Source organism: Taudactylus pleione, unplaced genomic scaffold (assembly GCF_031769625.1).
Source record: "Taudactylus pleione unplaced genomic scaffold, aTauple2 ptg000117l, whole genome shotgun sequence".
NCBI lineage: Eukaryota > Metazoa > Chordata > Amphibia > Anura > Myobatrachidae > Taudactylus > Taudactylus pleione.
This window is the reverse complement of record NW_028284519.1, coordinates 4,882,501-5,965,000: the sequence shown is the minus strand read 5'-3', so window position 1 is coordinate 5,965,000 and position 1,082,500 is coordinate 4,882,501. Positions and strand designations below refer to the sequence as shown.

At 43.7% G+C, this 1,082,500-nt stretch overlaps 4 protein-coding genes and 2 pseudogenes across 8 annotated transcripts in view; 2 read left to right on the top strand and 4 right to left on the bottom strand.

Moving 5' to 3' along the window:
• Window positions 1-10,802: 10,802 nt before the first annotated feature.
• On the bottom strand, window positions 10,803-55,253 carry ZDHHC1 (zDHHC palmitoyltransferase 1). 4 transcript variants are annotated; one of them, XM_088471853.1, is made up of 12 exons: window positions 55,158-55,253; window positions 45,198-45,608; window positions 44,654-44,872; window positions 42,750-42,925; window positions 40,770-40,871; window positions 32,817-32,941; window positions 30,067-30,225; window positions 28,887-29,002; window positions 28,602-28,684; window positions 18,170-18,260; window positions 11,970-12,075; window positions 10,803-11,376 (listed from the first exon to the last, which is right to left on the bottom strand). In XM_088471853.1, exons 3-12 carry the CDS (start codon window positions 44,870-44,872, stop codon window positions 10,871-10,873), a joined length of 1,683 nt encoding a protein of 560 aa, XP_088327979.1. In that variant the 5' UTR covers window positions 45,198-45,608; window positions 55,158-55,253; the 3' UTR covers window positions 10,803-10,870. The 4 variants fall into 4 exon arrangements, with proteins under 4 accessions (XP_088327979.1, XP_088327983.1, XP_088327981.1 ...); XM_088471857.1 differs by having other exon boundaries at window positions 28,602-28,681; XM_088471855.1 differs by having other exon boundaries at window positions 45,198-45,575.
• Window positions 55,254-364,738: 309,485 nt separating this feature from the next.
• On the bottom strand, window positions 364,739-515,954 carry RPGRIP1L (RPGRIP1 like). Its single transcript, XM_088471852.1, has 26 exons — window positions 515,878-515,954; window positions 500,244-500,335; window positions 493,769-493,913; window positions 483,524-483,822; window positions 473,642-473,747; window positions 471,276-471,419; window positions 447,332-447,437; window positions 443,335-443,481; window positions 440,673-440,746; window positions 434,278-434,423; window positions 426,926-427,032; window positions 418,702-418,752; window positions 414,986-415,165; window positions 414,506-414,623; window positions 413,695-414,147; window positions 413,452-413,603; window positions 412,650-413,013; window positions 411,483-411,682; window positions 402,611-402,691; window positions 400,302-400,379; window positions 392,446-392,611; window positions 388,740-388,831; window positions 373,544-373,730; window positions 371,288-371,372; window positions 367,987-368,120; window positions 364,739-365,699 (listed from the first exon to the last, which is right to left on the bottom strand). The coding sequence occupies exons 2-26, from the start codon at window positions 500,326-500,328 to the stop codon at window positions 365,608-365,610; spliced, it is 3,792 nt and encodes a 1,263-aa protein (XP_088327978.1). The 5' UTR covers window positions 500,329-500,335; window positions 515,878-515,954; the 3' UTR covers window positions 364,739-365,607.
• LOC148524270 (E3 ubiquitin-protein ligase RBX1 pseudogene) lies at window positions 429,275-429,803 on the top strand (annotated as a pseudogene).
• Window positions 515,955-516,206: 252 nt separating the features above from the next.
• FTO (FTO alpha-ketoglutarate dependent dioxygenase) lies at window positions 516,207-861,435 on the top strand. 2 transcript variants are annotated; one of them, XM_088471946.1, is made up of 9 exons: window positions 516,207-516,300; window positions 576,745-576,822; window positions 580,927-581,521; window positions 582,881-583,012; window positions 586,484-586,563; window positions 587,450-587,593; window positions 588,473-588,592; window positions 681,907-682,031; window positions 861,058-861,435. In XM_088471946.1, the coding sequence occupies exons 1-9, from the start codon at window positions 516,259-516,261 to the stop codon at window positions 861,206-861,208; spliced, it is 1,467 nt and encodes a 488-aa protein (XP_088328072.1). In that variant the 5' UTR covers window positions 516,207-516,258; the 3' UTR covers window positions 861,209-861,435. The 2 variants fall into 2 exon arrangements, with proteins under 2 accessions (XP_088328072.1, XP_088328073.1); XM_088471947.1 differs by lacking the exon at window positions 861,058-861,435 and adding an exon at window positions 805,493-805,919.
• LOC148524268 (uncharacterized) lies at window positions 640,870-677,713 on the bottom strand (annotated as a pseudogene).
• Window positions 861,436-1,078,158: 216,723 nt separating the features above from the next.
• IRX3 (iroquois homeobox 3) overlaps window positions 1,078,159-1,082,500 on the bottom strand; it is a 5,456-nt gene continuing 1,114 nt past the window's right edge. The window contains exons 2-4 of the mRNA XM_088471945.1: window positions 1,081,141-1,082,122; window positions 1,079,931-1,079,997; window positions 1,078,159-1,079,403 (exon numbers count right to left, since the gene is read on the bottom strand). Of these exons, the coding sequence (XP_088328071.1) occupies window positions 1,079,349-1,079,403; window positions 1,079,931-1,079,997; window positions 1,081,141-1,082,122 (1,104 nt within the window). The 3' untranslated portion in view covers window positions 1,078,159-1,079,348. The remainder of the gene's footprint in view (window positions 1,079,404-1,079,930; window positions 1,079,998-1,081,140; window positions 1,082,123-1,082,500) is intronic.

The following is a 1,082,500-nucleotide window of genomic DNA, read 5'->3' as shown; positions in this document are numbered from 1 at the left end:
AACAGGGGAAGGTGCTCAGGGGAAGGTGCTTGAAAACGGGGAGTGGAGATCTGAACGCAGGCGTGCCAAACGGTCAAAACGGGCGTTTTAAGGGTGTGCTTAATTAACAAAGAGGCGTCATTGGCCACGTCACTTGGTTGTCTCTTAGCCTGAACTGTTCGCATGTTTGCAGTAGAAAAATCCAACCACAAGCACTGCGAGCAGTTCAGACGCCTTTTGATGTACTCGATTAATCTAATAAATAGCGGAGATGACGTATGATGCGAACGGCCAGGGGGCGTCTTTACAAAATAGCAAGCGCATATTTTGTTCGCTCGCTCAGACATAGAGGCGTCAACAGACCGCAAAGAGCGAGCGCTCTATTAAAATATCCGGCCCCTTTTTCTGAACGAGCGAGCGCAAATAGCGTCCGGCTCTGAATCAGGCCCTTAGAGTACTATTCGTTTGGCTTATCTGATAATCCTACTAGGATCTTCTCACAAGGCTCAGGAATGTTCTTACCAGTTTTGTTTGCAACAAGTAAAGACTGAAATCCAGTGTGTCTTGTAGATGGACATATTTTTGTGCAAGAAATGATGGAAGTTCTGTACAGTGCTTTCCCATGTAAGATACCTGGGCTCCTGCATTACAACAGTAGCATGCAGAAAAGCATCTCTAAATGCACAGTGTGTCATACCTTGAAGTGGATAGGCTACAGCAGCAGAAGCCCACATCACAGTGACCTACAGTCTACAGCAGACCGGGGCTCACCAAAACAGAAGATTTGCCTGGTCTGATAAATCTCACAATGTCTGCTGCAGATAGCTGATAGTAGGGCTGTTCAGGCTGTAGTGGTTGTGTAATGGTTGGGGGCAAGGTTTTCCAACTCCAGACATCAGAGCCCCTTAACAGTGCATGTTTTATAGATCACCTCAGTATCACTAGTGAAAACACAAGCACCACCTGTGGATCTTTTAAAATGTATCAGCCAGTAATGAATGCACCTGTTCACTAACTAGGAGATCTAGAAAACATGCACTGTTAGGGATACTTGAGTACTGGAGTTGGTAATCGTGTATGGGAATGCTTTCTCTGCACATATTTGGCCCCTTAATTCCAACTTAAATGCCAGAGTATTGCTGCTGACCATGTGTACCACTTTATAGCCACAATCTAACAATCGTCTAATGGCTACTTCCAGCATGGGACAGAGCCCTGTCACAAAGCACAATATCATCTCAAACTGGTTCCCCGAAAATGACAATGAGGTCAGTGTACTCCAACGGCCTCTACAGTCACCACATTTCAATCCAACAGAGCACCTTTGTGATGTTGTGGAACAGGAGATTTGCAGTGTGTACTGTATGTGCAGCTGACAACTTTACAGCAATGATGCGATCATGTCACCATGGACCAGAATCTCTAAGGCCGGGTACACATCAGGAGATATATTGGATGATATATTGTTCAGACGCGGATTGAAACAGTATATCATCCATAACGCTCAGTATGTATCCTCAATCATGCATTCACGTGCATCGTCGTCCCATCTTATGTGCTGCACATCAGAAGGGACGTTGCTGACGACCGCATGCAGGTGAATGCAGGATGGAAGGGTATATCGCTCGGAAGTGCAGTGTGTACGGCCGCCCGATATATATCCTTTCATTGAGCATTGGGTTGGCTGGGATACACGTCATCCAGTGTGTACGCACTGTGTCACTGACGATGTGTGCTCCTGCGCATCGGCAGTGACCTCGACCGTCAGCAGAGGCCATGCTGCCGAAACATGGCCCCCAACGTCATTACGTCGCTGCCGGCAGGTGTGTATGCACTTGTCGATGCCGGAACCCTGCCGGGTCCCGTCGCTAGCGAGGACGGTACACATTAGATATCATCTAGTGTTTACCTGGCTTTAGGAAGGGATAGGCAACCTGTGGCATTACAACTGCTGTGTGACTACACCTCCCAGTATGTGCTGCCATAGATTGGCTGTTGGGGGCATGTTAAAACTGTGGCAGGACATTCTGTGATGTGCCACAGGTTGCCTACCCCTGCTCTAATCATTGTTTCCAGAACATTGTTGAATGCAGGCTGATCTGGGGACAAATGGGGATTCTGGGCCTGATTCAGACTCGGTCGCAAGCGCTCGCAACCGGGTCGATGGTGGCCCACAGCGCATGCGCACGACGGAGCCGGCTCCGTCCTGCGCATGCGTGAGACCCGGCTAGCGACGGGCACTCCGTCGCTCCGGGTCTCGCACCAAAGGGGGCGAGCTGTCGATGTTGAGTGACAGCTCGCTCCGTTTGGTGGGCAGGCCGGGGGAGTGGCTGCCCAAACGGAGGCGTTCCCATGAGAATGCCTGCCGTTTGGGGACGGCCCCACTGACATCACAAGTGATGTCAGTGGAGAGCTTCCGGCTCTGTTAGAGCCGGAAGCTCTCTGGGGCTTGCGATGAAGCCCGATGGTCGCGATGATCTTGACCATAATCATGGCCGCTCGCTATAGCTGTGGGTGGTCACCCACAGTTATGCGAGCGGCCAAGAGGCCGCTCCAAAAAAGAAAAAAGCCCGGCCCTGATTCAGAGCGAGCACTCTGTCAGAGCGAGCGGATCTGAATCAGGCCCTCTGTTCAGTCCTAGAAAGGTGTACCTAATAGTGGTTACTGAGGTACTGATTCTGAGTATAGAGCAGAGCAAAAAAAGTAAGTAACTTTGTACCTGCACAAACCATGCTGCACTGCAAGAGGTGCAAAGACATAGAAAATGTTTACATGTGGGGTAAATACTGGCTGCTTTTGCATGTAGCCCACAAATGCTGGACAGCTTTATTTTTACACTGCAATATAGATTTGAGTTTGGACATGCCTCTCTGAAATCTAAATCTCCTTGCACATTTTACATCTGTCCCACCTGCAGTGGGAACTAACCATCGCATCAAAAGAATTCGATAGAAACAGTCATATGATTAGCACAAAAGAGCCATCGGGCATGCGCAATAGGACCCCCGCGGCAATGTTAAACAGCTGAATTCAGCTTTATTTTAACTTCGGAGGGCCATGCTTCCACACCATTTAATGGCGGCTACCATCACAAGTTTCCATCGAATGGTGAAACCAATGGTCGAACCGTTGAAAGGAAAACATCGATGGTTGTAAATCATCAGAAGCCGATGTCCATCCCTTACCTGCAGTGCTACATTGTTTTACGAAGGTACTTGCTGTTTTTGCTTTACACCCAACTCAGAATTAGCTCAGAAAATGCACTCTGCTCCCCGGCATACATGTGCAGTAGGCTGTGGTGTTAGAAAGGAGGAGGGGCTTATCCAATCAAGCAGAGCGATAATATGTGATATGGTAAGAACTTACCCTTGTTATCTCTATTTCTACGAAGTCCATAGGGTTCCACAGGATACCTTGGGGTATAGGTGTGACGTCAGTCGCTGGGCACCATAGAGTTAAGCTTTTCAGCCTCCCAGGATGCACTAGGGTCCCCCTCCTATACCCCGCCCCCGAGCCAAGGCACCTCAGTTAGTTATCAAGCCATAGGCCGGAGGAGGAGAAGGAAGAGAGAGAAAAAAGATCTGGACACACACAAGAATCACATTCTCACCAGAGGGAGACGGAAAACCGGTGACCAGAGCAAAGCCCATCTGCAGCACAGGTGCGACAGGGCGGGAGTCCTGTGGAACCCTATGGACTTCGTAGAAATAGAGATAACAAGGGTAAGTTCTTACCATATCTCATATTTTCTACTTCAGGGTCCATAGGGTATCCACAGGATACCTTGGGGATGTCCCAAAGCAGTATCCTTTAAGGGTGGGGATGCTCCTGTGCAGAAAGGAGAATCCGCCGCCCGAAGGAAGCATCCTGAGAGGCGAAGGTGTCAAACCTGTAATACCTCACGAAGGTATGGACAGAGGACCACGTAGCAGCCTTGCAGATCTGAACTGCCGAGGCACCACGTCGAGCTGCCCACGAAGGACCAACAGACCTAGTGGAATGAGCCTTCAGAGAAGGAGGAACTGGTAGGCCTTCATGAAGATAAGCTTCAGAAATAGCCATACGGATCCAGGCTGCCAAAGTTTGCTTTGAAGCAGGCCAACCCTTTTTACGGAAGCCATAGAGGACAAACAAAGCGTCCGACTTCCTAAACGAAGAAGTGCGGTCAACATAAGTCCTTAAGGCCCGCACAACATCCAAAGAGGCCTCACCGACGGAAAGACCCGGTGAGTTAAAGGCCGGAACAACGATTTCCTCGTTAACATGAAACTGGGAAACAATTTTGGGAAGAAACTCGGGCCGAGTGTGGAGCACTGCCCTGTTCCCATGAAAAACCAAGAAAGGGGGTCTACAAGAAAGAGCCCCTAACTCAGAAACACGTCTGGCCGAAGCAATAGCCAGAAGGAAAACAGTCTTAGCTGTTAGCCATTTAAGATCCACTGAGCCCAGTGGTTCAAACGGCGGTCCTTGGAGAGCCCTCAGGACCACAGCCAGATCCCAAGGCGCCACAGGTGGAACAAAGGGCGGCTGAATGCGGACAACACCTTACATAAAGGTGCGCACATCCTGGATTGTAGCAATCCTACGGTGAAACCAGACAGACAGGGTCGAAACCTGTACCTTCAAAGAAGCAAGGCGAAGCCCATGATCTAGTCCCGCTTGCAGGAAGGCGAGAATCCGAGACAGACGAAACTCCCGCGGTGCATAACCTCTCGGTCGACACCATTGGAAGAACGTATGCCACACGCGATGGTATATCCTCGCGGAAGACGGTTTCCGAGCTCTCAACATGGTACGCACCACAGAGCTGGAAAACCCCCGGGACCTCAGCATGGCCGTCTCAACAGCCACGCCGTCAAAGACAGCCGAGTGAGGTCCGGGTGAAGACAAGGACCCTGAGACAGAAGGCCGGTCGTAGCGGCAACCGCAGAGGACTGTCCACGGACAGACCCTGAAGGTCTGAGAACCAGTGCCGTCTGGGCCACGTGGGAGCTATCAACAGGAGCGTCCCTCCTTCCTGTTTGAATTTCCGGATTACCCGTGGAAGAAGGGAGACCGGAGGGAACAGGAATGTCCACCGGACGGACAGAGCATCCACCAGAGACGCCCCTTCGTCTCTTGTGCGAGACCCGTACACCGGCAACTTGTTGTTGTGCCGGGACGCCATGAGGTCGATCGCTGGAAGACCCCACCTGTCCACCAGCAGTTGAAAAACGTCCGGGTGCAGGGACCATTCCCCCGGATGAACGTCCTGGCGACTTAGAAAGTCTGCCTCCCAATTTAGTACTCCCGGGATGAAGACCGCTGATATGGCCAGAAGATTGCGCTCCGCCCATACCAGGATCCGAGAGACCTCTACGAGAGCCGCCCGACTGCGGGTTCCTCCTTGCCTGTTTATGTAGGCCACGGTGGTAGCGTTGTCCGACTGGACCTGCACCGGGTGACCCTGGAGAAACAGATGTGCCTGCTGGAGAGCATTGAAGACCGCTCGGAGTTCCAAGATATTTATTGGAAGCTCCGCTTCTGTCGGCGTCCACCTGCCCTGGAACAAGTGTGGACCCGAAACTGCTCCCCAACCCCGAAGACTGGTGTCCGTCGTCAACAGGACCCAATTTGGAACCCAGAACGGACGTCCCTTGTTGAGGTGGGTCGTCTGTAACCACCACGCAAGGGGCAGGCGAACCTCCGGGGTGATCACAATCGTCTGGGACTTCAGAGACTGAGGCAGCCCATTCCACTTGGACAGGATCAGGTGCTGCAGAGGTCTGGAGTGAAACTGGGCGTATTCCACCATGTCGAACACCGACACCATGGAGCCCAGTAACCTCATCGCCGAGTGTAGGGACACCCGGCGGCTGTGCAGACAACTGCGCACCCTTGACTGTAAAGCAGAGATCTTGTCCTCCGTCACGAAGATCCTTTGCTGTCCCGAGTCCAATAAGGCTCCAAGATGCAGAATCCTCCGAGACGGGATTAGAGTGGACTTCTGCCAGTTGATTAGCCAGCCGTGCCGTTGCAGCAGTGCAATGGTCAGGTCCAAGTGGCGCAACAGGAGCTCTGGAGATCCTGCCACCAATAACAGGTCGTCCAAGTACGGCAACATGCGGACTCCCTGCAGCCGCAGAGAAGCCGCCATGACCGCCATCACCTTGGTGAAAACACGTGGTGCTGTCGCCAGGCCAAAAGGTAAAGCCCGAAACTGGAAGTGGTCGCTGCGGATTGCAAACCTGAGGAACTGTTGATGGCGCAAAACAATAGGGACATGCAGGTAAGCGTCCTGTATGTCCAATGACACCATGTAGTCCCCAGGTTCCAGCGCCAGAATGATGGACCGTAGGGTCTCCATCCAAAACTTCGGAACCCGCAAAGACTTGTTGAGTGCTTTGAGGTTGAGAATCGGACGATACGACCCATTGGGTTTCTGTACCAAAAAAGATTTGAATAGAAACCCTGGCCCCTCTGGGAGAATGGAACAGGCACTATAACTCCAGCCTGGAGCATAGTGTGCAATACCTTCCGCAGCTCCGTAGCCTTGTTCCGGTCTGATGGTAGACCCGTGGTGAAGAATCGAGCCGGGGGTCTGTGCCGGAAGGAGAGGGCGTATCCGTGGGAAACCACCTCCAGAACCCAAGTGTCTGTCGTAGTGGCCGACCAACACTGGGCGAACTGCAGCAGGCGGCCTCCCACCCTGGGATCCCCCAAAGGGAGGCCCGGACCGTCAGGCCGCAGGCTTGGGGGCCGGACGTCTGGTACTCCATGCCTGCTTCCGGGCCTTGGCCGATTTCTTAGGGCCAGCCTGTCGAGGAAACGACTGTGGTTTGGGCCTGCCCTGGGCCCTAGATGACCGAAAGGACGATGGTCCAGAACCAGAAGGAGCAGCGGCCGACGGAAGGCAAGCCGATTTGGCTGCCGCCAGCGTGGCCACAATCTTATCCAGATCCGGACCGAAGAGAACTTCTCCGGTAAACGGCAACGCCTCCAGACCCTTTTTGGAATCTGCGTCCGCCTTCCAGGATCGCAGCCACCGCTGCTGAAGAAATTCTAGACACCAGAGTACTAATGTCTAGGGCCGCCTCGTTGATATAAGTGGCCTAATCACGGAGATTACCAATCAACTCCGCCTGTTCTGCCGGACAGTTGGAATCAAAAGAAGCCTCTAATGAATCCGCCCAGTGCTCCATCGCTCTGGCAACCCAGCAAATGGCCATAGCCGGCCGTGCTGCCCCCCCTGCAAGGGAATAAGCGGACTTCAGGCAGATCTCCACCTTGCGGTCCGTAGCATCCTTAAGGGAGGACATAGATGGCATCGGCAATGTGGCACTACGGACAAGACGGGTCACGTGAGAATCCACCTGTGGAGGGGATTCCCACTTTGCAAAATAATTATCCGCGAACGGATAAGCCACCGCCAGGCGTCTCTGCGGCTGGTATCTTTTGCCAGGCTGTTTCCACGCCTCCTCTAAATGGTCCACCAACTGACCCGAAAGAGGAAAGACTGTGGCATCGCCCTTCACATCTTTGAAAAAGGCATACTTAGATTTAGCCGCTGGGGGAACTTCGTCCTCAATCACCAAGGCTGTGCGGACCGCCCGAATAAGTCCAGGAATATATACTTTGGACTTAGCATCAGCGTCCTTAGTATGGAGAGGTTCCTCATCGTAAGGATCCAGAATCTCCCCATCATCAGACGTCCCCTCGTCATCCTCATAAGGAGCCGACAGAGACGCCACCGGCCGTTTATGCGGCCGCATCACAGACTCCCCTTGCAACACATCCGACAAGTGCTGTACAGAACTCGTCAGGGAGTTAACCCACGCTGGCTCCTGAGAAACCGGGAGCGGGGAAATAGGAAGACTGTGGGGTACCACCAATTGTCGTGGGAAACCCTGCATGGGTGCGACACCACTGACTGCTGGGATAAACCCATCGGTGTAAACGCGGGCTGCGGAGCTAACTGACCCACTAAGGCTGTAAGCGCCTGAGCGAATCAAGCCCAGGGCGGCTCCTGTACCGGTGCTGTAACCGTAAGAGGCCGCGCCATGGACAAACACTGCCGGCAAAGGCCCTCCGCGCTACCATCCCCCTCCGCTAACGGTACTTTACACGTAGTACACTGTAGCCGGAGGGGAAAATCACTTTCGGACATAATGGCACCACGTATGTGACCTCTCTCACCAATTATATCTTAAATAGGCGAGAGACCACCCTGCAGCACCGCAAGGGCTTAGCAGAAAGAACAGGGACAGTAATAAAGCTGACAGTTTAGAGAAAAGTTACAGGCAGCAGCGCTAGCACAGTCACATACAATGCAAAGAAAATCAATTCCTGCACTAACAGCGCTGATCACTCAACTACGCAGACACAGGGCCTGGTAGGACACAGCGCTGCATACACAGACCTGACCACAGCGGAGGAGAGGTATGCGGGGGGACCCAGACCACGATGTTTCCTTCCAGGCTTCCAGTAGCGTTCACCATGCGTTCTGGAGAAGATGGCCGCCGAGGAGCAGAGAGGAGGCTGGCCTGGGGGAGGAGCGCTGCCACAGGACCAGTCGGCAGCGTGCAGAGAGGGCTGTGTGCAGCGGGGGAGGCGCCGGCTGTGAGACAGGGAAGGCGCGCTCCCCTGGCATGCATTTAACCCCTGGGACGCCGCAGCGCTACCGCTCTGCTGCGGTCCGCTGTCCCAGGGGGTAGTGGAAAGCGCAGGTTGGTCGCCTGGCTCCACGCTGCAGCCAGTCCCCAGGGAGCCCCCTGCCTGGGGGCTTTGGACCATGTGACCAGCGTGGACCCACCGCGGGACCCCGCTGCTTACCTTTGTCCCCCTTGGATCCGGCCATGGTCCGGAACATCTGGGGTCACCGCTAGCTGTGACCCCAGATGCTCACCAGCATCCCCGGATCCGTACCGGCGTTCTGGTACCGGCAGGGGTGTAGGGAAGACAGCATGGACGTCAGGACTGACTGTCCATGCTGTACATCCAGATGTGCAGCCACAGCTGCATTGAAGAAAGCTTCAGGGGCTCTTCTAGTCCCCACTCCGACAGGTGCACCCGACTCCGGCCGGGCACCAAACTAAACTGAGGTGCCTTGGCTCGGGGGCGGGGTATAGGAGGGGGACCCTAGTGCATCCTGGGAGGCTGAAAAGCTTAACTCTATGGTGCCCAGCGACTGACGTCACACCTATACCCCAAGGTATCCTGTGGATACCCTATGGACCCTGAAGTAGAAAAAGGTCACCTATTTTTGCATAAATTAACCTGTCAGATGTAATTGTCCGGCATGTCTGCAGGTGTTCAAAATGTTCTGATTGGAGGAGGTGGGTTCTTGCTAAGTGTAGCCTAGCCACATGAAGGTGCCTTATATTGCAACCACATGCAATAATGTCATTTCATGGTTCAGGATAATTATTTTAATGAAATCAAAAGGCGTGAAGGTGCATTTTCTGCTTTATGGGAGCTGGAGCAGCATTTTCCAACCTGAAATTGGACTTCAATTTTATTAGTAATCAGGAGGGTATGTAGTTGAATCCCAGAAGTCAGAATCCTGGCGCCAGGATCCCTACCGCCGGCATCCCGTCAGTAAGTATTAGGGTTAGGGGAAGGGTTAGGTTTAGGATTGGGGGTTAGGGTAAGGCACTAGGGGAAGGATTAGGGTTAGGCTGCGGAAGGTTAGGGTTAGGCAACTTACCTTTGGGCATCGGGGTTCTGAATGTCGAGGATGCCACTGTCTGTATTCTGACCGCCGTCTTCCCAACCGCCGGGATTCCGTACCCAACCCATCAGGAGTCATCTTCTACTTTCAATGCAACTCCATATGGGAACAAACATTTACACTGATGGAAGAAACATTCAAACAGATAACAATAACAAATGCAATAAAGACAAACTTAATGTTCCCATACTATAATGCTTAGTATATGACAGAAGCTACACCAAGCAGTATTTCAGATAAAACAGAAGATGAAATGAATGGTCCCAAATGTGCTTCCTGAGGTCTTAGTTTTACTTTAGAAATACTAATTCTTTTGCAATTGAATCCAATTACATATATTTGTCATAAACTCTATTTTCTTAAATACCCAAAAGGATGTTAATATTAACATTAGCCCCATAAATACTGAGATTGGCTGAAGTAGACTGAACTAGCACGTTGTACTAACTTGAGTCCTGTTGCTATGCCTCTTGTACTGTTTAGCATATTTACATTTTTAATCATTTAGGGATATACTTATTAAATTTATATTGTTGGAAAATCCCCCGAAAACAGATTTTGCAGGGATCCCCTGAAAACTGATAAGCATCCCTCTGTCCCTCTATTTCCAACCACAAAAACAGCCCCATAGGTTTCTATGAGGGCTGCTACACTGTCAGATTTACCAAGCTTTTATTGTACATGTAGGGTAAATACTGGCTGCTTTTGCATGTAGCCCACAAATGCTGGACAGTTTTATCTTTACACTGTAAATTATGTCAGTTTGGACACCTCCCTACCAATCTCTCTGTACATTTTACATCTGCCCCACCAGCATGGTTTTACCAAGATGATCAGTAACGTGCCATATCTTACTCTATTCCCAAGGCTGAATCAGGCCCTGAGTCCACAAGCAAAGTGATAGCAGTAGCTACAGTATCATTCAGCTTACAGCCCTTCACAGCTGTCACGGCGCCCTAACCCCATACCCCTTAGTACTGTATTTACCATATCTGCAAAATATTTTTGTGATGTCCAATCAACAGCAAATACAACTGAATGAATATACGACACACATTATAATAATAAAATAATTCAGCACTTTATGCGTAAATTGTGTAATTAAACAACTGAATTTATATTTATAAAAGGTTTTTATTAGTAAAAAATGGTTATACGTTTTCATAGAAAAGAAGAATTAAGCTACGGATTAGTATTTGCGGTGGGAAAAACTTCTGCATTTGAGATGGAAAGAACCTGCTCTCCTTCTTTTCCCTTTGCCGCCCACATCTTTTTGTACCGTATACAGTGACTGTTTTGTGCTTTGGGATCAATGTCAGGAGGATTGGATAAAGGTTCTCCGCTGCTCTCACTGACAAATATAGATGGAGCTTTTGGAAGAAGTTCGAACTTCTGCAAGTTAATAGGCCAATGATAACTTTGCCTCAGTCCATGTTCACATTCGCTTGCAGTGTTTTTGGGACTCCTCGGGGAGATAAACTGGTTTTCACTCATAGAAGAACTGCCAAGATGAGTCTGGGCTACAGGGATTTCTTCCATGGACTCAGCAGAGTCAGAGTGATATTCTGCAGGGGGTCCAGCAGCCTGAATTGGGTGGATATTCATCGGAGCCAAAACAGGTAAAGATCGTGATGGAAAATTCGGAGAAGGAATGGCCAAGCCTAGGGGTGCAGGAGAGATTGGAAGTTCTAGAAAGAAAAACAATGATAAAATGTATGTAATTCATAAAAACTGAGCCAAAGACGCAGCAAGGGCAGAAGACCACTATCTTGTCTATGTGTTGCAGTTCAATTATACTGTATATCGGTTACCAGGTGTTGGTTCTTCAGTTGTCAGCAAAGGTGAGAAAAAGCTATAAATTTTTGGACCCGTCTTGTTGGTAGTCTCAGAGGACTGGTCATGGTGTCTGCATTTATCACTGTAGATTTATTTTACATGTAAATATACATAACTCAGATTACAGATAGAATTTAGGGACAATTTAGGTATACTTATATTTGCTCAAAACCACCACTGCAATCAACATTAACCAAGTGACCCCAGTATGTATCATGCAAGAAATCTATAATAATAATAATAATACTCTCTATGGATGGACAGATCCACATGTTCACCCTGAGCACTAAGTGATCATCTGTGTCCAAGTTATCCAAATATGGCCTTAAACACATAATTAGATGGTATTCAAGTAGAGTGACTGGCCAATCACACATCTGCCACCACCATACAAATCCCCAACATGTACAATGACACATCTGCCTTTGATCCCAACACCTCTCACCATTTTCTTCATGAGACGGCAGAAGTACATGGTGGCCAGGTCCATCACCAGGATCTTTGTTTGTGTCTTCCGGTGAGATTTTGTTGCCTTTTTTCCTTTTCTTCTTCTGTTGGGGAACAACACAATGATGGTAATACATGCATTACTCACACTGTAAGATATCAGCTTTACAATACTTATTTAGGATGGGGAGAAACAACAACTAGTAATTACTAATTACTAGTTGTTGCTGCGCATGAGGCTGCTCTACTGCGATTGGGCCAGGGTAGGCACGTTTGGCCATTCAGGTGCACTACGATGGAGCCATTGTGGATGTGCCACCCACCCCCTGTTTACAGGGCCGGCGCTACCATTAGGCAGCTGCCTAGGTGCGCCGGCACCTGGAGGGCACTGCTCAGTCCACCTAGAACTATAATGAAGGTATAGTGCAGCTGGCGCTGGTCGCAGATTTTACATCCTGTCCCCCCATCTGTAATGGCTGCATGTGGCAGCTAACTGGCTGTGTTGAGTCACGTGAATCAGTCACAGTGTACGTCACTGCTGCTGCCGCTGTGCGCAGGAAACCAGGCACTGGAGCTCTCCTCTGCCCTCCTCTGTCCCTCCCACACGGGTCACTCTCTCCCAGCCAGCCCAGCAGTGACTCAGTGAAGCTCCGCCCCTCTCCCTCCCTCCCTCGACGAGGAGCTGATGACGAGCAGCAGGAAAGAATACTACTGGAGGGCAGGACACCTACAAAACAGCAAGTAATAAACTTTTTGTAGATTTTATGTAATTTGTATTCATCTTATAGTTAGGGCTGCCCTAGGTCTCAATCTCAGGCATATTTGTAATTTTTTTTACATTTTCATTATATTGGGAATGCCCAGCAATGCCCCACAAAGTGAGATACACCTCCTAACATTGAGGAGGATGGGATTGGGATGCCACGTGTGCGCCAAAGGTACACGTGCAGACATGGGGCGTGGCCCACTTGGAATGTGAAGCCATGCCACCAGTGTCATTTAAGCCGTCACGCCACCAGCTCAGATAATGTTTGTCACACTGGCTCTCTCAGCACTGTGTGCGTGCAGCATCCATTCAGCGCACAGCAGAAAGTGACAGAGAGCGTGCCCCCAAACCCCCATCCCCCACACTTGCGGGATACTGGCCCACAGGTGAGACAGTGGGAAAATGCCCAAAAAGTGGGTCTGTGCTGCCAAAATCAGGACAATTTGGGGCTATACACTATGGGCTCTATTCAAGAATGAGCCATAACATCTTTAGCAATCGCTAATGATATTCTGACCACTGCTGTACCACTTGAACCATCTATAGATGGAATTAGCGGCACAGTCCCCAATTCTGGCAGTGAGGACCAAGCAAAAGCCTTTCCAGCTTCAGTAAAACCTTTTCAGGCTGTGCTGGGACCCCACTGGGTTGAAGAGGGGAGCCATGAGAAAAATCCGAAAAGATGACGTCCGCCATAATAGGCCGGCACCCTCTAAACAGGTGACAGCATTGGCTGGTCACGGGTCCAGGCGGTAACCCAAGCAGAACTGGGGCAGTGAACAGAGTTCACTCCCTAAAGGTGTAGAGCTGGAAACCTCCTTCCTACACTGCTCAGCTGCGTCCCCTGGTGTGTTGTTGTGCTAGTTGCAGCACACATCCCTCAATAAAAAATAACCTGCAAAATTACAAATAAAACAAATCTACATTAGAGAAGAAGAGGCTGCTCTGCAGCACCAGCAAGGAAGCCCAGCTACCATGGGAAATTAAAGAACACTGATGATCAGGGGTTGCAGACGGGAGGAGCTTCTTTGTTAAAGTGATACAGGTTGAGTCTCCCATATACAAATATTCTGAAATAAATAATTTTTTTTAGCATGACTGAGTTAGTGAAACTTTTGCTCTTTGTTGGTGCAATAGGCCCGATTCAGACCCGTTCGCTAGGAAGCATTCACACGCAGCCAGCCGATTGTTTGCATTCTGTGCATGGGTGCGCATTATAATTCGCGTGCGCGAACCAGTGCGAACAATCGGGAAGCGTTCGCTTGCTAGGCATAGACTGCTCGGCAGAATGAGTGACAGGAGAACCAGTTTGTGAGTGGTGACAGGGGCTGGCCGCTAGAAACGGGGGAGTGGAGGTGCGAACGCAGGCGTGCCTGAACGTCTCAACGCCGTTTCAGAGGCGTGAATAATTAAGAGGCAGCGTCATAGTACACGCCACCTGGCTGAATTTTACACTGAAATGCACGCAGTGCTTATGGTAGAGTATGGTCATCCTCAAGCGCTGCATTAGCTTCCGATGGTACAAATGGTTGCATACACATGCTGGAGATGGACGTGCACAAGTGGACGTCTTAAGACAGGCTGGTGGGCGTCTGCATATACAGAATGATCACACACCAAGACATAATGGGCGTGCTTATGCCTTGCCGTGCGATCGCTTGCCTTGCTGAAATTTGCATACGCATCTAGCGAGCAGGTCTGAATCGAGCCCTCTGTACACAAACTTTGTTTAAGACACAAATTCTTGCCTTCAGGCTTTGTGTATAAGGTGTATATGAAACATAAATGAATTTCATGTTCAAACTTTGCGGAAAGGAGGGCCTGGACTGCACACCCTAAGCTCTTTCTAATGGGATGTGCTACCTAGCTGAGACTTAGTATTACAACATCCAAAAAAAGAGAAACCAGATGCACCATACAACCATTAATATTATGCATAATATGCAAGGTTTTTGGCATAAATTTTGCCAAAATTATGAGCTTACCCACCAGCGTCAAGGTAACCTCATCGTGTAAGTCCCTAACACTATGAGGGTTCATGTCCGGGGCATGGGGCACCACACAAAATAAAATAAAAAAATAGCAGTAAAGTGTTAGGTGTTTGAAAGTGACTGCTTGGTGTTGAAAGTGTTAGAAAAAATGACATATAAATGTGTGAAGATGTAACATAAACAAAAAACAAACAGTGATATAACGTGTTAAAAATAAGTGTTAAGTGGTGATGCCCCAAAGAGGTCCAGCCAAAGCAGTTCAAGGGGCCCCACGCCCCAAAATTCACCCCACAACTGACTAGCAAATTAGTACGAAATAAATGTAGGTCTTACCTGTAGCTCTGTGCAGTCAGTAAATGATGGGTCCCTAATTAAAAACATCAGAGGCAGGTGGGCGGGGTGCTAGTCCAGATTGAAGGAGTCTCGGCCTTCATGTGTGTATATATATATACACACATAATATATTAAATTTCTGCGGAAAGGGGGGCCTGGACTGCACACCCTAGCTCTTTCTAATGGGATGTGCTACCTAGTTGAGACTTAAGGTGCATACACAAACAACGATTTTTTTAACGATATCGTTTATCGTTCAATCGTTGAAAAAATTGTTCACTTTCTATGTTAAAACTATGAACGATTATCGTTCATGCGCGTTCACGTTTGTAGTTCAGTCAGACTGAGCAACTGGACGATTTTCATTAAGGGAATATGCAAAAATCGTTTTTGTAGTTCAAAAAAATCGTACACTTTAAAAAATCTGACAGATGATCTGCCAGAAAAACGTTCATAAAATCGTTGTGTGTGTATGCAGCTTATGTATTACAACATACAAAAAAAAGAGAAACCAGTTATACCAGTAATACCAAATTATTGAAAATATTGTATAAACTTACCTGCAGACTGTGGGGGTCAATCAGACCCGCTCGCGAGCGGCAGTACGCTCGCAAGCGGGTCGATGTTCCCCACTGCGCATGCGCACGACGGAGGGAGCTCCGTCGTGCGCATGCGCGAAACCCGGCGAGCGATGGGCTCACCATCGCTCCGGGTCTCGCACTAAAGGGGGCGTGCTGTCGATGTTGATTGACAGCTTGCCCCCTTTGGTGGGCGGGCCGGGGGCGTGCCTGCCTCCCACTGACATCACTAGTGATGTCAGTGGGAGTGATTTTGGCTCTGATAGAGCCAAAATCACTCCAGGGCTTGCGGAAGGGAGACCCTACCGCAGGGTCTCCGTCGCAAGTCTGATGGTCGCGATGGTCTTGCTGTGGGTGGTCACCCACAGCTATGCGAGCAGCCAGGAGGCCGCTCCATTTTCATGGAGGAGGGCCCTGATTCAGAGCGAGCGCTCTGGTCAGAGCGGTGAGCTCTGAATCAGGCCCAATGTATATAAGGTGTATATAAACCATAAATGCATTCTGTGTTTAGATTTGGGTCCCAAGATATCTCATTATGGTATGTAAATATTCCAAAATATGGAATATTCCGATATCCAAAATACCCCTGGTCCCAAGCATTTTGGATATGGGAGACTCAACCTGTAGTTTGTATTAAGTGCCAGCTCCTTTCAGTCCCCTCTAGAAACACATGGAGAGCAGTGTCCCCAAGACTGGATAAATGAGAAAAAAAGAAGTAAATGTGAGCTGTGGAAAACATATATACACAGAAATAAGCAAAAAGATGAAATACTTTGTTATTCACACTCACTTTTGCTTATTTCTATGTATATTTAGCCCACTTGTGTCAAGTTTTCCAAAACACAACTTTGTCTTTGGGTATGCTGAACCCTGCAGTTTGGTATACAGTGTGTTTGACCAGCTTTCATTAGAATAATAATAAAAGTTATATTTTACATTTACCTACCATACAGGGGCGTATTAAGAGAGCGTATTAAGAGAGGAGGGGGCCAGTGTGCATTTCCCATCCGGGGCCCCCTCCTCTCTCCCCAGCGGCTGGCAGCCGACCGCAGCAGCAGTAGACTCTGGGTAATAGTCTGTGCTCAGAGACTACTGCGCATGCGTAGGTCGCCGGAAAAATGTCGCAGCCGCCATTCTCCTGGCAATTTCCTCCTGCGCATGTGCAAAATGACGGGAAACTAGCTGCGGCAGCCATTTTCCAGCGTTTTGTGCAGGGCTGAGACACCCAACGCAGGACCTCGGAGAGGTTACTATTAGAAAATATGGACACAGGAGCCCATGTGCACCGCACACCCTGCACCCATTATAGATACGCCCCTGCTACCATAGACTAATCTGAGTGCTCTGACTCCAGTGAGTACTTTTCTCTTTTATTCTTATAACTATGGTCTATTTTTACTCACAGGCACACCGCCGCCGGTTGGACACAACACTGGATCATAATTGTAAGAATATAGGACCTCATTCAGAGCCGGTCGCACAGAGCGTGCGGTCGGTCTGAATGAGGGGAGGAAAATTCAAGACGTCCTCCTTTGCGGTGGTAAGGCTGTGGATTAACACCCACAGCCTTACGACCGCCTAAGGTGATGGCGGGGCTTACGACGAGACCCTAGGGTAGGATCTCCCTTGTCGTAAGCCCTGGAGAGCTTTCGGCTCTGTCTGAGCCGGAAGCTCTCCACTGACATCACTAGTGATGTCAGTGGGGCCGCCCCCAAACGGTAGGCGTCCCCATGGGAACGCCCCCGTTTGGGCTGCCACCCTCCCGGCCCGCCTTCCAAACGGGGCGAGCTGTCAATCAACATCGACAGCTCGCCCCCTTTGGATCGAGACCAGCTACGACCGGCGCTGTCGGTCGTAGCGGTTCTCACGCATGCGCACAACGGCACCGGCGCCGTCGTGCGCATGCTCTGTGGGGGGCCATCGACCCGGTCCGAGCGCATCGGCGCTAACGACCGTGTCTGAATGACCCCCATAGTCTTCTACTGTACAATTCCTCTACCTAACATTTCTGATATATCAGGAATATATAATGAAAGTACGAATCAGATTAGAGACACATGGAGCCCGATTCTGAGTCGTAGGCGATCTTGATTTTGGACACATCTCTCGATGTTTACCAAACGGCACGTGTCACATGTAGGAGTAGCCTCCAGTGGGCGGATAGACAAAGTTGTGACTTATTCTGATTTGAGCGTATGCAGTGTTCAAACCATTTCTAGTCCAATCTCATGCACTAACACGGATAAAGTATAAGTGCTGTTTCTAGTGATGATGGTTTCTCCCGCTGCTGGTAGACTGGATATGGTGCGGTGCACCCAACTCTGGATACCGGCGGATGGCACCATAGGACTTTCACAGAAAGTGGCAGAATTGTGACTCAGAAACAGGCCCATTATATGCCATTAAATAAAAATAAAAAAAGTGTTAATGTGATCTGAGGACTGCTGTTGTGGAAAGGTAATTCAGATTGCTATATAGTATCATGGATATTTGGCAGACAACAAAGAAAAGTTTTGTGTTGAATAAATACCTTCTTTGGCCTCTTCTGCAGAGCTGGTGATGTTTTAGAGTCAGATTCATGGTCCTCATTTACACACACTGCATTCATGGGCAATGGAGAGCTACAAAACAGATATAGGGATGTCAGTGTCCCCAATGTAAGGTATGTGTGACACAGAAGAGCCACAGTATATCCCCATCCCTACAATAACCATACTACATGACAATAAGAGCAACATTTATGAGTTTTGTAAACAAATACAGAAACAACTACAAAGGCTATAATATATAATCACAACACTGTAAATAACACAACACAATAAACACAACACAATATGGTCAGATACAAACACCCAAAAATATTGAAGCTTAATATTAAAAGATTAATCCCAGGATTGTGAAGAATGAAAAAAAAAAAAAAAAAACCCTCACCCCAGACCATGCAAGATTTCCTTTAAAAAATTGTAAGACCCCCCTAAAGTTGTAAAAACATGGGGGAACACTATGGGTACCCCCGTTTTAGCCTTTAAATGAAAGTTGGGGATTTAAATAGCCGCAGCAGGTGTTTTTTTCCCGACATTGAAGAAGTGATGCAGAAGAGCACTTAGGTTATTTTTTTCGTTTTTTTAAGTTGTCCCATCAAATTTGGGGTACATGAAAATGGGTACTAGCATATTTTTAAGTCCCTAAAGTAAATTTTTAAAAATTCTGCATTTGTGCACCTGCCGCTATAATTCTATTCTTCAAAACACCTGCCGCATACTTGCAGAATAGTCCTGAACCTATTTCCCTATTGTTATACAATTTTTTCCCAATTTTTTTTTTTTCACCCCAATTTTTAAATTAATTTTTTGGGGTGTCCCTATTTTTTTTTTTTTTAAACTTTTTTTGACACAGTTCTTTTTTAAATGTCATTCCCAGGGGTGCAGGCTATTTTTTTTAAGCCTGCACCCCTAAACCCCAATTCTGCACTTTTTTTCGACACCTATTCAATGGTGAAAAGTTATCCCCGCTTTTTATCAAAGACTTTTCAAAACTGCGATAAGTCTTTGAAATTGAATACGGTGTAAAAGTAAAACCTGCGATAATGACGTCATACCTCCGATATTAACGCAAAAACAATGCTTTTGCTCCCATATTGAATACCCCTGTATGTGCCCGATATGTCCTTCCAACTCGCCTCAAAACGATATATCAGACGATATAATGTCTAATATGTACCCAGCCTTACTCTATTATACCAGGGCACCTACAATCCTGTAATACACTGGGATTAAGTGTTCATAATTCCAGGAACAAAAACTGTCCCAGATCCTGATATTGGAACCGAATTAAACACTTAGAAAGCATGCAACTAAGCTCTAAGACTATATCAGTATTTTTTGGAAAGCCAGATTACATTGCTACTTCTATTATTATATGCTGTATGTATTACTTAGTGTCACAAGCTGTACCCATCGCATTATAGAAACGTTAATTAGAATGCACACAAAACTAAGCCAATGAGAGTATAACGATCTTACAGATACAGATTGGTCCACATACATCTAGCCTCCTGGCGTGTTAAACAGCCCTTCTAGTCACGCCATGCCGTGGTGTGACTCAGTAGCATGCCTATGTTCTCTGTGCGTCTGCAGGTGTATCTGCATGCTAAACACTACGTTACAGTGTAAGTGGCTGTAACACTGTAACGTAGCATTTCGTATGCAGATACACCCGAACTCGCACAGAGAACATAGGCATGCCACATATCATTTTAATCAGCAGAAGCTGTTTGTGCATCTTTGTGCGAATAAGACGCATTTGAAGGTAAAAAGATGAACAAAAGACACTCTGCGCTACTGAGTCACACTGAGCTACCGCATTATGAGTGCCGCGACCTGTAGCGCACGGAGGATAGATGTATGTGGGCACATCTACAGGGTGCCTACAATCCGGTAAAAGGATGTTACCTGTTACTGTGTAGTAATATTATCCTGCAGTATACTAGACTGTACCTTCTTCAAATATGAGAACTTTTAAATCTGCAACACAATTTTAGCTGACCGCCTGACTGACTGAGGGGAGCAGCTTTAGTGGCAAACGCAGGATTTTTAGAGGGGGGTTTCCAAATGCTTGATTTTAGAGTGAGTGTGGCCAGTCCATGAATAATTAGCACTTAACCATCTTTAATATGTGTCATACAAAGTGTAATGTGCATCATAATTCCAGCATATCCAAGACCAGCGATCCCAGTAAGCCATTAAATGTGGCAGTAGGGCCATCCTGCCTGAGCTAAATGTTTTTATTTCAGATGGGGGCTCCATTCCAGAGCATTGGAGCAAGTCTGGAGGTGCAGCAGAAGAACCTAGCACTACCATGGGCATATATGTACATATTGGTCTTCTTATGCACTGAATAGTGTATTATACTATATTAATAATTTACCCTATTGGTGGTCTATAGCATTGCACCCCTAACTGCATGTTTTCCAGATCTCCTAGTTGGTGCACAGGTGTATTTAATACTGGCTGACACATATTAAAAGATCAACAGGGGGTGCTATTTATTTCATTTGTGATTCTGAGAAGAACATGCAGTAAAATTCTATTATTTTACAATTTCTATTGTGGTTATGGGCTGGGGAGGGGGGTTTCCAGGCAACCGGACCCCCCCCCCCCCCTGCGTGTGCCTATGAGCTTCCTGTTACAGGCTGCACTCCGGATTCAAGACGACACTGTTCAGCAGGTTCATATCATGACACAGAATTTAAATTACAACACAACATCAATAATTCAAAGCAAAATGAAATAACAGCATACAGTCTGGGCCTTCTGCACAGTTGAACGCAAATTTGCCATCATTTTTCCTGCATTGCATGTGTGGAATTAAATGCATACAAATCACTGGTGTGAAGTTGTACCAGTCTTTGTGGTGCACTCGCCCCCTATAAGTACACTGAGTTTGTCAGTCGTCATCATCATTAGGGGGCACTCGCACCAGCCTATATTTGATGCAAATCCGTCTGGGCCATCTCTGCATAGTTCGCAATTCCGTTTACCTATCTGAGAATGACCCGATACACCCCTTCAGTCACAAGTGGAGAAGCAAATGAAATGTGTACAACTCTGCATTGCCTGTAATTGACTACTCATGGTCCTGGAGCATGTGCAATGAAAAAACACGTAATATAGGATGTGCTAACAGGCATACAGTCATCTCTATACCAGGCCCTTTACCTTTAGACTTTGGCTATGTCTGACACTACATACTAAGATAGGATGAAAAGCGCCACTACCCTTCTAACCTTTACAGGTGGGGCAATGGAATTATAAACTATCTTAAGTGCACTGTGGAGCATGTTGGTGCTATATAAATACATGTTAAATATATGTATATTGCAACAATGGATACAACCTTCCCCTCCCTCTATACACGTTTAGGGAAAAGCTTTTTCAGGTGTTCAAGATGGACTGTGCGGAGATGTCCTTACATAAAGAACAATGATTTGAAAAAAAAGGTTTCTATATGGGAATCTTTTATTGATACTTTAAGCGTCTCAATCAAACAACAAATTCATAATTGTTTCTGTTGTACATTATGGTATTAAACTAGAGTATTTCTATCTGGCCCTCCTATCCAACTGGGCTAAACCAATGGTTCCAGTTGTAGATGGTATTCGACTACAGGCGATTATTATTATTTTCTTTTCTTTCTTTCTTTCTTTCCTCCCCTCCTCTCTTTTCTTTCTTTCCCCTTTCTCTTATTATGAAATTAGTATAGCTAATATATGTTACATGATTTGTAATATGTGTCTTATGTGGGGTATATCCCTAATTATTGTAATTGTTTATATGATGATGTTAGTAATGTAACTACTGTTACCTCCCATTTTGATATTGTTCTGTATGACTATACAATTTGTTATATTCATTATATTGTAAACTCAAATAAAAACATTTTGAAAAAATAATAATAATGAGAATTACATTTTGACAAGTATCAGACACCTTTACATTTATATTAATGTTATTTATACAGTGGCTCTTTTACATAAACCAACTTGTAGTTTAATTTTTATTCCGCTACTACATGCTCCTTCCTCTATGCCTACCGCCATCTGTGTCACGCCTGTTTGTCTGCCCCACGCCTTTAGAATGTACAGATGTGACCACATACATCTAGTCTCCTTGCGCATTAAACAGCCCTTTTAGTTACGCTATGCTGTGGCGTGACTTGGTAGCACCGATCATCTTTTTGTGCGACATTTTCCCTTCAAATGAATCTTATTTGATCAGTGATGTGAATATGGTGCACAGGCAGCTTATGCCGATTAAAATTATATGCGGCATGCCTATACTCTGTGTGCAACTGCGGGTGTATCTGTATGCAAAACGCTACGTTACAGTGTTACAGCCACTGACACTATAACGTAGCATTTTGCGTATTCACGTCACTGTGCGAATAAGACATATTTGAAGGGAAAAAGTTACATGAAAAGACGCTCTGTGCTACCGAGTCACAAGGCGCTCACGCGTCATGTGTAACACGACTTGTAGCGCACGGAGGATAAATGTATGTGGGCAAATCTGTAAGCTCTCATGAGCAGGGCCCTTTTCCCTCATGCGCTCCTCTTTACTTATTCTTTCATCTACTCCGTACTCCCCACAAGGGCACATAAAATTTGGTTGCTGCTTATTTTGAGTGTTATACAGTGCAAACAGAAAGTAATCACAATGCTTAATTTTTTCTACATTGTGTTATGTTACAGTCTTATTCCAAAATGGAATAAATTAATTTTTGTCCTCAAAATTCTACACACAATACCCCATAATGACGACATGTAAAAGTTTATTGAGATTTTTGCAAATTTAATAAAAAAAAAAAAAAAACAACACTAAGAAATCATATGTACATACGTATTCACGGCCTTTGGCATGAAGCTCAAAATTGAGCTCAGATACATCCTGTTTCCACTGATCATCCTTGAGATGTTCCTACAACTTTATTGGAGTCCACCTGTGGTAAATTCAGTTGATTGGACATGATTTTGAAAGGCATACACCTGTCTATAGAAGGTCCCACTTGACAGTGCATGTCAGAGCACAAACCAAGCATGAAGTCCAAGGAATTGTCTGTAGACCTCAGAGACAGGATTGTCTCGAGGCACAAAAGTGGGGAAGGGTACAGAAAAAATATCTGCTGCTTTGAAGGTCCCAATGAGCACAGTGGCCTCCATCATCTGTAAATGGCAGAAGTTCGGAACCACCAGGACTCTTCCTAGAGTTGGCCGGCCATCTAAACTGAGCGATCGAGGGAGAAGGGCCCTAAGTCAGGGAGGTGACCAAGAACCCGATGGTCACTCTGTCAGAGTTACAGCATTCCTCTGTGGAGAGAAGAGAACCTTCCAGAAAGACAACCATCTCTGCAGCAAACAACCAATCAGGCCTGTATGGTAGAGTGGCCAGGCGGAAGCCACTTTTCTTAAATTTAAACACAATCAATACCAGTAAACGATCTATATCATTGTGGACTGGATCACAACCAGCCCATAACAATAGCTAATAAGACAGTATATTAATATGTCGATGTTTTTCCGTTTGGATGTAACATAATAATTAACAGCAGTGAACTGCTGATGTATGGGAAACAACTACTTTAATACAAAAATATAGGTATCATTTCAATTGAACGATTATAGTAATTGTACAATAAGAGATACCTTTATGATGTGAGATACAATACCCTAAAATATTGGCATTTACCAAGAGGTGTAAGCGGTAATTACCACTACAAATTTGAAGTGGTGCTTAGACAATAGTAATACAAGCAATCCCTCTTTGTGGCACACCTATTACAGTGGATGTTATACTTACCTTATAAACCTAACAATACATAGCTATGGTCTTACACTATCACAACAATAGTCCATAGTTAATGAAAATTTGTTTTGTTGCATACCTATTATAGCATCCATAGTGGTGAGGTATTAATTGATAATAGCTTTCCATTGTGTGTAGGGATTCCTCCCAACACAATATATGTTTTGATATTAGTCAATACTGCACAACAACACATCAGTGGACCTGCCTTTCTTTTATTTACATGTGTGTTTTGTTTTTATATCAATTTTTTTACTTCATATTTCACTGTATATTTTCACTTATTGGGGATATCTGCTTTAAGGTAATAACCATTAAAAGTAAAATTTTATCTTGTAATATATTTGACTTGTGCGCCCATTACCATCAACTCCTTTTTCTTCTTTCCAATAAATGATTCAACACAGTTGATTAGGGCTGCACCCCTATGACTACGAATAGATATTATGTCAAGACCATATAGGGGTTTTGTATTATATGATAGAGTGCAGGTATTTATTCCCCCTTTTCCTTTATAAAGAAAGACTAATCAGGATAGAGGGAAAGATGAATGCAGCAATGTACAGAGACATCCTGGATGAAAACCTGCTCCAGAGCGCTCTTGACCTCAGACTGGGGCAATGGTTCATTTTCCAGCAGGACAACGACCCTAAGCACACAGCCAAGATATCAAAGGAGTGGCTTCAGGACAACTCTGTGAATGTCCTTGAGTGGCCCAGCCAGAGCCCAGACTTGAATCCAATTGAACATCTCTGGAGAGATCTCAAAATGGCTGTGCACCGACGCTTCCCATCCAACCTGATGGAGCTTGAGAGGTCCTGCAAAGAGGAATAGGCGAAACTGCCTAAAGATAGGTGTGCCAAGCTTGTGGCATCATATTCAAAAAGACTTGAGGCTCTAATTGCTGCCAAAGGTTCATCAACAAAGTATTGAGAAAAGGTTGTGAATACTTATGCACATGTGATTTCTAAAGCTGCATTACACACACGATTGAGTTAATGAACGATTTTAGTAAACGATTTTCTACCTTGAGAAAATGAACTAAAATTGTTTACTAAAGTTGTTCACTTACTATGTTCATTTAAATGTAATGAACGATTTTTATGAACTACAAACGATTTTTGCATATTAACTTTATGAAAATCGTTGAGTTGACAAGTCTGACTGAACTACAAACTACAAACGTGAACGCGCATGAACAATAATCATTCATCGTTTCACTCAGAAAGTGAACGATTTTTTCAAACGATTATCGTTAAACGATATCGTTTAACGATAATCATTCAAAAAATCGTTGTGTGTGTATGCACCTTTAGTTGTTGTTTTTTTTTTTAAATTGCAAAAATCTCAAAAAAAACTTTTTACACGTTGTCATTATGGGGTATTGTGTGTAGAATTTTGAGGACAAAAATGACTTTATTCTATTTTGGAATAAGGCTGTAACATAACAAAATCTGGAAAAAGTGAAGCGTTGTGAATACTTTCCAGATGCACTGTAATTGCTATATCTGCAGATGATGGTTGTTTTACACACTGAACAACCATCAACTGTCATTCTGTTGCGGTCCTGCTGGCCGGGGGGCATGTCCCGCCTTCCTCCTCGCGGCCTCTGCTGCAAGTGTACGGGCAGTCGGCTGACCACCCGTACACATAGCAGGATGCCCCAAGATCATAGATGCGTACTCTCCCGCTTTTAGCGGGAACCTCCCGCTTTCTAACTCAGGCTCCCGCTGCCCAGCAAACCTTAACGCTACTCCCGGTTTTCCTCTGACCCCCCTTAAAATATGAACAGTGCATGCGCGAGTCTGGAGATGCTGGGGGGCGGGGACGCGTGACGTGAAGACCGGCCACCGCGGGGTTATGGGTAGCGGTGGCCATCTAGCAACGTTGTTTAGACTATGCCTCTGGCGGCGACTTCAGTCGCAACAGCAGCGGATGCGGAAGTTCTGACCTCTTCTCCCTTCACGTACGGAGATCCCAAAAGCATCTTCCTCCCAGTGGCCCTCTTCAGGGGCTGGCCCTTTTTCTCTCCGGTCTCCTTGGCGGGGTCTTCCTCTTTACAGGTGTCCCTCTGGTCTGCAGCAGTGTGAAGTCTTTTGCGACGGTGGCCGATCCTGGCAGCAGGCTCCTTAGTGGAAGTCTTATGGTCCGCAGGCACTCCTCTGGGCAGCCGATGGGGTCTTCCTCCGGGTCCTTCTGCTCTCCCAGCATTTCCTGGCGACGGAAGATGAGCCTCAGCAGGGTCCAGTTGACAGGGCTTCTCTTCTGGTCTCCGGCAGGCTGGCATATGAGACAATGCAGAAGGTGTCAGTGTCCCAGCTCCTGATAACAGAGGAGGGGAACTCCGGCTGCGACACGCAGTGTTTTAGGTCCGCCTCCCCGTGGTCCGCAGTGGGGCAGGTTAGTGTCCCTCCGGTGTTAAGCTCATCTCTCTACTATGGGGTGGCAAGTCCAGCATTCACCCCCCACCTCTGTCCAGCGATCAATTCTCCGCTGGCCCCCTTCCCCGGGGTGCAGCTTCTTATACTGCAGTTCCCTCTTTCGCCTGCATACAGGGTCGGGTCCGGCTCTCCTGAGTGGACCAGGGGCCTCGGTGACAGAATGCCCCAGGGGTTACCACACAGGCTACCAAAGGGAGAGGGCAGTCTTTCCCGGGCTAGATGGGTTGCTGGTCAAGGACAAGATCTCCCCTGGGCTGCACATGCTCTGTAGCACCAGGGAGAGCAGGGGTCAGTCAGTGTTCAGCACAGCCTGCCTATAAGGTCCTCTAGGGCTGCCTTTACACTGAAATAAAAAAATAAAAAAAAAACTGGGGCTATGAGGGGTGGAACTGATGTTGGTATATCTCTGCCAGATATATATATTTCCATCCATAACCTGTGTACTATTTGGTGAGGCAAGGGGCCCTAATAAGTAACTAAAGAGACCCCCAAACTTAGGGGTATCACACTAGCACACATTCGCACTGTTACAGTGCGTTCCCCGGAGCCCGATCCCAGTGCAGCTGGCTGTATGTGTGACCACAAGTGATAGATGGGCAAGTGGTCGGCAGTGCAGCCTGTATGGCCACAGTGCGGTTACCTTTCCTCTCTGATGGCTCCTGTCCACAATGCAGCGGGACCTGCTTCCTCCTCTATGGCAGCCACGCTATGATTGTCGGAGCAGTGAGATCTGGAGTCATGAGAAACTGGTGAGTGACATACTGTGGAGACTGCACATTGGCCTGGGATGGTATAGTTAGGGAGTCAGTATTAATCATCAACTCCCAGAACACACTGGCATGGGGTATTATTTTTATTATTTACAATATAGGGGACTATATAGTGATATATGAAGGGAGAGAACGCTCCCAGCACACACTGAAATGGGGTATTATTATATAGAGGAGAGGGGATTATAGTGTTATATGAGGGGTAATAACACAGCTCCCAGCAAACACTTTATGTGGTATTATTATTATATATAGAGGTGAGAACACTGTACAATAATATATGACACATCCTGCACCGCTGCAACAGCAGTGAGACATCAGCCCACACACAGCAACTGGACAGCAGTGACTCTAAAGGTGCGTACACACTAGACGATTCACTCCATGAGCGACATCGTTTAGTGTGTCCCCGGCAGGGGTGTGCTCAGTGTCGTTAACGACACTGAGCACAAACACTGAACGATATTATGAACAATATCGTTCAGTGCCGGGCTCCCTCCCTCATTGCTGAACATGCAACAACCTGACAATATCGTCAGTTTGGCCTGCATATTCAGGCGATGAACGATAAAGACAAACGACCAGCGGAAGCGTGCATTGGTAGTTATCGTTCATGGTTTTGGGGCAGAAACTGAACGATATTTGGGACGACTGAACGATAACAATATTGTTATCGTTCCGTCGTCCAAAATATCGCCCAGTGTGTACGCACCTTTACCCACAACCCCCAAGACCTGCATTCCGCAGTATCTTCCATTGTTGCCAGCACACTACCCCCTGAGTAGCAATAGATACGCCCATGGGTAAAGCTAGACACGCCCCTTGGGTGGAGCTTGGCACACTCCCTCGATGGCACATACTACCACCGACTATAATCTCCCTGAAACTAATTTTCAAAAGCAGGCAAGTATGCCCAATATATATAATGTTTTTGTCATTTGGATTTTATTTGATATATGTGTGTTTCATATTGTTGAGAATAAATTGTATAAACCATATCACGCTAGTGCGGCGACATAGTCTTTTTAATTTTTTTACATAGATTGAAAATTCTCCATCGTGAGGATATTGGAGGGGGAATTACAAGCAGAAGCACAATAAGGGAAAGTACTATTTCACTGTACACGTTTTTTGTCCTCTATTTTCCTATTGTGTGATTTGATTTGAATTACATGGTTCATGCACCAGAGTCCTACTCCAAACATTCTATTTGTTTACATTTGGTTCTATTTTTGGGTAGAACTAAAAGGTTGCAGGGCTAGGCAGCGGAACCAGTAAGCACCACTTAGTGGATCCACCATCACGTCACACACTGCACATTCATTTATACACTTATGAAAACAAAAAGCTGATATTTGTTGTGCTCAAAACTTTGTTTGTTTTTTACCCACTTTGTGTTCAGTGATTCGGATGAAGGACCCTCAATTAGGACATCTGGATTAGTGTAGATGAGGCTTCCGCCATAACTCTCCTGCTGGGGACCAAAGCAGAGTGATAACAATGTTACTGAAGCTGCACATAAGAGATAATAATGAGAAATGACAATATATTCTGTATTCTAAAGAAAAAACATCTAAAAGAGAAGTCATTCTTGTTTTGTCATTATGGCATGTTCTTTAGACTTGGAAGACTGTACAGTAAAGTCATTTCAAGTTGAGTACACAATGGTTCTGTACCTGGGTCCTGCCCATGGGTGGTGTCTCCCCCTCTTCCAGGTGTCGGCTGTTTGATTTCATTTCTTGCTTCTGCCGCTGACGCATAATGTATTCATAGGTGCTGAGCTTGTTCCACACTGGGAGGAATGGGCACAACATACATATTACTAACTGTTAATTAAGCATGTGATTCTCGGTGTGGGCGCATGTGTGATCACTTTTCCCTACACCCATGGCATCTTATTTGCTTTAATATGCTAATGGAAGTACCGCAAAAGTGTGCAGAAAATCTGTGCGACTGAAAGCTGAAGCTTGTCCCACCCATCGGGTTCCCATCCGTAAGCGCAGTCGTCATCGTTAGTAATCTGGACTTGCACCAGCCTCATGCTAGGTTTAAAATATCTGTCAGACACAGACGTCCTATGTCTTTCCCAAACACACATGCATCCCGACACCAGTCAGAATCCCGGCTCCGGCATCTCAACGGTAAGTAGTGGGGCTAGGTGGCGGGTTAGGGTTTGGCACTAGAGGGGTGGGTTAGGCTAGGGGGGGGGGGGGGGGGGAGGTTAGGTTCTGGGTTCGGGAAGGGAGGGTAAGGTTTAGGGGGTAGGTTTGGGTTAGGTTACTTACGGCTGTGTTTTAACCCGGTCGGGATGCTGGCATCCCGTACCCAACCACTCACAAGAAGGGGCTGTTCCTTGTGATTGCATGGTTGCTGCCCAGTGACCACCCGGAAATACCCATTTCACAGAAGCTGTGGTCCGTCAACAGACAGATCGATCCGTAGCAGTAGTGGACTCCAACAGTTAGTGCCTGATCCGGCGCATGTTCAGTAGCCACTTTTCCACTTGTGCCCGAATCGGTATCACTCCCCTATTGCGCACATAAGCAAGGAATGGTCTTGACTTGAACAGTTCCTCCCACAAGGTGACAGAAACATTTGCAAATCCAAGCACTGCTCTAAACAAGGCGTGATGGTTTTGCACACTTACTGTTCACAAATGACATTCATGGTTTCCTACACAAATCACTTTATCCAAATCATGTATTTTACATTCACTTCAATAAAGGGTCCCTAACCTCAAACACTGACCTGCAGCACCTATTTGCATACTAAGATGGGACATTCAGCCTATTTCGGTATTTTAAACTTCTAGCAGTGGGAAAGGAGTTTTGTTTTGAACCTTTTTATGTTACGTACAGAGGTAGATGTGAAAGCAGAACAGTTGTCCTATAAGCAGTATAGTAATGAGACCCATCACTGAAACCAGTGCTGCTAGACCCAATATCACAGATGCCTGAGTTTCCACTGGTGCAGCTGGGAGAAATGCAAACCACACATCCGAAAGGTTCTTGAACACTGGAAAACAAATTAAACAAATAAGTATCCCAACTTGCTACAATAATTTATGACTGTATACATATATAAGCGCAGTTTTACAAATACTGGTGCTGAGGAAACAGTGAGACCAATCTCATCCATTCGTGAAATGTATTCATCAACATAAAGCAACCAATAAAATGATTGATTTATTTGTTTATTTACTGGTCTTATAAAAGTTCACAGCTGATTGGTTGGCATGGACCCAGCTCATCTGTAAAATGGGCCATCAATTTTGTATTGAATGCTGGCTACACTTTCTTCAATGATTTTTATTTTTTTAACAAATTACTGTATTTCTGTACATCAATATACAATTGTGACACACCCACTTCAATCCAATCATTTTAAATACTAGCTGAATATAAATGATCGTAAGTCTAAGAATGAATGATTGCTTCATACACATTATAATTTTGGACGTACAGGGGTATATTTACTAATGTGCAGGTATTTAGAGTGGAGATGTTGCCCACAGCAACCAATCAGATTCTAGAAGGTGCTAAATAAATAAGTAGAATCTGATTGGTTGTTATAGGAAACATCTCTACTTCTAAAAACCAGCAATTTAGTAAATATACCCCACAGAGCGTGGAACTCAAACAGCGCATGTTTTCCAGGCCTCCTCACACATTAACAAGTTAAATAATTAGCTCCACCTGTGGAACTCTTAAAATGTGTCAGTGAATAATAAATACATCTGTGCATCTGCTAGGTGATCTGGAAAACATGACCTGTGTGGGGTCCTGAGGACCGAGTTTGAGAACTACTGCAATATAAGATTGTTAGACGTTAGCTTACTGAAATGACCGCCGGAACTGCTCAGTCAGGGCCAAGAAATCTGCGCCAGGAGATGCAAGACCTGGCCTCGGCACGCCTATGTTTTGTAAGTCGGTCAGCTTTGCTGCCCGCTTAGGGGGCACTGTGGGGCAATCTCGCAAGACCTGTTCTGAACATGTGCAGAATGGGTCATGCGAATGCACAGTCCCCCTGCCATCGGAGAGATGTACATAAACCATTGGGTCTGAATCAGGCCATCAGCTCAAGATCATATTGAATAGATTGTCACCCACAGCTTGATTCTGGCACAATTTTTAATAAAAATAACAGTAAAAATATGTATGGTCACATGGTACCACTCCTGGTCAACGTAATTCTGCAATTTCATCAGTAAAGGTGCATACACGCGTAACGATTTTTTGAACGATTTGTCGTTAAGAACGTCGTTATCGTTCAATCTATCAAAAAATCGTTCAAGTTTCTGAGTTATAGCGATGAACTATAATCGTTCAAGCACGCTCCCTTTTGTAGTTTATCGTCCATTTCAGACTGTCCAACATAACGATTTTCATTAAGGGAAGGAACATTTGCCGTTCATCATTGTAAAAATCGTTCATTACACTTCAAAAAATCGTTCACTTTTTCAAGGGAAAATCTGACAGTAATCTGACAGAAAATCGTCGGTTACAAAATCGTTACGTGTTTATGCACCTTAAGGCAGCCAAGTTTACAGATGTCATTCCTCTAGAGAGGGGGCTTGGAAATTGAATGGTAAATGTCCTTTATATTACCATAATATAGTTAAATAAGTATAAAAACTCTAATTTTTTTTTCAGATAAAAACCATTTACAGGTCGAGTCTCCCATATCCAAATATTCCGAAATACGGAATATTTTTAGCATGACTGAGAAAGTGAAACCTTTGCTTTCTGATGGTTCAATGTACACAAACTTTGTTTAAGGCACAAAATTATTAAAATACAGTATACAATAACCTTCAGGCTGTGTATATAATGTGTATATGAAACAAATGAATTTCATGCATGCACACAAAAATTTTTTGATGGTAAAAATTATTAAAAATATTGTATAAAATGACCTGCAGGCTGTGTGGATAAGGGGTATATAGAACATAAATGCATTCTGTGTGTAGGTTTGGGTCCCATTCTCAAGATATCTCATTATGGTATGCAATTATTCCAAAATACGGAATATTCCGATATATTCCGATATACAAAATACCCCTGGTCCCAAGCATTTTGGATATGGGAGACTCAACCTGTATTTGTATAGGGAACTTATATTAAGCAGTACTTTAAAGAAAAGTCATTTGCATCAGTCATTGTCCCAGTGGAGCTTACAATCTATTTTCCCAGTCCCATGGATACACATACACACTAGGATTAAGTTACCAGTGTGTTTTTGGATTGTGGAAGGAACATGGAGAACCCAGGAGAAACTGCACGCAAGAACAGAGAGGACATGCAAACTCCACACATATAGTGCCTTGGTCAGAAATTGTACTCATGACTTTTGAGGCAGTAATGCTAACCAATAAATAAACTATGCCAAGCTGACATTACTTGCAAAAAATATGAGGGACATATTCAGTGACGCATAGACCGTTCAGTCTCTTCTAGTACATTATGTATCGCTGTAATACAGAGTAATTGAGCTATTCACATGTTTAATATTGATTTGACATTCTCCTTAAGTCAATCATCTTTGGTATTATGCAAAAAATGAAAAACGCTCCATACAAAGAAATATTGCAGGATATGAAAAATTACCTGTGAAATGTTGGTCTGTCCTTAACATTACTGGATCTATGAAGTATGCAGCGAACACGTATGATGAAATTGTACTCAGCAAAAGGGTGCCCAGGAATGCAGATATTAGACAGTTGAAAAACAGCCTAGAAAATGTAAAACGTAGGAGAACATTTACAATCTTTAAACCTTGGACTTAAAATGTGAAACACATGACAGTAGGTTTATTGTTTATAAGAGGTCTTCCATCGCTAAACAATGTTATCAGTGTAGATTGTTCTAATTGTCTGTGCAATGGGGCTAAAACAGCGTGCAATGCTGAATGCAGATTCCCAATTATCGGGAACCTGCACGTGTGCAGAACAGGTCCTCCGTGATCGCACGCAGCCGGTTCCATGCCTCTGCCTGATTGACATTTAAGGGGCGGATACGGGGTTGGCCGTCGTTCCCGGATACGGGGGCGTGGCTGCTTGCGTGCAGCTTTGCTATTCCGTCCAGTACTGAAGCAGCCCCAATGTCAGCAAGTCCTTTATATGTAATAATGTATAAGGGGGCAGCAATATTCAACTAATGCAATATTCCTTACAAAATTCAAAGGAGTATTCACCGATTTTTAAGGCTACACACACACAAATGAACACGGCAAGACTAATGCCAAGGACCATGGGCCTAATGTAATAGGGTGAGAGTTTAGAAAATGTGAGAGTTTAGCAGTAAATTGTCACATTGGTCGAGTTTTATCTTCAAAATGGGAGAACATCTGGATGAGAGTTTAAATCGTGGGAGTTTTTATAGTCTGAAAAACATGCAAATTTGCTCTGTTGCTTTGTTCTCGGACAAAGCAACAGTGAGTTTAAAAAGTGAGAGAAATCAGGATTTTGGTACTTACTGATAAATCCCTTTCTCCGATTCCACAGGAGACACTGGAGTTCAAGACAGTGGGGTATAGACGGTGGTAGAGTAGAGCCTAGCACTTTAAATAATTTAGAAGTGTGACTGGCTCCTCCCCCTCTATGCCCCATCAGCCCCAGTTTAAGAACTGAGCCCGAGAGGAGACGGAGGACAATAGGAAAATGAGAAGGAGAGGACCACAGAACGGAACAATACCGACTGAAGGAGAACATAGGAACTCACTGCAGGGAACACATGCAGTCACACAACCATATAACGAACCAAACAACACAGCAGGTACGCAGCGCTGGGCGGGCGTCCAGTGTCCCCTGTGGAATCGGAGAAAGGGATTTATCGGTAAGTACCAAAATCCTGATTTCTCCTTCATCCACTAGGGGACACTGGAGTTCAAGACAGTGGGGACGTCCCAAAGCCAACCTCCCGGGTAGGAAGCGCGGAGAACTCGCCAACCCTTTGGCAAACCCGAAAACCAGGAGCGCCAAGAACTGTAAGCCCAATGGAAAGGCAAGAGCTGAGGATCAAGTGTCGCAGAGGAGACAAGCAGAACTCCCTGCTAAACAGCGAAAGAATTCCACAACTTACAGCGTAATTCGAACGCAATAACGGCTAATGTAAGCTCAGCTGAAAACAGACCCAGGCCAAACTAGAGTCGAACATAGGAAGCTGTATAATTCGCAGACAGCAGCAACCCAGCACTGCTGGACAGAATTCATATAGATATACGTATATAATACCAATCTACAGATACAGAGCTGATCCTGTCCACAGACTCCTAATAAGGAGTATACAACGAGGCAAAAGTCAAGACCGAACAATCGCCGAGGCCCAAGTACTACCAGGTTGACAACCAGCGGAAGGGTTAAACCATAGAGGTTCTCAACAATGGAGATCCCGCTGGGTATGATGCTGAGGCGGCTGTGAAAGTATTGAAAACACAATTCCTTTCAGAGGGTCAGACCGCAGTACAACCACTCTGAAACAGAGGGATCAAACAGCAACTGAAACCCTGCAGCTATAATTCCCCATAGCAGACTACTGGCAGTGTGTCACTACCGCTTGGGGCGGGTCTCAAACTCGTGTATTGGGCGCCCCATATGGGGACTTTACGGCACACACCCTGTGCCGGCCTAAAAAGAAAACCATAGCAACAACCCCAAACAACAGACATGTCCATCATGATGGAAGTGCGTAGTCAGTACAAACTGCTGGTCCGAACATAGTATGAAAACAACTCGGATACCCTGGCAGTTAAAGAGCACGGATGCAACAGCCACCCAAGGAGAGCTACCAATATAGGGAAGCATCCCGTACAACAAGGCTAGGACAACCATAAAGGTACACATCAGGAACCTGTCAGTGTGATGAAAATATCCACAGATACTGAACAGGAATCAGGCTCCCTGCGCAGAACATAATGACTATCACACTTTAATGTAAAGATGTGCCATAGCCCATAGATGCGCTACAGTCCTTTATCACCCCAACAGAGTCTAGTAGAAGTGATAATTAAATATGGAATGCTTCACGAATTTGCGTGTCATCCTTGCGTTTCAATTTTTAGTATATGTGCTGCAGAAGCGAGCACTCTCAATGTTGGAACTATGCACCCACACGCCAGGAAAGCTCTAAGGTGTAGTAGAGCCAACTGATTACGAGAGCGGATGGCTGCTAGGACGGCAGCTAGGGTGCGGAAGGGAGACTTGTAATGTCAGGTTGCATGAAATAGGAGCATCTGCCGAGGCATTAGTGAGGTACCGCTTACCTGTGAGCAACCAGAAGCCCTCTAGACGAGATGTAGGTCACTAACCTTTTCCATCTCACAGCAACCCGTCACGTCAGGTATAGAGAGTAGTTCAGTGGGCTAAGAACCAATGCTCTACAGCACAGACTTCAGTCTGGCGATGTTGTCTGGGAAAATACTGTAGAAAACTAGCAAATTGTTAGGAGACAAGAAGGTTGTACAACAGGACTCTATAGCATGTAACAGTAGGGATGAGTATACATCTAGAGTTTATACATATACTCCAAATACAGTCTGCTAGTGTATCAGTACATTATCACTTATAATGGTGAAGTGCGTATCAGTTAACAGGCGGATTTAAGTAAGACCTTCAACAGGTCAAGATACACACAGAATATTAAATATTTGATGATGGATCCCCACCAGTGACCCTTGAAAGTTATAGTGTTCACAACGAGAGGGATTCAAAAGTGAACCCCAGGGCCAAGGATTTACCTGATACTCACCAATCTAATCAAGCCAGGCCTGACCCTGCCTTTTCGGCGGGTGGCCGTAGGCCTTCAGGGACAGGAGCAGTAACTGCAGTCTGTTGTCATTTAAACAATTAGGTCCTGAGGATGGAATAGAATCTGGATTCTCTATGTACTGATAGGAAGAGAACCTAGGGACACTTATAGCCTCATTTTATTGAGATAATATTGAGTACTGGAACCTATACTGATAAGGTACCTGTACATAGACATAGTGTGCATTAGGCTATAGTGATACCCCCAGTTAGGGTTAAAACAGGTTTTCCCATTATTAGGAAATATTCATACAAGGAATGTGAATATATATTATACATATACACACGCACACCTGGACAAACATAGTTGCATGAGAAGGCAATCTCTTTGAAAGGAAGAGTTAGTACCAACCAAGGAAGCTTACCTGTCAGACTCCTGCCCAGGAGATTAGCATATATACAGCATATCTGATGCATTCTTAGAGTGCCACAAGTTTGCTCCATTATATACATGTGTGGACATCATATATGGATATCGCCTACAGTTTCTGGTAATCCCAGGCAGCTTCCCATCCATGGACTTATAGGTAAACCTAATGATTGTGGAAGTATAGACACACCTACACAATTCCCAACATATTTTATTAATATACATATACATATATATACACATACACACATTACACATACCTACACATACACAGGCACCCATGTAAAGCGGAGTTATTGTACCAAACAACCGCATCAGGAGAGTCTAGCCTCCAATCGCAGGATGCTTCTTTTAAAATATGTAGGTATGAGACAAGACGGATAACAGATCCTCCTCTGCCCTTATGGTAAGGATAAGAAGCGATACATACATACATACATATATATATATATATATATATATATATATATACACATATACCAAGTACTAACCAGGCCTGACCCTGCTTAGCTTCCAAGATCAGACGAGATCGGGCGTGTTCAGGGTGGTGTGGCCGTAGGGTCCACGTACCCACACATATTTAACATGAGCAACAGTAAGAGCCAAGAACTGAGCAAAGACCTTGGTTGAGCCCAGGACAAAATTCATATGCATAAAATACAAATATCTACATACATGCGGCTTACCTCCACGCAGGGAGACTGCTCATGTGTCGTGTGTGGCCGTCAATCTGCTACGGCGTATGGGCCTGGATATTTGAACAGCGTGATGACCCAGATTGGTTTCGATCCTGGGACCCTTCTGTCACTGGAGTACTCGCCTTTTCGAGTGAGCCATTTGAGCTCCAGATGAACCCGCTTTTTTAAAGTGGGAATCAAGGAGACGACCTTAGTGCAATGAAAATTACTGCAGTATACTTGATGTATACAGGCCCATCTGACACAGACATAGATCAATCGGCAGATCATGTGGAGGGCAAGTGACATGGACACAGGCTCTGTATTAGGCTGCGGCATGTTCCTCCCTGAGCTAGTGTCAGGGGCCCGGACACTCACTCTATAATAGTGGCGGCGGGTCCCATGATATGTAGAGGTGCTGCTCTTCAATATGAGTACTGATTAATACTTAATCAAACAGTGCAGCCATTTTGATAGACAATTTTAAAATAGACATAACTATCCTCTAAACAGTAACCTCACAATGACGTAGGGCAGCAGTTAGGAGAGTTGTGGCTGACTGTTTTGCGGTGCTCTCCCCTCTACAAGATCATTGTGGAATCTGACCACCATATAGGAACTACCGAGATGAGTCGAGTTCAATATGGACCTTGTCGCTGCGTAACTCAGTAAGCAGGAAGACTGCTACACTGCGCTCAGTATGCATCAGCATAATCTATCTCAGCATTTACCAAACTAGGTTCTATCTAGATACTGCAGCTGCCCAGATATTCCAAGTACTGACCAGGCCTATTAAGGGTGGTGTAGTAACAGTTTCTTACACAGCACAGCGTATTCTAAGCGGAGTTATCCTAGCATGCGCAACCACATGAAGGTGGAGTGCACTCTCTATAACTGAACTTCCCGCGGTGCAGTCACTCCAGGGGCTCAGACCTCTCGCTGCTCTAGCAGGCACAGTCCACACTGCATTCGCCCTGCACTAAACTGCGTTTATGCAGGTAATATACTGTACCCAATGCTGCCCTTAAGAGGAAGCTGGATATAAAACTCTCCTTACTGGGAGATCTCATGAAGTGCGCAGCCCAAGGGGAGACTGTGTAGAATTAAGCGGCGCACTTCCGGGTGCAGCAATGGACTAAGCCCCGCCCCTACATCGCCGAGAACGGAGCCCCCCCGGCTAAAGCTGTTGACTCTTAGGGTCCTTACCTTTGGCTGCTCTGTAAGGAGCCGCAACCAGGGCCGCACCCCATGCCTCCTTACAGCGAGCCCAACTTCGGCAGCCCGCCTAACCTGAAGCCGGCAACTCCTTGAGAACGCCGCTGCTTAGGAGCTCTCCACTAGAACCGGAGATCGCTATATAGCAGCAGCGCTGTTTTACAGTGAAGCGCACAGAAGAGGGAGAGCCCGCCTACAGATGGCGCCGCTAGAATGCGTGACGCGCCCTAATAAGCTTCGCCCCCGCTCACTCCGGTATACTGACCGGGATTGTGTCTCTAGTTCGGGGAGAAGGTAGTGCGGCAGGCGCGGGGGGGTTGCAGCAACAGACCGCCTCTATTGCAGAGAGAGTTGTCTCACTGTAAATGACAGCTGCAGCAAGGCACCGCGCTGTCACAGATGCAGGATAGCGGTGTCCCTGCATGGAGAGTGCAGGGATGCTATTACAGTCCTTCTCATGAGGGAGATTTTGACTGGGAAGCGCGACTTTATGCGCGGTGGCTCCGCCCCCTTGTTAACCGGCATAAGGAAAATTTTCTATGCCGGGCATAGAACCGGGGACCTTCTAAAATAAGGACCCAGGCTGGTAGTTTGCTGAGCTCAGTAGTTCAGCTATATGGGGGCGGAGGGGCCGCAGATCTAGTCCCCCGCTAGTCAGGGGAGGAGATTATACTTACCACTGCTGGCATCAGGGCTGCGGCTAGGCATTCGGAAGCACGGACACAGCCTCTATATTAAGCTGTGGCGTGTCCTCCCTGAGCTACTGCCAGGGTGCCTGGGACTCCGACACGCACTCTTTTTTAGTGGTGGCGGGTCTCCTGATGCCTCCATGTAGCAGGCTGACAGACGCAGTTCTCTGTCAGCCTATCCTCAATGCTTTGTGAAAGCTATAAAATAAAATAAAGTGAAAATAAAGATAAAAATACTAAGTGTGGGCTGGAGCTCAGCCCTATGTGACCGGCTCTCTCGGGCACATTCTAAAAACTGGGGCTGATGGGGCATAGAGGGGGAGGAGCCAGTCACACTTCTAAATTATTTAAAGTGCCAGGCTCTACTCTACCACCGTCTATACCCAACTGTCTAGAACTCCAGTGTCCCCTAGTGGATGAAGGAGAAAAGGATTACATTTGGCCCCATGTGTGGAGAAAACATAGGACATTATAACCGATGATATAGTTCACTATTAAGTAAACTGATAAATGTCCTGAAACGTAACTTTCTTTGTTGCTGATATCATTTCCCCATGGCCGGGACATGTGCTCTGATAAGCAGCTGTCCCAGCGAATCCTAAAAACTGTACTTTAGCCGTTAATAGCAGCGGTGAAAGCTTACAGTGCCGTTATTTTACACTGCCTTGGTCACGCATGCACACTCTAAGAGCTGGAGGGATGTAAATGGATCCTTTTCAGGCACTGTGAGCTTTATTTATTATGAGAGAGTGAGCCAACGCCATGTGAAGATGGTGTAATCTGCGGGAATCATGCTCCAAAAACTGTGTTTTCAGAGTTTGATAAATAGCATAATTGTGACATTGCAGTGTGCTCTGATGCGGACAGTAACACAATTTAGTGGTGATCATAATGTAAATAGAAATGATAATAGCGCACCTTTAATGTTTTCAGCTGCTTCCTTACTTCTTATAAATAATAGGAAGTGAACAATATAGGTAATGGGGAAACGCTGTGTATTTAAAGTGAATTAGAGGGTGTGACGTATAATAGCAGGTCATAAAGTTGTTAAAAAATGATTGAAAATGTATATATGTGGTATATTTCATGCGTGTAAAAATGTGTGTGTGAGGCATTGGGTAATGAGTGAAATAGCAGTCATCAAAATATGAAAAAATAAATAAAAGTGTTATTGTATTTCTGATGTCTGCCATCTCACTCATTACCCAATGTCTCACACACATCTTTTTACATGCATGAAATATACCACATATATACATTCTTTCAATCAGTTTTTCATTCATTTTACGACATATTTAGTGGTAATGATTTCAAATCTGCGGTTTCCACGGCATAACCTGGGTTGGAGGGTTTGATAAATAGGCCCAATATAATAATCCTTTTATCTCCATGTGGATCCCTCCTGTCACTCTTATAGCGAGAAGTGGGCATGGCATTCCTGAGGGTATGTGCAGGACTGAATATATGACAGAGAGAGCAGTGAAAGTGGTGGCAGACCAAATCACTCATTTTGTTCAGACCCATAGCATATAACTATGCCTAGTCTATAGATCCCTGGATACTAATTACATATTAACAAATCTTTTTTTATTTATTTATTACAGGATTTTGCAGTTTAGAGAAGCAAAACTGTCCCTGGAATGAAACGACTGAAATGGTTACAACGGTATATTGATATGTCCTCCACAATGACTATTCTAATTCCCCACATATACTGGAGTACCAGGCTGCTCATCATGGAAATGTCTACATAATATGGTCATATTTGATGGGTCGTTTCCTTATAACAATTTCTTGGACCTTACCAGTAGTTTTTGCCTCCCACACAATTATTGAGCCATTTGCAGTGGTGATCAAAATCACTGACACATTTATTGCATAAACTGCAGTGCTTGGATTTGGCGCCCCTGTGAAGACAGGAAAGTAATATGTTTAGCATCTATACTGTACAAGTGCCAGTGATGATGTAAATACATTAACAAATAATCCATGCATATGAAAATGAGCCAACATTGAAAAAGGGAACACATGACACAATTCTTATCACCTGAACTTAGACCTGAATGTAAACAGTAAAACAGTGTTCATTCTAGCACCCTGCGCCTGTCACAATACATGCAGTTCCTCTTTCCTGACTGTGGTGTTGCTCTCTGCTCTGGTGCTTCTAACTGAGATACAGGGCAAAGTGTGCTAGAAGCACCAGAGCAGAGAACAACGCCCCAGGCAGGGAAGAGGAACCGCATGAGTTGTGACAGGTGCAGGGTGCTAGAATGAACACTAGTAATATCTTTTCTATTGGCCTTTATGAAATGTTCACAATGCACTGTCACATGTGACATTATCCAATGTAGCTTCCACCCTCTTTTCTAGCTTGTTACAGCAGCTTCTGACTGCTGAAAGATTTTTAGCTATGAAATAAATAATTCATTGGCTTTAAAAAGTATTAAATCCAATTTTATTTTGATTAACAATTTTTTTTATGGTCTCCAACCTAAAGATCTGCCCTTCACCCATGTTCCTCTTTGTAATTAGCTGTATAAATGAGCGAGTTACCAGCCTCCAAAGCAGACTTTTCTTCAGGGAAGGACTAATCCAGCTTGAAGAGGACAATGATGCAAGAAAGGGTTGTCTGACATGACTATGCACTGCCAGCTATTACACCTTTTCATACAGACAGCAGAACTGATGCATTCTTAAATACACCATGCCTGCTGGTACTGCTGGTACTCTAAAACCCTACTAGGATCTAAGTTTATGTTCTAGATTAAGTGGTGGAGCCATAAGTAAATCCTCTGTGTGGCTAAATTGTAGTTACAATGACTGAATTGTATTCCCCAATGATCCCATTGTGAGATTACTGGGTTTAACCTGTGTGTCAGGATACCCCTAATACCCAGCACCACTAGAACACATGGCAGTGACGCAGCAAAGAATACCAGCTATACTATGGTTATGCTAGCTCTACATCAGGTTATATTAGATCATTTATTAAACTTATCCAAACACAGAACAGATCTAATGCTTTCCTCTTAGAACAATCTCTTCTTGTAAACATAAAAATACCATTCTGCATGAATGAGGTTTGTAGACAATTTGAGTACACTACAAATATTCTATATTCCTATATCCAGGAGAAAAAGCAGGGCCAATCTGGATTACATTTCTGGCTTTGCCTCTAATTGCTTTGTTATTTCTCAATATTCTATATATGAATGTTTATTTCTTTAATGGTATAGATATACAGTGCAAATCCAGCTGGCAAGCTGCTGACTCCTCACCAAGCTGACAAACAAGAAAGGGCATCATTTTAACTTGCTTATGCTTTTATCAACGGCTAACACAGTACAACATTCTGCTGCTGGACAGCAGCAAATGACTTATTAAGGAATAAATCATTGTAATTATATACTGTGTGTACTGGATTGGATAGCGCTAGTCTTTATTTTTTCATAAGTATCATCAAAAGCTTACAAATCCAGTGCCTATGTGAGGTTTCCGCAGGGTATTCCTGACAGAGAGACACATAGGTTGGAGGAAACCAACCTACAAACCCTGGTCCTATAACCCTACACCTACAGGTACCTTGTTTGAACTAGTCTTACACAGAATGATGATGTAATGTGGATTAGAGGAATGTTGGCCCCTTCCAGTACTGGACACAAGTTAGGCGTGCCGTGTGCCCCTGCTCAGGTACAAGCGATTAAACTAATGATTGCACTTTGCATATGACAAGCTCCATCTGTAGGACTGTAGCACAGAAACAGACCACAATAGCCCCTACTTACACATCCACCTCACAGATGTAACAATGCATGTTTTCAATGACATGAGCATGCTTGTTCCTATCGAACACAGGAAGTGGGCCAGGGGAGTTCTTGGCACGTACATTCTCATCTGCTGGATCAATGGTTACAGCCAAAAAATGGACAATACAATGTAGAGTAAACAGCACTCCCATACACTGCATAAAGGTGACTAAGGAACAATAATACAATTAGACACGGCATTGATAGATAGAAAATATGTACCACCCAATTACTGGAAGCACCAGGCATGTAAATCATTGGATCAGGGCCTGACTCAGAGATGGGCACTAATGCTGCCAATTTAAATGTAGCGTCTGCTCGATAATATACCATCGTCACAGTTGCTGGGATCTGTATTGAGGCGCCCACCCGTGGCTTCACAAGTGCAAGCGACTGCGAACAGAGACGCAGCTCGGCCACAGATCAGTCGATTATCAGGCTTCTGAGTAACCCTATGGTTATTTCAGAATGGTCGTGGGCACGGAGATGCCGGAAACCATTTTCACAGAGTATGGGATCGCAGTTGCAGACAGACACACGACATGCCTGCGTTTGAGTCACCACCTCCCCGTTGCTGCCCCCAAACGATCCCTTCCTGTAAATAAATCCCTACTGCAAGCGACATCGGAAATGACAGGACGCAGACGACTAATAATCGCTAAGTGCGTAAACATCAGCATGAAACCCATCATGTAAATCCACTGTAAATTACTTATTCTTTTTTTTTCTTGCTCTAAGGTTTACATTGAATTTGGGCTTCCTCTTATTGTCACCAGAAACTAAAGAAAAGGAAAAGAAAGTGTCACTACTGTGCCTGTCTACATCATAAAATACAACTACAAGCACACATGGGGATACAGAATATACATGAAGAGAAGGCCTGCAGCCCTGCACTCAGATGCAGCTTTTTACAATCTACTGTTATGCACTGTATAAATGGATGTTTCTTATTTGTGTAATATTATAGGCCTGATTCAGAGATGTACGCTATTGCAGCTGCCATATTTTCAGCTGAGAATATGCTTCACAGCTGTCTGCAACTGCACATACGCAGCATCGGACGCAGAACAGGCAAGCATCGGCTCTGAGTCTATGGTCACTACTCAGAATGGCTGCCGAAACTGAGATGCCAGAGCCATGTTTCCTGTGTATGAGATCGCAGCTGCAGGGTGTGTCACGCCCCCGATACAGACACGTCTGTGCTTTTAGCTGACACTCCCCGTTGCCTCACCAAATGCTCTCTGCCTGTAGATTACATTGCGAATAAAGGCTCACAGCGTGTGAATATGGTAATGTACCTCAACGCATGCGCAGTGCGGCTCAGACGCATGCGAAGAGAAAAAAATAGCATTGCGTACAGCTCTGAATCAGGCCCTAGGCACATAAGTTGTTTTTTACCGGGTGTCCAATCAGCTGCTATAAAAGTCTAGTTTCCCTTCAATACACCAGCTAAAGCTGGGTACACACTTAGCAAAGTCGCGTACGGCGGGACGCCAGCATCGGCAAATGCATACACACTTGCTGATGCCAGGAGCGACAGCGGAGGCCATAAGGCTGCCGCTGACGATATCGCCCGTCGGACCTGCATGCTGGTCCGACGGGCGATGTCGCTGACAACGCATGGAAGCGACATAGCGGGTACACAGTGTCCAATGTGCCCGATCCGTTGGATCGGATGACATATCATCTAGTGTGTACCCAGCATTAGTCTTTTACTTCAGGCAATGTTCTTTATCTTCATTCTTCATTAAAATACATAATATATAACATTCAGTGGAACTTTTTTTCTCTTCATCTAAGGTTTGTAAAGCTACTTTACATATTCTGTTGTTTGGCATTACATCTAGTCATGAACTGCAGCAGTATCTGTATTAGAAGGATACAATGTAACCAGCAGCTACCCAGTGCCCAGGTAAGAGAGGCACGAGGATACCGAAACCAATGATTGTGAACAGAAGATATGTGATCCAGGCCACAAACTGCAATGGGTGCGGAGGCCAACTCCAGCCATTCCTCCGAGAACGTTGAGTGGGCTCTGTGACATTGTCCTCACCCTCCTTCTCGGGCACAGTCTTACCAGACGGCTTCCTGCAGATGGTCATCTAGAGAAAGGTTGTGGATATTGTTATTTTTGCATATTTAGCAATGCCTAGAAGTTCACTAGCTAAGCCTTATCATGATCAACCCAAATAATCTCTTTGGATCTAGACTTCTAGAGCAATCTTATATTCCATAACCATTGGCATACATGACATGTGTAAGCGTGGCTGTATAAAGTCAACTAGAACTTTTTTTATGGGACATTTTGAAAATAAAAAACACCAGTCAAAAGTTTAAAGTCATTAAACTCATTTTGAAACAAGCCCAAATGGTGCCAATGACTGTTGTCTGAAAAACATACAAAGCAAGCTATTCACTAACACTCACCAGAATGTGATTGGCCAGTTAGGCCCGTTGTTTGAAACTCTTGATCTGAAGATCAGTTACTGATACTTTTTCCAGAACTGAGTGTTTTGGCACACAAGCATCGGGTTTTATCTGAGTATAAAGGTGCATGAAGACTAAACCCAATAACACATTATGGTGTTAATTTCAAATCTGTCTTATTGTAGCAGGTTCAATAACCCATGGGATTTGAAGTGGTTGGTGCAGTGACAGTCAAATGGTAGCAGAAGAGAAAAGTCCACTCTGGACAAACTTCCATTCTCAATTCACGGTAGATCTTCCACAGTGTCTCATGCACACTTTGGCCCAGCCTACGAACAGCGAGGAGTCTTCAACAAGTCTCATGTCCAGTTGCAGCTGCTGAAATGTAATGATCAGGAACCTTTAAAAATCCTACAGAAATATATAACAATTATCAGAAGGGAATTCTACAGACCCGTTGAGTGTAGTGCTCAAAATGTTAAAACCATTTCCAAAATGCAAAGTTATCACAAGGGGCTATTCTTAAATAGAAGCATATAATATAGAGCAGTGCTGGCTTCCCATGAACCATCCAAAGATACAGTATACAGCAGTAATTCCCAAACTCTCTTGAATCACGGCACCATATAGTAGCAGCATTTTTTCCTTAGTCCAAGAGTTTCTTATAGAGAAATTCAGCAAAAATTATAATAATAAGTAAATTGTGTTTACTTGTCACCCTTATGTGGTGGAGAATTGCGCTTCACTGTGTCCACATATTTTTTGATTGGCATCCACCAGCACTGGTTTTGCCTATCACAAAATAAATAATTTAATTTGGTCCTGGACCACCAACCCGTGGCACCCCTAAAAGTGCCCTACGGCACCCAGCTGGGAATTACTGGTACAGTATACAGTATATCTACTAATCCCTGTCGCCAGGTCGCCCAGGATTTTAGTCCTGGCCACTAGATTTTACAAATAAACAATACTAAAAAAGCGAACTGTAAAAAAAAAAAAAAAAAGGCAGACGGGGCATGCATGTCACTGGAGGAGGAGTGTGTACCAGCCACATTCACTGAAGGTGCCCACACACATAGCGACATTTTAAACGATTTGGCCGATTTCGACGAATTGTGACGACGAATCGGGTAAAAAAAAGTACAAATCGTGAGTTTATACTCACGAGCATGACGCCGATGCGCGTCCCCGCTCGTCGTACATCGCATCTTCTAATCTGCCGTGCTGTAGGGCAGATTAGGCAATCTGGGATACAATGCATTGGCTGCAAGATAGATCTTTAGTCAGATTGGACATTTTTAACTCCAAATCGTGATCACGACGGCAAGGGAGCTCCCGTGAAAGTTCATGAGGAAATTGGCCATAAAATTGTATCGTGAGGACATCGGTATGTGTGTGGGCACCTTGAGGCTCCACCTCCTCCCTCCTGCAAGTGTGTGTGTGTGTGTGGTGAAGGAGAAGCTGCCCCAGCCTCCCAGCGGCGTCCACAGCATGTAAGGGGGCACGAACAGACTGACTGAGTCATGGGCCAAGCCACTGCGCTGTCACTGTCCGCCAGAGGAGACTGAGCCTGCCTGGCCTGACGGAGTTGCTGCAGGATTACATGACAGAGGTCTTTTGCCAAAGGCCTCAGGATCTGAAGAAGTTTGCTGGCTGCAAAATGGTGTTGGGGCTGCCTCGGACTCATGCCTGCGGGACCAACTTGACAGGGAGCCCATGCAGATCGAGTCCAACAGGGAGGAGGAGGACAAGGACTCTAGCTTTGAAAGTAAGTGGCTGATACCCCTCCTAGCTCCCAAAGCGTGGGAAGATAAACCTGCAATCCTGTACTGGGGCTCCTACAGTGCATGCTGGTACTTGTAGTTCCCCTACAAGTTTCCTCAGCCTGTAGCATTGACTTAACTGTCCGGGAAAGTCTCTATGGTAGTATGGGGGAGCCTTCCATTAACTCCACTGCAGTGTTGCAGCTTTTTTTTTTTTGGGGGGGGGGGGGCAATAACTGCCCTTCCAACTGTACAGTATATGCGCTGGTCACCAAAGCCTGCCCCTCGCCGACAATGGTCTGGCTCCTAAACTTTTTAGCTGGCTCCTGAATTTTACTAAAATTTGTCAAACCTTGTACTAATGTAATAATAGTGGTAGTAGTATTAATATTAGAATTTAAAAAAATTGAGTTGTGTGACACTAATGTTTCCTTTTATTCAAATAGGTAAAAAAATATACAGTATATGCTCCTTAACCCCTTCTCTGCTGAGGATTTCCTCAGTCCTGTATTGAGCTCATGTTTGACATTTGTTCTGGTCATATTCAAATACCAATATTGCTATTTTATTCATGCAGTAACTAGACAATTTATACCATATATATATTTTTTTAAATATTGCATATTCAGAAAATACCATTAGTCTTTTTGCTCAGTAAGTATTGCATGAAAGTGTGTGAAAAGGGTTTTTTTTTTTAAATAAACACCACAAAGAAATACTGTACTTTGTGATTCTTGCTTCAGCATTAATCCACCTTTCCAAAATTGCAAACAGCAAGCCTCTGTAGGTTTTCACAACAAAATCTTGGAAATGATCAGGCATTTTTTTTTGTTGTTGTCTGCCGGTGAGGGGGTCGTGACGCAACCCCCGTCCAGCGGGACCGCGGTGATGGTTGTTCAGTGTGTATGAACAACCATCATCTGCGGATATATCTTTCTGGTGTGTACCTACCTTAAGGCGCCTCATCATTTGAAAGAACAGACTAACCTATTGCAAATGTAGGCTCTTTGGCACGTGTACAGGTGCAATCATGGGGGCGATAGGCAGGGGCGTCTTATGAGAGGAGGGGGCCCATGTGCACTCACCGTGCGGGGCCCCCTCCTCTCTCCCTGGTGGCTGGCAGCCGACTGCTGCGGATGACCAGCAACCGGAGCCTTAGTAGACTCTGGGCATTAGAGCGTGCCCGGAGTCTACTGCGCATGCACAGAACGCCGGTAAAGGGCCGCAGCGGCCATTTTCCGGTCTCCTGAGCAGCGATGAGACCCGACGCGGGACCACGGACAGGTACGTTTTTTAAAAAAAAATGGGTGCAGTGTGTGCACTGCGGGGCCCCCCTAGACCCGGGGGCCCGTGTGCCCCACACACACTGTACCCATTATAGATACGCCACTATCGATAGGGCATGTAAGGAACAACTATCCATTTACAGAATATGGGTACGTTATGTTTTCTGTCGTGCAGGGTAATATTATCTGGTGATCATAGTTGATCACCAGACAATACTATGGGGCCACATAATTTGAGTGAGGTGTACCCCCACTTTCAAAAGCTGGAGCCCTTTAATTTATGCAAGCCAGGATAGCTTCCATAAATCAGGAGCACCCAAATATGAAAGTGAGGGTACCCCTCTTTCAAAAAAAAAAAGAGTATGTCCCCATCTTACTAGGTACAATTAGGGCAGAGATATAGAGACTTAGGGGCATATTCAATACGGGACTTTTCGCTGTCATCGCTGGTTTTCCATGCGGAAAAGTATCGCGTGCGCCCCTGCTTACCCCCGTATTTAAATAGAAATCAGCGAAAACGGCACCCGGCGAATTCGGGCATGGCGAAAAGTACTGTCAAAAATGGGGAAAACACTCTATACCCCCAGGAAAGCTGCACTAACATAGGCGATCACTATAGGGGTGTTCTAGTACCCCTAATAAAAAGGTAATCTGTTTTTTTTTTTCTCCCAACAGCTTGCTATTAGCGTCTTTGCATAAGTGGTGAAGAATGGCATTAAGCAATATTTTTTCATCAAAATAACTAGTTCCAGCAAATTTGGGGTACATGAAAATGGGTGCTTGCATATTTTAAAGTTGCTAAACTGAAGTTTAAAAACAAATGGAAAAAAAACACCTGCCACAACCACCAGCACAAAAAATTATCGTGGCCAACTGGATTCCCCCCTAAGCTGCAGTTGTTTGAAATGATGTGTGTGAAAGTGTTGATACTGTAGAGCAGTGATTTTCAACCTTTTTCAACTCGTGACACACAAAACAAGATTTTTAAATTTTTAATGCAGACCATCAGTCCCTCACGGGAAAAAAAACACACAAATTGGCCCCCATGGGGAAAAAAACCACACAAATTGGCCCCCATGGGAAAAAAAAACACACACAAATTGTCCCCCATGGGAAAAAAAAATACACAAATTGGCCCCCATGGGAAAAAAACACACAAATTGGCCCTCCACAGGAAAAAGAAAAGACATTGGCTCCCACAGAAAAACAAACACACACATTGCCCCCACAGAAAAAAATATAAAACAAAATGGTCCATACAGAGAGAAAACAAACACACATATTGGCCCCAACAGTAAACAAACAATCACATTGCTCCCTACAAAAAAAATTACAAAAACAGTTGAGAAGGCTCACTGTCGTCCCCGTCCTGTCCCTCATCGGCTGGGGTAGCTCAGTCACACTCAGTGGCAGAGCACACAGGGCCTGATTCAGACCAGCTCGCAAGCGGGTCGATGGTGCACGTGTGCGAGCCCCGGAACGAGCGCAAAAAGCACTCGCTCCGGCGCTCGCATCCAAAAGGGGCGGCTGTCGATGTTGATCGACAGCTCGCCCCGTTTGGAAGGCAGGGAGGGGGAGTGGTTGGGCAAACGGAGGCGTTCCTGCAGGAACGCCTGCCGTTGTGGGCGGCCCTACTGACATCACTCGTGATGTCAGTAGGTGGACTTCCTGCTCTATTAGAGCAGGAAGTCCACTGGGACTTGCGGCCACGTGACCCTACCGCAAGGGTCTCGTCGCAAGCCTGATGGTTGCGATGGTCATCACCTGGCCGCTCGCATAAGCTGTGGGTGGTAACCCACAGCTATGCGAGCGGCAAAGAGGCCGCAACTAAAAAGACAAGCGCCCGCCCTGATTCAGAGCGAGCGCTCGCTTTTTGTGAGCGCCTCTGAATCTGGCCCACATGCAGAGCTGGGAGCAGTGTGCAGGCTGGCATGTGCAGGGATCTGGAACAGCTTTACATTAGGTAATTTACCGGGTCTCTCTTTTGAGTTTCACTATGTCACTCTACAGTAAAGACAAGATGGTCCCTGCACATGCTCAGTTGTGTTCACAGTGGCCATCGTGAGACAGGGCATGAAGTCTTCCTGGAGAGACAGGAAGACTTGAGTCTACACAGTAGCAGGGAGAACAAAATAACACCTTATCTGTGCTACTGCTCATGTTAGATCTGCATAAAAGTGCTCTGCCAGAGTCTATGTAATCATGAGTGCTCAGTCTGTCCCCACCTGGCTACTTCATAATTAGAGATGTGTGGTTCGTTTCTCCAGAAATTCAAATTCACCTACATTTTGTGAATCCGGATAAATCCGAGGTGCGGTTCTGATATCCCAGTGGTTCTGAATTCGTATTTCAAATCTGAATTCCTGGTTTGGATTGCGATTACATGCAAAAAACTACTTTTTTTTAAAAATTATATTGCATTTTCAAATTACCATTACATAGGCGTACTTTTTTTTTTTTTTTTTTTTTTAAATCCAGATCCAAAACCAAAACCCTTGAGGTTGAGGGTGGTTTTGCAAAACCAAAACATGAAGCTGAATCGAGATCCAAAGCCAAATCCAAACCACAGGGGTCAGAGCACATCACTATTCATAATGCCACCCTGCTGTAAACACTACAAAAGTTGTTGCACCTGAACATACCTTTCCTACATAATTGCCTGTCTAGGCTGGTGATTGGACAAACCCCTTCCCAAATAGCCTAGGCAGCTGCCGTCAGAGGAATCCCTTGATATGCAGGGATGCGTTCGGCATCCTGGTGGTCGGGATGCCGACGCTTACATTAACGGAGCCGCAATACAGACGCCAGTCATAAATCCGGCGCCAGCATCCCAACCGCCGGGAGTGCCGGGGAGAGTTCAAAGGAAATCGCTCATGATATCGCATCGTAAGCACATCATTTAGTGTGTATGCACCTTAAGAATTAAACTATATAATTAAACAATCACTAAACATCAATATAATATCAATACTACTACCTATTGTTATTATTTCATTAGTATATACTGCATATCTCAGGGCTGTTCTTTACTCCTTTCTTCTTGAATGGAGCTGGCTTCCTCTCCTCCATTCCAAATTCTAATCAATACTAGGCAATGCGGCGGGAATTCTGTGTCAGCAGTACGCTGGTAACCTTTCTCTGGTACCTCATTAATTAGGAATCTGTAGGACATATGAAGTCAGGCTTTTACTCTGTTTACAGACTCGCCCTATCCATGGACCTGAGCCAGAGGGAGGATGGTCACATAAACCTGCTCTGCTTTATGTCCGTTTTATGTACATTTTCTAAATTGTATATAAGATCATAATGATAGATGCAACTAACACAAAACTAAACTGAACAAGTAAGAGGCTGCTATAATAAAATGTATACCTATATTTTAAATACCGTAAAGCTCTGGTGACTACTAACAAGAATGGTAAGCTTGTGGTTTTAGGATTCTCTGACCTATTTATGCCAATATTTATGTGACACACTATACATTCGTTTAAGGGTCTATTTATCAATGATGTGTTCGTATCGCTGAATATGACAGCGCTACAGCAGGGCCGTAACTAGGGTAGCGCTGTTTGGGCCTGTCACTTTTCCTGTTTATTATCATTCTCATTTGTAGCTTCCTCTTCTTTTATCCCCAGCTTCTCCTGGCCTCCCCATGAGGCCATGGCCCTTTTTACCAGGTACAATCTTGTGTCCATATCTAAAAAATGGGGGGGGGGGGCGGCAAAAATTCTAGTCACGGCTCTGCGCTACAGAACGCATGCTACCTGCAATTTATCAATCCAGGACTCCTCTTGGAGCCTCAGCGTTTTTCTTTGCTTCACCGTCAACCTAACACTGCCAGCAAAAGGTTCCAGCAATATGCGTGGCCATATATGTCCTGGCAGTCAGTATGCAGACGCCGGGATCCCAACAGGGTTAACATACCAACACTTGTTGGTCGGTATGCTAACCCTCCTCCTCTCCCTACCGTACGCTTCACTCTTTGGTGCCTAACCCTAACCCCCCCCCCCCCCCAGTGCATGAACCTAATCACCCCCACCCCACACCCTAAACCTACCCCTCCCCCCTTAGTGCCTAACCCTAACCCTTCCCCTAGTGCCTAACCCTAGCCTTCCCTCCAACCCTGTTACTTACCTTCGGCATCCAGGTGGTCGGGATGCCAGCGCTGGGATTCTGACCAGCGTCGGTATTCTGTCACCGGTAATGTAAGCGTCGGCATCCCAACCGCTAGGATGCCAAACGCATAGCACCTTTTTGCTACCTAATAAATTGAGCCTCTGCACAGTTATATCAGGCTGTGAGGACTGTGGTAACCTGCAATATTACAGGGATCTGTGATTTCTCTTGTTAATGTCACAAAATAGTGATATTCTTCTACAGTACTACAGAAAATGTTACTGCTATATACATGAAGAATATATACCATTGTAGATTCACCAATTTGTTCACGTGTTGCGTGGAAACACACCAACAAACATCACACCCTCACAACATTGTGTTATAAACATTATTACAGAGCAAAAATATTAAACTGTATAATGATTCCCATGAATTAGGTCCTTTGCTGTATCGGATCTATTCTAAATACACTGCGAAAGCCGGGTCCATATTAAAAACATTAAAAAGCCATGATCCACTGAAAAAGCCATATCCACACTAAATACATTGAAAAGGCCGGATCTACAGTATACTCAATACACTAATAAAGCCAGATTCATACTAAACACTCTGAAAAAGTCCAGGAACCACAACAAATACATTGAAAAAGCTGGATCCACTAAAAAAGACGGAACTGTAGTAAATATACTGAAAAGGCCAGATCCATACTAAATCAATTGAAAAGGCTGGATTTACAGAAAAAAAAACAGATCAATACTAAGTACATTGAAGAATCTGGATCTACTGGTAAAGCCGGGTACATACTAAATACATTGAAAAAGCTGAATCTATACTACACACGAAAAAAACTGGAAAAATGGAAATACATTGAAAAGACCAGCGCCATACTAAATACATTGAAAAAGCCAGATCCACATAAAAAGCTTAATCCATACTAAATACATTGCAAAAGCAGGATCCGTAATAAACACATTGAAATGGCTGGATTCCTACTGAGGACCTAATTTAGCAAGGATCGCAGTTGCTTATACACACACAAATGGGCGATTGTTGCGTACTGCGCATGTGTATGCATCGCATTGCGCGTGTGCAATCCGGCCGCTGTGATCGCAGATGCATTGCAGACCCATCTTAGAGTGATTGACAGAAAGTGCCATTTGTGGGTGGTGACGGGGGGAAGTAGACGTCCTTATGTTAGGCTGCGATCGCAATGCGAATGCAAAAATTGGCATATATTAGCAACTACGTTGCGTGCTTATATGCAGAATAGCGATCCTTGCTGAATCAGGCCCTGAATCCGGATTAAATACATTTAAAGGGGGGTAGATCCACCTACAAAGCTGTATCCATACTACATATACAGAAAAAGTTGGATCCACTGAAAGAGCCAGATCAATACTTAATACACAGATAAAGGCGATTCTATACTAAATACATTGAAAAGGCCAGTTCCACCAAAATAGCCAGTTCATACATTATTACAAAAATCTAATGTGGCTCTGGCTTTTTCTGTGTAGTTAGTATGACTAGGTGTCAGTAATATACAGTTGTTTCTATGAATGTAGCGTGGATCCGACTTTTAACTTTTTTCCCTTTCTAGCAATTATCCTGTATACGTATAGCTTGCTCTACTCTCTACTGCCTACTAGTGAATTACTACTTAAATTGTGTAAGTTGCTACTGTAGATACAGGTTTCTGTGTACAGTCTCTTAGTTACCTGAATGGGACAAGTGACCATTTGGAACCTCAGGTTTTGTTTACAGTGATTGGCTTCCAGATTATACCGAGATTTTATTCTGGGCATATGTCTCTTGTATGACATACAGCGCATATACAAAATTATACTTGTAAACACAATTACTACATTACAAATACCATTTGTTTTTAATACTAGAGTTAACTCTGGCTTCTGACATTTTCCGACACATTATGGCACACTAGTTTTTCTCATATGTTTCTGCGGTACAAAAATATACTGCAACTACTGTATGGCACAGTACTGTACATGTTATAACTTCATTCATATTTTGTGGTGAATTATCCAAGCTGCACATAAACAGCAACTGGCAGAGATCTATAAAGGTAAAATGAAAAATACTCAACAACTATAAATATTTAAAGCAGAAAAATAACCTTGAAAGCTACACACGTCACACTAGCACAAGTAGCTGTAAACATATATACATATAGCTACATACCATACAGTACATATAGCTATAACCATATATACAAATAACTGTGTACCAGTGACTGTACATATAGCTGTATAACATATATACCTATACCTGTATACCAGTGACTGTACATACAGCTGTAAACATATATAACTATGTACCAGTGACTGTACATTTAGCTGTAACCATACACATAGTTGTATACCAGTGACTGTACATTTAGCGTTAACCATAGATAACTATGTACCAGTGACTGTACATTTAGCTGTAACCATATACACATATAGCTGTAACCATATACACATATAGCTGTGTGTACCAGTGACTGTACATTTAGCTGTAACCATATACACATGTAGCTGTGTGTACCAGTGACTGTACATTGAGCTGTAACCATATACACATATAGCTGTGTACCAGCGACTGTATAGCTGTGTAACCATATATACATATAGCTGTATAACAACACTTCCATATACAGAGCCTGAGCCACATACTGTATACACATTGCGCTGCTGTATTTACTGATATACACCCGCACACAATCTATGATCCAAATACCGATGCCCCTGTACATACATTATACTCTGTTCCAGTCAGTGATGTACCGTAATTACCTGCACAGCACTCCGCCTGTGCACACAGGAATGAGGTCACTGCTGCTGCCAGGGATGATCCGCTCTGTGTATTAGATACGGGAGAGGGCCGTGTAACTGTATGGAGTCGCAGATGGACCAAACATGTAGATGCGAAGGAAAAACAGAAACCAGAAACGCTGATGACATGGTCGTCAGCGAGATCCGTCAGAATAGTAGCATCTCTATCAGCAATATGCGGCTCTGTATTTATATTAGTATTCACTATTAAATGTGTGAATCCATATGGTTCGTATATACTAATAATATAAGTATTAGGCAATAATGACATAAAAGAACATAAACATAAAAGTACAAGTACTGTACCCAAGGGGCCTATTTATGAAAGCATTTCAGTTTAGTTTGGCCCTGTCATTAGATTATGTAAACTGCTTTATGCCTAATGCTGAGTACGCACTAGTCGACATGTCGGCCATCCAACGGCGATGGAGCGTTTCATTCTGTATCATGTCATCATAGACCCGTCGCCACTTTACGATGCCTGTGATCTCAGCAGTGTATGTTGGGGCGGGGACACAATGACGCCATTTTTCCATAAGATAAGTTCAATTTTAGAGGCCCTTTTAAGTGCCTTATTTTCTAAATACTATATATATATATATATATATATATATATATATATAATATGTATATTAGGGATGTGCAGGCTTGGATAGGTTCGAGTTTGCACGCCGAGTTCGGATTTTTCCCTCAAAAAACGGGACTCAGAAAGAGGCAAAACGTTATCTTGCATGGACAAACATCATCATTCCTGGACAAAAGTTCAGGAATGATGATGTTTGTCCATGCAAGATGACGTTTTGCTCTTTCTGAGTCCCGTTTTTTGGAGGGAAAAATACAAACTCGGCGTGCAAACTCAAACCTATCCGAGCCTGCACATCCCTAATGTATATATAATATATATAATTATTTTTCTATAGCTCCACCTCCAGTAGCTCCGCCCACCATTCCTGAACCTATTTTTCCAGAAAAATAGCCCTGCCTGCGAGCGATAAGTATGGTTATACAGATGTGTCCACATACATCCTCCATGCGTTACATGTCGCGTTACGCATCAGCGGCTGTAAAGCTGTAACGTAGTATTTCACATGTAGATACAGCTGCAGTCGCACACAGACTATAGACATGCCACATATCATTTTAATCAGCATAATGCTGCTTGTGCAGTCTATATGCATCGCTTTGCGAATAAGACGTATCTTAAGGGAAATGTCACACGTAAAGACGCTCTGCGCTACTGAGCCACGGCTTGGCTCGACTAGATGGGCTGTTTAACGTGCAAGGAGGTTAGATGTATGTGGACACATCTGTATGCTGTTCTTACGGTACCTTCAATATTGTGAATTATTGTTCGCAGCCCCTCAGGACTAGAAAAATCCACGAGTCCGGGGTGAGTTCGGGCCTCTCAACTAATTGAGTAAAATGTAAAAATATAGAGTGAAAATTGACGCATACAGTACTTGCCTACTTTTGAAAAAGCATTTTAGAGAGATTGTGAAAGTAAAGCTGGGCATCCACTATACAATTTTCTCTCAGATATCTGTCCAATCTGGCTGGTTGGAATGAAAACCTGGTAATATATGGGAGCAAATGACAGTCGATCATATGGTTTTAAACACAGAAAAAAGGACAAAAAAAAATTGTTCGAATTGGTTACATTTGTGTGTTTTAACCAATTTAGTAAATGACCAAATTCTACGGGTAATAAGCGCTCTATGGTGTGAGTATATATAGACGCTTCTATATTTCCTGTGTATTATATGTATGCACAAACACACCATAAACATTCCCCCCTAGTATAACTCTGAGAGCGCCTACCATCTTTTCCATTTTAACCAATTTGTCAGAACGACCATAATTGGCTGTTTTCCAGTGTTTGTGAGCAAATGGACGATTGTCATTTGCTCCCATACATTACCAGGTTTTCATTCCAACCAGCCAGATTGGACAGATATCTGACAGATAATTGTATAGTGTATGCCCAGCATAACACCTATGAGCACGGCGCTAAAGTGGGCGTGTACTGCTACATCTGAGAGGCGTGTCATAAAATTGATTTACATCCAAATGTAAATGAGCCCTGAAGCAATTAGTAAGATCAACGTGTTGATGAAAACACACTGATACTTTTCAGAAAATGCATGTAGCCAAAGGGATCATTGGGGGAGATGTATTACAGCGGCAATAATCGTGCCGCTGTAACGCTGTAATGAGAAGTATTAACATTTCATCAGCCGGAACGGGGGAGTGAAAAATCCCCCCTCTGGCTACCCTCGCTAGAACTCACAGCGCATCAGCCTAGTGCTGATGTGCTGTGTCTCACTCCCAGGCCAGCTCCACTGAGCATGTGCAGGATCTCGCAAGCAGCCCCAGCAGGGACAGCCTGTCCCTGCTGTGGGGATAGGGCATGCTGTGGGGATAGGGCGCTGCAGCTGTCGATATCGATAGCTGCAGCTGGCGGAAGAGTCAGGCGAACTGACCGCTCATACATTGCCCTGTCCATCGCAGCGCCGATATTGACAGGGGCGCATTATTTATTACTCTATAATCCGGATATTTGTTGTGACATTCGATATTACCGCTAGAATTCTTATTGTTCACCACTTATTCTTTTAATTTATCCTATGTTTATAACTCTTACGCACTATTCCAGCACAAGTGTCATTTTAATATTAACATTAGTTAATATTTTTGGTTTCAGGCCTTTAGGCGTTATCTGTTATTTTATGTCGTTTTCAAAAGTTATTATGCTCCACCAAGTCCTCTGTGTCTGTAGAATTTGTTTTAATTGTAGTAGTTCATCATCTCATTTACTAACATTTCCATATTGAAATTTTTTTTTCATCAGTAATATAGTTTCTAAATTTCCATTTCTATGTTCACTCCTATTTCAACATTATACTTTTAAGTAATATCGCCAGTGTATAATTTTGACAGTTTTGTTGGTAGGGGCCCACACAAGCCTTCCCTATACCTATTGGTAGGTGTGTAGTTTGCACTTGGAGAAATTTGAGCAATGTTTGTTTCTCTCATTCCTAGGTGCAGCAAGAGATGAGGGGCCTGATTCATTATGGATTGCAATATTGCGTACGCACGCAGTTCAGCTGCGATAGCATACTAATCCATTGCTTTCACAATGCAAACTCAGCACTACATAAGGACGCCGACTTTACCTTACACACACCGTAATGTTTAGCAGAATAACAAAACCATCGATACAATCAAGTACCATCGCAGCCTCACGCACACTTGCACAAGGCCAGACATTATTCAGGAGTTACTAACAACCACGCTCGCTATGAGACATCGCAGTGGCTAATTTAAGCATGCCTCTTGCAACGGCGCTTCCCAGACCACCCCCCGTCACCACCCACAAACGGTGCTTCCTGTCAATCACTCTGCGAGGGGTCTATGTAGCCTCTGCAATCGCAGTCCCGATCGCAATGGCTAGTTCGCGCACTGTGATGCTTAAGCATGTGCAGAACGCAACAATCGTTCGAATGCGTGCGTATTAGCAACTGTGATCCTTGCTGAATCAGGCCCTAGATGAGCTTTTGTATGATAAATAAACCTTGGTGGTAACCAAAAACTTTACAGATGTTGTTACTTTGACATTCTACAATTTCCAGGTTCAAACGTCGAGTTACAGGCCTGCTGGTTTTCTTTCTAGAATGTCAATAGCTCTTATGGGGCCCATACATATGCAATGGATTTCCGCAATTCCCTAATTTGCCCACGTCAGGGATATTCATTATGTTGAAAATGGTCGGAATCAGCAGGCCGGGAATTTTTTTCATTTTGAATTTGCTTGATCCGCCCATGGATCTGCAAGCATCGATGTCTGCAGATCGATGATTTTGATTGCCCTTTCGGCGGATCAGGTCAGTGTCGGCAGAATGGGGAATTGAGGCTTAGGTGCATAGGGCCCTTTACTTGACTTTTTTCTTGTAAGGTGTTTTCTAGTACACCACAATTTGTAGTTATTTGGCTTATATTACGTGATACAAACCCGGTAAACATTGTCACTTGTTTACAAAACTCTCGCATCTGTCGTTACTTTCTCCCTGCTTAGAGTAATTAAAAATATGTTCTGTGTATGGTTTGTATCAGTAAGCTTCCAAAATTCTGTCCGATGGGTACATGCATGTGCGACTCTGTGACCGTGGGCGTGCACAGGACACTGTACACGTGTGTACACGTTTGTGCAGCTCCTACAGTGGGCGCAGCGGAGTGAAATTTCATTAACTTTAACCTGCCTAGAGCAATTCGGGAGGCTTGTTGCCTAGCCCACCTAGGCGACAATCCCATTCCCTAGAACAATGATGTTTGTAGATCAGAGAATCCTGCACACTGCTGTATAGTAACATGTTAGTTTAGGGCCTGATTGTGAGTCACACACAAAGTGAACACAAATTGACTGCAAATAAAATGCATGCATAATGCTAATGTGACTATACAAAGGTTCCGAGGCATACATATCTATGTGAGTGCACTGCCCCACTCTTCTGTACGTCATCATTACGACTGAAACGTGCATACGTTTGCAAGAGGGCGTTTTCAGCCCACAGCACATGGGAAAAATCGCTGGACGCGCCCACATTTGAAATTAACTCAGAATCAGTCCCTTAATCTCTACTTCATTTATTTTTGTGAATTGTATAATTCAAAAACTATAAATGAACTGTCTAAATTTGCCTGTGTCTTTCAGTTAATACCTGTCACTGCTGGGCTGGTCACATGACCTACAGATTACCTCACGTGATGTCACAATGCCACGGCTGCCACCTCACAGAACCCTGGCAAGTGTAAATGTAACTGTCAGAGCAACACCTGCTCAGTATGTGAGAAGGGGATGTAGTTATGACCGCCAGTCTCAATCCCGTCAGTGGAATCCGGCAAGGGATTTGACATAGGCGTCGAAATACCGACCTCTATGTTAATCCCGATGCCGGAACGCCGAACGAAGGTAAGTCCAGGGCGCCCTTAGCGTTAGCCGTGGTGGGGGGGGGGAGGGTTAGGATTAGGCACTCTAGCGGGGTTAGGTTTGTGGGGGGGAGATTAGGTTTAGGCACCCCAGGGGGGAGGTTAGGGTTAGGCACTAGGGGGGAGGTCAGGGTTAGGCACAACTAAAGGAGGGTTAGGGGGGGGACAGGGGAGGGTTAGTATACTTACCTGCCCCAGTCAGGATCTCTTCCTGTCAGGGACCAGCTGTCGGGATTTGGGCCACCAGCATTCAACCCCCCCCCCCTTAGCGTTAGCCGTGGCGGGGAGGGGTTAGGATTAGACACTCTAGCAGGGTTAGGTTTGTGGGGGGAGATTAGTTTTAGGCACCCCTAGGGGGAAGGGTTAGGCACCACCGGGGGAGGTTAGGTTTAGGCACCCCCACCGGGAGGGTTAGGTTTAGGGTGCGGGTAGAGGGGGTTAGGTTTAGGCACCCCTGGGGGGAGGTTAGGGTTAGGCACAACTAAAGGAGGGTTAGGGGGGGACAGGGGAGAGTTAGTATACTTACCTGCCCCAGTCGGGATCTCCTCATGTCAGGGACCCGCTGTCAGGATTTGAGCCGCCAGCATTTCAATCCCATTCCGTGAGAAGCACTACCTGGATCAGCTGCCTGAACCAGAGCTGGAGATAATCTGCAGTACAGTAAGTACCACTGAGGGAAACTTTAAAATTGAAAACTCTAAATTCACCAAATTACAGTATTAGGCAAAAAAACATTGTACACCTGGTATCTGATCAAAATTGAAATCTGTTGATTCTTTCACCTAATAACTTTGAATTATTGAGTATAACATCTGGAAACACTTACTATAGGTACAATTCTGCATTACCTCTACTTGTGTACGCTCTGTCCCGGAGCAGGCGCAATGCGAAAACACGCAAAATACGCTCCACCAACAGGCGGATGGTCAACTCTGCATTAGTCCCAAATGGTCTAAATGATGCATCAATGTAGCCCCCGCTCTGAGGGGTAGGTTTAGTTTATCTTTTCCTCATTCATTTTTTTAAATCCCTTCTAGTGTGAATAAACATGTCTGCCTTCCTGTGGTGGGTAAGAAGTATAGCATCTATTGAATGCTATCATGATGTGTCAGTATAAGGATTTGCCATTCTCTTGTGGGATACAGGTGCAAGCTCACCAATTTGGCTCATCGACTACCATCTTTGTTGCGTCATGTGTCGGTTGCTGCATGCAACTCTATATGCACGGAAATATAAGCAAATCAGTGCAGCACATCTATCTAGTGCACAAATACACCTGTCCATAGTATGATACCATATGGTTACCCACCCTCTTGTTGTTCCTGCATGCCATAATACTATTGGATTTCAGCTATTTGACCTTACCTGCTTCTGATCTGATTGTTTGCTGCCAGCTCTGACCCGATTGTTTGCTGCCTGCTCTGACCCATGGCTTGGATTTTAATTTCTCTTTTGGATCCTGACATATTACTTTGCTTGTCTATTTTTGACCTCTCTTGTATCTGCCATCTAGATTTAGAATTAGGGCCCTCATTCAGAGCCGTACGCTCTGAGCAGAGCGCACGCTCTGAATGAGGGCCGGCCTCCATGAAAATGGAGCGTCCTTCTGGACGCTCGTATAGCTGTGGGTCACCACCCACAGCCTATACGAGCGTGGATTTTGATGGCCGCGATGGTCGAGACCATCGCGACCATCGAAATTGTGAGCCGGAGCCTGCGGTTGAGGTTTTCAACCGCAAGCTCCGGAGTGATTTTGGCTCTATCAGAGCCAAAATCACTCCCACTGACATCACTAGTGATGTCAGTAGGCCGGCTTTTGACGGGAGGCGTTCCCGTGGGAACGCCCCCGTCAGGGAGGCACGCCTACCAAAGGGGGCGTGCTGTCAATCAACATTGACAGCACGCCCCCTTTGATCGGACACAACGAGCGAAGGACTTTCTTTCGCTCGTCGCGTCTGGCGCATGCGCACGACGGAGCTCCCTCCGTCGTGCGCATGCTCAGTCCAGAACATCGACCCACTTGCGAGCGGACAGCCGCTCGCGAGTGGGTCTGAATCAGGCCCTAGGTTGTTTATTTATCATTTCTAACTGACCTCTGCTCTGGCTTCTATTAATGCCTGTGTTTATGACTTTATTCCTAACAGCAATTGATTACATATCTGTACACTAATAAGTGGTAAGACATCTGCTAGAGAACACAGTAGTTTATAAAATGTATTTATTTTTTAAAGATCTGTTAATGTTGGAATTTCAAAAAACAAGTGACAGAAAAAATAGAAAATGTTACAGTCAGATATCAATAACAGGAAATCACAATGTGCAATAGTTATACAAAGGTAACATGGAAAAAGCATGTGTAGATTCAGCCGCTAAACATACATTAGGGAAGTAGAAATAAGGTCCCAGTTTAAATAATAATTGTATAACACTACAAAATCAACCCATGGACAATATTATAATATCCAAAGAAAAGTAAAACAATACATATGGATATCTGGATCAAAACACAAAGATAACAGCAAAAATTCAAATATTAGAAAAAAGGAGGGGAGGTGGAGGGAGGAAAAAAGAAAGGCAGCGTTGCAGTAGAATCAATGAAGAAAGAATATGTGGTCAATATTAGGGTGATGTACAGAGCATGTCCCCTGAGCATACATACTATATATAGGAACATCCAGGTTTACAATTGATCAAAAGGCAATACAATACATAAGGATTTCCATATCATTCAAGATAACTGTCTTAGTAAATACCATGAGGCAGTCTCAAACACCTTCAAAATCTGAGCTTGTGTAGAGCAGTGGCGTAACTAGGGCAGGGCGAGCGGGGTTCGTGCCCTGGGCGCCACGGTACCGACCCGCCCTAGTTAGCCGGTGTAGCGCCGACCGCAATGAGTGCGGTCAGCACTACACATTTGCACAGGACCGGCGCTAGGCTTCCAGTGCCGGTCCTGTGCTGCACGCCTGAGCCCGTTCCCTCCCTCTGAGCGCTTGCCCAATAGCGCTAGGAGGCGGGTTCAGGCTGTGCATAACACACGCATCGCCACCAGTGCTGGCGGCAATGCATGTGTTAAACAGCAGCCAATGAGAGTCAGATAGACTCTCATTGACTGCTGCAGCACCCACTGCAAGAGCCGGACTTCCGTCCGGCTCCTGCAGTGGATAATGGGACTGACGTCATGACGTCTGTCCCATAATGCTGAGCGCGCCAGCCCGGGCGGACTGGCGGGCGGGAGCGGCATCGCGGACAGGAGCAGCGTGGAATCAGGTAAGTATATTTTTATATATATATATATATTTTATTTTTTTTAACCTATCTGCACAACGGGGGAGGGGGGTGGCTACTACTGGGGGGACCTCTACTGGGGGAGGTGTGGCTACTACTGGGGGCGCCATTGGGAGGACCTATACTGGGGGGGCTACTCTACTGGGGACTACTACTTGGGGGGGGGAACTACAACTGGGGGCATTCTAAAAGGGGCCTATTACTAGAGGCACTGCACTCGGGGGACCACTACTGGGGGCAATAATAGGAAGGGCCACTACAGGGACCACTGGATAGGGGGGGTCACTACTCGGAGCCTGCATCAGGGGGACCACTACTGGGGGCACTGCATGGGAGGGGGGGGGACTACTGCTGGGGGCACTATATAAGGGGCTTACTGCTAGGGGCACTGCGGGGACCACTACAGGGGGCACTAGATAGGGGGGATCACTACTGCCTGCATAAGGGGACCAATACTGGGAAAACTGCATGGGGGTGACTACTGCTGGGGGCACTATATAAAAGGGCACTGCATAGGGGGGGACTACTACTGGGGGCACCATATAAAGGGCACTGCATAAGGGGATACCGCTACTGGGCGCACTGCATAAGGGGGAACACTACGTGGGGCACTGCATTTGGGGGGCCACTACTGGGGGTACTGAGTAAGGGGAACTAATTGGGGGCTGTATAAGAGGGACCACTACTGGGGATACTGTATAAGGGGCACTACTATGGGCCTGCATGAGAGGGACCACAACTGCGTACTGGGGGTACTGTATAAGGGATACTACTGGGGTTAAGATGCATATGGATAGGAATGTTCAGTTTGAAAATAAAGGGGTGTGTCCCTTTTAAAATTCGCCCTGGGCTCCAAATACCATAGTTACACCACTGGTGTAGAGGAGTCAAGTGATTCAATATATGCGCCCCATTTTTTATAAAAGGATGTAACTCCTTCTTCCAGCGCAGGGAAAACTGCTTGTCTATCATAATACAGGGTCTGGAGCATAATAGACTTAACAGTTCCCAAAAAGGTAGGGGAAGGGGAGGTCCAAGCACATAAAATGACTTTTTTCGCTATGGTGACAATGACAGTAATGGGACTTAGAGCCGTAACTAGACTTTTTGGTGCCCTGTGCCAGAAGGAGTATTGGCACCCCCCCCACACACCATTTTTTAAATAGGGACATAAGATAGTGCACCTGAAAAAGGACCATGACGTCATGGGGAAGGGCCAGGGAAAGGATAGGGGTGCTCCTGGGGCAGCCAGGAGATGCTAGGGATAAAAGAAGAGGAAGCTACAAGTAAGAATTATAATAAACAATAAAATTGACAGGCCCAAACAGCGCCCCCTGCCCTGCGGTGCCCTGTGCACAGGTCGCAATAACCTAGTTATGGCCCTGATGGGACTATGCGATATTTATCAAGGCCCAAATCCCAGTTTGTGAAATTAGCACATAATAAGGCCAGTGGATCACTATAAAGTTTAAGGTGAAAAATAAGAGTTAATAAAGATCATTACCTTACCCCAGAACTTTGCGATCTTAATGCATGTCCAGAAATTGTGAAAAAACATAGCATTCAGGCGTCTACATTTTAAGCAATCACCCGTCTCCCCTTGCACCATAAAGCTCCTGCGAGCCTGTGAGATATATGCTTTATTAATAGTTTTGATGTGAACCTCTTGTAGCCAGGAACAGCGCAAACATGTAAGCGTAGCATCATAAGTATGCAACAAGCAGTCCATGGAAGTGACAGTAGTCAGGTCTCTGCTCCATGATAAAAATGTATTTTTCCATACCTTGTCATGCGAACTCCCCACCAGATCTGTGGTAAGATACTTAGGACCTCATTCAGAGGCGGTCGGAGGATGCAAGCGGTCGCTCAGAAACTGGGCGGCCACTTGCTTCCTGACCGCCCGCCTCTGTTTCGGTTGTTAGGCTGTGGGTTTACACGCACAGCTCTAACGACCGCTCGGGTGATGGTCGCGATGGTCAGAGACCATCGCGACCATCGGGGCTTACAACGAGACCCTAGGGTAGGGTCTCACTTGTCGTAAGCCCCGGAGAGCTTCTGGCTCTGTCAGAGCCGGAAGCTCTCCACTGACATCACTTGTGATGTCAGTGGGGCCTCCCCCAAACGGTAGGCGTTCCCATGGGAACGCCTCCGTTTGGGCTGCCACCCCCCCGGCCCGCCTTCCAAATGGGGCGAGCTGTCAATCAACATCGACAGCTCGCCCCCTTTGGAAAGAGACCCGCTACGACCAGCGCTGTCAGTCGTAGCGGGTCTCATGCATGCGCACGAGGGAGCCGGCTCCCTCGTGCGCATGCGCACTGGCCAAACATCGAGGCGGCAGTGTGGTCGTAGACCGTACGGCCGCCTCCGAATAAGGTCCTTAATCTTGTAGCACGAGAAAGAATAGGAGACTGTGCAGAGGATCAGGCGAATTGGAGGAATGAACTGGGAATTTAACACTGGTGATAAGGTACCAGCCAATCAGCTCCTAACTGCCATGTCACAGGCTGTGTTGGAAAAATGGCAGTTAGTAGCTGATTGGCTGGTACCTTATCACCGTTCATTTTATCTCCTAACACAGCTTAGAAAATAGACCCCTAAGTGGTTATTTGTAAGCTCACTGTACCACCAATGATTAGGCATTAGGCTAAGTCCTCCATGTAAGCTACACTGTACTGCTAATGATTGGGCATTAGGCCCAGGCCCTCCAAATAAGACCCACCATATCAGCAGCTATCAAAGGCATTAGGTCCTGAGTACACACAAGAGGGAAAATGTATCACACCTTAGAGACAAGGTATATGTTATTTATCTAGCACAATATTTCTCAAACTCTTAACAGCTCAAATTTTCAAGAGAACCTAGCAGGTGCACAGGTGTATTACCAACTGTCACATTTTAAATATCCACAGGTGTCCTGGAAAACATGAACTGGTTTGAGTCATGGGATCTGAGGTGGAGATTGTCAAAGCTTATGCTTGGCATACACGGCCAGATAAAATGCCTGTCAGACCGACAGACATTTTAACTGGCAGCCTGCCAGCCACAGATGTCGCCGGCATACACTGTGAGATTTCTCTCACAGTGTATCAGCCCAACATCTGCGCTCCACCCCCGGGGGAGGAGACATTTCCCTGTTCCTTCCGTAGGAAGGAACACAGGAAATGTCTGTCGGCCGCGGCTGGGCATACACTGCCCGATGCAGCCAACAGTTTACTGGTAAATATCGCATTGGACGGCCATGCTGGACAATCCGGCATGCACGAGCAAGCAATATTTAACCCTCGGTTGCCCCCCCCACACGCTACAATTATCGGGGAGATCCGCCGATATCAGGCGGATCGCCCCGATAATAGTAGCGTGTATGGCCAGCATAAGAGAGAAATAAAGTGGAGAGAAATAAAGTACCAACCAATCAGCTGTCACTTTACAGGCTGTGTTTGAAAAATGACAGGAGCTGATTGGTTGGTACATTATCTCTCTCCACTTTATCTCTCTCTAAGGCATAGTACTAAACATTTATGCCAAAGTACCAACCAATCAGCTCCTAACTGTCACTTTACAGCTGATTGGTTAATACATTATCTCTCTCTCCAAGACTTGATACAAATTTGAGAACCTAGCACAGTATGAAATGACAGTTAGAAGCTGATTGGTTGCTATATGCAACCGTTTTTTTTTAACATCTTTATTTATAGTGAAGCAATGAATGACATAGCAACATGTATTATCAAATTACATATGAAACATACAGGGGTATTCAATATGAAAGGTAAACTTCCCTGGCGAAGTTTACGTTTCATATCGGAGTTTTTTTCTGCGTTAAAGTATCGGGCGCGCTCCCGCTTATACCCGTATTCAATATAAAATTAACGAAAACGGGAAACTCCGAAGTTGGATTTGCGTAAAGTTACGAATTTTTCCTTAAAAAAATTGTAAGACCCCCCTAAAGTAGTAAAAACATGGGGGATCACTATGGGTACCCCCGTTTTAGCCTTTAATTGAAAGTCGGGGATTTAAATAGCCGCAGCAGGTGTTTTTTTTCCGACATTGAAGTAGTGATACAGAAGAGCACTTAGGTTATTTTTTTCGTTTTTTTAAGTGGTCCCATCAAATTTGGGGTACATGAAAATGGGTACTAGCATATTTTGATGTCCCTAAAGTAAGTTTTAAAAAATTCTGCATTTGTGCACCTGCCGCTATAATTCTATTCTAGAAAACATCTGCCGCATACTTGCAGAATAGCCCTGAACCTATTTCCCTATTGTTAAACAATTTTTTCCCATTTTTTTTTTCACCCCAATTTTTAAATTAATTTTTTGAGGTGTCCCTATTTTTTTTTAAAACTTTTTTTGACACAGTTCTTTTTTAAATGTCAGTCCCAGGGGTGCAGGCTATTTTTTTTAAGTCTGCACCCCTAAACCCCAATTCTGCACTTTTTTTCGATACCTATTCAATGGCGAAAACTTATCCCCGTTTTTTATCAAAGACTTTTCAAAACTGCGTTAAGTCTTTGAAATTGAATACGGTGTAAAACTAAAACCTGCGATAATGACGTCATACCTCCGATATTAACGCAAAAACGATGTTATCGCACCCATATTGAATACCCCTGTTAGATGAAAAGTGTAACATGCAAATCGAGAAATAATATTACAGAAATAGTTGCATAAGGTTAACAATTCAACCAATTCTCAGTAGAATATGAATATTTCAGGAACAAAACAGTCCTATAGATAAGGGTAACCCTATAGCAGGAAATGTACATACTGAGCCAGAAAAAAAAATAAAAAAACACCATCATCTTAGTATACAATAAAATTAACTAATACAAATAATAAATTAAATAAAACATAAAGAATAGAAAAAGAACTCCGCACACATAATTGAAAAATCATAGGACAATGGGTGGATCACCCTCTGCTATACGTGTCATATACCAAACAGTATTGGACAATGAGCCGTGGATTTGAGCCCTAACAGCACTAGATAAAGTTGTAATGTAGCTCTCCCATACTCCAAAAAATTGATCCACTTTCTTGACCCCCTCCATCATCACTCCCACCCAATCCGTTCGGAAAAGGTAAAAAAAAACTTTAGCTTTAAATAACGACAAAGATGGGGATTCAGGATTTATCCAAATTTGTAAAATAGACTTACACGCTGCTGTACTAATTGCAAGCATCAATTTTTTACCACCTCTAGAAATATTTAGTTCCCTTGGGGAAATACCAAAGAGCGCCCATTCAGGGGTTAAAGGCAAATAATTTACTAAGTGTTTGGTTGGGAAGTTACGCACCTGTACCCAAAATCTATGAACTAAGGGACAAAGCCAAAGGCAATGATAGAGATCTGCATCTGATTCGCCACATTTAAAACAGTTATGAGTGGTAGATATTCCTGTTAAAAAATCGACTATGAGGGAAAAGATAGGTTCTATGCAGCACATTCAGAGACAACTCTTTATACATTGAAGAGGAAAGCATTTTGCATGATTTAGAATGTGCCTGCTATAGATCGTCTACCTGAAGATCAGGTAGGTACCGGAGCCATCTTGCTAGACCCTGTTGATTAGTGGAGTGATCCAAAATATTTTGGAAGTGCTTATATGCCAAAGAGATTGCCCTCCCAACTGACGGTGGTTGCCCAAGCATCGTATCAACTGGATTCTGCCAATCCACCGGGGAGAAATATTGCAATATCGAGCTGGTGTAATGTTGTGCAAGGAGAAATGCCACCGGATATGCTGCCAGAACGGGAAATTTGTCGGTGGCCTCCTGGAACGTTAATGGCCTCCGATTATGGTCATTGGTCAAATTACCTGTATTAAGTATCCCACTTAGCTTCCAAATATTAAAAGGGTGATGCGTTCGTCCCTCTTGAAACTCTAGGTTAGCCAAAAAGGGGAGATGTAACGATTTGTGAGCATTAACACCATGTTTATGTCTCATCCACATCCTTAATTTCTTAATGTTCCATAACAATGCATTTTCTCTAACTGGGGAAGGGACCTCTTGATTGTGGAGATGTAAAAAAGTCCCCACCCTGTAAAAATTCCCTCTCAAGGTCTGTGTTAGCATAGTTTTCCTGGTTATGTATCCAACCTTTGAGGTATCGTAATTGAGCTGCTTGGGAATACCACAAGAGATTAGGAAAATTAACACCACCATTAGGAACGGGCTGCTGCAACTTAATCAAACCTATACATGGCTTCTTTCCCTGCCAAATAAACTTTCGAAAAAGAAAATTTATATATATTGGATGTCTTTGGGTGAAAGCACAGCTGGTAAGGCCTGAATAAAATACATAAAATGGAGGAATGACACTATCTTGACCAAACTGGCCCTCCCCAAATAAGACAAAGAAAGAGATTTCCAATTCTCCAACTCCCCAGCAATTTTTTGAATAACATTGGTAAACTTAAGATTTTATAAGAGTCCAGGCCTCCTATGAATCCGTATTCCCAAATATGTGATATGGGCAGATTTCCAAGTCAATGGCATAGTGCCAATACCCCTCCTAAGAAAATTACCTGAACCCAGTCTCCGATTTGGACCAGTTAACACAAAATCCCGAAACGGCACCAAAAGACAAAATTTGAAAAATGTGTGGTAGAGAGTCAGCGGGTTTAAATACATACAATAAAATATCGTCGGCAAAAGTTGTCAACTTAATTGTTCTACGTCCAATCTGAATCCCTTGAAACTGGGTGTCATCCTGTAATAAACGTAAAAGGGGGTCAATAGCCAAATTAAATAAAAGTGGGGACAGGGGGCATCCTTGGTGTGTTCCTCGGTGCATAACAATGGGGTCGCTGAGGTGGCCATTAAGCTGCAGGGAGGTGGAAGGAGACGAATATAAATATTGAATAATTTTAATAAAGTCCGGATGGAAATTCCTATGTTGCAATACTAAAAATAAGTGCGGCCAAAGTACAGCATCGAACGCTTTGGTGGTGTCGATACTCAGCAATATGTTTTGAGAATTAGATGAATGAGAAGATGCAATGATCGCAGCAATTGCTGCTCGAACCCCTTTGACAGAATGTTTGTTGCGGACAAATCCAAGTTGATGAAGTCTCAAAGCCTGGGGAAGAAAGGCTTGAAGGCTATCGGCAAGCATTTTTGCTAGCAATTTAATATACGTGTTCAGTAACATAATAAGCCTATAAGAGCCTACCAACTGAGAGTCTTGGTTAGGTTTAGGGATTAAAATTGTGTGGGCAGTGTTAAAGTGCTGAAAAGGAGTATGATGTTGTATGATATCATTAAAGAGTTCCAACAAGGTGGGAGCAATATGTGGTTGTAGAATTTTATAGAATTCATTAGAAAGACCATCCGGACCTGGGGATTAATTAATATGAAGTTTTGAAATGGCCATATTGATTTCCTCGAGAGCTATAACTCTGGCTAAAGATTCAGATTGAGACTGGGTAATAGGAGGCAGATTAGCGTCCCTCAATATTTGGGCATGGACTGCTTCATCAAAGGGAAGATTAGAGTACAGCTCTGTATAGTAAGATTCAAAATGATTTAACATAGCTGAAGAACCGGTAAGAAGATGTCCAGTATGACGATGTTTAATGGCTGTAACAAAGTGACGAGCTGTTGGTTTTCTGGACAAATTTGCCAAAAGGCGTCCCGCCCTGTTCCCCCACCTATAGTATTTAAATCGGGAAAAAATTAAGTCTTGTTTGGCTCGCGATAATAAATAATCATTCAATGATTGCTTCACTTGGATATATAAGTGTAGAGATTCCTCATTAGAAGAGGTCAAGTGTGTTACGTTCTGGGTTATTTGTGGACCCGGGCTGGTAGCAGGAGCGATCACAGAAGCAGATTTGTAAATAAAACTAGGATTTTTAATAAGTGCTCGAGTGGACATATAATGTGGCAGTAAATAAAAGTCCTGGAAAATATAAATGTGCACAAGAGTTCTGTGGTGGGAGCAAAAGGGTTAATGTCCAGGTAGAAACAATTAGAGCAGTCCAGGTGTGCAGGTAGTGAAACTGAAAATAAACAAGCCAGGTTTGCAGATAGTGAACTGAAGTGCAGGATGTCAGCAGGCTCAGGCACTCAGGTATGGGCAAGGGTGATGGAGGTAGCGGGGTAGTCCAGTGGGAACTAGGAGCTGACAGGCAGACTGGCAGACAGCGGATTCACAGGAACAGGAAAGCACAGAGAACTCCCTCTCAGCTAGGCTGAGATACACGTTGCACTGGCAAAGAAGGAAGGCACTGACCCTTCCTAAATACCCCATGCCGTGCTGTTACTGGCCGGAGGGAACATGTGACTCACCAGGATTGGCCAGCCGCATCACATGGCCAGAAGGCAAGATGGCAGCGCCCATGCCAAACGGAATGGAGACGCCGCCAGGCCTTACCAGCGCAGAGTGACAACAGGCCCGCACAACAACGCGTGCAGCCAAAGCCCCCCGCCAGACACCAGCTCCGCCACCAGACAGCCCGCGCCACAATGACCTCACAGGTAACACTCGCCTAGCGCCATGCTGAAATACCCTGGCCGTGACAAAGTGCGCCTGGAGGGCTTTGGTGAATGAATCATGCAAAGAGCAATATCTTGCAGCCGATCTCTTTTTCTCTCTAGTAACAGAATCTATTATTTGGCCACAAAGAACAGTTTTGGCAGCATCCAAAAATATGGTTGTCTATCCCAGTAATCCAAGTTGTCATCTAGATAATTCGACCAATTATTAGTTAGGAATCTGCGAAAGTCATCAGATTGATAAAGATAACTGGGAAAGCGCCAGGATGTAGAATTGCCTGATTTTATTGACCTTTTGAGTATTAAGGAAACTGAGGCGTGATCGGAGACTAATATGCTATGAATAGCGGTATGCTTAACCTGAGTTGCCAGGGAGTCAGCTATTAAAATAGTATCAATCCTGGACCAGGAATGATGGACTTCAGAATAAAATGTAAAAGATCTATCAGCAGGATTTAGGAGTCGCCAGATATCCTTAAGCTGGAGAGTGGATCTCATTGTTTGAACTTGTTTCCATGAGGCAGAGCCAGTATGGTGGAGACCTTTTGTCCAAGATGGGGTCATCCACTGAATTTAAATCCCCCCCCAAAAAAATAAGAGGAAAATTAGTATGTTGTAATAAAAGATTGGTTAAGTCCTGCAAGAAGTCAGGAGTAGCTAGATTGGAGGCATAAACATTTACCAATGTGTATTTGGAACCCCATATTTCCATATCAAGAATCAAATAACGGCCATTAGGGTCCGCCATTGAATTCAGGAGAGTATAATGAAGGTTTTTGTCAAATAGTATTGCTACCCCTTTAGCTTTTCTATGGAAATCGGCTGAGACACACTGGTCCAACCAGGGGGCTCTAAGAGAGGAACCACTTCCCTCCACCCAGTGCGTTTCTTGAAGAAAAATAATTTCGGGGCGAAACCGTTTTAAATGTGTTATTACCCTTTTATGCTTGACAGGGGAGTTAAGGCCACCCACGTTCCAGGTAAGAATTTATAATGCGATCCGGCAGAAGAATTAGTTACCGAGGGAATATTTACATCTATATTAGCCAATACCTAGCCGAGGGTAGATATGCAAAAAAGGGATAAACATATTATTCCCCATCTCCCCATCCCAGCGAGTAGGGAGAGTCAGGGTGAAAAAACGACTTTGATAAAAAAAAATAGTCAGAGATCCAGGGGAGAGGAGCGAGAAAATAAAACTTATAAAACACACATTGCTACACACGACATTTTCAAAATTTTCCAAACAGTATTAGCAACTCAGCAAGTACCAAACAACAAAATGGTACTTGCAATATGATTTGAAACATAAATTACAATAGACATTTTGAGTCTGAGTGGCTCTAAGATAGACAATAACGCTTAGGGGTCGATTTACTAAGCAGTGTTAGGAGACAGAGTGAAAAGTGATAAGAAAGTGATAAGGTGCCAGCCAATCAGCTCCCAATTGCCATCTCACAGGCTATGTTTGAAAAATGACAGTTGGGAGCTGATTGGCTGGTACCTTATCACTTTTCACTCTGTCTCCTAACACTGCTTAGTAAATAGACCCCTATATCTTTGTTGAAGAAAACACTTTATGAAGAAAAGAAAAAACAAATTAAATGTCAGCGATCAGAAGGACTACCAGGACCAAGCATTGGTGTGATATGAATTTTGGCTTGAGCAGGGTCAGAGAAGAACAGTGTGCGGCCATTATCTTCTATCCACAGCTTGGCCGGATACATTAATGCGAACTGTATATGGTTGTCATGAAGTATTTTACAGACACTTGAGAATTCCCTACATTTCTGCGCAACTGAAGCAGAAAAGTCTTGAAAAATTAGAATGTGCTTGTCATTTACTACAAGTTGGGGAATTTTACGGTAAGCTCACAAAATATGTTCTTTCATGCGGAAATTCATAAATTGCAATATGACTGGCCTGGGTCTAGCATCAGTATCAGGTCGAGCAGGGCCACTATGGTGTGCTCGCTCAATATGGGGTAAGAATGAGGTACCAGAAATATCAAGTGTTTCAAAAACATCTGTGGTGAGATATTCTGACAGCTGTGCATCTCGAACACTTTCAGGGACACCTATAAATCTTACATTATTTCTCCTATCCCTATTCTCTAAATCCTCTACTTTGGCTTGTAAAGCTGTAATGGACGTTGCTTGGGGATCCTGAGAGTGTTGAGCCGCATGTACCTGATCCTCTGAGTGCTATATGCAACTTTACCATTTTATCTGTCTGAAAGGTTTGATATATCTCCCTCTAGATGAGCGCTCAGCACCCCAAATGTGATAGTGGTTGACATGGGTAAGTGCTTCATTTCTACTACAGGGTCCTTAGGGATCCACAGGGATTCCTTGGGGTATAGGTATGGGCTTCGTCCATGGGCACCACACAGTTCAAACTTTCATCCCAGGATGCACCGGGGCCTCCTCTCCTATACCTCGCCCCCATGCCAAGGCACCTCAGTTTCAGTAGGTGCCCGGCTGGAGTCGGGTCACCACACAGGGGGGCTGTGTTTCACAGCCCCTGAAAAACTTCAAGAGCAGTAGCACGGAGAGTCCAGCGGACGTCCATGCTACCGCTCCAACACCCCCGCCGGCGCCGACCACCGGTACCGATCCAGGGAACTCGGCCGGCTCTTGGGGGTTCCAGCTAGCGGAACCCCCGGGGGCGTTGGACTGTGTTCGGATCCACGGGAGGGCAGGGAAAGGTAAGCAGCGGGCATCTGTGGTAGGCGCCCGCTGTTACATAGTCCGGCGTCCCCAGGGCTGGGGGCTCCCTGAGGTTGGCAGAATAGTGGAGCCAGGCACTGAGCCTGCGATCACACTAGACCACCAGGGGTGCGGGGCTGGAGCATTGTGGAACACGCTCCAGCATCCCGGGGGTTAATTACCTGCCAGGGGAGGGTGCCTTCCCTGTTGTTACAGGAGGCCCCTCCCAGCTGCACTCAGCGCCTTTCTGCGGTCTGGCGGGCTGAGGCAGCGATCCTCCCCAGGGCCCGCCTCCCTTGATTCCTCCGGCGGCCATCTTTTTTTTGTGCACATCGCTGGTGTCAGGGTGCGGAGCCTGGGTCCCCCTTACATACCTCTCTTCCTTAAAGGTCAGTGTATGTAGTGCTATCCCTACCAGGCTGTTGGTCTGTGTAGTCGATAGCGCCATTGGTGCAGGCTATTTCTGCATTGTATGTGACTTTATGCTAGCGCTGTTTGTCTAACATTCTGCTGTCAGCCATTTTACTATCCCTATTTCTTCTTCCTGTTCAGCCCTGTCGGTGCCAGTACTGTCAGGGTGAGAATTTACCTCACAGTTTAAGGTATTTTCTTACTGTGGGGTGGGTAACATACCAATATGTCAGGGAGTGAGGATTCTGTGTCCCTTGGTGCACCTCTCCTGTTTTCCTGCTCCAGGTGTAAAGCAGGTGGGGAGGGGGAGGTACTTCAGGATGGTTTTTGTTCTGCATACCATTCCTGGTACCTCTGCTGTACACAGCACCTCACAAGAATCTCCCTGGGCTTGTTTTGCACAAGCTTTGAATGTCCTAGTGGATAGGTTATCAGCTCCCCCTGCATTCCCCCAGTTGGGGTTCACACAGCAGGCGGTAGTCCCATCCCCCGTACTAGGGGTTACGGGACAGATGGTGGTAGTACAGCATCCCCCTCAACAGGTTCTTTCTAAATAAGAACGTGTCTGGGCAAACTCGCTGTCCACCACAGTGCAGAACATTACGGAGCAGGTTCCACCTAGACCTGCTAAAAGACCGTTATTGTCATTCCCGTCTAGACAGCTTGATGAGGATGACATGTCGTCTGATGATAGCGAGATTCTGGATTTGTCTGACACTGACATCCCTCACTCAGGGGCGGAGGTTAGGTCTAAGATATATATTCCAGGTCTCATATGGGCAGTCCGTATGGCCCTGGTAATTACTGATGACAGCCTCCCTGCAACGCCTACGTATGCTTATTTTAAGGATGTTAAGGGTGCTGCAGCAGTTTTTCCCCTATCTGGTCAGCTAGTGGATCACTTGGAGGAGCCGTGGAAGTCTCCGGGAAACAGGTTCCAACCTCAAAAACGTCTGGCCCGTGCATATCCCTTTTCGGAAAATTATTTCACTAAATGGGAGTCTCCCCCGCAGGTGGATTCTCATGTGACGCATTTAGTGAAGCGTGCGACATTACCTATGCCGTCCATGTCCTCTCTGACTGACGCTACAGACCGTAAAGTGGAAGTGTGCCTTAACTCTATCTATTCCCTTGCTGGAGGGGCCTCCCGACTGGCTATGGCAGTCTGCTAGGTGGACCAGGCCATGGAAAGATGGGCGGACGCATTGGAGGCATCTTTTGCTTCGGAGCTTACCAGTGAACAGGTTGTGTTAGTGGGTAATCTCCAGGATTCCGCTACATACATTAATGAAACGACTTTGGATTTGAGCCTACTTACGTCTAGGATTTCCGCGGCGGTGTCTGATTGCCACTCTTTGTGGCTACGCTCTTGGAGGGCGGATGCTGAATCCAAGAAGGACTTGGAGTGCTTACCTTATAATGGTCAGGTCCTGTTCGAGCCCGCTTTGGACAAGATAGTGAACATGCTGGCGGCAGCCAAATCTGCATGTGTTCCTTCAGCCCCGACTTCATCTGGGTCTAGGACCCCATCCTTTCCACCCTAGCGCCCACAGGGCAAGCCTAAGGTGCAGTCCTTTCCAAGACCTGCAGGGTCCAAAAAGGCCGCCAAGCCCAAGAAACATTCTTGGAGTACCAGACGTCCGGTCACCAAGCAGGATAACAAACTCTCAACCTGACGGGCTGGGCCCCCCCTTGGGGTAACCCAGGGTGGGAGGCCGACTTCTGAAATTCGCCCAGTGCTGGTGCCAGACCACCACAGACACTTGGGTAAGGGAAGTGGTAGTTCAGGGATATGCCCTCTCCTTCCGCATAAGGCCTCCTCATCAATTCTTCACAGCAGGCCTTCCTTCAGATGTCTGCCATTTGGCCTCTCCATGGCCCCTCGGGGGTTTACAAAGTTAACTGGAGAGGACTTTCCCCAATGAACAAGCAGTGGCTGCCTGTGTGGGAGTGCCAGCCTGGCCAATAAGACAGGTCAGTATCCGGGTATGTGAGAACAAGTCTATTGTGTGTGTGTGTTTTGGGGTGGGGGGAGTTCAAACTTTAAACCACACTTTTCCCTGTTTTTTACACTCCAGAATGCCACCCCAAGCAGGCCGTGCAGCCGAGTCACCCCTTCGCCTGTCAAAAATGCCCCAAGGGACCTTGGAAGGATGTGGCCGGCATGCAGAGGGGCTATGTGTCTGCGGAATCTAACACACTGGTGAGTAGTAGTTTTATTTCTACCACTTCACCCTCCCAGCCCTGGCAAGCTCCCTCACAAATGACAGGAGAGTTTCACACTAACCTACAAAACACCATCTCTTTCTTGCAGCTCCAGGGCGGTGTTGAAGAGGACGCTCCCCAATGAACAAGCAGTGGCTGCCTGTGTGGGAGTGCAGCCTGGCCAACAATGACAGGTCAGTTTCCGGGCATGTGAGAACAAGTGTGTTTGTGTGTTTTGGGGTGGGGGAGTTCAAATTTTAAACCACACTTTTCACTTTTTTTACACTCCAGAATCCCACTCCAAGCAGGCAGTGCAGCGGAGTCACCCCTTCTCCTGTCAAATAGGCCCCAACGGACCTTGGAAGGATGTGGCCGGCATGCTGAGTGGCTATGTGTCTGTGGAATCTAACACACTGGTGAGTAGTAGTTTTATTTCTACCACTTCACCCTCCCAGCCCCGCCAAGCCTCCTCATAAATGTCAGGGGAGTTTCACGCTAACCAACAAAACACCATCTCTTTCTTGCAGCTCCAGGGCAGTGTTGAAGAGGACATTCCCCAATGAACAAGCAGTGGCTGCCTGTGTGGGTGTGCCAGCCTATCTAACAACGACAGGTGAGTTTCCGGGCATGTGAGAATAAGTGTGTGTGTGTTTTGGGGTGGGGGAGTTAAAATTTTAAACCACACTTTTCCCCTTTCTTTTAGCATTACAGAATGCCTCCCGAAACAAGCAGTGCAGCCGAGTCACCCCTTCGCCTGTCAAAAATGCCCCAAGGGAACTTGGAAGGATGTTGCCAGCATGTAGAGGGGCTATGTGTCTGCGGAATCTAACAGACTGGTGCGTTGTGGTTTTATTTTTAACTCTTCATCCTCCTAGTCACTCTAGTGATAAGCAGTTACCCCAAAAATGACGCCAACCTCCCTCACAAGTGACAGGAGAGGTTCACATTAACCTACAAATCACCATCTCTTTCTTGCAGCTCCATGGCAGTGTTGGAGAGGACGTTCCCCAATGAACAAGCACCGGCTGCCTGTGTGGGAGTGCCAGCCTGGCTAACAACGACAGGTAAGTTTCCGGGCGTGTGAGAACAAGTGTGTTTTGAGGTGGGGGGGTTCAAACTTGAAACCACACTTTTCCCTTTTTTTTACACTCCAGAATGCCACCCCAAGCAGGCCGTGCAGCCGAGTCACCCCTTCGCCTGTCAAAAAATGCCCCAAGGGACCTTGGAAGGATGTTGCCGGCATGCAGAGGGGCTATGTTTCTGTGGAATCTAACACACTGGTGAGTAGTAGTTTTAATTCTAACACCTCACCCTTCCAGTAACTCTAGTGATTACTACTGCAATGCAGCAGTTATCCCAAAAATGACGCCAAGCCCCCTCACAAATTACAGGAGAGTTTCACACTAACCTACAAAACACCATCTCTTTCTTGCAGCTCCAGGGCAGTGTTGAAGAGGACGTTCCCCAATGAACAAGCAGCGGCTTCCTGTGTGGGAGTGGCAGCCTGGCCAACAATGACAGGTCTGTTTCCGGGCGTGTGAGAACAAGTGTGTGTGTGTTTTGGGGGTGGGGGGAGTTCATATTTAAAAAAAAACACTTTTCCCTCTTTTTTACACTCCAGAATGCCACCCCAAACAGGCAGTATTGCGGAGTCACCCCATCGCCTGTCAAACATTCCCCAAGGAACCTTGGAAGAATGTGGCCGGCATGTAGAGGGGCTATGTGTCTGCGGAATTTATCACACTGGTGAGTAGTAGTTTATTTCTGACACTTCACCCTCCCAGCCCTGCCAAGCCCCCTCATAAATGACAGGAGAGTTTCACACTAACCAACAGAACACCATCTCTTTCTTGCAGCTCCAGGGCGGTCCTGAAGAGGACGTTCCCCAATGAACAAGCAGCGGCTGCCTGTGTGGGTATGCCAGCCTGGCCAACAACGACAGGTCAGTTTCCGGGTATGTGAGAACAAGTCTATTGTGTGTGTGTGTTTTGGGGTGGGGGCAGTACAAACTTTAAACCACACTTTTCCCTTTTTTTTACACTTCAGAATGCCACTCCAAACAGGCAGTGTAGCGGAGTCACCCCTTCGCCTGTCAAACAGGCCCCAACGGACCTTGGAAGGATGTGGCCGACATGCAGAGGGGCTATGTGTCTGTGGAATCTAACACACTGGTGAGTAGTAGATTTAATTCTAACACCTCACCCTTCCAGTAACTCGTTATCCCAAAAATGACGCCAAGACCCCTCACAAATGACAGGAGAGTTTCACACTAACCTATAAAACACCATCTCTTTCTTGCAGCTCGACGGTGGTGTTGGAGAGGACTTTCCCCAATGAACAAGCAGTGGCTGCCTGTGTGGGAATGCCAGCCTGGCCAACAATGACAGGTCAGTTTCCGGGCATGTGAGAACAAGTGTGTTTGTGTGTGTGTGTGTGTGTGTTTTGGGGTGGGGGGAGTTGAAACTTTAAACCACACTTTTCTACTTCAGGGTCCATAGGGGGTCCACAGGGTTGACCTTGGGGGTATAGGTTGGGAACCAAATCCGGGAACCACGCAGTTAAAGCTTTTAGCTCCCAGGATGCACTGTGTCCACTCTCCCTAAAACCCCACCCCCAAGCCAGAGGCACCTCAGTTTAAGTTGGTGCCCGGCCGAAGTCGGGTCACTGTTAGCGCAGGGGAGGTGATTAGCAGCCCCTATGCTTTCTTTTATTTTTTTAGGGACAAAGTTATTTCTAAGGACTGGACTCCTCAGAGCGGCAGCATCGGACTGTCCATAGGACGTCTAAGCTGCCGCTCCGTCACCCCGCTGGCGACGAGACGCCAGTACAGATCTGGGGATCTCAGCGGGACCCCAGAGTCTGTACTAGCCGGACTCTGTGGGCACCCAGGACTGCTGCCGGATCCACAGGGAGCAGGTAAGGTCGCGGATCACCGCTTGCTGTGATCAGCACATTTCAAATGCAGTCCGATGCCCCCCACTGTGTCCACTAGACCAACAGGGACTTAACGATCTGTGCAGGGAGCCAGCGTCCCGGGGTTTAATAGCCGGCCAGGGGAGCAAGCCTTCCCTGTTACTGTGGCTCCTCAGCACAGCGCGCCTTTCAGTGTCAAAAGTCTGGCGTCGCTGAGCTGCTTCCTCCGTGGGCCGCGCTGCTTCTGAGGTCTCCAGTGGCCATTTTCTCTGTGGTGCAGCAGCAGATCTCCGGAGATGGCGTTTGACTCAGTCCCCCTGCGTACCTCACCACTGGGTCAGTGTACACAGCGCTGTAGCCTTCCCAGACACTGAATCTGGGCAGTTGAATGCAGTGACATTTTGCAGTATATTGTATGTCATGCATATGTATGTATATATATATATATATTTCTGCATTGTATGTGACTTATGCTAGTGCTGACTGTACTTTATTCTCTCATCTGTCAGTGTATATCTATCCCTTTTCTTTACCTGCCCTAATACAGCTAAGGTACTTAGGGTGATTCTGAGACCTCACATATATATATATTTGTTAATATTTGTGAGGTTTGTCACATACTGTTGCGTGCTGCACGTTGCCATATTTTAGATGGAGCGGTGTGTTGCATACGCTGAAAATGGGTCCCTGCAGCTAATTTTGGCATCAGTCAGGACCAGTATAGCGCTGCTTGATATTTCCACCAAGAGGGTTGGTCAGATATGTCTGACCAGGAGATAGAGCACGATACTGCACCCATTTTTACTATCCTGCAAGTCATGTGCTGCAGGTGTTAGTGCGGAGGATTTGACTCATAAAGGGTTCTGTATACAGCGCCATTGGCGGCCGGCCCCCTTTCACGACCCCCTTGGGTGGTTTGTTTTCTCGGGATCCTCTCAATTGCGGATCGCCGGGCGGGCCCCATTGTTGTACCTCACTTGGGGTTACTTCACCATACTGCCCTTTTCATCTCAGGGTATCTCGCAGTTTCTTGCACTCTTCCCCTGTGACACAGACTACCGCTCCCTGCAGGGGTTTTTCACAGTATATGAATTCCCCCTGGTGCCACAATAGTCTGTCATTCCCCTTGCAGGGATTACCGCTACAGTCACCCTGGGTGGATGTCGTTTTTCTACGAAACGCAAAGTGGCGTGGTAGACGCCCTGTGGTTACTTCCCAGTTGGCTCTGCCGTTCACTGGATACTGTTTTGGGCTTTTTCCGTCTTACACGGGGGTAAGCCTATTTCAGGTATTATTATCCCTGTTTTAGGGCTGGTAGCAGGTCCATTCTGGTTAGAGTGAATGTTGGCCTGCACCTGTATCATACACCCTCAGTCTAACATGCCTTCGGGTTCCCTGTTGCTGACTAGTGGGTGGATCGCATGGTGGGACTCTGGCTGTTGCCAGATACGAGGTATTACAACAGCGTTTGGCCTCCTGTCCCAAATTCCCTGAGGGTCATCATGAGCCCTTCTTGGGGGGATGGGCTCGTGACTCGTCTGATTACAGACTTTACTACGCCTCCCGTTCCTGCGTGGTCGGATTCTTTGGATCCGTAGGTGGTAACTCTGCCTGAAATCAGTATACTCGCTTTCAGGGTTTGTTACCCATCCTACCATGGCTATAGCATGGTTGGTTACTACTATTGCATACTGGGCTGATGCATTTGTAACGTTTTTTCCCCTCCAACACGTCTGGGGTTCAAATGTCTTTGGTCGCTCACGTAATATATGCAGTTGTCATAGGTGGAAATACCTATATTGGATACCAGTCTCCTAGCTTTCAGAGTTCTGGCTGCGACTGTATCCTCCGTAATACCCTATGACTGCGCTCTGGGAATGCAGAGGTGCAGATACCATCTATAGGGAAGATCTTGTTTGTTCCTGACCTTGACAAGATTGTAGTAACGTTGGCAGTATTACTAATGACAAGTTTACTGTCTTCAGCAACGCCCACTACAAGGCCTCAGACTAAGTCTGTTAAGTCTTTTTGTCCTCAGGGTCAGCCTAAAGGTCTGTTTCTTCCCAGACTGTCGGCCTCTACAAGGGCCGCCATATCCAGTACCGAGCAGACCTGGACTGCCAGCCGATCCTGCTTCTGAACTTACGGATATATCTTCAGCCTGACGGGACAGGCCTACAACTGTGAATACCAATTTTCTCAGTTCGCCCAGTACTAGTGTCAAGTTGCCGCGGCTACGTGGGTAGGAGGGTACGCCCTCTCATTGCTCAGACGGCCTCTTTACAAATCCAGAAAGCTATACAGTCGTTGCGGTAAGCAGAGCTAATTAGGCCATCCCCACTATCTCAGCGAGGGACTGGTTGTTCTGCTTTCTTTCTGGTGCGGTGGCTGAATGGTCCTCTTTGGCCTATTCTCTGTCTCAATTCCCTGAACCAGTTCCTAAAGCTACCTGGGCTCAGGAGGGCTCTATGCTCCATCATACATTGTTTGAAACCTGGGGACTTTATGGTATCACTGGATATACAGGACACGTGCCTACGGGTACTTATAGAGACCTTTCATCAGCATGGGCTGAGGTTTGCTGTATCACAGCAACCCTTACAATTTTTCGGGCTCTGCCTTTTGGGACTGTCCTCAGCCCCACAGGGGTTTACCAGCGTTTTGGATTTTCTGACAGTTCTCCTGTTCAGTATCACAATGCTCCTGTACCTGGACGGCCTTCTGCTCTTAGCGGGATCACCGGGGTACTTTACAGCCAGGTCAGGATGAAGTGGCTTCTTCAGGGTGCAGACGTTTAATCAACGTGGAAAAAGTCCTCCCTGCATCCCTCTCTGGGTATTCTTCATCTAGGAGCCCTGCTGGATTCTCAGAATCTGAGAATTCTTCTGGCGTAAGACGGAATCTCCACTCTTCCCTTAGGAGTACATGGATGTCTACGCAGTCGACATATGTCTTTACACTCTGGGATGCGTGGTCAAATATTCAGTGTCTGCCTTTGGAAGGCTGGAATGGGCTCAGTTCCATTCCAATCCTTTCCATAATTGGCTCATCTCCAGATGGATCAAGTTTTTTCTATCGGATCACTGTTCAAACGATGATGCTCTCTTCGGAGGCAAGTCGGTCATGGCCGGGTGGCTATGGCCATCTCGTCCAGGGTATTCTTTGCTATGGACAGTTTCAGTGCAGTTGGACGTCTGTCAATTCCACCCTGCCAATTAACTTGTTGGAACTTTAGGCTGTCTTGGGCCTTCACTCTGGCATAACTCTTGTTTCACGGTGAAGCTGAAAAGGTTCAGTCCGACACGAGTCATGACAGTGGCTTCCTTTTTAGCAACACTGTTCGTTGGGTGGCAATGACAGGTATGTCACACATTCGGACATAGTCCGAGGGTGTCCTCCCAACCATCTCGGCAGCGTTCATTTCAGGAGCTCTCCATTGGGAAGCGGGATTCCTTAGCCGTCACGACGTGCATCCCGGGGACTAGTCTCTTCCCCAAGAGAGGTTTCATGGCCTTCTGACTTTATCACACTATGGTGTTACAGTCCAGCTCTGGGAATTCTGAAGCAAACTTCAGTGACTCTTTGTCGGTGAAGTGATCCTTCCACTTTGTACCTGTATTCTCCGGTCTCCCTTCTTCCTTGAGGTCTTTGGAAGTATTTCAATCGAGACGGAGATGATTTCCTGCTGGTGGCTCCTGATTGCCCCAGATGTCAGGGGTACATGGATTTTCGGAGTCTCTCCATCGATACTCCATTCCTGATGCTTTACTGCCCGGGCCTGTTGTCTCAGGGTCCTTGGTTTTGCCTTGGACCTGGGTCGTTTATCTTTGACTGCGTCCCTACAGTGGTCTTACGGCTTCCCTGGCTTTGTCATCGTTGGAATGATTAGAGCACATAGATCAGCTTTTGCTGGGACCTATCACAACCTGTGGCAGCCATAATTCTTATGGTATTGTACCTGTCGATACGATCCTCCGGTGTCCAGGATTTCCAGATATTCTGGCATTCCTTCCGGCTCTCTTGGGTTTCACCCTCGGCCTGGCCTTCCTGACAGTGCGGATCTCTACACTGTCAGTATGGTAAAGATATGGAATTGCTCCACTCTGGTATCCAGTTCATCCTTTGGAGTGTTTTCTGGATTATGCCTCAATTTGTCCTCCCTAGGGGCTCCTTGGGAGTTAGTAGTGGTTCTTCATTCCCTCCGGGGACAGTCAATGGAACCGCTGGTTGTGATAGCCATTACATGGTCTATTGCTTAGGCTCTCGCTTTCTCACAGGGTGTTTATATCAACCAGGAGAGTGTCTGAATTGGGAGCGTTCTCATGTGGCTCCCTCTTCTGGAGGTCATCATGTCAGGGTGTGAGTTGCTCTCGCCCTGTGTTTCTTCTTAAAGTGGTTTTTAGGTTCCATATTATTCTGGAACTTATGGTATGGCCATTCAGTCCCCAGTCCTCTCTGCTGGTGTGGCCTCATTGACTGTGGTCCGGCCTCTTTGGATTTCTGTGATCCGTTCAAGTTCCTTCGGGAAGTCGGACTCCTTATTTGTGGTCTGAGATTTCTGGTTTTCGCAGGAAAGGATGGCCGGACTATAACCAAATGTTGGCTAGATGGCCTCTTATGTCTTCCTCAGGGGCCTACCCATGGATAGGCCTTTCTGTTGTTGATGCTTGTTTTTTCTCGGGCCATGTAACCCTCGTGGGCAGCTCGCTATAGGGCCTTGGCTGTTTTGCCTTACTAGGTAGCCACGTGGTCTTCTGTCCACACATTTTTTTTTTTTAAATCGTTTATTAGTTTTATAGGACTAGATATATAAAACAGTATTACATCTCAATGGACAATAGAATATAGAGATAAACAATTAGTCTCTAATACGTAACAATTGTACATATCAAAAAATATAATAAACAACAGAAAGAAAAGTTCTTCCATGTTATAATAATTGAAGATAACATCCTCACAAATTACAATAAAACTATAGTATAATAACCGTGATATAGTAAAAGAGAAAGGTAAAGAAATGAAGCAGGAAAAAAAAAAGGGAGAATATGGGGAAGGTTGAAAATATATAAGTAGAAATATAAGTATAAATTTAAATATAAATATAAGCAAGCCGGGGGGACAGAATATTACTGGAAGAAGAAAAAGAGAAAAAAAATAAAAAAATAATGAGACCGGGTCAAAATTATGAATCATACTTCACGTGAGGCCAGGAAGGGTAACCGCTTGGAGGGAGTACCAGGAGGACCAAATAGAGTGAAACCTCTCCACTGAGTTATTCAAAAGACTGGTAGTGTACTCGATTTTAGATATAAACCAAATCCTATTCAAAAGTTCTTGATGAGTTGGAGTATCAGGTTTTTTCCAGTTGCGTGCTATCTGATATTTGGCCGCACATGAGATGTGAACAATCAATTTGTTCGTATTTTTAGAAACCTGGTCTACTGGAGCACACAGTAACAGGTTGACAGGTGATAGAGAGAAAGGCACATTAACTACTGATGATATAAGGGTACGGACCATGTTCCAGAATGGAGTAATTTTTGAACATGTCCACCAAGTATGATAAAATGTACCAATATGGGCGCATTGTCTCCAACACAGGTCAGAAATGTTAGGAAACATTTGATTAAGGCGCTCAGGGACTAGATACCATCTGGTAAAAACTTTATATGAGTTTTCTTTGATAGCTACACTAAGAGAACATTTGGAGATAGCGAGACGTATTATTTCCCAAGTATCGTCTCCCAGTGGTTGTCCCAGGTCTGCTTCCCATGCGTGTATAGAAAGTGAGGGGGACTCCAATACCAAAACAGAATGATAGAGAAAGGATATAGTGCCCCTATCAGTGGGTCGGTATATACACAGTTTTTCTATTGGGGACGGTGTACGAGGCTGGGGGGAAGAGAGTGCTGACGTAGCAAAGTGTCGGAGTTGTAGATATTGGTAGTGAGAGGAGTCAGGGATGTTATATGTCTGCTGCAAATCACCAAAGTTTTGTGGAACAAATTGCCCTATAATATGACGGATGCGTGTGATACCTGCTGCAGACCAGATAGATGCCACAGCAGGTGAGAGCCCTGGTGTAAAAGAAGGATTGTGCCACAGGGGGGTCTGAAGAGAAGGGTATCTGGAAAGAGCAAATGTTTTATTATGAGTGTCCCATGTAGAGAGTGTTAAAGCTAATGCCGGGGTCGAAAGTACGGACCTAGGTCGGTGTTTACGTGGTAACCAGGGTAAGTGTGATATTAAGTCCACCCCCACCAGAGCTCCCTCCAAATCCACCCATCGCTTAGTGAAAATAGGGGCATGCCAAGCCACCATTTGGCTCAAGCGAGAGGCATTATAGTACCGTAGGAGCATTGGTAATCCTAGTCCCCCATTCGATGATCGTCTAGCCAAGACTTCCCTTCTTATTCGAGGTTTTTTATAATTCCAGATAAAATTACAATATAAAGATTGAAGTTGATAAAGAACTCTGGTCGGTACTGCGACTGGGAGCGTCTGAAACAAATACAGCAACTTAGGTAAAACGTTCATTTTAATAGCGTTTATACGACCAATCCATGATATAAAGTAGGTCTTCCACTGTAGTAAGTCATGTTCAATAGACCTAAACAGTGGAGGATAGTTAGCCTGATACAAATGATCATATGTTTTGGTAAGATTAACCCCAAGATATGACAAGGAGTCTTTTCTCCAATTGAATTAAAAATTCAGCTGCAGCAGTTGCCTCAGATCTCTCGGGAGATGAAGAGGAAGAGCTTCCGATTTGCTATTGTTAATTTTGTAGCCCGATAAATCTCCATAGGTAGACAGTTCATGAAACAAATTTGGTAATGAGATAAGTGGTTTAGTCAGAGTAAGAAGGATATCGTCTGCAAATAATGAGAGAGTATATTGAGAGGTCCCAACAGTCACACCAGTAATTTCGGGATTTATACGTATCCTTCTAGCAAGTGGTTCTATAATCAGTGCAAAAATAAGAGGCGACAATGGGCACCCTTGCCGTGTTCCATTGGTTATGGTGAATGGGTCTGAAAGCAATCCCCCAGCAAGAACAGAAGCAGTAGGGTTATACTATAGGGCTTTAATGGCTTGTAAGAATTTACCTCTAAAACCAAAGGCGGAGAGTGTGTGCATCATAAATGGCCAGGCGACCCTATCAAAGGCTTTCTCCGCGTCCAGGGCAAGCACAAGAGAGGGAAGTTGGTGTGCATTAATATAGTGAATAATATCCACTGTTCGTCTGGTGTTATCCAGTGCCTGCCTGGACGGGACAAAGCCCACCTGATCAGGGTGAATAAGGTGAGGTAATATGGAGTTAAGCCTAGTTGCAAGTATTTTTGCAAAAAATTTTAAGTCGGCATTAAGTAGTGATATGGGTCGGTAATTAGAAGCAATGAGAGGATCCTTATTTGGTTTGGGAATAACTGTGATGGTAGCTTTAGTAGTAGATGGGTGAAAGGTTTCACCGTCTAAAATTTGATTAAACATCTTAGTCAAGTGTGGAACTAAGGAGTCTTGAAATGTTTTATAGCAGGATATGGGATAGTCATCAGGGCCAGGTGCCTTTGAAGGCTTTTGGGTTTTAAGAGCAAGGCGTGTTTCTTCCTCGGTAATAGGAAGTCCCAGCCTTTCTGCAATTTGTGCATCAATACCAGGAAGACCACAGGAGGAAAGGTAATCAATAATTCGTGAATTATTGCTAGGATTCGCATTGGTGATAATTGATCATAGTATGTCTGAAAGATGCCATTTATAGTAGCTGGGTTATATTGAGGGACGCCATTCCTATCTTGTATGGCCTGTATGGCTGTTCTAGCCTTCCGGGATTTTAACTTATTGGCCAATAACGTATCTGTTTTATTACTTTTTTCATAAAAACGTTGCTTGAGCCAGCGGAGAGATTGTTCGGTCTTTTCAGATAAAATGGCATTGAGGTCATTTCTGGCAGATATGAGTTTTTTATAGATAAGGGGGGATGGATTTTGTTTATGGGAGGTTTCTAATTGTTTGACTTCGTCAGTCAGAAGAGACAGTTTAAGTTTACGCTCCTTATTCCTAAAAGAGGCATAGCTAATAATGTGTCCACGAATTACGGATTTGTGGGCCTCCCAAACCAAGGGTGAGCAAGGAGAATCCGCCAAATTAGTAGAGAAATAGTCAGCTAATGCGGATCTGATCCTAGTCTGAAATTGTGGGATCTTCAGGAGGGTTTCATTTAATCGCCAAGATGGCCTGGATGCAGGCGTATCAAGAAGATCGTAAGAGGTTGTGAAAATAGAATGGTCTGACCATGAATTAGGTGTAATAGTTGAGTCTAGGAGATGTTTGGAAGCTTGAGTACAACAGAGAAATAAATCGATTCTAGAATATGTATGATGGGGGGAGGAGAAAAAGGTATAGTCTCGAGAAGATGGATTGAGTGCACGCCAGGCGTCAAAGAGTCCTGAGTCCTGAATATGCTTATTAAGGGATTTAGCGAGCCGGTTTATATGGGTACTATCCGAAGAATGTGATTTATCTAGGTCTGGATTAAGAACAGTATTGAAGTCTCCACCCACTATGAGATATCCCGCTCTACGTTTATTTAAAACCGAAAAAAAGGAGTTAAAAAACAAAATCTGACCTGTGTTGGGAGCATAAACATTAGCTATTGTCACCTCTAAGTGTCCCAGTTTTCCAGTTAGAATAATGAATCTACCGTCCGAGTCTGTGAAAACAGAGTGTTGAGTGAAAGGAAGTTTATTATTAATTAGAATGGCAACACCATTATGTTTGCTTGAGCTTGAAGAATATAACACAGTGGAGAAGTTCTTAGATCGAAGAGTCGGAATGGCAGGGAGCGCGGAAATGGGTTTCTTGTAGTAGTACTATTTCGGCTTTAAGGCCACGAACAGTGCGGAAAAGCAAAGAGCGTTTCTGAGGGGTATTAAGACCCTTAACATTCATAGAAGCGACAGTGAAGGGCATTTTGACAAATTCAATGAACCAAATAACAAAAGGGGGAATAGGAGAAAAATAAACAGTAAACGAGAAAGAAAAAAAAAAACAAAAAAAAAAAACTAAAATCCCGACTCGCTGAAGAGGAGAAGAAAAAGAGAGAGAAAAGAAAAAAGAGAAAAAGAAAGAAGAAAAAAAGGGAAGGAGAGATCAGGAAAAGGGAAAATATGAATGGAGGCTGAATGTGGAATCCACGAAACCAGCGGAGGTTAACACATACAGAAGTTAGGACTAAAGAGTCCAATGAGGTAAACAGGACTTAGTCTGCTTAACCTCTGGGAAAATAGTATTTATAGTTAAACGAGAAAAGTATAAAAAAAAAAGGGAAAAATATATAGTTAAGTTATTGTGTATCAAGTATATCCAAGATACTGCTTAATAAAAAAAAATAAAAAAAATAAAATAAAAAAAAACAACAACAAAAAGAAAAAAAAATACAAATCAGAACTAGATAGAGCAAAATAGGTCTTAAACCCTCTGGGTGTGTGCCAACATTTTAAACATTGCAAGGCCTATAATAGTAGAAAAATACACATTTTAAGAATAAAAATAATGCTAGGCGAAATGAGTTTATCAACACACGACATAGCACAGTATTAGCAATTAGTGATATTGAATAAACCTAATAAATGAAACATTAAATGGAGATAAGCAAGTGGTATATTACCTAAGGATAGATATTAAGTTGTATTCCAGGTTTACATCCCACTTGTCCGATTACAAACAAGAAACAGTGAAATATATAAATTCCACGAGTGATGTCAACAATAAACATATATAGGAAAAATATGACATATATACAATTTCTGTAGTAGTACAATACTATGAATAAAACCTGCAAGGAATAATCAATAGCAGGTGATATTGTATTTGCATTAGTAAAAGTAATAAGGCCCATGGGGTGGGTAGAAGGACTCTATCAATAAAGAGTGGGTAGATTCAAGGGTTATCTCTAGAGGAGTGGGCAGGGGGTGATTCTTCTAAGTGCGTCAGGAGGTCTTTCCCCTCTCTAGGGTACCGTATAACGATAGTTTTGCCATGAAGATCAACTATAAGCTTGAATGGAAACCCCCATCGGTAACGTATTCCACGATCGCGTAGGGCCTCTGTCAAATCCTGAAGTTCTCTTCGTTTAATAATCGTCGTGGGAGCCAGGTCCTGGTAAAATTGAAGTTTGGTGTTTTCGTATAGAACATGAGGCTTGCCCCGGGTCGGGGCTAGGACTGCTTCTCTATCTTTGAAGCTAAGGAATCTCATGATAACATCTCTGGGGGGATCACCATCCCGAGGTTTAGGTCGAAGAGCCCGATGTGCCCGTTCAAATGGCAGTTGACGAGACCCCAGGTCAGGGAGAAGAAAGGAAAACAATCTGTGTAAATAGGGTTCTAAAGAGTCCGGCGTAATGGATTCAGGAACATTGCGAATTCGAAGGTTATTTCTTCTCTCTTGATTTTTGAGATCTTAATTTTTCGTGCGGAGATCAGATAGTTCCTGAGCAATATGATCTAGATCTCTATGGGTATCCGTCTGAGCTTTGTGGAGAATGTCCTGACGGGATTCCAGTTTAGTTGTCCTAGAGGCAAGGGAGGAGATATCGGACCTGATAGATGTGACGACTTTGTCGAGTTTAGTCTCCAGGGATTCCTTAAAGTCAGTAATCAGTGACCGCAGGGCTAGTATGTCTTCCTTAGTGGAAGGGGCAGGAGAGGAAGGGCCGTCCTCGTCTGAGGGTGGTAGTGACTGAGAGGGGGGATTATGAGATTGAGACATTTTGTCGTTTCTTGAGAAATGTTGAGCGATGTCACCACCCACTGATTTTTTGGTTCTTGCGTTGGTTTTACTCATGGTTGATAGAAAGAATCACCAATGGTATAAGATAAACAAGAAGGTAAGATAAAATAAAGGGGCCAGTTAATTGACTCCCAGAGGGTAAAAGGCCAGGTAACTAGGGGGCCATATAGTAGGCGGTAAAATATCAAATAAATACAATTATAAGAGGATTGGCCGTGGTATCGGAAGGACAGCCAATATTAGCTTACCAGTAAGGCGTGTGATTATGGCATCTTAAGAACAGAATAATTGCTAAAGCAATACACTTTAGTATATAGAACTATGTCAAGCAATCACTAGAGGGAGCCAAAGCCCAGAAAGTAAAAGCGATTACTTTCAACACTATAAACCACCTGATATAAAATATTGTAATAAAGGGAATAAAATGCAGATATTACTTGTTTAATATGGTGATCAGGCTTATCAGGTAGGAGTGTTAGGTAATAGGGTTCAAATGAGTTAGCAAGCAGTAGTGGTGTAGAAACCATACATTATTATTTTGAGGCAGGTAATGAGAGAAAAAAATAAAAATAAATAAATGCTGAATGAAGCAGATACAGTGCTCACCACTGCCAGCCAGGCAGAGCAGGAGGAACTCAGCAGGCTGCAGAGAGTGTACTCCAAGCAGAGGCCCCCGGGAGTGGACCAGCCGACAGCCCAGATGCCTCTGATAATAGGAAAGCCGCTGGAGCAATGGCCGCCTCAGGAGTAGCAGCTGGAGGTCTCACCACACCAGGAGAGATGATCGCTGGGCAGCAGGAGCAGGCAACCAGGTAAGGCCGGCGGGAGAGAGCAGCTCTACATGCACCCGCGGGGCGGAGATATGTCCCGCGTCAGAGGCGCCTCCGTCGGCTTGCGGGCCTAAATTGAGTCCCCGGCTTGGATGGGGCGGGAAGGCTGCAATCCGTGGGGATATCTAGTACCCCCCGATTCTGCGGCACAACCGCCAGACATGATGCAGGCAAGTTGGGGTTAGGAGCTTTACACAGGCGGGCTGTATTAGCAGCAAGTATCGCTAAAATAGGGGGTATTTAGCGGGAGCTCCGGCAAGGCACGTCCGCTTCACTTGCTTGTCAAGCCACGCCCCCCCTGTCCACACATTTTTAAGGTTCTAGGCATTGGTTTCCTTTGCCTCTCAGGATGTTTCCTTTTTGGCGACGGATTCTCCTATCAGCACAGGAGCGTCCCCACCCTTGGTTGAACTGCTTTGGGACATCCCCAAGGTCAACCCTGTGGACCCCCTATGGACCCTGAAGTAGAAAACAAGACATATGGCAAGAACTTACCTTTGTTATCTCTGTTTCTATGAAGTCCATAGGGTCCACAGGGCGCCCGTCCTGACGCACCTGGCTTCATATGGGCTGTGTTACTGGTCGCCGGTTTCCCGTCTCCTTCTCTGTGAGTATGGTTATTGAGTGTTCCAGTTTTCTCTCTCTTTTTCTCTCCTCCTCCGGCCTTTGGCTACTTACAAACTGAGGTGCCTCTGGCTTGGGGGTGGGGTTATAGGCAGAGTGGACCCAGTGCATCCTGGGAGCTAAAAGCTTTAACTGCGTGGTGCCCGGACTCGATTCTCTATACCCCAAGGTCAACCCTGTGGACCCCCGATGGACCCTGAAGTAGAAATACAACTACTACTCACCAGTGTGTTAGATTCCGCAGACACATAGCCCCTCTACATGCCTTCTTACCATATCTCTTGTTTTCCCTTTTTTTTACACTCCAGAATGCCACTCCAAACAGGCAGTGCAGCCGAGTCACCCCTTCGCCTGTCAAAAATGCCCCAAGGGACCTTGGAAGGATGTGGCCGGCATGCAGAGGGGCTATGTGTCTGCGGAATCTAAAACACTGGTGAATAGTAGTTTTATTTCTACCACTTCACCCTCCCAGCCCCGTCAAGCCTCCTCATAAATGACAGGAGAGTTTCACACTAACCAACAAAACACCATCTCTTTCTTGCAGCTCCAGGGCAGTGTTGGAGAGGACGTTCCCCAATGAACAAGCAGCGGCTGCCTGTGTGGGTGTGCCAGCCTGGCCAACAACGACAGGTGAGTTTCCATGCGTGTGAGAACAAGTGTGTGTGTGTTTTGGGGTGGGGGGAGTTCAAATTTAAAAAAAACACTTTTCTCCTTATTTTTACACTCCAGGATGCCACCCCAAACAGGCAGTGTAGCGGAGTCACCCCTTTGCCTGTCAAACAGGCCCCAACGGACCTTGGAAGGATGTGGCCGGCATACAGAGGGGCTATGTGTCTGCGGAATCTAACAAACTTGTGAGTAGTAGTTTTAGTTCTTACACCTCACCCTTCCAGTAACTCTAGTGATTACTGCTGCAATGCAGCAGTTATCCCAAAAATGACGCCAAGCCGCCTCACAAATGACAGGAGAGTTTCACACTAACCTACAAAACACCAGCTCTATCTTGCAGCTCCAGGAGGTGTTGGAGAGGACTTTCCCCAATGAACAAGCATTGGCTGCCTGTGTGGGAGTGCCAGCTTGGTCAACAAGACAGGTCAGTATCCGGGCATGTGAGAACAAGTCTTTTGTGTGTGTGTGTTTTGGGGTGGGGGGAGTTCAAACTTTAAACCACACTTTTCCCTTTTTTTTACACTCCAGAATGCCACCCCAAACAGGCAGTGCAGCCGAGTCACCCCTTCGTCTGTGAACTTGGAAGGATGTGGCTGGAATGCAGAGGTGCTATGTGTCTGCGGAATCTAACACACCGGTGAGTAGTAGTTTTTTCTACCTCAGGGTTCTTAGGGATCCACAGGGATACCTTGGGGTATATGGCTTGGGTCCAGGCATGGGCACCACAGAGTTAAAGATTTCCTCCAAGGATGCACCGGGCCCCCTCCTATACCCCGCCCCCAGGCCAAGGCACCTCAGTTTCAGTAGGTGCCCGGCCGGAAGCTGGTCATCGCGGAGGGGGGCTGTGTATAACAGACCCTGAAGATCTTCAAGAGCGGTAGCATAGGACTGTCCAGCGGACGTCCATGCTACCGCTCCGACACCCCCTCGGCGGGCTCTTGGGGGCTTTGGACTGTGGCCATATATACGGGGGGCTACTTAAGGTAAGCAGCGGCCGTCTGCGGTAGGCGCCCGCTGAATCACAGTCCGGCGTCCCCAGGGCTGGGGGCTCCCTGGGGACGGCAATATAGTGGAGCCAGGCGGATGCCTGCGCTCTCCACTAGACCACCAGGGATACGGGGCAGGAGCGTTGTGGAACACGCCCCAGCATCCCGGGGGGATAATGGCCTGCCAGGGGAGGATGCCTTCCCTGTAGCGCACAGGAGGCTCCTCCCCATCACTGCTCTCCGTCGCCTTACGCTGAGGTTTTGGCGGGCTGAGGCAGTGATCCTCCCCAGGCCCGCCTCCCTTCATCCTTCGGCGGCCATTTTATGAGCAAAGACGCAGTGGTGCAGGGTGCGGAGCCTGGGTGCCCCTTACATACCTCTCCTCCCAGTATAAGGTCAGCGTATGTAGCGCTATCACTGCCAGGCTGTTGGTCTGTGTAAGTGATAGTGCATTTAGTGCAGGGTTTCTGCATTGTATGTGACTTTATGCTAGTGCTGTGTGTCTGATCTTTTCTCCTGTCAGCCATTTTACTATCCCTATTTCTTCCTCCTGACCAGCCCTCTCAGCGCCAGTACTGTCAGGGTAGGAATTTACCTCACAGTTTAAGATTTATTTCTGTGAGAGGAGTGTCACATTCCACTTTGTCCTGTGAGGACTCTGTTAGAGGAGCACCTCTCCTATTTTCCTGCTCCAGGTGTAAAGCAGGTGTGGGGGAGGGGGCGGTACTCCAGGATGGGTTATGTGCTGCATGTTTGGCCATCCCTGGTACCTCTGCTGTACCCAGCACCTCTCAGGAACCACCTTGGGCTTGTTTTGCACAAGCCCTGACTGTTCTTGTAAATAGGCTTGCAGCTCGTCCTACGTTTCCACAATTGGGGATTGCACAGCAGGCGTTAGTCCCGCCTCCTGTTCTGGGAGTTCCGCGACCGATAGTAATGCAGTGCCCCCAGCAACATGTCCTTAATCAGGCTGACCCAGGTTTGTCTGATTCTGGGGTGCGGGGCTCTCAGCAGGATCAATCTAGACCTGCTAAAAGACCGTTATTGTCATATCCATCCGCTCAGGATGATGAAGATGACGACTTGTCTGATGAGGGCGAAATTGTAGATTTTTCGGACACTGACACTCCTCAAGTAGGGGCAGAGGCTAAGTCTAGTATTTACATTCCAGGCCTCATACGGGCAGTCCGTGCGGCCTTGGTAATTACTGACGACAATTTATCTGCAGCGCCTACTCATGCTTATTTTAAAGAGGTTAAAGGAGCTGCAGCAGTATTCCCTCTATCTGGTCAGCTAGTTGATCACATGGAGGAGGCCTGGAAATCTCCAGGAAAAAGATTTCAACCTCACAAGCATCTGGCTCGTACATATCCCTTTGCGGAAGATTACTTCACTAAATGGGAGTCTCCTCTTCAGGTGGATTCTCACGTGACGCGCTTAGTAAAGAGCGCAACTTTGCCTATGCCGTCTATGTCTTCTCTGACGGATACTACAGACCGTAAAGTGGAGGTGTGCCTAAAGTCTATCTATTCCCTTGCTGGAGGAGCATCTAGACCAGCTATGGCTGTCTGCTGGGTGGCCCACGCTATGGTAAGGTAGGCGGACGCTTTGGAAGCATCATTTGCTTCTGAGGGTGCCAGCGAACAGGTTGTGTTAGTGGGTAACCTTCGGGATTCCGCTACGTACATTAACATTGGATTTGAGCCTGCTTACTTCTAGGATTTCTGCGGCGGCAGTGGCCGCTCGACGCTCCTTGTGGTTACGTTCGTGGAGGGCGGACGCTGAATCCAAGAAAGGCTTGGAATGCTTACCCTACAATGGGCAGGTCCTGTTTGGACCAGCTTTGGACAAAATAGTGAACACATTGGCGGCTGCCAAATCTGCATGTCTACCCTCAGCCCCGACTCCGTCTGGGTCTAAAAATCCGTCCTTTCGGCCCTATCGCCCTCCGGGAAAATCTAGGGTTCAGTCTTTTCTGAAAACTTCTGGTCCCAAAAAGACCGCTAAGACCAAGAAGCAAGTTTGGAGTACCAGACGTCCAGCTGCCAAGCCGGACGACAAACCCTCAGCCTGACGGGTTCGGCCTCCCCTTGGGGGATCCCAAGGTGGGAGGCCGACTTCTGCATTACGCCCAGTGTTGGTTCAAAACCACCAAGACACTTGGGTAAGGGAGGTGGTATCTTAGGGATATGCCCTCTCCTTCCGCAGAAGGCCTCCTCATCAGTTCTTTGTAACAGCTCGTCCTTCAGATCCAACGAAGGCTCTAGCGATCCAAGAGTCGGTGCGTTCTATGCTTCAGATGGGAGTAATAGAACCTGTTCTGTTATCCCTGAGAGGGACCGGATATTACTCCAACCTTTTTCTGGTTCAAAAACCAAATGGATCATACCGACCTATACTCAACCTCAAGTCTCTGAACAAGTTTTTAAGGGTCCCTCGGTTCCGAATAGAGACTCTGCGTTCTATTGTTTTAGCTATGCAACCTGGGGATTTTATGGTGTCCCTGGATATTCAGGATGCTTACCTGCATATCCCCATTGCCAGGGTTTATCAGCGTTACCTCAGATTTACAGTGTCGGACCTCCATCACCAGTTTCAGGCTCTACCGTTTGGCCTTTCCACGTCTCCTCGGGTGTTCACAAAAGTAATGGCGGTCATGGCGGCACACCTGCGGTTGCAGGGAGTTCGCCTGTTACCTTACTTGGACGACCTTCTGTTGTTGGCAGGGTCGCCACAAGTCCTTTGCAGCCATCTACAACTGACAATATCTGTATTGCAGGCTCACGGCTGGATAGTGAATTGGAAAAAGTCTTTTCTAATTACTTCTTAGAGAATGGTCCATCTCGGGGCATTGTTGGACTCTCAGCAACAAAGGATCTTCTTGACGGAGGAAAAGATAGCCCTGTTGCAGTCCAAGATACCCAATGTGAAGTTACTGGGTTCCATGGTGTCAACGTTCGACATGGTGGAGTATGCCCAGTTCCATTCCAGGCCTCTACAAATGTTGATCCTGTCCAGATGAGACAGAAATCCCCGTCGAATAAAGACACAGATGATCAGGCTCACTCCGGAAGTGCGCCTGTCTTTGACGTGGTGGTTACAAAAGTCTCATCTGAACAGGGGACGTCCGTTTTGGATTTCGGATTGGGTCCTTCTAACAACGGATGCCTGCCTTTGGGGCTGGGGCGCTGTGACAGGCCCACACGTTTTCCAGGGCCGGTGGTCGTCGGGGGAATCGGACCTGCCAATCAATTTATTGGAAATTCGAGCAGTGTCCAGGGCGCTGCAGCATGCAAGACCGTTCCTGCTGGGGAAACCTGTGCAGGTTCAGTCAGACAATGCCACCACGGTGGCTTACCTAAATCGTCAGGGAGGAACTCGAAGCCAAGCGGCTCTAAGGGAGGTGTCCCGCATTCTGACTTGGGCAGAAGGCAATCTTCCGGCCATTTCCACCGTCTTCATTCCGGGTGTGCTCAACTGGGAGGCGGACTTTCTCAGCCGCCACGATGTACACCCGGGGGAATGGTCTCTTCACCAGGAGGTGTTCCAACTCCTGGTGGACAAGTGGGGTCCTCCCGAAATAGACCTCATGGCCTCCAGACACAACCGCAAGCTGTGGGCGTATGGATCCCGAACAAGAGACGCAGGAGCTCTCCTGGTGGACTCTCTGTTGGCACGATGGAACTTCCAATTCACGTACCTGTTTCCTCCATTCTACCTGCTGCCTCGAGTAATTCGAAAGTTCAGGCAGGAAGGAGGCAAGATCCTGCTGGTGGCCCCTGCGTGGCCCAGAAGGAGTTGGTACTCGGATCTCCAGTGTCGATCCATCGACACTCCTTGGCTGTTACCTCAGAGGCCGGACCTATTGTCTCAGGGTCCTTGTCTCTACCCGGATCTGAGTCAGCTATCTTTGACGGCGTGGCTCTTGAGACTTCCCTCTTGAGGTCCAAGGGTTTCTCTAGAGCGGTGGTCAATACCATGTTACATGCTCGTAAGCCGGCTTCAGCTAGAATTTACCACAGGGTGTGGCATACCTATTTTGAGTGGTGTCGCCCTAAAGCGTACGATCCTCATGAGTTTAGAATATCGAGAGTGTTGGCTTTCCTTCAGGTAGGCTTGGATTTAGGTCTACGCCTTGCTTCACTGAAGGTGCATGTTTCTGCCCTGTCGGTTTTGTTTCAATGAAGGATTGCTACGCGGCCTGATATCCGTACCTTTATGCAGGGTGTCCTTCGCATCCAGCCTCCCTATGTCCATCCGGTAGCTCCATGGGATCTGGCTGTGGTCCTGAAGGCACTACAGGATCCTCCATTTGAACCTCTGGGTTCTGTGGATCTAAAATGGCTTACGGCAAAAACAGTGTTCCTTTTGGTGATTGCTTAAGCCAGAAGGGTGTCGGATTTGGGGGCTCTTTCGTGTCGTTCCCCTTTTCTAATTTTTCATTCGAATAGGGCGGTACTTCGTACCCGTCCCAAATTCATTCCTAAAGTGGTGTCTAGTTTCCACATTAACGAGGAAATTGTGGTCCCAGTTTTTAATTCATCTGATCTCACAGCTGGTGAGGCTTCTTTGGATGTGGTACGGGCTCTGCGGATTTACGTGGACCGTACCAGTTCTTTGAGAAAATCTGACTCTTTGTTTGTCCTATATGGATTTCATAAGTGGGGTTGGCCTGCCAATAAACAGACTTTGTCACGCTGGATCTGCATGGCGGTCTCTGAGGCATACACTCACGAGGGACTTCCAGTGCCACCCTCTGTGAAAGCTCATTCTACAAGATCTGTGGGACCTTCGTGGGCAGCTCGATGTGGCGCCTCAGCTCTTCAGCTATGTAAGGCGGCTACATGGTCCTCTGTCCATTCTTTCGTCAAGCATTATGCCTTTGACACATTTGCTTCTCAGGATGCTTCCTTCGGGCGGCGGATTCTCCTCTCGGCACAGGAGCGTCCCCTCCCTTGAAGGATACTGCTTTGGGACATCCCCAAGGTATCCCTGTGGATCCCTAAGGACCCTGAGGTAGAAAACAGGAGATATGGTAAGAACTTACCTTTGTTATCTCCGTCTCTACGAAGTCCTTAGGGTCCACAGGGCGCCCGTCCTGACTCCCTGTGCTTCATTAGGGTGTTGTTCTGGTCACCAGTTTCTGTCTCCCTTTTCTATGAGAATGTGAATCTTGTGTGTTCCAGACTTTCTTCGTCCTTTTTCCTCTCTCCCGGCCTATGGCTTGATACTAAAACTGAGGTGCCTTGGCCTGGGGGCGGGGTATAGGAGAGGGGGCCTGGTGCATCCTGGGAGGACATCTTTAACTCTGTGGTGCCCATGGCTGGAGCCAAGCCCTATACCTCAACGTATCCCTGTGGACCCTAAGGACTTCGTAGAAACGGAGATAACAAAGGTAAGTTCTTACCATATCTCCTGTTATTTCTAACACTTCACCCTCCCAGTAACTCTAGTGATAACTGCTGCAATGCAGCAGTTACCCAAAAATGACGCCAAGCCCCCTCACAAATGACAGGAGATGCAGCTCCAGGCGGTGTTGGAGAGGACTTTCCCCAATGAACAAGAATTGGCTGCCTGTGTGGGAGTGCCAACCTGGCCAACAACGACTGGTCAGTTTCCGGACATGTGAGAACAAGTGTGTTGTGTGTGTGTGTTTTGGAGTGGGGGTAGTTCAAACTTTAAACCACACTTTTCCCTTTTTTTTGCACTCCAGAATGCCACCCCAAGCAGGCCGTGCAGCCGAGTCACCCCTTCTCCTGTCAAAATTGCCCTAAGGTACCTTGGAAGGATGTGGCCGGCATGCAGAGGGGCTATGTGTCTGTGGAATCTAACAAACTGGTGAGTAGTGGTTTTATTTCTAACACTTCACCCTCCCAGCTCCGCCAAGCCCCCTCATAAATGACGGGAGAGTTTCACAATAACCAACAAAACACCATCTCTTTCTTGCAGCTCCAGGGCGGTGTTGGAGAGGACGTTCCACAATGAACAAGCAGCGGCTGCCTGTGTGGGTGTGCCAGCCTGGCTAACAATGACAGGTGAGTTTCCGGGCGTGTGAGAACAAGTGTGTGTGTATTTTGGGGTGGGGGGAGTTCAAATAAAAAAAAAAACACTGTTTCCCTTATTTTTACTCTCCAGGATGCCACCCCAAACAGGCAGTGTAGCGGAGTCACCCCTTTGCCTGTCAAACAGGCCGCAACGGACCTTGGAATAATGTGGCCGGCATGCAGAGGGGCTATGTGTCTGCAGAATCTAACATACTGGTGAGTAGTAGTTTTAGTCCCTGATTCAGAGCCGGACGCTCTGACCAGAGCGCTCGCTCTGAATCATGGCCCTCCTCCATTAAAATGGAGCGTCCTCCTGGACGCTCGTATAGCTGTAGGTCACCACCCTCAGCATATACAAGCGTCCAACAAGATGGTCGCGATGGTCTTGACCATCGCGACCATCGGACTTGCGAGTGAAACCCTGTGGTCGGGATTCTCAACCACAAGCCCTGGAGTGATTTTGGCTCTATCAGAGCCAAATTCACTCCCACTGACATCACTAGTGATGTCAGTGGGGCCGGCTTCAGACGGTAGGCGTTCCCATGGGAACGCCTCCGTCTGGCAGGCACGCCCCCGGCACGCCCACCAAAGGGGGCGTGCTGTCAATCAACATCGACAGCACGCCCCTTTGGTGCGAGACCCGGAGCGATGGAAAGTACTTCGCTCGCCGGGTCTCGCGCATGCGCACGACGGAGCTCCCTCCATTGTGCGCATGTGCAGTGGGGAACATCGACCCACTTGCGAGCGTACTGCCGCTCACGAGAGGGTCTGAATGACCCCCTTAATTCTAACACTTCACCCTTCCAGTAACTCTAGTAATTAATGCTGCAATGCAGCAGTTATCTCAAAAATGACGCCAAGACCCCTCACAAATGACAGGAGAGTTTCACACTAACCAACAAAACACCATCTCTTTCTTGCAGCTCGACGGTGGTGTTGGAGTGGACTTTCCCCAATGAACAAGCAGTGGCTGCCTGTGTGGGAGTGCCAGCCTGGCCAACAATGACAGGTCAGTTTCCGGGCATGTGAGAACAAGTGTGTTTGTATGTGTGTGTTTTGGGGTGGGGGGAGTTGAAACTTTAAACCACACTTTTCTACTTCAGGGTCCATAGGGGGTCCACAGGGTTGACCTTGGGGGTATAGGTTGGGAACCAAATCCGGGCACCACGCAGTTAAAGCTTTTAGCTCCCAGGATGCACTGGGTCCACTCTCCCTAAAACCCCACCCCCAAGCCAGAGGCACCTCAGTTTAAGTTGCTGTCCGGCCGAAGTCGGGTCACCGTTAGCGCAGGGGAGGTGATTAGCAGCCCCTAAGCTTTCTTTTATGTTTTTAGGACCAAGTTTTTTCTAAGGACTGGACTCCTCAGGGCGGCAGCATTGGACTGTCCATAGGACGTCTAAGCTGCTGCTCCGTCAACCCGCTGGCGCTGAGACGCCAGTACAGATCTGGGGATCTCAGCGGGACCCCAGAGTCTGTACTAGCCAGACTCTGTGGGCGCCCAGGATGCTGCCGGATCCACGGGGAGCAGGTAAGGTCGCGGATCACCGCTTGCGGTGATCATCGCATTTCAAATGCATTCCAATGCCTCCGGTCTCTGGGGACAGACCGGAGCCGCCGGCAGTGGCTTCGGGCCCCCCATACCCCGTGTGTCCACTAGATCAACAGGGACTTAACGATCTGTGCAGGGAGCCGGCGTCCCGGGGGTTAATAGCCGGCCAGGGGAACAAGCCTTCCCTGTTACAGTGGCTCCTCAGCTCAGCGCGCCTTTCAGTGTGAAAAGTCTGGCGTCGCTGAGCTGCTTCCTCCGCGGGCCGCACTGCTTCTTCTCATTTTCTCTGTAGTGCAGCAGCAGATCTCCGGAGATGGCGTTTGGCTCAGTCCCCCTGCGTACCTCACCACTAGGTCAGTGTACACAGCGCTGTAGCCTTCCCAGACACTGAATCTGGGCAGTTGAATGCAGTGACATTTTGCAGTATATTGTATGTCATGCTTATGTATGTTTATATATATATTTCTGCATTGTATGTGACTTGTGCTAGTGACTGTACTTTATTCTCTCATCTGTCAGTGTATATCTATCCCTTTTCTTTACCTGCCCTAATACAGCTAAAGTGATTCTGAGACCTCACATATATATATATATTTGTTAATATTTGTGAGGTTTGTCACATACTGTTGCGTGCTGCACGTTGCCATATTTTAGATGGAGCGATGTGTTGCATACGCTGAAAATGGGTCCCTGCAGCTAATTTTGGCATCAGTCAGGACCAGTATAGCGCTGCTTGATATTTCCACCAAGAGGGTTGGTCAGATATGTCTGACCAGGAGATAGAGCACGATACTGCACCCATTTTTACTATCCTGCAAGTCATGTGCTGCAGGTGTTAGTGCGGAGGATTTGACTCATAAAGGGTTCTGTATTCGGCGCCATTGTCTGCCGGCCCCCTTTCACGACCCCCTTGGGTGGTTTGTTTTCTCGGGATCCTCTCAATTGCGGATCGCCGGGCGGGCCCCATTGTTGTACCTCACTTGGGGTTACTTCACCATACTGCCCTTTACATCTCAGGGTATCTCACAGTTTCTTGCACTCATCCCCTGTGACACAGACTACCGCTCCCTGCAGGGGTTTTTCACAGTATATGAATTCCCCCTGGTGCCACAATGGTCTGTCATTCCCCTTGCAGGGATTACCGCTACAGCCACCGTGGGTGGATGTCGTTTTTCTACGAAACGCAAAGTGGCGTGGTAGATGCCCTGTGGTTACTTCCCAGTTGGCTCTGCCGTGCACTGGATTCTGTTTTGGGCTCTTTCCGTCTTACACGGGGGTAAGCCTATTTCAGGTATTATTATCCCTGTTTTAGGGCTGGTAGCAGGTCCATTCTGGTTAGAGTGAATGTTGGCCTGCACCTGTATCATACACCCTCAGTCTAACATGCCTTCGGGTTCCCTGTTGCTGACTAGTGGGTGGATCGCATGGTGGGACTCTGGCTGTTGCCAGATACGAGGTATTACAACAGCGTTTGGCCTCCTGTCCCAAATTCCCTGAGGGTCATCACGAGCCCTTCTTGGGGGGATGGGCGTGTTACTCGTCTGATTACAGACTTTACTACGCCTCCCATTCCTGCGTGGTCGGATTCTTCGGATCCGTAGGTGGTAACTCTGCCTGAAATCGGTATACTCGCTTTCAGGGTTTGTTACCCATCCTACCATGGCTATAGCATGATTGGTTACTACTATTGCATACTGGGCTGATGCATTTGTAACGTTTTTTCCCCTCCAACACGTCTGGGGTTCAAATGTCTTTGGTCGCTTACGTAATATATGCAGTTGTCATAGGTGGAAATACCTATATTGGATACCAGTCTCCTAACTTTCAGAGTTCTGGCTGCGACTGTATCCTCTGTAATACCCTATGACTGCGCTCTGGGAATGCAGAGGTGCAGATACCATCTATAGGGAAGATCTTGTTTGGTCCTGACCTTGACAAGATTGTAGTAACATTGGCAGTATTACTAATGACAAGTTTACCATCTTCAGCTACGCCCACTACAAGGCCTCAGACTAAGTCTGTTAAGTCTTTTTGTCCTCAGGGTTAGCCTAAAGATCTGTTTCTTCCCAGACTGTCGGCCTCTACAAGGGCCGCCATATCCAGTACCGAGCAGGCCTGGACTGCCAGCAGATCCTGCTTCTGAACATATGGATATATCTTCAGCCTGACGGTACAGGCCTGCAACTGTGAGATACCGATTTTCTCCGTTCGCCCGGTACTAGTGTCAAGTTGCCGCGGCTACGTGGGTAGGAGGGTACGCCCTCTCATTGCTCAGGCGGCCTCTGTACAAATCCAGAAAGCTATACAGTCGTTACGGTAAGCAGAGCTAATTAGGCCATCCCCACTATCTCAGCGAGGGACTGGTTGTTCTGCTTTCTTTCTGGTGCGGTGGCTGAATGGGCCTCTTTGGCCTATTCTCTGTCTCAATTATCTGAACCATTTCCTAAAGCTACCTGGGCTCAGAAGGAAATCCCTATGCTCCATCATACGATGTTTGGAACCTGAGGACTTTATGGTATCACTGGATATACAGGACACGTGCCTACGGGTACTTATAGAGACCTTTCATCAGCATGGGCTGAGGTTTGCTGTATCACAGCAACCCTTACTATTTTCGGACTCGTCCTTTTGGGACTGTCCTCAGCCCCACAGGGGTTTACCAGCGTTTTGGATTTTCTGACAGTTCTCCTGTTCAGTATATCCCAATGCTCCTGTACCTGGATGGCCTCCTGCTCTTAGCGGGATCACCGGGGTACTTTACAGCCAGGTCAGGATGACCGTGGCTTCTTCAGGGTGCAGACGTTTAATCAACGTGGAAAAAGTCCTCCCTGCATCCCTCTCTGGGTATTCTTCATCTAGGAGCCCTGCTGGCTTCTCAGAATCTGAGAATTCTTCTGGCGTAAGACGGAATCTCCACTCTTCCATTAGGAGTACATGGATGTCTACGCAGTCGACATATGGCTTTACACTCTCTGATGCGTGTGATCAAATATTCAGTGTCTGCGTTTGGAAGGATGGAATGGGCTCAGTTCCATTCCAGGCCTTTCCAGAATTGGCTCATCTCCAGATGGATCGAGTTTTTTCTATCGGATCACTGTTCAAACGATGATGCTCTCTCCGGAGGCAAGTCGGTCCCTGTCCGGGTGGCTATGGCCATCTTGTCCAGGGTATTCTTTGCTATGGACAGTGTCTGGTTCGCATCCATTTCAGTGCAGTTGGACGTCTGTCGATTCCACCCTGCCAATTAACTTGTTGGAACTTTAGGCTGTCTTGGGCCTTCACTCTGGCATAACTCTTGTTTCACGGTGAACCTGAAAAGGTTCAGTCCGACATGGGTCATGACAGTGGCTTCCTTTTTAGCAACACTGTTCGTTGGGTGGCAATGACAGGTATGTCACACATTCGGACATAGTCCGAGGGTCTCCTCCCGACCATCTCGGCAGCGTTCATTTCAGGAGCTCTCTATTGGGAAGCGGGATTCCTCAGCCGTCACGACGTGCATCCCAGGGACTAGTCTCTTTCCCAAGAGAGGTTTCATCTCCTGGTGAGCAGGGGGGGCCCCCCTGAGGTGACCCTCGTGGCCTTCTGACTTTATCACACTATGGTGTTACAGTCCAGCTCTGGGAATTTTGAAGCTATCACAACCTGTGGCAGCCATAATTCTTTTGGTATTGTACCTGTCGATACGATCCTCCGGTGTCCAGGATTTCCAGATATTCTGGCATTCCTTGCGGCTTGCTTGGGTTTCACCCTCGGCCTGGCCTTCCTGACAGTGCGGATCTCTACACTGTCAGTATGGTAAAGATATGGAATTGCTTCACTCTGGTATCCAGTTCATCCTATGGAGTGTTTTCTGGATTATATCTCCATTTGTCCTCCCTAGGGGCTCCTTGGGAGTTAGTAGTGGTTCTTCATTCCCTCCGGGGACAGTCAATGGAACCGCTGGTTGTGATAGCCATTACATGGTCTATTGCTTAGGCTCTCTCTTTCTCTCAGGGTGTTTATATCAACCAGGAGAGTGTCTGAATTGGGAGCGTTCTCATGTGGCTCCCTCTTCTGGAGGGCATCATGTCAGGGTGTGAGTTGCTCTCGCTCTGTGTTTCTACTTAAAGTGGTTTTTAGGTTCCATATTATTCTGGAACTTATGGTACGGCCATTCAGTCCCCAGTCCTCTCGGCTGGTGTGGCCTCATTGACTGTGGTCCGGCCTCTTTGGATTTCTGTGATCCGTTCAAGTTCCTTAGGGAAGTCGGACTCCTTATTTGTGGTCTGAGATTTCTGGTTTTCACAGGAAAGGATGGCCGGACTATAACCAAATGTTGGCTAGATGGCCTCTTATGTCTTCCTCAGGGGCCTACCCATGGGTAGGCCTTTCTGTTGTTGATGCTTAGCAGAGAGTAGTAACAAAGCGCACCTGTAATCCTATAGCCGTTTCTATAATCTCTATTTTGCAATGAGAAAGAACAGTTTAAAACATAAGAAGCGCTGGTGCAAAATAAATATATAGATGTAATTAAAATATTGTGAAACTATAAGACTCTTAATATATTATATTTTGTATTTTAAATGAATCTGCAAAACCATTCAAACAAAAAGAAAAAAATATAGAGAAATATAAATGTATAAAAGACAAAATCAAACTGAAAATAAAATTAAAATAATGTAAAGTAGAGATAAGGAATAAAAATGAAAATGAACAAATTGATTGCAATGATGTTTATGCTCTTTTGGGGTCGGATGGGTGCCATCTGCTATATTGCAGTGCTGCGGGTTACTATCCCTACCTTTCCCTGAGACACAGGGTTCAGCTTGCTGTACACGCCTCCAAAGCCGGTGGTAACTTCGGCGCTCAGTGTTGGAGGGACACTTGTGCTCTGTCTCGTACTGGATGCGGTGTTGGTCACTTGTCGCTTGCGCCGGCTCACTGCCATCCACTTTTTTCTTCAGTCCCCTTGCTGGTTATCTGGCCAGAGTGGGGAAATGTCAATGCTGTGTTGTTTGATAAAAAGCTCCAACGCGTTTCGTCCACGTGACAGACTTTATCAAGGAAGCCGGTCTGTCAGTCACTGTTCCCATTAGTACTCTGGGGTCTCTGATGATTGGCTAATAGGTACTATTGCACCAGTGATGATTACCTCATTAGGGTTCTACATTTTATTGATAAGATACTTAAAAATACTTTAAAATCACCTTATGCAAGTAATAAATACTGCTATGGGTTTAAATACTTGTGCGATCATATTGTATTGATAAATAAGCAGGAAAATGAATAAAATGATTGGAATAAAAATAAATAACTTAATTAATAAATAAATAGATGAATAGTAAAAAATAGATGTAAATGAATTTAAATGAATAAATAAATCATAAAAGAATAAAATAATGGTTTGCAGACGTTATAAAATGAAATTTGAATGTGGTGTCAAGACAAAAATTAGAACAAAAATTATTATTATTATCTGTCCGTCAAAAATGAACTCAGTTCAAAATCTATATTAAGGCCCCCTGGGTGCAGGGTTTTGAGCTCATAGATCCACTGGGTTTCTTTTTTTGACATGCGATGTAGATAGTTTCCTCCTCTCCAGTCTTGATCCACTTTTTATCAATTTTAATCCTTTTGGGTCATTATTATGTTTTATGTGGAAATGGTCCGAGACACTATGTGTTCTTAGACCTTTTCTAATATTGTTAATATGTTCATAAATTCTCATCTTCAGTTTTCTTTTTGTGCGTCCCACATATTGTAATCCACAGTCGCATTGTAATAAATATATAACTCCCTCGGTGTTGCATGTTAGATTCTGTTTCACCGTATATTCTTTATTGGTGACCTGTGACAGAAAATTTGTAACTGCTTTAGTTGATATTGTATTCATTGTGCTACATCCTCTGCAATTGTTACAGTAATAGAATCCCTTGTTACTTTTGTTGCCACTTGGTCTTGGCAGTGGAATATAGCTTGAGATTAATGACGTTTTCAGGGTGTTTGCTCTTCTGTAGATCATTCCTGGTTTTGGTGGGATGATCTCTGTTAAGAGTGGGTCTGTCTTGAGAATATGCCAGTGTTTTGTCAGTATATTCTCTAATAACTTGGTGTTACTGCTATATTTTGTGATGAAGGGAACCTGTGGTGTCTTGTTTTCTTCTGGTGTCTTATATTTAATGAGGTCATTTCTATTCTTTTTGTATGTTGCTTTTAGACTGCTTTCCAGTAGTTCTCTGTTGTAGCTTCTATCCACAAATCTCTCCTTCAATTTATTGCTTTGTACTATGAAGTCCGAGTCCTTGGAACAGTTCCTTCTTATTCTTTGAAATTGTCCCCCAGGTATATTCCTAATCCATTGAGGATGGTGATTGCTTGACGCCAATAAATAATTATTGCAATCCACTTCTTTTATAAAAGTTCTTGTTTCAATCTTGTTGTTTTCTATATAAATTTCAAGATCCAGAAAATTGATGCTATGTTTACTGAATGATGATGTGAACTCCAAGTTTAAATTATTCGAGTTAATGTACGTCAAGAACTTTTGCAGGTCTTCATGGCTTCCGTCCCAAATCAATAGCACATTGTCTATATACCTTGTCCACATATGTATTTTTGCTCCATAAGGGTTGTTCTCCCAGATGTAGTCATCTTCCCATTTAGATACAAACAAGTTTGCATAACTTGGTGCGAATCGACTGCCCATTGCAGTCCCGGTCTGTTGTTTGTAATAATTGCCCTCGTACCAGAAATAATTATGTTCTAAAATAAATTCTATGCAACTCATAATAAAATTGGCTTGACTGTTTGGAATGTCCGATTGATTGCACAAGTAATGGTAAGTATGGGCGCATCCATCCGCATGCCTAATGCAAGTATAAAGTGATTTGACATCACAGGTGACCAATATAAATGAGTCTTTCCACTTGACCGTTGTTAGTCTTTGTAGCTATTCTTTAGTGTATACTAGTTATACACGATTAATTCAGCTGCACCTTTACCATGTCAGATATCACGCACAAATATAGGAGCATAAACTCAGAGGAATTTTTTAACATAGATTTACAAGAAAATGACATACAAATAGAAGTTGTAAAAAGTTTCTGTGAAAAATTCCTACAATTTGAAAAATTATGCATAACTGAAACAAAACATTGGTGGGAAATAACGACTCTGAAAAGATATCTTGAGTTAAATCTGGTACCAAGGGGTTTAAGAATTACAAAAAAAAAACACTTTTATTCCGAAAAACGACACTTTTATGGATAATTGGAACAATATACTTACGAACTGCTCTAAAGCTCTGATAAAAATTATCATCAGAGACAGAGAACAGTCATTGAAAATTATACAGGCGAATATTAAAGAATTGGAAGAAGAGTTCCGCCCTTTGAAAAACATGGAAGATTATAAGCAACTTATCAACCTCACTAATAAGAAAATTGATGAATTAGAAGGTGACATTAAGGAGAGGAAAAGGAGAAAATTTGTAAGGGATTTGGAAGAAAAACGTGGGACAAGGAAAGGGCTGAACCAGACCAGACAGGCTGAAAACATCTCAAAAGGCCCACACAACATACACAAACCTCAATTGAAGGACAGACCCAAGAAATATAGACAGAGAAATCATCTGCTGCAAACCCCAACCCAAGTGCAGCCGCACAGATACTATCAACCCTACAACCCAAGGAATTTTAATTACGGCTATGCGGCCAGTTCAATTAAAGTTCCTGATAGAACATATAATATTAGCACAGCCAGAAAATCTTTCAACATCGGGAAAAAAGAAGCACAAAAAGAGAATGAGTTACTCTCTTACCAACTTAGACAGAGACTCACAGAAAGAAACAAAGAAGAAAAGAAAAATCCAACGGGATCATCAAAAAAGAGAACAAGACTTGAATCTGAGGAGGATTTTTTAGAATTCCTAGACGAAATAGAGGATCCACATCCGTCAACACCACAAATCAAGAAAAAGAAAGGTTACCCACAAAAAGAGGGAAGAGGGGAGGAAAACGACTGAGCAAAAAAACCAACTCAAATGCCAACTCTATTCTGGGGAAGGCATATTTAATCTAAGGTCCACCACACTCAATGAAGGGGAATTGAGCCTATTAAGCAAATGCTTAAAATTTGCACCACAATCAAAACCTAACAAATTCGAAATGTACATAAACCTGCATAAATTTATACGCAAGTCTGCTTGAAAAAGTACTTTGCAAAGGAACCGACCTTAAGGAATGAAGCATCAGTGCTAAGCAGTACAGATCAAGAATTCAAACATACAGATTTCAAGCCGCAAAGTCATTTTACCCCTTACCATGTGAAAGGAGCAGGTCTGGAAACATTCCAGAAACTGGTGGAGAAGGATATTGACATGTTACCGGAGAAATCAAAAATTAAAATGAATTTAACAAAAAAAGAGAAAGAAGCCTTGGAAGAATTAAGAGCCCACAAGGACATCACAATTAAACCATCAGATAAAGGCGGTGGCCTGGTCATTATGAACACTGCAGATTATAAACTTGAAACGGCTAGACTTCTTATGGATACAGAAACATACCAAAAACTTGAAACGGATCCGACAAAGAGATACAAGAAAGAACTAACAGAACTTTTAGACGAAGTATATATACATATAAGTATACTAACCAGAAATGAATATACCTATCTCAACACAACAGAACCCAGATTACCAGTCTTCTATCAAATCCCGAAGATTCATAAGGACAAAAGAAATCCCCCGGGACGCCCAATAGTATCAGGCATAGGATCTATCACATCCAATCTATCGGGATATGTGGACTGCTATTTGCAACCAATTGTAGCTGTACAGAAGAGCTTTATAAAGGATACGACAGCAACGCTACAAAGACTAGCAATGGTCAAGTGGAAAGACTCATTTATACTGGTCACCTATGATGTCAAATCACTTTATACTTGCATTAGGCATGCGGATGGATGCGCCCATACTTACCATTACTTGTGCAATCAATCGGACATTCCAAACAGTCGAGCCAATTTTATTATGAGTTGCATAGAATTTATTTTAGAACATAATTATTTCTGGTACGAGGGCAATTATTACAAACAACAGACCGGGACTGCAATGGGCAGTCGATTCGCACCAAGTTATGCGAACTTGTTTGTATCTAAATGGGAAGATGACTACATCTGGGAGAACAACCCTTATGGAGCAAATATACATATGTGGACAAGGTATATAGACGATGTGCTATTGATTTGGGACGGAAGCCAAGAAGACCTGCAAAAGTTCTTGACGTACATTAACTCGAATAATTTAAACTTGGAGTTCACATCATCATTCAGTAAACATAGCATCAATTTTCTGGATCTTGAAATTTATATAGAAAACAACAAGTTTGAAACAAGAACTTTTATAAAAGAAGTGGATTGCAATAATTATTTATTGGCGTCAAGCAATCACCATCCTCAATGGATTAGGAATATACCTGGGGGACAATTTCAAAGAATAAGAAGGAACTGTTCCAAGGACTCGGACTTCATAGTACAAAGCAATAAATTGAAGGAGAGATTTGTGGATTGAAGCTACAACAGAGAACTACTGGAAAGCAGTCTAAAAGCAACATACAAAAAGAATAGAAATGACTTCATTAAATATAAGAAACCAGAAGAAAACAAGACACCACAGGTTCCCTTCATCACAAAATATAACAGTAACACCAAGTTATTAGAGAATATACTGACAAAACACTGGCATATTCTCAAGACAGACCCACTCTTAACAGAGATCATCCCACCAAAACCAGGAATGATCTACAGAAGAGCAAACACCCTGAAAACGTCATTAATCTCAAGCTATATTCCACTGCCAAGACCAAGTGGCAACAAAAGTAACAAGGGATTCTATTACTGTAACAATTGCAGAGGATGTAGCACAATGAATACAATATCAACTAAAGCAGTTACAAATTTTCTGTCACAGGTCACCAATAAAGAATATACGGTGAAACAGAATCTAACATGCAACACCGAGGGAGTTATATATTTATTACAATGCGACTGTGGATTACAATATGTGGGACGCACAAAAAGAAAACTGAAGATGAGAATTTATGAACATATTAACAATATTAGAAAAGGTCTAAGAACACATAGTGTCTCGGACCATTTCCACATAAAACATAATAATGACCCAAAAGGATTAAAATTGATAAAAAGTGGATCAAGACTGGAGAGGAGGAAACTATCTACATCGCATGTCAAAAAAAGAAACCCAGTGGATCTATGAGCTCAAAACCCTGCACCCAGGGGGCCTTAATATAGATTTTGAACTGAGTTCATTTTTGACGGACAGATAATAATAATAATTTTTGTTCTAATTTTTGTCTTGACACCACAGTCAAATTTCATTTTATAACGTCTGCAAACCATTATTTTATTCTTTTATGATTTATTTATTCATTTAAATTCATTTACATCTATTTTATACTATTCATCTATTTATTTATTTATTAATTTATTTATTTTTATTCCAATCATTTTATTCATTTTCCTGCTTATTTATCAATACAATATGATCGCACAAGTATTTAAACCCATAGCAGTATTTATTACTTGCATAAGGTGATTTTAAAGTATTTTTAAGTATCTTATCAATAAAATGTAGAACCCTAATGAGGTAATTAATCATCACTGGTGCAATAGCACCTATTAGCCAATCATCAGAGACCCCAGAGTACTAATGGGAACAGTGACTGACAGACCGGCATCCTTGATAAAGTCTGTCACGTGGGCGAAACGCGTTGGTGCTTTTTATCAAACACCAACACAGCATTGACATTTCCCCACTCTGGCCAGATAACCAGCAAGGGGACTGAAGAAAAAAGAGGACGGCAGCGAGCCGGAGCAAGCGGCAAGCGACCAACACTGCATCCAGTACGGGACAGAGCACAAGTATCCCTCCAACACTGAGCGCCGAAGTTACCACCGGCATTGGAGGCGTGTGCAGCAAGCTGAACCCCGTGTCTCAGGGAAAGGTAGGGATAGTAACCCACAGCACTGCAGTATAGCAGCGGGCACCCATCCGACCCCTAAAGAGCATAAACATCATTGCGATCAATTTGTTCATTTTCATTTTTATTCCTTATCTCTACTTTACATTATTTTAATTTTATTTTCAGTTTGATTTTGTCTTTTATACATTTATATTTCTCTATATTTTTTTCTTTTTGTTTGAATGGTTTTGCAGATTCATTTAAAATACAAAATATAATATATTAAGAGTCTTATAGTTTCACAATATTTTAATTACATCTATATATTTATTTTGCACCAGCGCTTCTTATGTTTTAAACTGTTGTTGATGCTTGTTTTTTCTCGGGCCATGTAACCCTCGTGGGCAGCTTGCTATGGCGCCTCGGCTGTTTTTCCTTACTAGGTGGCCACGTGGTCTTCTGTCCACACATTTTTAAGGTTCTAGGCATTGGTTTCCTTTGCCTCTCAGGATGCTTCCTTTTTGGCGACGGATTCTCCTATCAGCACAGGAGCGTCCCCACCCTTGGTTGAACTGCTTTGGGACATCCCCAAGGTCAACCCTGTGGACCCCCTATGGACCCTGAAGTAGAAAACAAGACATATGGTAAGAACTTACCTTTGCTATCTCTGTTTCTACGAAGTCCATAGGGTCCACAGGGCGCCCGTCCTGACGCACCTGGCTTCATATGGGCTGTGTTACTGGTCGCCGGTTTCCCGTCTCCTTCTCTGTGAGTATGGTTATTGAGTGTTCCAGTTTTCTCTCTCTTTTTCTCTCCTCCTCTGGCCTTTGGCTACTTACAAACTCAGGTGCCTCTGGCTTGGGGGTGGGGTTATAGGGAGAGTGGACCCAGTGCATCCTGGGAGCTAAAAGCTTTAACTGCTTGGTGCCCAGACTCGATTCTCAATATATACCCCAAGGTCAACCCTGTGGACCCCCTAACGACCCTGAAGTAGAAATACAACTACTACTCACCAGTGTGTTAGATTCCGCAGACACATAGCCACTCTACATGGCTTCTTACCATATCTCTTGTTTTCCCTTTTTTTTACACTCCAGAATGCCACCCAAACAGGCAGTGCAGCGGAGTCACCCCTTTGCCTGTCAAAAATGCCCCAAGGGACCTTGGAAGGATGTGGCCGGCATGTAGAGGGGCTATGTGTCTGCAGAATCTAACACACTGGTGAGTAGTGGTTTTATTTCTAACACTTCATCCTTCCAGCCACGCCAAGCCTCCTCATAAATGACAGGAGAGTTTCACACTAACCAACAAAACACCATCTCTTTCTTGCAGCTCCAGGGCAGTGTCGAAGAGGACGTTGCCCAATGAACAAGCAGTGGCTGCCTGTGTCGGAGTGCCAGCCTGGCCAACAAGACAGGTCAGTGTCCGGGCATGTAAGAACAAGTTTATTGTGTGTGTGTTTTGGGGTGGGGGGAGTTCAAACTTTAAACCACACTTTTCCCTTTTTTTTACACTCCAGAATGCCACCCCAAGCAGGCCGTGCAGCCAAGTCACCCCTTCGCCTGTCAAAAATGCCCCAAGGGACTTTGGAAGGATGTGGCCAGCATGTAGAGGGGCTATGTGTCTGCGGAATCTAACACACTGGTGAGTAGTGGTTTTATTTCTATCACTTCACCCTCCCAACTCCGCCAAGCCTCCTCGTAAATGACAGGAGAGTTTCACACTAACCAAGAAAACACCATCTCTTTCTTGCAGCTCCACGCGGGGTGTTGAAGAGGACGTTCCACAATGAACAAGCAGTGGCTGCCTGTGTGGGAGTTCCAGCCTGGCCAACAACGACAGGTCAGTTTCAGGGCATGTGAGAACAAGTCAATTGTGTGTGTGTGTTTTGGGGTGGGGGGAGTTCAAACTGTAAACCACACTTTTCCCTTTTTTTTACACTTTAGAATGCCACCCCAAGCAGGCCGTGCAGCCGAGTCACCCCTTCGCCTGTCAAAAATGCCCCAAGGGACCTTGGAAGGATGTGGCCAGCATGTAGAGGGGCTATGTGTGTGCGGAATCTAACACACTGGTGAGTAGAGGTTTTATTTCTAACACTTCACCCTCCCAGCTCCGCCAAGCCTCCTCATAAATGACAGGAGAGTTTCACACTAACCAACAAAACAACATCTCTTTCTTGCAGCTCCAGGGCAGTGTTGAAGAGGACGTTGCCCAATGAACAAGCAGTGGCTGCCTGTGTAGCAGTGCCAGCCTGGCCAACAAGACAGGTTAGTGTCCGGGCATTTGAGAACAAGTTTATTGTGTGTGTTTTGGGGTGGGGGGAGTTCAAACTTTAAACCACACTTTTCCCATTTTTTTACACTCCAGAATGCCACCCCAAGCAGGCCGTGCAGCCAAGTCACCCCTTCGCCTGTCAAAAATGCCCCAAGGGATCTTGGAAGGATGTGGCCAGCATGTAGAGGGGCTATGTGTCTGTGGAATCTAACACACTGGTGAGTAGTAGGTTTAATTCTAACACCTCCCCCTTCTAGTAACTCTAGTGATTACTGCTGCAATGCAGCAGTTATCCCAAAAACAACGCCCAGCCCCCTCACAAATGACAGGAGAGTTTTACACTAACCTTCAAAACACCATCTCTTTCTTGCAGATCCAGGCGGTGTTGGAGAGGACTTTCCCAATGAACAAGCATTGGCTGCCTGTGTGGGAGTGCCAGCCTGGCTAACAAGACAGGTCAGTATCCGGGCATGTGAGAACAGGTGTGTTTGTGTGTTTTGGGGTGGGGGGAGTTCAAACTTTAAACCACACTTTTCCCTTTTTTTTACGCTCCAGAATGCCACCCCAAGCAGGCCGTGCAGCCGAGTCACCCCTTCGCCTGTCAAAAATGCCCCAAGGGACCTTGCAAGAATGTGGCCAGCATGTAGAGGGGCTATGTGTCTGCGGAATCTAACACACTGGTGAGTAATGGTTTTATTTCTAACACTTCACCATCCCAGCTCCGCCAAGCCTCCTCATAAATGACAGGAGAGTTTCACACTAAGCAACAAAACACCATCTCTTTCTTGCAGCTCCACGGGGGTGTTGAAGAGGACGTTCCACAATGAACAAGCAGTAGCTGCCTGTGTAGGAGTGCCAGCCTGGCCAACAAGACAGGTCAGTGACCGGGCATGTGAGAACAAGTTTATTGTGTGTGTGTTTTGGGGTGGGGGGAGTTCAAACTTTAAACCACACTTTTCCATTTTGTTTACACACCAGAATGCCACCCCAAGCAGGCCGTGCAGCCGAGTCACCCCTTTGCCTGTCAAAAATGCCCCAAGGGACCTTGGAAGGATGTGGCCAGCATGATGTAGAGGGGCTATGTGTCTGCAGAATCTAACACACTGGTGAGTAGTGGTTTTATTTCTAACACTTCATCCTTCCAGCCACGCCAAGCCTCCTCATAAATGACAGGAGAGTTTCACACTAACCAACAAAACACCATCTCTTTCTTGCAGCTCCAGGGCAGTGTTGAAGAGGACGTTGCCCAATGAACAAGCTGTGGCTGCCTGTGTAGGAGTGCCAGCCTGGCCAACAAGACAGGTCAGTGACCGGGCATGTGAGAACAAGTTTATTGTGTGTGTGTTTTGGGGTGGGGGGAGTTCAAACTTTAAACCACACTTTTCCCTTTTTTTTACACTCTAGAATGCCACCCCAAGCAGGCCGTGCAGCCAAGTCACCCCTTCGCCTGTCAAAAATGCCCCAAGGGACCTTGGAAGGATGTGGCCAGCATGTAGAGGGGCTATGTGTCTGCGGAATCTAACACACTGGTGAGTAGTGGTTTTATTTCTATCACTTCACCCTCCCAACTCCGCCAAGCCTCCTCGTAAATGACAGGAGAGTTTCACACTAACCAAGAAAACACCATCTCTTTCTTGCAGCTCCACGCGGGGTGTTGAAGAGGATGTTCCACAATGAACAAGCAGTGGCTGCCTGTGTGGGAGTGCCAGCCTGGCCAACAACGACAGGTCAGTTTCAGGGCATGTGAGAACAAGTCAATTGTGTGTGTGTGTTTTGGGGTGGGGGGAGTTCAAACTTTAAACCACACTTTTCCCTTTTTTTTACACTCCAGAATGCCACCCCAAGCAGGCCGTGCAGCCGAGTCACCCCTTCGCCTGTCAAAAATGCCCCAAGGGACCTTGGAAGGATGTGGCCAGCATATAGAGGGGTTATGTGTCTGTGGAATCTAACACACTGGTGAGTAGTGGTTTTATTTCTAACACTTCACTCTCCCAGCCCCGCCAAGCCTCCTCATAAATAACAGGAGAGTTTCACACTAACCAACAAAACACCATCTCTTTCTTGCAGCTCCAGGGCAGTGTTGAAGTGGACATTCCCCAATGAACAAGCAGTGACTGCCTGTGTAGGAGTGCCAGCCTGGCCAACAACACAGGTCAGTATCCGGGCATGTGAGAACAGGTGTGTGTGTTTTGGGGTTGCGTGAGTTCAAACTTTAAACTAGGGGTGTGCACCGGCCACTTTTCGTGTTTTGTGTTTTGGTTTTGGATCTGGATCTTTCTTCGTGTTTTGGATCTGGATTGGTTTTGCCAAAACCACCCTTCCGTGTTTTGGGTTCTGGGTTTTGTGTTTTGGATCTGTATTTTTTTGAAAAAAAGCATAAAAATAGCTAAAATCACAGAATTTGTAGGTTTTTCTGCTCCTATGCTATTATTAACCTCAATAACCTTAATTTCCACTCATTTCCAGTCTATTCTGAACACCTCACACCTCACAATAGTGTTTTTATGTCCAAAAGGTTGCACCGAGGTAGCTGGATGACTATGCTAAGCGACACGAGTGGGCGGCACAAACACGTGACCCATCTAGGAGTGACACTGCAGTGGCAGACAGGATGGCAGTTAGAAAAACTAGGCCCCAAACTGTACATAATGCAAAGAAAAAAAAGAGGTGCAAGATGGAATTGTCCTTGGGCCCTCCCACCCACCCTTATGTTGTATAAACAGGACATGCACACTTTAATAAATCAATCATTTCAGCGCCAGGGTCTGCCACACAACTGTGGCTGAAATGATTGGTTCGTTTGGGCCCCCACAAAACAAGCTGGCAATTAATGTGTCCCTGCACAAACTGGCTCTACGGAGGCAAGATGCCATCCTCATCCTCCTCATCCACCGATTCCTCACCCTCTTCAGTGTGTACATCCTCATCCTCACAAAGTATTAACTCGTCCCCACTTGAATCCACCACCACAGGTCCCTCTGTACCTTCTGGAGGCTGGTCTCCCTGGAAGAGCTGATAATTCATTTTGATGAACATCATCTTCTCCACATTCTGTGGAAGCAACCTCCTACGCCTTTCGCTGACAAGGTTCCCGGCTGCACTAAACACTCTTTCGGAGTACACACTGGAGGGGGGGCAACTCAGGTAAAATAGAGCCAGTTTGTACAGGGGCCTCCAAATTGCCTCTTTTTCCTGCCAGTACAGGTATGGACTGTCTGACATGCCTACTTGGATGCTGTCACCGATGTAATCCTCCACCATTCTGTCAATGGTGACAGTATCATATGCAGTGACAGTAGACATGTCAGAAATTGTTGCCAGGTCCTTCAGTCTGGACCAGATGTCCAAACTTGGTCCTGCCTGCCCTGCATCACCGCCAGCGGGTTGCTTAGGATACCTAAGTTTTTTCCTGGCAGCCCCAGTTGCGGGAGAAAATGAAGAAGGAGCCGTTGACGTGTCACGTTCCGCTTCAGCTGACAGTGTGTTCACCAGCAGGTCTTTGCACCTCTGCAGGCTTGTGTCGGCCGGAAAGAGAGACACCACATAGGCTTTAAACCTAGGATCGAGCACGGTGGCCAAAATGTAGTGGTCTGATTTCAACAGATTGACCACCCTGGAATCCTGGCAAAGCGAATGAAGGGCTTCATCCACAAGTCCCACATGCCGAGCGGAATCGCTCCGTCTTAGCTCCTCCTTCACTTTCTCCAGCTGCTTCTGCAAAAGCCTGATGAGGGGAATGACCTGACTCAAGCTGGCAGTGTCTGAACTGACTTCACGTGTGGCAAGTTCGAAGGGCTGGAGAACCTTGCACAACACGGAAATCATTCTCCACTGCGCTTGAGTCAGGTGCATACCCCCTCCTTTGCCTATGTCATAGGTGGATGTATAGGCTTGTATGGCCTTTTGTTGCTTCTCCATCCTCTGAAGCATATAGAGGGTTGAGTTCCACCACGTCACAACCTCTTGCTTCAGGTGATGGCGGGGCAGGTTCAAGAGTGTTTGCTGGCGCTCCAGTCTTCGGCACGCAGTCGCTGAATGGCGAAAGTGGCCAGAAATTTTTGGGGCCACCCAAAGCGTCTCCTGCACGCCCCTGTCGCTTTTCAGAAAATTCTGCACCACCAAGTTTATTGTGTGAGCAAAACATGGGACGTGCTGGAATTTGCCCAGATGTAATGCCCGCACAATATTGGTGGCGTTGTCAGATATCACAAATCCCCAGGAGAGTCTAAGTGGGGTAAGCCACTGGGCGATGATTTCCCTCAGTTTCTCTAAGAGGTTGTCGGCGGTGTGCCTCTTACTGAAACCGGTGATACACAGCGTAGCCTGCCTTGTAACGAGCTGGCGTTTCTGAGATGCTGCTACTGGTGACGCTGCTGCTGTTGCTGCGTAAGGTGATACATCTACCCAGTGGGCTGTCACAGTCATATAGTCCTTAGTCACTTGTCCACATGTCCGTGGTTAAGTGGACATTGTGTACAACGGCATTTTTCAGGACACTGAGGACACTTTTTCTGACGTTTCTGTACAGTCTCGGTATCGCCTGCCTAGTGAAGTGGAATCTAGACGGGATTTGGAACCAGGGACACACTACCTCCATCAATTGTCTAAATCCCACTGCACTAATGGCGGATACCGGACGCACGTCTAACATCAACATAGCAGTCAAGGCCTCAGTTATACGTTTTGCTTCAGGATGACTGCTGTCGTACTTCATCCTCCTCGCTAAGGACTGTTGGAGGGTCAATTGTTTAGTAAAAGTAGTGGTGTTCCTACTTCCTCTCTGGGATGATGAACGACTCCCAGCAGCAGCAACGGCAGCAGCGGCAGCAGTAGGCGTAGCAATGCAGGATCCTCCGGAGGAATCCCGGATAGGAGAGTCAGTCATGCCAGTGACATGGCCTGCAGGACTACTTCCGATCCTGACTAAGGAGGAAATTGACGAGGAGGGAGTTGACGGTGTGGTTTGCAGGCGCTTGGATACAACAGGACAACGGGATTTAGGTGTCCCTGGACTGCTTACGGTCTTAGCCAAAGTTTCTGAACTTGACAGTAACTTTTTATGAACGCGCTGCAGGTGCCGTATAAGGGAGGATGTTCCTAGGTGGTTGACGTCCCTACCCCTACTTATTTCACCTTTACATATGGTACATATGGCAAGACAGTTGTTGTCCGGATTTGGATAGAAATATTGCCAGACCAAAGAGGTGGAATGTTTGGTCTTCTGCCCAGGCATGACCGTGATGGGCTTTTTCATCCCACGGACAACAACTGTCTCCCCCGGAGCCTGATTTAAACAAACCACATCACCATCAGAATCCTCCTCGCCAACTTCCTCCTCAGCGCCAGCTACACCAGTATCCTCATCCTGTTGTACTTCAACAGTGACATCTTCAATTTGCATATCAGCAAGTGGACTGTGGGTGCTCCTTTCAGCACTTACAGGGGGCGTGCAAATGGTGGAAAGAGCCACCTCTTCCCATCCAGTGCTGGGAAGGTCAGGCATCGCAACCACCACCACACTTGGACTCTCCTTGGGGATTTTGATTTTTTTAGTGGGAGGAGGGCTTCCATCGTCATGTGAAGCTGATCCACTAGTCATGAACATACTAGGGATCGACCTTAGCCGTTCCTTGCCACTCCGTGTCGTAAATGGCATATTGGCAAGTTTACGTTTCTCTTCAGCTGATTTAAATGTCTTTTTCAAGGTCATTTTCCTGAACTTTGCCATTTGGGATTGTATGTGCCCTCTACTATGACATTGGGCATCGGCCTTGGCAGACGACGTTGATGGCATGTTATCGTCTATGTCATGACTAGTGGCAGCAGCTTCAGCACTAGGAGGAAGTGGTTCTTGATCTTTCTCTATTTTATTTTTATCTGAGAAAATTTGGTCCTCCATTTATGTTATATCAATTTGATATATACGTGCGGCTAAACACAGAAAATAATTTTTTTTTTGGTTTGGACTGGAGTGTACTTTCGGGGGTTACAGCACCCTTAACGGTCAAGCCAGCCGGCCCTTTACTTATGACACAGGCGCACGCTTGGCACTACTTTGTTGATGCACGTGCGGCTACTGCGCACACAATTCACAAACACAGAAAATATTTTTTTTTTTGGTTTGGACTGGAGTGTACTTTCGGGGGTTACAGCACCCTTTCACAGTCAAGCCAGCCGGCCCTTTACTTATGACACAGGCGCACGCTTGGCACTACTTTGTTGATGCACGTGCGGCTACTGCGCACACAATTCACAAACACAGAAAATAATTTTTTTTTTGGTTTGGACTGGAGTGTACTTTCGGGGGTTACAGCACCCTTAACGGTCAAGCCAGCCGGCCCTTTACTTATGACACAGGCGCACGCTTGGCACTACTTTGTTGATGCACGTGCGGCTACTGCGCACACAATTCACAAACACAGAAAATATTTTTTTTTTTCGTTTGGACTGGAGTGTACTTTTGGGGGTTACAGCACCCTTAACGGTCAAGCCAGCCGGCCCTTTACTTATGACACAGGCGCACGCTTGGCACTACTTTGTTGATGCACGTGCGGCTACTGCGCACACAATTCACAAACACAGAAAATAATTTTTTTTTTGGTTTGGACTGGAGTGTACTTTCGGGGGTTACAGCACCCTTAACGGTCAAGCCAGCCGGCCCTTTACTTATGACACAGGCGCACGCTTGGCACTACTTTGTTGATGCACATGCGGCTACTGCGCACACAATTCACAAACACAGAAAATAATTTTTTTTTTGGTTTGGACTGGAGTGTACTTTCGGGGGTTACAGCACCCTTAACGGTCAAGCCACCCGGCCCTTTACTTATGACACAGGCGCACGCTTGGCACTACTTTGTTGATGCACGTGCGGCTACTGCGCACACAATTCACAAACACAGAAAATACATTTTTTTTTGGTTTGGACTGGAGTGTACTTTCGGGGGTTACAGCACCCTTTAACGGTCAAGCCAGCCGGCCCTTTACTTATGACACAGGCGCACGCTTGGCACTACTTTGTTGATGCACGTGCGGCTACTGCGCACACAATTCACAAACACAGAAAATAATTATTTTTTTGGTTTGGACTGGAGTGTACTTTGGGGGTTACAGCACCCTTTAACGGTCAAGCCAGCCGGCCTTTTACTTATGACACAGGCGCACGCTTGACACTACTTTGTTGATGCACGTGCGGCTACTGCGCACACAATTCACAAACACAGAAAATATATTATTTTTTTAGCACTTGGGGGGAGCACCCCTGATGGACAGAGCACCCCCTGAACAACACTACAGCACCCCTTTAGGACTGGGACACTGCACAGGACTTTGGAGTGGACACAGCCCCTATGGAGAACTGACTGCACAACACAGTCCAGCCAGCCCCTATGGACTTTGAAGTAGTGGACACAGCCCCTATTAACAACAGCAGCACAGCACAACACAGCCAGCCCCTATGGACTTTGAAGTAGTGGACAACAGCAGCACTACACTACACTACACTACACAGCCCTAACTCCCACCCTCCCTCTTCACTGTCCACAGCCGAGTGAGAAAATGGCGCCGACGCGGGTACCTTATATAGGATCCAAAACCCGCGAGACTCGGAAGGCGGGATGATGACGTTTTGCCTCGATTTCAGATCCGAGTCAGGCGGGAAAAGTCGAGCCTGACTCGGATCGGACTCGGATCGGGGGGGCTCGGGGGGGTTCGGATTTCAGAAATCCGAACCCGCTCACCCCTACTTTAAACCACACTTTTCCCTTTTTTTTACACTCCAGAATGCCACCCCAAGCAGGCCGTGCAGCTGAGTCACCCCTTCGCCTGTCAAAAATGCCCCAAGGGACCTTGGAAGGATTTGGCCAGCATGTAGAGGGGCTATGTGTCTGCGGATTTTAACACACTGGTGAGTAGTGAGTGGTTTTATTTCTAACACTTCACCCTCCCAGCTATGCCAAGCCTCCTCATAAATGACAGGAGAGTTTCACACTAACCAACAAAACACCATCTCTTTCTTGTAGCTCCAGGGCAGTGTTGAAGACGACGTTCCCCAATGAACAAGCAGTGGCTGCCTGTGTGGGAGTGCCAGCCTGGCTAACAACGACAGGTCAGTTTCCGGGCATGGGAGAACAGGTGTGTTTGTGTGTTTTGGGGTGGGGGGAGTTCAAACTTTAAACCACACTTTTCCCTTTTTTTTACATCTCCAGAATGCCACCCCAAGCAGGCCGTGCAGCCGAGTCACCCCTTCGCCTGTCATAAATGCCCCAAGGGACCTTGGAAGGATGTGGCTGGCATGCAGACGGGCTATGTGTCTGTGGAATGTAACACACTGGTGAGTAGTAGGTTTAATTCTAACACCTCACCCTTCTAGTAACTCTAGTGATTACTGCTGCAATGCAGCAGTTATCCCAAAAACAACGCCAAGCCACCTCACAAATGACAGGAGAGTTTTACACTAACCTACAAAATACCATCTCTTTCTTGCAGCTCCAGGCGGTGTTGGAGAGGACTTTCCCAATGATCAAGCATTGGCTGCCTGTGTGGGAGTGCCAGCCTGGCTAACAACAACAGGTCAGTTTCCGGGCATGTGAGAACAGGTGTGTTTGTGTGTTTTGGGGCATACTTGCCTACTTTTGAAAACTACTTTCAGGGAGATTGTAGGTGTCAGCCTAGGGGGCGTGTCATGTTCCGCCCTGGGGGGCGTGTCTAGCTCCACCTATGGGCGTGTCTATTATCATTTAGGGGCGTGTCCTGCAGTGGCAGATGAAAACTATAGTACTAAGAGCAGCATACCACCAGAGCTAGTTTTTGTATGGGTATCATACTACCAAAGGCTGTACAGTCAAATATCAGTTTTAGTTGCGATGTGATTGATGGTTATGATGTATGTTTATATAATATTATAGCATGGTTTCAATCAGGCTGAAAAATTATATAATAAAAAAAGAAAGTACAAATTCTGTGCCTCATTTGTTTTTGTACTTAATCTTAACACACAGAAAGACATCATAGCACATAAATACTACATATAAAAACCTGAATGCATTAATTTATTGCCTATCCTTCTACCACGTGTCTTCCTTTACTAATCCCGTCACTCAAATTGAATCTCTACCCACTAGTTCTTCAACCAGGCCTGCATATCTTCTCCCTGGTAATCTAATTTATGCTCTTAATGTGCTCAATGAAATGGAGGTCAGGCCCAATAAATATCTAGAATACTTAATTTTTATTAATGCTCTTAGGTGCTGGCAGCCACAAGAACTTACCCTTACTGATTGCACATTATAGATATAAAGTAGAAAATAAGCAGTACATATCAAATGTGTTTATTTGAAAATGAACATGTTTTAAATAAAATAAATAATGCAAATATTAACAGAAGTATGATACTTAAATAACTAACAAACAATTAGGGCTCCAATTTCTAACAAAGAAAATACGGCTTGAAGAAAATATTTGAAACCCCGTTTTCTCCTTAAAATAACCTTATACTGTATATTTAAGGTAACAAAGCAGCAAAACACGTGCTCAATTAACTAAAAAAAAGTATTCAACGTTCGATTACTAAGCTTAGCATGTAAACCATATAAAAGTAAACAATGTTTTATAAAGTGCAGTCTTAGTGGGACAAGTTACAAAGTTTAGCTGGGCTCAGTTCCCAATAGAAATAAGCAAGGTTTAAGACGAACTTTAGACCAGTGTTTCACAACTCCAATCATCAAAGAAACCTAACAGTGCATAATTTCCATAATCCAGTGTCATTACAGACATTTTTAAAGATGTCCAGGTTGTAATTATTTTAGACGATTTTTTTTTTTTTGACAATTCTGTAAACCTTAATACTGTAGCAGCAATGAAAATGTCAAAAGAAAAGAAGACATTATCTTAGGCATTACGCTGATGTGATTTCCGCAACTGATAACCTGCAGACTTTGCTTTAGACAAAAGCTCTTTGGAAGGTTTGAACTGGTGACAGCTTAAGTCTGTAAACAAATTTATTTTGCACTGCAAGAGGCTTTTCAGTGTTCCCTCTGTAGCCAGCTTCCCTCTGAGCTCAGTCTTAACTTTACGAACCATACTGAACACACGTTCAATTTCAGCGTTGCTGTGTGGGAGGACCAAGAGAGATTTGGCCATACTTGATAACAAAGCAAATTTTTTGTTCCCTGTTGTTGTATGGGTGACCATGCTTAGTTCATGCCAAATGCAATCCACTCTTTCAACACCTTCTTCTGAGCAGTGTTGTAAAGAGGACTCAGGCAGGTCATAAACACGGTATTCAGAGAATTCTTCGTGCACTTTCTGCATCGTGGTATTATCTACCACTTGGGGAAAGCGTTGTGCAAGCAATTCAGTATCTCCGGATTGTGCTGCCACACGGTTTTTGTAATCAAAGACTTTCATAGCTTTTACTACATCATCATTTAAGGGACATTTGTTTTTGAAATATGTAAGAGAAGAACAATAAAAGTTTCTTACTTCTCTAAAAAATTTTGCAACTACTCTTGGCTCTAGTGAAGAGCAGGTTCTTACATAGTTACTGGTTGTAAACCCAATAAATAGTTCTCTGTCCCCCAATTGCATTTCTGGATCACAAAAATCTATGGCCAGAAGTGCTTCTATAGTATCGGCAGCTTTAATTACGGTCGGTTTCACCAACTTAAGCAGAAGTCTCCTGTATAAATCCACTAGGCACTCATGCAATTTGTGGATAAAAGGGGAACGGCACTGGAGTACTGTATTGGTCTCATTGAATGTGCAAAGTACGGCATGAAGGAACAGAACATATAGCTCAGTAGCTGCATCCTCAAACATGTCACAGAGAGCTCTGCTCCTGGCATTTTTCTCACAGTCTTCTGACTGGAAAAATGACTTCAGTGCTGGGAACATTTTCAGCACTCTCTCAATGCAGGAATGCATACTGAGCCACCTGGTTGCCCCGTGTTGCAGTATTTTAGAATATTCAATGTCCACAAACTCACTGATATCTTTAAGTGCTTGAATTCTTTTGGCACTAAACCTAAAGTAGGTTGTAAGTTTGTGGAGAAACGCATCAGCGTCAAAGGAGAGCTCATTGTTTCCCTTGCTTGCAGCAAGGTGCACAAGATGACATGGACACCCTTCTGTAAACATGGAAGGACTCTTCTGCTGAATCAAAGTTTTTACAGACCTGTGTCTTCCCATGTTTACAGATGCATTATCTAAACAAAGACCAATGCAATTTTTCCAGGCAATTCCTTCTTTTTTAATAACCTCATCAACTGCATTCACTATATTAATACTTGTGGCAATATTGCATACAACAAGATCTAAAAGTTTTGGCTTAACTTTTCCATCTGTGTCAAAATAGGACACTAATATGGGAAATAATTTCTCCTCTGATTCATTGCTGCCATCCAGTGCTAAAGTAAATGGCTGGCACTTCAAGGCCTCTATAACAGGCTTTGTGCAGTGTGGAGCAAGAGCGTGATTAATAATTGCACTGGTTTTTGTTCTCCCACAGCCATATTTTTGCACTGCAACCTCACTTGAATTTGGCATCATAGCCCTCATCAATTTCCCTACGTGGTCAGAGGCAGAAATAGGTATATTATGTTCAATCAGAAAACCTGTGAAAAGAATTTCAGCATGAATGACTGCATTCTCGTCATGAGAGGTAGTTAAGAAGCTATAACCATTTTTTGACTTATCTCACGAGCTTCTGATTGTTTTCTATGTTTTGCACTGTCAATGTGGCGTTTACAGTCATTCACACCACCATGTTTTATATCAAAATCACTGTTACAGACTGTGCAGTAGGCACAATGTTTTCTACGTGATGATTTCTTTAGTATTGGATAACATTTTGATAATTTGGGGGTGAATTCACAGTAGTATTTCTTTTTTTTAGCAGGTACCATTTGTGTTTCATCCTGCTCCGCTCTATTACTGGAGCAAGGATCTGCCTGTTCATCACAGCCAACTTCTTGGGAACTTGTACTTGGATTTTGAACGTCTATAATACATGCGTCACTGTCATCACTACTGTCTGTGATGCATTCAGGAGAATCAAGTCTTATGGGCATAGATGCACTTTCCTCACTTGTCTCGGGTTCAGGGGGCTGTAACTGTGTGTCATTTTTTTTGGCAAAAAAATTCCGGATATCCATATTGTTTGTTTTTTTCGAATATAAAATTTATAAATGCTATATATTCACAGGGAACTCAACAGTCCTTTGTTTTCAGTACATCTACTGTTAAGTCCTCTGCAAAACAAATGAAAAAACAAATCATGTTTTTCATATTCTGCATATGCAAAGATCATTATACATTTTAGAAATAAACTTTCTGTAGTATCTGTACAATCAAGGATTCTTCTTTTAGTAATTAAAAAATATAAACTGCTGCTGGGATTTTTACCGCCCACATGCCTGGTTTGTGTACCCAACCCAACTCGGGTAATCAAATCAGTCCATGTGTATACATCTTCACATATGTTTTTAGTTAGTTATTAGAGGGCGTATTTTCACCTACTTATGTAAAACATAAGTGTTGGGCCCATTCATTATACAGGCAACGCAGGAGATTTCACTGAAATCTGCTAACCTGTCATCCGCAAAGCAAATCTTGTTCCCCCCAATACTGGACCTCCGTATTTCCCAAGTCATCATACTCCAAAAATACATAATTTTTAGAATTTGATTGTGAGAATGGACAGCATCCATTCTTCAGATGGCGTCCGTTCTCCATACCCTGCTACCTTCTATGGGAAGGAGGTCTGGGTTGTGAAGAGGACATCGGGCTCTTTGTGCACATGTGAAAATCCCAGGACACACAGGTGCACTAGCACGGCCCAGTCAGACTTGCCAGTGCTAATTTTCACAGTTACAGGAAGCAGTAGTGAAAACCATCGCGTAGACAGCTGATTTTCGGATCCACTGTTCCCGCACCGGAGCAATGTTGAATTGCTTCAGTGTTTTAGTATCCACCATTGCTACTCGTAGCAAGTTAGAAACTAAATTAGCGCTGCTAAGTGACAGTGCTTGTTGAATAGACCCCTAAGAGCAATAAAGGCAGATGAATTAAAAAAAAAAAAAAAAATCACACATAGATAAAACTCCATAGTTGGAAAAAAACAAAAACTTACTTATGAAGGGCTTTGCCTCTGGTTGTTGCTTTGTTGCAGTGCAGAAATTTTAAACAAGGAACAGGCTCTGTAATACTATAAGAAACCATCTAAAATTTAAAATCATTATAACAAATGCCTATTTTATTGACAATTATATTTACATATGCTGCCAATATAGTTAATATCTGTTGAAACCTGGTGTTTTAGTCAGATATAAGATTAATTAAAGGGTTGTCAGAAAAACTCTTTTCCTATTTCAGAAGTATCATATTATCGCTACCAACTCATAATGGTGACAAAATGAGAATATCAATAACTAGGTAGAGACATTATGCTTTTTTCAATATGAATTTTACCAATTTTATTTAAATTTATTTTTAATAGTTTTTAATCTTTAGTATTATTTAATAAATGTGGACCAGGATGACCACATTTACAGCAGATCAGTTTCAGACATGCAACAAGGATTGGCTAGTGGCTAGTGAAATGGTAACTTTATGCTGGCTGACCTAATTGTCAGGGAGCAGAGTATCACTCATCTGCTGCCAATTTTTATTTTTGGTAAAATGTGGCTATAAATGATTTTGTAAATGTGTAAAAAATAAGCTTCAGATTACAGAAAGATAACTTGTAAGCTTGCAGTGACGCTGATTACATCATCCTCTACTGAGACTGCTTTTGCTAGTCACATCTGTCACTTTATTCTAATTCTATTAAAAGCCCTTCCCTTGGTGTACAAGTGTGCATCTGACTGTGCAAGGGCTGGGACACTCATACCCCTTTTAACCCGGGCAGCACCTTGGTGTAAAAGGGGTGAGGGATGGATCGCCGGGTCGAGTGACCCGGCAATCGAACCCAGGTAACTAGCAGGGTTTAACACGGGAGTAACCCGTGAAACCCTGCCGTGTGTACGGCGCACCCGTGGTCTTGATGACCTGCAGTGCGCCGCAAGCCGGCCGATGGGTCTGGCTTCAGTGGCGCTTGGAGATTACGTCATCTCCAAGCGTCCACTTTCACGCCGGAAAAGCCGGGTCTATGCAGACCCGACTGCGGTGTGTGCGGCGCCGACTCGGGAATATCCCGAGTCAGCGCGCTAAATTCCGGGTCTGATCCCTATAGGAACCCTGTTCTAGCTCCGGGTCAGACCCAGAATTTTGGTGGAAAAGGGGTATTACTGTTAGCAGCATCAGCTTGGCTTTGGTGAAAGGCAGGTTAGGGCTCCCAAGAGTGAGGGAGAGCTCCATCCATTAGACCCAGTATGGGTCTTTAGGGAATGGATATGAAGTCCCGCTGGGTGAAATACAGACAACAGAAGCCCGACCGTTAGAGATCCCGGAAGGGGCATGCAAGTATATAACCCTTCCCTTCTTCCCCTGTAACCCTAACTTGATGGTGCCTAACCCTAACCTTCCTGAGACAGTGTTCTCCCCAGCCTGTTTTTTGTGGGTGCACCACCCCGCACTTTGGGAGCCTGCAAGTGCCAACTGTATCTGGGAGCTGTATAAAAAGTACCAGATCCTACAGACTTTGCAGCTTTTTCATAATCATGAGACTGGGCCTCTAATAATAAGAGGAGAATTAATATATAAAATTTTATTTCAATTGTAAATCATTATAAATGTCAGGGTTCAAAACATTTTATTATTGCGAAGGCCCCCACCCGGGAACTTCTTGCTGCCACCCGGGTTGAAAAAATTTCTGGGGAGAACACTGCTGGCAGGTGCCTAACCCACCCCCTGATGGTGCCCAACCCTAACCCTCCCAGGGGGGTGCCTAAACCTAACCCTTTCCTCCTGCAGCTACAAGCTAGCAGTGGCTGGCTTTACTTCGTTCGTGAACCTGTCTGTTGAGATACCGGGATCTAGACGGGCATCGGCATTTTGACACCTGTCTGTAGTCCCGAGTCGGGATTTAGATGCCGGCATTTTGACAGACAGCTTCCCGGACGGCGGTCTTTTAACTACATCCCATCTTTAAGGTCTTTGCCTCATAGGCTAATTAGTGCTTACATCTGCATGGGTGTTTTAAAAACGCTGTCAGTCTGGACAGAAAATGTCCCTTTACCTGGAGAGCAAGCTGCTGGCTTGCAGAGAGACACCATTACTGAGTGAAATGATTGTTATATTGAATTGCTCTTTTGGTGAGTTGGCAGTAGGCCCTTCTCACAAATTGGGGACGATTCAATGCAGCACGATGTTGAATAGCCCAGGGAAGGAGTTACCAGAGCTATTCAATTGACAGCATTTCTGCTTGTACCCTCCTGAGGTGCGAGCAGAAATCCAACTTATGTGCCAAACGTGATTCTGTTTTCTGGCTTGGAGCAACTAAACACCAAGCTTAAGGCAAGCTAACCGGCATTCTCTGACTTAAGCATACTTGCCGACTATCTGGCTGCCCCTTCCGGGAGGGAGCAGCCAGATCGGCATTACTGGGGGGGCGTGGGCAGCAAACGGGGGTGGGGCCGGCCAGATGGCACGTTTTTTGGGCGTAGCCACGTGAGCGTGTCATTTTGGCCCTGCCCCCGCCACACACTGCCGATATTACAGGCAGTGTAAAGCAGGGGGCGGTGCCAAAATGACGCAAATTGCGTCACCGCCCCCCTTTACTGTCTGGGTTTTACAAACAATTGGGGTGGGATAGGAGGGGTCGGTGGCAGCCGGGAGACTTGCCTGCCTTCCCGGGAGGTCGGGAGTGGCACCCGATTTTAGGGAGGCTCCCGACCAAATCGGGAGGGTAGGCAAGTATGGACTTAAGTGGTTCTGGTTGGCTCCTTCCCGGGCCCATTCAACATCGAGCTGAATTGAATCGCCCCCATAGAGAGGGAAACTTTATGTATAGTCAGAGCTGGACAGGCTTGGGTTTATAGGTTTTATTTTTACTTGGTGCAAATAAAAATGCCTGAGGATATTTGTAACAAATACACTGGACTGGTGTATCACTATTTGGGCAGCTGTAATTAAGTGCACTCGTCTACCCCAGGAAACAGCATCCATACCCCGATCGATCTATAATAATATAGAAACATACTGCTCCCTGAATTAAATATACTGCTCCCTTAAATAAATACAGTATACTGCTCCCTGAAATATACTGTCCCCTGAAATAAATATACTGCTGCTTTATATAGAATATTCTGCGTTTTGTTGTTAATAAGGGATGCAAGACATTGTATAGGAATAATATAGAAAATAGAATGTAAGCTCCTCTAACAAGCAGGGCCCTCTTACCTCTTGTGCTTTTCCTTCCCTAAATATTATTCTCTGGCACCTAACCAACCCTTGACTTCTACCAGCCTGACGCTTATTTGAGGGCTATGGACCTCATTCAGAGCCAGACGCTATTTGCGGTCGTTCGTTCAGAAAATAGGGGTGGCTATTCAAATGAACCGTTTGCTCTTTGCGGTCTGTTCACGCCTCTATGTCTGAACGAGCAAACAAAACTTGCGGTCGTTTTTTGAATAACTACGCCCCCTGCCCGCTCGCATCCTACGTCATGTCCGCTATTTATTAGATTAATCGAGTACATCGACCAGCGTATGAACTGCTCGCTATTCTTGGGGTTGGTTTTTCCTACCACTATATTGCGAGCGGTTCTGACTATAAAACAACCAGGTGACGTGGTCAATGACGCTGCTGTATTAATTATGCACACCCATAAAACGCCCGTTTTGAACTTTAAGCATGCCTGCGTTCGGATCTCCACTCCCCGTTTTCAAGCACCTTCCCCTGTTACCACCCACATACGCCTCCTCCTGTCACTCAAAATAGGCATTCGCTATTTAGCGAACAAACGATTTTTGGCCGCACTGACTGGTTCGCGCATGCGTATTACGATCCGTACGCATGCGCAGTTGGGCAAACATCGCTCGGAACGAACGAGCGGCCGCTTACGAGCGGCTCTGAATCAGGCCCTATGACGGCTGTTGCAGCAATGTTTATATACCATGTATTTGTCCTGCATTGTGTAAGTCACTGTTCTCTTGTTCTGCTCACTTGTTTATGTGCTTTGAGCCCGATTCAGCAATGCAGTTGCTAATACGCATGCAATCGCCCGATGTGTATAAGTCGAACTTTCATTGCGATCGCAGAGACTAAGCAGACCAATCGTAGAGTGATTGAAAGGCACTACCGTTTGGGGTGGTGATGAGGGGGTGATTGGCTGAACACAGGCATGCCAGTGCGTTTGAATGCCATTGCAGGGGTGTGCACAAGTATCCAGTGCGATGCCATACGCAGCTCGAGCACTGACAGCGTGCACGAGGATTAGCAAATTCGGAGTAGGATCTGGGCTTGTGCAAGTGTGCGTACAGGTTCTGTGTTATTGTTTCACTATTTTGCTAAGGTATACAAATGTGAGTAAGAGGAAGTGGGCGTCCTTATGTTTGGCTGCAATCGCATAGCGGCTGCATTCATTTGCATATAACCACTGATTATTGCAACGGAGCTGCGTACATATCAGCAAAATAGCGATCCATAGCGAATCAGGCCATTTGTTAAGCACTTTGGAACCCTTGTGACACCATACAACTAAAGGATAATTTATACCTATTGTTTATTTAGCAATGTCATATACTTTATTCTATTTCTTTATTATTTACCTTTCCAAAATAGCAAATGGAAGGCAACAGTATAAGAGATGATGCACAATACATACATAACTCACTGGCAATTTTTTTTTTGCATGTACATTGAGTGCCCTGGTAGTCATTGTTAAATTGCTTAGCCAAAGCAGGAACTATCTGCATACAAACTATACAGTGTGCAGGGTGTGGTCACTACAGGGCCTGTGGTATGCAGGGTGTGGTCACTACAGGGCCTGTGGTATGCAGGGCATGGAAATGCTGCCCCCTCTGAGCACTTTTCAACAAACACTAATCATTGGATACTATTGCTAAAGGACATTTTATGGTTAATATCAGGCTGGCCTACCCTCCCAATATTAGCAGGAGGCTCCTGAAAGTACTGCTGCCTGTCAAATATTAACTTGTTAACCATTAAATGTCCTTAGACAATAGTTGCCAATGATTAGGGGCAGCTGTATTAGTCTGAGCTCTGTGAAATATCCAGTGACCAGTCACAGGCATTAACTGCACTCTGAAAGGGCACTCACTGACAGCCATCCATTTATTGGCTGTCAGTGAGTGCCCTTTCAAAGTGCAGTTAATATGTGATACTCAGAGCTCAGACCCCACACCCACACTTATCACCCAGCCCCCATCAGGGTATATATATGACGCAGAGGCCCCTTATAAATATAATTATATTGGACGGAGGCCACACATCTGTCTCTGCACACACAGTCAGTGCAGCGCTGCTGATCAGTGATCAGTTAGTCAGTGCAGCGCTGCTGGCTCCGCCTCCGCCCCGCTCGTTGCCGCCGCGCCCAGCCACAAGCACAGTAGCACACTCCTTCCTGACTAGCCGGCCACCGCTACCCACAACCCCGCGGTGGCCGGCATTTAAGTGACCAGTAACAGGCATTAACTGCACTCTGAAAGGGCACTCACTGACAGCCATCCATTTATTGGCTGTCAGTGAGTGCCCTTTCAAAGTGCAGTTAATATGTGACACTCAGAGCTCAGACCCCACACACTCACACTTATCACCCAGCCGGGCCCCCCATCAGGGTATACATATGATGAGGAGGCCCCTTATAAATATAATTATATTGGACGGAGGCCGCCGCCACACACCTGTCTCTGCGCGCACACACAGTCAGGGCAGCGCTGCTGGCTCCGCCTCCGTCCCGCTCGTTGCCGCCGCGCCCAGCCACAACCACACTCCTTCCTGACTAGCCGGCCACCGCTACCCACAACCCCGCGGTGGCCGGCATTTAAATATCATTGCGTCACTGGTCGTGATGTCATGACGTCCCCTCCGCAAACTCCGCCCCCCGACAGGCCAGTTTGCGCATGCGCACTAGCGCTGTCTAAGGGGAAGGAGGAAATCGGGAGAATATGTTTAGTTTGCGGGGGAGCGGGAGGGTTAATTAAAAAACGGGAGACTCCCGCTAAAATCGGGAGGGTAGGCAACCCTGTTTTGGGGTGGGGGGAGTTCAAACTTTAAACCACGCTTTTCCCTTTTTTTTACACTCCAGAATGCCACCCCAAGCAGGCCGTGCAGCCGAGTCACCCCTTCGCCTGTCAAAAATGCCCCAAGGGACCTTGGAAGAATGTGGCCAGCATGTAGAGGGGCTTTGTGTCTGCGGAATCTAACACACTGGTGAGTAATGGTTTTATTTCTAACACTTCACCCTCCCAGCTCCGCCAAGCCTCCTCATAAATGACAGGAGAGTTTCACACTAACGTCCAAAACACCATCTCTTTCTTGCAGCTCCAGGGCGGTGTTGAATAGGACGTTCCCCAATGAACAAGCAGTGGCTGCCTGTGTAGGAGTGCCAGCCTAGCCAACAAGACAGGTCAGTATCCGGGCATGTGAGAACAAGTCTATTGTGTGTGTGTTTTGGGGTGGGGGGAGTTCAAACTTTAAACCACACTTTTCCCTTTTTTTTACACTCCAGTATGCCACCCCATGCAGGCCGTACAGCCGAGTCACCACTTTGCCTGTCAAAAATGCCCCTAGGTACCTTGGAAGGATGTGGCCGGCATGCAGAGGGGCTATGTGTCTGTGGAATCTAACACACTGGTGAGTCGTCGTTTTATTTCTATCACTTCACCCTCCCAACTCCGCCAAGCCTCCTCATAAATGAGAGGAGAGTTTCACACTAACCAACAAAACACCATCTCTTTCATGCAGCTCCACGGGGGTGTTGAAGAGGACGTTCCACAATGAAGAAGCAGTGGCTGCCTGTGTGGGAGTGCCAGCCTGGCCAACAATGACAGGTCAGTTTCCGGGCATGTGAGAACAAGTCAATTGTGTGTGTGTGTATTGGGGTGGGGGGAGTTCAAACTTTAAACCACACTTTTCCCTTTTTTTTACATTCCAGAATGCCACCCCAAGCCGGCCGTGCAGCTGAGTCACCCCTTTGCCTGTCAAAAATGCCCCAAGGGACCTTGCAAGGATGTGGCCAGCATATAGAGGGGTTATGTGTCTGTGGAATCTAACACACTGGTGAGTCGTCGTTTTATTTCTATCACTTCACCCTCCCAACTCCGCCAAGCCTTCTCATAAATAACAGGAGAGTTTCACACTAACCAACAAAACACCTTCTCTTTCTTGCAGCTCCAGGGCTGTGTTGAAGTGGACATTCCCCAATGAACAAGCAGTGACTGCCTGTGTAGCAGTGCCAGCCTGGCCAACAAGACAGGTCAGTTTCCGGGCATGTGAGAACAGGTGTGTGTGTTTGTTTTGGGGTGGGGTGAGTTCAAACTTTAAACCACACTTTTCCATTTTGTTTACACACCAGAATGCCACCCCAAGCAGGCCGTGCAGCCGAGTCACCCCTTCGCCTGTCAAAAATGCCCCAAGGGACCTTGGAAGAATGTGGCCAGCATGTAGAGGGGCTATGTGTCTGCGGAATCTAACACACTGGTGAGTAATGATTTTATTTCTAACACTTCACCCTCCCAGCTCCGCCAGGCCTCCTCATAAATGACAGGAGAGTTTCACACTAACCTCCAAAACACCATCTCTTTTTTGCAGCGCCAGGGCGGTGTTGAAGAGGACGTTCCCCAATGAACAAGCAGTGGCTGCCTGTGTAGGAGTGCCAGCCTGGCCAACAAGACAGGTCAGTATCCGGGCATGTGAGAACAAGTCTATTGTGTGTGTGTTTTGGGGTGGGGGGAGTTCAAACTTTAAACCACACTTTTCCCTTTTTTTTACTCTCCAGTATGCCACCCCATGCAGGCCGTGCAGCCGAGTCACCACTTTGCCTGTCAAAAATGCCCCAAGGGACCTTGGAAGAATGTGGCCGGCATGCAGAGGGGCTATGTGTCTGTGGAATCTAACACACTGGTGAGTAGTGGTTTTATTTCTAACACCACCCTTCTAGTAACTCTAGTGATTACTGCTGCAATGCAGCAGTTATCCCAAAAACAACGCCAAGCCTCCTCACAAATGACAGGAGAGTTTTACACTAACCTACAAAACACCATCTCTTTCTTGCAGCACCAGGCGGTGTTAGAGAGGACTTTCCGAATGAACAAGCAGTGGCTGCCTGTGTGGGAGTGCCAGCCTGGCTATCAACGACAGGTCAGTTTCTGGGTATGTGAGAACAGGTGTGTTTGTGTGTTTTGGGGTGGGGGGAGTTCAACCTTTAAACCACACTTTTCCCTTTTTTTTACATCTCCAGAATGCCACGCCAAACACTCCGTGCAGCCAAGTCACCCCTTCGCCTGTCAAAAATGCCCCAACGGACCTTGGATGGATGTGGCCAGCATGTAGAAGGGCTATGTGTCTGCGGAGTCTAACACACTGGTGAGTAGTGGTTTTATTTCTATCACTTCACCCTCCCAACTCGGCCAAGCCTCCTCATAAATGACAGGAGAGTTTCACACTAACCAACAAAACACCATCTCTTTCTTGCAGCTCCACGGGGGTGTTTAAGAGGACGTTCCACAATGAACAAGCTGTGGCTTCCTGTGTGGGAGTGCCAGCCTGGCCAACAACGACAGGTCAGTTTCCGGGTATGTGAGAACAAGTCAATTGTGTGTGTGTGTTTTGGGGTGGGGGGAGTTCAAACTTTAAACCACACTTTTCCCTTTTTTTTACACTCCAGAATGCCACCCCAAGCAGGCCGTGCAGCCGAGTCACCCCTTCGCCTGTCAAAAATGCCCCAAGGGACCTTGGAAGGATGTGGCCAGCATATAGAGGGGTTATGTGTCTGCGGAATCTAACACACTGGTGAGTAGTGGTTTTATTTCTAACACTTCACTCTCCCAGCCCCGCCAAGCCTCCTCATAAATAACAGGAGAGTTTCACACTAACCAACAAAACACCATCTCTTTCTTGCAGCTCCAGGGCCGTGTTGAAGTGGACATTCCCCAATGAACAAGCAGTGACTGCCTGTGTAGGAGTGCCAGCCTGGCCAACAACACAGGTCAGTATCCGGGCATGTGAGAACAGGTGTGTGTGTGTGTGTTTTGGGGTGGGGTGAGTTCAAACTTTAAACCACACTTTTCCCTTTTTTTTACACTCCAGAATGCCACCCCAAGCAGGCCGTGCAGCCGAGTCACCCCTTCGCCTGTCAAAAATGCCCCAAGGGACCTTGGAAGGATTTGGCCAGCATGTAGAGGGGCTATGTGTCTGCAGATTTTAACACACTGGTGAGTAGTGAGTGGTTTTATTTCTAACACTTCACCCTCCCAGCTATGCCAAGCCTCCTCATAAATGACAGGAGTGTTTCACACTAACCAACAAAACACCATCTCTTTTTTGTAGCTCCAGGGCAGTGTTGAAGACGACGTTCCCCAATGAACAAGCAGTGGCTGCCTGTGTGGGAGTGCCAGCCTGGCTAACAACGACAGGTCAGTTTCCGGGCATGTGTGAACAGGTGTGTTTGTGTGTTTTGGGGTGGGGGGAGTTCAAACTTTAAACCACGCTTTTCCCTTTTTTTTACACTCCAGAATGCCACCCCAAGCAGGCCGTGCAGCCGAGTCACCCCTTCGTCTGTCAAAAATGCACCAAGGGACCTTGGAAGAATGTGGCCAGCATGTAGAGGGGCTATGTGTCTGCGGAATCTAACACACTGGTGAGTAATGGTTTTATTTCTAACACTTCACCCTCCGAGCTCCGCCAAGCCTCCTCATAAATGACAGGAGAGTTTCACACTAACCTCCAAAACACCATCTCTTTCTTGCAGCTCCTGGGCGGTGTTGAAGAGGACGTTCCCCAATGAACAAGCAGTGGCTGCCTTTGTAGGAGTGCCAGCCTGGCCAACAAGACAGGTCAGTATCCGGGTATGTGAGAACAAGTCTATTGTGTGTGTGCTTTGGGGTGGGGGGAGTTCAAACTTTAAACCACACTTTTCCCTTTTTTTTACACTCCAGAATGCCACCCCAAGCAGGCCGTGCAGCCGAGTCACCCCATCGCCTGTCAAAAATGCCCCAAGGGACCTTGGAACGATTTGGCCAGCATGTAGAGGGGCTATGTGTCTGTAGAATCTAACACACTGGTGAGAAGTGAGTGGTTTTATTTCTAACACTTCACCCTCCCAGCCCCGCCAAGCCTCCTCATAAATGACAGGAGAGTTTCACACTAACCTCCAAAACACCATTTCTTTCTTGCAGCTCCAGGGCGGTGTTGAAGAGGACGTTCCCCAATGAACAAGCAGTAGCTGCCTGTGTGGGAGTGCCAGCTTGGCCATCAACGACAGGTCAGTATCCGGGCATGTGAGAACAAGTCTATTGTGTGTGTGTTTTGGGGTGGGGGGAGTTCAACCTTTAAACCACACTTTTCCCTTTTTTTTACATCTCCAGAATGCCACCCCAAGCAGTCCGTGCAGCCGAGTCACCCCTTCGCCTGTCAAAAATGCCCCAACGGACCTTGGATGGATGTGGCCAGCATGTAGAGGGGCTATGTGTCTGCGGAATCTAACACACTGGTGAGTCGTCGTTTTATTTCTATCACTTCACCCTCCCAACTCCGCCAAGCCTCCTCATAAATGACAGGAGAGTTTCACACTAACCAACAAAACACCATCTCTTTCTTGCAGCTCCACGGGGGTGTTGAAGAGGACGTTCCACAATGAACAAGCAGTTGCTGCCTGTGTGGGAGTGCCAGCCTGGCTAACAACTACAGGTCAGTTTCCGGGCATGGGAGAACAGGTGTGTTTGTGTGTTTTGGGGTGGGGGGAGTTCAAACTTTAAACCACGCTTTTCCCTTTTTTTTACACTCCAGAATGCCACCCCAAGCAGGCCGTGCAGCCGAGTCACCCCTTCGCCTGTCAAAAATGCCCCAAGGGACCTTGGAAGAATGTGGCCAGCATGTAGAGGGGCTATGTGTCTGCTGAATCTAACACACTGGTGAGTAGTGGTTTTATTTCTAACACTTCACCCTCCCAGCTCCGCCAAGCCTCCTCATAAATGACAGGAGAGTTTCACACTAACCAACAAAACACCATCTCTTTCTTGCAGCTCCAGGGCCGTGTTGAAGAGGACGTCTCCCAATGAACAAGCATTGGCTGCCTGTGTAGGAGTGCCAGCCTGGCCAACAACACATGTCAGTATCCGGGCATGTGAGAACAAGTCTATTGTGTGTGTGTTTTGGGGTGGGGGGAGTTCATCCTTTAAACCACACTTATCCCTTTTTTTACACTCCAGAATGCCACCCCAAGCAGGCCGTGCAGCCGAGTCACCCCTTCGCCTGTCAAAAATGCCCCAACGGACCTTGGAAGGATGTGGCTGGCATGCAGACGGGCTATGTGTCTGTGGAATCTAACACACTGGTGAGTAGTAGGTTTAATTCTAACACCTCACCCTTCTAGTAACTCTAGTGATTACTGCTGCAATACAGCAGTTATCCCAAAAACAACGCCAAGCCCCCTCACAAATGACAGGAGAGTTTTACACTAACCTACAAAACACCATCTCTTTCTTGCAGCTCCAGGCGGTGTTGGAGAGGACTTTCCCAATGATCACGCATTGGCTACCTGTGTGGGAGTGCCAGCCTGGCTAACAACAACAGGTCAGTTTCCGGGCATGTGAGAACAGGTGCGTTTGTGTGTTTTGGGGTGGGGGGAGTTCAAACTTTAAACCACGCTTTTCCCTTTTTTTTACACTCCAGAATGCCACCCCAAGCAGGCCGTGCAGCCGAGTCACCCCTTCGCCTATCAAAAATGCCCTATGGGACCTTGGAAGGATTTGGCCAGCATGTAGAGGGGCTATGTGTCTGTAGAATCTAACACACTGGTGAGAAGTGAGTGGTTTTATTTCTAACACTTCACCCTCCTAGCTCCGCCAAGCCTCCTCATAAATGACAGGAGAGTTTCACATTAACCTCCAAAACACCATCTCTTTCTTGCAGCTCCAGGGCGGTGTTGAAGAGGACGTTCCCCAATGAACAAGCAGTGGCTGCCTTTGTAGGAGTGCCAGCCTGGCCAACAAGACAGGTCAGTATCCGGGTATGTGAGAACAAGTCTATTGTGTGTGTGTTTTGGGGTGGGGGGAGTTCAAACTTTAAACCACACTTTTCCCTTTTTTTTACACTCCAGAATGCCACCCCAAGCAGGCCGTGCAGCCGAGTCACCCCATCGCCTGTCAAAAATGCCCCAAGGGACCTTGGAACGATTTGGCCAGCATGTAGAGGGGCTATGTGTCTGCGGATTTTAACACACTGGTGAGAAGTGAGTGGTTTTATTTCTAACACTTCACCCTCCCAGCTATGCCAAGCCTCCTCATAAATGAAAGGAGAGTTTCACACTAACCAACAAAACACCATCTCTTTCTTGTAGCTCCAGGGCAGTGTTGAAGACGACGTTCCCCAATGAACAAGCAGTGGCTGCCTGTGTGGGAGTTCCAGCCTGGCTAACAACGACAGGTCAGTTTCCGGGCATGGGAGAACAGGTGTGTTTGTGTGTTTTGGGGTGGGGGGAGTTCAAACTTTAAACCACGCTTTTCCCTTTTTTTTACACTCCAGAATGCCACCCTAAGCAGGCCGTGCAGCCGAATCACCCCTTCGCCTGTCAAAAATGCCCCAAGGGACCTTGGAAGAATGTGGCCAGCATGTAGAGGGGCTATGTGTCTGCGGAATCTAACACACTGGTGAGTAGTGGTTTTATTTCTAACACTTCACCCTCCCAGCTCCGCCAAGCCTCCTCATAAATGACAGGAGAGTTTCACACTAACCAACAAAACACCATCTCTTTCTTGCAGCTCCAGGGCCGTGTTGAAGAGGACGTCTCCCAATGAACAAGCATTGGCTGCCTGTGTAGGAGTGCCAGCCTGGCCAACAACACATGTCAGTATCCGGGCATGTGAGAACAAGTCTATTGTGTGTGTGTTTTGGGGTGGGGGGACTTCAACCTTTAAACCACACTTTTCCCTTTTTTTACACTCCAGAATGCCACCCCAAGCAGGCCGTGCAGCCGAGTCACCCCTTCGCCTGTCAAAAATGCCCCAAGGGACCTTGGAAGAATGTGGCCAGCATGTAGAGGGGCTATGTGTCTGCTGAATCTAACACACTGGTGAGTAGTGGTTTTATTTCTAACACTTCACCCTCCCAGCTCCGCCAAGCCTCCTCATAAATGACAGGAGAGTTTCACACTAACCAACAAAACACCATCTCTTTCTTGCAGCTCCAGGGCCGTGTTGAAGAGGACGTCTCCCAATGAACAAGCATTGGCTGCCTGTGTAGGAGTGCCAGCCTGGCCAACAACACATGTCAGTATCCGGGCATGTGAGAACAAGTCTATTGTGTGTGTGTTTTGGGGTGGCGGGAGTTCATCCTTTAAACCACACTTATCCCTTTTTTTACACTCCAGAATGCCACCCCAAGCAGGCCGTGCAGCCGAGTCACCCCTTCGCCTGTCAAAAATGCCCCAAGGGACCTTGGAAGGATGTGGCTGGCATGCAGACGGGCTATGTGTCTGTGGAATCTAACACACTGGTGAGTAGTAGGTTTAATTCTAACACCTCACCCTTCTAGTAACTCTAGTGATTACTGCTGCAATACAGCAGTTATCCCAAAAACAACGCCAAGCCCCCTCACAAATGACAGGAGAGTTTTACACTAACCTACAAAACACCATCTCTTTCTTGCAGCTCCAGGCGGTGTTGGAGAGGACTTTCCCAATGATCACGCATTGGCTACCTGTGTGGGAGTGCCATTCTGGCTATCAACGACAGGTCAGTTTCCGGGCATGTGAGAACAGGTGCGTTTGTGTGTTTTGGGGTGGGGGGAGTTCAAACTTTAAACCACGCTTTTCCCTTTTTTTTACACTCCAGAATGCCACCCCAAGCAGGCCGTGCAGCCGAGTCACCCCTTCGCCTATCAAAAATGCCCCAAGGGACCTTGGAAGGATTTGGCCAGCATGTAGAGGGGCTATGTGTCTGTAGAATCTAACACACTGGTGAGAAGTGAGTGGTTTTATTTCTAACACTTCACCCTCCTAGCTCCGCCAAGCCTCCTCATAAATGACAGGAGAGTTTCACATTAACCTCCAAAACACCATCTCTTTCTTGCAGCTCCAGGGCGGTGTTGAAGAGGACGTTCCCCAATGAACAAGCAGTGGCTGCCTTTGTAGGAGTGCCAGCCTGGCCAACAAGACAGGTCAGTATCCGGGTATGTGAGAACAAGTCTATTGTGTGTGTGTTTTGGGGTGGGGGGAGTTCAAACTTTAAGCCACACTTTTCCCTTTTTTTTACACTCCAGAATGCCACCCCAAGCAGGCCGTGCAGCCGAGTCACCCCATCGCCTGTCAAAAATGCCCCAAGGGACCTTGGAACGATTTGGCCAGCATGTAGAGGGGCTATGTGTCTGCGGATTTTAACACACTGGTGAGTAGTGAGTGGTTTTATTTCTAACACTTCACCCTCCCAGCTATGCCAAGCCTCCTCATAAATGAAAGGAGAGTTTCACACTAACCAACAAAACACCATCTCTTTCTTGTAGCTCCAGGGCAGTGTTGAAGACGACGTTCCCCAATGAACAAGCAGTGGCTGCCTGTGTGGGAGTTCCAGCCTGGCTAACAACGACAGGTCAGTTTCCGGGCATGGGAGAACAGGTGTGTTTGTGTGTTTTGGGGTGGGGGGAGTTCAAACTTTAAACCACGCTTTTCCCTTTTTTTTACACTCCAGAATGCCACCCCAAGCAGGCCGTGCAGCCGAATCACCCCTTCGCCTGTCAAAAATGCCCCAAGGGACCTTGGAAGAATGTGGCCAGCATGTAGAGGGGCTATGTGTCTGCGGAATCTAACACACTGGTGAGTAGTGGTTTTATTTCTAACACTTCACCCTCCCAGCTCCGCCAAGCCTCCTCATAAATGACAGGAGAGTTTCACACTAACCAACAAAACACCATCTCTTTCTTGCAGCTCCAGGGCCGTGTTGAAGAGGACGTCTCCCAATGAACAAGCATTGGCTGCCTGTGTAGGAGTGCCAGCCTGGCCAACAACACATGTCAGTATCCGGGCATGTGAGAACAAGTCTATTGTGTGTGTGTTTTGGGGTGGGGGGACTTCAACCTTTAAACCACACTTTTCCCTTTTTTTACACTCCAGAATGCCACCCCAAGCAGGCCGTGCAGCCGAGTCACCCCTTCGCCTGTCAAAAATGCCCCAAGGGACCTTGGAAGGATGTGGCTGGCATGCAGACGGGCTATGTGTCTGTGGAATCTAACACACTGGTGAGTAGTAGGTTTAATTCTAACACCTCACCCTTCTAGTAACTCTAGTGATTACTGCTGCAATGCAGCAGTTATCCCAAAAACAACGCCAAGCCCCCTCACAAATGACAGGAGAGTTTTACACTAACCTACAAAATACCATCTCTTTCTTGCAGCTCCAGGCGGTGTTGGAGAGGACTTTCCCAATGATCAAGCATTGGCTACCTGTGTGGGAGTGCCAGCCTGGCTAACAACGACAGGTCAGTTTCCGGGCATGTGAGAACAGGTGTGTTTGTGTGTTTTGGGGTGGGGGGAGTTCAAACTATAAACCACGCTTTTCCCTTTTTTTTACACTCCAGAATGCCACCCCAAGCAGGCCGTGCAGCCGAGTCACCCCTTCGTCTGTCAAAAATGCACCAAGGGACCTTGGAAGAATGTGGCCAGCATGTAGAGGGGCTATGTGTCTGCGGAATCTAACACACTGGTGAGTAATGGTTTTATTTCGAACACTTCACCCTCCGAGCTCCGCCAAGCCTCCTCATAAATGACAGGAGAGTTTCACACTAACCTCCAAAACACCATCTCTTTCTTGCAGCTCCTGGGCGGTGTTGAAGAGGACGTTCCCCAATGAACAAGCAGTGGCTGCCTTTGTAGGAGTGCCAGCCTGGCCAACAAGACAGGTCAGTATCCGGGTATGTGAGAACAAGTCTATTGTGTGTGTGTTTTGGGGTGGGGGGAGTTCAAACTTTAAACCACACTTTTCCGTTTTTTTTTTCCACACCAGAATGCCACCCCAAGCAGGCCGTGCAGCCGAGTCACCCCTTCGCCTATCAAAAATGCCCCAAGGGACCTTGGAATGATTTGGCCAGCATGTAGAGGGGCTACGTGTCTGTAGAATCTAACACACTGGTGAGAAGTGAGTGGTTTTATTTCTAACACTTCACCCTCCCAGCCCCGCCAAGCCTCCTCATAAATGACAGGAGAGTTTCACACTAGCCTCCAAAACACCATTTCTTTCTTGCAGCTCCAGGGCAGTGTTGAAGAGGACGTTCCCCAATGAACAAGCAGTAGCTGCCTGTGTGGGAGTGCCAGCTTGGCCATCAACGACAGGTCAGTATCCGGGCATGTGAGAACAAGTCTATTGTGTGTGTGTTTTGGGGTGGGGGGAGTTCAACCTTTAAACCACACTTTTCCCTTTTTTTTACATCTCCAGAATGCCACCCCAAGCAGTCCGTGCAGCCGAGTCACCCCTTCGCCTGTCAAAAATGCCCCAACGGACCTTGGATGGATGTGGCCAGCATGTAGAGGGGCTATGTGTCTGCGGAATCTAACACACTGGTGAGTCGTCGTTTTATTTCTATCACTTCACCCTCCCAACTCCGCCAAGCCTCCTCATAAATGACAGGAGAGTTTCACACTAACCAACAAAACACCATCTCTTTCTTGCAGCTCCACGGGGGTGTTGAAGAGGACGTTCCACAATGAACAAGCAGTGGCTGCCTGTGTGGGAGTGCCAGCCTGGCTAACAACTAAAGGTCAGTTTCCGGGCATGGGAGAACAGGTGTGTTTGTGTGTTTTGGGGTGGGGGGAGTTCAAACTTTAAACCACGCTTTTCCCTTTTTTTTACACTCCAGAATGCCACCCCAAGCAGGCCGTGCAGCCGAGTCACCCCTTCGCCTGTCAAAAATGCCCCAACGGACCTTGGAAGAATGTGGCCAGCATGTAGAGGGGCTATGTGTCTGCTGAATCTAACACACTGGTGAGTAGTGGTTTTATTTCTAACACTTCACCCTCCCAGCTCCGCCAAGCCTCCTCATAAATGACAGGAGAGTTTCACACTAACCAACAAAACACCATCTCTTTCTTGCAGCTCCAGGGCCGTGTTGAAGAGGACGTCTCCCAATGAACAAGCATTGGCTGCCTGTGTAGGAGTGCCAGCCTGGCCAACAACACATGTCAGTATCCGGGCATGTGAGAACAAGTCTATTGTGTGTGTGTTTTGGGGTGGGGGGAGTTCAACCTTTAAACCACACTTTTCCCTTTTTTTACACTCCAGAATGCCACGCCAAACACTCCGTGCAGCCAAGTCACCCCTTCGCCTGTCAAAAATGCCCCAACGGACCTTGGATGGATGTGGCCAGGATGTAGAAGGGTTATGTGTCTGCGGAGTCTAACACACTGGTGAGTAGTGGTTTCATTTCTATCACTTCACCCTCCCAACTCCGCCAAGCCTCCTCATAAATGATAGGAGAGTTTCACACTAACCTTCAAAACACCATCTCTTTCTTGCAGCTCCAGGGCGGTGTTGAAAAGGACATTCCCCAATGAACAAGCAGTGGCTGCCTGTGTGGGAGTGCCAGCCTGTCCAAAAATGACAGGTCAGTATCCAGGCATGTGAGAACAAGTCTATTGTGTGTGTCTTTTGGGGTGGGGGGAGTTCAAACTTTAAACCACACTTTTCCCTTTTTTTTACACTCCAGAATGCCACCCCAAGCAGACCGTGCAGCCGAGTCACCCCTTCGCCTATCAAAAATGCCCCAAGGGACCTTGGAAGGATTTGGCCAGCATGTAGAGGGGCTATGTGTCTGTAGAATCTAACACACTGGTGAGAAGTGAGTGGTTTTATTTCTAACACTTCACCCTCCCAGCCCCGCCAAGCCTCCTCATAAATGACAGGAGAGTTTCACACTAACCTCCAAAACACCATTTCTTTCTTGCAGCTCCAGGGCGGTGTTGAAGAGGACGTACCCCAATGAACAAGCAGTGGCTGCCTGTGTGGGAGTGCCAGCCTGGCTATCAACGACAGGTCAGTTTCTGGGTATGTGAGAACAGGTGTGTTTGTGTGTTTTGGGGTGGGGGGAGTTCAAACTTTAAACCACACTTTTCCCTTTTTTTTACATCTCCAGAATGCCACGCCAAACACTCCGTGCAGCCGAGTCACCCCTTCGCCTGTCAAAAATGCCCCAATGGACCTTGGATGGATGTGGCCAGGATGTAGAAGGGCTATGTGTCTGCGGAGTCTAACACACTGGTGAGTAGTGGTTTTATTTCTATCACTTCACCCTCCCAACTCCACCAAGCCTCCTCATAAATGACAGGAGAGTTTCACACTAACCTACAAAACACCATCTCTTTCTTGCAGCTCCAGGGCGGTGTTGAAAAGGACATTCCCCAATGAACAAGCAGTGGCTGCCTGTGTGGCAGTGCCAGCCTGTCCAAAAATGACAGGTCAGTATCCGGGCATGTGAGAACAAGTCTATTGTGTGTGTGTTTTGGGGTGGGGGGAGTTCAACCTTTAAACCACACTTTTCCCTTTTTTTACACTCCAGAATGCCACACCAAGCAGGCCGTGCAGCCGAGTCACCCCTTCGCCTGTCAAAAATGCCCCAAGGGACCTTGGAAGGATGTGGCTGGCATGCAGACGGGCTATGTGTCTGTGGAATCTAACACACTGGTGAGTAGTAGGTTTAATTCTAACACCTCACCCTTCTAGTAACTCTAGTGATTACTACTGCAATACAGCAGTTATCCCAAAAACAACGCCAAGCCCCCTCACAAATGACAGGAGAGTTTTACACTAACCTACAAAACACCATCTCTTTCTTGCAGCTCCAGGGCCGTGTTGAAGAGGACGTCTCCCAATGAACAAGCATTGGCTGCCTGTGTAGGAGTGCCAGCCTGGCCAACAACACATGTCAGTATCCGGGCATGTGAGAACAAGTCTATTGTGTGTGTGTTTTGGGGTGGGGGGAGTTCATCCTTTAAACCACACTTATCCCTTTTTCTACACTCCAGAATGCCAACCCAAGCAGGCCGTGCAGCCGAGTCACCCCTTCGCCTGTCAAAAATGCCCCAAGGGACCTTGGAAGGATGTGGCTGGCATGCAGACGGGCTATGTGTCTGTGGAATCTAACACACTGGTGAGTAGTAGGTTTAATTCTAACACCTCACCCTTCTAGTAACTCTAGTGATTACTGCTGCAATACAGCAGTTATCCCAAAAACAACGCCAAGCCCCCTCACAAATGACAGGAGAGTTTTACACTAACCTACAAAACACCATCTCTTTCTTGCAGCTCCAGGCGGTGTTGGAGAGGACTTTCCCAATGATCACGCATTGGCTACCTGTGTGGGAGTGCCAGCCTGGCTAACAACGACAGGTCAGTTTCCGGGCATGTGAGAACAGGTGCGTTTGTGTGTTTTGGGGTGGGGGGAGTTCAAACTTTAAACCACGCTTTTCCCTTTTTTTTACACTCCAGAATGCCACCCCAAGCAGGCCGTGCAGCCGAGTCACCCCTTCGCCTATCAAAAATGCCCCAAGGGACCTTGGAAGGATTTGGCCAGCATGTAGAGGGGCTATGTGTCTGTAGAATCTAACACACTGGTGAGAAGTGAGTGGTTTTATTTCTAACACTTCACCCTCCTAGCTCCGCCAAGCCTCCTCATAAATGACAGGAGAGTTTCACATTAACCTCCAAAACACCATCTCTTTCTTGCAGCTCCAGGGCGGTGTTGAAGAGGACGTTCCCCAATGAACAAGCAGTGGCTGCCTGTGTGGGAGTTCCAGCCTGGCTAACAACGACAGGTCAGTTTCCGGGCATGGGAGAACAGGTGTGTTTGTGTGTTTTGGGGTGGGGGGAGTTCAAACTTTAAACCACGCTTTTCCCTTTTTTTTACACTCCAGAATGCCACCCCAAGCAGGCCGTGCAGCCGAGTCACCCCTTCGCCTGTCAAAAATGCCCCAAGGGACCTTGGAAGAATGTGGCCAGCATGTAGAGGGGCTATGTGTCTGCGGAATCTAACACACTGGTGAGTAGTGGTTTTATTTCTAACACTTCACCCTCCCAGCTCCGCCAAGCCTCCTCATAAATGACAGGAGAGTTTCACACTAACCAACAAAACACCATCTGTTTCTTGCAGCTCCAGGGCCGTGTTGAAGAGGACGTCTCCCAATGAACAAGCATTGGCTGCCTGTGTAGGAGTGCCAGCCTGGCCATCAACACATGTCACTATCCGGGCATGTGAGAACAAGTCTATTGTGTGTGTGTTTTGGGGTGGGGGGACTTCAACCTTTAAACCACACTTTTCCCTTTTTTTACACTCCAGAATGCCACCCCAAGCAGGCCGTGCAGCCGAGTCACCCCTTCGCCTGTCAAAAATGCCCCAAGGGACCTTGGAAGGATGTGGCTGGCATGCAGACGGGCTATGTGTCTGTGGAATCTAACACACTGGTGAGTAGTAGGTTTAATTCTAACACCTCACCCTTCTAGTAACTCTAGTGATTACTGCTGCAATGCAGCAGTTATCCCAAAAACAACGCCAAGCCCCCTCACAAATGACAGGAGAGTTTTACACTAACCTACAAAACACCATCTCTTTCTTGCAGCTCCAGGCGGTGTTGGAGAGGACTTTCCCAATGATCAAGCATTGGCTACCTGTGTGGGAGTGCCAGCCTGGCTAACACGACAGGTCAGTTTCCGGGCATGTGAGAACAGGTGTGTTTGTGTGTTTTGGGGTGGGGGGAGTTCAAACTATAAACCACGCTTTTCCCTTTTTTTTACACTCCAGAATGCCACCCCAAGCAGGCCGTGCAGCCGAGTCACCCCTTCGTCTGTCAAAAATGCACCAAGGGACCTTGGAAGAATGTGGCCAGCATGTAGAAGGGCTATGTGTCTGCGGAATCTAACACACTGGTGAGTAATGGTTTTATTTCGAACACTTCACCCTCCGAGCTCCGCCAAGCCTCCTCATAAATGACAGGAGAGTTTCACACTAACCTCCAAAACACCATCTCTTTCTTGCAGCTCCTGGGCGGTGTTGAAGAGGACGTTCCCCAATGAACAAGCAGTGGCTGCCTTTGTAGGAGTGCCAGCCTGGCCAACAAGACAGGTCAGTATCCGGGTATGTGAGAACAAGTCTATTGTGTGTGTGTTTTCGGGTGGGGGGAGTGCAAACTTTAAACCACACTTTTCCCTTTTTTTTACACTCCAGAATGCCACCCCAAGCAGGCCGTGCAGCCGAGTCACCCCTTCGCCTATCAAAAATGCCCCAAGGGACCTTGGAATGATTTGGCCAGCATGTAGAGGGGCTATGTGTCTGTAGAATCTAACACACTGGTGAGAAGTGAGTGGTTTTATTTCTAACACTTCACCCTCCCAGCCCCGCCAAGCCTCCTCATAAATGACAGGAGAGTTTCACACTAACCTCCAAAACACCATTTCTTTCTTGCAGCTCCAGGGCAGTGTTGAAGAGGACGTTCCCCAATGAACAAGCAGTAGCTGCCTGTGTGGGAGTGCCAGCTTGGCCATCAACGACAGGTCAGTATCCGGGCATGTGAGAACAAGACTATTGTGTGTGTGTTTTGGGGTGGGGGGAGTTCAACCTTTAAACCACACTTTTCCCTTTTTTTTACATCTCCAGAATGCCACCCCAAGCAGTCCGTGCAGCCGAGTCACCCCTTCGCCTGTCAAAAATGCCCCAACGGACCTTGGATGGATGTGGCCAGCATGTAGAGGGGCTATGTGTCTGCGGAATCTAACACACTGGTGAGTCGTCATTTTATTTCTATCACTTCACCCTCCCAACTCCGCCAAGCCTCCTCATAAATGACAGGAGAGTTTCACACTAACCAACAAAACACCATCTCTTTCTTGCAGCTCCACGGGGGTGTTGAAGAGGACGTTCCACAATGAACAAGCAGTGGCTGCCTGTGTGGGAGTGCCAGCCTGGCTAACAACTACAGGTCAGTTTCCGGGCATGGGAGAACAGGTGTGTTTGTGTGTTTTGGGGTGGGGGGAGTTCAAACTTTAAACCACGCTTTTCCCTTTTTTTTACACTCCAGAATGCCACCCCAAGCAGGCCGTGCAGCCGAGTCACCCCTTCGCCTGTCAAAAATGCCCCAAGGGACCTTGGAAGAATGTGGCCAGCATGTAGAGGGGCTATGTGTCTGCTGAATCTAACACACTGGTGAGTAGTGGTTTTATTTCTAACACTTCACCCTCCCAGCTCCGCCAAGCCTCCTCATAAATGACAGGAGAGTTTCACACTAACCAACAAAACACCATCTCTTTCTTGCAGCTCCAGGGCCGTGTTGAAGAGGACGTCTCCCAATGAACAAGCATTGGCTGCCTGTGTAGGAGTGCCAGCCTGGCCAACAACACATGTCAGTATCCGGGCATGTGAGAACAAGTCTATTGTGTGTGTGTTTTGGGGTGGGGGGAGTTCAACCTTTAAACCACACTTTTCCCTTTTTTTACACTCCAGAATGCCACGCCAAACACTCCGTGCAGCCAAGTCACCCCTTCGCCTGTCAAAAATGCCCCAACGGACCTTGGATGGATGTGGCCAGGATGTAGAAGGGTTATGTGTCTGCGGAGTCTAACACACTGGTGAGTAGTGGTTTTATTTCTATCACTTCACCCTCCCAACTCCGCCAAGCCTCCTCATAAATGATAGGAGAGTTTCACACTAACCTTCAAAACACCATCTCTTTCTTGCAGCTCCAGGGCGGTGTTGAAAAGGACATTCCCCAATGAACAAGCAGTGGCTGCCTGTGTGGGAGTGCCAGCCTGTCCAAAAATGACAGGTCAGTATCCAGGCATGTGAGAACAAGTCTATTGTGTGTGTCTTTTGGGGTGGGGGGAGTTCAAACTTTAAACCACACTTTTCCCTTTTTTTTACACTCCAGAATGCCACCCCAAGCAGACCGTGCAGCCGAGTCACCCCTTCGCCTATCAAAAATGCCCCAAGGGACCTTGGAAGGATTTGGCCAGCATGTAGAGGGGCTATGTGTCTGTAGAATCTAACACACTGGTGAGAAGTGAGTGGTTTTATTTCTAACACTTCACCCTCCCAGCCCCGCCAAGCCTCCTCATAAATGACAGGAGAGTTTCACACTAACCTCCAAAACACCATTTCTTTCTTGCAGCTCCAGGGCGGTGTTGAAGAGGACGTACCCCAATGAACAAGCAGTGGCTGCCTGTGTGGGAGTGCCAGCCTGGCTATCAACGACAGGTCAGTTTCTGGGTATGTGAGAACAGGTGTGTTTGTGTGTTTTGGGGTGGGGGGAGTTCAACCTTTAAACCACACTTTTCCCTTTTTTTTACATCTCCAGAATGCCACGCCAAACACTCCGTGCAGCCGAGTCACCCCTTCGCCTGTCAAAAATGCCCCAATGGACCTTGGATGGATGTGGCCAGGATGTAGAAGGGCTATGTGTCTGCGGAGTCTAACACACTGGTGAGTAGTGGTTTTATTTCTATCACTTCACCCTCCCAACTCCGCCAAGCCTCCTCATAAATGACAGGAGAGTTTCACACTAACCTACAAAACACCATCTCTTTCTTGCAGCTCCAGGGCGGTGTTGAAAAGGACATTCCCCAATGAACAAGCAGTGGCTGCCTGTGTGGGAGTGCCAGCCTGTCCAAAAATGACAGGTCAGTATCCGGGCATGTGAGAACAAGTCTATTGTGTGTGTGTTTTGGGGTGGGGGGAGTTCAACCTTTAAACCACACTTTTCCCTTTTTTTACACTCCAGAATGCCACACCAAGCAGGCCGTGCAGCCGAGTCACCCCTTCGCCTGTCAAAAATGCCCCAAGGGACCTTGGAAGGATGTGGCTGGCATGCAGACGGGCTATGTGTCTGTGGAATCTAACACACTGGTGAGTAGTAGGTTTAATTCTAACACCTCACCCTTCTAGTAACTCTAGTGATTACTGCTGCAATGCAGCAGTTATCCCAAAAACAACGCCAAGCCCCCTCACAAATGACAGGAGAGTTTTACACTAACCTAAAAAACACCATCTCTTTCTAGCAGCTCCAGGCGGTGTTGGAGAGGACTTTCCCAATGATCAAGCATTGGCTACCTGTGTGGGAGTGCAAGCCTGGCTAACAACAACAGGTCAGTTTCCGGGCATGTGAGAACAGGTGTGTTTGTGTGTTTTGGGGTTGGGGGAGTTCAAACTTTAAACCACACTTTTCCCTTTTTTTTACACTCCAGAATTCCACCCCAAGCAGGCCGTGCAGCCCAATCACCCCTTCGCCTGTCAAAAATGCCCCATGGGACCTTGGAAGGATGTGGCCAGCATGTAGAGGGGCTATTTGTCTGCGGATTTTAACACACTGGTGAGTAGTGAGTGGTTTTATTTCTAACACTTCACCCTCCCAGCTATGCCAAGCCTCCTCATAAATGACAGGAGAGTTTCACACTAACCAACAAAACACCATCTCTTTCTTGCAGCTCCAGGGCAGTGTTGAAGACGACGTTCCCCAATGAACAAGCAGTGGCTGCCTGTGTGGGAGTGCCTGCCTGGCCAACAAGACAGGTCAGTATCCGGGAATGTGAGAACAAGTCTTTTGTGTGTGTGTTTTGGGGTGGGGGGAGTTCAAACTTTAAACCACACTTTTCCCTTTTTTTTACACTCCAGTATGCCACCCCATGCAGGCCGTGAAGCCGAGTCACCACTTTGCCTGTCAAAAATGCCCCAAGGGACCTTGGAAGGATGTGGCCGGCATGCAGAGGGGCTATGTGTCTGCGGAATCTAACAAACTGGTGAGTAGTGGTTTTATTTCTAACACTTCACCCTTCTAGTAACTCTAGTGATTACTGCTGCAATGCAGCAGTTATCCCAAAAACAACGCCAAGCCCCCTCACAAATGACAGGAGAGTTTTACACTAACCTACAAAACACCATCTCTTTCTTGCAGCACCAGGCGGTGTTAGAGATGACTTTCCGAATGAACAAGCATTGCTGCCTGTGTGGGAGTGCCAGCCTGGCTATCAACGACAGGTCAGTTTCTGGGTATGTGAGAACAGGTGTGTTTGTGTGTTTTGGGGTGGGGGGAGTTCAACCTTTAAACCACACTTTTCCCTTTTTTTTACATCTCCAGAATGCCACGCCAAACACTCCGTGCAGCCAAGTCACCCCTTCGCCTGTCAAAAATGCCCCAACGGACCTTGGATGGATGTGGCCAGGATGTAGAAGGGTTATGTGTCTGCGGAGTCTAACACACTGGTGAGTAGTGGTTTTATTTTTAACACTTCACCCTCCCAGCCCCGCCAAGCCTCCTCATAAATGACAGGAGAGTTTCACACTAACCTACAAAACACCATCTCTTTCTTGCAGCTCCAGGGCGGTGTTGAAAAGGACATTCCCCAATGAACAAGCAGTGGCTGCCTGTGTGGGAGTGCCAGCCTGTCCAAAAATGACAGGTCAGTATCCGGGCATGTGAGAACAAGTCTATTGTGTGTGTCTTTTGGGGTGGGGGGACTTCAACCTTTAAACCACACTTTTCCCTTTTTTTACACTCCAGAATGCCACCCCAAGCAGGCCGTGCAGCCGAGTCACCCCTTCGCCTGTCAAAAATGCCCCAAGGGACCTTGGAAGGATGTGGCTGGCATGCAGACGGGCTATGTGTCTGTGGAATCTAACACACTGGTGAGTAGTAGGTTTAATTCTAACACCTCACCCTTCTAGTAACTCTAGTGATTACTGCTGCAATGCAGCAGTTATCCCAAAAACAACGCCAAGCCCCCTCACAAATGACAGGAGAGTTTTACACTAACCTACAAAATCCCATCTCTTTCTTGCAGCTCCAGGCGGTGTTGGAGAGGACTTTCCCAATGATCAAGCATTGGCTACCTGTGTGGGAGTGCCAGCCTGGCTAACAACGACAGGTCAGTTTCCGGGCATGTGAGAACAGGTGTGTTTGTGTGTTTTGGGGTGGGGGGAGTTCAAACTATAAACCACGCTTTTCCCTTTTTTTTACACTCCAGAATGCCACCCCAAGCAGGCCGTGCAGCCGAGTCACCCCTTCGTCTGTCAAAAATGCACCAAGGGACCTTGGAAGAATGTGGCCAGCATGTAGAGGGGCTATGTGTCTGCGGAATCTAACACACTGGTGAGTAATGGTTTTATTTCGAACACTTCACCCTCCGAGCTCCGCCAAGCCTCCTCATAAATGACAGGAGAGTTTCACACTAACCTCCAAAACACCATCTCTTTCTTGCAGCTCCTGGGCGGTGTTGAAGAGGACGTTCCCCAATGAACAAGCAGTGGCTGCCTTTGTAGGAGTGCCAGCCTGGCCAACAAGACAGGTCAGTATCCGGGTATGTGAGAACAAGTCTATTGTGTGTGTGTTTTGGGGTGGGGGGAGTTCAAACTTTAAACCACACTTTTCCCTTTTTTTTACACTCCAGAATGCCACCCCAAGCAGGCCGTGCAGCCGAGTCACCCCTTCGCCTATCAAAAATGCCCCAAGGGACCTTGGAATGATTTGGCCAGCATGTAGAGGGGCTACGTGTCTGTAGAATCTAACACACTGGTGAGAAGTGAGTGGTTTTATTTCTAACACTTCACCCTCCCAGCCCCGCCAAGCCTCCTCATAAATGACAGGAGAGTTTCACACTAGCCTCCAAAACACCATTTCTTTCTTGCAGCTCCAGGGCAGTGTTGAAGAGGACGTTCCCCAATGAACAAGCAGTAGCTGCCTGTGTGGGAGTGCCAGCTTGGCCATCAACGACAGGTCAGTATCCGGGCATGTGAGAACAAGTCTATTGTGTGTGTGTTTTGGGGTGGGGGGAGTTCAACCTTTAAACCACACTTTTCCCTTTTTTTTACATCTCCAGAATGCCACCCCAAGCAGTCCGTGCAGCCGAGTCACCCCTTCGCCTGTCAAAAATGCCCCAACGGACCTTGGATGGATGTGGCCAGCATGTAGAGGGGCTATGTGTCTGCGGAATCTAACACACTGGTGAGTCGTCGTTTTATTTCTATCACTTCACCCTCCCAACTCCGCCAAGCCTCCTCATAAATGACAGGAGAGTTTCACACTAACCAACAAAACACCATCTCTTTCTTGCAGCTCCACGGGGGTGTTGAAGAGGACGTTCCACAATGAACAAGCAGTGGCTGCCTGTGTGGGAGTGCCAGCCTGGCTAACAACTAAAGGTCAGTTTCCGGGCATGGGAGAACAGGTGTGTTTGTGTGTTTTGGGGTGGGGGGAGTTCAAACTTTAAACCACGCTTTTCCCTTTTTTTTACACTCCAGAATGCCACCCCAAGCAGGCCGTGCAGCCGAGTCACCCCTTCGCCTGTCAAAAATGCCCCAACGGACCTTGGAAGAATGTGGCCAGCATGTAGAGGGGCTATGTGTCTGCTGAATCTAACACACTGGTGAGTAGTGGTTTTATTTCTAACACTTCACCCTCCCAGCTCCGCCAAGCCTCCTCATAAATGACAGGAGAGTTTCACACTAACCAACAAAACACCATCTCTTTCTTGCAGCTCCAGGGCCGTGTTGAAGAGGACGTCTCCCAATGAACAAGCATTGGCTGCCTGTGTAGGAGTGCCAGCCTGGCCAACAACACATGTCAGTATCCGGGCATGTGAGAACAAGTCTATTGTGTGTGTGTTTTGGGGTGGGGGGAGTTCAACCTTTAAACCACACTTTTCCCTTTTTTTACACTCCAGAATGCCACGCCAAACACTCCGTGCAGCCAAGTCACCCCTTCGCCTGTCAAAAATGCCCCAACGGACCTTGGATGGATGTGGCCAGGATGTAGAAGGGTTATGTGTCTGCGGAGTCTAACACACTGGTGAGTAGTGGTTTTATTTCTATCACTTCACCCTCCCAACTCCGCCAAGCCTCCTCATAAATGATAGGAGAGTTTCACACTAACCTTCAAAACACCATCTCTTTCTTGCAGCTCCAGGGCGGTGTTGAAAAGGACATTCCCCAATGAACAAGCAGTGGCTGCCTGTGTGGGAGTGCCAGCCTGTCCAAAAATGACAGGTCAGTATCCGGGCATGTGAGAACAAGTCTATTGTGTGTGTGTTTTGGGGTGGGGGGAGTTCAACCTTTAAACCACACTTTTCCCTTTTTTTACACTCCAGAATGCCACACCAAGCAGGCCGTGCAGCCGAGTCACCCCTTCGCCTGTCAAAAATGCCCCAAGGGACCTTGGAAGGATGTGGCTGGCATGCAGACGGGCTATGTGTCTGTGGAATCTAACACACTGGTGAGTAGTAGGTTTAATTCTAACACCTCACCCTTCTAGTAACTCTAGTGATTACTGCTGCAATGCAGCAGTTATCCCAAAAACAACGCCAAGCCCCCTCACAAATGACAGGAGAGTTTTACACTAACCTAAAAAACACCATCTCTTTCTAGCAGCTCCAGGCGGTGTTGGAGAGGACTTTCCCAATGATCAAGCATTGGCTACCTGTGTGGGAGTGCAAGCCTGGCTAACAACAACAGGTCAGTTTCCGGGCATGTGAGAACAGGTGTGTTTGTGTGTTTTGGGGTTGGGGGAGTTCAAACTTTAAACCACACTTTTCCCTTTTTTTTACACTCCAGAATTCCACCCCAAGCAGGCCGTGCAGCCCAATCACCCCTTCGCCTGTCAAAAATGCCCCATGGGACCTTGGAAGGATGTGGCCAGCATGTAGAGGGGCTATTTGTCTGCGGATTTTAACACACTGGTGAGTAGTGAGTGGTTTTATTTCTAACACTTCACCCTCCCAGCTATGCCAAGCCTCCTCATAAATGACAGGAGAGTTTCACACTAACCAACAAAACACCATCTCTTTCTTGCAGCTCCAGGGCAGTGTTGAAGACGACGTTCCCCAATGAACAAGCAGTGGCTGCCTGTGTGGGAGTGCCTGCCTGGCCAACAAGACAGGTCAGTATCCGGGAATGTGAGAACAAGTCTTTTGTGTGTGTGTTTTGGGGTGGGGGGAGTTCAAACTTTAAACCACACTTTTCCCTTTTTTTTACACTCCAGTATGCCACCCCATGCAGGCCGTGAAGCCGAGTCACCACTTTGCCTGTCAAAAATGCCCCAAGGGACCTTGGAAGGATGTGGCCGGCATGCAGAGGGGCTATGTGTCTGCGGAATCTAACAAACTGGTGAGTAGTGGTTTTATTTCTAACACTTCACCCTTCTAGTAACTCTAGTGATTACTGCTGCAATGCAGCAGTTATCCCAAAAACAACGCCAAGCCCCCTCACAAATGACAGGAGAGTTTTACACTAACCTACAAAACACCATCACTTTCTTGCAGCACCAGGCGGTGTTAGAGATGACTTTCCGAATGAACAAGCATTGCTGCCTGTGTGGGAGTGCCAGCCTGGCTATCAACGACAGGTCAGTTTCTGGGTATGTGAGAACAGGTGTGTTTGTGTGTTTTGGGGTGGGGGGAGTTCAACCTTTAAACCACACTTTTCCCTTTTTTTTACATCTCCAGAATGCCACGCCAAACACTCCGTGCAGCCAAGTCACCCCTTCGCCTGTCAAAAATGCCCCAACGGACCTTGGATGGATGTGGCCAGGATGTAGAAGGGTTATGTGTCTGCGGAGTCTAACACACTGGTGAGTAGTGGTTTTATTTTTAACACTTCACCCTCCCAGCCCCGCCAAGCCTCCTCATAAATGACAGGAGAGTTTCACACTAACCTACAAAACACCATCTCTTTCTTGCAGCTCCAGGGCGGTGTTGAAAAGGACATTCCCCAATGAACAAGCAGTGGCTGCCTGTGTGGGAGTGCCAGCCTGTCCAAAAATGACAGGTCAGTATCCGGGCATGTGAGAACAAGTCTATTGTGTGTGTCTTTTGGGGTGGGGGGAGTTCAAACTTTAAACCACACTTTTCCCTTTTTTTTACACTCCAGAATGCCACCCCAAGCAGACCGTGCAGCCGAGTCACCCCTTCGCCTATCAAAAATGCCCCAAGGGACCTTGGGAGGATTTGGCCAGCATGTAGAGGGGCTATGTGTCTGTAGAATCTAACACACTGGTGAGAAGTGAGTGGTTTTATTTCTAACACTTCACCCTCCCAGCCCCGCCAAGCCTCCTCATAAATGACAGGAGAGTTTCACACTAACCTCCAAAACACCATTTCTTTCTTGCAGCTCCAGGGCGGTGTTGAAGAGGACGTACCCCAATGAACAAGCAGTGGCTGCCTGTGTGGGAGTGCCAGCTTGGCCATCAACGACAGGTCAGTTTCCGGGCATGTGAGAACAAGTCAATTGTGTGTGTGTGTTTTGGGGTGGGGGGAGTTCAAACTTTAAACCACACTTTTCCCTTTTTTTTACATCTCCAGAATGCCACCCCAAGCAGGCCGTGCAGCCGAGTCACCCCTTCGCCTGTCAAAAATGCCCCAAGGGACCTTGGAAGGATGTGGCCAGCATATAGAGGGGTTATGTGTCTGCAGAATCTAACACACTGGTGAGTAGTGGTTTTATTTCTAACACTTCACTCTCCCAGCCCCGCCAAGCCTCCTCATAAATAACAGGAGAGTTTCACACTAACCAACAAAACACCATCTCTTTCTTGCAGCTCCAGGGCAGTGTTGAAGTGGACATTCCCCAATGAACAAGCAGTGACTGCCTGTGTGGGAGTGCCAGCCTGGCTAACAACGACTGGTCCGTTTCCGGGCATGTGAGAACAGGTGTGTTTGTGTGTTTTGGGGTGGGGGGAGTTCAAACTTTAAACCACGCTTTTCCCTTTTTTTTACACTCCAGAATGCCACCCCAAGCAGGCCGTGCAGCCGAGTCACCCCTTCGCCTGTCAAAAAGCCCCAAGGGACCTTGGAAGGATTTGGCCAGCATGTAGAGGGGCTGTGGGTCTGCGGATTTTAACACACTGGTGAGTAATGGTTTTATTTCTAACACTTCACCCTCCCAGCTCCGCCAAGCCTCCTCATAAATGACAGGAGAGTTTCACACTAACCTCCAAAACACCATCTCTTTCTTGCATCTCCAGGGCTTTGTTGAAGAGGACGTTCCCCAATGAACAAGCATTGGCTGCCTGTGTAGGAGTGCCAGCCTGGCCAACAAGACAGGTCAGTATCCGGGCATGTGAGAACAAGTCTATTGTGTGTGTGTTTTGGGGTGGGGGGAGTTCAAACTTTAAACCACACTTTTCTCTTTTTTTTACACTCCAGTATGCCACCCAATGCAGGCCGTGCAGCCGTGTCACGACTTCGCCTGTCAAAAATGCCCCAAGGGACCTTGGAAGGATGTGGCTGGCATGCAGAGGGGCTGTGTGTCTGTGGAATCTAACACACTGGTGAGTAGTGGTTTTATTTCTAACACTTCTCCCTTCTAGTAACTCTAGTGATTACTGCTGCAATGCAGCAGTTATCCCAAATACAACGCCAAGCCCCCTCACAAATGACAGGAGAGTTTTACACTAACCTACAAAACACCATCTCTTTCTTGCAGCTCCAGGGCGGTGTTGAAGAGGACGTTCCCCAATGAACAAGCAGTGGCTGGCTGTGCGGGAGTGCCAGCCTTGTCATCAAGACAGGTCAGTATCCGGGCATGTGAGAACAAGTCTATTGTGTGTGTGTTTTGGGGTGGGGGGAGTTCAAACTTTAAACCACACTTATGCCTTTTTCTCCTTCATCCACTAGGGGACACTGGAGTTCAAGACAGTGGGGTATAGACGGTGGTAGAGCAGAGCCTGGCACTTCAAATAATTTAAAAGTGTGACTGGCTCCTCCCCCTCGATGCCCCATCAGCCCCTGTTTTTAGAATGTGCCCGAGAGAGCCGGTCGCACATCTGGCTGTCTCCAGCCTTTTTCATATTTTTTATTTAAACAACATTGAGGACAGGCAGACTGCTTGCTGTGACAGTCTGCCTGCTACGGGGGAGCCGCCAGGAGGGCACCACACGGCTACTGCAGCCTGTGTCCGGTGACCCTGAGGAGGGGGCACCAGCAGATGGAGTCATCGGACCCTGCGAGGACCCGCCACTGCTGACACCGGCATGTGTCCGGGTTCCTCGCCGCCCCCTCAGCCCAGCATCCCGGCCGCAACAGCCCGTAAGTATATCCCACCACTCCTGACTAGCTGGAGTGGTGGGCGAAAATGCTGGGCTCAGGGCTGCGCGGCTGTTACACAGCCTCTTTCCCCCTGCCAGTAAACAGGCAGTGTCGGAGCTGCTGATGAGACCCGCTGCTGCACTCGGCAGTCAGCGTCCGGGTCTCTGGCTTAGCCTAGCCACTGTTCCCCCTCTCCTATTTAAATGAGGGGATGGATAAAGCAAGAGGCCCCTCTACGTTGGTGACAGCGCGGTGCTAGCCGCAGCTGTCATTGAAGACGCCTGCTCCTCACTCCTATATGCAGGGAGGGAGACTGCTGCATCCCACAGCTACATAACGGGAGTCTGCAGCCCCGCTATTATAGCCCTGCATAACGGGGCTGGGGCGGGGCTTAAGGAGCCGCTCAACGCGGCTCTAAGTTGCCGCGCTGGTGCTTGTATGAAAGCAGCGGCGCTGGCTTATGCTCATTAGCCGCTGTAGAGCGCGGTACAGCGCTCTTAGCGGTTGGTTGCTGTGCCGGTGCTTATTTGAAGAAGCACCGACGCTGGCTCTCACAGCGCTATGCCTGCCTAGAAGAGAGGCTGGAAGATAACATAGCGCTAGTAGTGCAGAGTCCCCGTTAGCGAGACGGGGTTGATTTACCGCCATTAATGTGGCGTTGGGGGCGGGGCTTAGCGGCGACCCGGCCAAGGCCAAAACGCTGGGCTCAAGGACAGCGCGTGCCGCGCTGCGGTTCGAAAGAGAAATGAGCACAGCTGCGCCTTTGTACGGGATCCCCCCTCATGTAGTCTGCACTACAGCAGCATCCCTGAGGTTAGTAAGCGGCTCACTGTAATAATGCCACTTCCCTGTACAACGCTCTGGAACATCCTGCCTGAGCAATGCCAGCAGTCAGTTCCAACACAGGTGGGCAAGCGCTGACCCCCCCCCCCCTGCTCAGGAGAGAGGCTGGAAGACAGGACCCGCCATAGCTGAAATCGGCAGAGTCCGGGTCTCCTGCCCCTTCCCCAGCATGGCTGTTAGTAGGGAAGCCTCTGTGGCTTAGTGGGTTAAAAGCTAATCTCCCTACTGGTTATGATGGTGGAGCCCCTGGTTCTAATTCCCATCTAGATCTCTATTCCTGACAGCGGTGAGGTCTCCGTTGCACTGCGCACCCTCCCGCCCTGTATGCTGCGTTCTCTTGCAGGGAGGTGCGGGCGCTGTTGCAGTGCTTGTACAGGGAGGAGGCTTTCCGGTGGCGCGCACTCCACGCGCTACAGACCTGGGCCCTCCATTTCAGTATTCGGGCTAGGCATAATGCAGCACTGCCTTAGCGATTAGCAGCTCTCATCTATTAACAGGAGGAGACGCTGCGTTACGCAGCTCCTGGCTGTGCTGAGCAACTTTACATGCCCGCTCCTCCAAATGATGATTAAGCCCCCCTCGCTCGTGTAGGAGCCATGATCGCTCCTCCCGTGTTATCGGCACCGGCTGGACCTTCAACTACTCCGCTTTTATGCGGTTCTACTGCGGGGGCAAGTAGCGCTGTGTTGACTGGAGTATATCAGTGGCTCACACAGCGTGGTAATTCAGGAATGCATACAGTCCAGCGACTACAACAGCGCCCCTGCTTCCCTATTATGGCCAGCAGTATCTACCTGCACACAAGCAGTACAGCTCAGTGCTCTACCTGCAGCAGGGAGTGATTTAGCACTGGTCTCCTACGAGACCCCTCCCTTTTTGGGAGTGCTTCAGTAAATAATAGGGAATGTCCGTCACTGTATGACAGGAGTATTCCCTGCTAAATACGCTGTGCTGACGGGACACGGTCCCGCCATTTTGCCAGACAGTGTAGTGGTTAGTGTTGCTGCCTCGCAGCAGTGAGGTCGTGGGTTCTCTTCCCACCGTGGTCCTAGCTGTGTGGAGTTTGCAAGCAACGGGTGTTACCCCCTGTCATGGCTTCCCCTTGGTTCTATAACAAAGGGCACTTGGCTTAACCTAATTAAAGATATATAGTATGTATAGTACTTGTACTAGTCATTGTTCTGGTTGCTGGGGCCAAAACTTATGGTTATAGCTTACCCGTAACCAGGGTTAGCACATTATTGCGTCCCATCCCCAGGCTTATGCCTCATAACCCTGAACACGCTCTATCTCGTCTGATTTTGGAAGCTAAGCAGGGTCAGGCCTGGTTAGTACTTCGATGGGAGACCACCTGGGAATGCCAGGTGCTGTAGGCTTATATAGGTGCCAGCACATATACTACATTATAGGCTGGTTTTAAAACCTTCCAGTTCTGTATAGTGCTAGCTACTGTGCATAGCTAGTTGTTAGCAGAATGGGAACTAGCCTAAACCCCTGTTTGCACTATAACACCGCTTTATGCGGTTCTGAGAGGGGCCAGTTACTCAGCCGGTGCATATTCCCGGCTAGAGGCGCTGGGCTGAAGGGACACAGTGCCGTCATTGCAGCGCAGGGTATTACCCACTGTCAGGCTTCCCCTTGGCTTTATAACAAAGGGTGCCTAGCTTAATCTAATGGCCTGATATCATAGCCTGTGAAGGTTACTCCATGGTGTACTAGCTACTCTGCCTAAACTGAGATCGTCTTTTTGATTCCCTCTTCGAAAAACGGGTAAATCTGGAGCTAAAATAACTCACCGCACGCACGCTCATAATATATAAGGCGAGTACACCAGTAACAGAAGTCCCAGGAACGACACCAGTCTGGGACTGCATGCTGCTAACACATCTTGACTCTATGCCATAACAGAATGACGGCCACATGAGCAGCCTCCCGGCGTGGAGGTAAGCCACGGTATATATGTGTGTGTGTATATATATATATATATATATATATATATATTAGTATATGTTGTATTTTATACCAGCCCTGCTTTAGAATATATACATGCTGGAGTGAATTTGTCCTTCCATGGCGCTAATTATGCTCAGGTTCTATTTTAAATATTATCGTCGCCTACTAAACTTGTATGTAGGTACACGTATGCATATGTGGATATCGCGTCTTATCCTTACCATAACATACTAGCATAATTAAAGATGCTACGATTGGAGGCTGGACGCTCCTGATGCGGTAGTTGGTACAATGACTCCGCTTTACACTATCTCTCCCTAGAAATTGGGTTGTGTGTGTGTGTATGTATGAATATATAATGTTTATACTTCCACATTCATTAGGTTTACCTATTATTCCACGGATGCGTAGCCATCTGGGTTTGCCATAAGCTGTAGGCTATATCCATTCCTATTATATGGTGGTTCTATAAACTAGAGTCATGTTCTGCAGCTTACATAGTGATAGTCACAATTCCCTGGGCATTGCTTCCAGTATGGTCCCTATACATGTCCTGGGGCGTGCCCCATTCGGGGGATCTATTCTCATTACAACTACAGTGGTGCACTTGTATTAATATTTCCGAACAGGTACCCTTCTCAGTATCTATTCCGGTACTCCATATTTTTGTCGCATATCTCAATAAAATGAGTCTCAAAAGGGCCTTTAGGTACAGTTCATACCATGAGGCCTTGGGCCGCCCACAAAACAGGCTCAATTTAGAGTCCTGTTATACGACCACCTTGTCTCCACTAACATTTTATTAGTTTCCACAGTAATTTCTACTGCACTTCTCCAGACTAAGGTCCGTGCTGTCGAGCATTGGTCTTAGCCCACTGAAGCTACTCTTTATACCTAACATGGCGGGTTGCTGTGTGATAAAAGGTCAGTGACATTCTACATAGCGTCCAGAGTGCTTCTGGTCGCTCACAGGTAAGAGCTTACCTCACTAATGCCTAGGAAGATGCTCCTATTTCATGCAACCTGACATACATAACGTTAATCTCCTTTACGTAGCCTAGCGGCTGTCCTAGCAGCCCTCTGCTCTTTTAATCAGTTGGCTCTACACTTTAGAGTTTCCCTGGTGTGTGGGTGCATAGTTTGTACATTGAGATTAGCGACACTATTCTTCTAGAATCTGTTGGGGTTATGGACCAAAGCGCATCTCTGGGCTAGGGCACATCTTTACATAAGTGTGACAGTCACTATGTTCCACGCAGGGGGCCTGGTTGGGTTTTCCTGTTCAGTATCTGTTGATATTTTATCACACTAATAGGTACCTGACGGGTACTTGCATGGTTGTCCTGCTGCCCTGGCCTTGCTGTGTGGGATGTTTCCCTATATTGGTAGCTCTCCCTGGGTGGGGTTACATTCGTGCTCCTTTACTGCTAAGTTCCTGGTTGTTTTCACACTGTTCGGGCCGGCAGTTGGTACTGACTACGCACTTCCATCAGGTTGGAAGTTGTCTTTTTATCCCTGTTTTCAGTATGGGTTATACTGCTGTCTGACCCTCTGAAAGGAATTGTAGTCTCCATGCTCTCGTATTCGCCTCTGCCTCATGTCCCGTGGGATCTCCACACGTTGGAGACTTCTATGGTATAACCTTTCCGCTGGTTCACAACTTTGTTGTAGTGGGACCTCAGGGATCGTTCCAAGCGATTGTTCGGTCTTGTCTTTGACCTCGCAGCATACTCTTTATTGGGAGTCTGTGGACAGGATCAACTTTGTATCTGTTGATTGGTATTGTCATACTTCTATCTATATGATTATGACCAGCGGTGCTGGGATTCTGCTGTCTGCAGCTGTTGCAGTTTCCTGTGCAGACTCTAGTACGATTCACGAGTTCTTCTCGTTTTCTGCCCTTCTCCTATGGATTCTTGTTGGGGCTCTCTGCTACCAGCTGTCTGGTTTGGTCTATTTTCAGCCGCTTCTCAACTGTGATTGTTTTCTCGCCAGCCGTTCTGTTCATTTTGGCTTCCGCTATGCGTACGTTGTGGAAGTTCTTCTGTGACTGTCTCCTGAGGAGTAGTGTTTGTCTACTGTGCTCTACGACACTTGATCCTCTGCCTCTGCTGGGCCTATTGTTCTTGGCAGTCCCTATTTCGGTTTGGCCGAGGGGTCAGCAAGTTCTCCGCGCTTCCCACCCAGGAGGTTGGCTTTGGGACGTCCCCACTGTCTTGAACTCCAGTGTCCCCTAGTGGATGAAGGAGAAAACAGGATTTTGGTACTTACCGATAAATCCCTTTCTCCAATTCCACAGGGGACACTGGACGCCCGCCAAGCGCTGCGTACCTGACGTTTTGTTGGGTTCATTCTATGGTTGTGTGACTGCATGGTTCCCTGTTATGGGTTCCACTGTTCTCATTCAGTCGGTCTTGTTCCGTTCTGTGGTCTTCTCCTTCTCCTCGTTTTCTTTTCTCTTGTCCTCCGTCTCCTCTCGGGCTCAGTTCTTAAACTGATGGGGCATAGAAGGGGAGGAGCCAGTCACACTTTAAAATTATTTGAAGTGCCAGGCTCTGCTCTACCACCGTCTATACCCCACTGTCTTGAACTCCAGTGTCCCCTGTGGAATCGGAGAAAGGGATTTATCGGTAAGTACCAAAATCCTGTTTTTTTACACTCCAGAATGCCACCCCAAGCAGGCCGTGCAGCCGAGTCACCCCTTCGCCTGTGAAAAATACCCCAAGGGACCTTGGAAGAATGTGGCCAGCATGTAGAGGGGCTATGTGTCTGCGGAATCTAACACACTGGTGAGTAATGGTTTTATTTCTAACACTTTACCCTCCCAGCCCCGCCAAGCCTCCTCATAAATGACAGGAGAGTTTCACACTAACCCTCAAAACACCATCTCTTTTTTGCAGCTCCAGGGCAGTGTTGAAGAGGACGTTCCCCATTGAACAAGCAGTGGCTGCCTGTGTAGGAGTGCCAGCCTTGCCAACAAGACAGGTCAGTATCCGGGCATGTGAGAACAAGTCTATTGTGTGTGTGTGTTTTGGGGTGGGGGGAGTTCAAACTTTAAACCACACTTTTCCCTTTTTTTTACACTCCAGAATGCCACCTCAAGCAGTCCGTGCAGCCGAGTCACCCCTTCGCCTGTCAAAAATGCCCCAAGGGACCTTGGAAGGATTTGGCCAGCATGTAGAGGGGCTATGTGTCTGTGGAATCTAACACACTGGTGAGTAGTGGTTTTATTTCTAACACTTCACCCTCCCAGCTCCGCCAAGCCTCCTCATAAATGACAGGAGAGTTTCACACTAACCTACAAAACACCATCTCTTTCTTGCAGCTCCAGGGCCATGTTGAAGAGGACGTCTCCCAATGAACAAGCATTGGCTGCCTGTGTAGGAGTGCCAGCCTGGCCAACAAGACAGGTCAGTATCCGGGCATGTGAGAACAAGTCTATTGTGTGTGTGTTTTGGGGTGGGGGGGAGTTCAAACTTTAAACCACACTTTTCCCTTTTTTTATACTCCAGAATGCCACCCCAAGCAGTCCGTGCAGCCGAGTCACCCCTTCGCCTGTCAAAAATGCCCCAAGGGACCTTGGAAGGATGTGGCTGGCATGCAGACGGGCTATGTGTCTGTGGAATCTAACACACTGGTGAGTAGTAGGTTTAATTCTAACACCTCAGCCTTCTAGTAACTCTAGTGATTACTGCTGCAATGCAGCAGTTATCCCAAAAATAACGCCAAGCCCCCTCACAAATGACAGGAGAGTTTTACACTAACCTACAAAACACCATCTCTTTCTTCCAGCTCCAGGCGGTGTTGGAGAGGACTTTCCCAATGATCAACCATTGGCTGCCTGTGTGGGAGTGCCAGCCTGGCTAACAACGACAGGTCAGTTTCCGGGCATGTGAGAACAGGTGTGTTTGTGTGTTTTGGGGTGGGCGGAGTTCAAACTTTAAACCACGCTTTTCCCTTTTTTTTACACTCCAGAATGCCACCCCAAGCAGGCCGTGCAGCCGAGTCACCCCTTCGCCTGTCAAAAATGCCCCAAGGGACCTTGGAAGAATGTGGTCAGCGTGTAGAGGGGCTTTGTGTCTGCGGAATCTAACACACTGGTGAGTAATGGTTTTATTTATAACACTTCACCCTCCCAGCTCCGCCAAGCCTCCTCATAAATGACAGGAGAGTTTCACACTAACCTCCAAAACACCATCTCTTTCTTGCAGCTTCAGGGCGGTGTTGAAGAGGACGTTCCACAATGAACAAGCAGTGACTGCCTGTGTAGGAGTGCCAGCCTGGCCACGAAGATAGGTCAGTATCCGGGCATGTGAGAACAAGTCTATTGTGTGTGTGTTTTGGGGTGGGGTGAGTTCAAACTTTAAACCACACTTTTCCCTTTTTTTTACGCTCCAGATTGCCACCCCAAGCAGACCGTTCAGCCGAGTCACCCCTTCGCCTGTCAACAATGCCCCAAGGGACCTTGGAAGAATGTGGCCGGCATGTGGAGGGGCTATGTGTCTGTGGAATTTAACACACTGGTGAGTAGTAGGTTTAATTCTAACACCTCACCCTTCTAGTAACTCTAGTGATGCAGCAGTTATCCCAAAAATAACGCCAAGCCCCCTCACAAATGACAGGAGAGTTTTCACTAACCTTCAAAACACCATCTCTTTCTTGCAGCTCCAGGCGGTGTTGGAGAGGACTTTCCCAATGATCAAGCATAGGCTGCCTGTGTGGGAGTGCCAGCCTGGCTAACAACGAGAGGTCAGTTTCCGGGCATGTGAGAACAGGTGTGTTTGTGTGTTTTGGGGTGGGGGGAGTTCAAACTTTAAACCACGCTTTTTCCTTTTTTTTACACTCCAGAATTCCACCCCAAGCAGGCCGTGCAGCCGAGTAACCCCTTCGCCTGTCAAAAATGCCCCAAGGGACCTTGGAAGAATGTGGCCAGCATGTAGAGGGGCTGTGGGTCTGCGGAATCTAACACACTGGTGAGTAATGGTTTTATTTCTAACACTTCACCCTCCCAGCTCCGCCAAGCCTCCTCATAAATGACAGGAGAGTTTCACACTAACCTCCAAAACACCATCTCTTTCTTGCATCTCCAGGGCGGTGTTGAAGAGGACGTTCCCCAATGAAAAAGCAGTGGCTGCCTGTGTAGGAGTGCCAGCCTGGCCAACAGGACAGGTCAGTATCCGGGCATGTGAGAACAAGTCTATTGTGTGTGTGTTTTGGGGTGGGGGGAGTTCAAACTTTAAACCACAATTTTCTATTTTTTTTACACTCCAGAATGCCACCCCAAGCAGTCCGTGCAGCCAAGTCACCCCTTCGCCTGTCAAAAATGCCCCAAGGGACCTTGGAAGGATGTGGCTGGCATGCAGACGGGCTATGTGTCTGTGGAATCTAACACACTGGTGAGTAGTAGGTTTAATTCTAACACCTCAGCCTTCTAGTAACTCTAGTGATTACTGCTGCAATGCAGCAGTTATCCCAGAAATAACGCCAAGCCCCCTCACAAATGACAGGAGAGTTTTACACTAACCTACAAAACACCATCTCTTTCTTCCAGCTCCAGGCGGTGTTGGAGAGGACTTTCCCAATGATCAACCATTGGCTGCCTGTGTGGGAGTGCCAGCCTGGCTAACAACGACAGGTCAGTTTCCGGGCATGTGAGAACAGGTGTGTTTGTGTGTTTTGGGGTGGGCGGAGTTCAAACTTTAAACCACGCTTTTCCCTTTTTTTTACACTCCAGAATGCCACCCCAAGCAGGCCGTGCAGCCGAGTCACCCCTTCGCCTGTCAAAAATGCCCCAAGGGACCTTGGAAGAATGTGGTCAGCGTGTAGAGGGGCTTTGTGTCTGCGGAATCTAACACACTGGTGAGTAATGGTTTTATTTATAACACTTCACCCTCCCAGCTCCGCCAAGCCTCCTCATAAATGACAGGAGAGTTTCACACTAACCTCCAAAACACCATCTCTTTCTTGCAGCTTCAGGGCGGTGTTGAAGAGGACGTTCCACAATGAACAAGCAGTGACTGCCTGTGTAGGAGTGCCAGCCTGGCCACGAAGATAGGTCAGTATCCGGGCATGTGAGAACAAGTCTATTGTGTGTGTGTTTTGGGGTGGGGTGGGGTGAGTTCAAACTTTAAACCACACTTTTCCCTTTTTTTTACGCTCCAGATTGCCACCCCAAGCAGACCGTTCAGCCGAGTCACCCCTTCGCCTGTCAACAATGCCCCAAGGGACCTTGGAAGAATGTGGCCGGCATGTGGAGGGGCTATGTGTCTGTGGAATTTAACACACTGGTGAGTAGTAGGTTTAATTCTAACACCTCACCCTTCTAGTAACTCTAGTGATGCAGCAGTTATCCCAAAAATAACGCCAAGCCCCCTCACAAATGACAGGAGAGTTTTCACTAACCTTCAAAACACCATCTCTTTCTTGCAGCTCCAGGCGGTGTTGGAGAGGACTTTCCCAATGATCAAGCATAGGCTGCCTGTGTGGGAGTGCCAGCCTGGCTAACAACGAGAGGTCAGTTTCCGGGCATGTGAGAACAGGTGTGTTTGTGTGTTTTGGGGTGGGGGGAGTTCAAACTTTAAACCACGCTTTTTCCTTTTTTTTACACTCCAGAATTCCACCCCAAGCAGGCCGTGCAGCCGAGTAACCCCTTCGCCTGTCAAAAATGCCCCAAGGGACCTTGGAAGAATGTGGCCAGCATGTAGAGGGGCTGTGGGTCTGCGGAATCTAACACACTGGTGAGTAATGGTTTTATTTCTAACACTTCACCCTCCCAGCTCCGCCAAGCCTCCTCATAAATGACAGGAGAGTTTCACACTAACCTCCAAAACACCATCTCTTTCTTGCATCTCCAGGGCGGTGTTGAAGAGGACGTTCCCCAATGAAAAAGCAGTGGCTGCCTGTGTAGGAGTGCCAGCCTGGCCAACAGGACAGGTCAGTATCCGGGCATGTGAGAACAAGTCTATTGTGTGTGTGTTTTGGGGTGGGGGGAGTTCAAACTTTAAACCACAATTTTCTATTTTTTTTACACTCCAGAATGCCACCCAATGCAGGCCGTGCAGCCGAGTCACCCCTTCGCCTGTTAAAAATGCCCCAAGGGACCTTGCAAGGATGTGGCTGGCATGCAGAGGGGCTATGTGTCTGCGGAATCTAACACACTGGTGAGTAGTGGTTTTATTTCTAACACTTCACCCTTCTAGTAACTCTAGTGATTACTGCTGCAATGCAGCAGTTATCCCAAAAACAACGCCAAGCCCCCTCACAAATGACAGGAGAGTTTTACACTAACCTACAAAACACCATCTCTTTCTTGCAGCTCCAGGGCGGTGTTGAAGAGGACGTTCCCCAATGAACAAGCAGTGGCTGCCTGTGTGGGAGTGCCAGCCTGGCCAACAACGACAGGTCAGTATCCGGGCATGTGAGAACAAGTCTGTTGTGTGTGTGTTTTGGGGTGGGGGGAGTTCAACCTTTAAACCACACTTTTCCCTTTTTTTAACATCTCCAGAATGCCACCCCAAGCAAGCCGTGCAGCCACGTCACCCCTTCGTCTGTCAAAAATGCCCCAAGGGACCTTGGAAGAATGTGGCCAGCATGTAGAGGGGCTGTGGGTCTGCGGAATCTAACACACTGGTGAGTAATGGTTTTATATCTAACACTTCACCCTCCCAGCTCCGCCAAGCCTCTTCATAAATGACAGGAGAGTTTCACACTAACCTCCAAAACACCATTTCTTTCTTGCAGCTCCAGGGCGGTGTTAAAGAGGACCTTCCCCAATGAACAAGCATTGGCTGCCTGTGTAGGAGTGCCAGCCTGGCCAACAAGACAGGTCAGTATCCGTGCATGTGAGAACAAGTCTATTGTGTATGTGTTTTGGGGTGGAGGGAGTTCAAACTTTAAACCACACTTTTCCCTTTTTTTTACACTCCAGAATGCCACCCCAAGCAGGCCGTGCAGCCGAGTCACCCCTTCGCCTATCAAAAATGCCCCAAGGGACCTTGGAAGGTTTTGGCCAGCATGTAGAGGGGCTATGTGTCTGCAGAATCTAACACACTGGTGAGTAGTGAGTGGTTTTATTTCTAACACTTCACCTTCCCAGCCCCACCAAGCCTCCTCATAAATGACAGGAGAGTTTCACACTAACCAACAAAACCCCATCTCTTTCTTGCAGCTCCAGGGCAGTGTTGAAGAGGACGTCTCCCAATGAACAAGCAGTGGCTGCCTGTGTAGGTGTGCCAGCCTGGCCAACAAGTCAGGTCAATATCCGGGCATGTGAGAACAAGTCTATTGTGTGTGTGTTTTGGGGTGGGGGGAGTTCAAACTTTAAACCACACTTTTCCCTTTTTTTTACACTCCAGATTGCCACCCCAAGCAGACCGTTCAGCCGAGTCACCCCTTCGCCTGTCAACAATGCCCCAAGGGACCTTGGAAGAATGTGGCCGGCATGTGGAGGGGCTATGTGTCTGTGGAATTTAACACACTGGTGAGTAGTAGGTTTAATTCTAACACCTCACCCTTCTAGTAACTCTAGTGATGCAGCAGTTATCCCAAAAATAACGCCAAGTCCCCTCACAAATGACAGGAGAGTTTTCACTAACCTTCAAAACACCATCTCTTTCTTGCAGCTCCAGGCGGTGTTGGAGAGGACTTTCCCAATGATCAAGCATAGGCTGCCTGTGTGGGAGTGCCAGCCTGGCTAACAACGAGAGGTCAATTTCGGGCATGTGAGAACAGGTGTGTTTGTGTGTTTTGGGGTGGGCGGAGTTCAAACTTTAAACCACGCTTTTCCCTTTTTTTTACACTCCAGAATGTCACCCCAAGCAGGCTGTGCAGCCGAGTCACCCCTTCACCTGTCAAAAATGCCCCAAGGGAACTTGGAAGAATGTGGCCAGCATGTAGAGGGGCTTTGTGTCTGCGTAATCTAACACACTGGTGTGTAATGGTTTTATTTATAACACTTCACCCTCCCAGCTCCGCAAAGCCTCCTCATAAATGACAGGAGAGTTTCACACTAACCTCCAAAACATCATCTCTTTCTTGCAGCTCCAGGGCGGTGTTGAAGAGGACGTTCCCCAATGAACAAGCAGTGACTACCTGTGTAGGAGTGCCAGCCTGGCCAAGAAGACAGGTCAGTATCCGGGCATGTGAGAACAAGTCTATTGTGTGTGTGTTTTGGGGTGGGGTAAGTTCCAACTTTAAACCACACTTTTCCCTTTTTTTTACACTCCAGAATGCCACCCCAAGCAGGCCGTGCAGCCGAGTCACCCCTTCGCCTATCAAAAATGCCCCAAGGGACCTTGGAAGGTTTTGGCCAGCATGTAGAGGGGCTATGTGTCTGAAGAATCTAACACACTGGTGAGTAGTGAGTGGTTTTATTTCTAACACTTCACCTTCCCAGCCCCACCAAGCCTCCTCATAAATGACAGGAGAGTTTCACACTAACCAACAAAACCCCATCTCTTTCTTGCAGCTCCAGGGCAGTGTTGAAGAGGACGTCTCCCAATGAACAAGCAGTGGCTGCCTGTGTAGGTGTGCCAGCCTGGCCAACAAGTCAGGTCAATATCCGGGCATGTGAGAACAAGTCTATTGTGTGTGTGTTTTGGGGTGGGGGGAGTTCAAACTTTAAACCACACTTTTCCCTTTTTTTTACACTCCAGATTGCCACCCCAAGCAGACCGTTCAGCCGAGTCACCCCTTCGCCTGTCAACAATGCCCCACGGGACCTTGGAAGAATGTGGCCGGCATGTGGAGGGGCTATGTGTCTGTGGAATTTAACACACTGGTGAGTAGTAGGTTTAATTCTAACACCTCACCCTTCTAGTAACTCTAGTGATGCAGCAGTTATCCCAAAAATAACGCCAAGTCCCCTCACAAATGACAGGAGAGTTTTCACTAACCTTCAAAACACCATCTCTTTCTTGCAGCTCCAGGCGGTGTTGGAGAGGACTTTCCCAATGATCAAGCATAGGCTGCCTGTGTGGGAGTGCCAGCCTGGCTAACAACGAGAGGTCAATTTCGGGCATGTGAGAACAGGTGTGTTTGTGTGTTTTGGGGTGGGCGGAGTTCAAACTTTAAACCACGCTTTTCCCTTTTTTTTACACTCCAGAATGTCACCCCAAGCAGGCTGTGCAGCCGAGTCACCCCTTCACCTGTCAAAAATGCCCCAAGGGACCTTGGAAGAATGTGGCCAGCATGTAGAGGGGCTTTGTGTCTGCGTAATCTAACACACTGGTGTGTAATGGTTTTATTTATAACACTTCACCCTCCCAGCTCCGCAAAGCCTCCTCATAAATGACAGGAGAGTTTCACACTAACCTCCAAAACATCATCTCTTTCTTGCAGCTCCAGGGCGGTGTTGAAGAGGACGTTCCCCAATGAACAAGCAGTGACTACCTGTGTAGGAGTGCCAGCCTGGCCAAGAAGACAGGTCAGTATCCGGGCATGTGAGAACAAGTCTATTGTGTGTGTGTTTTGGGGTGGGGTAAGTTCCAACTTTAAACCACACTTTTCCCTTTTTTTTACACTCCAGATTGCCACCCCAAGCAGACCGTTCAGCCGAGTCACCCCTTCGCCTGTCAACAATGCCCCAAGGGACCTTGGAAGGATGTGTCCGGCATGTAGAGGGGCTATGTGTCTGTGGAATCTAACACACTGGTGAGTAGTAGGTTTAATTCTAACACCTCACCCTTCTAGTAACTCTAGTGATGCAGCAGTTATCCCAAAAATAACGCCAAGCCCCCTCACAAATGACAGGAGAGTTTTCACTAACCTTCAAAACACCATCTCTTTCTTGCAGCTCCAGGCGGTGTTGGAGAGGACTTTCCCAATGATCAAGCATAGGCTGCCTGTGTGGTAGTGCCAGCCTGGCTAACAATGAGAGGTCAGTTTCCGGGCATGTGAGAACAGGTGTGTTTGTGTGTTTTGGGGTGGGGGGAGTTCAAACTTTAAACCACGCTTTTTCCTTTTTTTTACACTCCAGAATTCCACCCCAAGCAGGCCGTGCAGCCGAGTCACCCCTTCGCCTATCAAAAATGCCCCAAGGGACCTTGGAAGGATTTGGCCAGCATGTAGAGGGGCTATGTGTCTGCGGAATCTAACACACTGGTGAGTAATGGTTTTATTTCTAACACTTCACCCTCCCAGCTCCGCCAAGCCTCTTCATAAATGACAGGAGAGTTTCACACTAACCAACAAAACACCATCTCTTTCTTGCAGCTCCAGGGCCGTGTTGAAGAGGACGTCTCCCAATGAACAAGCAGTGGCTGCCTGTGTAGGTGTGCCAGACTGGCCAACAAGTCAGGTCAATATCCGGGCATGTGAGAACAAGTCTATTGTGTGTGTGTTTTGGGGTGGGGGGAGTTCAAACTTTAAACCACACTTTTCCCTTTTTTTTACACTCCAGAATGCCACCCCATCAGGCCGTGCAGCCGAGTCACCCCTTCGCCTGTCAAAAATGCCCCAAGGGACCTTGGAAGAATGTGGCCGGCATGTAGAGGGGCTATGTGTCTGTGGAATCTAACACACTGGTGAGTAGTAGTTTTAATTCTAACACCTCAGCCTTCTAGTAACTCTAGTGATTACTGCTGCAATGCAGCAGTTATCCCAAAAATAACGCCAAGCCTCCTCACAAATGACAGGAGAGTTTTACACTAACCTACAAAACACCATCTCTTTCTAGCAGCTCCAGGCAGTGTTGGAGAGGACTTTCCCAATGATCAACCATTGCCTGCCTGTGTGGGAGTGCCAGCCTGGCTACCAACGACAGGTCAGTGTCCGGGCATGTGAGAACAGGTGTGTTTGTGTGTTTTGGGGTGGGCGGAGTTCAAACTTTAAACCACGCTTTTCCCTTTTTTTTACACTCCAGAATGCCACCCCAAGCAGGCTGTGCAGCCGAGTCACCCCTTCGCCTGTCAAAAATGCCCCAAGGGACCTTGGAAGAATGTGGTCAGCATGTAGAGGGGCTTTGTGTCTGCGGAATCTAACACACTGGTGAGTAATGGTTTTATTTCTAACACTTCACCCTCCCAGCTCCGCCAAGCCTCCTCATAAATGACAGGAGAGTTTCACACTAACCTCCAAAACACCATCTCTTTCTTGCAGCTTCAGTGCGGTGTTGAAGAGGACGTTCCACAATGAACAAGCAGTGACTGCCTGTGTAGGAGTGCCAGCCTGGCCAAGAAGATAGGTCAGTATCCGGGCATGTGAGAACAAGTCTATTGTGTGTGTGTTTTGGGGTGGGGTGAGTTCAAACTTTAAACCACACTTTTCCCTTTTTTTTACACTCCAGATTGCCACCCCAAGCAGACCGTTCAGCCGAGTCACCCCTTCGCCTGTCAACAATGCCCCAAGGGACCTTGGAAGAATGTGGCCGGCATGTGGAGGGGCTATGTGTCTGTGGAATCTAACACACTGGTGAGTAGTAGGTTTAATTCTAACACCTCACCCTTCTAGTAACTCTAGTGATGCAGCAGTTATCCCAAAAATAACGCCAAGCCCCCTCACAAATGACAGGAGAGTTTTCACTAACCTTCAAAACACCATCTCTTTCTTGCAGCTCCAGGCGGTGTTGGAGAGGACTTTCCCAATGATCAAGCATAGGCTGCCTGTGTGGGAGTGCCAGCCTGGCTAACAACGAGAGGTCAGTTTCCAGGCCTGTGAGAACAGGTGTGTTTGTGTGTTTTGGGGTGGGGGGAGTTCAAACTTTAAACCACGCTTTTCCCTTTTTTTTACACTCCAGAATGCCACCCCAAGCAGTCCGTGCAGCCGAGTCACCCCTTCGCCTGTCAAAAATGCCCCAAGGGACCTTGGAAGGATGTGGCTGGCATGCAGACGGGCTATGTGTCTGTGGAATCTAACACACTGGTGAGTAGTAGGTTTAATTCTAACACCTCACCCTTCTAGTAACTCTAGTGATTACTGCTGCAATGCAGCAGTTATCCCAAAAACAACACCAAGCCCCCTCACAAATGACAGAAGAGTTTTACACTAACCAACAAAACACCATCTCTTTCATGCAGCTCCACGGGGGTGTTGAAGAGGACGTTCCACAATGAAGAAGCAGTGGCTGCCTGTGTGGGAGTGCCAGCCTGGCCAACAATGACAGGTCAGTTTCCGGGCATGTGAGAACAAGTCAATTGTGTGTGTGTGTTTTGGGGTGGGGGGAGTTCAAACTTTAAACCACACTTTTCCCTTTTTTTTACATTCCAGAATGCCACCCCAAGCAGGCCGAGCAGCCGAGTCACCCCTTTGCCTGTCAAAAATGCCCCAAGGGACCTTGCAAGGATGTGGCCAGCATATAGAGGGGTTATGTGTCTGCGGAATCTTAACACACTGGTGAGTAGTGGTTTTATTTCGAACACTTCACTCTCCCAGCCCCGCCAAGCCTCCTCATAAATAACAGGAGAGTTTCACACTAACCAACAAAACACCTTCTCTTTCTTGCAGCTCCAGGGCAGTGTTGAAGTGGACATTCCCCAATGAACAAGCAGTGACTGACTGTGTAGCAGTGCCAGCCTGGCCAACAAGACAGGTCAGTTTCCGGGCATGTGAGAACAGGTGTGTGTGTTTGTTTTGGGGTGGGGTGAGTTCATACTTTAAACCACACTTTTCCCTTTTTTTTACACTCCAGAATGCCACCCCATGCAGGCCGTGCAGCCGAGTCACCACTTTGCCTGTCAAAAATGCCCCAAGGGACCTTGGAAGGATGTGGCCAGCATGTAGAGGGGCTATGTGTCTGCGGAGTCTAACACACTGGTGAGTAGTGGTTTTATTTCTATCACTTCACCCTCCCAACTCCGCCAAGCCTCCTCATAAATGACAGGAGAGTTTCACACTAACCAACAAAACACCATCTCTTTCTTGCAGCTCCACGGGGGTGTTTAAGAGGACGTTCCACAATGAAAAAGCTGTGGCTTCCTGTGTGGGAGTGCCAGCCTGGCCAACAACGACAGGTCAGTTTCCGGGTATGTGAGAACAAGTCAATTGTGTGTGTGTGTTTTGGGGTGGGGGGAGTTCAAACTTTAAACCACACTTTTCCCTTTTTTTTACGCTCCAGAATGCCACCCCAAGCAGGCCGTGCAGCCGAGTCACCCCTTCGCCTGTCAAAAATGCCCCAAGGGACCTTGGAAGGATGTGGCCAGCATATAGAGGGGTTATGTGTCTGCGGAATCTAACACACTGGTGAGTAGTGGTTTTATTTCTAACACTTCACTCTCCCAGCCCCGCCAAGCCTCCTCATAAATAACAGGAGAGTTTCACACTAACCAACAAAACACCATCTCTTTCTTGCAGCTCCAGGGCAGTGTTGAAGAGGACGTCTCCCAATGAACAAGCATTGGCTGCCTGTGTAGGAGTGCCAGCCTGGCCAACAACACATGTCAGTATCCGGGCATGTGAGAACAAGTCTATTGTGTGTGTGTTTTGGGGTGGGGGGAGTTCAACCTTTAAACCACACTTTTCCCTTTTTTTACACTCCAGAATGCCACCCCAAGCAGGCCGTGCAGCGGAGTCACCCCTTCGCCTGTCAAAAATGCCCCAACGGACCTTGGAAGGATGTGGCTGGCATGCAGACGGGCTATGTGTCTGTGGAATCTAACACACTGGTGAGTAGTAGGTTTAATTCTAACACCTCACCCTTCTAGTAACTCTAGTGATTACTGCTGCAATGCAGCAGTTATCCCAAAAACAACGCCAAGCCCCCTCACAAATGACAGGAGAGTTTTACACTAACCTACAAAACACCATCTCTTTCTTGCAGCTCCAGGCGGTGTTGGAGAGGACTTTCCCAATGATCAAGCATTGGCTACCTGTGTGGGAGTGCCAGCCTGGCTAACAACGACAGGTCAGTTTCCGGGCATGTGAGAACAGGTGTGTTTGTGTGTTTTGGGGTGGGGGGAGTTCAAACTTTAAACCACGCTTTTCCCTTTTTTTTACACTCCAGAATGCCACCCCAAGCAGGCCGTGCAGCCGAGTCACCCCTTCGTCTGTCAAAAATGCCCCAAGGGACCTTGGAAGAATGTAGCCAGCATGTAGAGGGGCTATTTGTCTGCGGAATCTAACACACTGGTGAGTAATGGTTTTATTTCTAACACTTCACCCTCCCAGCTATGCCAAGCCTCCTCATAAATGACAGGAGAGTTTCACACTAACCTACAAAACACCATCTCTTTCTTGTAGCTCCAGGGCAGTGTTGAAGACGACGTTCCCCAATGAACAAGCAGTGGCTGCCTGTGTGGGAGTGCCAGCCTGGCTAACAACGACAGGTCAGTTTCCGGGCATGGGAGAACAGGTGTGTTTGTGTGTTTTGGGGTGGGGGGAGTTCAATCTTTAAACCACGCTTTTCCCTTTTTTTTACACTCCAGAAAGCCACCCCAAGCAGGTCGTGCAGCCGAATCACCCCTTCGCCTGTCAAAAATGCCCCAAGGGACCTTGGAAGAATGTGGCCAGCATGTAGAGGGGCTATGTGTCTGCGGAATCTAACATACTGGTGAGTAGTGGTTTTATTTCTAACACTTCACCCTCCCAGCCCCGCCAAGCCTCCTCATAAATGACAGGAGAGTTTCACACTAACCTCCAAAACACCATTTCTTTCTTGCAGCTCCAGGGCGGTGTTGAAGAGGACGTTCCCCAATGAACAAGCAGTAGCTGCCTGTGTGGGAGTGCCAGCTTGGCCATCAACGACAGGTCAGTATCCGGGCATGTGAGAAGAAGTCTATTGTGTGTGTGTTTTGGGGTGGGGGGAGTTCAACCTTTAAACCACACTTTTCCCTTTTTTTTACATCTCCTGAATGCCACCCCAAGCAGTCCGTGCAGCCGAATCACCCCTTCGCCTGTCAAAAATGCCCCAACGGACCTTGGATGGATGTGGCCAGCATGTAGAGGGGCTATGTGTCTGCGGAATCTAACACACTGGTGAGTCATCGTTTTATTTCTATCACTTCACCCTCCCAACTCCGCCAAGCCTCCTCATAAATGACAGGAGAGTTTCACACTAACCAACAAAACACCATCTCTTTCTTGCAGCTCCACGGGGGTGTTGAAGAGGACGTTCCACAATGAACAAGCAGTGGCTGCCTGTGTGGGAGTGCCAGCCTGGCTAACAACGACAGGTCAGTTTCCGGGCATGGGAGAACAGGTGTGTTTGTGTGTTTTGGGGTGGGGGGAGTTCAAACTTTAAACCACGCTTTTCCCTTTTTTTTACACTCCAGAATGCCACCCCAAGCAGGCTGTGCAGCCGAGTCACCCCTTCGCCTGTCAAAAATGCCCCAATGGACCTTGGAAGAATGTGGCCAGCATGTAGAGGGGCTCTGTGTCTGCGGAATCTAACACACTGGTGAGTAGTGGTTTTATTTCTAACACTTCACCCTCCCTGCTCCGCCAAGCCTCCTCATAAATGACAGGAGAGTTTCACGCTAACCTCCAAAACACCATCTCTTTCTTGCAGCGCCAGGGCCGTCTTGAAGAGGACGTTCCCCATTGAACAAGCAGTGGCTGCCTGTGTAGGAGTGCCAGCCTTGCCAACAAGACAGGTCAGTATCCGGGCATGTGAGACCAAGTCTATTGTGTGTGTGTGTTTTGGGGTGGGGGGAGTTCAAACTTTAAACCACACTTTTCCCTTTTTTTTACACTCCAGAATGCCAATCCAAGCAGGCCGTGCAGCCGAATCACCCCTTTGCCTGTCAAAAATGCCCCAAGGGACCTTGGAAGGATTTGGCCAGCATGCAGAGGGGCTATGTGTCTGCGGAATCTAACACACTGGTGAGTAGTGGTTTTATTTCTAATACTTCACCCTCCCAGCTCCGCCAAGCCTCCTCATAAATGACAGGAATGTTTCACACTAACCAACAAAACACCATCTCTTACTTGCAGCTCCAGGGCGGTGTTGAAGAGGACGTCTCCCAATGAACAAGCATCGGCTGCCTGTGTAGGAGTGCCAGCCTGGCCAACAAGACATGTCAGTATCCGGGCATTTGAGAACAAGTCTATTGTGTGTGTGTGTGTTTTGGGGTGGGGGGAGTTCAAACTTTAAATCACACTTTTCCCTTTTTTTACACTCCAGAATGCCACCCCAAGCAGGCCGTGCAGCCGAGTCACCCCTTCGTCTGTCAAAAATGCCCCAAGGTACCTTGGAAGGATGTGGCCGGCATGCAGACGGGCTATGTGTCTGTGGAATCTAACACACTGGTGAGTAGTAGGTTTAATTCTAACACCTCACCCTTCTAGTAACTCTACTGATTACTGCTGCAATGCTGCAGTTATCCCAAAAACAACGCCAAGCCCCCTCACAAATGACAGGAGAGTTTTACACTAACCAACAAAACACCATCTCTTTCTTGCAGCTCCACGGGGGTGTTAAAGAGGACGTTCCCCAATGAACAAGCAGTGGCTGCCTGTGTGAGAGTGCCAGCCTGGCCAACGACAGGTCAGTTTCCGGGCATGTGAGAACAAGTCAATTGTGTGTGTGTGTTTTGGGGTGGGGGGAGTTCAAACTTTAAACCACGCTTTTCCCTTTTTTTACACTCTAGAATGCCACCCCAAGCAGGCCGTGCAGCCAAGTCACCCCTTCGCCTGTCAAAAATGACCCAAAGGGACCTTGGAAGAATGTGGCCAGCTTGTAGAGGGGCTATGTGTCTGCGGAATCTAACACACTGGTGAGTAATGGTTTTATTTCTAACACTTCACCCTCCCAGCTCCGCCAGGCCTCCTCATAAATGACAGCAGAGTTTCACACTAACCAACAAAACACCATCTCTTTCTTGCAGCTCCACGGCGGCGTTGAAGAGGACGTTCCCCAATGAACAAGCAGTGGCTGCCTGTGTGGGAGTGCCAGCCTGGCCAACAACGACAGGTCAGTTTCCGGGCATGTGAGAACAAGTCAATTGTGTGTGTGTGTTTTGGGGAGGGGGGAGTTCAAACTTTAAACCACACTTTTCCCTTTTTTTACACTCCAGAATGCCACCCCAAGCAGGCCGTGCAGCCGAGTCACCCCTTCGCCTGTCAAAAATGCCCCAAGGGACCTTGGAAGGATGTGGCCAGCATGTAGAGGGCTATGTGACTGCGGAATCTAATACACTGGTGAGTAATGGTTTTATTTCTAACACTTCACCCTCCCAGCCCCGCCAAGCCTCCTCATAAATGACAGGAGAGTTTCACCCTAACCATCAAAACACCATCTCTTTCTTGCTGCTCCAGGGCGGTGTTGAAGAGGACGTCTCCCAATGAACAAGCAGTGGCTGGCTGTGTAGGAGTGCCAGCCATGCCAACAAGACAGGTCAGTATCCGGGCATGTGAGAACAAGTCTATTGTGTGTGTGTTTTGGGGTGGGGGCAGTTCTAACTTTAAATCACACTTTTCCCTTTTTTACACTCCAGAATGCCACCCCAAGCAGGCCGTGCAGCCGAGTCACCCTTTCGCCAGTCAAAAATGCCCCACGGGACCTTGGAAGGATGTGGCCGGCATGCAGATGGGCTATGTGTCTGTGGAATCTAACACACTGGTGAGTAGTAGGTTTAATTCTAACACCTCACCCTTCTAGTAACTCTAGTGATTACTGCTGCAATGCAGCAGTTATCCCAAAAAAAACGCCAAGCCCCCTCACAAATGACAGGAGAGTTTTACACTAACCTACAAAAACACCATCTCTTTCTTGCAGCTCCAGGCGGTATTGGAGAGGACTTTCCCAATGATCAAGCATTGTCTACCTGTGTGGGAGTGCCAGCCTGGCTAACAACGACAGGTCAGTTTCCGGGCATGTGACAACGGGTGTGTTTGTGTGTTTTGGGGTGGGGGGAGTTCAAACTTTAAACCACGCTTTTCCCTTTTTTTTACACTCCAGAATGCCACCCCAAGCAGGCCGTGCAGCCGAGTCACCCCTTCGCCTGTCAAAAATGCCCCAAGGGACCTTGGAAGGATGTGGCCAGCATGTAGAGGGGCTATGTGTCTGCGGAATCTAACACACTGGTGAGTAGTGGTTTTATTTCTAACACTTCACCCTCCCAGCCCCGCCAAGCCTCCTCATAAATGACAGGAGAGTTTCACACTAACCTCCAAAACACCATCTCTTTCTTGCAGCTCCAGGGCGGTGTTGAAGAGGACGTTCCCCAATGAACAAGCAGTGGCTGCCTGTGTAGGAGTGCCAGCCTTGCCAACAAGACAGGTCAGTAACCGGGCATGTGAGAACAAGTCTATTGTGTGTGTGTGTTTTGGGGTGGGGGGAGTTCAAACTTTAAACCACACTTTTCCCTTTTTTTTACACTCCAGAATGCCACCCCAAGCAGGCCGTACAGCCGAATCACCCCTTTGCCTGTCAAAAATGCCCCAAGGGACCTTGGAAGGATTTGGCCAGCATGTAGAGGGGCTATGTGTCTGCGGAATCTAACACACTGGTGAGTAGTGGTTTTATTTCTAACACTTCACCCTCCCAGCTCCGCCAAGCCTCCTCATAAATGACAGGAGAGTTTCACACTAACCTCCAAAACACCATCTCTTTCTTGTAGCTCCAGGGCGGTGTTGAAGAGGACGTCTCCCAATGAACAAGCAGTGGCTGCCTGTGTAGGAGTGCCAGCCTGGCCATCAAGACAGGTCAGTATCCGGGCATGTGAGAACAAGTCTATTGTGTGTGTGTTTTGGGGTGGGGTGAGTTCAAACTTTAAACCACACTTTTCCCTTTTTTTACACTCCAGAATGCCACCCCAAGCAGGCCGTGCAGCCGAGTCACCCCTTCGCCTGTCAAAAATGCCCCAAGGGACCTTGAAAGGATGTGGTCAGCATGTAGAGGGGCTATGTGTCTGCGGAATCTAACACACTGGTGAGTAGTGGTTTTATTTCTAACACTTCACCCTCCCAGCTCCGCCAAGCCTCCTCATAAATGACAGGAGAGTTTCACACTAACCAACAAAACACCATCTCTTTCTTGCAGCTCCAGGGCGGTGTTGAAGAGGACGTCTCCCAATGAACAAGCAGTGGCTGCCTGTGTAGGAGTGCCAGCCTGGCCATCAAGACAGGTCAGTTTCCGGGCATGTGAGAACAAGGCTATTGTGTGTGTATTTTGGGGTGGGGGGAGTTCAAACTTTCAACCACACTTTTCCCTTTTTTTACACTCCAGAATGCCACCCCAAGCAGGCCGTGCAGCCGAGTCACCCCTTCGCCTGTCAAAAATGCCCCAAGGGACCTTGAAAGGATGTGGCCAGCATGTAGAGGGGCTATGTGTCTGCGGAATCTAACACACTGGTGAGTAGTGGTTTTATTTCTAACACTTCACCCTCCAAGCCCCACCAAGCCTCCTCATAAATGACAGGAGAGTTTCACAATAACGAACAAAACACCATCTCTTTCTTGCAGCTCCAGGGCCGTGTTGAAGAGGACGTTCCCCCATGAACAAGCAGTGGCTGCCTGTGTAGGAGTGCCAGCCTGGCCAACAACGACAGGTCAGTTTCCGGGCATGTGAGAACAAGGCTATTGTGTGTGTGTTTTGGGGTGGGGGGAGTTCAAACTTTAAACCACACTTTTCCCTTTTTTTTACATTCCAGAATGCCACTCCAAACAAGCAGTGCAGCCGAGTCACCCCTTCGCCTGTCAAAAATGCCCCAAGGGACCCTGGAAGGATGTGGCCAGCATGTAGAGGGGCTATGTGTCTGCGGAATCTAACACACTGGTGAGTAGTAGGTTTAATTCTAACACCTCACCCTTCTAGTAACTCTAGTGATTACTGCTGAAATGCAGCAGTTATCCCACAAACAACGCCAAGCCCCCTCACAAATGACAGGAGAGTTTTACACTAACCTACAAAACACCATCTCTTTCTTGCAGCTCCAGGCGGTGTTGGAGAGGACTTACCCAATGAACAAGCATTGGCTGCCTGTGTGGGAGTGCCAGCCTGGCTATCAACGACAGGTCAGTTTCCGGGCATGTGAGAACAGGTGTGTTTGTGTGTTTTGTGTGGGGGGAGTTCAAACTTTAAACCACACTTTTCCCTTTTTTTTAACACTCCAGAATGCCACCCCAAGCAGGCCGTGCAGCCGAGTCACCCGTTCGCCTGTCAAAAATGCCCCAAAGGACCTTGGAAGGATCTGGCCAGCATGTAGACGGGCTATGTGTCTGCGTAATCTAATACACTGGTGAGTAGTGGTTTTATTTTTAACACTTCACCCTCCCAGCCCCGCCAAGCCTCCTCATAAATGACAGGAGAGTTTCACACTAACCAACAAAACACCATCTCTTTCTTGCAGCTCCAGGGCAGTGTTGAAGAGGACGTTCCCCATTGAACAAGCAGTGGCTGCCTGTGTAGGAGTGCCAGCCCTGCCAACAAGACAGGTCAGTATCCGGGCATGTGAGAACAAGTCTATTGTGTGTGTGTGTTTTGGGGTGGGGGGAGTTCAAACTTTAAACCACACTTTTCCCTTTTTTTACACTCCAGAATGCCACCCCAAGCAGACCGTACAGCCGAATCACCCCTTTGCCTGTCAAAAATGCCCCAAGGGACCTTGGAAGGATTTGGCTAGCTTGTAGAGGGGCTATGTGTCTGCGGAATCTAACACACTGGTGAGTAGTGGTTTTATTTCTAACACTTCACCCTCCCAGCTCCGCCAAGCCTCCTCATAAATGACAGGAGAGTTTCACACTAACCTCCAAAACACCATCTCTTTCTTGTAGCTCCAGGGCGGTGTTGAAGAGGACGTCTCCCAATGAACAAGCAGTGGCTGCCTGTGTAGGAGTGCCAGCCTGGCCATCAAGACAGGTCAGTATCCGGGCATGTGAGAACAAGTCTATTGTGTGTGTGTTTTGGGGTGGGGTGAGTTCAAACTTTAAACCACACTTTTCCCTTTTTTTACACTCCAGAATGCCACCCCAAGCAGGCCGTGCAGCCGAGTCACCCCTTCGCCTGTCAAAAATGCCCCAAGGGACCTTGAAAGGATGTGGCCAGCATGTAGAGGGGCTATGTGTCTGCGGAATCTAACACACTGGTGAGTAGTGGTTTTATTTCTAACACTTCACCCTCCCAGCTCCGCCAAGCCTCCTCATAAATGACAGGAGAGTTTCACACTAACCAACAAAACACCATCTCTTTCTTGCAGCTCCAGGGCGGTGTTGAAGAGGACGTCTCCCAATGAACAAGCAGTGGCTGCCTGTGTAGGAGTGCCAGCCTGGCCATCAAGACAGGTCAGTTTCCGGGCATGTGAGAACAAGGCTATTGTGTGTGTGTTTTGGGGTGGGGGGAGTTCAAACTTTCAACCACACTTTTCCCTTTTTTTACACTCCAGAATGCCACCCCAAGCAGGCCGTGCAGCCGAGTCACCCCTTCGCCTGTCAAAAATGCCCCAAGGGACCTTGAAAGGATGTGGCCAGCATGTAGAGGGGCTATGTGTCTGCGGAATCTAACACACTGGTGAGTAGTGGTTTTATTTCTAACACTTCACCCTCCAAGCCCCACCAAGCCTCCTCACAAATGACAGGAGAGTTTTACACTAACCAACAAAACACCATCTCTTTCTTGCAGCTCCAGGCAGTGTTGGAGAGGACTTTCCCAATGAACAAGCATTGGCTGCCTGTGTGGGAGTGCCAGCCTGGCTATCAACGACAGGTCAGTTTCCGGGCATGTGAGAACAGGTGTGTTTGTGTGTTTTGTGTGGGGGGAGTTCAAACTTTAAACCACACTTTTCCCTTTTTTTAACACTCCAGAATGCCACCCCAAGCAGGCCGTGCAGCCGAATCACCCGTTCGCCTGTCAAAAATGCCCCAAAGGACCTTGGAAGGATCTGGCCAGCATGTAGAGGGGCTATGTGTCTGCGTAATCTAATACACTGGTGAGTAGTGGTTTTATTTCTAACACTTCACCCTCCCAGCCCCGCCAAGCCTCCTCATAAATGACAGGAGAGTTTCACACTAACCAACAAAACACCATCTCTTTCTTGCAGCTCCAGGGCAGTGTTGAAGAGGACGTTCCCCATTGAACAAGCAGTGGCTGCCTGTGTAGGAGTGCCAGCCCTGCCAACAAGACAGGTCAGTATCCGGGCATGTGAGAACAAGTCTATTGTGTGTGTGTGTTTTGGGGTTGGGGGAGTTCAAACTTTAAACCACACTTTTCCCTTTTCTTTACACTCCAGAATGCCACCCCAAGCAGCCGTACAGCCGAATCACCCCTTTACCTGTCAAAAATGCCCCAAGGGACCTTGGAAGGATTTGGCCAGCATGTAGAGGGGCTATGTGTCTGCGGAATCTAACACACTGGTGAGTAGTGGTTTTATTTCTAACACTTCACCCTCCCAGCTCCGCCAAGCCTCCTCATAAATGACAGGAGAGTTTCACACTAACCTCCAAAACACCATCTCTTTCTTGTAGCTCCAGGCAGTGTTGGAGAGGACTTTCCCAATGAACAAGCATTGGCTGCCTGTGTGGGAGTGCCAGCCTGGCTATCAACGACAGGTCAGTTTCCGGGCATGTGAGAACAGGTGTGTTTGTGTGTTTTGTGTGGGGGGAGTTCAAACTTTAAACCACACTTTTCCCTTTTTTTTACACTCCAGAATGCCACCCCAAACAGCCGTGCAGCCGAATCACCCCTTTACCTGTCAAAAATGCCCCAAGGGACCTTGGAAGGATTTGGCCAGCATGTAGAGGGGCTATGTGTCTGCGGAATCTAACACACTGGTGAGTAGTGGTTTTATTTCTAACACTTCACCCTCTCAGCTCCGCCAAGCCTCCTCATAAATGACAGGAGAGTTTCACACTAACCTCCAAAACACCATCTCTTTCTTGTAGCTCCAGGGCGGTGTTGAAGAGGACGTCTCCCAATGAACAAGCAGTGGCTGCCTGTGTAGGAGTGCCAGACTAGCCAACAAGACAGGTCAGTTTCCGGGCATGTGAGAACAGGTGTGTTTGTGTGTTTTGGGGTGGGGGGAGTTCAAACTTTAAACCACACTTTTCCCTTTTTTTTACACTCCAGAATGCCACCCCAAGCAGGCCGTGCAGCCGAATCACCCTTTTGCCTGTCAAAAATGCCCCAAGGGACCTTGGAAGGATTTGGCCAGCATGTAGAGGGGCTATGTGTCTGCGGAATCTAACACACTCTTGAGTAGTGGTTTTATTTCTAACACTTCACCCTCCCAGCTCCTCCAAGCCTCCTCATAAATGACAGGAGAGTTTCACACTAACCAACAAAACACCATCTCTTTCTTGTAGCTCCAGGGCCGTGTTGAAGAGGACGTCTCCCAATGAACAAGCATCGGCTGCCTGTGTCGGAGTGCCAGCCTTGCGAAAAAGACAGGTCAGTATCCGGGCCTGTGTGAACAAGTCTATTGTGTGTGTGTTTTGGGGTGGGGGGAGTTCAAACTTTAAACCACACTTTTCCCTTTTTTTTAAACACCAGAATGCCACTCCAAGCAGACCGTGCAGCCGAGTCACCCCTTCGCCTGTCAAAAATGCCCCAAGGGACCTTGGAAGGATGTGGCTGGCATGTAGAGGGGCTATGTGTCTGCGGAATCTAACACACTGGTGAGTAGTGGTTTTATTTCTAACACTTCACCCTCCAAGCCCCACCAAGCCTTCTCATAAATGACAGGATGTCACGGCCAGGGTATTTCAGCATGGCGCTAGGCGAGTGTTACCTGTGAGGTCATTGTGGCACGGGCTGTCTGGTGGCGGAGCTGGTGTCTGGCGGGGGGCTTTGGCTGCACGCGTTGTTGTGCGGGCCTGTTGTCACTCTGCGCTGGTAAGGCCTGGCGGCGTCTCCATTCCGTTTGGCATGGGCGCTGCCATCTTGCCTTCTGGCCATGTGATGCGGCTGGCCAATCCTGGTGAGTCACATGTTCCCTCCGGCCAGTAACAGCACGGCATGGGGTATTTAGGAAGGGTCAGTGCCTTCCTTCTTTGCCAGTGCAACGTGTATCTCAGCCTAGCTGAGAGGGAGTTCTCTGTGCTTTCCTGTTCCTGTGAATCCGCTGTCTGCCAGTCTGCCTGTCAGCTCCTAGTTCCCACTGGACTACCCCGCTACCTCCATCACCCTTGCCCATACCTGAGTGCCTGAGCCTGCTGACATCCTGCACTTCAGTTCACTATCTGCAAACCTGGCTTGTTTATTTTCAGTTTCACTACCTGCACACCTGGACTGCTCTAATTGTTTCTACCTGGACATTAACCCTTTTGCTCCCACCACAGAACTCTTGTGCACATTTATATTTTCCTGGACTTTTATTTACTGCCACATTATATGTCCACTCGAGCACTTATTAAAAATCCTAGTTTTATTTACAAATCTGCTTCTGTGATCGCTCCTGCTACCACCCCGGGTCCACAAATAACCCAGAACGTAACACAGGAGAGTTTCACACTAACCAACAAAACACCATCTCTTTCTTGCAGCTCCAGGGCAGTGTTGAAGAGGACGTTCCCCAATGAACAAGCAGTGGCTGCCTGTGTAGGAGTGCCAGCCTGGCCAACAAGACAGGTCAGTATCCGGGCATGTGAGAACAAGTCTATTGTGTGTGTGTTTTGGGGTGGGGGGAGTTCAAACTTTAAACCACACTTTTCCCTTTTATTTACACTCCAGAATGCCACCCCAAGCAGGCCGTGCAGCCAAGACACCCCTTTGTCTGTCAAAAATGCCCAAAGGGACCTTGGAAGGATGTGGCCGGCATGCAGAGAGGCTATGTGTCTGCGGAATCTAACACACTGGTGAGTAGTGGTTTTATTTCTACCACTTCACCCTCCCAGCCCTGGCAAGCTCCCTCACAAATGACAGGAGAGTTTCACACTAACCTCCAAAACACCATCTCTTTCTTGCAGCTCCACGGCAGTGTTGGAGAGGACGTTCCCCAATGAACAAGCAGCGGCTGCCTGTGTGGGTGTACCAGCCTGGCTGACAACGACAGGTGAGTTTCCGGGCATTTGAGAACAAGTGTGTGTGTGTTTTGGGGTGGGGGGAGTTCAAATTACAAAAAAACACTTTCCCCCTTATTTTTACACTCCAGGATGCCACCTCAAACAGACAGTGTAGCGGCGTCACCCCTCCGCCTGTCAAACAGACCCCAACGAACCTTGGAAGGATGTGGCCGCCATGCAGAGGGGCTATGTGTCTGTGGAATCTAACACACTGGTGAGTAGTAGTTTTAATTGTAATACCTCACCCTTCCAGTAACTCTAGTGATTACTGCTGCAATGCAGCAGTTATCCCAAAAATAACGCAAAGCCCCATCACAAATGACAGGAGAGTTTTACACTAACCTACAAAACACCATCTCTTTCTTGCAGCTCCAGGCGGTGTTGGAGAGGACTTTCCCAATGAACAAGCATTGGCTGCCTGTGTGGGAGTGCCAGCCTGGCTAACAACGACAGGTCAGTTTCCGGGCATGTGAGAACAGGTGTGTTTGTGTGTTTTGGGGTGGGGGGAGTTCAAACTTTAAACACGCTTTTCCCTTTCTTTTACACTCCGGAATGCCTCCCCAAGCAGGCCGTGCAACCGAGTCACCCCGTCGCCTGTCAAGAATGCCCCAAGGGACCTTGGAAGGATGTGGCCAGCATGTAGAGGGGCTATGTGTCTGCGGAATCTAACACACTGGTGAGTAGAGGTTTTATTTCTAACACTTCACCCTCCCAGCCCCGCCAAGCCTCCTCATAAATGACAGGAGAGTTTCACACTAACCTCCAAAACACCATCTCTTTCTTGCAGCTCCAGGGCGGTGTTGAAGAGGACGCTCCCCAATGAACAAGCAGTGGCTGCCTGTGTGGGAGTGCCAGCCTGGCCAACAACGACAGGTCAGTTTCCGGTCGTGTGAGAACAAGTGTGTGTTTGTGTATGTGTTTTATGGTGGGGGGAGTTCAAATTTTAAACCACACTTTTCTACTTTTTTTTAGCATTACAGAATGCCTCCCCAAACAGGCAGTGCAGCCGAGTCACACCTTCGCCTGTCAAAAATGCCCCAAGGGACCTTGGAAGGATGTGGCCGGCATGCAGAGGGGCTATGTGTCTGCGGAATCTAACACACTGGTGAGTAGTGGTTTTATTTCTAACACTTCACCCTCCCAGTCACTCTAGTGATAACCCCAACAATTACGCCAAGCCCCCTCACAAATGACAGGAGAGTTTCACACTAACCTACAAAACACCATCTCTTTCTTGCAGCTCCAGGGCTGTGTTGGAGAAGACTTTCCCCAATGAACATGCAGCGGCTGCCTGTGTGGGTGTACCAGCCTGGCTAACCAACGACAGGTGAGTTTCCGGGCGTGTGAAAACAAGTGTGTGTGTGTTTTGGGGTGGGGGGAGTTCAAACTTTAAACCACACTTTTCCCTTATTTTTACACTCCAGAATGCCACCCCAAACAGGCAGTGCAGCAGAGTCACCCCTTCGCCTGTCAAACACGCCCCAAAGGATCTTGGAAGGATATGGCTGGCATGTAGAGGGGCTATGTGTCTGCGGAATCTAACACACTGGTGAGTTGTGGTTTTATTTCTACTTCAGGGTCCATAGGGGGTCCACAGGGTTGACCTTGGGGTATATATTTAGAATCGAGTCCGGGCACCATGCAGTTAAAGCTTTCAGCAACCAGGATGCACTGGGTCCACTCTCCCTATAACCCCGCCCCCAAGCCAGAGGCACCTCAGTTTAAGTCGGTGCCCGGCCGGAGTCACAGGGGGGGCTGATTAGCAGCCCCATAGCTTTATTTTCATTTGTATGAGCTCAGTTTTTTTTTATTACTTTTGGACTTACTTACTTATTACTATTACTTTCAGAGCGGCAGCGTCGGACTGTCCATAGGACGTCAAAGCTGCCGCTCCGTCACCCCTTCGGCGTTGAGACGCCAGTACAGATCTGGGGATCTCGGCGGGACCCCAGAGTCTGTACTAGCCGGACTCTGCGAGCGCCCAGGACTGCGGCCGAATCGATGGGGAGCAGGTAAGGTCGCGGATCATTTAAAATGCATTCCCATGCCTCCAGTTTCTGGGGACAGACTGGAGGCGCTGGCAGTGGCGGTGGGCCCCCCCATACCCCGCGTGTCCACTAGACCACCAGGGACTTAACGATAGGCGCAGGGAGCCGGCGTCTCGGGAGTTAATAGCCGGCCAGGGGAGGAAGCCTTCCCTGTTGTAGCGGCTCCTTCCCTCAGCTCAGCGCGTATTCAGTGTTATAGTCTGGCGTCGCTGAGCTGCTTCCGCCGCAGGCCATGCTTCCTCTGAGGTCTCCAGGCAGCCATTTTCTTTGTGGTGTAGCATCAGATCTCCGGGGATGGCAGTTGGTCCAGTCCCCCTGCGTATTTCACCATCAGGTCAGTGTACACAGCGCTATAGCCTTCCCAGACACTGAATCTGGGCAGTTGAATGTAGCGACATTTTGCAGTATATGTCATGTTCATGTGTATATATATATATATTTCTGCATTGTATGTGACTTATGCTAGTGCTGACTGTCTGCTTTTTCTCTCACCTGTCAGTATATATCTATCTCTTTTCTTTACAATCTGTTTCTCTGTACACTGACCTCCCTTGCGGATCGCCTGTCGGCCCTCTTAGTTGCAACCCACTTTGGGTTGCTTCAGCATACTACTCTTCCCTCTCAGGGTATCTCGCAGTTCTTGCAATTGCCCCTGTGACACAGACTACCACTTCCTACGGGGTTTTTAAAATTCCCTCATGTAACAGTCTGTCATTTCCCTGGCAGGGACTACCACAACAGCCAACCTGGGTGGATGTTGTTTCTACGGTACACAAAATGGCGTAATAAACGCCCGGTGGTTACTGCCCAGTTTGCACTGCTGTTTAACACAGATCGTCAGCCAAGGGTGCACTGGATGAGGTGTCGGACTCACATGGCGGAGGTTGAGCAATTGCCAGATAAGAGGTATCACAAGAGCATTGGGCCTCTTGTTTCTCATTCCCTGAGGGTCATTGCAAGTAATAGGAATCACCTCCTGGGGTGGATCCTCATGTTATTTGTCTGATTAAGAGTGCTACTACGCCTCCCATCCTTGCCCGGACGGATTCTACGGAACCGTCGGGGGTGACTTTGCCTGAAATCAATATACACGTTTTCAGGGGTTGTTGCCCATCCAACCATGGCTATCGCAGGGGTGGCTAATGCTATTGAGTGCTGGGCCGCTGCATTTGTAGAGCTTTTTCCCTTAAAAAAGAAAATGCATTTTCATATGTTGGAGCAACAACATTGGATGCCGGTCTCCTACTCTTCAGGGTTTCGGCTGCGACTGTATCCGCCACCATACCCTATGGCTGCGCTCATGGACGGCAGAGGTAGTCTCCATGATAGGCCTTAAAATTGACTATTTTGGGGAGATCTTGTTTGGTTTTGACCATGACAAGATTACAGCAACGTTGGCAGTTTCACTCGGCAAATTTCCGCCTTCAGCTACTCCCACTACGAGGCCTCGGACTACATCTGTTGAGTCTTTTTATCCTCAGGGACAGCCTAAAGGCCAGTCTTTTCCTATGCTGTCGGTCTCCACGAGGGCTGCCATACCCGGTACCGAGCAAACCTGGTCATCTAGACGCCCTGCTTCTAAAACTGAAGGACGAACCTTCAGCCTGACGGGACAGGTCTTCATCTGGGGGATCCCGGAGTGAGATTCCGACTTTCTCAGTTCGCCCAGTGCTGGTGTCAAGTCACCATGGACGCTTGGGTAAGAGGTGAAGTCTCTCATGGGTGCGCCCTCTCATTGCATAGATGGCCTCCCCACATAATTCACTACACAGGCCTTTCTTCAGACCCGAACAAGGCCTTACAAGTCCAGAAAGCTGTACAGTCCTTGTGATAAGCAGGGGTAATTTTGCCAGCCCCGCTATCTCAGCGAGGGTCTGGTTATTCTACCTTTCTTTCTGGTGCAGAGGCCGAAGGGTCCTCATTGGCCTATGCTCTATCTGAAATCCCTGAACCAATTCCTAAAGTTGCCTAGGTTCAGGAGGGAACCCCTACGCTCCATCATCCAAGCTATGGATCCTGGGGACTTTATGGTATCGCTGGTTACTCAGGACACGTACCTACTGTATAGAGCCCTCTCATCAGCGATAGCTCAGGTTTGCTGTGCCACAGCAACTCTTCCAGTTTTCAGGTTCTGCCCTTTGGACTGTCCACAGCCCCACCGGGGTTTACCAGATTTATGGTTTCTATGACAGTTCATCTTTCAGGGTATCCAACTGCTCCTGTATCCGGGCGTCCTCCTGTTCTTTACAGGATCACCAGGATTCATTGAAGGCATTTCCAGTTATCCATTGCTTCCATTCACTAGCATGAAGGGTTAATCTACTGGGAAAAAGTCCTCCCTGAATTCCTCACAGGATATAATTCATCTGGGAGCCCTGCTGGATTCTCAGAATCTGAGAATCTTTTCTGACATCAGACAAGATCTCCACTCTTTAACTACGAGCGCACAGATGTCTCCACAGTTGACAAGTGTCTATACACTCTGTCATGTGGGTTCTGGAATCCAGGGTGTCTACCTTCAGAAGGGTGGTATGTGCTCAGTTCCATTCCAGGCCTTTGCAAAGACTGATCCTCTCCAGATGGAACGGTTTTCTCCATCGGATCACTGTTTAGAGATGTTCTCTCCAGAGATGTGTCTGTCTCTATCTGGGTGGTTATAGCCATCTCATCTAGGGTAATCCTTACTACGGACGCCAGTCTCTGAGGTGCTGTGACCGGTCCGCACTACTTTCGGGGCTGTTGGACGTCTGTCGCTTCCACCCTGCCAATTAACTTGTTGGACCTTTAGGCTGTCTTGGGCCCTCACTCTGTCCTAACACAGGCTTCATGGTGAACCTGAAACGGTTCAGTCCGACATTGTCACAACAGTGGCTTACATCTAGGAGACACTGGTTGTTGGGTAGCAATGACGGGAGTGTCACACATTCTGACATAGTCCGAGAGTCTCCTCCTGGCCATCTCTGCAGTGTTCATTCCGGGAGTTCTCCATTGGGAAGCAGACTTCCTCAGCCGTCGCGACATGCATCCCAGGGACTGGTCTCATGTCCAAGAGAGGTTTCAACTCTTAGTGAGCAGAGGGGGCCTCCCAGAGGGGGTCCTCATGGCCTTCTGACTCTATCACACACTGCCGGTGTTAGAGTCCAGCTCTTGAGGTACTGAACGAACCTTCGGTGATGCATTGTCAGTGAAGTGGTCCTTCCACTTTGTGTACCTGTTTCCTCCGGTGTCCCTTCTTACTCGAGGTCTTCGGAAGTTTTTCAATCGAGACGGAGGTGCTGTCCTGCTGGTGGTTTCTGATTGCCCCAGACATCATGGGTACTTAGATTTTCAGAGTCTCCCCATCGATACTCCGTTCCTGCTGCTTTACTATCCGGACCTGTTGTCTCAGGGTCCTTGCTTTGCCCTGGACCTGGATCGTTCATCTTTGGCTGCATCCCTACTGTGGTCCCAAGGCTTCCCTGGCTCTGTCATTATTGAGATTTTTAGAGCACATAGACCAGCTTTGCTGGGATCTACCACAGACTGTGGCATACATAATTCTTATGGTATCATACCTATCGCTTCGATCCTCCTGTGTTTAGGATTTCCAGAAATTCTGGCATTCCTTCCAGCTAGCTTGGGTCTCACCCTCCGCCTGGCCTTCCTGACAGTACAGATCTCTACACTGTCAGTCGGATGTGAGATTGCTCCACTCTCTGGTATCCAGTTCATCCTTCAGGGTGTTTTCTGGATTATGCCTCCCTTTCTCCCCCCTAGGTGCTCCTTGGTATTTAGTAGTGGTTCTTCGTGCCTTCCTGGGACATTCAGTTGAACCACTGGCTGTGATGGCCATTACTTGGTCTATTGCTTAGGCTTTCTCTCTCTCTCTTTTATGGCGTTTGCATCCGCCAGGAGAGTGTCGGAATTGGGAGCGTTCTCAGGTGGTTCCCTATTCTGGTTAGTCCACCGTGTCAGGGTTGTGAGTTGCACTCGTCCTGTGTCTCTTCCTAAAGTGTTTTTTAAGTTCCATATTATTCCGTTACTTATGGTACTGACATTTCAGTCACCAGTCCTCTCGGCTGATGTGGCCTCATTGACTGGGGTCCGGCCTCTACGGATTTATGTGATCCGTTCAAGTTCCTTCAGGAAATCAGACTCCTTAGTTGTGGTCTTTGGATTTCACAGGAAAGGATGGCCGGCCATAAATTGACATTGGCTAGACGACTTCGTATGACTATCTCAGGGGCCTACACATAGGTAGAATAATTATCAACCTACACATTTGGTTGATAATTATTCTACTCCGGCTGTGGGCCCCTCATGGGCGGCTCGCTGTGGCACCTCGGCTGTTCTGCCTTGCTAGGTGGCCACGTGGTCTTCTGTCCACACCTTTTTAAGGTTCTATGCATTGGTTTCCTTTGGGCAACGGATTCTCCTCTCAGCACAGGAGTGTCCCCACCCTTATAAGGACTGCTTTGGGACATCCCCAAGGTCAACCCCGTGGACCCTGAAGTAGAAAACAAGAGATATGGTAAGAACTTACCTTTGTTATCTTGGTTTCTACAAAGTCCATAGGGTCCACAGGGCGCCTGTCCTAACGCACCTGGCTTCATATGGGCTGTGGTTCTGGTCACCGGTTTCCCGTCTCCTTGGCTTGGGGGCAGGGTTATAGGGAGAGTGGACCCAGTGCATCCTGGGAGCTGAAAGCTTTAACTGCGTGGTGCCTGGATTTGGTTCCCAACCTATACCCCAAGGTCAACCCTGTGGACCCTATGGACTTCGTAGAAACAGAGATAACAAAGGTAAGTTCTTACCATATCTCTTGTTTTCTCACACTTCACCCTCCCAGTAACTCTACTACTGATAACTGCTGCAATGCAGCAGTTACCCCAAAAATGACACCAAGCCCCCTCACAAATGACAGGAGAGCTTCACACTAACCTACGAAACACCATCTCTTTCTTGCAGCTCCAGGGCGGTGTTGGAGAGGACTTTCCCCAATGAACAAGCAGCGGCTCCCTGTGTGGGAGTGCCAGCCTGGCTAACAACAACAGATGATTTTCCGGGCATGTGAGAACAAGTGTGTGTGTGTGTGTGTTTTGTGGTAGGGGGGGATCAAACTTTAAAATACACTTTTCTCTTTTTTTTTTACACTCCAGAATGCCACCCCAAACAGGCCTGTCAAACACGCCTCAAGTGACCTTGGAAGGATGTGGCTGGCATGCAGAGGGGCTTTGTGTCTGCGGAATCTAACAGACTGGTGAGTAGTAGTTTTATTTCTAACACTTCACCATCCCAGTCACTCTAGTGATAACTGCTGAAATGCGTGAGTTTCCGAGCGTTTCAGAACAGATGTGTGTGTGTTTTTGGGTGGGGAGGTTCAAACTTTAAACCACACTTTTCCCCTTTTTTTACACTCCAGAATGCCACCACAATCTGGCAGTGCAGCGGATTCACCCCTTCGCCTGTCAAGCACACCCCAAGGGACCTTGGAAGGATGTGGCCGGCATGCAGATGTGCTATGTGTCTGCGGAATCTAACACACTTGTGAGTAGTGGTTTTATTTCTAACACTTCACCCTCCCAGTAACTCTAGTGATTACTGCTGCAATACAACAGTTATCCCAAAAATGACGCCAAGACCCCTCAGAAATGACAGGAGAGTTTCACACTAACCTACTAAGGCGTCCATAACCTTTTTGCAATTAAAAACAATATAACAACTTACAACTAACTTATACTAAAATAAAGACACGGACACAGACTGCTTTGTTTAAAAGGTCGTAACTTGCTTTTATTGAAGGTATGACCCTGAGCTTTTAATTTACTTTTCGGAAGCAAAGAAGGATGCTACAAACACTCAGCTCCAGCCATATGTTACATAACGAATATTAGGGAGCGACTGAAACGCCCTCCCCTGTGGACATTGTAAGCTGAGCGTTACTTAACCAATTTTAGGGAGCGACTGAAACGCCCCCCTGTAGTCATTGTAAGCTGAGCGTTACTTAACCAATATTATTGAGCGACTGAAACGCCCCCCCCTGTGGTCATTGTAAGCTGAGCGTTACTTAACCAATTTTAGGGAGCGACTGAAACGCCCCCCCTGTAGTCATTGTAAGCTAAGCATTACTTAACCAATATTAGAGAGCGACTGAGACGCCCTGCCTGTGGTCATTGTAAGCTGAGATGTGAAGACTCACAACCCCCTATAATACTGCATAGTATGAGCGTATCCGCAGAGACAAAGTACTATGAACCTTCAAAGGAAATGTGCTCCACAGCTTTTTCTTACACCTTACGTGGCCGCTGGTTTGTAGCACCTTCCTGCCAACGCCAGGTTCAAAGAACCGCAGCCTGCCACCCAAACCAAAACACTAGCCCGCATCCAAACGAAAAACAGCACCCAAAAACACACCTACCAAAACTTTGACAGATGCACCCCATCAGAGCGGAAAACTTGAGCCTGTTCCATCTGCAAACTTGGGTGCCACACCAACATACCACTAGACACGGAGACAAAACGAGAAACAGTCCTATTAATCTTCCCGCGAGCTCTATCCAAGGCCAGAAGGTCTCTAGAAACCGTTCATACATGGTGAGGGACAATATCCGACCACACCAAGCACACCTCAGGCCACCATAACCGTAGGGCGGCCAAGTCAGCCTACATCCACAAGATCAGCTCAATACCCCCGACTGTCCAATTTAATTGCCTCCATGGTGAATCGCCAACCATGACGGGCGCCCACAGTGCTTCTCATGATAAAACAGAAGGTACAAAGAGCCGACCAATGCATAACTCGGACCCCAAAACCACCGAACCCGACGGCCATCTAATCAGTATTAGAATGGGGGATTTTGCACAGGATAGCCCCGACCTAAAGTACCACATGCTTAAGTGATAGATCGAAATGCGCTAAAGTATACCCGCGCAAATGCAAATTGGAACAAAACAGATTCAAAGTCAGAATAAGAAATTAATGGAATCAACCCTACCTGACGTAGCAGCAGTGCCACATCAATTTGGCAGTGAGAATCACCCACCAGGGGGCTCTCTGTAGCCCAACCCTTAAGGGCCTTAGACAGCACTAATGACTGTGGGGTCGTGACCACCATGAAAGCGAGAGAAAAAGCAATACCCACTAGGGTGGAAGCCATGGCAGTCTCAGATCGGCCCCTCTAATAATTACCCCACACAAACCCAACCAAGTTCTGATCTAAAGACTTACTAGCAGAAGGATACCTACCAGATAAGTGTCCCAGTCGCGCCATGCTGCCTCGCAAAGCAGACGGAGCCAGGCCGAATAACCCGGTTAGACAATCTACCATAGAGTAAACGGACAAGTCTTCCCAATCGGATTAGTCTCAGGGGCCAACAACCGAAACCAATCAAAGAGAAAATGGGGCAGGGAGTCCCTAACCCATTTTCAATGACCTGCACGTGTCGCTCTCTAAAAACAATAATTGCCTGCAAACACTTCAAAACCAAGAACTTCAACAGACGCAGGGCCATAGGAGAAGAAGAACACAGATTATTAACAGCGTGCACCACTCTCAGCTTGCCACACAAAAATTATATTCTGGTTAGTCAATTTATCATCCCACAAATCCACAGCCACTATAACTGGAAAAATTCCAATAACAGCAGGTTGGACCGAAACCACGTGATATCCATGATGCAGGCCATGGAGCAGCGCACCATTCCCCTTGAAAAAAACGCTCCGAAGTCAGTTGAACCAGTAGCTTCGGTGAACAAATGTTACTCAGCATTGTCAACCGGCTGCTAGGGCCAAATCAACTCCAAAATTGAAATCCCCCAAAATGAAACCCACATCCTGAGGTCATGCAGGATTTCCCTGTAAAGGTAGACATAGAAATGCGGGTTGGAGACCCCCGCAATAGCACGCTCTAGTCTACAGCAAACACCCGCCCCATCGGTACAATCTGGCAATAAAAACTAAATTAAAATAGGACCGACTGCACCTGACGCAACCTAACCCGCAGTCAAACAACACTGAATCTGCACTAGCAACCGCTGCACCTTATCGGCCGGAAACTGGCAGCACCAGCAAATGTATCCACTCTAATTTCAAGGTTAGATAAGCAGGAAATCGTGCCTTCCACCTAGTCCAAGGCAACTACAACGCCAAGCACCCGTAAAAAGCGCCTGCACAGACAACAAAACATCACCACAAATTGCGCCTGTGAACAAAATCATCCAAATAATGCGCTATTCCTGCATGGCCTGTACTAAACTTTTCAAATATGTGCACACGAGATAGTGCAGCCCATGGGAAGGCACCTGTTAACAAAAGTGGACCGTCCAATTTAAAACCCATAAAACGTAGGTACTGAGGGTGCAACGGCAGCAGGCCAGAAACGGATTCAGCATCCCATTTTGCCATCAAAGCTCCAGGACCAAAACCCTATATCAGTGACTCTCAAACTCAGCCCCAAGGACCCCACATAGGTCACACCCCCCAGGTCATCCCGAATGTACACAGGGGTATACATCACTCACCGGCACATTTTAAAAAGTTCCACAGAGGAGCTAATTTTTGCAATTGCAATTCTGTGAGGAGACCTGGAAAACATGCACTGCCCAGTATCCCGAGGACCGAGCCTGAGAACTTGTGCCCTATATCAATGTGAGTGACACATCGAAAAACGGGTAGGGAAACTGGCCAAGCAAGTGAGAGATTGCATAGTTCAGAGCCCCCAATGAGGACACGATGAATGCTGAATAAAAATTTACTCTGGTCCTACTTCAGCACGACACTGTACATGTCCGGCAAGGTGGGAATGGTAAAAGGCCCGGACATACGGCCCAAAGCCACTACAGCAAACCTTTCTGTCGTGCCACATGGGGAAGTTCTCTGGCCGAACACAAATTCCGGGGAATGGGCAACCACAAGCAATGTGCCAACTACCGGTAACCGTAAACCCGCACAAAAAATCCTCCAGCAAACTTGGTGATCTTCCTGCAAAGGATACCAGCCCAACCACTTAGACAACTCATCTAGTACCACAGGGAGAATAAACCTTATTTGTCAACTCTGCCCTTTGAACCGCTCTGCAGGTGCCTTAGCCTCATGGGTAACTGCTAACCCACCTCAACAGCTCTACGGCCTAGTGGCATAACCAGCCGACCGTCTCGCTACCAACAAAACTGTTCGCCGTGATCACTCCGCACAAAGCCACTGGATCTCACGAACATATAATGCACCAAATGAATATATTTAAATAACATTACTGTGCTCCATAGGGCGAGTGTTGAGGTAGCAGGCCGAAAAAATAGGATGCCACTAAGCCAAGGGAGTTAACTGCTGCAAGAATCCTCACCAACCTACTCTTACGAATCCGGTCCTTAACTCGCTTACGCAAACCCCTGTCCAATGCCGTCTTAGCACAGAACTGAGAGACGCTTAGCTGCCTTCGTAACTAAATGCCGCGCAACCATGTACAACAACTTACATGGGCGTGGCGGCGACCCTGACGAAGAACTACTATCACTAGACACAGAAGAATCGGCATAAACAGCAAAGGAGGGACAGCAGACTCACCACCAGCCAACCCCAGTATTCCATCACCACCAGACGCAGGCACCGCAATATCAGGGGCAACGATCACCTGTAGCAATACCTGCCATCGCTCTTCTGCTCGAGATCCCATCACCAGCAGAATTCATCGTGGGAACACTAGGCGAAACACTGCGACGAGAAACAGAAAGTGTTATATCACTGGACACCACATCGGGGGTACCTGGAACTGCCTCCAGGGGAAGTACCGGGGGAGGAGGAGAAGGTGCAGTGGGAGAAGATGGTACAGGGGGAGGGGCAGCACAAACTGCATTGGGAGGGGTAGGCACCGGTGGGTGCAAGGCTGGACCCTGTGGAGGAGCAAAGTGCTGTGAACATGATGGGGCGGGAGGCAGAAAACCTGAAAAAGCGGGTGCAGGGTAATAGGGGAAAGAGTAAGGCTGAGCAAAAGAGGGGAGCCAGTAAGGAAAAAGGGGGGGGGAAGCAGAAGAATAGTAGGGAGACGGGGAACTGACCAAGAAAGGGGGAAAACAGATGGTGACAGAAGGAAAATTGAGAAGGACCAGACAGAAGGAGAAGGAGCAGAGAAACCAGCAGAGAAAGCTGGGGGGCTGATGGCAGGGAAAAAGGGGGGGGGGGCCTGGGGGTGAAGGCAGGGAGGAAATGGAGAAGGGATGATAAGGGGTGGGAGCTGTCCCCCCCGGTGGAAAAAGGGGTGTGCTGGAAATAGCCCCCCCCAGCAAAATTCCCCCCAGAGACCAACAGGGGCCAAACCCTGATGTAGAAGGGTGTGGCCGTGAGGCAAGATGGTGGCCGCAACCCCCTACAGGGGGGGGAGGGAGGCCGCGGATGCAGGGCTGGGAACCAGGCCCCCATCGGCTTGGTACAGTGCGGCGGGAGGGAACCCAGCGGAGGGGGATGCCAGGAGGCCACATGTAGCCCGAATGTGGGAGGCGGAGGTAGGTGGGTGCCGCCCGTGGGCCCTGGAAGTGGCGCCGTGCCTGCGGGTGCTCGAAGGACGCCAGGGTGAGCGGTGATCCCGCTGGAGACAGGGACTGTTCGTGCAGCTAAGCAGGGGACATGGGTAGAGGACGCGGTGCGTGGGCGCCGTGGGGCCGGGGGGGGGAACAACAGAGCCGGGAGGCTGAGGAGGTGCTGGGCAGGGGCAGAAGGGGAACAGGGGGGGATCCATGAAATGGCGGGGTGGTGGAGGGGAGCGCTTAGGGCGGGGGAAGATAAAGGGGGAGAAGTGAAATGAAAAGGGGGAGAGAAGTGAATGAAAGATAGAGGGATGGCGTAAGGAAAGAGTGGGAGAATTAGAGAAAAGTAGAAACAAAGAGAAGCAAAGGTGGTAATAGAAGACTGAAACACACAGACAGGGAGAATGAATAGAAATAAATGTCACCAAACACTGTCCAGAGGATGGCACCGAGGGACAAACACCGTCCAGAAAGGAAGTTGCTGGTCGTACACCAGCCTTATAAAGCCCACATATAGCCACTACCAATATATCACACATGGTCAGAAACCAAACAACCAAACACACCCCCCCCCAAACTACTCTACCTAGCAACAGTTGACAAACATTCTAGCCAATTACAAAAAACTAAGGACTCTTATATAGCCTTATGCTTATTCAGCTTGCGTCACGTCAAAACACCATCTCTTTCCTGCAGCTCCAGGGCGGTGTTGGAGAGGACTTTCACCAATGAACAAGCAGCGGTTACCTGTTTGGGAGAGCCAGCCTGGCTAACAACGACAGGTGAGTTTCTGGGTGTGTGAGAACAAGTGTGTGTGTGTTTTGGGGTGGGGGGAGTTCAAACTTTAAACCACACTTTTCCCTTTTTTTACACTCCAGAATGTCATGCCAAACAGGCAGTGCAGCCGATTCACCCCTTCACCTGTCAAACACGCCCCAAGGAACCTTGGAAGAATGTGGCCGGCATGCACAGGGGCTATTTGTCTGCGGAATCTAACACACTGGTGAGTAGTAGTTTTATTTCTAACACTTCACCTTCACAGTCACTCTAGCGATAACTGCTGCAATGCAGCAGTTACCCCAAAAATGACAACAAGCCCTCTCACAAATGACAGGAGAGTTTCACACTAACCTACAAAACACCATCTCTTTCTTGCAGCTCCAGGGCGGTGTTGGAGAGGACATTCCCCAATGAACAAGCAGCAGCTGCCTGTGTGGGAGTGCCAGCCCGGCTAACAACGACAGGTGAGTTTCCGGGCATGTGAGAACAAGTGTGTGTGTTTGTGTGTTTTGGGGGGGTTCAAACTTTAAACCACACTTTTCCATTTTTTTAACACTGCAGAATGGCACCCCAAACAGTGCAGCCGAGTCACCCCTTCGCCTGTCAAACACGCCCCAAGTGTCCTTGGAAGGATGTGGCCAGAATGCAGAGGGCTATGAGTCTGCGGATTCTAACACACTGGTGAGTAGTAGTTTTATTTCTAACACTTCACCCTCCCAGTCATGTAAAGCCCCCTCATAAATGACAGGAGAATTACACACTAAGGTGTGTAGACACACGGAAACGCGTTGAGCAAATACAGCTGGACTTGTGGCATCTGATTCTCTAAGCAACATTTTCTTTACTCGTTATCCAGATCATTATACAGTCCACCACCCTCTCCAACAGATAGATTTCGGTAACACACAAATCGGTACGAAGTCTCCATCGGGGGTCACGTCTATCCATTGTGACTGCAAGCACCCGCTCCCAAGTGAGTGTACAGCCAAGCCGGCCGGCGGATACGTCAGCAGCTACACATTACCTGACACGGAGCGAAGTAACACCACTGAGAGATCCCACGATGAAAGGGAGAAAGTTCTCTATCTAATAACGGGCACATGAAAGCATATGCTGCAGCCACCGGGATCTATACAGCAACACGCGTGGAATACTGACACTTTTTGATCTGCAGATCATAGGCTGTCATACCAGCCAGGAAATTGGGTGAGCTCATTGCGTGTTGCAAAATATAGCAACAATATATCAAACTGTTGCACTAACTTTAAAAATTGCCACAGATACAGCATATCTATACATAAGAGATAAATTTGTTTTCCTTTACCTGGTAACAACCTAACCAGGAAAATTGATTACACCCATCAAATCTCTTTTTCTGATACTAATTATATGTTTTGTATATGTATGTTTGTAATTTTATAGTAGGAACATATATATGTTCCACTTAGGCACCGAATATTTTATATTTGTATGAGATTGTCTTATTAAAATATATTTACACTTCATACTCAAGTATGGTTTATAATATACATATTAAGTGTGATTAATTGAGCGCAGCCAATTTTGTTCCTATTAGGAGAATTACACACTAACCAACAAAACACCATCTCTTTCTTGCAGCTCTAGGGCGGTGTTTGGGAAGACTTTCCCCAATGAACAAGCAGTGGCTGCCTGTTTGGGAGTTCCAGCCTGGCTAACAACGACAGGTCAGTTTCCCGGGCATGTGAGAACATGTGTGTGTGTGTGTGTGTGTGTGTGTTTTGGGTTGGGGGGGGTTCAAACTTTAAACCACACTTTTCCTTTTTTTTTTAAACTCCAGAATGTCACCCCAAACAGGCAGTGCAGCGTAGTCACCCCTTCACCTCTCAAACACACCCCAAGGGACCTTGGAAGGATGTGGCCGGCTTGCAGAGGGGATATGTGTCTGCGGCATCTAACACACTGGTGAGTAGTAGTTTTATTTCTAACATTTCACCCTCCCAGTCACTCTAGTGATAACCAGCAGTTACCCCAAAAATGACGCCAAACCCCCTCACAAATGACAGGAGAGTTTCACACTAACCTACATAACACCATCTCCTTCTTGCAGCTCCAGGCGGTGTTGGAGAGGACGTTCCCCAATGAACAAGCAGCGGCTGCCTGTGTGGTTAGAACAAGTGTGTGTTTTGAGGTGGGGAGGGTTCAAACTTGAAACCACACTTTTCCCCTTTTTTTTACACTCCAGAATGCCACCCCAAACAGGCAGTGCAGCCGAGTCACCCCTTCGCCTGTCAAACACGCCCCAAGGGACTTTCGACGGATGACGCCAAACCCCCTCACAAATGACAGGAGAGTTTCACACTAACCTACAAAACACCATCTCCTTCTTGCAGCTCCAGGGCGGTGTTGGAGAGGACATTCCCCAATGAACAAGAGAAGATATCAAGTGTTCTCATCTAAGTTCAATGTTAAAATACTTAGAATAGTGAAGTTTATTTTAATATGAATTTTTTTTTATTACAGTAGTGTTTTAAAATTGTTCAGTATAGCGGACACACGTCTTTTAGCACAGTCGTTTACTCATCAAAAAGTTCAACAGTAACATTTGTAAAACTTGTATTTGCCATTTTCAACTCTGCAAATAAAGCAAGTTTTCGTACTTGTCCAAACGTTTAGGTGTAACATTTAGACTTTTTTTTTGCCATTTTTCACTCTTCAAATATAGCAAATTTTTAACTGTTAAAATCTCAATTTAATTGTATGCAAAAGTAAATAACGCTGGGACGGAGCTGCCCAAGCTAATCAATACTGCATTGCGTTAGGTCTGGGAATGCGTGTTCTGGCGCCATGGTGTTTTTTCTGTAAACTTTCCAGCGCTATACTGTTTTCCCTAAACTAAGGGCAGAAAACAGCATTGCGCTTGAACTTTTTTTTGGATTTCTGGTCGCACCCCTGGAGGGATGCAAGAACAAATACATCACATTGCGCAAAATAGAATACCTACGGCAGCTCCCGCCCAGCGCTATTCTGTTCACAATCATTTCAATGGATGTTGAAAAGTAAAACAGTAAAAAAAAATTTGCCATGCATTAATCAGCAAATATGTTTCAATCTAAAATCTTAGCAATAAAATATTGTTTCAACTACAGTCATTTCTCTTGAAGACTTTGCGGTGTATCCATGTGACATATATTTGCCAAAGTAAGCTTACAATTATCACAAATTTTATTTTTACCCCCCGTACTCTACAACTACAAATGTGTCCTCCTAATATGTGTTTGTGCCCTAATAAACCACAAAATAATACTCAAATAGTCAATACTAGCTGTAACCAGCATTTGTAGCACAAAAAAAATTAGATCCTCAATTCAGTACAAATAAAATAGCACCGTTAAGGAGCTCCTGGAGTTATTCTATTCAACCTGGTATTAGGCCCAATAATTACTCACATCAGTCTAGGGATGCACATAAATTTATTTTTAAAAACAATCCTTTTTACTAAACTAACGGGATGAAAATAGCATCTCTTCAGGAGTTTAGTCTGACAAATACAAGCAGCAAGGGACACGCAAACCTGCAACACGGCACAGATTACCCCAAAGGGCTCCTTCACGACGATACTAAATTTCCGATTGTAGACAAGTCTCTTTTGGAAAAAAAAAAGTCTCCTAAATAATTATTACTTCTGAGGTCATCAACCAACTGATCCAGACTACCCAACATTTTTTTAAAACATTATACATTTTTGGGCAAAATTGTACAACTCCTCCAATAAACCCATGAACCAGTCTCATTTTCTTTTTATTTAAAATACCTGTATTAACTTGCGCCTCTTGATTGAGAATAGAAGATTCTTGAGGATAGATTGGAGTCGTCACATTTTCCTCAATTATGATGCGAGGTGTTGGTTCATCAGTTTGGGTGATAGGAGTCCTCATTGATGACTGGGATAACCTGTCCTGGTTAGGATCATTCATGTGCTGAGCTATTATAAGAAAAAACTGTCCATTAAATTCTGTTTTGGTGATCTTCCAAGAGTCCATTACTTATGGTTTTACCTAGCTGATGTTGATAACGTTTTTCCACTGAGCCTTATTAAGTGTTGCATTTGTAGAAATTGTGGTGGTAGCTAAGGAAAAAGCAAACATATTTATGGTGTATAATCAAACTTTATCAATAAACAAAAACAAAAAATTTGAAATGAACCAACAAGTTAAATAAATTAAAATGTCCTTAGCATCTGTTTATATCTAGTTGAACGAATCATCAAAATTTAATTTGTGGTATATGTTTGTAATTATAAACACCCATTATCAATTGCCAGTGGGGCAGCACAGCAATGTAAATTCTATCAAGAGATGTTTATGTATCTATCCTATTAAAAATACAGTAAACATTTTTTAGTTCAACATGTGGCGTAGAGATATATGTTGAAATATGAGGAATTACTGTAAAATCCTTATCATAAACCTCTCAAAATTAACTAACAATATCCTGCATCTTCATAAAGGATGAGTGGCCAAGTGTGGCCCCTGAAATACCAATGGAGGGACAAAACAAGAAGGAATTTAATACGCGAAAAAATAAATAAATAAAGAATTAATATGTTTTTCACCTTTCAAACATGAGGAAAGGTATTTCGACTATTAGCTTAGAAGAAGGAATGTCCTGTTCTACTTAAGTCATTTACCAAATCGACAACATTTAAAAAAACAAATGTTAAATGTAGTGTTAATAACTTCCTTAAAAAATGACTAAATGTTAATGAACCATATTACAACTTTATCCTATTGGTTTTCTCCAACTGACAAGGTTCAGCCATCAACAAATACCAGTACACTAACTACAAGCCTACTTACCTGATGTTTGTTGAGGAGCAAGGATTATAGCTGCAGACGTTCTGCTTCTGCCGGCCACAGCAACTTCTAATGTTAAAAAATGTATTACATAATAATCAAAAAAAATCTAAGCATAAAAGGCGTCATTTCGATTGTGTGCACAGTTAAGTTTAGTAATGCCCGTTCCCCTACCCCTCACATCTTAAAAAAAAGTGATTTATATGCCAGAACCGACATTCTCCAAGTAATTATTTATCCCCCACGCCAATGTTAGAAATCAACATTGGGCATGTATTTAGGTGGAATTTATGCACACAGCCCTGGAGGGATGCAAGAGGAAACCCATTGGGCTGGAATAATTTGATCGCGAAGTAAATAGCGCTGGGAGGGAGCTCCCAGAGCTATCCAATTCTGCGCACGGTTAGGTCGAGAAATGTCCATTCTCCTGCTCCTTGTGCTTTGAGGCTCGATTCTTTTCAAAGCAAATTGAAGTGCACCGGGAATTACCTCCCAGAGCTATTCCCATTGACCCATGGGCAAATCAAAATCTGGGGGCCAGGGCTATTGCATACTTATTCTTCACCATCGATGTCAAAAGCATTCCACATCAGCTATAAACCATTGATTACTGTTATTCATCGATGGTCGATGTGTACCCCTTCAATAGCAAACCCTCCAACATGACAGTTAAAAATACTCTGCTCCAGGATTGGGAAAATGTTAAAGTACATGTTGCATAAATAAACTACTTCAGCACAGATACACACTTAAAAACAGTTACACCAGCAAATACACATAATAGCCACACCCAAAGCTTACAGTTACACCTGTACATACAGCCACATCCAAAGCTAAAACTGTTGAACCAGAATACACACACAGCCACACCAGTATATATACATGCACACAGCCACACCAGTACATACAGGGACACACCCAAAGCTTTGAACTGTTAAACCAGAATACAAGTTACACCAGTAAATATACGCGCACAGCCACAACCAAAACTTACAGTTACACCAGGACAGTCCCACCGAAAGCTTAGAGCAAAAAATACACAAATAAAGTAGCAAAAAAAAAAACCCACAATAATATACCAATATATAAAAAATATACATCTATATGTATACATACAATTAAATAACAGTAAAAACTACACAGCCACACCCTAATTTTTTATATTAAAGTTCTAACACAGCTTCATCAAAATCCCAAGGTACCTCTACTAATAGCACAGAAGTAACTCTACTAATAGCACAGAAGTTACTCTACTAAGAGTACAGAAGTAACTCTACTAATAGCACAGAAGTTACTCTACTAAGAGTACAGAAGTAACTCTACTAGTAGCACAGAAGTTACTCTACTAAGAGTACAGAAGTAACTCTACTAATAGCACAGAAGTTACTCTACTAAGAGTACAGAAGTAACTCTACTAATAGCACAGAAGTTACTCTACTAAGAGTACAGAAGTAACTCTACTAATAGCACAGAAGTTACTCTACTAAGAGTACAGAAGTAACTCTACTAATAGCACAGAAGTTACTCTACTAAGAGTACAGAAGTAACTCTACTAGTAGCACAGAAGTTACTCTACTAAGAGCACAGAAGTAACTCTACTAGTAGCACAGAAGTTACTCTACTAAGAGCACAGAAGAGAGTTTGCGCATGCAGAGACCACAGAAATGCAAGGTTAAGCTGCAAACAACATCCCCTTTTGATAATAAATATCATCCCAAGAAGACAGAAATGTCATGTAAAGCTGCAAACAAGCATGCCCCTATTGATAATAAATATATGTTTACCTTATAAGTAATTTTCTCCGATGTAGTATTTTTTTTAAGCCCACCATCAATCTTCACACCTTCACAGTGCTTTGACAAAAATGGCTGCAGCTTCTTCACTGTCTGTTCCCCTTTATATCACATCGCGCTAAGAGAGCGAAATTAAGTCGCCGCCCTAATCTCCTCCCCGACAATGTCTTTTAAGGCGACCTATTTACAATATCACACCCCAAATTGAATTACTGGAAAAAAACCATCATTCCCGCCTAACGAAATCCCGCGATGAGCATGAATGTAAGTAGTCGGTGAAAAAAAAAAGCATCGCACACAATTGAATCATGCCTAATGTAGGAAGGTCCAGGGGAAGAAGAATATATTTAGGATCATATGGAATAGGTATAGATAGTAAATGTGATACAAGGCCAATAACATCTTTCCACAGATCAACTATCTTGGGACAGGTGAAAGAGGGAGCCCTCAGTAAGCGCAACCTCTCCAACATCTATCTGATGTGCCAGGAAACATTTAGCTCAATCGACCAGGCACATAATACCATCTATATTTGTACTTTGTATGTATTCTCTTTTGTCTTGACACATATTGAGCTAAAGGCAGCGTTGTCCCAGATCTCAGTCCATTCCTCATCCTCTAAAGAGGTACCCAAGTCCACTTCCCAGGCCTTTTCGTGAGGATCATGTAGTGATGGAGATTCCTCAATTAGCATTGTATATATAGAGGAAATTAATCCTCTGGTTGAGGAACGGCTCAAACAAAAGTGGAGAGGGGTCTATTAATGGGGAGGTGTTTCACTGTGGAGTGAAAGTGTCTAAGTTGTAAAAACTGAAAAAAGGACCTAGAAGGATAGAGCTGACTCCTCCGGAATCTGGGAGAACTGGGGAAGTCCCTAGTGATATAGTTTCAATAAAGGATGTTTTGCTCCTTCCATGGGTAAAAAGAAGTTTTGTGTTTACCTGGAGGGAAATCTGGGTTGTGAAATATGGGGACAACGGGAGTAGGGCTAGGGGCCAGGCCAAATTTCTTGTTAGCATAGTCCCAAATAGATAATGAGCGAGACACTATCGGGTGAGAGACAACATTCTTAGGTCGACGAGACCTCGAAAGCCAGAGGAGAGAAGAGACCGTTGAGAGACCCAGGATATCAGCCTCAATAGCAACCCAAACCTTCCTAGCACTGGGGTTACACCATTGCACACATTGGGCGAGTTGGGCAGTTAAATAATAATTGTTTAAAATTAGGAATACAGTACATCTGGAAAGTATTCACAGCGCTTCACTTTTTCCACATTTTGTTATGTTACAGCCTTATTCCAAAATGGAATAAATTAATTTTTGTCCTCAAAATTCTACACACAATACCCCATAAAAGTTTTTTTGAGCTTTTTGCAAATGTAATTAAAAAAAAAAAAAAAGAGATCACACGTACATAAGTATTTAGAGCCTTTGCTCAATACTTTGTTGATGCATCTTTGGCAGCAATTACAGCCTCAAGTCTTTTTGAATATTCTGTATCGGCTCCATCTGTCCTACTCGCGGTGTGACCAGAGAGCGCGAGGACTGAACTTTACACTCCGTTACACACGGACCAGCTCAGATGGACCATTACCTTTTGACCGCTGTCTTCCTTCCACACGGCCACCTCACAGCGGCATTCCGGACACTACCTGCTATACACGAGAGGACGGGACCAGGAGGAACACTGACCGATTGTACACAAACCGGTCTGGTCATTATTACATATCAGCTAAGTACTGGTTCAACTACTTATTCATCATTCAAGTTTATATGCCTATCTGGGTTTATCCTTGGTAACTACTATATCATTTGGGACATAAATACCATCACAGTGCAAGGACATCAGTCAGGAAATCACTGGTTTATGGAACTTCCCAAAACAAATTATTTTTGACATCTGGAAACTGAACTACTCCCTTTTTTTATGCGATTAGATATTATATGTTCTTTCATAGGTTACTTACCACAGTGTATATTACCTCTGAATCACTGATATTATTTATATGGTATACTAATGCTGCTGTCCTCAGTCACATAACTGTTTGAGGCTAAGTTGGAATTCCATATCAATGTGCACTCTATATGTATTAGGGATGGTATTGGCCTGGTGATGAGCGGTGCCTGGTTTACTCCAAACATAACGCCTGGCATTCACGCCAAAGAGTTCAATCTTTGTCTCATCAGACCAGAGAATTTTGTTTCACCTTCAGGTGCATTTTGACAAACTCCGGCGGGCTGCCATGTGCTTTTTACTAAGGAGTGGCTTCCATTTGGTCACTCTACCATACAGGCCTGATTGGTGGATTGCTACAGAGATGGTTGTCCTTCTGGAAGGTTCTCCTCTCTCCACAGAGGAATGCTGTAGCTCTGACAGAGTGACAATTAGGTTCTTGGACACCTCCCTGACTAGGGCCCTTCTCCCCTAATCACTCAGTTTAGATGGCCGGCCAACTCTAGGAAGAGTCCTGGTGGTTCCGAACTTCTTTCATTTACGGATGATGGAGACCACTGTGCTCATTGGGACCTTCAAAGCAGCAGATATTTTTCTGTACCCTTCCCCAGATTTGTGCCTCGAGACAATCCTGTCTCTGAGGTCTACAGACAATTCCTTGGACTTCATGCTTGGTTTGTGCTCTGACATGCACTGTCAAGTGTGGGACCTTATATAGACAGGTGTATGCCTTTCAAAACCATGTCCAATCAACTGAATTTACCACAGGTGGACTCCAATTAAGCTGTAGGAAGTAGGAACATCTCAAGGATCAGTGGAAACAGGATGCATCTGAGCTCAATTTTGAGCTTCATGGCAAAGGCTGTGACTACTTATGTACATGTGATTTCTTATTTTTTTTTTTTTTTATTACATTTGCAAAAATCTCAAAAAACTTTTTACACGTTGTCATTACGGGGTATTGTGTGTAGAATTTTTAGGACACAAATGAATTAATTCCATTTTGGAATATGGCTGTAACATAACACAATGTGGAAAAAGTGAAGCGCTGTGAATACTTTCCGGATGCACTGTATGTACTAGTATAATATTTTGAAAGGAAGACATTTTTTTATTATTAAAAACAGCAGCGGGTGGGTGGAGTGCACACAGATGAGCCTGCTATTTACATTGTACACATTGCCTGCCTGCTGTAATTCGCAGACGCCACATACATGGCAGGTGCAGTTCTTAAACATTAAATTTTTTATTATTTCAAAAAATTATTGAGGTTGGGTTTGGGATACAGAAATAAAAGAGGGTGGGGGTACACAGAAACAGAATAAGAGAATTAGGTACAATGTTTGCTAAAAGGAGCTAACATATTTAATATAATAATATTAATACAGTTCGGAACTAACAACTGTTCACGTCCGTCAATAAAAGAATACAATACTTTAATCCAGTAGTCACTGATGGTAGGCCGCTAGACTGACGATATATAGACTACTAGGTAGATTAGGGTGATCCAAATGGTCAGGGCCGTAAAAGGGACAGGAAAACTCTCCGAGTAGTAACCCTTGATCTACTTAAATTCGGGGACCTATCCTCAAGTCAAAATTCTAGGTTCTCAAGATTTGGATCCCGAGGACCAATAGTCAGACCAATTAAACCACTGGATCAGCGGGTTTGATTACGCTGAGGAATAATTCACCCCAGCAGTTTCAAACTCATAGTGAGCTTGGACTTGTTTTACTATTTCCTCCATAGTGGGGATTATAGGGGATCTCCATCGTTGTGCTAGCATTATTTTAGTGGCAATAAAGATGTGTCCCATTAAGTAACGATCATTGGGGGTCATATCTACTTTATATAGATGGAAAATAGCTATAACCGGATGTGGAAAGATAGTGATCTTTAAAATTTTTGATATTAAGATAAATACCTCTTTCCATAATGAGGAAATAAACGGGCAAGTCCAAAATATGTGGAATAACGAGCCTACATGGCCACAGTTCTGCCAACATAAATTGGAGTGAGATGGTGAGATAACGTGCATCAGTTTAGGCGTAAAATATAGTCGGTGAAGTAATCGGTAGTATTGTTCAATGTGCAACATGCATTTTGAAATCCTATAATTATTTTTAAAAAATATACGGCAGTCTTCTTCGGAGAAGACACACGAAAGGTCCGTTTCCCATTTCATAATCGTCGAGGGTTTATTAAATTCAGTGGGAGTCATTAGTTGAGAATACCACCATGTAATACCTCCTTTGTTATTGACTTTATTTAATTGGTTAGTTAAACGTTTCAGTAGATCATAGATGATATATGGGGCTGGGGTTATACTTTGTAACCAATGTCTGATTTGTAAATATTTATAAAACTCTCTAAAAGAGATGTGAAATTGGGCATTAATTTGGGTGAATGGCTGAAGAGTGCCGGATGATGTCATTTCTTTAAGTGATAGAATACCCTGTGATCTCCAGGTCTCAAAACTTAAGTTAGGTATTAAAGTGGACAATCCCGCCAGTGAAAAACCCGTGGAGGGAAGATTAACCTCTGGTGTCTCTTTAATCATTTCTAACCAGGCTTTCCTGGTTGTGGATATCGCTGTACATTTTTCAATCCACGGGATCTTAACACGAGGTGGTAACCAGAGACAGTCTGTGAGTGGAAATGGGAAGGCCATATCCCATTCTAACTGGACCCATGTCATCAATTTCCCATTTGAGAACCAAGAGTTCACTTGTGTTAATACAGACGCTATTTGGTACTGGTGTATGTCCAGGAATCCCAAGCCTCCCTTTGTCTTGGGTAAATACATTGTTGTCCTTGCTTGCCTAGGTTTCTTGCCCTTCCAAATATAAGAGTTTTTGGATCTTAATGAGAATATAATGAGGGATTAATATTGGCAATGTCTGAAAAAAATACAATAACTTTGGTAGAACCACCATCTTTAGGGCAGAGAGTCTACCCATCCATGATATATCGGTTATCATCCAATCCTTGAATAATATCGACAATTGTCGTATCAATGGTAGGTAATTAGCTGCTATTAAGCTATTGGTAGTGGCTGTTATGTGAATTCCTAAATATTTAATAGAATGGTCTTGCCAAGCATATGAATAATTTGTTTTAAGGGACTCCAGTAAATGTTGTGTGAAATTGATAGGGAGCGCCTCCGTTTTGGAGCAGTTCAATTTATAGTAAGAGACCCTAGAGAATGCTTTCAACAAGCTATGAAGAGCAACTAAGGAATTCATCGGATCTTTGAGTGTCAGCAGGATATCGTCTGCAAACAGGCTTGTTTTATATATTTTGCCGTAAAGGATGGGGCCTGCAATATTATGGTCATTTCTGATGGCTTCTGCTAATGGTTCGATCGCCATAGCGAACACCAGTGGGGATAAGGGGCATCCTTGTCTCGTGTCATTTGTGATCGGGAAGGGGGAAGACAGAATGCCATTAACAAAGACTCTGGCCGAAGGCGATGAATATAATGCAAGAATTGATGTTAGAAAACTACACTTAATACCCAATTTGACCAATACTGCTTTTAAATATTTCCAATTCAATCTATCGAACACTTTTTCTGCATCTAGTGATAGAAGCAGGAGGGGTTGGTCTAAGCTGGAAAAGGATTCGATTATATTGATCACCTTCCTCGTGTTGTCTGGTCCCTGCCTTCCTGTCACAAATCCTACCTGGTCTTGATGTATTGAAGTTGGTAGCAATGTGTTAAGTCTATTCGCTAGGAGTTTAGCAAATATTTTAATATCCGTATTGAGGAGTGCGATTGGCCTGTAGTTAGCCATGGATGTCAAATTCTTACCTGGTTTGGGGAAAGCTACTATTTTTGCCTCTAACATTTCTCTCGGGAAGGAGACCCCAGAGGAAATATCGTTAAACAATTGCGCTAAAATAGGAGATAAAGTATCTTGAAAACTTTTTAAGAATTTGTTTATATAACCGTCTGGTCCCGGAGCCTTATCTAAGGGAAGGGATTTAATAACAGATAATATTTCTTCTTCGGACCAGGGAACCGTTGCGTTCAAAGCGTTCAAAGCGTCGGCATCCAAGGATGGTAGATTCACTTTACTAAGAAAGTCGTCAATCTGGGTTAATGATGGTTGGGGAGTCATAGGGTCATCTTTTAGATTGTAAAGGGAGGAGTAATACTGCGCGAAGGATTCCGCTATAGCATAGGGATCTGTGAGTTTGGTACCTCTAATATTGGAAATCATTCTTATGCTTTCTTTCGCTCTTTTCCCTCTTAACTTTCGTGCTAACAAACGACCCGCTCTGTCTCCCTGCGTATAGAGCTTTTGGCATAGTTTGAACATTGTCTGATGGACTTTTTTAAGTGCCAAAGCGTTCCATTCATCTCTGGCGTTCAGCAATTCCCTATAAATTGTAACGTCGTTTGGGTTAAGTTAATGTTTCGAATCTAAGTCTGCTATTCGACACTCGATATTTGCTTATATGTAGACGGGCTGCTGCTTGAATGGCTGGACCCCTGAGAACTGCTTTTAGCGAGCACCAAAAAATGACTGGGGAGGTGTCCTCTGGTTTATTGGTTTCCAGAAACATGGATAGGGGATTTGATATTAATTGTTTAGATTCCGTATGAGCCAGAAGGTATTCTGCCAAACGCCAGGGGCCAGCAGGTGGTCTCAATCTATTTATATCCCATTCAATTGACAGAGCTGCATGGTCTGACCAAGCAACAGGAATACTTAATGATTGTTTAATGTACCGCAAGGACCATTTATTCGCCAGGAGATCAATGCGGGAATAGGGTGAGAGGAGGTGTAGTCCTTCTCGCCTGGGTGCCCCGCCCTCCATACATCGTAGAGCTCATATTCGCTAAGTATTCGTCTAAAGCTCTGAGATTTATCTTGGGAGTTAGTTTTATATGAGGATTTATCCCATACCGGGTGCGGGGCGATATTAAAATCTCCTAATAATAGCAAAATCCCTTTTTATACTTATGGAGAGTCGTGCACAATTTCCTAATAAATTTTATTTGTTTCGTGTTTGGGGCATAGATTGATGCAATTGTCACTGGGGCATTATCTAACTTACCTATAAGAATAAGATAACGACCTTCCTTATCCTGTATTTGTTTTTCCAAAATAAAGTTACTTGTATTAGAAAAAAGAATTGCCGCTCCTGCTTTTTTGGTAGGGCCGTTGGAAGTATAGCAGGTAGGAAATTTCAAATTCGAAAATCGAAGGGGGGCAGATTGTTGGAAATGGGTCTCTTGAATGGCGATGATGTGAGCTTTACATTTATCAAAATATCTCAGTGCGAGTTTTCTTTTATCGGGAGAGTTGAGTCCCTTTACATTAATAGATAATATCTTAACCATTTGGAAACAGTATCACTTTGCATAGCATTAATTGTTCCGAACCTAAATGTATCAAAAATAAAAACTGATTGTCGGGCAAATGAGGTACCTGAGAACTAGTTAAATTGGTAAAAGGAGAAAAAAGATAGGAATACAGATTAAAAGAAAAAAATAAATAGATCCGTAAAGGAACTATCGGGGACCACCTTCTTAGGTGGTACATTGGGGTGAGTGACCAAAAGAACATTTAACCCCCGTCGCCCGGGGCCAGAATACGTTGCTTTAAAGTAAACTTGAGTATTCTTTGTAGGGTAGAGAACACATATATAACTACCTATATCTATTGTTTTAAGAGAAAACATAGAGAGGAGAAAGTCTGAAATGCATGTATATAGGAACACACCCACGGATCCAAACTGTTAAATAAATGTTACAAGAACATGATACTCAAAACTGTGACCCAAACAGAAAAGGCAATTCTATTCCATATTTTACATCTTCTTATGCTAATTAAACTAATTATAAAGTGTCACAGAAAAGGTTTATCCTACAACAAATAGTCAATTATATCTAACAAACCTGGGTGGGTACATTGCTATGATAAAGGATACTGAGACTCTGAGAGCAGTTAAGACCAGTCCTGGTTAATATGCAGGTCGCTTGGAAGCTTTTGTGAGATGTCTTCTAGATTCCAAGACACAAGGAGCTGGATATCTGCCGCTGGAACCGATATGACCGTGGTAGAGCCGTTTCTATTGATTATAAGTTTAATGGGTAAACCCCATCTATAATTGATGGATGCCTTTTGTAGGGCTCTGGTAACTGGCAGAAATAATCTCCTTGATGCTAGAGTAGCAGCAGAGAGGTCACCAAAGATTTGGATTTTTCCCAGGATGGCAGCATCTGCTGACCTTGTTGCACGAAGGATTACCTCTTTAATATGAAAAAAGTGTACTCGCATCAGGACATCCCTAGGAGCATCTGTAGGAGCATTACGAGCTTTGGGCAGTCTGTGTACACGGTCCAGCAAAAAGTCAGAAATCTGTGTAGTTGGTAGAAGTTTCGTAAATATTTGCATTACGTGTTCTGTCAACTCTGAGTTTGGGACTGTCTCTGGAATTCCACGAAACTTGAGATTATTTCACCGAGACCTATCTTCTAGGTCTGCGGTCTTGATCCTCAGTGATGTAACCTCTGACTGTAACTCTTCATGAAGCGTGATCAGTTCATTATGTGATTTAACTACTTCCTCTAACTTGTTCTCCAAATGATCTGTTCGAGACACTAACTCATCCACCGAACGTTGACAAGATTGCAGAGCTGCTTTAAATTTGGATGTAATATCATCCTTAAAGGAAGCTAAGAGCATCCTCATAGAGCCCATTGTGAGTGGGGTATCATCTGCAACTTCCAGTTGGTTGGACGTAGCTTGTGGAGGGCCATCAGACGAGACATTTACCGCAGACTGCTGTTTACTGCTTTTATTATTTGACGGGCCTGCTTTGTCCATTTGTGAAGATGGAGATGCTTTAAAGAAAGAAACTGGTGGAACAGTCGAGGTCTTTGGGCGTTTAGGTGCCATCATAGAAGAGCCGGAGGCCCGTAGTTATGTTGATTAAAATAGAAACGGGAGCCTGTACTGTTACTCAATATATAAACGGGCGACGGAGGGCCAAATTGGGATTAGTGAGAGTGAGCCCACATTTTGTAGCAACAAAGGTATTTATTACTTGGAGTGTAGTCTATGAGTGTCGTGGATGCAGCTCCTGCAACAATAGATTGGCAATGGACAGTGTGCCAAATATCCTTAGCAATAGAAAGCCCTTAACTGTACAAGATATCGGTGATGCCGGAGGCGATAATGACAGTCAACATTAACTGGCTGCTAGGAAAGGCCAAAAGTTAATAGTAGTCGGGATTCCTGGACTGGGCCGGGCTGCCTAATGTGTAGCCCCCTAGATATCCAAGTAAGGGTGCGATGGGACTGAGGAGGCCGGTAATGGACACCGCTGCTGGTGTCTTCCACAGTATAGTGGGCTGGGAGCTGTGATGGAGCAGCAAAGAGGTGAGAGGAGAGCCAAAATGGTGGCTGCCTCTCAGTAGGAGCTCAGAGTCGGGCCTTACCTGAGGGATCAGGTGATGTATAATGCGAGGGCTAACCTGCCCGACCGGGAACACCAGCAGAGCGGGCGGCTCAGGAATGTGCGGCCGGTTCTAATGGTGGCCATTCTGCGATCAACACTCGTGACTCGAGTCTGGAGCTTTCGGGCCACGAACCGGCTCCCGTCTCCCTGTGGCAGCGTGCGAGCCCCAGAGCAGGAGCAGAAGGTTAGACCTGTCCCCTCTAGCCAGCAGCTGCCTGCAGTTTGCTTCTTAGGCCTCTGTATGTGGCGGCCGAACAGCGGCCATCTTCAAAATCGAGGCCGCGGCTTGTGCCTGCTGGGAAGGCCTGAAGACGCGCGGGTCCCCCAGTCTGTTTCTAGAGGGGTGATGACTCCCAGAAATAGGATCGCTGTGTACCCAAGGTTAGGGGCTGTCGTTTAGGGTATTTTGACCCCGTACTGCGATTTCCAACCAGGGAAAATGAGAGTAAAACTGCAGAGCTCTCATACACTGCGACCACTCTGCTCCAGAGTCAGGCCATGCACCGCAGGTGCAGTTCTTGATATGGCTGGCGTGTGGGCTAGTGGTTTGGTGAGCGCCTTGCAGTGTTTGTCCCGGAAAAGAAAAATGTTTTTTTTTTTTTTTTTTTTAAATCTTCACTACAGGATTAAAAAGAAATCACTTGGTGGTGTGTGAGTTCTGTCATTTATACAGGTATCTGTGTTGACCAAAAAGACGCACTGCCAGCATTGCATAAAGACCGAGCAATTGAAGTTCATTATTCTTATCCAACCCTTACTGAACAATACATTATCCACAACTTCCCACCACCTGGCATATCTATGCTACTTTATGCCACTGCACTGCTGATGTACTGTGTGCACAAGAAAGTGGTGTGCAGCGCTGTACATGCCATGTAGCACCCTGCTAGTCGCGCTATGCTGTGGCATATGGAGGCTCATAGTACTGCACATGCCCAGTGGGCCAGGAGTCACACACAGTGCATCCCAGACTTATATACTATAGTGATTTCATGACTTTAGAAACTAGTAGTGGGCTCTGTTTAAAAGTGGGGTCTCTGTATTACAAACTGACTGTGTGTTTTAAGACACACACTTGCGGAATTTTCAGCACGTCAGTGCTGTGGTGGCTGTCACCTCCGGGGGTTGCACATGGGATCTCTGGTGCATGGCCAGTGGAACCGTTCCATATGCCATGTAGTGCCCTGCTAGTCGCGCTATGCTGTGGTGTATGAGGGCTCATAGTACTGCGCATGCCCAGTGGGTCAGGAGTCATACACAGTGCATCCCAGACTTAGGAGTAAATTTACTAAGATTCGAGTTTTGTAGAGTTTTGTAGTTTTTAAACTCGCTTTGCTTCACCAAAACTCGGGTGAGTTTTCCCTTTAACAGCTCACAAATTTACTAAGAAGTGAGTCTAGGTGAAAGTGAGGTTTTTCAATGGTAAAGCAGATCAAGTTTTTTCCTCCAAATTGCGAGTTTAGAGGAGAGTTTAGAGGAGAGTTTAGATGAGATTACTCACCCGAGATTGCAGTGTTTTCTCTCTTCCAAACTCACCCAAGAAAGCAGCCTGCACATAGTGAGATATGTGTAAGCTGCTTGTGTGTTAAGACCTGTAAAAAATGTGTTAAATAATATAAAAAAATGACATAGGGCCCCTCCCAATAAGCTTAACCAGCCCCGGACTTGCCAGCCTGTCCTGGTACCTACAATTACGGGGAATAAAATGAGTTGGGTTCCACCATAAATAAGGTACCAGCACCAGGCTACAGAGCCAGTCCTTGTTTTAATTATTGGGGGTAATAATTTGCGTAGGGGTACCCCTATAATTAAAACCAACACTGGACCCTTTCTAGTGGGGGGCTGATGCCACAACCAGGGGAGCCCTTTCACCGGGCCCCCAGCTGCATCATCAGTCCTGACCGCTAGTCAGCCCAGGCCAGGGATCCCTGTGGAGTTGGGGACCCCTCCAATAAAGGGGTCTGCCTCTCCAGGGCACCCCTGTCCTAGGCTGATAGCCCGGTGCTATCCACGGCACCCTAGGGCAGTGGGTGCTGGGTTGATAGTGTTAGTGTGTAGTGTAAAATCAATGGTTTAATATTGTCTTTAGTTGTGAAACTACACATACCGGCAAGACTCCCCCGCATGCTGGTATTTGGAGAACAACAAATACCAGCATGCGGGGCATTATGGGCCCGCTGGCACTTGTAGTTCCACAACCAAAGCAATACTTAAATAAACACAACATACACCGTGAAAAAAGTAAAATTTTATTATAACATACATGCACACTCACACTAACTACCACAAATACTCACCTAGTATCTGAAGTAATCCATAGGGGTACCTATAAAAAAAAAATCCATACTCACCTCTCCATCCGTAGTTCACATCCTCTTCTCCAAGTAGGCATGCAAAGGGTGTTTAACCTTGTGGTTACATCAATAATACAATGTAGCGGGTCCCAGCATAGACTTCAATGGAGATTTCTCTCCATAGAAGAGTATGGGGAGACACGCTGACTGCATACAGCCAATCAGCGAGCTGCTCCGACGGAGATGCCCGCTGATTGGCTGGCGGCTCCTTCAATGACAGGGCACATGGGTGCTCCGGCCATTTGCGCAGAGTAAAGCTGTGTGTACACACACATACCTTTACTCAGTTCGCTTGGATTCGATTACACTCGTTTTAATTTTAACCCTTTGGATGCCTACTTGGAGAAGAGGACTACGCATAGGAGAGGTGAGTATGGATTTTTTTTTATAGGTACCCCTATGGATTACTTCGGATACTAGGTGAGCATGTGTGATAGTGAGTGTGAGTGTACATGTATGTTAGAATAAAAATGTTACTTATCAGCCTAGGACAGGGGTGCCCTGGAGAGGGGCACCCCTGTCCTAGGCTGGAGGGGTCCCCAACTCCCCAGGGATTCCTGGCCCCCTGGGCTGACTAGCAGTCGGGGCTGATGCTGCGGCTGGGGGGCCTGGTGAAAGGGCTCCCCTGGCTGTGGCATCAGTCCCTCGCTAGAAAGGGTCTGGAGCTGGTTTTAATTATATGGGGGACCTCACACCATTTTTTCTATGTATATTTAAAACCAGGTCTGGCCCTGCTGCCTGGTGCTGGTTCTTAAATTACGGTGGAACCCTATTCATTTTGTTCCCCATAATTTTAGGAACCAGAACTGGCTGGCAAGTCTGGGCTGGTTATGCTTTTGGGGGGGACCCTATGTAATTTTTTTTTATAAAAACACTTTAGATTAGGTATACAGGCAGAAACATATACAAATCACACTGATCTGTGTATGTTTCTGCCAAACTCGCAGCTCAGGAGGTGGTCTATTTGAAACTTCTATTTCACAGTGAGTTTTCTACAATCTCACACGAGATTGGAAACTTGATTCTTAGTAAATTTGTGAGTTGCTTGTTTTTCATCTAAAGTACTTCCTATTTTGGCTGATGGTGAGTTTTTTGAGTTTGCAAACTCACGTGAGTTTCAACACTGAAAAAAAGAGAACTCACTGCCAAACTCACTTGAGTTTGTCTTTAGTAAATTTGCGAGATGAAAAAAATGCCAAAACTCATGTGAGACTGCAATCTCATCAAAATTCACAAACTCGACTCTTAATAAATTTACTCCTTAGACACTATAGTGATTTCATGACTTTAGAAACTAGTAGTGAGCTCTGTTTGAAAGTGGAGTCTCTATTACAAATTGACTGTGCGTTTGAAGCTGCACACTTGCGTCAGTGTCGGCACTGTTGGCGCTGTCCCAGACTTAGACACTATAGTGATTTCATGACATTAGAAACTAGTAGTGGGGTCTGTTTGAAAGTGGGGTCTCTGTATTACAATGTGACTATGCATGTTAAGACGCACACTTGCGTCAATGTCGGCACTATCAGCGCTGTCCCAGACTTAGACACTATAGTGATTTCATGACTTTAGAAACTAATAGTGGGCTATGTTTAAAAGTGGGGTCTCTGTATTACAAACTGACTGTGCGTTTGAAGCTGCACATATGTGTCAATGTCGGCACTGTCAGCGCTGTCCCAGACTTAGACACTATAGCAGTGGTTGGGTGGGAATATACAATTTCTGCCTATGAATCTATAATATGTTGGTAGATGATGGTGCAGTTGCTACTGAAGTTAAAATTAGTAATTGGATGATAGTGAATGCAAAAAAATACAATTTAAAATAAAAATATAAAAATAAAATTCAAAAGAAAGCATAAATGAAAAATTGTAAAAATGTATTTAAAAAAATAATAAATAAATAAATAAGTAAAAAATGTATTTTTTAAAAAAAATTTTTATAAAAATATAATGAAAGTTCAGAAATAAATAATTAATAAAAAGCAGTGAGAAAAGGAAGAAGGAAATAAAGAAAGGAGTCAAGGAAAGAGATTGGCATACAAAAATATTAAAATAATGTTAAAATAATGTTTATAGTCTTAATAAACTATTTAGAGGTGTGCCAGTTCTGTAAGTAGCCAGTTGGATCCGCTATGATGCAATCCTAGTGCCACCTAACTCACCCTGACTACCTTTGTGTAATAGTAGACTTCAGCTGCGGACTCCCATCCGATCCGTGACCATGTGACATGCACTGTCTTCTTCCTCCAGGCTGTCGGAACCCGGTCTTCTGAAGCAGCGTGTGTGGTATGCACTTACCAATAATCAGATAGAACAGTGGATTGGTCGGAATGAACCGTCATCCTAGTATGTACCCAGCTTCAGCCACCGCTACCAGTCCACCGAACATCCCCCGGTGCGCTACATCATCAAGCGGCACCAACCCAGCATGTCACGTGTTCATGGCTTGGACGGGAGTCCGCAGCTGAAGTCTACTATTACACAAAGGTAGTCAGGGTGAGTTAGGTGGCACTAGGATTGCATCATGGCGGATTCAACTGGGCTACTTACAGAACTGGCACACCTCTAGATAGTCTATTAAGACTATAAACATTATTTTAACATTATTTTAATATTTTTGTATGCCAATCTCTTTCCTTGACTCCTTTCTTTTTTTTTCCTTCTTCCTTTTCTCACTGCTTTTGATTAATTATTTATTTCTGAACTTTCATTATATTTTTATTTAATTTGTTTTTATTATTTATTTTTTTTATTTATTAATTTTTAATTTTTTTCAATTATACTTTCATTTAAATTTTATTTTTATATTTTTATTTTAAATTGTATTTTTTTGCATTAACTATCATCCAATTACTAATTTTGACTTCAGTAGCAATTGCATCATCATCTACCAACATATTTTAGATTCATAGGCAGAAATTGTATATTCTTACACCAGCGGTCATATACCCACCCAACTTCAATCTTTACCAATTTTGAGCTGCGGAAATTCAAGTGCAAACAAGAACCACTATATCCCTATTCCAATAACTATAGCAGTGGTTCCCAAACTTTTTAGATCCACGGCGCCCTAGAGTATCAGCATTGTTTATACAGCACCCCTAAGCCAAATGTTTTATATTGAGAAATTCAGAAAAATTTAGTAAAGTGAAGTAAATTGTAGTTACCTGTCATCCTTAGGTTCAGTTATGTGGTGGTGGAAAGGTTTGTGCTTCTGTTCATCCACATAATTACAATACATTGACTATAAATTATTTGATTTGGTGCTGGACCACCAACCTGAGGCGCCCCTGCATGTTTCCTGAGGCACCCCAGGGTGCCATAGTGCACAGTTTGGGAACCACTGCACTATAGTGATTTCATGACTCTAGAAACTAGCAGTGGGGTCTGTTTGAAAGTGGGGTCTCTGTATTACAAACTGACTGCGTTTTAAGATGCACACTGTCGGCACATCGGCACTGTGGTGGCCGCCAGCTCCAGGGGTTTGACATGGGAACTCTGGTACATGCCCAGTGGAGCTGCTCCATATGCCATGTAGTGCCCTGCTAGTCGCGCTATGCTGTGGTGTATGGAGGCTCATAGTACTGCACATGCCCAGTGGGTCGGGAGTCACACACAGTGCATCCCAGACTTAGATACTATAGTGATTTCATGACTTTAGAAACTAGTAGTGGGCTCTGTTTGAAAGTAGGGTCTCTGTATTACAAACTGACTGTGGGTTTTAAGACGCACACTTGCGGCACTGTCGGCACGTCATCGGTGTGGTGGCTGCCAGCTGCGGGGCTTGCACATGGGAACTCTGGCACATGCCCAGTGGAGCCACTCCAATGCCATGTAGTGCCCTGCTAGTCGCACTGTGCTGTGGCGTATGGAGGCTCATAGTACTGTACATGCCCAGTGGGTAGGGAGTCACACACAGTGCATCCCAAACTTAGATACTATAGTGATTTCATGACTAGAAACTAGTAGTGGGCTCTGTTTGAAAGTGGGGTCTCTGTATTACAAATTGTGCATTTGAAGCTGCACACTTTACGTCAATGTCGGCACTGTCCCAGACTTAGACACTATAGTGATTTCATGATGTTAGAAACTAGTAGTGGGGTCTGACTTCTCACAGAGCAAGTTCTTAGCGTTACCATAGTTGGCAAGTCGACTTATTACGAGTGAAATTGTGATTATTTTTTTTCCGTTGCTTGTTTTTTTAATGGTTGCCTGTTGCTTGTTTTTGGTGGGTTTTTTTTAGGTAGCTTGTTTTTGGGCTTGTGTAGCCAGTTCCCAGTAATAAGGTAAGTTACATAGCTGCTTCACCAGTCCATTTATCTGTCTCTTGTTTGAAAGAGACTCCACTTTCAAACACATCCCACTACTAGTTTCTAAAGTCATGAAATCACTGTAGTGTCTAAGTCGGGACAGCACCGACAGTGCTGACATTGATGCAAGTGAGCTGTGAGCTGTGCGTGCGTGTGAAATATCTGTATTAAAAAGTACAGGACTCACACACTTAATGTAATGATTTAAAACTTTATTAGACATTCTTCTACAGCTCTGAGTCCATGAGGAAAACGTTGTACTATAGTGTCCCGAATTACAGCTTCTGTCAGTCAATCGTCGGGTGGTGATACAGAAAATGCATGGGAAATCTGACACTTGCGCTGTGTAGTTTAGGAAAAGTGACACCTGGTGGACAAGAAGTTGTATTACACTTTATGACTTTTTTCCAGTGCTATGCTACATTCCGTTATGAAACATTCAGTGTTGCGCAACTTAAGGCGTACTGTGTGGCACGAGATGCATGGTGTGCTACATGGCGTATGGAGCAACAAACTAGCTGGGCACATCTGTAGGTCCTGCTATCAGGCTACAGAGAAAATATACCACATCAGAGTCCCTACCTTAATTTCCATGAATCAGATAAACCTTAATCAGTAGTTTATAAAATTATGTTTTATTTATAATGTGCTGGCATACTACACAGAGCTGCACATTGAAGGGATTAACAAATAACCAAATTACATACAATGAAATTAAACAAAAGGTAAATCTGAGCTTACAGTTTAAGAGGTTTGGGGAACACCTCATACATAATGAAGTAAATTATTACTATTATTGTTGATTATTTATAGCAATGGTAGCAGATGGATGTGAAAGCCTGTTGTTATTATAATAAGGCATTAGCTTAGTCTTATCTGCGCTTCTACTGATGGTGCAACATGGTTGACCCAAATAGACACAATACGAGAACTAGTCCTTGTAGAAACCTTAAAATAGTCATAACTGTCCTCTGCATTTGTAATAACTGAGACCCCAACCTTTTCTGGATGTGGGATACAGAGCTAGGATATATGCATCACATGAGCAGCAGCAACTGCAGTCACCAAGAGAGCACCAACCTTCACAAACATTTACTGATATTATGTAAATGTGGTAGGCCCCAAAGCTGATCTAAGCTACAGCCATCTCTAGCTGTTGCCTGCATGCATTGTGATGTCACAATACAGGGTACAGCCCTATATAAAGGATGCCCAGCTACTGGAAGCCATTTTGTAGTGACATTTTGTCCTACATTTATGTTTTCTGAGTAGTACTTTATTAAGTGACTTTGGATAACAACTACCAATAAGGATTTTGGATTACATCTTCCAAATAAGGTCGTGAACTATAACATCTTCAGAAAAAAATCTGAATAATATTTTCAGGTAAGGACTATATAATTACTTTTAGCCTGTCACCCTTTTTCGTTCAGACATTTCTGGGCCCTATTATTTATATAACATCAATAAATGTTTGAGAAGGCTGGTGCTTCCTTGATGACTGCATTTGCTGCTGCTCATGGGATCCATAAATCCTAGTTCTGTGTCCCACACCCAGAAGAGGATGTAGACTCAGTCATAAATATTTTAAGTATATTCTAAGTACAGTATTACTCCACGTGCATTTGATCTGCTTTGACAAGCTCCAAAATGATTACTGTTTACTGTGCTTTACCATCAATGGACAACACACAACAAGACAGACAAAAAACAAATAGGGCACCACCTGTCTGGTATTTTTCTTTATTATCATTAACTCTGCTGAAAAAGCAACCAGAATAGCTGTTTGGTAGCAGTTGTTACACAAGGAGGAACGGACATGGCAATAGCAAGGACAGTTGACAGCAATGACAGTTCAGCTGTCTGGAACCATTGAGAGTAACTGAGATACTGTAACATTTAGTAGATATTCTTCTAAATATCGTTTTCTTTGGAATCATGTTTCCTCAGGATTACCATATCATTTCCTACTGACTTCACACATTTTTGTTTTAAAGTGGTGTGAAGATGGTTTTGCAAGAGGTCAAGAAGTCAGCTCTAACTGCTACACGCATGCCAGTATTTCTGGATTTCATATACTTCTGATAAAGCATATTGTCAAAATGTTTCACCATTGTGTGTGTAAAAAAGGGATTCCTGGGCAACATTAAAATATCAAACCCACTTGAAACCTTTCCTATAAGCAAAACTATAGTATATAATCTTCCTAATTATTGGTTTTAGACATTATGTTCTCCAAAAGTCCCTCTCTACAGGTTACCCTATGGCATTTGAATTAATTCATTTTGTGCTTCCTATGCCTCAATATCTCTACCCACATTTAACTGAGGTCCACTGAACAGGATTATGCACAAGTTATGTCACATGGTCAGGATTATGGTCTAAAGTCCTATAAGACTGGGAGACGGGAATGGACATTCTGGCTCAGTGAGAACCTATTTTACCAGGGAAATAGGTCTGCTTGATGGAGTGGGCCCACCAAAAGTGGGGAGTCTTGGGCTGAGCTCATGATAGCTGTTGTGGATCACTAACAGGACAGGGAAAATAGTTTTTCTCTTTTGGGGCTTTTTCCCCTATGGGGCAGTTTGTCAGCTTGAGGTCTGGTTTAGAGGTACACATGAGTGGATGATCTTTAAAGATATGTTCTAGTGCAAAATAAATGTGCAAGCAATATTTTATAGGACAAAAAGAAAAACACATCAACAACTGTTATGTTTAAAAAAAACATTTCTTTTTGTCGTAGAACAATGGCCCCTGTCTCATCATCATATGCACTGAGGCCATTGTTCTACCTCAAAATGTTTGCTTTCTCCAATGATGATTACCTGTGTGTCTGTATGCATGTTTCATTTATGCATAAGAAGGGCTAACAGTGGCTGTGACAATTTAGGAGTTTTCAATGTAACGTTGCATTAGGTACGTATGTAGCGCTTCAGAGTACGGAATATATTGTTTGAGTACCAATATAAGAATTCAGACATTATTTTAAAGAACAGTTATCAAGGAGCTCTATTTTTTTCATTTTTCTTGGGCACCATCAACCCTAGTGTACGTATGTGTGGGTAGGACCCTCCTTTGCCCCTATAACAGCCCTAATGCTTCATGGAATGGATTTAAAAAGGTGCTTGAAGCATTCCTTAGAGATTTTGGTACATGTTGACATGATGCCATCATGCAGTTGCTGCAGGTCATTTTGTGATTCTTCTGTTCCACCGCATAGCAAAAGTGCTTTGGATTGAGATCCCACATTTTCGGGTAGCCTCCTGCACTTCTGGAAGAGTGTTTGGACCTCCTGCATCCCAGCCACTTCCTAGTCAAGTTCCATAAGGAGGAGGTGGAGCTAAATGGTGAGGGTGGGGCCTAATGACATAGTAGCCCCGAAGTGGCCAGCTGCGTATCTTCTCCAGGCATCTCTCCCAGAGAGGAAATATAAAAAGTGGACAAGTATGCCAATATGAGATGATGTGTGCTTTGTGACATGGGGGGAGATGTATCATCAGTTGATAAGTGTCAAATGGACTAGAATCAGCACAAGTTGACACTGGTATTGCACTGTATCCCGTCTCAGTATGCACCATGGCTTTTCTTTCAGAGCATCCACGAAGAGCAAAGCATCACATGATATGTGTGTCACATTTAGCATCCTGGAGTCCCCTATCGAGGGGCTGGAAGTTGTGGTCCCGGATCAAGGAAGGAATCAGTAGCGAGGGGTCTGGATGTTCAGCCTCCTCGTCCACAAGCATCGGATGTTAGCGAGACCTGACCCTGGGTGCGGAGTCTAACCTGCCGGGAGGTGTTCACCAGTGACCCCGCCAAACGGAATATCTGTTTTAGCTACACCCGGCAAGCTGGTTGCGGTTCCCAGGTTAGGGATCCGATACGATTGGGAATAAAAAAAAAGACACACCACTGGAAATATCTCTGTACCGCTAGAGAGCACTCTAGTGGTACAGAGATATTTACCACTGTAAATACCACTGTGCTTACTCTGTACCACTAGTACAGAGTAAGTACAATAACATTTTCCGGGCACATTGACTGGATTTTGTGAGAAGACTCATTTCAATCTCGGGAAGTTTGAAAGGTTTTTCATGCCACCAATTTCTGAACATTGGATTCGTGTTGTTTTTTAACTTGGAATTATTGTAATTGGTCAAATATCATTGACTTGATAGAGAGCTGAACCCCCACTAGAGGTTTTGCGCAGGATTTAATTTTTTTTCTGTTTTATATTTGAATGGGTAGAACCCAAAGACAGGGTTGAATTGGTGTTAAATAATTTGTCGTTCTCAAGGGAGATAGGCTCAGAAAATGATTCTTCCCTGGGCGAGGAGTACATTAATTCAAACAAACCATCCACATCAATAATCTTGATTCCAAGACTCTCTGCCATCTTCCGTTTGGATTCATCACCATCATGGCTCATGATGAGATAGTTGGTTTCTTTACTAATATTTTCTGTGACTTTGCCCCCAATGGCCTCTTTTAGAGATTTGAGTTCCTTTTTTCCGCAAGAGTCCTGAGACAAAGATCACAAACATCAGACCTTCTATGTAATTATCAACTCCCTAGGGAGTCTGCTTGACTTCAAAAGCTTCAGGCCTAGATTTCAGAAAGGTTGTATCTTGTGTAACACCTTCAAGTGTAGAAAAAGAAGAATTCTCAACTGGGATGGATAGGTCACTTGAAGTTGCCTCCTGAGGCTTACTACTGGAAACTTCCTCCTGGGGTATGAAGCTCAAAACCCCCTCCTGGGGAATGGCACTTGGAACCCTTTCCTGGGGTATAACATCTGAAGACTTCGCCTGAAAAACAACACTTGAAAACCCCTCCTGGGGTATGGTGCTTAATTCTCCCTCTTGGGGAGAGAGTTTTGAAACTCTCACTTGAGTTGAAAAACTTGAGATTCTCTCCTGGGGTGAAATACTTGAATTCCCCTCCTGGAGTGTGCAACTTGAACCGGAGACCCCATCCTGGGGTGTGAAACTAGAAATAGAGACCCCTCCTGGGGTGTGAAACTTGAAACAGAGACCCCCTCCTGGAGTATGAAACTCGAAACGAAGGCCCCCACCCGGGACGTGAGACTCAAATGAAGGCCCCCTCCTGGGGTGTGGAACTCGAAATGAAGGCCCCCTCCTGGGGTGTGAAACTCAAAATGAAGGCCCCCTCCTGGGGAGTGAAACTCGAAAGGAAGACCCCTCCTGGTGCATGAAACTTGAAATGAAAACCCCCTGCTGGGCTGCGAGACTTGAGACCCCATCCTGGGGTACAAAACTTGTAACCCCCTCTTGGGGTATGAAACTTGAAATGGAGAGCCCCTCCTGGGGTATGAGACTTGAAACCCCCTCTTGAAAAGATAAACTTTAGACCTCTCCTGGGGTATACTACTTGGAAACCTCTCCTGGGGTATAACATCAAAAAAACCTTTTTGGGGTGAGAGACCTGAGACCCCCTCCTGGGGTGTGACACTAGGAACCTCCTCATGGGGCTCGATGCTCAAATAGGTAGAGACTACATCTGAAAGTTCCGATAGTTCTTGAACCTGAGCTGCTCCGAGAACCATCATATTAGTATTCATAGGAAGTATCTGTCAAGAATCCATAACTGCCTCCTTGGCCCTTAGGAGCTCATTCAGACCCATTTGCAAGTGGCCGCTCGCTTGTTCGCAGCCAATGGTAAGCAACCGCGCATGTGCACGCTTCGTTCTGCGTGTGCGCGAACTACTCGGAGCGATCGGAATCCGCTCGCTTGCCCAGCAAAGACAGCCCAGTGTAATTAGTGACAGGAGAGGCCGTTTGTGGGTGGTAACAGGGGCAGGACACTAATAGCGGGGGAGTGGAGGTGCGAACACAGGCGTGCCTGAGTGTAGCAACGCCATTTCAGAGGCATGCATAATTATCAGCCAGCGTCATAGTACACATCACCTGCCAATTTTTTACACTGAAGTCCTAGCAGTGCTTGTGGTAAGGTAAGGCAACCACAAGCGCTGTTTTAATACACTTCCTGGAGATGACATGCACTAGTGGGCGTCTCTACATACGCTAATGGGCGTCTATAGACAGAAAGTGATTGCTCGCCAACACAAAGTGGGTGTGCTTATGCCTTTCCGAGCGAGCGCCTGCCATGCTGTCACTTAGCCGAATTTGCATACGCTGGGTGCGAGCGATCGCAGCTAGTGAGTGGCTCTGAATGAGCTCCCTAGTCCCTTTACTTGGGTAAAACACTTAGATATACCATTTGGAATAACCTCAACAGATTTATTTTCTGGAGCTAAAAGGTTTGGACATCTTTTCTTGGTTCCCAGGTCAGGAGTAAAAGCATCTTGTTACCGGACCTCAGTCAAAAAGTTGAACCTTCTTTAGCATAGTTGATCTTAACCCTTTGCTCAAGACTGAGAAAACTGTGACTGCAGACAGTGAGTGAGAAGAACTAGAGATATAAACACTGGAACACAGACCCTTGGTATAAATTAGGCTGTCGGATGGTCCAGTCTTTTATAAAAATGGTTGGAGTTCCCACAAAAGAAACACAGAAAAAACTCCCTACAATGCTGGCGTTCAGCCTTAGAAAGCTTAGGACATGGGAAACTTTGATGTTTTACTTTATTCTGCGTAGAGGAGGATTTAGAAGACTCAGAGGAAACACCAAGAAACTCAGGAATAAACTGAAAAAAAATTTGTGAGGGAATCTTGCACTTGTTCCAGTAATTGCTGGAAGGTAGTCAGATGTCCGGAGTGAAAGATACTAGAGAATTGGAGGGGTTTAATGGTAGTAAATTGGTTTGATAGTGCCTGAATACTTTGTGCCAGTTGTAACTATGCTGCTTCTTGATTTTTCATATGGGAGGCGAGATCTTGAATAGCCTCAATACCCAGAGAGCCCATGACTTCCATATTTTGGCCTAATCAAACTGTCACGTTTAGCATCCTGGAATTCCCTACTGAGGAGCTGGAAGTTGTGGTCCCGGGTCAAAGAAGGAAACAGGACTGAGGGGCCTGGATGTTCAGTCTCCTCGTCCACAAGCATCGGATGTTGGCAAGACCTGACCTAGGGTGCGGAGTCTAACCTGTCTGGAGGTGTTCACCAGTGACCCTTCCAAATGGGATATGGGTTTCAGCTGCACCTGGCAAGCATGTCGCGGTCCCCAGGTCAGGGATTCGATGCGAGTGGGAATGGAAAAAGACACTTTGTCCCACTGGAAATATAATCTCTGTACCACTAGTACAGAGTAAGCACAATAGAACTGTTTCCTGAAGAAGTGCTGTGGGAGACCAGAGGAAGGAAATCCACTGAGGAGTATGCTCTGTAGCTAACACTGGAGAATAAGGATATGCTGCTGACTCGAGGAGAAGGAGGATCTGTACTTGTACACCACTGTGCGTATCGAGTACACAGGCAAATGTATTCTGGTGGCACTTGGAGTTGTACACAGACAAAGACACTTGAAATAGCACACACAGTCAAAAGGTGTTCTGTAGTTCTGCTGTACCAGGGTATGGCACTTGTAAATAACACACAGGTAAAGGCACTTGAAATAGCACATGCAGGCAAGAGGTGTGCCAGGATATAGCACTTGTAAATAACACACAGGTAAAGTCACTTGAAATAGCACACGCAGGCAAGAGGTGTTCTGTAGCTCTGCTATACCAGGATATGGCACTTGTAAATAACACACAGGTAAAGGCACTTGAAATAATCACTAGGACTCAGTACATAGGAGATGTACTGAGGATACACTGGAAATACGTACCACTTGGAAGAGTCTGTGGAAGATTGCATGTGAAGCCTGGAACAAAGCAAACAGCAACCATCTGGCAATAACGAAGTTGATCAGGCAATTTCCTGCTCACTTGGAGTCCTGTTTATACCCCCAGGTAGCTGTCCATTGGATGAGCAAGTTAGCTGAGAACTGACACAGCTACCACTGGATAAGCATCTATCAGGTGATTCTGCCAAGATGGCTGTGCCCGGGACCATCACCGCAGGAACTCCGATATGGAGGATTGCGTGGAAGTCATTTGGGCCCCAGGGAGAATACTCAGCATGTCACCTACTGCTGCACCTTGACATCTCACTGCTCTTGCTCAGAGCCAGATTAAGGTCCAAATGGGCCTAGAGTTGAATTTTATGAAGGGCCTACTGCGTGGTGCCACAGAAGGTGGGACCAGCACAGTGGGTGGGTGACTACTGATGAGAGGGTGTGACCAGTGATGTGGGGGCGTTGTCTGCACAGAGGGTGTGGTCTGTGCCACTGGGTGTGGCTAGCAACATGGAGGGCAAAGTTACCCATCCACCTTCGACCGGAGGTTTTATTTGTCACTCTGGGGGTGATTTCAGTGCTCCCCGAGTGGTTGGGCACCCCCGAGGCTTTTCTCCCCGTGCTGCTTACATGCCATCTATGCTACTCCAGCCAGCGGCGTTTAGGAGTCCTAGCCGGTATCCAACACTGAAAGTTGCCGGAGAGTGGTCTGTGACCTACCGACTGATCAGAGCATTACAAGCAGGAGTAGGCAGGTTTAGTGCTTAATGTTTGTTGCAACGTGCATGACAGATTATGTGTTTACAAAATCTTTTAAATTCTACAACTGTACATACCTGTTGTGCCTAATATATACACTCAGGGCCGGCCCGACCATTACGCTGGGTACATGGGCGGATAGATCGCCACAGTGAGGAGGGCATCACCATCCCGCAGCCCGACATGTTAAACTTTCTGCTGCCTGGGAGTACCTCGCCTGCTGCACTGAGGGCCTGATTCAGAGCCGCTCGTAAGCGGCTGCTCGTTCGCTATGAGCGATGTTCGCACAACTGCGCATGCATATGGGTCGTAATGCGCATGCGCAAACCAGTCATTGCGGTCGGAAATCGTGCGCTCGCAAAATAGCGAGGGGCTGCTAATTTGATTGACAGAATGTACCGTTTGTGGGTGGTAACAGGGGAAGGTGCTTGAAAACGGGGGAGTGGAGATCTGAATGCATGCATGCCTAACGGAAAAAAGGGCGTTTAATGGGAGTGCATAATTAGTAAAGGAGCGTCATCGACCACATCACTTGGTTGTCTTTTAGCCTGAACTGCTCGCAGTGATAGCGGTAGGATAAACCTACCACAAGCACTGTGAGCAGTTCAGATGCCTTTCGATGTACCCGATTAATCAAATAAATACCGGAGATGACGTGTGATGCGAACGGCAAAGGGGCGTCTTCACAAAATATCGAGCGCATTTTTCGTTCGCTTGCTCAGACATAGAGGTGTCAACAAACCGCAAAGAGCGAGTGCTCAATTTAAATAGCCAGCCCCTTTTTTGGAACGACCGTCCGCAAATAGCGTCCGGCTCTGAATCAGGCCCTGATACACACACTCTGCTGTTTGCTGCGTTGTTGTGAGATGCAATTACATTGCGATTCTCACGAGGTCCTTCCGGTTTGGAGCATGATGATCTAGTGACAACTCTCCAGTAACCAGTTACGAAGCTGCCTATTACCCAGCCCCGGATCCTTCCTCCACCTGACACATCACAAGAGGATTCTTCTACCCGAGGACCCAGCCGAACCAACTCAGCCAAGTGGAGAGAAGATCACCGGACCTATGGTAAGTTCTAGGCATGGCAGGGAGCTCAGCTGAGTAGCACAGTCGGGGAGAGTACAGCCGGGGAGAGGCCGAGTACAGCCGGGGGGAGGCTGAGCACACCGCCGGGGAGAGGCTGAACACACCGCCGGGGAGAGGCTGAGCACAGCTAAGAACTTAATTAGAGAGCACTGTAATAGCACATACTGTACTGTAGGTGCTGTGAGGAGTACATTACAGGGCAGGCAGAGATTGACAAGCATACAGGGGGAGTGATGATGAACACAATAAAAATACAGATGGGGCATAATGAAGAGCATTTAAACAATTTGTAGCATAATTCAAAAAGCTGTGTGTGGGTGGTGCACAAAAAAAATAATATAGACGTATGGACGGCACAATAAAGGACATGTAAGTGAAACATAGAGACCTAAATAGGCACATATGGATATGGAGGGGAAATATAGAGATCTAAATGGGCATATTTGGATACTGAGAGACACATTTGGACATGAAGGGGACACATACAGACTTCTAAGGGTACCTACAGACACATAGGGCTAGAAATGGACATGGGGGGCACACAGTCATTGTGGGGTATATACAGACACACACAGAAACATAGGTGATCACAGACAGACATACTGTAGAAGGGCACATACGGACATGGAGGGGCACATACAAACATCTAGAGGCACATACAGACATGTGGAGGCAGATACAGACTTTGGCTTCCTTCTCTTTTACAGGGCCCTGGGCTTGCCTCCAGCGTTACAAAAATGGGGTGTGGCTCGTGGGTACAGCTTTTCCCACTAAACCACGCCCGCTTGCAAAAATGCTCCATGGGGCGCCAAAATCTATATCTGCTTACTAAGCAAATAGGGCTCAGGTAGGCCCTGTATACACTGAAGACAGTGACGATTAAAGTAGAACTGATATGTTCACCTGATTTTTTACCTACATGCGGCACCTACATATTGGATATATATATATGTATAGATAAATGTGCGGCACTCGGTGTATAACACATTATTTATATGCCGAGTGCCGCACATTTATCTATACCTATGTGTTTACATCTGTATGGGCATGAGGGCACCGGTGCTGATTGACACATTTGTAGATGGAGTGCCGGATCATTGCTAACATATATCTATTGTGATAGAAGCACTGGTAAAGTGGTCAATGGCAGGTACGTTTGTCCTAGATTTTTGGCCTATGTGTTCTAAAAATCCACAGGAGAAGTCTGTTTTGTAAACAGACCAGAGAATCGGCTTTTGGAAAAGCCGGTTTGGGTCTTAGGGGTGTGGATGTGAGGAGAGGGAGGGCTCCATCCACAGGCCGCTCCAGGTTTTGGACCCTTCAGCCTGGTAGCAGGCTCATTAGTGCTTACAGCTGGAACTGGCTGATATAAGCTGTGTTCAGTTGCAGCTGAGTGTCTCACACCTGGGGAAGTAGGCATGCAGGCTAGCATGTCCAGAGACACTGTTATGACAACCCTGTAATTACTGTGCACGTGCTGTTGTTGATGGTGTGGGCAGTAGGCCCTACTGTCCTGGTAGTGAGGGTACCTACTGTTTAGTTATTGCCCAGATGGGCTAGGATTTTGGATTATGATTTGTTATATTCACTTGGCACAATAAAGACTGGTGCAGACCAGTTTGTATGAGAACCCCAGACTTGTGTTCTGTTTCTACGGCTGCTGTGTGTGTAAAGAGGGAGTCCATCTACCCCAGGAGAGGGACCCCTATCCCGACTGTGTCACACTATATTCATATACTGTATACATATATTCACATATACACTCACACATCTATGAATATACACATGCATATTTATTTTCAATACACATATGTGACCAGCCAGCCACATTGTGCTGATCAGCTGCAGCCTGGCAGGGCTGAGTCTCCCTGACAACTTTCTGGTGGATCAATTACTTACCCAGCCTTCATGGAGCTCAGTCTGAGTGGTCTCTTTGGAGAAGGGCAACTGCTTCTTCTCGGCTCGGACTGGTAAAGAGGCGGTACCTAAGTGATGTCATGTGTTATTACGTCACTCGGCGCGGAGGAGGTGGCAAGACACACAGTGCGTAAGCGGCGCAGGGAGGACTACAGAAGACTTCCACCACGCCTATCAAACTGTGTGTGTATTAGAAGCAGATGCCGGAGTTTGGTCCCCCGCGGCCGTGGGGTGGTCGCGGCCTGTGGTCGAGGGGGGGGCGGGGCCTCGGGAGGCCACTGTCAGGCTGCTGTAACAGGAAAAAAAAATCCTGTCTACAGCAGTATAGCTGCATGCTTTGGACCTATTTTCATTGGCGGCCTAGAGCTGAAGCTCCACCTGCCCCATTGTTAATCCGGCCCTGCTCTTGCTAATGAGGGGAAGCCGATGCCAGGCAGAATCCTAACAGTGTGGCAGAAAATCCATACGTACATGATGACACATCTGTATGTCACTGTTTTTAAAGGGTGCTTTAGAAACCCTGCATTGGACCTTAGTCACCAGAACTATTTCTATCCTCTTTGCATTATTTTCCTTTTCTAGAACTTGAAGGCGTGTAGAGCTGCAGCTTAGCCTCTGTATCAGCATTTCAGTTAAGGGAGAGAACAGTTTAACAGAACTGCTGACCACGTATGTGCTGCGGCTGGGGAGGGCTTCAGAGGGACCCTCTCCTTACAATCTCTGCAAACGGAGCTTGGTAAATCTGACAGCTTTGCAGCTCTCATAGAGACCTATGTGGGCTGCGGCTGTGGTTGGTAAATGGAAGGGCCGCGACAGATATGGAGATATCTGCTGTGTTTCTTCCTTTCTACATTTCTTCGTACATTCCTAAGTATTCGTTTATCCCCCTGAAAGCTGTTGTTTTTTGAGGGATATGCTGCAAATATTATTTGATAAATAGGCCCCTATGTGAGAGAAAGAGACTAATTTAGCTAAATGATCTGAGCCAGGCATATTGTAGGCTGGTACATAGGGCCTGAGTCAGAGGTGAGTCAGAGGCTATTTGCGTGCGCTCGCTCTGAATCAGGGTGTATTTTTTTTTTTTTTTAAGTTTTGGCCTACAGACCGCTCGCAAAGCTGGCGAAGGTCGCGATTATCGCGACCATGGGGCTTGCATCGAGACCCTGCGGGAGGGTCTCGGGTCCCACAAGCCCGAGTGGACTTCCTGCTCTAATAGAGCAGGAAGTCCACTACTGACATCACGAGTGATGTCAGTAGGGCCGCCCACAAACGGCAGGCATTCCTAAGGGAATGCCTGTGTTTGTGCAGCCACCCCCCCTCCCCGCCTACAAAACAGGGTGAGCTGTCAATCAACATCAACAGCCGCCCCATCTTGTAGTGAGCCCCGAAGCGACGAAGCTGCTCACTGGGGCTCACGCATGCGTACCCTTGCGGTAGCGCATGCGCAGGGGCCAAACACTGACCCGCTTGTGAGCGCTATGCGCTCGCGACCGGTCTGAATCAGGCCCATAGTCTTTTCAAATTATTGTCTGTTACTAGTTAGAGCTGGCAGATGCATTTCACTTTAATAGCATCTGTACATTCTTTCTGATTGATGCCGCACAATATGAGAGGTGTTTTATCTAATTTACATGCTTTGTAGCGACTGTCAACAGATAAATGGGGGGGAAGACAGAGACTTATACATTCTCCACACAGCAGCTTCAGTCAGAATTTACTTTTATATTGAACTTCTTTAACAGAAATCTCAAGTTTAGCCAGCAGATGGTGCTGTAAGTCTAGTCCTTGTGCTTTGGAGTTTTGCACTCTTTTAAACAACTGTTTCTTTATCAAAGAGCAGTTGTTGTAAAGCAGCAACAATAGGCTTTGGTGGTGAGTTTAGGTATTTTTTGAAGAGCTATTACTAGACATCTTAGTGCCCTGGGCGAGAGACACTATTCCTTTAATCATAATACAAACATGAAATAATTACTTTGTACTGTACATACCTGTGGAAACAATTGTGCTATGAATAATAATAAAGATTTTTTTTCTGATTCTGAGCTCATTTCCATGTTCAGTCTGTAATTGTCTTTACATATGACAGCCATACATAACAGAGAGAATTCTAGTGACTAGCATACAATACAGAAAGTACACAAATGACCATTACACAGTATGCAGAGAATCCTAGTGACCACCATAGAATACAAACAACAACTCAATAAAAAGCAGACAGCGTCCTAGAGACCATCTTACAATACAGAGAGCATCACTGTATTCCATACAATATAAAGAATATCCTAATGACCTAGTAACCTATTGCTACATTGCTCCAGGGAGGCATAAAGAACTTTGCGATGCCACTTACTGCCCACCTCCACTAACAAATCTCCATGGCAAGTGCCGCCATTAATAGGGCCAGCCATTCTCTCCAAGAAAAATAAAAGAATCCCTGCGCCCCACTCCCCGCGACCTTCTGCCCTGGGCAGTCACACATGTAATACTGAAGTTGATATGGCCCTGTTCTTTTGTTTTCCTTTATTTGCCTTTTGTTGTCCACTTCCCCTTTAGAGCTATCCTTAATTCTTGAAATGTTCTTGTAAATATTTACTCGTTTAGGGGCGTATTTATGAAGAAATGTGGGGCAACCTTAAAAATTAATGTTTCATATCACCACATAGCAATACAATAAGAAAATGTTTTGGAAGTATTTAGTATGAGCCCGTCCTAGCAATGAGATCACTTTATTTCTAGGTTCGGACCTGGCCTTGCCACTGCAGCGCAGAGTTGTTTCAATGGGCATCGGGTTCAGCTACAGGCCACTGGGGTGGGATCACAAGATCCTTCTATGGCCAGGCTGCTCCCTAAAGGCAAGTGGGGTAACGTCAGCTACAGAAACTTTCGTTTTTGGAGCTTGTTAAATGAAAGTAATGCATTGTCTCTATACATTGTATGGTGTCAGTGGTACAGTATGATGCAGTGTGTGGGTCAAATGCAGAAGATATGGGTAAACAGCTGCTTTTCTTAAATAATGCAGAAACTTGTTTGAACATTATTTATGGGGCTGAAGGGCTACAGATGTGTCCACATACATCTTACTTCCATGCACTACAAATCACGTTAAACATAACAGGCCAAATGTAATAGGGTGAGAGTTTAGAAAATGTGAAAGTTTAGCAGTAACACTCTCACACTTTTTAAACTCGGCCAATGTAATAGAGTCTGAGAACATACAAACTCACATGTTTTTATACTCGGAAAAATTCTCACGATTTAAACTCTCATCCAGATGTTTTCCCATTTTGAAGATAAAACTTGACCAATGTGACAGTTTACTGCTAAACTCTCATATTTTCTAAGCTCTCACCCTATTACATTTGTCCCAACGCTAGAGCTCCGTGTGACTCAGTAGCGCTAAGAGTCTTTGCGTGCAACTTTTTACCTACAAACGCGTCTTATTCTCAAAGCGATGCCAATAGGATGTCCACATAGCTTCTGCTGTATAAAATGCGCAACTAGAAGGGCTGTTTAATGCGCAAGGAAGTCAGATGTACTTGGACACAACAGTAAATAGGTCCTTTAGTGCTTTCTTTAATTTGTATATACTTTATTTGTTTAAATATTCTTTTATGCATCTTTTTCTTTGTAGTTACATACTTTTATTCTTCTGTTATAATCAGCGCTGCTCCTCCCTTCACTGCTGTTTTCCTTTTCCCTACATCATTTCCCTCACACGTTTTCTTCATGTAATTTCCAGGCACCGGGAAAATGGCATCCACCGCCCACCAGCAGAACGTGTGCATCCCCTAATGCTTTGTCATAGCTCTGCAGGAGAAACACATCACCAAATGAGTAGGTGACTTGTGATGTGGGTAGGAAGAAGATTTCTCCTATCACATTTTCCCTTTTGCTGAATAGATTCTGCATGTACAACCAAGTTGCAGCACAGTCAGCAGACCCAATGAGAGGAAACCATCAATTACACAGATAACGCACCACGGCCAACCACCGCCACAGCCACTACACACAGAGATACAGAAAATAACCCTGCACATAACAAGGGTAGCACAGATAGAAGCATTTACAATTTACCCTCCTGCTTTAAACATATTTGATTTTAAATAGTAGTGATCATAAGAAACAAGAGCCAAGGGACCATTAGAATTCAGAGAACACTATGGATGTATGGCATACCCACCAACATTAATTGGGTATCTAGTACATTTATTGGACTTGAGAATTATGCTAACAGCTATATAACTAATGTTATAGTCTATGATAATGGTGTGTATTAGATCAAATGTTAGTTTGATTTGTTTGCATATCGTGATTACGATGTAGTCAGGAATTAGTAGTGTAATATACATATATAAATGTGTGCTAAATATGAGCGCTGGTGAGATCCCTGGGCAGATGCAGCATGGAGCATACATCAGTCTGTGTAACATACCGCGTCTTACAAGAAATCATTCTACACATGCACAAAGTGAGCGCAAATATGCACCTCTGCAGACCTGCGCAATTCTGCCTCTTACTGTATGTCCAACTGAGGGACAGGGGAGAGAAAGGGCATAGTATTGTAGGCCAAGTACAGTAAAGGTAATATATCAAATAGTATAAGCATGTTACAGTACATCTGTTTATGAGAAACAAGGTCCCTTTGAAGCCATAAAATAATGTTGGAAATATGTACAGGTTTGATGATGTACCGTAGCAGAAATATGTGTGTACAGGTTTGATGATGTACCGTAGCAGAAATATGTGTGTACAGGTTTGATGATGTACCGTAGCAGATATATGTGTGTACAGGTTTGATGATGTACTGTAGCAGAAATGTGTGTACAGATTTGATGATGTACCGTAGCAGATATATGTGTGTACAGGTTTGATGATGTACTGTAGCAGAAATATGTGTGTACAGGTTTGATGATGTTCTGTAGCAGAAATATATGTGTACAGATTTGATGATGTACCATGCAGAAATATGTGTGTACAGGTTTGATGATGTACTGTAGCAAAAATATGTGTGTACAGGTTTGATGATGTACTGTAGCAGAAATATATGTGTACAGATTTGATGATGTACCACGCAGAAATATGTGTGTACAGGTTTGATGTACTGTAGCAGAAATATGCGTGTACAGGTTTTATGATGTACTGTAGCAGAAATATGTGTGTACAGGTTTGATGATGTACTGTAGCAGAAATGTGTGTACAGATTTGATGATGTACTGTAGCAGAAATGTGTGTACAGGTTTGATGATGTACTGTAGCAGAAATATGTGTACAGATTTGATGATGTACTGTACCAGAAATATGTGTGTACAGGTTTGATGTACTGTAGCAGAAATATGCGTGTACAGGTTTTATGATGTACTGTAGCAGAAATATGTGTGTACAGGTTTGATGATGTACTGTAGCAGAAATGTGTGTACAGATTTGATGATGTACTGTAGCAGAAATGTGTGTACAGGTTTGATGATGTACTGTAGCAGAAATATGTGTACAGATTTGATGATGTACTGTACCAGAAATGTGTGTGTACAGATTTGATGTACTGTAGCAGAAATGTGTGTACAGGTTTGATGATGTACTGTAGCAGAAATATGTACAGGTTTGATGATGTACTGTAGCAGAAATATGTGTGTACAGGTTTGATGATGTACCGTAGCAGAAATATGTGTGTACAGGTTTGATGATGTACCGTAGCAGATATATGTGTGTACAGGTTTGATGATGTACTGTAGCAGAAATATGTGTGTACAGGTTTGATGATGTACTTTAGCAGAAATATATGTGTACAGATTTGATGATGTACTGTAGCAGAAATGTGTGTACAGGTTTGATGAAGTACTGTAGCAGAAATATGTGTGTACAGGTTTGATGATGTACCGTAGCAGAAATATGTGTGTACAGGTTTGATGATGTACCGTAGCAGATATGTGTGTGTACAGGTTTGATGATGTACTGTAGCAGAAATATGTGTGTACAGATTTGATGATGTACTTTAGCAGAAATAGATGTGTACAGATTTGATGATGTACTGTAGCAGAAATGTGTGTACAGGTTTGATGATGTACTGTAGCAGAAATATGTGTACAGATTTGATGATGTACCACGCAGAAATATGTGTGTACAGATTTGATGATGTACTGTAGCAGAAATATGTGTGTACAGGTTTGATGATGTATTGTAGCAGAAATATGTGTGTACAGGTTTGATGATGTACTGTAGCAGAAATATGTGTGTACAGGTTTGATGATGTACTGTAGCAGAAATGTGTGTACAGATTTGATGATGTACTGTAGCAGAAATGTGTGTACAGGTTTGATGATGTACTGTAGCAGAAATATGTGTACAGATTTGATGATGTACTGTAGCAGAAATGTGTGTGTACAGATTTGATGTACTGTAGCAGAAATGTGTGTACAGGTTTGATGATGTACTGTAGCAGAAATATGTACAGGTTTGATGATGTACTGTAGCAGAAATATGTGTGTAAAGATTTGATGATGTACTGTAGCAGAAATATGTGTGTACAGGTTTGATGATGTACCGTAGCAGAAATATGTGTGTACAGGTTTGATGATGTACCGTAGCAGATATATGTGTGTACAGGTTTGATGATGTACTGTAGCAGAAATATGTGTGTACAGGTTTGATGATGTACTTTAGCAGAAATATATGTGTACAGATTTGATGATGTACTGTAGCAGAAATGTGTGTACAGGTTTGATGATGTACTGTAGCAGAAATATGTGTGTACAGGTTTGATGATGTACCGTAGCAGAAATATGTGTGTACAGGTTTGATGATGTACCGTAGCAGATATATGTGTGTACAGGTTTGATGATGTACTGTAGCAGAAATATGTGTGTACAGGTTTGATGATGTACTTTAGCAGAAATATATGTGTACAGATTTGATGATGTACTGTAGCAGAAATGTGTGTACAGGTTTGATGATGTACTGTAGCAGAAATATGTGTACAGATTTGATGATGTACCACGCAGAAATATGTGTGTACAGATTTGATGATGTACTGTATCAGAAATATGTGTGTACAGGTTTGATGATGTACTGTAGCAGAAATATGTGTGTACAGGTTTGATGATGTACTGTAGCAGAAATATGTGTACAGATTTGATGATGTAACGTAGCAGAAATATGTGTGTACAGGTTTGATGTGTACTGTAGCAGAAATATGTGTGTACAGGTTTGGTGATGTACCGTAGCAGAAATATATGTGTACAGGTTTGATGATGTATTGTAGCAGAAATGTGTGTACAGGTTTGGTGATGTACTGTAGCAGAAATATGTGTGTACAGGTTTGATGATCTACTGTAGCAGAAATATGTGTGTATAGGTTTGATGACGTATTGTAGCAGAAATGTGTGTGTACAGGTTTGATGATGTACTGTAGCAGAAATATGTGTGTACAGCTTTGATGATGTACTGTAGCAGAAATATGTGTGTACAGGTTTGATGATGTATTGTAGCAGAAATATGTGTGTACAGGTTTGATGATGTACCGTAGCAGAAATATGTGTGTACAGGTTTGATGATGTACCGTAGCAGAAATATGTGTGTACAGGTTTGATGATGTACCGTAGCAGAAATATGTGTGTACAGGTTTGATGATGTACTGTAGCAGAAATATGTGTGTACAGGTTTGATGATGTACCGTAGCAGAAATATGTGTGTACAGGTTTGATGATGTACCGTAGCAGAAATGTGTGTGTACAGGTTTGATGATGTACTGTAGCAGAAATATGTGTACAGGTTTGATGATGTACTGTAGCCGAGTTTCTATACAGCAGATGCCCTGATACTACGAACAGCACAGTTGTTTAACCAGTGTAGTGGTTTTATTGAAGGGATAATGGCTACAGCTGTATTCACTGTTACACACAGTGGCTCATGATGTGGAGCTTCAGTGGAGCCGACTGACTTCTTTCTTTTGGTATGTGTATGTAGTAGCACTACCAGTGGCGGACCTAGAGAGTGGTGGGCCCAGGTGCAAGAATATGCTTTGGGCCCCCCTATGCAGTGCCCCAGTAGTACCCCCCCCATGCAGTGCCTACAGAAGTGGTCCCCCCTATGCATTGCCCCCAGTAGTGGTGCCCCCAGTAGTGGTCCTCCCTATGCAGTGCCCCCAGTAGTGGTCCCCCCTATGCAGTGCACCCAGTATTAGTACCCCCAGTTGTAACCCCCCTATGCAGTGCCCCCAGTAGTAGCCCCCCCATGCAGTTCACCCAGTTGTAATCCCACCTATGCAGTGCTCCCAGTAGTAATCCTCCCTATGCAGTTCCCCCAGTAGTAATCCTCCCTATGCAGTTCCCCCAGTAGTAGCCCCCCCTATGCAGTGCCCCCAGTAGTAGCCCCCCTATGCAGTGCCCCCAGTAGTAGACCCCTATGCTGTTCCCCCAGTTGTAATCCCCCCTATACAGTGACCCCAGTAGTGGCCAGCCCCCCCATACAATGCCCCCAGTAGTGCCCCCCCATACAGTGGCCATAGTAGCGCCCCCCCACCCTATAAAGTGCCGCCAGTAGCTCATATGCTGTGCCAATGCCCCCAGTAGTAGTCCCCCCTTTACAGTGACCCCAATAGTGGCCAGCCCCCCATACAATGCCCCCAGTAGTAGCCCCCTATGCAGTTCCCCCAGTAGTAGTCCTCCCTATACAGTGACCCAGTAGTGGCCAGCCCCCCCATACAATGCCCCCAGTAGCACCCCCCTATACAGTGGCCATAGTAGCACCCATCCACCCTATAAAGTGCCCCCAGTAGCTCATATGCTGTGCCCCCTCCCCTTATGCTGTGCAAGTGCCCCCTTACACAATCAAACAAAAAAAAAACACACAACTTACCTGATCCCTGCTCTTGCTGACGACCGCCGCTGTCCGGGCGCTCCTCCCGGCCCGCTCTCGCTCTGCACCATGGGATGAGAGAGACGTCATGATCTGCCATCACCCGCTGCAGAGGGAGCCGGAAGACGGAGCTCATGAGTGAGCTCCAGCCGGCTCCCTCCGTGGATGACGCAGCAGCCAATGAGAGTCTGTCTGACTCTCATCGGCTGCTATTACAAACACACAGCCGCCGCTGGCAGCTTTGTGTTTGTTCACTGTGTAGGGCAGACCGCGCTCACTGCAGTGACTATGGGCCCCAGCACCACAGCGGGCCCCGATGCAATGCACCGGCTGCACCGCTGCTAGTTCTGCCCCTGAGAACTACTTCCAAAAGCTCTGAGATGTTTAACTCTATGACCACACTACAATAGGTGTTTTGTCCATTAGGGAAACTGTAAAGAACAGGTTTTGAGATAAACTGCTGTGGACACGGCTTCTGCCAAAATCTGTCTGTCTAGGCCTGCATCCTTTAGCATACATGTTGCTTTCTCCACTGGTGTATGGTTTGCTCGTTCACTTACACGTTTTGCTCAGGAGTGTAAGCAATGATTAATTGATGCTTTATTTCATATTCTTTCAAGAGTATTTACATCTTTGTTTAGATATTCTCCACCATTATCCGATCTAAGGCCCTCATTCAGAGCCGGACGCTCTGAGCAGAGCGCACGCTCTGAATGAGGGCCGTCCTCCATAATTATGGAGCGTCCTCCTGGACGCTCGTATAGCTGTGGGTCACCACCCACAGCCTATACGAGCGTGCAAGTTGATGGCTGTGATGGTCTTCACCATCGCGACCATCGCCACTGCGAGCCGGAGCCTGCGGTTGAGTTTCTCAACCGCAAGGCCCGGAGTGATTTTGGCTCTATCAGAGCCAAAATCACTCCCACTGACATCACTAGTGATGTCAGTGGGCCGGCTTCTGACGGTAGGCGTTCCCTTGGGAGCGCCCCCGTCAGGGAGGCACGCCCACCAAAGGGGGCGTGCTGTCAATCAACATCGACAGCACGCCCCCTTTGATCAGACACAACGAGCGAAGGAAAGTCCTTCGCTCGTCGCGTCTGGCGCATGCGCACGACGGAGCTCCCGCCGTCGTGCGCATGCGCAGTGCACACCATCGACCCACGTGCGAGTGAACAGCCGCTTGCGAGTGGGTCTGAATCAGGCCCTAAGAGTCTTAACTCTGTGACCGTTTTGATTTTTTAAAAGTTTTTTGTATTCTGCAATCTTCTTTGCTACTTCAGATTTCTCTTTGATGAAGTATATGTATGTCATTCTTGTGAAGTCATCTATGAATGTCACAAAGTAGCTATATCCACTTACTGACTTTACTTCTATTGGACCACTCACACATCTGTATGTACTTTCTCAAATGGCGCTGTAGCTCTGCTTGCTGACTTGGGAAGTGACTGACAACTTTGTTTTCCTAATATACAGCTCTCACATACGAGTTTCTCTGTGTCACTCTTGACATTCCTGTGACTATCTCGTTCAGTAGTTTTTGAATACTGTCATATTAAAGATGACCAAATCTTTTGTGTCAGAGTTCTAGTGACTGTGACTCAGGTGTCATCACTGTGTAAAAGTACTGTGTATCAAGGACTTACAAATGCTAACATCGGGTGCCTGTAGTTATTATGGCCCCTTTTTTGTTTCGCACAATGCACTTTTCTTTACCAAAGTGAACTCTGTTTTGGCCCCTCTGTTCTAGGATACTGCTGACTATAAGATATGTTCCCATTTCCTGTACATAAAGTACATCTTGGATATCTGTGACTTTCATTCTAGTCCCACTTTTCAAGCAAGCTACAACTTTTGTAGTTGTAGGCACTTGATTACCAATCCCTTTCATTGTGATAGGATGACATTTGGTTAATGTAGTGAACTATTCCTCATTGCAGCTGAAATGCCTTGTTGCACCTGAATCAATATCCTAACAATCTCTGCGGCTATCTGTAATTAGTGTCGGACTGGTGCATGAAGGGCCCACCGGGGAAATGCAGTGCTACGGGCCTATGCTTAAGGGGTTTGGACATCCTCCAGAGGGTGTGTGGCCAGCCACCACAGATGCTTGGCTAACCAATAGGCAAATCTTGGTGTAGTTTCTATAGAAGGGAACCAAGTCCCCATGTTGATAACTGACCAACTTATAGAGTAACAATCTATAATTTGAAGTCTGGAACCTGACTTCTAGAAGATGGGAGTTGGCCCACAGGCAGTGGGGCCCACCTGGGATTTCCCCTGTGCCCAGGTAGGCCATTCCAACTCTGTCTGTAATACACAGGGCTGACTCATCTTTGCCATTGCATTTCTTGTTTTGAATAGGATTCACATTCTTTTTTTGCACTCAAATGCTTTGTGACCTTTCTTGTGATAAATGGAGCACTTGAACTTGAATTTTCTATATTTTTCACTTTTTGTGTGTAATGCAGTGGTCTCAGCACTTGATTCACATGATATACATTCTTAGAACTGTCATAACTTTGCTCTAACTGTGTCTGCGGATAACTTTTTTGTGTTTGCCTCCAACACGGCAACTAGGCAGTCAAAATCAGGATTTACATTTTTTAGCATCTACTTTTACTCCAACAGACAATAGTTGCTGAGATACCTACATAATTTTGTCAATGGAATCACTCATACTGCCGCATTCCAATAACTTGGTATAGTATGCTAAACATCTTAAAGTTATCCTTCTCATAAGACCTCCATATTTATATGCTGCCGGCAGTGCTGTACACATGTCATTTGCTAACTCCTTTCCATGTATGATAGAGTACACATGTTGCTCTGAACTTAAGTCTATGGCACCTATAGCTCTCTCTACATCATCTGGGCTTGGACTTGCACCTGGGTCTACTGTAACCTTCCACAATCTTTTACGCTTTAATTCCATTTCCATAGCAAACTTCAAGGTTGTATAACTCTCTGCACCTTTTAGCTTGGTAAATCCCATTATGGGTGTAGCTCCTGTGTGCATTCATCTTGTTGATACGTGTATCTAGCATAATATACTGTAATAATGATGGCAGAACACATTTATAAATTGTTTTTCAAATGTGTACTCAGGACTCACACACCAAATGGCTTCATTGAGTGCTTAAGCCTATTTATACTCACTGAACTATTGCACCTATGCTGACTATAGCGTGTCTGTGGATTTCATCAGCTTAGCTGCATGGGCATCTTTTGTTCCCTCCATGATATTGCTTCCATTTGGCTTCCCAGCCGACACCAAGCAGCTCCCGGGCAGCCAACGTTCACCATACAGCTTCCTAGCCACACCAAGTAGCTCCCATGCTACCACCAATCTCCAAACGGCTTCCTAGTCACATCTAGCAGCTCCCGTGCTGCCAACATTCTTCATTCAGCTTCTTAGCCGCTCCCAGCAGCTCCCATGCTGCAACATTGGCACCACCGCTGCAACATCAGCACACTTGCCGCACCATTGGCTCTCAAAGCAATTTGATAACCCTAGACTGTTTATCTACGGCTATTGCTGCAACATCAGCACCATCGCCGCAACATCAGCACAGTTGCCGCACCATTGACTCTCTAAGCCATTTTCATTCCCCAGACTGTTTATCTACGGCAATTGTTGCAACATCGGCACCATCGTTGCAACATCGGTACACTTGCCACACCATCGGCTCTCAAAGTCATTTCCAAACTCTAGACTGTTTATCTACGGCTATTGTCACAACATCGGCACCATCGCCACAACATGGGCACCATCACCACAACATCGGCACAATTGCTGCACCATCGGTACCATTGCCATATCATCGATTTAATTGCCAACTCATCAGAACCATTGTAAAAAACAAAGAAAAATGGGTAAGAATAAGTCTAAGGCGCTGGAATTCGTATGAATCTAACAAAGGATATATATCAAAAAATCGTAAGAGCTAATAAAAATGTTGATTAGTCCAATTGTGTGGATAGATACACTTGATGATAACCAGCAGTTAAACCAATGGTAGCAAAGCAAGAGACATACAAGAAGGAAAAAATCAGGTAACCGCTCTCTTGAAAGTGTAAAACATCAACAACATGTGATTAGAAATTACATTTAATCCAGATATAAGAACATGTAAAAAAACACATATAGACAAAATTAATGTACTAGGTAACACATGCCAGTGTCCACTTTGTTCACATTAATATGGAGCCAAGTATGTGAGAAAATTGTATATCACTTTTAATGGTGCTTGTATTGATTTGAACTGTACAGATACAGCGCACTAAATATGCTCTGTCCTTTTAAGCGGGAATATATTGTCACTCACCCAGTTTTTGTTAAACCAGAAAAATTTTACCAGATTGAGGATGAAGTTTTGGGAGCGCTGTCAGCCCTATGTGTGATGCTTGTTAGCTGCTGTCGAAGCCAGATGAATGGCTGAGACAGAATCTGTTAAAATCAAAATCTACACGATGCCATTTTGCGACTGGCAACAAGACGCCATTTTGCAAATGGCCGCCCAACGCCACTTTAGCGAATCTCACAATATTAGTACATACGGCACTGCAATTATTTAGCGTTGTGCGATTCCCACGCAATAGAACACTGTTAAATGTATGTATTTATATAATGAGGACTTTGATTAAAACATAATATGAACAATCCTGCAAAGCACATACCATGGTGTACTCCACAAACATGCAGACGCACAACGCATACTAACGACTTTTCTTAATATCCCTACACTTACACGTTGCACACTTAGGGCCTGATTCAGACCCGCTCGCGAGTCGATGGTGGTCCAGTGCGCATGCGCATGTACGGAGCCGGCTCCGTCGTGCGCATGCGCAAGACCCGGATAGTGATGGGCAACCCGTTGCTCCGCGTCTCCTACCAAAGGGGACGTGCTGTCGATGTTGAGTGACAGCACGCCCCCTTTGGTGGGCGGGCCAGGGGAGTGGCTGCCCAAATTGAGGCATTCCCATGTGAACGCCTCCGTTTGGGGGCGGCCCCACTGACCTCACGAGTGACGTCAGTGGGAGAGATTTCAGCTCTGTGAGAGCCGAAATCACTCTGGGGCTTGCGGGAACGAGACCCTACCATAAGGGTCTCATCGCAAGCCCGATGGTCGCGATGGTCTTGACCATCGTGACCATCTTCCTGGCCGCTCGCTATAGCTGTGGGTGGTCACACAAGAAGGCCGGCCCTGATTCAGAGCGAGCGCTCTGTCAGAGCGTCCGGCTCTGAATCAGGGCCTTACATACAAAAGGAAACCAAAAAACTGGAAGCGCTGTCCCTGAGGACTTCAAAAATCAGTGTGATGATATCTAATATCAAAGTTTAAATTAAACTAATAATAATATTAATAATAATAATAATAATAATAATAATAATAATAATAATAAATGGAAAATACCATAAACACAAAATAAAAAAATAAGAAAATTTAATAAGAAACACAAAAAATACACAGATAAAATGAAAAATAATAAATACACATCAAATGTAGTCATATAATGACGATGCACAATTAGTGACTTAAAACCAACAAATTGGTATTACAATAAAATCATAAAGAAGCTTGCAAAAATCAATTTGGAGCATAGACCTGTAACCTACATAAAAAAATGCCTTAGGCCCTGATTCAGAGCCGGACGCTCTGACCAGAGCGCTCGCTCTGAATCAGGGCCCACTTCCATAATTATGGAGCGTCCTCCTGGACGCTCGTATAGCTGTGGGTCACCACCCACAGCATATACGAGCGTGCAGGATGATGGTCGTGATGGTCAAGCGATGGTCTTGACCATCGCGACCATCGCCACTGCGAGCCGAAGCCTGCGGTTGAGTTTCTCAACCGCAAGGCCCGGAGTGATTTTGGCTCTATCAGAGCCAAAATCACTCCCACTGACATCACTAGTGATGTCAGTGGGGCCGGCTTCTGACGGTAGGCGTTCTCTTGGGAACGCCCCCGTCTGGGAGGCACGCCCCCGGCACGCCCACCAAAGGGGGCGTGCTGTCAATCAACATCGACAGCATGCCCCCTTTGATCAGACACAACGAGCGAAGGAAAGTCCTTCCCTCCATCGTGCGCATGCGCAGTGCGCACCATCGACCCACTTGCGAGCGGACAGCTGCTCGCAAGTGGGTCTGAATCAGGCCCTTAGTTGGCAACTGATTTGTTACACATTAGCAGTAAACTGCAACAACCTTGTCAGTAATATGTCAAGAGACACTACGAGTGGTGATTGTATCCATCATTGGTAACAATTTGGTCGGGAACAGGTGTACACCTTGTGCACATAAACAAACGCCGGGAGTATATCCCTAGAACACCACTTGCAAAGTCCCGATTTTGGTTTGTATTTGGGGTCCCAATACGGTGGAGGGACAATATATCGGCAGTATCCTGACAAGAAGACACTCCGGAGCCAGTGAAAAAAAGCGGCACGTGTGGGGATAACAATAATAGTAGTAATGAGGTACCTCAGTGTCCAATAAATGTATTCCACAGCCGCCGGCCATCCGGAATGAGGCCTTCCACGAGTGCACTCGTGGCCGCCTAATGAAAGACTGTCAGGGCTCTTAGCCGATAAGCGGGACAACAAACTGCAGTGTAGTTCCCTGTGCTGACGCTCCGGCTCACGTTAGTCTGTAATGTGGATGGAGCCAAGCCACAGGGATCGGCTGCGGACCGCAGACAGCGCTTCGCCGGAAACTCCTGGTTAGACTCTGGTCAGGCTGCGGTAAATGAACGATTCACAAGCGTCAATTTCAGAGGTGCATACACATTGCACACTTACATACAAAGGTTCCCTAGCATTAAGGTTACTATTCAAGGTTATATTCATTATTAATTATGTTATGAATTTACTGTATTTAAGATCTAAGGTTTAGTACATGATAAGCAGACCGTGTTTGGTGCTATTCTGAACCACTGTTTATCTGCAGACTTCCGGTTCCATCGGCAAGGAAATCGCAACATGCGTCTGTGAATTATGGATCATAGAGAGATAGGCATTGAAATGTACTCTGTAATGTAATGTTTATTAGCCAGTTTAGACTTGTTCTTCGGCGGGAAAATGGACACAAAGAGCTGTTGGAGGCTGAACTATTGCAATACAAGCTGACCTATGAACTGCATCATAACAGAAGAACCAGGAGGAAGAACCAATGGGATTATGCCAACTTGTTCTATTGTATTGCCTATCTCTGCAAGGGTTTATATGCAAGCACCTTGGATCTGGTAGTTAGTCATCTTTCTCTTCTGTTGATGGAGGTTTCATAGTTGATGCCGGGAAATCTGAATCCACAGCGCATGCGTATGTATCGACTGTACCTTGTGATTGTATAATTCGTTTGCGCTAATTGTATTTAGATCACAGCGTGTAACTATATGCTTTTTGGTGAATAATATCTTTTTGTGCTGTGGAACCACAATCGAATCTGGAAAGCGATTTATTTCTTGTGTGACTTACAATGCTAAATAGTGACATTTAGAGTGTATAGATCATTAAGTATTCATAGTTGGGGGCTCGTAGAGTGAGATCACACTGCCAATTTACACACGGTAACACACTGTTATTGGTCCCTCATCAAAGGGTGGAGGCACCATACGCAGGAAAGAATGCATTGTGCCTTTGAAAACCTGCTACCACTTGATGCTGAGAGACCACTATCCGTTATTGTGTGAGTTCAAGTAGCGCTGATTAGAATCCAGGGCCAAGCAAGGAAAAAGTTTGTTTTCCTTTGTTGATAAAGGTTAGTGTTAAAAGGGGAAGTCGCACAATAGCGTACGCATATTTTCTGTATTGCTGCTATGTACAAAACGGTTATTGTATGTATAGTGTGATTGCTTGTTAAAACCTCTGAATTATACTGCCATATTAAGGGAAAAAGGTTTTTATCTTCTGCACAGAAGAGGGGTTTCTTGGTCCGGCACCCATTAATCGCAAAGTCCATTGATCAGTTAGGTTTTTTGGGCAAAGCGATCGGACCACATGGTTATATAAACCGTGATTGTGAAGTAGGTTGTCGTGGGAGTGAAACTGCTGGCAAGGTTAGGAGTTATTGGAACTTCTAGATGCTACCAGTGGGAGTAAACTCAAAGTAGGAAGCGAGCGGTGGAAGCTTGAGTTAATATCGTCGCAAGTAGAATAATTTGCAATCGGTGGTTGTTCTGCTCCCCATTATACAAGCCGCCTGTAAGGCCAGGCGGGTCTGCTGTGTATAACGGGAGGGCGTGCATGAACGTAGCTCTCTGAAAATCGTTCACCAATCAAAATTCTCTAGAAATTTGTTAAGCGTTTTCCCAGATGGGTGCAAGGCAATCTCTAGTAATGATCGATGATGTGCTGCAGATGGAAGGGCCATTAGGGTCGGCCAGGTATGTTATGTTTAAAAAACATGGTACGTACGCTACAGCGTATTTCGACATATGGGTCAAAATGACCAAGAAATGTAGAACCCCTTTTCCTAAGATTTGTAGCTTTGATTCAGAGGTTCTGAACAATCTCAGAGACAGTATATGTTTAGTGAAGTCTCTGAAGAAAAGGGTAAAGTTTAACGATTGCTTGAAGTTGTGGCAGCACGAGGGGGATATGTGGCTTAGCGATGCAAACTAGCGTCTCGCGCACAACGCAAGGGAGCACACATGCAAATAGCATTGCGTGCATGCCGCAAAGTAGCGCGCATGGACAGCAAGGTAGCGTTGCGGAAGGTAATGTCAGTAGTGCACGTGCACCACCACCGCCCTATGCAGATGGGGGTGAAGGTACAGTCGATCTAAAAACTCATAAAACTGTAACAAGTAACTTGTACCCTCTTAGTAACTATAAGGTACATGTTTATGATGCAGATGATGAACCTGTTGTGATGTCTGCTCTCTCCCATGTTGCACAAATGTTAAATGTACCACCACAGCAAGCACAGGTAGCTGCCCCGCTAGTACCAGAAATGGAGGTAGCCCCACCAGTGCAGGAAGTATTAACACCCGCTTTAACAGTAGCGGAGATTACTAATACCATACGTAGTAGCAGTAGGCTGAACCCTCAACTAGGTAATCAGGCCAAAGGTAGCATTATGGCAGGCATCCATCCCATCCGGACAATAACTGGTCCCAATAGGAATCCGGATGCACATGGTGTGGTGGCCACAAGGGATGTAGCGATGCACTGTCCATGGACAAGAGCAGAACTACGTTCCATAATGACAGATTTCCCCGACCCTAGGAAGAACTAGCAAAGTCCCAGAGATTTGTAAAGGATTTAGGTAATGCTCATGAGCCAACCAATAAAGATTGGCGAGTGGTATTATGGGCATGTCTTCCACACAATACCGACGTGAAAAAGTTTATCACGGCCTGTGTATTGGATGGAGATAGTCCCATAACTGATGCAGGTAATCAGGACAATATAACCCACATTGTTACCCAATTGGTTGTATTTTTCCCATTAATTGTTAACTGGAGTAAAATCTTCATGATTAAGCAGAAAGAGAGTGAGTCTGCAGCAAATTATTTTACCAGAGCGCTGCAGACTATTACCCAATACACAGGCATAGAGGATATAAAAGACAACACCCATCAGAGGGAAATGACAATCACAGTGCTTATGGATGGTCTTAAGGACACCCTAAAGGCCAGGGTTCAGACCTCACTTCCTGGTTGGAGGGGAGTTATGGTAGACACACTCAGGGAATCTACAATTGAACATGATAAAAACATCTTTAGGAAGAGAGAAATGCAGAGCGAGAAACTAATGGCTGTTAGTATCCAAGCTCTGGAAGGAATGCAAATAACAATGCAGCACTCTTATCACACTCAGCCACCATACACTCATCCCATACAACCTCCAAACCCTTATCACTATACACAACCACAATCTTTCCTCATTCCCCAACCCACACAACAACCACCTTTTACAACACGTCAACTACAAAGGTGTTATCGATGTAACAAGGAGGGTCACATAAGTAAGTTCTGTAAGGTTAAGAAATGGGAAACACCAAACCAGGGAACACCAACATACCCACAGAGGGGGTACCCACAAAAGACAGGACAATTCCAGCAATCACCTGCCCACATTCGCAGCAGTGAATGCTTTGCTGAAAGAAGACAGTCAGCTCTAGGGGTCAGGTCACACCTGTAGTCTACAGTCAGTCAGGTTAACTGGGGATGTTAGAGATGAACCTGTAATGTTAGTTGATGTAGCTGGTACTAAACATTCTCTTCTCGTAGACACAGGGGCGACCAGATCAGTGATAAAATCTCCATCTAATTTACAGGTGACCAGCAAAACAGTACCAGCAATGGGTGTAACGGGTAAAGTGCAACATTATCCTTTAACCAAATCTGCAGAGGTTACTATCGGTCTATTGCATACCAGGCATTCCTATCTCCTAGTAGCAGCGACCCATACTAACCTACTTGGAAGGGATTTGTTATGTAAAATGGGATGTGTCATTTATTGTACACCTGATGGTATATGTCTAGATATCCCAGAGAGAGTTGCACATGAGGTGAAGTATATATTGGACATTCCCCAAAGGTTAATGTTTCACTCTACTGTTTTAGATAAAAATCCATCTCAGGTAGAGCAAATGTTATCCCAATACCAGGTTCACTTTGGACACTGGATTGATGGCAAATGTAGCTCCAGTAATGGTAAATCTAAAGAGCGGTAGGCAAGCTCCAAAAATTCCCCAGTACCCATTAAAACAGGAGGCAGAGATAGAGATTTATCCCATAATTAAGCGGTTATTACAACAGGCAATATTAGTCCGTGCATCTAGTATAGCCAACAGTCCCATCTTTCCTTTGAAGAAGAGTGGTGGGAGGGGTTATAGGTTGGTACAGGACCTCAGAGGAGTTAATAAGGTAGTAGAGAGCCAATTCCCCATAGTGCCAAATCCAGCTGTCATCCTCATGCAGATCCCACTAAATGCACCCCATTTTACTGTCATTGACCTCTGCTCTGCCTTCTCTGTCCCTCTTCATCCTGACTGTCAGTACCTATTTGCATTTACATACAGGGGGGTACAATACACATGGACACGACTACCTCAGGATTTCATAGACAGCCCCAGTATCTTCTCCCAGGCATTACACAATCTTGTAAACCTGCCAATGGATCTGTACTAATACAATATGTAGATGATTTATTGTTGTGTTCTGATTCATTTATGTCATGTTTAAATGATACTAAACTTTTATTGCTTCATCTCTCGCAAACAGGACACAAGGCTTTTAAGGACAAACTACAGCCATGCCAGTCCAGGGTTAAATACTTGGGACATTGCCTAACCCAGGGGTTACGACACCTGACCACTGACCACTGACAGAATCCAGGCCATACAGACCATGACACTGCCGCAGAACCAACAGCAAATCCGAACCTTCTTGGGAATGTGTGGATACTGCAGAATGTGGATCCCAGGTTTTTCTACTTTGGCTTTACCATTACAGGACTTAGGACCTCATTCAGACCCGCTCGCAAGTGGGTCGATGTTTAGGCCCTGCACACACGCAGCTGCAGCACTGCACGTGTGCAAGCCCTGGAGCGAGAGAGAAATTCTCTCACTCCGAGGCTCACTACAAAAGGGGCGGCTGTCGATGGTGATTGACAGCTTAACCCGTTTTGTAGGCATGGCGGGGGGTGGGCGGCCGCACTGACAGCAGTGATGTCAGTGGGGAGCTTCCTGCTCAATCAGAGCAGGAAGCTCCCTGGGGCTTGCGGTTGCCGAGACCCAATCTTAGGGTCTCGTCGCAAGCCCTGATGGTCGTGATGGTCTTGACCATCACGACCATCAACCTGGTCGGTCGCTAAAGCTGTGGGTGATAACCCACAGCTTAGCTAGCGACCAGGAGGCCGCACTTCAAAACCCAAGCGACCACCCTCATTCAGAGCGACTGCTCGCATTTTGTGAGCGCCTCTGAATAAGGGCCTTAGTCTCTTCCTCAAAGCTCGATCGTGTCATGCACACAGAGGAAACAGAGCAGGCTTTCCTTAACCTTAAGGATAGTCTGACAAGAGCACCTGCATTGGGAATACCTGATTTTGAAAAACCTTTTGATTTGTATTGTACGGAAGCTGAGGGTTGTGCAGCAGATGTCCTCACACAAAAACATGGTGATGCCAATAGACCCATAGCATACTACAGTGCACAATTGGACACTGTGGCAAGATCACTCCCAACGTGTTTAAGAAGTGTAGAATCAACTGCTCTATTGGTCAGTAAGAGTGAGGATGTAGTATTAGGCCTTGATATGATTGTCTATACACCCCATGCTGTATCTGCTTTGCTAAATTCTTCCCAAACCAGACATATCTCCTCAGCTATGTTCATGAAATGGGAACTAGCCCTAATAGCACCTGCAAACATCACCATTAAGCGGTACAGTACGTTAAATCCAGCTACGTATTTACCATATGTGCCTCAGAATGCAAAAAGGGTGGAGAGAGGTGAGTCGCTGGCGGAAGGAGTTTTGCAGGTGTGTTGATGCACATGATTGTATGGAATATCTGAATCAGACCTTTACTGCAAGACCTGACATACGGATACACCTTTAGAAAATGTAGATGTGACATTTTAAACGGATGGGAGTTGTTATAGACAGACTGACACTGGAGAATTATGTACAGGTTATGCTGTTGTAAAAGACATAGACATCATAGAAGCCAAACCTCTTGGTCCACTTCACTCGGCCCAAGTGGCGGAGCTGGTGGCACTAAGAAGAGTATGTGAATTAGCAAAAGGCAAATCTGATTATATCTACACTGACTCTAGGTATGCCTTCGGGGTAGTACATGATTTTGGTGCTTTATGGCATCTGAAAAATTTTATGATAGCAGCAGGGGCACCAGTCGCACATTCCAGACATATAAAAGGACTACTGACAGTGATCCAACTGCCAAAGGCAGGGGCCATCATTAAGTGTATAGCCCATACATGCGAGGATGATCCGGTGTCACTGGGCTATAACAGGGCAGATGAAGCTGCCAAATGTGCAGCAGGGTGAAAAGTGAACGTGCCAATTAACCAAATGATGTTTCAAATGATTGATATGCAGAAATTAATTGAGATGCAAAATTCCATTCAGGAAAAGGCAGTCTAGAGGTCCAAGGGATGTGGGCAAGAGTCCTCTGGAGAGATGGACAAGGTAAGCCAGTGGCTCCCAAGGCATACTACCCAAGCCTGGCTGAGGCAGCGCATGGTCTGACTCACCTGGGAAAGCAAGTTATGTGCAAGTTGGTGAGAGCATACTGGTGTGCACCGGGTTTTTCTTCCCAAGCGGAAAAGAGAGCAATGTCCTGTTTGACCTGCTTGAGGAAAAACATTGGGAAAACAATCCCCACGAGCCATCCCACATTCCTCCGAATGATGGACCTTTTCAGGTAGTACAAATTGATTTCATCCAATTATCACCCTGCAGGAATCTCAAGTATGTATTAGTGTGCACTGATGTGTTTTCTAATTGGGTTGAGGCATACCCAGCTGCCACTAATACTGCTGTGTTTACTGCTAAGAAAATCGTTCAGGAGTTTGTATGCAGATACGGTATCCCTAGAATTATTGAAAGTGATAGGTGTACTCATTTCACAGGTGATGTCTTCCAAAACATGTGTAAGTTGATGGGTATTAATAGTCGACTTCATACCCCCTACCGACCGCAAGCCAGTGCCAAGGTGGAGAGAATGAATGGGACTATTAAAAACAAATTAAGTAAAATCATGTTGGAAACTAGACTGGGTTGGCCAGTAGCACTACCACTTCTCCTTCATAGTATCAGGACAACTCCTAGACCCCCTCTCAATCTGTCCCCCTTTGAAATACTGTTTGGTAGACAACCTCATTTGATTATAAGTCTGCAGGAAGATTTGAAAAGTAACAACGAGGTTACTGTAAGGTATCTTAGAACAATGAGTAAACAGTTAAAGCAGCAACAGCAGAAACTAAAATTGCCACATGATATGCCAGAAACAAACTGTCATGATGTTGAACCTGGAGAATTTGTTATGATCAGAAATTTCTTGCGTTCAGGTTGTTTGACAGATCGGTGGGAAGGTCCATATCAAGTGTTGCTGACAAGTACAACTTCCTTGAAAGTGACAGAGAGAGATATCTGGGTCCATTGCACTCACTGTAAGAAGGTCAACCAACTGGTGGAGAGATAAGGCGGAATAGAGGCAGATAACGTAGACCTGTCAATTGCGAGTCTGTTCCGGGAGTGTTAAAGGTTACAGTGAGATACCTGAGCTAAAGAAATTTGTAGATCATTGTTTTCAGAAATGGAGTGGCCTGCTGTGGTTATCTTTGTGTTTTCTCCCAGAGTTTTCATCATCCTGGGTTGTTTCGGCATCTCTGGTTTATGTGAAGGAGGACAGAGGACGAAGAGGGCAGCTGAGTGTGATATCGATGGAGTGGAGTTGGGAGAAGGAGCAATACACTCACAAGGGCAGTATCTGACCAAACCCAGTACAGTAATTGTTAGGAGATCTGTTATGCCTGAAACTCGGAGACAGTGTGAAGGTCTATCATCTCAAGATTATTGTATTTGTAAATTTTGTGGGTCCCAAATCGATGAGAAATGCATCCAATGGTGACAGCCTAAGTATAACCAGTATTGGGGTTGGTATACTTTAGAATATTATCATACCTTGGTGGGCAAAGTTTTAAACCAGACTGACTGTTGGGTGTGCGCTCACGTGCCTCAAGGATAGCATAATGTAGGGTTAGTGCCATTTCCATTAAATGTCTCTGAGGTCTTACAAATACAACAAGGGAAGACGCTGGATGGAAAGTTTCTTATGTCCAAACCACCTAATTTTAAACTCCACCAGTACCAAGTGAATAGATCACTTTTATGTTTGAACATCACCAACTTCAGTAAACCAGGAAGTTAGGAGGTGACTGGGAATAACCAGACAATGACCTTCTCACTAAGAGCTGATTATCAGCCTATAAATTTTGAACTGTTACGCACAATTAGGTTAAGTGGGAAACACTTCCGGTATCGGTATACACTAAGTGACACCAAAGAAATGGTTGGTACAGTACAAGAAGGGTACTGTGCCAGGGTTATACAACCAGAAACGTGTGTTAGCCAGATGGGAGAACCTGAGATAGGATCATTTGTTAGGGAAATGTGTTGGATGATCATGATGCATTCTATTCCTTAAGTTCTCCCTGATGATATATATTTTATTTGTGGAAGAAAAGCGTATAAGTGGCTCTCTCCGAGTTCCGAAGGTTTGTGTTATCTGGGAAGAGTACACCCAGAGGTTATGACCCTTACACATGGTGAAATGCTTGGAATTCATAAAAACACACCATCACCATATCTTCACACACAGTATGAACACAGAGACAAAAGGAATATGATACATGGTGATGTACATAAAGCCACACAGTTAATTAGTGAAACAACTGGCTTTCAAGTTTTAGTCGCATTGGATCCCACCAGGATCACTCTGGGTACTCTAAATTTCAGATATATCCAAGATCTTGCTAAATTAATAGATATGTATGATGACACGTTTAGGTACACAGGTAAGGAGTTGCATGCCTACAAGAAAGAACTGGTGCAACATAGACTAGTGTTAAATTATCTAACAGCTGTCACTGGAAAGTACTGTGTGACATTAGCCACCCAATTTGGTGTAAAGTGTTGCACATACATCACAAACGATACTAGTGACCCCAAGGGGGTGATAGACCGGAAGATGGATGAAATTCTGCAGTTAAAATGGGAATTTCGGAAGAACCATAATGCTTCAGTGGCTGAAGTAGAGGAAAAGGTAGAAGAATGGATTTCTTGGTTGAACCCAGTGAAATGGTTCTCCGGCCTAGGAGAGTGGGTCCAGGAAATATGAGGATGGGCGGTAGAACTGCGCTCTTGTTGACCAGGGGGTGGTGTGTTGTGGTTTCGGGGTGCTGCACCTTTGTGTGGGAGTACCTTTCCTGCACTGAAAACGTATGGGGGTAGGGGGGGTAAGGTGCGCTCTTCCTGCTAGTAGTGGTGATGGTGATGACTTGTGTGTGTTTGTGAGTGGTGTTAATTAGAATGTTTCTTCTGGTGGTGGTGGTATTTTGGGAGTGAGGAGGGTGTGATTGGGTATGGAGTGTAGTTTGGAGTAATGTGAAAAGGGGAATGGAATAGGATCAAAATGAGCACCACCACCCATCACTGAACCCCACCCACCTGCCCGGGATCTTAACAGAGCAGCATTGTGACTACTCAATAAACGATTTTGCCCCAAATTACTGTGTCTCGCTGGCCTCATTTTGATCCTATTCCATTCCCCTTTTTACATTACTCCAAACTACACTCCATACCCAATCACACCCTCCTCACTCCCAAAACACCACCACCACCAGAAGAAACATTCTAATTAACACCACTCACAAACACACACAAGTCATCAACATCACCACTACTAGCAGGAAGAGCGCACCTTACCCCCCCCTACCCCCATATGGGTCCAGGAAATAGTTGCTAGCATAGGTAAACGCCTGATCCTCATATAGGTTGTCATCATAGTAATTGGCTTATATGTCAAATGTGTTCCTACTGTGTTGAAATGTGGAAAATGTAAAGATAAGGTTAATTGAAGGAATGAAATTATGATGGTGGTCAGTAGTAACAATATGAATACTGAGGTAAATGAAGGACTGCGTTACAACCCTGGACTAGAATGTACCATCAGATGATGTATAGGTTAAGCCATGCATGAAATGTATTATTAAATGTTATTTTAAACATCTTAAAGAATGTAAGTCCATATCCCCTTCAAGACTTCCTTTATAGATTAGATGCATCCCCACATCTCTCCCATGATCACCCAAGATCCACGGTGTGCGTATAAGAGTAGTTTTATGTCCCTCTCAGTGACACATTATTGATGGTTTAAGAACCACCTTGTGCCATCCCATAATATGACATAAAATAATATGTCATAGTGTAAGCCTAAATTAATTTTAAAATCAGAGAGTGAGAGCGTATTGTTTGCTATCAAAGGGTGGACTGTTGAAGCTGGATGATTGGCTGAGACAGAATCTGTTAAAATCAAAATCTGCACAATGCCATTTTGCGACTGGCAACAAGATGCCATTTTGCGAATGGCCGTCCAACGCCATTTTAGCGAATCTCACAATATCAGTACATACGGCGATATTATTAGCGTCGTGTGATTCCCACGCAATAGAACACTGTTAAAAGTCCTCATTATATAAATACATACATTTATTAAAACATAATATGAACAATCCTGCAAAACACGTACCATGGTGTACTCCACAAATATGCAGACGCACAATGCATACTAGCGACTTTTCTTAATATCCCAAAACTTACACATTGCACACTTACATAGAAATGTTCCCTAGCATTAAGGTTAATATTCAAGGTTATATTCATTATTAATTATGTTATGAATTGACTGTATTTAAAATCTAAGGTTTAGTACATGATAAGCAGACCATGTTTGGTGCTATTCTGAACCACTGTTTATTTGCAGACTTCCGGTTCCATGGGAAGGAAATCGCAAAATGTGTCTGTGAATTATGGATCATAGAGAGGTAGGCATTGAAATGGACTCTGTAATGTAATGTTTATTAGCCAGTTTAGACTTGTTCTTCGGCGGGAAAACGGACACAAAGAGCTGTTGGAGGCTGAACTGTTACAATACAAGCTAACCTATGAACTGCATCGTAACAGAAGAACCAGGAGGAAGAACCAATGGGATTATGCCAACTTGTTCTATTGTATTGCCTATCTCTGCAAGGGTTTATATGCAAGCACCTTGGATCTGGTAGTTAGTCATCTTTCTTTTCTGTTGACGGAGGTTTCATAGTTGATGCCGGGAAATCTGGATTCAGAGCACATGCATATGTATTCGACTGTACCTTGTGATTGTATAATTAGTTTGCGCTAATTGTATTTAGATCACAGCGTGTAATTATATACTTTTTGGTGAATAATATCTTTTTGTGCTTTGGAACCACAATCGAAATCTGGAAAGCAATTATTTCTTGTGCGACTTACAATGCTAAATAGCAACATTTAGGGTGTATAGATCATTAGGTATTCATACTGCACAATGTGTGGGCGCCCACCGCTCTCCCGTCTCCTCTGTGTGTGAATACTGGTCTTGGTCTGCAGGTCCCTTCATGGTCTGTATGCAGGCTATTGATGCCGAAATGGAGATCATCAAAGCGTGGGGTGCTCACATATCCCGGATCTTGCTGTACCAGATGAAATGTCCAGGCTCAGAATGGTGTCAGGAGTGCTAGGTAATGTATTGATCACCTGTCAGCAGCGCAGTGTGTGAGCCGGTGCTGTTCTCTCATCTCCTCCTCGTGTGAGCACTGATCTCATTAAGCGGGTCCCATCTGGTCTGGGTGTGAGCTGGTAGTGCCGGATCAGAGACCATCAACGGCACAGGGAGCTCCCGTGTCCGGGAGCCTGCTGGGTCTGGTATGTCCGTGATCGTGGCTGGCAATGTGAATAGCAATCAGCTGAGACAAATGTTGAAAGTTCCCTAACGCATTTCTTCCCCGGCTGGGGATTTCTTCAGATGGGTGTGTCCGGCAGGTACTGCTGGTTCCGGTTTTATAGTGAGCTTAATTAAATCCTAAGCAGCACCTGAATTGTTTTTATTTAAAGGTGATTGCTGCTTAAGGATTACCTAATTTAAACAGCATATGCTGCGGAACTGTTAACGTAACAACGTGATTAATGAGATCTTTATAAGTAACATGAATGCAATACTCATAAAAAATAAATAAATAGAAGTTAATAATATAAGTAAATACACAAGTTAAATTGAGCATGATTTAAAAACAACATATATTATAATATTAAACATTCAGTTTAATAACAGGATTAAAAAATTAATTTAATCATAAAGCTGGATTTATATATCTCTATCTACTTTGATTGGACTATGAAGGCTCATAATGGACAATAGGGATGAACATATTAAGGAAATATGTATTAAATCATTAGAATCATAATAAATATATTCCAAGAGGGCTTGAATGTTGCTAACTTTATAATTGAAAAGGTTTTCTGTTGAGGACCACATATTGTAAAGATTAATGAGTATTTGGGAGACAAAAAATTACCATATAAATGAATATAAATATAAAGGATTATATTATGTAGAAAAAGGCAAGTGTGACTGGAGGAGATAAAAACAATAAAGTTAGAGTGGAGAGGATTCAAGAGGAAACAAAAGGGGTTGTATGGGAGATGTGAAGCAAGAAACCATGACATGATCCAAGGGGACTCCTGTCCCTACACTACCAACTTGCCAGGGAACTGTCATCGAAAATGGTGTAGGTGACAATGGAACAAACGGGTGTCCAAAGGTACTGTGGAATTGATGTGTCTCTATCTAAAATTTACAGAACTTCATTGAGGTCCACAGTTTCATTGAGACCTTCTGGAAACAAAGAGTTGAATTCTTGGATCCAGAATACTTCTCTTTTGCACAGTTGTTTGTATCTATCTCCCACCTGCTGGTTTGTTTGATGTGTTCCAAAACGTACTTTTAAGTTTCTGATGGTTCTTTCTCAATGAAACTGTGGACCTCAATGAAGTTCTGTAAATTTTAGATAGAGACACATCAATTTGCCTTTTGGCTTATCTAATGCTCCAGCGGTTTTCCAGGACCTGATTAATGACGTTCTTCGTGACTTTTTGGGGGTATTCATGGTCGTATACCTAGACGACATTCTCATTTTCTCCCAGTCACTGGACCAACATCATCAGCATGTACATCAGGTTCTTCAAAAATTGCAGGAGAACCATCTGTATGCCAAGTTGGAAAAATGTGACTTTGACGTCACTCAGGTCTCTTTTCTGGGATATACCATCTCGTCCCAGGGATTCTCAATGGATCAAGGGAAAGTCGAGGCTATACTTAAGTGGGACCAACCAACTTCCCTTAAAGCCATCCAGCAGTTCCTCTGCTTTTCTAATTATTATTGCCGATTCATAAAATCATTTTTCCAGCATAGTGGCACACATTGTAAATTTGATCAAGAAAGGAGCGGATACCTTTAACTGGCTAATCGAGGTGATCCAGTCTTTTAAAACTCTCAAAGTTGCTTTCATTCAAGCACCTGTTTGACATCCCGAACCTGACCTTCCTTTTATTGTAGAGGTGTATGCCTCAGAAGTAGGAGCAGGAGCCTTTTTGTCACAGAAAGACTCGACAGATAGTAAGTTGCACCCATGTGCATTCTTTTCTCGAAAATTTTCCTCTGTTGAATGCAATTATGATGTAGGAAATCGAGAGTTTCGAGGGCTGGAGACACTGGCTGGAAAAGGGCCAAACACCAGATTTTGGTTCTTACTGACCGCAAGCACGTTGGACATTATTTTTTACCTGGTTCAACTTCCTCATCTCCTTCCATCCTGGTTCCAAGAACATCAAGGCTGACACCCTATCCAGGAGTTTTGAACCAGTACAACAGACATCCAGGTCAGATGAAGCTATCATCCCAGACTCTTTCTTCCATTGTGCCCTCACTCGTAATCTGGCAGATCTGATTCAGGCATCTCAATCAGAATCACCTCCAGAGAATCCTTCTGGTCATTTGTTTGTGCCAGAGAAGTTTAGAAGAGCAGTTCTGCTGGATTTTCATGCTAGTCAAGTTTCTGGTCATCCAGGTATCAGTAAGACTTCGGAGTTACTCTCTCGTTCTGTTTGGTGGCCGTCATTGACTAAAGATGTGCGTGAATTTGTCTTGGCACATATGTGCCCGGAATAAGACACCTCGGACAGCTCCTTCGGTTCTGTTACTTCCACTTTCCATACCCAGGAGACCCTGGACTCACATCGCCATGGATTTCATCGTTGATCTCCCAATATCTGCTTGATGTTCTGTTATCTGGACGGTGGTGGACTGATTTAGTAAAATGGCACACTTCATACCATTGCAAAAATTTCCTTCTGCTAAGGAACTTTCCAGCCTGTTTCACATTTTTTGGGTACATGGTTTACCAATGGATGGATCACAATTTGTGGCACAGTTTTGGTGAGTGTTCTGTACTTCTCTGGGCTTTGATCTTAGTCTTTCTTCAGGTTCCCATCCGCAGTCCCATGGACAGACTGAGCGCATTAATCAGTGTCTGGAACAGTATCTATGCTGTTATGTTTCCAAGTGTCATAATGATTGGATATCACATCTGCCGCTTGCTGAGTTTGCTTTTAATAATTCATGTCACTCTGCATCTTCAGTATCCCCATTCTTCTGTGTTACATGGCAACATCCGAGGTCAAATGCCTTCGACTCCGGATTACCAGCTTCTTCTTCTGTCTCTCGGCTCTGACGTATTTGGGGCAAGGTTCATCAAAGCCTTCGGAAGGTATCTCTCCGCTCCAAAGAATCTATTAACAAGCATCGGAGGTTGTGTTGTTTTAAGAAAGGCGATTTGGTTTGGCTCTCCACCAAATACATCAAGCTACGTCAGCCTACACAGAAATTGGGTCCCAGATTTATTGGTCCATTCTGAATTATTTCACAAGTGAACCCAGTAGCCTTCAAACTTCAATTGCCCAACTCTCTCCATATTAATAATACTTTCCATTGTTCTTTGCTTAAACCGGTCTTCTCGTCAGCCAAGTTCAAATCTAGGTTCTCACCCAGGCCTGCTTCAGTTATGGTCCATGGTCAACATGAATTCATTGTGGAGAAAATGTTGGACTCTAGATTATCCAGGGGTCATCTGCAATTCTTAGTCCACTGGAAGGGCTATGGGCCGGGGGAACGTTCCTGGGTTCCTGATACTGCATTACATGCTTCCAGGTTGAGAAGATGTTTCTTTCAGGATTTTCCAGATAAACCAGGTTCTGGGGGTTCTTCAACCCTGTGTCAAGGGGGGGTACTGTTACAAGTCACGGTCATGACTTGACCCTTTCTGACAGCTTTCCCAGGCAGGACTCCTGTTGTTCCTGTTGCTAGGCAATCAGCACGCCTCAGGAAGTGATGTCTCATCCACAGGTGCAGCTTGATTAAGTGCTTCAGCCTATTTATACTCACTGAACTATTGCACCTGTGCCGACTATAGTGTGTCTGTGGATTTCATCAGCATAGCTGCATGGGCAGCTTTTGCTCCCTCCATGATATTGCTTCCATTCAGCTTCCCAGCCAACACCAAGCAGCTCCCGGGCTGCCATTGTCCTCCAAACGGCTTCCTAGTCGCATCTAGCAGCTCCAGTGCTGCCAATGTTCACCATACGGCTTCCTAGCCGCACCAAGTAGCTCCCGTGTTACCAACAATCTCCAAACAGCTTCTAGCCACATCTAGCAGCTCCTGTGCTACCAATGTTCATCATACAGCTTCCTAGCCACACCAAGTAGCTCCCGTGCTACCACCAATCTCCAAGCGGCTTCCTAGCTGCATCTAGCAGCTCCCGTGCTGCCAACCTTCACCATACGGCTTCCTAGCCGCACCAAGTAGCTCCCGTGCTACCACCATTCTTCATTTGTTTTCTTAGCCGCTCCCAGCAGCTCCCATGCTGAAACATCGGCACCACCGCTGCAACATCGGCACACTTGCTGCATCATCGGCTCTCAAAGCCATTTGCTAACCCTAGACTGTTTATCTATGGCTATTGCTACAACATCAGCACCATCACCGCAACATCGGCACCATCGCGGCACCATTGGCTCTCAAAGCCATTTTCATTCCCCAGACTGTTTATCTACGGCAATTGCCGCAACATCGGCACCATCACTGCAACATCGGCACACTTGCCGCACCATCGGTTCTGCAAGCCATTTCCAAACTCTAGACTACTTATCTACGGCTATTGCCACAACATCGGTACCATTGCCGCAACTTCGGCACAATTGCCACACCATCGGTACCATTGCCATCTCATCAATGCAATTGCCATATCATCAGAACCATTACCTGTATCAGCTCTAACTGTATACTTCATCTCTTGAATTCCCTTGTACCTCCGTGTGAGCCTCTACCACCCCGAGCGTAAGTTCAGGTGGCCGCCTAAGTACCGGTGAGCGTATCATAGTTCTAAGGGAACAGCGGGCGGTTGTTATTGGTGAAGATTTCGCTAGCCGGGTTCCAGGGGTCTCACATGGAGCAGGCAGTGGGATTCATAACATTTGAAGCTTAAACAGAATACAACTGCATCCAAAATAATGAGAAATAATGTTATAAAATCGTCCATCCATATAGAATATAAACCTATAGCTGTTACAAACCGATAATTTCCCGCAGCCTGCAGAGCTAGTTGTCTATATAGAAAGACTGCCATATGATACATATTTATCAAAGCCTTATTGCTAGAGGGTGAAAGAAAAAAAAAGATAAGTGGAACTGAAGGCCCAAATCCAAGAAAGTCGCATATCCCCCAAGACTGGCCCTGCAAAGTGATAAATTAACCCTTACCACTCTAGGCCAATATTGTTGCAGTAGCTGAGCATCACTCCCCAAACAATTTGCTTTTGTTAATTTGAAGTGATGACTGGATTTTATTGCTATGAAAAACATTAATAATAAATCAAATGTTTTTTTGCCATGATTGGGGTTCAAAATATACATAGGCCGCCCTAGTATTGCATCAAGTGTGCAGATTTCCTATATATTGTAAGCAGGGCCCTCCTACCTCTATGAGCCTTATTCAAAATGAGCCGAGCCGCAATACTTTCCACCTACTTCGCCTGTTTGGCAGGCGGAAAAGTATTGCGCGCGTGCACGCTTTACCCCGTATTCAATATGAAAGTACGCAAAAACAGCACCCGGCGAAACTGAAACAGGCAGAAAGTACTGTCAGATTTGGGGAAATCAGTCTGACACCCCCAAAAGATGCTCTGACATGGGGGTTCACTATGACACCCGCCCGATTTGGCTTGCTGAAGGTATTTAAACGGGCTCAATAGCTGCTAAATAGCGTTTTTCAATACATGGTGCAGAATAGTATTCAGGAGTATTTTTTTATGAAATAACTATTGCCAGCAAATTTGGGGTACTTGAAAATGAGGATCTGCATATTTAAAAGTTGCTGAAGTGTACTTGTAAAAATCATGAAAAATCCACCTGCCGCAAGCACCTGCAATAAAAAAAAACACTTGGGGCATACTTGGGGACCCCCCTCCCCCCCAGAGTCAAGTTCGCTAGTTTTTAACTTTGTACCCCAATTTTTTTTTCGCCCCCTTTTTCAAAGTAATTTTGTGGGGGGTCCTTAAGTGTTTTTTTTTAAATAAGTTTGACACAGTTTACCTTTGGGGGACTGTCTGAAGGCTGCACGGGGCTTCCCGCAACGTTGCACCCCAAAACCCCAATTCTGCACTTTTTTCCGCCTGCTATTCATAGGCGAAACTTTTTCGCCTGGTACATTGCATTGACTTTCCGCCTAGGCGGAAAGTCCTTCAAATTGAATACGGGGTAAAAACAAAACAGGCGAAAATGACGACACCCGCGCAAAAGTTTCGCTAAAAACACGCGAAAACGGCTTTTTGCTCCAAATTGAATACGGGCCTATGTCTGTCTGTTATACCCAGTCTTGTTTTATTACTGTTTGTTCCCAATTGTAAAGCACAACGGAATCTGCTGGCTCTTGGGGTTGCTATATTTAAAAAATAAACATTCGTGGGGATTGTGCCAGCGCAGTAAACCCGCACCGCACCCTATTACAAAAATGGGAATTATATTGCTATCTAGGCAAAAATACAGGCTATGCATAGAATTTAGTGGTGTTTAGACATTTAAAGCAAATTTAATGTTCACAACATACTTGGCCTGCACTCAAAACAACCCATAACTTCTCTTTGCACTTGTACAGTACATCTATACTCAAACCCAGTGGTGAATTAAAAGTAAAATCCTGCAATACCAGATCCCTAATACGTCAGAGGGAACATGCAGAGCCGTAACTAGGGTTGTGTGACAAACATGGGTTAGGAAATATTTGTAATGACTAGTTTGTCAGCCTTTTTGTATATAAATGCAGCTTATATCCTCTTCTATAAATACTTGGATATTCATATAGGACAACAGCACATGAACACATATATTACCACATATATTAAACGCACATTATAGTACCCTGTGCAAGAATTTTTGCCCCCCCCTCCTTCAACTCCCCCACAGAACTACCCCATATGGGCCCCTTCCTACAGAACCACATACATATGCCCCCACTATAGTGCCCCACATGGCCTTATTGTGTGGTGCCGCATAGATAAGACCCACCAATAGTGCCCCACATGGCCCTATAGAGAAACCCTGTATAGGCCCCATACTGTAGTGCCACATAGTTTTGCCCCCACAATAGTGCACCACATGGCCCCACAGAAATACCCCATATTGGCTCCATTGTGTAATGCCACATAGATACAGTTTACCTCACCAATAGTGCCCCATATGCCCCTATAGAAAAACCCTGTATGGGCCCATACTGTAGTGGCCACATAGATATGCTCCCACAATAGTTCTCCACAGAAATACCTTACATTACCTCCACAGACTACTCCCCTATAAAAATACAAAATTAAAATGGCAAACAGCTTTACTGATCGACCTGCAAAATAATGCTTCCTGCTGATTGGAGTAGTTGCACTACAGTGAGACCCTCCTCTTGGAGACCCCCTATGGCCCTAAAAATGAGCCTGGCTGGGTTGCGGCTGGGTTGTTGCTAGATCCAAGTTGGAGAAAGGATCCCTGACGTTACAACAACTTGACCATTACGGCAGGGCCGGTCCACTACAAGTGTTACTAATCACTTGGGCATAGAGGGGGATTATTAACCTGTGCCCGAAGGATGGCGAGCGAAGCGAGCCCTGGAGGGGACACTTGTGACCCACTGTTCTGAACCTTGCGCCTCCCCCTATTATCGCGAGTCACATGGTTGTGATGTCAGAGGTCCTGTAAACAACTTCACTTTAGATATAACCTTTGTGGCTGGTGAGAAGGAAAAGACGAGCAGCCTCCATTGATGTCATAACATGCAGCAGGCCACCGGGGACCACAGGCACATCATCTAACCACGCAGGAGCATCCTGCACGGTCTCTTCCACTGTGACAGAGGCCCCGATTCAGAGCCGGACACTCTGACAGAGCGCTCGCTCTGAATCAGGGCCGTCCTTCTTGTTTTTCAGAGCGGCCTCCTGGCTGCTCGCATAGCTGTGGGTGACCACCCACAGCTATAGCGAGCGGCCAGGACCATCGCGACCATCGGGCTTGCGACGAGACCCTTATGGTAGGGTCTCGGCAACCACAAGCCCCAGAGTGCTTTCGGCTCTAACAGAGCCGAAAGCACTCCCACTGACATCACTTGTGATGTCAGTGGGGCCGGCCCCAGATGGTAGGCGCTCCCATGGAAACGCCTCCATCTGGGCAGCCACGCCCCCGGCCCGCCCACCAAAGGGGGCGTGCTGTCACTCAACATCGACAGCACGCCCCCTTTGGTACGAGACCCGGAGCGACAGATTGCCCGTCGCTATCTGGGTCTCGTGCATGCGCACGACGGAGCCGGCTCCATCGTGCACATGCGCACTGGGCCACCAACGACCCGCTTGCGAGCGCTTAGCGCTCGCGAGCGGGTCTGAATTAGGCCCAGAGGCCGCAGCCACCTCCAGCCGCCCTCCCCATGAAACCAGGACATTTGGGCATCCTGAAGAATGTCATCTGGATGCCGGACACAGACCCAAATTCTGATATGATCCCAGAAAAAACGATGTATAGCAACCCTACTGGCGCTATATAAGTAACCGTTAATAATAGTAATAATAATAATTATACTAGTGGTACTTATCTTATTGGCAGATCTAATCATGCTTACAAATGCCTTTATTCCTCTATTAATTGTACATAACTGGTAACAAGGTTTACGCTAGTGTAGTCTGGATAAGACATAAGAGGGGTGTGATTTCAGGAGCTGATTCAGAGCCGCTCGCACGATGTGTATGCAAATTGCGTAGGCAGTGCAATCGTACAACAATGCATGAGCATGCCCAGTATTTCTTAGAAAGTGATCACATAGTGTATGCAGACACCCACCAGCTTGTTTAAGATGCCCACTTGTGCACGTCATGTCCAGGAAGTGTATGCAACCATCGGTACATTGGGTAACATCGGTTGCGATCGCAGTGCTTAAGGTTGACCATACCCTGCCACAAGCACAGTGAGCACTTCAGTGCAAAAACAAGCAGGTGACCTCTAAAACGCCGTTGAGATGCTCAGGCATGCCTGCGTTTGCACCTCCACTCCCCTGTTTTTAATAGCCAGCCCCTGTTACCACCTACACACGGCTTACCCTGTCACTCACTATGCTGGGCTGTCTATGCGCAGCGAGCGAATGCATTGTGAACTTTTGCTAAGGTATGCGCACGGCGATGCATACACATGTGCACAATGCATACCATTGGCAGCAGCGAGAGTATGCATCTTAGCGAGCGGGTCTGAATGAGCTCCCAGCAGCAGAACGACTCCACGACTAACATTTAATATTGAATGGAAAAAAGCTTAGCCAAGTTTCCATGTATGTAGAGCAAGACCTTAGAATTAAGATTTACATTTAGAACCAGTGACAAGCTATTTTGCCCTGTTGCAATATTTAAAAGGAAGAGAGACATTGTAAGGGATCATATCAAGTACAGCTAAATCATTAAATCTTGGGACGCCCCCTGGACACTGTTAATTATCTGGTAATATTTCTTTCAGCCAACGTAGGGATCTATTCAGATGGTAAGAGCTCATAGATGAATAGGTATTCAGAATTCAGTCATTCAGTCCTTTGATAGTATATTCTATGATAGAATACACTATCAAAGGGATTTGAATCTTCAATACTAATTCATCTAAAAGCTATATACATACCACTAGCTCTCTGCTTTGATTTAAAAAAATGATTATTTTTATAATATTCTGTGAGCAAAAGAAGGTAGCCACTAGCTAGCTATAGGCTAAGTACAAGCATGTGACCTATTCTTTATTTTGTTCATTTTTATACCAAACTATAATAGCAAAGAAAAATATTATTTATTTTTTAAAAAACAAAGGGTCTGATTCAGCAGAGGACAGAATTGCAGAGCCGCACACAACAAGCTGCTTTGTAATTCCGTCTTTGCTAAAATGCAAATGCAGCAGGATGTGTCTGACTGCATCTGCGATCCCACCTCTGTGGTCATCGGTCGCAATGTTGGATGGCGCCGGCCAGCTAAGTAAGTGTTAGCATTTGCAGGCTGGCTGCTATGCGAGGCCAGAAATCTGCATCCACAGATGCAGGTCCTGGCTGTGCCACTCCCCCGTAAACGCCTCTGCCTGTCAATCATGCAGAGACATATGGGGCCTGCGTATGATCACGCAGGATCCATTGTGTACATGTGCAGTACAAATTCTGCCTTCGCGTAGATTCCAGATAATCGTGAATCTGTGTGCAGCAGTGCACGTGCATGCTTTGCTGAATTAGGCCTAATGTTTTTATTAATGCCAACACATACAGTTGAAAAACAAAATGGCGTCGGTTGACAATGCAGGTAAGAATCAAAGATGATATACACAAAAGGTATAACCCAGAAAAGTTATTATAGCAGAACAAAACAGACAGAAATAACTTCATTTTATAGTACAATAACAAAATTCTAAAGAAATAAATATCCGCAGACTGGAGTAGTACGTCTCAGAATATAGTTTTTTTGGTTTTCCACCTTGGTAATCGAAGACTCTGCACCCGGGAAAATATAGGTGGATTGTAGAAACTAGCAGTCATAGAATCTAAACTAACATATGATTGTAAGAAAATAAAAAAGCCCTCCCTCACCCTTTTGTATGGCATTACAGAGGGAATCCCACCTTCTCCCTGGTGTATAGCATTACGGAGGGAATCCCACCTTCTCTCTGGTGTATAGCATTACGGAGGGAATCCCACCTTCTCCCTGGTGTATAGCATTACAGAGGAAATCACACCTCCCTGGTTTATAGTATTACAGAGGGAATCACACCACCCTGGTGTATAGCATTACAGAGGGAATCACACCTTGTCCCTGGTGTATAGCATTACGGAGGGAATCACACCTTCTCCCTGGTGTATAGCATTACAGAGAGAATCACACCTCCCTGGTGTATAGCATTACATAGGGAATCACACCATCAACCTGGTGTATAGCATTACAGAGGGAATCCCACCTTCTCCCTGGTGTATAGCATTACGGAGGGAATCACACCATCAATCTGGTTTATAGCATTATGGAGGGGATCACACCTTCTCCCTGGTTTATAGCATTACAGATTGAATTACACCTACCTGGTGTATAGCATTACAGAGGGAATCACATCTCCCTGGTGTATAGCATTACAGAGAGAATCACACCTCCCTGGTGTATATATTACAGAGGGAATCACGCCTCCCTGGTGTATAGCATTACAGAGGGAATCACATCTCCCTGGTGTATAGCATTACAGGGAGTCACACCATCAACCTGGTGTATAGCATTACAGAGAGAATCACACCATCAACCTGATGTATAGCATTATGCAGGGGATCACACCTTCTCCCTGGTTTATAGCATTGCAGAGAGAATCACACCTCTCTGGTATATAGCATTACAGAGAGAATCACACCTCTCTGGTGTATAGCATTACAGAGGGAATCACACCTCCCTGGTGTAGAGAATTACAGAGGGAATCACACCTCTCTGGTGTATAGCATTACAGAGGGAATCACACCATCAATTACATTTCAACTTTATTGGCCAAGTATACAAAAATACATAAATATACAAGGAATTAATTCCGGTTTAACACACTCTCATAAATCTCACAACACAATGCCAATCAATGATACCACAATGCCAGCTCCCACCACCCTACACCTTCAACTATTTAACACAATCACAGCCTATGGAAAGAAACTATTCAGATGTCTAGAAGTTCTCACCTGATATGACCTATACCGTCTACCAGAGGGTAACATTTGAAACAAGTGACAACCTGGATGTACATGGTCTGCCACAATGTTACCAGCTCGCTTACTAATCCTAGCTAGAAATAACTCTTGAAGGGGGGAAGATCAGTACCAATAATTTTTTCCACAGCACTAACCTCTCTCTGCAGTCTGTTCTCCTCTCGTTCTGTGATAGAGCTAAACCAAACAATAATTGATGTACAAAGAACAGACTGAATTATTGTTGAGTAAAAAAGGACTAGCAATTCTTGTGGCAGATTAAACTTCCTAAGCTGACGCAAAAAGTACTGCCTCTGCTGAGCCTTCTTCACAATGGATTCCACATTAATTCCCCATTTTAGGTCTCTTGAAATCACTGAACCCACCACAGACACCATCGTATCACTAATGACAACTGGAGACATCACAGGTGGCTGTCTTCTAAAGTCCACTATCGTTTCTACTGTTTTCTGGGAATATAGCTCCAGATTATTCTCACCACACCAAAAGGCCAGCCGTTCAACCACTCTCCTATAAGCGGACTCATCACCATCTCTAATAAGGCCTATAATGCTAGTGTCGTCCGCAAACTTCAGTAATTTCACAGATGACTCACCAGAAATGCAATAATTTGTGTATAATGAAAAGAACAGTGGTGAAAGGACACAGCCTTGAGGAGCCCCTGTACTGACTGATCAATCACCAGATGTAAATCTACCCCACCTCACCTGCTGCTTCCTGTTCTCTAAAAAATTAATAAGCCATCAACACATCTGTCCAGGAACCCCCAAACTAACCAGCTTGGGGTAAAGTTTTCCTGGGACAATTGTGTTAAACGCTGAGCTGAAGTCAACAAATAGGACCCTTGTGTATGTTCCCAGCAAGTAGAGATGTTGCAGGATAAAATGCAGCCCTAAATTGACTGCATCATCCACCGACCTATTTGCCCTATAAGCAAACTGCATAGGGTCTATGGATACCTAATTTAAACCTCTATGCATTCCTATCTATACCTTCTAAATCCTGCCTATACCTTCTAAAATTGTCGCAATTTAGTGTAATGAGTCGCACAGCAAATAAATGCCTTCAGACTTTGAATGTGGTTCCAAAGCACAAAAAGTTATTATTCAATATAAAAACAGATGGTTACACGCTGTGATCTAAAGACAATTAGCGCAAATAAATCATACAGGCCCAAGGTACAGTTGGGCCCAGATACCGGCATCAGCATTAAAAACCTCCGTCAACAGCATAGCAAGAAGATTCCTCCCGATTGGGGTCAGAGAGCGTGCATATATACCCTCACAGGGATAGGCAATACAATAGACAAAGTTGGCATGATTCCATTGGTTCTTCTTAAAGGTGTTTCTGCTACAGGATAGTTGATAGGACAATTTCAAATGGACACAAACAGCCTCCAACCATCATTTGTGTCCTTTTACCCACTGCATGCTAATCTAAGCTGGTAACATTACAGAGTACATTTTAATGTTTTAACTCTCTATAGTCCATAGTTTGCAGATGCATGTTCCGATCTACTCACCAATGATACCGGAAATCTGTTGAGACACAGTGGATCAGTACAACACCAAACACGGTCTGCTTACCATGTACTAAACCTTAGATATCAAATAACCTTTATTACACAACATTAATAATCACTGAATAAACCTTGAATATTAAACCTGTCTCAGCCAATTATCTGGCTTCGACAGTACACCCTTTGATAGCAAACAACCTGCTATCACACTCTGATTTTAAAGTTAATTTTAGGCTTACATTATGACATATTATTTAATGTTATATTATGGGATGGCACAAGGTGGTTCTTAATCCATCAATAATGTGTCTCTAGGAGGGGACATAAAACTACCCTTATATGTACACCACAGATCTTGGAAGATCATGGGAAAGATTTGGGGACGCACCAATCCTATAAAGGAAGTCTTGAGGGGGAATAGGGACTTACATTATTTTAAGATGTTAAAAATAACATTTTTAATAACACATTTTATGTATGTCTATATATTATACAATGGTACCTTCTAGTTCAGGGTGGTAATGCAGTTCTACATTTACCTTAGTATTCATATTGTTACTACTGACCACCATCATAATTTCATTATTCCGATTTACCTTATCTTTACATTTTCCACATTTCAACACAGTAGGAACACACCTGACACATATGCCAATTACTATGATGACAACCAGTATGAGGATCAGGCGTTTACCTATACTTGCAATCATTTCCTGGACCCATTCTCCTAGACTTGAGAACCATTTCACTGGGTTCAACCATGAAACCCATTCCTCTACTTTCTTCTCTACTTCAGCCACTGGAGCATTATGGTTCTTTTGAAATTCCCATTTTAGCTGCATAATTTCATCCATCTTCCGGTCTATCACCTCCTTGGGGTCGCTGGTATCATTTGTGACATAAGTGCAACACTTTACTCCAAATTGGGTGGCCAAAGTTACGCAATGTGTGAGGGTCATAACCTCTGGGACTACCCTTCCCAGATAACACAAACCTTCGGAACTTGGAGAGAGCCACTTATGCGCTTTCCTTCCACATATAAAATATACATCATCGGGGAGAACATAAGGAATAGTATGCATCATGATCATTAGACACATTTCCCTCACAAATGATCATATCTCAGGTTCTCCCATCTGGCAAATACATGTTTCTGGTTGTATAACCTTAGCACAGTACCCTTCTGGTATTCTACCAACAATTTCTGTGGTGTTACTCAGTGTATATTTATACCGGAAGTGTCTTCCACCTGACCTAATTTTTGTGTAACTTCCTGGGTCATTGGAGTTGGTGATGTTTAAACATAAAAGGGTTTTATCTGCTTGGTACTGGTGGAGCTTAAAATGGGGTGGTTTTGTATTAAGAAATTTTCCGTCCAGTGTCTTCCCTTTTGGCAATTCTAAAATTTCAGAGATATTAAACGGGAAGGGCACTAATCCTACATTATGTTGTCCTTGGGGCACGTGAGAGCACATCCAACAGTCAGTTTGGTTCAAAATTTTGCCCACCATGGTGTGATAATCCTCTAAAAGATACCCACCCCAAAACTGATTATACTTGGGTTGACACCGCTGGATGCATCTCTCATCAATTATGGACCCACAGAACAATAATCCTTAGACGATAGACCTTCACGCTGTCCTGAGTATCCAAAATAGCGGATCTCTTAACAATTACAGTACTAAGATTGGTCAAACACTTCCCTGATTGGCATAGCACTCCTCCTTTCGACTCCACTCCATCAATACTGCCATCAGCTCCCATCTCCTCTATCGGTCCCCCGTCACAGAAACCAGAAATCCCCAAACAAATCAGGATGATGGAAACTCTGGAAGAGAATATAAAAATTAACACAGCAGACCAGTCCATTGCCACAGCAAGGACCTGCAATTTTCTTTAGCTCAGATATCTCACTGCAACCTTTTAACCCTCCCGGAACAAGCTCGCGATTGACAGGTCCACGTTATCAGCCTCGTCTCCGCCTTGTTTCTCCACCAGTTGGTTGACCTTCTTGCAGTGAGTGGAATGGACCCAGGTATCTCTCTCGGCCACCTTCAAAGATGTGTACTTGTCAGCAAAATCTGATATGGACCTTCCCAACGATCAGTCAAACAACCTGAACGCAAGAGATTTCTGATCATAACATATTCTCCAGGTTCAACATCATGACAATTCATTTCAGGCATATCATGGGACAACAATTTCAGTTTCTGCTGTTGCTGTTTTAACTGTTTACTCTTTGTTATCAGATATCTTACAGTTACCTCGTTGTTACCTTTCAAATCTACCTGCTGACTTATAATCAAATGAGGTTGTCTACCAAACAGTATTTCAAAGGGGGACAGATTTAGAGGGGGTCTAGGAGTGGTCCTTATGCTATGTAGGACCAACGGTAATGCATCTGGCCATCCTAGTCCAGTCTCTGCCATGATCTTACTTAATTTGTTTTTAATAGTTCCGTTCATCCTCTCCACCTTGGCCCTGGCTTGCGGTCGGTATGGGGTATGAAGTCGACTATTAATACCCATCAGTTTACACATAGTTTGAAAAATATCACCTGTGAAATGAGTACCCCTATCACTCTCGATGATTTTAGGGATACCGTATCTGCATACAAACTCCTGAACAATTTTCTTGGCAGTAAACGCAGTAGTATTAGTGGCAGCTGGGTATGCCTCAACCCAATTGGAAAACACATCAGTGCACACTAATACATACTTGAGATTCCTGCAGGGTGGTAATTGGATGAAATCAATTTGTATTACCTGGAAAGGTCCGTCAATCGGAGGAATGTGGGATGGTACGCTAGGGATCGTTTTCCCAATGTTTTTCCTCAAGCAGGTCAGACAGGACATTGCTCTTTTCCATTTGAGAAGAAAAACCCGGTGCGCACCAGTACGCGCTCACCAATTTACACATACCTTGCTTTCCCAGATGAGTCAGACCATGCGCTGCCTCAGCCAGGCTTGGGTAATATGCCTTGGGAGCCACTGGCTTACCTTGTCCATCTCTCCAGAGTCCAGAGGACTCTTGCCCACATCCCTTGGACCTCCAGATTGACTTTTCCTGGATAGAACACAAATTTTGCATCTCAATTAATTTCAGCATATCAATTGTTTGGAAAGTCATGATTTGTTCAGTTGGTATATTCATTTATAACCCTGCTGCCCATTTTGCAGCTTCGTCTGCCCTGTTGTTGCCCAGTGACACCGGATCATCCTCACATGTATGGACTTTACACTTAATTACTGCCACTGCCTTTGGCAATTGGATTGCTGTTAGTAGTCCTTTTACATGTCTGGAATGTGCAATTGGTGTGCCTGCTGCTGTCATAAATTTTATCAGATGCCATAAGGCACCGAAATCGTGTACTACCCCGAAGGCATACCTAGAGTCAGTGTAGATATTAGCAGATTTACCTTCCGCTAATTCACACGCTCTCTTTAGTGCCACCAGTTCCGCCACTTGGGCCGAGTGTGGTCGGCCTAAAGATTCGGTTTCTATGATGTCTTCGTCATTTACAACAGCATAGCCTGTGCATAACTCTCCAGTGTCAGTTTGTCTATGACAACTCCCATCCGTGTAAAATGTCACATCTACATTTTCAAAAAGTGTATCCCGTATGTCAGGTCTTGCAGTAAAGGTTTGATTCAGATATTCCATACAATCATGTGCATCAATATACCTGCGGAACTCACCTGCTGCCAGCGGCTCACCTCTCTCCACCCTTTGTGCATCATGTTGCACATATGGTAAATACGTAGCTGGGTTTAACGTACTGCACCTTTTGATGGTGATGTTTGCAGTTGCTATTAAGGCTAGTTCCCATTTCGTGAACCTAGCTGAGGAGACATGTCTGGTTTGGGCAGAGTTTAGCAAAGCAGATACAGCATGGGGAGTATAGACAATCATATCATGGCCTAGTACCACATCCTCACTCTTACTGACCAATAGAGCAGTTGCTGCTACACTTAAACATATTGGGAGTGATCTTGCCACAGTGTCCAATTGTGCACTGTAGTATGCTACAGGCCTACTGGCATCACCATGTTTTTGTGTGAGGACACTTGATGCACAACCATCAGCTTCTGTACAATACAAATCAAAAGGTTTTTCATAGTCAGGTATTCCCAATGCAGGTGCTCTTGTCAGACTATCCTTAAGATTAAGGAAAGCCTGCTCTGATTCCTCTGTGTGTATGACATGATCGGGCTTTGAAAAAGAGACTAGGGGCCTGATTTAGAGCCGGACGCTATTTGCGCTCGCTCGTTCAGAAAAAGGGGCCGGCTATTTAAATTGAGTGCTCGCTCTTTGCGGTCTGTTGACGCCTCTATGTCTGAGCGAGCCTACGAAACATGCGCTCGCTATTTTGTAAAGACGCCCCCTGGCTGCTTGCATCCTACGTCATCTCTGCTATTTATTAGATTAATCGAGTACATCGAAAGGCGTCTGAACTGCTCGCAGTGCTTGTGGTTGGATTTTCCTACCGCAATCATGCGAGCTGTTCAGGCTAAGAGACAACCAAGTGTCGTGGCCGATGATGCTGCTTTGTTAATTATGCACACCCTTAAAACGCCCGTTTTGACCGTTTGGCACGCCTGCGTTCGGATCTCCACTCCCCGTTTTCAAGCACCTTCCCCTGTTACCACCCACGAACGCCTCATCCTGTCACTCAAATTAGCAGGCACTCGCTATTTTGCGAACACACCATTTCCGACCGCACTAACTGGTTGGCGCATGCGCATTACGATCCATACGCATGCGCAGATGTGCGAACATCGCTCGGAGCGAACGAGCGGCTGCTTACGAGCGGCTCTGAATCAAGCCCTAAGTCCTGTAATGGCAAGGCCAAAATAGAAAAACCTGGGATCCACATTCTGCAGTATCCACACATTCCCAAGAAGGTATGAATTTGCTGTTGGTTCTGCGGCAGTGTCATGTTCTGTATGGCCTGGATTCTGTCATTTTAGAGATGTCGTAACCCCTGAGTTAGGCAGTGTCCCAAATATTTAACCCTGGACTGGTATGGCTGTAGTTTGTCCTTAGCAACCTTGTGTCCTGTTTGCGGGAGATGAAGCAACAAAAGTTTAGTATCATTTAAATATGACATCAGAACATAACAATAAATCGTCCACATATTGTATTAGAACAGATCCATTGGCAGGTTCAAAAGATTGTAAACAGTCGTGTAAGGCCTGGGAGAAGATACTGGGGCTGTCTATGAAACCTGCATAAGAATGACAGCTGGATTTGGCACTACGGGAAATTGGCTCTCTACCACCTGATTAACCCCTCTAAGGTCTTGTACCAGCCTATAACCCCTCCCACCACTCTTTACAGGAAAGATGGGACTGTTGGCTACACTAGCTGTACAAACTAAAATTCCCTGCTGTAACAATCGCTCAATTATGGGATAAACCCCTAATTCTACCTCCTGTTTTAATGGGTACTGAGGAATTTTAGGAGCTTGCCTAACGCTTTTTAGATTTACCATTACGGGACTTACGTTTGCCATTAATCCAGTGTCCTGTCCATCCTTGGTCCAAAGTGAATCTGGAATTTGGGATAACATTTGATCTACCTGAAATGGATTTTCACTTAAACCAGTAGAGTGATACATTATCCTTTGGGGAGTGTCCAACATATCCCTCACCTCGTGCGCAACGCTCTCTGGGATATCTAGAAATACACCATCAGGGGTACAATATATGACACATCCCGTCTTACATAACAAATCCAGTCTCGGTAGGTTAGTAGGAGCCGCTGCTGCCAGGAGAAAAGTTGCCTGGTATGCAATGGCCCGATAGTGACCTTGTTAAAGTATAATTTTGCACTTTACCCATTACACCCATTGCTGGTACTGTCTCGCTGGTTACCTGTAAGTTAATGGGAGATTTTATCACTGACCTGGTCGCCCCTGTGTCTGCAAGAAAAGGATATTTAGTACCAGCTACATCAACCATCATTACCGGTTCTTCCCTAGTACTTCCCGTTAACCTGACTATTTGTAGACTACAGGTATGACCTGACCCCTAGCGTTGACTTCCACTCTCCAATACAGCATTTACGGCCACAATTGGAGCTGGTGACTGTTGTGGGTTTCCTGTACTCTGTGTATATCCCGTATGGGGATATACAGGTACTCCCTGGTTAGGGGGTTCCACCCTCTTCACTTTACAGTTCCTACTTACATGTCCCAGTTGGTTGCAGTTAAAGCACTTTCGTGAGTGGGGTGGATGAAAGGATTGCTGTGTGGGTTGAGTAGAAGGGAAAGGTGGTGGGTGTGGGTAAGGATATTGAGGGAAATATGGTGGTTGTGGATAGTATGGGTGTTGTGGCTGAGTGTGATAAGTGGGGTAGGGCTATATTTGCGGTGGTGCAGGATTGGTGAGGACGTGTAGCTGTGCAGGTGCAGGGGTGTGTGCTGGCTGTGATGTTACAGTCATTCCTTCCAGAGCTTGAATACTAACAGCCATTAGTTTCTCGCTCTGGGTCTCTCTCTTTTTAGAGATGTTCTTATCATGTTCAATAGCGGATTCTATGAGGGTGTCTACAGTGACTCCCCTCCAGCCAGGTTGTGAGGTCTGAACTCGGGTCTTTAGGTTCTATTTTAGACCATCCATTAGTACAGTGACAATCATTCCCCTGTGATGAGTGCTATCTTTAATATCTTCTAAGCCAGTGTACTGGGTGATAACCTGAGGGCTCTGCAGATTCACTCTCTTTTTGTTTTATGGTGAAAATTTTGCTCCAGTTAACTACTACTGGAAAATATACACCCAATTGAGTTATAATGCGGAAAATGTTACCTTGGTTAACTCCGTCTGTTAAGGGAACATCTCCATCCAATACACAATCCGTGATAAATTTTGTCACGTCTGTATTGCATGGAAGACAAGCCCTTAACACCACTTGCCAATCTTTATTGGTTGGCTCGTGAGAACTACCCAAGTTTTTAAAAAAACTTTGGCATTTGGCTAATTCCTTTTTAGGATCGGGGAAATCATTCATTATGGAATTTAGCTCCGCTCTTGTCCAAGGACAATGCATTGCTACCTCCCTTGTCGGCACTACACCGTTCACATCCGCATTCCCATTCGGAACAGTTATTGTTCGGATGGGATGCAGACCGGCCGCACTGCTACTTTTGACCTTATTACCTGGCTGGGGATTTAGTCTATTACTGCTACGTATAGGGTTAACAACTTCCTCTACGGGCGCAGTGGATGTTAACACTTCCTGTACTATCACTGATGAAGATGGCGGCACCACTTGTGCTTGTCCTGGTGGAGCATCTAACATGTGTACAGCATGGGAAATGGCAGACATAACAATAGGCTCATCATCCGTCCAATAAACATTTTCCTTATGATTACTTAAGAGAGGGTACAAGTTACATTTTTATGTTTTTTTTCAACAACTGTACCTGTACCCCCATCCGCATAGGGCGGCAGTGGTGCGTGTGAACCACTGGCAATACCTTCCACAACGCTACCTTGCTGCATGTGCGCGCTATCTCGCAGCACGCATGCACCACAGTTTAGTGCTGCGGGTGTACTCTCCGGTAACGTGCTCACGATGCTAGTTTGCTTTGCGTGCACACCTTTAAGCCACGCATCCACCTCATGCTGCCATAATTTTAAACACTCGTTATATATTTTACCTTTTTCATTCAAGAGCGCACCATACAGATGCTATCTTGGACATTGTTCAATACCTCCTTATCAAAGCTGCCAATTCTGGGAAAAGGTCTAACACTCCTCATCATCATTTTAAACCATACATCACGGTACCTAATTGCATAATCACCGTACTTAGTATGCATAATATGGCGTGCCGATCCAATCCAAGCGGCGCTTCCAATAGCAGCACATCATCTAACATCTCTACCGTTTGCTTGGCCCCCATCCTGGGAGAACCCTAAGCTTTTCAATGGAGATTTAAACTGGTGAAAGACAGTCAAGATACTTTCACTTACCTGCGGACGATATTAACAAGATGAACCCACACACCTATGGAAGGATAGTCGAGATGCCTCCACTCACCTATGGACGAAAGTCGAGATGCCTCCACTCACCTATGGTAGAAAGTGTAGATGCCTCCACTCACCTATTCCCTTTTTGACTACCTTTCAACTGCTATTATGTAAATAATCCAATAATACTTACCCTTTCAAGCGACTTCGTCCACCCTCTACCCAGTTCACAATCACAATTTAGCAAAAACTGTGCGGTTCAATTACAATGCTCAAATAACCCTAACTGATCACTGAATACTGTAATCACACTGGGAGCCGAATCTACAACAAAGACAACAGATACACCTGCTTATGTGCTAGAACGGTATCTACTACCGAGCTACTAAGCCAACCCTTGCGCCTAGCACTTAAGGGTCCTACGATATCCTTAACTAGGGAACATACCAACAAATACTCACTGTTACACACTCTTTTCCTGCACAGAAAAATACACTTTTTCCCAGAGTATGGCAACACTGATCAATGTATTTACAACAGGGCTGACGTGCAAGGTCACTGAACCGCACGGGAAGGAGCCCCCTAAAAGGGTCCACCTACCTCCCCAGTCTCATCACCACCCATCACTGAACCCCACCCACCTGCCCGGGATCTTAACAGAGCAGCATTGTGACTACTCAATAAAAGATTTTGCCCCAAATTACTGTGTCTCGCTGGCCTCATTTTGATCCTATTCCATTCCCCTTTTCACATTACTCCAAACTACACTCCATACCCAATCACACCCTCCTCACTCCCAAAACACCACCACCACCAGAAGAAACATTCTAATTAACACCACTCACAAACACACACAAGTCATCACCATCACCACTACTAGCAGGAAGAGCGCACCTTACTCCCCCTACCCCCATACGTTTTCAGTGCGGGAAAGGTACTCCCACACAAAGGTGCAGCACCCCGAAACCACAACACACCACCCCCTGGTCAACGAGAGCGCAGTTCTACCGCCCATCTTCAACAATGCTATCTATCAATATCACCGTGCACTCTCAACGGCTTTATTTAAAACACGTGGCAATACAGGAAATACGTATACGCTATTGTGCGACCTGTCACATACACAATAATGCGACTACTACACAACATGTATTATGACTTTTACGCTATAGTGCGACTTGGTCGCATACACAATAATGCGACTTCCCCTTTTTAACACACACAAAAACTGTCGATGAAGGAAAACAAACTTTTTCCTCCCTCGTCCCTGGATTGTCAATCAGCGCTCCTAAAGCTACAATAACAGGTAGCGGACACTCAGCAACAACAGTGGTAGCAGATTTTGAAGGCACAATGCGTTCTCCTGCTAGGCGCCTCCACCCTTTTTGCTGAGAAATCGCTACCGAGTGTTACCAACTGACCGGTAGCATGATAAACACTGCGAGCCCCCAACTATGGATCCTAATTTAAACCTTTATGCAATCCTACCTATACCTTCTAAATCCTGCCTGTACCCTCTAAAATTGTTGCAATTTAGTGTAATGAGTCGCACAGTAAATAAATGCCTTCAGACTTTGAATGTGGTTCCAAAGCACAAAAGTTATTATTCAATATAAAAACAGATGGTTACACGCTGTGATCTAAAGACAATTAGCGCAAATAAATCATACAGACCCAAGGTACAGTTGTTATATATACACACGCGCTCTGGGCCCAGATACCGGCATCAGCATTAGAAACCTCCCTCAACAGCACAGCAAGAAGACTCCCGATTGGGGTCAGAGAGCGCGCATATATAACCTCACAGGGATAGGCAATACAATAGACAAAGTTGGCATGATTCCATTGGTTCTTCTTAAAGGTGTTTCTGTTACAGGATAGTTTATAGGACAATTTCAAATGGACACAAACAGCCTCCAACCGCCCTTTTACCCACTGCATGCTAATCTAAGCTGGTAACATTACAGAGTACATTTTAATGTTTTAACTCTCTATAGTCCATAGTTTGCAGATGCATGTTCCGATCTACTCACCGATGATACCGGAAATCTGTTGAGACACAGTGGATCAGTACAACACCAAACACAGTCTGCTTACCATGTACTAAACCTTAGATATCAAATAACCTTTATTACACAACATTAATAATCACTGAATAAACCTTGAATATTAAACTTTAATACTAGGGAACCTTTCACGTAAGTGTGCAGTGTGTAAGTATAGAGGAATTGGGAAAAGACACTAGTTAGCGTTGTGCGACTATGTGTTTTGTGGAGTACACTATGGAGCGTGTTTTGCAGGGATAATTAGTTTATATGTTTTAGCAATTGTCTGTATTTATGTGGTGAGGACTTTTAACTTCTTTCTATTGCGTGGGAATCGCACAACGCTAAATAATAGCATCGCAGTATGTACTTATAATGGTGAGTTTCACTAAAATGGCGCTGGGCAGCCAGTCGCAAAATGGCATCTCATTGCCATTCGCAAAATGGCGTCGCGCAGATCTAATTTTAAACCGATCCTGTCTCAGCCAATTATCCGGCTTCGATGGGTCCAAAAGGGGGCCTACAGTTTCCTTTAGGTAGGTCAACACTAATCGTTCAAGTGTTTTCATGACCACAGAAGTCAGAGCGACTGGTCTGTAGTCATTGAAACCTTTAGCAGGGGATTTCTTAGGAACTGGAATAATTATGGCACACTTAAAATAGATGGAATTACGGACAATTCCAAGGATGCATTAAAAATCCCTGTTAAAACAGGGGCCAACTGTTTAGCACAGATCTTCAGGCAAGTTGGCGACACCCCATCTGGGCTAGGTGCTTTCCTGGTCCTCAGCCGCCTAAACTATTTAACCACTTCAGTCTACACCACCTTCAGGACAGGTAAACTGCCTGTACCGCATGTAGGAATACCAAAGGACCCGCCCATCTGACCATGGTCAAAAATAGACAAAGACGTTAAATTCGGCTTTTCGAACCTACAATAAAAAGTGTTTAATTCCTCTGCCAATTCCTGGCTCATACCAGAGTGGGTAGATATCTTCCTATAATTAGTAATATATTGCAGGCCTCTCCACACCGACACAGGATCCTTAGCTGATAATTGTAGTTTCAGCTTTTCGGCAAAACAGTTTTTTGCTGCACTGATCTCTCTAGTCATAGTATTCCTGGCCTGATTATACTGGATTCTGTCCCCACTTCTATAGGCCACCTCCTTGGCTCGACGAAGCTGCCTAAGTTTACCAGTAAACCAAGGTTTATCATTATTAAAAATACGGAAAGTTTTCGTTGGGACACATAAATCCTCACAGAACCTGATATAAGATGTAACCGTATCTGTTAGATCATCTAAGTCAACAGCTACAGCCTCAAATGCACTCCAATCAGTGCAATCAAAGCAAGCCTGAAGCTTCCACTTCGCTTCATCAGTCCATTTCCTCACTGTCTTGGCTACAGGCTTAACTGATCTAAATTCCTGCCTGTAAGTTGGTAACAATTGAACCACACAGGGATCCGAAAGGTCAAGAGCAGCACGAGGAATGGAACAATAAGCGTCTTTTAGGATCGTATAACAGTGATCCAAAGTGCCTCGTCGTGCACCTAATATGCTGCCTATACTTAGGTAATTCCCAACTTAAATTTGCTTTGTTAAAGTCTCCCATGACAATCAACAAAGAATGTGGATATTTACGCTCCATATCAGTTATTGAAGCCACCAAATTCTGCAATGCTTCACTCACACAAGCCTGCGGAGGAATATATACCCCAACCATAATAAAAAAGCAAACTACCGCGGAGAATAAAAAATGCTTACAATTAATAACAATAAACTCATGATGAGGGCTACATGACTTATGCAGTACCACCACATCTGTACACCAGCCTTCATTAATGTAAAAACAAATCCCACCCCCCCTTTGCCTTCCCGGATAATTCCGTGTCACGATCCCCTCTATACAAACAGAAACCCGGCAACTGTAAAAGTTCATCAGGAACAAGTTCCTCCAACCATGTCTCAGTAAAACACAAGATAGCAGATCCTGAAATGCACCCATTTGACCTGCCAAGGAGCATCAGTAATTCATCCAGCTTATTAGCCAAGGAGCGGACGTTAGCTAACAATACCGCTGGAAGCGCAGACCTGTGGCCTCTTTTCCTCCAACTAACCAGGACCCCAGCTCTCTTCCCTCACCGGCATTTCCTCCACCTGGCCACTCTTCCAGCTGACTCACTGGACTCCCACGGCCCAGACCTCACCCCCTGCCCAGACACCTCACCAAGTCCATAGTGAGTTACAGCATCCTCAAATGTATGGGTGACCTCCGCACCCTTAATCTCAATCCTCCTACCCCATAATTTGTGGGGAGCCACCACCTGTCCACCCACCTCACAGGGGGCCTCCACACCCCTGCTGGTGTATAGCATTATGGAGGGGATCACACCTTCTCCCTGGTGTATAGCATTACAGAGAGAATCCCACCTTCTCCCTGGTGTATAGCATTACAGAGGGAATCCCACCTTCATCCTGGTATATAGCATTATGGAGGGGATCACACCTTCTCCCTGGTGTATAGCATTACAGAGAGGATCCCACCTTCTCCCTGGTGTATAGCATTGCAGAGAGGATCACACCTTCTCCTTGGTGAATAGCATTACAGAGGAAATCCCACCTTCACCCTGGTATATAGCATTATGGAGAGGATCACACCTTCTCCCTGGTGCATAGCATTACAGAGGGAATCACACCTCCCTGGTGTATAGCATTACAGAAGGAATCACATCTCCCTGGTGCATAAAATTACAGAGAGAATCACACCTCCCTGGTGTATAGCATTACAGAGGGAATCTCATCTCCCTGGTGTATAGCATTACAGAGGGAATCCCACCTTCACCCTGGTATACAGCATTATGGAGGGGATCACAACTTCTCCCTCTTGCATAGCATTACAGAGGGAATCACACCACCCTGGTGCATAGCATTACAGAGGGAATCCCACCTTCACCCTGGTATATAGCATTATGGAGGAGATCACACCTTCTCCCTGGTGCATAGCATTACAGAGGGAATCACACCTTCTCCCTGGTGTATAGCAGTACAGAGGGTATCCCACCTTCACCCTGGTATATAGCATTATGGAGGGAATCACACCTTCTCCCTGGTGCATAGCATTACAGAGGGAATCACACCTCCCTGGTGTATAGCATTACAGAGGGAATTACACCTCCCTGGTGTATAGCATTACAGAGGGAATTACACCTCCCTGGTGTATAGCATTACGGAGGGGATCATACCTTCTCCCTGGTGTATAGCATTACAGAGGGGATCATACCTTCTCCCTGGTGTATAGCATTACGGAGGGGATCGCACCTCCCTGGTGTATAGCATTACAGAGCAGATCCCACCTTCACCCTGATTCTAGCATTATAGAAGGGGTCCCATCTACACCCACCTAACTTTATGGAGGGGGTCCCATCTTATCTCCCCTGTCTAGCATTATAGAGGGGGTCCCATCTGTCTAACATTGTGTAGTTGGTCCCATTTTCTCTCCACTGTCTAGCATTATGGAGGGGGTCCCAACCTCGTCCCCAGCTAGCATTATGGTAGGGGCACCATCTCCCCCGTGTGTAGCATTATGGAGGGGGTCCCATCTTCTCTTCCCTGTCCAGCATTTTCCCCCGTATCTTGCATTTTATCCCTTGTGTCTAGCATTACGGAGGGGGTCCCATCTTCTCCCTGTTGTATAGCATTACTGAGGGGATCCCATCTTCTCCTCTGTCTCTTGCATTATGGAGGGGGTCCCATCTTCTCTTCCTTATCTAGCATTCTCCCCCGTATCTTGCATTTTATCCCTTGTGTCTAGCATTACGGAGGGGGTCCCATCTTCTCCCTGTTGTATAGCATTACTGAGGGGATCCCATCTTCTCCTCTGTCTCTTGCATTATGGAGGGGATCCCATCTTCTCCCCCATCTGGAGCATTACGGAGGGGTTCCCATCTTCTTGACCTTGAAAAAGCTGCCAACCAGCAGTGAAACGCGTTGGTTTTTCACCCTAATTAGGCACTTTGCACTTTTCACAAACAAGCACCTCTGTCATCTTTTGGGACTTAGAGCCATATTCAATTTGAGCGACCAGCGATACTTTCCCGCCTCCCGGACTTTTCGTCTACTTTGCCTGTTTTGCGGGCGGAAAAGTATCGCGCGCGTGCTCCAGTATCCCTGTATTCAATTTCAAAGTACACGAAAATGGGACCCAGCGAAACTTAAACAAGCGGAAAGTACTGTCAGATTTGGGGAAATCAGCCTGACACCCCCCAAAAGATGCTCTGACATGGGGGTTAGCTATGGTACCCCCCTAGATATGGCTTGCTGAAGGTATTTGGTATTTTTAAACGGGCTCAATAGCTGCTAAATAGCGTTTTTGTATAAGTGGTGAAGAATAGTATTCAGGAGGTTTTTTTGCTGAAAATAACTTATCCCAGTAAATTTGGGGTACGTGAAAATGTCGGCCAGCATATTTAAAAGTTGGTAAAGTTAAGTTTAAAAAATCATGAAAAATCCACCTGCCGCAAGCACCTGCAATGAAAAAAAACTCCTGGGGCATACTTGGGGACCCCCTGGAGTCTGGCTCGCTAGTTTTTAACTTTGTCCCCCAACATTTTTTTTTTTGTCTCCAAATTGAAAGTGATTTTTTGGTAGTGTTCTTAAGTTTTTTTTAAAATTTTGACGCAGTTTACCTTTGGGGGACTGTCTGAAGGCTGCACGGGGGTTCCTCGAAATGTTGCACCCCAATACCTCAATTCTGCACTTTTTTCCGCCTGCTATTCATAGGTGAAACGTTTCCGCCTATTACATTGCATTGATTTTCTGCCTAGGCGGAAAGTCTTTCAAGTTGAAAACGGCAATACTTTTCCGCCTGGCAAAATGACGTCATCGGCGGAAAAGTTTCCGGCTTTTCGCTCCAAATTGAAAACGGGGCCTTAGGGCCTGATTCAGAGCTGAACGCTCTGACCAGAGCGCCCGCTCTGAATCAGGGCCCTCCTCCATGAAAATGGAGCGGCCTCCTGGCCGCTCGTATAGCTGTGGGCGACCATCGGACTTGCGACGGAGACCCTGCGGTAGGGTCTCCCAGCCACAAGCCCTGGAGTGATTTTGGCTCTATCAGAACCAAAATCACTCCCACTGACATCACTAGTGATGTCAGTGGGGCCGGCTTCAGACGTTAGGCGTTCCCAGAGCGATGGAAAGCCCGTCGCTCCCCGGGTCTCGCGCATGCGCACGATGGAGCTCCCTCCGCCGTGCGCATGCGCAGTGGGGAACAACGACCTGCTTGCGAGCGTCCTGACGCTCACGAGCGGGTCTGAATGACCCCCTTAGTCCACAATCGGAATTGCCCAGTTCTTTGGTACCGGTAACAGCGCTACACCAGGATTACCACTCTGCGTTTGGGACCTTTTACATCAAAGATCATCTCTCAAGCCGGTGAAATATATACCTCAAACTGGAGCATTAATATTGAACTGAACTTTGTTTGGTGCTGAATGAACTTTGGGGGTCATTCAGACCCACTCGCGAGCGGCAGTACACTCGCAAGTGGGTCGATGAGGGAGCTCCGTCATGCGCATGTGCGAGACCCGGGGAGCGACGGGTTTTCCATCGCTCCGGGTCTCGCACCAAAGGGGGCGTGCTGTCGATGTTGATTGACAGCACGCCCCCTTTGGTGGGCGTGCCGGCCAGACGGAGGCGTTCCCATGGGAACGCCTACCGTCTGAAGCCGGCCCCACTGACATCACTAGTGGGAGTGATTTTGGCTCTGATAGAGCCAAAATCACTCTAGGGCTTGTGGCAGGGAGACCCTACCGCAGGGTCTCCGTCGCAAGTCCGATGGTCGCGATGGTCAAGACCATCGCGACCATCTTTTCGGCCGCTCGCATATGCTGTGGGTGGTCACCCACAACTATGCGAGCGGCCAGGAGGCCGCTCCATTTTCATGGAGGAGGGCCCTGATTCAGAGCGAGCGCTCTGGTCAGAGCGTTCAGCTCTGAATCAGGCCCTTTGTCTGTGCCTGCAAGGGGTGCTTTCTTCTCTATGAGAGCTTTAATTTAGACATGTATGTCCGTAATTGTACATCACACGTGCCCATATTCATTTGTACATTTTATTACGCAGTGATGAATTGTTTTATCAATTGTTTTGTGGTATTAAACTGTGTTATTTAAATTTTACTGAGCACTGCTTTAGTTAATTTTATGGACTCCCATCTTCTCCCTTGTGGCTAGCATTATGGAGGGAATCTCATGGTCATGTGATGCCTGATAGGATGGACTGTACTTAATGTAACCTTTGTAATCATACCCGTTTCCCCATATCTTGAGTTATGTGGGAGTTTCACTATTGGACCAGGGAAATGAGAAAACAAAATTCCATTCAACCAGTATAACACAGAGACATCTACAATGGTCAGAAAGGTTTGTTACATTCCCCCCAGAGAATAATAGATGAAATACTTCATAACTGTGTTGCTATATGTGATATGAAGAGCTGTGCTGTTGGCGATGTTCCATTTTCCCAGCATCTTGTAAAACGCCTAGAAGTCACATAAAACAGCATTTCCGCTCATGTTTACCGTCACTTTATGAAGATAAATATAGCTGTATAGTTGTATGTCTTCGTTTTCTGTTACAATTGCTGGGTAATTGTAATGTTTGTTTAACCCCTATTCGTCCTTTCTTAAATATCTGCATGTTTTGGATTTTTGAAATTTTTATTTTACTCTTTCAAAGAAAAATAAACTAAGTAAAATATTTGGTTTTATTTACCCCTGAGTTTGCAGGCTGACAGTGACATACATTAACCTTTTATACAACATGCTTGGTACGAATTACAATAATGTTGTTACTGTATTATGTTTTTATTATGTGTGTGGATTTTTTTTATTACTTTATTTTTTCAATAAAGAAGAAAGTCGCATTTTGCTGCTTGCTCCACTGCTCCTTCCTCACTGTCTACCCCCCTTCTGTGTCACCCCTCTTTGTCTGCCCCTCCCCTTTAGATTGCAGGCTCTCACAAGCAGGGTCCTCTTCCCTCATTGCCCTACAATGGCACCTAACCTCTGGTTGCTGACCAACCTCTGGTTGCTTATTTGAGTGTTATGATCGCTGATCAGGGGCTGGCGAATTTTAGCCTGGGGGACAAGCACACAGCACCAGCCCATGAGTAGTGACTCAATCTTCGCCCTCTCCCTACCCTAACTCTAACCCTCCCTCCCTGGTGCCTAAACCTAACCCTAACCCTCCCCGCACCCTAACCCTAAGTCTCGCTCCCCAGTGGCTAAACCTAACCCTCCTCCTAGTGCCTAACCATAACCTTTAAACCTCCCCCTAAGCCCACTACTTACCTTTGGGATGCCGGCGCGGTGTTTCTAACAGTATAGGGGTCCGGCCCCGGTATGCTAAGCGCTGGTATCCCATGTGCCGGGATTCTGACCGCATCCCTACACCACACATTACAGACACATATCATACATACTAGACATACAAATACAAACACCACATCATACATACACCACATCACACATACACATCACAGAGGCACACATAACCATCGCATACACATTATTCTTCTTATTATTATTATTATTGTTTATTTATATGGTGCCACAAGTGTTCCGCAGCACCTTACAAAGTACATAACCCAAAAAGTGACTTACAGTACAATACAATACAATGCAGGACAAGGACATGGATAATATACAATTACATTGATACATTGGTGGTCATAACACCCAAATAAGCAACAGAGCATAAGCAACCAAGTGTTAGGTGTCCTAGTGGTGAGTAAGAAGTAGATGAAAATAAAGTAAGGAGAAGCACAAGAGGGTAGAGTGCCCTGCTCGCAAGAGCTTACATTCTCAAGGGGAGGGGCATGCAGGCATGATAAAGATGGGGTAGACAGGGAGGAGGGAGCATATACACACACAATTAAATATCACACATATACACAACTTAATAACTGAAAATAGTGCTTACCTGGCCTCCTTAGGTTCAATCATGTTGTGTGGAACGTGATTGGGCTTCCGTCAGTCATGTCTCTTCTGATAGGCAGCCAGCAGCCATTGGGCGAAGGAGCAGAATCACAAATGTGAAGAGGCACACAGGGGAAAAGGGGACAAGGGCATAGATAGGAAGGGGGCAGAGGCACAGATACGGAAGGGCAGAGGCACAAATATGGGGAAGGGGTAAATGTACAGATAGGGAGTGGGTAGTCTGAGCAAGGCACAAATATAGGGAGGGGGCAGAGGCACATATATGGGGAGCGGGCAGAGGAAAGATGGTAAAGAGAACAGCAACATAAAAGGAGGGGGCAGATGCACAGATATGGGGAGGGAGAAGAGACACTGATATGGGGAGGGGGCAGAGACACTGATATGGGGAGGGGGCAGAGGCACAGATATGGGGAGGGGGCAGAAGCAGGATTGCTAAAGTGGATGGTGGGAAAGACTTTATAGGAGGAATGGCTGGGGCACCTCTGTGTATGGCAGACATCTCTGTGCAGTGTATGCACACAATGACCAGCCACTGGGAGCAGGAGAGGAGAGCTGGCAGTTGTAGACGCAGAGATAAGATAACATGGAAGCTTATCCGAGGGGCCAGAGAGGAGGTACAAGCATGTGAGAGGGGGATCCCTAGGCTCCTAACTTCCCATAAACTGGCTCCATCTGTGGGGAAGTGGGAAATCGTGGGACGTGGGAGGGGACGGGGCATGTGATTTGGGGGTGGGGCCTCTGAAGCCCCGGGCAGGCAATTGCTGTAACAGCAGTCGGAACATCCAGGAGGGGAGGTGGAACCGCGGGTGTGGCTCTCCTTCCCAGTCCTACCCCTCGGAGATGAGGTCACTCACAGCCACTTATGCCAAAGGGTCTGCCCTGCATGTGTATGCAGTGTACGGCTGCAGTCAGCTGGCGGCCCCCCAGGGCTTAAATTGTGCAGGCCAGCGGGGCAGATGGCACCCTGCCCTCCGGCCCAGTCCGCCTCTGCCACTGATGCAGCAATGTTTATAAACCATGTCCTTGTCCTGCATTATTTTGAACTGTAAGTCACCGTTTCTTGTTTTGCAAATATGTAAAGTGCTGCGGAACCCTTGTGGCGCCATAAAAATAAGGATAATAACTGCAATCATATAAAGACAGAAATATGTCCCCATGAAATTAAAGAGACAAAAGCAGAAATAGGTTACATGATGTCACTGAGAGCGAGCAAGTGACCATTTATGTAATTACAAAGAGGCCCCTAAAAAGGAGATAATGTATGCTCTGTAAGGTTTGGCCTTTCCTTTCCGATAAATAAACACAACAGCCCGGTGGGTAAAGAAGAGCTTAAACTGTAGGACCAATAAAACAGGAATTGTATCTGCTGTGTACCCTCCATTGGGATAAATAATGGACAGTACAATGCGGAAGCTCCCAACCTAGTATGAAGGTCCTGAGTGTCAAAGAGATGAGAATCAGGGTTAGCAGCAAAAATGTAAAACCGTGATAAGGTGACGGGGCAGAAATAGAGACAGCAGCCTCAGTAAAATGCGTGGGCATAGAGACAACTGGCTCTGAAATTGGAGTACCAACTTATACTAGTCTCAGTACTGAGGAGCTCATTCAGACCCGCACTCTAGATGCGTTCTATCGCACCCAGCGTATGCAAAGTCGGCAAAGTGATGACACGGCAGGCGATCACACGGCAAGGCATAAGCACGCCCACTATGTCTTGGCGTGCAATCACATCGTGTATGCAGATACCCACCAGCCTGTCTTAAGATGCCCACTTGCACACGTCATTTCCAGGAAGTATATGCAACCATCACTTGAGGCTGACCATACCCTACCTCAAGCACTGCGATCACTTCAATGTAAAATACAAGCAAGTGACGTGTACAATGACGCTGCCTGTTAATTATGCACGCCTCTGAAACGGCGTTGAGATGCTCGGGCACGCCTGTATTCGCACCCCCACTCCCCTGTTTCTAGCAGCCAGCCCTTCACCACTCACAAACGGCTTCTCACTCATTCTGCTGGGCTGTCTATGCGCAACTAGCAATCACTTCCCGATCTCTAGCACTGGTTCGCGCACTGTGATGCATACGCATGCGCAGAATGCGAACATCGGGCAGCTACGAGCGAACGCATCTTAGCGACCAGGTCTGAAGCAGGTCCTGCGTTTCTTGTAAATTAACTGGGCACTTGGTCGAACGGATAAATCTGGTGTCCATGAAGGGTATCAGGATCTTCAATAATTCTATCTCCAACTGAGTAGCGAAAGCTTCAGTGTCAGACACTGTGTACATGACCTCCACCTCTTTTGAGATCGGATGGAGAGGGGGTAATGGAGAGTACTCCTCCAAATGAGGAATCCCATATGTGGACATATTACAAGATACAGTTTTTCATGGATGACACTACAGAAGAGAATAGAGGCACAGCTAGATAAATTAACTGAATATAAGAAAAAGAATGTTAACAATGCCTGGGAAGGAACGTTAGGCCTGATTCCGCAAGCAACGCAAAGGAGAGAATGCATGCATTTGGCCGATGATTTTGTACTGCGTATGCATTTCACTGCGCATGCGCAAAGAGTGCGTTCGGGTAAGTGTATGCAGACTACACTCAGGCCCTGATTCAGAGCCGGACGCTCCGACAGAGCGCTCGCTCTGAATCAGGGCCGTCCTTCAGAATTATAGAGCGGCCTCCTGGCCACTCGTATAGCTGTGGGTGACCACCCACAGCTATAGCGAGCGGCCAGGAAGATGGTCGCGATGGTCAAGACCATCACGACCATCGGGCTTGCGATGAGACCCTTGTGGTAGAGTCTCGTCTGCCGCAAGCCCTGGAGTGCTTTCAGCTCTATCAGAGCAGAGAGCACTCCCACTGACATCACTTGTGATGTCAGTGGGGCCGGCCCCAGACGGTAGGCATTCCCATGGGAACGCCTCCGTCTGGCCAGCCACGCCCCCGGCACGCCCACCAAAGGGGGCGTGCTGTCACTCACCATCGACAGCACAACCCCTTTGTAGCGAGACCCATAGCGACGGCTTGCCCGTCGCTATCCGCGTCTCGCGCATGCGCACAACGGAGCCGGGTCCATTGTGCGCATGCGCACTGGGCCAACATCGACCCGCTTGCGAGCGCTCAGCGCTCATGAGCGGGTCTTAATCAGGCCCACAGTTCACAAGAGTGTGGAAATCCACTCAGCAGTCCGGATGTAATGTTCTAGGGCCCTATTTATTAATGGTTGCAATTGCAATGCGATCTGAGCATGACATTGCCGCCCATGATCCCATTGCAAGATGCGATCCTATCGCCAGAATTTATCATCCAGCACATGCAGGGACAGTGAGCCCGTCCCTGCAATGTGCCAAGAGTCCCGTTGACTGCACATGCATGGCCACCATTGCCTAGGAGGGTTCCCGGGGGAACCTTCTCCCAGCTAATTATGTGAAGTGTAGCCCATAGGCTACCGTTGATAACGCCATCTTCAGATGGCGTTAGCTGCAGGGCCAATATCTGGAATGCATCACATTCCAAATGTTGGTAAATGTGGCAGCATCACATCCCCCATAGAAACAAGCCTCGTAAAAAAAGCCTATTGGCTTCAACCCAATCGGATCCCTCCCAGCACCCCCCGCAGTGCATGCTTCACTCGACACCTGCGCAGAAAAACTTCTGGATCATAAACCCAAAAGTAGTTCTATCGCAAAGAACAGCTCTTACCGGGAGAAGGGACCTTTGTGATTTTATTCATGCATATCAACGTTATTTACGCTGGCATGCCAAGATTGGCGGGATGCATCACATGCAAAATGTGATGCATCATGCATCCTGCCCAAAGGCCGCGATTCAATTCAAAGCAATGGCGAATAGTCCCAGGAGGGTTCTCCCGGAGCTATTCAATTCAGCGCACCGTTAAATTGGAAAATGCCAGTTCTCGAGACTTAACCTGGGTGTTAAGTCATGAGAACCTATATTCTCTGACTAAAGTGCCTGCCCCTGCCCAGAGGCTGCTGTCGCCATGCTAAGCCAGCAACCTGCTGCGTGGCCGGTACTTTAGTAGGATTTCTCCTTGCACCCTCAGGAGTTGAATTGCGGACAAAGTCTGAATTGAATTAGAAGTTTAATTGAATCGCAGTCATAGTCTCTCAGTTTTCGCGTCCAAAGATAGCCGAAAGTGGTCTTGAGCAGAGAAGGGGTCTCCAGATCGGATACCAAAATCCCTACAAAAGCTTTAATGTTGATGTAACCAACAGCAAAGGACAATTCTCAGGGGAAAGACCCAGGACCTCATTCATTGATGGTGGGGCACTGCGCACCTACGGCGTGTGCGCAAGCCCCTGAGTGAGAGAGAAATTTTGTCACTCCAGGGCTCGCTACAAAAGGGGAGGCTTGTCCCGTTTTGTAGGCGTGGTGTTAGAGCAGGAAGCTGCCTGGGTCTTGCCCAAGGGTCCCAAGGGTCTCGTTGCAAGCTCCGATGGTCGCGATGGTCTCGACCATCGTGACCATCACCTAGTCCAGTGTTGGCTAACCTTGACACTCCAGCTGTTGTGGAACTATATATCCCAGCATGCCCTGCCACAGTTTTAGCATGCCCTAATAGCAAAACTGTAGCAGTGCATGCTGGGTTATGTAGTTCCATAACAGCTGGAGTGTCAAGGTTAGCCAACACTGACCTAGTCACTCGCTAAAGCTGTGGGTGGTAACCCACAGCGAGCGGCCAGGAGGCCGTCTTTCAAAAGAAAAGCAGCCGCCCTCATTCAGAGCGAGCGGCTCTGAATGAGATCCCCAGTTTCAAGGGAAGTTTATTAGTCGAGGTCTGGAGCCTGTGTAAAATACGGCACTCTAGATGCCCCACCCACCGGAAGTCAAAGGAAATAATTTTAAACACAGTCATTTCCTATAAAGTGCTATTGACAACTTAAAGGCAGTTTCATATACAGTATGTTTTCTAAAAAAAAAAAGTAATGCACATTGTATAGTACCTGAGTTGTCTTGGTGTAATGGCATTGCTGGCAGTATATACTTGCACATACACGGGCCAACAGCTGCACATATGCATTAAACAAACCAGGTCCAAACCCAGCAGCAAAGTGATTGGCAAGAGAAGATAATAAAGTAAGACAGCAAAAATAGTCTATTATGTTATAACCATACTTGCAAACTCTCCCTGATTGTCAGGGATAAGCATTATGTAGCTGTTATGTAAAACAAAATCAGAGATATATGCATTCAAATGGAATCATCAGTATAAGGCACAATGATCCCTATGGCTACATGCATTTTCAGTGTGTTTTCATCAACAACTGCTTTTGGGCTCGTTTCCATTTGGTTGTAAGTAAATTTTATGACACGCCTCTCAGATGTAGCTGTACACGTCCACTTTACCGCCGCGCTCATAGGTGCTGCTTTCACAATCTTCCTGAAATTATTTTTCAAAAGTAGGCAAGTATGGCTATAACATCAATTAAAGCAGTGGGGGAGTAGGGCTCTGTCTGCCTCTGGCACTCTTTAGGACTCTCTTGGCGGCTCTATAGGCTGCAGGGTGTGTGCCTGGAGCTTACGAAGGACAGCACTTCTTGCCCACCCTTAGTTACGGTCCTGATCAACAGAGCTATGGAGTTGTTTAACAATATCCCTCAACAACGCACCTCAATATCCCTCAGCAACGCATGTATATTTCATCCCTACAGATGGTGAGATGCATTGCTGCTTGACATTATTAAACAACTCAGAAGTATTTTTATTGAATTTGGTAAAATACAGACAACCAATGTAGGGAATGACACGCAAGTGCCCAGATTCATGTTTGTATGGACACTCTAGTCCCATCTGTACCTTCGATGCGGGATGCAATCGGGAAACTGGCTGGCGTGATAGCAACAGTCGGCTTCACGATTGCTTTATCCCGGCGTGGGTTAAATGACAGGCGTGTAAATCTAGACGCCTGTCATTTTCTCGACGCCGGGAGACAGGTGCCCGGCATCCCGATCGAAGGGATGCTGGGCGCCGCGAGTGGACAGCCGCAGGGGGGTGTTACGTTTAGGGCTCCCGGGGGGGACTTAGGGTTAGGCACCCCACCGGGAGGGTTAGGCTAGGGGGAGGGAGGGTTAGGGTTAGGCACCCCCGGGGGGGACTTAGGGTTATTCACCCCCCGGGGGACTTAGGTGTAGGCAGCGGGGAAAGGGGGGGTTAGGGTTAGGCACTTACAGGGGGGATTAGGGTTAGGCAACCCTAAGGAGGGTTAGGGGGGTTAGGTTAGTATATACTTACCTCAGGACGATCGGGATTTCCAGCGCTGTCGGAATGCCGCTGCCGGGATCTGTCCATCTGTCGGGCTGCCGCTGCCGGGAATCAAACCGATTCCCTTCTACGATAAATCAGGCCCTTAATATCATGGGGTGGGGGAGAGGGTCATGATGTCATGATTAGCATTAGCTGGGCTCTGGCCCATGGAAAGGATGTGGGAACGTATTTGCCACACACCTGCACAGGTACTAATTTAAGGTACAGCACATATTCGTGATTGCCTGGAGAGGCACAACAATAGTAACCAGATAATGAACCATAACTGATACTAAGGCAAACCAAAGGAAAATTACACCAACAATATATTAGATAAAACTGAGTAATTAAACCCTTTTTGATTATTTGAAATATAAAGCCATTTTTTTTATTTTTTTGCTTTGCATGAACATTTTTTTTATTCCTTTGCTTTGCATGAACATAAAGCAGGGTGACTGATAAGCTGACAGGCCTCCGCCTGGTCGTTAATCCAACCAAGCAATATTCATAAATTCAATTTGAAAACAGGCGGAATTCTTCCCTTTTATTGGTTTCTGTGTTATTAAATGAGGCTGTTCCTCACTAATACAGTTCTACTCCTAAACTGCCGCTCCAAGCTGTTATTCAAATCAAATAACATGCCCCTTTAACTGATGCCTGGGACCAATAACTGCCACTCTGTGATACATCTCCTCTCTACTGTCACAAATATTAAAGGCGGCAATAATGCTGATAATGTGTCATAACTAAGTTGATTTCTAAATAACTCAGATCCGTCATCCTATATGTGGAAGGAAAATGCAGGTTTAAAGCCTGAAGCAATTGTGTTAACTCGGCTCTACATTATTATAGTCAAGCGACAGAGTGAGCTAGAATTTCAGGTTATTGTCTGGCGAGATTACTATCCAAAAAATACTTTATATATAAAAATGTGTTTAGTGTTATTAATTATTGTCTGTTACAGTAATGCTGTTATGATAATAGCCTGGCCATTGTTCCTGATATATGAGGCATATCCATTGTAATATGTATATACTAAGTACAAATTATTTTCTTGCCAGAAAATATTTCCTCTTTTTGTGTTTCAATACTTTAATATTTATACATTGTAAGTTGTAATTCAATGTTATAAAAACAAATAAAATACAAACTATATGAGTCCATGTTTTTTTAAAACCTATTAACAGAGAATAATAATCATACATATAGATTCAGATTCAAGTGTCTTGGATATAGATTATTAACGGACTCAGCCTGTAATAATTAAACTTTTAACAAAACCTATTACTGTACTGTTCACTTTAAATCCTTTTTATTTTTTATTGTTGTGTAATAAACTTTGATCAATGTTAATTTGTGTGAAAACGTCAGACTATTTGTATTTGTATGCAGGGCCGGTGCTAGGCTGTCTTGTGCTGCACTGTCACCCCTTCCCTCCCCCTGAGCGTATACCAATAATGCCAGCGGGTGGGTGAAGGGCAGTGGTGAGCGCCTCTAAAATAACGTTCAGGCAGGGCTGCCCTTTCAGGCTATGGTGCTCTGGGCGACTGCCCTGCTATCCCGTGCCTTAAGCTGCCACTGTTTGTATGCCAACATACAGATGGCGCAAAGTTGAGCCATGGCTAAGAATTAAGTAGAGGATCTGCGCTACCATTATGTGCCAATATCCAGATGGAGCAACATGTATCACATCAAAATTGTGAACCATGTCTAGAGGAGTATATATAGTAATGTATGCGGCCAGCCTCCAATAATAAGGATCCTTATTGGCTGGAATGTATTGTTACAGAGCTGCCGGGACAAGGGCTCTGATATGAGCCCATCCCGGCAACCAGTAAAAGTAATCACATCCGTGTTCCTGTTTCAGCCGCTGTGCATGCGCCATCGTCCGGCGGCGCATGTGCGAGTGGGCAGCAGAGGGGTAAATCTGACAGCTTCACAGTACCCATAGAGACCTATAGGGGCTGCAGCTGCTGTCAGGAATGGAGGGACTTCAGCTGATATGAAGACATCTGCTACAGCCCTTCCATGGCACATTGGGCTAATACTTAATATTTGTGGGTAAATATTATTTGATAAATAGGCTACAAAGAATCATGTGAGGATCCATGCTACCTGGTGACAGATCTCTCATTAGTTTAGTTAGGAATAGCTCAGGATATTTATTTTGATTGCTTAAAAATCTTTTTATGCCATGGAGTGCCATTGTTACAACAAACTCTACTTCATCTGTTTGTTAGTAGTGTTGGATCACAGTTATATGCAATAAGGCATATTTTTATCTATGTATCTTTTAAAAACAAATATTTAAAGGATGATTGTGGAGTTAACACAAGCTAATTTTGCAGTAAAAGGCAGTGTTTTTGCTATGCTATTGCTGCAGGAAAACAGCAGGTGGCGCCTGGGATCCATGTACAACTCAATAATGAAAAATAGTGGCAGAACTTTTACTGTTCAGCCTATACTGCTGGATGGAAGCACTATAATCTCTAAGCACTATATAGCACTGTGTAAAGTTATGGCATGGGACAAGTATCTTTTTCCCAGCTAATCTTACATTAACTGGACTTCCAAATCCATATAATCCTCCATCACAGAGTAACTGGCAACATTGGAATAACATTTCCAGACAAACGGAGGGTGGGTACAACTACGTATGCCACATACAGGGCACTTGGTCGTGTACAATACAACATGACATTACACATAAAATAATTATTAGTAATAACCACATTTAATAAATCTTAAAGCTTCTGAAGTGCTCTATTGTGACAAGGTATCCGTAGTTCCCATTAATTACTGTAATGTCACAGAAGAAGCTTGTGCATACTGCAGAGGTCCTATAACACGGTATGACACTAAGCCTACCTAACACAGAAAGGATTTTACTGTAAGGGGAGGAAACACAAAATCTGCGGCCAAAGGATGTGGAGTGGGAGGATGCAGGGAATATATATATATATTTTAGAACAGGAAGGTATCTAAAATTACAACCACAGATGCTATATATAGGGTAAAGCTGACCAGAGAGAAACCTAGCTTATTTATGGAATAATAAAGTATTTATTTGTACCCACTTGGGACAAGCTGGAAGAGGCTCCAATGGGGTTAGTATTTGTATTCCGCTGGAACAATAATGTGGTAATTGTGGAGAAGTAGAACACGATAGAACTGTGTATTTTTTAACTGTAACAACTGGATAACTGTGTAGTATGTAAAACGCAAACATACTGAACATATCATGGAGATAAAAAGAAAATGATAGTGTAGTTGGTCAGCTGAGACATTGCAGTGCTGGACACAAATTCTATTATTATTATTATTATTATTATTAATAATAATAATGCTAATCATAATCTCGACGCCGGAATCCAGGACGAAGCGTTCCCGTCCTCTTAGGGGGAGGGGGGTTAGGTTTAGGGCACCCCGGGGGGATTTGGGGTTAAGCATCCCCCCCCTGGGGAGGGTTAGGTTTGGGCTAATGGAAGGGGGGGTTAGGGTTAGGCACCCCCGGGAGGGAGTTTAGGGTTGGCACCCCCCGGGGAGGGTTAGGGTTGGGCTAAGGGAAGGGGGGGTTAGGGTTAGGCACCCCCCTGGGAGGGTTAGGGTGCGGGGTGGGGGGGGTTAGGTTTAGGCACCCCTGGGGGGAGGTTAGGGTTAGGCACTAGGTGGAATGTTAGGGTTAGGCACCCCTAAGGGAGGGTTAGAGGGGGTGGAGAGGGGAGGGTTAGAGGGGGGGAGAGGGGAGGGTTAGGTTACTTATGTGCCGCTGTCGGGATCTCCTCCCTTCGGCCAGCCGCTGTCGGGCTAAACAGCCGCTGGCATTTCAATCCCATTCCACATCAACCCCTTTGTGTGAGTTACAGATGGTGACACAGAAAGGGCAATTGCTGCAGTAAGACAGACAGCAGGGCCTGTCCTCTTCCCTCCCAACCAATGACACAGAGAAGTCCCACGCTTCAGAAGGGAAGAGAAGCTGGAAATAAGACAGGTGCTTGAAACCTGTATAAGAAAGCTGCAGAGAAATGGTGACATTTGGGAGTCTGGCACCTGCCCTGCTTGATAATGCCTAAAGCTGGTAAAGGAAATTTAGGGGGGGGAGGGTGACCCTACACTCTTTGTCCTATGAATCTTCCAATACCATCCTAGACTGAAGCACTCGTACTAATTTTACATTGAGGGTGATGTACTTTTTTTATTATTATTTATTCACAGTATTAATTATGTCATTTTTTCTTTTTTTGCTCACAGTGCCAGATGGAATAACTGCATTTGCAGCTACAGTAACTCGCCAGCCTCTGGCACCTCTTTTTTTGGTGACTTTATATGACGTTTCCAACATGGTGCAAATTTGCTGGCTATTACATCTGGCAACTTGTATGATTAACAGTAGAAAAATTGGGATGGTGGGTTTCATTCTGTTGGCTTTCTGCCCACTTTGAGCCAATTCACAATCTATTATATCCGGCGACTTGTCGCTTCCGGAAAAATGGCTGGAAATGTGCCAGTTTTCACAGATTGAAGGATATTATATTCTCTCTGTATGTAGACTTTTTTCTGGTGATTTGTGATTTTTGGTACACTTATGATAAAGATGATGCAAGTACTCTTACAAGGTATTTTTTTTAATAGTTGGAAATGATTGCATATATATGCAAGTCAGCATATTGTAAGAAAAAAAGGATTATAATAATAATCCTTTTGCAGTCTGAGTGGTTAAATATATAGTAAACTGCTATATCATTTTTTTTTTACTGTATGGAAGAACTCACTCTAAACCTATATTTTTAAAATTAGAAATAATATCTTAAATTGAATTATATAGTATATTTGCATCAGCAACCAAGTTTGGATAATTTGCTGATGTTACTGCAATAGCTTGCCCACAGGCAGAAGTGGAGCCTGGACAGCTTTGATCACACACATCATCTGGTTCAGACATCCATGCATCTGGACTGCAGCCATGCCAGCCAGCCAAAAATTATTCTTTTTATTTTACAAGTCAAGTCTGTGTGAGGGGCTGGGAGGTGGGTATTAGGGGAAGGAGGGGCAGCAAGTTATTTTTATCCAGAACACGGTGAAATTTTGGACCCTGACTCTAAAATGTCTATTGCCTTATTTGCATTTAATCTACTGTGTTTGGCCTAATCCCCAAGAGGGCATTCATTAGTTGGTGGCATTTGGATGAATCTGAACAGATTTGTAAGATATAGAGATGTCATAATACACCGAATCAAATGAATCGATTCACCAATTTCTAATGTTGAGGAGAAATTTATTGTTCTCTTCAATATTACTTATGCAATAATTATATAATGCAGATGGCAATATATTATAGTTAGATCCAAGACATGTGAGACTGAAGCAGCACAACTGATTCAATATGATTATTACATTTTGCTTTCTGCAATGATTCATCCATAATTTAGCAGATGTTATAGAGTGTGAAAGATGCATTCCTTATCTGTGCAAATCTATTCCTCCTGCTAGAGATCACTTGTTTTAAGGGTGGCCTATTACATACTTCCATACAGTAAATTAGACGTATCACACATGGTTGTGGCAAACCATTAATCATGGTGCAAAATTTGCTGGTTCAAATTAAGCTCAATCATATTCTGCTCTCAATGAGAACATATCACAGTAACTGAAACAGAGGCCAAAAAGATGCTCTCCGAGTCCTCCTTAGGGCCTAAAAAGCACTTATCTTGCAGCTCGTGGCGACACTGCGTCTGCACATGTTTGAGGTCTCTTGTTAGTTCCAGAAGGGCAAACTCACTGGGAGGGCCTTGTATCCCAAACACATGTGAGTCTGCTGCCTGCTAATGTGTCCCATTTATAAATTAAGTTTTTACCAAACAGTAAAAGCGAGCAGAGGACTAGACTACAGCAGCATTATTATTATTATTATTATTATTATTATCTTTTATATATAAGGCACTGTATAATCATATCCAGCCACATACATCCTGTACTTTCCCTAATTCAGCTTTCAATGTAATTCTACTACTACTGGAAACAAACATATACACCATAACAGATTTACTCATATGACACTTACCGGTTATTGGGCTGTTGGAAGCAAGTGTAGCACTGAGAAACCCACAGTCAGGGGTTAAGGTAGCCTTTTTGTCATCTGAGGCAAAGACTCATCATGACCCCCCCCTTCCCTGTCCCTGTGGATAGTAGTCACCATCTACATATATAACCTCCATATAATAAAGAAATCATCAAAGACCGCCATATACTACAGACAGCATAAGTGGCACATATATACTACAGACAGCATTAGAGGGCCCCATATACAACTCCGAATCCGCTGCTGGTGCCCCCCTCCTTCTGTCACCTGGGGCACATGAACCGCCTGACAAAATAAACTCCCCCTCCAGCTAGGCCTCTGTCCATAATAGTTCTGTGAGAGTAAGCAAACTCAGGGCAGGATCACTTTAGACAGTAAATACGGTATGGAAGTGTGGGCACAGATAAGTTAGGTATTGATAATATCTTACAACAGAAATGGCAGCCCCAGTGGATATTCCTTCTTTCTGGCAACGACTCCACTGGCCCTTCCCACACTGTAGCAGAGAGACAAGGCCCATACACAAGAAAATTAGTTAACGTGACAACCTTAATGGGTGGAACAATCTGTCAGATTTATTATCAGCAAAGTAGAGACTATGGGCTCTATTTACTACAATCCGCATTTGTAATGCAGATTGTAGTGTGATATTACCGACTGAATTCGCATTGCGAATTCAGGCAATAGCACTGGGATTTACTACAAATCTCTTGCAGGGACAGAGCTTGCGAGAAAGCTCTGTCCCTGCGAATCCCCTCCGGAGTCTTATCATGGTATTTTCCCAAAAAATACCGTGACAAGTGCCCCGCACATGCGCCGACCAGCCGCCGCTGCTACCCCCCCTGTCGCCAAGACCCGCCCTGCGATCGCGGCCCCCCCCTCGATCCCCACACTCCTTCCCACAACCCCCCCTCCCTTAATTACACTTACCTGTTTAGACCACATAGCTGATTACTGGGGCCGGCTCCGGGCTCTGCTCTGCACGTTAGAGCAGAGCAGGAGTCCAGTAACCGGGGGAGACCCTGGATTATGCCACCTCCAGGTGGCATTATTATCACAGGGCTTTCCCCGGTATTTTTTATTTTTAGTAACTTTGGTCAGATCACATTTCCCATTACAATTATGAGAAATGCGATCTGCTTACTAAAAATAAGTGATACTTAGGGGTTGGAGTAGAATTTTACGAATTCTACTCCAATTGCCCTTTAGTAACTGTAGGTGATACTAAAATAATGTGAAAAGGGTGTGAAAACACCCTTTTTCACATTATTTTAGTAAAAATAATGTTAATAAATAGAGCGATAAGGGCCTGATTCACTATGGTACGCAATATTGCATATGCAAGCAGTTCAACTGTGATGGCATGCTAATCCATTGCTCAAACTCAGCAGTACATAAGGACACCCACATTACATTGGACACAGAAAAGCAAAACCATCAGTACAATCGTGTACCATCACAGTCTTACGCAGACTTGCACAAGCTCTGACCTTACTCAGAAATTGCTTAGAACCACGCACGCTATGCAACCTCAGACTGCGTAGGGCATCACAGTGGATAATTTATGCAACGGCATTCAAACGCACTGGCACGCCTGCATTTCCCTGACCACCCCCACAAATGGTGCATTTTGTCAATCAATATGCGAAGGGTCTGAGTAGCCTCACGATCGCCATCCTGATCGCAATAGCTAGTTTGCGCACACACACTGCAATGCATACGATTGATGCGCAGTATGCATCAATTGGACGATTACGTGCGTATTAGCTACTGCGTTCCTTGCTGAATCAGGCCCTAAGGACGTTTAAGTACAAATAATAAAATAAATCAATGATATGATTGAATGAATGGACAAGAATACTTATCACCATATAAATGACATGTGATTCTATACAATGAAGTTTACGGAGCAAATGAACAAGCAATAATTATAGCCATAAAAATTAGGTGCCTGATTAAGAGTTGAACGCAAGCCCCATAGTTTGTGTACTGTATATCTCTAATGGTGGCCGATCTGCACATGCACAGGATCTGTACTGCACATGTGCCCATCAGTGTCTGTAAAATCGATCACTTTTCCCCTAAGCCGCAACATGATTGACATGCTGTGGTAATTTGGGGAAAGGGCAGTGATGGCCAGTGTCTCAGAAAATGGGGGCATGCTGGCCCCATTTTCTGAGTGTGCCAGGGCAGTGACTGCGTATTCCTGCGCAGCTTCATTGGCCCTAGCTGTGTGAAAACATGGGCCATCCTGAGTAACATTGGACACAGCAGAGAATCATAGAAGTCGGCAGAAGACGTCTATCTACATCCTGCGGTATTAGCATAGCTTGTCATCGCTGCTGCATCCAAAGACACAGCAGCAATGCTAAAAGTGTACAACTCTAAATCAGGCCCAACATGTGTCTCTACACAATAAAGATTACAAAAGGATGCATTAAAATCCAATTACTTTATGGCGGGCAGGGCCGGTGCAAGGCTTCTAGGCACCCTAGGCAAAACTTCTGCATGTGCCCTGCGCCCCCCCCCTTAATTTTACTTACCTCCGGTGATCGGTGCTCCGGTGATGTACTCCGTGGCTCCAGTCAGCTCAACTCCCATCCTGCACTAAGGGTCTCAGTGCAGGATGGGACACCGTCTGACTGGAGCCACGGAGGACATCACCGGAGCACCAATCACCAGCCTGAACTGAGGGTACGTTTTTATTTCTCACCGGTAGCGCTGTGGCTGGAGGCTGGTGCCTGGAGGCGGGGCTGGCCGGGGAGTGAGGAGACAGACAGTGTGTGTGCAGCACTGTGACACTGCAGTTACACTGTCTGTCTCAGTCCCTAGTCTCTACTACCTAATAGCTTGGTGGCCGCGGCCGGCTTCACAAGTGCTGTGGCCGCCGGGCAGACACGGTGGACACCTACAGGGGCGGCCTGGTTCTGCCTGCCGCCGGAGTTAGCAAAATAACGTGGTGCCCGCAGCTGGCTTTACTAGTGCCATGGCCGCCGCTTGTAATTTATACAGTGGTCCATTCACATTAACTAACGGGCGGCGCGCCGCCCTCTAGTGGCCGACACCCATAGGCAGCTGCCTGATGGTGGGTTGGGGGATTACCAGTGTAGGCTGTTTGGTTAACAGGCACACAAAGCATATATTATCGTTCAGAGATGCTGTGGAGAAGTACGCCACCTTTGCAGGTCAGCCCCTGGCCTTTCTTCAGGCCGGGTATTATGTGAGTACACTGGTCAGGCATTTTTCAGTTAAGGATTGGGAAAATCCTGTGGATACACTTTAGTCACACACTCCTCTTTGTAAACAAGCTCTTATTACTACACCTATTTTCGTGAAGACATGGATCACTCCGTTTCTACTACGGGGATGGCACAGTGGCTACCACAGTTCCCCTCACATTCGGTAGATGACCTGATAGCTGCACTGGCGGTTTCCTGTAAAACATTCCCACCGGCTATGTACTGTACACCAAAATGTTTTTAAACATTTTTTCACCAAGCATATTTATCTCCGCGCAGGAGCTTCCTTATAGGGCTTTCCTCCACTCACTCATATTATAGGTGTGCAGAGGACAATGCAGACTTATGTCATTGCTTTTTGGCTCTGCCCACTGGTTAGACGATTCTGGCTTCAGGTCAAGCGTTATGCTGAAGTCAATTTAATTATCTGCCTTTTACTGCGGAGTGGGTGGAGCTGGGTCTTTACTGGCTACAGCTAGGTGAAGTAAAGAGGATTCTGGCTATCAGTGCAGCTGCCCATAAGACAATTCTACAAGAGTGGGTTTCAACATCTCCCCATCATTGTCCCTGTTTAGATCCAAGATTTTCTATTTGTTCTGTATGGACTGAATAGAGGTAACTCTGGAGAAGGAACATAAACGTTTTTTTCAGTATGTGGGAGAGCTATATTTCCACACTGTCTATTGAAATGGCCTGATTCAGACCCGCTCGCGAGCGCTGAGCGCTCGTAAGCGGGTCGATGTTGCCCAGGTGCGCATGTGCCTCCGTCGTGCGCATGTGTGAGACCCGAATAACAACGGCCAAGCCGTCGTTATGGGTCTCGCACCAAAGGAGGCGTGCTGTCGATGGTGATTGACAGCACGCCCCCTTTGGTGGGCGTGCCGGGGGCGTGGCTGACCAGACGGAGGCGTTCCCATGGGAACGCCTACCGTCTGGGGCGGCCCCACTGACATCACTAGTGATGCCAGTGGGAGTGCTTTTGGCTCTGATAGAGCCAAAAGCACTCCAGGGCTGCGGCAGGGTCTTGTCGCAAGCCCGATGGTCATGATGGTCTTGACCATCGCGACCATCATTTTGGCCGCTCGCTATAGCTGTGGGTGGTCACCCACAGCTATGCGAGCGGCCAGGAGGCCGCTCCAAAAAGGAGAAGGGATGGCCCTGATTCAGAGCGCCGGCTCTGAATCAGGGCCTGAGACTCCAAATTCACCATAATACCTCCAGGTATTTATTACGTATAACTTATAATGATCCGCCTTTTGCTCTTGACTCGAATACTGTTTTAGGTAAGGATGATGTGGGGCTCCCCGGGGGTGAGGTGTGGGAGAGAGAAAGTCTTTGCTGTTATTTTTGTTACTTTAATCCTTATTTATTTTATCTAATCGTTGTGACATTATTTGTTCTTCCGCTAGGATTCTTTTACACAATTAATTTGTCATCTGCTGCATATGTTTCCTTATATGAATATGATTATAATAAGGAGTTAAAAAGATCCGCACAGACTCCTAATACTCCATCATAACAACATAATGTTATTTTACCCCTACTGGACTTAATATAGTTGTTCTTTAACTCTCACCAAGGGGGGTGCACCCAGGAATAAATTTGATATCAACAAAAGAAAGAAGAAAAAGTATTCCTATCACGGGGCACTCAAAAAATATACACATTAAATGTAATTAATTTTTATTTTCACATGACCACCACATATAGCAACCCTAGTGACCTATATTATATCAATATTAAAACATAACCTTTATTCAATCCTTAGATTGGATACAGCGAAATATATTCTATTTATAATTTTAATTAATATAAAAACACAAATCACTCTTCAATACCACCTCACAGTATTTGATAGTTGTAAATTATTCGGACTAGCCACATCAATTCTATATAGTTATCTGTCTCTTATGAGCGTCTGTAGACGACGGACATCTGTTATATCAGAAGGTATAATATCTCTGGTTATAACAAACCAAAATTTATATTTAAATTACTGTACCCTTCTGCAGTTATAGGTACTAGGTCAAAAATATGCCCAGTATCTAAATAACTGAATACCGGGTCACACCGCCCGTTAGTCAGTTCAGCTTCATGTCTGGCATTGGTGCCTCTTAAATAACTATGGATACCGGGTCACACGTGCCCGCTAATCAGCATCCTATAGTCTCATAGACGCTCATACACATATATAAATCACTCTGAATACCGGGTCACACCGCCCGCTGATCATTCAGCTTGATATCTGGCATAAGGATAAGGGTTACACATGCCTGCATTAGTATCTGACATGAATGCTCTAAATAACTCTAAATACCGGGTCACACCGCCCGTTAGTCAGTTCAACATGATGTCTGGCATGGGTACTTCTTAAATAACTCTGGATACCGGGTCACACACGCCCACTAATCAGTATCCTGTAATCTCATAGACGCTCATACACATATATAATATTGTGTCCAAAAGGTGGTTACAACATAGACATACACACTATACACGCCAGACAGCGTGCATCGCGTGTCTCCTGACGCGCGTTTCGCTGTGTAGCTTAATCATAGGAGCAACCCGTCCGTCGGGTTGTAAGATCCTATATACATAGTTACCACCAATCAGCTCACTCCTTTCTGATTGATGGTATTACCAACCAATCAATTTAGTCTGTCAGCATTTTCATTGGTTTACGGCTAGTGGCAATGATTTCAGTAGGGAATCGGAATATACTTGATAAATAATAAATGTCACAATCAACCTTAGCAGTCTGTCACAATACAGCAATAGGTCGAGCGTCTATGAGACTATAGGATACTGATTAGCGGGCGCGTGTGACCCGGTATCCATAGTTATTTAAGAGGCACCAATGCCAGACATGAAGCTGAACTGACTAACGGGCGGTGTGACCCGGTATTTAGAGCTATTTAGAGCACTCATGCCAGATACTAAGCAGGCACGTGTGACCCTTATCCTTATGTCAGATCAGCGGGCGGTGTGACCCGGTATTCAGAGTGATTTAAGAGGCATTTATGCCAGATACCAAGCTGGAGATCACTGAATATTGGATACTAAATATATTCACGATGCTCTCATCAAAATTCATCTAGATGCAAGACATATCTCTGTAAAATATAACCTGCCCTGTGAATTTATATCAGCAATATTGGAGTATAGGATTAACATCTGAATAAGAAAAACCCTTTCCAATATGTTAATTTGGGGAAGGAGAGTGTAAGTGGTATTACAACTTTCCTGTAATTAGGGAATCATGAGAGATATATCAGTTCAGAATGACACATTGATATAACTGAACACTTTGTATCCATAGCTGCAACAAGGATTAAACTATGTATCAATAATAAGTCTATTAGTGACCAGATGAGCGACATTTTGACTCACCATGACAGATCAGTTATACTGAATAGACTGCAAAATAGGCAGTAGGGGATCATTAGGACTGTAGTCAGGGCTGCCACCAAAAATTGTGGGGCCCGGTACTAATAAAACATTCAGGGCCCCCCTGGGGAAGAGCATAGGGCAGGGAAGCCCCCCCCCCTTATTGGGGGGGGGCAGGTTAGGAAAGGCTGGAGAAGGGGGAGGCAGGGCTGTTTGGAGTAGGGGAGAGGCACATGGCAGGGGAGGCTGTCTGGACTTGGGGGGGGGGGCGGACGCACAGTGAAAGGCTGGCTGCATTAGGAAAAGGCTGGCTATGCACTTACCTGCAGCCAGCAAAAAAGCGTCGGTGTCATTTCAAATAAGGCACTGGCCACGAGCCAATCACAGCTCGCGGCCCGACAGCCAATCAGGAATGGCCACTGCTGATTGGCTGCTTGCGGACCGATAGCCAATCAGAAGCGCCCACTGCTGATTGGCTGCTCGCAGAACAAACAATCAGGAGCGGCCGCTCCTGATTGGTTGTTGTTCTGCAAGCAGCCAATCAGGAGCGGCCGTTTGGCTGCCGTTCCGCTCACGGCTGAAAACTTATTTGGGATGCTGCCAGCTGCAGCGTCTTCCACCGGGCCCCCTCTCTCTCCGGGCCCGGGGCAACAGGCCCGGCAGTCCCCCCCTGATGGCGGCCCTGACTGTAGTAATTAGGATACCATCACTAGCTCTCTATTAATAGGAAAATATATATTGGAATTTGCTCATATCCGTCATCTACAGGCGCTCGGGAGACTTTAATTACACAATATTTATGTGGTTAGTCCGAGTGATATATAAAATTATTAAACATTGTAAGGTGGAATAAATGTTTGTATTGTATTGTCCTTTTTATATTTAGATTGTAATATTTTACGTATTCTGCTGCATCCAATTTTAGGATTGATCAAGGGTGTAGTGGTTGTTTAGGTTTTGACCAGACTCACCAGATTATGTACAGATCTATGGGCGTCTGTTAGACTATAGGACTATGATCAGCGGGCACCTGTGATCTGGCATTCTGAGTTATTCATGAGACATTGGTGTCAATAATTTAACTTAAGACCATTGTATGTATTTCAACACATTAATGATGCCTGCAGTATCAATATAGTATATAACATCAGTTATTTAGATACTGGGCATATTTTTGACCTAGTACCTATAACTGCAGAAGGGTACAGTAATTTAAATATCAATTTTGGTTTGTTATAACCAGAGATATTATACCTTCTGATATAACAGATGTCCATCGTCTACAGACGCTCATAAGAGACAGATAACTATATAGAATTGATGTGGCTAGTCCGAATAATTTACAACTATCAAATACTGTGAGGTGGTATTGAAGAGTGATTCGTGTTTTTATATTAATTAAAATTATAAATAGAATATATTTCGCTGTATCCAATCTAAGGATTGAATAAAGGTTATGTTTTAATATTGATATAATATAGGTCACTAGGGTTGCTATATGTGGTGGTCATGTGAAAATAAAAATTAATTATATTTAATGTGTATATTTTTTGAGTGCCCCGTGATAGGAATACTTTTTCTTCTTTCTTTTGTTGATGAATATGATTATGGCTGATACTTATAATTAGGGGTGAGCGGGTTCGGATTTCTGAAATCCGAATCCCCCAAGGGCCCCCCCGATCCGAGGCCGATCCGAGTCAGGCTCGACTTTTCCCGCCTGACTCGGATCTGAAATCGAGGCAAAACGTCATCATCCCGCCTTCCGGGTCTCGCGGGTTTTGGATCCTATATAAGGTACCCGCGTCGGCACCATTTTCTCACTCGGCTGTGGACAGTGAAGAGGGAGGGTGGGAGTTAGGGCTGGCTGGGCTGTGTAGTGTAGTGCTGTGCTGCGCTGTGCTGCTGTTGTCCATAGGGGCTGTGTCCACTCCAAAGTCCTGTGCAGTGTCCCAGTCCTAAAGGGGTGCTGTAGTGTTGTCCAGGGGGTGCTCTGTCCATCAGGGGTGCTCCCCCCAAGTGCAAAACAAAAATATTTTTTCTGTGTTTGTGAATTGTGTGCACAGTAGCCGCCAAGAGTGCGCCTGTGTCATAAGTAAAGGGCCGGCTGGCTTGACCGTGCTGTAACCCCCAAAGTGCACTCCAAACAAAATAAAAAATATTTTCTGTGTTTGTGAATTGTGTGCACTGTGGCTGCATGTGCATCAACAAAGGAGCAGCGCCAAGCGTGCGCGTCCCATTAGTAAAGGGCCGGCTGGCTTGTCCGTTAAAGGGTGCTGTAACCCCCAAAGTACACTCCAAACAAAAAAATATATATTTTCTGTGTTTGTGAATTGTGTGCACTGTGGCTGCACGTGCATCAACAAAGGAGCAGCGCCAAGCGTGCGCCTGTGTCCCATTAGTAAAGGGCCGGCTGGCTTGTCCGTTAAAGGGTGCTGTAACCCCCAAAGTACACTCCAAACAAAAAAATATATATTTTCTGTGTTTGTGAATTGTGTGCACTGTGGCTGCACGTGAATCAACAAAGGAGCAGCGCCAAGCGTGCGCCTGTGTCCCATTAGTAAAGGGCCGGCTGGCTTGTCCGTTAAAGGGTGCTGTAACCCCCAAAGTACACTCCAAACAAACTAAAAAATATTTTCTGTGTTTGTGAATTGTGTGCACTGTGGCCGCACCTGCATCCTCAAAGCGACAAGCGTGCATCTGTCTGTTAAAGGGTGGTGTAACCCTCAGAGTGCGTTCCACAAAAAATAAAAAATTCTTTTTTTTCTGTCTTTGTGAATTATGTGGGCTGTAGCCGCACCTGCATCCTCAAAGCAGCAGTGACAAGCGTGCGTCTGTCTGTTAAAGGATTACATCGGTGACAGTATCCAAGTAGGCATGTCAGACAGTCCGTACATGTACTGGCAGGAAAAAGAGGCAATTTGGAGGTCCCTGTACAAACTGGCTCTATTTTACCTGAGTTGCCCCCCCTCCATTGTGTACTCCGAAAGAGTGTTTAGTGCAGCCGGGAACCTTGTCAGCAAAAGGTGTAGGAGGTTGCTTCCAGAAAATGTGGAGAAGATGATGTTCATAAAAATGAATTATCAACTCTTCCAGGGAGACCAGCCTCCAGAACGTACAGAGGGACATGTGGTGGTGGATTCCAGCGGGGACGAGTTAATAGTCTGTGAGGATGAGGATGTACACAACACTGAAGAGGGTGAGGAATCGGTGGATGAGGAGGATGAGGACGACATCTTGCCTCCGTAGAGCCAGTTTGTGCAGGGACAGATTAATTGCCAGCTTGTTTTGTGGGGGCCCAAACGAACCAATCATTTCAGCCACAGTGGTGTGGCAGACCCTGGCGCTGAAATGATTGGTTTGTTAAAGTGTGCATGTCCTGTTTATACAACATAAGGGTGGGTGGGAGGGCCCAAGGACAATTCCATCTTGCACCTCTTTTTTTTCTTTGCATTATGTACTGTTTGGGGCCTAGTTTTTCAAACTGCCATCCTGTCTGCCATTGCAGTGCCACTCCTAGATGGGCCACGTGTTTGTGCCGCCCACTCGTGTCGCTTAGCATAGCCTTTTGGACATAAAAACATTATTGTGAGGTGTTCAGAATAGACTGGAAATGAGTGGAAATTAAGGTTATTGAGGTTAATAATAGCATAGAAGCAGAAAAAACAACACATTCTGTGATTTTAGCTGTTTTTATTCTTTTTTTTTTTTAAATACAGATCCAAAACTCAGAACCCAAAACACGGAAGGGTGGTTTTGGCAAAACCAATCCAGATCCAAAACACGAAGAAAGATCCAGATCCAAAACCAAAACACAAAACACGAAAAGTGGCCGGTGCACACCCCTACTTATAATACTCAGTTTTATGTTTCTCTGTTTGTGGCCTTGTTACCATCTTATGTTATGATCTTAATATATCCTATCGATCAACATTCTCTGTACCTTAAATGTATTGGTTTTATTCCAGTATGTTACATTTTGTATGTACACTTCATATGATGCTTCAATAAAAATACGATAAAAAAAAAAAAAGAATGCATTGGATTCTAAACAATAACTCTCTATAGTGTATAATCAGCAAACTGCATCACACATGGCAATCAAAAGACAGTTCTCTAGTATTATACACTGTGTGCAGTATTCTGTAACTCTATTGTTATATTCTAAGTACACTCAGTACCTCACACATATACATACTCATTTGACCATTAGATAAAATCTCTTTACAGCAGGGGCAGAACTATGGGAGACAATGGAGATGCCTGCCGCCGGGCTCCAGCTCTGAAGGGGCACCTCCTCCATTGTACACAACATATTCTCCCCACTTAGGGCTGTATCTATGTACACAGAGTATACCGTCATGACCACCCAATACATGACACTCCTTACCGGCACCAGAGAAGCCAGCATACACTAGTGGAGAGCCCCATGTCAGACCATCAGCTGCTGCCTTCGTCTATCTATAGCCTGTCTGCATGCAAATTGCTACTTTACAGTGTCAGCGGCTGTGACGGGAGGCACCAAATTATAACTTGGCTCCGGGCGTCTGGGAAGAACTTACGCCACTGATTCACAGTATATACATATATAGCCTGGAATACTCAGTCATTTACTCAATGTAAGCAAACTTGGGGGTATATTTACTAAAGTGAGAGTTTTTAGAAATGGAGCAACCAATCAGATTCTACTTAACATTTAACTAGCACCTTCTAGAAGATAATAGCTAGAATTTTATTGGTTGCTATGGGCAACATCTCCACTTCTAAAAAACTCTCACTTCAGTGCGTGGTCACTGTCCTATAACACACATATGCATTTGTGAATCCACAAAGAGTAATGATTAGCATCTAATGCTGACGCCCTGCACACACACAAATGGAATTTGCAGCACTCTATCACTTGTATCTCACAAACCTGAGTGTACGTGCACTATACCTTCAGCACTCGGTCATCTTATCTCTCAGTCCTGAGTGCACAAATATCTTCAGCACTTTAGCTTGTCTCTTCTAGCTAGAGATGAGCAGTTTGGTTTTGCTGAAAACTGAAGACACTCGAACTTTGGGGTTCCGAGTAGAACAGTGTCCAGACTCGGGTCTTCTCGCCAAGTTCGGAACTCGGATCTAAAAGCCACCTTGAATTTTGGATTGCATGTAAGTCCCTCCCATGTGATTTCCCAATTCCCACGCAGAACGTTTTATTACCAACTTCAAAGGAGACAAACAGGTATCAGTGGGCATTGGTAATAAAATGTTTGGCTTATATGGTATGTAAAGTACTTTTTGGTGTAGGTAAAGATCTGGAGTGTCCTACCAGAAATTATGGATTTGGCAGAGTGTTGGGTGTTTAATGAGTGGAAATGAAGATTAAAGGGCTATAGAGCAGAAAAGTGCAGATACTTCGACTCCTTCTCAAGACTTTCAGAATGGAGACAGTGACAGTACTGACAGAAAGTCGGAAAGTCTGTGAATTCTTCTGAAACATTAGTTTTCTGATAATAAAGTAAAATGGGAATGTAGATATGATTCCGATGGACGAGAATAATGCCAGCACTCAAAATACCGGCGTCAGGATTCCAACTGCTTGCGGTAAGTATTAGGGCTGGGGGGAGGGTTAGGGGTTAGGGTTAGGCACTAGGGGAGGGTTAGGTTTATGATTAGGGGTTAGGGTTAGGCACTAGGGGGAGGGAAACGCTCTGTGGTGTATATGTTATTAGTGACCGGTTTCTGATGGGAATTGAACTAATGTAGAATGTTTATATAGTGTAACTAAAATCCTCATATATGTGGTATGTCAGAAAGGAAGAGTATGGAGAAGATCTGGTAGGTAAAAACTTGAGACTGGAGCTTGTTTATAGAAAAAAAGTTTGAAAGGTTCAGGTGGGCAAAACCTGTAGGCTGGAAGTTCAACACATGTGTTTAGCGGGTGATGAGACGTCTGATGCAGGTAATATACCAAACTGGTGGTGACCAGGTGGGCAATAACTTTTGGCAGGGTGTTGGGAGAATGTATGATAATTCCTTGTCACTGTTGTTGTGGGTGCATAGTCTCAGAGTGACAATGACACTATGGTGCAGTGTGATTTAGGTAAGAATAATTTACATAGTGTGCATCTGCTGGTCCGTCACCTTTCTGCGAGTCCTCCGATGTATGCGTGTGAGTGCGGGGGGTTATTGAAAGAGTGCTGAAGCTCTAAAAATGAATAACTATTTAATGAGAAATAAGGTTACAGCCTTAATAATCACAGCATATAATCAAATCAGGCTGTGGGTAAAATCAAAGAGTCTGCAAATGTTCCCAGCGCGTCTCATCCCAATGAGGGACTTTTTCAAAGGCAAATGTCTGTTCCTGATCACTTACTCTGCTTTATAGTAAGCGTCCTCATTACCTAAAACTCCGATGCATGGTGGAAAGCCGCACTTCTGTGCATCCATGTAGTATAAGTCACTACATATATGGACAGTGGACATCTGTGGTAGCTCAGTGTTATCTGGTTTTCTTATACTTCCCTGCAGAGTAGTGTCTCTACTTTCTGTATTCCGGATTCCATTTGAGGCGGCGGCCATCTTTTGTGTGTCTTAAGTCTCTCTAGTGTCCATAGTATTATTCCCAAGCTGTCCTTTTGTTGATGTTGGCGGCCATCTTTTGTTAGTCCATAATGAATTTGACATCCTTTTGTAATATGATCAGTCTATTTCCACATATTGTAGATGGGAATAGTCAAGAAAAAATGGAAAACAGCGCTGGTGGGAAATACAATCAATCGTTCAACCAATTTAAAGGATATAAATATACCCTATGAATGAGGTTCTAACATTTATACACACATGGCTTAAGAAACATTTATCAAAACAAATTGATATCTTCTTTTTCTAAAGAGACAAATAGACGTATAAATACATAAGAATAAGCTAGTACACAATTAAAAATATTGGCCCTCATTCAGAGCCGTACGCTCTGAGCAGAGCGCACGCTCTGAATGAGGGCCGGGCTCCATTTTCATGGAGCGTCCTCCTGGACGCTCGTATAGCTGTGGGTCACCACCCACAGGCTATACGAGCGTGCTTTTTGATGGCCGCGATGGTCGAGACCATCGCGACCATCGAAATTGCGAGCCGGGCCTGCGGTTGAGGTTTTCAACCGCAAGCTCCGGAGTGATTTTGGCTCTATCAGAGCCAAAATCACTCCCACTGACATCACTAGTGATGTCAGTGGGCCGGCTTCTGACGGGAGGCGTTCCCGTGGGAACGCCCCCGTCAGGGAGGCACGCCCCCGGCATGCCCACCAAAGGGGGCGTGCTGTCAATCAACATTGACAGCACGCCCCCTTTGATCGGACACAACGAGCGAAGGACTTTCCTTCGCTCGTCGCGTCTGGCGCATGCGCACGACGGAGCTCCCTCCGTCGTGCGCATGCTCAGTGCATAACATCGACCCACTTGCGAGCGGACAGCCACTCGCGAGTGGGTCTGAATCAGGCCCATTATTCAGATGGTCATTGGTTTTGCGGATATCCCGCACTTCACTTTTGAGACTCACTGTTAGTCAGATAACCATAAAGATGACTGTCCCTGTATATTACCAAGCAAATGTATATTTGAAAGAGTATTACCAGTCCTGGCAGCATTTAGCAAGGTGTCCTCACAGGGTTTATATCCTGTATTGGTAGAAGCAGTCCAGTGGTCACAGAACCTGAAGAAAGGAGACTGGTCCAGATCTAATGGGGGTATCCCAGTGAAGAACTCTTCTTATATCGATTTTGGAGAGTGGGGAATTCACTCCTGATGAAGGTGTTGGTCACTTCCACACGGAAACGCGTTGAGTCTATACCAATTGGATTCCCCACTCATCAAAATCGATATAAGAAGAGTTCTTCACTGAGATACCTATATTACAATTTTAAAGGGGATGGCTGCATGGTTAATCTATGATGGTTTGTTTACATGTATGTCCCAGGGTGCCGTAGTTAACAGTCATTGGTAGGTGAGTGTTAATGGTAGAGTCGCTGCATCTCACCAGGATGAATGTTACTCAGTGGTGCTTTGATCCTTAAATCAAGATGTCATTGCTTGTTTTCAAGAATCATGAGCCTTAGGGGTCAATATTTAGACCTTCAGGATGTAGTGTCATAAATCCACCTGCATTCTACACGATCTATTCTCTAATTTTTGTCCAACCTCTCCAGTGATATTGAATTTTATCTATCACAGTGAATTTGAGATGTTTGGGATTGCAATCTTGTCTGGTCCTGAAGTGTTCCGAGACACTATGATTTTCAAAATCTTTTGTTATGTTTCGAAGGTGTTTACAAACACGAACTTTGAGAGCTCTTGTTGCACGCCCTAGATACTGTAACCTGCAAGGGCATTCTAATAAATTAAATTTTCATTGTCGAAGATCATTGTCTCCCTGATTTTATATTCCCTATTCGTTAGGTTAGATTTTGAAGTTTGTTTATTTTTTCTGAGTTAAGTAAGGACACTTTCAGAGGTAGCAACTAGTGGTGCTATTTATACCCCTCTACAGGAGCGCTGACCGCCAACCCCAATTTACCACTAGGGGGAGGGTTGGAGTCAGGCTGCAGGGGAGAGGGTTAGGATTCTGACTGTCGGGATCCCTCTGTATTGTGACCATCGGCATCCTGACAGCTGGGATCCCGTATTCAACCCAGTAAAATGTGAGGGGACCTCTATCTAAGTTCTAATAGTGAAGATAAACTAATTGAACATGTAACGCACACAAAAAACAATTGTGGCACAAACACATTACTGAAACCTTTTCTGTGGTAAATTTTGAGTTCCATTTAAAAGCCGACAGGTATCGGTGATTACACTAATCAACACTCATTTTATTGGCAATCATATTAGAGCAAGTTTCAGGTAATTTTGTGGTGCTGATTCCGAATATGACATCGATTTTGCTTGATTATGTATCTCAAAAATTAGAGCTAGACGACATACAAGAATAGACACTGACTGCTGATTGGGTGGCCAATCACTCATATAAAAAGGTGGAATATTCTAGAATTATCATGGAGTGAACACCTCTTAGAATGTTCCAATAGATAGCCATACCATGTGCATATGGGAAAGTTCCCTATTGAGGGTATCCATTATTTCAAGAACTAGAGCCAATTAAAAAAAAAACTACTTTCATTATAGAATTCAGCAACTCCAAAATACCCTAAATTCATCAAATATCCTTGGCAACTAAACACTTTTTTTTTTTGTTCGAATGTGTTATGGATGTCAGTTTGCAGTCTAAAAAAACCTGCATTTACTTACTGTACTATGCATCGGTTTTGTGAGGTTCTGGTTTTGTTGTGGACCCGGGTGGTGATAGGAGCAGATACAGAAGCAGATTTAAACTTTTAATGAGTGGTTTAGTAGACATGAATATAGTCCAGGCAAAGCACTGAAGTGCACTTGGGAACTGTAGTGAAGCAAATGGGATAATGTCCTGATAGTGACAGGCAGGAAACTGTCCAGTATGCAGGTATGGTGAGCTGAAATGATATGCAGGCAGAGGAGATATAATCCAGCAGAGTGTAAGTGGAGGCAAGGTGCAGGGTGACAGCAGACTCAGGTACTCAGGCAGGGGGAAGGTAAATGGAGGGTGCAGGGAAGTCCCGCGGTTGGAGCAGGCAAGGTAAACAGGCTAGGTAGCGTTCCCAAGGAGGCAGGTAATGAGCTCAGGAACTCTCTCTCAGCTGTCGCTGAGAAACACGTTGCACTGGCAATGAAGGGAGGCTCTGGACCTCCCTAAATACCAAGTGCCGCACCGTGACTGGGCGGAGAGAGCACATGACCCACCAGGATTGGACAACTGAATCACATGGCTGGAGGCCTGGTGGCGCCCATGCCGGGAGTGGAACGGAAGCATCACCAGGCATGACCAGCCCTGAGTGACAATGTGCCCACACAGAACCACGCACAGCCAATGCCCCTCACCAAACACCAGCGCAACCACCAGATGCCCCCCGCCACAGCGACCTCACAGGTATTACCCGTCGACCACCATGCCGAGAAACCCTGGTCATGACAGTACCCCCCCTTATGTGGGGCCTCAGGACACTCACCAGGCTTCTCAGGATGGGCAGCATGGAACTTCTTGATGAGTGCGGGAGCATGGATGTCTCGGGCATCGGTCCAGCAGCGCTCCTCCGGGCTGTAACCCCTCCAGTCCAACAGGTATTGCAATCGCCCTCTGCATACACGAGAATCTGGGAGACCTGAAACTCCACGCCTCTTTCAGTCTGGATATGAGGGGGAACAGGGAGAACTCTGCGGAATTTGTTCAGCACCAGGGGTTTAAGTAGGGAAATATGAAAAGAATTGGGAACTTTCAGATAAGAGGGCAACTGAAGGCGATAAGCCACAGGGTTAATTATTTCAATGATGGAGAAGGGTCCAATGAAACATGGAGCAAACTTCATCGATGGTACTCTGAGCCATAGGTTCCGGGTGGACAACAAGACTTGGTCTCCAACTTGCATGCGTGGCACCTTCCTACGCTTTTTATCTGCCTGAAGTTTGTAGCGAGAGGTCGCCTTCTCCAAGTCAGTACGTACTTGAGTCCAAATAGATGCAAATCTTTGTACAGTATCCTCCACGGCTGGTACATTAAGGACAGGCAGGCTTTGAAATTCAGGAACCCGAGGATGAAGGACGTAAACAACTTGGAACTGAGTTTGGTTTGTAGAAGAATGATAGAAGGCGTGATGTGCAAATTCAGCCCATGGTAGCAATACAGACCAATTGTCTTGAGAAGATGACATAAAAATCCTCAGGAAGGTCTCAAGGTCTTGATTAACCCTCTCTGTGGATCCATTGCTTTGTGGATGATAAGCCATGGAGAAATGTAGTTTTACTTGTAGAACAGAACATAGGGCTCTCCAAAATCTTGCTACAAATTGAGCACCACGATCAGAAACTATTTCGTCAGGAAGACCATGGAGACGGAACATGTGTTGGACGAACAGGTGAGCCAAGTCAGGAGCAGTAGGCAGTTTCTTAAAAGGTACATAATGGACCATTTTCGAAAATCAGTCTACTACGACCCAGATGGTAGTGTAACCCTGAGAGCTCGGTAGATCCGTTACGAAGTCCATGGAGAGATGCGTTCATGGACTTGATGGAATAGGTAATGGCAACAACTCACACCAGCTGGAGCTTGACATAAAGACTTATGCTGGGCACAAGAGGTACATGAAGAAATAAACTCTAATACATCAGCCTTCATGGATGGCCACCAATAGCCTCTCTTTAAAAGTTCCAGAGTCTTCCGAGTACCTGAGTGGCCTGCAAAGCAAGAGGAATGAGCCTAGGTGAGGAGCTGCTTCCTTAACTCCGGGGCCACAAAAGTCTTCCCAGTAGGAGGCTGTAGCTGTATGGTGGCAAACACTCTTAACTCCAAGACAGGGGCATTACGTTGGATCTCTGAATTGCCATCACAGAGGAGGGATCGAGACAGAGCATCCGCTTTCTGATTAAGGGCTCCAGACCGGAAGGTCAGAGTGAACTGGAAACGAGCGAAGAATATCGCCCATCGGGCCAGACGAGGGCTCACACACTGGATATTCTTGAGGAAGAGGAGGTTCCTATGGTCAGTGAAGAAAGTGAAGGGAAATTTAGTCCCTTCCAGCAGGTATCTCCACTCTTTTAATGCCAACTTCACTGCCAAGAGTTCTTGTTCACCTATGGCATAATTTCTTTCTGCAGGAGAAAATTTCTTGGAGAAAAACCCACAGGGGTGAACTCGATTGTCTTCATAATGCTGGGATAGGACTGCTCCCACAGCTTCTGATGATGCATCCATTTCCAATAAAAAAGGCCTATCCAGATCTGGTTGTCATAGAAATGGAGCAGAAATAAAGGCTTGTTTTAAAAGCTGGAAGGGTGTTTCTGCCTCAGGTGACCATAGGGCAGGATTAGCGCCTTTACGGGTCAGGGATGTAATGGGACCCATCAATGACGAAAATCCCTTGATAAAGCATCTATAGTAGTTGGCAAACCCAAGCAGTCTCTGGATGGCTTTCAAGGTTTGAGGTCGGGACCAATCCAAAATCACCTGCACCTTCTTGGGATCCATTTCTAGACTTTAGCCAGAGATGATGTAAACAAGGAATGGCCCACTGGGTACACTAAAAACACATTTCTCCAATTTGCAATAGAGGTGGTTTTTCCTCAGACGGGATAACACTTCCTTCACATGTTTATGATGTTCCACTAAAGAAGACGAAAAAATCAGTACATCGTCCAGGTAGACAACAACTGAGACATATAACAAGTCCCGGAAAATTTCATTAACAAAGCCCTGAAAGACAGCAGGGGCATTGCATAACCCAAAGGGCATCACAAGGTATTCAAAATGTCCATCTCTGGTATTAAAGGCGGTCTTCCATTCATCACCTGCGCAAATACGGATGAGATTATAGGCCCCTCTCATATCTAACTTTGAGAATATGATGGACCCCTTAACCCTGTCGAACAACTCTGTGATCAATGGAAACAGATATTGATTATTGACCGTTATATTGTTAAGGCCCCGGCAGCCTATACAAGGTCTTAAGCCACCATCCATCTTGCCAACGAAAAAGAACCCAGCTCCGGCAGGAGAGGTGGAGAGATGAATAAATCCTTTTGCTAGGTTCTCCTGGATGTATTCAGACATAGCTTTGGTCTCAGGCAAGGACAGAGGATAGGTGCAACTACGAGGTGGCATCTTGTCAGGCAACAGATCGATTGGACAATCCCATTCTCTGTGAGGAGGTAAGACATTCGCCTGTTGTTCGGAAAAAACATCAGTGAACATCTGGTACTCCTTAGGAATTGCTGGAGATATTAATGAAACTGTTTTCCTTACAGGTCGTATCTTGGGAAGACAAGATTTCTGACGGTCAGCCCCGCATGAAAGAATTTGCATTGAACACCAGTCTATCCTGGGATTATGCTGGCGTAACCAGGGTAGTCCTAAAATGAGTTCCTGGTAAGCCTGAGGTATCACAAAGAACAAAAGACTCGGAATGGAGTGCTCCAATATGGACTAGTACTGGTTGAGTTTCTTTGGTGACCACTCCATTAGCTAGAGGCTACAAGGGTCAGGGAAATCGCGTGATTGAGAGATGAACAAGGAATCTGTAGCTTGTTAACTAAGCTGGAGGTCATGACATTTCCAGCTGCTCCAGAATCTAGTAGAGCAGTAATGAAGACAGGTGGTTTATGCTTGAGAGCTATAGCTAAGATAATTATGAAATCTTTATTATTTGGGGACGGGCTCATAACTCCTAACTTGATGTCCCCAGGGTCAGTTAGGAATGGGCGTTTCCCTATTTACGGGAGCAGGAGGCCACCAGGTGACATGAATTTCCACAGTACAGGCAGAGGTTTTTTAGTATCCTTCTCTGACATTCCTCTTTGGGGAAGGGGATGGACGGGTAGGCAAGGGAGGAGTAGATGACCTTTGCCGGTCAGTTCTATGCTTTTCAGCCTGACGTTCTCTGAAGCGTAGGTCAATCTTGTTGCAGAGTGAAATCATCTCATTTAAGTTAGTGGGAAGCTCACGGGTGACCAGATCATCCTTTAGTTGGTCCGAAAGTCCATGCCACAAGGCTGAGGTAAGGGCTTCCTCATTTCACTTGAGCTCTGATACAAAAATTTTAAACTGTACGGCATATTGGCTGACAGGACGGATTCCTTGTCTCAGGGTCATGATACTGGACGATGCTGATACAGTGCGTCCAGGCTCGTCAAAAATCCTCCTGAATGATGATACAAAGTCTGCATAGTTATCCAGCAATGAATCTGAACGCTCCCAGAGTGGGGAAGCCCAATCCAGGGCCGGGCTGGACAACAGAGACACGATGTAGGCCACTTTAGTTCTTGCAGTGGGAAACTTATCAGGCTGTAAGGTGAAGTGTATATCACAGTGATTCAGGAACCCACGACAGAGCTTAGGGTCGCCGTCAAATTTGCTTGGCATAGGAAGGTGTAAATGGGGGGATACCCTGTTCCCTGTACTTCCAGGCACAGGAACAGGTGTAGTTGCTGATACTCCAGGAGTGGATAACGAGGTCTGCAGATTATCTTGTCGTTTAGACATCTACTGTAGAAACTGAGCCATTTGGTGCTGCATAGCTTCCAGGTTTTCTAAACGGCCTGCAATACACCGGAATAAATCCACTCCAGACTCCTGTTCCGTGGCCGGATCCATGGGGCCAGTAAGTGGTAAGTGGAGGCAAGGTGCAGGGTGATAGCAGACTCAGGTACTCAGGCAGGAGGAAGGTAAATGGAGGGTGCAGAGAAGTCCAGCAGTTGGAGCAGGTAAGGTAACAGGCTAGGTAGCGTTTCCAAGGAGGCAGGTAATGAGCTCAGGAACTCTGTCTCAGCTGTCGCTGAGAAACACGTTGCACTGGCAATGAAGGGAGGCTCTGGACCTCCCTAAATACCAAGTGCTGCACCGTGACTGGGCGAAGAGAGCACGGGACGCACCATGATTGGACAACTGAATCACATGGCTGGAGGCAAGATGGCGGCACCCATGCCGGGCGAAACGGAAGCACCGCCAGGCCTCACCAGCCCAGAGTACCAATGTGCCCACACAGAACCACGCACAGCCAGTGCCCCTCGCCAAACACCAGCACCACCGCCAGATGCCCCCCGCCACAGCGACCTCACAGGCATTACCCGTCGACCACCATGCCAAGAAACCCTGGTCGTGACAGGTTTTGACTGTCATTTAAAGCCAACGTCGATATCTGTCAGCCTTTAAACCCCTATACCGCAGCAGGATGACGGCATCTACTGCAGAGGTGAAGCACTGTACAGATCAGTATTATCTGTGCAGGATTCGTTACTGTAAACTGTAAATAAAAGGTAAAATTTTTTTACAAAGTGCAGGGTCCCTTGCAAAATCAATAACCAGCCCCGGATATCTAAGCCTAGGCTGGTATTGGAAAGTAGAGGAAACAAATGGCTGAGCCATCCGGGGGGCTGACACTAGAGCAGGAGGACACACAATGTGGGGTCCTAATGCCATAATGGCAACCAGCCCCTAACTGGTCAGCCCAGGTATGGAATCCAGAGGCAAGTGGAAAGCCCCCACCCCCCAAAAAAAATAGGGTTTGCAAACTGACCATTAGTAAATCTGCTGTTTCTACATTTGTGTATGCTAAAATATCGATAGTTGTTTCAATGTTCTAAAGTTGGGTTTTTGATCATTTTGACTTTGGTTTTGATTGAATTTAGTAAATGGTCGGTTGCAAAAGTGACCAAAAACCCCAAATCGTCCTTTAATATATGTACCACTCTGATTTTATTGGAAAAAAGTAATTTAACTTTTTTAAGAGGGTATTTTTCACACATTCTAATACATTTTAAATCAAACATAAGGTTTGGTTGTCACCATCTTTCTGTTTTTCATAGCATAGGTTTGTATGAATGAGGAAATAAGATTTTATAAAAACCTCAAAAAGATTATAGCTCAGAGGTTCCCAAACTCGGTCCTCAAGGCTCCCCAACAGTTCAGGTTTTAGAGATATCCATGGTTGAGCACAGGTGGTTAAAGCAAATTGACTGAGGTACTAATTAAGTCACCTGTGCTCAACCATTGATATCTCTAAAACTTGAACTGTTGGGGAGCCTTGAGGTTCGCGTTTGGGAACCTCTGTTATAGCTGATTATGAATTAGAATAGGTTAAAAAATAAAAGCTAATTATAGCATGCATTTGGCATGAACAGGGGCATAACAGCATTTACAACCATCTCCATGGTATGTTAAACCCAGTTTGTTGCTCCTTATTTGCCCTGAGGAAGTCCAGGTTATGGTCAAAATGTCGACTGCACCAATGGTGTAACTAGGGGGAGGATGTCAGGTGCGACACGTGCCCTGGGTGTAGTCAGACCGGTGGCACATGGGGGGCACCGCCGGCCACCATCCAGATCAGTGGTTTCAGCGTGTAGTGCGGACCACACAAAACAGTGAATCAAACACACCACTGCCGGCTCCGGGTAGTACACTCACTGACAGTGAATGAACGGAATACATATGTTACACCACCGGCCGACGTGGAAGGAAATCCCGATCGTCTGAAAGGTAAGTATTATCTAACCTAATCTACTCCCTATCCCTAACCCTCCTTTAGGGTGCCTAACCGTAACCTTCCCATCCTGTGCGTAACCCTAATCCCCCCTCTAAGTGCCTAAACCTAACCCCCCCTTTCCCCGCCATCTAAACCTAAGTCCCCTGGGGTGGTGCCTAACCCTAAGTTCCCCCCGGGGGTGCCTAACCCTAACCCTCCCTCCCCCTAGCCTAACCCTAACCTCCGAGGGGGGTACCTAACCCTAAGTCCCCCCCCCGGAACCCTAAACCTAAACCCACCCCCCCGCGGCTGTCTGCACCCGGCATCCCTTCGATGGGGATGCCGGGCGCCAGTCTCCCAGCGTATGTTAATTAACCCTCGCCTGGATTCTGTATTGGAGATGCATAGCGACCGCCGGCATCATAAACGCATACCGAATGAACTATCCAGCGGTGGTGTGTTTGTTTTAGCACTGCAGCCAATAAGAGTCAGACAGACTCAGATTGGCTGCACCCAGGGCCGGAGCCGGGCTGGAACTCACTCGTGAGCTCCGCCTTCCGGCTCCCACAGTGGTTGAAGGGAGAGAAGTAATGACGTCTCTCCCATAGTGCCGAGCTGAAGGTGCACACGGCGGCGGGTGCAGAAGCGGGGCTTTGGGTAAGTATTGTGTTTTGTGTTGTGTGTGTCTGTGTGATTTATATGTAAGGGGTACTACCAGGGGCTGGCTGGCGACTTTCAGCCTGGGGGGGAAACCAGAACAAGTGGCCCAGCTTTTCCACCAGCAAATGTAATTTTAAAACTGGGCATGACAATGCTGGGGGTGTGGTTTGCGTAATGTGGGTATGATTTAAATAGCAAATTAAATATGAAACATTGCTACGACAAAGAGCTATAAACAAATATATCACATACCAGCCCCATATGACTAATGCTGGGTGCACACTGACAGATATATCGCCTGTTCCATTGAACGGGCAATATATTTGTAGAGCATGATCGGTGAGTGTGTACAAATGATATGTCTATTACCGAAGTAATTTACAGACATATCGCATCTGCCCTGCAGCACAGCACGTCTGGCTAGGTGTGCAGGTGACCCGCCGACTGTCCTTACACTTGCTGCAGGGGCCCGCCAGTGACTGACAGCTCAACTGGGTGGGCAAATTTAAATGCCCACCCAGTTGTGATGTCAGCGCAGACACATCGGCCTGAACGATTGGTAAGGTTGTATGTATCAACAGCGTCCACGTTACCCCGGCAACCGCATCAGCATACCACAAGCCCGGAGGTAACGCGATCTATCACCCTGGCAACCAGCATATACATCAATGCAAAGGTGTGTACAACCACACTATAAAGGAATATAATATTATTAACTAGATATTGGAGCAATGATTAATAATAGACCAAGCATTCTAGTGCATAATACCAACAAAGATGTACGAGTGTGCAGTAGTTTATAAAGGGCTAATCCTACAAATATATGGAAAAACCTTAATTAATACACTTCATATAGAGTAAAGGGCATAAAGGTAAAGCCACAAAATATCTAAAGCTCTGATATTAGAAAATATGCATATCAAAATAAACCCAAATAAAAAACTAACAGTAAACATATTATTACATATAACATATATGTATGGAACTAGACATTAGGGAAAAACATCCATTAGCCCACACAGAAATCAGTAAGCATAATACATATATTATGGCAGTATAGTGTCAACCCACTACAAAAAAAAAAGAAAATGAGAGCTCTTCATTTAATCCATCAGGCGCATTGATGGATTACATCGCGTTACCTCCGGGCTTGTGGTATGATGATGCTGTTGCCAGAGTAACGCGGACGCTGTTGATGGGCCGACGAGGTTACATCCGGCGGACGTCTCCAGCGGTGCCGTGTGTCCTGGTTGCTGGGTAATGCGGACGCTGCTATTGTACCGCCGGTGTCACTTCCGGCGGATGACTTCAGTGTGCTGCAGAGTGCCTGGGTTCAGCTGCACATGTCCACTTGTTCCGGTGGGAGCAATCTGTCCCCTGATATCCAGACAGGTGAGTGTTGTTGGGACAATTAGGATAGTATATATAGACTATACCAGCACTCTATGGTTGATATTCCCCTGAAGACGGTTTAACAACCGAAACAGATGTTGGGATCAGTAACTGGGTAGCAGGTTCGTATCTACCAGGATGGCACTCGCCAGGAGCACCAGCCAAAGGGGAGGCGCCATCCGGCAGTTTCACCAGCAGCCAATGGGTGGACTACCCCCAGGGGCTTGAACTAGTCCCGCTAGTCCCCTGGGCCCCACAAGTGTAGGGCAGACCGCAGTGAGCACGGTCTGCCCTACACTGTAACAAACACACAACCGCCAGCAGTGGCTGTCTGTTTGTTGTAGCAGCCAGCCAATGAGAGACAGACAGACTATCATTGGCTGCTGTGTCCACGGAGGGAGCCGGTTGGAGCTCGCTCATGAGCTCCGCATTCCGGCTCCCCCCCGCAGCAGGTGATGGGAGAGACGTCATGACGTCTCTCCCATCCCACAGTGCAGAGCGGAGGAGTAGACAGTGGCAGTCCTCGGCAGGAGCGGTGGATCAGCTAAGTTGCTTTTTTTTTCTGGCACAGCACAGGGGGGGGTGGGAGAGTGTGGCTACTAGTGGGCACTGTATAGGAGGTGGCCGCTATTGGGAGCACGTTATGGGGGGGTGGACTCTACTGGAGGCCCTGCATTGTGGGGGCCGCTACTGGGGGCACGTTATGGGGGGTGCCCGCTACTGGGGGCACTGTATAGGGGGGACTACTATTTGGGGCTACTGTATAGGGAGGACTACTGTGGGCACTGCATAGGGGGGACTACTACTGGGGGCACTTCCTGAAATTATGGGGGGAGGGGGGCGCCAGTCCATTACCTTGCCAGGGGCGCTCGGATCCCTAGATACACCCCATGCTGGGTAGGATGGTGAAACCCCAGGGAGAATCACCCAGGTTACTCATTTTGTTCCATTATGTGAAAGAAAATACAATGGAGATAAATAAATTATTTAATTATAATTTCTAACATAAAAGATTGCTGGCCTTGTCTGCACCAGGGCCCCTGATGGAGCTTTTGGAAAGGATTCTACAACATTGATTAACTGGACCCTGTACCATCAAATTTGTTTTTTTTGCAAGTATGTGTATATATATATATATATATATATATATATTATTAGGGATGTGCAGGCTCGGATAGGTTCGAGTTTGCACGTGGAGTTCGGATTTTTCCCTCCAAAAAAACGGAACTCAGAAAGAGGCAAAACGTCATCTTGCATGGACGAACATCATCATTCCTGGACAAAAGTCCAGGAATGATGATGTTCATCCATGCAAGATGACGTTTTGCCTCTTTCTGAGTTCCGTTTTTTTGGAGGGAAAAATCCGAACTCCACGTGCAAACTCGAACCTATCCGAGCCTGCACATCCCTAATATATATATATATATACGTATACATCCAAGCGGCGGCACTCAAGCATAAATCAAAAATAACCACACAGAAGATCCGTCTCCAGTCAACGTTTCAATTCAATAAACGAATTTTCATCAGGACAGAGAATAAGTAAAAGTGACTTACCTAAATACATCCCCACACCAAAGACACCCAATGTGCAGACCAGCTCCGTCTCCGCCGCTTGGATGTATACGTGTTATTTACTTAGGAGGGCACCAGCAGCAGTTGATATACATATAGCCCAGTGCCGAGTATTTGGACTCTGTATATATATATATATATATATATATATATATATATATATATGTCAGGTGCATAAATATTGGGACATTGACAGAATTTTCATATTTTGGCCTCTATTCACCACCACAATGGCTTTGAAATTAAACAAACAAGATGTGGTTTAACTGCAGACTTTCAGATTTAATTTGAGGGTAATTACATCCAAATCAGGTGAACGGTGTAGGAAATTACAACGGTTTCTATATGTGCCTCCCACTTCTTAAGGGGCCAAAAGTAATGGGACAAACTAAACAATCCTAAATCTAACTTTCACTTTTTAATACTTTGTTGCAAATCCTTTGCAGGCAATTACAGCCTGAAGTCTGGAACGCATAGACGTCACCAGACGCTGGGTTTCATCCCTGGTGATGCTCTGCCAGGCCTCTACTGCAAATGTCCAGTTCCTGCTTGTTCTTGGGGCATTTTCCCTTCAGTTTTGTCTTCATCAAGTGAAATGCATGCACAATCGGATTCAGGTCAGGGGATTGACTTGGCCATTGCATAACATTCCACTTTTTAGCCTTAAAAAACTCTTTGCTTCAGAACTCATTGGACGGCGCTTCACAGTGCAGATGGACAATGACCCAAAGCATACTGCAAAAGCAACCATTTGACTGAATATGAGCATACAACATTGCCCGAAACACTTCAGAATTCATTCTGCTGCTTTTGTCAGCAGTCACATCATCAATAAATACAAGGGAACCAGTTCCATTGGAAGCCATACATGCCCACGCCATGACACTACCACCACCATGCTTCACTGATGAGGTGGTATGTTTTGGATCATGAGCAGTTCCTTTCCTTCTCCATATTCTTCTCTTCCCATCACTCTGGTACAAGTTGATCTTTGTCTCATCTGTCCATAGGATGTTGTTCCAGAACTGTAATGGCTTTTTTAGATGTTGTTTGGCAAACTCTAACCTGGTCTTCCTGTTTTTGTGGCTCACCAATGGTTTACATCTTGTGGTGAACCCTCTATATTCACTCTTGTGAAGTCTTCTCTTGATTGTTGACTTTGACACATATACACCTACTTTCTGGAGAGTGTTCTTGATTTGGCCAACTGTTGTGAAGGGGTTTTTCTTCACCAGGGAAATAATTCTTCTATCATCCACCACAGTTGTTTTCCATGGTCTTCCGGGTCTTTTGGTGTTGCTGAGCTCTCCGGTGTGTTCTTTCTTTTTAAGACTGTTCCAAACAGTTGATTTGGCTACACCAAATGTTTTTGCTATCTCTCTGATGGGTTTGTTTTGAGTTTTCAGCCTAATGATGGCTTGCTTCACTGATAGTGACAGCTCTTTGGATCTCATATTGAGAGTCGACAGCAACTGATTCCAAATGCAAATGTCACACCTAGAATCAACTCCAGACCTTTTACCTGCTTAATTGATAATGAAATAACGAGGGAACAGCCCACACCTGTCCATGAAATAGCTTTTGAGTTGATAGTCCCATTACTTTTGGCCCCTTAAAAAGTGGGAGGCACATATAGAAACCATTGTAATTCCTACACCGTTCACATGATTTGGATGTAATTACCCTCAAATTAAATCTGAAAGTCTGCAGTTAAAGCACATCTTGTTTGTTTCATTTCAAAGCCATTGTGGTGGTGAATAAAGGCCAAAATATGAAAATTCTGTCAATGTCCTAATATTTATGCACCTGGCATATATATATATATATATATATATATATATATATAATATATGTATATATATAAAAATATCATACAAACTCGGCCGTGAAGTGGTGGCCAGCTTAACAAATTATTGCAATATTTTGGAACCAACATTCCCTGTATTCAAAGGAGTTGCAGTTTGAAAACCAAGTGAGTGCCGAGTTTGTATGATATTTTTTATGTAGATGGTGTGAGTGCCGTGGATTAAGCCTGTCATTATATATATATATATATATATATATATTATATACATGCACACACACTCACACACACTTAGGACCTCATTCAGACCCGCTCGCAAGTGGGTCGATGGTGAGGGCCTGCACACGCGCAGTGCTCGCACTACGCGTGCGCAAGCCCCAGAGCGAGTAACAAATGCACTGCATTTGCTACAAAAGGGGCGGCTGTAGATGTTGATTGACAGCTCACCCCGTTTTGTAGGCGGGGTGGCCGGACAAACGGAGGCGTTCCTGAAGGAATGCCTGCCATTTGTAGGCGGCACTACTGACATCACCAGCGATGTCAGTAAGGAGCTTCCTGCTCTGTTAGAGCAGGAAGCTACCTGGGGCTTGCGGTAGACGAGACCCTACCGCAAGGGTCTCGGCACAAGCCCCGATGGTCGCGATGGTCTCGACCATCACTTAGTCACTCGCTAAAGCTGTGGGTGGTAACCCACAGCTTAGCGAGCGACCAGGAGGCCATCTTTCAAAAGGAAAGCGGCCGCTCTCATTCAGAGCGAGCGCTCGCTTTTTGCGAGCGGCTCTGAATGAGGTCTTTAGTCAGCTCACACATGTTTTAAATAACATACCAACGTCCCTCTGCAAAGTTTATGCAACTGTGCCCCACTCCACCCTCCACTTACCTGGTATGGGTGTAGAAGACAGGAAGCAGGATCTCCTCCTTTCTGAGGCACTCCTCATCTCTGCCCTCTCTGACTCCTCCATGGGTGCGGTGCCATAAACTTTATTTTTTCAGCTCCTCTACCCACTCTCCCCGATAAGCCATGCCCCCTTTTCTCATTCTCCAGCCTCTTGGGTTTCTGGGTAGGGAACCCTGGCTAACGGCGGCCATCTTTTTGGAGCCTGATATGGGGGCAGCCATTTTCTTTTAGTCCCTGCTACTCGGATGAAGGATCTCTCTAGCTGGAAAGGAATGTTCCCAGAGTGACGATAAACAGTGCCCCCATTTTTCAGTAGCCATGCCAATTGTGCCGTGTGGCCAGTTGGGGGGGGGTCACCCATTTTTCATCTTGCCCTGGGTACCAAATACTCTAGTTATGCCACTGCTTGTAGGAGAAAGCAGGAAGAGAACTGTCACTTCCCTGCCATATGAGTAGACATAATGCCATTCAGAGATGGCATAGTAGTGTTTTCAACAAAAGGTGAGAGAAGCTACCTACTGTTTTGGGGCTGCAGGAATACAACGAAAACGCACACTCTTCTGTTATCTGACAAATTAGAATAATGTTTTCTCCAGCATTTTAGCTGAAGAAAAACACTTAGTTTTTTGTCATAAATAGACCTCCTAGTTATACATTTCTACTCTCCTGGAAGGTGCTGGAGACTCCCGAATTTGAGTAGGCGCCCTTGAGCATCCTGCCCACTTGCTAGTGGAGTGGCCATTATGGGGAGGATAATGCCGCCAATTGTGGGTAATCAAGGAGGGGGTGGGGCAAATATGACATGTTTCTATAACAAAAACATGTCATATTGGCCCCACCTGCTCTTGATCAACCCGTGATTTGCGGCATTCCCAGCAATTGACATGTAGTGCCAGGCTCCACTCATACCTCCAGTCAGCTACACTTCTCCTCTGGGCTTCTCCTGGAGGAGAGAGTGCAAATGTAGTTACGTTTGCTCCTAGTTCTCCCCCATCTGTGTCACCCCTTTCTATCTGCCCCTTCCCTTTAGAATGTAAGATGTCATGAGCAGGGCCCTCTTCCCTCATGTGCTTTCCTTCCCTTACTTATACCATCATATATTCCTTACAATGGCATGTAACCCTTGGACTTTGCCACCCTACTGCGTATTTGGGTATTAAGGGCTGATTCGGAGTCATACCCAATGCTGATGTGCATGCGTCATGTTATATTATAGTAGTCGCACACTGCGAGTCTTTATTTACAGTGCGATTGACAGACAGGGAGCGTTTGGGGAGGCAATGAGGAGTATCGGCTAAAAATGCAGCCATGTCTCGACCATTTCGAGGGGGTGTTACATCCTGTGACTGCGATCCCATACACAGGACACATGGCTCCGGCATCTCCATTTCGGCGGCCAATCTGAGTGACCACAGACTCACTCAAGGAGTGGAAGTTTGCCTGATCTGCATCCAATGCTGCGTATGTGTACTCATATGCAGACAGCTGTGATGGTTCTTGTCGGTGTCTCAGTACAAGTCCCAGCGGCTGTTCCTTTAGCATATCTTCAGCTGAAAATATCGCAGCTGCGGCAGCAATAGCGTACATGAATCAGGCCCTATGAAGTGAACGTTGATACTGTAAGGTTTATAAACCATGTCCATGTCCTGTACTGTAAGTCACTTTTTTCCCTGTTTTATTGATTCTGTTTATGTACTCTGTAAGGTGCTGCGGACCCCTTGTGGCGCCATATAAATAAAGGATAATAATGTCAGGCACTTGGAGTCATATCCAACAACTTCAACAAACATAAAATGTTTATATTTTTCTTTTTCTTTTCTGGGGTGGGGGACTGTGCGCAGCTGGGTTTTAAACATTGTTTTCTGCCGAAGGGTACGAATGTATTATTTCTGCATGCACCATCCTGAAGTGGTGAGCAGAAATCATTGAAAAGTTCCTTGTTTGGGCGTGCCAAGCAGGGCTTTAGATGGGTTTAGCCACTTAACGTGTCTAAACCCGGTATATTTGGGCTTGGAAAAATCAGACCGGCTTCCGGGCATCACCATCAACAGTTCGTAATTTGCACCAGGGTTTGAGTACCCGCAGGTCATATTCCTCCAAACAGGTGCATTTGCATTTTTTTCGTGGCCACCTTGCCTGCAATTCACGATGACACAACTTTACTGTACTTTGGACACATCTATAGTCTATACCCTTATCCAGCCCCCAACCTGGCACACTTGTCATGGGGAGTTGCAACTTCAACTTGCCTACAAGAAAAACAGATGTGCATTGCAAATATACTTTTTGTTTTACTGCAACTTGCATTTATGTCCAACGCTGAGTAAGGTCCAATGATTTCACAATGGAAGCCCAACCCGGGCCTGAAGATATGCATTAAAATCCCAATGCCTAGCATCCCAAACAAAGGTAAGTGGGCTTTCTAGCTTTGAGCCACAGGGAGGGAGGGTTAGGTTTAGGCACCCCCGGGGAGGGTTAGGCTAGAGGAAGAGGGGGTTAGGGTTAGGCACCACTGGGGGGGAGGTTAGGCATCCCCCAGGGAGGTTTAGGTGTATGGTGCGGGAAGGGGTAGTTAGGGTTAGGCACCCCTAGGGAAGGGTTAGTGGGTGAAAAGGGGAGCGTTATGGTACTTACCAGCCCCTGCTGGGATGTATACCATTCGGGCTTCCGGCATCTGTATTTCATACGGCGGCCAATGAGCCGACGGCATTACACACCGATTCCGATTTTAACACGTCGGTCAATATGATGTACATTTGTAAATGTATTTGTAAAATAATCAATTATTTAAGGTGTAATCTAATTATATAATTTGTGTTCCATTATTAAACCATATCCAAACCGTACAGTTTTTTATTATTGTTTGTAGTGGGTACTCTTCATGCGCACTGGTATCTGAGCAATCTATTAGCATATCAAAACTGTTAATCAAATGCCTGATTCATTTTCCTGGGATTGACTTAATTTGTGATAAGAGTCATCTAAGAGCATTTAGACTGAATGAAGTCTGCCCTTTTTTTCTAGTGTGAAATTCATATACGCTATTCATCCTTAAAGCAACTTGCTGTCACTACTGAACTGTAATGAATTCCATCTTTATGCCATTAGTCGGCTTTGGATGTTCACAAACACGAGCAAAGAACTCATTTTCCACTGCTTAAATCGTACAATGAGGCAAGATACTAATTCTCTAAATGAAATGGTTTGTGGCCACTCAAGCAGAGATTTAATATATCATGGCAAATTAGGTTGATTTTAATAAATGACTTATCTCCCTGAATACTTTACATATGCTTATGAGTGAATACAAATGGTCTGCAAACAGCAGAAGCCTGGTTCATTTTCAGGAGAGATTCCAACAGAAGAATTACTAAGTTGAAAAATGTTGTTCTATGCAAATAAATGACTTTGCATGTAATGATGGTTTATAATAGCAAATGCTTCATGTTGGAATGGAATCTAAAGGGGATTTTGTTCACACCAGGCTTTTAAACATTTAAATAAATGTCAGATTTTGGAACAAGCTTTAGTTGCATCACAATACCTGCACTAGAAAGGTACAAAGTGCGATATTTACAGCCGAAAGAACAGGCTCTTTCTAATACAAGTTGTGTATTATTTACAATGGATGCACGGTGGGTGGCGCACATGAGCTCCCAGAAGCTCTGCAGAAGATAGCAAAGTCTCTGGCACTGATACTAGTCTCCTGCTATCTTCTGCGCAGACAGTGGCTCCATATGTACGAAGCTCTCTTTGGGGTGGTACGTGGACTGAGGGCCTGATTCAGCAAGGAACGCACAGGAGAGTACGCACACACTTGGCTGATGCTTTTGCACTGTGCATGCGTATGTGTCGCACTGCGCTTGCGGGAACTTGCCAGTGCGATCAGATTATGGTACGCAGTCTATACGCAGTGTGCACGCAGACACTTCCGAAACTGAGTGACAGGAAGTGCCGTTTGTGGGTGGTGATGGGGGATGGTCAGGCAAAGGCAGGTGATAGGAGTGTGACCTAACTGCACAAACGGTGGCTTTCTATCATCTGCACAGGTGCCCAGTGCCAGTGCCATATTTGTTGCCAACGCCACGCAAATATCCAAAAAAGGGGCTCCTTCATTTTTTAAAACAGCCTTGCTATAATTTGTGTTATGTGGTGAGTACTATATAAAATATATAATTACCAAAAGCTCAACATAAAGGAAACATGCCAGGCATTGGCCAATTATGTGCTGAATTATTTTACAATTTTTAATATTAGACCTTCCCCCATTACTAAGTAAGATGGGCAGAGCACTGGTGGAAGAAGCTGAACTCTAACTGAATGACCCCCAAAAAGTGGCTCATACAGTCTCTATGCTGAGTGCCCTCTGCAAACTCTCTTATAGTAAATGAAGTGTTTGTTCTTCTCTAGCTAATCCTTAATCATGGTATCTTATGCCAAGGCCTGGCTAAACCTCTCACGAAAACAGTATATCATCATGTGCCCCTGTACTCTACAGTGCACAATGGGCATGATTCAGCACGGATCGTGATTGCAACTACGTACACAGAGTGAGCGATTGTTAGCCATTGTGCATGCGTATGTACCGCACTGCGATTAAGCACGCATACAGTAATCTATTGCAGAGACACATGCCATGAGCGTTTGGGGGTGGTGACGTGAGAGTGGTTGTAGAAACGCCGACGTGCCTGTCTGTTAGAAGGCTGTTGCATGGTTGTGCATAAATGACCCACTGCGATGGCATGCGCTGCTTGAGAGCTGCGTGCGATGAGACTTGCAATTTCTGCGATTGGTCAGAGCTGCTGTAATTGTGCATGAAGGGCCGATGTAACCGATGTATACGCAGGACTGCGAAGTATTATGGATGTGAGGAGGCAGTAGTGGGGGTCTCTATGCTGGCTGAGCTGTGGCCGATGTTACTGATGTATACGCAGGACTATGAGGTATTACGGATGTGAGAAGGCAGCAGTGGGCGTCTCTGTGCCTGGCTGAGCTGTGGCCGATGTTACTGATGTATACGCAGGACTGCGATGTATTACGGATGTGAGAAAGCAGCAGCGGGAGTCTCTATGCTGGCTGAGCTGTGACAGATATTAGCATATTTTTGCAGCTGCATTGCGTACGATTACGCAGCTGCGATCCATGCTAAATCAGGCCCAAAGTCAAACTGATAAACAAGGGAAATAAAGGCTTGTGGGATAAGTAATTAGGAGTTTGTGAAGCAAAAAACTCAGGACCTGATTCAGACCTATGCACTCGCAAGCGGGTCGATGGCCGGGCAGTGCGTGCGTGAGCCCCGTAGCGAGAGAATTTTCACTCGCTGCGGGACTCACTACAAGATGGGGTGGCTGTCGATTGTGATTGACAGCTCGCCCCATTTTGTAGGCGTGCAGGGGGGGGGTGGCTGGACAAACTGAGGCGTTCCTGAAGGAATGCCTGCCGTTTGTGGGTGGCCCTACTGACATCACCCGTGATGTCAGTAGTGAGCTTCCTGCTCTATTAGAGCAGGAAGTTCACTGGGGCTTGCGGGTGGATGAGACCCTACCACAAGGGTCTCGTCGCAAGCCCGATGGTTGCTAAAGCTGTGGGTGGTCAAAAAAATGCCCTGATTCAGAGCGAGCGCTCACAAAGAGCGTCCGGCTCTAAATCAGGGCTCAGTCTTCAACATTTTAACATAGGGCCTGACTCAGTATGGATCCCGATTGCGATCGCAGCTGTGTATTCGCACATAATGCAGCTGCGAAAATATGCTAATGCCTGCCACAGCTCAACCAGCATAGAGACGCCCACTGCTGCTTTCTCACATTCGTAATACCTCGCAGTTACATCGGTAACATCGAAGCACATCGGCCGTCACGCACAATTACAGCAGCTCTGGCCCCTTGCAGAAATTGCATGTCTCATCACACGCAGAAGGCTCTCAAGCTGCGTATGCAATCGCAGTGGCTAATATATACATGCCCATGCAACAGTGTTCAAACGGACAGGCACGTCTGCGTTTCTACAACCACTCTGTCACCACCCCCAAACACACATGACCTGTCACTCTGCGATGGATTCCTGTCTGCGTGCGTATTCGCAGTGCGATCGCCGTGCATTCACATGAGCAATGGCTAACAATCTCTCAATCTTCGTATATAGTTGCAATTACGATCCATGCTAAATCAGGTCTATAGTCTGACAAGAATGGGAAAAGACAGTACCGTGCAAGTTAGGGAGGGAGATGAGTAAAGAAAGCAGTATGTGGGCATAACAACTGACCCAGGTTATCAGACCCTAGAATCTTGGCATCACTTGGTAACTTGCAGATGGATCTGACCTTTACTACGAGGGCTGATTGAAACATAATGAGACTGCCTCTGTTTTTCTGTCCCATAGGTAGACATGGCAAGGCTATGCTGGTTATTGTGAAGCTCATACATCGATGTGTCTGAACCTGCGGTTGGACTGCCGTAGTCTTCTTTGTTTGGTCACAGTGAGTGGCGTAATGGCGGATGAGGAAGACGCGTCTGTGAGATTACGACAGAGATGTGTGATTGAATTTTGTGTTAAACTTGGAAAAAGCGGAAATGAAACTCATGAAATGTTACGGTAAGCATATGGGGGAGAAACAATGAGCCGTATTGCGGTGGCGGAAGCACTCCAAAGAGGGTAATATGCCAGTGACTGACAAAGTGCGTTCTGGGAGATCATCCACCGTAGTTACAGATGTCAACATTGTCAAAGCTGCGGTGATGTTGCAAAATGACAGGTGGGTAACTTTACGCAAACTTTTGGCTTCACTTGGCAAATAATTCGAACGGGTTCAGCATATTGTGACAAAGGAACTGAAAATACATTGCGTGTGTGCCAGGTGTGTACCCAGAAATCTCACAGAAGAGCAGATGCGACGATGAGCTGAATCGTGCAAGAACACCGCTCAAATGTTGGAGTGAATACCTGATTTCCTGACATTGATTGTGACAAGTGACAAATCGTGGATTCGTCATTATGTTTCGGAATCCAAACAACAGTCCAGTGTATGGAAACATGCAAATTCGCCTCCACCCAAAAAATTCTGTGTGATTCCTTTGGCGTGTAAAGTCATGCTTCTGCTGTTCTTTGATGCACACGGTATAATCCTACAGCACTGGGTTCCGCGTGTACAGAAAATTAATGGTGACTGCTATGCAAACGTCCTGAAAACACATTTGCGTGGAGCCATGAGGAAGAAAAGTCCACATTTGTTTTAGAAACAGTGGTTTTTGCTCCAAGACAAGACCTGACCACATGTTGCTGCTGTTGTATTACCAGCACTGACTGAAATTAATAGGACAGCACTGGAACACCCTCCATATAGCCCAGACGTAGCACCCTGTGATTTCTGGGCATTCCCAACCCTGAAAAAACACCTGCACGGAAATAAGTTCTCAAAAGATGATGAAGTGAAAAATGCCACAGCTACAACACTAAAAGTGATGTCACATGCTTTTGATTTTTGTTTCTGCTTTAATATTTGTCTGTTAGTTTTCTTGTTACTGACACATTCTGTTAGCTTTCTATTGTATTGACTCTGTAATTACTTGATGCTATAGGATCGGAATGAATGACCGCCGGGCCTATGTCCGGTGGTTCAAATCCTTTCTTGTTTTTTGTATCATTGTATACATTTGAAAATAAAAAATTGTATTTAAAAAAAAAAAAAAAGTGGTCACATAACAGTCGCACACCTTAGAATCATTGTTGAAACGCTGCAAAAAATTTATTGAATGTAAAAGACGCTACTGTACTTTGAAAAAGAAAAATTGTCAGATGCTGTGGAGCTACCTGATTCTGAATTTAAAAAAAATCAGTCTCATTACTTTTCATTCAGCCTTTGTATATTTAATTAACTACATTTTACTTTTACTGTTTTTGATGCTGACTTAAGCTGGGTAAACGAAAACACCTGTCACATTTGCAGATCAGACTGTTTATACAATCTCATATACAAAGAAGAAAAGTAAGTAGCTTTAATGGGTGCACTGGGACCCAGTATGGTAATTTAAAATGTAATATTTTTAATAGGTATGCATTAAAATCTTACTATATTAAATTTGCTAAGATGGTGAAATATAAAAAGATAAAATTGTGCAAAAGAGATGATAATAAATGTGTACAATAAAATATGCAAACAAAACTGTTGTAATTCTTGCAATATGATCAGTGTTTAGTAGCACAGTGGTTCATTACTTATTATAGTTTATTCTGTTATTTATTTTGCAAATAATTATTTCTTAAGGTTAAATGCCTTCATCAGCTCCTAGAAGGAAGTAGCAAATTGTATCAAACAATGCAATGACTATTATTGTGTATAGTCAGTTTTCCAAACTGATACAATGTCTTCTCTTCCTATACTTAGATGCCTTATCCTTATGTATTGCCATGCAATGTTTATAGTGAATATTTGTTAGCTACTCAGTATACACAAATATATGTTGTAGTTCTGAGTCTCTTAGCTGTAAGGTTAATCCCACACAGCAGGTATATGTTAGTATATAATTGGTCAACACACATAGTATTAATGAGTCTCCACTACATGTGATATATAATAGTAGTAGTTCCCATTATATCATGTGTGTGTGAACCACATACCAGAAAAAAAGATTTTATAGGTAAAAATGTTAACCTTTGCAGCTCCGGGTATTCATGTATACAATAATGCAGCTGAACCTTTAGGCAATTGCAATCATTCCCAGCACTGCATATAGTACATGTATAATTTTATACATCAGTAGCTGGAGCATAGGCCTCATATATTTAGCATAGCTTTCACTAATTGTAGACAATAGCAATTAGTCTCAGTACTATGTATAGTGCATATATCATTTTACTTTGACATCAATGGCTGGGGTTGATATCCATTTAGGAACATATTTAACCATGAATTTTAGTTACATAACATTGACAATCGGTTACAGATTTCACCAGTCAGGCTTTCTCAAGGCATCACCTGTTATGTCATTTCCTTTTCCTTAAATCCCCTTCCCTAAGTTCTGATTGGTTGTCAGCAAATCAATCATGTTTAACATTATTAGAATGATAGTATAGTCTTAATAGTAATTCACCAACATCCACTTCTTAAAACATAAATATGCACAATTGACTTCATTTTATTAAGTATAATGTTAAAACACATCCTCTGATGTTTTTATTTGTGATTTCTAAAACAGATATCCTATATAAAATTGGATTTTGAATTATCCATTATATACATATAAATTATTCCTTTATGTCAGATCAGGGTAATTCAATTTGGAGCGAAAAGTCAGTTTTTGCGATAATCTCGCACCGATGACATAATTTTCGCTGGTATATCTTATGAGAAAAAGTAATGGCATATGTGACATACATTTCACATATGTATACGGTGTATCACAATCCATCTTCATCCATCTAATGTTAACCAATTATCATAGTAGATTTAATAACAGTGATTTAGATTTATTATAATCAAATTTTAGATCGCTTCATTTCAGTATTATTACCATTTCAGGTGATGTGATCATCTTAATCATGTTTAACATGGTTTGAATGGTTGTATAGTCCTAACTAATTCAAAATGGTTATAATAAAGTTTTCTAATTAGGGGGATCTTAGCCTCAGTTATTTTGTGCTCATATAAAAGGATTAAATAATGTGCTTAAACTAACAAATGAACCCTAGTATTGATAAAAGTGATGGTGATAATTTATATTAAATACCGTGCACAGCAAATGTGTTACTATCTCAAAAAATGCTAATTCAATGTGTTTGTGCAGCTCTAATACACATATGTACTAAAATATATAATAAGTATATTAATGTGAATATTTAATAATTATATGTGCTCTTATAAAAGTGAAGTGATTCAGTGAATACAGTTGTCACTTTTACATATTAAAATATGAATTCATTGAACTTAAGACTGACTTCAGAGATGAGCCAGACATTGGTGACATTTTTAGACCTGATGATTGAAGTTGAGAAAGATGGAAAAGTCACTACAGATCTCTTTAGAAAACCAACAGCAACTAACAGCATTCTGCACTCTGGAAGTGCACATCTCCCCACCACCATAAAAGGAGTTCCAAAAGGAGAATTCCTCCGGATGCGACAGAACTGCTCAACTGAAGAAAAATTTGATCACAGAGCCAGGGAACTGAGTCTTAGATTAGAGCAGAGAGGATATAGTAGAGAGATCATTAAGAAGGGATACAGAGTGGCTAAGAACAGTAAGAGAGAGACCCTGATAAGTAAAGAGAAAACACAAGACAAAATGGAAGAAAAAATAAGGTTTATAGGCACCTTTTGCACAGAATGGAGGGACATAAAGAGCATTATCCAAAAGCACTGTAACATCTTAACAACAGATAAAGATCTAAAAGAGGTACTGGGGAATCGTATACATACGAGGGTTGTCCAAAAAGTAATGCCTAAATGCTCATAACTTTGAAATAATACACAACATTTATTTGAAACTTTGTCAGTTTGTACTTTAATATGTCTGCTAACTATATATGTAGTTTTGTTTAGGTAATCAAAGAAATACCATGAAATTCAAGTTGAAACAAAGAGCCATCATTGAATTTCTAGGAAAAAGAAGGCTGCAGTACTACAGAAATCCACAGAAGACTGAAAAAAGTGTATGGTGAGTGTACAATTGACTATAGCAATGTCAGAAGGTGGATGAAGCGTTTTCAATTGGAAGAATCTTCCATGTGCGACAAACCTCGTGGTGGCAGACCATCAACTGCAGTGACAGCAGAGAACCGACACAAAGTCGATGCCATGATTCAGAAAGACCATTATTTGACCATCAGAGATATCAGTGATGAACTGGAATGTAGCCATGGCACTGTAGAAACACTAATCAATAATTTGGGATATCGTAAAGTGTGTGCTAAATGGGTTCCAAAGCAATTAACCAGGGATCATAAGGTGTGCAATGACCTTTTGACCAACTTTGAAGCCAACCCTGAGATGTTTTTGGAAAATGTCATTACAGGAGATGAGACCTGGGTATTCCTTTATGACCCAGAAACAAAGGCCCAATCAAAGCAATGGAAACACCCAAGTTTACCTAGGCCCAAAATGTTTAAATCACAGCGATCCGTAAACAAAGTCATGGCCACATTCTTCTGGGATTGCCGAGGTGTTATTCTCATTGATTACTTGGAACAAAACCAATCAATCAACAGTGATCGATACATTATGACACTTAAGAAGCTGAAAGAAGCCATCCGCAAAAAAAGGTCAACAATTCGACAGTCAAATGTCATCTTACACCAAGACAATGCCAGACCTCACACTTCGATGGCAATATCTGTGGCCATTGCCAAAATGGGGTGGGCAATAATGCCATATCCACCATACAGTCCTGATTTGGCCCCTTCTGACTTTCATCTGTTTGGCCCCCTTAAAATCTGTCTCCGGGGTCAACATTTTGAAGACATAGAGGTTGTTCCTGGATGAAACACCAACCACTGGAATTTTTCCAAAGTGGATTCACAGCTTGGGTTGAGAGGTGGAGAAACTGTTTGAGGGCAGATGGTGAATTTTTTGAGTAGATTCACTCTGTTACTAACAGGGGTATTCAATATGAAACGTAAACTTCGCCGTCTATGCGGGTCGAAGTTTTCGTCGCACATCGGAGCTTTTGCCGGCGAAAAAGTATTGGGCGCCCCCCCGATTATACCCATATTCAATATGAAATCGTCGAAAACGGCACCCGGCGAATGTGAAATCAGCGAAAACTTCGCTGATTTTTGGGGAAATGACCCTAACACCCCCAAAAAGATGCTCTGACATGGGGGATCATTCTGGATACCCCCGATTAGCCCTGCTGAAGGTTTTTGGGGTCTTTAAACAGGCTCAATAGCTGCTATTTTTGGGATTTGGGAAGGTGGTGAAGAATAGTATTTAGAAGTTTTTTTGCTGAAAATAAGTAGTCCTAGCAAATTTAAAAGTTGCTAAAGTGAAGTTTTAAAAAACGTGAAGAATCCACCTGTTGCAAACACCTGCAATGAAAAAAACACCTGGGGCATACTTGGGGACCCCCCTAGATTGTAGTTCGCTAGTTTTTAACTTTGTACCCCCCCAATTTTTTTTTCGCCCCCAAAATGAAAGTGCTTTTTTTCGGGTCCTCTGAAGTATTTTTCAAAAATTTTTTGACACAGTTTACCTTTGGGGGACTGTCTGAAGGTTGCAGGGTGGTTTCCAAAATGTTGCACCCCAAAACCCCAATTCTGCACTTATTTTGGCCACCCATTCCTTGGTGATACTTTTTCGCAGGGTCGAATGCAATATACTTTTCGCACCGGCGAAAAGTTTTCAAATTGAATACGGTGTAAAAGTAAAACCAGCGACAATGACGTCATCCGAGCGAAAACCTTGCAGAAATGGCATTTTCGCTCCATATTGAATACCCCTATAAGACTTCAAAGTATTTTACTGCAAATTTTCAAATCTATATCTATAATAAAATTTGAGTTATGAGCATTTAGGCATTACTCTTTGAACAACCCTCATACAAGCTGGAGAAAATCACCCAACCTTAGGAACATCTTGGTGCATAGCCATTTCTTATTAAATATTAACAAAAAAGAGAGACTTGTTGGATGCCACAAATGTGGACACTGTAATACATGCAAGTATATAACACCTATGCAACAATTTCAGGACCGATTTGGTAAGAACCATGTAATTAAAATGTACATTAATTGTAGATCTATTAGAGTATTATACTGTCTCTCATGCCCTTGTGGGAAATTGTACATAGGAATGACCAGCAGAGCCATGAGAATTAGGGTGATGGAACATTTGAGAAGCATTAAAAATGCCAAGCTGGACCGTGAAAGGTTCAAAACACTGACTAGTGTGGCCAGACACTTTTTGAAAGCACATAATGGAAATCCTGAGTTGTTGACAGCATTTGGAATGGAACAAATATATCTGGGAATCAGAGTAGACAATATGACGCAAGAACTTCTCCGGAAGGAGGCAAGATGGATCTTCCTGATGGACAGTATTGAACCAAAGGGAATGAATGAAAATAACCAATTTGCTGCCTTTCTCTGATCCCTTTAAATAAATGGATTATCCCCACAACGATACAAACTCGAGGACAGAGTCCGTGTAAAACTGATATCAAATAAATGGAGAGTGTGAAGAATATACAAATCCATTAATAATAAGGGGGAAACAACACATCAATAAGGACCATTATTAGACCTAAGATAGGATATTATTAGGGGACTAGAGGACGAGAGTGATATAGACAATACATCATCTGTCACACCTTGTACTTACCAGATATTACAGTACCTCATATTATAGGTTAGCCTCAAGAAAAATTCACAATATGATCACTTACTTAAATACTTAAAGGAGATTATAAAAGTGACAACTGTATTCACTCAATCACTTCACTTTTATAAGAGCACATAGAATTATTAAATATTCACATTAATATACTTATTATATATTTTAGTACATATGTGTATTATAACTGCACAAACACGTTGAATTAGCATGTTTTGAGATAGTAACACATTTGCAGTATACAGTATTTAATATAAATTATCAATATCACTTTTATCAATAGTAGGGTTCATTTGTTAGTTTAAGCACATTGTTTAATCCTTTTATATGAGCACAAAATAACTGAGGCTAAGATCCCCCCCTAATTAGAAAACTTTATTATAACCATTTTGAATTAGTTAGGACTATACAACCATTCAAACCATGTTAAACACGATTAAGATGGTCACATCACCTGGAATGGTAATAATACTGAAATGAAGCAATCTAAAATTCAATTGTAATAAATCTAAATCACTGTTACTAAATCTACTATGATAAATGCTAACATTAGATGGATGAAGATGGAATTGTGATACACCTTATACATATGTGAAATGTATATCACATATGCCATTACTTTTTCTCATAAGATATATCACCACTCCCTGTGATATTAATTAATAAAAGATACGTGATTGGATATTATATAAGACATCAAATGGAATATATATAGAAGATCTGGTAAAAAGCATTAATTCATATAGATATAATGGATAACTTAAAAACAAATTTTATGAAGGACATTGGGCCGTTAAACAACAAATAAAAACATCAAAGGATGTGTTTTAATGTTACCTCCAATATTATGAAGTAACTTTACTATATCTATGTTTTAGGAAGTAGATGTTAGTGGATTGCTATTAAGACTATACCACCATTCTAATAATGTGATCACTACCTAAAAGATAATAATACTGAAATGAAGTGATCTAAAAGTCGAACACATTGAATGTTGAACATTGTTATAAAATGTACCATGATAATGCTAGATGGATGGAGATGGATTGTGATATATCACTGTCCCTATGTATACTTATTTTCATCATGGTAGAAATATCATCACCCCTATGAGAGATATGTATAAATATAAAAATGATGTCTGATTAAATTGGACATCAAATGGAAAGATATAGAAGATCTGACATAAAGGAATAATGTATATGTTTATAATGGATAAACTCAAAATCAAATTTTATGTAAGATATCTGTCTGAGAAATCATAAATAAAAACATCAGAGGATGTGTTTTAACATTATACTTAATGTAATGAAGTAAATTGTTCATATTTATGTTTTAAGAAGTGGATGTTGGTGGATTACTATTAAGACTATACTACCATTCTAATAATGTTAAACATGATTGATTTGCTGACAACCAATCAGAACTTAGGGAAGGGGATTTAAGGAAAAGGAAATGACAGGTGATGCATTGAGAAAGCCTGACTGGTGAAACAGCTGTAGGCTATCTGTAACCGATTGTCAATATCATGTAACTAAAATTCAATGTTAAATATGTTGCTAAATGGATATAAATCTCAGCCATTGATGTCAAAGTAAAATGATATATGCACTATACATAGTACTGAGACGAATTGCTATTGCCTACAATTAGTGATAGCTATGCTAAATATATGAGGCCTATGCTCCAGCTACTGATGTATAAAATTATACATGTACTATACGCAGTGCTGGGAATGATTGCAATTGCTAAAGGTTCAGCTGCATTATTGTATACATGAATACCCAGAGCTGTAAAGGTTAACATTTTTACCTATAAATTTTTTTTATGGTATGTGATTCACACACATGATATAATGGGAACTACTACTAATATATATCACATGTAGTTGAGACCCATTAATACTAGGTGTGTTGACCAATTATATACTAACATATACCTGTTGTGTGGGATTTAACCTTACAGCCAAGAGACTCAGAACCACAACATATATTTGTGTATACTGCATAGCTATCAAATATTCACTATAAACATTGCACGGCAATACATAAGGATAAGGCATCTAAGTATAGGAAGAGAAAACATTGTATCAGTTTGGAAAACTGACTATACACTATTAGTCACTGCATTGCTTGATACAATTTGCTACTTCCTTCTAGGAGCTGATGAAGGCATTTAACCATAAGAAATAATTATTTGCAACATAAATAACAGAATAAACTATAATAAGTAATGAACCACTGTGCTACTAAACACTGATCATATTGCAAGAATTACAAATTGACAACAGTTTTGTTTTGCATATTTTATTGTACACATTAATTTTCATCTCTTTTGCACAATTCTATCATTTTATTTTTCACCATCTTATCAAATTTAATATAGTGAGATTTTAATGCATACCTTTAAAAATTTAAAATTACCATACTGGGTCCCAGTGTACCCATTAAAGCTACTTACTTTTCTTCTTTGTATATGTGATTTCTATAATGCTTAAGTAGTGGGTAGTACCTCAGCAAGCTTTATATTTATTCTGTCAATACAGATGAATTGATTAACAGCTAATTGGAGAGAGGACAAAAGAAACTGTAAACTATTAATTACAAAATAGATGGCTGGTGCAGGATTGGTGCTCTATTTGTAACTACTATTTATACAATCTTACTGCAGACCTCGGGGCTTATGTAATAGGTCGTGAGATGCATATGCTGCAGGAACGCCTGTGAGTCTTCCCTTATTTTAAAGCAGCAAGCATTTTAAAGGCAAAACCAGCCTTTAAAATTATTGCCGCTTTAAAAATACGTGAAGACTCGCAGGAGTTCCCACAGAGGCTGCAGCTCACAACCTATTACATAAGCCCCTGATAACAATTATCCAATCTATGCCTACACAACTGTCCAAATTTTGCCCCAGAGCTCCAATCTGTATCTGCTGAAAGGATTGTATCACCGTACACTCTCCCAATCTTTGGCCGACCAACTGACACTCACACACATATTTACATATTAAGGGGTTAAGGGGCAGAGCTACACAGCACATTATGATCTATGCGGGTTAAAAAATTAATAAAAAAAAAGAAATAGTGGGGTACCCCATACCAATAATAACCAGTCACAGACCTCTCAGCATGGGCTGGCATTGGATATAGAGGGAACCGCACACTATTTTGCCATCCCTTATTTTTCAATGACCAGCACCAGGTTGAACCAACTGTGTGGATTACGCTATAGCAGGGAGTCTCACAGCGTGGGGCCCCCCTGCCATAACATTAACCAGCCCCAAACTGGAATCACTCTGAAAATTAAGACCACCCAAATAAGGGGTCCATTCCTACCAAGGGACAGCCAGCCCTGGATTGAAAGCCAACGGTTCTTCCCCTCATCCCTGGTGGTGGTGGGTGTAGGGGTTATGATGGTTAAACAGTTCATAATATTGTTCATTACAGGCAAATTAAAAAGCCTGCCTCGGAATGATGGCAGTATAGAACCACAAATCCGGGCCACCCATTAGCCAGATCGCAAATCAGTCTAAATTGAAATGTAATTTATATCCGTGACTGCCAGGTCCACCCCTGACCATCCCATTGTTTCGGCCTGCTATGCCCGGCCATGACAGGAGGCTCTTCAGCCCGGCGCCCTCCTGCAATGCTTACCCCATGGACTGCATTGTGCTGGCCCTGAACATTTGCCTATGTGGTTATTCTTGTTGCCTATGTAGAAAGGTATAAGGGACTCATGCTCCTACAGATACTTGCAACCTCTAGTGAGCCAGAACAGCCTGGCCCCCAAATATCATCATATGAAGGAATATTTTAAAGCACTACCAGATAACTAAATATCATGGGCATATCTACAATGGGTGCAGGGTGCACAGTGCACATGGGTTCCTGGGCCCACGGGGGCCTACACTGTACACAAAGATACATGTGGCACACCTGCCCCTATCCGTAGGTTTGGTTGATACTCATTATCATCAGGGAACGTCACCCTGCAGAGCCTGGAGTGTCTAAGGAATCTCTGGGCACTCAGTTTTTCCCTGGTCCCAGTGGCAAGTTGCTGCACGGCTGCTCAGAGTGTCCTTAGGATTCTCAACGTTTCTCTGGTCCTGGCGATAAGCTGCCGCAGAGCTGCCCGGAGCGTCCTTAGGAGAAGCTAGCCTACCCCCTAGTCCTGACTGCCCTACTTGTTGTGACAGCTCACCTACTAACACAATGTTACAGTGCATCCGGAAAGTGTTCACAACGCTTCACTTTTTCCACATTTTGTTATGTTACAGCCTTGTTCCAAAATGGAATAAATTCATTTTTGTCCTCAAAATTCTACACACAATACCCCATAATGACAACGTGTAAAAAGTTTTTTTTTAGATTTTTGCAAATTTAATAAAAATAAAAAACACTAAGAAATCACATGTACAAAAATATTCATGGCCTTTGCCATGAAGCTCAAAATTGAGTTTAGGTGCATCCTGTTTCCACTGATCATCCTTGAGATGTTCCGGCAGCTTGATTGGAATCCACCTGCAGTAAATTCAGTTGATTGGACATGATTTTGAAAGGCATACACCTGTCTATATAAGGTCCCACATTTGACAGTGCATGTCAGAGCACAAACCAAGAATGAAGTCCAAGGAATTGTCTGTAGACCTCCGAGACAGGATTGTCTCGAGGCACATATCTGGGGAAGGGCACAGAAAAATATCTGCTGCTTTGAAGGTCCCAATGAGTACAGTGGCCTCCATCATCTGCAAATGGAAGAAGTTCGGAACCACCAGGACTCTTCCTAGAGTTGGCCGTCTGTCTAAACTAAGCGATCGGGGGAGAAAGGCCCTAGTCAGGGAGGTGACCAAGAACCAGATGGTCACTCTGTCAGAGCTACAGCATTCCTCTGTGGAGAGAGGAGAACCTTCCAGAAGGACAACCATCTCTGCAGCAATCCACCAATCAGGCCTGTATGGTAGAGTGGCCAGACGGAAGCCACTCCTTAGCAAAAAAGCACATGGCAGCCCATCTGGAGTTTGCCAAAATGCACCTGAAGGACTCTAAGACCATGAGAGACAAAGGTTGAACTCTTTGGCGTGAATGCCAGGCGTTATGTTTGAAGGAAACCAGGCACCGCTCATCACCAGGCCAATACCATCCCTACAGTGAAGCATGGTGGTGGCAGCATCATGCTGTGGGGATGTTTTTCAGCGGCAGGAACTGGGAGACTAGTCAGGATAGAGGGAAAGATGAATGCAGCAATGTACAGAGACATCCTTGATGAAAACCTGCTCCAGAGCGCTCTTGACCTCAGACTGGACTGTTCATCTTTCAGCAGGACAACGACCCTAAGCACATAGCCAAGATATCAAAGGAGTGGCTTCAGGACACCTCTGTGAATGTCCTTGATTGGCCCAGTCAGAGCCCAGACTTGAATCCAATTGAACATCTCTGGAGAGATCTGAAAATGGCTGTGCACCGACGCTTCCCATCCAACCTGATGGAGGTTGAGAGGTGCTGCAAACAGAAATGGGCTAAACTGCCCAAAGATAGGTGTGCCAAGCTTGTGGCATCATATTCAAATAGACTTCAGGCTGTAGTTGCTGCCAAAGGTTGCATCAACAAAGTATTGAGCAAAGGCTGTGAATATTTATGTACATGTGATTTCGTAGGTTTTTTTTTAAATTCAATTTGCAAAAATTGCAAAAAAAACTTTTTACACGTTGTCATTATGGGGTATTGTGATTAGAATTTTTAAGACAAAAATTAATTTATTCCATTTTGGAATAAGGCTGTAACATAACAAAATGTGGAAAAAGGGAAGTGCTGTGAATACTTTCCGGATGCACTGTAAAATGCTTTTTACAGTTTATTCTGGCACATCCTCTTCTCCCTTTCCCATACGGCTTCTGCTTTTCTCACTGTATACCTCCTCTCAGGGAACTACTGTAGTTGATTCATTTGGCCTCCGATGCAACCGCTAAGCAGAAGACACCCTGAATCTACCTCCCCTGACCTCTCTACTTCTGTACTATTTCTAGAGATCAACATGCTCAAAATAGAGCTCACTATGACTTATTTTCCCCTCAGCTATCCCACAAAGCCAATAACAATATAAATAAATTTATGAAACGCCTAGAGTGTGCTGCTGTAGGAGGTGTAATCAGCACAGCAGGGGTGTGACTTCTGATGTGGGGGTGTTGTCTGTGCCATTGGGTGTGGCTAGCAACATGATAGTTACCTGCCTACCTTCGACCACCTTAAAAAGATTGAAATTACATGGAGATCCATGCAATTTCGATGGGCATTCTTGGGCAGGGACTAGGGGGGTGGCTAAAGGCATCTGGTGTGTAAGGGACTGCGTCAAAACATGCAGTTCCACTGAAAGGGGCAACTATAAGCCGACTGACATTCTGTGCCAGCCATAGGCAGGTGCAATATTGCAAAATTCAATGTTGCGGCCAATGGATCAGCCGATAGTGCTTGTTTGTGCGCACATCTCCGGATTCATGCCACGTATGCTGGCTCTCAACAGGATTTCCATTAGCATAAAGACGCAGTAGCTGCTACTCTAAATGCATCCACCTCTGAATCACTCCCCGTGTGTTTCTATTTAGTTGTGGATGGGAAGGCACCAGGGCACTGCAAACCCATAACGGAGGTGCTGGTCAATCAAAGTATATTAAATATACAGTATACACACCAAACTGTAAATTCAGGAAATGTGGTGAGTGCAAAACATGTATGATTTTTTTTTTTTATTTAAAATGGTGTGGCACAGCAGACAGTTGAGTGCCATAGGTTAAAGGTGTGTGTGTGTGTGTATATATATATATATATATATATATTATACCTCCCAACAAATGGATTGCGCAAATCACGTCTTCTGCCCTCCCACTATGGGGGTTAGTCTGCGAATTGCGTGGGGGGTGGGTGGTCCAAGGGCCGGCGGCTGGCCGGGAGCGCCACCCGTTTTTCGGGAGGCTCCCGGACGAATCTGGAGAGTAGGCAAGTATGTATACTATATATATATATATATATATATATCCAACAAAGATGCAGCACTCACGGTACTTTCAAGAAATTCTAAGACAACGCGTGGTAGCAGTCAACGTTTCAGTTTATATTCCAAACTGTTTTCAAGACATATGACAAATGACTTATCTTACCTTAATATACTATCACCATACACCACGTGAATGATCTGTCGTCCTCGCGTTCTGTTCCTCGCGTCGCCGGATGACGTATTGGGCGCATAGCGCTGACGTCATCCCGTTCTCGCGCACACCACGTGACCATCAACAACAACCCATCACCAAGCAACCAAAAGTATTCTACTATGCTGGGCAAAAAAGCTACAATTAAAAATAGACAATTTTTTCAATTAGTTGCTGTCAATCACTATACAATACACATAATGAAACTGAACCTGTCATATATATCAATTAATATTACTCCAACTTAGTGGACGAAGATTACTGTAATCCCTTAAGAGTCCACCCCTCATATATAGCACCTAACAAACAACACGTATGCAAAAATTTAAATCCGGCAAGTCATACAGTAATCATAATCATGGGTTTATATAATCTCATCAACAGTTATCCAAAGGGAACTCTGATCTAACCGTTAAGTGACCACAAATACCATTCAAATAATTCATGTAAAACATAATAATGGCATATTGTCATTTAAACCCCGAGGAGATAATACATCTAACTTATGTATCCAATATGCTTCACGTTGTAGTAAGGTCCTATCTCAATCACCTCCCCGTATAGATGATGGTATATGATCAATCATTCGGTATTTTAGGGACGGTAATGGATGATTACTTTCTAAAAAATGGCGTGCCACTGGTTGATCACTAAACCCAATCACGTCAGACTCAGATCTGGCATTGGATGGGACTGAGTTGATGCCGGTTTATTCAAGGGCTAAAAATCTTAGAAACATATTGGTCAAAACGAACTATAGTTCTAAAAACATATCAGGACAGAAACATTTTTTATCATCTAAACCCAATGGGTGTTATAAATGTGGATGTGTGACGTGTAAATTCCTAATTCAAGGAACGTCATTTAACCACCCACATACGGGTAAAAAATGTTTAATACGACATCATTTGACTTGCAATCATAATTATGTAATTTACCAGATTATTTGCCCATGTGAGTTATCATATGTTGGAAAAACAAAAAGAAAATTCAAGGAAAGAATGGCGGCCCATAGGTCGTCCATTAAATTAGCCCTAGTAAATAAGACTAGCGATCAACCAGTGGCACGCCATTTTTTTGGGGTCTGAATGAGCTACTCAGCTCACACCACTGGTTGCGTTGTACAAGGTATATAGATCCTCTTCAGTATTTGTACCTGGAAGTGATGTGGAGTGAGGGCGAAAGTGCGGTTCCATGCCCATAAAGGCCACGGGCTTGCTTCGCTCGCCACAGGTTTATATTCCCCCTCTATGCCCATGTGAATAGTAGGGAATGATGTTGGAAGTACCTGATGATATCAGGGTACAAATACTGAAGGGGATCTATACTCTACCCTTTGGACAAGGCTGATTCTTGGCGTGGACCAGTAAAAGGGCGGTACCTATGTGACGTCATGCGTTGTCACAAAGCACAGAATGGAGGAGGTGCCGAGACACTGTGCGTAAATGGTGCAGGGAGGGCTAGAGAAGTGCCCCCATAATATCGTTATATTAGAACCATATGCCGGCATTGATCCCCCCGCAGCCGTGAAGGGGGAAAGTCACGGACAGTGGTCAGGGGTGGGGCCTTGGGTGGCTGCTGTAAAAAAAAAATGCAGCAGGAAAAAAAAATTCCTGTCTACATAACACAGCAGATGCTGAGGGCCTATTTTGATGGGCAGCCTGGAACTGCAGCTCCACCCGCCCCATTGTTAATCCGTCCCTGAATTCCTATGGGATAGTGCGGGCACCTATTCGTGGCATGCAAACCATGGCGTGCTGCAGCGCCAGCCAGGAAGGAAGAGGACACATCTCTATATGTTATCAGTTTAACGCTATAACACATTGATATTGCTTTTGGTTCTTATAAAATATTAGGACGGTTTCTACATTATATGACGACTGCTTGGTATTGTCTGATGTATACCATCTTCTACATTATTCACTGTTTTATCTTAATTGTGATTGTCATGGTAAAATTTTAACTAAAACGATATATACAGTATTAAAAAAAAAAAAAGTAGTGTTTGTTCAGCCACAGGCTGGGACAAAGCGCTGATGTTGGTGATCGTTGTATAGTTAATGGTGTAGTATATTAATTCTGGATACTGAAAGAGTTGGAATAAAATACGCAAGATGGATAAGAGGTGGGGATGGTAATATATGAATAGGATTGGGATAAAGTAAGAGATAAATAGAGAGATCTAAGAAAAACGAATAGTATCCAGAATTAATATACTACACCATTAACTATACAACTATCACCAACATCAGCGCTTAGTCCCAGCCTGTGGTTGAACAAACACTATGGACCTGATTCAGACTTGGGAATAGAGTGAGATATCTCTCTCAACTGTGAACCTGAACAAACCATATTGCAATGCAAGGGGTGTAAATACATAATTTTTTTTACATGTGAGGTAAATACTGGCTGCTTTTGCATGGAGCCCACAAATACTGCACAGCTTTATTATTACTCTACAATTTACATGTCAGTCTGGACACCTCCCTCCCAAATCTAAATCTCTCTGCACATTTTAAATCTGCCCCACCTGCAGTGCAGCATGGTTTCACCAAAGTCTGAATCAGGCCCTATATCTTGATACTTTTTGACCGAGCATCTTAAATACAAACACAGCGCAGTACATTAATCCAATTTTTTCATTAAAAAAAAAAAATACCAAGAATAAATAATATTATATGTAGAATAATGAGTCTGAGCATTCCATACACTGACTCTGTGCTCTGGAAAACCTTGCTGGTATGTGGTCATATTGTAGAAAGGCTCACAGCAGACACTGTGTAGACTCTGAATCATGACATGTAATACCGGTGAGATTAGGCAATCAGACTCCTACCCACCAATAGCTAATTTGCATCATGCCTGAGGCAATATTCTAGGAAGTACAAGAGGGTGTGCACTCATTTGTGTTACTAATTGGCTTTTACGCAGCTGTTTCATTAATTTTACAATTGTCAAGCCTACTGTACATGAAAGAGATTATTCCAATGTGTTTCCTACATATATCATCAGTTTTATATAGTGACCATAAAACTCTTTTGCTGATGCTGTATCTGGTATCCGGTTAGAAGGTTGACATTCAACATTAGAATGTTGACATGGTTTAACCTGTCAACAGGCACATTTCACAACAACAACAACTGAACTACCACCATGTGAAATGCTGACATTTTCACTCCACCGGGAGGGTTAGGTTGCGGGGGGTAGTTAGGGTTAGGCTGCAGGGGGGAGGTTAGAGTTAGGCTGCGGGGGGGAGGTTAAGAGTTAGGCTGCGGGAGGTTAGGGTTAGACTGCAGGGGGGGGAGTTTAGAGTTAGGCTGCGGGGGGGGGAGGGTACAGTTAGGCTGCGGAGGCAGGTTAAGATTAGGCTGCGAGGGGGGATAGAGTTAGGCTGCGGGGGGGGAAGTGGTTAGGGAAAGGCTGCAGCGGGAGGTTAGGGTTAGACTGCGGGGAGGGAAAGGATTAGGCTGCGGGAGGGGGGGTGGTTAGGGTTAGGCTGCAGGGGGAGGTTAGGATTAGACTGCGGGGGGGATAGGGTTAGGCTGCGGGAGGGGGGTTGATTAGGTTTAGGCTGCGGGGAGGATGGTTAGGGTTGGGCTGCAGGGGGGGAGGTTAGAGTTAGGCTACGGAGGGAGGTTAGTATTAGGCTGCGGGGGGGGATAGAGTTAGGCTGTGGGGTGGATGGTTATTGATAGGCTGCGGGGGGGATTAGACAGGCTGCGGGGGGGGGATAGGGTTAGGCTGCGAGGGGAGGTTACGATTAGGCTGTGGGAGGAGGTTAGACAGGCTGCGGGGGGGGAAGGAAAGGGTTAGACTGCAGGGGGGAGGATAGGGTTAGGCTGTGGAGAGGATAGGGTTAGGCTGCGGAGGGTTAGTCACTAGGGGGAAGGTTAGTGTTTAAGAATAGAGATTGGGGAAATACTCACCGAAACCCCACTGCTGAGACATTTCCACTTGGACTGATCCTCAAGTGCCCGCCGAGACCAGGAAAAAAAACTGGGGTCGCTGCAACCACAAGGACAAGATAAGGCACCGCTAGACCACCAGGGACTGTTTGTCAACAGTGCATCATGTCAACATAGCATGCATGTAGACATGATGAATGTCGACATGGTCACTGTGGACTTGCTGAATATTAAGATGACTGTCGACCAATCGTACCCAACCCGCTGTATCCAGGAGACTAATCTGCAAGAGATTCCACATCTGGTTCATACATTGATTCCAGGTGCCGATAGTATTTCCTTATTATGTGTATGGGTTTTCAGTCCTTTTTTAACCACTTGCATGGTGTGGTTGCTTGTGATGCGACCAGTCAATAAAGCCCTGTGGGCGGCTGCTGGGAGATAATCTTCCAGCAGCCGCCAGTCTCAGAGGGACCTCCTGGCCCCTCTGCATCTATGGCTTCTACCCCAGTGTCTCCCGATCACTGCTGGGCGCACAGTGGCACCACCCACTCGGCAGCTGCAGAGAGGAGCAGTCGAGGAAATGTAATGAAAGGAGCACTCTGTCCCAGTGCATACCCAGCAGCTGCAGAGAGGAGCAGCCACCAGGGAAATATAAAGTTGTGATGGTCGCTATGTTCCGAATATTAATGTCCCGATGTATCGTTTGACAATATTTAAAAATCAATATTAATGGTAGGTCATGTCGTCGTACTGTGACGTCTTGGAAATGTCCAGATCTGCATCAGTTGTAATCTGACATCTTGTGAGTCAGTTTGAAAAGGGCATGATAGTGGGTGCCCAATGGATGGGACATTCCATTTCCGAACTTGTGCGGACATTCAACATTCCTCGATATACGGTGTCACATGTGTACCAGGAATACCTCATGGAAGGCATTACCACTGACTGTGGACAGCGCAGTGGCCAACCAAGGGTGCTTAATGATCGCGACCAGCGGTGTCTGTTGTAACAGATAAGCGACACTGGCTCAAATCACATCCAAATTCAATACAAGAAGAATCAGATACATATCCAGCAGGTCAGTGCAGCATTCTTTAGCTTCATTGGGATATGGGAGCAGAAAACCCACCAGAGTGTCCTCGTTAACACTATAACGCCGGACACAGGAACTCATCTGGGGTCGTGATGTCTCTAATTGGACTGGCAACATGTGGCATGGTTCAATGAGTCACAGTTCCAGTTGTTTCGGGCTGATGGTAGGGTTTGGGTGTGGCACAGGCCCCATGAGGTCATGGACCCCAGTTGTAAACAATGCAACGTGCAGGCTGGTGGTGGTTCCATAATGGTGTGGTGTGTGTTCACATGGCATGGGTTGGATCCGCTGGTCTGCCTGAACACGTAATTGACCGGTAACTGCTACGCTGCATTTGCTTGATGACTATTCGCAGCCTTTCATGTACCTCATGTTCCCCCACAATGATGGAATATATTCCAACAGGATAATGCACTGTGTCATCGGTCCCAAGTTGTTCAGAATTGGTTTGAGGAGCATTCTAGAGAGTTCCGATGAATGGTGTGGCCACCACGTTTGCCCGACATGAACCCAAATATGGGACGTGGTGGAGAGGTCCATTCGCACCCAAGATCCTGCACCTACATATCAGGGATCTGTGGGAAGCTATCCAGATAACATGGGTCAACATCTTTCCAGAGATCTTTTGTTCATTTGTGGAATCAATGCCACGTCGAGTTGTTGCACTTTGCCAGGCTAGAGGAGGTCCTACACGATACTAGGAACCTATCCCATGGACTTCAGTGTGTGTGTGTGTATGTATATATATATATATATATATATATATATATATATATATATATATACATACACACACACACCCCCCTTTGATCCGCCAACATTCCACATTGGCTTTGTGAAGCTGTAACTGTTGAACCATTTGAAATACATTGTGTAAAAGGCATGTTATAACATATTGTGAAGTACTATTGAATAATGTGCAGTTTTCAATCTCCTGCTTGTTGAAATGTTATAAAAATGTGCAAATAGCAGCATTTGCATTTAGCTCCATGTGATAATCAAATTGGTGTCCCATGCCTGTGATAGTTATATAGAATAGTATTTGTAATGCATTTGTATGTATGAAACATTGTTTTATCTTACTCAGTATTTCACCTGTGTATCTATGAATGGCAATTTTTCACGTGGAACGTTGGTGGTTCGGAGTACTAAACGTTTTTTTAATCATTAATGTTGTTATGTATTCATTAATTTAATTTTGTTTCATTTAATTTCTGCTTGGAAATTGCATGATCATTTAGTAGGCTCTAAGGAAACCTGCTGCCAATTTCATTTTCATCGTGAGGTTGCCACTGTTGCCATGAACATTGGACATGATGTTTTGCGAAAAAGAAAAGGCTCGATTTCCGGATCATCCAGCGGCCATTAGGTGTCACCTACCACTCAAGATAGATGCTGTGTTTGTCGGAAAAACTAATTAGCACAGTCTGATGATGAGTCCTAGTCGCGTCGCATGCAAGCAGATTTGCACTGGACCTGCCGGCTCACTCATGTCAGGCATATTGTGCTTCTTGGCGCTTTAAGGCTGGATGTATGAGGACATCTGTAGGCGTCATATTTTGGTAAACTGCATATGCAAGAGCATATGACTAAAATGGCCTGACCCAAAAGATAAACAATAGGCTTATCTGTTGGTCTTTGCCTTTACAGAACCTCAGATATGTTCTTACACTTATGGAATTGTCCCCTCACCAAGAGGAATGATATGTACCAATGAAAAATAGCCAATACTGTAATACAGATGTGCCCTCATACACTATTGCTGCAGTTGCACAAAACAGCCCGTCTCAGCGCGCCAGGTTCCATCCAGCTGGATTTCCGTCAAGCGTATTTTCTGCCCAAAAATGCAACTTAGTCATAATGCGATGCACAAAACTGCTGTGACAGGGTCAGCATTATTCCACATGAGGTAAATGTGGAATATCCATATCTCCCAGGTTTGGCAGAGCAAAGGCATTAGGAATGTGTAATGTGAACTAGGTGTTGCCTCAATCAGAATCAGGAAGGAAGCTGATTAGACACCTGTGTGAGGCTGGTTTAAGAACTGCAGAGACACTGGGGAAACCAAGCCTGACTGTGAAATAGTTGCCCAGCTTATAGGGCTCCTGGACCTGCGGCTCCTTGACCTGCGAGTCCACTGAAGAAATATTGCTGTTTTGAAGACTTTGTGTAACATCTTCCCTGTGAAACTGCCATATCCTGTGTACCTACCTGTGGTGAGCAATAAAGCTACTAATGGATTTTACCCGGTCTATGTGATTCTTGTCACACTGCTTCATGACACTGCACTGATTAAATTGATGTAAAACACTCATATATCTATAGTATGTGCAACTGAATCTGTATACGAAGTGCTCTGATGCAGCGGCCGCAGCTTTTTTCCACACCAAAATCCGTTGTGCTTCATATACAGACTGAAACTTAGTCGCACACAGATATACTAGTGTCGCATATCATATTAAGTGCAGTCTCATGAAGACGCATTTCCGGGTGTAAATGATACACCTCTCTGGCGCCAGGTGTCTTACGCCACATTGCTTCATGAGGCTAGGTGTATCAGGACACATCTGTATGGTAAAAAAACACAATCCTTCCTCAGAAACAAAATGCACTGGGGACTTCTAAGTTTCTGCTTTTAGAAACTTATACGATCCTGCACTTTGTTCAATTACCAGATAAGAAATAAAACTGTTCATCTGATATATACATCTGCCTTCTGGGGTTTGTTTGGCTTAAAAAAAAAATCTGTGTTTTACATATTACAGTATTGTCTATTTTTCTTTGTTACATATCATTACACTTGGATTAGGGGACTGATTCACAAGTAGTAAAAAATATGTGAAGTTCCAAAAAGACAAAGATATACAGTATACTGTAGGCAAGCCTATGATAGTCTATATATTGGTACGTGTCCATTTTATTCATACATTATGAGCCGACTTGAATGTTATGCATTGAATTTACTAAAGTACTGGTTGGTGCCTTCTTTTAGTATCCTGTCCACCAGAAGTACAACTGGCGACAAAAGACTGGCTGCCACCCATAAATGAAGGGAGGTTTAGGATTCCTGGAATATTCGTTCACAAACTTGAAAAGAATGTAGATTTCCATGTTATGAACACTTCTTATATATTTTTTGCACAGACATTTTATACCAATATTTTTTATTGGAATATTCAATTGACGGTTTTAGCGCCCTAGTAACAACAGTTTTCTACCATATTCAAATACATTTACATGTAATATAGATGTAGCAGTTTAGTTATTGATGTAAAAAGACTAGCTGAAATGTATATTTTAATGAAGTAAAGGAGGGAGTACTGCAATAATGTCCCTATGCTGGCAGTCTCAATGTGTTAATCTGCTCCAGAAGCGTCAAATAACCGGATTCAAAACTTACAACACTGATCTCTCTTTACAAACTTAGTTTGATTGAGTCAGCCAGAATAGAATAACCGAGCTCTTATTCATTACAAAAGTGACTTATTTTAATAATTTACACATAAAAATATGCATATAAAAACAGTATCATTAGTACACATATTGCAATTGTACAGACAAGTTCTTAAAAATAAAAATTGTGTAAATGAGAATCAAAACATAAAAGCAGCGTACAATGCAAAAAGAGAAATCCCACACTTCATACAGCCAATAGAGACTTAAATGGCCCTGTATTACTCTCAGGGGTAGACTAGGGCGAAAATGAGAAGTTTCTCTGGGTCCTATAGGAGATTAAAGTACTGCAATTGTATAATTTTCTACATAACACCAAATGTTCGCATTTTAGCACACATTCCTGTAATATAAACATTTGCCAAACATTTCACGAGAACTGTTTTTAGAAACTGTTAAATATTTATGCGCCTTTGCGCTTGATTGAAAACAACAAGAATGTGATCATTAAAACAAAAGATGTGGGACGCTGAATGTTACATATGGCCTGGATTTCTCTATTAAATTCACTTTATTATCAACATATTAAACATTAATTTTAAAGATCAAAACTGGAACAAATCTGGAGGAAGCAACAAAGTTCAGCAATTCCTTCGCCATACAAAGACTTGTCTTTTTAATCCTGCATCAATGACAGAAGCGCCTCAGCAGCTTCCACTGTCACGGTCATCTTACCAATTATTTTCACTCCAGACACTGAATCGTAAACTGACCCAGGAAAGGGAAAGGAAAAAACATACAGTTAGAGAAAATAATATATTCTTCATAAGCCACATATAATGCTAGGTATCTACAACATACGTTCATACTTAGTAGGTGTTTATGGCATCAAATGAAATAATAACAAGTAACTTGTATGAGGGTACATTGGTTGGTATGGCTAATGGGGACATAGAGCTGGTTTACTCATTATGGGGCACTATTCGTGCAATTATTACGGCTCTATTAGCTGGTACAGTTTCTTTCTCCTTTATGCAGGATTTTTATTGTTCATTAAAACAAGTGAAGTTGTGTGAGAGACAAAGAGGTTGGATGTGAAAGGCTAAAATGACCCATGAAGAGTAAGGCTATAATGACATACTAGGGCTGCACCAATAATACTTACACCTCATAAGGCGGTGCGTTCTGCCTTTACTGGTGGATGTGTGTTTCATCATGGGACACTCTCAGAATGAGTTGTGATACAAGCTTGTTTATTGAATATATATGAAAGACAGATGGACTGGAAGAACATGAAATAGTGCTTGTTGCCTTTTTTCAAGAGACACCAAATAAAAAGGGATATGGTTGTGTCGTATGAATGGTATGCAGTCATACAGTCGATCACTATGTCGAAATCCATAATGTTGACATTTCTGAAGTCGACACGGTCAAAATCTCAACATCCAACATGTTGATATATGAAATGTCGACGTAGGCTTATGTGTTAGGGATACATAACAAATGAAGTGTCGTCATTAATATAACGAACCCCTCAGAATTTATCTTATTCACCACTGTCCGCAGTTGTGAATATTGCAGCTGCGACTGCATCTTTTTCCGTAGCACGACTGTGTCTATGCTAAAGCTGCGGCCGATGGACTTTGTACAGAGATGCCCACTGGTTGTGGAGCGAATCCACTGCTGTGCATGGTTTCTCCCCTCAGAGCTGCGGCTGGAGCCAAACTGTTATCCTGGATTAGGATGGAGACTCCAGACTGCAGAGATTGAGCGGAGGGGAGCTACTCAGGCCTCAGGAATAAAATATAAGCAACATATTTTAGTTTATGATTCTAAGATAAGAGCATTCTTATTATCACTGAAACACTTTCTCTAATGTTGTAGAGGAAAACAGGTGGTGGGTTATGTTTTACCTCTAGGAACCACTCTGTTTCCATGGACCTCCACAAATCACAAAAAGTAAGACAGGAGAGATTACAGCCTGTCTATTGTCCTAAAGCCACCTCCAACAAGAGGGGAGTAATGCTGGAAGACCATCCTACCTAGGGACAGCCTGTGCAGTGGTGGCAATAAAAAATGTCCTAAAATACAGTATACCTTCTCAGTGCTGAATGCCTTATGCTCCATGGCTGAATGCACCACACTTCCAGCAAGCCCAGACCTCTAGGAATCCCCAGGGCTACCAGCAGGAGCGTGGCAGCTATTCATCATTAAATGTCTGAGACAGGAAAACAAGGAGCAGCTCTCCTGCATGGATGTGCAGCATCTCCCAACCCTTCTCAGCCTAAACAGCCAGGAGTCCAGCTGACCAATGGCTGAGGTCAAATGGTGAGAGACTTCCAAAGTAAAATGGGCAAAGAGAGGGGTTGAAGAACACCCCCATGTCTTGCTCTAGGGCAAAGCTGGGCATGTCCCTGACTTTGTGTAAAAACTTTGAAAGGGTTTAAATATTTTTTAAATACTTTTCGTGACAAGAAAACAAGGAGATAAAAGTCCAGTTTGTCTTTTATACCCTGAATACCATCTGTTTTGATAGCTCTTAAGTTATACAGTTACATATATTGTGTACATAAATTATATTATGTAAACACACACAGGGACAATAGACCTTTTCCTGGAATGCAATGTCGCAAAAAGCACATTTTAACCATAACATCATTTTCAACATTTGTCTAATAATTATAATTGGGCTGTTACTCTCTACTTCCAGCTCTTGTTGTAAATCCTTGCCATACGGCTTCATGATCGGTTAGGAAAGAAATATACAGAAGTTGAGCACAGGGGTTGTCAAACAATATTTCAGAAGCCAACAAAGAAGATTAAACTTAAACTGACAAGAAGGTTGGGAAGAGAAGCTTAGAAAAACATTAAAACATTTTTATCATCAAAAGGAAAGCAAATTGCTTCCATATGTTTTAGACTACTAGGTTACTACAGCAGCACAACTAGTTTGTTTTTGTAAGTGGTTGTTTCAATTAAAAGTGAATAATTGTAGATATTATTAAGATAAACAACAGAATATTAGTATAGTTGGAGCAGTATATTTGACACCTACTTTCTATTTTTCTGTTGATGATATCTTTATTCGTCTGTAATATTTCTATCAGGCTGATACTACTAAAACCGATGTCGTCGCACTCCAAGTCTTGCTCGTCCTCTGGTGGGTCACTGACAACTGTAAATTTAACACTGACAGAAGAAACACAATTACAAATTACTGTCATGGACAATAGATTTAAAACGGAACTACCTTGCCACAATGAGGATAAAGTATCATATGCAAATGATCCAATTACTCAAATAACGATATCGGAAGTTACATTTCAGGCAATTTGGTAAAATATGCTATATGACTGTGTAGTCAAATGGAAATGTCACAGAGCTTGGAACTGCCTTACATGGTTCTTATTACAGCACCTTGAGTTATAAATTCCCAGCTAAATACCTACCCTAGGCCACATGATGGAGCCAGGACAAAGCGTAGCTGTCCAACCTTTTCTTTTCTGGCTATATCATTTCCACAAACATACATACTGTAGGGCTATATTTACGAAGCAGCGGGTTTCAAAGCCAACGATTTTCTGCAAGTTTGCCTGTGGGACTTAAAATGGCAATAATATTAAATGCAATGGCTTTGCATTTAATATTAGTGCTATTTTAAGTCCTGCTAGCACAACCCCTCAGTAAACATGGCCCATAGTATTTGTTAAATAAAATACATACTATAACTGGGTCTTCTATAATGCAAACAATTCGAATATACGTATATAGGTTAGGAAACATTCACAGCCTAATTTAAGTAACTAGGTTATATTCTTTGCTTATTTTGTACACATATATTCTGCATGGCTACAAAATCGTAACCATTTTCATCACTAAAAAGTATTAAAGTCCCCAAATATAAAATATTGTGATGAACTCTTATTTATTTATTTTTTTGACAAAGTGATTAATAGGGAATCTGTCCCACAAACCCTTCTATGACCTAACTTTGGATCAAAACTAACCACAGTAAAATGCTGCTTCCTCTGTAAAATGTGGAAAACACACACCCTTGGTAGCTTATGAAATTTAAGAAGGGCTTTTAAGACTGAGAAAGATGTATGTGTTCTTTAAGCTGTATTTCAACATCCAGACTTCATGGCCAAGTTTTATTCCTCCTTTAAAATGCTTAATTGCAGGGCAATGCTCAAGATGCTTTGAATTTGTGGTTTGTGTAGCAGTCAAACTCCATTTTGGGCTGGCTCTGGGATCAGAATGTAAAACATGGTGGATTTTGATGTTTCTTGGCATCACAGATCAAACTGTGATTTGCTTGTAAAGATAACTGGTTTAAGGTTCTGAATAAACCTCATTTGATTATATTAAAAATGGATCGGCTTCATCTAAGCCAAATCCAGAAATGCTCTATTCTAAAAGAAACAAAACATTTTCATTAATGTCACATTTAAGCTTGCTTTCTCCTTTGGGGAATAACAAACAATACCAGGCGTGTGCATCACTGTGCTATTCTAGCAACCTGAGGAAGACTGCTACTAATAAAGCCTCATACAGTACAAGGCAATTTAATTAACATCTGGAACACCTTGCTGCCTGTACCTTAACTTTTGTCTAACTTAATTGTTTCCTTGAATGTGGCTTAATTATGACCTTTTACTGTATTTTGCATAAATAATAATAATTGCATGGATGAGCTGCAATAGTATCAGTCAGGTCTATGATCAATATGGCAGCTAGCCATGATCTTCTAGTGTATTTGGCCCAAAAGGGGCCTTATATGCCTAATAGACCAACATTATTATTATTATCATCCTTAATTATACAAGGGGCAGAGTGGTGGTTTGAGGCTGCTATATGCACTCTACATTTAATTTTAAGCAATACTTTGGTCAATGGTTAGTTTGAGTTTATGAGTGACATTATACACTATGTAGACAAAAGTGATTGGACACTGACAGAAAATAGATCAGTACTTTGTAGGTCCATCACGTACAGTGATTACTGCAGACACCCTTCTTGTAAAACTGTCCACAAGTTCCTGGACAGCAGCAGGCAGTATGTTTTGCCATTCCACCTTAAGTACAGTGACCAACTGTGACCCTGAAGAAGGTAGAGTCGGCCTAGAACGCACCCATCTCTCCAATTCATCCCAGAGGTTCTCAATGGGGTTAAGACCTGGACTCTGAACTGGCCAGTCCATCCGGGTTACCAAAATTTCTGTATACCAGTCCAGCATTACCCTGGAAACATGACAGGTGGTATTGACATCCTGATAAAAACATTTGTTGTTTCCGTAGAGTGCATGGGCCTCCCTACGAGATGTTCTTGTCTAAATCGCCACATTAACAGCCATTTGGAACTCGTGTGCAATGGTATGCATTTTGCTTGCACGGGGGTGTCCAATCACTTTTGTATACATAGTGTACTATCTATTGGCACAACAAGTTATACAGCAGCCACCACTTGTATTACTGAAAGCTGATATGCAAATACCTTACTTAGGTACAATGCTCAATGAAACACAGAAAGGCAAAAGTAAAAACAAACATATGGTAAGTTGAATTGTTAAGGTTCATCTTAAAATGACAAGCTAAGGAATGACTTGGTGCTTTAATGAACAAAAAACGAATGCAGAAGTTAAATGTGTATAGAAACTAAGGCTTGAAGAGAGATAAAATGGAGAAAGAAAAAATACAAAAACAATCGGCTCTTAAATGTAATTTTCAAACACCACCTGTAAAATGACAGTTAGGAACTGATTGGTTGGTACTTTATCTCCATCTAGTTTATCTCTCTCCAAGGCTTACATAGACCCCTTAGGATCAGCGGAGGACATAACCAAGTGTAATAGGCAGAGACAGATATATTGAGAATCCATTTTCAGGGCACAGCAAACCATGATCATACATTTTACCTCTCATTTAAAGGGAACACAAAAGACTGATTTACTACACCTAAGGATTATAGGAAAATAAACTACTCTAAGCATCAGCTTTATTTCTTGTTTAGTGAGGTTGTCTGTATAGCACTTTACATGCTGAACAGAAACTCATATCCTTTACTGATGAGCCCTAACAAGGTGAAACAATTAGTCTGTGAGGTTAAATTCCATCTCAGTGGTGACACCATGGACTCGTCATTTGCACTGCAGCACCTCAAGTCCCAGAAGTCAGTTCTCCAAAATAAAAACAGGCTTATTTGGGTATATGAAAAACACCAATTTGAATGCACAGTATTAATCCCAGGCACACTATGAATGTACACAAGGGTGAAATTGAGAAGGGAGCTTTAAAACAACAACAACAAAAAACATAAGTGTTAAGAGCGGTCTAGGAAAGCAGTATAAATGCTGGTACCTTGCATTGCCGGACTTAGGATCCCTCAGTGCAGAACGTATAGCATCTCTGTTTGATTGACTATTTGTCTTATCCAGATGAATCACTGCACAGATTTAAAAAAAACAAACATAAATATATATAAAACATTTGAGTTACCTGATAGTTATTTGTTCATTGTGAGGCCTAAGGTGTCCATGCGAAGGGTGCGAGTTGCCGTTGCAACGGCGTTAAAACGCCAGCAACGGACAGGCAATTTGCACCCTTCTCGGCCTGTTCCGAGCCCAAATTTGCTTAAATTTTACTCGGAGCCCTATGGGGCTGCCAGCACTTTTAAGTGAATCCAGGCTGCCGTCAAGCACGGCCGCTGTCGCGATGACTTGCACCCGTGAGAACATCACATGAAATAGGATTGACCCCTAAGTATAGGCCATATTTTGGAGTTTTTGGAAAAGAAATTCTATTGAAATTTGAGATATAATAATGTGGCTTGCTATACACAATGCATCTGATGTAGAGCTGAACACAAGTTGGCCATTATTACACCTGCATTGTGTGCACAGAAATAATGATGGATGTTTCCCTATATGCTGACTTGTACTACGCACCTCTTAGACCACACTCCCTATCAGTGGCGTAACTAGGGTATTTAGAGCCCAGGGCAAGTTAAAAAATGGAGCCCGCCCCCCCCCCCCCCCCCAAGTATGGGCGAGTGCCAAAAAAGTGGGCGTGGTCACATGCCACAAGGTACATGGCAACTGGAAAATGGGGGCGTGTCAGCATGATACACCACCATTTCTCGTCACTCTGGGAACATTCCTTTCCATTCCATATGCACCTTAATGTCCCCAGTAGTAGTACCCCTCTTGCAATGCCCACTGTAGTAGTGCCCCTTATGCAATGTCCCCAGTAGCAGTGCCCCTTATGCAGTGCTCCTTATACAGTGCCCCCAGTAATGCACCCTTATACAATGCCCACAGAAGTGCCCCATATGCAGTGCCCCCAGTAGTGCCACTTATACAGTGCCGCTAGTAGTATAAGGATCATTACTAGTGCCCCTTATATAGTACCCCCAGTAGTAGTCCCCCCTATGCAGTGCCCCTTATATAGTGTCCCCAGTAGTAGTCCCCCCTATGCAGTGCCCCAATAGTAGTCCCCCTATAGTGCCCCCAGTAGTGTCCCTTATATACCGTCCCCAGTAGTAGTCCTCCTATGCAGTGCCAGTGCCCCTTACATATATAGGACAAAGACGTACAAAAAAAAAAAAAAAAAACGTATCCGCCCTTTTTATTTTTTATGTCTTTACAAAAACAAAATTGAAAATTCAATAAAAATTATTGTTTAAAAAAAACCCCCCCACAACTTTTACCTGTATCCCTGCTCCTGCGCCCACCCTGTCTGCTCCTCCATCCTCCCAGCCCCCTCTGCACTATGGGAGAGGCGTCATGACGTCTCTCCCATCACCCACTGTGGGAGCTGGAAGGTGGAGCTCATGAGTGAGCTCCAGCCCGGCTCCGGCCGTGGGTGTAGCAGCCAATGAGAGTCTGTGACTCTCATTGGCTGCCAAAATAAACACACCGCTGCCGGGTAGTACGAGTGTACTACCTGGCAGCGGTGTTTTGTTACTGTGAGTGTAACTGTGAGTGTAGTTTTGTTACTACACTGACTTGAAACCAGTGTCCTGGACCGCGGCCGACGGCGCCCGACACCCCCTCCTCGGGCTGCCTGTCCGATGGCACCCAGGGCATGTGTCCTGTTTGACCCCCCCTAGATAAACCCCTGCTCCCTTTACATAAGCTTCAGTTATCAACAGCCCTAAACTAGGTGCAATAGATGCTTCTGAAAACAGGCACACCAGCATGCAAAGTGATGCAACTAAGTTACTAGATCTGTTATACTTTCTAATGAAAATAAATTTATATCACCCTCATATGAATGCTCTTTTTCTCTTTAAAAACTTATTGTAGCTTGTTCTGGGGTGTAATGTAGAAACATAATGTAGGGGAGGGTGCAATATTATGTCACTTGCATCTACAATAAAACACATCTGCACCCCATGTTTAGCACTGACAAATCAGGCACTGTTAGAGAAGGAAGACGTGCTGGCAGCTGGCCACGAACACGTTTATTCTAGGCAATTGGGTGCCCAAACGATTTCCCTCCCTGGTTTATGTACACTATCTCATTCCTTATGCCTATATCTGTGTTAGAATAACAACAATGTAATTCATGCAGTAACAGAAAGATTATGTTATAAGCAGCTCATGCATATATTACCATTGGTGTCATTGTAGTGGATCTGTTGCCCATTAATGGGTTTCAGGAGAGAAACAGGGGTCTCTACAGCTGGCAGGTTACACAGTTTATATTCTACAAATAATCTCTTTATTGTTTCATTCTGTACGGCTTCTGAATCCACATCCAGACTCAAAGATATGACCTCAATGCTGATTTTCTCAGATAACTAATCAGAAAAACAAAAAACACATTAGTACATGGAGATGAATGTGTTCTGTAGGCCAGCTTTCCAGCCCCTTCTATGTCCCTTGCATTTGTTCTGTGTGGCTTCTACCATGTGTAGCCCATAATTACTGCTTGCCTTTTGTATAATTTATCTCTACAGTATGTTTTGGTCTATGTCTGGCTATTGCAGCCATTAAATCTGAAGTTTTACCATCTAAAGGCCATATTCATTAGAAGCAAAAAGCAGAGATCCGCAAAAAAGTATAGCCGATTGCGACTTTTTGCCTGTTGGAAACTTAAATCCGTATTCAATTCCATTTGCTTTTCACGTACGCGGAAAGTAAATGCAATGTAATAGGCGAAAAAGATTTGTCTCTGAATAGCAGGAGAAAAGAAGTGCACATTTTTTATTTTGGGGTGCAAAGGTGGGGAAACCTCTCAGCACCCTTGGAACAGCCCCCAAAGGATAACTACATCAAAAAATTCCAGGAAAAAACTTACCCCAAAAAAGTACTTTGAATATGGGGGTGAAAAAGCATAAAGTGTGGGGGGGATAACTTCGCAAACTAGCGAAATAAGGTTCAGGGGGTGCTCTAAGAAGGGGTCAATTGTTTTTGGGATTGCAGGTGCTTTTATGAGGGTGGAATTTCACTGTTACTAAAACTACACTTTAGAGACATTCAAATATGCTAGCACCCATTTTTAGGTACCCCAAATTTGCCAGGACTACTTATTTTTTTCATACACACTATACAATAAATGAGGCAGATCACCCGACTATTCACAAATCAACCCAATAATTGTATAGTGTGTAGGTGGCTTTACACACATAGCCATGTTCTTAGCAATCCCACAAATCACACACACACACACACACACTACCATGTTCTTAGCAATCCCAAAGAATCACACTCAAAAAAATGGACACTAGCATGTACTAAGCAATCCCACAAAACACACACACACAAGCATATTCTTAGCAATCCCATGAATCACACACACACACATGGACACTAGCATGTGGGGAATGCGATCTGCCTGAGATTTCGTAAAAATTAAATATGAAAAACTACCGGGGGAGGCCTTGTGATAATAACGCCACTTGGAGATGGCGTTATCCAGGGTCTCCCCCGGTTCCCCAACTCCTGCTCTGCTCTAACAGGCAGAGCAGAGCCAGGCTCCAGTGATCAGCTGTGTGGTCTAAACACACCACAAGCTGATCACTGCTAAAAGAAAAAAAAAAAACTTACCTGTGTCCAGGGACTGGTGATCGGTTCTCCAGTGATGTCCTCCGGGGCTTCGGTCAGTTGGTCTCCCGGCTCCTGCACTGTGACCCTGGTCAGCTGCTGCATAGAACAGCTAATCGGGTCACAGTGCAGGTTGGGAAACCAGCTGATCGGAGCTTTGGAGGGAGGACATCACAAGAGCAGCGATGACCGGAGGTAAGTGAAATTAAGGGGGGTTGCGATGGCGGGGAAGGAGGGGTATAGTGGCGGCCGGTTGGCGCATGGGCAGCACCTTGTTCCTGTATTTTTTCCGAATAATACAGTGATAAGACTGCGAAGGGGATTCACAGGGACAGAGCCAGGTAGTGAGACACTGAGTAAATCCCCTGACACAAGTGTTAATTAGCCTGTTCTCAGGCTGAAGACCCGAAATGGGCCTAATAGGGGGAGTCTGCCCTCACTCTCCATCCATAACCCCAGGAACCCCTTATTCGGCTGTTCCTAAAGCCCAAACACTATCAAGTCTTTTTTGCAATCACAGACATTTGCTTGGTTTTTTTTAATACATATAGAAACCTGGGACAAATATATCTCCCGTGACCTTGCTAGTGCTTTTCTCACAGTATACAGATTCAGAGACTCTGTCGCACACAGATATATAAGTCAGTGTTCTCCCCAGGCTGTTTTTGGCGGGTGCACCACCCGGCAAGAAACCGTCTACCACCCGGCACTTTGGGAGCCTGCAAGTGGGGACATTATCTGGGAGCTGTATAAAAAGGACCAAATCCTACAAACTTTGCAACTTTTTCATAATCAGACGACTGGGCCTCTAATAAGAAGAGGAAAATGAATATATAAAATGGTATTTCAAGTTTAAATCATAATGCCAGGGTTTAAAACATTTTTTTATTGCGAAGGCACCCATCTGTCTACTTCTTGATGCCACCCGGCTGGAAAAAAAATTCTGGGGAGAGCACTGTAAGTGTTCCACATCAATTTAATCATCAGTCTGCTGGTGCATCCTAGTTGCATCGCATTACAAATTAAGATACATTTTCGGCAAATAAAGATGCAAAAAGTCGTCTGGCGCTGGCAGAGTCTCATGGGACCTGTGCACGGAGAGTGGCGTTTTGGCACGACCGCAGCAAAGATGTGTAAGGACACATCTGTATAGATATAATTCAATAAATGTCCTATGCTTCTATCCAAATAATAAAACCCCAAGAATGATGACAAGTTATGGTCTATTGCAGACGTCTTACTGGTATCTCTGGTAAAGAGCTCCATGTTTTTCTATTGATGGGTGTAGACAAACATGAAAGTGCAGAGAAGGGCAAATAATTGAGCAGGATAGTCCCTGTTTAAAATGGAGCACGGCTGATTTATAGTAGTTCCCATAGACGTTGTGGACAAAGCACAGCTTCCAAATTGGTTAATTGATTGTTCAATAAATTTGTACATGAATCATAATCTTGTTACTGGTTGGTCACTTTTAATGTGAAAGCAATTCTAGAATCTTATGAATATTGCCTTATAAAAGGTATATAATGTATATTTGTCTCGTCATCATTTCTGGAGTGTTTCATAAATGATTTAATGTGATTGTTCTCAGCTCAGGAATAAATGAGTATACGACTTGCAGTGCCTCCAACTGCTGTACTGAGCCCCGGGGTAATATATAGAGAGATAATATAGCTGATTATGAGCGTGTGATCATTTATTTGCAGTGAATATTAGATCATATAAACTGCTGGGAAAATTACAGAGGAAATGGATATGTTGTAAATGATACTTGTTTTGTGAGGCTATAGTTTAAAGCATAACATATTTTTTAGGTGTATAATAATTTACAAATCTACAGAATTTTTTTAAAATAGTTTGTAGACTTTGGTTTATAAGCAAAATATTATTTAAATAAATACATCCAAGACTGAAGCGTAAAATAGGAGGTATGGCGAGTCTTCACCTGTGTCAAACGGCTGCTTCCGATCTGACTTATTCTATGTTTTTTTTTATATCTTTTGATATGTTACATCTTCCGCACTATGCAGGAAGGTCAGGCATCACATCCCATCAGTGGAGGAGGAAGAGGCGAGTGCACAGTATATACTGCTGCACTAAGTGCTCTCCCTCCTACCTCTGCAGGCTCAAGATTGCACCTTGACGAAACAGTTACCATTAACATTGAAACGTTGGTATATATATATATATATATATATATATACACACAAACACACACATTAGGTGGGTATGCACTTAGCAACCCCCCCGATGCGATGCCCGATGATGCAGATGAATGAGATATCGGGCAGCTGGTACACACTGCACGATGCGTTGACCGACCGCCTATGTCATTCATCGGTACCATTGAACTTGCCGATGTCGGCACCTGGTTGCTCCATTGACAAAACGACACCGATGTTGGGCAGCGCCCCGCGCATAGTGGGTACACACTAGACGATGTGCCCAATATGTCGGCCGGATCCGATGGATCAAACGGCATATCGTCTAATGTATACTGGCAATACATAAATGTTACTTTTTTCCTTTTATACTTAACTTCAAATTTTCCTGAAGGTCGGTGACCTCTTTCTGCTAATTTCCAGGACCCAGATTACCCACAACATGCAAATTCTTAGGGCCAGAAATGAATGGGAGCACTCTGATTGGTCAGAGCATAGCTGATCCCATGCTCTGACCAATCATAGCATTGCATCCATTTACATTATACGTGAGAAGGCTAGCTGGTACAGTAACTGCAGTAAGCTAGAAAATTACAATATAATTATTTCTATTTTTAAACCACGTTTATTAAGCACACACCTACCGCCCGAGGGGTGAGGGAAAATATCCTGGTTCACATAGAAGAAAGGCAATTTTTATTGTTGCAGACCTGACTTCCCTAAGGATTTCAGACCAAATGCTAACATCCGTGTAACTCACCCGATAACTACTTCTGACTGTGACATTGTTAGAGCAAGTGCAAAAAGTCTTCAATACAATGTGCAATTTAATATACAAAACAAACGAGGTAGAGGGACTTAAGTTCAGCAGTGTGACTGTGTGACTATGAGCAAGTCATTTAAGGAGGATAGGTGTTTGCATTGCAGCTGGTAAACTGGTATAACACTGCATGAAGAAAGTCACATCTAATCAGGAAATGTAATTAAAAGCAAGTTCATATTTAATAAAAATGAACAGCTCCAACTTAACTTATTTACCTCATACACAATCACTCTTGTGACAGTTTGCAGAATTACGCTATTACAATGGAAACAGTCTTTGAGAATATCTATTTGGATATGTTTTATTATAAGGACTGAGACTGAGTACCCATTTAAAATGACAATTTTCACAGCTGTCAAGCTGACTGCATATTTGATGTGTGTAGGCTTCTCCTCTCCTATAAATGAGACATTTCCTTTCATCTTGTACCCTAACACACATTACCTAAACCCCCCAAATCTGAATATTTCAATAAGGTTCTTTCATTATTCACTAGGTTCATGGAAATTTTACTAGGGCAACTACATTTTTCTGTCGTTATGCATACAGGTACAAGCCTTCAGCTGGCAATATTACTGCGATTAGCATAGTTTGATGAAATATTTAAAAGGTTTTCTTTTTTTTTTTTATTATTTTATTACTTTAAAACCTAATAAATCAAATGACTGCCAAATGCCATTAAGGTGACGCTTTGACTGGAATGTGCTTTTCATATTCAAATTCAAATATGAAAACAAGGCGATGAAAGTGTATAATCTGTCTGCAGCTCATGTTCTCAAACACACACACACAAATAGTCAGATAAATTAACTTATATTACTTGTTTTAAATAATAAGGTTGGTTTTAACTACTTCATTATTGGAAAGTTTTCCACCTTGTTTAAATATTTTAGTCTGTCTTCATCTAATACAGAATCAATGGGTATTTATTAAAAAATATATATATTTAAAAGTTGGCCAAAGAGTATATTTCTGTAGATGTATGTTTTGGATGATGTCAGTGGCTGGGTAATGTATAAAAAGAGATCTACGAATAAGGATAATGTATATAATGATCTAGAAATTATTAGATTGTACAGCCACCTTTAGATAGGGTTATATAAAAATAAACATATATTTTTGACCACATTTCACACCTAAGCTGGATAATGATCCTATTTATTTTGTTAGGTTTATTACATGTTTAGTTTTGGAACCAAACACACTGTGATATCTGGTCAACTCAATATTGGCTGTGATTATGCAGTCAATGTAAGCATGCACATGTACATCTCAGATTACAGATGTGTATGGTATATAACATGATTACTCAGCCTCTTCCATCGCTCTTACTGACTTCTTGTCATAATTGTTACAATACTGTTACCTATTGTATAAGACTTCTCGCAAAGAGTTCCCAAAGGGAAAGTCCAAGGGACAAGTGCGGGGAGTGATGAGAGATTCAAGTCATCAAAGCCCAACCCACCTCACTGGGGAAGGGGATGGGATCCAGAGGGGCAGATAGGTAAGAAATACCTATTTAACTCCCCTGTTTAAATGTTTTCCCATTTACATATTGACTAATTATAAATTTAGATTATAGCAATAATCAAAATAATTTTCACAATTAGATGTTATAATTTTGGTAACTATCAGTCCCTGTTTAAAAGACAGTAAAGCAATGTCATTGTTTGTAAAACCACAGAAAGTTTGTTGCAGCAATGATACCATACTTTATAGCATCTGAAAGACAAACTAATCCCCACTTTCTTCACAGAGAAAGTCAGTGCACTGTCACCAATTCAAACATGTTAAGTAGAAAATTGAAGCCTGACTTCAACAATAGCTAAAGCAGGCCCCACTACAATAACAGCAATAATATCTGGTAAATCACTCATCGTTGAAGCATTTGTGGTTTAAATACAAGCCTAAGGGTGGATAATTTTTGGCATGTTGGTAAATTCAGTCTGTGTGTTTGGTCAACCTTCGTTTCACTAACAGGAACGATAGATATCCATCCCATGCTGATCTATTGAATCTTGTCCAATTTAGACACTTCTATGTGCGGCCACAGTGCATACTGATCCCGATACTGGGCGCTAGGGCCAAGCAACATGACTAGACCATGTGTGGTCAGAATAAGTCATGTTGAATAGGACAGATACAAACTAATCTATTTTCTGTAATAAGTATTATAACACTCATATTTACAAATATATTTCCTATGAATTACTGCATTATATCATATAATGTGAAGTTTCCACGTTATTATATTACATGTTATAAATATCTATATATTTTTTGGGGATTTTTTTATTTACAAAAATTAATTAAAAATTGTCATTTATTTTCATGAATTATTTAGGGTTAGTGATATTTATTAAAAAATTTATTGAACTTTATTTAATCAAATTAAATGATACAGCTTCTCTGCATTGATTTGCAGATACACGAATATACCAACTGATGTTTTTTTTGCTCAAACTTCATCAAGCCCATTGCCCACATTATAAGAGCTAAGCTGCTTTGTAGTCAGAAATGTTCTACTAAAGCCCATTAATCTCTGTGTGTATATATTAGGCCATATTTTTTAAATTATGTTTAGAGCACTTCACAGCGGTAGATTTAGAGTAATATGTTACATATTAATGACATACCCCAATATTTGCATGCATTAAACAGATTTCACCAGCATACAGGTCCGGTCAGCGCTACAGTGAAATTCTAATTCTTTGCTATGTGCAGAGCAGATGAAATACACACACATCCAATGAACTGTGGCGAAGACTACAATGCATTCCCCTAAACTCCCCAGCGTCAGATAAATGTCATTATTCGGAGAGTTACATATATCTGGTATAATTAGAGTGAAAAATGCTGCTTTATTTTGATGAATTTTTCCTCTCCAGTATTTTAAAAGAGTCATAAATATTTAAAACAGTTCAAGTATTTCAAAATTTAATGATGCTGAGAAGGCTTGTTATGGCAAGGCAAAATTATAGGAGTATTTTATGAACAAAATGGTTTTAAATCAACCTGACAAACTCAACTGGGACCCTGATGTCCCTTTCCAAATGAATTTGTCAAGTGTTTAAAGAAGCGAGGATCTGAATAGAATTTTCCACTTTAGAAGCTTCCACTCATGACAGATTAGAAGTGATCATGGATATAATACAATTAGAGAAGCTTGTTTTATATAATAGTGACATACACATTTCAGTCATGTAGACACTTGCGCTTCTTTTCGCCAATAGCTGTAATATCACCACACAGAGCGATGTAGGGAAGAACCGGAAGCTTGGCACAGAAATTAGAATAAGTTATTGGTGTACTAAATTAAAATCAGCCCAGGTAGGTGAAACACTAACTCAATTATGTAGTATTAAGGATCCAGAGGGCATGCCTAGGTGCATTGGGTGCATCCAATGAGTGTTATACAATCACTTTAGAAAGTGTTACAGCTTCAAAAGTAATTGTGTGATTATCATTACAATAATTTATCAAAGTATATCTGTGGTTAAATCCCCCCCACCCTCAGACAGACACACACAAAAAAAGTAGAGGCAGACAACTGCAAATAGCACATTGGAGAGGTAAAAGGGTCTTATGATGATGTTATATGTAAAACAGCCAGAAACAAATAAAAGTAAGAAGTGAGATTCCTTCTCATTTATTTCCATGGTATTAGAGAGTAACTTCCATACACGCACTAGTTATTTTTTTTTAATTAAATTGGCTTTTATCACTTTCAGCAATAGCTTATATTCCCCTGTACTGCCAGAGGAGCACAAACATTTATTATAATCAGAAGATAAAAGCTTTATGGTGGTAACCATAGAAAAAGTCAGAAAAGCTTCCTAATGCGAGCACTGTATTAACAGTAACACCCCATGTGGCCCTATGCAAAAATACTGGCGTGGGGACCCTTTCTCACTCTAATTTTTCAAAAACCATTAAAATTGTGTTAGGGTATTATGGTGCCCATCAGAGGTAACAGGGATGACCTTGCTATGCCCAATGCTAGTTATGTTATTTGTTAACTCTTAAATGCCAATTCTTACAGAAAAACTAGCTCCTACCCTGCCTCAAATAAATAAAAAAAATGTATATTGATGCATAAAAGCTTTCAAGCAAAAACCAGTTCAAAATGACATTCTGTATTTAAACAAAAATAAAAAAACAAATCATAACACTGAAAAATGTGTTCAGCAGCTAGTTATGTACATCATCAGATGGATTATCTAAAATGTTTATATCCTAAGATTCCACCAGTCATTAAAAACACATATAATAATAAAAAAAATGACCAGCCAATCTTAATTGTTTTGCCTAATTGTAGATATAATTGTAGATATATAGGAAGAGGCAGGACACTGATTGGACAGGACCTGGCTACAGTAACCAGTGCACACGCTTATGAGGAAATATTGGCCTACGCTTATATCAACTGTACTTGTTCCCTAAACAGAAGAGGAAAAGAACAAACTAGCATGTTCATGCACTAAGCATGTTCTAGCCACATTTAGTGTTAAAAGTGTGATTACAATGTCTTTAGTGGAATACAATTATTTCCACTTGTGGACGTTCTTTTAATCAGCAGATTATGCATTCATTCCTAGGTATTGAAATGAATGAAAGATTCATAACCCATTGTCTAATGCATAGCACTCAGCAGCAACCCCCTGTCCTTCCTAGTAATTAACAAGCCTCTGAGGTTTGTGTGGATGTGGGAGAAAAAGGAAGATAAGACATTATCCTGGGAACCTCTCACAATGATTCTGTGATGGAGAGTAGCGTAATCGGTATGCCATATGCTGCTACTGGTTCTGTGTCACCAAACTTTATGTGACAGAGAAAAGATGCTCAATTTTAGAATTGGGTCACAGAAGGGAAAAAAATTATGATGGTTAATTTAAGGTTAAACAGGAAGTTACTTAAGGCTATATTTATGTGTTCTGCTTTGGAAAGCGCTGTTTAGTACATTTTCCCCCTTTGGTCTCATCATTTATTTTAGTATAGTATACTTTTGAGAAAGGGTTCCTTAAAAAGGAATGTTTGACAAGAGAAAAAAAATCCAACAAGAAATGAATGGTGAAAGGCAGAAGAAGGTTATGCCACTTTATGTTTATCACCCAGGAACTAAAAATGGGATGGATGAAGAACTACTAAAAATGCAGAGTCTAAGGGGTAAATTTACTAAGATTCGAGTTTGGTGGAGATGACAATCTCGGGTGAGTTTAGGCATGTCTTTCATCTGGCAAATTTACTAAAGACAAACTCGTGTGAGTTTGGGAGAGAGTTCTTTAACTTCACACGTAAAACTCGGGTGAGATCGCAAACTCGAATCTTCTCACCATCGGGGAAACTCGGAAGTACTTTTCATGAAAAAGATGCAGCTTGCAAATTTACTAAAATTCGAGATTTCAATCTCAGGTGAGATTTCAATCTCAGGTGAGATTAGAGAAAACTCGCAGAGAAATTGAAGTTTCAAACACTCAACCTCCTGAACTGCGAGTTTGCCAGCAACATACACAGATCATTATGATTTGTGTATGTTTCTACATGTGTTGTTAATGTATAGTTTTTTTTTTTTTTTTTTTAAATGACGTAGGGCACCCCCCAAAAGCCATAACCAGCCCCGGGCTGGTCAGCCAGTCCTGGTACCAAAAATTACGGGGAACAAAATGAGTTAGACAATCAGTGGCCGCTTTACATGTATTGGCCGCTCATTGGCTGGGACCCACGTGTAACCAGCCAATGAGCGGCCGCTAAATGTAAAGCGGCCGCTGATTGGCTAGCAGCCTGTGGGATTTAACAAATGATCACAGTCATCTGTCATTTCGCAAGGTGCAAGTATTATGTCACAACATATACTTGCACCTGTTCATATGGTTCGCATAAGTAGTTTTCTTATTTTGCCAAGACCCTGGATGCTACAGAGAGCAGTGCCAGGATGGAGGTGAGTATGGGATCTTTTTTCCAGGTACACCAGTGGAATCTACATGGGACAAGAGGACAGACCAGCTGGAACAGGTAAGTATGTGTGAGTGGGTTAGGTGTATGTAATAAAGTTTTACTGTATACGGTGTGTGTGTACTGTGGTTTTTTAACTATTTATTTTACAGTGGGGGTATGGGTGCTGGCCGCCTACAGGCACTTGTAGTTCCACAAGTGCCAAAGGGCAGGCATGCTGGCACCTGTAGTTCCACTGTAAAATACAATAGTTTTCTACTAATTCTCGGGTGAGTAATCTCATCTTAACTTGCAACTCGGGGATGATATCTCGATTGGAAAACGCACTTTCAGCTAAACTCACTTCTTAGTAAATTTGCGAGTTTAAAAACGGGAAAATCACCCGAGATTCGGTGATTCAAATCGAGATTAAAAAAAAAAAAACTCGACCAAACTCGAATCTTCGTAAATGTATCCCTTATTGTTTGAGCTGGATGTCTAATGTATCACCATTTTGTTTTTCCAGAATGGTTTGATTTTCTCCTGGAAACAACATGGTTATGTAAAATGACCCTGGGAGGAATCGTGACAGGTCCAAATGCTCCCATTGCTGGTAAGTTGGCATGTGGAAGCAGCAGGTTACATGAAGCTACTGTGAGCAAAATAACTGAACACACAATCCTCTCACTCTCATCTCAACTCTGCAAATGGACATCCACCCCCTAATATTCCACTAAGACTGCTCTCACATGTGCTCAATTATCTACTTACAGAGTAAGCTGAGGGCTATTTCCCCATACTCATGGACCTCACTGCTGTTTTCAACATTGTTGATCATCCTCTTCTCCTGCACAATTCCAATTCATTAATTTCCTGTCTATTAAGCCAGGGCTCGACAAATCCCGGGCACCAGGTCGCCATGGCGACTAAGATTTTAGTCCCGGCGACCGGGATTTCCAAGCCCTCTAGGTTACTACTAGGTTGAAGGGCACTGAAAGGGCATGTGTGGTGGTCTATACAAGCTTTCATATAGTTTGGTAATGGTCTGGCTCATAAACTTTTAAGATGGCTCCTAGATTTTACAAACATTTGTCGAGCCCTGTATTAAGCTGCTCCTTCATTATCTCTATCTTTGGCACATCCTCTTCTCCACTCACAATATGTGTTATGGGGCTCTGTTTTTCTACTTTTCTCTTCTCTTGGTAGTCCAATTAGCTCACTCAGCCTCCAGTATCAACTCAATGATGACAACACTCAAATCTTCCTCAGTGTCAATAACACCACAATTTCCTGTCACCTCCACCTTCAAAATATTGGCAGAATACACACAAGAGGCTTACCATTCTTATCATGCCCCACCTTAACTACTGCATTCTGCTATCTGATACTCACTTCACCCTTCTATCTACTCTACGAGCACCGGCAAGAGTAAGGGGTATATTTACTAAAGGTTGATTTTTTTAGTCAATTTAAAACTACAAAAACTGACTCAAAATCGGTTGTCTAATGACCTGCCAAAATCACTCATATAGTAACATTCGAATTTGATTTTGATTTCAAAATCGATTTCGATGTGAGTTGTTCTTGGAAGGTGTAAATGCATTCGGTTTTGAACTTTCTGTTAAAAAACTAATGCAAAATCCTGAGATTAAAAGACAAATACAACAGTGTTTCAAATCAACACAATGGTATGAAACTAGAATACTGCTACAAGACCCCCCAATAACTTACACTTAAGAGAAAAAAAAAAAACCCACATAAACAAGAGTAGAGTGGTGAGGAATTGACCCTGGTAGTGCATGGCTCATAACCCCCATCCCACTTTATCTCCTCTTCTCCTCTTTTTTATTTATTTATTTTTCTCCTTTTTTCTTCTCTCTCTTCTTATACTTCTCCACCCCCCCCCCATTACCCATCTACTTTCTTCCCCCTTCATTTCTTCTATTATGGTTGAAGTCACTATAATATATTACTGTTTAATTTTCTATTGATTGGTAAAAAGAGAAATTTGTGGCAAGATTATTACTTCAAACCACAAGTGAACTGTATGCTATAAATTGTGACTGTCATTGTTTCTTGTCATATTTGCTTATGTACCAGAGTGTATTTGATGACTTCAATAAAAACATTTAAAAAAAAAAAAAAAAAAAAGTAATGCAAATAGAACCTAAAATCACATATAAACTTACCTAAAATAGAAGTATGCACAGACCACTATGCTGTTAACAGATGCTAAACAGTTAACAACAATAAAAAAAAAAATCGGAATTGGGTCCCCCCTAAATCCATAATCAGCCCTGGACCTTTTAGCCTGGTCTGGTCATGGAAAATCAGGGGGAAACGGTGTGGGGGTCCCCCTATTTTCCATTTGCCAGCACTAGGCTCAAACAGAAGGGGTGGTAATGCCACAGCAGCAGGACACACAGCCAAAGAATTAAACCAGCCCCAAATTGGTCAGCCCAGGGCTGGCAATCACCCAAAAGAGGGGACTCCCCTCCAAAATGGGGACCCCCCATCCTGAGCATTAACCAGCCTTGGTATCTTCCCTGCATCCCTGGTGGCAGTGGATGCAGGGGTAATCCCTGCATCCCTGATGGAGGTCAGCCCTCTTCTCCAAGTAGAAGTCCTAGGTTTTGGTAAAATAAAAAAACGTACAAAACCCCACGGACATGCAGCTGGCAGTGGCGGCGGCCACTCAAAAAGACTTAAGTTCATTCGCGGTCAGCTCCATTCACTATAATGGAGAAGCCGTTTCCATGGCAGCAACCACTCTCAGCTAAGTATATGCATATGTTGCAGGCAAAGTGGGAAATCTAGGCATTGTGCACACTGCCTGGAGCTTTCAGACAAAAAGTGGGAAATTAAAAAATTGTTACTCCTTAAGCGTAGACATTGTGCATAACACTTAAATGCTTTTAGGCAAAGTGGTTAATGCTATTTGCAAACTCTCTTCCAACGTCTGGAGAATGGCTGGTGCTCCAACAAGAGTGAGGATGTCAATCAAATGATAAGCATCTTCCACGGCTCTCTTCAATTTAAGAGGTGTCAGGATAACCAACTTCATAGGGTAGTCCTGATTGACACACGATGTACATGTGATCTCACAATACGATCGATCTGCAATTTAGGAGGGAAGGTCATTGAAAGAACACACACTTCTTCAAAATGTCACTGAAATGACGCTGGTCGGACGCACGACGCATCGCATGCACAAATACACGGCACGCATCGTAGCTTACCTAAAAAATGCCCGATTTCCATATGATTCATCGTACGATGCGGCAAAAAATCGGGCAATCTGCCCGAAATCGCACTAGTGTATGGCCAGCATATCACTTGTTTCTATTATGGAGTTACTCTCCCAAGCTCAGAGGATGATTGCTTCCCATTGTATGATATTTTATGTGATTTTAGATTATTATATATATAAGGCTTTGTTGATTGTCAGTTTACACCTGATAGTGATTTACCCATTAGCGTAGTATAAATAGCAGTGACTCTTTGGGCCTTTTATACTTGCACCTGAGGAAGGTGTGGGGATATTCCACACGGAAATGCATTGAGCTGCATATTGGACCACCTTACCTGTATATAGCTGCATTGGATTGCTCCATTTACATCTTCTGCACTAATTTAAAAGGACAGAGATACCCGGGGACACCACTCATTTTTAGGAAACTTTACTTGTAATCTCTTAATGTTTTTGTCTGTGTGGGGGGTAGATAGGCTCATAGGACTAGACAAGCAGGGAGCAGCTGATTACAGCATACATAGCAGAAAGAAAGATATGTATTTCCTACTATACGGATTGTTTAATGGTCACAGATTAGGTACAGGAAATTCAGAACATAGCAGAGAGACTATAAGGTATGTAAAATTTGCTCTCATTGGTTAATAGGTTTTAATAAAAATGCTTTGATAGGCTCCTAGCGGTTCCTCTTGGCATGTGAAAAAATAATCATCATCCCCAGATCACTACCCAGTAATACTAAATAACCAATAAGACAGCCAAACAAATCTAACTGAACTGTAAATTGCCCTGACCCTAACGTTCACAATAAGGTGGGTAATAGGCATCTAGACTGCAGCATTGCTGTGTTTTCATTGAGCGGTTACTTATTATTATTATTACCAATTATTTATTGAGCGCACACATATTCCGCAGCGCTTTACAGAGAATATTTGGCCATTCACATCAGTCCCTGCCCCAGTGGAGCTTACACTCTATGTTCCCTATCATATGCGCACACACTTACACACTACAGTTAACCAATTAACCTACCAGTATATTTTTGGAATGTGGGAGGAAACCAGAGCATCCGGTGGAAACCAAACCCACACAAGCACAGGGAGAATATACAAACTCCACACAGGTGGGGCCATGGTGGGAATCGAACCCACGACGAGAGTGCTGTGAGGCAGTAATGCTAACCATTACACTGTCTGTGCTGCCAGATTGCACTTAAATGGTATCTCTATATATAGGATTAACATTAGGAAGGGCGCAAACTCTATTTGGGAAAGAGGTACATGACTGTCACTGAGAAAAGTCATACTGCTAACTGTTTAAATGTCTCCCTGCATAAACTGAGTGAGAGAGTGGCAGACAAGGTGGTAAGTACACACAGCTACGCATGCCAGCCACTGGGCACATCAACATGTACCCAGGTAAGACATGTCGTGCTGGAAATTGATTATAGACCTTAGATCACAAGACAGATTCCAGCAAATACACAGTGACTATTCTTAAATATAATGAGCAAATAAAGTTTAAATGAAGATAATAAGAACACACATATATGTTACCAACCAGGCAATAACATGTAAATATTGTACACGGCACTCACGGGTTTCTTCTCCTTTTCTATGGGTATGATGCAGTCATCGCTATCCGTTGCTGTAGATTCGTTTCCATCAGTTGTTTGTCTTCCGTCGTGATCTAAGAAACAACAATTACATGTCAGGATATTTCTTTTATAAGTGACACAGAGAAAAACACCTAATTGCAATGTTTGTTAGCAAACAGTAGTTTAAGCTTTTGTCAAAGTAGAAAATCTATGTACTCGGCACCTTACATCGGCTTATCAATTTGTCTTAAAACAACTGAATAGAACCATCTGGGTAAACCCTATCTGTAATGTCTAGTAATTTACACACATACCAATCTTGATAATATCAGATGTAGAAGTCCTTCTTCCCCTTGCACGTACTAGTGTACTCTATTAAAATGCCTTAGGTATTATTTAAATTAGCTGTTGATGCGGATTAATTGGGCCTATTATCCCGTGTGATCTTTCTCACCTAACGTACTGAAAGGTAGCACATGTCCTGCAAATTGATGAGATCACATGAAGAGTCTCAGGTGCACAGTGAGGACACTACCCTCAGAGTGCTCTCCAAGAGATATCGTCAGAAGACAGAGTAAATGCAACATATGTTTAGTAATAATTCATGTTTTTCTGATTAAAGAGATAACTGTTTAATGTCCAGCTCTGTGTAGGTGGAACGTACTTTTAAAACATGTTAATCTGTTAATAATACTGTAGTAGGTTTAACTGTACAGAAGGCACTATTTTCAATTCTAGTAACCAATGTTATAGTGGAACTAGTGGAAGGTTCAAACTCTCATGAGAAAAAGAAAACATCAACAGATTTATTAAAGGCCAAAAAACACTATGCAGTCATTATAATCGACATTCAGAAAGTTAACATGGACAAAAGGGTCAACATTGTGAATATCAACAGGCACAATTTAGAAGTGCATATAAGTGTTAGGTTTAGGGTTAGGTTTCGGGTTAGGCTGCAGTTAGTGTTAAGCTGGGTACACACTATACAATGTAACATGGATACCCCAATTTCACTAAGTCCCAGGAAATGCAAAATAGAGCATACACACTATAATATCTTCCAAACTACAATATATTGTGTCGGGGGATTGTATCCAATTAATCGATAGTCCTGTACACTATGGGCTTGATTCAGAGATGTACGCTAAAGCAATCCCAACTGCATTTTTTCAGTTGCTAAAATATGCTAATGCCTTCCAAAGCATAGCCGAGCATAGTAACTGCCTTCTCATAGCGTCCTACGACGTACAACAGTGTAAACATCTGTAACATGGATGCAGATCGGGCAGCCATGCAGCATATCCGGCAAGTCTGACCAGCCGCAAACACTGCAGCTCTCATGACACGCAAAGAACTCCATGCTGCAAAGGAGATCACAATTTAAGCACACACATGACACAGCGTTCAAATGGTCAGACATGACTGCGTTTGCCTAGGCACCTCCTCTTACCTCCCCCAACGCTGACTACATGTCGCTCACTTTGCGAATGGATACTCTGTGCAGGCGTTATTACAAAACGATCAAATAAACAATCACTGCATGTGCGGCGGCTTACACGCATGTGCTATTGCAAACAATCTATAGATATGCATAAATATCGGCATTGCGTAGATCTCTTCATCAGGCCCTATGTGCCTGATTCAGAGATGGACGGCACTGCACAGCACACACCGGCGGCAGGGCCATACCGTCCACCCAAATGCTGCAGAAGCGTCTGAAGAGAAGAGACGCCTCCCGTCAGCATCGCTGACCCCAGTGCTGCGAAAGGAGGTCGCAGCCTGTTATCACCATCGCAACGCCAGCTGAGTAAGCCTCAGCTTATGCAGGCTCTCCGGCTCCTGGCTGCTTGTGAGGCCAGGAAATCTGCATCCATGGACGCAGACCTGGCCTCAGCACTCCCAGAATACTTGTTTCCGAGAAAGCAGGCCGTCCCCGTCCCTCAAACGCTTCTGCCTGCCAATCTGGTAGAGGCTTGGGGGATTTGTGTGCAAAATTGCAGGACTCATTCTGCAAATGCGCAGAACAGGTCTCGCTCAAGCGCAGACTCCCAAACATCGGAGATGTGCGCTGACCATCGGGTTAGCGTATATCTCTGAATCAGGCCTATGTGTGGTTGTGCATACACACTACATGATGTGTACATCATCGTTCATCGCATTGTCCCATCTGCTGTGCAGAAGAGCAGATGGGACAATGTGATGACGACCATCAGGAACGACGATTCAGGCATACACTCTATATGATGTGTTTGATATATCATACGAAATATCGTATAGTGTGTACACAGCTTGTGGACTAGGTTGTGGTTAAGGTTAGGGAAGGGTTATGTTTAGGGTTCAAATATGGTAAAAACGCTATAGCAACAAGTTGATTGTTGACATTATGTCCATGTCGACATTGTAAATTTCAACATTTTGTACCACACCCCAAAAAAACTCTATGGCCAGTAAAATCTGGAATTTTTCCCTGGCGATGGGACTTTTTTTCCATTTTATATGTGACGCTAAGATTTAGCAGTTTCCCCTTTGTGAGGGAAAGACTATTATAACCTCTCTGTAGTAACAGAATTATTTTGATATAAAGGCAGAATTTATTTTTTACTTATTACCATAAAAAAAAACTATTAATAATACATAGGTCCCTCATTTTCACCAGCAAAAGTTATTATTAGTATAGTAATTTTATAAAGTTTCCTGAATATATTGGTTGCCAATAAATCAATATAATGTATGACAGTTGCAATGACTGATGTCACATGTATAGGATACCTGTTCAATTCAGGGGTCAACATAATAATAAGAAAGTTTGATGTGTTCAGGAGGTTTCCTTGAGCTGAGGGATACAATTCACACAATAAATCAGATTGGTGAATATATATACAGAGTTTGAGATGGTTGTAAGTGGGATAAAAGACATGTTCTACTTTATTTTTTTTTCCATCTCAGCAGTAATATGGACAATACAGGTTGAGTCTCCCATATCCAAAATGCTTGGGACCAGGGGTATTTTGGATAATGGAATATTCCGTATTTTGGAATATTTGCATATTATAATGGAATATCTTGGGAATGGGACCCCAATATACACACAGAATACATTTATGTGTTATATACACCTTATACACACTGCCTGAAGGTAATTTTATACAATATTTTCAATAATTTTGTGGCTCAAGCAGAGTTTGTGTACATACATGAAATTCAGTTGTTTCATATACACCTTATACACACAGCCTGAAGGTCATATTATACAATATTTTTAACAATTTGTGCCTTAGACAAAGTTTGTGTACATTGAACCAGCAAAAATCAAAGGTTTCATTATCTCAGTCATGCCAAAATTATTCCGTATTTCGGAATAATCCGTATTTCGGAATATTTGGATATGGGAGACTCAACCTGTATATAAGAACTGTGGGTTAGGCTGTGGTGGTTTGAAAAAATAAATGAATACTCAATAATTGAATACTCAATTTTACAATGACAGCTAACACCAACAGCAGTACTCTCATTCCTGAAAATGACTCTTTTGAGTTGATCCTTTGATTCTCAACCTTATCGGACTAGAGTATAATTTTCTGATTGAGACAACTCCAAATATCTTTGTATATTATTGTATAAAATGTCTCAACTACAACTCCAGAAAATACAAGATACAACATAATGCAAAGATTTAATCAAATGCGACCACCCCCATATTTTATACCTTCTGCCTCCAAATCCTCGGTTACTTCGGTTTCATCTTCTGATGTTGTATCGTAGCTTTGGGCTTCATATTGCCCATCTGAAAGTTGGGAGCTCTCCTCCTTTTCGAGCTGAGATTCCTGTATTGCTTTCAGATAATCATCTTCCATAGGTTTATCTTGTTCTATCTATAACAAGGCACATAAAAAAGGTTAGATAAATGATTTATGTATCTTCCTAATTTTTAATCTCTGAAGCGGGTTAAAATTAAAATCAGCCATTCTAGTAATTGTATTCTAAAGAGTACATCACAGTATTGGAAATCAGAACTTTACTTTTGTCACTAGTAAATGATAACAAAGTTCTGTATGTTTCAAAGACTATAAGATGCAGGAACATTTAGTTCGCAAATTGAAATGAGTTAGAGGTTAGAAGTTTCTGAGGAGTTTGTCATAGATACTGACACAATAACGAGGAGTACTTTACCAGTTACTGTGGAGAGAACAGTGTATAGGAAGTTGAACAGCATGGGAAAATACAACTTAGAGCATTTTAGGGACGTGGTACCCCACTGCCAAGGTCTAATAATGAAAGGCGCATGTGGCGAGGCCGATGACGCAGTGCATTTCCCAGCCGGCAGTCATCAGGCACAGCCATGATTATTATAAGGAGGTTGCCCGTAACGGACCTTATCTGTCAGATCTGGTGATATACTTACATATTTGAAAACATTGGTACAAATGTAATATTGTTGCATTGGAAACATTTGCTAAAATGTTAGGTTTAAAAAATAAAAAGATTCAAACACTATGGAGCACCCTCTTTGTCTTTTTATATCTTTGTATATGTGTGTGCATATTATATATATATATATATATATATATATATATATACACACACACTGTATATACAAAAATTTAATCCAGTTTTTCACAACAGAGGCCCAGAAACAACTGAACAATAAGTTTGTTTGTAAAGAAGCTTGAATTATACAGTGAAAAATGACACAAATGAGGAATTTGCTTATATGAATACAGGAATACAGGCTGGAGAGTAAATTGCCCCTGGAAGGTTCACCTGCAGTTTGTGTGAAGATAAACTGGCTGAGTCATATTCCTGACAATCAGAAAATAAAGTGTGTATATGGAACAACACAGCATTACTAAGTAATCATTGCTGTTTGACAATCATCACATTTAATAAAACTAATATGAGCATTTTCGAGTAAAGACTAATGTGTAAATAGGTTAAGATACAGAAGTAGTTTATCAGTTTCTAGCCTTTCAGCAAAACACCATTATGAGCTATTTGATTAAAATGTCAACCACACTCAAGAATAGGTTTTCTCCATGTTAATATAGTAAAACAGTCCAATTCAATTTTCATTAATATGGTGTGACAAAAAAGTGATACATTCAGTCACAGTAAAGGGCAATGCTTCTTATTTTATCAGGTGTACATGTTATATTATAGTCTGTGTTCTATTCCTATGAAGTTATTGACCTTTTAAGGTGGTGTGCACAAAACAGGACAGATTCTAATCTTCACATTGTACTCTGGGTGAATAAGGTGCTGGCTGGACTATAAGGTAAGATCAGGAGGATTCAGTGGTGCAAGTACAGGCCGATACGGCGTACCATTAAGAAATTAGTGGCCGATATGCTGTACCACCCAACTACCTTACCGCCACCATTAGCTGCACGCCTCCTGCACCGCTTGGTCTAGACAGACCCAGGTACACGGGCCGGGCGAGACGTTAGTGACCGGGGGAGGCCAAGTAGCTCCCGAAGCGCTGGGCATACCCCAGAATGCTGGGAGTGTGCCGCAAGATTTATTTTACTTGCACCACTGGGCATAGAGCAAGTGTAGTGCAAGATTAGAGTAAATACACAGGTCTGCGATGAAAAAGCTTTTTTAACAAATTTATGTGATACTTAAGAGATTTTTGGCTTCTGAACACAAAAATGACTCCCGATTTTGCATATCACATCACGTTTTTCTACAAAACGTGTATTTATGAATAAGTAATTTTTTTCATATTCTTTAAAGTAATAAATGTATTCTGCCTACATTTATTATAAAACATTGGGCCTGACTCAGACCCACTCGCGAGCGGCTGTCCGCTCGCAAGTGTGTCGATGTTATGCACTGAGCATGCGCACGACGGAGGGAGCTCCGTCGTGCGCATGCGCCAGACGCGATGAGCGAAGGAAAGTCCTTCGCTCGTTGTGTCCGATCAAAGGGGGCGTGCTGTCAATGTTGATTGACAGCACGCCCCCTTTGGTGGGCGTGCCGGGGGCGTGCCTCCCTGACGGGGGCGTTCCCACGGGAACGCCTCCCGTCAGAAGCCGGCCCACTGACATCACTAGTGATGTCAGTGGGAGTGATTTTGGCTCTGATAGAGCCAAAATCACTCCGGAGCTTGCGGTTGAAAACCTCAACCGCAGGCTCCGGCTCGCAATTTCGATGGTCGCGATGGTCTCGACCATCGCGGCCATCACAAAGCACGCTCGTATAGCCTGTGGGTGGTGACCCACAGCTATACGAGCGTCCAGGAGGACGCTCCATGAAAATGGAGCCCGGCCCTCATTCAGAGCGTGCGCTCTGCTCAGAGCATACGGCTCTGAATGAGGGCCATTGTCTTAAATGAATTCAGTTGGTAGTATAGAACGTTGCAATTCAGTTCTCGTTATAAAACTTCCCCCCGGCCAGTGCCAGATTAAGGTCATCATGGTCCTGGAGCTGAAATTTACAAAGGGCCTAAACCCCATACTGTCTAAAGGAACATTGCACACACACAACAACTACAACTACAAGGTGAGCTGGCAAAGGTGGAACAAAATATAACAGATGCAACACAGTTTTGCCCTGTGCCGGCTCATTTTAACCCCTGCCTACCACCACATACACACAAACAGCACATATACAGTACACACCACTCATACAGTACAGTATACACACTAATTGATGCTACTCATCAAGTAGCCATCATAGAACATATAAATGATGGCTGACTACTGCTGGATGATACACAGAGACGACACAGAAAAAGCTTATAAGCAAAAAGCGACAAAACGAAGTTTGAAGACAAAAAAAACAAGATATTAACGATTGTTTTCAATAATTATGATTTTGTTTCTATTATTGATTGATTTTATTGTTATTTTATTATGTAATTAAGAAAAAAACACAGTGATATCTATACTTCTTCGTATTTCACAATAAATATGTCGAAAACAATTAAACTTCTTGTTTTTTCTTAAACATGTATGTAACCCCATTATAGGTAAACGTGATGTGGTAATTCTTTTTAATATACTATTTCTTGATGTACACAGGAGTATAATTAAGAATATAAAAGTATTATTAAAAAAAGCTTTCAATACCTTAAATTTCGCAGACCTGTGTTACTGGCGGCTAATCCCATCGCTTTTATTATTATGAGTGCAACAAAATTCTATATTATGAACCTAGCTTGCCCATATTTTACCCCTAAGGAAATCAGACCCTATCTTTTCAGATTTAGAATAGCTTTTTTCCCATATATGTTTACATTTATTATTATTTATTTACTACTTTTATTACTTATATAGTCCCAGCATATTCCGTTGCCCTTTACAATCGGGAACAAACAGTAATAGAACAAGACTGGATAAAAACAGACAGGCAAAGAGATAAGAGGGCCCTGCTCGCAAGCTTACAATCTATAGGGAAATAGGCATTGATATACAAGGATAGGTGCTACCAATCTGGCTGGACCATTGCATAATGGTCCAGCCAGATTGCAAAGGTTCTTAATGCGCTGTATGATCCAGTCACACGGGAATGTCGGCCATGGGTCAGTAGGATTACCCTCAGGTATAGTGTATTTGCTCTTCCCTGGTACTTCTCTTCCTCTAAGTAATACTTCCTTCTGTACCTCGCTAAAACCTTTGATATATTTACCACTCTTTGGTCTCTGATACAAAATATGTTTAAATCCTTCGGTTTTTCCTGGTATATGATTTAGACTGTGCATCATTTTAGTTGCCATTCTTTGCAGACTCTCTAGTTTATTTATGCCCTATGGAAATATGGCCTCCTGACCGGAATACTGTACTCCTGGTGGGGCTAAACCAAAGAACTAGATTAACAATACAACTTCTGTCTTTCTGCAGCAAATTCCTCTCCCTATGCAACTTACAGAAGCATGAATGCCCCCTCTCCCCCTTTGCTTTTCACACTATTTTGCTACCTATAAATTTCCTGAAACAGTGACTTCAATATCTGTTTCCTCCTAAATGATTTATATCTGAGTGCCACTAATACTAAATTCAGCTTTTGGATTTTTGAAAACCCAAGTACATGGTTTGCATTAAACTGCATTAACCACGCTCTTAACCATTCTCCTAGTGACCAGTCCCCGTAGACCGCCAATTATTTTGTTTACCTTTCCTGTGCTCCATTTAGTTGTGTAATCAATGTGCATAAAGGGGAGACTTTCACCTCAATACCACTAGTAATGTCACCGAAAAAAATATTTTGAAGAGCAGTGAGTGCTCAAAGTACAGGTCCATAGGGCAATCTACTGGTAACTTTTCTCTTCCTCTAAATGTTCTCACATTACAACTACTCACAGCTATCTATCCTTCCACCAGTAATATTGGTTACTTATCCAGTCATGAAAAAAAGCAACCTGAAGCAAACATTCCCAGTGGAAATACAGCGGACACAGGGCAGCCCCACACAACTGCCTTCATGGTGTCAAACCATCTGCTTGCGAGCGGTGTGCTTATTTTTACTGAACTGATTATAAGTTTTCCTAACTGCTGTGATATAGGCACAATATTGGTACCAATAACTGTATACAAAACCAATGTCTCACTTCACGATGAAATGAGCTGGTAGGGAGGAGGCTGGAGATTAAGGAAAGATGAAACTGACTTTACACCAGGGCTTGACAATTTTTTGTAAAATCTAGGAGCCATCTTAAAAGTTTAGGAGCCAGACCATGACCAAAATAAAAACTTGTATAGGCCCCCACACATGCCGCTTCAGTGCCCCTCAACTTTCCCATATGCCATTAGACTGCCACACATGCCTCTTCAATGGTCAGCAGATTCTGCCACATGCCCATACCTGCCCCAGTTTCAAAATATATCATGCACTAGGGCCCACATTCATAATAGGAACACACTAGGGCCCAAATGCACATTATACCACACAGTAGGACCCATATGCACATTATGCCACACAATAGGACCCATATGCACATTATGCCACACAGTAGGACCCATGTGCACATTATGCCACACAGTAGGACCCATATGCACATTATGCCACACAGTAGGACCCATATGCACATTATACCACACAGTAGGACCCATATGCACATTATGCCACACAGTAGGACCCATATGCACATTATGCCACACAGTAGGACCCATATGCACATTATGCCACACAGTAGGACCCATATGCACATTATGCCACACAGTAGGACCCATATGCACATTATGCCACACAGTAGGACCCATATGCACATTATGCCACACAGTAGGACCCATATGCACATTATGCCACACAGTAGGACCCATATGCACATTATGCCACACAGTAGGACCCATATGCACATTATGCCACACAGTAGGACCCATATGCACATTATGCCACACAGTAGGACCCATATGCACATTATGCCACACAGTAGGACCCATATGCACATTATGCCACACATTAAAACCCAAGTTCACATTATGCCACAGTAGGTCCTATATGTACATTAATATAATATATATTTTTTTTAAATAGCATTTGGACAAAAGTATATGATGGCCCAGAAGAAAGGTGCAGGAGTCTTATTAAGTATATTACAGTGCAATGGGGAGCGCAGCTGATAGTGTATGTAGCAGCAGCTGCCGTGTGGCACACAATCACTGATCGCGGAAAGAAAAAAAAATTGTGGGCAGACAGCAGCTGGCGCAGTACCGGGAGGGGGGGGGGGGTATGGGGTTGGTGTCGGGGGGGGGGGGGGAAAGGAGGGGATCTGGGGCAGGCAGAGCTAGGGGTAGGAAGGTGTGGCTAGGTTATATAGCGGCTGAGCAGTACTGGGGGGCAAGGATGGGGTTAGGGGGTCAGGATAGCAGCTAGGGCCGTCCTGGGGGTAGGGAAGGCGCAAATGTAGATAACAGCTGGGGTAGTACAAGGGGCAGTGAGGAGGCACGGGTAGATAACAGGTAGCGCTGTACTGGGGGCAAGAAAGAGGTTAGGGGCAGGCATTACTGGGGTTAGGGAGGGAGCGGTAGGGTAGATGGCAGCTAGGGCAGTATTTGGGGGCAAGGAGGGGGTTAGGGGCAGGCAATACTGTGTAGCTCTAGCCTCCGCCGGGAGTGCATATAGAGCGCTGTGCGCTGGGGGGAGAGAGGTGGTGTCAGGACACGGCACAGCGCGGCGATTGGCTGGAGACACGGCGCCGCACGGTGACTGGCTTAGGACACACTATTTCGATGGGGACATGCGGTGATTGGCTTTTGCTCCCAGCAGGAGCAAAGGAGGTAAGCACTGATTGGCTGGGGGATAAGGCGCCGCGCGGCGATTGGCTACTGCTGCACAACACAGTACCTGCCAGCGCGTCCTACAGGATCCAATCTGCTTCTTCCCACCCCGGATAATCTGGTCGACAGGTAGCAAAATCTGGTCGCCATGGTGACCTGGCCCCCGGGATTTGCCGAGCCCTGCTTTACACGGAACATATCACATGTACAATAACTAGAAGGACTGGCTGGAAGGTGGTAGCATGCAGTGATAACGTTGATATAATATTACTGCATATTATTAATGCTAATTATTACTACTCATGACTACTTACATGTTACTGGGTACTATAACTCTTAATATACTGTACTATTAGGCATTACTAATGCAGGTGTCTTCTATTATTACTGGATATTACTACTTATAGTGTCTTATTGCTAGATATTGAAACTACTGCTATATTACTTGGCTTGTCTGGTCGTTTATTACTGCCCACTACTACTACTACTAGTGGCTTATTACTGGGGATTACTACTACAGGCTACATATTATTGGCCACTGGACAATTAATACTGGAGCTATATTTATTGGGTATTACTTTTACTGTTGAACACATTAGTTGCCATTCTTTCAATTTATGGATTGTTAATAGAAGTTACTTTGGGCTTACGGGCACTGGGCATTACTGCTATGATTTTGCAGGACAAGGCGTCAATGTTGTCAGGTCCATCATAAGCAGTAGCAAAGGTTCTCAGTGCTGAAAGCTTGCGGAAACAGCATTGGAGACCTACTGTACTGCAGCACAACCAACCAACTGCAGATGAAATATTAATTATTATTATTAATGTAAGATATGCTCTTATTCATATTTCTTTTTTACACAAATTTTAGTTTTTTTTACAAATTAATCAGAATTGGTCTACAGAAATATTTTGAACATGAATATGATTTTTAAATTAATTAAAGCCACAAGAATACCAAATATGACGTTATTTAGATCTTGATCTAGATCAGATCCCGAATGTTTAGCAAAGACATCAATTTGAAGGGAATATAAATAATCATACCTAAAAAAATATAATCAGAATGTGTTGCTAAAAATATAAGTAGCTAAGATAATTAAAGAAAAATTAGTAAGATCTGCTTAGTAACATCTCAGTGAACAAAACATGAGTTTTCATGTGTATTGCTTCTACAATACTGATGACACAGGCTTCGAGAGACAGTAAACACTTTACTACTTTAGTGACAGAACCAGATTTCACAGAGATATAGGGAGGGACAATCTGGGCTCGATACAGAGGTCTCTGCTGCTCCACCTCCTAGTGCTCAGATGCACAAAACATTATATAGCACATACTGTACCTCAGGAATATTTAAGACGTTTACAGGATTTTTCATAATTACTGAGGTTTCTTCGTCAACTGTCTGATCAACAGGACTCTGCAACCACACAAAAAGATATGCATTATTGTTAAAGATTTAAATGACTACTATGAAAACGACATAACATATTGAATTTCTTTTTGGTTAATTTATGACAAATTGGCAAATACAAGGATATAAACACGGTGGCCATTTTATTATGTACAACTTTTTTCATACTGGGCAGGAAACACCTTTATCCCAGCCTAGTTAATAGGCGGCATGGATTCAACAAGGTACAGAAAACGTTCCTTAGAGATTCTGCTCCACGTTGACATGATAGCATCACATAGCTAATGTAGATTCACGCTGTGGATTTCCTGCTCCGCTACATTCCAAATTTGCTCCACTGGAACTGGTGAGCAGAGGCCATTTTAGCACACCCAACGCATTTTAATGTGCATAGAACAATCGCTTTGCATCAAGGCACCTAACCCTGCTAGAAGTACACATCAGAAGACAGTAGATGAGTAAACTGTGGCATGAATGGATGCGCATGATCAGCAACAATACGAAGGCTGTAGCATTAAAAACAATGCTCAATTAATATTAAGGGGCCTAATGTGTGCCAAGAGAACATTGCCCACTTCACCGCCTGTCCTGCTGCCACGAAGCAGGATGGATCCATGGACTCACCAAATCTTGATGCTATGATCTGAATGTCACAGCAGAAACCTGGATTTGTAAGATGAGGTTTTACCAATCTTTAACTGCCCAGTTTTGTTGTGACCTGGCCACTGTAGCTTCAGGTACCTGTTCTTAGTAGACAGGAGTGGAACTCTGGGCCTGATTCAGACTCGTTCGCTATCTGTGTATGCTCGCTGGATGTGTATGCAAATTTGTCAAAGTGACGCCACGGGAAGCGATCACTCGCCAAGGCATAAGCACGCCCACCATGTCTTAGCGAGCGGCCACATTGTGTATGTGTACGCCCAATCGTACAGGCAGAGCCACCCACCAGCACCACGTCTCCAGGAAGTGTATTAAAACATTGGTACATCGAGCACCATCGGATGTGAATGCAGTGCTTGAGGTAGCTTTACCCTACCGCAAGAATTGCGAGGAAATCAGTGTAAAAAAAAGGCAAGTGAAGTGTACTATGACGCTGCCTGTTAATTATGCACGCCTCTAAAACGGCGTTGAAACACTCAGGCACGCCTGTGTTCGCATCTCCAACCCCTCGTTATTAGTGTCCTGCCCCCGTTACCACCCACAAACGGCCTCTCCTGTCACTCATTACACAGGGCTGTCTTTGCAGGGCGAGCAAGCGGTATGCGATCGCAGTGAGTAGTTCGCGCACGCACAGAACGAAGAGTGCACAATGCGCGTATGCAGAACATTGGCCCGCTTGCGAGCGCACGCATATAGCGAACGGGTCTGAATCAGGCCCTCTGTGTGGTCTTCTACTGTTCTAGCCCATCCGCTTCAAAGTTTGATGTGCTGTGCTACAGGGTATTTCACTCACTACTGGCCCCAAAGTTTCTCTTATAACTACTAAAATAATTGACTGCTAGTCAGTAAGTATTCCTGCTTCTGACAGTGGTGATGTGTACTGTGGCGTCCACATTCATCGTGACTATGTGTGTTGAGAGGAAAGATTAAGTGGGAAATTAAGACTGTGACTCCCAATATGTTGGTTAAAACCTTCCATTACATGGAGCAACGCGTTGCCTGGATGCTAATGGCGAACACTTTCAACACTTGCTATGACTTCCTCATGTTTCTCATAGACCATGGTATGTCTGTGTCACATTTCACTAAATTATGTAAATTACTTTAAAAGTGATAAGAAAAACTTTGGGGCCAATAGCGAGTGAAACACCCTGTATTTGTGTTCCAGTATTACCAATAGAATAGTGAACAGTAATCATCCCCCCGGTTGGTATAATCAATGTATGCGATAGTCAGTTAGTACAGGGAACAGTAATGCCATAACTAAAACAAGACAGGCCACTTCTCAAGCCATTTACCTTTGAGAGGGTCAATTCAATAAGGGGCGAGGCTGCTCGTCTAGCAAGTAAATGTGGTCATATACAGCCCCGGACTCACTGATGTTTTTTCTCAGGGTGAGATGGGGTAAGATTAGATGCCACGCATTCCAACAGCACTCCGCTCTGCTGGCACCTAACTGAATTGATCCCTATGACTTTGTCTGCTTCTTCTGTTTTTGCCATTGTTACAGTATATAATGTCCTGGAAGTGCACATAAACTGCAATTTTTTAATCCAAAGATAATAAATAGTGCTTACCATCATTTTAATATTAGTATCAACAAATGAGACTTTCTTGTCTGCTGGAGGTTTTCGTGCCCTTGGCTTTGGCATCGGTGCCTGAAAAATATACACTTAGAATGTTACTACAGGTTGAGTCTCCCATATCCAAATATTCCGAAATACGGGATATTTTTAGTATGACTGAGATAGTGAAACCTTTGATTTTTGATGGTTCAATGTACACAAACTTTGTTTAAGGCTCAAAATTATTAAAAATAAAGTATAAAATGAATTATAGGCTGTATGTATAAGGCATATATATAACATAAATGAATTTCATGTATGTACACAAACTTTGTTTGAGCCACAAAATTATTGAAAGTATTGTATTTAAATTACCTTCAGGCTGTGTGTATATGGTGTATATGAATCGTAAATGCATTTTGTGTTTAGATTTGGGCCATTTTCCTAAGACATTTCAATATGGTATACAAATATTCCAAAATACGGAATATTCCAATATAAAAAATAGCCTTGGTCCCAAGCATTTTGGATATGGGAGACTCAACCTGTATTCTGATCTGTTAGACAGGTATGATAGCTCAACATGAATTACCCAAGCCAACTAAAAGCTAGAGAAAATAAAACCACTACCTGTCCAAACTACTTGTGCACCATGGAGATCAGGTGCATGTAGAGTGCTTACAGCAGGCCTGTTTTACTACACAATTACATATACTGTATAAACATGAGTGTGAACTGCAGTGTTTCAATTCTGACTGCTGAATGGAGGTCATTTTGGGCCACGTATGTTATTAAAAAGTACAGTATACATAACTGCTCATGTTTTATCTATTGAAGCTGTCTGATGGTCACTATTTACATTGAAGTATTATCCATTTGTTTTATCTTAAATGCAAATCTCAACTCCAGTCCTCCAGTACCACCAACAGGACATGTTTTGTGGATTTCTTTAATCATGCACAGGTGAGTTCATCTATGTTGCTGGGTCAGTAATTATACCACCTGCTTTCACAGACAGATATCCACAAAACATGACCTGTTGGGATAACTTTAGGGATGAGGTTGAGGACCACTGCACATAGACGATGCCCTGTACTATATATTACTTAGGGGTTAATACACTCACAAGTGCGCTGTACGATTACATATATTTATTAACAGTTACATATAAAGCACATACATATTATGAATAGGGATGTGCAGGCTCGGATAGGTTCGAGTTTGCACGTGGAGTTCGGATTTTTCCCTCCAAAAAAACGGAACTCAGAACGAGGCAAAACGTCATCTTACATGGACGAACATCATCATTCCTGGACTTTTGTCCAGGAATGATGATGTTCGTCCATGTAAGATGACGTTTTGCCTCGTTCTGAGTTCCGTTTTTTTGGAGGGAAAAATCCGAACTCCACGTGCAAACTCGAACCTATCCGAGCCTGCACATCCCTAATTATGAAGCGCTTTAAAGGAGAATATTTAATCATTTCCATCAGACCATATCGCAATGGAACTTCCAATCTACATTCTCTACCACATACACACTAGGGTTAATTTTGTTAGGAGCCAATTAACCTATCAGAATGTCTTTGTAAATATTGTCTTCTTTGAAGAAGCTCTAATCTGTTTTATCTGCTTTGGTGGGTAATGATCTCTATCTAATCCAAGCACCTTCTAGGCATATTACTGCTTGTCCCTGTGTACTGAGTAATATAATAAAAGTCAGCTGGTGTCGGAGTATAACTGATGTTTTGGATCAATCTGTTAAAAATTTATATTCCGGGTGTGACTGCAGTTGCCACATAAAAATGTGTTGGCTTACAAATATTTTGGAAGTGAGAGTTGTGACAGTCAGCACAATGTGTAGGACAGATGTGATATGCTCTTCTGACCAACTTTTTATGAGTTCCATTTGTATAGACTAACCATTTAAAGACCAAGGATCATTACGTTGCAGCAGAAAATGAGCCTTTCTTTAAGATGTCTGGCCGCCATGCATTATTGTGGGTTTTCATGTGGTTTGTGTGAGCGGGTTGAGGGGTTTATGTATCAAGCAGTAAAGAGTGTGGAGAAGTGGACCAATGGAGAAGATGCCCATAGCAACCAATCAGCTTTGAAGTAGCATTTATCAAGTACAGTCTATAAAATAATAGGTAGCAGCTGATTGGTTGCTATGGGCAACCTCTCCACTGGTCCACTTCTCCATGCTTGTCACTGCTTGATACATATACCCCTTAGTCTAGTAATGTCAAAACAGTGCACAGAGAAACGGTTTCATAATTAGAATGCTTTTGTTGAAGTGACTCAACTGACAGCAGCACTTGTCACAATACTGCATTGGGCCATTACATACGGCTAGGATACTGCACCTTCCCTCCAAAAGATATATGCTCAACTACCGTCTCGGTGATATATGAAAGAACGCTGCCTCAGGCCATGACATGCTTAACATTTAGGTCATGTTCATCAAATCATTAGGTGACGGCACATACTCTGTAGATGGAGACATTGTCATCCTGAATGACACCCTCCCGCCAGGAAATAAATGCTGCAATATGGGGGAGGATGATCACTTTGTGCTATTAAGTAAACCTTAGCAATAACTGACTGCACTCAAACCAAGAGTTCTTTAGCTTGGCACCACTTATCTATCAATAACATGCTGAAGGCAGATACATCTGACCATATCACTTTTCTTTACTGCTTTGAAGTCCCTTTTGCCTAACTCTGTGCACCTTTAATATCCTAAGTATGCATTGCAGGTGTTTATATATTGAAGTATGACTATTATTATTAGCAGTATTCTTTATTTATATGGAGCCACAAGCGCTCCACAGCACCCTACAAAGTATAGAAACAAACTGTATGAACAAAACAAGAAATAAATTACCTACGGTACAGAACATGGACAAGGCTTATAAACATGGCTGTCTCAGCAGTCATAATACCTAAATAAGCAGCAGTACGGTAGAACCCAAGGGTTAGGTGTCTCTGTAAGCAACGGGGAGGAGATGATGGTATAAGTGAGGGAAGGAAAAGCACATGAGGGTAGAGGGCCCTGCTCGTGAAAGTTTACAGTCTAGAGGGGAGAGACAGACAGACTGGGGTGACACAGAGGGGACAGAAATTGAGCAAGGAGCATAGAGTAGTGGGTTAGGATGAGAGCGGGAAGGCTTTGATAAAGAAGTGGGTCTTGAGAGCCTGTTTGAAGGTTTGTAGAGAAGTGGACAGTCTGATAGGGAGAGGGATAGTGTTCCAGAGATAAGGAGCAGAAAAATCTTGGGGGCGGAAGTAGGAGGAAGTAGTCAGTTGGGAAGAGATGCGACATTCATATGTGGAGCAAAGTGGGAGGGCTGGATTATAAAGGAAGATCAGGTAAGTAGGCGAGGATTGGGCGAGGGCTTTGTAAGTGAGTGTGAGAAGTTTGAATAGGGTTCTGAAGGGGAAGGAGAGCCAGTGTATAGTTTGTAGGAGAGGGGAGGCAGATGTAGTATGTTTGGAGAGGCAGCAGCATAAAGGACAGATTGGAGTGGACAGTAGCTGGAGACAGGGAGGCCAGATAAGAGGAGGTTACAGTAGTCTAATCTGGAGATGACTAGCGAGTGGATGAGGGTCTCAGTGGCCTTCAGGAAATAGTGTGATCTTGGAGATATTTTTGAGATGGAAACAACGTTATTGCGAATGGTACTGAATGTGTGGTCGGAAGAGAAGTGAAGGATAAGACAGCGAACTTGCGGGCTAGAGGATACGGTGGAGCTGTCAATAGATAAAGAAATTGTTAGAGTTGAGGTTATTCGGGAGGGTGGGAAGATTTTCAGCTCAGTCTAAAGCTACCTACACACTATACAATCATTTATTGTATAGTATTTATGTATAATTGTTTCAGTGTTTCACCAATGAAATGGTTAGAAAACATCCACAAACGCATTCCTTCCATTATCAGATCTGTCGATCAAGAACGAAAATCTCAGTCTCAATTTCCCAATATTGAGCAGTGGGTGTGCATTTTCCATAATCTGCCCAAATTCCCTATGTTTTCCTGTCACTATGTCATCCTCCTTGTGGGTGGACATGTGCAAACTCAGGGCCTGTTTCAGACCCGCTCACCAACGCTGTGCGCTCGCAAGCGGCCCGATGATTTGCGAACGCGCATGCTTCGTTCTGCGCGTGCGCAAACTACGCTGTGCGATCGCAGCCCGCTCACTCGCCCAGCAAAGACAGTCCAGTGAAATGAGTGACAGGGGAGACAGTTTATGGGTGGTAACAGGGGCAGGACACTAATAATGGGGTGTGGAGGTGCGAACGCAGGCGTGCCTCGGTGTTTCAATGCCGTTTTTAAGGTGTGCATAATTAACAGGCAGTGGCATAGTACACGTCACATGGCAGTTTTTTACGCTGAAGTCCTCGCAGTGCTTGCGGCAGGGTAAGGTAACCACAAGCGCTGCGATCCCTTCCGATGGTGCTCGATGTACCAATGTTTTAATACGCTTCCTGGATATGACATGCGCTAGTGGGTATCTCAACATACGCTAATGGGTGTCTGCATACACAGAGTGATCGCTCGCACAGCTAAAGTGGGTGTGCTTATGCCTTGGCGAGCGATCGCTTCCCATGCCGTCACTTTGACAAATTTGCATATGCTGGATGCGAGCGATCGCATCTAGCGAGCGGGACTGAATCAGGTCCTCAGTGTGGTGTGGTGGAAAATCGGTAACTTCTAATGAAAAAAAAATTGCATAATGTGAAGCACAGATATTGGGGCTTTCAATTTTCCAAAAAATCATCCAGTTCCTCGTCGCGAATGAAAAAAATCAGACAGTGTGTAGCTAGCCTTAGATATGTTACGTTTAAGAAAGCTTTGGGACATCCAGGAGAAAATAGCAGAGAGACAGTGAGGAGAGAGGGGGAAAGGTCAGGGGAGGAGAGGTAGAACTGAGTGTCACCAGCATACAAATGATGACAGCAGCCAAAAGAGTCGATGAACTCACCTAAAGTAGATGTATAGAAGGTAGATAGAAGAAGACTGGATTAGGGCCATTACTTCATCTCCAAATACTAGCTTGCTACCTTTGCGGGTTCCGGTCACCAGGCAATGTGGACGCCGGACTGGGACGGCGCTTGCAGTTGCTGGGAGACCTAGACACCAGATGGCTGTGAGTACTGCTGGTCCTGCCGGATAGATGTGCAGTGCTGGAGCTGCTGGCCACCAGCTAATTTCTGTATCTGCATGCTGATTGGTGGAGTTCCTTCTTATAAGGCAGCCGGACCTGCTCCATCTTGCTGGTTACAGTTTATGCCACATGTGTAGACCCTGGTTCCCGTTCATGCTCTGCAAGAATCTCTGCCTGCCGGAATTTTTTTGTCCCACCTATGCACCTATACCCCTGCCCCACTAATGTGTATTAACCCCTGCTCCACCAATGCGTATTAACCACTGCACCCCCAATGTGTATTAACCCCTGCCCCACCAATGTGTATTAACCTCTGCACCCCCAATATGTATTAACCTCTGCACCCCCAATATGTATTAACCACTGCCCCCCAATGTGTATTAACCACTGCCCCCCAATGTGTATTAACCACTGCACCGCCATTATGTATTTTAACAACTGCACCCCCAATGTACCCTATTCCACCAATGCACTAGCCCATCAATGGTTCATATCCACCGCACCCGCAATATACCCACTGCCCCAGCCAATGCTATGACAGTGTAGCACAATGCAAGTTGTCCCCAAATGGTTTTAAAAAAAAATAAGTAGTATGAAAATAAACTGACACAGGTTTAAAAATGTATTTAGAATACACTCAAATAATATCAACTAATTAAAATAATTCAACTATTAAAACTTACAAATTTTTAAAACATTTTTTTTCTGTTTTCCCACAGAAATGCAAGAGTGCGCCAGTTTGTCACTGGTTTGCTGGAGTGCTATCGCACCCACGAATGTCTGTGGCACATAAAGGAGGCCGACTACAGCAATAAATATAAGAGAGCTGCTGCAAGTGAAGAGCTTGTATCTATTAGCAAGCCATCCCACGACGAGGCTTCCCCGAAGTGGGTTAAAACCAAAATACAAAATTTACGTACAGTGGGCCTGATTCAGAGCCGGACGCTCTTTAAGAGCGCTTGCTCTGAATCGGACGTTTTTTTTTTCTTTGCTGCGGCCTCCTGGACGCTCGCTAAGCTGTGGGTGACAACCCACAGCTTTTGCGGGCGGCCAGGTGATGGTCACGACCATCGGGGCTTGCGACGAGACCCTTGTGGTAGGGTCTCGTCCGTCGCAAGCCCCAGAGAGCTTCCTGTTCTAACAGAGCAAAAAGCTCTCCACTGACATCACTGGTGATGTCAGTGGTGCCTCCCAAAAACGACAGGCGTTCCTTCGGGAACGCCTCCGTTTGTGTAACCACCCCCCCGCCCACAAAACGGGGCGAGCTGTCGATCAACATCGACAGCCACCCCTTTTGTAGTGAGTCCCGGAGCGAGAGAATTTCTCTCTCGCTCCGGGGGTTGCGCATGCGCAGTATCCCACCACCGACCCGCTTGCGAGTGCTATGCGCTCGCGAGCGGGTCTGAATCAGGCCCAGTGTACGTTATAGAAAATAAGAAATAGCAGGAGGCGCAGGCATCTGGAGCGGGGGCCGATGAGGTCTACACCAGTAACTTGTGTTACTTCGACCTCCTCAACTTTCTGCACGAGCAGGAGCCGCAGCGAGCTTCCCAAGCGCTCATGGTCGAGAGTGTCCCTGAGCAGCAGCAAGAGGACACCGCTGAACCCGAACTTCCGTCCTCTTTGGATGTACAGACATAGTGCATACACACCATACCAAATGTTTTTTTTAAAAGTTCAATAGTCCACAATTGTCCTCATCATCCTAGCGGATACTGTCCTCCTGCCATGGTACTGTCCCCACTCCATTAAAGTAGGCCAGGTATTGCACCCTGACCTCTTTAGCCTGCGCAGTCCCTGTTGACTCCACAAACGCAGATGGGGCCACAGACAGCATTTGCAATATCTCCTGTGGATGGTCCGGGTCGCCTGGCGTAGCTGTGTCTAATGTCCTCTGTTGTATAGTGGAAGTTGTGCGGAGGTAATTGTGGAGGACACAGCAGGCCAGCAGGGTATTAAAACCAAGCCTCACTAGTCACAGAGCAGTGTGCCCAGATGTAAAATGGATGCTGCCTTTTATAGCCCCTAGATAAGCCCTCTCCTATTGAGATTCCAGCAGATGCATCGTGAGGTTGTTTGCTGCATACGATATATCGTAAACAATTTGCAATCGTTTTACGACACATGTAATTGTATGCTCATTTGTACAATCGTACCATTTGTTGGCACATATCGTAAAGAATTTCAAGGTAAGAATTTTCAAGGGAAATCGTATACAAATCGCACCGTGGATGGGCACCTTTACACTGAGTTATTAAGGTGATCATAACAGGAGGAAGAAGTCAGAGCTAATATCTTGCTCTGTGCAGGACAACCGACTCAGAATAAATTGGCTGCTTGTATCACTGGTTGCATGCCTATTTTGCCCTACATTTTACATTTAACAAGTATGTTAAATTGTGTGCTCAAAATCAGTTACTTACGTCTTCAAAAATAAATGACATTTAACATTTACTTTGGGCTATAATGACGATTTGTCAGGTTTAGAGTAAAGGATATATATTACCTTGTGTAATATGTATGTCTTATAAAACACAAAGCCCCACAATGCTCGCTCTGCCCTGACAGATCATGGAATATATCAGTATCCTAAATGCATATGTTAATGTATCAGTTTTAGGGACTGACTCATTCCTGGACAGCAACATTTTACTCCACAGCTCCCCCTACTTGTGATACAAAGGACGCTTGCTTATGTAGCTTACAGGGTATTTTATGCTCCCTCCTAGATCAGAAGGGACATTAGGGGACTCTTCATTTTTGGGTGTACGTTGCACACTAGGCCAGAGGTTCCCAAACTTTTTTAAATCAAGGCGCCCCACGAGAGTATCAGCAATGTTTTCACGGCACCCCTAAGCCAAACGTTTGTTATTGAGAAATTTTTTACAAATTTAGTAGAGTAGTAAAGTGAAGTAAATTGTGCTGACCTGTCATCCTTAGGGTCAGTTATGTGGTGGTGGACAGGTTTGCACTTCTGTTTGTCCACATATTTACATTACATTGACCATAAATAATTTGATTTGGTACTGGACCACCAACCTGAGGCACCCCTGCAAGTGTCCCAAGGCACCCCAGGGTGCCACAGCACACAGTTTGGGAACCACTGCACTAGGCAATATAACTGTTCTTTATAGGTCCCCTTCAGCTTAGTACATGGTGAGTAGGAATGCATTTTTCTCCTTAATCCATTTATTTTTTCAACATTATTACATTGATGTACAGTATATTTGTTTGAGCTTTAAGAAGACATTGTTGTTATCAATTTTTTTGTCGCTAACATTTAGACCAATTTTTTACTTTCTGCTAGAATTTGTATCCCACGCATTTGTTAAGCTGCATCTGTTATCACTAGCTTTCCTCCATCGGTCTCTGGCTTGCCACGTAAAGGATATTTAATGATTCGGTGTGATTTAGTGAATAGTATTGTCTACAGTCTATGTAGATTAGAGTCAGTGTAGGAAATGGTATCATCAACCAGAATTTACAACAGTCCTTATCCATTATCTGGAAACAATATGGTCTGAAACTACCAACTTGTTAAGCAAATCACTTTTACTTTTGTGTACTGGGGACTTAAACCATTATTTCCAAACTGCATATAAAATGTGAACGCATTATTATTCTTCATAGTGACTCTTGAATGTTGATTGTAGTACTTTAAGTAAATTTGCCATTTTATTTATTGGCTGGCTATATTTAGTCACAGAAATCGTACTTACAACAGGAGCGGTTTCCTTCGGAGTCTGAACTTCTTCATCTTTCAGTAAACGAACAGGTACTGGTAATTCTTTTGGCAGGTCGTCCACCAAAGGTCCTGTAAAAATGGAATCTCTTGGTGGCAGATATGTGGACTTCCACTTCAGAGTGACCTTAATAATACCTCTTTCATTGCCCTTATAATCTGTGAGCTGAAATGTACCTTTAAGAAATATCCCCCAAAAAAGAAAAAAAAAACATAATTTTACTCATTAGTTTTTCCAAATATTCATGAGCTGTTAGTTATATCACACATATGTATGGGTGTCAAATATGCTCGTACAGCAAGCCTCAATACGCCATAAGGCACAGAACGCCCGGCGCGACTGTTGTAGTGTTTACATTTTTTCTTAAGAGACGCTGGGCTGCGACTTGAACTGCACAGGAATTAGTTTTAAACACATACAAAGTCGCATTTGAAGCACAACGGAACTTTAGGGAGAAAGAGCAGCAGCCGCTGCTGCATCGTAGCACTTCGTACATAGATGCAGACTCTTTTGCACACAGATGTACAAATGTCACACATCATCAGTGCAATCTAACAAAGTAGTTTGTCACTTCCATTTGTTTTATTTGTGTAAATAAGAGGCACATTTTGAGTCTCACGGGACTTGGCACGCCGAGAGGGACTGTTTGGCATGACTGCGGCAATGGTGTATAAGGACTCATCTGTGCAAGTCGTAGTCTATGTGTCATCAGTTGTTTTAGACACCAATCTGTCCCACAGTTCCTGCCATCTTTGGGAGGCCAGTCATAGTTAGTCCTGTGTTTATGGCCAGTGCTACCTGCCATGTCATTTTTCAGACTTAGGGCCGTATGCAATTAGCGGCGATAATATCGCAGTTGAAAATATGGTCCATAATCAGACTTGTGTAGAGAGGAGTGAAAAGCAATGGTTTAATCCACAATGATGTATGAGATTGTGAAGCAGTGGCTAGTCGTAAACAGAGGAATGTACATGAAGGGAATATTTAAATATCCTTTAAGAGGCTGTAAGCAAGTAACCATCCTTATAATACGGTATGCTAATACAGAAATTGCACTTATAAAGTGCAGATAAGACTAAATCTGTGCCCACTTATAGTAAATAATGTAATACTTTCCCACTTATAACTGAACAGAAGTAATACCTGATATGCATTTATCGTGAGCAAGAGGGATGAGAGGCATCCTGGCTTTTCCAATGTAAGCATCACTCATTTCCTCATCATCAAAAACATATAAAATTAGGGTCTCAGATTTTAGATATTGGTCCATGTCCGCATTCATTGGCACTGGGAAGCTTTTGCTGTCTTCAAATTGAGGATTATTGCTGTTTGTAACAATGGGAGTGTAGTGGTCAGCAAAGTGGAAAAACGTATAGGCCACATATGGGCTGGGTTGTGGTGAGCTGGTCCCGGACTGCAAGTTATTGCAACTATTGATGGTGATAAACAGTTCATTGAGCTTGTCTTCTGCTAGGCCAAAGTGATCAGATTTCCCAGCACCTGGTGTCTTAAGGAAAAGAAAACAATAACTTATTAGGACTACTTATAGTTATCTGTAACATGCTGGTATGCAGTTAATGATATGTATGATAAACATAATAATAAAAGTTATTAAAGATAGCATATAGTTTAGGAAAAATATAGCACAGGATCCAGTTGTCATAAAGGGTCTGATGTGATAAGATTATCAGTGGGCCAGAATTTTTGACCTGCATGATGGGTTTAGATCTGTTTATTTGCAGCACGCACATGATCAAAGGCATCCAAATGCGCAGGTTTTATGTGACCAGGTTAAGTAATGCTTTTATAAATACTTAAAATTGGCCAAATGTCACATCGGCAAATTTAGTCCTAGAACCTTTGGAGGGTTTCAGAAAAGCAAAATTGCTCTCAAGGAAACATTATTATTGCTTGCTAAGGAAATAGCGGTGGAGAGAATGCTTACCTTATAATTCTGTAAGGGATCCTTGAGGTTGGATGTAATATAACCCAAAGCCTTAGCTCGTTCTTTATAGAGTCGAACGGCTTGCTCCATGGGCACTTTTAGCTTTATCCAATACTCCACTGTGCCATAATTACTAATGTCGTTGTCAACCCCTAAAATAAACAAACAAAAAAATAAAAACAGTAGCATATCCAATCTTTCTATCACAGATCAGCTCTAGTAAGGAATCTCAGTGTTACTCACCAACCAGCATGGCACTAAGGTAGATACGCCCAGTCTTCTCCAAAATATCATGGAACTTCAGCTGACACACAGCAACAGTCTTGTAATCTGTGCCAATTGCCAGGTGAACCTCCAGCCGTACAGTGTTCTTTTGAACATACTGTAGGAAAAAGTCATTAACTCGCACCAAATACTGAGTGGTGAATTTGTAGGATGGTCGCAACCCTGGCACAACAGGTGTTGTTTGGAGTTCAAAGTCATAAAAGGCATAGGTGCAAAAGGTAGCTGGTTCCTGGTCTCCAAAGCTGCTGGTAGCTAAGGAAGAGAAGACCACTTTGGATATGTGGATCTCAAGGAGATTCTCACCCCTTTCTAAATGCATAGATTCATCAAATTCTTCCACGTCATCATCTGGTGTTATGTCTGGTGTGAATTTGTACTGTTTAGTGCCATATGCAATGTCCTTCAACTGGGCTGCAAAACAAGTGATAAGCACTGGAGGTCATTTGACAGGGTACATACAGTAAATGGAAACAAAAGAGAAAAAAAGAAACAGTACTGTGTGTTCACTTAAAAACTCAATAATCAATTGTTCATATTATTATTTAAAAAAACAACTGAAAGTCATATAATATTTACAAGAAAATATAATAAGTGCCACAAGAGACAAAGACAGTGTAGTTACCTGTAATATAAATAACTAGTAGTTTTGGCCTCCTGGTTAGTACAGGTCAATATACCATTAGGTGTCAGATCTGCTTAATGTTTCTATGGGAGTAAAGCAACAACAAAAAAAAAGGGGGGGGGGTCCCCTTAAAGCAATCATTTCTACCTTCTAGTTTGCGTATGCGAGCAGCTCTGACATCAAGTAGATGGGCGTACTGCTCCAACTTTATTTCGTAATCTCGGCGTATTCCATCCATCCTCTGCGTTACTGCTTCCACTTCAACCTAACGATAAAGGAGATCTCATCATCATCATTTATTTGCTAGGCGCCATGAACATCTGCAGCGCCGGACAATTACACTGAAGAGTTGTCCACTTTCAATAACCCCTTCGGTATTTAATAAAACAAATTAAGAGGATTGCATGAATCAGCCCCTGGCTTAAGGTAAAGACGGGCACCCAATATTTGCTTTCGTTTGGAATGTACTGTAGGTAAAAAAATTTGGAAAATCATTTCTAAAGGGCCTTTTTGGATTTTAATTCACAAATTGTTTACACAGTTGAACAATGGAAGAGCTTAAAATCGTATTTACAAGTGCAGATCACAATGTGAATTTTTTAATAGAGATTGTATGGGTTTAATGACCTGGTAATCCTTGTTGATTTTATGCTGCACTATCAGCATGTTCCTGGTCTTCTCCAGCTCATGCACAGTTTCTGCATGGCTCGCCTGTAAATCTCTTAATGACTTCTCAAGGTCTTTACCCATGTCATCCTCCACCTTCTCCAAAAACGTAAGCTCCCCATTCTTCTGTTGCTTGCGTGCCTACAGCAGAAAACATGGTTTCTTTGTCAATAGTACAATGTTACCTCTTGCACACTGTTTAATGAGCTTATTTAATCAAACACCCTTAACGAATTTGTGATATCCTGACAATTTACGACAATGTTCATGGAAGGGTTAAAGAACCCCCGGAGAGTTGACTTTGGGGTCTGGAAAATGTAGCACTTAATAATTCACGAAGTAGAAAAGACGTTGATGATTAACAAAGCCATTTTTAATGCCAACTAATTATAACTTTATTATGAGTATATTCTGGACTGCGCTGTTGGCTTAGTCTGTTTGTAATTGTTTTAGTGCCAGAATTAAGTCTGAGCCACATGTTTCATAAGGCTTTTGCAAGCCACAACCAATTATATAGACAAACTGCACATGCCGATTACAGGGAGTTCCATGGCTGATGAGCAAATCTCAGCGGGAGACACAAAACCTGCATACCACAGTCTTCACATAGATAGGGAACAGATACTGCATTTGTAAGCCACAAGCTGCAGCCTTTGTGAGGTCTTCCCTTATATGATATGGGAGTGGTTCATAGGGACAACAACACCTAGTAATGAAAATAGACCAAGTACTGTGTCCTCAAACGCAGCATCAGCAAAGATATATGTATTGGTTGCACCGATTCCATAATATATCAACTTTATTTTCAGACAATTAACAGAGATAAGTATATGCATTGAATTTATGTAAGAGACATATGCATTAAGTATGGGGCTTGTTCAACTCATACAATGCTGTTTACTGGAACATGCCATTTACCTATGAATTTACAATACAAAGTCCAATCTGCATGTAGTTATCTAGATGTGCTTTAAGCACAGCTTGTCCAATAGGATAGAAGACATAATACTTTTATTATACATTACTCCAATGGTCAGGAACTGAATTACGAACCTACAAGCATAACTGTAGACTTTCAAGAAATAGTTAGAAGGTGAAACTGAGACGTACAGATGTGTCCTCACTTGTCTCTACTGCAGTCGCACCAATCAGCCCCTCTTGATGCGCCTGGTCCCGCGAGACATTACTAGTGCCAGACGTATTTTTGGTCGAAAATGCGCCTAAGTTGCAATGCGATGCGACTAGGACGCACCAGGAGACTGTGCTGATTAATCTGATATGTTACACTTGTATATATTTGTGTGCGACTGAGTCTCTCAATCAGCATGTGAAGCGCAAAGATGCAGCGGCCACAGCATTTTTCCACACCAAGTTCCGTTTTTAGTTTCAGTCGCACACAGATATACAAGTGTCACATTTTAAATTAATAATCAAAGTCTCCTGGTGTGTCCGAGGCGCTTCACATCGCAACCTAAATGCATTCTCGGACAAATAAAAATTCCAAGACGCTAGCAGAATTGCACGGGACCTGGCTCACTCGCGCCAGGCATATTGCGCTGCATAGCGTATTGAAACTAGATGAGAAAGCACATGTGTAGTTGTACATTTCTCTTAGCAAAGTAGAGTAAAAGTGCATAAACACGGGATGATTTCTATGAACGATATCGTTCAACGATATATCGTTCAGTGTGTATGCAGTGAGCAGCCAAAGATGCGCGCTCCCGCTGGGCGATAACGATATCTATGATTGTCCGTGCACGCAGGCCAATCTGAAGATATCGTCAAGAATTGCCTGTTCAGAGATGTGACAGGATAACTTCACTGAAAGATATCTTTAAAATATATATTGTTTGTCCTGCACTACAGAAAGTTCATGGAAAATCTTTTACCAATGACGTTCATACAGCACATCGTCTCGTGTGTGTGCACCTTAGGAATATTAAATTAAAAAATATTAGTTCTAAAAATAAAATAAGACATAAGTATTGTTAATAGCACTGGTGATTATTTAGAGAGTACACTAAGGCAGAACTGACCAACATACAGTATGTAGATAACTGAAATGATTTAATAAATTGGGCAGGATATATGCTATGATAGGTGTTGTAGTGGTTGTGGGCCTATAGTTGCCTGCTAAAAAATTTGGTCCAGCCATTTGCCCGAGCCTGAAAAGGGAGACTTGTCAGTGGGGATCTCTGTCTCTTCCTCTTAGAAGAGCTCCACATGGATATGATCCATCTCCTATGCTCCTGTTTCACACTAACAGACACAGCTGAGCTAGTCCGTAAGCCCAGCATTGCCTCCTTGTTTACAGCTCTGTGAAGCTGGGGGGCTGGAATTGAGCTGGGATATTAGGACTGTCCCAGAAAGGGACAATGTGCCTAAATTAATAAGATTTCTACTCAAAGTGGAATGTCCTGCATTAGCAAGAATCACCTTCAGGTAGGAGCTAGTGGTCCCCGCCCACTGTGTGGCTTAAAGGGAACTGGAGGCACAGCGTGGCATAATGTGTACTGGCAGCACTGCAATGTGGCAAACTGTGAAATGGAGGGAATTTAATGTGGTATATTATGAACTGGTGGCACTGTGTGGTATAATGTGAACTAGGGTACTTTTATGGGGCAGAAAATGAACTAGGGCACAACATATGTATGGTGCATACAATGAACTAGGGCAATATTAGGGGGTATAAAATGAACAGCCACTGTGTCTCTCTAGGAGCATTGGGGAGCAGCCCCTACAGAATGTAGCTATGGTGCACACAAAGTTCTGGCTACACCCCTGTTATAGCGTAAGACTGATTTATTCTGCAGCTTTGCTGCTGGCTGGCACTTTCACAGTGGGTGGCTACACTTTTCTCAATATATATCATTAGAGCATACATGAATCTATAGTGAGAGCATTTTCAGCATTCAATATATTCAGAGTTACATTTTGTTTGGTGGGACTGTGACCTAAACTTGAGGACATATCACTGAGCAACGGATTTATTATCCATTTACCTTACATCCAGGTTTCATTCTTACCAAACAAGCACCAGAAGCGGATCAGCCCTGGTTCATGAATCTTGATACTGTTGTTGGCTATTCTATTAATTGTAAGGATATTGTGAACTGCTCATTTGTTTTCATGTTTTATATGACAACTGGAATGCCGATTACTATGTGACGCTTGTCCTACATGTTTTTATGCTGTATTTGATTGATAATGCAACCATAAGTCATTTATTGCATGCATGCATCATTTCTTATTAAAAATCGTTTTTTGTTAACTGTGACATATTAGCTGAAAGCTTTACTTATTACAGAGCTTGTGAATTACGATCTTCTCAGACACTTTGGCCAATTGCAGAGAATGTGTAATTAATGTCAGCAAAGACACTCATAATGGACGAAGCCACAAGTATTAATATATAAAAATATACATGGACATACAGCACACTGGAAGAAAAACACAATTGAATTTCTTGAAAGTCCCAATGAGAGTGGGGTGGAATTGTAAACCTGGAAGCAGGCCTTGCTGCTAATTTACTTTTGATGTAAGAATAAAAAATGTAAGCCATCTAAGTGTATGCTTGCAGAATGTGAAGGTTTTTTTTTTCATAACTGTCTTTACATATGTCGCTTGTGTAAACCTGACAGGTCAATTTAAGACACAGGTAGAAGAGGGGGACCTACCTTTATAAGCATCAGAGCTTCGCTGAGTTCAGTCATATCCACATCACTCTCCTGAAGTGGAAACATAGAGAAAGATGATCAAATGAGCAGAAGTAAATCCCATTTCCATCTAAGCTACAAAATAGGCCCTTACATTGCATAGACGTGCACTGAGTGGCTCTAAATAATAAAACAAATAGATATCATCATTTGAATTGCCAGTACCTGATTAATATTAACATTTTAATGCAACATATTTTTCTGTTTCCTATTTTCGTCCTGGATTTTCAGCATTTACTTTGTGTTGTTTTCACATGTACGGTGAGCAAACAGGTGTACATTATTTGTCATTATGTAAGTTTGCAGAGTTATGAAAAGGAGACTCTGGGCCTGATTCAGATTTGGGAAGAGTTAAGGCCCTCATACATCTGCGACGGATTGCCGCGATCCTGCGTTTCTGCGATGCCGGGTCGGAGGATCAGTGAAATCCAACATGTTGAATTTCACAGATTTGCAGATTATGATCAAAATATGACCATGATTTGTAAATCTGTGAAATTTAACATGTATAATTTCACCGATCCTCCGACGGATCACGGAATTCGATGGACGCCGGCAGGCATTTCCAACCGACGGGTCGGTGTTTCCGATCCCATCACAGGATCGTCAGACCTGACGGTAGATATATGGGGATGTGTAGATGTACAGAGCAACTAACTGTGCACTACGTGTTGCATTGCAAAGGTTGAAAATATATACCTTTTTTGCATGCAGGGTAAATACTGGCTGCTTTTGCATGTAGCTCACAAATGCTGGACAGCTATATTTTTACACTGCAATTTAGATTTCAGTTTCAACACCTCCCTCCCAAATCTAAATCTCTCTGCACATTTTACATCTGCCTCACCTGCAGTGCAACATGGTTTTACTTGCTCTTTCTTACTCTATTCCCAAATCTGAATCATGCCCTTTGTTAGGAAGGGTTTCCAAAACTGTGGAATTTTTTGGCTTTACATTGTTAACTATGCCATTGTTAAACAAGTTTAGTTTTGCCAAGCGGAGGGTTTCAATCAGAATATTACAGCAGGTAAAACAGGCAATGAAACACACTCATGAGCCCAGGACTCCAGAGACAGGCTCAAGAACTCTTAAGCAGAGTACACATTAGACGACCTGTGTACCCAGCCGACTGCAGATGCGACTGACGACATATTGTATGGTCCGTACACACCACACGATTTGGTGAACGACTGCACGATATGTTGTTCAACCACTGTATCCAAATGCGTGGCATAGTCAGTCACATCTTAAGATTGAGCAGCATGTAGGGCTGACCTGAAGATGCGACGGAGGACGCTGCGGGAGCACGCATAGTGCATATGATTTGTTGTTCCGATCCTTCAAAATATCGTCTAATGTGTACCCAGCTTTAGTGCCTGAACCCTACATTCACATCTGCAAAATACTCAATAAAATTGCTGAGCAGCATAAACGGGTTCCGGTTCTTGTATCTGGGGTAAACCCTGGCAAAGATGACATGGGCGTCAACATCATGCATAAGCAAGAGCTACTGTCAACAGCAGCTAAATTAGCTCCTTGTAACTAGAGCTGAAATGCAGACTCCAATGTAACCAAACCTGACCTTTTGGAAATGCATAATAAATGTATATGCAAAAAATAAAGTCCGCGAACAATTGAACTACACATATGTGGGCCGTACTTGCAGGCAGGGGTAAGATTTTGGCAATGTAGCCTCGATATTTAAAATCAACCTGGCTACATCGCAGAAATCTTGCTGCGGTCCTCAAACATTTGGCTATTACATGTGGACCGTGGGTGAATACTTTTTCAATTATTTTCTAGAATTACAGTAACTGTGCAAATCTAATTAAAGGTTGAATAATGGAAAAGTGTACTTTTACCATGTCAGCTATGTTTTCCTAAATAAGCCTAAATAAATGGATACTGTAGCCTTCAGGTATCTCAGGATGGCCGATGATTTCACGCAGCTGAAGTCAGTGAAGCTGCGAACAAGGATTTCAGAAAAATGGAGCCCAACACGCCCTCGTATTCTGGGACATAGAAACATAGAATTTGATGGCAGATAAGAACCACTTGGCCCATCTTCTCTTTCCTTTTATTAACCTTTTGGTAACCTCAACCTTATTTGATCCTTAGTTCTTTGTAAGGATATTCTGCCTGACATCGCTCCCGCTATGCCTCCAAATCGCTGCAACCTATACAAACCATCCGGTTTGCGCACAGCTCTGAATCAGCCCCTATATGTCCTACGTATGGATGAAAACCTACATGGATTCTCAAGACTCTAATCACATCCAAGCGATAAAGAGATTCCTCATTTCCAGAGGATAGATCTTGTTCCAAAATAAAAGCTTGAACAAAGGCTTGGTGTGCAGGAAAGCTCTTGTGATAAACCAGATAAGGTGACCGCAAGATTGGGCAGCCAATTCAGACACTTCTCTAGCTGAGGAAATAGTCGTCTTTCCAACTGGCTACACCAAAATTATTTGTGTAGAGGTTGCTGAAACATATCTTTCCAACCACCAGAATATTGTGGCCGTTTTCTTCATCACCAAAGGGCTCCTGGTGGATTATAACAGCACTAACCATGGCATTCTCCAATTGAATATGAATAGGTTTGCCCTTTGAGGGACCTGCAGCAGGGCAATTAGAATTGCTCTGAGCTTGAGAATGTTTATGGGTAGTTTTGTCTCCTTTGTAGTCAGAAGTTGAGCATGCTAACCATCCCTTGCAGGTGGGCATCTATGGTCACAGTAATTGCTCTAAGTAAATCCAGGGAATGCAATCTTTTCTCTTTGCTATGCAGTGTCTTTGAGCAAAAAGATATTTTGGTTAATATGAAATGTAGATACCAGCCTTGGTAGGAAAGTTGGATTGGTTCTTAGAACAACTTCATCCTCTTAGAGACTTTCGAAAAGTCCTTGCACCATGGTATACATAAAACTCATCTGGCTGAAGTAATTGCTATGGAATTTTCTGAATTCGTTCAGACAGAGCATCTAGAACTGGATTTAGGTTCCATGGGGCCACAGATGTCCTAACAGAGAGGAGGAAGCTCCTCTTCACCACCTAGAAAAAACAACTGATTAATTTTTTCTGAAGCCAATTTAGTTTGTTAGTAAACACTTAATGCTTTTACTTGTACCTTGAGTTTGAATACACCTATTTCCTTACTGAGTCCATCCTGTACAATATTGAATGATATTTGGAATAGCACTGTAGATTTATCTGGATTTGTTTTAGCTTGGTAATACAGAAAAAAAGGTCTTGTCTGGTCACTATTAACGATGCCATAGATCTTGCTGAAGAAGCAATGCTATCTAAGGAAGCTTCACATGGAAACATATATTTTTTTCTGTATAATTATCACACTGTGTAACAGATATTCCATGTTTACCTTGTCCATATGTTGTGCAATCTTAAAGGCATAGCCAATATGGTAATGGTGAAACCTGATTTCAAGGTGGCTCCTGAGGAAATATGAAGTTGTTGTGAAAGCACTGTCCACCTTCCTATCCATGGGGTCTCTGAGTGGACCCACATCTTCTAGTCGTGTAGTAGATTTAGCAGACATACTAGCTATAGATGCATCCGCTTTAATAACCCTGCGCCACTTCATCATAATATTTAGTATTAGACTGGTGTTTCCTCACTTGAACCCATTCCTCAAGAATTAAATCCTCTACCATCTCATGTGCAGGGTAAGACTGTATTGTTGCAGGTCCACAAAAAGAGATCTTGGTGCGGATATGAATGTTATTAATTCAGTCATTCCTATAGACATATATGTTTTCAGGGAAGATTGCACTTTATCCAGGTTACATTCTCTAATTGTTTCTTCATTTCCACCAGATTCAGCACTGGAGGAGACTTGCACTATTCCTGAGGAATCCCTTTCTGAATGTTTAACACTATCTTCTACAACTATCCTTGCAAGAGACTTTGTTCTTTTAAGGGGATGCAGTCATAATACCGACCGCGGGCATTCCGGTGCTCAGAATGCCCGCACCGGAATCCCGACACCTGTCAGAATCCCAGTGCTGGCATCCCGAAGGAAAGTAGTGGAGTTAGGGGGAGGGTTAGATCAGGTTTAGGCACTAGGGGAAGAGGTTAGGTTTAGGGAGAGGGTTAGGATACCGACCGACAAATGTCGGTATCCTAGTCCTGCGAAATGTCGGCATAGGCATTCTGACCGTCGGGACCCCGAGCACCAGCATCCCGAACCCAAACAATTTTAACCCCATGTCTAACAAAGAAATCTTGTTGTTTAGTAACAAAACTTTCTTTCTGCCAAGCAATCAATTATTTTAGATTTCATTCCTGATTTGCATGCGTTACAAAACACTTCTTTATTTTGTGCAACAAAAATGTTTAAATTAATCACAGGTTGCACAGATTTGATTCAATTTGTGACTGATTTTCCTTCTTTTTGACCATAGGTTCTGCAAGGGTACTGAAGAAAAATATTAATCATTAACTAATCTTTCTGGAAATAGCATATGAACACAGACACAGCAGAACTGTACTGCAGCAGTTACACGCGCTGTGTGGACTACGGAGCTACTACAAAACACCAGGCATTAATGGCAAGAGAGACCAAGGCACTCGTGGATAACGGGGGTCGGTGTCACTACTGCAATCCTGCAAGAGGGTTCTAAACTCAGCCGGACCACCATAGGCGTGCACAACACATTACATTAGGGTGTACACCACCAGAAAAGCATTTCTAGCTCAGCTTTTGGGGGGTGTCTAAAACCAGTCAGGGTGACAGTCTAGCATTACCTTAAAGTCATCAATCCGCACACCCGCACCCCCCATCTTCAGAAAGTACAATACAACATTAAAAATGATTCAATACATTTTTAAAAGGGTGACAGGGCTATAAAAAACATACATTTTGACATATATTAAACAATTTTATATATATATATATATCAAATATATACTATATATATTTAATATGTTTACTATATGTTAAAATATGTATGTATTTTATAATCATACCACCCTCCTAAAAATGTATTGTATTATATTTACTTATATATTCCCCCTGCCTGGCACCCTCCCCCTCCCCCCCTTTCCCCTGCAGGCTGCCGCTTTTCCAAGTAAGCGCCAGTGCGCCACTGATTAAATAATACTCCTCATTGCCTGGCACGGGGAAGAGAGCTGGCTGGCAGGCGCTGGCAGCATGACGTCATCGCATCACATCAAGCACACACATAGGTTAAAGAAGACACTGGCAGGCAGAGCAACTGTCTGGATCAAGTGCCGTTGGGGGGACATTAACTGGCGGCGATCACTGCAGGCGTGTGTGTGGGAGAGTTTGCCTGTGCACACCAGGCACCACCCGTCTGCACGCCTATGCGGACGACTGTGGTGCACACAGGCGCAGAAACATTATACACGCAACTGAGGCACAATCAGTGAAAGATCATCCCATGGGACTGTGAGGGGCTCTCCCGTGAACAGTGGAGATGCAGCGGGAAGGAGGGACACAGATCCCACCCGCTGATATACAGGATGGAGGAACACATAACCATAGGTCCCACACATATGAGAGGAGACTGCATATCGGGAGGAATCCTTACGCAAGGGACAGACGCAGACACCACCCCACTGGACCATCAGGGCCCGGGTAACATCGTGGACTGGTAAGCCTAAGTGTGGGACGCTGCCAGCTACTTGTCACATCTGCACCACATTGTACCAACAATTACTAACATTACATACTGCTGTACTCTGGTCAACCAGCCCATCCTCGACTCTGCAGTATTAGAATGGTGCATCGCCGGGACCGTAGGGAAAGGTAAGCCTCTACTTAATTTCACTCTATTTTGAACTATGGTTGCCGCCATCTTGGATACATGACCCACTCTGCCAACCAGATTCAAGCAAATGCAGTCACATGTTCGGCCCAGCCTATCAACACTTACTGCACCCTATTGAAACCAGGAACTGCTGATCACACATTGCCAGTACAACTTTTCTCCCTAGATATAAGTACCTTTCCTCCTGGTTCTGTTTTGTTATTCTGCATTATGTTTCAGTTACCAGCTCCAGTAATTGTGTAACAGCATTCTGCACCTGTTCCAGCTACCTGCTCAATATTTTTTCCAGCACTCAGTCTTGATACATTCCTGCTGCCTGCTTCTATTGTGCTACAGCAACCAGTTCCAGTATCTCTAGCAGTCTGCCTCAATTGTGCTTCCGGCACCTCATTCTCAAGTTTCTGCAGCTTACTTCTGTTGTGCTATTGCATCCAGTTCCAGTATTTGAAAGAGCGTTTTCCAGTTCTGCTACCAACACCCGGCTCCAGTCTGTTGTAGATTAACCAATATACTACCACCAAGGGTTATCTTGATAACCTGCATCTAGTCTCAGTGCATGTCCCATATCATCCTGCAACATCAGTATCTGCTACCGCCTGTGGACTGCATGAGGACTTGTGTAGTCAGGGCTTTCAGCTTTGTTTACATTCCTGCACATACAGCTAGCCCTAGGGGTCCCCAACCGTATCAACAAAACCCTAGTGTCGTGACAGCATCATTGCTTCCACTTCTGGTCAGACTTCGCCGAACAGTAGATGGGTGTACCTGGGTCCCACTGGTTTCTGCCAGTTCTAAACTGATGGCACTGCTGGACATCTTCTGGTTTCCAGGGGAAGTAAGCATGATGTGATTTCATCTGATGCACTAAGTTATCTTGGTCGACCACTGTGTCTACAGTCCTCAACGTTGCCCGTTTCTTTGTGCTTCTTCAAAAGAGCTTGAACAGCACATCTTAAAACCCCAGTCTGCTTTGAAATCTTTGCCTGGGAGAGACCTTGCTGATGCAGTATAACTACCTTGTGTCTTGCTGCTGTGCTCAGTCTTACCATGGTGTAAGACCTGTGACATGAAACAGTCTTCCACAACTTCACCTTTGTAGCAGAGTTTGGCTGTTCCTCGCCCAGTTTTAAGCCGTCTACACAGCTGTTTCTGTTTCAGTTAATGACTGTGTTTCAACCTACATATGAAAATGATGATCATTATCACCTGTTTGCAGGGACGTACAGTCAGGGTAGACAGGGGAGGCAGAGCCTCCCCTGTCAAACTCCTGAGATTTGATATAAAAATTATTAGAATAATACAAAGAAGATATTTATAACTTATAAATATCTTCTTTGTTTATTGCAATCATTTTTATAGTTAACACTCACCGCCTGGGACTGCTGGGAGACGAGAGATGAGGCAGCAACAGCTCAGCCTTGCTTCGTTATAGTCAGACACTGCTTGCAGAGCTGGGGACGGGGCCACCCCAATGGCAGTAAGCTGCGCAGAAAGAAAGCTAATAGAGGCATGCCTCTGAGTATGGGGGATGTGCCTTGAGCACGGATGGACACCTAGGATGTGTCATGTGACCAGGAAGTGCACTGCAGTGTTTAGAGATCAGAGCTCACTTAGCAGCAGCAAGACACACTGATGCAGGTAGGAGAATCAATGGATACTGAAGCTTAGTGTAGTGGAGGGAGAGTTACAGTGAGTAGGGGGGTGAGACAGGCTCGAATCTCCATGTGTGCCTCCCAGCCATTAACCTCACCGCACGTCACTGCCTGTTTGATATGATTGGTTAATCATACACCTGACTATGGCCCTCATTCAGAGCCGTACGCTCTGAGCAGAGCGCACGCTCTGAATGAGGGCTGCCCTCCATAATTATGGAGCGTCCTCCTGGACGCTCGTATAGCTGTGGGTCACCACCCACAGCCTATACGAGCGTGCAGTTTGATGGCCGCGATGGTCGTGACCATCGCGACCATCGAAACTGCGAGCCGGAGCCTGCGGTTGAGGTTTTCAACCGCAAGGCCCGGAGTGATTTTGGCTCTATTGAGCGGACAGCTGCTCGCGAGTGGGTCTGAATCAGGCCCTATAATTCTACAAAATCCCTGACTTTGCGCAAGTGTACCTAGAAGAATTGATTCTGTTTTTAAGGCAAAGGGTGGTCACACAAATATTGATTTGATTAAGATTTCTCTTCTGTTTATTTACTTTGCATTTTGTTAATTGATAAAAATAAACTAATAACACTTCTTTTTTTGAGAGCATACTTTATTTGCAGCATTTATTTCACATCTGCCTAAAATGTTTGGACATTATTGTGTGTGTGTGTTTGTATATTTATATATGTATTTATTAAGCTCAGCGTGTCAAATGAGTGAAGTTACCTTTGTGAAATATTTGAGTCTGTTCTGAAATTCATCAAGTTGATGTTTTTGTTCTAGACATCGCAGCTGGAGCTTCCGATTTTCTTCATCAAGTTTCTCAGCTTGCTCTTTAAGGAAAGAAGAAAACACACAACATCAATGTCACTGGTTACAGTAGTTACACTGTACTTGAAATGCAATTAAATTACATGCATAGTATAAATGGATTTTATTTTAGACTAATTATTTCAAATGTGTGTGACGTGTTACTTGACATAATCATAAATGACAGAAGTTCCTATACTGTCAAGGTTTCTGCATCTTGAAAGGCTGATCTCTGATATAAATGAATACACAGCTCTAATAAGCTTGATCATAATCATGTTAATGATACCACAGTTGCCGTCAGGCTTTAGTGTGGAAAAATTGGATTTTTATATTTATGTTAAATCCTTTTCTCCTACTTCGTTAGGGGGCACGAGACTCCAGGGCTATAGGGTCTCCACTAGAACATTGACATTTTACCAATACTAAAAGTGTTAACACCTTCCTCTTCCATATTCCTATCATGCTGGACAGGGCCATAACTAGAGGTCTACGACCACACAGAGCAGCACCATTGCTTATGGCTAGTAGGGTGTCTGGAACAGCACCCTGAAGCAAGTATCACAGCGGTAGTACAGTACATCCGTTGGATGCTACAGGCAGGCACCCTGCTGTAATTAGAGCTGCCCAGAGTGTCTTCAAGACTCCCCGGACGGGAGCTGGCCGCCTGGTATTCTCCGTATGCGGCCGCTGGATGTCACAACCTTAAGGAACAGGGCATATACATAATCTTGCTGCTACACCTAAGACGCTCTGCCTATGATCTACCATCTTTTTCCACCCTACATCGGCACCTTGGAGCTTTCTCAGCTGTGACATCCAGCGGCCGCATACGGAGAATACCAGGCGGCCGGCTCCCGTCCTTCTATTCAGCCCCGCTTGGCTGTGCATATATTGGAGCCTCACTTTGGAGATAGTCCGGCTGTCAGCTCACTTCAAGGGAGACTGTGGATATAATGGACATTGCTTTAGGCCCCGGCGGCTACCCACAGCATTGTCACTGTCACCACAGGAGAAGTTCCAAGAGACTGTCACGGAGACATTATCTCTGGTTGAGGTGAACCGTACGGACCCCAGGGGGAATTATACTACGGCACCTCCACACACATTTTCCATATTTCATCTTCCCCACTCCTGTGTTGCACAGGTAGATACTATTGGGAATTCCTCCCTTGTGCCCTGTGGATAAGACATTGCAGAGCCTCTATATTTGGGTGAGACATTTATATTCATATATTGTTCCCAATCACGGACTGATCTGTGTCAGGGAATTATATTGCAGGAACCTCCCCAACAATTTTTAATCATAGCAGCTTGGTAATTCACACTAGATACTGATCAGGTTCATTACTTTTTATGTATATTTTTATGTGCACGTATGTTTAATTGTGTCAATTAAATTTATCATTGTTGTCTATCAGCGCTACACTTTGTTTTTTCCTTCTATATTTATAGTGGGTTGCAGATCCCACTTTGTGTGGCAGCCAAGTAGCACAACTAAATTCTCACACAGACTATATTGTGCACCTGATTTATATTCATGGTAGAATGGTGCCTGAGCTAACAGATCCTCACATTTGAAGAAAATTACACAATGGCCTACTGACATCTTGAGAATGTCCGTGTACCATGGCTTACTTTGCAAGTCTGGTGCTACTAACAACACCTGAACACCTTCCTGTTTTCAACATGATGGTATCACCTGCAAAACCCTGGTCCTTGAGCAGAAACTCATCATCTTGTTGTTCAACCAAAATGCCATTGTGTTGAAATCTGGGTCACCCTATCCCCCACACTCTATTAGAAGATGTCTGGGTGTAGGGACCATGCTCTGGTGTCGAGTGTCGAACCTAAGACCCAAAAAGACCAGCCTCTGATTAGGGACCAATATCGAGCTCTGGTAGCTGAAAATTCAACCATGGAACTCGAGTGTCTGTGCAGTCTCTTAGTAATACACCTGAAATAAAGTCAGAGAATCTGCTCTGAACAAGTGATCACTTGGATAGAGGATAATGATCTCCCCTCTAGACCTCAGGAGAGCCACTACCACTGCCATGATCAACTCCCATGGAGACAGACCAAAGGACAGAGCTCAAACCTGAGATGGTATTGATTTTCAGATTGGTATACGTAAGTAATCATAACTAACATTCATGGGTGCAATGTATTCATCTTGTCCCATACTGTTGCTTATGGATCTCAACAATCTTAATCATGTCCACCCGAACATGAGTGTTGAGTGTCCTGAAATTTTGTTTTTGGAATAAAAACTCATCCACGGTATTATCATTCAAAATGGCTGCTGCAATGGATGTAGATGTTCCGAGTGGAGCCAACAACAGCGCCGGTAAGAAGCGGTTCGAGGTGAAGAAGTGGAATGCAGTTGCTCTCTGGGCCTGGGACATTGTGGTTGATAACTGTGCTATCTGCAGAAACCACATCATGGACTTATGTATAGAATGTCAAGCTAACCAAGCATCTGCTACTTCAGAGGAATGTACAGTGGCATAGGGAGTGTGTAATCATGCATTCCACTTCCATTGCATCTCTCGCTGGTTGAAGACTCGACAAGTTTGTCCACTGGATAATAGAGAGTGGGAATTTCAAAAGTATGGTCATTAGAGGCTGACTTGGGCATGTGCGTAAACTAATTTATGTTCAGGACCTGCTTCTTGAAGAAGAAACCAGCCAAGTTCCTGCTTACTATATGACTACTTCTGTTTTATTCATATTATTCCAATGTTTTCTGTTATAGTGGTTTTCATTTTCTTTTTTCCAATCCAAATAAAGACACAACCTGAAAATTTAAAAAAAACGAAAAAAAAAACCTCATCCACTATGTTCTTCTGATACCGGGATGATCATTTCTGTGGTGAGTAAAGAATAAATAACTTTATTATTATTATTAACAGTTTCTTATATAGCGCAGCATATTCCATTGCGCTTTCCTATTGGAAACATTAATAGAACAGAACTGGGTAATAACAGACAGATATATAGGTAGGAAGGCCCTGCTCGCAAGCTTACAATCTATTGGCAAAAGGCCTGGTGCTTTTCCTTATCTACTGAAGGAACTGTGGTGACAAAACATTGTTTGGAGCTCTCAGTGAAATTGATGATGTATCCCCAATCCATATTGCAATGCACCCAGGGATTTTAGAGGAGCAGACTGTTCATATGAGAGTCTGGTAATGGTTTATTTGTGAAATAAGTCTGTTTACCTCTATGCTGTCCTTAACGAGGACCTGAGTACTGCTGTCATGGTCCCTGACCTCTATTATTACAAGCAAAGTAAAAGAACAGAAAGTGCGAACCTCAAGCATTAAAGACAACATATTTCTGCCTGTTGTCTGGTCAGGGCAGCCATCAGGGGGGAACGCTGGTCCTCAAGTCCCGGGCCCAGAGGGAAGAGAGAGAGAGGGGGGCACTACACCACACCGGCAGACAGAGATGCAGGAAGAATTCATACAATCAACGCCTGCGGCAACAAGCCAACTTGAGATCGCGGAACGGCAGCCAATCAGGAGCGGCCACTCCCGATTGGCTCCCGGTCTGCGAGCTGTGATTGGCTCGTGGACGGCTTTTGAAATGCCGTCAGAGCTGCTGTATATGAATTCTCCTGGTCTGCCTTTCCTGGCTGTTTCTGCCAGTCTTCCCTGTCCACCCCGCTGTTTCAGCAAGCTTTCCCTGCCCTGCCCCCCCCCCCCGTTACAGCCTTCCTTGCCCTGTGCTTACCCCAAAGTCCAGCCAGCCTTCCCTGTAGCCCTCCCAGTCAACCAGCCTTCCCTGCCCTGTGCCTACCCCCTAGTTCAGCCAGCCATCCCTGTCCTCCTGTCTTCGTCGGCCTCCAATACTTTGAGCCAGAGTGCTGGGCAGGCAGGCCATTTGATACCAGAGTTGCATTTGTTACATCAAGATTGCTAATACTGATGAAAGCCTCTGTGACTTTAAACCATCTTAAACTATGACCGCTTTCCACAGCCTTGTTGACACAAAAGGTTAAAATTTAACTCAATTAGACACTAACTGCTACCTAGTAGGATTTAAGAATCGCCTTGAATTGGTGTACCATACCATCCTTAAAATGGTGCAGCTATAGGAATTGTGGTGGCTTTAGACACTGACACTATATAGAAGTCCACCATAGGTTTTCCTGACACCTCACTGCCATGGATGTGTAGTGCCTGCCGAAACACCAGCACTAATCATACACTCCATGCCATCTTGTAAAATCCCCGTCAAAACATAAATGCTCAACATCTTCTTCTTCTGCTACCTCTCGTCCTTCTTGGGAGTAGAGATCAAAATCAGACTCTCCCCAAAACAAGACCAAAGCAGATTTTTTCCCTTTACGCAGCTTAGAATCAACTGTAAAAAAGTAGAAACTTTAAGCAGACTTTGTAGTGACTTGGCCAAGCTTTGCACCCAAACCAGATCAGTTCTTCTTGTACCATCACTAAAGAATCTGCCAACCCCTGACTTAATGTGCTCAGACAAATGTCATCATGACAAGAGTCATTCACTGAAGATTCTGTAGAATCCCTTTGCCTACAACCAGGGAATGAATTATAAGATCATAAATAAAATACGCTAAAAACTTAAGCATAGACAGTTTCTAATGTTAAGATTAGAGTAAGCTGGCACTATACAGATAAAATAACAGTTACAATTTTGCTGCCCTCACTTTAACAGAACCAAACTGTCTGTCCCTCAGTGCTTTAAACATGTGAGAAAACATTTGCTGTCTCTTTCTAAACTTACACCAGAAAAGGACAGCTAGAATCTGAGCACTTGTCACTCACATCCTGCTTTCTGCATAATATCTCTGCTACCATTCTTCCCATATTGCTAGAACACTTAATTAAGCATGACTGTCATTTTTCTGTAATTACTATACTGGGTGTGTATGTAGTACTGTATGATGTAAAGCTAACTGGAAAAATTACAATGCCAGAAATATAGTGTCTACGAATGTAATAATTTATGAATAATTGTCAACTTTGGGCCTCATTCAGACCCACTCGCAAGCGGCTGTCCGCTCGCAAGTGGGTCGATGGTGTGCACTGCGCATGCGCACGACGGAGGGAGCTCCGTCGTGCGCAAGCGCCAGACGCGACGAGCGAAGGACTTTCCTTCGCTCGTTGTGTCTGATCAAAGGGGGCGTGCTGTCGATGTTGATTGACAGCACGCCCCCTTTGGTGGGCGTGCCTGCCAGACGGAGGCGTTCCCAAGGGAACGCCTACCGTCAGAAGCCGGCCCCACTGACATCACTAGTGATGTCAGTGGGAGTGATTTTGGCTCTGATAGAGCCAAAATCACTCCAGGGCTTGTGGTCGAAAACCCCGACCACAGGCTTCTGGTCGCACTGGCGATGATCGCGATGGTCAAGACCATCGCGACCATCATCCTGCACGCTCGTATGAGCTGTGGGTGGTGACCCACAGCTATACGAGCGTCCAGGAGGACGCTCGATTTTTATGGAGGCCGGCCCTCATTCAGAGCGAGCGCTCTGCTCAGAGCGTCCAGCTCTGAATGAGGGCCTTTATCTGTACAGAGCATTTGTGAATTATTGGCATTATTTCAGAGAACTGTTATATTCCCAGAAGAAAGCAAATGGGGACATACAGATGTGTCCTCATACACCTGTCTCTCTTTGCTCCATGACGTGATTCACGTGCTGCGTACCTTTCCCTCACCCTTGTGTCTTTGCCCGCAGATAGCATACTAGGTACTGAGGATTAGTGTTTTGGTGATGCCAAGTAGCAAAGTCCGTGGTGCAGTAAATGAGGATAGGTGTATGTGGACACACCTTTAGTTAGGACATGCTGCTACATATCCATAGATACAACTGAGGTGTTTATCGAATCAAAATGTCAATTTAGGTTTTCCTGTACTGAAGGGCAACTTCCAAATGTGTCCTCCTCATACACTATTGCTGCAGTCATACCAAAGAGCCCCTCTCGGCGTGCCACGTCCCGTGTGACTCTGCTTGCACCAAGCGTCTTTTAAGTCCCCAAAAATGTGTCTAAAGGTGCGTACACACCTTTAGACACATTTAACGATAAAAGTGAACGATAACGATATCGTTCAACGATATATCGTTCACTATTATGAAGTGAACGATCAACCAACGATGCGCGTTCCCGAATGAACGATCACGATATCTATGGTCTTCCATGCATGCAGGCCAACTTGGATGATTATGTAAAGATTTGCCTGTATAAAGATAGCTTCACTGAAATATCTATCATAGATATCTATCAGTGTGTACAACCAAAATCGATTGCCCTGCACTACAGAAAGTTGGAGGGAAATCTATCAACGATATCTATGGTTATTCAAGTCGTACCGTGTGTATGCAGCATTAGTCACAATACGAAAGATTGCTCTGATTCATTTGGTAAACGACACTTGTATATCTGCATATAAAGTCCTAGAATACAGCGTCGGCAGATTTTTCGGCGCCAAGTTCCATTGTGTTTCATTTACAGACTCATTTACACACAGATATACAAGTGTTGCATATCAAATTAATCAGTGCGGTCTCACGGTGCGTCTTAGTCACATCGCAATGTAATTAAGATGCATTTGAGGGTGAAAAAGACGTTCGGGCAAAGCAGAATCCCAGGGGACCTGGCAGCTCACTCACGCCAGGTGCCTTGTGCCACACGGTGTATTGAGGCTAGGTGTATGAGGACACATCTGTACATGTTACCTGGCATTGGGCCTGATTCAAAGATTTACAGTGAAGGCACCGCCAATGCGTCTTTGTACACAGTAACTGTGCTAAGATATGCAAAAGCCGCAGGATACCTCTTGTGTTAAAAGACGTCCACTGCCAACATCGGATCCTCTGCGTGAACATCAGGCAACCATCGGACATGGGATTAACCCTCAGGTTAATCAGGATGTCTGCCAAATCACGCTGCCAGGGCCAGTGAAGTAACTGGCTTCAGCACAGCCAGAAAAAAGGGCCAACACGCCCCCGTTTTCTGTAATGCTCCATGTTGCCACTCCCAAATGCCATCAGCATGTCAGTCATGCTGTGGGTTTCGGGGCATTGCGAAAGATGTTGCAGAACCAGATCTACACATGTGCAGATCAAAAAATATCGGATATTTGCCATCGAAGTTCCGTAAATCTTTGAATCGGGCCCATTGTCCTCTTTCACAGTATTTATCACTGCAAAAATGAGATGCATTGCTGCATTATATAGAGACAAATTGCAGATTTCAGAGGTAAACTTTAGAAGACCATGTACAACAAACCTCTCTCTCTCTGCATTCTGTCAAGAATCTCTTTTTTATCCGCAAGGTCGGACTTAAGGGCCGCCTCCAGCTGGGCAATCTGAATTTTCAGCTGCTGCTCCCTAGACTTCCGCTGCTGTTCCTGACTATTGCTCACTTCATAAGCACTGCAAATAAAATAGACATATGGAGTATATATTAGTAAATACGTCACCTGGAAATCGCTCAATGTTAATCTTGCTTTTTCGATTTAGACTCTTGAAACAGTAGCTTATTTGCAGAAATGTGGAGTAGCACCTGTTAAAAATCCTATAATTATACTATCATAGGGCCTGATTCAGAGCCACTCGTAAGCGGCAGCTCGTTCGCTCCGAGCGATGTTTGCCCAACTGCACATGCGTACGGATCATTATACGCATGCGCGAACCAGTCAGTGCGGCCGAAATTCATCTGCTCGCAAAATAGCGAATGCCTGCTAATTTGAGTGACAGAATGAGGCGTATGTGGGTGGTAACAGGGGAAGGTGCTTGAAAACGGGGAGTGGAGATCCGATCGCAGGCGTGCTTAAAGGTCAAAACGGGCGTTTTTATGGGTGTGCATATTTAAAACAGCAGCGTCATTGACCACGTCACTGGGTTTGTTTTAAGCCAGAACTGCTCGCAAAATTGTGGTAGCAAAAACCAACCACAAGAATAGCGAGCAGCTCATACCCTGTTCGATGTACTCGATTAATCTAATAAATAGCGGACATGACGTAGGATGCGAGCGGCCAGGGGGCGTAGTTTCCCAAAAAACGACCGCAAGTTTTGTTCGCTCGTTCAGACCAAGAGGCGTCAACAGACCGCAAACAGCGAACGGTTCATTTGAATAGCCACCCCTATTTTCAGGACGAGCGAGTGCTAATTGCGTCCGGCTCTGAATCAGGCCCATAGTCCATATCAATATTGGCAGAATTAATATGGTATTTTTCAAGTCCAATATATACCAACAAAAGTGACATAGTCATCATTTGGTCTTAACAGAAATTGCACAGACCTGATACAGTGATATGCTCATAATCAGTTTATTGGCCCATCACAGCTGCGTGAAGGGAGGAATTATTCTGGACAAAAAACAAAACACGGATTTCCCTAGCACACTGCAATGGGTCAGACATCCTACATTATAATAAAATGCAGTCACATACATACAGTATGCAAATGTATGATAAGCCACCAGCCGCCTCAAGGCGCTTCTGCTCATGCGGTCCTACACTACATAACAATAGCCCCACTTTAGGTCATATATTCATGTGTTTCTAAATTAAGAGCCAACTAACCTGGAGGGACCCACAGATCCTCCAATGTGGCACTACAAGGAGCAGCATTCCCTCCAGCTACTGATTTCATACATGCCTGATACAGACCACATTTGCAGTAACATTGCATAGTGACCCCAATGCAGTTCATAATGCCCCAGAGTCTTGAGACTGCATTTGCTCAGAGACTCTAAAAGAACCAATTAGACACACAATGACTAGCATTTTAAAGTTTTGGTTTTTTATCGGTTTATTTTATTGCGTCTTTTTCAGCCTACTTTGAGATTGGTCTTAAGGACAGAGAAGTGATCCGATGTCACATAAGCCTCGACTTAGTGCTTTAAATATGTTTAACATCATTTTCTCCTATGATGACAACCGCAAAAGAATTTTAGAGTTATGTATTCAATTTGGATAAAAAGGAAAGTAAAAACTTGTACAAAACTGATGAGCTTCTTTAGAGTAACAGGGCTTGGAAGAGAGAGGGTAATGGCACAGAGATCACTTGTCCTAATGTTTTAGGAATTAGGCAAACATATTCTGTTATGCTGCTTCTTAAACCAAAGGCGCCTTGCATAGCCTGCGGTTAGAGAAGATGAAAGGCTTTGTGGGATGAGCATGGGAATGGCCTTAATTTAGAGTCCCAACTATGTGGAATGAAAAAAAAATTTGGCACAAGTTGCTCTATTTGTGGGACTGCAGTAGGAAATTAGATGTATAATACATAGGAATCCAAATTCCAGTCACTGACATGACCACAGACCCATAAACTATGCACCAAGATCTTGAATCGCCACCCAGCTCCGACCAAAAACTAGTGCTGAAATGGTGGGTTACTGTAGAGAAAAAACAAGTATCTATCCATTTAAATGTTAAAGGTGAACCGCCGTCAAAATATATGTTTAGATAGGTTGTGTAAAAATAAATACCACCTTGGCATTTGCTACAGCTTCTCCGGAGGAAGTTTAGTTTAAGTATTTCTCCTTAAACAATATACTAAAGCTGTGGACCATATACATAGATTAAGGGCCAGATTCAATTAGCCCTAAAAAGCCGCGGTATGGTGAGAACTTTTCGCAGGTGCAAACTTTTCGCACAAAAATGTGCATGGTGCTCTATTACCGAAGTTTTTGCATGTGCAAAATCCATATTTTTGTTTAAAAATGTGGGGACGGGGGGTCATTCAGACCCACTCGCAAGCTGCAGTACGCTCGCAAGTGGGTCGATGTTCCCCACTGCGCATGCGCACAACGGAGGGAGCTCCGTCGTGCGCATGCGTGAGACCCGGACTGCGACAGCCAAACTGTCGCTCCGGGTCTCGCACCAAAGGGGGCGTGCTGTCGATGTTGATTGACAGCACGCCCCCTTTGGTGGGCGTGCCTGCCAGACGGAGGCGTTCCCATGGGAACGCCTACCGTCTGAAGCCGGCACCACTGACTTCACTAGTGATGTCAGTGGGAGTGATTTTGGCTCTGATAGAGCCAAAATCACTCCAGGGCTTGTGGCAGGGAGACCCTACAGCAGGGTCTCCGTCGCAAGTCCGATGGTCGCGATGGTCAAGACCATCGCGACCATCTTTTTGGACGCTCGTATATGCTGTGGGTGGTGACCCACAGCTATACGAGCTCCAGGAGGACGCTCCATTTTAATGGAGGAGGGCCCTGATTCAGAGCGAGCGCTCTGGTCAGAGCGTCAGTCTCTGAATCAGGCCCTTGGTTCAGAACCCCTTGGACACTCCCCTAATGATACATTAGACATATATACGTTTTTAATTAGCTTAATTTGGCCAATAGTGACATGTCAATTTTGGGGTGAAAAAATTAAATGGGAGCGCACATAGACAAAAGATGTGAAAATATCGCACCAAAACATGCAAATTGTACAAAAACTTCTCCGACGTTAAGTTTTCATTTTTTCGCGTCTAATAGAATTCCCCCCTAAATCTGACTTTATATTTAATGCATATATTTTTATTGTGAAGGAGGATGCATATTGCTATACAGATTATAGGTATGTTGCCTTAAATGTTTTCAGTATAACATACATAAAAAAATTAAATTAGTTCTTGCTGGATACTGAGGTAGATGTACTAAGCCTTGGAGAGAGATAAAGTACCAATCAATTATCTCCTGTCATTTTTCAAAGTGACAGTTAGGAGCTGATTGGTTGGTACTTTAGCTTTCTCAAAAGCTTAGTACATCTCCCCCAGAGTAAGTAATAAACTCCTGTCTGAAATAAACTTTGTTTAAAGACGTTTGTCTGACAATCCCTAGCGAATATTTCACTGTGCTCTAGATTACAGTCACTAGGTCATGGATTTTTATAATCTATGGCTTGTTTTTTTTTTGGATGATGAACCAATAATTGAGTTGGTGATACTATTAATGTATTTAAATGAGAGATGTGCAGGCTCAGATCGGTTCTGATTTTCCTGCCAAGTTCGGATTTTTACTGCCAAATTTCAGGTCTCAGAAAGAGGCAAAACATCATCTTTCATGGACAAAAGTCCATGAAAGATGATGTTTGTCCATAAAAGATGATATTTTGCCTCTTTCCAAGACCTGAATTTTGGCGGGAAAAAGCAGAAGTTGGTGGGAAACTCCGAACCGATCCGAGCCTGCACATCTCTAATTTAAGTACATACAATGACATTTGCTGGGCATAATTGTTTTTAGTCGTTTACACTTTTTGCAAACTTAAAAACAAGCAAATATTGGGTACTATATGTTTATTTATTACCAGTTATTTATACAGCGTACACATATTCCACAGTTTTACAGAAAATATTTGGCCATTCACATCAGTCCCTGCCCTAGTGGAGCTTACAATCTATATTCCCTACCACATGTATACACACTAGGGTTAATTTTTTTATTTGGAGACAATTAACCTACCAATATATTTTTGTATTGTGGGAGGAAACTAAAGTACCCAGAGGAAACTCATGCAAGCACAAGGAGAACATACAAACTCCACACAGTTAGGGTCCTGGTGGAAAACAAACCCACAAACCTCAGTGCTGAGAGATAGCCATGTCTGAATTTATAATTAAATATAGCTGCTTCTGTAAAGAAATCTGGAATATGGGTTCTACTTTTTGTACATGTAGTCAAACCAAACAGGCATCAGTATTTTAGAGTTAAAAAATATTGTTCTGCTTAGAACTGCAAGAGATTCTGTGTTCTCTTCAAGTAGTGGAGCATTTTCCCCAGGGTACGCTGGCAGGAGTCCATTTCATATTCCTTCCATTGAGCAGTAGGTTAATTAAAGGGTATTTTTATCTACTCTTCAGTGTCTGTCTGAGCAGAAATGACTCAGAAAGTACATGCTTTACAATGCACCATTTGCCTCTGACAACTAGGATTAATGAAAAAAAACCCCATAAGTATGTACAAGGCCCAGCTGAGCAAAGGAATACCCAAAGCTCGTCTAGAGGTTTGGAAATCCCCTCTTCCTTTTACCTAATCGAAAAACCCGCCTGTAATAAGAAGGAAATTAATTCAGAGTGGGCTCAGCTCAAGCAGAAAATGCAATTTTCAAAATGATTTACAACACAAAAGAGATATGGCACCTAATAGAGAATAATGATTTAATAAGATTTGCTGTACTTTATGGTTAGATGCCTAAGTCTTAATAGAGTGAGTTTACCAACTATTTAACCGTTCGATTATCAAAAGGCCCCAAGCACAGGCCTGGCATATTAAAACGACATCACCTTGCACTACGTAGTTTATTTGCTTTATTGTTACTTCTGAACAAGACGTTTATAAATAATTACTATATATAACAGTATAATGCACAACAATGCAAAGCTGCTGACCAATAGCACATATCTGTTGAGTTAAGAAGAACCATAACTGGAAAATTACAATGCTCAGGAATCACAGTTTTCTTGTCACTACAGTAAAACTTGCTCAACTTATTGAGTGTTGATATTAAATGCTTTTTCTGTTCAAAACAGCGATACAATGTTAAAATAGTAAAAAAATGTAAACAAAGAAATGAAAATAGAAATGATAAGCAATTTAAGAATAGCATCTTAACCAGGGGCGTATCTATAATGGGTGCAGGGTGTGCGGGGAACACGGACCCCTGGGTCCAGGGGGGCCCCGCACTGCACACCCTGCACCCATAATATTAATTACCTCTCCGGAGTCCCACGTCGGCACGGGGTTCCGGCGCTGTAAAATGACTGGAAAATGGCTGCGGCGGCCATTTTCCCGTCGTTTGCGTATGCGCAGTACAGGGAAAATGGCCACCGCAGCCATTTTCCCGGTGACCTGTGCATACACTATAGACTCTGGGCACACTCTAGTGCCCAGAGTCTAGAACTCCGGCGCTGGGCGCGCACAGCTTATTGCGCTGCCGGCTGCAGAGGAGGGGGCCCATGTCGGAGACTGCACACGGACCCCCTCCTCTCTAGAAACGCCCCTGATCAAAACTCAACGGTAATAACAGGGGTTCTTGTCAAAATCCCGACAGTTGGGATGCCGGCGCTTATAATTCCAGTACCGGAATCCTGACACCTGTCAGAATCCCAGCACCAGCATCCCGACAGCCGGCTTCCCGACAGTAAGTACTGGGGTTAGGGGGAGGATAAGGCACTACGGGATGGTTAGGGATAGGCACTAAGGGGAGAGGGTTAGTGTGCGGGGAGGTTAGTTTTAGGTACTAGGGGGGTGTTAGGTTTAGGCACCAGGGAGGGAGGGTTAGGGAGAGGGGGAGAGTTAGATTAGGATACCGACACGTGTCGGTCAGTATCCTGTCGGGATGCCAGAGTCGGGATTCTGACCGCCGGGTTCCCGAGCACCGGCATCCCGTACCCAACCCAATGACAGCACTAGGTATTTTACAGGGTAAACAAAATTAGAAAACTGTCCCACCAACAGCTCCAATTAATAACACTCTACCTTAAGTATCAAAAAAGTCAATCATTATTTGTTTTGGTCAGGAATCCCTTAATGTACAGTGCTGTATAATATGCTGGTGCCTTATACAAAAACATTGACTTAGCATTGCTGGGACTGAATCTTAGCATTAGCATTGCTGGGACTGAATCTTAGCATTGCTGGGACTGAATCTTAATTTTGCATTAACATTTAATACCTGCTTTACATACCTGCTGTATAGTTTTTCTGAATTGTCCTTTAAGAGATCACGTTCTTTCTCCAGGTCACTGATTCGATCAAGTAACTAAGAGGAGGGGGGAAAAATGATCACACAATAAAACAGAGCACTATTGAAACATGAAGAAAATATAGCAATATTCTAAAAAGTATAAAACATATATAATTATGCAAGCAGTGGCTCAACCAGTGACATAGCAGCTGAGGGAACCAGTCAGGGTACTGAGCTCCCAGGCCTCACACATCTGCCCTCCGAACTGTTTAGATCCAAATCTTCAATCAAAAGCCTGATGTAAAAACTGGAGTAACATAGGCCATGATTTATAGTTGTACACTAATGCTATATCTACTGCGTATGTATATGCAGCTGCTATGCGAAAATATGCAAATGTTGCAGCCGCTGGGTGATTTACTGTGACGCTCACCTGCGGGTTTTGCAAATCCAGGCTTCTGCTTAAAATGTATCAGGATCTGCGTACAAACACGCAGCATCGGTTACAGATCATTGGACTGCTGCAGTCCTGAGTGAGTCTATGGTCCCGCAGAATGGCCATGGGAACGGAGATGTCGGAGCCAAATTCCTTGTATACGGCTCGCAGTTGCAGGGTGAGACACACCCTCAAAACAGTTGTGAGACACCTGCGTTTTTTGACGCCACTCAACGTTATCTCCCTAAAACACTCCCTGAAGGTCAATCACTCTGTATAAAAAAGTCGCTGCGAGTGACTACGGTAATGTACCTTATGCATGTGCAGTGAGACTCAGATGCATGCCCAGACGGCCAATAATTGCTCATCTGCGAATAACAATGGTATAGCATCTTTGAATGAGGCCCATAGTTGCCAACTGCCCCTAATTTCCTGGGAATACCTGGCATTGTTAGAGCTGTGATAATACCTTATTTTGCAGTATTGACAACAATGCTACATATCTAAAAATTAGTATTTTAATTATCAGCAACACTACTGCCAGTTCCAGTGTCTAATGAATATAAACAATCCTGCAAAATGTATAATCATTATGTGTTATTAAATATCTCACTAATAGCTGTATATGCTTTAAACACCACTAGTATCTATTCACATAGCAACAATAACACCTTGTATTTTAAATCTATTTGTCAACGTCAGTATTAAGGAATAAAGGAACTAATGAGCTGATTCATTCTTGCATGCTAGTGCAATGCTGAACGCAGATTCCCGATTATCGGGAATGTGAGTGTGCGCAGGACCTGTTCTGGTCATGTGCAGAATGGGTCCTGCGTGACTGCAAGCAGCCCCTGCTATGCCTCTGTCTGATTGACAGGTAGAGGCATTTAAGGGGCAGTGCTGGTGCTCCTGGAAATGGGGCCGTGTCGGGGAGTGGCAAGGCCAGGGTCTGTGTCCACGGACGCAGAAACCTAGCCTCGCAAGGTGGCCATACTGCGTAAGCTGAGGCTTACTCAGCTGGCCGGCGCAGTCCACCATCGCGACCACCGGCCTGCAACCTTTGTTGCAGTGCTGAGATCGCAAATGCAGCATGGGGTGTCAGACATTTCTTGCTGTATCTGCATATTAGCAAGGACGGAATTGCAAAGCTGCTTGCGTGCAAGATTTGCAATTCCGTCCACTACTGAATCACCAGCTATGTAGTTATTTATTTATTACCAGTTATTTATATAGCGCACACATATTCCGCAGCGCTTTACAGAGAATATTTGGCCATTCACATCAGTCCCTGTCCCAGTGGAACTTACAATCTATATTCCCTACCACAGGCTCATTCTCTAAAACAAATCATGTAGTAAAAGGTTCAGAGTACAGTGTACATATAAGTAGCCAATACATCAATGTGAATTTACAAATGCATATGGTAAGCCTCCGATATTAACCAGTTCAAAATATAAAATGTTGAATAAAATTAGAATAAAATTGTTTAAAAAACCCCCCAAAACCTCTCATGACAGCGCTGACAGGAGGTGTGAATATGGAAACCTCTGCCACAGTTGACTCAACTCATCTGTTTTAATGCTAAATTTCAATTACAAGCGCTTTAAAACATGCCAAAGAGAACCACTGGCAGAGTGAAAAAAAAAAGCTTAGCTTCTAGACAGAACAAAGATGTCTTCTTTTATATGATTTCATTTCAGTGAACTGTGACACGCACTGAAATGCAAAGTGGCTGAATTATTAAATGGATATGGCATGCATAATCCCAATTTCCCTGTCTAGTTCAAGAAATGTGCTGTAACTAAACCTCGCTAAGTGAAAAAAAAAAAAATCAGCATTAAAAGAAGAGGAAAAAAAAAAAAGAGAAGGCTAGAACAATTTGTATTTGTATAATATGGGACAGAATTAGGTCACATTGTGTCATTTACAAATTTAACTCATTTAACGGCTTATTTCATAGAATAGTATAAATAATACCAATGTTATAAACTGAAATCATTATTTACAACTTTAACTCGGAAAATCAAAGTTGCCATTTGTTTGGGTGTAAGTATTGCAGACCCATTTACACCATGTTGTTACTATTATTATGGTGCAGGCACTGAGGAACTGTTGATATTGTAATAGCGTAAAATACGTATGTGAGAAGGGAAAAGTAGGTGGTTTGGCAACGCTCTAGTGTAGGTTGTTAAAGAGAAGTTGTATGCAAGAAAAGCTCATTAACAACCTCTTCCACCCGTCGCTGGGAGAACGTGCTCAGCTGTAACTGCTTCTCCAGGTGGAGGCTTTTCATGCGCTCTTCCTTCAGCAGTCTGTTCAGTTTGTCCACTTCATTCAACATAGCATCTTGGCTCACTTTCATTGTCTGTAGATTCTTGAGGTGGGTAATAAAAAGGAAAAAATATATATATATTAAAATAAAAACTAGCATATTTTTGACCGTACACAGAAGTCTGTGCTAAAGTAGAGCAAGGGAGTGTAACAAACAGTGGCGGTTCTAGGGGTGGGCTAACAGGGCAGTTGCCCGGGGCGCCGGCCCCTAGAGGGCGCCACTGAGTCCCCAGAAGATAAAAATAAAATCCCATAATAAAAAAAAAAAACAGCGCCGGTCCCCCCCGCGTTGCCGGGCGCCCGCTGATATTTGTCATCAGCGGGCACCCAGCTCCCTCCCTGCAAAGGCAGCCGAAGCTCACTCCAAAGCTCCGGCCCCTTCATAGAGCACTATGGGAGGGACTCTCATAGATCCGTGGTGGAGCCGTGGTCGGACCGGACGGCAGCGGACACAGGAGCGGGCCTTAGGTAAGTATTGTGCTTGTATTTTTTATTTTTCAGAAGGGAGGCATGGGGGCATTACTACTAGGGGCATGTCTATAAGGGGGCATTACTACTGGGGGCATGTCTATAAGGGGCATTACTACTGGGGGCATGTCTATAAGGGGCATTACTACTGGGGACATGTCTATAGGGGGCATGTCTATAAGGGGGCATTACTACTGGGGCGTGTCTATAAGGGGCATTACTACAGGATGCAGTACTACAGGGGGCATTACTACTGGGGGCATGTCTATAGGGGGCATTACTACTGGGGGCATGTCTATAGGGGGGCAATACTACTGGGAGCATGTCTATAAGGGGGCATTTCTACTGGGGGCATGTCTATAAAGGAGATTTACTACTGGGGGCATGTCTATAAGGGGGCATTCCTACTGGGGGCACTACTATAGGGGCACTAATGGGGGCATTCCAACTTTGGGCACTACTATAGGGGGCATTCCTACTGTGGGCACTACTATATGGGGCATTATTACTGGGGCACTACTATAGGGGGCACTACTACTGTGGGCATTGTATTAGGGGCACTACTACTCAGTACTGTGGGCCTTGTGTATAAGGGGCACTAATTTTGGCATTGTGTAAAAGGGGCACCACTGTGTGTCATAAAATGAATATGGGACTAATGTGTGACGTAATTTGAATTGGGGATACTGTATTATAAAGGGAATTACTGCATGTGGCATAATGTGCTATACAGGGCATTACCCCATATGGCATAATGTGTTATACAGGGCATTACTGCATGTGGCATAATGTGCTATAAAGGCCATTACTGCATGTGGCATAATGTGTTATAAAGGTCATTACTGCGTGTGGCATAATGTGCTATACAGGGCATTACTGCATGGGGCATAATGTGTTATACAGGGGATTACTGCGTGGGGCATAATGTGTTTATAAAGGGCATTACTGCATGTGGCATAATGTTTTATACAGGTCATTACTGCGTGTGGCATAATGTGTTATAAAGGTCATTACTGCGTGTGGCATAATGTGTTATACAGGGCATTACTGCGTGTGGCATAATTTGTTTATAAAGGGCATTAATGTGTAAGGCGCATTACTGCACATGGCAATTATTCACCACGAGGGGAGAGCTTGGGGGAAGCCCAGCACCTTCATAAGTGCTGGGCACGCCCCACAGTTTGATGAATTGGGGGTGTTCCGCAAGGACAAGCCCCCTTTCCGGAAGCACGTGTGCTTTCAGTGCATGCAGAGGAACATCATCTACAAAAAGTTTTTTTTTTTTTTTTTAGGGCGCAACTATGAACTTTCGCCCTGAGCTCCACAATGTCTAGAACCGGCCCTGGTAACAAATATAGCATTTCTTTGTACTGAACTGTTATGAAGCTTTTATATTTCATCTGTCATGGAGTTAGAAATATACAATGCAAAAAAAAAATGACATTAAAAAAAAAAACTTGCTAGATATGTCACTTGCTCTGTTCCACAAATGCTTATTGTATTAGCTATTTACCAGTCTCTATCGGTCTCCTCCATTGTATATAGACATCGCCAGCATCAGTAAATTCATTGTAGAAGTAATTGAACACTACACTTCCACACTACCACTAAGGTCCCCATACTGCTAGCCGGGGGAGCCCTCTGTTCCTCTTACAACCCGTCTGAACACAGGACTGGGGAGTCTGAGTGGCAGGACCAATCAAAAGCTAAAATGGTTCAAAATGCCTTAATCCACTCGATATCGCAAATTTGTTCTCTGACTTTTACCCAAAATGATATGATTTATACGAGGATGCTTCCATTCCTCCACCCTCTACTGTACCATCTCTTCTTTCCTAGACACCCTTTCTTTTCCGTCTTTAGGATGAGGATAGCCTGGCGTCTTTGAATGCCCCCTGGTCTTTAGAGGAAATGCAAGTAGTTGTTCAGCAGCTACCTAAGGGGAAAGCTCCTGGCCCCGACGGTTTTGTTAACTCTTTCTATTCTGTATTTAGTGAGACTATTTCCCCACTGATCTTACAGCTTTATACAGAAGCTTCTAATATTGGCTCTTTCCCAGCAGAAATGGCGGAAGCTCAATTTGTGACTATTCCAAAACCTGGCAAAGACCCCTCTGAATATACTAAGTGGTTCGGGGAACAAAACATAGACATTTTGGGTCCATGGCCAGGAAACTCCCCAGACCTTAATCCCTTTGAGAACTTGAGGTCAATCCTCAAGAGGCGGGTGGACAAACAAAAACCCACAAATTCTTGGCCATGGCTGGACTTCTAAATTTTATAATTTCTTCACAACAGTAGGCACTGTTTTATTCCTTTTCATTCTCTGTATGTTCTGATGTGTCCACATACATCTTACTTCCTTGAGCGTTAAACAGCACTTATAGTTGCGCCATGCTGTGACTCTGTAGTGCTCAGCGTCTTTTCATGCGACTTTTTACCTTAAAACGCATCTTATTTGCAGAGTGATGCGAATAGGAAGCACAAGCAGCTTCTGCTGATTAAAATGATATGTGGCATGCCTTTGTTCTTTGTTCGACAGCGGGTGTATCTGCATGTGAAATGCTACGTTACAGTGTCACAGCCGCTGACACTGTAACGTAGCATTTCGTTTTGCAAATAAGACTCATCTGAAAGTAATAGAATCGCATGAAAAGACACTTGGCGCTCACGCGTTTCGTTTAACGTGACTTGTAGCGCACGGAGGTAAGATGTATGTGCATTCATCTTTATAATTGGAACCTATAAAAGGTGAGCATTCAACGTCAAATTACTCATTATTTACAATGGTACACATTACATGTTCTCATTTTTTCCCCCCCATTTTTCAATTTCCACCAATGCAAACAGAGATACCAACATATCAGCCCAAATCAGTAACTTGAAATGTACTTTCAGTGCAGTCTAGAAGAACAGTCTTGAAATGAAACCTATTGTGATACTAAAGTAGAGCTGAGACACTATAAATTACAGAACTAAAGAATCGTAATTTTTTTTTTCTCACGTTTAGTTCCACATTATGTAACAATGAAGCCTTAATCATTGGAAGTCTACAGAAAGATAACCACGCTCGGGCTGCTAAATCTGGGCTGAGCAGGGTATATGATGGCTAGTGGATCCAGATGAGCTTCTGTAGGGTACTACCTGTGGATACTCCTTTTCCCCAGAAATGTACAGAATTCGAATGAGGAGGCTACCAGCGCATGTATAGATAGCTAATATCTATAAGGTACCTGTGAGACCTTGCACAGTTACATCAGACCCAGACACAGTATAGTGTAACAGTAAAATAAATTTATAAAAAAAAAATTGTATTAAAAAAGTAATAAGGTAAAACATCTGCTTAAATGCAATAACAAATATCAATAATAGGTTAATCACTGAAAATTTGGAAATCTTTAATTTTTCAAGTGTTTAACAAAATACCTCTTGGAGCATGTGAAACTTGCCCTCCATCTCTGTAAAAGCTCTGTTTTTTTCTGCCAGTTGTTTCTGAAGCTTAATCATTACAACATTTTCTTTGATTGTTGTCCTATGATAGAAGAGATTTCTTATAGTTAGATGATGCACCACATAGAGATAACCAGACATAAAATGACAGTCACTACAGCAATAATTAGATCAGAAATTGCAGTGGAGAAAGGTAGCACTTATTTCATCAAGGTAATAAGGTCTCATTTGCTAATGTCATGTATACTATAATTTCTCATTTTAAAGGTTGCCAGATGCCTGTGGAGTGATCTGTGATTACTATAATTATTACTCTGGTGTACCAGTGATGTAAGCAAGCTACCAACACACACACATCTCCGTCTGAAAACAGCAATGCGAAACACTGGGAAAACATGAAGTGCCATGCCAATGATGTAAACACCTGTAGATTTTTAGTAAGACTTTATCACAGTTTCACACAATTTATCAAGAGATTAACTCTGGGAAAAATGAGAGTTATGGTAAAACTTACCTTTGTTAACTGTCTTTCTTCGAAGTCCATAGGGTTCACAAGGACACCTTGGGGTGTAGGTGTTGTTGAGGACCGGGCACCACAAGGTTAAAGCTGTCAGCTACCAGGATGCATTGGTCCAACCCCCTATACCCCGCCCCCGAGCCACTGGCACCTCAGGTTGTGACAAGCCAAAGGCCGGAGGAGGAGAAGAGAGAAGGAAGACTGGTGCACACAAGAATCACACGATCACGTAGAAGGAGACGGGAAACCAGAGACCAGAAACATAGCCCATGTGAAGCCAGGTGCGTCACGGCGGGTGCCCTGTGGACTTCGAAGAAAGCGAGTTAACAAAAGGTAAGTTGTACCATAACTCTCATTTTCTTCTTCAGGGTCCACAGGGCTCCACAGTATGTCCCAAAGCAGTTATTCAAGAGTGGGGATGCTCCTGCACTGAGAGGAGAATCCGGCGCCCAAATGAAGCATCCTGAGAGGCAAATGTATCGAAGGCATAGAACCTTAGAAAGGTATGGACAGAGGACTACGTGGCTGCCTTACAAAGCTGTTCAGCTGAGGCGCCACGGTGAGCTGCCCACGAAGGACCCACAGAACGAGCAGAATGAGCAGTAACAGTGGCCGGTACAAAAAGGCCTGCCTGCGTGTAAGCCTGTGAGATAGTCATGCGAAGCCATCTAGCCAATGTCTGTTTGTTTGCTGTCCATCCCTTCTCATGAAATCCATAGAGCACAAATAAGGAGTCTGATTTCCGAAGAGAACTGGTATGGTCCACGTAGACACTAAGGGCACGGACCACATTCAAGGAGGCCTCATCTGCCGATAGGTCTGGTGATTGAAAGGCCGGGACTATAATTTCCTCATTTATGTGGAAACGAGTAACAACTTTTGGAAGGAAACCAGGGCAAGTCCGAAGCACAGTCCTGTCCTGATGGAATATCAGAAATGGGAAGCGACAGGAGAGCACCGCTAAATCTGACACCCTTCTGGCGGACGCCATAGCCAGAAGAAAAAGAGTCTTCGCCTTGAGCCACTTGAGTTCCACAGATTCCAGGGGTTCAAACGGAGAACTCTGGAGGGCACAAAGAACTACTGACAAATCCCATGGAGCCACTGGAGGGACAAAGGGAGGTTGTATACGGAGGACACCCTGGAGGAAGGTGTGGAAATCTGGTAGTGGAGCAAGTCTACGCTGGAACCAAATGGATAGAGCAGAGACATGCACTTTCTGTGAGGCAAGGCGGAGTCCAAGGTCCAATCCGGCTTGAAGGAAGGCCAGGACTTTGGAAATCCTAAACACTTAAGGGTTGTAGCTTCTGGTACGACACAATTGGAAATATGTATGGCAGAGGCTGGATTACGCGCTCTGAGCATAGTTTTGACCACAGAGCTAGAGAATCCTTTGGACCTCAGGAGGGATGTCTCAAGAGCCACGCCGTTAAAGACAGGCGACCCAGGTCCGGGTGAAGGCAAGGAACCTGAGACAACACTCGGTTGCTGAGTGGATTGACACTCGGCGACTGGGGGAGTCTGCACACTCGTAGTTGAAGTGTGGAGATCTTGTCTGATGTCAGAAAAATTCTCTGATCCTGAGAATCTAGTAGGGCTCCCATAGTTATGCCCCTGTAGCAGTACCCTCATAGTTATGCCCCTGTAGTAGTGCCCTCATAGTTATGCCCCTGCTGTAGTGCCCTCATAGTTATGCCCCTGTAGCAGTGCCCCCATAGTTATGCCCCTGTAGTAGTGCCCTCATAGTTATGTCCCTGTAGCAGTGCCCCCATAGTTATGCCCCTGTAGCAGTGCCCCCATAGTTATGCCCCTGTAGTGCCGCTTGTACAAAAGAAAAAAAAACACTTCCCTTAATCCCCGCTCCTGCATCCGCCGCTGTCCTGTCCGCCCAGCTGCTCCTCCGAGCTATGGGAGAGACGTCATGACGTCTCTCCCATAGTGCGCATGGAGAGAGCAGGAAGCTGGAGTTCAGAAGAGAACGGGCACCCGCTGGTAAGACATCTCAGCGGGTGTCTGGCTTAGAGCTTCCCTGCGGCGCCGGGCTGGAGGTCACTGACGCTGGGTGCAGCGGGTGCGCCGCTGCACCCGGCGCCAGTGACCTCCATTTCTGGGGGTATATGGACGGACAGCCAGGCATGCAATGATTCATATGCATGCCCGGCTGTCCGTCCATTACCTCCAGGAATTTCAGTTTTACCCCAAATGGGGTAATTTACCCGTTCCCCGACCACTGTACTAACGTAATCTCAATCAAAAAATTTCATTATGTTTACTGTATATATTTTACTTAGGGTATTATAAACTATATCTGCTAAAGTACCTATTTCTTTTATTGCAGACACCCGTTAGTTTGCAGCTCTAGCATTTTAGTAGTTTCTCTTAGAAGCGATTCTATCTATTTAAATGAGATCTATCATGTATATTGCAGCAGCGTGTGCCGCATGCCGCGTGTCCTCTGACACGCGTTTCGCTTAGTTGCTTAATCATAGAGTCTATGATTAAGCAACTAAGTGAAACGCGCGTCAGAGGACACGCGGCATGCGGCACATGCTGTTACATATGTTCCAATGTTGAAATGTATGTCTGTGTATGATTACTAAAGTAATCGGAGTTTGAGCGCTGGGCAGAGGACATGTGGCATGCGATATATACTGCTGCTATGCATAGATCTCACTCCCTCTAAACAATGTTCTGACGCTGGGCTGAGTCATATATACCAACCTCCCGCAATAGTGTTAGTTTTATTGACCATCTAAGTAATAGCGCTGACTAGGATTACTACTGGGACAATCCTGTTTTACATACTGACAGCGCTAAGATACATGATTGCAATATTTGGCAACATTGTAAAGGGTGGTCAATGAACAACACAGAAAAAGACACTGTGATTCTTCCTGACATGTCTGGGTATTGAACTGAAGAATTATGTATATCATCCAGGATTAGCTGCTTATGTGAGCAGAGTATTTAAGAGCATTAATGCCAATATGTCTTAAACACAAATAATTACACACGGTGTGGAATAAAATTGATATAGGCACACAAGCTAATCCTTTTGGTCACATTAATAATGTCACTAAGATACTAATATATTACATTAAGTATATTCATAATGAGTGACTAATTAATTACAGTGCTGTGTTTGAAATCCCTGTCATTTATACAGGGGAAGTGTTTATGGGAAGGAGTATTAGCCCAGACGATAGCCTGGGATTGAAGGACAGAGTGGATCAGTAACTGTATTTGATTGACATATAATAATATAATATATAGTGTTACTGAGTACATCCCCATTAGGATCGATATAATAATCAATCTGGTTCAATAATTATAAATAATACTATCTTATTTTGAACCAATCCACTCCCAGTCTATAACTATTGGACTTATTTTACACAGTCATTTCAATCAATAGATGAGATCAGTATCGCATGCTTATAATATTTTCCTGAGTAGAGGACCCTTTATGAGGTCAGTATATATATATATTACTGTGTATAATTTTTTGGAACGATATATACAAAATTTAGGTGAGAACAGTGACAACATTGGAACTTTGAGATTAGTATACTTTATTTTGTGTGTTTTTATGTAATTATATTTCGCTAGCAATATTTTAGATTCTATATTAAAAGTTATATTTTAATTTTATCACTATCCTTATTTGCTGTAATAATTACTATCTGATTATTCATACTAATATCCATGAGTGCCCCGTGTAGGAATATTCTTTTTCTTGTTTGATTATTTATTATTCCTGGGTGCACCTCCCTACTATCAGAATTGGAATTGAAGGACTAATTTGAATTGAGAATCTGTGCAGGTATTTTTTCTGTTCTTAAAAATAATGACATAAAGACAGGAGACAAATACTAAGAGGTGTAATAGTCACTGCTTCTCTATGGCAGAAATCTTGAATTTTGCTGAGACTGCCCAGCCTATAACAAAGGTGCCACCAAGACCTTCATTATTAATATCTACAAACCAGAGGCATAAGCACTTGAACTTCACTGTATATATCTGTGTACAAGACTCCACTCGTATTTCAGTAAACCAAAAACTGATTGCTTGATGTTTTTTTATTCTTATACCGGTGTAGAATTTCAATAAATCTGTTATTATTCTCTGAATCGAATATACATGAAAGGAGAGAAACAATGTGTAGAATTTGTCAAGAAACAATGTGACAAGTATGACAAAAGAAGAGTCTCATTGCTAGCGACCATTCACAGAGTATATTATTACTATGGCAGCACCATCACATGTATAAAGAGTCAAATATATAAAAAGAGAAAGATAAATCTTCTTTATATATATATATATATATATATATATATAAATTTTTCAATAAATGAAACGTTGACCTGTGTAAGGTTGCTGTCGTGAGTTAGGTGCACTTGCATCACTCTTTTCCTTGGGGAACAAATCCTGTGAGTGCCACCGTTATGGATTGATTTTATATATATATCAGGGTTCGCAAAATACGCGCTATAGCGCGGTTTTTACGCGCTACAGGAAACTTGGGACCCAGTTTTTAAAACTATTCAGGATCCCGGAGGACTCGCTGGCGCTGTGTGTACCTTAGTAGCCAATCAGTGTGCAGCAGGATCCCCTCAGCCTTTAACCACAAAGCGCCATGCCCCCAGCCATTCTCCGCACGGCGCCGTCCTCCCAGTCAATCACAGTGCAGCAGCTCCCCCCAGCCAATCACCAGGCGGCGCCATCCCACATCGCTATGCAGTGGCGTCCTCCTAGCTATTCACAAGGCACTGCCGCCCCAGCCAATTGCTGTGCAGCGGCTCCCACCAGCCAATCATCATGCGGCACTGTCCCCCCAGCCAATCACCATGCAGCGGCGTCCCCTAGCCATCTACATTTGCCCCCTCCCTACACCCAGTGCTGCCCCAGCTGCTACCCTGACCCCCACCTACCCCCAGCACTACCCCTAACACCCTCCTTGCCCCCAGTACTGCCCTAGTTATCTACCCTTACCACTCCCTACACCCAGTATTGCTTGCCCCTAACCTCTTCCTTGCCCCCAGTATTGCCCTAGCTGCTAACTATTTTCAACTATATGCCTCCCATACTGCCCCTGCTGCCATCTACACTTTCCCCCTCTCAACCCCCAGTGCTGCCCCAGCTGCTATCCTGACCCAGCTCTGCCCCTATCCCCCTCCTTGCCCCCCCCAGTACTGCTTTAGCTGTTATCTGCCCTGGCCCCCTCCCTACACCCAGCACTGCCTGTCCCTAACCTCCTCCTTGCCTGCAGTACTGCCCCAGCTGCTATCTACCCTCGCCCTCTACCCCAAATACTGCTTGCCGCTAACACCCACTGTACCCCACCAAGTACTGCGCCAGCTGCTATCTACCATTGTCCCTCACAAAACCTGCCCCTAGTACCCTCCATGCCCCCCAGCACTGTCGCATCAACTGTCTGCACTTACCCCTCCCTACCACCAGCCGTGCCTGTCCTTACTCCCCTATAGCTGCAGCTCTACCCCAATATCTCCCTGCCTTTACCCTCAGCTCTACCCCAACTGCTATATAACCCCCAGCACAATCCCAACTGGTGCCTGCCCTCAACCCCCATATTATGTAATGGGACCCAGAAAAAGTGGTGAAAAAGTGGTGTGGTGTTTTTAAAGTGAGGGGTCCCTGGGACCCACAATTTTTTCAGCTCACCGCGATCACTGTATATATATATATTATATATATATATATATATATTTTTTTTTTTTATACAAACTACTCTTATCCTACGTCTATACAGAGAACTAAACCTAGCAGCTTATCATACAAAGGGCCTGATTCAGAGCTGAACGCTCTGACCAGAGCGCTCGCTCTGAATCAGGGCCCTCCTACCTTTTTTTGGAGCGTCCTCATGGACGCTCGCATAGCTGTGGGTGTAGGGGTAGGGTCTTGCTGCCGCAAGCCCTGGAGTGATTTTGGCTCTATCAGAGCCAAAATCAGTCCCACTGACATCACTAGTGATGTCTGTGGGGCCGGCTTCAGACGGTAGGCGTTCCCATGGGAATGCCTCCGTCTGGCAGGCGCGCCCCCGGCACGCCCACCAAAGGGGGCGTGCTGTCAATCAACATCGACAGCACGCCCCCTTTGGTGCGAGACCCGGAGCGATGGAGAGCCCGTCGCTCGCTGGGTCTCGCGCATGCGCTCAACGGAGCTCCCTCCGTCATGCGCATGTGCAGTGGGGGAACATCGACTCACTTGCGAGCGGGTCTGAATGACCCCCAAAGTCCCCTGTTAGTGAGATTGGATAATAGAGATAGAAAAAGGTCTGTTAGAGAGCGTTTAAGTAACTTTGCAGTTTATACTGGAGAAATAAGATAAGGCTGTACTGGATAAACACTTCAAAATACTACTATTGAAGTATAAAACATTCACATATAAAAACCTAGTAGTTTTTGTGGACAAAAAGCTGTTGACACCCTTATAAAAAAAACATAATACAATTTATTACAATAAAAACATTTTGTACAGTACCAATACATTTTAGACGGTGCTGTTTAGGTTTACAGGGTTCCACATTTGAACATGGACGATTCACCCTTAGGTTTAAAGCATGTATTCGTAGTGATGTAGTCACCGAATTAGGATCAAAAACACAGTTACCGAGTTCATGTCATGTTACACAGTTCATGTCACATGTCATCATGAGAAGACTGAGCACAGCAACAAGACACAAGGTACATCAGCAAGGTCTCTCCCAGGCAAAGATTTCAAAGCAGGCTGAGGTTTCAAGATGTGCTGTTCATGCTCTTTTGAAGAAGTACAAAGAAACGGGCAACGTTAAGGACCGTAGATGCAGTGGTCGGTCAAAGAAATTTAGTGCATCAGATGAAAGACACATCATGCTTACTTCCCTTAGAAATCGGAAGATGTCCAGCAGTGCCATCAGCCCAGAACTGGCAGAAACTAGTGGAACTCAGGTACATCCATCTACTGTTCGGAGAAGTCTGGTCAGAAGTGGTCTTCATGGAAGAATTGTGGCCAAAAAGCCATACAGTACCTTCGACATGGAAACAATGCCAAGTGACTCAACTATGCACGAAAACATAAGAACTGGGGTGCAGAAAAATGGCAGCAGGTGCTCTGGACTGATGAGTAAACATTTGAAATATTTGCCTGTAACAGAAGCCAGTTTGTTCACCGAAGGGCTGGAGAGCGGTACAATAATGAGTGTCTGCAGGCAATGGTGCAGCATGGTGGAGGTTCCTTGCAAGTTTGGGGCTGAATTTCAGCAAATGGAGTTGGGGATATGGTCAGGATTAATGGTGTCCTCAATGCTGAGAAATACAGGCAGGTATTTATCCATCATGCAATACCATCAGAGAGGCATCTGATTGGCTCCAAATATATTCTGCAGCAGGACAATGACCCCAAACATACAGCCAATGTCATTAAGAACTATCTTCACCGTAAAGAACAAGTAGCAGTCCTGGAAGTGATGATATGGCTCCCACAGAGCCCTGATCTCAACATCATTGAGTCTGTCTGGGATTACATGAAGAGACAGAAGGATTTGAGCAAGCCTACATCCACAGAAGATTTGTGGCTAGTTCTCCTAGATATTTGGAACAATCTCCCTGCCGAGCTCCTTCAAAGACTGTGTGCAAGTGTACCTAGAAGAATTTATGCTGTTTTGAAGGCAAAGGGTGGTCACACCAAATATTTATTTGATTTAGTCTTATCTACTGTTCATTCACTTTGCATTTTGCTAATTGATAAAAATAAACTAATAACACTTCTATTTTTGAGAGAATTCTTACTTTGCAGCATTTTTTCCACACCTGCCTAAAACTCTTGCACAGTACTGATTATTTTATTTTTATATTGTATTATATATATGAAATACAGGCAGTCAGGATTCTGGTGGTCAGAATCCCAAAGCCAGGATCCCAAGAGGGTTAAAAAACAGACACCGGTTGGTTGGTATGCTAACCCTATCCTAACCCTCCCTCTTTGGTGCCTAACCCTAACCCTCCCAGCACCCTAAACCTAACCCTCCCCCCTTAGTGCCTAACCCTAACCCTCCCCCTAGTGCCTAACCCTAACCCCTAAACCTAACCCTCCCCCCAACCCCGAAACTTACCTTCGGCATCCCGGCGCTCAGGATGCTGGCGCCGGGACTATGACTGACGTCGGTATTCCGGCACTGGTAATGTAAGTACTCTGTATTAGTTCATTATAACTAATCAATAAAGTATGTGTATGTATAGGTACTACCAAGTATTAATACAATAGTGCTAGACTACAGTAATAGAACATTTTCTAAACACAAAAGTTTAAATAAAATAATAATTCCTTATGTGCACTTAAAAAATGAAATACACCACTTAGTAAAGTTTTGTACAGTACTTGATATGTGAACGTCAGGTCTGGAAGTCAAATCTGACCTGTTTAGCAGTGCAAACAGAGTGGTCCAGTAGTTTGACCTCTGTTTGGAATCAAATAACATAATACCTCCGGACTCTTTACCAATTTCGTACCTAACCAGGCCACCTTTCAAATGTCAAATTATAGACTGGTGTCAAACAAATCCTCTGTACAGCAATGCATAAGACTGTGAGCCATGGAAGAATAACAAAACATGTAAAATGTACTTTCACTGAAGGATACTGTAAACAGCATAGTCAAAGGAAATCTAAACACTTCAGAGCACAAGAAGTTGTAATGTGGTTACCCACTGAGGATTAGTTGATGTTAAGGTTTATTCACTTTTTATATGGGAGATCACAGCTATAAATTAAAATACAGCATTATTCGGCGGAGTTGTAAGCTGAGGCTCTTATTTAGGTAAAATGTCACACAGTGTTTAGAAGTTTTTATAGAAATTGCAATTCTCTCCTTCACCTTCAGATCTAACAAAAATGGCTATCTTCACTGGGATATTACTTGCACAGAAACAGCTAACAGATGCTAACTATCATAACATTCACACATCAGACAAAACACTTCACAAACCACAATTCAACACCCTACTTCTCTTACCAAGATAAAAGCAGTGGAGTCGGAGCAACATATGAACTCATTGCTCACGTCAGATCTATGTTATGACGGGCTGTTCAGACCATAAAAAAAATAGATCTGCAAAATTGACTTTGGTGATTCCTGCAAACTGCCACTTGGAAGCTCCAATGTTAATGTAATGGACTAGCATATCTTCATCAGAGTAATGAATAGCCTTGTGCACAGAGAAGAGCTAAGCAAATCCTCCACAACTCCTACACAACCCACACTATCAAATCATTCGTAAACCTCCTATTGTCTATTAGTCTATATTTAACTTCCTTTTGTGAAAAAAAAGGCCAATAGAGATGGGATGAGGGCTAAAAGTTGCCATACAAATAACCTAAATTAGCAAACATATTTTTGTTACGAGTAAGAAATTATACATGCTTAAGATAGCCTATAGTACAGAAGGGACTGGGGCAGGAGAGACAGCCTGATAATCTGGGTACCTACATACACTGCAAGAGATATGGAGGTGATCTCCGTTCATAGCATGAACTTGACTAGAAGGTGGTTGGGTGGATCAGACAGGTATACAAAACCAAGTGATCCACACTGATCAGGCTTGGACAATTATCAATCAGGTCCATAAAATGATCAATAATTGTTCAAATCACTTGTTTGGTCGAATGGTTTGCACGACTATGGAGCAGAGTATGGCTAAAGGCCCCCATACATCTGTGACGGACGCAGGATCGCGATTGGCAGATCGGTGAAATTTAACTTGGAGAATTCACCGAACCTCGATGGATCGTGGAACATCGATGGCTGCCGGTCAGCATTTCTGACTGGCGGATCGGCGTTTCCGATCCCATCACTACATCGCGACGATTCGTCGCAGATGTATGGGGGCCTTATATTTACTGGCTTCTCTGTGTTTAAAGCAGCAATCAGCATAGAAAATTATTTTTTTCTTTAAATAGCAAGATATTTACCTTCTAAGAATGCATATAATTATTCTTACTTGTTCTCCTACAAATCATTGGAGTTGATGTAACAAGAAGTGAAAAGAATGGAGAAGTGGACCAGTGGAGAAGTTAGTCATAGTAACCAATCAGCAACTACCTTTCATTTTATAGAACGTACATGATAATTACTACCTCAGAGCTGAATGGTTGCTATGGGCAACTTCTCTCTTCACTCTTGATACATTAACCCCAATATCTCCTTTTCAAATCTATCTTAAGGGAAGACAAGTATGGCTGCCAGTCACACACAGACTGTCAGCATGTCATGTAAAGGCAGAGGGAGAAAAAAGGAGGAGGGGAGGGGGGAATTTACAATTCAGACAGAGCTCTCCTTACTATGCGCCATATAACTGTGATAGCCATTGTGGTCACATTACACTGCACAATTATAAATCCTTATATGCAACCTAAAGAAACAAACCAAGGAAAATGGGAATTACTGAGATGCTTCTTATAGCCAGGATTTTCTTAAAGTTTTTCTAAATGTTGAAACAAATGATGTGGTTTGGTTTTGCATTATATGTGTAGTTGTGACTTAAGCCGGACATACACTGGAGCGATGTCGTTCCGATTTAGCCAAATAGGAACGACAAATTGTGCATATTGTCCAGTGTGTATGCACAAAATGCACGCTTCCCCGGTCGCATGTGACATCGTCAGGTTTGAAGTGCTGCACATTAAACCTGACGATATCGCATGTGACGCCATGCAGTGTAATGAAGGACGGAACTAGTGATCGTTCCGTCCGTCATTATATCGCTCTGATGTGTACCCAGGGGGTGTAGTTATACGATAGGCGGCCGCAAGGCGTTATGACAGGCAGCAAGATACCAACGCCTGTCATAATCCCAATGCCGGAAAGTAAAACGACGCGGGCCCGATCGAGGTAAGTATGGGTGCCCGTACTGTCTGTGAAAACCATGAATGCTAATTAAGGATTAAAATAGTTTAATAGGTCATGCTGTACCTGTCTTTTAATTATAAAGAAAAATGCTTTGTACTATAAATGTAATCAATGTTTTTGAACTAACAAAAATAACAAATAGAAACATATAGTACCCTTAATGCTGTTTATTCCCTACTTGACCTGACTTGAATGTGCGCTTGTCTTTGTGGGTGGCAATGCATCGTTAACATAAAGCAGGCAGAAGCCTCAGAAGAGATTTCATGGATAATAAACGACATTTTGAGAAATCTTTGATAACCTTTCAATATAATACAGACTGTGTTTTTCTTGCACTCCTCGACACTTGTGCGCATATTGGAAACATTGTCACAAAGCAATCTTGAAACCAGAAAACCAACTACAAAGCTCAAACATCTGTAATCCAGCTGAAGACCTGAAATGCTTATTTTTATTCTGAGAAAAATCAAAGCTTGATGTGTTTTGGCATCGTCTGCCTCATTGTCCTTACAATGAAGATAAACAAGCTCGTATGACTGGGTTGATTACCAAAAAATAATAATAATAATATTTTTTTTTCAAGTGTCCTCATATTGAAATAACAGACACACTGAACACAATACACCCATAAATTATGGTTGCTATGTGGGGAACCAGCATTATGAACCACTGTGCAATTTACAAGGATGTCTTCTGAGGGACTCATATTGTACACTGTGGCTGGTGGCTTCTCATACTCCTGGAGGTTTTTCACAGAGTAGAAAATAATCTTGGTCGAAATGTTAATGAAAAACATGCAGATACATAGTTTAGCCTTTATTGTACTGACATTTGTCTTACTACTATAGCTAGAGTTTTACAGCTGAAAGCAAAAACAGGGATACTCAGTGCTCAGACATGTCCTGGACTATGAGGTGAAGCATCAAACACAAGCATTACACGTGATGCTACATGTGGCTAATTGAATCGCCCATATATGATAAATCACTTTGCAACCTTTATGGATAGAAAAATGGGGACTTGATGCATTGCTGAAATGTGCTCAGACTTTCAATGAATACTTAAATTAGAGACCTCTGTCATCATAAACAGATCACCAACTTTCATTACTTCTTTGAACTTCCTCTGCTGTAGAGAAATGAAAGAAACCTGTTTGGCACAAACTGTAGAAGACCGCTGTATATATTCAGTAGATCTCGCCACCAACATCAAACGCAAGTCAGCTCCATGGCGGATACTAGTGTAATAATGCATTACGAATTGTGCCTGACAGCTTCAGGTTTCCAGCACTATTACCATTCATGATTATCATCATTAGTATGGTGGCAGAAGAACCGCAGCCTGGACAGTCAACAAATTAAAATGCAGCGTCACAACAAGATATGTGGTACAAATACAGGTTGCAAAGCTGCAACAAGTAGCACACAACAAGTTATATATTACCAGTTATTTATATAGTGCACGCATATTCCGCAACGCTTTACAGAGGGTATTTGTCCATTCGCATCACTGGAGCTTACAATCTATGTTCCCTACCACATGTACACGCACATATTAACACACTAAGGTTCATTTTTTTTAATTTTTTTTGGGGGGAGCCAAATAACCTATCAATATATTTTTGGAGTGTGGGAGGAAACCAGAGTACCTGGAGAAAACCCACACAAGCACTGAGAGAATATACAAACTCCACACATTAGTCAAACATAGAAGAATAACACTCACTTAAATAAATTTGTAGCATAAAACATAATGTGATAGACATGAGAAGTAAATCTAGTATTGACCAAGTGTTCCCTTTAACCATGTCCCTTCTCAACCATTACTTCCCTAGTTTGACAAATGTGTCTCTCTATTCTAAACAAATGATCCTATACATTGATAATAGCCCTTCCATATCGGTCACTTTATATAGTTTACTAGCACTAGCCACCAAACTCGCTTACTCCCTTTATTAGTCAGCTGGGGCTTTCCCTTGGATTAATATTGAACAATTTCCCTGGCTCCGTAAAAGAAAATTATAGGTGAGGCTTCTTATGAAGGATGGAAAACTGTGATCTCCCTTACAAAATGAAGCAGCAAATTCCTCACATGCTTATAATTTGACTTCCCTGCGCTTGCATGTCCTGTTTTTGTGATGTTTACAGCGCTCTAAGCAGAAGATCCTTACTGCTGCTAGGGAAGGCATTTTCAACGATTTGCAGAGCTGTCAAAGTCCGTCCCCCCGGGAGCTTCATATTCATACAAAGAGGAAGCTCGCAGAGGAGTTGTGCTTTAAATAAGATGCAACAAATCCAGACTGTGTGATGTACAACAAATGATTACCTTTGATTGAGTGATAAGTCATGTCATCTAGTGTTCCTACTCTAACAAGTATACGGCTGTACAATTACTAGATTATTGTGATTTGGAGGGACTGCTATAAAAAAGAGAAACAGCAGATCTCTAGGGAAATCAAAAAACTTCCATTTGTCCCATATGATATTGAAGTTATCCAACGCTTCTCAAGTTTTGCTATGTACACTGACAAGAGGAAAAGTGTCTGGTCACCCTGATGGTATAAAGCAGCAGATCCTAATACTAATGACTGACCATTTCTAGAACAAATGTTTGCTGTAACAGCCAGTGACTAATGGCCGGTACTGAAATAATGGGCTACTGTTACTAAATGGACTAGTCACTAGTGTATAGAGGTCATGTTTCTATATTAGATTAACTGTTGGTGAATGTTATGTTTTGTTCCATGTACGTTGCCCACATGATTTATATGTATTTTGTGTTAACCTATAATCCTTTTATAAAATGGTTTTGTTGCTAACTGGCCAGTCACGTAAAAAGCACTGCTGCATGTATTATTTTCCAGTATAATTATAATCCACATTTTTGCATATTAATAATGTATTGCCAATTTGTAATAAGGAGCATTTCTCTGGAGTATGTAATGTGATATCAAATGTATTTCTCCACAATATGTGGTTTGCAAAGAGGATATTTTAATTTCACTATATAGTTGGCAATTAATATTTATCCATGCAGACATTAATTGTAGAGTAAGCTGTGCTATATACTTCTATCCTTTATTAGTCAGTAAAACTTTTAAAATAAAGAATAGTAACACACAAGACAAATAAAACAGCAGGGGATATGCCAGTGTAAACGTATGAAAGTAAATAAAACGTCTGTGATCATGTAAAAAAAGGAATCTAAATTATAATATTTATCTATTTGAAACTTTGATGAAGCAGGACTAAACTCATTACATAAAGCCAAACACGGCTCGTCCACAACTCCAGTAACTATTCAATAGTTTAATGTGAATTGAGTTAGCCGTAAACGCAAATTGATCTTTTTTTTTCAGATTATTATTTTTTTGCGTGTTCGTGATGCGCATTTTTTGCCCTGGCGACGCGGCTGCATTTTCCACATACAACTTCCTATTTTGGAAAATTCTTTGAATATTTCTTTTTTAATGTGCATGTATTGTGTAACAAACAAAACATGTAATTGCATTACCCAGTTTAGTAGGTCATGGAACGACCACAAAAAAGTGTAATAATATAAACAATAGAAAGAAAAAAAAAATCCTGTTGAAAGAAATGAATTGTAGCTTGGCTTGGTGATGAGACTAGAGGATGATTATAAAAAAAAACTGACAAAACGCTGACTGAGAACCTCAATTATGTTCACTTAACCTAAAAATAACTTCTCCACTAACTTTGTTTCAAAAGGATATGTATTTCTAGGTGTACGTCTGCACAACTGACGTTGAATTGAAGTTAGCATATGATTTTATGTGGCATGCAAAATGTTGGAAAGAAAATAATTAGAAATGGCACATTTATTTCATACGGTAATAGTAAAAGAGTGGCATGGGTTTGCAATTTTTTTTAAGCTAAATAAAATAGCAAAAAAAAGGGCCTGATGCAGAGCTATACGGTTTTCCGATATTTACACAGTTGAGCGATTATTGGTCATCTGCGCATGCATCGCGTTCTTACTGCGCACATGCCAAATTACCTTTGTGATGCCGCTTGAAGTGAGGATTTCTTTGCAAAGCGATTGAAAGTCACGGACCATTTGTGGAAGATAACCTGGTCCGGTGAGAAAAAAACGCATCCCGCCATTTTCAGGCCTATCATAGTCAGTGATAAAGTGGTTCTGACGTCCCAGTTCAGGCGGCTATTCTGCGTGGCCATAAGGCCACTCAGATGGCCAATTGTTGAATGATCTATGATGGCGGCTGCGTGGTACTGTGAAAGCCGCCAGTGGGCGTCAAAATACATTTCCAGGCAGCTGCCTCCATTAGCATATTCTCGCAGAGCAACCTAAGGGCGCACAGCTACAACAACCACTCCCAGGCCTACATGAGACACTCTAGGGCACAAGGGGTGGAAACTAATTATTTGGCTTTGTTTTCTCTTCAATCCTTTGTAAAGTCATTTAGAGTGGTGTGCAACATTTTGATATCCAAGATTGTGTGGATAATTTTCCCATGACTTTCATATTCTATACTTCTATTACACATCCATGCTTCTTTACATATGGCCCGCATGGCGCCTTGGCATCCATAGCTACCCATTGCTTAAAATGATCCTGCTGATAGCCTATCCTCAATAAACATCTGGACAAACAAGTTCAAAATGATTAGAGCTGGACAAGCTTAAAAAGGTAATATTCTATAAATGCCTTTACTAGCGACCTATAAAATATGTTTAAAGCAATTTTATGACTTGCACAGCACATGAATTAATATACTTTTCTCTCACCTATTATTTCCTTTTCTTGCAACTTTTTTTTTTTTTTACATTTTCAAAAAAGTATTTTTATAAGCTTTCTATTTTAATATTAATTTTGGATCAAAGACTGAAAGATACACATGCTACTTGTAACTTGGGATTCTTTACTAATGATGCATTATGTAGAACACATGCAAGAAACACAGCACAGTGTTCCTGTAAAGGGTCACAAAACATGAAGAAAGAAAAAAAGGAAAAAAAAAAAGAGGAAAAACTTGGTTCGACTTCAAAGCAACAAGAGCCTGGATAGCGAACTGGCATGTTGTTGCCAAATCTCACTGGCCAATTACACACTAAGCACGTGGGACACTCTGATCAAAAAATATTTTTTCTTCAACAATAAAGTCGTTTATTTCCACTTTGAACTGCTCTACAAAATGAAACTATTTCTTTTTTTTACTAACGTGTGCTTGATTCCTAGCAAGAAAACTCATCTAAAGCCTGAATTGTCTGCCAATACACCTAAATACATTAGATAATAAATGTAAGAACCATGTAAAAGGGTTAAAACAGATTTTTTTTCGTGATCACATACTAAACTCTGCATTGTTATCGTCCCATAGCGATCCACACATATAAAGACATGGGGCCTATCTAAAAAGGTGTAGTAGTAGTAGTAGTAACAGCAGTGTTTTCACTGGGGGCGATTCAATTGTTGTGTGGGCGGCTATAATTAATGGGCGCCCAGTGTTGCAATACAATTGTTCTGGGCGCTCAATAATTATCGCTGTCTCCAAACCCTATTAGACCAGGTTATGTCGTGTAAAATGGCTAAACCCGTCTAATGTCCTGGCTAGGGTGCCCTAACTGTGGGTAGGGCACCCTAACCATGGAGGTTTATTGCTCATTTTTGCTTGCATCCTCCTGAGGGTGCGAGCGAAAATGCCAGCACCGACTGAATTGCCTCCACTGACTTTCTGATAAGGTATATTGCAGTTATTTTTCCAAATTCTGAAAGCATAAAGTTTGTGTCCTGAATATTGAGTCCTCACTCAGTCATCAATTCCTAGTCATTTAGGGGAACCCCCATTCAAATAACGAAGGTCCCTCTACATCACCTTTTCACTGAGAGGTCAGAGTCAGAATGCTTTCATGACTGGACTGAGCAGAGCTATGGCACTTGCCTGGTCTAGCTAAAGAGAAGGATTCTAAAATTATTTTCAAATCCGAGAAATTTATTGCCAAACCATTAACTAGCTTGGCCATACTTTGTGCCCAAAGTGTTTATTAGAAGCCCGAATAAGGGTTCCTTCAGGCCCATGTTCTGCAGTAGAAAAATTAAAGAGTGAAACCAAGGATACATTCTACTCATTCAGTGCTGAAGGGCGATTTACAAGCATAGTGAGCTCAGCAATGGATTTTGTTCACCAGGTCTAAGCTACCACCTAGAAGAACTAAAGTAGGGTGTACAGCGGATTTACAGTGCTTCATAAGACAGGCAAAGGGTATCCACTACAGACTGTCTACTAGATCATTTGTTGTGAACTTAGAACATGTAAAATCCATAAGAGAAATACCTCACCAGATACAGTTCTGGAATTGTTCCTTTTGTCTAACATGACAGGAAAAAGTTGGTAAAGTGGACAGATGTAGTACACAATTACAGTAAGACAGGAAGGCTACAAAAAAGACAAGACCCCACAATTTGCAATATTCTCTTTATGACTTCTATGTGCCAGGAGGCGTAGAGGATTACAGCAGCAACATTCGTGGGTGGCTCTCAACAATTAGGCGGGTCTCCTGCTATGAAACATTTATTAAGATATTTCACCTATACTCTTATTGGCTCCCACAAGCAAATGCAAAAAGTAAAGATGTCACTTGTAAGAGGATCACTGAAAACTTAAGACTGCATTGTCTATATGGTTGTAGACTTAATTCTGTTACTGGTTACTATGGCCCCTAGAAGATGTGTAGACACAGTTTTGTTTTCCATGCTATGCAGGAACATTTGTCTTAGCTCCACTTTAACCACTTATCTGGCTAATATTATTTCAAAAAAGTGCTCAGAAATTCTCAGGTTTTTTTTTATGATTGAATTAGGTCAAGAACATCTATTTAACACTTAGTCAACACAATTTTATACACACAATATACCACAAAAAAATGAGATATGGTAAAAATTTACCTTTGTTAACTCTCTTTCTTCGAAGTCCATAGGGTTCACAGGGAGACCTTGGCGTGTAGGTGATGGAACTGAAGAAAGACTGGTACACTCAAGAATCACATTCTCACACAGAAGGAGACGGAAAACCGGTGACCAGCAACATAGTCCATATGAAGCCAGGTGCATCAGGGGGGTGCCCTGTGGACCTTATGGACTTCGAAGAAAGAGTTAACTAAGGTAAGTTCTTGCCACAACTCATTTTCTTCTTCAGGGTCCATAGGCTCCACAGGGAGACCTTGGGGATGTCCCAAAGCAGTCCTTTTTAGGGTGGGACGCTCCTGCACTGAGAGGAGAATCCAGCGCCCAAAGGAAGCATCCTGAGAGGCGAAGGTATCAAAGGCATAGAACCTTAGAAAGGTCTGGACAGAAGACCACGTGGCCACCTTACACAGCTGAACAGCTGAGGCGCAACGGAGAGCTGCACATGAGGGACCCACAGACCAAGTAGAATGTGAAATTGGGAAAGGGTATAGCCATATGCTGACAGTAGAGAAAAGAGACACAGACAGCGCTAGCACAAGTCACATACAATGCAAGAATAACTGAAAATTGGCACTAAACTCAACTACCTAGATTCAGTGTCTGGTAGGAAATAGTACTACATCCGCTGACCCTGGAAAGAGGTATGTAGGGGGAGCCGGAGACCTCAGAGGGGGCGTGGCCGGAGGAAGAGAGCAGCTCAGAGAAGCCAGACTTCAGAGGAAAGGCGCCCTGAACTGAGGGGAGGAGCCGCTTATACAGGGAAGCTGACCCCCTGGCCGATTATTAACCCCTGGGACGCTGGTTTCCCGCATCAAAATGTTCCTGGTGGTCTAGTGGATCGCGATGGCTGGTGCCTGCGTCCACACTCAGCACCTCCGGTCTGTCCCGAGACCGGAGGTATCGACTGCCATAACACGCGGGTCACCTCAAATGGCGACCCGCCTTACCTGTCCCCTAAAGTACGGTTGCAGTCTGGGTCCTCTCCGGGGGCCCCTAGCGTTGACCTCCGGAATGCCCGCCGAGATCCCCAGATCAATACTGGCATTGCGGCCCGGAGGTTGGACGGAGCGGCAGCGCAGAAGTCCCTCGGACAGTCCACTGCTATGCACTCAAGATGAAGTAAAATTAAACTAAAATATTAAGCTTAAGGGCTGCCTTAGCAGACCCCTGCGAAACGGTGACCCGACTCCGGCTGGGCACCAACGAAACTGAGGTGCCTCTGGCTCGGGGGCGGGGTATATGGAGAGTGGACCCAGTGCATCCTGGGAGCTGAAAGCTTTAACTGCGTGGTGCCCAGATTCAGTTCCATCACCTAGACCCCAAGGTCTCCCTGTGGAGCCTGAAGAAAAAATAGCGATTTTTATGGTATTCTATGCATCAGCTTGAACTTTAAACTATTTAACCATGATCAATAAGATTCATGGAACCATTGGTACTAATATCGATTTCCAAAAAACAAAAAAATTGTAATAATTAATTTTCTGATATATCAGAAAAATTGATATATCGGGAAATAGCGATCATCGGAAAATCGCTAAACACATGGAGGGGGGGGGGGTTACTGAGGCAGTGATGGCCGTCGGTAAGTTAACCATCAGTGGTCACCATCGATGGTACAAACCATCAGCGGGGAACCATCGATAGTTTCACCAACCGATGGTCATCCCTGCTCTCTGACTCAAGGGACGGCGGACCAATCACAGTCAGGGCTTTGTGGGTTTGCGTCAGGGGCGCTCCGTGTACAGACACTGAAGAGGTAAAGAACAAAACAAAACATTGACTGGCTCTGTGCCATCGTTGAGAGAGAACCATTGGTTCTCCCCTATCAATAGCAAAACCATCAACCATCGGTCGTTAATCATCGATGGTTGCTGGCCATCCCTACCCCCTGCCTCTCTGCAGCGCAAATAGGGACTTGCCACCTTCATAGTCACTGGGGTGGGGGGGGCGGTATTCGCAGGGGCACAGCGGCTCTTTTTATCACATTACTCCTGCGACTGCAGGGAACAGCTGCCGGGACTACACAAGAGGAGCAGCCTGGCTCCTTCAAAACTACCCCGGCAGCTGCAGAGAGGAGCAGCCGCCGGGTAAAGACAAGAGCACACCGGCTCCTTTTATAACATTACTCCGGCGGCTGCAGGGAACAGCCGCCAGGATTACACAGGAGCAGACCAGCTCCTTCTTCACACTACTCGGTTGCTGCAGCTGTCGGGTGGAGGGGGTGCCGTCAGACTGCCCGATCACTGCTGGCCGCAGTGATCGGGACACACTAAGGGAGGAGTCATGGATTCAGAGAGGCTGGGTGGTCCCTCTGAGACTGGTGGCTACTGAAAGATTATATTTCAACAGCCACCCACGGGATGTAGTTTGGAAGCCGACGGTCTAAATCTCGACCGCTGGCTTCCAGACGTTCTAATCCCAGGGTGGTACTAATGACAGGCGCCTATATCTAAACGCCTGTCATTAACCAGACGCCGAAAGACCAACGCCCGGCATCCCGATTGAAGGAATGCCGGGCAAGGACAGCCAAGGGGGGGTGGGGGGTTTAGGTTTAGGCACTTAGAGGGGGAATAGGGTTAGGCACTTGGGGGGGGAGGTTAGGGTTAGGCACCCCTAAGGGAGGGTTAGGGTTAGGGGGGGAATTAGGTTAGCGATACTTACCTTAGGGACGATCTGGATTTTCACCCTTGCCGGGCTGCTGCTGTCGGAATTTGAACCGCCAGACAATACCTACTACACCTCCGCCCACAGGGCATTTCTGACTGGTTGCATCAAATGCGACCATGCCAGTCAAGTCGTTAAGGAGATTTTATCTGTTTAACTATTGGGATTTCAAACAGATTTATTTTTTTCCATCTCTGAATGTAATGATATAGGAAAATGAGTGTAATGATGTAAACTAGTAAATTAATAAAGTATCGTTAAAAAAAAAAAAATAAGTTTAGCATATATCACTTGATTTATTAAACTATTTTTCACACTTAACTTCATGTGAAGCAAAAGTTTAAAAGGAGAATAACATTTTATTTCTTAGATTGCACAAATTACTTTATTTGCATAGTATCCTATAATCTCACAGACGAAAATCCTCAAAACATGACCTGTCATACTAGAGGACTACAGTTGAGAAACATTGGTGTAAGCAGTCCCTGAGCCACTAATGTCATGTGATGCTTCAGAGTCAGTGGTGTAAGCAGTCCCTGAGCCACTAATGTCATGTGACGATGCAGAGTCAGTGGTGTAAGCAGTCCCTGAGCCACTAATGTCATGTGACGATGCAGAGTCAGTGGTGTAAGCAGTCCCTGAGCCACTAATGTCATGTGATGATGCAGAGTCAGTGGTGTAAGCAGTCTCTGAGCCACTAATGTCATGTGATGATGCAGAGTCATTGGTGTAAGCAGTCCCTGAGCCACTAATGTCATGTGATGATGCAGTCAGTGATGTAAGCAGTCCCTGAGCCACTTATGTCATGTGATGGTGCAGTCAGTGGTGTAAGCAGTCCCTGAGCCACTAATGTCATGTGATGATGCAGTCAGTGGTGTAAGCAGTCCCTGAGCTACTAATGTCATGTGATGATGCAGAGTCAGTGGTGTAAGCAGTCCCTGAGCCACTAATGTCATGTGATGATGCAGAGTCAGTGGTGTAAGCAGTCCCTGAGCCACTAATGTCATGTGATGATGCAGAGTCAGTGGTGTAAGCAGTCCCTGAGCCACTAATGTCATGTGATGATGCAGTCAGTGGTGTAAGCAGTCCCTGGGCCACTAATGTCATGTGATGGTGCAGTCAGTGGTGTAAGCAGTCCCTGAGCCACTAATGTCATGTGATGATGCAGAGTCAGTGGTGTAAGCAGTCCCTGAGCCACTAATGTCATGTGATGATGCAGTCAGTGGTGTAAGCAGTCCCTGAGCCACTAATGTCATGTGATGATGCAGAGTCAGTGGTGTAAGCAGTCCCTGAGCCACTAATGTCATGTGATGATGCAGTCAGTGGTGTAAGCAGTCCCTGAGCCACTAATGTCATGTGATGATGCAGAGTCAGTGGTGTAAGCAGTCCCTGAGCTACTAATGTCATGTGATGATGCAGAGTCAGTGGTGTAAGCAGTCCCTGAGCCACTAATGTCATGTGATGATGCAGAGTCAGTGGTGTAAGCAGTCCCTGAGCTACTAATGTCATGTGATGATGCAGAGTCAGTGGTGTAAGCAGTCCCTGAGCTACTAATGACATGTGATGGTGCAGAGACAGTGGTGTAAGCAGTCCCTGAGCCACTAATGTTATGTGATGATGCAGAGTCAGTGTATTTAAAAATGACGAGGTCACAGGAGATCTCAGGAAGACTGTGAGCAAGCTCTTACCAATTCATGGGATGCTTACAGACTCATTATTACTCATTAGTATATGCATCTGCCCAGAAGCTGGCTAAGTTCATGCACACGTGTAAAAAGGTGGATATAATATAAATATACAATTTTAACACACAGTAAACTTAATATATTCTTAGTTATAGGTTTTCTGTTCAGATATATGATTATAAGCAGAGTCTAAACTGTCCAATAACATTGTACAACAAATTAATACTTTTAATTTGTTTCCTTTCTAAAAATACATTATTAATTTGAGGTCAAGAAAAACTAAAATGATTTCAGAATGTTTTTCTTAGCTCTATTTTTTGAGCTACACTACTTGCATTATACTGTATGTACATTAGTAATATAGTCATAGTGAAAAGCTATTTTAAAATAATCTGATATTTTCTTGATTGAATTAAAACAACTGTTATTTATTTTCTATCAATCACAAATAAGAACACAAAACAAAACAAACATACAGCATATGAAAGAAACATACAGCATACGAAACAAACATACAGCATATGAAACAAACATACAGCATACGAAAGTACTAATATAGTGGCCTATTCATGGGGGTGCTTTCTCTTTGCTTGTCGCTTGTACTCCTCTTCTGGGGCATCTCTTGTCACTGTCCAACAGTAGTGATTCACCTGCCCTGATATCTTTGTTCCATTGCTGAAATGTCTTGGTGGAATCGCTCACTATGCTTGTCACTCAGTGCACCACAGTTATCTTGTGTGGGTAATCCCGTGAATCGCATATATTTGAATAGGGGCGGGGACAAAACTGATTAATTTAATTGGGTCATTAGGCCCCGCCCCCTCTGCGCGGAACGCAGATTGCTGGTAAGATTCTCTCCACTCTGCCCACTTCACTAGGAATACCCCTACATCGTCATAAATGGGCTATATCTCGGAACTCAGAGCTAACTGAGCGTTTTAAATGTCATATTCATTCTTTGCATGCTGAAATCAATTCGAAGTAACTATTTTCACATCGGAAACATTTTTATTGTTGTGCAGTGTAATAAGTCCCATGTCAAAATGTGACCGTACAATTATGTCCCCCTTCTACATTCCAGTCTAACAAGTCCACTTTTTGTTGGAGTATTTTCAGTGACAAATTCAGTCACACCTCTTCCACAGACATTCTATCTTCCCCGAGCAGGTATACTAATTTGACAGTGAAAAGATATAGTACTTTGTACCTTTGATCTGTGGCCTGTTGCTCTCTAAGCTGCAGGTAGTATCCATCCTGCTCCTTCTCTTTCCTGTGTAGCTCATCCCTAAGGATCTCTGTTGTGTGTTCCAGCTCCTCAAGGCGGCCCCGCTGTGATTCTACCACATTCTCACTGTGGACAGAATGTAGGCAGGTTCCAGTTTTAGCATCCAACAGATTTATGAAGGATAAAGAATACACTTTAATGCACTGTAGGTAAGGATATTATAATTCAGAGCAGTTACCAGTCAGAGAGAGCGTTCTGCCACAGTATAATTATCACCTTTTTGCACAAACACAAGAGTCATGCCCAAATGCTAATATAAAGCCTAACAATGTGTGGTCACGGATTTGTCCTTATAAATCTTTGTTGCAAATAGCCACTCTCGGCGCGCCAGATCACGTGAGACTCTGTTAACGTCTGGTGTCTTTTTTTTCCCCCGAAAATGTGTCTAAGTCGCAATGCGATGTGACAAGGACACTCCAGCAAACTATTCTGATGAATTTAACATGTGACACTTGTATATGTGTGTGCGACTGGGTCTCTGAATCTGTATACGAAGTGTTACAATGTAGCAGCCGCAGCTTTTTTCATTCCAAGTTCCGCTGTGATTCATATACAGACTCAGACACACAAAGATATCGCATTTCAAGCATACAAGTGTCACATATCAAATTAATCAGCACAGTCTGCTGGTGCATCCTAGTCGAATCACAGTGCGATTTAGACGCATTTTGGCATAAAAGACGCTCAACACTAGCAGAGTAGCAGCTCTCTCACACCAGGAAAGTCGCACTGCAATGACGTATTGAGGCTAGGGGGTAAATTTACTAAGAATCGAGTCTGATCAAGATGACAATCTTTGGTGAGTTTAGGCATATTTTTCATCTCGCAAATTTACTAAAGGCAAACTCTGGTGAGTTTGGGAGAGAGTTCTCTCTTCTCACTCGTAAAACTCGGGTGAGATCGCAAACTCGAATCTTATCACCATCGGGCAAACTCAGAAGTACTTTTCACCTAAAATATATAGCTCGCAAATTTACCAAGAATCGAGATGACAATCTTGGGTGACATGACAGCAAACTCTCTGCCAAATTGAAGTTTTAAACACTCACCTCCGGAGCAGCGAGTTTGCCAGAAACATACACAGATCAGTGTGATTTGTGTAGGTTTCTGCCTGTAAATCTTAAAAATTGTTTTAAAAAAAAAAAAAATGACGTAGGCTCCCACCTGAAAAGTCATACCCAGCCCCGGACTTGTCAGCCAGTCCTGGTTCCAAATATTACGGGGAACCAAACGAGTAGGGTTCCACCGTAATTTAGGAACCAGCACCTGGCTGCAGGGCCAGTCCTGGTTTTAAATATAGGGGGAAAAAATTGCATAGGGGTCCTCCTAAATTTAAAACCAGCACTGAACCCAAACCGACCAAGGTGTAATGCCACACTTTTGCATATACAGTTTTACATATACAGGATTAACCCACAGCAAATATAAAGTATTTGTTGCTTTTAACCAGTGATTTATTTTTGTAAATGTAAATAGTAAAGGTGCATATCCACTACACAATTAATGAACGACTGTACGATAACAACATCGTTATCGTTCATTATACTGTGTAGTGGATATTGTGGCCACACTGAACGGTATGTCGGTCAGTGCAGGCACCCTCCCTCATCCCCAAACATGCACAACCTGACAATATTGTCAGGTTGTGCAGTATGTTCAGGCGATAACAGATGCCGGCAACGACAAGCAGGAGCGCGCATCGCTAGTCGTTGCCAGCATATTCACTGCACGATTAATGAACGATTGAACAATAACGATGTCGTTATCGTTCAATCGTCCATTTATATCGTGTAATAGATATGCGCCTTAACATATTAAGAAAGGAACATATGTTACATCATCATATTTTGGGGGTGTGTACATGAAAATCATGGCCACGACAGCAAAACACAGCTGCAAGGCAAATATATTAATGACCTAATCGGGGTCTCGACTCTTATAGGTTAATGTAAGCTAAATACTGCAAAATGAATGTGATTTCTTTGCATGCATTAATAAGAACGGAAGTTGCCAATCTGGGAATGTACACACACATTAGAGCAGTGAAACCCAGTGGGCAGTCTGTAAAAAATAAACAAAGTTTTCTTATCAGATCATCTCATGGTCAGGTGACTACCCCTATTGTATTCACAGAGGAAAAAAAACACAGGTGGGAAACATGGTACCATCAATGTACCTGCACAGTGTTTTCTAAATGGCACTAATAAAGTTTTAAAGAAAGCCATTTGTTTTTTAAACTTTATATCCAGATATTCTTCCATTATCTACAATCACATTAAGGGACATACAGGTTTCTTATCTCTGCTCTGGCTTCTTCAAGCAAACTGTGGCCATATCTTGGAAGAGCGGCTTGGGTGGCTGTAGAGGTGACCTCGGGATTCTGCATACGCATTCCTGCAATGGGATAGAGAAATGTTATTACATTCCAATCACAAATAACAAATATCTGCATTGCTCTGCACCATACCCTATTATCCACCAAAAGAGTCAAATCACAATATATTTTACATGTATTAAACATAAAAGCATCATACACAAATGATAACTATTAATAAATAGAGTTTAAGATCTCTCATCAATACACAGTGTTTCAGGTACATTTACTAAAGATTGATTTAAATGAATTTCAAATCGATCAACATCAATGTTGTTTTTCTATGGCTAAATCATTTACTAACACTTAAAAAAACAAATAAAAAATTGTCTGTTAGTATATGTATGATGTAGGCCCAAAAACACAACATTGATGTTGAATAATCAATTTGAAATCAATTAAAATCAACCTTTAGTAAATATAGCCCTAAATCTCTTTTGATCTCTTTAGATCTTATTATATTAACTTGGAGCTATAAATGTATTGCACATATACATGACAAGTTATGCTATTCAGGATAGCACCTTAAGTCCCAATCATATTTCCCTTACTTGAGAATAAAAAAACATGCCAATGTTTGAATAATTTCACTATTAAAATATGAAGGTGTAAGGGATAATACTTAGAGATCATAAATCAAAATCCATATATATTTTTATATTATGCCCTTACTTACCACTTATTTAAACAAATCGTTTAATAAACAGCATTTGCCTTTTTTTTACTTTCAAAAGTTACAAAGCGACGTATCAGTCCCTGCCCTAACAGTCCTGCAAGTCACGGCTAACTATTGCTGGCAATACACCTGCACGATTTCGGGCCGATTGCTCGATTTTCGACGAGTCTTACGATGAATCGTGTAGAAATCGTGTATTTTTGGAGTAGGATACGATCCGATGCGTGCTCCCGCAGCTCCTAAAACAGATCGTATGATCAGATGTGCAGCCCATATTATCGTGTACAGATCCTACTGTTTCTTTTGTGCATGCGATTCATCATGTGTCCATTCATGTAATTTCTGATGGGCGCGTGAGGCACACAATCAATCGTACGACAGCTCGTGTGCAATGAAAAACAACAAATCGTGCCGCCGGGAGCTCCGGGGAATCGCATGTGAATCTTATCTTAAGCTGGTCGTGCAGGGGTATGGCCAGCATTAAGATCCAAAATAAAAAGTCCACACCTGTACAACAATGCAACAAAGCAATGATCTGATTTACAGTCAGATACAGGTGACTGAACTATGGGCCGCATTCAATTCCAGGCGAAAATTCCGAATCCGCGGTAAAGTATCGCGAGTGACATAATTTCGCCAGGTGGAAAGTTTCCGCCGTATTCAATTCTTGTGACTTTTCGCCGGTGCGGAAAGTCAACACAATGTACCAGTCTAAAAAGTTTCCCCTCTGAATAGCCGGTGGAAAAAAAAAGTGCAAAATTGCGGTTTTGGGGTGCAAAGGTGAGGAAACCACTCTGCACCCTTTGGACAGACCCCCAAAGGATAACTGCGTCAAAAAAACGCAACAAAAAAAAAAAGAGGAAAACCCCAAAAAAGCACTTTGAAAATGGGGGCGAAAAAGTACAAAGTGGGGGTACAAACGCAAAAACTAGCGAAATATACTTTTGGGGGGTCTGATGGTATGGGGGGGAGGTGTTATTTTTTTATTGCAGGTGTTTGCTGAAAGTACGTTTTTTGCAGCACTTAAAACTTGACTTTAGCGATTTTTAACCATGCTTACACCCATTTTCAAGTACCCCAAATTTGACACGACTACTTATTTTCACCAAAAAAAACAGCTTAATGCTATTCTTCACCACTTGTGCTATTTTGGAGCAATTCACAGCACTTAAGTACCCCAAATAGCTTCAGTAGGGCTAATTTGGGACATCTACATAGATCCCCAATGTTAGTGCATCTTTTGGGGGGTGTCAGGCCTCCAATTCTGCCAACACTTACGCCTGTTAAGAGTTTCGCCAGACCACTTTTTCGTGTCCTTTGAAATTGAATACAGCGAATAGTGGGAGCGTGCATGATAAGTTTCCGCGGCTAAAACACGTGAAGTCGTCAAAAAGTGCGGCATGCGAAAAAGTATCGTGGGTGTGAAACTAATTGAATACGGCCCTATATGCGTGTTCCTTTCATCTACAGCGATTGTTTGATTAAATCACCGTATAGCCAAAAATCAGATGCAATTAAAAAAACATTCACTAAAATGAATTTTTTAAAATAAAAAAATATATATTTTAGTCAAAAGTTAATTGTGTACAAGATAAAATCTAACATATTGTAACCAATTATAAAACCACTGTAACTTGTGTTAGAAATTCTATATAAAAGAGAAATAAAAAACTGAAAGACTACAATTTTGGAAGAACAATTAGGTTTCTGTACAAAATAAGAACCTATTAAAATAAATTGCTAGGTGTATAAGCAGATGTGTCCTCATACAATATTGCTGCAGTCTCACCAAACGGCCTTTCTCGGCGCGTCAGCTCCCTTGGCTTGCTCAGGGCGTCTTTTTCACATCTTTTCCATCTGAAAATGCGTCATTGCAATGCGATGAGAGAAAACCACTTCAGGAGACTGCACTGATTAATTTCATATGCGACTTTTGTATATCTGTATGCGACGGAGTTTGAATCTATATACAGAGTGCTGCGATGCTGCGGCTTTTTTCGACGCAAAGTTCTGTTGTGCATCGTAAACAGACACAGCCTTAAGGTGCGTACACACGGACAGATATATCGTTACGATATGAACGATAATGATATAGTTTAACGATATATCGTTCAAATCGTTCAAGTTTATGCAGTGAACGACCAAAGATGCGCATTCCCGCATGAACGATAAAGATATCTATGATCGTCCGTGCATGCAGGCCAGTCTGGACGATATCGTCAACTTTGCATGTTCAGAGATGTGGCAGGATGACTCACTGAAAGATATCTTTCATGTCGTTGGTGGTACAGATCGTCCCGTGAGTACGCACCTTTAGTCGCACATAAATAATAATAATACAGTACATGTGCCACATATCAAATTGATCAGTGCAGTCTCCTGAAGCGGTTTGACATATTTTTGGGCTACACCACTTAGTGCGGCTCACTCACACCAGGTTTCTTGTGCCGCAAGGCGCATTGAGGCTAGGTCAGGGGCGTTTCTAGAGAGGAGGAGGCAGTCTCCGACACAGGCCCCCTCCTCTCTGTCCAGCGGCCGGCAGCGCACTGTGCTGTGCACGGACAGGGCCGGAGCTAAAGACTCTGGGCACTAGAGTGCGCCCAGAGTCTATAGAGTAAGCGCAGATCACCGGGAAAATGGCCGCAGCGCCCATTTTCCCTGTACTGCGCATGCGCAAATGATGGGAAAATGGCCGCGGCGGCCATTTTCCAGTCGTTTTTACAGCGCCGGACCCCTGCACCGACTTGGGACTCCAGAGAGGTAAGTAATACTATGGGTGCAGGGTGTGCGGTGCAGGGCCCCCCTGGACCCAGGGGGGGCTCATGTGCCCCGCACATCCTGCACCCATTATAGATACACCCCTGGGCTAGGTGTATAAGACATATCTGTCTTAGTGAGGGCAGAAGAATTTAAAAGAAAACTACTGTAAAATTTTAAAGTATGATTCTACCTAAAACTAAGATTGGGTGAGGTTAGGGAACATAAACTAAGAAAAATGTACAGATGGTTGTCAAGGTCTAAACAGGAGATCCTCTCTCATTGACATTATGGCTGTTTTCAAATTTCCAGTCTTTGGATGAATGGAAAAGACACAGTGGTGGTAATCTGAAAAACGCCCGACTGTTCAAGAGAGACAAATGTTTCACATACCTGCTCACAATGCTACACCAGGAAACCTGCCAGAGGGTCATAGGAGCAGAAGAAAATATATTATTTTTATTTATCCCACCTATCTCCACCCCAATATTTTTTTTCTTCAAGGACAACTGATACACTGGTCATTATCCTTTATCGTACAAGAATGAATGATCACCATAGTCAAACACAACAACCTACAACAAAGATGGTCATTAGCCACATAATATTGAAGGCAATATACACTACAATATTCTGGTGTGTAACTTAAACTCAGATATGTACACAAAACCTTATTGATTGCAGACAGTTTACCATTATGTTGATTTTTTTTCCCATAATGACAAAAAAAATAATAGACATTCTATGTAAAACATATGTACATAAGTGATTGTAAATCATTAACTTTGTAGCCATCCTACGGCAAGAGAAGCAGTATGTCAGAAGCTTCGTACAATTGGCATTGAAAAATAACCAGATTAAATACTGTACAAATAATAAAATCATTTCATTTAATATAACCTAGATAGGTTTTTACTTCTTTAAATAGCAAGTTAAGTATCTTTAAGGCATGTAGGTCATAATCATTTTGTACCTACATCCCCCTACAAAATACTTTATCTCCTTTTCAAAATCACTCTGGATGGAAACCAGTTATGGCTGCTCAACAGACATAACTCTCAGCAAGGGGGAGAAGGAGTTGGAGGCTGTCACAGTGCAAACAGAACTGAAAGGGGCATGCCAAGTTCTCTGCTCACTACATCATGTGTCATGACTATGGCTGAGATGGCAGTCACATAAAACTGTATATACATAGTAGGGATGAGCGGGTTCGGATTTCTGAAATCTGAACCCCCCCCGGTCCGAGCTGGGAACAGAGTCCAGCTCAGGTTTTCCCGCCTGACTCGGAACTGAAATTGAGGCAAAACGTCATCATCCCGCCTTCCGGATCTCGCGTGTTTTGGATTCTATAAAAGGTCCCCGCGTCGGCGCCAATTCTCACTCCGGCTGTGGACAGTGAAGAGGGAGGGTGGGAGTTAGGGCTGGCTGGGTTATGTTGTGCTGCTGTTGTCCATAGGGGCTGTGTCCACTCCTCAAAAGTCCATAGGGGCAGGCTGGGCTGTGTTGTGCTGCTGTTGTCCATGGGGGCTGGCTGGACTGTGTTGTGCTGCTGTTGTCCATGGGGGCTGGCTGGACTGTGTTGTGCTGCTGTTGTTCATAGGAGCTGGCAGGGCTGTGTTGTGCTGCTGTTGTCCATAGGGGCTGTGTCCACTCCAAAAGTCTATAGGGGCTGGCTGGGCTGTGTTGTGCAGTGTCCCATAAAGGCTGTAGTCCTAAAGGGGTGCTGTAGTGTTGTCCAGGGGGTGATCTGTCCATCAGGAGTGCTCCCCCCAAGTGCAAAAAAACCCATTTATTTCTGTGTTTGTGAATTGTGTGTACTGTAGCTATACGAGCATCAACAAAGGAGCAGCGCCAAGCGTGCGCCTGTGTCATAAGTCTGTTAAAGGGTGGTGTAACCCCAAAGTGCGCTCCACAACAAATAAACAATTCTTCTTTTTTTCTGTGTTTGTGTGTGAAATGTATGCGCAGTAGCCGCACGTGCATCAACAAAGGAGCAGTGCCAAGCGTGCGCCTGTGTCATAAGTAAAGGGCCGGCTGGCTCGACTGTTAAAGGGTGGTGTAACCCCCAAAGTGCATTACAAAAAAAATTAAAAATACTTATTTTCTGTGTTTGTGTGCGTCTTAGCCGCACGTATATATAAATATAATATAAATGGTGGACAAAACTTTTATCCGCTAAAAATAAAATAGGGAAAGATCAAGAACCACTTCCTCCTAGTGCTGAAGCTGCTGCCACTAGTCATGACATAGACGATAAAATGCCATCAACGTCACCTGCCAAAGTCGATGCCCAATGTCATAGTAGAGGGCATATAAAATCCCAAATGACAAAGTTCAGGAAAATGACCTTAAAAAAAACCATTTAAATCATCTGATGAGAAACGTAAACTTGCCAATATGCCATTTACGACACGGAGTGGCAAGGAACGGCTAAGGTCTTTCCCTATGTTCATGACTAGTGGTTCAGCTTCACATGACAATGGAAGCCCTCCACCCGCTACAAAAATCAAACGAGTTCAGCTGGCAAAAGCACAGCGAAGAACGCTCCAAGAAGATATCACAAATCCCCAAGGAGAGTCCAAGTGTGGTGGCGGTTGCGATGCCTGACCTTCCCAACACTGGATGGGAAGAGGTGGCTCTTTCCACCATTTGCACGCCCTCTGCAAGTGCTGGAAGGAGCACCCACAGTCCACTTGTTGACATGCAAATTGAAGATGTAAATGTTGAAGAACAACAGGATGAGGATACTGGTGTAGCTGGCGCTGAGGAGGAAGTTGGCGAGGAGGATTCTGATGGTGCTGTGGTTTGTTTAAATCAGGCCCCAGGGGAGTTGTTGTCCGTGGGATGCCTGGGCAGTAGACCAAACATTGGCAATATTTCTATCCAAATCCGGACAACAACTGTCTTGCCATATGTACCATATGTAAAGGTGAAATAAGTAGGGGTAGGGACGTTAACCACCTACGAACATCCTCCCTTATAAGTCACCTGCAGCGCGTTCATAAAAAGTTACTGTCGAGTTCAGAAAATCCCTTTGTCCTGTTGTATCCAAGCGCCTGCAAACCACACCGTCAAATCCCTCCTCGTCAATTTCCTCCTTAGTCAGGATCGGAAGTAGTCCTGCAGGCCATGTCACTGGCATGACTGACTCTCCTATACGGGATTCCTCCGGAGGATCCTGCATTGCTACGCCTACTGCTGCTGCTGGGAGTCATTCATCATCCCAGAGAGGAAGTAGGAACACCACTACTTTTACTAAACAATTGACCCTCCAACAGTCCTTAGCAAGGAGGAAGAAGTACGACAGCAGTCATCCTGAAGCAAAACGGATAACTGAGGCCTTGACTGCTATGTTGTTGTTAGACGTGCGTCCGGTATCCGCCTTTAGTGCAGTGGGATTTAGACAATTGATGGAGGTAGTGTGTCCCCGGTTCCAAATCCCATCTAGATTCCACTTCACTAGGCAGGCGATACCGACACTGTACAGAAACGTCAGAAAAAGTGTGTCCTCGTTGTCCTAAAAAATGCGGTTGTACCCAATAATGTCCACTTAACCACGGACATGTGGACAAGTGGAACAGGGCAGACTAAGGACTATATGACTGTGACAGCCCACTGGGTAGATGTATCACCTTACGCAGCAACAACAGCAGCATCACCAGTAGCAGCATCTCAGAAACGCCAGCTCGTTCCAAGGCAGGCTATGCTGTGTATCACCAGTTTCAGTAAGAGGCACACCGCCGACAACCTCTTAGAGAAACTGAGGGAAATCATCGCCCTGTGGCTTACCCCACTTAGACTCTCCTGGGGATTTGTGATATCTGACAACGCCACCAATATTGTGCGGGCATTTACATCTGGGCAAATTCCAGCACGTCCCATGTTTTGCTCACACAATAAACTTGGTGGTGCAGAATTTTCTGAAAAGCGACAGGGGCGTGCAGGAGACGCTTTGGGTGGCCCGAAAAATTTCTGGCCACTTTCGCCATTCAGCGACTGCGTGCCGAAGACTGGAGCGCCAGCAAACACTCTTGAACCTGCCCTGCCATCACCAGAAGCAAGAAGTTGTGACGCGGTGGAACTCAACCCTCTATATGCTTCAGAGGATGGAGGAGCAGCAAAAGGCCATTCAAGCCTATACATCCACCTATGACATAGGCAAAGGAGGGAGTATGCACCGGACTCAAGCGCAGTGGAGAATGATTTCCGTGTTGTGCAAGGTTCTCCAGCCCTCGAACTTGCCACACGTGAAGTCAGTTCAGACACTGCCAGCTTGAGTCAGGTCATTACCCCCCGATTCCGCTCGGCATGTGGGACTTGTGGATGAAGCCCTTCATTCGCTTTGCCAGGATTCCAGGGTGGTCAATCTGTTGAAATCAGACCACTACATTTTGGCCACCGTGCTCGATCCTAGGTTTAAAGCCTACGTAGTGTCTCTCTTTCCGGCCGACACAAGCCTGCAGAGGTGCAAAGACCTGCTGGTGAAAACACTGTCAGCTGAAGCGGAATGTGACATGTCAACAGCTCCTTCTTCATTTTCTCCCACAACTGGGGCTGCCAGGAAACAACTTAGGTATCCTAAGCAACCTGCTGGCGGTGATGCAGGGCAGGCAGGACCAAGTTTGGACATCTGGTCCGGACTGAAGGACCTGGCAACAATTTCTGACATGTCTACTGTCACTGCATATGATACTGTCACCACTGACAGAATGGTGGAGGATTACATTGGTGACAACATCCAAGTAGGCATGTCAGACAGTCCGTACCTGTACTGGCAGGAAAAAGAGGCAATTTGGAGTCCCCTGTACAAAATGGCTCTATTTTACCTGAGTTGCCCCCCCTCCAGTGTGTACTCCGAATGAGTGTTTAGTGTAGCCGGGAACCTTGTCAGTGAAAGGCGTAGGAAGTTGCTTCCACAAAATGTGGAGAAGATGAGGTTCATAAAAATGAATTATCAAACTCTTCCAGGGAGACCAGCCTCCAGAACGTACAGAAGGACCTGTGGTGGTGGATTCCAGCAGGGACGAATTAATACTCTGTGAGGATGAGGATGTACACAACACTGAAGAGGGTGAAGAATCGGTGGATGAGGAGGATGAGGACGACATCTTGCCTCCATAGAGCCAGTTTGTGCAGGGACAGATTAATTGCCAGCTTGTTTTGTGGGGGCCCAAACGAACCAATCATTTCAGCCACCGTCGTGTGGCAGACCCTGGCGTTGAAATTATTGGTGTGTTAAAGTGTGCATGTCCTGTCTATACAACATAAGGGTGCGTGGGTGGGCCCAATCACAATTCCATCTTGTACCTCTTTTTTTTCTTTGCATTATGTACTGTTTGGGGCCTAGTTTTTCAAACTGCCATCCTGTCTGCCACTGCAGTGTCACTCCTAGATGGGCCACATGTTTGTGCTGCCCATTTGTGTTGCTTAGCATAGTCATCCAGCTACCTCGGTGCAACCTTTAGGCCTAAAAACAATAGTGTGAGGTGTTCAGAATAGACTGGAAATGAGTGGAAATTAATGTTATTGAGGTTAATAATAGCATAGGAGCAGAAAAAAAACACAAATTCTGTGATTTTAGCTTTTATGCTTTTTTCAAAAAAATACAGATCCAAAACACAAAACCCAAAACACGGAAGGGTGGTTTTGGCAAAACCAATCCAGATCCAAAACACGAAGAAAGATCCAGATCCATAACACGTAAAGTGACCGATGCACACCCCTAATACATAGCAATGAATCAATAAATGACAATGTAAATCATACATCTTAATCAAGCAAAATGTTTGAAAAAAAAGGCACACAATCCTAGCATAATGGATTTAAGGTAACATCATTTGGTCTATTCAGTGCCAAAATAGAAGAGGAATCTAAGTGCCGCCCAGTCCCAGTGGATAGTCAATCTGACAGCTCACAGACCATGGGAGGAGAAGCTCCAAATGGGCCAGCTAGGGTCACCAGATGGCCAAGAAGTGATCAACCTCGTTAACAATAATGCTTGAAATATGCTCCTTTCTATATATGAGTCAGATAGTTGCTTTAAGTGAATACTAGGGTGGTGGGCTATATTTTTCTAGAACAGACAGATCTGGCATTTTGTCTATGCCAAATTCATTTCTGAGTAGATCTAGGGATATCTGGTATTGGACTGGGAAGCATGGAGCATGTGAAAGAACTCAGTATGTGGGATTCTTCTTACAGCTGCCCCTGTGATTTGTGTTATTTACCAAAGTAAAAAACAAAAAAAGTAAATTTTTTTTCTTGGGATTGATGCTTTACACTACAAATATTTATTCAACAAAATATTTTAAGTAATTTATAAAAGACCTTACCAGAAGTAATTCATCTAGAACACATACATACCTCTACGAATGTTTTCTTGCATTAACACGCTCTCACCCACTTTTCGTAGGCCAGAATGAATGCGGGCCTGTATGTAATTGTAGGGCGTGTGCCGGTGTCCCTGGGTTTGCAGTTGCTGCTTGGCAGCTATTAAGCGGTTCTGTAAACCCTCTTTCTGTTTCTCAAGCTCACGGACATTCTCCTGCAGCTGCTCAATCATCTCTTCAAGCTCCACATCTTTCCCAGATCTTCTTGGGACTACGGACCCAGGTTCTGCTTTTTTCTTGTCCTGCACTAATCGTATTAACTTTGTAGCCATCCTACAGCAAGAGAAGCAGTACATCATACGCTTCGTACAATTGGCATTGAAAAATAACCAGATTAAATACTGTGCAAATAATAAAATCATTTCATTTTATTTAACAAAATAAATCTGTCAGTTTTAAATTGGTGCGAATGCAAAGGCCATGTATAATTCCACAAATATTACATACTGTACATGTAGAACAGTGTTTATGGATATACACTACACAGTTCTCATATTGCCTAACAAGACTTCTCTAAATCAGCACTACAAGGTCTCCAAATACTGTCCTCTAACAGGTCTTTTCAATTTAACCATGAGTGTCTATTTACAACATAGGCAGCGTTTTATGAAAGACTGTGTAAATGCAATTACTGCTGTCAAAAGACATACGACTGCTCTAAGGTACTGGAGCGTTACTAAAAAATGATTGCTTGTGTCTCATAGAATATACTTGTAAAAGTGCAATTTCATATACAGATACAGTAATATATTTGCATAGGGGACAATTTAGTTCTAGGTGATGTGCGATGCTAAAGGTGCCACTAGTCGATTAAAATGAGCGATTGAACGATAACGATATTGTTCAATAATCGTTTGCAGATTGTTTTAAAAATTGGTCTTTTAGACATCTATCATCATGCAAACATGCTGGTCAACCTGACGATAACGTCAGGTTCAGCATGTTTGCAGATGATTGTGCCTACACTGAAAGACTGCTCGTTCAGGGTGTAGTAGGTATTACCGCCGGTCACATGGCTGGTGGTTCAAATCCCGACAAGGGTGAAAATCCCGATTGTCAAAAGGTAAGTATCGCTAACCTAATTCAACTCCCTAACCCTCCCTTAGGGGTGCCTAACCCTAAACCCCCCCTAAGTGCCTAAACCTAACCCCCCTTCCCCGCAGTCTAAAGTCTCCCGGGGGGTGCCTAACCCTAACTTCCCCCCTGCGGGTGCCTAACCCTGACCCCCCTTCCCCTAGACTAAACCTAACCCCTCGGGGTAGTGCTTAACCGTAGGTCCCTCCGGGAGCCCTTAAACCTAACCCTCCCCCTGGCGCGGCTGTCCGTGCCTGGCTTACCTTCATTCGGTATGCCGGGCGTCGGTCTTCCGGCGTACGGATAATGACAGGCGTCCACGCCGGGATTAGAGAGTCGGGAAGCCGGCGGTCGGCATTTAGACTGCCGGCTTCCTGACTACATCCCCTCGTTCAGTGTAGGCACATCACAGACTGACAAACGACTGCACGATTACAATGTCGTAATCGTGCAGTCTTTCACCTGTCTTCTAGTGGACAGGCACCTTAAGTTAGGCAGCGCACATCACAGAGAATTACGATACCGCAATACTGCACATTTTCCTGCGCAGCTCTTTGGGACTTGAGAGGAAGATGTGCAGCGATGGTGGCTGCAAGGTGCCAGCATTCCGACCGTTTCCCCGGCAATCCGTTGCTGTGGCTCTGAATTGAATTATCCCTATTGTAATGTAGGTTAGTGACAAAATGAAATAACTACAGGCTCCATGTGCCCACATGCATGATTAACTAACTTACTATATTAATAAAGCTAATTAGATCGGTACCTTAGGAGAAATACTGTAAAGCATAAATTTATGAAGGCATGGTTAGTAATCTGTACTCTGTAGTAATGTGTTTATTGTGTCCCTACCCAGACATGCCAACCCACAAAAGCCAGTCCAGATTGATTTTATGAGGGCAGTTGGTTGCAAAACTGAAATGAGTGCTAGCTCCTTGTTATGTGCGAGGCAGATAAAGAAGTGCAAATGCTCAAAATGAAATGCTCTGCAGAACTTGCATATTTTGTGCTTTATAATGTCAGTATAGAAATACTTCTCTCCTATAGGGGTATGTGATATGTCGTCTTGCATTGCCTCTACGACAAGACTTGTTTAGAAAGCAGGCTTAAGCAAATAAGCGATGTGTAGCAATATTCCTGACATTTATGAGAATGCAATTCTCTTCCTCCTGACAATATTGTGGTTTATTTGCTTTACAATCGCTCGTTGAGTGTATGTAAGCATTTCACATTTTGCGGCTACATTTGAAAAATCCTGCAGTTGGGATATGTAACTGGGACCACTCCTTTTCTCCAATTAACACAGAGATGAAAAGGAATGTGAAAGTCAGCAAAATAGGAGTATACCGTTGAAGCCTCCAGTACAGAGTGAAATAATACTTTGCAGATTTTGATAGAACTATTACTGCCTGTGAAAGGACCCTTTGAAGATAATTGAAACCACTGGGTAGCAATCTGCTTTATAGCACTGACAAATAACAGTTTCCTAAGGCTTATCATTTAAGTGTGGTAAAATAGAGAAAGAAAAAAAAAAAAAAATCAAACATATTTAGTCCATATGTAGTGAAAGCCTAGCCTTGCATGAGAAGCTGTTTGTTACTGGACAGAGTTGTATTATATGGACACAAAGGGCTAGCTCTAATATTTCAAAATAGTTTGTGGACCGCAAAGAACTTGCTCATAAACAGGAGTGTTAGAAGGATTTCGGGTATTTCCACCTTTTGTGTTAAGTGTAAACGGAGATTATGGAGAAATGAAGAACAGACTTCATGTGGTCGCAAACCAATAAATACTCTACAGTCTCTCTCGCAAAAAAAACGTAGTTGGGTGTTTAACTTGCATGTCAGTAGTGTACCCACATATCCATATGTTATATAATGTGTTAGACAACTTAGGCTTAAGAAGCAAAATAAAGATCTGATATCCAACTGATAAAGGTTTATTTTATAGATTGCATGTTCTGTACAGACCAAACCCAAAAGTGAGTTGTACTAATACAGAAATTACATAACCTGCAATATAGGAAACCAAAAGCTACTCAATCTAATCATCAAAATATCAGGAAAGTGTCTCTGCCATACAGTATGCATCAAACCTTCTAAAGAGGACAAGTGGAGCAGTTACCCAAAGCTACCTATCAGCGTTTAGCTATCATTTTATAGCATGTACATAATAAATGATAGCAATAAACTGATTGGTTACTATCTGCATTGCCGCCACCTGTCCTCATTAGAAGGTTTGATACATCTCCATAGTCTGCTGTTCCCTGCGTTCTCTCACCAACATGACTTCATCCTTCCTGTAATGCTATAGAGATTGTATTTTGGGCCAAATTCAGACCCGTTCGCTATCTGCGTACGCTCACTAGATGCGCATGCAAATTTGTCAAAGTGACGCCACGGGAAGCGCTCGCTCGCCAAGGCATAAGCACGCCCACCATGTCTTAGTGAACGGCCACTTTGTGTATGTGTACGCCCAATCGAGCAGGCAGAGCCGCCCACCAGCACCACGTCATCTCCAGGAAGTGTATTAAAAAAACATTGGTACATCGAGCACCATCGGATGTGAACGCAGTGCTTGAGGTAGCTTTATCCTACCGCAAGTATTGCGAGGAAATCAGTGTAAACAAAAGCAAGTGACGTGTACTATCAGGGCCGCCACCAGAGGGGGACTGCCGAGTCTGGAATCTCGGGCCCGAGCACTCCGGGGGCCTCGCCCGGCACCTGCTACTGTCGCCTACCCGCTACTAATGCCCTGGCCCACGGTTGCAGACAGCGACAGCGGTGGGGGCCTAGCCGCTCCTACCATTACTCTGCAGCCGCCTGCTACTATCCCTCCAGCCAGGCCCCCCCAGCGCCACAGAATGCAGTGAGTGACGCGAGTCAGTGACTCACCCAGCCGCCCCGCACTGCCCTCCGCTCCGCCTCCAGCATTGGCCAGCGTGCCCGTAATAAAGTTTTTATGTCAATTTTGAAGCAGTCGCGGTGACGTCACGCCGCTGGATGACAGAGGAGCATCGGTGGGCGGGCAAGTAGTTAAATAAGCCGGCATCTGGAGCATACAACCGGAGAACGTTTTGTAAAGGAGCGAGATAGGCAAGTTAAGTGTGTGTGTCCCCTTTGCATCCTGAAGCGTGTGTATTCACTCTGTCAGACAGTGGAGACAGCATGATGGGGCTTAGGGCCTGATTCAGAGCCGGCCGCAAGCGCTGAGCGCTCGCAACCGGGTCGATGGTGGCCCACAGCGCATGCGCACGACGGAGCCGCCACTGTCGTGCGAAAGCGCGAGACCCGGCTAGTGACGGGCAATCCATCGCTCCGGGTCTCGCACCAAAGAGGGCGAGCTCTCGATGTTGAGTGACAGCTCGCCTCCTTTGATGGGCGGGCCGGGGGGGTGGCTGCCCAAACGGAGGCGTTCCAGAGGGAACGCTTGCCGTTTGGGGGCGGCCCCACTGACATCACTCGTGATGTCAGTGGAGAGCTTCCGGCTCTGTTAGAGCCGAAAGCTCTCTGGGGCTTGCGATGAACAAGACCCTACCACAAGGGTCTCGTCGCAAGCCCGATGGTCACGATGGTCTTGACCATCATCATGGCCGCTCGCTATAGCTGTGGGTGGTAACAGGAGGCCGCTCAAAAAAAAAAAAAAAAACGCCGATTCAGAGCGTCCGGCTCTGAATCAGGCCCTTAGTGTGAAAGAATCAGACTGTCCTGGACCTGGTGCTCCATGGAATTCTCACCTCCCATGCTGGCATGCTTCAGCTATTTTAAATATGCTTAAATTATTCAGTGCTCCACACTCTCTGTAATATAATGCTCTTTCAGCATTTTTTTAAATTATGTATGAATAAGGTAGCGGGGGAGGGGGAGTTGTGGGGGCGGCAGGGGTTGGAGAGGGGCCCTGCCTATTTCATCAGTCCCGGGCCCCACAATTTCTGATGGCAGCCCTGTGTACTATGACGCTGCCTATGAATTATGCACGCCTCTAAAACGGCGTTGAAACACTCTGGCACGCCTGCGTTCGCATCTCCAACCCCCCGTTATTAGTGTCCTGCCACTGTTACCACCACAAACGGCCTCTCCTGTCGCTCATTACACTGGGCTGTCTTTGCAGGGCGAGAGAGCGGTATGCGACCACAGTGAGTAGTTCGCGCATGCGCAGAACGAAGTGTGTACACAGAACATCGGGCCACTTGCAAGCGCACGCATATAGCGAACGGGTCTGAATCAGGCCCTTTGTCCGTTTAATTTGCAGGAAATTGATTTTCTGGGTGCAATGTGATCAATGTAAAAAAAGAATCCTAACCCCCCCAACCCACCCAATACTCTTTATACACTTTCACATACATAGTATGGACAGACATAATGGGCCATATCCTATTAGCCGGGAAAATGTTAAGTTTTAGGAGATGTGAATTTATCGCAGCATTCGCCTGAATATATAACTCGTATGCGCACTCCCGCTTATCAGGTAATCCTGCTGTACAAGACCACAGTACAAATTTGCACGATAGTTCTTGCAGGAATAACTTGCGAAAGGTACTGGAGAAAATAGGTAAATCAGCCTGTACCCCCAAAAAGGTAAACTTATATAAGGGAATAGTATAGAAGTGTGTTAGTGACCATAATCAAAGGGTTTGGGGTTCTGAAATTGTGTCAAATGGTTGTTATATGCATTTTTCTATAACAGTGGACAAATGATAGAAGCAATATTTTTGTGGCTGAATAAACGCTGTAGTTAAATTAGGGGTAAATTAAAATGGGTCAAAGTATATCTTTGTGTCTTTTTAGGGCACTTTTAAAAAAATATGAAAAATACACCTGGTGCAGCCACCTGCAATGCTTAAAACACCTGTCACATCCATACAGCCCCCGAAACTCCTGACCCATTACTCTGAACCCGTTTTCAAGGACTTTTTTTTCACCAGCAAAAATGATATGACAAAATTGGCCCAATTAAGCTAATAAAAAATTTATTTTTGCCCAATTAGTCATTTAGGAGGGTGTCCCTGTGGGTCTGGATCAAGTCCCGACATTTTTACCTTAAAATAGGGGTTTGCATTTCATTACTATCTACATGATGAATGTCCTTCCTTCTCTACCCTGCGTTATGAGTTACGTTACACAGAGCACGTTAGAGCTTTAGGTTCCCGTATGACTTGGCCGTGCAGTGTGTCTTTTTTGCCACAAATGTGCAAGCAGACTTTGCTGAATAAAATGATATGCGGCATATGTATGTTCTGTGTGCGGCCAAGTCTGTATAACCATCACAATGCAGCGTGGCATGGCGCACAGACGCTGACACTGTAATGTAGCATTGCGTATACAGACACAGCTGCAGTCGCACACAGATCATACATATGCCACATATTTTATTCAGCAAAGTCTGCTTGTGCCTCTTATTAGCATCACATTGCGAATAAGATGCACAAAAAGATGCTGGGCATGAGTAACCTCGCACTGGACTAGGCGCGACTAGAAGGGCTGTTTAACGCAACCGCAGCAACAACAGAGGACACATCTGTGGACATTATGACCATGACGATATATAATATCCAACACCCTCTGATATACACCCTTCCTGATTAAATAGTCAAATCTGGGCAATAAAGAAACTTAATTTGTCATGTAATTTTCTCTAAAAAGCAGAGACATGTGTTTAATGATATGGGACAAGTATGTTAAGTTGTATTGCCGGGAAATTATTTCTGTACTTGCAGGTGGGAGTACCGAGTGATTTTTGCCAATACTTTGCTAACTTTTGCACACTAATTCACAACAAATGCATTGAAGTGGTGTCTGTAAAATATGACAGTGAAGCTGTGTCTGAAAATTATGACATATGGAAAGGATCTTTGTACATTATGAACTATGGAAGGACAGTCTGTACATTATGACATATGGAAGAAGAGTCTGTACATTATGACATATGGAAGGAGAGTCTGTACATTATGACATATGGAAGGACAGTCTGTACATTATGACATATGGAAGGACAGTCTGTACATTATGACATATGGAAGAAGAGTCTGTACATTATGACATATGGAAGGACAGTCTGTACATTATGACATATGGAAGAAGAGTCTGTACATTATGACATATGGAAGGAGAGTCTGTACATTATGACATATGGAAGGAGAGTCTGTACATTATGACCTATGGAAGGAGAGTCTGTACATTATGACCTATGGAAGGAGAGTCTGTACATTATGACCTATGGAAGGAGAGTCTGTACATTATGACCTATGGAAGGACAGTCTGTACATTATGACCTATGGAAGGAGAGTCTGTACATTATGACATATGGAAGGACAGTCTGTACATTATGACATATGGAAGGACAGTCTGTACATTATGACATATGGAAGGAGAGTCTGTACATTATGACCTATGGAAGGAGAGTCTGTACATTATGACCTATTGTAGTAATGTCTGTACATTATGACATTTGGAAGGAGAGTCTGTACATTATGACCTATGGAAGGTGTGTCTGTACATTATGTCCTATTGTAGTTGTGTCTATATATATTATGACTTATGGAAGGTGTGTCAGTACATTATGACTTAAGGAAGGTGTCTCTGTACATTATGACCTATGCAAGGCAAGTCTGTACATTATGACTTATGGAAGTTGTGTTTGTACATTATGTCCTATTGTAGTTGTGTCTATATATTATGACTTATGGAAGGTGTGTCAGTACATTATGACTTATGGAAGGTGTGTCTGTACATTATGACTTAAGGAAGGTGTCTCTGTACATTATGACCTATGCAAGGCGAGTCTGTACATCATGACGTACGGAAGGAGAGTCTGTACATCATGACGTATGGAAGGGGAGTCTGTACATCATGACGTATGGAAGGAGAGTCTGTATATTATGACGTATGGAAGGAGAGTCTGTACATTATGACCTATTGTAGTTGTGTCTGTACATTATGACATATGGAAGGTGTGTCTGTACATTATGACATATGGAAGGTGTGTCTGTACATTATGACCTATGGAAGGGGAGTCTGTACATTATGACCTATGGAAGGGGAGTCTGTACATTATGACCTTTGGAAGGGGTGTCTCTATATATTAAACTACAGAAGATGTGTCTGTATATTATGACTTAAGGAAGTTGTCTCTGTACATTATGACTTATGGAAGGTGTGTCTGTACATTATGACCTATTGTACTTGTGTCTGTATTTTATGACTTATGGAAGGTGTGTCTGTACAGTATGACCTATGGAAGGGGAGTCTGTACATTATGACTTATGGAAGTTGTGTCTGTACATTATGTCCTATTGTAGTTGTGTCTGTACATTATGACTTATGGAAGTTGTGTCTGTACATTATGACCTATTGTAGTTGTGTCTGTATATTATGACTTATGGAAGGTGTGTCTGTACATTATGACTTACGGAAGGTGTGTCTGTACATTATGACTTAAGGAAGGTGTGTCTGTATAGTCTGGCCTATGGAAGATGTGCTGACTTATGGAAGGTGTGTCTGTACATTATGACCTATGGAAGGAGAATCTGTACATTATGACTAATGGAAGGTGTGTCTTACTTACCATCTGGACTGTTACATCTCAGAAGGGTTACATTGGGGATATTATTGATACCATTCCGTCAGTTTCAGCAGCTTATCCTTTTATTGCTACAGCACATTGAATTAGGAGCATCGGTTTCTTATGTGTATTTGTTGTTACTGTTTAGCTTAATATTGTGGTGTAATAAATTGTTTATTTGTCTACTAGCGCTACCTTTTTTTTTTTTCCACTATAATTTCTATTTGACCACTAAGTAAAAGCAGCCATGTTAAAATGACCGTCATGCCTGCTGCATATGGTAGAAAGTGGATGGAAATGCAAATTTAAAAAAAAAGAAGAAGAAAATAAAGAGCTAATATTTGGTAACAAGTGAACTTTAAAACACATTGAGTTTCCTGAATTTAAATTATGATTAAGTTAAAAATAATGCATTTTATAAAAGTATACACATACTTTAAATGTTTCACTTCCTTAACATAATCAGATGCCAAATTCTTTGTTACAACCCTATTCCTGAGAAAAGTTGAAAATCCTGGTACAATGTCTAGGAAACTGTACTGTATTTAAGAAAAACATTCTGCAAGTAACGCTGTAGAAAAAGGAGAGTTGTCAACAGTGGGCAGATATTTACTCTCATTTTAGAATCTGGTAGATTGCTATGGGCAACATCACCATCTAACTTTGGGCCTCATGTATCAACAAGCGATATTCTTGTTATCACTCGTTACTAATCTTAAATGGTGCTCCAACCAATCAGCTCCTAAATGTCCTGTGTTTGAAAAATAACAGGAGCTGATTGGTTGGAGCACCATTTCAGATTAATGACGAGTGATAACAAGAATACGACTTGTTGATAAATTAGGCCCTTTAATCATAAGCCACCACAGATTTTGCAGCACCCTACAGAGTCATATAGAGATCCCCTTTACTGCAGAAAAATTTCTTTTAAAAGACTTTCTCCTTTTCACTATTTTTCTTAGCATGGAAACTTGTCAGAACTGCAGTAGTACAAGCCGAAAATTAATAGGAATATGAAAAAAAATAAAAAAAATAAAGTAGTACAGGTTGTCATCAGTTAGTCTTTTGCGATTATGTAGTATGAAATAGATGAAGCTGTCCATCTCAGAGTTAGATATGCCAGATGTGTAGCAAGTAGGATTATCTTGGCCTGTATTACTGGCTCAGATACACTCCAAGTAAAGGGCTGGCGAAGACCAGATAGACCTTATCCAAGTTTCTACAACTGCATTTCTAACCTATTGAGCTGCTTACAATCTGACCTGTATTTTACTCTGCTAAGGATGTTCACTGTGCACAAAATATATGTTCTGTGGTCGATAAGTGTGCATTATAGACATGGCAACAACTGATCAGACCACCATTGAATGGACTAAAAAGTCACATATAATATGCATACATTGTTCATACAATTCTGAGCACTTGGTATACTAGACAACATATTGCAGAGCATTGGCAGAGAAATCCCTGAGAGCCCTCCTACAGAAAGCCTAAAAATATGATCGATGGGAAACAATGTCATATTGATCTGTGACAGTTTGAAAGCTGTGCTTCTGACAGCAGGACCATCATAATAAAGTCTGCTAACCTCTTTATTTTATCCTCTTGCTTGCGTGCATGCTGTTTTAGCAAAAGGTTCTCATCGTGAATACGTAAGTATCTGTCTTCCAGCTCCTGCCGTGTAATACGGGACACAGCTTGTCGTGCCTTTATACTCTGAGGAGTGGTGGGCTCTACAAGGCAGAAAAACACTTTAGACATATGAATAAAATCATTACAGTGAAGAACTGGAGATTTTAAATAACAGTCCAAGTACAGACACCTCTAAGTAGTATCTCCCTAGGTAAGTGTACAATTTCCACTTCTATCTTAAAGAGAACCATCCATAAATATAATATTACAGTAATAGAATGCACTTTTTGTTAAAAGATACCTATTTTCATGTTTTTTACATATGCAATCTGTAAGCCTAGACCCCACAACCTTAATCCACATCAGCCCCCCACCTGCCATCTCTAACAATGCATCATATATGATAGGACCATGTCATAAGTACACGCAGGGTCTTATTCAGCATCACATGCATAGCGACAACATCTGTGATGTTTTGTACTGTGTATGCTCGCAAAGAACAACAAGGCGAACTTACACAACTCCGTGTACCTGTGCGGTTATTTAGAGGGTCTTTAAATCAGTAGGATCTCTACTTGCTGAACAATGGGTGTAACTGGATGGCAACAGGGCATTTGCACTTAGCATAAGTTTGCTATGGGCGTGTTGTGCGCATTTAGGGCTTGATTCAGAGGTGGATGTAGAACATGTGGATGCGTTCTGATGGTTACCGTCAAGGAACGCAGATCAGATATGCGTGGAGAGCCATTCCTGGGCAGTGGCTGGCATCGTGGGAAAGGGGGGGTGGGGGGGAGGGGGTATGGCGGATGTGTTGGGGGGCATGCCAGTGTCAGGGCTGAATTCCATCGTTTATTCTGAGCAACCATAGGGTTGCTCAGAAGCCCGATGTTACAACTTTTTGCGCACCATGGTGGATTGGAGCCGTAGCAGGTAGGTGTCTCAGCAGATAGCTCATCAGCTGCAGCATTAGCATAAATTAGCAGTAGCTAATTATGTCCACCTCGTTATCAGGCCCTTAGATGGAATTGCTGGTGCAAATGCCTGCGGGGAGGAGGGAGGGGGAGTGCAGCCACGTAGATCTGGCTGACCCTGCATACAAGCAGAAATCGGCAGATATTTCCAAACACACAATATGACAGCACATTCCAGACAGCTAGAGATCACTAGGAAGTACAAGCATTGCACCATTCACACACTGACATAAGTTATACTTCCTCTTCACTGCAGCACCTGTTAGTAGACAGTGGAGGCAGATCATGGGTCCTCGGAAGGGGCCATGTGATGGCACTGTATGCGTTTGGCATCCCTGCGGTGGGGGTGCCAACACTTACATTACCAGCGCCAGAATACCGATGCCGGTCAGAATCCCGGCGCCGGCTATCCAGACTGTTGGTATTTCATACCGATTCCTGATGTCACATGGAGGTATTATTGAATATGATGCCTTATGGTTACATTATAAGGCAGTACATCTGTCATGGAGATATATGGAAGGGACATCTGGTGAGTATGTAGGAGCTGGGTCTGCCGTACACAGTACCTACTTTGTTTTTGTCTGCCATACCATACTCATCAAATATTATCTTGCTTTAAATTGCAGTGTGCATGCTAAAGATTCACTTTCATGCTGTAAAAAGTATATCCTCCTTCAACATACCATGCATGGCAGAAATGATTTCACTGTACTGAGCAGGAATTACATGGTTAATTGAATTTAAGTTGGCAGGTCTGATTGCCCCCCTCCTTCTCCTGATCTGCATTGCAATAGCTGACCTATATGCTGATCATGTAGGTGTCTTTTCAGAAGACCAGCAGCATCCGCTATACATTCTTTATATCACCTTCTAGACTCTCGTGTGACAGGAGGAATCTCTCCCTTTGCTCCTTGTGTCACTTTCTGCTCTTATGAGCACTGCACTCTTATAACAGCATTCAGTCAGTGATGTGTATCACTACCCACAGAGATCCATAGGGTAGTGGTTTGGTTAAGTTTTTCTTTATTTAGTTTAAAGGCAAACTGATCATTAGAGGTGGTTTATTTTACTGAGTGATGAGTCACCTATGACTAAACCCTAGAATGGGATAAAGAAAGTAGGATCCACTATATAAAAACTGTTACTAAGATTATATAAACATACAGAATCATGGCGTTCTATGGACTGCATGTTGAACAGACATTTGTGTACAGTACAGCTGGGATGATCAAACTCAGGGCCTGATTAAGCAAGGATTGCTATTGCGTATGCAGCTGCGATTCCTTACAGAACGCAGCGGCTTTCTCACATGCGCACTACAGTGTATACATTAGTACCCATCGATGCACATCGGCCCCTCACGTACAATTTACACCAGGTCTGACCAGCCACAGAAACTGCAAGTCTCGTCACACGCAGTGAGTACTCAAGGGGCGTATGCAATTGCAGTGGCTAATTTATGCACGCCAATGAAACAGCGTTCAAATGGACAGACGCCTGCGTTTTTATGACCACTCCCCGTCACCATCCCCAAACACTCCAAGCCTGTCATTCACTCTGAGATGGCTTCCTCTGTGCATCTGTAATTGCAGTGTAATCGCAGCACACACGCAGTGCGGCTTTTACGCATGCACACTAGTGAACAATCGGTCGATCTGCATACACTGTTGAATCAGGCCATCAGTCCTCAGTTTTCCAGAAGATGTGTGGATCATTTCTAGTGTGTGAGTTAGTATAGAACACAATTGTGCACCAATTAGGAGATCTGGAAAACATGAGCTGTTATGGGTCCTTGAGGGGGATCGGTACGAAATACCGCCGGAAGCATGTCGGGATTAGACAGTCGGGAAGCCGGTGGTTGGCATTTCGACCGTCGGCTTCCTGACTGCATCCCCCTTGAGGATAGTGTTTGTGTACAGTACCAACACCATGTTTTTTTCCCACTGTATTTTGATGTTGCTCCATGTCTAGCGTATAGAGTTCAGTAGAATCCCACTGTATATCTGTCTATTTTAGTCAATGAAGGATGTGCTCTCTCTGCGCGATGAGCTCTTGGCACCAGGAAATAGGCGTAGAGGGAAACCTCATAGAGGTGCCCTTGTTTGTGTTTCATGGGGAACAAGTAAGAACTGAGGGAGAAGCCCATAAGCTGGATATCCCATTTTATAAACTGGTTGTAGGCCCAAGATAACATTAAATATCTGTTACAAAGACTATTAGCACTATTTCCTTAGCTTCCAATTATTCATGAGAAATTAATGAAGTTTTGCTAGGTTTTACAAAAAGTTTTGATCAAGTAACCTCTTAGACAAGGAAATTTCATCTAGTGCACAGGTTCTCAAACTCGGTCCTCAGGACCCAAAACAGCGCATGTTTTCCAGATTTCCTCACAGAATCAGAAGTAAAATAATTAGCTCCACTTGTGGATCTTTTAAAATGTGTCAGTGAGTAATGACTACACCTGTGCACCTGCTGGTTGACCTGGAAAATGTGACCTGTGTGTGGTCCTGAGGACCGAGTTTGAGAACCACTGATCTAATGACTGTTTAGTAAAAATGTCAGTATAATACACGTATAATAAAGAGTTCTATACAGTTAGTGATTTGGGCTATCAGTCTGATAAAAAAAAATCTCTGCGCACAAGGGCCTATAATAATAGTAAATTCAAAACAACATCTGATCATGCTGATCAAGATTTATCTAAGTCTAGAAAATCCAGACAACCATTATCTGCCACCTGCTAATGTGTGTGGCAATCACACTGCTTCAGTCTGTTGTTTAACCTTAATGAGAAATAATAACATGCTACCACATAATTATATGCCAATTCACCAGCAACATTGGTTTGTAAGTTTGCAGTAATAATTCTCAACTTAAGCTGTCCACGAGTATACCATATTAGAAGATCTGGCCATTTACATACAAACACTTGACCTGTTATAAATGGTGGAAAGCAACCAGAAAGAAAGCATTTTTGTCTTTATTTAGCTTAATAGTATAAAATGCTAATTAATTTCAGTTCTGTCCCCTTACTACAAAACAAAGGTGTGAGTGACTCTTTAAAAAAACCATGACAATCTGAACCGAAGGCTCCATTCTGGGATAACGCTGGATTTTCCGAGTTGGCCAAGTTTGACGGCCGATGCTTTTGGTTACGCGTGCAATCCGGTCCAGGTTAACTTAGATGGGTGCGTAAAATCATTTGACTAATTTAATTTGGATTATTGTATTTCAAATTTGGTTTTACCATTTTTTGCAAGTGAGACATGCTCTCTGTGCTCAGTTTGGAGACCCTCTAGTAGTGGTTTGTCTATCTCCTTGTCAGGGCCTTGCTCTACAGTATAGGCTCTATACTCTACATGCCACGCTTAACCCATTGGTGCCTCCTAAAGATTTATTGTCTCTTAGGAATCTAATATTGGGAATCTCTGTGATGAGGAGTGGCTATATATGATGGGGGGAATAAGAGGTACCACGTCCTGTGTTAAGTTTCAACAAATTAAGGCCCTGATTCAGAGCCGGACGCTCTGAGCAGAGCGCACGCTCTGAATGAGGGCCGTCCTCCATAAAAATGGAGCGTCCTCCTGGACGCTCGTATAGCTGTGGGTCACCACCCACAGCCTATACGAGCGTGCAGTTTGATGGCCGCGATGGTCTTGACCATCGCGACCATCGAAACTGCGAGCCGGAGCCTGCGGTTGTGGTTTTCAACCGCAAGGCCCGGAGTGATTTTGGCTCTATCAGAGCCAAAATCACTCCCACTGACATCACTAGTGATGTCAGTGGGGCCGGCTTCTGACGGTAGGCGTTCCCTTAGGAACGCCCCCGTCAGGGAGGCACGCCCCCGGCACGCCCTCCAAAGGGGGGCGTGCTGTCAATCAACATCGACAGCACGCCCCCTTTGATCAGACACAACGAGCGAAGGAAAGTCCTTCGCTCGTCACGTCTGGCGCATGCGCACGACGGAGCTCCCTCCGTCGTGCGCATGCTCAGTGCAGAACATCGACCCACTTGCGAGCGGACAGCCGCTCGCGAGTGGGTCTGAATCAGGCCCTAAGTTATATATTTTCCACAGTGTGCACTGCACTCCTGAGAGTTTCTGCAACATGGGTATGCGGCAAGACTCTGACTGTCCTAAATGTGGGGACTGACGTTGCTCATTTTGGCACCTGCTTTGGGAGTGTAGGATGGTGGCTGACTTCAGGGACCATGTGTGGGCCTGTGTTTGTGATACCCTGCCAGCACTTCACTCCCTGTGCCCCAAGCTAGATTTATTTGATCTTTCCTTGGAGGAAAATATCTCCACTATGTATTTATTTTGACCACTATAGCTAAAGTCATTATCCACAAACATGCATGGCAAGAGAGCCCCTGAGATGATCAAATAAAAAGTGCTGGTTAACTATGCACCATGAGTTTTCATTGTTTTATATACACCAGTCGCAAAGTCTTATCTAAATAACAAAAATGGGTGCACTGGTAGGGATCCAGATATTTTAGGCATCCTGCTGATGAGAGCACGGGGGTTGGTAGTGGGATCTCTGGGTATGTCCGGCCATGCTTCTTTTAATTGCAGTTGTAACCACATGATCCTACTGTAGATAATACTTATTTTGACGAAATGGGCAATTTACAAAGGCCTTTGTAGCACACCACTATATACTATACTATGTACTGGATTGTGTGCGGACTGGGTTGGATGCGGGATTCCGGTGCTCGGTGTCTAAGCGGACACAATCCTGACGCCGGCATCCCGACCGGGTTACTATACCGATGGCTGTACGTATACTAACCTAACCCCTAACCCTACCCCTCCCTCATGCCTAAACCTATAGCCTCCCCCTTAGTGCCTAAACCTAACCTCCTCCTCATCGCACCGTAAACCTAACCCCTTAGTGCCTAACGTTCCCAATAACCCCGGTACTTACCTTGGGGATCCCGGTGGTCAGAATGCCGGCGCCGGTATTTCGATAAGTGTCAGGATTCCGGCATTTGCATTGTGAACGCCAGAAACCCTGCTATCGGGATCCCGTCTGTACTTTTTTGTTAGTTTTTTTGTTGAGATATTTGATTAGTGCACTTTCTTTGTTTTGCTTGCAATACCTGTGGCAGCACAGACAGTGTAATGGTTAGCATTACCACAACACAGCACTGAGGTCATGGGTTTGATTCCCACCATGGCTCTACCTGTACGGAGTTTGTATATTCTCTCTGTGCTTGCGTGGGTTTCTTCCGGGTATTCTGGTTTCCTCCCACACTCCAAAAATATACTGGTAGGCTAATCGGCACCCTAGTGTGTATGTGTGTGCGCAATGTGATAGGGAACATAGATTGTAAGCTCCACTGGGGCAGGGACAAATATTCTCTGTAAAGCGCTGCAGAATATGTGTGCACTATATAACTGGTAATAATAATAATACCTGATGATCAAAAGAAAATAGGGAATACAAATCAAACCTTGATTCATTCCGATCCCTGAAAGACTTGGACCCAAATCCCTCACAGGCAGGTCTTCTGCGGTTTCATCTGTGGGCGCGGCCATTAGGAAGCTGGTGGGTGATAAATAAATAGTTTGGATTAGCATGCATATGCTTCCTAAAAAATATAAAAAATAAAATAAATTAGGTTTTCCTTCACGACAATTGACAAACTGAATACACAACCTATCTCTAATACTACATATTGCCACATAGAGCGAATAGACAAAGGTGTGTAATATGTCAGCACTGTTTATGTCAATTTTCTAGCTAAACACTGGAATTTAAGATGATATGCCACTAGAAATCTTTTTTTATTTTAACAGGGTGTTTCATTACTTCTCCATCCTTAACCATGGTTCTCCCATAAGACTGTCCCAAAGTTATTGTATCGAGTATTATAAACACAAAAGTGGGCAACTGTCTGTCATTCCAATTGAAGAATCACATCCTACATGTTGTTGCTCCCAGCGTTCTACACTAGCAAGGACAGCAGAGACTGATGGTATGAAGGATGGTGGTGGCAATGGATAAACAGTAACTAAAAAGTGATACGGGTGTGAGATTCAATGCCGGAATAAGTTGTGTGCAGTGCCACCTTACTCCTGCATGTCACTGCCCTCAGCACAGAGTGGCACTGGGGACATATCCGCCTAATTATAATGGCAGGACAAATATAGTGCAAATTTTCTCCTAAGTCACGTCGCTTCCTTCACTTATCCTCCCTGGACAATAAGGGCTCTTTGTATTTTTGTATTACCATACAGAATCCTAGTGGCTCATCTTATGAGCAAAGTGGTGACATATGTAATGATAATGTATTATACAATGCAGTGTGTATTCCAATGAGCACACAATTCTGTAAATTAGCAGCTCCACCATTTTGTGAGTGACAGCAATCTCATTCTGTGAGAGTGCTGAATCTGCAGTTAACCACAAGGTGGTTAACTACCATATCTGTATTGCGCAAGGAACACGTCCATTAAGGAGTCAACCTTAATGATCGTAATTTCGCTGCTTTTTGGAGTTTGAGTGGCAAAAAATTAATAGGTTTTGTGAATTTTCAGATCATGTCTGAGCAGCCTTATTGGGACAAGTGAAACCGTAAGGTATTTTGTCTATGGAATTTCACAGCTTTTTTAAAATGTATTAACTATCAGGGGTTAGATGAGAAAACCGGGACACCTGCAGGGGAGAAGGGCAACAAAATGGTAAACTAACGCAGGTGGAAGAGGGGACAGCACACATGAGGTTGGTTTTGGAGGTGCAGAGAGCGAGATGGCTGTAGGCGTGTGGTGCAGAGCAGTGGTGCAGTGCAAAGGGGGCATCAGTGGGCGACAGAGGGCTCACTGGTAGTGCGTATACACCTGAGAAAATCAAATCAATAAGTCACAAATGGACGAATGCAGCAGTGAGATCCATCTATGCTAAAAATTGAATTTGTAAAAAAAAACCCAAAAAACGTAGCCCCACCCCTCCAGAAAACAACCAGCACCGGGCTTTGGAGCCCCAGTACTGGTTGTGCTAAATACAGGGGACAAACGACGTAGGGGTCCCCCGTATTAAGCACAACCAGCACCAGGCTTTTCACAACCTGTCCTGGTTGCCAAAATACGGGGACAAATGATGTAGTGGTCCCCCATACTTACAGCAACCAGCACTGGGCTCTGAGCCGGTCCTGGTTCTGGAAATACAGGGGGGAAAAATGCGTAGGGCCCCCTTATTTACCAGAACCAGCACCGTACCCTTTCTAGCAGGTGGGTTATGCCACAGCCAGGGGAACCCTTTCACCAGGCCCCCCAGCCGAAGCATCACCCCTTACTGCTAGTCAGCCCAGGCCAGGGACCCCATTAAATGGGTTCCCCTCTCCAGGGAACCCCAGGCCCAGGCTGATAGCCCGGGGCTATCCCCAGCACCCCTGGGCGGTGGGTGCTGGTTTGATTATGTAAAGTGTGGTGCAATTAAATATAAAATATTGTCTTTTGCTGTGGAACTACAGTTCCCAGCAAGCCTCCCCTGCATGCTGGTACTTGGAGAACCACAAGTATCAGTATGCGCTGCATTACGGGCGTGCTGTTAGCTGTAGTTCCACAACAAAAGCAATATTAAAAAAACACACAACACACACACCGTAGAAAAGTATCATTTTATTAAAACATACATGCACGCGCACACACATGCATACACTATCTCACATACTCACCTAATATCCCTGAAGCCAATCTGTCCTCGTCTCCAGTAGACAATTCAATGGATTACCTGTAATAAAAAATTTCATACTCACCTCCTCCTAAGCGTTGTCCTCTTCGTTCCAAAGTAGGCAAATCCAGGGTCTTGGCAAAAAAAACAAAAACGAATTACCCGAGCCCACGGACATTAGTAGTGTTCTCTAAGAACACTACTACCCGAATGACAGCTCCGCTGCGGGATTTCAGTCCAGAAATCCCGGTGTGGAGCGCTCATTGGCTGAGAGAGTCGAGCCTTCTGCCTCTCAGCCAATGAGCGGTTCTCACCATTGAATTCAATGGTGAGAACCAAACGTGCCCTTTTCAAAAATGGCACCTCAGCGCCATTTTTTAAATTCAAAGATGGCTGCTGCGAGCCAATCAAGTCTCACGACATCATCGCCCCGCCCCCTCGGCTGGCTTAAATACTGCCAGTACGAGTTGCCGTGTACTCAATCGGCTGTGGGGAGGCAGCAGAGAAGAGCTGCCGAAGACAGAAGATGCCGCGGAAGCCCTGGATGGGTGACGGCCAGAAAAAAGAGCTTAAAGGCCGTCGCCCTCCAGGTGAAGACGCCATAGAAGTCCTGGGGGAGCGGCAGCCATGTAAAAGAGCTTAAGGCTGCAGCCACCCAGGTGAAGGTCCCGCTAAATAAAATATTTTAAAAAACGGTGTCTGTTTTATTTTAATATTTATTTTGCCCTTATAATATGTGTGTCTACATTAAATATATTGATATTTTCATTTGTTCAATAGTGACTTGTCTGTTTATAGAAAATCTATTATGAGCGTATAACAGACTATACATAATACTGTAGCTTTGTCATTTTTGTATTTGTATATCGTGTGGGATTCAGCAAACACCATTGATGTGGCTGCATATATATCCTGCAAGACCGCCACCTAAGACCAACTGTGAGAGAACAGAAATACAGTACAATAGGCCCCACTTTTGCACATTCGTGTAACACGGTGTTCAATCATATATACAGTCAGGTGCATAAATATTGGGACATTGACAGAATTTTCATATTTTGGCCTCTATTCACCACCACAATGGCTTTGAAATGAAACATACAAGATGTGCTTTAACTGCAGACTTTCAGATTTAATTTGAGGGTAATTACATCCAAATCAGGTGAACGGTGTAGGAATTACAACGGTTTCGATATGTGCCTCCCACTTTTTAAGGTGCCAAAAGTAATGGGACAAACTAAACAATCCTAAATCTAACTTTCACTTTTTAATACTTTGATGCAAATCCTTTGCAGACAAATACAGCCTGAAGTCTGCAACGCATAGACATCACCAGACGCTGGGTTTCATCCCTGGTGATGCTCTGCCAGGCCTCTACAGCAAATGTCTTCAGTTCCTGCTTATTCTTGGGGCATTTTCCCTTCAGTTTTGTCTTCATCAAGTGAAATGCATGCTCAGTCGGATTCAGGTCAGGGGACTGACTTGGCCATTGCATAACATTCCTCTTTTTAGCCTTAAAAAACTCTTTGGTTGCTTTTGCAGTATGCTTCGGGTCATTGTCCATCTGCACTGTGAAGCACCGTCCAATGAGTTCTGAAGCATTTGACTGAATATGAGCATATAATATTGCCCGAAACACTTCAAAATTCATTCTGCTGCTTTTGTCAGCAGTCACATCATCAATAAATACAAGGGAACCAGTTCCATTTGCAGCCATACATGCCCACGCCATGACACTACCACCACCATGCTTCACTGATGAGATGGTATGTTTTGGTTCATGAGCAGTTCCTTTCCTACTCCATACTCTTCTCTTCCCATCACTCTGATACAAGTTGATCTTTGTCTCATCTGTCCATAGGATGTTCCAGAACTGTAATAGCTTTTTTAGATGTTGTTTGGCAAACTCTAATCTGGTCTTCCTGTTTTTGTGGCTCACCAATGGTTTACATCTTGTGGTGAATCCTCTATATTCACTCTTGTGAAGTCTTCTCTTGATTGTTGACTTTGACACATATACACCTACCTCCTGGAGAGTGTTCTTGATTTGGCCAACTGTTGTGAAGGGGTTTTTTTTCACCAGGGAAATAATTCTTCTGTCATCCACCACAGTTGTTTTCCGTGGTCTTCCAGGTCTTTTGGTGTTGCTGAGCGTTCCGGTGCGTTCTTTCTTTTTATGAATGTTCCAAACAGTTGATTTGGCCACACCTAATGTTTTTGCTATCTCTCTGATGGGTTTGTTTTGATTTTTCAGCCTAATGATGGCTTGCTTCACTGATAGTGACAGCTCTTTGGATCTCATATAGAGTCGACAGCAACTGATTCCAAAGGCAAATGTCACATCTAGAATCAACTCCAAACCTTTTACCTGCTTAATTGATAATGAAATAACGAGGGAATATCCAACACCTGTCCATGAAATAGCTTTTGAGTTGCTAGTCCCATTACTTTTGGCCCCTTAAAAAGTGGGAGGCACATATAGAAACCCTTGTAATTTCTACACCGTTCACCTGATTTGGATGTAATTACCCTCAAATTAAATCTGAAAGTCGGCAGTTAAAGCACATCTTGTTTGTTTCATTTCAAAGCCATGGTGGTGGTGAACAGAGGCCAAAATATGAAAATTCTGTCAATGTCCCAATATTTCTGCACCTGCCTGTATGCTCATTATGTTTGGTGAATGTTTTGTTCGTTTGTTGACCTGACGAGCTCAACAGGATATCACAGAAGGGTGCCACTATAGGACAGTACTGTTTTACAATTATCTAAATGTCAAGTTACAAATGATTACATCTATTGGGCTAGGTATGTCTATTAATGCATCTTCAATTGAAAAAAAAAAGGGAGAGTTATGGTAAAACTTACCATTGTTAACTCTCTTTCTTCGAAGTCCATAGGGTTCACAGGGTAGACAATGGGGTGTAGGTGGGACTTGGAGGACCGGACACCGACAGAAAAGCAGTTTTTCAATCTCAGGATGCTCTGGGCCTTGCCCCTATACCCCGCCCACAGCCACTCAATTTTGTTAACAAGCCCAAGGCAGGAGCAGGATCAGAGAGAAGGAAGACTGGTACACTGAAGAATCACACACTCATACAGAGAAGGAAACAAGTGACCAAGAGAAGAAACCCATAGAAGCCAGGTACGTCAGGGCGAAGAAAGAGAGTTAACAAGGGTAAGTTTTACCATAACTCTCCTTTTTTCTTCAGGGTCCACAGGGCTCCACAGGGGAGACAATGGGGATGTCCCAAAGCAGTTTTTCAAGAACGGGGACATTCCTGAGTTGAGAGGATAACCCGGCGCCCGAAGGAAGCATCCTGAGAGGCACATGTATCAAAGGCATAGAACCTAAGAAAAGTGTGGACAGAAGACCACGTGACTGACTTGCATAGCTGTTTAGCAGAGGCGCCACACCGGGCTGCCCACGAGGGACCCACAGTGCGAGTAGAATGAGCATATATTGTAGCTGGCACAGGAAGGTCCGTCTGAGTATAAGCCTGTGAGATAGTCATGCAAAGCCTTATGGCCAGAGTCTGTTTGTTAGTTGCCCATCCCATTTTCTGGAATCCATATAAGATGAAGAGGGAGTCCGATTTCCTGATGGCACTAGTACGGTTCACGTAGATCTTCAGAGCACGGACCACATCCAAAGAAGCCTCACCAGCCGAGAGGTCTGGTGATTGAAAGGCCGGAACCACAATATTCTCATTAAGGTAGAAACGAGAAACCACCCTGGGAAGGAAGCCCGGGTGCATTCTAAGAACAGCCCTGTCCTGCTGAACGATTAAAAAGGTAGAGCGACATGAAAGCGCCCCTAAATCAGAAACCCTACAGGCAGATGCTATAGCCAGAATAAACAGAGACTTTTGACATCCACTGATTCCAGGGGTTCGAATTGAGGTTCCGAAGTGCGTGGAGAACCACTGGCAAATCCCACAGAGCCACAGGAGGGACAAAGGGAAATTGTATACGTAGAACACCTTGTAGGAAGATGGTGAAAATCCGTTGGAGGAGCAATTCTACACTGGAACAGGATGAACAGAGCGGAGACGTGCACTTTCAGATATGCCAGGCAGAGTCAAAGATCCAATCCAGCCTGAAGAAAGGCAAGTATTCTAGAAACCTTAAAAACTTGAGGGTCATAGTTTCTAGGAGCACACCACTGGAAATATGTATGCCATAATCGGTGACAAATTCTTTCCGAGGCCGGTTTACATGTTCTGAGCATGGTCTGGAACACAGATATGGAAAATCCCTTAGCCCTTAGGAGGGATGTCTCAAGAGCCAAGCCGTTAAAGACAGATGGGCCAGATCCGTATGTAAGAGGAGCATCTATGGAGAGACTTTGTAGATCGGAGCGCCAATGGCATCTGGGTCAAGCCAGAGCTACTAACAGGACTGTGCCCCCTTCCTGTTTGAAATTCTGAAGAATCAGAGGAAGGGATATTGGAGGGAAGAGGTAAGCCAAATGGATGGTCCACCTCACAGATAATGCGTCCATGAAGGCTGTGTTGGGATCCCTTGTCCTGGCTCCATACACTGGAAGTTTGTGGTTGTGTCTTGAGGCCATGAGGTCCAGATCCGGTAGACCCCATTTGTCTACAGGAATTGAAAGACTTCTGGATGTAGAGACCACTTTTCTGCATACACGTCGTGACGACTGAGGAAATCCGCTTCCCAATTGAGAATTCCTGGGATGAACACTGCGGAGATGGCTGGGAGAATGCGGGACACTTCTGCCATCGCTGTCTGACTTGGTGATTGAGGTAGGCCACTGCCGTGGCTTTGTCAGACTGTACTTGTACTGGCTTGCCCTGAAGACTATCCTGAGCCAGAGTGAGAGTTCTGTAGATGGCTCAGAGTTCCAGGACGTTGATTGGTAAGATCATCTAGGCTGGAATCCAGCGGCCTTGGAAGGAATGCTGGCCGGTCACTGCGCCCCACCCGTGGAGGCTTGCGTCCGTGGTGAGGTGTGCCCAATCTGGGATCCAAAAGGGGCGTCCCTTGTCTAAGTGGGACGTCTGTAGCCACCAGGATAGGGACAGGTGAACCTCCGGGGAGAGGCCCATCGTCTGGGATCTGAGCAGATGGGGCAGCCCGTTCCACCTGGAGAGGATCAGGTGTTGTAGGAGGCCTGGAGTGAAACTGAGCGAACTCCACCATGTCAAAGGTGGACACCATGGATTCCAGGGTCTGCATTGCAGAGTGAATTGCCACTCGGAGACTGTGTAGTAGTCTGCGCACCCGGTGTTGTAATACCGAGACTTGTCTGCTGTTAGGAAGATTCTCTGAACCTGTGAGTTCATGAGGACTCCCAGATGTACAATTCTTTGAGAAGGTGTCAAGGAAGACTTTTCCAGTTGATCAGCCAACCGTGCATTTGTAGAAATGCAATGGTTACCTGTTGGTGGTGAAGAATTTATGGGGAGCTGGCCAACAGCAAGAGATCGTCTAAGTATGGGAGCAGTCTGATCCCTTGGACGATGAAGATAGACTGCCATAACTGCCGTGATCTTGGTAAAGACCCAGTGGAAAGGCCAAAAGGCAGAGCCTGAAATTGGTAATGTTGCTGTAGTATAGCAAACTGGAGATATTGTTGATGAGAAGGTGCTATAGGTACATGTAGGTAAGCGTCCTGAATGTCCAGAGACACCATAAAGTCCCCAGGCTCCATAGCCAGGATAATAGAACAAGATATCCCCAGAATAAGGCAGAGACTCTAATGCCTTTTTAAAGTCCAAATCTGTCTTCCATAAGTGGAGCCAAACAATACGGCTGATTATTACAGAAGTGGCAGATGCCTTGGAGGCTAGGAGAGCAGTATCCATAGCTGCCCAAATAGGAGGCTGCATCTCTAATGTGAGATATGTAGGACAGCTGTTCCCTCGAAGCATCAGAGGGAAATGTCTCTTCTAGGCCGTAGCCCTAGTAGGACAAGAGTATATAGATTTTAGACAAGCATCCATCCTTCTATCCGTCGTCTCCTTCAAGGAGGTTGCAGTATGGATAGGTAAGGTAGCATTCTTGACCAGACGTGTCACGTGGGAATCCACTGCTGGGGGAACTTACCATTTAGTGCAATCAGTAGTGGGAAGAGGGTAAAAGAAACTTAAAAGCTTAGGAAGCTGAAATATTTTACTGGGCATATTCCATGTCTCACTCATATGATCAGATAGCTGATCAGAGTGAGGAAACTCTGGTAAAACTACCCTTTGTGGCTCTTTTGCCTTAGAAGCAAGTTCTGTCTCTTCTATTTGAAGAATAGATTTTACAGCTCTCACAAGTGCAGGTATATTCAATTTAGAGGCGGGTTCCTTGTCTCCCGAGGGGGGAGTCAAAGTGAGATAGGTCTGTGCCGTCTGCCTCCCCAGATGATAATTCAGAATCTGATAGCTGTATGGACTGGGAAGATAACACAGCACGCTTAGTAGGTTTACTAGGTAAGGGTCTCTCCTTTTGCAGCATTTGTTGAAAGGCTATAGAGGTATCCGCCAGACTCTGCACTGTGGTAGAAAGTACGTCTACCCATGGGGGAGGCAAAGGGGTTGCAGGGAGTACATGCTGTGGCCATCCCATAGAGGGAGCTACCACAGGGACCGGGGCAGTATAACAAGATGCACAAAGACCTTCCTGAATGAGGTCCTCTAAAGCTAAGGATCTAAGAGAAAACCAGAGTGGAAGCAGCAGGTTACTTGTTATTCATGCCTCTGCCAGACATAGCTGCAAGAATAATGTAACACACAATCTGACACAGTTCAGTGAGCAACTCAGATGTAAGTGCAATATGGCACAGTGTAGTGCGCAACAGCAATATAAAGGTATTTGATAACCCTCACAAATATAGGGAGATGTGAGGTACAATGAACCCCCTATACTCTAGTATGCCAGGGTTATAGTAGAATAAAGGGAAAGGTATAAGCTGACCAGTGGCGTAACTAGGGTATTTGGAGCCCAGGACAAATTTGAAAAGGGAGCCCCCCCTCACCCGATGTGGCCGCGCCGAAGGCGAGCGCGTCAAAAAATGGGCGTGGTCACTTAAAAACATTCCTATCCATATGCACCTTAACCCCAGTAGTACCCCTTATACAGTACCCCCAGTATGCAGTTGTGGTCCCTCTTATGCAGGCCCATAGTAGTACCCCTTATACAGTATCCCCAGTAGTGGTCCCCCTTATACAGCCCCCAATTAGTTCCCCTTACTCAGTACCCCCAGTAGTGGCCCCCCCAAATGCAGTGCCCCATGTAGTGTTCCCCCTTATGCAGTGCCCCCAGTAGCAGTCCCCACAATGCAGTGCGCCCAGTAGCGGTATCCCCATATGCAGTGCCCTTTATATGGTGGCCCCAGTAGTAGTCCCCCCCCTATGCAGTGCCCTTTATATAGTGCCCCCAGCAGTAGTCCCCCCCCCATGCAGTTTTCCCAGTAGTGGCCCCCTTATGCAGGCACCCAGTAGTGATCCCCCCTATCCAGTGCCCCTTCCTATTATTGCCCCCAGTAGTGGTCCCCCGAGTGCAGTGCCTATAGCAGTAGGCCCCTTTTATAATGCCCCCAGTGGTAGTTCCCCCCCCCCCAAGTAGTAGTCCCCAGTAGAGGTTCCCCCTCCCGATTAAGTGCCCCCAGTAGTAGCCCCACCCAGTAGAGGTCATCCCAATAATGGTGCCCCCAGTAGTAGCCACCCCTCCCCCGTTGTGCCCCCACCCCCAGTAGTAGCCACCCCCCCGTTGTGCCCCCACCCCCAGTAGTAGCAACCCCCCTCCCCCATTGTGCCCCCAGTAGTGCAGATAGGTTAAAAAAATAATAATATATATATATCTAAAAATATACTTACCTGAATCCACGCTGCTGCTGCTCCGGTCCGCAACACCGCTCCCGCCGCCCGCCAGTCCTCCCGGGCTGGCGCGCTCAGCATTATGGGACAGATGTCATGACGTCTGTCCCATTACCCACTGCAGGAGCTGGACGGAAGCCCGGCTCTTGCAGTGGGTGCTGCAGCAGTCAATGAGAGTCTCTGACTCTCATTGGCTGTTTAACACACGCATCGCCGCCAGCGCTGGTGGCGATGCGTGTGTTATGCACAGCCTGAGCTCGCCTCCTAGCGCTATTGGGCAAGCGCTCAGGGGGAGGGAACTGGCTCAGCTGTGCAGCACAGGACCGGCGCTGGAAGCCTAGCGCCGGTACTGTGTAAATGTGTAGCGCTGACCGCACTCATTGCGGTCGGCGCTACAACGGCGCCCAGGGCACGCACCCCGCTCGCCACTGAAGCTGACAGTAATAGGAAAAAAAGAAAACATACAGCAGCGCTAGCACAAGTCACATACAAATGCAGAATATACAATATAACTGCAGTGGGCACTAAAATCAACTACACAGACTGCAGTGGCTGGTAGGCTATAGCGCTGTAAAAACCTAGCCCTTGGGAGAGGTATACAAGGAGACTGGACCCAGCGTTCCCGGAGACCTGAATGCAGAGAATGGCTGCCGTGAGTCTCAGAGGGGGCAGAGGGTGAGGGAGGAGCAGCAAGACCGCAGTGGGATGGCGCCCTAAGCTGGGGGAGGGGCTGCAGGGAGAGCGCCTTCTCCTCTATGCTAACATTAACCACTGGGTCACATGGCCTGAAATCGTGCCCTGCGCCAGTGTTTGTATTGCCCTGTTGATCTAGTGGAGTCCCGGATTAACCGGTGTCCGCATCAGCGCCTCCAGTTTGTCCCCCAAGACCGGTGACAAGACTGCGCAATAGATGCAGGTCCCCGCAAGCGGGGATCTGCCTTACCTGTCCCCTTGAGTCCTGGCTGCAGTCTGGGAACTGGGGAGCCTTGCTAGCTAGGTCCCCATTAGAGCCACGCTGGGAGTACCTAGCCGACGGCTGGTGTCACGGCGCCGCGGAGGGGTGATGGAGCAGCAGTGCAGACGCCCAAAGGACTGTCTCGGGCTCAGCAGTAAAATAAATTAAAATAAAATCATAAAAATAAGCTTGGGCAGCTTAATAGCAGCCCCACTGTTAGAACGGTGAACCAGCTCCTGCCGGACACCAACGAAACAGGGTTGCCCTCAGGTTGTGGGCGGAGTACGGAGTATAGGGGGAAGGACCGAAGCATTCTGGGATTGAAAAGCTTTGCTGTTGGTATCCAGTCCTCCAAGTTCCACCTACACCCCATTGTCTCCGCTGTGGAGCCCTATGGACCCTGAAGAAGAAAGACAGTGTTCTGCTTTTCAGCAATTTTCACTTTATGCGGGGTTCCGGAACCTAACCATAGTCGCCAGTTCTGCTTATAACAAGCGAAATTGGGCTTGATATTTTTTTTGTCATTTATTTTTTTTTTTTTGCCCAGCCGCTGGATGCGTTTTTTTTTTCTTTGTGTGCACTTTGCGCAAGCAGATGCCACTTGCCAGGCAGAGGGAACAGAGTTGCATGGTCACTGACGCCATCAAACAGGTCTGCAGAAAGTGCGCCCCTGGAAGTAAAAGTATGTGAATGAGTGTCTATGTGTGTGTGATTACACTGGTAGTGACTGAGGGAGGGGAAGGCTGTGTCTGGGGAATAGAGGGCAGTAGGCAGAGGATGGTGTAAAGTTGGAGGGGACAGGCAAGAGGGAGAGTAAAATTGATGAAGGAAATGAGGCAGGTACATGGGGGGGGGGGGGGGAGAGTTAAAACTCGCACGGCTGTAAACGAGAGGGGATAATGGTATTCGACAAGTGAAAGGAATAAGGCAGGTAAAGAAGAGGGGTGAAAGGAATGGAGGGCAGGGGTAGAGTCAAGTAAATGAAGGCTAGCAAGAGAATGGGCTAGGAAAAGAGGGAGGAGAAAAAGCAATATAGGCAGATAATAAGATGGTGAGGGGAATGCAGAGCCGGCCCTAGGCATAGGCATTCTAAACAAATGCCTAGGGCGACGAACGCCTAGGGGCATCCACGGCTTTGCATCTCTGCCTCCCCCCACTGCCGTGAACAGAGCTAGGCACCGATCGGGCAGCGCAGCAGTCAGCCAGATAGGCAGTCAGGTGACTGTGTTGACAGCTGAGCCATAGCCCCCTTGTCTGCCATTTCGCTCCGCTCAAAGCACCGCCGGCCATTTCTTGAAGGCTGGAGGCGGAGCACAGCACTCTGCACCCTGTGCGGTGACACACTCCACCTCAGCCACACAGCACCGGGAACATTGCGTTCCACTCCTCCATCTACACTGCCCGCCAGGGTTGGGGGGGGATGATACTGAGGCTGTCGTTTTCGGGGATTTTTTTTTTAATACTTTAAATAGTGGGGCTGCCAGACGGCTCTTTCCCCTGCTGCTACTGGCAGACCCCCTTCCCCGGGGAAAAATAGCTTAGCAGCTTCACCTCCTTGAGCTCTGCAAGCTGCTTGTAGTACGCAGACGTGATGTCGCACATACCATCAGTGTGAAGAGGCGAGCCACCAGCGGTCATGCAGCTGCTGCTGTTCTGCGTCGAGTCCATTAACCTTCACCTTGAAATGTTTAAGAATAAGGAACACAGGCAGCACTCTTTTGAGTATGACTTCAAAGTCAACCGCAGCCCCGTTTGCTGGCCGCTGGACTGAATAACAGGCATGGAAGTCAAAGTGACTGATTTCCACTTATCTGCCTGCCCTGCTTTCTGAAATCTGATTGTGCACTGACAGGACCGCAGTGCTCAGTACAGGAAGAGGCGTGATTAGCAACTAAAGAGGTACCAGTCACCAGATGTCCCCGTCTGCTTCAAGTCCAGCCCACCCAAACATGAGCCCAAATGCCCTGATCCGTTTATCCAAGCCCACACCTGACTCTTGTCTAACCAACGGTCTGTGTCCACCACCCCCTAACCCTACACACCCCCCCCTCCGTGTGTCACCCACCGCCTCTCTCTCTTCACTCTTTATCACAAATTTTGTATTTGCACTTGTCTCCATCAGTACCTACCTATGTGTGTCTGTATCTTTACCCATGTGTCTTTGCTTAGCCATCTGTGCCACTGCCTGTACCCATGTGTGCCTGTGTCCGTAGGTATGTCATTCCTCTGCCCGTACCCATGTGTGCCACAGCCCGTACTCACGTGTGCCTGCCTGTAGCTATATGTTCCTCTGCCCGTACCCACTTGTGCCTGTGTCTGTAGTTATGTTCATCTGCCCGTACCCACGTGTGCCTCTACCGTACCCATGTGTGTCTCTGCCCGTACCCACATGTGCCTGTAGCTATATGTTCCTCTACCTGTACCCATGTGTGCTTGTGTCTGTAGTCTGTGTCTGTAGTCATGTGTTCTTCTCCCTGTACCCACTTGTGCTTGTGCCCATACCCATGTGTGTCTCTGCCCATACCCATGTGTGCCCATATCCATGTGCTCCTTTGTCCATAGCTATATGTTCCTCTGCCCTTACCCATGTGTGCTTGTGTCTGTAGTTATGTGTTCACGTATAAACACTAAGATGTTTGGTGGGATGATCTGCTAGGGGGCACCATCCAGAATTTTGCCTAGGGCACCAAATTGGCTAGGGCCGGCTCTGGGGGAATGAGATGGGTATGGGGCATGTTAAGTGGGGATGGGGAGTCATAATATTTAGGTTAGTGAAGAGCGGGGGGTAAAGAAAGTTAAGCAGGTAGAGAATGAAGGACAAAGAGACATTTTCCCTAAATTGGGCTTTTTTACGACTTTTTAGGATTCGTTTGGGCTTGTTTCTTGTTTTTAATTTCAGAGTTGGCAACCCTGAACCTAACCGCTGTATGAGTTAGGAACCCTATTGTACTTCTGTCCCACAGTTGGTCACAGGTGGTGGGGGTCTTAAAAAACGTCCTACATGGGGACTGATATGTTGACCTGTTAGACATCATGTGGTGTATAAAAATGTTGTTTTCATTACTTGGGGAGTGCCCTCTCTACCCAGGGCCGGCGCAATACGGTCAGCTGGTCCTGCACAGCAGGGAGGTGCCAGGCTAGAGAGGCGCAGCAGCCGCCTTCTCCATTTTCTGGGCACTCGCTGAGATTTTATTACCAGCGGCACCTGGTGCTCCTTCCCTGCAGCCGGAGCTCACTCCTGAGCTCCGCTTTCTGACTCCTGCAGTGTGTGAATGGAGAGATATCATAACGTCACTCCCACAGTGCTGAGCGTGAGGAGATCTCAGACAGAGGCAGGCGCAGGAGCAGGACTTCAGGTAATTACAATGTTGTATTGTGTGTCATTATGTGTAAGGGGCACTACTACTGTTGGCATTGCATAAGGGGCACTACTACTGTGGTAATTGCATAAGGGCCACTACTACTGTGGGCATTATGTATAAGGGACACCTCTACTGTGGGCATTATGTGTAAGAGGCACTACTACTTTGGGCATTTACGTGTAAGGGGCACTACTACTGTGGGCATTCCATAAAGGGCATTATTATTACCAGTTATTTATATAGCGCACACATATTCCGCAGCGCTTTACAGAGAATATTCGGCCATTCACATCCGTCCCTGCCCCAGTGGAGCTTACAATCTATATTCCCTACCGCATGCTCACACACATACACACTAGGGTAATTTTGTTAGGAGCCAATTAACCTACAAGTATATTTTTGCAGTGTGGGAGGAAACCGGAGTACCCGGGGGAAACCCACGCAAGCACAGCGAGAATATACAAACTCCACACAGTTAGGGCCGTAGTGGGTATCGAACCAACGACCTCAGTGCTGTGAGGCAGTAATGCTACCATTACACCATCTGTGCTGCCCTATTATGTGTAAGGGGCACTACTACTGTGGGCATTTACGTGTAAGGGGCACTACTACTGTGGGCATTCCATAAAGGCCACTACTACTGTGGGCATTATGTGTAAGTAGCACTACTACTGTCTGTCTACTTATGTGTGCTCCTCTGTCCCCTACTTTGTGTGTATATGTCCTATCTGTCCCTCTTCCTTTTTCTACCATCTGCCTGTACCCTTGCACTGCACCACATGTGTTCCAGCCTTGTCTTCCAATTCTCCAATTGTTACACCTTTCCTCCTCTTTTGCTTGGTGATAGTTGGGCAGCACTGATTTTGACTATGTATCTATTTTTACTAGGTTAATAGTAGATGGAAATGCCCATTTGCATGTGCCATTATTTGGGTGTATTGCTATTCCGCATTATGGCAATGTGAATTGAGAATTTTAAATTTTAGCAGAAATAAAAGGGGGACTGTCCTACAAAAATTAGGATACATGGGAGCATATAGGTGTAAAATAGGTGAGGGTTGCTAGCACTACATGCATCTTTACCAGAAATCACGCAGAGTGAAAAATCGTGATTTTTTTTTTGTGGCAATAATCGTACCAGTCATACATTTACAGAATCATTGTACAGTGCAGAAACAATACAGATGAAGCCGGTGTACCCCAGCTCTGAGGCTGCACTGTACACCCCACACTAACATCTCATGTACATAGGACACATGGTAATGTACTAACCCTGTCCTCGGTGGAGTTTTCACCTGAAGGTGATGCCCTAGGCCCTGTTCTGCTGCCCAGCGTCAGCCGTACAGCTCCCCAGCAACGGTTGCTACAGCCAAGTAGCATCTACGTCACTTCCCAGCGCCATGTGCAGCCCCATTTCTGGCAGGCTTGCGTCATCGGCATGGACAGCGCCATTACTGTTCAGGCAGCCGGTCACCGACATATGCAGCGCCATTATGATTACTGGCAGGCAACCCGTGTGCCATAACGAGTATATGGGCTGTTGAGCATGCGCAGTGAATTTTCCATGTGTGAATAGTCTTTTATGTACGTGCAATAGACTACAAAGCCCATAGTTCCGTGCGGTCATACAGATTGCGTGCAGATTGGGGGAGAATGAAGCGCATGGTACAGGCTGACAGAGAGAAGGAAACGAAGGTATTCTGTAATCAGTAAGCTAGAGACCACTAATTCACAAATAACTGTCACTATGAAGACATAGTTCATAGAAAATAAACACAACCTCCTCAGTGACTATGGCTGCCAGCTGGCTCAGAGCTCAGTGTATGACATAGTTATCACCAATCCCAGGTTTTTTAACATTGGTCCCCATATTTCATTTTTGTCCACCTATACAGTAAAACTGTTCTTTTCCTGCAAGTTGGGTCCCCATGATTATTTCTGCTCTCACCATCCTGAGGTGGCGAGCACTAATCCGCCCACGATTGGGCTTTTGGGCACCCAACTCATCGGGCCCAATAGTTTGCATGGGTTTAGCCGCTTTACACGACGAAACCCAGTGCATTTGGGTGTAACATGGGCAATAAGTAATGAGCACCCACAGAAATCGCGCCCATCGGCAAAACAATTGAAAATTCAATATAAATAAAGCATAATAATATTGCACGTCGGGCGCCCATTATCTGCAGGCAATTAAAAACAATTGAATTCCCGCCAAAGTTCAAGTGGCAAGCTGCAAAATGTGCCTGAAATTTTAAAATGATGGTTCTGTAACTGTGATAATGTTGTTGGCATTGACAGATCCGTTTATTTTTCTTAAGTGTCTATCAGTGTTTCTGTTTTTCCTGGTTTGCAGCCGTGTTTCGCCTTTGGGTTTTCATCTGTTTTACTTGTTTTGCAAGCAGCCTATTTGCATGGAAATCTGAAAGGTTAAGATATAGGGGTAAATTTACTAAGAATCGAGATAGGTCGAGGTTTTTTTTTTTTTTTTAATCTCGATTTGCATCTTCTAAACTCGGGCTTGTTTTGTTTTTTTTGGTTTTGCAAATTTACTAAGAAGCGAGTTTAGCTGAAAGTCAGTTTTCCGATGGTGAAGCAAATGGAGATATCTCTCCCGAGTGAAGATGTGATAACTGACAAGAGTTTGCAGTGTTTTTTCACTGCAAATCTCGCCCGAGCTAGCAGCCTGCACATATCAGTGAGATATGTGCTGGCCGCTTGTGTTGTACCTGTAATACATTTGGTTTATTTTTCTTAGAAATTACGTGAGGTCCCCCCCCAAAACACTAACCAGCCCCGGACTTGCCAGCCTGTCCTGGTACCTAAAATTGAGGGGAACAAAATGAATAGGGTTTCCCCGTAAATTAGGTACCAGCAGAAGGGACAGGGCTGGTTTTAAATATAGGGGCAAAAAATTGGTGTAGGGGTAAAACCAGCCCTGGACCCTTACTAGCGGGGGGCTGATGCCACAGCCAGGGGAGTCCTTTCACTGGGCCCCCCAGCCGCGGCATCAGTCCTGACCACTAGTCAGCCCAAGCCAGGGATCCCTGGGGAGTTGAGTACCCCTCCAATCAAGGGGTACACCTCTCCAGGGCACCCCTGGCCTAGGCTGACAGCCCGGGACTATCCCCGCCACCCCTGGGCGGTGGGTGGCGGGTTGATAGTGTCAGTGTTGTGTAAAATAAGAAAATTCTACATTGTCTTTCCAGGCGAACAACAGGTGCCAGCAAGCCTCCCCCGTATGCTGGAACTTGGAGAACCACAAGTATCAGCATGCGGGACATTAAGGGCCTGCTGGCACCTGTAGTTCACCTGTGAAGAAATGAGTAAAAAAACACTACACACACCGTGAAATTAAAGTTTTATTACACACATACATACACACACTGACTTACCTGCTGCCAGATGTTCACGTCCACTTGTCAACGTAAAGTATCCAAGCGATAAACCTGAAAGAAAAAGCCAATACTCACCCTTATGTCCCACGACATTCTCCGCAGATATCCAATTCTGTGGGCGGACACACTGTAACAGCATGTATCAGCATGCTGTTACAGTCTTGCTAATGAGTTCAATCTCCCGGGCGCCAGCCAATCAGCGGCAGCTTCCGTTAGTGGCCGTTCATTGGCTGGGACCCACGCGGACTTAGCCAATGAGCGGCTCCTCCACGTGGGTCCCAGCCAATGAACGGCCGCTAATGGAAGCCGCCGCTGATTGGCTGGCGCCCGGGAGACTGAACTCATTAGCAGGACTGTAACAGCATACTGATACATGCTGTTACAGTGTGTCCACCCACAGAATTGGATATCTGGGGAGAACGTCGCAGGACATAAGGGTGAGCTATGGCTTTTTCTTTCAGGTTTATCGCTTGGATAAAGATTATGTTTATGCTGGTGCAAATAAAAATTTCAAAAATTGAAGTAAAGATGAAAATGTTATTTTGTATCTTTTGGTGACTGTAATAAATGGTAAAGAAAGTATAAAATATAGAAACTTGTTTAATATTAATAAGGTGTTTAAAATGAGGTGTTCATATAGATGTATTATTTCTAAATCGTATGTTTTGGAACACGTGTGTGTGTGTATATATTGTGACACAGTCAGATTAGGAGGTCCCTCTCCTGGGTAGGGGACTCCTTCCTTACACACACACACACAGCAGCAGGGAAGCAGCACACCAGTCTGGATGCGAGTACAAGCTGGTCGGCGCCAGTCTTTATTGTACAAATGTCAGAAATAACATAAAGAAAACATAAACATAAATCCTAGCCCTGTCGGGGCACTAACTTCACAGGTGGTTCCCTCACTACCAGAACCTGGCAGGGCCTAATGCCCTCACCAGCAACAAAAGGCACAGCACAACACTCACAGTTAGGTTTTCCAGTGTCTCTGAGCAAACTCCCTGTCTGCTCTCCCAGGTGAGACAATCAGCCCTAAACACACTAGGCTTATATTGGCCATTCTCAGGTGGAAACCCTAACAAGCCTGTTACCAGGCTGCGAGAACCAAAACCTGGAGTGGCTGTGGGTGGAGCCCTCCCTCTCCTCTCACCCACAACTCCCAGGTCCCAAACCGGCTTTTCAAAAAGCCGAAACTCAAGCCTGCTACACTGCAGACTTTCTCCTGGGGATTTTAAAACACATAAGCCTGGCCTGTGTTCCACTGAAAATTTTAAAGTTTGTAACGCCAAGAACCATCTCGTAATTCTCGCATTACTGTCCTTATTTTCGGACATCCACTTCAAAGGGGCATGGTCAGTGATCAATTTGAACTTTCTTCCAACCAAGTAGTACCTGAGAGCCTCTAACGCCCACTTTATGGCCAACGCCTCCTTCTCCACTGTAGCATCGGGTAGGCATCGAATTTTGAAACACTGTACAACTTTCGGAAGTCATTGCAGAAACGCACACTCCCGTCGAGCTTTGGAATCAACCCAATGGGACTTGACCATTCACTATGTGATTCTTCAATAACCCCTAACTCTAGCATATTTTTAATTTTTTTCGACACCGATTCTCTTTGTGCTACTGGCAACCTATAGGGCTTTAGATTTACTGGAGGGGCTCGGTCGGCCGACAGTACCGTTCTATCTTTCCAGGGCTTTAACAGATTTTTATGGTATATCTGTTCCGGCTTTCTTTTCCCCGGCTGGTTATCCTTGTAATTGACCTGTCCCACTCTTTCTAAGATTTCAAAGGGGCCGTGCCATTTAGCCAAAAGTTTATTTTCCACAGTGGGAACCAACACTAACACTCTGTCCCCAGGAGCAAAGCTGCGTAACCGAGCATTGCGGTTGTATACCCTCTGCTGTGCCTGTTGAGCCTGTTCCAGGTGCTCTCTCACTATCGGCACCTCTATAATAGGCATGGGAACTAGTGGACCCTTAAAATGTGGTCTGGGAGCATGATACTGACACTCAGGGCAGGATGCACAGAAGTCAGATACCTCTTTATGAAGCCTGGGCCAGAAAAACCTCTGCATTATTCACTCAGTGGTTTTCTCTACCCCTAGATGGCCTGCCGTTATATGACCATGGGCCAGATCCAACACTGTTCTTCTGTAGGCTTTGGGAACTATTAGTTGTTCCACAATATCTTCCCCCTTCTTAGTCACCTGATATAACAAATCCTGACACATTACCATGTGGGGATAGGACAAAGGACTATCAGGGTCTACGGGTTTACCATCAACTACTTTTACATTCTCCCTGGCTTTTACCAAAGTAGGGTCATTCAACTGCTCCACGGCAAAGACCTCTCTTCTGACCTCTAAGTCAGGCAGACGATCCACTGGCCTAACAACACTTCCCACCTCAATGGGAGGCACATCAGTTGGCGGGCCATCGTCACGCTCCGCATTCTCTAGTTCGCCAATCATAGTAGAAAAAGGGAATAACTCTGACTCAGAAGAAACTCCCTCCTCCACTACATCGACAACCTTCTCAAATGGATCGGGGTTGTTCACTTCTGGAACAAAGCGGCTTTCCCACAACTTCCAGAAGTGAGCAAAGTCTCTCCCCAATATTGCATCGTACATCAGACCATGCACCAAACCCACAGAAACTATAGCCGAACCAGATGGTGTCTCGATGTTCACCTCGGCAGTAACATAATATCGAGTATCCCCATGTATGCAGGTCACACCAACAGTTTTCCCCTTATGCCTCAAGGGGTTCACCAGCTCAGCTTTTATAAGTGTCACCAAGCTACCAGAGTCTAACAGTGCCTCTACTCGGTTGCCATCCACAGTGAGTACACACATGTGCTTATCAGTCTCAGCCTGCCGGTCAGCCGTACAGGCTGTCTGTGCAAAGAAAGACCCCCTGCGGTAGACATGAGCAGTATCACATTGCATAGGTTCAGTTGTAAGTGAACAATTAGCGGAAATATGGCCGAAGTCACCACACCGGAAACACTGAATCATATTAATGTCTAGTCGTTTACGGGGCAAGAACCTTCCTGGCCTGGCAGGCCTGTCTCCAGGTTCTACACCCTCAGTCTTAGGTAAATCCCACCGCCCAGCACCCTTCTCCCCTGGAACAGTCTTACCAGTGTCTGTGGGAGTTCGCCGGTGCGCCATCGGGGCTCGGTGGGGCATACTCATCAGCTCCTCAGCCGCCACGTACCTCTCCACCAGCTCGACCAACTGGTCCGCGGACTTAGGGTCTGCATGGCTCACCCACGTGCGCAGAGTCACAGGTGATGATCGCAGGTACCGGTCCATCACGACCCTTTCCACAATCTGTGGTCCCGTCAACGTCTCGGGCTGTAGCCATTTTGAGGACAGATGGACGAGGTCATGCATCTGTGAACGTGGAGGCTTGTCCATATGGAACTCCCAGCAGTGGACCCGTTGGGCACGAACAAAGGTGGTGACTCCCAAGCGAGTTAGGATCTCCTGTTTTAGTTTTTTATAGTCCTTGGCATCAGCCAGGCATAAGTCGAAATATGCTTTTTGTGGCTCCCCAGACAAAAAAGGTGCCACTAGACTTGCCCACTGCTCCTTGGGCCAACTCTACCTTTCGGCCGTTCTTTCAAATGCGGTGAGATAGGCCTCCACATCATCGCCCGAAGTCATCTTTTGGAGGAAGTGACTGGCTCGTACGGAGTTAGTGGTGGTTGGAGGACCCGTATTAACATCTCTGGGCCGGGCGACCAGGTGCTGTACCACCTCTTTTATGGCCTGGCTGTTTTCCGCTAAGGCCTGGCGGGTTTCCTCGATGGCAACTTGTTGTTGCCCCTGGGCTGTCTCCAAGGCCAACAGTTGCACCCTGGTGGATTCCTGCAGAGCCCTGGTAGCTACCTGCTGAGCTGCTGTAGCTTGGAGCAAGGCCTTAATTATGTCCTCCATTTTGTCCTGGGGTGTAGCTTGGAAGCTGAACCTTGCCTCTCTGAGCATTGGCTGACGCCTCCTCTATGGGACTCCAAGGACACAGCGTTATTTCCACACTCACAAATTGGGTGTCTGTCCCTTTAATTTTTAAACGGAAAGTTTTCCTCTTGCTGCAACTTCAGTGTGTGTGGGTGCCCACATTCTCCACCATATTGCGACACAGTCAGATTAGGAGGTCCCTCTCCTGGGTAGGGGACTCCTTCCTTACACACACACACAGCAGCAGGGAAGCAGCACACCAGTCTGGATGCGAGTACAAGCTGGTCGGCGCCAGTCTTTATTGTACAAATGTCAGAAATAACATAAAGAAAACATAAACATAAATCCTAGTCCTGTCGGGGCACTAACTTCACAGGTGGTTCCCTCACTACCAGAACCTGGCAGGGCCTAATGCCCTCACCAGCAACAAAAGGCACAGCACAACACTCACAGTTAGGTTTTCCAGTGTCTCTGAGCAAACTCCCTGTTTGCTCTCCCAGGTGAGACAATCAGCCCTAAACACACTAGGCTTATATTGGCCACTCTCAGGTGGAAACCCTAACAAGCCTGTTACCAGGCTGTGAGAACCAAAACCTGGAGTGGCCGTGGGTGGAGCCCTCCCTCTCCTCTCACCTACAACCCCCAGGTCCCAAACCGGCTTTTCAAAAAGCCGAAACTCAAGCCTGCTACACTGCAGACTTTCTCCTGGGGATTTTAAAACACATAAGACAGGAATCTGGGATAAATGTCCCTGTCACAGACCACTTTACCAGTGGTCCTATCACAATATATATATATATATATATATATATGCTATTAAAATGAAGCATTACACTTAATAGAAGAATAGATCACATGCGAATACAAATGCAGGATAGTGCATTTGAATGATATAAGTGTTATCACTATAGCATATGGTAATGAACACGAATATAAATATTTAAAATACAGCATAACAATAAACAGAATAAAATGAATCACTTGCAGATACAAAGTACAGAAGTGTGCATTGGATTAAAAAGCGTCACAAGAAAATGAAATAGATGGATAAAGTTCACCTTGTGTGGTATAAAAGTTCACTGAGGCCCTGATTCAGAGCCGGACACTCTGACCAAAGCGCTCGCTCTGAATCAGGGCCGTCCTAGTTAAATTTGGAGCGGCCTTTTGGACGCTCGCATAGCTGTGGGTTACCACCCACAGCTTATGCGAGCGTCCACGATGATTGTCGCGATGGTCAAGACCATCGCGACCATCGGACTTGCGACGAGACCCTGCGCTAGGGTCTCGCTGCCGCAAGCCCTGGAGTGATTTTGGCTCTATCAGAGCCAAAATCACTCCCACTGACATCACTAGTGATGTCAGTGGGGCCGGACCCAGACGGTAGGCGTTCCCATGGGAACGCCTCCGTCTGGCAGCTACGCCCACGGCACGCCCACCAAAGGGGGCGTGCTGTCACTCACCATCGACAGCACGCCCCCTTTGGTGCGAGACCCGGAGCGACAGCTTGGCTGTCGCAATCCGGGTCTCGCGCATGCGCACGACGGAGCTCCCTCCGTCGTGCGCATGCACATTTGGGTACCATCGACCCGCTTGCGAGCGTCCGGCGCTCGCGAGAGGGTCTGAATGAAACCCTGATTTCCTTGTGCACGAGTTGTCATGCTGATTTAAAGTCCTTAAGTGAAAAAATGAGCAAATAAAGTCTGTTTCCTATGGTTCCTAATTGAAGCGAAATGGAGTCTGTGTTTAATGGATTTGTTTTCCGATGTGAGCCTGCATAGTATCTGCAATGTTATGCTTTTTCTTCGGCTCTTACCTGAGTACAAAAGGTACAAAATAACATTTTCATCTTTACTTAAATTGTTTACATTTTTATTTGCTCCAGCATAAACATAACCTTCTTCCACTTATATTTGTGTCTTTGGAAAGAGACTCCCCCTCTTGCAGGCAGCAATAAAAAAAATTAAATAGCATTCACGCACAAAGACTACTTTAAGGGAGAGCGCGGTAAAAAATCCCATTATATTGAATTATCGCTTGGATACTTTACATTGACAAGTGGACGTGAACATCTGGCAGCAGGTAAGTCAGTGTGTGTATGTATGTGTGTAATAAAACTTTTCATGGTGTGTGTAGTGGTTTTTTACTCATTTCTTTACAGGTTCCAGCAGGCCCTTAATGCCCCGCATGCTGGTACTTGTGGTTCTCCAAGTACGAGCATGCTGGGGAGGCTTGCTGGCACCTGTAGTTCTACTGGAAAGACAACACTGACACTATCAACCCGCCACCCACCACCCAGGGGTGGTGGGGATAGCCCCGGGTTGTCAGCCTAGGCCAGGGGTGCCAAGGAGAGGGGTACCCCTTGATTGGAGGGGTACTCAACTCCCCAGGGATCCCTGGCCTGGGCTGACTAGCGGTCAAGACTGATGCTGTTGCTGGTTTTAAATATAGGGGTACCCCTACGCAATTTTTTTGCCCCTATATTTAAAACCAGCCCTGCTGCCTGGTGCTGGTACCTAATTTACGGGGTAACCCGATTCATTTTGTTCCCCATAATTTTAGGTACCAGGACAGGCTGGCAAGTTCGGGGCTGGTTAGTGTTTTTTTTTTGGGGGGGGGGGGACCTCACGTAATTTTTTCCAAAAATGTACAAAAAAAAAAATTATTTTGGCATGTTTCTGCATAACTCGCTAATCAGGAGTTGAGTGTTTAAAACGTCAATTTGGCAGCGAGTTTGCAGACATCTCTCCCGAGATTGTAATCTCGATTCTTGGTAAATTTGAGAGATGTATATCTGAAAGTAAAAACTGACCGATTTTTGCCGATGGTGAGTAAAGGCGAGATTTACATCTCGGGAGAGAAAAACAGTGAGAAAACCAAACTCACTAAAAAACCCACCTGAGTTTGCACTTAGTAAATTTGCGAGATGAAAAACATGTCTAAAAACACCCGAGATTGTCATCTCGACCTATCTCGATTCTTAGTAAATTTACCCCATAGTGTTTCCACTTTTGGATTGTTTTTTGCTGGTCGGATAGAATTTGTTTTTCAGTTTCTGATTTTTGTAGTCTGTTGTTAGTTTTATTAGCTCTCCTGCTATGTAATTACCTCATTATTTTAAGTACAACATTTTACAGGGAATTTCACCAGGAAAAAAAAACAGGTAGAGACCAGGAAATCTGACAGTTTGATAGTGGAAACACTGCTGCCCATACACTGCACAGACCAATTAACAAGTACAGTGGAGGAGATGACTGTCCAATACATGGTTCTCAAACGCGGTCTTCAGGACCCCAAACAGTGCAGGTTTTCCAGGTCTTGTCACAGAAAGTGAAATAATTAGCTCCATCTGTGGATCTTTTAAAATGTGTCAGTGAGTAATGAATACACCTATGCACCTGCTGGGTGACCTGGAAAATGTGACTTGTGTGGGGTCCTGAGGACCGAGTTTGAGAACCACAGCACTATACAATGGGCCTGATTGAGATATGTATGGTATTGCACAGCCTCAGAGAATCGGTTGTGCTATACCGTAGAACTAATATGCTAATGCCTGCAGGAGGCGTCTGAGAGAAAAATAAAAGACACCTCCAGCCAGCATCGCAGATCCGAGTGCTGCATCCGAAGACACAACATGGGATCAACATCACGCCCATTGATCGTAATGTTTGTAGCATCGGCCATCTGATTAAGATTAAAGCTTACTCAGACTTGCCGCCTCCTCCTGCTTGCAAGGCCAGGGAACCTGCATCCTCTGATGGAGACCTTGGTCTTGACACTCCCGAAAAATGGGGGCGACATGCCCTTGTTTCCAGGAACGCAGGCTGCCCCAACCCCATAGGACCGCAACATGTCAATCATGCTATTGCTTGGGGGCACTGCGTATGATCCCGCAGGACTCGTTCTGCACATACGCAGGCGCTCCACCATCGGCAATGTATGTTAACTATTGGGTTTACGTACATTTCTGAATCGGGTCCAAACTACAAATGTGATCTAAAGCACAGCCTGAAGTTGGCTGTACGACGAACAGGTCAGGAGGATCGGACAGGTTTGAAAACCAAAAAAGAACAACCCAGAACATTTTTCAGCCGTTTTCAGGTTGTAAATGATCATTATTCAGTACCATATACTGAACAAAAATCATTAAAACCGTGAACTTTTTATTGTACAGCTAGACTATTAAATTAGCACATGATGAAGTTTGGTGTAATTAGATGTGCATTAGTGTTATTGTGAAAATTATGGTTTAATCTTAATGATGTGTATATATAATAAGTTGTGGAAGAAAAATGGAAATGGTTGTGAAAGACACATTTCTTTGTTAATATGGAGTTGGGCAACCATTTGCCTGTAACAGAGCTTATATCTTTCCTTGGAATACACTCATATAACTTCTGAATACAGGTTGAGTCTCCCATATCCGAAATGCTCGGGACCAGGAGCATTTCGGATCTTGGATCATTTTGGTTTTGAGAATACCTTGCGGGGGGGATCCGGGAGATGTCACAGGAGGCCTGGCGTGTGCAGCGGGGGTGTCCGGTGAGTGTCGCAAGGAATCCGTCGGGTGGAGTCCGGCAGGTATCATGTGAGGGCCGGAATGTGCGGCAGGGGTGGGTCCTGCGGGTGTCACTGGGGGGCCGGCGGGTGTAGCAATAAGGTCCGTCACGTGCTGCGGGGGAGTCTGGCGGGTGTCACAATGTTCTTGGAGTACGCTGCAGTGGGGGGAGAGTGGCATATAGGCCACACCCACGCCACTAGTGATTGGTCATCGATCTGTGACATCATGACGCCAGGTCACGTCATAACGTCACCGCTACAACAAAATACTTCCATTTTTGGAATATTTCGGATAATAGAATGACGGATATGGGAGACTCAACCTGTAGTATCTATTGGAACATTCTGCATATATAACATAAGTCTTGCTAGGGAATATGATAATGAAGTTCATTGTAATGCTCTTCCAGCCGAGACTGAACACTTCTGGCTGTGTGTGTTTGGGTGCAATGTCATCTAAAAAAATCCATCATTATTGGGAAGCATATGACTGCCTAAAATATCCTCAGTGCAGTAATTTGGTCCTTGAGAGTAATTATAGGACCAGGAGAATACCATGATATTGCTGCCAAAACCATCTCTGATCTACCTCCATGTTTCATAGTTGGAACCAGGTATTCAGCAAGTAGGCTTCCTTGACCGTTCTCCACATGTAAACCCAGCCTAATGTAGGCAGTAGCCTGAAGGATGGCTCACCGGATCAGAGGGCCTGATTCAGGTGGGAACGCAGCCCGGAACCGCCTTCACCCTGACCACAAACTAACGTAGCCTTTCAATCAGGCTGCGGCTCAGGGGGCACTCCCGACTGTGATCGCAGGACCTGTTCTGCACATATGTAGAACGGGTCCTGCATGGGCGCAGTTCAGCCACTGTCGGGTTAGTACGTAAACCATCGGGTTTACATACTAACCTTAAGTCAGACCCTATGTGTTTCTAAGCATCAAATGACCAGCTTTTATACTCCTGACACCCATTTTGTTTCACCTTTTAGCATGGTCAGTAATTGGAAATTTGGCGATTGCAGCTCCATCTTGGATGTTGGATTTGTGAAGCTCTCATCAGCGTGTTTTTATGTAAACAGGGTCTTCAAGATGAATATTAAATTTTGCTATCATAGGTTTAGGATTGTTAGACACAGTTTTGGTTTGCGGTGCTATTTCTCTAGTGTAACCCACACTCTGTATATGCCATCATCAGATCCTTGGAAACTGCTGCTCTGGATACACCCACCAAAGTAGCCATTTTTGTCATATGCGCCAACTAAATACTCACCTACAATCTGCTCTCATTGAATATGTGACAGAACTCCTGTATTACAGTAATTCTACACTGACTGGTACTCGTTACAATCTATTCTGCATTGACACCCAAACTACATAGGCTAAACAAACATAATAGTAACAATAGATAAGCTTAACAAATGTTCTTGCAGTGTAGCCGATATAAAACATGTTCTGCGATTGCTTTGCAATTCCGTTCATACAGAGGACCCATTCGCGTTTGGGGAAGTAACGGGGGGGGCGGCAGATAAATGCAGGCGTGTCTGACCGTTTGAATGCCGTGGGGCGTGCATAAATTAGCAATTGCATTCGTAGCATGAGAGCTCTCAGCGTGCGTGGAGAGCTGCAGAGTCAGACCTCTTGCAAGGGTAAGATGGCTGCTCGATGTGAGTTGATGTTACCGATATTTACGCACATAAGCAACGTCGTACTCAGATGAGAAGGCAACAGTGGGCGTTCTTATGCCCGGGTTATCTTTGCAACCATTAGCATATTTTCTCAACTGCTTTCCATATGAAATTACAGCTGCAATCGCATTAACGTCCATCTCTAAGTAAGGCCCTTATAATGGATACAAAGGAAAAAGTAAATAACAGCGCTACTGTGGGGCATATGGATTCGTGAAGTGGGGTCCAAGAAATCTACCCTGAACTGAAATTAAATTATATCAAATATAATTTACACATGGCTTGGTTAAAAAACATTTACTAAAGATGTATTTGAACAGAATACTCATGTGCCATTCCCTGTCAGTCGGGCAGTGGCATAATCACACAGTTGATTACTTAAAATAGCGTATAGTAGCAAATAAAAGAAACTGGTGAGCAGCAGTCAATGACTGTATTGTCTGACTCATGTGAATATCACTAATGGAGGGATGAGTATAATGGATATGTCCAGGAATAATGTCCAGCAATAGTACAAAGGAGGTGTGTATCGTGGTCCCCAGTGCCTCAAGGGTCACATCCAGGAAGTCAATACGTTTCTTATCATATGTGAATGTTAAGGTGAGGTTAAATGCATTGGAATTTAAAGAAGTGACAAATTGTTCTGCAGAAGTGTAATCCCCATCCCAAATAATGAAAAGATCATCAATGTAATGGCCATAGAAGACCAGAGATGCGCCAAAGCCGCCCCCCACACAAACTCCCCCATGTATAGGTTGGCATAGCTCGGCACAAATCTAGTCCCCATGGCCGTCCCCATGTTTTGTAAAAAATAAGTGTTATCAAAAAGAAAATAATTGTGTGAAAGAATAAATGATATGGAGGATAGCAAAAAAATTTCTGTCCCCGTGTCAGGTTCTCATCTCTAGACAAACAGGTGGCAGTAGTCTCTACTCCCAAGTCATGGGGAATGTTGGTGTATAATGATTGAACGTCCAATGTAAGGAAGGCAAAGGTCTCCTTCCATTCTATATCGTGGATGCGTTGTAAAAATTGAGTGGTGTCTTTGAGATGGGACCTGAGCACGGGGACATATGGTTGCAAAAAGGAATCAACATAAAAGGAGAGATTGGATGTGAGTGAGTTAATACCAGAAATAATAGGGCAACCTGGTGGCGATGTGAGGGATGTGTATCTTTTGGGCAAATGATAATACACCGGAATAGTGGGGAAAGGAATGAAAAGAAAGCGCCATGTCTCCCTGGATATGACCTGCTCACGGTTTACCCAATAAAGCAGTATATATACCTGGGACATTCAGAGTAACTTATACACTTGCTCCTGATGAAGGTGTGGGTCATTTCCACACGGAAACGCGTTGAGCCTGATACCACTCCATTGCATGTTGGATGCTGCATGTTGGATTCTCTTGAGGATTAAGGAAATATCTGGATGTTTGCCATCAGATCCGGACCAGCCCTCATTTCTATCTAGAGACACCACTGGACTACCCCCTCTCAGGAAGTTATTATTGCGAGGACAGCTTGCTAAACTACAACCAGGACTGGTAACGTCTCCTTTGTACTATTGCTGGACATTATTCGGGACATATCCATTATACTCATCCCTCCATTAGTGATATTCACATGAGTGAGACAATACAGTTCATTGACTGCTGCTCACCAGTTTCTTTTATTTGCTACTATACGCTGTTTTAAGTAATCAACTGTGTGATTATGCCACTGCCCGACTGACATGGAGTGGCACATGATTATTCTGTTCAAATACATCTTTATTAAATGTTTTTTTAACCAAGCTATGTGTAAATTATATTTGGTATAATTTCATTTCAGTTCAGGGTAGATTTCTTGAACCCCACTTCACGAATCCATATGCCCCACAGTAGCGCTTTTATTTACATTTTCCTTTGTATCCTTTATTGAGGAGATTAACAACCTCGCTGCTTTATTGATAAGCGCCACTCCTTTGTTTAATCTGTGCCCTTATAATGGATGTTCACAACTTAAATGATTACTAAATAAGGCATCATTACCTTCTAGCGATTCATAAATAGTTACCCAGAACACTTGTGTCCTGAATCCTCAATACCATTATCTAACCCCACAACCAAGTTTTAAACCTTAATAAACCAAACACTTGCAACAGTCACCCAGCTCCCCTCCCTTTCACATTCACCACACAAACTCTAATAAATATTAATTAATAATACTAGATTTACAATTTAAATAACATAAGGTAAACAATAGTTCTAACAGCTTATGGGCAATCTTTTGTTGGTGCACTTTCTGGAATTGTTGTACCTTGGTTTAAGGTACAGAATAATAAACATAGGCCCTCATTCAGACCCGGATGCAATTAGCGCTCGCTCGTCCTGAAAATAGGGGTGGCTATTCAAATGAACCGTTCGCTGAATGCGGTCTGTTCACGCCTCTAGGTCTGAACGAGCGTACAAAACTTGCGTTCGTTTTTTGGGAAACTACGCCCCCTGGCTGCTCGCATCCTACGTCATGTCCGCTATTTATTAGATTAATCGAGTACATCGAACAGGGTATGAACTGCTCGCTATTCTTGTGGTTGGTTTTTGCTACCACAATTTTGCGAGCAGTTCTGGCTTAAAAAAAAAACAGTGACGTGGTCAATGACGCTGCTGTTTTAAATATGCACACCCATAAAACGCCCGTTTTGACCTTTAAGCACACCTGCGATCAGATCTCCACTCCTCGTTTTCAAGCACCTTCCCCTGTTACCACCCACAAACGCCTAATTCTGTCACTCAAATTATCAGGCATTCGCTATTTTACGAGCACATGAATTTCGGCCGCACTGACTGGTTCGCGCATGCGTATAACGATCCGTACGCATGCGCAGTTGGGTAAACATCGCTCGGAGCGAACGAGCTGCCGCTTACGAGTGGCTCTGAATCAGGCCCATAGTACCTTCCTGGAAATGACTCACTGTTTAACACTAGGTTTACCAAGACCCTTTTTAAATATTGAAGCATCACTGCTCTGCTGTTTAGATACTTAAGAAAAGTACTATGAAATTTTGTGGCTTTTAATATTTTGGGCGATTGTATAAAAAGTGCTAAAACGATTTTCCGAAAACCATTCGAAAATCTAATTTTAGCTTTTTTACTTTTCTTTACCAGGAGTGTAGCCGCTCAATTGCAGTAACAATTGAAATAATTGATGATTTTGTTTGTTGATGTTTGCTTTGTAACCTAATACCATGCCTGATGCTGATAAACCATTTATTTTTGGTAAAAGAGACCTTCCGTATGCAAATACTCTACATTTATACATTACCATAAGAAGTGACTTGCTTGCACATACATACTGCACATTTTTGTTTTCTAATTCCATATATTATGTCTGGAGAAGAATAACTAACTATCTGGCTTCCAAAAAAATCTCTGTAGAGCTGACAAAGTGCAATTTCTACTTTGTTGCACTGAGATAGTTTCCTTGAAGGTGCTTAGTGACAGACTGCGCCGACAGGGTTGTGCTGAGCTGCAACAATGCAGCCTTGTGCAAGTCACAACTTGCTAAGTTTGGCGTGCTGTGTTTTTGTTTACAAGTCACTCAGTGGTCTATGCACTAAGGGGGCATTTACCATGGTGTAAAAGCTGCTTCTGCTTAACCTGCGTACCGCTGCCAATTTGAATCTTTCTGTATCTCGGCAAGGATGAAACTAGACCAGCTGACAGAAGACTTGGGGAACATGTTGCTCTGCGCTTACTAAAGCCCTCTAAGGGAAGGAATGTCACTACTGGCAACTTCTTTACATCCCTGAATTTGGCTAAGGAGTTGAGAAAGCGGAGCACTGGTATTGTTAGAATTATGACAAGAGCGAGGCGAGAGGTACCCCCTCTGTGAAAAAAGCTCCCTCTGTACACCACCGTTCTCTATAAAACAGAGACAGTACCACACTGACATCTTATCAGGGTAAGGTCTCCGAGAATGTATTGGTCCTCAGCAATCTTCATACGGGAGTCCTCATTGATGAAGAAAATGAGAAAAAGACTCCTGAATCTCAGTGTTTTTAGAACGACACAAAATGTGGTGTTAATGTTGTAGACCAGATGACACGTGCTTCTTCGAAGCTCTGGCCCGTGCATGTTTTTTTTTACAATGTCTTATATTTAGCTATAATAAATGCCTATACAATCTACAAGCTAGTGACTAACTCTAAGATATCAAGGCGTAAATTCATCTTTGCTGTCGTTGCGCAGTTAGCAGAACCTTACCGTTCTTCTCGGTTGCACACTCCTGGGATGCAATGGCCTGCTGATGATCCTCCGTCAGGGAGTCCAGCGAAACGCAGACAGTGCCAGATAGGATTCTGTAACTAAAATCAAATTAAAGGTACCTGCCCCAAATGGAAAAAATGTTTGTGGCACATGCCAAAGTAAAGTTTCCAAAAAATGTGAAGATGTATGCGAGTAAAAAAAACCCTCCCCTGTAAATTTCATTATGAAAGTTTCATCCCTTGTTCTTCTTTCTTGTTTGTTCTTGCTTTCAAAACAGGTTATTGTATTTTGTAACAACTGTGCATGTTTACAAAAGTTACTGAAAATTTTTAATAAACAGTAATTTTTTGCAGTGTACATAACTGTAATGGTGCATACACACGGTCAGATTTCTCTTCAGATCTGAATGATAACGATTTTTAAAAATCGTTAAATCGGTCATATCTGAAGGAAAATCTGACATATCTGACATGTGTGAACGATGCGCGTTCCCGATGGTCAGATAACGATATCTGACATCTAATGTGTGTTTACAGTCGGTTTTGGACGATTTCAGTAATTTTAATGCAGTCAAAAATCGTTCGCAGTTCAAATAGTTTGCAAAATCGTTCAAATAGTTGGTCAAATCGTTCAAATCGTTCATCTGACACATCTGACCGTGTGTATGCTCTATTATGCTTTTTTTCTGCCAATATTCCTCGTCACCTCTAGAAACATGTAGTTTAACAGTAGTATTGCTATAAACATAATTGACTCTTGAAACAAGAGTCAACAATGGAAGAGAAAAGGGAGGTATGAGGATATATCTGGTAAATCTAGTGTTAACACTTAACTGCATTAAGTCTCCCTGGTATGGTATCCGGGATACGTTCAGTATCCCAGTACATTGGATGCTGTCGCTTAGAATATTGGTGCTGGAATCCCGACACCTGTCAGAATCCCAGTGCCAGCATTCCGACTGCCGGCATCCCAAAGGCACGTAGCGGGGTTGGGGAGAGGGTTAGGGTTAAGCACTAGGAGGGAGGGGTAGGTTCAGGCATCGGGCAGGGAGAGTTAGGGTTAGAAAACCGACCGACAGGGATCCTAACCTTGTCGGGATGGCGGCGGCTGGATTTTGACTGCTGGGTTCCTGAGCGGCAGCATCCCGTACCTATCCCATGGTATCCTAGTGCAGTATACTGTACACTAGGTTTTGATGTAACCACAATAAAACCTTCTGATAGTTGTGCTTGAGAAATACATAAAAGGGAAAAGAATATTTGGCAGTTATTTATATAGCGCACACATATTATGCAGTGATGTACAGAGCTTATGGGTCTTCTGATTAGATGGATGCATTAATGGGGGTTCAGGCAATGGCCTGGGAGCAGCAAAAGGAACAAAGCATAGAAAGTATTGTTTGCAAGTATATTAACATTACAATGTACAAAACATACCTGTAATATTCTGACTGTATTAGCAATTATAAACTCTGTTTAGTGGACTATGTTGAAAATAAATGTGGGGCCATTTTGATCTTGCCGGCAACAGTAATTACTTAACTCTTGTTGAAGGCAGCTTCCTCTACGTTATGGTATTGTCAGCTTGCCTGAAAACTACGTAGAGGTTTTTTCCTGAAGTATATGCCTGCAGACTCCTAGTTCTAACAGACATGAGTCCCTCTTAATGGAAAAACTTGTACTGCACGGATCTGCCAAGATGCAACTTTTTTTTAGATTCCCATTGATCTGAATGAAGCATCATTTTAGGAACATCTAAGGAGAATATTTGCAGTGCTTTAATTATGCTCCGAAAAAGGTCTACTTCCCCTTAATTTCAGTTTGGACATCCTCTGTAAGCATTCTTACTAGTAACTTCAAGAGGAAAATATTTTTAGAACTCCTATATTGGAATCCATATACAGAACAAAAAATAGCAAGTTATACTTAAAGGGCCACTCCAGGAACCGCAAGCAGATGTTTTCCTTGCTAAATGTCTTGTATATGCTTTTCTAGTTGTTAAAATTAAGAATATTTTCAGGTCTCATTCCACTAATATATACAGTCGTGATCTGCTCTGGTAAATTTTATGATATGTTCGCTCACACTATATAGAATGGCCAATATGTGACGTTGGCTTATTTGATAACTGTTGCACTAGATTAGATGATAATTATAGGGACAAAAAGCAAACAATCCTTATTTATCCCCTCACTGACACCTCCAGGACTAAGCATATTACCGAACACCTAAAACCTAATTTAATTCACCTCAACGTTTGTCAGAAAAATCTGACTTAACTTTAACTTTTCAGCTTCTACTGTAAAGTAGTTTTTAATCAGCTTGTTTTTGATTTACTTTTACATTCCCAGTTCTTGTAAGCAGGATTCTCATTTCTGTTGTTTCTCCACAACTTGTAATTATTCCTATATATTCTCTGTACAGCTCTATGGAATGTTGTTGCTTTATATATTTTAAAAATATCCTTGCTGGAGAAACTAATTAAGAAATTAAGGAGCTAATTCAGGGGCGTCTTAAGAGAGGAGCGGGCCTCTGTGCACTCCCCGTGTGGGACCCTCTCCTCTCTCCTGTTAGCCAGCCACCGTAGCTTTAGTAGACTCCGGGCACTAGTGTGTGCCCGAGTCTGCTGCGCATGCGCAGAACACCAGAACATGGGCGCGGCGGCCATTTTTCTGGCGTTCTCCGCATGCGCAGCAGACTCCAGGCTGCGGCCAAGTTTCCGGTGTTCTGAGCAGCGCAGACACCCGACCACGGACAAGTAAGTCTAAAATAATATGGGTGCAGTGTGTGCGGTGCGGGGCCCCCCTGGACCCGGGGGCCCGTGTGCCCCGCACACCCTGCACCCATTATAGATACGCCACTGAGCTAATTCAATTAGCCGCGATAACGATTTTTCAGGTGTCTTTTGTCATTACCTTCGCATTGCGAACCAGCGAACATTTTTCGCCATATTCAATTGCGCTATTTTCTATAGAAATGTTATCGCACATTTTGTTTTTCCGGTAATTTGAATTCTCTATTGGAAAGTAATGCGTTATCGCCTGTTCGGTATTCAATTAAGCGTTCACTTAACAATGATTTTGAATGGAGGGTGGTGAAAACCAAAATAAAAGTTTTTATTTGTTTTTCTTTTAAGATGTAATCAATTATAATTCTATTCTTTGTTGATTAAAATAAAAGATTGTTAAAATGTTACTATTTTTCCTTGTTTTTATATTGCCCAGGTCTGCTAGGGCGTGTGTGCATCCTGGTTCCCGTGGTAGCGGCCATGGGCGCAGCCATGTTGGGCATTATCATGTGACTAGTCTCCCCCAATGGTAGCCCTGCGGTCACTCAGCTGATCCTCTGATCCAATGACCAGCTACCTAGGGGTATATGGTCTCACTCCAGGAACAGGAAGATGTTGTTCAACCTCACTTTTCTAGTGATTGTTATGCTCTCCGGTGTTTTCCTCGAAGTATCGCCAGTGTGTTTTATCAGCCCTCACACTGACCTCCAGTGTTACTTGTATTAGCTTCCATGCTAATTCTCAGTGTGTTACTTTAGCTCTCTCACAGAACTCCAGTGTTTAATGTAACAGTTTGTCACAGTGCGCCGGTCCCCGGCTTCAACTTACCGGGTCCGGCAGCACTGGAGTCTGGGGCTATGGTCCTGAGGAACGTTGTTGGGTCAAGGCCTCTGAGATTCATGCGCTTCAGCTTCTTCAGAAATTCCACCGGAAGTTTCCCAACAAAGAATTTGTGGGGTGTTCGGTGCCCACCCTAGAATGGGGGGTAATGTCATAGTGCGCCGGACCCCGGCTTCCACTTACCGAGTCAGGCAGCACTGGAGTCTGCGGTGGGCAGCGCTGGCGGGAAATCCCCGGCGTCCGCTGCCATGACGTGTCCCCCGCATGCCGGCTTGGATTACAGGCTGCCGCGGCTCTCCTAGGGGCCCTGCAAAAATATTTAAAGGCATTTGGCGTGAGATTTGAACTTTCTCTATAAGAGGAAGCCTCCTGGCACCAGACAGGTGCCAGAGTATAGGCTCCATTCCATACTCCAGCGTTCATTGCACTTACCTGTTATCCTGATCCTGACCTTGGCTTGTTGTGACTCCGATTTCGTCTGATCCCTTGTACTGCTCCTGATATCTGGTTCTGACCTCGGCTGACTCCTGTGACCCGTTTACGTCTGCTCCCTGGTACCGTCTCGTCCGTTTGGTTTTGACCCGGCCTGTCGACTACGTTTATTCTTCTGCACCTGATCCTGTGTCCATCAGTATCTGTATAGGGGAACCTAACCTGAGGGCCGCGACCTGTGTGTCGGACGCAGCCAAGCCCATACCTTCTTGCGAGGGTCCCTGGTGAATACCGCCGGCACATTAGACTCCGCGCCTCAGGTATAGGTCTAGCCAATTCCCTAAATACGGGTCCTAATTCAGACCCGCTCACGAGCACTGAGCGATCGCAACCGGGTTGATGTTAGCCAAGTGCGCATGCGCTCGACGGAGGCGGCTCCGTTGTGCGCATGAGCAAGACCCGGATAGCGACGGTCAAGCCGTCGCTCCGGGTCTCGCTACAAAGGGGGCGTGCTGTCGATGGTGAGTGACAGCATGCCCCCTTTGGTGGGCGTGCCGGGGGCGTGGCTGCACAGACGGAGGCGTTCCCATGGGAGTGCTTTTGGCTCTGATAGGGCTTGCCTACCACAAGGGTCTCGTCGCAAGCCCGATGGTCTTGACCATCGCGACCATCTTTTTGGCCGCTCGCTATAGCTGTGGGTGGTAACCTACAGCTATGCGAGCGGCCAGGAGGCCTCTCTAAAAAAAGAGAAGGACGGCCCTGATTCAGAGCGAGCGCTCTGTCAGAGCGTCCGGCTCTGAATCAGGGCCACGGACCGCATCCACATTCCGTCCGAGAGTTGTGACACTGTGTTGTCTTTTAGTGTGCTGCTTAGCTCTCAGGCTGACTCTCTGTGTTACATGTGTCAGCCTTCAAGTTGATTACTAATTTAGCTGTCAAGCTGCATCCATGTGTTTACTTCTCCTTACATTTCTCGGTGTAACCTTGCGACTGGATCCCTACCCATTCTCAGTATATTCCTCTCTACATTTCTCAGTGCAACTCTGCGATTAGGATCCCTATCAATTCTCAGTGTATTCCTGTGTCTACATTTCTCAGTGAAACTCTGCGATTGGATCCCTACCAATTCTTAGTGTATTCTTGTGTCTACATTTCCCAGTGTAACTCTGCGATTGGATCTCTATCAACTCTCAGTACATCCCAGTGTCTACAATCTCTGTGTTTATCAGTGCAAGTCTGCCTCCGGATTATCTCCAGTGACTATCCTGATTCTAGTGTCTTCTAGTGTTTACTCATCTCTAGGGTTCCTAGTGTTAATCCGTGCTAATATAGTTTTTGGTCTTCCTGACACTCCCAGGTACCTGTCCAGAGGGCCACGACCTGCTCACTTGGTGCAGCGAAAACCCATATCCCATCTGGAGGGGTCACTGGTGAAGACCACCAAGTGAGTTAGACTTCGCGCTTCTGGGCAGGTATAGCCAAACCTGTCTTTGGCAGCAATAGGGAGACCTAGCACTGTCACTCACCTACCGTATATACTCGAGTATAAGCCGACTTTTTCAGCACATTTTTTGTGCTGAAAAAGTACCCCCTCGGCTTATACTCGAGTGAAGTGTAGCGCTGACCGGACGGAGTTCGGTCAGCGCTACACAGCACAAACACACAGCCGCCGGAGCCGGCAGCTGTGTGTTTGCTGTAATCAGCAGCCGCTGAGAGTCTGTCAGACTCTCAGCGGCTGCTGCTGCTCCCACTGCGGGAGCCATCTTCCGGCTCCTGCTGTGGGTAATGGGAGACACGTCGTCTTGACTACTTTCTTTTACCTCCAGAAGCATATCCTGTTCCTGATAGGAAGTTTGTCACCGCTGAGGTGAGACATTCAGGGAGAACAGCTATTGTATAGTCAGCTGTTACCAAACTGCAAATTTTCAGCAATATTTGTGGTTTTTTGACAGAAAATTTATTTTTTTAAATCACTAACTACAATAATAGAGCACTGTCTATACTGACACCACTTGGATTTTCATGATCCAAACATCAGCGGAGGGACAGGCTGATGCGGAGGGTGGTGCACAGGAAAATACCACATTTGGTGAGTTAGTGCGAGTGTCTATTCCACGACGGCTTCAGTATTGCACTACACGTGTCCTGGATGGTCTTCCCGAAGTGGAGGTGATAAAATGTTCTCGCTTATCTGTGGGGGCACTCTATTCGCTGTATTATCTGTTGGAGCTGGACGTGGAACCACGGGTGTGCACAAACAGAGTAGTTAATAGTAGTCACTGCTTAGCAGGAAGGGTATCTTTGCAGCTGATTGGACAAACCATGTCACTTGACAACTTTCTTATGAGTAGCGCCTGCTATGTACTTCCCAGCACTGGTAGGGTCGCTCAAACCACAGAGATATCCCTTCCCATTGGGTCTGCTTGTTGGGCAGTGGGGATTCATTTGCAAATACAAATTATGGAATATCCTTCTCTTTAATTTCCTGGAACATTCCATATTATGAGGAAGATGCATTAAACTTTCTAAAGAGTGCCCATAGCAACCAATCAGCTTATACCTATCATTTTATAGATTGTAGTTGATTAATGTTAAGGGGCCTATGCATTAGCAGATAAAATGAATGACTGAACGATATATCGTTCAATCGTTCATTATATCTGCTAATGGATAGGCCCTGAATGATGACAGATGCGCGCTCCCGCGGCCGATAAATCTCATCTATCACCTCTCCAATATGTTGGTTAATTATCGCATATTGCTGTACGATATTAGCAATACCGCGCAGTTTATATGCGGTGAACGACGACAGATATTAGCAGCAGCTACAGAGCGCTGTAGAGAAAAAAATCCACTCCCTGAATGATGTCATGCGATATCGTTCATCGTTCGTCGTTTGCAAAAATCTGTCATGTACATGACAGATATCGTTCAGCACAGCCACCGGAATTTTCAAGGGATATCTTTTGTCTTTCATTGCTCAAAAATACATCTGCTGATGGATAGGCCCCGATTGGTTGCTGACAGCTTCTCCACATGTTTCTCCTCTCTTTAGAAGGTTTAATACATTTCCCCATCTATTTCTTGTGAAGTACTTCCCTTTCTGCTTGTCATAAATAATCTCTAATAATATTGCTAGTTTAGTGCATCTGTGAAGTACATTTTCTGGTCACCTTTACCCTCCTCTAATCAAAGCTGTTACCTAGAGGCTACCATTTATCTTCTGCTTCCATTATAATTATCATCTCTAGCTATAAAACTATATACTTCATATGGGCAGGAGCCTGTAGCATTCAAACAAGGTTTTGATCCAGGTCTCTCTGCGACTTCTCCTTGCTCTGCTGTCAGTAACATTTTGGCATCATGTAGTGGTTGACCTCAAAAATAAACAAATACATTAAAAAAATAATATATATATATATATTTATATGCAATTAAATATTTATTTATTAACATTTACTTCTGTGGTGACAGAACATTCCTTTGCGCTTTTCAATTGGGATATTTGGGTCCCCTCACCCACAATGTTTATTCTTGATATGCTGTTGTCTTATACAGTCAGGTGCATAAAAATTGGGACATTGACAGAATTTTCATATTCTGGCCTCTATCCACCACCACAATGACTTTGTAATGAAACAAACAAGATGTGCTTTAACTGCATACTTTCAGATTTAATTTGAGGGTAATTACATCCAAATCAGGTGAACGGTGTAGGAATTACAACGGTTTCTATATGTAGGGGATGATCCTGGACTCCAGGGCCTGAACACGTGGCCAAATAATGCTTCCTAGCTGTCTTGGTCATCTCAAATGTTCCCCTCTAGTGTATACATGGAAATGTTTTTTCATTTATAATAATACATCCAAGCGATTTAATACAGTCTGATAATCATCTTCGCCGACATATAGCCAATACCTACATTGTTTTACAGGGTTTCATTGTTTACAGGGTTTCATTGTTTTACAGGGTTTCATTGTTTACAGGGTTTCCCGATTGTTCACTCCAGTGTAAACTATGTAAACAATGTGTTGAATCTACCTTAGTTAATTACATCCATTTTATGCCAAAGTGGGACTTTGTGCATATTCCCTCCAAATCAGATAACTAGAAGTGGCAGATGTTTTTGGCTTGTGGTTAATGTGGCTGTTCTATTTCAGTGTTTTGTTTATTTGTTTTTATTTTCAAAACAATTTATGTATTTATTGAGTTAGTGAAAGACAAAATCACATGGGCAATATATTCCAATAGGATATGAAATAGCAGACAAGAAATAGCAAGTAAGCATATGCAAGGTAATAGAACAGACATTAAGGCTCATAACAACTCTTGAGAAAATTCAACACATATCGTCTAGACTGAGAATTACAAAAGAGCATACATATGCAGTAATATATCGTTCATAATGTAAGAGAGAAATTCAATATATACAAAAATAGCAACACTAAGCTTGGTAAAAAGAAATCCCCCTAAAAATTATAAAAAAAAAAAAAGTTGAAAGAAAATAATAATCAAACAAGCAAAATACAAGATGAAATATGGTGCTCTCATAATATACCATCGACATAAGGGGGTATATATTTACTAAAGTGCGGGTTTATAGAAGTGGAGGTTTTGCCCATAGCAACCAATCGGATTGTAGCAATTATAGAAGGTGCTAGATCAATGATAAGTAGATCTGATTGATTGCTATGAGCAACTTATCCACTTCTATAAACCCGCAGTTTAGTAAATATACCCCATAGTGAATTAAAGAGTATGGTGCTGTTCTCCGGTAGCACCTCCCACCCCGGCACTTCCTAAACAAGGCACAGCATGCTGCAGAAAGAGAGAGTTGTCTATAAAGATACCAAGTCACTGTTTCAAATAGTTTCAGAATGTTTGATTAAGTAGATACATCCAAGGAATTAATGTAGTCACCACATTTTTTATAGAATTTTTTTTCCCCCTTCTCTGGATCTGGTAAGGTGACTCTACGTTCAAACTATAAAATCTGGAGTAATATAGATTATAAAGTGGTATATATAATAATCCCTGGGCGGTACAGGGGATGAGGAATACAATTTGACAACATGATAATGATTTGTAACATAAACTATATATACGTATGTATATAAAATCAAATGTCCTGACTGACTCACTGACTTATTAACACCCAGCCCAAACCCGTGGACCTAGAAACATGAAAATTAGGGAGTATATTCCTTCCATGACGTAGGTGCCCACTAAGAAGCGATTTTTCGAAATTCGACTCCTAAGGGGGTGAAAAGGGCTAAAATATTTCCTCTCACTGTGCAATGCCCTAAATGACTGACTCATCATGACTGCAGTATAGTTAAAAATTCAAACACCAACTGTCACTAAAAGTGCTGTCAAACATCACTGATGGTTAGTGTAAACACCCCTATTTGAATAGTGAGGGAATGGAATTTGTTACTACAGAGGTGTGAGAGGAGACTGTGTTACAACAGCAGTGAGAGGGGAATGTGTTACTATAGAGGTGTGGAAAGGGAATGCGTTAATACACAGATGAGGGAAGGGGATGTTTTACTACACAGGTGAGGGAGGGTAATGTGTTACTACACAGGTGAGGGAGAGTAATGTGTTACTACACAGGTGAGCGAGGATATTGTGTTACAACAGAGGTGAGGGAGTGGAATGTGTTAGTACACAGGTGAGGGGGTAATGTCTTACTATAGAAGTGATGCATTACTATAGCGGTGAAGGTTTAATGTGTTACTAGAGTGGTGAGATGGAAATGGATACAGTAAATATCTGAAAGCCGAGTGAAACGGTACAGCTAGTCTATCTATCTATAAAAGTGAAATGTCCCGACTGATTCACTGACTCATCAACGCCAAGCCCAAACCCCTAGCCCTAGAAACATGAAAATCGGGGAGAAAATTCCTACCATGACGTAGGTAACCACTAAGCAGGGATTTTTTTGAAATTTGACCCCCAAGGGGGTGAAAAGTGCTTAAATATTGTCGTCGCAACCCCCCCCCCCGCCCCCCGTGCAATGTCTTGACTGACTGACCGACTGACTCATCATAGTTGGTGTGGCTCCCCTATTTGAATAGTGAGGGAAGGAAGTTTGCTACTACGGAGGTGAGAGGAAATGTGTTATTGTAGAGGTGAGGGAGGGGAGTGTGTTACTACACAGCTGAGTGAAGGGATGTGTTACTACAGGGGTGAGTGGGGGTAATTTTCTAGTACACAGGTGAGGGAGGGAAATGTGTTACTACAGAGGTGAGGAAGGGGAATACATTACCACAGATGTGAATGAGGGTAATGTGTTACTAAAGGTGTGAGGAGGGATTGTATTCTACACAGGCGAGGGGGGGCGATATGTTACTACAGAGGTGAGCTAAAATAATGTCAGAGGTGAGGGAGTGGAATGTGTTAGTACAGAGTTGAGGGAGGGTAATGTCTTACTATAGCAGTGAGGGAGGGGATGAGAAAGAGATAAAGATAGATATACTTTCTGATAATTTTTCAATATAGCAAATGCATTCAATATGAAGAATTAAATAAAAAGAAACAACATAGTTTATTATCCTAAAAACAACTGTGGTGTATATGTCTTTATGCACATTATAAAATACTTTCAAGCTGGAAAGTGTAGAATAAGAGGTTTATTTAAACATATAACAAATAAGCTCATATAGAACTGAAAACAGATACAAAAATAAAACAAAACAATTAGCTCGTATAGAGCAGATAGTTTCAAATCTAGAGCCACATTAGCAATGAATTTTAAAAAAATAGCTGCCGGCAAAACAATTGAATCGCCCCCCATATGTCTGAGGAACTGGTGTTACTAAATCCCCTTTCACATCGCAATGCTGGGTCACACTTGTGATTTCGTACATGGGTCCATCCCGAGTGTGACCCATTTGAGACCCCTTTCAGACTGGCGGCCCGACCCAGCTTATTGCCTCACTGCCATCACGTGCCGAGCTGGCGCTTGGAGATGAGATCATCTCCAAGCGCCAGCCCTTTCTATGCTATGAACGGGACCTGGGTCGCATCGACCCGAGTTACCCATTCATACTGCATCGTGAGCTTGGTTGAACCCATGTTCAACCCTGCTCTTACCAGGGTTGAAATGCTTGATTGGCTTATTTCAACCTGGCCCTTTCACTTCAGTGTTCCCCTTTTAGTAGGGATACAGGTAGCTACAGTTTAAAGTGGAGGCAGGTGAAAGCCAGATTAGTATATCAATGTTGCCTAAGCTCGAGCTGCACTTACAGTACTGTGCTGCTCAGTATTCCCTACTATTGCATTAAATGGGAGCACATATGATACACTGCACCCAACCGATGTTATATATTAACTAATATAAAGTAATACCATAGTTCTCATAGGATAGAAACATCCCATGAAAATTTTATGGGGGGAATTCAGTTTCCGGCAATGTGCGGCCGCGTACATCCCCGAGAGTTATGGTTGTGCATCTCTATGAAATAAAAGGGTAATTTGGCGATATTGGTGTCGGACATCGATGAGAATTGCATCTTCCCTCTAAGAGTAGTCATTTTACTGTAAGGAAAAAGTACTTTGGAAAGATATAGCATCAGGGTGAGCTGAATCAATACGCTCGACCAGTAAATGTATGTGTTGCTACGCTTTTTGCAATATATTGCAGGAAAGACAAAAAAAACCCAGAAACGGACAGTGTGGAAAAGTATCTTTTTAGCATTTACCTATCAGTGCAAGGCTTTTTTTCATGATAATACCCCTTTAATGGAGCATGAATGTAGTTTTACCTTGACAAGGGTCATAGCTTCATTATTGCAAACAAGACTCCCAGCCACCTTAGGGCATAGAATTCTCATCTGTACTGTTCAAATGCTCTATATTTGCCACATGGTTTACCTTCTGGTTAAGGGTAAATGACTCATCTGCTGAACAAGGAAGAAGAGATGCCCTAGGCGTATTCATTGACTGCCTGTTCTAGCAGCGCAGGCACCAGTTAAAAGGGTTGAATGTTACAGCATAAGGGGGACATGACATTTTTCTTGCTCCTGGACAGAAAGTAAAGTCATCCATTGGAGATAACAGGGGATTATGTCATTGCAAGGTTGTACTGTCACAAGTAAATCAATAGCTTTTGAAAATGTGAATCAAGGGCTTTTAAAGAAACACTGTCTTTTTATAACATCTATTTAATCTTTCCATATTACCAGCTGTTTTGTTGCTGGAAAGATGTGCAAATAGTCTGCAGAAATAACACTGGAATATTGTTATATTACTATTTTATTTGCTTATTATTATTGTTGTTAGTTCATTGCACTTTCAAATCATTTCTATTTGTTGTGGAACTATATTAGCAATGTTACATAATGTGTTTTGAAACAAATACATACGTTTTCTGCTTTTTACCAAAGGTAAGAATTAAAAACACTTATGACTGCAACATAATAAAAAATGAAAAGACAATATCCTATGAAAGGATACAGCAATTGTAAAATTACATATGTGATTGTTTCAAATTCGCATTTTCATCATAATATTTATTGTAATACTGTGTTGGTTAATAGTTCTATTTCATTATGTTTTAACTTTGCAAATGTATGCACAAATACAGACATAAGGTTGTTTGCAAAATGGCTTATGTCTTTAACACTGCATTGCCATCTAGGGAATAAAATATATTGGTATATCCCTTCGCCTTTAAATGGAGATGGAAGCGATGTGTAAGTGGTAAAACCATTCACAAACCACAGGAATTAATTGATCCTAGTGTCTACCTCCCATATCACCAACACCACCCAACGGCCACAGTTATCAATATAGCTTAGAAACAGAGGGGCCACTGGGAAAATGGCTGCCTGCACTGAGTTTACACAGCTGTAATGTGGAGCGATGAACTGTTGTGTGCATCTGCTTTCTACATGAGAGGGAAGTGTTTCTCCAAGGCTGAAGCTGTTAGCATAGAAGGGGGCTGAGACTTGAAAAATATTATATTTAGGCAAGAGAAATGTACTGTGAATAAATATACGTAAGCAATAAGAAATTTTATATGCATTTTTAGCAAAGCTATGTAATAGCTTACAACTTGCAGGCATTGGTGAGTTCCCGGCTAGTCTGCCCGATGTTTCAAAGGACAATCATTGAAAAGTTTGGGTTTTTCTTTTTTAATTGTTTGTTCCTTTAAGACATTGGACAGTGGGCCTGATTCAGAGCCGAACGCTCTGACCAGAGCACTCGCTCTGAATCAGGGCCCTCCTCCATGAAAATGGAGCGTCCTCCTGGACGCTTGCATAGCTGTGGGTGACCACCCACAGTTTATGCGAGCGTCCATGATGATGGTCGCGATGGTCAAGACTATCGCGACCATCATGCTTGCGACGGAGACCCTGCGGCAGGGTCTCGCTGCTGCAAGCCCAGGAGTGATTTTGACTCTATCAGAGCCAAAATCACTCCCACTGACATCACTAGTGATGTCAGTGGGGCCGGCTTCAGACGGTAGGTGTTCCCATGGGAACGCCTCCGTCTGGCAGCCATGCCCCCGGCACGCCCACCAAAGGGGGCGTGCTGTCAATCAACACCGACAGCACGCCCTCTTTGGTGCGAGACCCGGAGCGACGGAGAGCCCGTCGCTATCCGAGTCTCGCGCATGTGCTCGACGGAGCTCCCTCCATCGTGCGCATCTGCAGTGGGGCAACATCGACCCGCTTGCGAGCGTCCTGTGCTCGCGAGCAGGTCTGAATGACCCCCAGAGGGCTTCATTCAGAGACGGACGGAATTGCAGAGCCGAACACAAGCAGCTGTTCAATTCCATCCATCTAAAATTCAAATGCAGCAGCAGGTATGTGTAGAAAACAGACACCTCTTTACTGCATGTGCAGTCCCAGCGCTGCGACCGAGGTCACAGCCTGAAATCACCGGTCGCGCTGGTTGCCCCTTTGGCCAGGCTACGGTAGCTAAATCTTACCGCAGCCTGACCAGGTCCTGGCAGCTGCATGGCTAGGAAATCTGCATCCACCGACGCAGACCCTGGCCTCGTCCCTCCCGGAAAAACGGGGACGACACGCCCCAAATTTCGAGAATGCTGCCCAGGAACGCCCCCGCTCCGTACCCCAAATGCAGCAGCCTGTCAATCATGCTGCGGCTTGGGAGGATCTGTGGGCGAGATTGCAGGACCCGTTCTGCACATGCACATACACAGAATGGGTCCTGCACATGCGCAGACCACTCACCATCAGAGATGTACACTAACCATTGGGTTAGCGTACATCTCTGAATCAGGTCCAGAGTCACCGGGAAGTCGCTGATGCCTGCAAGACGCAGGCTATTACATTTACCCCTAAATATTAATTGATATCATTATTTTTATCTCCAATGAAACTATTTAAAAAGATAAAATAGTAGTAGCATCAATGAAAATGTGCACTTGTAGCAAACCTTCACAATTTTTTTCCAGCTAACCACATTTTAATTTATTAAAGCAAACAACCAGTTTCTTGTTGGGTACAATTCCATTTTTGCAACTGTATTTTGAGGGTATTCGCTGCTAATTAATTTGCTTGCATGAGATGATTACTGTCACACGCCGCCCTGGAGACCCCAGAATCAGACCCCGTCACCTACCTTTGCGGGTGCTGACCCGCGCTGTCTTCCGGCTCCCGCGCTGTGCGCTGCTTCCCTCTCTCTCTGGCCGGTCTCCGCTGTCCTCTGGAAGGTCCCGCTGCTCTGCTGCTCCCACGCTGGCTCCTGCTGGTCGCTGGTCCCCGCTGACTTCTTCCGAGAAGCGCTGTCCTCCGGTCTATGGGCGCGGCCATCTTGGATTGCCCATGTGACACGCTACCACCAATGAGGAGTCTTCTCCTTCTCTCTCAGCCTGTCAGCTCCCAGCGTCCACTATATAAGGTTCCCCAATGCTGACACAAGTTGCCAGTGCAACTAGTTTCCTAGTGAACTTTCCCCACTGTGCTCCAGTCGCTCCACGTAGCTTCCCAGCTACCGACGTCTACCCCACGGCTATCCAGCCGCTCCACATAGCCACCCAGCTACCAACGTCTACCCACGGCTATCCAGCCGCTCCACGTAGCCACCCAGCTACCAACGTCTACCCACGGCTATCCAGCCGCTCCACGTAGCCACCCAGCTACCAACGGCTATCCAGCCGCTCCACGTAGCCACCCAGCTACCAACGTCTACCCACGGCTATCCAGCCGCTCCACGTAGCCACCCAGCTACCAACGTCTACCAACGGGTATCCAGCCGCTCCACGTAGCCACCCAGCTACCAACGTCTACCAACGGCTATCCAGCCACTCCACGTAGCCACCCAGCTACCAACGTCTACCCACGGCTATCCAGCCGCTCCACGTAGCCACCCAGCTACCAACGTCTACCCACGGCTATCCAGCCGCTCCACGTAGCCACCCAGCTACCAACGTCTACCCACGGCTATCCAGCCGCTCCACGTAGCCACCCAGCTACCAACGTCTACCCACGGCTATCCAGCCGCTCCACGTAGTCGCCCAGCTACCAACGTCTACCCACGGGTATCCAGCCGCTCCACGTAGCTTCTCAGCTCCTAACGTCCACACAAGGCTATCCAGTCTTTCCAAGTGGCTTCCAAGCTACCACACCACTTCTAGCAGTACTCAAATTCCCTATTAGTTCACTGCTTCCTCTCATGCGGAGGAACTTTATTAAACCAAGTCTCCTCCTGCGGGCGTCTGCGCCAAGTGATACAAGTTCAAAGGCCCAGTCCGGGAACACAGTCTTTAAATCCCACGATTGTGACAGTTTGCACTGGCCCCATGGACTCGGCAAGTGGTCAAGGATCTGGGGTAGATCCCTCGCAGGATGTACTATCTCGTCTGGAAAGACAGGAGACCTCTCAGGCCCAGTTGATCCAGTTCATCCAAGATATGTCGTCATGCTTGGACAACATTCAGTCCTTATTGGCTCATCCTGCTCCCGCTGGCTCCCAAGCCACCTCTCCTCCTGTGGTGTCACCTGCTCCCCCGCTTCTACCTCCTGCTCGTCTTCAGCTTTCCCCTCCGAGCAAGTTCGATGGCAACCCCAAATTATGCAGGGGTTTTTTAAACCAATGCGAAATCCAGTTCGAGCTACAATCAGCCAATTTTCCAACAGCCAGAACCAGGGTGGCTTATATCATCTATCTGCTCTCTGGCCAAGCACTCGACTGGGTCTCGCCCCTTTGGGAGAAATCGGATCCTTTGCTCTCCAACTACCCTGAATTTATTTCCACGTTTCGCAAGATCTTTGACGAACCTGGAAGAACCACGTCCGCATCAGCTGATATTCTACGCCTCCGTCAGGGTAGCAGGACCGTCGGTCAATATGTAGTCCAGTTCCAAACTCTGGCCTCAGAACTCAATTGGAACGAGGATGCTCGCATCGCTGCCTTCTGGAGTGGTCTTTCAGAAAGACTCAAAGACAACCTAGCTTCCCGTGACCTTCCAACCAATTTGGATGATTTAATTTCCCTTTGCAACAAGGTGGATCTTCGTCACAGGGAGCGTGCCTTGGTAAGAGGCAAACTTGACCGCGGAAGGCCACGTCCAGCTTCCCGTTTACCCTCTCCTCCTATGGGCGAAGAACCCATGCAGGTCAACCGGTCTCGTCTATCGGCTGAGGAACGACAGAAAAGGCAGAGACAGAACCTCTGTATGTACTGCGGATCTCCTCAACACTTAGTTAGATCCTGTCCCATCCGTCCAATTCGTCCGGGAAAAGCCTCCTCCTAACTTATGACAGAGAGGTTAAGTTAGGAGTTGCCATTGAATCACATAGGAAGTCTGATTCCACCATCCAGGCTCACTTAAAGTTTCCCCGAGGTTCCAAAGCTGTATTAGCTCTTCTGGATTCTGGAGCAGCAGAGAACTTTGTCACTACGGACTTTGCCCAGAAACATCAAATCCCCATAGAAGCGTTGCCTCGGGTCATCACGTTAACCGCCATCGATGGTAGTCGCATTACTAGTGGAACCATCACCCATCGTACAGCACCACTTAGACTTACCATTGGGGTGCTCCATACCGAACAACTGTCCTTCCTAGTGATTCCCAAAGCCTCTCATTCTTTAGTCCTTGGACTACCCTGGCTACAGAGACATTCACCACAAATTGATTGGACCACCATGCAAATAACCTCTTGGGGTTCCAATTGCTTCAAAGGCTGCCTTCAGCGGGTAGTACCTGTCCGATCTTCTGTCATACAGGATTCTACTGACCTGCCCAAAGCTTATGGTGAGTTTTTGGATGTCTTCAGCAAACAGAGTGCAGACCTATTACCTCCCCATCGTGATTGGGACTGCCCCATAGATCTGATTCCCGGGAAGAATCCTCCTAGAGGCCGAACCTACCCTCTATCTCTCCCTGAGACTCAAGCTATGTCGGAGTACATTAAAGAGAACTTAAGTAAAGGCTTCATTCGACCCTCCACGTCTCCAGCCGGGGCTGGATTTTTCTTCGTAAAAAAGAAAGACGGTGGGCTGCGCCCATGTATTGACTACCGGGGTCTTAACGAAATAACTATTAAGAATCGCTACCCTCTTCCTCTCATAACAGAGTTGTTCGATAGAGTCAAGGGAGCCACAGTTTTTACCAAACTCGACCTAAGAGGGGCCTATAATTTAATTTGCATCCGTCCAGGCGATGAATGGAAAACGGCCTTCAACACCAGGGATGGGCACTACGAATATCTCGTTATGCCCTTCGGCCTCTGTAATGCTCCAGCCATCTTCCAGTTTTTCGTGATCTTTTGTACAAGAGTGTGGTCGTGTACTTGGACGACATTTTGATTTTTTTCTCAAGACCTCCAAGCTTATCGAGACCAGACCCGGTCGCAAGCACTGAGCGCTCGCAACCGGGTCAATTGTGGCCCAGAGGGCATGCGCACAACGGAGCCGGCTCCGTTGTGCGCATGCGCGAGACCTGGATAGCGACGGCCAATCCGTCGCTCCGGGTCTCGTACCAAAGGGGGCATGCTGTCGATGTTGAGTGACAGCACGCCCCCTTTGGTGGGCGGGCCGGGGGGGGTGGCTGCCCAGACGGAGGCATTCCCATGAGAACGCCTACCGTCTGGGGGCGGCCCCAGTGACATCACAAGTGATGTCAGTGGGAGAGCTTTCGGCTCTGTTTGAGAGTGAGTGCTCTGTCAGAGTGACCGGCTCTGAATCAGGGCCTATGTCGGCCACATCAATGTCGGCCACATCAATGGCTCCGTATACCCCTGGCCAGCTGAGGAAAAAAAATGCATTACTGCCCTCTCTGCTTTCGACGGCAGAGAACCATTGGATATCCATCACTGATAGCAAAACTATTGACCGCCGGTGGTTGCTAACCTTTGATGGCCATTCCTAGTTAACAGCAGTAGCAACAGTATCACTTACGCTACAAGTACACATTAATGGGGCTACATGGTGTTGTGGGGATCCATGCATTAAAATAGAAAATACTGTAGACGTGTGAATATACACATATTATGCTGTTTCAGATTAAGCCGTAATTCTCTGCATTGCATGCACAGAACTGATTGTGTATATTTACATTTTGCAGAGTTGTACACAGCTCTGCGACTGGACCTCCCCATCCATAAACTTGGTTTGATACCTGTCATCATTATTAATGCACACATATAGGACTAGGGCAAAAGATATGTGTCATAACTAGCAGCAATTATGTATGAGAGACATAGACAAAACCTGGCGCTCTCTCTGAGGTTTTATAATTGGTCCAGCACTGCAGCTGTCTAAAAAAGGAATTGTGCAAGGTTCCTCAAAATCTAGAATATGTACAAATAGACTCTGCATGAGGTGACCAATAAAAAAACGTTTCAAGTATTCCAGCTATAAAACCTTTCAATGGATAGTAATTAATACCACACAGTGTACATACAGTAATATAAAACATATCAGAATACATAAACTTAAGAGCAGGGGCGTTTTAGGAGAGGAGGGGGCCCGTGTTGAGACTCAGTGTGGGCACCCTCCTCGCTACGTGCCAGAATCTACTGCACATGGCGGGTCTCTGGGAAAATGCTGTCTGCAACGGGGACAGCAGTACTGCGCATGCACGAGTCACAGGGAAATGGCCATTGCTCTGCAGAGCCGGCCCATATAAACTAGACTATAATGGGTGCAGGGTGTATGGTTTGGTCTACATGAGAAAACTCTGGTAAATCGAATGTGTTCACCTTGAGCCCAGCTCTGCACCACCTGTAGTTACATACGCTAGGTTTAGGAGCACGCATACAGCAAAAACACACGTTAAGTGCCGCTATATCGCTTCCTGCTTCGCCTCTTTACCGAGCATGAAGTACTAACGATGAGATGTATGAAAATCTCATCGTCCAGAGCGGGGGATTGTCAACTCCCCCCTCCACAATCCCTACCTGAGTACATAGCTTATCGGCCTCCACTGAGCATGCACGGGATCTCGCATGTACCGCGAGATCCTGTGTGCAGCCCTGGAGCCGGCACCCACTGCAGCAGGGACAGCGCTGTCCCTGTTGTGGGGATAGGGCATTGCCAGGCTGCAGCTGTCGATAGCGACAGCTGCAGCAGGCGGAACAGTCAGGCGAACTGACCATTCATACATTGCCCAGGCTATTGGCGCTACTATCTTGTAGATAGTGCTGATAATGACAGGGGCACATAACGTGCGCTGATACCGCTTCGATGCTTCATACAGCGTACAGATATGTCCACATGCATCTCACTTCCTCGCACGTTAAACAGCCCTTCTAGTCGCGCATGCCATATCATTCTAATCGGCAGAAGCTGCTTGTGCGTCTTATGTGCATCACTGTGATAATAAATCTCATTTGAAGGTAAAAAATTGTACAAAATGACACTCGGCGCTACCCAGTCGCACGGCGCCCACGCGTTATGTTTAATGCGATTTGTAGAGCACGGAGGTAAGATGAATGTGGACAAATCTGTGTATTGATCTATGCACTCTCCATTGTTCCGAGGTGTCCTCAGAATGTGTGTTGTGAAAGGGCATTTACATGGTCACTTATTTTTACTAATTTATTCAAATACAAGCCCTTAAGCTAACAGTTCAAATAAGATAATTCCATTTCAGCAATACAAGTGTATGCGAAAATGTCTTCCAGTATATATATGTATAAAAATGATGTAACATCTCTTTAAATGTATTGTGCATCCTGAGAATACACTCAGTCTCCTTCATCTCTATTCTCCTTACAGAACATGGTCAGATTCTCAGATCCCTGCTCGTCACCTTGTCTCACTGCTTACAAGCCAATGTGATTTATTTCCATTGCTGATAGATAGGTAAAGAATATAATAGACACTACCCCCACTTGACAAAAAAAAAAGCTTAAAGAAAGACTATCTATTTAACTACATTGTGTTTTTTTTTATATATATATATATATATATTTATTTATTTTTTTATAGTTCCGTACCATTGTCATTATTCATTTTAAGTTACTTTACTTGAAAGCAGTAACCAGTGAGTACGGCGAGCTGTGGGGAGTAAAACATCCTCACCAGTTTCTGCTTCCAAGCAAAATAACTTGAATTGACTGAAGGCGCTGTCAGAAATTCAGTATGAGTGTAGTTGTCAGAGGCACAAGGACTGAGAGCAGTAATAAGCTGCTGCTCCTGATCCGTCCAGACATCTGACACACTCCTCTGTCTCTTCTAAGTCTCCTGTCTTCCTGAGCATCGTGACATACAAGGAATTGGATCAAATATCCCAGTGACACCCATTCGCATGCAGTGTCTACTAACAGAATCACATAGAAGGCTTAACTTGAAGTAATGACATTTTGTAGCTGAAAAGATGAATTATTCAGGCCCTGTCACTCTGTTTCAGTGGAGTACCAAGGTAACAAAAACACAGAGACAATCAGTAAGAGAATAAATTTATTCTACTGAGTAAATAAAACCAAATGTTTAGAGTCCCTGTCCAATAGGGTAGTATACGTCTGTAACTATACAATGTCTACTGTGTTTGATACGTGGTGCATTTGTTTTTCAGTTTTCTGTATAATGCCTGTGGCTATTAATGCAGTCATTCATAATGGTACATTGTAGGTATTCTTCATTGTACTTTGCTGATGTATGTTGTCAATACATGTAATGTATTTTAAAACTTTTTTTTAATATATCCTAATAGACTGAAAAACCGTATCAGTATCATTATCTATACTTATAATAAAGTTGTAATGGTTCTGTCTGTAAATAGAATATTTTTGGGAGAAATGTATTCCTTGGGACAGTGTAAGCACTATGGAGACAAAAGATATTTTTTATCCAAATTTTAGTTTGTCTGTCAGTTTGTTCTGGCATCACGGGATGAATTTGAATTGCGTTTTCAATACTGTATAGCTTAGTCACCTAGAAAGAACTGATGTATGTATTATGTCAATGTGACATCAGGGAGAGGAGCAATAAAGGAAAAAAACAGACGCTTGATACTCGGGGTGTGCAGGCTCCTCAAGCCACAAATTATTAGATGTATATAAATATAATTTTTTTGGACAAATATACTTTTAGGGACTGTTTATGAATTATGGAAACAAAACAATATGTATTCATATATAAAAACATAGATATATATATTTCAAGATCTATTTCGCATGAAAATTCCACTCTATATCAGGCACTAATCAGGCAGCTTATCTTGACTCATGAAGTTGCAGTATTCATGTCAATCCAGTAGATGGCACACTAAGACAAACACTGCATATCATAGAGTCACTGCTCATGTTACTTGCAGCCTTTTAGTGTTACTGTAGGTTAAGTGGCTTGCTCATGAGTTAGTAGCCCCAAAGCACCTTTTTGTGTTAATCCCTGAACGAAAAACTGCAAATATTCTTTACAAAGATATTTTGTGATCAATATAAAATATACATCACAATATTAGATCTTTGTAAAATTAGTTTGGCTGAGCAATAACAGACATCCACGCGAGCGAATCTGCCAGCAAACGCTAGTCAGTAATATAAAAAATGAGATTGCAATGACACCTAAAATGGTAAATGTTTGCCATGTATGTCAAACATTCACCCTGAATTGAGTAGGTTAAAGCCGGTAGCCTGTATAGTCAGAAAACATCTACATATATCTCAGATTGAATATGCAGAAAAAAATAGTTTCTTGGAATCTCATCATCCATTCTGTCTGGCCTTGTATTGAAAGTAAAATTATAAGTAGTATTATGGCAAATCTCTACCAGTAACTGATGAGCGTCCTCTTGATAATAAATCTGGACACTAGAAATTACACAGAGGTTATGCTGAGACAACCATGAGGTCCAACTTAATTCAATGACATCTTCTGCAAGAGAACTACAAGCACTTGCCAATTGTTTCATGGTAATAATGTATATTTTTTCTTTCATACAAAGCTCCCAATGGGTTCAGTAGGGGATGCCGGCATATCGGCGGTCAGAATCCCGACGCTGGCATCATAACTTCTGTGTAATTTCTAGTGTCCAGGTTTATCATCAAGAGGACGTTCATCAGTTACACCTCCTTTACTCAGATAAAGGTAACGGCGCAACATTGATTTTTGTGAATTAATTTATTAGTGGCCTTTTGGCATTATATTTTAAGGTCTTACAGCATGCAAGGCTTTTAATTGATTGGAACACTCAAAAAAAAAAAAAACAGAAAGGAGAAGAAATATAATATATGTACTATATACGCACTTATGTATATGTATTGCCAATGAGTTGGCGTTGCTTTCAGATATAACCAAAAATTTTAAATAAAAAGAAACAATATTAATGGATTACTAGGGCAGTTTAGAAGGAAGGTTACTGCCCCCCTGCAATGTACAGTCTAAACATTACATAGAGTCTACCTTACAGTATAACTGACAGTCTAAACATTACATAGATGATTAGTGAAGCTGAAAGAGATGCAGGAACACGAGCTTAACCTCTCATAGTCACCCATCCTCAGTAACAGAAACAAATGCAGTTGGGGGGGGTAAAAACGTGATATGTTTCTGTCACAGCGCTTTCTAGTTCACAAAAGGTCTTTTTCCAAGATATATCTAATTAAGCAATTTATGACTATATCTATAATTATAATTTGCTATTATTTTATAGAATTTATGCTAGTGTTTCTATGTGCCTGCATAAATTTATACAATGTAAGCTCATTTCATAGACAGGTTTTTGCCTGGCTGGTAGGCCTAGCATAACTGATTTTGGAGAAAATCATGATACTTACCCTAAATACTGGTTCCAGTCAGGATGTCGACACTTGAATGTCAACATTCAGTATGTTGGCATGTTCAGGACAGGATTAGTTTACCCCAATATAGCTGTGTGAACATTGTGAAAATGTCAACATTGTGTCAGTATTGATATTGTGGATCTGTCGACATTGAGAACATGTCAATATTATGGTGTCGACATAATGAATGTTCTGCTGCTTACCACTGGTAACGGGGTCGCTCTGAGTCTGTGCTGATTAATTTGGTATATGACACTTGTATATCTGTGTGCGGCGGAGTCTCCCAATCACCATGTGAAGTGCTATGAGCCAGCGGCTGCAGCAGCTTTTTTCCATGCCAAGTCCCCCGTATATAAATATGCAAATGTCACATATCATATTAATCAGCGCTGTCTCCTGGTGTGTCCTATTTGCATCGTATTGCGACTTAGACGCTAGCAGAGTAGCATGGGACCTGGTGACTCACCTACGCCAGGCATGTTGCGCTGCGTGGCTTATTGAGGCTAGATGTAGGAGGACACATCTGTATTAAATAATGTGATATTATGGTTTTATAAAGTGTAATGCACAGCTCCCTTTTTTGTGCAGGTCCACTTCTGAAGCACAATTCAGCTTTGTAGTGTCTGTCATTTCTGCGTGCATGTATTTATATATAGTATATATGTGTGTGTGTGTGTGTATAATATATATTCATAATACACGTTAGTGAAATGGTAATCAATCCTACAAGATCACTTATGATCCTTCGATGTTGTTATCTTGTAAACCGTTAACCCCTTCTCTTAATAATATATATGAGAAATTTTATTGTTTATTTATATAGCACAACCAATGGACCGATGTACAGAAAGTGTAAATTATTCATATCAGTTTCTTCCCTATTGGTACTTGCAATCTATATTCCCTAACATACGAGCGCACACACATCCACACTAGTGTTCATTTTGTCAGCATCCAATTAACCTATCAGTATGTTTTAGATCTGAAGTGTATGTAATCTTAAATAAACCTCTAGGTGTCCTTACAAACCTGCAGTACAGCTGAGAATTACATGGCTGTTGTATCTACCTCTTTGTCCTTTTCTGGTTTATTCACGTCAGGAAGTTTATTTTATTGGGCAAAGGGCACAAGCTAATGTATTCATTTCCATTCTGAGAGGCATTTAAGGCCTCAGCGACATGCCCTTCTCACAGCCACAGGCCTGTTAATGAAGCAGATTTGGTGTAATAATTAGCAGGAAGCTGCCACTAACTACAGTGCTTACAAACACCAAAGGTGTAGAGGTTCGTGACTAACTTCACATTCTGTAATAAATAAAGCAGGGCAAAAGGGAGACTTTAGTGATGTGCTTTGACCCACTTAGCAGTCAGCTAGTCACCTAACTACTGCAGTGCTTCAGTTTACGCTTTATGTACCTGGTCAGACTGTATTTATTTGTTCTTGTCCTTTGAGATAATGAAGTAGTTTTCCCAGAAGACAAACAAAAAGAATGACCTACTGTACTGTTCTTAATTTAAAATGCATCCTTCAATCTTTTACATATGTGATCTTGGTAATCGCTTCTGTTTATGAAGCACTGAAGAATTAGAAATACACAAATCCATTGCTGGAATTCATAATGCACCTGGGAAATCATTCAAAAAAATGTGATATTTTAAATAAGCTGTGGCTGCCCTAAGGAGATCACAGTATTTATATATCAGTAACTGCAAGCATTAAAAGCATCAATGATAAATGTTATGGATTATGAAGTTTAATAAATAATTTCTCAAAGTATAGAGCACTTCCAGACTTTATATTGAAGATGGCACAGTGTACTTCAGGTGACAGAGACATGCTCAATTTCCGTCTGTGTGTTTAGTAGTCTTTTAAAAAGTGTCATTTAACACTTCCACAACCGCACAGGGTCATTGCTCTTCCAAACACATTACTTCTCCTTAGAGCCACAAAGGTTAAATGCGCTTGTGCTTGAATGGCCTCAATGATATCTGCTAAGTATGCTGTGCATATGCATGATGCTGTGGGAACAGGTTGTATGGTTGTTTATTACAGGGAGTCAACGTGGTGTGAACAGTAATTTGGATGAGCTCGGTAATGGATGACCAAAGTTTATGCTAACATACTAGTTAAATATATTCCTCAGATTAATACATCAATGTAAAGTCTGTTGACTGATTTCATTATTTTACGATGTGTTAACATAGGTTTTTTTAGATATATACTTCTGTTTTATTTTGTAATTTAAACAAAGGTTTTAATACTTTTAAAATGTAACTTGTCTATTAATTTAATTTAGTAAATCCATTATTACCAATAAGTAGAACAAACATCATATAAAAGAAAAGAGTGTAAAATCCACACTATATCCAGCCAGAGCCGGCCCTAGGCATAGGCATTCTAAGCAAATACCTAGGGCGACTGTAATGCCTGGGGACATTATACTCTCTGCAGCTCCTCAACACCATCCCCCCACAGCTGCCATCGGAGCTCAGCTCCAATTGGGCAGCGCAGCGGTAAGCCTGTCAGGTGACAGCCTGGTCGGAATGAGCTTGTGCACAGAAGCTCATTCTGGCTTCACAGGAGGAGACGAAGATGGTGCTGGAGGGGTGCTGGACTGTGCTGCTGCCGATTCTGACCATAATATAAAAATATATAATGTGTATATATTGTACGTGTGTGCTTGTGTGTGTATATAGGTATATATATACACACACACACACACACACCTGGTAAAATAAGTATTGAACACATCAACATTTTTCTCAGTAAATATATTTGTAATGGGGCTATTGTAATGGCATTTTCACCAAATGTCAGTAACAACCCATGCAATCCACACATGGAAGGAAATCAAACCATAGATATCCATAAATTAAGTTATGTATAATAATGTGAAATGACACTAAGAAAAAGTATTGAACACGCTTACTGAAATTTATTTAATACTTTGTACAAAAGCCTTTGTTGGTATTGACAGCTTTAAGACTCCTCCTGTATGGAGAAACTAGTCAACTAGTCGCATGCATTGCTCAGGTGTGATTTTGGCCCATTCTTCCACACAAACAGTCTTCAAATCTTGAAGGTTCCGTGGGCCTCTTCTATGAACTCTGATCTTTAGTTCTTTCCACAGATTTCCAGTTGGATTTAAGTCAGGTGATTGGCTGGGCCATTCTAGCAGCTTTATTTGCTTTCTCTGAAACCAATTGAGAGTATCCTTAGCTGTGTGTTTGGGATCAAGTCTTGCTGAAATGTCCACCCTCATTTCATTTTCAGCATCCTGGTAGATGGCTGCAGATTTTTTGCAAGAATGTATCGGTACATTTTTCCAGTCATCCTTCCTTCAAGCACATGAAGTATGCCAGTACCGTCTACTGAAAAACAGCCCAATACCATGATGTTCCCACCTTCAAACTTCACTGTTTCATATGGTGTTTTTGGGGTGATGTGCAGTGCCATTTCTCCTCCAAACATGGTGTGTATTATGGCATCCAAAGACTTAATTTTTTTGTCTCCTCTGGCCAGGCTATATTCTCTAAGTATTTCACAGACTTGTCCAAATGTTGTGCAGCAAACTTTAAACGAGCTTCAACATGCTTTTTCTTCAGCAGTGGAGTCTTGCATGGTGAGCGTGCATACAGGCCATGGCGGTTGAGTGTTGATTGTTTCTTTTGAAACAATTGTACCTGCTAATTCCATTTTTTTTTTAGCTCTCCCCAAGTGGTCCTTGGCTCTTGGACAACTCTTCTGATAATTCTTTTCACTCCTCTGTCAGAAATCTTGCGAGGAGCACCTGGTCGTGGCCGGTTTATGGTGAAATTATGTTCTTTCCACTTCTGGATTATGGCCCCAACAGTGCTCATTGGAACATTCAGAAGTTTAGAACTCCTTCCGTAACCATTGCCATCAGTATGTTTTGCAACAATAAAGTTTGGTTTTACCTATCATGAGATGTTTCTTGTGTGACACCTTGGTAATGAGACACCTTTTTATAGGCCATCAGTTCTGACTGAACCAGTTTATATTAATTTGCACTGACAAGGGGCCGGATTGCTTTCTAATTACTGATAGATTTCAGCTGGTGTCTTGGTTTCCATGCCTTTCTTCAGGTGTTCAATATTTTTTCCCTGTGTCATTTCACATTATTACACATAACTTAATTTATGGACATCTATGTTTTTATTTCTGTGCATGTGTGGATTGCATGGGTTGTGCTGACATTTGGTGAAAATTACATTACAATGGCCCCACTACAAATCTATTTACTGTGAAAAATTTTGATGTGTTCAATACTTATTTTACCCACTGTATGTATATATATACATGTGTGTGTATGTATATGTATGTATATATATATATATATATATATATATACATACACACATACACACACATATATATATATACAGTCAGGTGCATAAATATTGGGGCATTGACAGAATTTTCATATTTTGGCCTCTATTCACCACCACAATGGCTTTGAAATGAAACAAACAAGATGTGCTTTAACTGCAGACTTTCAGATTTAATTTGAGGGTAATTACATCCAAATCAGGTGAACGGTGTAGGAATTACAACGGTTTTCTATATGTGCCTCCCACTTTTTAAGGGGCCAAAAATAATGGGACTGTCAACTCAAAAGCTTATTTCATGGACAGGTGTGGGCTATTCCCTCGTTATTTCATTATCAATTAAGCAGGTAAAAGGTCTGGAGTTGATTCATTGGAGTTGTGACATTTGCATTTGGAATCAGTTGCTGTCGACTCTCAATATGAGATCCAAAGAGCTGTCACTATCAGTGGAGCAAGCCATCATTAGGCTGAAAAATCAAAACAAACCCATCAGAGAAATAGCAAAAACATTAGGTGTGGCCAAATCAACTGTTTGGAACATTCTTAAAAAGAAAGAACGCATCGGAGAGCTCAGCAACACCAAAAGACCCGGAAGACCACGGAAAACAACTGTGGTGGATGACAGAAGAATTATTTCCCTGGTGAAGAAAAACCCCTTCACAACACTCTCCAGAAAGTAGGTGTATATGTGTCAAAGTCAACAATCAAGAGAAGACTTCACAAGAGTGAATATAGAGGGTTCACCACAAGATGTAAACCATTGGTGAGCCTCAAAAACAGGAAGACCAGATTAGAGTTTGCCAAAAAACATCTAAAAAAGCTATTACAGTTCTGGAAAAACATCCTATGGACAGTTGAGACAAAGATCAACTTGTACCAGAGTGATGGGAAGAGAAGAGTATGGAGAAGCAAAGGAACTGCTCATGATCCTAAACATACCACCTCATCAGTGAAGCATGGTGGTGGTAGTGTCATGGCGTGGGCATGTATGGCTGCCAATGGAACTGGTTCCCTTGTATTTATTGATGATGTGACTTCTGACAAAAGCAGCTGAATGAATTCTGAAGTGTTTTGGGAAATATATGCTCATATTCAGTCAAATGCTTCAGAACTCATTGGACGGAGCTTCACAGTGCAGATGGACAATGACCCAAAGCATACTGCAAAAGCAACCAAAGAGTTTTTTAAGGCTAAAAAGTGGAATGTTATGAAATGGTCAAGTCAATCCCCTGACCTGAATCCGACTGAGCATGCATTTCACTTGATGAAGACAAAACTGAAGGGAAAATGCCCCAAGAATAAGCAGGAACTGAAGACACTTGCTGTAGAGGCCTGGCAGAGCATCACCAGGGATGAAACCCAGCGTCTGGTGATGTCTATCCATTCCAGACTTCAGGCTGTAATTACCTGCAAAGGATTTGCAACAAAGTATTAAAAAGTGAAAGTTAGATTTAGGATTGTTTAGTTTGTCCCATTACTTTTGGCCCCTTAAAAAGTGGGAGGCACATATAGAAACCGTTGTAATTCCTACACTGTTCACCTGATTTGGATGTAATTCCCCTCAAATTAAATCTGAAAGTCTGCAGTTAAAGCACATCTTGTATGTTTCAAAGCCATTGTGGTGGTGAATAGAGGCCAAAATATGAAAATTCTGTCAATGTCACAATATTTATGCACCTGACTGTATGTATATATGTGTGTACAAATATATATATACACACACACATATATATATTTCTACTTCAGGGTCCATAGGTTATCCACAGGATACCTTTTGGGGTTTAGGCGATGGCGGCAGACATCGGGCACCTCAGAGTTAAAGTTTTCAGCCTCCCAGGATGCACTGGGGTCCCTCTCCTTTATCCCGCCCCCAAGCCAAGGCATATCAGTTTCGTAGGTGCCCGGCTCAGAGTCTGATCACCTTTTCAGAGGGGGGCTACTGAACAGCCCCTGAAGTTCCTTTTGACAAGGCAGCTTTGCTGCGCTGCTATGAGCGGAAAGCAGGGACAAGCTAATTAGAGGTCCCTGCTGCTGTTCCGTCACCCCGCCGGACCAGGATGCCGGTACTGATCCGGGGATCCTGGCGGATACCAGGGGTCTCAGCTAACGGGGCCCCCGGGACATCCAGACTGTGGCCACTCAGGTAAGCAGCGGGTACCCGCGGTGGGTACCTACCGATTCACAGTCTTATTTTGTCCTTAGACAGGGGGCTCCCTAGGGACAGGCTGCGCGTGGAGCCCAGGTACTGATCCTGCACATCCACTAGACCACCAGGGACAGCAGGCTGCAGCAGTGTGGAAATGCTCCAGCGTCCCAGGGGTTAATAGCATGCCAGGGTAGCGCGCCTTCCCTGTCTCACAGCCGGAGCCTCCCCCGCTGCACATTGCCTTTCCACAGCGGTCTGGCGGGCTGTGTCAGCGATCCTCCCCCGGCTCCGCCTCCTCTCTGCTCCTCGGCCATTTTTAAGGAAGTGGCAAACGCTGCTTGTGTTTGATACAGGTGGCATCGCGGTCCGGGTCCCCCGCATACCTCTCCTCTGATTAGGTCAGCGTATGCAGCACTGTTTCCTACCAGAATATGTCTGTGTAGTTGAACATAGTGCTTCTAGTGCAGGTGATTTATTTCTGCATTGTATGTGACTATATGCTAGCGCTGTCTGACTGTACTTTCACTTCTGACTGTCAGCAATTTTACTATCCCTGTTCTTTCTCTGGTAAAGCCAAGGGCGGTGTTGCAGGGTGTTCATTACCTCACAGTAAAAGTTTTTTTCTGTGTGGGTAGTCACATACACTCTGTTTACACTCATCATGTCTGGGAGTGGATGAGAATATCCTCTTCAGCTAAAATGTACCACATGCAATGTACAGTTAGCGGAGGTAGATGGGAACGCTGAGGGATTATGTAGGGCATGTTATGCTTTATCACGCCTGATTTCTGTCACTGCTCCGGAACCGCCATGGGCTTGTTTTGCTAAGGCACTTACAACCCTTGTGGGCCAGTTGGCGACGCCCTCTGCGTTTCCCCAGATGGGGTTATCGCAGTAGTCTCATCACCCATGCAGGGGTTCCCCAGGCAGTTGATGGTACCTCAGTGTGTCCTGCTTTCGCCCCCCAGGTCTCGCAGGAGCCTGTATGGGTGAAATCATTGTCCAACACGGTACAGCACCTGACAGACGTTTTACAGGGGGAGTCACCATTGTGGCCTTCTAAGAGGCCTTAATTGTCTCAGACGGCTCAGTATGATGATGATGACATGACGGTGAGATTATTGACTTCTCAGACCAAGAGCCCCTTCGTGCAAAGGAGGCGGAGTCTAAGTCTAAAGTCTATATACCTGGCCTTATACGGGCAGTCCGTGCGGCCTTGGTTATTGAGGATGAGGATCTCCCCGTGGCTAAATCCAAATACGCCTTCTTTGAGGATATTAAGGGTGATGCCACTGTATTTCCTCTATCTTTTCAGTTAGTGGATCATATAGAGGAGGCGTGGAAAAATCCGGCTTAACTGTTCCAGCCTCAAAGACGCTTGGCCTTTGCATTCCCCTTTGCGGATAATTATTTTTCCAAATGGGAAACCCCTCCACAGGTGGATTCCATGTCACACGCCTAGTAAGGAGTGCAACATTGCCCATGCCCTCCATGTCCTGCTTAAAGGATGTTATGGATCGCAAGGTGGAAATATGCCTAAAATCCATTTATTCTCTTGCTGGAGGGGCTTCCAGACCTGCTATGGCCATGTGTTGGGTGGCCAGAGCAATGGAGCGCTGGGCAGATAACTTGGAGGTGTCTCTGTACACTGACTCTTCAGCTGAGCAGGTGGAGTTAGTAGGCAATCTCAGAGACTCAGCCACGTACATTAATGAGGCAGCCTTAAATATAGGTCTCCTCACTTCCAGAATCTCCTCGGCAGCAGTAGCAGCTCGCCGCTTCCTGTGGTTGCGCTCTTGGAAAGTGGATGCAGATTCCAAAATTTGATTGAAATGCTTGCCTTTTAATGGACAGGTCCTGTTTGGCCCTTATCTGGACAAAATTGTGGCCACACTGGCAGCAGTTAAATCTGCATGTCTGTCATCGGCTGCAGTCCCATACGCGGTACTCATCCTTTTGGCCCTATAGGGCCCAGGGTAAGTCCAAAATACTGTCCTTTCCAAGACAGTCAGGGGCCAAGAAATCTGCCAAGCCAAAGAAGCAGGCTTGGAGTACAAGACGTCCTACTCCCAAGTTGGACGATAAGCCTTCAGTCTGACGGGACGAGCCTCCCCTTGGGGGACCCCAGAGTGGGAGGCCGACTTCTTCAGTTCGCCCAGTGCTGGTATCTGACTACCACGGACAGTTGGGTAAGAAAAGTGGTCTCTCAGAGTATGCCCTCTGCTTCCGGCGAAGGCCTCCCAGCCGGTTTTTCACCACAGGCCGTCAGTCAGATCAGGACAAGGCCCTGGAACTCAAGATAGTATTGCACTCTATGCTCCAGGCTGGAGTTATAGTGCCTGTTCCGTTATCCCAGAGGGGAACGGGATATTACTCCAATCTCTTTCTGGTACAGAAACCCAATGGGTCTTACTGGCCCATCCTCAAACTCAAGTCCCTCAACAAGTCCTTGAGGGTTCCTCTGTTCAGGATGGAGACCCTGCGTTCCATCATATTGGCAATGGAGCCTGGGGATTTTATGGTGGTGTTGGACATTCAGGACGCCTATCTGCATGTCCCTATTATCTTAGTACACCAGCAATTCCTCAGGTTTGCAGTGGTCAATCAACATTTCCAGTTCCAGGCAGTGCCCTTTGGTCTGGCCACAGCGCCTTGAGTCTTTACCAAAGTCATGCCAGTCATGGCGGCCCACCTGCGGATGCAGGGGTTCCGCTTGTTACCCTATCTGGATGACCTTCTGTTGTTAGCAGGGTCTCCAGAGATTCTTCAGTGCCATCTGCAACTGACAATATCTTTGTTGCAGAATCACGACTGGCTGATAAACTGGAAAAAGTCCTCCCTGGTTCCCTCACAGAGGATGATCCATCTCAGAGCCCTGTTGGACTCCTAACAACAGAGGATCTTTGTGACGGAGGAAAAGATATCTGCATTACAGGCAAAGGTATGCAGTTGCCTTCAGAGTCGCCGAGTGTCTGTTCACTCAGCGATGAGGTTACTGGGCTCCGTGGTATCGATGTTCGACATGGTGGAATATGCCCCAGTTTCACTCCATAGCTCTGCAGAAATTGATACTCTCCAGATGGAATGGGTTGCCCCATCGGATAAAGACACAGACAATGGTGCTTTCTCCGGAGGTACGTCTGTCTCTGGCCTGGTAGCTACAGGTGGCTAATCTGAACAGGGGGCGCCCCTTTTGGGTTGCGAACTGGGTCCTTCTGACAACGGGCGCCAGTCTCTCATGCTGGGGAGCAGTAACAGGTCCACACTTGTTCCAGGGAAGGTGGACACCGTCAGAATCTGCGCTTCCAATAAACATCTTGGAACTTCGGGCAGTATTCAGAGCTCTCCAGCAGGCATGACATGTTCTCCATGGAAAACCCGTGCAGGTGCAGTCCGGTTGGGCGGAGGGCAATCTCCCGGCCGTCTCGGCAGTGTTCATACCAGGAGTCCTCAACTGGGAAGCAGACTTTCTCAGCCGTCAAGACGTGCATCCAGGAGAATGGTCTCTTCACCAGGAGGTGTTTCAACTCCTGGTGGACAAATGGGGCCTTCCAGAGATAGACCTCATGGCCTCCAGACACAACAACAAGCTGCCTGTGTACGGGTCAAGAACAAGAGACATGGAGGCTTTTCTGGTAGACGCTATGACGGTCCGGTGGACCTTCCGGTTTGCGTACCTCTTCCCTTCGTTCTCCCTTCTTCCTCGAGTGATTCGAAAATTGAAGCAAGAAGGAGGCACGCTCCTGTTGATAGCTCCAGCGTGGCCCAGACGTCACTAGTACTCAGATTTTCCGGAGTCTCTCCATAGACACTCCGTTGCTGTTGCCTCAACGTCCGGACCTGTTGTCTCAGGATAATTGAAATTTCTGGACCTGGGTCGTCTGTCTTTGATGGCGTGGCTGTTGAGACAGCCCTCTTAAGGTCCTGGGGTTTTTTCAGCTCTGTAGTTAAGAATTTACCACAGAGTGTGGCATACTTTCTTTGAATGGTGTCGCCCTAGAGGCTATGATCCTCAGGTGTTTAGGATATCCAGGGTTTTGGCTTTCCTACAGGTGGGCTTAGATCATGGTCTTCGCCTTGCTTCCCTGAAGGTGCAAGTTTCTGCCCTGTCAGTGTGGTTTCAGCGTAGGATTGCTACTCTTCCTGATGTCCGCACCTTTATGCAAGGTGTGCTTAGCATTCTCCAGTTTTTACTCAATACGGTCTGCATCCACTGTTAGTTGAGTTACCAGGTCTTCAGTCAGTACCACTTCCAGCTGTGCGTGGTACAGTGAATCGGTTTTGTGATATCTGGAAGGAGGTAAAGAGGAATTTGTGCAAAGCCTCTTCAAGGTATAAACTTTTTGCAGACAGAAAGAGGAGGCAGGGTCTGGTGTTAAGTCCTGGTGATAAAGTCTGGCTGTCAACCAAGCATGTGAGATTAAGAGTTCCAACCATGAAGTTTGCTCCCAGATACATCGGTCCTTTTCAGATTCTTCAGGTGATCAATCCAATGGCATTCCCTTTGAAATTACCAGGTACACTTAGGATACCCAATATGTTTCATGTATCTCTCCTGAAACCCCTGGTGCATAATATTTCTCGACACCTCGCAATCCTCCTTCTGTGATTTCAGTGGATCATCAGGAGGAGTATGAGGTGAAACAGATCTTGGACTCCAGACTTTCTAAGCGATCTGTTCATTTCCTTGTAGATTGAGTAACGTTGTTGAGTCAAGGCCTCAGACATTCATGCACCTCAACTACTTCGGAAATTCCATCAAAAGTTTCCTGACAAACCATTTATTGGGTGTTCGGTGCCCACCCCTAGAAGGGGGGGTAATGTCACAGTGCGCCAGACACCAGGGGGTACTTACCGAGTCCGGCGACACTGGACTGACAGGCAGTGGGCGGGGAGTTCTTGGCGCCCACTGCCAATGCATCTGGCGGTTGTGACAGGCGGCCGTGGCTCTCTTAGGATAATGCGGGCCGAACCGTGTTCAATTTAAAGGGGAAGGCATGCCAAACGTGAAGTCTTGTTTGGCACAGGATTTTAGTGTTCACTCTAGCTCCGGCGGCAGGCAGGGTGCCGGAGCTAGAGAGGGCAACCTTGCAGGGCAGGGCGCCGAAGGCGCGCGTGTGCCCGAAAAGGGGGCGTGGTCATGAAAAGGGGGCCTGTCTATAAGACGCGACCCCTTTTCGTCATACTTGGGGGCGTGCCCGGCGCTTACGGACATGCCGGGCAGCCCCCAAGCGCTGCAGAAAGGGAGAATAGATGCCGGGCGCCGTCTATTCTCCGGCGGTGACCGGGTCACCACATGTTTCTCCACCCGCGGGACACTGCGTCCCGCGGGTGAGAACGGCACCCGCAGGCTGTGAGGGCAGGGCGCTTTTTGCCCTCCTCCTGGAGGGCAGGGTGCTTTTTGCCCTCCAGAAGGAGGGCAGGGCGCCGCGCCCCGCTAAAACAGCCTAGCGGGAACGCTAGATTTTATCTCCTCCCTATAAGATGGAGTATAGGCTCCATTACCTTACTCCAGTGACCCCAATTTTGTCTGCTCCCTTATTACTGCATTTGATATCTATCTGGTTCTGACCTTGGCTATCCTCCTTGACCTGCATACGTCTGCATACGTCTGCTCCCTGCTACTGTCTTGCTCGTTTGGTTCCGACCCGGCCTGTCGACTACGCTTATATCTTCTCCGCTCCATCCAGAGTACACCAGCGCCTGTATAGGGGAACCTATTCTGAGGGCCGTGACCTGTGTGTCTGAAGCAGCCAAGTCCATACCTTCTTGCGAGGGTCCCTGGTGAATACCACGGCACATTAGACTCCACGCCTCAGAAATAGGTCACGCCAATCAATAAATACGGGTTGCATCCACTATCCACCCGAGTGTTGTGACAGGCCGGATCTGTATCCAGCTATTAATAGAACCTTCAATTCAAGCAAACGTTACACAGTAAGATCCAATAAACAAAGGTGGATGAGAGCTTATCTTACATTTATTAATCACCTTGACCAAGGAAAGCCCATATAGATACAGCAACAACTGTTATTCTCTTCAGGGTTTACAACAGTTAAACTACAGTGAAATTTCCAAAAGTCTGTCTTACAGAAATAAATTCAGTATTTTATAGCTCTGTTTAATGCATATCTGAGAACTGTATAGTACCAAAAAGTGCATAAGAAAGGATAAAGATCCACCATGTACACCAGTAACTCTGCCATCCTTCTACACAATACAATTAAGTGGGGGCTTGTATAGTATATTGCAACACAACTATGGGTATTGAGAACACACTGGACTTGACTTTGTGCTGAATGAAAAGTTTGGCTTTTCCAGGACGCTGGAGAGTCAGGACTAATAAAAGGTACAATTGTTGTTGTCTGTGTTCATGGGTTTTTTATGTAGTGCACATATAATAATCTAGTGTTCAAGGTTATAGTTGCAATTCCACATAAATACATTTTTGTGTGATTTTGGGGTAGGAGGGTTAGTAGCACATTTTTTACTTTTTGAATTTGGTGATAATTTTTAAAGGATGGTTCTCTTAAGTCAGTCATCCTTCCATGGGCGTAGCTATAGTTGTGGTGCCATTGCTATGGGACCCAGAGGATTAGGTGCCCCCGGACCCAGCTCATATAGTTGTCTACCAAGTTCCCGAAAGTTCCTGCTAAGAAGTTGAGTCCTGCTTATTGCAAGGGCCTGAATGAATAAAATTAAGTAGGGCACTATTAGGACAATATTATGGGGCATAAAATGAACAACCACTGAAAAGAGAGGTGTCTCTCTAGAAGCGTTGGGGAGGGTGCTGACTACACTCCTGTTTCCTTCTCTAAATCACTCTGTGTTGATCTACCTTCCTGGTTGCCTCTTCAAAAATCTCAGCTAGAAGCATTAGTTTACAGCTCTCAAGAGAGTTTATATGAATAGGGTGTTACAGATAAATATCTTGGATGAAGGCATTTACTTATATAGGTTCCAAATGAATGATTAGTGAATCTGATTGAATGCTATTGTGATTCATAATATTGCACCATTCCTTGGGCTTGTTCTGTACTGTATTCCTTTCCAATAGGATAACTTTGGTGACCCTGCAGAAATCATTACACCGTGCGGTTATGGAATATCATTAATATAAAGTTCTTATTTTAAATATACTTTAAGTATATTTATAATGTTACATAACTGTATATTGATGATGTTTAGTCTTATTTTAATCAGCATTTAATTTGTAGTGTATTATAGGTAAATACTGCATCTCTCTTGTAAACATAAATGTAATATTATTGGTATAATGTTTTAGATCCCTTTTATTTGCAGTTAAGCAATGTAATGTGCTTCCCCTGAAACTCTTTCCCCTGATACTGTAAGACAAAGGAATTCCAGAATGGGATAGTCTCCATATCGAGCAAGAGAAAATCATATTTGTCTGCGGATTACAAATGTGTTGTATCAGATGATGGGTTGGGATGTGAGCTCATGTTGTTTTTTTTGTCTAGAACATAACAGCTTCTTTTGTGAATATTGTATTCAGCTTCTTAAGGCACACATCCAATAGACGATTAAGTTGAGCGATTGAATGATATCGTTATCGTTCAACTGTTTGCAAACCGTTTGGAAAGATGTCTAAAACGACCAGCGATGCGCGCTCCTGCTGGTCGTTTACACATCTATCATCGTACTAATATGTTGTACAACTTGACGATAACGTAAGGTTCAACATGTTTGCAGATAATTGATGTTCCTACACTGAACGACTGATCATTCAGTGTAGGCACATCACAGACTGACAAACGACTGCAGATTACAATGTCGTAAACGTGCAGTCGTTTGCCTGTCTTCTAGTGGATGTGTGCCTTTACCTTTCAATTGTGCTCCATTGGTCTAATAGGTGGAAATTACAATGCACAGTTATCAAGTCCAAGTTTGAATCAAAAACACTAGCAAGCTACAATTTTGTTAAATAAACATAAAGGATAATTCTCATTGGGCGCATAAATTACATCAGGCATGTCTTTTGATCATAAAGGGAGAAAACTAAGTAATTCTTGATCAGCTTTTGCATATACTACATAAATTGAATAATATAGAAGTAGTGTTATCTCTTATGTTTTCTTGAAACTGATGCTAAGTGATGTACAGGGTAGTTTGCAAGGAAATAATACTGTACTGTACAAGAGAAGCTTTTTGCCTGTTCTTTAGTTAATACTTAACATTGCATAACACAACTAACATTTATTTAATTGCCAATTTTGTACTAAAAACAACCAAACACTTGCTTTCATTTAAAAAATTGAAGTTGACTAAAGCTGGGTACACACTGGAGCGATGTTGGGCCGATTTGCCGCTTCCTAACGCCAAATCGCCTACATCGCTCCTTGTGTACTGGTGATTGTGCGCTGCCGCGGTCGCTAGCGATGGTCACCAGGTTTAATGTGCTGCACATAAAACCTAGTGATATCGCTAGCGGCCTGTAGTAAGTCAATGAAGGATGGAAGAGTGATCGTTCCGTCATTTATTAAGTCGTTCCACTATGTACGGGAAATCCCTCAAGGGCATTCGTTCTTTTGTCGTAACGAATGCTCATCATTCCAGTGTGTACCCAGCTTAACGAAAGCTAATTGCTGGTTATTTTTAGTTCAGTGCAAATTTTGCACCTAACTGCAATGCTTGATATTGTATCACATTCTCATGATATGAAAGTAATGCTCTGCTTGAAAAGGGAGATGTATGCCTTAAGCAGGGTACGATGTGTACCCAGCCCGACATCGAGGGCGACGGTTCCCGGCATGTTGATGCCGGGTCAGTCATGGCGGGAGGGATGCGCCATTCTGCAGCATGGCATTGTTAGCAACATCCCCATTTGGCTTTGCAGTAGGGCTGACAGGGGATGTTGCTAATGGTCATCTGGAGCGTGCATATCATGGGTACACACTAGATCAGTGACTTTCAACCTTTTTCAACTCGCGGCACACCGAACAAGATATTAAAATTTCCAAGGCACACCATCAGTCCCCCACAGGAACAAAAACACATACATTGGCCTCCACAGAAAATAAAATAACACACACTCTGGTGGTAGCTGAGAAGTGAGCTCACTGTTGTCCCTGTGACTCATTGGCTGGGGTTGTTCACTCACAGTGGCTAGTTGGTGTGCTGGCGAGCTGGCAGGACGACGAAGCAAAGTATGTGACCTGCTGCGCCACCATAGGTCACGGCCCTGTGCCTGAGCCTCCCAGAAGAGCCCTGCACTGCCCGGGCCAGCAGTTGAAGTGAAGGCAGCTCTAACCCGTGGCACACTTGACAAGTGTTCACGGAACAGTAGTGTGCCATGGCACAGTGGTTGAAAAACAGTGCACTAGACAATGTACCCAATATGTTGCTCCGATAGATATATATATACATATACATATCAGTGGTGTAACTAGGGCAGGGCCGCCGGGGCTTGTGCCCTGGGCGTCGTGGGACCGGCGGCGCAGGGGGCGCCACCGGTCACATTACCGGCCGTCCTAGTTAGCCAGTGTAGTGCCGACCGCAGTAAGTGTGGTCAGCACTACACATTTACTCAGGACTGGCACTAGGCTTTCCTGCGCCCAGCACCGTCCTGTGCTGCACAACCGCGCCCCTTCCCACTCCCTGAGAGCTTACCAGTAGTGCCAGGCGAAGGGTGGGAGGCAGACTCAGGCTAGCCAGTGCATTTACACACACATCGCCGCTAACGCGGCGACGATGTTTGTGTTTCAGCAGCCAATGAGAGGCAGACAGACTCTCATTTGCTGCTGCTGCGCCCACTGCAAGTGCCGGGCTGGAGCTCACTCATGAGCTCCGCCTTCCGGCTCCTGCAGTGGGTTATCAGAGAGATGTCATGACTACTACTGGGGCCACTGCATCAGGGGAGGGGGGGGACCTCTACTAGGGGCACTATTACTGGGGGCACTGCATCGGGGGACCACTGCTGAGGGCACTACTGGGGGCACTATCTAAAGGGCACTGCATAGCGGGTACCACTACTGGGGGCACTGCATGGGGGGCACTACTACTGGGGGCACTGAATAGGGAGGACCTACTGGGGGCACTGTATAAGGGGCACTGAACCACTACAGGGGGCACTGTAAGGGGCACTGGATAGGGGGGATCACTACTGGGGGCCTGCATAAGGGGGACCACTACTGGGGGCATTGTATAAGGGGCACTACTGGGGGCACTGCATAAGGGGAACGTATGGGGGGCTGCATAAGGGGGACCACTACTGGGGGTTCTGTATAAGGGGCACTACTGGGGGCACTGTATAAGGGGCACTACTGGGGGCACTGCATAAGGGGAACTAAAGGGTGGCTGCATAAGGGGGACCATTACTGGGGATACTGTATAAGGGGCACTACTGGGGGTCTGCATAAGAGGGACCACTACTGGGGACATTGCATACTGAGGGTACTGTATAAGGGGCACTACTGGGGGCACTGCATAGGGGGGGCTGTATAAGTGGCACTACATTAAGGTGCATATGGAACGGAAAGGAATTGTTCAGAGTAACGAGAAAGGGGTGTGTGTCATGTTGACACGCCCCATTCTTAAGTGACCACGCCCCTTGTGACCCGTTCGACGCACACAATTTTTCAATTTGCCCTGGGCTAGAAATACCCTAGTTACGCCACTGATATATAGATATATATATATATATATATATATATCGATATATATATCAATCTATATCTATCTATCTATCTATCTATGACGCACACAATTTTTCAATTTGCCCTGGGCTAGAAATACCCTAGTTACGCCACTGATAGATATATCTATCTATCTATCTATCTATCTATCTATCAATCTATATCTATCTATCTATGTGTCAAGCCAATGCATATGGCAAAAAGACATTATGAGAATGGTTTCTATCCAATGTACAGATAAAAAAGCAAAGAAAAGACTGGGTGTTTCGAGAAGAATGTTTTAATTTCAGAGCATTTATGACTCTATATGCAATTCAAAGGAAGGTGGAGATGGGTGCTTGTGTGCTCCTATTAAATTGAGTTGTGTGGAGCAAATGAATACTGCGCTTTTGATATGATTTTAATGTGATGAGCTGAGGAGGACCCATTCATTGAATTGAATGGAGTCCTGCACAAAGCATCAAGACTACTTAATCCTTGTATGTAGGTAACTTGATGTGAAATGCACAAGACATTTACTTTATATGGAAGTTCCCAACAAACATAAAGGGGAAACATATTAGTAGACCATGTATTGGTTGTAACTTTTATCCACAGAGTCAACCTTTTACCTGCAATGTTCAAGCATATTACTGGTCTGGGAATATTCAACAAGGTTATTAACACAGTTATTCAATTAAATATACAGATATTCAGTTGCCCCTTTTATTATTGTGCCTTATTCAGATGTGGATGCAATGGCGATATTTATGCAGTTGAGCGATTATCGTCCGACTCCGCGTGTATCACGGTCGCATGGCACACACACGCCAAGGTACCTTAGCGATGCTGCTCGCAGTGAGGATTTTTATGCAAAGTGATTGACATTCAGGGACCTATTGGGGACGCTTACGAGGAGTGGATGCAAAAACGCAGGTGTGTCGCAGACATTTTTGGGGCATGTCTCATCATTCCACTGTGATCCGTAAGCAGAAAACATGGCGCCCGGGTCTCAGTTCCTGCAGCGATTCTGCACAACCATAGGGTTACTCAGATGGTCGAATATCAAAGGAATAGATCTGTGAAGCCGCCGGTGGGCGTCTCAATACATTTCCAGGCGTCTGCATGCATTTAGCATATTTTCGCACAGCAGCTGCGTACAGAATCGCAGCTGCGATCGCATTAGCATACATATCTGAATCAGGCCCATTGTATGTTGTTACAAAATGGTGCATGGGAAAGGCTTCTACATTGTTTCTAACAGGGTAGACCTAGAGAACTAATGGTGCCATGGTACCAAGACAAACTCATGGAACATTAAATCGGAAGAAATTTTTTTGTTTTTCTGCTGTTTGCTTTGGATCAATGGTTTCTGTGATGAAGGACCTGCAGCCCCAGAGTCATTGGGTTCCATTCAGTTTGGAAGGATGTCTGTGCGTTTCCAGCATTCTGACCATTTTGCTGAATGCTTGTGTCTCCCAGCATATTTCTTTGCAAACCATTGAGATGCGCAGAGAAATTGGTGGTGTTTGGCAACATTGACTTAGAATGATGTTTGCAGCCGCACACCACATCCTCAAATTACTCAGCATTGAATTGCGGTTGTCTCTATCTTAGGACCTCATTCAGAGTCTCTCGCAAGCGGCCGCACGCTCGTATGCGGCCGATGTTAACAGACCACGCATGCGTGCGCTTCGTTGTGCGCATGTGCGTACGAGTCCTTGCGATCACAAAATCCGTCGCTTGTACAGCTTGTGAGCTGGAAATGACTCCCGATAGTTGATTGACAGGAAAGGCCGTTTGTGGGTGGTAACAGGGGAAGGTGCTTGTGAACGGGGGAGTGGTGCTGCGAAAGCAGGCGTTGTCAGGTCACCAAAACGCCGTTTAAAGGACGTGCATAATTTACAAAGTAGCGTCATGGTACACGTTACCTGAATGTATTTCAGCCAGCACTGATCGCAGTGCTTGCGGCAGGCTTAGGCAACCCCAAGGGCTGCGAGCAGCTCCGATGGCTCTCGATGGTCCCGATTAATCCTTCATTTCCCGGAGATGACGTCTGTTGTGAGTGTCAAGGGGGCGTCTTTAGACACTTGCGAGCACACTTTGCCGTAGCTCGCTAAAACATAGTGGGCGTCGTTACGAGACGCAGTGCGAGCACTTCATTACAATATCCGGCCCCTTTTTGCCAGTGAGCGATCGCATCTTGCGAGAGACTCTGAATGAGGTCCTTAGTGTAATGCAAACATTTGCATAAGTTACACTATTTTCTTTTACTCTGCAAAACATAATGGACATGATGCTGACCTGTTTGCAGAGCGTATCTTTAGTGTTATCACAATGCACGTGCTCCGGAACTGAGGGCCTGATTCAGACCCGCTCGCGAGTGCTGAGCGCTCGCAAGCGGGTCAATGTTGGGCCAGTGCGCATGCGCACGACGGACCCGGCTCCGTCGTGCGCATGCGCGAGACCAGGATAGCGACGGGCAAGCCGTCGCTATGGGTCTCGCTACAAAGGGGGCGTGCTGTCGATGGTGAGTGACAGCACGCCCCCTTTGGTGGGTGTGCCGGGGGCGTGGCTGGCCAGACGGAGGCGTTCCCATGGGAACGCCTACCATCTGGGCCGGCCCCACTGACATCACAAGTGATGTCAATGGGAGTGCTTTTGGCTCGGATAGAGCCAAAAGCACTCCAGGGCTTGCGGTAGACGAGACCCTACCACAAGGGTCTCATCGCAAGCCCGATGGTCGCGATGGACTTGACCATAGCGACCATCTTTTTGGCCACTCGCTATAGCTGTGGGTGGTCACCCACAGCTATGCCAGCGGCCAGGAGGCCGCTCTAAAATCAGGAAGGACGGCCCTGATTCAGAGCAAGCGCTCTGTCAGAGCGTCCGGCTCTGAATCAGGGCCTGATTCAGAGTCGGATGCTCTGACCAGAGCACTCGCTCTGAATCAGGGCCCTCCTACCTAAACTTGGAGCAGCCTCTTGGACGCTCGCATAGCTGTGGGTTACCACCCACAGCTTATGCGAGCATCCATGATGATGGTCGCGATGGTCAAGACCATCGTGACCATCGGGCTTGCGACGAGACCCTGCGGTACGGTCTCGGTGACTGCAAGCCCTGGAGTGATTTTGGCTCTATCAGAGCCAAATCACTTCCACTGACATCACTAGTGATGTCAGTGGGGCCGGACCCAGACGGTAGGCGTTCCCATGGGAACGCCTCCGTCTGGCAGCCACGCCCCTGGCACACCCACCAAAGGGGGCGTTCTGTCAATCAACATCGACAGCACGCCCCCTTTGGTGTGAGACCTAGAGCGACGGCTTCCCCGCCGCTCCCCGGGTCTCGCGCATGCGCACGACGGAGCTCCCTCCGTCGTGCGCATGCGCACTAGGGCACCATCGACCCACTTGCGAGCGCTCAGCGCTCGCGAGCGGGTCTGAATCAGGCCCTCAGTGCACACAAGTACAAGCCTTACAGAGTGGTATGTTTTTCAAGCACATGTCCACCAATGAATGAGGAGGTGGAACTGGGTTGTAGTGGAGTGTTCTCATGTATGGAAAGTTTAGTGAGGGCCTGTTTCAGATTTCTCTCTTGGACCTAAAATATAGGCTGTGGCTGGTGCACTGATGATGACTAGTAGCAAACCAAGCTCACGGTTAAGGTGCGAATGCACAGCAGCATGCACATATCTTTACATAAGGGCTGATATACTGTATGCATTTTTCTTGCTGTTCATTTAAAAAAAAAAATAAACAAATACCTCAATAAGTTGCATGCTAGTAATTGCATATATTTGCTCTTTGTAGAAAATGTGCATAGTTTGCTTCATTACAAAATAATATATGTATTAAAATTATTTTTGTTCTCATTTACGTTTTCAGAAACAGAAGCTCCTCGAGCAACTTGGTGGTGCACGTCTTCAGTATGTCACTCCAAATGATCATGGCTGCTGTCCGTTGGTATGTAAGAGTATGAGTCGAAAAAAAGTAATTATATTATTGTTTATTAAAATGTGCTGATATATGTTGTATTTAAGCATGTAACTTGCAGATGTTGCGTCAACTTCTTTTTGCCTAGACGTTCAGTACAAAATGCAAACTTCCAAGTATCTTACATGCTGAGGGTAGTGTGACTGCACTTCCCTGGGAGTCCTGGGCCAGGCATCATCAGTGTGCAGAAGGCCCCTTGGCTAGTCAAGGCCCCATACACATGTATTCCGTGAGGCGACCCTGAGGGGATGTAGTTAACTTACCTACAACTGGCATCGCGGCTGACCAAAACCCGGCTCTGGAATGCCACTATCCGGCCAGAATACCGACGCCAGGAATACCGACAGTAGTGGACATCCCGACGCCAGAATCCCGACAGCCAGGATGCTGATCATAAGCATAGCAAGGCTGGTTAGGTCTTATTCGTGGGGGGGAAAGGGTTAGGTTTAGGAGTCACGCGGGTGGGGGCAAGGGGAGGCCAAGGTTAGAGTTAGGGCCCCTGGGGGTGGGTTAGGGATAGGCTTCACTGGGGGGGTGAGGGTTAGGCAACAAGCGGGGAGGGTTAGGTTTAGGCACCAAGGGGGGAGGGTTAGATGTAGGCACTAATGGGGAGGTTTAGGGTTAGAGTGGGGGGTGGGAAGGGTTAGTGTTAGGATGTAGGAACAGAGAGTTAGGGAAAGGGGAGGTAGTTTACATACTTACCGCACCCTTGTTGGGATCCTGAGCATAAGGATGCCGCTGTCGGTATACTGACAGCAGGCATTCCGAGTGCCGGGATTTCATACCGATTCCGACCCTGAGTATTAATTGTTTACTAAGCTAAAATTCTTCCTTATGCTTCTTATCCCCATTGACTACTTATAAAACTTTGCCTTCTACCCTGCCGTTTCTCCATAGAGCAGAAGAGCTATATTTAAAAAATACAAATTTTGGACACATTTGCAGGGATCTCGCTGGCACAGTCAGCCCACACCGCACCCTATTAGATGTATCCCATAATATGGGAATTATATTGCCGTGAAGGGAAAATCCAGGCTGTGCATAGAATTTAGTGGTAAAGCTAATTTAAAGTTCCCAATTTATCCTGACTATATGCATTTTAATAAAAACATGTGTCTTATCTGCGGCATCTGTATCTCTCAGATGTGGATACAGCCCATCAGCCCGCCATTTTCACTTTATTTTAGAAAAGATGTTCTATATATTTAGGATGGATTGGCTGGAAGCTTTCCTTAAAAAATAAAAATTTACTGAATGTTTCTTTAATATTTGGGAGAGTTATATTGACACCCTCTCCCCATCACTAAGAGAACAACTCTGGAGATGCTTCCGAGGTACAGAGTGGTATGAAACACGTATGTCTGATTGATCTAACTAACCTTACTGTTATTTTTTTTGTATTCTACAATATATGGAAATTGATGATATTATGTTATTGTTTCTTGGTATTTATTTATTGTCGTTTTTCATGTGTTAATTTTATTATTTTATGATATGATGGGCCGTATTCAATTAGGTGCGAAAAGCCGTTTTCGTCGATAAAGTTTCGCCATGTGAAAAGTGTCCTCCGTATTCGATTCCGGAGACTTTTCGCCGGTGCGGAAACTCAATCCAATGGAACCTGCGAAAAAGTTTAGCCTATGAATAGGTGTCGGAAAAAATTGCAGAATTTGGGTTTTGTGTTTTTGGGTTTTGGGGTGCAAACCTCGGTAAACCCCCCTGCACCCTTGGGATAGTCCCCCAGAGGTAAACTGCGTAAATAAAAGTTCAAAAAATAGTTTAGATCACCCCAAAAAAGTACTTACATTTTGGGGGCAAAAAAGTCCAAAGTTGGGGGACAAATTTAAAAACTAGCGAAATGGACTCCAGGGGGGGTCCCCAAGTATGCCCCAGGTGTTTTTAAGTTTGCAGGTGGTTGCGGCAGGTGGATTTTTTACATTTTGAAAACTTCACTTTAGCAACTTTAAAATATGCTAGCACCCATTTTCGTGTACCCCAAAATGTCTGGGACTACTTATTTTCTGCAAAAAAAATCTGATAAATCCTATTCTTCACAACTTCTGCAAAGACGGTAATTAGCAACTATTGAGAGCATTTAAGTACCCCAAATACCTTCAGCAGGGCTATTCGGGGGTATCTAGAGTGATCCCCAATGTTAGTGCATCCTTTGGGGGGTGTCAGGCTGAATTCCCCAAATCGGACAGCACTTTTCACCTGTTTGCGTTTCGCCGATTTGTAATTGAATACGGGGATAAGCGGGGACGCTCGCGATATTTTTCCGCATAGAAAACCAGCGCTGATGGCTAAAAGTCCGGCATGGTAAAAGTACGGGACTTTTCGCTCCTAACTGAACATGCCCCTATATGTCAATGCTTCAATAAAAATTTTTTTTTATTTTTTTAAATATTGTGTCTACTGAACAAATATAATAATATTTTTTAAAAATTCACAATATAATATAGATAATGTTGTGTTCTCGAAATTGACTGGTATATGTTTGTTTGTACCCAGTCTTGTTTGTGCGCAATTGTAATTCCGTAGTATGTTGGGGCTATATGAATATTTTCTAATAAATAATAGTGTGCATTTCAGAGACTCTATCAGTGTTTCAAACATACAGTAGTCTTATTATATATACAGTGTATTTTTTTTAACCCTTTTCTATTTTGCGAAGGTAGGCACATCACAAGTTACCTATGGTGTCTGAATAAATTGATTTGCCTATGTTGTATGCTTTAGCAATAATCCAGGCTGAGTTATTTGATAGGTACACTTTACAATGATCGCACTGAGCAAAAATAATTGTGGGTCCCAGGGACCCCTCACTTTAAAAAATTGGGGTCCTGATCCACTGTTTCTGGGCCAATCACATATTATGGGGGGTGAGGGCAGACAGCAGTTGTGACAGTGCTGGGGGGGGCAAGAAAGGGGCTAGGGACAGGCAATGCTGGGGGTAAGGAGGGGGCAAGGGTAGATAGCAGCTGGTGCAGTACTGGGGGAAAGGAATGGGTTAGGGGCAGGCAGTACTGGGAGTAGGAAGGTGGTAAGGGTAGATAACAGCTAGGGCAGTACTGCGGGGTAAGGAGGATGTTAGGGGCATTGCTGGGGGTAGGGAGAGGGTTAAGATAGCAGCTGGGGCAGCACTGAGAGTAGGGACAGGGCAGGTGTAGCTAGTAGCTGAGTGAGGCAGTATGGGGGACAGGGAGGGGGCACGGGTAGATAGCAGCTGAGGCAGTACTGGGGGCAAGAAAGAGTTTAGGGGCAGGCAGTACTGAGGGTAGGGAGGAGGTTAGGTTAGATAGCAGTACTGGGGGGCAAGGAGGGCAGGCAATACTGGGGCAGTGCTGTCAGGATAGCAACTGGGGCAGTACTGGGGGTAGGGAGAGGGTAAAGGTAGATAGCACTTGGCGCATTGGTTATCTCCTTTGCTTCTGCTGGGGGAGTCCTTGGCCGGGTCACTGTTGTCTGTCTGAAGTTGCCTCTACTTCTGATGCTCTGCCTCCTGCCGAGCCTGCAGGAACAACGCTCCTCTCTGCTGCTGCAGCCCAACCTATGCTGGCTTCCCCACTTCTTTACTCTCCCGGTTAGCTCCGTTCCGCCGGGAATGGATGGAAAGAGGAGGTGTCAAGAGTCAGGACTTACGCGGCGAGGGCGATTGGCTGGGGATACGCTGACGCGCAGGGATTGGCTGGGGAGACGCTGCCACGCAGGGATTGGCCGGGGGGACGCCGCCGCGCAGGGATTGGCTGGGGAGACGCCGCCGCGCAGGGATTGGCTGGGGAGACACCGGTGTGTACAGGGATTGGCCAGGGAGATGCCGCAGCGCAGGGAGACGCCGCAGCGCAGTGAGCGCGTCTTTCAGGACTCGATCAGATTTAAAAAGTGGGTCCCCAGTTTTCTGTAGGAAAGGATTTTTCGATCACTGCTTTATATTTGTTTTTATTTCTAAAAGTTTTTCAGTTAAAAAAAAAAAACAACAAAACCAAAAACAGGTCTTTGTGTATTACATTTAGAACGGTAGGCGATTTATATGTGTGCCAATATATTACTTTGTGGATTTTTTTTTCCCCACAGTGGAAGACGAAATATGCCAAAATGGTGATTCATAAAGCCGAACAAACTCCAGCTCAGTTGCATCAGGTTATCCAGAATGCATTTCTAATATTACTTAAACATGGTTGTCTGTTCCAAGACCTTGTACAGCTGAAAGGTAAAGATTTGCTCACTCCTGTATCCCGGATTCTGATTGGCCAGCCAGGCTGCACCTACAAGTACTTAAACACAAGGTTATTTGCTGTGCCTTGGAGTGATGATAAACACAAGTACAGCACAGAAGACCTTTCCTTTGCCTGCAAGTCTTTTTATGAATTAAATGAGTTTCTGTATGACCAGACAAAGCGCGAATTACAGAAATGTATAACTGACAGCCAAAGGATAGAGTTCTCAAATGTTTCACCTCAGCAGATCTCCTCTCAGGATGGTGAACAATCCAACCGACATGAAGTGGAATGCTTTAATGTAACTTTGATAAATTACATGAACCCGCAGAATATGCCCTACCTGAGGGAGGAACCATATTTTGGCATGGGGAAAATGGCAGTGAGCTGGCACCATGATGAGAACCTTGTGGACCAATCAACTGTTGCCGTCTACAACTACAGTTATCAAGGTCTGGAGCATGTTCAGATTACCATTTACTGGCACTTATACTGTACATATGTGTCTTCCAAAAGTGACACAGCACCTCATGGACAATCCTATCATACCCTCCAACATGACCCGTTCCATTAGGTACAAAATACTCTGCTCCTGGACTTCCCTCTTACTTGATGATTGCAGCTACCTGTGCTGAAACACCTGTCTCATCAATTACCTAGTTAAACACAGGTGACTGCAATCATACATTAGGTGGGAAGTCCAGGAGCAGAACATTTTGTACCTAATGGAAGGGGTCATGTTGGAGGGTAGGTCCTATTGGTGCTCCATTAAATATTATCGTACAGCAGGACATGTAAAGTGAATCTGAAATGTGAAACACAGATGACAGATAATGTATGAAAATGCCGGCATGTCATATTGCATGTTAGCATGCGTTATGCCAAAATGAAAGTAAAAAAAAAATTATATATATTTATCTATTTATTTATATACTGACACGTGTTGGAACCAAATACTTATTCTGTCGAAATCAAAATTTGATGTCAGTTTCCCGGCAGCAAATATACATTTGAATTTTAAGTATTCTCCTCCCTTACCAATAATAGTAGTAATTTAATATGATGGGCCCCACTATATGCTGTCTTTAGCAGGGTCCAGACACTTGAGCTGATAATCTTCACCATTGGTAATTTCTCTCCAGATCAGTAGAGATTCAAAACATTGGCTCGAAGGTTTCCAGTTACAGAGAGAGACAACCAGCGCTGATGGTTATCAGCTAAAAACCTGTGACTGATAAGAGATTCATTACCAAAATACTATTATTTGGAAGGGAGGTTATTTACTAAACATTTATAATTTTTAAAATGAAAACCCCTTTAAAGTTAAGTCTGTGATAGATCTGAATGAGTCCTGAATGAGTACATTCAGTCCATAAAATATAGCCAGGGCCCACTCCACCTTAAACTACTATTTCACATTCAGCATCAGTTTCTCATCAATATCTTTTCCGTCTACACAGTGGTTTTCCCATGGATCTTATTGTATCAGAGGATTTCAGTTTTTTTTTTTTTTACATTGCATATTTGATTTGTATTGCTTGTTTTAGACCCTTTTTCCCACTCAATAAATTATTACTTCTATGTTGCTGTGTTGTGCCCCCTCTGCGATGGATCATGTAACCCCCACCCTACGGCTTTCTCTAGTAGGCCTGCCCGGCCAGTCAGTCTCTATTCACAGTTGGCAACAAGTCCTTATGTGCATTCTTGCGCATTTGTTTATTTCAGTTTGCAAGTTAGTAATAATAATCTATGTAAAGCAGGGAAATAAGCTGGATTTCATTTAATAAAGGCTTTTATTTGTGTTGTTTCAGACAGTGCTACAGAAGCGAGTGGAGAATTTGGGGATGAATCCAAATGGCATGTGGGTCTAAAGATAGCTTGGGACATAGAGACTCCTGGTCTCGCTTTACCTTTAAGCCCAGGCGATTCTTATTTCATGCTGGGTAATTTTAAACACATTGTTCATTTCTGTATAAGTAACATTTTTCTTTTTTTAGTGTGTTTCTTCGCTATGTTTTGCCTTTTAAATTCCCTATCCTGCCTGCCTGTCCTTATGTGCGCGTAAGAGTATCCGGGGAACTTAGATGATGACACATGTCATATAGATGATTGGAATAACAAGTAACAAGCCCCATAGAAAGGTCACTGGTGAGAGAGTTGGGAGATATAAATTTTGGGCATAGTTAAATGATTCCTGTAGGTTTTCCTCATTAAAACAACTTTGCCTTCCCATTTTATGCTATTGTAAATTTGCTGTAAGTATCATGTTTTATTTATATCAGCAAATTTTAAGGCAAGACACAGTATATAGATTACATGGCAGATGCTGTACAAAGCTGCATTATATCTCATAGCAAATACTTTTCATATTTTACAGTTCACAATGTTTGTAGGAATTGAGTGAGCCTGAAATAAATACTGTATTGATCGCTCTCTGTTTACTATGAATTTCAGGACATGGAGTATCCCCATGATAGGTATGAACCTTTTATAGCCACCAGTGCAGCCTGTTCCCTTAGTTTTCTTTTATGTATGCTTATTTTGATTTATAAAACACCCTAATAACGTTCTGATCTATTCTGAGTAATAGCAGAGAGCCCGTAAACCCAACTAAAAGTTATAAATTGCTTCCTTGCATTGATATTCAATATTCACCCTCCTGTATTAGCCTGCTCATGTGAGCACAGCTCTCATAATGTAAGCATTGCGCTATATGGTCACCTTTATTCTCTCTGACAACAGTATTAACTCGTTGTGCATGAGAACGTTGTGCGGTTTTTACAGTGCTCTAACCATGAATAGTGATGTCTTATTATAATAATTCCTTTAATTCTAAAAAAATATATATATCACTTGGCACAGGCTTCCATACTATGCATTTCCTACATAAGACACACGTATCTCAGCTCTTCATATTGTCCATCATGGCATCTAATGTAATAAATTTCTTCCATTATAACTTACCCCTCTAATATAATAATTTACCAAAGGGGTGACATAGACTTGTGCATATATCTGGTAGTAGACAAGGTTGGAGTAATGAATCGCTTTATAAAAAGGGAACACTAAATAACCCTCCTGTATGCTTTTCCTAATCACAGCTTACTGTGCTACATATCTCATGATTATCAGAATACAGTCTAACTAGTTAAGGTTATGATTGTATGATCGCAGTGTTGATCCATCGACATCTCCATACTTTAGCTCTTGCATAATTCTCACACAAGTAAATGGAGTTTTATATATATATATATATCTATGTGTGTGTGTGTGTGTGTGTGTGTGTGTGTGTATATATATATATTATATATATATATAATATGTTATTGTTATAATATATATATATATATATATATATATATATTATTTATTTTTCTAAAAAAAAAATTCTATTGAAGAATTGAAAAATTATGATTCTCTGACATATGGCAAATTCCTTTTAACAAGAGCAACAATTTTTAGTATGTCCTTATTAATCTCATGTGCTTTCCTTTTATAGCATTTCACAGGAATCCCTTCGCTATTAATATGATATTAAATTTAAAGGGAGGGGAACTATGAAATTTTAGTGGTGTCGATTTTAAACTAAAGAGAGAATTTCCTGAATTGAAGCGCAGCATTACCTCTTTGATTTATACAGCGCCTATGGAAAATCTCCTGATCAGGATTTGATCTGTTTAGCCGTTTGACTGACAGACGGGTTGCCAGGGAAACACGTTTCATCTGGCACCCGGCGCTTAAACGAACTCAAAAACATTTGGCCTACGGCCACTCATTTTAAGACGGCTTCTCCTATTTTGTCCCTGTGTCAAAAGTCACTTTGCAGGAATAAATAACAGCCTGCAGCCATTCTCAGAAAGCCTTGTATATGCAGGGAGATAGATTGGTTCTCGCCAGCAAATAAAGTAAAGATAAATTAGCGCACGATTTCACCCTTTTGCCCTCACTTGGCCCTTGGACTGATTTCAGTCACTAAAGAGAGTGCTGAAGGGAACTTGTATACAACATTTCCAAGGCAATCATTTTCTGCTGGGAGATCATTTGTCTGTGAATAATTCCAACAGAAGCTAATAATAAAATAATATGCCAGGACAGCCTGGAACCCTTTCATTACCGGACCTGCATGACACTATTGCTGTGTGACTATTACAGTCACTATATAATAGCCAACCCTGCAGTGGTGAGATCACTGTGCATTGTTTGCAGCACGTGATTTAAATAGCCGTCGACTGATTAAACTCTGCTCATTGCGTGACATCATTTCAGCGACACTGTTCTTGCTCCGTAATCCCATTTGCAGCTCAGTGCTTTAGAAGGGAGTAGAGGGCAGACTCATTTTATTAAAAAAAAATATATATTCTAGATAGATAAACGTTCAAGTCTGATAAGTTAAAGTATGCAGGCACAGACTTTGCTATCAGCAGCATTTTCCCCCAGAAAATTAGACTTACACTTACTCGTTGTTTGTGGATCTAAAAAAAATCAATTTAAAAAAAGAAAACCATTACAATTTACAAAGATGAGTTGATCCTCCACTTGTGCCACATATGCTCTTATCCTCTATCACGATCGTAAAAGGATACAGGAACAGGCTTTGAATCTGGTTTAATTCCCTTTCAACAATTTGGGGTAAATGAAGAGTCCAGTTTGATATGCGTGCCTTCTGATGCCAATCATGTCAAGAGTCTGTATGGTTTGTTCTCAGTCTTCAGCTATGGTGCATGTCATTTCCTCACAGATGGGGCACAGGTGAATTTCTGTATTAGTGGGCCAGCACTCTTATACAACTTGGGCTCCTTTACCATATGCAATGCACTATGGGTCATTTCTTAAGAATAGTTTGAGAGCCAGTGTGTTTAGACTGTCTGCCCTAGTACTATTCAACAATACAATTAATGTCATTCCCACATGGAATGTTGTAATTATTATTATCATTTATTTATATTGCAACACCCATTGCACATCAGTGTACAGAGATTATTTGTCATTTACATTAGAGCTTACAGTCTAAATTGCCTAACATATAAACGCACAAGCTCACATACACCAGACTAGGGTACACATGAGTCAGCAACCAATTATAATTCCAATATATTTTGGAGTGTGGGGGGAAGCTGGAGCCTTTGGGGAAACCCTCGCAGACACTGAGATAACAGATAAACTGTACAGACAGGGCCCTGGTCAGGAATCAGACTCATGACCCCAGTGTATAGCAGCCACAAGATTTTAATTCTTGAAGGATTTCTTAGCATTTTTGTTGGTTTTATTTCTATTCAATGTTTATTTATTTGAATGTAAGAGGGGTCAATGCAGTGGCTGTGGTTCCAGCCGTTGAAATTTGCCATATGTGCCCAGCTGGATATCAGATATTGTTATTAGTAAAAAATATGTTGGTAACATTCTGGTTCCCACAGATGACCTCAACAGAACCCATCAACACTGTGTGCTGGCAGGATCCCAGCCTCGGTTCAGCTCCACGCACAGAGTAGCACAGGTATGGCCTGTCCATAATGAAGGTTCACTATTATGTGCCTTATGCCTTTAAAATGTCATTGTGTCATTCAAACACCAGGATGTATTATATCAGAGTGCACAGTCTGCTTCTATGCCATACAACAACAATTACATGATGCATTTAAGCAGGCAAAAGGTGTTGTTAACCCAATCAGCCAACGGTTGTTGTATACAAATTGTGTAATGAAAGTTTCTGTAGAAAGCTCTGTAAGTGTCATCGTGACACCAATAATAGATTTATGGATTGAGCAGAAATTACACATTAAATTATACAGTACAGGAAATTTTAGTACTGCATTACCAGTGTGGGGTAGGGATGCACTTAAGTTCATAATATATGATCGAACAAAGTAAAAACAAAAATCTATATAAAATATAACTAATATAGATATATATTAATATATGTGTTCATATATATGTGTCCATGGGTATATATATGTGTGTGTATATAAATATTATATGGTATGTCCTTGTCTTTATTATGGAAAGTGGGAAAATTGTCTCATGAACCAGCAATAGTCATATGAAATTGAATATGGTTTCCTCAATGTCGATTGTTTGACGTCAATAATTATAAATCGGATAATGGATATATTCGTATTTTATCTAATGGCAAATGATAAATTATTTACCCCTGCAAAGCTTACATTAGAGGAGTAAATGATACCAGCAAATTATCCACTTTGATAGTCTGTGGCCATTGAAGTAGGAAATAGAAAATACATGTCACCAAGCGCAGGGTACATGTACTTCTACTGATTCCATTATAGATGGAACTGAGGGGTTAAGCAATAGGTGTAGCACCACAGTCTGAGATTTCAGGGCCTCATATTATATGTGATGTTTTATTGGTCCTTATTTTACAGTGCTACACTGGTACTTTGAAGTATATACAGTCAAGGTGTAAGACTGCTCTGGAAAACCTTTACTTGGTTCCTAGTACGGGAGAGACCAAGTTGAAGTCTCTAGAAGCTGCAGTTTTACATCAAGCAGAAAAGATTCACAATGAGGTAGGACAAAAAGTAGTTTTAACATCATAGTAGCCTATAGTAATAAGTGTGTCATATTTAGCATGCAACATTAACTTGAAGCTAATAGCATAAGAGTGGGCAGGAGTGCCCCCAGAGTGCAAGGAAGGGTGGCAGACCGCAAACTCCTTCTGTCCACGTTCTGCTTTATTCAAGATGCGTGTATGACAATAGGTCATGATAGCCAACATTATTCTTTTCATGTATTTTGAGTTTCAATTCACCCACTGTTAATATTGATCCTTGCCAGAACTGATATCACACTTCTAGAATAACTTCTCACTTTGCCAAATATTGGGAAGATTAAGGGCTTGTACTGACGTCTAAAATGAATGCCAGTTAAAGCAAATTAAAGAACACTGTACATTGGCCTTGCTTTAAGGACCTTGGGGGAGATGTATCAAAAGCCTAGGGAGAGATAAAGTGAAAAGAGATAAAGTACAAACCAATCAGTTTCTAACTGCCATTTTTCAAACACATGATTGGTTGGTACTTTATCTCTCTCCAAGCTTTGATCAATCTCCCACTATAATGTCTTTTAACGTTTTTCAAAGCTTTCCTGCATCAAAGCGTCTTATGGACTTGTATGAGCGTTCCCACAAAACTCATTGCATGTTACTGAGTGCTAACACTGCAAGCAATGTGAGAATTTACACGAGTGAACGCTTGTCAGGAAGAAATACAGGTACATTCTCGTATATTTTTTATAAATGTCCGCATCAAAAGCACAGTCACATTGCATTAAAAACTATCAAATAATGTTTGGCTGAATGACCATTTGTCTTAATTTTTCAAAATATGCCACAGACTATACTGTAGCTGTAATTTTTGACTCTGCAAACAGTGTTTATGTCTATACAGGTCGAGTTTGACTGGCTCCGGCAGTTCTGGTTTCAAGGAAAGCGCTACACTAAATGCAGCGATTTTTGGGTATTGGCAATGGCTGAGTTGGAAGAACAGTGGAAACAAATGGAAACCATGGTGAGATACAAAAATGTGTCTTGAATACTTGATATGTAAATTCATAAGGAAATAAAGTTGCATGATTGTATTTATATTTAAGTTAGATTTATAGACAACTGTGTGGCACAGTGGTAGCATTGCTTCTTCACATGGTTTAGCGTTTGACCAGGGCCCTATCTCTCTCCCCCTGTTTGAGTTCCTATGGGTTGTACTGGTAAGTCAATGGACTTCTGACAAATGGTTATGTGGGTGTTTTAGACTATAAGCTCCAGCGGTGCCTACACTGATGTTATTAAATTTAGGATTCTTTGAAAAAGTGCCTAATTATTGCAGTTAACCCTAGATCACACGTACAAATGGTGCCAACCTACTTTGTGACAGTTCTGACCCCTACAGATCAATGTGGTTGAAAACAATTATTAACTAATATACAGTAATACAAAGCACACTTATGGACCTCTTTGACAAACCCGAAAACTTAGTCAGCAGTTTTTCATCTGTTGTATATACTGATAGTGGTAAAAAGCATCTAAAAGAATTAACTGAGCAGTCTGCATATCCATAAAGACTGTGTGATAGCTACAGCCCTGATATTCATGGTTGAAGAACTGTAGTATGTGACGTATCAAGAATGCCTGGGGATCAGGGTTTTTGGGCTTGACTCTGAGAGGGGTATTCAATATATCAGAGTTTTTACCTGCGTTAAAGTATCGGGCGCGCAACGGGAAACTCCGAAGTTGGATTTGCGTAAAGTTATGAATTTTTCCTTAAAAAAATTGTAAGACCCCCCTAAAGTAGTAAAAACATGGGGGATCACTATGGGTACCCCCGTTTTAGCCTTTAATTGAAAGTCGGGGATTTAAATAGCCGCAGCAGGTGTTTTTTTCCGACATTGAAGTAGTGATGCAGAAGAGCACTTAGGTTATTTTTTTCGTTTTTTTAAGTGGTCCCATCAAATTTGGGGTACATGAAAATGGGTACAAGCATATTTTGATGTCCCTAAAGTAAGTTTTTAAAAATTCTGCATTTGTGCACCTGCCGCTATAATTCTATTCTAGAAAACATCTGCCGCATACTTGCAGAATAGCCCTGAACCTATTTCCCTATTCTTAAACAATTTTTTCCCTTTTTTTTTTTTCACCCCAATTTTTAAATTAATTTTTTGGGGTGTCCCTATTTTTTTTTCAACTTTTTTTGACACAGTTCTTTTTTAAATGTCAGTCCCAGGGGTGCAGGCTATTTTTTTTAAGCCTGCACCCCTAAACCCCAATTCTGCACTTTTTTTCGACACATATTCAATGGTGAAAACTTATCCCCGTTTTTTATCAAAGACTTTTCAAAACTGCGATAAGTCTTTGAAATTGAATACAGTGTAAAACTAAAACCTGCGATAATGACGTCATACCTCCGATATTAACGCAAAAACGATGTTATCGCACCCATATTGAATACCCCTGTGAGTCGTTTGTAAATTGTTTGCAATTCCGTCTGCTTCTAGTGATTGGAAATCCATGTGAACATCCAGTAGTATTCTATCTATGCAATCGCACAACCCCAGCCCTCTGTTTGTGCAACTAGTCATCATCCCGACCTTGCTGCATGGGATCTCTGCATATCATCTCCTCTGAATAGCCCACGGGATGCTTTCCTACGTGTGAACATACCTTTGTCACCCAGTAACTCCTAATGTATTAAACTGTAAATGAGAAGTGAGCAGGATGCATACAACTTTGCATCACTTGTACAATGCTGTAAGTTGTGTATGCAGGCCATGAAACATACTCAGTTTGCTAAAATAAAATCACGACATCCGACCACACACGTAATTGCGCGGAACTGTAAATAAGGCCCTATTTCTGCAACGCCTAAACATATAAGGCCAATTCAATTACTTGCGAGTTAGTAAACGGGGTTTGTTCATGGAATTCACACTAATGCGCACACCCACGAAATGTGCAATCTGATTAGAAATGCAAATTTTGTACAAAAAGTTAACTCTTGAGAAGTTCATGAAAAAGTGAGGAAACAATACTTGCCCCCAAAAAAGTGACAACTAAGATAGCAGGACCATATAAAAGGCTGTTAGTGGCCATAAGGCTCTTAAATGGTGTCAAATGTTTTTTTTTATAATGTAATCAAGCTAATACTAAGCGCTACTAGAACAATAGAGATAAAAATAATTATACAAATAATAAAATAAAATTAAAGATAAAAGTAGCAATATAGATAAAAAAAATAAAAAGCATATACTATAAAAACGTCAATATATAAAGCAAGTTATAAGGTGCAATTTATGTGTATTAGTAATGCTTATAACCTTTATAGGAAAAATTGGTGAGCAAAGATTCGGCTCAGAAGGGGTGGAGGTCTGCTTGGTAGATGTCCCGTATACCGCGATTAGTGGTTACAACTATCCCTAACCTTACCCTACTGGTGGACGGGCCTGTCCTATTGCAGCAGCCACTGGTAGTCTGTGTGAGCGCGACTTGGCTGAGCAGTGGCATCTCCCGATGACGTAAGGCGCCCGCCGGTCAATGTCACTTTAGTCCCATTAGCTCCAGCTAGTGCCCTCTTGCCTGGTCCTGCTTTTTCCTTGAAAAAGCACCCTATGCGGTGCAAAACGCGTTGGATGAAGCGGGCCAGACAAGAGGACACTAGCTGGAGCTAGCGGGACTAAAGTGACGGTTGGCTGTATTTCCCCTTCGCGCTAGGCACCTGGAAGTGACGTGAGTGAGGGCGGAAGTGCAGTTCCTGCCCATGACAGCCAGCTAAAGAGGTACTTTGTCCCCACTTACCCCAGTTTGTTGTCCCCTCGCGGGCTCGCTGCACTCGCCACACTTCGGGCACGGTGGCTCGCTGCGCTCGCCACATGGTTATATTCCCCCTCTATGCCCACTTGGATGGCAGGGAATGATGCTGGACACTGGCTGATGACGTCAGGGTCCTCTCGGTGAAGGGGATTTAGACATTACCCTAAAGTGACATTGACCGGTGGGCATCTGACATCATCAGGAGACGCCACGGCTCACACAGAACGCCGGCAGCCGGTGCAATAGGAGAAGACAACGGCAGGATCAGCCCATCCTCCAGTAGGGTAAGGTTAAGGATAGTTGTAACCGCTAGTCGAGGTTAAAAGGGAGTTCTACCGAGCGCACCTCCACCCCTCCCGAGCCCCGAAACTTTGCTCCACAATTTTTCCTATAAAGGCTATAAACTTTACTAATGCACATAAATTGCACCTTATAACTTGCTTTATATGTTGATGTTTTTATAGTATATACTTCTTTTTATTTTTTATCTATATAGCTCCTTTTATCTTTCATTTTATTTTTTATTTATTTTTATTATTTTTAAAAAAAAATTTATCTCTATGTTCTAGTAATGCTAAGTATTAGCTTGATTACATTTACCCTCTATTTTTTACTGAGCTGCTTTAACATACGAGCGCAGCAATACTATTTTCCTTGTACCATATTTTTTTTATAATGGGTGAAAAATGATTGGAAGTGTTTTTCATCAATGATTGGAAATGTTTTTCAGCAAATTAAAGTCTTTCTAGCATTTTGAGGGCACAGGAAAATGTCTGCATAGTAATTTTTCAGTGCTTTTATATAAGTTTGTAAAGTTGGAATAAACGCTTTTAGCTCCCATCTGCAAGTTGAAGAACCCCTCTCCCATCAATACAGCCTCCTCATACCTATCTCAAATCATTTACACCTCCACATACCTATCCCACATCATTTACACCTCCACATACCTATCCCACATCATTTACACCTCCACATACCTGTCTCACATCATTTACACCTCCACATACCTGTCTCACATTATTTACACCTCCACATACCTGTCCCACGTCATTTACACCTCCACACACCTGTCCCACGTCATTTACACCTCCACATACCTGTCCCACATCATTTACACCTCCACATACCTATCCCACATCATTTATACCTCCACATACCTGTCCTACATCATTTACACCTCCACATACCTGCCCTACATCATTTACACCTCCACATACCTGCCCTACATCACTCACCTCCACATACCTGTCCTACATCATTTACACCTCTACATACCTGTCCTACATCATTTACACCTCCACATACCTGTCTCACATAATTTACACCTCCACATACCTGTCCCACATAATTTACACCTCCACATACCTGTCCTACATCATTTACACCTCCACATACCTGTCCCACATCATTTACACCTCCGCATACCTGGCCCACATCATTTACACCTCCGCATACCAGTCCCACATCATTTACACCTCCGCATACCTGTCCCACATCATTTACACCTCCGCATACCAGTCCCACATCATTTACACCTCCACATACCTGTCCCACATCATTTACACCTTCACATACCTGTCCCACATCATTTACAGATGTGTCCTCTTGTATCTTTGCCGCTTTTACGGCAAACGTGCACATGCATCGTGCCATACGACTGGACGCGCAGGCGTGCGTCACGGTACGCTAGATCGCTGTAGTTTTTTGCACCATGCAATCCTATGGATTGCATGGGCGAACTCAGTGCGCTTACCTGGTCGCGGCCATCTGACTCACGCCATATGTGGCGAGAATTTACGCACAAGCAGCAAAGATACAAGAGAACACATCTGTAGACTTCCGCATACCTGTCCCACATCATTTACACCTTCACATACCTGTCCCACATCATTTACACCTCCACATACCTGTCCCACATCATTTACACCTCCACATACCTGTCCCACATCATTTACACCTCCACATACCTGTCCCACATCATTTACACCTACACATACCTGTCCCACATCATTTATACCTCCACATACCTGTCCCACATCATTTACACCTCCACATACCTGTCCCACATCATTTACACCTCCACATACCTAGCGTTCCTATATGAAACAGCCTGCGGGTTCTGTCCCCTCACGCAAGCCTCAGTGTCTCACCTGTGGGGAAAACGGTGGTGCAGCGTTCACCGCCGGTTAATGGATGCTGGACGCATGCGCCCGGCCTCCATTCACAGTGACCGCAGCGCTTGGGGAACGCCCAGCATGTCTGTAAATGCCGGGCACGCCCCCAAGACCACACCGACTTTTCTGGCGCACGCAGAAGTGCCCTTTCTCTAGGTCCGGCGCCGACATATTGGCCAAATTATGCTATTCAAACCCATCCATATTGCGTGATTATGCATTAGAAGGGCTGTACCAGAGATTCTGCACTATGGGCCTGATTCAGAGCCACTCGTAAGCGGCAGCTCGTTCGCTCCGAGCGATGTTTGCCCAACTGCGCATGCGTACGGATCGTTATACGCATGCGCGAACCAGTCAGTGCGGCCAAAATTCATGTGCTCGCAAAATAGCGAATGCCTGCTAATTTGAGTGACAGAATGAGGCGTATGTGGGTGGTAACAGGGGAAGGTGCTTGAAAACGGGGAGTGGAGATCCGATCGCAGGCGTGCTTAAAGGTCAAAACGGGCGTTTTATGGGTGTGCATATTTAAAACAGCAGCGTCATTGACCACGTCACTGGGTTTTTTTTAAGCCAGAACTGCTCGCAAAATTGTGGTAGCAAAAACCAACCACAAGAATAGCGAGCAGTTCATACCCTGTTCGATGTACTCGATTAATCTAATAAATAGCGGACATGACGTAGGATGCGAGCGGCCAGGGGGTGTAGTTGCCCAAAAAACGACTGCAAGTTTTGTACGCTCGTTCAGACCTAGAGGCGTGAACAGACCGCAAACAGCAAACTGTTCATTTGAATAGCCACCCCTATTTTCAGGACGAGCGAGCGCTAATTGCGTCCGGCTCTGAATCAGGCCCTATGTCTCAACATTTTTACCTTAAAATAAAATTTTTCCTTTTTACCTGCTCTGGGGGAATGTGTAACAAAAACCCCCCACAAATTTACTGTGAAAAAGTGAGCTTGCAGTTTAATTGTAACTGAAATGTGTGGTGCAAGTTCGTTGCTAGAATGACTTGCAGGATCCAACTCGCATCTAATTGATATGACCCGATTGAATGATACATTTAAAAATTACTAGTCTTTTCCCACATTCCCCATTGTCTTAAAGTGTTCAGTAGCACACTTTACAGTGACTGCAGGAGGCGGTGTCCAGTAGCATTTCTCACAGTGACTGCAGGAGGTGGTGTCCAGTAGCATTTCTCACAGTGACTGCAGGAGGTGGTGTCCAGTAGCACACTTTACAGTGACTGCAGGAGGTGGTGTTCAATAGCATTTCCCAGAATAACTGTAGGTGGTGGTGTCCAATAGCATTTCCCAGAATGACTGCAAGAGGTGGTGTCCAATAGCATTTCCCAGAATGACTGCAGGAGGTGGTGTCCAATAGCATTTCCCAGAATGACTGCAGGAGGTGGTGTCCAATATCACTCCTCCCAGAGATTGCAGGAGGTGATGTCCAGTAGCACTCCTCACAGTGACTGCAAGAAGTAGTGTCCAGTAGCCACTTTGCGTGCTGCTCGGAATTTGCGACTAGGTGCTTTTCGGTGACAATTAAAAAAGTAAAAAAATCTTCGAATTTTGTGATTATTGTGTTTTAATCTTAAACAAAAGTCTTGTTACAGTTATATAAGATACTAATAACCGTTCTCTCAATTCTCTATCCTGTGGAAGGAGGGGGAGGGTGTCCAAGGAGAGAATGGATGGCGCCAGGGATTAGGGTGTCCATTAAGAGAGATTGGTCCTTGGGATTCGTAGGGATCAAAAAGAGTGTCAAGAGAGTTGTGCCATATGTAACAGTCTAAAGCAGGAATGGGGAACCTCAGGCCCGGGGGCTGTATAAGGCCCTTGGAATCATTTGGTATGGCTCTCTGAGCTTTTTTCTGCTAGCCTCATCTGGCTAGCAGGGTGCCTAGAATGGCACCCTGCAGCCAGAATCTATGCAGCAGTGCCGCCTGGAGCATCCTTAGACCGCTTCAGACGGTCACACCGCTGCCCTTACAGCTCATCAGGATGCTCCGGGCATTGCTGTAATCACAGTCGATTGTGGCCCTGCACCGTGTGATGTCACATGGAGTGGGAGTGGTCTGTACCAGACCCCCGAATAATGATATATATATATATATCAATATGGCCCTCGGCAGAAAAAGGGTTGCCCACCCCTGATCTAAGGGATGGCAGGGTGCTTGGTGAGGGGGATATATGGGCAACAGAGATAGGAAGCTAATAAACCTTTGACCATTGACACATGAAGAAGCTTGTACGAGCTGTCAATAAGCTCTGACATTTTACCATGCAGCTTCACTTACCATACTGTACAAATAACTGCTCTAATATGAGAAGTATCATTATTAATTACCAGTTACTTTAATAGCACAGAGAATATTTGGCCATTCACTTCAGTCCCTGTCCCAGTGGAGCTTCCAATCTATGTTCCCTACCACATCTCACACACACACATGCACACTAGGGTTTGTTTTTGTTGGGAGCCAATTAACCTACTGGTATATTTTTGAAATGTGGGAGGAAACCCACACAAGCACAGGGAGAATATACAAACTCAACACAGTTAGGGATACAGAATAATAATAACAGCGCTCCAGAGAGAAAAAAATGTGAGTATCTATCAATGGGAGTAGCTTGACAAGCGGGCAGTCCACTCCGCGTCTACTGGGAATAAAAAAAAAGGGGGGTTTGTCAAGCGCTACACCTATGAAGATATATGGTGGTAGAACATATAACTTTCGACCCAATATAAGAATTCAGAAATATGTATATAGGGGAGAAGATAGTATAGTGTTGCTTCTTATTAATAAACCTAAATTTTGTATAAATTGATGTGCAAATGATACTTAAGATGATGATCTATTTATTGGTATAACAACACAATAAAAAGGGGGGGGAGGGGTGAAAGTATCTATATAATCAGCAATCGATGGCAGTTCTAGACAGAGAAAGTGGTTTGCAGGATGACTGTATGTGTCATAAATGAACGATGCGTAGAATATGTCCTATGGTGTCACTTGATACAAAATGTCCGTGACTAATTACTGTGATCAAGGAGTGTTAGTCATTCGAGATCACGGCGTCCCATGATCTCTGGGGGGTAAATAGTACTCCGGTGAAGTTGGGTGTTTGTCTATAGATCTGAATATAAACGTTGCCCGGGATCTCTTCGGGCTAGAGGGGGGACGAGTGTGGGTCTGACTGGTGTGTCCCAGACCTAGCTAACAACCAGTGTGGAGCTGACCGGCAATGCGCCTCATAGGAGGTACATGCCGCTCAATCCAGCACCTTGGATGTGCATGTGTCTTGGGAGGAAGCAAGCGCCGGTTCGGGTGTGTGAACCTTGCACCGGCTGCTTCCTCCGCTATGGGATCTTACCTTGTCTGACCACTCGTGCGTCGTCCTCCCGCCTCCTAGGAAGCCCTCACGGTGTCAGTCTTCTGTTCCTGTGTTTTCGCTGCTTGTCCTCGTGGAATTCTCGACGATGCTCCGGTCTCCGTCTGTCTCTCCATCTGCGTCTTCCGTCACGTGATCGGATTCCCGAGTATGACGATTGGTAAGGGGAAAGTGCTGCCACTGATGCCTGGATTGATGTCTTCAAAAAACTGTCTCCAACGCGTTTCAGCCTTACTCGGCCTTTGTCAAGGATGATGCTGTGTGTCAGGGGTCGTCCTTTAAACTGTAGCTCCTCCAATCAGTATAGGTGGGTGTGACCACAGACTTTGTAAGCATTTTGTCTTCTCAAAGAATTGCTTAATTGAACAATTGATTAATCTCTATTCTAAATGAACGTATTTCTGATAGGTATCATGAGTGGAAATTAAATAATGTTATATATATATATATATATATATATATATACTATAGTCCTCTACTAGCTGGCTGTATGCTGGATATTAGGTACTTCAACATAAAAACCTAAGATTAATATGTTAGTAGTGATGATTATAATATATATATATCTATATTACGGTATCTTATACAACATGTAGAATTAAAGTGACAGCGGATGATTTTAATTGTAATTGTAGCAGATGATTCTGCTTATAGAACATCTACTGTCAAAAAATTGGAGAAAAAAGTAGGGAATAATGTGCACAAATAGTGGTATAGCTCAGTACTAGAGCAGTACGTTGGTATTAAATTCAATATTAAGTCCCTGAGGTGTCATGGTTTTGAGCGAAAAAACCCATTTCATTTCTGACCTATCTAAAGTGTGTATATGGTCACCACCTCTCCAATTTGACCGTGGGCGTTCAATACCAATGAATATCAGCCCTGATGGGTCTGAATTGTGTTGTCCTTTGAAATGCTGCGATACACTATGATTAGGGTAGCCAATTCTGATGTTTCTTATGTGTTCGTATATCCTATTTTTCAGGGTCTAATGGTCCTGCCAATGTGTTCCAATTCACAAGCACATCTGAGTAAATAAATCATCCCCTTTGTATTGCAGGTCATTTCCTCTTTTATTTTAAATGTCATGTTCGTGGTAGTAGATGTAAATTCTGTTATTTTCTTACAGTTTTTGTTTGAACTTGTAATTTTACACCCTACACATCTACCACAGTAGTGAAACCCTTTCTGATGGGTTGCTGGGAACATAGTGGACTGTATTAACGTCTTGGGTTTTATGTGATTCCTAATTAACTTTTTCTTAAGATCTGGGGCCTTTCTATAAATTATATGTGGTGATTCTGAAAGGTGTCTTTTAAGGACTTCATCCTTCATCAGTAACCCCCAGTGTTTTTTAAGGATTTGTTTAATGGCACTAGCAGAGTTGTTATATTGTGTAATGAACTGGATGTGATTATCCATTTCTCTTGTTTGTTTTTGCTTATGTTCTAAAAGCTTATGTCTCTCCATCGTGGCTACTTCTGAAAATGCCTTGTCCACTGTTTTCTGATTGTTTTGTTTGTCTAGGAATTGTTGTTTCATGAGGCTACCTTGTATCAAGAAATCATGTTGTTGTGAGCAGTTTCTTTTGATTCTGCAAAATTGTCCTTTTGGGATATTTTCTAGCCATATTCTGTGGTGTCCACTTGTGGCTAATATATAACTATTAACATCAACATTTTTCCTAAAGGTCCTTGTCTGAATGGTATCACCTTGGATAAATATTTCTAGGTCTAGGAATTGAACTGTGGCCTGACTAATGTTCATAGTGAATTTGAGATTACGGTCATTTATGGATATATGTTTGATGAATTGATCTAATGTGTCACGTGTACCTTGCCATATGAAAATTATGTCATCTATATATCGCCGCCATAGGATGAGGTGTTGCCTTGAGTCATGCCCCCCCCATATGTTCTCTTCCTCCCATTTGCTCATGAAAAGGTTGGCATAACTCGGAGCCACCCTCGATCCCATGGCGGTACCAGTTGTCTGCAAATAAAATGTGCTATTAAACCAAACATAATTGTGATGAAGTATGAAATCTATCGAAGAGACTAAAAAATCAATTTGTTCTTGATGTAAAGTAGTATCCTTTTCTAAGTAGTATCTGGTGCTATTGAGTCCTTGCTGATGTTTTATTATGGTGTAAAGTGAAGTAACGTCACAGGTGATAAGCCAATAGTCAGGTCTCCATTTTACTGATTGTAGGTTGTTAATAATATCTGTAGTATCTTTGATATATGATGGTTGATTTTTCACTATATCCTGTAGAAAGGAATCTGTATATTGTGCTAAATTTGATGTGATGGATTGTATCCCAGAAATGATTGGTCGTCCTGGCAGATTAAATCGGTCTTTATGTATTTTTGGGAGGTAGTAGAAAACCGGTATCATGGGATTTTTGTTTTTTAGGTAATTGAATTCTGTTCTATTGAGTATTCCTGTATCCAAACCCTGTTTGAGTAATGTGTCAAGTTCGATTTGAAATGCCATGGTCGGGTCTGATCTCAATGGTTTGTAAGTTTCAGTATCTCCCAGAAGTCTTAATGATTCATCAATATATTGTATCTCATCCAGTATGACTATCCCCCCTCCCTTGTCTGCTGGCTTGATGACGATCTTATCATTTTGTTCTAGTTCTTTAAGTGCCCTTCTTTCATTGTTAGTTAAATTGTTATTCTGGTGTGTTTTGTTTTTCTGTCTATTCTTAGTAAAATTGTTGTTGGTCTCTAATTTCTCAATGTCTTCTGTAACCAATAATTCAAACGTTTTAATTAAATGGTTTTTGTGTTGGTGAGGAAAAAATGTAGATTTAGGTTTGAAATTAGTATGTGCATACTCTATGTGTCCTGATTGGTCTGAATCTATTGTATTTCTTAAAATGGGATTGCTTGCAAAATATTTTTTGAGAGTCAGCTTTCTGATAAAGGCCTGTAGATCACAATATGTGTCGAATTTGTTGGGACCTCTGGTGGGTGCGAATTTCAGGCCTTTAGATAACACTTTCTCTTGTTCAGTAGTTAGTGTGGTGGTACTAAGGTTGAATATACTTTGTTTGTTTTGTTCTTGGGTTTGTGCACATTTGTTTTTTGCCTTTGTTTTTTGGGGGTGTTTCCCACCTCTACAGCCTCTTCTACGTCCTGGGTTTTTCTTTTTCCCTTGTAGTGTGATATGGGTGTTTGGCAGGCTTTGACGTCTGCCTCCATATCTAAAAAAGAATCCCCCCATTTAGGACTATTTTGGGACTGTACTTCCAATGTAGTGGGTAATGTATCCTGATTCGTGAGACCCCTGACACACAGCATCATCCTTGACAAAGGCCGAGTAAGGCTGAAACGCGTTGGAGACAATTTTTTGAAGACATCAATCCAGGCATCAGTGGCAGCACTTTCCCCTTACCAATCGTCATACTCGGGAATCCGATCACGTGACGGAAGACGCAGACGGAGAGACAGACGGAGACCGGAGCATCGTCGAGAATTCCACGAGGACAAGCAGCGAAAACACAGGAACAGAAGACTGACACCGTGAGGGCTTCCTAGGAGGCTGGAGGACGACGCACGAGTGGTCAGACAAGGTAAGATCCCATAGCGGAGGAAGCAGCCGGTGCAAGGTTCACACACCCGAACCGGCGCTTGCTTCCTCCCAAGACACATGCACATCCAAGGTGCTGGATTGAGCGGCATGTACCTCCTATGAGGCGCATTGCCGGTCAGCTCCACACTGGTTGTTAGCTAGGTCTGGGACACACCAGTCAGACCCACACTCGTCCCCCCTCTAGCCCGAAGAGATCCCGGGCAACGTTTATATTCAGATCTATAGACAAACACCCAACTTCACCGGAGTACTATTTACCCCCCAGAGATCATGGGACGCCGTGATCTCGAATGACTAACACTCCATGATCACAGTAATTAGTCACGGACATTTTGTATCAAGTGACACCATAGGACATATTCTACGCATCGTTCATTTATGACACACAGTCATCCTGCAAACCACTTTCTCTGTCTAGAACTGCCATCGATTGCTGATTATATAGATACGTTCACCCCTCCCCCCCCTTTTTATTGTGTTGTTATACCAATAAATAGATCATCATCTTAAGTATCATTTGCACATCAATTTATACAAAATTTAGGTTTATTAATAAGAAGCAACACTATACTATCTTCTCCCCTATATACATATTTCTGAATTCTTATATTGGGTCGAAAGTTGTATGTTCTACCACCATATATCTTCATAGGTGTAGCGCTTGACAAACCCCCCTTTTTTTTATCAACACAGTTAGGGCTGTAGTGGGAACCGAACCCATGACCTCAGTGCTGTAAGGCAGTAATGCTAACCATTACACCATCTGTGCTGCCCGGGCTCTTGCACTGTTCTACTCAAACAGGATCGTTTAAGCTTTTATGAGGAATGATAGTTTTTCAGTTTTAATTTGAATCCACAATTGTACATTACCTTTAGCTATTTTTTAACTTGGGTAAATGCAGTGTTCTCTCTCTTTCTCTTCTCTCTCTCTCTCTTATAATGAAATGTTATGTAAACGAATGTTTCTACAGTAGCTTCCTAATAACAGCTCAACGTTTAGGGACTTTTTAGATAATATTACAATCCAGATCACAGGAAGTCTTTCTGCCCAATATTGTGTTTATTACTGTCCATGTGAAATCAGGCCACAGCCTTCTGGTTTTGAACAACGTCATTGCAAGGTTTGATTTGTGGTGTCTCATCGAGACTACATCATTGACAAGAGAATTGTTAAGTTAAGAGCTGCGTAAGAGCCCTTTCACTACTCGCCGACCGGACATGCATAGTATTTATTCCACAAGATAGTGAACTGAAGCTGGCCATACACTGAATGATAACAGTTTAGATCAGCTTATGAAACGATTGTTCTGAGCGATTATCATTCAGTGGGCCTAATTCAGCATGGTACGCAATTGCAACAGCGTACGCAGATCGGCGGACTGCATATGCACCGCACTGCGTGGCAATCGCAGAGTGAGTGACAGGCCGTGAGCGTTTGGGGGTGGTGACGGGGGAGTGGTTGCAGAAAAGTATCCGTGCCTGTCCGTTGGAACACCATTGCATGGGCGTGTATAAATTAGCCACTGTGATTACCTACGCAGCATGAGTACTCACTGCGTGCAACGAGACTTGCAAAATCCGAGACAAGTCAAACCTGGGGTAATTGTGCTTGAGGGGCCGATGTTCTTCGATGTTACTGATGTATACGCAGGACTGCGAGGTATTACGGATGTGAGAATGCATTAGTGGGAGTCTCTATGCTGAAATAAAAAAGATAACAGATAATCAACAAAATACGGTTAGGAGTGAAGAAAAGGTGCTGTCTCTTGTATAACAAGGAGTCTCTATGCTGGCTGAGCGGTGGCAGACATTGGCATATTTTTGCAGATTCATTGCATGCGATTACGCAAGTGTGAGAGCAGTTGCGATCCGTGCTGAATCAGAACCACTGTGTGGACCTGAAAGATAACTATTCACAGCCTGAAAACAGTCTGGCCCATTTGGTTTGGTTATCAAATCTGTGTGATCTGCTTTATTGTCATTCAGCAGGTTCCAGGCAGTGAAAGGAGATTGCTTACATACATATAGTAGTATGGAGGCATGGACAAGGGGAGGGCTGTCGCTACTCCTCTTGTCTGTGTCAGTTGATTGACTGCAGTCTAAGGCCAGCTTTAGTCTTGGTTTGGTTTTGTACCTATAGTCAAATAAAGCAAAACAAAAGTGGAACATATGATTTGACCATTGTGTTTATATTTGTGCAAGTTTCGATCAATAGCAGAAATCTACTTATTGTACATTATTTATGTACCACCAACGAAAAGGTAACGGCAACACCAGCCATAGTCCCTTCAGCTGTTGTGTTATATCCAGACTAGCAAAAGTATTTACCATTGTTATTCAAATATTATTTTAGTAATTTTTAGTAACATAATCGGGAATCTCATACTTTTTGCCAACATGATTCCATTAAGTACTTTCAAGTGACACGTATGCCGTCACTTTCCGACAATACTCTGTCTGAAGCAGCATTACAGCATTCTTGAAATTAGCAAGTTCTTTAGGTTAAGCTTATCATTCCACAGATGAAATTTGTCACTGGGCTCAGAGATCTGTGGCCAAGACAGGAGCTGCTTCTAATTTATACTTGTAACACCGCTGTACTGTTATGACTTTTCACAAATCTATCCCTGTTAATTAAAGTTCCGCTGGAAGACGAATGAGATGATTAATGAAGCTTAACTTTGTTATCAGTTTGCAGTATTTAAAATCTGAATGTACCCGTTTTATAAGTATTTTATTAAATGTGATTGCTTGTCGTGAGTAAACATGACTTTTTGTCATATACCGTAAAACTCCAAGTGAATTGTATTGGGCAAATATGTATTTATTTGACTACTAGGGGGCATTGCTACAATAAAATTGAGGAATATTTATTTTTGACATACCAGAACAAATAATATTAAGCTGTAACTCATATTAGGAAGTTTAAATATTCAGAAAAATAATATTTTTTTAGCCATTACATTTAACTGTTGGGCATCATCCACTGGGTGATGTTTTTTCTTATGGATGTTAAGTGGCGATCAAGATTTTTCCACACCTGGTAAAGCTTATAAGGTTATACTGACCTCATTAAAAATGATAAATAGTTTTGAGAAATGTGCTGTTTACTGCCAATTGTGGTAGCTTAGTTTAATCATCAAAACATTTTATAATTATCATTTTAGAATAAATAAGATAACTACAGAGGCCCGTAACGTAACAATTGAGGTGGAAGGAAGGGGGGGTGGGTACCAGGGGCGTTTTTAAGAGAGGAGGGGGCCCATGTACAGACTCAGTGCGGGCCCCTTCCTCTCTCATGCGGTGCCGCAGAGCCACTGTGCAGCTACTGCGTATGCGCAGGTCTCCAGGAAAATGGTGCCCGCAATTTTTTCCTGAGGCCAGCAGCACTGCATATGCACGAGTCTCCGGGAAAATGGGTGCCGCCATTTTCCCAGTGATTTTTGCTGACTATGGTCGGGTAAGTATAAAACAGTATGGGTGCAGGGTGTGAGATGTGGGCCCCCCTGGACCAGGGGGCCCGTGTGCACCGCACACCCTGCACCCATTATAGATACGCCCCTGGTGGGTACCGATGTACATTGAAATGTGCCAGATGAATATGGGCTAGATGTTAGAAATCTTGGTGTCTCGACTGCTGATAATATATTAGAGAACATTACACTACTTTGATCAGACCACTAAGTTAGCCACTAACAGGCCTATTTGTGCTTCCTAACAATGAATTTTCCACACTACTGGTTGAATTAGGAGCAGAAGCCATTTTGTGCTATGACACACATTTAACTGAATACACCTCCATCCGAACTGTATTAAATTAGAACTTAAAATAGACTCTGTATTTGTCTCAGGTATTTGCTACAATAAGTTTTTATTTGTATGTCTGCTTCCCAGTATCTGCTACTCAGTATAGTACTTCCATGTTTTTATTCTATGTGTTATGAAGTATATGGTTTGTTTGTTTTAGAAATTTGAAGTTATAGTTTAGCCAATTTCATAATTTCTTTTCAGCCAGTTACAGAAGTATTTTGGTGTTCTAATACACATTAACAAGGGTTGCGCTTTTTTTCCCCCTTGTGCTGATTTTGTTGTGTTCTGCAATAAGAGTAGGGTGTGGTATCTCCCTTTTATTGATGGCTGCCTTCCCAACATATGTTATCATTCTCAATTATAGATATTTATAATTAATTCACACAAGAGGGATTATTTATTTGTAGTAGCACCATAAGCACATTTTTGGTTTTTACTGTCTGAGTGTAGTGTACTTTATTAAACATGCTACTTATGGCAAACCGTGGTACATTGACTAAATTACACTTTTTCCTGTAAGCTGCTAGTGTTACATTGAAATTAAAATGCTGTTGATATTAGCTCTTTCATTATTATTAGCTCAAATTATTTTAAATGAATAAATTGTCCATCAAATTATTACAATAGTGTTGTAAAGCAGACTTGGGACTTAAACTATTAACTTTTTGTCCTATATTATTATGTACTATCTTTATTATAACAAACAAGTCAGTGACCCAAAACCATATTTAGTTATAGTGGGAAGTTTTAATGTAAATTCATTTTGTTACTATGTTTAAAAAAAAATAGTTATTAATCTTTCTTTGGTTTTTACTTTGTTTTTTTTTTTAAACATTTTGGTTACTCTCATAGCCAGCAGAGGGCGTCCTTACCCTGTTGTATGTTATACATCCAAGCCTTCCATTTGTATTCCGCACTGCATTAAAATGTAACATTAACTGTAGGGAATTATCTCTGTTGCTTTAAATTGGATTGTATAACACAGAAAATCAATTGTGGGTTAACAAATTCAATATCAATAGAACATAAAGCAACACTGCGCTTTTACTGAGCATCCCAGTCTGCAAAGTGGTTAGCTGGGGAGTTGGGGCATCTCTGGATAAAATAGGTTGACCTGCATCCCTGTGGTTTTATTCCAAAAAGACCTTGTATGGATAAAATGAGGGTTAATTATAATTGAAGAATAAGATGGAATATTTAGTGTATATTTGCTGCATTCCTAGAGACTTTATTAATTAAAGTCTCATTGCAGGTTAAAAGGCAATGAGAGCGTATTGAAAGCACTTCCACCACATTACAAATACTTCTCAGAATAGAAAATAAATCACCATGAACTAAAGACTATCATCATACATTCTGCTTTTGTTTACCTTTATTCCGGTATAATCAGTACTCACAGTGGCACCTTTTAAGTGTACAGAGAAGGTTCATTTGCATATTATGCAGATGTGTCTTTAGAATGAATTGATAGGCCTCTTAAATATCACATATAGACAATGTATTATACAAATGATGTGTAGATTGTTATGGCAGGAATTAACCCACTCGCTTCCTGGCACTGCCTGCAGCGCATTAAAAAGCAAAGCAAACTAGAAAGGCATAGATCACACGTCATAGTACTCCATACTGCTTTACAGTATAGATACCCATGCAATACCTTTGCTACCATCCCTCCTATTAAAACTTCCGCAATCTAAAGCAGGAAAATCAATTAACCAAACACTTACTAGGAGAGATTGGGGCACGCGGCTAATTGCCGCGCCGGACCTATTCAATTATTGGGGATTCCTCGCGTGCGAGTCCCCACAGTCGGACTTTTCCTCGCAGCTCATGGAGGTGCGAGGTAAAATCCGCGTAAAAACCACCAAATCGGGCTCGCGCGTGGGGGGAAAAAAAACATTGATTCTGCAGTTTACACGGAATCAGTGTGTTTCCACGTGTGGGTCCTGATTTTTCGGCGCTAGAAAAAGACTATTTATTTTAATAGCTTTTCCCCGTGCTGGGATTTTGGCCACAAACTAGTCGTGGGGTAAACCCCTTGGCTAATTGAATACCTGCCATTACATATATATCACCCACTTACTGGCAGCCAATTAGAGCATTTATTTTAAAAGTTAAAAAATAAAAAATCACATGCAACATTAATAAAAAAAAATATATTTATTGGTTATATAATTAATATAATGCAAATAATATATATATATATAAAAATCATGCAGTATCCGGCACGCAGCTGTAAGCTTTTGGTAAAACCGCTTGGGTGCCCTCCAAATGGGCAAGGAAACCCTCCAAATAGATCAAGCAAATAGGTGGCACTCCAAGTCTTAAGATGATAGAATAAGTAGTGTCTTTATTGCATCGCCGTTTCGGGGACTGCTACCCCGTCATCAGGACAGACATTTTGGCTGTCCTGATGACGGGGTAGCAGTCCCCGAAACGGCGATGCAATAAAGACACTTATTATTCTGTTATCTCAAGACTTGAAGTGCCGCCTATTTGCTTGATCAGGGCCTGATGACGATGTATTAAAACATCGAAACGTTGCTGTGACCTACTTTCTGTAAGGTGTAATTTTTGTCTGAGTGCCGCCGAGCATTGTTGTTTGTATTTGGGATTCCAGATTGGGATGTCCTACGGAGGACACCAGCTATTGTGACTATACAACGTGTGTGCCGCCCATCAAGATCGCATATATATATATATATATATATATATACATATATATATATATATATATATACATATATATATATATTTAGTTTTTATTTTTTTAAAGAAAATATAATAATAAACTAAGATACTTCTAACAGTATTAGAAGACTATTCTATGGATAAAGCGATTTACTAATGGTCAATGTAAATGGAGTGTCCTAGTTACACTGCGCTAGATAATAGTAGGGTCACATCCCTGAGAAAGTCTGCAAGAGGAAATTGATTCATTTTGTGGGAGCAAAACATAACTATATGCACACGAATAAGGGCCGATGCAGAGGTAATCTTGCATGTGTTGGCAGTGACGTGAGCAGACACAGGTATGGGTGATGCAGTGGTAATCTTGCATGTGTTGGCAGTGAGGTGAGCAGACACAGGTATGGGTGATGCAGTGGTAATCTTGCCTGTGTTGGCAGTGAGGTGAGCATACACAGGTATGGGTGATGCAGAGGTAATCTTGCCTGTGTTGGCAGTGAGGTGAGCATACGCAGGTATGGGTGATGCAGAGGTAATCTTGCCTGTGTTGGCAGTGAGGTGAGCATACACAGGTATGGGTGATGCAGAGGTAATCTTGCCTGTGTTGGCAGTGAGGTGAGCATACGCAGGTATGGGTGATGCAGAGGTAATCTTGCCTGTGTTGGCAGTGAGGTGAGCATACACAGGTATGGGTGATGCAGAGGTAATCTTGCCTGTGTTGGCAGTGAGGTGAGCATACCCAGGTATGGGTGATGCAGAGGTAATCTTGCCTGTGTTGGCAGTGAGGTGATCATACACGGGTATGGGTGATGCAGAGGTAATCTTGCATGTGTTGACAGTGAGGTGAGCATACACAGGTATGGGTGATGCAGAGGTAATCTTGCCTGTGTTGGCAGTGAGGTGAGCATACGCAGGTATGGGTGATGCAGAGGTAATCTTGAATGTGTTGGCAGTGAGGTGAGCATACACAGGTATGGGTGATGCAGAGGTAATCTTGCATGTGTTGGCAGTGAGGTGAGCATACACAGGTATGGGTGATGCAGAGGTAATCTTGCATGTGTTGACAGTGAGGTGAGCATAGACATGTATGGGTGATGCAGAGGTAATCTTGCATGTGTTGGCAGTGAGGTGAGCATACACAGGTATGGGTGATACAGGGGTTAGCTTGCATGTGTTGGCAGTGAGGTGAGCATACGCAGGTATGGGTGATGCAGAGGTAATCTTGCATGTGTTGGTAGTGAGGTGAGCATACGCAGGTATGGGTGATGCAGAGGTAATCTTGCATGTGTTGGCAGTGAGGTGAGCATACGCAGGTATGGGTGATGCAGAGGTAATCTTGCCTGTGTTGGCAGTGAGGTGATCATACACGGGTATGGGTGATGCAGAGGTAATCTCGCATGTGTTGAAAGTGAGGTGAGCATACACGGGTATGGGTGATGCAGAGGTAATCTTGCCTGTGTTGGCAGTGAGGTGAGCATACACAGGTATGGGTGATGCAGTGGTAATCTTGCCTGTGTTGGCAGTGAGGTGAGCATACACAGGTATGGGTGATGCAGAGGTAATCTTGCCTGTGTTGGCAGTGAGGTGAGCATACACAGGTATGGGTGATGCAGTGGTAATCTTGCCTGTGTTGGCAGTGAGGTGAGCATACACAGGTATGGGTGATGCAGAGGTAATCTTGCCTGTGTTGGCAGTGAGGTGAGCATACACAGGTGTGAGTGATGCAGAGTAGCACGCAGGTTAGTCGCTCCTCCACTCTTCAGTGAGGGAGTGTCGACAGAATTGTGGGCTATGGTCCTACAATTAGACCCTTGTGCCAGAGGTACCCGAAAAACAGCCATTCATTATGTAGTATTCAGTAATTTGTAAAATATTTACTTAAATACTCTTACATAAAACTGGAATTTCACAAGTATGTAGTTAAACTCCTCCAGATATAGATGGTACAACCTGTCCACCTCACCCTACCTCAAGGTATGAGCTCTTGATGGATGCAAATGTTCGTGACGGACTTTAAACCATTCACCACCACCGTGTGTTTCGTCATAGACGCCTTCCTCAGGGGTGTGGAGTTGTGAACTTAAGGCTCCTACACACTAGACAATATTTTGAGTGGTTTGGCCGATTTTGACGCATTGGAACGACAAATCATTCAAATCGCCAAGTGTGTATGCACTGTGCATGCTCCCGCAGCGTCGTTCGTCGCATCTTCAGTTATTTTGTACATTCAGGGAGCTCTGTCGATCTCGTTAACGATTCCCCTCAGATCGTGTGTACGCTCCACCGATCGATCAGGTCATATGGTTCCTTTATATAGTTGACGATCTAACCACCAAACGATGCAATATATATCGTTTGGTCGTTTGTTACATTGCACAGTGTGTATGCACTAGATCGTTTACCCGGGAGTTCAAGGGAAATCATTAATGACATTGCATCGTTTGCAAGTCGTCTAGTGCGTACCTAGCATTAGCCTTCTTCCTCACTTGTATCAGTGTCTCTGCTTGGAGTGAGATTGAAACTCCGTCAGGAATGTTTGCATCCATCGAGAGCCAATTAGATCCTTCTGGCACAAGGGTCTACTTGTAGGACCATTCTCTAAAGTGGAGTAATCCATAGAGGATCCACCAGGTTGTATAAGAGAGGTGTGTTGGATTGACCAGAGGGCCGGGGAAAATAGAGGAAGCTGACCCAGTTGATAGCCAGATAAGCATAAATACAAGAGATAAAATTTTTGGATATTGCTAAAATGTAATTTAAAATGAAAACACTACACTATAGGCACCCTCCTGATGTTTGTAATATATGTAAATGTGCCTGTTTTCAGATAGATCTTTTGCTACAAGGATTGTGCTGTTCAAAATAATGGTATTATTTGCCTACATAGCACCATCGTGTTCCATTGCGCTTTACATTTGGGGCAAAAAGTAATAAAAAAGAGACTGGATAATAGAAAACAGACAAAGAGGTAAGAAGGCCCTGCTTGCAAGCTTAAGGTCTACAGTGAAATAGTATTGAAAATTGGTCCGACTAGATTGCAGAGGTTCTTGGTGGGCTGTATGATATGTTTACACAGTGATTGGCATGGGATCAGCAGGATGTGTCTGCATAGAAAGAGAACATATGTGAAGTTATGTGTTGATGGGAGGTAATTGGGTAGGATAGCTTTTGGAGGTTATTTGGGTGGTTCTGGAAATTGATAATCTGCCTGAAGAGGTGAGTTTTTAGGGAACCCTGGTAATGGTGACAGCTGTGGATCCAAACATACAGATAGGGGTGGTCTGACCACAGAGATGCGGAAAACTCTTCATATGAACGGATATTCACCTTTTTTTTTTTTGGTGTGCACAATACGAAAGCATTTGTGGACTTGCATTGAACACTGCATCATCTCCATACTATTCAACAGACATTACAACAGCAAGAAAAATGCAGCAGTAATATTATGGCATACACAGTGGTGTTCATTTCATGCATTTCACTAATGTTATTAACTACTAGCTGGAATGCCCAGCGTTGCCCTTGAAGACTGGATCCTGAAATAAACCTGCAGCCTTAATTTGTTTACATTAACCCCATTCCATTGTTCCTGAAAATTGCCCCACTGTTTGCTAACATGCGTACAATCAGTGGTGTAACTACCGTGGGTGCAAGGGGTGTGGTTGCTATGGTGCCCAAGCTGCCTCAGTGGCAGCTTGGGCACCTGGCCCTGCCCGCCACCTGATTACAGCTGGTGCACCAGCAGGCAGACATGGAGAGACAGCACTGCCGGTGTGTGGCCCTGACAAAGTTCAAACCTAAGCAAAAACCTAATCCTGGTCAAACTACACCACCATGCCAAATTTGGTGGAGCTAGGTCCAAAACCCTGGTCGTGCATAAAGGACAAACAGACAGACAGACACGCTTTCTCACTTATTATATAGATGAATCTGCAATTCTTCACTTTGTCAGTAACGTTGCTCATATAAGCTGTATTGTCACTAGTTTTTAGTCACCGTTTTACTCATAGGCCTGCTACCATGAATAAGTTCAATATTTTATATGGGGGGAGATGTACTAAGCCGTGGAGAAAGATAAAGTACCAACCAATCAGCCCCTAACTGTCAGTTTACAGGCTTGATGTTTGAAAAATAACAGGAGCTCATTTGTTGGTACTTTATCTCTCCCCACTTTATCTCTCCGAGACTTAAGTTGTGATATTTAAAGCATTTTAGCCATATCGGCATTATAACTTTAAACCTGATAGTAAAGCATCATGTTTAAAGTTATAATGCCAACATGGTTAAAAGCTTTAAATAACATTGCAACCATGTCGACATTGTCTCACTGACATAAGGCTGTTGACATTTTGACTGTCAGCAGCATTAATGTCGACTACTTCATGCAAACGGTATGATTTAATTCAGACTCCGCCATTACAGTCCATATTTTAAGGATATCCATGCTTAAGCCCAGAACGTTAAATCAAATTGACTAAGGTACTAATTAAGTCACCTGTGCTTAAGCATGGATATCCTTAAAATCTGGACTGTAATGTCGGAGTTTGGGAACATCTAGTTTAATGTCTATTCAATGTTTATGCAACCTTTGCATAGCATTGCACATAGTTTTTAAAAAGGTGATTTCAGTTTTCTCTATTTTGCGCAGTGTTGCAGAGTAAGTTTGTAGTTTCTCATGTAACACTGGTTATATCAATTTTGTACTAACTGTCCTTTTTCTAGTACAGTTTAGAAATTAAAGTTAATGTCTGATTGTTTTGGGGAAGATACAAAAGGAAGGAATTTATATCCACCGCACACATCTATTTATTGTATAATACAACCCCCATGTTCTATATCCAAGTAATTATATTTAGATTGGGGGTGTTTCCAGCAGAGAAAAGGTAGTTACCTACGTTTACAAATATACAAAGAAGAAGAGAAGATTTTGTCTTATATATATGGTGAATTGTTTGAAGGCAGCAGTACAGAGTGGACCAGCAGCCCGAAAATCTGGGTCTGAGTGCAAGGCCTGTGGTCGTAAAAGGCTACTGGATGATAGATCAGAATGGAGAGTGGGCAGACTTGTTTAGTGGCACAGAAGGGCAACAGTACATCAAATTACGGATAATCTGAATCAATGAACAGTACGCCGCACCTTACATTGTATGGGTTACAGAAGCAGAAGACCTGTCAATATGCCATTGATGTCTGCTGCAAACAGGGTGAAACGCCTTCACTTCGCCTGCTCAGGAGCACAGGAATTGGACAGTAAATGATTGGTCATGGGGTCTGATGAATCACGTTTTTAAACCATGCAGATGGTCGGGTGCAGATATATCACGAAAGCATGGATCTTTTTTCATCAACACAACTGAAGGAGGCAACATTATGGTATGGGGACTTTTTTTTAAGAGAGTGTATGGGCCCTTTGATGCGTGTAGAACAACTTTTGACTGGGCAAGGTTATTTAAATATCGTAGCTAACCAAGCGCACCCAGTGATGTTAATGTTTCTCCCCAATGGTTTGAGTAGCATGACAAAGACTTTTTCTACTGCAGTGCCCTCCTCAATTCCCAGATCTCAATCCCATTGATAATTTATGGGATGAGGCTGAAAGCAGAATTTGACAAATGGATACGCTACCATCAAACTCTTCAGGGAACACCTGTGCTTCTTTCCGGCACTTATCAAGTGCCAGAATCTCACCTATTGTGCGATTTCTCCAAAGAACACCAGTGCTTCCGTGCAGCATCCAGCAATCCATTTGCTGTGCGCTCTCATCAATATCACCATCTCTACTTTGAGAATACCAGCTCTTCATCGTCTGTGTGCATTCTCCTGTTGCTCCACAGCAGTCGTCAGCACTCCTGCATAGTGTCACTCTTGCTACTCACATCTGTTACTGAGCCAACCCATAGCATCTTTCTCCTGCTAATACTGCACTTTAGCGCATCCTTTCGGCGAGTTCCCAATAGGAAGTACTGAATGAGGGGGAGCATTATCAGACGACCTAACTTCATACACTCCGCCACCTGCCAGCGCACCCAGCGGTTCCTGTCCAGAGTCCACAAGAAGCCCGGCCCCTGACAGCCAGGTTCCTATCCTCTTGAAACTTAGAGGAACAAAATGTGGTCTGAAAATTATTTCTATCGCAAACCAAGTTCTTTTGTGTAGTATCCTCAACCCACTTTAAATGGAATCATTTTAGAATGCAGGTTCATTGTCTTCTAACAGCATCTATAAGTGAGTTGCAATTTATTCCACAACTTATAAACTATAAAGTTAATTTGTTTGTTAATTAAGGAGGTACACATCCAGATAATTCTGATTCATATAGCTGTTAAGAGAATATGTCAGCAGACTTTTAAATGCACATTATAGAGTTTCACACAGGAAGTGTTACAGGATCAAGAGAGAACTTTTCTTGTAGAACATAACATTTATTGACGAGGCGCATTTAAAATACAATGAACTTGCATTATGATCATGTCGATTGATCATGTTGTTTGAATAGATATAGACTCCTGAATCTGTTAAACGTGCACATCCCTGGGAATTATTATTAAATGTTTGCAAATTTGCAAGAGGCCGTTGTTCATAACTAAATAACTCTTAAATTAAACTGCACAGTCCAAGTATACGGCTGTTTAATATTTTTATAAGGAGCAATAATGTGTATTATAATCACATTTTTATCAGACTCTATGAACTTTAGTATTTATTAATTCTTTCTAATAAAATGATGGCTCATTTATGTATGTGTATTTTCTGCTGCTGTGTGCTTTGATTCTTTGAATTCACTTATTTTGTAAATACTTATAAAAAATTTCTAGGGAACTCTATTATATTGTATTCCATCTTTTCCATCCAGATATTAAGGATACCTTTATCAGTCTACTTATTTATTTTCTGTCTGTCCCTTGAGGTGACAATTTGCCAGAAGTTCCCCTTGTAATGTAAATGTTAAACCTTTTCATTTAAAAGACATTTTGATAACAAAATAAAATATTTCTTTTTCATTTCCACCAGTATTTTTCACCATGAATATAAAAAAATCCCTATGAAATCTGAGTTTCCCTCATTTATAATACCACCTCCAATCAGATATATATATATATATATATATATATATATATATATGTGTGTATATATATATATATATATATATATATATAAAAACAGAAGCCTATTAAAATGTATGTATTTTGTTTTACAAAGTCCATCATTTGTGGGCCTTTCGGGGCTTTAGATCAAGATAAAGTACATTCAAAGAGTGTTCATTTGAAAGACATGATTCATGCATGGGCTTCTGGGTAGAGATGCAGATGAAAAGCTTATAGCTTTAGTGATGTGTGTTTTCCAATGCAGACAAAGGGCAATTTAGTATCATACTAAAAATGACACTTCAAGTGGACAGATTGCCATGTCCTTTACAGATATGTCCTCATACACCTAGCCTCAATACGCCATGCGGCGCAAAATGCCTGGCGCAGCGCAAATGAGCCATCAAGTCCTGTACGACTCCGCTTCATGAGACGCACTGTATATTTCTGTGCGTCTGAGTCTGCATACGAAGCACAAAAACTAAAACCGTGTCTGCTGCATCGTCGCACTTCGTATTCAGATTCAGACTCAGTAGCATACAGATGTACAAGTGTTGCATATCATATTAATCAGTGCAGTCTCCTGAAGCGGTTTGTCGCATCTGATTGCAATTAAGACGCATTTTTTCAAGTGAAAAATATGCACGGCACAAGCCGCGTCACATGGTACCTGGCTCGCAGAAAAGGGCTGTTTGGCATGACTGCAGCAATAGTGTGTCAGAATACATCTGTAGTATTATTTTTTTGGCTTACCTTCACACACCAAATCAGTCCTACCCAGGTTGAGATCAGGGCTCTGTGGGGGCCATATAATCACTTCCAGGACTCCTTGTTCTTCTTTACACTGAAGATGGCTGTATGTTTGGGGTCGTTGTCCTGCTGCAGAATACATTTGGAGCCAATCAGATGCCTCCCTAATGGTATTGCATGATGGCTAAAGTACCTACCTAAGCATTGAGGACTCCATTAATCCAGACGAGATCCCCAACTCCATTTGCTGACATGCAGCCCCAAACTTGCAAGGAACCTCCACCAAGCTTCACTGTTGCCTGCAGACAGACATTGTACCGCTTTTCAGCCCTTCGGTGAACAAACTGCCTTCTGTTACAACCAAATATTAAAAATTTTGACTCATCAGTCCAGAACACCTGCTACCATTTTTCTGCACCCCAGTTCCTATATTTTCATGCATAGTTGAGTCGCTTGGCCTTGTTTCCACGCTGTGGGTATGGCTTTTTGGCTGCAATGCTTCCATGAAGACCACTTCTGGCCAGACTTCTCTGAACAGTACATGGGTGTACCTGGGTCCCACTGGTTTCTGCTAGTTCTGAGCCAATGGCACTGCTGGACAGTTTCCTTGGCCGACCACTGCGTCTACGGTCCTAAACGTTGCCAACATTTTTTGTGTTTCTTCAAAGAGCTTGAACAGCACATCTTGAAACCCCAGTCTGCTTTGAAATCTTTGCCTGGGAGAGACCTTGCCTTGCTGTGCTCAGTCTTGCCATGGTGCATGACCTGTGACATGAAACTGTCTTCCACAACCTCACCTTTGTAGCAGAGTTTGGCTGTTTAGACTAAGATTGAGATTTTAACTGGATGACCCCTACACATTGATCCATCTGAATTGATACTTCCGGGTCACGTGTATGCGTTCCAGTAGGTGGAACGCAGGAAAGCGCTCTCTATGTTTTAAGTAAGTTACCTGTGACCAATTACAAATTATCTATCACTGTTGACTATAGGGATTGTAGAGATCTGTGTTATTTTGTTTTTTATTCCCATTTGGACTATGCCCCCGCCCCAAACAGGAAATGGGAATGGAAGGGGTATTTAAGGAAGATTAGTAGACAGGTAGAGTACACCTTGATAAACACCAGGAAGGTCGAAACGCGTCAGTGTGGGATTCTTCTGCCTATTTATTAACTGGACTTTCTTAGGAATACCTATGGTTTACCTTGGAACCCTAGTCTCTTTTATCCGGAAGAAGGTACATCTACATAGTGACCTATGGTGAGTTGGGTACGGCCCGCTTTATCCTTTTAGACACTTTGGGTGAGGTAGCACAAGGATTTAAGCTTTTGAATGGTGTCCTTTTCCCACATAGAGGATTAAAGATACCATTACGAGCTTCACTCTCCTATATCTATAGTGAGTATGGTACGTTGGGTCTCTGACTATGATATCTGACCCCTCGTTATAAGGAAGATACAACACATTGCTATTATTTTCTTGTCTTCTTTTCTTCACATACCCACGGTGACTAGAAAAACAAAATCCAAGAAGATTCTCTGGAAGAACACCAACCTATTATGAACATTGAGACTTATAATATTTGCTACATTCTGTCATTTGTAGCGCCAGCCTCTGGGAAACTTTTTCTTTTGTAGTATCTGTTTTGGGGAGTTGGGTGACTCCCGGTGTTTCCTGTTGAGGCGGCTGCCACTTTGTGCGCCTTGGTGTAGGTTCCGCATCTATATATTATCTCAGAGCACAAACATCGACCGGCTGCGTGCGAACGCAGCTGTGCCATCCAAATTGAATAAGGCTCTATGCTCGCTAACGGGCCAGCTTCCTGTACTGCTTTGCAGACTAACGAAAAGGTAGCCAAGTAGAGCACATAGTACATGGAGTTAGTTGCTCTCTCTTGATTGTATGGGCTTATTGAAACATGCTTTGTATTACTGGGATGGAGGAGTTTACAGTGTGTTTTGTTATTTTATATATATATATATATATATATATATACATATATATATATATATATATATAAACTGCAGCGGGCACCTGGGCAAGTAATTGTTTTTTGGAGTACTGGCTCTTTTTATGATTTTATATTTATATATATATATATATATATATATAAATAATTCATTTCTAGCAGTTTAGTTTAAACTGAAAGCAGCCATAATAATAATATTACCTCTGTCCGTCAACTGTTTATATTTCCCTGTCCAGCAACCAAAAGTTAATCTATATATAATAAGTAATATATCATAATAATGTATGATGCAAAATCTACTTTTAATTTAGAACACATGCATATTTCAAACATTTTGTATTTGTTACTAAGAAAGAATAGTTAACGTCGTTATTTTACTGAGGTAAATTCTCCCAATCCCTTTCTGAACAGACATCAAATAGATTAGAATAGATTAGAAGGTAGGAGACTTCACATAAAATGAAACAGATGTTTGTTTTTTTCTTTCCCCAGAGGACCTAATTTACATACATATAATCATGAATTCATTGTAAATGTACGTGTAAAAATGTATGTTTTCTCTGATTATAAGTGTAGATTCTTCTGTCGAGACATAATTTTTGAACCAAAGTTTTTTTGTTGATTATAATAACGACGGCATCACCCCTGACAACAATATATGTTCCCTAGGAAGGGAAAGCTGGTGAAATTCAAAGCTATTTACAGTGAGTAACTTTCTAACACCTTTTGTATATTTACTTTCAAGTAAGGTAAATTTTAAGTAGAAAAAAAGTCAGTGGGAATTAATATAATGCTTTATTTGTGACAATTTTCTACTTCAAACTAGTAAAGTGCGATAATTGCTAGTACTTGAAACTGAAGTAGTAAGCCATATGAGAAAATTGTGTATTAAAGTGTTCCTGAAGCCTATCATAGTGGATTTATATATTTTGTGGGCGGCGTGAACATTTATGATGATGCAGCGTATCCATTCCCTAGGAGAGACCATACTAAAGCATACGACACGAAAGCTTCTGTGATGTCACCAGTTCTTTGTGAATTGAATGGCTGAGTATTGATCCAGCTCACAAAGGGTCTCATTCAGACCCGGTCGCAAGCGCTGAGCGTGCGCAAGCCCCAGAGCGCGAGAGAAGCTCTCTCGCTCCGGAGCTCACTACAAAAAGGGACGGCTGTCGATGTTGATCGACAGCTCGGCTCGTTTTGTAGGCGGGGCAGGGGGGTGGCTACACAAATGCACAGGCCTTCCGTTTTGTGGGCGGCCGCACTGACATCAACAGTGATGTCAGTGGGGAGCTTCCTGCTCGATCAGAGCAGGAAGCTCCCTGGGGCTTGCGGTTGCCGAGACCCAACCTTAGGGTCTCGTCGCAAGCTCCGATGACCATCGCGACCATCACCCTGGTCGGTCGCTAAAGCTGTGGGTGGTAACCCACAGCTTAGGTAGCGACCAGGAGGCCGCACTTAAAAAATCAAGCTGCCGCCCTTATTCAGAGAGAGTGATCACTTCTTGCGACCGCCTCTGAATGAGGGCCAAATATTCTGCCTTCACGGTATGTAGTGTATGTAGGGACACTTTAAGGATCACGCAATGATTCCAGGTGTCACTAAATAATCGTAATTTTTTTAAAGTGTGGAAATTGGCATTTAGTCCTGGCAATTGAAAGTTATTTATATTCAGAGAATAAGACAAACACGGTTTAAAATTATTTTTTGGTATATTCCGTTGCAACAACATTTATACTATAGAGATAAAAGCTCTCTGTGGCTTTATGATTGCCGCCATTGCAAGTATATCAGCAGTAGAGAGATAGTAATTTGGATTTATAGTAACTATACTACAACGGCCATATTTAATCTGTAATATATATATATAACAAACTAAAGAAGGTTAGTGTGCTAGGTATAATCCATCTCACGAATGTCTCTTTGTAGAACAATAAGTCCCAGGCTTGACTGTTGTTTCTCTATTGCTGACGGATATGGCTACACACACTTAACTTCCACAGCCGTCACGCTTGCACTTTGATTCTATGAACCGGCATCTTCCCCTCCTTTTTCTGTGTTCACTTCACAGGTATAATGTTTTTACTCTAAAAGATGAAATAGAATATAGGCGGCACCACATAGTACATTACGCGATAAATTTTAATACACAGTTTAAAAGTACATAAAAATATGCATACCAACGGTGGCGGTCACAACCACCACAAGTCAGAAGAGCCATGTGAGGAATTACTTAGGGGCGTGGCCTGCCGTGCAATTGACTGATTGTAGTCAAGTCCAAGTAATCATGGAGGATTGATATGTTTGTCTCTATTGACTTGCGGTGGTTGTGACCACCACCATTTGTACGCATATTTTTCTGTACTTTGAAACTATTAAAATTTATCGTGTAATGCACTATGTGGCACCACCTATATTCTATATATATATATATATATAACACATGTGTAATACTGCACTCACATCCAGATTTAGACAAGTCCATGGGGTGCACCACTAAGGAAGTCAATGTGAAAATTGCTACTTCAGGTTCCATAGGGGGTCCACAGGATTGACCTTGGGGTATAGCTGGATCTGGATCCACGGGCACCACGCAGTTAAAGCTTTGCTGCTCCCAGGATGCACTGGGTCCATCCTCCTATATACACCGCCCCAGCCACAGGTACCTCAGTTTTAGTTGGTGCCTGGCCGGAGTTGGATCATCCTAGCGCAGGGGGGCTGCTGGGCAACCCCTAACCTTGAATTTAGTTTAATTAATTTTTATTTTCTTAACTTTTTCTGAGTGGCAGCTTCAGATTGTCCATTGGACGTCTAAGCTGCCACACCTCCACCCCCGCTGGCGCCGCAATGCCAGTACTGATCTGGGGATCGCGGCGGGACCCCAGAGCCTGCACTAGCACAGGCTCTGGGCCCTCCCTGCACTGCTGCCGGACGCGCCAGGGATAAGGTAAGCCGCGTGTCACTGCAGTTCTTTGCCTCCAGTCTCTGGGGATAGACCGGAGGCGCTAGTAAATGGCGGCGGGCTCCCCCTTTCAGGCATACCCCGCCAGACCACTGGACCACCAGGGACCAACTGCCGGTAAGCAGGAACCGGCGTCCCGGGGGTTAATCACTAGCCAGGGGAGAGAGCCTTCCCTGTTTAGCGGCTCCTCCCCTCAGCTCAGCGCACCTTTTCTCATGTGTACTGGCGACGCTAAGGTGCTTCCTCCTGCGGCCACTCCTTCTCTGAGGTCTCCGGCGGCCATCTTTGCAAGGTTGGGCAGCGCAGATCTCTCCAGCGGTGTGTGGTCGATCCCCCTGTGTACCTCTCCTCTTTAAAAGGTTAGTGTACACAGCGCTATAGCACTCCCAGCCACTGAATCTGGGAGGTTGATTGTAGTGATAAAGTGCAGGCTGTTTTTACTTTCTGCATTGTATGTGACTTTTTGCTAGTCACTCAATACCTATCCCTTTCCTTCTCCTCCAGCCCTGGCAGGTGTGTGTGGGAAGGGCTTTTCAAAGATCTCACATATATAAATTCATGTATTTGTGAGCTCGGTCACATACTATTGTGTGCTACACTTGGCCATATTTGTGGACTTGTGTGCTGCACACTTGTGAGCACCAGCTTTCCAGATTGTTTTGCTATATATCTTTGGGTATATATCATTATATCTATTGTTTAGCATGTCTGATGAGGAAGTTGAGCGCTTAGGTGGCTCCCAATCTGCTCACTTGTAGACGCTGCGCTGCAGTGGGGAGTATGGAGGATTTAGCGCAGGATGGTGTGTGTGCCAGGTGCCGTCAGTTACCGTGTCCCCTCTAATCCCGCAACTTCGGGACAGGATCCACATTGGGCGATGTTTTCCCAAGTGCTGGTTTCCATCGCAGACCTTCTGGCGGTTCCGACCTCCCGCCCACCTTACCACAACCAGCCATCCTTTCTTCTCCGGGTGTACCACAATTGTTGCAGTCTCCCCCTGGGCCTCAGACAGTTCATCCATATGCGGGGTTCCCTATGTATGTGCAGTCTCCTCCTATGAGGCAGCAGTCCGTCATCCATTTTCAAGGTCTCCCGCCAGCTAATCCCCCATGGGTTGATGTGTTCTTCAATTCTGTACAGAGTTTGGCGGCCTCCTCTTCGGCTTTTCAATCCATGTTGTGTAGTGACAAGCCTCACAAAGCGTCAAAACGCACTGTTCCGTCATCCCAGTCTGCGTAGTTATCAGACTCAGATGCGTCCTCGGATGAGGGCGAGTTGCATGAGGATTCTGATTCAGATTCCCCGTCCCCGGAAGAGGAGACGAAGTCTACCATTAATGTCTCAGCATTAATGCGGGCGGTGCGGTCTATTTTGGATATTGAGGATGATGCTCCAGCCCCTAAATCCAAATATCCCAACTTTAATTAGGTGAAAATGACATCGGCTGTTTTTCCTTTATCTGACCAACTGACTGATCATATGGCGGAGGCCTGGCAGTCACCTAGTAAGAGGTTTCAGCCGCAGAAACGTTTAAGCAGTAGTTATCCGTTTCCTGCTAGTCATTGCAAAAAGTGGGAATCTCCACCGGCGGTGGATTCTCACGTCACTCGCCTAATCAAAAGTGCTACCTTACCAATGCCGTCTATTTCGTCCTTAAAGGACCCCATGGACAGGAAAGTGGAGACTTGTTTAAAGTCCATTTTTCTACTTCAGGGTCCATAGGGTATCCACAGGATACCTTGGGTATAGGCGATGGCGGCAGACATCCACGCACCACAGAGTTAAATTTTCAGCCTCCCAGGATGCACTGGGGTCCCTCTCCTATACCCCGCCCCCGAGCCTCAGGCCACTCAGTTTTCGTAGGTGCCTGGCCGGACCAGTCGCACCGTACAGAGGGGGGTCTTTTTAAGGCCCCTAAATATTTCTTCGCAGCTGTGGCTGCACAACTAGAGTGCTCCAGCATAGGACAGTCAGTATTGACGTCCATGCTGTCACTCCTACACCCCGCCGGTACCAGAACGCCGGTACCGATCCTGGGATGCTGGTAGGTAGCTGGGGTCACAGCTAGCGGTGATCCCCGGCTACCTGGACTGTGGCCGGATGCACGGGGAACAAGGTAAGCGGCGGGGTCCCGCGGTGGGCACCCGCCGGTAACACAGTCCTGTTTGGTCCCCAGGCAGGGGGCTCCCTGGGGACCGGCTGCGCGTGGGGCCAGGTACTGATCCTGCGCCTTCCACTAGACCACCAGGGACAGCGGGCCGCAGCATGTGCGGTACAGCGCGGCGTCCCAGGGGTTAATAGCACGCCAGGGGAGAACGCCTTCCCTGTCTCACAGCCGGCGTCTCCCCCGCTGCACAGTGCAATTCCACAGCGGTCTGAGCGGGCTGTGTCAGCGCTCCTCCCCGGGCCCTGCCTTCTCTCTGCTCCTCGGTGGCCATTTTCTCACTACTTGTGCTGGGGATGGCAAACGCTGCTGGAAGCTGATACAGATGCCATTGCGGTCCGGGTCCCCCGCATACCTCTCCTTCAATTAAGGTCAGTGTATGCAGCACTGTTTCCTACCAGGTTCTGGTATGTGTAGTTGATCGCAGTGCTTGTAATGCAGGATGTTATCTGTGCATTGTATGTGACTTAAATGCTAGCGCTGTTTGCCTGTACTTTCATTTCTGACTGTCAGCCTTTTCCTATCCCTGTTCTTCTGCTACAGCCCTTGCGGTGCGGTGTCGCAGGGTATTTATTACCTCACAGTAAACGTGGTTTTTCTGTGTGGGAGGTCACATACGCTCCGTTCACACTCCTCATGTCGGAAAGTGAACAAGGATATCCTCTTCCAGCTATAATGTACTGATATCATGTGCAGTTAGTGGAGGGATATGTAGACGCTGAGGGTTTATGGAGGGCATGTTGTATTATATATCACGCCCCATTTCTGTCACTGTGCCTGCACAAAAAAGGGGACCGCCCTCGGCTGGCTAAGATGCTTACAGCCTTTGTGGGCAACGCTCCCTGCGTTTCCCCATAGGGGTTATCGCAGCCTGTGGTGGTCTCATCACATGCAGGGGTCCCTGGACAGTTGATGGTACCCCAGTGTATCCTGTTTTTCGCCCCCCCAGGTCTTGCAGGAGCCTGTGTGGGTGAATTTATTGTCCAAATGGTATAGCACCTGATGGACGTTTTACAGGGGGAGTCACCATTTCGGCTGACGTCTGATGACGGTGACATTATTGACTTTTTCAGACACGAGCCCCTTAGTGCAAAGGAGGCGTAGTCTGGGTCTAAAGTCTATATACCTGGCCTTCTACGGGCAGTCCGTGCGGCTTTGGTTATTACATATCCCCCGTGGCTAGATCCAAATATGCCTTCTTTAAGGATAAGGGTGTTGCCACTGTAATTCCTCTATCTGGTCAGGTGGATCATTTAGAGGTGGCGTGGAAAATCCGGGTAAGCGGATAATTACATTTCCGAATGGGAGTTACCTTTACGGGTAGATTCTCATGTTACACGCCTAGTGAGGAGTGCTACATTGCCCATGCCCTCCAGGTCCTCTTTGAAGGAGGTTCCAGATTGCAAGGTGCAAATATATCTAAAATCCAATATTCCCTTGCTGGAGGGGCTTCCAGGCCGGCTATGGCCGTGTGCTGGGGGGCCAGAGCATGGAACACTGAGTAGGTAACTGAATCTCTGCACACTGACTCTCCAGCAGAGCAGGTGGATAGTGGCAAATTCTTAGAGACTTTGCCACGTTCATGAGACGGTCTTACATATAGCCTACTCCTTTCCAGAATCTCCTCGGCAGCAGTAGCGGCTTGCCGCTCCCTGTGGTTGCACTCTTGGAAAGCGGACGCAGATTCCATTTGGAATGCTTTGCCTTTTACGGGACAAGTCCTGTTTGGCCCTCGTCTGGACGCAATTGTGGCCCTGCAGGCAGCAGCTACGTCTGCGTGTCTGCCATCGGCTACAGTCCCATCAGGGTCTGGGGCTTTGTCTTTTTTAGGCCCTGTGAGGCCAGGGTAAGTCTAAAATACAGCTTTCCAAGACAGTCAGTAGCCAGGAAATCTGCTCAGCCATAAGAACAGGCTTGGAGTACAAGACGTCCTACTCCCAAGTTGGACTATAAGCCTTCAGCCTCACGGGACGGGCCTCCTCTCGGGAGCCCCCAGAGTTGGAGGCCGGCTTCTCCAGTTCACCCGGTGCTGGTGTCTGACCACCACGGACACTGGGGTAAGAGAAGTATTTTCTTGAAGGTATGTCCTCTCCTCCCGGTAAAAGCCTCCCAGACGGTTTTTCGTTACAGGTCTTCTGTCAATTCAGGACAAGGCCCTGTAATTTTTGAGGGTGTTACACTCTATGCTCCAGGCAGGAGTTATAGTACCTATTCCGTTGCCCCAAAGGGGAACGAGGTATTACTCCATCCTCTTTCTGGTACAGACACCCAATGGGTCTTACCAGGACATTCTCAACCTCAAATCCTTCAACAAATTCTTAAGGGTTCCTCGGTTCGGGAGGGGGACCCTGCATTCCATCATTCAATGGAGCCTGGGGATTTTGTGGTGTCGTTGGATATATTCAGGGTGACTACCTGAATATCCCTCTTTTCTTAGCACACCAGTGTTTTCCTCAGGTTTGCAGTGGTCGATAAGCATTTCCAGTTTCTGGCATTGCCCCTTGGTCTGGCCTCTGCGCCTCACGGTTTACCAGGGTCATGGTAGTTATGGCAGCCCACCTGCGGATGCAGGGGGTCCGCTTGTTACCCTATCCGAGTGACCTCCTGTTGTTACTACGGTCTCCAGAGATACTTCAGTGCCATATGCAACGGACAATATCTGTGTTGCTACGTTAGGGCTGACTGATAAACTGGAAATGGTCCTCTCTGATTCTTCACAGAGGATGCTCCATATCCCAACATCTGAGGATCTTTGTGATTGAGGAAAAGATCTCTGCATTACAGGCAAAGGTACACAGTTGCCTGCAGAGTCGCCGAGTGTCTATTCACTTGGCAATATGGTTCCTGGGTTCCAGGATGTCGCTGTTCGACATGGTGGAGAGTACCCAGCCTCACTCTAAAGAACTTGATCCTCTCCGGATGGGATGGGTTGCCCCATAGGATAAAGTCAATAGGCTTTCCCCGGAGGTTTGTCTCTCTCTGGCCTGGTGGCTGCAGAAAGCTCACCTAAACAAGGGGCACCCCCTTTGGGATTGCGGACAGGGTCCTTCTGACGACGGACGCCAGTATCCGTGGCTGGGAAGCAGTGACGGGTCCACACTTGTTCCAGGGCAGGTGGACACCAGTAGTTTTTGCGCTTCCCATAAACATCTGAGAACTCTGAGCAGTATTCAAGGTTCTCCAGCATGCAGGACAGGTCCTCCACGGAAATACCGTGCAGGTACAGTCTGACAACGCCATCATGATGGCTTATGTAAACCACCTAGGAGGTTCCCGAAGTCAGGCGACACTAACAGTGGTGTCCCGAATTCTGGCTTGGGTGGAAGGCTATATCCCTGCCGTCATCGGCAGTGTTAATTCAGGAATCCTCAGATGGAAAGCAGGCTTTCTCAGCCGTCAAGACGTGCATTCAGGGAAATGTCCTCTTTATCAGGAGGTGTTCAATCTTCTGGTGAACAAGTGGAGCCTTTCAGAGATGAGACTCTTCTGATAGACGTAGGTAGGTCCAGTGGACCTTCCAAGTTGTGTACCTCGTCCCTCCGTTATCCCTTCTTCCTCCAGTAATAGTAAGAAGGAGGCACGCTCCTGCTGATAGCTCCAGCGTAGGCCAGATGGCACTATTACTCAGATCTTCGGAGCCTCTCAGTTAACACTCCGAAGCTGTTGCCTCTACGCCTGGACCTGTTGTCTCAGGATCCTGGCTGATACCCAGACCTGGGTTGTCTGTCCTTGATGGTGTGGCGGTGGAGACTGCCCTCTTAAGGTCTAGGACTTTTTCCAGCTCTATAGTTAACAGGGGCTCTGTCCATGCTAAGAGCTCGGAAGTTTTTATCTGCAAGAATTTACCATTAGGTATGGTATACTTTCTTTCAGGTGTCGCCCTAGAGGCTAGGCTCCTCGGGTATTCCGGATATCCAGAGGTTGGCTTTCCTACAGGTGGGCTTAGATAACGGTCTTCGCCTTGCTTACCTGAAGGTGCAGGTTTCTGTCCTGTTAGTATGGTTCAGTGTAGGATTGCTACTCTTCCTGATGTCCGCACCTTTGTGCAGGGTGTACGTTATATTCAGCATCCCTTTGTTCCACCTGTGGCTCCTTGGGATTTAGCTGTGGTCCTTATTGCTCTCTGAGGACCGCCATTTGATCCACTGGGCTCAGTGGATTTCAAATGGCTTACGGCTAAGACTGTATTCCTTCTGGCTCTTAATATGGCCAGTAGGATCTCAGAATGGGAGGCTCTGTCATGTAGACCTCCCTTTTTCTCATCTTTCCTAGGAACAGGGCAGTGCTTGCCTTTACTTCCCCAGTCCTGTCTGCTGGTGAGGCCTATTTGGCTGTGGTACGGGCGCTAAGAATTTAAGTTGACCGTACCAGTCCATTTAGGAAATCAGACTCTCGGTTTTGTCCTTTCTGGTTTCCATAAAAAGGGTTGGCCTGCCACTACGCTAACTTTGGCAGGATGGATTCACAGGTCTTCCTGTTCCATCCTCTATTAAAGCTCTTCCACTAGGTCTGTGGGTCCTTCGTGGGCAGCTCGACGTGGCGCCTCAGCGGTGATTGGCAGCCACGTGGTCATCTGTCCATATTTTTGTAAGGTATTATGCTTTTGATACCTTCGCCTCTCAGGATGCTTCCTTTCGGCGGTGGATTCTCCTTACAGCACAGGAGCGTCCCCACCCTTAAAGGATACTGCTTTGGGACATCCCAAGGTATCCTGTGGATACCCTATGGACCCTGAAGTAGAAAATATGAGATATGGTAAGAACTTACCCTTGTTATCTCTATTTCTACGAAGTCCATAGGGTTCCACAGGACTCCCGCCCTGTCACACCTGTACTGCAGATCTGGTCACCGGTTTCTCCGTCTCCTTCTGGTGAGAATGTGATTCTTGTGTGTTCCAGACTGTCTTCTCTCTCTTTTTTGCTCCTGCTCCGGCCTATGGCTTGTTACGAAACTGAGTGGCCTGAGGCTCGGGGGCGGGGTATAGGAGAGGGACCCCAGTGCATCCTGGGAGGCTGAAAATTTAACTCTGTGGTGCCTGGATGTCTGCCGCCATCGCCTATACCCCAAGGTATCCTGTGGAACCCTATGGACTTCGTAGAAATAGAGATAACAAGGGTAAGTTCTTACCATATCTCATATTATTCTCTCTCAGGGGCGGTGGCCCATCTGTCCATGGCCATCTCTTGGGTGGCTAAAGCCATTGAGCGTTGGGTCAATGTACTAGAGGATACGCTTTCTGAGGAAGCTCCGGAAGTTGAGAGAGCTTTAATTGGTCAAATGAGGGATGCCGCTTCTTATATTGGGAAGCGTCTTTAGATGCTAGTCTCCTCACTTATAGGGTGTCTGCGTCAGCTGTCTCTGCTCGCAGGTCTTTGTGGCTTCGGTCTTGAGGGAGGACGCGGATTCCAAGAAAGGCTTAGAGGCCTTACCCTTTAATGGGAAAATTTTGTTTGGGCTTGACCTTGACAAAATTGTGGATACCTTAGCAAAGTCTAAGTCGGCATTTTTACCATCAGCTGCTGCACCTTCTAAAGCACGGACATCAGCCTTTCGGTCCTTTCGGACTCAGGGTCCAAGGGTCAATCTTTCCCAAGACAGTCATCAAACAAGACTGCCCCTAAACAAAAAAAGCAAGCCTGGAACACTAGACGTCCGGCTTCCAAACCCGAAGATAAGCTTTCAGCCTGATGGGATGTACCTCTCTCTGGGGGACCCCATAGTGGGGAGCCGACTTCTTCGCTTCGCCCAATGCTGGTGCAATACAACCACAGATGCTTGGGTACAAGAAGTGGTTTCCCAGGGGTATGCCCTGTCCTTCCGGTACAGACCCCCTCAGCATTTCTTCTGCACGAGCCTTTCCCTAGACAAGACCAAGGCGTTGTTGATCCAGGAAGCCATAGAGTCCTTGCTGAAACCAGGGGTAGTTGTTCCCATTCCGCCATCTCAATGCGGGACGGGTTACTACTCTTCTCTATTTCTGGTTCCGAAACCCAATGGGTCTCATCGGCCCATTTTCAACCTGAAATCATTGAACAATTACCTCAAAATGCCTACGTTCAGGATGGAAACTTTGTTTCCATCCTGAACGACGTGTACTTCACGACGTGTATCCGGGGGAAGGGTCCCTTCATCCAGAGGTCTTTCAACTGCTCGTGGACAAGTGGGGACTGCCGGAGGTGGACCTCTTGGCTTCCCGTCACAATTACAAATTGCCAGTGTATGGGTCCAGGACAAGAGACGCCGGCGCAAGCCTAGTGGACACGCTGTCAGTGAAATTAACATTTCAACTAGCGTATCTCTTCCATCCGATAGCCTTGCTGCCTCGGGTCCTTCGGAAATTCAAACAAGACGACGGCACGCTTCTGCTGGTGGCACCAGCTTGGCCCAGACGTCCCTGGTACTCCGATCTTTGGAGTCTATCCATTGACGTTCCGTTTCTTCTGCCTCAACGTCGGGACCTGTTGTCTCAGGGGCCCTGCCTACACCCGGACCTGGGTCGTCTGTCTTTGACCGCGTGGCTCTTGAGACATCAGTCTTGAGAGCCCGGGGTTTTTCCAGCTCAGTCATCGACACAATGCTACAGGCACGTAAGCCAGCTTCCGCCAGGATCTACCACAGGGTGTGGCATACTTATTTTCAGTGGTGTGAGTCCAGGAACTACGATCCTCAAACGTTTCGGGTTTCTAGGATTTTGGCGTTTCTTCAGTCCGGTTTGGACTTGGGTTTACGCCTCGCTTCATTGAAAGTTCATGTGTCCGCAATTTCTGTATATTTCCAGCGTAGAATCGCTATACTGTCTGATGTCCGTACCTTTTTCCAAGGTGTCCTCTGGATTCAACCTCCCTTTGCTCCTTGGGATTTGGCGGTGGTCCTTCGGGCCTTGCAGGGTCCTTCGTTTGAGCCTCTAGAGTCGGTGGAGCTAAAGTGGATGACACTCTCTTACCGTTCGCCTTTTCTGATTTTTCACCAGGACAGGGCAGTTCTTCGCACCTGTCTGGGTTTTCTTCCTAAGGTTGTCTCCAAGTTCCACATTAATCAAGAAATTGTGGTGCCGGCATTTCAGTCACCTGATCTCTCAGCTGGTGAGGCTTACTTAGATGTTGTCCGTGCTCTCAAGGTTTATATTGATCGCACTAGTTCCGTTCGCAGATCTGATTCTTTGTTTGTCCTCTTTGGTTTTGATAAGAGGGGTTGGCCTGCCAACAAGCAAACTTTGGCCCGTTGGCTTCGTTTAGTTATTTGTGAGGCTTATTCCCAGGCAGGGTTACCTGTTCCAGCCCCTGTTAAGGCTCATTCCACTCGGTCTGTGGGTCCCTCGTGGGCTGCTGACCGTGGCGCCTCAGCTGTGTAAGGCGGCCACTTGGTCTTCCATACAGACTTTTCTACGATTCTATAAGTTTGACACGTTCGCCTCTCAGGATGCATCCTTCGGGCGCCGGATTCTCCTTTCAGCACAGGAGCGTCCCCGCCCTTAGTTGAACTGCTTTGGGACATCCCCAAGGTCAACCCTGTGGACCCCCTATGGAACCTGAAGTAGAAAACAAGAGATATGGTAAGAACTTACCTTTGTTATCTCTGTTTCTACGAGGTCCATAGGGTCCACAGGGCGCCCGCCCTGACGCACCTGGCTTCAAATGAGCTATGTGGTCTGGTCATAGGTTTTCCGTCTCCCTCTCCGTAAGTATGGTTCTTGTGTGTTCCAGTCTCCCTTCTCTCTGTTTTTATCTCCTCTGCCTTGGCTACTTACCAACTGAGGTGCCTTTGGCTCGGGGGCGGGGTATATAGGAGGATGGACCCAGTGCATCCTGGGAGCAGAAAAGCTTTAACTGCGTGGTGCCCGTGGATCCAGACCCAGCTATACTCCAAGGTCAAGCCTGTGGACCCTATGGACCTCGTAGAAACAGAGATAACAAAGGTAAGTTCTTACCATATCTCTTGGTGTAATGTAAATAATTAATCTCACCAAAGACAGTGTATTTCAATCGACCCACTGGGTCTTTATATATATATATATATATATATATATATATATGTATGTATGTATGTATGTATGTATGTATGTATGTATGTATGGATAGATAGATAGATAGATAGATACATTTACATACACACAGATTAAGGTACAGTCCACCCTCTTGTTATTAGTGAAATAAATGCTGGGATGGCTCCCCATATTCCACAAAGGGGTCAAACTGCAAAAAAAAAAAAAATAAATAAATATGCTGTATGCTTGACAAAAGCGCCGAAAAAAGCACTGAAACGTTGCAAAACTACCTACTGTTGTTGGACATGTTTGTTACGGAGTGCCGTCCTGCGATTGATATATATATATATATATATATATATATATATATAGATAGATAGTGCCCTCTCCGGACTTTAAACAGCGCATTAGAGCTTATCTTCTTCAGGGTCCATAGGGATACCATAGGGCTCTGGAAGTCTTACCTTTCTATGGAAAGGTACTTTTTGGAGTTGAATAAAATTATAGCTACTCTGGCGGGTTCAAAATCAGCAGGTTTGCCATCTACGGCGACTATAAAGACAGGTTTCGTTTTGGTCCTTCCGTCCTCAGGGACGATCAAGGTAACAGTTTTCCTCTAGGTCGATTAGTTTTCGCAAAACAACAAGGCAACAAACTAAGAGGTCTGGCCCGCGAAGACGTCCAGCTTTTAAACCAGATGACAAACTTTCACCCTGATGAAGCGGTCCTTCTTCTGGGCTTTCGCCCTGATGAAGCGTTCCTTCTTCTGGGGGATCCCAGGGTGGGAGGCCAACTTCAGGCCCTGATTCTGAGCCGGACGCTCTGACAGAGCGCTCGCTCTGAATCAGGGCCGTCCCTCTGAATTTTAGAGTGGCCTCCTGGTCGCTCGCATAGCTGTGGGTGACCACCCACAGCTATAGCAAGCGGCCATGAAGATGGTCACGATGGTCTTGACCATCGCGACCATCTTCCTGGCCGCTCGCTATAGCTGTAGTAGGGTCTCGTTGCTGCAAGCCCTGGAGTGCTTTCGGCTCTATCAGAGCCGAGAGCACTCCCACTTGTGATGTCAGTGGGGCCGGCCCCAGACGGTAGGCGTTCCCATGGGAACGCCTCCGTCTGGGCAGCCACGCCCCCTGCACGCCCACCAAAGGGGGCGTGCTGTCACTCACCATCGACAGCACGCCCCCTTTGTACCGAGACCCATAGCGACGGCTTGCCCGTCGCTATCCAGGTCTCGTGCATGCGCACGACGGAGCCGACTCCCTCGTGTGCTTGTGCACTTGGCCAACATCGACCCGTTTGCGAGAGCTCAGCGCTCGCGAGCAGGTCTGAATTAGGCCCTCAGTTTGCGGATTATCGGCATCAAACAACAACAGATGCCTGGGACAGAGAAGTGGTCTCTCAGGGGTATGCCCTCACTTTCAGGTGGCATCCTCCCCAGAAGTTCTTTTGCACAGATGCTCCATCAGATGTCGTCAAGGCCTTGGCCTTTCAGGAAGCCATTCACTCCTTGCTGCAGGCGATGTTAATAGTCCCGGTGTTGCAACAGGGACAGGGTTATTATTCCAATCTATTTCTGGTTCAGAAACCGAATGGGGCTTATCGCCCTATACTAAATCTAAAAGCCCTCAACAAGTTAATTCATGTGCCCAAGTTTCGTATGGAAACTCTCATTTATCTTGGCAATGGAGCCAGGGATTACATGGTTTCCCTGGACATTCAGGATGCATATCTGCATTTTCCTATAATACCATTCCACCAACAATTTTTACGGTTTGCTGTCCTTCAGCAGCATTACCAATTCAGGCTCTACCTTTTGGCCTATCTACAGCTCCCCTGGTATTTACCACAATAATGGCAGTCATGAAGGCCTATCTCAGGCGTCAGGGAGTCAGAATTCTGCCATATTTGGACGACCTTCTGATATTGTCACAGACTCTGGTTGTTTTACGCCATCTTCAACTGACCATAGTCGGTCTACAAAAGCACGGTTGGATAATCAATTGGAAGAAATCCCTTTCCCCAACACAGCAGATGGTACATCTGGGAGCGTTGCTGGATTCTCGGGCACAAATGGTCTTTCTGCCAGAGGGCAAGATTATGGCCCTGTCATTACGTATACGCAAGCTGCTACGCAAGCGAAGGGTCTCCATTCTGTTAGCAGTGCAGGTCCTGGGATCAATGGTATCTCCCTTCGACATGATGGGGTATGCTCAGTTCCATTCCAGACCTCTGCAAAAGTTGATTCTCTCCAAGTGGAACGGACAGTATCATCTAATAAGGTCTCAGAGGATCATACTCACTCTAGAGGTTCGTCACTCTCGCCTATGGTGGCTGAGAAAGGATCATCTGAACAAAGGGCACCCATTCTGGATTCCAAATTGGGTACTTCTCACCACAGACACCAGTCTACGTGGATTGGGACAGTGACAGGTCATCACACCTTTCAGGGAAGATGGACAAATCAGGAAAGTCATCTGCCAATGAACATTCTGTAACTGTGAGTGTACAAGGCACTTATCATGGCACAGGACCTACTCCAGGGCAGGCCGGTCCAGATTCAGTCAGTCAGTGCGACAACAGTGGCCTACGTCAATCATCAGAGAGGCACAAGAAGTTACACAGCCATAAAAGAAGTGTGTCAGGGCTCAGCCGGGGATCGGCGCCCGCTTACCGCATCGCCGGCTTCCCCTTTCATCCTGGGTGGTCGGTCGGCCTGCGCGACGGCGGGGGAGAACCTGAGGATTCTCCCCGCTTGCTGTGGCTTCCTGGAGGGCTGGTGTCTGGCATCTCAAATCCGGACATGGGCGCCGCCATGACAGTCGGCCCATGTGACTGGATCCTTCCTCCGTTTCCAGCTGATGCTGTGCACCTGTCTAAGGGTTCCCCTGGGTATAAAACTGTCCCACAGGTTATGGGAAATTGCCTGAACAACGGTTGTCTCCTAGCGTGCCTTAGTGAGTTCCCGGTCCAGGTTCCTATTCATCCATACAGCAGCAGTGATACCACCTTTACCTGTGTGCCTAAAACATCTCTGGTGAATACCCGTGCAGCAGTGTTACCACCTTTACCTGTGTGCCTAAACATCTCTGGTGAATACCCGTGCAGCAGTGTTACCACCTTTACCTGTGTGCCTTTACGTCTCTGGTGAATACCCGTGCAGCAGTGTGACCATCCCCACCTGTGTGCCTCACGTCTCCCGTGGACATCCGTGCTACAACATTTGCCACCTCTACCCGTGTGCCTTCTATCTCTGGTGACGTCTCAAGTAACCGTGAGTCGCTTCCCACTTTGAAAGCCTTATTGACGTGTTTGATCCTCGTGTCAAGTTGTTGTCTATACAGTATTTTCAGGGACTGTGTTGTGCCTACAGGCATATCCTCGCTGGGCCACGGGTGTAGTGTCTCTATCCCTGCAGGGCTTGGGTACCTGGTCAAAGGATCGCGACCTGCTCACGGGGTGCAGCTAAGCCCATATCCCAATTGGGGGGGTCACTGGCGAACACCATCCTGTGGGTTAGACTCCGCACCTTTGCCCAGGTCTCGCCAACACTCAAGACCTGTGGATGAGGAGAACCTACTTCTCCAGGCCCCTCGTCTCCGTTTCTTTCCCCAACTGAGGCCCACCACGTCCTCTTCTCCAGTTTCAGACGTGACAAAGTGACAAAGGTTCTTATTTGGGCAGAATGTCATCTTCCAGCCATCTCGGCAATATTCATACCAGGAGTACTCAATTGGGAAGCAGACTTCCTAGTCGTCAAGACATACACGCTGGAGAGTGGTCTGTCCATCCGCGAGTGTTTCAGCTCCTGGTAAACAAATGGGGTCTACCAGAGATAGATCTCATGGCGTCACATCTCAACCAAAAGGTCCCCAGGTCCAGAGACCCATCAGCAGCCTTCGTAGACACACTGGCAGTAAGATGGGACTTGAAGCTGGCGTATTTCTTTCCTCCAACTTCTCTCCCTTCAAGAGTTCTCAGGAAGTTCAAGCAGGAAAGCGTAACAGTAATACTGGTGGCTCCAGCTTGGCCCAGACTTCATTGGTTCACCGACATACAGAATCTGTCCGTAGATTCTTCTTCTATGGCAGGATCTGCTAACGCAGGTTCCCTGCCGGCATCCGGACTTACCTAATCTGGCTTTGACATCGTGGCTCTTGAATCTTCCATCCTTCCACGTTTTTTCTAGTTCTGTAATTCAAACGATGCTTAGGGCACGGAAGCCTGCCTCTGCCCACATCTATTACAGAGTTTTTCATTCTTTTGGTCAATGGTGTTCCCAAAGGAAGTATGATCCTAAGGTGTTCAGGATTTCCAGGGTACTGTTTCTTCTTCAGGCAGAGTTAGACAGCAGTCTCCGCCTGGCCACTTTGAGAGTGCAGGTTTCTGAGCGACCGCCTGCATCCTCCGACCGCCTCTGAATGAGGCCCTAAAGGTGCCCACACATATAGCGACATTTTACACGATTTGGCCGATTTCGACGAATCGTGACGACAAATCGGGTTAAAAAAAGTACAAATCGTGAGTTTATACTCACGAGCACGATGCCGATGCGCATCCCCGCTCGTCGTATATCGCATCTTCTGATCTGCCGTGCTGTAGGGCAGATTAGCCAACCATGAACACGATGGAAGCCGATCGTGAGGTTTTTTTTCCTTAGATCACAGCGTGTAACCTACTGTTTTTATGTTGAATAATATACCTTGTGCTTTGGAAACACATTTTCAAGGTCTGAAGGCTTTTATTTTACTGTATGACTGCGTACGCAAATAGCGTCAATTTTAGAAGGTATAGGCAGGACCTAGAAGGTATAGGAAGGATTGTACCAGAGGTTTAATGCCGTTATAACAATGTGTATATATAAATATATATACACACAGTTACTTACGGAGGCATAATCCCCCCCCCTTTCTCTAATCCATCATCATATATTTTGCCTCGTTTCGAGGCTTAATGAATCCTAATTAGTCCCTAATAGAGTATAAATATGGAGACACCCCACTGGAGCACTATCCCCTTGAATAAATCCTGGGCGGACGAAACGCGTTTGGAGCACCTGTATCTTGCCACATGCAATTATTTATTTTTTCCTGTCTTTATCATTGAATTATATGTCCATGTGTTTGTATGTGACTTCTTTTAGAGTTGACACATATTTAATGAATTGTTTTTTATTGTTTCAATATATATATATTATTTGTAATGAAAAATATAATTTATTGTGGTTCATATTCATACTCTGCACTTTCACATGTCACTTATATTTATAAAACACGCAAGTCGATACTTATCAATTTCATCCATCTGCACTTTAATAATTTTAGTATATTACCAGTACTATTTTCTAATTGATGTGAGCTGACGCCCATGTTGAGGGGTATTGTGGTTTATTTGTTTATTTATTTTTTGTTGCACTTGTATCTCACAGGCAAAGCCTTCTCTTTATCTATGTACTCACGTTGAGTTACTTATTGATTGGCGCTTTTCCACACACATATATTTATATATATATATATATATATATATATATTTATATATATATATATACACACACACGCACATATATACACATATATATATTATACTGTTCATCATGACGTGGTTATTGTCAGAAAACCATCTTGTTTTATAGTATGTATTCCTAAAGACCTGGATTATTCCTCTCACTGTAACAGCAGCATACCTCACATGTTTGGAGATCCCTGATTTCAGCTTTAGCACAGACCCAACATATAGTTTCTATAAAATTCCACCTGGACCTAAAGAAAGCTGAGTTTACATAAATTAATTTGCATAATCTAATTGATTCTGAAGAGCTCGATGTGCTCCAGTTTGAACAGAGATTAATGCAATGTGTAGCATAATTTATTGCCGTATTTATTAATCCAATAAGTGTGTGAAAGACAGTATAGTATTATACAGCGCACAAGTTGGCAGTAAACTGATCTCTATTTACAGTAAGGAGTGTTTTTCCTATTTACTGCAGGGATTTAACAGTGTTCCTTGCATCATAACCTAATTACAGCTGTTAACCTACCATTATAGCAATAGTAGTTATAGAACAATACAGCTTACCCTAAATGATTGCCTTATATGATTTTCCGGCATGATGATCATTAGCAATTCACATTATTGCATCATAATTTATACATTCTCATATGTGTGCTTATACTCGTGATATTCTCTTAGTATAATTTAGCAAGTGAATAAAATACATTAAAGTATACAAATGAGGATGGGATCCCAGAATCCTTCTTACCCGTCATAATGAATTAATGAATAGTTCATCTACGAGGGTGGCTCCATAACCACCAGGTAACAAGACCTTTATTTCTTTCTAATTTCCTGCCAGGTCAGAGCAGGTAGACCACTACTTATCCTCACAGCCATTAGACTGCGCCTCATATCTGTCATATTGTCCCAACATCAGTAGTAAGAACGTGGGGCTCGAGAAAACATGGTCAAACATTGAGGTGTGTATTGTGATAAGATTTCTGCGTCTGAAGGGCACATCAGCAGCTGAAATTAATCGCCAGCTTGTCAAGGTATATGGTGATAACATCATGTCTCGGAAACAGGTTTGGGTTACACTGCCAGGCACGTCCACCACAGAAGATAATTTATGTCACATTGAAGGTCTAATTCAGGAGGACAGACACATATGAGTAAGTGATATTGTTGCCAAACTGAACATCTGTACACAATATCATTCATGAGCAATTGGGATACAGGAAAAAATGTTCGCGCTGGGTACCGAAGCAACTCACAGAAATTCACAAAACCAATAGAATGGGATTGTCTCTCGTGCACTTGACGTGGTACCGTGAGAATTGAGTGCATTTCCTGCAGTGTATTGTAACAAGCGATGAAACAGTTCATCATATGACACCGGAGATGAAGCAAGCTAGAACATGGACATGGAAACATGCATTGTCCCCATTTTGAAAGAAATTTTGAACAACTTCATAAGCCAAGAAGGTCTTGGCGACCGTGTTTTGGGACTACAGGGGTGTGCTTTTTGTTGATTTCATTACCAAGGAAGATACTGTGAATGCTGCTCGCTATTGGGACACAAATTTGGCGAAAGCGACCTGGGTTGCTGTAAAGAGGCATTGTATTGATGCATTATAATGTCAGGCCACACTCAGCCAACCGCAGTCGTGAGTTGTTACTGCGCTACCAATGGGAGGTACTGGACCATCCTCCCTACAGCCCTGACCTGGCACCAAGTGATTTCCATCTCTTTGGCCCATTGAAAAAGACCTGGGTTGAAGGCTATTCGCAACCAATGGTGAAGTTCAGTAAGCCATCATGTCCTGGCTTCAGGCGCTTGACACTGATTTTTTCTATGCCGGGATAGATGCCTGGTGTACCGTTGGAACAAATGCTTAGACAAGTATGGGGGCTATGTGGAAAAATAATCTGTACCAGAGCCATACTATTGATTATACGTGTATGTACGAGTTTAATATATTTATGCAATGAGAGGTCTTGTTATCTTATTTATTGAACCACCCCCTTACTTTTAATTTTAACTAAAGTTCAGGTGAGTCACAACCTAACTCACACAGGGTTCACGAGCTGGAGTATTCACTTATAATTCTATAATTGGTGTTGAAAGGAGTTTTCACGTCAACAGATTGTTGGATATCAATTAGAACAAGTTGCCTCCCTTATGTATATTCAAGCAATATCTATACCAGCATTCAAGTGTTCCATAGGATTTCCAATGGCAGGCCTCAAACCTACAACAAGCTGTTGATCATATTGGAGAGAGATCTTGTTTCTCGAAATAAAACCCTTGAGAAGTCTTGATTGACGAAACGCACTGGTTGATTGTTGCTATTTCAAATTTGGCGAGAATAAAGACATATTAAATGGTTCCCCGGTAACAGTACTCGTGTACTGTATTGTATGGTAAGTCTCAAATATATTTAGATATATTTTTATGATATTTTAATAAATGTTGTATTTGCTGCTATAACTAAACTGGTGTACACTGAAAATCATCTTTCATTTCCAAATGGTACCAGCTATACATTGATGCCTATTGTAAGTTGGGTTAAAAGATAATATTATTAAATTAGCGCTCTTCGGGACCCATATTATTGGAAAATTACCTTTTTAGTCTCCATTGGTAGAGGGACTTCACCAGAGTATAGCTGCTTCATTACAGATTGATTGGCAATTACAAACATAATTCCATTAGCAATGACGAATTAGGTTGTCTTAACTCTTTCTGGTACTTTTATAACAATATATTTCTTGGAGACAAAAGAGTTATCGTTTAGGAATGCTATCACAGCATCAGGGATGTACCAGAATCAAAACCAGTCACTCAGTGTATTCTCTGTTGGTTTCTATTGTACAATTGTACACCTCACTCTTTTTTTACTTTTTTTTTATTTTTACCCTTTCTTAACTACAAAGCTGAAGGCTGTTGTGTTTTATGAAACATAAGTTTTCAAGCTGTGTTGTATCTCCCTTTGATCTGTACTGTTTCTCAAGAGACGTGTACATTTACCATGAACATTATCAGACATTTTGTAAAATATTTTGTATGTGTGTAAATATAATAAATGCATAGGAATATTCTGTACAGGACATCAATATTTCCCTTATATCAGAGCTGGGGAATTATTGACCGCATGTGACCCTCTCAGACATTATTTTTGGTGCTTATGGTACTCTGCATTTTAGGAAACTAGACAGAAATAGCTGTCTCAGATGAGGTTTTTCCAGTGGTATATATTCATCTGTACTGTTGTCCCCAATAACAACTTGAACTGAACTGATTAATATTGTCATTAAGACTCTAACATGAATAACAGGTAAAACCTTTGCAATCCGTCACCAGAGGGATTTTACTAAATCCATATTAGAGAATTATCTACAATACAGTTGCTAGATTAAAGAGGCTTTTCAGACAATTTGAAGCACCATATTGCAAATTTGTTTGGATCAGTGAGGTGTCAGACTATAGAATGACTTAAGGTCATACATGCCTACCCTCCCGGTTTTTGCGGGAGGCTCCCGATTTTTCGGGTAACCCCCCAGCACCCCCGGAAGGATAGACATTTCTCCCGCATTCTGCCCACTTCCTAGTGAAGTGGGCAGAATGAGGAGAATGTCTGCGCCGATCGCGGGTCTCCGTGTTGGGGGAGGGGCTTAATGACACAATTCTATATGAATCACGTCATTTGGCACTGCTCCCTATGTAAATTCTAGCCAATCGCGGCGATTTTGCTCCGAGGGGCGGGGCTTAATGACACAAATCATCAGGCCCCGCCCCCGTTGCCACCCTCCTGCTTCTCTTACCCGGGCTTCTCCCGGGAAGAGAAATTACAAGGTAGGCAAGTATGCTTAAGGTGCCCACACACTGAACGACTCGCAAACAGTGCATTGTCGTTAATGATTTCCCTTGAACTCCGCGGCAGCTCCCTGACTGCCCTGGACAAACGATATTGTGCATAGACTGTTCATTTTGACAAACAATCTACTAACGACCTAACTGTATATCGTGCGTCACTAACTATTTCAAAATCGTTACATCGTTAAAGATATATTGTTTGCCTCCAAAACACCTGATGATTTTATTAAAGATTTCACCTAAATTTAAATATTGGGCTTCACTAACTAGGGGGTATATAAAGCAGGCGCCATTTTAGTTCTGTGCACTTCTGCTCTGTGACTAGTGAGGCTTGGTGTATACCTGCTGAACGCTGTACATTGCTATTGTGCTCTGCTTTGTTTATGGCTTGCTTTAACAAAGTGTGTTCTATACTACATTCTGTGGTGATGGATCCTTATCGCTATAGAGTTCTGTTAGCCTCTGCTGTGGTGAAGGTGAGAGGGAGAGGGCCCAGCATAGGCGGAGGCTGAGTTCTTGCTGGCTGCTGCAGAGGTATAGTCACTCTCACATGTCACTGCTGATGGAGATCCGTGCGAACAATCCTGACGACTACCTGCGTATGAATGATGTCACCTTCCAGGAGTTGATGCGTCTGGTGACCCCTATATCCGGAGGCAGGATACGAACCTGCGGAGGGCCATCCCTGCTGACGAAAGGCTGATCGCTACCCTGAGGTACCTGGCTACAGGAAGGTCCCTGAAGTTTGGGACCCTCATCTCCCCGCAAGCTTTGACCTCATCATCTCGGAGACCTGCAAAGCTACAGTGAAAGTGCTGCAGTACCAGTATTGTAAGGTAAGAAAATACATCACACTTTTGTTGCTAATACAAAAACCTGTTTTATTAAACTTTTTATTATAGTACTTTTTTCTTATTAAGTGTAAAGGCTGCTTGCCTCATTAAATTTGTAATACACAGTACAACTGTACAACTGTACAATGTATATATGTGTATATATACGCAGACAGGCGGCACTCGTAGGACTTGTAAATAATGAGGAAAAATATACAACCTATTTAGGTCATTTTAATAGCGTACCAACGTTTCAATCCTGCACAGAGGATTTTTCTCAAGGCTTAACCAATATATATATATAATTTTTTTTTCTTTTATTGAGACATTACAGGTCAACAAAATAACTACAATTACTTTGTATAGTTGTAGTCTTTTGAATTATACAGATAACAATGTATATGAGTAACATATTTGTGTACTCAACTGACATAAAAAAAATATATCAACTTCAAGTAAACAGTAATTGTTGTCATCACACTTATAACTTCTGTCACTTTGTACAAAATATTTTGATGTCAAATAGTAATACAATGTCAACAATAATTTAACCAGAAGTTATATCATTCCTGATTAAATATGGTGCGGTATGACATATGGTGTTTCTGGCACAGATTTGATGAGGAGTATAAACACAGGCTGTAAGTGCATATTGAGGTCCCACCCCCATAAATGTGCACTTACAGCACGTGTTTACTGACCTACTTCAAACTGCGACAAAAATACCATAACCATACAGCACCATATTTATTGGGAATGATAAAACTTGTGAAGAGCAGGGGAACACATCACAGATTATAATAATCTGCTCTCCTCCTCTGCCTCTAATAGTTGTCGGGTAGGTGGGTGGAGGAGCAGGTTGTTATGAGGTAGACAGGTAGGTGGGTGGAGGATAAGGTTGTTATGAGGTAGGTGGGTGGGGGAGTAGGGTGTGATGGGGTGGGAGGAGCAGTGGTGCTGGTTGCACGTCGTGCCAGGTATGTGTCAGATGTAAGGAGGTGGCTTCTCACTTGAAATATCATCTCACTCATGAGGCGCTCAAATTGGACTAGTTGGTCACTGTCCAGTTTTCTTAGTGCACTGCTCACATACGTTGCAAAATTATCAAAATGATCAAGTGGTTTTGCTAAGGCTTGCTGTGCCTGCTCCTCCTGCTCCTGGTTGTATCTGATCTTTCGCTGCTATTTCTTGGGGGGGGTTAGGTGGGTTTGAAGGAGGTGGCGCAGATGAATCCACTCACTTCTTGCGTTAAAATATAGGTCCGGGGTGCTTGGTATGTCCTGTTCTGGGGTTGGAGTCTGTAGTAAAAAAAAATTCCATAATCTGCCAACATTGGATCATACTACTATAACTATAAGGGCTACTTTAGTATCGTGCTTATGGTGGTGGTAAACGCAAATTACGAGTTCATCTTTCTTGATGTTGGAAAGAATGGTTGTCCATCAGATGGTGGGTCTTTCAAAAATACACCATTCTACAAGAGGCTTACCTCAAAGACCCAGAACTTGCTGTCAGTGGATAAAACCAAGCACGGCCTAAATTTTGTGTTTGTTGCAGACAAGGTCTTTGCACTGCACAAAGACATTATGAAGCCATACGCACAAAGGGCCTTACCCAAAGAGAAGCAGATCTATAATTACAGTCTTTCCAGAGCATGCCGTATTATGTAGAACATCTTTGGAATCCTCAGCAACTGGTTTAGAATATTCAACTTCCTCATAAACCTGAGGGTGGACAAAATTGACTGGGTAGTCTCTGCATCTGTGTCCTGCACAACTTTCTCTGCCACCAAAGGACAGCAGGCACAGTTGTAGCAGAAGACCCAGAACAGCCACAGGAGGTAGTACAAATGCTGTCTGTGTCAGTACCTGGAGTTGTGTTCACGGGGACTGCCCGAGAAAAGCACTACAAGGAGGAGTACTTGGCCTATTTTAATGGAGAAGGTGCTGTGTCATGGCAAGAGTACTCTATTGGTTAAAGTAGCGTGGACTATAGTGGACCTAGTGAGAAATCTAAATTTATCTAAAAATCAGGACTCTCGCATTCCACAATTACACTTAATTAGTTTGTCTCTACTAATCGATAGTGCTTCAGATGTTTCCCCCACATCTACAGGCTCCTCTCCATTCTCTTTCTCGGCCATTACTACCAATCCTCTTCTCCGTGGCTCCTGGTCAAGGGTGAAAAGGAGCTGGTCATAATACCACAGTGTGGGCTGGTACAGTTAATCAGTCCCTGGACCGAACCTCCTGGATTCCTGTTTTTTTTTTCGTGCTCCTTCACAAAAATTGTTTTTAGATTTTGGATTTTCCTTCATACCCAATCCAGTGAGGCAGCTTCATAGTAAGGCCTGCTGAAGTCTGTCAACTGTTGCAGCGCATGGTTACGTTTGGACTTGTTGGACATACTGTATCTGTGAGAAAAGAATCAAAGAATAATAAATTATGGAGTTCAATTTAATATGTGGACACCCCCAACAATGGTTAATGTTAATGTTTTTATTATTTTTAATAATAAGGTTTTATTCATTTACTCAGCTGTCAATTATTTTATACACATTGGGATTCAGGAGGGGTTAAATGAATACACATATGTCCCTACATTGGTGGTCAATGGGACACACATTGGGGTTCAGGGTGGGTTAAATGAATACACTGGTTAGTGGGATACACATTGGTGGCCAGCAGTACACATACCAACACTCTGCTGAGTCGGGGGTGAAATCTGGCTCTCTGCTGTATGTGCTGCCACTCTCCTCAAGATACTGCACAAAATGGAGGGTGGGAGTGTACAGTTAAATGCCACTCAAATGACGATGATCGGACGATTGATCATACAATCGATAACAAGTGCAAAAACACTACCGATCTGCACAAAATCGTTAAGAAGATTGCCAGGTCTTACATGCAGTAGGTAAGCTTTGAAGTTACGATGGTCGACCTGCGGGTACGCGCACCAGCATCATTATCGTCAGTGGATTCTCTGCAAAATATCTGACAGTGGGCCTGATTCACTATGGATCGCTATTCTGCTTATATTAACGCAACTGCGTTGCTAATATCAGCAGTGTTATTTAAATGTTTGCAGTTGCTTTGCGATTGTAGCCTGACATAAGGACACCCACTTCCCCTTACTCACATCCGTATACTTTAACAAAATATAGAGAATCAATCGGTAACATCGAGTAATGCTGCCCATCCATTTAACGATGCGGGGGACGACGGCACGATTGCGACGCCGTCGTCTCCCGCTGCGTGAAGTGCATACACTGAACGTTCAGACATTCAGTGTATGCAGATCAATCATCCCCGAACATGTCAACCTGACGGCGGTCGTCAGGTTGACCGTCATGTTTGGGCAATGATTGAAGTTAAAAACGACCAGCGGGTGCGCGCATCGCTGCTCGTTTTTAACCTTTTACTGCCCGATTTGCGGGTGATTACCAAGCGATGGAGCGATAACAACCGTCGTTATCACTCCATCGCTAGGTATAATCGCCTAGTGGATGGGCAGCATATCATTGGGCAGTTAGGGAAGCCCAGACCTTACTCAGGAATTGCTTCTACAAGACCTTTATGCATGCCCATGCAACGGCGTTGGAACGCCTGTGTTCGCCCAACCCCCAAACGGCAATTTCTGTCAATCACTCTGCCATGGGTCTGCGTAGCCTCTGTGATCGCAGTCCTGAGTGCAATGGCTAGTTCGCGCACATTCACTGCGATGCATGTGCAGTACGCAACAATTGACCGATTGTGTGCGTATAAGCAACTGCGTTCTTTTTTGAATCAGGCCCAGTGTGTGGGCACCTTAAGACACATAATAAGTTACTTGCTCTCATGGAGGGGCCTACTGTATATAACAAAACAATTGCAGTCCACTCCCGAAAATGTAAATTATTTTATTGCGGCACTAAGAATGTTTTTTATTTTTTTCTGAGCTATTTATCAAAGATCTCATGCTGAGACAGCACCTCCGATATTGCTATCCCTGCCTCATGTGCAGCAGTGTCAGTTAGCGAAAATCAATGGTGGAAGATATAGGCTATAGAAGAATGCCTCGGTAGGCACAAAGCAGCCACTCTTTTCTAACCTTGGTAAATAGGGGCCAGTCCGTAGTCACAATTGAGAAAAATGGGGACTGCAATCTGCGACACTAATTAGCCTTACTGCTTATATCTGCTTCAATAGGGTATTGTTAAATAGCCTTAAAATACAGAATTATGTAGACATTCCTATTTTCACATGATTTTAGTAAAAGCTGGATTAAATTGTCCCCTTGTAGATATACTTATCAAAGGCATGTTCATTGGCCACAAGGCTCTTATCGTCGCAAGTTTGAGCTTTCAAACCACTGCGCATGCACCTGATGGCTTGTGCATACCTCAGTGAAGCTGTACATTGACCTTTACTGCTCTGGGCCAGTATTGCAGGGATTTCATTGCTAAATTAATGGGATAAAATCATTGTAATTGCCATTAGAGAATATGGTGAATCAGAAAGCAGGTAGCTATGTTACTTCCTGGCATCTAGTTTTGTGATTACCTTTTATAGAATTGTAATTTCAGTATGTCTCCTTAAAATGATCAATTGGATCCTACAACTGTCTGTCACTATCCTAGCATTTTTTTTGTCTACCTCTGCCTGGGGACAACCTAAATGACGTGTGTACCCAGCGATGCCACTGGCGACCCCCACACAGAAGGGCTGACAGATCGGGCGGCCTGTACACACTAGACGATCCAGTGTCCGACCGCCCGATATGTTGGCCCCTGCCGCATCCCGCTGCACGAGGTCATCAGCCACATCGTCAGGTCGGCCCCACATGCTGCTGACAAGCCCACAGGAGCATGACATTTGCATACAAACTTGACGATTAGAATGGGATGTCGCTCCGATGCGTCAGAATCTGGGAAATCGTTAAAAAAATAATCTAGTGTGTACTCACCTTTAGAGGAGCTCCCACCAAAGAATACAGCATCTTACACCCTTTTGCAACATTGTTAAACATTCACTGTTGAAACAAAGCCATGTTCTAAAGAAAAGCAAATGAACATTATTAATCACTGGTTTTTCATATAATAATGATCATTTATATAGCACTTTTCTCCTAATAGGACTCAGTGCTTTTACATTTGCATTTAAAAAAGCACTTGATACATACTCTCCATATTGGCAATAGGAACAGTAAAAATTGCCGGACACAGTATGGTGTAATAACCAGTCCAATAAAAAATTTCATACTAGTAAACATACAGCCGTAAGATCTATTAAATGTTATACTTGGACCCTAACGGTTTCGAAAGTAAAGATTATTTTCCACATTTAAATTTCGTAAATGTTAACTGTGGAGATTTCAAGTCTTCCCATACCCAAAATATGCATATGCTATTTAGGTACTTTAAATGGTATAGATACAGTGGAGTGTGCAGCCTCTGGTGCATGTCCTCAGTAGGTTCCTGTGCCTGAGTCTACTGCACAGGCACCATTTTCCCTGTGACTTCTGTAGTGCGCCTTCTGATTCTGTACTGTGCACTTTACTTAGCACTTTACCCTGCTTGCTATCCCACTAGTATATATGATATCACACTATTGTGAGTTTTCTCTCACTTCCTATGATAACGTAATTATTGGACCCCTGTGCTGACATCATCTCTACTCATGGGTAGATCTCAAAACTCTCCTACCACATACAGATCAAGCTGCACAAGATCTAAGCACAGCTACAGATAAGCCATAAATAAGCATTGTTTTGGTACGGATAATTGCATGTATACAGATATATACATATACTCACTCGCAGATACACTTTTAGATCTAAAACATGTAGACATTTGGAAACAAGCAATAGGTGGAAAAAGGGTTAATAACTCCTGGCGGCCCCATTACTTCCAGATGTGTGTTCAAGTACTTAAAGTTAACTTCATTAGTTCCCCGTTAACACCGTCCTGTTAATAATTATGCAGCAAAGGTTTTTAGCCTGTGGGCTAAAATCCAGAATGATTTTGCAAGATCCATGGACATTGCACCTGCAAAGTAGAGTAAAGACATGGTAGTATCTTATGAATTCTGTTCTCGGACACTGACTAAATTATAGGTCAAAGATGACCACATTGTGGGTCGAAGATGTCTTTTGACATTTGCTTTAAACAAACACTAGATAATTGAAAATATGTTCTAAATATCTACATTGCTGCGTACTGAACCGACAATAAAGAACAGACTAGAATGTGGAAAACTGTAGGTTTTGGCAGGAAACAAGATTTTGAAAAGTCTGATTGGAAACTCTTGTCGTTCCCATTCTGTCCAGCAGCAGTAATGGGGATATGTGACCAATCCAAAATATACAATGTTAGGTAGTGTCTGGTACTCACTATGAACAAAATACTCATATTCATTTGTAAACAGATCATGGGAACCCTGCAACGTGGATCACTTTGACAAGTATTAGAGGAAACCATTTGTTTGGCATACTAGGAGCATTGAGACTGCATAAATAATGCACTACTTGGGTGCTTTTGCCAAGCTATATTTGCAAATGTAGTCATTCATACTCTCCATATTGGCAATAGGAACAGTACAACTTGTGGGATACAGTATGGTGTAATAACCAGTCCAATAACATTTTTCATACTAGTAAATATACAGCCGTAAGGTCTATTAAATGTTATTCTTGGCATTTAAGGGTTTCGAAAGTAAAGATTATTTACTACATTGAAATTTAGTAAATGTTTTAACAGTGGCGATTTCAAGTCTTCCCATTCCCAAAATATGCATATGCTATTTAGGTATGTAAGTACTTTGACTGGTTGGCCACCCCTGTATCTATACCTTTTAGAGTCAAAGAGCCCAAAAATATCTGTAGTCAAGTTAAAGAGCCAATAGGATGCACGCGGCGAAGGCGTGCAAGCAAAAAATGGGGCGTGGCCTAGCTGTCACAAGGCCATGCCCCATTTGTGTGCTCACGCCTTTGGCATGACATTCGCAGGAGCATGACCTTGTGTCACATCCCCGTTTTTAGTCATGCTGGGGACGAGCCCAGCATATTGCAAATACACAATTTACAAACTTCCCAATATAATTTTTTCACTGTTGAAGTGAAAGAAAAAGCCAGAGCAATATAGAAAACATTGAAAAAGCCACGTTCACAAAAAATACACAGAAACAAGCCAAATCCACATAAAATACATTAAAAAAACCACATCCACATAAAATACATATTGAAATCCAAAACCACTTAAAATACACTTAAAAAAGCCAGATCCACATAAAATACAATTTGAAATCCAGACCCACATAAAATACATTGATAAAAGCAAGATTCACATAATACACACTTCAGCTCCTCCATGTGTCACTCCAGCCCCCTCCCTTGTCATTGCAGCCCCCCCATGCCACTGCAGCGGCCCCTCATGTGTCACTCCAGCCATCACACCCCACCCCCCCTGGAGTTATCTCAACATCCCCTCTCTGTCCCCATAACTATGAAAGCAGACATAATCCCCCCAGCTTTCGGGCTGCCCTCCCTACTGGCTCTCAGGCAGTAGTGCCCATCAGGGCCGTAGCTAGGGTAGTGCAGCCGGTGCCATCGCACAGGGCTCCACAGGTCAGGGGGCGCTGTTTGGGCCTGTCAAATTTCTGTTTATTATCATTCTTGCTTGAAGCTTCCTGTTATTTCATCCCCAGCATCTCCTGGCCTTTCCTATCTCTTCCCTGGCCCTTCCCCATTAAGCCATGGCCCTTTTTTGGGTGCATTATGTCCCTTTGAAAAATTAAGGGGGCACCAATGCTCTTTCTGGCACAGGGCACCAAAAAGTCTAGTTATGGCTCTGGTGCCCATTATGCTGTGCCCCCTGTAGTTGTGCTCCATATGAAGTGCCCCCCTGTAGTTGTGCCCATTATGCAATGCCCCCAGTAGTTGTTCCCCTTGTGCAATGCCCCCTGTGGTTGTGCCCATTAAGCAATGCCCCCAGTAGTTGTGCCCCTTCTGCAATGCCCCCTGTAGTTGTGCCCATTAAGCAATGCCTCCAGTAGTTGTGGCCCTTATGTAATGCTCCTTGTAGCTGTGCCCATTATGCAATGCCCCCTGTAGCTGTGCCCCTTCTCCAATGCCCCCTGTTGTTGTGCCCATTAAGCAATGCTCCCAGTAGTTGTGGCCCTTATGCAATGCCCCCTGTATCTGTGCCCATTTAGCAATGCCCCCATTAGTTGTGGCCCTTATGCAATGCCCCTCAGTAGTTTTGCCCCTTCTGCAATGCCCCCAGTAGTTGTCGCCCTTCTGCAATGCCCCTGTAGTTGTGCCCATTAAGTAATGCCGCCTGTAGCTGTGGCCTTTATGCAATGCCCCCTGTAGCTGTGCCCATTCTGCAATGCTCCCAGTAGTTGTGCCCATTAAGCAATGCCCCCAGTAGTTGTGCCCCTTCTGCAATGCCCCCTGTAGTTGTGCCCATTAAGCAATGCCTCCAGTAGTTGTGGCCCTTATGTAATGCTCCTTGTAGCTGTGCCCATTATGCAATGCCCCCTGTAGCTGTGCCCCTTCTCCAATGCCCCCTGTTGTTGTGCCCATTAAGCAATGCTCCCAGTAGTTGTGGCCCTTATGCAATGCCCCCTGTATCTGTGCCCATTTAGCAATGCCCCCATTAGTTGTGGCCCTTATGCAATGCCCCTCAGTAGTTTTGCCCCTTCTGCAATGCCCCCAGTAGTTGTCGCCCTTCTGCAATGCCCCTGTAGTTGTGCCCATTAAGTAATGCCCCCTGTAGCTGTGGCCTTTATGCAATGCCCCCTGTAGCTGTGCCCATTCTGCAATGCTCCCAGTAGTTGTGCCCATTAAGCAATGTTCCCAGTAGTTGTGGCCCAAAGCCCCCTGTGGTCATGCCCCATAAAGTAGTGCCCCCAGTACTGGCTCCCCCTCCACTCCACACCCCTATGAAGAAACTTACCTGTCTTCATGCTGGCACTGCTCCACGCCGTCAGGTCTCCCGAGTCCCGCCGTCGTTGCTGCTTCCGCTGATGCTGGATGTAACTGGATTCAGCATGCGTGCAGGCTCCTCATATTGCACAATGCATCACTGGGAACGCTGGCCTCTGAAGCAAGGCCGCATTGGCCACCCCTGGTATAGATGCAGGCCCGTATCAAGAAAGGGAAGGGCCCGTGTGCATCCTCTGTGCCACCCCTCTTGCTGGTGCATGTCCTCAGTAGATTCCTGTGCCTGAGTCTCCTGTACAGGCACCATTTTCCCTGTGACTTATGTAGTGCGCCGAGGAAGAGCTTTGTGAATAGGTACAGGGTGTGTTTTTTTTCATCATTTAGTTGTTTGTTATTCTCACTTAATTGTCCTAAGATAATAAAATAACTTTTGGGTAGATTTAACAAAAAAAAAAACATTGCCACATAAAACCGCAACAAATGCACATAGTGGTAGAGGGTCCCTTAGGTATAGTATGACACGGTCTTCTGGCAGCAAACAGGGTTACACTGCCCCAACATACATAAAGTGAATCCAAATAGTTTTAAAATGAAGTATTAGCCTTCTGTTTATGGATGTTAGACCATTTCAGCACTTGTGCATTTCTTATCACACTGTAGCTTTGGACATTGCCAGAGAAACAGATTTAGATAGGGCCATCTCAGTGCATAGGCTCACTGGGCAAATGCCCATGGCCCCACGATTCTAGAGGCCTTCGAACAGGGCCGGGGGGACATCTACATGGAGTGTGCAGCCATTCGCTCCGTGCATAGGGCAGCCGGATGGCAGGCATACAGAGAAAGATGCTCCACGGCTGCTCTGATTGTGAATTGCACACAATCAGAGTGGCCAGACTGCATCTACCTGCCTCCCAGCATCGCTGGATTAAAGGGGTGGGGGTATGTACCACAGGAGCCCCCCATACTTTAATCACAGCTCCAGTGTAGTACAGATACTGCACTGCAAGCTGGATAAGAGAAGAGGGAAGTGGAGTCCATAATCTTGGCTTTACATTATGTGTTTTTATGTTTAAACATTGATTTTGTTGAAAGTACCAATAAATATAAGGGTTTAATTTTCTTGACCATTTCCATTTTTATTCCCGTGCATGGGTATATAGAGGCCCCAGTGCATTTGCATTGCTTTACTCTTGACTAAAGCCATTTATGATACTAAACATGCAGGCGTCCAGTATAGATGATGTTTTGTGTTGCATTATGTCTGTTTACCTAAATACACTCATCATAAGGGAAACACATTGATGGTGGCATCTATTGAAGGTGCATAACTTTGTAACTTCTGATGGGAGCAGTTCAGGACATTTGTAGCTAAATGTGTGTTAAGCACATTCAGGTTACTCGTATTGCTCCCAGATGCACAAATTAGATCTCATTTTGCAGAATGAGATATTTAAATGATCTTTAAGGTGCTGAGTGAATGCATTTATTATGGCATTCCTGACTTAGCTGGTTGCCGCAGATACACTTTCCATCATAGAAAAAACACACTTGTTGAGCCTAAGCTTTCAATAGAATGCACTTGGAACAGGAAATCATAAGGAAATGTGCTGCTGAGATGCGTTTTTGCTTTAAAATAACCCCACCACCACCTCTATTTGTATTACAGATTATATTTACACATCTTTTTCCAATCTGTATTTTTATTTCAAACTCACATACTCACACAAAAGCTGTTTTTAAATCAAAAATAGTTATTTGTTTGCAAGTATCTTGAAAGTTAAAACTGAAGTTTGTTTTCCGTGGCTAAGTCTGCAGAATCCACACATTAATATTTGAAATAGACACCTTTGGTGTCTTATCATCTTGCATGCTTGTTAGGAACGACGTTCACGCCTTTCTCCTGGTAGATTTCATTAGGCTGCTGTAATTAGCTTCTTTTCCTTCCATTCTAATATGCTTTCCAGTCCCTGCTGGTGAGTAGCATCCTCACAACCTAATGCTGCTGCAGTTATACTTTCCTGAAAGCACGGTTTTCCTGGGACACAGGAACATGGGCAGTGCTAGGGTTGCATCACAAACCATGATTTTGGATTTTCAAAGCTCATGGTTCTGACCACAACTCCTCTTTACATATATTAGCTTGATCAGGCTCCACGCACTCCAGTTGGGCTTTGAATTTTTTTTTTCTGTTTGTGAGTTTTTATATTATTTTTTATTTTTTTTGCCTCCAACTCTTATGGTGAATAAAAACGGTCAGATAAAAAGAACGATATAAACGATAACGATATAGTTTGATTGTTTATATTGTTCTTTTTTTTTTAACTCCTCAAACAATGGTCGATGCGCGGGCATGGATGATCGATATCGGCTGTCACCCATGCATGCAGGCCAACCTGGTCGATATCGACCAGGTTAGCCTGTTTGCTATAGGGATCCGTGATCGTCTATCGCAGGTCGTTACATCTTTTGGGGGTTGGTGCATGTTGCTGGATGTTCGATAGCAAACATCCAGCACATGCAGGATGATCAGACAACGATATCTGTCCATGTGTACGGGCTATTACATGATAATGTTAAGTGTTTACAGATTTAGGTTCACTCCACTCACACTTAACCACATAGTTGCTTCCCCTACAAGTCATCTTATCTGTTATGGGGGTGATGACTGACTTTTGTAGGCACTGTCTTGGTGAATTTAAAGGAGCAATCCCATGAATAAAAGTTTTTTAATATATCACACTGTGACAGGCTATAAGGTGAATGTTGGTAGTTGCCATTTTCTTTGTTTATTTGTTTTTTGTTTGTTTTCTTTCTGTTGCTTCTACTGATTTATGATTTTGGATTACCATGGCAACCACAGTCAAGTTGCACATGAACTCTTTCAAATCACGGCGCCCTATAGTATCAGGATTTTTTCACCCCTGGGCCAAAAGTTTCTTGTTGAGAAATTCAGCAAAATTCAGCAAAATTCAGCAAAAATTAAATGAAGTAAATTGTGGTTATATGTCACCCTAATGGAGAGTACACATGGGTCAGACTTGGAGACTATTGGATAACGATTGTTATCTGATCGTCCTGCATGTGCTGGATGTTCAATATAGAACATCCAACACATGCATCGACCCCCCCATCATCTATAACGACCCGTGATTAACGATCCCTATAGTAAATAGACTAACGTGGTCGATATCGACCAGGTTGGCCTGTATGCATGGGTTGATGGTGATATCGACCATCCGTGCCCGCGCATCGACCATCGTTTGGTCGTTTGAAGGGGCCAGAAACTGGTCGATTTGAACGATAACAATATATTGATATAGTTATCGTTCAAATAGACAAGGGAAGTCTGACCGTGTGTATGCACCATTAGGTTTAGTTATGTGGTGGTTGACAGGGCTGCACCTCTTTATGTACGCGTATTTATTGATTGGCAGCCATTAACACTGGTTTTGCCTACCACACTGACTAAAAATTGTTTCATTTGGTACTGGACCACCAACCGTAGGTACTCCTGCAAGTGCCCTGAGGCACCCCAGGGTGCCATGGCATCCAGTTTGGGAACCACTGATCTACACTGTGACATCTCTCTTCTTCTCCCCTCTATTGTCACATGACATGAAGGTTTTGTCATGTCAGTGTATGGCAGCCAATTTGGGTTGCCATTTAGAGAAATTTTGAAAAGGAAATAATGATTTGTAAGAGTATACTGAAGAACAATTATTATCAGATGCATACTTAAAATGTATTTGACTTGCTATTTTATTACATGGAATTGCTCTTTTAAACCTCTTTCACTTTTTTCGTCAAATCTGCACATTCTCGTTATGTATCACAGCGGGTATACTGTAAATGTCTGAAAGCATTTAATATATCTGCTGAGAAATATCTTTTTTTTGTTGTTTTTTTTAATCTTCTGTTTGAGGTGTTCTACATTGAGATAAAGTTATGATGAAGATAACTCCCTCCACACAGCACACTACCTGTCCTGGCTCCCAATAACTGACACCATAGTCTCATTCAGCCACCTCTGCCGATGACCGAGAACATTCTTGTATTAATCTGTATAGCAAATGTAAATACAGCATCAATAACTATTTCTTGTTCTGTTCATTTACATATATGCTTATGAAAGTTAATAGATAGCTCTTTATTATAAGGCAACTTGTTTTTTAAGGTTTAGCGGTCCTTTTAAATTGTTAAGATTTTATAAAGTGTATTTAGCGTTGATCCAAAAACGTAAGGACACAAACTAAAAATTATATTTACATGGAGGCAAACAGAAACTCAATCTCTCTCTATTCCCTGGAGACAGTGCTTGTTGGCTAAAATCTAGGCAGCCTCTTTTTGCACATCAAAGGCCGATAACTGCAAGTATTAAAACATGTTTTTAATCTTCCATTCTGATGAGCAGGACTTTCACAGTGGTATTTATTATAAGATCCCGCTGGTCATGCCTCTTTCCTTTTGTCCTGTTTATATGGCACTTCCCATGCACTGTTGTAGGAAGTATCACTTTCACAAAGCACACTGCTGCCGACCCTTCGTTTGGGGCCTGTTTCTGTAAAACCCATATGGCAAAGACAATCTAATCCTTTCTTGTGCTGGGGCGCTGACGTAGCTTCTGACTCGCCCCTCGCTCAAATCAAAGAGATTTCTAGCTGGACAGGGAACAGGAAATAAAATTTATATAGAAAAGGAATGTGGACTGATCTGACAATTCAAGAATCTGGTTTATAATAAGAGTTCCTTAGAATAACAATGTGGTGTGTCTGAGATTGAAAACATTATACAATGGCCCTTAAATAAAGGTTATTAAAAGACCTTTATAGCTGTTATGCTGAGAGAGTATATATAGTTTATATAGCTCATTGAAGCTGTGAATTGAAGGGATGTACATTTGCCCAAAAAAAAAAAAAAAGTTTTTGTTGTGTGTGTTTATTTATTTTTTTAGTTCATATATAATAATGTTTGCTGCTTCTCTTTTCAACATATGTGTTATGTAGGGTGTGGCATATTTTGTCAGCATTTGAAATATCGACATGATGTGAATTTTGAAATGTCAACAGTCAATGTCGACACTGACATAATGTCGACACGATTTACCGTTCACTTTTATCTAACCCTAATCGCAGACTAAACTTAATCTTAATTTCAGCCTAACCTTAAAATGATGTGTCTTCATTCTGGCTGTATTCTGAATGTCTACAAAACTACTGCATAACGTTATGTGTGCACCTACTAGTGCAGTGTTTCCCAATTTCAGTTTTCAAGGCACCCTATCTGTCCAGGTTTTAAGGATATAAATGCTTAAGCACAGATGTTTAAATTAAAATGACTGAGATACTAAATAAAATAAATTAGATTTGGGTAGTGCAAAAGGTTACTCTATATCTGCAGCCTAAGGAGACAAGGGTTTCCCAGATTCTTGAGGGTAAATAGATATGCAAAGAAGGATTTTCCTGAGCTAGAAGAGGGTAAGGCACAATTGTTTAGCTTTAAATAAACATATATATGACACTATACTTTATTTAGACCTACCTCACTCACCCACATACGGAGAGCTAGTGTGTATATTGAGAGAGGTCAAAACATTATCACAGCTATTATATAATTTGCTGTCACCTTAAAACCATCAAATTAGTGATTGAGGGCCTGATTCGGAGACTAAGCCTTGCCTATGTTTACACAGTTGAGCGATTTTCAGTAAACTGCGCATGCATCTAAGTCGCACAGTGTATGTGGCAAGGTACATTACCATACCTCCCAACATTTTTGGTTGTCAAATCGAAGTCCTTTGTTCCCGCTAGGTCATGCTTCCCCCTGGAACATGCGCCATCCATTCAATTTCACAGGGGCGATGACAGCATGTCCCCTAACCTCCCAACTGCCTGCTGGACACTGCGGCCCGAGAAAGGCGGACTGTGCCCCTAAAGTCAGATGGTTGGGAGGTATGAATTGCTGTAGTCGCTCGTAGCAACAATTTACATGCAGTGTTATTGACAGGCAGCGTTTGAGGGATGTAATGGGGAATGGCGGCATAGAACAAAGGCGAGTCACTACCATTTTGGGTGAGTGGCACATACTGTGACTGCGATACCTTCTGCAAGAAATATTGCTCTGGCGTCTCACAGCCATTCTACGGGACCAATAGGCTCACTCAGGACTGCGACAATCAAATGATCTGCGACTGATGCTGCAGCATTTTACACAGATGGTTTGATTTGTAAAGACACAGGCGGCATCTCAATACATTTCCCGGCAGACACAGCAGCGGCGGAATTAGCGTATAACTCTGAATTAGGCCCTTAGTTCAATGATGCCTAAATCCCATTAGGTTCAAATAATATTTATTAAGTGGCATTAAAAATACAAAACAAATTCTGTCATGTACAAACGTAATAAAAAATAAATTTATAAAACTTTTTCGCTATATACAGACAGTAAATTAATAATATATATGAACATAGTATTTTTAAAATTACAGCATCACTAAATTAATATCAGGCATAAAATCAAATAAATCGAAAGACTAAAACATAAATATTAATATAAAATAGCTCAAAAGAGTAGACTGGACGCGTTTCATGGCACCTGGCCGCTTCCTCTGGCAGTAAGACAGGAATGTACATTTTGTTTGAACCTAATGGGATATCTTCCAGCAATTTAGTTGATCACTTATTTGAGGGTAGGTCTAATCCCAGTATAGTGTCATAGACACGTTAATTTAAAGTTAAACAATACTGCTTTACTCTTTTCTAGCTGCCGGATAATCCTTCTTAAGCTTGGATATCCTTAAAATTTGGACCGTTAGGGTGGGTTTATGGCTGAGTTGGGAATCACTATACAGGTTGAGTCTCCCATATCCAATATTCCGAAATACGGAATAATTTTGGCATGACTGAGATCATGAAACCTTTTATTTTTGATGGTTCAATGTACACAAACTTTGTCTAAGGCACAAATTATTAAAAATATTATATAAATTACCTTCAGGCTGTGTGTATAAGGTGTATATGAAACATAAATGAATTTCATTTCTGTACACAAACTTTGCTTGAGCCACAAAAGTATTGAAAATAATGTATAAAATTACCTGCAGGCTGTGTGTATAAGGCAGGGGTCTTCAAACCTGGCCCTCCAGATGCTGTGGAACTACACATCCCAGCATGCACTGCACATAGTTTTAGCATGCTGTTATATCAAAAAGGTGGCAGTGCATGCTGGGATGTGTAGTTCCACAGCAGCTGGAGGGCCAAGTTTGAAGACCCCTGGTATAAGGTGTATATTGGGGGTCCCATTCCGAAGATGTTTCATTATGATATGCAAATATTCCAAAATATGGAATATTCCGTTATCCAAAATACCCCTGGTCCCAAGCATTTTGGGTATGGGAGACTCAACCTGTACTAACGTATTAATATTAAAACATAGCTCACAACCCTTCCTGATAGCCTTAGTTGACCACTAAACTGTTACATAAGACTGTTTTTCTCATTATTCCATTATAAACTACTTACCATATCTCACTTCCCTGTACGTAAAGGCTTCACTGAGAGCCCTGTTAGGTTTAAACTGTTACCCAATGAAAACAGGGATCCAATATTCTACTGGTCCGCAAAGTATACAAGTGCTCGGGTAATAATATTATGTATTCAGACACAGGTACATTTGTAAAAGCAGTTTGAATGCCTGACACTGTTCCAGTTTTTAAACCAGAAGGAAATAATATAATAAAAATAATTTAACTTTAGCAGTTTAATTCAAGAGTGTGCAATGGCAGAATATATACCATGCACGTGGGCTTTGTGGGCTTTTTTAATGGTGGTCATTCATTACTAAATGGAACAACACAGCTCTTTTCTCTTTGCTAGTGTCAGCATTTTTGCTCTGGGATGTTGATTGAATTTGTGCTTTTATGTAACAAGATGGCATCTTTTGCAAAGGGGGTTATATTTTTTGTTAGTTGATTTGTCAGATTATGGAATTAATTATGTGATATCATTTTGCAAATACAGTTGTGCACCATGCTAGGTAAAAGTTAAGATGTATTTTTGTGCACAAGATGATTAAACTCCAAATGATAAATATTGACTATTCCTAACTATATAAGGTCACATAAGGCCTCTGAATTACTTAATTTTAAAGGCCCACTAACATAAAATACAAATTGACTTAAAAAAATAAGATGGCAGATTTGATGATAAAAATTGCTGTAAATTTACACTTCAATTTTCACAAATAAAAGTACATTTTAAAAAATGTGTTTAGTACATTTCCATCTAAATGAAATATGGACCATCCTGTCTGCAGGTGTTCTATTATACTTTCCAGCAATGTTCTAGTGTGGGGAAGGTGGCATTGGGATTGTCTAAACCTCTGCCAGGAAACCATTTCAGAAAAAAATAGAACATTGCCAGTTATTAATGTGAGGAATTTAATCTGCGTCACATCACAATTTGCTAATTAAATAATGTCCTCAACACTATACTGTGATGGACAATATCATTCAGTAGCCCAATTGGACATATCTGCTAATATTGTGAACCAGCTTTCCTAGTACTGTTTTTAATAGATAATGGGATTAAAAACATGTCAGTGATTGCTTTAAAACTTAAGTATCTTTATACTTCTTTTCCATGTAATGGTAATTTAGTGTTCTTGCTGGACTGCGGGCAGGGCAGGGTGCTGAGAGGCCGGGCAGGGAGTTTCTACACACGCGGGCTCCTGAAAAAGGGACGTGGACAACTTGGGAGGGGCGTGTCCTTATGACACACTTCCAAGTTGTCACAGTTGGTGGCGTGCCCAGCACTTACGGAGGTTCCGGGCTTCACCCCAGTTCTCCCCTCATGGTGCATATATGGCATGCGCACGGCATCTATTCATCCGGCGGAGACCGTTCACCGCTACTTTTCCCACCCGCGGCGGGACACTGCAGGCCATGGGTGGAGAAGGCACAGGACAGTTTACCATATGTTTAGTCACTCATTTATTTTTGGAGTTTTTAGGAATATATGTGACTTATACAGATTAAGCCATGTACACTGAGATACAGATTAAGCCACGTACAGTGAGAGCTGTGTTAGTACTGTCACCAGTAGTAATGTATAGTAGTATGGAGTAAAGTTTTTTAAAGAGCACTAAACATTCACTAGTATGCAGGGGAATGCCATGTTCATCCTTTTATTGGTGCACTGTGTTAAATTGTGTGTACAGATTTGTCCACATACATCTATCCTCTGTGCGCTAGAAGTCACGTTACAAATAACGCATGGGAGCAGTGTGACTCGGTAGCGCCGAGCATCTTTCTGTGCAACTTTTTTCCTTCAAATGCATCATATTTGCATAGGGATGCGAATAGGACGAACAAGCAGCTTCTGCTGATTAATATGATACATTCATCCCTATGTGCTGTGTGCGACTGTGGGTGCATCTGCTGGTGAAATGCTACGTTACAGTGTCAGCGGCTGCTTGTGCGTTCAATGGCATCACTTTGTGAATTAGACGCATTTGAAGGTAATAAGTTGCACAAAAAGATGCTCAGCGTTAAAGAGTCACGCCACGGCATGGCACGGCTAGAAGGGCAGTTTAACGCGCATTGAGGCTAGATGTATGAGGACACATCTGTACTTGGACATGGAGCTGTCCAGTTGTGGTTCATCTTCCATCAATCCACATGTTACCTGCAGTCAGCGGGTACTGTCTATGCACCCACGATTAATGGATCAGAACTGAACTCAGTGGCATGATCCCTTACTTATTTGTGTAATATTCATTTACAGGTACATTTGTAAAAGCATTCAGCTAAATATAATGATTTATTAGGTAAATGTTATATAGCAGAACAGCGTTTGTTTATACACAACTGCAATGGATGTGAATTGTGTCAACCCCATAGCCCTCCAAAATCCCCTGCACTTCATATTGTATTGTTTTAATATATATAACAAAGAATGGAGTTCACCTTTGAAACGGAGAGCCCGTATGTCTCCAAAGCTCAGCCCTTCAACCCTGTATTGTATCAAATGCATACCACGTATAAAGCTACATTTGAAATCGTGAACCGTGCCATTGGTACAGCTAACGTTTTCATAGTACAGTTTGCTTTATCATCATTATTAGGCATTGTTGCCAACTGTTGTGCCTATTTACTAATACATGTAACAGCGTTTCTCCTTTGATATTGTCAAGTAACAAAACGTATACAAAATTAATGTTGTGTAGTAAAAGAATCGGCATTTACAGAACAAGGGAATTCAGAGCTTAGAAGAGGTTCATAGACCCTGATGTGGTGCTTCTGTTTATATCACTATAGGGATGATCTATTTACTGACAGCTGGTCATTTATGTTCTCGTGCTGCTTTTGCATTGATCTCTAATAGTGTTTGTTGCCCCTGTCCAGGACAGAGAGTCATAAACTGCTTATACAAAACGGAATATTTCTCAAATACTTGAATGGAACCAGAAATGTTCCTATTCCAATGCAAAAGTGCAACCACATCTCGAGGTCAGGAGTAACCTCCAACAGCTGTTCAACAAGCACTCAGCATTGTCCTTAATTGTCTGCGCTCTTTTTGAACAGCAGTAATTCTTGTTTATATTGTCAAGAACTTTTCCGTGCAACACAAGTACGGGATCCTCAAGTGTCACATGCTTAACCCCTGCACATGGTTACAATGTAAATGCCCTCCTTTTGTTTTCCTTAATGTGCACTTAAACACAATGAAAAGAAACTGCACAGACAACGGGCTTCACCAAACCCAGATATCCTATTGTTTTTGAGTCACAAAAAGAACATATTTCTGTTTCATTCAACAGTTGTTTAGTGTTTTTGGTGCAGTTCAGCCAACTGAAAGCAATGATTTTCATCCATCAATTTAAAAGTTTTGCTTTGTTTTTCTCAGATTTGCTCTTTTGACCCTTTTTTTTTTACTCCTTTTTTTTGTTTTATCTGCTGTTTTGTTAAGACAAAGTAAATTGTGTTTCAATTGTATTATTATTTTTTTTGTAACTAAGTCTATATTTAGCCAGATTTACTAACACATCTAATATTTTCAGATTATTATACATAGTTTTTTTTTTTATTTGGTATTTTCATTCATTTGTAATCTGTTTAAAATGTAATCTGTTTAAAATGTTTTGATTCATCATAATACATCAGTTTATCCTTTGTGAATATTTTCAAATCCTCAAGCTCCCTGTTACTGTCTTTTTGCTGCCTCTGAGTTATTTAAAAAAAATATATATTTAGAATTTTCTATTTACTCAGTCCCATTGCCTTACAGTCTCAGTTGATTAATAAACTCATAATTTCTAGCTGAAATTTCATTGATTTAACCAACATTCTAACGTTCTTTGTCGAATTTACTGTTTTTATAATAAATTATCTGCTTTTATTGCAAGGCAAGATTATATCGCTAACGTGCAGTAATATGTAAATCACATTTTATTTAAACTCTTTGAGTACATATGTTTGGACAACAAGATACTGGACCATGCTGTCTCCAAGCTGGTATGTTTAAGAAACTAGGTTGATACGAATCTTTATTTTTCACCCCATTTTTTTTAGGAAGCTTTGGAAAAAGTCCAGAGAAAATTGTGTGCACTCACATGAATAGTTAAACATTAAGTGAAGTGGAGTATTACACACAGGAGTGAGATAAACTTTACGCATAAATAACTATTTTTTTTTCATCACTAATTAAGAAACACAAATGCTTTGAACCATAATTGTATACACAAACTCAGCCACCTCCACCAATAGTAATTTCCCACCGATGCATGGTATACCATGTCAGCTCTTCAGAATTTAAGTGTCTGCTGCAAACTTGTGTTTAGACCCGACCTAAACATGGACAAGGGCAAGAGGGATGCACAAAAGAATGAATAACAAAGGGCACGTTATGCTCCACTTCTCGTTCAGAAAACATATGTTCACCCAAGCAGGCAGTGGCTGGGATAAAGACAGGCTGTAGGACGGCAAACAAAAGCTATGTTCTCTGCTCTCCTTTGCTGTGTTTCCAAACATATTCACAAGCCGGGCACCATCCTGTCATCTGGCTTCTCTTGCTAGGCGATTTATCTTTCTTTTTTCCCCCTCTCTCTCGTCTTTTCCCCCCTAACGTGTTTTTTTATTTTCACTTCATATAACTCAGTCCATAAGACGTGACTGCTCCAGGATGCCTGGTGTTAAGGGTCCTGGAAAGAAGGAGGGTTACAGGATGGATTACTTGTGGTAAAAGGTTAACCTCGCACTCACCCGCAGACTAGGATGCCAAGTAGGTTCACTGTTCTACTCCACACGGCTCCAACACTCACTTTTCTGGCATTGTAACCCTGCACCGCAGACACGTCCAAACAAATTAGTCTCCGGTGGAATTATTGATCATTTGGATCTGACACCGCACCAATCTCTGCAAGAAAGTAATGTTAAAGTGTACGTGTGAAAAGAACACCTAAGATATGCTATAGCTAGATGGTTAGTGTAATAACACACTTGACAAGATAGATACGACCATACAAACTCTCAGAATGTACACTTGAGATGTTAACATGACTTATGTGTATGTATGCATGTATTTTACTTCTATAGTGCCACTGGTTATGCAGTGCTTTTTCAGATATCAAGACTGCTGTGCACAGAATAACATCCAGTAAAGGGAAATAAATAGAAGGCATTGTAGACACATAAGGAACTTGCCATTCGATTAGGTTTATGGGCAGCAAACAGAGAGTAGTAGTTTGTACAAATATCAATATGGACCATAAGGGTCAGAGCAGAATGGAGAGGTCATATTGGAGGCCTTATTAGGCTGGTGCTTATGGGGCATATTAGGTGGATCGGTATTAGGCAGGTTACAACCCTCTTAGTGTAGTGTATGACCGTAATGTAAGTGAATGCAATGAAATGAGGAACCTTGAATGATAAAAGTAGGATTTAGGAGGTAGCCATAAAATGGAATGCACGGGCACCCTGATTACTGATACTGGCATTTCATGGGGCTTCTGTGTGCAATTTAGATGCTAATCTGAGGAAAAATACAAAAGACAGTGGTCAGATAAGAGTGGCATTGTTATGCATAATCTGCAACTTTATACCAATTCCTTTGTGCCAAAAATCTGAATCATAAATGCCTAGGACACTATAAGAGAATTTGGGGTAAATTTAGTAAAGTGAGAGTTTTAGAAGTGGAGTTGTTGCCTATAGCAACCAATCAGATTTTAGCTATTATCTTCTAGAAGGTGCTAGATACATGTTAAGTAGAATCTGATTGGTTGCTATGAGCAACATCTCCACTTCTAAAAACTCTCACTTTAGTAAATATATTCTCTGTAAAGCGCTGCGGAATATGTGTGCGCTATATAAATAACTGGTAATAAATAACTAAATATACCCCTTTGTATACAGCTACAATGCAAATATGAAGCAAAATTCAGGGAAAAGTACAGGAATCGCTACCTGTGGTGCAGTAAGGCGTCTCACGCCACATGACGCAAAACGTATAGGTCACATCTGTATCTCTGTATGGATGTATATATTAAAAAACAGTTTGTATATGTGTTTACATATTTAATATGTAAAATCGAGACAAATGTTCCCAAACTGATAAGTACCCCTTGAATAGTGTGTCCACATATTTAAATCAATAAACTTACCAAAGATGCCTTGAATATGGCTTATCAGGTATACACCCATGCCTCATGTTTGTAGAACATCAAGGATATGCAGTAGGGTGATTCCCTGTGTGACACACGGGACATTTACATTCAAGTATGTGAACTGTTTCTATACCACAATTTGTTTTCTGGTGTCCAAATCTTATACTTTGTTGGTATCAAATGTACAACAGAAAAACTTTCAGTACAATAATCCATTCCTTCTGGAAGTTTTAAAAACTCTGTGTGATACTCGGGACTCAGTCCAGTTGTACTCGGGAATGGGTGCAGGTATTGGGTGTGGATGAGAGGCACAAATCTTGGTCAGAGCAGAGGGGGTCACACTCTTCTGAGACAAAGGTGATGCACATCACACTGTTAGTACGTATACAATGCAATAGTGTAATGAGTTACCGTGCAGACAATCGTGTCTTTACTGATATTATAAAAGTCACATTTTCATTATAAAATTAGTTAAATGCAAATTAAATTCAGTAACGTTAAATAAACCAATTTGTTGTTTTTCCACTTTAAAAATTTTAAAATCAAATATGGAATATAAATAAATGAATGAAAATAAGTGAGCAGACCTCATATAATATGGCCCCAATTCTAATCTCTAATTAATGGAGTCTATCAGCTGAAGGACTCTATACGCAGTCAGCCAGCAGAAGTGGCTAATTAATGCTGCTAATCATCGTCATCATGATTATTTAGCATTGCACCTGCTTTCCAGCATCCAAAATCAGCCTCCAATCAGGCGTATCTGCTTGCTTTCAGATTATCTTCAGCAAGTTTGTCCTTACTATAAAGTTGGCCACACACTAGAGCAACTTACATCCAACCATCCAGCTAGTTGATTGGTTGGAATGAAAATCTGGTAAGGAATGAAAGCAAATGACAATCAGCAATTTGCTCCCAAACGCCGAAAAATGGACAAAAACTGTTGTTTGAACAAATTGTTTAGATCAAACATTTAACAAACTTGTCTGACGACCATTTTCATCTGTTTTCTGGCATTTAGGAGCAAATTGCTGATCATCATTTACTCCAATACGTTAGCAGATTTTTATTCCAACCAATCAACTAGTTGGCTGGTTGGACAGATAATCTTTAGATGTGTGGCCAGTTTAAGGCCCCCATACATCAGAGATTGATTGCAGCAATCGTGCAATTTGCAAACGATTGTGTATAAAAATCTTTCCATTTTTCAATCGATTGTTGGCAATTCTGCAATCGATTGAAAATGGGAAAGATTTTTATACACAATCGATTGCAAATTGCATGATTGCTGCAATCAATCTCTGATGTATGGGGGCCTTTACTCGGCCTATGTTTGCTCGTGCCCTTCCCTCCCCCATTCCACCTGTTTAGGTTTAAGGATTCATATAAGATGCACACAAAAATAGATATGGATATATGTGCACGTTTATTGGAACATATGTACAATACAAAAATGTGGAACATACTGTAAACAAATAAGTACATCCAACTCTTGTTGAGTCCCACTATTATCAATATTCAGTTCATTTGAGATATATACAATTCCGAATACAATTTTTATTAATAATTATTCACTCAGTAGTCACTTTATTAGGTGCCCCAGAGATATGTGAGATAAACCAAGCACAGACTTATCTTATTTGTATATACAAATGTGTTAGCAGTTGATTGGTTGGAGCACCATTTAAGATTCCTAACGAGTGATAACAATAAGATCACTCGTTGCTAAATCTGGGCCTTGGCGTGAAAAAAAGCTGCGGCCGCTTCATCGTAGCACTTTGTATACAGATTCAGTCTCATTCACACACAAATATACAAGTGTCACATATCAAATTAATCAATGCAGTCTCATTAAGCTATTTTGTCACATCTGATATGTACAATAAAGACGCACTTTTGAGCAGAAAACACTTGGTGCAGCCTAGTTGCACGGGACATGGCTTGTTGAGTAGGATTGTTTGGTGCAACTTTCGGCAGTACTGTATATGGACATATATGTAGTGGTGATAAAGATGACATAATCATTCTGGCACATGTGGTACCCTCTCCCTGCATGTAATATATCTTTCAACTTCTTATATGGAGAGGATGAGGGAAAAATCAGAGAGAAGGGGGGAAAGAGGGAGAAAAGCACCAGTGCCGGGCTCCACAGCACAAAGGACAGCTGTTAGCGCTTTTCCTCACTTTTGAAATTATATATTCATGTAGGCGCATAGACAATATGCAAATAACAAAACAATAAAAATAAGTAGTATATGATCTAGGCTGCTGTCCTGTAACTGTCCCTTGAATTGGCAGACAAATTTATGGAAAAATTGGAGCGCCCAATAGTGTAGTATGTTGTAATAAATCACCAGGTTACAATTATACAAATATGTGAAGCCTCGTACCAAATAAAATAAATAAGTGATGAACAATTCCACTTTCATAGGAATCTGTAGTTGATGTACTCAGGCACAATTCATGCAGTCTTTGTGCCTCCAAATAATAGATATCACATAGCACAGGGATTGCCAAAGTGTTGATCGCGAACACTTCGACCAGTGTTCATGATCAACACTTTGGCCATCCCTGTGCATATACAAAGTTCTACAATGTAGAGGCCGTGGCTCGTTTCCATGCCAGATTCTGTTCATATACAGATTCAGTTACACACAGATAAGTGTGGCATATCAAATTAATCAGTGCAGTCTCGTGGCGCATCGTATTACGACTATACGCTTGTTCAAACAAAAAAGACACTATGCGCATGGGACCTAGCGGCTCCCCAGACTTCTTGAGCCACATGGCGTGCTGTCCGGTATAGTCATGTCTGGTATATTCATGAGTAGAAATATTTTACAGGCACTTCAGTCAACAGAGTGTGAGACTGGTTATATCTTGAGCTGTGCAGGCTCAGATAGGTTTGTGTTTTCCCATCAAATTTCTGCTCTCAGAAAGAGGTAAAACGTCATGTTTCATGGACAAACATCATCTTAGGCTATGAGAGGTGATTTTTGTCCACGAAAGATGACATTTTGCCTCTTTCTGAGACCCGAAATTTGGCTGAAAAAATCTGAATTTGAAAAATCCAAACCGATCTGAGCCTGTACATCTCTAGTTATATCAGAAGGTCTTGTGTGAATTGTAACTCCAATGCAATGAATCACCAAAATACAATTGTCATGTTACAGTATGAGAGAGGTTTTAAGACCATTACCAGCACCATTGGGGTCCAATGCCACAGTTCTTTTAATTGGTTGCAATGATCTTGTGGATCATTTTTATTTAATTGCCTGGCGTTCTCCAAAAAAAATTTTCCCTCACTTTTGTTTTGTTTTTGTTTTTTTAAAAACCATGTACATCATTTATATGATAAAATTATTTATAGTTTTTCATTGAATTCAAACATACTATATTGTTTCCCTATTAATGTAATTGGCTACTGCACCTTTTGTTGCATTTATTCTTAGTGTTCCTCCTGGAGCACCTTGTATACTTACATTATAATCTTGTTCAGATTATATAATATAGCTCAGAGGAAACACAATGTCATTTATTATGATTAACTCAGTATGATATGATTTCTTTAGGAATTTAATCTTTTTTTCTTTGCCTTCAATTCTTTGTTCACACATACAAAATAAAATGTTCCTTTCTCCTATGATCAATTTAGTGTTTTTATTTTATTTTTTCACATTTGTGTAGAATCTCATAAGTATCATGATAATTTATTCAGTTTTGTAGGAGTTACTGTAGGCCTGTATTAGGTCTATTGTGCTAGTCATTAAATAAAAATAACTATGTCTATTTTTAATTTATATAATATTGGCTTGTCTGTCATTAGTGCTCTTGCATAACCCTAGAAAATCCCTTAAGCATTTTATTTTAGCCATCGTTCCCTAATCATCCGGAAAGTCCGAGAGGCTACCCAAGACCAACTTATCTTTCCCAGTGAAGTTGGGGATCTGGGGGTTTGATTATGTATTATGCAGAAGGGACAGGTCTATGATAATGCATGGCACTGCACCCCTGCACCTCCCATATGAACCCCTCCCCAAGGGGACCTTTGAAAATCGCCAAGACTCATTGTAATTGAGCACATTTATCAGCACCCTAATGGCAGCAGAATTAGACAAGTGCCTAAAAAGTGTAATTAGCAGCCATGTGATATTAGAGAAGTAAATCATAAAAGTATTGTAAAACTTTTTTTTATTATTGTTGATGAAAAAATATACAGATGTGTCCTCATACAGCTAGCCTCAATACACCACGCAGCATGACATGCCTGGCATGCCTGTGCAACTCTGCTAGCGTCAGCAATTTTTTTCTGTGGAAAATGCATCTAAGTCGCAATGCGATCGACTAGGACGCACAAGCACTTACTGTGCTGATAAATTTGATATGCGACACTTATATATCTGTGTGCACCTGAGTCTGTATATAAAGCACAACGGAACTTGAAATAAAAAAAAGCTGCGGCCACTACATTGTAACATTATGTATACAGATTCAGGAACACAGTCGCACACCAATATGCAAGTATCTCATATCAAATGAATCAGCACAGTCTGTTCGTGCGTCCTAGTCTCATCGTATTGCGACTTAGATGCATTTTCAGCAAAGAGACGCAAAACAGACGCCCTCCGAGACTCACGGGACCTGGTGCCTAGAAGGGCTTATTGGCGTGACTAAAGCAAAGCTGTATTAGGACACATCTGTACTTAATGGATCTGGAATAAAATATCTCGATATCTGAAGCTTATGTAAGTACAAGTACAGTATATAATAAAAGGACTCTTCATTATTTATAGACATTTGTTTATATAGCCCTATATATTACACAGCTCTTATATTACACAGCACAGTTTATGGGCGGTATCCAATTAGCCCCGAATATTGTTCGGGCACTAATGGATCCCCGTCGAAAAACCGAGATTTGTCGCCGATTATCCCTGTTTTTCAACGATATTTTTTTTCACCCTATCCTATTATTTCAAACGAAATAATAGGATATATCTCACGAAAACACATAGGGCCCGTGATAAGCTCGCAGACCTATGTGTTTTCCCCTTTTTCGAGGTGAAAGAATGTCACTTATCGTGGATCAGGCAGCACTTCGGGGCTAATAGGATACCATCAATTAGCAGTGCTCTTACTACACAGATACACACTAGATACACACTAGGGTTACTTTTATAAGAAACCAATGAAGCTACCATTATGTTATTTGGCTTTGGGAAGAAACCGGAGCATAGAGAGAAAGCCAACATGAAGAGCGTGTTTGTTACGTTCTGAATCCTGAGCAGGTTCAAGGACTTTGAGAAGAAATTCTAATCGGGAAATGGCAGCTAAGTAGCGGGTCACTGTGCAATTTCAATATTCTAATGTCTGGTACCTTATTTTAATAAAACAGGGATAGGGGGATCTCCGCTTACTCTTGTACATGCTAACTATCAAAAGGAATCCATTTAGTCTATGGTATCGGATCAGTTGTGGGATTTCCAGTCCCCCATAAAGCTATAGACAAAAATCTGGTGAAATAGATAACTATGGTGGTTGTGTTGATATATTTAAGTAAGTGTTCAATATACAATAAGGGGCTTGTTTTTAATGTATAATATAGAACAGATGTAAATATTAGTGCAGGTGTATAAATAGTATAATATGATGTGTGTGTCACATAATACCTTTTAATTCTTACGGATGAGTATTAGCGAAGTATAAATTAGTTTTATGTATTCTGTTTAAATGTATATTGTCAGATAAACAATATAACTACAATCAGTAGTTTACCGTCTTGCACAATGATTTAAAAAAAAGTCTCACATGTAATAAAGACATTCAGAAAGTTCCCTCAATTTCAACAAAACTTGACTGTACGGCAAACGATAGAGACACAGGTACAAACCAAAGTTATTTACATTGCTCATTCAGTGTGCTCCATAACTGAGGTCTATTGTGTGTAGGTGACAGATCATTAAGGTAACTATACTGTAGTAGCCACTGACATTTAACATTGATCTTTAAATAATCTTGTATAATTACGACATAAATAGTACTTTATTTTAGGTGAAATCCTTGTTAAATTTAGTTGATAAATAAAGTTAGTGATCTCTGAACTCTAAAGATAAATGTGGCCATTGGTTGGCATTTAAGCAAAGCTAAATCATGGACAGATTAAGCTCCCCCCATGATCCACAAAGTCACACCCCTGAGCTGCAGTTAATGGCCTCATTCTGGTGATACAAGCTTCTGGTCAGCCCCAGCTATTTCCAAATTCATGATTTAAGGAACTATCATGAGTTATGAGTTTTAGTCATCTTAAAACAAACTGGATGATGTAGAATGTTCTCATTTAAATTAGTTTCTCTATTGAAGCAAAATTTCAAATACATGTCCTAGTCTAAAATGTTTAGCAATTTTTATTGTGCAGAAAGATAAAATGTTCTCTGATTAATTTTATATCAATATATAATATATATATTAATATTAATTAATATTTATATATAATATTGTTATATTCATTCATTCGTATTCATTAAATAATGTTTCCCTTACTGTCTACAAGATTGTAACCTGACTTACAGCAGTGCAATATTACAATATTTTAGAATCTTTCTATTTGATCACACATAAAAATGGAGCAACACTGATAGCAAAAGAGGATTATCATCTGCAATTATTGTCATTTTTGCCATATTCCTAAAAAAAATTGTGGCCATAATGCCGCTAGTTTAAAAGAGGTATAGGGGAGAAACTTTGTGTGTATACATGTCATTTATACATTTACAAAAGGTACCTATGCTCAGGATAGGGCTCATACAACTTGTTTTTAGCAAGTAGTCAAGAGAAATGAAGTCCCAATTTCCTATCAAGCCAAAAAAGGCACTTGTTTTAGCAATCCGCTGCTAATGTACTGTACGTGAAAGATTTAATACTTGCTGGAAAGATTTGCTTCTGTTTTATTAGGGCTGCCATTGAGAAAGCAAGAGCAGAACTTGAGAGAGGTGCTTCGAGATTTCTTAATGGGCTGTCAGGGGCAAGACACCCGGTCTAGGTTTTGCCAGCACTCTTCCTGTGCATTAAAAGCAACAGGGGCCAAGCAGCGCTTACAGAAGTATGAATTACTTGATGCCTTCTCTGTTCCATATGGTCAGCCGCGTCTCAAACAATTAATCACTTACAGAATCTTTGCATTGGATTTAAGGTTTCAGCTGTAGATGTGCCAGGGGGGCAGCAGGAGGGAGGGGGGGGGACCTAGTAAGCATAAAATAGCAAGTTTAATAACACTGGGCGCCAAAGTCTAAGCAGCTGGATTCTATAAACAACACTTCTCATCCCCGCCTCACCTTTACAATGCTATTATTTTATGGGATGCTTACTATAAGAAATATGAGAATATTTATATGCATGTGTGTATAAATATCTGTAATGATTTATGCTTCCATATTTTTGTGTGTGCATTAATGTACTAATCCGAACATTAGTACTGAAATGCCCATTTTATACAACGCACAGATAAATATTACATTTATATGTTGAATCCAAAGTGGAAACACACACACACACACTCTGCATAAATGTCAGTTGTGCCTCAGGGTTCTGCAATACGCTAGTACATTTATTTGTAGGGTATCAGAAGAGTACGTAATAGAAGTATCTGGTAGGAGTGAAAACATTATCTTTCTAAATGTGGGTTGTGTATTTTCTCTTTTACTTTATTTTATGTTGTGTCGGATTACTAAGCATTATAAAAATTGTTGTTCAATTTTTAGGGTTGTATATATAAATGCACTGGGTCACACATTCTATATACTACTTTTAGAACCCTGGCAGCTAGTACTGTACCAGGGTTTTTCCAAGATCACATTTTTTTTCTTGAACTTACCTTTGAGCTCAGTACAATCCATTGTAGAGAACTGAAACTACAGTCACACCGCCTTTAGCAGGCCTCTTTCTTAAATTTAGCTGCCAGACACTGACATTTATGAAAAGACGCTACTGTGAGGCCATCTGGAGCATTGAATGAGTTCCAGAAGCCAGTGGATGCGAAGGAAGATAATATAATGAGTCCAAAATCTCCAAGGCATTCCACAAAAAGTCCTTTGTGAGAGTATTGGCTGAAAAAAAAATTCTATATCCCGGTCCACGAGCCGTTTGCAAAACACCATCTAGAAGATACTACAGAAATGTGACAGAATTTCTTGTGATCTGACACTTTTGGCTCCTACGAGTGATATACAACTGTACATGGCTAAAAAGAATGGGGGCAGCTAAACATCACATCATTTTATATGTGCTTGTAGACAATCTCATTGCAGAACCAAGGCCAATGCTGCTAAAAGAGCCTTCACTCTTCTACAAAGTCTTTCTGTTAGACTTTGGAACATGTGGGGCATTGCATCCTTCCCCAAACTTTTACCCCAAAGTTGGTAGCACATCATTCTCTAGAATGTCGTTGTATGCTGTACCATTAAGATCATCCTTCACTGGAACTATGGAGCCCTGGCCAAGCATTATAAAGCAGCCACAGCCCATTATTCTACCCCCACCAAATTGTACAGTTGCAGGAAGCGTTATGCTGGCGTCCACCAAACCCAAATTCATCAGTCACACTGCCAGATGCCTTGTGACTGCAGAAAACCAATTTCTACTGCTCCAAAGTCCAATGGCAGGTGATGTACACAACTTATGACAGTGTTTGGCATTGTTCATGATGATACGAGACTTGGGTGTGTTTACTTGGCCATGGAACTCAACCATGAAGTTCTCAATGAACAACTCTTGTTGATCTTGCTTCCAAAGGTGGTGAGTGCTGCAAACAAGGTAAAACTGTGGCCAACCGCTTTGCGGCAGAGCTGTTATTGCTTTGGCAGCAACTGGCAGTCTTTTTAGGACCGATGGCAAGACGAATGGGTCACATTATAGCAAAATCCTTAGTGAAATTCTGCTAAGCTCTGCCAAAGAGCTCAAACTTGGGAGATTTTTGTATTTCAACAGGCTAAAATTTCAAAGCTCACTGCACAAGCAACACTTTTTAAAATGAAGGAAATTAAGAAATTTATGTCTGAATGGCAAATGCCCTTCATTGTTGCTAGATAAATATCCGAAATGTTCTACTGACTATAATAGATTATCTCACTTCTAGCGGCTATTGGGAAAACCTAGACCTCTACTTAAGTCATCTGGCCTGTGATCTGCAATACAATGATTATCATGGTTGGTTCTTGACAAACTGCAAATGGCACAGAAGTTATTTTGCTTTGCCGGTGGCTTGCCCCTTCGACAAGACTAGCTACCAAAACACTGCTCCACTGTTAATAGAACTGTTCTCTCCCCGAGTCCTTGCTCCTTCCCCCTACTCCAAACCTCATTTGAACGCCTCTACTCAGCTGCATGTTGACTGGCGCAGTGCGTTTTGGAGGAGAAAATTGGGTGAAATGTGTGCGTAATAATTATAGCTGAGCGATTTAGCTTTGGCTCCGATCTTCCAGCCTAGTTCGAATCTCAGAATGAGGCAAAACATAATTTTTTTATGGACACTTGTACCGAGATATATAAGAAACGTGTGGTGTACTGCGCTCCTTTCCTATGCCCGGAGTTATATACTATAGATAATAGTGTATAGATATGGGCTGTTGCATATAAAATCTCTATTTGCAGCCTAAGGTATCTATGGTCTCTCCTGTGCCGCTAATGTAAATATAACTATAAAAGCCATATACCTTATGGGTGCAGTAATAGAGTCCAAATATCATCTGTGCCGAGATGCCTGTGAAAAATGACGTATTGATGTTCTGAAGTCCGAACTTGGTGGCAAAATCCGAGCCAAAACCGAACCACTCATCTATATCTTTATCTGGGGAGGGTATGTAAGTGTGATGTTATGGGGGGGCATGTGTGACCATTTTAGGGATGAGCAGTTAGGACTCTGTGGAATCCGAACCGGTCCGAACATAGGGGTTCCAAGTCCATCCAAGCCGCGGCTCGGGTGTTCCCGTCTGACTCGGATCCCACTTCGAGGCTGAACGTCATCCTCCCGATGTTGGATTCTCACGAGACTTGGATGACATTTGGCCTCTATATAAGGCGCCGCGCCCGGTTCAGTTTTGGATATTACGTCATCTGCACCGAGCTCATGACAAGTATTTTATAACATCAGAAACTACTGCTAAAAAAAATTACAACAAGCAGTCCAGGATCAGCTAGCTTCATTCTCTTTACTAGATCCCAGCATCTGCAATCTCCACCGCCAACACCTTCATCCTCAATATCCTGAGTAATGATCAGAGGTAGTCCGGCATCCAATTTGCAAGGTGACTCATCCCCTTTCCGGGACTCCTCAGACGAATACTTGAGCACTAGGCCTGCTGCTGCTGGGGGTGGATCTTCATCCCAGAATTGGACCAAGAAGACTACTAGTAGTAGTTTAACAAAACAATTAACTGTTAAACAATCCTTTGAAATGGGAAACAAGTATGACAGATGGATATTAGATCAGCGTCCAATATCCACAATTAATGCAGTGGGTTTTACACAGTTAATTGAGGTTCTGTGTCCCTGGTACCAAATTCCATCTCTGTTTAATTTTACCTGAAAATCCATTCCTCCGCTGTACCAGGACATTAAAAAGAACCTAATTATTGCCCTACAAAATGCCATTGTACCAACTGTCCACTTATCCACAGATATGTGGACAATTGGTAGTGGACAAACTAAAGATTACATGACTGTGACAGCCCACTGGGTGAGTGAATCGCCTTCAGCAGCAGTAGAAGCAGTAACTAACAAACAACGCCAGCTCATTCAGAAGCAGGCTACTCTGTGTATCACCGGATTCAATAAGAGGCATACCGCTGACATCCTCTTAGAAAAACTAAGATGTCATAGAAACATGGCTTACCCCACTTGGACTCTCCTTAGGATTTGTGATTTCTGATAACGCCACAAATTTTGTAAAAGCATTACAGCTGGGTGAATTTCAACACATCCCCTGTTTTGCTCACACGATCAACTTAGTGGTGCTGGGTTTACAGGGGATGCTGTCTGTATCCTGAAAAATTTCGGGACATTTTTGGGCATTCAGCAACAGCATACAGGAGATTGCAGCACCTGCAAGAGCAGTTTAATTTGCCCTGCCATCAACAGAAGCAATAGGTGGTAACAAGGTAGAACTCCACCCTTTATATGCTTCAGCAGATGGAGGAATAGCAAAAAGCCATCTATAGCTATACAACAAGCCATGACATTGGGAGAGGAGGGGGAATGTACTTTAGCCCAACACAGTGGAGAGTACTGTGCTCAAACCATTTGAAGTAGCCACATGTGAAGTGAGTGCTGACACTGCTAGCTTGAGTAAGGTGATTCCCCTAATTAGGCTTTTGAAAAATCAGCTGGAGACATTGAAGGAGGAGATCAAACAAAGCGAATCCGCAAAGTATGCCGGACTTGTATTTCAAGTGCTTATTCACCATGATCTTGAAATCTGATCACTACATTTTAGCAACCATGCTTGATCCCAGGTTTAAGTCATATGCTGTGTCTTTCTTTCCAACTGACCCAGATCTTAAAAGATGCAAAGAGCTACTGGTGAGCAAGTTGTCAATTATCACAAGCACTACGACGTCTCCTTCAATTTATTCAGCAGTAGCCAGAAAAAAAATCAGCTTTCCCAAAAGACCCAGTGGTGATGCATATAAGTCAACCCAACATTTTGACATCTGGTCAGTTCTAAAAGAATTGCCCAACATTAGTAACACCTCTACCGTAACTCCCATCTGATACGATCACCATCCAAAGAATGGTAGAGCATTATTTTCATGACACCATACAAATAGACATATCACAGAGTCCCTTCGAGTACTGGAAGGAAAAAAAGGCAATTTGGAGGCCCTTGTATGAACTGGCTTTGCATTACTTAAGCTACCCACCCTCCAGTGTGTACTCGGAGAGAGCTTTCAGCACAGCCGGGAACCTCGTGAGCGAACGCCGTAGGAGGCTACTTCCTCAAAATGTGAAAAAGATGATGTTCATGAAAATGAACTGGAAATTCCATGAGGAATACCTTTCCCGGGAATTACATCACAGTACAGAGTCTTCTGTAATGGTGGATTCCAGAGGGGATGAATTAATATTGTGTGAGGATGGCAATGACGGTGTAATCTTGCGACAGTTGAGCTGTTGCCTTAAGCCGATTGGTAGCTTGTTTTGTGGGGGCCCAAACAAACCAAGCACTTCAGCCACAAAAGTGGCAGTCCCTGTCGCTGAAATGCTTGATTTGTTGAAGTGTGCATGTCCTTTTTAATATCCAACATAAGGGTGGGCGGGAGGTCCCAAGAACAGCTCCATCTTGCACTACCTTTAATTTCTTCCACTGCTGTGTGGCAATGTTTCATAAATGTGCTTTAAACTGTGGTGTCTGTGCCGCTGCTCTGTTGCTTAGTAATCAGTCAGCTCACTGCAGCCTTTGGCCAACAAAGGTGAAAACAATATTGTAAGCTGTGAGGTGATCTAAATTCACTGTAAATGACTGGAAAATAATGTTATTGAGGTTAATAATACTCTAGGAACAAACAAAAAAAAAATTATGTGATTTTAGCTTTTTTTGGGCAATTTTTGTAAAAAATCCAAAACCAGTCACGGCAGGTTGGTGGAATCCAAAGCCAGACGACGATTCAGATCAAAATCCAGCAAAAATGGTCCGGCACACATCCCTAGACCATATTAATGTTATTTAATGGTGATCGTATTAATGTTTGTGTGCGCTGAATAATGTAATTTGAAGGTGTGTGTGTTAATTATCAGTGCATTTTAATGTTTTACTTATATTTATATACAGTAGAATTCTAGTTTCATAAACAAATCCTCAAGTGATTATGTATATATTATATGTATATAATATATTTTTTGGGGGGTAAGTGGTAGCGGGGACTGTGTACTCCTATGGAGAGTATGTGTTGGTAACAAACACATACACATATTCCAGTGTGAAGGGTGGAGGTTGAATACTTTTTCTAGGCATTTCATAATTGGGCCGTTGAATTTTTGTTGTTGTGTACTTTTATTTTATTGCACTTCTGCTCCTTCTAAATGCTCATATTTTATTCACTTTCTTCTCAACTTTCTTCACAACTTTATTATGACAGATACAAGTTTTTGGTACAGATCCTATTGACCTCTCTACATGTCCTGTTAACCTGGTCTTTAAATATAAGGTCACCAGTGCAAGTCCATCTCACTCAGGAAATAGTCAAAAGAAAGTGTTGGCATTTTGCAAACATTGAAAATAGCACACATGCCCTCCTAGCATTGAGGCCTGATAAGGCACAACCCAGAGAAGTGTTTGTTATCCACTCATTTGACCTCTAGCCCCTGACTGTAAAATACCTCCATTAGCTCAAGATAGTAGGTGAAGGCTTCAGTCAACCCTAAGGGGAAGCATCGGTCAGAGAACTAGTACTTGTCATCAAGCCCCATTATCACATTTGCTGTAATAGGTTTCTGCAGTCATGTGCAAGCCCCTCTAACTACAAACAAGACTCAGGCACATTGTGGTGACCACAGCCAGCCTCCTGTTAATGTAACATTGTAAATATTGTGCTAACCAATTATTCAACTCTTCTTGACTGTTAGAACAGTTCTGTTTAATCAGATATTCATTCGGATATCTCATTGCCTGCTGCCATTGTCTGAGTATGCCCGTCCCACATCTGAAGTCACTGATTTGGTGAATTAATAAACTGTCCATTTACCTGTAAATGTTTTAGCAGCCTGTCTTTACCTCCTCTTCCTGCTTACATATTATGCTTTTTTTAAAGGGCCTTCTTCTCCCTGACTAGCATATTGGTGGGATTATCTCTGCCTTATTTTCTGTAATTGCCTGTACTAAGACGAAGGATATAACACAATGGGCTAAAGGTAATAGCCTGTGAGTCGGCGCCGCTGCGGGAATACATGCGCGTATGCCTGTATTTTTAAAGCAGCAAGCATGTTAAAGGCTTGCATATATTTTCGCAGCAGGCTATTACAATTCGCCCATTGATTTATATAAAAGGAATCTGTATGTAATAGGTTCAAAGCCCGACAGCAGGAGATCCCGACGCCAGCTGGTAAGTACCCTAACCGTCCCCTCTCCACCCCTTAACCCTAACCCTCCCTTAGAGGTGCCTAACCCTAAAACTCCCAGGGTGGTGCCTAACCCTAAGTCTCCCCCGGGGGTACCTAAACCTAACCCCCCCTTCCCGCGCCCTAAACCTAACCTCCCGGGGAAGTTACCTAACCCTAACCTACCCCCCAAAACCCTATCCCTCCCTCCCCCCACGTGGCTAACGCTAAGGACGCCCCAGACTTCACTCGTTCGGGCTGTCGTCCTTCGGCATTCCGGCGTCAGGATTCAGATAGGTGTCGGTATTTTGACACCTATCTGAAGTCCCCCGTCGGGCTTCTCGTGTCGGGATATAGACCAGCGGCATTTAGTCCGCCGGTCTATAAACTGCATCCCATATAAAAGGTTCTGATTGAATATATGTGATAAATAACCAATTAGAATCGGCAGTAAAATAATGTAGTATTTTTGATCGTTCTGTCTCCTATGGATCTCCTTTCCCTTTCAGACATCCCCTGCTTAATCAAAACTTTTGTCTTAAACAAATGAGTGAGAGCAGAAACTCCCCCAATTACATGATCTTGACATCCGTAAAGAGCTGAATAGTGCTCTACTGTCCACAGCTCTATGATAGACTCTGGGGCTGATTCAGCAGTGCATGCAAATGCACTGCTGATCGCAGATTCACGATTATCGGAACTCTGCGCAGGACCCAGTATGCGAGTGTGCAGAATGAGTCCTGCGTAGTCGCACGCAGCTCCTTCTGTGCCTCTGTCTGATTGAAAGCCAGAGGCTTTTGAGGGGCCCGCCTTGTTTTCCAGGAGTGGCAAAGCCAGGGATTCAGTGTCCTTACTCACCTGGCTGGCGGCCTGGTGCCGTTCACCATCTCGACTATCGACCAGTGCTGGGATCGCAAATGCAGCAGGGGATGCCATACACCTCCTGTTTCATTTGCATAGTAGCAAGGACGGAATTGTAAAGCTGCCTGCGTGCTGCTCTGCAATTGCAATCCTTGCTGAATCACCCCCTCTGTGTTGAGTTATGGACTGACATAGGGCCTGATTCAGCATGGATCTGCTGCGAAAAATATGCTAATGAATGCAGTCGCAAAGCCGTCGCAGAGCTAGCATAGAGACGCCCACTACTGTTATCTCACATCCTTAATACCTTGCAATCCTGCATATACATTGGTAACATCAACCCCTCACGCACAATTACAGCAGGTCTGACATGCCGCAGAAACTACAAGTCTTGTTGCACGCAGTGAGTACTTGAGCTGCGTATGCTCTCTCAGTGGCTAATTTATGCACGCCGAGGAAACGGCGTTCAAAGGGATAGGCACGCCTGCGTTTCTTTGACCACTCCCCCATCACCACCCCCAAATGCTCACAACCTGTCACTCACTCTGCAATGGCTTTCATTCTGCTTGAGTGATCGCAAAACGATCGCAATGCTAACTCACACGTGCTCTGCATTCGCATGTGCAGTATGCACCATCAACCGATCTGCGTACATTGTTGCAATAGTGAACCATTCTGAATCAGGTCCATAGTACGCTATCACTGAGGAAAAGGGAGCAAAGCCTTTGGGATCAGGTAACGGGTTTCATGGACAGGACCCTCCACTCTTATTTGATATGTAGGTGAACTGTTTAAGTAAAGAGGATTGCCTATACAATGAATAAATTATTGTACTGTGCCACCCTTCGGAACATTTGCAGACACAAAATACTTAAAACCCAGCCTACTGTACAAAGCCTTAATGACAATCAAGCACGAAAACTCACCATAGTCATCTTTGAATATGTTGTTGGTTCGAGGAAACAAACGGGCATAACTCAGAGATATTTAATGGTGGTCCTTTACAAACTTGCTTAAAATAACCCTAACAGTAAAGCGATGTAGAAAAAAAGCTGAGGTTATTTTGGTCAAAAGTAGTGAGTTATAATGGGGTATGTTATTGGACTTTATACCGTAACTCATCTCATCCCTTTTGACATTTGTCTGGCAAGTAATCTGTCCATTATTAAATAAGACACACTGAGATCACCCACATGATGTGCTTTTTACAGATGAATTAGTGCTCTAATTTAAATGGCATCACTAATCATAAAATGACTTTATGTTCAGCAATATATTATAACTTCTCATAGTATATTATTTTTGTGTGCCACTGACAAAATATGTAGCAGCTATTGATTTTGCCTACATAGTTGGCTATTGCACTGGCAGTTTATGTGGCTTTTCTGGCACTAATTGCTTATCGTACTTTTTGTCACTTTGTGATTCATTTAAGAACATGTGTCTTATAACTTATATGCACGGACACACTTGAGTTTAAGTAGACATTCTTAATGTTTCTAATTCTCCCACTGTCTCTCTTTAGTTATCCATTTGGTTGCACTTTATAAAGATCTAATATTAACTTATTTCGTCATAAGCAAATTATTAATCAAAAACGTCAATATAAATTGTCTTTGTCTGAGAATTGTATTGTACGGCATGTGTGTTCAACCATCATAATGTCCACAATGAGAACGGGGAAACTGTTACTGATTTAAAGTATTTTAACAGTTTCGTCTCAAAACATACAGTAATACTTCATCATGTTTGAAGCCGACACTGTTAGAACACTTTAGATCGCATCATTATCATGTCAGAATACGGCGTTCAAACTAACAGTGTCCCCGTTCTCATTGGTGACATTATGATTGGCCATATGGAAACTACTTCCAAATTTGAAAGTCTTCACTGTATTAGTCTAATCCATCAAACCCATTCTTCTTTGATAACATGATTCTCAACCTGTTTTCTATGGTATGCAACAGTCATTCCATATTGTATTTCACACACAATAAATATCCTGTCTAGTGTCATTAGTTATAAGTGAATATTGATTAAATATGTGTAGACTGAAAATATAAAGCACCATCTCTACAAGTTATTCACACACGGACTGCTTAGTACAACGTAGTGTTTCAAACTGAATTTAGTTTTTAGCTTTTTTTTTTCCCCTTTTAACCTAGTTTTTATCATTTTATGGTTTATAATATTTTCATATGTAGAATCTTCCTGCTTTATGTGTTATTTGTTTTGCATTTTTTATTACACATCCACATTGCATTTTTTATTGCACATCCACATTGCATTTTTTATTGCACATCCACATTGCATTTTTTATTACACATCCACATTGCATTTTTTATTACACATCCACATTGCATTTTTTATTACACGTCCTTTAGGGGTCCATTTATTAATTGCATTTGCATATCGATCTGGACATGCGATTATACCGCCCACATGTATTAAATAGCACACGCAGGGACTGGGGAAAGGAGTCCATCCCCTCAAACTGGGTGCAGAGACTGCATCAGCGATCTCTTCACTTCTGTGCCAGGATTCCTACACATGTGCAGTCTACTGACCACATATGCGCTGTGTAGCCCGTAGGCTATAGCAGCACAACACCAACTTCAGATGACATTAGTTGCGGGGGCCAAACTTCACATTCCGGAACTTGGTAAATTGGACCGCATGGCATTCCCTATAGAAACATAAACAGCGGCTGCTGTCGGAAATGGAGTGGTCTCTCCTTCTTACATTTGGGTGACACTAAATATTTGTGGGTATCCAATGAAAATGAGTGTTTTCAGGGAATATGCCACAAATATTTAATGATAAATAAGCCCCTTTGTCTGAGTCAATAAATAAAAAGCTAGCTTTGTTTGTTTTTCCTCTGATAATAATTTTATTATTTTCTAAAAAGGAAACGCACACGTGCATCATGTGTTGTTTAACAATACAGTGTCATTGATTTCAATAGAAGGCATCTTTACGTTTTTTTCTTTCAGTAAAATGCAACAAAACAAAAACCTCACTAAAAACTGCTTTTATGTAATGTGCCTATGCAGTGATTTTATAAGGTGAAAATATACTCATACTGTGATTCAAACAGCAAGTGCTCCTGATGTTGTATTACGTTCCACTTGCGTCATGGTTTTCAAAATGCATCTTCGAGGGTATACACAATAGGAAGGCCAACAGTAATTTTCCTTTTCCACCCAAAACCCAGCTCCAACCCGGGACACTGAGCATGGACTGAGCACGGGTCGGAGACAGGTTTTGCCTCTTTCACACCGGCTGTTGGACCCGGGTTATTTCCCGGGTCCACACCGGACCCGGTTTTCCGTGACCCAGGTCTTCCACCGTTACAGTGGACGCTAGGAGATTATGTTTGAGGCATGACCTGGGTCATCGTGACCTGGGTCACGCCGTTTACACTGCACTACTACCCAGGTCCTTCCCGAGGACAACACTGGTAGAGACCAGGGGCGGATTCTGGGGTCACTCGACTCAGGTTTTTCTTCAAGGAACCTTTTACACTGAGCAGCAACCAGGGAAGACCAGGCAATAAGCTGGGTTATTGCGTCAGTGGAAAAGGGGTATTAGCTACAAGCAATACTAATAACACTGTGAACAAACTAGCCTTTATAAACACAGTGGGTATGAGGATTCTGGCCTATCCATGCAGCAGTTATTTACAAATGGCACCCAGTGTATTTTATGCAACATCACTGTGATTGTTGTTATTACATTTCATTAGTATTACTACCTAGGACACAAAACTGACATGTATAGCCCAATGTTTTAACTGCAGGCAGATCTAAAATAATATATTGCATGTTAACACTGTAACTCCCTGTGTATCTTTTTTTATATATTTTTTTCTTTGCATGCAATTCTGTTTTTATAAGTTATAATCAGGAAATGTATGCATATAACACTATAGTCTTTTCACATATCTGGCTCTTCATATTACCTACATCCTCAACTAATTGAGGTAACAAGTGAGTTAATGCATACCATTTTATAGTTTGTTTTATGTGCCACACATATTGACTAAACTCCAAATATATGGTGCCCATTTTCAGCCATCACTTCCCATATTGATTAGTTGGCAAACATGCAATAATAATAATGAAAATATATTGATTTACTGTCCTCATTTGCCTATGAGCTTTTTTATTAATTTTACGTGTTTCTCCCTTCTTTTCTCTTTGATGTAATTGCTTCTCAGACGTGCCTTGTTGTAGAAGAGCTTGTAAAGGAGTACTGGACACCAGAGGAGAGGGACAAAGTACTAAAGTCTGTCTTACCATTACTAGCAGAACGCCATGACCTGCGACAAGAATGGCGAGAGAGGTGAGAAAAGCATAGCTGAAGGTTTTTACTTTGTATACACCTAAATCACAGTATTGCCTTTATTTCGTCATTGTTATTATTATTATTATTTTACAAAGACTCTTTCTTCCTTAAATAGAATATATATGTCTGACATGCTTCCATGAGAAATGACTAGACCAAGCCTACAATGGTGTAATCCCATTCCCAGCTAATAGCTACCATACAATCACTGTCTTAAATTGGAATACTGAAGTGTCTTGAGTGGTACAGATCCATCTCTGTCTCCGTTATCTCTTTAAAATTAGAACCATCCACTAAGGGTTGTCATTTATATTTGTCTCTGCATCTCAGACTTCCCAAAAGTGCAGATTCTTCCCAGCCAGTTGGCTCATTATAATTATGCACCACAAATAAATGATGTGACATCATAGGATATTTTGGCACCATGTAGCACATATAACAGAAATGAGTCTTTATTTAATAAAAACTTAGCAAATTAATTTGTGATCATATTAAAGTAATTCACTCATTACCATAATCATGAATGTCTAGGAAAACAGGAGTGCCAGAGGGGGTTGTGCCACAAAAGTACATTTATATAGTAGCACATCTTTGTGGTATCATATAACAGTAACCGTTCCTCTAGATGAACATTTATGACCATCATGATAGTGTCAGCAATTAAGCCACCGTAATTGTGTTTGGATCAGGAATGGCTTTAACCGATGAAAAAAAAATGGACTATCAATTTGGCTTCTGAATTGTTGCCTTATCCTGCAGCCTGGGTGGTGGCTTGGAGAGCTGGTTGTAACAAGTGGCCTTGCCAGTTGGACAGGCAGATAAGAAGATTGGTGTGATATGACAAAGAGTTCTACTTCGGGTTCTTTATTAAAATATATTTATTTTCTTAATTTAAAGAAAAACATTTGTACTGTCTTCAGAAATAAGTTATCATAAAGCATAGATTACTATACACAGCTACAACCCCACCTAACTTCACAGGATGGATAATAACATTTGTTATAAAGCCTCACTGTCCATACATGCTGGGCACTAGGACCCAGAATCTGCAGGGAGGTTTGACCTCCAACCTGATGTGCTACTGCACATGTGACTGCAGCCATCTCTGTACTGTGTGCAGTGGTGTCAGACTTGCCTTCCAGCTGCAGTGGAACTACACATCCCAGCATGCACTGCCACAGTTTTGCTATTAGGGCATGCTAAAACTGGAGAGCATTCTGGGATATGTCCAGCTGGATGTCCACGAGTTTGACATGGTGGGAGACAAGTCTACTACTTAGCTCCTATGAGACCCGTTAATACATGTTAATTAAAGCTGTTCTAGATCCCTGCACCACTCTCCGTTTGCAGCATATACTCACCGGCTACACCGTTCACCTGATTTGGATGTAATTACCCCCAAATTAAATCTGAAAGTCTGCAGTTAAAGCACATCTTGTTTGTTTCATTACAAAGCCATTGTGGTGGTGAATAGAGGCCAAAATATGAAAATTCTGTCAATGTCCCAATATTTATGCACCTGACTGTATATGTTAGTAATAATTTATGTAAAACTTTGTTATAGTAATTTTTACTAGCATTTAGGCGTTCACTGTAGTCTTCCCTGAGACAGATTTGGACAGAACAGTACCACCCAGCTAGTAACAGCACCAGTGGTACGGTCATACTAAAACATGATGTGTACTATCGCGCATGTTTACATGTCTTTACTACTGTTACAATACTAGTAAATAACAGTATGAGCAGTTTGTGATCATAAAGTTAAACATTTTTACTACATTGTGAACCCTTAAGTTATATTTCAATGTAATCTTGAGACGCTAATACTCAATGATTATTTTATGTGGATCACATAAAACTGTAATTATGTCTCCGTTAAATTGACTCTATAGTTGTAACTGCGGCTGTGTTTTTACTTTTAACTGTGTTTCAAATAACCAAGCACTTAATATTACCAATAATTAACTGATAGCATTGTGTATAGCATTGGTACATATAGCCTGAGACAGGATGAAGGGATATTATAAAGTAAAAAGGGCTGATATTATAACATACAGGACTTGTGCACAGAGCCGTAACTAGACTTTTTGGTGCCCTGTGCCAGAAAGAGCATTGGCGCCCCCCTCATTTTTCAAAGGGACATAATATACCCAAAAAAGGGGAATGGCCTCATGGGGAAGGGCCAGGGAAGAGATAGGGGAGGCCAGGAGATGCTGGGGATAAAATAAGAGGAAACTACAAGTGAGAATGATAATAAACAGAAATTTGACAGACCCAAACAGCGCCCCCTGACCTGTGGTGCCCTGTGCGATGGCACCGGCTGCACTACCCTAGCTACGGCCCTGATGGGCACTACTGCCTGAGAGCCAGTGGGGAGGGCAGCCCGAAAGCTTGGGGGATGATGCCTGCTTTCATACTTATGGGGACAGAGTGGGGATGTTGAGATAACTCCCTGTGTGGCTGCACTACCCTAGCTACGGCCCTGCTTGTGCACACCGCGATACCTAATCAATAAAACTGAGAGTAGTTGCTAATGTGAAATTTCATTGTTTTAAGATTGATAGCAGACCGTCACCTATATTTAAAAGCAAAGCATAAAACATGTTGTGCCTGTAAGCACCCCAGACAAGTAATAATTTATTCTGTTAATATGATCAATTCCAATTAAATTGGACAGAACTTGTATGTTTGGATGCCAAAGGAAGTTAATTTAATTAGTTAAATTATTGTGTTTGCGTAACTGGAGTGGTCACTGTTACTGCACATGTTATTTTAGTCAGAGCATCATATGGAATATATTCAGCAATTTGTTACCGTCACGTTTTGCACACTTGTACAGCCTAGCCAATCCACGCTTGGTTTAATTTACTGTTGATCTCATTTTTCATTGACCAAATCATTGTAAGTGTGGTTATCTTTTTAGATTACTAACAGATCTGTGTTACGAAGGTCATGTCATTGCTGCAGGATGTTTTCTAGCTAAACAAACGCAATTTCAAAGAGCAGAGATTTGTTGAAGTCTAAAACTATGACATTAGGCCGGGGAGCCAGTATCATGTCGCCATGTAAACACAGCCTTAACAACTTGAGATCCTTTGAATAAATATGATGTGGTGGACTTGTTAAAAGAAATAGGCCAGAACTTCCTAATTTTGCTCCGTTTGTTTATGGTAGGTGACAGCGCTGTGACAGACATAGCGCTAACAGGACTGCCAAGGTATTTCTGGTTCTGTTTTTATTCCAGGTGACCCTTACTTGACCTAATGTGCGATGTAGGTCATCCCTTGTTCTTGTAACCTGCAAACACTACTCTGGAGTGCAGAGGGGAACTGTGACATTTGTAAACAATGGGCCTGATTTAGATTTATGTAAATTTGATATTTACCTAAATCTTCGTAGTGCAGCGCTGTACGTGAGCAGGAGCTGCACTGCGCATGTGCACATCAGGTCTTGTGATGTCGCTCGCAGTTCCCCAAAAGCCACAGCGTGATCAACATGCTGCTGTCATTTAGGGTCAAAGATGGGGAGAGTTACAGGAAACGGGGGGGTGTCAGGCCCGTTTTATGAGTGTGACTGCAGCTCCACTGACCCCAGCAGCGGGATTTTGCCAGACATCCTGAGTAACCTGAGGGTATACTCAGATGTCCAATGTTCATGCAGTTGATGAAATGCTGAGGATCGGAGAAGCCACAGTGGGCGTCTTTTTACTTAAGATGTCTCCTGTGGCTTTTGCATATTTTAGCACAGCCGCTGTGTACAAAGACGCAACTCTTGTTTCTGTACAGTAAGTGTCTGATTCAGACACTATCCCTTATCCCACTAGTACAGCCATGGCCAAAGTTTTGAGAATGACACAAGTATTGGTTTTCACAAAGTTTGCTGCTTCAGTGTTATTAGACCTGTTTACTGAAGTAAAATTACAAGCATTTCATAAGTGTCAAAGGCTTTTATTGACAATTACATTAAGTTTATGCAAAGAGTAAATATTTGCAGTGTTGACCCTTCTTTTTCAAGACCTCTGCAATTCGCCCTGGCATGCTGTCAATCAAATTCTGGGCCACATACTGACTGATGGCCGCCCATTCTTTCCTAATCAATGCTTGTACAGTAGTTTGTCAGAATTTGTGGGTTTTTGTTTGTCCACCCGCCTCTTGAGGATTTACCACAAGTTCTCAATGAGTTTAAGGTCTGGGGAGTTTCCTGGCCTTGGACCCAAACTTTCAATATTTTGTTCCCCGAGCCACTTAGTTATCACTTTTGCCTTATGGCAAGGTACTCCACCATGCTGGAAAAGGCATTGTTCGTCACCAAATTGTTCATGGCTGGTTGGGAGAAGTTGCCCTTGGAGAATCTTTTGGTACCATTCTTTATTCATGGCTGTGTTCTTAGGCAAAATTGTGAGTGAGCCCACTCCCTTGGCTGAGAAGCAACCCCACACATGAATGGTCTCAGGATGCTTTACTGTTGGCTTGATACAGGACTGATGGTAGCGCTCACCTTTCCTTCTCCAGACAAGCGTTTTTCCAGATGCCCCAAACAATGTGAAAGGGGATTCATCAGAGAAAATAACTTTACCCCAGTCATCAGCAGTCCAATACCTGTACCTTTTGCAGAATATCAGTCTGTTCCTGATGTTTTCCTGGAGAGAAGTGGCTTTTTTGCTGCCCTTTTTGACACCAGGCCATCCTCCAAAAGTCTTCGCCTCACTTTGTGTGAAGATGCACTCACACCTGCCTGCTGCCATTCCTGAGCAAGCTCTGCACTGGTGGTGCCCAATCCCGCAGCTGAATCAACTTTAGGAGATGGTAATGGAGCTTGCTGGACATTCTTGGGCACCCTGAAGCCTTCTTCACAACTATTGAACCTCTCTCCTTGAAGTTCTTGATGATCCGATAAATGGTTGATTTAGGTGCAATCTTACTAGCAGCAATACCGTTGCCTGTGAAGCCCTTTTTGTGCAAAGCAGTAATGACTGCACGTGTTTCCTTGCAGGTAACCATGGTTAACAGAGGAACCACAATGATTTCAAGCTCCACCTTCCTTTCAAAGCTTCCAGTCTGCTGTTCTAATTGAATGAGCATGACAGAGTGATCTCCAGCATTGTCAACACTCACCTGTGTTAACAAAAGAATTACAGTGCAGTGGAAATGTTGTTTTTTGGGCTTAAGTTCATTGTCATGGCAAAGAGGGACTTTGCAATTAATTCTAATTTATCTGATCACTCTTCATGACATTCTGAAGTATATGCAAATTGTCATCATAAAAACTGAAGAAGCATACTTTGTGAAAACCAATACTTGTGTCATTCTCAAAACTTTTAGCCATGGCTGTAGTGCTTAATCTGGTATTAGATTTCTCTGTAATGTAATACCCCTATCACACTGCCATCCTGGGTTGCACCCGGGATTTTGTACACTGGTCCATCCCGGGTGCAACCCAGATGAGACCCATTTCAGACTGGCGGCCCGACCCGGCTTATTGTCAGGTCGATGATGTCACCGTCATCATATGCTGTTCCTATGCTGTAAACGGGTGCCGGGTTACCTGTTCGCACTGCACCACGAGCCGGGTTGAACAAATATGTCCACATACATCTTACCTCTGAGCGCTACAAGTCAAGTTAAACATAACGCGTGAGCACCATGCGACTAGGTAACGCAGGGACTCTTTTCAAGCAGCTTTTTACCTTTGAATGCATCTTATTCGCACAAGCAGCATCTGCTGATTAAAATGATATACGGCATGTCTATATTCTGTGTGTGACTGCGGGTGTATCTGCATGCAAAATGCTACATTACAGTGTCAGCAGCTGTGACACAGCGCGACTTGCCTGGTGTAAGTGAGCCACTAGGTACAGTGCTACTCTGCTAGCGTTGGGCATCTTGCTGAAAATGCGTCTAAGTTGCAATGTGGTGCAACTAGAACCCACCCACAGACACTGTTGAGTAATTTGATATGCAACACTTGTATGTCTGTGTGCACCTGGGTCTGTATATGAACCTCATTGGAACTTGGAATGAAAAAAACTGCGGCCGCTACATGTTAGCATGTAACATGGCCCGTGGAGCTGTTCCCCGTGGCCCACCGATGGTTAGTGTAGTGCAGTGAGTGCAGTCCGCACCTCACAGAAATAGACACCTTCGCCAGGTAGTACACTCGCACTACCCGGCGGCAGTGTGTTTGTTCTGGCAGCCAATGACAGTCAGACAGACTCTCATTGGCTGCTGCACCCACGGCCAGAATCAGGCTGGAGCTCACTCATGGGCTCCACCTTCTGGCTCCCGCAGTGGGTGATGGGAGAGACGTCATGACGTCTCTCCCATATTGGATGGGGGGGACTACTACTGGCGGCACTGCATAATGGAGACCAGTGACCACTACTGGGGCCACTGCATAGGGGTGACCACTACTGGGGGAACTGTATAAGGGGCACTTGCAGAGGGGGGCAGTTATGGGACATAATTGTTAGAGGATGGGGGCAACTATCTGACATAATTAATGGAGTAAGAGGGACAGTTATGGGGCATAATTATAATTGTCAGAGGAGGGGGGCCGTTCTGGGACTTAATTAAAATTATAGGAGGGGGCAGTTATGGAACATAATTTTGTGAGGAGGGTGCAGAGTCTAAATACCGGAGTATAGCTTAGTGGCCCTTGGGCTTCGTTGAATTTTTTAATGTGGCGACCCCCGTCGTATACAGATTCAGAGACTCAGTCACACACAGATATAGAAGTATCACATATCAAATTAATCAGCACAGTCTCCTGGTGCTTGCTTGTTTCATCACATTGCGACTTAGACGCATATCTGGCAACAAAAAGTCGCCCAGTGCCAGTGTCTCACAGGACCTGGCGAGAGGAACTTTTTTAGCTTGACTGCAGCAGAGATGTACAAAGACACATCTGTAGCACTAAAAGGGGCAAATTACTCAAAAGCATTTTGGTAAGAAAGATATATTGCTATATTTTATGTACTTGTGTTTCAGATTGTTGAAACGGTATGTCTTCATAGGAAACTAAGCTATTTTTTTAATGTATAATTTATTAATGTAAACTTTTTAATTTTACCAATGCTTTTAGAATACAAGCTATGTATAGACCGCCCCCATCCCACAAAAAAAATTCATATACAAAAGAAGCTAAATGTTAATTTAGAAAGATAAATACATTTTTAGTTCAGTTGAACATATTTGCCACTCAATGTATTAGTATATGGATTTCAAGAGCCTTCCAGTGCTGATCGCCAGGGCTGCTCAGCCATCTTACTTGACAAAGATGTTTTCTTAGCCCTAGTGTATTGAAAACACAAGAACTTGATGAAAGAATGATAAGTGGGTAAGAGTTTTTAGCAGACAAGAGAGATTAGGTGCTCAGGACATGTTTAGCCAAGAACAAAGGAGATTGAGAGAAGATAAGTGGTTAAGAATGTTTAAAGGGGAGGTACATAGAGGGAACACAGATCGGATGTGTATCACTTGATGATGTTTTTGTATAGCTTTAGGCTTACATTGTAGCATTTGTAATCTTTGCTATAGTAAACCAAAGGTTAAAGATCCATCATAGCTTAATTTCTCATTTTTACTTGGTTGTTTTTCAAAACCAGAATTAGTATTTATAAGAAAACCCCTTACTTCAAACAGGCTTAAAATCTGTATATTTACTTAGATTCACTGTACAGTATTACCGCACAGAGACAAAATGTTAATATGATTAATATACCTGGTTTATAGATTATAGAACATAATGTAAGTACATACTTTATTATGCATATGGACCTGCTTTATCTACCTATCTGCACTATTAATAGGAGCTGCCATGTTATTGTCATAATAAAAATGCATCTGTAGGCATCCGTCCCATCTTACGCTGGCCATACACGCTACAATTATCGGGGCGATCCGCCTGATATCGGCGGATCTCCCCGATAATTGTCGCGTGTGTGCGGGCGACCAAGGGTTAAATATTGCTCGGTTGGGCATGCTGGATTGTCCAGCATGCCCGTCCGATGTGATATTTACCCGGTAACTCTCGGCCGCATCGGGCAGTGTATGCCTAGCGCGGTCGACAGACAGACATTTCCTGTGTTCCTTCCTACGGAAGGAACAGGGAAATGTCTCCTCCCCCGGGGGCGGAGCGCGGATGTCGGGCTGATACACTGTGAGATTTCTCTCACAGTGTATGCCGGCGACATCTGCGGCTGGCAGCCGGCCAGATAGAATGTCTGTCGGTCTGACAGACATTTTATCTGGCTGTGTATGCCAAGCATAAGAAAGAGCCATAAGAACATAAAGTTTTCATAATACATTTTTGCAACAATAAACCTTGTTGGAAATATTTCTTAAGTTATTTATATAGCAGTCATATTCCACAGCACTTTACTGAAAATATTTAGACATTCACATTAGCCCCTTCCCCAGTCATGTACATTCCTTACCCATATACGCTAGAGTTATTTTTTTTTGTCAGAATCCATTTAACCTACTAGTACATTTTTGTATTGTGGGAGGAAACCCACTTTTAACACGGGAGGACATACAAACTCCACACAGTTAGGACCTTGCTGAGAATCAAGCCCAAGACATCAGTGCTGTGAGGCAGTAATGCTAACCATTCCACCAACCCTGCTGCCCACAAGTATCCCTGTGCTGCGGAAGTTCCACGTTCTTACTTTGGAGTGAAAGCCATCTAGTGGTCAGTGCCCTGTTAGGAAGACAGACCTGTTAGGAAGACAGACCTTTTAACATTCTGGAATTATAATAGAAACCAGATTGTAGAATGCTGCTGCTGTTCTTGTACCTGCATTGAATTACATAAATGATATGTTTCATACCTTCAAGGCTATAAGTAAAAGGGACAGATAAGTATGTGAGAGAAGGCTAATAACGAAACTTCCCTTATGAAACGCTAATAGTAAGAGGCCTAAACACTGTATGCAGTTTGGTGGCTTTCCTGTTTCACACAATGTCTCATAGTACTAGACACATGATTAGTAGTTATATGAGGATGCAGTTATTAGTACGGCAGTGCTGCATCACAAATTATGATGACGATGGACAGATCTGCTGCTCTTTTTATGACCTTCCACCTCCTCTCTGCCATCTGACTTTGCCACCTTCTCCTGACCTCTGGAGACACTTCCAATCTTTCACCTGGGCTTTTTGTAATTTGCTAGGCTTTCAATGAGCCTAATTCAGCATCAATAGGTATATGTTAACACTCCGCATTGCTGGAGCCTCCATTGTCTTCTGTCTGACTTCTCCAAAGTGTGTAGTTGTCATGTGAAAAACCTCCGCTCTTATATAGATTGTGGGGAAATTGAAAACATTTATTCATATGTAAGACACTTCAACAAACTATGCTAATATAAGAATGACTAATACGAGCGGTTGGGAACCCACAAAAAAGCTTATCAAACCAATACAGGGATTAATTCATATTATTATTGTTAACTTAGAAATAAAGTAGTTATAAATATAATCAGCTCTTCATCATGTATGAAATCCAGTCTACTCTAAGATCCTGTGAAGTTAGTATTAAATATTATTTATCACTGGATTTAAAAGTGTATTCCAGTGTTTCCAGTAAAGAAAGGAAAGGTCCACGTATTCAATCATTGTTTTGAGATGTTATGGAGAAATGCTTTTCTTTGCTTCTGTAATTTCAAGTTTACAATAATTCCTCTTAGTAGTAGAGGTCTATTCAGAACATGGCAAACATTTAGGGGCTGGTTTAGAGTTAGGGTGGGTACACATTAGGGTGACCGGCAATCATGCAGATGGTTGGGGTGATTTCCCTTTGCCTCGGACAATCACAGATTGCCGATACACACTAAACGATTTAATGATCGATGGAACGATACCATGTTCCGTCCTTTATTAAAATGCACTGCTGCACACACAATATAGTTTGATTGACATGCAGCACAGTCACTCAAACGACCTTGTATGTCGTCCACAGGAGCCTGCAATTGTGCGTACACATCAGACGTTGTAGACTATTTGTCATTCCAATATGGCAAATTGTGCTGAGATTTTTCTAGTGCAGTGTTGGCTAACCTTGACACTCCAGGTGTTGTGGAACTATATATCCCAGCATGCCCTGCCACAGTTTTAGCATGCCCTAATAGCAAAACTGTAGCAGTGCATGCTGGGTTATGTAGTTCCATAACAGCTGGAGTGTCAAGGTTAGCCAACACTGTTCTAGTGTGTACCCACCCTTAACGATATCGCTGAACGATCCCCCTTGAATTTCCTGGTGTGTTGGATGAACGATATCGTTCATCCACACACAAAAGATATCGCCAACGATGAACAACCAACGATCGCAAACCCCTATGGAAAATTAACAATATCTCTTATCGTTCATTGAAATCGTACCTTATGTACGCAGCTTTAGTTGCAAACCATGTTGTACTGCAAGAGGTGCAAATGTAATTTTTTTTTCATGCAGGGCAAATATTGCATGCTGTACACATTGTCATGTCTATACTTTCCTGAATATTCTCCTAACTCTAAATCAGTCCTAAGTGTGCAATGGCAGTGAAGTAATGCATATTTATTTATAAAGAGTTATTTATATAGCACAGACATATTCTGCAGTGCTTTACAGAGAAAATGTGCCCATTCATATCTGTGCCTGCCCCCAGTGGAGCTTACTTCTATGGGGCTGATTCAGACCCGCTCGCAAGCGGGTCGATGTTTGGCCCCTACGCATGCGCCACCTCGCAACGGCAGCTCTGTCGCTCCCGGGCTCACTACAAGACGGGGCGGCTGTTGATGTTGATTGACAGCTCGCCCCGTTTTGTAGGCGGGGAGGGGGGGGTGGCTGCGCAAACACAGGCCTGCCGTTTGTGGGCGGCCCTACTGACATCACTTGTGATGTCAGTAGTGGACTTTCTGCTCTATTAGAGCAGGAAGTCCACTCGGGCTTGCGGGAGCCAAAACCCTCCCGCAGGGTCTTGCCGCAATCCCAGGCCGCTCGTACTAGGTGTCTGTGGTCACCCACAGCTTTGCGAGCGGCCTGGATTCCGAAACTGAAGAAGAAAAAACTCCCTGATTCAGAGCGAGCGCACGCAAATAGCGTGCGCCTCTGAATCAGGCCCTATATTCCTTATCACCTATACAGCACAGTTAATATAGTATTTTGGCATGTCAATTAACCTACCAATATGTTTTTGGATTGTGGATGGAAACTCAAGCACCTAAAGGAAATCCACACAAAAATGGGGAGAACATACAAATGCCACAGAGATAATACCTTGATGGGAATCGTACCCAAAACCTCAGTGTTACAAGGCAACAAGCTAATAATTGGTCCACTATGCTGCTCAGATAATATTATTCAAATTCAGAAAATTGAGTGGCAAAATTTTAATAATGTAAACCAGAGAGAGGCTTCTCTTTAAATGCCAGACGTTCAACATTACAAGCCAAAAAAAAGTTTCCAGAGTACATCATATACATACGTTTTCAGGAGTAGTAGTTGGATACTAAAATGTTAGAGGATTCCTTGTATGAAACTGGCTTGCTCAGATTAGGGTGATAGTTTGTAGTCTGGAGACGGAGACATGCTTCACAATTTTGTACGTTTTTTAACCGTGAGCAGGACTAACTGTGGCAGGGCCAGAGGGCCAGGCTTTGTTTGGCTCTTCAGTTTGAAGAGGCTCCGCCGTATAAAAAGGTCTCCTCCGTGAGGGTAGGTGGTGGAGTAGATGGAAAGCAGGGGGTGGGGGAGTAGAACAGGATACATAGTAGGAGAGGCACTGGATTCACAGGTGCCTCTCAAAACATCCTCGAGGGCCACCTTGTGACACTAGTGCCAAGGGATAACCATTCCTGATGTAAACATAGGATGCTGGTACTGTATACTCAAAAGTGATTTGTAAAACTTGTCCTTAATTATTCAGAGGCAAACCGTAAATGAAAAGAAATGTTCATATATACTTAAGAAATCATTTTACTTAATAGACTGCAACTCTTTATGTTTCACGTTTGTAAATACAAGAATCTAAAACATCCAAGTATATCTAAAATCAGTACAAACATAAAATGTGTATATGGAAATGTGTGCTGTTCTTTTATCCATCCATCAACCATGTTTCCTTCCCGGGTCACCCTCCAACTGTTCATCCCCTCCCTTTAGTATGTAAGTTTGTACAGGCAGGGCCCTCCTCCCTCTTGTTCTTTCCTAGCACACTCCATGTCACAAGTGTTTCTTCTCTTGTCTCCTCTCCAGTGCTTGACTCTCGTAATTTGCCCATACACTGAGTACAGGATCACTGAGTACTAAATGGATAACAACCTGCAACCCGCCAATGTACACTCCTGCTAGCTAAGACAAGTTGTCCCACCCTTGCTCCTGTTTTCATTCCTACCTAGTCTGTGGTGTTATATTATTATATGGTGCCTATGCTGTGGTCCGCCATTATATATTGTACTTATGTTCTGATACTCTGTTTACGCTGTACAGAGATGCGTATACTTTGTGGCACCTTATAAATAAAAGTTTATAATAATATAAAATTTCCCATCTTAAGAAACAATTCTTCAAAGACTACAGTAGAGATGTGTGTAAAATATATTTAAGATAAATTACAAATAACATATTCTCAAAATAATTAAATAAGGTTCTAAGGGTCTCCCTAAGTATATGTCAGATAATAGATAATAGTGTATTCTAAACACTATACAAACAAATCCTAAAATAAAATTATAGTCCCCCATAATTTTATTGAATCCCATCCTCTCTTAGGGGTAGATTTACTAAAGTTTCTAAAAATGAAAAGTAGAGGTGTTACCCATTGCAACTAATCAGATTGTAGCTATCATATCTCTGTTGCATGCTAAGAAGGTAAAGACAGAATCTCATTGGTTGCATTACCTTAATTTGTCTGTTTTGGAAGATGTAGTAAATCTTCCCCCTAATCTTGTAAGGATCATACATGTATTGGTAGGTACATTTAATTCTGTTTGGTTAGAAATAAGTGACATCTTCAGAACTATTGCACCAAATATATGGGCCATTCCGCATTTTAGTGCAAAATTTTGCACAATTTTTCAAGCAGAATCTTAATGCGGAATTCTTGATGATCTGTCCATTTGGACTTCTCTCTTGTAGGTTGTGTTCAGTATCACAATTTCCCAAATTTTTAAATTGCCAGTCCTGGCTGTTAGTGAAGAAGGGACTTTGGCAAAATGCAGTCATTATGTAATAGGTCTCCTGGGCAATTTCACCTTTTTTTTGGCACGACAATTTAGACTTACACTGTCAGTTTTTATTATTATCATTTATTTATATGGCGCCACAAGTGTTCCGCAGCGCCTCAATTAGATTGACCAGTGACTTACAATTCAATACTAGAAAGGACGAGGAGGACAAGTATAATACACATTGCTACATTAGCAACCATAACACCCAGATAAGCAACAGAGCATAAGCAACGGTGCCCTAGTGGGGAGTGAGAAGTAGATTAAAGTAAAGTAAGGAGAAGCACAAGATGGTAGAGGGCCTAACCTGTCTTTAAGTCTGAGAATGCAGCATGATACTCAGCAAACCACAAAGTGTAAGTTTCTTTATGGTGGAGCTTGTTTATGGTGGAGTTGTCTGGATCAATCTCTCCTTCTATACCTCAGAGGAGGGTGAGCTTCTTACATTACACTCGGAGTAGACATTTATTGCCACTTGGTAAACTTGACCTTTTGTCTACAGATGCTACTGACACTCCCCCACATTCATCAGCATGGTGGATACAGGGCCACAGATTGATAAAATGTGACTGAGGGAGGCAATTCCATTTGCTGTGGATGGAACGTAATTCAATGTTCTGGCTTTAATAATTTCCACATATGCAACAGGTGCATAGCTCCACACCTTACAAAAGTTTGTTGTAATTTCAAATTTGCCTAGCTTTTGAATACGTTTGTCCATCATTATAGTAAATAAAACTTAGACCATGTAGTCTAAAGTTGGGTACACACTTGTCCATATATTGTACATTCAATCGATGAACAATATATCGGGATTGCATAGACGGGTGTGTACACCCAATATGTGTGAATGACGTCGCTCACAGACATATCAGGTCGGCCCTTTCGCTCAGCCAGTGCAGATAAATCTAGCAGATACTGTATATTGGTACGTCTGGCTGTGCGTATGGGCGACCCACTGACCCTCCGGTACACTGGCTGCGGGACAGGCAAATTTAAATTGTGTTTCATTTAAATTCAGATGTGATGTTTAGCATTAGCTATAGATTGTATACTTTAAATGAACACAGTACATTACAGGGCATAAAGGTATAAAGGGAACACCAATCTGCTTACTTTGGACATCTGTCTGATGCCTCTATAGTTGATATAGGGGTCTATTCAGCATTGATTTTTTTACATAAAAAATATGGAAACTATGATTTCCAGTTTTTTTTATGTAAATCCCCTATTCAGCAAAGGGATAATGGAGAAGATAATGCAATTATCTTCTCCACTAATCCCATCTCGCTGAGTACCACACTGTAGGGATCACCCATTGATCTCTATAGTGCTTTAACGCTTTTTGCTATTCAGCATAGCAAAAAGTGTTAAATCACTCCATAATTCATTACTTTATATAACGCCATTTCAGAATGGCGTTATATGAAGAAAATGCTTTAAATTTCCCAAAAACTGCAGGGGCAGAGGGAATATTTCCCACAAGTCCCTGCAGCATCTTGTAAGCCCGCCCAGTCTTCGTCCCTGCTTCCCGGTGATCGGCAGCAGGTAAAGCCAATTAGAGCCTATTAAACCTGCCGAAAGTGATTGACATGTGTATACAGGCTTTATACTAGCCTGTATACATGTATATTTATGTGCTATTATATTTAAAATGTATATATACATTTGAAATATAAAAGCACATAAATATACATGTATAAATATACATGTATATAGGCTAGTATAACATGTCAATCTATTTGGACAGACTGGAGCTGTACTTACCCCTCCACCCCAGAACGGAGACTGTTCCCGAGCGCATGACTGAGCATGCGCAGAGGAACACACAGAAGGCATTGTTTTCGGAAACCGAAAACAATCCCTTCTGTAACATCACAGGGACAGCGTGTTACCGCAACCGCTGTCCCTGCTGAAAGCGGTAACACCCTGCTGAAAATCTTACTGAATATCTTACTAAAAATTTGACAATTGATAATTATTCGTGACGATGTTGCCCCGATAATATTGTGGGCAACATCGCCACTGTTGCTGAATAGACCCCACAATAATCTATAATAATTATATTATAATGATATATTATAATAATCTATAGATATGAATGGGGGGGTCAGTTCTGAAATATAAAAGAGGACCAATAAACAGGGGGGTATAATGAGCAATAAAATATTTGGAAATCTGAGATGCACTCGTACAGTACAAGAGACAAAGGTTGAACATAATGCTGCTATATTGTGGCCCTTTACAGTACAAGAGGAAACAATGCAGCTCAATGTGGACCCTACATGATACAGGAGAAGTAAGTGCAGCTCTATAAGTGCCCTATACAGTATTTGGAAGCATATCTCTATTACTATATCAAATCACTGTCAGAAGGTGGTTGGATGTGCCATCTGCGGGGTATCAGATGACCGGTGCTTTGGCTCAACCCGTGAGACACAGCTGTGTTTAATCAAGGGGCGGAGCTTAGCTCAACTAGAGGTGGGGCTTAGCACAACCAGGGGTGAAGCTTTGGGCTGCATGGTGGCGTAGCTTCGGGCAGTCCCCGACGGGTAAAGGGTTTGGGGGTGAATAAAGGGCTAGCTGCAGCTCCACCCACCTCATTGTTAGTCCAGCCCTGTGCTTGCTGACACATGACTGAGACAGGACAGCCATACGGGATTATTATAAAGACATATATTCTTTAGTCCATTGGTTCCCAAACACAGTTCTCAAGGCACAGACCGGGTTTTAAGGATATCCATGGCTGAGCACTGATGATTACAGTAACAGGTACTAATTAATCCACGTGTACTTGATCATTGATAACTTTGAATGAATGGATTATTAGGGTGCTTTAGGAACTACTGCTGTAGTCTAAAAACAAGAGTATTGATTACTTGCAGTATATGTGCAATAGTAAATTGTACATTTGTTTGTAATACCATTTTTTTAATAAGATGTATTTATTTTTTGTTACCAAGAAAATCAAAATCTTTAATGATGTTTTGTATTTTTAAAATTAGAGTGTGACTGAGCTAGTGTTTCCTGGTATGTACTCTATAAAGAATAGATATACAGTGCCTTGCAAAAGCATTCACCCCCCTTTGCATTTTTTATGTTTTGTTGCCTCGCAACCTGGAATTAAAATGGTTTGTTTGAAGGTGTGCATCATTTCATTCACAGACTATGCCTACAACTGTGAAGTTGTGTTTTTTTTTATATTGTGAATCAAACAACAAAATAGAAAACTTCAGCATGCATAACTATTCACCCCCCTAAAGTCAGTACTTTGTCGAGCCACCTTTTGCGGCAATCACAGCTGCAAGTCGCTTTGGATAAGTCTCTATGATCTTGCCACATCTTGCCCCTGGGATTTTTGCCCATTCCTCAAGGCAAAACTGCTCCAGCTCCTTCATGTTGGATGGTTTCCGCTTGTGAACAGCAATCTTCAAGTCTGACCACAGATTCTCAATTGGATTGAGATCTGGGCTTTGACTAGGCCATTCCACCACATTTAAATGTTTCCCCTTAAACCACTCGAGTGTTGCTTTAGCAGTATGCTTCGGGTCATTGTCCTGCTGGAAGGTGAACCTCCGTCCCAGTCTCAAATCACAGGCAGACTGAACCAGGTTTTGCTCATGAATATCCCTGTAGTTAGCACCATCCATCTTTCCCTTGACTCAAATCAGTTTCCCAGTCCCTGCTGCTGATAAACATCCCCACAGCATGATGCTGCCACCACCATGTTTCACTGTGGGGATGGTGTTCTTGGGGTAATGGGAGGTGTTGGGTTTGCGCTAGGGATGTGCAGGCTCGGTTCTACTCGGTTCCGTTCGGTTCTTTTTACCGAATCTTATTGGCTATCCAAAACTCGTGACAGCTGAAACCCAATAAGATCCGGTAAAAAGAACCGAACGGAACCGAGTAGAACCGAGCCTGCACATCCCTAGTTTGCGCCAGACATAGCGTTTTCCTTGGTGGCCGAAAAGTTAAAGTTCAGCCTCATCTGACCAGAGCACCTTCCTCCATGCATTTGGGGAGTCGCCCACATGCCTTTTGGCAAATGTATTCTTATTTTTCTCACTAAGAAATGGCTTTTTTTCTGGCCACTCTTCTATAAAGCCCAGCTCTATGGAGTGTATGGCTTAATGTGGTCACATGCACAGATACACCAGTCTCTGCTGTGGAACTCTGCAGCTCCTTCAAGGTAACCTTTGGTCTCTGTGCTGCCTCTCTGATTAATGCCCTCCTTGCCCGGTCTGTGAGTTTTGGTGGGCGGCCCTCTCTTCGCAGTTTTGTTGTGGTACCATGTTCTTTCCATTTGATGATGGATGTGATGGTGCTCCGGGGGATCATCAAAGATTTGGATATTTTTTTAGAGCCCAACCCAGAATTGTACTTCTCAACAACTTTGTCCCTGACTTGTTTGGAGATCTCCTTGGTCTTCATGGTGTGATGTCTCTTGCTTAGTGGTGTTGCAGCCTCTGTGGTCTTTCAGAAAAAAGTGTGTTTATACTGACAGATCATGTGACACTTAGATTTCACACAGGCGGACTTCATTTCACTAATTATGTGACTTCTGAAGGTAATTGGTTACACCAGAACTTTTGAGTGGCTTCATAGCAAAGGGGGTGATTACATATGCGCATGCCAATTTTCAGAATTTTATTTATAAAGATTATTTTTTATATATATTTTTCTCATTTCACTTCACCAAATTAGACTATTTTGTGCAGATCCATCGCATAAAATTCAGATTAAATAAAAATAAATTACAGGTTGCAATGTAACAAAAAATATAAAAAGCCAAGGGGGTGAATACTTTTGCAAGGCACTGTACATTTGTCTTGCTCGCTTCTTTCTGCTATGCCTATGTTAACAAATGTAACAAAGCATATTATTAAGCATAGCATTTTGCTAAGCCAATGCTATCAATGTAATATACATTGATAGCATTGGCTTAGCAGAATGATTTCTGGGAGACCAAGCTCTATTAGGACAATTATTAGCAGAGCATCATGCTATAGTGGAAAAAATATCTATTTCTGGAAGTTATCTTCTTACTAAAGAGCATGGTGGCAGGCTATAGTATGTTGCCGCTCATAAATATCTGATCACCAGTTTCAGCAGAGGAAGTTTACAGAAGAACTGGTAGCTCTACATAAAGTTATTATTGGTTATTTGCAGCGATCATCATTGAGTATAATCCTGACAGCATAAGGCCCCAGCATTAGCTTGTAGACAAGTTTACTGTTCCAGCATTAGAGGAGGGAGAATAGAGCTCACAAGTCAGGCACCTTCCACTGAAACAAGGGAGAATGTTAGGGATCCCATCTCTAGTTTTGAGGGCCATGCTACAGTCTCAGCCAACCACCAAGCATGAAAGGCTTGTTATGAATGAGTTTCCTTGTATTATAACACTCAGCTCCCCACTACAGCTGCAAGGAACTATCTTTCTATTTCTCGGAGAAGTCTTGTTGGGAAGTAAATGTATGGAGGGGATTGCCTAAGGAAAATCAGTGATCATCCCAATGCATAGAGAAGCGAATAGAGTTTCTGTGCCTTTGTGGGGTGCACTTTTTAACACACACTGGGGAAAAACAAAACAAACCAATAAAACAACTTAAAGAACATCCCCCATATTTTGTGAAAGTGTGTATGTATATATATATATATATATATATATATATATGTTATGTGTAATAATGTGAAATGACACAGGGAAAAAGTATTGAACACGCTTACTGAGATTTATGTAATGCTTTGTACAAAAGCCTTAGTTGGTAATGACAGCTTCAAGACGCCTCCTGTATGGAGAAACTGGTTGCATACATTTCTCAGGTGCAGAGATTAAAGTGGGCCGGAACGGGGCGGAACTGCGTTCCATCAGTTCTAAGTGGAGGCGGAACCAGTTACGCCTACGTCCGCCCTCCTTGCCTGGCTTTAGAAACTGGCAGCTTCGGGCTGCAGCTGTCAGTCTGAATGAGCTCCGTTTCTGCTGGCTAAGCCTGCCCGGCTGGCCCGTCCCCTTTGCCTGGCTAGTCTACCCCTTTTCTCAGCTGGCCCACCCCCATTGCTCAGCTGGTCATAGACACGGACCTGACGTGACAGTGACAAGTCACAAGTTGTAAGTACACCGGCAACTGCAGCTGCGCAACGCTCGCTGCCTGATTACATACTGGTGAAAGAAATTAATGATGATGTTGTGTTTGTAATGTCAGGCTCGGCTTGTCCCAGCTGGTTCCCGATATGACTGCCCCCGCCCTTCTGTGTGCCACCCACCAGCGTTGCAAAAGGCCCTATCAATAAATGTGGCAGGTGGGTGGAGCTACAATTGTATAATTAGTCTAAATTATGATTGATTTGTCCAGTCGCCCTCGCCCTCCCTGCCTCCTCCAGTCCGGTGAGTGGTCCCCTCTGGCGGGAATGAGAAGCGTCTGTCTCTCCCTCTGCGTTGAGGAGCCACCCTGAGAGGACCCAGTCTACGCGGACAATGGACAATGAGGCCAGCACTGACCACTGCTGAGCTGTCTGTGTGAGGGTGGTGAGCACTGAGTAGAGCAGGTCAGCAGGATAGCTGGATAGGATATTCTTCTGAATACAAAGCTGTTTGCATGGTAACTGCCTGGTTGAGCTGCTGCTAGCCTGCAGCCAGCTACACTAGAACCTTCTGATTTATGAACTTTTTATATTTTATGAAATACCTCTGTTTTCTCACTGCCCCCCTCCTCACTATGGGGGATATTCAATTAGGCTGTGAAAAGTCGAAATCGGCGATAAATTATCGCCAATGATGTCATTTTCGCATGTTTCAATTATCCCCGTATTCAATTTCAAAGTCTTTTTGCCGGTTCGAAAAGCTTTGAAAAAAAACGGGGATAAGTTTTCACCATGTTTTACATGGTGAAAAAAGTGCAGAATTGGGGTTTAGGGGTGCAGGCTTAAAAAAAATAGCCTGCACCCCTGGGAAAAAAGCCCTATCAATACCCGTTTATAAGAGGGCCATGAAGAAGGGAGGAAGTGCGGATATATTCTGCTAAAGGTTCTATTGCTAAAACAAAAATCAAGGGGGATAAAGGACAGCCCTATCTGGTACCATTGCTTTTAGGGAACAAAGAGGATAAAAAACCATTGCAACACACACGTGCTCCAGGGGCACTATAGAGTGCAAGAATGGCATCTAAGAACCATCCTGTAAGACCAAATTTGGAGAGTACAGCCTTCATGAATCCCCAGTGCAGCCTATCAAAGGCTTTCTAAGCATCTAATGAAAGTGCCAGAAGCGGGTCCCCGACCTGTGAAAAATGTTCAATGACATTTAAGGCTCTTCGTGTGTTATCTGGAGCTTGTCGGCCCAACACAAAACCAACCTGATCTGGGTTAATCAAATCAGGGATTAACGGATTTAGTCTGTTGGCTACCATTTTCGCATATAATTTAATATCAGTGTTTAATAGAGCTATGGGCCTATAATTTTGGGCATGGGTAAGGTCCTTGCCCGGTTTAAGGATAGTTATAATTCGAGCCTCAAGCATCTCAGGAGGAAATGAGCCTGAATTGGTCCCCGCCTCAAACACCCCCATCAGCGCCGGAATAAGGTCCGATTGAAACTCCATATAGAAATTGTTAGAGAAGCCATCAGGTCCGGGTGCTTTATCACGTTTCAAGGATTTGATGGCATTTCTCATCTCTCCCTCTGTCCAGGGGGTATTTAAAGAAACTAGTGACTGTTCAGTAAAGGAAGGTAGAGCAAGATCTGATAGAAAAGCAGAGATAGTCTCTGACGTGGGTTGAGCTGTGTGTACATCATCTTTCAAATTATAGAGGCGCGAGTAATACTCTGCAAAGGCATTAGAAATGTCTAGTGGGTTGGTCAATTTGGCTCCAGAACAATTATAGAGGGCCCGAACTGAAGCACGAGCCTCTTTTCCTCTCAGCTTCCGGGCTAAAAGTCGGGATGCCCTATTACCATCCACGTAAAATCTTTGATTCATCCTATCAATTGTGAATTTAATCTTTTTCAAAGTGTATATCTCTGATTCTTCTCTAACTTTAAGGATTTTTTGGAAAAGTACAGAGTTGGAGGGGTCAGATTTATGTTGGTCTTCCAAGTCCCGAAGTCTAGTTTCTACTTCCTTTTGTTTTTGAGCTTCTTGACGCTTAATTCTAGATGCTACTTGGATTGCCGATCCTCTAAGAACAGCCTTAAAGGTGCACCAAAAATTAAAGGGAGTAGTATCCGTGGGTTTATTATATTGAAAGTATTCTGATAGGGCGGACTGAATGGCCTGCCTCGCCTCAGGGGATAAAAGAAAATTATTGAACCTCCATGGTCTACTAGAGGGGAGAGATACACTACAATCCTACGTAATTGTCAAAGGGGCATGATCAGACCATGTGATAGGGAGAATATTTGCACCTCTAATCTGTTGGAGGGACCATTTATCCATAAGAGCAAGGTCGATCCTGGAATATGATCCATGAACCTGAGAGAGAAAGGTGTAATCACGGGTCGTACGGTGCATTGCCCGCCAAACATCATACAGACCATATTCCAGAATCGTCCGGCCAAAAGCCCCCGATACACCAGTAGGGTCAGTAGCAATGCCACCACCTGTATTATTCGATTTATCCATACATGGTTCTAGAACTAAATTAAAATTGCCGAGTAAAATAATCTGACCCGAACACACCCTCTGGGTAATTCTGAAATATTTCCTGATGAATGACAATTGACCAGTATTTGGGGCATATACAGATGCTATAGTAATAGCTTTACCCTCCAGCTCTCCCATCAAGACAAGGTATCTACCCAAGGGGTCTGCTACTTGGGATTTTAAAACAAAATTACAGTTGCGGTGAAAAAGAATTGCCACTCCCCTCTTCTTTGTGGGACCTGATGCAAAATAGCCATATGGATAATGAGGGTCAGAAAAAGCGGGAGGGGCATCCTTGGCAAAATTAGTTTCCTGAATCGCTATTACATCCATTTTGTGAGTTCTAAAATAGCGGAGGGCAATCTTACGTTTCTGAGGGGAATTTAAACCCTTACCATTAATAGACATAAGATTCACCATTTTAACAAATCTAAAAACATGCGTAACCAGAGAAAGAACATCCTATCTGTCCTGGGTTGATCAACATTGGCATAAAGATATATAGAGCCTGTAAATTGGGTCAAAAAAGAAAAAGAAAATAAAATAGAAGAGAATATAAATAGAAATGACTCCACGGCGGGAGTCATAAGGGCCACTAAACAGAGTGGTGAAAATGGTAGAACCACGGGTGTAGTGACACGTTTCCCACCACCTGGGAACAATACAACAAATAACACTCAAAAATAATATAGCAAAACACACACCAAATATATCTGAAAAAACGAATACTACTTAAAAGATATAAGGAAAAACAAAAAAATTAAGCCTATTTTAGCAATAATAGACATAGAAAATGGTACTAAAGCATAAACACCTTATATCAATCAATATTTAAAATGAATAAAATTTAGAAAATAGTTATCATAATCTAAATCTGTGCAACATATAGAAAAAACAATTGGAGTTTCAAAAAACTGCCTAAACCTGAAAACTTCAATAAAATGTCCAGCAACCACGATATAGGAGACATCATAAACATGGATGCAAGCATTAAATTAAGATAAAGAAATGTAGATCGTAAAACAGTCAACCGTTTTTGCCTGCTAAGAGCCAATCAGAACTGATAGGAATATGTTCAGTAGATTTCGTAGTGTATGAGATCCGCCAAAGGTCCAGAGCCTTCATACCGTCTTCCGGGGAACATAGCACTTTTGTAGATCCATCGTAAGTGACAATAAGTTTTTGGAAACCCCTATCTATATTGGATTTGAGCTTGACGTAAAGCTGATGTGATGCTGGAGAAGGATCTTCTTTTATTTAATGTAGCCGGGGAGAGATCTCCATAAATTTGTAAGTTGCCCAATACATCGGAGGAAGATCCAGCCTCTCTAGATATACGAAGTAGACACTCCTTCACATGGAAATAGTGCATCCTCATAATAGTGTCTCGCGGAGAGGCTTCAGGGGCATTGCGAGCTTTAGGGAGACGATGGATACGGTCTAATAGAAATTGTGAAGAAGGCATGTCTGGGATTAGTTTCTGGAATAGGGTCACAGCAAACTCAGGAAGCTCCGAAAACTGTATCGACTCTGGAATTCCATGGATTTTAAGGTTATTTCTGCGAGCCCTGTCTTCAAGGTCAGCCATTTTGTCCCGAAGTGCAGAGAGTTCCGCTTGGGTAGTTTCATGTGCGGATATTAGGTCATTGTGGGAGACGACTACTTCTCCCATCTTATTTTCGAGAAGGTCCGTATGACCACCTAGTTCAGCAACATCATGCTTCAATTCCCCAACAGTAGAAGATAATTAGGCTGTGATATCTTTCTTAAGATCACCTAAGAGCTGCAGCATGCGCCGCACAGTGATAGGATCGTCCATAGAAGCATCATCTGGGGGAGCATGTGTGTATGAAGCTGAAGGAGAAGCAGCAGATTTATCTTGTGACATTCGCGGTCGTGGAGATTGTGTGGAGTTCTTCGGCAGTGGGGTGGTCGCAGATGCAGTCTTGAAAAAACTCACCGGAGGGATACCTTTAGCTGGTTTAGGAGTCTTCTTAGGCCCCATGTTTACTGGATATATGACCAATTGAAAAATAGCTTATAAGTAATCTCTGGAAAAATGGAGATATGCTATGCGGTGTGTATTTGTGGTGGTGGTGGGAAAATATTCACATTAGAAAATGATCACTTCCATGTGGGCTAACTTTCACTTTTTAATACTTTGTTGCAAATCCTTTGCAGGCAATTACAGCCTGAAGTCTGGAACGCTGGGATTGATCCCTGGTGATGCTCTGCCAGGCCTCTACTGCAAATGTCTTCAGTTCCTGCTTGTTCTTGGGGCATTTTCCTTTCAGTTTTGTCTTCATCAAGCGAAATGCATGCTCAATCGGATTCAGGTCAGGGGATTGACTTGGCCATTGCATAACATTCCACTTTTTAGCTTTAAAAAACTCTGGTTGCTTTTGCAGTATGCTTCGGGTCACTGTGAAGCGCCGTCCAATGAGTTCTGAAGCATTTGACTGAATATGAGCATATAATATTGCCTGAAACACTTCAGAATTCATTCTACTGCTTTTGTCAGCAGTCACATCATCAATAAATACAAGGGAACCAGTTCCATTGGCAGCCATACATGACACTACCACCACCATGCTTCACTGATGAGGTGGTATGTTTTGGATCATGAGCAGTTCCTTTCCTTCTCCATACTCTTTTCTTCCCATCACTCTGGTACAAGTTGATCTTTGTCTCATCTGTCCATAGGATGTTGTTCCAGAACTGTAATGGCTTTTTTAGATGTTGTTTGGCAAACTCTAATCTGGTCTTCCTGTTTTTGTGGCTCACCAATGGTTTACATCTTGTGGTGAACCCTCTATATTCACTCTTGTGAAGTCTTCTCTTAATTGTTGACTTTGACACATATACAACTACCTCCAGGAGAGTGTTCTTGATTTGGCCAACTGTTACGAAGGGGTTTTTCTTCACCAGGGAAATAATTCTTCTGTCATCCACCACAGTTGTTTTCCATGGTCTTCCGGGTCTTTTGGTGTTGCTGAGCTCTCCGGTGCGTTCTTTCTTTTTAAGAACGTTCCAAACAGTTGATTTGGCCACACCTAATGTTTTTGCTATCTCTCTGATGGGATTGTTTTGCTTTTCAGCCTAATGATGGCTTGCTTCACTGATAGTGACAGCTCTTTGGATCTCATATTGGGAGTCGACAGCAACTGATTCCAAATGCAAATGTCACACCTAGAATCAACTCCAGACCTTTTACCTGCTTAATTGATAATAAAATAACGAGGGAATAGCCCACACCTGTCCATGAAATAGCTTTTGAGTTGATAGTGCCATTACTTTTGGCCCCTTAAAAAGTGGGAGGCACATATAGAAACCGTTGTAATTCCTACACCGTTCACCTGATTTGGATGTAATTACCCTCAAATTAAATCTGAAAGTCTGCAATTAAAGGACATCTTGTTTGTTTCATTTCAAAGCCATTGTGGTGGTGAATAGAGGCCAAAATATGAAAATTCTGTCAATGTCCCAATATTTATGCACCTGACTGTATATATTTTTATATATGTATAAGAATATTGGAACTGAAATAGAGCACCCACCATGCTTATGTAACTGTGTACATGTATCTGTAAGAACCCTAAAATCCAATTAATTATTTATTATTTATTTATTAACAGTTTTTTATATAGCGCAGCATATTCCGTTGCGCTTTACAATTGGAAACATTAATAGAACAAAACTGGGTAACAACAGACAGATATATAGGTATAAAGGCCCTGCTCGCAAGCTTACAATCTATAGGATAGCATAGCTATATATTTTAAGTGCAAGGTGTATAAGTATAACCATGTTGTAATAAATAACAATGAAAAGCATTCAAAACTTTTAATGCTTCTAAAATAAATAAGTGCAAAAAGTGCAATCCAAAGTGCAGAAAAGAGTGTATATTCAGATATAACAATAAACACAATGAATTTAATTACCAATACTTATAAATATATATAAAAAAGAGAATTTTCATTGCACATAGTGTAAAAACATATAAATGAGTTTTATTTAAGACAAAAACCTGACCCTAAATATGTATGGCAGTATACACATAAAATCCATAAATAAATATACACATAGGGGTAAATTTACTTAAATGAGAGTTTTTAGAAGTGGAGATGTTGCCTATAGCAGCCAATCAGATTCTACATAACATTTAACTAGCTCCTTCTAGAAGATAATAGCTAGAATCTGATTGGTTGCTATAGGCAACATCGTCACTTCTAAAAACTCTCACTTCAGTAAATTTACCCCATAATATAAAAAAAATAGAGAATTCATAAAAGCATTGCATATGGTAGAGGTAAATAATGGCTTATCTGATTGTAAAGAATGGTAAGTTCATGAAAGGTGGAATCTAGGAGTCTCCAACTCGTTTGTCCGAGTATCAGACTTCTTCAAGGTATACCCGGATCATTATAATTTTACCGGGCACCACAGTAAATATTAAGTTTTTTGTAACCAGTTTTTATGTACAGAAATAAAAATTGTACAAGTATCACAAGAATGATGCCTGGACTGACATGTTAAACTTGTAAATCAAAGTTTTGAAATGTCTTTATTCTGTTGCAATCCTGTATCTTCCTTACAAGTCAGCTTACATGCAGTTTTAACATGTAAAAATCCTTTGTACCATTCTTCATGTTGCACATCAGTCTTTAAATAAGGTCAAGGGCTGCTTACAGTCTGTCCTTAGGTATTCAGTCACTTTGATTACACCTTCAATAATCATTTGTATACAGTCTCCCGTGGCATATTTCTCTACTATCTGTCCTGTAGCTCTAAATTCCCTTGTCAATGAATTTAAGAACTTAGATATAATTACATTTAGTGCCTGAGTCCCTGGATTCTCTACTGGCAATCATGTTAATTTTAGTGACATTAAGCTCCATCTACATCAATAACACTCCCATGAGAGTCACCATAGATTGTGTAGGTACTCAGGTAATCTTGATTGCTGCATAGATATATCCTTGTTATATTTTAGCAATAACTTGCCTAGATTACTATTATTTTATTGGAGCGGAACATTTGGACTTGTAAAAATGAAGTTGGGAACATAGCTTAACTGCACATATATCATACTGATGTTGTCCAAACAGCTTATTTAGAGAGAAATGACTTGATCAATGCAGGGCCCATGTGCAGACTGCAGTGAGGGCCCCCTCCTCTCTGGCAGCACAGTAGATTCTGGCTTTGTGTGCGGGTCTTCGGGAAAATGGCTCGAAAACCTTATTGCCGGGGACATGTCTACAGCACATGTGCAAATCACCGGGAAAATGGCCACCACCATTTTCCCTGTGATTTTTTTTTTTCTGGTCTGCAGCGCCGGCCCAGCACTGCAGAGCAGCACTCCGGAGTTCAGGGTGTGCGATGGGTTCAGGGTGTGCGATGTAGGCCCCCCTGGACCCAGGGACCGCGTGCATGCACACCCTGCACTCATTATAGATATGCTATTGGTTCAATGCCTTATTTATCATTAGCAGGTATTGTACCAAGTAGTAGTTGTCTAACGCAGGGAACTAAACTGGGTTTCAGATTGCCTCCATTTCCTGTAGCACACATCAGAGTGTACTAATCCATCCATTCAATGGAACGTGTTATAGGAAGCAGGGATTCTGGGAAGCAATGTATGGTAATTGGATAACAAGTGGACAACTCCATTAATTAGTACTTTCTGTGAATTTAGCATCTTTATTGACTATCTCCTAAATAATAACTTCATTAATGGTCTCAATCAGCTTTATATCTTAGAGTGCTCTGCTCGTAGCAGCAGGTAATTGTCATTTAGTAGTGCCCGTCTGTTTCAATACAATACATTCAGTCTCTGCAAAGGGAATCCTATGTCCTAGCATTTCGATTTCCAACAAAATGGCAGATTGTGTGGACACAGAAACACAGGGCGGCCATTTTTTAACCCATCAGAAGATATTGATGTGTAATTAGCTGTCATCTGCCGCACAGGGGTTCTGACGCACTACCCTTACTAACAACATTGCCATTCCTCCTTTCATTCTCCAGCCTTCAACATCAATTACTCCACATGCCCCAGCCTCCCTCCCAGTGTTAATTATAACCCTACAAGGCAGTTACAGTTAATTTTACATCCAAGCATATTGTCTCTCCAGGGCACCCAAGCGGCTCATAAATTATCTTTGAAGGTAAAAGGTAATTCTGGGAGCTGGTTATGAAAATTCAATCCATCTCGCTTAGGTGGTGCAGCTGCTGCTGTCAGCGACGTGAGGCGGCGTTGTAAAGGCATGATGCGCCAAGCTTAGACTGTAAGGAAGATAGGTGGCATGCAACCTTCATTATACTGTCCATTTTTTATTCCCCTGGTGACTTCAATAGACAAACTGAACAGGTGAGCCTTCCCTGATCTGGCTGTGACATCCTAGGAAGCAGGCCCTTTTAGATTATCTTGGCAGAAGGTAGCTTTACATGCGTTATAGTTTGGTGTCACAGTTAAGTGCATAGTGTTATAAATAGCAACACGATTTTAAAATCAATTAGTTTGTTACTAGCAGGCTCCTGCTTGTAAAACATTGTAGGACATACTTCCTATTTTGTCAAGTATGTAAATGAAGTGCTTGAATAGTTAGTTTTATACTCTAGCCTCACCGTAGCAATTCAGTAAGGCACTCTGTAGTTGGCCAGTTATCTGTTAGATAGAGCAGGTGAGCCTGATCAGAGCTGTCTCCAAGCATTACCTTCCAGGACGCTGCACTGTATTTTGCTGTTTTCCTATACAAGCCAACAGCTGTGCTGTTTTGTTTCATGCTATACATCATGAGAATGTCCCGCTCATAATAGCCAGGCAAATGATGCGGATGGAAACCTTTGTCTCCCAGAGCCAGCATCACGGTGATGTATTTGCTGTAGCCACGTTGAGAATGAATGCTGGGGCTATCTGTCTTTATCAGCGACAAATACATCTTATCTGAGGTGCTCTGCTCTATGTCAACTGCGAGTATATTACAGCTTCTTCTTGACGGCTGAGAGAATAATGTATAGAGGGACTCGCAGGCCTGTTTTTCTAGGTGAAGGACATGGTTTAAATCTTTTTATGTTATCATAAATAATATTCCGCCGGGTCAAGATAAGGAAAAAAGTAAAACATTTACCAAATGCCATTTAAATGTATGCTGTCCCAAGAAAATCCTCTGCTCACAAATGGGCTTAAGCTGCTCGTTCCATCGCGGGGTTACCGTCCTAGTCAACCAACAGTTGCTTTCTCACTATTCAATATATTATGTCAGTATAACATTATCTATATTTGTAATTTGCTTTTATGCTATGTGGAAGTACGCATAGGGCAATTTTATGGATGATTTCAGAAATATCGGTAATTGTCACAGTCTATGGTTGCGCAGAATGGCTGTGGGAAATGAGACGCCAGCACCAGGTTTCCTGCTTACAGGATCGCAGACGCCGGCAGCAACACTCCCTGAAAACGGTTTTTACACGCCTCCGTTTTTGCCGTTACTCCCAGTTACCTCCCCCAAATGCAAAACAAAACAAAAAGTTGCATGCAAGTACAGTAAACTACTTTCACGCAAATATAAATATATATATATATCCTAAAGACCTGAAATGTTGATGCAAATGGATCTGCTTTAAGTTGTATTTTTAAATCCGCTGCGTGCCGCTACCTTGACTTGAATATCTATCTATCTGTAAATATATATACTTACTGTGTGTGTGTATGTATGTATATATATATACAGTCAGGTCCATAAATATTGGGACATTGACAGAATTTTCATATTTTGGCCTCTAGTCACCACCACAATGGCTTTGAAATGAAACAAACAAGATGTGCTTTAACTGCAGACTTTCAGATTTAATTTGAGGGTAATTACATCCAAATCAGGTGAACGGTGTAGGAATTACAACGGTTTTTATATGTGCCTCCCACTTTTTAATATATATATATATATATATATATATATATATATATTTGTGTCTGTACTATACTCAATTTCTGGTGTTATACATAACATGTAGGTTTCAAACGGAATTCATCTCAGATATGGTGTATATGAGCTTGTAAGTATCCACAAAGGTTAGTTTGCTTAGGAACCCTGTCCCCATTACAGCGTCCATACAACTTGCTGACTTCACACATACTGACCTTTCCTTACATCTGGGACTTTTTCTTCATCTCAGTCATCAAGAAACGTCTCTCTCTTCTTGGCTTCAGCCCGGGTGGCGTTTCTGACAGACGCACAAACAGATGCCCGCCTTGTTGCTAATGACAGGTGATTAGAGGGAGTGAGGGTGCCAAGGTAATTAAACCGCCCTCTGACAGTAACATTTGGTGGCTGGTATTTTCCAGTATTAGAAAAGAGAAAGAGAAAAGACTGATTGCAGCACATTTGTATCTCTTAAAACAGGCAGAAAACTGTCCCAGCCCACAGAAAATATTGTAGTCACTACAATGGAATACACTGAGCCTATACTCCAAGAGTCCATGGGAGATATTTAAATATATATATATATATATATATATATATATATATATATATGTAATTATAACAGACCCAGGCAGCATTATAACAGACCCAGGCACCATTGTCATAGTAATGTGCCCAACACACGCACACAAGGAGATTTGTCAAATTGTCATAGTAATGTGCCCATTTTATAATAAAATAAACTGCAGTGTTTTATGCTGGGCATACTGTACATTGTCAGATAAAATGTCTGTTAGTCCGACAGACTATCTGTCAGCCTATAACTCAGAGTAAAGGTGGATACACACCAGACAGATATATAGATGATGGTTGTTCATAAACACTGATTGACCATCATCTATCCGGCAGCCGCGGGTCCCACTTTCCGGGTGGCGGGGGCGTGTCCGCCCCCTCCCCGCAATTGCCACTGTGTGTGTGTACAGGCGGTCTTGCCGATGGACAGGTATGTTTGCAGACATATCTGTCCATCGGCTGTGCAGCGTAGCCAATGCGATATGTCTGTGAGCGACGTCATTCACAGACATATCGTCTGTACACACTGGCCGACGGGCAGCAGATATATTGGCCGATCAATTGATATATCGGCCAGTATTTACCCAGCACTATTGTGGCCATACACTGTGAGATATGTCACAGTGTATGGCCACAAGATATCTGGGTTCCTTCCCTAGGGAAGAGACAGTTCCCTGTTCCTCCCCAATGAAGGAACAGGGGAAATGTCGGGTGATCGGGTGCTGCAGCGAATACATTCCCAGGTGTAGCTGACCAATGATCGGATCAGTCAGACATGTTGGAAGATTTCTCATGCCCGACTGTCCGATCATCTCTGATTGGTCGTGGCCATGCACTATGTAATTATCAGTCCGATCTGGCGATAATCTGCAGAGCAGGCAGATAATTGCTTAATGTATGCCCATCGTAGGTATTTTCATATTTGACACAAAATTTTAAAGTGTTCTATATGAATTGTATTTTGATCTAATATCTAGTCAAAGAAAGTTTTTCAAATGAATGACATGAAGGGGGCGACTCAAATGTGTGTGTCAGCGGCTGTCAGTGCTGGATGCCCTATGGAACAATTCAATTGTTGCGCTGTTCGGGTTCGAACAGCCGCTGGCACCAGCATCTCTCCTCACCCCTTCCTGAGGAGGCAAGCAGAAATGTGTGAAAAGTCCCTGGTTTGGACGCCCTAACCTAAACTTTAGATGAGTTTAGACGTTTTATGCGGCTAAACCTGGTCAAATTGGGCGCCCCACAAACAATTGAATTGCAACATTGGGCGCCCATTAATTACCATGACTTAAAAAAACAATTGAATCGCCCACTAAATGTTACGTTAATAACATTATTTTTCTCACTTGAATATAATGCTTTAATCACAGCAATACAATTGATGTACTGTATATAATGTATTATATTACTTTGTTTTTCTGTTGTAGTTCATCACCTTTCTAGAAATGGACCTTTATTGTTATAACATTATGTGAATTGGGAAAGAATAGGAACCATCCTCTTTGCTTTTTTTTTATTAAAACTATCAGATTGTGATGCAGCCACTGGACCAGCCGTGGATAATAGCTGTCAGATTAGGTTACATTGTATATTACTGTGATAACCTATTAAAATGTGCTGATTGCATTGCTGTCAACTGTGAGAATGTGCCCACACCCGTTCTTAACCTTCTCTCAAAAAACAAAAAAAGAAAGAGATTTGAGAAACATAAAGTAGTTTAGCTTGCCTAGAGTTTCTAAAACAGTTTGCCCAATCTTAAAACTTTATGGATCAGTCTCCAGGTTGAAGCACATTAATGGCTACAGTTGGTTGGGGTGAACTGCGCACGTCCCGGGCACGGTGTTGTAGGGGAGTGGTGTGGGGGGGGATTGGATACTGTGTTTATGGCAGTATGCTGTTGGCATGGAGTTGGGGGACGTGGGGGTGGTGTTTAGGGTAGAGAGTGGAAAGTATATGAAAGGGGGGATTTGTTAGGTTGGTAGTGGGGGAGCAGACGGGTGGGTACGGGAGTGTGTGTGTTGTAGTGGGTGGGGTGGTTGTGTTGGGTGTATGTGAAGTGCTGCACCGTCTTACATGAGTACCAGGTCCTGATGATGGTAGAGTCATTATTTATAGGTCAGGTGCGCCCTTGTGGGTGGTGGGTCCCAGATTGGGTTGTGTGGTCTCTGGCCAATGGGAGGAAGAACCGCACGATAAGGAGCCCCCTGAAAGGGTCCACCTCCCTCCCCACCGGAACCCAGCGCATTCCATGGCACTGTACACCACACTCTTCACCACTCACAGCACACACAACACTACCCTCATCCCATCACATCTTAACCATCAGCGCACCCACCACCCACAAGAAGAGCGCACCTGACCTATAAATAATGAGGCACACTAATGTTGTGTGGCTGGATTGGTTTTGACCCAGCTGCATATTTAAACCATTCAGTCTTCTCAGAACTAAAACCCTTCTTACCGAATTAGCTTTCATTATCACCCGCTTTGTTCCTGGAATTTAAGTGGTTTTGGTTCTCAAGCAAATTTCCAAGACAAGGGTCCTAGAGGATCAACTGAATCTTCATTCTGGGTCCTGTAGAAGGGCTGACCTGATGGCTAGTGCTGTTACTGTTGACTACTGGTATCAATGTAAATGATTTGTACTGATTGCTAAGAGATCCCGAATAGCTATAATGTGCAGTTAGGCGATCACAATGAAATTGACTGAAATATGAAAAATAAAATTATGTCTTTATATTTGAAACTTTTTTATTTTATCTTCTACAACATCCAAAGCCTTGAAAAATATTCTGCAGAATAAAATGTGAACCTTTGGGGAAATAGAGGCTGACCATATATTGCTGCATATTCACATCTATGTTCATGCTCCTGTGCCTTTATACAGTAGCAGAGTATGTCTGCTGACTAAGTTAAAACCCTATAACAAGCTTTTTGACCTTTGGGTCGCCATTTCTTCTCACACGCCCCTTCTTCTCCTCCTACTGCCACTGTTCTCAGCATCCCATGCTACTCAGTTACAATTGAATACACAAAAGAATTTGATCTTTCATCAGACTGGCCACATTCCCCTTCTTTGGCCTAATAATGTGTTGTAACTGGATATATTACTTCTACACAGCAATGCAGTGCAAAAGAGAGACACTGAGCTGATTATTAACCCATTAACCCTTTTGGTCTGAATGCACTGGTTAATTTAAATCCAGAGGAAGAATCATTATATTGCCAAAGGAAATAAAATAGATAATACATTATTAAAAAGTTATGCCCAAGTTTCAATGAAACCTGAAGAATATAGGCCCTCATTCAGAGCCACTCGCTAGCGGCAGTACGCTCGTTCCGAGCGATGTTCGCACATCTGCGCATGCGTACGGATCGTTATACGCATGCGCGAACCAGTCAGTGCGGCCGAAATTCATGTGCTCGCAATATAGCGAATGCCTGCTATTTTGAGTGACAGAATGAGGCGTATGTGGGTGGTAACAGGGGAAGGTGCTTGAAAATGGGGAGTGGAGATCCGAACGCAGGCGTGCTTAAAGGTCAAAACGGGCGTTTTATGGGTGTGCATAATTAATACAGCAGCGTCATTGAGCACGTCACTGGGTTATTTTATAGCCAGAACTGCTCGCAAGATTGTGGTAGCAAAAACCAACCACAAGAATAGCGAGCAGTTCATACGCTGGTCGATGTACTCGATTAATCTAATAAATAGCGGACATGACGTATGGTGCGAGCGGCCAGGGGGCGTTTTTAACAAATAAACGAGCGTATGTATTGCTCGCTCGTTCAGACTTAGAGGTGTGAACAGACTGCAATTTGCGAACGGATCATTTGAATAGCCACCCCTTGTTTTTGAACGAACGACCGCAAATAGCGAACGGGTCTGAATCAGGCCCATAGATAGAAAACCCTTTTTTTTTGGCCATTCCCTTAATCATTCTGATAAGCGCTTGGACCTGTGTTAAAGTTAATGTAAATAGTTGTCTGAGTGATGTTATGTATTACTTCCATGATAATGATGAAACCCGCAAAACAGTTGGTGACATGTCTTTGATTATTTGTTGATGACTCTTAGAGTTATATTTACTAAAGTGAGAGTTTTTAGAAATGGAGATGTTGCCCATAGCAACCAATCAGATTCTACTTGTCATTTATCTAGCACCTTCTAGAAGATAGTAGCTAGTATCTGATTGGTTTTAATTGGCAACAACTCCAATTCTAAAAACGCTCACTTTAGTAAATATACCCCCTAAAGTACAGTTTTTCACATATGATAGTAGTAGCATGTCTGTACTATGGAATTCTCGGCTGGGGAAAAACAGGTTAACTAGACATAGACGTTATCTCTTTGGTGCCATGAACGATGGGCACACCTTTCCCATAGCTCCTTCCAGTGTAATATAACATTAAGAATTTCTTCTTAATAACGGACATTGGATACGAAAATCAGAAACATTGACCAAAAGGGACAGACTCAATTACCAGCGACGGGAGGCCGGGGGCTCCCTCAGATCCATCCAAATGGACCAATTGTGTTCCCAGTTGACCTCTTGACATGGAAAGAAAAAATGGCTGATTAATTCTCTTCCCCCTGTAACTCCCTCCCGCCTCACCACCTCGATAAACTTGTTTAGATTTCCCAGCCTGCAAAGAATGTTAAGTGAGGCGTGTTTCAAAGAAGGGGGAGAAAGAAAAGGGAAATATGATCGGAAAACAATGATGTCCTGGTCCCCCTGCAGACACAAAGCAGAAAGCTGTCATTCAATCTGTAGCGACAGTGTGCAGAATCCAATATAAGATAAATGATTTCTCCCTACACTTCACCTTTCTGCCATAGTGGTTCTCCCACTCACCTGCAGCCAGCCTGACGCCAGGCTAAATGAGCAATCCCGCAATCAAAAGTATCTTCTTTTTTCCCTTAGTCTCAAATTCAACGTTCCACTCATTTCTAGTTCATTGCCTGCAGTCCCTAAGATACATTTCTACAGAGCTGCCTAATTAAACTGTCTATGTCTGCCCTCGCTGGAAAATCAGTAACTGGACCAGCAGACATTCCAGTGTTTGAAATGCTGCTTTCACTCCTAACTCATATCAAAGAAAGCAACAATGCTAAACATTTATCTGTGTCCTCCAGAATATTGCTCAATCCATTCATGAATAGAAAGAGGACAATGCTCGTATGATTAGTGGCAAAGAAAATGTCCTTCTTGTCATTTGGTCAATCCATTTAGCAGACGATGCTTTCTTAAGCTATAAATAACTGTGTATTTAAATTATTACAATACTCTAAAATAGGGTGGGTTTTTTTGTTGGATTCTAGTAATCCAATTGGATATGAATGGTTTCCGTATGATAGATATATCAGCCAATGAAAGCTCCAGCCGCAACGCGTATAGTTGATTCTACAGTTCATTGGTATATTCCCTGCACCTTTCTTGCTTTTCAGTTTATGCAATCTATACAAGATGTGATGTAACTGAAAAAGAGTAACACCCTTTATAGCAGCAAGCACACATTGAAGATTTTTTTTTACCCTTTAAATAGCAATTTAAGTTCCTTTTTAGGCATGCAGAATTTTTCTCTGATCTCTTCATGCAAATGTTTATTTCCTTTACAAAATCTCTCTGGAGGGAAAACAAGTTTAGCTGTCAGACACAGCTCTCAGCATGTCATGTGATGGTAGAGGGATGGCAGGGGACGGGGAGTAATTCTCAGGGAACACAGCTGAGTGTGGTGTTCCAAAGCCAAGCTGCTCTCTACATTGGGCCGAATTCATTCAGTGTGATGATGAGGGAGCTCCCGCAGCTATTCAATACAACACGCTGTGTGCCTGGCCGGGAATTGGTTAAGTCAGAGCATGCCGGTACTCACGACTTAACCTGGGGGTTAAGGCCCGGGAAACTGGCATTCTCTGACTAAAGTGACGGGCGTGCGGCTGTTAGCGCCGCGCTAAGCCGGCAAACAGTTGTGCGTCTGGCACTTTTGTCAGATTTCTCCTCATCTTCCCAGGGGGGTTCAATAAGAAATCTTTTAGCCGCCCAAACAGCGCGGTGTATTGAATAGCTTTGGGAGCTCCCTCCCGCGGCTATTCAACATCGCACTGAACTGAATTCGGCACATTGTGTCTAGTGACATGGTAGCCACATTACACTGGAAATATTGGAATAATTTTTGATGGGATGCGGTCAATATCCTTACCAAGGGGATTCCGGCGCTCAGAATGCCGGCATCGGAATCCCAACACTTGTCAAATCTTGAAGGTAAGTAGTGGAGTTGGGGGGAGGATTAGCATTAGGGTTAGGCACTAGGGGGGGGGGGGTTAGGATTAGGCACTAAGGCAGTGACGTAACTGTAAATTTTGCTCCCCCATGCCAAAAAAATTTCAGGTGCCCAGTCCAAAATACAAACACACCCAAAGACGACGTTTAAGCTGTTGGTTTCATGATACAGTAATGTGCCTTCCACCAGAGGTTCCCAAATGCAGTCCTCAAGGCTCCCCTATAGTTCAGGTTTTAGTGATAACCATAGTTAAGCACAGGTGGTTAAATCAAATTGACTGAGGTACTAATTAAGTAACCTGTGCTCAACCATGGATATCACTAAAACATGAATTGTTGGGGAGCCTTGAGGACCGTGATTGGGCACTTCTGCCTTACACATTATGACACACTAAGTAATGCCACTATATAACACATTATGCCACACCGTAATGCCCCTATAACACATTATGCCACACCGTAATGCCCCTATAACACATTATGCCACACCGTAATGCCCCTTACAACACATTATGCCACACAGCAATGCCCTTTACACATGCCACACAATAATGCCATGTATAACACATGACACACAGTAATGCCCCTATAACAAATTATGCCACGCCGTAATGCCCCTATTTCACATTATGCCACACTGTAATGCCACATACAGTACATTATGCCCCTTACACATTATGCCCCTTATAACACATAATGCCACACAGCATGCCACACTAAGTAATACCCCTAATAGCAAATTGTGTACATAGTAATGCCCATTGCACATTATGCCACAGAGTTATGCCCATTACATCGCACCCTGACATATCTACTTCACCAACCCTTCTCTCCACTCCTGCCAGTCTGTCACCTCAGCTCAAGACAGGTTGCAGAGTTTTTATGTCCGTGTTGAAGCAGATTATTGGGAACATAGTTTATAAACTGTAAACTGCGTATATCAAGTTACTGCCCCTTATACAGTGTCCCCTGTAGTTGTTCCCCTTATGCAATGCCCCCTGTACTAGTGCCCCTTCTGCAATGCCCCCTGTACTAGTGCCCCTTATGCAATGCCCCTGTAGTAGTGCCCCTTATGCAGTGCCCCCTGTAGTAGTGCCCCTTATGCAATGCCCCCTGTAGTAGTGCCCCTTATGCAGGGTCCCCTGTAGCAGTGCCCCTTATGCAATGCCCCCTATACTAGTGCCCCTTATGCAATGCCACCTGTACTAGTGCCCTTTATGCAGTGCCCTCTGTAGTAGTAAAGTAGTGCCCCCTGTAGCTTTGCCCCTTTTGCAATGCCCCTTAAATTAGTGCCCATATGCAGTGCCCCCTGTAGTTGTGCCCATATGCAGTGCCCCCTTAGTTGTGCCCCTTAAAGTAGTGCCCCATGTAGTTGTGCCCATTCAAGTAGTACCCCCTGTAGTTGTACCCTTTAAAGTAGTGCCTCCTGTAGTCATGCCCCCTCCCCTCCCCACCCCAGTACTTACCTGACTCCGCGCGTCATCCGGGCTGTCAGTTCTGCTGCCGTGCTGACTGGATCTAAATTGATCCAGCAGAAATGGCCGCGCAGGTTCCCCAGGTCGCACACTGCATTACTGGGAGCGCTAGCCTCTGAAGTGATCGGAGGCTTCCTTAGCCTCCGATCACTTCAGAGCCAGCGCTCACAGTTGCAGTGGCGAAGCTACGGCCCCCGGCGCCCCCAAGCCACCCGGCGCCTCCAAGCCACCGCGGGTACTGCGGGGGCAGTAGTTACGCCACTGCACTAAGGGGGGAGGGTTAGGTTTAGGGTGTGTGAAGGGGGAGGGGAAGATTAGGTTTAGGGGGGGATGTTAGGGTTAGGCATCGGGGAGGGAGGGTTATGGTAGGAGGAGGGTTAGAATACTTACAGACAACATGTCGGGATGCCGGTGTCTGGATTCTGACCGCCGGGATCCTGTACCCATCCCTTTTTGATCATGAATAACAAACCAAGGAGAAAACATAAATATGAATCCGCTTCAAGTAGCGATCCGCAATGATTTTTTTTTTTTTTAAAAAGAGTGTAAAAGAACACACTTTTTTTCTATTTTGTGGGTTTGCTGCTGGAAATTACCCTCAGAACAGAGAGAATGCTCATGGCGCAATTCACCCCTCCCTCCACAGTGGCCACCCTGCATTGATGATGTAATATGTTTGCACCATGGGAACATTTTTGAAACTATTAACGTTATTAATGGCAGTGGTTTACCACAAGTGTAGTATAATTAAAAAGAAACAAACAAACAAAAAAAGATGTAAGTAAATGAATAAATAATGTTAAAGTAAACAACCAACCTTTTGAGGGTACACTAATTAAAAGTAATTCTTGATTTAGGAGAAAACATTTTAAATTGGATTCATTCTGAAATATTTAAAATACTTGTGGTCCCAAAGGGTTACATAAATGGTAACACCAACCTTAAATTGATTTAGACTCCGACTATTATTTATTGTACTACTTGTATTTCCGACAAACGACATATCTGTACATGTGTACAGAAGATATGTCTGTGAGCGACGTTGTTCACAGACATATGGCATCAGCCCTGCATCACAGCGTATGCCGATATATCTTGCAGAAATATTGGCACGTCTGGTTGTGTGTACAGGTGACCCGTTGACCACCCATACACTTGCTGGAGTGACCTCCAACACTGACATCTCAACTAGGCGGGCAGTTAAATGCCCGCCCAGTTGTGTTGTCAGGCCAGATATATCGAACAGCCAGTTGGTAAGCCAATACACACTTACCAATTGGCCACTTAGTTGGCAGATCCGTGGGTCGGCGGGCAGGTATGTATCCAGCATTAGGCTTTTTTTTGCAAATGTCTTGCAACAATAGATGACAAAATGCAACATAACTGCCGTTTGCATGCATGGGCCCTATTTGTATCACGCACGAGCTGGTGCACAGCATATTTGCATGCTGGACTGTCGTAAAAGTAGTTCATCTCACTGGGGACCATTGCAGTCTGTCTAGTGCAATAATTCACATTGTTTCAGAATTGGACTCGAGCCTCCCGTTGACAAATTTTGGTGTTTTATTTGGTTTATTTAACGATCATTTACATATTTTAAGCAAGGAATGTATGCCTAATGCACCGTTTGAGATTATGAGCATGCATTTACACACTAATTAGTTTTTGATGAAAGCTGCTTTTTAAGGAAATCTGAGGATTAAGAGCACTCCAGTTTAAAAATCTGCAAATTTAATAAGTGGTATGTTCTGCATTGATATATACTGCTCCATGAACGCTCAGTTTAGTGGGATGGTGTTTCATGTATCAAACTTAATGTGAATAAAATCTGTGACACGTAGCATGAGTTTGTTCAGCTAACTGAATGGCTCCTGAACTTTCGCCCTGCCCTAATTACCTGCCCTGTTGTTATTACATCTAATAAATTGCAACATACCACAACTGGTTTCCAACCACTCACGTTGATTTATTGGCACTGGGAGGATACTGACTTCATTTAACAAAGTATCATTATTATTTTTTTGCAAACCACTGTCAGAAAAAAAAAAAAGTACATTAGAGGATGGCTATTAAGCCACAAATATGTCATTGTAATAGTGAATTATCTTAGTGATATTACTAATTCAGTTCCTTACAGGTTTTTGTTTTTCTAGCAGCAATTCGGCTCAGGGTGTAATGTGCATAGAAATAGGGCTTTTAAGGTTTTTCTCTTTACATCAGTCTGACAAGTAGCGTAATAAACCAGCCAAATTCAGCAGTATAACTACCACCGCAAACATTGCATACACTCTATGGATTGACAACTAATTAAATAATATGCATTTCCACCTGCACAGTTTTTTTCATTTATGTAGTATAGTGTACATGAGGTCTGATACATAGTTGTATAGTATTGCACAGCCCCTGCAACTTTGGCTGTGCAATACCGTAGAGCTAATATGATAATATTACAGGAGGTCGCCTCCTCCTGGCATGACAGATCCGACTGTTGCTTCAGAAGACACAGCATCGGATCACCATGGTGACCTGGTCGCAGCCATCGGCCATCTGAGTAAGACTAATGGAGGGTACACACGGTCAGATTTGCTGGAAGATATGAACGATATCGATTGTTGACATTTTTGGCATGCATCAATGAACGATGCGCGTGCCAGCATGTCAGATAACAATATCTGAAATCGACTGTTTGCAGTCAGATTTGGACAATATCATTCATTTAAATACTGTCAGAAATCGTTCATGAAATCGTTAATATCGTTCATCGTTATTGTTCATCGTTACCATTGATCTAGCAAATCTGACCTTGTGTATGCACCATAAGCTTACTTAGATTGGCCGCCAGAGCTCCTCTCCCCGGGCTAGGAAATCTGCGTGGGCAGACTCAGTCCCTGGCCTCCGCACGCCTACAAAATGGGGTGACGCCCCCAGTTTGTAAAATGGACCAAGTCGCCGCCCTCAAATCGGCACATGCGCAGTGCCGATCATTAAACATCGGAGTTGTTCGCAAACTCATCGGGTTCAGGCCGACTGCTCTGGTTGCAGTTCATCACACATCTCGTATTCTCATACTAGCTGTCGTATCCCCCCCCACACACACACACTCGCTCTATCTCTTTCTTTCCTTCTCTCTTTCTGTCTCCTCTATCTTCCTGTGACCCCACCCCTTTTTTGTCTCTGTTCTGAAGACTGTAGCTGCGGAGGAGAAGTGCGGTGGCAGGGGCGTTTCTTCCCATTGGCCAGATGGCACTCGCCAAGGGCGCCGGCCAAAGGGGGGGCGCCACCCGACAGTGCCACCAGCAGCCAATGGGTGGACTACCCCAGGGACTTGAACTAGCCCCGCTAGTTCCCTGGGCCCCAAGTGTAGGGCAGACCGCAGTGAGAGCGGTCTGCCCTACACAGCATACAAACACATGGTGGCTGTCTGTTTGTTTTAGCAGCCAGCCAATGAGAGTCAGACAGACTCTCATTGGCTGCTGCATCAATGGATGGAGCTGGCTGGAGCTCACTCATGAGCTCCGCTTTCCGGCTCCCCCCCACAGCGGGTGATGGGAGAGACGTTATGACGTCTCTGCCATCCCATAGTGCAGAGCAAGAGCGGGCTCGGAGGAGTGGACAGCAGCGGTCGTCGGCAGGAGCAGGGATCAGTTAAGTTGCTTTTTTTTTTCTGGCACAGCACAGTGGGGGAGTGTGGCTACTAGGGGGCACTGTATAGGGGGTGGCCACTACTGGGGGCACATTATGGGGGGGTGGACACTACTGGGGGCACGTTATGGGGGGGTGGCCACTATTGGGGGCACTGTATAGGGGGGACTACTACTGGGGGCACTGTATAGGGGGGACTACTACTGGGGGAAATGCATAAGGGTGACTACTACTGGGAGCACTGCATAGGGTGGACTACTACTGGGGGCACTGCATAGAGGGGGCTACTACTGGGGGCACTGCATAGGGGGGACTACTACTGGGGGGCACTTCCTGAAATTATGGGGGGAGGGGGGCGCCAATTCATTACCTTGCCAGGGGCGCTCGGATCCCTAGATACACCCCTGTGTGGTGGCAGCAGGTTATGCCCTATCTTCTACAGTACATGCCTGTGGGATGTCGGAGACTAAGTTCCATTGTGACTGGATCATATAGTGGAGCTGGTGCTGGGGGAGAGTGATGTGAGACAAGTCATAGTGGGCACTTTCTCTGTGCATTCTTTGTACGCGATATCCGCGATAATGTATTTTCCATCCCCCGCGAGAATTGTATTATGTCATAATATACAGATACACATTTCCTCTTGCCATAATATAGTGGAAAAGGGGGTTTACTCCAGCGCTACCCAAAGATTTGATTTGGTAATCCCTTTGTTAGTATTCATGATGTCATCCTTGGTGTGATATCATATTACAATATGGTTCACATCATGAATACCAGCTACTTAGGGGTCAATCCTATTCTGTGCGAAGGGTGCGATGTGCCATAGCAACGGCGTTAAAACGCTGGCAATAGACCGGCATATCGCACCCTTCGCAGCCCGACTCGACCCTGAATTAGCCAACTCTTGCTCGCAGCCCACGGAATAGGATTGACCCCTTAATGGACTACCCCCAGTTGCTCAGCAATCACCAGTGGACAGTTGTGAGATTCTGTCCAATGTGATATACCATTTGGAGCAAGATTAGATCTTACACTCCAGAGTGATAACCAAGGCAAATGTTTGGGGAGCGCCGGAGTAAAACCCCTTTTCCACTAGAACTAGGAGTTTATAGGTGATGTTCCCATTTCCTGGATGCAGATCCACTGATTCTTTACAGCTCTTTCTTGTGCAGCTTCATATCCATCTGTCTGTATTGAATAATATCCAGACATGCCTTCCTTATGTCATAATATCCAGACATACCTTTCATATGTGATAATAGAGAGACACAGTTTCCATATGTCATAATATATAGATGTTTTCTAATTCACCTAGTGTAATACAATACAGAAAAGATTTGAAGAGGAAACCTTTATTACCCTTTAAATATGAATACATTGAGTTTCCTCTCTTTTATTTATTTTGAATAAATCTATACTAAATGCAAGGTACAACTTGCATTATCACTTATTGTTCTATAGTTTGACGGAGTTCTAGAAACTCGATAAAAGCAGAGCATAATAAATCACATTGTTTGGAAAACATTCTAGTAATGTAATTTGTTTGCAGCATAACATAACATCTTTCTACATCTTAAATGTCCTGTTTGAAGGAATTACTGGTTTCTAAATTGTTGCTGAAGGGTATAAAATATTTATGTTCCCAAACAGTACCTAGATCAGGTTTGTTTCCATTTTCTAGCATGATCTAAGACCCTAGTGTGTAATATCCATTGACCACATTTTTAATGAGTTTGTCTGTATTTCTTATGCCCATTTGCTGATGACGGGCTTCATGAATATGTTGTCATACAAGCTGAAGATACACTGGACGTAACTGATGCCTTGGATGGTTTTATCTAAATTAATGGTGACTTGGTTAAGGTTCTTTAAAGTTTTCAGATGTCATATCATGGCAAATAGCTTAACAATCAGTAAATAACTTGTATTGAAGTGCATCAGTCATATAGCTTTTATTACCTAACATAAATAGTTAAGCATGTATTAAGATACAGCATTGTTCTCTTTCATCTTTTGGGGGTATTCATGAAAGCTTGAACAGAAATAAAGTACCAACAAATCAGCTCCTGTCAGTTTACAGGTTGTGTTTGAAAAATGAGTTTGGAGGTGATTGGTTGGTACTTTATCTTTCACAATTTTATATCTCTCCATCTCCAAGCTTTCATGAATACCCCCCTTTCAGTACTTTCAGCTATTAGTTTTTAGGCATATGGAAATTTAGTTAACGTTGGCTGAAGATTATCGTACACAAATTTTAGGTGACTATTCACAATCGGGATCATGTCTTGAAAAGTGGAATACTTCCTATAATTTGGTGATCTCTAAAGGACCCTATTCAGAGTTGGTCGCAAGTGCCGATGCGCTCGTAACCGACTCGATGGTTAGGCCTGCGCACGCGCAGCAACCGCACTGCGCGTGCGCAAGCTCCGGAGCGACAGAGAAACTCTGTCGCTCCGGAGCTCGTTACCAAAGGGGCGGCTGTCGATGTTGATCGACAGCTAGCCCCGTTTGGTAGGCGGGCCGGGGGGGTGGTTTCCAAAATGGGGGCGTTCCTTAAAGAACGCCTACCGTTCTGTGGGCGGCCGCACTGACATCATCAGTGATGTCAGTGGGGAGCATCCTGCTCCATCAGAGCAGAAAGCTCCCTGGGGCTTACGAGTGCCCAGACCCAACCTTAGGGTCTGGTCGTAAGCCCCGATGGTCGCGATAGTGATCACCACTGCGACTATCAACCTGGTCGGTCGTTAAGCTGTGGGTGGTAACCCACAGCTTATCTAACGACCAGGAGGCCGCACTTCAAAAATGAAGCAGCCGCCCTCATTCAGAGAGAGCGATCGCTTCTTACAACCGCCCAGGAGGCCGCACTTCAAAAATGAAGCGGCCGACCTCATTCAGAGAGAGCGATCGCTTTTTACAACCGCCTCTGAATGCTTTTCTCTAAGTCTTTGGTGGGTGGGCAGGATCAAATGAAGCCAGATTCATTAAAGAACGGGTCTGCTCACAATGCATGAAAGACTTGTATCTCCAATGAGGGGAGGGGGGAAAATTGAGGCTAATAGTCCTGTAAAGTAAAAAAGCTGTCATTAACGTACTAATAACAAAGGTTTAATATACTCTTGCTTTTAACAAAAACATTCAATTCCTATAAGTGATGCTGTGTACATGGTGGTGGCAACATAGTAATGTTAAGTACTGTATTTTAAACTTTTTATTGTTTTTTCAACATGAACTATTCTAAAATTTGGAACTTTGTAAAAAGTATGGGGAAAATGTGGTGATAAAAGGCTAGTTATAAAATAAATGGGATAATACAAAACTTTGCATCATATAAATCCCTTAGGAAGGGCATTTTGCAAAAAAAAGTTTGGTACTGGTGTCTCAAGCAAACAGGTGGACAGAGCAGGCGAAACATCAAACTAGGTAAAGAAGAAGTATTCAATTAATAATGACAGCATTATATAATATAAAATGTCATCACACAACAGATTCAGTACTTGTAATCCACAGCAAACAGGCGCAGTAATTTTAAACCACTGAAGCATTTTACAGGCATCCTCCTTCGAAGGTAACAATGTTCCTGCACGAGCAGCATCTAAACGCAGACCCTGGCACTTACCTGTACAATACCAGTTAAGCTTCCTTCACGGCACGTGGAGCTCTCGCCATCTGTCTGGTCCTTCTGTCGCCGGCTCCCCATGCTTCCTTCCACAGTCCAATGGGGCTAGCGTGGTATGTCGCGGCATCTCCTGGCGCAAAAGTCCGGCCAACACCAGGGAATGGGCGCCGTCATATTGCCCTTGCTCAGCTGACCATGCTCCAGCAGTATCCAACCACCTGACTTTTCCACCCAATAAGGGAATAGCAAGTACTATTAAAGGACTTCCTGGGGCACAGGCTAATTGCCAGTGCAACGTCTTCCACAGCCAGGCATGTGTCCTGTCTACCTCTGCTCCTCAAAGATTTAGCCCTGAGTTCTTTTCTGAGAAAGGTGCTTTCAGTCCTTGTTCCATTTAGGTCCAGCTGGATCTAGCTCAGTCCAGTTCACGCAGAGTCCAGAACCAGTGCAGTTCAGTCGGAGCCCGGATCCAGTCCAGTTCGGTGCAAGTCCAGTGCCATTCCATTATGGACAATGTCTGTCTCCGATCCCGCTCAGTTTAGACAAGGTGCCCCAGATCTCGAACCTAGGCAGTGCCCTGATTCTACTTCAAGGCCCGAGGTCCCAAAAAGCTACAAGACGCAAACCTTTGTTCGGACCACTATAGTTCAGTCTTTCCTAGCAGAGTCCTCCTCCTATTCTTAATACCAATACCCCTGGCTACGTCTTACTCCCACATGCGCAGAAACTTCATCAAGCCAGCAAGTTTACAGTATACAGTATATTCTCCAGCAGTACCTCTTGAATCCAGACCGAGTTCACAAAACCAATCCAAGCATTCCTCACTGATTGCTCTTATCAGCATGGTCATCCCCTAGTCACTGTACATTCTCAAGGCTTTGTAGCCCTTCTTTTTACTGATGGTTGCTGCATTTCCAACCAGTTCCTGGTGTTGGTTACAAAGTGATGGATAGGACCAAGTAGGGAACTTCTAGGGTGCTACCATGCTCCTTGGCCAGTTCATTTTTAAGATATCAGCAGAAACTAATATACAGATGTGTCCTCATACACGGAACATTTTTACGCCATACAACAAGAGACACCAAGGACAACTGAAACACTCTGAGAGAAGTAGTGTACTGTATTTTAAGGCTTAATTACATTGCAGGAACATTTGTTTTGTTTATGTAAATAAGGCGCACATTTTAAGTGAATAAGATGCATGGCTGAGTCGCCCAGGACCTGGCACGCGGAGAGGAGCTCAACTTGAGCTGCATTCTATGAGGACATATCTGTATTTTGGGGACCTTTGAAACCATGACACCAGGAGATTGGGCAGGTGATTTGGGACTTCTACACTGATTATTGTAGGAAACTTCAGTCCATTCAGTAATTTACAGTTTCTCACTTTACAATGTTTGAATATTTGGACTGATCAATGATGTATTTGCTTAAATGTGTTTGGTTGGGATTCTCATCTATTTACAGATGTATTTTTAAGAATTGAGAACAGTAATAATAAAGTATGGCCACTGGGCACTCCTGCCACTGATGTTGGTGGCAGTGTAGTGCAATGTTGGAGAACAACTTCAGAAGCATTTTTTTCCTGAAGGTTATCTTTTATTTTGTTTTACAGATATTTTTCTATATACAAAAAAATTACAGGCAAAAAATTCCTTTAATGAATTACTAATTTCCCACTAATTATAACGTGAAGTGTGTCATTCAAAGTGACCCTTCATGTTACCAAAAAATAAAACATAATCTTTAAAATTAATTCAGCAAAATATACCTTCAATATTTTATATATTTTTATAAATTTTCATAATTGTATAAATAAAACCATGTACAAATAAAATTATTGTGTTACCACCTTATGATGTCTGGTATGATCTATATTTGTTGGACTATCTACATCAAAAATTATGAGTCTCAAATGGGCGTCTAGAATATGGATATTTGTTATTAACAATACAAGAATACTCAGTACCTCTATCAATAGGAATTTAATAGATAATTTACGCACTGTCCCAATCCAGAAGATCAGCTAGTTGAGAGAATATTATAATCCCCCAACCTCATACTCACATTTACAGTATGTGATTGTTATATGCAAGTAGTACTGTAATGACTAAGTTGTTATTAGACCATCTCATAAACAGATAACATGAACCACGCTCACGTAAATGAGTCGTTACAACACCCTCATGATCTTATTTGCCTTCAACATTAATATCCACTACCGTTTCACAGTTGATAATATCGTATTAGATACCTGGCATGTATTGTATTTATTAAAGACTACTGTCGTCAGCTCTTAGGGATTTATTACGGTCCCGCATATAACGGCAAACATGGGTGGTACTGATAGTGTGGTGTATCCCCCTATTAATTGTACCGCGTATGACCGCTGTTATTAAATAATCCCTTGTACCAAAATAGGATCAGTGTTGGACATATAATGTATCCAGTTGTACAATAGTATAGGAGCTGTACACTGTTATTAAAGAATGTTGGTCTTCTCACTTCATAGCAATATGTAACCTAAAGTAATGACTGCGCTCTCCTGATACACATAATCTCATAGCGTACCACACTAAATAAGGTACAAGATCCTAAAGTGTTGGGTAAACTATAAGTAGCTGATAGTTCACTAATTTGGAGCGATTTTGGTTAATAAATTAAATAACCTCTATTGGCTAAATATCATAAATCAGTTCCATAATATGCGGTTGAACTAATGCTGATGTCCACAATTAATGACTAAAATTACAGTTAACAGATACCAAGGGGGACACTGCACCTATAGATCGGGCACTAGTGTTCCCTATATAACTAATACGGGCATCGCTAGTAGTTCAGCATTGTAATTAACACTCTTCAACATTTGTATATCGGCATAAATTCCTAGGATAATGGTAGAGTTATGGCTGGGTGACATACGCCCGCTTATTCTATCCTAATGTCTAACAGACACCCATTATTAGAATAACAATAAATCCTAGGATAATGGTAGAGTTATGGCTGGGTGACATGCGCCCGCTTATTCTGCCCTAATGTCTAACAGACACTCATTATTAGTATAACAATAAATGCATAGATGATGGTAAACACTTTAAAATTGACACTATACACGCCAAACACCGTGCATAGCATGTCTCCTGACTCGCGTTTTGCTGTGTGGCTTAATCATAAGTAGTCTGCGCTGATTTGTATTTTTCTTTTCTTGACTGTGAGATATTTTTCTATGTAAAGTCTACAATTTATAGATAATGTATATGCTGGAGGAAATGCCTGATCATAAGGGTGTGGTATGATATGTCGGCAGTCAATGTTGACATTCATCATGTCAACATGAGAATGTCAACATGGTCATACTGACGACATTGATCATGTCAACATTTATCATGTAGACATTGATGAAATGTTGACATTTTAGAATGTAGTCATATATTGTTCCTGGTGGCCCAGAGGTGATTTATTTGTTTCTGATGGCTACAGTAAGTCTAGCATGGCTTCCGGGTCCCGGCAATCATGTGATTGTGACTTCCGGGTCAGAGCTGTGATCCTTTGATGTTCTGATGAGCATTTCTCCCCTAATCCATAAACTTCCCTCTAGTGTCTAACCCTAATTCCCCCCCCATAGCCTAACCCTAATCCCCCCACAGCCTATCTCTAATCTACCCCCCCCACGCAGCCTAACCCTCTCACCCGCAGCCTAATCCATATGTCAATATTCAGACACATTGACACAGAGAATGTCGACACATTGTCTTTGATATTTTAATAAACGCTGACATTGTGGTGTCGACATCGTGAATATTGACCTTGTCATTGTCGAATTATTGACTATATACGGGTTGAGTCTCCAATATCCAAAATCTAGGACCAGGGGTATTTTGTATAATGGAATATTCCGTATTTTGGAATATTTGCATATCAATGAAATATCTTGGAAATGGGACCCAAATATACACACAGAATACATTTGTGTGTTATATACACCTTATACACACAGCCTGCAGGTAATTTTATACAATATTTTCAATCATTTTGTGGCTCAAACACAGTTTGTGTACATACATAAAATTCAGTTATGTTTCATATACACCTTATACATAAAGCCTGAAGGAAATTTTATACAATATTTTTAATAATTTGTGCTTTAGACAAAGTTTGTGTACATTGAACCATCAAAAATCAAAGGTTTCAGTATCTCGGTCAAGCCAAAAAAATTCTGTATTTCGGAATATTCCATATTTCGGAATATTTGGATATGGGAGACTCAACCTGTACCTATCAAAATAAATTACTCTGGTCAATATCAGATTACCTGTTTTCCCTTATTTAAGGGGAAGCCTGGGGTGCTTAAACCAATATTTCGGTTCCTTGAAAAATTTAAAATGACGGGTTGACTGCACTACATATAGAGATCTAGCAGTATCATTTCTAAAGTTAGATTTTGGGGTTTTAGTGTCTTTGTGTTCAATTTTGCAAATCGGAGATTTACTAAAGGCAAAATGGAATGTAAATTCTAATATAAAACTCGATAACTGTTCAAAATCAAATGTCTGCAAAACACTTACATATGTAGATGAATATAGGATCCCCAGATTTACTAAAATTCGATTTGAAAATCGAACACACAATCCCCAACATAATAGGCTAATAACAAACGGGCAATATTAGCTTCTAAGCAATATTTGCTTTATTTGCTGGATATAAAGCTCAGTATTGATTTATTGTGTATGTATACTTACATACAGCACTACAGCCTTGCTTATGCATTCATTTTAGTTGAAGAAGAGTACTTTAAATACACATATCAATCAATAAGAATCACTTTGTTCACTCATTTTATTAATTGATATAGTCCCATTAAATCTATGTAGTGTACAACACAAACTGGCAATAGTCGTCTTCAGTCTTTCCATTATTGACAACTGACAGTGCAGTGAGCGAAAACACTAATAAATAAAGCGAAAGTTAAAGCACCTATGGAAATTATTCAGAAGTTAATATTCTGTGCTATCACCTACATAAACATTTTTGGTAGCATGCCCCTCCCCTTACCTAACATCCAGCGGTTACAGCATACAGCTGTGTTTCCTGCAGAAAAACAGATTAATTCACTAGCTTTAAATGGAAGCAAATGGTAATTTGGGAGGGGGGGGGGTAAGTGGGAGGAATTATGATAAGCAGTAGCTACGAGAGAAATGGAGGAGACTTGGAGAAAGTATCTTCATGTATAAGGTCGCTATATTTTAGTAAAAATCTGGGCCACTTTCCCCGAGATCCTGGTGCAGCAACCTATTATCTAAACCCCATAATATGGGACTTATATTGCCATCAAGGCAAAATACAGACTGCACATAGAATCTAGTGGTGTTGGACATTTAAAGCACATTTAAAGTTCACAATTTATCCAGACCAAAAGCATTTTCATTAAAAAAAGTGTCTACTGAACTGAAGAAATATTTGTAAAAACTCACATTGTATGTTCCCTCACTTTCATTTTGGTTTTGAGCATAGGAGATTCATCCACTTTGACAGGTGTAAAAAACTGGTCAGCTTTCCAGAAGTCCTGAGCGGACTCTTCTGCCCTAAGTCACAACGGCTTCAGCTGCCCGTTCAGCCACCTGCACCACAAAACCAGGACGTTTGCGCATCCCATAGACTGTTTTCGGGATGCTGAGGCACAGACACCAATTTTGGTATGAAAAACACAGGACCTGTAGCAACCCTATGCATGTACCAGTCCCCTGGGCAGGAGAGTGGAGGGAACATTCCCAAGTACATTTAGGTACTGACTAAGTATACTTGAGAAGCTATACTGTAGGGACAGTAGATGGCCTAAAATCACAAGATGTTGCTATATAGTCTCTATTATGATCATTGGCTCTCCAATAGAATATTGATTGTTAATCCTCCATGTTGTGTTATGAAGTTTACACATACTATTCACAGTAAAGTGGCTTCCACAGCCTTTACCTTAGTGTATGATGCTTGAAGGGTATGCAGTCGGGAAGCCGGCGGATGTAATTCCGACAGCCGGCTTCCTGACTGCTTTATCCTGGCGAGGGTTAAATTACATGCGTCTAAATCTAGACGCCTGTCATTTTACCAACGCCATGAGACCGGCGCCCGGCATCCTGATCGAAGTGATGCTGGGCGCCGCTGTGGACAGCCGCGGGGGGGAGGGATAGGTTTAGGGCTCCTGGGGGGGATTTAAATTTAGGCACCCCCCGGGAGGTTAGGGTTTAGGCTAGGGGAAGGGAGGGTTAGGGTTAGGCACCCACGGGGGGGACTTGGGGTTAGGCACCTCCCCAGAGGGACTTAGGTGTAGGCGGCGGGGAAGGGGGGGTTAGGTTTAGGCACTTAGAGGGGGGATTAGGGTTAGGCACTGGGGGAAGGTTAGGGTAAGGCACCCCTAAGGAGCGTTAGGGGTGGGAGGATGGGTTAGTTAATACTTACCTTGGGACGATCAGGATTTTCAGCCATGTCGGCCAGCCGCTGTCAGGATTTGAACTTGCGTCCGGCGGTAATTCATACTGATTCCGCTTAAAGAGATAAGTATATTTTGCAAAAGGTTGCAATGCAACATTTTTGCCAGTGAATTTTGTAAAGTGTATGTGAGTATCTAAACAAAGGTGTCCAACAACTAAGAGCTTAAACTAGTTGTGGCTAAATTGAATAATAACAAATATCCATAGATGATTTGTGTGCAGTTATTGCTGCAGACAGGCCAAAGATTAATGGTGAAGAATGGGATAAGAAAGACGGACAGTTATGAGAAAACCATATGTTTATTAGTGGAAGTGGGATGCATTACAGAAGATACATGAAAGATATAATGAACAGTAAGTTGTTTCTGATGAGGAAGCTATACCAAATGAGATTTGACAAAGCAAAGGGCATGCAGGAGCATTGGTGCTAGCTGTACATTACTTTGATTAACACCCTGAAAACATTAACATTATACTTTGTGAAAGACAGTTTTATAGATGAATATCAGCATAGAAAGTAACTCATATATGACAACATGGAAAGTGATACCTAGAATGGCCATCAAAACTGTGGATATAAAGTCACATTACAAGGAAAGAAACAGGAACATCTGAAGAAATATTGCCCAATATAGAAAGCAGAGCAACAGAGAACATTTCCAAAGGGGTCCAAGTAAATAGTTCAAATCATTGGCACTTGCACAAATAAGTGAAGTAAAACATAAAGGGTTCTGTTTACTAAGCAGTGTTAGGAGACAGAGTGAAAAGTGATAAGGTGCCAGCCAATCAGCTTCCAACTGTCATTTTTCAAACACAGCCTGTGAGATGGCAGTTAGGTGCTGATTGGCTGGCACCTTATCACTTTTCACTCTGTCTCCTAACACTGCTTAGTAAATAGGCCACAAAGTAACAGAAGGTCACCTGTCTCATATCTGGTGCATAGATTTGGGAGTTAGTCACATTCAAATAATAGAAACTTCTTCACAGAACTTGACATGTATTACAAAGAGTTCCTTTTGAAGATGGAAGTGTTGTCACTACTGCACTGTCTACTCATGCGCTTCAATACAAATGGGAATCAGTGAAAGATGTGTTGTGTGTTTTTAGCTTGGAAGACAGACACTTGACTGTAAGGTGAATAAACAACTCATAAACAAATTTTGAAACGACACGTCCTAGAACCAAGAACAGACAATTTTTAACAAGAGCAGCAGCGTTCCTTTTGTTGAAGACTTAAGGGAAGATGCATTGGCCTTGCCATAAAATCCAACACTGGATGGGCCACCAATACATCTTCCAAACAAATATTTGAGTTCAGTGTAGGGTTGGGCACCATGCATGAGAGCACACAATCAAGAACAGAAATTGCAATAAGGAAAAACCAGGGTAAACCACTTCTAGGCCACTCCTACAAAGCAAGTGGCGAGTAGAATGTCACAAAGCCTCTAACTGGGGACAGACATAATAAGCTATTAATGAAAATTAGTTGTGCGGACTAAACCTAAGCTGTTGGAAAGGGTTGTGGGAACTTAACAACAGCTACAGGCTAAGCATACATGAAAATGTATACAGTAGGTGGTGCTGCATCACAAGTTATCACTGTATAGTCTCTCTCTGCTATGATAGTGTACTCTTTAGTAGACTCTTGTTGGTTAATACTCGATGTTATGTTATTAAGTTTACATTACTGGTCACAACAAAGTTTATCCCACAGTCTTCCTGCTTTTTGATGCTTGAATAGAAAAGCATATTTGGTGTTAAAAGTATTGTGTAACATTCACAAATATATATGTGAAAACTCCTAAAAATGTACACTAGCCAAGTTACATTAGTAATACACTTACTGTGATTTGGTTAAGCGTAACTGTATTTTTGCCAATGTATATCTGCAGATGATGGTCGTTCATTCACACTAAATGGCCATCATCTGTGTCTGGCTGCTGGTCCCGGGGGTTATGGGGCGTGTCCTGGCAGGCAGGGGGCGTGTCCCACCCTCCTCCCAGCTGCCGCAGACCGCCCGTACACACTTGCCGATGTATAGATAGGTCTGTAGACATATCTGTCCATCGGCTGTACAGCACAGCCAATACGATATGTCGGTGAACACCGACGTTCACCGACATATCGCAGGTACACACTGGCCGACGGGCAGCAGATATATTGGCTGATCAATTGATCGGCCAATATACCTGTCAGTGTGTACCCAAGTTAAGTGTTATGATGCACCTAGTTTTATGGAGCAGTACAGAAAACTAGATTTGGTTCCTGCATAGAGTGATCATTGCATCAGTATTTCTGGCCTGTGCCTGTCTTGTTCATTCACAAAGACTCTCCAATCCGCCCAGCTTTCACCTTGTTAGCAGAACTTGCGGAGCTGTACAAAAATGGATAGACAGTGATGAGCAGAACAACAACATCCCCCTGACACATACACACACATTTACATTGTTATGTATATTTCAGATACTCTCACATAAAGCATGTTGCGTTTTAGATTTTGTGTTGCTGAACTGTAGTGTCCTTAAAAGCTGGTCTCTTAGCCTGGAGCACCTGAGCCTACAATAGAGTTTTCATCATAAAAAAAGATAAATAATAAAAAAAAAGAATGTTGTTTTTTTGATAATGTTTTGTGCTTGCCTTGCAGGTCTCTTTGCTACTTCTTTCATTGTTTACTTATTGTACCTTTCCCTACTGTTAACTATTTGTTTGTTTACTCGTTGGCTCTGAATGATTTTGCACTGTCCCAAGTGTCCCCTATCTTTTCTCTCCAAGCTATCCTGAGCCTTATTCTCCAAGCTCCTTTAGCTGCTCAATGATTCTTATAACCCTCAGTAGATCATTTATTCTCACCTCTCCGTTACTTGTCCCATATGATCCCATCTTAACATAAAACCTCCTTTTTTTTCCCAGTTTGTCTACAGACCATATTGCTTGCTTTTGGCAGGGCCTGCAGGTCAGCTGGGATGTAATTAAGACTCTAAGAACAGGCTGTCTTCACCACGGGAAGCCCATGTTAAATGTAGCTGGGATTTAGGCCTGTCAGTTTGGCCAGAGCTCAGGACTGAAAGCCGGGGGGCAGCACTACTTCCTTTTTATATATAATCCCATTACACACAGCGCATTGCACTTGGCAACATTTGCACATTACCTAGTGACTGGAGCTTACAAGACACTGCTGCTCAATTAGCATATGTTACATGTATATTTTAGAGAGGTTTTAAAGACGGCCTCAAATTTCCAAAGTAAATTATGCATGTCCGACAGTGGCGGAAGAGCGATGCTGCCCTTCCGTCAACTCCCACAACTTTTTGTCCATGCTTCGGGTTTTACATTAAAAAGGCAGAGAAACTAAACGAAATAAAAACAGTTTTAATTTTTAACACTTTGGCCCAACCCAGCAAGGCATCTGCTGACAGCTGTCAGTGGCATTTGAATAATTGGATTAATTTAGCAGAGGGCGAGCAGTGCAAAGATGTTCTTACCAGCACCAATATATACATATAATTTACAGTGTTCCCTTACTTCCACGTGATGGTTTGAATTCATCTGCTATGTGAGCTGATCCTTTCTGTATCTATGTGTTTTTGTTTTTTGTTTGGGAGGGGGGGGGGGGGGGATTTGCTATTTTTTTTTAATATGCTCCTTAAGGGGAGGAATATTAAGATCTACATCTCATTTTCAAGTATGTCCTACTTTATTTTTCAGAAAAGCAAACATTGAAACAAACAGAAGCAGCATTCGGAATTGCAGACATGTCTAAAGACATAATACGTGATGGCCACAAACAAACTAAGTCCATTTAAATATAAACAGATCAATTATTTTGTACACACAAAACAACCTTTGCAAGTAGTTCCAGTTAGGTGAAAACTGAACAGATTGGAGAGAAATGTGTCAGTTTATACTGGTGATAAAATGCAACTTTCCTGCTCCAAGAAGATTTATCATAGTTAAAATGTTTATGTATTTATTTTTTCCCCCTTTATATTAAGGTGGGACTGTCTCTTAAACCATTATACACTGAATCAATATTTAGTTTATTCTTCCCACCTACATGGCATAAGTCAGTCATTCACCACTGCCTGGTCTCGCCGTGATATTTTGAGGTGATTGACTGGCATCCTCCTCAACTGCTGATGTTGTCTTACTGGTGTAATATGTTTATATAAGGTGGGTACCACAATTAAGACAAATGTTATTTACAATACTACATCAATAAATTATTATTATTATTTTGATGATGATGATGATGATGATCTAGTTGCCATCTGTCTCTATTTTCCAAGGATAGTATATGGTTTTATGAGAGATAATGAATAGCAAAAATGAAGACAGCCCTACCATGCATATTATACTATAATAGGGGCATCTCCGTCAAGTACCTTTAACTCATACCAAGTCGTTAGACACAGATTAACATGAATCCCTCTCTGTAAAGAAATAGGCAGGGTCACTATATAACTCTCTCAAACATCAAAAAAGGAAGTCACCTTTAAATTGCTAATTGGAAACATAGAGGATAGGAAACCATTGCTAAATACACGGGCTCCTGGTGTACTATAAAGTGCCAGAATGGCATCTAGGAACCTTCCTGTAAAGCCAAATTTGAGATGACCAGCCTTCATATAACCCATGTAACCTATCAAAGGCCTTCTCGGTGTCTAATGAAAGCATCAGCATCGGGTCCTTCACTTGTGTAAAATGTTTAACAACATTAAGAGCTCTACGTGTGTTGTCCGGAGCTTGTCGGCCCAGTACAAAGCCTACCTGATCTGGGTTGATCAAGTCAGGTAATAACGGATTTAATCTATTGGCTACCAATTTGGCATATAATTTAATATCTGTGTTTAACAGGGCTATGGGTCTATAATTTTGGGCGTATGTAGGATGCTTGCCCGGTTTTAGAATGGTGATGATTTGGGCCTCAAGCATTTCAGGGGGGAAAGAGCTTAAAGTACCGAGACAAGGTCTGCTTGAAAAGCTGTATAAAAATTATTAGAGAAGCCATCAGGTCCAGGCGCTTTATCACGTTTCAGGGATTTGATGGCATCTCTCACTTCCACATCTGTCCAAGGGGTGTTTAAGAAATCTAAAGATTGTTCAATAAGAGCGGGCAGGGAGAGATTTGAGAGGAACGCTGAGATAGTCTCCGAAGTGGGTTGAAAAGTATTTACATCATCTTTTAAATTATAGAGCGGGAATAATATTCTGCAAAGGCATTAGAGATGTCCAGGGGATTGGTCAATTTAGCTCCAGAACAATTATATAAGGCCCAAACTGAAGCACGAGCCACTTTCCCTCTAAACTTCCGCGCCAGGAGGCGGGATGCCTTATTACCATCTGCATAAAATCTTTGATTCATCCTATCAATAGTAAATTTGATTTTTTTGTGTAAACTTCCAGCTCTTCTCTGACTTTTAATATTTCTTGAAAAATTAAACAACTGGAGGGGTCAGATTTATGTTGGTCTTCTAGAGCTCGAAGTCTAACTTCCAAATCATTCTGCATGTGAGCTTCTTGGCATCTAATTCTAGAAGCTACTTGAATTGATGAACCTCTAAGGACCGCCTTAAGGGCACACCAGAAGTGGAAAGGTGAGGTATCCGTGGGTTTATTGTGTTGGAGATAGTCTGAAAGGGCAGATTGGATGGTTTGTTTTGCTTCTTCTGAGGATAGAAGCAAATTATTAAATCTCCATGGTCTATTAGAGGGAAGAGACTGAGGGCCTGATTCAGACACGGTCGCAAGCGCTGAGCGCTCGCAACCGGGTCAATGGTGGCCCAGAGCGTATGCGCACGATGTGGCATGCTTATGCGCAACCTGTCTATACTGGGTGGTCCAGGAATTTGAGTAGCGCGTGGACTGCTAGGACATGAGCAGTCTGCACATAAACCCATAAACACTTCACTCCAGATGGCGTGCGATACAGTGGAAGTTTTTGCAGTTAATGGGAAATTTTGGGCTAACAGCAATAAAATAAGCGTGTGCAGAACTGGATCGTATGCATGCCCCCTGATTGCGTTGCGGGGGGCAGTGACGACCTGCGTTCCCAGAAACGGGGGCATGTTGTCTCCATTTTTTGGGAGGGACCAGGGATGCAGACTTCCTGGCCTTGCAAGCTGACCACCCTGCGTAAGCCATACTTGCCAACTCTGCCTTATTGTCGGGGAGACTCCCTGAAATAGTAGCAATCTCCTTGTCTCCCAGAAGAGTCTAGCAATCTCCCTCATTTCATCCTTACCCCCATTATGAAGCTGTTATATTAAAAAACAGAGATATATACATTCAAATGGGATCATTAGTGTCATTTCCTTGCATTGGTTATTATAAGGCACAATGGGCCTGATTCAGAGCCGCTCGCTCTGAATCAGGGCCGGGCTTTTCTTTTTTTGGATCAGCCTCTTGGCCGCTCTCATAGCTGTGGGTGACCACCCACAGCTATTGCGAGCGGCCATGATGATGGTCGCGATGGTCAAGACCATCGCGACCATTGGGCCTGCGACGAGACCCTTGTGGTAGGGTCTCGTGGCCGCAAGCCCCAGAGAGATTTCGGCTCTAACAGAGCCGGAATCTCTCCACTGACATCACTCGTGATGTCAGTGGGGCTGCACCCAAACGGCAGGCGTTCTCATGGGAACGCCTCCGTTTGGGCAGCCACCCCCCCGGCCTGCCCACCAAAGGGGGCGAGCTGTCACTCAACATCGACAGCTTGTCCCCTTTGGTGCGATACCCAGAGCGACGCACTGCCCGTCGCTAGCCGGGTCTCGCGCATGCGCACGACGGAGCCAGCTTCGTCGTGCGCATGCGCTGTGGGCCACCATTGACCCGGTTGCGAGCGCTCAGCGCTTGCAACCGGGTCTGAATCAGGCCCAATGATCCCTATGAATTTCTGCAAAGTATTAGTGTGTTTTCATCAACAAACAGATCTTACTAAATGCTTTTGGGCTGGTTTACATTTGGATGTAAGTCAGGTTTAGGACACACCTCTCAGATTTATCAGTACACGCCCACTGTAACACGCGCTCATAGATGCTGCTTTCACAATCTCCCTAAAATGCTTTTTGAAAAGTAGGCAAGTATGGCGTAAGCTGAGACTTAGTTAGCTGGCCAGTGCCACACAATAGTGTGACCAATGGTCACGATGGTGATCCCAGGCTGCGACCTCGGTCACATCACTGGGAACGGAAATGCTGACAGTCGACGTCTCTTCACTTCAGACGCCTCCTACAGCATTTGAATTTTAGCAGGACAAAATTGCAAAGCCACTTGTGTGCGGCTCTGCAATTCCATCCACTGCTGAATCAGCCCCTTAGGACCCATGATATACATGGAATGAGATAGGCACAAGAGGTGCTGAATGGATCAGAGAAAGGTTAGAAAGTACCTTGACCTATCACATGATTCCGTTTTTAATTAACAATGTACTTCCATTTATGTTGTGTAACAATGTTATAAAGTGCAGGTGGCAAATATAAACTTGGTTAAATAATAATAAGATGAATTATTAATTTATTAGATTGCAGAACACAGTCACTTCTGCCTATTCAAATATTATGCAAATCTTGTTTTTTCCCTAACCCACATTTTAAGAACCACTGAAATAAAATAAATGTACCCTATTTGTAAGCAGACCTTCTTATCCCTTTTTATTTGTTTTTCCCTTAACACCAATATAGCTTCCATATGACTTGTTGGACTGGGATCTTTGTGTCTACTGTGTGAGTCTGCCTGTCTATATATTTTTCTCTGTGCTGCCCTGCTTTCTTGCTGCCATATGTTCTGATAACATAGAATGGGCAACTTGTCTCCATTAACATCTTCAGTACTAAGGATGAGTGGGGTTAGTTATGTGTAAATATTTTTGCACATCTCATTCCAATACCATGTGCCCTAGTATGGAGCTGTTACCCACTATGCCCTAGTTGCATCCATTTTTCCACAAGACTATTAATGTTGTGCAGTGTGTTGTGCACTGATGTTGGGAGATGAGGCTTGGCTCACAGGTGTTTCATTGCATCCCCAAGGTATTCGATGGGGTTGAGGTCAGGGCTTAGTGCAGTCCAGCTAAGCTGTAAACCATTTTTTTGATGGACCTTACTTGCTGCATAGGAACATTGTCACGCTGGCCTTCTCCACAAAGTTGAAAGCACACAATACATTGGAATTCTCTAGAATATCACTGTATGCTGCAGCATTAAGATTTCTCTTCACTGGAACTAATTTTCGCAGTCCAAAACATGAAAACCAGCCCATTATTCCCCATCCACCAATCTTTACATTTGGCATTACTCTTTCAGGTAGTAAGCATTCTCCTGGCATCCACCAAATCCAGATTCATTAGACTGCCATTCTGTTGTGTTCCTGTTATGTGACTCTGTCAGCTTAAAGCAACATTGGATAAATGCATGATGAATAAACGCTGCAGAATACAGTATGTATCCTTATACGTACCCGCTTGCCGATGCCGTGAGCGACAGAGCGGTGGCCATGCTGCATTCTGCAGCATGGCGCCTGCTGACGATATCGCCCATCGGACCTGCATGCAGGTCCAGCGGGCGATGTCGCTGACGATGAGCAGGAGCGTGCATAGTCAGCGATATAGCGGGTACACACTGCCCCATTGTGGACGATATGTCGTCCGATACGCCGGATTGATCGACATATCATCTAGTGTGTACCTGGCTTTAGAGGCAGCAGTGGAAATGATAGAACGTGACATTTATGCACAGTTGGACAATGTTAGCCTATATGCAAACATATATAATGTAGTATGTTTCATATCATGATACTTTGTGTTGAGGGACAGTAAGAAACAGAATAGAGTTTGGTGCATTGGTCATAAGGTACTGTTGAAATCAGGGACGTGCAGTCAGGGTAGGCAGAGCCTCCCCTGTCATACTTCCTGTCAGACTTCAGAGTTTTGACTATAAAAATAAGTAGAATAATAAAATAAAGAAAACATTTACATAACTTATAATTATCTTCTTTGTATTATTCTGATCGTTTTTATAGACAAAACTCACCAACATTGCAGCACTCCTTGGATATACGGGGAGAGATGAGGCAGTAAGAGCTCAGCCTCACCTCTGACAGCTCAGACACTGCCTGGAGCTGGGGGCTGGACCACGAAGCAGCCAATAAAACATAGAGAAAAAGAGCTAATAAGGCATACCTCACTGTGAGCGAGCGTGCCTTGAGCTCTGATGGACCTCTGACAATCAGGTGACCAGTCCAGGAAGTACTTAGGCATCGGAGCTCAGCAGCAGCACTTAGGAGGAATGGAAATTGGAATATGCAGACAGAGGAAATACACAAAGTAGAAAAAGGGGAGGAGGGTCTGCTGTGGACAACAGTACACTGTCTGGGGGCTTGTAAATCACAGTGTAGCAGGATAGGGGGTTTCCCTGCAGACACCAGTAGCTGGCACCTCATCATTATGCAGGGACTGGCATAGGAAGTCCCAGTGCCTCCCCAGCCATTGACCTCACCACACGTCCCTTTTGGAAATACAATATTGTAAGCGTTGGTCAGTCCAAAGGGGGCCCAAATGGGAGGCTTGCCTAGTGCCCCATGTTGTGTAAATCTATCATTCTGGTCGGTGCAGTACAGTAGCTCATCCAGAATGAGAAGAGGACCAGGAGCTCTCTTATTGCTTCCTCTGCAGTTTTTGGACTGTAAAGGGAACACTGTATCTATTGGACACTTATGAATAGTTGGTAGAGTATTGAATTAGAAGTTTTTGCTGTGGGAATTTCCTTTTTGTTTTTCCATACTTTCCAGTAAAATTCTTCCTGATGGTGGTGAAAAAGTCAGTTTATATAGGGTTTACTTGGTATCTTCCATGTGCCTATTATTCCAGCTAGCAGCACATATAGATCCATTAATAGATCTGTGTTGCACTGACCATCAACTTGGTCGTACGATTGGTTTCATTGACTTTGATCACTCGTTCCATGAAATGATTTCAGTATCGCAGACCATAAAATACCATGATTGTGGCATTCTGAATGAAATGATTGTAATCTAGACATATCAATTATTTTGTTTCACAAAAAATTACCATAACATTTTGGATGACCCAGACAAATAAGTCAAATTACCTGAGCATGATGAAAGAATCCAGAAAACATGACCTGTTGGGGGTACTTGAGGACTGGAGTTGAGAACCACTGGCTTAGAACAATCTTCTCTTTGAAATGTGTAGTTTGTTTAAAGTTTTTACTGTCCAACATGCAAACTTGCACACACATATGTGGGGGTTATGTAATAGGTTCCAAGATTAAGGCGAGCTGCTAATTTTAGAGCGACAGTTATAAAGAAACAAAATCAGCCTTATAACTGATTGTCACTTTAAATTTAGCAGCGAACTCGCTGAATTCACACCGATTCCTTAATCTCGGTACCTATTACATAACCACTTTATATATGTGAAAAGCTGTATTTATATATGTGTGTGTGTGGTTCTGTGTGTAAATAATAGGTGTATGTGCACGTACATCAATGAGGCAGATTTTTTCAAATTCTGCTTTGAGAATGATGCACAGATTTTTATACACAGGGCAAACAAATGCTTCTAAGCGCTTAAAATGTGGACTTCAAACTGTAAAATTGTTTTGATATGTATAAAATAAAAATATTGTTGGTGATTTTCTTTCCTAGCACGATGGACTGTTTTGCATTATATGGCTAATGATGCTCATCTTAAAATTAGAATACTAAACTATTCTTGGCTACACTTCAGTGCTGTTCTCTGAAACCTTCGTAAATCCGTGACATCATTTTTTTTCTGTGGGTCACTCACAAAACCCCATGGGTCCCCTATACCATCTGTCCCAATATTAACAGGCTCTTCTTTCTACAAAACCTGATGTTCTTGTCCCCAAGATAAATGTTCTTAATTAAAGAACTCCATTTGTCCTTAAGTTTCATGGTTAAAAAAAAATAACTGCCAAATAATTTTTTTGGTGTCTTTGTCCATTTTTTGGACTACTTTTTACAGTACAGTAAATACAAACCATATATACTGTGCTTCCTTGTGTTAGAAACTGTACGAGGAGCCCCTGACTTTGCAGACACTAAACCTACAAAACAAGTTTTTATATAAAGCCCATATGAGTAACTTTTATAAATATCATCTATGAGTATCAAGTTTCATGTAGTTAAGGTAAATAATCCTATTGGCCATTAAAGCCTATGTATTATGGAGCTAAGGATTAACACTGAAGATAATTTTAGTTTTCAAACTAAATCTGTGCAGCAACTTGTCTGTTTGAGCCCTTAAGTTGGGTACACATTTTTGTGTACCCAGCCGACTTGTCGTGCAGCGGGACCTGGCAGGGGTCCCGACATCGGTAAGTGCATTCACACTTGCCAATGACGGGAGCGACGTCAGGGATTATGCTGCATTCGGCAGCATGGCCCTTGCTGACGATGTCGCCCATCGTCAGCGACATTGAGTGTACACTAGATGATGTTGCTGACATGTCGTCCGATCTGGCCGGATCGGACGACATATCGTCTAGTGTGTACCGGCCATCAGTGTAAGCAAACATCTTTAATGGGATGTAGTTAATTGATCTACATGTGGCATCCCGGCTGATGAAATCCCGGCGTCGGAATGCCACTACTTGACCAGAAGACCGGCACTGGAAAATACCGACAGTAGGTGACATGCCGACGCCGGAATCCCGACAGCCGGGATGCCGAAAATAAGCTTAGCAGAGCTGGTTAGGACTTAGCCATGGGGTGGCGTTAGTTTTAGGCATCACGGGGGGGTACCCCTGGGGTGGATTAGGTGCCACTGGGGGGGTGGGGGGGTTAGGTTTAGGCACCAAGGGGGAGGGGTTAGGTTTAAGCCCCAAGGAGGGAGGGTTAGGTTTAGGCATTAAAGGTGAGGGTTAGGATGGGGTGAGGGGAGGGTTAGAGTTAGGATGTATGAACAGAGGGTTAGGGGGAGTAGGCGGTAGGGTTACTATACTTACCTGACCCTTTTTGGGAACCTGAGCATCGGGATGCCGCTGTCGGTATATTGACAGTGGGCATCCCAACTGCCGGGATATCATACCCATTTCATCTTTAATATCTGCTTAGTCATTGGTGCTTCTCTTTCTTTTATCACCCTTGAACAGTGCAGAAGCCAAGATTTAATCACTGGCTTATCTTCCTTTGTCCTAACATCAGCGATGATTACAGTTTATTCAACACTGTTCTGTGATAGCAAACATGGGCTTTATATGAGCAAGGATTTTGCCAGACTCTGCGCCTAAAGTGCAGGGCTCATATTTTTTTAATATACATTTTTTGTCATTTATTTGATTTACTAAATCTTTTATGAGTTTTATAGATTGGTTTTTTTATTATCACCACTTTATTGCATATGAATGGTAAGCTTTGGTTGCAGGTCCATGGCCCCAGATATTGTGGGAAAGTAAAACCGGGTACACTCTAGACGATGTCTAGTGTGTACCCAGCATACAATGTTATTCTGTGTACCCAGCATAACATTACAAATACCTTTGAGACGTACTATACCCATTGTCTTTTAGTGACTGTCTAAATGTTTTGTGTTTTTTTCCTATTTGTGATGACTAAGGGAGAACATGTTTTATTTCACAAATTTTCAATGAAAGACCAGGAAGGGTTGAACAGTGGATATTAACTTTATGTTTTGTATATTACTTATTATTTTTAAGACTATTAAAGAACTACTAAATATTGAAATATCATTTTGTAACTACTGCCCAGGTTGAAGTGTGTGGCTCTAATTATAACATTGTAGGACTTAATGAGGAAAACCCTACAGCAACACAGTCGCCCTCCCTACAAGCCAGGGCTGGTCTCAAGCCTACTAGCACCCTGTGAGAAGTATTGGGGTGTCAATTCCATGCCCTCCATGATGTTTAGCACAAGGAAGTGGGCTTGGGTGGAGGCACATAGCGAATCTTTTGGAGAATTTTCAGGTAATTCACTGTTATCAGGAACTTAAGGTAACACAAGGTTACACACAAACACACTCTGAAGTGCCAAAAGTCATGGGATAGCAGTATGTTGAGGTAATGGTAGGTGGCATCACCGTACTGTGACATCTTGGAAATGCCCAGACCTGCATCAGTTGGAATCTGACATCTTGTGAGTCAGTTTGAATATCTTGCAATGTTTGATGACCATTTACAGCCCTTCATGGGCTTCATGTACCCCCACAACGATGGAAAATTCCAACAGGATAATGTACCATGTCATTGGTCCTGAGTTGTCCAGAATTGGTTCGAGGAGCATTCTGGAGAGTTCCGACGAATGGCGTGGCCACCACATTCGCCTGACATGAACCCAATCGAGCATTTGTGAGATGTGGTGGAGAGGTCCATTCCCACCCAAGATCCTGCACCTACAAATATCAGGGAGCTGTGGGAAGCTATCCAGATGGCATGGGTCAACATCTCTCCAGAGGTCTTTAGTCTACTTGTGGAATCGATGCCACGTCGAGTTGCTGCACTTCGCCGGTTTTAGAGGGGGTCCCACACGATACTAGCCATTTTTTCCATCCACACACACACAATATATATATATGTCTATATATATATAGATATACTTATACTGTACATACATAAAAAATGCAGCAGCACTCAAGGATTCAGACAAACGACCAACATCTCTTCACCATAGATGTCAGAGATAGATAGATATATACACTGAAGTGCCAAAAGTCTTGGGATAGCAGTATGTAGAGGTAATAGTAGGTATCTTCATCGCACTGTGGGCCTGATTCAGAGACGGAAGCTAATGCGATCGCAACTGCGTTTCCATACGCAACGCAGTTGCAAAAATATGCTAATGTTAGCAAAGATTACCTGAGCATAAAGACGCCCACTACTGCCTTCTCACCTGTGTGCGACTACGCATACCTAGGTAAACATTGAAGTACATCGGCGGCCATCTTACCCTTGCGGAAGATCTGACCTGCCGCAACCTTGGAAGCTCTTCTGACACGCAGAGCTGCGTATGCAATTGCAGTGGATAATTTATGCACGCCCATGTAATGGCGTTTAAAGAGGCAGGCAGGCCTGCATTTTTGTGACCACTCCCCATTACCACCTACCCAAACGCTGGCAGTCGGTCACTCACTTGAAGATGGATTCCTCTGTGCATGCGTGATCGCAGCGCACTGCAATGCGGTGCATGCGCAGTGGCGAAAGATCGCTCAATCTGTGTAAAAATTGCATTAACGTCCATCTCTGAATCAGGCCCTGTAACTTCTTGGAAATCCGCAGACCTGCATCAGTTGTAATCTGGCATCTCGTGAGTAGTTTAAACACTGGCTTGGCTGTTCATGGCAAGGCAATGTGAATAATCTGAATTAGAACAGGGCATGATAGTGGGTCTCGACGAATGGGCCATTCCATTTTCCAAGTTGTGCGGACATTCAACATTCCTCGTTCTACGGTGTCACATGTGTACCGGGAATACCTCATGGACGTCATTACCAACCATCGTGGTCAGCACAGTACCCAACCACTGGTGCTTAATGATCGTGACCAACGGCGTCTGGCCAGAATTGTCCGTGGTAACAGACAAGTGACACTGCTTCAAGTCACATCCACATTCTATGCAGGAGGTACCAGACGCATATCCAGCACACCAGTACAGTGTTCTTTAGCTTCCATGGGATGTGGGAGCAGTAGACCCACCAGAGTGTCCCTGTTAACAGTAAGACACTAGACAGAGCACCTCCCCTGGGCTTGTAATGTTGTTAATTGGACCCTGGGAGACTGGCAACATGTGGCGTGGTTCGTTGAATCATGGTTGCAGTTTCGGGCTAATGGCAGGGTTCGGGTGTGGCACAGATCCCATGAGGCCATGGACCCCAGTCAACAAGGCACAGAGCAGGCTGGTGGTGGTTCTATAATGGTGTAGGGTGTGTTCACGTGGCATGGGTTGGATCTGCTGGTCCGCCTGAACATGTCATTGACTTCATGTACCCCCACAACGATGGAATATTCCAGCAGGATAATGCACGTCTCATTGGTTCGAAGAGCATTCTGAAGAGAGTTGGCCACCATGTTCGCCCAACATGAGCAGGCAGACTGCATGGGCCACTGGGAAGGGGAGTGGAGGAGGAAGGGGAGAAGCACCCTCTCTCCCTCAATAATCACTTAGGTTAATGATCAGACGGCACTTTGAGAATACAGGCAGACAAGACTGTTTGGAAGGGAGCAGTTGATGACGCGGACACTGCTGCACTCCGTATGGGGTGCAGCCCTCATTCGTCCGCTCCACTCTAATGGCCCTCGAGCTGGTCCTGCTACATTCCACTTATGGTTTGTAAACTAGAAGAGGAGTTTGCCTCTCAGTCTGATTAGCAGAGTATGCAAAAATTATTTTAATATCAATTATTTAATGCAGTACTTGCCACTGCAACAGGAATATGTGGTTTAAAAGGAATACAGTCTGATTTGGGGGTTCTCTTCTGAGAACCACAGGATTATCTCCTGGTCCTACAAGTAGTCCAGATTTATGGTTATGGTTTTGCTTAATCGTGAATGTTGTTGGGTTGATTGGAAAGGGACATATTTTGTCCTGATTTTTCTCTCTGCATTGTTGAAATATATTTGCCAATCGGCCCCATACCTGCAGTATTTTCTTGGCTACTGAACATGCCCGTCAACCTGACGACGCTCGTCAGGTTCGGCATGTTCAGAGATAGGAGGTCAGGTTCCTTCACTGAATGACGTTCAGTGAACGCCGTTCAGTGCAGGCACCGCACCTCGGCGACCTGATGGTCTGAACGCTGGACGTTCAGTCTTTCAGGTCGCCTAGTGGATAGGCCTCTTAAGTTATTCTATCCTCCACTTGTGTTTAGATTTTATGTTCACAAATGTCACAAAGACAACGAACAGATGTCTTATCACTCCTCGAATAATTTGCAAATTGTCCAGATAATGTCTTGAAACTGTCCTCTGACCTTTAAGTAGTACCAGTATGTTGTCTCTGTTTGATTGTTCGTCCAAATTCATTTAACTAGAACAATTAACTGTTATTGTCTCATCTGTTAGAGAACAAGTGCTGAACGTTTCATAGTCCTTCGTGTTTATTGTAACCTTTGCAGAGGTCACTTCAAAAGCATATGGCGTGGCCGTCACTTGTATACAGATGTATGTTACAGACCTTTTTGTCGTGGGTTACAAGCCAATCAATATCTTTTGAGTGGCGCTTCTTTCTCTCTCTGTAGTGAAACACCATTATGTTGTTCTCATGGACAATGCAGATAATCAGGCTTTGCTGAAACTCATCAGGCCCGATGGCAAACTGGTTACATATTTGTCCGGATTATGTTTAGCAATATTAATTTGTTTTCTGTTCCTCTTGACGGAGGTGACATTAGAGAAGCTTATTTTGCAGTCACTGCACAAACGTTTCCCCATCTCTGAGCCCTGCTTGTCCAGCTGCTTTGTTTCTTCTGATGGGTTATTACGTTAACTTGTTTGTATGTTATGCTAGCTTTTTTACTTAAGTAGTTACTTAGCAATTTAAATGAAAATGTAATGAGGTTACATCTGTTTTACATGCCCATAATGCCATGCAGATGGGGAGGATGATTAAAGCCAGATTTTATTCCTGGCAAAACATTTTTGTTTGGTCACACACAGATGTGTACCTGTGCTAGTGATCCGGCGTGTTTGCATTACTGTATGTACCAACATGTAGAATCCTATGTAAACATATAAAGACACTGGTGGACTGGGGAAGAAACATTGTTATGATATTCCAGTATATTTTGGGATAGGTTTAGCCAGTAGGGATAGGACACCGAAAGAAAACATCGGTATTACTGATGTTTTTACATTTGTCAAAAAAGCATTGTTTAGTCCTAAACATTGGTTTGGGAACACCAATGATTTTCTATGTTGGCTGATGTTTCTACTTGTTTGAAGTAAACTATCTACTTAACAACACTCCAAGCAAGGGCTTTGAACACAAAACCTCATTTACTACATTTATACCCTTAACTTGTGAGCTATCAGTGATTTTGTGAGTATTGTGCACCTTGTCATTTAGTTAATGCCCAGAATTGTCTGTTTAAAATGCAGAGTGATTTCACTGAAGATGCACACATCTTCTGTACGTATAAACGAGCCCTGCCTGTCTACTTCCCCATGTAACATTAGTAGGACATTGAAAAAAAGAGTGCAATGGTGAAAAAACATCGCACTATTGCAGGGTTAGCCTTCGGAAAACAAACCCATCAATGGTTCCGATGATTCATCATTCAATGTTCATCGCTACTACCAAGATAGCCCATTTTCCCAACCTGTAGAAGTATTTAATATTATTGGTAAACTAGCATTCTATACTGCTCACTTTACAAATTCAATATACAAGTGATAGGCAACAGGAGACCCTCTGAGCCTTCACCTATGATCCCAGCTTCTTCCTGCCTTATTAACAGATTTGATATTTTTATTCAGGTTGTGACCCTTATTTAATTTGACAGTTAATATGTTATAACAGACAGGTGACTCTTTATTTCATCATATGTATTGTTTCAACTATTAATGAGTTTAAAAGAAAGGTGCGGCCCTTTGGAGGTTAGAAGTTGCCTATCATCACTAGCGTAGACTGTTACATCTGTGGAATGCACTAGTAGAAGAAGAAAAATCAGTTTCTGGGGGTTTGTTTTCTTGTTTTTACAAGTAACTGTACTTCTCCTTTGTCCTGAGTTGCTATATAATAGATGTGCCTGATATATTTGTTCGGTTTGGTTATAAGGTAAAAAAATGTATTTATCACATCTTGCGAAATCTAGTCATGTCTCAATACTTTCATTCATGATAAGCTTGTTTGTACAATATGTTTCAATCAAAGAAACTTATATGGTGTACAAATAATAATCTGTGTAATTACATTTTGCAGAGTGGTTTAATACATAAATGTATTCAATGGCTACATTTATTGATACAATCATCTTTCCCTCCACTTGCAGAGGAAGCTGTGGTTATACATGCAAAATAGATTTTATATGTCTAATTTGCCAATTTAATCCCGGAACTACTGTGTTCTATATACACTCTCTAGTACAGGGGGCTTGTCATGGTGATTCCTACAGGCAGCCAGTCCTCTTCTTCATGACACAAAGCCGACATATTCGGGTTTGAACTGAGAAGTACATTTTCATATTACTCTTTGCAAATCCACTGATGTTGGAAATGTAGTACAAATATTTAAAGATGGAATAGGTCATATATATATATATATATATATATATATATATACAGTATATATATATATATATATATATATATATATATATATACGAAATATGCCTTTGGGACATATTTTGCCCAATTAACTCTTAAAAAGAAAGTTTACAAAAGAGTTAGCTTTTAAAGAGGTCAGAAGCTATATCATCCCCTTTCATAGGTATTGTCCAATATTATCCAAGAAAACACATCTACCTTGTGTGAATACATCTGTGCATATAAATCACACACACATTATACATTATATATATATGCTGTTTAGCTATGAAGGTTTCGGATTCACTAAGCAAAACTTTCGTCAGTTTTGCTTAATGAAATTGAAACGTTGACAGCTACAGAGGTGTATGATCATCATCTATCTTTTCATGGATGTACAAGTCCTGTGAGTGCTGCAGCCTCTCGTTTGATATTTTACCTATTGGTTGCTGAGGGCACTCTACAAATGGATGCCACTCTTTGGAAGTGAGTGCCGGCCTTTTGCACTAATATATATATCTATAAAGATATTCAAAAGACGGGGTGCACTCACCAGACTTGAAGTTTCAGCAGGTTTATTTCATATTATACAGGAGAACACAATCAGCCCATCAGACCTTTGTCAAGATAACCACATACTGGTCCCCTGTGCCCTACTTATACTTAAGTGATAGAAAACATTCCTCCCTTAATTAGTAATACACACACCCATATTTAAAGATAAAAACAAAAACACACTTATTCATAGTGTAATCTAATACAAACATATCAACTCTAGTCCATCCAAGTATAAGTAGGCACATGGGACCAGTATGTGGTTATCTTGACAGAGGTCTGTGTGAAGACTGAAATGTTGATGGACTGATTGTGTGGATTACATACGCGGCCAGCGGTTCAAATCCCGACAGCGTGAGCCTGGCAGGGGTGAAAATCCCAAGCGTCCAAGGTAAGTATGTTCAAACCTAATTTTACACCCTAACCCTCCCTTAGGGGTGCCTAATCCTAACCTCCCCCCCAAGTGTGTAACCCTAATCCCCCCTCTAAGTGCCTAAACCTAACCCCCCCTTCCATGCCACCTAAACCCCGGGGGGGTTCCTAACCCTAACCTCCTCTTTCCCTAGCCTAACCCTAAGTCCCCCCTGGGATCCCTACTAAACCTAACTCTGCAGCTGCTGTCCGCGCCCATCGCCCGGCTTACCTTCGATCGGTAAGCCGGGTGTCGGGCTCCCGGCGTAGGTGTAATGACCGGCGTTGGGATTTCGACGCCGGTCATTAGACACCTGCCGGGATTAAACAGTCGGGATGCCGACGGTCGGCATTTAGGCCATCGGCATTCCGACTGCATCCCGATTGTGTTCTCCTGTACAATATGAATTAAACCTGAAATTTCAAGTCTGGTGAGTGCACACTTATCTGTATTTTACTCCTGTGCACCATGAATTGGCATGGCACCCCAACTATGTTTCTATCTATCTATCTATCTATCTATCTATCTATCTATCTATCTATCTATCTATCTATCCTGTATGTGTGTGTGTGTATGTGTATATATATATATATATATATATATATACTGTATATATTTACAATGTTTTCTCATATTGCATCTTGTTAATACATTAGGTTTAACAAGGGCCAGGCGGCTCTTAATCCTATTTCATTGCATGCTTTCCAATACGCCTCTTTTCTAAATATGCAAGTACAAACAGCTTTTACACATTTCTCTACCTAGAAAGCAGCCTGGGGCCCTCGCCAGATACTTTTAACATATGAAAATTGAGCTGCTTTGAACTTGTATGTTTTTGATAAGTGCTCAGAAAGCTTCCTGCAGGATCACCTGTGGGCCTTTCTCTCGAAATCCTCCTGCCTTTGATTGAGTGCCAGCTCAGAAGTAATCCGGCCCCAGAATCCTGCCTCTGCTGAGGGCAAATCATGTCATTCACTTAACCCCTTCACTGCTAGTAGATAAACCATCAAATTATTAATACTCAAGAAAATTTGCAATTCCTCACGTCTGACATAGAAAGACACAATTCCCATGTACATTGAAGCTTTTTTAAATGTATGCAGAAACACAGATATTTACTGTAACATGCAAAACGTATAACTTCCTATGAAATATTTATAAATGTTGCATATTAAATTATATTTATGAAAAATATTAATGCCGGTATGTCCGTATTTTATATATATATTTTTTTATATATTATTAGGGACCCTATTATGTAAAAAAAAAAAAATTTGTGCACTTGCATGTACCTCTTTTTGGATATGATACCTATGCATTAATGTTCTTCATCAGAAGTTTTTGTTCATACAGTATGGTCCCTCAGATTCCATAGCTCCTGACAATTATTATTATTATTATTAACCTTTATTTGGTGCCACAAGGGTTCTGCAGCGCCTCACAAAGTAGATAAACAAATGAGCAAACAAGAAAATAGCGACTTACAGTACAAAACAATGCAGGACAAGGACATAGTTTATAAACATTGCTGCAATAGTGATCATAACACTAAAAACCAGTATGGCATTAGTAACCAAGTGTTAGGTGTCCTTGTGGGGAGTTTGGAGTAGATGATTGTATGAGTGAGGGAAGGAGAAGCACATGAGGGAAGAGGGCCCTGCTCGTGAGAGCTTACATTCTAAAGGGGAGGGGCAGATAGACAGGGTTGACACAGATGGGGTAGAACCTGTAGAACTGTAAATCATAGGTGACAAGTTCAAATTCTGGAAGTCTATAAATTTTGTATCTAATATATTTTGATTTGGGACAGAGCAAAGTAATTATTATTATTATTGTTTTTCTTTAAGGCTCTAAAGGGGAGATGTAGCAAGTCTTAAGCATCGTACAGAAATAATAAATATGAAGTATACATGATAATAGGGATATAGTAATAAAAAATGCATGGATGCAGTTAATCAAACAAATTGCATAACGTGCAGAAAATATTCCAGCGTAAGACATGACCGGGATGGACAAGGACCACAGAGGGTTTACAGACAGAGGGCCTGATTCAGAACCGGACGCTCTGACCAGAACGCTCGCTCTGAATCAGGGCCCTCCTACCTAAACTTGGAGCGGCCTCTTGGACGCTCGCATAGCTGTGGGTTACCACCCACAGCTTATGCGAGCGTCCATGATGATGGTCGCGATGGTCAAGACCATCGCGACCATCGGGCTTGCGACGAGACCCCTGCGGTAGGGTCTCGCTGCCACAAGCCCTGGAGTGATTTTGGCTCTATCAGAGCCAAAATCACTCCCACTGACATCACTAGTGATGTCAGTGGGGCCAGCTTCAGACGGTAGGCGTTCTCCGTCTGGCAGCCACGCCCCGGGCACGCCCACCAAAGGGGGCGTGCTGTCAATCAACATCGACAGCACGCCCCCTTTGGTGCGAGACTTGGAGCGACGGCTTCCACGTCGCTCCCCGGGTCTCACGCATGCGCACGACGGAGCTCCCTCCGTCGTGCGCATGCGAACTAGGGCACCATCGACCCGCTTGTGAGCACTCAGCGCTCGCGAGCGGGTCTGAATCAGGCCCAGAGCCCAGTCTATAAATGCTTACATTCTAGAGGATGGGGGAATCAAGATACAATAGGAACAAAGGAACCATTAAGGGGACAATTCAATTAGGAGTGAGTTTGCGAAAACGAGTTTGTTTCATGAAGCTTGAATACATTGTACGACTGTGTGCACCCGAGAAATGCGAGATCCAATTAGAAATGCCAATTTACAGTACTTGTGGTGTGGTTGCTTTTCTAAAAAATGTGATACAGTATAGAAAAAATGTATAATAAATTTTCAATGTATAGTAATTTTTTATAAAAGTCAACTGCAATTTCAAAATCTCCCTCCCATCCACATACCTGCCCCACATCATTTACACCTCCACATACCTGTCCCATATCATTTACACCTCCACATACCTGCCCCACATCATTTACACCTCCACATACCTGTCCCACATCATATACACCTCCACATACCTGTCCCACATCATTTACACCTCGCTCCACATACCTGTCCCACATCATATACACCTCCACATACCTGTCCCACATCATTTACACCTCGCTCCACATACCTGTCCCACATCATATACACCCTCCATATACCTGTCCCACATCATTTACACCTCCACATACCTGTCCCACATCATTTACACCTCCACATATCTGTCCCACATCATGTACACCTTCACATCCCTGTCCTACGTCATTTACACCTTCACATCCCTGTCCTACGTCATTTACACCTCCACATCCATGTCCCACATAATTTACACCTCCACATACATGTCACACATAATTTACACCTCCACATACCTGCCCCACATCATTTACACCTCCACATATCTGTCCCACATTATTTACACATCCACATACCTGTCCCACATCATTTACACCTCCCCATACCTGTCACTCAGCATTTATACCTCCACATACCTGTCCCACATCATTTAACCCATTATAGAGCTCCACATACCTGTCCCACACTATTTATACCTCCACATACCTGTGCCACATCATTTACACCTCCACATACCTGTACCACATTATTTACACCTCCAGATACCTGTCCCACATTATTTACACCTCCACATATCTGTCCCACATTATTTACACCTCCACATACCTGTCCCACATCATTTAACCCATTATAGAGCTCCACATACCTGTGCCACATCATTTACACCTCCACATACCTGTCCTAGATCAACACCTCCACATACCTGTCCCACATTATTTATACGTCCACATACCTGTCCCACATAATTGACACCTCCACATACCTGTCCCACATCATTTAACCCATTTATAGAGCTTTTTCAACTGAAAACTGACATGTCTTTATTATCCAAATTATGCTATTTAAACCTCTCCAAGTGCATGATTACTCATTAAGAGGGCTGTACCAGAGGTTGTGCACTGTGACCCAACATTTTTACCTTAATATAAAGATTTTCCCTACCTATTCACCTGCTCAAATGAGAGTTTGGAGTTGAATTGCAAATGTAATTACAACGGCTTGCAGGACCAAACTCCCACCTAATAGAATTGACCAGTAAGCTTAGTGGTCCGGGCAAAGTATCCTATAAGACTGATTGCCTTAAGACACATTTGTACTAATTTCTTAATGTTGACTTCAGGGAACTTTTAGGAACCAACTGTGCAGTGCAATAGGTTTGCTATAATGAAACTGTGATGTCAAAAGCCTGTTTTATGCTATTGTTGACAGATCTAGGTAGATGGAATCAGAATCAGTATGAATGAGGGCCGGCAGTTCAAATCCCGATGCCGGCTGGCCAGCAGCAGTGAAGAACCCGACATGGGATTTAGGTAAGTATAACTAACCCCCCTCCCCAACCCTCCCTTAGGGTTGTCTAACCCTAACCTCCCCCTTAGTGCCTAACCCTAACCCCCCCTAAGTGCCTAAACCTAACCACCGTCCCCGCAGCCTAAACCTACATCTCCCGGGGGATGCCTAACCCTAACCTCCTCCCGGGGGGGCCTAACCATAACCCACCCTTCCTCTAGCATAACTCTCCCGGGGGGGTGCCTAACCCTAAGTCCCCCCCGGGAGCCCCTAACCTAACCCCCCCCTCCGCGGTTTACCTTCGTTCGGTATGCCGGGCCACGGGCTCCCGGCGAAGATATAATGTCAGGCGTCGGGATTTCAAAGCCTGTCATTAATACCCTGCCGGGATTTGACAGTCGGGAAGCCGGCGGTCGGCATTTCGACCGTCGGCTTCCTGACTGCATCCTGATGGAATCATGCCTTATGGTTATGCATAGTAAGATCACAAATTCACAGGTATGCTCCTGAATAACGATAAATTATAGAAGGATGACCAAGAGACAGTGTGTAAAGTTGTAGCCATTCCCATTTTTACCAGTCGCTACCAATCTATTTAGTCATGTGAATGGCCTAACTTGTAACACCAGCTCAGTGTTAGTACAGGTTGAGTCTCCCATATCCAAAATGCTTGGGACCAGGGGTATTTTGGATAACGGAATATTCCGTATTTTGGAATAATTGCATACCATAATGAAATCTCTTGGGAATGGGACCCAAAAATACACACATAATGCATTTATGTGTTATATACACCTTATATACACAGCCTGCAGGTAATTTTATACAATATTTTCAATAATTTTGTGGCTCAAGCAAAGTTTGTGTACATACATGAAATTCATTTGTTTCATATACACCTTATACACAAAGCCTGAAGGTAATTTTATACCATATTTTTAATAATTTGTGCCTTAGACAAAGTTTATGTTCAATGAACCATCAAAAATCAAAGGTTTCATTATCTCAGTCATGCCAAAATTATTCCGTATTTCGGAATATTCCGTATTTCGGAAGATTTGGATATGGGAGACTCAACCTGTATTATCCATTAGTTTGCCACTAGATTCTTTTAATATTTTTGGTGTATAATAAGAAAACAAATTTATATATCAGTGCCTGGAAAGCAATATTTTTAATATATCAAAACTGCTTTACATCCAGTGTCATAAAATGTATGTGTGCTACTGTAAAATTGTTGTTGGAGGCAGGGTTCTGTACAAGAGGACCAGTCAAGAGCCTAAATCTATGCGGTTTTTGATTGGTTATTCCTCTCACACCCCACTCCATAGCCTCCCAAAAGCCCTTGTTTCGTCTGGGGCTGTGTGATAAACCATGGAATCCCCGGAAACATTAACTGTACTTTTTTGTTCTCACCATGACCCTATCTACTGCAAAGAGGAATTGTATGGTTGCATTATACACAATTGTGCTCAGTAGTACTAAGATTCAAACAATAAAATGGTTAAAAAGAAGAATTTGTAGCCCGTCTATAAGAATTTGTATTTATGATCACAGCATTAAACAGTTCTCAGCTGAGTAATGGATCTTACCATGAGCTGGAAACCTCTGAGCCGAGGAAAAAAATACCCCCTTCAGATGAGCAGACAAGGTTGTGGAAAATTGTTTTATTGTAAGTACAAAAGTGCTAATAATTGCCTCACAGCACTATTCACGCAGGTAAATTCAGAGAGATCTTTTCTAAGTCAATTAATTTCCGGCGCTGGGGACGTCTCCCCGAGGAACCCACAGAAAGTGCTGTGGTTTAGCTTAAGACAGTTCAGCATTTTCAGATGAAATAGAGTTGAGATTTCCTGCAGCTCGCAGTAAGCGGCTAGAGGTCATAGCTTAGCTGTCCTATTTAGATGTTATATATTCTTTTAGCTTGGAGCTAGTCCAGAAGTTTATCATTTCATTTACTCTTTTTCTTCTTTCTGATAAATTTTATTAGACCAGTAAATCTCAAAGAGCATTAACATAGAGATATATGAGGATCACTGTTAATTTGTTATCCTGCACACGCAATTTTTTTCCCCCCCGTCCAATCTTTAGCAACTGCCCATATCCATTAGAGTCAACTTTTTAAGTGTAAAATGTTGCCTATGCTTTTTTTTTTTTTTACCAAGAATGAACATAGAAAAGAAGAGGTTTATTTTTATTTTTTTATTATTAGAGTATGAGTTATTTTAATGTGAAGGTTTACATTATTTGGGTTCATATTTCGGGAAAATTAGAAACTTTAAGAAAAGAAGAAATACAAGTGCACAACTCCAAATTAACTGATTATATGTAAATAAATCCATTTTTGCAGTAATTAGAGGTTTTTGGCATAATCTCGGCCAAGGTTATGGGCCTACCCACCACATCCGAGTAACCTCTGTAAAACTGTAAGAAAAAACAGCTACTTTCAATCTGACCTGCAGCAATCTTTGGATGTAGGGTGCCGTTCATTATTAGGCGAGATGAAGTTTTGGAAACCTTTCAAGGAAACCAATAATAATAACAATAATTTTTATTTTTATCAAAGCTGTAATAATTTTAACTCCAAACTCTTCATTAGTCCACCAGTTGGGTATAGTGAGTACAGGAATAATTTGGGCACTTTAAACTGGAAATGCATTGTCTGTCCTCCTCCCACCTGTACCACATGCCTGCCGGGAGTGCTCGCTTACGGTTCACTGCCCCATCAATGTGGGCTGCTTTGCTTCCTTAGTTTAGTTTTCTTTTTAATTCATGTACATTTTACCAAATATACTGTATATGACAGAAGGGTCTTTCTTTCTGCTGGATGGGTCCACAAGGACAAAGGGATTTGTGCCACAGTAGTCCTTCTGTTGGTTTGTATCAGAGAGAATAGCCTTCACTAACCTCTCACTTCTATGAGTCTTGGCCACTCAACACCATGTTGGCGGTTCATGGTTTTTCCCTCTTTGGACCATTGTTGGAAGGTACTCACCACGACTGATCTTGCCAGGTCACAAGTATCGCTGGGTCGGAAATGCTCTGTGCCAATCATCTGGTTGTTATTTGACCTTCATCAAAGTCACTCAGGTCTTTACCCCTGCCAATATCTTCTACATTCAACACGTCGACTATGAGTACCTAATATTAGCTTACCGTCTAATTTATTCCTGACTTTCATGTGTCGTTGTTACAGGATAGTCAACGTCATTTTCTACATATGCGACTTCTTTTTGTCTTTCACTTCATTATAATCATTTACTAATTATAATTGATTATAATCATTGATAATTATCAATGCTGTTGGCTCACAATGACCACATTAAATATAAAATGTATTATTTTTCTATTTTAACTATTTAAGGTGCAGCCGTCAGGTATCACACACAGTAGCTGTTTGCACCACACAGGTCTAGCCTGGAATACAGCTCTGTATAGCCAAACTTGGCAGACTGTGTATCACTTCAGTTGTACTGTAAGTCACACCTTCACTATTAAGGATATGACACACAGCCTGTAGTTAGCCCCATGTGACACGAAACTTACATAAAGTTTTTTATTGAATTTAGGAGGCAGTGTAAGTGCCGCTTTCCAGCCTCATAAGCGCTGATAACCTTTTTGGGCCTGATGCAGCCGTAATTGTTCCTGCATCACGTTCATGCAATTAAATGTAAATATTCACCTTTATGCACAGTTATATGCATCTTGCATCTATGCATCTACTTTCTCCCTATCCCTATGCTTGCTTTTATAATCATCATTATTATCATAGTGCACCTATTGATGGAAGAGGTACACTTGAAAACAAACTTCCCTTATCGTACGTACATAGCTGCAATTCCGCCAACAGATGCTCCTTGAACAGCCTACGTGTGAGTTCCCCATTACCACCCAGTTGCGCCCCTGCAAGTGGAGATACGACTGAGATGCATACTAGCTCAGCATCGCCCATAGATACATCCCCTGTGTATGCTGAATCTATAAAACTACAAATGGAACAGACTTGTTTAAGATTAATGGTGCGATCGGACTTGTACTATTGGTCAATATTAAAGTAGGCTTTATTCATAAGATATGCAATACATTGGTGTGTTGAGACCTACTACATTGGCTTAAAATAGTTTTGGTTCCTTTAGTGGACTTTATTTGTACATGACTAAATAGACAAAGTTTTTTTACTTAGATTTTGGAAATATAAAACACTGAGTATGGAAATCCGATTACCATACCATTCTGACTATAATATGCCCCAGACCCTAAGCATCAATGTTTTTATTTTTAAATGAGTGTTCTGTTCACTGTAGTCCTGCTATTAAATGCCATGCATATCAGTCATAATATTTTGGCCTTAATTAGGTGTGTCTTAGACATATTGGGCAAATTTTTAAATGTGCCTGTTATCGTCATACGCTCATAACTTGCGACAACGGTCGAGTACTCGCAAGTCATCCGACTCCAAAATGGTGCATTTCAATCTTGGAACGCATCTCGCATTGACACACCCTAACTGTATATTGGCCTCATGTACAGTAGTCAGCTTTCAAGCTCCATTATGGCCCTCTTAGCACAGGGAGTTGTGGTAAATGCTTATGAGTACAATAGATGCGTACAGTATAGTGAATTCACATACATGCGCACTTAGGCCCTCATTCAGCTGTGCACACAAGTGCACTGGTAAACACAGATTCACAATGATCAGGAATCTTCGCGTGCACAGAACCTGTTCTATGCATGTGCAGACTGGGTCGTGGGTGATCGTACGCAGAGAGGCAGCTGACTGTCAGTAATTGACAGTCTGCTGCCGTTTGTGGGCTGGGAGGGTACGGCGACGGTCTCCATTTCCCAAAATGGCTGCCGTTGGGGGAGGGAATAGGCCAGGATCTCCGTCGGCTGACAGCAATTTCCTGGCCTCTTTCCCTCTTTTGCGACGGCCGGCTTGCATGACCCCATGATCACTGAGCTGGCCGGGGGACACGCAGATGATCTGATGCTGCGTCCAAAGACGCAGCTGGAATCGTTAATGCATATAGGAAGTACGACGCCTCCCGCTGAATTACCATATTAGCAAGGATGGAATTGCAAAGCTGCTTGTGTGCGGCTTTGCAATTTCATCCTTTGCTGAGTCAGGTCCTTACAGAACAAGTTCTGGGGGGAAAAAAAATGTAGCAACCTACATTTATGTCCAACTCTACATGAGGCCCCTTACTTCCAAATAACTTTTTTATTAATATAATGACAAACTAATGCTCCTCAATCCCTGCTCTTTATTATGTAATATTTTTAGCCAAACAAAATCTGTAATTTAAGACTCATTTAAGACTGTAAAATAAGAAGAGTTATACTAGTAACAGAACTCTGCTCTGTGACCAGTGCTGTAACCAGAATTTTGTGGGCCCCATAGCAAAATCTTTGAGGGCCCCACCCCAACCCCCATTGGCACCCAGATGTAAAAAAAACCCGAAAAACACATTTTCCCCACATGAAAATGAAATCATCCAAAAAATCTGTGAGACAGGCATTCATAGTAGTAGCACCTATATGAATGCCTGGCTCGCAGACTTGTTGGATAAGCTTTGATTCTGGAGTGTAAGGTGCTTAGTCATTACCTGCTGGCTGACTGCTGCTCATCCTCCAATTACTGCACAGCCCGACTCCAGTCCCAGTCTTCACTGCAGCCTGTCCTGCAACTATGGCACCAGTCATTAGACCACTTTGGGGCCTGGGCGGCCAGGGACAGCGTGCAGCAACGTGACCTATGATGCCGCGCCGCCGTCAGAAGGGTCACAACCGGGCAGTGTCTGGGCCACCTGGAAGTGCCCAGTACTGCCCGGGCAACAGCTGAGCATTGTGGGTGGTCTAAAGCAGTGGCCACACACCCCTCCCTAAATGCCCTCCCCTCTTTCCCTAGTACAGCCAACACTGACAGTGTTAGACACTGAGCCTGTGCGGGGGCTGGGCAAATCTGAGCTGGCCCAGCGTGTTCCTTGTTCCCAGCGGTCCATTCCATGCGTTCATGTTATTGGTTGAAAGGCAGCATGTGTATTAAAAAAAAATGGAGCAGTATTGTCCATTTGTAGTTATTTTGTTTGGAGATCTACCATTTGTACTTGTGATCGGTGACAGCAGATCCTTTTGTGAGCACATGACAAATAAACTTAAAGAGCAGACACACTTTCAGTGTAATTACCTCCTTATATAGTGAAGACACACTGGCGCCCATCATATTGGATGTACACATTGCTGCAGGATGATGCTATACCCGGGACCCAGGATTACTCTTGGCGGCCAGGGAGGAGACAGGAGGGAATGGGGCTTAGTGGTGGAGTAGCAAGGCCATGGAGGGAGGAGGTGATTGAGAGTGGAGGAACAGGAAAGGAGGGAGAGAAGCAGGGATGTAAAGCAGACTGAGGAGAGAAGGTAGGGGGACAACAAGAGAGGTGGAAAAAGTAGGTAAAGTAGAGGATTATGTGGACACTGAATAAGGGCAGTGGTTGAAGTAAAGTTGTTTATGCTGTGGACGAGATAATAAGTGAGATGAAAACTGGAGTGGAGGATCTTATGTGGTGGATCTTATGCTGATTCTTTGTCTGAAGGGGTTAATAAAATGTTCTTGTTTTCAAAATTTAGCCATAGACCTTGAGCTGCTTTTTTTATTGAAGCTATTTAACCCTGCTCAGGAGTTGCCTTGGGGTGACAGACTAATCTCTGTCGTGGAGTTACAGTAGGCCTGCCAGCTAAATAGTCCCTGCGGTTTATGGTTGTGAACATTCTTACTTATGTGAAGAAAAAAACATTTGGTGTACCATCCGTTTTAGTAATGGTCTCTCATATCCTTCAGTTAATATTAGCGCAGATTGGGTATGGAAGCAGGAACAGGCTGACATTTTTGGCATTCACAAATAGCTCAGCCTCAGTATCTCACTATAATATTGGTTCAGCAATAGCAACAAAAAAATAAATATTAAGGTCCGCTAATGTGCTTTATATGCTAGGACTGTTTTTTAGTCTTCTTATATGCATGACCTCGGGTCAGCCTGAAGTACTTTTTTTGTTTTCAAGCTCAGGACTGCGAATAATGGCCCAAGGACCTCCACTAACCAAGCCTCTAGGAATCCCAATATACTGTGCTGTTAAGGTGGGAACATACTGCAAAGGTATATCTGCAAATTGAGTGATCTGCAGATAGATCTGTAAATGATGGTCGTTCATATACACTGAACGACCATCGTCTTCCAGGTAGTCGTGGGTCCCACGGGTCGTGCCACGACCCCCTCCCCGCAGCTGCCGCTGCATGTGCATGGGCGGTCGGCAGACCACCTGTACACACTTGCCAAATGACTGATATATCTGTCCATTGGCTGTGCATCACAGCCGACGCTATATTTCGCTGGTACACACTGGCCGACGGGCACCAGATATATTGGCCGATCAACTGATAGGCCATTATATCTGCCAGTGTGTACCCAGCTTTACTACTACAACATACAAACCAAACGCTCAAAACCTGGACAAATGCAGAATGACCCCAGGCATTTGCCAGCCAGAAAATACACACTGTCCTTCCAGCTAAGAAAGCCTGCATGTTTTATCTCCCTTCATCAAAAAAGTGTCAGCTACTATCCAAAAATAAAATACGAATAGTCTGCTTATGGTTGGGATATGTAAATTCCCACACTTACTTTCCATATTATATTGGAAGAGACTGTTTAAGAGAGAAGAGGACCCTTGTGCTGGCTCCGTGTGGGCCCGCTCCTCTATAGCAGCACAGTAGACTCCCCTATATTCCAAACTGTAATATATTTAAATTCAGGGTATTGTTAGTTCCAAAATATTGCAATAATTTATCAAGCTGACCAACCACATCACGGTCTCCCCTTCTGGTCAGTCCCTACACTGACACTCAATAATATGAGCATTTGTCTGCCTCATTTGGTTCCAGCTATCATACAGATTTTAAATCCAGATCATGCTTATATCATGGGTATCATATCAGTTAATGAGTACCTGGGGAATAAGCTGACAAAATTTGACTTCCATATGGACAATTGGGGTGCCCTAGAAAGTGTGACCACAAATAATATATATAAACAATTGGCTTCAATCCACGGCATGCAAGCATCTGCGGTGCCTTTGGTCTCCCTAGCCCAGCTAACTCTTACCTGCTGCCTCTTGTTCCTCTTCCCTGGCGGCTCGGGCCCAGCTCCTCTCTGATCCAGCAGCCTTATGTCAGCCCTCTCTTTGCCTGTGCCCTGCTTACAGCAGCGTCAGAGGCAAGAGGGACAAATTAACTGGGTCCCGAGATCCTAAGGGGCCGGGGCCCTTGGAATCTTGGTGCCCGGTACAAGTGTCCCCTTTGTACCCCCATGTCGCCGGGCCGCTAGTGAACTGGAAATGACTTATAAAAAGTTAGATCCAAAATGAAATTAGACTCCAGCAGTAATATTTTATAACAACTGGCTGGAAAGTTTCTGAGATTTATCCAGGTCTGACAAAAAGCTTTATTTAAAAAATATTATAAACAAAGACAAATAAACATTTCTAAACTCCCTTTAAATATTAATGTTTGTATAAGTGGTAACATCAGTGCTATTTTTCAGCAGGAACTCAGGGGCTCATTCAGACCCGCTCGCTCCCAGCGTATGCAAATCTTAATGCACGCCCAGCAAGGCAGGCAATTGCACACATTGCAAGACATTAGCACACCAACTATGTCTTGGCATGCGATCACTTTGTGTATGCAGTTGCCCACCAACCATTCATAAGACGCCCACTTGCGCACGTCATCTCCTGGAAGTACATGAAAACATTGGTATATCGAGCACCATCGAATGTGCTCGCAGCGCTTGAGGTTGACTATACGTTGCCGCAAGCACTGCGATCAGTTCAGTGTGAAATACAACCAGGTGACGTGTACAATGATGCTGCCTGTTAATTATGTACGCCTCTGAAACGGCGTTGAAACACTCAGGTACGCCTGCGTTCGTACCTCCACTCCCCCGTTTCTAGTGGCCTGCCCTTGTTACCATGCACAAACGGCCTCTCCTGTCACTCATTCAACTGGGCTATCTATGCTGGGCGAGCGAGCTCTTCATGATCTTTCGCAGTGGTTCGTGCACGCGCATTGCGATACATATGCATGCGCAGATTGCAAATATCGACCAGCTATGAGCGAGCGCATCCTAGCGAGCGAGTCTGAATCAGATCCTCAGTTCCTGAACCTCTCATTTACTATGAAGTAATATCCTGGGCCAAGATGTATTTTCCATAAGATAAGTTTTATTTTGAAGTCCCTTTTGAGTGCCTTCTTTTCTAAATACTATATATATGTGTATATATATAATATATATATATAAAATTGTTTTTCTATAGCTCCACTCCCAGTAACCCCACCCACAGATCCTGAACCTATTTTTCCCGAAAAATAGCCCTGGGTATCATTAAATAACAGTATGGGGTATTTTATCCTGAATGCTTTGCACTTGGGACTTTGTGGATAGTAGTTCGGAGCTCCTTGTCTAAAATTTACTAGACCGAATTTAAAAATGATTCTCTTTCCCCTCAGAAACTGTAGGAGGAGGAAACACTTGTTTATCATATCTGCGTGTATAAATACTATCACGGGCAGTATTTATATACTTTTTTCTGGTTTTCCGAACCCTGTAAATAGACATCTTTCAGTGTAACAATCAGTTTCAAATCTTTATTTGGCAAGACCATGCCTACATAGCCTTTCATGGAAATTGTGCAACAATCCCATATAACAGAGGCATTGATTATAAAGTGTACTGTAAAAAGCTCTGTTTGTCCGTCAAATACAACTTTATATCAAGCAATAACATGGTCATTTTAGCTATTATACATAGAAATGCCTCTTGCTTGGAGCACATGCTTTGAGCTTCGGTCTTCTTAAGTAAAGGATGTGTTTAGAGATGCCACTAACCCGTATCAGACCAGCGTCTCTGTTCAAAGCCAGAAGATACATGGTTAACAGCCAGATCCAATGGAGGATGTGAGACATGAAAATTATCACCTTTGGTGTTATCTACACAGTCTAATTAAACACTGCAGGTATCAAGCATTTGTGCGGAGAGTCATTGCCATGTTTTCCAGTCATTGATGTTTCCATCTTATTGTATCTCATTAATACAAGATATGGATTCTTATTTTCTGCTGGGTAAGGTTTGGCGAGTCCTCAGACATAACATCTCAGGAGAAGCTTAGGTTCCTCCAGCTAGATTACATAATAGCTACATATATCTAAGCCAAATTATGTACTTAAGGCTCAGTTTAGCAGATCTGATTAAATTAAACACTATCCACAAAGTGCATCATGCATTGATTTGGAAGTGAAAGCTGAATTAGAATGGCAGTCTCAACATCTCCGAGGATTCCCCACAGTAATAACAAGTCCACTTCCTGCTTTATTAGTGAGGCCTGATCCAAGGTCACAGTGTGAATGTGATGAGGTCTCACTTTGTTCTTCTTTACTCACTCAAAACTCTATTACCACAAGGTGACTTGTTATCACCATACTCCAATCTTAAAGTAACTGAAACAGCATTTTGTTCATAAATACAGCGCGCGGATCTCTTTTTCTCCAGACCATTTTATTTTGCTGGCAACATAACAGACCGATCCATACAAATCTTTTCAGTAATCATATATTGATTTTCCTGGAGTCTAACTCCATTTGGAGCATTTAATCCTGAGCTAGAGAAGGCCATCAAAGAGCTAGAAGTACCACTGACCCAATAGGGAGCTTTATGATTTATTACTCACGGCAGTGCTAGGGTCGTGTCGAAAGAATTAACATCTTCAGCACCAGGGGAATAAACAGCATGTTTGATGACACTGCATATCCATATGTGAACTTTTTTATTTCTTATTTGAGCCTTACGCTTCTTGCTATTATATGGATTACAAAGTGTAGCTCTCCATTGCGTCTTTAAAAGGGTTAATTGACAGTATCACATTAATTGGTATAAACAGATGTCCCTGTACATGAAATAAACTGTCGTTGTCAACATTCATATACTTGTTTGCTGAAAGTGAATCTAAAATTATTTCTGCTATGTTTTTTTTCGTCGGAACAGATTAGTACAATAGTGAAATAATTTTAGGTAGGTTTTTCGAACCCTTCATGCACTAAGCATGTTTATCTGCATACTGGAGCCTCCTTATAGCTCTGAGTAAGTCTTTTGCACTTTACTAATTTCTTCTGAACTTACTGAACACCCTGTCTTGTTCTGGGCTGAATATACATTATTGGAGCCTCCGGGCATGCTACCGGGGCAGCCTGAACTCACCGACCGCACCTCTTACACAGAACATTCCTGTAGCTTCACTTGCCCGTCACAGAGCAATATATAGTGACATTTACTCCTCCTCTCATAAACTCATATCAATTGATTTTTCCATTTCCATCTATTATTTCCTCCTTAATGGTCAAAAAAAGAGTTTTAAATGTTCAAAAAAGTTTTACATTCTTATGATTGGAATTTTCCTTTCTTTAAGTATATTAGAATGACTAGGCGCAATATCTCTTATCTGTCTTCTTGGTGATTTAACACAAGGGTTCTCTCATATTGACAACAAGCATGATTATTTACCTCACAACTGTCCTAATTTTAGTTGGGACTTTTAAGGACAGCTTTGTCCAGTTCGGACTGGATTACTGGCAGTTCAGTTATGGCCCGTTCACTGACAGCTTTGTCCAGATCGGTCTGGAATATTGGGAGTTATGGCCTGTTCACTGACAGCTTTGTCCAGATCGGTCTGGAATATTGGGAGTTATGGCCTGTTCACTGACAGCTTTGTCCAGATCGGTCTGGAATATTGGGAGTTATGGCCTGTTCACTGACAGCTTTGTCCAGATCGGTCTGGAATATTGGGAGTTATGGCCTGTTCACTGACAGCTTTGTCCAGATCGGTCTGGAATATTTGGAGTTTCGCCCGTTCACTGACACTTCGCATAGCAAAGTGGCTGTAAATGGACAGGTATGCGCTGCATTCACAAGGGTACATCTAGGGGACGGAGTTTAGTCCAGCGCATCAGAACTGCTCAAAGTGCTCCTGTCATGCGTGAATTTACCCCCTTTTAGAAGCAGCATTGCATGCAGGTTTGTGTCCAATCCCCAATATAAAATATTGGGAGGCATGTTGGCTGGTATTGTCTGCAGCTGTTTATCAGTTATACTGTATTGAGCTTTTCCACAGTACTATGACAGTTCTCTCCTTGCCAGTATGCTTTACATTACATTTACAGAAACCTACAATAAGAATAAAAATATTTAAAGGCACGTTAAATTCTGAAATTTGCTTGATTTTGCTTACCACATGGGATGCATATACAATTACAATTATACATACCGTCTCACAATTGGCTGATATGCATACAACTCTGAATTGCTTGTAAGTTCACAAAGATGTGTATACAGCCCGCGACGAGTTTGCTGAAATTCTCTAGATGTGGCCGCATTTGAATTTGCTTGCGACTCAGAATCAGGCCTAATGTGCTTGGTTTTTGCTTTTGCCTTCACTAAATGACATTGCTAAATAAATGTGCTCCTGACCATGTTATTGTGCTAAATGTCCTTTTGCATATTTATCTGTCAGCAACACCTTTTGTGATCTTGTCATCCCTCCGTAGACTCGATAATCAAGATCTGACTTTGATGTTTTTCATAAAATAGACAGATACTATAATTTCTCACTCTCGTTGGCTGACAGTGGCTGCAGGCACTTTTTTCACTTGTCTTTGAGAAGCCCGACTTAAGGCTTTCACTGCTCTGAGCCCATCCCCATATGCTACGTACACACTGGCCGACACATCGGCTACTCAGTTGAACGGCCGATATATCGTGTGTGCGTTGGCCAGTGTGTACCAGAGATATCTCTGTGAACGACATAATTCATAGACATATTGCGTAGGCTGTGCTGCACAGCCAATGCCCAATATATCTGCACAGAGCCGTAACTAGACTTTTTGGTGCCCTGTGCCAGAAAGAGCATTGGCGTCCCCCTCATTTTTCAAAGGGACATAATGCACCCAAAAAAGGGCCATGGCTTCATGGGGAAGGGCCAGGGAAGAGATAGGAGAGGCCAGGAGATGCTGGGGATGAAATAAGAGGAAGCTACAAGCAGGAATGACAATAAACAGAAATCTGACAGACCCAAACAGCGCCCCCTGACCTGTGGTGCCCTGTGCGATGGGCGCACTACCCTAGTTACGGCCCTGTATCTGCAGATATATTGGTGCATCGTGCTGTGTTTGTACGATCGGTCAGCCAAATGCCTGCACATTTGCTGCACGGGCCGGCTGTGATTGGCAGCTCAACTGGGCAGGTGCATGTAAATGCCCGCTCGGTTGTGACGACAGGCATGACAAATCGGGCAGTCTATATGCAGAACATATGTTTTGCACAGTCTGCAGATATATCTGCAGATAAGTCGATCTGCAGATATATCATTTAGGTGTGTACCCACCTTTACTCTTCATCCCACAGAAGCAAAGCAATATAAACTAGCCTATTTATCAAGAATGTGCAATTAGAAATATTTTGTATTGCCACTTATCGCAGTAAAGGTTACGGCAGGCAGCAGTCAGAGTACTCTCACTGCTTTGCCTGCCAACTTCGTCTGCATCTACAGTAGGGACTTGGTTATATTTTATAATAATAAAGTTTTTTTTTTCCCGTCGCGATCCAGAGATCACAATAGCAATAGGAGGATAGCCGGCAGTACTTAACAGACTTTCTTATGTTTGTTAAATAGAGAGATGCCCTAAATCGTTGAAAACATCCGTTTTAGCTTATCTCCCTTTAATAAATGATAAGAGTGCTATCAATAGAAAATATATACAAGCAAATGTTGTTTTATAAGTGCATTTTGATATTTTCACTTAATTATTTTGCCATCCCTTCATTCACTTGCAATTTAGTCATATGGCTACACTCATAATGCTTCGTCTAAACAATAAGAATCCCACAATTAGTTCTCTGTGAAGGCCGATTTGGTGGATGCCAGTTTTAAGGGGCCTATCCATTAGCAGATAAATTTGAACGATGAACGATTTATTGTTCAGTCGTTCAATTTATCTGCTAATGGATAGGCTCTGAACGATAAAAATGCGCACTCCCGCTACCGACAAATTTGGTCTTTTGTCTCTCCAACATGTTGGTCAATTATCGTTTATCACTGACAAATATTAGAAATATCTGTTGCGGTAAACGACAAACGATTTTTTTTTATGAAAATGAATAGAAATAGAAAAAAAAATCCACTCCCAGAATGATGTCATGCAATATCGTACGTCGTTTGCAAAAGTCTGTCATGTACACAACAGATATCTGTCACAGCAGCCCAAGGAATTTTCAAAAGATAAATCTTTCGTCTTTTGTCTTTCACAAAGATCTGCTAATGGATAGGCTCCTTTAGTGTGGGTTTATGATGAATTTACACTGTAGAGAGAAGTGCTCATTTTGATATATACATTAACGTACGTTCCAATAGTTAAGCTCACACGATATCTTCCTATTACATAACGGGGTGTAAATACAGTATAGAAACAAATGTTCATGTATTGATGGAGCCACTTTTATCAGGAAAAAAACGGAGCCAAGGTGCCCATGTGTATGTGGCAATGCAAAACGCCAGAAGGTCAGGTGCCCGCTCACTTCTAGAATGAAGCATGGTCTGTCATTTCTGTGATTTGTATACAGATGCCACCAGTGGAGGTGGGTGCAAGGCTGCTTCGTAACAGTGCTGCAGGATTTGAATGTTATACTTCTATGTGTTCTGGTGACTTTAAGTGAATCGTAAAAAGCCACATTGGTCAAGGTCAGGTTTCACATTGCAGACAATTTCTCCTGCTAATATTCAAAAGCTAAACAAATATTACATTCAGTGCTCTACCTGACTTCCAATAATGTTTGTGCCTAAGGCTGGGTACACACTGGGATGATGGATAGGTCAATAGCCTGATCTGTTGTCCTAGCGGCCGATTACAAAGCCAATCGGCCTCTTGATGTGCCTGGGCTGACATCACAACTAGGCAGGCATTCAAATTTCGGTGGTCCCTGCAGCCAGTGTACGGACGGTGAGCAGGTCATCCGTACACACAGCCAGATGCCCAGATATATTGGCCTCGGCTGTGCTGCAGGGCCTACCTTATGTGTCTGCGAACAACGTCATTCACAGACATATTGGGTATACACACTTGCCGATGCACTCGCAATATACCGCTTGCTGATAGAATGAGCGATCTATCGCCAAGTGTGTACCCAGTGTAAGACAGCTGCCTATTCGGCCTGTTCCCCGTCCTTGCCATGGAATAGGATAGATGGAATAAATCATAATTTGATGGGTTCAAGGATGCCCATTGTTCGGCTAGATAGGAGCAGTGAATAAGGGGCAAATAATGTTAAACCCCTTTAAACTGACTGTTTAGGTGTTAAAGACCTGTGTTTTATGTTGTGCTGAATCAGTTTGATTACATGAAAGTGATTCTGTAACAGAAAACTGGCCCAAATCAGCAAACGTATACAGCCGCCGTCATTTAATGAATATTCTAACTTTCCCTTGAGAATTAGAAATTCCAAATCATACAAAAAGTAAACAAACACCCTATTCTACAGTTACATAGTGAATACACCATTATCTCGCTCTTATTTCTCAACCTATCAACTTGCAGACATCCAAATTCATTTGGTCATCTTAGTCAAACATCAAAAGACAGGAGGAACTTGCTGACAAATCAAGAATCTAATCAAGGAGAACAAACGCTAGTATAGCTCGGAGCTGAAAGGAAGATGAGAACGGAGACGAGATAAAGCAAATACACTGCTAAGTGTTACAAATTACTGCTGCCTCCTCCTCGCACGTTACATACATCTGACTCAATACTGTGCATTCTTTTGGGGGGTGATTTAAAGCGTACCTTGCAGCTGTGTTTCTGTTTTGCAAGCAGAAATGAGAAGTTTTCATTATGTATTGACATATTTTTCTTGTTAAGTAGTGTTTAAAGGTGTGCTTACAAGATGTACAGATAGTGGCCTTTTCAGCAGAGGTGTTTCTAAGCCTTGTGTGAAATATGTATGAATAACTTCATAGCAGAGTGATATATGACATGCATGTGACAAAGATATGCCACATACTGTACTACTTCAAAATACTGTGATCTACATTAGTACAAAGTCTTGAACTGTAAGTAGCTCAATCCTCAAAAACTAATGAGAAGCCAGAATTCGGAACGTGGATTGCTTTAATTAACAAGTAAATGGCTAATTCCTCGCGTACTCTTTAGCAATGATGAAAATATTTGCCTATATTGCAGTTTGAAAAGAGCTTCTTGTACTGTACACTGCATTATAGGAAGCATAAAAATATAACTCTAAAGCTGGCCACACACATAGCGATATTTTACCCGATTTGGCCGATTCCGACACATTGGAACGACAGATCGTGTAAAATATGGCCAAATCCTGAGTAAATCGTGAGTCCCCACACACGATCACGATGTGATGCGCGTCCCCGCTGGTCACACATCGCATCCTCAGATCTGCCGTGCTGTAGGGCAGATCTGGCAATCTAGGACACGATGCACTGTGAAAGTCTGGATGCAGGAGAGATCGGATTGGACACCAAATTGTGTGCAGAGCTGCCGGGGAGAGTTTCAAGGGCAATCGTACATATCGGCTCATCGTTTGCAGATCGCTATGTGTGTGGGCAGCTTCACATTTAGTTCATTCTCTTATTATTTATTAAATAGACCCTACTGTACAAGTGTTGATGTTCGTGTCAGTGGCTGTGAAACTTTAAAGTAGCATTTTGCATGCAGATATACCCGCAGTCACATATAACATAGGCTGATACATGCCGCATATCGTTTTAATCAGCAGAAGCTGCTTGTGCGTCCTATTCACATTGCTTTGCGAATAAGACACATTTTCGCACGAAAAGACGCTCCGCACTACTGAGTCACGCCGCGGCATGGTGCGACTAGAAGGGCTGTTTAACGTGCAAAGAAGTAAGATGTATGTGGACACATCTGTAGTGTACTACATACTTAAGCTAGGTACACACTATACAGATATATCTGCAGATGATGGTCGTTCATACACACTGAACGGCCATCATCTGTGTCTGGCTGCGCGTCCCGGGGCTGGGGGCGTGTCGAGGGCATGTCCTGCCCCCCTCCCCGCGGCTGCCGCTGTGTGTGTACGGGCGGTCTGCAGACCACCCGTACACACCTGCCAATGGACAGATAGGTCTGCAGACATATCTGTCCATTGGCTGTGCAGCACAGCCAATGCGATATGTCGGTGAACGACGACGTTCACCGACATATCGCGGGTACACACTGACCAACGGGCAGCAGACATATTGGCCGATCAATTGTTCGGCCAATATATCTGTTAGTGTGTACCTAGCATTAGAATCACTGTTTTTGTGTGGTTAAATTGCAAAGTCCAGGAGCTCTAAACGATTTGAGGATAGGTATATATGGACACATCTGTATATAATCATTATGTAACATGCCTGTACAGCCATGGAGACATACCATATTTAGTTTGGTTTCCTAGGTCTCTTTTGCTGCTGGGCCTGTACCCTCCTAATTTATGTTGTTGTTTTCGTTATCAGTACTGCACCATCCTGTAACACTACTTTTGCACCTACTACATTCTACCATAGGTATTGGAATATTCTATTGCTATTAGTCTTTTTTTCAATATTCTTTTGACACAGTGATGTCACTCCTGGTATAAATCACATCATGCAGCTATGGCGAGATGCCTTACATTCCTTATATACTCACAATACATAACTACAATATGCAAGTATGTTAAAGACATAACCTGGATTTTTATGTGTCCCAATTTTTCTATTGCAGTCCCAGTTTTTGGGTATTAAGGGCTCGATTCAGACCCGCTCGCTAGGAAGCGTTTGTACGCAGCCAGAAGATTTTTGCATTCTGTGCATGCGCGAACCAGACCGAGCGATCGGAAAGCATTCGCCCTGCCACGCATAAACAGCCCGGCTGAATGATTTACAGGAGATGCCGTTTGTGGGTGGTGACAGGGGCTGGCCATTAAAAACGGGGGAGTGGACGTGAGAACGCAGGCGTGCCTGAGCATCTCAAAACCGTTTCAGAGGCGTGCATAATTATGAGGCAGCGTCATAGTACACGTCGCTTGGTTGAATATTACACTGAAGTGCTCGCAGTGTTAGCGATAGGGTATGGTCAGCCACAAGTGCTGCGTATGGGTCCGTTGGTTGCATATACTTCCTGGAGATGACGTGCGCAAGGGGGCATCTTAAGTCAGGCTGGTGGGCATCTGCATACACAGCGCGATCGCACGCCAAGACATAGTGGGCGTGCTAATGCCTTGCCGTGCGATCGCCTGCCTTGCTGTGGGTTTGCCGGATTTACATATGCTGGCTGTGTGCGAACGCATCTAGCGAGCGGGTCTGAATCGAGCCATAAGTTCCTATAGATTTACAGAAATAGTAGGAATATAGGGTGATACAACTGTGGTGTTTTTTGTAGCACCGGTGATTGGTTTAACCTTTAGTATGTGAAACTCAAATTACTTAAGATAATGTTGGCAGATGATTCTCTCTTGTTAGGCTTTCAATCACTGTCTGATTTGTTTGTGATAAGGAGTCTTGCAATAATTCAACTCCATAGGCAAACTTGCCAACCAAATTTTATATTATGTTTCATTTTTTAAATTGATGTACACAAAATAAAAATGTAAACCACCTGCAGTGTATTCCCGTGTTAGTGTGCAGAAAGCTCATTTACGGTACATTCTGCCAGTGTGTTATAAGAAGGTCTCCAGATGCTCCAAAAACCTCATACTGTAGACTGACCTGTAGTTTTGTGTTAAAATCTATGTAATTTATTTTATACTGTAGCTTTGACAATTGATATTTGTATCTGTCACTGGAGTTGTACGAAACATCCAGCCTTACTGAGTTTACATGGAATATGCCTTTGACTGTCTCCCTGCGACTGACCATACTAGTTTGCTACTCTGCAGAATCTGTGTTGGACTTTTGCCTGCCCATGTCAGGATGATGGCTTTTCCACACCCACTGGGGGTGTCTGTCACAATAGGGACATGTCCCCATATGCTTCTCTAAATACCCATTCATTGCCACTAGTGGGCAAAGCACCTGTCCACAAAGCAACTTCCCACCATGGACTAAAACTGAGACATAGGACCTCTTTCAGACTTGGGAATAGAGAGAGATCTCTTTCTCAACTGATCATCTTGGTGAAACCATGCTGCACTGCAGGTGGAGCAGATTTACAATGTGCAGAGAGATTTAGATTTGGGAGGAGTGTTTCCAAACTGACATCTAAATTGTAGAGTAATAATAAAGCTGTGCAGTATTTGTGGGCTACATGTAAAAGCAGCCAGTATTTACCCCACATGTAAAAAAATGTATGTATTTACACCCCTTGCATTTACAATATGGTTTGTTCAGGTTCACAGTTGAGAGAGATATCTCATTCTATTCCCAACTCTGAATCACACTCATTGGCCCTCATTCAGAGCCGTTCGCTATTTGCGTTCGTTCGTTCAAAAACAAGGGGTGGCTATTCAAATGATCCGTTCGCACATTGCAGTCTGTTCACACCTCTAAATCTGAACGAGCGAGCAAAACATACGCTCGTTTATTTGTTAAAAACGCCCCCTGGCCGCTCGCACCATACGTCATGTCCGCTATTTATTAGATTAATCGAGTACATCGAACAGGATATGAACTGCTCGCTATTCTTGGGGTTGGTTTTTTCAACCGCTATTTTGCGAGCAGTTCTGAGTTAAAAAAAACCAAGTGACGTGGTCAATGACGCTGATGTATTAATTATGCACACCCATAAAACGCCCGTTTTGACCTTTAAGCACGCCTGCGTTCTGATCTCCACTCCCCGTTTTCAAGCACCTTCCCCTGTTACCACCCACATACGCCTCATTTTGTCACTCAAAATAGCAGGCACTCGCTATATATTGCGTACAAACGATTTTCAGCCGCACTGACTGGTTCGCGCATGCGTACTAAAAACCGTACGCATGCGCAGATGTGCGAACATCGCACGGAACGAGCGTACTGTCGCTAGCGAGTGGCTCTGAATGAGGGCCATAGTCCTCAATTCAGAACAGTTGGGAGGTATTTATTTGGTTATGGGGGGCATCCACTAGACGATTTTATCCCTGTCCAACCTCTTAACAATTTTCCCTTGAAGTTTCCCTTGAAATTTGATCTTCCACTCTGAACAATTAGCAAAAGATTTGTAAAAGATTTGCAAAAGATCTAACGATAAACTATGTTGTTTCAATCTGTGATTGAGAGCTTTCAGCTATAGTGGGCAGATAGTGGTTCATCTTTTGATCGTTCAGCTTGAACTATGTGTAAACAATTTGTAAGCAATCAAGTGAAATTGACCTGCATGTTTAGTCGATGGAGGAGACGATCAAACGACCAGCGGGAGCGCGCATCGTACATCGTTAGAAACAATTACTGCACGATTTGCAAACGATGTTCAAACGATGTTTGAACGATTATCGAACGATTTTATCATTATCGTTCAATCATTCAACTATATCGTCTAGTGGATACCCCCCTTAAGTGATACACTCTTGATGTATCTGCGACACTGTCGTTCATAAAATCTAGAGTTGTGTTGCTGTTCCTTCCTTATTCTAGTGCGTTTGGCACCTATTGTCATACTATATTCTAACGTAAAACTTTTGTTTTATCAATTCTTTTTCTAAATTACACTCACCTGCAGGCTATGAGCAGTTAAGTTGTAAGCGGAGGGGAGTTGCCGATAGTAGGGATGGTCATCAACCGTCAATGGTCGACAACCATCATTGATTTGCCACTGATGGTTAATTGTTTTGTCATTGATGATGGATATTTGATGGTTCTCTGCTACCAGTAGCAGAGAGCAATGTTTGTTTTCTACCCTGTTCCCGAGGGCACTGAGTTTAGTTCCGCCTCCTGACATGACCCACAAAGCCCCGCCCCCTTCCCTGCCCTCTGAGTCCCGTTACCATCCACTGCACTGATGGCTGTCGATGGTGTAAACCGTCAGTGGTTACTCGTTGACGACGTTCTGCCATATATGTAAACCACTGATGGCATCATCAATGGTAGACCCGTTGTTGACCATTTCTATACTTTAGGAAAATTTACCACTCATTTTACTTTGCCGGAATAAATAGGAGAGGGTTGCTCACATTGATATTAAGATCTTATAAACTCAGGGATCTATTTAGGAATCTTTAATCCCTCTGTACCTGCCCACCAGCAGTTACAGCAAGCCGTATTAGCAGCCAATAATGCATGTACCCTGGTTGCATACAAATAAATGCAAAATGAAATTTCAGGATTTCAACTTTCCTTTTCTTCAATTATTTTGTAAGGGTTGGGATGGGGGGGTTATAAGTCTTAAAATTTGGTAAGTAAGATTAGTGATGGGCATCAATGTAACATGGCCTGTTTCCATGGAATTTAAATAATTAAGGTACAGAGGTTTTTAACAACTTAGTGCACAGTAAGTAAACATCATGTAACATCTGCAAATGAAACTGCCATATAACAAAGGCTTGTTTACGTTTACAAGATGTCTTAATAATGGCATGTACTTGTCGGGCAGTAAAATGAATGCCATGATTACGTAGTGGGTTACATTTCATGTTCCTGAAAATCTGATTGGCAGGTGACCACTATGAGTCTGTGGGTGTGTTGCCATTTGCTGACCTCACTAATAGGTGAGCCAGGCGCTAAACAGCTATGTGCAAAATTTACCATACACATATGGCAAATAGTCAGTGGTGGCTGTCACATGACACTCCTGCTGGCCCATTGGTCGATTAAATAACAAAATTAGTAATATTTTTTTTATTATAATAGCAACAAGAGAAACACTGAATTTCCAATGATAACAATGGGGCATATTATTCTGGCCATATTTGTCCCTTGTGAGATCCATGCTGACTACATTTACTTCTTATTATCTTCTCTTTTACTATACACAGTTTCCAACAATGCATTTACATTGCTTAGGATCATTGTGTTTCCAGTGGCACCACCAGTACCACCAAGCTGCACAGACTCCATCACTGAACTCAGAGGGGATCATTTAATGGGCAAACGGTATGGCCCTAAGAAAAGCCTAGGTAGTCTCTACTCCATCAGTAATCCTGTGTTTAGTGCATTTGCTGCATTCTTTTACATCCATATGTGCATTCTCCGTACAGTATGTCGGTTAATATTGCTTTGCTTGTTAAAGATCCATGGGGGGGAAATGTATTATCCTGTGACTTTCAGGCATCGGCAAGATTCCATAAAAGCACCCAATGTTTTAAAGCGGCAATCATTTGAAATGATATATACTTTAAAATATCGAACAGACTCGCTGGAATCTTTGTGCCCGACAGCACAATGGAGTGTACGATCGTTAAGATGCCCACTTTCAGGATGCGTGGTCCGTGCATTTGCGATGGAGATTGTAAACACACCAACATCGACACCATTAACATTTGCAGTAGCCTAGGCTCGCATTTAGCTACTCTCCTCAAATCAAACTAAACATGGCTTCTGAGACAGTGGACATACGGCTGGGAATGCAGCAGCGTTCCTAGACACGCCCGTGATACTCCAATAAGACGCCCATGAAACAACCCTTTTTGCCATCACTTTAGGTCACCTTCCAATCTCCACCCTAATACACCCAGGGATCGCAAACCCCTTCTCAAGTTTCAGCGATGCTGTACGCAGTTGCTAGCGACGTAGGACATTTCGTTTTGCGCATGTGCAGTAAGTAATTTCTGGACTTTCCGCGCATGCGCAGGAGCAAATCAGTACTCAACTGCGTAAACATCGGCTCCTTCCGTCCATCTCTGAATTAGGTTCTCATATAGACGTTTCACTGGAACATCATTGAGAAACAGGTGGCACCAAAATGATTGTACCAGACTGAAATTTATTCCGGAAACGGCGCAGGACTAACAGCTGATGAACTCTGTAGGTTGCATTGCAGCTATGTGCATTTAATGGAAACTGCCCACTCATCATAAATACATATATGAAAACCTACAGCGCCTGTGGAAAGACGGATATTTTGGCATCTTTCGGCCCCCTCTATTAATTACTCTTGACACCGTGGAGAAACATCTCATATAAATCTGTAATGTGCTCTGATGAGAAACTACACGGTTGGAAGACCATGTAATTTCTCCCCAATTAATTAAAGTTCACAGAGTGTTTTCAACAGCCAGATGCCACTGTCTGGCTGCAATAACACTGCTGTCAAGAGTAAAAAATTAAGATCCAAGGCACAAGAAAGGCAGTTAAAAAAAAGAAACCAGATGCCAGGTTATTTCTGATGGCGTTCCATACGTCTCTGTTCAGCAGCAGGAGTGTTTAACGTGATTCTGCTCCTGCATTAGGTAGCAAATGTAGGACTTCCCCCAAATGTGTAGTATGCATTTTAATGACATACTTACTCTCAGATATTGCTAGGCTCGTTTTATTTTATTTTGCATATATTAAATCTGTATAGTTACAGAATGTATCCAATTTCCAACCACAGGGCTGTCAAGCTTGCGGCAGATATGCATATTTGTTTGTACTATTCCTAATATTATTTATAGTGTCAAGTTTTTATTATTATTAGCTTTTATATAGCAGCAACATATTTGACAACACTATTTAAAGACCTTGGTGTATATTTACTAAAGTGAGAGTTTTTAGAAGTGGAGATGTTGCCCATAGCAACCAATCAGATTCTACTTGACATTTAACTAGTACCTTCTAGAAGATAATAGCTAGAATCTGATTGGTTGCTATGGACAACATCTCCACGTTCACTTTAGTAAATTTACCCCTTATAGTTTGTTTTGTCTTTGCACCGATGATTTCTACAATCTAATTTTGTTACCGTAGATACATAAATATACACACCCCAGGGTCAGTTTAGTCAGAAGCTAATAGAACTACCTGCGTGTCTTTTTAACATATACAGATGTGTCCACATACATCTAGCCTCCTTGCGTGTTAAACAGCTCGTCCGTGGCGCAATCCGGTAGTGCAGAGCATATTTTGTATGACTTTTCCCCTTAAACTGCGTCTTATTCGCAAACTGATATGAATAGGACACACAAGCAGATTATGCTGATTAAAATGATATGCGGCATGCCTGTATTCTGTGTGCGACTGCGGCTGTATCTGCTTGCGAAAAGCTTCATTATAGTGTCACAGCCACTTGACTGTAACGTAACATTTTGCATGCAGATATAACCGCAGTCGAACATAGGCGTGATGCATGTGATTGTAATCAGCAGAAGTTGCTTGTGCATCCTATTATCAGTTTGCGAATAAGACTCATTTTAAGGGAAAAGGGTGCATGAAAAGATGCTTGGTGCCACTGAGTCGCAAGGCGCACACGTGTTATGTGCAACGCGACATTTCTCCAGAAATTTTTTTATCCCATCGGCGCTTTTTATTGATTTAGTGCAACGCGACTTGTAGCGCACGGAAGATAGATGGATGTGGACACATTTGTAGCACCCTAATTTTAACCTAGTGCTTATTAGGTGTTGTGCTTTGGTATATTGACAATTTTGGTTAGGGTTGGACAATTCATGAGAGTGTATGTTTTACATGAGACAAAGGATTACAAACAAAATATGTACAGATGGACCAACTTGCCTGTGGTCATCAAGAACAGTGCTGTCCACTTTTGTTCAGTGGGTGGCATATTTGGAATAATGTTCTCCTTGTGTAAAAATATAATAAGAATAGCAGTAATTAATATGAAAAAAATATCACATGTCTAGATGCACCATAGGTGTCTTCATGTCATATCAGGCTCCAACTAAGCTCGTTTCAACTTGCCTATTGACTCTACAAGGTCTAGACCAGTGATGGGGAACCTCCGGCCCGCGGGCCATATATGGCCCACAAGATGACTAACTCCCCCTCAGCGGCAGCGCAACGGCCATAGTCATGCTGAACACGGCCCCAGGCAGTGCCAGAGATCAGAGCCAAGTGTCAGGCAGCTGTGCCGGGAGAGGTGCCCAGCTCACTGCTCCCACCTGTCACTGTGCATCGCCCACAGGACCGCCAGCTGCAGGTAACTTACCAAGCCGCCACCAAGCCCTTCCTCTCTGCAGTCCCAGCAGCCTGGTAGCACTACAGGTCACAGCCTTCCGGATGCTGTGTCTTGTCATCATGCCTCAAGTGCTATTAGTAAAACAGCAGCTGTGACCAGGAGGCTTCTGTTACAGCTCACTGCTGTGTCTGGCTATACTAGTCCTGTTACTGGGCACCTACCTCTAATTACCCTTCCTGGGGCCACACTTGGGGACAGGTTTGTATAAGTAGGTGAGAGGTGTGTTTAAGAGTCTAAGGGACATGTCTTGCTTATCCCAATCCAGTGGTGAAAGTAAGGCGGTATGTTGTACCATTAAGAAATTAGAGGCACCGTGCCACCCGACCGCCTTACCGCCATTATCTCCACACTGCGCTGCTAGGCACAGTGCTCTGCAGCGTGACAGCTCCTCTATTTTTGCCTAGCTGCATCCAGGGCTGCCGGAAGCACGACTCTGATGTCACAACGTCTTGTCTGGCTGCCCCCAGAGTGCAGAGAAATGGAGCAGACCCCACTCGTTATTTGTGACCACACTCATTTTCGCACACAGCGTTCCTAGAATAAAAATGTTCTACTAGCATCACTGCTCCAATCACACCTTCATTTGTAATATGCTTTCCCACTTCGGCTACCATAGCTCTTCATGTCCTACCATCTCTGCTAGTTTAAATTGTTAGCTTTCAAAAGTGGGACTCTCTCAACCTTTTGTCTAGCGTATGTTCTGGTCTTATGCACGTTGTATGCATTTTATTCTGCATGATGCATCATTTGCTTCTACTAGTTTCTTTTATGTACTATTCATTTATAGTATTTGTTTCTATACATTTAGATCTTACCTGCTGTACCCAATATACGTCGCTACCTCAACACTTAATACACAGTGATAAATGGCTGTCACCATGAAATGGAGATCCGCTGAGCTGTAGTGGTCCTCAGTCTTGGCTTGTGTTACCAGGCTTTGTATGATACAGAAATCATGTCAGTTTACATAGGAGTTAGACCCATTTTCATACAATTTTGGGAATATTAGATTTCGTCTGAAGTATTCATTTCTGGGGATATATGTATCTGATTTGTAGGTCCTGTAAATACATATAATAGGAAAACATTAATAAATATTGTCATTATTATAATATGTTTAAACTATTGTAAATAATATCTGTATAAATGTTGAGCTTTGATATAATGTTCATTATGAAAACTTGTGTATTACAAAGAATAAGTAATGCCTTACTGTAAGTTATATTACATACTATTAGGTGATGAATTAAGCAGCTTCTACCTATCATTTTATAGAATGTACTTGATAAATGCTACCTCAAAGCTGATTGGTTGCCATGGGCTACTCCTACACTGGTCCACTTCACCACTCTTCTCACTGCTGGATACATCACATGCATAGAGGCCTACTCTCCCGGAAGTCACACGTCTCCTGCATTCCTACCCACTGCCTAGTGAAGTGGGCAGAATGAGGAGACTTTTTTCACAGAGATCGAGGGTCCCCGAGTAGGAGGCAGGGCTTAATGACGCAATTTTACAAGAATTGCGTCATTTGGGCCCGACCCTATTTAAATATGCACCAATCGCTGCAATTTATCACAAGGGGACGGGAATTAATGAGGCGAAACGCCAGGCCCCGTCCCACCTGCTTCTTCTCCAGGGGAGGAAAAGTAGGTAAGTGTGCTCATATGTTACAGGGGAGTTCTGGTGCAATTTCTATATAGTAGGAGTTACATTATCGCACATTTACCTCTATTAAGAAAATGACTAATAGGAATATGTAGCCATGGTGGAGGAATCATTGTTGATATGCCTATGATTCCAATGCTTAATTAGATAAATATCAGATCATTTAAGGTGATTATTCTTATTATTAAACTACAAAGATCCAATTTAAACCTGTTACATTTTTTTATTTTTTTTGTATTTGAGGTATGATACAAAATATAATGTACCCCCTTTTACTTGTGTTTATAAAATACATTCCTTCAGCTAAACATGTATTTTTTTGTAATTGTCAGTTGTCATGAAGGACTTTAGCACTTTGTGTCAGTTGGAACCTACAGATACGCCAAGCCGCTGGGGCGCAAATAGCGCCACACAGGGCGCGAGATGCACGCCCCCGAGCAGTAACGCGCACTGCGTATGCGACCGCACCTCCATAGGAATGCATGATGCGATCGCAGAATGCTGTATCGTATGCAGGCGTGGGGAATCGCATTGCGCAATGCATGCGAATGTTTGTGGCGCAATCAGCCACAATGTAACTGGGCGCATCTGTAGGACATAGCTTTTCTAGAACTGCCACTTCTGAGATCTATGGCTAAATGTAATAGACTGCGAGCCTCCGACGCTGCAGGGATTTATACAAGTCTCCATGGTTTTTTTATTTTTTTATAACTCTTTATTTTGAGCGGTCAGTCAAAAAAACAGAAAGATAAACATTAAAGCTGTGTTACATACAGCGGGAAATCAAACATAGCAAATATCAAATGTCACAGCGTGATCCAGTCCAAAATGGAAACAGGAAATAAAGATAACATGGGTAAATTTTAGCATTGGATACAGATAGGTGACCAAATTATTAATGCGAATAAAAATTTAGGAAACAACAATCATAATGCAGACTGTTATAAGGGGAATGAGCGCGGGGAGGGGGTGGGGGGATGACCACAGTGATTAAGTTGCAGACCAATCTGTAGGGAAATTAGTAGCGTTAGAGGGAATAGTATGAGATGAAGGAACACATATACCACCCAAGGGTCTCCGCAGGTGTTCGGCACTTAGAGGTAGAGAGAGATGGTGATGTAGTGCCCCATATGCAGTGCCCCCAGTAGTAATTCCCCCATTAGTAGTGCCCCAGTAGTAATGCCTTCTGTAGTAGTGCCCCCATTAGTAGTACCCCAGTAGTAATTCCCCCATTAGTAGTGCCCCCAGTAGTAATGCCTCCATTAGTAGTGCCCCCCAGTGGTAATGCCCCCAGTAGTAATGCCCCCTGTAGTTGTGCCCCCAGTAGTAATGCCCTCAGAAGTAGTTTCCCCAGTGGCAATGCCCTCATTATTAGTGCCCCCAGTAGTAATGTCCCCTGTAGTTGTGCCCCCCAGTGGTAATGCCCCCAGTAGTATTGCCCCCCAGTGGTAATGCAACCGGTAGTAGTGCCCCCAGTGGTAATGCCCCCATTAGTAGTGCCCATTACACAAAAAAAACACAATACTTACCTTAAGCCCCGCTCCTGGCGTCCGCTGCCGTCCGACTGGCTGCTCCTCGGAACTATGGGAGAGACGTCATGACATCTCTCCCATAGTGCACACTGCGAGAGCCGGAGCTCTGGAGTGAACTCCAGTCTCCAGCTGCTGCTGTTGGGAAGGAGCGGGGCACCCTCTGGTAACAAAATCTCAGCGGGCGCCCTGCATATGGAGCCTCCCTGCGGCGCCGCGCTGACAGGCTGGGTAAGGTGGGCTGGAGGAGGCGGAACTGGTTCCGTCTCCAAATAAAACTGACAGAGCACAGTTCCGCCCCGTTCCAGCCCACTTTAACCCCTGGCTTTATGCATACCATTAGTATTTTATGAGTCTCTTGGGTCTTATTTCTTTTACTGTAAAGTCTATGTAAGAACAACTTCTACACCATTGATATGAAGAATCACTATAATTCATGTTAGATCCCTGATTATCATATAATGTCTACTTGTTGCACCTTAATGTTCTGATAAATGTTTGCAGCCTTGATGCATGAGAACTATAAGTTCAGTAATTATAGAATGTACTCGGCACAACAATATTTGCCTCCACTTGAAATTCGTTATGTAAGTAATAAAGCAGCTTTTGAGACTAAAGACATATAATGTGCTCCAGTCACATTTTGGGGCCTATTTGTCAATTATCGCTTGCTGGATATACTCCAAAAACACATGTTTACAGGGGGCACCTGCAAATATTAAGTATCCCCCGAATGTATCTACAGGTGACCGCAGTATTGGAGATATCTGCTGCAATAACCCAGTTTGGTTTGCAAAAGCAGCTCCTATAGAAATCTATGGGGGCTGCTTTCTTGACTAATTTACCAATCTCTGAAGATGGCATTAGCCATTGTAGCCTACAGGCTACATAACACAAAAAGCATCGGGAGAGAGATCCGTAAGATCCCTCTCTAGCACTCACCACTCCTGCATGCGCCGTCAGCAGACCTCACATGCGCAGCAGTGCGGCAGACCCCGGGAAGTGAAAGTACAGTGATTGGCTAGTACTTTTACACATCGCAGGGACGGGATCCTGTCTGTGCATGTGTGTGATTATACATCTGGCGGTACATCATTTCTTATTACCTCGAAAAGTGTTGACAAGAAATTATAATTATAGACCTGATAATCAGTAAATGGGTCCCTTAGTCTGACTTCTCTACAATATAAACACATACAGCAGGGTCAGTTACGACATTGAATATTTTTGGACTGTGGAAGGCAACCGAAGAATCTAGTGGAAATCTTAATTCAGTGTGACCTATATTTATATTTAATATTTTTACATTGATAATAAAAAGTATAGGCTTATAACACCACTCAACTCACTTAAAAAAAAAATCTGTGCCTCTAGCATGTGAATATGTGTTTTCACTTAGTTTAGTGATGCTCAATTCAGTGGAAAAATCAGATTTTCTCGATCACATCACATTTATTAGATGCACACAAATAACATAAGCGGAAATAGCTATATCTGAATAAAGCAAGAAGCGAAAATTTCAATTGATTTCTCAATAGAATTGAAATATTCTCACCTTATTCATTTATAAAATACTAATAAAACCACAGAAATGCTTAAATACTGCAGAAACTAAACTTCAGAAACTTTTCATAATCTAAATTATCCGTAAAGTAATTGTTAATAAAAGTTAAAATGTAAAGTTACCTTGCTTTAGGGAAATAGGATGTTGGGACTTTCTGTGTGTACAATGTCTCATTGGTCTCTCTATAAAGGAACCAGCAGGAGTCCCCCATCATTGCAGGCAGTGACATGCGGTGAGGTAAACGGCTGGGGAGGCACTGACTAGTATCCAAGCCAGATTTACAGATACATATATGAACCCGAGGGCTCATGTGGGCATTATACAAAGGTGCAGCAGTATATAGTGCTGGAAATTTGGTGTGTTTTCATCAGGGATGTGCGGAATAGCCATACACTTTTACTCCAGAGTTTTGACTATCAAAATGACATTCTACAAAACATATTCCTGTAGTTGTCCAATTGCTCATTCACAATGGATTCGTGGTTGGCCTCTTTTCTGTTCCCTAAAAATCCATGTACAGCAGCCTGAAGGAGGACCAAGCAGCAGACTCAATTTTCAGCAATTTAGCGTTAAATATTTCAGCAGTTTCCTTATTTTGTGGCTTTATAAACTTTTCCTTCAGATAACTCTTTAACCAGAGCTTTCACACAATTTTTCATTAGACCCAACTTAGAGCCAGATTCAGTTAGCCGCGAAAAGCCGCGGTTTGGTAAAAACTTTTCACAGGTGTGAACTTTTCGCACAAAAATGCGCATTGTGCAATCCTATTGCCAGAGTTTCGCATTTGTGAAAACTCCATAGACAAAAACCGGCAAACTGAGCGCTCGGCGCTCGCGACCGGGTCTGAATCAGGCCCAGTATGTATTGATAAACAGTGCAAAAAATTTACTCGCAAAGATAAGAAATAACGAACACAATAAAAGAATACCACTGATTTAAAATAGAAGAATTAAAACAAAGGTAAAATCGCCACTTGCACTGGTCACTGTCAGTGGTGTGAAAGCCACATATCTCCTTATGGTGATCAGCCAAGTGCTGGGACACAGAGACGGAGGTTCCGTCATGAAGCATCCCATTAAGAGAACTCTTCCCGGTTACTTGATCATCATGGGTATAGTCTGGTGAGCTTCCTGCTTACTTCCCCATCTGCACTATGGCCAGAAGCTGGGACATGAGTAGACCAGCATCCTGGATCTTACCTGGAGGCTAGATTACCCTGTTTGCAGTGAATCACGTCATTTGGCCCTGACCCTCACTGCACAATTGCATCATTGCACAGCAGAGGCTTGATGACACAATTTGCCGTACCCCACCCACTTTGACATCACTCTCCAGGTGCAAAAAAGTCTGCAAGTATGCCTTAGGCCATACTTGCCGACTTAAAAAATGCTCTTCTGGGGAGGAGAACAGGTGGGCGGAGTTGGGAGCGGGGCCTGTAGAAATTGCATCATTAAGCCCTCCCCCTTTTGGGAATTCGCATCGACGGTGCAAATTTTAAACAGGGGGCGGGGCTAAATGATGTGATTCTCATATCGCGTCATAAGGCATCGCCTCCAAAGCACAGACCCGCCAATCGCCGCTAATATTCTCCCCATTCTGCCTACTTCACTAGGAAGTGGGCAGAATGCGGGAGAAGTGCCTACCCTTCCGGGGGTGGTTTACCTGAAAAATCATGAGCCTCCCGCGAATTCCGGGAGGGTAGGCATCTATGCCTTAGGCATAGCTTAAACTATTGCCCCCTGGTAACCCAGCTACCACATTGTAGGATCAGGGCAAGCAGTAGGGAAAAAAGCAAAAATAGTATGAAAGGAGCAGTCAGGATAGGCAATAAGAAAGAGGCAGAGATCAGAAAGCCAGTGCACTTGGTTAACATGATAACAGACAAAGTTGCTGTCCGGGGACGATTCTGTTCGTCTCCAGCCTCTGCTGCCAGCAGCAGTTCTCCCAACAGCAGTGTGGCGAGAGGGTTCCAGAGACTGCCCCCACTGCAGGAGTGCAGGTAGGACCTGCGCTTCTGCTGCCTCATGGAGGTGCGGGGGGAGGAGAAGCACACAGCGAGCACAGTCAGGGGGCAGTGCTGATAAGAGGGGGAGAGACCCACAGCCATGTTTAAAGATGTATGAAATTGTGTTAATTTGTGGGGGGCGGCGGGGAATCCACTCGTTAACACAGGACCAGCTTCCTAGTCTCCGTCTAAAGCTCATGCTCCACATAGCTGGCATTCAGGAAGGCACACGTCCACGTTGCCATCTATTTTACAGTCAGATGGAGCTACATTTTGCATCGCTGCAACTGCTGCCATCTCAATCCAATAAGCCATACAATTCCACATATGATTAAGCCCTATGCCTGCGACATTTCACCACTAGAGCAGCATGCCAATTGTTAATCTTTATAAATGTAACTTAAGAAAATCTATTACAAAATCTTGTGGCAAAATGATGAAACATTGGGTCAAAATTCTGCCGAGACTTTACATAGATCTGTGCCTACTCGTACACACAATGGTTCCTATTGATGCCAAAGCATTGCAAAAGAAGTTTGGTTTAAGCATTTAGTTTGTTTTTTTTATATGATTTTTTTATTTGTATAGTTAGTGTTTTTTATGGCATCCTATGTTGCTTATACTGCCAAGATGAATGTATATACCACTCATGTCAAATAAGACATAAAATCAGTCTGATTTCTTTTTCTTTCTTATAAAGTTGTTACATTCCTCTTGTTTTCCCGTGATATATCTCATCCTATAAATTTCTCGGGTTGTAGTCATTTTGTTCCAAATTTTCCTACAAATAAGTCTCAAAAATATTTCTTCCAAGAAAGTACAGTGTAAATCTTCAGAGCAAAAAAGGGAAACCTGAGTATACACTGGAACTTGGTGCTGTACATGTTATAAAGGAAAAAATATGTAGATTGTAGATGTTAGCCAAGCAATTTGTATAAGTTCAAGCAGCTTTTTTGGGCATGACAAAGGAATTTATTTTACTTGTATGTTAAAGGTTTTTGTAACAAAAACTTAAACATGAACTGCCGTGTCTATAAAACGCAGTCACTCTCTTTGGGCCTTTTCACATCATTATTATTATTACCAGTTATTTATATAGCGCACACATATTCCTCAGCGCTTTACAGAGAGTATTTGCCCATTCACGTCAGTCCCTGCCGAAGTGGAGCTTACAATCTATGGAACCAAAATGTTTTTTTTCGGTAATTAATATTGCTCTTAAAGTCAAACTATAAATAAAAATAACTACATGACTAAAGCTTGTTCTAATTACAAAATAAAAACAGAAAAGAATACTTTTTACAGCCACTGTGGGCCTGATTCAGAGGTGCACGATAAGTCGATGCCACCTGCAAGTGTCCTATATTTTCAGTCTGTGCATGCGTCCCGATAGTTACCGCCAAAAGCGGCAGAACAAATTTAGAAAAGAGAGGCGATATCAGTGGGTGTTCCTTGGTGGTAACGGGTGGATGGGTCAGCGATTACGGATTTTGCATTGATTTTGGTGGCCATATTCAAAAGGACATTCTGTACCTCCATAGGGCTGGTGCAATGTTCGATGGTGCGACTGATATGCGTCCGATAATTCGACTAATACGCAAAGCAGCTGATTAGCACCACAGTTCATAAGCTTTTCTGTACGAATCCCATCGGCTGCGACATTAGCGTAAAGACGCAGTCTTGCTGAGGAAAAAGACACACTCGCTACTGCATTAGCGTGCACCTCTGTGTCAGGTTTAAAGTGCATCTCTGTGTTCTAGCTTCCACACGGCATGGAGAACAACATGAGCGGCAAGAGGCATAGGCATTTGGAAAGGGAAATCATGTGTGAGTATTATTACAAGACATCCTACTTCAATCTTTGGGACATCGGGAGGTATTTACAGTCTAGAGTTATTATATCACAGAACTCTCTGTGGACCGTTCACATACTTTATCTAGACCTTTCCTGGATATGCTGAGCAAAATAGCGCCCTTTTGACAGGAGCAAAACTTTTGCATAATGATTGGTGGATCAGCTCTCTTCTGGTTCTTCTGTTGGTTTAGGAGCAATGTGGTGTCATCTTTTCCTCCAAAGATCAAATGAGTGGCAAAATTGCACTGATCCAATTTTTCAAGATACAATGCCGATGTGCGCGTAAGTTTGCGATTTTTGTGACTGAGCATGCGTCTAAGTCCCTAAAAGTCACACGGTGCATATATCCCATGGTGCTCTCTGCTTGAGCCGCACTGACTCTGGAATGTGTTGGGCGTTCTGGTGACTGGGATGTGGCGATGCAGATGCACAGATATATTCCTCTGTATGGGCGTGTTATGGGAGTGTCGTGGGCGTGTTGCAGTTGTAGTGTCACTCAATCGTATACAGTGGAGGACATACTCTGATGGCAATTATGCAGCTAGCAGGGTGCTGGTGCAAATCCAGGTGATGCTTCCAATGCTTATGATGGCAGCCGCTCAAAGTGGGGGCTCCAGTCCCTCCACTCAGCCCTTTGCTGTAAACCAGAGAAGGGCTGATACCAGCATTAGCCTAGAGTCTTAGTTGCTACTACATCAAAAGACATTAAAGCAGTGGTGACAGCGCCCAACTCAGAATCAGTCCCAGTGTATGGTCAGCATGTGTAAACTATAAACTTTACATATACCTAGTCATATTTGCTTGCCTACTTTAAAAATCTCCTCTCCGGTAGAAGCCCGGAGAGGAAATACCGGTGGCCGGTGATGGGGACGGACAGGACTTGTCGAGTCATTAGGCCCCACCCCCTTGAAGCAAAATGACTCGAATCGCATATATATAAAGAGAGGGCGTGGTCTATATGATACGATTAGCATAGAATTACATCACTAGGCACCGCCCCCTCTTCACGGACCCTGATTCAAGGTATTTTCATCCCCATCCTGCCCACTTCACTAGAATGCGGGAGGAATACCCACCCTTCTGGGAGCCCAGGGGACAACCCGAAAAACCGGGGATCTCCTGCAGGTTCTAGGAGAGTAGAAGTATGTACATAGAGTATTTATCCTTATTGGAAGTTTGCTAATGTCTGTTAAAATGTCTATGTCCACCACCATGAATCAGTATTTTTTTGGGTTCAAGGGGGTATAGAAAACTACCTATTAGCCATTGTCAGTCAGCATCTGGAAATCTAAATATCCAAGACCTTTCACAGCTATGCCGTAATATAGGATGAGCTTTTCCACTGTGCATCATTGCAGAAATGAAAATGAGATGGCAGTAGCTTTTATTATTTAATTTGCATTTTCAAGACATCAATGTAATTTTATGTGTAGATGACAGGTTCCCTTTAATGATACTTTGAGTTTAGTGGATGACAGTGTTTATATAACCAATACAGTAGATCAATAGGTTATTATTATTATTTTATTATTATTATTATTATGGAGCCTTTTCTTTTTGGGAAATATTGATTGAGTTATGCTATACAGCTTTCTTTCTAACTGCACACTCAGGGAACAGAGTTTCCGTAATATGTTATGCTGTATAAATATACGAACGCCTGTAATTTCAGCCTCTGATAATTTATCACTGCCCCTGTACTGCGATTATCTGTCTACCTTGTCCGATGTGCTGTATTAGTGCTATAAATAATCCTGCGCGATCCTGTCTCATTTGTTCTATAGACAATCTTTGGCATTCTGTTATTTGTTGTAATTATCCTGTTTCCCCACTGATAGACGTGATTAAGTCTATTTAGGGCCGTGTAATGGGTTTTCTGGCTGGCTGAGTACAGGCTAATAAGAACTCCCTGCGTGTCTTTGCTGACAGCTGCCACGAATCCAGTCTATGTTCTTCTGTAACAACATTTCTTTGCCACTGTTTACATTATGGCACGTTACACAAAGACCATTGTTGGTTTGAATACTTATACAAAATGAGCCATACCAAAAAAAGGTTAATGCGGTTGGCGCTTATTAAGATGCATTTACAGAGAACAGTACAAATTAATGGTTCATCGACTGTATTAAGTGTTCATTGTCTTTGATGCAAAAATCCATTATGTCATTATGATGTTCAGTTATAAACGGCAAATGGAAACATGTGAGAGGATCCGATTTACATTTTAGTAGTTTTGCTTAAGTAAACATACCCAGATCAAAGTCATTTAATGATACTTGATTTCAACTTCACAACAAAGTTGTGATGCGTTTAAGTTGACGTATTTACAGAAATTCTTGCCGACTTACTGGCTGCCCCTCCAGGAGTAGACAGCTCGATTGGCTCACCAGAGGTGTATCACGGCAAAGTGGGCAGGCCGGTGGGCGTGATGACACAACGCCGTGATTACTGTCATTGTGGGGTGGAGCCAAGATGATGCAATTCAGAGCGAATCACGTCATAAGCCGCCCAGACCACCCACTTCACTCTGTAAGTGTGTGGCTGCAGACGGGTGGTGGCCGGCTCCAGGAGACTTACCTACTCTTCCAGGTGGCCAGAAACGCTGTCCGATTTTTGCGAGACTCTTCGCCATCCCGGGAGAGTAGGCAAATGTTTTACTTTGCTCCACTTATGCTTCCCTCCCCGTTATGGCTCTCCAGCTGTAAGGCACAGCAAAGATACACATATTTATACACGTAACACAAAACATATTGGTGCACGTCTAATCCTTAATATGTACATGCTAGAAGTTATTCTTAGTTTTCCCAATGTGGAAAGGTATTGGAACAGCATTTTCTTATCATCTGCATATGTCATGTATTTCCATCGATAGAGTCTGTAAGGCATGGTTCAAATGTAGCCTTGTCCATGGGAAATCATACAACTCGTACAAACTGTTTTCCTTCTCAATGGCAACAAATGTTCATTTCACACATTGTTTTACAGGGAATGGGTATGAAATCCCGGCAGTCAGGATGCCTGTTGTCAATATATCGACAGTGGCATCCCGATACTCAGGATCCCAACAAGGATCAGGTAAGTATACTTACCCTCCCCCCTTCTCACCCTAACCCTCTGTCTGTATATCCTAATACTAACCCTCCCGCCACCCTATCCTAACACTCCCCGTTAGTGTCTGAACCTAACCCTCCCGCCTTGGGGCCTAAACCTAATCCCCCCCCAGTGGTGCCTAACCCCAACCCACCCCTGGGGGTGCCTAACCTTAACCTCCTTCTCCCCTAGCCTAACCCTAACTACACCTGTGACACCTAAACCTAATCCCCCCCCCCACGGGGCTAAGGGCGAGCCAAGCGCTCGCTCTGAATCAGGGCCAGGCATTTTTTTTTTCAGAATGACCACCCACAGCTATAGCGAGCGGCCATGATGATGGTCGCGATGGTCAAGACCATCACGACCATCGGGCTTGCGACGAGACCCTTGTGGTAGGGTCTCTTTGCCGCAAGCCCCAGAGAGCTTTCGGCTCTAACAGACATCACTTGTGATGTCAGTGGGGCCGGCCCCCCGACCCAGACGGTAGGCGTTCCCATGGGAACGCCTCCGTATGGGCAGCCACGCCCCCAGCCCGTCCACCAAAGGGGGAGTGCTGTCACTCAACATCGACAGCACGCCCCCTTTGGTACGAGACCCGGCGCTCGCGAGCGGGTCTGAATTAGGCCCTAAGTCCCTACCAGTCCCATTATACTCACGTTCGGCATACTGGCTGTCAGGATTCCGGCGACGGGATGTAACCTCCTGTCAGTATTCCGGCGCTAGTCTTCTAGCCTAGTAGAGGCTAGAAGACCAGGATATCTTCAGTCTGGATGCCGCACGTCGGGATTATAACTACATCCTGTTTTACAGATATGACTTTGTTGAATTAAGCTGCTCTTTATATTAGGCTGGTTCACCACTTTGATTCTTATATTTTGGATTAACTTTTGGTTGCATTCAGGCCAAGGTCTGATTAAGCCTTCGGGGGCCCGGGGCACATAAGACAGGGGATCTCTCTTGTCAGCACTGCCCCCCTGGCTGTGCCCGCTGGGTTGGGGAATCCTCCACCCGCACCTCCATGAGGCAGGAGGAACAGACTCCGGAGCCACCTCTAAAGCAGCTCGGGGATAGATTCTGCTCTTCTCAAGCCTCTGCCGCCAGCAGTAGTTCTCCCACTGTAACAAGGCAACTTTTTCCACACTGCTGCAGGGGGAGAGCTGCTGCTAACAGCAGAGGCTGGAGATGAGCAGAATCATCCCAGGACAGCGGCGCCAAAGCTAGGTCAGAGCAGCTCCAGCTGGGGGCCCCCGGACACTCGTCCCCTATGCCCAACCCCCGCCTTAATCTGGCTCTAATTCTAACATCATATAGGTTTTGCAGATACACAAATAGCACATTGACTTCAATGGAGTGACTATAAAAGGATATTTGGTAGCATGAGATAAGATGGGTATGATCATTCTCATTACCGTGTGTGGGTTGGGTACGGGATGCCGGCACTCAGGATCCCGACAGTTAGAATGGGTACACCAGCAGGTAAGTATCCTAACCTTACCCCTAACCCACCTTTCCTGCAGCCTAAACCTAAGCAGAGCCTAAACCTAACCTCCCCCCCCCCCCTCCCCGCAGCTTAATCCTATCCCATCCCCTGGTGCCTAGCCCCTAACCATCTCCCTAACCCCAATACTTATCGTCGGCATGCTATGAATCGTCGGATTCTGACTGATGATGGGATTCCGGCACATTCTAAGCGCCAGCATCCCGGCCGCCGGGATAAACTACATCCCCATCCTATTTATGTTTCTTAGCAGCCCAATAGTCCCAAAACAATTTCCCTTGAACTGTGCTATTTCCTTTTCAACTATCCACTTCACATCTTCTAAGTGTTCATCAGAATAAATACTTTTATCATTATTATATTGGCACTGTTCTGGTATTACACATGATTGCTAAGATGCGCTGAATCTATCTCTGGTCATCAGTATATTTTGGTGATTGGGATGTACTGTACATGATACATGTAGTTTGTAAGCTGTAATGAGCAGGACCCTCTCTACCCTCTCTTTTATGTCTGTACCTACTTCTTCAGCCTCATATGTTCTTGTTCTGGTTTTAAGTAGGATTTGCATCACCCGCCATCTGATGACAAATGCTGACAATGATACATGTCATATGCAATGAAGTGCATCTATCGCTCTATTTTATGTGGCAGAAAGACAGAGGAAGTTTGAATCATACTATACATTGGATATCACCATTAGCTTATTCCACTATCAATAAAAGGGGCCTATTTAGTAAGTAATATTTGCGGGATATTCTCCAAAAACATTAAGGATCCCCCGAATATACTATGGAGGGGCCCAGGGCAGTTTCTAGGGTTTGAGGCTCCCAGTGCGAGCAGTCAAAATGCGCCCCCCCCCCCCCCCCTCGAAGCAGTAATATTGTGGAGTGGGCTCACCGTGAGGGGGTGTGGTATCACAGTAAGGAAGTGTGATCTCGAAAGACCACAGAATGTCAGCCACTGTGACTACTGAGCCAGGGGTGGCAAACCTGTCAGAGGCAAAGCGCTGAAAAATATATGTAGCTAAACAAAAGTCAGACAGCATGCGCTCAAAAAATGGGGTGTGGCCTAGCTGTCACAAGCCCACGCCGAATTTCTGTGTGCATGCCTTTAGTGTGACATTTGCAGAAGTATGACCTTGCATCACACTCGTTTTTAGTGCGTTGGGAGCGAATCCAGCACATTGAAAATACAAGCCAGATCCACATATAATACACTGCAACAAACCACTTCCACATAATATATTGGAAAAGCCAGAGGCACATAAACTACGTTTTAAAACCACATCCACCTCAAATACATTATTAAATCCAGAACCACATAAAACACATTGAAAAAACATGATTCACATAATACACACTTCATTCCAGCCCCCTCCCTTGCCATTCCATCCCGACAGGTCTTAGGCTTCCTCCCCACTGACTCTCAGGCAAAAGTGCCCATTATGCAGTGCTCCCTGTAGTTGTCCCCATATGCAGTGTCCCCTGTATTTATGCCCCTTATGCAGTGCCCACAGTGGTAGTGCAACTTATGCAGAGCCCACAGTAGTGGTGCCCTTTATGCAGTGCACCCAGTAGTAGTGCCCCCAGGAGTGGTGCCCCCTGTAGTCATGCCCCCAATAGTAATGGTCCCTGCTGTAGTGCCCCAGTAGTAGTGTCCCCAGTTGTATTGCCCGAAATATTAATGCCCCCTGTATTAGTGCCCCCAATAGTAATGCTCCCTTTGTAGTAAAGCCCCAAGTAGTAGTGCCCCCAGTAGTAGTGCCCCTGGGCACTAAGTAATGCCCCCAGTAGTGGCACCTCCTAAGCAATGCCCCAGTAGAAGTGCCCCCCGAGTAATGTCCCCAGTAGTAGTGCCCTGGTGCCCCCAGTAGTGGTGTCTCCCCTAGCAGAAGTGCCCCCAGAGTAATGTCCCCAGGCTGCCTGCTCATAAAAAAACAACACTAATACTTACCTTCAGCCCCGCTCCAGCGTCCGCTCCGCTCGGCTGCTCCTTTGCACTATGGGAAAGACGTCATGACGTCCTCCCATAGTGCACACTGGGGGAGCCGGAAGCCGGAGGCTCCTTCTCTCCGGCTGCTCTGTTCTGCCGGGCGCCCGCTGGTAACTGAATCTCAGCGGGCGCCAGGCAGTTAACAGGCTGTTTCTGCTGGGCAGCGCGCCCCGTGCGATTGCACGGGTCGCCTGCCCCTAGAAACGGCCCTGGAGGGGCCGCAGCAGATATCTCCAATATCTGCTGCTGTCCCTCCATTTCTGACAGCAGCCCCAGCACCCATTGGTTTCTGTGAGGTCTGCAAATCTGTCAGATTTATTTTCGCTTTCCGAAGCTTGACCCAATAGGATAATGCCATTTTCTTTAGTAACCTATGGGTTAATATTTCCCAAAAAGTACCAGGAAAGCGTTCCTCCACAACCGTCCCCGGCAATGGCTGCCGCACATGCGCTGTCAGTAGGATGCGCATATGCAGGAATCCCGGTAGAGGAGTGAAGAGACCATTGATGTGTTTACTTCACTCCGAGCACATCACAGGGATAGGTTCTTTACTGAGCCCTGCGAGTGAACACCTGGTAATGTATGGAAGCAATTGACAATCGTCAATTTGCTAATAAATACTGGAAAACAGACAAAATTGGTTGTTCAGACAAATTGGTTATAACACACAAATGTAACCAAATATGAACAATTGTTGTTTGGTTGTTTTCCAGTGTTTAAAACAATATGATCGATTGTCATTTGCTCCCATACATTACCAGGTTTTCATTCCAACCAGCCAGATTGGACAGATATCTGACAGATAATTGTATAGTGTATGCCCAGCATTAGAAAGAGTAAGGCCTTGTGCCCCATTTTAGGGGCTGAGGAAATGGGTAAAACACATGAAAACTTGCTTTAGAAGCATTTTAGTGATGCATTTTCCATGTGCTTTAGATGCGTTGTCTTTTTATTAATACAAATGATTGTACTGGTAGCATGTGTGGGAGGAATAACAGGTCACGCTGTACTGTATAATGTTAAATGTGATTTTAAAATTGTAGAAGAAAATTGTGGGAATGCGGATTGAGCCATAATAAGCCATTCATTCTATTGTAATGCCTTTTTCAGCAGTAGATACGTTTGAGCAAGCTCTTACCCGTATGAGTACCTATAGCTGTAATGTCATGGTAATCAACACATGGACTTCACAAAGCCTTTATGGCAGGGCTGGGTGTCCTGAGTCATGGAGACACAACGAAAATCTAGTAAAATATGGATACAAAATCAATGCTGAGGTTTTTTTTAGAAAATAGATGAAGAAGCTGATAAATGATTTGTCATGCCCGCAGGGACAGTACATAATGTGCCACTGAAATCTGTGCTTCTTCCCCTCCAATATCTACGTAAACATTTCTCTCTCCAGAACCAATATGGGAAAACTGCCATTCTGAATATTTTGTGCCTCAGGACTTGTGATACTCATTCAGTAGCTCAACAGCATTTCGGTGACGGCATCCGCAGCGTTGTGTTATCTGGTTGTTGGAATTACCATCTTCTTCAGCAATGTATTGGAGTTTACTTACCTGGCTGTTTGCAAGTCCTTTAAGTTCATACCTTGATTTACTTCGTGTGTTGTATTTCCAATCGGAAATAATCTTCACATAACATTTTAATAAATAGTGTTATTTTTTTTTCGTGCACAGATTTGTGATTTCTCTGCATGGCTGCAGTTATTGATCATTGAATCATTTTGCTTGATCAGTTAAGTTAATTGCATGACTAGTAATAAAATAGCCCTACTAAAAGGTCATGTTATTATGACAAAATAAAAAGACTTAAACTCCTTGTTGATATTTTTTTTATTTTAAATGTCCTTGTTAAATGAAGAGAAAACATCTCTTGCACAGCCTCTTGCACACTTGTGTGCTGGTAAAATGTATGAATGCATTTGAGCTCGTTTAGTGCATTTGCCATGCCTTGAGCTCTTACCAATACAAAATATTGTACTATGCAGCTTGGTGGCGCAGTGGTTAGCAGTGCTGTCTCACAGCGTTGGGGTTTGATTCCCAACCTTAGTGACATCAGTGTGTAGTTTATATGTCCTCACCATGTTTGCTTGTTTTTTCTTTGGGTGCTCTTATTTCCTCCCAACAGTTTAAAAACATACAGGTAGGTTAATTGGATGCTGACTGCAATGTACGTGTGTGTGTGTGTGTGTGTGTGTGTGTGTGTGTACGTGTGTGTGTGTTAGAGAATGTAGACTGTAAGGTCCAATGGGGCAGGAACTGTGAATATGAATGACAGATGTTCTCTGCACTGCGCAGTGTAATTAGTGGCGCTGTACATTAATAATAATAATTGTATTGGTAGAGTGCATAATTGCGTGACAAATAAGTTATGCATCATTAGAAAATTGTAAACACTGCAATACTAATTTAGAAGATCATGGTTTGACCAAGTCCATAAGAAATAGCTTCCCTGTTCTTTTAGAAGCTATCAGGCATCAACGGCTGAAAAACACATTAAAAACAGATAGGTATGAACGATCAGTAAAAGCATTGTGCAAATGACAAAAAGGTTTGAAAAATAAGACTGCGACATAGTATGTCATTGCTTATTCTATAGCTAGCTACAAATTATCCTTTCTAGTTCAGATTGGAAGGCTCTTTAAATTCACATGTGACTTTTGTTGGAAAAGGGACTAATTTGACAAATGTTCATAGACTGCAAGCATGGGGCCATGGATATGGCTGGATGTGCCTAATGACCCAAATCTGCCTGCATGTGCAGGTTCCTACAGCCAAGTTTGTCTGATTCTGTTCCATGAGACCCATCCCTGAGCTTTGTGTTCTGCGCTCACTGTCTCTTGGCTCTTGCGAGATAATTAGTTTTGATGTCAGAAATATACTCGTCACCTGCAACGTATTTGTCCTCCACTGTGTTAGTAACACCAGCTCTTTCCTCACTGTCAGCCAGCCTGGCGGCTGTGTTGACAGTTGTAAAGTTAATTACAAGTGCTAACGAGCATCAGGGATTGGAAGGACACGGCATTTTGAGCTTTTAAAAGCATAATTAGGCTATTTTCTCTGTTTGTTTATTTGTTTGTCTTTGCGTGCTGCCTCAGTGCACACACAAACACAATGTCTGTACCTATGGTTAGAACACCCTGCTTAGCTTCCCAACAATTTGTGTTAGAGTATTATTATAAGAGCTACTTGCAGATTGGTAGGGTTAAAAAGAACAAAATATGTGAATTGATCTACTTCCAAATTATACTACCACTATTTTCCTTATTTACAGTAAGTATTCTAGTTGATATCACTCTAAAATAAAGATTAGACAATATATACATAAATATTATAATAACTTGGATAAATAAACATTTAGGGCTCATTTAGACTGGTCAGATTTGTCAGATGTGTCAGATGAACGATTGAACGATTTGATCAACGATTTGAACTACGAACGATTTTTGACTGCATTAAAATGAATGGAATCGGCCAAATCTGACTGCAAACACATCAGATGTCAGATATCGTTATCTGACCATCGGGAACGCGCATCATTCAGATATGTCAGATTTTCCTTCAGATATGAACGATTTTTTAATCGTTATCGTTCAGATCTGAAGACAAATCTGACCGTGTGTATGCACCATTACAGTAGGTGCTTGCATGCAAATCATGGTTTCCAATACTGTTCATCTACTGTACACTGTATTAAGAGCATTTTATTAAGGCCGTATTCTAATGCTTATTAACCTCTCAGCTCAACCAGCCTTTAAAGTATAAATACAAACAATACACTTTAATGTATATTATATAGTTGTCTATTGTTCTGAGAAGTATAGTGATGTATAAAGGATACACAATCTGTGTAATATATAAACAGGCAAACCAGATTAAAAAAAAAAACGAAAACATTATTTCTAACACTAAGACAAATTATTCATTGTTTATAATTAGTGACGAGAGCTGACTTTAGTTGAAATATCTGCAGGATGCAGTGAGTAAACTCTGTGATTAGATTAAAAGATTTGCGCTGACATCTGAAAATAGACCAAAACATGCTATACTGTACAACATATCAAGATGGGTTTTTCTATATTAACATAATGGTAACTATGTAAACTAATAAGATTTGTTAAGAGACAAAATTAACTAAAGTTTCTTGTATCTTGATGCCCTGGTTCTCTAGTTTATAGATTTGAAAATGTAACACAATTAAAGGATAGCTTGTATAAATATAGGATAGGGTCCTGTAATCAATATTACCCAATTTAAACGACAAGTTAACATTTTCTGTGTCAGTTATATTGATTTTATTTACTGTTTGTGTCTCTGCAAGATCATTCTTCAGCAACTGGGTCTTAAGCATACCGAATTATTATAACTGCACCCACACAGGCAGTTATTGGTCAACTGGCAACCCCTATAACGCAGCATTTCTCATGCAAATACACCCGCACTTGCTCACAGAACATTGGCATGCAGTATATCATTTTAATCAGCAGAAGCTGTTTGTGCTATCTATTCACATCGTTGAGTGAATAAGACGCATTTGAAGGTATAAATTCGCACAAAAGACGCTCGGCGCTACCGAGTCACGCCATGGCATGGCGTGACTAGAAGGGCTGTTTAGCGTGCAAGGAGGAGGGGACCCGTGTGCAGTCTCAGACATGGGCCCCCTCCTCTCTGTCCGGCGGCCAGCAGCGCACTGAGCTGTGCGCCGCCAGTGCCGGAGTTATAGACTCTGGGCACTAGAGTGCACCCAGAGTTTATAGAGTATGCACAGGTCACCGGGAAAATGGCCACGGCGGCCATTTTCCCTGTACTGCGCATGCGCAAAAGACGGAAAATGGCAGCGGCGACCATTTTACAGTCCTTTTTACAGCGCTGGACCCCCGCGCCGACGTGGGACTCCGGAGAGGTAAGTAATACTATGGGTGCAGGGTGTGCTGTGCGGGGCCCTCCTGGACCCAGGGGCCCGTGTGCCCCGCACCCATTATAGATACGCCCCTGCAAGGAGGCTAGATGTATGAGGACCCATCTGTATATAGCACCACAGTAGCATTGTGGTAAGCATGCAGCAGTACAAGCATGTAGAAGTGATGCTGGTCACTCATGGTGCAGTTTTTTTGGTTGATCTATTATATATATATATATATATATATATATGCATTCAGTACTTATACATCTTCAGATTTCTGCTGTCTATCAATGATCCCCAATGTATTAAACATACTATACAAAAAAAGGTAACATCTTTCTTGATTCACTCAAGAACCTCTCAAACTTCCAGTAAAAGAAAAAAAATCCATATGCTTATCAGAAATCAGGATTGTTTGGGGGAATGTTTTAAACATTAAAATGAGACACATATATTGAGGTTATTATTCTGTAAACGTAGCACAGAGAGGAAGACTACTATTCGAAAACAATAGACTGTGGGTTTTAAAAAATAATCCAAAATTAGTACATTTTATAAGCACACATTTTAATCTTATTATCGCATCTTCATAAAAAGTGTATTTGTGAATAGCCCCTCTTATTCCCAGTATTGTTTTGATATGTAGTTCCAAAGCTCTTAATGTTTCCGCTGTTGTCCGATCAGCGAAAATCTGCTGTTACACGTTGAGTAGGATAAACAATTCATTGGTAGTGCTTGGGCTCTATATTGGCACATGAAAAATGGGAAGAGAGGCACAGATTGTGCCTTACAGCAGTTCATGTATTATTAGGCTTACCATATTATCTCTTTAAACCGGGACACTCATGAATTACACAGGTTCTGTGACTGATTAAAACCAGGTGAAATCCAAGCTTGAAGTCAGACACAGAACCTGTATAATTCATGAGTGTCCCGGTTTAAAGGGCTAGTATGGTAAGCCTATGTATTATTTGCATTATGCTTGCATCTCTGCTTGGTAGTACAATTTGCTGAGATAAGAAACATTTGGGAAATTGCAAGACCTATGTAATTGGAAAGGAGATATGTGTGGTAAATGTGATGTAAAGGTCTTTGTTACCAATAGTGAGCTTATAGACCCTGTGTGAAATGCCATCAGCAGTGGCTCCTAATCTCTTAGATGAGGGGGGCTGCTGCTGCCTGCACTGCAGGTAGGAGGAGAGAGAACGTAGTCCTGGACGGCCGGGTCCCGACACCTGCGCAGTGGATCTGGAAGGCGCCAGGACTGGTACATGCTTGCGGTGGGACTATGCATGAGTAAAACACTGTCTTCTAGGGACTGCATTGGCTGCGGCTCCTAGAAGCCGGGTATTGCTGCCTGTCCTGTCTATGATTGGCAGGTAGCGCTTAGAATGAGAAGCCACTGCCAGTCACAGTATGGCCAGTGCAGTCATGGACTGCAACTGGCTCACTGAGGTGCAATATTTATTAGTAGGGGGGCTGTAAAACCTGTCACTGGACGCCACCCAAATGCAGTAGGTTTACATACCTTGGTGCCCATTTATTTAGATGAAAATCGTGCAAAATCATGATCTAAGTATCGCGTAATTTAAGAAAAGCCTAACGCAAGAGATATCCGTGACCATAATTGTGAATTGGAGCTATAAGCTATTTAGTGTGTATGTTAAAAATATCCTTGATTATGACCCTTAGTGCATTTATAATAAACACTTCTAACATGTAACTGCAATACCAGTAGTGGATTATATATGCCTTGCACGTTGAAAACCAGCCACGATGACAGAACCTTTTTCAGTGCCAGGCATTAAATGTAGATTTCTTGGCTATTTGCAGTTAGAGGGATGAGCAGTGGGATAACTTCATCATAGTGACAGTAATGCTGTTTATACATCAATGTGACACATACTTCCTATCACAGTCATGAAGACAGATAAGTAACACTGATTGATACCAGACAACCTTTTAACAGAAATTCCGATCAAGGGCAAATGCATAATGCTCCAGATATTGTATGGGACATCTCCTGTTCACCTGATGAGTACAAGGACTCTTTACATGCAATTGGTTCATGGTGCAACTGCTTACATGTTTACAATACAATATATTTGCATTAAGAATGTAAAAATCTATAATGAACTGAAATGTGCTCTTCCATAATCATCATGGCTATATGACTTCCTCTTCTTACAATATGGAAAAAAATAGGATTAGGGTTGCACTCGTAGTGGTGTGATATATCCTGCAGAACGATGTCCTCCTGGATGCAGTAACCGCACAAGAGTGTGGATGGCCACCGCATCTAGAACACCGTTTGGCAGGACATGGTACTCGTAGTTTCAACACTGGGTCCAGGCACCGAAAGTGTTGATTATTCAGATAAGTGCTTGTTGTTTTAACACCATGTACATAATTTTTATTTTTTTCAATAGCAGTAGCTGTTTATTGTTATGATCTTGTGGCTATTAGTCACATTATTGATTTGAAGTTGTAGAAGCGCACATGTCAGGCCTATATATATATATATATATATATATATATATATATATATATATATATTCTGCCTATACCTAAATTTATATATTTCTTTTTGGAAATAAGTAATCTTTTTCTAACTTATAAAAAGCAAGTGCTCTCATTACCAGCAGGTTACATCCCATTTCGTCTTTCAGACAGCTGAGCATTTTACATTATTATGAAACAGAGCAAAAACAGACTAAAGCCATTTTTTTAAATCATCAACAATTATAGCTTTTCTTTTTATTTCAGGAGATGATAGACAGACGCCCATGAAAAAAAAAAAAAGCACGTGTGACTTGGAGTGTTGGTTAACCATTCCGTTGTTGTACTGACTTTCATCGCATCACTGCACCATATGTAGAGAGCCCTTCAGCCGTAGATTGAGTTAAACAGCAGCTGCACCACCGTGTGTTTTGCTAAAGCCGCCAGCACTACCATAAATTTTATGTCTCTGAAATTAACAGCCAGTCCCTATCACTTTGCACAGATGCCCACAGACATAAGTAAGGTTCTCCAGCCGAGCTAAATATCTCCAGGAGCTACTTGTGTGCAGTGTCCCATGTTTTAATCTGTAAATGGAGCTACGGAATGTAGATATATTGTTTCTGAATATTCCACACAAGTCAGTGAAAACTGCATTATTCTGTGATTTATTTTTTTTCCCAATTGTAGTTATACTGTACATCATTTCTTACATTCACTAAATTCATGTTTTAAAAATCCTACTCCATACTTCCTTGCCTCCTTTGCTGCGCGCAATTAGTCCCGGGAAGGGACAGCTGAATGTTGGGAGGTATATAGTTTGTTTTATACTAGTAAAATGGTCCTGGTATATGCTGGGGTCTCCAGCCCACCCCCAACTCTGCAGTGAGGCAGTGAGAGACGTTGAGGAGAAGGGGGTGGCATGTGTTGTAGGCTCAGAATGTGCATGTCCATCTCAGGACATGCCATTCTCAAATACAGTATTATATATAGGTGATAACTTAAAATTAAATACATTACCTGCAGTGAATACTTTTTTCAACTAGGTTGGATGGGTGTCCATTTTCCTTCTCCGTGAACTTCTTATTTGTGTGAATGTTAAGGTCACAGAGTTGGGGGAATCAGAATGCTGCTGCCTGATGAGAAATGCAGGGTTGGATCAGTGAAACAGCAGGCTATGGTAACAATAACATCAATATAAGTCTTACCTGGCTACTCTCCTGGATGATCCAGGGTCTTCCCATACTGTCCAGGGAATAGGCCACCCTCCTGCTTCTCTTTGATATGAAGTGGATATCCGGAATGCCACATCCCTCCCACCTAATTGAATAATCCTCATAAAATGGTATTAGTTTTAGGAGTATTTAAACATAAATATGTGTGACAACTTCAAACACCTCATGCATTTTCACTTAGGATGCTGTACTTTAAACACACCAACTTGGCAATCCACATGGCACCTTTATGTTTTCAGAGCTTGCATAGCTGAGCAGAATAATGATACTCACAAATTGGATTTAACCTATTTTTTTATAAGCCTCATTAACAGGGCTTCAATGAGCTCATAGTCATTATTTTGTAAAGCCTGCCCAATTTTTATTATTACATTCTGATATATATTGAACGTTGAATATATAGAAACAAGCAAATAGCATAATCTCCACATTTGCCTGCCAATGCAGCTAGTTCTGTCTTAATGGCTCATCTAGCATCGCCTGGCTATCCTGGCAAAGATGTGACAGAAAATTGTGGCTGTAGAAGATAAGTAGCAATAGGAAATATTTACTATCGCTGATGCTTGTTATATAAACACCATACTCTGGACCTTTTGCCAAAAATCTGTATTTCTCATTGGGCCTCAACAGAACAGAAAAGTTCAGACACAGGTCTAATTATAGGTGGCTGCTCATTGGAGAAGCGTTCAACAAATTAAAAGACAAGTATTGATTGAAAGGTGGAAACCCCTTTGCTGCTGAGGGTTTTCTTACCCCTGTGCTTTTGACATTTACGCTCCTCGAAATCCAATATAAATTGTACCTTGTATTTGGGAGCTGGTTGGCTGGAGCACCATTTATCATATGCAACGAGTTTTATCACTCGTGAATAATACAACTCGTTGCTAAATAAGGCTGTTTGTATTTCCAGAAAGTACCATTTGTCTATTTGCTTTTTCTAACATGTCAAAATAAAACCAAAGCCTCCAAAAATGTATTTTTTCTCGATTTAAATACTCACTAGACCCACCAGTTTTTAAATTAGAAGATCTACCACATCATGAGGAGACCCCTTTTTATGTAATACAGGATGGGGGAATTCTGAACTTTAGATCCCCCTCCAATCTACTGTTTCAGTCATTTTCTGGTGACAATAACACATTGTTTGATAGAGGTGAGTGGGTCGTGTCCTCTGCAGTCTTAATGGATATTTGGAGGAAAAGACCCATTCCAGAGAAAAAGGGGTTAAGAGAACTCCTTTCAGGCTTTTATGGTGTACGCTGTGAGTACTGAAAATACATCCAAACGCTTGTAATTCAGTTTTGACTACCACTCCTCCAAAGGCCCTATATTGATGCTATAAAATGCTCTGCTCCTGGCCTCAAATGATGTAAAAGGACCACATCAGGCAACGTGAGAATCAGACTTCGGCAAACTCCCAGACTATGAGGATTATGCCAATGTTTTTGAAGGGTTTGCGAAAACTTCCATTAATGTGCTCATTAAAGAAAGCTGTTGATATTATATTACAGCATCATCCTAATGTCACAGATGTTTGCTAGAAAGATTGTGACTAGGTATGTTCTTTTGTACATGTGTGATTGAGATGTTCCAAAATTCATAATTCAGGAAAGCGATCATCTCCTTTGCTTCCATAATTCTTAATTTTGTGCTCCAGTCCTGACCCTAATTTTCATTTTACTTCCACTACCAGTCCCAGACCTCCCAAAAGACTCCCACAACCAGTGGTGTGACGTGCCAAACAGTGGCATCATAGAAAGAATCCATTCCCCCTACTATCTTGATAGTATGCAACCATATCTGGCACCTGTACACACAAACACATTACTAATATCATGAGAAACTCTACTGTGTTATTTCAAAATATTGGGTCTCTTTGGGCCCCCTTCCACAGTCACCCTAAAAAACTTGGTCCTTTAACTGCATGTTTCCCCTCCTCCTTGCATCCCATCCCTAATCTCATTCCTTTCTTTCTTACATTTCACTATCTTATGTCCTTGCTTTCCTTATGTTTTCACTCTATGTTTGCATCAGTAGATTCCATTTTGGATTCCATTTTTTTAAATGATCAGAATCTTATTACTCTTGTGGAACAGCCTTATATGAATGATCTGTTCACATAGAGACTGATGGAGAGTTGAACATGTGCCCATTTACATTGTGTATCTTGCGTGTTTTTGCACTTTGCATGCTCCAGAACAGAATGTAAGCAATAATTTGCAGTACAAAGTCATAAGCAATGAGATGTGTGGAAGATTAAATGCAGCTGCTTTCAAACATACCTTTTCTGTCAAAGATAGGGCTGATGGATGCGCACTCTGATGATGGTGACGGGTATCAAGCCAATCGGCAGAGAAGATGCAGTAGTAGAGATGCATCCAATTCTGAATCAACCTTCTCATGGGGATGTAGTTTAAATCCCAGCTGTCAGGAGGCCAGCACCGGAATCCCGACACCATTCAGAATCCCTGCTCTGGCATCCAGTCCGCCAGCATCCCGACAGCAAATAGTCGGGTTAGGGGGAAGGTTAGGTTGAGGCTGCAGAGGAGGGGGATGGGAGGGGGGGTTGGGTTTATGCTGCTGTTGGGTTTAGGGGTAGAGTTAGGATACTTACCAACAGGTGTCGGTATCCTAACCCTGTCGGGATGCCGGCGTCAGGATTCTGACCGCCAGGATCCGGAGTGCCGACATCACATACCAATCCCTTTCCATGTTCTGTTGTCCTGCAAAAGGAGCATTCAGACATATTTGCTCCACAGTCCAACAAGCAAGAAACAATACTCTCAGAGCTCTGTTATATCTTTCTGGTTCCTATACTGTTTCTAAATAGGATCCACAGATAGTACTTGTGCAAGGTGACTGCTCTTTACAGCTAATTCCTACCCTGGTCTCTTTGGAAATTCTGTATCATTTTCAGATCTGAACTATTTCCTTTAATTGTTGCTTGTGAATCCATACATCACATTCCTAGATTGCATTCTGAATTCCAATATTTCCATAATTTTCAGTGATCATTAAAATTCAAAACAAGAATGAAAGCTAAAAGTGTTAAAATTACAAACCAATGAAGGCACAAGTGTAATGTCTATGTGAGCATATGATCAGATGCAAGATGTGCAGAGTATACAAGGTCATGGAAGGGTTGCATTATTTTAATATACTGCTGCTGCTTTAAGCTTGTTATAAATTACCTTAGTGTTCATATTAAATAGTGATTGATTGTTGTGGACCAGTTTACTAGTTGAGCAGCATGCTTCTATTGACCTGCTCCTCTCCTCCACGGGCACAGATGCCTCAGTAACTCATGCTATTGATCCAAGCAGCATTGATCACATGCTTTTGGTGACCCAGGGAGCAGCAGCACATGTAAGCACTGATTTCCGCTACCCTCTCCCAGGGCAATAAACCACTGAGATGTATGAGTGTCAGATGGAGTACCCTTATTAACCCCTTGAATGGATTGCCCCGAGGATGTAGCAGAAGAATAGCTGTGATTAGGGCTTGTACACATGAAGTTACTAAACTGGCCATTTGTCAGTCTCTGCATCACAATCTCTGATGCTTTCCTAATCTACCCTGGCACTGGAACTATGACACATTGTTCTACACTAGAGTTGTAATATAAGTTTGGCAATTAGAAAATGATACAAGACATATTTCTGCACATTCTAATTTAGAGTTGACCGTGACTTGCCGGCATTCGCGTCATCAAGTGAGCAGGACAAGGCATATGGACAAGGCAGCAACTAGAGGTTGACCAGGTTGGCACTCACCAGGGGAGCTGGTCGAGGGGGGAGGGCACCTGGCTCAGTTTGCCAACCCTTAGGGATTACCCGGATGATCCTATTCTTCTTATTATTATACATTACATTGAGCTTCATTTGCTTTGTTGAGCGGTGTCCAGATTCTTGATGATCATAGGGAGAGAACAGAGCATCCCATGTCTAGTGCCGGGCTGCAGCCTCTGTATATTAGTGGGTAGGTCCGGCAGCTGTACTCAGACTGCACATTGCAGAAGGTCAGGCTCTGATGATGGAAGTTACATTGGCACTGAAGATTTAGAAGTGAGCAGCCTGCAGGTTGCTATCTGGGACCTTGTTACTGCTAGAACTGGACAGTGGAGACCAGGAGCTGGGCCCTATCACTGGAGTGGTGCCTTAATGTTGCTTGGCGCTGATGGACTCCATAAGATAATGCCTCCTTTTTATTGATTCTGCTTCAGGTCATGCCTCCATCTCTACACTCTAACTCAGGTCATGCCTTCCTTGCATTCTTTATAATTTGCCACGTTTACATATATACTACAAGGCTTCACATCTTACCTTTCGGTCCACCCCCGTCTTTTCCCCCAATCCTACTACACCTCTCCTGTCTTCACTTTCCAATCCTTCCTGTCCAACACCCCTACTGCTGTTACTGTTACTACAGTCTCATCCTCCTCAGTTTCCCATAAGGACTATTAATTCCATTGTCCCACCTACCCCTAACATATCTTACCCCTCCTTCTACATATTTACATTTTTACGGGTAGGGTCTTCAAATATATGCCCTATACATCACAGAGGGCCAAGTTATAAGCAAAAATTATTATATGTATGATGGGGGTAGCGTCAACTCTTCACTTTGCCTGGGGTGCCCGGACCCCTAGGCAGGGCCCTGCATATGGTAACACAGTTTGCACCATAGGAGCACATCTGTTCTTAATCTTCAGAACAGTCGTACGTGCTCCAGGCAAGATCTGGAGCACATACAAACATTTCTGACAGTTCTTTTCATAAAGCAGAATCCACCTACCACTGCAAAACACTTGCAGAAAGGTTTAGCTAGTGATGGAGTAGTGGTCCACAGTATAACTTATATTAAATTGAGCTGTATGGAATAGTTGTCAGAAAGAAACCTTTCCTATGACCTCATCACAAAAATCAACATCTGCAATATATACTGTACAACTATCCTTTAGCTAAGCCAGAAACTTATTGAAAGAAAGTTCTAATGAAACTAAAATTTTAGTTTTTTTGGCCACAGACACAAAGATACATTGGTATTTAAGAAAAGGACACCTTGACAATCATTAAGCTTCAGTATTTATTAGGCTTTGGAATTGTGGTGAAGCTCAAGTCATATTGTTGATCAGAAATGGATGCAGCTAAATATAAATAAACCCTAGAAACTAATATAAAAAAATGTTGGATGTATGAGTAAGATAACGATATAAAACATGCTTTGATATCAGTCATGAAGTACTTACAGTAATGACAGATTATGGTTTTGGAATGGCCTTCTCAGTCCACAGACTTGAGTATTATTAAAAAAATGTGGGAACATTTAATATCTTCAGTACATGTAAGAACAACTAACATCTAGTTAGGAACTACAAGAGGTAATTTAATTATCTATGATGTGCGGCGGTTTTGCACGTTACAGATAATTACAGCAGAGCAGCATTGATTGAGCACCGCTGATTTTACTATGGGGATGCAAGGTAAAATGAGCAATGTTGTGTTTGCAATATTTTGCCATTACCAGCATTTCCACACTGTTTCTACAGCTCCTCACAGCCATAGCTTTTAATTTAATTGCCACTGAAGAGTTCTGCAAGGAAGACAGGGAAAAATTCCTAAGGCAAGAATAGAAAGACTCTATACTCTAGTTGGCTACAACAAACCTTTAGATGCTGTGAGTTCTGCCAAAAGAGATCTTACTAAGTACTGCCTGATGGGGTGCCCAAACTTTTGCACATCACATATACTGTACTGTCTTATTTCCTTTCAGTTTGTTAAGGGTCTCATTTAGAGGTAGCAAAGCCAGGAGATTGACACATGGGCAAGCCATGTTTTAATGCAGTGGTTGCAAATATAATTTTGTTGGGTTTTTGCATGCAAATGTAATTTTAGACTGCAATTTGAAGTTGATGCACCACTCTCCCAAATCTACCCTGACTTTTTAATTTTGCAGTCCTCTTTAACGCAAAAAGTTTTTGCAATTCTACTTGGAACGCCAAATGAGCATTTACATTTTCCAGTTATGTCTTTTTTACTTGCACCTTGCAGATGTAAATTAACTTCTTTTAATTTATCAATTCCATGAACCATGCACTTTGACCAGGTAAGCATACATAAGTGGATTGGCCACCTGGCACGTCTTGCAAATGCCAGAAGGCCTGATGGGCCACTACAGCCGCCTGAAGTCCTCTGCTCAGTGTGCATACTGATATCCAGTCTGAAAAGCTGGGGCCCAAATGCCATCCAAGTCCCTGCTATACAGACCTTTACCAATACAAGAACACTAAATGCATATTGCTTAGTGTAGCGATCCAGTCGCTGACAAAAGGATAAAGCACAATATGTCTGATAATGCACTCATCTTTACTAATCAAAAAAATTATATATTTAAAGTTCACTTCACAGTTTCAGAAATAAGCATAAAAACAGTATCTTGATATACATTTTTGAAAAATAAAATTTCAAATAAATAAAAACTAAAAGTTAGAAAAAAAAAAGCAGTCTTACTATAAGTCACCCTGCAACGCGTTTCACGTGAGTGTATGTCTAGCAACAAGAAAGATCTTATAAGACAAGTGTATTGAGACATTAAACTTTAATTGGTAATTTAAGAAAGTACTCAGAGATTGCATTGTGCTTTAAGACTTAGGGGCCTATGTATCAAGCTGATTTTTACATACAATTATGCAGAAACTGCAGTTACTCCATAATTTTTGTGTAGTGTTCCTAATTACTAATAGCACAATGCAGGAGATTTCACAGAAAGTATATTGCAGTCCCCATTATTATTAATGGGGACTAGTACTACGATCTGACCCCTATGTACTAAACTCCAAAAAGCAAAGCTTTTCGGAGTTTAGCCCAGGTAGTTTACACCATCTTCAGATGGTGTAAACTATTGTTAGCCTATGGGGGCTCTCCCGCAGCCCCTGGCCAGTTCCAGATGCTGCCGCTGTGCGCATGCGCAGTGTCAGATTCCCCCGGGGAAGTCTTTTGTTTTTCTGTGAAAGACTTCTCCTAAATGCCGGGGATATAACTTGCAGGGACAGCGGTTACCACAACCGCTGTACCTGCAAGTTACCAATAGTACATAGCCGGGATATTTTTATTAAAAATTAAAATAACCCCGACGAGTTATGTACATAATAAACGCGGAAGTACTGCGATTATTAGTACATAGACCCCTAAATAACTTCACTTCAGTCTCGCCTATCCATATCAAATTGTTCCCAGAAGTTTTTGCACTTTTTTCAGCTACAACTTCTTCGTTCTTCTTCTTGAAGTGTACCATTTGGCATGTTGATATAGGCCTGTATATCCCTGGATGTAGCATTTGGGTTTTTTGTAACTGCTGGAGGCTTCATACTGTCTGATCTCTGGATGAATTTGCTAAGGTGCCCAGTCCTTGGGTTATATGTTCTGCCTCAATGTAGAATGATGGACATGAAATTGTTTGGAAATGGCCACATACCTCTTCTAGAATTTGAAGCAGCAACTTTTGTTTATCTTAGGTCTTTGGATATATCACCAAACCAAAATGTATAAGTGCCTACCCTTATATAGGTTGTATGGCTTCCTGATAACCAAATAGTGCTGATGGAGTTCAGGGAGGAAATTTAGCTGCTTTCAGCCAAAACCTCCATAGTCCAGCAATGGTGCTAAGTCATCACACATTTCTGTCATGTCGGCAGTAACGGTAAGTGGGGCTGTAACCACCTTCATCTAAACCTACTTCCAACTGGGAGATCGTGATGGAATTATTGACTAAGCCGCGTATCCACTTGCCGATTAAACCAAGCGATTGAACGATTACGACATCGTAATCGTTTAAGCGCTCATTAATCGGGCATGAAAATGTCGAAAACGACCAGCGATTCGTGCTCCTGCTGGTCGTTTCCAACATCAATCATCACCTGAACATGCCCAATCTGTCAATAACGACAGATTGGGCATGTTCGGGGATGAGGGAGGCTGCCTGCACTGAACGACATATCGGTCAGTGTAGGCACTATACAGGATGAGGAACGACTGAACGATTATGATGTCGTAATCGTTCAAACGTTCCTCAGTCGGCAAGTGGATACGCACCATAATCAGATCTTGGTTACTGGCAATAGAGTCTATTACATGTATTATATATTCGCACTCTTCCCTTTTGTCAGTTACTGTGTTATAATTTCTAACGTTTTACTAGAAATATTCCTCTTTTTCACTAGACACTTGGCCATTTTGTCTTTGTGTATTTATCGCTGTCCCTCTCCACAGGAAAGGCCTTTGTGCCTCTGCCATCTTGAATGCTGATTAGTGAAGGCTGTTCTATTTGCTCTGACATTAGACTGATGCCTTTTTAAAGTACTGCCTGGTGCAGAAGCTTTGGGGGAATCTTTAATATTGACTTAACATATTTGTGCAGAGAAGTCACTGAGGGATTGCTCACAATTAATTGCATCCATCAGCCGAAGTGTTCATTAATTATTCCAACTTTCCCTCTCGCTGTGTGATGTGGGCATTGCCAGACCAGCTCCTTCTGTTTCTGCTTTTCAGTGACTAGCTAAGAATAGATTTACTATCAGATCCCTTTTCCCTATTGGTTACTGTCTGCTTGACATGCTGGAAGCTATGAATACTGGATGATTGTTATAAAAATGGCAGCGTTGGTCCAAAAACATGTTTATTTTGTGTCTTGTTTAATTACCCTACAAAGGATTTTATTCCATGTTATGCTCTAAGTGACTCAGCAAATATTATCAGAGATGCATTGGCGTATCTATAATGGGTGCAGGGTGTGCAGTTCACTCAGGTCCAGGGGGGCCCACACTGCTCACCCTACACCCATATAATTATGCTCACCTCTCCGGAGTCCCATGACGGCACTGCAGCAGCAGGGGAAAGTCACTGGTAAAATGGCACCAGGAACATTGTGCTGGCGCTATGTCCCTGGAGAGTCTACTGCACTGCCAGAGAGGAGGGGACCCAAACAGAGTCTGCCCCCACTCTTAAAACGCCCCCTGCAGAGATGGCAGCGTAGTATTATGGAATATATTTTACTTAGTTATTCATGTTATTTGGCATTGGTTAGCCCTACATTAGACAGGGTTAGAAATGACCATTCCATCAACCAACTCATGGGCTTGAGGCACCATTATCAACTTTTGGACCCTGTCTACATTATAATAACACATTTCTCTGATGTTTTATACATAGAAGTGCAATTTGAAGTTTTAAATATTTTAATGTGGACCTCAGAAATAGATAAAAATAATTTGGTGTCTTGCAGATGATCTGTTAACCCAATATACGAACACATTGGTGTCTCCAAAACATTTAGGGCCTCATTTCTCAATGAGTGATAGCCTTGTTTTCACTCTTTACCAATCAGCTCCTAACTGTCATGTGTTTGAAATATGACAGGAGCTGATTGGTTGGAGCACCATTTAAGAGTAGTAACGACTGATAACAAGAATATCACTCGTTACTATGAGGCCCTAAATCAGAATGATCTACATGGCAGTGGGACTCATTTACAGACCACACAATTTTGGCACCTTATAATGCTATGGTTTTGTACTGATACACCTGCATGGTCTTTCCAAATAGAAGTGTGCTTAGTTTTGCAAGCAAGTAGAAAAATCTCACAGTAGTTCCACCCATTTCATTAAATTAAACGTTCAAATTTTTCTCCTAAAATACTGTTTAAATTAATCATTAATATGACTGACTTTAGTACATTTGTAAATTGGAATCTGTTTAAAGTACTCCTAGACAGGGCCAGGATGGCACTCGCCAGGGGCATTGTGCGAGACGGGGCACCATCCAGCTCAGCTTCCCGCAATTTTTAACATCTGGGGGGCCTATGGCGCCACAACGCGAGGGAAGAATCTGTGCAAATTACACCAGTCTTGCCTTCCATCACGCTGATCCAGATGTGAAGCGCGGGTGATGTTATGACGTGGCAAAACTGTACAAGTTTTAGGCCCGTATTCAATTTGAGGCGTTAAGTCCGGATCCGCGTTAATTTACCGCCAATGACGTAATTATCGCCTGTTTTAGTTTCACCCCGTATTCAATTTGAAAGACTTTCTGCCTAGGCGTTAAGTCAATGCAATGTAATAGGCGGTAAAGTATCGCCTATGAATGGCTGGCGTTAAAAAGTGCAGAATTGGGGTTTTGGGGTGCAACGTTTCGTGCAGCCTTCAGACAGTCCCCCCAAAAGTAATCTGTTTAAAAAAACATTTTTAAAAAACTTAAGAACACCCCAAATATTGACTTTGAAAAAGGGGGCGAAAAAAAAAAATGTTCAGGTGCAAAGTTAAAAACTAGCGAACTTGACTCTGGGAGGTCCCCAAGTATGCCCCAGGTGTTTATTTCATTGCAGATGTTTGCGGCAGGTGGATTTTTCACGATTTTTTCAAGTTCACTTTTTCAACTTAAAAATATGCTGACCCCCATTTTCAGGTACCCCAAATTTGCTGGGATAAGTTATTTTCTGGAAAAAATACTCCTAAATGCTATTCTGCATCAGGTATAGAAAAACGCTATTTAGCAGCTATTGAGCCCATTTAAAAACACTAAATACCTTCAGCAACCCAAATCGGGCGGTACCATAGTGAACCCCCATGTCAGAGCATCATTTGGGGAGTGGCAGGCTGATTTCCCCAAAAATGACAGCACTTTCCGCTAGTTAGAGTATCGCCGGGTGCTGTTTACGCGTACTTTGAAATTGAATACAAGGATACGCGGGCACGCACGCAAAACTTTAACGCCTACAAAACAGGCGAAGTCGGCGTTAAGTCCGGGCCGCGTTAACTTAACGCGGCTTGGCTCAAATTGAATACTGGCCTTAGGTAGTTAAGTCCCTCACTTTGCAGACAGCTATGAAGTTCCAATGGGTTATTATAGAAGGAAAACCTTGTTTGTTGTTTACTCGTATCTCTATGAGGGTCAAAATAAAAAGAAGATTTTCCTCCCATAATAACACATTTGAACCTCGAGGTTAGTTGAATCTTACTGGTTTTATACTGGTAAGTTGGTGTAGCAGTGGTAGCAATTGTAAGCCCAGAATTGTTTGTTTTCTCCACCACCCTCCCTAATTATGACCATTGAGCACTGACTGTTTAGCAATCTATAGGGTATACTCTCTTTTTTTCAAAATTTCATGTCATATGTTGACATTTTGTCGATGTCAACATTTCAAATGTCGACATAATAACATTCGGCATCCTGACTGCATACTAGTGTGAGGGGAGCCAGGAAGACCCAAGGTGGCCCTTAACGAAAGACTGCATAGGGATAACTGGGGATAAGACTTGACAAGATATGTATCAAACCTTCTAAGGAGGACAGGTAGAGAAGTACCCATAGCAACAAATTAATACCCAGCTATGATTTTATAGCATGTATTTGATAAATGATAGGTAAAAATTAATTGATTGATATTCCCCCCATATCTCCCTCACACACACAAACACCCTTGCTAGTTACATACATAAGTGTTATTAATGGTGGGGACCAGTCAGGGGGCCCCGGCTCAGAATTTGCCATGTTATAATATTTGCTATGAAAATATTTAACAATTGTCCTATGTCCAATATAAATATACTTCTACTGGCAATAAATGAATATCCCCATCACCTCTTTTCTACATTAAATGAATGCAGTTAGCTGCTCCTTCTAATATATGCATGCAATTTATATTATAAATATATTTGTGTATGGATCATCATATAAGCATACCTGCCCTCAGATCTCCACTGAACTAATATAGGTTTCATCTCCTTCCCTCCTCCTCTTCACACAACTGTCGATACATTGAAGTCGTCGTTTGTATTTGTGAGTGTTTTCTTAATTAAGACCTCCTATGAAAGCCTTTTGTATTGATTCATTCCATTATCCCATTGATTAAGTGCCCTGGCTGCGAGGCCTTTCTCTTTATCGGGAAGCAGGAGCGTGTAGTCTTTAACCACAGATGTGAGCAGTAAGTAACATATCAGCTCCTGCCAAACTGGCTGGCGGTTTAATGAGGTACTGGCATCAGTTCCATGCAAGTTGCCCCCTCCCCCCCCTGCTGCTTTAGCCATGCATATAAACACGGATATCTATTCTCATATGTACCAGGAATGTTGTGACCCACTTTATGTAAGGTGTGATAATTTTTTTTGCCTCTACATTGTACTTTCCAGTACACAGTGCTGTGTGCACCTAATCAATGCCTAAATGTTTATGCAAATAGTTTGAATTTATGCAGTTTAAACACTTTGGGGGTTTTGTATGAAGATGAAGTAGTCACAAAATTCTCGTATCTCTTTTGAACAGTGTTACACGAACAAAGCTTGTTATTTAGATTCCTCACATCTGACGCTGCTATTAGACAGGCCTAGCGTTTCTCATTTGCACAGTACTTCAATATATTGACACAAAGGAGAGCAACATCAAACCAAGTCCCTTATCATCAGCTTAACAAACCATCAGCTCTAGATCAGATGCCCTTGTGCGATACAGAACAGGTTAGTTGAAAATGAAATGCATACACAGAGGAGCTTCCCGTCCTCCACGGCCTAGCGACGTGATAATATATGGCTCAGTCCGAGCAGGTGGGATTACACCTTCAGAAATTATCCATAAAAATAAGCCATGTTATAGTCGCACTGAAAGACTGATCCTGGGTCTGTATCCGTGCCTGATGGCATCAAATGGAACTGCAGTCCATCATCTCTTCAACTTAGAAGAATCAGTGCAGAAATACTACTAATTCCCCCATATTCACCTATAATCCCCATAAAACTGCTTATGCCATTGTTCTCTCTCTTTCTCTCTCTCTCTCTCTCTCTCTCTCTCTCTCTCTCTCTCTGTGGCTTCGTTCCTTCCTATGTGTTAGAGTGCGTGCATGTATGCATGTGTTGAATTATGCTGGCACACACATGTATGATTCCATTGCTCAACTGAATTAGAAATAAAAGTGTACCTATTTGGCCACATAAATTATGTCAGACAATTGGTCAATTTCAATATAATTTAACTGAAATCAGTGGTGACTCCTACTCTGTTCAGTGAGGGGAGCTGCCAAAACTGAAGTCCACTGTTTCTGACTGTCCCGGCCCTTGCCCGGTCATTGCGCATGGGCAATGGATCAAGCAGGTACCGGAATCAGTGCATGCACACAGATTACGGCTTCTAGGGACTGCATTAGCTACAGCCCCTAGAAGCCTTGTAGGGCTGAAGGCAAGGCAGGGGATTGGCTTCCTATTGCAAGCTGGATTGCAAGCTGGAAGTCCCACTGGGAGAATACACCTCCCCCGGGTACTGCCTGTCCTGTGTGTGATTAGCAGATAGTGCTTCCAGTGGGAAGTCACTGCCAGTACACAAACTCCGACTGGCTCCCTAGGAGTTGCGGATCTTACCTGCAGCCCTAAGGTAAAATCTCCCACTTGTTGAAAGGGATTGTAGAAAATTAGTCATTCAGTCAGGTGAAGACGCTCTCTGTCAGTTCAGTTCTTACCGTGGTGCTGAATCTGAGTCGCATGCAAAAGCGAACGCAGCAGTGTCTATTGGCGGTCCCCTGTATGAGAGTTTATGTAAATGTGCAAGGACTGAGTTGGTGATATACGCCTCCATTGGTCACACCATCTACAATTGCACCAGCTCTAAAGCAGGTGCAGTTTCTCCATCTGACCACGGCCATCTATGCCTGCGTCTGTGAACACAGCCACTTTCACTGACACGCCCGCAGCACTCCCATAATGTGCCCACTAAAAAGCCCATACTAGCCACCTCCCAGTCACAAGACAAGAACGCCCATCACTTTTCCATCACACTTTTGATACCATCTGTCCCGATCTCCACAGCACCACAGTGCCTATGCTCTGTATAGCACATGTGTCCTAGGGCTTTCCAGAAACGTTTGCACATCTGCAAATAATCGCTTAACTACGTAAACATCGGTGTTGTGTGCAGATTGCATGCGTCTCAGAATCAGGCTTTGTGTGTGCAGTCGCCTTAGGACACTTTCATTGTTCTTATAACAACATGTATCCAAATGTGAGTGTGATAAACCTAAGCTTCCACATTTCACATTGTGTCATTCTTCTTTTGTACTAATGTGACAATAAGGAAGTGATAATATTTACCAATTTATTCTAATCATTTTCAGATGGTTTACTAACCTCTATGTTCCACATTGACCACTTAACACATACCTCTCATTGGTCTCCTAAAGGGACTGGGCTTACAGGGAAGTGTGCGGGGGTGAATTAGGGGAATGGGACACTCATCCTGGGGCTAGGCTTGATTGTCCACATTTTGTGCCTGGATAAATGTTCGGAGGCAGGCTGAACAGATACATATTAATGTAGTTGCACTGTACTTTAGACACCATGAACAACTTAAAACTGGATTATATCGCACAATGAAACTACAAAAAACAAACAAACAAAGTATCAGCATCCAATGTGAGACAGTTGCAGCAAGATGCATTCATTAAAGTAAGCCATGTTTTGGTTCATATAGAGGAACTCTATTTCCAGAGACATTTCTAATACTCATGCAGACACTCAGCTCTTTGGACTCTTAGTAAAAAAGTGTGTTTTTTAATACTTCTAAATAACCTAATTTCTGGAGATATATGTATAGAATACATTTCCTCCATTGCTCTGGTTTTATAATCTGCATAGTAATACATATCCATTGTTATATATTCTCACACAAGTTATTTTTATTATTTTTCTTTGGTACATTGTATTGCAGTTATTGTTTTTTCTACAAAACTGAGTTTTCTTCTAGCGAAACAGGTGACTCTTCGGTATCTAACGGCAGCCGTCTGTGCACACACAATTTTTTAACAAATATTTATTAGTATTTTTGTATATGCCATTTTTATATTTATTTAGTGGAATTTTTAATTTGGAATTTTAAATCCTACTTGCCTACTTTTGAAAATTAATTTCAGGGAGATTGTGAAAGCGGCACCTATGAGCGCGGCGGTTATGTGGACGTGTACTGCTACATCTGAGAGGAGTGTCATAAATGAGCCTCAAAGCAGTTAGTAAGATCTATTTGTTGATGAAAACACACTGTTCAGGGGCACATCTACTAGCAGATAGTGGAACGACAGTACGATTACAACATTGTAGTCGTACAGTCGTTTCTCATCCTGTAATGTGCCTACACTGAACGGTATGTCATTCAGTGCAGGCACCCTCCCTCATCCCTGAACATAGGGCCTGATTCAGAGCTGAACGCTCTGACCAGAGCGCTCGCTCTGAATCAGGGCCCTCCTCCATGAAAATGGAGCGGCCTCCTGGCCGCTCGTATAGAAGTGGGTCACCACCCACAGCATATGCGAGCGGCCAAAAAGATGGTCGCAATGGTCTTGACCATCACGACCATCGGACTTGCGACGGAGACCCTGCGGTAGGGTCTCCCTGCCACAAGCCCTGTAGTGATTTTGGCTCTATCAGAGCCAAAATCACTCCCGCTGACATCACTAGTGATGTCAGTGGGGCCGGATTCAGACGGTAGGCGTTCCCATGGGAACGCCTCATCTGGCAGGCACGCCCACCAATCAACATCGACAGCACACCCCCTTTGGTGCGAGACCCAGAGCGATGGAAAGCCCGTCGCTCCCCGGGTCTCACGCATGCGCACGACGGAGCTCCCTCCGTCGTGCGCATGCGCAGTGGGGAACATCGACCCGCTTGCGAGCGTACTGCCGCTCGCGAGCGGATCTGAATGACCCCCATGGTCAATCTGTCATTGTCGGCAGATTGACCGGCATGTTCAGGCAATGATTGATGTCGGAAATGACCAGTGGGAGCGCACATCGCTGGTCGTTTCCGACATTATAGTGCACGATTAATTAGCGATTGAACGATAACGACGTCGTTATTGTTCAATCGCTCATTAATATCGCCTAGTGGATGTGCGCCTTTACTTTTCAGGGCTTGCTCATGTATTGTGTATAAGTGGTAAAGTGTCCACGAAAAAAGCTTATATGAAAATGCATGCAGCCATAGGGATCATTGTGCCTTATAACCAATGCAGAAAATTGGCACTGATTATACCATATGAATGTATATATCTCTGATTCATTCTTTCCCCAAGTATATAACAGCTACATAATGGGGGTAAGCAGGGGCGTTTCTAGAGAGGAGGCAGCCCATGTCCAGTCTCCGCCACGGGCCCCCTCCTCTCCGTCCGGCGGCCAGCAGTGCACTGAGCGGTGCGCGGCCAGCGCTGCACTTATAGACTCTGCGCATGTGCTGATCACTGGAAAATGACTGCGGCGGCCATTTTCCCTGTACTGCGCATGCACAAACGATGGGAAAATGGGTGCGGCAGACATTTTCCACCTGTTCTTTACAGCGCAGATGTAAGTATGATATGTGAGGGGTAGTGAAAACTCGTTAGCCAACACTCACCACTTTCCCACGGCAGGGTCCTAGAGCCTTCGTTCCCAAATTACCAGCTGATCTACGATCCGGATCCTCTTCACCGATTAAGTATCAGGTTCAAACCAGCCTGAAGCTGTAAGAGAATGGGGTATTCAATAACAATCCTCCTATGCTTGATGACACTATAACCGCTAGGGATGATCGCGACCTTCAACGGTTGGGTGAATGGTCATCATCGGCACGGGGCCTCAGCTACCCAGTTTTCACCTATACAGTGCTCACACACTCAGGTGTAATTTGGATCTCCCACCATTGTGCGAGATCCCCTAACCGGTGCTCAAGGGAAGAACAGACAGAGGAAGAGAAAGTATAGAATGTTTGGATCTCTCACCGCTGTAAGAGATCCCCTATCTGACGCTCAAGTGAAAGGCAGACAGACACTGAGAGATACTCACACTAGACCTCTTGTCACCTTGACGAGTCATCCGTCGCCCCTGAAAATCAAACAAAACAATCCCCCTTCCTTCACAGACAAATCACGCATACAATGCTGTACCAACTGGGTTACCTGATCGTATGCCCGGGAGCATGAACTTCACTTCCAGAAACTTCCTCCACAAACTCTCCGCTATAATAACGAGAAGATTCAAGGCAACCAACAAATAAACATTTTCTTACACACTATATGAACTAGGCTTGGGAACAATACACATCTAGCGAAAACACTCTCGTTATGGCTGTCCCTCTCTTTCTCTTCCTGTCCGGCTGGCCCTGTCTGTGCCCATCTACGAAAACACCGCTGCCTTGATCCACTAGGCTGAATCTTCAAAGTTCCCACTACAGGGGTTCAGCACCGGAGCCGCACAACCCCTTGCACTGACTCCTGAGGGGGACTTGTTCAATATCCTATGCCCAGTACTCAATCCCACCAAGCTGGGGCCAAGGCAGGTGATCCGAGTCTAATACTCGGATTACTTTATTCCGCAAACCCCCTACCAGCACTTGGTACCCAGTGTTCCAGACCTCAAGCGCCGGTCACTCTGCTGTGCAGGCCCACTGACTTGTGGATGATCACTTCTGTTCTGGCCGGTTGCCAAATCACCTTTCAATTCAGGCCCACCTTCCTGCGGCCAATCTTTAGGGATCTAAGCCTAATGCCCAGACCGCTTTGATGCTGGGCCGCCTCTGGTGAGTCTAGTGGTCTAGGCCTAATGCCCAAACCACTTTATACAAAGGGCCGCCTCTGGGGGTCTTTTAGTGATCTGGGCCTAACGCCCAGACCCCTTTATATACAGGGCTGCCTCTGAGGGTCGTTTAGTGATCTGGGCCTAATGCCCAGATCACTTTATATGCAGGGCCGCCTTTCTTTGTTTACAGGCCTTAGGCCTGGCTGGTGGCACAAGCCTGGTGCCCGCCTACTTGAGCCCAAACAACCTGGGCCTAGTGATGACCTGGGTTGATTTTTAAATGTAAGTAAAGGTGGCCCACGGCCACCTACCCTATCCGTTGGGAGAGCCTGCAGTGGGGAACTTCGATAAGCTCTTTAACTTCCCTCCACTTCAGAGCTCTCCGGTCTTCAGCTTCGGCTCCGCTGCCAGCCGCCCGCCGCCGTCTTCCTGCTCCAGCAACAGCGTTTCTGTCTTCTGGGGTTGAGCGCGGCGTCTTCTGGCATTTTCCGGCGCCTCTGGAACTCTTCCTCTCCGCAGACAGTCTTCCTGGCTTGCTCTCCGCCGACGGACTGACTCACCCCGCTCAGCAGCACCTAATATATGGAGCCGTGAGGGGGCAGAGCGTCAGAACTGGATTGGCTGTCTGCCCGCGAGCCTTTACTGGCCCACAAGCAGCTCCAAATTCAAAATCCACGTCGGTGGTTGGACGAGCTTGTATCTTTTCAGATGCAAGCTCGTCCAGCCCGGTCTCCTACCGCCGACACCCACCGGTCCAGTGTACACTGGATTTCGGACCGGATCGGGCCCCGTACTGATGCCCCCGCTCACAGGTGCAGAGTGTACGGTGGGGGCCCCCCTGGACCCAGGGGCCCGTGTGTCCCGCACACCATGCACCCATTATAAATACGCCGCTGGGGGTAAGGTACAATCAGGGGGATTGGTAGACTCTTCAGGGAGTCAGGGAGATTGCTACTATTACAGGGAGTCTACCTGACAATCAGGGAGAGTTGGCATGCATGTTGTAAATATATTATGTATACATATATATATATATATATATATATGTATATATATACATTTAATATTGTATTTATTTGTACCTCAGTTACTCTTTTGACAGTGGCAGCGACACCCCCTCATTTCTATTTGGCAGCAAGATGCATACAGCCAGGGCCATAAAGTGTATTGTGTGAAAGGTGACTGCTGTCCAGGATGCAAGGCCATCACTACCCAGTGGAACCCTTCACCAGCTTGTGGGGTGCCTAGAACGGTACCCTGCAGTCTAGAGAGGCGCTCAGTGGCGTCTAATAACTTGGCTGCTACCGAACTGTCCCCATCTTTGTGATGTTATGATGTCACATGTTCTCCGGGCGGTGGGAGCTGGGACAAGGCATGGAGGTACATTGCTATTGCCCTACTTATAGCAGGGCATATATGCAGGAAAAGCAGATGTACGCTTACAGTTACAGTGTATAGGCTTCTTTTTTAATATGTGTATAAGAAAGACATTCAAGAATTTGAAAGGGTTAGGTTATATATCATAAATTAGGTAATAAAAAGGATTTTGGGGATAAAATTTACTGTGAAGGACAAACTGAGTTTGTTTACTTTGCAAAAAACATTATAGCATTATAGATGAAAGTTATATATGAGGTTAATGCAAAGATTTACTTGCTGAGAGGGTTACACACAGGACAGTACAGGTGACAAGGCGGCCCTATGGATCTGCACATTTAGGGGAGGAATTCAGTACTTGTCAATGTGCCTGAGAATTACAGTAGTCCACAATTGCTAATTTTCCTACGCACCTCTCTGCAGTACAAGGGAAATTTATGGGGCTGATGGCAACAGTAATTCGTGCCTCAAATTACCTTCCTAGAATTTAGAAATGGTAGAACTTATGTCTTAAATTCAAACTCACTAATTAGATAAAAATATAAGTTACAAGCACAGGGTATTAAACGCTTAGGGCTCATACACATGGGATAAATGTGTGTCACCAAAGCCTAGTATAAAATGATTTAAGCATGTTGACCAGTGCACACATGCATGTTATACAGCAGCCACCGCAGTATTCACAATCATTATTGCTTGGTACAAATATATGGGAATGCCTATGAAAGCGCTGTTTAAAGTACATAGGCCCTGATTAATTACTGATCGCAACTGTAACAGTGTACGTGGATCGGCCGATTGTGTGTACTGCACATGCTTATGCACCGCAGTGCGCGTGCGAGAGTTGGCGTTGCGAACGCACTGCGATCCCCTACGCAGATACAAAGCCATCGCAGATCAAGGGAAGGGACGTCAGTGTTTGGGGGGGGTGACAGGGAGCGGTCGGAGAAATGCAGGCATGTCTGTTTGTTGGAACGCCGTTGCATGGCCGTGCCTAAATTAGTCACTGCGACGGCATACGCAGCTTGTGTGCTTGCGACGAGCTTAGCAATTTCTGAGTAAGGTCAGACCTGCTGTAATTGTGCGTGAGGGGCCGATGTTACTCAGTGTTCCCGATGTATACGCAGGACTGCAAGGTATTACGGATGTGAGATAGCGGCAGTGGGCGTCTCTGTGCTGGCTGTGTGACGGCTTTGCGTTTGCCTTCATTCACATATTTTCGCAGCAGACCCGCGTGCGTAATCGCAGCCGCGACCGCAATAGCGATCCGTAGTGAATCAGGCCCATAGTGCAGTATGCTGCTGTACAGCTTTGTGTCATATTCATGAACACATCTCAAAGGTCAAATTACATGAACATCGATTGTATTGGTTTTCAATGACTGTGTGTACATAGTATAATTGGGAAACCTCTATGAAGCTCCAAGAACCATAAAGAAACAAAGGGAAATTACTGCTGCTGCATGGTGATAATATCATACACACACACCGACAGACATGGTCAAGTGGTTCCCCTACAGTCACTATGAGGAGCACTGCTAAACAATTTAATGAGGAGTAGAATGCCAGGGGACGGAGCAGTGTGGTGGAAGACAGGGATCATTTTGCACTTCAGTTGCTGATGAAAAACCAAATGCAGTAAGCCTATACCCTAAGCATTCAGATTGGTTGATCTCCTTCCTGTATAATTTTATAAAGGTACGTAGAAGACTTACTGTATTATAAAATGTGATTCTTGCCTGCAAATACGTCTCTTTGTATAACTAAAGGCCTCGCCATACAAGAAGTCACCAGCCAACCATAAATGACAGACTGACAGCGTTAAAAAAACCAAACAGAACTACTGGTCCCCGCGTCATCATAACTGTCTTGACTATTACAGTGCTGCGTAATGCACAGGGGTTAATACACCACCACTGATTGCCAGGAGAGGCAGACAGAAATAGAGCAAAGGAATGTGAACAATAATTACTTTGTCTATCTAATTACCAGCAACAAACAAGACACGCAGGGAAAACAACAAACTTCTTGACAGCATCAATCCCAGGACACTAGCTGCTTATTACATTTTGTCTAAGGAATGGAGCGTGCCATGCTTTTGATTATTGCAACTGTGCCACCGATCAACTGAGCAATTAACGGAGCTGACAATTGGAGAGAGCTTATTTAAAGAGTACGAACCCACTGAGAGAGCGGATTGTTTTATTTCTGAATATTTGTGTCCCTCTCCACTTCACTTCATGTAAACTCTGTCTCTCATCTGTCTCCTCACCGAGCACAGCGCAGTACTTCAACATCCGTACAATGCTTGGTCTGTTCAGGAAGGCACTGTACGCTCTTAGTGCGATTTCAGATGATAGTTTTACATGAAATTAGAATAATCTGAACAAAATATTTTTTTATATGTTGTATTAAATAAAAAAAAATTGTCCCTGCAGTTGGAATGAGTTCTGAATGCCAAACAGTGGAAATGATCCAGCTAGGTGCATGCGGTGCAGTGATACTGTACAAGCATCTCCTTCATAGAAGGACACTACTGTCAGTTGGTGAATTTATTTCATTGTGTTCCATACTCACTATGTACAGCTCTTTTATTTCTCTTTTAGTGTAACCGCAGCTACAATTCTTTTTATCATTGAGATCAGTGATATTTATGGGATGCATCCTCTATACACACAAGTGCAGGACACATCTGTTAGCATTTCAGTACAGTGTATAGTGAATACTAAAAACTTATTTAACATCGATCAGTAATCTCTACAATTACATGTTAAAACAGCACTTGAGTCAGTAAGAGCAGCTGATGCATAGGGAGAAACCTGCCAGGTTGTGTATTGTAACCCGCATGAAATCACCCTACGCATGAAAATGCAGGCGCATCATTGTGCGCCTATGCACGATTGCTTGATTTTGCCTCTTGCTTCTGGAGAGGTGGGGAGGGAGGAAGTGTTCTAATGTACCCTAGGCTAGACAGGGCCGCCTTGTGCGGATGTTGAGAGGGGGAGTAGCTGCACTATATCTGGTGATCTCTGCACAAAATACATTTCACATCGGCACGTACCAAGGTTGGTATGGGTTATATCTGGCTTTCCGAGCCCCCAGAGAGGCCCATGAACTTTGTACACCGCCGCCTTTCCCCCTGCTCTCTGGGCCTGTGAGGTCAGGGACAGTTTGTGGAATAGTGAACAGATAAATATATGCAGGAGAAAGTTGTATTATATGAGGATGATCAGTGGTAGGGGCAATGTTTATTAATGTTGATTACAGACTCCAGCACTAGCAGAACGCTAGTGATTGGCTGTTTGCAAATGCATAATAGCGAAGGTGTGTTTTGCGAGCAGGTATGGTATATGCAGTACAGAATATGTGTTAACTATAAATGTCAATTATCCCTGTAATTTGTGTTCTAGCGGTGGCCACCCTGTGGTCGATGTATTTATCTGCACCCTGGATAAAATGCAGTAGGTTTACTTTGTGTGTATGAGCACCTAGCATTTTATATAACAAAAACAATGAAATAATTAAAAAACAAAATTTTTCTGGTATTTTTTTTTTTTTAAAGCTTTGTATATTTTACATGTTTACTGTTTGCTTTGATAGTTCTTCTTTTGAGTGTTTTGGCATATGAAGCTTTTAGTCATTAAATGAACATGTTGGAGCAATAGAAACAGTTATACCTACTATATAAAAATGGTTATGCAGCTATATACAAAATGTAATAAGCATCTAAATAACAAAAAAAAATGTAAGAAGAAATAGCTAATGAAATAATATATTTGTAGCTAATGAATAGCACTGGATATTTATGTCCAGTAGCTAATGAATAGTACTGGATATTTATGTCCAGTAGCTAATGAATAGTACTGGATATTTATGTCTAGTAGCTAATGAATAGTACTGGATATTTATGTCCAGTAGCTAATGAATAGTACTGGATATTTATGTCCAGTAGCTAATGAATAGTACTGGATATTTATGTCCAGTAGCTAATGAATAGTACTGGATATTTATGTCCAGTAGCTAATGAATAGTACTGGATATTTATGTCCAGTAGCTAATGAATAGTACTGGATATTTAGAAGAACTATTTCCTTTAGGATATAATCAGATATTACATATTGTCAACTGTACCCAGACAGAGGTGTCTTTTATGAAGGCATGTTCCTGTTTACTTATGTGGACTATTTATGCAGGATTTTGTAAAATCACTTTATGAAAGCCTGAAATGTAAGGGGGTTATACTTCTATCCATGTGTTCCTTTGTTCGTTTTCCTTTCAACTGCATTAAAAGATACAAGGATGAAATGATAGACAAGACAGCTAAAGAATAAAAACTACTGATCTTTAATATAAAACCATAGTAGTTTGTTTTTAAGACCAGAAGCATACCATGTAATTATTCAGGAATTTCCTGGCCTGCTTCTGTATTACTGAAAATCACACTTAACTGTTCTTTCTCCTTTATCCACTAAATACTAAGCAAAATGTGTACCCATGATAGTGATGTAATGACTACGGGGTCTATGTACTAAACCTTGGAGAGAGATAAAGTGGACGGAGATAAAGTACCAACCAATCAGGTCCTAACTGTCATTTTTCAAACAGGGCCTCTTTATTCACAATGAGTGATAAAACTCATTGTGTATGATAAATGGTGCTTAAGCCAATCAGCTCCCAACTGTCATTTTCCAAACAGATGACAGCTGGGAGCTGATTGGCTGGAGCACCATTATTATAGGCAACAAGTTTTATCACTCATTGCGAATGCTAAAACTCGTTGATAAATGAGACTGACAGTCTGTAAAGTGACAGGAGCTGATTGGTTGGTACTTTATCTCCGTCCACGTTATCTCTCTACACGGCTTAGTACATAGATCCCTAAGTCTTACAAGTCGTCATGTAGCCTAAGGGATGAGTATCCACGGATTTAATCAACCATGATAAATATTTGTTGTGTAGTACTCCTGACATCTACTGGCATCGTACTTATGTGGAGGCTGACCTAAAATACTGTGGGGAAAAAGAAAATCAGAAATCTTTCTTCATCATGTTAAGGGTTAATAAAGAATGTAGGATTATTGTATTAAATCCAGGCTCTCCTTTACTCAATGGGAGAATACTTTTTAAAATATTCAATAATATTTTCAACCTCTTGTGTGAGTTTGATTTTTCCTACGATTTCCATGCACAAGTCTCCTGTCTATTGGAATTATCTTGACAAGAAAGCAGCACAATCAGGTTGCTTTTTAGAGCGTTAAATGCAGCAGGATGAAATTTGTTGTAGATGTCTTTTGGGGGTCTCCAGGTGTGTGTCAGGCAGAGGGGAAAGGATCCCCGCAGGTAACTCTCAGATCTCCATGTGCCTGCTCACTACACGAAGACTCCATTTGTATCCCACTGTGTCTTGTCCTGCTCAGCATTCGTCTGAGATTTATACTAGGCCTGTAACATGCAGTAAAGTCAAGGTGGCAGAGAGAAATGACCTGATTCTCTCTTGTAAGCACCTAAGGGACTTTAGCCAAAGCTCTCTGCCTCCCCAGGTCACTATTTCCAAAGCAGTCCTCCATTGTGCAAGAAGCAAGTTAGGTGGAAGGAACATCTCAGAGCCTCCTGGGTCCTCAGTAGTATCACGGTCAAAGGTAATGTATAGTGAAGTGCTTGTTTTTACCCAGTGTACTCAGGGGCGATTGCAATGCTTTTAGTCAGAGCTATTGTCAATGTTATTGATTAGTTGATCTGATAAGCTGACGGGGTCCCTGATGTGTTAAGTGTCCTCCTAACTCAGACATGTAAGTGTGCAAGGAGCGCGCATGGCTGATCCCACTGGACAACAGTAATGCAGTTCTGACCATGATCAAATTGCACCATGCATGCCAATTCCCATTAAGCAGTGCCCACTTAGTGTTAACCCTTTGTTTCCTTATTACTGTCTGTATCTATGTATTGCTTTCTCTTTACTTTGGCTAATGTGTGTACAGTATTAGTCATAAAATATATAGATTCTCTAATATATATTTTAGGCATATCAATATTTTTATATAAGTATAGCAGGTTAGAAATAAGCACAGTAACAAAAAACAACAACAAAGATATATCACCTGTTTATTATTACTGTATGCATTTTAATTTTTTATTAAAATTGCTGAATAGTCATACAAATATTACTTAAATTATTAGCATATCGCAACGTTTAAAAAATAAGCATGAAAGCGTATGAAATGAGGTCGTCATGGGCTCTATCCCAATTATTGTCTAAGGATCTGTAAAGGTTATGTACCTTAAAAACTCAGCTATAACAGGTTTCATGATTGTCATAGTTTTGCACATCCACAAATGTAGGCCAGTTCAATTGAACATTGTATCATACTCCATCTAACATTTGTACACTCAACCATGAATTTGGTACTGTGTACTTCTGTAGACCAGGTATGAGGCTAGGCGCCATTTCCGGGAATAAATATCTAGGACTTAGCTAATTATGGGCTTGATCTCTTCCACCTCCACTTCCCTTAGAGCTGAATGTGCTCTCCAGTACATAATTGCCCCAAGGTCTTGTGCACACAGTAATGAAGTCTTATTTAGAGAATAGCGCTTACACAGATAAATTTGGAGACTCTAATAAAATCATACAAAGGAATTAAAGGGAAGTGTAGACACATACTAGAATAAGGTCCAGGATCTAAGCATAGCTAGTGATAAACCAGGAAAGATACATATCCTGGCAAAGGTCATGGCAGAGAGCAATCAAGAGAATGGTCAGGTCCAAGTGAAAGGCTAGTCCAAGTGGAATCCAAAGAATAGTCATATCATGTGAAAAGTCAGGTAAAACCGCTGTAGAATATAGTTGCAAACAAAAGGTCAGGGCAGGAGGCAATCCAAAGAATAGTCAGAGATCAGCAAAGGTCAGAACCAAAATAACAGTACCAGCAGCAGGCACAAGTACTTAATTGTGCAGTGAAAGTAACCATTGCCTGCACTAAAAATGTGCAGACAGCCAAGGAACCGACTCCTAAAGAGCAAAGCCCCCTGCAGCCAATTCTCTGCAGTGCAGTCATGTGACCAAATCGCCAGATCAGGATATCCATTGAACATCCCTGGCAGCAGGATGTGGGGATCATTTTTGACAATGTCATTAGGGTATAATACCACATCAACATCATTTTGTAGGTTCGTTCTTTTTTAAATGGGTAGACTGAGGTCCTTCCCACAGCAACCTAGATCTTCCTGTGCTATTTTAAATGGTCAGTCATGTTCCCAGTAAGTCTTCTAAGGGCCTGAATGCCGTAGTGTAATTTGATAATATTATTCAAAATATAATAATATCATTAACCTGCGAATGGTGAATGCAAGGAGACTTTAAATTATTACACCACAAGGGTTCTGTAGCTCCAAACGGGGAATACAACTGAAGTTGAAGATACCTGAATTGGCGTATAGGTAGGTTTATATGGGGCCTATTTATTAACATTATTTTTGCTAAAAATGGGAAAACAGGTTTTAATCTGTGAATTTTTTAATAACCGAAATTGTGCCCTTCGCGTAACATTTATTCTTACAGACTAGTGGTTGTATTTTATAGTCTAAAAAGCAGGATAAATTAGATGTAATGGAATTTATTCCTGCTACTATCGGACATCCCGGTGGTTTATCCAAACTTTTGTGGACTTTGGGCAGTATGTACAATACTGGGATGGATGGAATATCTAATCTTATAAAGTTAGCTTCATCCTCTGAAATCACATTGTTGGCAGCGTACATCAAGCTTTTTCTGTATATTGGCAGAAGGGTCACTCCTTAGCTTTTTATACGTATGTTTGTCCGACAACTGGTGCATGCGGGTGAGAACCTGAATGTAAGTGTCAGACTGCATTTGGAAGATGTAGGGAGAACATTAAGGATCTGCTGATTCCCCATTTCTGATTTGTTGATGTGGAGCGCTGGTTCCTGGCTTATTATTTTAAATTGATTATTTCAAAGTAGGAGGTGTACTTTGGGTCTGCTATTTACAGCGCTAGGGTTAAATACCATTTTGTAGAAAAATGTGATCTGCCCAGATTTACTAAAAATATATTGTGAAAAAATACCGGGGGAAGCCCTGTGATAATAGCGCTACCTGGAGATGGCCTTATCCAGGGTTTCCCCCCGGTTCCCCGACTCCTGCTCTGCTCTGACAGACAGAGCAGAGTGGGGAGCGGCCCCCTGTGATCAGCTGTGTGGTCTAAATAGACCACAAGCTGTTCACTGTAAAAAAAAAATGGTTAAAAAACACCCCACTTACCTGCACCCAGGGGCCGGTGATCGGTGCTCCGGTGATATCCTCTGTGTCTCCGGTCAGCTGGTCTCTGGGCTCCTGCACTGAGACCCTGGTCAGCACTGTGACCCTGGTGGGGGGCCACGAAAGGTGTGGGGTGGTTGCAGCATTTGGTGGCTGTGCATGCCCAGACACATTCTCCATGTATTTTTTCCCAAAAACACAGGTAGAAGTGTGCGGACGGGAATTGCAGGTACAGAGCTTTATCGAAAGCTCTGTCCCTTTATGCGGATGTTCACCATCCATATGATATTTCCTAAATTCGCAATGTGCATTTAGTCAGAAATATCACACTACAACCGCATTTTAAATGTGGAATATAGTAAATAGGCCCCTATATGAAGTAGACCTTTAAAGAACAATAATTCTATAGAATGTAAGATTGCATGCTGTGCCCTCATACCTCTCTGACTGTTAATACCCAGTCTAGTTGTAATTCTGTGTTTGTTCCCAATTGTTGCAGAATAGGCTGGCCCTACATATATAATTGTTGTTCTTGATGATGAGCCACAGCATATTTGCATTAAAATATTTTGAGATCATAATAATGAGAATTTCTATATCATCCAGACCTCACATTTATCTGGGTTATGCCATACTTGCCCACTCTCCCGGAACGGCCCGGAGGCTCCAGAAAAACGGGCGGGCACTACCAGGCAAGTCTCCCTGCTGCCTGCTTACACCTAGACCTCCCAGACACACACATGGCCCTGCCCCTGCTTTACAATGTAAGTAATCTCTGCATTGTGTAACAGGGGCATGGACACAATGGCACAATCACGTGGTCATGTCTCTGCTCCGCCTCTAATGCCAGGAAATGTCCCTGGCCACACCCCCTTCCTCCCGCTATGCCGACCTGGTATCCAGAATGTCGGCAAGTATGAGTTATGTTACTGTAAAGCACCAGTCCTGGGCACTTACTAGCCCACACAAGTTTAAGTTTGGTTTCTGCAAAGAATAAATGTTTTCTCTGGAATGTAATGTGGGAGTGAGAATATATAATTCTTAGAGATAAGTTAATTTTTGTCACTGCTATTCCCCCAAGCCCGGGGAGGTTACATTTACTTCATGTGATAATTTAGTCATAAGCAGAGGGAGTAACTACAGTAGTTTTAAAAACAGTCAGTCAGTTGGCAATAGCATCGGCTCACAAATAGGAATAGCTGAAGCCTGCCATCAAAAACTGAAAATTTACTGCAAAAGTTTTTGCTCCGAGTGGTGTAAAGGTACATTTACTTCCCGGGATTTAGCATTGTTGATGATGTAACCTGAGAGAAGCTCCAAATCCACTAGAATGAGCAGCAGTATAGTAGCTTTTATTAAGTTAACAATATCTAATTGTTGAAGGAGACAAAACCTTAATGAGAACCTGTCAGCCTGTACACTGCTTCACCCAGGCAGCATAAATTAATACTTTGTCTAAGCTGGTGTTTCCCTAGGAATTGTGATATTTGAGCTCTGTGTTTCTATTGAGGTAAACTGTCTCGTTTGTGCAGTATTCCCCAAAGAAGCACCAGGTCAAGACCATCTATAAATAGTAATGGTCAAAAATAATGTAACCATCTGAAATTTGTACACTTGTTCTCTTACAAATATTGCCCTTCCCTTCCAGCAATAGGTGGGGGAAGAATATTCATTATAATATCCATTGTCATTTAATACCTAGAATTTACAATCACTACCTTGCTCATCCTGTGCAAAATGTATGAAGAATTGAAAATGTAAACAAAAATTTTGTTTTTCTTCTAAGTATCTACAGTTACTGTGTCTGTATACTAGATATTTGAGGGCACACTAACAAGTCTTTTGTCCAGTTCATCCAAAAATATAATTTGACTTATAGGGGACGATTCAATTGTTCTTTGGGCGCCCAACGGAGCAATTCAATTGATGGTCTGTTTGGGCCCCGTGCCACATGTGCGCGCCCAAAACATGCATATAGCAGCTAACCCAGTCTAAAGTCCTGCTTTGGGCACCCAAACTCCTGCTTGGACATCTGAAGTCCTGCTGTGTGTGCCCAAAGAGTTTCATTATAGCACATTTACTTGCTACAAGCAGAAATGTGTCTAATCGCAGATATGCGCGCCTGAACTGAGCAGTAATTTAATTGCTCAGTCAGGCGCCCATAAAACAATTGAAACGCCCCCATAGAAAACACTCAGGACTGCTTTAATACTAACTTATAGTTTTATTACTATTATTTACATAATTTCATAATTTAAAGAAAAAGACAATTTTGGAGACATTTTTGAAAAAATATTAGCCAGGTAAGTGGTTAAAAGGTGTCAAATTGTTGATTTTTGAAACTTTTACTAATGAGGGTAAAATGATAGCCAGCACGTGTATTTCAGCAATAAAAAGGTACCTAGACAATCATAATATCAAGACCAGGTATTGCATTATAGATTGACTACGCATGCACCCACACATTTGTCAAGATTGTTCAATATATCCGCATATATTGAAAAAAAATGTTTTTAAATGAACATTCCAAAACATTTCTTGCTGGGCCAATTTACTCTGCAGATTGTTCCTTTATCCCATGGGTGACATATCTATGAAATCTACATTTTTAGGGTAGATGGAGATTTGTTTTTCAAATACAGTCAGGTGCATAAATATTGGGACATTGACAGAATTTTCATATTTCGGCCTCTATTGACCACCACAATGGCTTTGAAATGAAACAAACAAGATGTGCTTTAACTGCAGACTTTCAGATTTAATTTGAGGGTAATTACATCCAAATCAGGTGAACGGTGTAGGAATTACAATGGTTTCTATATGTGCCTCCCACTTTTTAAGGGGCCAAAAGTAATGGGACTATCAACTCAAAAGCTATTTCATGGACAGGTGTGGGCTATTTCCTTGTTATTTCATTATCCATTAAGCAGGTAAAAGGTCTGGAGTTGATTCTAGGTGTGACATTTGCATTTGGAATTAGTTGCTGTCGACTCTAAATATGAAATCCAAAGAACTATCACTATCAGTGAAGCAAGCCATCATTAGGCTGAAAAATCAAAACAAACCCATCAGAGAGATAGCAAAAACATTAGGTGTGGCCAAATCAACTGTTCGGAACATTCTTAAAAAGAAAGAACGCACGGGAGAGCTCAGCAACACCAAAAGACCTGGAAGACCACGGAAACAACTGTGGTGGATGACAGAAGAATTATTTCCCTGGTGAAGAAAAACCCCTTCACAACAGTTGGCCAAATCAATAACACTCTCCAGGAGATAGGTGTATATGTGTGTCAAGTCAACAATCAAGAGAAGACTTCACAAGAGTGAATATAGAGGGTTCACCACAAGATGTAAACCATTGGTGAGCCTCAAAACCAGGAAGACCAGATTAGAGTTTACCAAACAACATCTAAAAAGCCATTACAGTTCTGGAACAACATCCTATGGACAGATGAGACAAAGATCAACTTGTACCAGAGTAATGGGAAGAGAAGAGTATGGAGAAGGAAAGGAACTGCTCATGATCCAAAATATACCACCTCATCAGTGAAGCATGGTGGTGGTAGTGTCATGGCGTGGGCATGTATGGCTGCCAATGGAACTGGTTCCCTTGTATTTATTGATGATGTGACTGCTGACAAAAGCAGCAGAATGAATTCTGAAGTGTTTCGGGCAATATTATATGCTCATATTCAGTCAAATGCTTTAGAACTCATTGGACGGCGCTTCACAGTGCCGATGGACCATGACCCGAAGCATACTGCAAAAGCAACCAAAGAGTTTTTTAAGGCTAAAAAGTGGAATGTTATGCAATGGCCAAGTCAATGCCCTGACCTGAATCCGATTTGAGCTTGCATTTCACTTGATGAAGACAAAACTGAAGGGAAAATACCCCAAGAACAAGCAGGAACTGAAGACATTTGCAGTAGAGGCCTGGCAGAGCATCACCAGGGATGAAACCCAGCGTCTGGTGATGTCTATGCGTTCCAGACTTCAGGCTGTAATTGCCTGCAAAGGATTTGCAACAAAGTATTAAAAAGTGAAAGTTAGATTTAGGATTGTTTAGTTTGTCCCATTACTTTTGGCCCCTTAAAAAATGAGAGGCACATATAGAAACAGTTGTAACTCCTACACCGTTCACCTGATTTGGATGTAATTACCCTCAAATTAAATCTGAAAGTCTGCAGTTAAAGCACGTCTTTTTTGTTTCATTTCAAAGCCATTGTGGTGGTGAATAGAGGCCAAAATATGAAAATTCTGTCAATGTGACAATATTTATGCACCTGACTGTAAATGTCAAAAAACTGAATGGGAGACAATTTTAATTTTACTAATATGCTCTTGGATTATAGTTTTTAGCAGGCGCCCACATACTGTAGTCCACATGTAAATTTTAACAAATAAAGGACTGATACAGTTTGACAGTTCATTATGTTTTTTATCTTAAATGTTTCTGTTATATTTTTATCTGAAAATTATTTAAGATTCTTTATTACAGAATTTACATATACATTCATATATTAGTTTAAGTATACTTAGTGCTAAAATCTCCTTGCTTTAAAAAAATTCTATATCTGACACATTTTAGAAGTATCTTAATTAACAATGCAAATTGCTTTGTAAAATTATTAGCATATATTTTCTCATTGCAGTTGTATTCTGTAATGAATGGGGTAAGCTGTTTTCAGGATTTTTTTTTAACTTTTATATTCTAGTAGTGTCTTTCTATTTACTTAATAATAGCCTCACTAATAATTTCTATAGTGTATCTACTTTCCCCAAATCTCTGTGCTTAAGTGGTCAACTGCTGGATACATGTTTTATTGTCATAATTTATTTTTATTCTACAATAAATGTGAATATTTCAGTTAACCACATAATCTTTGTTTAGCGATTTGTATCAGTTGCCTTGATGTAATTATTAGTGATTATTTTATTTTCTCTGCCACATCACAGTACCACACAGTGGGAGGTAACCTTTTTCTAAATATATGAAATAGTTTTGCTTCAAAATGAACAAAATAAATTCCTAAAGTACCACTGACAGGCCATGTTTTTAGAATTTCTTTGAACTTGCGTTACATCTGTTTTGCTTTTGTTAGTAATTGACTTTCCTGTTTCCACTGACAGAAATGTTGAAAACATGACCTGTTGGCGGTACTTAGGATTAGATTGGTTTGGTCGGACCTAAATTTTATAACATAAGATATAACCCCAAAAGTCTGTATTTATCTGATATGTACCTTACTAAACATTGGCATGTATGCTTTCAGGTTTGTGTCATGTGTGTAGTTCCATTTAGATGAGTATAAATTTGCATAAATGCTTGCATATATCTCTGTGTGTTTGTGCAAATGCACATAACAGTATACTGTATATGTCCGTTTATGCATGACTATGTGTAAAAGAAAAATATTTTTAAAATGAACACTGTACTGTAAGGATATTGGGAGTCCCGAGAAATAATTTGACCTTTATAATGTTACATAATCATTTTCTTTTATATGTATTTTTCTAAACCTCTTCTAATCAAAAATAAAACCTTGGTCTATCACTTGTTTTTATATGGTTGCAGAGCTTAGCTGAGACTTCCATCATCCATATTATTTAACAATACTGTAGGTGCATTATCCCTTGTATAAATTACACATATTTTCATTTTTCTTATGCAACCTTAATGGTAGGTAATAATAAAGGCGTCTATTTACCAAACCTTCAATGGAGATAAGTGAACGGAGATAAAGTACCAGCCAATCAGCTCCGAACTGCCATGTCACAGGCTGTGTTTGAATAATGACAGTTAGGAGCTGGCTGGCTGGCTGGCTGGTACTTTATCTCTGTCCACTTTTTCTCCATCCAAGGCTTAGTAAATAGACCCCAAAGTGTCTGCACATTCCAATATATATATAGGAAATGCATGGGTGGGTGTTAATACCCAGGAAAATAATATATTGTTTATTAGGGTCACATGATATTTTTGGTTATATAGAGTCTTATAACTTGTGTCTGCTAAATTACTGTTGGAATGTTTTAGGGTTTTTTTCTTCTACATTAAGAGGTTTATTTGCACATATAGAGGTTTAATTGCTAGTGATAACATTTTACTAGGGGTTATAAAAGTAGAATTCAACCTAATCCAAAAGAATGGAGAAATAGGGACATTCCTCAAAACTTGTGCACATGGACCCTAGTGACCATTGGAACCAGATGTTTACGTTAATTTTTTAAACTGTCATAGAAAAATCACCATGACATTCTGATTGCTATGGGTAACAACACCATTTTCCTGTGCATCAGTGTCCTTGAATGTAGTCCAAACTAAAATGTGTTATTTGAAATCTAGTTATATACTGGTTAAATTCCCTCTCACCTACAGTCGAACTCCTATTTTTTACAGCAGCCAGTTGACCTAATCATATGTTTTGTTAGTGTAGCAAGGAACTAGTGCAAACATGAGAACATACAAACTCCACACATACAGAGCCCTAGTCTGAATTGAACCCATGACCCCAGGGTCAGAGATAACAGTCCTAAGTACTGAGGGAATAATTCACAGGTGGATGCAATGCCAATGTTTGTGGCATTGAGCAATTTTTTTTGTACTGCACACTGCGCGCACTCCAACTTTGATTACCGACGGTGGTAGCAGTAAGAATTTGGACGCAGAGTGATTGACAGTCAGTGAATGTTTTTCGGAGGTAACGGGGTGGTGAATCAACTGAAGGCATGTAACGCCCATTGCGGTGGCATGTCTCAACCTGCATGCAGCTGTGTCTGTGTACACAGTTGTAGAAGCTCCAGCAGTTAAGTTCTGACGGACATTGTGAGCAACCATGGGGATGCTCAGTGGATCGATGGTGCTACCAATGGTTTCTTTATACGCAAGCAGCAGATCAGAGATGCAGCCAATTGGTATCTCTGTACAAATTCTCATAGCTGCGACATTAGCACATTTTAACAGAACCACTTTGTGCGGAATCGCAGTCACAATGGGATTAGTGTGCACCTCTCAATCAGGCCCTGAGCCACCATGCTACCATTCATAATTGTTAGAAAGCAGTTCGCTCTTGCACTGTCTCCTAACTGTGCATACATGCTGGGCACTAGGATCCAAAGAAAGGTCTGTCCTCCTGACTGATGCCATCTTAGTTATGTGTGTAGCATTACATTGTATGAGAAAGAAGACTCCTGCTTAGCTCCTATGAGAGATCCGTTTAATCCCTGTATATAATACAGTTCCAGATCATACTTGCCGACTTTTAGCTCCCTCCCTCCTGTCGCATCATTGGGGGCGGGGCATGGGGCGTGACAGTGCGATTGCATCACGTGGCCCCACCTCCTCTTCACAATGCAAAGATTAGCTGCATTGTGAAGCAAGGGGTGGGGCCACGATGACAAGATTCAGCATCACCGGGGTTTATATTGCAACTGCGGGGGGGGGGGTTACAGGGGGCCGGGAGCCTTGCCTGCCTTTCCAGGGGGGCCAAGAGCGGGACCCAAATCGGGAGGGTAGGCAAGTATGCTCCAGATCCCTGCACCATTACCCGTTTGCAGCATACTCTCAGAGGCTGGAGAGCTGTATGGAACCCCGCTTCGCTCAAGCTCCAATTCATTACCTGTGCTCATGTAACAGTGAGTACATCTGTTCCTGTTATCTACTGATAAAGCAACACCACTGGTTAAGTAACTGGGCTGTTCATAGTTTGAGTCATCTGCTGGGGTGTGCCTATATAACTCTGCAATATAAATACCTGCACACATCATTTCCAACAATAATAGCTTTATGCTATAGAGTGATTTTATTACACACTAGCTGGAGCACCCGGCGTTGCCCGGGATTTTAAGAATGTTTGTTTACACATCATCCTCCAACCAACCTCTCCTTAGGCAAATATAGATAAATGGGTAAACCTTGCACAAAAAACTCAATAAGGAATTAATCTCTTAATAGTGGTATATTAGATTGTCCAAAATGTCACCATCAATAGTCCACAAATCTGATGTTAATGAATTAGTTCCTTCAAGATGAATCATTACATGTATAGATCTTCTTCTTAAAATACACTGGTTTGCCCAAAACCACAATTGTCACTTGTTATCCTCTTCATACACACTGAGATGCTTCTTGTTCCTCAAAAACAGACAAGGGAAACAAGAGAGAGCCACAATAGTGTGATAAAGTTTTTATTTCAGTGAAATTTTTATAATAACGATTGTGAGGCTGCGTACCAGACATCTAGGTGTATAATAACACCATCAAGCATAAGTTGTTGTAATAACAGGGTACCTCCTGAGTTCAAGAATCCACCCACTGTGCCTTGGTCTGGATCAGCTCCTCCGCAGACATCCACCAATGCGTTTCAGCTTAGAAAAAGCCTCTGTCAAGGTGTATTGGGCTAGACCATATGTTCTTACTTATATCCCCCCTCCTACAATTTCATTGGTCCACACAATCCATATAGGGTTCATAGGGATAATTCTTAATCCTTTCTTAAAATAAATAATTTCCACTTGCTTTATACAATATTAATAGGTTATCTTCGTGTATCCCCATCTTTCTATTGTTCAAAATAAAGATCAAATATCTGTATCCTCGTGCGTTCCACCGCGATGTCCGCATGGAACGCACACACTTCCGGTAATTTCCGCCGGAAGTTGTCATGCCACCATACAGGCCATAGAGGTCCTCTGTTATGGGTTAGTGTTTTCCACAGCGTTATCCGCGTGGAACGCATGAATTTCTGGCCACCCCTGTCGGAAGTTCTTTTATAGTTTTGCCAGCCAGAGGTCATCTGCAAGTACAGCGCTCCACCGCGTTATCTGCGTGGAGCGTATGCGCTTCCGGCCACCCCTGCCAGAAGTTCTTTTATAACTCTACCCGTCGGGGGTTATCTGGAGGTACAGCGTTCCACCGCGATGATCGCGTGGAACGCACAGACTTTCGGTGATTTCCGCCAGAGGTCATTGTGTTACCATGGTGATCTAAAGTCTCCTGCTTTCCATGGCAATGTTTTAGGGGATGCTAATGTCAGAAGGCTCCCATAATTTATATTGCTCCATCTCACTGGTTCGGCCTTTACTCCCTATTCGCCGGTAACTATCACATTAATTAGTGTTTAGTCAACATCCTTTCTCCTTAGGCAGGCCTCATGAAAAGTGTGACAAACTTCCCTATCAACAGTCCTAAGGTCTTTGAAGGAAGTAGGACCTGTAACAGTGTAAAGCAAACTTCACACATAAGCTAAATCCTTTTGTAATTCTGTACCTGACCTGTAGAGGGCGACTTCTATGCAAAAATTGTGGTTTTTAATTAATTAAAAAGTAACCGTAATTAATTTAGATTTAGTAGAGAAGATAGAAAAGAAAAAATAGTAGATAAGCTAAATCCTTTTGTAATTCCGTACCTGACCTATAGAGGGCGAATGCTATGCAAAAATTGTGGTTTTTCATTGATTTAAAATTAACAGTAATTAATTTCGATTTCAAATTTTTTTTAGTTGTCTCCGTCGTGTTTTAATATGCTCGTCTGTAATATTTCACGATCGTGGCTTGTAAACTGTGGATTTGTATAGAAAGACCGAAGGACAAATTTTAGCTTTTATATAGTAGATTAAAATGTTAAGCAGATCCATGCTTAGCCATTTACCTTCTCTATGTGGCTTATTACTATCTGATTATTATCAAGTCAAATTATTATATATAGCAAAACTCTCATATATTCAAAAAGTTAGAATTATTATACATTTAAAACTCTTCAAAATTGATGTTACTGCAGCTACGTTGTGGAATAATAGGCTCAGTATAGTTTTAAAAATGGAGTATACAGATAATATTGTTTCCCTATTCTTAAGATTATAAGAATCCAAAGCTGGATATGATTTAATAGCAGGAGGAATGCCTTAGTTTGGACATCATCTGCTGTACTTTCAGTTTATGTTATTAAAGAAGATGTAATTGACCATATGTGACTTGGTGAAAACACATTGCCGTAATGCACTTCTATGGGACCCCCCATGTTTTTTTGTTTTTTCTTTTTCAGATTAATCTGCTCTCATGACATATTGTGAGCTTCTTTTATTTTGATTTCTTCAAATTGTCATTTATTCGCTTCCAGGATTATTTGCTGTGCATTCCTTCGGAACTAAAGATCTCTAGTTTTCCAGATATTGTTTCCAGAGTTGTAACCACGGTCAGTGGGTCAATAGACTGGTTCATACACAGAGGTATATGTTCATTATGGGATTTTACTAAAGGTCTATGATTTGAGACCACATAAAAGTGCAGGCTAACTCAGCAGAACAAATGAGACATCGTGCTCCGAAGAAACGTTTGTTTGTATTGTTCAGCTGTGAAAACAAAGCGAGCTCTGTGCATAGCCTGCAACGAAAGCTACCCGAGCCGGCTTTGAAACCATATACTCTATTGTGAGACGTAGCCCTGTGCAGTGGACAGCAGAGGAATCTTATACATTCCCTTTGAGCTCCCAAATCACTATTGCAAGGCCTCAACATGCTGGACTAACACATTTCTTCCCTGTGCTCAGGTGCCTGCTCTTAGACAAGTTTCAGGTGACTACCATGTGACTAAGGTCAAGGGTCAGCCACACAGCACTAATCAGCAGTCAGACTTTCCACCATTATGAGAAGAGGGCATACAAGATTTATTCTCTTTGATTTGCAACAATAAAATAATTAAAGGGTGTCTAAAAGAATGCAGATTACTTTCCATTAAAAAAAAAAATAGTATTTTCCCATCAAAACACTGTTTCCCAGAATTTCTGTTTACAGACTCAAATGCATTAAGGGCAACAAAAAAATAACACTGCTATTAAAAACTAATCTTTTCAGTCAGCTGGAAAAAAACCCAGCATCGGTTATATAGTCTCGTTTTTCCTATCACACCGAGGAACGCGTCATCGGAATACTTGGCGTTTTCCAGATCAATGCTCAGAGCATTACAGTAAAATCTATTGATTAAAAACAGGAGGTATAATGTTGGTCATTTAGAATAGGGAGTGAGGCAATGCTAGGGAATAATTTATCCTCTGACTTTACATTAACCTTTTATTGACTCACTTGGAAGATTATAATTAACACTCACTTTAGCTAAAGTAGTTTTTTTTCCCTAACGATATGAGCAGTAATGGCTGATGCAGATGACATCCCATACTTGCTGTGGATACTCGGCTCTATTTGGTCAATTTATTAAGCTGTTTTACATGGATTACAGGGTACATATTGGCGCCATGAAATTAATTACTTTTCTGTACAATATAAGTTAAGGGCATATTAGAAAGTCTTAACTGAACAATTTGGTTTGGAATTCACGTTACATTTTCTTTACGGGCAACTGCACGGAAATAGATTTACGTATCATTGCTCAATTACCTGGTCCATCTGCACAGACACTTTCTACAATCATGGTACATATTTAAAAATGCAGTCTGGTCTATGCCTATCTGTGCATAATGCTGTTAATGCGATTAGCCTATACTCTATAATTGTGCTGATTGTGCCAGGTCTTCCGTCTTACTAAGCAAATATTTGCATGTCCCCTTACTCATCACCCTCTACACTAATCTGTGAATGACTCCACAACAGTTGACGTAAGAAATCACAATACAGGAAGGAAATGACTTATATATGTATGTGAGCTGCCACATTTTTTAATTACATAAATAACCTTTAGTCACGAGCAGTTCTTTAGTTGTTAAAACAATAATACTCTCCATGCTATGAAGACAGATCCTTTCCAAGTTATCAAAATACTTTAATACATTTAAATTTATTTGAATTCAGTGTTGTACCTCTGTAGCAGGAGTGGGCAATTATTCAGCTTGGGGGCTACTTAACAGGTTTTAATAAACTGTTGAGGGATACACACTTCATTACAGAGTACACGCTCCCGACTGCCTTGGAACTGCCTTACATTTCTGCCGCGCGCTAAGGAGTTTTGAGGCAGTGTATATTGAAGGACCGGGAGCAAGCCGATCAGATGTGAGAACTGAGTCGCACATTCCCAGTTCCTTTATTAAGTAACAGTAGCATTGTACTGGGCCCATTTGTCTGGGGGGGCCGCATAGGCCTGTGGGACGTATTTTGTGCACCCTGGACTTATAAGTGCCATATAATAAAAAGAGTTAGAAAGGGTTTTCATTATATGGGTTGCGTTCATCAATACACAGGGTAAAAGCAATTCTACAATATAGCTAGATAGTTAGGAAAATAGGCACATTTTCAGTAATACATCTTTAAAACCTCAGACTTCCCTTAAAATCGATGCCTATGTCACTCCACTTGTCTGGGGAAAGTGTGCAGACAATGGGCCTGAATAACAAAGTTTCCTGCTTAAAGGATAAAGATGAAAAGCGCAGTCTAGCACTAAATGTAAATGGCCATCACATTTCTGGCTGGGGTAAGTAGACTCCCAAAGGGTGCTGGGGCACGTGTGCACTGACTGTATAATCCTGCTTGATTCCGCACAACCTACCCAGACACAGAGTATATAACCCACTCGGTAACACTCATCATGGGAACGCCGCAGTCTTACCTAACACTTGTATAGAGTATGGATTCCTAGGCAAGGATTATGGATTCCTAGACAAGCAGACACATGCATATTTACTTACATGGTACACTATGTACAATTTTCCTTTCTGTTGCCACACTCACAATATCCGAATACCTCATTGTGCTACTCCTTCTTTTATTCACTGACTCTGAACTCCCTTACTTCTTAGCCACATGTTCCTGGCTCCATCATTACGAGGTAAGAGGCAATAAGCCAGATCCAGTTGCTTGTCGAGCTGCAATTTGCCACTCCAGTACCTCATGCCACTCCTCCATTCATTTAGCACTGCCTCAGAACTCCCTTACATCTGAACCATGCACTCCCAGCTACTTCATTAAGAGATAAGTGGCAATGGCTCTACCCAGTTGCATGGCAGGCCGTATTTTGCTGATATTTTGGGTGGTACCATTGGTAAAGATGTACATTGCTGCTTGTGGTAATTCAAATAGATTTTTAATAAATCCACTTCTAAACATGAGCATTGCAAATATATAAGCTATTTTTAGGATAAATACTTCTTCATTTTACATCTTTATCAAGTTACCTACACTTTCTGCTTGAGACCTTGCCATTGCATGCTTGAAGTAACTAATGTAAGCTTCCAATTTACTTCAGTGTGAAAAGCTCTATTGCTAATAAAGGTATCTGGATAGAAGATCTACAGTCAATTAGGTCGACACCAGATGGTTGGCAGGCAATAGGTCAATATGGCCAAAAGGTTGATTAACAAATAGTTGACAGTGCAGAATGTCGACAGGTTCTAATGGTCAACATATGTTTATCCATAGTTTTAAAAAAAAATTATGGCGTTAGGCGTTTCCGGGGGGTTAGGGTTACGCTGGCGGAGGGAACAGTTAGGCACAAGGGGGATGGCTGGGCTAGGGTTAGCCAATATGTAGCAGGTTAGGGTTAGGCACTAGGGTTACGATTAGGGTTAAATTGAAAAAATATATATTTTATACCATTTTTGTGTCAACCATTTAAATATGTAGATCTTTTAACCCTATTTACCTTCTGCACTGTCGACATTTTGTCCCTGTCGACTTTTTACCCGTCGACCATCAGGTGTCGACTTATTGACTGTCGTATCATACAGCACCTGCTGATCAAGGTAGGTGTTGTCACTGGCTACTTTTGTTTCGCCAAATACAACAAAGAGTTACTGCTGAGATAAGTCACAAAAGAAAAAAAACTAATTCAATTGCCAGAAAAAGAGCCTTTTAATAAATAGACCAATTAGCCAGTCCTGGATCTGTGCAATTTTGTGACCAAATTGCTTACAGATCCAATCAGCTAGCAATGATCAACCCAACTAGATTTTTCACATGTGGGGCAAGTATTAGTGTGTAAAAGGCTATTTAAAAAGAAAACTACCATCAGACACTTGACATTTGGGTTATTTTACAAAATATTATTTATGAGTAACAATGAACGGCTATCAGTAAACTATATAGCGGGATTACATACAATATCATATATTTTAAATGCATACTTGCCTACTGTTTATATTTCTCCACCAATGAAATGAGATCCAAATGAGGGGGAACACAATAATTCTTTCAATGTGCAGTGCTTTATAAACAAAGGATAATAATAGCATAATAATGTATTATATTGGTGGTGCATCAGCTTGTTTTTTTATTTTATTGTTATTTTAAGGTTTTGGTAACTTTTAATTCTAGAAAATATGTTTGGATTAACTTTCTGTTTTACACTGATATGTTAATGGTGTGCAATTAACAGTAGCAAATGAGAATGCAATATATGTATTATATCTAGCACATAGCTTGAGTTTTGTAAAGTATCTCAGAAAAATAAATGGGATGCCCAAAATAAGTATTTTTCAACCAGTATTAGCATTTGAAAATGGAAACAGTTTACTGTTACAAAAATGGGAATTATTTACTTAATCAAATGCCCTTCAGACAGTGGAAATGTAAATAGTTCCCTTACTCTCCCCAAATATCTCTACACGTCCTAGCCTTTATACAAGTGCTGGAATATTCATGCCAGAAGGCCCACTGTTGATTACCAACTGCCTGTCCCTTTAATCCCTTTGTTTTAAATAACTAATGAGAAACATTTAAACTCATTACTCTTTCTGCGGGGGCCTGCAGGTCGGCTAATCTTATTATTTATGAAGTGATGTGCTCTGTGATAGTACTTAGTGCATGTTAACAGATGCTATTATCTCAAGCTGAATCGTGAACGCAGGAGATATATGAGGATGTTATACGGTGATTCCGCGGAAGCGTGTTATGTACGATGGGCTGAGTGTAGAGGACCACAGGGAGACCATAAAACATGCAGCGACACTGGCTCAGGAGGTGCCAGAAGTCATGTTATAAGTCCATTTATAAATCCCAAGGGACAGACACCATTAAGAAGAATTAATTTTTTACATTGTATTGAAGAATGGACATTTGGGTGTTTTTTTACTTTTTTTGCATTGTTTCTAATGTATTTTGTTTTACTTTCAATTTTCTGAGAAATCTTACATGTAATGCCGAAAGGTGCTTTCTATAGGACCAGTAATAAACAATTTAATAGACAAATTTTCATGGCCAATAGAAGATGATCGTGCTAATGAGATATAAAGATAAGAGACATTGGGGATTTGGCTTTTTTTGTCTTCATTTTAGGAGTTTATATTCCACTAATGTTCTTTACATCAGTCCTCATCTAGGACCATTCTTTGCTTTAACTGCTTAAGCTACATACTGAACTATCTAAATTAGAGTCCGACTTATTTAAATGTGAAAATCCCCTTTTTCCAATGAAGACGGATGTTTTCACTGGCGATAGGACGATTTTAACATTTTATTTTACCCAATACAACAAAAGGTTACCGATGCGATTGGTGGCAATAAAAAAAGCATCATCATTGACAGAATAGGAGACCTATTAATAAATAGGCTAATTAGCCTTTAACAACCCAGCCCCGGATTTGTGCAATTTTGTCTTGTGTGGCCAAATTGCTTACAGATCTAACTGGAGTGTAAACTAATGGGGAAGTTTGTGTCCTATCTTAGTGAGTGCTAAAGATGGAGGCTAAGGGATGGGGAGTGATGCTGGAGGGAATGCGTTAATACCAGTGGCGCCAGGCCTGTGTACTGTAATGTATCCTGCAAAGGGATTTGTTAGCCTGGAGATTAAAAGAGCCTTTCAGTTCAAGGAGATAGAAACTCCCTGCTGTATTTATTGTGATGTGCCAGGGGGATTCAGCAGCGGGGCATACATGGCTGAAGAGGGCAAATCCGGGTTGAATGCAAATTTATCCTCTGACACTACCATTCAATCCTGGTACACACCTCACTACTGCTGATTCCCCAAGCCAGTTGTGATAAATATTATGTCAGTAGATTCCAGTCCCTTTTAGAGCATGTTCATCCATTGATGTTGGCAGCCTGCTAATTTGGGTAGAATGCCATCAGAAAGCAAGTTTTCCTATTAACAAAATGTGGGTGTGTGATGGTTCATAAAAAAGTTGGGAGAAGATTGCAACATGTCAACAGTGCATGAAGGTCATAGTCCTGTTGATGACACAAGAGAATAGGCTTCTTTCAGTGTTGACACAGTGTTACTGTCATCTGCAAACAATTTCTTACTGTACTCTGGCTACTCTTATTACATAACACCTCTTCTGCGGCAGATGTGACTATTTACATAGAGATTAATTCTGCTTTTGGATGTTTATTTCCTTCTGATCTACAGAAGCTTGTCCAGACGATTTCAGAACGTTCTCTTTGAAGTTCATGTCAGGCTTTATAGCAAGTTCTTTGTTGTTTAACTGATGTTGGTTTGAATATCTATGTGTTTACTAATACTGATTGCCTAGACTTGAGCCTTAGGGGTTTATGTATCAAGCAGTGATAAATGTTGAGAAGAAGTGGACCATAGCAACCAATCAGCTTTGAAGTAGCATTTATCAAGTACAGTCTATAAAGTAATAGGTAAGAGCTGATTGGTTGCTATTGGCATCGTCTCCACTGGTCCAATTCTCCACACTTTTCACTACTTGATACATAAACCCCTTAAGTGAATTACGTACTAATAATATTACTTCATTACCTTTCAGGGAAAATGCCAGTATAAACACTGACCATATCTGATACAGTGCCTTCTAGAAAGTTGTAGTTGAATTATGGACATATTTTGGTTTTCAGTTTGTCTATTATGGATGGAAGGAAATTTGCTTTATGACTGTAAAACTTTTCTATTTTAAAATGCAATAAATTAATTTCAGTTTTTCATGTAAATGTGCCTTAGTACTGTTTGTGTTCAGCTGTTTGGCATTGGCAGAAATATCTAGATAGAGTTGGTTCTAAGTTACAATATGGCTGAAGTGCAGGGCTCAGTAATCTTTTGTGCTGGCATATGTTTTGGTTTGCACGACTGTGAGTAGGTTTCCCCAAAACACACAGGTTTACGGTACAAAGTAATTAGCTGTGTTTTAGAGACATTTCTCTTACCGACAGGAAAGAGCATTGCAGAGTAAGGACATTCATTGGAAAGTATGAAGTAGATGCATAGTTGTTGGGTTTGCCAAGTTATGCACAATCCATATTTCATGTCTGCAAAGCAAAATTAATTTATTGAGAGTAAATGGTTGTAGATGTCATAATGGGTTGAGTATGAAACACCGGCAATCGGGGTGCCAGCTGTCAAAATGTCGACAACGGCGTCCCGATGCTCGGTATCCCCTTAGTGCCTAACCCTCCCCAGTGGTGCCTAACCTGAACTCCCCCCCCCCCCCAAAGCCTAACCCCCCCGTGGTGCCTAAACCTAACCCTTCCCCCGGCAGCTAACAGCTAAGGTGCTTCGCTACACTTATGATCAGGATGACTGCTGTCGGGATTCCGGCGTCAGTATCTAAACTGGCGTCAGGATTTCGACACCTATGTTTAACTGTCATTCTGTCCACTGGTAAACTGACTACATCCCGTTATATTTCTGGTGCACACCTTGTTGCGGCGATGGGTGCATGTTCACACCTGGTCTGAGCCGATGAAGGTTCTCATCCTATACTGTTAATCTAGTCCCCTTATTTAACATCAGGCGCTTTGCCCTCTGTTAATGTAAATGATATACACAAATGTGCCGCATGTATCACGGTTCATTTAAGCGATATATTTAGTTATAGCACAGGTCAACAAAATCTAGGAGTCATGTTAAAAGTTTAGGTGTCAGACCATCGTCCCCAAGCACAATATATGAAAACTTTTCTAGAAGAAACAGAGCTAACCTATCTGTGGTGTTTGCGTCTACGACATGCCTTGTTCCTTTGGTGCTGAAGAACCACTTGCCTGTAGACTGTTTAGGATAAATTGTAATCACTGTAATTCTGTAGTTAAATAAACAATCCCAGCTGTGACCTCATACAACGGCAGGTGCATAATACAGAGATACAGCACAGTTGTGAATTGTTTGCTGTCACAATATTAGCAATAGTTTCTTTTAACATTTTCTATTGCAAGGGAAAGATTCAATTACATGCAAGGGGGGCGAGTTGCCGTGGCAATGGCATAGGAATGCCGGTGACAGCAGATGAATACGCCCTCTCATGGCCCGATCTCACACTGGACTCGTGGATTTTTGTATGTAGGTATATGGGGCTTCAAACAAAAATGTGCACATTCAGAGGTTCTTAAAGTGTGGCAGGAACTTACTTGCTTCGCAACTTAGTCGCACATAATTGAATTGATACCTAAATGTATATATACAATAAGGTTAGACAATATCTGGGCCTCTCCTTGCTAAGATAATGCCAAGGGTGCTCCAAAAAGCCCTTAATCTTTGGTTCTTTTCAGCGTGTATCTCACACGGGCAGCTAAGAGGTGCTATTGGTGCTCCCGTCTACAATCACAGGCTGGTCATTATGACATAATCCTGCACCCGATGATCAGCTACGTTTGTTGTGCCAACTGTTCTTTTAGAAAACAGGAAAAGAGGAATACTTTATAATAAGGAGCTGTGGTCGTCTAGGAGCTGCACATCTGCCATAAGCTCTGCAGTTCTTACTTTCAGCCCTGGATGTCCCAGCACGGTAAAACTGTTGTCATGGTGACCGGTATTTGTCGAGCCCTTTGTTAAACTAAGCAGTATTGTAGGTGACAGACATTAAAGTATAAAGAAAGAAATGATACTAAAGGGGCAGACAGTGGGATTTTTCATAAAGTGCTCCTTTTATATAGTGCTCCGCTTCAGATCGGCCCACTCCACTCTGACCCAGAATAAGTTCTACTTGTTTGTGGTATTTGTCAGAACATTTGGTGAACACCGATGTAGAACTTAGGCATTTTGATTTGTGCACTCATCATAAGTGAGATCCAGCATTTCAATTTACCTTTGGTATAAATAGACCATCAGACTGTATGCACATGTACTGTGCCAATTCAGACAAAAAAAAAAAACTTTTCACCTGTACAAACCATGTTGCAATGTAAGCAGTGCAAATACATTTATTTATTTATTATTTTTGTATGCAGCAAATATACTGTCTGCCTATGCATAAAGCACATAAATGCTGGACAGCATTATTTTTATACTGCAATTTAGAATTCAACAAGGACACACCCCTTCCTAACTCTAAGGGGTAAATGTAATGGGCTGCGGCTTTGATACATTGGCGAGTCCCGTGCCAGCAGTCTTTTGTTAGGCAAAATGATTCTGGTTTTGCCTATTATATGACTGCTACTGTAAAACATCGAACAGTCTCACACGGGACTTGCCGATATCTCAAAGCCACAGCCTATTACTTTTATTCCTATATCTCTCTGCACATTTTTTAAATCTGCCCCACCTGCAGTGCAACATGGATTTGCCAAGGTGTAAGTTTGCTGCTTACTTATTTATTTGCTTTTCTACCGACTCTTAACTCTCACAAGTATTGTACATGCGCTGTACAATCACTATACCCTTTCTGGATTCTGTTTTGTCACCCTTCACAAAGGCTGATGTTAAAATTAGTCTTGTCTTACAATGCACAATATGAGGTTTATAACTGTCATGCTGAGTGTGGAAGGAATATCCCCCATGTTTAGAAGAAAAATCTCATGACATCATGTAATGTCAGAGTATTTCCAGGTATAGTACATGAGAGAACTACTTTTTTACAAGACAGAACCATACTGTACTTACCAAGTTGCTGGAGATTCCCAAATTTTCGGGTAGCCCCCCTCACCCCTGGAAGGGTGTACGGAACTCCCGCATCGCACCCACTCAGTATGGGGGGTACAGGGCTAAATGATGCATACCATCCATGCCCCCTCCTCATGGTCCTGCGATTTGCCCGCCGCACGGTGAATTGTACTGCTATACAGGTGCATGCCCCTGGAGGGAGGGAGCAGGCGGGCTGCTGTTGCTCCTGCTAGTAACCACGTAGACCTGTATATAACTTACCTTCCTGTGTACCGGCTAAGCAGGAGCCAACTGACAGGGAGGAGTGCGGGCTGTAAGTTATGTGTTCCCTCTCACATTAAGGATTTATAACAATAACACCTCATGCGTGGTCTTGTCTCTACACAAAATGATCTAGTAGAGGACACACAGTGGATATCCCGGTAAAGATCTCATAGCCTCTTTGTCTATGCATAAACATACACTGTATTATCCATTCTAGAGCGACTTTACCCTTTCAATATATACCACAGTATATTTATCTTTGCATTAATTTGAAGTGTAATACATTGGATATTAACTTATTGTATGTGGATGAATACAGTTGTATTTTCCATTTTTATATTTACATAAAAAAGATACTAAGTACTACTATTGAATAAATGTTATAGTTATATGAATTAAGTATAACATGCATGTTTTTTAATTAGTTCCTTTTAGCCTAGATAAATAGATGTCTTGATTAGCGCAACACTTGTACATTTAGGGCCATATTCAATTAGCTGCGAAAAGTGCCATTTGGAGAAACGTTTTCGCCATTTGGACTTTTCGCCTGGTTCCAACTTATCTCCGTATTCAGTTACAGGAGTATTCGCCTAAGTGGAAAAAAGATTTCTCTATGTATAGGCAGGCGAATTTAAGTGCAAAATCACTATTTTGGGGTATAAATGTGGGGATTTGGTCCAGAACCCTTTGGAGACTCCCCCCCCCACCCCACGCACCCCTAATGACTGATCAGTCAAAATAACTAAAAAAAAAAAAAAAAAATTATTTTTGGGGCGAAAATTAAAAAGTGTTGGAAAATGGTTGAAAAGTGGGGGGCCTGGTACTTTGGGGTCTGTTTGGATGAGACAGGTGTTTTTAAGATTGCACGAGGCTGCAGCAGGTGTATTTTTCAGATTTCTTAAATCTTCACTTTAGAGACATCAAAATATGCTAGAACCCATTTTCATGTACCCCAAATCTGACCTCGGTACTTATTTTTCCCAAAAGAAATAGCTTTCTATCATTTTTCAGCACTTATGCATATAAGCATATAACAGCCAATTCTGACACTTTAAGAACACAAAACACTTTTATTAGGGCTATTAGGACACTTCTATATTGATTTCTAATGTTAGTTAGTTAGCTTTTTCTGGGGTACAGACTGATTTCCCCAAAATCTAAGGGACTTTTCGCCAGTTTCACTATTCGCTGATTTCACCTATTTGGCTTTTTGCGTCTTTTGGAATTGAATACGGAGATAAGCGGGAGTGCGCATGGAAAAAGTATCGCCTAAAAACAGGCGAATACAGCAAAATTATTGTGACTCGGCTTTTCGCGGCTAATTGAATTCGGCCCTTAGTAGTGAAAAAAATGCATACAGCAATAATACGAACACAAGAAAAAAAATACATTCATTCTATGGGCCGTATTCAATTAGCGTCGAAAAGTATCGCGGATGACGTCATTTTGCAAGGTGGAAAAGTTTCGCCGTATTCAATTGCAAAGACATTTCGTGTTCGCGGAAAGTCAATGCACTGTAATAGGCGAAAAAGATTTGCCTATGAATAGCAGGCGGAAGAAAGTGCAGAATTGCGGTTTTGCAAACTTCGGGAAACCCCCCTGCACCCTTGGGACAGTCCCCCAAAGATAAGCTGTGTCAAAAAAATGTAAAACAAATACTTTCGCAAACCCCAAAAAAGTACTTTCATTTTGGGGGCGAAAAAGTGCCAAGTTGGTGACAAACTTAAAAACTAGCAAAATAGACTTCTGGGGGGTCCCCAAGTATAGGGAAGGTGTTTTTTGGATTGCAGGTGCCTACTGAAGGGGCGTTTTTTAAAACTTCACTTTTGTGATTAAAAACCATGCTTGCACCCATTTTCAAGTACCCCAAATATGACAGGACTACTTATTTTCTCCAGAAAAAAACTGCTTACTGCTATTCTTCACCACTTGTGCAAAGACGCTAATTAGAGGCAATTAATAGCTCTTAAGTACCCCAAATAGCTTCAGCAGGGCTATTCGGGGACATCTATATTGACCCCCCAATGTTAGTGCATCTTTTGGGGGGTGTCAGGCTGATTTCCCCATTTTTGACAGCACTTTTTGCTGGGACACGTCCTTTGGATTTGAATAGGGCGAATAGCGGGAGCACGCCCAATAAGTTTCCGCATCCAAAACACGCGATGTAGACGAAAATTAGATTCCGGCGGCGGCAGCGGCAACACTATCGCGGCCATTTGAATACAGCCCTATGTTTGTAAACTCCCCATTAGATTATTCATGATGATATGCCAAATACATGCTTTTTCAATTCTATAGTTTGCACTTCCATTTGAACTGGGACCCACATGAGATCCCTCCTGCATCTGTGCATCACCTTCAGAATATGTGTCTCTAATTGCTCTGAATTTTACCTGTTTGCTTCTCTAAAGAATCTTGTGGTTAAAAATGCTGTGATCATTTTTATTATGGCACGCTATTTTTTATATCTAAATGATGTTTTCTTCTCCTCTATAATAGTAGTTATGTTTTACACTTACATCCACCCACATGGCAATAGATGCTACTTATAAATATGACACATTTTCCCTTTAAATACAAAATTTAAGAGCAGTGTTCAGGAGGTGCACACTATAGTGTAAACCTTGTAACCTAATTCTTTTAGTATTGTGCTAGATTTGCGTTAATCTGTACTAGTGCAAACCTTGCTACTCCACATATAATTTGATCCTTTGTTATTTTTATTCAGTATGTTTTTTTCTTTTTCCTATTAAATAGGCTAAGTGAAGGAACATTGATTTGTTTGACCTGTATTTCAGTCCACTCAGGTCTCATGGTTAAACAAAAGAACCTGTCACAATTGCATCTGACATTATTATTTGTTGTTTAGGCTATTAAAACTTGCTTTTATAATGATATTAAAAACAACAAGAAATAATAAATAGAAACACTGTATCACAGTGTAAGACCTGTGCGTCCCCGCATGGCGTTTTAAGAGAGGAAGGAGCCCGTGTGCAGATTCAGTGCGGGCCCCCTCCTCTCTCCGGCGGTGCCGCAGTAGCCGTGGGTGCAGTAGATTCTGGCTAAGTGCCAGAATCTACTGTGCATGTGCGGGTCTCCGGGAAAATTGCGCCCGTGCCGTTTTCCCAGGGACAGCAGTACTGCACATGCGTGAGTCACCGGGAAAATGGCCGTCACCAGTGAGCAGCACTCTGGAGTCAATGGACAGATAAGTATAAAGACTATAATGGGGGCAGGGTGTGCGGTCTGTTCCACCTTGGACCCAGGGGCACGTGTGCAGCGCACTCACTGCACCTATTATAGATACCCGCCTGGGTCCCCGCCACTTCTCTGGATAGAGGACTCTTAGTAAATGTTGCTGCCGCTTAAAAATAGTAGGGAATCTAAGGTGCAGTTTTGTACCCCCTCCTGTAAAATTCACCACCCCCAGGAACTGCGTAGCAGTGGCTTCCCATTGCTCCATGCTAATCACAGCAATTAGCAGAGAGAGCGTTTCCAATGAGAAGCCGCTCCCCTGCTGTAACGTCAGCCCAATCTGACTCCCGCGGCCTGCAGCCATTGCAGTCCCTAGTAACCTGGTTCTGTGCGCATGCGCTGCTTTTTGTTTTTATTGTTAGACTTTTTTGCGCATGCGCAATGCATACCAGATCCTGGGCCATCCGCAACTGACCTGAACTTCTGTCCAGACAGCCCCCCTCCCTCATAAAGGTAGGAGCCTCCACTGATCAAGAGCATAAGAAGGTCTATAAATACGTTCCACCAATAACGTGTTTGCTGCTTCCTCACATTATTCAAACAATATGTAATTAGACATGTGGCATAATGGATTAATAATTATACAGTTTAAAAGATATTAATATTTGGGAAAAAAGAAAAACCTACAATATATGTCTAATTACAGAATGTTTCTATAATCTTAGAAAGCAGGCAGTGACCCGTGAAACGCGTTATTGGTGGAAACTATTTATATACCTTTATATACTCTTCATGACACTTCTGCTCATGATCTTTTGTATAAAATAATGTACAAAACTTTGATTTAGCCAAACTGCATGACAGCAGGCATTTTAATTTGGTGATTGTGGGCATTCATGTCTACACGGATGCCATGTAGACATGATAATATCTCTAGTGGCCCAGCAGTCACTTACCTGTTCCTGGTGGTGGCAGCGGTGCCTCCAGCAGCGTTTTCCGGATCCTGGTGGTTATGTGATGAGCAGTTCTGGCCCAGACGTCTGATGAGCAGCTTTCTGGTGAGTACAGTCCCCATAATCCCTAACTCTCCCCCTAGTGCCTACCCCTCATCCCCCTTGTGCCTAACCCTAACCCCCCCTAGTGCCTAACCCCAACCCTCCTGGCAGTGCTTAAACCTAAGTGTCGGCATTCTGAGAATCGTGAGATTTCATATGTCGAGATGTTGAACAATGGTAACTGTCAGCAATATTATCAGATACCACCGGAATATATGGTTCTCTAGTTAACCGGCACCAAGAGAACAAATCTCATTTCTATACGCAACTTTTGAAACTAGGAGTGAGCCAGACTGGATAGCATCTCGGTCACATATCCACTTGTGACTGAGTGGGTGTAACTGGCTGGCAGCAGGATCACATGTACTGTATGATAAGCAAGCCAAGGGTGTGTAGACGGAATTGCGGGCTATTCAGAGGTGAGCATATACAGAGATCTGTCCGACTCCTGCACCAAGGTTAGGGCACTGATGGAGATGACTGTTACTTTCACCAGCAGATGGATGCGGGCAGTGCAGTCACATCTGATAGCCGACTCTGAATACAGATGGGTATCCGCATTTATTTACCAACACATAAAGTGGCCAAAATTGCAGCCAATTTACATGCAACTATAAATAAGGGCTATATTGTACACTATGGGGCTGACTTTGGGCCTGATTCAGAGATGCAAATTCCACGCAGATCGAGCTATTGTTTGCCATTGGAGGAATCCATCGCTAAGTGAGTGACAGACTGCCAGCGTTTGGGGGTGGCAATGGGAAGTGGTCACAAAAATGCAGACGTGCCTGTCCGTTTAAACGCAACTAAATTGGCATGCATAAATTAGCCACTGCAATTGCATACGCTGCTCTGCGTGTCAGAAGAGCACCCAAGGGTAAGATGGCCGCCAATGTGCTTTGATGTTACCGATGTTTACGTAGGCATGCGTCGCCGCACGCAGGTAAGAAGGCAGCAGTGAGCGTCTTTATGCTCAGGTGATCTTTGCATATTTTCGCAGCTAAGTTGCGTACGGAAACGCAGTTGCGATCGCATTAGCTTCCATCACTCTGAATCAGGCCCTTTATGCAAATGCCTCTAGAACCCCAAGACGCCCACTTTAGATGCTGCAATCGTACTTGGTGTGTCTTTAGATGCCACTATCAGTCGCACCATCGAAACTTGCACCAGCCCTATGGTAGGCGCAGTCTCCATCTGAGTGTGGCCTCCGATGTAAGCGTCTGTGTATGCAGCCACTTCAGTGACATGCCTGTGACACTCCCATAAGATGGACTATCTCTGTGCGTCTGTATAGCCTCTTCCCAGTCACTGCCCAGGAACGCCCAGCACTTTTCCAATACACTTTTCTTTGTGTGCATTTCACAACGCAACTATGAGTCTGTAAGGACACAATCAAGACTCCAGCGCAGTGCGACTCAGACACATGCGCAGTAAAAGAAAAAAATCCTACGCGGATATAGCGTGTGACTTGGGATCAGGCCCTGTGTGTGCTGTGGGTCTCTAAAATATAAACTCTGTCACTGAGTTATAGGGCAAAAATGTACAAGATCAGTACACAGCACTGCAAGGAATTCTGTTTATTCTCACCCCCTGATTATATTGGCATTGACTACCTAACAATTAGTGCCATCTATTACAAAGACAACAAAGTTACAGCAGCTGGGAACCGAGCCAATGAAGAAAGATGGGAAAAGGTTGAAAATGAACAGCAGCCATATGCAATGTAATAGCTGCTATTATTATTTTATAAATGCAAACAGTATTAATACTGCCATTTACTGCATGCAATTTTTATCGATGGTATATACTATTAGTCACAGAACAGAGTATACAGGTATTTTTTAAGGGCACAGATCTTACCCTCCAACAATACCAGTTTCACTATTTTAGTTGAAATCATTCATTGTTGTATTTGCTGGAACTATTTTAATAATACACTCGTTTTAAATAATGTGTAAAGCAGAGGTCCCAAAACTCAGAGTATGGGAACCTCTGGTGTAAAGTATGATGGTATAAGTTGAATTCCTGCCCAGGTTAATCCACAAACATGACCTCCTCTCTGTGGTACTTGAGGACTGGAGTTGAGAACCACTGGTGTAGTTATAATTGGGCAGGGTAATGACAAATATTCTCTCTGTACAGAGCTGAGTAATTGGTGCCACTATATAAACAATAATGATAAATATAATTTTATGTCAATTTAAAAGTGTGAGAAACTTTCTTTTGACTTATCACACGGCTGAATTTGCACTTTTATTCCTAATTTTGTAAGTATTAAGTGTTTTTGCCATTACCCAGTAAAGAGGCCCAATGCAGTACTCACAGGATTGCTGCCGCATTTCAGGGTGGGGTTGGATTAAGAAGAATGGAAGAGCCCACCTGAGGGAGAAGCAGATGTTTGGGACCCAATCTGTTCTATAGAGGCAATAAACCAAACAAAGAGGGCAAAGCACAACCATGATGATATCCATATTAAGAGTTCTGTTAGTTTTAGTTGACCAACCATTGCTTTTTCTGAAACTTACCAAGAAGTACAGATGTAAATATTGATCATTTGTCTTTTTTAACTAGACAAAAGGATTCATTTCATTCTACAAAATGTTAAAATATTTCAGCAAAATATTTTAGTGTAAAGTCACAAATGGAACCTAACTCTGTGATGTATCAAACCTTACAGGAAGGGAGAGTAGCTTCCCAAAGCAGCCAATCAGATTTTGTCATTTCAAAGACTGTGCTAGATAAATGACAGAAGCTGATTGGTTGTTTTTGGGCACTTCTCCACTTTTTAGACTTGATAAATGTCCGCCTGTGTAACTCAAGTGCTGTGAAACTAACCAAAATCTGACTTGTGAAATTGAGCATTGTTGTGGTAAATGTAGGATAGAGTCACATGCGCTAAAAACACTGTTTTAAAGAATTGCAGTGTGTCTGACAGGACAGGATTTTATCATATGATGGGATGGTTTTACACTCTCATACCCTTCCTTTCCTATAGATGACAGACTCTCATGTTCCAGCACATATACATATGTTGTTGTGTTAAAAGAAGTACTTTACTGGATATTATTTGGGGAAGCTTGTAGTGTTTAGGTGTGCAGATGCTTCTGGACTCAATCTCATCAACCATTTCTTTTCTTCTTATTTAAAGGTGCAGATGCAGATTAGCAAAGTCATTACCTGTGGACCAGATGCCACGGTGCTACCCTTACTGGAACGAGGGCGACCTGTCCATACCACTGCCTTTTGACCTGAGCAGTATTTTGTCACAGCTGGAAAACCTCAGCAGGGAAGAGAAGTGAAAGGGAAACCCGATGACCACCTTAGGAAGTTTCTCTGTTGCTGTTCTCCCCTGAAGACATCATATGTCATGGGTGTACTGCTGAGGATTATTCAGTTAGTGATTAATAGGCGCACTGGCCGCTGCTTTCATAACAATTTCCAAAATTAATTAGAACCAGTTTTAAAGAAATATATTTATATTTTATAAATAAAATATTGAAAGGCGGTTACAAACAGCCTATCTGAAGCACCAACATCCTTCCTGTTGTCTTTTCAGATAAGACGCTTCTCTATATGGGGGAGATATATCATGCAGTGAAAAGAGTTGAGAATTTGTCCATAGCAACCAGCTTCTAGCTATCATTTTACAGAATATACTTGATAAATGCTACCTCAAAGCTGATTGGTTGCTATGTGTAACTTCTCCTCTGGTCCGTTTCTTCACACTTTCTACTGCTTAATGCATCTTCTAAGTGTACTAAAAACTCCTCACTGCCACCTCCATGTGCACCAATCCCGTTCCACGCTGTGGAGGTAGAAGTATTTGTCATTATTTTCAAACAAATGTTTAAAGATGAAGAGTATTGGAAGTGACCACAAATGACCACTCTTGATTGCCTATTATTTTGGAATAAAAACGCTTTTTTTTTTTACCATATTTATCGTCCATCCTGACATTTTTTAAGCCATGACCAAGGTTCTGAAATAAATTTTGAAATTCTGCATTCAGGTGCATGTAGTATCTATATTGCATAGTAGCGAAATAGTTCACAGGTGTAGATAAATGCTGTAAAAGTGTTTATTGAAAACTGTACTGGTAATTTGAGCCCAATGGGACAAATTTGCCACATGTTCTTGCCTGCATTTAAGACTGTGATTTTCTATTAGTGTATGTATACATACGGTATAACATTTGTGTTCTACTTTTCCACCAAAGATAACTAAAAAGTACCCAAGGTCCTTCCACAAACATGTTTTTTTTTTATCTAGAGGTAAAAGCATAAATATAAATAGTATTTAACATAAATGGATGGTTAATGCCGTGTACAAGTGATTAATGTGATCATGATGTTATGTGATATTGGAATTTTGTTTTTAATATAATATTTAATCTCTGTTATTGTTTAAGTAATATTACATAAATATGTTTGATATATTTTTAAACATTATTGTAAGTACCCAGTAATATTACTAAGATATCAAGTTTATTTCCAAGGTCCAAAAGTGTTCAATTGATCTAATAAGAGAAATCTTGTTTACTACAGTAATCCTGGAGTCACATCACCTTATTTCTCATTTTACATATACATTTCAGGGACAAGACCCGTTTAACCAAAACAAAATAAACAACATGGCAACATAATTGGTATTTCTAAATAGATTTTGAGCTATATGTACTTAACAGCGCTGAGCCTTAAGGCTGCCTATAGCCCATTCCACTGAATGTGCCTTTAGGCTTAGCAGTGTTCTGACATATACTAAAAAATGTGAAGATACAGCAAAGCCACTAGGCATGTACCATGGGTCCCTAGAGCTTTTCCCTCACTGCAATATTTAACCTGATATGGAATGCTAAATTCTTATATGTTAATCATCCATCATAAATGCCTTGTTTTATAGTTAATAAACATTCATTTGAAATTGAATATGTTGCTTTTAAAATTCAGATTTAACAAGAGTAAATTCAGCGGTGACACGTGTGACCACAGGGCACATTGAGACATAAACACATACTGCTTATGTTTACTCTATTGTCAATTATGAAAACAACTTGTTCTTATGCCGAATCCAAACACATTAAAAAAAATATTACGCATATGATAATGACAGTATATAGCTAGTGGATGAAAAATGTGAACACTAATATAAACCACTGACCAGGACGTTGTGACCATGTGCAGCCAATATGACCTGTCTGCATGTTACTGAGTCGGACAATTTCTGGAATTGTGCTGGAGGGATGCAGCCACCATACTTGCTCAAGAAAGTCGCTGATCTTACACCCTATTGATTATTTCATTGTTTTAATATGCTTTAACGCTCTATTGGGTTTAGAGAAGGACCGTTGCATATGGATAACATCAGTGTCCTGCTGATAAAAGCATTGGGGGACCACACGTGCTCTGTGGATGGCTGTTGTCATCCTGGAAGATCCTTTTTCAAAGAGGAAAAAAAATGTTGCAACATGAGCGAAGCTGATCACTCAGTACCAGCAGCGGCTCCTACCTGTCATTCCTGGGCGGCCTGTGCTCTACCAGTCTGATTTGTGTGTCTTGTGCTGGATCATGAACCCGCACATGTGCACAAATTAACAAGCAGCCCAGGATTCTATGGACTGCATCGGCTACAGACCCTAGAAGCCAGACAGGGTTGCTGTTATAGCAGGGGTCGTTAGTCCCATTGGAAGCGCTCTAATCGTAGTCTGGACTGGCAGTCCCAGGGGGAGAAAACTGGGACTTTGTGTCCGCGTCTGAATAGCAGGGAGTGCTTCCAATGGGATATCACTGTCACTGGGGTATCAGAATTTACTAGCGTAACATTCAGAGCTGTTGAGTTGGTTTTACAAGTGCACAAATCCATTTGTCAAAAACCATGGTGAATATATCACCAATATCGCCTTCCTAAGATGCTTGGTAGTCCATTGCCATTGCTCTGTGCATCACTGAATTCGCAAATGTGCATTGCTAGATGTCATCTACTGCCACCTTACCATGATATCCTGCTCCTTGTCAGATTGTTTTTGATAAAACTGCTCACACAACAGGTTGATATTTGCAGTCACTTTATCTGCAGTCGCTGCCTGACATGCACTTCTTATCCATGCACCCTGCTCACCCTCCCACTCTTACCCTTTACTTCTCTCGGAGGTCCATGCTATGCTAACATCACCTTACACATCGCTGTTTGTGAAACAGTAGTAAGTTGAGCTATATATTTATAACTTGCTATTGCTATGTATAGATGACCAGTTTTTAGATATGGGCAAACCATAGAAGCAATTACTTTTTCAGAGTACAAGAAAACGAGTGAGTGACTGATCCTATAGAGAGGTGTCAGGCAGGCTCAGTCCTGCTGGCTACCTGGCTGCTGCTGATCAGAGTATTGCTGGCTGATCACATGAATATATGTGTATGCAGGCACTGAAGAGATTTTAATAAACAAATATGCATGTGTATATATGAGTGTGTGTGTATATATATATATATATATATACATGCTCTAGGAAAAGTTGCAGAATTTAAAATATTTTATGAACATAATCTGTCACGTACAATGCAATAAAGATTGATCAGCACTCAACCAGCCTGTTTCCACTTGTAATGCTCCGATCAGTCAGTATGTCAGACTGCTCTCTGGCAACTTTGTCCATGGATGTCGGTGTCAGTGGAACTGCGTGTTTTGATGCCGACACACCCACTGCCTTAAGTCATTTCCCTAGTCACGACCCAGGAATGCCCATCGAAATTGCATGGATCTCCATGCAAATTCGATCTTTTTGAGGTGGTCAAAGGTAGGCGGGTAACTCCTCCATGTTGCTAGCCACACCCAATGGCACAGACCACACCCCCTGTGCATACAACACTCGCACATCACTGGTCACACCCACTCATTAGTCACACCCCCACTGTGCTGGTCATACCTCCTGCGGCTGCACACAATAGGCCCTTCATAAATTTCTGCTCCAGGCCCATGTGGTCCCTAATCTGGTACTGATATTAACGTGTATTTTACAAACATTAACAATGGTGATTATATCATTCTGCATTTGATTTTAAAGCATACTATGACTAAAGCACGCCTTTTTATAGTCCTTTCTAAATATGCACAATGTTTTATGTATGGTTGCCTCAGTAATTCTGTGTATTTTTCAAAGATTTTAGCCTTAATAAATGTGTTTGTTTTATCATATCTACATGTTAAAGATGTTAAGGTCTGTAAACTTATTATTATTATCTATTTGCACCAGGCATCTGTTATAGAAATACCAATGCTGTCTGAAATACCCTGATTTTCTAGGTATATCGTCATTAATATAATATCTGCAAACTCCAGAGTGTCTTAAGATCTGACTATATAACTATATATTATATCTTAGATTCATGGGATGCTGTTTAGACTCTGTTTGTTTGTATTAGAATTTTATGACTTCCATTTGGTGTGGGGTGAGGTTATTGGAGGTGGGTTCAATTAGTAACTACACATGTATGCTTCACTATAGATTTAGTAGGTTACAGGCTGCAAGCCTGTTACAAGGCTGCATAGTTTTTTATTTCAAAAGCTGCATACACACACAACGATTTAGTAAATGAACGATTTTAGTAAATGATTTTTGTTCATTTTTCAAGGTAAAATCAACGAAAATCGTTTACTAAAATCGTTCATTTACTAAATGAATGAACAATTTTTGTGAACTACAAACGATTTTTGCATATTCCCTTACTGAAAATCGTTGAGTTGGTCAGTCTGACTAAACTACAAACGTGAACGCGTAATCATTCATCGTTTTAACTCAGAAAGTGAACGATTTTTTTCAATGATTGATCGATAAACAATATCGTTATTGATAATCGTTCAAAAAATCGTTGTGTGTGTGTGTGCACCTAAAGTGTTTTTTTTTTCTAAGTGATATTACATGTACAGCATAATTTAAAGTGTTAGACAGGAGATAAACAGGAGAAACACAGGTGGACAACATTTTAAAAGAACTCTCTATAATTTGGAAAAGAATAAAAAATATCTTCTGAGCTTCTGGATACCATGCAACTCAGCCACCTGCTTTCATTATAATCTGGCACACCTTTTGCCAACACCCTGCTTCAGCATTCCAAGCAACTACCAATTTGCTGCACATTTAATTTTTGTATCTATGTTTTTCTACTCTACACTGTTTAAATCATTCCAGTACCACTGTCTATTTATTTCTATACCACTGTAGTATCTACCATTGTTTCACACCTATAAATTTTTTTGTATACTTTATCCTACTTCTAAAGTCCTCCAACTTTAACAGCTCTAAACTGTTTTTGTTTATAATATACTATTGTAGTTGTGCCTTTTCATCTACCAGTTGTCACGATCCGGGCGGCGCTGCCACGGAGCACTCGGACCTTACCTGTCCGGGAGCTCTAGCAGGGTCCTTCCTGCGGCGGCTCCTGGAGGTGATCCGGGCGCTGGGGGGCTGATGGCAGCGGACCTCTGTGTTCGCCGGCGGCTGCTGGGCGCCGCCATCTTGCGGCAGACACGTGACCTGGGGGAAGCCTATCCCATCCCTGCATTGCTCTGTGAGCTCCAGCCAATCCCTGCACAACCCATGGTACTTAAGGGTGCCTTGCACACTCTTTCCTTGCCAGTGCAACGTCGTACACAGCGTGAGCTGTGTGTTAGTTCCTGAGCTCCTGTCCGCTGCAGGTTGTCACAGTCTGTCTGTATTTGCAGTTCAGCTCCAGCTTGCCTTCCACTGTCCCCAGTTCCAGTGTGTCGCTCTCTGTTCCTGCTCCCCAGGAGGGCCTGCCATCCCCGAGACTCTGGTCCTAGTTCTCCACTCCGGTGCCCGGGTCCGACGTACCTTCACTTCTGCAGTACCTGTCCGGATCTCCTTGTCGTCTCGTCATTCATGATTCGCACCCCCTTGAAACCGGCTTCCTTCCAGTACCAGCAAACCGTTCCACTGACGTCCTCTGTCTCCACACCGGCTCCTAACCCAGACCCAGCCGTGACAGTTTGCACTGGCCCTATGGATATGGCTAGTGGACAGAGTCCTAGTGTGGACCTTTTACAGGGTATTGCCAACCGGCTAGAATGTCTGGAAGCTTCGCAGCGGCAGTTAGCCCAATTCCTGCAAGATATGTCTCTTAGGCAGGACTCCTTACAAGCCTCCCTAGTTACGGTGAACATGCCCGCTGCTACCAACCCACCGTCACTTCCAGTCGCTACTCCTGCTACCACCTCATCGCATTTGCACCTACCCACTCCTAGCAAGTGCGATGGAACGCCTAAACTGTGCCGCGGTTTTTTAAACCAGTGTGACGTTCATTTTACGCTCCAACCATCGAATTTTCCTACTGCCAAGTCTAAGGTAGCCTACATCATCTCTCTGTTGTCCGGTTCAGCCCTGGACCGGGTATCCCCGCTTTGGGAAAGATCTGATCCCTTACTGGACAACTACACCGATTTCCTGACCTTTTCGTAGAATATTCGACGAACCTGGGAGAACTACTTCCGCGTCCACTGAGATTATGCGTCTCCGCCAAGGATCCCGACCAGTCAGCCAATATGTTATACAATTCCAAACCTTGGCATCCGAGCTAAAGTGGAATGAGGAAGCCTTAGTCTCCGCCTTATGGAATGGCCTCTCGGAGAGGTTAAAAGACGACCTTGCCACCCGGGAGGTTCCTGCCAAACTAAACGATATGATTTCTTTCTGCAATAAAGTAGACCTACGTTACCGCGAGAGACAGGCAGAGAGATTCAAGGGAGATCGTTTTAGGTCCCGAGTTACTAGTCCACCTGTGGCACCTTTATCTGAAGCTCCGGCTGACGAACCCATGCAAATTAACCGGACCCGGCTCTCTATTGAAGAACGGCAAAAGCGCCGCCGTGAGAATCTGTGCTTATATTGTGGTGAGCCCGGACATCTGGTCGCCTCCTGTTCTCGGCATCCGGGAAACCCTCGCTCCTAACTGGCACTGGAGACACCAGGTTAGGAGTCCTGTCCTCGTCTCCAATTTTAAACGAATCCGTTATGTCTCTTGTATTAGACTTAAAACAAGGACCTCAAACAATTTTTTCTCTTCTTGATTCAGGAGCCGCTGAAAATTTCATTTCTACCGAATTGGTTCCAGATCTCCAGATCCCTGTCACTCCTCTCACCCAAGCCATCTCCTTATCAGCCGTGGATGGTAGTCGAATATTCAACGGGAATGTCTCCTTACAAACCCAGGCCGTTCAAGTTCGTGTGGGGGCCCTTCATACAGAACTCATTCGCTTCCTGGTGATTCCCAAGGCCTCCCACGGGATAATTCTGGGATATCCGTGGCTATGTAAACATAACCCGCGTATCGACTGGAGTTCCATGCAAGTCACAGCTTGGGGAAACTCCTGCTTTGCCTCTTGCCTCCCTTGTATAAATCCTATTAAAGAGATTAAAATACCAAGAGATTCGTCCGTGCCTCTTCATTATCGGACCTTTTCCGACGTTTTCAGGGCTGATGAACTTCCTCCGCATCGGGACTGGGATTGCCCGATTGATTTGGTTCCCGGCAAGAATCCGCCCCGGGGCCGCATTTATCCCTTATCGTTGCCAGAGACCCAAGCAATGTCTGACTACATACAAGAGAATCTCCAGAAGGGCTTTATTCGGCCATCTACTTCTCCCGCTGGTGCTGGGTTCTTCTTTGTATCCAAGAAGGATGGAGGTCTTCTACCCTGTATCGATTATCGGGGTTTGAACGACATTACCATTAAGAATCGATATCCTCTGCCCCTTATTACTGAATTGTTCGACCGTGTCAAAGGAGCTACAGTATTCACTAAACTGGACCTACGCGGGGCGTCTAACCTCATTAAAATCCGTGCCGGTGATGAATGGAAAACCGCCTTTAACACCAGAGACGGTCACTTTGAATACCTTGTGATGCCATTTGGACTCTGCAATGCCCCCACTGTATTTCAGAACTTTGTAAATGAAATATTCAGAGATTTGTTATATGTTTTCGTTGTCGTTTATCTGGATGACATATTGATCTTCTCTCTTACTAAACATCGCTCTCATGTGAGGGAGGTCCTATCACGTCTGAGGAAAAATCATTTGTACTGCAAACTGGAAAAGTGTGAGTTCGAAGTTCCCTCCATTCCTTTCCTAGGTTATATTATCTCTGGCTCTGGGTTAGAGATGGACCCCAAGAAGGTACGGGCCATCCTGGACTGGTCCCGCCCGGATTCCTTGAAAGCAGTCCAGAGGTTTCTGGGGTTCGCAACTTATTACAGGAAGTTTATCAAAGGATTCTCAACCCTAGCGGCGCCAATTTCTGCCCTTACTCGCAAAGGAGCTAGCCCCTCTGTGGTCTCCAGAAGCGGAGACAGCCTTTCAAATGCTAAAACAAGCGTTCATCTCTGCACCCATCCTGAGACAGCCCGACATTTCCAGACCCTTTTTCTTGGAGGTAGACGCCTCTTCTGAAGCGGTGGGGGCGGTACTGTCCCAGAAGTTCGAAGATAACAGAATCCACCCCTGTGGATATTTCTCAAAAAAATTCTTACTGGCAGAAAGAAATTATCCGATTGCGGAACAGGAACTATTGGCAGTCAAAGCGGCCTTTTCTGAGTGGCGTTATCTCCTCGAGGGAGCCCAGTTTCCCATCACGGTTTACACCGACCATCGGAATCTGCTGTACCTGAAGAACGTCCAGTGCCTCAGTTCTCGCTTAGCTAGATGGGCAATATGTTTCTCCAGGTTTAATTTTATTTTGACCTTTCGTCCTGGAACCCAGAATCTGAAAGCAGACGCTCTTTCCCGTTCGCTCTCCTCCGAAGCTCTCTCCGGTCTTCCTAAGGAAACTCCAGTACTAGAGTCCAAGGTTTTCGCTACTATCCATATCCAGCCACCTCCCGGGAAAACTTTTGTTGCTCCTGCCCTCCGTAAACGACTCCTCACTTGGGCACACACGTCTCGTTTTTCTGGACATACTGGCATCCGCAAGACATTGGAATTCTTGCGCCTTTTTTATTGGTGGCCCGCCATGAAGTCTGAAATTGCCGAATTCATTGCCTCCTGCTCTGCGTGTGCCCAACATAAATCCTCCAGATTACCTCCGGCAGGAGCCCTCTTGCCACTCTCCATTCCTTCTCGACCCTGGACTCATTTATCTATGGATTTTGTGACGGACTTACCTACCTCCAACGGATTTACCACCATTTGGGTCGTGATTGACTGTTTTTCTAAGATGGTACATTTTATCCCACTCTCCAAGCTACCCACCGCCTCTGAGTTAGCTAGACTCTTTATTCATCACATATTCCGCCCACATGGTCTTCCATCGGAGATCGTTTCGGATCGAGGGGTCCAATTTGTGGCCAAGTTCTGGAGGGCCCTATGTTCTACGTTCCAAGTTAAGTTAAAATTTTCTACCGCCTATCATCCTCAATCCAATGGATCTACAGAAAGAGTAAACCAAGACCTAGAAACCTTCCTAAGGATCTATATGTCGTCTTCCCAGGATAATTGGTCCGATTCTCTTCCATGGGCAGAATTTGCGCACAACAATTCCTACCACTCTTCGACTAGACAAACTCCCTTTATGATTGTTTATGGCCTCCATCCTCGAGTGCCCGAGTTTACAGACTTACCAACCTTCGATGTGCCTGCTGTCACCTCCACTATACAAGACTACTCTAAAATTTGGACTCAAGTCCACTCCTCCCTTCTGAAAACGTCCCTTCGATACAAGCTAAAGGCTGATACTAAAAGAAGGGCCATTCCTAGTATGAAGGTGGGAGATCAAGTGTGGTTATCTACCCGAAATTTACGACTCCGAGTTCCTTCGATGAAATTCGCTCCTCGGTTTATCGGTCCTTTTTCTATCATCGAGGTCATCAACCCCGTAGCCTACAAGTTAAAACTTCCTCATTACCTCAGAATTTCGAACTCCTTCCATGTCTCCTTATTGAAACCGCTAATCCTAAATCAGTTCTTCAAGTTTCTTCCTCCAACTCCCAAAGTCAAGACTGTGAGGGGGGACGAATTCGAAGTTAAACAAATTTTGGATTCAAGACTCCGTTACGGTCAATTGCAATATTTGTTGGACTGGAAAGGTTACGGTCCAGAAGAAAGGTCATGGGAAAAGGCCGAAGATGTCCAGGCTCCCCGTTTAATCCTCGATTTTCATTCTAAAAACCCTAAGAAGCCTAGGAAACGTCCGGAGGCCGTCCCTAAAGGAGGGGGTACTGTCACGATCCGGGCGGCGCTGCCACGGAGCACTCGGACCTTACCTGTCCGGGCACTCTGGCAGGGTCCTTCCTGCGGCGGCTCCTGGAGGTGATCCGGGCGCTGGGGGGCTGATGGCAGCGGACCTCTGTGTTCGCCGGCGGCTGCTGGGCGCCGCCATCTTGCGGCAGACACGTGACCTGGGGGAAGCCTATCCCATCCCTGCATTGCTCTGTGAGCTCCAGCCAATCCCTGCACAACCCATGGTACTTAAGGGTGCCTTGCACACTCTTTCCTTGCCAGTGCAACGTCGTACACAGCGTGAGCTGTGTGTTAGTTCCTGAGCTCCTGTCCGCTGCAGGTTGTCACAGTCTGTCTGTATTTGCAGTTCAGCTCCAGCTTGCCTTCCACTGTCCCCAGTTCCAGTGTGTCGCTCTCTGTTCCTGCTCCCCAAGAGGGCCTGCCGTCCCCGAGACTCTCGTCCTAGTTCTCCACTCCGGTGCCCGGGTCCGACGTACCTTCACTTCTGCAGTACCTGTCCGGATCTCCTTGTCGTCTCGTCATTCATGATTCGCACCCCCTTCCAGTACCAGCAAACCGTTCCACTGACGTCCTCTGTCTCCACACCGGCTCCTAACTCAGACCCAGCCGTGACACCAGCACTGTTCTTCCTTTTATCTGATTTTGACATTTGAACTGTACGGTTCCTGTATCTCACGCTTATTACTTCTACTGACGTTTCCTTCTCTCCAATTCCCTCATCTACACTATGTCTCTTTTCTTCTAATCCCCCCTCACTCAGCAACTAAATTATTCTCTCCTCTACTACCAATTCCCACCTCTTTACTCCATAGTCTCCTCCACCTTCTCCCCCTCCTTCCTCTCCTCTGTCTCTCTTCATCCCATCTAATGCTCTCCACTGCATCTCCCATAACTCCAGTATTATTCACTTCTCTTCCATCATGGTCCTGCTGCACTACCATTAACCTCTGCACCCTCCCTTTTCTCCAAGTCACCTCTTCTCCACCCACACCACACTAAACCTCCACCTTACTCACCACCTACTGTCACCCTTCCTCATTCGGAAGCCCGCCACATACCCACACTCTCTTCATCCCCCCCGCTCTAAATCAATCTCACCTCCACACTACATCAACCCTAATAATCTCATTCTCCTCTCGCCTCTTAAATCTGAGCCTCTCTCCTGTGCCCCCTGGAAAGCCAATTCTGTCTATAATAAACTGGTCCCCGTTCAAGAGCCCTTCATCTGCAACTCCTTGATTCTCCTTGCAATCACCAAACCCTTTATTTACCCATCTGATAGCACTGCTGCAGCTATCTCCTTTGTGGGCCTCATATTCTCTCACAGACCCTGGCCTGGTGGTTTCCATGGGGGTGGTCTTGGGGTCCCTCTATCCTTGGGTCACTCCTACCATCTCTTACCTTATGAATCCTCCATTTCATTCTTCCCATTCAACACTCATAACAGTCTCCTCTTCCAACTTCTTCGAGTATCTGCCTTTTTTCGTACCCCTGGCTTAGCTCAAAATTCCTCCATAACTTAAATGGGCTCTCAAGACCTATTTCTTCCTCAAAGCTTTTCAGCGCTCATCTTAACCTAATACTCTATGCTCCTTTCTCACTATCTAGCCCATCTGTGTCTCCCCTGTTTGTCGGCCCCTCCCCTTTAGAATATAAGCTCTCGTGAGCAGGGCCCTCTTCCCTCACGTGCTTCTCCTTGCCTTACTTTTACTTTCATTTGCAACGGCACCTAACACTTGGTTGCCAACACCCTGCTGCTTATTTAGGTGTTATGCAGCAATGTTTATAAGTCATGTATTTGTCCTGCATTGTTTGTACTGTTAATAACTGTTTTCTTGTGTGCTCATTTGTTTCTGTACTTTGTAAGGCGCTGCGTAACCCTTGTGGCGTCATATAAATAAAGGGTAATAATAATGGTGAGTCATTTAAAAGCAAATATATGTTATATAGACATTCTGAGTAGTTTATGGACCTGATTCAGAGTTGTACGCCATGCCGATGTTTTTGCAGTTGATACATTATCGGCAGTTTGCTCATGCGTATGAGTCGTACTGTGCATGCGTCAAGGACCATTACCATATTTACTCTCAGTGCGACTGAAGTCAGAGGGAGGTAACGGGGAATGACGGCATAGAACGCAGATGTGTCGTGACCGTTTCGGGGGGCGTGTCACATTCAGGGTATGTGATCCCGAAAAACAAGAAATATGGCTCTAGCGTCTCAACTCCCACGGCCATTCTGCGGGATCATATTCAGGAATGCCACAACCGAATACGCTGCGATCGACGCTGCGTATTTGTACGCAGATGGTGTGAGATGGTTGGCTTTGCAAAGCCGCTGGTGGGCAGCTCAATACGTCTCCCAGCATCTGCGACATTTGCTTATTTTCGCATAGCATCTGCATACACAGTCACAGCAGCGCGGCACTGGCTCCCAACTATGAATTAGGCCCAATATACTCGCTATTGTTAATTATATGGACATTAGAAGTTACCGAGGACTGTAAAAGCATGGGGCTTTAAGGTCACGTCTGAAATATCATGTTTTTCTAAGGCACACGTAAGTTATGACATTAAAACTCACTTTTTATACATATATTAAAGAATTTATACATATATTAAATTTGCAGTTCCCTCTTATTTTGCTAAAATGTAAAGGACACGTGTAGGAGTTAATATTCCATGCGTGCTGCTATTAATATTTTCCATTTTGCTAAGTTCTGTGTGATTACCACGGCAACCACAGGCAGAGAGGCTTAGTATGGTCATAGAGTAAATCTGCATACACACACAACGATTTTGTTACCAACGATTTTATGAACTATTTTCTGTCAGATTTTTTAAAGTGTAATACACGATTTTTTTGAACTACAAACAATTTTTGCATATTCCCTTAATGAAAATCGTTCAGTTGGTCAGGCTGACTGAACTACAAACGTGAACGCGCATGAACGATAATCATTCATCGTTTTTACTGAGAAAGTGAACGAGTTTTACAACGATTGAACGATAAACGATATAGTTACCGATAATCATTCAAAAAATCGTTGTGTGTGTATGCACCTTAAGACCTAGCCTTTCCTTCCTTTGCCATTATGTGACGATCAAGGAGCTTTTATTTTCTTCCAGTGGCAGATTCCCCACAGAGCAATTTAGCAAAATGAACACTAAGGGCTCTATTTATTAACATTATTTTTACTAAAATAAAGTGAAAAAGGGTGTTTTCACACCCTTTTCACATTATTTTAGTTTCACCTGTATTTATTACAGGGCAATTGGAGTAGAATTAGTAAAATTCTACTCCAACCCCCAGTATCACTTATTTTTAGTAAAGCAGATCGCATTTCCCATAATTGTAATGGGAAATGTGATCTGTGTGCAAGTTACTAAAAATAAATTGTAAAAAAATACCGGGGGAAGCCCTGTGATAATAACGCCACCTGGAGGTGGCGTTATCCAGGGTCTCCCCCGGTTACCGGGCTCTCACTCTGCTCTAACGGGGAGAGCAGAGGCGGGAGCCGGTACCAGTAATCAGCTATGTGGTCTAAAGAGACCACAAGCTGATTGCAGTAAAAAAAAGAAAAAAAAAATTAAACTTTTTTTTTCACTTACCTGACTCCAGGGACCGGTGATCGGGCCTCCGGTGATGGCTCCTCTCCGGTCAGCTGGTCTCCCACAGTGCACTGGGGCCCGGTCATCAGGTGATCGGGCCCCAGTGCAGTATGGGAGATCACCTGATCGGGAAGCCCGGAGAAGACCACCGGAGGCCAGGAGGATGCAGGTAAGTGTAATGAAGGGAGGGGGGTCGCGGGGGGGGAAGGGGGGATAGCGGGGGTCCGCAATTGCGGGGGTGGGGCTTAGCGCCGGGGGGCGGGGCTTAGCGTAGGTGGGGGGGGCAGTAGCGGTGGTCGGTCGGCGCATGCGCGTGCTCTTAGTCGCGGTATTTTTTCCGAAAATACCGCGACTAGAGTGCGGATGGGATCCGCAGGGACAGAGCTTTATCGCAAGCTCTGTCCCTGCAAGGGATTTATAGTAAATCCCTGTGATATTACCTGAATTCGCAATGCGAATTCACTCGGTAATATCACACTACAATCCGCATTCAATATGAGGATTGTAGTAAATAGAGCCCTAAAGGAGAAAAGTTTGGAATAATGACTTCAGCTTCTTCATTGTGTAGAGGTACAAGACATTCTGTTTTAAAAAAAGAAAAAATGTGTAATTTAATGTTTTTGAGACTATGGGCAATGACAAGGCCGTAACTAGGGGTTTGCGAATGATGTCACTGTCCAGGATGCAGTGCCCTGGGGGTGGCACCCTCACTGCCCCCAAGACACCTACATTTGGCTTGCAGATTGCCTGGAGCCATTGGCCCCGCCTCTCCGTGTGATGTCGGGGCACCATATGCTCGGGGTGCAGGGCCAGCACAGGGAACAAAATGTCCCTGTTCCGTAGTGGGAAATGAGGTAGAGTTGGACTCATTTTGCATAAAAAAAAAAAAAACAGGCCTAATGTGCCCAAAAAGATGAATTAGTCTGATGCATCTCAACATGCGTCCAGTTCTGTAAGGAGAGCATAGGTTTACACACAGAGTAAAACACCCATGAGATACACGCCTCCTGATGTGTCTGTGTTGAGGTATGGCTGTCACATTTATGAGAACACACCCTTACTATATTTGGCTTCTTCCCTCCTCCATTCCACTTCTAAGTACATGGAGTTGTGACCGCATCTAGAAGCATAAGGCTTTTTTTCTGCACGTGCAGCACGAAAATGCGTATTTTATGCCTCAAAACAAATGAGCATACGTCCGATTGTACATCAGGCCCTATTCTGTTATTAGTTCAGATGCATTTTTTCATGGTAACAAATATAGACAAGCCAGGGTCGGTGCTAGGTGTCTGTGCACCAAGCGCCATCCCGTGCTCCCCCTCCGCCCCTTCCCTCACTGCGCCCTCCCCCTGAGCGTAAAATAATTACATCAGCGAATGAGAGGAGGGCGGGGATCTTCTACAGCCGGTGCCCTTGTGTGGCTGCACGCATGGAGCGTACCTGGAGCCGGCCATGAGACAAGCTAACCGATATGTTATGTTATATTTCATGTGAATACTGCTGGTTTGCATTTCCAGAACAGTTTTTTGGAGTGACAAACTGGTTTGGCACAGATTTCTGGTAGAAAAAGCTAAGAGAACAGTGCCGGAATGCCATGGTTAATTTCTTTAACATAAGACAGAAAGTGGCAAGTTATAAAGGGAAATGATGTCAGCATAGTATTCCATGTGAAGCCGAGCATCTCATTTCCTCATTTACTAAAGCCCTCAAAGTAAACAAGCAATCCGTAAAGGAATATCAGCAGGTGTGCTTCAGTACCAACTGCAGGCATGCAGCATGCACTTATGCTAATGTAAACTAATTGCAATTTAGCCAGGAAGCATAAATAGTTTACACATGACTGGTTTCAAATGTCTGACCTAGCAATAATAATCGCTCATCAGCATATTAAAGTAAACGATTGCTACAAGAGAACAAAAGACATGCCACTTCATAAAACTCCAATTAGGAAGAAGCAACTCACTTTCCAAATGGAATAGCATGCTCTTTTATTTCAGAACAACTTTTATTTTAGCAAGCTTTGCTTTGCAGGAGATAATTTGAACTTTATCTCCCAGCATCCACCACCTTAATTACCAAGTGCCAGCTCTCATCTTCGTTATGCAGAAGAAAAACAATCGGCACATTGCTCGTTGTGCTGTACCACGGTCCTAGCAATGCTGACACCCTCTGGTGTCCCAGTTTTCTCTGGCAATTTATTGACATACCGGCACATGTAATAAGACAAATTTCAGATTCTGAAACAATAGAAACATGATTTGCATCAGCACAAATTATAAGCTGTCAACACATATCTTGGAGCTTTGGAAATGATAAAATTGCTGCCACAAAGCTGCCCTGTATCAAACTTAAACTTAACAGGAGTTTTTCCTAACCAGCGTGTGGTAAATAGTAGCGTAGTAGACTAAATATGACCCAGTAAATTCGGAATGTTCTGGTAAATGTCTTGTACAGAGGTTTCGTGGTGCGATAAAGTTAATTATTGAAATATAAAATTTCACAATACTTTTTATCAGCGCTGGAACAGGGCTTTCCTGTGCCCTGTGCTCGCCACCTGCCCATAGCGCATGATGTCATGTGGAAGGGGTGAAGCCAGCAGCACTAGGATTAACCGCATTAACTGGAGCATCCCAGGGCGGGCTGTGGAGCTGCGGTGTGCACGTCTGGTGGAGCATCCTCAGGAACACACTGCAGCAGCGATTTTGGCTGCAAGGTGCCGTTCCAGGTAACCCGCTAGCCAGATGCAGGGGCCGTGCACTCACACCCCTAATTACGACCCCTTTATAATATATTTTATTTAATTTTTTGGGGGGGGGTTGGAATATTACATTAATGAGTTAATTGCTGTACTGTTTGCATAGTAGTAGTGTAGCATTCCCTGTACAGCGCTACAGCTACTTGGTGGTGCCCTATAAAAGAAATATAATATTTGGAAAATACTGTCAGTGAAAATTGGTTAGGAGAAAGATTGGCTGCATGAATGCTATTGCCTGAGTCTAAATCAATTTGGGCTGGAAGTGATGTGAATGACAAAATATTCTCTGTAAAGTGAAACGTAATATGTATGCACTATATGAATGTAAATAAAAATGATGCATATATTTGTGTTTTGTCTTAAAGTGGGCCAGATTCAGAGCTGGAAGGAATTGCAGAGCCGCACACAAGCAGCCATGTAATTCCATCATCTTGTATGTAAATGTGGCAGGAGGTGTCTTTAGGAAACGGACATCTCCTTGCTGTATCTGCATGGTCCCAGCCTGGGATCACCATTGGAATAATATTCAACCATAGGTCGAGATTATTGTCCCTTTGGCCAGGCTGCTGTAGGTAGGGCAACCCATCATTGTGAGTCTCTCTATCCTACCATAGTGAGTCTCTATTCAATCCTCTACTCCCCCCCTACCTCTCCACGGTATATCATTGTGTTTATAGTTATCCTATATATTTATGTCATTGTTTTCTTATCACTGCATGGTGCTGCAGACAGCTTGCAGCGCACTATAAATAATATTAATAATATTCAACTCAGAATTAAAACCAGACTCCACTCTCACACATACAGAGCTCTTAACCTCACAGTTCTTCCATACATCTTCAGCCTTATTTGCTCACATACTCCCACCTGCTCTTTACATTCTGCTAATGACTGCTGCCTCACCACCTGGCCAATCACCACTTCCCACTCTTGCCGTCAGGATTTCTACCATGCTGCTCTTAACCTCTGAAATGCCCTAAATTGCTCCATTAGACTTTCATCCAGCCTTCAAGCATTCTCTTTTTTTATTCTAGCTTACTAGCACTCCTCCTAGCTTTGCAGGCCCTGTCCTCTTCTCACCATGTATCCACCCATATCCCCTATAGTAGGTTGGCTCATCTACTCTACATAATTGTGCTAAATGCTCACTTTGGGGCTGATTCTGAGGAGAGATCTCAGCATGGACGCAAATTGCGAGTTTTGTGGGTGGGTGTATAACCTTCAGCAGCAGCATCTAACACAGAATGCCAGCTCATTCACAGGCAGGGTGCTCTCTATATCACCATCTTCATAAAGAGGCATACCGGAGTAAACCTGTTAAGAAAAACTCAGATGTCATAGCAAAATGGCTTAACCCGCTAGGACTCTGTCATTTGTCATTTCCAATAACACATGTAACATTGTGGAAGCACTACACTGGGTGAATTAGAACATGCCCCATGTTTGCCTACACCATTTTTTAAAAAATTAAAGAGTCTTGGATTCCTGAGAGGAATCTGCTTTCCCCCCCCCCCCCCCCCACCGCACCTTTGGCTTCCTGGTCCAGTGGCCGCGCTCCTATCTATTTTTTTTTCTTCTCTTTTTCTCTCGTTTTTTCTTGATTAGGTTTATAGAATGATACATGTATTTATAAAAAGCCAAGAAAGGGTACGGTAAAAAATATTCTTTTAAATTTTAAATGGTTTGGTTTCAGATGAGACCAATTTGTTTCTTCACAAGTATTGTATTTATAATCTATTCTCCATGTAAACTGTATAATTATTTACAGCTGCATTGTGGAATTTTATGTATTTTGTTTTCTTTATTAGCTGTTGCTATATTAACAGATGCAATTTGTACAACTTGTTTTTATGGTGTTTCAATTAAAAAAATGAAAGAGGCGTTCAGGAGATGCTGAGGCCCGAAAAATTTCTGGATATTTTCAGCAACTACATGTAGAAGATTGCAGCAGCTGCAAGAACAATTCAATATGCTATGCCACCAACTTAAGCAAGAGGTAGGTGGAATTCCGTCCTTTATGTGCATCAGCGAATGGAGGAGCAGCAACAAACCATCTAAACCTACACAACAAGCCATGACCTAGGGAGAGGAGGGGGGAATGTATCTTAGTCCAGCACACTGGAGAATATTCTATATTTTATGCAAGCTACTGAAACCATTTGAAGTAGTAACTAATAAAGTGAGTTCAGACACTGCCAGCTTGAGTCAGATGATTCCCTTAATAAAACTACTGGAAAAGCATCTAGAGCACTAAAGGAGGAGATGAAACAAAGTGATACCGCTAAGTATGTTGGACTTGTAAATCAACTTCTTTATTCGCTCCGCCAGGACCAAAGGGTTGACAAGATCTTGCAATTGGATCACTACATTTTGTCAGCCATGCTTGATCCTAGATTTAAGTTGTACGTAATTTCTTTACAACTGACACAGATCTTAAGAGATGCAAAGAGCTCCTTGCCAGCTCAAATAGCACATGACATGACGTGGAGGGACCTTCTGACCACTGTTTCAGTCGACTGCAAGTATGCCCCTAGGGGAGGAGCAGACACCATTCATATCCAACATTGGACTGCCAGACTCTCTGGGTAGTGGAGGTAGGAGCACTCCACGGGCCCATGGAGGAACCACTTGACTACCATTTGAATCGACTGCAAGGATGCCCCTAGGGGAGGAGCGGTCTCAATTCACATCCAATTTTGGACTGCCAGAAGCCGGGCTAGAGCACCTGCCAGACTTACCGGTAAGCAAGCAGAGTTGGATACCATCACTGCTTATTCATGCAAGTGCACCATTGTCCCATGCACGACCCACTGCCATAAGGAAATGTATGCATACAGAGAGAGACCCCTTAAAAGGGTCATCTCACATCCCAGCAGACAGCCAGTTGTCACACCACAGGTGTATTAGGGGCAAGTAGATACAAGTTATATTATGGAAAGAGGCACTCTAAAGGAGCCATCTTATCTCCCAGGCAACTCATTTCCACATCCATTGGACAGAGGGCTTGATTCAGCAAGGAACACAGTTGCCAATATACATGCAATCTGCCAATTGCTGCATCATGCGTATGCACCGCAGTGCGCAAACCAGCCACTGATATGGGGACTGCGATCGCAGTGACTATGCAGACTCATCGCAGAGTGATTGACAGTAAGTGTCATCTGTGGGTGGTGATGGGGGTGTGGTCAGCGAAATGCAGGCTTGCCAGTGTGTTTGGACGCTGTTGCAGGGGCGTGCATAGATTATCCACTGCGATGCCCTATGCAGCCTGACGTCTCATAGCGTGCGATGAAGTTAGCAATTTCTGAGTAAAGTCAGAGTTTGTGCAAGTGTGCATGAGGCTGCAATGGTTTTTGATTGTACCGATGGTTTCGCAGTCTTGCTAAACATTACAGATGTGTGCTAAGTAAAGTGTGCATCCTTGTGTAGTGCTGCGACAGGATAGCGATCGCAATGGAATAGCATACTATCGCAGTTGAACTGCGTGCGTAATCGCTATTGCAGTTGCATTCCGTAGTGCATCAAGCCCACAGTTAATACTCCATAATACCATTTAGATTTAGGAACACTGTGTCTCTATTTTAATAAATTAGTATTTCAACAACACCCACAATTGTTTAGTGTGTTCAATTCGCAATACATCTAACACCACAGAGGTGCAGTGCTGAGTACAAACCCTATTTTATCTAAGAATTATGGAGCATATTTAGTATTATTTGGTAATATGAACAAGAAGATACAAGGCCACGTCTCATTTTTATTTATTTTTAATTAATCAATCGGTCAATCTTTTTTACCTGCCTTACACTACATACTCCACCTCCATTTCCCTGTACTGCCTCAGGCCTTTGAGCTAGTTATTTTCATACTCAGACTCTTTGCTGCACCTCATAAATGTACTACAGGGGTGTGTTACCCAATTAGGAAGGGGGGTGGGTAGTATGGCCAGCTTCTCTTGCAACTCTTGTCAGGAATCCTTAGCTATTGACATTGTATTCTTTTATGGCCTTTTATTAGATGCTGCAAAACAACTCTCACAAGGTTACATCTCAAAATTAATGCTTTACATGCCTTCCACTACATACTCCATCTCCATTTCCCTCTACTGCCCTCGGGCCCCTGTCTGATCTAGTCCTTGATTAATGAAAACATTATTTCTATGGGGTCGTATAGTTTATTAAACTGCCGTCCTGTCTGCCACTGCTATGCCACGATGTTTCATAGATGTGCTATTTTCTTTTAAACTGTGTGTTTGTGCTGCTGCTCTGGTGCTTAGTTTAGACAGACAATATTGGTGAACAATATTGTGAGCTGTGAGGTGGTCAAAATTCACTGGAAATTAATGTTATTTAGGATAATAATAATAATGTAGGAACAAAAACAGGCCCAAATTAAAGGATAAACAAGATCCAAACCACGTAAAGGTGGTTTTGGCAAAACCTGACGAAGAATTAGAACCAAAACCAATCGGAAATGGAGGATCAGCAGCAGATTCAGGGGCGTATCTTTAATGGGTGCAGAGTGTGCAGTGCACACAGGCCCCTGGGTCTAAGTGGGCCCACACCACACACCCTGCACCCATTTATTCAAAACTTACCTCTACGGAATCCCGTATCGGCGGTAGCAGCGCTGTGCAAATCACCGGTAAAATGGCCTTGCAGCATTTCCCTGGTGACCTGCACATGCGCAGTAGACTCTGGCATAGCAATAGAGTCTACTCTAGTGTCCGGAGTCTGCTACGCTCAGTGCGCTGCTGGCTTCCAGGTAGAGAGTTTGAGGCCCCAGATGAAGACTGCACACGGTGGCCCTCCTCTCTTAATACTCCCCTGAGCAGATATCTCCCCTTCTTACATCCTAGTTTTTGCTAGTATCCCACAATATTAGTTTCATAAATTATGCTGCTAAGTGACTGCTAAAGTAATTTCTGGTACATGAGGTGGCTTGGGTTAGCTCTATCCCATTAACCACTGCACTGCCAAGCCTATTTTTCCATTTTAGATTGGTCATATTTCAATATGAGTCATTATTTTTTTCCTAAAGACACCATAACAGTCGAGGTTTGAACCACTTAATTGGCTAATATTTTTTTAAAAAACTCAGAAATTGTCTGGGTTTTTTATGTTTTAATTATGTCAAGAACATCTATTTAAAACTTACCCATCCTGATTTTTAAAAAAATCATATATATATATATTTTTAAAACACAACAGTAATATTCATTTTATTTTTAAATATCGACCAGTGATATATCAGAATATTGATCATAGGGACATTGCAACTTTACTTTTCCCCAGTGGCTGCTCCTCTCCGCAGCTGCCGGGTATACACTGGGGGCTGTTTATTTACATTTCTCTGCAGATGCTATTTGGGGGGTTACTGCCGACAGGGCCAGATTAACAATGGGGCGGGTGGAGCTACAGCTCCTGGCCTCCACATAAAAATAGGCCCATCAACATGACAGCATGAATACCAGCTGTTAGAGACTGTGGGCCTGATTCAGACCCGTTCGCTAGCAAGCGATCGCTCGCAGCGAGCGATGTTTTGCAATGTGCGCATGCGTATGTATCGCAGTGTGCGTGCGTGAACTAGTGCGAGCAATCGGGAAGTACTCGCTCGCCCAGCATAGACAGCCTAGCTGAATGAGTGACAGGTCAAGCCGTTTGTGGGTGGTAACGGGCTGGACATTATAAACAGGGAAGTGGAGGTGCGAACGCAGGCATGCCTGAGAATCTTAACGCCGTTTCAGAGGCGTGCATAATTAAAAGGCAGCGTCATAGTACACGTCACCTGGTTGAATTATACACTGAAGTGCTCGCAGTGCTTGGGCAAGGTATAGTCAACCTCAAGCCATGCGAGCACATCCGATGGTGCTCGATGTACCAATGTTTTCATGCACTTCCAGGAGATGACATGCGCAAGTGGGCATCTTATTAATAGCTGGTGGGCGTCTGCATACACAAAGTGATCGCACTCCAAGACATAGTGGGCGTGCTAGTGCCTTGCCGTGCGATTACCTGCCTTGCTGGGTGTGCACTGGATTTCCATATGCTGGGATCAAGCAACCGCATCTAGCGAACGTGTCTGAATCAGGCCCTGTGTTTGTTGTGGACCCGGGGTGGTAAAAGGAGTATACACCGGAACAGGGTTAAACTGAAAGGTGGGTTGTTTAATGTGAATGTTGGTAGAAATGAACAATAAGATAAACTAAAGTCCAGTAATAAATGTGGCAGGAGGGAACTGTAGTGAGTATGAATAAACGAATATCCAGATCAGTGACAGAGATGAATGAAGTGAATCCAGATAGACTGTAAGAGTGAAGTGGATATCCTGGTATGCTGAATAGTGGCTGAGAGGGATATATGGAAATGCTGTGATGGTGGCTGAAAGGAGAATCTGGTAATTCTGTGATGATGGCTGAAAGGAGAATCTGGTAATGCTATGATGATGGCTTAAAGGAGAATCCGGTAATGGTGTGATGATGGCTGCGCAGGAATGGGTTAACTGAGGAGCCAGGTGCTATGCCACGGGTGATTTAGAGGGTAAGTTCGATGACCGCCTTGAGGGTGGGTAATTCTTGGCTAGATGCGGCTGTGCTTCAGCTTTGAGAGCTGGGGTAATCTGGCTGGCTGTTGCCAGTGGGTGTAGATGAGATGCAGCCTTTGGGCTGTGAAAGCAGCCTTGAGGGCTGGTCGGCCTTGGTGAGTTGCGGCCTGAGGGCCGAAAATGAGGTGCAGCCTTTGGGCTGTGGAAGCAGCTTTGAGGGCTGGTCATCCTTGGTGAATTGCGGCCCGAGGGCCGAAGCTGAGGTGCAGCCTTTGGGCTGATGAGTCTCTGACAGGATGTGCACAAAGATGTGGAGGTGTGACCAGTGTCGCCAGGTTGACACTGGCGGAGGTATGCTAGGTTGCGCATGAAGATGCTGGATTGCGGCCAATGTCGCTGGGTTGACACTGGCACGGATATACAGGATTGGCACCCTTTGGCCAATGTCGCCGGGTTAATGCTTGCATTGATATGCTGAGTTGGCGCACTTTGGACACTAAAGTGTGGCCAATGTCGCCGGGTTGACACTGGCATTGGTATGCTGAGTAGCGCACTTGAGGACGCTAAAGTGCAGCTAATGTCGCCTGGTTGACACAAGCCACCGGACGCTAACATGCGCCCGGGAGTGCACTCTGAACCGCTGGGATGATACACGTGGCTGAGGGCAGAGGTGCACGCCGTGCTGCCTGGATGACTCGAGCAGCACACAGCAGTTGGAATGCGGATTGTGCCGCCTGGATTGAACAAAACGGCACAGGTAATATATCACTACCTTAACAATAGGAGAGGCAGGAACACTGGAGCTCAACTGACGGACAGGAGTCACATCCAAAACCGGAAACACAAAACTTCTATCACCGGCATGGAGTGCAGGGCTGGCTGGAATTTAACAGAGACAGAGCCCAATCAGAGCAAGTCTCCCTTGATGACAGACTACTGTGCACCTGGGCTTTGCACAGACAGGAGAATCAATGTGTGCACCTGATATTGCACACAGCAGGTAGTAATTAGTGCAGAGCCTCAGCAGCAATCAAGACTGGAACTGAAAACAATATGCTGCTACAGATCCTAACAGGAGGAAGGAGGAGACTTCAGTGAACGCTTGTCCAGCGTTCACCCCACACAGCATTGGCAGCGCGGTGGCTTGTGACAACAGGTTCAGGCAGGAGTGGATCTGGTGGAAGGTGCAGGACTGATCTCCAGCGGAGTGCAAGGCAAGGCAGAGCGGTGCAAGCTATGCAAGGAGCCGGAGGCTGACAAGGAGCTAGGGCAAGCAACAGAGCACAAGTCTAAGGTACAGAAGCACAGAGAACTCTCTCACAGCTGACGCTCTAAACACGTTGCACTGGCAACTACAGGGTGCTCCAAACACCCTTAAGTACCCAGTAACGGAACGTGATAGACCAGAGAGAGCAGGTGACCCACAGACGATTGGCCTGCTATGTCACATGGCCAAAGACAACATGATGCAAAGACGCCCAACGCTGGCAGACCTCTGCATACACACAATGCCAGTTTCCATACGCCAGGTCCCACGCCAGAAGGTCCGTGCCACAGAGCCCTCACCGTTAGGTACTGCAAACCTCCACACCGGCGAAACCCTGGTGACAGTACCCCCCTCCTTATGGGTGGCCTCAGGAAACCTAGGCTTTTCAGGATGAGCCAAGTGGAATTTGCTGGGAGCATGGATGTCCTCAGCTCTGGTCCAACAATGCTCTTCTGGACCATAGCCTCTCCAATCAAGCAGGTATTGCAAATGACCATGACGGATACGAGAATCCAGAATCTGAGACACCTCATATTCCATCCCCTTCTCAGTTTGGATCCTGGGGGGAACAGGGAGAACACTGAGGAATGTATTGAGAACCAATGGCTTGAGCAGAGATATATGGAATAAATTAGGAATTTTTAAATAAGACAGGAGCTGAAGACGATAGGAGACTGGATTGATTATCTCTGTAATGGAGTATGGTCCAATAAATCTGGGAGAAACTTCATAGATGGTAACCTGAGACGAAGATTGCAGGTAGAAAGCCATACTTGATCCCTGATCTGCATCTGAGGAACTTCTCTTTGCTTCCTATCAGCCTGATCCTTGTACCACAGGGAGGTTTTAACAAAAGCAGTCCGCACTTGAGCCCAAACTGAAGCAAAGTTCCATACAGTGGTATCCACAGCTGGTACATCAAAGGCAGGTAAACTACGGAACGCAGGGACCCTAGGATGAAGACCATACACGATGTAGAAAGGAGTTTGGTTAGTAGAAGAGTGATATAATGCGTTCTGCACAAATTCGGCCCAGGGAAGGGACTCAGACTAGTTGTCGTAGGGTGTAGAACATAAAGATTCTCATGAAGGTCTCGAGGTCCTGGTTCACCCTCTTGGTGGACCCATTGCTTTGAGGGTGATAGGCCATGGAGAGGGCTCTCCATAATTGTGCCACGAATTGGACACCCCAGTCTGAGACAATTTCTGAAGGAAGTCCATGAAGACGAACTACATGGTGAACAAATAGGTGAGCCAAATCAGGTGCCGAGGGTAACTTCTCTAGCAGAATGTAATGGACCATCTTTGAGAAATGATCCACTACAAACCAGATGGTGGTATATCCATTAGAATTTGGCAGGTCTGTCACAAAATCCATGGACAGATGTGTCCACGGATGAGATGGTATGGGAAGAGGCACCAATTCACGAGCTGGAGACTGTTGAGGAGATTTATGTTGGGTACAAGACGAGATAAACTCAGTTACCTCGGTTTTCATCTATGGCCACCAGTAGGATCTCTTCAGGAACTCCAAGGTCTTATGAATGACCTGCAAAATGAGAAGAGTGGGCCCATGTTAGCAACTGTTTTCTCAACCCCGGGGGCCACAAAAGTCTTCACAACAGGTGGTTGCAGTTGTATAGTGGCGAAAACCTTTGACTCCAGTACGGGAGTATTCAGTAGTGTTTCTGGACCACTACCCCAGTGTACAGTGACTGCGTCGGCCTGCAGATTGAGAGCCCCAGAGCGATACGACAGGGTAAAATGAAAACAGGCTAAAAATATTTTTGTTAGAAAAAGAAGATTCCTGAGGTCTGTAAAAGGTGAATGGGAACTTAGCTCCCTCTAGGAGGTACCAATTTAACAGCTAATAGCTCCTGTTCACCTATGGCATCATTTCTTTTGGCAGGGGAGAATTTCTTTGAGAAGAAACCACATGGGTGAATCTAGTTATCCTCGAAGCACTGGGACAAGACAGCTCCCACTGCCTCAGATGAAGCATACACTTCCAGTAAAAAAGGCCTACTGACATCCAGTTGTCTCAAAACTTGAGCTGCTATGAAGGCTTGTTTGAGAAGTTGGAATGCTGTCTCCGGCTAAGGAGGCCATAGAGCAGGGTTGGCACCTTTACGAGTTAGGGCTGTGATGGGAGCCATCAAGTAGGAGAATCCAATAATAAAACGCCGATAAATTGAAGAAACCACTTGGTACACCGAACACACATTTCCCCAATTTACAATACAGTTGGTTCTTCCTCAGACGGGGCAAGACTTCTCTTTTTTTTCAATCTCTTTATTTATCATAATAAAATGTTCAACAGTACCATAGCCAAAAAGAAATTTTTTTTTCTAATAAATAACAGGTACATCAATATTATTACGCAACTTATTAGATTTACATTTTAAATCTATATTGGCACAACTGACATTACTGAAAAATCAAATAAAAATAATAGTTGGGGAAGAAAAAAAAAACAAGAAAAATGAAGGGGGAGGGAGGAAAGGCAATAAACAATATACTACACAACCCTGTGAAGACCATCATTACTCTAATCCAGGTAGCCGCCTGTGAAACATGGAATACCAGGGTCCCAAATTGTGTGAAATTTTAATACAGAATTATCAAGAAGAGCGGTTATATATTCCATAGAGGCTAAGAACCACACTCGGGGGAATCCATGGAAGGAAATTAACTAATTGGTCACTTTCAAATAGTACCCATTTTTTGCTACCTTCTGTTGTGTGCCAAGACGCTACATGGCTCAGCTGAGTTGCAAAAAAATATCTTTTGAAAATGGGAAGCCCTATACCACCATTAATCGTTAATTTGGCCAAGCAAGCTCTTTTTATTAGACCAAATAAAGGAGCCACACAGTGATTGGATTTTACAGAGTTAAAGGCCAGGACCATAATTGGAATCATCTGGAAAAGATATAATAGCCTAGGTAAAATGTTCATCTTGACCGGATTAACTTTGCCAGTCCATGAAATGCAAAGTGGGGCCCATCCCTGTATGTCCTTTTGAATCACATGTAGTAAGGGGATGTAGTTAGCCTGAAATAACTGGTCGTATGTCTTCGTGATAGTTATCCCTAAATATGTAAACGATTTTGGAGAGACATGATTATTGTGTTCCTCAGGAGAGAATGAAAAAATCAAAATGTCATCTAAATAGACGACAACTGAGACATATAAGAGATCCCTAAAGATCTCGTTAACAAAACCTTGAAAAATGGCAGGTGCATTACACAGCCCGAATGGCATAAGTATTCAAAATGACCGTCCCTTGTGTTGAATGCTGTTTTCCACTCGTCACCTGCTTGGATATGGTTGAGGTTGTATGCACCTCGGAGATCTAACTTAGAAAATATAGTGTATCCCTTGTCAAATAATTCGATGATCAATGGTAGAGGGTAGCTGTTCTTTACTGTAATATCATTCAGGCCTCTATAATCTATACATGGTCCCAGGCCTCTATCTTTCTTAGAAACAAAGAAAAATCCTGCTCCAGCAGGCGATGTAGACGGTCGGATAAATAAATTTTTTTAAATTCTCTTGGATATATTCCGACATGGCGTCGGTTTCTGGTACGGATAGGTCCGACCATGGGGAGGCGTCTTCCCAGGTAACAAGTTGACAAGGCAATCCCATTCTCTATGAAGAGGTAAGACGTTAGCTTGTCTTTTGGAGAAAACATCGGTAAATGATTGATACTCATTAGGTATAGATGGGACCTCTAACGTCTGAATTTTTCTCACGGTTCGGATCTTCGGGAGACAAGATCCCTGACATTTCTGAACCTGCATAGTGTTCCAATCAATTCTGGGGTTGTGCTTATGCAGCCATGGTTATCCGAGTATAAGGTCATGGGAAGCCTTGGGTATGATTAAGAAGCTGATATGTTCAACATGAAGGGCTCCAATACGAACTAGAATAGATTGGGTTCTTTTAGACACAGTTCCATTAGAAATAGGTCTACCATCAATAGAGGTCAAGGAGATAACATGATCCAAGGTGACGCAATACATTTTCTAATTTATCTGCCAAATGAGAGGACATGACATTTTCTGCTGCCCTAGAATCCAGGAGGGCAGATACGAATACAGGACTAGACTTAATGTCTATGGACAAGACAGAGTCGTTCTGCTTTGGGGACGGAAGTATTACTCCTAACTGAGTGTCCCCAGGACTAGTTAGGAACGGGCATTTCCCGACTTGCGGGTACAGGAAGCAACCAGGTGACCCGTGTCTCCACAGTATAGACAAAGGTTCCTTTGAATATGTGAACAAAAAGTATGGTGGTCGCTCATATCAGCTTAATGACATAGCACAGGTGCTTGCAAAGGGCGGGGTTTATACTGAACACAGAAATAAAAGGGATTTGCCCTCCAGCACACTGCAGCAAAATCAACAAAAAATACTTAAATCCTAAAAATTAAAATAGAGATTCAGAGGTATTAGTTACATACATTTGCAAATATATGAATAAGCGCCAGGCCATCGTCAAGGATCCTCTATACTGGCATCCCTAACATTAAGGGGTTCACGTCCGAGAAGCAAGGTACCCCACAAAATTCCAGCCAAGGATCATCCCCAGGTCATCACAAGAAAAGGGGAAAAAAGGTGATAGTGAAGTGTAAAGAATAGATGTGTAAAGATAAATCAATGTGTTAATGAAATGAGAAAGAATTAAAATGACAAATAATAAACAAACATTAGAAAAGTGATAAAAATATCTATGTGAATTAAGTGGTGATGCCCTGAAAAAGGTCCTGCATGGTTCTTCATTTGTAAGCGAGAGAGGAGAACGGGTAGGAGAAGGTTGAGGATGAGGACTAAAACGATCAGCTATGTGCTTCTCAGCTTGGTGCTCTCTAAAGCGTATATCAACCTTGTTGGAGATGGGAAATTAGATCATTAAGACTAGAGGGTAAATGACGAGTGGATAGATCATCTTCGATACTTTCTGAATTCCAGAGGCAGATACCACAGAAGTGGAGACAGAAGTAACTGAAGGCATACTTGGAGTAGTTAGTGTAGCTTGTAAGGTATCCTGATGGAGTGCCAGTTCTTGTACATACTATGCTATTTGCTTTTGCATGGTCTCCAATCCTTCCAGACGGGAAGCCATGCCGTGAATTAAATCTGTTCTGGACTCCTGTCCAGTAGACAAATCCATTTGGCCAGGGCAAACTGTTAGAGACTGTGGGCCTGATTTAGAGCTGGACACTGTGACCAGAGCGCTCGCTCTGAATCAGGGCCCTCCTACCTAAAAATGGAGCGGCCTCCTGGCTGCTCGCATAGCTGTGGGTTACCACCCACAGCTTATGTGAGCGGCCAAAAAGATGGTAGCGATGGTCAAGACCATCGCGACCATCAGGCTTGCGACGAGACCCTGTGGTAGGGTCTTGCTGCCGCCAGCCCAGAAGTGCTTTTGGCTCTGTCAGAGCCAAAAGCACTCCCACTGACATCACTAGTGATGTCAGTGGGGCCAGACCCAGACAGTAGGCGTTCCCATGGGAACGTCTCCGTCTGGGCAGCAACGCCCCCGGCACGCCCACCAAAGGGGGCGTGCTGTCCTCACCATCAACAGCACACCCCCTTTGGTGCGAGACCCATAGCGACAGCTTGGCTGTCGCTATGCGGGTCTCGCACATGCGCACGACGGAGCTCCCTCCATCGTGCGCATTAGGGCACCATCGACCCACTTGCGAGCGCTCAGCGCTCGCGAGCGGGTCTGAATCAGGCCCTGTGTTTGTTGTGAACCTGGAGTGGTAACAGGAGTAGACACCGGAATAGGTTTAAACTGAAAGGTGGGTTGTTTAATGTGAATGTTAGTATACATGAACAATAAGATAAACTAAAGTCCAGTAATAAACAAACTAATATATGTGGCAGGAGGGAACTGTAGTAAGTGGGGATAAACAAATGTCCATATCAGTGACAGAGATGAATGAAGTGAATCCAGATAGACTGTAAGAGTGAAGTGGATATCCTGGTATGCTGAATAGTGGCTGACAGGGATATCCAGAAATGCTGTGATGATGGCTGAAAGGGAGATCCGGTAATGCTGTGATGATGGCTGAAAGGAGAATCCGGTAATGCTGTGATGATGTCTGTGCAGGAATGGGTTAACTGAGGAGCCAGGTTCAGGCAGGAGTGGGTCTGGTGGAAGGTGCAGGACTGATCTCCAGCGGAGTGCAAGGCAAGGCAGAGCGATGCAGGCTATGCAGGGATACGGAGGCTGACAAGGAGCTGGGGCAAGCATCGGAGCTAGTCTAAGGTACAGGAGCGCAGAGAACACTCTCTCACAGCTGACGCTGGGAACACGTTGCACTGGCAACTACAGGGTGCTCCAAACACCCTTACGTACCCAGTAACGGAACGTGATAGGCCAGAGAGAGCAAGTGACCCACAGACGATTGGCCTGCTATGTCACATAGCCAAAGACAACATGGTGGCGCCCAGACAGCCATGACGCGGAGATGCCACTAGACTTACCCTTGCCAGGATGGCCCAACGCTGGCAGACCTCTGCGTACACGCACTGCCAGTCTCCATACGCCAGCTCCCCGCCAGAAGGACCGTGCCACAGCGCCCTCACTGGTAAGGACTGCAAACCTCCACGCCACGAAACCCTGGTCGTGACACCAGCTGCCTAACTGGACATAAATAGTTTTTCTAGTTTTCCCCCTAAAAAAAGATGCAATTTTTTTATTTCTACTGTATATAGTTAGGGAGACATAGTGTCTCATAGTGTAGGGAGTGTACACACCAGGTGACTTTGACCACGCCCACACAGCACCGCTCGGATCACCACTCCCCATTTTCAAGCACCTTCCCCTGTAACCACCCACAAACGCCTCATCCTGTCACTCAAATTAGCAGGCACTCGCTATTTAGCGAGCGCTCGATTTCCGACCGCAATGACTGGTTGGCGCATGCGCATTATGACCCATACGCATGCGCAGATGTGCGAACATAACTCGGAGCGAACGAGCGGCCGCTTACGAGTGGCTCTGAATCAGGCCCTGAGTTTGGGAAGCCCTGATTTATGCATTACCCATAAAAAGTATACCTTGGATTTTTTTGTTTGTCTGTTTAGTTTTTTTTTGTTCAGAAATCTATAAATTTTCTGGAAATTGTATTAGCGCTAAATAATGGTTATTTTTCTTCATATGGCAAGGGCAATCTGCCCAAAAGAGCACTCTAATTATTGAAATTGCAAGACAGTGGGGTACACTAAAAGCAAATGTCTGTATTTTACATGAAATGGTTTGTGCCCTATCTTAATTCACCTTTTCAAAACAGTAAAAATCTTGATTCTAAATGTAGGCTTTCGTAAAGAAATCTGTCGTACCTTGGGGTGGTAGTGTGGGCACAAAGAAGTTTGGTATAGGTTGTACCTTGCAATAGAGACGACAGCTTCTCTGGAGCTAACCTCTTTAGGCAGGCAACAAATCCATCGTCTTTTCCTTCTCAGACTACAATAGACGCAAAGTTCGATTGTGCATTTCTGGTACTGTTGCATTCGTTTTTGCGCATCAGAGATTTACTACAGTCAAAATCGAATGTGAAATCGAATATATAACCGAATCCCCTTCAAAATCAAATATCATCTAAACATCAATACTTTAACATAGACCAAATAGTATTACCTGATTTACTAATATTCTAATTGAAATTGAACACAAAATCGAACACATCATCACCAAAATAATAGACCTGCTTCTTGCTGGAGATTTTAGCATGGTTCTAGTATGGTTCATGGTTCATCTATAAATTCGAACACAACATCACCAAAATAATAGACCTGCTTCATGCTAGTTATTTTTAGCATGGTTCTTGTGTATTAAAATAAAGAAGAAAAATTACGCACCCCACTAGGCTGCGTAAGTCGTGAAAATACTGGGAAAAAGATGTAGGGGTCATAGGCAAACGCAGGGGGGGTTTCCGTCGCCTGGAAACCCCCCTCCTCAGCCCACACCATGACCACAATAGAAATAGTAATATAATAGATTGTTACTAGTGCTGCATGTTCTTCTCAGTATCACAAATGAAATAATTAGCACCACCTGTGGATCTTTTAATATGTATCAGTCAGAGATGCACTGCTATAGAGCCCAATGTGTACATATATGTCCAGGGCAGTGCTAGGTTCTTCTGCTGCTCCTCCAGGTTCCCAGACTTGCTACAATAGTATGGAATGGTGCCCACATCTAAAATAAATACATTCAGCTCAGACAGGATGGCCTACTGACACATCTAATGGCTTACTGTATCACTGGTCCTGTATGTGCTGGAATTATTACACACAATACACTTATATGACGCTTATTAAAGCTGGTTAAGTACTTATTCTGTCCTCTTCATTGACAGGCCACACTTGCTCTAAAATTAAGCATTTGGAAACCCCCCTCTGGAAATCCTGCATTTGCCACTGGGGGTCCCCTGTATTTTCAACAACAAGCACCAGGCTCTTACTAGCAGGGTGTAGTCCTCTTGACCAGTAGAATCCAACTGTTTGGATTAAAAAAAATTCAATACCTTACCCATTGGCGCTGGTTGGTCCTATTCACCAGTAGCATCCCGGGCAATTAAAAAGAACAAACTGGCATCCCGAGGTATAACGGACACAGAACAGTTGAATGTATACACACATGCAGCTCTTCTCTGCAATGACAGGGGTCACGAGGTTTCCTGCACTTGTAGGGCCGCCAGCCAATCATCTAGTCACTGGTCGCTGATTGGCCTGGCTGTCAATCAACAGCCAGGCCGCTGATTGGATAACAGACACAAGAACCATGCTAAACAAAGCATGAAGCAGGGTCATGTTGTGTTCGATTTTATAGGTGATTTTATGTTTGATTCTGAAATGGCCATCCAAAACCGAATAACAAATCACTAGTCAAAATTGAACAATATCGAATTCGATTTTGAAATAGAGCTCAAAATGCAATTTTTCTAAATGTGAGATTGTGATAGTGTTATCTACATTCAATTTGATTTGATTTTAGGTAAGTTAAATCGAACTTAAATCGTTTACAAAATTGAACTTTTGTAAATACACCCCTAGGCCCGTACAGCGTAAAATGGCTTAACTTGACCACCTTGGGCCTGATTCAGACATTTTACATTAATGCTATTGCAGCTGCGATACTATACGCAGCTGCTGTGCATAAATATGCACATGTCACAGATGCAGAGCAATTGAGTCGCACACCTGTAGCTTTGTAAATCCATGCATCTGCATACAAAGATGCAGCATCGATCCCAGATCCTTCGGTTATCGGTATTCTGAGTAACCACACAGTCCCGCAGTATGGCCGCTGGAACTGAGGGCCTGATTCAGAGCCAGACGCTATTTGCGCTCGCTCGCTCAGAAAAAGGGGCCGGCTATTTAAATTGAGCGCTCTCTCTTTGCGGTCTGTTGATGCCTCTATGTCTGAAGGAGCGAACGAAACATGCGCTCGCTATTTTTAAAAAAACGCCCCCTGGCTGCTCGCATCATACGTCATCTCCGCTATTTATTAGATTAATCGAGTACTTCGAAAGGCGTCTGAACTGCTCACAGTGCTTGTGGTAGCATTTTCCTACCGCAATCATGCGAGCAGTTCAGGCTAAAAGACAACCAAGTGACGTGGTCGATGACGCTGCTTTGTTAATTATGCACACCCTTAAAACGCCTGTTTTGACCGTTTGGCACGCCTGCGTTTGGATCTCCACTCCCCCATTTTCAAGCACCTTCCCCTGTTACCACCCACAAACGCCTCATTCTGTCACTCAAAATAACAGGCATTCGCTATTTTGCGAGCACACAATTTCCGACCGCAATGACTGGTTCGCGCATGCGTATTACAACCCATACGCATGCGCAGTTGTGCGAACATCGCTCGGAGTGAACGAGTGGCCGCTTACGAGTGGCTCTGAATCAGGCCCTGAGACTCTGGAGAAATTTTTATTGTATATGGTATTGCAGGTGCAGGTAGAGACACGTCCCAAAATAGTCGCGACACCCCTGTGTTCTTTGCCGCCACTCCCCGTTGACCTCCACGAATGCTACCTGACTATCAATCACTCAACTGTGCAAACATCGGAATAGCGTACAACTCTAATCTGGCCCCTTGATAGGCAGAATATTCTGCCAAATTTATTAAAGTGAGGAATAAGGCAAGATGTAACCATCAGCATTAGGGATGGACATTGGAAGCCCATCATCAAATGGTTGTTGGGCTTCCGACATCAAATCAAGTGATGCAATGTCTACCAGCCATCACATCATCGATGGTTACTATGGGCCTGATTCAGATGTAGACGCAAATGCCATCGCAGCTGCAATCTCTCATAAATTCGCAATTGCGAAAATATGCTAATGAACCACTCTTCATCCAGGGCTTAGATACGCCCACTGACAGCATCTTACATCTGCCGCTCATTCACAAAACCGGAAACATTGAATGCAGATCAGACAGCCATCAGCCTTCTGAGTACGTCTAAGCTGTCGCAAACATAGCAGGTCTCCAGACACGCAGAGGGCTCTCCTGCTGCGCGCAATAAAGGAGTTGGCTAATTTGTGGACGCCCAGAAAACAGTGTTTAAACGGTCAGACACACCTGTAGCCAATCCCCATTATCTCCCCAAGCACTGAGTACCTGTCACTCACTTTGTGAGTGAATCCCGTGTGATTGTATTCATAATTCGCTGCACATGTGCAGTGCGATTTACATGCATGCTCAATCTGTGTAATATATATATATATATATATATATATATATATACTGTATATCATCACTGCATCCACATCTGAATCAAGCCCTATGTGCGCATACACAGAAGCAGTCTGAGATTCACACACGTGCGCATAAGCTGAGCTCCGGACACCACTTCCGGGTGTCCTTAACTGCTTTCAAGCTGTCAGCCATCAAATGGGCATCGGGGAACAGCATTTGAAGGCTGACAACCATCGAATACCAGCAATTTGATGGAAAAAGTACTTCCATCAGATCGGGAATATCAATGGTTGCTAACCATCGGTTTCCAATGTCCACCCCTAATCAACATGCAAGTTACATGGGACTACATATTAAAAAAAATGAGTATAAAATAAATATCATTATGCAAACTTCTTACAATGTGACACAAATGAGATAATAATAATAATATGCATTAATTTTCTATCACTACTGCTCTATGATGAATAACCAGCAAACTGCTGTTCTCTTGGCGATCAAATACACTTTTTAACTTCGGCTGCTGCAGCGTCAGTTAGTATTATGTAGAAAATCCTTTGATTTTATATCTACTTCAACACATTCTATTCTGAATATATGCACACACACTTGTATATACATATGTACTGTGTGACAACTATAACTGTCTGTCTATTGCCATTCCTGTGGTTGATGTCATGCTGGATCTGTCTTGAAAAAGGTCTTTCGAAAACTGAAACATTGACAAAGATTTGAACACTACGATGGTATGAACTTCATTAATAATTTTTTTTTACATTTAATTTAAGCCTGGTAAGTGCTATTATCACTGTGGAAGAGGAATATTTTCTGGTATATATGTCCTGTGACTGATTCTTAAGGAGCATCCCAGCCATTGGTATGCTGTTCACGTCAATGACCAGTAACAGCTATGTTGCATTGCTTGATGACCATTTGTAGCCCTTTAATGAACTTCATGTACCCCCACAATGATAGAATTGGTTCGAATTGGTTCGAGGATCATTTTGGTCCAGAATTGGTTCGAGGATCATTTTGGAGAGTTGCGAAGAATGGTGTGGTCATCACGTTTGCCCAATATGAACCCAATCGAGCATTTATGGGACCTTTTTTGAGAGATCAATTCGCACCCAAGATCCTGCACCTACAAATCTCAGGGAGCTGTGGGAAGCTGTCCAGACGGCATGGGTCAACATCTCTCCACAGGCCTACCGTCCACTTGTGCAATTGATGCCAAATTGAGTTGCTGCACTGGAGGGGTCCTACATGATACTAGGCACCTATCCCATTAATTTTTGCACTTCAGTGTGTGTGTGTATAAATATATATATATATATATATATATATTAGTGGCAAGGACAGGATAGCCGTGACATAGTGGCAAAACTGCAGGTTGTCAGATCCAGGCCAGAGTTTGTGTGTGTAAGTTTGAGTCTGGAAAGTTAGCTGATTACAGACACCTGTGTGAGGCTGGTAAAAGAGCTGCAGAGACACGGGGAAACTGATCCTGACGGTGAAGTAGTTGCCCAGGTTATAGGCCTGGGGGTGACTAGTGTTAGGGATCCTGGACATGTGATTCCACTAAAAGAACTGTATTGCTGTTTGGAAGATTCTGCGTACCAGCCTATAACATCTTGTTTGTGAACACTGCACTGTGGTAAGGAATTAAAGCTTCTGTTGGATTTTACCCGGTTTATGTGATTCTTGTCACAATATATATATACACTTATAATAAAGTAGTAAATGTTGTGTCTGTACATAGAAATGTTTTTGGAGAAATGTACTCCTTGGGACTATGTATGAACTATGGAGACAAAAAAAAACATATTTTTCTGAATTTTTGTCTTTCTGCTTATTCTGGCATCACAGAAAAATTATGGGATGAATTTGGATTGTGTTTTCAATATTGTAGAGCTTAATCACATAGAAAGAAACTGAGGTATGTATTATCTCTATGTGACAGGGAGAGGAGCAATAAAGAAAAAAAACAGAAGCTTGACACTCGGCACGTGCAGGCTCCTCAAGCCAAAAATTACTAGATGTATATAAATATAAGTTTTTGGGACATATTTACTTTTAGGGACTGTTTATGTATAATGGAGACAAAAAAGTTTTTTATCGGTATTTGCCGAGGTTCCTTAAGTCTAAATTGACTATATGTACTGTATATAAATATATATATATATATATAAATATATATACATATACTGCACACAGCAAATGCAAACAGTTATATACAGTATGTATGCATATAGAAATACATAGATTTATATATCTCAAGATCTATTTCTCAGGAAAATCCAACTATATATTAAGCGTTAATCAGGCAGCTTATCTTGACTCATGAAGTTGCAGTATACATGTCAATCCAGTAATTGGCACACCAAGACAAATACTACATATAGAGTCGCTGCTAATGTTAATTGCAACCTTTCATTGTTACTGTAGGTTAAGTAGCAACGGATTTGGTATCTACAAGATTAGATTTGTTTGACTAAAATTAACTTAGACTGGACTGTGAGATTGATTGCCGCTTGAATTGCATATTGTAGTTTACATAAAAAAATAGAAAACTGAATTCTTGGTTATTGGTGTGTTATTTATTATAGTGGTAGAATAATGCTGTCTCGAAAGAGATCGAATCTGTCCAAGATTTCCACAAAAGCTAAGCAAGCTAGACTTAGGCGATTAGCTGAAAGTCAGCCTGAGCGTGAACAAAACTTAGAATTGCAAAAAGTGCGCATTGCAATATCTCTGTGTTTAGAGACTGAAGGAGTAACTGCAGACCTTAGATAATTACTGTTTCCATTTCCATCTCACCACTCCAATAACACATTAGTAATGCATCCCCTCCCTCACTGCTATAGTAAGACAATACCCTCCCTCACCTGTGTACTAACACATTCCACTCCCTCACCTGTGTAGTAGCATATTATCTTCACTCACCTCTGTATCTGTCCCTCCCTCACCCATGTTGTAACACATTCAACATTCCCCTCCCTCGCCTGTATAAAAATACAAGTCCTCCCTCACACCTGTAGTAACACATTACCCTAACTCACACTTGTAGTAACTTATTTCCCTCTCTCACTTCTGGGGTAACACATCCCCCTTCCTTACCTTTGTAGTAAGACATTACCCTCACTTACCCCTGTAGTAACACATTGCTCTCCCTCACCTCTGTAGTAACACATTGCCACCGCTGAGCCCTGTAGTAACACATTAGATAGAAAATAGGATCCATTTATATTACTATGCAATAAACCATAAATACCCCTGACTGATCAGTCCTTTACTTATAGGTGAACACAGAGTTTTTTTGTCGGCGTACTCTCTTGCCTCATAGTCACTGTCCTATTACATGCATGTATTTAAATATAATTATATATCTCAGTTCTGAGGGCACAAGTATCTTCAGCGCTCTAGCAGCTATATTAGTCCTGAGTACACAATCCTCTCCAGGACTTAGAGTTATATATCCATTAATCTCTTTCCAGCAATTAGCAATACTCAGTCCTCTTTACACAGATCAATAGCAAGGGGATATGTTCAGAATCCCGACATCGGGGATTCCGGCGTTCAGAATGCTGATGCCTGAATCCCGACACTTATCAGAATACCGGCGCCCGCATCCCGACCACCGGGATCCCGAAGGTAAGTAGCAGGGTTGAGGGAAGGGTTAGGTGTTAAGCACTAAGGGGAGAGGGTTAGGTTTAGGGTGCGAGGAGGGGGAGGTTAGGTTGAGGCATCGGGGAGGGTTAGGGTTTAGGTTAGGGTTACTTACTTAGAGTCGTCGGGATTGTAACCTGGTCGGATTGACGGCGTCGGGACTCTGATTGCCGGAATCCCGTACCCATCCCATAGCAAGATGTGATGTAGACTTACAGTGGGACGTCTCCCTTTTTGGCTTAGTAGTCTGTCAGCCTCCAAGGATCTTCAGCAGCCTCAGAGCTTCCACGCTGGACTACACACTGCCTCTTTCTCTTTTTCATTGCAGGCACTCAGCTGCGCCGCGCACACACACAGAGCGTGCTTGGTGGCCCTGTCCTTCGGCACCCCCTCAGCAACGTTGCTTGCCCCTGTCTCTCAGTCAGATCTGCGGAACCTCACCCCTGAACCACTTGCCCAAGTGCCTCTCTTGCACTCCACAGTGCCACAAAGTGTGAGCCTCCAATGCTATAAGGTCCATAGGCTTCAATAGGAAGCTATACTCATGGGTATCACAAATCTGCACCATAAAATTATAATGCTTCTTTTTTCTTAATGTGTTTGACACACATAAAATATGTAGGAATGGTAGGTCAACAAGGCATATTGTTTTATAAAGCAGACAATCTACTGCATCAAATGAGGGGATGCCTGTGTTTATTGATGCCAGGATGTGGGAGATCTGGGCATTAGAACCCCCCATCTCTGGACTTATTAACACTTTCTGTAGCATAAAGTATTATGGTCTGGTGATCACCGGAAAATAACTACTAAGAAGGCATATTGTTTGAAGGCGAGCATTTTGCTCTTTCAAATGAGGTTGCCCCCAAATGTGCAGGAGCCAGGATGGGGGAAATCCTACACATTATCCACTAAGGGACCACATCATTTGGAAGAAGGGACTGTCCTCGTTCAAATAAGGATGCTCATGAGTTTATTGCAGCCAGGATTGGAGAGAGATTCCTCCATCCCTGAACTTCGCAATGATTTGTGCACTGCAGGAGTATTATAAGAAGTCACATTATTGGAAAGAGTGTACCCCTGAGTATGTAGGTGCCATGATGGAGGAGACAGGGCTCTTTTAATGCTCCACCATTTCCTGACTTGTATAAAGTTTTGCAATGCTTATCCTGGAGGTGGCAAGACTTAATGACGTCATCACGGCCAAACATGATGATGCACAAAGCCTCACCTCCACCAATGTCTAACCACCCACAACATAAGGGGTGACTTTTATATAAGCGCGTTCCCCCCCCCCCATTTGAACCCCTGTGGTGCTTAGATTGAGTCTCACTTGTCATTACCAGCAATGGGAATAAAATGGGCCCATCAATTACTGGCAAAAGAGGCAGACGTTTTGTAGCTGTTGCATACTGACAGAGGATGCAGCAATCTGGTATGCAGAATTTTATCTTTAAACTCATCAGGTTCCTAAAGAACTGATGCATGTTGTTACAGATACACAGTAATAGCATTCACTAAGGTATGGAGTGTGTGAAGGACTCTGATACTGTAGGACAGAATGCTAGGCCCTACACTGGCTTCTCATATGCTGAGCATACAGTGTATAAAAACCATGAACATGCTCCATGCATTGTCAGTGGTCACAGTACAGATGATTGCTTTATTTAACCAATTTGGGTCCTTTATTTGGGAATATTAAGAGTTAATCTTAATACATAAGTGTCCTATTTGTGACCTGGGTTAGAGCTTTTGCATGCTTGCTGTTTCAGGACTGGCCAAAACAGCGCGAAGAAGAATAGGCCTACAGGGTTTAGACTTTGTTTTCTGCTTCCGATCACATTGAGAGCTTGTCACAACTGATTATCATAGCTGGGGCAAGATCGGGCTGCAACCCAAACCAGACGATTAATGCAATCCCATTGGTTCCTCCATGTAACTCATTAGGTGAGCATTGACAGTAAGTGTGTATGACTGTGGCTCCATGTCGTGTCTCTAGCGTGTACCATTAAAAAGGGAGCACACAACTCCCAGAGTATTACTTTACTCTATGCTCACTATTCTTAAATTCATATACTTTGAACAAGACTGACATTTCCATTCACTCCACATGGTATGTTTGCCTACTTCTATTAGAGGTTAAAGGTATTACAGCCCATGTAACATCATCACGAATAACCATCAAATGACAAAGTATTTCAGAAAACATTAACCCATTTACAGCAATTAATTGTTTTGAGGAACTTGTTGTAAAGTTTAACTGTTTAAAAGTCTCCTCCTAATTATCAGAATTATCTTTTGTTCCTGCTGAAATGAGACAGTTTTGGATTAAGTTAGATGGTTTATTCAGAAAGTGTTTCAGTTGTTATAGGTATCACTTGGATTACAGGTTATTATTTGGATTTAATTTTGTATAGAGGCGTGTTTCACAACACAGTGGGCCTGATTCAGACCCGCTCGCGAGCGTTGATTGCTCGCAAGCGGCTCCGTCGTGCACATGCGCGAGACCCGGATAGCGACGCGTAAACCATCACTCCGGGTCTCGTACCAAAGGGGGCATGCTGTCGATGTTGAGTGACAACACGCCCCCTTTGGTGGGCGGGCTTGGGGAGTGGCTGCTCAGACAGAGGCGTTCCCATGGGAACGCCTACCGTCTGGGGCCGGCCCCAATGACATCACAAGTGATGTCAGTGGGAGTGCTTTCGGCTCTGTTTGAGCCGAAAGCACTCTAGGGCTTGCGGCAACGAGACCCTACCACAAGGGTCTCATCGCAAGCCCGATGGTCGCGATGGTCTTGACCATCGCGACCATCTTCCTGGCCGCTCGCTATAGCTGTGGGTGGTCACCCACAGCTATGCGAGCGGCCAGGAGGCCGCTCTAAAAAAACAGAAGGCCGGCCCTGATTCAGAGCAAGCGCTCTGTCAGAGCGTCCGGCTCTGAATCAGGCCCAGTGTTCCTATGCCATTTTAAGCAGAGCCTCTGCTGCACTGTATTATTGAGGGACCTTGCCTTCACAAACTAATCATGTAGCATTCCTCGTATATGCATTCTAGCTTTCATGATACAGCTTCTGTCACATGGAATCCAGGGCTCTGTGCTGCTGTGAACTTTCCTGATAATCTGATTGGCTACAGGCTTTTCCGGTCATGCTCACTTCACTGGTTATACACAGGCAAGCAGAACATGAGGAAATAATGGCTGCTCTAGTGTTTACATGCACTGGAAAATATGTTAACATATTTACTCATATAAACTCTTGCCTGATACTGACATGTACGCTAACCCGATGGTTAGCGTACATCTCTGATGTTTGCACAGGACCTATTATACGCATGTGCAGAACACATACTTACCTACTCTCCCGATTTAGACCAGGAGCCTCCCAAAAATCAGGTGGCTCTCCCGGAAAAGTAGGTAAGTCTCCCGCCCCCATTCCCCCTAGCGCGATTCCCAGACATTCCCCCACAGAAGGGGGGGAGCGATGACGCGATTCACTCTGACTCATGACCCCGCCCCTTGCTTCACAATGCTAAAAATCTTGGCATTGTGTAGCAGGGATGGGGCAAAAATGGTGCAATTCCGGGGCCACACTCCCCACTCCACCCCCATTGCCGGGTTGTATCCCCGGCCACCAGCCCCTCTACCACGCCACGCCTCCTTGCTTGTCCAACCTGGCTGGGGGCTGCCAGAATGTCGCCAAGTATGGCAGAACAGGTCCTGCAAGCTCGTTTGCAGACCCCCCTTAGCCATAGCATGATTGACATGCCACAGCGTTTGGGGATGGTGAACGGAACCGATTTGGAGGCGTGCTGAGCCCAGGGTCTGCAACGGTAAACTCAGACTTCTTGGACCAAGCTGTCCATGTTCATCAGCCAGGCTGAGTAGGTCTCGGCTTACACACCCTGGCTGGCTGCCAAAGCAGCAGCCATCGATGGTCTTCAGATACTGCACTCGGATCATAGATGTAATTTAGGAGTTGTCTATTTCCTATAGACACCCCCTGCTGCATTTCCATTTTGTTGGATGGTATTGCACAGACGCTTCCTTTCGGCTGTGCAATACCGTCCATCTCTGAATCAGTCCCTCAGTCTGTTCCCTGTCATCTGATTCATTCCTGTTGGAGACTCCCAAGAGAAAACATTTCTTGATTGTTCAATCCCAGAAAAACTTGATCTAAAATGCAGCTAAATCATTTCTTTTCTTTAAATCTTTTATTTCCCATGCTCAGAGTCAGGGGCTTACTGGCAACTATCAGTCTGGGGGGCAGACACAAAGTAAGTGGCCCTGGCTTTTCTACCTGCGCACTGCAATGGAAAAACTGGTGGTTTGTGTAATGTGAGGGTGGATTCAATTGTCAAAGAAATATATGAAAAAATGTTATGTCAAATAGCTATAAATAAATATAGTTTATGATTTTGTCCCACAAGACAACATCCAACCTTTCCCTTATACAATATGTGTTTAATGTTCAATGATCATGTGTCCCTCCCCGTCTTTTTTTTGCTTACATGTTCCTCCTTCTCATCTCTATCCATCATGGCAGGCACCCAGTGCTTCACTGAGGTATGCGTCTGTAGCAGCAGCTGGCGGAGCATTGTGGGCAGGGGTGGCTAACTCCACGGCCTTCCTCTGGCCCTGACTCTGATTGTCAAACAGAGCAACCGGGGAGCGGCCCTTCTAGTAACAAAATTGTTCTGTTCAAGCTATCATTAATCATCATAGAGGTAAAATACATTTCTTAGCATTAACCTGATATTCCACTGCTCTGGCTTAAAATGCTACCTTTTAATCTGTATTGCCTCCCTGATTACAGGCAGTTAAAGGCCTTTTACATCTTTAGGATAATCTCATAATGGGATCTGAAACTGGTCACATATTTGAGACTGCAGTTAGTTGACCTGCTGTGACATCACCAGCCCATGTGAATGAACCCACTTATCCACACAAGTCAGCCAGCCTGTTACTGGCAGACAATCTCCTTCCAACTAGTGTATCTATAGAAATAGCTATATCACTTCCAGATGTGAAATATATAATGTTTTCAAAAGTCACAAGGTTTTTCTTCACCATAGAAAAAGCATTAAACATATTTCATAGTAGTACCCAGTGCATAGTAGTGCATTATTTCTTATAATACATATATTACAAATGTGCATACACTGAAATGACACAGAGTGACATTAGCGTGCACAGACATTGACATCATAAGACTGCTGTTTACATGGAAATGAACAGTAATCCGGTCAGTAATCAGGAAGTCACACATTTAATCATATCTTTCACAGCTACTGTGTAATTGCATAATAGAGTGTTATACAGGTGCCTTGTCCACTCCTGCTCGCCACAATTAAACCAACAGCCATTTTATCTGACAGACTGACTCCCATCAGATATCGTGGCCATACATTGTGAGATATGCCACAGTGTATGGCCACACTATATCTGGGTTCATCCCCTGGGGAGGAAACATTTCCCTGTTCCACCCCTGTGAAGGAAGAGGGGAAATGTCTGCAGGATGGCCGTGGCAGTGCATACCGTGTTCCAATATAGCCGATTAACAACTCACAAATTATCGAATCATTTGGACATGCAAACTATTTGGAGTGTCCGACAGACAGATGATTTGTGGTCGGTCGCTCAAATACAATTATCTGGCCAATCTGCCTATATCTGCAGATCGGCCAGATCATTGTATAATGTATGCCCAGCATTAAATTGAGTTTAGAGGCCTAATGCGACTTTCTTCTTTTTACTTATTGGCTTACTACTTATCCCCAGAGCTGCTGTATATCTGTGATTGGCATGCAGAATTCTTGGTGACTGGTAATATTCTTAAGCAGGGTACACACTAGCCGATATGTCGTCTGACATATCGTCCACGTCGCGCAGTGTATACCTGCAATGTCGCTGACGATGTGCGATCCCGCCTGTTGAACATGCATGCAAATCCAATGGGGGATATCAGCAGGGGCCATGTTGCCGAATGCGGCATGACCCCTGCTGTTGTTCCATCGCTGCCGCTGTACGCACTTGCCGATGACGGGACCCGCCATGGACGACATCGTGCTGGGTACACAATGTTAAGTGTGTACCCAGCTTATGTTGCATTATCTCAAAACCATATATTTTAAAACAATGTAAATGATCTTTAAAACATTATAGAAGTTGGGCAGGACTGACTAGTCTATGCTAGGAAGCTTCAATAAGAGCTAATAAAGTCCCAGCATGATAAAAGAGGGACAGGGCCATTTTAACAGAATTGTGGGCCCTGGACAAAGCAATACACTAGGGCCCCTACCCACACATTCACGGGAAAAAAAAAATTAAACGGTCAATAAAATGAAATTTCTAGATTTATTGGCACTTTCAACAAGATTAATGTTTAAACCTAAAAAAATTATGTAAAGCGAGGATTATGGACTCCACCTCCTTTTCTACAGCTCGCAGTGCAGTTCCTGCTCTGCAGTGCAGCTGTGATTAAAGTTTTCGCAGTGCAGGTACTGCTCTGCAGTGCAGCTGTGATTAAAGTTTAGGGGTCTCTGAGAGAGGAGGGCCTGGGGCGACATGCCCTTAGTCCGGCTCTGTGGAGGAAGGTGGAAAATGCTGCCTTGCCACTCTGATTGTGCGTAATTCACAATCAGAGCGGGCGGGGAGCATCTTTCTCTGCCTGCCTCCCAGCTGGCTGCCCTATGCACAGAGCGAGCAGCTGCACACTCCGGACATTAAGATGGCCCTGAAGAGGGGAAAGATGCACAATAGGCACACATAACTTTATGCCCCACCTCTGTGGAAATTAATAGATTAAAACATGTACTATGGTTGGACTTCTACTTACACCAAAGAGAAGAACAAGATGCTGATCTATTGGTAGACAAACAGGTAGTGGTCAAAATAGTAGAAGCACCTTGGTAAATGGACATCAGGCATAATGAAAGTAAGTGTTTCCACACATGTGTGGTGTATATGTTAATTAAGGAAATAACATGAAATGATGATAATGATCATTGAATCACACTTGACCTCCACTGTACAGGCTGACTTCAGGTGGCGCATACAGAGTGATGATGAGCTGGTGATGTCACACGGTGGTGCTAAGGATGCTGGGAGGTCAGGCGGGTTGTACAAGCCCAAACATGCTTACAATCTAAGAGGTGGGACATAAGGTAGTGGAATAACAATTTGTTCTGCTACTGTAATGCAGCCATTGGTGACTGTCATTCCTGTGCAGCTATTGGTGGTGTGGTACGGCTAAAATGAGAAGAGATGGTGGAAGGTGGAGACATGAAAGCTGAATATGGATATGGCAATTGGAGGGAAGTGTAAGATCACTGCACTGTAGATCATCTCTGTGTTCCACTTTCCATTGTCATCATTCTCATAAATTTAAGACTGTTAATATTTGTGGAGGCAGTAACGCTCCTGCACCTTTGAACACCACAAGTGATTACTAGGTTCTCCCTTCCCTTGAACCTCTCCTCACTGTTTACTGATGCAGTTGTTTGTACTCTTCTACAGTATATGTAGTCAGGTGCTGCAGGACCTGGTGATCGTTCTAAGGTTCGAATTTTGCCACTGGGGTCCTCCCTCCGCTCCTGATGCTGTCTGCTTCCTTCTATCAGGCTTCTTAAAAGGGCAATCCCATGACCGCTGAATTCATCAAGGGTGCCAGATTTGAATTGCTGTGTCTAGCAGCACTATGCACAAATGTGTAGAAGAGTATTAGGGGTACATTTACTAAAGTGAGAGTTTTTAGAAGTGTGTTTTAAAAGAGATGTTGCCCATAGCAACCAGTCAGATTCTACTTAACATTTAACTAGCACCTTCGATAATATAATAGCTAAAATCGGATTGGTTTCTATGGGCAACATCTCTTTTCAAACTCACTTCTAAAAACTCTCACTTTAGTAAATTTACCCCTTAGCCTCACTACCTGTGCGCCAGCATTTCTGGTTTCCTTGTATCCTGACTGACCCCAGTATATTCGATTTGACTTATTCCATCTTGTCTGCTGTTTTGACCTAATTTTCAGCTCTGTTTGGTTGTAAGCCAGATTGTTTAGATATTCCCTTTTGGTGATTCTCCTTGCTTATCCACAGGCTGTTTGTGTACCAGACCCATCTTAACAACCATTCTTCTTACCTACACCACATCTGGGGGTACTTAGGGGGCTGCAAACTGAGGGCCTTCCAACTGCATGGTCCAAAACCCCTTGCAGGTGTCATTGGTGAAGACCAGGGGCATGTTAAATTGTGCTTCTGCTACTGCCAGAGCTACATTGCTACTGCCAGGGTCTATCTTGATTGCAGTAAGGGGGGCGGGAGCTTGAACTGCACACCCTAATTTTAAACATAATAGGAGGTGCTGCCATGCTAAGTCTTGTAGTACAATGCAGAGGACATAGAATGCAGGCGCACACTCTAAGTACTAGACAAAATAATCCTGATAAATACTTCAATTAACATGGAGTATAAATGAGGTTCTTAGTACATGTTTGGCCAAAAATGTTTGCCCATCCACCGCGTCAAGGTGAACCCCATAAGATGGGTCCCTAACATTCCTTCTATTGAGACTCCCTCTATTTGGAATTTGCACCCCACCCATCAGCCCTTAGGTGTTTTAAATAATCAGCCCAGGTTCCTGCATTTCTGTCTACATATTAGAATGGGCACTACAGGTAAGTCCTGGATAAATTTAACGTAATGTGTTAGTATTAGGGATGTTAGGGACCCTTCTTATTGGGTTCACCTTGACGCGGTGGATGGGCAAACATGTAAGAGCCTCACTTATACGCCATGTTAATTGTAGAGTTTATCAGGATTATTTTGCCTATTATTGTTCTTAGTACTTAGAGTATGCACCTGCATTATATGTCCCCTGCATTGTACTACAAGTCTCAGCATGACAGCATTATGTTTAAAATTAGGGTGTGCAGTCCAAGCCCCTCCCCTCCTTACTACTATATTTGTGTATATTTTGTACACTTGAAGGTTAACACTCCTACTATTTGGAATTTGCACCTCAGGTATATGCCCTTCGATGTTTTAAATCAGCAGTCCAGGTTCCTGCATTTCTGTATACATATTAGATTTGGCACTATTACAAGTAAGTCCTGGATAAATTTAACGTAATGTGTTAGTGTTAGGGATCCATCTTAGGGGGTTCACCTTGACGCGGTGGATGGGCAAACATTTTTGGCCAAACATGTACTAAGAACCTCACTCCATGTTAATTGTAGAGCTTATCAGGATTATTTTGTCTATCATTGTTCTTAGTACTTAGAGGGCCTAATTCAGACCCGTTCGCAAGTGCTGAGCGCTCGCAAGCGGGTCGATGGTGCCCTAATGCGCATGCGCACGACGGAGGGAGCTCCGTCGTGCGCACGCGCGAGACCCGCATAGTGACAGCCAAGCTGTCGCTATGGGTCTCGTACCAAAGGGGGCGTGCTGTCGATGGTGAGTGACAGCACGCCCCCTGCGGTGGGCGTGCCGAGGGCGTGGCTGCCCAGATGGAGGCGTTCCCATGGGAACGCCTACTGTCTGGGGCCGGCCCCACTGACATCACTAGTGATGTCAGTGGAAGTGCTTTTGGCTCTGATAGAGCCAAAAGCACTCCTGGGCTTGCGGCAGCGAGAGCCTACCGCAAGGTCTCGTCGCAAGCCCGATGGTCGCAATGGTCATGACCATCGCGACCATCTTTTTGGCCGCTCGCATAAGTTGTGGGTGGTCACCCACAGCTATGCGAGCGGCCAGGAGGCCGCTCCATTTTTAGGTAGGATGGCCCTGATTCAGAGCGAGCGCTCTGGTCAGAGCGTCCGGTTCTGAATCAGGCCCAGAGTGTGCGCCTGCATTCTATCTTGCAACAAGTGAATACATAAACCAGACTGAATTTATGATATGTGCATTTGTATAATGTAACTAGTACACTTAAGGGGCCTATCCATTACCCGACTTTGTGAACAATCCGACCAAAACCAGGAGGTTTATGGTCGCACGCATTGTTCACAAAGTAGAGTAATGGATAGCTGGCAAGGATCAGTGATGCGCATGCACGCTGGGTCCTTGCCATCCCCGACTATCTACTGAACATGTACGTCAACTAGGGGTGAGCGGGTTCGGATTTCTGAAACCCGAACCCCCCCGAGCCCCCCGATACGAGGCCGATCCGAGTCAGGCTCGACTTTTCCCGCCTGACTCGGATCTGAAATCGAGGCAAAACGTCATCATCCCGCCTTCCGGGTCTCGCGGGTTTTGGAACCTATATAAGGTACCCGCGTCGGCGCCATTTTCTCACTCGGCTGTGGAAAGTGAAGAGGGAGGGTGGGAGTTAGGGCTGGCTGGGCTGTGTAGTGTAGTGCAGTGTAGTGTTGTGCTGTGCTGCGCTGTGCTGCTGTTGTCCATAGGGGCTGTGTCCACTCCTCCAAAGTCCATAGGGGCTGGCTGGACTGTGTTGTGCAGTCAGTTGTCCATAGGGGCTGTGTTCACTCCAAAGTCCTGTGCAGTGTCCCAGTCCTAAAGGGGTGCTGTAGTGTTGTCCAGGGGGTGCTCTGTCCATCAGGGGTGCTCCCCCCAAGTGCAAAAAAAAAATATTTTTTCTGTGTTTGTGAATTGTGTGCACAGTAGCCGCACGTGCATCAACAAAGTAGTGCCAAGCGTGCGCCTGTGTCATAAGTAAAGGGTCGGCTGGCTTGACCGTTAAAGGGTGCTGTAACCCCCAAAGTACACTACAAACAAAATAAAAAAATATTATCTCTGTTTGTGAATTGTGTGCACTGTGGCTGCACGTGCATCAACAAAGGAGCAGCGCCAAGCGTGCGCCTGTGTCCCATTAGTAAAGGGCCAGCTGGCTTGTCCATTAAAGGGTGCTGTAACCCCCACAGTACACTCCAAACAAAAAAAATATATATTTACTGTGTTTGTGAATTGTGTGCACTGTAGCCGCACGTGCATCAACAAAGTAGTGCCAAGCGTGCGCCTGTGTCATAAGTAAAGGGCCGGCTGGCTTGACCATTAAAGGGTGCTGTAACCCCCAAAGGGCACTCCAAACAAAATAAAAAAATATTTTCTGTGTTTGTGAATTGTGTGGGCTGTAGCTGCACGTGCATCAACAAAGGAGCAGCGCCAATCGTGCGCCTGTGTCCCATAAGTAAAGGGCCGGCTGGCTCATTTCTTAAAGGGTGGTGTAACCCACAAAGTGCACTAGTCTCCAACAAAAATAAAAAATTATTTTCTGTGTTTGTGTGCGCCTTAGCCGCACGTATATATCAATATAACATAAATGGAGGACCAAACTTTCTCCGATAAAAATAAAATAGGGAAAGATCAAGAACCACTTCCTCCTAGTGCTGAAGCTGCTGCCACTAGTCATGACATAGACGATAACATGCCATCAACGTTGTCTGCCAAGGCCGATGCCCAATGTCATAGTAGAGGGAATATACAATCCCAAATGACAAAGTTCAGGAAAATGACCTTGAAAAAAACATTTAAATCATCTGAAGAGAAACGTAAACTTGCCAATATGCCATTTACGACACGGAGTGGCAAGGAACGGCTAAGGTCTTTCCCTATGTTCATGACTAGTGGTTCAGCTTCACATGACAATGGAAGCCCTCCTCCCGCTAAAAAAATCAAATGAGTTAAGCTGGCAAAAGCACAGCAAAGAACTGTGCGTTCTAAGAAGATATCACAAATCCCCAAGGAGAGTCCAAGTGTGGTGGCGGTTGCGATGCCTGACCTTCCCAGCACTGGACGGGAAGAGGTGGCTCTTTCCACCATTTGCACGCCCCTTGCAAGTGCTGAAAGAAGCACCCACAGTCCACTTGCTGATATGCAAATTGAAGATGTCACTGTTGAAGTACAACAGGATGAGGATACTGGTGTAGCTGGCGCTGAGGAGGAAGTTGGCGAGGAGGATTCTGATGGTGATGTGGTTTGTTTAAATCAGGCTCCGGGGGAGACAGTTGTTGTCCGTGGGATGAAAAAGCCCATCACGGTCATGCCTGGGCAGAAGACCAAACATTCCACCTCTTTGGTCTGGCAATATTTCTATCCAAATCCGGACAACAACTGTCTTGCCATATGTACCATATGTAAAGGTGAAATAAGTAGGGGTAGGGACGTTAACCACCTAGGAACATCCTCCCTTATACGGCACCTGCAGCGCGTTCATAACTGTCAAGTTCAGAAACTTTGGCTAAGACCGTAAGCAGTCCAGGGACACCTAAATCCCTTTTTCCTGTTTTATCCAAGGAATCAGTGGATGAGGAGGATGAGGACGACATCTTGCCTCCGTAGAGCCAGTTTGTGCAGGGACACATTAATTGCCAGCTTGTTTTGTGGGGGCCCAAACGAACCAATCATTTCAGCCACAGTCATGTGGCAGACCCTGGTGCTGAAATGATTGGTTTGTTAAAGTGTGCATGTCCTATTTATACAACATAAGGGTGGGTGGGAGGGCCCAAGGACAATTCCATTTTGCACCTCTTTTTTTTCTTTGCAGTATGTACTGTTTGGGGCCTAGTTTTTCAAACTGACATCCTGTCTGCCACTGCAGTGTCACTCCTAGATGGGCCACGTGTTTGTGCCGCCCACTCGTGTCACTTAGCATAGTCATCCAGCTACCTCGGTGCAATCTTTTGGCCATAAAAACAATATTGTGAGGTGTGAGGTGTTCAGAATAGACTGGAAATGAGTGGAAATGAAGGTTATTGAGGTTAATAATTGCATAGGAGCAGAAAAACCCACAAATTCTGTGATTTAAGCTGTTTTTATGCTTTTTTTCAAAAAAATACAGATCCAAAACACAAAACCCAGAACCCAAAACACGGAAGGGTGGTTTTGGCAAAACCAATCCAGATCCAAAACACGAAGAAAGATCCAGATCCAAAACCAAAACACAAAACACGAAAAGTGGCCGGTGCACACCCCTACCGTCAACCTGACGACGCCTGTCAGGTTCGGCGTGTTCAGAGATAGGAGGTCGGGCTCTTTCACTGAATGACGTTCAGTGAACGCCGTTCAGTGTGGGCACCGCACCTCGGCGACCTGAAGGTCTGAACGCTAGACGTTCAGTCTTTTAGGTTGCCTAGTGGATAGGCCCCTTTACAGATGTGTCCTCATACACTGTGACTTCAGTAACCAAAAACAGCCCTACTCAGCCCCTGGTCCCGGGCGACACGCCTGTGCCAATAAAATTTTTCACTCAAAGGGGTGAATTCAGTTATTTTCAATTGTTGCTCTGTTTGGGCGCATACAGCCACGGGAGCATACATTTCTGCTCGCAGTCCCCCGGGCAGGCAAGCAGACATGTGCGATAAGTCGACACTTTGTGCGCCCAAATGGGAGTTTGGGCGTCCAAAGCAGGGACTTTAGACGGGTTTAGCCATTTTACGTGGCTAAATGCTGTCTCTTTGGGTGTGACATGCGTGATATGCATGGGTGCCCAAAACGAATGAATATTGCACCCCGATATCCCTTCACTTTAGATGGGAGATAGTGTGCGATAAAACAATTGAATTCTCCCCATGATTATTACAACTATAAAACAACTGTAAGTGACATGATTACTCTGCCAGGTTACACTGAACATTTGATGGTGACATTTGTACTTCTGAGCGCCAATGAGTGTGAATCTGTGTACGAAGTGTTATGATGCAGCGGCTGAAGCTCTTTCTCACGCCAAGTTCCGTCGTGCTTCATCTGCGACTTTGTACGTGTATAAAACTAATTTCTGTGCAGTTAAAGCCGCAGCCATGTGTCTCTGGTACACTGTGAGTGACTTTTCGCTGCATCTGTGACGCTGTGTGTTTCACGCTGTATGTATTGCTGACTGTACATCGCTATGGAATCCGTGGATATTTGTAAATTATGTTGATGATGATGATGACGTACTAGTCATTATAGAAATCTTAAAACATGCAGCTGCTGGCAGCCATGCCAATCCTTGTTATTCAGTACCTTCAGGTTAGGATTTAATTCTGTATATTTGCCTAAAATAAGACTATAGAACAACTTGAGAGGTGCAACTTTATTAAGTAGGGGAATAGCACTACAAAGGACGTCTAAGCAGATTGTGTTTGTTTACACTGGAAAAAACGACCCCTTAGAGGGGACTTAATTAACATGTACAAATATATTCAAGGTCAATACAAAGATTTGTCTAATTAATTTTTCATATCCAGGCCTCTGCACGTGAACAAACGAGACATTCTTTAGGGACATAAACTATAGAGCTTTCTAAATAGTACCTGCAGCAATTTTATTTGTTTCACTTTCCATAAATACAGTATATTGGCACAGAACCATCACTACAAAGGAAAGAACTGGCATTTAATTAAAATGGTATACTATAAAATTGGATCTATTGAATAAAATAACATAACTGTTCTGAGAACTAAAAAGTTCTAAAGTCCCACAGATGCCAAAACTATTGGATGCAGTTTCGTGCACCATCTGCTTGATATGGCATAATTACAACTTATCTGACTGTTTGGGTTTAGTGGCATCAACATGTACCCCATTGCAATGACAATATTATTGTGCCACCGAATTAAGGGGTAAAGTTGTTGTCAAAAAGTGTAATAAACAAAACAGTACAGCAAAATGATACACTGCAAAAGTAACTTTCTTAAGTAATATGTTCAACGTTTGTTCATATCTTCAATTATAATTAGACATAGGAAGTTATACAAAAAAACAGCAAAAGTTGGCACAAATATGAACAGAACGGACAGTTATCAATCTCTGGCAATTTCCATTGCCTTCAAGACGGCTGTGATGACTGCTTCATTTTCTGAGAACTGTACTGCAGAGAATGAACCTATCCATATGTCATTAGAAGACAGAGATGCAGGCACAAATGTTGTCTGTGACATACCCAGTGCTCCTGGTCTTTCCTCACAATTGTTCCCGTGTCAGACCAGATGTTGTGTAGGAAGTGCCAAAGGGAAAGAGAGATGTCAAGCAGACTTTGGGGCCTCATTTATCAACAAGTTTGATCAATCACGAGTGATAAAACTTGTTGCCTATATTAATGGTGCTCCAGCCAATCAGCTCCCAACTGTCATCTGTTTCAAAAAATTACAGTTGGGAGCTGATTAGCTTCAGCGCCATTAATTATACACAACAAGTTTTTCACTTGTTGTGATTGATAAAACTCATTGCTAAATGAGGCCCTTATTCCTCTGCACACGGACAAGTATTGCATTGCTTATTTGGCATTGGACCCAAAGGATAGCGGAACCCCAATTTGTGTATCCATATTAATGAGATACCCTTTCTTCATCATTATGGAGCCTGTTGCTACCAAATATGAACCCTCAAAGCTCTGACACCCTCTTCAGCCCCACAATGACCTGGTCTTCATTTTGCTTTTTCACCCATTTGTATTGTACTGTTGGTCACATTCATTTCTTTCCTGCTCCTTTTTGTGATTGCTGGGATTGGCTGTCCTGAGGGCAGTCTCACTCAGCCATCACTTCATCTCTGTTTTTTTTAAGTACTTTTTATTATTTTTTGGGATTGGAAGCAGTAGCGTCTCCAGAGGTGGGGCTGCAGCGCAGTCCAAAATATAAGTAGGAGAGTCACACCAACTGCCACCCCAAATGCTTCCAAACATCGCTGGTCGGGACTCACTGGCAGTTGGTTCCCCTAACTTCCCCACTGATTGGAAGTTACAAACATTGTTGGGTATATATTTAGTATTGCACTTGAGTCATGTTACAACTCTTCCGTGTGACTGCCCTGCTTCCATATATTTTCCCAGCTTGCCAAGTACAGAAGTTTTCCATGTCCATTCCATTTTACTTATGTATGACTTTTTTAATTTAATTTTCATTCATTTTTGTTATTAGGAAGGGGAGAAGATTCACAAAAGCTGTCCCTGCTGCGTTTTGTAGTATAACCTATTTAAAATCTTAGTCAGCATTGCGATCGCTTTGAGATCCCTCAAGCAGAATAAAAGCCATCGCAGAGTGAGTGACAGGCTGTGAGCATTTGGGGGTGGTGACGGGGGAGTGGTCAGAGAAACGCAGGCATGTCTGTCCATTTGAATGCCGTTTCCTGGGCGTGCATAAATTGTCTTTTGATTGTAATTCTATTCCTAACAGTAACGCTAGACCTATTGCTAACCTTAAAGCTATTGGTAATGTTAACAATCCATGTGTTGACATTCTGTCAATGTTGACATTTTACAATTGTCGAAATTAATAATGTTGACATTTTAACCATGTCGATATAATTAGTGTCTACCTTCTGCTGTCAACATTTTGAATGTCGACATTTAAATGAAGACATAGTGTCTGCATACCGTGCACAGACACCAGCAGAGGCTTGTTATACCACTAGGGCTGCTAAAAATATCAAACTGTACCTGGATGATATAAATACATGGCTAAAAAGCACAGTCAAAGCAAAGCATGTAATAAAAGTAATATGTAAGACTTTTAAAGAATTATAGAAAGAGCAGAGTTGGAGAGGTTTCAATTTTTATTTTATTCGTATTTTTATTTTTTTGCTATAGTGGGATCACACACTTATAAAGCAGAGGATTTTTCCATTAAAAATACACCATTTTTGTGTTAAGAACTTCCAGATCTCACTCATCGGGGACCCTGGTACTTGACATCTCGGCTGATATGTTTATTACTTTCTGTAGCAAACAATACCACCACAACTGCTCAATAATTAAAGTAACAGGTGCAGAACCAAGCAAAGATATAATTGGCGTGCGTGAAGGAAATTGGGTGGTGATCATAAAGCGGCATTTTGTCCAGCAGGGCAGTGCTTGCGGCACTTGTAATGATTGTGTTGTGTGTTCCCCGTCTAAAAGCAATTTAACTGTGAGTTATTGAAAGCTGAACAGGAAGAGGCTAAATTGGATGGCTTGACAAGGAATATTGCAGTGGTGCTGTAGAGAGTTCAGATGGCAAGGTGCCACGGTATCCAGACTGTCATCATGGAGTTTCAGCTGGGCTTTACATATTTGAATTTGTCCCTTAATAGTATATCTTTGCAAAATGTAATTTTACCTAACATATTGGAACTGCTGGGGACATATATAGGCTTCTTTATACAGAAATATGTTTTTTATTATGTTATATAGATATTATGTATGTAAGGGACACATTTTACTTGTAAAGAAATGCTACAAGTCATGCAAATACAATTATTAGAAAATATTATTATGGAAATATTGATCATTGTACTGAATATATCTAGTCCTATCAACAGAGAGGGGGAGATGTATGAAATGGGATGCCATCGAGATGCCGGCGGACGGGATGCTGGATGTCAATATACCGACACTGGAATCCCAACGCCCGTCAGAATGCTGACTCCACCATCCCGAAGAGATCAAGATACTGACACCAGCATCCCGATGGTAATTATGCAGGTTAGAGTTAGGGTTAGGCTGGGGATGTCGGGGGGTTTGGTTTATGAACCTCCCTGGGTGGGTTAGGGTTAGACACATCTGGGGGGAGGTTAGGTTTAGGTACCACCAGGGGAGTGTTAGGTTTAGGGTGCGGGAAGGAGGGATTAGGTTTAGGCACCACCAGGGGGGGAGGTTAGGGTTAGGCACCACCTGGGGAGGTTAGGGTTAGGCATCACCTGGGGGAGGTTACAGTTAGGCACCACCCGGGGAGGGTTAGGGTACTTACCGGCCCCTGTCGGGATCCTGAACATCAGGATTCCGCTGACGGTCTTCTGACCGCCGACAATCTCGACCGCCAGTCAATCGCATGTATTCCATATCAAACCTTAGGGGTCAATCCAATTAGCTGCGAAGGGTGTGAGATGCCGTTGCCACGGCATTAAAATGCTGGCCACAGCACCTCAGTTCGTGCCCCTCGCACCAGACTTCAAGCCTGAATTTGTACAATATTTCTCGGAGCCCTATGGGTGTCACACTCTGCTCAAATTGTGTGACTTACATTACCATTTGCTGCAGGTTAGGATTTCTGCCTGACCTTGTTCGAGAACAATGCACTGACATCACCATCATGCACTATGTCAACTGCTAGCATTCTACCAGTGGGAGTGTCCTGCCTCAGCTGACCTCAGCAGCCTATCAGGGACTGGCAGCAGATTCATATCCCCCTGTGAGAACTCCCACTGGTGCCAGAGCAAAGAGTTGCTTCCCAGTGTTAACTTCTATCCTGTGGCTCCTTTGTGCAGAATACCATCACTGCCATCTGGCTCTATATCTACAGTTTCTGTGTCCTGATTTGTGTGTCTGCTGTATTCCAGTTTAGGAATCACAAGCTGTTCCAGTGAACTTACTCAGCAAACTTCAGTTGCAGTCTATTATCCAGCTCAGTGAAATCACCAGTTGCACTGATTAGAGGATTCCTGCAATCAGCCTGCAAGTCTGTTCCTGACCCTGGCTTTGTTTCTGACCTGCTTCTGTCTAATCCCTGGTACTGCATTTGGTAATCTGGTTTGACCTTGGCTATCCTCTGCGACCTGCACACGTCTGCTCCCTGGTACCTTGTTGTCCGTTTGGTTCTGACCCGGCCTGTTCACTACATTGAAAGTCTTCTAAGCTCCTTACAGAGTTCACCAGCACCTGTATATGGGAACCTATTCTGAGGTCCGCGACCTGTGTGTCGGACGCAGCCAAGCCCATGCCCTCTTGCGAGGGTCCCTGGTGAACACCGCCTGCACATTAGACTCCACGCCTCAGAAATAGGTCACGCCAATCCCCAAATACGGGTTGCGTCCATTTGCCATCCAAGAGTTGTGACAATGGGGCTGCGAGCACTTTGGTGTGAGTTCAGGCTGCCATCAAGTGTGGCTACAGTCGAGATGACCCGCACCCGCGAGATCATCGCAGTCAATTGGACTGAGCCCTTAGAGATAGATTAAGTGAAGAAGTTGTTTGCAGCAACCAATCAGCTTCTGTCATTTTATAGACAGTACTATATAAGTGATAGCGTAGAGGCTGATTAGCTGCTATTCGAATCTTCTTTACTTTATCTCTCTCTAACTTTTGTTCCATATACTCCATAGGAACAAAATTGTGTATGACTCCTACTAAGGAAGAATAAGTAAATATGTTGTGCATCAAAAACCCAGACGAACCATCGATTGGTGGATGTATAGGTCAGAGTCCATATAAGATCCAATGGGGCACTATCCAAGATACTGGTTTGGGACCCCTATCTGTTTGTAAAAATGATAATAATAAAAAAACACTTAAAAACATGTTAGAGTAATCCGAGTTGCTCCATGCCCACTGCCGCCTAGACAGGAGCCTAGAGTGAACAATACATGATCTCTATACATTCATTTAAGTTACACTTAAAGAATTATCATAATTATAAGTCTCTCCCCTAATTTGCATGCCAGCTAATTAAGGTCTATTATGAGAATGCTCATGTCTGCAAAAAAACAGAACTGTTCAGGGTCAGAATGAGGTAGTGAAGTCTACTAACCCTGAAGAAGACTACATGATAGGTGAAACGTTGGAAAAGGACATTGGAGGTAGTATCAGCGAAAGTGCACTCCGGCCGTTGCAGTAATAGTTTTGCTGGCAAAACACCCCATTCTGCAGCCAGACCAGGGGATAGTGCAGATACAGATAACCTACCTATCCTACAATAAAGTGGAGAACAGCCTGCCAAGAAGAGACAGCAGTGAAGCAGCACCTCCATTACATAAGGTGAAAGGTATAATCCGAATTCTACAAACACTGGTTACTGTCCTATCAAACACAGTTCCTGCATTTTGCTCTAAAAAAATACAATGAACGGCTCATTACTCAATTACTGTGAGCCCGCAGAAAAAGATACATCTAACTTTCATCCTGGACACAGCCTCTAACCTTACCTACTACCTTGGAACATCCATCTAAACTGCATGGTCCTGGACTTTCTACTTAGAATACTATCATTGCAATCAATCCCCCGTTTTTGTTTCCTCTCCCCTCTCTCCCTGATCTCTGTCTCATCTTGCAAAGTTTGTATGGTTGTATACCGGTATTTGGATATTTTATTTCTATGTTTTATTGTATTTCAAACCGTGTACCTTCGTATGGAATATCATATGAATTAGTCAATAAATCCATTTTTATACTGATACAGAGAGAAGTGGATTTGTGTTTAAATATTTTATACTTTAGTCAGGTTATGCGCTAGGAATCTTTTAATATTTGTGACAAGCCACCACCGAGACCTCAGAATTAGACCCCGCTGCTTACCTGTCCGGGTGCTGTCCTGCGGCTTTCCGACTCCTCGGCAGCCTGCTGCTGTCCTTGCTCCTGCTCCTGTGCGGCCGCTGTTCTCTCTGCTCTCTGGCGGCGCCTGCATTCAGTCTCCCTCTGCGGGGCTGGCATCCACAAGTTCCCCAGCCACACTTCCAGTGTAGATGGGCACAGCCATCTTGGTCCAGGGCATGTGATGCTGTCTCCACCAATGGAGCAGCTCTCCCTCTGGAACTGGCCAGTCAGCATCCAGCAGCCTGTATAAAGGGATCCCCTGTCCCACTAGCAAAAGGCCAGTGCAACAAGTCCTTTAGTTTGTCTAAAGAGAGCCTCCTCATTGTGCTCCCAGAGTAATTCCTGCCTTCCAGTGAATACTTCTTCATATGGCTTCCCAGTCGCACCAAGTAGCTCCTGTGCTACCACCAGTCTCTATACGGCTTCCCAGTCGCACCAAGTAGCTCCTGTGCTACCACCATTTTGCATACGGCTTCCCAGCAGCACCAAGTTGCTCCCGTGCTACCACCATTCTCCATACGGCTTCCCAGCTGCACTAAGTAGCTCCCATGCTACCACCATTCTCCATACAGCTTCCCAGCTGCACCAAGTAGCTCCTGTGCTACCACCATTCTCCTTACGGCTTCTCAGCCTTACCAAGCAGCCCCGTGCTGCCACTAGCCCCATTCGGCTCCTTAGCCGCACCAAGCAGCCCGTGCTGTCATCAGTATCCATTCGTACCATCAGCTGCCCTTCTACACTCATTCATAGGTCCATTCTGATATTAGTTCTTTAATGCGTAGAAACTTCATTAAACCTAGTCTCCTTCAGCGAGCATCCTAACGAAACAGATACTAGACCCAGCCCGCGGGAACACAGCCTAAAAATCCTTCGACTGTGACAATATTGAGGTAGTGAAGCCACTTGCTTTGGGCACATCACTGATTCCACAGTAGTACAGACTACATAGCACCAGCCCTTGGGGTTGCGAAAAGAACCACTAAGCTCCAGTGGTGAAGTTTTCAACCTACATAGGATTCCTGTCATAAGAAGCAAGTATTTAACGTCAAACATGTGTATGAGTGTGTGTGTGTGTGTGTATATATATATATATATATATCACACAAAGACAATGCCTTCAACTTGTGCTTCAAATATAAAATATATAGAAGATAAATAACAGTACTTAGTGAGTTCACAAGCTGCTCCGTTTACCAAATCCCCTGTTAAAAGGATTAGAAAAACACATCAAATATATAGGAAGGGGCGCTAATAATGACTTACAGTCTGTAAATGATGAATGATCTCAGTCTATTCTTTTTAATGATTCAGTCTTTTAGTAGAGGGAGATACGATGATGACCCAGAATTCTTGTTGTCTTCTCTGAGACTGTATGATCCACATTGTAACCTTTCTCTGGAAGGAATTTTTCGTGGATAACCCTTTACTAGAAATAAACCCTCACACCAAGGGAAGAACACCCAAGATATAATAAGTCAACAGTTCATGTGGACATGAATATATTTATTCCAGTATAAAATCTTTTTCGATAAAAAAATCTTTCCAAGATATTTTTCATAACAAAAACAATAAAACTCAGAATAATGAAGTGCAGCATTTGTTTTACAAGTATTTTTTAAAAAAGGTTTCCCCACCTTTGCATTCTTTAATTCACAAAATGTGGGGACCCAGAACAAACTTGCTCAAAACTGTACTCAACGCGTTTCGCCCTAATAAGGGCTTCCTCAGAGGTAGTTTTAACACTATATTATAACAATGGAAATGGGTGTTAGACATAATAGTGCGAGGTAACTGTAATAAATTTAAATAATTTATAAAGACGAACATACCATAGGCATAATGCCTCACCAAACCAGTAGATGGAAATATCCTGGGATCCAAACCTCAAATATTCTGGGATCCAACCCTTAAAAGTCTATACAATGCCTATAATTTAATAGAAACAATTTCTCAGGCCTGTAATGGTTAAAAATACAGTGCTACTTTGTCTAGTTTATCAAATACTTACAAAAAATTTTTTTGGCCAAAGTGACACTTATTTTGATGGTACATCTATAGAACCATATATACACCAGATAGATACCTAGAAATAAGTCAAAGAGAATATGTAAGCGACTTCTCCTCTCTTATGGGGCAGTATGGGTAGCATTATTCTCTTATAATTACTCAGCAAGGGAATATATAAATATGTAAACAACTACTCCTCTCTTGTAGGATAGTATGAATAACATTACTTTCCTATAATTGCTTGTTTTATATATCCCCAATATATAGTTTATAATTAGGTGGCTGTGATCCTTACCACAAAATAGGCTATATATAAATGATTAACCTGAATTACAGGAACATTATTTACAGTATTCACAACAAATCTAAGTTGTGGGCATTCAGAGATCAGTAATTCCAACATCTATAGCATAATGTACAACATACATATAATTAACTTACTCATAAGCATTATGAAGAAGCAAGTATGGTCTTACCTGGACCTGTGAATTCAGTCCTACCAGCAGTATTGAGCACATGGTTAGTGTAGTGTAGGACTTCCTATTTATTCACCTGGGCTTAGTGACCTCACTTCCTCCAATAATTAATTCCTAGTGACACTAGATCTAATATAGTGTTTTATTTCATATGGTAAGCATACTACTTTTTGTTTCTTAGCCTAGCTCGCGTGAACATTATATTTTTATCCATGTCAGACTTCTAATTCTGATAACACAATGTATATATTGGCCTAATTGGGTATATTTACCCATCATGCCTTCGTGCATGTCATCCCGCTTTCTGTGATTAGCGGCGTGCGCTCCAAAGGACCTAGTCACGTGGTCACTAGCCCACGATCGTGTTCCTTAGGACTTGATCATGTGATCGTTAGTCTGCAATCAGCTGATCTCCCTAGTGTGCTTATGCACACTGCTTCGTCATAGAGCTAAAAGCTCTATATGGATACTAGGGGAAAGACAGGGATTCTCCATCTGTGGCCATTTTGTATATGACATACTCATCTTAGGATAGTTAAAATCTCCACGGAGGGAGCTTTATATTAACTGATGGTTTTGCAAAGAGCATTTTATCTAATACTGATACACAAATAAAGGAACTCCTCTATCGTATTACCAATTAAGTAAATCCATTAATAAACATAGATCTTGTAACGGCGGCCATTTTGTTGAAGATAATATTTTTTATTATATTTTATTTTGCATATATTATGGGATATTGAACATAAATTGCAACGTATATTACAAAAAATTTATATATTTTCATGGCACACACTATATATACATATATGATTCTTCTTATATAAAGGGACAACTATATGATGATACTAATTTCATATTTAGCCTTGATAATAAAGTAAATGAATAAATTAATCTTTCTATAAAGTCAAAGTGCAACTTATTTAGTGAACTAATATTACCTCTATTTAATTCTAAAAATATTAAATAATCTATCACTATATCTCTATTAAATATTCTATGTGTTATAAATTCTCCATTAGTGCTTCATAATTAATTTATTAATAATTAATTTGTTATATTGATTCCTCATAATGCTTATCGATTTTACAATATTTCAATCCCAACATTTTTTTTTACATAACAGTGTTTCCTATTTTAACATTAGTGTATTATATAGTCACAATACTCAGTGCTAAATATCACTTGATTTTCCCTGATTTTCAGGATCTATTATTCTCCTTGTCATAATATTATTTAAATGCTGCCGTTAACATATTTCTCCCTCAACTCAAGGGGTATTTAAATTATTCTGGCCTATCTTTTGAAAACAATGTATTTCGAAAAAGTGGCTTTTAGATATATTTCTTATTTATTATTATTCAAATAAATTCAACCACATCAATATTCTCATTTAGACCCTTAGGGTACAATGTGTCTAAAGTATATATCCAAAAGGATTCCCTTTTGGATAACTCTAGTTCTCTACTTCCTCCCCTTGTATTGGCCCGAACGTGTTCTAAGGCTGTGAAAGTTAGACCTTTTGTGTTCGAACAGTGCATTTCTTTATAATGTCTGGGTAGACTATGTGTTAGAACCTTATTATGGATATTCCGCAAATGCTCTTGAATGCGGATTTTTAGGGGTCTTTTTGTTTTTCCCACATATGCTTTCCCACAACTACATATAATTCTGTATATTACAAATGTGGTATCACAAGTAATGACATCTCTGATGGTATATTTTATATTGCTATTAGTTATATTAAATGAGTTTTTGTCCATAAATTTACAACATATAAATTTTCTACATGGGAAGCATCCTGTTCTTTTCATTAGGAAATTATTTCCTCTATCTGTTTCATTTTTTACCACTTTTAGTCTACTTGATGCTAATATACTTTTCATGTTTTTTGCCCTTTTAAAGATCATTCTTGGTTCTTGGGGAAGTACAGGACCCAATATAGGGTCTTTTAATAATATGGTCCAATGGCGTTTAAGGATATTTTTGATTTTATGATTCTCTCTGTTAAACTGAGTAATACAAGGTCTAGCCTGTAGTTTTATTTCTTTATTTTGACCATTTCTTTCTTGTAGGAGAGTATTTCTATGTAGATTAGAGGCTTTTTTCATTGCTTCTAATAACTTTTTATTATATCCTCTCTCTTCAAATCTTTCTTTTAACATGTTTGACTGTTCCCAAAAAAGACTTTCATTACTACAATTTTTCCTAATTATTGCGAATTGGGCATAGGGTACATTGTTAAGCCAAGATGGTAAATGGCAGCTTGAAGATGGTATAAAGCTGTTTGGATCTACTTCCTTAAATAAGGTCTTGGTTTTTATTCTTCCATTTGGTTTACCTTCTAACACTATATCTAGATAATCAATTACTTCTTTATGTTTGTAAGTAAATCTTAAATTGAATTCATTTTTATTTAGATATGATAAAAATATTTCAACACTAGTTACATCCCCCTCCCAAATGAAGATTAGGTCTTCAATATAGCGACAAAAAAAAATGATGTTATTCATTTAGAATTCTGAACCGTAGATGTGTTGTCGTTCCCACTGTCCCATCAAAATATTAGCGTATGATGGGGCAAATTTTGTGCCCATCGCTGTTCCTTGTTTTTGCAAGAAATATTCTCCCTCAAATTCAAAAAAATTGTGTTCTAAAATAAACGCAATGCTCTTTAAGATAAAATGTCTTTCTTTATGGTCTATTTCATCTGAAGTTTTTAATGTATCATCTATTGCTTGTATCCCTTTACAATGTGGAATTGAGGAATATAGGGCCTGCACGTCTACTGTAAGCCAAAGATAGGATGGTAACCATGTTAAATCTTTCAACCATCTAATCAAGCTTGTAGAATCCTTAAGGTACGATTTTAGTTCTCTTACATAGGGTTGTAACTTTAGATCTAAATAATGGGATAAATTTGAAGTTAGGGACTCTATACCCGAAATTATCGGGCGACCTGGTGGTCTCTCCTTATTTTTAGGTACATGATAAAATAGAGCCACTTTGGAATCCTTAATATATAGAAAATCGAACTCTTTTTCACAAATGAGGCCATCTTCATATGCTGAAGTTAAAAGTTTGAACATTTCTTCCTGATATTCGTTTATAGGATTTTCAGCAAGTTTTTCATATGTGGATACATCATTTAAGATTTTATAATCTCCTTCTAGATATGTTGATCTATCTTGTAGAACTAGAGCCCCCCTTTTATCTGCTATTTTAATCACTACATTTGTATCTTTTTCAAATGTTTCATAGCAGGTTTTTCTTCAAGATTGAGATTACTTCTACTCCCGATATTAATCATTTAAATTTTTTTTTTTTTTTTTTTTAAATCTTCCCTAACATTTTCATAGAATATATCTAAGAAACTGCCCCTAGACTCTACTGGGTAAAATTTAGAAGGCAATGACACCAATGGTTCAGAGTTGGGTTTATAATGAAGTTTCGGTATAGGATTTTTAAGAAAGTGCCTTTGTACTGTTAGATTACGAATAAATTTGTTTAATTTGATAAATAAGTCAAATTTGTCTACATGGGAATCTGGGGCAAATTTAAGACCCTTTTCTAATAGCGAGGATTGTGATATGGAAAGTGTTTTTTGGGATAAGTTGATAATCCCTGTTTTCCGTTTTCCTGGAAATTGGCTCGTCTTTTTGGGGGGGAATTTCCTCCCTCCCCTCTTTCCTCTCCTCCTATTCTTAGGATCCTCTTTACGCCCTGTGGAGAATCTATCCTCGTGAATAATTCCTCTTTTCTTTGAGTATTGGGGAACCGAGTTCCTTTTCTCCCCTCTAAAAAATGAGAACGATACTCATTAAATACTGGGGATGGAGATCTTAAATTTTCAAATCTATTTTTATGATTATAATCTCTATATCTTTCTCTTATAAATTGAGAAGAAGAGTAAGAAGAAGAATTTCTTCTCGGTTTCATTTTTATTTGCTGCCTATTCAGATCTCCGATGGTAACGTGGTTGTCTTTGTGGAAGACTTTCCCATCTATTTGACGTTCCAAATTGGGTATCTGAATGCCCTAATTGTGGGCCATTTTCACGTGATGTGGAAGATGTCCAATTGTGGACTTTTCGATTATCATAATCTTTTTTGTCTCTTAAAAATTTTCTTTGTTTAGTTGATACTATGTCATTTTCAAGTCTATCTAATTTTTCTTGGAATTCTTCCACATCACTTTTGAACTTTTCACTTTGTTCAAATTTTTTAACCAATTTCTCAAACTTATTCATATTTTCTTCTATTCTTATTAGATCTTTTTTCCTCTCTGATATTATTAAACCCATTAGTTCTGCTGAACATTTATCCAAAATTCGATACCAGTTTGATAAAAACATTTCATCTTGAGATCCGAAAGTGGGGGCTTTAGATAGTCTTAAGCATCTCGGTATTCTGCCTACTTCTAGGTACTTCTCTAGTGTCAAAATATCATACCAGCCTTTTAATTCTCTTATAGCTAATTTTTCCATACTTGAAAGATACCCTGAGTAATCACTATCATCATCCTCTAGTTCTAAAATTTGATCTTCATCTAAAAATATCGATCTACATTTTTGTGATCTTTAAGTACGGTCCCGAAAGACAGGCATCACAACCAGCTGCAGTTAAGGCTACTAACCGTAAGATAAACCACACAAAGACAATGCCTTCAACTTGCGCTTCAAATATAAAATATATAGAAGATAAATAACAGTACTTAGTGAGTTCACAAGCTGCTCCCTTTACCAAATCCCCTGTTAAAAGGATTAGAAAAACACACCAAATATATAGGAAGGGGCGCTAATAATGACTTACAGTCTGTAAATGATGAATGATCTCAGTCTATTCTTTTTAATGATTCAGTCTTTTAGTAGAGGGAGATACGATGATGACCCAGAATTCTTGTTGTCTTCTCTGAGACTGTATGATCCATGTTGTAACCTTTCTCTGGAAGGAATATTTCGTGGATAACATTTTACTAGAAATAAACCCTCACACCAAGGGAAGAACAGCCAAAATATAATAAGTCAACAGTTCATTTGGACATGAATATATTTATTCCAGTATAAAATCTTTTTCGATAAAAAAATCTTTCCAAGATATTTTTCATAACAAAAACAATAAAACTCAGAATAATGAAGTGCAGCATTTGTTTTACAAGTATTTTTTAAAAAAGGTTTCCCCACCTTTGCATTCTTTAATTCACAAAATGTGGGGACCCAGAACAAACTTGCTCAAAACTGTACCCAACGCGTTTCACCCTAATAAGGGCTTCCTCAGGGGTAGTTTTAACACTATATTATAACAATGGAAATGGGTGTTAGACATAATAGTGCGAGGTAACTGTAATAAATTGAAATAATTTATAAAGACGAACATACCATAGGCATAATGCCTCACCAAACCAGTAGATGGAAATATTCTGGGATCCAACCCTCAAATATTCTGGGATCCAACCCTTAAAAGTCTATACAATGCCTATAATGTAATAGAAACAATTTCTCAGGCCTGTAATGGTTAAAAATACAGTGCTACTTTGTCTGGTTTATCAAATACTTACTACATTTTTTTTGGGCCAAAGTGACACTTATTTTTGATGGTACATCTATAGAACCATATATACACCAGCTAGATACCTAGAAATAAGTCAAAGAGAATATGTAAGCGACTTCTCCTCTCTTATGGGGCAGTATGGGTAGCATTATTCTCTTATAATTACTCAGCAAGGGAATATATAAATATGTAAACAACTACTCCTCTCTTGTAGGATAGTATGAATAACATTACTCTCCTATAATTGCTTGTTTTATATATCCCCAATATATAGTTTATAATTAGGTGGCTGTGATCCTTACCACAAAATAGGCTATATATAAATGATTAACCTGAATTACAGGAACATTATTTACAGTATTCACAACATATCTAAATTGTGGGCATTCAGAGATCAGTAATTCCAACATCTATAGCATAATGTACAACATACATATAATTAACTTAATCGCAAGCATTATGAAGAAGCAAGTATGGTCTTACCTGGACCTGTGAATTCAGTCCTACCAGCAGTATTGAGCACATGGTTAGTGTAGTGTAGGACTTTCTATTTATTCACCTGGGCTTAGTGACCTCACTTTCTCCAATAATTAATTCCCACTGACACTAGATCTAATATAGTGTTTTATTTCCTATGGTAAGCATACTACTTTTTGTTTCTTAGCCTAGCTCGCGTGAACATTATATGTTTACATGTCAGACTTCTAATTCCGATAACACAATGTATATATTGGCCTAATTGGGTATACTTACCCATCATGCTTTCCGTGCGTGTCATCCCGCTTTCTGTGATTAGCGGCGTGCGCTCCAAAGGACCTAGACACATGGTCACTAGCCCACGATCGTGTTCCTTAGGACTTGATCACGTGATCGTTAGTCCGTGATCAGCTGATCTCCCTAGTGTGCTTATGCACACTGCTTCATCATAGAGCTAAAAGCTCGTCTGCGGCCATTTTGTATATGACATAATCATCTTAGGATAGTTAAAATCTCCATGGAGGGAGCTTTATATTAACTGATGGTTTTGCAAAGAGCTTTTTATCTAATACTGATACACAAATAGAGGAACTCCTTTATCGTATTACCAATTAAGTAAATCCATTAATAAACATAGATCTTGTAACGGTGGCCTTTTTGTTGAAGATAATATTTTTTATTATATTTTATTTTGCATATATTATGGGATATCGAACATAAATTGCAACGTATATTACAAAAAATATATATATTTTCATGGCACACACTATATATACATATATGATTCTTCTTATATAAAGGGACAACTATATGACGATACTAATTTCATATTTAGCCTTGATAATAAAGTAAATGAATAAATTAATCTTTCTATAAAGTCAAAGTGCAACTTATTTAGTGAACTAATATTACCTCTAATTCTAAAAATATTAAATAATCTATCACTATATCTCTATTAAATATTCTATGTGTTATAAATTCTCCATTAGTGCTTCATAATTAATTTATTAATAATTAATTTGTTATATTGATTCCTCATAATGCTTATCGATTTTACAATATTTCAATCCCAACATTTTTTTTACATAACAGTGTTTCCTATTTTAACATTAGTGTATTATATAGTCACAATACTCAGTGCTAAATATCACCTGATTTTCCCTAATCTTCAAGCTGCCATTTACCATCTTGGCTTAACAATGTACCCTATGCCCAATTCGCAAGAATTAGGAAAAATTGTAGTGATGAAAGTCTTTTTTGGGAACAGTCAAACATGCTAAAAGAAAGATTTGAAGAGAGAGGATATAATAAAGATAAGATATTAGAAGCAATGAAAAAAGCCTCTAATCTACATAGAAATACTCTCTACAAGAAAGAAATGGTCAAAATAAAGAAATAAAACTACAGGCTAGACCTTTTATTACTCAGTTTAACAGAGAGAATCATAAAATCAAAAATATCCTTAAACGCCATTGGACCATATTATTAAAAGACCCTATATTGGGTCCTGAACTTCCCCAAGAACCAAGAATGATCTTTAAAAGGGCAAAATACATGAAAAGTATATTAGCACCAAGTAGACTAAAAGTGGTAAAAAATGAAACGGGTAGAAGAAATAATTTCCTAATGAAAAGAACAGGATGCTTCCCATGTGGAAAATGTATATGTTGTAAATTTATGGAGAAAAACTCATTTAATATAACTAATAGAAATATAAAATATACCATCAGAGATGTCATTACTTGAGATACCACATTTGTAATATACAGAATTATATGTAGTTGTGGGAAAGCATATGTGGGAAAAACAAAAAGACTCCTAAAAATCCGCATTCAAGAGCATTTGCGGAATATCCGTAATAAGGTTCTAACACATAGTCTACACAGACATTATAAAGAAATGCACTGTTCGATCACAAAAGGTCTAACTTTCACAGCTTTAGAACACGTTCGGGCCAATACAAGGGGAGGAAGTAGAGAATTAGAGTTATCCAAAAGGGAATCCTTTTGGATGTATACTTTAGACACGTTGTACCCTAAGGGTCTAAATGAGAATATTGATGTGGTTGCATTTATTTGAATAATAATAAATAAGAAATATATCTAACAGCCACTTTTTCGAAATACATTGTTTTCAAAAGATAGGCCAGAATAATTTAGATACCCCTTGAGTTGAGAGAGAAATATGTTAACGGCAGCATTTAAATAATACTATGACAAGGAGAATAATAGATCCTGAAAATTAGGGAAAATCAAGTGATATTTAGCACTGAGTATTGTGACTATATAATACACAGTCAGGCTACCTCTAGCGAGCACATGGAGGGCTGTGTGGCCCCCCAAAGAAATGCCACCGCACACCATTACTGACCCACTGCCAAACCGGTCATGCTGGAGGATGTTGCAGGCAGCAGAACGTTCTCCTTGACGTCTCCAGACTCTGTCACGTCTGTCACATGTACTCAGTGTGAACCTGCTTTCATCTGTGAAGAGCACAGGGCACCAGTGGCGAATTTGCCAATCTTGGTGTTCTCTGGCAAATGCCAAACGTCCTGCACGGTGTTGGGCTGTAAGCACAACCCCCACCTGTGGACGTCGGGCCCTCATACCACCCTCATGGAGTCTGTTTCTGACTGTTTGAGCAGACACATGCACATTTGTGGCCTCCTGTTCCTCCTTGCACAAAGGCGGAGGTAGCAGTCCTGCTGCTGGGTTGTTGCCGTCCTACGGCCTCCTCCACATCTCCTGATGTACTGGCCTGTCTCTTGGTAGCGCCTCCATGCTCTGGATACTACATTGACAGACACAGCAAACCTTCTTGCCACAGCTCCCATTGATGTGCCATCCAGGATGAGTTGCACTACCTGAGCCACTTGTGTGGGTTGTAGATTCCGTCTCATGCTACCACTAGAGTGAAAGCACCGCCAGCATTCAAAAGTGACCAAAACATCAGCCAAAAAGCATAGGAACTGAGAAGTGGTCTGTGTTCACCACCTGCAGAACTACTCCTTTATTGGGGGTGTCTTGCTAATTGCCTATAATTTCCATCTGTTGTCTATCCCATTTGCACAACAGCTTGTGAAATTGATTGTCAATCAATGTTACTTCCTAAGTGGACAGTTTGATTTCACAGAAGTGTGAATGACTTGGAGTTACATTGTGTTGTTTAAGTGTTCCCTGTATTTTTTTGAGCAGTGTATAAAACGAGCAAATATAGGAGAGTAATGTTATTCATACTATCCTACAAGAGAGGAGTAGTTGTTTACATATTTATATATTCCCTTGCTGAGTAATTATAAGAGAATAATGCTACCCATACTGCCCCATAAGAGAGGAGAAGTCGCTTACATATTCTCTTTGACTTATTTCTAGGTATCTAGCTGGTGTATATATGGTTCTATAGATGTACCATCAAAAATAAGTGTCACTTTGGGCAAAAAAATTTTTTGTAAGTATTTGATAAACCAGACAAAGTAGCACTGTATTTTTAACCATTACAGGCCTGAGAAATTGTTTCTATTAAATTATAGGCATTGTATAGACTTTTAAGAGTTGGATCTCAGAATATTTGAGGTTTGGATCCCAGGATATTTCCATCTACTGGTTTGGTGAGGCATTATGCCTATGGTATGTTCGTCTTTATAAATTATTTAAATTTATTACAGTTACCTCACACTATTATGTCTAACACCCATTTCCATTGTTATAATATAGTGTTAAAACTACCCCTGAGGAAGCCCTTATTAGGGCGAAACGCGTTGGTTACAGTTTTGAGCAAGTTTGTTCTGGGTCGCCACATTTTGTGAATTAAAGAATGCAAAGGTGGGGAAACCTTTTTTAAAAAATACTTGTAAAACAAATGCTGCGCTTCATTATTCTGAGTTTTATTGTTTTTGTTATGAAAAATATCTTGTAAAGATTTTTTTATCAAAAAAGATTTTATACTGGAATAAATATATTCATGTCCACATGAACTATTGACTTATTATATTTTGGGTGTTCTTCCCTTGGTGCGAGGGTTTATTGCTAGTAAAAGGTTATCCACGAAAAAATTCCTTCCAGAGAAAGGTTACAACGTGGATCATACAGTCTCAGAGAAGACAACAAGAATTCTGGGTCATCATCGTATCTCCCTCTACTAAAAGACTGAATCATTAAAAAGAATAGACTGAGATCATTCATCATTTACAGTCTGTAAATCATTATTAGCGCCCCTTCCTATATATTTGATATATATATATATATATATATATATATATGTCAACAACAACCCATGCAAACCACACATGCAAAGAAATCAAACCATAGATGTCCATAAAGTTATGTGTAATAATGTGAAATGACACAGGGAAAAAGTATTGAACACGCTTACTGAAAATTATTTAATACTTCGTACAAAAACCTGTATGGAGAAACTAGTCGCATGCATTGCTCAGGTGTGATTTTGGCCCATTCTTCCACACAAACAGTCTTTCAAATCTTGAAGGTTCTGTGGGCCTCTTCTATGAACTCTGGGCCTGATTCAGAGCCGGACGCTATTTGCGCTCGCTCGTTCAGAAAAAGGGGCCGGATATTTTAATAGAGCGCTCGCTCTTTTCGGTCTGTTGACGCCTCTATGTCTGAGCGAGCAAACAAGATATGCGCTCGCTATTTTGTAAAGTCGCCCCCTGGCCGTTCGCATCATACGTCATCTCCGCTATTTATTAGATTAATCGAGTACATCGAAAGGCATCTGAACTGCTCGCAGTGCTTGTGGTTGGATTTTCCTAACGCAATCATGCGAACAGTTCAGGCTAAGAGACAACCAAGTGACGTGGCCGGTGACGCTGCTTTGTTAATTATGCACTCCCATTAAATGCCCGTTTTGACCATTTGGCACGCCTGCGTTCGGATCTCCACTCCCCGTTTTCAAGCACCTTCCCCTGTTACCACCCACAAACGCCTCATTCTGTCACTCAAATTACCAGGCATTCGCTATTTTGCGAACATACTATTTACAACCGCACTGACTGGTTGGCACATGTGCATTACGACTAGGGGTGAGCGGGTTCGGATTTCTGAAATCCGAACCCCCCCGAACCCCCCCGATCCGAGTCTGATCCGAGTCAGGCTCGACTTTTCCCGCCTGACTCGGATCTGAAATCGAGGCAAAACGTCATCATCCCGCCTTCCGAGTCTCGCGGGTTTTGGATCCTATATAAGGTACCCGCGTCGGCGCCATTTTCTCACTCGGCTGTGGACAGTGAAGAGGGAGGGTGGGAGTTAGGGCTGTGTAGTGTAGTGTAGTGTAGTGCTGCTGTTGTCCACTACATCAAAGTCCATAGGGGCTGGCTGTGTTGTGCTGTGCTGCTGTTGTTAATAGGGGCTGTGTCCACTACTTCAAAGTCCATAGGGGCTGGCTGGACTGTGTTGTGCAGTCAGTTCTCCATAGGGGCTGTGTCCACTCCAAAGTCCTGTGCAGTGTCCCAGTCCTAAAGGAGTGCTGTAGTGTTGTCCAGGGGGTGCTCTGTCCATCAGGGGTGCTCCCCCCAAGTGCTAAAAAAATAATATATTTTCTGTGTTTGTGAATTGTGTGCGCAGTAGCCGCACGTGCATCAACAAAGTAGTGCCAAGCGTGCGCCTGTGTCATAAGTAAAGGGCCGGCTGGCTTGACCGTTAAAGGGTGCTGTAACCCCCGAAAGTACACTCCAGTCCAAACCAAAAAAAAATTATTTTCTGTGTTTGTGAATTGTGTGCGCAGTAGCCGCACGTGCATCAACAAAGTAGTGCCAAGCGTGCGCCTGTGTCATAAGTAAAGGGCCGGCTGGCTTGACCGTTAAGGGTGCTGTAACCCCCGAAAGTACACTCCAGTCCAAACCAAAAAAAAAATTATTTTCTGTGTTTGTGAATTGTGTGCGCAGTAGCCGCACGTGCATCAACAAAGTAGTGCCAAGCGTGCGCCTGTGTCATAAGTAAAGGGCCGGCTGGCTTGACCGTTAAGGGTGCTGTAACCCCCGAAAGTACACTCCAGTCCAAACAAACAAAAAAATTATTTTCTGTGTTTGTGAATTGTGTGCGCAGTAGCCGCACGTGCATCAACAAAGTAGTGCCAAGCGTGCGCCTGTGTCATAAGTAAAGGGCCGGCTGGCTTGACCGTTAAGGGTGCTGTAACCCCCGAAAGTACACTCCAGTCCAAACCAAAAAAAAAATTATTTTCTGTGTTTGTGAATTGTGTGCGCAGTAGCCGCACGTGCATCAACAAAGTAGTGCCAAGCGTGCGCCTGTGTCATAAGTAAAGGGCCGGCTGGCTTGACCGTTAAAGGGTGCTGTAACCCCCAAAGTACACTCCAGTCCAAACCAAAAAAAAAATTATTTTCTGTGTTTGTGAATTGTGTGCGCAGTAGCCGCACGTGCATCAACAAAGTAGTGCCAAGCGTGCGCCTGTGTCATAAGTAAAGGGCCGGCTGGCTTGACCGTTAAGGGTGCTGTAACCCCCGAAAGTACACTCCAGTCCAAACAAAAAAAAAAATTATTTTCTGTGTTTGTGAATTGTGTGCGCAGTAGCCGCACGTGCATCAACAAAGTAGTGCCAAGCGTGCGCCTGTGTCATAAGTAAAGGGCCGGCTGGCTTGACCGTTAAGGGTGCTGTAACCCCCGAAAGTACACTCCAGTCCAAACCAAAAAAAAAATTATTTTCTGTGTTTGTGAATTGTGTGCGCAGTAGCCGCACGTGCATCAACAAAGTAGTGCCAAGCGTGCGCCTGTGTCATAAGTAAAGGGCCGGCTGGCTTGACCGTTAAAGGGTGCTGTAACCCCCAAAGTACACTCCAGTCCAAACCAAAAAAAAAATTATTTTCTGTGTTTGTGAATTGTGTGCGCAGTAGCCGCACGTGCATCAACAAAGTAGTGCCAAGCGTGCGCCTGTGTCATAAGTAAAGGGCCGGCTGGCTTGACCGTTAAGGGTGCTGTAACCCCCGAAAGTACACTCCAGTCCAAACCAAAAAAAAAATTATTTTCTGTGTTTGTGAATTGTGTGCGCAGTAGCCGCACGTGCATCAACAAAGTAGTGCCAAGCGTGCGCCTGTGTCATAAGTAAAGGGCCGGCTGGCTTGACCATTAAAGGGTGCTGTAACCCCCGAAAGTACACTCCAGTCCAAACCAAAAAAAAAATAATTTTCTGTGTTTGTGAATTGTGTGCGCAGTAGCCGCACGTGCATCAACAAAGTAGTGCCAAGCGTGCGCCTGTGTCATAAGTAAAGGGCCGGCTGGCTTGACCGTTAAGGGTGCTGTAACCCCCGAAAGTACACTCCAGTCCAAACCAAAAAAAAAATTATTTTCTGTGTTTGTGAATTGTGTGCGCAGTAGCCGCACGTGCATCAACAAAGTAGTGCCAAGGGTGCGCCTGTGTCATAAGTAAAGGGCCGGCTGGCTTGACCGTTAAAGGGTGCTGTAACCCCCAAAGTACACTCCAGTCCAAACCAAAAAAAAAATTATTTTCTGTGTTTGTGAATTGTGTGCGCAGTAGCCGCACGTGCATCAACAAAGTAGTGCCAAGCGTGCGCCTGTGTCATAAGTAAAGGGCCGGCTGGCTTGACCGTTAAGGGTGCTGTAACCCCCGAAAGTACACTCCAGTCCAAACCAAAAAAAAAATTATTTTCTGTGTTTGTGAATTGTGTGCGCAGTAGCCGCACGTGCATCAACAAAGTAGTGCCAAGCGTGCGCCTGTGTCATAAGTAAAGGGCCGGCTGGCTTGACCGTTAAGGGTGCTGTAACCCCCGAAAGTACACTCCAGTCCAAACCAAAAAAAAAATTATTTTCTGTGTTTGTGAATTGTGTGCGCAGTAGCCGCACGTGCATCAACAAAGTAGTGCCAAGCGTGCGCCTGTGTCATAAGTAAAGGGCCAGCTGGCTTGACCGTTAAGGGTGCTGTAACCCCCGAAAGTACACTCCAGTCCAAACCAAAAAAAAAATTATTTTCTGTGTTTGTGAATTGTGTGCGCAGTAGCCGCACGTGCATCAACAAAGTAGTGCCAAGAGTGCGCCTGTGTCATAAGTAAAGGGCCGGCTGGCTTGACCGTTAAGGGTGCTGTAACCCCCAAAGTACACTCCAGTCCAAACCAAAAAAAATATTATTTTCTGTGTTTGTGAATTGTGTGCGCAGTAGCCGCACGTGCATCAACAAAGTAGTGCCAAGCGTGCGCCTGTGTCATAAGTAAAGGGCCGGCTGGCTTGACCGTTAAAGGGTGCTGTAACCCCCGAAAGTACACTCCAGTCCAAACCAAAAAAAAAATTATTTTCTGTGTTTGTGAATTGTGTGCGCAGTAGCCGCACGTGCATCAACAAAGTAGTGCCAAGAGTGCGCCTGTGTCATAAGTAAAGGGCCGGCTGGCTTGACCGTTAAAGCGTGCTGTAACCCCCAAAGTACACTCCAGTCCAAACCAAAAAAAAAATTATTTTCTGTGTTTGTGAATTGTGTGCGCAGTAGCCGCACGTGCATCAACAAAGTAGTGCCAAGCGTGCGCCTGTGTCATAAGTAAAGGGCCGGCTGGCTTGACCGTTAAAGGGTGCTGTAACCCCCGAAAGTACACTCCAGTCCAAACCAAAAAAAAAATTATTTTCTGTGTTTGTGAATTGTGTGCGCAGTAGCCGCACGTGCGTCAACAAAGTAGTGCCAAGAGTGCGCCTGTGTCATAAGTAAAGGGCCGGCTGGCTTGACCGTTAAAGGGTGCTGTAACCCCCAAAGTACACTCCAGTCCAAACCAAAAAAAAAATTATTTTCTGTGTTTGTGAATTGTGTGCGCAGTAGCCGCACGTGCATCAACAAAGTAGTGCCAAGCGTGCGCCTGTGTCATAAGTAAAGGACCGGCTGGCTTGACCGTTAAAGGGTGCTGTAACCCCTGAAAGTACACTCCAGTCCAAACCAGAAAAAAAAAATATTTTCTGTGTTTAGCCGCACGTATATATCAAATCGATATAACATAAATGGAGGACCAAACTTTCTCCGATAAAAATAAAATAGAGAAAGATCAAGAACCACTTCCTCCTAGTGCTGAAGCTGCTGCCACTAGTCATGACATAGACGATAACATGCCATCAACGTCGTCTGCCAAGGCCGATGCCCAATGTCATAGTAGAGGGCACATACAATCCCAAATGGCAAAGTTCAGGAAAATGACCTTGAAAAAGACATTTAAATCAGCTGAAGAGAAACGTAAACTTGCCAATATGCCATTTACGACACGGAGTGGCAAGGAACGGTTAAGGTCGATCCCTAGTATGTTCATGACTAGTGGTTCAGCTTCACATGACGATGGAAGCCCTCCTCCCACTAAAAAAATCAAAAGAGTTAAGCTGGCAAAAGCACAGCGAAGAACTGTGCTTTCTAAGAAGATATCACAAATCCCCAAGGAGAGTCCAAGTGTGGTGGTGGTTGCGATGCCTGACCTTCCCAGCACTGGACGGGAAGAGGTGGCTCTTTCCACCATTTGCACGCCCCCTGCAAGTGCTGAAAGGAGCACCCACAGTCCACTTGCTGATATGCAAATTGAAGATGTCACTGTTGAAGTACAACAGGATGAGGATACTGGTGTAGCTGGCGCTGAGGAGGAAGTTGGCGAGGAGGATTCTGATGGTGATGTGGTTTGTTTAAATCAGGCTCCGGGGGAGACAGTTGTTGTCCGTGGGATGAAAAAGCCCATCACGGTCATGCCTGGGCAGAAGACCAAACATTCCACCTCTTTGGTCTGGCAATATTTCTATCCAAATCCGGACAACAACTGTCTTGCCATATGTACCATATGTAAAGGTGAAATAAGTAGGGGTAGGGACGTCAACCACCTAGGAACATCCTCCCTTATACGGCACCTGCAGCGCGTTCATAAAAAGTTACTGTCAAGTTCAGAAACTTTGGCTAAGACCGTAAGCAGTCCAGGGACACCTAAATCCCGTTGTCCTGTTGTATCCAAGCGCCTGCAAACCACACCGTCAACTCCCTCCTCGTCAATTTCCTCCTTAGTCAGGATCGGAAGTAGTCCTGCAGGCCATGTCACTGGCATGACTGACTCTCCTATCCGGGATTCCTCTGTAGGATCCTGCATTGCTACGCCTACTGCTGCCGCTGCTGCTGTTGCTGCTGCTGGGAGTCGTTCATCATCCCAGAGAGGAAGTAGGAACACCACTACTTTTACTAAACAATTGACCCTCCAACAGTCCTTAGCGAGGAGGATGAAGTACGACAGCAGTCATCCTGAAGCAAAACGTATAACTGAGGCCTTGACTGCTATGTTGGTGTTAGACGTGCGTCCGGTATCCGCCATTAGTGCAGTGGGATTTAGACAATTGATGGAGGTAGTGTGTCCCCGGTTCCAAATCCCGTCTAGATTCCACTTCACTAGGCAGGCGATACCGAGACTGTACAGAAACGTCAGAAAAAGTGTCCTCAGTGTCCTGAAAAATGCCGTTGTACACAATGTCCACTTAACCACGGACATGTGGACAAGTGGAACAGGGCAGACTAAGGACTATATGACTGTGACAGCCCACTGGGTAGATGTATCACCTTACGCAGCAACAGCAGCAGCGTCACCAGTAGCAGCATCTCAGAAACGCCAGCTCGTTACAAGGCAGGCTACGCTGTGTATCACCGGTTTCAGTAAGAGGCACACCGCCGACAACCTCTTAGAGAAACTGAGGGAAATCATCGCCCAGTGGCTTACCCCACTTAGACTCTCCTGGGGATTTGTGATATCTGACAACGCCACCAATATTGTGCGGGCATTACATCTGGGCAAATTCCAGCACGTCCCATGTTTTGCTCACACAATAAACTTGGTGGTGCAGAATTTTCTGAAAAGCGACAGGGGCGTGCAGGAGACGCTTTGGGTGGCCCGAAAAATTTCTGGCCACTTTCGCCATTCAGCGACTGCGTGCCGAAGACTGGAGCGCCAGCAAACACTCTTGAACCTACCCCGCCATCACCTGAAGCAAGAGGTTGTGACGCGGTGGAACTCAACCCTCTATATGCTTCAGAGGATGGAGGAGCAGCAAAAGGCCATACAAGCCTATACATCCACCTATGACATAGGCAAAGGAGGGGGTATGCACCTGACTCAAGCACAGTGGAGAATGATTTCCGTGTTGTGCAAGGTTCTCCAGCCCTTCGAACTTGCCACACGTGAAGTCAGTTCAGACACAGCCAGCTTGAGTCAGGTCATTCCCCTCATCAGGCTTTTGCAGAAGCAGCTGGAGAAAGTGAAGGAGGAGCTAAGACGGAGCGATTCCGCTCGGCATGTGGGACTTGTGGATGAAGCCCTTCATTCGCTTTGCCAGGATTCCAGGGTGGTCAATCTGTTGAAATCAGACCACTACATTTTGGCCACCGTGCTTGATCCTAGGTTTAAAGCCTATGTGGTGTCTCTCTTTCCGGCCGACACAAGCCTGCAGAGGTGCAAAGACCTGCTGGTGAACACACTGTCAGCTGAAGCGGAACGTGACACGTCAACGGCTCCTTCTTCATTTTCTCCCGCAACTGGGGCTGCCAGGAAAAAACTTAGGTATCCTAAGCAACCCGCTGGCGGTGATGCAGGGCAGGCAGGACCAAGTTTGGACATCTGGTCCGGACTGAAGGACCTGGCAACAATTTCTGACATGTCTACTGTCACTGCATATGATACTGTCACCATTGACAGAATGGTGGAGGATTACATCGGTGACAGCATCCAAGTAGGCATGTCAGACAGTCCATACCTGTACTGGCAGGAAAAAGAGGCAATTTGGAGGCCCCTGTACAAGCTGGCTCTATTTTACCTGAGTTGCCCCCCCTCCAGTGTGTATTCCGAAAGAGTGTTTAGTGCAGCCGGGAACCTTGTCAGCGAAAGGCGTAGGAGGTTGCTTCCACAGAATGTGGAGAAGATGATGTTCATCAAAATGAATTATCAGCTCTTCCAGGGAGACCAGCCTCCAGAAGGTACAGAGGGACCTGTGGTGGTGGATTCAAGTGGGGACGAGTTAATACTTTGTGAGGATGAGGATGTACACACTGAAGAGGGTGAGGAATCGGTGGATGAGGAGGATGAGGATGACATCTTGCCTCCGTAGAGCCAGTTTGTGCAGGGACACATTAATTGCCAGCTTGTTTTGTGGGGGCCCAAACGAACCAATCATTTCAGCCACAGTTGTGTGGCAGACCCTGGCGCTGAAATGATTGATTTGTTAAAGTGTGCATGTCCTGTTTATACAACATAAGGGTGGGTGGGAGGGCCCAAGGACAATTCCATCTTGCACTTCTTTTTTTTCTTTGCATTATGTACAGTTTGGGGCCTAGTTTTTCTAACTGCCATCCTGTCTGCCACTGCAGTGTCACTCCTAGATGGGTCACGTGTTTGTGCCGCCCACTCGTGTCGCTTAGCATAGTCATCCAGCTACCTCGGTGCAACCTTTTGGACATGAAAACACTATTGTGAGGTGTGAGGTGTTCAGAATAGACTGGAAATGAGTGGAAATTAAGGTTATTGAGGTTAATAATAGCATAGGAGCAGAGAAACCAACAAATTCTGTGATTTTAGCTGTTTTTATGCTTTTTTTAAAAAAAATACAGATCCAAAACACAAAACCCAGAACCCAAAACACGGAAGGGTGGTTTTGGCAAAACCAATCCAGATCCAAAACACGAAGAAAGATCCAGATCCAAAACCAAAACACAAAACACGAAAAGTGGCCGGTGCACACCCCTAATTACGACCCATATGCATGCGCAGATGTGCGAACATCGCTCGGAGCGAACGAGCGGCCGCTTACGAGCGGCTCTGAATCAGGCCCTCTGATCTTTAGTTCTTTCCATAGATTTTCAATTGGATTCAAGTCAGGTGATTGGCTGGGTCATTCTAGCAGCCTTATTTTCTTTCTCTGAAACCAATTGAAAGTGTCCTTGGCTGTGCGTTTGGGATCATTGTCTCTGTGAAATGTATTCTTGGTGAAATATATTTACTGAGAAAAATGGTGAATACCTATTTTACCCACTGTGTGTCTGTGTATATATATATATATATATATATATATACTGTATATAGTAGAAAGCTCAGGTTAAGGGCGCTGTCTCTAAGGGAAATCGTTGCACTTGTCATGCAGCAGCCAAGTAGTAGTACACCAGTCCAAAGCCTTGTTATAAGTATAAGCAGCTAGTTTTTGGAGCATATATGTAAATACTGGCCTGTGTGGCTCTAACTAAACAAAATGATTCACTGTCTCAGAGTGGAGGAATCTAATGTTTCTCTCATAAAACAGAAGTCTTTAGCACAGCACTTACATTCAGTAATCACAGTGTATTTCGACAGGCCACAGACCTGTTCCCCAGGCAATGAGAGACTGGCACACCCTTTACCGGCCTCTCACAGGTGGTCAGGCAATCCAGTGGTGTCACAAGGGAGTGCGGGCGACACCCGGGTGTCACCCGCCAAAGGGTGACACCAGCGTGCCGACTCCTCCTCAGTGACAGGAGCTGGGTGCTGCACTGTAGCATTACATACAGCACTTGGCTCCTGGCACAGTGAGGGAGCAGGCACTGCACAAACAGTGGTCCCCGGGGGGCGCAGCCTGCACCTCTGGCACCCCCCCCCTGGAGTGATAAAAACGGGAGTTCAGGTATCAAGGCCATGCCCCCTACCCGCGAGGCCACGCACCCTGTCCGCAAGGCCATGCCTCTTTTTTTCATCAATAGTTGTCGCTGCGGGGTGGGATGCCACTGAGGCAATCAAGGCAGAAATGAAAAACCTGGGGCATATATATCTCCCCTTGACAACCTTTTGCAGTGTTTTTGTCACATACTCCTCCCCACTCATGTTTCAACATGTGAGGCAGAATATCTGTAGCCCCTAAACAAAAGACACAGGACAAAGCATCTTGGCCAGTTGGCTTCCTAGCCTATGCTCTACTGAAAACAAAATGTTGCAGTGTCAAGAACCATATCCTCCCATTGGTCTTTTTATTCTCAGACATCCACTTCAATGGATCATGATTCATAATCAATCAATTTTCGCTCCAAAAGTTGGTACCTTTGTGTTTCTAATACCCACTTTATTGCCAATGCTTCTTTATAAATAGTGGCATAATTTCTCTCATGTACTGTATATTAAATTTCTTAGTTAAATAAGTGAATGCTCTTCACCATCATTGATGTGAGACAACACAACACCTATTGCTATATCTGATGCATCTATCTGCAGGACAAATTTATTTTATTATGTCAGGTGTCATCAAAACTGGTTGGGTACACCATGCTACTTCAAAGCCTTTTCTGCTTCAGAATTCCACTTAACCATAACTGACTGTTTACCTTGGTAAGGTCAGTCAAAGGGACAACAATACTAGAAAAATTGGGTATAAATCTTCTATAATACCATGTGACCCTTAAAAAGCTCTCACCTGCTTCTTATTTAGGGGTTGTAGCCAATTTTGTATTGTCTCAATTTTATTAAGTTGGGGGCTTTATAAAATTTCTGCATATGGTGTATCCAAAGTACTTCGCCTCTTCCATCCCTGAGCAATAATTTTTTGGGTTGGCTGTCAATCCTGCCTTATGGGTGGATTCCAACACTGCTTGTACTGTTTGTAAGTGAGACTTTCAATCAGGACTATAGATGACTACATCATTGAAATAAGCAGCAGCATGCTGTCTGTGAAGCTTTAGAATTTTATCCATCATCCTCTGAAAGGTGGTGAGTGCCCCATGTATCCCAAATGGCAACATCTTATATTGGAACAGATCCTCTGGTGCAGAAAAAGCTGTCTTTTGCCTTGTCTGTCAACAACAACCCTTTGGTTGAGTCTAGAGTGATTAAGTACCATGCTGTTACCAGCTTTTCAAAAAGTTCATCCACAAGAGGCATTGGGTAGGCGTTAAACTTAGGCACATTGGGCTCGATTCAGACCCACTCGCTAGATGTGTTCGCATGCAGCCAGCATATGCAAATCCAGCAAACCCACTGCAAGGCAGAGGATCGCACAGCAAGGCATTAGCATGCCCACTATGTCTTGGCGTGTGATCGCAGTGTGTATTAAGATGCTCACCAGCCTGTCTTAAGAAGCCCTCTTATGCACGTCATGTCCAGGAAGTGTATGCAACCATCATTATCATTGGATGCATACGCAGCACTTGTGGCTGACCATACCCTACCGCAAGCATTGCAAGTGCTTCAGTGTGAAATTCAACCAAGTGACGTGTACTATGACGCTCCGTCTTAATTATGCACGCCTCTGAAACGGTATTAAGATGCTCAGACACGCCTGCGCTTGCACCTCCACTACCCCGTTTCCATCTACCAACCCCACCCACAAACAGCTTGTCCTGTCACTCAAGCTAGCTAGGCGTCTATGCACAAGGGCCGATCGCACGGAGTGGTTAGCGCACGCGCACTGCGATGCATACGCATGCGCACAATGCAAACATTGGCAGCTTCCTAGCGAGCGGGTCTTAATCGGGCCCATTGTACAATTTCTAGAAATCATTGCAGAAGCTCCCGTCGGGTTTCATGAAGAGTATCATGGGACTTGAATACTTACTATGTGACTCTTCAATTATATCTTATTCCAACAATTTTTTCCATTCTTGAGACACTGATTCCTGTTGGCTTCTGGCATTCTACATGGCTTTAGTTTAATCTTAAACTCTGATTCAGTGATTATCATGTTTAATGACTGTTGTTTTACCAGAAAACAAATTTCTATTTAATACGAGAAATTCTTTAGTCTTATACTGTTGAATAGTTGAGAGGGTTTGGGCTACTGTAACTTCAGGAACTAAAGTTACTGCGGCTACCGAAATGGTTCTGGGTGGCTGACAGAGCTGCTCTATTTATATAATGTTTTATAAGATTTACATGGTAGATTTATTCAGGCTTTCTTTTCACAGTTAGGTATACTTTATAATTACTTTACAATTAACCTCACCCACTTTTTCTATGATTTCAAATTGTCCTTGCCACTTGGCTAAGAATTTACTTTCTACTGAGCAAACCAGAATAAGCTCTCTATCCCCAGGAGTAAAGGTGAGTAAGTGGGTATTGGGTATTATGATTGTACAGCCTTTGTTGTGCCAGATGGGCCTGTGCTCTCCTACTATCGGCACAACTGCATTTTTTCCTGCATCTGAGAGACATGCTTAATAACTGTCTTATAAGGAATGGCTTACCATAACCCGTCTCATTGCAATATTCAGCAATCCCCTTAGGTGTCTCCCCAGGGGCAGGATATATATATATATATACACACACACACATATATATATATTTATATGTATATATATATCTTATAAATAAAATTCATTGGTCTGTTTGTCTGTCCGGTTATGCATTCGGACACCCCAGCACCGATTGGGATGAAACCAATGTGAGGTGGTCCAGGTGGATCCTGGCCAGGTTTTAAGGGGGTTAGGGTCAGACTTCCCATTGGTGTACGGTGGGCAAAATTTTGACCCCGGGGAGCCTGTTCAGAGCCTTCCACTGGATAGATTTGGATGAAAACTTCAGAGTTGTAACATAGGATCCCTGAAGACATACTATGGGGTTGAGGTCCCGGTCGGACCTCCCGTTGGTGTATGTTGGGTAGAACTTTGACCCGAGAAGCCTGTTCTGGGCCTTCCAGGATGGATTTGGATGAAAACTTCACAGAATATATATTGCATATTAACTTACAGATTTTCTTCATTTTGCGCTGTTTCTTTAAAGATAACATCTCGTGACTAAAAAAGCTTTCTGGCATCAGGCCTCCACAATCTGTAACCTTTGCTCTCATGACAGTAGCCAAGCATGATGCACTTTACTGACTTTGAACCCAGCTTGCATCTTTTCTCTTTAGGTATATGTACATAGGCCATCCTTTCAAAGGTTCTGAGGGGTGGGTTAGCCTTAGAATAATAAGTGAATATCACTGGACTTTTCACCATCGGGATTCCGCTGCCGGCATTCCGATAGTTGGGATTTTGACTGTTGGAATGTCGTACTAAACCTGGAGATAGGTTTGGGCATATATATATTTTTTAAGAATGAGTGGGTTGCCCCTTTTTAGTACAAGCAAGAGAGGAACTTTGACATAGGGTCAGAGTTGTACGCAAACCTATTTGCGTACACCTCCGATGTTTGAAGATCTGTACATGCTACGAATTTGTACTGCATATGTACAGATATCCATCTGCTATATTACTCGCAGTGCCTGGACACCTCACCCTGATTGACAGGCTGTGGCTATTTGGGGGTGGTGTTAGAAAGGTATTTTCTGGGACTGCTGAATGCTACTCAGATGACTGCTGATCATCATGCAGAGTGATCCGATGATGCATCCTCGGATACAGCAGCGGATCACAGAAGCGGCCACTATTTATACAAGAAGTGGCATTAGCATATTTTAGCACAGCTGCTGCGTCCAAAGACACAGCTTCTGTGCAATAGCGTACACTTCTGAATCAGGCCCATAGACAGAAAGTCTGACTCTTTATCTAATGGTGCACGCTAACTTATTGCTCACTAATCCAATGCTCACAAACTTAATTCTTTCAACACTTAGAGAATGTGGCAATGTGCCAAACATTGCAGCTCCTGGACAATAATTCTGACTTAGCAGAACAATACTTGATCTGCATGAGGAGCTGAGCTTTTGTCTGCTGATGTGGGACCTAAATTGATAATAACGTAGATTTTTTTTAATTTTTTTATATCATGAAGCATTAATGTAAATGTTTATCTGATTGTTTTGGAATAGAAAAGTAAAGCAGTTCACATAGGCGATTATCTGCATAATGCAACAGCAGCACATAACAATGAGTTTTAATTGTGTCCTGTGGGCCCTTTGACATGTCCACATGTAAATGTGCTCATCACAGTAATGCATCTTGATGTAATGATAGGGAGGGCTGTATACTGTAAGGTTTATGCAGTTGTTAAAATTACGTGTGAATAGGAATATTAATAAAGCACAAATATGCATTGATTGTGTACTGTAATTGCCACAGCTATTGTTTAGTTCTCATAGCTATGTACTTTTAAAAGTAAAGCTATGATTAAAAATAAAAAGGATTTTAATAAATACAAAAACTACAATGGATGCAAAAATGGTAATGCATAAATCAAGCTGGAAATGAATTATAGTGCCACAAAGGTGCAATCACAAATTGGATAAAACATGACAACAATCTTGTAATAAATTGTAGTGGAATTACTTTGTAATGCATAATGGCCAGATTTGCATAGTAATTTGAAGTTCTCTGATTGCACAGAAGCTTTACAAATGTACAATTGATAAGAGTTGTCTTTTAATTTATACAAGTAATTTTCGCTCCACAACACCTAGTGGCTTAACCTAGTGCCCTGTAATAATTAACATAATGCTGCACCTATTTTTTCTGCAGACTAAACAATAAGTGGAGTGGACATTAACCAAACCCTGAAGTAGGATGACATGACAGGGTTAAAGCAATAAGCAGTAGTATAAAACAGAATGGAGTAATTTGGTTTGGGAGAAGGAGGTTAGACTGACTAGTGTTCAGGGTTAGCGGTAAAGCTGCATACACACACAACGATTTTGCTACCGACGATTTTATGAACGACTTTCTGTCAGATTATCTGTCAGATTTTTGAAAGTGTAATGAACGATTTTTTTAACTACTAACGATTTTTGTAACTTCAATTAATGAAAATCGTTCAGTTGGTATGTCAGAATGAACTACAAACTACAAACGGGAATGCGCATGAACGATAATCGTTCATCGTTATAACTCAGAAACTGAACGATTTTTTCAACGATTGAACGATAACGATGTCGTTATAGTTAAATCTTTCAAAAAATCATTACGTGTGTATGCACCTTAAGGAATACGGTCAATATCCAGGCACATGGGATGCTGGCACTTAGAATACCAGCGCCGGAATCCCAACACCTGTCAGAATCCCGACACCGGAATCCCAAAGGTAAGTCGAGGGGGTTAGGGCGAGGGTTAGCATTAGGGTTAGGGGTTAAGGTTAAGTACTAGGGGTAGGCTTAGGGTTAGGTACTAAGGGGGGAGGAGGTTTAGGGTGCGGGGAGGTTAAGTTTAGACACTAGGAGAGGAGATTAGGTTTAGGCACCAGAGATGGAGGGTTAGGGGTAGGGAGAGGGGGATGGTTAGGATACCTGCCGACAGGTGTGGTATTCTAACCATGTCAGGATGTCGGCATCAGGATTTTGAGTATCAGGAAAAGAAGCTATACAGACACTTTTCAAGCAGACAGTAGTAGATTTTACAGTTAGACCTTTATAGGCACCCTCATGCCCTATATAATGGACAACCACTGACAGGGTTGGACTGGCCACAGGGGTATAGGGAAAATCCCCAGTGGGCCCCACTGCCTGAGTCTGAGCCTTTCTCTAATGTCAGGTTCCAGACCATGCACTCAAGTTATACATTGTTATTCTATTAGATGGTCATGGTAAAGCAGGAGCAGGATGAACTTTGGTGCTTTGTATAATGAGTTTAAGAAAAAGGACATCAGAGAGAGCTGTATGATCAGCTCCGCTCCAAATCTGTACTGACAGTCAAAATGGCTACAAGGAGTATATTTACTAAGAGTTGGTTTTGAGTTTATTTCAAAACTGACAAGCAATGACGGCGTGTTAATGTCTACAAATTGTGTATTTACTAACCGTCAGTTTTCAGTGTCAATTGAAAACTGATGGTGAAGTCAATACGTTTTTGCTGGCAAAAAGTTCACCAGATTTGTAATTTCTGTTGACAAAAAAACGACCAAAACCAAACAAAAACTGACCAGCATTTACTAGTAAAAAAGTACCAAAGTACAAACAACTTGCAGTCAATTGCGCTCCTCCGGGATACAGAAATTCCCAAGGTATCAGTATATTCCAGGAGCCTTGGTCCTCAAAACTATTACACAGTTCTCTTCAGAAATCTTCTCTGCCTCTTTAAATAAAGTGCGTCTTCAAACGATTAAATATATGTGTTTTTCCTCAAAAAGAAGGTATAATCACAATATAGTGAAGCATAGTTTATTCAATTTAAATACATTCAAAAATATATAAAACAATCTGACAAAATAGCAGCGTACCAGAATGTGTGGGGTGTAGAATAGCACACACCCAAGTTGGCATATAATAGGGGTACTAGCAGTTGCTTCCCAGATATAAGGTCTCTGTGGTTCCCCCAATTAGGTGTCCAGCATACTCTGTTCCCACACAATGTCACCTGGTGTAATCTGCTCCTCAAATCACCAACGCGTTTCTGCTCCCATAGAGCCTTTGTCAAGGTGTGATTCCTATGCTAACCTTCTCCATATATATATCCTATACACATACCTTATTATTTCTTAACCTGTCATCCTTAATTAACTTTTAAAACTTCAATATTCGTCTTCCTATTGTTGGAATATAATCTCCCTTTATCCATCGATTCTTATATATAGAATTTCTTATAAATCTGTCAAACAAAACGGGTACAATATAAAAAAACCGGCGTGCGTTCCATCTCGTGGAGTGCAAACTACTTCCGGTTCCGGGAGGCAGGTCACTCACTCCTACCTTTATTCCATTATACCGGATATACTACTACCGGTTTCGGACTATTTCCGGTTCCGGTATGTGGACTCTCAGCCGACCAGCGTGTGCTCCATCTTGTGGACCACATGCTACACCACGTGGAACGCAAGTTTTCATCGTGTGGAACGCAAGCTCCCTCTTATTTCCGGCTGGTGCCCTGCATATATTTACCATATCTAAATAGAGATGCTTCTATAGGCATCGGATCACTTGTTTCAAAATTTCTTTGGTAGGCAGGAAGTATCTAAGCCTCCCTCCATACAGTATAACCAAAGTATTACTCCCCAACATTTATATACAATCTCCTCGATTACCTGTCCAAATAATCATTAATATGTGGTCTCTCTAATAAAATATGGGATTATATCCTCCAATGTCAGCCCACATACAGTACTAGGATAGTAAAATACAGTACTAAATTACATAAATAAATAAATACATACTATAAAAAGATCCAATAAAATATAAAACAATTAAAAGGGTACCAATAAAACAATCTCATAAAAACCATTTAAGTTCAAAATCCAAATTTAATCCTTTCGGAGCCAAAGAACCCATCTCGTAAATCCACCTCATCTCTATTTGGGCAAGGGTTTGGTTGACTCTTTTCTTTCGCCAATGGTTTTGAACGACTTGTATACCTATGACGTACTTTAATGCTTTACAACATTTGTTGTGGCTATCTTTAAAATGATTCGATAATGAATGATTTTCCACTCCATTTCGTATATTACGGAGATGTTCAGCCCATCTATCTTTTAAGGGTCTCGACGTACGCCCAATATATTGTAGACCGCATTCACATTCTATTAATTAAATGCAATTTTTTGTATTGCATGTAATAAAATAATTTATACGGTAAACCTTATTGCTCGTAAATGATTTAAATTCTTCTGTCTTGCTTGATTGATTAATATGATTACGACACATTAGGCATAAGCCACATCTATTTTTATTAGTTTATTGAGGGTTTTGATGACCATCCTCGCGGTCAGTGCAGCACTGTGTGTAGTGGAGCGCAAGTTTTATTAATATTTGTATATTTTACAGCATTTACTAGTGTTCTCTATTGGTTTAACATACCACATGGTATTCCTTCATCACAAATCCCTTATAAAAATGCCGCAAACCACCCAAGCATATTGTGAGGGTGTAGTGAGGTGATTGGAGAAGATTAGAGACTGGAGATACTAGTTTGGAGAGTTGACCAATTGAACATAAATGATGATTAATGATTAATAATAACAACAATACCATTTGGCAATCATTCTTTATTTATTTATTTTCCCATATATATATATATATATATATATATATATATATATATAATATATATATATATATATATATATATATGTGTGTGTGTGTGTGTGTCTTTTGAGATATATATATATATATATATATATATATAATTAATTTCATTCTTATTCCAATCAAGTTAATTGAATTTATTTATTCTCATATAATGTATACCACTCCACAATAACCGGTATTGATTATTCAACACCAACCCCTCTTACTGTATTCATATATATATAAATGTCTTTCCTATACATTGCCAATTCTATAGCCATCAACAAGTATGGACTGCACCCATTTCCATTCCTTTTTAAACTTCAGTTTACCCATGTTTTTTTTTTTTTTATTATTTTCATTCAATTAACTAAAGGGCAACCGCCTTTATTTCCCTAACTTCACAAAATGTTCGCTGTTTTATATTATGCTTAAGCACCATGCAGGTTCATTCACATTATTCAGTTGCCCTGGTGACCTTATTCAGACAATCCAAATCACCTGTCATTCTCACTCTGGACAGCAGTGCAGCCCGATCATTACTTGTTATACTTCAACCCTGACTTTGTGATACTAACAGCTCATAACTACTATCAGCTGCTCAGTGCAGTGGGGTGCTGGACGCCCTCCCCCTGCACACTTAGTCACGTCACTGGACTGTCCCCTGCACGTTCCATCTGTCCAGTGCCTGTCCATTCCCCCTCCCCCCCATCTCTCCCCACCACCTGCATATGTTCACCTGCATAAACCACGCAGATTATTAGCTGCCACATGCATGTATTTTAAACAGTTAGTCCTCACTATACTGCGAGTGACATCAATAAATTACTCTGTACATCCCCCTTGGTATATATACAGTCTGCATTATTTCACTCACAGTGTTTCTGCAAGTGGGGTCCAATCTACAACATCTACAACATTCACTAAAGAAAACGCGATCCCCACTATAACATAAATTGTGTTTACATTTATGTTCAATTGGTTATTTATCACACTAGTTTAGATTGGGGCATCTAAACATAGGGATCTGCAGCACTCACATCAATTGCTTCTAGTACCTACAGTGAGCGCCGAGAAACGGATCTACGTGATCTCCCTCTACATAGTTTGGAGAGTTATTTGGAGAGCTAATTTACGCTTTGAAAATTGTCTTTTCTTATTGTGTGTGATCTTGTCTTAGGCTGGGTACACACTAGAGGACCTGGCAATCTTGCCGATGGTCAGGGCGATTTACCTTTGCCCTGGACCATGCAAGATTGCCGGTACACACTAGAAGATATAATAAACGATCACTCGTACCGTTCTGCATTAAACTACATAGCCCCTTTGAAAAAGACACCCGAAGGTGTCGAAACATGTCAGGAGGAGTGCTATTGGAGTTTTACCTGGTACCTGATTTCTAGTGGATCCTGGCTTACACGTATGGCGGTGGAATACCCGGGTCCCACGCTGCTGATGTGTCTATGCATTTGGTCTGCAATTATCATCTATCTGGTACGGAGGGTATATCCCCACTTTAAATTTGTGTTTGTGAATTAAATTTGGTTTTAATATTACACCATGTGAAGTCTCTTTTTATTTTGAGAGACACTGTTAATGGAGGAGAGTTAAAGAAACCTTTATGAGAGTTACAGCATCTATTTTCAAGTAAGCCACAGTGTGAGCATTTCTTGGTCTGGTTTTTATCTTGCCTGGCTGTTGTCTAAAGAAACCTTGATATGATATCTATCTCACCTTGTTAGGTATTACCTATGTGGGCATTCTGCATTGATAAGAAGGCACTTTTTTATGGTGTTCCTGTAATACATTATACACAGGGCCGTTTCTAGGGGCGGGCGACCCGTGCAATCGCACGGGGCGCTCCACCCTGTCACTGATCTCAAAATACGCGGCCAACGTCCAATCACCGCCTCCCTACTCTCGTCATGGGTGGCACTGTCACATGACAGGAAGCCGCTCTTCCCGCTCGGCGTTCATAAGCAGCCGCACTGACACTCTGGGCGCCGGCTAAGAGGGAGAGACCTCCGTCCTCCGCTCCACCGCTCCCCCCGGGTCGCAGCCGGACTCTGAGTCCTGAAGGAGGGCCCGCTTCCCTGCCCTGTCTGGCTTCTGCCTCCGCTCCGTCTGCTGCCGCCTCAGATTGACTCCCGCGGCGGGCGCGCCGCCGCCTCATTCAGGTCTCAGCGCCCTACGCAGTGACTGAGTCACATGGTGGTAGCAGGGGCCCCGGCTGTCCAACCGCTCCCATCTGCCGCAGTGCCGCACTCCGGAGTCCGGACTGGCTGGCCTGGGACAAGCAGCTTCACCAGGTAAGGTAACCTCCGCGAAGTCGGGGGGGGGGGTGCAGGCTGTCTGCAAAATCACACAACAGAGGTTTTAGTGAAAATATTATAATGGGGGGGGCGCATTTTGAATGCTCGCACTGGGAGCCAAATTGGCCAGAAACTGCCCTGATTATACACATGCGGATTACATAAGGACATATTTTGACCCTCTCCCATTGAAAAGTTTTTGTCTCGTGGAACACCTCTAATGTACTGCCATTTGTTTATTTTGCATGTTCTTGGTGGAGCATCACATGTATAAGAAGATCTCATCATCTCCGATCCGTCTTAAAAGAACAAAATTAGACTGAGTATTTGGCGCAAGGATTTATGGTCATATATTTTGTTTGCAGCACGGCCAATCACGCGATATTGCATGCAACCCATGGGAGCACGCAATCAGGACTATACACTGCACAATATGCACGATTTGCCTCAAAACGACAAATCGTGGAATTTATCATAGTGTGTACTCAGCCTTAGATAAATGTTTGTCTAATTTTTTGTCTGCTGTGAATTTTTTCTTGTCTTATTTGTGTGTGCTTGTGTTGTGCTAGTGAGGATTGTAGTGATAGTGTAGGTTTTATTTTCTATGTTTGTCTGTCTTGTGTGGCTTGTTTGTGTTATTTGTTAAGATGGAGGGAGAGAGGAGAAGGAGGAGGATAGGGAGGCTGAGGTACAGTAGCCTCCCAGAAGGTGGATCAGGTTTCAGAGAAGCAGAGGGAGGCAGGGAAAACAAAGTCAGGGCTTGAGGTCCATTTTTTTTTTAAAAGAATATGGCCTTGGTTAATGCATTGGTTCCAAATGATAAGCCACTTTTTGGGACGCACGCTCACAGAACCTCATCCAGGCAGAAGAAGCAGCTGTGAGCGGTGGCAGTGGAGGCAGTCATTGCTGTTGGGCATTTCAACCACTTGCCTGGCATTGTTACAAGACAGGTGGGCTTACCATACCTCGGTCGCATCGCATGCGGCTGTAGCTTCTGCTCCTCTCTCTGCATACTTATGTTACACTAGGCAGAACGGAGTCCTCGGTGCCAGAGGAAATCCTTTACCCTTCAGTGAAGGGCCGAGCTATGATGTCAGCGGTCTGTGACCACCGACATCATATGTAGTTTGTGCGCCCCAAAATGCCTTGCAATCAGCATTCTGGAGGCGAAATTCGCAGCACTGCAGAAGTGTTTGGAGGGGAACTGCATAAAGTTCCCCTCTCTGGGCACTTGGTCATAGATTGTTGCAGGGTACACTCAGAGCAGGGTGATGTATGATCATTAGCCCCTCAGAATGCTGCATCCTGCTCAGACGGGACTGATTGGTCCCCTCTGAGCTGCCTGTCACATGTCCCAGGGAGGGGTATCTAACCAATGGGATGGAGGCGGTGATCTGTGGTCGGTGCAGTAAAGGAGGAGATATACTACTGAGGGGCATCTCGTGGGCATCAAAGCCAACATGAATATACCTCAGGAGTGGGGTGGATTCAGAGCTGGCCCTAGTCAATTTGGTGCCCTAGGCAAAATTTTGACTGGTGCCCCCTAGCAGATAATCCCACCACCAATCTTAGAGTTTATACGTGGACACCAAAAATAACACATTGGTTTATAGATATATGTATGATACATATATATTATGATATATGCACATTATATATATATATATATATAATGATATATACACATTATACATACATATTATATATATATATATATATATATATATATATAAGACCAGCCACAAGAAGATAGATAAATAAATAGATAGATAGATTATATATAATTAAATATATAGAGCCACCATTTGTAAAGATGTATAATTTAACATATAAATGGTTTTGGGGATCACGAGAGCCGTTTTAGGTTTTTCATTCTTGGTTTACTGTACTTCACTTTAATAGACCACTGTTGTTTAAATGGCACCACAAGTGTTCTGCAGCGCCTTACAAAGTACATAAACAAATAGGTGACCAGTGACTTACAGTACAATACAATACAGGACGAGGAGGACAAGGATAGTATACCTTGCTTCATTAGCGACCATAACACCCACATAAGCAGCAGAGCATAAGCAAGTGTTAGGTCTCCTAGTGGGGAATAAGGAGTAGATGAAAGTAAAGTAAGGACAAGCACTAAAGGGTAGAGTGCCTGCTCATAAGGGCTTACATATACACACACACACACACACACACACACACACACACTAACACATATATATATATATATATATATACATATTTACACATAGCTATATACTGTATATCTCATGGTTACTTCTTAAAAAGACCCCCCTGCTCCCATTTTTTTATGTTGGGGAAGCTAGTTTTGTTTTAAAGGCACCATAAACTCTGTATGAAAACGTTATATTCCGTCATTGTTTTTATTTTTTAAAAAGGTAATAATAATAATAATAATAATAATAAGGCTTCCTTTATATATAACAACATACTGTACATCGTCATGAAAGGAGTCATACAAGGATGTCGGTATTACACACAAAAACTGATCAACAATCGTGAAAATTTCTACTTAATTGTTTCAACAAACAGGTTAAAATATTTACTAGAACAGACGGGAGTTGTTTTCCTGATCTCTCTTCATTATACCATGTAATTTATACTGGAAGGACCAAACCATGTGCCCCAAATCAGGGAACACAGAGGACATAAATGTAGCTGTGTGATAGAAGACAGCAATTTATCAGGATGTTTCTTCTGTGAATATTAATAATCAATACCAAGTTGGCATCGATTATGCTGTAAACCTTCTCACATGCATTCTTATTTTAGGGTAAGAAGAGGGCTGCAGTCAGGGATGGGTTAATAGTTTTTCTCCATAACATGTGTCAATATCATATGACCTTTAGGATTCCACTCTGATCATAACAGGCTTTGCATAAGCACCTTCCCTCACACTGCCTGTGAATATCGCCTAATCCACAGTGCTCATTTTGTGGCTTAGAGATCTCAGCTACGACCCTTCCCAATTCCGAGATATCTCTTTGGTATTAAGGGCAATGCTTCGCCGCATCTTTTTAATATTAATCAGGAAAGTTCTGATGCCCTGGTTATTACCTCATATAAGATGCTTTTGCACTTCCATATGCACTATTATGAATCAACATTATTGCTTTTTAACCCTTCCTGTACCTCAGAGAGCTGCCACATACAATGGAAAAATCATGTGAGAGTTGTGTTACGGATGGTACTTTCCAGTCACAGAAAGATCAAATGGGAATTACACTGCATGTATTCTATCAATGGACGCAATACCCTTCAAAAAGGGAGCTTGTAAAAAGTAAAAGTACATTTAATCTACTCTGGGATCAAGATTTCAGTATGGCTTCCAAGCCTGTAGTTGTGCCATTATGGATAATGGACACTGATAACCAAAGCAATACAGGTATATATGTGTAATTGTATATTGTAGCATTACCTATCGGTTTAGATTTGAAGACTGCTGTCTATCTCTGACAATGACAATGGAGCTTTCATCTAGCAAAGGCTTTTTCCCCGTGCCTTGTACCACCAGTTGTCCTCTTATTGCTATGGTCATCTAAGGATGGTGACAGCTAGACATCTTTACCTTAAAACATTGCTTTTTTACTGCTATAAAGCATTTTTTCAGTTCATTTTTACATTGACTTATTAGTATTATTATTTTTTAATTTATAATAAAAGTGCAACTGGAAACCCAAGGCCAGGCTTCTAGTGAGCATTTATGATTAGGGTTAGTGACGTCATGAATGTGTAGTGAGGACCAGAACTGGGTAGTGAAAGGGTAAAGACTATTACCGCTGCCAGCCAGTATCATTAAAGACTAGCTGAGTATCAGTCAGCAGCCCAGGTGAAATTGGGCAAAGAAAAATGTTCTATCACTGCAATACGTTTTTGATAGACAGGGGATAGGTACAAATGACCCGGGCCAAGGCTTTATGGAGGGGCCCAATAGGGCACTGATCTGCCACCACCCCCTCCCTGTCTCTTATCTGTCATCAAGGATGCAGCCACTGGCTTTGGCAGGTACTGCACAGCCCAAAACAAAATGAGGGGAAGCCACACAAACTGAACCCCCAAACGCCCAGCCACCCCAACATCAGTGTTGGGAGACAGCTGGAAGCCAACGGTGACCAGCCGGGTACAGCACATACAGGACAGTAGAGCAGTATTGGATCATATGCCCAGCTGATTCCATTGCCAGCCGGCTTCCATTGGCTAGCTCCGGTAACAGGGAGTCTTTGGGATATATTTACTTAAGTGAGAGTTTTTAGAAGTGCTGATGTTGCCCATAACAACCAATCAGATTCTACTTAACATTTAGCTAGCACCTTCTAGAAGATAATAGCTAGAATCTGATTGGTTGCTCTGGGCAACATCTCCATTTCTAAAAACTCTCACTTTAATAAATTTACCCCTTTGTCTCCGCCAGTGCTTCAGAACCACCACTGGTGCTGACACGCTCCCGTTTTCTGGAATGCTCACAGTCGACGCCCCCAAACACCAGCAACATGTCAAACACACTGCGACTTTTGGGGCACTGCGACCAACAGATATGTACATATGCAGTGCGACTCCTGTGCATGTGCAGATCTGCAAACACCGGAGCTGTACATAAATATCCAATCTACGTACATCTCTGATTTAGACCCTCTATCACTTTACTTTTTAATGTACAATTATCGAGTTCTGGGTCACTAGTAAATTTACTTAATTGATTTCAAATGATTCCAACATTGTATAATGACAGGTTAGGAATGTTAAGAAGTTGTTACTTATCCTTTACTTACAGGCACTGTCTCAAACTCCCAGGTTTTAAAGAATTGTCCCTGGAAAATTTAATTAATATTTCTAACCAGTGGCAGCAAGACAAAGGCTTAATACCTATAACCTCCAGGGCTTGTATTTTACAGTGTAGGCTCCTATAGTCCATAGGAAAAAAGGGGGGCTGGGCTGCACATCTTAATTTATACATAATAAAAGGTGTTACCATGCTGAGACCTGTAGTTCTAATGCAGAACAAAGGGGGGAATGCAGATGCACAAACTAATCACTAAAGGTGCGTACACACACAACGATTTTTTGAACGATTATCGATAGCGAAATCGTTTATCGTTCAATCGTTGATAAAATCGTTCAGTTTCTGAGTTAAAACGATGAACGATTATCGTTCATGAGCGTTCAAGTTTGTAGTTTGTAGTTCAGTCAGACTGACCAACTCAACGATTTTCTGTAAGGGAATATGCAAAGATCATTTGTAGTTAAAAAAATCGCTTGAAAAAATTAACGAAATGTGTTTACTAAAATGGTTCATTTACTAAATCGTTGTGTGTGTATGCAGCTTAGGAATACTAAATATCATACTATATATAATAAACTATCAATTAACATGGATTTCTATTGAGGTTCTTAGTACATGTTTGGGCAAAGATGTTTGCCCACCTACAGCGTCACGGTGACCTCATCAGGTGGGTTCCTAACATCCCTAATACTGATACATTGTATAAATGGGATGAAGTCTGGATACCGGCTGGCGCTATCCCACCCCCTGATATCCCGACACCAACAGCCCAACATGGGACTAAAGATAGGCGTCGAAATCCCGACGCCTATCATTAGCCCAAACAGGAAATCTTGACACCCGGCATACCGAACGAAGGTAAGCAGGGTGACATAGGTTCTAGCCGCGGGGGACAGGGTTAGGTTTAGGGACCCCCAGGGGGACTTAGGGATAGGCACCCCCTGGGAGTGTTAGGGTAGGAAAAGGGGAGTTAGGCACCACTTGGGGGGGCTAGGATGTGGGGAGGGGGGGCTAGGGTTAGGCACTAACGGGGGGAGGTTAGGGTTAGGCACTAGGGGTCACCGGCATTACATACTGATTCCGAATAAATGTATCTATGTCTAGCCTACAATAGTGCCCATTACATGTATCAATAGAAAACCATGTTAATTGATAGTTTATTATATATATTTTGATATTTAGTATTCTTAGTGCTTAGAGTGTGCATCTGCATTCCCCCCTTTCTTCTCCTATGGTCCATGTAAGGACTTAGGGCCTGATTCAGAGATGTACGCTACTACAATCTCAGGTGCGATTTTATACAGAACAGAGCTGCAAAAATATTCTAATGTTTCCAAAGCTTACCCGAGCATAGGGACGCCCACTGCTGTCTTCTTATATTCGTCCGTTGTCTTGCACCAGCGCAAACATCGGTAACATCAACGCAAATCGTGCAGCCATGCAGCATATGTGGCAAGTCTGACCTTTCTCAAACACAGCGTCTCACCTCATACGCAGAGAGCTCTCAGGCTACAAAGGAGATTACAATGGCTAATTTCTGCACGCCTATTAAACAGCATATAAATGGTCAGACATGCCTGAGTTTGCACAGCCCCCCCATTACTTCCCTCAAACACTGACTACTTGTCACTGACTTTGCGATTGAATTCTCTGTACGAGCATAGCAAAACAATCGCTGCAGTACGGCTTACACGCATGCGCAATGAAAAACAATTACTCAATCTGCATAAATATCGGCATTGTATAAAACTATGAATCAGGCACTAAGGCCCTGATTCAGAGCCGGACGCTCTGACCAGAGCGCTCGCTCTGAATCAGGGCCCACCTCCATAACTATGGAGCGTCCTCCTGGATGCTCGTATAGCTGTAGGTCACCACCCACAGCCTATACGAGCGTGCAGGATGATGGTCGCGATGGTCTTGACCATCGTGACCATCACCAGTGCGAACAGAAGCCTGCGGTTGAGTTTTTCAACCGCAGGGCCAGGAGTGATTTTGGCTCTATCAGAGTCCTTCGCTCGTCGCGTCTCGCGCATGCGCACGACGGAGCTCCCTCCGTCATGTGCATGCGCAGTGCACACCATCGACCCACTTGCGAGCGGACAGCCGCTCGCGGGTGGGTCTGAATCAGGCCCTAAGTTTGTCGCTTTGTAGGGGTGCTCATACATACCAGCCATAGGTGCCTATATACAAGGACGCCAAGAGCCGCCACGGTCCAGGGTACTGATGGGGGTGTGGCTGAATCATGGGAGGTGTGACCATCCTTAGGGGGAAAAAAAAAACTATATGCAGTGCCACGCAGTAGCGCTGTGCACTGGGGCAGGGGGCGCAAATCTAGAGGGGGCGATAGCGCACGCAGTACCCAGAAACCCCCTTGATGGACTAGAGAGCAGGCACCATTCTTCTTAAGCCCCACCCTCTAGTAGCAAAATACAGCGATTCGCGGGTCAATCAGGAGGAGACGGAGCCTATATGACACCCACTCCTGAGTGATCTGCAAATTGTGGAATTTTGCTACTAGGGGGAGGGGCCTAATGACATGGTGACAGCCTGCCAGGTCGCATCCCCATCAGGTCTCCAACCCGCACCTGCTGCAAGGTAAGTATGTGTGACATATGTATGTGTGTATATATTTATACATATATGTGTATATATATATATATATATATATATATATATATATATACAGTCAGGTGCATAAATATTGGGACATTGACAGAATTTTAATATTTTGGCCTCTATTCACCACCACAATGGCTTTGAAATGAAACAAACAAGATGTGCTTTAACTGCAGACTTTCAGATTTAATTTGAGGGTAATTACATCCAAATCAGGTGAACGGTGTAGGAATTACACCGGTTTCCATATGTGCCTCCCACTTTTTAAGGGGCCAAAAGTAATGGGACAAACTAAACAATCCTAAATCTAACTTTCACTTTTTAATACTTTGTTGCAAATCCTTTGCAGGCAATTACAGCCTGAAGTCTGGAACGTATAGACATCACCAGATGCTGGGTTTCATCCCTGGTGATGCTCTGCCAGGCCTCTACTGCAAATGTCTTCAGTTCCTGCTTGTTCTTGGGGCATTTTCCCTTCAGTTTTGTCTTCATCAAGTGAAATGCATGCTCAATCGGATTCAGGTCAGGGGATTGACTTGGCCATTGCATAACATTCCACTTTTTAGCCTTAAAAAACTCTTTGGTTGCTTTTGCAGTATGCTTCGGGTCATTGTCCATCTGCACTGTGAAGTGCCGTCCACTGAGTTCTGAAGCATTTGACTGAATATGAGCATATAATATTGCCCGAAACACTTCAGAATTCATTCTGCTGCTTTTGTCAGCAGTCACATCATCAATAAATACAAGGGAACCAGTTCCATTGGCTGCCATACATGCCCACGCCTTGGCACTACCACCACCATGCTTCACTGATGAGGTGGTATGTTTTGGATCATGAGTTCCTTTCCTTCTCCATACTCTTCTCTTCCCATCACTCTGGTACAAGTTGATCTTTGTCTCATCTGTCCATAGGATGTTGTTCCAGAACTGTAATGGCTTTTTTAGATGTTGTTTGGCAAACTCTAATCTGGTCTTCCTGTTTTTGTGGCTCACCAATGGTTTACATACTCTTGTGAAGTCTTCTCTTGATTGTTGACTTTGACACATATACACCTACCTCCTGGAGAGTGTTCTTGATTTGGCCAACTGTTGTAAAGGGGTTTTTCTTCACCAGGGAATAAGTCTTCTGTCATCCACCACAGTTGTTTTCCGTAGTCTTCCGAGTCTTTTGGTGTTGCTGAGCTCTCCGGTGCATTCTCTCTTTTTAAGAATGTTCCAAACAGTTGATTTGGCCACACCTAATGTTTTTGCTATCTCTCTGATGGGTTTGTTTTGATTTTTCAGCCTAATGATGGCTTGCTTCACTGATAGTGACAGCTCTTTGGATCTCATATTGAGAGTCGACAGCAACTGATCCCAAAAGCAAATGTCACACCTAGAATCAACTCCAGACCTTTTACCTACTTAATTGATAATGAAATAACGAGGGAATAGCCCACACCTGTCCATGAAATAACTTTTGAGTTGATAGTCCCATTACTTTTGGCCCCTTAAAAAGTGGGAGGCACATATAGAAACCGTTGTAATTCCTACACCGTTCTCCTGATTTGGATGTAATTACCCTGAAATTAAATCTGAAAGTCTGCAGTTAAAGCACATCTTGTTTGTTTCATTTCAAAGCCATTGTGGTGGTGAATAGAGGCCAAAATATGAAAATTCTGTCAATGTCCCAATATTTATGCACCTGACTGTATATATATATTATATGTGTGTGTGTGGAAACCCCCCAGTAAAAATCCTGCATTTGCCCCTGCTAAACCTAACACTTCCCCCTTAGTGCCTTCCCCTAACCCTCCCCCTAGTGCCTAGTCCTAACGCTAACCCTTCCCTCAACCCCGCTACCTATCTTTGAGGTTCCGGCAGTCGGGATGCTGGTGCCGGGATTCTGACAAGTGTCTGGATTCCGGCACCGGCATTCTGAGCACCGAAATCCCCGCGGTCGGGATATTGACCACATCCCATTTAACTATAGGCCCCTTTTTCCCACCATAAGGCTGATTTTATTATTGTTGCTTCCCAGAGCACAAAACAATCCCTTATTGCTGCAATTTGTATAATAAATATAACTGAGGCAGCTGAGTATACTGGGCTGTTTAACTTACTACCTGGCAGTTGTGGTGATGCAGGATAATAATCAATAATATAAAAAATATATAATTATTATTTATTTAAAATTATTTAAAAACTTTTTGCATAAAAAAAAAGATTTATCAAATAATTTTAAATTGAATGATTTTAATCTGTTATTTCCATCCTGAACTACAGTAGAACAAGTACTGGGGTGATACTTGCTAAATAGCCTTCCCCAATTCAAAGGGGGTTATGGCTAGTGATGGAAATTGTATTACTGGCTGTAACCCTTTGTTATATAGGACAGAAATTAATACAATCCTGTTGTTGGTGAAGTAGATTGCGAAAACAAAAACCTGTGATGTCAACACAATAGCAGTAAAGCCAGGGGCATAACTAGGTATTTGAAAGCCCCGTAGCAAAAGTCTATAAGGGCCTCTATGTACCACCAAATGGTGGAAAATGTATATAATACACATAACTTTGACAAGGAAGATGGGCCCCTCTAAGCTCTGGGCCCAATAGCTGCACCCATTGCACCTTTGATAGTTCTACCCTGGGCCGGCGCAACCCGCTCAGCAGTTTCTGCACTGCAGAGAGGCGCCAGGCTGGAGAGGCGCTCTCCCTGTAGATGCTGCTGTGTCCTCTGTTGTTGCCTCCGCTGTGCCTGTCATACAGTATGACAGGCAGCGGCAGCCTGCTGCGGAGACAAGCGGGAGAACCTGAGCGGTTCCTAGTCCCTCCCCGCCTGTTCCCCTTCCTCCAAGTCCTCCCCTTCCTCCTGCATTGCAACTGACCTTCTGTGCTGCCTGTCAAACTTAATGACAGACAGCGGGCTGAGCCAGCACTAAGAGGCCCTTCACCACCACAGCTCTTCTTCCCCCTGGCTGGCCCCCTCTTCCTCTCTTCTCTCCTCCCGACTCATCCCCACTGCACTGCACCTGACCTGCCGACTGTGCTGTCATCAGGGCTGGCCCCACCAATATGCAGGTTACGCAGCTGCTTAAGGCGCCACACTGAGGAGGGCGCCACTGCCTAACATCCACCACACCAGTCAGTGAGCCACTATCGCTCACTTTATTACCCCTGCCCCAGACACTAACTCCTCTGATTTGTGCACAGCCCCGGCTGTCCCTCCCCCGGCCACTGTCTGTGTCTCCCCCTGCTGTCCCTGCAGCCGGCCGTCTGTATCAGGTCAGACGGATTCTACCAGCACCATCATGGAAGGCCAGGCGCATGAACAGCGGGGACACCAAAAGGAGCCGCATGTGACGTCTGAAGCCCACAAAAGAGCAGCACCAGCGGAGCCAACAGCAACAATGAATGCAGGGACCTCCCTGCTGCGCAGCAACTGCACGGCAGCCACCGAGGAGAGGGGCATAGCAGAAGGGTCCCACAGCACAAGCAGGTAAGCTAATTTGATCAGCAGTGACAGTGTGTGCCCGTCCGGAGGAGAAGCCAGAGAGCAGGGGGAAGGTCACAGCAGGCTCCCATACTGGTTACTGGCAATGAAGTAACAAAGAAATAGACAATTTTACCAAAGCGCAACTATGCCTGGCAGCATGGAAATGTCACAAAAAACAAGTCACCCTAACTTGTGGAATAAATATGAAAACAGACAATATGATAAACAATCCTTACGCCTGCAGTTCTACAATAAAGTTCACTGTATTCAGTTAAGATGGGAAACTTTTGGATGGTGAAATCCTCTCAAAAATGTCAATGTTGCTCCACAGAAACATAAAAGTGAAAATATATGAAATACTGTATTAGGATATGGTATAAATCAATTGACGTACAGAATAGACCCAGAAAGGAAACCATTAGGGAGACCCTTCAACAATGATTCTGATATATCAAGCAGAAATCTTAGCACCCCACAACGTGTCAAACAATAGCAACAAATGCTCACATTGATGCTACCTGTGAACAGTGGGGGTGGAACACATGAAGGTTTCTTTACCCACAACCGCATGGAACAGCAAAATATGGGATGCTCACACAAAGGCTTACTGTAGATGAATAAGCTGACACATATAAAGGTTTATTTTCCTTGCTTCTTAAAACATGGATGGTGTTGACATAACTCCCAAAAGTATGAAAGAAACTTGATATAGTGTAGTATTTCTTGTAAAGATTTAATAATAAATGAAAACATATAAACATTAGAAGGTGGGGATAAACCCTCCATACCCGATAGATGGTAATAGCGATCACATTGACATTGAAGCATGGTAGCAAGACCCGGGTATTCCACAGCTGTAAGCAAAAACAAGGCTCTGACCTGATGTTAGGCACGGGGGCAATCCTTCACCATCACTCCTCCTGACATGTTTCGACACCAACAGGTGTCTTTTTCAAGTGGAGTGAAAAAAGCAAACACGAGACTTTACATACTCTCATACCGGAAGTGTGGCACCGGAAATAGGTCTCCCCAATATAAGCTGATTTAATTTGAATCATGCCCAATCATGTAACTATGGTGACACTAAACAAACTAGGTGGAAAACCCGGATGTCACTTCACAAATATCATAACAATTTAACAATAAAATTACAGCTGAATACATAATATAATAAATAAACATGAAAAACCACTTTGTATAAAAGATAAATATTATAGAAACCATTTTACTTCGAAATCATGATTTAAAACCGCAGGCTTTAAAGTGTTAAGGTCATATATACACCTAATTTCTTTTTGAGCCAAAAACGTAGATCCTTATTATTAGACCTCCAATTATCCTTGACTATGGAAATCCCGCAAAAATGTAAAATACCTTTGAGCAAATGATTGTGTTTGGTTTTAATGTGCGCAGAGAATGGATGATTTTCTAACCGTTTTTTGAATGTTCCTCGCATGTTCTGCCCATCTGAAGTTTAATGCTATTTTGGTTTTACCCACATGTACCATGTTGCAGGAGCATTCTATGGCATATATGGCTTAACGTGTATGACAGGTAATGAACTCAGTGATCTTGTGATTTTTGCCCTGTGTTTGGAATTCTGTAATTTTTGACAAACTACTGAGACAAGCTTTACACATTTTGCATTCACCACACCTGTAGAAGCTTTTATTCCTTGGGAGAAATCTGCACTGGATACTAGTTTGTCCTTAATGGTGGGTGCATGTCTATATATAAATTTAGGTCTCATGTGTAAGATTTTCCCCAAGGTTTCATCTTTAAGAAGGATATTCCAATTCCTTCTAATGATACCTTCTATGTTCTTATGTTGTTTATTAAACATGGTACAAAAAGACATGGTGAACTTATTCCCTTGTGGGTCTTTCTCTTTCGCCTTCAATAATAGTTTTCTATCCATTTCAGCAACATCTTTGACTGTTTGATGGAGTGATTCAGCTTTATAACCCTTCTGGATAAACTTATTGTCATTTCACTAGCTTGTTTGTGAAAAGTATGTTTGTCTGACCAATTACGATGGAGTTTCATAAGTTGTCCCTTAGGTACTCCATCTAACCACTGTGGCAAATGGTTACTCTTCCTATCAATATAGGTATTAGAATCAGTAGATTTGCTGAAATTGTGTCATGAGTTGCCCATTTACAATCTCAATGGATAGGTCCAAAAAATTAACCATTATATATTATAGGGTAATAGGATAGTAATAGTATTGGAGTTAAGCTATTCACAGAAACTCTGCAGAGCAGATCTATTGCCCTTCCAAATGAATAGAATATCATCTATATATCTCCGGCCAATGCACCAGGTTTGCGCCCCAGTTATGCTCAGTCCAGACGTGGGACTCCTACCACCTCGACATAAACTTATTGGCATAAATGGGTGCGAACTTGCTGCCCATTGTCGTGCATACATTTCATAGCTCCCAACATGACCCTCTCCAGGAGGGACACAATGCTCTGGTCCTGGACTTCCCTGGTAATTTATGATTGGTGGAGGCTCCAGAGGTGGGGCTGCAGCACAGTCCAAAATTCAAATAGGGGAGTTACACCAACTGCCAGTGAGCCCCAGCCAGTGATGTTTGGCAGTGTGTGAAATGACAGTTGATGTGGCTCCCCTATTTGAATTTTGAATTGCGCTGCAGCCCCACCTCTTACCAGGGAAGTCCTGGAGAGGGTCATGTTGGGAGGTATGACATTTTGTATGAAAAAATGACCATCAAAATTAAATTATTGCGAAGAATAAATGTAATACCTTCAACAAGAAATTTACATAATTGATTATCCAAATCTGTATGTTTTAAAGTACTTTCAATCGCTTCTATACTATCTGTATGGGAAATGATGGTATAAAGCAAGCACACATCTGCTGTAACCAGTAACATATCCTCTTCCCAATGTATGGTTTCTAATTTGTTTAGAATGTGTTTAGTATGCCTTAGATGTGACTTCTCTTTACATACCAGTGGTTGTAAATAATGGTCAATATATGCAGACAAATTTTCAGTGATGGCATTAGTCCCTGCCACTATAGGGCACCCTGGTGGATCAATGCTATTCTTATGCACTTTAGGGAGTAAATATAAAACCAGGACAGAATACTCCTCATTAATTAAAAATTCTGATACATCCTTTGAAATAACTCCCAGATCCAAATAAGGGTGGACTAGGTTCTCCCTGAACATATGCTGCATCCAGTGTTTCTCAACACAAACATCCAATTGTGGTGTCATTAGTGGCCCCATATGTGACTAATTTAAGGGTAATATATTGAACAATTTCAACACCTGATTTACAGGGTATGCAGTCAGCATCCCAGCAAGTGGGAGATGCTGGCAGTCTGAATATCGGCGCTGAAATCCTGACAGGTCAGATCCTGGCACCAGAATCCCGATTGCCGGCATCCTGAAAGTAAGTATCAGGGTGTTAGGGGGTAGTTAGTGTTAGGTAGCAGGGTTAGGGTTAGCTACTAGGGGGAGGGGCTAGGGTTAGGCATTGGGGAAGGAAGGTTAGGATTAGGGTGCGGGAAGGGGGAGGTTAGGTTTAGGCACTGGGGAAGGGGGTGTTAGGATGCGTGGAGGGGGAGGTTAAGTTTAGGCACTAGGGGGGTAGATTAGGGTTAGGCACTGGGGGAGGGTTAGGGTAGGGGTTAGGGGGAGACCTACCTTTACTTCCTATGGGTGTCAGGATTCTGGCTGTCAGGATGCCGCTGTTGGTATTCTGACCAATGGCATCCCGACAGCCAGAATTTCATACTTTCCATTTGCATTTTACTATACTGTTATTAACAATGGTCAAAGTGGAAATTTTGAAGTGGGGTAATGGAAATATCAGATATTTCCATACTCCCACTTCCTCCCCTCACAGCACACCTCCACTCCCAGCTCATTGCACCTCCCAGGATACACCGCGCCGCACTCCGCTTACTGGCATCGCTCCCTTCTCCTCAATCCTTGGCACATATTGAGTTTAGCATCGGCTGCAATGCAGACCGGCAGCCAAATAGGGACAGCCATGCGACCGCCCCTGAATGGCTCTCGGCTGGTCCCAAATTCAATATGCCACCAGTCCGCAATACAAGTTATACAGGCAGCAGCTTGTGACTGTCTCAGTGCCGAGTGCCGAAGTGAAATGCCGGAATGACATACCGTTTCATACTGGCACACTTTGAGCACTGATTATTGAGATATATATATATGTATACACATATATATATATGTGATATTCACTGTATTGTCAAAGGATGTACAAGAAGCAGCATCCTCAGTGTAAGTTACTCAGCTAGTGCAGTGACATGGTATCTGTTTGTGGCAAGGTTTTTCCAAATTGTCCTTGCCTCAGAATTTCATGACATGATTACATCAAACATATAAAAAAGAGAGAAATAAAATATATAGTGTAATAACCCCCGATATAATTATCAATTTGTGCTCTCATGCAATCGTGATGTGATATACAGAATAGATAACACCTAAAATTGTTAAAGATACACTTCAAATATGCTCATATATAGAAACACAGCAGATACTCCCAAGGTGCTATTAACTCCGTACCAATGTTTATGGAAGTTCTCCCAACGTCTGCATCATCTTCTCACACCCCCCAGCCCGGACTGCTCTCTACTGTATGGGGGATAAAATGGTGATGCTGTTTCAGAGCAGCAAGGTTTAGGCAGCTGACCAATGTGATGAGTGTGGATGCAGGGCAAGTGACCCATGGGGGAACTCATAATTTATGCTCTGGGCTGATACTGCCTTGTGAATGCACACAGAGAGGATCCAGGATCACCCTATCACCCAGCTGCTGTGGGTGCAGGTGGCAGTAGGCCTCCTTACTACTTCTCTGCCAGCTGTAGTTGTTTGGGTGCAGGAGAGTTTGGGAAGAAGAAGGCCTGTGCTGAGAGGAATACCTGGCAGCTGGGATGGATCCTGTCAGGTCCTCGGTGATAAATGTTGGAGTGGTGCATTCCAAGCTGGCAGCTCAGAGGTAAGGGACTGGGCTGGGGCCCCTGGGAGAGGTGGGGCCCACTAACAGGGTGCAGACCAACTTTCCCACATTCCACAGGCACAATGCAGGTGGTCATCCACAGATGGTATATGTTGTGGAACTACCAAGTCCAAGCAGGAGACTTGCATGGCATGCTGGTACTTATAGTTCTACAGCAGAAGGAGAGTCAGGGGTGCATATCATTAATGACAGAATTAGTATGTACAGAAATATAAGGGCATGGGGTATACATGTGTGTCCAATGCATGGGGCATATCATGTAACAAGCTCTATATACCCAACTACTTCCCTGCACAAGCCTGTGTATTGCACTTAAGGAGCACTACTACTATGGGCATTATATGTAAGGGGCACTACTACTGTTGGCATTGCGTTACGTGTAAGGGGCACTACTACTGTGGGCATTATGTGTATATGGGGCATTACTACTGTGGACATTGTGTATAAAGGGCAGTAATGTGGACATTGTGTATAAGGGGCACTACTTTGTGTCGTAACGTGAATAAGGGACACTACTATGTGGTATAATGTAAATCAGGGGCACTATTTGTGTAATGTGAATAAGATTGTGCTACAGTGTTGCGTAATTTAAATTGGGGGTACTATTGTCTGGCCACACTCTTTCCTTGTGAGACCATGTCCCTTTTTTGCAGTGCATGCCAAAGGCGCACTCTGGGCCTGATTCAGACCCACTCGCAAGCGCTATGTGCTTGCAAGCGGGTCGATGGGCGGGCAGTGCGCACGCGTGAGCCCCGGAGCGAGCGAGAAATTACTCGCTCCGGGGCTCGCAACAAAACGGGCGGCTGTCGATGTTGATCGACAGCTCGCCCCGTTTTGTCGGTGGGGAGGGGGAATGGCTGGTCAAACGGAGGCGTTCACCCACAGCTTAGCGAGCGGCCTGGAGGCCAGCCACAAAAACCCAACAAGTCGCCCAGATTCAGAGTGCACGCTCACAAAGAGCATCCGGCTCTGAATCAGGGTCTCTGTCTCTTTATAAAGAATGGAAAGGCACAAATTTATAGTTTGCAGAGAGGCGCCGAACACCCTAGCACCGGCCCTGGTTACGCCCATGAGTAATGCTAATTACATTGTATAGACTAAACCCCTTGCAGCAGGAAAGGACAATGCTAAAGCTGAAGGGAAATGCTGGTAGATGAGAAGACACTAGGGGCCTGATTTAAAGGTGAATGCAGTGTTGATACCGCACGCAAGCAGCCACTGTTTTCAGTCTGAGTATGTGTGCGAGTGGCAGTATGTGACACAGAGAGAGGCTATTTCGGTGTGCTTTCCTGGCTGGTAACAGGGAGGTGGCTAGCCAGATGCGGGAGTGTTGCAGTCAGCCTCCATAGTGCTGGTTCAATGTTTCATGGTGCAACCATTAAATGTGATGGTTCACTTAATACGCAAAGAGGCAGATTAGTGCTGCAGCCGGTGGGACTCTCTGTACGAATACCATCAGCTGTGGCATAAAGATGCAGTCTCGCTGCGGCAAAAGACGCAGTTGCGGCTGAAATAGCGTGCACCTCTGAATGAGGCCCTAGAACTCATTCAATGATGGCCAGTGTATAGTTAGATATAAAATGTCTTTTCCTACAGCTCCGAGCAATAGTGCTCAGGCTGGGCATCGCCAACAGGTCTTAGCATTTTGGGGCAAGGTTATGATGTTTAATAACGTGTGAGTAAGGCTTCGCTGTATGTATACAGGAGTTACAAAGTGATGCAGTGCAATGTTCTGGCCTAAATACAGCATTGCTGACACTTTTTTATTTCAAGGAAACTCCATAAGGAGTTCATGTATATATTAATTCTATAAGGTTTTTTACTGTGAGACCTATTTTGAGAGAATGGCTGAACGTCAAAATATGGTTGCAGTATCACAATAAAGGTCTTACTATGTAGATGTGGAAGTCGACGAGAAGAATTAGTTTGGGGCAACGGTTCAGGCAAGGCGGAGCGGCAAAGTTCCCATGTAAAGTACTGTGTTATAACGACAGAATTCTCACTAACATGATTGGACACACTAGATCACATGACTGTACATTATTTCCCAATGACCGCACATTCCAGCGTAACCGCTAAACTGAATTACCTCCAACTGTCACATGACCATCTGTAAAGAAATCCAACTATAAACAACAGCATCACTCATACAGACACTACTCACAGGAAAGTAGCACATCCCTGCCTCACTGACAGCGGCACATCCCTGCCTCACTGACAGCGGCACATCCCTGTCTCACTGACAGCGGCACATCCCTGCCTCACTGACAGCGGCACATCCCTGTCTCACTGACAGCCAGTGGCGGGCTGGGCCGGGGGGGAAGGGTGCCATGTGCTGCTGCTGCTGCGCCCACTGCGGGAGCCGCTCCATCTTCCGGCTCCCGCAGTGGGCAATGGGAGAGATGTCATGATGTCATATGACGTCTCTCCCATAATGCAGAGCGGCCCGGCCCGGGAGGACAGACGGAGGAGCAGATGGCGGCGGCGGCGGGAGCGGGGATTCAGGTAAGTGTTTTTTTTTATTTTGTTTTTTATATTATGTTGGTCTACTGGTGGGGGGGGGTCTGGCACTACTGGGGGCACTACAAAGGGGGGGGTCTGGCACTACTGAGGGCACTACAAAGGGGGGGTCTGGCACTACTGAGGGCACTACAAAGGGGGGGTCTGGCACTACTGGGGGCACTACAAAGGGGGGGTCTGGCACTACTGGGGGCACTACAAAGGGGGGGTCTGGCACTACTGGGGGCACTACAAAGGGGGGGTCTGGCACTACTGGGGGCACTACAAAGGGGGGGTCTGGCACTACTGGGGGCACTACAAAGGGGGGGTCTGGCACTACTGGGGGCACAACAAAGGGGGGGTCTGGCACTACTGGGGGCACTACAAAGGGGGGACTACTACTACTGGGGGCATTACAAGGGGGGTGGGGGACTACAACTACTGGGGGCAATACAAGGGGGGACTACTACTGGGGGCACTACAAGGGGGAGGGGACTACTACTACTGGGGACTACTACTACCGGGGGCACTACAAGTGGGGACTACTACTGGGGGCACTACAAGGGGGAGGGGACTACTACTACTGGGGGCACTATAAGGGGACTACTACTACTGGGGGCACTACAAGGGGGGTGGGGGACTACTACTGGGGGCACTACAAGGGGGGTGGGGGACTACTACTGGGGACACTACAAGAGGGGGACTACTACTACTGGGGGCACTACATGGGGGAGGGGACTACTACTACTGGGGGCACCGCAAAGGGGGGCTACTACTACTGGGGGCACTACAAAGGGGGGGACTACTACTACTGGGGGCACTACGAGGGGGGGGACTACTACTGGGGACACTACTGGAGGCCTGCATTAGGGTGTTCTCTCCTGTGGCACATGGGGGCACTGCATATGGGCACTATGACAGGGGGCTGCCCTAATCTTTATTTTTGCCTTACATTAATCCCATCTGGACCTGCCTCCTCCCTGGAACACTTGAGGGGGGTGGGGGGTGGGGCGCCGTAGCACGCATATTCTTCGGACACCCTGGCTACATGCTACTCCTCTGCCAGGGCCGCCTGCATGCATTTGACCCCAGGCTAAAAGTTGCCAGCCAGCCCCTGCTGACAGCGGCACATCCCTGTCTCACTGACAGTGGCACATCCCTGTCTCACTGACAGCGGCACATCCCTGCCTCACTGACAGCAGCACACCCCTACCTCACTGACAGCGGTACATCCCTGTCTCACTGATAGCGGCACATCCCTGTCTCACTGACAGCGGCACGTCTCTGTCTCACTGACAAAGGCACATCCCTGCCTCACTGACAGCAGCACATCCCTGTCTCACTGACAGCGGCACACCCCTACCTCACTGACAGCAGTACATCCCTGTCTCACTGACAGCGGCACATCCCTGTCTCACTAACAGCGGCACGTCTCTGTCTCACTGACAGAGGCACATCCCTGCCTCACTGACAGCAGTACATCCCTGCCTCACTGACAGCAGTACATCCCTGCCTCACTGACAGCGGCACGTCCCTGTCTCACTGACAGCGGCACATCCCTGCCTCACTGACAGCAGTACATCCCTGCCTCACTGACAGCAGTACATCCCTGCCTCACTGACAGCAGCACATCCCTGCCTCACTGACAGCAGTACATCCCTGCCTCACTGACAGCAGCACATCCCTGCCTCACTGACAGCAGTACATCCCTGCCTCACTGACAGCAGCACATCCCTGCCTCACTGACAGCGGCACATGACAGCAGCACATCCCTGTCTCACTGACAGCGGCACATCCCTGCCTCACTGACAGCAGCACATCCCTGCCTCACTGACAGCAGTACATCCCTGCCTCACTGACAGCAGTACATCCCTGCCTCACTGACAGCGGCACATCCCTGCCTCACTGACAGCAGCACATCCCTGCCTCACTGACAGCGGCACATGACAGCAGCACATCCCTGTCTCACTGACAGCGGCACATCCCTGCCTCACTGACAGCGGCACATCCCTGCCTCACTGACAGCAGCACATCCCTGCCTCACTGACAGCAGCACATCCCTGCCTCACTGACAGCGGCACATCCCTGCCTCACTGACAGCGGCACATCCCTGCCTCACTGACAGCAGCACATCCCTGCCTCACTGACAGCGGCACATCCCTGCCTCACTGACAGCGGCACATCCCTGCCTCACTGACAGCGGCACATCCCTGCCTCACTGACAGCAGCACATCCCTGCCTCACTGACAGCATTAGATCCCTGCCTCACTGACAGCAGCACAGCCCTGTCTCACTAACAACATACAGTACAAATTTCTGTTGCATACTTACCCGTAACAGAATGTCTTCCCTGCAGCAAAAAAAAGAGAAAACCTAAGAGCCTTACTGAAAGACGTGAGTGATAAATGGGTTGCAAATGATCGAGATGAGTGGACTTCCGCCTCACATTCTACGACTGCTAAAGGGTGCATTTGTGATGCTCCTCAGGAGGAAAGGAAAGGTTTAGTCAATGGCACATGTATGATTGTAAAGTCGCTCTTACAAAATACAATTTCTGTGGAAATTTTGTGCGGAGAACATAAGGGGTCGTTTCATACCTTGCCACGCATTCCACCGACCCCAAGCGATCATACAGATTCAATTTCAATAAGAGTCAAGGACATACACTTGCCAAAGTCGGAATATACCTGCCAGAACCAGTCTTCTCACATGGTATGCTCTACGTTGCCCTATCTCGAGCAAGATCAAAGGAATCTGTTGCAGTAAAGATCACTCATGAAGATGCAACTGGATTACCTGCCGCAAATGGATGGACTCAAAATATTGTCTTTTGTCAATCAAATATAGTTTACATTAGTTACTTCATATGAGTTTATTCTTTTAAAAAAAAAACCTAAATTTCGACAGCTTTCTACTAGTTGATATAAATGTATGTGCTGAATATCCTTTTATTGTAACATCCAGACTCAGCGACACCTTCTGTATACAGCCATAGCCAAAAGTTTTGAGAATGACACAGTACTGGTTTTCACAAAGTTTGCTGCTTCAGTGTGTTTAGACCTTTTTGTCAGATGTTACTATGGTATACTGAAGTAAAATTACAGGCATTTCATAAGTGTAAAAGGCTTTTATTGACAATTACATTAAGTTTATCCAAAGAGTCAATATTTGCAGTGTTGACCCTTCTTTTGCAAGACCTCTGCAATTTGCCCTGGCATGCTGTCATTCAACTTCTGGGCCACATACTGACTGATGGCCGCCCATTCTTGCCTAATCAATGCTTGGAGTTATTCAGAATTTGTGGGTTTTTGTTTGTCCACCCGCCTCTTGAAGATTGACCACAAGTTCTCAAAGGGATTAAGGTCTGGGGAGTTTCCTGGCCATGGACCCAAAATTTTGAGGTTTTGTTCCCCGAGCCACTTAGTTATCACCTTTGCCTTATGGCAAGGTGCTCCATCATGCTGGAAAAGGCATTGTTCATCACCAAACTGTTCTTGGATGGTTGGGAGAAGTTGCTCTTGTTTTGGTACCATTTTTTATTCATGGCTGTGTTCTTAGGCAAAATTGCGAGTGAGCCCACTCCCTTGGCTGAGAAGCAACCCCACACATGAATGGTCTCAGGATACTTTACTGTTGGCATGACACAGGACAAAAACTATTGGATGATGGCCTGGTGTCAAGGGCAGCAAAGAAGCATCAGGGACAGACTGATATTCTGTAAAAAATACAGGGATTGGACTGCTGAGGACTGGGGTAAAGTTTAAATTTTAAATTTTCTCTGATTATTCCCTTTCAGATTGTTTGGGGCACCTGGGAAAATGTTTGCCTGGAGAATGAAAAGTAAGCACTACCATCAGTCCTGTGTCAAAAGTAGGCGTGCTTCCTTATACCTGCTGGTGGTCTTGATGAAGGTGCGTGTCAGCACTGAAACACCGATTAATATGTAATATAATCAACTGAGAGAGAGAGAGAGAGAGAGAGAGAGTAAAATAAATAAATAAATAAAAAAAATAAGGAGGCATTCTGGAGACTTTGCAGCATACAGTAGCATCGTCCTTTATTTCCTACATTTCTGGAGTTACCCCGTCGTCAGGGAAACATTCACATTCTGCTTGTCCCTGACGACGGGGTAAATCCCGAAACGTAGGAAATAAAGGACGATACTACTGTATGCTGCAAAGTCTCCAGAGTGCCTCCTTATTGGATTTTCAATATTTGGCTGTGACTCACAACCCTGGAGGGCACCAGAGCATTTGTTTGATTTATGTCCCAAAGATTTCTGGACTGCACACCCTGAATATATATAATGGGAGGTGCTACCTGATGAGACTAATTGTAGGCACAGAAATAGACAAATCTCAGGTGCACAACTCCAAATTACTGATAATATATAAATGCAATAAAATTTTGCAATCAATAGAGGTTTTTAGCATAATCATGGCCAAGGTTATAGGCCTACCCACCATATCCAGGTAGCCTCATTAGGGTAGGTCCCTAACATACTAGGGTTCAAATCCAGAGCGCAGGCCCCCAAAAACAGCGAAGCCTAGTCACCCCAGGGCATTGCTATAGTGAGAAAAGTGAAGTAAAAAAAGTAAGAGCAGCTATGGCTGCATAGAAAGGTGAGAATACAAATATAATGAAACAAACAAAGTATTTGTTTCAGTCGATACTATCGAATGTGACTGATGTTATGTTTGATGTTTCTATTTTGTGCTAATAATCGATTGTTGAAGCTAATAACACTGCTAATTGGCTTGTAAATGATTCAGTTGCGTTAGCATTAGCGAATAATAAGAATAAATACATTTCATGGGGATGGCTTATTCTATGCATTTTTTTGTTAATTTTTGGTGTAATTTGCACCCAACACAAGCGGCCGCAACCATAAGAAGGACATTAACATACAGCGAATGACGATTGACTCGATCGCTAACTGCTATCACTCGCTAGCTAGAGAAGGTGCTTTGTTCATGTATGGGCGTCACTTTGGTTGCGATCGCCCGGCCGTGCAATTGTTTTTTTTCTGATTCTCGATCGCTAGGCGTAGGACCGAGCGTCCGCTTATGACCGACTCTGAATGAGGTCCACTGTGTGAGCCACCGGGGGCATTGAGAGGGTTCCGATTGGATTCCTCTCAGTGCTGAATGTGAAAAGAAGCCCATAGTCTTCTATGGGGTAACACCACCTGAAGATGACGTTGCCCACGAGCTCCAAGATGTGGAAACATAATAGAGCAGTGGTTCCCAAACATGGAACTTATCTCCCCCGCCACCTACTCCCCCTCTCCCAATATAGGCGGAGCTACTCTGAGAGGACAGAACTGTGAAAACTGTTCTTTACACACACACTGATGGGTGCAGGGTGTGCAGTGTACATCCTGCACCCATGTAGTCTTATACTTACGCAGTCTCCAGAGTGCTGCTCTGCAAAAATCACTGCCACCATTTTCCCGGTGACTCAGGCATGTGCAGTACTGCTGTCCCCATGAAAACGGCGAGGGCACCATTTTGCTGGAGACCCGTGCATGTGCAGTAGATTCTGGCACTAAGCTAGAATCTACTGCACCGCGGCACTGTCAGAGAGAGGAGGGGGCCTGCACAGAGTCTGCACACATGCCCCCTCCTCTCTTAAAATGCCCCTGTGTTGTGTATAGGAAACTTTAAAATAAATGGCCGGGGGCCTGGTGGCCGCCTAGGCCCCAAGAATCTTTGGGGGCTTTGACAGTATGAAATACATTTTAGATGCTTTTTTTTTAGCACTCATTCCATCAGCTGCATCTACAATGTTAGGTCACTTAAAATAAAAAAATAAATTCTATATCATCAGTGTAATTCTTAATTATTTTTCTGCCATGCCTCTGAATTTTTTTTATGGGGTCCCCAAAAACAAGTCTATGTTTTTTTGCAACCACTATGTATTGCCTTTGCTTGAGTCATTTCTCACCTATATGCTGGTTTCTCAATGAGGGACCTCTGAAGAAATTGAGCCTCCCTAGACAGACAGTGTCTTGAGCCAGTATTCGGTATGCATATAAGAGAATACGTGGTATGTTAGCCACCTGTTTGGGTAGGAATAATATTTCATCTTCATACAAGATAAACATAGTAATATATGTTTTGGATTAAGGCAAATGAACATACATCCTGGAGAGACAACATCCTCCTACGTCTCTCCAACGTCATCCCTTTGCATCTCTACAGTGCCACCCCCTTGCTACTCATCAGCGCCATCCCCAATGCATCTCACCATCATCATCCCCCTTGCATCTAAAACCAGCTTGATCCCCCCTGCGTCTCACCAGCTTCATCCCCCTGCGTCTCTACAATGCCATCCCTCCACCGTCTATTCAGCATCATCTCCTCGTCTTTCACAAGCATCTCACCAGCACCATTCACTTGTCTTTACTCTAACACCATCCCTGTATCTCTCCAGCTTACCCATTTGTGTAATTCCAGCAAATTCCTGCCCCCATGTCCCTCTAGCAGCTGCTCCATGCCCCTGTGTCTCCTCTTCCACACAGCAGCTTATCCCCCCTGTGTCCCCACCAGCAGCTCTCTGCCCCTATCTGTCTTCTCCCACCAGCAGCTTATAACCCCCCTACACCCAGTTCCTTCTAGCAGCAGCTCCCTGCCCCTGTGTCTCCTCTTCCACCAGCAGCTTATCCCCCCCATGTCCCTCTAGCAGCTGCTCCATGCCCCTGTGTCTCCTCTTCCACCAGCAGCTTATCCCCCCCATGTCCCTCTAGCAGCAGCTCCCTGCCCCTGTGTCTCCTCTCCCACCAGCAACTTATCCCCCCCATGTCCCTCTAGCAGCTGCTCCATGCCCCTGCGTCTCCTCTTCCACCAGCAGCTTATCCCCCCCATGTCCCTCTAGCAGCTGCTCCATGCCCCTGTGTCTCCTCTTCCACCAGCAGCTTATCCCCCCCATGTCCCTCTAGCAGCTGCTCCATGCCCCTGTGTCTCCTCTTCCACCAGCAGCTTACCCCCCCTGTGTCCCCACCAGCAGCTCTCTGCCCCTATGTGTTTTCTCCCACCAGCAGCTTATAACCCCCCACACCCAGTTCCTTCTAGCAGCAGCTCCCTGCCCCTGTGTCTCCTCTCCCAGCAGCAACTTATCCCCCCCATGTCCCTCTAGCAGCTGCTCCATGCCCCTGTGTCTCCTCTTCCCCCAGCAGCTTATGTCCTCCCTGTGTCCCTCTAGAAGCAGCTCACATTTGTGCCTACACTGGCCCCTGCTCCTCTCTTCAGTGCAGTGGCAGTGACGGCATGACATCACATAGGCCATGCTGCAAAAGGAGCCGCAGGGACACAGGCCTACAAAGTCAGTGACAGGAGGGACGGGCTGCGAGCGGAGGAAGAGGGGGAACATAGAGTCAGAAACAGAGGAGGGGGAGGTGGCCACTGCTACACAGAGCGGCTCTGTCTGTGGGACTTCTGTGCAGGGACGTGGCAGGGGTGGAACTAGTACCGCCTACCATTAGAGGTGACGGAACCCAGCTACACCCCGTTCTTGCCCTCTGTAACCCCTGCTTGCAGGGGTGCCACAGGTTGGTGGTCCAGGACCAAATCAAATAATTTAGGATCAGTGCAATAGGCAAAACCAGTGCTTATGGATGCCAATCAGAAAATATGTGTACAAAGTACTACAAACAGTAGCACAACCATGTCCACCACTAAATAACTAAACATTAGGATGACAGGTAAGCACAATTTACTCTCAATAAAAAATTCAGAAAAAAATATTAAGTAAATTGTGCTTACCTGTCATCCTAATGTTCAGTTATATCATGGTGGACAGGGTTGTGCTTCTGTTTGTAGTACTTTGTACACATATTTTCTGATTGGCAGCCTAGGGGTGCAGTGAAAAAAATGCTGATCCTCTAGGGCGACGTGATTCAAGAAAGTTTGTGAACCACTGTAATAGAGGATAGCGCATCCCGCGCTATGCCACACAGAAACCCCAGGTCACATATGCCACAGTGCCCCCATACTAGTGTAGCTATGTGTGTGGCCCCCTTGTGTTTGGGGGCCCCTTTGTGTCCCTTGTGTCCTGAAAAGCAGTTTATAGAGGGAAAGCCCCATTCAGGAAAATGAAGAACATTAGATAAGCAGCCAATAACTGAAAAGGTACATTTTGCAGGCATAAATGGAGCTGATCTTTGTAATGTGAGAACAAAATTGGGGTCACTGCTGCTAACCATTATCATACCTCTTTTGGCTATGATACCCTGTTTACTATACAGCAAGAACAGGCCTGTCAGTTTGATTTCAGGGCTACCTGTTTAAAATCTTAATCAATTAATGGCAGCGTGCTCTAGGCGACACTCATTTTTCACGGTAATCATCTTTAATAAATCCTCACAAATGTTTATACCCATGATAAAATAACAATACCTATGTGAATTATATCTCCCATCTGCTTCTATTGCTTGAATTTGTCTTTCCTAGCAATTAACGTTGCTTGTTTTACATTGTAACCTTGTTTAAAGGCTTTATTGTTACCTTTTCAGGAATAAACTGCAATGTGACTTATTTTCATTATTCTGCATATTAAGGAATAAAGATTAACCTCCTATTAAGACTAGGGAGGAGATATATCAAAGCTTGGAGACAGGGCTATTTTTCTGTATAGTTTCAGGAACTGAGGGTGGAGCTAGTGGGGATGGAGCTATAGAATAACAAATATATATATATATATATATATATATATATATATATATAATCTGTAAAAGGGGGGGTAGAAGACATGCACCTAATAGTGTAGTATATTAAATAATGGGGTGCACGTGCTCCAAAGTAAATGTGTGTACTAAATAGAAATTCTTTAATGCTTATCTGAAATTCCATTCGGGGAGGTCAAGAGATGAGATGGACCCGGGGCTCTTGGTACTTCGGAAACCTGGTAGTGTGGTAGCGGTCAGTAGATACACTTGCCACTTAGGACTAGATAACCATATTCCTAAGTGGCAAGTGTATCTAGTGACCACTACCACACTACCAGGTTTCCGAAGTACCAAGAGCCCCGGGTCCATCTCATCTCTTGACCTCCCTGAGTGGAATTTCAGATAAACATTAAAGAATTTCTATTTAGTACACACATTTACTTTGGAGCACATGCACCCCATTATTTAATATGCTACACTATTAGGCGCATACCTTCTACCCCCCCCCCCTTTTACAGATCACAATAATCCGCCTGCCACACGGAAACATTGAAAGACTGCTGCCACCTTCACCTAAAGCATCAGTGTCCAGAACTGAAATTTCCATATCCAACATCTGGGACATCAACCTGTGCACTGTCCTACAACCACTATCGTCACATATATATAGTATTTGGAAAAGAAGGCACTCAAGAGAGCCTTTAAAATAAAACTTATCTTATGGAAAATAAATTTTAGCCCAGGACATTACGTCATTGTTAATGAGAGGTTCAGGAAAGTTCCAGCTGAAAAATATTACTTCTTGGAGATAAAGTACTAACCAATCAGCTTTTAACTGTCATTTTACAGGCTGTGTTTGATAATTGTCAGTTAGATGATGATTGGTTGGTACTTTGGGGTCTATTTACTAATCCTTGGATGGAAATATTGAGAACGGAGATAAGGTCCCAACCAATCAGCTCCTAACTGTCATTTTTCAAACACAGGGCCATATTCAATTAGGTGCGAAAAGCCGTTTTCGCACGTTATTTTGTAAAAATTTCTCCTGAAAATGTATCTCCGTATTCAATTTCAGTTTGTTTTCACCTATGCGAAAATTCGATGCACTGAAATAGGCGATACTTTTTTTCCACAGAATAGCAGGAGAAAAAAAGTGCAAAATCTATATTTTGGGGTGCAGATGTTGGGAAACTACTCAGAACCCTTGGTACACCCCCCAAAGGACAATTCATCCAAAAAGTAAAACAAAAACCCCAGGAATACCCCAAAAAACACATTATAAATTTGGGGCGAATATGAAAAAAGTGGGGGGACAACTAAAAAACTAGAAAACTAAGCTTCTGGGGGTGCTCTAAGAAGGGGCCAAGTGTTTTGGGATTGCAGGTGCTTGTATGACGGAGGAATTTAATTTTTTCTAAAACCACTTTAGAGACATAAAAATATGCTAGTACCCATTTACAAGCACCCTAAATTTGATGGGACTACTTATTTTCTCCAAAAAACACTGCTTTATGCCATTCTTCACCACTTTTACCAAGACGCTAATAGCAATCAATTACCACCACTTAAGTACCCTAAGTAGTTCTATTAGGGCTAATACTAAACTACCATAATGATTTCTGAAGTCAGACCATCTTTTTCTGGGGTACAGAGTTATTCCCCCAATTCATCCTGAACTTTCCGCCTGTTTCACATTCGCCGGGTCTCGTTTTCGCCTGTTTGGCAACTGAATACAGAGTAAATCAGGAGTGTGCACGATAAGTTTTTGCGTCCAAAACACGCGAAGACGGCAAAAAGTTTGCCAGGCGAAACTTTCTCACTGATGCAAAACTTATTCAATATGGCCCACAGCCTGTGACATGGCAGTTAGGAACTGATTGGCTGGTACCTTATCTCTGCCAACTTTATCTCCATCGAAGGCTTATTAAATAGATCCCTTTATCTCTCTCCACTTTATCTCTCTCTCCAAGCTTTGATAAACCTCCCCCTAGCTACGTACACATTACCTATTTATCACATCCCAAATTTATAATGCAGTTCTGATTTAATAATATTGACTAAATTTGCAAAGCAAAAATGAGTATTCAAAAATTAAAACCCTTGCATTTATCAGAAATCACTTGATGGCCACAGGCTATAAAAGCCCATCCAGGCGAAGAGTTGGAAACAAAGTGATAGTGATTCTGGGTTTGGACCTGGCCATCCTAATGCATCAGTGAGGGCCAAAGGAAACTTCTTTTAAAAATTATATTCCTAACAATAAGATACAGTATCTCTAAGATGCATTTTGAATGAAGTATGTAAACAGCCGCGAAATGTAAAATCATATCCCCAAAAGAGACTGCATTTCACCTGCGTTCCCATCATTGCGCTTTGTTCAATTTCAACAGCATTGTGATGCATTAGTGATACTGATAATGTAATGATATGCAGCTAAGAAGCGTTTAAAGAGGGGTTTCCACACAGACACCTGGCTTGGACAACATTTTCCTCATTTATCACAAACAGATGTGTAGGAAAACACAGGTTGCACACAAAGCACATATATAACATAAATGTAATACATACATAAACATAATGTGGATTATATGTGCTTTTATTTCTGTTTCAATATGTGATTAAAAACACTTGTAAAAGCCAGTGTGAGTGACCATAGGGCCTGATGCAGGGGTGGATGCAGGGGTAGATGCATCTGAGCCGCACTGCGCATGTGCCGCCATGGTCTTTCAATGGCGGTCATACTGTGGATTAGGACGCAGAGTGACTGACAGACAGTGACTGTTTGGGGAAGGTAATAGGGGTCTGGTGACTCAAATGCAGGCGCATTGCGACCGCTTTGAGGGTGTGACACAGCCCGCAACTGCGTCTTCTTATGCAATGGTTCTGGCCCTAGCGTCTTACTTATGATGCACAGTCTGAGCAACCCTAAAGTTGCTCAGCGGTCCGATGTTTGTCCGTCCGACGCTGCATACTGTACTCCAGTGGCGGATCCTAGAAGCCGGCGGTGGGTTCCTCTGTACATAAGACGGCAGATGCGACATTTGCATAACTTCTCAGATGGCAGCATTGACGGGCTTTGTGTCCTCCTCTGACTCAGTCCCATAGCCTTATGCATGCTGGCATTCACGTTATAAGTCACCCTCCTGCCTAACTCACACACCTGAAATTACCCATGATTCCTTTATCTAAACAGAGTGAAAATAATAGGGGTCATTTCTTGAGAAAATTGTGATGTATAGGCCAAATGATTCCATTGTAATGCACTTATTTATACCTGTTCAATCTTGTGTGGGTATATAATGTAAATCATGTGTTTCTCTTCTCTTCATTACATCAGATGGCCTCATTAGTATGCTGACACTCCACATAATAGCCTTTCTCTCTACTCCTCACAGTCTTGCACTTGCTGTGCAATGCTGTGATTTGCCACCTCACCGGGATGTACTAAAGGAAAAATGCAGTAGAAACCCTGTTTTCGGGGGTTTTACCGCATTTCCATATGTACTAAGACCCGGCCGCACTTTTATCGGTGCAGAGGGTAACGCCAGAAAAACCTGGCGTTACCCTATAGAAGCCTATGGGCTTCTTACCGCACCCGGCTCCCAACGATTCGCTGCCGCCTCGCCGCCCCGTCGCCGCCCAGCGCTGGCCCCCACTCACCTGCTCTCCATGGTACATCCTGGGTTTAGCAGGATCTGGGAGACTGGACTACTCTCCCAGGAGTAAGGGGGAACTCCGAAATTCATGGGTCTCCTGGACATTCCAGGAGGGTAGACAGCTATGGCCTAATGAAGTGAAGTGGGTCTATGTTCAAGCAGTAAGCCTTGTTCTGATTCAGCACTGCCTGTTCTGTGGGTAGACAGAATGTGCTGCTAGGAAGCCATCTGCTTCCTAAGATCACTACACTTGAGTGCAGACATAGGAATGAGAGTGAATGCTTGTGATTGGCAAACATATTTCCTGTGGTGTACCATGTGACCAGAGCATGACGGACAGCTCTAACATGTACCTCCCTCAGTAGGCATTTTTTTATATGAGATTAATCCCGGGCCCTCGGCAGGTACACTCCAGTCACTTAAGAGTCTTGCTTACCTATATGTAGTTTCTCTGCAACACCGAACCTCTAAAGAAATTATTCCTCCCTGGGCAGGGGGTGATTTCAGTCGGTATTCACTATTCACATAAGAGATCATATGGTCTGAAAGACGCCTGTTTGCATAGGATTATAACCAATGTCTTTGTCATATAGCGGAGGTTCGACCAGATAAATACATACATTGATCCCTGATCAAACAAAGCAATTTTTTATTATTAAACTGCATTTGCTAATGTGGTACATTTGTATCAGTACAGTTTCTTTAGAATTGGTGCCTTAATGAAGATTACTGTCCTTGAGCCTTTTCCTTCTGATCCTGCCAGTTATGGATAATCTCCAGTTATATCCCCCCAGTTACCTTCAGCCTCATCTCATTGTGTCTCCCCAGCCTCATTCCCTACTGTCTCTCCAGCCCCAGCCCTCTTCTGTCTCTCTCGTTCCCAAGTATCTTTTCAGCTCCAGCAGCCTCCTTATGTCTCTCCAGACCCCCAAAGTCTCTCCAGCTGCAACTCCCCAGTATATCTCCACACCTCCAGTGTCTCTCCAGCTCCAGTCAGCACCCTTCTGTCATTCCAGCCCCAAAGTGTCTATCCAGCTCTCCTCTGTCTCTCCAGCCCAAGGGTCTCTCCAGCCCCAGTCCCTGCATCCCTCTAGCACCAGCCCACAGACACCTCCTTCTTCTGTGTCTTCTGGCTGCTCTTCTTTGCGCTGCAGCTCCTCTGTCTTTCATCATTGCAGCACTGCATGATGTCACAAGCACTGCGCTGAAATAAACAAAGAAAACTTTATTGCAGTGGCCGCCGGTAGTGCTTGAAGATCAGGCGGCAGCGGTTACCTGGACTCCATACATGCCTGTGCCCAGCTGGTCACTGCTGCGGTGCAGGCAGCGGTGCCTGGACACAGGTAGAAAAAGTTTTGGTATGTAATACCACCATATACTTCCACACTTCGAGCACTGGATACCATACAATTACTTTCAATAAACATGGTGGGTGTAGAACCAAATTGTCTACTATGTTGTGCTGTGGCGGCATAGTGATCGCAATGGATTAGCATTCTATCGCAGTGAGACTGTGTGCGTAATGGCTATTGCATTCGCAGTTGTGTTCCTTGTTGAATCAGCCCCTCAGTTCCATGCATTATCTAATTTTATGTGCAAAAGTAGCACACCTGGTCCCTCATCATGGCAAGTGCTGCAAATTGTGGCCTAGATGGATACATCCAGCACATTCATCCACATGTGAATTAGTATTCCCTCCCATGCTTTGTGATGTCCACAATTAGTGATGACTGCCAGAATGAGAAAGCCGAAGTACTACCTCTGCACAACACAGGGGGGTGTCGGGAGAGTTGAAACCAATGGATGTCCTGGTTGGCACCGTTTAGCAGCAATGCCTGTAATATTCTTTTAAGGGGATGATCCCGCTTCTCCTTTTTTCTTTGCGAATGTGGCAGGGAGGGGGCATAGAAAAAAAGTTTACAAAATGACTTTGAATCAAAAATAAAACGTATTATTTATGGTACTGTTCGGCTCCAAAAAGGGCTGTATGTATGTTTGTAGTGTGTTCATTGCTATGGAGTGTGTGCAATTGACTTTGTGGTCAGATTAAATTGCACTTGATTTCTTACATTTTTAAATTACTTGTTTTTTTAAATAGAAATGTGAAAGTAAGGAGGAACCACAAATAATGTTGCAACTGATTGTAGTTTGTATCACCACTATAGCATGATGTTTAGATATAGCATAACAAAATTACATATTGCCTATAAGAAAGTATTCTTGCTTGCTGACGTCCATTTTCCTTATTTAAGACTAGCGAGACTCTTGTCAATGACAACTAATGACCTGTGACATCACCATCCCTTACCATGGAGCATTGTCTGTTGGTCTCATTAGCATCGCTGACAGCCTAGGTCACAATCACATATGACATCTCCAGATGCCTGTGCTCCTCTGTGTTTATAACTTGTCCTTGATGATAAAAGTTCCAATACTAAACCTTTACAATTCTCCAGGTTGTAGTTCTTCTTGTAGTTTTCCCAGTTAACCTCCCATGTCTCCGTGTTTTTAAAGGGCACAAAAAAAAATCAATACATCTCTTCGTCAATGTAGATTCTTAACACGGCAATAAATTAACAGGGTTGTATTGATATTTTTGACTGAGCTTTTAAAAATCTGCATAGCAAAGATAATTGGGCTCTGGAGACCGGAAATGTCTATTGCTATTTTAATGACCATAACTTGCACTGGCTGGTTCTAAGATTGGAACTAAATGCCTGAAGAAGATTCAAGCCTACATACTGTGTTATGCTATTCCTCTCAATTAAAGCTCGTTTCCTAGATCAAAATATTTTCTTGTTAGAAAAAGCACATATAGTGAAGAAACATGTAATATCAATGACTTTTAGCTCTCTCAAACCAACAGTGACAAATTGCACTTAAATTTATAATTGTTTTCTACAGGCTCGGCAGACTGCTGCTGTGACTGTATTGTCTTTGCCCGGAGAACATTTTACCAGCAACAAAATACTAGGAAAATAGATTTGACAGAAGGCTGAGTTGTTATTTTGTTCCTGACGTAGACTGAGGCCACATAAAGTGTGATTAACAAAATTAGATAAAATGCTCTTCACAATGGATTTTAAAACAAGCATTACTATGCTCTCTCTATTGTTAATTATCATTGGCTACGTCACAATGTTCAAAATCTTTGGTATAAAGACTCCCTGACAAACTGAATATCACGAATCTGGCTCATTTATACCCCTTGCACACAAAACCTAAATACCCGGGTTTTTGTTGGTAAAAGCTCACCAACGAGGGTTTAGACTGTGTGTGAAAGACGCCGACCAGGGTCAGAGCTCCGAGTCCATGATCGCAGCCCTATCTCGCCCCAGACTCGCACATTTTTGTGTGCAGCCATATGGGGCTGTAAACAAACTTCCACAAGTCTGCCAGTAGTGTAAGTGTGGCATACAGACACACTTACACTCGCCACGAGGGGACTCGTGGCTAATTGGACTGAGGGCCTGATTCAGACCCGTTCGCTCTCAGCGTATGGACATTTTGCAAAGTGACGATCTCTCGGCAAGGCATAAGTACGCCCACTTTGTCTTGGCAAGCGATCACTTTGTGTTTACAGATGCCCACCAGCCTGTATTTAGCCACCCACTAGCGTAGGTCATCTCCAGGAAGTATATTCAACCATCGGTACATCGGGTTCCATCGGATCTGACAGCAGCACTTGCGGTTGACTGTACCCTACCACTAGCACTGCGAGCACTTCAGAGTATTATTCAACCAGGTGACGTGTACTATGACACTGGCTGTTAATTATACACGCCCCAGAAACGGCGTGGAAACACTCTGGCACGCCTGTGGTCGCAACTCCACTCCCCCGTTACTACTTCCCTGCCCCTGTTACCACCCACAAACGGCCTCTCCTGTCACTCATTCTACTGGGCTGTCTTTGCAGGGCAAGCGAGCAAAATCCGATCGCTCGTACTAGTTTGCGCACGCGCATTGCGAACTACACGCATGCGCACATTAGCGAACATTGTCTGCAACGGGCGGCTGCTTGTTAGCGAGCGGGTCTGAATCAGGCCCTGAGCCCAATATGTTAATGCTGCTGGAAGCAGGAAAGCTATACTGCTTCACTGGATTATAACATTTGTTCCGAATGAAGCAAAATGGGACAACTTCTCTGCTTATATGCATTACCTTGAAAAACAAGGAAAAAACTTTCCCCCCAGCACAATGCAAAAGACCAGCAATAACATTTGAATACTACATGATAATAAAAATCCAGAGGTCTCTTTTGCATATATTTGCAAATATATGGTTAAGCCATGCGGGCCGCGTGAAGGTGTCTCTGTACCGGTGGTGCCTAATGTTACTTGATAATAGCACCCACTTTGGGTCATATCATTGTATACTATTATGCCACATGATAATAGCACAAAAATGAATATGTCTGAGTTGAGAGATAACTCACCTGGAGGTATCCCAGAATCCTTCAAATGACACTACAGGAGCCAGCACACCCTCCAAATGCTAGTGCCAATCATGCCTCTCAGAACAGTAATATAAAATATAGTGGCTGCTCCAATCAACTTAATGGTCTTTCACAGGTGCAAGAAAAGGGAGGAGTTCATCTAGACTAGAAATAATGTTTGCCATTGCTCATAACAAATGATTTAAATTTTTAAATCAAGTTTTTATTTAATTAACAATTAATAAAAAGCAATACCCATTGTTTTTGTAAAATAAAACAAATGTAATAAAACTGTATACTTGATTGAGCATCTTAATGCAATGGATGGGCTTGATGAGTCAATACCAGTTTCTCAATGTCTGGTTTACTGTTGCTGAGTAGAAGCCTGATGATTGTATACTTATAATGAATTAGGCAGGTAAATAGCGCTCTATGCGGGTCTGTTATCATTTGATAAAATTATAGAAATAATAAATACTTGAAATAAAAAGAAAATCTTACTTCTATGGCAGCTGGAAGCCCTGCCTGTGACGGGTACGGGTCATCTGCTCATAGTTATGCTTCAGGCAGCGGTTAGTACCGTACTGACTTCTCACGCGACTCTTCCTCCTTTATTTGCGCCGTTGGCTCACACTCGCAGGTGCAAACATATGAGCATATAATATATGCGCAATGCGGCTGATTCAGATCAGTGGCATATCCAGTGCTATTGCTCCCCCGCCAGACCCCATCCTCCCCAGGTAACACTCTTCTTTTTTTACAATTAATATTTTATTGAAGCATAAAAGAGCATACAATATATAATAAAAAAAACACATTCTACAATAGTCATGTGACATTGGTATTCAGAGATAAAGACAAAGCATATCACATATAAAAGAACATTAAATACTGACATTGTACCATTTATAATGTGTAGCATGTGAACACCAACACATAACTAACAATGAAAAACACTTTGTGAACAGACTAGACTCCTGTCATAAAAAAATAATCTCTCCTATCAGAAACACTATTCTGCTTGTAGTTTATAAGACTACTGGCTTTACATATATTTGAAATTAAATTGATATTGGAGTCCATCATCAAGTTTAAATTACTGCTCTCCGTTAATTGCAATGAGACCGATGCTGCTGTTGACATGTCACTGAAATTGCAATCAGACTGTTTGATATTAACAAAAAATATATATATGGTTGTAACTTGGCCCAAGGACTGGTGCTTAGTCCTATTCAAAAGGAAAACCAAACCTTATACACTAAACCTAAAAGAAACTTCGGAATAGTTCATAAACGCGGTCCAATCAGGATAATACGGTTAATATACTCCAACACTCCCCAAGATCCATAAAAGCTTGATTATATAGACCAATTGTAGCAGGGACTAACTCTGTCTTGTCAAATTTATCAAGGTTTATAGATCATGCACTTCATGGAGGGAGCTTGGAAGGATCCGATTGGATCCCTCTCAGGGGGCATCCTGAAAAGAAGCCCATTGGCTTCTATTGGACAATTCCATCTAAAGATAGCGTTACCCACCAGGTAGTAGCATCGGAATGCATCACATTCCAGTGCTTAGCACATATGATGAACCTTTAGCACATACAACCCTTGAAAACTGCATTTTCGGGGGTTTCACTGCATTTTGAGTTTAGTACATCCCAACCTAATTATTGTTTGTTCTTATAATGCACAAACTCAAATTTATCTATGAAGCGATTTCTAGAATAGCTTTTGAGCATAAGTATATACTTAATGTTTAGTTTTATTACCTTCATACATAATGTTGGTCATGTCTTCTAGTTAGATGCAATTTCTAACCACCCTCCCGTTACCTCCCCCAAAAGCTGACTACCTGTCACTCACTTTGCAAATGGGTTCTCTGTGTATGTGGAATCACAAGACAATCGCTGTGCATGCGTAGTGCGGCTTTGACAAATGCGGAATAGCAAAAAATTGCTAATTCTCCATAAAAATTAGCATTACGTCCATCTTTGTTCCAGGCCCAGAGTGCACAAACTGATATCCTTATCCTTATAAATTAAATGATTAAGCAGAATACCAGTTTTATGAAGTAATGCCACCTATATTACATAGGGGTCCTAAGTTAATTATCGGGGCCAGGAAAATATTATATTTTCAGAGCTTGATGAATTTAGATTCCCATACAAGTGTATGGGGACAGTGGGCCAGATCGGGTAATATCTGTGATATCTCATGAGTTATCTTTATGATGAATGGCCCGATCCTTAATGTCTACAAAAGTAGGTGAAAATTTTAAATTTCACCTGCTTCTGTAGAAATTAAATGGTCTATTTACTAAGCAGTGTTAGGAGACAGAGTGAAAATTGATAAGGTACCAACCAATCAGCTCCTAACTGCCATCTAACAGGCTGTGTTTGAAAAATGACAGTTGGGAGCTGATTGGCTGGCACCTTATCACTTTTCACTCTGTCTCCTAACACTGCTTAGTAAATAGACCCGGTAAGGTTTGATGATGAACAGACCCCTTAGTCATAATATTTTATTCACCCCTCAATGATGTAAAATCAAATACGTACTCTCTGCTTGGTTGAACATCCTGATTATATATACACTAAGTTTATGATGACACTGCACTGCCAATGCTCTTACATTATACAGATGTTTGTACTTATAGAAAGATTCCCTGCAATGAATACAGGCATACAAGTGTACCCATATGGTGATTCGAGAGATTTTTCACATTTTAAGCAGAGCACCTGAGAGTGTAAACGTCACAGCATGCTACAAATAATCTTCATTCACTTCAGTGGTAAAAGGATAATAACGATCAGCTAATTTATGAGCTAAGCGCTGAAATAAGGAATACTTCATCTGTATTTAGGTGTGTGATTTTTCCGCATGCACTCAGTGTATATAAATAGCATGCAGTAAAATACTCTGCTATGCACTTTTAAAGTGGCGAGCCCCAGGTGATGAGGACAGCTGACACATTGACTTGTCTAATAGCGGAGCATTTAGGATGAAAGAAATAAAACAAAAGATGGTGTAATCACAAGAGCCCTGCAGGCTCTAAAGTGGGAGCTGTAGAAATTGCTTCTGATGCGATCCAGCTTTCCCCATCCCCTACTAAAAGAAATGCTGAGGCTAGATGCTACACTCACAGTGAGGATTTTACAAGGATTTTTATTTGGTGTGTAATCTGTGTGTGGTTTGTCCAGCTGTGCAAAGGGTTTAGCTGGAGTGACATGAAAAATGATTTACGAATAGCGTACATACACTATGTACTTTATAAATGCAGTGCAAGTATACTTCCACCTTCAAATGTTTGGTGCAGAAAGTACAAGTAAATAGCGACATAAATAAAACAGTGTATATATTAATGTATTCTGTTTTCAATCCTACAGCTTCTAGAGGTTCAGACAGCAAGAACCGTAGTCTGTAGATAAATGTTGGCATAAGGTCTTGCTGTAATGCTAAACCTTTTACACGGTGGTCATGAGAGCTCAGCTCTTTTGAAATTGGTTATTACCATTAGGTCATTGCTTATTGCACACTTCCATATTTATCAAATGTTCTGTTCTAATCTTTGTATACACTATTTCTTATAGACACCCCCTGCTGCATTTGCATTTTGTTGTATGGTATTGCACAGACGCTTCCTTGCGGCTGTGCAATACCGTCCATCTCTGAATCAGGCCCATAGCCTGGAGGTGGAACATACAGAAGGGGTGCTGTCCACCTATTGTACAGAGATTATTATTATTATTGTTTATTTATATGGCGCCACAAGTGTTCCACAGCGCCTTACAAGGTACATAACCAAGAAGTGACTTACAGTAAAATACAATACAATGAAGGACAAGGACATGGATAATATACATTGATACATAGGTGGCCATAACACCCAATTAAGCAACAAAGCATAGGCACCAAGTGTTAGGTGTCCTAGTGGTGAGTAAGAAGTAGGTGAACATAAAGTAAGGAGAAGCACAAGAGGGTAGAGGGCCCTGCTCGCAAGAACTTACATTCTCAAGGGGAGGGGCAGATAGTTGGGCATGATACAGATGGGGAAGACCGGGAAGAGGGAGCATGTAGTAGCAAGTTAGGATGAGAGCTGGAAAGCATTGATGAAGTGGTGGGTCTTGAGAGCCCGTTTGAAGGATTGCAGAGAGGTGGAGAGTCTGATGGGGAGAGGGAGAGAGTTCCAGAGGTGGGGAGCAGCACGGGCAAAGTCTTGGAGGTGGGAGTTGGAGGAAGTAATCAGTTGGCATGAGAGGCGGTGTGTATTTGTTGAACGAAGAGGGCAGACAGGAGAGTGAAGGGAGATGAGGTCAGAGATGTAAATGGGAGAGGAGTGTGTGAGGGCTTTGTAAGCGAGTGTGAGAACCTTGAATTGGGTTCTGAAGGAGAAGGGGAGCCAGTGGAGGGCTTGTAGAAGAGGGGAGGCAGATGTAGAGTGTTTGGAGAGGAAGATAAGCCGTGCAGCAGCATTAAGGATAGACTGGAGAGGAGAGAGATGGGATTTGGGGAGGCCAGATAGGAGGAGGTTACAGTAATCCAATCTTGAGATGACCAGTGAGTGTATTAAGGTCTTAGTAGCATAGTGGGTGAGAAAGGGTCTGATTCTGGAAATATTTTTAAGATGGAAATGACAGGACTGTTAGAGGTTCTGGATATGTGGTTTAAAGGAGAGGGAGGAGTCCTGGATAACTCCAAGACAGCGCACTTTGGGACTAGAGGAGATAGTTGTGCCATCAATTGATAAAGAAATAGGGTGAGGTTATGTGGGAGGGTGGGAAGATGATCATCTCAGTCTTATACATATTAAGTTTAAGAAATCGCTTGGACATGCAGGAAGATATAGCAGAAAGACAGTTGGAGATACGAGTGAGGAGAGAGGGAGAGATGTCAGGGGAGGAAAGGTAGATCTGAGTGTTGTCAGAATAGAGATGATAATGGAGGTCAAAAGAGGTGATGAGTTCACCTAGAGAGGATGTATAGAGGGAGAAAAGGAGTGGTCCAAGAACAGAACCTTGGGGAACACCTACTTTGAGAGGATGTGGGGGGGAAGATAAGCCATGAGAGGAGACAGAGAAGGATCAATCAGAGAGGTAGGAGGATAGCCAGGAGAGGGCAGTGTCACGTAGACCAAGGGAGTGAAGGATTTGCAGCAGGAGAGGGTGGTCCAAAGTGTCAAAAGCAGCAGAAAGGTCAAGGAGAATGAGTAGAGAGTAGCGGCCTTTGGATTTGGTAGCAAGAAGGTTGTTGCTGACTTTAGTGAGGGCAGTTTCTGTGGAGTGGAGAGAATGGAAGCCAGACTGAAAAGGGTCAAGGAGGGTGTGGGAGGAAAGAAAGGTGGTAAGGCGGTTGTAAACAATACGCTCAAGGAGTTTGGATGCAAAAGGGAGGAGAGAGATAGGTCGGTAGTTGGCGAGAGTGTTAGGATCAAGAGTAGATTTTTTAAGAATGGGGAGACAAGGGCATGTTTGAATGCAGAAGGGACAGTGCCAGATGAGAGGGAGAGATTGAGGAGGTGGGCAAGATGGGAACAGGCACAGGGAGAGAGGTAGCGGAGGAGATGTGAAGGGATAGAGTCAAGGGGGAGGTGGAAGGGGGGGAGGACTGGATGAGGGCCATGACTTCCTCTCCAGATACAGGGGAGAAGGATGTTAGTGTAGGTAAAATGGAAGGGGAGGGATGACCCGGGAAAGGGGGAGGTGTAGTCCTGGGGGACTGGTGGGATGTAATATCCTGACGTCTGGGTGGTGACGGGCTGGCCGCTAGAAACGGGGGAGTGGAGGTGCGAATGCAGGCATGCCTGAGCGTCTCAACGGCATTTAAGAGGCATGCATAGTTAAAAGGCAGCGTCATTGTACACGTCATGTGGTTGTATTTTACACTAAACCGTTTGGTATGGTCAACCACAAGCGCTGCGTATGCATCCGATGGTACTCGATGATACCGATGGTTGCATGCACTTCCTGGAGATGACATGTGCAAGTGGGTGTCTTAAGACAGGCTGGTGGGCGTCTGCATACACAGAGCGATCGCACGCCAAGACATAGCGGGCGTGCTAATGCCTTGCCATGCGATCACTTGCCTTGACGAATTTGCATACACATCTAGCGTGTGAATGCATCTAGCAAGCGGGTCTGAATCGAGCCCTTTGTCCGATATCATGGCCATACACGGTGTGATGTAGCATCCGAATCTTACCAATCTGTCGGATCGGCTGCTTTATCGCACCGTGTATGGCCCGCATAAGCCTATCCCGCCCACTGTGTTAGCGTCCATGTATGCAGCCGACATCATTAGTATCAGCAATAAAACAAAATGTATCAGGTGGCGCTGTCTAACAGATGCTGGTTCAAGGAGGATGTCACTCTCCTAACTAAAAAGATCACAAATAATGAAAGAACCTGCGCTAAATTAGGAGTATACCAGATGGTTGATCTAATGATCACATGCATATACCATGATGAGTAAACAAACAATGATGAAAATATAAATAAATGTAAATCACTGAACTGGAGTGAATTGAGATATAGCTTCAAAGATCTCAAGTATATAAAACTTGAATGATAATAGATAGGTGTAAGGCTTGACTGACGGTATAAATATCATTTAATAAGCATGTCTATCATGCTGTAAGAACACAGAAGTGCACAAATAAATCAATAAACAATATATGCAATAAAAAGATGTATGGATGGGGGTTAAAATCAAGTAAATAAAGTCACAGGGATGGGATAAGAATAATCAGTCCATGGGCCAGTGTTAAATAGTCAATTGTACTCCTCAATGGATGGAATCTGGAATAATGTCCAGCTAGGATGTAAATAATTACCAACTTGAAGTAGACAAAGGTCCTGACGAGTAGGTAAGTACCCACAGATGGTGAGGAACCTGAGGCACCGTAGCTGGAGAAATGGAGGAGGCCGGTCCAGAATCTACAAGCCACGATGAGGTTTCCAAAGATGAATGCAAGCCACATGCGATGAGGGGCTAGACGCGTTTCCCTGCGGCAAACCCGCAGCTTCCTCAATAGCATATCCCCTTCAGTAAAATCCATGGGTTTAAATACCCTTCTCTTAATGAGAAGTATGCACAGCATATTAACATTATTAACCTGTCAGTCAAGCCATATACAGAAATCTATTGGTCGCCTTTCTATCCATATAATGAAGATGAACACATACATTTCTTTTAAATCATTATTACACTTTAATTGGAAATTATATATAGTATAGTATATATACATACTTTTTTGTAAAGTACATAGCGATGGTCAGTCACGTGATCCAATTATCCAAAGACCACGTGTCCTAGTCCCACCTATCAACCTAGAGCTCCCCATCATATATCATGTGACATAAACAAATATGGGCATGTAGGTAGAGACGCTCCCAACATAATGCATGTCACGTGATGGAAAGCACGCAGCGCGTCACTCACCACGTGACATGGTCCAGCCACGTGACACAAACAAATATAATCACGTAGGTAGGGATGCTGCCAACATAATACATGTCACGTGATAGGGAGCCCGCAGCGCATCACTCACCACGTGACATATCCAGCCACGTGGGGGAGCGGAGTGCTGGCATAACATGTTGTACCAAAGAACACGTGACCATGTTCATCATGTGATGTAAGTAATCACATGATAACTAAGTATCACATTAATATTTTGCGCTACTGAATACATAATTACTAGTATATCAAATACCATATCCCAATAATACATGTAGTTGGAATCATTCCAAAAAACATGTAGATTGGATCCTATGTACATGGTGGGTGAATATCGTCTATTTGATTACTTGCAAGAACTCCTTTGCCCCAGTCTGAGCTCTTCGGGAACTTACCCTGATCTTATCTGTGGGTAAATGAAATACTGCGTACATTTCTGGAGGTTTTTGTATGTGAGCAGGGGCGTAACTAGAACTGTTTGGGCCCCATAGCAACATTTTTAAGGGGCCCCCCTAACTTAGGTCTTACACAATGCCCATAGTAGTTCCCCTAAAACATTAAATGCCCACTGTAATGGTGCCCCTTACGCAGTGCCCCCAGTAGTAATAATATCCCCTATAGTAATGCCCCTGGTAACAATGCCCCCTGGTAATAATGCCCCTAAAAGTAATGCCCCCTGTAGTAGTGCCCCCAGTAGGAATGCCCCCTGTAGTGCCCCCAGTAGTAATGCTCCCTGTAATGCCCCTTGAAGTGCCCCCAGTAGTAAGGGCACCTGTAGTGCCCCCAGTTGTAATGCTCCCAGTAGTGCCCCCAGTAATAAGGCCCCTGTAGTGCCTCCATATGACACCCCCAGTAGTAAGGCCCCTGTAGCGCCCCCATATGATGCCCCCAGTAGTAAGGCCCCTGTTATGCCTCCATATTATGCCCCGAGTAGTAAGGCAGGCCCCTGTAATGCCCCCTGTAGTGCCCTCATATTATGCCCCCAGTAGTAAGGCAGGCCCCTGTAAATGCCACCTGTAGTGCACCCATATCATGCCCCCAGTAGTAAGGCAGGACCCTGTAATGCCCCCTGTAGTGGCCCCATATCATGCCTCAGTAGTAAGACAGGCCCCTGTAATGCCCACTGTAATGCCCCCATATTATGCCCCAATAGTAAGCCCCCCCGCCGCACACCGACATACACACACAAAAAAAAAAACAATACTTACCTTAAACCCTGCTCCAGTGCCTGCTGCTGTCTGCCCCCGGCGCCCGCTCCTCGGAACTATGGGAGTGACGTGATGACGTCACTCCCATAGTGCACTGCAGGACCCAGAAGTCGGAGCTCTCAGGAGTGAGCTCCGTCCTCTGGCTGCCGCTGGCGCCGGGGGGGGAGAGAAGTAAATGGGTGCCCGCTGGTAACACAATCTCAGCGGGTGCCCGGCAAATGGAGGGTGCAGGGGGTGCGATCGCTGGGCCGGCGGGCCCCTTAAGCGGCCTGGCCCCATAGCAACCACACCCCCTGCACCCTCCATAGTTACGCAACTGTATGTGAGAAATATGTGGAATTAATGGAAAAATATAGGTAATTTAACATGATATATAATTTTATTTAATAGCCCCCAATAGAAGGCATTGCCCATTGTATACTAGAGATGAGCGGCTTGGTTTTACTGAAAAACTGAACAGAGAGGAATTTTGGGGTTCTGAGATGAATCGAGTCTCGCTCGGATCACTTTGGGGTTCTGAGATGAATCGAGTCCCGGCTATGATCACTTTGGGGTTCTGAGATGAATCGAGTCCCGGCTCGGATCACTTTGGGGTTCTGAGATGAATCGAGTCCGACTTTGGGGTTTTGAGTAGAACAGTATCCCGACTCGAGTCTTCTCGCATGTTTGGAACTCTGATCTAAAAACGGATCTTGCGTATTTTGGATTGCATTTTAGGTAATTCCCTTGTAATTTCAGGTACTGTGAGTTGATCGAAATTGACTGGAAATTAATGCTATTGATGTTAATAATATTATAGGAACAAAAACAGGTTCAAGATACATGATTTTAACTGTTTTTATTAATTTTTAAAGAAATCCAAAACCAAACCAAAACACTTGAGGGTGGTATCGCCAAAACCAAAACACGACAATGATTTAAACTAGGGATGAGCGGGTTCGGTTCCCTGAGAACCAAACCCACCCGAACTTTGGGGATCTGGGGCCATCCGAGGTCTGTGTCAATCACACAGATGCATGTAGCACGAATCTCCCGGGTCCGTGCTACATGCAAATGGGAACCATAACGCTGATTGGCCTCCTGTCTGCCACTGCAGTGCCACTCCTAGATGGGCCACGTGTTTGTGCCGCCCACTTGTGTCGTTTAGCATAGTCATCAGGCTACCTCGGTGCAACCTTTTGGCCTAAAAACAATATTGTGAGGTGTTCAGAATAGACTGGAAATGAGTGGAAATTAATGTTTTTGAGGTTATTAATAGCGTAGGAACAAAAAAAGGCCCATTTTATGTGATTTTAGCTGTTTTTTTGAGTTTTTAAGAAAAAATCCAGATCCAAAACCAAAACCCGAAAAACAAAACACGGAGGTGAGGTTTTGGCAAACCCAATCCAGATCCAAAACCAGGGGAGATCCAGATCCAAAACCAAAACATGGGGGTTGGCGCACATCTCTAATTTAAATCAAAAACCAAAACACGGGGATCTGCGCACATCTCTACCGTATACTGTATTAAAATGCAACTTATTGTATATACATTTAAGCCACTAATCAGCTTGTCTATAAACTGCCTTCTGCATGTTATCTATTTTATCTCTTCCACTATAACTCAAACTTATTAGCCCAACTTTAATATTTATTACTGAAACATTAATTACAATAATGCAAAGCCCTCGATCATTTTGCGAAATGGAATTGTACACTGAAGGGTCATAAACGTAAGTACTCTTTAGTTTCAGCAGAAGAGATAGTAACACTATCATAAGATAGTGATTAATAACGGTTATTGTAGCATAAAACAGCAGGAAAATAAAGATCAACATTTTACCACACAAGCTTTAGGTTTGCATTGTGTCTGGCTATAAATCAACAGGATAATACAACGGCTTTAACATTTATTAATTAGCTGGTATTATTATGTTGGTAACACTAAAGTAGTAGCTTAATTCATGTACACTGGCTGAATGATTAAAGTTGAAATATCTCTAATTAGTACAGAAGGTGAGTAATGCTCTGACAACTGTCTAAACAAAATTGATGATTGTTAGTTGTAGTAAGCATAGATTGCATCAGGACATCCATTCCAGGTTTAGCAGTCAGACTTTGAAGCCTTCCCACCTTGCCTGAGCGCTCTCTCATCTGCTCTATGACGTCGGTGCATGCTTGCATGACCTAAGAGTTTGGATGCCGTTCGTGTCCAATAAGAGCTGTCAACCATTAGGGTACTGACAGAGACCTTTCCTGAGGTTTGTGACCTCATGATACCTCACATCTACATACCTCCATACAAATGTACTTTTGATAACAGGACCCTGTCTGCGCACCTGGAAAAGGGGCATGATCTTTGGGAGGGGCATGGCTTAGCCGCTCTGGGGCCATGCCCAGCGCTCCCCAAGGTGCTGGGCTGCTTCCAGGCTCTGCTTCCTGTACTGTTTAGATGCTGTGCGCATGAGCACTGCATCTGTTCATTAGTCACTCGCTGTACAGAGCATCGGTGATTAAATGCTTCCCCAACCTTACCCCATACTACGGGATACTGTGGCCCACGGGTGGGACAGTGGCACAGTGTCTGAAAAGTGGGACTGTCCCGCTAAAATGTAAACAGTTGGGAGGTATGCATCTACATTCTAGATTATTAATGTAAATCCCTCAACAGACTCAGACTATGACTGTGGTTAGTGGTATCAGGAATTTACATTTCATGCTATGTCCAACACAGCCAAGGGCAAATGCAGAGTTTCTAGAGGGGGGTTCCAATTGCTTGATGTTAGAGCGAGTGTTGCTAGCCTATGAATAGGGCACAATTAGCACTTACAAAGCTAAAGTCTGCCTCATACAAAGTGCAGTGTACACAGAACCTAGCACCGGTCTTGGACTTATATGTACACTTTGGTCTCCTTATACACTGGATGGTGTATGTAATACACTATTAATAATTAACAATATAGATGGTCTGTAGCAGTATTTCCCATGTGTAGCCACTCAGTTCAGTCCCTTCTGCTGTGTTACACATTAGGGTATGGGTCCCCATTAATGGGTCTGGCGATGTCTCCTTGCTGCCATCTGTGTCCCCGCTGGCTGCCTGCAGTATCCCTGAGACCTGGGGCCACTCATCTGTAAATGCGCAGTTTCTGTGGTTTTGCATTATTGGCGCCGCCATCTTAGACAGTATCACATAATCCGCTCTGACAAACCAGTCTCTAGTACCTCCGGTCACATGATTCACCCAGCCTACCAGTACTCAGGGTTCCCTATTTAAACCAGGTGCTGCTGACAGAACATCGCAAGTACAACATTTATCTTCTATCAGTACCTTGGCTCCTGATTCCGTTTTGCATTTCTGCATTCTATTCAGTTACCTGCTCCAGTGTTGCTCCAAAGCATTTTGCCTCAATGTGTTCCAGCACACCTGCTTTAGTAATTGCTCCACAGCATATCTCCAGGGCTATCCAGAAAACCTGCTGCAGTATTGTTTCAAAGCATTCTGCTCCAGTTCTATCCAGAAAACCTGCTTCAATATTGCTTCACAGCATTCTCGTCCAGTGCTATCCAGAAAACCTGATCCATGAGAAACAGCATTATTAATCTCCTTGCTTAATTCACACCCCAACTCGAACAGCTAGCCCAGGGGTCCCTGACCTGAATCAACAAACCATTAGTGCCATAACTTGCTGCGTATTGTGACCTTAGCTCTAGTAATATCATATTACATACTTCTGCTACTGTAGTTATGATTCGAGACGCTGGGTGGGGGTGTTTGTGGGCAACTGGGAACCCACCTGCTTCTACCTATGACACCTTCAATCACAGCATGTCCAAGATGTCTACCCAGGGTATTAACTAAATCACTGCTCTCAAGCATAAGGCAAATAGATTTGCTAAGGCCAATGAAGCAGCAGAAGGTGTTCTGACTACTTTTGTTTGGTCACTGTACAGTAGATATGAGCTTTCTTCCTTGCCCAGAGAATCACATTATTCATAGACAGAGATAGGAGGTTTAATTTGTTTGAGGATACGAAGCCAAATGTAGCCCAGGCATTTAGGAAATGGCTACAATAAGTTGCATAATTGCTAAGCTAATACCCGGAAAAATAATTTGAGCTTATTGAACTTATTATTTTGGCCTATTCTACGTATAGGTTGCATGGTGTCTCCACTTGGTGGAGATATGATTGATGCAGCCTGAGATTGGCTGGATGTCAGATGCTTGTATTAAAACATTTTTCACTTTAGATACCAAGTTTTGTAACCAATTATGTCCTACTTATTGCAGGTAACTCCTCCCGCACCCCGAAAGTTGTCTGGTACTTGAATCTTTCCACAGCCCTTGGCACTGAAGGTCTTGCGGCAAAGAAAATAAGCACCTAAGTTAGTGAGCTGACTCTCATATAAGGTAGATTCCAGGAAGGTGCTATCCTGCTTCCTTCAGATGACGAGTGCTCCCACTTTGGGTTCGCAACCTGGGTCCCGCTCTGGGTTCACAACCTGCTCCTTCCCTATGGGAAGGAGTCCCGGGTTGCGAAGAGGGATCCTTTCGGATACCTCCACCCCTGTCTGGCTCTTTCTGCCAGATGTTGGGGCTCTTGTGCGCATGCGTGACCTGTTGGTCATGCTTGTGCACTTGCGTCACTGCTCCGAAAGGAGCAGTGGGAGCAGCTCGCTGGGACAGCTGATTTTGCATCAGCTGTCTCCACGCTGGAGCTATGATGAATTGCTGCGGCTTCCGCGGCTAGTTAGAATGTTAATTATCGGACCCTGATAATTAACATCACAAGGCTTAGTACATACTTACCTTAATCCTCAAAGCTGGGTTATTGTAATACCCTACAGTAGCGTTATAGAAAATGAATTGCAACAATTACAGATTACATGGCATGCAGCAGTCAGCTTGCAAACAAACCAATCTTATTATTCCATATTAACCCCAGTACTTTGTTACTCTCAGTACATTGAATGCTATGAAGTGGAGGACTGGCTTCTCAACTGTAATCTAAAACATCAGAGGCTTGGTTACTGAAGAGGACTTTTTGTAACTCAAACCACTGTAATTTCCCTGTTATCACTCTAAACATTAAGAGAAGTTGATGCAGAGCTGGTGCCACAAGATGTACACAGCGGTGACATAGGTCCTGATTCTCAATCTCACTCGGTGTCCATGCCACACGCAGTTGGCCGATGTTTTAAATCTGCTTGTCACATGCTACCACAGAGATCCCAGAACCAGAGCCCGCTGCTTACCTTTGCGGGCGCTCTCCTGCGGCATCTTCGGCACTCCCATGGTTCTGCAGCAGCTCCATCCTTTACGGCTGGCTCCGTCAGCGTCGTCTCTCCTGGACACAGGCACCCGCAGCTGGCTCCGGCTCCCATGCTGTGCTGCAGTCCCCGTTGGCATCTGCAGTCTCTCTACTGCAGCAGGTCCGGCATCCCACGTGGTCTGGCTGCTGTAGTCCGGGGAAGATGGGCCCCTCAGTGTTCAGCCAGTCAGCTTCCAGCAGTCCATATAAAGGGACCTCCTGTCCCACTAACAAATTTCCAGTGCAACGGGACTCTTAGCCTCGACTAGGGAGCTTCCTTACTGTGCTCCATCAGCGTATCTGCTGATTCTTCACTGCTACGCTACTGTGTGTATCCAGCTATTCTCCATTATACCTGGAGTCCAGTTACTCTCCGGTCCTGTCTGGAGTTCCAGCCGTCCTCCATTGAACCTGGAGTCCAGTTACTCTCTGGTCCTACCCGGAGTTCCAGCCATCCTCCATTGAACCTGGAGTCCTTTACTCTCCGGTCCTGCCCGGAGTTCCAGCCGTCCTCCATTATACCTGGAGTCCAGTCACCCTCCGGTCCTAACCGGGACTTAGTTGATCTTCAGTATTTACTCAAAGGTCACTTCAACCGACATATTACTACATGCGCAGGAACTTCATCAAACCCAGTTCTTTCCAGAGCATACCTGAACAAAATAAAACAGATCCAAGACCCAGCCCAGGAACACTGCCTTCAAAGCCTACATCTGTGACAGTTTGCACTGGCCCGATGGACTCGGCAAGTGGCCAGGTATCTGGGGTAGATTCCTCTCAGGATGTGCTATCTCGTCTGGAAAGACAAGAGACCTCACAGTTACAGTTGATCCAATTTATTCAGGATATCTCCACTTGCCTGGACAGCATCCAGAATCTGCTGTCTAATTCTGCTTCAGTTAGCGCTTCAGCTGCTTCTTCCTCCTCTGTGCCAATTCCCTCTCTGGCACCACCTACTGAACGTCTCCAACTCGCACCTCCAAGCTAGTTTGATGGTAATCCCAAGCTATGTAGAGATTTTCTAAACCAGTGCAAGATTAATTTTGAGCTTCAAGCTGCCAACTTCCCGACAGCCAGGACCCGAGTAGCCTACATAATTTCCCTGCTCTCTTGACTAGCACTCGATTGGGCTTCACCGCTCTGGGAAAAATCGGATCCATTACTTTCTAACTATCCAGAGTTTGTTTCAACATTTTGCAAGATTTTTGATGAACCTGGAAGGACTACTTCCACCTCAACAGATATTCTACGTTTCTGTCAGGGCAGCAGAACTGTGGGACAATATATCGTTCAATTTCGACCCTTGGCTTCGGAACTCAATTGGAATGAGGACGCTCTCATTGCGGCCTTCTGGAGTGATCTCTCAGAGAGACTCAAGGATGATCTAGCTTCCCGCGACCTTCCACCTAAATTGGATGATTTGATCTCTCTCTGCAATAAGGTGGATCTACGGCATAGGGAGAGAGCCCTGGAGAGAGGAAGATTCGACCGTGGGAGAACAGGTCCGGTTCCTCGTTTACCATGCAAGTCACCCGCTCTCGCTTGTTGGCCGAGTAAAAGCAAAAAAGACAGAGAGAGAATCTTTGTATGTACTGTGGGCGGCCCAACATTTGGTGAAATTCTGTCCCATTCGTCCGGGAAATGCCTCCTCCTAACTTATGACAGAGAGGTTAAGTTAGGAGTTGCCATTGACTCACCTAGGAAGTCCAATTCTACCATCCAGGCCCAGTTGACACTTTCCCGAGGTTACAAAGCTGTACTAGCTCTTTTGGATTCCGGAGCTGCGGGAAATTTCATGACTACGGACTTTGGCCCTGATTCAGACCCGCTCGCAAATGCTATGCGCTTGCAAGTGGGTCAATTGTGGGGCATTGATAATACATTACCGCCGGCCTGTGGTATACTGATCCGTCAGTTATGCATACAGGTCCCGGACCTTGCTCCCACAGGTGTTCTAGTTCTGGCGGCAGTGGACTGATTGACTAATATATATATCAATCAGTCTCTATTATCCTCCCCCCTCTGTGCGCACGGACAGTGTTGCTGTTTGAAATAGGACTGTGAGTCCTCACGAGTGAACTCGTGCACAAGTAACTTTTTACAACTTACTATACAAGTGGTTTCTTTACCCGGTATCTACTGGCATATCAGCACTAAAAGCTTATTCCCAAGTGATACTGCATCAGTTTGTGACTCCACATTAAAATACAAACAGGGACCATTCCTGGTCACGTGGAGCAAGAACTATGCTAGACCTACAACCTGTTTGTGTGAAGGAGCATTCATACTATTGACTATGCCTTTGGAGGCTGATACTGATTGTGGAATCACAGTATAATAGTGCTGCATTCAATACAGGACAACAGAGACACCTTCTGCAGGGGTGTATCTGTTGTAACCTTTGCATAATTATCATAGAACCAGCTTATGTATTTTTATTTTGCTTTGTGTGTGTTTTTATATATTTTTATATTCCTTGTCTTTTTATGTCAATATAATAAATTGTTTATATAGCGCTCCTTGTCTGGATTCAGTCATAAGCCTTAGAATATCATTGGGATAACTGATACATACCCACTTAGTGACGCTTATCCAGGTTTATATATTTTGGTTTCATTAGGTGTATCTACAGATATAACACTCTTAGGAGCAGCTCTTATATATTGATATCCATCTATATTTAGATTAATTATCCATATGCGCCTGAATTATATGTGTAAACATATATATTTTCTTTTAGATCTAAGACCCAGCTTGGGAACACAGCCTTCAAATCCTATGTCTGTGACACTGCTCATGCGTCCCAATTGTTAGTCTCAGAGACACAGAACAGAATCAGATGTACGGTCTGTGAATGGGCGTTCCTGGAAGGTAACAAGGGGTGGCTATGCAGATGCAAGCTGGCGGGCCGCTGTAAGTGACTGCGTCCAAAGACACACAACCGCTCACACAGGAGGCCATGGTCAGACGGAGAAGCTGCACCTGCCATAGGGGTGGTGCAAGCTTTGATGGTGCGTCCAATGGTGGTGTATAAGGCTGCACTCTGGCAGAACTGCACCGCCATAAAACACTGCAAATGGACCTCTCAGTACTAATGAAGTTGGCCACAGATTTACCGTGTGACACAAGTCAGCCCCATAGAGAGTTGCACATAAGTCAGCCACACCGTGCACATGGAACTGCAGATGTTCATCCATAGGCAGAATTATGCACATCTACGTATAATGTATATGATCGCATCAACCCCACACATTCGCTTGTGGAACTAGCCAGCAGCCCCAGAGAATCCACGTATATCTTTGCCATGTTGCACCTACACTTTTGGATATCTACCCTGGATAGTCTGGGAAGTAGTGTAAAGCTGGCTTGGGACAAAACGGTCCATCAGTCACTTGGTGTCAATTCACCTTATTTCATCACATGTCCCAGGGAGATGTACTAAGCCTTGAAAAGTGATAAAGTACAGTGAGATAAAGTACCGACCAATCAGTTCCTATCTGTCACATTACAGGCTGTGTTTGTAAAATGGCAGTTAGGAGCTGATTGTTGTGTCTGTTTTTGTAACCCATAAAGTGCTTTGAGTCCTCAGAAAGCATGAAATGAAGGATTACTATTTTTCTCTCCTTTTTTACTTGTCTGATCCATGTGAGTCTGAAGACCAGCAAGAAACTGGGTGATCATTAACTACCCTTTCGGCTTCATGCCATGCTGGCGGCTGTGTGGTGCTCTTACTATTTCACCCGGCCAAGGAAAATGTCCTTGGCAAATACTCAGCCTAATGCTATAAAACGCAGCATAATACGCATCCGTTTATGCTTATAACACATACACAGTATGGCTTGTCCTAAGGGAGAGTATCTACTACACGATTAAGTGGAACGATTGAACGATCACGATAGTTTGATTGTTCAATCGTTTGCAAATCGTTTGCAAAAGTCTCTAAAACGACCAGCGATGCGCGTGCCCGCTGGTCTTTTAGACATCTATGATCTCTTCAACATGCTGGTCAACCTAACGATATTGTCAGGTTCAGCATGTTTCCAGATGATTGATGACCCTGCACTAAACGTCTGCTCGTTCAGTGCAGGCTCATCACAAAACTGACAAACGACTGCACGATTTCAATGTCGTAATCGTGCAGTCGTTTTCAGATCTGGTAGTGATTCAGGGCTGCCCAACACTATTATCCTAGAATCAGTTCTTGCACCCCTGCACTTTACAGTCTGACAGTGAAACTTGTTGAGGTGATTTAACTATTTTCTTTACTCTTGTTGTTCTACTGCCTGGATGACAGGTTTGTTACTGTATACATCTCACTGGTAAGGCTGTTCCACTACCATCCACCTTACTTGTAGCTGTTTGATCTCAGGGGCAGAAGGCAGGAACAAAAAATCATACAGAGCACGCTCCCAATCATGGAGATTTATAGCTCTAGGTCCTGTAGCTGTATCAGTAACATCTTGCTCTGTTATTTTTAAGGATATTGCCACTTGGAAACAGAGAGGGATCAGATGTCAGTGTGGTTCACGGAGAAACTAAATCATAGAGCAATGGCTGACAGCTGAGGCATGGAATTATGGGAAATCCAGCTGTAGTATTACTGAATTTCTATATAAAGGTACAGTTAGTGTTTATGCTGCTAAAGGTCACTATGAAGTCATAATTACCCTAATAAATAAAAACTAAAGCAACGCATGATTTAGCTAGCTCAAGCAAAATGACACAGACTGGTTCATAGAAAATAAAAAGATCAAGGGAAAATTAAAAAGCAAACATTTCATTTTTTGACTCTTGGGCACTATACTAAGCCAGCGTTGTCCTGCTGACACTATATTCTCAGTTGTCAGTTGTATAATTATTGATATATCATTGTATAACTCATTTCCAGTGGACCAGCAACTGGCCTACTAAACTCATAAATAGCTAGTGATGTCAGGTGCAGAACAAAGCATAATAGTATTTATTTATTACTAGCTGGGATACCCGGCGTTGTCCAGGTTGAAAACTGGACTCTGAAGTTCACCTACAGCCTTTATTTGTTACTTTACATTCTCTTCATCCATTACCTCATTCCAGTGATCCTGAAAAGGAGCCCACTGTTTGCTAACATGTATGCAAAGTGCAAACAGTGGCGTAACTACTGTGGGTGCAAACAGTGGCGTAACTACTGTGGGTGCAAACAGTGGCGTAACTACTGTGGGTGCAAACAGTGGCGTAACTACTGTGGGTGCAAGGGGTGCGGCTGCTATGGTGCAGTAAAGAGGAGGATTTTCAGAGTCTGATTAAACATAATTAGGAATTCCATAGGTATACTGTGTAACAAGTGGAGCAATTCAATTATCTGCAATGCTGGCAATGTGCCATCAGAACAGCGTGGGAACGGTCCTAATGACAGTACATCTTGATCGCTACATCACTAATTTTTTCTCATACTCCCATAGACTGCTGGGTAAAATTAGCGCTGCTGCTCTCCCGTAATTATCTGTAATATGCACAGCCGCACATTGTGGATAATTGAATTACCCCCAAAGACTAGGGAGGGTTCTGTTCATTTGAGATTACAAACAAAGGGAGATAGGGAGAAAGGTAGCCAAAAGAGCGGTCATGTGGAATTAGACCCATTTGTGTCCTGAGGGCCTGACTCAGCTTCAAACCGAACAGCCAAGCTGCTTGCAAGCAGCTTAGCTATTCCGTCTGCGCTGATATGCTAATGCAGCGGGAAGCGTTACTTATCCAAGCTGCGTTGTCCAATGCAGCATCGGATACTCTGCGGACCATCGACTGGCTATGGTGACCCATGGGGTCACGCAGCCGGCCACCGCAGCTGCGAGGAAGAAGGAAGGAAATCTCTGTCAGCTAACGGAGATCCTGGCCTCTACCCTCCCCCCAAATGGCGGTGACACACGTCTCCATTTCAGAGGGGACATACAGAAACTCAGCAAGCATGACATACACTCATCCTCATATCACACAAAATAGCCCCGTTTTGCGCATAGATTTTGCAACTAAACTGCGCCATACAGCCCACCACAGTCTTGTACCAAATATGTGTTTCACAAATGTGACAATGTACACGGATGCTAACCTGGGTAAAAAGTGGAGTGAGAAGTACAGACAGAATATAGATAGTTAGTGAGGCAAGGGAACCACATGAAGACTGATTAACGCAGACCAATGGAGAATGGACAGGGGAGGAGGACACAGACTTCCTGGTGGGGGGAGAAGGAAAACAGGGTGGTAGGGTAGTTAGTGGGGGAGGGATAGGAGGAAGTCGGAGGGATGAATTTCTCCAGTACCCTCCAATAATTGTATGACCATGCTCTTACCAGGGGCAAATTCAAGATTTCTAGAGGGCGTATTCCACTCCTGCAGAGCGAGAGCCCGCATGCAAGGGGTGTGGCTATCTTTTTAGCCAATGATAGGACGCTCCCAAACTTCTTCCTATTCTCTTCAACTACACAGGCAATTCCGCAAGTACTACTGTTAGGAGCTTGCAGCGTCCCCTTCAAGCACAGCGGTGTGAAGTGGGACATGGCCTGCAGTCAATACAGTCTGCCAGAATGGCGACGGTCCCACCGGACAAGTGACAGGCTGTCCTGCTCTCTCCGACCTGTCTCACTATCTGCTGTCTTTAAGCTTTCTTGTCTGGAGGATCCTTGAACGTTTGTAAAAAGGAAATATATTAATTTAGCAAAGAGTGAACACTGTAGACTTTCCTCTCCCCAACCAGCCCCAAAGTCATGTTTGCATGTTAGGCCTCTCTCACTACAATGAATCAGCCCAAAATAAAATTAATAGAATGCACATTTGATTTAATAAAGTGACCTATTTTCCCCAACCAGCCCTGATATTTAATAATAGCATTTATAGTTAATAAATAGGCCTATTTTCCCTAAACTTGCCCTTACATTAAATTAATACTACTCACATTAATAAATAGACATGTTTCCCACAATCTGCATCAAAATGAACTGAATAGTATTCACATTTAGTATTTAGCACTCCTGCTGAAGCTTCATTCAATTACTGGCCCCCACTCCACACTAGCATTACATTAATAATCTCATTAACCCAATGTAATTGAATAAACATCTAATGCAGCTTTTATCATAAACTGTTAAATAATGATTTTGAATTAAATCGCCCCCACCGGCAAACAAATAGCCCAAAGAGAACAAATCCTTTAGGTGCTAGGGTTAGGTGAATTACAAAAAGTATTTAGGTGCATTCAAGCTTACAAAAAAACACCTGAAATACTGCTATTTTCATCATAGGAAACATTCTGCTCCTAAAATGAGGAATAGGAACCCAAATATTGACTATGCCAAGAAAAATATAGTAGCCCAGGTAATTTCTCTATTGTACAGTAGGTACCAAATAGTAAGATAATTGCCCTGTCAATATGATTGACAAAAAATGTTTTTAATCCTTTAAATAAATATAGTCACCAATAAATGTATCATTTCAAGACAATAAATGACCAATCGCCTCCCTCACCATTAAATTAGTGCCCACCCACATTACATGAATTGCTCCCCACTCTCCACATACTTGCCTCATTTTGGCACCAGGCATTTCAGAGGCAGACTATTCTCCTGTCTGGCTGGAATGGCTCGCATGACAGGTTGTTTGCACCGTGTGACGTGTGTATTAGCTGTGGACTGAGGAGGCACAAAGGAGGCAATCTGTAGAAGCACACATGGTGACTGATTTCGGTAGAGGACCCACGCATTCCCAGGTCGGGGGTTTCTGAGCAACTGGTGACTACATTGACTACACTTGCCTTCCCATTCCCCTCCGACTATCTACCTCTCCAGGCATAAGGAGTTATGAGTGTTAGATATGCCTTAGTCTCTGGATATGGATGTAAGCATCCATATTTTGTAAATGCTTATCTTATACAAAAACAGATGTACATCCAAATCTACATGAGCTCCATGAGGCCTGATTTTAAGTCAAACCTAGCTCCATATATTTGCAATTAGTTTAGAAAACAATTTATTCTATTCTGTGAATCTCCGGGTGATTTTTAATCTGACTGATGTTGGATAGATCTCTCTTTGCGTGAAATGGACGGCAACTTTGCAGTTGCATGCACAAAATCCATCTCATGGGAGTGCCATGCTACAGATTTGCCCTGTTCTGAGGTGCATGTACAGGGAAGGGAAGCTTGTTTCTGACGATCTCTTGCACCCAGCATGGGTCAGGTGCAAGTGCTGATACTAATGACGATGGTTGCTTCAGTGGGCGGAAAAACAGTTGGTGGTGCGGCTAATAATGTGAGTATGGCTACTCGCATTAGCATAAGATGGTAAATCAGGATTCCGCGGCTTCCCGCAATTACAGACACTTTGTGTGCAACTCAGAATCAAGATGTGGGCAATGCTGATGAAGTCATGAAGCTAAAAGGAGTCAGATAAGGGTCTTTGAAATATTAGTTTTTCAGTAAATATCTAAAATTTGAGAAACTGGAGAAAAGGCTGACTGAGTACAGTAAATTCCACCTCCTGTTCCCCTAATAAAAAATATTGAAAAAAACATTCTAAATCTCACTGCCAATGAAACTTAGCAGCCATGACAGCAGTGCTATCGCCAGCATTAACTCCTTGATACATAAGGTGAAACTAGAAAAAGAAAATTAAATTTCCCCAGAGAAAGGACTGTTTTCCATTTGATAAATAGACCCTATGGAGAACACCAATAAAATAAAAAAATTATTAAAAGTATATATTTTAAAACAATATTTAAAAACTATTTACCAATATAATAATGCTTTACTCAAATAAAAAATAACTTTTTTCATTAAATGTTTTTGTTATTGCCATTCTAAGATGGCGATAGCTGAAATAAAAAAAAATATTACACATGGTTCACATAGCTGGAAAAGTTGAAACCGCAAGCTATCTTGCCTGTCAGGGCTTACAAAAAAATTTAACATTTAAATTAGGTTTGGTGGTATCCCGAAAGTCAAGATCCCAACAGATTTAGGTATTATAAGTAGGGGTGAGCGGGTTCCGATTTCTGAAATCCGAACCCCCCCGAGCCCCCCCGATCCGAGGCCGATCCGAGTCAGGCTCGACTTTTCCCGCCTGACTTGGATCTGAAATCGAGGCAAAACGTCATCATCCGGCCTTTCCCGGGTCTCGCGGGTTTTGGATTCTATATAAGGTACCCGTGTCGGCGCCATTTTCTCACTCGGCTGTGGACAGTGAAGAGGGAGGGTGGGAGTTAGGGCTGGCTGGGCTGTGTGGTGTAGTGTAGTGCAGTGTGGGAAGGAATCGGAAAGCCGACTGCCTAAATACCGGGGGGGAGGGTTAGGTTTAGGGGTCCCGGGGGGAACTTAGGGTTAGGCACCCCCCCGGGAGGGTTAGGGGTAGGCTAGGGGGAGGGAGGGTTAGGGTTAGGCACCCCCGGGGGGGACTTAGGGTTAGGCAGCGGGGAAGGGGGTGGTTAGGGTTAGGCACTTAGAGGGGGGATTAGGGTTAGGCACTTGGGGGGGAAGTTAGGGTTAGGCACCCCTAAGGAGTGTTAGGGTTAGGGGGGTTAGGTTAGTAGATACTTACCTATCCACGATCGGGATTTCCAGCGCTGTCGGGCTTCCGCTGCTTCTAACTCTGCTCTTGTCGGGCTGCCGCTGACGGGAATTTCATACCCGGCGGTATTTCATACCCATTCCTGCAGTGTAGTGTTGTGCTGTGCTGCGCTGTGCTGCTGTTGTCCATAGGGGCTGTGTCCACTCCTCCAAAGTCCATAGGGGCTGGCTGTGTTGTGCTGTGCTGCTATTGTCCATAGGGGCTGTGTCCACTCCTCCAAAGTCCATAGGGGCTGGCTGTGTTGTGCTGTGCTGCTGTTGTCCATAGGGGCTGTGTCCACTCCTCCAAAGTCCATAGGGGCTGGCTGGACTGTGTTGTGCAGTCAGTTGTCCATAGGGGCTGTGTCCACTCCAAAGTCCTGTGCAGTGTGCCAGTTCTAAAGGGGTGCTGTAGTGTTGTCCAGGAGGTGCTCTGTCCATCAGGGGTGCTCCCCCCAAGTGCAAAAAAATAAATACATTTTTCTGTGTTAGTGAATTGTGTGCGCAGTAGCCGCACGTGCATCAACAAAGTAGCGCCAAGCGTGCGCCTGTGTCATAAGTAAAGGGCTGGCTGGCTTGACCGTTAAAGGGTGCTGTAACCCCCAAAGTGCACGCCAAACTAAATAAAAAAATATTTTCTGTGTTTGTGAATTGTGTGCACTGTGGCTGCACGTGCATCAACAAAGGAGCAGCGCCAAGCATGCGCCTGTGTCCCATAAGTAAAGGGCCGGCTGGCTTGTTCGTTAAAGCATGCTGTAACCCCCAAAGTGCGCTCCAAAAAAAATTAAAAATATATTTTTTTGTGTTTGTGAATTGTGTGCGCAGTAGCCGCACGTGCATCAACAAAGTAGCGCCAAGCGTGCGCCTGTGTCATAAGTAAAGGGCCGGCTGGCTTGACCGTTAAAGGGTACTGTAACCCCCAAAGTGCACTCCCAAAACAATAAAAAAATATATTTTTTCTGTGTTTGTGAATTGTGTGCGCAGTAGCCGCACGTGCATCAACAAAGGAGCAGCGCAAAGCGTGCGCCTGTGTCTCATAAGTAAAGGGCCAGCTGGCTTGTCCGTTAAAGGGTGCTGTAACCCCCAAAGTGCACTCCAAAAAAAATAAAAAAATATATTTTTTTGTGTGTGTGAATTGTGTGTGCAGTAGCCGCACGTGCATCAACAAAGGAGCAGCGCAAAGCGTGCGCCTGTGTCTCATAAGTAAAGAGCCGGCTGGCTCATTTCTTAAAGGGTGGTGTAACCCACAAAGTGCACTAGTCTCCAACAAAAATAAAAAATAATTTTCTGTGTTTGTGTGCGCCTTAGCCGCACGTATATATCAATATAACATAAATGGAGGACCAAACTTTCTCCGCTAAAAATAAAATAGGGAAAGATCAAGAACCACTTCCTCCTAGTGTTGAAGCTGCTGCCACTAGTCATGACATAGACGATAACATGCCATCAACGTCGTCTGCCAAGGCCGATGCCCAATGTCATAGTAGAGGGCACATACAATCCCAAATGACAAAGTTCAGGAAAATGACCTTAAAAAAAACATTTAAATCATCTGAGGAGAAACGTAAACTTGCCAATATGCCATTTACGACACGGCGTGGCAAGGAACGGCTAAGGTCTTTCCCTATGTTCATGACTAGTGGTTCAGCTTCACATGACGATGGAAGCCCTCCTCCCGCTAAAAAAAATCAAACCAGTTAAGCTGGCAAAAGCACAGCGAAGAACTGTGCGTTCTAAGAAGATATCACAAATCCCCAAGGAGACTCCAAGTGTGGTGGCGGTTGCGATGCCTGACCTTCCCAGCACTGGACGGGAAGAGGTGGCTCTTTCCACCATTTGCACGCCCCCTGCAAGTGCTGAAAGGAGCACCCACAGTCCACTTGCTGATATGCAACTTGAAGATGTCACTGTTGAAGTACAACAGGATGAGGATACTGGTGTAGCTGGCTCTGAGGAGGAAGTTGGCGAGGAGGATTCTGATGGTGATGTGGTTTGTTTAACTCAGGCTCCGGGGGAGACAGTTGTTGTCCGTGGGATGAAAAAGCCCATCACTGTCATGCCTGGGCAGAAAACCAAACATTCCACCTCTTTGGTCTGGCAATATTTCTATCCAAATCCGGACAACAACTGTCTTGCCATATGTACCATATGTAAAGGTGAAATAAGTAGGGGTAGGGACATTAACCACCTAGGAACATCCTCCCTTATACGGCACCTGCAGCGTGTTCATAAAAAGTTACTGTCAAGTTCAGAAACTTTGGCATAGACCGTAAGCAGTCCAGGGACACATATATCCTGTTGTCCTGTTGTATCCAAGCGCCTGCAAACCACACCGTCAACTCCCTCCTCGTCAATTTCCTCCTTAGTCAGGATCGGAAGTAGTCCTGCAGGCCATGTCACTGGCATGACTGACTCTCCTATCCAGGATTCCTCTGGCGGATCCTGCATTGCTACGCCTACTGATGCCGCTGCTGCTGTTGCTGCTGCTGGGAATCGTTCATCATCCCAGAGAGGAAGTAGGAACACCACTACTTTTACTAAACAATTGACCCTCCAACAGTCCTTAACGAGGAGGATGAAGTACGACAGCAGTCATCCTGAAGCAAAACGTATAACTGAGGCCTTGACTGCTATGTTGGTGTTAGACGTGCGTCCGGTATCCGCCATTAGTGCAGTGGGATTTAGACAATTGATGGAGGTAGTGTGTCCCCGGTTCCAAATCCCGTCTAGATTCCACTTAACTAGGCAGGCGATACTGAGACTGTACAGAAACGTCAGAAAAAGTGTCCTCAATGTCCTAAAAAATGCCGTTGTACCCAATGTCCACTTAACCACGGACATGTGGACAAGTGGAACAGGGCAAACTAAGGACTATATGACTGTGACAGCCCACTGGGTAGATGTATCACCTTACGCAGCAACAACAGCACCGTTACCAGTAGCAGCATCTCAGAAACGCCAGCTCGTTCCAAGGCAGGCTACGCTGTGTATCACCGGTTTCAGTAAGAGGCACACTGCCGACAACCTCTTAGAGAAACTGAGGGAAATCATCGCCCAGTGGCTTACCCCACTTAGACTCTCCTGGGGATTTGTGATATCTGACAACGCCACCAATATTGTGCGGGCATTACATCTGGGCAAATTCCAGCATGTCCCATGTTTTGGTCACACAATAAACTTGGTGGTGCAGAATTTTCTGAAAAGCGACGGGGCGTGCAGGAGATGCTTTGGGTGGCCCGAAAAATTTCTGGCCACTTTCGCCAGTCAGCGACTGCGTGCCGAAGACTGGAGCGCCAGCAAACACTCTTGAACCTGCCCCGCCATCACCTGAAGCAAGAGGTTGTGACGCGGTGGAACTCAACCCTCTATATGCTTCAGAGGATGGAGGAACAGCAAAAGGCCATTCAAGCCTATACATCCACCTATGACATAGGCAAAGGAGGGGGTATGCACCTGACTCAAGCGCAGTGGAGAATGATTTCCGTGTTGTGCAAGGTTCTCCAGCCCTTTGAACTTGCCACACGTGAAGTCAGTTCAGACACTGCCCGCTTGAGTCAGGTCATTCCCCTCATCAGGCTTTTGCAGAAGCAGCTGGAGAAAGTGAAGGAGGAGCTAAGACGGAGCGATTCCACTCGGCATGTGGGACTTGTGGATGAAGCCCTTCATTCGGTTTGCCAGGATTCCGGGGTGGTCAATCTGTTGAAATCAGACCACTACATTTTGGCCACCGTGCTCAATCCTAGGTTTAAAGCCTATGTGGTGTCTCTCTTTCCGGCCGACACAAGCCTGCAGAGGTGCAAAGACCTGCTGGTGAAAACACTGTCAGCTGAAGCGGAACGTGACACGTCAACAGCTCCTTCTTCATTTTCTCCCGCAACTGAGGCTGCCAGGAAAAAACTTAGGTATCCTAAGCAACCCGCTGGCGGTGATGCAGGGCAGGCAGGACCAAGTTTGGACATCTGGTCCGGACTGAAGGACCTGGCAACAATTTCTGACATGTCTACTGTCACTGCATATGATACTGTCACCATTGACAGAATGGTGCAGGATTACATCGGTGACAGCATCCAAGTAGGCATGTCAGACAGTCCGTACCTGTGCTGGCAGGAAAAAGAGGCAATTTGGAGGCCCCTGTACAAACTGGCTCTATTTTACCTGAGTTGCCCCCCCCCCCCAGTGTGTACTCCGAAAGAGCGTTTAATGCAGCCGGGAACCTTGTCAGCGAAAGGCGTAGGAGGTTGCTTCCACAAAATGTGGAGAAGATGATGTTCATAAAAATTCATTATCAACTCTTCCAGGGAGACCAGCCTCCAGAACGTACAGAAGGACCTGTGGTGGTGGATTCCAGCGGGGACGAATTAATACTCTGTGAGGATGAGGATGTACACAACACTGAAGAGGGTGAGGAATCGGTGGATGAGGAGGATGAGGACGACATCTTGCCTCCGTAGAGCCAGTTTGTGCAGGGACAGATTAATTGCCAGCTTGTTTTGTGGGGGCCCATACGAACCAATCATTTCAGCCACAGTCGTGTGGCAGACCCTGGCGCTGAAATGATTGGTTTGTTAAAGTGTGCATGTCCTGTTTATACAACATAAGGGTGGGTGGGAGGGCCCAAGGACAATTCCATCTTGCACCTCTTTTTTTTCCTTTGCATTATGTACTGTTTAGGGCCTAGTTTTTCAAACTTCCATCCTGTCTGCCACTGCAGTGTCACTCCTAGATGGGCCACGTGTTTGTGCCGCCCACTCGTGTCGCTTAGCATAGTCATCCAGCTACCTTGGTGCAACCTTTTGGACATAAAAACACTATTGTGAGGTGTGAGGTATTCAGAATAGACTGGAAATGAGTGGAAATTAAGGTTATTGAGGTTAATAATAGCATAGGAGCAGAAAAACCCACAAATTCTGTGATTTTAGCTGTTTTTATGCTTTTTTAAAAAAAAAAAATACAGATGCAAAACACAAACCCCGGAACCCAAAACACGGAAGGGTGGTTTTGGTAAAACCAATCCAGATCCAAAACACGAAGAAAGATCCAGATCCAAAACCAAAACACAAAACACGAAAAGTGGCCGGTTCACACCCCTTATTATAAGCCTTACCCTAACCCTTTCCCTAAGCCTAACCCAACTCTCCTGCAGTCTAACCCTAACCCTCCCCACCGCAGTCTAACCCTAACCCTCCCCTCTTGAGGCCTCCTGCAGCTTTACCCTTCGCCTAACCCTGCCCTTAACCCTAATACTTACCTCCGCAAACTGAACTGCCAAAAATCACATGTAATTTATGTGCAGCGAAAGAATAATCTCACTGCAAGTAAAATATATTAGTGTGGTACTGAATTAATAGTGGGAAAAAAGTATCTGTGCAGTGGGCTGTGTCTAGAGTCATGACTAGACTGGAGAAGCACATGTAGTTAACATTTCAGACCAGGCTTGTGTCAGTTAATTCCTGACAAGTTGCTGCTCTCTTCCATAAAAGCAGACTTTAGAAATATTACAGCGATGGCCATTCTTGGTTAACCTCTTCAGTCATTTAAGATTCAGTCAATATTATGTTATAATTGTTTCCAGAATGTCAACCCCTGGGGTGGCTACATGCATAATAACAGGCTCGAGTCCCATAATTTTTTACGTGCTTTGGAACCAGGATGCACAATGCGAGCATAACAATTACAGGACTAGACCTCAGTACATTTTTGAATTGCTTGTCCCCAGCTACTCGCAGGCTGCGGCTGTGGTTTAATCTTACATGTAACCGTCTTGTCAGTCCAAAACAAACACATCAAACAAGAAGCCAATTTCACAGGAGCGTTTTACATTTCGGAGTACACTGCTCTCAAAATCATTTGTGTTAATGATTCAGTCCTGAACATTCCTTTCCCTTATAGAGCTTTTATTGTAAATATACTCTTTAACGGCCATTACAAAATAGACAAGTTTTTCTGCTGTATGAAAGTTACTGGGCAGATGTACTAAGCTCTAGAAAGTGATAAATTGGAGATAAACTACCAACCAATAAGCTCCTTTCATTTTTCAAACACAGCCTGTAACATGACAGGTAGGATCTGAGTGGCTGGTAGTGTATCACTTTCCAAATGATGACTTTTCCAGAGCTTAGTACATCTCCTCCACTGTTTTCTAACTTACAGTGACCTTCAAAGGCTGATGAGCATCCACACAATGGTCCTCATTCAGAGGTGGTCGGAGGATGCAAGCGGTCGCTCAGAAACTGGGCGGCCACTTGCATCCTGACCGCCCGCCTCTGTTGCGGTCGTTAGGCTGTGGGTTAACACCCACAGCTCTAACGACCGCTCTGGTGATGGTTGCGATGGTCAGAGACCATCGCGACCATCGGGGCTTACGACGAGACCCTAGGGTAGGGTCTCACTTGTCGTAAGCCCCGGAGAGCTTCTGGCTCTGTCAGAGCCAGAAGCTCTCCACTGACATCACTAGGATGTCAGTGGGGCCTTCCCCAAACGGCAGGCGTTCCCATGGGAACGCCTCCGTTTGGGCTGCCACCCCCCCGGCCCGCCTGTCAATCAACATCGACAGCTCGCCCCCTTTGGAAAGAGACCCGCTACGACCGGCGCTGTCGGTCGTAGCGGGTCTCACGCATGCGCACGAGGGAGCCGGCTCCCTCGTGCGCATGCGCACTGGCAAAACATTGAGGCGGCACCGCCTCTGAATAAGGTCCAATATCCTTATAACTTCTAGTCTTTCTCATATTCCATTGTGGCCTGTTCCTGAAATCATTTTACTGAGTCTGTAAGATGCAAGATGTCTGTTATGCAACTAGTCGAGTGCGGTAAACCAACCATTAAAGCCATAGCATTGTGCTTTCATAGTATTTTAATAGTTAAGATATATATTTCCTAAGTTCTGGATGGACATGGTTAGACAATAGATTGAAACAATCTTCATAGATGGTTGCCACAGTTGGTGGGCAAGAAGATACAAAATCTTGCTTATAGTTTGGGTGGCTAATATTTTCACTTCCCTGGAAATTAGTATTTTGACAGGGAACTGTGCACCAACTAACATTCGGAGGAAGATTTGTGTGAGTGCGCCTCCTTTCACTCTGTGCAAATTTGAAGTCAATTTGGTTTAAAGTGAAGTTTTAATGAGCAAGATTAGGTTCCTTTGTCATGAGTGGAAGAATTGGGACCAGCTAGAAGGTGAATGAAGACCTTCATCAATGACAGAGGCATCATACTGTATACTGCAGAATAATTTTTAGGTAAGATACACCTATAAATAAAATAGTAGGTACTCCAGAGGAGCATATAAATTACAGTAATACATAAAAAACATGGGGTACTGCAGTTTCTTGTTCAATCCACCATTAATTGTAACTGGTAAATCATTTACATGTCATTGGCTACATTCTGCTCCTTAAATGACATACATTTATGTGTTATTTGTAACATGCATTAGAAGTGACAGTGACGTTTTATTTGTTTTCATGGACTGTGTAGCTGGGTGTTTTGAAACAAGGGAATATGTTTTTGGCGCACAATGGAGAGTTTTTGTGACATGTTTACCTAATACCACACCAGATAGTAACCTTACTGCTGATGGGACAACATTAACTTGTAAATTGAATATTACCAAGTGGTTTACTTTGACTATTGTTTTTATTTCTCACCATATGTTGGCCAAGGCTCGTCACTGTTCCCTGCATATTATTGGCAAAATACAGCTTATGTTTTATTTTTAATAAGGGCATCAGGTCATGTTATGACGATTCCTGTCCATGTATGTACATTACTTGCTTTCTCCTCTACAGTCCAATTTAGATTCTGCACCTACAATAGTCACTCTTTCCCCAAAATGTCTACTGGCGGATAATTAAGCTATCACTATCATTTAGTCTGCACCATCACCCGTAGGTGACTGGGGGGTCTATTTACTAAGCAGTGTTAGGAGACAGAGTGAAAAGTGATAATGTGCCAGCCAATCAGCTCCCAACTGCCATCTCACAGGTTGTGTTTGAAAAATGACAGCTGGGAGCTGATTGGCTGGCACCCTATCAGTTTCCACTCTGTCTCCTAACAATGCTTAGTAAATAGGGGGGTGGGTATAAATAACTTTTATGATCACCTCACACGATAGCCTTATAAACTTGTTAATTTTTTTTTTTAAGTTATACATTTTGCCCACAGTGTAAGGAGTGACAGGGACATGTGTATTATTATTTGTTACCAGCCTCATTGTATGAACTGTTTATAAATACTATTTTTTAAAATAACTTTCTAACTTCAGTTATGTTTAAATGTTCCTGTAATATACCCTTTATTTCTCTTAAACTAGGATCTAAACACTGTATATCACAATGAAATAAATAGCAATTTCTAGTACCACAATTAAGATGTGTTTAATTTCAAATTGGTTACTTGCCTTATTCAAACTAAAAAAAAAAGATGTACAATACAAATATTTAATATTTGGTGACCACATTTTCACATTTAGGCCCAAATTCAATTAACTGCGATAAGCCGCTTTTCGGAGAAAAACGGCTTATCATGCGAATTTATACTTATCGGGCAATCCTATTAGCCGTGGTTTTCGCATCTGCGATTTCTTCACAGCCAAAAGCGGCAAAAAGTTTCTCCACCACCACAACAGGTGATAAGTTGTGCAAAACCCCTATTTGAAGGTAAAAATTTTGAGACTTGGTACAACTGCTACAAGGGAACACAAGAAGGTGAACTAAAGTAGAAAAGGATACATTAATTTGTCATGATAATTACATTTGTGGCAAGTCTTTGAAGTGATTCAGGTTTTTGAAAGTGAAGGTGAAGTTATAAGAATACTAATTATTTGCTCCAACATACTGTTACTGGAATTATTATACTGTGATCACAGACAGGCTGTCCGATTTTCATTGTTTTAAATATCAACTAAATTTATCATGGTCTAAAGATAATCCTCTATAGAATGCTAATTTTCTTGTGTTATATCCTCTTTTAATGAGCACTCATTTAAGATATTTCTATACTAATCCACGCTTGAACTACTGTGCCTCAATCTAACAAATTGTCCCTATGGTATGTTACTATATAATATATTATTTTATGGATGAGATGAATACCTTAGCAAATTAGTATTTGCTACATTTAGTTTCTGAAAAAACTGTAGTGGATAAGGTACTTCCGCCTGAAGGCAATATTCATCTAACCCTTATGCAGAATAGATGAGCCATTGTTACAGTTCATATCAGCTACAGGTTCTGCCCAGAGCTGAGAGAGTTAACAGGCAAAGACAGCCACAATGAGGTTTGGTCCAGGCTGATTGCTCCCAGCTAGGAAGCCTCTGTGAACATGCAGCACTCAGCTGCTCATAGTGGTAATTACCAGAGGCTGGTCTTGTTTGCTCACACGGGATTGGCTCTGGCTTCCATTCCTGCCTTGCCGGAGATAGTTTCTTGTGGAAGTCGTGCTATCTGGTCCCTGTTCCTGTATCTGCTGTTTGGTATTCCTGGTTCCTGTCCTGGCTCTGCCATGAGTAAATCATGTCAAATGATTGCATAATATCTCACTACATTATGTTTCCATTTTAACTTCCTAGTGTATACAAATTATACCATGTCATTCTTCCTAACGTAACTCAAATAGTTTATACGCGGTAGTTTTCATGTAAAGTCAAATCAGGTAATATACTGTATATGGTCTCTTTTAGAATATCAAAAACTCTAGAAGATGCCACATGCCGTCACATAGAACCCTGCTAAATACTAGCAGTACTGATTTCTTCTATGGCAGCTCTATGAAGTCAGCACAAAGGAGATTAATGGCACAGCCACAAATAGCATAGGCAATGTCAGTATACAAACTAGGGGCCTGATTCAGACCCACTCGCGAGCAGCTGTCCGCTCGCAAGTGGGTCGATGTTGTGCACTGCGCATGCGCACGACGGCGGGAGCTCCGTCGTGCGCATGCGCCAGACGCGACGAGCGAAGGACTTTCCTTCGCTCGTTGTGTCTGATCAAAGGGGGCGTGCTGTCGATGTTGATTGACAGCACGCCCCCTTTGGTGGGCTGCCAGGGGCGTGCCTCCCTGATGGGGGCGTTCCCAAGGGAACGCCTACCGTCAGAAGCTGGCCCACTGACATCACTAGTGATGTCAGTGGGAGTGATTTTGGCTCTGATAGAGCCAAAATCACTCCGGGCCTTGCGGTTGAAAACCTCAACCGCAGGCTCCGGCTCGCAGTGGCGATGGTCGCGATGGTCAAGACCATCGCGGCCATCAAACTGCACGCTCGTATAGGCTGTGGGTGGTGACCCACAGCTATACGAGCGTCCAGGAGGACACTCCATAATTATGGAGGGCGGCCCTCATTCAGAGCGTGCGCTCTGCTCAGAGCATACGGCTCTGAATGAGGGCCTAGGTTAGGAGAGTGGCTAGGTTTAGTTGTCAAACAGGTAGAGATTAGCGTTGAGAAAACCAATGAAAAGAAGTATAGCAACACACAGAGGGGTAGTGCTCTAGTACAGGTCCTATAATTGGGCAATGGATCCTAGAGGATGCTGCTTTTAAAGGGTATTTGGTCGCTCAACTGTGTCATCATGTTTGCACTGCACTAAGGAGTTGATTCAGTAGTGGATGGAATTGCAAAGCTGTACGCAAGCAGATTTTGGGACTTTACACATGACTTTGCACAAGTTGCTTGCACTTTAATATATTTGCTGTTGAGAAGTGTGTATATATATATATATATATATATATATATATATACAGTCAGGTGCATAAATATTGGGACATTGTCAGAATTTTCATATTTCGGCCTCTATTCACCACCACAATGGTTTTGAAATGAAACAAACAAGATGTGCTTTAACTGCAGACTTTCAGATTTAATTTGAGGGTAATTACATCCAAATTAGGTGGACGGTGTAGGAATTACAACGGTTTCTATATGTGCCTCCCACTTTTTAAGGGGCCAAAAGTAATGGGACAAATTAAACAATCCTAAATCTAACTTTCACTTTTTAATACTTTGTTGCAAATCCTTTGCAGGCAATTACAGCCTGAAGTCTGGAACACATAGACATCACCAGAAGCTGGGTTTCATCCCTGGTGATGCTTTGCCAGGCCTCTACTGCAAATGTCTTCAGTTCCTGCTTGTTCTTGGGGCATTTTCCCTTCAGTTTTGTCTTCATCAAGTGAAATGCATGCTCAATCGGATTCAGGTCAGGGGATTGACTTGGCCATTGCATAACATTCCACTTTTTAGCCTTAAAAAACTCTTTGGTTGCTTTTGCAGTATGCTTCTGGTCATTGTCCATCTGCACTGTGAAGCGCCGTCCAATGAGTTCTGAAGCATTTGACTGAATATGAGCATATAATATTGCCCAAAACACTTCAGAATTAATTCTGCTGCTTTTGTCAGCAGTCACATCATCAATAAATACAAGGGAACCAGTTCCATTGGCAGCCATACATGCCCACGCCATGACACAACCACCACCATGCTTCACTGATGAGGTGGTATGTTTTGGATCATGAGCAGTTCCTTTCCTTCTCCATACTCTTCTCTTCCCATCACTCTGGTACAAGTTGATCTTTGTCTCATCTGTCCATAGGATGTTGTTCCAGAACTGTAATGGCTTTTTTAGATGTTGTTTGGTAAACTCTAATCTGGTCTTCCTGTTTTTGTGGCTCACCAATGGTTTACATCTTGTAGTGAACCCTCTATATTCACTCTTGTGAAGTCTTCTCTTGATTGTTGACTTTGACACATATACACCTACCTCCTGGAGAGTGTTCTTGATTTGGCTAACTGTTGTGAAGGGGTTTTTCTTCACCAGGGAAATAATTCTTCTGTCATCCACCACAGTTGTTTTCCGTGGTCTTCCGAGTCTTTTGGTGTTGCTGAGCTCTCTCTTCTTTTTAAGAATGTTCCAAACAGTTGATTTGGCCACACCTAATGTTTTTGCTATCTCTCTGATGGGCTTGTTTTGATTTTTCAGCCTAATGATGGCTTGCTTCACTGATAGTGACAGCTCTTTGGATCTCATATTGAGAGTCGACAGCAACTGATTCCAAATGCAAATGTCACACCTAGAATCAACTCCAGACCTTTTACATGCTTAATTGATAATGAAATAACGAGGGAATAGCCCACACCTGTCCATGACATAGCTTTTGAGTTGATAGTCCCATTACTTTTGGCCCCTTAAAAAGTGGGAGGCACATATAGAAACTGTTGTAATTCCTACACCGTTCACCTGATTTGGTTGTAGTTACCCTCAAATTAAATCTGAAAGTCTGCAGTTAAAGCACATCTTGTTTGTTTCATTTCAAAACCATTGTGGTGGTGACTAGAGGCCAAAATATGAAAATTCTGTCAATGTCCCAATATTTATGCACCTGACTGTATATATATATATATATATATATATATATATATATATACTGTATACTCCCTGGATTTAAAAAAAGTAAAAAAGTTCAGACAACCACCAACTGTATCATCAACGTTTCAGATATATTGTCACATCCATCCATCCTGACGATAGATGTGACAATACATCTGAAACGCTGATGATACAGTTGGTGCCTGTCTGAACTTTTTTTAAATCCGGGGAGTGCCGCCCTATGTTGGAAGTATTGTACTATTGGAGTCTGCATGATTCCCGGGAGGGCACCCAGGTTTAAGTACAGTTTTTATGGAGTGCCGGTCATCTACCATTGTTTATATATATATATATATATATATATATATATAAATATACACTGTATATATGTGTGTATATATATATATATATATATAATTGGAAGAACCGGCACTCCTTTGCTGTATACAAGCACACCTGCGTCCGGGGCCTTCCTCCTGGTTACCCGGCAGGGCACCAACCATAGAAATCCAAAAATAGAGGCGGCACTCAGACGACTTGGTAAATAAACGACTTCAGGAGCCTGTAGTTAGTCAACGTTTCAGAACTTGAATTTTATGTTCTTTCGTCAGGATCCTGAGGTCGTTTATTTACCAAGTCGTCTGAGTGCCGCCTCTATTTTTGTTTATATACAGTCAGGTCCATAAATATTGGGACATTGACAGAATTTTCAGATTTTGGCCTCTATTCACCATCACAATGGCTTTGAAATGAAACAAACAAGATGTAATTTAACTGCAGACTTTCAGATTTAATTTGAGGGTAATTACATCCAAATCAGGTGAACGGTGTAGGAATTACAACTGTTTCCATATGTGCCTCCCACTTTTTAAGGGGCCAAAAGTAATGGGACAAACTAAACAATTATAAATCTAACATTCACTTTTTAATACTTTGTTGCAAATCCTTTGCAGGCAATTACAGCCTGAAGTCTGGAACGCATAGACATCACCAGACGCTCGGTTTCATCCCTGGTGATGCTCTGCCAGGCCTCTACTGCAAATGTCTTCAGTTCCTGCTTGTTCTTGGGGCATTTTCCCTTCAGTTTTGTCTTCATCAAGTGAAATGCATGCTCAATCGGATTCAGGTCAGGGGATTGACTTGGCCATTGCATAACATTCCACTTTTTAGCCTTAAAAAACTCTTTGGTTGCTTTTGCAGTATGCTTCGGATCATTGTCCATCTGCACTGTGAAGCGCCGTCTAATGAGTTCTGAAGCATTTGACTGAATATGAGCATATAATATTGCCCGAAACACTTCAGAATTAATTCTGCTGCTTTTGTCAGCAGTCACATCATCAATAAATACAAGGGAACCAGTTCCATTGGCAGCCATACATGCCCACGCCATGACACTACCACCACCATGCTTCACTGATGAGGTGGTATGTTTTGGATCATGAGCAGTTCCTTTCCTTCTCTTCTCTTCCCATCACTCTGGTACAAGTTGATCTTTGTCTCATCTGTCCATAGGATGTTGTTCCAGAACTGTAATGGCTTTTTTAGATGTTGTTTGGCAAACTCTAATCTGGTCTTCCTGTTTTTGTGGCTCACCAATGGTTTGCATTTTGTGGTGAACCCTCTATATTCATTCTTGTGAACTCTTCTTTTCATTGTTGACTTTGACACATATACATCTACCTCCTGGAGAGTGTTCTTGATTTGGCCAACTGTCGTGAAGGGGTTTTTCTTCACCAGAGAAATAATTATTTTGTCATCCACCACAGTTGTTTTCCATGGTCTTCCGGGTCTTTTGGTGTTGCTGAGCTCTCCGGTGCGTTCTTTCTTTTTAAGAATGTTCCAAACAGTTGATTTGGCCACACCTAATGTTTTTGCTATCTCTCTGATGGGTTTGTTTTGATTTTTCAGCCTAATGATGGCTTGCTTCACTGATAGTGACAGCTCTTTGGATCTCATATTGAGAGTCGACAGCAACTGATTCCAAATGCAATTGTCACACCTAGAATCAGCTCCAGACCTTTTACCTGCTTAATTGATAATGAAATAACGTGGGAATAGCCCACACCTGTCCATGAAATAGCTTTTGAGTTGATAGTCCCATTACTTTTGGCCCCTTAAAAAGTGGGAGGCACATATTGAAACTGTTGTAATTTCTACACCGTTCACCCAATTTGGATGTAATTACCCTGAAATTAAATCTGAAAGTCTGCAGTTAAAGCACATCTTGTTTGTTTCATTTCAAAGCCATTGTGGTGGTGAATAGAGGCCAAAATCTGAAAATTCTGTCAATGTCCCAATATATATATCACTCATGCATAACATGAGTTTGGTAAGAGTGCATTTAGGTGCACACAGGCAGGGCCATAACTAGGGGGTAAAGTTCCAAAAAACTTTGTTTTTGGAGAAAAATACCCCTCCTTCCTCTTTCTGGGTGGCAGCCAATCTTCATTTTAAAACCAGTTGTACATCTGGAGAATGATCTAATAAAGGAGTAGAAGAAAATGCGCCTTCTGGATGTAGTAATTTAATATTTTATCTTTGATCACACGTGCAAATATATATGTGTATACATACCAACTGTAAGTAAGGTTAAGGCGTATTATCTATGAATGTCTGGCATCAGGATACTATTAGTCATCAATTATTTACATCAACGATATCCACCCCAAAATTCTCCCTCCGTCCATTTTTAATATTAGCCAACTTCTAGGTACTACCTCTTCTTCTACATCACCTTCCTTCTATTCCTTATACTGTATATACATGTGTGTAGATATAGTGAGTGCTGGCGGTGCCATTGCTATGGGCCTAGAGGCTTAGGGGACCCCGGCCCAGGTCATATAGTTGTCTACCAAGTTGCTGGAATTAGCTGCTAAGCATCTCTCATGCAACTGTCTGTCACAGAGACTCTCCAAGTCTCCAGCCATTGGATGCACTTTCCTGTTGGATTTTTGTAGGACATCTTCAATTGGCCAAATTTATTCCAACAGCATCATACAGGTAAACATTCTTTGATATTATATGATGTACAAGCTTTTTTTTTAAATATGTTTGGTTTGTGGCATTTAATTAGATGTGTTACTGTAATACAATATTGTGCTCTTCATCTTTTATATTTATATAGGATATTGTCCATTCACTGTGTAGTCCTAGAGGGACCTTGATTATGAGGTTTTTTTGGCATGCCTCTTGCAGATGAGCCTGTTTTACACTCTAATAAGGTACACAGCTTAATTATAGGGCTGCAGTTTACATAATCTGAATGCTTTATTCTATTTCAGTTTTTTCTTCAGCTGAGTTCAAATGAAAGACTTGCTGATGAGCAGTGACGTATCCAGCAATACACACTAAAACATATGCACCGCCACCGTCGTCCTCGGTGTGTTTGTTTTAGCACTGCAGCCAATAAGTGTCAGACAGACTTTTATTGGCTGCGGCACCCAGGGCCAGAGCCAGGCTGGAGCTCACTCATAAGCTTCACCTGCCGGCTCCCGCAGTGGGTGAAGTATGTCTATGTGTTTTATGTGTACTGGGCACTACTACTGGGAGCACTGCAAAAGGGGCACTATGGGGGGCACATTATAAGGGGCACTACTGGGGGCACTGTATAAGGGGCACTACTGGGGGCACTGCATAAGGGGCACTGTGTAAGGGGCACTACTGGGGGGTACTGCATAAGGAGCACTACATAAGGGTGCACTACTGGGGCACTGTATAAGGGGTACTACTGGGGGCACTGTATAAGGAGCACTACTGGGGCACTGTATAAGGGGTACTACTGGGGGCACTGTATAAGGGGCACAGCATAAGGGGCACTACTACAGGGGCATTGCATAAAAGGCACTGCTACTGGGGACATTTCATAAGAGGCACTACTACTAAGGGCATTGCATAAGGGGCACTACTACTAGGGGTATTGCATAAGGGGCACTACTACTGGGGGCATTAAGGCGCATATAGAATGGAAAAGAATGTTCCCAGAGTGACGATAAACGGTGGTGTGTTATGTTGACATGCCCCCATTTTTTAGTGGCCATGCCCCCATTTTCCAGTGGCCATGCCCACTTTTTTGGTGTGCGCACATTGAGTGTGTGGGGGGCTCCATTTTTCTTCCTGCCCTGGGCTCCAAATAAATAAGTCATGCCATTGAGGATGAGCATGATATATTCTATATTGTCTGCCTACCCTGAAAAGATTACTCAAACTGTGTATGACTGAGGGGCCTATTCATCATCACTTATTTTTCACAAAAGCATGTGAAAATTAACATTTTCACATACATTTGTAAAAAATAAGTGTCAGGGCTATTCATCAAGTTCCAAAAAAGGATTTTTTTTTCTGAACTTGATGGAGTAACTAAACGCCACTTTCAGATGGCATTCAGCCCCCAATAACCTTCACAGGCTGCTGTTTAGACAGCCTGAAATCGGCACCACTGACAAGTGACTTCATGCTATTACAGTAATGGGTACAGCTCTTTGTCCAGGAACCATTTAATTTGCCTACTAGTCACCTGAGCAGCAATTGCAATCTCTGATAAATATGACATGATTGAGGACTGTCTCATGTAGGATCTGGCAATGAAGACAAAAAAACCTACTAAAACACAAAGAAATGCTCAGTGCAATAGTGTGAAATGGCCAAAGTATATCCGAGTGATTGACTCCAATGTAGAAGTGGCGTAAATTCATCCCAGATGCCCCGGAGGCAAGTTATAATTTGGCACCTTCCCCGTCACAGCCGCTGACACTGTAATGTAGCAATTTGCATGCAGACAGGCTATAGATAGATGAAGGCAGCAGCTGATGGTCTGACATGGATCTCTCTACTAGTGTATGGTGGCTTCTCAGGTGCCGGGAAGGGGTGCCATGTATTGGGCGGCCGTGACGGTATACTCCGGGTACATAGTTACAACCCTAAGTGGGGTGAATATATTGTGGACAATGGAGGAGGTGCCCCTTCGGAGCTGGAGCCCGGCGGCAGGCGCCTCCATTGTATCCCATAGTTCTGCCCCTGCAATGTGGTATTTCCACAAAAATGAAAAGCTGTGATAAACTATGTTGATGTTTTCAAAATTCAGTGCAAAGCTCGTTTCTTATTAGGCAATTTATGGAGATATGCTCTTCTGTGTGTACGGGAACACTACTTATAGTAAATGCTTTATAAACACCCACCCAAAGATCTATACTGTATTGTGCTGCAGTCCCACTTCCGTTGTCATACGACATAATAGGAGGTTTGGGACTTCCAGTGTGTTTCAGAGCTGCAAATTATATCAACTGGGTTGACTTAGGAGGCAGTGGTGACTGGGGAGGCAAAGGGTGACATAGGAGGCAGTGATGACTGGGGAGGAAAAGGGTGACATAGGAGGCAGTGATGACTGGGGAGGCAAAGGGTGACATAGGAGGCAGTGGTAACTGGGGAGGCAAAGGGTGACATAGGAGGCAGTGGTGACTGGTGAGGCAAAGGGTGACATAGGAGGCAGTGGTGACTGGGGAGGCAAAGGGTGACATAGGAGGCAGTGGTGACTGGGGAGGCAAAGGGTGACATAGGAGGCAGTGGTGACTGGGGAGGCAAAGGGTGACATAGGAGGCAGTGGTGACTGGGGAGGCAAAGGGTGACATAGGAGGCAGTGGTGACTGGGGAGGCAAAGGGTGACATAGGAGGCAGTGGTGACTGGGGAGGCAAAGGGTGACATAGGAGGCAGTGGATAACAGGGAGAAGCAGTTGGTGACAGGGGGAGGTAGAGGGTTATAGGGAGAGGCAGAGGATGGCAGTGGGTGACAGGGAGAGGCAGTGGGTGAGAGGGAAAGACAGAAGGTGGCATTGGGTGACGGGGGAAGGCTGTGAGTGACAGGGAGAGTGGCAATGGGTGACAGGGAGGAAGTGGGTGAGAAAGAAAGACAGAGGGCGGCAGTGGGTGACAGGGGGAGGCAGTGGGTTTCAGGGGGTGGCAGTGGGTAACAGTGGGGAGGCAGTGTTTTCATTTATAAATGTGTTTTTTTCTCTATTCACCCGTCCATTTCCCACACTGTGTGCTCCCCTGTTTCCCCATAGGGTCCCATGCTCAGTGTTCCGCTCCTTCCTCCTTATGCTCCCCTGATGCTGCTTCTTTCCCCCTCCACAGCAATCATCACACATTCCTTGCCCCCCCCACTCACCCTGGCAGCAGCGGTCCCCCAGGCTGCACTTACTTAAGAACCCGCACAGACTGCAGAGAGAGTCTGACAGTTGGCTCATCTGATTCTGTCCGCTGCTGGTGCTGGCTACCTGTTTGTCAGTTTCTGCTGCTGGGCAGGAGGACAGGAGACACTGGGCACTGGGGTGGGGGCGGGGCAGCTGACTGCTGCTGGGATGGATACAGGGGAGGCTGAGCAATGCATTGAGAAGGGAGTGGGCTGCCTTCTGACACCTCAGATCTCTCAGCCAGTGATACGAGGAGCCTGAAGTAACAGACAATTCAATCATGTGATTTCAGACTCCTAAGATAACTGGTTAAGAGATCCGAGGAGTTATCACCCTGACCCCATGTGAGTCGCGACTTCAAGCTGAGATGGACGCAACCCACAGTTTCAGAACTGCTGCTATAGATTTAGGCACTGAGCATATGAGCTGTCAACAGAGTGTGAAGTGTGAACGGAAGTCCTGGGTACAGTAGTACTTCAGACAGATTGTGATACCAGAATACAACATACTTGGCCAAAGTACATGTGGTGATGAATATGTAACGCAGTTTTGGTGCTGCTAGCGGTTAGTCCACACATGGTACAGTTTACCAAGTTTTTAGATTTATTGAATCAGGTAGAACAATAAATAGCATAAGACACAGGGATGTCACTGGTGGTCGTGGTGCTGCACGCTGATATATATATATACTGTAGCTTAGGGTGTTGCTGGGTAATGTAGTGCACCAAGCATGATAGCAGTCAATACACAGCAGGATAGTAGTACTATAGCCCCCACTACAGTGTCCAGAATGGGCTCTGTATGGCTCTGCTGGTGAGTCACCTGGATCCGTCTGTTCTCTTGGATTGGCTGGGAGGAAGTGTGGAGACCCTGTGCATGCGCAGTCGCACATGTCAGAGGTCATACCTGTCTGGCTGAGCTCCGGCAGGTCCTAGTGACCCCCGAGTAAGGGTACTGGATAGGAGGCAGTGCAAGAGTGCACTACTTCCAACATTATCCAGCCAATGAATTAGGTGAAAGTTCTAAACCATTATAAAATATAAAGACCCGGATGTCGTCAGGATCCCGTTGTGACCATCCCGACAGTCACAATACCGGCAGCAGAATCCTGACAGGTCAAAATACTGATGAATCCCAACAGTGAGTATTAGGGTTAGGCGCTAGCGGTAGGGTTATGGTTAGGCTGCGGTAGAAGAGGGTTAGGCTGCTGAAACGGACGGTTAGGGTTAGGCTGCCAAAGGGGATGGTTATCGTTAGGCTGCAGGAGGGGTGTGTTAGGGTAAGTGTTAGAATACGCTCCAAAATCCGTCTGGATTTTGACCATCGGAATTCCGCTGCCGGTATTGTGACAGTCGGGATGGTCACCCCCGGGATATCGTACTCAACCCAATTAGCCTGTGACTAATATACAGTAAAGAGTTTATTAGAGTGATGAATATGCAGTACAGAGTGCAATCTAGTGACCATTGTGCAATGCAGATTCAGTCCTGAGGACCATTATACAGCGCTCACATAGATCTCTTTCATATAATTCAGATTTTACAGTGATGCAGGTCCATGAGGGGTGGTTAAGGCAAGTAATCTAATTGGTTGCTCTAGGTTCTTCTTACTAGGGATGGTAAATTGTAGGGCCCAGCAGCACTTACAGATCGTTTAATGGCAGTAATCAGGGGGTATAGAAATCAGCTGCATGCACTAGTAGTGTCTGCACCAGGTCAATGGTGGGGGCTTCTTCTTTGTGTCTTCTCACAGGTAATTTCAGGGAACTGTAATGGGAAAAGCAGCTGGCTCACTCTGGGTGGCTAGGAACGAAATACCATCATGGCAGAATTGATTACCGCAATATATCAGGTGTACCATATTGGACCAGAATATCGGTAGATAAACCAGTATACGTTGTCTATCCGTAGTTCCTACATATTTGAACTTTAACCCTTTGCTAGTAAATGATGCCCATTGCTTCCGGGTGTACTAGTATAAGAAATAGTCATATGTATAATCCAAGTGCTTAAAAGAGTATAATTACCAATGGGTTGCTACACAGAATATAAACAAAAACACGACACAAAAAGAAAGCATTGTCATGGGCAAATGCCTAGAGATATAAGAAAGTACTAATAAACTACTAGGTAGGAGCATTTTCGACCATGGTGAATGATTTACTGAGCACCTTTTGAAATAACAGTAAATGTCCCACAAAAATCTAAACATTATGGTGCTAGCAGGGGATTAAATTATGCCTTTTTATGTCACATCATTTTTCTACATTCATATTAATTTCTAAAATGTATTTGGTCTCAATATTTGTAGTCTCTAATCTTTAAAACCACAGCATGGATCTGCCGACACGGTGTCAGCTATGATATGCCACGCTCCACACTTCAAATACAAAAGGGAAAAAAAAACAGTGAAAAGGAACAGAACTAATACTGTTATATCAACTCCAAGCCCCACTGTTTACTTCCAGCGCCATGACCTCATGCTCGGGAGAAAATGGAAATCTCCAGCATGCCAGCGATTAGACAGTCCTCTTCCCAACAGACACTGTAATATAAATGCACATAAATTGAATTCCTTCTTGAAAAGAAATCTGAATACCTTTGGAGCGTTTTAGCAAATCATCTCCAGCTCTTATGGCAGAACTTCAAGGAGCAGCAGAAAGGGGATCTCTACACTCCCCCCACCCTCTCTCATGGCACGGCTACTTCTATAGAAGGATATGGAAGAGCTGGGGACCGCCAAGAATAACACTGAGAGCTTTATTGGGGATTCAGAATGGATTTTTATTAAACTCACTCAAAGGGATTTGAAGATGGGATTTTTGGTGAATCAACCACTGTGATGCATGCTGCTGCCTGCAACAGAGGGTGGGGTCATAATATATGTATATAGTAGCTAATAACATAAAGAATGGGTGTCCGATCTAATGAAACAAGAAAAAAAAATTACTGCATAGTGATTACTGCATAGTAAAGAATGGGTGTCCGTTCCAATGAAACAAGAAAAAAAAATTACTGCATAGTGAAAACTTGTGCCAAGAGCTTACAATCTGGTGACACAGTCAAGAGCCATTTAAATCAGAATATTTACTACTTGTTAAGTAACAAACACCCTAGAAACAGCTGAAAATTGATTATATAGTACTTTGTGTTGGTTATAATTATAATGGAGAATTTAACTGTTTCCACTGAGATTAAATGAGTCTGTAAGCTCTATTAGGTTCCTATCATTTATTAACAATTGCATTTAGAAAAAGATCCATTTCAAATAGATGTATAGATAATCTATAGATATTGATAAGTCTATATAAGCCACGCCGAACCCTAGAACATAGTACAGGGAGACAAATCTGCTGAGTAATGACAAAAGTGGACCTGTAAATGAAAAATTAAGAACTAATTTTTCAGTAAGGGGCCTTATAAAAGATACTGTACTTTTATTAATGATATGAGTAATTTTTCAGTATTATTTTCACTTGTCTCTTTCTGTTTACACCATGCAAAGATGTTGTTCACAGAACAGGTATCACAGCCTTGCTACTTGATCAACAGGATCCCCCATGCAAAGGCACAGGGAAGCCTTTTTTCATTTAAAGCCTGCTGGTGGTAAACCCCTAAATATATAGGATAATATTGATAAAAAACTCTATCATTAAAATAAATTTTCTTCGGCAATGGAGCTTTTTGTTCATTTATAAATTTACCTATAAATTCAATACACAGCGCATTAAGCTCCCATGTGCAACTCAGCCTTGGTAAGATGACCCCTAAATCTGACCAGCAGTATAACTGTCCGTCTGTATGAAGAACGTTTGACAAAATAAAGTAACATTTAATAGTATATGTTTTTCCTCCAAGGGTTGAATGATGATTTGAAAAGGAAGCTTTATGAGCAGTAATTTACTAACACATTGAAGAATAAGATCAGAGCCAAAACCTAAATTGAATGAGTGCTGTCCAACATAATCTGGCTGGTAACTAAGAAACTCACTATTATTAATCGCGGAGAAACACTCAAGGTCCTGACCTCTTCCACTACAGCACAGGCCACAAAATCTTTTCCAGTAGAAGTTTGGACTGTACTGAAAGAGTGTAAGACAGCTGACTGGCACTGTCACACACATGATGCTTCAACGTAATCCCTTCCTAGGAATTAGCTAACCACTTTTATATTAGAAGTGAAAACATATTGGGGGAGGGATGTATCAAGCCTTGAGAGAGAGAAAGTGGAGTAGTCGCCAAAGCAACCAATCAGCGTTCAATTGTCATTTCAAAAACTGTTACATAAATGATAGTTGTAAGCTTGCGAGTAGGCTATGTCTTTTATATATGTATGTATGTATGTATTTTACAACCCAGTAAAATGTTAATGTTGAGTCAAATTGTAAAGCGCAACGGAATTTGCTGCGCTATATAAGAAACTGTTAATAAATAAATAAATAATAGTTATGAGCTGATTGATTGCTATGGGCAACTTATCCCCATTACCTCTCTCCAAGACAGAGTACAGCTTGTAGCTGTCTCCGCTCCGGTCCATGGTCTCCTCCTCCTCGGTGGCTCAGCTGTTACCTGTTACAGTGGCCACTGAGGAGCTGTCACAGCACAGTCGCAAGAGTTGACGTCATCATCTCGCGAGACTGACTGTTCAGACCAGACGTGAGAGAGGCAGATAGCAGAGATGAGACGCCCGATATCACACACATTATAACATACGAGGTATCCCATGCTAATATTATATATATGTATACATATGTACTCTTTGTGTTTGTGTATATATACAGTACCTTGCAAAAGTATTCACCCCCCTTGGCTTTTTACCTTTTTTGTTACATTACAACCTGTCATTTATTTTATTTTTTTAATCTGAATTTTATGTGATGGATCTGCACAAAATAGTCTAATTTGGTGAAGTGAAACGAGAAAAATATATATAAAAAAGAATCTTTATAAATAAAATTCTGAAAATTGGCATGTGCATATGTAATCACCCCCTTTGCTATGAAGCCCCTCAAAAGTTCTGGTGCAACCAATTACCTTCAGAAGTCACATAATTAGTGAAATGAAGTCCACCTGTGTGAAATCTAAGTGTCACATGATCTGTCAGTATAAACACTCCTTTTCTGAAAGGCCCCAGAGGCTGCAACACCACTAAGCAAGAGACATCACACCATGAAGACCAAGGAGCTCTCCAAACAATTCAGGGTTGCGTTATAAAAAAATATCCAAATCTTTGATGATCCCCCAGAGCACCATCAAATCCATCATCATTAAATGGAAAGAATACATGGTACCACAACAAACCTGCCAAGAGTGGGCTGCCCACCAAAACTCACAGTCCGGGCAAGGAGGGCATTAATCAGAGAGGCAGCGCAGAGACCAAATGTAACCCTGAAGGAGCTGCAGAGTTCCACAGCAGAGACTGGAGTATCTGTGCATGTGACCACAATAAGCCGTACACTCCACAGAGCTGGGCTTTATGGAAGAGTGGCCAGAAAAAAGCAGCAGGTCCTGGGAAACTGGGAGACGTTATAGAATACTGCCTGCAAAAACCTCTAGACATTATAATAGTTTTTATCTGCAGGCTGTTCGTTTGCTGAATAACTAACGGGAGGATTTGCTTAGTTTGATGGTAATAATGTTTGTATTGTTTTTATTGTTTTTTGTTTTTATGATTGGCTGTGAATTGTTATATATGTATGCAGTATACGGAGCTAAATTCCGGGTATACGTCTGCCAATAAAGATTCTATTCTATTCTATTTTATTATATATATATATATATATATATATAATTTTTTTTTCTGTGTGTGTGTGTATATATATATATATATATATATATATATATATTCCCTGTCGCGGCACTCCTCTGGACTGAAAAAAACACAACTCAGCGTGCCTCCCGGTAGCAGTGCCCCCATTAGCATGCCCCCAGTAGTATGCCCCCCAGTAGTATGCCCCCCATAGCAGGCCCGGAGTAGTAGTGCCCCCATTAACATGCCCCCAGTAGTAGTAGACCCCCAGCAGCAGTGCCCCCATTAGCATGCCCCCAGTAGTATGCTCCCCAGTAGTATGCCACCCAGTAGCAGTGCCCCCAGTAGCAAGCCACCCGTAGTAGATTCCCCATTAGCATGCCCCCAGTAGTAGTATGCCCCCCAGTAGTATGCCCCCAGTAGCAGGCCCCCAGTAGTAGTGCCCCCAGTAGCATGCCCTCAGTAGTAGTATGCCCCCAGTAGCAGGACCCCAGTAGTAGTGCCCCCATTAGCAGGCCCCCAGTAGTAGTGACCCTCTTAGCAGGCCCCCAGTAGTAGTGCCCCCATTAGCAGGCCCCCAGTAGTAGTATGCCCCCCAGTAGCAGTGCCCCCATTAGCATGCCCCCAGTAGCGCCTCCTTACAAACACACAAATAAAAAAAGAAAAGAAAAAAACTTACCTGAATCCCCGCTCCTGCCGCCGTCCGCTCTGCTCTGCTGTACTACGCGTGAGGAGGGAGCTGGAAGACGGAGCTCATGAGTGGGCTCCAACCGGCTCCCTCCGTGCAGCAGCCAATGAGAGTCTGCCTGACTCTCATTGGCTGCTATTACAAACACACAGCTGCCGCTGGCGGCTGTGTGTTTGTGTCTGTGTAGGGCAGACTGCTATCACAGCGTTCTGCCCTACACTAGAGGAGCCCTGACGTCAGATTCTCTCGCGAGAATCCGACATCAGGAGGCCGCCGTTCGGCCCCGAATGGGGATCCGAGTCAGGCAGGGTTCGGGTGGACTCGGATCCCCTATGTTCAGAGCGGTTCAGATTCCACAGAATCCGAACCGCTCATCTCTAATATATATATATATATATATATATATATATATATATAGTGGTAGGGACAGCAGGATTTCACTGGTTTAAATGTGGAACAGCAGTTGAACATCGATCCAGTCCAGGTTTTCTTTAAGGTCAGAGATGAACTGCAGCTAGGCTGATTAGTAGCACCTGTTAGCTTGCTTTAAAAATGGTGTTTGTGAACAGGGATGATGTTCCTGATGGTGAATTAGTCGCCCAGGTTATAGGCCCGGGGGTGACTAGTGTTAGGGATCCTGGACCTGTGAGTCCACTAAAGAACTGTATTGCTGTTTGGAAGGTTCTGTGTACCAGCCTTTAACATCTTGTCTATGAACACTGCACTGTCCTGTGTACCTACCTGTGGTGAGAAAATAAACGTCTGTTGGACTTTACCCAGTCTATGTGATACTTTTCACAATATATGTGTGAAGAGGAAGATTACAGTGCCACTTTAAGACAGACCCCTATTAGTGACACTCCTGATGGGTTTATTTATGCGTATATGTAATATTACTTATATGAATCAGGCCCAGATATATTTGAAGCACACCCCAATAATATGGGTGTCAGCTCAACCAGAAAAAGTTGTAACAGTGGTGAACTGTTACATATAGACAAATACAAATTAGGGATGTGCAGGCTCGGATAGGTATGAGTTTGCACGCCGAGTTCGGATTTTTCCCTCCAAAAAAACGGAACTCAGAAAGAGACAAATTTTCATCTTGCATGGACAAACATCATCATTCCTGGACAAAGTCCTGGAATGATGATGTTTGTCCATGCAAGATGACGTTTTGCCTCTTTCTGAGTTCCATTTTTTTGGAGGGAAAAATCCGAACTCGGCGTGCAAACTCGAACCTATCCGAGCCTGCACATCCCTAATACAAATATTGAAACTGGATAGGAGTGCCTGACGTGCTTATATGCCCTTATAGTTGTGTATTTATAATATTGACTTTAAAATAAAAAGTGGTAAGTGACAATTTTAAAGCGCTAGGTGTGTGAATACAATTCATACATTTCTAAGAACATTAAGATCACTTTATACTCATAGTAATGTTTAAAACGTTAATTATATAAATACTCTACATAAAAGTGCAATTCACAGTGAATAAATATGTCATTAAAATTGTATATAAAATATAGACAATTTTTATTCAGAACAAAAGGAACTATCCCCATATATATAGGATATTATATGTACAATCCACAAATAAATACACAGGTAAAAAAAAAAAAAATTATTTCAAAGGTACATTAAATCATCAAATAAAAAGAGGGGTAAAAAATGTGATCATAAAATTGGTAAGTGAAAGGAGAAGAATAGGAGCCTCCGACGCGTTTCATCCGTTCCTTGGACTTCTTCAAGGGATATATATATATATATATATATATAGGGGCCACAACAAGTTTGTTGCCCAGAGGCCCCCACAGACCTCACTTCGGCCCTGGATACATATTAGGGTGGGTTGAAAAAAACAAACTTGCAGTTTGAAATTCCAATAAAGTGGAAAAGTTGTGGGTCCATAACAGTAACTCGTGTGCAAAAGCCAACAACCCACCTCCAGCTGTGTGTTTTGATTGTGGCGAGCCCGTTCATTTGCGCCGGGACTGCCCATAGCAGGGTAAGCCGATGGACTGCAGTGCTGGAAAAACAACTCGGCCAGTGGTCAGCATGGCTGCTGGAAGCACTTCTCCGGCACAAACAACCTTGTTTTGTTTGATGGTGAAAGTGGAAAACCGGAAGGTCTGGGCCTTAGTAGATACTGGCAGCAAATTAACCATCATCTCTACCAACCTGGTTCCACCTGGGGCTGATCAGGTGCTACCCCCGATTATATGTGTACATGGAGATGTAGAAGAATGCCCCTGAGTGCACATCCCGATAGTGATAAAAGGGCGATCTCTGGAGGTGGTAGCCACAGTATCTGCCAGACCACCCTACCCATTGATCCTAGGTCGGGACTTTCCATTAAGTGGTTACTTGGCATGATGACAGCAGACGGTCCATGTCCGAGGTGTCCCAAGAGCCCAGCTCTGTTGTGTCCTAAAGTTTGGTGGCTGTAACAACCTCCCTGGCCAGTTAGCAGCAGGAGGGGAGTGAGGCACAGTGGGTTCCCATTGGCAAGGAAGTGTCTTTGCAGGACTTTGGCCAAGACCAACAGAATGATGGGAAATTGATAAATGCATTTGAAAATGTTGTAGAGATAAATGGTAGAATAGTCACAGCTTTACCAGCAGAAGGTGTACCATACTTTGCATTGAAAAATGATTTGTTATATCGTGTAACATATTTACAGGATAAGAGAGTAGACCAATTGTTGGTTCCCCGGAAACACGAGCAGTTGGTGTTGAGGGCGGCTCATACACTCTTGTGGGGTGGCCATTTGGGGGAGGAGAAAACTCTCCAGCATATTCAGTTAAGATTCTTCTGGCCCAGCATTCATTCAGCAGTAAAAAAGTATTGTCAGGAATGTCCAGTGTGTCAGAAGACAGCACCCCGGCCAGGGTTTAGGGCACCCTTGGTTCCCCTCCCTGTCATTTCTGTACCTTTTGAGAGAATTGGTATGGATCTGATAGGGCCGGTGGAAAAATCTGCTTGTGGGCATCAATAAATATTAGTGGTGGTAGATTATGCCACAAGGTACCTGGAGGCCATGGATGGATACACACGAACAAGGAAGTGAATGCTCATGTGACCCATTGGCTTTTGGCTTTACAGCCATTTAAATTTGTTGTGCAGCATCGTCCTGGGAAATAACACCTAAACGCTGATGCTCTGTCCAGAAGATTTGTGAGTCCCGATCTTCCTCACAACCCTGTGGTGAAGCTAGAGGAGAAGGAAGAGGGGGAAAAAGGGAAACTCTGGAGGGTGGTGGAGGGGTGTTTTTCTGGGCGTATGGTACCAATAGATGTAGGCAAGGCAAGTAGCTTGTCTGGAAATTCTTAGCTTCACAAAGGTGGTTGAAGCTAAGGGGGGAGGAGTATGGCAGGGACAGCAGGATTTCACTGGTTTAAATGTGGAACAGCAGTTTATATATAAATATATATGCATATATACAGGAGCCCCACAAGTTTGTTGCCCAGGGACTCCCACAGACCTCATTTTGGCCCTGGATACATATTAAGGTGGGTTTAAAAAACAAAATTGCGAGTTCGAAACTCCAATAGTGTGGAAAAGTTGTGGGTCCATAGCAGTAACTCGTGTGCAAAATTTCAGCTTGGTCGGATAATTTTTATTATCCCCAGCGAGCGCTTGCAGTTTTGAAAATTTTACACAAATTAGGATATTTTGTAATCAGGTGAAGGCATGGTTTTGGGGCACATATTTTGGCAATGAAGTTGTTTTTAAGTGAAAAAGATTCAGTTGAATTCAGTTTGATACAAACCTTGGGGTAGACGTTTAAGAGGGGGTCCGTGCACCCCCTGAAAGAAAGGTCAAAATATTGCAATTTTCCACGACATGCCATCTTTGCCACATATGCTCCTGAGATCGATGGCACTATTTTCAGGTATTCTGACTTATATATGTTATTTCTAGGAGGTAGGGAGTAGGAAAGGACATCAGAAGCCCACCATCAATGGCTGGACTTCCACCATTGAAACTTTTGTTGCAATGATAAATAACCATCGCATCAAAAGTATTCGATGGTAAAAACTATTTATATGATTTGCGCATGCGCAAAAAATCCTGCAGCTCAGTTCACAGGGGGTGGGATCGGAGCGTGGCTAGGCCCGGAGCATACTGTGTCCTCTCTAGTGTAGCTATCAGCGCTGCTGTGCTGTGGGGACTGGAGGGTACATATGCAATCATTATATATACAGTCCGGCACCAGAGTCCATCATGTCCAGCACTGGTGGGGAGGCCACTGAAGTGAGTCCAGTGTGTTACAGCCAGGCAGTGAGGAGCAGAGACACAGCTGACACTGACAGTCTGACAGTGTGTCTCTGTGCTGTGTGAGTGACTGCTGCTGGGTGAGGGCTGCGCTCTGCTTGGCTCATTGAGTTTTCTTCACTTTGGAGAGATCAATGACTGAGGTGTCATTGGGAGTCATGAGACATAAGTCTTGCAAAACTGAAGTTGGTATTGCAGCAGTTTCCCTATTTGACATACCATATTGATAAGACCAGGGGAAGTCCTCATAGTGCAATACCATGGTACTAGGGAGTAAACACACAGTCGCCCAATGGGTCGCTCACCCATACGCGGTGATCATTACGCGTTTCATACGTCTCATACTTCATCAAGGTACTATTTTCATAGAAATGTTTATTTTTCCAGTTAGAAGTTCTCCAGAATATCCATGTTTTTGGATATTTCAAGTGACACATTGTTTTAATTTATCTAATACCCCAGTATATAAAATTTTGATCTCTGTTAAACAATCTTGAATTTCAGGGATATACACGGTGCTTTAAGAGTAATCGGTCAGTGGTCATATTGCATTTATGACTTTTTACCCAAAAAGCGTGCATTGATCTCCTAACCTGTGGCAGCCATGTGCCTCGTTGAAAAACACCTCGTGACATTAACAGAAGCTTTGAGAATTTGTGTGCCACCTGTTCATTTGCCCTTGAGTCAAACCTCAAAGTCTTAAATAATAAAAGATTAAGGTTTGGGATATTCCTTTTTTATTTTATGTCAACCTAAGGAAATTTATTTGGCTCTCTGTATACACAAAATCCTTTTTATTTCCCTTTGCAAGCATAGAAAGAAGAAAAAAAACATTAGTGTGCCAGGATAGAATATTCCAGCCAACCGAGCTCAAGAAATGGTATGTGGCCACAATGAAAACCTCAAAACACATGTACAATCCGGAATCACGGCTTGTCTGACACGCTTTGCATGCAGCCATCTCGCTGGCAGCACTCAGAAGGAGCTTGTGCAAGCTGTTTGCTCTGAGAGGGTGGGAGCCAATATAAAGATTCTGCAAAGATTAATACACAGGGTCAGTTGTCATTTCTGACCGTGGTATGCCTAAAATCCACAAGCTATCCTCAAAGCTGGAATCTCTCCCTGGGCACTTGTGGGAATGGCACAGCTATGTAAATTCTGTATTTCTCCTCTTAATCCATTTGTATAAACGACTTTATTCTTCACACATGAGAAGCACGGTTTTGGCTTTTGGTGTCAATGAATCCTAAAATGACATTCTGGCAAAGGCTGCTTTCCCTCTTGTAGCAGTAGTATTTTGACCTACTTCAACACCATGCACTATCATTGCCTGTAATCATATACAGGATTATTAATTTGCATTTTGATTTTACGTTTTACTAAAAAGTTTCCTTTAAGGCAAATTATTGCTAGTATATAAACAAATATATAGGTTAAAAGATAAGTGATGGGAAATGAGATGATCAGGTAACAGGACATGCATGATTGGTTATGAACGCCACAGGTGTAACCCCATCGACCAATAATGCGCTACTTTCTGGCTTCCTACTGGTCTGCAGCATGACCCACCTCTCCACTTACCATTCAGAATTATATTTAAATGAAATCTCTCCTATCCTCAGCTAGTAAAACAGTAAAGTTGAAATGCACTGAATTACTGTAGTTTGGGGGATACTTACTATGCTCTTGGCATCTCTACAATATTCACTCTGCTCTCCAGGTGAAACAACAAATTGAAGGTAAATTCTACTTTTGACCTGCTCAGTTCTTTGGCACTGTGGAATCCATTATCATTATGTTTCTTAGTGGGTGCTCCTAATGTACCATATAGATACTATTCCTCCTAGAAGTTTCCAAGGACCCCCCATGATTTCAGTTGGCTTCTAGATAAAAAAGAAAAAAAATTTCTACAATTTCATGGTTGGAACTCTGGGGGTCATTCAGACCCACTCGCGAGCGGCAGTACGCTCGCAAGTGGGTCGATGGTCCCCACTGCGCATGCACACGATGGAGGGAACTCCGTCGTGCGCATGCGCGAGACCCGGCGAGCGAAGGACTTTCCATCGCTCCGGGTCTCGCACCAAAGGGGGCGTGCTGTCGATGTTGATTGACAGCATGCCCCCTTTGGTGGGCGTGCCGGGGGCGTGCCTGCCAGACGGAGGTGTTCCCATGGGAACGCCTACCGTCTGAAGCCGGCCCCACTGACATCACTAGTGATGTCAGTGGGAGTGATTTTGGCTCTGATATAGCTAAAATCACTCCTGGGCTTGTGGTTGAGAAACCCGACCAAAGGGTTTCACTCGCAAGTCCGATGGTCGCGATGGTCAAGACCATCGTGACCATCTTGTTGGACGCTCGTATATGCTGTGGGTGGTGACCCACAGCTATACGAGCGTCCAGGAGGACGCTCCATTTTAATGGAGGAGGGCCCTGATTCAGAGTGAGCTCTCTGGTCAGAGCGTCCGGCTCTGAATCAGGGCCTCTATTCCCCCTAATGCACTAAAAAAATAATCGCATAATTTTTTTTAAAAATCACATAAAAAATCAGGTGAGGGGGAGGGGAGGGTGGGTAAATTACAAGTATGAACATTATTTTGTTTTTCATAATGTCCAGTGTTCATTTACAGGTTATTATACAGCATCTTAGTTCCAAGCTAGACAACTCCAACCACTGGGACACCTACTGTAAACTACATCCAAAGTCAATAGCAGTATTTAGTTACCTAGGGAAGATTCTCATTCCATACTTTTCATTTCATCAAAATATTCTTCTTCTTTGTATATGTCTTAATATGTGGAAGAGGTGCACCACAGTAGAAGATAAGTGGGACGCCGCTCCAGAGGAGAAGCCAAGGTACCCATAGAGATTATAACAAAATAAGGATGACTGTAGTGACTGTGGTCCAGCACAGAAAAACATTTACACGTGGTTATATCCTATTGTACACTGTGTAGGCATGACTACATGAGAACATAGTGTACAATTTGCCATGTTGAGAATCATTATTAATATTGGTGATTATAATTGGATGAATAAATTCACGTTAACCCATCTTTACCCATTCATACAACATACATGCGCTGGTGAAGGGTAGAGCGCAGTTAGAAACCACTTATATCCTATAATTCTGAGTCAGGGCGACCTACTGAAACTGCAGCACAACCCCAGACCTAGGCATAGATCCAGTGCGCAGGGCTCCCCAATATATCTATATGTCTTAATATGGCCATTTGCAGTTCTGAAACCCACATTGCGCTGCAGTAATGAGTGGGTGACAGGACATATGCACAGCTAATAAGGACAATGTTGCAGCATTTGTTTGTAAAGCCTGGTACACACTAGACAACTTGCAAACGATGCGATGTCGTTAACGGCTCCCCTGAACTCCCGGGCAAACGATCTAGTGCATACATACTGTGCAATCTAACAAACGACCAAACAATATATCGTGCGTCGTTAACGATATATAGTTTGCTTTCCAAAACACCTGACGACTATCTTAAAGATTTCTACAAAATGTAAATAATGTGCTATACAATCTACAGGGTATATGGAGCAGGCGCCATTTTAGCTCTGGGCAGTTCTGCTCTGTGACTAGTGAGGCTTGGTGCATACCTGCTGAACGCTTTACTGCTCTGCTTTGTTTTGCCTGGCTTAACAAAGTGTGTCTATTCTACATTCTCTTGTGATGGATCCTTTTCGCTATAGAGTTATGGTATCATATGCTGTGGCTGTGGAGTTAGCTCATAAGGAGAGGGCCCAGAACCGGAGAAGCCTGAGATCATGCTGGACAAAGTACAGTAATGGCTGCTGCAGAGGGAGTCTCTCACATGCCACTGCTTATGGAAATTCGGAAGAACAATCCGGATGCTTACCGCAACTTCCTGCGCATGGATGACGCCACCTTCCAGGATTTGCTGCGTCTGGTGACTCCCTACATCCGGAGGCAGAATACCAAGTTGCGGAGAGGGCCATTTCTGCTGCGGAGAGGCTGATTGCTACCATGAGGTGCCTGGCTACTGGGAGATGCCTTGCTGACCTGAAGTTTGGCTCCCTCATCTCCCCTCAAACTTTGGGCCAGAGACCTGCAAAGCCATCATTACTGTCCTGAAGCAGCAGTACTTTAAGGTAAGAGAAGACAACACACTTTTATTTCTTTTGACATTTTTTTTTTTATTTGAAACGTACATAATATGCACCCTAAAACACAAATGCATTTTTCCTTTAAAATGTAACACAGCATATATACTGTATAACAATGTATAAACATTTGCACATTTTTTGGAAAACTATGTGCGTAAATAATCATAGAATAAAACTCTAAATTGTCTAACAATAAACAGAACACTAATATGGCCCTAGTAATATATGGGCCTAATTTGCACATCTAACATCAAATACAATGTCCATATATTATTATGTAAACAACATTATAACAAAATTATCAACAAGCTTTATCAGTCCCAATAACTTTGGTGCTCTATGATATACAGGGCTTGTGGCTCTGATTTGAATAGATCAATAAACACGTGCCGTAAGCGCAAATTGTGGCACCATCAATCTACCCTTACGGCATGGGTTTATTGACCTAGTACAATCTACGGCAGAAGCACCATATATCATAGAGTGGCTGATGGGAATGATAAAACTTATTGATAATTGGGGTACAAGAATATAACCCGCTTTTTAAAAATGATAAAACTGAGGAAGGCCTTCCTCTGCCTCCTGCACTATAAATGCCAGTGGGAGCTGTGGATGGATAGGAGGCTGAGGGAGTAGGGTTTGATAGGGTGGGAGCCATCATTCTAGTGGGAGGGCCAATTGGGTAATGCTGATGCTCACTTATAAAAGTATGTGGCGTTAGTTGTCCACTTCCCATAAATGACCAAGTCATACATCAGCCTCTCAAATTGTAGCTGTTGCTCTAGGACCATTTGACACATAGCGCTCCTCAAATATGAGGCTAGGATGTCAAATTGGTTGGAGGGGTTTTGGAGCACCTTTTCTGCCTTTTGCAGAAATGTAATTTCGGGTGTGGTAGTTTGCAGTTGGATTTTGCTGGCCACACATCTCTGTCTTTTGCGGGATAGTGGTCTTGTTTGGGTAGAGCTTTCACCCTCACTCTCCATAATGCTGCTGAGGACTTGGGTGACATCTTGTCCAGGTCAGGGGTTGAAGTCTGTTAAAAAAAAAAAAAAGAATAACGGTCATGTTTTAACCAATTTTTTTATTTATTCTAGTTCCCTAGAACTGTGGAGGAATGGAAAAGCATTGCTGATGGAACTTCCCTAACTGCGGGGAGCTATAGATGGCAAGCATGTTTGAATAACCCCTCCTGCCAACACCTGGTACTATAACTACAAGGGATTCTTCAGCATTGTTCTGATGGCTGTGGTAAATGCGAACTACGAATATCTATTTGTGGATGTTGGCAAGAATGGCCGTGCTTTGGTTGGTAGGTCTTTCAAACAGACGGCTTTCTATGAGAAGCTCATTTACAAAAGCCTTAAGTTGCCGTCTGTTTAGGAAACAAAGCACGGCCTAAATTTTGTATTTGTGGCTGACGAGGCCTTTGCACTCCATGAACACATTGTGAAGCTGTATGTGCAAAGGGTACAGAACAAGGAGAAGCACATTTATAATTACAGATTTTGCAGGGCTTGCTAGATTGTGGAGAACGGGTTTGGCATCCTTACAGGTAGCAATTGCTTCAGCATCTTCCACACAGCCATCAACCTGCGTGTGGAAAAGATAGACTGGGTCGTCTTGGCATGCTGTGTCCTGCATAATTTTCTAAGGCAGAAAGCCAGCCAGCAAAGGACAACAGACACAGCTATGCCAGATGACCCAGAACAGCCAGAGGACTTGGATCGGTGGTCGTCTGTGCAAGCAGCAGGGGTTTGTGAAATGGGCACTGCACGTGCAAAACAGGTCAGGGAGGAATACCTGAACTATTTTTATTTATTTTTTGAATATGCTTTTATTCAAGCATCACAGCAAATGACAAAAAATATACAAGATACAATACAAAATAGAATATAACAGTGGATACATGTGTGTCCGAAACTCCACATAACAAAACATAAAATTGCACAATGGTACATACAAACAAAACGGTAGCATTCCTGATGACACAGGCGTATACATTACAGTCCGTTTGCTGACTTGGAGATCTATTCTATCCAAAACCATCCCAGAGACGAGGAGAGCCAGGAAGAGCCCAAAATCAACAGACACCCCCCCCCCCCAAAAAAAAAAAAAAAAAAGGGTCTGACTCTCTAGCTATATGAAAGGGTCACCCAACAAAATCTTGGTTTCATACCATTCTGTGTTATAAAGCGAATGTTTAATACGACTCTGGAAGTCCACTGGAAGGATTGAAATATAACTCTCCCAGGAGTCGAAAAATTTAGAAACTAATCTGTCTTTATGTAAGGTTGTCTCCAATCAATCCATCTGAAAAATGTGGTGGATTTTTCGTTTAAATAATTGCATGGAGGGCGGGTGAGGCAGAATCCATTCCATTCCTGACTTACGTGCCGCTGCGCTAATAGCTAGCAACAATTTCTACAACCCTTGGAAATCCGCTGACCCTCTGGTAGAATACCAAAAATGGTCACTCCGCTGTAAACGGCAAATAATTCACTAAATGATCCATAGAAAATGTTTTAACCTAGATCCAAAAGCGACGTAATAAAGAGCATGCCCTCTCTAGGTGCCCGGCAACGGCAGCATTCATGAGAAGAAGACATACCTGCCAGGTATTGTCTGTGGGGTAAGTAATAAGCTCTATGAAATATATTATAAAATTATTCCTGATTTTGCATTACCTGACCTATTTTAATCGAGTGAGGGCAGTGCCATGGCAGGAAGATTGTCTAAAATAAACTAGAGAAGACAAAGTTGAACTTCATTATGGATTGTTAAACATTTCACATGTTGTGTTTGCACTGTGTCTCCACTTACCAAATCAACACTGGACGTTTCCCCAAAATCTTTGGCTTCTTCCCTCAGCTCATGATCGGAAGAGCTCCGAGATGGGCGCTAAGGGTCCTGGTCAAGGGTGAAGCGTAACAAGTCATAATAGTAGAGACTTGGATGGTCTGTGTCGCCTGCCCCCGCTCCCAATGATTTGGACGCTTGACTCTTCTTGTACTCTTTTAGGAACACCATCCATAGATTCTGTATCTTTTTACGGACCCAGTAGATGGAGGCTGCACTGTGGTGACTCTTGATGTAATCTGCTAATTCTTAGAGGGTTGCATTCTATTTTTGTTTGTTGGAGTAGTCTCTTGCCTTGACTCTCCACAGACACTCTCTCTCCCTGTAAAGGTCAATAAAACTTGTCCAGAATTTGCGGTCTTTGTCCATGAACACTTGGCGTGACCCTCAATCAAACAGGGGCCTCTAAAGTTAATTTAAAATTTTTTTTTTACTTTTTGCTAAAGTTTGTATATATTGTGACTGGTTTTAATGCTATTTGTATATATTTTGACTGTCTTCAATGTTGTTGGAATTGTTTAATATTTTTAATGTTATTTATTTTTTTAAATATGAAGTTTTAATATGAATATAATTTAAAGTGCTTTTTAATGTTTAGAGTGCCTAAAAACAAAACAAGATTCTTCACACAAAGGTCGTTGTCTTTTTTTTAAAAAAGTTCACAGTAAAAAAAAAAGCATTTTAAATAAAATAGCAGTGACCTGTGTGTGAATGAAACTTATTAGTCAACATTACATGTTCAATAGGGTGCAATATACGGAATGGGTATGTAATGCCAGCTGTCAGGAGTGCAAGAGAAAGAGGGGGGTATATGGGAAGGGAGAGAGAGAAGTATATGGAGAGGGAGTGAGAGCGATATGGGACAGAGAGGGGGTATATGGGAAGGGATAGAGATATGGGAGAAAGAGAGGGGGTATATGGGGAGGAAGTGTGAGAGATATGGGAGAGAGGGGGTATATGGGGAGGAAGTGTGAGAGATATGGGAGAGAGGGTGGTATATGGGAAGGGAGAAAGATATGGAAGAGAGAGAGGGAGTGTATGGGAAGGGAAATAAATAAATGGGAGAGAGAAAGGTGTATGGGGAGGGAGTGTGAGAGAGATATTGGAATGAGAGAGAGGTATATGGAGAGAATGTGTGAGAGAGGGGGGTATATGGGAAGGGAGAGAGAGATATGGGAGAGAGAGAGGTGTATGGAGAGACAGTGTAAGATATATGGGAGAGAGAGATGGGGGTATATGGGAAGGTAGAAAGAGATATGGGAGAGAGAGGTATATGGGGAGGGAGTGTGAGAGAGATATGGGAGAGAGGGGGATATATGAGGAGGGAGTGTGAGAGAGATATGGGAGAGAGGGGGTATATGAGGAGGGAGTGTGAGAGAGATATGGGATAGAGGGGGGTATATGAGGAGGGAGTGTGAGAGAGATATAGGAGAGAGGGGGGTATATGAGGAGGGAGTGTGAGAGAGATATGGGAGAGAGGGGGGTATATGAGGAGGGAGTGTGAGAGAGATATAGGAGAGAGGGGGGTATATGAGGAGGGAGTGTGAGAGAGATATAGGAGAGAGGGGGGTATATGAGGAGGGAGTGTGAGAGAGATATAGGAGAGAGGGGGGTATATGAAGAGGGAGTGTGAGAGAGATATGGGAGAGAGGGGGTATATGAGGAGGGAGTGTGAGAGAGATATGGGATAGAGGGGGTATATGAGGAGGGAGTGTGAGAGAGATATAGGAGAGAGGGGGGTATATGAGGAGGGAGTGTGAGAGAGATATGGGAGAGAGGGGGGTATATGAGGAGGGAGTGTGAGAGAGATATAGTAGAGAGGGGGGTATATGAGGAGGGAGTGTGAGAGAAATATATGGGAGTGAGAGAGAGGTAGATGGGGAGGGATTGTGAGACAGATATATGGGAGAGAGAGATGGGGCAGAGACAGAAAGATGGGGAAGAAAGAAATGAATGGGGGAGAGAGAGAGAGAAAAAACAACAACTATAAAAATAAACAGGCAGCCAGCAGAAACTACTAGTTTGCAATAACATCAGTAACGGAGCTAACCTCCCCTGTGAAGGGGAGCAGCTCCCGGTGTCCAATCCATTCCTCCTAACTGAAGCTGGGTTCAAATTCTTCTAATCTCCTGCGCTGACATCACTCACCCGACTTTCCCTGGGACACCCTGCCTGGGCAGGGACAGTCACACAGGCAGGCAGTTAACAATGGCCCAGTCCTGTGACACTAAAGGCTCTGCCCGACCCTGTCCCGAGGCTCCGCCCCCTCTACCATGGCCCTGCCCCCTCTATCCGAGTGCTGGGACTTAATTGAGGGTTAGAAAGAAAAAAAAAGCATGCTAATTACAATGGATGGCCACCTGAGGTGCCGCCTTGTTATTTTAAGAGTTCCTCCTGTGGACAAAGGAATCACAGTAGCCCCCGCCCCCCAGGGAGAGGCGCTTAGAGTCAGTGGGGCCCCCCGGGGAATACCCCGGCTCCCCGGCAGGCCAGTCCGAGCCCGCACACAGGGGGTGGGCCTAAATGGCGGCCACAATAGCTAGCGACATGACAAATTCTTGTATATATAATATAAACTATATATATGTAGAACCGATATGCTGAGCTTAATTCGATTAGCAGGCACACTGATCACAAAAAGTTACCGACCTCTTCTACACAATGTAAACATAGACTTATATGTCCATCTACCCAAAGGCAATGTAGCAAAAAGGATATTGCTTTCCTGAGATTGTAAAGTATATGCAGGTTTCCAAAAATATGCCGAGTAGCTGTCAAGGGAAACTTCATCTAGGATTTTGCTGTTGCCTCACTGGCAACATATGTCTGTATGTCATGCATCCCCTTGCCACTTAGCTGTAGCCAGGAGTCAGGCTGTCTATAATGGTAGAATATCTCTTCTGAGGCTGAATTACAGCCTCTGCTAATTAAATGGCTTATTACCACATACCATCGAGGTAATCTTCCTTAAAGTGGTAGTTACTTATAATGAAAAGACACATTGCAAACATTTTCATTGGTCCCCTTTATGAACCCTAAATTGGCTATTATTATGGAGTTAAAGTAAGAATTCCTCTTCTCTGTTTAACACCTTCACTGCCAAATAGGCATTTATAGCTTTGCAGAACGTATACATGTATAAAATTAGTCTGGCTGTAGAAAGATTACAGTATCTCTTTACTATACATTAACATAACAAACATTAACAATTTCATATTTTTACATGGAATTGCATACGGTAATAGTTTTCTTTCCAATTTTCCAGTCTGCCAGTATTATATTGCTATTATTATTATGCAGTGCTATACAGAGAATATGTAATCATTCACCTACTAGGGTGTGAGTGCCATGCCAATTAACCTACCAGTATGTATTTAGACTGTGAAAGAAAAATAAACCCAAGCAAACACAGGAAGAACATGCAAACTACACAAAGGCCCTTATATAATAGCCTGGAGATGCAGGAACTGGCACCGTTCAGGTGATTTCTCCCATATATTTAAAGTGGCAATAATTTAAAGGTTTTACCACTTTAAATCTACAGGCTAAATGGTCGAAATTGTGCCAGTTCCTACAACTCCTACAACTTACATAAGGGCTACAGTTGGCCTGATTCAGGGATGGACACTAAAGACACAGCAAATTTTTATGCAGCAGATGTGTAAAAATCTGCAAATGTCATAGGGCTCTATTTACTACAATCCGCATTGGTAATGCAGATTGTAGTTTGATATTACCGAGTGAATTCGCATTGCAAATTCAGGCAATATCACAGGGATTTACTACAAATTCCTTGCAGGGACAGAGCTTGCGAGAAAGCTCTGTCCCTGCGAATCCACTCTGCACACTAGTCACAAAATTTTTGCAAAAAAATACTGTGACAAGTGCCCCGCGCATGTGCCGACTGGCCGCCGCTGCTACCCCCCCGGCGCTAAGCCCCTCCCCCGTCACCAAGCCCCGCCCCCCACGATCGCGGACCCCCCCGCGACACCCCCTCTCCCTTAATTACACTTACCTGCATGATCCGGGCTCCGATGATGTCCTCCATGTCCTCCGGTCAGCTTACATCCCATACTGCACTGAGATGCCGGAGCCATTTTTACTGCATATGGGATCGCAGAGACATACCCTGAAAACGGTCACAACGTGTCTGTTTTTGAGCCACCCCCCCCCCCGTTGCCGCCCACAGATGGTCATTGCCTGTCAATCACTCTGCAAATAAATCCTCCTTGCACGTGACAACGGTAATGAAACTTGATGCATGCGCAGAGTGACACATCCCCATACGCAGATCATCGATAGTCGCTCAACTGCGGAAACATCGGCATTGCGCCATCTCTGAATTCCGCCTAGAGTTTGGTGTAACTTTACTAGATAGATTGTGTGTGTCATACAGGAGATATGTAGTAACAACATACAAACATGGTAGTAACCTATAGCAGACAAATCCTTGATCTGTCTTTAGTTGCGTTTTGTTTCCACTTTGCTGGTAAATATCCACTATGTCATTAGTTCAAAAACTTGGTCCTCAACACCCTTAACAGTACAGGTTGAGCACAGAGGGTTAAAATTAAATGACAGAGGTACTTTTTAAGTCACCAGTCCTCAACATGGATATCCTTAAAACATGGACTGTTATGGTGTATTGAGGAACGCGTTTGGAAAACACTACACTATGGGCCTGATTCAGCAAGGAAAGCAGTTGCTAGAACGCACGCAATCGGTCGATTGTTGCGTACTGCGCATACATATGCATTGCAGTGTACGTGCATGAACTAGCCATTGCGATCAGGACTGCGATCGCAGTGACTAAGCAGAGCCATCGCAGAGTGATTGACAGGAAGTGCCATTTGCGGGTGGTGACAGGGGGGTGGTCAGCCGAATGCAGACGTTCCAGTGAGCTTGAACGTCGTTGCAGGGGCATGCATAAAGTAGCCACTGTGATGCCCTACGCAGCTTGAGGCTTGATAGCGTGCGTGGAAGTTGACAATTTAAGAGATTGTGCAAGTGTGCATGAGTGTGCGATGTTACTTGATTGTACCGATGGTTTCGCAGTCTTGCTAATCATTATGGATGTGTTTACGGTAAAGTGGGCGTCCTTATGTAGTGCAGCAGAGCGATCACAATGGATTAGCATACTATTGCAGTAGAACTACATGCGTAATTGCCATTGTGATCGCAGTTGCATTCCGTACTGAATCAGGCCCTATGGGCCTAATTCAGAGATGAAAACTATTCCGATGTTACTGCAATTCAGCATTTATCAGTGGTCTGCGCATGTGTTGGAGTTACACTACATATGTATCACGATGGTCTGGTGACGGTGGTTGCAGAAATGATTTTTTCACAAAGTAAGTTACAGGCAGGGACCATTTTGGGGAGGTAATGGGGAAGTGGCGGCTTAAATGCAGGCGTGTCACGTCCATTTCGGGGGCATGCCACTGACTGTGATTGTGATCCCGTACGCAATAAAACTGGCTCCGGTGTCTCAGTTCATGTTGCCATTCTGTGCCACCATAGGTTTTCTCAGAAGACCAATGATTGAATGATCTGAATCCAATGCTGCGTCTTTCTACTCAGTTACTTGGATTTGTGAAGCCACCAGTGGGCGTCTCAATACAAACCCTGGTGGCTGCAATAGGTGCATATTTTCACACATCAGCTGCATACAAATAGCAGTGATACATTAGCGTCCATCTCTAAATCAGCCCCAATGTTATGTATGGGCACTGTGCTTTTTTAGGAACGCTTATAGAAGTAATACGGTTTTATAAAAGACAATGGCCCTCATTCAGAGCCGCTCGTTAACAGCAGTATGCTCGTTGCGTTCCGATGTTGACTAACCGCGCATGCGTCGGTGTAACACTGCGCATGTGCGTACGGCAGATTGCGAGTTTTTTTGGACTCGTTCCTAAAATAGCGTACAGGAAGTGACATGTCAAATGTGATTGACAGAACAAGGCGTTTTAGGGTGTTGACGAGGGTGGAGATGGAAAAACGCAGGCGTGGCGAGGCGTTTTTGGGGCGTACATACATTAGCAGATGCGAGCGTAAAATGTGTACGGACCGACTCCTACGTCACTGGATGATCCTCTTTCCCTTCCAAATGCTCGCACAGCTTAGGGTCTGGATTACTCGACCACATTGGCGATGGCCTTCTCCTCTGTCCCGGGACTCCACGATGTTGTTGCGATTAATCGCGGGAGGGCAGAAAAGCAATTAGTGTTGGATTGAGAACCGGCTTGGTATGTGTTTTGAAATCAGTTTTTTGGGATAGCACAAAACCGTACGCAGGTGGAACTCAGAGCTGCTAATGTCAGGATGACACAATCAATTTGCGTACATTTGTGGGGGTTTATTTTGCCCGCAATTTGGTGGTTAGGGCCTATTGTAACAATAATGTCATCATGTTTTCAGTTTCGCACCATTTTATTTGTGCCTCTTGAATTTGCCTAGTTATATGAATTTTTAAACGTTCCTTAAAGAGCCCTTTTTTTTTTTTGGGGGGGGGGGGGCGAGTTTTTGCCTTTTGGCCCAGGATTAAATGTAACCCATTTGTACAATAATTTCACAATCCAATGTCATTTTTTATTTTCCAATTTATTGCTCAAACAAAAAAACAAAATTTTTAAATTTTGGGGACATCTTTTTTGCCCAAAGATATGTTACAAAATCAAACAAATTGGCCCAACATAACTGTTGACATAAACATACAACAAAAAAATAAAAACATTTCACAAGAAAGGAGAGGGAAGATTTGACCAGAAAGGAATATGAGCCAAGCACAGAAGGATTGTGGGAAAAGTCACCATTGCTGTCACCGTTTTTTCACCCGTTTGGATGGGGGAGGGAGGGCGCCAGACCGGGTCCGGGATGTCATCGGGCTGGCCTGTCCAGAGGCAGATGTTGTGGCCTCTGGACTAGGCACAGGGCTAGGCACATTTGGAGGATTGGCTGATGTTGTGCCAGAGGTGGAGGATCCTGATGTTCCGGCAGGAAGGGAGGTCGGCTCCACCATGTGCTGGCGAACGAGCTGCTCCAGGGCATTGGCGATGCGGATGTTGGCCCTGGTATTTTCCGCCAGGGCCTGACCAATGGTCACGTTGGCCGCAGCATTTTGCTCCAGGGCCTCAGCCACCCGTAGCAGACTGGCGTCCATCCTCTGCAGAATCTCCGTATGGGAATCCGATTTGAAATTGAGTTCTGTGAGGAGGGCCACTGCCTGCGAGGGGAACTGCCCTGGACTGGCTTCTGCAGGGTCCTCAGCCGGATGTACTGGTTCCTCCCCTGCAGAGCCAGCAGAAATTCTGCGGCCAAGGCTCCCCTCTGGAGCAGACTCATCCGCCTGTGTCTCTGTTAGGAAAAAAGAGAAAAGCCTCACATTACAATCTACATATTGGCACAATAACATTTCAGAGTTGATGACATCCAAAGATTTACCTGGGACAACATGAGGAGCCGCAAAGTCTGGCATGTCCGTATCCATGTTGGACACGCCAAACACCTCCACAGGCTGCACACACCCCTGTGCCAGCTCTTCTAAATCCGTCAACTCCAATGACACAGGGGTGGGACCCCCACCTGTCCCCCTTGCATGCCTAGCCCTGTCCGCGAGTTTTTGCTTTAGGTGATATTTGAAGTCGCCCCATCTGTGGGGAAAAATGGAAGCCATTATCCTTTGGTTTAAAATGGGGTTTGTTTTTAGGGGGGGCAAGGGTTTACTTACCGCCGTTTGACATCCTGGGCTAGACGGACATAATCACCCACCCTATTGACAGCAACGGCTACCTCTTCCCACATTCTCCACTTCTGGCTTAGACTCATATTCCTGTCTGCCTGTGGCAGGATGTCCACACACTTCTGGATCAAAACCTCCATCTCCTTTCTTGTGAAATGTGGCTGCCTTTTTTTTTTGGCCGCTTTGGCCGGAATACTGGGCCCAGCAGCCTCTTCCATGTCATCCTCCTCACCTATTTGTGTAAATTTTCAGAATTCACAAAATCACAACTTGCCTAATCTTATGTTTCAAATTAATCATTGATACAAAATGCATGAAAGACTTACCGCCTGACTCTTGGGCATTGTTTCCCTGGTCTGTCGCCATGTCCGAGGTCCAAACAAGAAATACACCAGAATTTGAATGTGTTTTCGTGACGTATTTATACATGCGTCCTTATTTTGTGGCCGCATCATTGATTGTGCGGCCCTATGATCCCTCCTTAATTTGTGCGGGAAACGAAACACTATTTATGGCTTGGTGTGTCTCAAGTCGAGGTGGCGTTTTTGGATTGTTGGAGGTTATCTTGGCTGGAGTTTATTGATTGCGTAGAAAGGAGTTGGCGGTTGGAGATTCATTTGTTGGTTAGATTTGCGTTTTTATTTTCCGTTCTCTTTGTTGGTTTATATTTTTGGGACCTCGTTTCTTGATTTGGTAAGTTTTGTGAAGTCTAACTTTTGTGCAATTGTTGTTTCATTGTGTTTCTTATTTTTTGTAAATTTTGGATCCATAATTTCTTCTATTTTAGATTTTGATTATTTTCGAACCAAAAGACCTTTTGATTTTGACTCTTATATATTTGCTCTTGGTAAGTCCATTTTTTATCTTGTATTTGCAAACTAATTAGTGCATTTTTAGTAGTTACTCTTGTGACTTGTATTAGCAAACAAATTAGCGCATTTTTAGTAGTTACTCTTGTGACTTGTATTAGCGAACAAATTAGCGCATTTTTAGTAGTTACTCTTGTGACTTGTATTAGCGAACAAATTAGCGCATTTTTAGTAGTTACTCTTGTGACTTGTATTAGCGAACAAATTAGCGCATTTTTAGTAGTTACTCTTGTGACTTGTATTAGCGAACAAATTAGCGCATTTTTAACTGCTTAATAATCATTCTAACTTTTTTGTGGTTTCTCTTTCGCTTTTTGTGCCAACATTTCGACCCATTTTGATGTACTGTGTGAAATGTCGTTTTGCTGTTTTGCAAAATGGGTGTTTTGCATATTTTAACTTTGGTCTAGCACAAAATTTATAAACAAAAATGCACAGAGTGAAATGTGTCAAATAATTTTGGTGTTTATTTTCAGTTTGGACGTATCATGACAATACCCCGGCATTTAAGCAGCAATGGATGGTATCATCAAGCTAAGTTGTTTTAATATAGTTTTGGGGTGGTTCAAAAGCCTTACTTTGAAATCTTTGAATTTCAGGTAGATCTGGGGCGGATTGTTCTGGCCATGCTCCCGGAAACCGACCAACCTCAATCTCGTCCCAGGCGTAGGCATCGTAGGCATGCAAGGCCCCAGATATTTCGAACACGTGTCACCCTTTTTGGAATGCCCGATGATGAGGTTTTAAGACGCTACCGTCTACCTCCCAAAATCATCATAGACACTCTCTCATTAATAGAAAGTGATCTTGAGCGGCAAATTGACAGTCCAACAGCAATACCACCACTTACGCAATTTATGGCGGTGTTACATTTCTGTGCCTCAGGATCGTTTCAAACAATGGTGGGAATAGTGGCGGGCATCTCCCAATCCTCCTTTTCCAGGATCCTGAGGGCAGTGATGGAGGCACTTTTCAAGCACCTCCATCATTTTATTAAAATGCCTTTGGATATGGGTGCCCTTAGTGTGGCCAAGGCCAATTTTTACCAAATAGCTGCCTTCCCACACATCATAGGGGTTGTGGATGGTACTCACATACCACTTCAGCCTCCAGCATGGCTGGAGGCCATATTTCGAAACAGGAAACACTATCACTCCCTGAATGTAATGGTGGTATGTGATGCCTCCCTCCAGATCCTGTCCCTGAATGCTAAATTACCCGGAAGTGCACATGACTCCTTCGTCATCCGGCAATCAGGGATATGGCACAAATTAACCAACCTACAAGCTGGTGATGCGTGGCTTCTGGGTAAGTGGAGACCTTTAGTACATAACAATGTTAAGATTGATACACAGTGTTCCTGATGTTGTCTATTCTTTTCCATAGGAGACAGTGGATATCCTTGCAAGTCCTGGCTGCTCACTCCTTATTTGGCTCCCACACCAGGCCCACAAAGTGCGTTTAATTCCGCACTTACAGCCACCAGGCAAGTGGTGGAGCGCTGTATCGGCCTTTTAAAAGGCCGATTCCGATGCCTCCACCGCTCTGGTGGCGAGCTCATGTATTTGCCGGATATGGTGTCGAAAATTGTGGTCCTGTGTGGGATATTTCACAACATCGCCATAAGGAGTGGTGTCACAATGCAGCCAGAGGATGCCTTACCTGAGGATGGCCCCCCCGAGGTTGGTCGGAGGTCAGTATGTGGGGGGGCCATACGCGATGATGTGGTGGCCAGATTTTTTAGGTAAGTTTTAACAAAACAACAGTGTTTATACCTAATGTGTTTGTGTTTGTTTGCGAACATCTAATTTTGTTTTCTTTTTTTCACCATCTTCTGTTTGTTCACATAATCTTTGGCACTACAACGCTCACTACTTCATGCTACCCTTACCAAACCTGGATCTGGTCATTTTGGGAATATATTCTGGAACCCATATCGCAATGCCATGTTTGTGGAATCATGTTGGCATGGTCCTTCGTCAACCAGTTCTTGATTTGTTTATTTTTTATTTTTTTTTATTGGTATGTGTTGTATTTGAGATTATCACTGTGTGTTTTTTTTGTGAGTGACCACTTTGATTTCTCAGTTATGTTGTGAATAAATGTTTGGAGAGTTAAATGTTCTTCCTTTTTTTGGACGTTACCAGCAAGTGTAACCAGGTTAACACACCTTACATTTGACTAAGGGGTAATCCAGTACTGACGCCAGTTGAGCAAAAATGAAATATGTTTTCAGGTTCCCAACCCACACCAAAAGGAAGCCTGTCCAATCATTTGGCTTTGTAAGATTCGCCTAAGCAGCTTGCACACCAACTAGGATCCTGTAAAATGTAGAAATATCTAATTGACACTACACACAAAAAGGGAAATGACATTGTTACTGTTATGTGTTTCTTGAGGGTGTTTTCCATACAAATACAAAACACAATCTAACTTAAAAAAAATGGAAATCCTTGCAGGAACAGTCTACTTATGTCAGGGTAAACTATCTTTGGTTTTGAAAAAACGAATGAGGCAGAACGTATATTAGAAATAAACAATTTATTTTGAAAACGAAAAAAAATAAATAAAAACTACTGCCGAAGGATGCCAGACAGCCGGTCAAGGGCCACAAGCACCCCAATTAGATGTTGGCGCATGTGCCACACATTCTTCGACCTCTTGCCGATGCCTCTGTTCCTCTGTGGGTGAGAAAAGTGTGTGGATTAATAAAACAATAGGGAATCCACATTAAAAAAACAAAAACACAACGAAATCACTCCTAAACCAAAAAAAAAAAAAAAAAAAAAAAAAAAAAAAAGGGGTGCTGCAAAAATTACAAGGCCTATGTAGAAATTCCCACAGGTGTGATATGTGTATGTTGAAATCAGCAGGAAGAGGTAAAGGCAAACTGCTAAATCACCAAAAATCAACCCAAAAAGCACGAATAAAGGCACGACACATGATTACATACAAACAGTTTGTGCTTAAAAAAAACGCGAAAGAAAAACATACCGGTAGCCAAAACGGCAGATCCGGAAGTCCCTCCATCTTCATCCTCGGAGGAGCCTTCATTCCCCAAAGAACGGGGCGGGGTTATCACGGACTCCGGGGAGGGGGTAATTGGAAGAGGGGTGGTTGGAGGAGAGGGGGAAGTGGGACGGAGGGGAAGGAGGCCCGACAGTTCCGGGAGAGGGTCTTGGAAGGCTGGGGAGGAGGGGGGAATAGGGGAATTATTTGGGGTGGAGTGTTGGCTGGGGGTTGGTGAGAGTGGGCGGGACCGCCGTCTGGCCGGACGGTGACGGCGTAGTCTTGGCTGTCCCCCTAAAAGATGTCAAACAAGTTGTGGTTAGTTTCTGGCCAAATCCTGGCCAAAAAACATTTTAAAATCACCCACCACCAACAAAAAACATGCAAATATGAGTAGAATGAATAAATCAGAAATAGAGGGAAAACATGGCCATGCAGATATGAGGAGAATGAATAAATAGGACAGACATGAAAACATGCACACGCAGATATGAGGAGAATGAATAAATAGGACAGACATGAAAACATGCACACGCAGATATGAGGAGAATGAATAAATAGGACAGACATGAAAACATGCACACGCAGTTTGCCCCACAAAGACAAACATGAAAGCCACAAGACATAACACTTACTTTCCTCTATCTGCATGCGAAAGCATGCCAGCAAGCGGGGCGTTCGCCGTTGCAGGTCAGACCACCTGCGCTCCAACTGGCCGATGTTGCGGCGTGAGCCGAAGGAGCGCAGGCGGGCCCGTGCCTCCGCATACGCGGAACGCTTCTGCCGGTTGGTGATGGGTGGAGGCTGGCTGGTGATACACCGATCCATCACCTCCGTTAGCACCAGCAGCTCGCGCCTGGTGAATGCGGAGGCTCTCATGATGGCAATGGTGTTTTTCATAAAAATCATTTTTGATAAAGTGTGCAAAAAATTTCTGATTGGCTAATGTATTTTGGAAAATAACAGGAGCAATTTTATTGGTTAGTGTATGAGTCATGTGTTCGACAGGGCCAGAAATCTCTGGAGAGTTATGATAGGCTTGATGCAGTGACATGCGTAAGCAAATTTAAATAAAGAAATGAACCCCGGGAAATATGCGGGGATCCACAGCAATAGAACAATTGTTTAATTGTGGCTAACATGTTTTTTGAGCAATAAAAGCGAATGTTTAAGCCGTACGTATTCTGCGGGTAAACACAAACACGGACAAGAGTAAAGTTTCTTGCATTGTGTTGAAAATAAAAAAACAATTAAGCTAATTGATACATTGATTGGCATGATACGATTGATGGAGGTAGGCAGAATAAAGGAGCAGGTAATCGACATCTGACAAGGCCACTTCCGGTTTATACTTGTGCGTGCGTTCCCTTCAAGCCATTTCGGGGATGTACGCTCGCTATTTCGCACGCTCGTTAGTTAGAGGAGGGGTCGTCTGAGTTTGGGGAAGATTTTTAGATGCGAACGAAAATACGAGCGAGCCATTGAATTTAAATATTTTTGTACGTACGCCTAACGTACGTGCGCCCGCTTGCGAGTGGGTCTGAATGAGGGCCAATGTCATCGTTTCATCCTATGTGGGAAAAGTACATTATTTTGACACTTACTTCATTCTACGTATTATATGATTATACAAGATTTAAGTACCGAGTGCTGATGTAAAAATCATCGCTAAGGCATCTTGGTGCGTGCGCAGTGTGACAGCAACGCATACGCTTTCGGCAGATAATCACCAAATATCGGCACTGCATCCACATCTGAATCAGGCCCTCAGTTCGCAACCGGTTATGCGACGCATAAGACAGTGCATCTCCGTGTGTCTGAATAGCCACATCCCAGGGACGCCTAATACATTTCCAATACAGTTCTGAGACCATCCATCTCAATTGCTACTACGACTCACACCATGGGATGCATGCAATGTGCCACTTTTAATCTGATTAAATGCATGCGCAGCTGAAACATCGACCATTTCAGCGAATATCGACATTGCATGCGACTCAGAATAAGGCCCATTATTACAATTTTCATCACCTTGGTTGTAAAAATATAAATTATTATGTATATTTGCATAATTTTGCTTATAAACTATTTGCTTTTCCATTCTGATTTTTACTACAATACAAAATGACACTGCAAATATCTCTCTGTCATGGGGGGTAAATATGGAAGTATTGCTGTCAGGCCTAGACTATTGTGGGTAGATTGCACACATGTGACAAGCACATCACAGCTGTCCTCTGACACGTCCTGCCCTGTCCTGACCTTCATTTCTCAGCTGATGTGAAAATGACTTCTTGTTACTCACACACGGATTCCACATTCCTAAGAGCCACGACAAATAAAATGGATCTATGTGAAAGTCCAGGTCTGCTGACCATAGGACGATGTTACTTGTAGAGGGTAGAAGACTCAGACGTGGTTAAACCCACAGCTGTTGGCACTTAGTGCTTGGATGGAGAAACATGGAAACTAGCAGTCAGTAGGTGTCATGTAGTCTGAGCAGGCTGCGTCTGTTTCTCGGGTGGGCCTCGGTGGCTACCGCTAACACATTCCAGATGATGGCTAAGTACAGTGTTAAGCTAACAGAGCATTATCAGATGGTAATTTGGGAGAAGGATACTCTTATTGGGATTACACACCGTCATCCCTTTTCCCAAAACAGAAACCGAATCATTGCTTTCTTCCTCCACAAACCAAAGCTACACACTGTGAACAACTAAACATAACTAACCTTTGCAAGCTCACTTCATAACTGTCCTAGCATTATGTGCTTTCATCCAGCAAGCCAACTAAATTCATCTACCATATATGTGTTTTGTTCTTTGGTCAGCTCAGAACACAATTCATGCCACAACTTGTTCTAAACATTCAATGTTTTATATAATCTGTGGCCTGTTTTACCTGGCCCGTGGCCTGTTTTACCTAGCCTGTGGCCTGTTTTCCCTAGCCTGTGGTCTGTTTTACCTAGCCTGGGGCCTGTTTTCCCTAGCCTGTGGCCTGTTTTCCCTAGCCTGGTGCCTGTTTTCCCTAGCCTGTGCTCCATACAAAAATGCATAAATTGGACCTACCTGTGATTATTCAGATCTAGATTTCTTTACATGGGTTCTTTAATCTTTGATACCAAACATCTTGGGAATTCATATATAAAATACAAATGGGAGAAGCCACATAGTTTGACACATATATCTTATTAATTGTGTGTGTGTGTCTGTCTGTTTGTCCTTTATGCACAGCCAGAGTTTTGTACCTAGATCCACAAAATTTGGCATGGTGGTGTAGTTTGACCAGGATTGGGTTTTTACCTAGTTTGAACTTTGCCAGGGCCACACACTGTCACACAATCCCATAAAACTAAGACACTTTTAACTTACACAGGTTCTGGAGCTGGCTTCAGACACACACAGGGCCTGATTTAGAGATGGACACAATGGTAATTACGCAAGCAGATCGAGTGATTGTTTGTCATTGTGCACTGGGCGAGAGCAGTGATCCATCGCAGAGTGAGTGGCAGGTTGTCAGAATTTGGAGGTGGTGACGGGGGATGGTCTGAAAAACACAGGCGTGTCTGTCCGTTTACATGGGCATACATAAATTAGCTACTGCGATTGCATACGCAGCTATTCGTGCCGGAAGAGCTCCCAAGGCTGGGGCAGGTCAGACCTGCTGCAAGGGCATGATGGCCGCTGATGTGCGTCAATGTTACCAATATTTACATAGGTGGTAAGAAGGCAGCAGTGGGCGTCTTTATGCTAGGGTGATCTTTGCTAACATTAGCAAATTTTCACAGCTGCGTTGCATACGAAAACGCAGCTGCAATCACATTAGCATCCATCTCTGAATCGGGCCCACTGTCACACTCTGGTAGGCTCATGAGCAGCTCAGCATTTGATACATTCCACTTGATACATTCAGACTGTGGCAGACAGCATAATCAATCCACAATCTTTGATCCTGGCAAAGCTTAGCATATGGAGATTATAAACAGCAGGGGGGAGATTGATTGCAGCCACACAGTGCCACTGTGTATGTGCCCCCTTCTGTCCAGGAACGGGACTCCCGGCATTCTTCCCCTGATGGCAGCCCCGTTAGACATGGTCTTCAGTGTTGGTCTGCATAGTGATTTTAGGGGGTGATTCAGCTGCGGATGGGGTCTGCGATCCCGCACACAGTATGGCAGAAGACTGTCAGTGATTGACAGTCTGCTGCCATTTCTGGCCAGGCCGTCGCCACCGTTGAGAGGGAGTGGAGAGGCCAAGATCTCCGGCGGCTGATAGAGATTTCCTGGCCTCTTTTACTCATGTGCAGCGACCGGCTTGCGTGACACCATGGTCACTCAGCTGGCCAAAGGGATTGCAGATGATCTGATGCTGCGTCCATGGACCTAACCCTAACACTCCCGGCGGTGAATAACCGCGAGCATTCTAAGAATGTCGACATTTCATATGGTGATAGTCCAGATGTCAACATGTTGAACCATGTCGACATTCCTAATGTTGGCATTGTGGTGTCAACATAATGAACAACAAACCTGTTATTTGGAATTCCTTTGAGGCCTACCTTTGTGCATTTTTTATTAAAAGAATAACTGAGTTTAAAAGAGTTTACAGGAAAAAACTAAGTGAAGCAGAAGAACAAATGTTATGAAGCGAAATCATGTTACATATACTGTATATTGCGTCCATCTCTGTTGAAGAGACAGGTGACTAGGGGTGCAGAAGGAGTGGTCAGATCATATGTTTCATAGATCCAAGTGCTGTCTGCTCATCATTAGGCACTACTTGCCCAGGCTGACTGCGTCTGAATCTTCTATTATTACTGAGCACTGCCGCAGCAAGTATCTGTCTGTCTGTCTGTCTGTCTGTCTGTCTGTCTGTCTGTCTGTCTATCTATCTATCTATCTATCTATCTATCTATCTATCTATCTATCTATTTGTATATGGGTGTTGCAGGGGCGTTTCTAGAGAGGAGGGGGCCCGTGTGCAGTCTCTGACATGGGCCCCCTCCTCTCTGTCCGGCAGCCGGCAGCGCACTGAGCTAGAGTGCACCCAGAGTCTATAGAGTATGCACAGGTCACCGGGAAAATGGCCATGGCGGCCATTTTCCAGTCATTTTTACAGCGCTGGACCCCCGCGCCGACGTGGGACTCCGGAGAGGTAAGTAATACTATGGGTGCAGGGTGTGCGGTGCGGGGCCCCCCTGGACCCAGGGGCGTGTGTGCCCCGCACACCCTGCACCCATTATAGATACGCCCCTGGGGTGTGGTATACTTTGTCAACAAATCATGTCGACATGAGAATGTCGTCATGATCATGATGCCTGATGAAATGTCGACATGATTAAAATGTTGACAATACTTCCCTGGTGGTCTAGTGGTGACTGGTCCGGTAGCTACAGTTGTTTCTTCCAATGGTCTGGCTTCTAGCAGATCCTGTACAGCTTGCGGTAGTAAATATGTCTAATCCTAACCCCTAAACCCTAACTCTACCACTAGTGCCTAACCTTAACCTTTTCTCCCGTAGCCTAACCCTAACCCTCACACTAGTGCCTAAACCTTCCCTCCTGTAGCTTAACCCCTTCCCAAGTGCCAAACCCTAACCCTTACCTATCGGCGCCACTCCGGAGACTGATCAAAGTCGGTGAGAAAAACAATGTGTTTAACATCAATGTTTTGGGGTACGGAAACCCCTTCTTCAGGATACACAACAATACAGTGATAAACAACATTAGTGCTTTAAATATCTTACCCACAGAGTGCCCTCAAGCAGCCTCCGACAGCAACACGGAAGTGACGTCATCCGGCCAAAGTCGGCTGCCATGTTTGTTTGTTTACAGTGCTCCCATGGCAGCCGACTGGGGCCGAATGACGTGACTTCTGGTTATAGTATACATATATATTCACATGTACTGTATATGCATTTGTGTATATATATATATATATATATATATATATGTGTGTGTGTATATATATTCACATGTACTGTATATGCATACGTGTGTATATATATATATATATATATATATGTGTGTGTGTGTATACATATATATTCACATGTTCTGTATATGCATACGTGTATATATATATATATATATATATTTATATTTAAAACAAAATGCCACCAGATGAACTCAGAATACATCTTCAGTTCATTAGCTTCACCTGCTCTCCGCTCTGTTGGTGCAATGGATACTTTCATGTGACTGGTCCTTGAAAATAGCATCGTTCCTTTATTTACCCCTAAAAGAAGTTTCTTTGTGCCTACAGATGGTGACAAAAAGGGCAGAGACGTATAAAGGGATTTAGTGGTACATACAATGGCTTCAAAGCTAAAGGGAATGACACCATGATCTTCGGGTCTCTGGACATGGGTGGTTGAGAAACAAGAGCTTTGCCTGTGAAGTGTCAGTTCACAAAACAAGAGTGACAGAGAAGTCTATAACCTTTATATTGCTGCCCCCCACACACAAGCACTCACACACTGCACGCCGCGGCCATCTCAGTCATTCCTGTGAAAGTTCCACCTACATCTGATTAAGTTACTTTGAAACTCTCATCAACTATCTGAAAGACGATTGCTCCATTTTTTAACTGGTCACTGAGTTTCAGATTACTGTCATGGGCTCAGAAATCAATTCATTGAACCTTTCAGAACTGTGTAGCCAAGCTTCATCATATTGTTTCACATAGCTCTAACAATTCATTTAGAAAAGGTTCCTTTCCTTCCCTGTAGCTTATAAACATCCCTGCCAGATAGGAAAGCCTTGTTGTTCGGTAAGTATAAACTCTTCAAAGTTTTACTGAGTTTTATGTGAGGCCATTTAAAATATTGAATGTAGTAAATGAAATGTAATGTGATGAATGACATTATCCTGATTTCTCAAGTCAGGATGGAGCTTTAACAGTTTAGGAACATCAAACATAGTAATACAGGAACAGGAGTTCACCAGGAGGTTCTCCTTGGAGACCCACTTTAGGCTATTGCTGGCAAGATGGGGAGGGGGATGTGTAGTTAGAGCGAAAGCCCTTTATACCCCCACTTTAATCACCACCTACCCCATTTGGCACCAGTAAGTAACTGGAGTGAGGAGGGTGAAGTATGGGAATTAAGGGACTATATAAAATATGAATAGTATTCCCACCAGCAGAGAGTAGCACAGAGCTATCATGATATTCTCCTTCCTCTTAATAGGGTATATGACACATGGCCTGCTGGGCTTTATGAAGGGGTGGGACCAGGGGCGTAACTAGATATTTGAAGGCCCCATAGCAAAAGTTTGTAAGGGCCTCTATGTACCACCCAATGGTGAAAATGTATATAACACATGTAACTGTGACAAAGAAGATGGGCCCTCTAAGTTCTGGGCCCCATAGCATCTGCACCCCTTGCACCTATGGTAGTTACACCCATGGGTGGGGCTATCCTATAACTCTGGACAGGTTAACTCCGCCCTCATTTATGGAAGAATCCCACCCTCTGGGAATATTAGCTACTGATTCCACACTACAGGTTAATGGGAATATCATGTTGACCATTTTTGGAGATGACAGGGCTACGGAGACTAGCAGAACAATTCTGTTATACTGATTTCCCCAGTGGATGGATACCGGATATGCTGCAGTCTGGATAAGAAATGTGGTTTATGTCAGGTCCAGGAATGAAGCCCCAATGGATGGAAGGAGAAAGCCAATACACTTTACATAGGGGAAAGAAGGCATCTATTCCTGATTTCCATGTTGTAAGTCACCAAAGACCTTATAATCACACAAGACCTCTGGCTCTTCTCTATCTACTATTTACAGCATCTCCCTGACCCCGTATCTCTGCAACCTGTATAGAAGCAATTAGTCTACAGCCCTGTGCTGTTATATACTGCAGTCACATAGCTATTTAGTGACCTCTAATAGCCATGTACTTTGCAGTAAGGAGTGCATACTCACATTTACAATAGGCAATATCTTATACAATAACATGTGGCAGTATTATTAATATCGCATATGCATATTGTACTGTATACAGTCTTATTGTTGACAGTAACTATGTCGACATTCATGTCGACTTGGTTAAGATGTCAACTCCAGAAATGTTGACACCTGGAAAATGTTTACATAGACAGAATGTTGACATTTGGCATATCAACATAGTGTAGTGAAAATGTCAATATTAGCGTTAGGTTTAGGGGTTAGGGTTAGTATTTGGGCTAGGGTTAGCGTTAGGGTTACACTTACCGTAAGAAGACAATGCCAACATTATACCATGCCGACATGCTGAATGTTGACATGTCCATCGTCGACATTATGACCAAGTCAACATTTGCATGGTCCTTGTTGACATAATATACAGAACCACATTGTACTGCTTGATGAATTTCAGGACCGTTTAAAGATTTGTTGATCAATGTGAGTTAAATATGAATGGCACTATTGAGTGAGTAAGAGATCTATGTTCTAATCCTAGGAGAGAGATAAAGTGGATTGAGATAAAGTACCAACCAATCAGCTCCTGTCACTTTACAGGATGTGTTTACAAAATGACTGGAGCTTTATCCTTCTCCAAGGCTTAGTACTTAGACCCCCAAAGTGGTTAAGGAGGGAAGAACAAGGGAATAAATTTGCACTGAACATTTTCCATAGTTATTTATTTTTCCTTGTTTCTTATTTAGGCCCCAGCACAAATAGCCACTGGTGACGGTAAGTCAACTTGCAGCTGCACACTATGCCTTGGACGCATACACATGTGCCATCTGGGCAAAGCTTCCAGCACCTGTGGCCAGAAGCTGCATGTGGCCACAAGACATCGATGCTCGCTGGGGATTGCTGATGTCAGGTAGCTGACAGCCCTTCATTAGGCTTTGAAAGCATATATGTGTATGCCGTTTTCAGCTGTTCCAACTCTTCATCTAATGTGGCAGGAAAATGACCCCGGAACTTATACATTGAGGTGGTTACTGTGCAAAATAGATTTATAAAAGACATTTACAGTGAATAATATTGAGAAGAGAAATATGTGTATGATCACCCAACATGTGTTACCATTACAGTACAATACGCTGCACAATGCTTGTATGTATCCCGCTCTGTTAGGGAAGAAAGATCTGCTTTGTTTTAATAAACTTTTGTTTAGATGCAAAGACAAGCTAAGTGACATGTTTTCTCTGAGCATGTGTTCCTCTGGCCTGCACACAGTCACACGTGACAAAGTCCTGACCTAAATAGAGCAGTCAACCTCTACGAATCAACATTGTTCAGTGTATATTTTGATTAAATGCAAACTATGAAACTTGAACCTCTGCAGATGACAATGGCAGGATCCGCAATCTCTTCTTGTTTGCTTATTGCAGCACAGAGGGTGCACATGAACACTTAAACATTCATTCAGCTATAATGTTTATTTGCGTTACTATCGTAACAACATATTAATGAGCAAGATTTTCTTTTGAGCAATTCAATATATTTTGATTTGGTAAACGGTGATTATTTAAATGGTGACGTCTATTTCTGTGCCCTACATTATCCCTGCTAAAAATACAGCGCCTTGTGTTTGCATGCTGCTAATGGTGCTCTCACTCTGCTCCTGCGCACCTTGATAGTATTTGCTGCTTAGCTGGTATTTTGCATAACTAGCTCAGACAGGAACCCACTTCCACAAGGGCTGATTGACACATTTTAGCACCAAGAGGATTTTCACTACTCAAGTGGGCCAGTTTATTTTTATGTCGGTATGTTAACTATTAATGGTCATAGAGACTGAAACACCTGGCAAAAAAATCATCAGTCACTATGTAAAAGGGTTAATATTTTTAGTGGGAATAAAGCCTGTGCTGAATATAGACATGTGATAAAATGTGAGCTGGTGAATCTACTGGTAATAACTGACATTAATGATGGTTCATACCTCTATGCTTGCATTGGACACATTGCTAAAAATCTGCATTTTTTAAACCAGGTGGAAAATGTAACATAAAAATCACTGAATCCAATGAGATGACATTAATAAAGTGAATTTTTTAAACATGATCAAATGTGACTGACAAATAGAGATTGTCATAAGAATTTATTATACCTGTGACTTATCAAATGTTGCTTGGCCTTGGTGCATTTACTAAGAGCAGAGGAAGTGGTATCAATGTTCATATAATCAGTTAAATATTACCAAAATGCTGTTAGTCCCATGCCCTCAATTTTACACATTTAAGGCCTCATTTGAGTCATATGTCAACAACAAGTTGTATCATTCACAACAAGTGATAAAACTTGATGCGTATGATACTGGTCCTCCAGCCAATCAGCTCTCAACTGTCTTCTGTTTGAAAAATTACAGTTGGGAGCTGATTGGCTGGAGTACCATTTATCATATGCAACAAGTTTTATTGTTGTGTATGATAAATGATAAAACTCGCTGATATATGAGGCCCATAATACTTTATGTGCTGGGCTGCTAAGGGTCCAGGGATGCTGCTGTAGCTGAGAAGCAGCAGTCTCCTCTCTCTCCCTGCCCGATGTGTTGCCACTGCGCTGCTATATAGTAGCCAATGGTAGTGGGCAGAAAAGAAGTTTTACAGGAGGGGACGATCACACTGATAGCCCCACCCCCTGGAGCCGCCCCTGCCTCAACAGCACTGGAAAGGGGGACTTCAGCCGCTGACCTGGCGCCATTTGGAGGGGCCCAGAAGGGGCCTGTGTCCCCACTGGCAGCGCCGGCTCTAGGAGTGTTTGACCTGTGCGGTTGCACAGGTACACCACCCATAGAGGGCGCACCCCTCCGCAACATCCCGATTTCAGCGGGACAGTACTGTCCTGCTGTTCCACCCGTGGGCCTAAGTGGCCCGTGGGTGGACAAATTAGGAGGTTGGGGACCCCCACTGCCACAGCTGTGTGGCGGTGCCGGACCCCGGAGACTCTGAATGGATGCTGCGCGCATGCGCGTGACATCCATTCAGTGACGGGAGAGGGGCTGGGGGAAGCCTAGCTAGTGAGGCTCCCCCCAGCCTGACGTTATTTGTAGGTGGGCACGCCTCCTAATAACGTCATGTAGGGGGCGTGGCCTATGGTAATTAGGTCACACCCCCATTTTCGGGTAGCAGCGAGCGAAAATAGGGCGCAGTGAAGAGGGCCGGCACAGGGTGCTCTGACCCCTGAATCCGGCCCTGCCCACTGGGTCTCTCCAGCCAGTCCGGACCTTGGTAAATAGTACCTGCCCCCCCCCACCTCAGCATCCCTGGATCTGAACGCTTAATCAGTGCGCCAGATCAGAGAAACCAGAGAGCAGCTGTCAGCAAAAAGAGTCAGGCATCTTAACATTAGCTGGAGAATGTGTAAATCACTGCCACAACTGGGCATAGGGTGAACAGAAGCTAAGACAAATTTGCACAATACAGACAATGAGAGTGTAGCTTTGTGAGGGAATGGGAGCAGGGAATTGTGGACTTAAGGGGCAATACAACTATCTGCGATTTGTGACAGCACACAACACAGATAATTAGGGAAAGCAACATCTATGGTGGTGCAAGATAAAATGTGCATTGTTGTGCCTGCAACGTGCCTTCGTTATTGCCCAGCGTCAGCATCAATCACAACTGAATTGCCAGTAAGAATATATCCACCTTTTCTTTTCACCAAATATAAAACCCAAAAAAGGCAAAAAAAAAATCAGTTTTACTAATTATTTTTTAACAATAATATCTTAGTTACCATTTAATCCATATTGGTAACACACCTTTCTGTGGAACACAAAACTCCTCTTCCTTGCAACTTTGCCATTGAACATCAAATATTATATTTTATATATGTGGTTAAGTTTCATTTTATTGAAGTTACGTAAAACATTAAATGTTGGTTTGAAAATAGTTTTTTTTTTTAAATTTAACACTGCGAAAAAAGAAAACCCCTGAAAACCTTGTATATCATTGTATATATTGTAAACATTGTATAGATGCATGTTCATTTACTCATATAACAGTTATTTATAAACAGGGAAGACAACAGCATTGTGTATGCACAGACACTGTCAGGACTGACTTCTGTTCCATCACTCAGTTTTCATACAGACAAGTTGACCAACTGTTTGAAAAAATAATTAGCGTTGAATATGTATAGTATGCTGGTATAGCATTACACTCCATGCTCTTGATTTGTTTGGCACATTCCAGACCTTGTTAAACCTCCTGTAACCTTTCAGTCGGTGTTGATAAAAACCCCATTTACACGTGTTTTCAACATGCATACTGCATATTTCCCCTTCACGCACAGGCTGTAAATTAATTAGCTCACATGATAATTGTGTTAATGTTTAAAGAGCAGAGACTGGAATCACAAATATTGATTTAAATATAGCACAGAGATCCTTAAGAACACTTAATCACTCTATTAAATATGCATCTGCTACAGAAACAGATTATGAAATTATGAATTATGAAAGAGTTATCAAGCTGTATTTTTTTTTTTTTTTTAAAGAAATGTGATGTCAGTTCCTGGCGTAATATGAAAGCAAAACACTTCCTATTGTCTTATCAATATGTTTAAAACATCCCAGCTCAACCGACAGCATTATAGCAGTTTAGCAGTTTTAGTATAAAGACTAAGGGGTATATTTACTATTATTATTATTGTTATTATTATTATCCTTTATTTATATGGTGCCACAAGGGTTCTGCTGGCCTCACAGAGTACATAAACAAATGAGCAAACACAAAAACAACAACTTGCTAAAGTACGGGTTTTTAGAAGTGGAGTTGTTGCCCATAGCAACCGCACCTATTAGGATTGAGCCCATGTGTTTTTTTTTTTGTTTTTTTTATTGTAGACATTTAGCAGTTTTAAATATCTTACATAATTTTTGCATGATTTATTTGTCTGAAGACATTTCAAATCAAAAGCTTTTTTGCCCCCTCCCAAAAATACCTAACAAAATGTAGGGAAAACGCATTAAAGCATTTTGTAATAGATCACTTCAAAACAAGCTTATGCCCCATTACTTTTAACAGTAAACCAATAAACTTTCAGTCTCAAACCACTTTGGTGTCACAGCACTTGATCTTTGAAATCAAATCCTTGCTAAGCAGGCATCCTGACTTGGAAGAATTTCACTAGTCTGTAACTTCAAAACTCTGCATGTCCACCCCACAGAGTGGCAGAATTGTAAGTTATTTCAGTATTTTGCATTCCTAAGCCTTTACAGTTTTTAAGATTGAAAAATAAAGTAAAAATAAATGAAGTTTAAAGTAAGTATCGAAAAATACTGTGTTCAATTAAACAGAGAAATCTCAGTATTTATGGTTTTATGGTTGCTTTTGGAGCTGATGTTTCACTAGCCATTATGGGTGGTATTTGATTTCATGCGATGTCCGAAAAGTGCTGCTGGGTGTTCGGAATGGTGGCAACTTGCGAACACCAACATCGCCAGTTTTGTTAAGCACCCCATAGAGATCTGCAGGAAAATTGGCAATGTAGGGGTACCGTATTCTATCGTCACATGTGCCACCAAACATGGCTGATGCACATTGTGGAGAATTTAATACAGGTCTATGAGCAGATACTGCATAAACAACTGACACACTCCACTCTACATAACACCTGAACTCTGTTGTTTTTACTGGCACACATAAGTTGTATGTAAAGTAAAATAACCATAAAACCATTGCTTTGGTCGCCTATAGGTCATCATACATATGTGCTTAGTATGCACAGACAATAAATCTGTAGATTGAATGCTTGCAAGCAGGGTCATCTTACCTCAATGTCTGTCTGTTATTACCCAGTCTCGTCTTATTACTCTGCTGTTCCCAATTGTAAAGTGCAGCAGAATTTGCTGGCGCTATGTAAGTAACTGTCAATAAGTAAATGAATAAATCCACCCCTGGAAGGATTTACGTTTCCCCCCACACTGCATTCATGTACCTCTCAGTACCTCTCAGTATAGCAAAGTCATTGTGGAGCAATTATTAAACCTGATGAGGTCAGTGGATACCAATGTTATGCTAAAATTGATGCAATTTGTGTGTACTGTTAATATGTATGTTTGCTATTTAAAAACAAGACTACTTGTGTTATGGACTGTGGTATATGCTTGTGTTTAAATGTCTGAAGTGGTACATATGTGTCCCCAATCACCTAGCATTTCTGCACAATATGGTTCCACCACAGGTAGCAGTTTGTACTTTTTCCTACATTTATTTGCGTTGTAACTGCATACAAAGTCACTCACACTGTACCAGGACACTATATTAGTGCTTTTAGCGCAAAGGAATTGGCAAAATGTCTCCCCAGACTGTCGACCATAGCGTCCAGCAGGGGTAACGTGCCGGTCTATTGAACCGCACGGAAATGAGCCCCCTGAAAGGGTTGACCCACCTCCCCAGTCTCTCCCCCCCACCTCTCTCACCCACCACCACACCCACCTTGTTGCCCGGGACTATATAGGAGAAGCACTGTGACTACTCCAATAAAACCATTTACTCCCACCTTGTGTCCACCTCTGTCAATTCATTGGGCCACCCCTCCCCACTCATTCACACCACACACACTAGCAACCACATACACAGTCCAACAGTCCCCCATCATCATTGCACCCACAGGGCGAGCGCACCTTCCATACCCCACCGTCTCTGTGTTTGAAAAATTATATTTAGGAGCTGGTTGGTTGGTACTTTATCTCTGTTCACTTTATCTCCAAGCAAGGCTTAGTAAATAGACCCCTAGGTTAATAACATCTTCCCATCTCTGTATTTGTGTTTACATCACTGCGGAATATGTGTGTGTGCCAGGGCCGTAACTTGGGTAGTGCGACCTGTGCCATGGTACAGGGCACCACAGGGCAGGGGGCGCTGTTTAGGCCTGTGAAGTTTCCTGTTTATTATCATTCTCACTTGTAGCTTCCTCTTCTTTTATCCCCAGCATCTCCTGCCCCCCCCCCTATCTCTTCCCTGACCCTTGCCCATGAGGCCATAACCCTTCTTCTATGTCCCTATTTAAAAAATGGGGGGTGGGCACCAATGCCCTCTCTGGCACAGGACACCAAAAAGTCTAGTTACGGCTCTGGTGTGCGCTATGTAAATAACTGGTAATAAATAAATAAATATTAATTGGCACATTCTACTCTGGAGGGTTCTCATCAGATACTAGGTGATGTCATGGAAGAATGTTAATTGACTACTACAGAGGAACTGATGTGGCAAGTTTAAGGGTTGGCTCCTACATTTAGTCAAAGATACCTAAAAGGCAAAAGAAAACTTTAAATTAAGAGAATCACTACTAAACAATAGTACAAGGTTATAGCAGTATTCAATACAACTTTGCTTACTAAAGACTTAACAAGGGGAGTGACAGTAACTGACAGGGCGTTCTATGAATCAATACTTCTTAGTCCTATGATAAGTTAAATTACCTAGAGGGAAGGTTTTTTTTAGAATAGATATAAACAGTCATTACAGTCACAGATATAGTAATGGCAGCAATTAGGGAGGTTTTACATGTGAGAGGCTTTAATGGGATCTGTTTTACTTAATTCACATAGGCAATACACATGAGAAACTCATTGTTGTGACTGCCTTCAACTCTGTTGCTGCAAAGCCATCCATGTGAAACTAACCTAAAAGAAAACAATTATAATATTATTCAAATCAAGTATTTATATGACCAGAGAGGAATGTAGTCAATAGTAATTGTAAAGAATAGAATAGGGACATGTTTACGGGTCGGCTTAGGAGGAGGCAGCATTGGCAGACAAGAGGTGTCTGAAGGCCTGGACATGCTAGACTAGTCCAGGGCACTGTTACGGTGACAGCAATGAGAATAAAATATTCAGTCTGGTTGTTCTAGAATCAATGAGAATTACCAATTCTCTGCTTTTTAATGACATCTTAGATGTATTTCTGGCTTATAAAATAATGGCTGAACACAGCATTGCCACAATCACTTGAAAACAACTGGTAGAGCAGTTTTACATCTACTGTATACAGAGTTCAGGGGCCCTGGAACTAGAAATACAGCATCATTTGTACAGTATGTGTAATTATAAAACTTTCCTAGTGATTATGTCAATGTTCACCTATTATAATAGCTTGCTAATAGTGGTGTATCTGACACGTTACAATTTACATGTCAGTCACAATCATAAACTGTCTGACATATTCTCTAAGATGACTATCAAGCAAAGAAAGCTCACAGAACAAGGTGTACATATGTCTACCCTGCAGCTGATGGTGTACACAGCAATGCAGAGAGCAGGCTATCCAACATTTCACAAAGGACTATGGGTCATTCCAGAGAAGCAATTGCTGGTCTGTGAGAACTCTCATTGCAGGTAAGGCCTGCCAGGCTCCTAACCCCATTTCCCCTCAACCTTGGCTTCTATTCCTCCCCTTAGTAGCCTAATGTATAATCCTCCCCACTCCTAACTTTAACACGCCTGGCATGGGCCTAACCGCATTCCCTATCCTAACTCCTACTTTTCTTGCCTGAACCAGTAAAAGGATGGATAATACCCGAGACAGCAGGGGCATCAAGAGTACCCAGGATAAATAAGTGTAACAAGGGATTTTTCTATTCATTTACAAAATGTCAATGATAGTACTTTGGTGCGGGCCCCTCCAGTGGAACATATCCATTGTCTCTATTTGGCTGGCAGGATTGTGGCACTCACATTTGCAAGTTGCTCTGCCAATTACCTTCAGATATCTAACAAAGCAGCTATAAGGATTGCAATGAAATCATTGTATTGAGTCTTTCCCGCTGTAGAGGGTGTGAATAATGCCAAAGGTGACTGTTTATTTGTAATACAGAGGAGGGACCACAAAAGTACTATTATTAGAAAGAAATCAATGTCTTCAATTAAGTAGGGACTCTCCCCCCATCCTCTTTTAAGCAAATGCCCATATATATCAGGATTTATTATACTTGTAATTAATGTTTTCATGTGTTCGTACACTTGCACATACATTGTTGCACTTTTGTATATAAACTGACATAATATTGTCTGCTATATATAGACCGAGACACTACAGAGTGCTAGTGTGTGTGTATACATATATTCTCATAACTTGTGGGTTCACATGCTTAATGCAAAGTAAGTTAGTTCCTCATTGATAGCTTTCAATCATTTACAAACAGGGGTAACACCCATCTGCAGAACACAAACTGCAACATGTTAACAAACTTTAAATTACATTTTAATTACAAAATCCAAGGATTTTATTATTACATTTCTATTAAAATATTTTTATGGCATATATGTAACTGGCATTTACTGATTTTTGTTTATTTATCATTTAAAAAAAATATATTACTTTCATGTGATCCATCTGCCTGTTCATCTGTATTTAGAGCTCAGGTCCTTATATAACATCCCTGTATTTGTTAAAGGGTATCATTTGCTGTATATATGACACAGTCCTTGGTCGATCCCCATATTAACAAGTGACATCTGTGCAGTTGATAGATTGTACGTTACATGTGAATAGAAATATCTATAGCACTGCCCATAGCACCGCCTAAGAGCAAGAGTACACATGGAAAGATGAATGTTTATTTTTACACCCATCAATATGTGGTTTGTATTCTGCACTTTGTGACTGCACCTCTCTTCCTGTTGCATCTGCACACATGGCAGCTTGGTCATTTTTGGACTACTGTTTGCAATTATTACATGTGAAGATGAAGTTGTATGGCACTGTATAATACATTGCAGATCCCCAGAATATGCGTTACTTGGATATAATGCTCCGTTCAGGATCTTAATTGGAATGGCCTCAATAACAATATATGTTTTAAAGTTATAAACATCTCCATCTAAGATTTTATATTTTTCCTCTCTGGGTGACCAGATACCTATTGATCTGCAATATTGAAGGCTTTGGACAGGAAATGGATTAACTATTACTTAAGAGACTAAAATCATATACATAAGGCTACAATATAGCTACATTATACACAGAATGGTAGATTAATATTTTTGTAGCTACTGAATTAAATTATTAGTACAGAGGATCCAATGGAATAAATATACACATTTCCACATCGGACAGTGCCAGTAGTGCAAGCAGACTTGTCTTTTAGTTGGAAATGCATGCATCTGTCTATACACTTTAACATTCTAGGATCTCCAAGTCACGTTTTGCAGGGCACCTATTTTACTGCCAGTACTAATACTTTCAGATCACTAGTTTTGAAAGCATTTAATATAAAAAGAATCAAAACTGTATTTTTAAAGTTCTTAAAATTACTGCACTACTCTACCTGCATATATATATATATATATATATATATATATATATATATATATATATGTATATATATATATATATATATATATATATATATATATGTATATATATATTTGCACAATCTCTGCCCCCTTAGTATTCCAGTAACTTTTTTGCTTGGTGAAGCACAAATTGTACATTTTATAGGAATAGGGATCATTTATCTTAATTAAAGTGAATGTAATAAAGACATCTGGATTCACCTCTTCTAACATGTGTAGGACGCACATGAAATAGGCTGTTTATTTTAAACAGAAAATTGTTGTGAAGTAGTAATAAAATAAAAGTCAATTGCTCCGAAACTATTAAGAAGTGACTTGCACTCACATTAATGAATATACTGTAGCACAACTATTGTGAAAATCATAGTAACGATTTGGATAAAGGTTTTTTTCCTCCCCCATAGCTGAGCAAGTAAACTGTATGCTATGCTATATTAAATTATATGTTCATCTTGCAGTGCGACAGTAACTGCTGAGCGCTGCTATATACCGCAGTATCTGTTGCTGTATACTGTATATATGCTGCAGTAACTGCTGAGCGCTGCTATATACCGCAGTATCTGTTGCTGTATACTGTATATATGCTGCAGTAACTCTTGAGCGCTGCTATATACCGCACTTACGTAGAGTAGCAGTTTTTGTTTGCAGGCCCATAATGATGCGTACTAGTATCCGTGGTCCCGGGGCTGCTGGCGTTTCTGTGCTGTTACAACAGCAATTCGCCCTGCGCTCTACTAATTGAATTGATCCCTATTGTTACAGTACATGTATGCTATTTTCATTGCTTCTATGCTAAATCTTTTTGTAAAACATTGTATGACTTTTCTAGCACAGTTAATACACCATTACAGTCTGGATGTGCACTACACAGGCACGTTTGTTTCTCTATATAAGTGGTATCAAAATATATTTCACTTCTGATCGCATCGATATAGTAAGTTACACACCTCCAATGAAACATGTTTCTTGCATATAACTGATAGAGCACATCACCAAAATAAGTATTTAATTGTACCAATTTGAATTTTCGATTTACTTCTCTATAATCTGCAAGTTTGAGCCGTGTAAGAAGCATTACAGAAACAGGGAAATTAATTTTCCATAGGGGGCGCTCCAAACCCACATTTCATGGCTGAATATCCTGTCCAGCCCCATTATGTTATCAGTGGCATCTTGAACAAATCCGTTCACAGTAAAAGACCTTCAAATAGCTCTTTCTTGAAAGAAAACACAATAACATAACATTTGCAATCAATTAGTACACTGGATTTGATGATGAGCTATAAGTGTGATCGTTTAAAATCTGCTCAGTTATGTCACACCTTCACCACTTTTATATTCATTAGGTAAAGTCAGCAGTGTATTATCGTTTGATTAGTAACTGATACTACAACTGCTACTCCACAAATTCTTTAATGTTTCTTTTTAAGAACTAATTATTTAGCAGCTGTTATGCCCTCTGTAAGATCACATCGTGCCCCATTTGTCATAACTAATTTCCCCTCTATAGGAGTATGACTGAAACTTTGGCGAACTAGGAGACACAAGGACGGAGTTCTTCAAATTGTGTCTACATGTGACAAATCCATGGCAACCATTTCAGATTTAGGTAAATTCTCAACAATTCATTTATTAACCAAAAATATATACTTTCTTGTACAATTTGGTTTTTTTAAGACATATGTACATTTTTACTCTATATACAAAGGGGCATAAAGAAATCAGGGACTGAATTATCACAGGACAAACCATACAAATTCAACTAACCTGAATGAGAGTATAGAAACTGATATTATTTCTCCATCTTATACACAGACATGCTTACAATACGTAACTGGTCAGAGAATGTCTTTTTACAGTCATTACAACAACGTAAAAAATAATAATTTTAAAATAAAAAATAATAATAATAATAATTAAAACAAAATGTTAGGACGAGGACAACGCAGAGAGAATCATAGCAGCGTCGAGTTGATTTTGTGACCTGAAAATAAAATATTACATATTAGTTAGTGTAAACCTTTCCCCCTACGAGCTCTGAAATTGTACAGATTCAAAGTTACATGTATTTAATATGTGCTTACATCGGTAGTATGATACCTTGATAAAATATAGGGCATTGCTTTAGGCATATTTATTCTGCAAAAACATGATTTTGATATTTGTAAATTAACGACGTAGTAATAACGTGTCTGTACTTATGCACAATACAAAATAATCCTGTAAAATGAGCTTTCTTTAATAATCCAGCTCAAATTATCTTCCAATGTTTAATAAGTATTCTGAGCAGCTCTCCTCTACAATTATGTGGTCATAATGACAGACATAAAATGAAATATAATTGTAAAGTAGTCAGTGATTCATAGGCCCATTAAGAGCAATAAGAGTTTGCTTTAAACAAAAGCCGCAGTGCAAACACAATTAAAATAACTTTAAATTACCTATATATTATATTTCATTTCTATCTAAATTTATTTATATTTAATGTTCATTTAGATCACATTTTCTTACCTTCTTTGAACGGGTTGGAAAGCTGTACTTAGAATTTTTTTCTCTATTTCCAACGTGCTTGGCCGATCTGTATAAAACAAAATATTAAAACGAGTAAGTATAAAAAATGTTCTCCGGGTTGAATATCCCATATTATCGGGTGTATATTACAAAAACTGTATTCCTCAGCAATGCTGAATAATGGAGATGGGGGCAATACATTGTAACAGAAAAGTTTTTGAGTCGTGAAGTTGTCAGACGATTAGTTACTGTAGCTTCAGTCACAATTTGTAACACATTGATACAAGAATATTCCGCATATTGCTGTCATTAACGTAATCTGTATATAATTACGGTACAAATGAGCAAACTATAAACAATTATTATTGAAGGACAGGGAACTTCCATATGTTGTATTTAGTATATTTCTTAGTTTCTTAAACTGAGTAACAAAAATGAAAACTAAACTAGCACACAAAAGTATATACAGGCTGTATAAAACGACACACAAGCGCTCTTTATAATTTCAGTTTCTATTGCAAATGGTGATTCAGTTGATTGAATCATAAAGCATAGAAATAAACCTTGTAATAGTATTCTAGCACAAAAACGTTCCTGTATAATATTTTACCCGTGAAAACCACTATTTATTTAGTGTTTTATATATATATATATATATATATATATATATATATACACACATATATATATATATATATACATATATATATATATATATATATATATACATATGAAATATATATAGATATATAAATATATTTGTGTGTGTGTGAGTACATACATACACACACAGATGCATACATGTATATATACATATACATACATGTATGTATATATATATATATATATATATGAAACATATATAGATATATAAATATAAATATAGGTGTGTGTTTGAGTTAATGTCATGGGAAAATAGTATTTGTCTTTGTAAAGGCTTTCATTGGTTCTTGTCTATATATAAATGTCTATATATATATATATATATATATACATATATATATATATATATATATTTGTATTTATGTATATGTCCCTCTTAGGTTAAGAAGATACAAAATCTGAAACTGATCCTATTAGCTATCATCCATTATTTTGCTATTTGCAGTTCGGCTTGCACTCCCTATACATTATGCAACACATCTGAATGACTGTGGTATATTCTGCTAGGCACACACGTATTGTACTATGCACACTGGGCTGTAGTCACCTGTTACTGGGTCTGTGCAGTGAGCCTGGTCCCCGGCTTTGTGGAAGCCTGCATTGCCTGCACCGGCTGCTGTGTGAGTGGCACTCAGTCCTTGCAGAAAGTGAGCAGAGTTCAGTATAGATAATTGCTGTGCAGAAAATGTCCTCCCTGCCCAGCTCTGGAACCTGCTCCCAGGGCAGGAGATGAGTCTGTGTTGTGCCATCAAGCTCTGAGTGGTCACTGAGCCACTACTGTGGGGAGACTTGCGTGGGTTATCTGGTGCTGTGGCTGTCTCTGCCAGGGACCAGATTTTGGGTTTGTGGGCCGCTGGCAGACTACTTTCCTGGGAGGGATTTGGGGATATGCTGTCCAGTTTGATCTGCTCACATTCGGGCTGGAGAGACTTGGCCTGGACAGAGAGCTCACACTTGTCATGCACCCTGCTGTCCCCAACTACAGACTTTAGGAACCTGTCCTCTGGGACATTCAAGTCCTCAAAGCCATCGGAGCCCTCAGAGTCACTCCTGGCGTCGGTCTTAGAGTCTGAGTGTATATCAGTGTCCTGGTCATCCAGGTCTTCTTTACCTTCAATGTCCTCAGTGTCAATATTTTCCAAATCGATCTCTTCTTCGTCCTCACGCTTGTCCTCTTCATGGTCACTTCCATAGGAGTTCCCCTCCTCATCCGTCCTGCTCCTGGGGGCCCAGGTCATTTTATTCTCTTTTTTAAGCCTCCTCCGAGCATTGGCAAACCAGGTGGAAACTTGGGTGAGGGTCATCTTGGTGATGATGGCCAACATGATCTTCTCACCCTTGGTCGGGTAAGGGTTCTTCCTATGCTCATTCAGCCAGGCCTTCAAGGTGCTGGTGCTCTCCCTGGTTGCATTTTTTGGCCTCGATGGATCTCCAAACTGGTACTGTCCATATGGATAAAACGCTGGGTGGTGGTGTGAGAAGGCTGCATGTTGTACTCCCGGGCTGTCCTTCATCTCATACTGGGTGCCCTGTAATAATAGAAATATAGACCTCAGAACACAATCAGATGGAAAGCCTACATATCATCTTAGTCTACAGAACCCTGAGTAATCAGCATTGGTTTTATTTGCACACATTGTAATGTAGATTCTCATTGTAATACAATTATTATTATTATTATTATTATTATTATTATTAATAATAATAATAATAATAATAATAATAATATTAATACATTTATAATAATCTGAATAATAATATAAACACTCTCACATTGAATTCAGTTTCTCCTCTAAATAGAAGAAATAAGTTACATTCCAAAACATTGTTTTATGCTTTGTTTTTGTATTTTTTTCTTCATTTCTTAAACATTTTCCCCTCATCTGTTTCCTTTCACAAGTTTGGTA

Excerpts from the sequence above, each read along its gene's own strand:
- ZDHHC1 (XM_088471853.1), bottom strand. The coding sequence starts at position 44,872 with ATGACCATCTGCAGGAAGCCGTCTGGTAAGACTGTGCCCGAGAAGGAG. Across the intron at positions 40,872-42,749 it reads TACATCTGTGAGGTGGATGT|GGGCGCCAAATCCAAGCACT; the intron begins GTAAGTAGGGGC and ends CTGTCTTCACAG. Across the intron at positions 29,003-30,066 it reads CTGCTTTCACATCTACCTCT|TGTGGAACAAGCTCAGCACC; the intron begins GTACGTAACATA and ends CATTCCTCCCAG.
- RPGRIP1L (XM_088471852.1), bottom strand. The coding sequence starts at position 500,328 with ATGGCCGCGCCCACAGATGAAACCGCAGAAGACCTGCCTGTGAGGGAT. Across the intron at positions 434,424-440,672 it reads TCAGAAAAACTATACAGCAG|TGCTTATGAAGTGAGCAATA; the intron begins GTATGTAAAGCA and ends TTTTATTTGCAG. Across the intron at positions 402,692-411,482 it reads CGAAGGAAACCGCTCCTGTT|GCACCGATGCCAAAGCCAAG; the intron begins GTAAGTACGATT and ends TATATTTTTCAG.
- FTO (XM_088471946.1), top strand. The coding sequence starts at position 516,259 with ATGAAGCGCATGGTACAGGCTGACAGAGAGAAGGAAACGAAG. Across the intron at positions 576,823-580,926 it reads ATCATGGCTGCTGTCCGTTG|TGGAAGACGAAATATGCCAA; the intron begins GTATGTAAGAGT and ends TTTTCCCCACAG. Across the intron at positions 586,564-587,449 it reads CCACGCACAGAGTAGCACAG|TGCTACACTGGTACTTTGAA; the intron begins GTATGGCCTGTC and ends CTTATTTTACAG.